The sequence below is a fragment of the Schistocerca gregaria genome, chromosome 2 (genome assembly GCF_023897955.1).
Source record: "Schistocerca gregaria isolate iqSchGreg1 chromosome 2, iqSchGreg1.2, whole genome shotgun sequence".
NCBI classification, from domain to species: domain Eukaryota; kingdom Metazoa; phylum Arthropoda; class Insecta; order Orthoptera; family Acrididae; genus Schistocerca; species Schistocerca gregaria.
In genome coordinates, this window is record NC_064921.1 from 776,301,926 (window position 1) to 777,388,159 (window position 1,086,234).

A 1,086,234-nucleotide genomic window follows, 5' to 3' on the forward strand; every position below is an offset into this window, starting at 1 on the left:
CTTGAAGTGTCGTAGGGGTTTGAAGACGTGCAGTGATACGTCGACCGAGAGCATCCCAGACGTGCTCGATGGGGTTTAGGTCCGCAGAACAGGCAGGCCACTCCATTCGCCTGATATCTTCTGTTTCAATGTACTCCTCCACGATGGCAGCTCGATGGGGCCGTGCATTATCATCCATCAGGAGGATGGTGGCACTCACTGCACCCCTGAAAAGGCATGCTGGTGCAAAATGACGTCCCGATACACCTGCCCTGTTACACTTCCTCTGTCAAAGACATGAAGGGGTGTACGTGCACCATTCATAATACCACCCCACACCATCAAACCACGACCTCCATACAGGTCCCTTTCAAGGACATTAAGGGGTTGGTATCTGGTTCCTCGTTCACGCCAGATGAAAACCCGGCGAGAATCACTATTCAGACTATACCTGGACTCGTTGTGAACATAAGCTGGGACCACCGTTCCAATGACTATGTACTGTGTTCTTGACACAAGTCTTTAAGGGCTCTCCTGTGACCAGGGGTCAGTGGAATGCACCTTGCAGGTCTCCGGGCGAATGAACCATGTCCATTCAGTCGTCTGTAGACTGTGTGTCTGGAGACAACTGTTCCAGTGGCTGCGGTAAGGTCCCGAGCAAGGCTACCTGCAGTACTCCGTGGCCGTCTGCGGGCACTGATGATGAGATATCGGTCTTCTTGTGGTGTTGTTCACTGTGGACGTCCCGTACTGTAGCGCCTGGACACGTTACCTATCTGCTGGAATCGTTGCTAGAATCTTGAGATCACACTTTGTGGCACACGGAGGGCACGTGCTACGACCTGCTCTGTTTGACCAACCTCCAGTCACCCTAGTATTCTACCCCTCATAACGTCATCAATATGTGTTCTTTGAGCCATTTTCAGCACACAGTCACCATTAGCACGTTTGAAAACGTCTGCACACTTACTCGCTGCACCGTACTCTGATATGCACCATTACAGCTCTGCGCATGTGGACTGCTGCCAGCGCCACCGTGCGACGACCGCACGTCAAATGCATCACATGGTCATACCCCGAAATGATTTAAACCCGCAAACCGCCCACCAGAGCCTTGTTTCACCATGTATCAGCAGTATCCTTAATTTATGAGCATGGTGTAGTTCACGTCGTCACTTTTCACGTCATATTATTGAGAATCAAGTTGGTGACTTGTATGTGTAGCCACTTCCGCTGTAAGTTAATACTGCCTTCATCTTAGATATTGCGTTTGTAGCCTTATTTGTGAAGATTACTACTTCCTTTCTTCTGCATGTTGGCAGGGTAGTTCTGGCAGCGGACGACGCGTTCTTGTTTAATGGCTCCAGACCAGAGACGCATTTTCTTTTTGCCGCAGCATCACACGACGTCTAGGTTCGCCGGCGGCCAGGCTCCTCTCTCAGCTGTCTAATGTCAGCTCAACTTACTTAAATTTGATCGTTTTGGTACGTGCCACGGCAGAGTGTCGCCCACTTAATTCCGGAAACCTTGGTCTAATCAGATATTGAGAGTTGAGCAAGCACACAAGCCTTAAGGTGTGATCTGCACGTCCGAGTTCTCTGTGACTATATTTGCCCTTTAACAACTTGCTTAAATCTTGCAGGCCTGTTTTGCTCCATCTGGAGCATGTTAACTTACAAAGGCTTTTACTTATGTGTATGAGCTGTTGAGTTTTTTTATCCGTGGTGATTAGCTAACTACATTGATTGTCAAACTTGCGTGGTTGCTGCCAGTTTGCTGTGATAACATGTTACTGTAATTTGCTATCTTTCTAGTATTTTAGGAAATTGTATATTTCTTTAAGGGTCTTTATTTATGTTTCTGCTGGTATTTACCAGCTAGGAGTCACATTTGAATTGTATGCCTTCCCAACTCTTCTTGTATTTTGGGTGACTGTGTATTTTATTGCTTAAGGGTTTTTATTAAGGTTTGTAAATCGTTAAGGACCTCTCAATAGCCACAATCAGTAGCATGACTTATTATCCTTTCTGTATTTTGAGTGGGTGTTGTGTATTTGTTCAAAGTTTTATCCGTGCTTGGGAATTATTAATGTTTTTACTGGAAGTGATTTGCAATTCATTTTAGTAGTAAAACAGTTTGTATTTCGGGTCCTATGTATATTCCTAGTTTTAATTCTGTTCTTAATCGTATGAATTGTTAAAGTCTTTTCTTAATGAATTGATCCTGTACAAGTTCTTTAAATTATTGTGACCATTGTTATTCATTATTTGACAAAGTTTTTATTTTGTGATCATAATAATTGTTGTTAAGCAATAAAATGTATTCCATGAAATGACGAAACATGTCTGTCCATCTTCTAAGTGTTTTTCCTTAAAATTATCCCAACCCTTGTTGTGAGGTATCAGTTGCCAGCAAAGCGTGGTTCGACTGATGGCTTCCAGGATTCCAAGCTTGAGTTTTATTGCCTCCAATCCGTGCAGGTGATCTACAGATGCCACAGTGTTTAACCCTCCAGAGTTGGCCCAGTACTTGCTGACGAAGTCAGCTGCCCTTCCCGCAACTCGCCGCTATCAATACTTAATCCAGATGGAAAACTTTGGCTGCGACCAACTTAACAACTCGCGGCTTCACGAGCTACACGCCCGGGCAGTAGGAGTGCCACGTAGCATTCCGCTAACTGGCGGTACCGTGGCCCGCCAAACCCAGCAATACGCTCCTCGACCAAACAACTAGCCCTGCCATATCACCAGGATCGATATCGGCTGTACAAGTAGTTGGTGTCGCCAGTGGAGTGGCATGCCCACCAAAATTAATGCCGCCAGGCTCACCTCCTACAATCACTCAAGGGTGACAAGTCCCAGTGCACTACAGCGTCATCACAAAACAGCAGCAAATTGGTGTTCACCCTGTTCGTCGTATCACTTTTTTTTTGTCATCAGTCTACGGACTGGTTTGATGCGGCCCGCCACGAATTCCTTTCCCTCTTCAATTTTTGCCCTCTACAGCTCCCTCTAGTACCATGGAAGTCATTCCCTCATGTCTTAGCAGATGTCCTATCGTCCTGTCCCTTCTCCTTATCAGTATTTTCCACATATTCCTTTTCTCTCCGATTCTGCGTAGAACCTCCTCATTCATTACCTTATCAGTCCACCTAATTTTCAACATTCGTCTATAGCACCACATCTCAAATGCTTCGATTCTCTTCTGTTCCGGTTTTCCCGCAGTCCATGTTTCACTACCATACAATGCTGTACTCCAGACGTACATCCTCAGAAATTTCTTCCTCAAATTAAGGCCGATATTTGATATCAATAGACTTCTCTTGGTCAGAAATGCCTTTTTTGCCATAGCGAGTCTGCTTTTGATGTCCTCCTTGCTCCGTCCGTCATTGGTTATTTTACTGCCTAGGTAGCAGAATTCCTTAACTTCATTGACTTCGTGACCATCAATCCTGATGTTAAGTTTCTCGCTGTTCTCATTTCTACCTTCGTCTTTCTCCGATTTACTCTCAAACCATACCGTGTACTCATTAGACTGTTCATTCCGTTCAGCAGATCATTTAATTCTTCTTCACTTTCACTCAGGATAGCAATGTCATCAGCGAATCGTATCATTGATATCCTATCACCTTGTATTTTAATTCCACTCCTGAACCTTTCTTTTATTTCCATCATTGCTTCCTCGATATACAGATTGAAGAAAGGCTACAGCCTTGTCTTACTCCCTTCTTAATACGGGCACTTCGTTCTTGATCGTCCACTCTTATTATTCCCTCTTGGTTGTTGTACATATTGCATATGACCCGTCTCTCCCTATATCTTACCCCTACTCGTATCACCTATGCACTTAGAAAACAAGATCGGCGCTATAAAGCTTCCCTGGGGCACTCCTGACGATATGCTTCAGAGGACTTATCCTTTGCCCGAATAATCTAATAATTCAATGGATAGGCATGTACGAATCCTTCATGGTGAAATAGCCTGAGAGGTTTCTGAACATTACAGTTCCTATTCTTTGCACGAATAATATCTAACAATTCGATTGATAGGGATAAAAAATCATACTTTTATTAATGTAGCAGGCTTATTATTATTTAGCATTTAATGGCAGGGATGGAAATTTGTTTACTATTTTCTAATAACTTGAAAAATGTGGTTAAAGTTAATAGCCGTGGCCCGAACACTTGTTTGTGTTAATAAATGACTATAACATAATCTGTTTATAATCTTGCAACTTCAGCGCTGTATTTATAATTAATTTTCAGTCAAGAACAATTAAATTATAAGTAACAAATTAATAACGTTAATCTTAGAAAGCATAATTACAAACAATAACACTGACACTGTACATTCCTGTGTTCTAAACAGTTGTATTTCACTCACAAAATAACACTACAATCTGGTAATTGTGTAGAATGTTGTTACAGTTGAGACAAAAATTAGAGACCAGATAATGAAAATGGTTTTGAAATATATATTCTGTTTTTGCAGTAACCATTATCCAATTATGTTATTTAACTGTCTTTCAAATTGCTGTCTACAAAAATGGAATACTGTAAAGAAAATACAGTCAATTTATGAAAAATAAATAAACCAAGAAAAATATTATTTATATGCTTCTGTAACTGTACATCTTCATACACACTTTTTAAAACTAAAACGAGAAACACAAGTGAGCTACATTAATATATATATATATATATATATATATATATATATATATATATATATATATTACGAGATTAATATGTACGAACCTACTTACTAAGGGGGTTTCTTTAATAGTTTTAGGATTTCTCGTCTAATATTGCACCATATTGTAAAGCTGAATGATAAAAGCATCAGTCACCTCTACGCACACAGTTTAGTCGTTCCTCTGGTCAGCAGCAAAAGGATAGGATCCTCCAGCCTAATTCGCAGCCCTACAGCCAACATTCCGGCGTTGAATTCGCCGAGTACATCTTCGGCTACTTCATAACCCGTGCTGGAATATCTTGGCCACAGATTCGCTACAGTATCATAATCATGATGTCAAGCGCTATTACCAAGGATGGCATCGATCCCAATGACCAACTCTTGACGAGAGCTGTAACGCTGGAGTATTTAAAGGGAGCCAGCGTGAGTCTATGGCGTGAGGCTCGGTTCGTAATGACCACATTTGTGTCCGCCATTCGCTTAACAGGCAGTTAACAGCGGTCTACGAGACAGTTTCTTACGAGCTAAAGGATATGCTCGTCTCGCTCGCTTCAGTTTCCTTTCGCAATCTTCTTTCTGCTGAATGCGTGTTCTCAATCGGCAAACGGTGTCATAATGTGTAGAGGATCTGACACACTTGTGACATACTGGTTCGCTTCCTGCTTGCGACAGTCTCTGGCATGACCTGATTTTGCCTGTGGGGGCGTTAATGATTTATAATAAAAATTTATAATTTCCTACCCCTTACTATTCAGTGCCGTAACAGAAGAAAATAGACCTATTTCAAAAATGGTTCAAATGGCTCTGAGCACTATGGGACTTAACATCTGAGGTGATCAGTCCCCTAGCCTGAGAACTACTTAAACCTAACTAACCTAAGGACATCACACGATTCGAACCTGCGACCGCAGCAGCAGCGCGGTTCCGGACTGAAGGACCCAGAACCGCTCTGCCACACCGGCCGGCAGCCCTATTTCGTTCTCATGCAAAACAAACAATATTTTTCTCTCGAATTAACTCCTTACATTAATTCTTACAAAGCATGCAATTATCTAACAACAGCTTTTCTTGTAACTTAAACACTGAAAGCAGTGTGGACGCGTGTCAGTCACATTCCAGTGCCAGCCTACCTGCCTCTTCTCCCCATGTGTGTCTCGCTTACATATGCAGTTGACACGTTTGATTGATGAACAGACCAAACGTGATCAGGATTCATGCTCCGCTCTGCAAAGAATACGGTGTTGTTCACCTTTTTGTACTTATGTGTGCACTCTGTTGAGCGTAGTAAAGTGGCTCGAATATAACTCACTAAACCTAGAAACAAGAAAATCGCCTGTCATAACACTTGAAAATTTGTGCTTAGCCAATATTCGAACCCAGACCTCGTGGTGACTGCGAACAGTAACCTCACTCAACGAGTCAATAGCACGAGTGACTTTCCTCCTAAAAGCGAAAGAAACTGGTACGCGTGCCTAACATCGTGTAGGGCCCCCTGAGCACGCAGAAGTGCTGCAGCGCGACGTAGCATCGACTCGATTAATGTCTGAAGTAATGCTGGACGGAACGGACTCCATGAAGAATGCAGGGCTGCCCAAAAACCCGTGAGACTACGAGGAGGTGTAGATCTCTTATGAACAGCACGTTGCAAGACGTCCCAGATATGCTCAATAATGTACATGCCTTGGGAGCCTGGTAGCCAGCGGAAGTGTTTAAACTAGGAAGAGTGTTCCTGGAGCCACTCTGTAGCGTTTCTGAATGTGTAGGGTTTCGCATTGTCCTGCTGGACTTGCCCGAGTCAGTTGGATTGCACAATGGACATGGATGGATGCAGGTGATCAGACAGGATGCTTACTTACGTGTCACCTTTCAGAGTCCTATCTAGACGTATCAGGAGTTCCATATCACTCCAACTACACACGCCCCGCTCTATTACGAGCCCCCACTGCGTTGAACAGTCCCCTGCTGAGATGCACAGTCCATGGATTCATGAGTGTGTCTCCATACCCGTACACGTCCATCCGCTCGATAAAATTTGAAACGAGACTCGTCAGATCAGACAAGATGTTTCCAGTCATCAACATTCCAATGTTGGTGTTGACTGGCCCAGGCGAGACGTAAAGCTTTGTGTCGTGCAGTCATCAAGGGTACAAGAGTGGGACGTCGGCTCCGAAAGCCCATATCGATGATATTTCGTTGAATAATCCACAATTTGTCACTTGTTGATGTCCCAGCTTTGGAAGCTCCAGCAATTTGCGGAAGGGTTGCACTTCTGACAAGTTGAACGATTCTCTGCAGTCGTCACTGGTCCCGTTCTTGCAGGAACTTTTCCCAGCCTCAGCAATGTCACAGATTTGATGTTTTACCGGATCCCTGATATTCACGCTACACTCGTGAACTGGTCGTACAGCAAAATCCCCACTTCATCGCTACCTCGGAGACCCTGTGCCCCATCGCTCGTGCCACGTTCAAGCTCATTTAAATCTTGATAGCAGCAGTAGCAGATCTAACAACTGCCTCTGACACTTGCCGTCTTATAGAGGCACTGCCGACCGCAGTGCCGTATTCTGCCTGTTTACATATCTCTGTATTTGAATACACATGCCTATAGTAGGTTCTTTGGCGCTACTACCAGAGGTTCTCTGATAAGATTTGTGAGAATATTACTACTGAAGATGAAATCTGTCGGATGTACAGGAAATTCGGAATTTCTACGACGGAAACACATGAGCGACGAATGTTTTCGTGGTACCCGAGGCCGAGTGCGGCTGGCGCAGCTGACTGAGGTGGCTGGCAGTATTTAGCAGGTAATCCCGGTGTGATACAAATGCTAGCTGCCAGAACACATTTACACCCATACTCCCCAAACGACATAAGTGTGTGTGGTGAAGTGCACTTGTGGTACTACTATCCTCACCACCTTCCCCCCTTCCCGCCCATTTTCCCCTCTTCCATTCGCGAATGGTGCTTGGGACTCACTGTCAGCGAACCTCCGTATGAGCTCCAATTCCTCAGATTTTCTCGTCGCGGTTATTTCACGACACTTACGTAGCAGGAAGTATTACCGTCGTCTGACTCTTCTTGGAACTGTGAAGCTCCCCGTGATGCTTAACGCCTCTCTTGTAGCGACTGCCGCTGATGTTTGCGGGCGTCTCCGTGACGCCCTCGCGCAGATTAAACGACCGCATGACGACACGTGCAGCTCCTCTTTGGATCTTCTCTATCAAATGGTTCAAATGGCTCTGAGCACTATGGGACTCAACTGCTGTGGTCATCAGTCCCCTAGAACTTAGAACTACTTAAACTTAACTAACCTAAGGACATCCCGCACATCCATGCCCGAGGCAGGATTCGAACCTGCGACCGTAGCAGTCGCACGGCTCCTGACTGCGCGCCTAGAACCGCGAGACCACTGCGGCCGGCCGATCTTCTCTATCTCCTTTATTAATGCTAACTGGTAAGGATCACAATATACGAGAACCAGACGAGAAGGTATTTTGTCAGCCACTTCTTTCATGAATGAGTTACATTTCCTTTCGATTTTTCCTATGACTTTCAGCGTGGCATCTTCGCCTACTGTTAGTCTTGTGTGGTCGCTTCGGATGATTACCACCAGGTATCCTGGTAGATACTGTACCAGTGGTTTATCGCTAGTAGTGTAATCGAACAGTTTTGGACTTTGCATACATTTGTACGAAATGCGTTCAGTCACATGTCGGCAAATGCACCACTCGTCGATCGGTTTGCAGTCTTCCTACAGAAGTAGTCTCGCGTAGCGTCAGATGTAATCCACTGCATTATTATACGTATTGCAAACAGTAACGGTCGCTAACAATTCTTTGACGTATTTTTAAAGTCGTGTTGAGTTCTACCTGCAAGAAAGTCCTGTTGATAGATGAACAATACCACGGACATTGCGGTACTTCACTCAGTTTTTATTTCTCATTTTCTTTTACATGCTGTTCCGCAGGTTCAATAAATTGTATGTAATGTCTTTTTCATTGTCCTTGAAAATACTCCATCATGCTCGAAAACAGTAGCTGACTATTGAAATAACATAAAAATAACACTGCAAAATACATATAAAAATGCATCTCATAAATTAACCATTGCATTTCCCTCTTTCCGTTCGTTTTAAAAAATATATCATTATACTATATTAATTCTCATATTTCTACAGACATCTAGAAGTTTTATGCTAAAAATCTTAATAATACTCAGGTCTCTAAATTTAATTTCTTTTGGATGGCCACACTTGAAAGTGTTGGAATTGGAAATAAGATGAGTCTCATGATAATCAGTATACTAACGGAGTGCGCGCTGATATGTATACTAGTGGGGTTCAAAAGTACCTCCAGTTGCTAAAATTAATAAATGTAGTGATAAATGAGGCTGACCCCTCCTCATCCTGCTCTGTATGAACTCCTATTTCATGTGTTAAGGTCTGTATAAAATTTGCGCTAACTTTCTTGTCAAAATTCCAATATTCCTACATAAAGCACATAGTACGCATATTGTTAAAATGGTAGAAACAAATTCCTCCACAAAACTTTATTATTCATATCATTCATTTTTTTGTCCTGGTTACAATGAGATAATTCGTTCCGTCAGAAAAGATGCTAATCAGAAGTCACTGCAATTACAAAATTTCCTATATCTAGCCGTAGGGAAAAATCGTATCAGCTAAAACGTAAATTCGGAAGGAAAGACCATTTCCAAGTTGAAGAGCTATTTTTCCTCTTTCAGAAAAGTATTTACATTAACTCAGTCTTAATTAGTTTAAAAGATATTGTTCACTAAAGACTTCACCTGGTCCAAACTTTCAGTGCAAATTATAACCAAACTACTGTAAATTTCCGCGATCTGTTAATATACTTTTCATCGCCTGATTTTTGTGTATCTGTTGACATCCATACCAGTGAGCAAGATTCCTTAGTTAAAAATTACTAATTTTCAATGACCAAATTTAATGACCCCAGATGGATCCCATGGTCATAAATCCAGGATTTCCAGTTGCGTGAGAATGAATTGGTACTGTATGTTTTAATAAATGCTGCTCATGGTGAATAATATTCAAATAAAATATGGTGACAAAATCAATAGCCGATAAAGCCGAACCTCCTAACGAAGTTCACTAATTTCCTGGAGCGAGTCTTTATAGGCCAAAGCACACGCAATTTTCAGTAAGTCTGCGCTCTCGCTCATTCTATTTAGTGTCAATAAGTTATCACTCTGTTCATTTTGCTTTTACTGTTCGTTTGATGTTGCTTCGTGTTAGCTAGTCTGCGTTCTACACCAGCCTTAGAAACCGTTTGTATTGCATATACTTTCGTTTCATTTAAGCTGAGAAAACATATTTTATAATTAGAGCAGTAGGCTTCAAATTGTGTGACTTGGATCATCTAAGTAATATTTGTGACTGTACTAACAGCACTGTGTCCTTCTCTACTTGCCGGCCGGAGTGGCCGAGCGGTTCTAGGCGCTAAAGTCTAGAACCGCGCGACCGCTACGCTCGCAGGTTCGAATCCTGCCTCGGGCATGGATGTGTGTGATGTCCTTAGGTTAATTAGGTTTAAGTAGTTCTAAGTTCTAGGTGACTGATGACCTGAGCAGTTAAGTCCCATAGTGCTCAGAGCCATTTTGAACGTTCTCTACTTAATGGCGTGTGAAGCAACTTTTGATCATTTCATCTGTACTGTGTGCTCATTTACGTTATGACGGGAGAACAACAATCAAACTCCGCATATGCCCGTAGCACCTACCTGTTTGTTAACATTAGAGACTGTAAGAGACCTGGTCATCACTGACAGGATCTTAAAGATGTGATTAAAGATTGGTAAACTTCCAGTTTTTATCCAAAAGAAAAAGCTTAAGGCTATTCGTTTTCAGTATACATCCTACAACAGTACTATCAGTTGGTAATCCAGCGAAACTGCGCAGCTACCAAGGCCAATTCCGTAAAAGGTAGGACTAATTACGTGACAGCAGCGTAGTTCGATGGAGTTGCTGTCACGCTACATGCAGAATTTGCGTGTTGGTTAACTTGGCTTGTGTTGTTGTTGTGGTCTTCAGTCCAGAGACTGGTTTGATGTTACTCTCCATACTACTCTTTCCTGTGCAAGCTTATTCATCTCCAAGTAACTGCAGCAATTTACATCCTTCTGATTCTGCTTACTGTATTCATCTCTTGGTCTCCCTCTACGACTTTTACCGTGCACGCTTCCCTCCAATACTAAACTGGTGATCCCTTGATGCCTCAGAATGTGTCCTAAAAACCGATCCTTTCTTCTAGTGAAGTTTTGCCACAAATTCCTTTTTTCCCCAACTCTATTCATTACCTACTGATTAGTTACGCCATCTACCCACCTAATCTTCAGGATTCTTCTGTAGCACTGCTTTTCGAATGCTTCTAATCACCATAATTTAATGCAGATCCCTGTACCATTTGACACGTTCTCTGTGATTGGAAAGGAGCAAAGGTGACTCCCACCTCCAGAACTGGAGGTACACCTGATCCACACAGCTAGCGTTCCACATCACTCATCAGTTTGCAGCAGAATAGTTGAAGAATGCTGAGTTCAAACATAATGCCCCGCTTGGAACGGAATAACATTGTCTACGGATGTCTGCATGGGTTTCGAAAACTTTGATATCTGATATAATTTTGCTACCGGTTTCGGTTCTGAACCATCATCAACGGCAGTAAAATTATAACAGATATATCGCATGTCATACATGCTTTAACCTAAGTTACCACAGAAAACCATAAGTGCCTAGAAAAATCATAAATTTTGACAAGATTAAGGCATGATGGCACATTCAAATAAAATGGCAAAAAAATAACATTATCCTGGCAGCACAGTGCTATGCATTTTTTAAAAATTTGTGCATGCTGTTGGGCATCGCTTTAGTAAAATATTCAGATTTCTGAATTGATCTAAAATTTGCTGACTGCCGTTACGCAATCTGTTGTCCTGAATGGTCATCCTCAGACAATGAAGCTACGTCTGCTGTGCCCCAGACTAGTAGTGCCGTTGCTATTTGAGTTTATACAGTGATTTATCCAATAGTATTAGTTGCTATATTAAGACTTTCGCAGACAATGTCGCCTGTCTAGTAAACGTTGCAGTAGTACCCAGTTACATCTTGTGGCAATATCAGTGTCTTGCAAAGACTATCAAACTGCTCTTATTGTAAATAAATACGAAGCTGTGAGCTTGGCTAACCGTAAAATAGTGATATCTTTTGACATAATAAGCCACATCCAAATCAAACACATATTTAGACGTAACAATGTAGGGAAGTAATAGAACCATGTACGTTGTCCTCGACAGCGAGTGTTCATCTGAAACAAAGGCAGACAGGATGTGCAGCAACTTTCGTCTGTTTGCTGATGTTGCTGTAGTGTACGGAAAGGTGTCGTCGTTGAGTGACTGTAAGACGATACAAGATGACTTAGGCAAAATTTCTAGTTGGTGTGATGAATGACAGCTTACTCTAAATGTAGAAAAATGTAAGTTAATGTAGACGATGAGGAAAAATAATCCTGTAATGTCCCAATGTAGTGTTTGCGGTGTGCTGCTTAACACAGTCAAGTCGATTAAATATCTAGGCATAACGTTGCAAAGCAATATGAAATGGAACGAGCAAGCGAGAAAGGTGATAAAAATGAAAAGATCGTGTGGCATTGATGGCCGGGAGGCACCATCAGGGGACGTTCGGCCGCCGGCTGCAAGTCTTATTTCAGGGGACGCCACATGGGGCGACTTACGCGTCGGTAATGATGAGATGATGACAACATAACATCCAGTCCACGAGCGGAGAAAATATCCAATCCGGCAGGGAATCCTACCCGCGCCCGCTGCGTGATAGGCAAACACGTTACCATTCAGATAAGCAGGCGGGCTGAGAAATGGTAGGCAAGGCGAATGGTCCACTTTGTTTTATTGGAAAAATTTTAGGAAAGTGAGATTCATATGCAAAGGAGACCGCATATAGAACGCTAGTGTGACCGAATTTGGAGTACTAATCGAGTGTTTGGGGTCCGCATCAGGTCAAATTAAAGGAAGACATCAAGGCAATTCAGAGGCAGACGGGGTGCTAAATTTGTTACCAGTGGCTTCCATTAACATGCAAGTATGACTTAGTTGCTGTGGGAATCCAAATGGGAATCCCTGCGGGGAGGGCGACGACCTTTTCGAGGAAAGTTATTGACAAAATTTAGAGAACAGACATCTGAAGCTCACTGCAGAACGATTGTACTGCCGCCAACGTACATTTCACGTACATGAAAGTAAGAGAACTTAGGGTTCATTCGGGAACATGTATTCATCGTTTCTCCCTCGCTCTGTTTGTTAGTGGAGCAAGAAAGAAAATGACTAGTACTGGTATCATGTTCGCCCCGCTGCGCTCCACATGGTTGCCTGGGGTGTATGTGTGTATCTGGGAATCACCACAGACATTGAGTTGTAGGTAAAGCAAATGGCAGGCTACGAGCAACTGGTAACGCAGACAAACTGCAGCTGCTCTACAAAATAAATTGCAGATTGTGGGGCCCTTTCTTCAATACTGCTGGATTTTGTGGAACGCAACCCTAGTCGGAATAAGACGGAACCTGCAGCGTATACAAAGAATAACGGCACGAATGGTACAAGTGTGATTAGCTGTCGAGAGAGTGGTAATAAACAGAGAATAAAAGAAAAACGGCTTACATCTCGGGAGAATCCCCTTAGGCAACTCCAAGCAACAGCTTTCAGGTCAGAGGGTACAAATATCGCGTAGCTCACTATGTACATACATTCTAGTAATCGTGTAGATAAAATCTGGGAGACGACAGCTCCGACAGAGGTGTACATTCAGCCATTGTTGCCACACTCCATCTGAAAATGGAAATGAAAGAAGCGGTTACCTTTGGGGCAGTAAAAAGTATCGTGTGCCTCACACTTTACAGTGATTGTCAGAGAACAGATTTGGGTGTAGATGCAAAAATGTTTTGGTTCCAGAGAAGGAATGCCTGCAATCGGAGTTTAAGGTGCAAATCACAGCACTGATTTTGGAAGGAAATGACAGCCGTGAATAGCCCCAACATGTTGGGAGCCTGAATTAATTCTCTCTGTTGACGAAGAGTGGGCAGTACAGTACTTATCGCTAGCAGTGCAGCATAGCGGACAGCGACGCGAGATCTATTTGACAGTAGAAACACTGGGCTTTCAGATTTGTGTGTGACTTTCGAGTGGAATGAAAAGAGGGATTCTAAGTTCCTTGAACATTTTTCACGTACAACACGGAATTTGAAGAAAGTGTTAGTCTCCTCCTTTCATCGCAAAAAAAATCTGCAACGGAAAGACATCGTTTGCTACTGGAAGCGTATGGAAAACATGCCCTGTCGCAAACAGCGTGCAGAGATTGCTTTCGACGATTCAGTGGTAATACACTCCTGGAAATGGAAAAAAGAACACATTGACACCGGTGTGTCAGACCCACCATACTTGTTCCGGACACTGCGAGAGGCCTGTACAAGCAATAATCACACGCACGGAACAGCAGACACACCAGGAACCGCGGTGTTGGCCGTCGAATGGCGCTAGCTGCGCAGCATTTGTGCACCGCCGCCGTCAGTGTCAGCCAGTTTGCCGTGGCATACGGAGCTCCATCGCAGTCTTTAACACTGGTAGCATGCCGCGACAGCGTGGACGTGAACCGTATGTGCAGCTGACGGACTTTGAGCGAGGGCGTATAGTGGGCATGCGGGAGGCCGGGTGGACATACCGCCGAATTGCTCAACACGTGGGGCGTGAGGTCTCCACAGTACATCGATGTTGTCGCCAGTGGTCGGCGGAAGGTGCACGTGCCCGTCAACCTGGGACCGGACCGCAGCGACGCACGGATGCACGCGAAGACCGTAGGATCCTACGCAGTGCCGTAGGGGACCGCACCGCCACTTCCCAGCAAATTAGGGACACTGTTGCTCCTGGGGTATCGGCGAGGACCATTCGCAACCGTCTCCATGAAGCTGGGCTACGGTCCCGCACACCGTTAGGCCGTCTTCCGCTCACGCCCCAACATCGTGCAGCCCGCCTCCAGTGGTGTCGCGACAGGCGTGAATGGAGGGACGAATGGAGACGTGTCGTCTTCAGCGATGAGAGTCGCTTCTGCCTTGGTGCCAATGATGGTCGTATGCGTGTTTGGCGCCGTGCAGGTGAGCGCCACAATCAGGACTGCATACGACCGAGGCACACAGAGCCAACACCCGGCAACATGGTGTGGGCAGCGATCTCCTACACTGGCCGTACACCTCTGGTGATCGTCGAAGAGACACTGAATAGTGCACAGTACATCCAAACCGTCATCGAACCCATCGTTCTACCATTCCTAGACCGGCAAGGGAACTTGCTGTTCCAACAGGACAATGCACGTCCGCATGTATCCCGTGCCACCCAACGTGCTCTAGAAGGTGTAAGTCAACTACCCTGGCCAGCTAGATCTCCGGATCTGTCCCCCATTGAGCATGTTTGGGACTGGATGAAGCGTCGTCTCACGCGGTCTGCACGTCCAGCACGAACGCTGGTCCAACTGAGGCGCCAGGTGGAAATGGCATGGCAAGCCGTTCCACAGGACTACATCCAGCATCTCTACGATCGTGTCCATGGGAGAATAGCAGCGTGGATTGCTGCGAAAGGTGGATATACACTGTACTAGTGCCGACATTGTGCATGCTCTGTTGCCTGTGTCTATGTGCCTGTGGTTCTGTCAGTGTGATCATGTGATGTATCTGACCCCAGGAATGTGTCAATAAAGTTTCCCCTTCCTGGGACAATGAATTCACGGTGTTCTTATTTCAATTTCCAGGAGTGTAGTTTCGAGATGATTAACAAAATGCGTCCTGGTCGAAGTAGTGTGTCGTGTGATGCTGCAGCCGGGTCTTTAAAAGGCGATTGCGGAACACTGAGAAGCACTATTAGGCAAGCTCAATGGCGCACTTAAGGACAAACGCCCGCAACACGCTCATAGGCGAGACCAAGTCATTCTGCTTCATGTCACTGTCAAGCTGTTGCATAACCGCCACATTCACCAGACATCGCCCCTTCTGATTACCATTTGTTTCGGACCATGCAACATGGCCTTACTGAACATTACTTCACCTCTTTTAACGATCTCCAAAACTGGCTCTGTGAGTTGGTCGCCTCAAAACAGGACACTACTTTCAGTGATTATCTTACACCACTGTTTTACAATAAACATCTACATCCACAAGGCTTTCCTGCAAAGCACACTTAAGTGCCTGGCAGAGGGTTCGTCGAAGCACCTTCACAATCATTCTCTGTTATCCGTACCCAAGGATTGGAAAGTTGCTCAGGACACACCAACATTCAAGAAAGGTAGTAGCAGAAATCCACTAAATTACAGGCCCATATCATTAAAGACGATATGCAGCAGGATTTTGGAACAAATATTGTGTTCCAACATCGTGAATTACCTTGAAGAGAACGGCCTATTGACACACAGTCAACAAGTATTTAGAAAACATCGTTCTTGCGAAACGCAGCTAGCTCTTTACTCACACGAAGTGTTGAGTGCTGTTGACATGGGATTCCAAACTGATTCCATATTTCTAGATTTTTCAGGAGGCTTTTGACATTTCACCTCACATGCGTCTTGTAGTCAAATTGCGTGCTAATGGAATATTCACTCAGTTATGCCACTAGATTCGTGATTTTCTGTCAGAAAGGTCACAGTTCATAGTAACTGACGACAACTCATCGAGTAAAACAGAAGTGAGTTCTCACGTTCTCCAACATAGTGTTATAGGCCCTCAGCTCTTCCTTATCTATATAAAAGACATTTGTTATAAGCCCTCTGCTGTCCCTTTTCTATACAAGCGATTTAGTGGACAATCCGTGCACCAGTCTTAGGTTGTTTTCAGATGACACTGTCGTTTATCGTCTAGTAAACTCATCAGAATATCAAAACAAACTGAAGACGATTTTAGAAAAGGTATCTGTGTGGTGCGAAAATTGGTAATCGACCCTAAATAATGAAAAGTGTGAGGTCATCCACATGAGTGGTAAAAGGAAGGCGTTAAACTTCAGCTACACGATAAATCAGTCAAATCTAAACGCCTTAAATTCGACTAAATACCTAGGAATTACGGAACGATTACGTAGATAATGTTTTGGGGAAGGAAGGCCAAAGACTGCGTTTTATTGGCAGGACACTTAGAAAATGTAACAGATCTACTAAAGAGGCTACTAACACTACGCCTGTCCGTCCTGTTTTGGAGTACTACTGCGCCGTCTGGTATCCTTACCAGGCAGGATTAACGGAGTACATCAAGAAAGTTCAAAGAAGGGCAACTCGTTTTGTTTGTGTTATAGCGAAATAGGGGACAGAGTGTCACTGGCATCATACAGGATTTGGGGTGGACATCATTTAAACAAAGGCGTTTCTCGTTGTGGTGGAGTCTTCCCACGAAATTACAGTCCCAACTTTCTCCTCCGTATGCAAAAAGATATTGTTGACGCCGACCTACGTAGGGAGAAACGATCATCATAATAAAATATCCCTATGTACCTCAGAGTCAACAAAATATTTTCGCATACGGAGGGGAAAGTTGGTGACTGAAATTTCATGGGAAGATCTCGTCGCAACGAGAAATGCTTTTGTTGCGATGATGTCGACCCCAAATCCTGTATGATATCCGTGACACTCTCTTGGGGAACGCCAGAAAACACTTATGTCTTACTCGATGACTTTCTGTCAATTGCTACGAACTGTGACTTCCATGACAGGAAAACACGAAACCAGTCGCATCACTGAGACGATATTCCATAAGCACGCAATTTCACTACAAGTTGCTTCTGTGGTACAGGGTGAAAAGCCTTCTGTAAATCTAGGAATACGGAATCAGTTTGAAATCTCTTGTCGATAACACTCCAAACTGCGAGTGAGTAAAAAGCTAGTTGTCTAAATCAGTGTTGACTGTGTTGTAATAGACCGTTCTCTTCGTGATAATTCATAATGTTCGAACAGAATATATATTCCAAAATCCTGCTGCATATCGACATTAATTATATGGGCCTGTAATTTAGTGGATTACTCCTCCTATCTTTCTTGAATATTGGTGTGACCTGTGCAACTTTCCAGTCTTTGGGTACGGATCTTTCGTCGCGCGAGATGTTGTAAATGAGTGTTAAGTATGAATGAATATGTAAGGCACAGGATGCGATCTCAAGAAAAAAAATAAATGCCGCTAAATAATGAAGGTAGAAAGGTATAAACAGTTCACAATATGCAAATGCCGCGCTGGATTAGCCGAGCGGTCTCAGGCGCTGCAGTCATGGCCTGTGCGGCTGGTCCCGGCGGAGGTTTGAGTCCTCCCTCGGGCATGGTTGTGTGTGTTTGTCCTTAGGGTAATTTAGGTTAAGTTGTGTATAAGCTTAGGGACTGATGACCTTAGCAGTTAAGTCCCATAAGATTTCACACACATTTGAACATTTGAATATGCAAATGTAGCTGCTCACAATAAAAAGTTACAAATATCAGCATGATCAGAGAAATATTTTGGTTAAAATCGGCGTTATTATTGAAGCAGCTAAACATTAGACTCAAAAGCCGAAAATTCGTATGTGGCCTCAGTTTGATGTAAAAACATGAAACATGTGACACCCATTGGCTAGATCTCCTAGTTTTCAAGTTATTTATCAAAAACCAACTTTGGAACGAAAACGTCCTTATTCATAGTAAATTAAGTATAAATTGCATTTGTAATAGAAAATTCTAATTACAGCATCCGATTACATTCATACAATAATACAGCTGTGCCAAGTTTCAAGAGAGTATTGTAAATACGAGTAACAGTGGTAACACGGAATCTTAAAGAGGCAGTTCAGAGGTCATGTTCTACTGTCGGTCCCGTTTTAGGCAACAAAGTTTAAATGCAGCCGAGCTAAAACATGTTCAGTAAGTAAAGCTTATATAAAAATTAAGAAGATTGTTTATTGTCCTCAGCTCGTGGTCGTGTAGTAGCGTTCTCGCTTCCCGCGCCCGGGTTCGATTCCCGGCGGGGTCAGGGATTTTGTCTGCCTCGTGATGACTGGGTGTTGTGTGATGTCCTTAGGTTAGTTAGGTTTAAGTAGTTCTAAGTTCTATGGGACTGATGACCATAGATGTTAAGTCCCATAGTGCTCAGAGCCATTTTTTTGTTTGTTAATTGTTAAAAGACAGAGCGGCCAATTAATACGTGGTCGAGAAAGCGGCCACGTAGATGCTACAACCTGGACATAAAGCGGTTGACAGCAGATGGTCCATTTGGCCGTCCTCTGTACCGCTATATAAGTACAGGCAGAGAGTTAGTGAAAAGAGCCACTTCGCACGGAGATATCAATCTGTCCGCATCAGTCAAACACCCGCCTACTTTGTGCCTCGGATGACGTCAGAGCTGGGCGAGACTGAATGCGTTTTGTGTAAAACTAGGAAGTGAACTCGCGAGGACCGCACGCCGTCCTGAACCACTTAGATTTCAAGGAAGTAACTATTTGTGTGCCCCCCCCCCCCCCCGTAATGTTGACAAAACCACGTGCCAAGTGGCGAGATTATTTTTCATTTGTAAGGCAAGCAATTAACCATTGGTGATGAGATGTAGGGACGATAGACTATCTTAGTTGGAACTTCCCGTAGTGCTGCCTCTGAACTGCTAGTAGTGCTGTTTGCGATAGGGATATTATTACTATTATTATTGTTATTGATGATTGGGATATTATTATATTTTATGTGTGTGTGGAGTTTTACGGAATATACCAATCAGTTAAAAATCAAAACTTTTATTTATTCCCATATTTCCTGACCCCGCTGAGTAAATAGGAAGTAGAAAAATTTTCCTTCAGTGAGCGCAGGGAATAACGTGGACTTGCAAACTGGAAATTATGGTCAATATGTTCTCCATCGCTTTCGTACTGACCGCAAAAATAGTTTTCAAGCACTTCTAAACGGCGAAGGAAGGTGTAAAGCACGCACACACAATTTAAGTGTCTTTCATAACGATATAACGAATCAAACGACGAATGGATTATTACCTGCCGCTCCACAACTTAACATCTTTTTAATGATCTCGAAAACTGTCTCCTTCAGTTGATCACCTCAAAATAAAATGAATTTTTATCATGGAACCCATTAATTGCCCGAGAAATGGGAAAAGGTTGTAGCACCCGAAGGGCACTACTTTCAGTCATTTATCTTATACCATTGTTTTATAAATAAGCAGGGGTCTAAGAAACAGTGAGAATCTACACAACTACCCAATATTACAAGTCTTTCAACGGCTTGCAGCTCTTTTAGGGAGAATAGAACAACGGGTAGTGGTTGTGGAGATGAAAAGGTGACGACACAAGGAGAGAGGGGTGGCTTTCATCACGCTATTTGCAGGCAGCTTGAGAGAAGATAGGGGCTCAAAATGGCTCTGAGCACTATGGCACTTAACTTCAAAGGTCATCAGCCCCCTAGAACTTAGAACTAATTAAACCTAACTAACCTAAGAACACCACACACATCCATGACCAAAGCAGGATTCGAACCTGTGACCATAGCGGTCACGCGGTTCAGACTATAGCGCCTGCAACCGCTCGGCCACCGCGGCCATCAGAAGATAGTTTCAAATGGTTCAAATGGCTCTGAGCACTATGGGACTTAACATCTGAGGTCATCAGTCCCCTAGAACTTAGAACTACTTAAGCCTAACTAACCTAAGGACATTATACACATCCATGCCCGAAGCAGGATTAGAAGCTGCGACCGTAGCGGTCGCCCGGTTCCAGATTGAAGGGTGTAGAACCGCTCGGCCACGCCAGCCGGCAGAAGACAGGAGAAGCACTGTAACCGCTTGAGATCGTGTAGATACGTGCGATGGCGTCACTTCCCGTCACACCAGGTTAAACCTGACGCCGTCACCGTCAGTTGCTTAGCTGGCTGGCTTTTCATTTTCACGCTGCTTTCCGGACAACTGCCGCCAGACGGACGAGAAGGAAATGACGTGCAGGACTACATCTTTTTGGAGATTTTAAAGCCGTTGGCGATGGGCGTGAGTTTGTGCATCTCGGCCCGGAGATGGCGAGCTAGGAATCGATACGGCGCGGCGAGCAGGCTGGGGCTTAATTAAACGCGTGTACCGCGTGTCGGCTCTGTCCGGTGCGACACACGACAGCTGTCCGCCGCTGTCCTTCCACCCTCCCGGTTCCAGCTGTCAACAGCAGAGCCGCTGTCAATCTACCCAATTACGTAGTTTACACCGCCATCACTGAGGAGGAGGATGTAAGTCTTAAGTGGTAACACGGAGGAAAATTCACCCTAGCGAAATAATATCTCAGTAGTGAAGGGACAAACCCGATTAGAGTGTTGGCCACCCTGGTACGTTCATATTTTATTAGTACACTACTGCCCATTAAAATTGCTACACGAAGAAGAAATGCAGATGTTAAACGGGTATTCATTGGACAAATATATTATACTAGAACTGACATGTGATTGCATTTTCACCCAATTTGGGTGCATAGATCATGAGAAATCAGTACCCAGAACAACCACCTCTGGCCGTAATAACGGCCTTGATACGCCTGGTCATTGAGTCAAACAGAGCTTGGATGGTGTGTACAGGTACAGCTGTCCATGCAGCTTCAACACGATACCACAGTTCATCAAGAGTAGCGACTGACGTATTGTGATGAGGCAGTTGCTTGGCCACCATTGACCAGACGTTTTCAGTTGGTGAGAGATCTGGAGAATGTGCTGGCCAGGGCAGCAGTCGAACATTTTCTGTATCCAGAAAGCCTCGTACAGGACCTGCAATATGCGGTCGTGAACTATCCTGCTGAAATGTAGGATTTCGCAGGGATCGAATGAAGGGCAGAGCCACGTGTCGTAACACATCTGAAATGTAACGTCCACTGTTCAAAGTGCCGTCAGTGAGAACAAGAGGTGACCGAGACGTGTAACCAATGGAACCCCATACCATCACGCCGGGTGATACGACAGTATGGCGATGGCGAATACACGCTTCCAATATGCGTTCTATGATGTATCATGCAGCGTAACTTGCTGTGACAGTGTGTGTGTGTGTGTGTGTGTGTGTGTGTGTGTGTGTGTGTGTGTGTGAGAGAGAGAGAGAGTGAGAGAGAGAGAGAGAGAGAGAGAGAGAGAGACAAATATATTGATTATTACTGTGTGGCGGTCAGCGCTCTCATAATTATTCTGAGGAGATAGAACTTTTGTTCTTCTTAAGAGTAAAAAAAAAAAAATTAGGAGAGGAGAGCCATTCTTGTGTGTAAAAATCGACGCCATTGTGAGTTTTTGATTCACATTATAAAGTATATGTGTATATGAAAGGAAATCAGTTAATAGAACAATAAAATATTGTTCATTTCAAGAAGGTACGTGTTATTATACACCCAGCGATATACTTCTATTGTGATTTACTAATAAACACCAGCGGGAGAACAGTTCCGACGGGAGCGTTCAGTTCTAGTGAAATAGTTCGATGTTTTCTTCGGAAAAGAAGTCACTTCATGGATAATTCAAATCCACAATAGTACCTGGACATTTCTCAGAACTGAAAGCAATGTGATTGCTATGCAACAGAGCCCCGAAGAATATTTCTCCGTACTTTGGTTACCACTTTCAGCTCAACACGGTATCTGCAGCATCTGGAGCATATTTCTACAACAGCGGAAGCGTGTAATCGCTATCAGTTTCACACATCGCCCTGTTTACGCTTTATGTATTTGCCCACAACAGTACACATACAGTTACTCACACACATAGAAGGACAATACAGGATGGTGTGGGAAATATTTCAGTATAAAGGTCCTGTAGGGCTAAACAGGAATTAGCCTAGCAGTAGTAGTGGTAAACGAAAAATTTTTTCTTATTTTTCAAAGGAGCCTTTATGTATGTCTACCGTTAGAGAGGACGCGATCCTGATACAACACTCATAGTTAACCTGCAATATAACTATGGTAGTAATTTAGTAATTAATGTTTCATTGTGTGTATATATGTCTAGTTTTATAGAGTATCTATATTATGATCCTTTGTATGTTTCATGCTAACTGAACTTGCGGGAGTATCTGGTGAAGAGAACGAGTACGCCGTCCCAGCAGCCGTGCAGAAACTTTAAAAAGGCCAGAACATTTGAATTACTAGCTTTCTTGAGCATTTATGCATTGTAGTGACCTTTCATGTATTAATTTTCTAAGTATAAATAGTGTTGCTACATTACTTTTACTAGAATTCCAGTATTTCAGTAGATATAGTAAGACAATATTTTATGTGTTATCTATGTACTGTGTTTGTGTCACACTGTAAAGGGTACATTAACAGCATTAGGACATTTGCGTGTGTAAAATTTAATAGTCACTTTTGTAGGACTTATTTAGAGGAGAAACTGTCAATTGCTTATTTACATGGTGATAACTAGATCTATGTTCAAAGCCAATAAGCAAGCACGCAACACAATGCCACAAAATGAATTAAATAGTGTAAATGCATCGTCAACTAGTGCCAGAGAATTTAATACCGCCGTAGTTAGTCGATTACGGCTGAGCAACCAGCAGTAAATAAAGCGCTCACGCCGTCGACACAAACGGTTGCTAGTTCCGACATTCATATGTCGAAAGAAGTCCCGAGAAATATGCAGCAACCAACAGACAACATGAATTTCATCTCTGACACAGACGCGTGTGAAAACGAAATGACTGTACCGAAAACTGTGTCGGTACAATCCTCATTAAGCCCAGTACAATCGCCAATTTGCTGAGTATACCGATTTGTTATCCCAGCTGATGCCAAGTTTGACTGTCATAACACAAGGGATTGAAGCATTGGAAACCACACAATCCACGTTTGCAAATAACATCGTAGATTCCAAGTACTGGAGAGTGCACAATTTAATTTGGCTCAGGAGCAATCTAATAAACTAAAAGAAATAAATGATAAGATTACTGAAAAATTCCAGAGTTTGGAGCCCTCATCTCGTGGTCGTGCGGTAGCGTTGTCGCTTCCCACGCCCGGATTCCCGGGTTCGATTCCCGGCGGGGTCAGGGATTTTCTCTGCCTCGTGATGGCTGGGTGTTGTGTGATGTCCTTAGGTTAGTTAGGTTTAAGTAGTTCTAACTTCTAGGGGACTGATGACCATAGACAACTTAAAGCAGAAGTTACAGAGATTAAGGAGAATATACGAGATGAATTTCCTGCTTGGAAGCAAAGATAGAAAATACATTAAAAGCATGCCAGCAGGGTCTAGTTAATGCTAGAGGGGCACATAATACTTGCAGTTTATCAAAAGCAGGCATTATTCCTGATGAAACCAGTGAAACCGAATCCATGCAAAAATATCCAGGTATTGGTGTATATTTACGTAATCAACCAGAATCCCGTGGTATTTATCAAGCAATTTAAAGGGATGTTGCCGCGAATGTGGACTGAGCAACAAAAAATTATGTACGTTGCAGGATTCATACATGGAGATGGATCGATGTGGGCGTCAGAAGCATCCGATTGGTGTCAAAATTATGACCAATTTGAACGTGCCTTCTTGCACAAATACTGGAATAAGTGAGTACAAGAAAGACTACATAAGGAAGTTTTTGACCCACAACATTTTTCTTTCAAAAAAAGGATCTTTAAGAAAGTATTTCGAGAAGTATATAAGTAAAAGCAAATACTGGAATGAACCAATCCCGACGCACGATATCATTCGAGTATTAAAGGGCAAACTTGAAGTTAAGGAAAAACTTCTACATGTGCCTGAACAACATGTGGACGATTTTCTAGCCACATTGGATTCAATAGATATTCTGTTCGAAGAATCACGTGTGCGCTATAACCAACCAGGTTACCAACCTAACAAATACAATAGTAACAACAAACAGTATGGAAACAAACCTTCTGCACACAATTCACCAAACCCACAGGTGAATTATTTCCAGAAAAACGTGAAATTTGGTAACGAAAATCCCGACCAGTGTAATCATGACCAACAATGTGAACAAACATATAAACGGGAATGGAGGAAGAATAATAAGAAGAGGGAAGGATTCTATCAAGAAGGGAATTATCAGCATAAACGCCAGTGTCAGCAACCAACCCAAGAATATCACAACCAACCACAAACTTCAGGTTGAGTACCAAATGCTAATGCAAATGAATGGAGAAATCAACCACCAATAATAACTGACGTAACGGAGCAGACGTCTACTAATAATGGACAATCGTCAAACTAAACTCGACTGTCAGAAGCCCCGACGGTGCAGTCGACGAAGTTTTGAGGGGCGAAAATTCAAGCGTCAATTTTTTTCAGTACAATAATGGCAGATTATTAATAGAAGAACTTCAGCAGGATATGATGCCTTGTCAAGAGGAACATATCACTGGACCTGTTGCGAAAATTCAGGCGGCAATTGAAGACATTACTGTGGAAGTTACTTTAGATACAGGAGCAGCAGTAAATGTCGTTTCTGAGAAGTTATTTCAAAGAATACTTCAGAAAGCAAATCCACCGATTTTTCCTGTTCAGTGTTGTAGAATTGTAGGTCCTACTGGTCATAAGTCTTCTCAGGTTAAAGTGCAGACTCGACTCCAGTTAGATATATGAAATGTAGCTATAAATTGCACGTTCCTTGTAATAGAAAAATTGGTTGAGGACTGTATCCTGGTTATAGATGAATTTAGAGAGAGAAATTGGCATATCGATTTTTCTGTAGGCCGTGCCAGTTTTACAATAATGGATCAGAAACATCAAGTGAATCTTCTCAAGGAATATAGTACCCATGGAAAGTATTGTCATGGACGAAAGCTGCAAATAAAGTGGATACAAAGCAAACCTGCACGGTATTACCAAATTAATTACTTGAAACCAGTTTTAAACCCTGAAGATATAGTATATGAAAAGGTGCAAGAACCTGAATATTTTCAACAACACCAAAGAAAGCAATTATATGATCTTCTGCAGGAATATCATGAAGTCTTTCAAGAAAGACCTGGTGTAATCAAGGGATACACATATCATTTAGATGTGATACCACACCAAGTTTTCTGCCGTATTTTTTATCCAGTACCGTGGCACCAACGAAAGGCAGTTGATGCGGAAATCCACCAGATGCTGGAATGGGATCTGATCGAACCTTCGACGAGTCCATACTGTAGTCAGCTTCATGTTGTCTCGAAAAAGGGAAGAAAAGTTCGTCTCGTGCTAGACGCACGGCTGATAAATAAGATTATCGTGCCCGTGCGAAATCATCCGGAAAATATCAAAAGTTCGAGGGGATAAAATACTTAACAAATATTGACCTGAGAAGTTCATTTTGGCAGGTGGCTCTAGACGAACCATCAAAAAAAGTACACCGCGTTTGTACAAGCAGGTAGAAGCTATCAATTTAAGGTTTTACCTTTCGGGCTAAACGTGAGCTCAGGAGATTTTATAAATGCTCTATATTACGCATTGGGACCTGCACTTCGAAGCAATTTAACTTTGTTTGTGGACGACATGCTCATAGCTACGACCACATGGAACGAGCACGTTGATTTATTGAGAAGAGTGTTAGAACGTTTAAAGGAAGTAGGCATAACCGCAAATCTGCAAAAGTCTCATTTTGCTCGAGATAATATCAAATTTTTGGGTCATCTTATAAATGGAAAAGGCATCTTACCGGACTCCGAGAAACTAAAGGCAATCAAAAACTTTGCAGTTCCAACAACAAAGAGGCAGTTAAAGGGCTTCCTCGGAGTTGCCTCTTTTTTTAGGCGTTTCATTCACGGCCACTCTATTAATGCAGAACCGTTGTACAGCTTGTTGCGCAAAAATACTCCGTGGGTGAGGACGCAACAATGTCAGAATGCATTTGAAGCACTAAAACATGCCTTAGTCAATTCACAAATATTATATCATCCAGATATGAGCCAAGAGTTCGGTTTAATGGCAGGTGCTTCGGAAATTGGAATAGGTTCATGCCTCTTCCAAGTAAAGATGATAGATAGAAAATCAACTTTCTGTCCCATAGCTTTTGCTAGCCGACTCTTAACTGCTTGTGAAAGAACATATACGACTAACGAAAGGGAAGCATCGGCCGTAGTCTGGTCATTTAAGAAATTTTACTATTACTTATACGGAGTGAAGACAACAGTATACTGTGACCACAAAGCGTTACGTTTTTTGCAAACATGTAAATTATTGCATCCAAGATTAGCAAGATGGACGCTCTCACTCCAAGAGTTTCAATTTGAAATTAAATACATAAGCGGACAGGATAATTTCATCGCTGATGCACTGTCTAGAATGCCAGAAGGAGATTTGTCAACTATCAACATCATGGAAAATCCGTCCGAATTTAATGTTCTTATAATGACTGATAGAATATATAGGAAACATTTTCTTGAGATGTGTAAGAACATGGAAAAACTACAGAATGAAGATCTTCGTTGGCATTCAGTAATGGAAACTTTAGCAAAGCCTGGAAACGATGATCTGAAGAGACTGTACAAAGTTGAGGACGACGTCTTATTTTTCAAAGGGCATCTTGATTCAGATAATTGGAAGGTGTGTATTCCCGAGAAGAATGAGAATGACTTGATTTTGCACACGCACATCACCTGGGGACATTATGGAGTATTAAAGTTGAAACGTCCCCTTAGAAATGTTATACATGACTGTGTTTAAACTGACACACAATATTTTTTTTTTAGCGCAACGCAATCTGACTTTCAGTAATCCCTACAAGACAACGGCCCTGACTAAATTAACCTATACGTTTCACAAATCACCTACCTCACAAAAATCTTCGTTACTCGGACTACTGCAATACAGCGAGCGTCGCTACTGCCAGCTAAATAAAAGATTCAAACTACGTAAGGCACTAACTACTGATAGGCATAGTTAGCAAATGAAAGATTTTAATAGAGAACAAACAATGTATTTACCTTACTAGTGTTCAAAAGTCATAATATATATAGCAGTTCATGACATCCATTCTTACAAATGTACTGTTTCTGATGGACACACCTCCAGATTATCCATTCTCAAAAATCCGCCATCTCACTTCCCCACATCCACCACTGCTGGCGGCTCACCTCCAACTGCGCAACGCTACGCGCTGTTAACATCCAGCTGTCCAACACTACAATGGCAGACAACAATGCAAACTAGCCACAGACTGCACACAGCACAGCCAGGGATTTTTCATACAGAGCGCTACGTGGCGTTACCAATAAGGAAACCTAGACAGCCTACTTGCAAAGTGTGCTCGGAAGATTCAAGCATATTGCTACTTCGCAAATATTCGCAGGAAAGTACACAGACAGTTAAGGAAATGTAAAATTTTTCAGCTAGCCAAACCAGGAAATTTTTGTGTGAAAGATTTCCTACATCCTATTATACCCTCTAAACCGCTGTCAATCATTTCGGTCGACGTCTGTGTCCTCTACCATCATCAAGGGGAGGATGCAAATATATTGTAGCTTTTCTTGATATATTCACTAAGTATGTCATCCATTAAAATCAGCTACTGGTGCATCCATAGCCAAGAAGCTGGTCAAGGATTATATAGTCAAGGTAGGCAAACCAGAGGCTATTCTTTCTGACAATGGGTCAATGTTCACTGGATTTCGTTAGAGGCAAACATTAGCCAGTTGTGGTATAAAACAAATTCTAACATCAGTGTACCACCCTTCGGCGAATCCCGTGGAACGAATTTTTAGTGAATTAAACTCGTTCATGAGAACATATTGCCACAACCAGCAAACCAAATGGATCGATTATCTTCACGATTTTCAGGATATTGTTAACAATATGCCACATACTACGACAGAATACACCCCATACGAACTGATGTTTGGAAAACAGGAACAGAATGACTGGATTCGACCAATTCCTAATGTAGCTATTAACAAAATAGACCTACTCAATATAATGGACAAGGCAAGAAAAAGGAAAACATATTTTGACAATCGACTTGGAAAAATTAAAACATATAAAGTGAAAGACCAAGTTTTAGTGTGAACTCATCCTAAGGCTTCACTTATACAGAGGAAGAACACAAAACGGCAATTATTGTATCAAGGACCATTTGTGATTACCAAAATACCCCATCCAGGAACTGATGTTTTGAAGGATGTGAAGAATGGAAAGGTGAAAGGAATGTATCCTCATCACTTGTTAAAGCAATTTCATGATGACTGAAGATTGAAGATACTATTCTTATCAAATAATATTGATTAGAGCATTTTCATTAAACCTATGAATCGTACTCAGGATAGTTTCTTTCTTTTTGCAATTTAGTAGTTAGTTTTTCTTTTCAGGCTTTTCAGGCATTATGTACGAGAGATATGCAGACATTATGTATATTTTTTCCGCTGTAAAGATACGTTTTCATTTCAGTATGCAGAGAGTTTTGATATAGTATGAATGATTTCTTTTAAAAAAAATTTTATTTAGCTGATAGTGACTTCAGTCAGGTTTCACAATGCATAATGACCATGGGATAGTGACTCAAATGAATCTGGTCTATGGCAAGAAATTTTTTCTTATGTCAATTTAACAATGTCAGTGTATGTTTGTATTTGCTTTTTTACTCGCTGAGCTGAAGTCATGCTTTTCGGAAGGGGTAACCCGTTCTCAGTTTTAAAAGGGCGCCTATTACTTTGTTTCAATCTTTTGTGATGGACATTGTCTTTACAATTGTACTATTGTTGTAACATACCTGTGTAGGTAAATTATGTTATGTCAATTGTTGCTCGCGAAGTTACCAACTGAGTGAATGCCTTTCAGTTATAAGCACATCAATAAGTGTTAAAGTCCATCTGAAAGATGACGAGCATAAGTTGACACGGCTGCACCAGTTGGATTTGTGTATAGTGGATTCTAGGGTTGCTGATAGAAATGAAGCACGCCTTACGATTTCCGAATATTTCGAATTCAGGACAGAGAATTAGAAAGAACTTTAGATTAGATTCTATTTCAGCTCAGCATAGATCAAACACCTTTTCCGCTGAACTTACACTGACTCTTATGTTCATGTTAACCATATGTGGAAAACCATAATACCCACGAGGAGACGGTGAAATGGGAATAGAATTCAATCAGTTACACGGAGATGACACATAGAAGAGAATCGTAGATGAAAGTAAAACAACGCGTCGACGGTACATCTCAAGACACAGAAGATTAACAGTGTCGTGTTTCTTTTGTTAACAGTGTTTAAATTCATTTAAAAAAAATCCATATTGTAAATATTTTTTTTTGTTTTCCATTGTAATTCAATTAATTTTCTTTGCAAATGAGAAATACGAGGATGGTAAATCTACCCCGAGGTTTTCCTTCGTTTCCTTTGTAGGGCTTAGCCGAATGGCTAGATTATCCATTTGAGATATCCCAAGGCGACTGACAGAAGCTTTGAGTGATAATGAAAAAGGTTTCTGATCACATCTCATGCCATCCTCGACAAATGAATAAAAGCAAGCATGTAAGCTATGCATATAAGCTGCATCAGGAATTTTCAAGCAGCACAGGCTTTGTCAGCAGTAGATGCACCCAAATCTATAATTTCCATTTAGATAGTCATTCACTAATACCAAAATATCATAAGAAATACAGTGGACATTAATACTCTAGTGGACATTTACACAGCGTCATAAACAATCACCGATATAGTGTTGTGTGAACGCTCGTGTTTGTTTTTGCCCAGAAACGTTCGTCTACAAGATGGCTCAAAAATGGTTCAAATGGCTCTGAGCACTTTGAGACTTAACATCTATGGTCATCAGTCCCCTAGAACTTAGAACTACTTAAACCTAACTAACCTAAGGACATCACATACGTCCATGCCCGAGGCAGGATTCGAACCTGCGACCGTAGCAGTCGCGCGGCTCCGGACTGAGCACCTAGAACCGCTAGACCACCGCGGCCGGCCCAGCAAGAGGGGCATATATGATGTATCATGCAGTGTAACCTGCTGTGACAGTGCGCGCGCGCGAGAGAGAGAGAGAGAGAGAGAGACGAAGATATTGTTTATTAGTCTGTGGTGGTCAGCGCTCTCATAATTATTCTGAGGAGATAGAACTTTTGTTCTTCTTAAGAGTAAAAAAATTTTAGGAGAGGAGAGCCATTCTTGTGTGTAAAAATCGACGCCATTGCGAGTTTTTGATTCATATTGTAAAATATATGTGTATATGGAAGGAAATCAGTTAATAGAACAATAAAATATTGTTCATTTCAAGCAGGTACGTGTTATTATACACCCAGCGATACACTTCCTTGTGATTTACTAATAAACACCAGCAGGAGAACAGTTCCGACGGGAGCGTTCAGTTCTAGTGAAATAATTCGATGTTTTCTTCGGAAAAGAAGTCACTTCATGGATAATTCAAATCCACAATAGTACGTGGACATTTCTCAGAACTGAAAGGAATCTGATTGCTATGCAACAGAGCCCCGAAGAATATTTCTCCGTGCTTTGGTTACCACTTTCAGCTCTACACGGTGTCTGCAGAATCTGGCGCAGATTTCTACAACAGCGGAAGCGTGTAATCGCTATCAGTTTCACACATCTCACGTCACACTTATCTAACTTGTCGTAAATTATACTGGCTGATGTGGCTTCTCAATAACTACATAACAGAAAAATCATCGCGTTTCAGATCTTTACCTCAAGTGGTAAATCTGAACACCATGAGCTTTCATTTACGGTCGACACTAGTATTACGCAAAAAAGGGGGTGTAACAGATGAGACTCCTGCAGTTCTGAGTGAAGCTTTATGCGCTGTTATGCGGCATCGCGTGCGTCTATTACATTGTTGGTGTTCGTCAGGGGGCCGCGGGCAGCGCAGCAGCCATCCAGCTCGCCGTCACTGAACTAACTCTTCTCCTAACTTCTCCTTACTACCATTTACCTAAGTTAGTTTAAAAAAAACTATCTGGCTGTGTTTTCATCTGACCAATCAGGGTCTCAATGTTAACCTAAGCTCCGCTTGCAAAAATTCTGTCTATCCAATGAGAAACGTTATACTTTTCGTGGTGGGGCAATGTTTTTAAAGTTTGCAACGTAACAGAGACGCGAAAAGTCTCACGCTAAAACTTGCGGGTGGTGTGGTCCTTTTAGCGTTATTAGATGATCTATACTGTTCTTCTGGAGAGCTCTATCTTTTAACATGGGCTGGAGGGTGGTCCTAACGTAACAGAGACGCGAAAAAGTTTCACGCTAAAACTTGCGGGTGGTGTGGCCCTTTTTGTGTTATCGTAAGATCTATACTGCTTTTCTGGAGGGCTCTAGCTTTTAACATGAGCTGGGGGGTGGTCCTAACGTAACAGAGACGCAAAAAAAGTCTCACGCTAAAGCTTGCGGGTGGTGTGGTCTTAGCGGGTAGCTGGCGACATGGGTGTCCGTCCATCCCTTATCGTAGGGCCTTCTAGCTTAACATGGTTCTGCTCTCGGCTTCTGTTCTCGTTTCTCCCCTCGAAACTGCGTCTGTCTCACGGTGGGAAGGTATGACATGCATTTAGGCATTCTTGTGTTAGTCTGTGGTATTCCATTTGCTCACTCGCTACTCGTATTACTTTGGTTAATTTAATGTCACGATTTATTCGGAGCTATGCGACATACTACTGGATTTGCTTATCATGTCAGGGTTTTCACGGAAAGTGTTTGATTTGCCTGACACCTTACATATCACCACCTTTCGAACTTAATTTTTGCACTGAAGTTAGGCAATGATTGTATCGTTGTCTAAGTCAGTCAAAAATTTTTTAATTTATCTAAATTTTGTTGCGTACTGTTCAGCCACGTTATTCTGTTTTATGCTAGTTTGTATTACTAATTTATATTTTTCTATTCTTCAAAATTATAATTAAAATGATTAGAGAAGATTATTTTTATGCTATTATTAATTTTTAATTATTAAGTGCGAAGTTTATTTTTTTAAGAAGTTTGTTATCGAAAGTGAGGAGTCATTCACATCGATTTTCTTAGAAATATTGTTTTTATAAATCTAGTAATTAAGTAAAATCTATTCCTAACGCATTTTCTAAATATCATGTACAAGTAAAATGTTTTTGTTTCTAGACACTCATTTCAGCATTGTTACACTAACAAATAAGAATTATTTCCAAGAATTGCTTTGACAAAGAAATATACATACACAAGTATTGAGATATTATCCTGACAAATGGTACAAATGTTAAAAAAAAGGGAAAACATCCAACAAGATAATTTTTTATTCTCTGTTTTTATAAGAAGAAAATAAGTAAAATATAGTTATTCTTTTTTTTTATGAGGAGAAAATAAGTGACATATTGTTTCTTTATATACTGTCCATTCCAGAACTAATGACTTCTTTTTATCGATAGTCTATTTTTTACTTAAGTCCATAGTCATTGACTGTTATTTTGTAGTTTATTAGCTGTCTGGTGTGCTTAACTTATTTAGTTTTCCACACATTTCTTTTGCACAATTCCTACATCACATAATTTGATTTCACACATTCACACAATCCTATGAATGTTTAAGCATGAGGGTGGCGAATGTTTTTGCACGAAGGTGATGGACTTGAGCGAGATGGATGTGGGCAAGTATTTGATGTACAGCTTCGCTCGCCGTTCCTTGTTGGCTTTGCAAGTGTGTGTTACTGTTGTGGAGGTCGATAATAGAATGTAGCTGTGAGTGCAGAATCTCGTGGTTTACTGGCTTTGTATGCATGAAAGTCATCGTTATGTGTCGCTGAAAGCGGTAGTTTTTCGATGTAATACTTCGCAGACGACTAGTTTACAATAGGATAGGGATTTGGGAAGGTATGTCATCTATTCTTCACCCATTGTCTTTCTTGGTCTCAATCTTGCGAATCTTCAACTTCTGTTTTTGCTGCTTTTTCTCTGCTTCTTACTTGCTTCTTGATTCTTCTCTGGGCATGATATGGAAATATTTATTGATAACTAGTCGCTTTGAAGTTCTTCTTCTAGTAACAGTTTGATAAATTGTTTGGGCGCGTCATTTTTTACTTTGTGGAAGTTTTTCAGTTTCGTGCATCAGCGTGCTGTTGAATAGCAGTAGTGTGACTTTTACGCATATTTTTTGCCGGTGGTGGCTTGCCCAAGTGATCTTCTCGTCGGGCCGTTGTTTGCTCGCTCCGCTGAGTCGGGGCACTCGGGGGTTTACGAGTGGTGAAGGTCCGGTGTCCCGGCACTGGTCCCTTCTGACGTTTGGCGTCCCGTCGCATCTCTGCAGGGCTCGGTCACTGTGCGGCTCCATGTTCCATCCCAGCAGGCTTCCTCCTAGCGGGTAAATTTATTGTCCACTTTATATACAAGGGCCTTCTGTAGGTCACGCTTCTACCTTGTAGGAATCGTGTCTTGCTAATTACGACCATTTCTTTTCTGATTCTCGCGATGCAACTTGTGGGTCGTTGCATCTCTTCCTTGCTGGAGTTTTTACAATGGTTCAAAGAAAAAGTTTTACTTATAATCATCTAACATATGTCTAGTACGTACATTGTTTTGCGACTTCTTAAAAAGCTTTACAAATTTTGGAAACCTTTCCATGTTACAGTTCGAAGATATTTGGAGTCTTAACGTCTACTCAAGAATCCTCAAATTCGATTTTTATTTTTGTGTAGTTGTAAGGTGTCAGGCAAATCCAACAACTTCCATGAAAACCCTGACATGATAAGCAAATCCAGTAGTATGTCACATACCTCCAAATAAATCGTGACATTAAATTAACCAAAGTAATACGAGTAACAAGTGAGCAAATGGAATACCACAGACTAACACAAGAATGCCTAAATGCATGTCATACCTTCCCCCCATGAGACAGACGCAGTTCCGAGGGCAGAAACGAGAACAGAAGCCGAGAGCAGAACCGTGTTAAGCTGGAAGGCCCTACGATAAGTGATGGACAGACACCCACGTCGCCAGCTACCCACTAAGACCACACCACCTGCAAGTCTTAGCGTGAGACTTTTCGCTTCTCTGTTACGTCAAGGACCACCCCCCAGTCCATGTTAAAAGCTAGAGCCCTCCAGAAATTCAGTATAGATCTTATTTGATAACACAAAAAGGGCCACATCACCCGAAAGTTTTAGCGTGAGACTTTTTCGCGTGTCTCTTACGTTAGGACCACCCCCCAGCCCATGATAAAAGATAGAGCCCTCCAGAAGAACAGTATAGATCTTACGATAACGTTAAAAGGACCACACCACCCGCAAGTTTTAGCGTGAGACTTTTTCGCGTCTCTGTTACGTTGCAAACTTTAAAAACATTGCCCCACCACGAAAAGTATAACATTTCTCATTGGATAGTCAGAATTTTTCTAGGCCGAGCTTAAGGTTAACATTGAGACCCTGATTTGTCAGATGAAAACACAGCCAGATAGTTTTTTTTAAACCAACTTTGGTAAATGGTAGTAAGCAGAAGCGAGGAGAGCGGGAATTGCTTCTGAGATGGCGAGGTGAGCGGGGCTGTGCTGCCCGCCGCCGCCCTGACGCTGCCTAAACACCGACAAGGTAATGAACGGACGCGATGCCGCATATTTGAGCGCATAAGGCTTCACTGAGAACTGCAGAAGTCTCATCTGTTACACCCCCTTTTTTGCGTAATACTAGTGTCGGTCGTCAATTAAACTTCATGGTCTTAACATGTGCCACTTGAAGTTAAAATATGAAACGCGGTGATTTCTCTATTATATAGTTGTCAGCACGTTGTTTGTGTCGCCAACGGCATCAGCCTTGTGTGAATGCTCTGAAAAGGTAATCATTTGCATATCAATGCATTTTCTTCCTGTCGGTTAAATTTCGCGTCTGTAGCACGTCATCTTCGTGGAGTAGCAATTGTAATGACCAGTATTGTACAATGTTAGCCATTGTTGAAAGATGTATATCAATTGTTCAGTATTTCTGAGCAGAAACCATGTGTATGAAAACTCACCCACTTATCATTAGTGTAGGTTTGTATTTCTGACAAGAGAATGGTCAAATAATTCATGTCGAATCCTACACTGAAATTTTTTACGCAGGAAGAAGACAACGAAAGTAATGAACTGTGAAAGTTTTAGCTGCTGACAGGCACTGCAAGTAATTTGTAAAGAATGTTGAAGTTACACATTTTTGCCGCGCGAAGAACAGTTCATAACAGGGGTCTGTACAGTCCTGCCCGCCTAGCACGCGACTCGGCGAATCACCCACGCAGCGCCGCGCTAGTGGAATTATCCGGAGTTCACAGACAGCAATTTTAAGCACCTAAAGCCTGGTTTACAATGGAGCAGGTGGAAGCTAACACGTGCGAAGCAGTATTTGCAGAAAATGCAATACCATTTTCTTGTATATGGGTAGAATCGTTTATACCTGAGGGAACTGAAGAGAACACGAGGTAGCGAACGTTGTCTATGGACGCTGTGTTATTAGTTTTTAGTTTTTGGAGCTAATATTCGGCATACAGCATACAACTCTTATCTTATTAGAGACACAATGCGGAACTTGGCTATTCAGTAAGGATTAATTTGCATGGCGAGTGCACTGTTCTTGACGGAGTATGCAAAATGGCGCAGGGAAGGAAGAATTTAAGTGTCTCAGCTTGTATGGAAGCGTGACATACCTCGAGATAGTGCACTTTACACGGAATTGCATCTCCATCTTTCCTTAGCACTGGTCCAAAATTTTCCTTGTATGTCGGCTGCTATTTTTCCCTGCTTCTCATTACCATTGAGGCGAAATTTATAAACAGAACACTTATTACCGACGTCGGGCATCACCTCAAGAGGTGACACAGCTAGCGTTCCCACTATGCGTGCAAGATCTATTGGTCATCTTTTTTTGTTATTTTTTCTAAAACAAACATGGTCTAGTGCCAATGCCGGTATGATAGCTGAGCGTTTTCAGTGAGAGAGTTAGCTGGCGTCAGTAATTAAAAAAACTGAGTTAATGGCTCAACGATGAACTTGGACGAGAGTCAAGGGACGTCCGCCCGGAACAAATACAACGAAAATTACCGAAGAAAACGGATTAAAAAAAGTGGAGAAGTGCGCGCTTCGTGATCCGGGGAGCGCAGGATAAATCGCTTTCAGATTACAACCTATGATTTTTAACCGAGAATTCCCTTCTCACAGATGTTGGAGCGGCCGCGAGAGATATGTGGTTCGGATTCCACGTTAAACTGCAGGTTTCCATTTTACGATCAGGTAAGTGGGGAAGGTTAGGGACACGTAAGTGGCTGCAGTGGCGTCCAGTTTAAAGATCTGCAAGAGGCGTGACGGGTACAGCGAACAGAATTCTGTTTTGCTCGTGAATGTTAGCTTGCTTGCTCCGGTGAAAACTAGGCTTAAACTATATAAAAAAAAATTTGAATAACTTTGTATCGACAGTTCAAATCATCCACACCTAATTCTGATAAAAGAGACTGGCAGAGAAAAGAAAATCGAGTCGTGTTTGATTTCACAGGCAACTTCCATCGATGGGGACTTGTAATTTGTTGAAATGAAATGTGTCTTGCAGTACTATATTTTATAACAATTCCTGTAGGCCATTTCTTATGATGTACATTTGACTATCAGTGAAACAGTTCTTTGTTTATTACACTACTGGTCATTAAAATTGCTACACCACGAAGATGACGTGCTACAGACGCGAAATTTAACCGACAGGAAGAATATACTGTGATATGCAAATAATTAGCTTTTCAGAGCATTCACACAAGGTTGGCGACGGTGGCGACACCTGCAACGTGCTGACACGAGGAAAGTTTCCGACCGATTTCTCATACACAAACAGCAGTTGACCGGCGTTGCGTGGTGCAACGTTGTTGTGATGCCTCGTCTAAGGAGCAAAAATTCGTACCACCACGTTTCCGACTTTGATGAAGGTCGGATTGTGGCCTATCGATATTGCGGTTTATCGTATCGCGACATTGCTGCTCGCGTTGGTCGAGATACAATTACTGTTAGCAGAATATGGAATCAGTGGGTAATACGGAACTCCCGTGCTGGATCCCAACGGCCCCGTATCACTAGCAGTCAAGATTACAGGCATCTTATCCGCATGGCTATAACGGATTGTGAAGCCACGTCTCGATCCCTGAGTCAACAGAAGGGGACGTTTGCAAAACAACCATCTGCATAAACAGTTCGACGACGTTTGCAGCAACATGGACTATCAGCTCGGAGACCGTTGCTGCGGTTGCCCTTGACACTGCATGACAGACAGGAGCGTCTGCGATGGTGTAGTCAACGACGAACCTGGGTGCACGAATGACAAAACGTCATTTTTTCGGATGAATCGAGGTTCTATTTATAGCATCACGATGTCGCATCCGTGTTTGGCGACATCGCGGTGAACGCACATTGGAAGCGTGTATTCTTCATCGCCACACTGGCGTATCACCCGGCGTGATGCTATGGGGTGCTATTGGTTACACGTCTCGGTCACCTCTTGTTCGCATTGAGGGCACTTTAAAACAGTGGACGTAACATTTCAAATGTGTTACGACCCGTGGCTGTACGCTTCATTCGATCACTGCGAAATCCTACATTTCAGCAGAATAATGCACGACCGCATGTTGCAGGTCCTGTACGGCCCTTTCTGGATACAGAAAATGTTCGGTTGCTGCCCTGGACAGCCCATTCTCCAGATCTCTCACCAATTGAAAACGTCTGGTCAATGGTGGCCGCGCAACTATCTCGTCACAATACGCCAGTCACTGCTCTTGATGAACTGTGGTATCGTGTTGAAGCTGCATGGGCAACTGTACCTGTACACGCCATCCAAGCTCTGACTCAATGCCCAGGCGTATCAAGGCCGTTATTACGGCCAGAGGTAGTTTTTCTGGGTACTGATATCTCAGGATCTATGCACCCAAATTGCGTGACAATGTAGTTACATGTCATTTCTAGTGTAATATATTTGTCCAATGAATATCTCTTTATCATCTGCGTTTCTTCTTGGTGTAGCAAATTTTAATGGCCAGTACTATAGAACAGAAAATTCCTGGTTTGGATTCAAGAGAGAGAACATAATTATTCCAAAGAAGACTATGCTAAATGGGAAAAATGTTAAAACTTTGTAATCGAAGTATTGCAAGAGCCAAAAGACACCTACAAGAAATATATCGAGAACAGGTGTGCCACGTCCATAGTGCTCACAAACTTCAAACTGTTGCAGAATGAAAATTATGCTGGATGATATGGTTCGTCACACCAACCAAGAAAAGGCTTTACAGAAAGAGAGAGATATTCTTCTGAATAAATGTTTACTGGTAACATCACTCTACCAGAGCCGGAGGCATACGTCTGCCAACTTCTTTTCCCAGGTCTACGGCTCTGAGCACTATGGGACTTAACGTCTATGGTCATCAGTACCCTAGAACTTAGAACTAGTTAAACCAAACTAACCTACGGACATCACATAACACCTAGTCATCACGAGGTCACAGATCTAGAAAAGATAATCATATGAGTGCGGATTTTCTATGAAGTGCTTTAGGAAGCCCTATTTATACCTCCGCCATATCATTGATAAGATACATATCTATTACAAACTGTTTAAAATTCGGCGACATGCAGACCAGCGGAGCCAGAAAAGAAAAGGATCCTTTTACAAATATCTGAGATTACTGGAACAGTTTTTCCATACACTTCATAGAATGCTACACACCATCAGTTGAATGTAGCACTGATGAGCAGCTTTTAGGACTCACTATGCGATGTAAATTCCTGATGTATATTCCCAGTAAACTGGAAAAATACAGTCTGAAACTTCAGTTCATGTGTGACTCCTAAATATTTGATCACTGGAATACCGTACGTAGGAAAAGAGACATACAATGGGCCTGAATCCCTGGCTAAGTCCTTGGTGAAAAATCTAGCGAAACTTTTTACGGCAGCAGTTCAAACACCACTCGTAGATAATTGCCTTACATCGTCCCCTCTCTGACGGATATGATGAGCCGTGGTATAACTATTCTTCGAGCATTACGAATAAACAAACAAGAAATTCGCAAAGAAGCTCTTCAGACTAAAGTACGGCCACTATTAACAATAAAGTTTCTCTTCGACTCTAATACAAATCAACAATTCGTGCCCTTCTCATCAAAGAAGGGGGAAATTGTCTCCGTAGTTTCAACCATGGATTATGTGCCAACTGTTTCCCAAACCATAAAAAAAGCCATTGAATCTTAAAAAGAAAGGGAAGGATTCGTTTGATCAAATGTGCAAGAATTATTCGTGCAGCAGCGCGCGCAATACTGACTATCCTGTATTTTACGGGTTACTAAGTGGAAGTGGAATTAATGCATGTGTGATACAATATGTACCTGCAGCTCGAGGAGTGAAAGCTCCTCAAAGACTGCGGTTTCTTTATAAACTTGGACTTGATTTAGCAAGAAAATTTATGGAACAGAGACTGACCATCAGGAATCTTCCCAAAGATCTGTAGAGGAAAATATTTGTTTTATTTGTTTATAGGTTAACTAATCGAAGGTAGACAATAAATCATCTGCATAGCGTGCAAGACAAGGATGATGCAAACTGTGCAGAAAGAGCGACAAGAAATGTACAGAGAAGAACAGTGTCTGTAAGAATTTCGCCTGTGGTGACCATAGAAAAGTTATTTGCATAAATAATCGCACCTCATAATTACTCTGATTCGCATTTAAATTTCAGTAAAAGGATAACTGCTTTGCCAAAAGTTCGTTGTTTTTATTCTAGAACGAACTTTGTTATTATTTACATGTGATTAACTATCCAACATCCTCTAGCACTGCATATCAGCCATGATGTGAGTTTTGAATTAAGGAAAATATTACAATTTGCAACAGTTTTATTATTTACAGCGTAAAGCAATAATTTTGAGCTGGGTGAAAATACATCAATATTATCATTCGTGTAAGTTACCAATTAAGGGTTAAGGAGACTGAAAGTGACGCATCGCCTCAGGTGGACTGTGACATGCTATTTCTTACGGGTATGTTGATTGGCTCACAGAATTTAATAACTTTTTCATGTCCCCTCTGCACAAGGGAAAATGTGCTGAAAGTAATCACCATTAACTCTATGTGGGTGTGCGTTTTGACAGTAATAAAAACAAATCAGAAAAACTGGTAGAATAATAATGTTTCAGAAGTTAAGTCACTCAAAGTATGATAGAGAACATGCATATAGAGATGACGATCTTTCAGTGGAAACGATAAATTTGGATAAAAATTAATGTAAAATAAAGTTGCACAATTATTTACAGAAAGAAGAACAACATCTTTCACAAGCAATATGACAGCCGAGACATAAAAGCTTTCACACTCAACAGACTCCTTTCCGAAATATTCAAAATATTCACCAAAATTATCACTATCCAGTTATAAACAACATTAGATTTTAATTCAGCAAAGATACAATCTGAGTGTATAATTCAATATAGTTTAACGTATCATTTGTGAATCGGGAAGAAATTACAGAACAGAAAAAGAAGTATGAATTAGAACAGCTTCTGCAATTTATAAAGAGAGACGATGCGTTTAACTCAGTTTGGGAGAAGTCTGTAGTAACATCGGTTGAGAAACGAGTCACTGATTCAACCTGTATCAATGTACTGAAGAATAACATGTCAGTCCTACACATAGAATTAGAATTCATCACGATAGTGGGAAATTTGTAATCTAAAGAGTAGTCTTGCAAGGAGATTCCACATCTCCAAAACTACTCTCAGCGTTCCTAGCGGAAGTTTTCAGATCTTCAAACTTGCAAATGAAAGAAACAATGTGGGTAGATGGAACATAGTTGAACCACCATCGTATTGGTGATTGCACTATTGTGTTTGCCTGTAGCAGCTAAACAACGATGTACGGAATAAGTTTTAAAACTGGGCACAAAATTAAACAACCTTAAAACCAAAATTATCTATAACCAACACATGGAAGGAAACTAATACAAATTAACGACAAAGTCATACAACTAGGTGACGAGCTGCTACATATAAGGCACTTAAAGAAAATGCTTGCACGGATAACAAAGTGAATTTTTTTCCACATTATACGTGTTTTCAAATCCACGTTTCCGATGTGACCGAAAACGTAAAGACATATCTGATTGTGTCAGTGAAACACGGAGCTCTAGTGCTAAAATAAATCATAACTGAGAGTTTTTCTGGACAGATGTATGCTGGGAATTACCGGAAGAGACAGAGAGACGTAATGGGGTTGGGAACAGACTGAAGTGGAATGCGTAATTATGAGTATGAAGAGAATGATGTGGGACAGGGCGAGACATGGAGCCAGGCGAATGAGTGGTGCGTGCACCAGGGAAGATGTCTGCTGGACGCCAAGAGATAATCAGAGAAAGAAGAGTCCAGGAAATATGCAGGAGCATGCCTGTAACTGACAAGGAGTAAAATCTAGGGAGATGGGGGGGGGGGTCTATGGTCAACAGCAGATGTCTGCTGCTGACGATGGTGAAATTCAGGGTGATTCAGGCTGATTCAGCTAAGCTGTTTACATCACATGAGGACCATACGATCTTTCCCTCATGTATTTGATTCATATTGACAGGATGTGCAGGGCACAACCGGGACTTCAACATGTGTAAACAGGAAGACACAATCCTCATCCATTTGCAAAAATATTGAGTCTGAAAGTCTTACGCCTGCCTATATATGTCGTATGCTCGCTAACATTCACGCAGTCTGCAGCAGAGCGAATAAGCCGTTAGTATCATTAAGCGCGGGGTCTGTGCATCGAATATGGCTACCAGTACCAATATTCGTTATTCCCAAGTTATCCTGCCAACATACAGTCTTTGTGTACAATCCGCTTCTTGCGTGCTGAAGATACCAGGCCTGTAGCGTACTTGGATGAAACTTGGGTTTCACACAGCGACACCAATGACTATATATGGCACGTCTTCAAAAGAAACGACGGTTTGAAAGGGCCTACTGGTACAGGTGGCCGATTAACCATCGCCCACGCTGGTTCATTAACCACAGGCTTCATACCAGAGGCCAGACTTGTTTTTCTTGGTGTGGAAAGTTCTTGCCAACCCGATTACCATTCAGGAATTAATACAGAAGTTTTTACGAATTGGTTTTCTCGACTGTTGTCTGCGCTGGAAGAAGGGTACGTTATAATGGTGGACAACGCCAGGTACCACTCCATTCAGATAGAAAAGCTGTCACGTTCAAATTGGCGCAAGGAAGATGTTATGTAGTGGTTAGAGAGAAAGAATTTTTCATTTTCAGTCGATGATACGAAGGCTGATCTGTCTAAGGAAGAAATCGTTCGTGCCAAAAATACTTACGAATTAGATCAACTGGCAAACGAAATGGGACACCAAGTGGTACGTCTACCACCGTATCACTGCCAGTATAATCCCATTGAATTGATATGGGACCAAGTAAAGCGAGAAGAAGCGAAAAGAAATACTACTTTCAAACTTTCTGATGGCGAGAAGCTAACACACGAAGCTCTTGACAAAGATACTCAGCAGGACTGCATTTGCAAGAAACTGATTTCTTGAAACAGGGTTTAAGAGACAGCATAGTGGAGTGTGTGATGATACACCTCGCTGAAACAAGCGACAGTGAATCTGAAGACATGGAGTCAGAAGATCCGTCAGTTTAGGCAAGTGCCGTCTATGTAAAAAGCTGACTTGATTTAAATGTTTGTCTGTTCATTTCAGTTATAGAGGACATACTGCGAATGTTTTTCCCTTACTGTAAACGTCTGATAAATTTATCACAAGTGGTGACTATTAGCTTACTCGACAGTAACTGTCAATTAAAAAAAGATTGTCAATTCTGCATTAATTAACAACAGTTTTTCCCAAAAACCTGTATCGAATGTCTTTACATTCCTATATAATCTTACTGCTTTCGATTTACTTGTACATTCGAAATTTAACTCTCTTTTTTCACAGAAGGATTTACTGGCTATTTCGTAGTAAGGGTAATGCAGTTCATAAAATGACAAAACGTTGTGGTGCTTCCGTATCGAGTGTATATATAAACAGTGCAGTAACATCAGAACAGTCCCAGCACCTATTCTGATTCTCCGAGAACAGCAACAAAATCTATGTTATTTGAAGACTTTTACAAAACGCTACAATGCAGAATTGTATTATGTGCTATGACAGAGGATAGTATCCGATGGCTAGAGAAATACAGGGTAATGTCCGTGATAAAATTGATTATTCTGGCCATTCACTTCATTGCCCTGTCTTCCCCCCCCCCCCCCCCCCCTTGGTTTTTAATTCAGAAACTGTAATGATGGACGAAATTTGTAACACAAGACAGGGACATTGCAGTAGTAAGAACGAGGTTTTTGTGTTCCAAGCACGTATTGTGTGCTCAGAATAATAGGCTTACAGCAAATTTAGATAAAACTTGGGTTTCACAAAACCTTTCGCACAAATATTTTGCTCGACTTCAGTGAAAATATTGGCATCAAAATAACTACAATTACTTTTGTGTAGCGTATATTGGTGTTTTGAGTAATAAATGCAATGACGAAGGATATGTATTAGCAGCCAGTAAAGTATTTTCGGGAAGTAGGGAATATTCTCGGTCGTATAAAAGCGAGCCGGCCGAACAAAAACTCTTGGCGACGGCCTACAACGACTCGCGCGCTGCTGCGCATGGAATATCGCGGAAGTAATTTGCCTCTGTACGTGATACGATACAATAATAATGTCTGAACTGTTACCAAAAATAATTTTGCAGTTTCCTTAACAACTTTCTCGAGGGAAATTTCTTCGCAGTCCTACAGAACGAAAATCCATCAGCGACTACATTTGTCGCTACACAGTCGGCACAGTTTCACACCTCTTATAATATTTTACTTTTTATCTCAGAATGCTGTAATGTTCCTGAAATAAAAGACGCAGCATAAGCATCTGCAAACTTTTAGGATGTTTATATATTTCTTTTCAGTCCAATTACAGTAGTGCCCGCATCTCGTAGTCGTGCGGTAGCGTTGTCGCTTCCCACGCCCGGGTTCCCGGGTTCGATTCCCGGCGGGGTCAGGGATTTTCTCTGCCTCGTGATGGCTGGGTGTTGTGTGATGTCCTTAGGTTAGTTAGGTTTAAGTAGTTCCAAGTTCTAGGGGACTGATGACCATAGCTGTTAAGTCTCATAGTGCTCAGAGCCATTTGAACCATTTGAATCCAATTACGGTAGTGATTCTACCACAGGTTTAAGTAAATAATTATTTTTCTCCAAAATTTCTTGTAAAGTCAGTTTTCATTTTTTTTCCTAGCAGCAAGTGAGAATTCATATTCTAGACTAAAAATAGAGTTGCCCAATATGTTTTTTTTAATGATTGGGTAATGAGAATGTGATAGGAGAAAGTGAGGATCGTAATGAAGAGAGTAATTTTCTCTCGTTCAATGTGCACACATCTTAAACAGGTGCCTTCAAGACGGTCGTGAGTGAGCATCACCTTTTATTCTTACAGCATGTTTTTGAGCAATGAATACTTTCTCTGTTAAAGATGAATTACCCTAGAATGTTATTCCAGATGATATTATTGAACAAAAATGTACTAAATATGGCAGCTTACTGATTTGTCTCTCCCGAAAATTGTCATGATTCTATGTGCAAAGGTGGTTGAACTAAGTTGTTTTTTAGAGTTCCAAAATGTGATTCTTCCACTTTGAATTCCCGTCAGTATGGACACCTAAGAATTTGGGATTTTCCACCCTTTCTATTATTTCCTCACCTATGTTACACTCATCACTGGTGAAAAACCCTGCGGAACTGGATATGTTGTGTCTTTTTAACGTATATGATGAGACCATTTGCAGAAGGCCAGTCCATGATACTTTTAAGTAGATTGTTTACCATTTCTTCCGTATCTGTATGTATGCTTGGACTGATAACAATAATAGTGTCATATGCAAAAAGAACTAATTTTGCTTGTTGTATATTAGACATAAGACCGTTTCCCTGTATAAGGAAGACTAGTGGACCTAAGATTGAGCCTTGGGGAGCCCCATACGTGATCTCTCTCCCCAGCCAGAATTACGTCCCCGCGCTACACTGGTCTTTTACTGTCACAGGATAAACTGTATACCATCGTTTCCTCGATCCTGTAATGTCTCTTCTACCATTCGCTGTCGTTGAAAAGTCTTTTGATATTCTTCCATTGTTCATTCTATTCAAATGTGAGGACCACCTTTCTCCATTTTCCCTGATTCTATCTGCTATTTTTAAAATATTCAGTTCTCTCCGAGATTCGTAGAGCGTTTCAAGGATCACAAATATCTCATTTCCTGTCTCTGTATCTTATAAAGTTCTTTCATATTTGTTACCCACGTCTCTCAGTCGCACTGTAAATCTGGCGCGTACATCAGTTTACGAAATTTCACTCTTGACTCTTTCCTCAGTCTCCTAGATGAGGTTATTGGGATTGCTGCGCATAAAGCCCGGTACTTACTTAGTTTGTGACATTTATCATTACCTTTGTAATAAGTTACGTTGCAGCGAAGACACAGGACATGAACCACTTCTTCAATGGATTTTGCCAAAGTCTTGGTCCTTTATGCAGAAATATTCATGTCATATTCCGACTAGCGAACTTACTCAAGCACGCGTGCGCACACACACACACACACACACACACACACACACACACACACACACACACACACACACACACACACATTCAATTGATTCCAAGCACAATTAGCTGACGCTGTTCCTTCAGCCACATTTCGAACACAGTCCTCATATTTTCACGTCTGCCTTGTGCCTTTGCCAGAAGAGTTCTCGGTGGTTGCAAAGCATAAACAACAGTTAATCTGCGCGTCGCCGCATCCCTTTTTGTGTCTTAGTAGGGAACGGAGGCGGAGCTTTTAGAAAATTCGAGCAGCTTCGGACTGCGGTCTTATTTACGTCTGCTGCTGCTGCGGAGACATATCTAAAAAGCCACAGCGCCGGGGTCTGGCCGGCTTCCCGCTTGGCCCTCAATCCTGTATCGCTGCCAAGCGGACAATCCGCCGACAACAACGCCAGCTTTTATCCGCGTACCCGAGACAGAGTCGCGGGCGAACAGCGTGGCAATACTCTGAATAAACAGGTCCGTTTCACTTTTAGCATACCGGGCGAGCGAGTTATTGGCTACGTCGCCGCACGTAGATATATACTTTCACCGACTTCAGCGTAACAAGTGTTATAAGTGTATGTATGCATGCGGCAATAGGTACTCTCGAGCGCTAAAAACACGAATTTAGTGATGAGGGCGACTATGAGCTAGTGGAAAACAAGATCTGAGGAGAGAGTGTTACTAATGCTATGATATACATTCAGTTGCATAAGAAAATGTACGCCATTATCTGTATGAAATAAAAGACACTATTATAAATATATGTTTACATGAAAATACACGCTGTTACTAACTGCGCAGTTACCTAAAAGTTAATCCAATCGCCGCCATTCTCGATTATAGCTGGGCACCTTCATGGCATGCTTTTCACAAGATTTTCTGCATGTATTTCTTCAACGATTTCCATATCGTCGTGATTTTACACGACAGCTCCTTCGAAGTACATATTCGCTGTCCTTTAAGCTTCATCTTAACATATGACCAACATTTTTCGATCGAATTTGCATCTGGAGACATTGCAGGCCTATCCATCGTGGACACCCCATTGTCTTGTTTACACACTGTGCAGAGACGGCTGCGATATTTCGTATCATTATCCTTTTGAAGCAGCCAGTTTGTCTCGTTCGAACCAAATACTTCCTAACGTACCTCAGAAGGTATTTTTGATAAATATTGCACATTTTTTCAGCGTTTAAATTGCCTTTGAATTAGAGCAAACAGCCAAAACTGCAACCGACAAAACAATACATTCAACTCTCACACTGTTAATCTATACACTGCAATAGCGCATTGAGTACAGATTCGAGACCACTACCAGAGATGTCGCTGCGGACGTTACATTTAACATCATGGCGTACACTTTCTTGTGGAAATGACTGTACAACAATCTGCCTAAATTCCTACGGAAGACTGCTGATAGTAATTCAGTTTCTGACTCAGAAATTTTGTATCTGAGGGAAAGTAAGAGTGACTCCTACTTGGCTCAACTTTTTTTTTATCTCCATTCGTGTGAATCGTACCCAACGGGACGGCCCAGTGCCCTGAGGCTCTGAACTCTTACACTGAAGATACGTAATTGAAATCTCATTCAGGTCGTTCAGATAAAGGTTGCCCTAAACAGACAAATGGCAGGATAGTTTGTTCCTAAGGTCTCGTCGTCGGTGAGGTGAAAACCCCAGAGCTCGCTTCCTTTCTTCTGTGTACATCACGACTGATATGATATTGCTTGTGAACATTAAAATCAAGCATCCATCGACAGAAGACGAAGAAGGCAAGATTTTTGAGAGACAAAACTACATCTATGTCCTTGGATTATCGTTTTCTCTTCAGACCTCAAATAAAAAATAAAGATTAAAATGTGATTACACGCACAACATACAGAATACATTTATTATTCATAATAATAAAAGCCTCCTATCTAGGTGGCATACAGAAGCATCGCAGCATAACAGCTAATTTAAAAGGTGTTCTCCTACACACGTGTTCCTCAAACTTTTTTCCTTTGGGGCACACCAAAGTATGTTTCAAACTTTCACGACAACCCTACATGTGCCTTTATTTCCTAGAGACAAAAATGCACAAACTACACACAACACAATTTTTTATCATGCAAAGACTATGAGATACAAATTTTACCAATTTACTAGAAAGACTCTTAAATGATCACAAAGATACTCTTAAACAGGAATACAAATAACAGCAAACACTTAAAGTACATAGAATAGGTATTTTGTTATATAGGACGATTATCAGATACAAATCTCACAAACTAACCACGTAAGACTCTTAAAAGAAACATATGAAAGTACGAGGGTTGTCCAGGAAGTAATGCACCACATTTTTTTCCTCAGCCGAAAACAATGCTACGAATACGGAACGTTACGTATGTATTATTTGCAGTCTCCTGAGTGAGACCAAGCTTCCGTCACTTCCGACAGGTAGCATAACTGCAGGACAGTTTCAAATTTGCGTCTGTAGCTGATGTACGTTGCAATCAACGTGCTGTCATTGAATTTCTTACTACAGACAAAGAAACTGTGGGGAACAGTCACAGACGCTTATGCAAAGTCTATGGAGCAATGGGAGATATGATACTGCGTGAAGGGTTTGACAGAGAACTGAAAGACCTGAGTCGAAACAAGGCCCCGTGAGTAGACAACATTCCATTAGAACTACTGACAGCTTTGGGAGAGCCAGTCCTGATAAAACTGTACCATCTGGTGAGCAAGATGTATGAGACAGGCGAAATACCCTCAGACTTCAAGAAGAATATAATAATTACAATCCCAAAGAAAGCAGGTGTTGACAGATGTGAAAATTACCGATCTAACAGTTTAATAAGTTACAGCTACAAAATACTAACGCGAATTCTTTACAGACGAATGGAAAAACTAGTAGAAGCCGACCTCGGGGAATATTAGTTTGGATTCCGTACAAAAGTTGGACCACGTGAGGCAATACTGACCCTACAACTTATCTTAGAAGAAAGATTAAGGAAAGGCAAACCTACGTTTCTAGCATTTGTAGACTTAGAGAAAGCTTTTGACAATGTTGACTGGAATACTCTCTTTCAAATTCTAAAGGTTGCAGGGGTAAAATACAGGGAGCGAAAGGCTATTTGCAATTAGTACAGAAACCAGATGGTAGTTATAAGAGTCGAGGGTCATGAGGGGGAAGCAGTGGTTGGGAAGGGAGTGAGACATGGTTGTAGCCTTTCCCCGATGTTATTCAATCTGTATATTGAGCAAGCAATAAAGGAAACAAAAGAAAAGTTCGGAGTAGGTATTAAAATCCATGGAGAAGAAATAAAAACTTTGAGGTTCGCCGATGACATTGTAATTCTGTCAGAGACAGCAAAGGACTTGGAAGAACAGTTGAATGGAATGGATAGCGTCTTGAAAGGAGGATATAAGATGAACATCAACAAAAGCAAAACGAGGATAATGGAATGTAGTCGAATTAAGTCCGGTGATGCTGAGGGAATTAGATTAGGAAATGACACACTTACAGTAGTAAAGGAGTTTTGCTATTTGGGGAGCAAAATAACTCATGATGGTCGAAGTATGGCTCTGAGCACTATGGGACTCAACTGCTGTGGTCATTAGTCCCCTAGAACTTAGAACTACTTAAACCTAATTAACCTAAGGACATCACACACATCCATGGCCGAGGCAGGATTCGAACCTGCGACCGGGTCGAAGTAGAGAGGATAATAAATGTAGACTGGCAATGGCAAGGAAAGCGTTTCTGAAGAAGAGAAATTTGTTAACATTGGGTATAGATTTATGTGTGAGGAAGTCATATCTGAAAGTATTTGTATGGAGTGTAGCCATGTATGGAAGTGAAACATGGACGATAAATAGTTTAGACGAGAAGAGAATAGAAGCTTTCGAAATGTGGTGCTCCATAAGAAAACTGAAGATTAGATGGGTAGATCACATAAATAATGAGGAGGTATTGAACAGAATTGGGGAGAAGAGGAATTGGCTAGAAGAAGGAATCGGTTGGTAGGACATGATCTGAGACATCAAGGGATCACCAATTTAGTATTGGAGGGCAGCATGAAGGGTAAAAATCGTAGAGGGAGATCAAGAGATGAATACACTAAGCAGATTCAGAAGGTTGTAGGTTGCAGTAGGTACTGGAAGATGAAGAAGGGGAGATGAAGAAGCTTGCACAGGATAGAGTAGCATGGAGAGCTGCATCAAACCAGTCTCAGGACTGAAGACCACAACAACAATATGGAGTATCTGCTGTCTACAGAAGTACAGTTAGTCGCTGGACAGAGAGTGTGAGGTCATCAGAAGGCGGTTCGGCGGAGCTCTACGATTTGCAGCGGTCGGGGAGACCGTCCACGGCTGTCCCCCTGACGGCCCTGACCTATCCCCTCGGACTTCCACTTCTTTGGGACATTAAAGAACGCCATTCGTGGAAGACATTTTCAGGACATTTTGACACAGCGAAGCACTGTCTCCGTCACCAGGACAAGAATTGGTACCGACAGGGCACACACGCCTTTGTTTCGCGCTTGAGGAAGGCCGTAGAACGGCATGGAGATTACTTGGAAAAATAAGGCGTGCAGATAAAAAACATTCTTTCGTGTGTGTAATTCTCATTATGTTGAATAAAGAATTATTGAAGACAAAAATGTGGTGCGTCAGTATCTGGGCAACCATCGTAAAAAAGATTGTGACTCCTAAGCAGGAACATAAAAATAAACATTAACATCAGAAATATAAAAAGACATAAAATTTAAAACTAGTGAGATATTTGTCTCTGTCGAATTTTTCCAAAGCAGATAAATTCACGTCCACGAACTCTAGGCAGACACCATCTCGTTTCGCTGTCTACATCAAGGAGGCCAGACCTCTAGTCATATCTTATGCTCTTCAGTGTAGGGAATCTCGACTCGCGTTAAGTAGGACGTTGAGAAGGGCAGTAAAGGAGATATTGCTTTATTCGTGATATCCGGAAATTCACTTTTGACTGAGATCCAAAAAAATATTAAAAGCCTTTTATTCAAATTTCGATCTCAGGAATTTACCCGATGATATTTCGTTAAGTTGCTCTAATTCGGGGCTCTTTGATTCTGCTTTGAATACGTTTCGCTCTTCAGGCCCAATCAACCACTCCCAACCACTAGTCGAGATTGAGGGAAAGTTTTTGGATATCCCTTCTCGCAACTCAGATAGGTACTCTTTCATGTGTCCCTTTATCTGAGGTTTTCTTCTATATCCAACTCAGTTGATGCGGCAGCCGTATCTGGAAAAGCAGTTACATCGTTCTCTCCTATAGCCCAGATACAGAGAGTGAGTTTTTTTTTTTTGAAAATCCGCCGATTTTATCGCTTTATGATATGATCGTCTCATGCCGTGTTTGTTGAAGATAACGGTGATGTATGCCAGCTCAGCACACCAAACGGGGTTTTTAAGACGTTCACAGTAATCAAATTTACTACTTTCATTAGTTTCAAGAGAAGCAAATATTTCGTCCTTAAGTTCTAAAACCCTGGTAAGTATTTTTCATTTGCAAAGACAACGAATGTTTCAGTGGAATAACAACACTTTTCGATCTGCATTCATTTCTTTACAGAGTTTCTCAAACACTCGCGAGTTTCAAGGACGAGGTTTTACATAGTTGATCATTGAAACAACAGTCCGAATGACGTCAACCAAACGATTTACGTCCATAGTCATCACAATTAACGCCTCTGTATGTAAAAAGTAGTGAGTAGTTATTATTGTTGGGTTTTTATTCTGTAGAAAAGTTAGGAAGCCCTTTTTATTTCCTGTCATTGCAGCAGCACCATCAGAACATATAGCAATGCAATCCGTCAAATTGATTCTGTTATTTTGAAAGACACTCTAAACAGCAGCAATTACGTCAGCTCCAGCGCTTTTTGGTTCCAGTTCTCACAGTCTCACAAAAGATAATAACAGAGCTTTTCCGGAGATATCAGTTCTTTCATCTAATTGTAGCGCAAATTGCGTGATTGTTAAGTTTTCTATACCATTACTTTCAGCGTCAACTGACTCGTACATAATACGTCAATGAAATCTTTTCAACTGCTTCCGGTCCCAAACTAGCATAACTGTTTCTTTACACGCCTGTGTCATGGTGCTTCAGTTTCTTGGCAAACATTTCTGAAACTTTGAATGATGCCAAAAGGGCTTTATCTGAAAGCTTTATTCGTTTTTCCATGACCACCGAAAATACTTGAATGAATATATACGGACGTTGAAGATACTCTTGCGCTTTTTGAGAGACGCTATGTTGGTTTCGTTCCACAGCTTTTTACGTACCGTAAACTGATTTGACAACACTGTGCCACATGCCAAACATTTCGGCGTAGACTTGTCCTCCTCGCTTGTCTACGTAAATTTGTATTCTTCTTTACAGTGGCATTATGTTGGACCTTGTTTGATCCTGCATTTTTCTTTTTCTGGTTAATAGATGACGAAGACGGCGCAATTTTTTTTTTCACTCTCGAATATTAGTATATTCATATCCACTCTCCTGACATGTATAAAAACTGCAGACTTCTAAAGCTTTCGTTTTCCTTGTTATAAATCTGTCCGTAATGAAAAGAGCGCACTAGCATACAACTGTATCGAGCAGTGAAGCAAAAGAGATGCGACGAGTGATTATCAAAAAATATATATGAATTTCCAAACACCCTATATATATACATAGGGTGTTTGGAAATTCAAGTTACGAAATTCTAGGGCTTGTAGAGGGAAGTGAGCAGTATGTTGTTTTGAATAGGAGCCCATGTCCGGAAACGTACCATATTCAGCGCTACAGCCGTTTGAAAACATGTTTGTTAGACGAGGTATGCAACATGGCAGTCATCATTTGACGTCATTTGATGTCTATCCTACCTCTCTGATCTGGTTCGAGCCTCATTGACGTGTCTGTACTAGAGCAACACGGTTGAGTACACGTTTGCAGAATATACCGACATGATCCTTCTGCATAGCGAAGCTCACGGCAATGGAAGTGCATACCCATAATGACGCAACAGCTTCGTCGACAGGCGTGACTCTGGTACTCCATAGAGACGCCGCCGCACACCGCACATCATAATTGGAGGAGCCCATGCTGTGTGAAGAGTACACGATAATTTCTTTCTCTAATAATGAGTGGAACAGTAAAACAAGTGATATACTGGGTCACGCCTAATTAGTTACTTGTAAAAGTGGTCGCGTTACCAACTTTTTTTTTTTTTTTCAAATGATTGTAGCACGGAAACTGTACGTTTCCGGATATGGATTCCAATTAAGAATATTATCTACACACTCTCCTCTACAAGCCCTAGAAGTTTGTAACAGATATTTACGAACAGCGTAAGAGAGAGAGAGAGAGAGAGAGAGAGAGAGAGAGAGAACTGAAACAGGAATTTCCATAAATCTGCCTTTTACTGACGCAGCCGACAATGTCAACAAAGAGTCAAAAATAATAGCGGCCACGCAGACAAAGCATCAAAGGATGCCGCCTACCGCGGAAGCATGATTTTTTGGGAAATATTATTCATTGAATGAGAGATCGTTCGTTGTAGAGTTGAATGAAAAATATATAGAATTCTTGCGATATGGTACATGTTTAAATGTGTGTGAACATATACAATGATGGGCAATTCCTTGCGAATTGGGTAGTCCAAGAAACGATCTGGCGACAATTTTTTTATGTTCTACATATTTTATTTGAGGAAGATTAGAAAACATTAAAATCCTTCGACACACATGATATGTGTTCGTGGCAAACCAAGGTGTCGTGACACGGATGCCTGAGAAACGCTGACCTAGGCTACGTACACTCATGTCACAGGACAGCGATATGCGACGTGATTAGGGCCACACGATAGGAATTAACAGACTTTGAACGTAAGAATTCAGTATTCCAAGATCCACAGTGACAAGAGTGTGCCGAAAATAACAAATTCCAAGCATTACCCCACACTACGGACAACGTAGTGGCCAACGGGCTTCACTTAACGACCGAGAGGAGCGGGTTTCCGTAGAGTTGTCATTGCTTACAGGAAAGCTACACTGAGTGAAAAAACCGCAAAAATCAATGTGGATCGTACGACGAACGTAACCGTTACGACAGCGCGGCGAAATTTGACGTTGATGGGCTATGGCAAACAACAACCCACGCGAGTGCCTTTGCTAAAGGCACGAAATCGCCTTCAGCGTCTCTCCTGGCCTCGTGACCAAATCGGTTGGAGGCCAGACGACTGGAAAATCGTGGCCTGTTCAGATGAGTCCCGATTTCAGTTGGAAAGGGCTGTTGATAGGGTTCGAGTGAGTCCATGGCTTCGTAACCATGGACCTAGGTTATCAACAAGGCACTGTGCAAGCTAGTGGTCGCTCCACAACAGTGTAGGCTGTGTTTCATGGGATGGAATCGGTCCTCTGCTTCAACTGAACCGCTTATTGACAGGAAATCGTTATGATCGACTACCTGTTCCTAAGCAACGATGGAATTTTTGTGGATGACAGTGTGCCATGTCACTGTGCTACAATTTTTCTCGACTGTTTTGAAGAACATTTTGGATAATTCGAACGAATGATTTGCCCACCGAACACTTATGGGACATAGTCGAGAGGTCAATTCGAGCACAAAATCCTGCTCCGGTGACACTTTCACTATTATGGACGGCTATAGAGGCAGCATGGGTCAGTAATTCTGGAGGGGACTTCCAGCGACTTGCTCACTCCGTGCCACGTAGAGTTGGTGCACTTCGCCGGGTAAAAGGAGATCTGACACGATATTAGGAGGCATCCCATTATTTTTGTCTCCTCATTGTAATAGCTTGGTGTGGTTGAACGATCTCGTGCATGTCTTTTAATTGGACGCCACTTTATCAGCTTGCATGTTCCTAACCAACAGTAGGTATCCTTCTAGGGAAAGAAGCCTACAGAGTAAAGTGAGATCCGAACCATATGTCGTTCCTGGCGAATTTTCATATTATTGACAGAAGAAAGCCAGATTAAAGGCGAATTGAAAATTTCCGTGGTTCGACTGAGATTCGACAGCACGTCCTTTGGATTGTCGTGCACACACTTTACCACTAGACCGCTAGGTCTGACGTGTTATGTACGGAACAATATAATGTTGAGAGCTAAGTAAATTAAGATGCCTTCCTTGGTAACGCAAGACGCCACAGAATGGGGGAGTGCTGAGCAACCGCCATGCCCAGCACTTTGAGCCATCTGGTACCAATGCAGCATAACGACGTCGTATGAAGCGGAGTCCCGTCGTTTCGGCACTCAAGCGCGGCTGAGTAAGAATTCACAATTAGGATACAAGAATAACTATTCAGTATACTGACGCTGTAGAATACATCAGCCAGAGCGCCTGAAATGTAAAGTTAGGACATAACGGAGCGCTCAGGAAAGGTGACCAGATGGGAAAAGCTGGCCAAATGACCACTATTGCCTCACAGAAGCTTGAAGAGCAAGGGCCAGTCTCGTATAAATACTGCTCATTGCCAGCGGAAGTATCTCAGTCTGCATGACCAGCTAGGTGCAGGGATCTACGTCGGTCTGCTGTCTGCTCATCTAAGTGTCTCTGAGCGTCTATTGAAAAGCAAGTCCCCCTTGCAGAGCCTGATGAGAAAAACGTAAGTGCCTTTAGGCAGCGGGCACTGGAGGGCTGCATTACAATCGCGGCCGCCTTCCCCCCTGAGAGTCTGTAGTTCCTGTCTTGGTTCAAATAGTTCAAATGGCTCTGAGTACTATGGGACTCAACTGCTGTGGTCATCAGTCCCCTAGAACTTAGAACTACTTAAACCTAACTAACCTAAAGACATCACACACTTCCATGCCCGAGGCAGGATTCGAACCTGCGACCGTAGCAGTCGCACGGCTGCGGACTGCGCGCCTAGAACCGCGAGACCACCGCGGCCGGCCTCCTGTCTTGGGACGTGCAGCTGCTCTTTTGTCATAATGAGAGGCGAGCCGCTTCTGTTGCCCACCTCCTGCTCCTGATGGCAATCTCTGCTGGTGACGGCTGCCTTTCCTGCGTGATCATGCGCACCCTGGTCACCCAGATCCGAATTTCCTAGATGCCTTTGACATCTAGGATGGACGACACATTGTGGTTGCTGCGTGAGTTCACTGGACCTGACAACCCCATCGCGGCAGTTCACCACGCCTAGGTTAGCAGACATCGGTCGGATTCCTCCTGCCTGTGCATCCAACAGTGCTACCTGTTTTAATATTGGTTTACTAATGGAACAGACATACAAATGAGGCTAGGTATATGTACGTAGCTCACCCTATTTTCATCCTTACATTCACAAGAGTAAGTAATGCAAATTATTGACACAGTAAAACTGACATGTGTATACTGAAGAAGAGGCATCAGCATAAAACAGAAAAGAACCTCAGATTGCGTGGTAGGAAGAAAAATTGTTTTCTCCCGTTTGAGTAAGAGCGATTGATACACTGTATCTATAGGAAATGCTAGTATGTCAAATGGTAAGATCTAAATATGAATCATGTGCAATTTTAGTTTCGTATAACTACTAAAGAACACTTTCACTGGCCAGCATTTTTTGTAAAAATACAGGGTGAGCACAAAGTCTTGCCCTGATTATAACAATTTATTACAGAATAACCGTTTGACATAATAATTTAGATTTCATGCCGTTACATAGGTAAGTGTTACTAGTTTTTTTAAGACCACTTACATAGTAAACCTCAACGTGTGCTCCCTTACTAGCTCGGAGAATGTCGAGGCGGTATTTCAGTTCTCGTCAGTTGTTCGTAATATGTGTTCTGTCACAGTACCCACAGCAGCTTGTATCCTAGTCTTCAGTCCGTCGAAGTCAGCAACTGGTGTGACGAAGACTCTGTCCTTGATATAGCCCCAGAAAAAATGTCAAGGGACGTAATGTCTGGAGAGCGGGGTGGCCAGAGTGTTGGACCGTTCCTTCCAATCCACCGATCCCGAAATGTTTCATCCAGGAAATCACGCACTATCAAAGCCTAGTCTAGTGGGGGAAGGGTGGGGAGGGGGAAGGGGGGGAGGGGGGAAATGGGGTGGATGCTCCATCTTGCTGCAAAATTATCTATGGTTGATATTCTTCTAACTGTGGGTTGAAACATTTCCAGATCGGTGGATTGGAAGGAACGGTCCAACACCCTGGACACCCCGCTCTCCAGACATTACGCCTCGACGTTCTCCGAGCTACCAAGGGAGCACACGTTGAGGTTTACTAACGTAAGTGGGCTAAAACAACTAGTAACACTAACCTATGTAATAGTATCAAATGTAAATTATTATGTCCAACGGTTATTCTGTAACATATCGTTATAATCAGGACAAGACTTTGTTCTCACCCTGTATATCTCACTTTCCCAGAAGAGTAGTATAGTTCCATGCATATATCAATGATCATTTGTAAATTATCCTTAAAAATGTAACTAATTTGGCACACAGTTCACATTCTACTTACACGAGACAATTTATATTCCCATACCTTACACTGTGTCACTCACATACAAGTGGTAACAAAATAATTTTTAATATATCGTGAAACATTTGTAATAGATTTCTGTATATTTGTTAACACATCATTGGTTGTCTGATCTTAATAACCTGCAAACATGATGAATTACACTTCACATACAAACACCCAATTTCTTGAAGCACTGGGCTGACATCAGAGCCGCTTGGGATGTTGAAGACACACGAAAAAAGTTGTAAACAGACCGATAGTCGCTGTGCTTTTAATATACTGCCTTTACGTTGAGCTACAATTCACACGCAATCACACCATTTCTTGAAGCACTGGGCTATGGCATCAATGACGCTCGGGACTAAAGAAATGGCTGCGGTGGACGTGCGGCTTGAAAGATGTGGAATTACAATCACGTCGTAACAACTGTGCTGTGGTTTGTTGACATGTGCGGCGTGTTGCTAAGCCATTGATGTCAACTTCCTGCGACCCCGTGCGGTGAACAATCATATTCATCTCAATGACTCGCCAACATGCAAACAGCAAACAACTGCGCCAGCGTAGTGCACAATATACAGCCATGATCCACACCCGTCACCTCATGCCCTTGTGGGGCACCGGGTTAAATATAGGGAAAAAAAGCTTCACCTTCGTTTACAAGAGCCTGAAAACTATTTTTACGGTCAGCCAGAAAGCGATGGAGAACATACGGACTATACTTTCCAGCCTGCAAGTCCACATTCTTCATGCACTCACCAACAGAAATGTTCCTGCTTCCTATTTATTCAGTGGGATCAGGAACTATGAGTACAAACAAAAGTTTTGAGTTCTGACTGATAATTATATTCAGTAAGAGTTCACACACACAAACATAGCAACATACCTGACAATAATAATACACTACTGGCCATTAAAATTGCTACACCAAGACGAAATGCAGATGATAAACGACTATTCATTGGACAAATATATTATACTATAACTGGCATGTGATTACATTTTCACGTAATTTGGATGCATAGATCCTGAGAAAACAGTACTCAGAACAACCACCTCCGGCCGTAATAACGTCCTTGATACGCCTGGGCATTGAGTCAAACAGAGTTTGGATGGCGTGTACAGGTACAGTTGCCCATGCAGCTTCAACACGATACCACACTTCATCGAGAGTGGCATATTGTGACGAGACAGTTGCTCGGCCACCTTTGACCAGACATTTTCAATTGGTGAGAGATCTGAAGAATGTGGGCCAGGGCAGCAGTCGAGCATTTTCTGTATCCAGAAAGGCCCTTACAGGACCTTCAACATGCGGTCGTGCGTTGTTGTTGTTGTGGTCTTCATTCCTGAGACGGGTTTGATGCAGCTCTCCATGCTACTCTATCCTGTGCAAGCTTCTTCATCTCCCATTACCTACTGCAACCTACATCCTTCTGAATCTGCTTAGTGTATTCATCTCTTGGTCTCCTTCTGCGATTTTTACCCTCCACGTTGCCCTCCAATACTAAATTGGTGATCCCTTGATATCTCAGAACATGTCCTGCCAACCGATCCCTTCTTCTGGTCAAGTTGTGCCACAAACTTCTCTTCTCCCCAATCCTATTCAATACTTCCTCATTAGGTATGTGATCTACCCATCTAATCTTCAGCATTCTTCTGTAGCACCACATTTCGAAAGCCTCTATTCTCTTCTTGTCCAAACTATTTATCGTCCAAGTTTCACTTCCATACATGGCTACACTTCATACAAATACTTTCAGAAATGACTTCCAGACGCTTAGAGCTATACTCGATGTTAACAAATTTCTCTTCTTCAGAAACGCTTTCCTTGCCACTGCCAGTGTACATTTTATATCCTCTCTACTTCGACCATCATCAGTTACTTTGCTCCCCAAATAGCAAAACTCCTTTACAACTTTAAGTGTCTCATTTCCTAATCTAATTCTCTCAGCATCACCCGACTTAATTCGACTACATTCCATTATCCTCGTTTTGCTTTTGTTGATGTTCATCTTATATCCTCCTTTCAAGACGCTATCCATTCCATTCAACTGTTCTTCCAAGTCCTTTGCTGTCTCTGAATGAATTACAATGTCATCGGCGAACCTCAAAGTTTTTATTTCTTCTCCATGGATTTTAATACCTACTCCGAATTTTTCTTTTGTTTCCCTTACTGCTTGCTCAATATACAGATTTAATAACATCGGGGAGAGGCTACAACCCTGTCTCACTCCCTACCCAACAAATGCTTCCCTTTCATGTCCCTCGACTCTTATAACTGCCATCTGTTTTATGTACAAATTGTAAATAGCCTTTTGCTCCCTGTATTTTGCCCCTGCCACCTTTAGAATTTGAAAGAGAGTATTCCAGTCAACATTGTCAAAAGCTTTCTCTAAGTCTACAAATGCTAGAAACGTAGGTTTGCCTTTCCTTAATCTTTCTTCTAAGATAAGTCGTAAGGTCAGTATTGCCTCACGTGTTCCAGTATTTCTACGGGATCCAAACTGATCTTCCCTGAGGTCAGCTTCTACTAGTTTTTCCATTCGTCTGTAAAGAATTCGTGTTAGTATTTTGCAGCTGTGGCTTATTAAACTGATTGTTCGGTAATTTTCACATCTGTCAACACCTGCTTACTTTGGGAATGGAATTATTATATTCTTCTTGAAGTCTGAGGGTATTTAGGATGTCTCGTACATCTTGCTCACAAGCTGGTAGAGTTTTGTCAGGACTGGCTCTCCCAAGGCCGTCAGTAGTTCTAATGGAAAGTTGTCTAATCCCGGGGCCTTGTTTCTACTTAGGTCTTTCAGTGCTCTGTCAAACTCTTCACGCAGTGTCGTATCTCCCATTTCATCTTCATCTACATGCTCTTCCATTTCCATAATATTGTCCTGAAGTACATCGTCCTTGTATAGACCCTCTATATACTCCTTCCACCTTTCTGCTTTCCCTTCTTTGGTTAGAACTGGATTTCCATCTGAGCTCTTTATGTTCATGCAAGTGGTTCTCTTATCTCCAAAGGCCTCTTTAATTTTCCTGTAGGCAGTATCTATCTTACCCCTAGTGAGATAGGCCCCTACATCCTTACATGTGTCCTCTAGCCATCCCTGCTTAGCCATTTTGCACTTCCTGTCGATCTGATTTTTGAGACGTTTGTATTCCTTTTTGCCTGCTTCATTTACTGCATTTTTATATTTTCCCCTTTCATCAATTAAATTCAATATTTCTTCTGTTACCCAAGGATTTCTACTAGCCCTCGTCTTATTACCTACTTGATCCTCTGCTGCCTTCACTACTTCATCCCTCAGAGCTACCCATTCTTCTTCTACTGTATTTCTTTCCCCCATTCCTGTCAATTGTGCCCTTATGCTCTCCCTGAAACTCTGTACAACCTCTGGTTCTTTCAGTTTATCCAGGTCCCATCTCCTTAAGTTTTCACCTTTTTCCAGTTTCTTCAGTTTTAATCTACAGGTCATAACCAATAGATTGGGGTCAGAGTCCACATCGTGCATTATCCTGCTCAAATTTAGGGCTTGACAGGGATCGAATGAATGATAGAGCCACGGGTCGTAACACATATGAAACGTAACGTCCACTGTTCAGAGTGCCGTCAATTTGAACAAGAGGAGACTGAGACGTGTAACAAACTGCACCCCATACCACCACGCCGGGTGATAAGCCAGTATGGCGATGACGAATACATGCTTCCAATGTGAGTTCACCGCAATGTTGCCAAACATGGATGCGACCATCATGATGCTGTAAACAGAACCTGGTTTCATCCGAAAAAATGGCGTTTTGCCATTCGTGCACCCAGGCTCGTCGTTGAGTACACCATCGCAGGCGCTCCTGTCTGTGATGCAGCGGTAAGGGCAACCGCAGCCATGGTCTCCGAGCTGATAGTCCATGCTGCTGCAAACGTCGTCGAAGTGTTTGTGCAGATGGTTGATGTCTTGCAAACGTCCCCATCTGTTGACTCAGGGATCGAGACGTGGCTGCACGATCCGTTCTAGCCATGCGGATAAGATGCCTGTCATCTCGACTGCTAGTGATACGAGGCCGTTGGGGTCCAGCACGGCGTTCCGTATTACCCTCCTGAGCCTACCGATTCCATATTCTGCAAACAGTCATTGGATCTCGACCAACGCCAGCAGCAACCTTTATCAAAGGATGGCATTACGTGAGGCATCACAACAACGTTTCACTAGGCAACGCCGGTCAACTGCTGTTTGTGTATGAGAAATCGGTTGGAAACGTTCCTCATGTCAGCACGTTGTAGGTGTCGCCACCGGTCCAATCTTGTGTCAATGCTCTGAAAAAGCTAATCATTTGCATATCACAGCATCTTCGTCCTGTCGGTTAAATTTCGCGTCTGTAGCACCTTATCTTCGTGGTGTAGCAATTTTAATGGCCGGTAGTGTAATAATAGTAATAATATTGTTCCTATCATAAGCAGCACTATGAGTAGCTCAGAGGCGATCTCTACTGTAAGATCCAATTGAAATGGTGTTTCGCCCTGACTTCTAAGCATCAAAGTTAGTTGCTCGCCACAAAAGTGGAAAGTAATCTCACCACTTGTCACGCGGTTTTGTTAACATTACGGACGGCACACAAACAGTTATTTCTGTGAAATCTGAGCGATGCAGGGCGGTGTACAGTGCTCGCGAGTTCACTTCCTATTATTACCGAACATGCGTTTCGTAGCAGCCTGGCTGTGACGTCATCCGAGCCAGAGCGTAGGCCGGTGTTTGACATGGACCGATTGATTTCTGGGTGCGAAGTGGTCTCTTACTGCCTCTCCATCCGTATTTATTTATACATGGGCGCAGCGGATGCCCGAATGGAACATCTGCTGTTTCGCTTTATGCCCAGATAGTAGCATGTAAATGGCCGCTTCCACAGACACATATTTTTTAATAATTCTGTTGTGTATCAATTTATAATCTTCGTAATTGTTATCTGAAATGCGTTAAGCTGCCTTATTTCCATAAAAAGTTTCAGCTGGACTGCAGTTAAACTTTCCGGCAAGAATTTTTAGAACGGAACCGACAGTAGTACAGGATCTCTGAACGACATCTTTTAACAGAGCTTGTATTGATTGTTACTTACATTAAAGTCTTGAAACTTGTTATACCTTTATTATTTAACGGATGTAATCAAGTGCTGTAATCAGAACTTTTTACTATCAATATAAATGATACTTAACATATCACAAATTAGGACATTTTTGTTCCAAATATAGTTCTTAGTAAATTACTTGAAAACTATTAGAGGTAGATTAATTAAGTCACATATTTCATGTTTTTATATCAAACTGAAGCTTCATAAGAATTTTCATCTTTCAGAGTCTAGTATTTAGCGCCTTCAATTTTTCGTAAAACGCTGATTATGACCAAAACATTGGTCCAGTCAAGTTGAGACTTGTAACAGTTGTATGTGACATACATTTGCATATTCTGGACAGTTTTTAGCCCACTAGCTTTATTATTTAGCGCCACTTATTTTTTTATTACAGCAATGTATTTGGTGAAACATACTCCTCTGATCATTCTGAGATTTAACAAATTTAAAATTAATATACTGAAGCATGTATTGGCAAAATTTGGAAAAGCTACTTTAATTTTTAATTTCATCCTTAGATTATGGCGCATTACTTTGTATGCTACTGACAGGCGTGTTATGATTTTGTAGCAGTGAATTGGAGTAAGCCCCAGCACACTCGCTCGCCTATGTATCTTTCAAATAATACAGCCGTTGTTCCGCTACATCGCCCCTTTCGTAAAAAAAAAATATTTTTAACAAAATTAAATGTTAGAAATCTGCTGGCGTACGCCGGCGTCAGCAAATCATCGACCAAGGCCAACGACAGACTAGCTGGAAACGCGCCACCAATATTTAGGATCGACGCTGTGGAGCAGAGTGCCAGTTAGTCAGAGCCTGTTACGCCAGTTAGTTCAGTTAGTTCGAGTTAGTTCGAGCCTGTTACGCCGAGTGAGTTCCAGCGTGTCACCGAGTCGAAGCCGCAGTCTTAGCCTCTAGCACAGAGACAGGCAGCCCATAGTAACCTTATAGTGGACACCGCTGACTTTGTACTTCAACAGCAGTGAGCCTAAAATGGACTATATAGGAGAGCCTGTACCACATCCCATGGAAGCTGAAGTAGCTCTTTGTTTATGAATAAAGAATGCAGTTGATAATTACGTGCATTTTGTGTTACAGAACGAGGATACAGGCCACCAACTAACATCCTCTCCTTGCTTCCAATGGTACCGCTTTACAGAGACAACGAGACGACATAAAAGTTGGTAATGAGGATTCAGCAAGAAACAAGTGATATTGTTATAGCTAATCTCTTGTAAATCAAATGAATTTTTGCAAAATTTTCCTTAATGCTACGCTCAAAAGACAATATATATATAAGCTTGACATAATGTACTTTTACAAATCATGTACATACATTACACAGAAACGTGAATTCCGTACTCACTTATTTAATCATAATCGTAGGCATCAATGTGAGTGTCTGTACGACCCACTTTCACTAAACCATTAGAGGTAGAGGGTAGGAAGTCATTTTATGGCATTCTTCATTATTTTTATTACGAAAGGGAAAGGGGAGGATTCATTGTTGATCGTGTCCTCGATTCTTTCTCCAACACAGCTTGTAGGCTGCCTCCATGTCCCTGAGAAAAAGATAACAGTATAAGCTTCTGTTCTCAACTACATCTAAAGGAGGATAAAACACAGTCTATATTCCATTCTCCTTCTACAATTTAAATAAACAATTCAGAAGCTACCAGAAAGAAATCCTTTTCTTTTTTTTATTTAATAGTTGGAAAATTGTTATTAACTTTTTCAAAATGATTATTGGTAATATGTTACTTAATAAAATCGTGACATGTTACTTAATTATTAAGCTTGAAACACAAACATAGCAGTTTCCTATTTTTGCATATAAACAATAGCTATTTTGCTCGAACAGTCCACGGGTGTACTGCCGGTTCATAGTGTTCAACGTTGGACACTATGAACCGGCAGTATACCCGTGGACTGTTCGAGCAACAAATACGCCGAGAGAAACTGAAGAAACACACAAAAGCTATTTTGCTTTTAAAGTCAACATATGTTTTTAAGTAGTCACATACTGGGCTAATTTGCAATTTACTTTATTATTTCAGATGTTTCTTTACTTAGAAAATCGAGTAACTTTTGTAAGTTGTATCTTCATATCGCTCATTTATCTTACAGATTAGTATGTTACTTCGCTTTCTCATACACCTAGTTAGAAAGCTGCTTTTACTATAACATACCAATACTCTACAACCTGCATTTCTTAAACATTCGATTACCTGTATTTAGTTGTCTGTATTTACCTGTTAACGTACCATCCGCCTTACGCAAGATTACGCGTTTCTCAAACCCTTTTACCAGACATGTGGGAATTACTCATCAGTTTTCCACCTTTTCACCATAAATGTCAGTCTACTGACTTTATTACTCCTATTTCTCTCCATTTTCCTTTATCCATTTATTCCGACCCTTCTTGCTCCCTTTTATCCTCGTTAGCCTACTGACCTCATTATTACATATGTTTTTGGTGTGATCTTCACACTACTTCCACACATCTTCTTTGATTAATATCAAAACGCTTTGGCCCGCCTCTAGCGGCACCTCTCTCTCACATTCAGACAACCTCACTCCCAATTGAAAATTATTAATTTATGCAGAGTTTATCTTTTCAGATTTTAGGAATTTCCAGCTTCAATAACTTCTCTTAACGCAAAACGCTCCGTATTTTACTGTTACTAATCCGTTTTGTGGACCTTATGTATTATTTAGTTACTTCATTCATTATTTTTCTATCGTTGGTGTTCAAAAGTTATCCACTGTTATTTTAATATTTAGAATTTAGTTCTGCAAACTACCTCTCATGTTCTCTTGTAAGTCATTATTCGGGTATAGTCATTTTCGGCAATCATTCTTACTCACTAGGAAAACATTACGAAGTAATAGCATATGCACAACATGAATACATATATTCGTTACTTACTATGACAGGACAGAAGAAGAGAATGAAAGCTCTAAGGGAAATAAAGTTTCATCCAGCCGAGACCGCACAGTACGCCAAACCGTGCATCCGCCAGAATGGCAGTCTCACTGCAGAATCTAGTTTAGCTGGACAGAAGAAGAGAATGAAAGTTCAAAGGGAAATAAAGTTTCATCCAGCTGGGACCGCACAGTACGCCAAACTGTGCATACGCCAAAGAATGGCAGACTCCATACGGAATCTAGTTACTGTAGTTTCTGAAGCGCTTCAGATCTATAATGTTTCGTAGATCTAGTTTTTTCCTACGTTTCGGGTATTCCAAACGGTATGCGTTTGCATGAGGCTTACTTATGATCCTGAATGGTCCTTGATAAAGATGCACAAACGTGTTCCCGCTGAAATTTTCTTACAGTTTTCTTTAGTTTTGACTAACACTAGTTCACCAATGCTAAAACTAGTAGGGGAATGTTTTGCGTCATGCCTTCTTTTTCTATCAAAGACTCTTTTACGTATGTTTTCCCTTGTGCCTGTGCCTACTTTTTATCTATAGAGCTCCGACATATGGCAGGAAAATCAACCATGCTTGGAAGGATATTCCGAAATCCCTGATTAAACATTAGTGCATGCGGAGCAAAACCTGTGGCTTTATGTTGAAGATTGTTGATGATTTATTCAAAATTTTTATATGATCGGCCCAGACGAATGCTTCCCGGCATAGTAAGCCCTACACAGTCTGTTTATCTTACGCATAACCCTCTCGCTCTTATTTCCTTGTGGAAAATACGCCGAGATCCTTATACAGCGAATTCCGGACCTTTCTAGACATGCCTTAAATTTTTCAGATACAAATTTTGGACCATCATCGGATAAGAGACTCAAAGGCTTGCCAACATTAACAAAGTAATCCGTTTCTAGCTTGTCTACGAGAAATTTGCCATTAGCTCTTCCATAATTTGGCTCAGCAGGTTGCAGTAAACGATTCGCAAACGCCAATATTTTTTATGTACCTATTGGTCGCCTTCTGTTTCCATCTGAAACACCTCTACTGCAAACCCATAGCCATCTGCGTCAATTGGCAAGCAAAAGGGGTTCGAAAAATCTGAATGATGTACTCGTAATAGTGGACTATTCATCAAACAGTTTCTTAATTCTTCAAAAGCCAATTGGCACTCTTTAGTCCAAAACCATGGGATATTCATCTTCAACAAGTGGAATAAACAAGGTGCATTAAATAAGTGACCTTTAATAAAACGGCAGTAGAATCCGAGTAAACTGAACATTGATCTGATCTGCTTCTTATTTCTGGGTGCTTCAAACTTTTCGAAGACTGATTATTTGAAAGGATTAGGTGATATACCTTCTCTGCTAATTTCATGGCCCAAGAATTTTAATTTGTCTCTTACACACTTAGTCTTCTCTAACTTTAATTTCATACCTCCTACAGCTCTAGCACCCTGTCTAGAAGACTGATATGTTCCGCCCATGTGGGAGTTATCAATAGTATATCATCTACCTGATGTAATAATTCCTGCCCCAATACATGAACCATTATCTTACAAAGGCACACAAAGAAGTATTTGATCCAAATGAGATTGCTTTACATTGGTAGTCACACTTTCATACAAAAATGCTTTATATTTACGTGATTCTTTCACCAGGAGCAAACTCCAGTATCCACAAGTTATGTCCATAGCTGTAAGATACCCAACTGCTCGGAAATTTGTATTAGTTCATTCATATTTTGGGGACGGTCACTCTCTCTTATTACAATTTCATTTAGCCAGCGCTCATCCAGTACTAATCTAATGCTTCCATCACCCTTAGGCACAACAACAAGAGAATTGTTATACTCACTAACAGCTTGCTCAGTGATACACCATGCTAACATACGTTGAATTTCTTTCTTAACCGCTTGCTTTCTTGAAACTTGTATCTGATCAGGTTTCTTGAAGCGGATTTGAAAATACATTGTCGTGAGTGGTTAATACTTTCCTTATTTTTGCTCCTTATTTATCAGAAATTTGATTTCTTGACTGTACCTTTGTCTCTTCTAGGTCATAGTTCTCTTCCGCATTAACATCTTGCACGTTATTGCCGAATCCATTATCTTCCTGCAAGTATCTCTTATTTCTCATTACTCTAAGAGGCAGTTCTCATACTTCATTATTACTGCCTATATAATTTTCTGCCAAGGGTTCTTCAATTACCCGAGAATGAGGTAATATTAATACTAAGTGGTTCTGTTAAAAATCAATTCTTCCTTGATATTTTGTTAAGAAATCTATGCCAAGTAATATCTCAACACTTAAACCGAGCAGGATGACACAAGGATGATCTATTATTACGTCGCCTGTACCAGTTGGTATCAAAGCTTCGAGCTTTACTGGTCTAGAAACTTTTCCAATAACACCAATTATTCTTAAACCACTTAGCCGTCCGGTGTGGCCGAGCGGTTCTAGGCGCTTCACTCTGGAACCGCGCGACCGCTACGGTCGCAGGTTCGAATCCTACCTCGGGCATGGAAGTATGTGATGTCCTTAGGTTAGTTAGGTTTAAGTAGTTAGGTTTAAGTACTTCTAAGTTCTGAGGAGTGATGACCTCAAGTGTTAAGTCCCATAGTGCTCAGAGCCATTTGAACCATTTTTAAACCACTTACTTTCATGACAGTCAGTTCACTGTTATCAGGAATAGAACCAAAAAATGCTTTGGGGGCAAACCACTTACTCCACTGGCACTATCAAGAAGACAACGCACTGTTACTTCTGAGATCTTAGTTTCTATGATGGGGCGAGTTGTTCTAGCTTTAACAGGTTCCTCATAACAGGCTTCTAATAAATCCTTTTCAATCTGTTTCCAGCTAAATCAGTTTTGTTCAGCTGCAAGCACATTCACACTTAGATTCAAGGGGGCCTCAATCTCTACATTCTCAGCTGCCTTTTCCAAACTATCCACGAATTTTAAATCAAAGCGCTTGACGACTTCCTCCACTTTCGTTTTCTGCCCATCAGCTAAACTAATCTTTACCTCTGAGCAACTGCGTCTCTGCGCAACATTGCTATGTATAATAGTGTTGTCGGCTTTTACAGTCTGTGGCAAGTCAATAGTGCTGTTGGGTTTATTGACCTCATTATTATTGCTACCCCATTCCTCCATCCACTCCTCGTCTTCAAAATCTTCCAAAACCGGATCTATCTCTTCCGCCGAAACTTTAGGCTTCAGACTGGTACTATCGTCGAACATGTATCCCTTTATTTCATCTTCGTCCTTATAAGATTCAAACCATTTGCTTTGTTCCTCCCTATTATATGTAGCGTTTTTTTTTTTTTTTTTACCCCTGTTTCTAATGTGTCCTTAATGCTGTCGACTATATAATGCGAATGATTCAGTACATCACGGGTACTGTCTGTTCCTTCTTCACCATCCCTGTTATCGATCTGCGTGTGCTGACTGACTGTGGTATGTGTTTTTGTCACTGGCTACGTTACTGTTCCCGCCTGGTGAGCGCCAGTTTCCTTATAGACGAGACCTAGTTACCCACACGCGACCTGTTGTGTTCGTTCGATACAGAATCAGACATGGCAGTATTTGGCTGTCCGTCGTTTCTCAACGGCACATTATTTACATTTCTGGTTTCGTCATAATAATTATACCCTCTCTTCCTCTACTACTACCTTGAACACGAAAATTAGATGTTGCATTCTGAACCTCCACACTTCTAACATTCACAATCCACACTGTCACTACTTATGCTGTTTACGTGACTGTTAGGGGGCCTCTTACTATTTTGCACCTACTCCTCAGCAGCAGCTACTCTTTCTACTCGCTCCAAATCTTCAATGAACCTATCCACATTGTCACTAGGTGCAGAAATTATTTTTTTCTGCCAATACCAAGGTAGTTTACCTTCTAGTCCCATGATAATCATTTCCGGTTTCATCTTTTCCGTCAGATGCGATAACCCTGAAATCCACGTTTTAGAGAGCTCTTTTACTGACTCACGACCTGGAGCAAACTTTTTACCACCCCAAAGGTTCTCAAGACATCTTTTTTGTTTGTTGTGTGACCAGTTTTAAATTCAGAAAGTGTTTTGCGTCTAATCATTAGGTCAGCTGACCATTGCAAAGCATCTCCTGCCAAATGATTTCATATGAAAGAAATTTTCTCTTGTTCTGAGCGTGCCTTAGGCAAAACAAACCCAATGATTCCAGAACTTCAATGGGTGAATTTATTTGTTTGCATCAAAACGTAAGAATTGACGACATCCGATGAAAGCGACGTCAACTGAAGCAACTTCTATTTTCTGTTAGTATTACTAGTATTTAATTCTTTTACTTGTAGCTCTACTGCTTCCGCTCTGTCAGAAAATCTTTTATCAATACACTCACCGAGCGAGGTGGCGCAGTGGTTAGACACTGGACTCGCAATCGGGAGTACGACGATTCAATCCCGCGTCCGGCCATCCTGATTTAGGTTTTCCGCGATTTCCCTAAATCACTCCAGGCAAATGCCGGGATGGTTCCTTAGAAATGGCACAGCCGACTTCCTTTCACGTCCTTCCCTAATCCGATGAGACCGATGACCTCGCTGTTTGGTCTCCTCCCCCCAAAACAACCCAATCCAATTATCAATATATTCACATAATTTCACACACTTAGATTTTACTTTTTTAATATCTTTTTGGCAAGCTTTACTTTAGTATATACGTCTTCAAATCGATCAGAGCGAAGTTTGAGTTCATTGCCCGTTCTTTCTAACAATCTCCCTTCCATAAGTTCATATATGTTTTTGAAATATTTGCCTAACTTCGCTAATTTTTTGAAAATACTATGCAATATAGTTAGCTGTTGCCCTACCTTGACTTGCAGATCATAGTGGTTGGAATCAATTTTATAATTTAAGTCATTCAAATTTGAGGTCTTTTGTCCTTTACCTCTTTAGCTAGATCCAACTGTTCAACTTTTTGCTATTAGATTCCATCTTATTGTTCAGTTCTTTATTACTACCCTTAAGTTCTTTACTACTTGATTCAGTCTTATGGTTTAGTTCTTTATTAATGCCCTTGAGTCTTTATTACTATCCGTCACTTCCTTATGATGCGATGCAAGTTTAGAAAACAGTAATTGCATTGCAGTTTGGCGCCTCTACATCGCTACTTGACGTTACCTCCGGTTTTAAACGAGTTTCTAGAATTCCCTTACTTGGATGAATTTCAGAAATACCGAACTTAGTTTCATTATGTGATAACTTTAGTTATACTTTTTCCTTTTTGACCTCAACTTCAATTACTTCGTCATTAAAAACTGATTCTAATCTCGCGGCAACAGTGAATTTTACTCCAGTTCCAATTTCGGATTTATTAGTTTGACAGAACCATCCTTGTTAATTTCAACTTCAAATTCAAAGAATTCATTGCAAGAGACTGGATCCATTTTAACTTTCAAATTATTCTGATTAGTTGATTCCATTTTCAGTAGACTGTTGGAAGCAATTGACAAGTAAGTTAGACATTCTTGACTTAATTTCGTGACCTCGACGAACGATTCCGGCGCGGTGTACCAGCAATCGTGATGCGACAACTCGCGACGTAATGTAGGCAACAGCAGCAGCAGCTGTGGCTGTAAGGATGGCGGCGAGTATCGCCTACTGCAGTAGCTCCACGGGGTGGATGGGGGGGGGGGGGGGGGGGGGTGCGTTCGGGGCCCGGGACGGCAGCGGCGAGCGGCCGCAGTAGCCTGCAGCTAACTCGCAGGTCCACACAGCTCCACGATGGTGCACAGGTGGTAGCCACGAACTAGTGCCGTCTTCTTCACTCCTTCCGTTACTATCAAGTCTTCTCGGGCTAACATGTACAATGTAATGTCTACACTTGCGAGCAAATCTTAGCACCGTTCTCTCACTGGTTTCGGCATATTTCACTTCGGTATCCTGTTAGTGCCAACGGAGTTCGCTGTTTTGTACCGATCACTTTCACTGTTCAGTTTTCCGAACGATTAAAACCATATGTGGGGCGGCTAGTGAAATATAGTAAAACAATGCTTTTACAAGAGTCTGAAAACTATTTTTGCGGTCAGCCAGAAAGCGAGGGAGGATATACTGACCATAATTTCCAATCTGCGAGTCCACATTCATGTTGTACTCACCGAAAGAAATGTTCCTACTTCCTATTTAATCAGATACAACTCAAAGCTTTTCTTAATGCTTATAGTTCCTGATTCCACTGAGTAAATAGGAAGTACGAACGTTTCTGTCTGTGAGTAGAAGAAGAATGTGGACTTGCAGGCTGAAAATTTTGATGCACCGGCGGTAGCCACGATTTGGCTGACCGTAAAAACGGTTTTCAGGCTTTTGTAAAAGACGGTGAAGATTACTTTACTAAATTTAAGCCGCCGCCCCATACCTTGGCTGCCTATATAGAAACCGACAAAATGCGCTCGCCACGTGCACTGCTGTTGTTTCCCTCTGCAACGTCTCACGAAGTACATTGTCTGAAGGTGTTGACATACACTGAACAACCCGAGCATTACGACCACCTGCCTAATAACTGTTATGTCCACTTTTGGCACAGATAACAGCGGCGACGTGTGGTGGCATGGAAGCAAAGAGGCTTTGGTAGGTCGATAGACGCAGTTGGCACCACAACTACACACGCAATCACCTCATTCCCGTAAATTCCACGGAGGGGAGCGATGAGCTCTGACGCCGTATTCAGTCACATCTCAGAGAAAGTGTTACAGTCACTGAAGTAAATATGATGTCTTTTATAAACATCTCAGATGTGTTCGATAGGGTTCAGATCTGGCGAGTTGGGGAGCCAGCACATCAATTATAACTCGCCACTGCGTTCCTCGAAACATTCCATCACACTTCTGATCTTATGACATTACGCATTATATTGTTGAAAAAATGTCACTGCCGTCGTGAAAAATGATCGTCATGAAGGGGTGTACGTAGTCTGCAGCCAGTGTACGATACTCCTTGGCCGTCATGGAGCTTTGAACGATCTCCACTGGACCCACGGACGCCCACTTGAATGTTCCCCAGAGCGTAATGGAGCCGCCGCCAGCTTGTCTACGTCCGGCAGTACAAGTGTCAAGGAGCAGATTCCCTGGAAGACGACGGGTTTGCGACCTCCCATCGGCATGATGAAGATCGTACCGGGATTCATCAGACCATGCAATGCTCCGCTACTGAGCCAACGTCCAGCCACGGAGGTCACGTGCCCACTTGGAGTGTGCGATGAACTGTGTGTTCAGAGGCAATTGTACTCTGTCCAGCATTAAAGCCTGATGTTAGTCCCGCTACAGTCTGCCGCCTGTCCAGTCTGCCCAGCCTACGACGACCGACATAAACTCAGATAGATCGCGCTCCTTCCCCATTCTAGACACGAACAGCATGCTCACTGATACTACATGCACCGTGCATATGTCTGACTAGTAGTCATTCCTCGGGAGGTGACGCTGCTATCGCGTAGACGGGTTTATATCGATAGTACATCGGTGGTCATGATGTTCTGGACGATCAGTGCAGCGCTCCAATACAAAACAAGCTCACTGCAGCTAACTACTATGGTCACTTACACAATCACAGTACCTGCCTACTAGTGTTCGCTAGCATACACTCAGAAATAGCTACCGACAATTTTCTGTAACCCAAACTCACAGTAATTCACACATTCATTGGAAGAAAACTATTGTTCACTATTTCTCATGTTCGTGTAATATTTATTGATGATGGTGCAATTTTATGTTTTCAATATGCTGTAGACCATGATCTCAACTTCAACAGAACTGTTGTTAACGATCTTCCTAATTTTAAACGACCCATGATAATAGTGACTCAAATTTATTTCTTCTTTTATTCTAGCAGATGTAATATGCATTATAATTAAGATGCACGCAATTACTTCATACTTAATTGACTTCTTCACAATTCTGTCACGTGCATTATTTCTTTCTTCCCCCTCTTTTCTTCACTGCCTGTAATGCTATTCTAAGTCGTTCTCGTTACGTCAGCTCATCCTTCTTTGAAAAATTAATATATTCATCAAAAATATTGTCCGGTTTTTTACTAAATAGAACAGTGGATGACAGCAATCTGGTTAAGTTATGACACAAACTATTTATAACTTTTTCAAAGTCGCCTAATTTTTCAATCCATTTCTTGTGTTTCTTTCCATAATATGGATGGAGCAGACATTACAAATCATGCATAAGTTATTCTGATGGGTTTGATGATGGCCCATAAGAAGATATCAAATTGTACCAAATTCCATTTTCCTGCATGAAACCTTTCCAAAGATCTGAACGAAACTGAGAACTTCTGTCTGACAAAATGCCCTCTGGTTTGGCGATATTTACGAAGTATTCATCTTTCTCCTTTCTATCCATAATTTTGTTATTAGCTTCCTTTAATAGCGCCATACAAATTTTGAAAAGACATCAAAGACAACCATAATTTGCTTAAAGTTTCCTTTAGGTCACGGCAGTGTGTCATATTGATCAAATCAAATAGTTCAAATGGCTCTGAGCACTATGGGACTTAACATCTATCGTCATCAGTCCCCTAGAACTTAGAACTACTTAAACCTAACTGACCTAAGGACATCACACACATCCATGCCCGAGGCAGGATTCGAACCTGCGACCGTAGCAGTCACTCGGTTCCGGACTGAATCCTAGAACCGCTAGACCACCGCGGCCGGCTCATATTGATCAATTTCTAAGGTTTCTCTGGGATCTATGCTATGAAACTGTGCTTAAAACCTTTATTCTCAACATTAAAAACTTCATTTTTTATAGATCCCGCAAGACTAATATTTTCTTGACTTTTCAGTCTATATTGCCGAAAATTACACTTTCTTGTAACTACAGCAAGCATTCACGTACTCCCAAGTGAGCATTGGTAATGTGCACATATGTTATAAGTTCGTCTAGAATGAGTCTAGGTATACAGGGTGCAGCGAAATTCGTGCACTCGGGCTTCGCAGCGCGACTCCTCACATGCCACCGATAAAAAAAAATATCTGTCAAAAAATTTCATCCAGTGAGTACATCTTTCAGAAAAAGGACGTTAAGGAGTGGCAATCTGGCAACACTGGAACCACATGTTTGGTAACTACCTCCGTCAGGAGACGGTACATTTGCTTTACAGTTGGTGCAGTGGACAGAGTTTTGGATTGGCATGCAGGAGGTTAAGGGTTCGGTTCACTCCTGGGATGGAGAGTATTTTTTTTTTATTTGCTAATTTCTTTCTGAAATTTCATACAGTAATATACGCGGTTTCTTAGGTCACATATATCCTAAATTTACAACATTCTGTAACACTGAACATAACAAATACATGGTTAGGCAAATAAGAAAAAGACAGTTGAAACAAATGACCTGTCCTAGGACACGATAACTTCAAAAACAATATCAGTTTCTACATGCTAAATATGATAGCACAGTACAATAACACAACATCTACTTGTCATTTATACTACATGTAATATGAGCGCTAAGATTTTGCACATTAGCAGCCAGTGACAATAATAATGTCCATATTAATGACAGCATGGCCTTCACAGCAGAATACGTTATCCTCAGAACAACAAAGCGACCTCCCTTCACGTCCAAACGTTGCGCAATCCTCCGCATCATACAGCTCTGGACCCTTCGCAGCAAAGCTGCATCCACAATAACAAGAGCAGCATCAACACGCACGACCGGTCGTTCCACATTCGTCAGTGAATTAGAGTACACTTGCTCCTTCAGGTGTACCCACAGGAAGAAATCGAGGAGACTTAGCTCAGGTGAACGTGGTGGCCATACAACTGGACCTTCACATCCGAGCAGTTTCGCTGGAAATGTTCTGTCCAAATACTGTCGCACGTTAGTTCCAGAGTGTGGAGGTACATAATCATGTTGGAACCATATCCTCCACCGAACATGTAGTGGAACATCTTCCGCCGCATCAGGTAGATAGTTTGAGAGGAAGGCACGATACTTTCGTGCAGTCAACTGGTCAGGGAACATGTAGAGGCCCAAACATCTGTCGCCCAATAATCTAGCCCAGTAGCCCAGACGTTGATACCAAAGCGAACTCGATATCCACAGTCACTGGTGACGTAAGTGTTAACTTCACACCAATGGTAGGCATTGTGCATATTGAAGACACCCTCACGAGTGAGTGCTGTTTCATCTGACCATATTACAGTGTTCACGAAGTCATTGTTGGCTTCCTGTTGTTGTTGGAAGAATTCACAGAATTTCATCCGCTGATGGCTATATTCAGGATGCAGGTGTTGCGTGATAGCATAGTGATAGGGGTGCAGCGCATGCTCATGTAGCACGTTAACGACTGTGTGTTGCGAGACACGCAGCTGCCTTGCTACGCTACGTGTACTTCGCTGAGGTTCTTGGTATATGACCTTCCTCAGTAGCTGGAGTATGGTGAGTCCAAGGACGACCTCTGTCACGCAATGGTGGAAGGAGAGAACCTGACTCCCGAAGGCGCAGCTCCAGATGACGAAACACATTTTCATCTGGATTGCGTCGACGAGGATATCTAGCGGCATATTCGCGAGTGGCAACACCAGCCAGTTATCAGATGCACCAAGGACCTGAAGCATAGAAGCATACCCACATATTCATCGTTTATGTATGCTGTAGGTCTGCCACACTAGTTTAGAGGTTTAAAGTGCGAAAACTCGATATGTGTACGAATTCACACTGGAGGCTGTCACGGGCGCGTTACTCTGCTCGCAACTAGCCCGTACCTTTTTTTTCTCTCGTTTTGTTCGTTTTCGTTCGTGGTATGTGTTCGGGGCGGACGTCGTAAGACATCCGTTTAAGTTCGTCTTTGATCGGTTAACTCAGTTCTTTTTATTTTTTTTTATTTTTATTTATTTTTTTATTACAGAGGTTACTAACCCTCTGACCGAACACGCTGAGCTACCGTGTCGGCAGTATCTGGTGGACAACGCATACACTACAAACACGCCATCAGTCCTGCGCGCTATTCCACCTAATGCGCATTGCCCCTCTGACAGATATTGTTCTACATGATTCATCCCGACACGACTAATTGTGAAATGTACGGTTTCTACTTACACTGTTCCCCTAGCGAAAATAGGCGTTTTCCAAAAGCGAATGGATAGAATAACAGTAATAATAATGCGTTGGGATACGTACTAAACAGCATGCGGTTACGACTCAGTGTTGAAAGGCACAATTATTGGGGCCATGGTGATAACACATATAAATAGTAACCGAGTTTGGACGTTATTCGCAAAGCACGTTGCTTGTCCTACTGGTAACGTAAGGCCCTAATGACATGTAATGGACCTGAACAAGGCAACAATAATAGCTGGTACTAATCTATGGGACCACTAGAGGAGGGTACAAAGAAAATAGGTTTCGCATCTAGTAGATGAAGTGGTGCAAATAAATTCACGCCCACGACTTGGAAAGGGCTTCTTCCAAAGCTGAGCAATCTTCCATTTCTACGATTATGGTATGTAAATGCAAATGTTTTCTGGAGAATCCCCAACAATCGCTGTTGACGATTAAGGTGACAGATACCGTACCACCTGGACTACATTTACCAAATAAAAAACATATGCCTCAACCCAGGATCGAACCATCGACCTCCTGCATGTTAATCCAAAGCTCTATCCAGTGCACTAAACTGTACACCACGAACAAGCGCTCTTGACAGAGGCAGTTACCATACATGTGGTAACAGTGTTGCCGGATTGCAACTCTTCAATGTCCTTTTTCTGCCGGATGTACTAGCTGGGCGAAATTTTGTTACCAACCTTTGTTTTTATCGCTGGCATGTAAGGGGTCACACTGCGAAGCTCGAGTACGCGAATTTCGCTTCACCCTGTATATGGCCTCCAGTTATCTGAACGTAAGTTAGGTCTTCTGTATAATACATCGTCATGCTATGAAGAACACTGACATACCTTGTATTGATTGGAATCTTCATATTTTTCTCTGATCGTTTGAAGAATTTTGCCAACTTCCTGCTCTCATCCGATACTACACAGAAGTTTTCATATAAAACGTTTGCGTTTTACACCTCTCATCAAATTAAATTTCATATCTTTCTGCCTGGGATGAGCAACATTAAAAGATTCGTTTTCCTTTTACAATTTTGAAAGAGTATCTGGCACAATATTATGCCTTTCTGGTACTTAATGCATCTCAAAATCACGTTCCTGCAGTGCTAATGTAATGTGGTTTAGTATTTTGTGCACTAATTTGCAGTTTAACAAGAAGGGAGGTGACTTATGATCTGTAACGACACTAGAATACCTCCCTAGCAAGCAGAAGACAAACTTTTTAAAACTCCATAAGATTGCTATTTCTGCTCTTTCAGTGACTATTTTCCCTCCCACTTTGTTTGAAGACTCTTTGAACTGCACTGATGGACCACTCCCTGTAGCTGAACGACAAAACAACGTTGAACAACGAACAGAAATGCAATAAATAATTAAAGTGGTCAGCGCGACAGAATGTCAATCCTAAAGGCCTGGATTCGATTCCCGACTGGGTCGGAGATTTTCTCCGCTCAGGGACTGGGTATTGTGTTGTCCTAATCATCATAATTTCATCCCCCTCCACGCGCAAGTCGCCTAAGTGGCGTCAAATCGAAAGGCGAACGGTCTACCCGACGAGAGGCCCTAGTCACACGACATTTATTTTTTTAATCGACTGACACACTTCTAAGCCAACAGCACAATCGCTACAGTCCGTACAAAGACAGAAATCATTATGGTAAAGTATCGGTGATCACACACCTGTTCTTTAATTCAGTTTCTTCTTGATGTTCGTTATCCCATTTTCTTAATGTACCCTTCTTTAGAAGTCCGATGAGCTCAAGTGAAGACAGAATATCTTTCAATGAATCGACGATAAAAATTGCAGAATCCGAGATCATATTTGAATTTTTATGGCACTTTAGAGCAGGAAAAATTCTTACTTCTTACGTTTTCATTGGATGAGGTGCAATTCGACGTGGAGAAATTATGTCCAAGGAATCTGTGATTTGGCGAGTTCTGATTTGTCCAACTTTATTGCTATACCGGCTTCCCTAAAAGCTGCTAGTACTCCACATAGAATTTCAAAGTGTTATTCCCATGAGGCCACGCTAATTACAATATCGTCTATATAGAGTGTTACACGCTTCAATAATTCTTCTCCAAAGAATTCAGATAGTGCTCTCGTAAAGACCGCTATTGGTTCTGAAACATCTAAAGGCATTCTCGTAAATTGGTAGCATCCTCCATTATGTAAAAAGTCCATGTACTATTATCTTCATTTAACAATAGTATCCAGTAACTACTTGGTAGGTAAACTCCCAAATTTTCTGGCAGGCCACGTACTGACAGTATGGTGCAGTTCATTGTGTGAGGATCAATGACTACACACACAACGCTGCGTTTATTCGTTATGACGTGGACTGGGTTGTAATACTCGCTATCTCATCGTTCCGTTATCTGATTGTCCACCATCGTCTTTATTTCTTTACTGACTGCTTCTGTCTTGGCTAAAGGTGTCGGGTCAGATTTATTGCAGAATGGTTCATGATCCTTGACTTTAATTTTTCAAGTGCATACTTTGATCAAACCAGATGGTTTTGAAAATAAAACAATTGTAGCATCTCAATACTTCTATCAGTTCTTCCGGTTTCGATTCAGGCATGTCTACTAACGTTTGAAACTTGTAAAATAGTAGTCAGAGCATCTTCATCGTTATTATATTGTCGCAGTTTACTACCTTCTTTTGAATTACTTAAAAATGCAGCTCCTATTCTTTTCGAAAATGCGTTAACCTTATACTGACGCACGCAACAGCTCTGACGTCCTCACCGAAGAATCCCTTAAATCTAATTCATTTACCCCTTTATTTAACTTAACATGTAAATAACTCTGCACAAAATCTATCTTAAATTTAATTTCTGTCAAGCAATAAATACCGAGAGAATACGTTGAGAGATCCAAGACTCAACACACTTCGCTCGTATCCATGTTCCTGAATTCTGAACTTTAATAGTGCCTGAATTATGATGGTCTTTTCTCGATAACATATAATACTGACAATACGTGCGCTGTTAACAGGAAATGTTAGGAATGCCTCCAAATTGTACAATTGTGAAAATAAGTTTTCCTGTCGCACTCGTTTCACTCGCTGCATCCACTTAAGCGTCAATACTTATTCCACATATCCCTATTTCAAAGGGCACTGAAATTTCTTTTCTACTCTCTTCTTCTTCTTCTCCTCTGTATACACCTTGCTTCGCAAACGCTCGCACTTAATGGCATTCATTGTGACTTCTGACCCATTTCCGGTAACCTAAGTGTAGTAACCAAGATTCCGAAACGTTATTTACACGCTCCAGTCACAGTAACGTGACCACCTGTTAAAATCCTGAACAATCACCTTTTGAGCATGGAAACGGAAGAGAAGACGCAATGAAGTTTAAGAAGAGATGTAGAGCCATGTTAACTCCAGTATCATGGGCAGCTGCAGTACGTTCCTTGGTTGAGGAACTATGGAATGAACAACCTGATCGAGCTGCTTCCACAAATTCTCGACTGAGTTTTAATCCGAGGATTATGGTGGCTAGGGGATTACAGTAAACGCATCCTTTTGCTCTTCGAATCACGCATCTTCACAGCGAGCTGTATGACACGATGCATTTTCGTGCCAGTAGATGCCATCGTGCTGAGGAAAAACAATCTGCTTATAGGGGTGGACAAGGTCGATCCATTGTGCCTTCGAGAACGATGAGATCATACAGGGAATTCCACGAAAACGTTCCTCAGACGATAACACTCCCTCCTCCGACCTGGATCCTTCAGACGGTTGTTGCGGTGCCGTAAACGCTAAGGGCCATCTGTCTGTTCCAGCAAAAAACGAGTTTCATCGGAAAAGGCCACCTGTCGCCAATCAGTAGACGTCCAGATGCGGTACGGTTGTGCAAATTCCGACCTTCGTTGCCGATGGACAGCAGACAGCATGGGTGCATGAACGACGCGCCTCCTACGGAGGCCCATATTCAGGAACGTTCGCTGAACGGTTGTTGAGGAGACACTGTTGGCAGCCCCTTGCATTATCTGGCCGGTCAGCTGCTCAGCAGTACACATCTGTGCATCCGTCATTCACCCCTGTCATGTATGGCCAGTGATGCACCACAGTGCCTCGGCGCCGATTTCGGACAGCGGCGTTTTGCTGGGCACGGTATACTTTAACCGCAGCAGGCCGTGAACACTTTACAAACTTAGCCCTTCTGGAAATGATTCCACCACCCTTGGTCAGAAAGCCAATGGTAATGTCCTTTAAAAAGTTGGATAAATCGCTTCGGCTTCGCTTTACGACAATTGCACTTCTGCTCGCGACCCACTGACACTCTTTATATAACCCCCCCCCCCCCCCTGCTAGTGCTGCCATCTGCCGTCTGTGAGTGGTTAATTGCACGTTGACGTCCAGCATAGACGGTGGTCGCATGAGTGATTACGATCGCGGCTACGGCTTCTAGAACTTTCTGGTAGTCGACCCGGTGCTTTGTCTCCTGAATGGTGTGGTCGTTTGTTTGATGACTTGCACTAAATCTGTTCTCTGGGCCATATTCGTCCCTTCTCTGCCTGCCATCATCTCATCCATCAAATCTATTTGGTCGTCCACAAATCTTAATTCTTTTTGCAGTGGGCCAGTATTGACTATCGTCATTATTTCTTTCTCGTTGTTCTTGTTGCGCTCGACTGCTCATTAAATACGCCTGCTCCATGTTCAAATGTAGCGTGAATGGCAACTTTCCACGTATCGCAAGTGATAATATTCGTATTCTTCCTCTTTAATTGGATCGTCGAAGTAATAATTGTAATTCCAATATTTCTGCATATACTGTCAGACAGTATCATGTCTTTCGTAGATTGGTGGTGTAAGAATTTTTTGTTTTTATATCCCGTTGTGTTCATCACGACCAAAATTTGTTTAAGAATGCTGTTTCTAATTCTTGGTACGTGGAATACTTTCCGATACACTGATACCCCGAAATGTGTTCGCCTTTAATGTTTCTGATGTATGAATCTATTTCACTTTGTTCTATGTAAGGTTTAGGAAATGCATGTTTGAACTGTTTAATAAAAACTGCGGTATAGATACCTTGCTTAGATTCGCATTCTTGAAACGTTAGTTCGCTCATCCCATTGACGACAAATACCTGAGGCTAGCTAATAATGCTACGATCGATTACACGTAGCCCTGAGTCAATCTCTTCCCGTACAAACTCTTTATTTCTTTTGCGCGATTCTTTGTCACATTGTAAGACTCCCGGGTGAATTTTGTCTGCTTCAGTGCTAACTCACTGCACTGCGTCTGAAGACCACCAATTAAGTCAAGAACCGTTTCTCTGTTACTGTCACTAACACTCTTTGCGTGCGCAATTACTTTAACTTGGGCACGAATTTCATCATGCGCCTCATTAAGCAAGGTTTTCGTTTGCTCGCTTTATTCAGCAATCTGCATTTTAACATCTTGAATTTCAGTTTTCACTCCATTATATTTTACCTGAAATTCAGTTAGGAGTTCATCACGCTTTTGCTTAAATGTATTAGTAAGCTCTGTTTGCAGACTATCAACTGAATTCCATAATTTATTTTAACCGTACTGAATTTACTTTTCCACTTCCTGACAAGAGTTTTGAATTTCTTGACTCATTCCCTGACGAACGTTCTTAGTTTCTTGGTATATCTGGAACATTAAATCATTACTAACAATGCTCGTTACCTTTTTCTGACTAACTGCCAGTGGTGAACTCTGCATTGTTGAATTTAAATCGCAAATTCCATTATCTTCTGTTTCACAATTCAAGGAATTAGTAGACTTAAACGTCTGCTCTGTATTAATCATCACTGTCAGAATTAGTACTGTTTTGCCCTAACTTACTCCTTTGTAATAATGTCCGCTATAGTCTCCGTTCTTTACAATTCAGATCCACAAGTAATTTAAAATGTCCTTCGCGAACTGAAAATTGTTAACGTTGCATTCTGCACCGCTGTTGCGCTTAGCCTATTGTCAAGATGATTTCTCGGACCCATCCGAAGACTGAAGCGCTCAGGGATATTGGGCGGTAGTTTTGAGGATCACTTCTAATACCCTTTTTATAGACTGGTGTGACCAGTGCCTTTTTTCAAGAACTGGGCACGGTTTTTTGTTCGAGAGATCTACGACAGATTATAGCTAGAAGAGGAGCTAACTCAGCTGCAAATTCAGTGTCGATTCTGTCAGGGATTCCATCAGTCCGTAGAGCTTTGTTCAATTTTAACGATTTCACCTCTTTTCAACACAATTCACTCTGATACTTATTTCATACATACACATCCTGTCTATGAAGCCGCTGTTAGTACTTGAAGGAGCGGGACCACTTGTACCGAATCTCACTCAATATATCAGACGCGGTTGTACACCATACCTCGAAGGATGGAGTAATATAACATTTAATCTGTTCTTCTACAATTTGAAAAAAAGTTGACTGAACATGTTAAGTTGTACTCGCAAATGAATAAACAGATTTTTAACACACTCACACACATATATACACACAAGCGCGGGCGGGCGCGCACGCATACACAGAGTTTGTCTCTCCTAAAAGACGTTAGGCGCATTTGCATATTTGCAATTTTGTTTTCTGCAAGGTGTAGATGGAGACAGACCAAACAAGTACTGTTCATCACGTGTTTCATGAGATCCAGAGTTTCAATGGAGAAAGTCGACACAAACAAATTTTTAAGTGGATTTTCATGTCTCAGTTCGATACAACTGTCCAAAATCAGCCTAGTGTGGTACTCAGTTTAACAATACGTGTTAAGAGGGATAGAGAAACACGAAGAACAACCAGTACTCCAGCACCGATCGAGTCGTGCTATCGCTTGGTGATGGCGTTATTTGTTAAAGATGCCGACATCTACACGGCGCTATAACGAAACTGCAATTTGCAGGAAGATATTGGATAACCTCAAACTTTCCACTCGTGGTTACATCCCACGTGATACATCTACATACATACTCCGCAATCCACCATACGGTGCGTGGCGGAGGGTACCTCGTACCACAACTACCATATTCTCTCCCTGTTCCACTTCCAAACAGAACGAGGGAAAAATGACTGCCTATATGCCTCTTTACTAGCCCTAATCTCTCTTATCTTATCTTTGTGGTCTTTCCGCGAAATGTAATCTGGCGGCAGTAAAATTGCACTGCAGTCAGCCTCAAATGCCGGTTCACTAAATTTCCTCAGTAGTGATTCACAAAAAGAACGCCTCCTTTCCTCCAGAGACTCCCACCCGAGTTCCTGAAGCATTTTCGTAACACTCGCGTGATGATAAAACCTAGTAGTAACAAATCTAGCAGCCCGCCTCTGAATTGCTTCTATGTCCTCCCTCAATCCGACCTCTTAGGGATCCCAAACGCTCGAGCAGTAATCAAGAATATGGCGTATTAATGTTTTATAAGCGGTCTCCTTAACAGATGAACCACATCTTCCCAAAATTCTACCAATGAACCGAAGACGACTATCCGCCTTCCCCACAACTGTCATTACATGCTTGATCCACTCCATATCGCTCTGCAATGTTACGCCCAAATATTTAATCGACGTGACTGTGTTAAGCGCTACACTACTAATGGAGTATTCAAACATTACAGGATTCTTTTTCCTATTCATCTTCATTAATTTACATTTATCTATATTTAGAGTTAGTTGCCATTCTGTACACCAATCACAAATCCTGTTCAAGTCACCTTGTATCCTCCTACAGTCACTCAACGACGACACCTTCCCGTACACCACAGCATCATCAGCAAACAGCCGCACATTGCTATCCACCCTATCCAAAAGATCATTTATGTAGGTAGAAAACAACAGCGGTCCTACCCCACTTCCCTGGGACACTCCAGATGATACCCTCACCTCCGATGAACACTCACCATCGAGGACAACGTACAGGGTTCTATTACTTAAGAAGTCAGACTGCCAGGCTAAAAACGAGACAAGCAGCAATAAAAACATCTACAGAACTACTTGATGAAGCATTTGATATACAAAGAAAATATGGATCTAGGGAGCGCCACCAGGAATGCAAACTGATCTACACACCCATAATCAACAAGCAGACTTGGATTTGCCCGACGGTCGTAGGAAAGCTGCTAATAGTATCCGTCAGAGTTTGCAGGGTATTTATTTTCAGGTGGGGAAAAAAGTGTTCGACGCTTTTTTCAGTTGTGGTGAGACATCCCAAGGCGTCGACAAGAGGGCTATTCTGTAACGTGATACCCAGGCAATGCAAAGGACTTGCTGACACTTATTCAGGGTGCATACGCGGACAAGGAAAAAAAAATCCCGGGTTTTTCCCGGTCTCCCGGATAAAAATACGTTTTCTCCCAGGTGAAAATAAACTTTTTCCGTGTTAAGTTCAGATGGTTCAAATGACTCTGAGCACTGTGGGACTTAACATCTGAGGTCATCAGTCCCCTAGAACTTAGAACTACTTAAACCTAACTAACCTAAGGACATCACACACGTCCATGCCCAAGGCAGGATTCGAACCTGCGACCGTAGCGGTCGTGCGGTTCCAGACTGAAGCGCCGTGTTAAGTGACAGTATACTTTCCCTCGGAACTGGAAAACTTATCCTTTGAATGGATATGGTTTTATAGAAGAGCGTAGAATCTCCCGGTACCTTAGAAAACGAAACTCAGGGGGAGAAAACACGTTTTGGAAAGATCTTTGAGGTACGCTGCATATTTTCGTATTACGAAAATATAAATTCGAATTCCACCAACAGAAAAAGTTAATGGTTTAAATTAATATACATAGTGTTGCTACAAGAAAAGAAAAGCTTTCGCATATAATATTTGTCTCATAAGCTACAAGAGAAGCTAAGCTTTCACATATAATGTTGATCCGTTTAGCGCATGTTACACTTTAAGACACGTCATACAAATACCCCAGAAAATTTTTTTATATCGACATAAATCTCTGATCTTCTGGGCTCGAAATTCTTCTAAATGGCTCGTCATCAAAGAGTTGATTTTTTAAAAAAAGCAAACGCTCTGTGATTTAAGAAACTCATCTTACATTCTCACACATAGTTCATCTTGCGTAAAAGGAAATTTACTTTGAAACTAACACTTTTCGGGCAACAATTCGCAATATTTTCCCGCGACCTGTTAGAAATAGACTCATTTCAGCAGTTGCCAGAGAGCGCCAGACAAGAGGCGTCACCGCGTTTGCGCAGCTATGATGACGTAGGAAGCCCGTATGTTCGTAAGTGTAAAACATTAGAAGATCCTACATTATGTCATAAAAGAAACAAGACATCAGAGGATACACCAAGAGCGTCGGAATTTCGTGAACCGTACTAAAGTGCATAGTTCGCCTTACAGTGCACGTTCGTATGTCCAGATTCTCTATGACTTAAGCCTCGACCTGATATGAAGCATTTCAATGTGGTTTTTGCGACGTAAATTTTCTTGGAGTACCAGTACTGTATTATCTCATGTTTGGTTCTTTATTATGGCATAACACCATACGTGGTAGAAGATGACAGCGTGCTCTTGAAATGCAGCGAACAGTTGAAACTAGCCAACAGTGTGGAATTAAACACTTAGTTTCAAATAAATTGACTGCCTCAGCAGGAAAGCTTAATAAAAGCCCAATTTCTTTAGGAAACCGACAAAAATAACTTTATTATTCTGCAAGGCGATTAATGCTTGACTGTCAGAAAGGTGGAAATAAAATAAAATTTGAAACTAGTAACATATTTTAGCCTTCCGTAATTATGTGAATGTGTTTTAATTCACTGAAAGCTCCCAGCTACAGAAATCTGTCTTGTTTTCATTTGACGTGAGAGCAGTAAACGGAGAAGAAACACAACCCCCCCCCCCTCCCCCCACTTTAACTCAGACTGCTCTGAGCATCAGAACATCAAAAATTAAACACAAAAGACTTTTCAAAAATAAGTTCATTTTGTGGCGCACATCTTTCTGAAGAGTCTGATACATAAAACATATACCTTCGAGGAAATGTAAGACCTCTTATTTGGTCTGAAGTGTGCAGTGCAGTGCCAAGTCTCTTCAAACGACATTCTTATACCGCACGTCACTTTAATTTCGCTCTGTGGAACTCAAACGTGTATATTTTGTAATGGATGCCATCAAAATATTTCAAGACAGTGGAAATTAAAATGTGCTGTAGTGCCTCTCCTGCTCCCAGTCGGCTGGTTTGACATCCTGCCCCCTCTTTTTTTTTATTAAAAAAAAGAACTTCGCAATTAATACTGGATATAACAAGAACTCTTCAGAAAATCTGGACTCTTTATTGCCTGTTAGCTAAAAACCTGATCTTCTGTGTGGCATAAAATTAAACAAAGGATACCTAAGACCAGTAAAGACAAGTGACAGGCAAGACATCACACATTTCTTCAATCCTTAGGTCCTGCCAGACGGGGTGTATGGATGTGTGTGATGTCCTTAGATTAGTTAGGTTTAAGTAGTTCTAAGTTCTAGGGGACTGATGACCTCAGATATAAGTCCCATAGTGCTCAGCACCATTTGAACTATTTGAACCTTAGGTCCTAGCGATTTTTCTCCCTAATCTCGCTACAGCTTTACACGGCGTGCTTTCCTTTCTGCGAAAGAACCATTACCTTATCAAAGTTCGTCAAACATTTTGCTACATGAAAAATAGAAATGTCGTAGTCTAATACTGAAAAAGCTATTGATACAAACAGTACCCAGCCTGGTGTGGTTTAACGATCTGATTACGCTTATTTTGTCACTGTTCAGATGGTTCAAATGGCTCTGAGCACTATGGGACTTAACTTCAGAGGTCATCAGTCCCCTTGAACTTAGAACTACTTAAACCTAACTAATCTAAGGACATCACACACACCCATGCCCGAGGCAGGATTCGAACCTGCGATTTTGTCACTGTGTGCTGGATAAAACAAATTAGGCCTTTCTAATATTGCAGCAACTGTAACACACACCAAATAAGCGAGACTGTTTTGGCAATAATGATCATTTTTATAATAAGACAGAATATAATTCAAGAAGTACCAATACGATATTCCTATTTGGCCTACTACAAGCAAAAATCTTTACGTTAGGAAATATTTTCACATTTCATTCATACGCTCCAGTTCCTCATGCATGAGACCGAAAAGTAGAAGAACGAAATTTCTGTATAAATTTGAAATCGTCATATTCTTCCATAATTTGTGTCATGTCCCCGTTTCTTCTCCTTCCTCTTTCTAACAAACAGTATTGTCATCACTATTCTGTAATTATTCCTACCACTGTCAAAACTCATTCTCCGGTTAACTTTACTAACCCTGCTACAATCACCGGTTTAGTTACCCAGCGATTATTCTCCGGTTAGCTGTTATTACGTGTTCGTACATTGCGTGCTACTCCCAGAATGGAACTTAAGCGGCTGCTAGCCAGGGACTACAACTGGCCCTGTCTCATGTAGCAATCTGGCCAAAAAATGTCTGTCAAAATTTCACTTTCTTGGATACACCGAGAAGATAATACGTAATCTTTCTTAGCTTTTATTCCTGTTAGCCGTTTATTTCCACTCTGGTAGTCCGAATCTATGGATTTCGCTAGTAATTATAACAACATTCGCGAACCGAATCAACCACATAAACAAGCACCAGTTGGCATTCACCGGTTCGGCTTTATTCCACTCAACTCCTATAGCCCCGTCCCGTTTTGTCTGCAGGAAAGTTTATTTCTAGATGTGACGAGGATTCCTCTGGCAGAGACATCACGTACACTATGCACACATTCAAAAATCAACTTATAATTCATTCAGAAATCAACTTAAAACGTGTTCAAAAACCTGCAGGGGTGTGTTTCTAAATGATATGAGTAATCGATAGAACGACGTGCGCTGGATGCTAGGTGCTTTGTGAAACAAGGATTTTTTCCTCAAGAATATGAATTTGCCCCCTCCTCCCGAAATTGCCGCCCGGTTCAGATAGCCCGGTTTGCCCTCAACCCCCCCCCCCCCCCCCCCACTAGATCCGGACCTGCTGCGCTCGCGTGTATCTGGCAGCTTGGGCGCGCCAGTAAAATTTTTCCGAGTACCATGTGGCTGGTTGCTGCTACTGCTGCTTACACAGCCAACAGCCACATTTATGTAGACAGAAGCGGGAGATGGTACTACTCATACGTGACTGAACTGCGCCTGTGCATGAGCCCCCTCGTAACTGATTAAATGAGTCTAATGTAAACAGTTGTGACGTCACGCTCATCGGAGGCAATTTGTGTTATGAAGCATTGCATAGCTTTCTGAAAGCCTTTGACACATTTTGCTGTTCGCAGACGCTTGTACGAGCACTGTGTTATTTTATATGGCGCATTTCCTTTGCAATTTAAGTTTTGTTTTCGTTTTTTTTTTTTTTTCTCGTGCATGTTTTAATGCTGCAGTGTTATTCTGCTGTAGCTGGATACAGTAAAATCCTTTGTTAGAGTATCGGTTCTTACCAGTCAAAATTAAAAAAAATTAACTGAAAACTAAAACAACGAAAAATTTCCGGAATTCTAAAAAATTCCCGGGTTTTTCTCGGTTTTCTCCCGGATGAAAAAATTCCCGGGTTTTTCCCGTATCTCCCGGTTATCCCGGGTCGTATACACTGTTATTTGAAGGACGTTAAGCACTAATCTCCTCCTCCTCCTCCTCCACAGACTTCGGATGCTGTTTTATTTATTTATTTATTTATTTATTTAACCTGGCAAGATTAGGGCCATCAGGCCCTCTCTTACATCCAACCAGGCATTCTACTTATTTTACAGTCATATGTTTTAGTAGGCATGTTAAACTACATCTAATACAAAAAGTGAGATAAACAATTAGAAAGGTACACCTCGAAAAATACATTATTGAAGAGAAAGATTTTTGGTAGGAGTGCTGGCAGCAGGGAGTATGAGGGAGACTCATGGTGAAGGGAGGAGAAGAATAGAGAGACATGATGAAACATGATTAAGGAAAAGAAGACTGTGTGGCTAATAGAGATAGATGAAGTGGAAGGCATCTCACGAGCAAGATAGGAGTCGCTAGCTTTGCTATTTGATAGATGAGAGGATTGGCCTTGCACATTAATTTTGTGGAGAATTTTATGCGGATGATAGTAGGAAATGCTTCAACTTCTTCTTAAAAGCAACAGTAGATTGAATTTTCCTCAAGGTAAGGGGCAGTTTGTTCCAGAGGCGGACAGCGGCAACTGAGAAGGAGTTTGCAAAAGTTTTTGTTTTGTAAGTGGGCACAGTTAGGATACCAGATAAGAGTGACCTCGTGTTTCGATTATGATGGCATGATAGGTTTTTAATCTCTGAAGCAAGGTACTGGGGTGCTTGCGCGACGAGGAGTCGGTGAAGTAGACATAGAGTGTGGTAGTCACGCAGTTTGTCCGGCCGCAGCCACCCTAGCTCGGAGTATGAAGCACTAACATGATCATATCGGCGAATGTTGCAGGTGTAACGCACACAGGCATTCATGGTTAGCTCTAGCCGTCTTTTGTTTTCACTACTCATGCCTTGTTGAATCACATCACAATAGTGGAGGTTCGGTAGAACGAGTGCTTGCACGAGCTGGCGTTTCAAGTCCTGTGGGAATATGTTCCGAAACTTTTTGAGAGCATAGAGACAAGCAGACGTCTTTCGGCACACTGCGACTGTATTCTCCGCCCAGTTGAGATGCTCGTCCAAAGTTACACCCAAGTTCTTCACTGTTTTCTGATATGGTATTGGAGTACCTTCGAGCAGAATAGGAGGTAGCCGTTCGCGGAAATCTGAACTTATTAATTTCTGATGGGCTATTAAGATTACTTGCGTCTTTTTTGCATTTAATTTAAGCCCCAGGTTTTTCGCCCATGTCACTACTGAAGACAGATCATCATTCATCAGAGCGATTGCAGTGTTTACGTCTTCAGGTCTGACGCTTAGGTAGAGCTGGAGGTCGTCGGCATAGAAATGATGTTTACAGGAGGACAAGACCGACGAAATATCGTTGACATATAAAGAAAACAAAAGTGGTCCTAAGACTGATCCTTGTGGCACTCCCGAAGAAACATGTTTCCAGGAAGATTTTTCATTTGCGCAGACAACACATTGCTGTCTGTCTTTTAAGTAGCTTTCAAACCATCTCATTGCACTATCAGAGAAGTTAAGCTGTTGCATTTTTCTGAGTAATATGTCAAAGTTAACAGTGTCAAAAGCTTTGCTGAAGTCCAGTAGCGTCAATATTGTTGCCTTTCGATTGTCGATGGCATATTTCAGGTCATCAGTTACTTTAATTAGAGCAGTGTTTGTGCTGTGATGTTTATGGAAACCGGATTGAAATTTGTCATATAGACTGAATTCATGCAAGTGTTCAGTGATTTGGTCATGAACAATATATTCAAGTGCTTTGGAAACAGCAGGCAGTATGCTAATTGGTCGGTAATCACTAGGCAGTTGTGGGTTTTCGATCTTAGGGATGGGTCGAATTATGCTTCTTTTCCATGCAGTGGGGTATATTCCGTTCACGAGGGAAAAATTAAATATGTCAGTTAGGACAGGTACTAAGATATCGGCAACATTCTTAATCATGGTTATACCGATACTGTCGTTGCCTATTGCATCAGAAGAGATTCTCATTATTGCTTTTCTTGCCGTATTTGTTGTTACATGTTTTAGATGGAAGGTAACGTTGTTGGTTATCCTGTTTGGGGATTCTTGTGGACAGTAATTATCAGCCGTGCTGGTATTCAGAGGTGCAGAGAAGAATTCATTTAATTCGTTAGCTGACACATGAAAAGTAGTTTCCGATTTTGCCTTTCCGACCCCCAAGCTACGGAGATTCTTCCATAGAGTCTTGGGTGTCAGATCGCTGCATACAAGGGAGTGAGCGTGCCTGATTTTGGCATTGCGAATGCATTGTTTCATTCTGTTCCGTAGCTTTCTATATTCTTCGAAACTCTCGGGTTTCGGATCTGCCTTGAAACGCCTGTGGGCAGTATCCCTATTAGTCATCATTTGACGTAATTCAGCTGTCAGCCATGGAGCAGGAGATTTTCTTACACGGACAGTGCGCACAGGTGCATGTTTGTCATAGAGGGCAGTGAGTTTATCACCAAGTTCATTAATTTTGCCGTCGATTGTAGGTTCTCTGATTATTTGATGCCATGATATTTCTGAGCAATCGGCTGTTAGAGCGTCAAGGTCAATACGTTTCATGTTCCTACAAGTTATGTAACGCGATTTGATCCTTGGGGGCTGCACAGAGTAGGCCAGGAATATTACATCATGTGCTGAGAGGCCAGGGGCCGATGATTGACCAACATCTCTTACTTTGTCAGTCTGTTTCGTTGCGATCACGTCTATAAGAGTATGACTGTGCGCCGTATGGTGTGTAGGTTGTAATGGAAGAATGTTCATGCTATTGCAACTAAACAATCTTCTTAGGTTTATTGCGGAGGGAGTGTCTCTTAGCAAGTCTATGTTCAAGTCACCCATTACGATGACATGTTCGTATTGACACTGAAGTGAATGTAATTCCGACTGGAAGGAACTCATTGAGCTTATTTTTGGCGGCTTGTACACGACGTCAGTCAAGAATTTCCGACTTTGTATATTTATTTCAATGAACATGAATTCAGCCTCTTTTTCTTCAGCAGGATTTGACGTACATAAGACTTTCGCTTTGAGATCTGTTCGTATATATGCGCCGACCCCGCCACCTCCCTTTTTTGATCTGTCTGCCCTAAGAAATGTGTACCCTGGGAGATGAATAGATGCAGAGGATATGTGTGGTTTCAACCACTTTTCGGATAAGAGGATTACGTGGTAGTTTAGTTGGTTGAAGAGGAGGCTAAGTTCTTCGTAATGCGCAGGTAAAGACTGAATGTTGCAGTGAGCTGCTAAAAGCTCGGACGCGTTCCGCTGAGCAGCCTGGAGTAGGATGGCAGACTGGTTTGTCCCTTTGTTAGGCACTACCTGCTGCGAGGGGCACTGGCCGGTGTTTCCGCCAAGTGACATCATACAGGGGTGTCCGAGATTTTGCGCGCCCTGTTTGTGACTCCGCGAGTGCCGAAAGAAAGGCGACTGCAAGAGATTTCCTGAGGTTGCGGGAGTATAGAAAATGGATAAGTGGTATTCGGTGCAGGGAGAATATGACCAAAATGGTGACGGCTGTGTGTCACTGAGTATCCTATGTCGTAAGAGGAGAGATGTAATTAGAGTATTTGAAACAGCTTAGGGTGGAAATAAAGGAAAGGGGAGTGATTTAAGAGGCCGATGCTGCCAGCAGAGAGAAGTAAGCTTCATATTTAATAGTTTATCGTAGGAAGCTAGAATTAAATTGAAATTTACTAGAGTGATACTGGTAGTGATTATCGTAGGAAGCTACAATTAGATTTAAATTTGCTAAAGTGATACTGATAGTGATTTTTGTTATGAGCAATTTAAACCGAAGAGATGGTTGACTAATGAACTAAAGGAGAGACTAATAATTGCAATAGAACTATTACAGAATGGAAGAGAATAAACTGAGAAAATGAAAAAAAGTATTAGCAGTAACTATAACTAAGCAATGGCTACAGCTAAAGACACAAAAATAGTAAAAAGTTAATACAGTTACAAAAACAATTAGTTGAAGGTACAAATAATTAAAAAGTTAATACAATTACAAGACTATATCTGAGTATAGGACTGTTAAAATTTGCAAATGGTGTTAAGTTTGACTTTTGGCTCGAGTAGGTTCACTTAATACTATTTAGTTCTGTCATGTTTGTGACTGTCTTCTTTCCAGCTGTAGTCTTAATGATTACTCTGCCATCCTGAGTCCACACATTCTGAAGACCGAAATGGGATATGGCACTGTTTAAAATCTTTAGCCGCTCGTGTGTCAAATCTTCCCTTATTGTAAGCCCTGTCCTTGCTAACTTCTTCTTCTGGGTAAAGATCTCAGCCCTTTTTCGGTACGACACAAATTTAATTATTATTGGACGAGGTTTGGTAGCACCTGGTAGTTTTCGTCCCACCCGGTGGCTCCTGTCAATGTCTGCCTTGGTCACTTCAACGCCTAATTTTTCACGCGCAACCTGTATAAGCAGGTTGTCCGTGTCTTCTTCTTTATTTTCTGCTACTCCAAACAGTCGTAGACTATTTCGCCATTGGTACTGTTTTAGCTCGTCTGTGGCGGCAGATAGTTTCACTTCCAACTCTCGTGCCTTTTTCTCGTATTCAGACACAGACTTTTTTAGTGCTGTAATTTCGGCAGTATTGGCCTCAACATTTTCACGCATTTTGGCCAATACTGCTGCCGTTACAGTATCTGATATGGTGCCTGGTATCAGATCGAGATTGTTTTTATCGCGAAGTGCAGCGTTTACCTCAGAGCGGACCAGCTCCGCTATACCGGGAGCCGCGGCCGCACCTTCCGCCAGGAGCAGGCCCGCCGCACCTGCTGCTTCCCCGCTGCTGGACGCGCTGCTGTTGACTCTTCTGTTTACCATTTTCTCGCAGATATTGGCGGAGCACAGAAAAAAAATAGCACTACTGCACAGAACACTGTTGTTTATACGATTTCCACTTGTACTAGACAACACCACCTGCGAGAACACCTTCGAATTCGACTAAATTTCGCGAGCCGAACTTAACACGTGTTACACTGCAGCCGCCATGACACGTGTTGATTGGATTGAGGAATTAAATTTGATTATAAAACAATTATCCGTCCGACTTGTGTTTTTCTAGAGGTTCTGAGGTTTTTTCACAGCTCCCCTAGAAGGAGGTAACGGCACCTCGCTAGGGAAAGTTAGACAGTGGGACTGGACTGCCACCTCAAGACAGATATCATACCGTACGTGCAAGATACTTTCACTCCATGATCTATCAGATTACGTTATTACTATAGTTTTACATCTGTATAATAACACCATGATTGTGAAATATTCTAAATAAATAAATACAGTGGTCAAAATACATGTTGCATATTGCTTTATTGTCAACTAGCCGACTGCCTAGCGTTGTCCAGGTATGTATTTATTCCAAATCTCTTAGCCCATCTCCTCTTTTCCCCTCTCTCTGTCGACCGCCTCCTGCCCTCATCTCTGTCCATCTGCTCCTCCCCACTATCTCTGCCCATCTGGTACTCCCCCCTGTCCATTTGCCACTTCCCCCTCTGTCTATCGCCTCCTATGCCCTCTGAGTCCTTCTGCTTCTACCCCTTTATCTCCTCTTCCCCCACTCATTGTCCATCCCCTTCTCCCCTCTCTCACTGCGTCTCCTCCTTCTATTTCATTCTGTCCATCTCCCCTTTCTACGTTCATTTCGCTCTCTCCTCTCTGTCCACCTCCTCCTCCCCCAAATCTGTGTCCATTTCCTCCTCCCACCGTTCTTTCTCCACGTTATAACCTGACGTTGCTGATTCTTACCCCCGCAGTATTTCTTTCTAGATAGTAAGTAGTATTTGTACCAAGTTTGGTTCAAACCGATCCAAGGGTTTACGAGTTGTTTCATCCATGTCTTTGTCCACATACGTACATGTCACATATTTTACAAATATTCATGCGTAGTTGCCTGCATTTCTTTTTCACTCCCAACGCCACCCCTTTGATTCTTACCCTCACAGAGATTCTGTTTAGACGGTAGGTGACACTTGTACCAAGTATGGTTGCAATCGCTCCATTGATTTAGGAGGATATGTGGAACATACATACATATGTTCATCCATTATTATCTACATCTACATCCATGCTCCGCAAGCCACCTGACGGTGTGTGGCGGAGGGTAATATGTATTGATGCATGGATGCTGGAGATACGAGTAATAGGAAACATAACTGATTTTTTGTGTCAGGTACAGGTACAAGAAAACAAAAATAAAGAACAGAAAAATGTTTCCACTTGAAAAACGTAAACAAAAAAATATCTTACAAAAGATTCCACTGCATACATTTCAGTTTCTTCTCGCTGTCATCTTCCATGAATCAGTTGGCGCGCATCGTAAAAGGAGACACTTCTGAATGCATTTAGGCATACTCCTGGCCAAATAGTCAAGATAAGCTTGTGGGCTGTTGTCCCATTCCTCCACAGCGGCCTCAACAATGCTCTGCAAGGTCTCTGGTGGGACAGGACGATTGCAAACCACTCGTTTTAACATGGTCCTTGAATTCTTAATGCAGCTGAGATCTGGAGAATATGGATGTCATTCCATCCGATTGATCCTGTGCTCCACTAGGAAGATTGTGACGCTGGATGCGTGCATTGTTGTCCATCAGCTTGGATCCCGCTCCAGTATTTTCACCAAATGGAGCCACAGTCCGATGTCGTCCCGCTACTTCATACCAGTCGTCCTCTCACGTACTAGCGCTAGGGATGTACTGTGGCTACACATGATTCGATTCTAAGACATGACCGGACCGCCTTGATAAGTGAGGCGATCTACGATACAGTTGGGGTGTAAACGTTGTGTAAACATATTGCCAGGGTGGAGACTGATACGGACATCATCAGAAAAGAGCGTTGTGTCCTACTGCTTTTGCCTAGTCCATAAACAGTGGCTTAGTGCCCATGCGACACCAGCCCGATTTAGTGGAGTAGCCTTGGGAGGTCTTATGGCTCGTAATCCCTGCTCAAGGAGCCTGTTTTGTATCTTTCCTGTTGACAGACGCAGTCCTCCAGCTGTGTGGATCTGTCGCGGTACACGTTAAGGTTTTCTGCTTGCTAATATAAGCAGATGTCGGTCCTGTACACCCATTGTTTTTCTTCGGTGGCGACTTCTGTGACGATCTTCGAGATACCACCTTGACTCACAGTGACATTCGGTGCGGCGTCCAAATGGTTGAAATGGCTCTAAGCACTGTGGGACTTGACATCCTAGGTCATCAGTCTCCTAGACTTAGAACTACTTAAACCTAACTAACCTAAGGACATTACACAAATCCATGCCCGAGGCAAGATCGAAGCTGCGACCGTAACAGTAGCGCGGTTCCGGACTGAAGCGCCTAGAACCGCTCGGCCACTGCGGCCGGCGTGCAGCAACACAACTCCCATAATGACACACGGCACAAGTACCGCAGAGTTTAGAGGTGACACGGTAGCCACGGATTGGACACACTGCCTCCTCACGGTACAAATATGGACTGTTTCAGCTAGAATTTCACTAGCGACAAATCAACGTACAGATAACGTATTTCTGCATCTCTACGTTCAATATTTAAGTTTCTGCAACATGCAACGAGTATTTCGACCACTGCAATAAATAAATATTGCAAACACCGGAGAAAAGAAGAGTAAAGACACTTGGGAAAGACGTTGAGTATACGTACAGTGTGACTTTTCGATACGAACAGAAAATCAAAGAACGTAGAGGTAACACTGCAAGGAGTCTGAAAATTACATACTATTTTTCACACAAATCAGTGTTTTTTGCAATTATCGCATCAAGTCGAAAGGATTTAAAACCAATTAATTTAAACGTAAAATGATCACATTACATCGATTTCATGGAGCTGATTTATCTAAACGAAGGAGTTTCGTTCCAAAATGTACTAAACGTGAGCACTGCGTCGAGTGAAGGAGAGTTGTAAACTTCTAAAATTTTGTATTTGTGGAGATCCAAAGCCTCCATATGCTTAATAAACGTAAACATGGTCCGTAGTAGGCTGTAATGTGATTTTTATTTGATTGTGCGATTAACTAATTTCGACTACTTGTCATTGTCAACGACAGTAGTTAGCTAATCGCACGATTACATCGGTTAAATAAAAATCACATTACAGCTTACTACGGACCACGTTTATGTTTATTAATAGTTTTAAACATTGAACTTGCTCCAAGTTTGGCCCCCAGCCTTGTTGGCGGATGACGTAGAGGTAATGCAGACGTACAAGACGAACATTTAAACTGTATAAACCAGGAGTAGAAGAAAACAGATGAACTAAAAAGTAACGTAAAAGTAACAATAATGACATAATAAGACGCTCAGAACAGGGAAATTTTGGATCTAGAAACCCGCAATGGCAAGTTAACCAGGAGGAGAAATCGTAGTAGGGTAAAGACGGTTGGGAACAGAGGAAGGCAAACCATGGTTTTTTGTGCCTTGTGCAGTCCTGAGTGGGCTCATTCGCGTTATAAAAAAAATAAAAATTGACACTTTAGAGAGTCTGTAAAATACAATGAATAGTCAAAAGTCTTGGGTTGTGATGCCGTTGTCAGCTGCAGAAGCCTATATGGTGCGTCTGTCCCCCTACACAGCAGGTAGACGTGGGGTCCTGACGCACCACCATGTTCAAACCTACGGCGATGTGACCATCATTAGACCGTCGATCGGTGGAGGTGGCGTGACGTCCGCTCGTCAAACACTTGTGACCGTTCTGAGCGGCGGTTTACGCGTGTGGAAACATTGTATCTTCTTATGTAAACTCGGATACACTCTGGGCCACGAATCGTGCCCCATTTACCGCGGCGTGCTGCTATGATCGCTGAATACCAGCCTGTAACAGACTGCTCAGTTATCGCGTCTGCACTTGCATCGTACGCAACACTGGGAAGCTATACCCGGAATATTTCCAAACGGAACAGCTCCATTTATCTTAGTAATGGATACATTACAATTCCATACTTAACTTGGACAATGAGAGGCAACATGCTTGCTTTAGATTTTCACCACTTCTTGGCGTTTGAGGTTCAATGTTTACGAGCATCTCACAGATGCCCGGGACTATTTACGCTCACCGCCTGTTACAGAGTGCAGAAGTGAAGATTCGAGAAGGCGTCATCGCGGTGGGCGGCAGAGGGCAGCCGGACGTCTTATTCACGCCACCGACGGCCAGAAATAAACGTGCGACACACGTGACTCGCTCCACGCCGCCACGTCCGAAACCGACGACAGGTCGCGAATCCGCGAATCGTACTTGCGCAATCCCGGCCCGTACTGTCCTCCAGGTCTAGCAGCGTTCAGTGTCCTAAAATACTCTTAATTGTTTTCAGTTGTGGAGGCTCGATTTTCACATCGATCAAGTAGTATCGTATTTTTCTGTAGATTGCCCAACTGCAGCATACTGGCTGCGTGCAGGTGACCTTTCAAAGGACCTGTCACGAGCAACTTTAATGGAAGAGTCGCGGTGGTTGATGCATAGCAAACAGAACACGGTGAAACCGATAAGGACCTCCATGTGCTCCGTAAATCCGGTGGTGACTAAGCACAGACCATTTCAACCACAATGCAGAAATCACCAAATTCCTGACAGTGTATAGGCACGTGGTGATCGTTAGGAAAGCTTTAAGAAAGGAAACATTATCTGTTCAAAAGATCTGGACACCTATTAGTGAACATTAAGATGGAATCTGTCCATGTTTGCTTTTTATAAAGTCTTGAACTCGCGTAGTGCGAACTGTGGTGTCACCGCCAGACACCACACTTGCTAGGTGGTTGCCTTTAAATCGGCCGCGGTCCGGCAGTATACGTCGGACCAGCGTGTCGCCACTATCAGTGATTGCAGACCGAGCGCCGCCACACGGCAGGTCTAGAGAGACTTCCTAGCACTCGCCCCAGTTGTACAGCCGACATGTACTAGCGATGGTTCACTGATTTCTACGCTCTCATTTGCCGAGACGATAGTTAGCATAGCCTTCAGCTACGTTATTTGCTACGACCCAGCAAGGCGCCAGTATCCGTACTATTGATATTGTGAATCACGTACCATAAAGAGCGACGTTCGTCATTAATGGATTAAAGTTAAGTATTCCACCAGCTACGTCCGTTTTTCTCAATTATAATTCCCTTGTCATGTTCCAGACCTCACGCCAGCCTGGCGACGATCGTCAAAGTGTTCTTATCTAAATTGCTCTGATTTACTTGTGTAATGGCTTCGCCACAATCTCCAGATGTACTGTCCGAATTTTATCGCTTACAGAATCAGCAGACGCAGGCCTTACTGGATGCCCTTGAACAGCTCGTCCAGGGTCAACGTGCGATGCAAAACGATGCGGCAGCAGCCGCTTCACCGCTAACGCAGCCACAACACGCTGTTGCACCCACTTTTCGACCTTTTGATGCGGTACTGGAAAGATGGACGGAGTGGTCACGCCAATTTGGATTCCATCTCGCCGCCTACAGAATTCAAGGTAACGAGCGGCAGCCTTTCCTTCTTTCATCCGTCGGCGTGAGCACGTTCCGTGTGATAGTCAAATTATTTCCCCGACGCGACGTAGCAACTCTGTCCTACGAAGAAATTTTGTCTGCATTAGATGCATATTTCAAAGAATCAGTCAATGTAGTTGCCAAACGGTATACCTTCTTTCGTACAAAACGTACGGCAGACAGTGGGTTGTAACCTTGCAAGGCCTTACTAGGGATTGTGCCTTTGAGTGTCAATGTGGACTCCCTTATTCAGATACTATGGTACGTGATGCAATTGCACAGAACGTTTCTGATGTTCGTATAAGGGAACAGATTTTGCAACTAGTCAGTCCCTCCCTTCAACAAGTGATGGACATATTGGATAGGCAGGACACACCAGACATTGCTCAGGAATCATTTGAAACTTCGCCAGCAGTGTGTCAGGTTAACCGGCCCGCCGGGCTAGCTGCACGGAGCAGTAAGCAACCCTCGCGTCCGGCCGCGCCACTGCCGCCAGGCTCCCAGCCACGTGTGCCGCGCAGGCAAGCTAATGCAGTGATCAAATCATGCACGCGGTGTGCTACTAAACATTCGCGTGAGAATTGCCCGTCACGCCAAGCTATTTGCTTTTATTGTAATAAAAAAGGACATGTTCAGAGTGTTTGCCAGAAAAAGCTCCGATCGGAAGCTCAAAACCGTTCCAGGCCCTTTGCTTCGCGCCGGAATCGGAATCGAACCAAGGATACTCAGGCTCGCGAAACTTCGCCCATGGAAATTCATGTAGTTCATTCCACTCCGCCCAGTGCCACTCTCTCTCTAACAGTGACTGTGTTCGTCCCAAAAATAGTGTGCGTCGACACCGCCGGAACTCCCGTCAAGTCGCAAGTGATTGTGTACCAGTGTCAGTTCACGTTGCACGAGACAGTCGGTCTTGTCGTCAGCAGGACAATAAACTTTTTGTAGACTTGGACATTAACGGCAAAGTGATACCATTCCAGCTCGATACCGGAGCTGCAGTTTCACCGATCAATCGAGACACTTACAAACTGCTAGGCACGCCTCCGTTGCGCGCCGCAAATGTTAAATTACGTAGCTATTCAGGACAACGTATCCCTGTGTTAGGACAGTGCAGCCTTCTTGCAACATACAAAGGACAAACAAAACTTGTCATTTTACGGCCTTCGTTCTTCTTCTGCAGTGAACTTGTTTGGTTTCGATTTATTTCAGTTGTTTAACTTGTCTATAGTAAATAAGGTCCTATCAGTGAGCCAGACTGTGCCTTCAGACAGTGTTTCTCGTCTGTGTGAAGAATTTGCAGACATTTTTGCACCGGGCCTCGGTTGCGCTAAGAACTATAAAGCACATTTGGAACTGAAAGTCAACGTGTAACCGAAATTTTTCAGAGCGCGCAATGTTCCCCACACATTGCGTGATGAGGACGCAAAAACATTACACGATTTGGAATCACAAGGTGTGATTGAACGTGTGCAGGCTTCTCTCTGGGCGTCACCCTTAGTAATTTTGCCAAAACCTTCCGGCAAATTGAGACTTTTTGTGGAGTTCAAGGCAACAGTGAATCCACAACTAGTGATTGCAACTTTTCCTTTACCCCGCCCGGAAGATCTTTTTGACAAACTGTGCTCGGGTAAGTATTTTTCGAAGTTGGACCTAGCAGATGCGTACTTGCAAATACCGGTGGACGAAGAATCCCAGCGCGTTTTGGTGGTTAACACGCATCTTGGTTTGTATAGATTCAACCGACTGCCATTCGGGTGTGCATCCGCCCCTGCATTGTTTCAGCAATATCTACAAACTGTTTGTGCGTCGGTCCCTACTGCAGCAAATTATCTGGACGATATTATGATCTCCGGAAAGACGGAAGAAGAACATTTGGCCAATCTCAGAACATTATTTCAGGTCTTGCGACAAAATGGTCTTCGCTTGCGAAAGGACAAATGTGTGTTTTTTGCTCGGGACTTGCCATACCTGGGACATGTAATCAATGCCCAAGGCATACATCCCAGTCCAACGCACCTCCGTGCCATACGAGACTTGCCTTCGCCGCAGAAATTGAAGTAGCTGCAGTGTGTGCTGGGAAAAATCAACTATTATAATAAATATGTGCCGCACGCCTCTTCCATTTCAGCTCCGCTGCATCGCTTACGCCGTAAGGGTGTTCCGTTCGTCTGGACGACGGAATGCGAACGCGCCTTTCGCCAGTTGAAGTCGGCGTTGCTTACCTTACGCCATTCAATCCCCAGAAGCCCCTTTTGTTGATGGTGGATGCATCGGATTTCGGGATCGGTGCTGTGCTAGCGCACAAAGATGGATCGCACAATCGCCCTATTGCCTTTGCGTCCAAATTGCTCTCGTCTGCGCAAAGAAATTATTCACAGATCGAGAAAGGAGCATTGGCTCTCGTATTTGGTGTTACAAAGTTTCATGATTTCTTGTATGGTCGTCACTTTACCATAATCACAGACCACAAACCTTTGACATCGCTTTTTCATCCGACCAAGCCTGTACCTCCACGTACAGCGCAGAAATTCATTCGCTGATCTATTTTCCTCTCGCAGTACCGCTACTATATCTTGTATCGGTCCACTGCTAAGCACAGAAACGCCAATGCGTTGTCCCGCTTGCCTGTTGCTGAGGATAGGGCATTCAATTCCTCCGAACTTGCTTGCATGTTCATTGATGCGGAAACCGATTATGTGGTCAAATCGTTTCCGACTGATTTTCGTCGTGTAGCTACAGCCACAGCTGCCGACCCTGTCCTTGCTCCCGTTCTGCGTTTTGTTGCTACGCAATGGCCCTTGTCAAAGTCACGGATCGGGGACCCGTTGGTTCGCCGATTTTTTGCTCACAAGGAGAGACTTTTCGTACGACGTGGTGTTTTGCTGTTGCGTTCTGATAATGATCAGTCCAGGGTCGTGGTACCACGTTCGTTACAGTCCTCTGTCTTACAGTTTCTCCACCAAGGACATTGGGGTATAGTGAGAACGAAACAACTAGCTCGTCAGCACTGTACCTGGTTCGGAATCGATGCCGCGATTACGAATATGTGCTCTTCTTGCAGAGTGTGTGCCGAACAACAATCAGCGCCACCGCGGAAATTCTTTGCATGGCCAAAAGCCACTTCCCCTTGGCAACGCTTACACATCGATTTTGCTGGTCCATTCTGGAATTCTCGGTGGTTGGTAGTGGTAGATTCATTCAGTAATTTTCCTTTTGTTGTCCGGATGTCTTCCACGACGTCATCTGCCACCATCCAAGCGTTATCCGCTATCTTTTGCATTGAAGGTCTTCCACAGACTATTGTTTCCGACAATGGCCCACACTTCATGTCCGCAGAATTTCAGTCATTCTGCAAGGCCAATGGTATTCAACATCTGACGTCCGCGCCGTTTTCGCCACAGTCAAACGGTGCCGCTGAACGATTGGTCAGGACTTTCAAGTCACAGATGTTGAAGTTGAAAGAGTCGCATTCTCGGGAGGTCGCGTTATTGTTCTTTTTGTCCTCGTATCGTTCTCAGCCCCGAGATGGTCGCTCGCCGGCTGAGTTGCTCCACGGTCGTCCTCATCGAACCGTGATGTCTTTGCTACATCCGCAGCATCAGTTTCCTGTGCAGCGGCAGACACCTGCTTTTGCTCCAGGCGACGTTGTCTCCTATCGCCACTACCGAGGTTCACGGCGTTGGCTCGAAGGGCGCATTCTTCGCTGGCTCGGACGCGCTATGTATCTGGTTTTGGGGGCCTCTGGGGAGGTGCGCCGGCATCTCAACCAGCTGCGCCTCTGTCGTCGCACGGGATCTGCCGCTCGCCGTCTGCTTTCAGCGACGGTGCCGTCCGGTCAGCGTCCCGGGGATCCATCGACTGGCTCGCCTCAGCCCCAGGTGTTACCGACGCTGCCTTCCATTTTGCCCCATGGCGACACGCCGCCGCCGCCGCCGCCGCCGCCGCCGCCGCCGCCGCCTGTTCTCCCGCCGGCGACGCCCGCAGAGGACGCGACGCTGCAACCGCCGGGCGCCTCCCTGGGTCACGCGCCGCCGATCGCTTCCCGTGACCAGTTGTCCTCCTACATGAAACTCTTGCCCGCTCCGGACCATATGTCGTCTTCGCCCGTCGGGTGCCCCGGCCTGATGGAGGTCGACCCTTCGGCCCCTCCTGTCTCTCTCCGGGCGCATACACCGCATGTTGGCGTGCACCCTGGAGCAGGTTTTCAGGCGTTTCCTAGCTCCCCGCGGTCCGAATGGCAGGGTGCGGGTGGCACAGCCTCGCCTGTTGTTAGGCTCCCCACCTCGTCGCATACGTCTACATGCGGTCCTCCCCACGGCGGGCGGAAGCCTTACGCCACAACCGTACGCCGATTTGCGGGGGAGGAATGTGGTGTCTCCGCCAGACACCACACTTGCTAGGTGGTAGCCTTTAAATCGGCCGCGGTCCGGTAGTATACGTCGGACCCACGTGTCGCCACTATCAGTGATTGCAGACCGAGCGCCGCCACACGGCAGGTCTAGAGAGACTTCCTAGCATTCGCCCCAGTTGTACAGCCGACTTTGCTAGCGATGGTTCACTGATTTCTACGCTCTCATTTGCCGAGATGATAGTTAGCATAGCCTTCAGCTACGTTATTTGCTACGACCTAGCAAGGCGCCAGTATCCGTACTATTGATATTGTGAATCATGTACCATAAAGAGCGACGTTCGTCATTAATGGATTAAAGTTAAGTATTCCACCAGCTACGTCCGTTTTTCTCAATTCTAATTCCCTTATCATGTTCCAGACCTCACGCCAGCCTGCGTGAGCTAAACGCGTGCATATCGGCCTCCTTTAACCATACGGTTGGCTCTCCTGCCAACCACAACACGAACTCTCAACAACATTTTATATGGTGACAAGTGGAGTAGAGACGCAGGTGTAGATGTACGTGTTCAAGCAATGTGTACGGCCTCTGTTCAACCCTTACGGTATGTACACTGTGCAGTGCCTCAGATTTCGGACTTTTTTATCATCTTAGTAACCTCACCTATTGGGCACTGTTGAACTATGTAGTTTGAATTTTTGCTGACACACATCTAGACGTCTAATCTAGCTGCTCCTCTTGAAATGTGTGGACAACTGATACAACATAGTGTTGTGTGTCAGATTGGGAATATGCTTTATCAGGGACAAGGTATCTGAATTTGAACGGACCCAGATGGCGTAAGCTCAGTCTATACTGTATTGCATTATATTTCGTTTCAAGAATGAACTTTCACTCTGCAGCGGAATGTGAGCTGATTTAAAATTTCATGGGAGGTAAAAAACATGTGAGCTCTCTAAGAATGGCTCAGCAATCGGCCAGATCGCTCTGCAGCGGAGGTACTGGAGGAAGTAAAGCTAAGATTCATCCTGTGCCTACGCATTTCTCCAAAATGTCATTTATTCGAAGAGCGCTAATCCCACAAGGTATGCACGGGAACGTCTGTAAAATCTAGCAGGAGGTAATGGCGAAAGTAAGGCTGAGAGGATAGGTCGTGCTTGGATAGCTCAGTCGGTAGAGCACTTGCTGGCGACAGGTACGGCAAGTCAAAGAGAGAAGAGACAGAGAGGCATAAAAATTATTACATTCCATATTGGCGTGGTGCTACAGAAGCATTCTATTGCTACTATTTAAAAAATAGTCGTCGGTTGCACAATGTTCTCTATTAACTCAAGAACGACACTTTTCTCCCGGACAGGGTATCATAAAGTTACCTGAAAATGTAAGGGGACGACGACATTACAATAAAATCCGGCTATAAAAGCAAAATAAGCTTAAAAGGAGAAACCGAAAAATTTGTGTTATCTCACGGAGGCGAAGACAGGCGCAACAGCGCAGAACAGGATCTTGCATGCTGTTACAACATTTGTACACTCTGCGTCAGAGGCCCATCCACATTCACAGAGTGCATACGTACGAACAGTAGGAGCTAAAGGTAACAATGTTAAGAAGATAAAATACGACGCATGCACATGACAAGAGACCAAGACAATGATATTCGCGAAACAGATTGTGATCCTACCGAGACCTATGCTAAAGAGTTTAAGGTTTGCTTAGATGGATGAGCATATAACATCCCCTCTGACCTCTTACCTATTTTTAAGGAGATGAATCCTATGACTCATAACATATATGTACGATAAAGATTCACAAGTTGGGTTTCACTATACGTCCTGTTATTAACGGGAGTAGATACCCAGGCGAGACGGTCTCTAAATATATGCTTCAATTGATTCGCAATGCCATCATATTTCGGGAAAATTTGGCCTTTCCAGGGAGGAATTTTGTACGACTACTACATGATAAATCTTTACCTCCAGGCTGCACTTTACCATCACTTGATATAAAAGATTTACATACAGAAATCACACTAGAAGAGACTATTTCTATTATTCAGGTTAACCTTCTTAGGTATCGATGTCTTTGCACTGATGAAATTATGGATGTTATAGCTTTTCTTAGGCTCTCGACTTTATACATTTGCTCCACTTTTAATTACAAATTCTATAAGCTGTTGAATGACTTGGTGATGGATAATTGTCTTGCGGAGTTCCTTGAGGATGTATTCATGAAATACATGGAGTGTGACTTTCACCTTGGCGTCCACCACTTCCTAAAAAATCCGTTTTTACTGGCGGTATGTCGATGACATAATAGTTGCTTTTGACCGGGAAGGATCGGATATCAAGCTTCTGGTCGAAGATTTTAACAACTTCGTAGCAACATGATCTTTACGCATGAAGTCAGTAATAATATTGGTATTCTCAACTCCCTCGATTTGCAGCTTTCTCTCTCTAATAATGTCATCAAATTTGGCATTTATCGCAAGCCTCATACAAGCCACTCAGTTATCCCTATAGGTACCAGATGAACTACTTTAGATCAGTGATACAGAGTATTCCACTTAGCGCTCAATCTACAACAAGGAACTGAGAAACTTGAAATATGTCGCTTTTTGCAATGGCTACAGCCCCCCATCACTGAAAAATTATTTGTGCAAAAAAATCGCCACGCGACCGAGAAATCACTCTGCACCTCAAAATTACTTCCATTTTTAGGTAATGTTTCCTATGTCATCTCTAAACTCTTCAGTGGTGAAAACAAAAGAATAGTGTATACCACCTCTAACAAAAATCCAATATCAATACACCTACAATGAGCGGCCCCAGAAAGATAAATATGCTGCCACTAGCGTATTCATGCTTGAGTGCTGTGGAAGTCAGGAAGCTCATATAAGCTAAACGGGAAGGGCTTTTAAAATTAGGTTTCAGGACGATTTACCCACTAAGAAAGGGTAAGTTAAGCATAAATTCGCCTTCACTGAGCACCTTATATCCAGTGGCCACCAACCACCTGTATTTGGGATATAAAGGATTTTGCACCATGCCCCATAAAAAAGAGGCTCAATTTGCTTGAAGAGATCGAAGTTGTTAAACATTCACACGCTAAGAAGGGTATGTTAATGATCAGTTACCAGACAAAAATAAAGTTTTCTGTAATTTCATGTTTACTATTCTTAAACGATGTACTAGTTTGTAGCTTTTAATTAACAGAGCGTTTGTCTCTTATGTGTATGCAGTCGTATTTTATCTTGTTTTAGCACTGTTACATTTTAGCCACATATTTTTAGTCTAATCTTTATTTTATTGCTCCACGTATTTTACTTCATATTCTTTTACACTGCTTTTCACCATAAAGGTTTTCTATGCCTTTGGGCAAAGCTTTCGATCTAGCATGTCCTGCATTGTGTATATACCCATATGCTCTATTACGTTTCCACTTATTACTTAATTTATTCATTACTATGCGAATTTTACGCTCGCCGTCTCACACTGTTCACCAGACGGCAGCGCCGCATGGCGACTGTCATTATAAACTAGCACAATACATTGTAACAGCTCCTTTCATTCAAATACATGCACTGCGTGAACAGGGACGGGCCTCCGGGGCTGTTGTAGAGTACTGCTCTGTTCACAGTTCGAGCACGAGGTCCTGCTCTGCGCTGCTGGGCCTGCATCGCCTCCATGAGGTAGTACGCATTTTTCGGTTCCTCCTTTCAAGTTTATTTTGCTTTTATAGTAGTCCAGGATAGGATGACGCCGGATTTCTTGTAATATCGTCGTCCCCTTATATTTTCAAATAACCCGATGGTGCCCTCTCCGGGCGAAACGTGCCAATAAAGAACACTGTACAACCTACGACTGTTTTTTTTTTAATAGAGAGGGATATAGCGAGAGGGATTTTCGTGTCTATGATAAATCCATCCCCTCGAAATTTTCCTTCTTTCATACTTCTTCTGTGTTACGACAGATGGCGTGTCACTGGTCTCATTTCTACTAAGACTGCAGTACACGCGAGGTGCCCGTTTGCTTTCACCGCCTTGACTGGAATGCAAAAGTTCTGAATAATGTACACCACCCTGCACTCTTCAATAGTTGTTATCCGCTGGGCAAAACAGCACATAGATCGTGAGTTCGTTATCTTGAGCCTGTAATAAACTGTTAGCGACGAACTGGTATTCTATAAAAAAAGGAAATTTTGAACTCGTTTCTTTAAACGGAATGTCACATGCTTTTTATTAACAGAGTACGAGAAACTGCAAAATTATAGTCCACTTTCTGAATGACAAATAATTTCCATTTTTCATAAAATGGTTCAAATGGCTCTGTGCACTATGGGACTTAACATCTATCGTCATCGGTCCCCTAGAACTTAGAACTACTTAAACCTAACTAACCTAAGGACATCACACAACACCCAGTCTTCACTAGGCAGAGAAAATCCCTGACCCCGTCGGGAATCGAACCCGGGAACCCGGGCGCGGGAAGCGAGAACTCTACCGCACGACCACAAGCTGCGGACATTCTTCATACTTCCCCAGACAATAAACAAACTAATGAACTGTGTGTCTGCGTAATTAATATCAAACTAGTTCTCAGTTACATGTACAAAAAACCGGAGATTGCTAATTCAGTGATAACTGATACAGGTCGCGGCAGACGACACGTCTCAGCTACCGAGAATTCTTCCGAGTTGTATGGCCTTGGTCCATGGAACTTTTCTATCCCTGACGTTTCGTCCAAAGTCACATTTGACATCTTCGGAGGTGCTCCTGGTTGTGCTGAGTCTTGCCGACTGACGAGTAGGTCGCCGAAGAACGAGCTAAATACAGGATTTCACGCGATTGCAGAGGTAAACCCCGTCAAGGATAAAATATAACTATCGATCATAGTACGTCAAAGATAAAAACTTCTCATCTATTCTGTAGCGCCACTGTCCATATATCGCTGAGTTTCATAGCTTCTCCTTCTCTGTTAAAATTATACCCGTGTTTATATATTTCAATGTCTTCTCTATATAGCCGTGGATAATAGTTCGTTATAGTACACAAAACTACAGTTTCCGAAAATTTCACTACGTGATCACCCGACTGAAGAGCATGTTCCGCCGTGGCTAACCTGTCTGTTTTCCCTAGTCGGCAAAGATTTTTATGTTCTTTCAACGGTGTATTCACACTTCTCTTTGTAGTTCCAATGTGCGCCCTACCACACGTACACGGAATCTTGTGTACACCACTTGCAGACGGAGGGGGACGTTTATCCTTAACGGAATGAAGTGCTTGGTCTGTTTTCTTAGTTGGTCTGATAACATTCGACCGTTATGTTTTCTTAAAATCTTGCCGATTTGATCCGTTACTTTTTTGGCGAAGGGCAGAGAAACCGTGTTCTTCCATCTCTGTATCCTATCGTTGTCCTTAGGCCTCCTGTTATTCGGTCGCAAAACTCTATTTCCTTACTAGAGTACCCAGTCTTCTCAAAAGCCTGCTTTAGACGTTTTAGCTCGGCGTCCAGGTATTCCGGTGCACAAATCCTTTTAGCTCTGTCCACTAGACTTTTAATTACACCTCTTTTCTGGTGTGACGGAAGGTTCCAAATGATTGGAAAAGAACACAGGTAGTCCCAGTCTTCAAGAAGGGTCGTCGAGCAGATGCGCAAAACTATACACCTATATCTCTGACGTCGATCTGTTGTAGAATTTTAGAACATGTTTTTTGCTCGAGTATCATGTCGTTTTTGGAAACCCAGAATCTACTCTGTAGGAATCAACATGGATTCCGGAAACAGCGATCGTGTAAGACCCAACTCGCTTTATTTGTTCATGAGACCCAGAAAATATTAATTACAGGCTCCCAGGTAGATGCTATTTTTCTTCACTTCCGGAAGCCGTTCGATACAGTTCCACACTGTCGCCTGATAAACAAAGTAAGAGCCTACGGAATATCAGACCAGCTGTGTGGCTGGATTGAAGAGTTTTTAGCAAACAGAACGCAGCATGTTGTTATCAATGGAGAGACGTCTGCAGACGTTAAATTAACCTCTGGCGTGCCACAGGGGAGTGTTATGGGACCCTTGCTTTTCACAATATATATAAATGACCTAGTAGATAGTGTCTGAAGTTCCATGCGGCTTTTCGTGGATGATTCTGTAGTATACAGAGAAGTTGCAGCATTAGAAAATTGTAGCGAAATGCAGGAAGATCTGCAGCGGATAGGCACTTGGTGCAGGGAGTGGCAACTGACCCTTAACACAGACAAATGTAATGTATTGCGAATACATAGAAAGAAGGATCCTTTATTGTATGATTATATGATAGCGGAACAAACTCTGGTAGCAGTTACTTCTGTACATTATCTGGAAGTATGCGTGCGGAACGATTTGAAGTGGAATGATCATATAAAATTAATTGTTGTTAAGGCGGGTACCAGGTTGAGATTCATTGGGAGAGTCCTTAGAAAATGTAGTCCATCAACAAAGGAGGTGGCTTACAAAACACTCGTTCGACCTATAATTGAGTATTGCTCATCAGTGTGGGATCCGTACCAGATCGGGTTGACGGAGGAGATAGAGAAGATCCAAAGAAGAGCGGCGCGTTTCGTCACAGGGTTATTTGGAAACCGTGATAGCGTTACGGAGATGTTTAACAAACTCAAGTGGCAGACTCTGCAAGAGAGCGCTCTGCATCGCGGTGTAGCTTGCTCGCCAGGTTTCGAGAGGGTGCGTTTCTGGATGAGGTATCGAATATATTGCTTCCCCCTACTTATACCTCCCGAGGAGATCACGAGTGTAAAATTAGAGAGATTAGAGCGCGCACGGAGGCTTTCAGACAGTCGTTCTTCCCGCGAACCATACGCGAGTGGAACAGGAAAGAGAGGTAATGACAGTGGCATGTAAAGTGCCCTCCGCCACACACCGTTAATTTTGTTGCGGAGTATAAATGTAGATGTAGAATGTAGATGTAGATGTAGATGTGGATGATGACTGGTGTCCTTATGCAAGTATCTGTCGGTATGTGTAATCCAGACCATGCCCACTTTCCAGGGTATTTAGGCCGTTCTTCGACGTCCGACTCATCAGTCGGCAAGACTCAGCACAGCCAGGAACACCTCCGAAGATGTCCAACGTAGCTTTGGACCAAACGTCATGGATAGAAAAGTTCCATGGACCACAGTCATACAACCCGGATCAATTCTCGTCAGCTGAAACATCCGGTCGTGAAAGCCTTCATTGTGCGATTAAACAACATGTCTGTCGTCCGAGATTGCCTGTGCAGCTCTAATCTAATAGATGAACCACCTCGCCCGCCTCCCAAATTAGGCGCGACTCGATGGTCTCCGAGGTGCTTCGTCTACCTTTACGTTTGGCAACTGTTTGTTATTCTGCTGGTAATAAACAGTTTTGAAATAATGGAATGATATCCTGCTATGGAGAGATGCTTTTATATGAAATCCAAGTAAATTTACTGTTTAGCTTTTCTAATATTAATCATCCTGGCGTGCTACTTCCTAACACTACAGCCAGTCGTGGTCGAGGACCATAATTTAGGCGATCTTTCTCAAGACATCCGAACCAAATAAACCGTCTGTCACTGGTACCTCACACCACAATACGTCGTTTTCCCACAGCTGCCTTCTCAACTTTCTACGAAGAGCTTCTTGTAGTTGAATATGATGGCTGTAAGGCCAGAAACATTACACAAGCGAATATCCCGGGTTCCATTCCACGTCCAGCACAGTTTTAATTTATCAGGAACCATCAACTTTCGTTTTCATCCTGAAAGTTTCAACTACGCATTGAGAAATAAAGTGTGAAGACGACCCAGATTTTCACTAAAATAAATGTGCCATTAGGTGGAACATTAAATAAATAATTCCAACAGGAAGTATTAATCGCTTGCTACCTTCAGTCAAATGAGTTCGCCATCGAGGATAAATTGTAAAAATTAGCAATAGAGTAGTAGGACCACTGTTTTTATGTATTTGTTGACTTTTGCGCCTTGACCCATAAAATCATGTACATACAATAAGTGTCAGAGTGTGAACCATTCAACGAAGCATCATCGATAAGGGCTTTCGAAGCTGAAGGTACACTCATGTACCCTTGATGACTGCACCATACAAAGCTTTACGCCTCGCCTGGGCCCGCAACGTTGACACTGGCCTGTTGATGACTGGAAACATGTTGCCTGTGTCGACCGGATGGACGAGTACGGGTTCGGAGACAACCTCATGAATCCATGGACCTTGCATCTGAGCAGGGAACTGTTCAAGTTGGTGGAGGCTCTGTTATGGTGTGAGGCGTGTGCAGTTGGAGTGGTATAGGATCCCTGATAGTCTAGATACGACTCTGACAGGTGACACGTAAGTAAGCATCCTGTCTGATCACCTGCATCCACACATGTTCATTGTGTATTTCGACGGACTTGGGCAATGCCAGCAGGACAATGCTATACCCCACACATCCAGAATTGGTACAGAGTGGCTCCAGGAACACACTTCTGAGGTTGATCTCTCCACTGGCCATATCTGGGATGCCTTACAACGTGCTGCTGAGAAGCGATCAGCACCCCGTCGTACTCTTACGGATTTGCGGACAAAGATGGATGCAATCAATTCCCTCCACACTGCTTCAGATATTATTTGAATCCATGACACGTCGTGTCGCGGCACTTCAGCGTTGTCTCGGGGGCCCTACAGAATATTAGGCAGGTGTACCAATTTCTTTGGCTTTCAAGTGTATGTTCTTCATGAGTCCTAGATCCATCAGATGTAAATAGAATCTGTTGATGAGATCTTATACATATAGTGGCCTGAAGTCGTCGCCTGCTGAAGACTATACGGTGCATTTCTCTGTGTGGTCCTGTCAGAAATAAGTGACACCCCCACACAGAAAGCGGCCGCCATCTACGCGGTGGTTACAATCAAACATTCGCTAACTGAGTGATCCCTATGAAAATGAGTTATCGTAGGACAATGAAACCTTGTGCGAACATTTGTAAGGACATGCGGAAGAGAAATAACGAATATACAATTGAAGAAACACATTTGGATTTCCATATGTCAGGATAACATTTGTTAATTGCGTACTATGTTTACGTTCCAGGTTACAAACGTTGCTCAGTGTGAAGATCATCTGCGTCCGCGACAGCATGGACTCGCGATACATATTCCAATGTTCAAATGTGTGTGAAATCTTATGGGACTTACATCTACATCTACATTTATACTCCGCAAGCCACCCAACGGTGTGTGGCGGAGGGCACTTTACGTACCACTGTCATTACCTCCCTTTTCTGTTCCAGTCGCGTATGGTTCGCGGGAAGAACGACTGTCTGAAAGCCTCCATGCGCGCTCTAATCTCTCTAATTTTACATTCGTGATCTCCTCGGGAGGTATAAGTAGGGGGAAGCAATATATTCGATACCTCATCCAGAAACGCACCCTCTCGAAACCTGGCGAGCAAGCTACACCGCGATGCAGAGCGCCTCTCTTGCAGAGTTCCTCTCTTGCAGAGTTTGCCACTTGAGTTTGTTAAACATCTCCGTAACGCTATCACGTTACCAAATAACCCTGTGACGAAACGCGCCGCTCTTCTTTGGATCTTCTCTATCTCCTCCGTCAACCCGATCTGGTACTTAACTGCTACGGTCATCAGTCCCTAAGCTTACACGCTACTTAACCTAAATTATCCTAAGGACAAACACACACACCCATACCCGAGGGAGGACTCGAACCTCCGCCGGGACCAGCAGCACAGGCTACAAATTCCATTTCACAGCTGTGCGCAGTAGTTTTCAAATGGTGGATCATGGACTGTTCAGCTGTCGTGACACGCCTCGTGCACTGCTTGAAGGATATTAGGTCAACCATTCTCAGCCATGGCTACAGTAACTACTTCATCAATTTGCCGCTCAACTGGCCTCTCCAAGGAGCAATTCCCAAATCGCCGATTAATTCGAACTTCTGAATCGTGTTCTTCAACTCTGGTGCGGAAAGACGACCACTCCGTATTTCTTTAGTGAGTCGATACTCGCCAGGAACAGCAGCCCTACCGCTGCTTTCCGAGTAGAAGCCCTGCTCACCTCGTTCAGACCCATGTAACATTCCTACAGCTGTAATGCACAGAGATGCTTGTGTTTCGACCCTACGTCACCGTACCTGTCCCGGCGCTTACCCGCAAGTCGTGACGCTAACACCACTAACAACGCAAGTCTCAACATCATTCCCATACACTTTGGTATCCATACGGTAAATACACTCTTGGAAATGGAAAAAAGAACACATTGACACCGGTGTGTCAGACCCACCATACTTGCTCCGGACACTGCGATAGGGCTGTACAAGCAATGATCACACGCACGGCACAGCGGACACACCAGGGACCGCAGTGTTGGCCGTCGAATGGCGCTAGCTGCGCAGCATTTGTGCACCGCCGCCGTCAGTGTCAGCCAGTTTGCCGTGGCATACGGAGCTCTATCGCAGTCTTTAACACTGGTAGCATGCCGCGACAACGTGGACGTGAACCGTATGTGCAGTTGACGGACTTTGAGCAAGGGCGTATAGTGGGCATGCGGGAGGCCGGGTGGACGTACCGCCAAATTGCTCAACACGTGGGGCGTGAGGTCTCCACAGTACATCGACGTTGTCGCCAGTGGTCGGCGGAAGGTGCACGTGCCCGTCGACATGGGACCGGACCGCAGCGACGCACGGATGCACGCCAAGACCGTAGGATCCTACGCAGTGTCGTAGGGGACCGCACCGCCACTTCCCAGCAAATTAGGGACACTGTTGCTCCTGGGGTATCGGCGAGGACCATTCGCAACCGTCTCCATGAAGCTGGACTACGGTCCCGCACACCGTTAGGCCGTCTTCCGCTCACGCCCCAACATCGTGCAACCTGCCTCCAGTGGTGTCGCGACAGGCGTGAATGGAGGGAGGAATGGAGACGTGTCGTCTTCAGCGATGAGAGTCGCTTCTGCCTTGGTGCCAATGATGGTCGTATGCGTGTTTGGCGCCATGCAGGTGAGCGCCACAATCAGGACTGCATACGACAGAGACACACAGGCCCAACACCCGGCATCATGGTGTGGGGAGCGATCTCCTACACTGGCCGTACACCTCTGGTGATCATCGAGGGGACACTGAATAGTGCACGGTACATCCAAACCGTCATCGAACCCATCGTTCTACCATTCCTAGACCGGCAAGGGAACTTGCTGTTCCAACAGGACAATGCACGTCCGCATGTTTCCCGTGCCACTCAACGTGCTCTAGAAGGTGTAAGTCAACTACCCTGACCATCAAGATCTCCGGATCTGTCCACCATTGAGCATGTTTGGTACTGGATGAAGCGTCGTCTCACGCGGTCTGCACGTCCAGCACGAACGCTGGTCCAACTGAGGCGCCAGGTGGAAATGGCATGGCAAGCCGTTCCACAGGACTACATCCAGCATCTCTACGATCGTCTCCATGGGAGAATAGCAGCCTGCATTGCTGCGAAAGGTGGATATACACTGTACTAGTGCCGACATTGTGCATGCTCTGTTGCCTGTGTCTATGTGCCTGTGGTTCTGTCGGTGTGATCATGTGATGTATCTGACCCCAGGAATGTGTGAATAAAGTTTCCCCTTCCTGGGACAATGAATTCACGGTGTTCTTATTTCAATTTCCAGGAGTGTAGTTTTCTGTCTGCACTGGCTCAAGTTGCGAATGTTTAACTAAAACCACCGTGTACCTCAAAAGAGACCGGTCATGGGCCCGTATAGCCCTAAGGAGGAGACGTGATGTTCGCTCCTCAGACACTTCTGGTCGTCGTATGCAGCTGTTCACGCGTGTGTGAACGTTGTGCTTACTATACTGAAGCTTCACGCTGCACACTGTTGACCTCGAAAAACGGAATTCTGATGCAGGCTCCGGTATGCTACGTATAACCTACGCATCTTGTACCGATTACCATCTCAAGTCCAAAGTCTGTCTACTTGCAATACGCTACCGTGTGCACTAAAAGCAGTTCTGTAAGACACTGTTCATATATCGTCTCTATATTGGACCACATGCGTCATGTACCCGCAACATTCCGCCCGTCTTAAATGGATACATGGCAGATGTTTAAATGAGGAGTTTACTTAGGTTAGCTGGAGACAAAGACCGGATGGACGGCAAAAGAAATGAACAAAGGAACAAAAGACGTCCGGAGCGGTTCTGGTAAACTAAATAGGATTTTCATGCTGTTCAAAAACTGAGGGGTGAGCAACAGTGAGAGGAGTAAAAAACACGTGGCTCAGAGACTGGACTGGAATACGTAATTCCGAGCGTAATGCAAACGATGTGAACGTGCGGATGGCATGCAGCCACGCTAATGGATGAAAGATGGCCCAAAGAAGTTCTTTTCTGGATTTCAAGATATGAGAAAACACTTGGACAATCCACTGGAAGATTGACAGGTGTGATCAGAAAACGTACTGCAACACCATAGATGCTTATAGCTGAAGTATGTCATGTATTGCGAAATTTGCAGGAGTCCATTATTCGGCAACGGATGTCAGATGGCTGAGACAATGATGATGTTGAGGATTACGATGCTGCTGATTATGATGATGACGTGTATACAACTGATGAGCTACCACCTGTTTAACAGTTCGTGGGTCTATTTTTGGAACGCAGTATGGCAGCTGTGAAGCGTGGCCTGGATATCAGAAGACCCTGCTAGGTGTCCGGAATTATGTGGCACCAGGTAATTACGTCCAGGGCACGGAATTGCGGTAATTTACGGACCGGTGGTTTGTGGGTGCAGAGCTGGATTCCCACAGCGTCCCATATATGCTACATCGGATTCAGATCAGGTCAACTTGGTGGCCAAGATGTCAACGATAGCTCATCATCACCTATCAGATTCGCACTGCAGCACGACTCTGGCCTTGTGACGCTAACATTCTATCTTGGTGGAAGACGTCACCACCGCCATCGTGAAAGACATAAACCGTGAAGGGACTGCCAAAATGGTTCGCAGTAATGCTCAGGTAGACAACAGCTATCAAGGTACCTTGAACTACTACGACGGTCCCCATAGGAGCCCAGGTGAATCTCCGGCATAGCATAATGCTGCCCCCACAGGTCTTTGCATGTGACTCGACCAAGATATCGGCACATCCGGTCACAGTCATCGACTTCATGTATCAACGAATATGATTTATCCGACGAGTTGACACATTTGCATTGATCCACGGTCCATTATCAATGAACCGGGGCCAAATGCAGTCATAACTGACTAAGTCATAAGGTCAACACGACAGCACGTAGGGGTCTTCCGTACTGGATCCCCAAGCGCGCTTTATGGTGCGCTGCGAAACACCTGCGCCTGCAGCAAGATTGCGGTTGGTCCTCAGATATGCCACAGATACGCCGCCTATCTTGCTGCACAAGGCGAGCTAGTCTTCACCCTCCACGTTCTGTGATGCGGCATAGACTTCGACGCCTTGTCACTGACTCGCAGTGTCAGTATCCCTCAACGATGTTCGCGACAGTGGCATGCAAATAGCTGTCCCCGGCACCGGGCCGTAACAGTCTGTCCTTAGTCATGGATTTCCCCATTTCCGACCCATATCGTCTCTAGAATCGTTCCCCATTCGTCTATGCTCCGCTTATTTAACAAAACAAAAAAAACTTTAGCGTACTTACAAATCATTACGGAATGTGATATTCAGGATCTATGGAACAAGTATTGCCAACGACCTTGCCGATGTAGATACACATGTTCCCGCGAGATCACCAACGTTAAGCGCTGTTGGGTGTGGCTGGCACTTAGATGGGTGACCATCCAGCCGCCATGCGCTGTTGTCATTTTTCGGGGTGCACTCAGCCTCGTGATGCCAATTGAGGAGCGGCTTAGGTCAAGAATACCATCATAACGACCGGGAGAGCGGTGTGCTGACCCCACGCCCCTCCTATCCGCGTCCTCCTCTGAGGATGACACGGCGGTCGGATGGTCCAGGTAGGCCACTCGTGGCCTGAAGACGGAGTGCTTATGGAACAAGAATTAATGCAATGTTCCTGCTGTGTCTCAGGTCCGCAACGCCTCCAAGCGTGAGTCAGTCTCGCGGTCGTCGGCGATGGTAATGAACATTTAAATTAAAACAGTTTCTGCGTCAATCACTTCTTTATTTTGCCATAATGCTTTTAGATTGTTCTCGCCATCATCTTCTGGCGGAGAATTATTTACTTACATAGGTGGTGTTTGTGAAGATTGTCATCCTTTCATCCAAATTTGTACACCTTCTACAGGTCCATTTCTTCTCCTGTTACAAGAAGGCATCACCAGCGGTGCATCACTCATAAAAATAGATTTACCAATATCACGATTACCAAGCTCTGAAATATGAAAGGTCTTAAGAACTATCACATCCCTCTCATTGAAAACCTTCAATCCTGCAACAGCAGCTGTTACACCCTCACAACAGGAACACCTATCCAACTATTACCATGCGTAGTTGTCCATGAAGGATCAACACAAGGACGGGAAAGGACAGTGGTCTCGTCAGTTCCCTTAAAAGCTGTATTATTAATCATCATATACCCGATTTCGAATCAGTACTCTTTGATTGGCTTGCACACTGCAGCGCGATGAGGCGCACCCCGACAACGCCTGAAATGCGGCATCTCTGTAACTCTGTTCAATGCAGTTGCCTGTGCAGCTGCCTCAGCCCACTGTCACTTCTGCGGAAACGTGGCCGCTTGTACAGGTGGTCCATTGATCGTGGCCGGGCCAAATATCTCGCGAAATAAGCGTCAAACGAAAAAACTACAAAGAACGAAACTCATCTAGCTTGAAGGGGGAAACCAGATGGCGCTGCGGTCGGCCCGCTAGATGGCGCTGCCATAGGTCAAACGGATATCAACTGCGTTTTTTTTTTAATAGGAACCCCCATTTTTATTACATATTCGTGTAGTACGTAAAGAAATATGAATGTTTTAGTTCGACCACTTTTTTCGCTTTGTGACAGATGGCGCTGTAATAGTCACAAACATATGGCTCATAATTTTAGACGAACACTTGGTAACTGGTAGGTTTTTTAAATAAAAATACAGAACGAAGGTACGTTTTAACATGTTATTACGGTTGTTCCAATGTGATACGTGTACCTTTGTGAACGTATCATTTCTGAGAACGCGTGCCGCGCGGGATTAGCCGAGCTGTCTAAGGCGCTGCACTCATGGACTGTGCGGCTGGTCCCGGCGGAGGTTAGAGTCCTCCCTCCGGCATGGGTGTGTGTGTTTGTCCTTAGGATAACTTAGGATTAGTAGTGTGTAAGCTTAGGGACTGATGACCTTAGCAGTTAAGTCCCATAAGATTTCACACACATTTGAACAATTTTTGAGAGCGCGTCCTGTTACAGCGTGATTACCTGTAAATGCCACATTAATGCAATAAATGCTCAAAATTATGTTCGTCAACCTCAATGCATTTGGCAATACGTGTAACGACATTCCTCTCAACAGCGAGTAGTTCGCCTTCCGTAATGTTCGCACATGCATTGACAATGCGCTGACGCATGTTGTCAGGCGTTGTCGGTGGATCACGACAGCAAATATCCTTCAACTTCCCCACAGAAAGAAATCCAGGGACGCCAGATCCGGTGAACGTGCGGGCCATGATATATATGGTGCTTCGACGACCAATCCTGTCATGAAATATGCTATTCAATACCGCTTCAACCGCACGCGAGCTATGTGCCGGACATCCATCATGTTGAAAGTACATCGCCATTCTGTCATGCAGTGAAACGTCTTGTAGTAGCATTGGTAGAACATTACGTAGGAAATCAGCACACATTGCACCATTTAGATTGCCATCGATAAAATGGGGGACAATTATCCTCCCTCCCATAATTCCACTCCATACATTAACCCGCCAAGGTCGCTGATGTTCCACTTGTCGCAGTGATTGCGGATTTTCCGTTGTCCAGCAGTGCATATTATGCCGCTTTAAGTTAACGCTGTTGGTGAATGACACTTCGCTGCGAAATAGAATGCGTGCAAAAAGGCATCGTCCAGTAATTCCTCTTGTGCCCAGTGGCAGAACTGTACACGACGATCAAAGTCGTCGCCATGCAATTCCTGGTGCATAGAAATATGCTATGGGTGCAATCGATGTTTATGTACCATTCTCAACACCGACGTTTTTGAGATTCCCGATTTTCGCGCAATTTGTCTGCTACTGATGTGCGGATTAGCCGCGACAACAGCTAAAACAACTACTTGGGCATTATCATTTGTTGCAGGTCATGGCTGACGTTTCACATGTGGCTGAACACTTCCTGTTTCCTTAAATAACGTAACTATCCGGCGAACGGTCCGGACACTTGGATTATGTCGTCCAGGATACCGAGCAGCATAAACAGCACACCCCCCTTGGGCATTTTGATCACAATCGCCTTACATCAACACGTTATCGACCTTTTCCGCAATTGGTAAACGGTCCATTTTAACACGGGTAATGTATCACGAAGCAAATACCGTCCGCACTGGCGGAATGTTACGTGATACCACGTACTTATACTTTGTGACTATTACAGCGCCATCTATCACAAAGCGAAAAAAGTGGTCAACTAAAACATTCATATTTCGTTACGTACTACACGAATATATAATAAAAATGGGAGTTCCTATTTTAAAAAAACGCAGTTCATATTCGTTTGACCTATGGCAGCGCTATCTAGAGGTCCAACCATAGCGCCATCTGGTTTCCCCCTTCAAGCTAGACGAGTTTCGTTCTTTGTAGTTTTTTCGTTTGATGCTTATTTCGTGAAATATTTGGCGCGGTCACGATCAACGGGCCACCCTGTATAACACCGCTCTTGTGAGAAGACATCTGTGCTCTTCAGCAACACCAGCTATGTAAATAAACAGTTCTCCTCCTGAAGGCGATAATGCGAACTATCGGAAAGCGTAGTGGCAAAATAAGGAACTGACTGACTAAGAAACTGTTTTATTTGTAATGTTGGTAATATTGAGGCTCATCAAATAATGACACACGCAGAGAGACGTATGTAAAGGAGAGTAGACGGTTCGCTACACACACACACACACACACACACACACACACACACAGACAAAAGAGTTGCCACGAAGGACGATACGCTCGAGACAATTTCTAATCCTCGATTCGGCAAGCAGTGACCGCATGTTCCTCCAGTGCAGGATCGACAAGGTGTGTACTGCCAGCTGCCGGCTGCTGTGTGAGTGAACTGCAACGCGATGGAGCCGCAAATAGCGCCTGAGAGCGGTGGCTGGCAGCGGCTGCTCACCTCTGAGTCAGCGCATTCCGCCTGCAGGCCTGTTCTCTCCGGCTGCGTTACGTAACCGCGACAGATGCTAGCCCGCGTCTCTCCTGAAACACCAATGCCTCAAAAATTTCAATTTCTGTCTGTAGTCCTATTTCAATTAGTTGTCATTTGACAGCTAGTGGCCTGTACTGCTCCCGCGGTGGCAACGTCGGCTGCCGATGTGTAGTCTGCGCACAGCATTGTCCTAGTCAGTTCTCAGTGAGTCTCTGTAGCAGGAGATTCTTGTAGAATTTAGTTCTGCATACCTTAAGATGTGCGATGGCAGTAGTCTAAAGACAGGCCCGATGGGGACACTACAGGTATCTACACCTTCCAGTCGCATCAATGCGACCCACTGTCAAAGGCCTGAATAACCACCTTTTGCAGTGGGGACTGCTGCGAGACGTCCAGGAAGAGAGTCAATGAGACTCAAGAAGGTAGGGATGTGGAGCCATGCCGAGTCCACTGCCTTGGCTAGCTGCGCCAGACTTATCGGTTTAGGCTCCACAGCACGTACATCCCGATGGTGCCACAGACTCTCGATTGGGCTTAAATCAGGGGAGTTTGGTGGCCAGCGGAGTACGGTAAACTCAACCTGGCCCTCTCTAAATTATGCACGTACGCATTGAGGTGTGAGACGCTTTGAATTGTCCTGCTGGTAGATGCCATCGTGACAACGAAAAGTTAGCTGCATGTAGGGGTGGACATGGCCCCAAGAACAGCTGCATACTTGTGTTGATCTACTGTGCCTTCGAGAATACCACGAAAACATTCCCCAGATCACAACGCACGCGCCTCCGGCCTTCCGAATATTGTTATAGGGTATTTGATTTCAGACATTGCACGACGCACACAGCGGATGGAGGATGAAAGGTGATTCATGTAAGAAGGCCACCTGTCGCCACTCAGTGCACGTCCAGTTGCAGTATCGGCATGCAAATTCCAGTTTCGTCGCCGACGAGCAGTAGTCAGCATGGGTGCCCATACGCTTCAACGTTCGCTCAACGGTTGTTGAGGAGACTGTTGACAGCCCCTTGGTTCATATGGGCAGTCAGCCGCTTCACAGTTGCTCTTCTATTCGCCCGTACTCATCTCCACAGTCCTCGTTCACGGCTGTCATCTGTAGTCCATTCTGCATCACAGTTGCCTCGGCGTCGGTTTGGGATAGCGCCGTTCCGCCACGCACGGTATACTTTAACCATGGCGGAATGCAGACAGTCAAAAAACTTAACCGTTTCGGAAGCGCTTCCACGCTTGGCCCGAAAGCCAGTGATCACGCACTTTTGGACGTCAGATAAATCGCTCAATTTTTCTGACAACGACTGTACTATTTTCGGCATCCCCCACACGCTTTATACACTACTGGACATTAAAATTGTTACACAAAGAAGAAATGCAGATGATAAACGAGCATTCATTGTACAAATATGTTATACTAGCACTGACATGTAATTACATTTTCACGCAGTTTGGGTGCATAGATCCTGAGAAATCAGTACCCAGGACAACCACCTCTGCCCGCAATAACAGCCTTGATACACCTGGGCATTGAGTCAAACCGAGCTTGGATGCTATGAACAGGTACAGCAGCCCATGCAGCTTCAACACGATACCACAGTTCATCAAGAGTAGTGACTGGCGTATTGTGACGAGCCAGTTGCTCGGCCACCATTGACCAGACGTTTTCAATTGGTGAGAGATCTGGAGAATGTGCTGGCCAGAGCAACAGTCAAACATTTTCTGTATCCAGAAAGGCCCTACAGGACCTGCAACATGCCGTCGTGCATTATCCTGCTGAAATGTAGGCTTTCGCGGGGATCTAATGAAGGGTAGAGCCACGGGTCGTAACACATCTGAAATGTAATGTCCACTGTTCAAAGGGCCCTCAATGCGAACAAGGGGTGACTGAGACGTGTAACCAATGGCACCCCATACCATCACGCCGGGTGATACGCCAGTATGGCTATGACGGATACACGCTTTCAATGTGCGTTCACCGCGATGTCGCCAAACACGTGTGCGACCATCATGATGCTGTAAACAGAACCTGGTTTCATCCGAAAAAATGACTTTTTGCCATTTGTGCACCCAGGTTCGTCGTTGAGTACACCATCGCAGGCGCTCATGTCTGTGACGCAGTGTCAAGGGTAACCGCAGCCAAGGTCTCCGAGCTGATAGTCCATGCTGCTGCATGCGTCGTCGAACTGTTCGCGCAGATGGTTGTTGTCTTGCATACGTCCCCAACTGTTGACTCAGAGATCGAGACGTGGTTGCACGATCCGTTACAGCCATGCGGATAAGATGCCTGTCTTCTCGACTGCTAGTGATACGAGGCCGTTGGGATCCAGCGCGGCGTTCCGTATTACCTTCCTGAACCCACCGATTCCATATTCTGCTAACTGTCATTGGATCTCGTCCAACACGAGCAGCAATGTCGCAATACGATAAACCGCAATCACGATAGGCTACATTACGACCTTTATCAAAGTCGGAAACGTGATGGTACGCATTTCTCCTCCTTACACGAGGCATCACAACAACGTTTCACCAGGCAACGCCGGTCAACTGCTGTTTGTGTATAAGAAATCGGTTGGAAACTTTCCTCATGTCAGCGGATTGTATGTGTCGCCACTGGCGCCAACCTTGTGTGAATGCTCTGAAAAGCTAATCATTTGCATATCACAGCATCTTCTTCCTGTCGGTTAAATTTCGCGTCTGTAGTACGTCATCTTCGTGGTGTAGCAATTTTAATGGCCAGTAGTGTATATCCTCCATTGCTAGTGCTGCCACCTGTCATCTGTGAGTGGTTATTGCAAGTTCACATCTTTTATGCGATTGTTGTAGGAGATAGAGGCTTTAGAGCGAATTAATACCGCCACGAAGAGCGGGGCGCTGTGGTGGCTGCGTGCAGACAGTACTTGTCATAACAACGACGCCGCTTTGAACCTAACGGCAGTTCCCAACTAATTGAAGCTACACTACAGTCTTTGCCGATGTTGGTAATATACCGTAAGGGAAACCTTTCTCCAGTTCAAAGGTTGCTTAGAACACCGCAGTGATTTAATACGCATATGCCTGTTGGGGTTCCTACGTCCCTGCCTTCCACCCAGCTTTGAACTGGCTTACGCAGCCTACCATAAAGCGACCTACAGCTTGGAGTGGACTCCGAACCGCGCTGCATCTTGGCACTTTTCATGTTGACATACTGCAGTTAGAGGTGAACAAGGCGATGGCAGAAAAAATTCTACGCCTAACTGACGATTGAACCCAATATTCGTCGTATTCGTAGCTTGACACGTACGAGGCACAGTTGCGAACACTACTGGTGGTGGTGGTGGTAAGTTCCTACAGGACCAAACTGCTGACGTCATCGATCCCGTACACTAATGAGCCACAGCTCTTACACAGCACTCGATCACAGCTTAATGTCATAGAATTACCACCCATCAAATGTAGACGATAATTTAGGTACCCCACTTGTGTGGCACTGAAATTTAACTCAGTCTGAATTACTCGTGAATCAGGCACACTACTGAGATTCAATGCTGAATTTAACGTACGCAGTGGATTTACTAACTCTATTATTCATTTGGGCCCTCACAGTGAATCTAAATGTGGGAGAACTGACATAATAGTTATCACTTAAAAGGAAATGAATGTGATAATATAGTCACGATTTAACTTTACTCTACAGTTTGTTACAAAGGACACTTGGAGTTACAAGTCATTAAAAACAATTATGTGAATCTGAACATCACAATGGCCTACTTTCTGATAGAAATTACATACTAAAGCTCTGGTTGGCAAAGTAGGTAATTGAAGTTACTTAAATACTTGCATGTGATTCTGTGGACTGATTTTCAAACTGACAATGGCGATCCCAGCAACTGATTGTCTGCAAAATGAAAGCACTGATGAAGCACTGACTATATACGCAGTGAAACCTACCTTGAATTTGAACTAGAATACTTTCGCTTGTCCTAATGTGCCAGAACTGTGATCGATGCGTACTATAATCTTCAGTGTAATGTGAGCTGTGATGAGACACAGTGGCCCCCAGGTCTGAAGTTCTGCAGTATGATCGGGTAGCTGAGAACTCTAGCACTGGACTCTGGATTTCCCGCCACTTGAGAACACAGCCGCAGCTCTTCCCAACGTCTCCTGTCCGCATCTGATATTTTAATGTCACTAAAAACAGCTTGCTCCTGGCTTCTCGCCAACAAAACGCGTCCACTGATACCTCCTAAAAGTTACTACAATTCGCCAATGGCATAACTGTATCCTTGACAAAATATTGCGCCAAGGAACGGGGAAGCGTCAACAGGCCAATGAATCGAATTTCTTCCCCTTTTTTTCTAAAAAAACTTCCCGCTACGTGTTACATCCTCCTGACGTCACTTCTGACACTCCAATCGGTGTTCATTCAACAACCAGTTAGCCTTGCATGCTGCGAAAATGTTTAAAACTATCTAAGAGGATAGTTTCCCACTTTGCTGCAACTTCTGAATGTTAGGCCGTTTTGAGCTATTATGTCATGTTTTTACAAAGCCAGTAGATGCTTATCTGCTCAAGTGTTTCTTTTAATAAGCTACTAGCACCTGACACCTGCTGACAGAGTTCCGACTTCTGCAAGGGAAGCTTCTTTATCTTGCCCAGCCCACAAACCAGACAGAGGGGTCTCTGCCGCCACCTTGTTCCCCAAAGCTATTTTTACCCCCGAATTGGTGAGAATGCTATACTGAACTACTTCCTCTTACTTTTCTGCAAAGAACGGCGTGCACACGGCGCGCCCTCGCTTTGCTCGGCCCAGCTGCAAGTCACCTGTCTCATACGCACAAACTCCTCGCTTCCAAACCTCGCCCATAAAGCAAACTAATGTGCCCGTTAGCATGTTGAAACATCCCCTTAGAAAAGTTGACGAATTGCTATGCTGGTAAACCCCTTACGTTATTTGATATTCAAACAGCTGAGCAAAACTGAACGTGCTCAGACATTTCTCTCTTTACTTATTCTGATCATCGATAAACTGACACACAATACTTTTAGCGCAACGCAATCTGACTTTCAATAATCCCTACAAAAGAATGGCCCTGACTAGTAATATAGCCGGCCTGTGTGGCCGAGCGGTTCTAGGCGCTTCAGTCTGGAACCGCGTGACCGCTACGGTTGCAGGTTCGAATCCTGCCTCGGGCATGGATGTATGTGATGTCTTAGGTTAGTTAGGTTTAAGTAGTTCTAAGTTCTAGGGGACTCATAACCACAGATGTTAAGTCCCATAGTGCTCAGAGTCACTAGCAATAACCTATACCTTTCATGAATCACTTACCTCACAAAAATCTTCGTTTCTCGAATTACTGCAATACTGCGAGCGCCACTACTGCCAGCTAAATAAAAGATTCTAACTACGGAAGGCATTAACTACTGATAGGCATACTTAGCAAATGAAAGATTTTGATAGAGATCAAACAATGTATTTCCCTTAATAGCGTTCAAAAGTCATAATATATACATCACTTCATGACATCCAGTCTTACAAATTTACTCTCTGTGATGGACACACGTCCAGATCAACCGCTCTCAAAACTCCGCCATCTGACTCCCCACATCCACCACTGCTGGCGGCTCGCCTCCAACTGCGCAACGCTACGCGCTGTTCACATCCAACTGCCCAACACTACAATAGCGAGAATTTTCCAACAATGCCAACCAGCCACAGACTGCACACAGCACAGTCAGTGATTTTCACACAGAGAGCTACGTAGCGTTACCAACATAAAAACCTAAACAGCCTACTTATAATGTTATGGTAAAGAAGGTTAAGGAGAGTAACTGAAATCAGCTTATACAGTCACTGTGACATTATGATTACCGTTAAACTAATTCAGCTCCCGTCCAGTTGCATAATTAAAGGCGAATAAATGAAAAAAGGCCAGCCAAAAGGCTTGCCATATTTAGACTTATACTTACTGGGGATGCTCAAAGGGAGAGTGTTGTACCTAGAGGATACTGCACCTAGGAACACACGATATTTTTTGGTCAATATTTGAGTCTCGTGACTTGTTTTATAATCACGTGAATAAAGGCACACTACAGGCGGCCATAAGCAGTTTCCGCCATTTTCTACAGTAGTATTTGTAGTTGTTCTTGTTGTTGGATATGAGGTTGTGTTTTGTGCAGCATTTTAAATATTTCGCACTCTACATATTTAAGTGTTGTATAATACATGCAACGAAAGCAACCTTTGAGCTGGAGTCAGGTTTCAATACCGTACTGACAAAATTATCTTGATTGCATCCCGTTTTAAATTACTATCAAATATTAGTTCCTGGCACGAGGGGCGTTTAGTAAATATTGCAAAACTTTTTTTTGTCAGCCAGTTTCGGTTGAAAAGTTTTTTGAAGTTCCGATAAATGGTGAAGGTATGCGCAGCTTTCAAAGTCGCGCCTGTAATGGAGGTGCCTTCCAAGCAGAGAGCGGTCATTGAGTTCCTTTTAGCGGAAAACCAGAGCATCGCAAATACTGATAGGTGCTTACTGAATGTCTGCTTAGGTCTGGCACGGTAAGTCAATGGCCGAGGTTCCTGTCATCGTCGCAACAATGTCACAAAAACCTATTCGATCTCCTGCCGTCCGCACACAGCTGTGCCTCTGCAGTGTTGGAACGTGCGGACACTCTCATTCGACGCGATCGACGGGTCACAATCAAAAACGTCGCTTGTCAGCTGGACGTCTGTAATGGTAGCACTGACATGCACTGATACGTGTTAGAAACTGGGCACAATAGGAAGGAGCAGGCCCCTTTGCTTTATTCTTTTATCGCTCGTTTATTACATCAGAGAAACACACATTTTAAAACAAAATTTAACTAAATGAAATATTGTTCCCGGTAAATGTTAACATGAGCGGTGACAAAACTTCGTTCTCTTAAGCCTTTCTGCCGGCAACAAATTAAAAAAAAATGGTTCAAATGGCTCTGAGCACTATGGGACTTAACATCTGTGGTCATCAGTCACCTAGAACTTAGAACTACTTAAACCTAACTAACCTAAGGACATCACATACATCCATGCCCGAGGCAGGATTAGAACGTAGCAGCCGCGCGGTTCCGGACTGAGCGCCTAGAACCGCTAGACCACCGCGGCCGGCAACAAATTTTAAGGAGACATTGTAAGGTTTATATCAATTTAGCTCAAACACGTATCTAGTGACTGAATCACGACGTAGACACTTTAACAATTTCGGCAACAAATAAATAGCGTGAATTTGTACTCACAGTAACCAACTAATCAACAGCCTTGCCACTGAATAAGTAGTAGGCCATTTGGAACGAATTAGCAACACCCAGCAACTAGGGGAGTTAATACCAACAGTCTTTAAATGTCTTGCTCCGCGTTAAATAAACAAACTTACAGCAATCAAATGAATAACAAAGCAAACACACTACGCTCCACTCAAACTCTTCAGTGGAAGCCAAGCCAAAATTAAAATTCCATTAACTGACTAGCACTGAAGTCACACAAAAGCTCATCTCTGTGTTCCCAGACTCACATGGGGCAAACTTATACAAGACAAGATTTTGAAGCGAGCACATCAGTGAAACCGGTAGTGGAGCTAACTCGTGCCATTAAAATTTAAGGTACTAGACCGGGGCACAAGGTGGTATACAATGAGGTTGCCGTAGTGCTATACTGCGCTCCAAAATATTAATTCAAATGGCCAATTCAAAATTAAGTACACATAAACCAGCATTCATTAACGAGGAGTGACACCAGGTCTCTCGAAGGGATGACAACACTTAATTGAAAAGACGAATGCCGGAGGCGGCAGTAACATTAAACACTTTTTCCGAGTTTTAACCAGGAGTCACTTCCCGCTATACAAGTAAACATTTAACCAAGCACAAGGAAGGAACCCCAAACAGAAAATTCAAGTAAAATCCCCAAAAGATTATAAAGGACAGGGAACGTCAACCGCCAACTATTTAAATTTAAAAGAATTAGCTCTCCTCAATGGCAGTGTAAACGCTAAGGCCACACTTAATAGGCCACCAAGATTGGTTACAAAAGTCCTTTTCTTTAAAAGAAACACAAGGCTGCTTAACTTCTGCTGGGTGTCCGGTATGGCTCGTGTAGGATACACCAGGCAGCAACCCAAGCTAGCCGGTCGCATGGCACGGCGAGCAAAATCAGGAGAGCAGACAGGCAGGCAACCAACACAACTCCTCCATCCTGAACCGGCAGACGGCGTGCAACCAACTGCACATATACGTGGTTGCTTCCCACCTCGTACCTCGTGGCGTCTCAGCAGGTAGCCCGAGAAAACGTCAACTGCCCATCGCCCCGCCAATGCGGAAAACAACAAGGCAAGCAAAAATAAGAAACATCGAAGGATCGATAATGGACATCCGAGAGACTGGCGTGCCAGTAACGAGTGCCACGGCTCACGCCCGTTCACTAGCTAGGATACTCAAAGGTCCCTCACCGGCTAACAGAAGATCATAAATAGCAACCTAGGATGATCTACGCGAAAGTTGCTTGCTCGTTGTAAGGCTGATGGCGAAAATATTTTCGAACGTTGTAATAGGCGATGAAACATGGATTCATCACTTCCTCGTGTGTGATGCTGCGATCAACTCTGAAACCACTGTGCTGTATTGAGGGAATGGAAGAAACGACTTCAGCGTGTTCGCCGCCGCATAAAGAGAAAACGAAGTTCTCCTTCTTCACGACAACGCAAGGCCTCACACATGCATGCACACCCGAGAGGAGCTCACAAAATCTGACTGGACTGCTCTTCCTCATCCACCCTACAGACCAGGTCTCGCACCTTCCGACTTCAGTCTGTTTGACTCGACGGGAAGCAGTACGTTGATGATGGGGAGGTTATTGATACAGCAAGACGGTGGCTCCGACGTCGATCAGTAGAGTGGTACTCTGCGAGCATTCAGGCCTCACCAATAAGATGGCGTAAGGCCGTCACACTAAAATGAGATTATATGGAAAAATAGGGTTCTGTAGCCACAAGAGTGGGGAATAATATTGTGTATTGGAGTGGTGAATAAAACCAACCAGCTTGTTGTACCCTGGAATATATTTTCAAAGTTGCGAAAACCTTAATTTCCCAGAGTAATTTTCGTAATATCGGAAAAAAAATTGCAGCACCTAAAACGTGAATGCCACCACTTGAAAAGAGAATAAGAAAATGTATCAAACTTCTGTTACGGAACCGGCCAGAGGCGAAATTCGGCAAAGTGAACCAAGATACAACGCTCTCTCCTACTCGAATCACCTTGACAGACCTCTCAAAGACTGGCGTTTAAACAATGATAAAGCGATAGGTAGCATTCCTTCGTAATTCCTAAAAATGATTCTTCAAGTATATGTGTAGAATCTATTAGAATGGAGGCATACCATCTGACATTCCGGAGAATATCATCCACACAATCTCGAAATAAGCAGGAACATGTAAATAGGAAATAATTACTGCGCTCTCAGCTTAACGTCTCGTGCGTCCAAGTTGCTGACAAGAATCGTATACAGAACAAAAATATGGTTCAAATTGCTCAGAGCACTTAATGGGAACTCAACATCTGAGGTCATCAGTCCCCTAGAACTTAGAACTACTTAAACCTAACTAACCTAAGGACATCACACACATACACGCCCGAGGCAAGATTCGAGCCTGCGACCGTAGCGGTCGCGCGGCGCCAGACTGAAGTACACAGAACAATGGGTATTTTGGCTTTAAGAAACCCAAAAGCACCAGAGAGGCAGTTTTAACGTTGCACTTGATAATGGAGGCAAGGAAAATAAATATACTTTCATAGGATTTGCCGAGCTAGAAAATGTGTTCGACAGTGTAAAAAAGTTTACAAAGTAATATTTCAGAGCTAGATCAGAAATGTAAGGACAAATGGTATGAAGATTAGCATCTCCAAAACGAAAGTAATGTCAGTGGGAAAGAAATGTAAACGGATTGAGTGCCAAACAGGAGGAGCAATGTTAGAACAGGTGGACGGTTTCAAGTACTTAGGATGCATTGAAACGTCCCCTTAGAAAAATTGTACTTGACTGTGCTTAAAAATATTTTTTTAGCGCAACGCAATCTGACTTTCAATAATCCCTACAAAAGAATGGCCATGACTAAATTAACCTATACGTTCCACAAATCACTTACTCACAAAAATCTTCGTTACTCGAACTACTGCAATACAGGGAGCGCCACTACTGCCAGCTCAATAGTGTTCAAAAGTCATAATGTATATAGCAGTTGATGGCATCCCGTCTTACAAATTTCAAAACTCCGCCATCTCTCTCCCCACATCCACCACTACCGGCGGCTCACCTCCAACTGCGCAACGCTACGCGCTGTTCACATCCAGCTGCCGCTGCCCAACACTACAATGGCAGACAACAATGCAAACCAGCCACAGACTGCACTTAGCACACCCAGTGATTTTCAAACAGAGCGCTACGTGGCGTTACGAATAAAAAAAACCTAAACAGCATATTCTCATAGGATGGCAACATAGTGAAAGAACTGGAAGCGAGGTGTAGCAAAGCTAATGCAGTGAGCGCTCAGCTACGATCTACTCTCTTGTGCAGCTACGATCTACTCTCTTGTGCAAGAAGGAAGTCAGTACCAAGACTAAGTTATCTGTGCACCGTTCAATCTTTCGACCAACTTTGTTGTATGGGAGCGAAAGCTGGGTGGATTCAGGTTACCTTATCAACAAGATTGAAGTTACGGATATGAAAGTAGCTAGGATGATTGCAGGTACTAATAAATGGGAACAATGGCAGGAGGGTGTCCACAACGAGGAAATCAAAGAAAAACTGGGAATGAACTCTATAGATGTAGCAGTCAGGGCGAACAGGCTTAGATGGTGGGGTCATGTTACACGCATGGGAGAAGCAAGGTTACTCAAGAGACTCATGGGTCCAGCAGTAGAGGGTAGGAGGAGTCGGGGCAGACCAAGGAGAAGGTACCTGGATTCGGTTAAGAATGATTTTGAAGTAATAGGTTTAACATCAGAAGAGGCACCAATGTTAGCACTGAATAGGGGATCGTGGAGGAATTTTATAAGGGGGCTATGCCCCAGACTGAACGCTGAAAGGCATAATCAGTCTTAAATGATGATGATGCTGATGAGTGTAAAAAGATGCAATACGTTGTAATTCTCAGAAACACAGATATAAGAAATAGGGAAAGACTGGTAATATACAATATAAATTTCTACAACAACCAAGAGGGAAGAATAAAAGAGAAATGCTTCTATTAAAATGGACGTAAGAAATACATGCAGCGTTTCTACTCCAACGTGCAGCCAGTACATCAAAGAAGCATTGTTCCAAAAAAATAAAAGATCACAAGTAGCATTAAGATTCAGATTTAAAACATCTCAATCATAACACAGTTATCCTCTGAGAAAGTGAGAATGAATTATGAGTCGTGCTGTACCTCGCGTTAGTGCTGTTTGTAGGTTTCCGTCCTCTGTTAGAGGTCAGACCATATCGTTTAGTTGGCATGGTTGCAGTTGTTTGTCTTCTTCTCGCGTTGACTGTCTCCACTTGGTTTCGTAAGCGTTGCCTGTTCGCGAGTGGCAGCAGTAGCCGTCATCGATATGTAGTAACTGCGACCCTATGTTTGGGGCGATGTTGTTGTTCTTCCGAGTCGTGTCAGTGTGCAGTCCGATACGGTGACTCAGGGGGAGTGAGGCCAGGGCAGTGCCAGAACACGACCGGATTGCTGGTGGCGCGTATGGACTGCCGGATCGAAGGGCTGTGGTCACGAGGGTGCACCACCTCGTCGTAAACCGGATCCAGCAAGCTTTAAGATGAGTGCATTACGATCCAAGTAGTGAAACCTCCACCAGTGTGGGATCTTGCGATTTTCCAGTGACTGGGGTTCGTGTTGCTGCTCGTAGTGTTGCCGAGGCGAAGAGCAGCGAGTGGAGTGCTTGGGGAAGGCGGATCTGATTAGCTTTCCTCGACTTCTAATTACTATTTATTATGTTCAGTTCTTACTAACTGTTAAGTTCAACCAGCGGTATTATTCCTGCCTCGTGGCTGCTAACGGCGCAGTTACCTGCCCTGGGGGTTAATGAATGTAACGGCAGTGTAAGTTTCCTCACGTTGCCGCTGCAGTCCGATGAGGCGTGTAGTTTTGACAGCTTTCATGATTTTAGGTTGTTTGGCGATTCTCCTACTCTGGTGGTAGTGACTCCTTTCTAGTTCCGGGCGCTCTAAGCACAGTATTATGCGGACCGAGTCCAGACCACCGGTTCCGGCTTTGATTTATTTTTAAATATTTGCATTTGGTTTATTGGACGTCAGGTAGTCTCAGCAAGATTATTATTAGTCATTCGTAAGACTGCCACTAGTCAGTTACCATCTTGTGAAGTGATTGCAACTCTTGGCTGAATATGCCATGGCAACTGTTTTTTGCCCGACCTACTCAGAGGTTGATTCCTGGCGCACCGTCTGTGACTGGCCCTTGTGTTTTATTATTGAATTTGATGTTTTATTGTAAGTTTCTAAATTTTTAATAGAATTGCCATTCTTGACGTTGCAGCAGGTTTAGATGATTGTGCTACCAAGTTTACCACCATTTTGTCTCACCCGTTTTGTGATCAGTTGCGTGTCTTTTTTAAAATTAACCTTTGCTATTGCATTGCTGTTTTACAGTATGTTTGTTAATTTTTTTAGTATTGCAATTCTTGGCGTTAAAGGCCTTCGGCCGTGACTGTGGTTACTTGCCTTAAAATTCTAATTGGGATCACATTGGCTTGTTTTTAAAACATTATTTGCTCATTTGGTAAATTGTAACATACTGGAGCACTATTAATTACACAGATGTTTATTCCTTCATCAATAACGTGTCACTACGATCGCAGGTTCGAATCCTGCCCCTGGCATGGATTTGTGCGATGTCCTTAGGTTAGTTAGGTTTAAGTAGTTCTAAGTTCTAGGGGACTGATGGCCAAAGAAGTTAAGTCCCATAGTGCTCAGAGCCATTTGAACCATTTTGAACCCATAACGTGTGATATCTTTATTTATTACTGAATCTGGAATTCCTTTTTTAAAACAAATGTGTGTAATTACAAAAGAGAACCAATAGTAACTGATTACGGCCCCGTCCACAATCGTAACAGAATTCTCCCTTTCTTGAATACCAGGTTTCAAATTACCGGACCTGTTGAAGTAAATGAACAGTGGAATGAGGACAGGATATGGATTCAGAGTAATCAAAAAGGAACAGAGAAATAGAGATTAAAATCAAGATTAATTAACATAAAAACTAGGGATTATATAATAGACGAAGTGAAGGAATTCTCGTACGCTGCAAGCAAAATAAGTCATGGTGGAGAGGAACGAGAGGTTTCTGCTACAGACTAGCACAGCCACAGAGGACATTCTTCGCTTAAAAGGGTCTGGTAGAATCCATCATAGGCCTAAATTCGAGAAATGAATTTCTCATAATGTACCTTGTACCGTCTCCTGGAAAGCGTTCCACAAACGGTAGCAGAACGTTGCGATAACCACAAGTGAACTGTGCCAATAAAGAACAAAACTATGCTTGTTTATGCATGTAACTGTGGTATCAATGTTGGAATGTTGTTTTTGAACGATAAATACTCTCCACCTTTACGTTTTCTGAACATAAAATGTTAATAATAAATATATTTCTGTGTAACGAATACTACAAATACCAAAGACTTTGAGTATATAATGTGAGAAAAAGACTTGAATGAATAAAATGATCACACTGGTGTCGGCTCTCGAACCTACTAGACGTTTATGTGCGAGTTTGCTTCTGAACGCATCATTTTGTTTATTTTCCTAAATTTTTCAGAAAGCATTGAAGCAAAGCAAGCGCTGTATCATGTATAAGATACAGAGGCGAGCGAGTGCACGGGACTTACCCTAGTTCACTGCTAGTAGCGTCACGTCATCGTAACGCGCCTGCATATAGTATTGCACCACATTTAACATAAAAGTAAAAATTAAGATTTGTGTGTAAAACTTTGTTAAAGTATAGTTCTATGTAATAATGTTTCAGGTAACAAATCTTAATGTTATAAAATTAGTAGTTTACGTAAAATTCACGTTTTGAAAGAAAAATAGGAGGCGCTAAATAATGACGCTAGGAAGCCAAAATTTGGTGAGAAGGTGCAGTAAGAAGTCATTAATGAGTGGTGCTGGTTTCCAAAACCATAAAACTAAAATTGACTCCAGAATCCGCGTTTTTCGGAAAAATCAGAGGCGCGAAATAATAGAGCTACAATATTGAAAATTGGTAGGATGCTTCAGTTCACCCTAATAATAATAATGGAAATACCACAATCAGTTACCTCTTCTAGTTTTTTTTGTAATTTAGTAAAAACTACTTTTGTGAGTAAAATGTACATAAGCATTATAGATTAAGTACTTTAAATTTTAATGATAAAACATTCTTTAAGACCAATGATCAGATAGGACAATTAACAAAGCTACACCAAGTTTTAGTCTTGTAGCATAATTAACAGCTGATACAAGTCTTGATAAAGCTATGGTTCAGAGGTAACAATCTACCGTTAGTTCCATTGTAAAAATTCTAGAGAGTAAAGTTTTAATTTTAGCGGGCTGGGATTTTCTACGTGCTTCTGTACTGCTCAGATGTATGTATACAAAAATTGAGAAGTTTGTAAAGCTATTATTAAATGTGATATTTAAGATTATGTGCCTGAGATAGCGATCATTTGGAGGCTGCAGGCATCTGCATAGGAACGGAAAGAACAGATGCTCTCTTGGCGGTACGCGCCGGAGCTATATAAAAAGAGCGGCAGAGGCAGTAGTAAGCTCACTCCGCATTAGACCAACGCCTAGTCCACGCGAGCTTAACGTCCGATCGCGCCTCGCCTCGGGTGACGTCATAGCGGGCTGTGACATGTGCGTACTTAGCAATGTAAACGGACATTGAAAATCGCGAGGACTGTACACCGTCCTGGATCGTTTAGACTTCGGTAACAAACTGTTATTGTGCCGTCCGTGTGAAGTATAATTCCGCGTGGCAAGTGGTGACTAACTCCACTTTTAAGGCGAGCATTAATCTTTTTTTTTAACATTATTGCGAACTATTAATAGAGCACCGTTAGTTAGAGTAATGAACTATTCGGGAGGAACTTGCTGTAGAAGTCGCCTCTGAACTATTAAACGATTGGCTGAATTAACAATATTTAATGTCTTTAGCATTTTCAGAAGTTTCGAGTAATTTGTGTGAGCCTTTAAGATAATAAAATCTTGTTTGGAACTTTAAATTTTATTGAAGCAGCCCTAATCCCGTGAAGAACTATGGATATTTTTCGTTTAGCTGGGCTGTACAGGAATGTGGCCGTGCAGACTGGGAACTAAGGTCAGTAAGTTTCCCTTCGCTTTCTGACTGGCCACCAAATTAGTTGCCAGGCTCGCGTGATTTAAGGTGGCAATGTTCAACTTTCATTCAACATTAAACAACGACTTCTTCGCCGTCCCACATATGTTGCATCGGCAATAGTCTGTTACGTGAAATGAACATTCAAACAACTCATTCGACAACTTCTTCGCCGCCCCACATATGGTGCTTATCGGCCGGGAAAACTGAATTAAAAGCAAATAAAAGTGCTCGATGTGTGAAAGCGATTGGTATAAATTAACGAACTCGGTAGGCAATAACAGGACACTGAATTGAACTAGTGTGGGAACAGTGTTACCAGTAAAGGCGGGTGTAGTGTATAAACAATAAGTGTCTACCGCTGTACGTTGGTTAGTGACGATGGTGAGGAAGGCGACGATGCTGGATCGCGGCTGCCGACGGCGCTGAGACTAAAGGAAGACGGTGCGTCATCGCGGAGCTGCGCTGATCTGCGAGACAGCTGCCGGCTGCGCCGAGCGGTCAACGGTGCCTTGCTGCCCCCCCCCCCCCCCCCCCCCCCCCTGGAGCTATTGCAGTAGGCGATTCCTGTGGCGGTACTCGACGCTACAGCTGCTGCTGCTGCCTTCAATACGTCGCGACGCGTCGCATCACGATTGCTGGTACACCGCGACGACATCATTCGTCGAAATCAAGCATTTAAGTTAAGTCAAAGACTTTTAAAATATTTATTAACTGCTGCTAACAAACTAAAAGATATGGAAAGTAGTGTACATTTCAGAAGGGAACCGGTCTCTGACCAAGAATCCTCAGAATCAGGAATTGAGTTTAATGAGGATGGTTCCATCAATCCCTCAAATATTGAACTAGAACGTAATTTGTCACCAGTAAATTATGACTTTAATTTAAATGAGAGTGCAGGGATGCAATCAATAAGTGAAATAGAAGTCAAAAGGGAGCCAGTAGAGTTGCTAACTTTGTCAGGTAGTGAAACTGAGCTCAATATATCTCCAGCTCAGTCAAGTCAAGAGATACAAAGTATCAAGGTAGAAACTCCGGATTGGATGCAAATACTGTTTGCCAAACTCGAATCAAACCAAAATAAAATTGAGGCTAAAATTGAAAATAGTAATAAAGAACTAAAAGAAGAACTGCAATCAAAATGGAATAGTTTGAATTATAAGATAGATGCTATTCATCATGACATTCAAGTAAAAGTAGGGCAACAGTTAACTAAAATGCATAGTACTTTCAAATGTGAAATAGATCAAATTCAAAAAAATTATCAAGAGGCAGATGAACTTTTGGAAGTGAGGTTGTCCGAAAGATTGAGCAACGAGTCCAAACTTTGCTCTGACAAAGTTAAAGAGGTACAAATTAAAGTAGATACTTGTCAGAAAAACATTGAGAAAGTAAAAGAAACCTGTACCGAAATTCGCGGTGCAGTGGAACAAAGATGTTCTGCCAGGATAGAAGCAGTAGAGTCACAAGTAGAGGAATTAAATACTAACATTGCTAACCTAGAAAATAGAGTAACCTCTGTTAATTCTAGTCATTCTACTGTACAGCATGTGACTTCAGTTGACGCCGCTTTTATAGGGTGTCGACAGTTTTTGCGCTTTGATCCTGATAAGTACATTCACCCTCTTGAATTTTGGAATGACTTTGAGGATGTTCTCCCCAACACTTGGTCAGAAAGAGAAAAAATTTCATTTATAAGAAGTCATTTGTCAGGTGATGCTTTGCGATGGTCAGCGGATGTAATGATCAAATGTAAAACTTTATCTGAATTTAAGTCTGCATTTCTCAACGAATACTGGTCACATAACAAACAAAATGATGTGTTAAGGGAATTCTGGAGTGGTAAGAAGTTTTTCCCAGGGCGTGAATCAGTAAAGGATTTCGCTAGGAAGTGGGTTTCAAGACTGTCACATTTGACAGAAAAGATGAAGCCAGATATGATCATTATGGGTTTAGAAGGTAAGCTGCCGTGGTACTGGCAGAAGAGGATCATTTCCGCCCCTAGAGATAATATAGACAAATTTATTGAATATCTGGAAAGAGTGGAAAGAGTAGCTGCTGCTGAGGAGCAGGTGCAGCAGAATAACAAATCTTCTAACAATCACGTACAAAATAATGGAAACGTGAACGTTAGAAATATGGAAGTTAGGCACACCAAAACAAACTATCGAAACCAAAGCCGTGGCAGAGGAAGAGGGGGTAGATACTCACCACGCTTTCGTAACAACTACTATGACGAAAGTGGAGAAGTAAATACTATGCCATTAAGACAAGAAGGGAGTCATGATGCTACTATATCTAGTGGTGTCACAGATGAACACAACAGGCCGCGTGTGGGAAACTAAATCCCGTCTATGAGGAAACTGGCGCTCACCAGGCGGTAACAGTAACACAGCCAGTAACGGAAACACAGACAATCAGCCAACATACACAGACAGACAACATGGATGACGAAATAAATACAGATAATACCAGTGATGTGTTAAGCCACTCTCACAAAATAGTGGATAGTATTTTGGATACACTAGAAAAATGGGTCAAGGAAGAACAGGAACTCAAGGTAGATAATGGGGAAGAAATAGATAATGGGTTTGAGTCTGATGGGAATAATGATGAAGTAAAAGCTTACATCTTCGATGAAAATGGCAATCTAAAAGCTGAAGTAGAAGTAGCAGAAGTAGAATCAGTACTGCAAAACTTTAGAGAGGAGGAAATGATGAATGAAGGGGGTAGAAATAGTAACGAGGTGAAAGAATCTAGTAGCTGTGTAAACGTGCCACAAATGGTTGAAGGTGACGACATTCTTATGAACAGCAATATTGCGCAGGGACGCAGTTGCTCAGAGGTAGAGGATAGTTTGGCTGATGTGCAGCAAACAAAAGTAGAAAAAGTCGTCAGATGCTTCGATTTAAAGTTAGTGGACAGATTAAAGAAAGCAGCTAAGATTATAGAGCATGATGAGCCCCAGGATGTAAATGTAAATGTAATTGCAACTGATCAGAATTACTTTAGCTGGAAGAACATAGAACGAGATTTATTAGACAAGGTGTGTGAGCAACCTGTTCAATGTAAAATAACTCACCCTGTTATCAAAGTAAACATATCAGGAGTCACTGTGCGTTGTCTGCTTGACAGTGGCAGTGAAGCAAGTGCTTTATCACAAACATTTTTTGACACCATACCCAATAAAGAGAAGTTAACAGTTATGAAAGTAAGTGGCTTAAAGATTATAGGTGCTACTGGAAAAGTCTCTAGACCAGTTCAACACGAAGCTTTGATACCCATTGGTATAAATGACGTAGTAATAGATCATCCTTGTTTGATTGTGCTAGGCTTAAGTGTTGATATGTTGATTGGTACTGATTTCTTATCAAAGTACCAGGGAAAGATCAATTTTGATCAGAACAACTTAATTTTAACTTTACCTGACTCTAAAGTGATAAGAGAGTCTTTTATAGGAAGTCATATAGGCGGTAGTAATGAAACTTGGGAACTGCCTATTAGAGTAATAAAGAATAAAGGATACTTGCAGGAAAATTTGGTTTTCAGTGAGAATGAGGAAAGAGCTTTAGATAGGAAAAAGAGGCATGATGCAAGGGCTTCCCCCACTAGTTTTAAAATTGGTGAGCTAGTGCTGGTCAAAACAAAAGAAAAATCAAAGAAAATTTCTGCAGAAACTAAAAAGTTTATGCATGTATATCATGGACCATTTAGAATAGTAAGTAAACCTCATGCAAATGCCTATCGTTTGGAATATCCAAAGAGTAAGAGAGAACTAGGTCTAAGAAATATTGTGGATCTAAAGGAATTTAAAATTAACAGTAATTAATTACTGTAGGGAGTCTGCCACTCTTTGGCGGATACACGGTTTGGCGTACCGTGCAGTCCCAGCTGGGTGAAACTTTATTTCCTTTTCAAGTTTCATTCCCTTCTTCTGGTCTATCATAACAGGTAAGAATCACATATGTCTTCATGTTGTATATATGCTATTAGGTTTTAAGTATTCTTAGTAAGGATCTACCTAGTGAATGGCAAAACAAAAGTCTGAGTACCAATAAGAGGCAAACATGGCTAAAATAAATAAATTAAAATATTTCATGTAATTGTAAAGGGTTAGAAACTACAACTAAGAGAGACACTTTGCAGTATACGAAGTACGGTATGAATATGAATAATCCATGAGATTATGCAGAAGGTAGTATGTTGCTAGAAATAAGGTTGTCTGAAGGAAAACAGCGTAAGAAGGTAATGCTCATAGAGGCAAGCAATGGCGTTTTAGAATTAAATAAATGGAGATGTGTGGAAGTGGTGTGAGGATCGCACCAAATATATAGAAACAGGACGTCAATAGGCTGACAAAAGGAAAAGGGAGAAAGAAGTGGAGAAATGAAGTATTTTGAATCTGGAAGAAAAGGGAGAAAATGAATAAGGTGAAGAAGTGAAGTAAGTAAATTGAAGTAAATGATGTAGGATTAAAGAATAATTCCCTCACGTCTCGTGAAATGGTGAAAAACGCTAAATCTTGCTTGAGGCAAATAAATAGTTAAACAGACAACAGAAACACACAAATATTGGAAAATGCAGAAATTTGGAATCGGTATACTGAAAATAACTAATTTCTTTAGTAATTCATACAATAAAGCAAAGTGCTGGTCAGCAAATGACTTCTTTGATGAACTAATCCATACGATAATTAAGCCAGAGTACATTAAAACTAAAAGGTTACTCAATTTTCTAAGTTGAAGCAAGATCTTAATATATTAATTTGCTAAAAGAATTTTCACTATTTAGGAACCTAAAAGATTATTTATGAAAGAAGAAAGTAGGAGCTATTGTATCAGATACGACTTAGTGCTAAATGTCTTTCTGACAACTTCACAATTAGTAAAATAGTGCCAGAATATAAACTATAAAATGTACTTTGTCCTACCTTAGATATAAGTTGAAAACAGAAACTTAGACTGTATTGTCTGTTTCTCAGGGACATGCAGGCTGCATGAATGACTGACAACAAGCGGTAGGGAGATTGGAAGTAGAGACGCAAACCACAGTGAATACAATTTCCTCCCACAATTTTGTCAATCAGTGAAATTAAATGAGTGTTACAATAGGACACCCACCACAGTGCCGAGTATTATAGTAAAAGAAAAATGTGAGTGCGTTGCAGTGATAAAAGTCGTGTGTATTTTCTTTTTCAGGAAGAGACTGATTTTAAAGAAAAAAAAATAACTATTTTGTAACCATTGAAAAATTTATATTTCCATGTAAATGTATGTAAATAATTTGTGAATGTCTTCTGTACTAGGTTTTCTATGTGTATATGAGTATGATTATTTTGTGTATGTAGTAATAAGGAATTTCCTAAGAAGAAGCAACTTAAGTTGAAAGAGGTATACTAAAGTAATCCATCGCTTGTTTGTTCTTTTAGAAATTTAATTTTGTTCAAAAATAGATTTTCACGAAAATTAAAAAGGGGGTGATGAAGCAAAGCAAGCGCTGTATCATGTATAAGATACAGAGGCGAGCGAGTGCACGGGACTTACCCTAGTTCACTGCTAGTAGCGTCACGTCATCGTAACGCGCCTGCATATAGTATTGCACCACATTTAACATAAAAGTAAAAATTAAGATTTGTGTGTAAAACTTTGTTAAAGTATAGTTCTATGTAATAATGTTTCAGGTAACAAATCTTAATGTTATAAAATTAGTAGTTTACGTAAAATTCACGTTTTGAAAGAAAAATAGGAGGCGCTAAATAATGACGCTAGGAAGCCAAAATTTGGTGAGAAGGTGCAGTAAGAAGTCATTAATGAGTGGTGCTGGTTTCCAAAACCATAAAACTAAAATTGACTCCAGAATCCGCGTTTTTCGGAAAAATCAGAGGCGCGAAATAATAGAGCTACAATATTGAAAATTGGTAGGATGCTTCAGTTCACCCTAATAATAATAATGGAAATACCACAATCAGTTACCTCTTCTAGTTTTTTTTGTAATTTAGTAAAAACTACTTTTGTGAGTAAAATGTACATAAGCATTATAGATTAAGTACTTTAAATTTTAATGATAAAACATTCTTTAAGACCAATGATCAGATAGGACAATTAACAAAGCTACACCAAGTTTTAGTCTTGTAGCATAATTAACAGCTGATACAAGTCTTGATAAAGCTATGGTTCAGAGGTAACAATCTACCGTTAGTTCCATTGTAAAAATTCTAGAGAGTAAAGTTTTAATTTTAGCGGGCTGGGATTTTCTACGTGCTTCTGTACTGCTCAGATGTATGTATACAAAAATTGAGAAGTTTGTAAAGCTATTATTAAATGTGATATTTAAGATTATGTGCCTGAGATAGCGATCATTTGGAGGCTGCAGGCATCTGCATAGGAACGGAAAGAACAGATGCTCTCTTGGCGGTACGCGCCGGAGCTATATAAAAAGAGCGGCAGAGGCAGTAGTAAGCTCACTCCGCATTAGACCAACGCCTAGTCCACGCGAGCTTAACGTCCGATCGCGCCTCGCCTCGGGTGACGTCATAGCGGGCTGTGACATGTGCGTACTTAGCAATGTAAACGGACATTGAAAATCGCGAGGACTGTACACCGTCCTGGATCGTTTAGACTTCGGTAACAAACTGTTATTGTGCCGTCCGTGTGAAGTATAATTCCGCGTGGCAAGTGGTGACTAACTCCACTTTTAAGGCGAGCATTAATCTTTTTTTTTAACATTATTGCGAACTATTAATAGAGCACCGTTAGTTAGAGTAATGAACTATTCGGGAGGAACTTGCTGTAGAAGTCGCCTCTGAACTATTAAACGATTGGCTGAATTAACAATATTTAATGTCTTTAGCATTTTCAGAAGTTTCGAGTAATTTGTGTGAGCCTTTAAGATAATAAAATCTTGTTTGGAACTTTAAATTTTATTGAAGCAGCCCTAATCCCGTGAAGAACTATGGATATTTTTCGTTTAGCTGGGCTGTACAGGAATGTGGCCGTGCAGACTGGGAACTAAGGTCAGTAAGTTTCCCTTCGCTTTCTGACTGGCCACCAAATTAGTTGCCAGGCTCGCGTGATTTAAGGTGGCAATGTTCAACTTTCATTCAACATTAAACAACGACTTCTTCGCCGTCCCACATATGTTGCATCGGCAATAGTCTGTTACGTGAAATGAACATTCAAACAACTCATTCGACAACTTCTTCGCCGCCCCACAGCATGTATGAAAAGTATTTGTCCCTGATTCATAACTCTCCCTCGGTCTCAATATAATTAAGTGGAAGTAATTAATTATTCTAGAATCCAAACTTTATCATTGTTCATCTGCCATTCTTTTGTCGTAATGGCGCATTGGCAGCCATTACGTGAAATATAATTAATCACATGATTTTCGAGCTTCACCCACAAATATTTTTTGCAGAAACGTTTTCGTTAAATATGCATGACTAACTCAATCGGTAATACTACGAGTCTCAGGATCGCTTATAATAAATCGCTGACTGATAAATATCATTTTTTCACTGCCGTAGTAAATATAATTAACACAAGTAACAGTATAAAAGGTCAGTATTTACCAATGAATTTACGTAACATTGAGAATAATAGTGCAGCTACGAAGGTGATTACATCGTATCTCTCTCTGCAACAATATTTATTTATCGGTCATTAACTACTACAATCTTAAACAAACCACGCGTATTTTTGAGCTAGTTGTGTTTGTTGACAACCATCCTAGTACCTTTCCTCAGAATTGTTTGCCTACGTAGCAACACTGATGATTGTTAGCGTATATTTTAGGCGCTACTACGAGTGTGCGAAATATATACGACGTCAAGACTTATAAATATTATTATCCACGTTTCGAAACGTAACAAGCCGACATCTCTTATATAAAAGAGATAGGGAGAGAGAGAGAGAGAGAGAGAGAGAGAGAGAGAGAGAGAGAGAGAGAGAGAGACTGTATAACCTCTGGGGCACACTGCTGCATGAAAGTGAATCATGGATAGTGGGAAAACCAGAAAAGAAGAGAATCAAAGCATTTGATAAGTGGTATCACAGAAGGACACTGTAAATCAAGTAGACTGATAAGCTAGGAAATGAGGAGTTTCCCCACGAAATCGGCGAGGAAAGGAATATGTCGAAGGCAGTGACTCAGAAGGAGGGACATCATGATAAGACATGTGTTGAGGCACAAGAGAATAACGTCCATGGAAAGCTAAAGATATCATGAAAAAAAGAACATTTTTATCGGATGTACACCACGGTTCAATAAAAACTATTAGTAAATAAACTGATGGATACCATGAAGGAAGTCCAGCCAAATCCCTCCTCTTCCCCCTACCACTTACTTCTCCCCTCCACTTTCAAACGGCGCACCATTTACATCGGTTCCCTTACAACGATTTCTCTCCCACTCTCTCTCTCTCTCTCTCTCTCTCGCTCTCTCTCTCTCTCTCCCACACACACACACACACACACACACACACACATAGCGTTCACATTCCGGCTGTCAAAACCCTTTAAAAATCACGCTTCAGCCACAAATAAAATGAGAGTTATCAGCTGTATGTCAGCAATAACAGTAACGTACAAATGAACATGAAATGTCAGTCTATCATATCAAACGTTCGTCATCCGACATTTTCAATCAGTAGATATTACCACACGGAAGTTAAGCGCTTCATAATACCCTAACGGTAGTAAGTTAAAATGTTGCAAGAAAATGTTTTGCAGTTGGACAGGACAAAGTGTGAAGGGCATGTTTAATGTCTCGTCAGCAAATTAGGGAGGCATCATAAGCTCAGATAAAAGAGTGGAGAAGGAGATCGTCCGTCCTCTTAAAACAACAATTTCCCTTAAACTATTCACGGAAGCCTCGGAAGCCCTAACTCTATGTGGCCGGACGGGGAACTGAACCACCGTCCACTCCAGTAGGTACCCAGTGCGTGTGCTGGCTGGCTCTGACTACACGCTGTGTTACCTCATTTCTTTTTCCTTCTATAAAGCAGTACATCAGAGCAAATTTTCGTAACAAGTTATTAATTACGTAGCTCAACGCGAAACATGCCTCACAGACAGCGGCTGTCTGTACGCACCTTTGAATACGTTCACCAAGTTTGTAAAAAATGTATTATGACTAATATCATACCACGTCCCTGTGACCCACGTGTTTGCGAACGGTGTGTCAACGGCAGCAAACCGTGGGCTCTAGGCGAGATGTGGTACGACTGAGTTCATTTCGCGGCTTAAGACGGGAGTCATAAAGTTTTAACTGTTGTTGTTGTTGTTGTTGTTGTTGTGGTCTTCAGCCTTGAGACTGGTTTGATGCAGCTCTCCATGCTACTCTAGCCTGTCAAAGTTGTTTCTCTCCCAGTACGTACTGCAGCCTACATCCTTCTGAATCCGCTTAGTGTAATCATCTCTTGGTCTCCTTCTACGATTTTTACCCTCCACGCTGCCCTCCAATACTAAATTGGTGATCCCTTGATGCCTCAGAACATTTCCTACCAACCGATTCCTTCTTCTAGTCAAATTGTGCCACAAACTCATCTTCTCCCCAATTCTATTCAATACCTCCTCATTAGTTATGTGATCTAACCATCTAGTCTTCACCATTTTTCTGTAGCAAGTTGGCATATAAACTTGTACTACTGTAGTAGGCGTGGGCTTCGTGCCTATCTTGGCTACAATAAGGTGTTCAGTATGCTGTTCGTAGTAGCTTACCCGCATTCCTATTTTCCTATTCATTATTAAACCTACTCCTGCATTAGCCCTATTTGATTTTGTGTTTGTAACACTGTATTCACCTGGCCAGAAGTCTTGTTCCTCCTGCCACAGAACTTCACTAATTCCCACTATATCTAACTTTAACCTATCCATTTCCCTTTTTAAATTTTCTAATTTACCTGCCCGATTAAGGGATCTGGCATGCCACGCTCCGATCCGTATAACGCCAGTTTTCTTTCTCCTGATAACTTCGTCCTCCTGAGTAGTCCTCGCCCGAAGATCCGAATGGGGGACTATTTTACCTCCGGAATATTTTACCCAAGAGGACGCCATCATCATTTAACCATGTAGTAAAGCTGCATGTCCTCGGGAAAAATTACGGCTGAATTTTCCCCTCGCTTTCACGCGTTCGTAGTACCAGCACAGCAAGGCCGTTTTGATTAGTGTTACGAGGCCAGGGTCAGTCAATCATCCAGACTGTTGCCCCTGCAACTAATGAAAAGGCTGCTGCCCCTCTTCAGGAACCACACGTTTGTCTGGCCTCTCAACAGATACCCCTCCGTTATGGTTGCACCTACAGTACGGCTATCTGTATCGCTGAGGCACGCAAGCCTCCCCACCGACGGGAAGGTTTGTGGTGGGGAAGTTTTAACTAGCACCACGAAAATAGTTATGTTGAGACAGTAAAATTGATGTTAGCCCCGCTCTACTCATTCGGCCTACTAAGGAGTGCTACTGTGGTTAATTGGTGCCTGCTGCACTACCCTGAATGTTGCACTGTTAGTAATTCTACGAATATATTAACTATACTTTGTAATTAGGAAAATCGCAGCTCTTTATTGGTTAAATAAAGGCATTCATATGGAAGTACGAAGGGTACTAGGAGCTGAGAGCAAAATTAAAAAGTTAATAAAAGATAGCGTTTTACATTTGTGGCTAAATAAATGGGACGCGTTGTGCGGAGGCAGAAGGGCATATGAAATTCAACCTAACAGCAACGAGAAACTAAGAATGAGATTATTCAGAATGCATTAAATGATATTCCACCAGAGCTGCTTTTTTATAAATATTTTTTTATTACCTCTTACCGATTTCGAGCATAGCTCATTTCCAAGTGGAACCTAAACATATTCAAACAATTATCACTATACTCCTGGAAATTGAAATAAGAACACCGTGAATTCATTGTCCCAGGAAGGGGAAACTTTGACACATTCCTGGGGTCAGATACATCACATGATCACACTGACAGAACCACAGGCACATACACACAGGCAACAGAGCATGCACAATGTCAGCACTAGTACAGTGTATATCCACCTTTCGCAGCAATGCAGGCTGCTATTCTCCCATGGAGACGATCGTAGAGATGCTGGATGTTGTCCTGTGGAACGGCTTGCCATGCCATTTCCACCTGGCGCCTCAGTTGGACCAGCGTTCGTGCTGGACGTTAAGACCGCGTGAGACGACGCTTCATCCAGTCCCAAACATGCTCAATGGGGGACAGATCCGGAGATCTTGCTGGCCAGGGTAGTTGACTTACACCTTCTAGAGCACGTTGGGTGGCACGGGATACATGCGGACGTGCATTGTCCTGTTGGAACAGCAAGTTCCCTTGCCGGTCTAGGAATGGTAGAACGATGGGTTCGATGACGGTTTGGATGTACCGTGCACTATTCAGTGTCCCCTCGACGATCACCAGAGGTGTACGGCCAGTGTAGGAGATCGCTCCCCACACCATGATGCCGGGTGTTGGCCCTGTGTGCCTCGGTCGTATGCAGTCCTGATTGTGGCGCTCACCTGCACGGCGCCAAACACGCATACGACCATCATTGGCACCAAGGCAGAAGCGACTCTCATCGCTGAAGACGACACGTCTCCATCCGTCCCTCCATTCACGCCTGTCGCGACACCACTGGAGGCGGGCTGCACGATGTTGGGGCGTGAGCGGAAGACGGCCTAACGGTGTGCGGGACCGTATCCCAGCTTCATGGAGACGGTTGCGAATGGTCCTCGCCGATACCCCAGGAGCAACAGTGTCCCTAATTTGCTGGGAAGTGGCGGTGCGGTCCCCTACGGCATTGCGTAGGATCCTACGGTCTTGGCGTGCATCCGTGTGTCGCTGCGGTCCGGTCCCAGGTCGACGGGCACGTGCACCTTCCGCCGACCACTGGCGACAACATCGATGTACTGTGGAGACCTCACGCCCCACGTGTTGAGCAATTCGGCGGTACGTCCACCCGGCCTCCCGCATGCCCACTATACGCCCTCGCTCAAAGTCCGTCAGCTGCACATACGGTTCAAGTCCATGCTTTCGCGGCATGCTACCAGTGTTAAAGACTGCGATGGAGCTCCGTATGCCACGGCAAACTGGCTGACACTGACGGTGGCGGTGCACAAATGCTGCGCAGCTAGCGCCATTCGACGGCCAACACCGCGGTTCCTGGTGTGTCCGCTGTGCCGTGCGTGTGATCATAGCTTGTGCAGCCCTCTCGCAGTGTCCGGAGCAAGTATGGTGGGTCTGACACACCGGTATCAATGTGTTCTTTTTTCCATTTCCAGGAGTATATATGTATATGTACTATTTATTTCTAAAGTAGTTTTTTACTTTCGCTATAAATTCGTAAACGCTATTTTTCAAAAAGACTGTACTTTTCTATGTTACATTTGTACATGTTCGTTATATTATACATCTACTTGTCACAGATAAGACTCGTTTTTAACTATTTTATCTTTGATAAAAATCAATTTTGTCGTACGTAAAATTTAGGACTGTCTTTCTGTGGACTTGACTGTCAGTAATAAAAACTGTATCGATGTACTCAATATTTTTTTAATTTCTGATTTGTGTTTGTTTATTTAGGATGTTTGTCAGGCGTGTGTAGATTTCCGTTTCTTCCAAAATACTCATGCAGCTTCCTTTTTCGGCTGTATAAAGAACAGAAAGATGAGTGAGTATACCTACCGTAAATAATGATTTTCTCTAATGTGCAGACTGAATATGGAGAGGTTGTTTTCACTTTTGTTTATATGCTCTTTGTATCTGATTGTAAATTTTCGATCTGTTTGTCCGCTGTAGATCTTGTCACAATTAATGCTTCAAATTTTGTATATGTCTCATTGGTTGTATTTACGAGGTTTGTCTGTTTTCTGTATTATCTTCAGTCCTACTTTATTTTCTGTGCTGAAGCTAATTTTAATATTAGTGGCACAAAATGTGTTACTTAATTTTGGGGAATTTTTATTTCTTCTTTCTTTCGATTTTTGCTGATGTTATTGCCTTATTTTCGTTTGTACATTTGGCCCTAATTTTCTTTCTCTATACTTTACCGACTATATAAGGATTGTAGCCGTTATTTTGGCTACACTTTTAGCTGTGTCTACTTCTGTCTTCAATTTTTCTATACTACACGAAACTCTAATCACACGATGTATCACAATGTGAAAATATTATGTTTCACGTGCTAATGGATATCATAACAAGTTATGTATTTTATAGTCACTTGTGATTAATTTTCTAAATGTTTCAAATTTATTGATACCGTAATCAATAGATATTTTTATATCTAAGAAGTTTACGCTCTTCTCTGAGTCATATTTTTCATCGAGCCGAAAAACGAAGCTAAATGAGCATTTTGGAGGCAATAGAAACCTGCAAATAACATCCTCAATGAACAAACAGAACTGAGAAATAAAAAATCGTCGAGAACTTCGAAAAAATTTTTATTGGTGACAGATAATTCAGAGCAAAATATAATCCTAAATTTTATGTACGATATAAATAGATTTTCATCAATGATAAAATCTTTAAAAACAAACAGTATCTCTGACACATATCGATAGTAAAACTAGTATGTGCAAGTGTGACAAAACAAAAACATATCCTGTGTGAAAAATAGCAAATACGATTTTTTTGTGTAAGTATACATATGAGACAAGGCAGCCCCTGAGGGACAGCATCCCATATAACACCACAGAGAATGAGGTTGTCTATGCCCAAAGGCGTACCCAAAGGCACCATACCACGGTAAAACACCGACTATTTACAAGCAAGGTAATGGAGACGTTCCGAGCACCACTTCCTGCAGGGGAGCTCCATCCACGGCCTGCAGGAAGTATCACTACGCCGAAATCTGATTGGCTGGAGACAGCTATTCAGGGAGTGAACCAGGCCCGAAGTTCAGTTCACGCCGGATGCCGACCTCGTGTACTGCAACTGTCGAAGACTATGCCTTCGACTCGGAATTGGACTTTTTACTAGTGTGTCAGTGTGTCATCACGAACCTTTGTGGAAAATAAGAAGTGAACTTTTGTTTGCCTCAATTACAAGACTTTTTTGTGTTATTGTTATCTTTCGTTTGTATGTTCAGTCATCAACCTTGTGAAATTACTTCAATAAAAGTGGTGTTGTGAAAAATTGCGAATGGTCAATATATATATATATATATATATATATATATATATATATATATATATATATATATATATAATTTTTGGCAGCAGAACAGCATACACAAGAAGTATTCCAAAAGACAGATTCGTTAACGTTTGGAGTGGACTGATGCATTATCCAGAACACGCACTGTGGGACTGTGAATTCTGCGCGGAATTGGCCTCGTAATGGCCGTCAGCTATTAAGGATGTCGGTTCTCAAAACAGCGTTGTGAAGCGTGTCAACGCGGCGCATCTTGGACGATACTGCAGCCGCAGTATCAAGACTTTGACGAAACAGTCAACCACACGTCAGCATGCTGCCATCCCGGCTGAACAACATATACTGCAGATGAAGAAAAGGCAACTGAGCTAGAAGACCGCTGAATGATTTTTTTAAAAATTAAGTACCAGGAATAAATAATTAATATATACATTGATTATCATAGACGAAAATGTGAAATGTGTCGCATTTTTTAGCTTCTCGGTTAACAGGCTGTTACTGTGAAGAATAAAGTAAAAACATAAAATTAATAAATATTGTCTTTAATATAACAAATTTCTCCCGAAGATGGACGACTTTGCGGCGAACTTCACTGAACAAGTCTGCGCTTCGGCTTTTTAGGAAACATCCCACCTCCAAAATCACGTCGTTGTCGTCATCGTCGTCGTCGTTCTGAAAACACCAACCAATCAATGGTTTCTTTATCAGAGGAAAGAGGAAATGGTCACCGCGTGCCGAGTCGGGGGACGGAACATCGGACAACCCAAAGAAGCACCACTTGTGTGGCTGTATCCTGTGAAGAATGAGCTGGGATGGTATCATAGCCCAGAAAAACCTCTTCAGACAACTTCCTGCAATGCGTTCTCTTTATAGATTCCCGTGACCTGCACCGAAAATTTCGTTGGTATGCCCCTCAGATGGTTTGTACATTACGAGCGTAATATGTTAGCTCCACACCATGGCTGTCCCCAAAAAAATACTCAGAATCACTTTGCTCGATAATGGTTAGGTCTCCACCTTTATCGGTGGTGTTGAATCCAGACGTTCCCACTGCTTGCTCTGCTCCCCTTCGTCTCGGGATCACGGCAATACACACATCGGTCCCCCCTGGTGATTAGGCGGCTAAAGAGCTCTTCGGGACAGGCATGACACAGCAGCGACACTTCGACTGTTACCTCGGTTTGGTGGGCTTTTTTAATGAGTATGAGATATCACGGAACCAAGTTCCCGAGTTCAAAATGTCGTGCAAGCTATTGGAAACTGACCTCTGACCGGTTTTTTTCTTGTTCCACTACCACCTCGGTTGTGACAGAGCCGTCTTAGAGCATCAGGGCCTCCACTTATCCTGCAGTTACCGGATTTTCCACAGAGAGATCACTACTCGCCATTCAGATTGTCTGACCCCGATGGAAGCGTTTGAGCCACCTGACCACTGTGACACGTGATGTTGCACTGCCAAATCAGAACAGACTTCAACATTGTAGATGCACCTGGAATGCAGACAATCAATCACTCGTATGGTTCTCCCCTTCAGCTCTATTTTTCTTTCGCTCTTCTAGCGGCGCTCTACGGGACTGTGGCGCACGGATCTCTAAATTGTCAGGACTACAGACATGCACCTGCAGAAAAACAAAAAATTAACTGCGAAACTTTATTTTTAAAGGCCATAATTAAAATTTTATGACTGCTCTTCCTAATTACCTTCTCGTGGATGATAGGAAATCTGCACCACGCACCAGAATAAACATCCCACACTCCTACAGCTGTGCAATACTTTCAACACGATCATTGCCAACCTCGCATAGACCAGGTAAACTTGTTACTCGTTATTGTCCGCAATATTCTGAGCACTGCAGCTCTCTGACTCATACGAAATGATGAAGAACCGACCACTGGGCAAGACAACATTTCGTAACGTCTCAACTGAGCAACCTGAAAGTGTCCCGCAAAACCATCGTGAAGCTTGTGTCTAAAATTTAATATGTAGGAAAACAAAAATCTTCGCATCAGATGCTGCACAACGCCTTCCCCGTAACAACACAATTTATTCAGTTTAATTCGATCTCGGCAAGCCTGTCCTTTGCTACCACATCCTGCTCCGATTCTCTTCTTCTTTCGATGGCCGAAATGTCTAGCCTCTACGAAAAGAAATGAAACAAAAGAAAAGGAAGACTTCAGTTTAACGTTGTCCGCCCCCGGTAAGTGAGTGGTCAGCGCGAAAGAATGTCAATCCTAAGGGCCCGGGTTCGATTCCCCAGCTGGGTCGGAGATTTTCTTCGCTCAGGGACTGGGTGTTGTGATGTCCAAATCATCATCATTTCATTTCATCCCATCGCCAAAGTGGCGTCATATCGAAACACTTGCACCAGGCGAACAGTCTACCCGACGGGAGGCCCTAGTGACACGAAGATATTATTTTATTTATTTTGACGTTCGATCGACCATGAGGTCATTAGAGATGGGGCAGGAACTCGGCTAAGGAAAGAAATCGTTGGTCTTACGAAAGAAGCATCCCGGCATGCGCCGTAATCGATTTAAGAAAATGGCCTGATGTAGATTTGAACCGCCGCCTCACGCTTACGAGTCCAGTGCCACACCACTGCCTTAGCCACTTCGTTCAGTAAACGTATCCTCGGTGCACGACCACTCTGCACACGTAGGTCTTGTCAAGTCTCAATCTATTCAATTTAAAATGCCTCATGCCTCGTAAAAACACCTATCACTATATCTGATCAAACAGAGATTGAAAATACCAGTTTCGTTGTCGTTACAAGATCTAAAGTATAAACAGTTTATACAGCAAACACTTTGCGTACGATTTCGTCAGAACAAATTCTTTATTCCAGAATGAGATTTTCACTCTGTAGCGGAGTGTGCGCTGATATGAAACTTCCTGGCAGATTAAAACTGTGTGCCGGATCGAGACTCAAACTCGGGACCTTTGCCGGCCGTCATACAGTTTTAATCTGCCAGGAAGTTTCAAATTCTTTATTACTTGTTATTCTACCATTCATAAGAGTAGCAGTTATTATAGAACATTAACCAAATATTTAGTTTTTTTCTTATCTTCGTCTCTCAATAACTTCACGTGAGAATGTGACTGGCCGTTGCAGCTCTTTTTTTGTTTCAGGCAAACATCGCAGCACTGATAACCTCGGTGTTGATTACCCGTAAGCTACAAACATCCCAGCACTCTACGTGTGAGATAGAGATGATCCCAGCTGAGAATATTTGGAACGGTATTTCCAGTTCCGGCAGTCGCCGCATAACAGAACTAGTTGGTCGGAAATGGAGAACTGGAAATATTTTAATTTATTTCTGCGACAGTGTAGCCCACTGTCCCATCCAAAACTTAGATGTGTGTGTGTGTGTGGGGGGGGGGGGGGGGGGGGGGAGTGCTAAACAGGAAATGAAAGGCTCTTGAAATATTGTATGCAGTTATCACCTGTGATTGCCGACATGGAAAAATACATTGACCAGTGGCGAGAGAAACACTCACTGTATTAGTGGAGAACGTCCTAGGTAGAAGAGAAGGCATGTTCTGTCAAAGCTACAGTGCCTATCATGATCTTGCACCGCCACTGTGTCGGCGGCTACTATCCTAATGGAGGATTTGGATAAATACTTCGGTCGCCTGTGGCGTTTGTCTGAGTAGCTCACCGCCAAACAGGAAAGATTTTCTTTTGGTACATTCTGCCTTTGTCTGTTCAGACCACAAAAGTTTTCTCGACAAACCAAAATGTTAGTACATTAATGGCAACCCTCTTGCATGGATACAATATTAGTTCCTTGACCATATTGACAGACTACGCCAGAGAAATGGAACTAAACTTACAGCGGGGAACACATCGTACGGAGTGCTACAAGGCTCTGTTCTGGCTCCTACTACGTTCTTAGCTTCCAGTGGTTTCAAAACAAGACTCAGAAACGTAATGTTTGCTGACAGATGGAGCGAGCATAGTGATCAAAAGTTCAGACTCAACCATGACGGACGCAGCCAATGTAGTAGCAATTAGGTTCCTTTCGGAGTGTGCTGATGCATTAGCTCCATACTTAACAATCTTATACAACCGTTCGCTCGGCTAAAGATCCGTACCCAAAGACTGGAAAGTTGCACAAGTCACACCAATATTCAAGAAAGGTAGTAGGAGTATCCACTAAATTACAGGCCCATATCATTAACGTCGATATGCAGCAGGATTTTGCAACATATAATGTGTTCGAACATTATGAATTACCTCGAAGAAAACGGTCTATTGACACCCAGTCAACATGGGTTTAGAAACCATCGTTCCTGTGAAACACAACTAGCTCTTTGTTGACATGAAGTATTGTGTGCTATTGACAAGGGATTTCAGATCGTTTCCGTATTTCTGGATTTCCGGAAGGCTTTTGACACTGTACCACACGAGCAGCTCATAGTGAAATTCAGTGTTTATGGAATATCGTCTCAGTTATGTGACTGGATTTGTGATTTCCTGTCAGAGAGGACACAGTTCGTAGTAATTGACGGAAAGTCATCGAGTAAAACAGAAGGGATTCCTGGCGTTCCTCGAGGTAGTTTATAGGCCATTTGCTGTTCCTTATCTACACTCCCGGAAATGGAAAAAAGAACACATTGACACCGGTGTGTCAGACCCACCATACTTGCTCCGGACACTGCGAATTAGATTAGGAAATGAGACACTTAAAGTAGTAAAGGAGTTTTGCTATTTGGGGATCAAAATAACTGATGATGCTCGAAGTGGAGAGGATATAAAATGTAGACTGGCAATGGCATGGAAAGCGTTTCTGAAGAAGAGAAATTTGTTAACATCGAGTATAGATTTAAGCGTCGGGAAGTCATATTGAACAGGATTGGGGAGAAGAGAAGTCTGTGGCACAACTTGACTAGAAGAAGGGATCGGTTGGTAGGACATGTCCTGAGGTATCAAGGGATCCTAAATTTAGCATTGGAGGGCAGCGTGGAGGGTAAAAATCGTAGAGAGAGACCAATAGATGAATACACTAAGCAGATTTACAAGGATGTAGGTTGCAGTAGGTACTGGGAGATGAAGGAGCTTACACAGGATAGATTAGCATGAAGAGCTGCTTCAAACCAGTCTCAAGACTGAAAACCACAACAACGACAACAACATCCAGACTGATATTCAAGGTAGATGCGTGAGGTATGGGCTATGCTCAGTTAGGACTATTACCACACCTCTGCTAGAATTAGTCTTTGGTACGAGTATAACTCTGAGACGGACAGCGTGTGGAAGCTTTGAAGGACGCGCTTCGCTTCTGCCATCGCTTGACCCACCCGCGCAGCTGCGACCCGGACCGCGGCCATCACGTGGCGCCGTGGGGTTCGCCCGCGGCGCTACGACACAGGCCGAGCGCTCACGGAGAAGAACACGGAGGCGCCGAGAACAGCCGAGAAGCCACGGAGGTGGCCGAGCTGCCGCGGAAGCTGCCGAACGGCAGCTGGCTGGCGCCGCGGCGTTGGCGAGGGATCAGTCGCGAGCGAGCCGCCGCGCGGGACACTCCATAAGAACATAAAAACGTAGCAGGCCCGGCCAGGCTGAGCTCGCCCGGCGACTGGGCCGCACTTCCTCCTCCACGCCCCCGCAACGAACGCACGAGCCGCCCGCGCGCCCCTCACCACGAATGCCGTAGGTGCGACGCGACGCGGCGCACCGGTCGCAGCTGCGACCGACCCCCGATACACAACTGTTGCTTCTCCGGACTGACTGGCCGTAGATATCCCCCTACTACTCCGAGTTTTTGTTATTGCCAGTTTCCCTCGTGTGTCGCACTACTGTGCGTGTAGTTCAGGATGGCTGACAGCGAAGGAGGCTCCGAGCAAGATGATGTATCATTTCTCCGAACGGTAAGTCCTGATACCACATCACTGCAGCACATTTTTGCACTAATGTTCAGTATTGCGTGAACCCTTACTATTTTACTAGTTTTCAAACCTTGAGGGTCGACCAAAATTACAAAGCCAAAGACTGGCAAATATCTGTTGTGAAACTCTTTACTATTTCAAGTTACAATTACTGCTCTAATCTCTCCTTAACTAACAGGAAAACGTCAGACATTCTTTGCTCTCCAGTTCCACGAGTTTAAAACAGTGCATATTATTCCCCAAACATGTAATGTAATTGCATTCTCAAAGTACTATCGCAAATTCTACGTTCCTAAAAGCAGAAATGAAGTATAATACTGCTGCAAAGCGTATTAAGAGGGAAAATAACCGCTATAACACAAACGGCGATAGTCTACTCTATTTTCTCACAGAAAGTGTTCAAAAATGGCACGCAGCATGATGCCAGTGTTCTTGTTGTGAGCTGAAAGTAGCACTGCAGTGCACGTACCAATGTCATCAAAAAGAAATCCCCTAAACCCTCATCGTTTCACTAGAAACAAGCCTGAAGAAGTTAAATTCCTTAATACTATGCTACTGACCCTTTCATCCTGGACACAGTCTCAAGTAGTAGATCAATCTACAGAAACTTGCAACGAACGAAATTCTAAGCATATGAAGTCTGGAGGACGAACCAAAACACTCAGCACTACAGAGATCATGTCTGCCGATTTTCTTTGACTTATTCAATAACATTCATATTGCAGAGCTACAGTAGCGTTACGTATAACAAAAGTTTCTTCACCAGTCATGGCCTGTAGCTACTTTCTCACCAGTGAACCCTGCTTCAGCCTCTCATTGTACAATGTCTCGCCAAGCCTTCAATTTACAGTATTATATAAGTCAGATTAAACGGTAGGCAATTCCCGTCACAACCGTTACAAAATGATACTATTACATTGTACGAAATGTAAAATCAGTTCACATTAATGATAGAATAAGAATTACGGTACCAGCATGGAGTCATTTTTTGGCACTTGAGCTATCTCAGTTGTTCATAGCATAATAATAAGGGACGACTTTAATATTCCAAATAAATTTAAATCGAGTACATATTGATCACTATGATCATCGACCTTTTACAATCTTCTCACAAACACCGTTGCCTTACGGTAGTAACGACGACATCCATGCTCTTGTAATGTTCTCTGCATTTATCAAAGTTTTTTAGTTCTCATATTTCTGCAGTGGTCAAATCAACACTTAACATTTAACAGAAGACACCTGTAATTTGCTATGACACTGATGTAACAATAATGAAATGTATCCATCGTTATCTGATCTTAACAAAGACGTAAAATCGCTTGGAAACGATACTGCGATGGTTAATTACTCAGACCACATGTGCAGACATGAAACAATCGAGACAGGAGGTAATCGGAAAGTTTGCAGTTCGGGGAGCAGACAATTCTTCCGTGCAATTTTGAGACGTAAGTTCACTGGCGACTAGCTTCCGTTTTGTCATTTTCCAAAGTCCAGTTTTGCTAAATACTGACGGTACACGTACTCTCCGATAACAAGCTTTGTAACAGAACTGTTTGCAACCGACTACTTGGAACGTATTGGTTTTTTCGAGATTAAAAAGCTGTTTCAGCGGTTCGATCCGCATTATCGCAAACTATTAATTTTTCGTCTCCTGTACCCAGTGGGTTCGAGAGTCGATCTTATCGCAGATATCAAGTCGCTCTCTGTCAGTGGACTGTGGGATGGATCTCCCATTTGGTGCAGACACATATCGCAACAATCCCACATAGATTTTTACGTGTTTATAGAATGAATTATGTCTTGTAGCAACAAAACTGGCATTTCCGATACTAATCGATGACATATTTAACGTGACTTTTGATCAACACGAAAGAGGCTCATATAAAAATCGAACTCTCCAGAACGGGAATGCACCCCCTCAAAAAATTGATATCATACATCAGTTTTGAAGCCTCTATAGTCAATTTTTACATGATGTGACAAGAGACTTTTCTCCGTTCTATTTTTACGCCTATGCGAAGCACACTACTGTTGCTAAACGTGCATTCACCCTTGATGCATGTGGATCTAGCCTTTCGCATGCGCAGTCAAGATGCGCAATAGCAGTCATAAATCCGAGAATGAGTTGCACTATTCTGCAACGAACCTCCACCAACACGGATTCCCCTAGCTACTTCCTGTCTGACTGCAGTTTTTCCGCTTTGCTTCGGGAGCTTTCGCTGTAATTGCGATGGACTTTCAAATATTATGAATAACCTTCTATCCGCAATATTGGGATTTGTTGGAATTTAATTAAACTGGATACTTTGATCTAAATGGAAATGTACATTTTTTAACACAGAGAATTTACATTCCATGAAAGATCTGCCTTATTTACTGTTTTTTATAGCACGACCGGTTTCGCCACATCAAATTTCATTTTCAAGTACACCTTTACAAAACATTAACGCCTTTCCAAGCGAAACTATTTGACTCGGCCATATACTCATGATGCCCAAAGAAAAGGCTGCTGCACATTTACACACACTGTGCCATGTGGAAATGAAATTGGAGTATTAAAACGAAAATGAGTTCTGTGTTACAACCTGGACATTCTCATACATTCCGTGTCACATTGTGTCGTAGTGAAGGGCGTTCGGGGTTTATACAGCTGTTAAAGAAAATGAGTAAATAAAATATCTGTTATAAGGAGGTGGGGAAAATTAAGCAAATCTTAAAGGTATCCGTGAACTTATGTGTATCAGCTGTTAGATTTATTATCGGTGGCTCTGAGACACGTATCGGATGTTTATAAAATGTCTGTACATACTCGAATGTTAACATACAGCATAGCGATAAAACATTCATTTCAGAGACTTTGACTGCAACCTTTTTTTGGAAATTTGGGGTAAGGTGTTATGGGACCAAACTGTTGAGGTCATCGGTACCTAAGCTTACACGCTACTTAATGTAACTTTAACTTAAGCTAAGGACAACATACCCATCCATGCCCGAGGGAGGAGTCGAACCTCCGACGGCGGAGCCGCACGAACCGTGACAAAACCCTAAGACGCGCGGCTATCCCGCACGGCTAACTGCATTTTAAACACATGAAAATTTTGTTCTTGTTAATGTGTGTCCCTATAGTCTTGTTTCAGTTCTGACCAATGCACTTATGCACCTCGTAACGTCACCCTGGAGGCGAGGCCTGCTACAATGCTAACACGCAAAGCGCTGTAAAATATAACGGTCGTACGTCTCTATCAAAACGTGCAGTGAGAGCAATAAAATTTAATCAACCAGTAGTACTTAATTCCTCGCGGCCTCAAGTTACCAATATTAGATCACACGATATCGTTGCTCTCATCCTCATTTATGATACCCCACAAGTGACTATGTAGTGTACGTTGGAGTATACGCTCTACTACTACTGCCAATTCTGTTCAATAATGAAAGCCTCCGAATGGGACTGCAATTTCGGATGTTATCCAGCGCTTCGCCCAGAACATTGTGTCCTCACCGGCGCGCTGATTCAGCAACAGCAGAATATCTCTCCCACCCGGCTCCCTCTGTATGTGATCGAAGCACCTCGGGAACTGATGCCGGAGGTTCCAGTCAAATGTGAAGGAAGGAAAGGCGTGCAATAACGGTTTGATACACGATTAACAAAGTTGTCAGAGAGAGGAAGGAAGTTAATGTAGGACAAGGACGGTTTAAAAGTTATCTGAAAGTGCATCACGGTTGCTATATTATCACGTAAGCTTAGCGTGACAATACATAAACAGTCAGTTCATTTCATATTTCACATTACATCAGACATACTTCATGGATGCGGAGGAGAATGCTCTCTGCCATGCTGTATTACAGTGCTAATTTTAATTATAAAATAATGAAAGGGTTTGTGTAAAGATAATCCTCAATGTAGTAAATGGACTTGCTCAACGGAAAGTTCTCCATGTTATATAAATAACATTTAATGTGCTTCGGCATATTGTTAAGTTCGTGTGTTCCCTTGTATCTGAATTCTTTCAGTAGCAATGTTAACCTACTGAAGCCTTTGCAGAAGTTGTTTTTGATCCTAGAGTTAGTTTCATGCTTCACACTGTTTTCTGAGGAGGGTGATGACAAAAACAATGTATTCGTATATTGCGAAGTACTCGACAGAAGGTTTTGTGTCACGTACGAAAGCTCGGCTGCCTATACGCATTTGAGCGAAAACTGTGTACTAGAGAAAATGTTTGCATAGCGTTCAACCGATTCCGCTGTCAGATGTATGTTCGCTATTCGTCTTGAACTGTAGAAACTCGCATTAATCGGCTGTGAGATTGTCGCTGTGTCCTCCGAAGAACACTCGTATAGACAGGTCAGTCGCAATATATTTCAGTGCATTCGCCAATCTTCTGAACTCTTTCCGTGATTTTTTAAACATTTCTCACATTTAATAACCTGCCTCCCTATTACCTATAGCAGGTGGTATGACATACCTTTTGATTTTCATAGTATGACAAACTACAGTTGAAGGTCCAAAAACTGTTCGCGCCCTAGTACGCCGCAACAGATACGTAGTTCCTTACTAACGTGCGCAGTCAAGGTGGTACTCGTACGAATGCCTCCGCCAATCCTCAGCTGAACCGTAAAAGTTTAGATACAACTGACTCCAGGTTCTGTGCGCGCCTCGGAAGAAATCGTCTGTGAGTACACCGATGGGGCTACAAGTATTCGTGTTTTTTTGTTTTTTTTTCGTCTGATTTCTTCGTGAATCCCAACCGTTTCCTGGAACTCGATAGAACTCGGGTCACCATGTCCCACGAGGGTCACCAGCTGTTCAGTCCCTCGACACAGTGTTTCAGTACCTCGGCATCTTCTACTACATAAACAATTCAGATACAGACCTACAATGAGATGAACGTGTCAGTTACTTAACTTTTTTGAAACGACTATAATAAACTATGCATACAGTAGCAGTGTCATGAAGACCCACAGCTTAACGAACGTTACAAGTACCTGTCACTTCATCTGGATACAGTGACAATAAACAAAATAGCCATGTCAGTTATAAATACGTTTATAAAAGTAGAAAGAAAGGTCAAATGACTGTTATAAATGTGCACATCATATTAAGGTAACAATAATTCTGTTTAAAACGGAGCACCCTACGGGAGAAACTGCAGTATTCAGCAGTGTTAGTATTACCCTCTAGACATCCACTACTGCATCACAGTTCTCATACTGTTCAACCACGTTTTCTAAAGTCATCCGCCTACTTAGTTTTGTATCATCATCTCTAATTTTTTTTATGAATTAAAAAGAAATTTCTTGGTCCATCTATCATCCATTCCCCTCGCTTTATGTCCTATCTACCTTTATTTAATTTTCATAACAGTGATAATTACGTATCCCTCTCCAGTTTGCCCTCTCATCTACTTGTTCGTGTTTCTGACGCTTTAAGTAGTTGCCACCATGTCTTTCTTGATTTCTCGCCTAGCAAAGCTTGGTTTCTGAATGGTTCTAGGGATCATGCCTCACTATCGTAAGAGAAAACGGTTAATAACCAACTGCAAACTTCACTTTTTCAGACACTTCGAAAGTTTAGTTCTGCAACAGCCATTTAGTTTACCAAAAGCACTCAAGTCCATTTCTACTGATTTGTCTAATTCTTTTTCCTGTCCATTCGATTTTTATCCTCAGCTGTCCTGAATTCAAAGTCTCATCAATCAATTCTATAAATATATCATTAATTTGTACTTCTTTATTTTAGATGTGCATATCACACACTATCCGAGTTAGGTCCTCTTTGTGTTATGAACCGCAGGAGCTGCCAGAGGGAACTCTTCTGTCGCTGTTGTTTACAGCAATCCACGAAACTTGATTTCTTAATGCAGAAGTACACGTCACTGGAAGGTTATGCGCAAATTGCGGTAAAAACTGAGACTCGATGCCGCTCACTCCCAATCCCTTTCCAGTAGCGATCCCACTGTAAACTCTTTGCCACTGCCTCATTCCGACCTGTGGATGTGTAGCTGGTAAGCGTATATAAATACACAGAGCTTTTGACGTGCACTTCCTTTTTATAGACCTATAAACGAGCATGGAACGAAAGCTAGGGACCAACTGAAACCTGTTGAACACAGTTACTACTCACGAATTGCACGGCTGGGGAGCAATAGACAGAACACGTACACCAGCCCTCTCTTACGACCTTACCCCGTTTTTATGTTTTTGGGACGTCAGCCTCTTGTGCGCATTACAAACCAAGCAACTTTGTTTGCAAACATTGTTTCAGAACTTGGTTACAAACAAATTTGTTTCGATACGTCATTTCACGTCCAAGTAGAGAGTGCATAAACCGTCGTGCCTATCGAAAACAAAACCAAATTTTTTATGATCTTCGTAGTTTCGAAACAGTTGTTATGGTTGCCGTGATTTTAAGCTACGTATTGCTTTTGGTTTATGTAACATGTACTGAATAATCCCTTATAGCTTAATTTATCAGTTTTTATAATTCCATAAGAAAAGAGACGAACGTAATCAGTGCGTTATACAACCGACAAATTTGGTATCGTTGGCTGATGGGCAGAGCTGGGAACAGTACTGCGTACTGACTACTAAGTAATGAGTACGTCCTCACTGGTGACTGTTACGAAGCATTACTTCATGGAAAACAAGAAACATGTACCAAAAGCTCCCCCTATACATTCGAGATTTGTTTCTGGACATTTTTACATTGTTTGAATAGATTCTTGAAGCGTTTCTAAAAAAAAAAAAAAAGACCCGTAACAAAGTTCACTAGTACGCACAAGATCTTAAATGTTGGCTTGAGCAGCGAGAAGTCTCACAGCTTTCCGAGGAGCAAGAAACTTACCCCCAAACAAGGAACAAATTATTATGCTTATAAAAAGACGTGTGAAGACAATTTTTTCTCGAAGGAACTAGCGGTGAATAAAATGTCCGCGCAATCTGCGAGTGCCGCCTCCATGTGGAGTGCACGGGTTTAAATCCCCGTTACTTAAATAAATGAGCAGCTACATGAAAGAGGCGCAACGGCTCCGTTTTAATGAACTGTCATTAACGACATAGACACAGACGTGTTTACCACATGGTTCTCCAGTATTGTCGTGCAGTCATGCCTAATATTGCCGAGAACGAAGCAGCACTGCGTTGACCGGCTGAAAGTTCCACATGGCACGTAGCGCCGAGAAGTGTTGATTTTAAACGGTCGTTGCAGTGGGTCCCGAAAGTAGTGTACCCATTGAAACAACCAATAATTTGTTTGATAACGGCGCAACAGCTTAAATGTTCATAGGTATTTACAATCCATAGTAACGAGTTTATTTGCGAAGAACAACGTAAGGGATATGCCCACCATACACGTTTTTAACAGCAACGGATTCCTAGCATAACGTGCACCATGACCTTGTGCAAGGTCTCTTCCGAAAGTTTACAGATTTAACCACGCTAACGTTGTCTCTGAGGGCAGCAGATTCCCTTGGATTATTTTTGCAAAAAACTTCCTTGAGAAAACTCCAAAGAAAAACATCAGGTGCCAACAGATCCGGTGATCTCAGCGGCCAACCAATCTTTCTATTACGACGCATGACCCAGGCAGGAAACATCTCTTGAAAAAGTGCCATAGTCTTTCTAGTGGTATGTAAGGTTGCACCGTATCGCACAAACCACAGTTCATTTTTTTCCACAGCCAATAATTAACTTATCAAAGTGTGATAATGTCACGGTAACGCTCACCATTCACAGTGGCGGTCATCTCCCGAACATTTTCAAAAAGAAAGGGCCAAACACACGATGCGATATTATCTCATACTAAACTGTAACACGCTGGCCGGAGTGGTCGAGCGGTTCTAGGCACTACAGTCGCAGGTTCGAATCCTGCCTCGGGCATGGATGTGTGTGATGTTCTTAGGTTAGTTAGGTTTAAGTAGTTCTAAGTTCTAGGGGACTTATGACCTCAGCAGTTGAGTACCGTAGTGCTCAGAGCCAAACTGTAACTCTATGCTCGTGTAGAAATCTTCCGCAGATAGTTTGTGGCTCTTCTCTGTCACAAAATCGGTATTTCAGCAGTCAAGTGACCTTGATTGTTCATCATAAATTTCTCGTGGAAACAGAGTTGTTCTGAAGACAGTCGAACAGGTAATATTCTTTGAGAAATATGAATTTTAGAGGGGTGTTTTGTGTAAGTTAGCTGTTGAAATTCTTTGTAACGAGGATTTCGCAGTGCCAGATTCTCTAAACCGGCGACCAAGTCACGTCTGGGAACTGCCTGCTACTGACAGGCGGGCGTTGTCAATATTCATTGCGTGCCGCGAGTATTTTGGACGACCTTATCGCAGTCTGTCGGTATGACAGCACCGCAGTCCGTAACGAAGTCTGCAAACGCGGGCACCTCCAACACTGTTCCTCAAAAAGCCTGTCATAGGCAGACTGTGATATTCTTTTCTTACTGGTAAACTGAGCATATCTTCCGCCTTCTGCTGCAGCTATGATTTATTATCCAGTATTGTCAATATCGGCTGTTAACCGTCTTCAAGCGTCAGCTGAAAAATACGGGACGTAAGTACGCTTCATTCCGCTTAAAATGGCATAACAGGGGAAAGTGGCCAACAGCTGTCATTTCACATTTTTTTTGTGTAACTGTGCCGCTGTCGTTAAATTATACCGCGCAAGGCAAAATAGCGGTACCCAAAACAGGCATCGAAGCAGCAGTGGAGAATCTCGGATCGTAGGTGACAGGAGTGAACGACGGCTGCGAAGACGTGTACGGTCGAGTAGATCGTCCAGAAGAAACAAGAGGCTACCGGCAGTGTCTCCTCAACCAAGGTTCAGCGACCGTTGCTGTACATGGGCCTCCGCAGATGGCATTTACACTACTGACCATTAAAATTGCTACACCACGAAGATGACGTGCTATAGACGCGAAATTTAACCGACAGGAAGAAGATGCTGTGATATGCAAATGATTAGCTTTTCAGAGCATTCACACAAGGTTGGCACCGGTGGTGACACCTTCAACGTGCTGACATGAGGAAAGTTTCCAACTGATTTCTCATACACAAAGAGCAGTTGATCGGCGTTGCCTGGTAAAACGATGTTGTGGTGCCGCGTGTAAGGAGGAGAAATGCTCACCATCACGCTTCCGACTTTGATAAACGTCGGATTGAAGCCTATCGCGATTGCGGTTTATCGTATCGCGACATTGCTGCTCGCTTTGGTCGAGATCCAATAACTGTTAGCAGAACATGGAATCGGTGAGTTCAGGAGGGTAATACAGAACGCCGTGCTGGATCCCAACGGCCTCGTATCACTAGCAGTCGAGATGACAGGCATCTTATCCCCATGGCTGTAACGGATCGTGCAGCCACGTCTCGATTCCTGAGTCAACAGAAGGGGACGTTTTCAAGACAAAAACCATCTGCACGAACAGTTCGACGACGTTTGCAGCAGCACGGACTATCAGCTCGGAGACCATGGCTGCAGTTACCCTTGTCGCTGCATCACAGACAGGAGCGCATGCGATGGTGTACTCAACGACGAACCTGGGTGCACGAATGGCAAAACGTCATTTTTTCGGATCAATCCAGGTTCTGTTTACAGCGTCATGATGGTCGCACACGTGTTTGTCAGACATCACGGTGAACGCACATCGGAAGCGTGTATTCGTCATCGCCATACTGGCGTATCACCATGCGTGATGGTATTGGGTGCCATTGGTTACACGTCTCGGTCACCTCTTGTTCGTATTGACGGCACTTTCAACAGTGGAAATTTCAGATGTGTTACGACCCGTGGCTCTACCCTTCATTCGATCCTTGCGAAACCCTACATTTCAGTAGGATAATGCACGACCGCATGTTGCAGGTCCTGTACAGGCCTTTCTGGATACAGAAAATGTTCGACTGCTGCCCTGGCCAGCATATTCTCCCTATCTCTCACCAATTGAAAACATGTGGTCAATGGTGGCCGAGTAACTGGCTCGTCACAATACGCCAGTCACTACTCTGGATGAACTGTGGTATCGTGTTGAAGCTGCATGGGCAGCTGTACCTGTACACGCCATCCAAGCTCTGTTTAACCCAATGCCCAAGTGTATCACGGCCGTTATTACGGCCAGAGGTGGTTGTTCTGGGTACTGGTTTCTCAGCATCTATGCACCCAAATTGTGTTAAAATGTAATCACATGTCAGTTCTAGTATAATATATTTGTCCCATGAATACCCGTTTATCATCTGCATTTTTTCTTGGTGTAGCAATTTTAATGGCCAGTAGTGCAGTTTGTGGATCCATGTTGCCTCCTGTTCATCTGCGACGAAGGCTGGAATTTGCACATTTTATGCTCCATCGGATCCCACTGAAGCGTATGAAAGCACAGACCCTGCAGCAATCATCGGAGAGGGCTAGATAGGTGGAGGGAGCGGTATGGTCTGGAGTATGTTTTCGTGGCATTCCCTGGGTGACCACCTCATTGCGAAAGGCACAGTAGATCAACACAAGTACGTATCTATCTTTGGGGACTATTTCCACTCCTACACACCGATTGTTTTTCCTCGGTACGATTGCATCTACCAGCAGGACTAAGCAACGTGACACACAGCTAGCCGTGTACGTGCCTTGATCGAAGAACACCAGTATGAGTTTGCCGTACTCCCTGGCCACTAAACCCCCCACATTTAAATTGAATCGAGAATCTGTGGGACAATCGCGATCGGGATGTTCGCATCATGGATCTTCAATCGAAAACCTAGCGCAGCTGGAGTCGGGTGATTATTCAGGCGTTTGACAGGTGCTCACATCAATGTAACTGGACAGTATGTACGCATCGCACAATAACTGAAACAGAAAGTGGCCGATAATATTTTGTACTTGAGCGTTCTTATTCGTTGGAGTTTGTTACAAATTCGCATAATGAAGGCATTTGTGCGTTGAATCAAGAACAGCTTCCCGTGTTATCGCTGACAACAGCGGTGAGCTTTCGTGCTGTGTGTTCCACAAGACTGCAAAAACGTTGGGGAACCATCCTACCACATATCCTCGGAGTATTTGGCGGTGGTCTGAAGATTTCAAAATATTTTATTTGTGCTGACACGTGGCTGTTCAGGCGACGCCCACAACTGATGGTGATTGGTCGGAGCTGATTCCGTGGCGCCCCTGAATCGCTGCGAGTGCTCAAAACGGTAGAGGCCAGCTGACGTGGGGTACAGCAGAAGCATCTTCGTGTCCTTGGTGTGTTCCTCAAACCTCTCTGGGACAACGCTATGCCCTATTCTTGAAAGAATACAGCTCCGATGCACAGAACACTTTGAAACGTCTGATTACAACTGAATTAATGTGTTCAGTATTTGACGTTAAGCATGTTTTTTAATTCTATAAATATCCATAGAACCAATAATGAGAACTATTTACATGTTTATATAATTTTGTAGGTATCTTCAGTGGCAGATATGAATACTGTCTGTGAAATGGATAGCGGACAGAGTTAATAGTAAAGAAATTATCAGTTATATAACCACACCGAATGTTGAAGTTTCAGTGCATGAACAGTGGAAATGTAGTAACCAATAAACTTTTTTTCTAGCATTATTTTGTGGGGCCGTAAACGAGAAAAATATTCAGAAAATTTCTGATCATATGTTTAATGGTTGTTGTAAGCCGCTAAGTGCTCTCAATGACAAGCAGTGGATGAATATATTCTCGATAATTTTGTGCTCCGTTTCAAGAAAAACTAGGTCTTTACGCAACTCACCAATACATTTCTCTTTTCAGTATTTTGTGTATGTGTGTGTGGGGGGGGAGGGGGGGGGTGTCACCGAGAAAAAGTTTCGAATAGTTTTGAAACCGTGCCTAAAGCCTGTGCACATCACTCGATGAATGCACTTAGAGTAATTTTCGCATCCTCAATTACGATGACTCAAGACGTTTACTAAGTTTCTGACTTAAATATTTTACTTACAGTGTTAAAACTTTAACGTAAGATTGTAGTTGTTAACAGTAATTTGTGACAGCAATTTAAATTTTTAAATTCTGTCAGTAATGATGTGAAATACAGAAATTAGAATTTTGGCCCTGGAAGCCTTGGGCGATTTGCAACTGGGGCGGCATGACCGTTTGAGCTATTCAGAGATACAGATTCGAAAACGGTGGGGTGGTACATCGATAAGCAGAAGTCTCCTTTGGGGTGCCTTAAGTTAATTCAGCCGGCCGATGTGGCCGAGCGGGTCTAGGCGCTACAGTCCGGAACCGCGCTGCTGCTACGGTCGTAGGTTCGAATCCTGCCTCGGGCATGTATATGTGTGTTGTCCTTAGGTGAGTTAGGTTTAAGTAGTTCTAAGTCAGGGGACTGATGACCTCAGATGTTCAGTCCCATAGCGCTTACAGTCATTTGGACCATTTTTAAGTAAATTCAAAGACGACTGTGGTCGGACGGTAGGCACCTGCATCGTTGGCCTTGGGAGATGAACACATACGTACCAGGAGCGCCAATTTCAACTCACGTAAATGACGTTCAGACGAAAGTACTTCAACCAGTAGTGTGAACAGTGCTCTGTTTGCCAACGGCTTGGTCTTACGTGGTCTTCTACACGCTCGTACGCTGCCGCCAGTGGAACCAACGAGTGGTGCGAATCATCAGCCCAGGCGACCTGTTTCGATTCTGGGAGTGACTGAAGAGTCCCCGTCCAGGGCGAGTGGGCGCAGCTGACATGTGAGGTGGGCGTGGCCGGTGACGCACCACCGCTAGTAAATACCCGGCCGGCCGCTTGTCAGTCTCTCACTCGTTTAGCCTTCACCTATGCGCCATTCGATCATTCTGAACGCGACCTTAAAACGTCTCTCGTTTCCAACTACTCTCCGGGCGCATTTATCACGCTTTACGACGACCTTCGCCTTATTGTGGACTTTGCTTCTCATCAGCCGTTCGCTACATGAGGTACGTCGTTACAGATCGCAGTAAACAGCCTGCGTTTTCCACAGTTCACATTTCTGCGAGCGAACACTAACTGCCGGCCGGGGTGGCCGAGCGGCTGTAGGCGGTACAGTCCGGAACCGCGCGACCACTACGTCCGCAGGTTCGAATCCTGCCTCGGGCATGGATGTGTGTGATGTCCTTAGGTTAGTTAGGTTTAAGTAGTTCTAAGTTCTGGGGGACTAATGACCACAGCAGTTGAGTCCCATAGTGCTCAGAGCCATTTGAACCATTTTTGTTGCTTCTGTACCTCTTAGCAAGGAAGAGGTTGCGTATGATATTATTGCTTAGTGATCGTTGTTGACCAGAACTGAAATGGGGACTGTACTCGTCAGTCCGCTATTACGGCCTGAACCGATGACGGCGACCCTGACTCCAAAAACATTATGGACTCGCTTCCCACATCAGTCGAGGTACGTCGGTACGCTCTCGACACAGTCGCTAATAGGATGTACGGCGCCTGCTCGACCTCAGAGACGGAGAGCTGTCAGCTGCCTGCCTGTCTCGTCCACCCTCTGCTCACCTGTTACGGTGACGGCCAGTACACGGCCTCAAGTTGTGCTAGTCACGTGACACGCAAACGCACTTCATCTGCCGAGTCGATAGACCGGTGCATGAGTGAATACACAGTGTTCTTCGTTTGCTGTTTTATAGCAACTACATCAAAACTAACTTCGTCGCCAACAGCTTTTAACTTCTGTGGAAGTCTATTGTACGAGTATATGGCAGAATGGTGCACACTTTTTAGGACGGTAGTAAAACATCTGTAAACAGCATAAAGTTCGTTCCTGTTTCATGGGCACTGTATATTTTTTTAAAACAAAGTCAACAAATCTCATTACTAGCGAATCGATGTACTGCAATGTGAGACTATGATCGACACCATGTAAAGCAATGGTCTACAAGATGCTTGTCAAACTTTTCTTTCCGTCAGACTTCAGTTTCCCAGAAAGGTTTTCCTATTCGAGGAATGAAAAGGATGATTCCCGCTCTAGGGAGACATCTACAAAAGAAGGAAAATAGTCACAATCGCACAGATTTATTATATACCGAGTTCCAAAACCTCTAAAGTTCCTGTGAGTCTTAATAGAACAAAAACGTCCAGAAACAAAACAAATAAAAAATCTTCACTAATGAAATTAGTTTAAAGTTTCAAGTTCACAATGCTTGAAATGGTCAGTTTAAGTAAATAAACAAAGCAATATTCAGAACTTTAATTTGAACAGAAAAAAGCTTTCCTCCAATTGATTTCAGCAAACAAGTCTGCAGCCAACTACAGTGTATAGAAAGAACAAACTCTTCATGAAATATTTTATGAGATCTTCACTTGTTGAAGTATCACGAGTCCAAAAGTAACTTTAAGTCTGACACTACCATATCGGTTAGCAGAACAACTGTACAAGTTATACCAAGTCCCAGCTGACACAACGCCCATCGCTTAAGAGTCCCAGGGCTGTAGAGGCAGGGTGCTGTCCAGGGCGACAGCAAAGTCCTTGGCGCAGGACAGGTGAAGGTCTTCTGGTTGTTGGAGGATGTGGCGGAAGTGCTGTCTGGAGGCCCTGCGCTGGCCTAAATAGTCAACTCGTAGATACGAGGGTCACTCCAAAAGAAATGCACACTATTTTTTTTAAATCCATCTTTTGTCCTACATGTTTGAAAGTTTTAGAGTGTGTAGATACATCTTTTAGGAACAATATTTTCATTTATCCTCATAATTTCCGTCCCTCTCAGCTGCCTTACGCCACTTGGAACCAGCACCTGTATACCCGCACGGTAAAATTCTGGACCAACCTGTTGGAGCCAGTGTTTGGCAGCGTGCACAAGGGAGTCATCATCTCCAAACCTTTTTCCACGAAGAGAGTCTTTCAGTTTCCCAAAGAGATGATAGTCACATGGAGCCAGGTCAGGACTGTAAGGTGGGTGTTTCGGTGTTGTCCATCCGAGTTTTGTGATCGCTTCCATGGCTTTTTGACTGACATGTGGCCATGCATTGTCGTGCAACAGCAAAACATCCTGCTTTTGCCGATGTGGTCGAACACGACTCAGTCGAGCTCCAAGTTTCTTCAGTGTCGTCACAAATGCATCAGAATTTATGGTGGTTCCACTTGGCATCATGTCCACAAGCAAGAGTCCTTCGGAATCGAAAAACACCGTAGCCATAACTTTTCCAGCAGAAGGTGTGGTTTTGAAAATTTTTTTCTTGCGTGAATTTGCATGATGCCACTCCACTGATTGCCTCTTCATCTCTGGTGAAAAATTCTTCCAAGAAATTCATCTCCACCATTCTCGTACTGTTTCAAAAGTTCGCTGCGTACTGTTTTTCTTGTTTCTTTGTGAGCCATTGTCAACATCCTGGGAATCCACACGGCACAAACCTTTTTTAACGCCATTCTGTCAACACTTCCTTCCCCTATCCCGTCGTAGCGTGACAATTCGTTCACTGTGATGCTTCTGTCAGCAGTCACCAATTCGTCAACTCTCTTCACGTTGTCTGGAGTGTGTGCAGTACGAGGCCTGCCGCTGCGAGGATAATCCTCAATATTGCCATGTGCGCCTTCATCACGTAACCTGCTTTCCCACCAACTAACTGTACTGCGATCGACAGCAGCACCTCCGTACACCTTTTTGAACCTCTTGTGGATGCTTCCCACTGTCTCGTTTTCAGAGCACAGGAATTCTATGACAGCACGTTGCTTCTGACGAACGTCAAGTGTAGCAGCCATCTTGTAGGCATGCTGTGACGGCGCCGCTCACGGGAGCAGGTTGAACTAAGTTTGAAAACAAGCCGGAAGGATGCATCTACACACTGTAAAACTTTCACACATGCAGAATGAAAACTTTATTTTTACAAAAAATGTGTGCATTTCTTTTCGAGTGACCCTAGTAGATATCTATAGGCCTATTTTCGAAACATGACACGGCGTATGCATAAAGACATTCGGTTTGTCAACCACGTCTACCGTCGCCTTGTATGCTGCCTGGTGGCCTGGCTCGAGCGCTGTTGATGTCCTCTGCTGGCCTGGCTACTGAGTTCTGGGATTGCGAAGTCCCACATCGTCTGAACATGTAGGGGCTGAACTTGCTGCAATCCGCACAATGTATATGTTGTGCGTGTTGTCGTCGGCGCCTGCTGTTTAGGGCGCCACGGCAGAAAGTATGCAAAGTCAGAAGGTTTCAATGTTATCACCCGTACCAACTGCTGTCAGTGTGTACTGGAAAAGGCGAAACAGTTTCCGTGGGAAGCCGTGAAAATGTGCCTTAAACGGCACTTTACGTTATACCCTCACTTCAGATTACCACTCTTTTCATAGCACATGTTATCATCACTAGTAGAAACGTGTGTTGTTGTGCTCTTGAGTCTGAAAACTCATTCGATGTACTCTCGACGCCAGTAGTCTCTCCACAGATACTGCAGCCTACACTCTTCTGAACGCGTTTTCTGTAGACTCTGTAGACTGTAAAATTTTTATCCCACCCCTCTCTCCCTCCCTACTTCCTTCTGTTATGAAATTAAGCGTTACCTGACGCATCAGGATGTATACTACCAACCGGTTTCTTCTTTTATTGAAGTTGTGCCTGACTTTTTTCCCAGTTCCATTCAGTACATCTTCATTAGTTATTCTATCTCCCATTTAATCATCAACATTCTTCTGCAGCACCACATTTCAAGAGTTTCTATTCTCTTCTTGTCTGAACTGTTTATTGTCCACGATTTACTTTCTTACAAGCGTACATTCCATGTAAATACTTTCGGGAAAGACTTCCTGACAAATAAATTTATAACAGATGTTAAATCATTTTTCTTTCTCAGAAACGCTTTTGTTGCTATTTCCAGTCTGATTTTTGTATGTTCTGTACTTGTCTGTTACGGTACGTAAGGGACTGCACGTTGTAATGTCCCCTTAGAAAAATTATAAATCACTGTGCTGGTATTTGATTTTCAAACAGCTGAGCAAAACTGAACGTACTCAGACATTTCGCTCTTTACTTATTTTGATCATCAATAAAATGACACACAATATTTTTCGCGCAACGCAATCTGACTTTCAATAATCCCTACAAAAGAATGGCCCTGACTAACAATAACCTATACCTTTCATGAATCACTTACCTCACAAAAATCTTCGTTACTCGAACTAGTGCAATAGAGCGAGTGCCAATAGTACCAGATAAATAAAAGCTTGTAACTACTGAAGGCACTATCTACTGATAGGCATAGTTAGCAAATGAAAGATTTTGATAGAGAATAAACAATGTACTTACTTTAATAGTGTTCAAAAGTCATGAAATATATATCTCTATCAATTCATGACAGCCATCTTTACAAATTTTCTTTTTCTGGCGGACACACGTCCAGATCGTCAGCTTATAGCAACCTCTGAAAACCTCTCTCTCCACATCCACCACTGCTAGCGGCTCACCTCCAACTGCACAACGCTACGCGCTGTTCACATCCAAAGGCCCAAAACTACACAAGCGAATATTCCAACAATGAGTCCAACCAGCCACAGACTGCACACAGCACCGTCAGAGATTTTTATACAGAGCGCTACGTGGCGTTACCAACACAATAACGTAAACAGCCTACTTACAACGTGTTGAGATTTATCGAAAATTATTTGCTTCATTATTCGAATCCTGACTTTGATGTGGAGATATTACGCATGTTTAACCCACAGAAAAAGCAGTTTCTGGGTTAGCTGCAAGAGTTGTAGACAAATGAATATCAACAACATAATGTGTCCTTAAGAAACAGCCCTTTTACAAATCTCTTTCCCGTCCGCTTCCGTGTGGCCCTTGCCACCAGCTGCTAAGAGCTCTGTGATGATGTTTTCCCCGCCGCCAGAGTCGCACACGTGTAGAAGACGGTACAGGAGCTGATCAGGGAGCCCATCCGACGCAGAATTTTCGAGACTGGCCCGGCTAGTTCAGCAGCACGCCACCGGCGGCGCTGCGACTGCAGACAGAGATTACGCCACGGGCGGACACGCGAGGCCACGCAACGAGAGACCGTGCGTGTGATACGACGCGGGAAGTGCGAGGGTTGAGAGAGCCAGATTAAACGGCGTACTTCTCTCTGCGTGCCTCGCCCTATGGTAATGTAACGCGTGCACCGGCTGCGGAATTACTGGCACAGGCGCCTGCCGCGCCGCACCGAACACACACTTCACGTACTCTGGTGATGAGAGTACGCTGGGCACTTTCGTTTCGCTGCTTTGCACAGAATAAGAGATGGCAACAGAATTTGCACTGAATTTGTTTTTTCTTTTATTTTCCATTATTCATCAACCACCGTAACGCTGCTGGGCAGTGCAGATTTATCAGAAACAAAAGTCGATAATATGAATCGCGAAAAGTACGCACAGTGTAAACCGTCGTCCATCATTTTTTTGTTTTAGACCTAAGCAATCATTATTCCTACATGCCATCCAGGAACAAGTCTTAGGCCGGCCGCCGTGACCGAGCGGTTCTAGGCGCTTCAGTCAGGAACCGCGCAACTGCTACGGTCCCAGGTTCGAATCCTGCCTCGGGCATGGACGTGTGTGATGTCTGTAGATTAGTTAGGTTTAAGTAGTTCTAAGTTCTATGGGACTGATGGCCTCAGATGTTAAGTCCCATAGTGCTCAGAGCCATTTGAACCACTTGAACAAGTCTTAGTAATGTGTCCCAAATCTTAAAAGTCAAAATTATCCAAAATATTGTAACTATTTTGAAATTAGGACAACTTGACCGGGGAATGCGCGTGAACACTTATGTGTCATAAAAAAACACACGCCTCGCACGTCCACTTTGCTGCGCTAGGAATATTTGTAGAGTGTGGAAGAGACACCGGCAAATTACGCCTTAATTTGGAATAATTTTGCCGGCCGGGGGACAGAGCGGCTCTAGGCGCTACAGTCTGGAACCGCGCGACCGCTACGGACGCAGGTTCGAATCCTACCTCGGGCATGGTTGTGTGTGATGTCCTTAGGTTAGTTAGGTTTAAGTAGTTCTAAGTTCTAGAGGACTGATGACCACAGCAGTCAAGTCCCATAGTGCTCTGAGCCATTTTAACCATTTTTTGGAATAGTTTCAGAAGATTTCAGCTAGCGAAGTTTCGATTATTTACGATAAGAACATTAATACGCCAGACGATTTCTAAAATGTTACATTAATATGCCGTATGATTCGTAAGAACTTACATTAATGTGCCAGACTGAAAATATCGAACGCGGAACTCTGAATTTCAACGTTAGCACACTTGCAAATACATTATTAGGGAACGTTTCCGTCGACTCCTTCAAAGACTATATTTCTTACGTATTTGCCTCTGCGCCCGAAGCTCATTTCAAAACAAGTTTTCACACTCAGTGCAGATTCACACAGCCATTAGATTAGCAAAACTTCTGCAGCGGTATATACACATAATGTATATCCTAAGGGTCATGTATGGAAGTGAAACATGGACGATAAATAGTTTGGACAAGAAGAGAATAGAAGCTTTCGAAATGTGGTGCTACAGAAGAATGCTGAAGATTAGATGGGTAGATCACATAACTAATGAGGAAGTATTGAACAGGATTGGGGAGAAGAGAAGTTTGTGGCACAACTTGACCAGAATAAGGGATCGGTTGGTAGGGCATGTTCTGAGGCATCAAGGGATCACCAATTTAGTATTGGAGGGTAGCGTGGAGGGTAAAAATCGTAGAGGGAGACCAAGAGATGAATACACTAAGCAGTTTCAGAAGGATGTAGGTTGCAGTAGGTACTGGGAGATGAAGCAGCTTGCACAGGATAGAGTAGCATGGAGAGCTGCATCAAACCAGTCTCAGGACTGAAAACCACAACAACAAGGGTCTTTAGGCGCATTGCTCCGGTGTTTCTGCAGATAATGGCAATTTCATTTTTGCATTGTGTAGCCGGAGTGATCCCAAAAAAATACCGTTCGTCACGTCTTCCACGCGACGCATCGGTTTGTTTCCCGCTACAAACAAAATGATTTTTAAAGCGGAATTTTACTTGCCCGTTCGAAAGAGTTGTCTCAAATTAGCCTAGTGCGATATTTGTTTTATCAATATGTATTAATAGCAGCAACTAAGCAGCGCTACTGCATCGCGCTAGCAGTCAGTGCGAACCAGGGCGCTGATGTCGCTGGTAGAGTACTTGTTATTCTTCTTGTTTTACCGTCACTATTACAACACATGGATAAAACGAATATTGCACTTGACTAATTTGGGACCGCTTTTTCGAATGGGCAAGTAAAATTCCGCTTTAAAAACCAATTTTTTTGTAGCGGGAAACAAACAGACGCTTTCCGTCGACACTGAGCTTCGCACAAACGACATAATGAGTAGTATTTGTTTGGGTTGTCTCCAGCTACACATAACCAAAACGGAATTGCCAATATCTTCCGAGACACCGGAGGAAATGCGCCTGGTGTCTCTTGGCTCTGAGTACTATGGGACTCAACTGCTGTGGTCATCAGTCCCCTAGAACTTAGAACTACTTAAACCTAACTAACCTAAGGACATCACACACATCCATGCCCGAGGCAGGATTCGAACCTGCGACCGTAGCAGTCGCACGGTTCCGGACTGCGCCCCTAGAACCGCGAGACCACCGCGGCCGGCAGGTGTCTCTTGGAAAGGGTACCCTGTATATGAACAGCCACCCACATTCTTATAATTAAAGATTAATACTTGTAATTATGAACGTAGCTTTTCCTATATTTTACTATGAGAAACCGTACGAAAATCTTCGTTCTTTCATAGATCTTTAATCAAGCGTTGCGTTGAAATTGTGTACTGTCATGGGGCAGATATGAACGTCGCCGAATAGGGTACTGAACATTCAGAAAGATGTTTTCCATTTTATCATCTGCTCGCTTTGGCCTATACCAGAGAAACTGATTTTGTATCGGAGTGTTTCTGTTATGTAATATCTACTCGTTATTGACTACATCATACATACAGCCAACATTAGTTACAGGTAATAAGTTTAGCGCAGACATTAAACTGAATTATGATAATATCACAACTGGCCACAACGGCTCGCCCAATACCGTATAATATGCATCGCCACATCACATACATCTCAGTTCTTGGCGTACTTGATGTGAGAAATTAAATTCGATATACTTTGACTCTTGATATACAAATATAAGTTACTATTTTGAAAACAATTCCGAATTAACCATAACAATTCAAAAACTAAAACAGAAATAAACCCAAGACTGGAATGTGAGAATAACAGTTAACTCTAATGAACATGTTGTGTACTTTTGAATGTACTTTTCAGTTTCTGTCAAGCGAATCGCAAAAACGTTGTATTTCAGTGAAGCCCGACATGTTCTGCGGGGAGAGACGGCGTTCTTAATGTGCTTTATTTAATAATAAAAAAATTAAAGTTAAAACTTTTAATGCCTGCACCGCAATTTTCCTGTCACAATTAAAGTTCGATTAGTGGTTTCCGTTTCCGTTGCTACCTGCAACCAACTTCAGAGCGTTCAGAATATAAAAAGGTGGTGAATAAGCATTGGGTAAGCATCGATAACTGTATTCATGCAACAACATGTGTTCGAAGCCAGAACTGTCTATGCAAGTTATTAGCGAATTGTAAGTTGAAAAGACACTATCTTTCTGTATTGTACGAGTATAAGCGGTAAGTTTCAGTTTTCAGCGACAGTAACGAGTACACAGATATTTCTGAAGGCATGTATTGTTTGCAATACAAGTATTTTATATTTTTCAGACTTTAATAAAGTGATCTAATATTCTGTATGTGTTGTATCTAATGTGCCTCCTATAGAATTAAATCTAGGCTTGCTATGACCCACTATACTGCCGACGCGTATGGCTCAACTGTTTTTACGTCCGACATACTATAAAAATCCTGCGAGAGTCTATAGTAACTTATTCCATGTTTTGCATCACCTACAGGTTCCTATCCCTCCCCTCATCTTCCACTATTCGACCTTCCTTCTTTCCCCTGCTTAGTCAATCATCATGATCGCCATGACACATGCCGCGTACAGTAAGTGTTTTGTGTATGTGTCTGTGTGTGTCCGCTTGTCTGTATTTACCGTTGGATTGTTTATGCACTTGTCTTTGGGTTTTTTACGATACTGTCATATTAAATGATGTACACGCATGGTAACTCGCCGCAATTTTTTCCATGTTATGCAACATGGTGGTACTGCTGTTAATACTTGGAGGAATATGTAAAAGATTATCTCAGCTGTTGTTAAAAAACGCTGTAACTTACTCTGGCTGTTACGTTCATTGAACATCTTCAGGTGACCTGCATTATAACGTAACAGGGATTTACCTTAGTAAAAGCAGATATCGTCATGAGATAAGAATATCTGAAAAGACTTTACATCACAATACTCACAGGTGCTCAGGACCCTGAGCAGTATTTTCGTTCATTCAAAACAGTTTCAGCAGCACGTCGTTTTATGCCAGGCATCGTGAACTCTATAAAAGTATAGCTGTCATCAGCCCGTGGGTTGCTTTGAACGCCACAGAGCTTTACTAGCCGTGGTCCTATTGGAGGGGGTATACCTTTGTCTTCCTCCGACCTACCTGGTAGTAATTTATTCAGCACAGATTCTGCTTTCAATCCGTGACATAGTTTCATTCACGGATATCACTACAACCCCCTAACCATCGCTCCCTCAGTAACTGTGAAGAGAAGATTAGACCAAGCGCAGCGCACGTAGAATCATTCATCCTCGGCTGCGTACCCGAATGGAAAGGATCTATATCCAATTACGTGGTACAATGGGAAGTACAGTGTGCCATGCAATTCACAATAGTCTGCAGAGACTGAATGCACGTGTAGAAGATGCTGTTTTAACAGGTAGACCAGAAGATGATATGGTCACTGGAAATAGTATTAGTCAACCCGAACACAGTGGTCGCTCTGAGGCACTTTTGATGGTGTAGAACGGATACTAGCAGGTCATGTGAAACTCCACTGCTGACATAAATCACGGACTGAAGTGCTGTGTAGCGTATCTGCCAATCGATTGTATGGAATCAGCGCAACCGACCGCGGTGGCCGAGCCGTTCTAGGCGCTTCAGTCCGGAACCGCGCGACTGCTACGGTCACAGGTTCGAATCCTGCCTCGGGCAAGGATGTGTGTGATGTCCTTAGGTTAGTTAGGTTTAAGTAGTTCTAAGTCTAGGGGACTGATGACCTCCGATGATAAGTCCCATAGTGCTCAGAGCCATTCCAGCAATTTTTGAATCAGTGCAGAGATGTGGAACAGAGACGTTGGGAAGACGACGTTGATGTAACAGCAAATCAAGCGACTTCATTCACTTCCTGGTCTTGTGGACCACTTGAACCCACTTGCACCCACACCTCTGCGCTGATTCAAAAATGGTTTATATGGCTTTGAGCACTATGGGACTTAACATCGGAGGTCATCAGTCCCCTAGAACGTAGAACTACTTAAACCTAACTAACCTAAGGACATCACACACATCCATGCCCGAGGTAGGATTCGAACCTGCGACCGGCTGATATTAAGTCCCATAGTGCTTAGAGCCATTTGAACGATTTTGAACTAATCTTATTCCTTGCGTATAACACACGTCAGCGCAACAACTACGGAGGCAGCTTGAAGTAACAACCACAGACAACAAATGTACAGCAGGCAGTGTTACGCAGTGCACATGCGGCTGCAGTGTATAAACAATGATGTGTCGTAAATCTCAATGGAGCAACCTACATAAAATGTTCAAGACAGTCTCCGGGATGTTCTGGAGAAGAGAAAAGGGTGTAGCCAACATTTTTCTGCACACCTTAACCGCGGAAAAGAAACAACGACGAGTGGACGCCTGCGGCAACTTCACTGAAATTCTAAACTCCGATAATACTTTTTGGGAAAATATCATAACCAGTGACAAGACTTGGCATTATCAATACCACCGTACCAGATAGGCAAGGTGGAGAATTTCACATGACAGGGGGTCCACGCTCTGACGACTTAACCAAAATTCACGCCAGTGTGAGGCGCAAGTTGCACAACATCGCAATGAAGCACATGGTTGTAGGAAGACTCTGTACGCCGTAGACAAGCGTGGGGAGACCATGTAGAACACCTGAAGCATTAAAACCAACATCTCAACTTTTCTCTATTTTTTATTAACCGAGTCTCGAAATTCAAGGGGTGTATGGAAGGTGTAGATAAAGTCGGAGATGGTTTTATGTTGTTTTGGGCGTATTTTTCTTATCGTTAAACGGGCCGACTCATCCAGATTGGGCAATGAAGTTAACCTGGATGATTACTTCAGTATTACCGGTCGACGTCTGTATAATGGCTATGCCCTCGACTAATCTGTCTTACAAGATGATAACATCGGTGTTGGCAGTGATACACCAACACGTACCTGGTTTTACAGACAATGGGAGGCCTATCTCAACTCGAATGGCCGGCTCATACCCGGTCGTTACCTCATAGAAAATATCTGGGACTACCTGGAAAAGCGGTTGCAACGTAACAATTTGGTAGCTCTTTGGGATCTTTTAATCAGCAGCTGCAACTGAATGTGCTTGATAGCACTTGTGGGCTCTTCTTCTCGTCGAACTGAGGCCATTATCAGGGCTAAATAGACTACTGGCCATTAAAATTGCTACACCAAGAACAAATGCAGAGGATAAACGGGTATTCATTGGACAAATCTATTATACTAGAACTGACATGTCATTACATTTTCACGCAATTTGGGTGCATAGATCCTGAGAAATCAGCACCCAGGACAACCACCTCTGGTCGTAATAACGGCCTTGATACGCCTGGGCATTGAGTGAAACAGAGCTTGGATAGCGTGTACAGGTACAGCTGCCCATGCAGCTTCAACACGATACCACAGTTCATCAAGAGTAGTGACTGGCGTACTGTGACGAGCCAGTTGCTCGGTCACCATTGACCAGACGTTTTCATTTAGTGAGAGATCTGGATAATGTGCTGGCCAGGGCAGCAGTCGAACAATACCTGTATCCAGAAAGGCCCGTACAGGACCTGAAACACGCGGTTGTGCATTATCCTGCTGAAATGTAGGGCTTTGCTGGGATCAAATGGCTCTGAGCACTACGGGACTCAACTGCTGTGGTCATTAGTCCCCTAGAACGTAGAACTACTTAAACTTAACTAACCTAAGGACATCACACACATCCATGCCCGAGGCAGGATTCGAACCTGCGACCGTAGCAGTCGCACGGTTCCGGACTGCGCGCCTAGAACCGCGAGACCACCGCGGCCGGCTTTCTGGGATCAAATGAAGGGTAGAGCCACGGGTCGTTACACATCTGAAATGTAACGTCCACTGTTCAAAGTGCCGTAAATGCGATCAAGAGGTGACCGAGACGTGTAACCAATCACACCGGGTGATACGCCGGTATGGCGATGACGAATACACGCATACAATGTGCTTTCACCGCGATATCGCCAAACACGGATGCGACTATCACGATGCTGTAAACAGAACCTGGATTCATCCGAAAAAAATGACGTTTTGCCATTCGTGCATCCAGGTTCGACAGTGAGTACACCATCGCAGGCGCTCCTGTCTGTGATGAAGCCTCAAAGGTATCCGCAGCCATGGTCTCCGAGCTGATAGACCATGATGCTGCAAGCGTCGTCGAACTGTTCGCGCAGATGGTTGTTGTCTTGCATACGTCCCCATCTATTGACTCAGGAATCGAGACACGGCTGCACGATCCGTTACAGCCATGCGGATAAGATGCCTGTCATCTAGACTGCTAGTGATACGAGGCCGTTGGGATCCAGCTCGGCGTTCCGTATTATCCTCCTGAATCCACCGATTCCATATTCTGTAACAGTCATTGGATCTCGACCAACGCGAGCAGCAATGTCGCGATACGATTAATTTCAATCGCGATAGGCTACAATCCGACTTTTATCAAAGTCGGAAACGTGATGCTACGCATTTCTCCTCCTTAGAAGAGGCATCACAACTACTTTTCACCATGCAACGCCGGCCAACTGCTGTTGTGTATGAGAAATCGGTTGGAAATTTTCCTCATGTCAGCACGTTGTAGGTGTCGCCACTGGCTCCAACCTTGTGTGAAGCTCTGAAAAGCTAATCCTTTGGATATCACAGCACGTTCTTCCTGTCGGTTAAATTTGGCGTCTGTAGCACGTCATCTTCGTCGTGTAGCAATTTTATTGGCCAATTGTGTACGTTGTTTCGTGGTATTAGCGTCATGTCTCCTAGGGGACATGAGTAATTTTTTCTCCGTGTTGCGCAGTGCCATGGAGGCCTGTGGAAGCTTGTTGTCGGTGTCTGGACAGTGTCGTAGCGTGCTGCGCTCTGCCGCCTGCCACTGGCGCCTTATCGCGCGGGCCCTTTTGTCGCGGCTGGCTTTGTGCGGCGACCCGCGAAGCGCTGCGCTGCGTTAGGCACGCCTGACCTATCTGCTGCTGCCGCGCCGTGTCGCGTCGCGTTCTGTCACTGTGGCCCTGCCTCTGCCTGGGGATGTGTCTGCTGCCACGGCAACCCTTGTGCCATTCACCTGTCCTGGCGTTTTTTATCGACCGCAACTGAGACTTCTCACCAGCGACCAATATCGAAACAGCGAACAATGATACTAGGGAACTCGTCTGTCCGCCCATGAGATCCAGAGAGCCGTAGCTAACAGCGTCCAGGTTGACGCAGTGTCCGTTTCCTAAAGTAAAATTTCGATGGACACTACCGAAAAAAAAATGCAACACCGTCAAGGACTCTTGTACAATTTTAGAACATGTTATTTGCTAACGTATCATCCATTTCTGGAAACCCAGAATCTACTCTGTAGGAATCAACATGGATTCCGAAAACAGCGATCGTGTGAGACCCAACTCGTTTTATTTGTTCATGAGACCCAGAAAATATTGGATACAGGCTCCCAGGTAGATGCTATTTTCCTTGACTTCGATTCAGTTCCGCTCTGTTGCCTGATAAACAAAGTAAGAGCCTACGGAATATCAGACCAGCTGTGTGGCTGGATTCAAAAGTTTTTAGCAAACAGAACACAGCATGTTGTTCTCAATGGAGAGACGTCTACAGACGTTAAATTAACCTCTGGCGTGCCACAGGGGAGTGTTATGGGACCATTGCTTTTCACAATAGATATAAATGACTTAGTAGATAGTGTCGGAAGTTCCATGAGGCTTTTCGCGAATGATGCTGTAGTATACAGAGAAGTTGCAGCATTAGAAAATTGCAGCGAAATGCAGGAGGAGGATCTTAGTGTTTAACGTCCCGTCGACAACGAGGTCATTAGAGACGGAGAGCAAGCTCGGGTGAGGGAAGGATGGGGAAGGAAATCGGCCGTGCCCTTTCAAAGGAACCATCCCGGCATTTGCCTGAAGCGATTTAGGAAAATCACGGAAAACCTAAAGCAGGATGGCCGGAGACGGGATTGAACCGTCGTCCTCCCGAATGCGAGTCCAGTGTGCTAACCACTGCGCCACCTCGCTCGGTTAGCGAAATGCAGGAAGATTTGCAGCGGATAGGTACTTGGTGCAGGGAGTGGCAACTGACCCTTAACATAGACAAATGTAATGTATTGCGAATGCATAGAAAGAAGGATCTTTATTGTATGATTGTATGATAGCGGAACATGAGGCTTTTCGCGAATGATGCTGCAGTATACAGAGAAGTTGCAGCATTAGAAAATTGCAGCGAAATGCAGGAAGATTTGCAGCGGATAGGCACTTGGTGCAGGGAGTGGCAACTGACCCTTAACATAGACAAATGTAATGTATTGCGAATGCATAGAAAGAAGGATCTTTATTGTATGATTGTATGATAGCGGAACAAACACTGGTAGCAGTTACTTAAAATATCTGGGAGTATGCGTACGGAACGATTTGAAGCGTAATGATAATATAAACAACAATTATGTTGGTAAAGCGGGTGCCTGGTTGAGGTTCATTGGGAGAGTCTTTAGAAAATGTAGTCCATCAACAAAGGAGTTGGCTCACAAAACACTCGTTCGATCTATACTTGAGTATTGCTCATCAGTGTGGGATCCGTACCAGGCCGGGTTGACAGAGGAGATAGAGAAGATCCAAAGAAGAGCAGCGCTTTTCGTCACAGGGTCATTTGGTAAGCGTGATAGCGTTACGGTGATGTTTAGCAAATTCAAGTGGCAGACTCTGCCAGAGAGGCGCCCTGCATCGCGGTGTAGCTTGCTGTCCAGGTTTCTATACCTCCCGAGGAGATCACGAATGTAAAATTAGAGAGATTCAAGCGAGCACGGAGGCTTTCCGGCAGTATTTCTTCCCGCGAACCATACGCGACTGGAACAGGAAAGGGAGGTAATGACAGTGGCACGTAAAGTGCCCTCCGCCACACACCGTTGGGTGGCTTGCGGAGTATAAATGTAGGTGTAGACGTAGGCCATGTTACTGACGAGTGATTTGACAGGTATTTCATCATTGCAGGAGTTCTGATAACAAATTCAGACCAAATGAAAGACATGCCAGAGTAAAGGTTGCGCTAACAGTCACACCAGTACCCATTGCAATCGTGGCACGCATTCTCGCAAGCAGATGATCATAAAGATGTTGAACGGCATTCTGCGATAGACTGTCCCAAGTTTCATGCGCCTTTCGTTGCAATTCGCCAATAGTTATTGTAGGTCCTGGAGAACGAGTAAGTTCTCGCTTCATCATGTACCATAGGTGTTCAACTGACGAGAGATTTGGCGATCTTGCTGGTAAGGTCAGTTGAAGTACACTAGGAAAATCATTTTACGTTGCAGCAGCTATGTGTGGACGTTCAATTTTCTGCTGAAAAAGCACATATCTTACTATCGAACAAATGACAATAGCACAAAAATAACAGTCACAGCAATGTAGCGGGCACTAGTAACTTAACCCTGCGTAAACACCAAATGTGACTGCAAGTTGTATCTCATGGTCACCAGCATCACGAAGCATGGGACGGGAACTGTCCGTCGTGGGCGAATGCACTGTGGAATAGGTCGCTCCTAGGTGTACGCCATACGCGTGTACATCCATCACTCGCATACAGACAGAACCTGCTCTCGTCACTGGAGACAACTGAGAGCCATGCCATTCTCCAGTCCACCATTTTACGATACCAGGGTAGCCATGCTTGATAGTGTCACGGTAGTTTAGCCAGAGGAACATGTGACCTCAATCCTGCTGCAAGCAGATGGTTCCCAGTGGTCTCTGATGACCGCAGCTCCAACATGTGTCCCAAATTCTTTCATGGATAATGTTCAGTTTTTTACCGCTGCTCATAAAATACGTCGATCTCATCTGGCGTCTGTACTACGCGAAAGTCCAGAATTCAACCTACAGGTGTGAGAACGTTCAGTAGACCGTTGCTGAAACCATGTGAGCACCAGGGGTAAATTGCACCCAACACGTCCAGTACCCTGCCGATACCTCTATCCATCTTCCCACATGTTCACAGTGCAGCCCCGTTCAATCTCCGGAAGTTGTTCAGTAGAATACATAGCAGTCGGTGGGGCATGGTTGCAACCTAGAACGAGTGTTACACATACCATTCACCCCTCAAATCAGCCTTCAGGCACACAGGCAGGCCCCCAGAGCGCAAACTCATCAAAAATAACAGTGGCAAACGAATCACTAACACTGAAACCCCTTAGTACGCACATTTTGTACTCTGGTGCTGCTGTACACAGTCCTTGAGGGTGCAGTATTTTTTTCCAACATTGTGATCGCGCCCTTTCGCCTAGTGAGCAAAGTACAACCGCATGCAACGTGGGACAACGAATGTGAACGGATTACGACTTCTTAGCAGGTAGAGGTCGACACGCCATTTTAAAAAATAAATGGTCTACTGGATAACAGCGGAAGCTCCTTGAAGCTCTTCGCGGGCGAAGCTTCAAACGCCAGAAGACTGTACCGCAGTACAAGAAGTTCTGTACGTGGTCTACACATGCTGGAAAGCGTCCTTTTAGCCCTCAAATGTATTGCCCACAAACAGGCTTAGACGACCATTGTTGGCCAGTACGGCAGTTTGTAAGGAAACAATGAAAACAGTATCATCCATAAAATATTTTAGAGTATGCATCCGGAGCGATAAGAAAGAGAATGACCATATCAGACTTGTTATAGGAAAAGGGGATACCGGGCTGTGATTCAGATTCCTTATAAGGCACGATCGATCGATTGTTAAGCACCGAACTTGAGTGCGTGATCTTTACCAGCTGTAAGTAATAAAGAAAATAAAAGAAGATGCTAATAAGACTGGCGCGTTTCATCATGGCTTCGTTCTTACATCGGCAGAAATTCTCTTTTGTAAAGTTTAAACCTCGAGCATCAGTTTGGATCTCAACCTGGATGTGGTACTTTCCTTAAAGAATGTCTTAAATTTTCGAGTGGCGAATCGCAGAAATCCGCATAATCAATGGTTTTTTTTCTTTTTGGATGATTTTTGTCGGATTCACAAACATGGCAAAACGTTCACTGTCTCACTCAATATATACACTCCTGGAAATGGAAAAAAGAACACATTGACACCGGTGTGTCAGACCCACCATACTTGCTCCGGACACTACGAGAGGGCTGTACAAGCAATGATCACACGCACGGCACAGCGGACACACCAGGAACCGTGGTGTTGCCCGTCGAATGGCGCTAGCTGCGCAGCATTTGTGCCCCGCCGCCTTCAGTGTCAGCCAGTTTGCCGTGGCATACTGAGTACCATCGCAGTCTTTAACACTGGTAGCATGCCGCGACAGCGTGGACGTGAACCGTATGTGCAGTTGACGGACTTTGAGCGAGGGCGTATAGTGGGCATGCGGGAGGCCGGGTGGATGTACCGCCGAATTGCTCAATACGTGGGGCGTGAGGTCTCCACAGTACATCGATGTTGTCGCCAGTGGTCGGCGGAAGGTGCACGTGCCCGTCGACCTGGGACCGGACCGCAGCGACGCACGGATGCACGCCAAGACCGTAGGATCCTACGCAGTGCCGTAGGGGACCGCACCGCCACTTCCCAGCAAATTAGGGACACTGTTGCTCCTGGGGTATCGGCGAGGACCATTCGCAACCGTCTCCATGAAGCTGGGCTACGGTCCCGCACACCGTTAGGCCGTCTTCTGCTCACGCCCCAACATCGTGCAGCGCGCCTCCAGTGGTGTCGCGACAGGCGTGAATGGAGGGACGAATGGAGACGTGTCGTCTTCAGCGATGAGAGTCGCTTCTGCCTTGGTGCCAATGATGGTCGTATGCGTGTTTGGCGCCGTGCAGGTGAGCGCCACAATCAGGACTGCATACGACCGAGGCACACATGGCCAACACCCGAAATCATGGTGTGGGGAGCGATCTCCTACATTGGCCGTACACCTCTGGTGATCGTCGAGGGGACACTGAATAGTGCACGGTACATCCAAACCGTCATCGAACCCATCGTTCTACCATTCCTAGACCGGCAAGGGAACTTGCTGTTCCAACAGCACAATGCACGTCCGCATGTATCCCGTGCCACCCAACGTGCTCTAGAAGGTGTAAGTCAACTACCCTGGCCAGCAAGATCTCCGGATCTGTCCCCCATTGAGCATGTTTGGGACTGGATGAAGCGTCGTCTCACGCGGTCTGCACGTCCAGCACGAACGCTGGTCCAACTGAGGCCCCAGGTGGAAATGGCATGGCAAGCCGTTCTACAGGACTACATCCAGCATCTCTACGATCGTCTCCATGGGAGAATAGCAGCCTGGATTGCTGCGAAAGGTGGATATACAGTGTACTAGTGCCGACATTGTGCATGCTCTGTTGCCTGTGTCTATGTGCCTGTGGTTCTGTCAGTGTGATCATGTGATGTATCTGACCCCAGGAATGTGTCAATAAAGTTTCCCCTTCCTGGGACAATGAATTCACGGTGTTCTTATTTCAATTTACAGGAGTGTATATTAGCTGTGTGATGCTGTCCGCACACAACGCATTTGTGTGCTAGGAGGTGGCTTTGTTAGAAACGCGAAATGAAGCCAGGTTTGCTACCTTTTTGTAGCAAATTAAATGTAGTTAAATTTTGTACTGAGATACGTTTTCCCTAGACGCTGTAGTTTTCGAGTTATTCAAGAACATCGTATAAAAGTGACCTTCAAACGCTTTTTTCTTGAATAATTCGCAAATCATGCCCTCCAGTGAAAACGCTTACTGGAAAAAAATTACTACATCAAATTTCCTACAAAAAGGTCCTGTACACTTTTTCTGTAGAACTAATAGCTTGCGCATAGCAAGCGAGAGAATATGAAAATCTTACATGTCGCTTTCGAAGTTGTTGGGTATTGCATAAAACCTATCAGTAAGGCTGCTGAATCACCTTATGTGAATGTAATGTGATGCACATAAATAAGTGAAAGGATTCAACATCATTTTACTGCATAATGTGCGATGTTGCTGGAATCAACCACAAGTATCTAGAAGCTTTTTGTTCTGAGTTTCTTTTTTTATAGCAAACAGCCACATAAATTTAAACTTGGAAAAGGCAGAAGCCAGATTCAGATTCACTGAAGGATGCCGAAAACGTGTAATGCTGCTACTTCGGAGGTCAGTCACGAAATCCTTGCTGGAGCAATTGATTGTTGTTGGTCGGGATAAGATATATATTGATGCGCATTAACAATGTTAGATGAACACAGGGTTGAAAGAACAGATGCAGGATTCGTTACGAACGCGTTCAGTCTTGCGAGAGAATCACAGAAATGTTCAACAAAAGCCAGGGTGAGACGCCACATCGCGGAGGGCGCTGTTCTCCATGTGCCTACGTTTCTACAAGAGTCGTAAAACATATTACTTCATCCGAGTAATGAGCACGACAAAAACACCAGAGTAATTTGGGTAGATACATAGAGATGCCTAGAGTTATACTTGTCACTTCATAAGTGTAATTAATGATGTGGCACTCTCACCACGTCCCAAGCGAGTGAAAGACAGAGAGAAGGTTTAGAGAATATTTATCTATTCAGGGTGGGCTCCACAGCCTCGATGAATTTAAAAGAACTGCACAGTTTCCTCCAGGTTGTTACATTAAATGTGTTCTTTATTGAGCACCAGCAGCTAGCCTCGCGCATGTGCTGAAAACGAGCGAAAGTAGTGCTTAACGAAGTATTTATTTAATACGATATCGCGGTGGAAGCGGTGTCGATCTTTAAATTTAAAGAAGAATTGCGCGATTCTTCACTGGTTTTTCACTCAGCGAACGAGAAATAGGGAAATGGCTAACAAATTCGAGTGGGAGACGCTACAAAAAAAGCATTATGCGGCGCGAAGAGCCTTATCGTCAAAATTTATTGTGGACTCTGTAATGGTTCCTTATTTACGATTTCCTGAAAAAACGCATTTGTTAGGTCTTCAAATATTGCTTAAATACAGATCTGGACCTTCTAGAAGTCAAAGTAGAATCACCCTAGAATCAACAAGATGAGCCATAACGACTTCGACGAAATCCACGTGGGAATCCATTAAAGATAAGTGCCAAAATTAATGACTTTTTTTACAGTGACTTCATTATTTCCATTCTGACGATACCATCTACAGTCAACAACTTTGTTGTTGCCCGATAAAGTGAACATAATTTGCATGAGCAACATTATTAATCTGATTTAAAACCTACTTTGCAAGTGGTGGTATTGTTAGAACTCTGAAGTACACCAAGCGACCACGGCAATAAAGTTGGAGAAATTCAGGCTGCTTAGAGAGTGGTACAGACAGTGCACTTCCCGCAACGTGCGCGCATAGTGTACAGTTGTGGGCAGTTGTGCAGCCATTGCGAGAAGTGCTGCTGGCGGGTAAGGGAACAGGCTCCCCGGCTGTGCCCAAAATACTGGCCAGCAGACCCAGCCGGGGCTAAGATTAGCCGCCGCCTAAATACTTTGTCAGCGGCTGCTGCCGGGCGCAGTGCGCGACTGGAGTTACACAAGGCCTGCTGCGCTTGCTCCACTCGCCTAGCAGTCAGAGTGCACACTTATAAACGATGAAAGCGGCCTCTCAGAACACTGAAACTACGTGTTCCCAAGCCTCGCCATATGAGGGCACGTAATGTACCCAGGATCACTATTGAAGATGATCATTTTGGTGGTCCAGGTGTTGTGGTGTGAGAAAGCATGGGCGGAAAAGTACAGCAGTTATTAATCGTAAGAGTATTTTGAACGCGAAAGGTGCTGTGGCACTGTTGGACGTGGTATGCCGTTGTCTTCCACCGATGTTTCAACTGACATAGCCAGCCAGTTAGAGGAGGAACGACAGTGCAAAGAGTTCTCCGATCCGCGCTGCAACTCGGCATTTTTAACATCAACAAGCAAGGAGGATCGAACATAATACACTCACCGGCCAGCGTCATTGTGACATTTACTCCTTCCCCATACGCCTCGGCCCAGTCTTCCCTCTACATACTGCAAATTATTTTCACAAAACTCATTGTATTATATTTTTTTATTTTTCTTTGACATTTGCATTATATAAATTGTATTCTCATCAACTGGGTAGTAACAAATTATATGGAATCATTTTAACAATTGTTAAGCATTCAATCCCCTGTAACCTCGGAGAAATCTTTATATATTATGTTCTTTATATATTTTTTAAAGCATTAACAACTGTGTACCAACAAGATTGTAGCAATGAGAAGTCTTTGCTGTTAGATTCAGAAGTATCCGTCCTACCTTACATTTCAAGGCGGTGGGTTACTCTGTTCTGTTAATGAAATAAATAAATGAAATAAATAAATCTAAAGCATCCATCGAACGACGGGTCTGTAAGTGACCTGTCTCCCGCGTGAATTAGACTTCCACAGGATTATCGCACTAAATCCGAGCCTGACATATGCTTCTCGCCATAATTAAATTTATGCACTCGTCCCATATTAAATTGCCCCGTACAGAAACTCATGAATTCCTTAAGCTTGTTGACTGACTCTGCGGCACGATCGTCAATCGCTTAGTCAAACTATGTTTACGGGTATTGCACTTATTCATGCTGAGGGCCAGCCAACATATCCTCTGCAACTTTCTCTGCGTTACGCAGCAAGTTTGTAACAACGTCAGCTCCCTGTATACAACAGCGACGTCTGTAAACAGACACAATTACAATAGATGCACAGCAGGTCAATCAGATCCATAGCGGACAATGGCGGTCCTAGAGGAACACCTGACGATACTTCCGCGTGAACCGTCTTCTTATTTGGTGTGCAATACGACGTGAATCTACAGCATGAAATGTATTCCCAATTGCGAATATGGACTACTGTCAGCTGTGTAATGGAATGGTGACAGTGAAAATTTGTGCCGGACCAGGACTTGAAACCGGATTTTCCGCTTATCGCGAGCGGTCGGCTTGCCATTTAGCTATCCGAGCACGACCCACGGTCAGACCCAAACTCCCATATGTCGTCAACCACGTATCTACAACCTGTGCTCATTCATCCATTATGTACAGGGTAAATCAAGCTGATATGGTGAACAAAAAATTTGGGCCTCGTAGAAGACAAGAAGTTGTTTATTTAAACAAAATAAAAACACTCTCCTTTCACAAAATACATAAGTAACACATTAACAGTACCAAATCCTCTTTAAGGCACGACAAAAGTTGAAAAAACACTACTTATTTTTATCAGTTTCACCATTTCACCCATATACATGGGTGAAATGGTGAACTTATTTCCCCTGCTTTTTGCCACATACGTCACACATAGATTCATATTTTGAACAGTCTTCATGCAGCCAACATCGGCAGCTAATACATTTGATCCAATCCACATCCTTTTTAGTGCAACTGTACAGTTCACCGCACCCTACTCAACAACTCTCTACATCATCCGCGTCGTCATCGTCGTATTGCAATTGGATATCCAACGACGAGTCGGATTCGGTGTCAGTGGAAGACGCTTTTCGTTTCTTAGGCTGCTTCTTTTTGATAATTCCTTTGGTAGTCTCTTTGGTTACGGTTTTTCCTTTTGTTACGGTTTCTTCTTTGGTCCTCTTTTTAGCATTTGCTCTACTCTTCCCTGATTCATTTTGTCGTTTCGCAGGTTGTCGATTTGCGGAATGAGAGTTCCGAATTTCTTTTTAAGAATAAATGTAGCCAGTCCATTCTAGCAATTTCCTTTTCTCGGTTACATTTGTGATGTTGGGCATATTTCTCAGCTAGTTTATATGCCATGGTACGTACTTCTGTCATTGTCAGTGCAAATCCGATATGTTTTACCCACTTTTTTTCACATTCTTGTGTTAGTACAGGTGGCTCACCCAAAGGTTTTTTCGTAAAGCACCCATTTGCTAATCGTCTCTTCAGCGTTGACCATGGAACGTGAAACTCCTTTGAGGCTTTATTCAGGCTCATTCCATTTTGCACCGCTTTTACGGCATCTTTAAGTTGCTCCTCTGTCCAATCAGCACGGCTGGATCCGTTTTGTCTTTTGTAAAATGTAGGCATCTTTGCCTGGAACAATGGCAGTCGTTAGAACATTTACTTTTTTAATCACTGACAAACCAAACTGTACTCGCAAAAAATATATAAAAAACTAATTTTTAAGTAAACCATTGTATTGAGACATCGGATAAGACAGAATATAACTCTCGCATGGGATAGGAAACACTAACATTTCATGACGTGTGTGTGAAATCTTATGGGACTTAACCGCTAAGGTCATCAGTCGCTACGCTTATACATTACTTAATCTAAATTATCCTAAGGACAAACACACACACCCATGCCCGAGGGAGGACTCGAACCAGCCGCACAGTCCATGATTGCAGCGCCTCAGACTGCACGGCTAATCCCGCGCTGCAAAAATGTTAGTGCTCCTTCTCTTATACAGGAGAATTGTCAGGGATGTGACAGGAATGATCATTCGAAGCACAAATGTCTAGTAAATATGTGCTCTAAAGTGCAGTTCTTAAGAGTTATGAAAATTTCCCATAAGATTTCACACAGAATTGAACATTTAAACTGACATTTTTCACAGCAGCTGTTGTCTCCTGAAATACACAGATGTGTAAAAACTAATTTAGAAGTAATTCTCAAACTTATCAATATAAGTAAATTAGCAGTAGTCATGATGTGTTGCTGATATATTTTACGGAGGTAGTCAATAGTGATTCTTTCTGCCTGTCAATGTATAACTTGCATCCTTCCAAATCCTTGAAGGCCCCCTTTCCTCATACGATTTTTGAATATGATGTGTGAATGAATGAATGGATGAATGAATTTGACTGTCATTGAAAAACATGACGTACTGATTTACGTAAGAGTACAAGTACTCGGGAGCAGCGAAAATTCACGTCCTGTAGCCTATCACCTCGTCGCAGGTCCTTCGCCCATCCATGCTGATACCTTTCACAACATTCTGCAGTCTTATTGTTGCTGCTTCTCTGATGACCTTGATGTCGACACGAGCTGAAACAAAACACGAAACAAAACAAAAATAAATAACGTTTGTGGGTCAGGGTTAGGCTTGTGGGGTGGGCAAGCGCCGCCAAGTACTTCGCGCTTCACTTCATAACTGCATTGCGGGTGGCCTACTTTCAACGACCGGTGTTCTACGCCGAACGAGTCGTGTGGCGCCGGGAGGTTGAGAAATGAAACTAAGGCAAGCTCAAGCTTTCCGCGTACGTTAATCACACCTCTTACATACAACTGGATAAAGAGCCTTTTCTTAACATCATTTCGTGTGTGTTTCGACTGCTGAAAAAGAAAATTAGGGGTGACTCAGATTGGCCTCTTAGTTCGCATTTATCCGACGGTAACTTTCCTCGTGAATTATGGCAGCAATCTTATTACTGGGGTGGTTTACTTGATCAGTTACGAGATTCGTAGATGATTCTCACGATTTCTATTGATATGATGCAGAACGAGTAGGTTCATGGAATATATATGCATGATAGTTTAAGAGTACCGCTACATGCTAATCATTTACGGGTTACTAAATAGAACACAGGCTTAAATATAACAGCATTAAACATATTAGTCTATGATAATAACTTAAATTCAAGTGTTATAAGCTACGTATGCTACCACTTTCCACTTAAATATTCGTCTGGTCCTGAAGAAAGGATTTTAGCCTGAATTTAAAATGTGCATTCCTACCGGTCCGACAATGCTTGTAATTGGGCAAATAATCTACTGCTGTTGTGGCTACATATAGAACCCCTTTCAGTGTCGCTGTCAGCTTTAGTAATGACTAACATTTCTTTCTTTTGTTCTAGAGTTGTAGTTGTTAACTTCACAATTTCGTTAAACTATATTAGATTATTATGGCGAATTTCAGTAGCAAATATGCATACCGTCAGGGAGCAATTAAAATTCCTAAACTCCTGAAGAAGCTTCTACAAGACGACTGTGCGTGTACAACACCTATTACACTTACTGCCTGCTCCTGTGTCTTCAGTAATTTCTATCTAACGAGTGAACTGCCCCACACGCCATAAGACATTAATGACTGGAAAAATGCAATATTCTCATATTAGAACGTTGACCTGTTTATTTCAAAAAACTATTGTCTGTTGGTAGAGACGCACAGCGTAAACGATTAGCATTAGTATCCACGTAACAGAGAAGTGAGTCACTTCAACTGGATATATTCCTTCGTTATTTAACTACCGGGAGACGCGACGAGGACCTCGAATGTACCTCTGTAATTTATAAACAATCACAACGTTACATTTGATCAGGAACGTCTGCTGCTATATGAACAGTTTCGTAAACACAATACTTAATGTTATGTTCATGAATCACATTTTTCATATACTCTCGTAATGAAAAACGTATTCACTAGAACTATCACCACCTGCAAACAAATTACTTTGTCTTCTTGTTCTGCCAAAGGAACAAGTAGGCTTCACTACTGCATATGACGCAATGCAATATTTGCGACCTGTCATCGAAGTTATACAACGGAATTAGCTCTTTGAGATTCATAGTATTCCAGAAGACTTTTATATACGTTCCAACAAAATCTGCACAAACACCACTTCGAAAACAGGGCACTGTTTCTACTTATATGAGAATACTATTGATTACGTATGTAAGTGGGACAGCTTTTATTAGAATTCTTCATCATTATGAGAAATTCCGAATCGATAGAAGACTCACACTAGGAGTTTCCATGTCATATAAACTATATTCAGAAATTCTAGTGGATGTTTCCATATCAATGGACAACGAAAACAAAGACGGAATACGTATCAGTCAAATATACGTGAACAGATTAGTTTTGACTTTGACATTGGGTTGTCTGTCTATGCTGCCCACAAGCTTCCACAACAAACGAAGGATCTTAATACAGAAAATTTGAAAACGAGCGTGACACAATAAATTATAATACGATTACAATAATGTGTAATCAACATATACAGAAGAAACAGAGCAAATTAACAATGAAGAAGGGAATTAGTAATTGAGATTTTATTTTTCGAGCAGGTGAAACAAAAGTACTGCATGGACATCGAAAGAAATGAACAACAAAGTAAAAAGGACCCGGAGTGCTTTATGTTGACTAAACTGAGTTTTCAAGAATAAACTTCCAGTGTCTAAATCGAATAGATTATATCCAATGTGTATTACAAGTTTTCCCTTATGGTACTGAGTCGTAAATGTTTAATGCTAAAACCATATCAAAAATTTCGTTTTTCTGGTCCTTCTAGAGCAGTTTTAAAGCCTACGGTTGGTAATTTATTACCAGTTGAACTACTTGAATAGTTCTTGACATGCGCTCACTTTGACAATCGTACGAGACATCGGAATGTATACACATTAAAAAACGTTTTCCATCACCCCGATCTCCAGAACTCCTGAAGATAGACATTAACTATGGATATTGTATCACAGACACAGTCCGTTTGACTGTTCAGAGATGTCACTAAACCCGCCCAAAGATGTAAACAACCATACATGAGCAGCGCCTATTAGACGGAGGGGGCCCGACAGCCGATCAGTTCCAGTCATTCCACCAGGAAGGAGGTACACGGCTCGTGTTTTCTGTAGGTCAACCATGCCTAGACGGTCAATACTGCGGTTCTGTCGCGTCCGCATTGTTACTTTGTGCCAGGAAGGGCTGTCAACAAGGGAAGTGTCCAGCCGTCTCGGAGTGAACCAAAACGATGTTGTTCGGACATGGAGGAGACACAGAGAAACAGGAACTGTCGATGACATGTCTCGCTCGGAGCGCCAAGGGCTACTACTGCAGCGGATGATCGCTACCTACGGATTATGGCTCGGAGGAACACTGACAGCAAAGCCACCATGTTGAATAACGTTTTTCGTGGAGCCTCCGGACGTCGTGTTACAATTCAAACTGTGCGCAATAGGTTGCATGATGCGCAACTTGATTCCCGACGTCCATGGCGAGGTCCATCTTCGAAACAACGACACTATGTAGCGCGGTACAGATGGGCCCATCAACATGCCGAATGGATCGCTCAGGATTGGCATCACGTTCCCTTCACCGATGAGTGTCGAATACGCCTTCAAACCAGAAAATCGTCGGAGACGTGTTTGGAGGCAACCCGGTCAGGCTGAACGCCCTAGACACACTGTCCAGCGAGTGCAGCAAGGTGGAGGTTCCCTGATGTTTTGGGGTGGCATTATGTGGGGCCAACGTACGCCGCTGGTGGTCATGGAAGGCGCCGTAACGGGTGTACGATGCATGAGTGCCATCCTAGGACCTATAGTGCAACCATATCGGGAGCAAATTGGCGAGGCATTCGTCTTCATGGACGACAATTCGCGCCTCCATCGTGCACATCTTGTGAATGACTTCCTTCAGGATAACGTCATCGCTTGACTAGAGTGGCCAGCATGTTCTCCCGACATGAATCCTATCGAACATGCCTGGGATAGATTGAAAAGGGCTGTTTATGGACGACGTGACCCACCAACCCCCCTGAGGGATCTACGCCGAATCGCCATTGAGGAATGGGACAATCTGGACCAAACGTGCCTTAATGAAATTGTAACAGTAACGCCACGACGAATTACATGCATGCATCAATGCAAGAGAACGTGCTACTGGGTAGTTGAGGTACCGGTGTATGCAGCAATCTGGACCACCAACTCTGATCTCGCTGTATAATGATACAATATGCAATGTGTGGTTTTCATGACCAATAAAAAGGGCGGATATGATGTTTATGTTGCTCTCTATTCCAGTTTCCTGTACAGGTTCCGGAACTCTCGGAACTAAGGTGAGGCAAAACTTTTTTGATGTGTGTATGTTAGAAGAATATAGAGGTTTTACGGAACTCTCGGAACTAAGGTGAGGCAAAACTTTTTTGATGTGTGTATGTTAGAAGAATATAGAGGTTTTACGGAACTAGACATTTTTCTAGTCGAATTTTACTCAATCTCTCCATTTGTTTTTATTTAAACTACGCGACATTTTAAGAGGCTTTTGCAGATATATGTGAGAGTTTACATTGATTTCTGTCTCCACGCACTGACACGCCCACAATGCCACTGCTATTCGTCCTACTTATTTCGAGGTCGTCAGACAACGCGCATTCAACGCAAATCGTCAGACGTGTCATGCACACGTAACGCTTTGCCACGAACACGCGACAGCCCCAATGAAAGCTCACGTGTGGCCCTCACCGAGCTGTTCCTGCGTCGCGTGCTGCCCCTGGCAGTGCCGCTGACCCGCAGTGCATGCTCCTACTCCAGCCGCTGCGCTAAGCGGTTGGAATACCCTCAGCACTGACTCGGCGCCTGGTGGTACTAAAATCTGGTCCAACATCTGTGCTGACGGTCCTGGTCACAAGAGGCTACAAGATATATCTCTCTGTGCCCCTTCCCCCCGTTTGTCTCAACTTTAATATGAATCACAAATTTCAAATAAGCAGAAAAGCTGTAGATATAGGGTGAACTCGAAAATTTCGGTACTTATTCAGGTGTCAGCTTATTCTGATATTTTGGAATAAGGGCCCGGTGATGACTCTTTACAGTTAATGTATTTACTATTTATTCAGTCTCATCATTTGTTACTGTTAATTATTGTAGAATTAAATTAATGTAGAATTCTAAAGGTTAGTCAACATTGACAGCATGTTTTGACAGCCAAAGATAACATGCAGAATCACTTCGGAACATGTTTGTTGTGCAGAGCTAGTCAAAGCATTCGAGATTTTGTAAACTTGCAATCGATTCATCTGATTACAAAGATTTTAGCTATTACTCTTAGCAAATATTTATTATGGTCAAACAACAGTTCGTATAAAAAAGGAATCTTCTTCTAGTGCCATAAGATCTGCAGAGACGCGAAGATGAAAAAAATTGGACAACAACGTAGCTAGTACCAGTTTTTTTAACTTTTACTTTACTTATTCTAAGTTTCTTGTCTTCAAATTTTGAGCGATTACGAAAATATGACTCATGTATCAGCAACAACAAAATGGGAATGGTCAGCCTAGATTTAATAGTAGAAGTGACCTTGTATGTAAGAGGTGGCTTATGGCCAATATGTTTGGAATTTTGCTACTGGAATGTGTTAGTCAAAATTAATGAAATACCAGTTCTAATAGAATTAAAAAAAAAATGAATACGCAAGCGTTCGCGCTATATAATGCCGGACAGCAACTTTCTTCAGTTCACATATAGAAAGATTTATTACACAGAACATTGAAACCTAACTTTTTTTTAATTTGCGTTAAATGATTTTGAGTATGTATATGTACTATTATAGAAATTACCAGAAAATTGTAATAACGTGGACAAGAGAGAACGTTATGTTTGGAGTGGGCTTTGTTGGTGCAATGTGTAATGTGTAATACTGATGTTAATGACTGTGACAGCAATTTGTCAGCTGCAGATGGTACATATTTCGTACATCTGATGGTAATTATGGGCATCTGGTTATTCGTGTTAGTACTGGAAATACTAGAAAATTAATTCAGGTCAGTTTTAAATTACAAAAATAAAAAATATATATACCCAGACTGATTCTGTAGGTCATTGTTTGTATGAGTCAATGTTGATTTACGTTACTGCGATTAGCCACCAATAATTAATAAAGAAAAAAGACATCTGTTAACGAAATTTTGATTTATAAGTTTGATTTATTATAAGAGGAGCATATCTCATTAATATGTAGGGTGAGATAGACACACAATCTGTGCACAGCAGTAAATCACCACCCGCGGTTCTTTATGGAGTAGAACTCCCATACAAAAAGCGTCATATCTCTCAAACTACGGGATGTACAATGACATAATTTTGCAGCTATGGTCTGTGGCGTATTTCGATACTGTCTGCAAAAAGTGTTGCGTAAAGAGCTAACACAAAAAAGTAATAAATCAAGACGTCACGGCAGTTGCTGTAGTTTTACTGCGAGAACAGCGGAAATGTAGCTGGCAATAAAACTTATTTTGTTTCGTAATTTTGCAGGGAGTTGTCAGCGGGGGAAAGTGTTATAAATGTTTGAAATTATGTTTAAAGTTTGTTGGAAGTGGTTAAGTGCACTCATTTTGAAATACTGTGTGAATATAGTCGAGGTAATTTGCTCTTAGTGATCTACGCTGCTTGGAGATAAGGACAAAATTTCTATGTGTAATACTTTATTTGTTGTGATAAACCTAAAACAAAAGATTATAGGTCTTAATGAGTAGTTTGTTAGCATTTTAATTTTTTTTAAATTCATTCAATAACTGTATGAAGTACTGACAGTCAAATGTTTGTTGTCCCTGGAAACCGTTAGACAGGCAATCGGCAGTTGGAATCGGGCCTCGGGTTAGCGTATAGTAATAAACGAGGGCATTTCGAAAAGTAAACATACAAAGGCTCGCAGTCCTTAAATCTAACATTTATTTAGAAAACATCAGTTACATCTTATTAACTGGATTATTTGCAATTTTTCGACATAATCACTACCGTTATCCAAACATTTGTTAAGTCGGTGCACAAGCTTTTGTATCCCACAGTCATAGAAGGTTGCCGCCTGTTGTCGGAACCACATTTCAACTTCATGTTTGATCTGTTTATCGTCGTGGAATGATTTTCCACCAAGATGTGACTTCAGGTAACGGAAGACATGGAAGTCGGTGGCCGCAAGGTCCGGATTGTATGGCGGATGGTCCAATACGTTCCATTTGAATTGTTTGAGTAGTGCTTTGGTTATGAGCGCTGTGTGACGCCGAGGGTTGTCATGAAGCAAGTGGACTCCACTTGTCAGCTTTCCACTGCGTTTGTTTTGAATTGCCCTTCGAAGACGTTTCAAAGCCTGGCAATATGCAGCAGCATTAATCGTCGTTCCAGGAGGCATAAATTCCAGCAGAAGAATGCCTTGTCTCTCCCAAAAACAGAAGCCATGATTTTCTTCGCTGAAATCGACGTTTTGCATTTCTGGGCTTTTGGTGAATTCCAATGGCGCCATTGCATTGATTGTTGCTTGGATTCTGGTGTATGGTGATAAACCAACGTCTCGTCACCTGTCACAATGTGATCAAGGAACTCATCACCTGCTTCAGCATAGCGTGTGAGGAAGTTGAGTGCAAAGCCCATCCTTTTCTTTTTGTGTTCTTCCGTTAACAGTTTTGGAACCCAGCGCGCACACAGTTTCCTGTACTCTAACTTGACAGTCACAACATCATAAAGAGTTGTCATTGACACGTCCGGTATGATCTGAAGCAATTCTTTCAATGTGAGACGTCTATTCGCACGAATTGTTCATTCTCCGAAGAAGGGCATCAGAGATCACAGATGGCTGACCTGTTCTTTGTTCGTCATGAACATCGGTCCTTCCTTCAGAGAAATGACGACACCATTTCGTTACATTTTGTCGATTCATAATGTTCCCATAAACAGAAACAATTTCTTTGTGAATATATGCTGGTCACTGACCTTTTGCATGAAGAAAGCGTATGACGGAGTGCAACTTTGAACTGCCGAACGACCGCGAGGAGAAATCTAATGGTCCAAGGGTAACACCAGTGTTGCCAACTTGCTCGCCAAAACTCTTCTGTTCCTCTGGCGTACGGTGTATATTTACTTACCGAAATTCCCTTGTAGATGGGAGCTTGCTTTCCATAGCAGTCCGTCACAGTAACCTATGCGCTAGCTGAGTTTTACGTCATGCCTGGACTCCAGTGTTCCGTGAAGACAATGACAAGCGCTTCTGGCATTCGGCGATCTCCAGTTTGAAGATGATGACTCTAGATCCAACTCGTCATGGTTTCGTCGTCGGAACTCAAATTTTAGTTTAAAAGCGTAGTTCTCACGAAACTACAGTGCTGTATTTATTAGCGTAGCTCCGTTCACAATTTATTGACGTTTACGAACAGTACTCGTTCTGTTCATATTAACGCCGTTCACCTGTTGTACCGACGGTAGGTGTACGACCACTGTCCGTAGTTGTTGCGAGACCGTCATTGCGCATTCAGCTGAACCTCACAGTTCACCAAATATTTACCGTTCGTCCCCGTCCTCCTGCTGTCCGCATTAATCCATTTCACACGGCATTTCAGACATGTTAGCAGGATCGTGACACACGAAGGACCACACTTGCCGTCCCCACTATCCACACTTCATTCACGGCTCACATGTAAGTTCTCACAACAAAGATTAGTTGCGCACACGTCTAAGTCTACGGTCTAAAAGATACTTTTGCAGTTAAGATGGTGGGCAGCCGTCTGCGGTTGTTTGACTGATGATGCCGTGGTGTACAGTAAGGCGTCGAAGTTGAGTTACTGTAGGAAGATGCAAGACGATTTAGACAAAATTTCCAGTTGGTGTAATAATGGTAGCTACCCCTAAATGTGGAAAAAATGGAAGTTAATGCGGATGAGTAGGAAGATCATACCTATAATGTTCGGATACAGTATTACTAGTGTCGTGCTTGACACAGTCAAGTCTTTTAAATATCTTGGCTTAACGTTGCAAAGCGATATGAGGCGGAACGAGCATTTAGGAACTGTGGTAGGGAAGGCGAATGCTCGACGTCTGTAAATTGCGAGAATTTTAGGAAAGAGTGGTTCACCTGGAATGGAGACCCACTATACAACGCTGGTGTGAGCAGTGCTAGAGTGTTTGGGATTCGTCCGTGTCGAATTGAAGAAAGCCATCGAAGCAATTCAGAGGCGGGTTGCTATATTTAATACCGGTAAGTTCGACCAACATGTAAGTGTTACGGAGATGCTTCAGTAACTCAAATAGGAATCCTTGGAGGCGACGTTCTTTACGAGAAACACTACAAGTTTAAAGAACCCGCATTTGAAGCAGACTGCCGGCCGCGGTGGCCGAGAGGTCCTAGGCGCTACAGTCAGGAACCGCGCGACCGCTACGATCGCAGGTTCGAATCCTGCCTCGGTCATGGATGTATGTGATGTCCTTAGGTTAGTTAGGTTTAAGTAGTTCTAAGTTCTAGGGGACTGACGGCCTCAGAAGTTGAGTCCCATAATGCTCAGGGCCATTTGAACCATCTGAAGCAGACTGCCGCCAACATACATTGCGCGTAAGGACCACGAAGATAAGATACGAGAAACGGCTCATGCGTAGGGGTGTAGGGAGTCGTTTTTCCCTCGCTATATTTGCGAGTGAAACAGGAAATGACGTATACTGCTAAGGGTATCGTCCGCTATACACCGTACGGTGGCTTGCAGAGTATCTATGTAGATGTAGAATATGAATATATGGACAAACAACTAAACACTATAAAATAAAATAAAAAGAAAGGAAGAAATGTTATTTACGTCCTCTACCCTCAGATATATACTTACATAGCATCGTTCGTAATCGGTAAAACTTCCACTGCGGTCTGTTACGACTATTTGAAATTTTATCACCGACCTTGAGTGTTTATGTTGAAAAGGTAAAAGTGATACGAACAGCTCAAAACACACAAAAATGTAGTAATGTGTCACTTTTAATAATGGAGCTACTAAACATCAGTGGACCTATACAGTTTTGTAAACTGATGTTTAGCAACATACGGTACACTATAAATTCTCTGTGACAGGAGACACAACAGCATAGTGCTCTCGAAACAAAACTGTTCCTCTGTATTGTTGTGCCAGACAGGTTGATGATTTATCCTCCTCCTTCAGAGAGAAAATATGGGCCAAAAGTCACGAAGAAGCGGACGCGGACGGATGGGGAGGTCGCGTGTTGCAGGAGGCCTACCTCAGGGGCGGGGCGACGCAGGCTATAAACTGCTCGGCACGGCAGGCGTAGTTACGGCCATCATGCGCTCCACTCTATCCAGCGACAATCTCTTCCCCGCTCTGCTCTGTAAACATTCGAAAATAAGTGCCCCCTGTTATTTCAGCTGTATGCCACCATCTTGATCTACCATTTCTATCTTCTATTGCTCCTTCCTCGTGTGAGGGATTCTCACGGAACCAAATAGTTTACTTTGTTTCATTGTCTTCTTTTAGAAGGACTGGACGTGCGCCTGTTGCGTCGACTACTCTGTCTCACGCTTCTTCATTTGTTATTTCGACAGCCCACTTTATTATTAACACCAGTTGACACTTCTCCCAGTTTATTGAATCCTGCCGTGCTCCAAACTTACCGTTTAAGAGCGCTGTTCACTTCAGTCTTTCTCACTTCCAATTTGCTTTTGTCGGAACAGAACTTTCTTCGCCTGTGCCAGTTTTCTCTTCCTGCTTGCGCGCCCTTGTTTTCCTTAAATTCGGATGTTTCCCAATTTCTCATCTGTTCCCCCCTTTTTTGTCACTTAAGAACAGGTATTTCAGTTACTTCTACTCTCCGACACTAATTTTTGTTTTTTGTTTGTACGCAACCTGACATCAGTGCTATGTTGCTTATGAGTTACGTTCAAGTTGTTCTAAGTCTTGCCTGATGTTAGACAGAAAGGTAATACGAAATCTTTAAACTTTACACTGAAGCGCCACAGAAACTGGTATAGGCATGCGTATTCAAACACACAGATATGTAAACAGGCAGAATATGACGCTGCGGTCGCAAGGCCTATATAAGGCAACAAGTGTCTGGCGCAGTTGTTAGATCGGTTACTGCTGCTACAATGGCCGAATATCAAGATTCAAGTGAGTTTGAACGTGGTGTTATAGTCGGCACACGAGAGATGGGACACAGCACCTCCGAGGTAGGGATGAAGTGCGGAATTTCCACTATGACCATTTCACGAGTGTACCGTCAATGTCATGAATCCAGTAAAACATCAAACCTCCATATCGCGGCGGCCAGAGAAAGATCCTGCAAAAACGGGACCGGCGAAGACTGAATCGTTGAACGTGACAGAAGTGCAACCCTTCCGCAGATTGCTGCAGATTTCAATGCTGGGCCAACAAGTGTCACCGTGTGAACCATTCAACGAAACGCCCATTCGTGCGCCCTTGATGACTGCACGACACAAAGCTTTATACCTCGCCTACGCCCGTGAACACCGACGATGGACTGTTGGTGACTGGAAACATGTTACCTGGTCGGACGAGTCTCGTTCCAAATTGTATCGAGCGGATGGATGTGTACGCTTATGGAAACCTCCTCATGAATCCATGGAACCTACATATCAATAGGGGACTGTTCAAGCCGGAGAACACTCTGTAAGCCTTTGTAATGGCGTGGGGCGTGTGCAGTTGGAGTGATATGGGAACCCTGATACGTCTAGATACGACTCTGACAAGTGACACGTACGAAAGCATCCTGTCTGATCACCTGGATCCATTCCTGTCCATTGTCCAATCAGACGGACTTGGGCAATTCCAGCAGGACAATGCGACACCCCACACGTCCAGAATTGCTACAGCTAGGCTCCAGGAGCACTCTTCTTAGTTTAAACACTTCCGCTGGCCACCAAACTCCCAATACATGAACATTATTGAGCATATCTGAGATGCTTTGCCACATGCTGTTCAGAAGAGATCTCCACTCTCTCGTACCTTTAAACATTTATGGACAGTCCTGCAAGATTTGTGGCGTCAGTTCCCTCCAGCGCTGCTTCAGGCATTAGTCGACTCCATGCCACGTCGTGCTGTGGCACTTCTGCGTGTTCGCGGGGGCTCTACACGATATTAGGCAGCTGTACCAATTTCTTTGGCTCTCAGTATAAAATCTCTCTCAATGTAGTTTGATTTATATTTGCAATTTTTCTTTAGCTTTGATCGTTACCTTCGCGAAACTAAAATTTGAAAAGAAGTAAGATTAGTGTCTAACATCCCGTAAGCGACATGCTCATTACAGATGGGACATAAGCTCTGACTGGGGAACCACGCTCTTTCCAAAGAAACGATCCAAGCGTTCCGTTCAGCATGTTAGGGAATCCAAGAAAACCCAGACGTGGGCGGCCCAAAGTATGTACAAATTTAACATGCATGCCAGTACCAGGTAATGCGCTGTCATTGGCCAGACCTCCCTGTCGCCACAAACGACAGAGCAGTTCCCGAAAGCGCCAGGCAATTCGGTGCGCTGTGAGCCGCGTCTTCACTGGGAAAGCCTGGAAGACTGAAGTCAATACTGAGATACAAATTCGCTTCTCTCCTATCTTCGTCATAACTATAGGATGAATTACCAGTTACATTGGCATCTGATGGAAAGAAAATTGCTCTCTTCTGCCGGTGTTAAATCTTCAGCACAGGTAGCGGTATCAGAAGTTGGATATCCATCCTCTTCAACTACAGTTTCTACAAATAAAATAAGAGCGTTCTTTTCTCAGGTCTATATTAAAATGTGTCGTATTATTTTTTTGCACCGAACATTGTGGCGTTGTTGTAGACAGTACCAACACGACAAGCTCTAGAAAAATAATTCTGTAGATGGTATTCACACTACCTGATGGTCTATGTATATGACGGTCACACGTTTCTTAAATCTCTACAATAAAAAAAAAAGCGCAGCTACATCTTTCTTGACCCTGTCTCTTCGTTATCCAAGAGGTGTTTTACGGAAAGAGGTACAATCGGCCTCGCAACTCTTTAAAACAACATAACTATATTTCCCGACAGTTTTAGGACTTTCGAAAGACCTTATAATGCTACAAACATGAATTCATGTTTATTACAATAATTGTTAAAAGTAACATCAGTATAGGACCTTCTTCATAAATTAAAAATTTATGCCTGACCGGGACTCGAATCCAAAACCTTTGCCTTTTGCAAATAATATTCCTACCGTCTGAGCTATCCATGTATCACTCACAACATCGTTACCAAGCTTAAATTTTGTCACTACCTTTCTCCTTTACATAAGCTCTCCTGCGAAGATCGTGTTCTAGAACTTCTGGAAGAAAGAATATTGTGGACAAGCATTACACTGGAATACATGCCAGAGTGCGATAGGAGGGATGCTAAAACATTTTTAAAAAAGCCTCAGCTTCTAATGACTGGACTCAAAGCACAATGCCTATTGCAAAACCAGATTTTGGCATTAGCAGATGTTATGTATATTGCAGAACAACGCGTAAGATAAAAATAAAATGAAGACAACTACAGTGATTATCGTTACCGTGTGATGCACTGCATGCGAAATTTTAGTCTCAGTTCATCACTGTATCTCCATAACTACGACGTTACCGTTGGCACACTCTTTGAGAGTGACCGGAACTTCCTGTGGTTACGCTGCTTACGTCTGCCGAGCAGACAACCCTGCATACGCGGCTGTACCGCGGGTGACAGCAGTTCTCCTTGGATACATTTACATCTGCATTTACTCTCTAGATAGTGAATGCATGGCGAATGTTCACTCCAGACAAAAGTAGTTGGAGCTGTTCGCATACTTCGGCATATCAAATATAGATCACAGACATAATCTTTACAGCGTATAGTAATCTCCTTTCCGCAAACGAACTAAGAAGAACAATTAATAATTACTCTCTGGCGGTACTTGACCTCACATAGTTTTAAAATTCACGGGAGTGCTACAAAGCTCTGGCTATTACTGGTCGAGCAGATCATTACCGGCAACTGAATTACTTATAGCTTTGCCTACTGCTTATAACGTCCCCTTACTCCTTCGTAATGGCAGTGAATAGCCGCGGGAATGTCCTCACAAGATTGCAAGCAGCTGGGAGCTAACTGGTGGCCAGTCCAATTCCACTCGATAGCGTATTCCTGTTTGTTGGTGTTTTCTGTAGCGCAGGCAGAGAGGGATGTGGGGATTACTAGGAACCGCCCACCATGCGGATCTGTTTGCGGAGAAGGAGAGCGGATTGGGTAGGGGAAGAACTTCCCTCCCTTCCAGACCAAAGCAGCGCTGACGAACCTAGAAGTGGAAACTCCGTTTTGTTGTTTTCTTGGAGCAGATGTAAAAACTATCGGCCGGTGTGGCCGTGCGGTTCTATTGCTTCAGCCTGGAACTGCGTGACTGCTACGATCGCAGGTTCGAATCCTGCCTCGGGTATTGATGTGTGTGATGTGCTTAGGTTAGTTACGTTTAAGTAGTTCTAAGTTCTAGGGGACTGATGACCACAGATGTTAAGTCCCATAGTGCTCAGAGCCATAATGTAAAAGTTAGTTTCTGTTCAGTAACCAATAAAAACATTTTATGCAACTGATACTGTAGCCTGAAACAGTATCTTGTTTCTTTACACTATTCGAGCGGTATTAGTTTTCTTTCCATCACTTCATGGGTATACACAGGATGCTGAGACACTGGCAAAAGCGATTAAATTTTAAGTATAGGATATAAATGTAATATCACAACTAATTTATTTTAATAATGTAAGATGAATTAGAATATATACCAAGTATTAAAATTTTTAATTACTTCCTAAACCCAGAACAGAAAACATCAGTGTAAATTTCTTGAAAATTTTCTCTATTGTTGAATGCCTGTTTCATCAATGAATGATTCTCTGTAATGACATGTCTAAAAACAGTGCAAATTAATTATTGTAACATGTCATAATTTATTGTCAATATTTTCATTTAATCTAAAGCGATAGCACAGTATCTTAAAACTCCAACAATCTTTATCTGGTTTCTCACACTCTAATGTAAACTTCATTGTAAAGAATAATTGCAAAGCGATGTTTCCCGTTTGTGTTTCTTTGTTCGGTGCATGACAAATGAAATGTATACTCCCACAATACGTACTCTATAGTTTTTTATCATATTATGTTTGTAATGGCCAGCTGAGGATGGTAATAAACTGCCGAAACGAAGCGCCCCATTATCGGAAATAATAATGTGACTAAGCACAAACAGGCGACGATTTGTAAACTGAAGAAGGACTTCGCGGTTGTTACTTATTTTACAATCTGTTTCAAACTGTGTTTCTTGTATCAAAATTTGTAATAAGAGACGAGAGAAAGAAACAAGCATTTGACTTTAATAAACACAAGAAGCGTACTTTAATAACAAAGAAAGCACAAAACTGAGCCATACTTTATATCTGTACCTAATCACCTCTGTTATTGTAAGGATTTGTCATGTCGGCACAACGAGCTTTAGAATGCTCGTCTTGTAATCGACTGCTGCCAGTTCGTTAAGCGAGTTCTTTGCTGCATTCTCCACCTCGTCATCACTTCCAAAACGTTCCCACTTAGGAAAACTTTGAGCTTCGTGAAAATCACCAGGCTAGGAGCAATATTCGGAGTGTAGAGTGGCTGCTGAGAAAAATCCCATCCAAACTGATACGGCAAGCATCTAGTTGCTGCAACACTGAAAGGGCGGGCATTGTAGTGATGAAGCACATCGCTGAGGAAGCACTCCACGTCTCGATTTATGAATTCCCGCTTAGTTCTCCTAGGGTGTGCGTCGGTTGTAGTCCCTTCAGACATAAAATCCAAAGAACAGCCGCCGTGAATCTTCTTGACGACACAGTTTGTTTAAATTTTCACGGATTTTTATGTTATAGGGAATGACGCCTGTCGATTAACTGGCACGTGCCCTCTGGGCTGAAGTTAGGCACGCACGTCTCATGACCAGTCGCTGTTTGACCCGCAAACGCATTTCCATCTGCACGACATATCGCCTCCAAAATGTCAGCGCTGCAGCCACACTGCGTGTTTCGGATCTGTCATTCAGCTGTCGAGGAACGCACTGTGCACAAATTTTCCTCCTGCCGAGATGTTCTGACACTGTTTCATTAAGCAAAGGACGAGGTACATGGGGGAAAGAAAATCATCTCTTCCGTCTTGCACGATTTTTGTTCCCTCAAATGGCCTGTGATGAGCAATGGACCTGCACGTTTCTGCCTTTATCGTTGAACAGTTCACACCTGTTTCTCAAATTTCTTTCGTCCATTGCTGCAGTACTGGCCATTAAAATTGATACACCACGAAGATGACGTGCTACAAAAATGTTCAAATGTGTGTGAGATCTTATGGGACTTTACTGCTAAGGTCATCAGTCCGTAAGCTTACACACTACTTAACCTAAATTGTCCTAAGGACAAACACACACACCCATTCCCGAGGGAGGACACGAACTTCCTCCGGGACCAGCCGTACAGTCCATGACTGCAGCGCCTTAGACAGCTCAGCTAATCCCGCGCGGCGGACGTGCTACAGACGCGAAATTTAACCGACAGGAAGAAGATGCTGTTATATGCAAATGATTAGCTTTTCAGACCATTCACACAAGGTTGGCGCCGGTGGCGACACCTACAACGTGCTGACTTGAGGAAAGTTTCCAACCGATTTCTCATACACAAACAGCAGTCGACCGTCGTTGCCTGGCGAAACGTTGTTGTGATGCCTCGTGTAAGGAGGAGAAATGCGTACCATCACGTTTCCGACTTTGATAGAGGTCGGATTGTAACCTATCGCGATTGCGGTTTATCGTATCGCGACATTGCTGCTCGCGTTGGTCAAGATCCAATGACTGTTAGCAGGATATGGAATGGATGGGTTCAGGAGGTTAATACGGAACGCCGTGCTGGATCGCAACGGCCTCGTATCACTAGCAGTCGAGATGACAGGCATCTTATCCGCATGGCTGTAACGGATTGTGCAGCCATGTCTCGACCCCTGAGCCAACAGATGGGGAGGTTTGCAAGACAACAACCATCTCCACGAACAGTTCGATAACGTTTGCAGCAGCATGGACTATCAGCTCGGAGACCACGGCTGCGGTTACCCTTGACGCTGTATCACAAACAGGAGCGCCTGCGATGGTGTACTCACTGTCGAACCTGGATGCACGAATGGCAAAACCTCATTTTTTAGGATGAATCCAGGTTCTGTTAACAGCATCATGATGGTCGCATCCGTGTTTGGCGACATCGCGGTGAACGCACATTGGAAGCGTGTATTCGTCATCGCCATACTGGCGTATCACCCTGCGTGGTGGTATGGAGTGCATTGTTTACACGTCTCGGTCACCTCTTGTTCGCATTGACGGTACTTTGAACAGTGGACGCTACATTTCAGATGTGCTACGACCCGTGGCTCTACCCTTCATTCGATCCCAGCGAAACCGTACAATTCAGTAGGATAATGCACGACCGCGTGTTGCAGGTCCTGTGCGGGCCTTTCTGGATACAGAAAATGTTCAACTGCTGCCCTGGCCAGCACATTCTCCAGATCTCTCACCAATTGAAAAGTCTGGTCAATGGTAGCCGAGCAGCTGTCTCGTCACAATACGCCAGTCACTACTCTTGATGAACTGTGGTATCGTGTTGAAGCTGCATGGGCATTTGTACCTGTACACGCCATCCAAGCTCTGTTTGACTCAATGCCCAGGCGTATCAAGGCCGTTACTTTCGGCCAGAGGTGGTTGTTCTGGGTACTGATTTCTCAGGATCTATGCGCCCAAATTGCTTGAGAATGTAATGACATGTCAGTTCTAGTATAATATATTTGTCCATTGAATACCCGTTTATCATCTGCATTCCTTCTTGGTGTAGCAATTTTAATGGCCAGTAGTGTATCCTACCATAGATTTCATTTTTTTTAATATTTCAGCTTCCAGGCAGTCAAAAATAGAACAACTTACCTCACAGCCGGCGGGCCTGTGTACTCACAGAGTCCATTTAAAACAATCACAGAAAAGACAACAAGAAGTCGTTTCGATTGGCACTCACACAAGATGTCGAGGAATTTATTAGGCCTTGGGTGTGACCGTGATATTAACCGGCGGCGCGAGATTGCACAACAGGTCGTTACTTGCTGGATTATACTTGCGAAAAAAAAAGAAAACTAGAGATCTTAGTTTCGAGTAGCACTGTTTTCGTAGACACTGATGCGCCCCTAGATACACATTTATCTGCGTGATTGTGTTCGGATGAGTATGTACGTGCGGCGAGGGCTCACAAGAACGTCGGCGGCGCTGTTTTTGTGCCCCGACCTCAGAAACACAGCGGCGGGTAGGCAGCGGGTGGTGGACACAGCTGGGGCAGCAGCGGAGAGGGGGCGAATCTACAGCTGCCGTGGCGCTCGGCCGAGGACAGGAGGAACGTCACAAAAACGCCAACCTCTCTCTCTGTCTCTTCTCACTGCCGGAAGCAAAAACTGCGCTGATCCTGTCGGCGCCTTCTTGCTGCCCCTCTCACTAAACAACATGCGCCCACAGTGGCACTGTCACATGCGTGAACAGTTCGAAGGCTTCCAGTACCAGCTACACAACAACTAATACAAAAATACACGTGTGCCCCACTATTATGGAGCCCCTAATACCGACAACAACAGTTTTGCGCTTGACGTACAAGAATTTACTGTTCATAGAAATATGACAATATTATTTTTTTCTGTCTTTTATCAGTCATCTGATTCATCAAAAATAGACTGCCTGTTGATATTCGTCTACAAAAATCAGTTTGTTCCCCGATTAATAAATTCACAGCCGTTATCCTTAACTTGCTTCACAGCATACTATGGTAAACTAGCTTGTCTATAATTCTGGCAGTTACTTCTATCTCTTTCTTTAAGCTTTCGCTTGATTCTATTCTCGTGCTGTGACTCTTCCAATACACGCTTAATAGATGAAACAGTCTCAAATGGATAGAAATTCCACTGTATTTTAGACTTGCATAGCTGATTCTGCCTATCTCCATAGCATTCCTATTTTTCAAGACCGTCAACCTCTGCCAACTCATCTATACCTAAATCGTTCATACCTCATTAATAAACACATAGAAATTAAACGGAATATCCACTTATCGTTTATCGATTTAGGGAAAAAAATAACACAGTGAACAGGAAAAGACTGTGGAGCATAATGAAGGATTCGGGACGCGGACTTAATTTTATAAACACTACAATTAGTCTATAACAAAACATAATACTCACGTTATATACATAACATGAATGAGATACAATATTTCAGACTGTTTCATTGCTAGTATGGGGGGAGACAAAGTTGTAACATTTCATCAACGCTTTTTAACATACATCACGTGCATCCCTTATGAGTTGTCAGGAGAATTTTGTCTGATGTTTTGCAGATAATTGCAATCTTAATTCTTGTAGTATGTAGATCAAGTCAGCCCTGTTCATCGATTGTTTATGCAATGTCCAGTGTCCACGGGAAACGCCGATTACTTCCTCGCTACAAACACAACGTCTTTTTTTAAAAAAAAAAAATAGCATTTTGTATTGCCTACAGCACTGTCAAAGTACCGTAGTGCGATTTCATGCTGCGCCAATGGAAAACCCACGTATCAGATTACTCGTAATTTTATGCTATAAACAGAGAATGCAATTAGGACACCAAAAGAAAGTACCATGCAAAAGAAAATTCACCATCTAATCAAAAGAGCCCAACGTTCGCAAAGAAAACTAGAAGCACGGCTATTATATGAAAGGACCAGCGAATAGTGGAAGATACTGGTGAACAAGATGGTAGTATGGTCTTTTATGCAAACTTTTCATTCCCTACCTTAAAGCAGCGCTGTCCGAGTTCTGACACACTTTAAGTTAGGGCGTTTTCAACTAAATACCCGACGACACGCTAACGGTGTCCACAAAGGGAATACCAGGGAGGTGATTTCCAGTTCTGGTATTTGTCACGAAACCACGGGAAATGTCTCGAAAATGTTGCTCGTAACGGGATAACATGTGAAGCATTACAAGTGAATGAGTAGAGTAATTAGGCTACAGCCTATCTTAGTACACATACCACTTATTTTATGGAAGATTAATACTAAAATAATATAAAATGTCCGATATTAATTACCTGTCTGCAGCGTTGGCTGATTTGTGACACTGTAATCAGATTTAATTTTTTTTCTAATATAATAAAGGGGCAACAAAGTATCCGGGAAATGACGGGCGATCAGCTAGAGCGGCTATAAATAACGGCCACTAAATGGCTCCCTAGCCGTGGTCGGTAACGCTTGCCTTCACTGTGGTGTCCGACTTGGAAGTAAGCTGGTTCGAATGCTGGTGGTGGATGAAATTTTCGTGCCAGTATTTGGCCGGAAAGGGGAGGAGAGGTGGAGGCGTCAAGTTCCTAGTCACCAGTCTTTGCGCCAAGGCTCTGCATTAAATGCCAGACCTTTCCGAAGAGTCTCATGATGTGTGACATAGTGGATGGCGATACGTCCGTCCGATGTGGATCAGCTTCGTGCTTTTCGAGAGGAGTAGGCTATCTGGCAGCATCGCGTTTCAGCCTCTCCCTCCTATCATCATCATACAACATAAACACACCTCTACGCTATACACGCATCCATCACACTCACCTACACACCACAAATACACATACAAGACACCTCTCACGCATCCGCAAGGAACGGGGCCTATATGCGCGGAGTAAGGACATCCTTTCCGACAGGCGGCCGGACTCACCCCGTGGGTCAACGCAACCAACAATTTCGTACATTTACTTTTTTTTTACAAGCATGTGGCCACAACAACACCCACGTCATAGAACTTCGGAACGTTTTTTGTCGGGAACTTTCGTTACTGTAGCAGCATTCTTCAGTGAAAGATAATCCGTACAGCGTACAAAGACGCCCAGCTGGAGATGATCTGGAAGAGGACTATTGCCGACCACTGCAGAAGGCTGCTGGGTTGCTTTCCCAGATATGCGTCGTTCGGTTAGAGGAGCTGCATGGGCGGCCGATTGCGAAATGCGCGTCCGGCAAGGTCTGGCATTGTGCGCCGCGACTATAAATACGCAGAGCCCCAGGTGTGGCCGCGAGGCACAGCACAGGACAGAAACTTCTCGTCCGCGGCCCGATATACACCCAGCGGCAGAGGCCCGTTGTCCGCTGCCGGGGTCTCAGAATGCGGAAAACGCCGACCGCCGATTGTCAGGCGCTTCATAAGGGATTCTTGTACTAACTAAGGGTCAACAACTTGCGCTATGAATAATTCACTAAGCTGGGCTGCGTTTTACACTCTCCCGTTCATCGCCCGCATCTCGTGGTCGTGCGGTAGCGTTCTCGCTCCCCACGCCCGGGTTCCCGGGTTCGATTCTCGGCGAGGTCAGGGATTTTCTCTGCCTCGTGATGGCTGGGTGTTCTGTGATGTCCTTAGGTTAGTTAGGTTTACGTAGTTATAAGTTCTAGGGAACTGATGACCATAGATGTTAAGTCCCATAGTGCTCAGAGCCATTTGAACCATTTTTGAACCTTCCGTTCATCCATCACAACACCCACACAGCAGTGCACTCTTCAAGCGCAAATCACTGTCGTCAAGTCAGAGGTGTGAATCTGTGTCGTATGGATAGGAGATGGGAGAAAGGCAACCGCAAACCACCTTCGCTAGGACCTTGCCCAGGATGGCCATGGCGAATTCTAGCGTCTGCTCCCAACATTCACTGCGTGAGTCTGAGACTGATTTGTGCTGACACACACTGCTGCGGCCATCGTGTCGTCGCTGTAGTGCGTAATGAGGGACAACTAAACCTAGGTACAGGACGAGGTTGCTACCAAAGAGCAATGTTTGACCAAAAGAGTTACACCTACAAACACTTGTGCAACCTATCCGTGGTATCATTCCAGTAACGAGAGACGTTTGAGGCACCAGACTGGCCAGGGACACCTCAATACGAGGAGGACAGGCAGCTATGCACATACGTAGCAGCCGAATCTGCAGACGGGCTCCTGGACCTGGTGGAGACTTAACCGGCCTGGCATTCGTTTCTTCTTGAAATACTGAAGTTATTGGAACAGAAAATACATACTGATGCTTCAGTTTCACACCTTTTTACTCTACACGACTTAACGTTTCCTGTTACGAGATCATTTTCTAGTGTTAGTGTTCCATAGTGTTACTCATATATATTGGTGTACTATGAAACAAGACAGCAAAAGACTTGGAAGAGCAGTTGAACGGAATGGATAGTGTCTTGAAAGGAGGATATAAGACGAACATCAACAAAAGCAAAACGAGGATAATGGAATGTAGTCGAATTAAGTCGGGTGATGCTGAGGGAATTAGATTAGGAAATCAGACAATTAAAATAGTAAAGGAGTTTTGCTATTTGGGGAACAAAATAACTGATGATGGTCGAAGTAGAGAGGATATAAAACGTAGACTGGCAATGGCAAGGACAGCGTTTCTGAAGAAGAGAAATTTGTTAACATCGGGTATAGATTTAAGTGTCAGGAAGTTGTTTCTAAAAGTATTTGTATGGAGTGTAGCCATGTATGGTAGTGAATCGTGGACGATAAATAGTTTGAACAAGAAGAGAATAGAAGCTTTCTAAATGTGGTGCTACAGAAGAATGCTGAAGATTAGATGAGCAGATAACATAACTAATGAGGAGGTATTGAATAGAATTAGAGAGAAGAGAAATTTGTGGCACAACTTGACTAGGAGAAGGGATCGGTTGGTAAGACATGTTCTGAGACATCTAGGGATCACCAATTTAGTATTGGAGGGCAGCGTGGAAGGTAAAAATCGTAGAGGGAGACCAAGAGATGAATACACTAAGCAGATTCAGAAGGATGTAGGTTGAAGTAGTTACTCGGAGATGAAGAAGCTTGCACAGGATAGAGTAGCATGGAGAGCTGCATCAAACCAGTCTTAGGACTGAGGACCACAACAACAACAACAACAACAACAACATGAAACAAAGAATTTACAACCACCAGACAATTTGAAGAACGACAAAATAGAGTTTTTGCTACACACAGAATGAGTTGCGTGATAAGATCAATAACGTATAGCTATAGCTATTATGACAGCTTCCGGCTGTTGTCAGAAAAAAATATCATTTTGCCATTGCAGTTCAGGGCGGTTCTCTTGCAATGGAATTATCAGAAACCTTTACCTTTCTAACCACCTCTGTAAGAGTATAAAAGATGCACAGTTTTACATTAAAAAAACTAGGGGTGTGTTATTTTACACCCAAGGTAGAAGAATTCCTTAACTTCGTCTATCTCGTCGTCCCCAATTTCCATGTTAAGTTTATCGCTTATCTCATTTCTTCTAGTCCTCTTTACTTTCGCCTTTCTTCGGTTTACTGTCAATCCATATTCTGTACTCATTAGACTATTTATTGCGTTCGACACGTCCTGAGATTCTTCTTCACATGCAATAAGGATAGAAATGTCATTAGCGAATATGTGGTTAGCGAACCTGATTACTGATATCCTTCCACCCTAAATATAATCCTACTCTTGAACCTTTCATTTATTGCAGTCATTGCCTATTCGAAGTACAAACTGAACACGGAACGAACGACTACATCCCTGTCTTAACCCCTTTCTAATTCGACCACTTCTTTCTTGGTCTTCCACTCTTATTTTTCCCTCTTTGTTTTGGTACATTTTGTTTATTATCCGTCTTCCCTTATAGCTTACTCCCATTTTTCTGAGATTTTCTAACATCTTGAATCATTTTATATGTCGCACTGTTTTGATAAGATGGAAAGTCGTGTGAATGTGTGTTTGATTTTTCTGAAGTCCTGCTTCAATTATCAATGACAACGTCAGAATGGCCTCTCTGGTGCTATTCCGTTTCTAAAAGCCAAACTGATCATCCAACGGATCTTCAATTATCCATGATTCTCTATATTATTCTTATCAGCAACTTGGATGGATGAACTGTCAAGCTGATTCAGCGAGAGTTCCCGCCCTTATCTGCCGTTGCTTTCTTTGGGATTGTGTGGATGATATTTTCCCGAAAAGCCGGCCGGTGTGGCCGAGCGGTTTTAGGCGCTTCAGTCTGGAACTACGCGATCACTACGGTCGCATGTTCGAATCCTGCCTCGGGCATGGATGTGTGTGATGTCCTTAGGTTAGTTAGGTTTAAGTAGTTAGTTCTAAGGGACTGATGACCTCAGATGTTGAGTCCCATAGTGCTCAGAGCCATTTGAAGCATTTTTTTCCCGAAAGTCTGATGGCATGTCTCCAGACTCAGAGACCCTCCACACCTACCTGAAGAGCCGCTTCGTTGCCATTTTCCAAAATGCTTTTTAAAAAATCCAGAGGAATCTTATCCAATCCTCCAAAGGTGACTCGAAGTATGGCGTTGTTAGCAACAGAGTCAAGCAGAAAACCTTCACAATACGTTACTGTAGTGGTTAATAGTGAATAGTGAACAGTGGACAAAAACTAACAGTGTTACCTAGGAAAGACGCGAAGGGCGTTTCAGCTGACAATGTATAAGGGGCCGCAGTGAGCCGCAGCTGCAACTCTCCGTCTCTCGTGTGATAGGACGCGTAAGGCCCGATGTAAAGCGAATCACTTGAGCCCTCTGTATCTGGCCTCCAGCGGCGCCTCGGCGGTAGAGCAGACTGCTCGCCTTGGCTCACTCCTCTAACCCGTCTCGTGACGTGATGCTACAACGCTATGTCAGAGCGGCTCAGAGCGCGGCCACTTAACAGCGTGGGGCAGCGGGCACGCTGCCGCAGCACTGCGCTATCGACCGGCACGCCGCCGCCCGCGGCAGTGGCTGCTGCTCCCTGCTGCATCGGACAGGTCTGAGCGCCCTCCACCGCCACCCATCTGCTCTGCGCGACCGAAGCTGCTTGCACTACCGCTGCTTCCCACTCTACTGCTTATCACGGCTTCATGACTCCGTAATTGCCACTGAAAACCTTATGTCGGTCTGCTAAGAATACTTTTAGTGGTAAGAAGTCTCTTCAGACACCACTCACGGGTAAAATTTTAGAAAATGTTTCTGCTTTAAAAGAATCTCGTATTGTGAAGTTGGTGCAGTGGACAAAAATGGTTCAAATGGCTCTAACCACTATGGCACTTAACATCTGAGGTCATCAGTGACCTAGACTTAGAACTACTTAAACCTCTCTAACCTAAGGACATCACACACATCCGTGCCCGAGGCAGGATTCGATCTGCGATCGTAGCAGCAGCGCGGTTCCGGAGTGAAGCGCCTAGAACCGCTCGGCCACAGCGGCACTCACGGATAAGTCCACAGGTCGCTTCCAACTGGGCGACTCCTCTTTATGAGGCAGTACGAGGGACGATCTCCGATCGTGTGACATGTGATCAGTATATCTCCAGTCCCACCAGAAGTTACTGCCAGCAGGTGAATCCTGCCGATGCCACTGTCTCTATTTTCACGAAGCTCCTCATTTGGCCTCACGAGATTCACTGGATCCTGCTGCAGAAGTCCCTGCCTCCGAAAAAAGCTGAGGAGGCACCTGGAATGGAACAGGGTTCCCGTGCACCAAAGACGGGGACCCTAACCATTCGGTTACAAACCCGGTCCTGACTACTTCTTCATGTCTGAATTTCTTCACTATTCTGATCCATTCCAAATTGGTCAGTGTTACAGCCTCCACGAGACAAGTAGCAAAGAGGAAACAGAGCGTAGCGTCGATGAATCGAGCACACGGGAATTAGCCTCAACCGATTTAGGGAAACCGTGGAGAACCTACGCGATGAAGACCGGGTAGGGGTTTGGACCCCGCACCTCGCTATGCCGAGTCGGCCCAACTTCCTTCCCGCTCTCCATCTTATCAATAACAACATCCATATCCCTACTCCACGCCGACTCCTCAGAGACCACACTACTTTTTCGAACTTGCTGATGCATTGGCTTTGGACTGGATGGGCAGTGCCATTCGGTTTTGAATTCTGAGTGGCTTCTATTATTGCACTTTAAGCTCGTCGAGAAGATAGCAGCGTTAAAGTCTATTTTACACTTTTTTTCACTACTTGCACACAGTGTGCTCAATTATTTGTTGGATATATTCCAGCCTCTATCTTACTCTACAGTTCCTTGTTAATTTCATTGAAACTGTCGCTCATTAGTGCTCACTTACACCTCCACATCCAGCAGTTTTTAAAGCCGTCAGAAATGTGTGTCTGCAAGCCAGATGGGAAGACCGCTCTTGAAGACCCACTTAGTTACCAATACACATCTACGTCCCCTGAAAATCACTCCCACGTTCGCAGCTGGCGGCCCTCCCCTTTGTACTACTTATTAGATTACCATTCCGTTCGCATATGCACCAGGGAAGAATGACGGTTTAAATGCCTCTATGCTCATCGTAATTACACTAATCCTATCTTCGCGGCCCCCACCCAAGCGTTACGTAGGAGGTTGTAGTATATTTCTAGATTCTTCAGTCCTTGCTATTCCTTGAAACTTTGTTAGCAGGCTTTTGCAGCATGCTTTGTATCTAATTTCACGCATCTCCCTCTTGAGTTTCTTCAGCATGTCCGTGGCATTCTTCCGTGCATCAAACAAACCTGTGACCATTCGTGCTGCTCTTGTTTCTGTATGTTCCAGCAACCCCTCTCAGTCTTCTTTGGCATGCGTCCCACACACTTCAGTAATATACTGGGATGAGTCACATGAGTGTTTTCGTAGCGGTTTTCCCTATAAAAAATGGTTCAAATGGCTCTGAGCACTATGGGACTTAACATCTATGGTCATCAATCCCCTAGAACTTAGAACTACTTAAACCTAACTAACCTAAGGACATCACACAACACCCAGCCATCACGAGGCAGAGAAAATGCCTGACCCCGCCGGGAATCGAACCCGGGAACCCGGGCGTGGGAAGCGAGAACGCTACCGCACGACCACGAGATGCGGGCGGTTTTCTCTATAGACTGATTGCATTTCCCAGTATCTGACGACTAAGCTGAAGACTGCCACCGGCTTCGTCTTCAATAGAACTATTTGATCGTTCAATTTCAAATCCCTAAAAATTGCTTCATCTGGAAATTTGTCAGAGTTGTGTGATTCCAGTTGTGACTCACTGATATTCTGACCACGCGATACTACTTTTCTCCTTTTCATGAAGTTTAGAATTGTACATTTCTCAGAATTTAAAGTAAGTTGCTCCTTATGCAATTGATGGTTCTGCTCCATTTTCTATGACGGCATCATCGTGAGAAACTTGCAGAAAATGTGGATAAATCGGTTTCTACCACCCAATCCACCACGGACAGAGAAGTTAAGACGATACTTTCCGCTCAGGTTCTAGCCTGTCGAAATCACTTTAAGTGCGCTGCCAGGATGGCGTCTTGAGGAGGACAGAAGCAGCACCGTCGATGGTATGGAAAGTATTCACATTTCTCAGCCAAGAAGTTTCAGCGCACAGACAAGACAGAGCGTCAGAGATACAGAAGCGGAGCGAGATCGACGTTCACGTTGTGGGTTGCATACTTCACAAATTAAGGCCTCGCTGTTACATCAGTGCTAACGGGCCTCCTGTGTATCCGCTGTAACTCCGCGATTAGACGACTCTGAGAACTGTGGTGCTGCGGTCGCTTCATAGTCGCCCACTCTGTCTCTCTTACTGAAGCATGTAGGAGTGTAGGGATTGTATAAAAATGGTTCAAATGGCTCTGAGCACTATGGGACTTAACATCTATGGTCATCAGGCCCCTAGAACGTAGAACTACTTAAACCTAACTAACCTAAGGACAACACACAACACCCAGCCATCACGAGGCAGAGAAAATCCCTGACCCCGCCGGGAATCGAACCCGGGAACCAGGGCGCGGGAAGCAAGAACGCTACCGCACAACCAGGGGATGGTATAGACTCACTGTTAGTACATAAGATGAGTACACGATCTTGCTGCTGTAAAGTAGGCGAAATGACCGATTGTCGGGATCAGATGGCTTTCATTGTGAGATTATGAAGGATGTAAGACAAAAAATAATTGATGCAAAATACACAATTGTAAATGTGTTCCATTAGAGGAGCAGTTATATCTGGAATAAGTTTCAAGCTATAGTCCACGCTTCAGACGAAAAAAATACCGATTTTGCCCAGTGCAAACAAAATAGTTGTATTCTCTTTTATTCCACCACCATAATGAAAAAACATATGTTCTGAGTCGAACGAAAAACTGGGCCCAGGACAAGGTCATTGTTGTATCCTTCCGACAAAAAAAAACGCTCTATTCCTGTTTTCATTTGTTCATGGCCATTTGCGTTGTAACCTCCCAACAATAAAAAATATCTATAACATTCACATTTTAGTGTAACCTCCCCACAGATAAATTCCGTTACTTACCAGTAACACAATAAAATTGTGGGTCACTTAACTTTCTATAACTGACTGTGAATTTAAACTGGTAAATTTGGACGTCAGTAGTGCTGCATCATGGCCCTGAAAGATCATTCTGAATAAATAGAAAATTCTTACCTCAGTGAAGTCGCCGGATAACGAGTATATATCCGCTCCTATAAGAAATTTTTGTGGCAAAGCCCAGTGCAATGCTGGCCCCTAGTTTTGTCATGTATAAAAGGAAACGACTGATTTTTCTTTACGATAATCCGGATGACCATGGATTGCAGAAATTAATAAATTCTTTAAATTCAGATGAATGATTGTCAAAAAGTTAATATTATAGAAAGTATTATTATTAAAAGATTTGTTTGAAAGCTTTAAATGGGACTTGATATAACAATAGAACATATTTTGTTGTAAGAAACTACATATGCGCACGGCTGCTTTTACCTAATACTACATCGCTCATGCACCGCCATAGCTCCCCACGACCGGTCCCGCCAGCTCCATACACATACTACTTACTCCTACTGCAGCCAACACTGCTCTGTAGTCTGAGATTCTCTTATAGCTTACATATCGCAGGCAGCGCGTGAGCAATGCATCGAAATTATATATGCTCGAGTGCGCTAGCAATAAATTCCTTGGTCATGGACCTCTTACAGCGTGTACGGGCTAAAGGCGAGTTGCGTAGCTAATCATTCATTTCTGTAATTCATTTTAATAATCAATCACTATTTAGAGATTGCACTGCACCCTCATGTCATGTTTTCTGGTACTGTCGTTACAGACTCAGTGAAGTCTCGAAAGTGTGTATATGTGAACGTAATTGTTAGACATTCTCTGAATGGATATTAAATATCAAAATAAATTTACAGCGCTCTGCCAAAACGTTTTTTCTGTATAAATGTATATATAAACAGAACAATAGCCATTGCTTACCGATTGGTCACTATCTTTGTATATAATAATTGTCATGCCCAATGGCAGCTTCTTTCATTTAGGCGTGACATTTTGTGGAATTTCAGCTTATACTCGAGAACGGCTATAAAGCCGAAATCATCATTGTTTGAAATAAATGAGTAGTAATTTACTGATTAATATGGGAAATTTGTTTCAAAACGGTTGTGCGTGTACGGAGAATGTCGCAAATACGCTGTTATACCTGCGAACTCGTGTACTCGCTCTCCTTTCTGAGGGAGGCGAGTCCACTAATTACAGCCGGCAACAAACTCAGGTGACGACCGGGCTGCGGCGGACACTCACGAGTCGAGCCCACGGACACACGGAGAAACTGAGTTCGGAGATGACGTCACAGGAATCGCTGGCGACTTTAAAGCAACTATACAAAGCTCCTTTCTGATCTCTACACACCAGTCGTTTGAATACGACCCTGCTGGAGAGCGACAGCCAGCTATTGGAAATACGCTAGGGGAGAATTGTATATGGACGTTAATAGCACGGAAGCCGTACTGAAGCAGACACTCCTTAGTTAGGCATCAGATGAGTGTTAGAAATGGTAGCCAGATGCGTGACATGAAATAACACAAGTGCTTGCTGAAGTACATCTCTGTGAAATAGTCTCTGCACTTTGCCAAAGTAGATTTGTTCCAGTAAAGGTCATATTTACATACCGCAACCAATCACACTGTTTATCGATTTTTCTTTGTAGTATACACATTTAACCTGAAACTTCCTGGCAGATTAAAACCGTGTGCCGGACCGAGACTCGAACTCGGGACCGTTGCCTTTCTCGGGCAAGTGCTTTACTCAGCTGCCCAAGCACGACTCACGACCTCCCTCACGTCTTTACTTCCGCCAATCTTCCAAACTTCACAGAAACTCTCCTGCAAAACTTGCAAGACCAGCCCTCCTGGAAGAAAGGATATGTCTGAGACATAGCTTAGCCACAGCCTGAGGGATGTTTCCCGAATAAAGTTTCACTATTTCCTTTATAACACAGTCATCCAAAATCAGAACAGCCAACATTACAAAATTATTAACCACTTTCAGCATTTTTACTCCGACTAGGATACACCTTTTTGTGCAGCAGCCCGGAGTCACTCTGTCTCCCCATTTGTCCAAGTTCCCTAAAGCGATAGGTGTGACACAGCTGTCAAATGGAGAAATTATGATTGTAAAATATATTTTAATCATTTGTTAAACGGCAACAATTAGAATCTAGTCAGAAACTATGACTCGTTTCAGCTCTCCATTGCAGCCAAGTCGAGATCAATCAGGCAGAACTAACGGCCTAATGATATCAAATGACAATGGACGGCCTCAGTTCCACTAGATCGCTAGTTCTGCCGTTTGATTAAAAGTTGGCTACAATGGACACCTGAAGCCGGTTATATCGTGAGACTAGCTTGTTATTTTTGTCGTTAATAAACAATACAAAAATATATGTAATAAACGATGTAAAATAGAAAAAGCTAAGAGAGTAATTGTCTAAGAAATATCAAACTTTAATTACTTAGGGCACAATATCACATTTGAATACATGAGACGAAAATCAGCTAGCATGCCTGGAACGTAGGACATAATCAAATCAAATTGTTCTACGAGAGAATGGCAGTCCCAATTTCTCTCTGTGGCAGTGAAGTATAGACTCCCAAGCTAAAGATGGGAGCCGAATTAAAGCCACAGAAATTAAATTACTAAGAAGTATCAAATGTCGTAGCATACTTAATCCTCAACTAAAACATCATAACAGAATTCAAGGTATTAAACGTACTGGAAAAAAATGTAGTATACAGGCAGAAATGGGTCAACAATATCCTCCAAGTGCACTACGAAAAGAAATTACTGAATACCGGCTGATAGGGCACAGATGTTTGAAAAGACTGAGGAATAGGTGGTGTGATGCATCAACACAAATCCATAACCCTAATCTATGATGATGATAATGTAAAAAACAAGTTTCCTATTCCACTGAGATCCGCTAACCTCACAACAATTCCCGTTAGGAAGCTGTGACCTTGATCCCACATCACTGCCCACGTTTAATACATTTTTTGTTATGTTTTAATGCACAGTATATAAAGATTTCGCTACGGGAGGCTGGCGAGTACGTAGGATCACTGGGCAGACTCATCGAACGATGCGCCAGATGGTCACATAGCTTGAGAACGGTCGGGTGAGCAAAAGGCGTATCGTATGGAGCATTATTAATATTTACTGTTTAAAGGTTAATAGACAGCTCCAGCCGTGCTGTCGGCGTTACCTGCACTGAGAACTTGTTAATTATAATTTAATATCATTCAATTCATCAACAAACACTAATCACAAATTTTACTTACTGTCAGCGCTTATTGATGGAAAGGAGGGAAAAATCACAAGCGCGCCCTTTCAGGCGCCAATACAACCTGATCTTAAATTAAGACAGAACAGTTTGTTGAAAAATATCCTCGGATGACGTACTTAGGCGATGTTGTGTTAATCCGAATCAGTCTACGATTGGTTTTCGAAATGGCAACACGTGATCTAGTGTCTTAGTGGAACTGCAAGTAAAGACGGAATTAATTGTTAAATTTGCCTCGGAAAACATGCGAGTATTTGTGCAACCTCATGTTGATTCTAAGATCGTGTGAAGTGTTGCGACTTCTGCGATGCTTGAGAAACTTGTTATGAATTTTAACGATGGACTGGCTGTACAAGGAAGCAAGGAAGATTATGTTTAACGTCTCTTCGACATCTAGGTCATTAGAGACGGAGCACAAGCTGTCAGCACTTGAGTGGTTCTAGGCGCTTCAGTCCGGAACCGAGCTGCTGCTGCTACGGTTGCAGGTTCAAATCCTAGCTCGGGCATGGATGTGTGTGATGGCATTAGGTTAGTTAAGTTTAAGTAGTTCTAAATCTAGGGGACTGATGACCTCAGATGTTAGCCGGTCGGCATGGCCGAGCGGTTCTAGGCGCTACAGTCTGGAACCGCGCGACCGCTACGATCGCAGGTTCGAATCCGGCCTCGGGCATGGATGTGTGCGATGTCCTTAGGTTAGTTGGGTTTAAGTAGTTCTAGGCTCTAGGGAACTGTTGACCTCAGCAGTAAAGTCCCATAGTGCTTAGAACCATTTGAGCACAAGCTTGGATGGCGTCAAGGAAGGGGAATGAAATTGGCCGTGCCCTTTCAATGGAACCATCCCGGCATTTTCCTAGAACGATTTAGGTAAACTACAGAAACCCTCAATCAGGATGGCCGGAAGCGGATTCGAATCGTCGTCGTCCTGAATGCGAGTCCAATGTGCTAACCAATGCGCCACCTCACTCGGTGGACTGTCTACAGAAGACATTTTACTAATTTTACGATTAGTGAAATGGAACAAAATTAGTTGCCATCCTAATATTTTACGATTCTTATTACGCTTAGCATTATTATACATCACTTATTCCACGAGCGTTAGAGCTCACGACCCATGGAGAAGAAACCAACGTCTACGAGGTAAGCAAGTTATCTAAAAGTAGTTATGAGAAGTAGGGGACAGACGCACTAGACGTTCACCTGTAAACACGCAGCATCACCCTGTGTCCCCGTGCACATATTATAGCAGACGTAAGTTCGACATTTGATTCCCCAATCAACTGGGATAGCGTAATAAAGCCTTTCCCCCTTACAAACTACAAAACTGGCCATTAAAATTGCTACACCAAGAAGAAATACAGATGATAAACGGGTATTCATTGGACAAATATATTATACTAGAACTGACATGTGATTACATTTTCACCCAATTTGGTTGCATAGATCCTGAGAAATCAGTACCCAGAACAACGACCTATGGCCGTAATAACGGCCTTGATAGGCCTGGGCGTTGAGTCAAACAGAGATTGGATGGCGTGTACAGGTACAGCTGCCCATGCAATTTCAACACGATACCACAGTTCATCAAGAGTAGTGACTGGCGTATTGTGACGAGCCAGTTGCTCGGTCACCATTGACCAGACGTTTTCAATCGGTGAGAGGTCTGGAGAATGTGCTGGCCAGAGCAGCAGTCGAACATTTTCTGTATCCAGAAAGGCCCGTACAGGACCTGCACCATGCGGTCGTGCATTATCCTGCTGAAATGTAGGGTTTCGCAGGGCACCAATGAAGGGTAGAGCCACGGATCGTAACACATCTGAAATGTAACGTCCACTGTTCAAACCGCCGTCAATGAGAACAAGAGGTGACCGAGATGTGTAACCAATGGCACCCCATACCATCACGCCGGGTGATACGCCCATATGGCAATGACGAATACACGCTTCCAATGTGCGTTCACCGCGATGTCGCTAAACACGGATGCGACTATCACGATGCTGTAAACAGAACTTGGATTCATCCGAAAAAATGACTTTTTGCCATTCGTGCACCCAGGTTCGTTGTTGAGTACACCATCGTAGGCGCTCCTGTCTGTGATGCAGCGACAAGGGTAACCGCAACCATGGTGTCCGAGCTTATAGTCAATGCTGCTGCAAACGTCGTCGATCTGTTCGTGCAGATGGTTGTTGTCTTGCAAACGTCCCCATCTGTTGACTCGAGGATCGAGACGTGGCTGCACGATCCGTTACAGCCATGCGGATAAGATGTCTGTCATCTCGACTGCTAATGAGGCCGTTGGGATCCAGCACGGCGTTCCGTATTAACCTCCTGAACCCACCGATTCCATATCCTGCTAACAGTCATTGGATCTCGACCAACGCGAGCAGCAATGTCGCGATATGATAAACTGCAACCGCGATAGGCCACAATCCGACCTTTATCAAAGTCGGAAACGTGATGGTACGCATTTCTCCTCCTTACACGAGGCATCACAACAACGTTTCACCTGGCAACGCCGGTCAACTGCTGTTTGTGTATGAGAAATCGGTTGGAAACTTTCCTTATGTCAGCACGTTGTAGGTGTCGCCACCGGCGCCAACCTTGTGTGAATGTTGTGAAAAGCTAATCATTTTCATATAACAGCACGTCATCTTCGTGGTGTAGCAATTTTAATGACCAGTAGTGTCGTGCGGATCGTAGTTACCGGTATTCTGCGTCTAATACGATCTGTGCACGCGACACAGGTTTGTGGCATCCTCCACGGTTTACCTTAGGGATCAGTTTTTGTGCCAGTATTGTTGAGCCTTCACATTTCCGACACCTCAGAGGATTGACTCGGGCCTAGGTTAGTGCCTTGAGAGTCTCCTGATGTTCCAGAAGGCGAGAGAAGCCGGCGTGGTGTGAGGAGTGAGGGGCGGGCTCGGCGGGTTGCAGGTATCGACCGCGGCGGCGGACGGGCGCTTGTTTAAGACGCCCTCGGCGGCGGCAGGTCCGCTTTAAAGTGTCCAGCCGGGAGCCCTAAGTGGATAAGGCACGGCGGAGCTGCAGACGTCCGCCAGGAGGTGTGAGGGTCATTTCTGCCGGCCATTACAGCGTGCAACGTGGATGCGCGTCCCGTAATACCAAACTCAGTTTACGCGCAGCCCGTGGCAAAACAGAGCTCGCCTGCCGCTGCGGCATGCACAACACTTTGACCGGCGCTGTGAGGCAGGAGCGCCAACTTAACACAGGTTGTTGTTGCTGTTGCTATTTTTGCTGTGGCCTTCAGTCCGAACCCTGGTTTTATGGATTTTTCCACGTTAACCCTAACCAAAGCGAACCCGCCAGGTTAGCAGAGAGCGCTAATGCTTTGCTTCCTGGGTTCGGGTAGGCGCGGCGGCTCCCGATCGAATCCATCCGGCCTCGATGTGGTTTTTAGGCGGTTTTCAACATCCCACTAGGTGAATACCGGGCTGGTCCCCACGTCCACCTCAGTTACACGCGTCTGGATCTACATCTACATCTACATCTACATTTATACTCCTAAAGCCACCCAACGGTGTGTAAAGGAGGGCACTTTACGTGCCACTGTCATTACCTCCCTTTCCTGTTCCAGTTGCGTATAGTTCGAGGGACGAACGACTGCCGTAAAGCCTCCGTGCGGGCTCGAATTTCTCTAATTTTACATTCGTGATCTCCTCGGGAGGTATAAGTAGGGGCAAGCAATATATTCGATACCTCATCCAGAAACGCACCCTCTCGAAACCTGGACAGCAAGCTACACCGCGATGCAGAGCGCCTCTCTTGCAGAGTCTGCCACTTGAGTTTGCTAAACGTCTCCGTAATGCTATCACGCTTACCAAATAACATGTGACGAAACGCGCCGCTCCTCTTTGGATCTCCTCTATCTCCTCCGTCAACTCGACCTGGTCCACATCCCACACTGATGAACAATACTCAAGTATAAGTCGAGCGAGTGTTTTGTAAGCCACCTTCTTTGTTGATGGACTACATTTTCTAAGGACTCCCCCAATGAATCTCAACCTGGCGTCCGCCTCACCAACAATTAATTTTATATGATCATTCCACTTCAAATCGTTCCGTACGCATACTCCCAGATATTTTGTAGAAGTAACTGCTACCAGTGTTTGTTCCGCTATCATATAATCATACAATAAAGGATCCTTCTTTCTATGTATTCGCAATACATTACATTTGTCTTTGTTAAGGGTCAGTTGCCACTCCCTGCACCAAGTGCCTTTCCGCTGCAGATCTACCTACATTTTGCTGCAATTTTCTGATGCTGCAGCTTCTCTGTATACTACAGCATCATCCGCGAAAAGCCGCCTGGAACTTCCGACACTATCTACTAGGTCATTTATATATATTGTGAAAAGCAATGATGCCATAACACTCCCCTGTGGCACGCCAGAGGTTACTTTAACGTCTGTAGACGTCTCTCCATTGAGAACAACATGCTGTGTTCTGTTTTGTTAGACACTCTTCAATCCGGCCACACAGCTGGTCTGATATTCCGTAGGCTCTTACTTTGTTTATCAGGCGACAGTGCGGAACTGAATCGAACGCCTTCCGGAAGTCAAGGAAAACGGCATCTACCTGAGAGCCTGTATCCAGTATTTTCTGGGTCTTATGAACAAGCGAGTTGGGTCTCAAACGATCGCTGTTTCCGGAATCTATGTTGATTCCTATAGAGAAGATTCTGGGTTTCCAGAAATGACATGATACGCGAGCACAAAACATGTTCTAAAATTCTAAAACAGATTGATGTCAGAGATATGGGCCTACAGTTTTGCGCATCTGTTCGACGACCCTTCTTGAAAAATGGAACTACCTGTGCTCTTTTCCGATCATTTAGAACCTTCCGTTCCTATAGAGACTGCCGGTACAGGGCCATTAGAAGGGGGGCAAGTTCTTTCGCACACATTTGAAAATGTTAGCACTATTTCATGGTTTACACTAGAGGCAGACAGCTGGGGTACACTTATTCAGTCCCAGTGAGGGTATGGGGTGGCGACACGAAGGGCATCCGGCCACCCCTTCAAATTAACCGTGCCAAATCCGACCTTAACCATGCTGAATCTGCGCAACATGCGTGACAACGGCGCTCGCAAAAGAAGAAGATCCCTGACCAAGTATCTTCGTGTCTGCACTGTCTCATGAAGTCAGGGAGTGTGGACAGTTGACGGTGTTCTGTCCGTATGTTAAGCTGGTTGGTTCCCTTGGTACTATTCGACAAAATTAAGCTATGTCCCGTTCCACGATTTCACCCTCCCGTTTCTCTCATCTTAAAACGCAAACACCACACTACACAGGACACGCATGAGTTACAGGCACCTGTGTTCCACAACTCCACATACAACACAACTGTTACAAATCTGCAAGGAAAGCGGCCGATGTGTGCGGAGGAAGAACACCTGAATTCACCCCGTAGACATAGACTATCCCAGCCATCTTATGATACGACATTTACATTCTTTTAGGTCATTACTGCTTCCGTTCAACTCCTCTTCCGAAGTCCTTTGCCGGCTCTGACAGATTTACAATGTCATCGGTAAACCTCAAACTATAAGAACTTTTTATTTCCTCTCCCTGAACTTTAATTCTGTTTGTAATTTCGGATTGGTTCAATTTCTTTTTGTTCAATGTACAGACTGAATAACATCTGGGAGAGATAAAACACCCCTGTCTGACTCCCTTCTTAACCTCTGCCTCGCCACTAACCCTTCAGCTCTTATAATTGCAGTGTGGCTTCTATACATGTCAGAGATACCCTTTCTCTCCTATGTCTACATTTACATCATGCTCCACAAGTCACCTAACGGCCTGTGGCAGAGGGTACTTCTGGTACCACTAACTGACCTCCCCCCTCCCCCCCCCCCCTTCTCCCCCTACCCTGCTCCACTCGCCAATGACGCTTGGGAAGAATAATTGTCGGTAAAGCCTCTGTTTTGACTCTAATTTCACGAATTTTCTTGTCTTGATCATTGCGCTAGATGCATTGGTAGGAAGTAATAAGTAGTCCGCCTCTTCCCGGAAAGTAGACTCACGAAATTTCAATAGTAAACCTGTCAGTAATGGGCTACACCTCTCCTGTAACATCTACCAATGTAGTTTCTTAGTAACGCTCTCGCGCCGACAAAACGATCCCGTAACGAAACGGGCCGCTCTTTGTTGCATCTCTTCTATCTCATCTAGCAGTCCTAGTTGGTAAGGATCCCATTATTCATTAACAATACTGAAGAATAGGTCAAACAAGCCACTTCCTTCGTGGGTGAGTTACAAGTCATTACGATTCTTCCTCTGAATCTCAGTCTGGCATCTGCTATTCTCATTATTTGTTTTATATGATCATTTCACTTAAGGTCAATCTCGATAGTTACTCCTAGATATTTTACGGTAGATACTCGTTCCAGCAGTTCCTCATCAATAGCGTAGTTGTACAGTAGTGGCTTTCTTTATTATATGTTATTATTTTGCATATCAAGCTCTATAGGACCAAATTGAGCAGCATATCTCCAAGGTCATGGAACGTGTCAGTACATAAACTTACAACAGAAAAGTAATAACAGATAAAATAAAATGTTTATACATGCTAAAAAGACATCAAGCTATAAGTTTATGTAAACGCAATCAACAATATAATACAGGAGTCAGCTAATTTTTCAAGCACTCCTTGACAGTATAGGAGTGAGACGTGAGGAAACTCTTGAGTTTAGATTTGAAAGTGCATGGATTATTACTAATGTTTTAGAATTCTCGTGGTAGCTTATTGAAAATGGATGTAGCCTAATACTGCACGCCTTTCTGCACAAGAGTATGCAGATTGCATTCTGCCTACTATTAACTGAGAACTGAGTGAAAGCTGATAATTCTTGGGGAAAAGCTGGTATTCTTAACTAAGAATGACAGTAGAAAATATATATATATATATATATATATATATATATATATATATATATATATATATATATATTGGGAGGCTAATGTCTGAATTCTCAAACTAATGAACAGGGGTAGACAAGAGGTGTTTGCCGTACCACTTACACCACTTACGTACTTACACCACTTATTGACCAAACCGCCCGTTTCTGAACCAAAAATACCCTTTGAGAATGGGAAGTACCATAAGTCATAGTGAATCAAAATAACCAAAGTAGAGAACTTTTCGTGTCGAACTATGACTTACTTCAGATACCGTTCGAATAGTAAAAATGGCAGCGTTAAGTCTCTGAACAAGATCGTGAATGTGGAGTTTCCACAACAGTGTAATATCTATCTGAACACTTAGAAATTTTAACTTTTCAGTTTCACTAATCATATGCCCATTCTGTGAAATTATAACAACTGGTATTTTGTACTGTCTGTTAGAAACTGTCGTACTATGATTGATCGTTAGTTAATTTTCTGCAGGCCATGAACTTAGGTCATGAACTGCACTATTTGAAACAGTGCCAGTGTTGCACGCAACATCCCTTACTACCAAGCTAGCTCATCGTCAGACAGAAATATTTTTGAATCACCTGTAATACTAGAGGGCATATCATTATTTATATATATAAGGAACAGGAGTGGACCCAACACTGATCCCTAGGGCACCCCTCCATTTGACCGTACCCCACTCAGACCCCACATCACAGCCATTCTCGACACTGTGGCGAATGACCTTTTGCTGTCTGTAAGAGGTGAACAAATTGTGAGCTTTTCCCTGTATTCCATAATGGCCCAACTTTTGGAGCAATGTTTTGTGATCAACAAAATCAAACGCCTTAGTTAAAGCAAAAAGATGTCTGCTTCCGAAAACATTTGTTTAATTCATCCAGTACATCGCAGAGAAAAGAGAATATAGCATTTTCAGTTGTTAAACCATGTCTAAAACCAAATTGTACGTTTGACAGCAAATTATGTGAAATGAAATGATCAGTTATCCTTACACACACAGCTTTTCAATAACTTTAGCAAGTACTGATGGCATATAAATAGGTCTAAATTGTCTAGATTATCACTTTCTCCCTTTTTGTAAAGCGGCTTTACTATCGAGTACTTTCATCATTCGGGAAACTGAGTATACTTAAAGGAAAAATTACAAGAATGACTAAGTACAGGTCTAACTTGTGCAGCGCAGTACTTTAATACTCTGTTAGGCACTCCATCATATCACTGAGAGTCCTTCGTCTTCAATGATTTAATTATTGACTCAGTCTCCCCCTTGTCAGCATCACAGAGGAGTATTTCAGACTTCAGTCTCCGGAAGGCATTTTCCAAGAGAGTTATACGGTATGATTCCCTGTAGAAACTAATTTTTTATTTAATTCACTAGCAATTCTCACAAAGTGATTGTTAAAAACTGAATATGTATCTGACCTATCAGTAACAGAAACATCTTTACTGCATGCTGACTTTGTATCCTCAAGCTTGTGCTGCCGACCAGATACTTCCTTCACGACTGACCATATGGTTATAATTTTATCCTGTGAATTAGCTACTCTGTTTGCTTACCACATACTCTTTACCTTACTAATAACATTTTGTCCCAGGTATTCGCAATACATTACAGTTATCTACGTTCATGGTCAATTGCCAGAGCCTACACCATCGATCAATCCTCTGCAGGTCATTCTACATTCTATACTGTCTTCTTGCGCTGCTGCCTTCTTACATACAACTGCATCACCTGCGAACAGTCTCAAAGGGCATCCGACGCTTTCTACTAGATCATTCATATAAACTGTCAAGGATAACGGTCCCTATATTTTACTCCTGATAACTTGAGAATCGTGTGACGGGTACCATACCATGTAAAGGGACGATTTGCAAGGAGCGCAGTCAACCACATCTGTATTAGAACCATGTTCATGACGGTAGGTCTGAGAAGTCAGACGATAGCATCCTATTACAAGATTAGTGGAGAGCATCCAGATCACGTGATACAGATTACATATGTATGGGTTGTATTACTTATGGTAGCGGTATCAAATAGAGCAAACGCGTAAACTATACGAGTCGTGCTGAAAAGTAATGCCTCCAAATTTTTAACTTTGTTCGCATTAAGGTTGAGGTTTTATATATCAAGCATACTATTCGGTCGACTTTCCCGCTTGGCTGAGGCAAATTGCAACTCTCTGCTGTTAGTAGGCTCCGAATTGCAGCGTGTAACGGGATGGCGTGTAATGTAATTATGTCAGTGTGTGCGTAACGGCGTGCTGTAATCCAGTTTCTAACCACAGGAAAGGTGCCTGCAACTGAAGTCCATAGAAGAATGAAAGCTGTATACGTTGATGATTGTATCGATATCAGAAATGTACGAAGTTAGGTGGTTCCTGCTCCTAATGAAAGAAACGGTGTTGCTCACCTCAACGTCTGTGTCAGAGCTCGGAGTGGACTACCGCGTACGGCAACCCGGAATAGGTTCAAATGGCTCTGAGCACTATGGGACTTAACTTCTAAGGTCATCAGTTCCCTGGAACTTAGAACTACTTAAACCTAACTAACGTAAGGACATCACACACATCCATGCCCGAGGCAGGATTCGAACCTGCGACCGTAGCGGTCGTGCGGTTCCAGACTGAAGCGCCTAGAACCGTTCGACCACTCCGGCCGGCCCCGTAATAGGTTTCATGAACTCATCAGAGAGAATCACCGATAACACAAAGAGACCTCTCAGGTAAGTGACACCTCACGAGACCCTGTACTTGCCATCATTGCAGAACTGCGGAATAGAAAACCACGTGCACAGTTAGTGCGTCGTATGCTCATGCCTGACACGAAAAAGAGAAGAATGGACATCTGTCAACAATTTATTGTTTTGAGTGTCAGAATGTTCGCCCATGGTAACTGAATGGTCAGCGTCAATCCTCTGGGCCCGGATTCGATTCCCGGCTGGGTCGGGTAATTTTGTCTGCCCAGGGACTGGGTGTTGTGCTGTCCTCATCATCATCCTATCATCCTCATGGACTACAGGTCGCCGAAGTGGCGTCAAATTGAAAGACAGGCACCCGGCAAACGGTCTGCCCGACGGGGGCCCTTGTCATTAGATAAAATTAATAAAAGTGTCAGAATGATGGGTTCATTAAAAACATTGTGACAGTGATGAAAGCTGGGTTCACCATTTTGACCCGAAAACAAGAAAGCATCAACAGGGCTACGCCACAGAGGATCACCAGAGCCAAAAAAGTTCAAGACCATGCCATCAGCAGGCAAGGTCATGCTCACAGTGTTCTGGGATCTGTACGGTGTAGTGCATTTGGAATTCACGCCTAAAGGCACCACCATGAACTGTGAACGGCACTGCGAGACACTCTGGAAACTAAAAGAAAGCGCGAATTGGAAGAGTTCGTCCACAAACTGTGCAGCCTGTCCTTCAGCACGACAATTCAGACTACACACGAGCGCTGCGACATCTGTAACAATGCGATGCCTTGGGTTCACTGCTATCGATCATCAGATTTTCTTCTGTTTTCAGAACTTAAGGAACGCCTTCGAGGAGTTTACTTTGATAGTGATGAAGTGGTGGAAGCAAAGATGAGGTTGTGGCTCCATCAATAAGTCAATGATTCTATAGTGACGGTATCAACAAACTGGTCTCTGGTTGCGAGAAAACCTTCGTCGCCAGGGTGACTTTGTTGAGAAATAAATATGTAGACGTGTAGAATAAAGATGTGTAATGTTAATGAAGATGGTTTTATTTAAAAATATTTCAGACTTATCACATAAGAATTCCAGAGTTATTACTTTTCAGTAGGCAAAGTTAATGGAAATCTTAGATTTGTAGTAGAGGTTGTAGGAAAGTGCAGTGTATCTGTAAAGAAAAGAGCATACACGACCTTAATATGATCAGAGTCTAGATTACTGCTCTCTCGCTTGAAGTGCTCACGTGACTTTGTAGTAATGTACTGAGTTTCCAGTATTTTAGTTGAACATCGCTACAAGCTAGATATGGCAAGTCGCGAAAGGAGCTATTGAACTGAGCAGTGATCGTGAATCACGACTCTGTCATTCATTCACAATTCCGAGAAAGCTTACGAATTTCAACAAAATCTGTAGTGACAGCACTTGAAAAACAGGGATTCATTCAGGAGATGTCTGTATGCTGAAGAATTCATATGTATGCTTATGCTATGGCTTGCATTGTAGTTCGTGACAGTAGAGAGAAATTTAGAAGTTGGAAGAGGAGTCAAATAAGCAGATTCCTTACCGCAAAAACTTTTCTCTGCAGTTCTAGAAGTAGCTTCAGAACGTTAAACTGGAAGAACGAAGAAGGTATACGGGTTATTGGGACACATCTGAACCACATTTGATTTGCTAACGACATTCTACTGTTTGTCTCTAGCGCAGATAAATTTCAGCAAGAGGTGGGGGAACAAAATGGAAATAAATTGTAAGCAGGCCAAAATCAGTTATAAAAAGTATGAATCATTGTAAACCAGAGTACAGAAAACAAAACAACACAGTGAAACAGTGAAGTCACTGAACCACTTGATGAGTATTTGTATTTAGATCATACGAGAAGAAAGACTGGATGGATAGCGAAATAAATAAACAGAATGCTAAAAATAGCTGGGAGTGCTTTTGGTAAACCAAATAGTTTCTCCAAAACTAATCTTCCATTGTATCTAAAAAACAAAAGTTTACAGTGCGTATTACCATATTTGATTTGCAACATTGAGATATGAACCATTCAGAAACTGAAGATCATTCAACGAATGACCGAAAGCTTGTTGCTGAGAATTACTAGGGAAGAAATAAAAAAACGAACTGATGGTGTGTGGGACTATAGTCAGGTCGAAAGATTGAAAGAGAAATTTATCTAGAAGTTGGTGTCCTATGGCTGATGGTAAGGAGGTGAGACTGAGTTACTACGCGGGGAATGAAGTTACACATTATAATGGCAGGCCATGTAACTTTTACTGAATGCCGCACTGTGACACGTATGTATTACACTACTGATCAATATATCGAGCAAGTCATTGTAAACAGTTATCGGAACATCCCACCTATCGTTCAATTTCATGACCGTAGAAATCCGCTTCCTTGGCTGCTGCCATTAGAGAGCCGCTGTGGGAACATCTTCACGACTAGAAAACCTCTTTGCTCCCACATGTTCTTTCTGTTTGCTGAGATTACTTGGACGTTGTCGTCGATGCTCATTCCCTTCTCTCCAGACCAACGTCACCCACGGCTGTGCAATGCTGCTCAAATTGTTGGCGCCGTTTCACTCCTGTTGAAGGGGACATTTCATCAGGTACACATACCGCCAGAATTTCACGGGGAATCTGTGTGCAGTTAAAGACATTTTACCCACAAGATACTTCAACTTTGAAGTACTGTCCCACTTGCCGCGTCATTTCACTCTTATCCTGTGATGACCTGTTATCCATACCGCAGCGCTACTGTGTCTGCAGGAAAACCGGAACATGAACACTCTTGTGACAATGAACCACTGTTGTCGCGTACTGGGCTTGGTGTGGGACGACATGTACAACTTACTTCCTGAAATTCCCACGTATATTCATTTCGTCAACAAAATTCATTCGTACCCCTTCGAAATTGGAAATCATTCATCCGTACCTTTGTATGTGTTAACGAAATTGCAGGAAAATACTCTCGTTGGCCAGCACACATTTCATCTCACTGTTACTCAACAGAGGGCCGTGTGAGCGCAGCGTGAAGGGGAGGCAAAAGAGAAAGTACCCTCTTCTTACATTTACACATTTGATTTCTTCCCTTTTTTTCAAATGTCGCATTCTTCATGGTGCAGGACACAGTTAAAGATATTTAGTTCTCTAAATGATAATACTTTCAACATTTGGCTGTTATTTTATTTCCTTATGGATACATTATTGCGATTTGTGGTTTGCAATCATCGGCAAGTGATCCATTATTCTACTTTTGAAATTAGTTACAGTCTTGTAGTAGGTATCAGGAACGTGACTAACTAACACAGTCCGAACAGGCTTCGAAAGGTCCAACGACACTGACCGACCGCCGTGTCATCCTCAGCCGATAGACGTCACTGGATGCAGATATGGAGGAGCATGTGGTCAGTATACCACTCTCCCAGACGTTGCCACTTTTCATGACCAAAGCCGTTACTTCTGTCAAGAAGCTCCTCACCTGGTCTCATAAAGAGCTGGCTGCACCCCGCTTACCAACAGCGCTCGGAAGACCTGACTGGTCAATCATGTCAGTGCTAGTCAAGCCAGACAGCGGTTAACTTCCGCGATCTCTCTGCAACCGGTGTTACCATTGCGGCATGGCCATTGGCAGATGCCAGGAACATGATATTCATTATTTTACCCTACAGGGATGGTCTTGTTAATGTAAGTTACGTCATACATTAAAGTATTTGTATTTGTGAAAGTATCATATAGGTTGTCTACAATTGTACACGGGGACTGAAGCACTATACTTTTGAAAATTCTACAGGACAGTGACCCCCCCCCCCCCCCCAATTATAAGAGAATCGTTAAATCAGTGTCGCAGAGGCGTACCAGTGCAAGCCCCGGAAACAAAACTCTGCGATCTGGCCCTGAAGACCACGCTTCGCCGACCGGCCGCCGTGTCAGCCTATGCCATGCGAAGTCACCCGGATGGGGTGTAGAGCGCCACGGGGTCAGCGCACCGTTCTCCCGGCTGTTGTCGGTTTAGCAGACCTGGTGACGGCTCTTCTCATCCGAGTATCTCGTCACCTGGCCTCAGCAGTCTGAGTGTACTCTTTTCCAGACGTCTCACCGAGGGAAAACTCCCTGACAGTATCGGGCAACGAACCCGGGTCACCTGTATGCGACTGAGACGCGCTGAACACTCAACTACAGTGGCGGGCAGTGCAAGCCCAATATGGGGCGTTTATTGGCAGGGTGGAGGAGCGCCCAAACTATCTTGAATTATTGTCCTGAAAGTCGCAGAAGAAGTGGTAGCCCACGAGAAACGTGACTGCATGCAATGAAGAAACTATGAAGGAAAAGAACTCGCAAGAAGATTATGGCGAAAAGAGATAGCTGTAGCGTTCAAGGTACGCGAACCGGCTGTTTCCTCATAAGGAAAGACTGACCCGTCTGCGTCGTCGTTGTCGCTGGCACCTGACCGTGGGCGTTGCGCGACGCTACTCAGGAGACGGAACCGCTAACGAAGTAAACGTAAAGTAAGTAAAGAAAGTAAGAGCCTGCGGAATATCAGACCACCTGTGTGGCTGGATTGAAGAGTGTCTAGCAAAACAGAACACAGCATGTTGTTCTCAATGGAGAGACTTCTACAGACGTTAAATTAACCTCTGGCACGCCACAGGGAAGTGTTACGGGACCATTGCATTTCACAATATATATAAATAACCTAGTGGATTGTGTCGGAAGTTTCATGCGGCTTTTCGCGGATGATGCTGTAGTATGCAAAGAAGTTGCAGCATTAGAAACTGCAGCGAAATGCAGGAAGATCCGCAGCGGATAGGCACTTGGTGCAGGGAGTGGCCACTGGCCCTTAACATAGACAAATGTAATGTATTGCGAATACATAGAAAGAAGGATCCTTTATTGTATGATTATATGATAGCGGGACAAACACTGGTGGCAGTTACTTCTGTAAAATATCTGGGAGTATGCGTATGGAACGATTTGAAGTGGAATGATAATATAAAATTAATTGTTGGTGAGGTGGGTGCCGGGTTGAGATTCATTGGGAGTGTCCTTAGAAAATGTAGTCCATCAACAAAGGAGGTGGCTTACAAAACACTCGCTCGACCTATACTTCAGTATTGCTCGTCAGTGTGGGGTCCGTACCAGGTCGGATTGACGGAGGGGATAGAGAAGATCCAAAGAAGAGCAGCGCGTTTCGTCACAGGGTTATTTGGTAACCGTGATAGCGTTACGGAGATGTTTAGCAAACTCAAGTGACAGACTGTGCAACAGAGGCGCTCTGCATCGCGGTGTAGCTTGCTGTCCAGGTTTCGAGAGGGTGCGTTTCTGGATGAGGTATCGAATATATTGCTTCCCCCTACTTATACCTCCTGAGGAGATTCGAGCGCGCACGGAGGTTTTCCGGCAGTCGTTATTCCCGCGAACCATACGCGGCTGGAACAGGAAAGCGAGGTAATGAAAGTGGCACGTAAAGCGACCTCCGCCACACACCGTTGGGTGGCTTGCGGAGTAGAAATGTAGATGTAGATGTAGAAGCGAAGTTGCTGAAAATTCGGCGCCCAGTGCGCAGGGAGCTTCTTGTACGCTAGATCCGGACGCTGCGCCGCAAGACTCGCCCTGTAATTGCCGGCAGCTGCCAGGGGCCCGGGGTCTGAAGTCATTTCTGGGGCGCTCCTAGGCTGCTTTGTGCCCGTCCTCTCCTTGGCGTCTTTTCACATTTTCCATTTTCGCCTGCTGCCATTTGCCGCGCGCGTGCTCCACGCCCCCCCCCCCCCCCCCTCCACCTCCGCGCCGCCCTTTTGTTTCTTTTTGCTCAACCCACCCCCCTTTTTCCTCCCTTTTTTTTCCTCCCCCCGCTCAGTGCACGCCGCCATGCGCTGTAACCGCAATGCAGAGGCGCTCTAGCATCGCTTCGCACCGCACCGCAGCACACACCGCGCCGTATCGGCAGACTGCATACTCGGCGATAAAACAGCTGAGCGGCTCTGCGCTATTACCGCGAATTTCTCTCTCTGTCTTTCTCTCAGAGGCGCTGTATGCATGTATGCATACGCTAAAACTCCAGCGTCTCAAGCTCAACGTCGAATACCCATAATCAGGGCTGGTTTAAGGGTTACTGCAAGTGAAAGAGAGCGAGGGAAGGAGAGACAGAGCGAAAGGGATTTTCGTGTGTATGATAAGTCCCCCACCAAAATTTCCGTCTTTCATACCTCCTCTATGTTACCACAGATGACGGTGACACTGAACTCATTTGCGCTAAGACTGCAGGTGCCTTGTTGCTTCCACCATGTAATGTAATAAAATAAAACGTTTTATTTGTTTTGTGACTATTAGTGTAATGTAATAAAATAAAATATGAGCAGTGATTTATACAAAAAAGAAACACATTAATGCAATGGCTCAGCATAAAAGAGAAGTAACTAATGTAGGAATATTATTAACAGTGTAATATGTTGTTTCATTTAGCTCGGCGTGTATAAGCACTCAGTAAACTAGCTCAGTTCTCAGGGTAGTCACGTAATCGTCTATAATTAATTATCCTTTTCTTGTTTATCCACAACACTAGGCTCATGAGAAGTCGTGTGCTTAGTGCACCAGGGAATATTTGCCAAGTCTGTTCGATGTACACTGCTGTAGTACGTAACTTAGTGTCGTGGTTTCGCCTCGATTCCCCAATACAAAATAACAAGAGTAACATCTACAAACAAAAACCTATAATGGAACTGGAATCCTGTGATCAGACCTTTTCTGCCTTGGATGTTATCTCGTTATAGAAAGAAAACCTGTAAGTAAAATTGTTAAATCATCAGTAGCTGTCTCCCGTCTCGTCGGATCTGAAATAAAGTTAACTGCTCTAACGGACGGCACGACTCGTAGCTGAGCTAAAAGAAAAATGTTTTTCTTAGAAAATCTTAGAAAAAAGATTTTTCTAAGATGGCGCCGAACAATGAAAATTCTTTGTTAAGGCCCATATCTACTTAAGGCAGTCTAGTTATCAGACTAACAATAGATTGACCGCGTACACAAAATTCTTTTGACAAATAATCAATATATTTTTCGGGTTTTAAGTACAACTTACATTATCAGCTGGTACAGCAAGATGAGCTTTACACAAGAACGTCCTCTTAGGTTCGAATCCAAGCAGATAAGACAGGCGAATGACAAAGGAATGATAGCCCATGCATAGAAGCGCAAGAGTCCATGGAATAACATGTCCATTGTAGTTCTATCTCTTCTTCTTTGGCGTAGTTGTGGATTATTTATAAAATGTATCGTAATATTTAGTTTACATTATTTTAAACCCAAGTCCACCCAGGAGAAACAGTACAACCACCGTGAGTGGAATGCATAAGTTAATGATGTTCATCAGTCTGCAGTCTACCATAGTTGCTGACCCCTGCGCAGAAAACAGAGCGTAAGGTGTGATTCCGTTATCTTGATGCTGTAATAAACTGTTAGTGAGGAATCGGTATTGCATAAATAATGAAATTTTGTATTGGTTTGTTTAAATGCGATGCCTCTCGCTCTTTATTAGCAAAATATGGCCAACTACAAGATTGTGGTCCACTTTATGAATCACAAATGATTTCCATTATTCATACTTTCACAGAGAATAAAGAAAATAATGAACTTCGTGTTTGCGTAACTACTATGAAAGTATTTCTCAACTACATGTCCAAAAAACGGGAGATTGCTGATTAAGTATTAACTCATACAGACCGCGGCAGACAACATATCTGTCCTCCGAGAGCGGCGAACCAACTTTGATCTTATAGCCGAACCACCCCGCCCGCCAACCAAGCTATTGAGACCCGATCATCTCAGAACTGCTTCGCCTGCCTTTTCGTTTCTGCTGGTAATTACCACTTTTGAAATAATGGAGCGATAGCTTGCTATTGAGAGATGTTTTTATATGAAATGCAAGTAAATTCACTGTTTAGTGTTTCTAACGTCAGTAAGGTTCGCCGTTCTTGGTCTCGCGGTACCGCTACGGTCGCAGATTCGAATCCTGCCTCGGGCATGGATGTGTGTGATGTCCTTAGGTTAGTTAGGTTTAAGTAGTTCTAAGTTCTAGGGGACTGATGACCTGAGAAGTTAAGTCTCATAGTGCTCAGAGCCAATTGAACCATTTTTTATAAGCATTTAGGCGTTAAAAACAAACCTGGAATGACACTAAGATATAGTAGAACAAAATTTCATCCCTATACGTTACATAACCAGAGGTTAAAATATGGTAATAATACCATTCAATAATACTCCTGGTTACTAGATTCACTAATAATCATTTTTAATGAACCGTGTGGTTATATTCTTTTACCCTGTTTTCAACTTTGTCTGTTGTAAGTGGTTTTTTGCATAGGTAACCGTGAGTCAGAAAGGCGCTGTTACATGATACTGCAGCCTGTTCGTTCTCATTAAGGGTGAGGGTTGTTAGTAGTCACTTGGAGACGGCGTACTGGACGGTTAGCGGTCAGCGTATTCCCAGTCCAGTGCTCGGATCTGGGAAACTTTCCCGAATGTAAGATAGTCAGCGACAGGGCGTTTAATTAATGGCTTTGGAGTTGTGAGAAGTTTGCCTCTGTCTCGCGAGTCAAAGTGAACCCAACAACCCTTATTTAGATTCATATTATACGTGTAGCAGAGCGGAGACAATCTCGGTCCCCTAATGAACGTTTCCGATTAAATATGCACGTCGCCAAGACTGCGTGGATTCTGGCCGCGGGCTTTATGCGACGCCACGGTACCACCGAGGCTCGGACGAGCAGGAATTTTCAGCAGAACCTGTCAGACAATGGGGGTGTTGGCGTTGTGCCACTGTTTCACTGACAACCCTCGTCAAAGAACGATTTTCAGGTACGTTTTGTCAACAGTGTAAAGCTAATAATTTCTGTCGACAATATTGTGGCACTCGTTCTTAATAATTTAGAGGAAGTAAGTAAATCTCTTGTGCCAATGCGTAATAACTAATATGTTGTTTAATAAAATATGCTTTCGTCCAGTGTTTTCTTCAAACATTCGAAAACACGCACTCACGTTTAGGTCAGTGACACGCTATTTCCAGTGCTTTGAAAAATACTGGACACTGTACGGATGCAATAAGCGATATCCTTTCCACTAAATCGTCTACAGCGAATGCTAGTTGGCGAGCCGTAGCGTCTAGAAAAAAAAAATGTTCAAATGTGCGTGAAATCTTATGGGACTTTTCCGCTAAGGTCATCAGTCCCTAGGCTTACACTCTACTTAACCTAAATTATCCTAACGACAAACACACACACCCATGCCCGAAGGAGGACTCGAACCACCGCCGGGACCAGCCGCACAGTCCATGACTGCAGCGCCCAAGACCTCTTTCTTTCTCGCGTTTCACCTTTTTTTTAAAAATTTCTTTATTTTTAATTTTTTACGCAAATCGCGGGCAAGTGCTCTACTAACTTTTTTTAAATTTTACATATAATTTGGCCTCGAACCAGGGTCGCCTGGACGGGAGTCTAACTGACTTGCAATTTTTTTTCGTTTCTTGTCTTTTTTTCTCTAGCAACCTTTTTCTTTATATGGAAAAAAGGCGTCTTTCAGTTATAACAAACAAAATTAGAATGTACCTCGGCGATAAAACAGCTGAGCGGCTCTGCGCGATTATCGAGAATTTCTCTCTCTGTTTTTCTCTCAGAGGCGCTGTATGCATACGCTAAAGCTCCAGCGTCTCAAGCTCAACGTCGAAAACCCATAATCAGGGGACAGAACAAGAGTTCCTTCTAAACTAAGAAATAGAATTTGAAAGTAATAGTATGATGATAGACAATAAAGAAAGAAAAATGTAACCAAATCCCGTACGCCATTCCATATGCATGCCCCATCTGCATACAAATTCCATGTTCCAAGTTGATAAAACTCTTCGGTGCGTGTAGTGCTCGATGGCGGCGGTCATCCTCTGCCTGATATTCTCCAACTGTGAGGGGGTTTATCGAAGACACTTAAAATGATTTAAATGGCTCTGAGCACTATGGGACTTAACATCTGAGGTCATCAGTCCCCTAGAACTTAGAACTACTTAAACATAACTAACCTAAGGACATCACACACATCCATGCCTGAGGCAGGATTCGAACCTGCGACCGTAGCATTCCCGCGGTTCCGGACTGCACCGCCTAGAACCGCACGGCCACAGCGTTCGGCTATCGAAGACACTGCGCAAATAGTTCGCAAATAGCTGTCAGTATTGGGGTGTACGCTCAAGTGTGCTATGACTGTACTGGAGAAATTGGCAATAATCAAGTACCATCTTCTCACCATCTCGAAAGAGGTAGTATATGGGCATGCCTTTAAACCATGTGAGAGTGTGAGTCTTCGCAGGTGGGAAATAAGTATCCTCTGGACAAAGGAGGAGCCCGAGGTTCAATTGTGCGAGGCGCGATACGCAGGTAGCAGCCGAGGATCTTCGACACTAGCAGCCATACCTCTCGCCGATGCACATGTTAAACGGTGTTCGTCAGTATCCACGAGGTGGTAACGTGGGCAAAGGGGAGAATCCGTCATCCCAATAGCATGCAGCCTTTTTCGTGTGACAATCTTCCCGTTGACACCGCTCAGCTAATCCCGCGCGGCGTAGCGTCTAGAGTGTGGAACTTTGTGCAGTCTCCCGCCTTTCCCCACGGACAGGGCACAGTCGTGTCGCGACGACAATACGAGTCAGAGAGCCAGCCTGCGAGAGCGGCACTGGGGCAGAGTCGGGCGAATGGACTTGTAGTGAAAGAGCTGCCAATTACAAGTGTGCTAAGTGGGATTACAAAGTGTTTAGTGCTGCGTTGACGGAACTATTTCGTTTGGAATAGGGATGTTAAACGTCCGTGGCCTTTTTGGAGTGTATGTCAGTATTAGCAAAGCGGATGAGTGAGATATAGCTAGGCGTGTGTTCCATTGTTTGAAGAGGGGTAAATTAACGTCAGAGAAGTTACCTATTATTCCAGAGGAACTTCACCATTTCTCAAGATTAACATGGTAGTAAATAACTACAAAAAAAATGGCTCTGAGCACTACGGGACTCAACTGCTGTGGACATTAGTCCCCTAGAACTTAGAACTATTTAAACGTAACTAACCTAAGGACATCACACACATCCATGCCCGAGGCAGGATTCGAACCTGCGACCGTAGCAGTCGCACGGTTCCGGACTGCGCGCCTAGAACCGCGAGACCACCGCGGCCGGCAAATAACTACAGTTCTGCGAAGTATAGTCAGGTGGCACGTTAGTTTTTTATGCAATAATGGCTGACATGAATCTCTCTCCTCTCAGTCCGATGACCGACTCTAGCAACCATGGCCAAACTGCTTAAAATTACAGGGATTCACTTACACCTCCAAACTGCTTTGTTATTTTCAATTTGGAACTGCAGCTGCTAGCAGTTAATTTTTCCAAAATAATATGCAGTGCAGTGCGGGACCCCCGACATAGCGATGTCCATAACAAGTGTTAGCCACATAGGTAAACCTGATCATGCTCCGCCTATAGTCCCTCTGGCAACAGTAGATCACTGATATTTACGGTGGCTTTGACGACCAATTACGAAACGTGATTTCCCTCACGCTTCTACGACCACGGTGTCACCGTCGGTGCCGCAGTGGTAACATCGGTTCTCGTCAAATCACCGAAGTTAAGCGCTGTCGGACTGGGCTGACACTTGGGTTGGTGATCATCCGGTCTGTCGAACACTGTTGGCAAGCGGGGTGCACTCAGCCCTCGTGATGCAGTCTGAGGAGCTACTTGATCGAGAAGTAGCGACTCCGGTCTCGTAAACTGACCTACGGCCGGGAGAGCGGTGTGCTGACCACATGCCCCTCCATGTCCATATCCAGTGATGCCTGGGTTGAGGATGACACGGCGGCCGGTCGGTAACGGCAGACCTTCACGGCCTGCTAGGACAAAGTTTAATCTCTACGACCACGCATCGGTGTCTACTCACCTCCAGGCGACTGCAATTATCACACTGTAATGACAGCAGGCTTCTGCCCGTCGCGCTTGAAAGCTGAGACCGGCGGTGCCAGCGATATTCTCTGAGTTTTAAGTGCCCACTCAAGATGTTCTGTTCCTGTTAGAGCACATCAAGAGTGCCTGGAGATGCGCAATCTCTCGCAACTCGCTACAGCCACCCTGCTACTGTACATTGCGCGGAACCGAAAGCAAGGCTGTGTCTGTGCGAGATAGCGCTTACGATGTTATACGAATGCCGCCGCCATAAACCGAAGCGTTCGCTCACACGTGTACTATAACAGTGGTGCACTTCACAGCTCCAGCAGCGCATTCACAAAGTGATATCGAGAAAACAGAAGGTAACTTACTGCAAAGAACGCGCGCTGTGATATGAAATTATCATAAGTAACAAGTACCAGAACAGGACCTACACTGATACACCGTCAAACGAAATATGATGCACGTTAGAACACATTCGAGAAAATTAAATAGAACGTAAAAACTCTGCGTTCACGGTACTACCAAAAAAGACAAGTCATAGAGATCTTAAGGAAAAGCGTTAATAGTGAGACAGACTTCGATTTACCACTGGCATTGAATCTTAGAGTAGCCGATAAGTTCTCGGAAAAAGTAATTGCTTTTCAGTGTCCAGCTTCGTTAATTTCTGTTGTACAGATCTTTGCGCATCCTCAGTTAGTTTCGAAACGACTGTCTGTCCTCCAAAAGAATGTACACTCCTGGAAATTGCAATAAGAACACCGTGAATTCATTGTCCCAGGAAGGGGAAACTTTATTGACACATTCCTGGGGTCAGATACATCACATGATCACACTGACAGAACCACAGGCACATAGACACAGGCAACAGAGCATGCACAATGTCGGCACTAGTACAGTGTATATCCACCTTTCGCAGCAATGCAGGCTGCTATTCTCCCATGGAGACGATCGTAGAGATGCTGGATGTAGTCCTGTGAAACGGCTTGCCATGCCATTTCCACCTGGCGCCTCAGTCGGACCAGCGTTCGTGCTGGACGTGCAGACCGCGTGAGAGGACGCTTCATCCAGTCCCAAACATGCTCAATGGGGGACAGATCGGGAGATCTTGATGGCCAGGGTAGTTCACTTACACCTTCTAGAGCACGTTGGGTGGCACGGGATACATGCGGACGTGCATTGTCCTGTTGGAACAGCAAGTTCCCTTGCCGGTCTAGGAATGGTAGAATGATGGGTTCGATGACGGTTTGGATGTACCGTGCACTATTCAGTGTCCCCTCGACGATCACCAGAGGTGTACGGCCAGTGTAGGAGATCGCTCCCCACACCATGATGCCGGGTGTTGGCCCTGTGTGCCTCGGTCGTATGCAGTCCTGATTGTGGCGCTCACCTGCACGGCGCCAAACACGCATACGACCATCATTGGCACCAAGGCAGAAGCGACTCTCATCGCTGAAGACGACACGTCTCCATTCGTCCCTCCATTCACGCCTGTCGCGACACCACTGGAGGCGGGCTGCACGATGTTGGGGCGTGAGCGGAAGACGGCCTAACAGTGTGCGGGACCGTAGCCCAGCTTCATGGAGACGGTTGCGAATGGTCCTCGCCGATACCCCAGGAGCAACAGTGTCCCTAATTTGCTGGGAAGTGGCGGTGCGGTCCCCTACGGCATTGCGTAGGATCCTACGGTCTTGGCGTGCATCCGTGCGTCGCTGCGGTCCGGTCCCAGGTCGACGGGCACGTGCACCTTCCGCCGACCACTGGCGACAACATCGATGTACTGTGGAGACCTCACGCCCCACGTGTTGAGCAATTCGGCGGTACGTCCACCCGGCCTCCCGCATGCCCAGTATACGCCCTCGCTCAAAGTCCGTCAACTGCACATACGGTTCACGTCCACGCTGTCGCGGCATGCTACCAGTGTTAAAGACCGCGATGGAGCTCCGTATGCCACGGCAAACTGGCTGACACTGACGGCGGCGGTGCACAAATGCTGCGCAGCTAGCGCCATTCGACGGCCAACACCGCGGTTCCTGGTGTGTCCGCTGTGCCGTGCGTGTGATCATTGCTTGTACAGCCCTCTCGCAGTGTCCGGAGCAAGTATGGTGGGTCTGACATACCGGTGTCAATGTGTTCTTTTTTCCATTTCCAGAAGTGTATTTTCGGAGAGGTGTCAAGTTTCCCCTCTCCTCCCGTCTACCCATTCAGTTACTGACCATAATAACCGTTTTTCTTCTTTTCGTGTCGTTCACTGCCACGGTATATACTACAGTGGCCGCAGAGTTGGTAAGAGTTCCTGACTTTCTGTTAGCACTCGTGGCCAGGACATCTCGTTCTGCTCGTGCACTACTGATGTGAGCTTTGTGGCGCGTCTAACCAAACAGGACTTTGCAGGGCGCTTCAAAGAACGTGTGAAGGACACATGTGCGCTCATGAACTGCGTAGTTGCAGTGTATCCACTTGATTAATGCTGATAAGGATTGGATTAAAAATACGGCGAGAAGAAATACAAAAGTAAATGTGAAACAAATGAAACGTACTAAAAGTACATGGATATATTGATGGGGATACAATCAACGAATCTGCTAAAACAATAAATGATGTCGATGCAAAACGTCTAGCTATGCTGAAGCTGAATTCGAAAAAAGCTATAGCGTCATAAATAATCCACCACAACTTAACAAGAGTAGCGATGTCCATACCCACAATACTAGAAGAAAAAGTGACCTTTATTACTCTGTGGCTCAGAAAGGAGTTCAATATGCATCAACAAAAATTTTCGATCATTTACCCAATGACATAAAATGTCTGACAGGTAGTAAAGCAAGTTTTACTCTAACTTAAAACAATTTCATCCGAGCAACTCCTACTACTTTATAGACGAGCTTGCCTGCAAAATAAAATAAATAATTTTAAGTGTAGCTGCGTGATTACGACTAGAAAATATGTTTATTTTAATGTTAAATTTACGCGACAGTGCCATCAAGGAACAGTTAAAAGGCTAATATGTAGCCATCCACTGAAAATTATCATGTATACATATCCTGGAACTGATTAGTTCCACATCATTTCGATAAATAAAATCGTTCAAATAATCTATGGAACATTTAACTATCGGACGTATAGTTTAACTCTGACACAGAATTTGAAGCTCATATGTGATTATATATTACTATACCACATGTGTGAATTGCTTCGATGAAACATAAATAACTGCGCCTTGGACGAAGTGATGCACTATCTTTAAATGCAGTTATCCACATTAAACATCAGCATAGCATCAAGGAATGGTTCCCTGAAGTAATTCACATCTCATTATCATTTTGCTCTACTTTATTTTTCCGTTTTCTTTGATTGGCAGTTTACAAAATTTAGTATGTAATCTTCTAGTATCACAAGCTAACGGCCTTGTCGCAGTGGTAACAGATCACCGAAGTTAAGCGCTGTCGGGCTGGGCTAGCACTTGGATGGGTGACCATCCGGACTGCCGAATGCTGTTGGCAAGCGGGGTGCACTCAGCCCTCGTGAGGCAATCTGAGGTGCTACTTGATTGAGAAGTAGCGGCTCCAGTCTCGGAAACTGACAGAACGGCCGGGAGGGTGGTGTGCTGACCACATGCCACTCCGTATCCGTATCCAGTGACGCCTGGGGCGAGGATGACACGGCGGCCGGTCGGTACTTTTGGGCCTTCATGGCCTATGCGGGAGTTTCTAGTAACACAAACGCACATTTCTTGGACCTCGCGTAGCCCTAAACCAAGAGAACTGATGTAAGAGTCTCATTAGTTCCAACCATGGATGTGAATGGGTATAAACATAATAAAGCATTAACATCTGTGACTGAAGGTGGCGGTTTCTAAACTTACTACATAAATACAGTAAGCTGTAAAATTATTTTAATTTGTCTCGCTCAAGAAAGTCACTGTCACTGTAGATAAGTGTAGAGGGCTCATTCAGTCTGCCAAGTTATCACGGATTTCTAAACTGTTTTGGGCGTGGTGTGTTCAGCTGGAGGACAGTCGGGAGATCCGTCAATGGACAGAGCCTGCCGCGGCCACCAGACAGATAATCGAACCGAGTCACTCGGCGCAAATCAATACGGACGAAAACCGCACAGTGGCATACAGCATGCCGGGAGCGCTCTCACATCGTACTGTTTTAATCGTCTTCCTCATCACGATATGTCTTACTAAACTGACACGTCATTTGTTCCTATGACAAGATGCCTTTCGTGAATTTCACCTTTACTTAAAGCAGTAATAAACGTACACTTAAGTTCCTCTGTAAGACGAGCACTTCTAGTTGCCGTAAAACATGGCTTCGGCGTTTCTTTAGAAAGAGCGAAACACGATTCACCGAAAAGGAAAAAAAAAATGAAGTGTTGCCAGCTGGCTCCTTCCCACTACGGCGTGTCGCGGCCGCTTAGACTGAGAGATTCAAATGTGTTGGCGATGGGAGTTCCGTGCTGCACACCTCGGTGGGCTGCAACAGACAAGTCGAGCACAACTGGTGGACGTCTCGTGATCCAAAACTGAGTTTATCGAATAGCTACGCTGCACCAGCATCTGTGGCCGAGGTCGCGTCGTACGCGGGCGCGCTGGAATTCGAAACCTGGCGGGAAAAGAAATTGCGACGGGGGGGCCGTTTTACTCGCCACTCTGCTTGGGTCACAAATGTTAGTACTGGCCTCTTCTAGGCTTCTCCATGTGCTATGCGAGTCACTATTGTTGCTGCATGTCCGCTAATGTCATCTACAAACTGTCCACTACACTGTTGTCTCGGTCGTTTCTTATCCCTCGGATTGCAGTCAAGAGCTCCCTCGGTCCATCTACCAACCGCTCACCTGGCTATGTGCGCCTCACACTTCTGTACAGTTTTCATTACAAAGGTAATTACGTCTTCCAATACAGTACTCTCCTCAATCAATTTTTTATTTTGTTCTTATGTATCCTCCAGTTATTCCCAAAAACATCTCATCGCTTAGCAACTCTCATTTTCTTCGATTGATATACTCTCTGTGCTGTACGAGATCAAACTGATAATACATACTGTTGTAACTTTCCTTTTAAAAAACATAGTAAGCTTGGTTTTGAAAGCTCTGTTTCGTATTAAAAAAAAAAACACTGGAAAAAAGAATCTGCGGTTTATTCTGATAACTACGCACTCGTTGTCTTCAGCTGCAGTAAATACAAAAACGCAATTGGCTCTATATCTTCATTAATAATTTGTACAATTTTTCTTTTCTGTGTGTTCATTGCGCATTATCTGTTATTGTTAAGTTCTTAGTCTAACTTGAAACATTGTCTATGAATCAGTTTCACTGAAACCAGTTGGCTAATTAAAAATGTGTGCCGCACCAGAGCTCGCTTTTCGCGGGCAGTTTCTGTGACGACTGAGCTCCCTAGAGACGACCCATAACCCGTCCTTGACTTCACTTCCTCCAGTAACTCATTCCAGACTCGAGTACGGGTCTGTCACACAGAATTAATCTGTCAGGGAGTGTCAAAACAGTATACACTCCCCTGCAGGGTGAAAGATTTATTTTGCAGTTTATGAGCACAACAGGCAAACAGTTCAGTGTCGTCAGCTAAATTGAGGTGGTCCCAAGCGTTCTGTCAACAAGGCTTCCCTCCTCTTTCACTGTTTTTGAGTCTGAAAATTTACGCTACGGCTGCTGAAAACGATTCCGAATTAACAGCTCTCGTACACCCCATCTGGGTCGCGTTGGTGTAAGTGTAGATAGATCAAAAGATATTAGAACAAGGACAGCTTCAAACAAACCAACAGTTTATGTACTAAAAGTGTATCCATCGTATAGTTACAGGACGACAATTATTGAACTATATGAAAAGAGACGAAAATTAGTTACAAACTATGACGTGCGCACACGTTATTCAACATGTAAACGTCAGTACAGGTATTCGGATTTGGGTTATAGCATCTTCGATAGGACTGCCATCATTGGCGATGGTTTCGCGTAGATGAATAGCGAAATACTGGATGACTCGCTGAAGTGTCTGAACATCGATGCTGTCGATGACCTCTTGAGTAACTGTTTTCTGCTCAGTAGTGGTTTTGGGGTTACTGCTGAACATCTTGTCTTTAATACAGCCCTACAAAAAGGGGTCGTATGTGTTCAGGTCCGGAGAATGTGGCAGCCAATCGAGGCCCATGACAGTGGCGTCTGGGTATGCCAGAGCCAGGATGAGGTCCCCAGAATGCTCCTCCGGGACATCAAACACTCTCCTGCTTCGATGGGGTCGAGCTCCGTTGTGCATAAATCACATCTTGTCGAAATCACGGTCACTTTGGATAGTGGGGTGAAATCATCTTCCAAAATCTTCACGTACCGTTCGGTAGTCACCGTGCCATCAAGGAATATCGCACCTATTATTCCGTGACTGGAAGTCGCACAACACACAGTGACCCGTTGACGGTGAAGAGACTTCTCGATCGCGAAATGCGGATTCTCTGTCCCCAAAATGTGCCAATTTTGCTTGACGAACCCATCCAAATGAAAATGGGCTTCGTCGCGAAATCAAACCATCATGCGCGTACTAATTCCCATCATGCTCCGCGGCCAAACGTTCAGAAGTTTATATCATATAGTTCAATAATTGTCACACTGTATGTACACCACTGCTGCTGTTAACTTGGAGAGATAAGCAGAGAAGGCTCTGAGCGAGCTACGAACAATACTTTAGCTCAGACTGTGTTACAGATTTGACGGTAATTATAAGACGATCGGCCATTAGCGCGGGGTGCGGGTTTCAGCCTTCCCTGCCTCGCGCCGCATGCGCACGTATATTAATTAACTGGTTGCAAGCGGCGAGCAGGTGGGCGCTTATCTCCTGTGCGCAACCGCGGGCAGCGCCGAGCCGATGGGGCCGCCAGGAGCCGGGGCCCGTCCTTAAGGGGCTTACCGGGGATCTGCGGACTGGCGGTGCAGTACTCCCTAAGTACCGCCTAAACACCTGCCTGCGTCGCCGCCAAATTTCATTTTCTTTCACCCACCTCCGCACACGATTCGTGCAATAAAAGCACAAGCTCCGGAATTTAACAGACCTCAGATAACTCCTCCGTGAAAATATAAAAACATCAAAATTTCAATATCTAAAACAGTTTTCACACTTTTTCTCCTCTCTGCCATCACACCGTTCCTACAACGTCAAACCGGAAGACTGCGAAGTACCCTCTAAGGCTGAAATTGCCTCCAGCTTTGAAAAAGGAATGTTAAAATATCTCAACAACAGTTAAGTGATGAGTAACAGTGAATTCATTGCGCAGGCACCTAATTTTTCTCACTGCCGAAACGGTTTTGTGCTTAGGTGCCTTTTTTTCAGTGTATTTTCCCATGCAGACTAAAAGATGCAATTGTGTGTGTGAAATCTTATGGGACTTAACTTCTAAGGTCATCAGTCCCTAAGCTTACACACAACTTAATCTAAATTATCCTAAGGACAAACACACACACCCCTGCCCGAGGGAGGACTCGAACCTCCGCCGGGACCAGCCAAAAGATGCAATTGTTTCACTTTTCTGTAAGAAAGCTAACCTCGTTAATAACTAATGTCCAGTCCCCTTACTTACGTAATTTTCTAAAGCATTTGAGAAGATGATAGTCATCCACCTGCTTGATAATAGGATAAATGGCCTCATTTTGAATTTCAAGAGGTCTGCTCTGTGGCTACAGACATTTATACTTTGCCTAAGCACGCAATAAAACTTTTAATTGGCAGGCCAGTGTGGCCGATCGGTTCTAGGCGCTTCAGTCTGGAAGCGCGACCGCTACGGTCGCAGATTCGAATCCTGCCTCGGGCATGGATGTGTGTGATGTCCTTAGGTTAGTTAGCTTTAAGTAGTTCTAAGTCTAGGGGACTGATGACCTCAGATGTTAAGTCCCGTAGTGCTCAGAACCATTTGAACCTTTTTGAAAACTTTTAATTGTTAAAATCTGCCCAACACAGGTCTTTTGCGACTTATCAACGGCGTTTCATCGCGACAGCATAATTTTTTATCAGAGCAATTTCATTTGTTTTGAAGCAGCTTGCTTTAGTTTCTCCCTGAGAAACAGAGTGCACAACGGACATCTGAGTACAGAAGGATACGACTCATTGTCTAGCTAGGCAGAAATCGCAAGGGGCATGCGCCCGATTCGAACATAGGCGCATTACCTTTTTTTGCCTATGTTGATGATCAATCATTTTATTTTAATCTGATACAACCACTGTAGTAAAATAGGCCGAAGATGAGGCATCGGGAAGTATACTAAACGTTTTTGTTAACGTTATAACTGGTTTTGCACTGATGGAAATATGCAGACTATACACTGTTGTACAATTGAAAACAACTTACCTCTAATTAACGTAGTGTACTATAAAAAAAATTTGACAAAGCAGAAAGATCTACGTCCTCATCTGCTCATAGCCATGGAAAAGTAACCAGTAAAAAACCACTCTCTACCTTAGAATCACCAACTTTTAGTAACATGAAAATCATTAAGTTCATATATGCACATTTTCACTCTCTGATGTTCTAAGATACATTATTCTGTTATAACTCGTCACTGCGACAATAAAACTTTCTTGCACAAAAGAAAGTAACTACAATTTTTCGTGGTATTCACACACATACAGCTTCTGAGCATCTCTTTAAGAAACTGGGAGAATTAACATAGCTTCATACTACGTATATTCACTTATGGAATTTGTTGTCAACAATCCACTGCAGTTTGAATAGCAAAAATATTCACCAACGCGATACTAGAAGGAAAAATGATCAGCACTGGCGTCTAGTGAAGCTAACTTTGACACAAAAAGGGGCGAGACACGCAGCTACAAACTGTTTCATAATCTGCTCATGGAAATAGGAAACTTTTTTGTCATAATATATTACAACTGTTTCTCCGTAGCAAACACTTTTATATCGAACTGGAATTCTAGAAAGTAAATGAGTCGTTAATTATGAACCTGTAAATGGACAGCAATTACTCATATACACTCCAGGAAATAGAAAAAAGAACACATTGACACCGGTGTGTCAGACCCACCATACTTGCTCCGGACACTGCGTGAGGTCTGCACAAGCAATGATCACACGCACGGCACAGCGGACACACCAGGAACCGCGGTGTTGGCCGTCGAATGACGCTAGCTGCGCAGCATTTGTGCACCGCTGCCGTCAGTGTCAGCCAGTTTGCCGTGGCATACGGAGCTCCATCGCAGTCTTTAACACTGGTAGCATGCCGCGACAGCGTGGACGTGAACCGTATGTGCAGTTGACGGACTTTGAGCGAAGGCGTATAGTGGGCATGCGGGAGGCCGGGTGGACGTACCGCCAAATTGCTCAACACGTGGGGCGTGAGGTCTCCACAGTACATCGATGTTGTCGCCAGTGGTCGGCGGAAGGTGCACGTGCCCGTCGACCTGGGACGGACGGCAGCGACGCACGGATGCACGCCAAGATCGTAGGATCCTACGCAGTGCCGTAGGGGACCGCACCGCCACTTCCCAGCAAATTAGGGACACTGTTGCTCCTGGGGTATCGGCGAGGGCCATTCGCAACCGTCTCCATGAAGCTGAGCTACGGTCCCGCACACCGTTAGGCCGTCTTCCGCTCACGCCCCAACATCGTGCAGCCCGCCTCCAGTGGTGTCGCGACAGGCGTGAATGGAGGGACGAATGGAGACGTGTCGCCTTCAGCGATGAGAGTCGCTTCTGCCTTGGTGCCAATGATGGTCGTATGCGTGTTTGGCGCCGTGCAGGTGAGCGCCACAATCAGGACTGCATACGACCGAGGCACACAGGGCCAACACCCGGCATCATGGTGTGGGGAGCGATCTCCTACACTGGCCGTACACCTCTGGTGATCGTCGAGGGGACACTGAATAGTGCACGGTACATCCAAACCGTCATCGAACCCATCGTTCTACCATTCCTAGACCGGCAAGGGAACTTGCTGTTCCAACAGGACAATGCACGTCCGCATGTATCCCGTGCCACCCAACGTGCTCTAGAAGGTGTAAGTCAACTACCCTGGCCAGCAAGATCTCCGGATCTGTCCCCCATTGAGCATATTTGGGACTGGATGAAGCGTCGTCTCACGCGGTCTGCACGTCCAGCACGAACGCTGGTCCAACTGAGGCGCCAGGTGGAAATGGCATGGCAAGCCGTTCCACAGGACTACATCCAGCATCTCTACGATCGTGTCCATGTGAGAATAGCAGCCTGCATTGCTGCGAAAGGTGGATATACACTGTACTAGTGCCGACATTGTGCATGCTCTGTTGCCTGTGTCTATGTTCCTGTGGTTCTGTCAGTGTGATCATGTGATGTATCTGACCCCAGGAATGTGTCAATAAAGTTTCCCCTTCCTGGGACAATGAATTCACGGTGTTCTTATTTCAATTTCCAGGAGTGTATATCTCTTTAGTATTACTCGTGCACTCTTTCATACATCGCGCTGATGCGAACTGCCAAGTCGTACCATCGTTAAGATTTCAAGTCAAATTGTAAATCCTTCGCAAATGATTGGGTAAGTGGCTACCAACAGTTGCGTCCTGGCGTGCAGCATAATGCGCTGTCAAGTGGACAACGAGACAACTCCTGTACGTTAAGCCGCACCACGGTGCGCGCATCAGAGCTGCACACAGAGAAAAACTGGCATGGCTACGAGTACTGTAAGGAAAGCCGCAGTTGCTGCTGTCCCTGTGGCCGCTGCATATACGCCGCGCCGATGAGTTATTCACCGCTCTGTCACGTTTGCTCCTGTCGTGACAATCTACGCTTCTGGTGGCAAAAATTGACACGGCTTCTTTTCGCACTGCTCAGTTAAAACACTGAAATGTCAATAAAAAAATATTTTCATATTTCTTGCGTATGACTATTGATTTAAGTTGGCATATTCTATCTTCTTTTTCTTCTAATCACTCCGTCGGCAGGTTGCGGAATTCGTGAAATGGAAAGGTGCAGATTATCTTCCCTATGCGTTCTGCTTGAAAGCACGTGTGTGAGTGAAGGTTTCAGTTTCTGTGGCAGCATTCGTGTGCCACTCTCATGCACAGATTTAGAGTTTCCCTCAGCTGCGAGCAGAATTCATAAGCTGGGTGGAGGTATCAATTTTAGAGAGTCTGACACAACTCCGCTGACTTGTATTGTGCGCGAAAAGTAACGTGTACGTGGGCAGGAAGGTAGCTCAAAAGGTGGAGCCGAAGGAACCTGCACTAAGGTAACGCTATCATCAGCTCGAAGGTTGGTTTGAACATTGGACTGCTTTATTAGGTACGGTCCTGCACCCTTGCCCTTCTCTGAGCTTCGAATTTGTCCAGCCGATTACAAGGGGACCTAAAGTGGTAAACTGAACCAAGAAATCCCGAGACGTCGAATTTATAGTCGCACACGTGCACTCTTTACCAATTTAGGTACACAGAATTGTAGTCTCGTAACGGATATGTGCACTGGCGACTACTAGAATTTGTATTCGACGTTTACATCCCCACAACCCCACTTTACGTTTCGCGTCTGTGTAGTCACAGCTTAGTCAGTGTCGGCTTGCGTTGAAGGGTTGACTGCAACTCCCCCTACTCCGTCGCCGCCCAGCCAGACTTTCGTGACCGAAGTTCGCTACCTGTTGATCGGTAGCTGTCCATTTGTTATCGCGGCTCTGGATCAGCGCCAGATAACTGTGCCTGTGCCCAGTGAAATTGAATGCAACGTTTGAAAATGGAAAATGAAACTTTTATTGCCTGACAAACCGACAGACAGAAAAATATATTTGCGGGGACTCCTCGTAAGAAGTACCGACCAGAAGTAACTTTTTCGGTTATTCTGAGCCTTTTTTCCAATTGCAGCTCTCCTCAAACACGTATCTGCACAGTTTCTGTATTCCGATAACAGAAAACCATCATTAAATCCTTTGAATATACTTAAATATTCATAAAACTTACTGATATTAGCGACGACACCGTCTATCAGTAAGGACGCGGCACTTTCTGCCATATCAGTGTCGTTGATAGCGACAGAAACACAAGAGCACGTGTATAGCTGTCTTTAGCTGGTTGTTGTGACCGAGCGGTTCTAGGCGCTTCAATCCGGAACCGAGCTGCTGCTACGGCCGTAGGTTCGAATCCTGCCTCGGGCATGGATGTATGAGATGTCCTTAGGTTAGTTAGGTTTAAGTAGTTCTAAGTCTAGGGGACTGATGACCTCAGATGTTAAGTCCCATAATGCTTAGAGCCAAATGAACCCTTTTTTTTTTTTGTCTGTCTTTATTTCCCCACTCAGGTACCGCTGTAGTTAAGGCACGGGACACCCATTCTGTGCGACCAACGTTCGGATTCCAATGCGGCCATCCAGACTTCATTCCTTATGCTTTTCCAATCACTCTGACACTAACTATCCTGTCTTCGACGGAAAAATTAATTTTCATTTTTTTCTCCTCCTTTCGTACATCATCGTTGCAGCTACTGCCAAGAGATTTCACTTATCAGCTCGAAAAAAAATAAAGTTGGCATATTTAATAGTTTCTTTGAAGGTACACCTTATATCTCTCAGTACAGAGAAACACTGTAGTCCCCGTGCCACAGTGTCGTAGCACAAATACTTTCAGAACTCCAGTCGATAAATGTTACACATGGTGCACAGACAGTAACAAATAACAGTTCATTTATGATACGAATTCGATAAGCTTTTTAATAATAACTAGTTCTGTTTTCTTACGCATATGACGTGTAACCAACTAACGATGTGAATGAATATGAGTTGGTACACTTCACAGTGAACTGTTAATTGAAGCCGGCAGGGGTGGCCGAGCGGTTCTAGGCGTTTCAGACTGGTACCGCGCGACCGCTACGGTCGCAGGTTCGAATCCTGCCTCGGGCATGGGTGTGTGTGTGATGTCCTTAGATTAGTTAGGTTTAACTAGTTCTAAGTTATAGAGGTCTGATGACCTCAGAATTTAAGTCCCATAGTGCTCAGAGACATTTTTTTGTTAATTGAAAATGGCACAACAAGCAAAGTCGCAGTCGTAGATAAATAAGTTTAATGACAGTTCAAACAAAAAACGTCATTCCTAAAACTATTCACATAATTTCCTAAATCCTTATGTTACACCACATTTCCGTTTTTAGAGGAACCACTGACGTAGTGCACCCAACTTCATGTCACGGAAACACCTGTTTTAGTTCGAGTCCTATGTTTCTTACAACCAACTTTGTTTGGAAAAGTTTCAACACCTATGCGACTCGTTGTGCACCGCACTCCGTCAGTTCTGCACGTTTTTGCTTCAACCGTAGCAGAATTGTTTCATTAACTTGTTGTTCCTCCGCTTTTTGTATTACTCTGCCGTTCTATCCCGTGGACCTCACAGAACTAGTCCCGATTCACTAGGATGAAACAGTAACATCAAAATAAATTATTCGAGGCTGTCGGAGCCAACTGATGCAAAATCCTAAAAGTGTCTTACGCAAGGAGCAGGTCGGTCGCCGTGAAAGGGAAGCGTGCAAGCGGAACGGACGACTGGGGTGAATTTGCATTCTCTTGGTTTAGTGTAGTTACTGAAACAAGGAAGCTACGACGTGAGGAGATTAAGGTGATTTTCAGGAACAACATGCTCTCTGCACGAGAATGAATTACTAGGGGAACTACAGTTCATCCGCACTTAAACATAATGATTATTATTATCTCGTGTCGCCACTTGGCGACGTTCGTGTCCGTTATCTGCTCCAGTTATCAAATTGGGGAAATGGGATCCTCAGTTTAACGTTACATGCGAATCACTGTCTCTAGCGAGTCTTACATCTCGGAGTGTGAAGACCGGCTTAAATGCAGACGGAGAAATCCGTCGTCGGAACCGGATACGACCCCTTGACCTTTCCATTTCGAGACACGCGCTTAACCGCTGACCATAAGGCGCGACAATCGGCGCGTGATGACACCATATTGCCGTCTCCCATTCGTCACGTCACATACCCAGTAGTGGCTGTCTGCTCGTTTAATTTACTGGCGCTTTGCATATTCCAAACAGTTGTAGGTCCATGCATTAAATTGTGGGAGGTGGCACGTATTTGGGAGGACGGCGTTTTAATCTAGGCTTATATTTCCCCGTAGTTTCCTTAAATCGCTTAAGACACATGCCAGAATGCTTCCTTTGAAGGGGCATGACCAATTTCCTTCCGTTCCCCATCACTGTGCAACCCGAGCTCGTGATTTCTCTCTAATGACCTCACCGTCGACAGGATATTAAACCCGCATTCACATACAGTGTGGCGCCAAATAAGGTGCCGACAGTAAGAGCTCACATGGCCCGACCGTTAGCCGTGCGATCTAACGCACTGCTTCCACCGGCCGGTGTGGCCAAGCGGTTCTAAGCGCTTCAGTCTGGAACCGCAAGACCGCTACGGTCGCAGGTTCGAATCCTGCCTCGGGCAAGGATGTGTGTGATGTCCTTAGGTTAATTAGGATTAAGTCGTTCTAAGTTCTAGGGGGCTGATGACCTCAGATGTTAAATCCCATATTGCTCAGAGCCAATTTAACCAGCATTGCTTTCCGGGCAGGAAGGCGGGCCGGTCCCCGGCAGGAATCCACCCGTCTGGTATGAGACGTTCCAGGGGGGGGGGAGGGAGGGAGGAGGGAGGGGAGGGGGTGAGGGGGGAGGTGGGGTCCGTTGGGGGCCGATCCGCACAATAACCCTGGGTTCTGTGTGGGGCGGCGGTGGGGTGGGTGGACTGCTATAGCTTGTTGTGGGGTTGTGAACCACTGAGAGCTACAACGGGGACGACGCCTCTCCGCCGTTTCTAGGTACCCAGTTCCATATAATATAATACAATACAAGGCCTCACATCTTTCTTAGCTTTTATTAATGGCCTCTTTAGGTTTATCTAAATGTAGTGCAGTGTTCGTACGTAAAGCCGTTGTGAACGTGGCTTACACTGGAAAACATGGTGTAACACATGGAGCAGCTAGTCTCACAGGTCGGGAGTGCAGCGTAAGCCCAACACGGATTGGTAGCGATTTGGAACGTGCATTGTGTACTTGATCCTCATTCGAGCTCCGGGTAAGACACTCTGTAGTTCGGCGATGTGACGGTCTCTATCAGCATCGTAGCGGAGCAGCTGTATATATAGCGTTCCAATAAAACTGCACAGCAGGGAAACACAGCAGACCCGAAATAGTGGGTGCTCGGAGATGGTGTCATACAAAATACAGCAAAGCTCTGCCAGATATTTTGGCGGGGAAGCAGTGCGATTCGTCAGGCCTGAGGCGGCAGCTGCGTAAACGCCCGTGTTGTCTGCTGTACAAGATGTGTCTGAATTAGAGAGGCAGCTAGGGCGGCTGATGCACGCGCGAAAGGTGAACCCGGTGCTGGCGGCTGGCAGCTGGCCCCCGGCCGCCGTATAAATAGCTGCCCGCTGAGGAAAATCCGCCTTGCCCCGCACGGGCCGTTTCGCAAGCAACCAGGTGCTGCGTGCAATGTGCAGCTTCTGCTCGGTACATAGAGAAAAGAAAGCGCGTACCGGAAACTACGGACAGCAATGTAACTTAGTACTGTACCGACACAACAGATACGAGACCGCTCGCATTACTAACCCACTTCAGTCGTGCCCTAGTAGCTTGCAACCGTTTTTCGACCTCGAATCGCGCCTTCCCCTGTGCCGGGATTCAGAGCAATAAATAAAGCGAGCAGCTCTCTGGGCGCCGTCGGAGCGTCCAAGCCTGCAAGTATAGGCACATCACCTCGCGTGGTTTCGACGCTCCCGTACCCAGGAGTCGGCTTGTGCCAACGCGTACTGCGGTCCACTACCACGGACGACCGTTTCGGTGACTCGAGCGCCTAGTACTGGTGTTCGTGTGCCATTGCTGAGCCTAGTGCCCTTCGACGTCCAGTGAGATGGTGACTTCCGTACCCCATAGCGAGGAGAGGGTTCTGGGTGGCGTCATTGCTCGCTGGCGGTTGCCGTGGTTCAAAAATGAAGTGGGAGTTAGGGCCTGCCACAGGCGACGGCGACTGCCGCCGCCAGTACGCTGTTACCCACAACAGCTGACTGGTTGCGGCGGTCCCCACAGCACAGCCCTGATATGGTGGTGTCGCTTTGTGTGCCCGTGGGCTGCACGACCCCCACATGGAGTGCCCCGTGTTTTGGGCACTTGTGTTCTCACCGCCTCAGAAGCGCCGATATCTCGCATATGGCTCACTCCTCGCTCGGCTACCACTGCGACACCGAGTTCATGGTCTGACGAGGTAACGGTGACGTGACGCACTCAACAGTTCCAATTGTTAAATTGGCACTGAGCACTGTGGGACTTAACATCTGAGGTCATCAGCCCCCTATACTTGGAACTACTTAAACCTGACTAACCTAAGGACATCACACACATTCAAGCCCGAGGCAGGATTCGAACCTGCGACCGTAGCGGTCGCGCGGTTCCAGACTGAACCGCCTAGAACCGCTCGGCCACACCGTTAGGCAGTTCCAATTAAAATGAACGCAATAATTATAAAAACTTTATTAGGAACCCTTCCAACAATTTCCAAGTAATCTTCAGTGAGTGAAACCTAGTACAAAAATGGTTCAAATGGCTCTGAGCACTATGGGACTTAACTTCTGTGGTCATCAGTCCCCTATAACTTAGAACTACTTAAAGCTAACTAACCTAAGGACATCACACACATCCATGCCCGAGGCAGGATTAGAAACTGCGACCGTAGCAGTCGCGCGGTTCCGGAGTGAGCGCCTAGAACCGCTAGACCACCGTGGCCGGTAAACCCAGTACCAATAATTCAGCTCACCTTTGAAATATACATTACAAAAACCTATGGCATAACTGAGTTCTAGCTCGAAGCACTGAAATCACGTCTGAAAATCCATAATATGTTGTTGTTGTGGTCTTCAGTCCAGAGACTGGTTTGTTGCAGCCCTCCATGCTACTCTATCCTGTGTAAGCTTCTTCATCTACCAGTACCTACTGCAACGTACATCCTTCTGAATCTGTTTAGTGTATTCATCTCTTGGTCTCCCTCTACGATTTTTACCCTCCACGCTGCCCTCCAATACTAAATTTAAATTGGTGATCCCTTGAATCCTCAGAATATGCCCTACCAACCGATCCCTTCTTCTAGTCAAGTTGTTCCACAAATTTCTATTCTCTCCAGTTCTATTAAATACCTCCTCATTAGTTATGTGATCTACCCATCTAATCTTCACCATTCTTCTGTAGCACCACATCTCGAAAGCTTCTATTCTCTTCTTGTCCAAACTATTCATAGTCCATGTTTCATTACCATACATGGCTACACTCCATACAAATACTTTCAGAAACGACTTCCTGACACTTAAATCTATATTCTTTTTCAGAAACACTTTCCTTGCCATTCCCAATCTACATTTTATACCCTCTCTACCTCGACCATCATCAGTTATTTTGCTCCCTAAATAGCAAAACTCCTTTACTACTTTAAGCGTCTCATTTCCTAATCTAATTCCTGCAGCATCACCCGATTTAATTCGACTACATTCCATTATTCTCGTTTTAGCCTTCACAATAAATAATTAAATTACACTACCACACACACGTGTCAACTAACTTTACACATTGTTGTCAGGCAAGGAGGTCATAACAATAAACTAAAAGAGATAAAGACACAATCAGAAACAAGGTTCTCTTGCTCTTTACCCTACAAAATTTGAAAAGTTTCTAACCAAAATTTTGGTAGTGGAAAAATTAATCAGGCAGAGAGTTTCCTCAATACACAAGCTGTAACGACACCAGCCTATGTTGGTTACATGACTCTGCCTTTTCACTAGCCCCTGTGCTATTTCCAGCGGGTAAGTAGACAGCAGTACAGCGTGCAGCCAGAAAGTAAAACTACCACAAGCTTAAACCAAATACTAGTAACGGTTCTAGGCTCCAGTTTGGAACAGCGTGACCGCTTACGTTCGCAGGTTCGAATTCTGCCTCGGGCATGGATGTGTGTGATGTCCTTAGGTTTAAGTAGTTCTAGGGGACTGATGACCTCAGAAGTTAAGCCCAAAGTGCTAAGAACCATTTGAACCAAATACTAGTATGACTCCAACAGAGTACGTAAACAGCATTACAGGGTTTCCGTGGGGAGTCCCGCATATAGGGCGTATTCCCTGCCGGCCTTTCCTCCGTGCTACTCCGCTCCTGCCCGCCACATTGCCCACAGGTGGCGCTGGCCGCGCGCTCCTCCACACATCCCTGCGCCCTCATCCCGTAGCCAGACAACTCATCCGGCCTTGACACCATCTGCTGAGCGGGTCGGGACTTCAGCTGTGCTTCGGAGTCACGGCGCGAAGAGAGACCTGGCTGCTAGTTACGATGCCATTTTCTTAGTTTCTTTCGATTACGTCATTACGGCCACACAGTTGCGCAAGCACACAGAGAATGCCAGTTACTATTATCATAATTGTAACATACTCAATATAGGCATGATCTTAAACTTTGAAGACTTAAGAATAGAATACTGGTTTTATAAAATCAGAAATATAGGATGCAACAAAAAAAGTGCGACCAAACTTTCAGGACACATACGTCACTAATAGTAGACCGAGCGAGCTGGCGCAATGGTTAGCACGCTGGACTCGCACTTAGGAGAAAGAAAGACGGTCCAAATCCGCGTTCGTCCGCCCAGATTTAGGTTTTTCGTGATTTCCTCAAATCGTTCGCGGCAAATGTCGCGATGGTTCCTGTGAAAAGGCGCGGCCGATTTCGTTCCCTACCCTTGAAACAATATGAGCGTCTGCTCCGTGTCTAATGACCTCTACGTCGACGAGACCTTAAATCCTAATCCTCCGTCCTTTTCCTTTTACTCGTATAAGGGGAAAATAAGTTACATGACATCAGTTTGTGAACCATTTTATTTCGTATTAGAACTGACTTTCCACAACTGCTCATATTACATTAATCACGAGCATGAACGAAACATAGCATCATACGACATAAATCTCTTACTTAGATTAACTGTTCGAAAGGCTCTATTGTTTGTGTCTGGTTAAGCAATTGGCTGCTAAATAACAGATGATGCGACCGATCGATAGAAAGAGGTGGTCCAGTCCCCTGACCCTCCACGCTGTCCGGACCAAAATCCAAAGTTTTTTTTATTTCTAGGACCATTTAAAAGTTCTTCTGCAATGAATCCCCGTACACGTGCCGTATTGCGAAAGGCTAGAAAAACATAAGCAGTACTTCACGGAAACATCAGCGCATCAGCGATTTACACTCCTGGAAATGAAAAAAAGAACACATTGACACCGGTGTGTCAGACACACCATACTTGCTCCGGACACTGCGAGAGGGCTGTACAAGCAATGATCACACGCACGGCACAGCGAACACACCAGGAACCGCGGTATTGGCCGTCGAATGGCGCTAGCTGCGCAGCATTTGTGCACCGCCGCCGTCAGTGTCAGCCAGTTTGCCGTGGCATACGGAGCTCCATCGCAGTCTTTAACACTGGTAGCATGCCGCGACAGCGTGGACGTGAACTGTATGTGTAGTTGACGGACTTTGAGCGAGGGAGTATAGTGGGCATGCGAGAGACCGGGTGGACGTACCGCCGAATTGCTCAACACGTGGGGCGTGAGGTCTCCACAGTACAACGATGTTCTCTGCAGTGGTCGGCGGAAGGTGCACGTGCCCGTCGACCTGCGATCGGACCGTAGCGACGCACGGATGCACGCCAAGACCGTAGGATCCTACGCAATGCCGTAGGGGACCGCACCGCCACTTCCCAACAAATTAGGGACACTGTTGCTCCTGGGGTATCGGCGAGGACCATTCGCAACCGTCTCCATGAAGCTGGGCTACGGTCCCGCACACCGTTATGCCGTCTTCCGCTCACGCCCCAACATCGTGCAGCCCGCCTCCAGTGGTGTCGCGACAGGCATGAATGGAGGGACGAATGGAGACGTGTCGTCTTCAGCAATGAGAGTCGCTTCTGCCTTGGTGCCAATGATGGTCGTATGCGTGTTTGGCGCCGTGCAGGTGAGCGCCACAATCAGGACTGCATACGACCGAGGCACACAGGGCCAACATCCGGCATCATGGTGTGGGGAGCGATCTCCTACACTGGCCGTACACCTCTAGTGATCGTCGAGGGGACACTGAATAGTGCACGGTACATCCAAACCGTAATCGAACCCATCGTTCTACCATTCCTAGACCGGCAAGGGAACTTGCTGTTCCAACAGGACAATGCACGTCCGCATGTATCCCGTGCCACCCAACGTCCTCTAGAAGGTGTACGTGAACTACCCTGGCCAGCAAGATCTCCGGATCTGTCCCCCATTGAGCATGTTTGGGACTGGATGAAGCGTCGTCTCACGCGGTCTGCACGTCCAGCACGAACGCTGGTCCAACTGAGGCGCCAGGTGGAAATGGCATGGCAAGCCGTTCCACAGGACTACATCCAGCATCTCTACGATCGTCTCCATGGGAGAATAGCAGCCTGCATTGCTGCGAAAGGTGGATATACACTGTACTAGTGCCGACATTGTGCATGCTCTGTTGCCTGTGTCTATGTGCCTGTGGTTCTGTCAGTGTGATCATGTGATGTATCTGACCCCAGGAATGTGTCAATAAAGTTTCCCCTTCCTGGGACAATGAATTCACGGTGTTCTTATTTCAATTTCCAGGAGTGTACTATCAAGGTGGACTGGTGAATGTATCATTACTGACTAAGGGCATTTTGGACACTTGACTTAAAAACCGTTTATGTAGGCTATTATTAATTGCACTAAGCATGACTGTAGAATCTGAGTTCAAACCTGGAAAAAAATGGTTCAAATGGTTCTGAGCACTATGTGACTTAACATCTGAGGTCATCAGTCCCCTACAACTAAGAACTACTTAACCCTAACTAACCTAAGGACATCACACACATCCATGACCGAGGCAGGATTCGAACCTGCGACCGTAACGGTAGCGCGGTTCCAGACTGAAGCACCTAGAACCGCTCGGCCACGCCGGCCAGCTCAAACCTGGAAAGAAAGCGGTGCCAAACCCATATGAAAATAGTAAATTTTCTTTATAGAGTATGAGAACTTTGTCCTGAAAGTTTGACGGTTCGTTTTTTGTTTCACTTGTTGCTCCCCGCCGCATGTAACATAACAGCTCGTCCCCCGCCAGGCGCCTAGCGCTTGGTATAGGTCTACTCGACTCAAAGAGCATTATTGGAAACGATTCAGACCAGGGACAGCGGGTTGTACCTGCCGGGAATGCGTAGCCCGCGGGCCGACACGCGATGTTTACGAGACTACGTAGTCTCGCCACTGCAAGCAGAGGGCTACCGGGTGGCCAGCGCTACCAGCCTTGCGAACATCGATTCGCTGCCGTCTCGCGGCGCCTGGATCGGCCGGACGCTGCCCGCATCGCAGCCGCGCGCCGCCATACAGGGGACCCACGTCTCATCTCGCGTACTTCCTGTAACTATAGATACGCCGGTGAAACATTGCACTTGACAGTTCGCATTACATCACTTTAGGTTGGCTATACTGCAATAGCGATGTTGCAACAGCAGCCTCTATACACACAGCAAACGACACGGTTTTCTGCTCCATTTCGTAAACGTAAGCTATTGAGCAATAACAGGGTATATAAGAATTCGTTATTGACTTGCTACCACAATGACAGCAAATAAACAACCGCATAATAACGCATACATAGCTACAACGAATCACAGCATAATAACGCATACATAGCTACAACGAATCACACGCTTTCGATAATGGAGCAAAGAAATACAGACAATACGCATTTGATGATGACCGATATCTTGAAAACAATGCGGCACATAGTTCACAAAATAAGTAATAACCGAAACTGTAACTTCTCGCTCTACCTTTTATAATGACAGCGATAACTGAGGTTCCTTGCTCTTCACTCAGCATTTTACGACGACAACGGCGCAATTTCATCCAACTCCCCATCGACACTGTAGTCGGAATCAGCGCCAAAACCTTCTTCACGGTCGTCACCACAAATACAAATGGAATGAATGCCCATGTCCAAAATTTTGTGCAAAAATATGCTCCGAGCCGTAGCAATATGCACCTTTTCTAACAGGACTTTGCGTTCATCTAGCCCTTTGCAACGGAAATCCATACTTCTCAGCACAATTTTTAGTAACGTTTTCCCACCGTGGGAAAGGTCACTTCCTTTTAGTGACACTAGTAACTTTGCTACCGTTGGATGGTCTTTTCTGCTTTAGTAAGCATAAATAAGCCTGCGAATTGCACCAGTTTTGAAAAAATCTAAGTCGGTGACAGGGTGAGGCTGCTTTTTGTTCTGTTCAGTAGTTGCTAAAAACAATTTATACGATCCAGACAGCTCAGAATAGTTACAGCTCACGTCTATATCTCTCACCTTTTGCAGTAACACTCCCTTGCTTATTACTGTTCTTGCAGTGATTTTAAGGGTTTTTGACGTGCGTTACACTACTTTACCGGCAAGAACTGATGGCTGTCCATGAATACTTGCTTATTCTTTCTCTTCCTCGTAAAATTCAACAGTTCTATGTAGTAACTTCAGTGCCTCGCTGCCTTGCAGCAAGCCTTGACACAAAGAACGTCGCTAGGCGAACCAAGTATCATAATTTACTAAACCACAGAGACGCAAAGCACAGTCCGACGGAAGCACATCGTAGAAACGATACACAATGCACGTTGTTTACTTTCACACCAAACAAAGCCGGCAACGTGAGAGCTGTGACGTCACGACCGGCAGCAATTACCACACTGGGATTGGTTCACACCCCACGCCTAACGCTTCTCGTTCTTCACTTTTTAACCTTTACGCAGGAAACTTGAAACGCCTACGTCAACTGCAAAATTTCAGCAGCCTGAGTAAACATGGTAGTGCAAAACTTACGTACGAATGTGATTTTCACCACATGTGTCACTTTCAAGAGAAGTAACTAAATGGAACTTGGACCATACATAGAAATAACTCCTGCAGTATAGCACAGAATGAAACTGAAAAAAAAAAAAAAAACATACAGGGAGATGAATAGAAATGACTCTCTAATTCAAAGGCAATAATTACACTAAAGTCACCACAATTTATCTACATCTACATCCGTACTCCGCAAGCCACCTAACGGTGTGTGGCGGAGGGTACTTTGAGTACCTCTATCGGTTCTCCCTTCTATTCCAGTCTCGTATTGTTCGTGGAAAGAAAGATTGTCAGTATGCCTCTGCGTGGGCTCTAATCTCTCTGATTTTATCCTCATGGTCTCTTCGCGAGATATACGTAGGAGGGAGCAATATACTGCTTGACTCCACGGTGAAGGTATGTTCTCGAAACTTCAACAAAAGCCCGTGCCGATCTACTGAGCATCTCCTTGCAGAGTCTTCCGCTGGAATTTATCATCTCCGTAAGGCTTTCGCGATTACTAAATGATCCTGTAACGAAGCGCGCTGCTCTCCATTGGATCTTCTCTACCTCTTCTATCAACCCTATCTGATACGGATCCCACATCGGTGAGCAGCATTCAAGCAGTGAGCGAACATGTGTACTGTAACCTACTTCCTTTGTTTTCGGATTGCATTTCCTTAGGATTCTTCTGACATCTGCTTTACCGACGATCAACCTTATATGATCATTCCATTTTAAATCACTCCTAATGCCTACTCCCAGCTAATTTATGGAATTAACTGCTTTCAGTGGCTGACCTGCTAAATGATAAAGGATCTTTCTTTCTATATATTCGCAGCACATTACACTTGTCTACATTGCGATTCAATTGCCATTCCCTGCAAGATGGGTCAATTCGTTACAGATCCTCCTGCATTTCAGTACAATTTTCCATTGTTACAACCTCTCGATATACTACAGCATCAACCGCAAAAAGCCTCAGTGAACTTCCGATGTTATCCACAAGGTCATTTATATATATTGTGAATAGCAACGGTCCTAAGACACTCCCATGCGGCACACCTGAAATCACACTTACTTCGGAAGACTTCTCTCGACTGAGAATGACACGTTAAGTTGTGTTATCTAGGAACCCTTCAATCCAATCACACAATTGTTCTGATAGTCCATATGCTCCTACCTTGTTTATTAAACTACTGTGGGGAGCTTATGATGGTCCGTGGACGCTAAAAAAAAGCGGGATATGGTTGTTAATGGCGTGTGTGAGCACCGCGGACAGCAATGCGTGCTCTGCAACGTGCACTACGTCTCCCCAAAGCGTCCCACACGATAGGGTTTAAGCCGGAGGAACGTGCATGTTAGTCCATTCGCCGCATATCCTCTGTCCCAAGAGCTGTTCCACCTGCGAGCTTCGATGCGATCGCTCACTGTCAACCATACAAATGAAGTCAGGTTCGAATGTGGCGTTTACACGTTTTCCTTTGTTCTTTTTCCCAACTTAGAGATCTGGACACTTCGTCGTTATCTTTCAGGCTATTTTAACTTCTCACATACCGCTGGATAACCCGTCTACGTAACACCTGTATAGTTATTCCAACTTCGCTTCTACACTTCAGTATCAGGCACGCATACGTATAAAATACAGCTATTGAAACTACTACAAGTACTCTTTCCTCACTTATTCAACAACACAAATGCTCAATTTGAGGATACGTTTGTACAACCATCCTAGGCTCTGCTAGTCCCGTTCGTCAACCCAGTGTAGATGAGTGAACACTAGTGTCTTCTTCCCGGCAGCGCTCCGTGGCAGTGATTTGGTCCAACGTCATGAACTGTTCCTGCTACTGCGACTGGGACTGAACTGAAACTCCGACTGACCGACAGTAGCGACTAAGAAGCGGCCCGCGGCTTGCATCCTGGATCACAGACACACTAAGCTCTGTACTATTTCATGTACATATACATCTACATAAATAATCCGCAAGCCTCCGTGCGGTGAACAGCGGAGGGTACCTTGTGCCACTGCTAGTGATTCACTTTCCTCTTCCATTCGCAAACAGTTAGGGAAAAATGGCTATCTATTTGCCTCCATACGAGCCCAAATTTCTCTCTTTTTACTTGTATCTTCGTGGTCCTTACGAATAAAGTACTTTGGTTGAAGTAGAATCGTCCTGCTGTCAGCTTCTAAAGCCGGCTCTCTAATTTTGTCAAAAGCGTTTGGCAAAAAGAACGTTGTTCTACGTGATACTTGGCGTGAAGCGTAATTCCCGCTCTGCTAACGATCGCTGTAGTAAGCTGCTCGAACTCGCCGGAAGACTCGCTCCGCCTGGCGTTTAGGCTGTCCCGTGCAGCATCCGTTGTTGAAGGGAAATACAGCTCGCAAACGTTGAAACACGTGGTGACCACACTGGGATTCTTATAGACACTACAAGAATAACAGGGTAGCCGCTGGCCCCTACACACTCAGCCTCTCACACGCCCTCCCATTATGAGCTTGAGGATCTAAAGCTATGACGTACATTTGCACTACTAGCCATTAAAATTGCTACACCAATAAGAAATGCAGACGATAAACGGGTATGCATTGGACAAATATATTATACTAGAACTGATATGTGATTACCTTTTCACGCAATTTGGGTGCATAGATCCTGGGAAATCAGTACCCAGAACAACCACCTCTAGCCGTAATAACGGCCTTGATACGCCTGCGCATTGAGTCAGAGCTGCCCATGCAGCTTCAACACTATAACACACTTCATCATGAGTAATGACTGGCGTACTGTGACGAGCCAGTTGCTCGGCCATCATTGAACAGATGTTTTCAATTGGAGAGAGATCTGGAGAATGTCCTGGCAAGGGCAGCAGTCGAACATTTTCTGTATCCAGAAAGGTCCGTACAGGATCTGCAACATGCATTATCCTGCTGAAATGTAGGGTTTCACTGGGATTGAATGAGGGGTAGAGCCACGGGTCGTAACGCATCTGAAATGTAAAATGTTCAAAGTGCGGTCAGTGCGAACAAGAGGTGATCGAGACGTGTAACCAATGGCACCCCATACCATCACGCCGGGTGACACGCCAGTATGGCGATGACGAATGAACGCTTCCACTGTGCGTTCACCGCGATGCCAAACACGGATGCGACCATCATGATGCTGTAAACAGAACCTGGTTTCATCCGAAAAAACGACATTTTACCGTTCATGTGCCCAGGTTCGTCGTTAACTACACCATCGCAGGCGCTCCTGTCTGTAATGCAGCGACAAGGGTAACCGCAGCTATAGTCTCCGAGCTGATAGTTCATGCTGCTTCAAGCTTCGTTCCGTTGACTTAGGGATCGAGACGTGGCTGCACGATCCGTTACAGCCATGCGGATAAGATGCCTGTCATCTCGACTGCTAGTGATACGAGGCCATTGGGATGAAGTACGGCGTTCCGTATTACTCTCCTGAACCCACCGATCCCTTATTCTGCTAACAGTCATTGGATCTCGACCAACGCGAGCAGCAATGTCGCGATACGATAAACCGCAATCGCAATAGGCTGCAATCCGACCTGTATCAAAGTCGGAAACGTGATGGTATGCATTTCTCCTCCTTACACGAGGCATCACAACAACGTTTCACCAGGCAACGCCGATCAACTGCTGTTTGCGTATGAGAAATCTGTTGTACACTTTCCTCATATCAGCACGTTGTAGGTGTCGCCACCGGAGCCAACATTGTGTAAATGGTCTGATAAGCTGATCATTTGCCGGTTAAATTTTGCGTCTGTAGCACGTCATCTTCGTTGTGTAGCATTTTTAATGGTCAGTAGTGTACATCTACATCGATACTCCGCAGTCCGTAATTTCTCGTATGTTATCTTCGTAGTCCTTAAGCGCAGTTTATGTTGACGGCAGTAGAATATTTCGGCAGTCAGCTTTATATGCTGGTTTTCTAAATTTTCTAAATAGAGTTTTCGAAAAGAACATCGACTTCCTTCCATGGCTTCCCATTTGAGTTACCAAATCATCTTTGTAAGACTTATGTGTTGTTCGAACCTACTAGTAACAAATCTAGATGCTCGCCTCTGAACTGCTTTGATGTTTTACTTTAATCCACCTGGTACGGATCCCAAACACTCGAGTAGTACTCAAGAACAGGTCACACTAAAGACGTATATGCGGCCTCCATTACAGATGAACCGCACTTTCCTAAAATACTCCAAATAAACCGAAGACGACAATTCGTCTTAGTTACCACAATCCTCACATGCTCGTTCCACTTCATATCGCTTTGCAACGTTACGCCCAGATGCTTAAACGATGTTTCTGTGTCAAGCAGGACACTACTAATGCTCTATCCGAACATTACGGGTTTGCTTTTCCTACTCGTACACAGGGAAAATAACATCTATTAGACTGTATGTACTGTGGCTTGAATCTTAATCTGTTTCTCTCTCTCTCTCTCTCTCTCTCTCTCTCTCTCTCTCTCTCTCTCTCTCTGTGTATGTGTGTGTGTGTGTGTGTGTGTGTGTGTGTGTATGTGTGTGCGTGCGTGCGTGCAAGTAACGTATGTCTCTAGTCCATTGGCTATTGACTGATAATCTGTCAGCTCATTCCGAAAATAAATCACTCAATTTCAGTTAAAGAAGTAGACTTTCTGTGGACCGAAATATTACTGATCAGTCAGTACGCAACGAAAATATGAAATATAAAGATACACATTAACGACTGCAATAGGAGCCATAACAGGAAATGACAGACGGCATACTGTCGTGCTGTGGCAATCTCGGTTTGGAAGAAAATGGTTTGGTCTGTAATATGGGTTTCCAGTTCGGAAGGCCTTAAGCTGTTTGGGATTTCTAAAATACCTCGCATAGTCTTATTTTGGTAAAGAACAGTGGTAAAATAATAAGACAATTAATGTCGAGATAAACTTTATTAATAGTTTTGAAAATCATGGCCGAACTCCACTCTTTTATGTGGTAGTCATAGTTGGATAAGCAAAAGCAAAGCCAAGAATAGAAAACCATGTATCCCTCGCATTGCAACTAGAGGGAACTAAAATTGTATGGTAGCTGAGGAAACGCTGGGCCGATGTGCTGGAACAGGCAGCAAGGAACCGATAGCAGATTAGCTTTTAGAGTTATGTTGCGTACGAGTTCACTAGGCATAGAACGCAAGCTCGGATTGGACAAGGATGGGAAAGGTAAACAGTGTCTTTTTCCCAGGGAACCATCCCGATATGTGTCATAACTGATCCAAGTCAATAACGGAAAGCGCAAGTATCAAATACTCTTATCTAATGCTCAGTCCGCCCCCAGTAGCTGAGTGGTCAGCGCGACAGACTGTCAATCCTAAGAGCCCGGGTTCGATTTCCGGCTAGGTCGGAGATTTTCTCCGCTCAGGGACTGGGTGTTGTGTTGTCCTAATCACCATCATTTCATCCCCCTCGCCGCGCAACTCGCCGAAGTGGCGTCGAAAGACTTGCACCATGCGAGCGGTCTACCCGACGGGAGGCCCTCGTCACACGCCTTTATTATTATCTAATGCTCAAAAATACTCTTAATCATTCTTAAATCGACCTAAGTATTCAACAATGCCCTAATTTGAAATAAAGTGCTCTGTAGCTCATTTATTCGTTCCTTTACACAACATTGAGAACAATCCAAAACAGTCGAGAACGTTCCAAAACATTCAGATATATTCGTCAATGTTAAAGAAATTCTGGAACTTTCTAGAAGATTCTAGAACATTCGTAAACGTTAGAAACACTCAGGTATTCCTCCACAGCAAGACAATATAACATTGCTGGCTGGAATGGCCGTGCGGTTCTAGGCGCTACAGTATGGAGCCGAGCGACCGCTACGGTCGCAGGTTCGAATCCTGCCTCGAGCAATGATGTGTGTGATGTCCTTAGGTTAGTTAGGTTTAATTAGTTCTAAGTTCTAGGCGACTGCTGACCTCAGAAGTTAAGTCGCATAGTGCTCAGAGCCATTTCAACCCAATAAAACATTCACGAACACTCTCGAACATCTCGTAACATTCTAAAACATTCTTGAGAATTGTGGAAAATTCTAGAGCATTCCGAAACGTTCTCGAAGTTTCTCGAAATTTCTGGAAAGTTCTATGACGTTCTGGAACATTCTGAAACATTCACGAACATTCTGGCCAGTCTTGCCCATTTCAGCATTCGATTTTCAGCTGCTTCAGCAACTTTCTATAAGATCTCCGTTGGTGGGATGTTCTCTTTTGACACCCATTTCTCTGAACCCGACCTCCGCAGTTCGAAACCAAAACCTTCGTTGTGGATGGCGGATGGACAGTTACCGCATCATGTAAACTCCCTTGGGGCTGCGGTCATTCGTTATGGGTTATAGGCGGCACGCACAAACAAACAACGCGTATATTTACTGTATGCGTGTACTGATTATTATTGTGACACTACAGAAGGTCAGTGTGGATAACACGGCTTAGATTTTGGCGCCACAGCTTCCGCCTCTGTCGCAGTGAGAGCAGCGTCTGCGCCTCCCCAGGGCGCGCCGCGCCACGGGAAATCACGACAAGCACCGAGCACCGATCCCGCTGCCCCTCCGCCAACCAAACAGCCCCCACGACACCGACACTGATTCACCAGACAACAACGAGACCCGTGATTTTCCCCGCAGTATGTGGTCCACCCATTCCACAATCGTGCTTCAGATGTCACCCTCCCTTCCGACTCGAACAGCCACACCAACCGCTATGTGACACGTGTCGTGATGACACGTGTCACATAGCGGCTGGTGTGGCTGTTGTAGTCGGAAGGGAGGGTGACAACTGTCACCAGTTGGCCTGCTGACCTCGAATACTTTTGAGTTGTGCACTAACATTCTTCCTTTTAGGTTATTTCATTTCACCCCTTTCAATAGATACACCCGATACAGCCCTAGAGGTGAGATGTCACCAGAACCGTCACCAGTCAGCCTACGGTTCCCGAAAATTATGTATTCGAACTAACCTCAGTTCTTTTCGAAATATTATCAAGCGTCACACCTGCTGTGTGCACAGTAGCAAAAATGAGTGCCGCAAGGACATGAATTCTATACGAATTATTACATGAAATGCTTCGTCCTTTTATGTAAACGACGAGAGCGTTAAAACTTATGTTAGTAAGAAAAGTGGGCCTTTTCTAGCTAATAATAATAACAATATTACTTGCATTCGGGAGGAAGGTGATAAAAGTCTCCGTCCTATTCTATTATGCATATGAAGTATGTAAACACGTCTGACAAGAAGACCACGTCCTCTTATGAGAAAGCCGGCCGCGGTGGTCTCGCGGTTCTAGGCGCGCAGTCCGGAACCGTGCGATTGCTACGGTCGCAGGTTCGAATCCTGCCTCGGGCATGGATTTGTGTGATGTCCTTAGGTTAGTTAGGTTTAAGTAGTTCTAAGTTCTATGGGACTGATGACCACAGCAGTTGAGTCCCATAGTGCTCAGAGCCATTTGAACCATTCTTATGAGAAATTTATATGCTTTGGCAACTCCATATTGCTCTCACTTGAGTATAGGTCAACAGCAGAAATAGCGATCGAAAATAAGGAAATGCATTTGACAACATTCCAAGCGAAAAAGTTGTCATTTGTAAAATACGACAGGAATGTGAACGCAAGTAACCTTAAAATAATCGAATCAGTTGTTTTCCACATATGAACCCCATTCCACCCTCACTCACACTGCCTGGAGTGAATGTCATCTGCAGTACGCCAGTCATCCTAGCAACACAAATATCGAACAGCTGAGATTATTTGTACATGTCACTTCTTTCCCACCTCCACCCCCACTATTAGCGGTGAGACGGATGTCTGATTTCCACATTAATTTTTCCTAGTATAGTATGACGTATGAGTGCCAAGCTTTTCTGAAACTGCTCCTGGCGTTCCGTAGCTATGCTGTACAAGACACTTTCTCACATAAATGCATATCTGTATATACTTGTACGTTGCTGAAAATGTTCAGTTACCGAATAAACCACACTTCAGTCCCTATAATCAGTAGCTAAGTCGTTTCTTACCTGCAGCTACTAGAAATTAACATTTGGATGCTACTTCGCCATCATTTTACACCTTGTTAACTAATTTCCTAGATCACGCGCCGCTGTTAACACAAGACACGCCCCACTTCTTTGGACTTTTTCGATGTCTTCCATCAATCCAATCTGGTAACAATCCGATATCGTGCAGCACTACTCCAGAAGAAAACGGACAAGTCCCTTTAGCACATATTTTATGAGTTCCACCAGTTAAACATAGTGTATGGTACGCTTTCCTCATAACAGCAGCAGAGCCGGCCAGCACGTTCGGAGTTACCGACAGTGCATTACAAAAGGGGAATTCCCGTACGGTGGTCTAAGTGAAGCTGGTAAGTGTTCTCTCTGACGAATGGCAGAAAACAGACTTTCGCTCCATTTGTATCAGTTCACGTGCCACATAGAGAATTAACAATACTATTTCGTTCCTAAACGGGAAAGAAAGATCAGGTTTCCAAGAGTTTTTCTGCGTTTTAACGAGGACTAATATGTTTTGTCGACTAGAAGACGTAGGAGTCAATTCTATTTAATTATGGTAAAATTGTATTAACACTAGTTTTGAGACCTAATTTTATATTTCTTGCTATGGATAGAATTATGTATCTCTTTAATTCAGTTGTTTTCCTGCCTGTCAATGAAGGAATTTTTCCCTCGTTTCCACGTCAAAGCTAATAATATTCATATCACTTTGTTCAACAGACCTTCCCAAATGCTTATTTCACATTCATCCCATTCGACAACAAATTCCCCTTACGTGCTGCTAAAGACCAAGGCCGTTATACACTCCTGGAAATGGAAAAAAGAACACATTGACACCGGTGTGTCAGACCCACCATACTTGCTCCGGACACTGCTAGAGGTCTGTACAAGCAATGACCACACGCGCGGCACAGCGGACACACCAGGAACCGCGGTGTTGGCCGTCGAATGGCGCTAGCTGCGCAGCATTTGTGCACCGCCGCCGTCAGTGTCAGCCAGTTTGCCGTGGCATACGGAGCTCCATCGCAGTCTTTAACACTGGTAGCATGCCGCGACAGCGCGGACGTGAACCGTATGTGCAATTGACGGACTTTGAGCGAGGGCGTATAGTGGGCATGCGGGAGGCCGGGTGAACGTACCGCCGAATTGCTCAACACGTAGGGCGTGAGGTCTCCACAGTACATCGATGTTGTCGCCAGTGGTCGGCGGAAGGTGCACGTGCCCTTCGACCTGGGACCGGACCGCAGCGACGCACGGTTGCACGCCGAGACCGTAGGATCCTACGCAGTGCCGTAGGGGACCGCACCGCCACTTCCCAGCAAATTAGGGACACTGTTGCTCCTGGGGTATCGGCGAGGACCATTCGCAACCGTCTCCATGAAGCTGAGCTACGGTCCCGCACACCATTAGGCCGTCTTCCGCTCACGCCCCAACATCGTGCAGCCCGCCTCCAGTGGGGTCGCGACAGGCGTGAATGGAGGGACGAATGGAGACGTGTCGTCTTCAGCGATGAGAGTCGCTTCTGCCTTGGTACCAATGATGGTCGTATGCGTGTTTGGCGCCGTGCAGGTGAGCGCCACAATCAGGACTGCATACGACCGAGGCACACAGGGCCAACACCCGGCATCATGGTGTGGGGAGCGATCTCCTACACTGGCCGTACACCTCTGGTGATCGTCGAGGGGACACTGAATAGTGCACGGTACATCCAAACCGTCATCGAACCCATCGTTCTACCATTCCTAGACCGGCAAGGGAACTTGCTGTTCCAACAGGACAATGCACGTCCGCATGTATCCCGTGCCACCCAACGTGCTCTAGAAGGTGTAAGTCAACTCCCCTGGCCAGCAAGATCTCCGGATCTGTCCCCCATTGAGCAAGTTTGGGACTGGATGAAGCGTCGTCTCACGCGGTCTGCACGTCCAGCACGAACGCTGGTCCAACTGAGGCGCCAGGTGGAAATGGCATGGCAAGCCGTTCCACAGGACTACATCCAGCATCTCCACGATCGTCTCCATGGGAGAATAGCAGCCTGCATTGCTGCGAAAGGTGGATATACACTGTACTAGTGCCGACATTGTGCATGCTCTGTTGCCTGTGTCTATGTGCCTGTGGATCTGTCAGTGTGATCATGTGATGTATCTGACTCCAGGAATGTGTCAATAAAGTTTCCCCTTCCTGGGACAATGAATTCATGGTGTTCTTATTTCAATTTCCAGGAGTGTATAAAGAATGCACTATTATGAATTTGGAGGTTCTGTTCCGGTGAGTTCAAAAGATAGCAGTAAATTTTAAGTGTTCCGTCTTTGCTCTTGCTGTTTTTAATCTCTGTGAACCGCGCGTAATACTAAAATTTCGAAAAGATTTCTGTAGACAGATTTATCAATAAATTGTGACAGAAACAGAGGGCATTAATCTATCTTAAGTTCCCGTGCTTTCTGTTGTACCAAAACAGTTTCACTCTGTGACTGAAATGGAGCGACATCTGCTGGTAAGGAGCAGCGGTATACCAGTAAATAAGTTACATAAAACGGCAACCAGTCACTTTTTTTTAATATTTATGTTTTATTCCATGAACCGGTTTTCGAACCTTTTCAGGTTCATTTTCAGATGGTTTCTGGAAGTTACATCATTATCTCTAGCACATGCCGGGTTCTGCTAGAAATAATGATGTAACTTCCAGGAACCATCTGAAGATGAACCTGAAAAGGTTCAAATGGCTCTAAGCACTATGGGACTTAACATCTGAGGACATCAGTCCCCTACACTTACAACTACTTAAACCAAACTAAGCTAAGGACATCACATACATCCATGCCCGAGGCAGGAATCGAACCTGCCGCCGTAGCAGCAGCGCGGTTCCGGACTGCCCCTTTCTTGCAGCGGTGTACCGTAGGTTTCCAGAAGAGCGTAGAGTTTCAAAGGATTGGAAAAGGGCACAGGTCATCACCGTTTTCAAGAAGGGTCGTCGAACAGATGTGCAGAATTATAGACCTATATCTCTAACGTCGATCAGTTGTAGAATTTTGGAACACGTATTATGTTCGAGTATAATGACTTTCCTGGGGACTAGAAATCTACTCTGTAGGAATCAGCATGGGTTTCGAAAAAGACGATCGTGTGAAACCAGCTCGTGCTATTCGTCCACGAGACACAGAGGACCATAGACACGGGTTCAAAGGTAGATGCCGTGTTTCTTGACTTCCGCAAGGCGTTCGATACAGTTCCCCACAGTCGTTTAATGAACAAAGTAAGAGCATATGGACTATCAGACCAATTATGTGATTGGATTGAAGAGTTCCTAGATGACAGAACGCAGCATGTCATTCTCAATCGAGAGAAGTCTTCCGAAGTAAGAGTGATTTCAGGTGTGCCGCAGGGGAGTGTCGTAGGGCCGTTGCTATTCACAATATACATAAATGACCTTGTCGATAACATCGGAAGTTCACTAAGGAAAATTGTACTGAAATGCAGGAGGATCTGTAACGAATTGACGCTTGGTGCAGGGAATGGCAATTGAATCTCAATGTCGACAAGTGCAATGTGCTGCGAATATATAGAAAGAAAGATCCTTTATCATTTAGCAGGTCAGCAACTGGAATCAGTTAATTTCATAAATTATCTGGGAGTAGGCATTAGGAGTGATTTAAAATGGAATGATCATATAAAGTTGATTGTCCGTAAAGCAGATGCCAGACTGAGATTCATTGGGAGAATCCTCAGGAAATGCAATCCGAAAACAAAGGAAGTAGGTTACAGTACGCTTGTTTGCCCACTACTTGAATACTCCTCACCAGTGTTGGTTCCGTACCGGACAGGGTGATAGAAGAGAGAGAGAAGATCCAACGGAGAGCAGCGCGCTTCGCTACAGGTTCATTTAGTAATTGCGAAAGCGTTACGGAGATGATAGATAAAGTGCAGTGGAAGACTCTTCAGGAGAGATTCTCAGTAGCTCGGTACGGGCTTTTGTTGAAGTTTCCAGAACATACCGTCACCGAGGAGTCAAACGGCTCTGAGTACTATGGGACTTAACTTCTGAGGTCATCAGTCCCCTAGAACTTAGAACTACTTAAACCTAACTAACCTAAGGACATCACACACATCCTTGCCCGAGGCAGGATTCGAACCTGCGACGGTAGCTGTCACGCGGATCCAGACTGTAGCACCCAGAACCGCTCGTCCACTCCGGCCGGCACATAGAGGAGTCAAGCACTATATTGCTCCCTCCTATGTATATCTCGCGAAGAGACCATGAGGATAAAATCAGAGAGATTAGAGCCCACACGGAAGCATACCGACAATCTTTGTTTCCATAAACAATACGAGACTGGTATAGAAGGGAGAACCGATAGAGTTACTCAAAGTACCCTCCGCCCCACACCTTCAGGTGGCTTGCGTAGAATGGGTGTAGATGTAGATGTATAAGCGCCTAGAACCGCTAAGAGACAGCGGCTGAATAGGTCCGAAAACCGCTTCATAGAATAAAACACAATTTTTTCAAAAAAAGGGACTGGTTGCAGTTTCATGTGGCTTATTTACATTTAATTACCAGTCACGGGTTCTAAAATATCCGTAATGGTGAAGCTTAAGCTGTATACCTGCTGACACGCTACCCCGGCCTGTGGCAGCAGCGCCTCTGGCGCCGGCCTGGTTTGCGTGCCTGGCTCCACCCCGTGCAATAGCTGGGAAATGAGGCCCTTGCTAACCGAACGCTAATTACCAGCCTAGCTACCCGCCTACCTGCAGTAAGGAGATGCGCGCCACCGCCCCTTTAATCAACAACTTTGACGCCGGTAGTATGACGTCGTGACGGCGGATACGCATCAAATACTCACGAGCGCTGCTTACGAGATGATGGAAACAAACAGCTTCACAATCAATTAGGAAGAGTTCCAAGCTGACAGGAGAATAAATGTTTCAACTGACAGATGTGCAGAGCTACAGTCTGTAGCGTGCCTCTGAAAATATTTGTCTGTACCAGCGTCGCTACTACCAGTTATCGCTCGACATAAACAAGCACACTACTTGCCATTAAAACTGCTACAACACGAAGATGACGTGCTACAGACGCTAAATTTAACCGACACGAAAAAGATGGTTAGATGGTTAGCTTTCTCATGCAGAAACAGCAGTTGACCGGCGTTTCCTGGTGAAACGTTGTTGTTATGCCTCGTATAAGGAGGAAAAATGTGTACCATCGCATTTCCGACTTTGATAAAGGTCGGATTGTAGCCTACCGCGATTGCGGTTAATCGTAACGCGACATTGCTGCTCGCGTTGGTCGAGATCCAATGACTTAGCAGAATATGGAATCGGTGGGTTCAGGAGGATAATACGGAACGTCGTGCTGGATCCCAACGGCCTCGTATCACTAGCATTCGAGATGACAAGCATCTTATCCGCATGGCTGTAACGGATCGTGCAGCCAAGTCTCGATCCCTGAGTCAACACATAGGGACGTTTGCAAGACAACAAACATCTGCACGAACAGTTCGACACGTTTTCAGCAGCATGGACTATCAGCTCTGAGACCATGGGTACGGTTACCCTTGACGCTGCATCACAGGAGTGCCTGCGATGGTGTACTCAACGACGAACCTGGGTACACGAATGGCAAAACTTCATTTTTTCGGATGAATCCAGGTTCTATTTACACCTTCATGATGATCGCATCCGCGTTTGGTGACATCGCGGGCCGGCCGCGGTGGTCTAGTGGTTCTAGGCGCGCAGTCCGGAACCGCGGTACTGTTACGGTCGCAGGTTCGAATCCTGCCTCGTTCATGGATGTGTGTGATGTCCTGAGGTTAGTTAGGTTTAAGTAGTTCTAAGTTCTAGGGGACTGATGACCTGAGAAGTTAAGTCCCATAGTGCACAGAGGCATTTTCTTTTGACATCGCGGTGAACGCACATTGGAAGCGTGAATTCGTCATCGCCATACTGGCGTATCACCGGCGTAATGGTACGGGGTGCCATTGCTTACACGTCTCGGTCACCTCTTGTTCGCATTGACGGCACTTTGAACAGTGGACGTTACATTTCATATGTGTTACGACCCATGGCTCTACCCTTCATTCAATCCCTGCGAAACGATACATTTCAGCAGGATAATGTTCGACCGCATGTTGCAGGTCCTGTACGGGATACAGAAAATGTTCGACTGCTGCCCTGGCCAGCATATTCTCCATATCTCTCACCAATTGAAAACGTCTGGTCAATGGCGGCCGAGCAACTGGCTCCTCACAATATGCCAGTCACTACTCTTGATGAAGTGTGGTATCGTGTTGAAGCTGCGTGGGCAGCTGTACCTGTACACGCCAGCCAAGCTCTGTTTGACTCAATGCCCAGGCGTATCAAGGCCGTTATTACGGCCAGAGGTGGTTGTTCTGGGTACTGATTTCCCAGGATCTATGCACCCAAATTGCGTGAAAATGTAATCACATGTCAGTTCTAGTATAATATATTTGTACAATGAATACCCGTTTATCATATTCATTTCTTCTTGGTGTAGCAATTTTAATGGCCAGTAGCGTAATTGACGGATGTGCACAGCGGTAGGTTGTAGCATTTCTCCGACAATATTTGTCTGTACTAGCGTCGCTACTGCCAGTTGGCGCTCGACAAAAACAAGTATTTCAGCCAGTGTAGGAATAGAACGTGAAGAGCTCACAGGTAGGTCAATACAGGGTACAGGGACAGATAGTACATCTCGACTGCAGCTGACCTTATAGCCGGTACAGACGGTGAGGCACCTAGCCTAGCCGTGGACAGTGCCCAACAGGATTATGACGACAGCAGGCCCGGGCTGACGCCATAAGCTGCGCCTGCAAGGCACGTACTTGCTGAGCGAGGCGAATCTGAGCGCTGAAGCCCTGTCCGGTAGCACGAAGTGTAGCAGCGAACGAGAGACCGAGAGACCTCTTCTGAAGCAACCTCGGACAGCTTGCGCCAAGCGAATGGAAATCTGTAGCTGTGCTCTAGTCCAATGACAAGTTCTGCGTGTAAATAGGATGGAGCTAGAATGGTTATAGAGATGACTGACTTGCGGAAAATCCTTATAAACGCAAGCAACAATCTTAATTGGCGTCGGTGAAATACGTCTAACGTCGACATTAAAAACCTTTCTTCTTCCTCCCATATTAGCAAAGACATCAGATGCCCAACATTGATCTTCCAGTCGTATTTATTGCTGTTAGTTTTACACTCTGTCGCTTTCGAAGCTGAACAGCCTAAAGATAAAGCTATCCAGCTTCTAAATCGATACAGACGATAGCGTGTAAAACTAACACCAATAAATAAAACTGAAGGCAAAAAACAATGCCTTTTGTAAAAAGTGTTTCGTCCACATACAAGATTCCAAGAATCTGTTTTTAGCACAGGATCTATGAGCCTAACATAATACTGCTATACGAACCTAGACAATAAAGATAAGACCAACATAGTTTCAGAGTATTAACAGTTTTCACGGCGCACTATAACGTTACGTGCATGGAGGCGAGCTAATTGGCCGCCCAAAATTGCTACGAGGTGAGGTGGATGCTAGCGGCGCTTTGGGCGGGCCGGAGCGGCCGCTCCACGCCAGCCAGGGGCGAAGACAGGATTTGGGTAAACCACGACAGTGGTCGCTCACTTAGCAGAATGCGGAATGACCAGCAACGGAGGAGTCTGAGACAAGCTGAAAGTTGGCTTCTTACAGCTCTTTGAAAATCTATAACAATTTAGTCAAATATTTATGCAAATCATAATACATCTGCGACCTCAGAAAAATGAGGCACATCAGTGACACAGGAATATTTCAATATCTTTAAAACTACGAAAGTTAATACGTCACAGCGAATGAACATGTGCACAATAAATCTACAAATTAACAACTTTTAATCGCCTAAGGCGATTTCAACAAACGACATCTCACATGATAGCAAAGGTTCAAATGGTTTGTAACGTCCCCTTAGAAAAATTCTAAATGGCTGTGCTTAAACTGACACACAATATTTTTTAGCGCAACGCAATCTGACTTTCAAAAATCCCTACAAAAGACTGGCCCCGAATAACAATAACCTATACCTTTCATGAATCACTTACCTCACAAAAATCTTCGTTACTCGATCTACTGCAAAACAGCGAGCGCTAATACTGCCAGCTGAATAAAAGATTCTTACTACTGGAAGCACTAACTACTGATAGGCATAGTTAGCAAATGAAAGATTTTGGTAGAGAACAAACAATGTATTTACCTTAATAGGTAACTGAACTGTCTCAGCTGCATTACGCCTTGTGTTCGGTTATCCACTACTGGGTCTATCGTCTAAACAACCCGTGGCTTCGAACTTCGAAAACATTCTCGCCACAGCTGCATTTGTCAACGGACCTTTACCCGTTCGAATCCCCTTCCTATGGCGATAGGATCGTAACGCTGAACTAGCACATTCCCCATTCTGGTAATACAGCTTCACTAAAAGCGCCTTTTCAGGTAACGTCAACATGCTGCGACTGCTGGCGCATCTGATTCTTTCATTACAGCTCCTTTTATACACGATTTTCATACGCAGTCACTGACGTTTTGCTGTCGCGCCATCTGTCGGACATTTTGTGAACTTTTTTTTTTTTTTTTGTTCTAATAAAACCCCATGCCATTCCAAGCATGTGTGTCAATTTTTACCTCTCTGTCTACATTATTCCGTGGTTTATTAAGTTTTCAAATTTATACTGACTTTTTGTACACCCGATACTTTCCTGCACACACGGTACGGCAGGTCGCGGAGTATACAAGCAGACGTAAAGACGTAGACCAGCGCTCTACGTGCCTGGCCAGCGCAGAGTTCTCGCGCCTAGCACAGGCCAGTGGCCGGTTGGCTTCCGCCGCCGAGCCCTCGGCACTCGACAGCAAGCAGCTGGGTCCGGCAGGTAGCCGCTGGCGGGCCGTGCGCCTATCGATTGCAGCGGGGATGGCATCACGTGAGGCCACGCTTGGCGCACACCGCACGCTGCAACCAGCCGCCGCATCTCCTCACCGGCCCAGGGACACGCCACTCTCATAAAACTACTCAAATGCTCAAACAATGGCTTCTATTCAAGCCACGGAAACATCCTTCTCAACGTAACCTATCAAGTTTATATCGCGTGACTGATCACTCTGCATCTACATCTACATTACAATTCTCTATGAACTGCCTGGCAGAGGATTCACCGAACCGCCTGCAAGATGTTTCTCTACCATTTCACTCTGGAACAGCGCATGGGGAAAATGAACCGTGCGAGCTCTGACTTCTCGAATTTTTGTTATGATGATCATTCGGTCCTATATAAGTGGGCGCCAACAAAATATTCTCGCATAAGGAGGAGGAAATTGATCAGAATGAAATTTTCACTCTGCAGCAGAGTGTGCTCTGATACGGAATTTCCTGGAAGATTAAAACAGTGTGCCGGACCGAGCCTCTAACTCAGGACCTTTGTCTTAATCGGACAAGTGCTCTACCCGCTGAGCTACCCAAGCACGATTCCCAAACTATCCTCTCAACTTTACCGCCATTAGTACCACTTCTCCTACTTCCCAAACTTCACGTAAGTACTCCTGCGATACAATCAGGACTAGCACTCCTGGAAGAAAGGACATTGCGGGGACTTGGCTAAGCCAAAGTCTTGGGGAAGTTTCATATTTGCGCACATTCCGCTGCAGGGTGAAAATTTCATTCTGTAAACATCCCCTAACCTGTATGTAAGCCAAGTCTCCACAATATTCTTTATTCCAGGAGCGCTAGTATTGTAAGTTTGCAGGAGAGCTTCCGTGAAGTTGGGAAGTTATCAGACGTGGTAGTGGGGGAAGTAAAGCTGTGAGGACGGGTCCTAAGTCGTGCTTGGGTAGCTCAGTCGGTAGAGCACTTTCTTGCGGAAGACAAAGGTCCCGAGTTCGAGTCTCGGTCCCGCAAACAGTTTTAATCTGCCAGGAAGTTCGAGAAAGTTAGAGTTTGAAATTTCAGGGGAAGATATTGCTGCAACGAAAAACGCCTTTGTTTCAACGATTGCCACCGCAATTTTCGTATCATATGCGTGTCCCTCTCTGCCCTTTTGCGTGGTAGTACAATACGAGCTGCCCTTCTTCGAAACTTTTAGATGTGCTCCTATAATCGTACCTGGTGCGCATCCCAAACGGCGCAACAATACCCCAGACGAGTGCGGACAATCGTACAGTAGGGAGTCTCTTTAGCAGACCTCTTGCACTTTCTACGTCTTTTACCAATAAATTGCAGTCTTTGGTTTGCTTCCCCCACGACATGTATGTGCTCGTTCCAATGTAAATCGTTAGTAATTGTAACCCCTGAGTATTTAGCTGAATTGATAGCCTTTAGATTTGTGTGATTTATCGTGTAGCCGATATTTTCTTCTGGAACTCATGTAGATGAACTCAAACTTTTCATTATTTAGGCTCAATTGCCACTTTTCGCGTCATAGAGATGTTGTATAAATCATTTTGCAATTGGTGTTGATCATTTGATGACAATACATGACGGTAATTGACAGGACCATATAAGAGGACTGCTCAGGTTGCCTGCTAAATCTTTTATACAGATCAGGAACAGCAGCGCCCCTTGACCACTTTCTTGGGGAACGCCAGAAATCACTTCTGTTTCACTCGATAACTTTCCGTGAATTACTATGAACTGTTGACATTTCTGACAGAAAATCACGAATCGAGTCGCAGAACTGAGACGATACTCCACAGGCACGCAGTTTAATGAGAAGTCGCTTGTGGGGAACTGTGTCAAAAGTCTTCCGGAAATCTAAAAATATGGAATCAGTTTGACATCCCCTGTCGATAGCACTCATTACTTCGTGAGAATAAAGGACTCGTTGTGTTTCACAAGAACGATATTTTCTAAATCCGCATTGGCTGTTTGTCAATAAATCGGTTTCTTGGAGGTAATTTATAATGTTCCAGCACAGTATATGTTCCAAAACCCTATTGCTAATCGACTTTAGTCAGGTGGACCTGTAACTTAGCAGATTACACCTGTCTCCTTTCTTGGGTGTTGGAGTGAGCTGTGCAAGCGCTTGTATATGATTGCTGAGTATGGAGCTATTGTATCAGCATACTCTAAAAGGAACCTAACTAGTATACATTCTGGACAGGAGCCCTTGCCTTTATTAATGCAATGGCGTGATTTCGGGTGTTCAGATGATTACAGCTTCCTGTGCGATATTTCGATGATGGACCCAGATGCACTCCAACAGAATGGGTTTGGTGCAGGCTGCTATTATACGTAAGAACACAGCTCGCAGCACCTGAAGAAGAGGATTGGGTAGGTCTTCGAAATATAGTGCAGGAAAACGGAAAACCTAAAAGCACGCCACTATCCACCCAACCGTAGATACAAATTTGCCCGATTGATTCTAAATCGCCAACACAATATCTGAATTATTTCGCCCTTAAATATTACAGTAACACAATACAGTACCATCACTCTACATATGCGTACATACAGCGCAGATCTCATCAAGCGCATGCCGAGGGTAGATGCAATTGTACCAAGTACTACGGTCACGCCACGAGGTATCAAGTACCAGAGGGACGAAGGGACGATAAGAGGGAACTGCTCTAACTGACCTTGAGGGCAACGATAGTAGCCATGTAGCATCGGCGAACAATGTCTCAGAGCCAGGATTGTAAGTGGAGCAATCTTGCCAACTGCAGTTGCTGCATCGGTATCAACTAATATAAGGACAAAATGTGCGGCTTTTCATGGCACGCGGGTATCAGTAGGGTTTCTCCTCGTTCCAAAAGCGTAGAAAGCGTGGGTAGAACGATTGCTTAAATGATTTTGTGCCCGCTCTCACTAGTCTATTCTTACCTTTGCTGTCCCAACGGGAGTTTTATGTAGGGGTCTGCAGCATATTTCTAGATTCCTCGCTGCTCAAGACATGCTCATAACATCATTACGTAGTCCCACAGATCATACACAAGAAATGAAAGCTACGCTGTCAGCGATCTTGAAACTCAACGTTTCGGAGCACCACAAACTGCCCGGTCGGTCGATCCTTCGGGACGGCCGCCGAATCTCTTCAGCGAGTGATGGCCAGGTCTCCCCCCAAAAGCCAAGATCACGAGACAGCACCGTCATAAAAATAACAGGTAAATTACATTATACGATAGATTGGAAAGAGAAGAGCAGGATATGAGAAACACAGAGAGGACATTACTAAGAAGATACAGGGTCCTAGAAAGGACGGCGAGATTTAATAGAAGGAAAATCAAGAGCTGTATACACAGGCGAATAAACTGTCAGATTAAATGAGGGAAAAAGACTTAAATTTGTCCAGTATATTCGTGTGCACAGCTCCTGATTATTCTTCTATCAATTTCGCCTTCCTTTCTCGGGTCCTATGTATTCGTAGTAATGTTGTCTCTTACTTGCTTCCCTTTTTCATCTCCGTTCTCAATCACCATATAACTCAGAAAAAATTATTTATATTCTCATGAGAGTGAGTGGCCTGCGTATAATCCATTGTTGAATTTATGCAGTCCCCACCAAAACTGTTTTCGGACATTGTATCTGACAAGCGGGGCTAGGTAATGATGGTTTCACTGGGCCTTGGGTGTTATTTTGTTTTGTTACTGAGACATTTGCATATTGAACTGGCGCTGTAGAACCACTTATGTAGATTTCTATCTTGTGTTGGGTGGTATAATATGTATTTCTTGAATGAGATGAGACGCTGATCTTTAGTATGCAAGATTTTAGTTGACCAGGAGGATCTGGACCACCACGATATTGTGTGAAACAAGTTACAAGAGACTTGAATCAATTGGGACTAGCCGCAGAAATCATGATGGACAAATATACACAAGAGTAACATATGCTGACAGGGACTTGAAACATGTTAATAAACAGAAGACGACGTCAACAGACCAACAGGCGGATAAGGGTCCGAGGAAGTTAGAACATGTAGAGCTTTTGGGAGTAGAAAAGGTACGAAACTGAGAAGCATAAGCTATATGTGATAGAAAGAAGACACAAAGTCATCTGAAAAAATGTAAATAAACAGGACAGCCCTATTGAATATACTAACGAGGCAACCGCGTAGTGTGCCGAAATTTGTGGAGGGGAGACGTAGGCGACAAACCATGGGAAAAACTTCGAAAATCTCGACAAACTGAGTTTTCCAACTTACACTGTTCGAGGATTATTCTCCTGGCCAACGCAGTATAAAAGCAACTGCAGTATAATCGATGAAACTAGATTAATGGGATAAACGTCGATGAAATAAATGAGGATGTAATTAAGTGCAATGTTAGCAGCGAAAACCGTTGAGATATACTTAATCTGAAATTTATAGTTATTCTGTGAAAAATTAAAAATTTTCCTACGCTTCGACACTGACGCGGATGTCCTACTTGTGGTGGGAATCGCTAGCAGTCTCCGCAGTCACTTAGGTGGTCTGAGCATTCTTACCAAACCGAACTAAAGATTCAATGTCAATTGCATTTTCTTCCTATTTTTTTTCAAACAAATCACCAGGAAAAGTATCGCCAGAAGATGTGACTGACGTATTTGATGCCTAGACCCCATTAATTAAATTCCAGTCGACATACTTCTACAAGAGTACTCCGCAAGTCACAGTGTGGTGTAAGGTGGATGTAGACAGTGTAGCCGTCTCGTTTCCTACTTTTCCCAGTTTCTCTAATCTTACCCTCGTTACTTATGCAAAATGTATGTTGGAAGAAGAAATTTGTTCATAGATCGAGTATTCTTCCGGATTTGTATGGCCGTGGTCCACGTACATACAACCTGGAAGAATTCTCGGCAGTTGAAACATCCGGTCGTGAAAGCCTTCATTATATGTTCATAGATTCGTTTCGAATGTGGACTCTCTCAGAATTTTTTTTGAGTAAAGTTCTGGTTGTGGTCCACGAAACTCTTCTGTTCCTAACGTCTCGTCCAGAACTGCGCTGGATATCTCTGGAACTGTATCCTTCCGTCGTTGTTTTTCATTCTTGTCCTTCGGCCTTCCTTTATTTGGTAGTAGATTTCTGTTTACATGTTTCCCGAAGTAGGTATTTTTCTCGCAATCCTACTTTACATATTTTAATTCGGCACCATGTATTCCGGGGTGCATGTCCTTTTGGTTCTTTCGACAAGACTTTTAATGACCCTTCTCTTTTGTTGTGGATGGTGATTACAGTTCTTCAGTAAATATCTGTCCGTTTGCCTTACTTTTCGAAAAACCTTATGTTCCACACTTCCATCTGTCTGTCTCATAACTAAAATATCCAAGAAAGGTATCTGCCTCCACGGTGAACTGGATTTTTGGGTTTATATCATCTAGAAAACCAAAGAATTCGTCCAAAGCTTTCTTACCATGTGGCCAGAACACAAATGAGTCATCCACAAACTGATCCCAGCGAGATTGTTCCTTCTTTGCTTTTTCTAAAGCTGACTTCGAATTTCCCCATACAGAAAGTAGCTATCGCAGCACCTAATGTCTTTCCCATAGCTACACCACCAAGTTATTCACAAAATTCATCATCCCATTGGAACTGACAGGAAGTAAGGCAATGTCTGAAAAGAGCAGGTAAACCTCCTGGAAAAATATTCGTTATAAAAATCATGTTAAAATGTTCAAATGTGTGTGAGTTCCTAAGGGACCAATCTGCTAAGGTCATCGGTCGCTAGACTTACACACTACTTAAACTAATTTAAACTGACTTACGCTAAGGACAACACACACACCCATGCCCGGGGGAGGACTCGAACCTCCGGCAGGAAGGGCCGCGCAGCCAGTGACATGGCGCCTCTAACAGCGCGGCCACTCCACGCGGCTATAAAAACCATAATTCGTTGACTAGGATCATAGTAAACAGAGAGACTATGTCGAAACTTACAAGAATATCTGCAGGAGAGAGAATAGCCCTTGAATCCTCTCTACAAAACGATGTGAGTCTTTTGTATATGAGTCAGTTATCCCAATATACGGCAGCTAATGGGTTGCCAGATATCTTGCTCTTCCGTACGTGGGAGAATTGTTGTTGTTCTTGTCGTCTTCAGTCCTGAGACTGGTTTGATGCAGCTCTCCACGCTAATCTACCCTGTGCAAGCTCCTTCATCTCCCAGTACCTACTGCAACCTACATCCTTCTGAATCTGCTTAGTGTATTCATCTCTTGGTCTCCCTCTACGATTTTTACCCTCCACACTACCCTCCAATGCTAAATTTGTGATCCCTTGATGCCTCAGGACATGTCCTACCAACCGATCACTTCTTCTAGTCTAGTTGTGCCACAAACTTCTCTTCTCCCCAATCCTATTCAATACCTCCTCATTAGTTACGTGATCCAACCACATAATCTTCAACGTTCTTCTGTAGCACCACATTTCAAAAGCTTCTATTCTCTTCTTGTCCAAACTATTCATCGTCCATGTTTCACTTCCATACATGGCTACACTCCATACAAATACTTTCAGAAACGACTTCCTAACACTTATATCTATACTCGATGTTAACAAATTTCTCTTCTTCAGAAACGTATTCCTTGCCACTGCCAGCGTACATTTTATATCCTCTCTACTTCGACCATCATCAGTTACTTTGCTCCCCAAATAGCAAAACTCCTTTACTACTTTAAGTGTCTCATTTCCTAATCTAATTCTCTCAGCATCACCCTACTTAATTCGACTACATTCCATTATCCTCGTTTTGCTTTTGTTGATGTTCATCTTATATCCTCCTTTCAAGACACTGTCCATTCCGTTCAACTGCTCTTCCAAGTCCTTTGCCGCCTCTGACAGAATTACAATGTTATCGGCGAACCTCAATGTTTTTATTTCTTCTCCATGGATTTTAATACCTACTGCGAACTTTTCTTTTGTTTCCATCACTGCTTGCTCGATATACAGATTGAATAACATCGGGGAAAGGCTACAACCCTGTCTCACTCCCTTCCCAACCACTGTTTTCCTTTCATGCCCCTCGACTCTTATAACTGCCATCTGGTTTCTGTACAAATTGTAAATAACCTTTCGCTCCCTGTATTTTACCCCTGCCACCTTTAAAATTTGAAAGAGAGTATTCCAGTCAACATCGTCAAAAGCTTTCTCTGAGTCTACAAATGCTAGAAACGTAGGTTTGCCTTTCCTTAATCTAGGTTCTAAGATAAGTCGTAAGGTCAGTATTGCCTCACGTGTTCCAACATTTCTACGGAATCCAAACTGATCTTCCCTGAGGTCGGCTTCTACCAGTTTTTCCACTCGTCTGTAAATAATTCGCGTTAGTATTTTGCAGCTGTGACTTATTAAACTGATAGCTCGGTAATTTTCACATCTGTCAACACCTGCTTTCTTTGGGATTGGAATTATTATATTCTTCTTGAAGTCTGAGGGTATTTCGCCTGTCTCATACATCTTGCTCACCAGATGGTAGAGTTTTGTCAGGACTGGATCTCCCAAGGCCGTCAGTAGTTCTAATGGAATGTTGTCTACTTCCGGGACCTTGTTTCGACTTAGGTCTTTCAGTGCTCTGTCAAACTCTTCACGCAGTATCGTATCTCCCATTTCATTTTCATCTACATCCTCTTCCATTTAGATAATATTGACCTCAAGTACATCGCCCTTGTATAGACTCTCTATATACTCCTTCCACCTTTCTGCTTTCCCTACTTTACTTAGAACTCGGTTTCCATTTGAGTTCTTAATAATCACGCAAGTGGTTCTCTTTGCTCTAAAGGTCTCTTTAATTTTCCTGTAGGCTGTCTCTATCTTACCCGTAGTGAGATAGGCCTCTACATCCTTATATTTGTCCTCTAGCCATCCTTGCTTTGCCATTTTGCACTTCTTGTCGATCTCTTTTTGAGACGTTTGTATTCCTTTTTGCCTGCTTCATTTACTGCATTTTTATATTTTCTCCTTTCATCAATTAAATTCAATATTTCTTCTGTTACCCAAGGATTTCTACTATCCCTCGTCTTTTTACCTACTTGATCCTCTGCAGCCTTCACTACTTCATCCCTCAGAGCTACCCATTCGTCTTCTATTGTATTTCTTTCCCCCATTCCTGTCAATTGTTCCCTTACGCTCTCCCTGAATCTCTGTACAACCTCTGGTTCTTTCAGTTTATCTAGGTCCCATCTCCTTAAATTCCCACCTTTTTGCAGTTTCTTCAGTTTTAATCTACAGTTCATAACCAATAGATTGTGGTCAGAGTCCACATCTGCCCCTGGAAATGTCTTACAATTTAAAACCTGGTTCCTAAATCTCTGTCTTACCATTATATAATCTATCTGAAACCTGTCGGTATCTCCAGGATTCTTCCATGTATACAACCTTCTTTTATGATTCTTGAACCAAGTGTTAGCTATGATTAAGTTATGCTCTGTGCAAAATTCTACCAGACGGCTTCCTCTTTCATTTCTTAGCCCCAATCCATATTCACCTCCTATGTTTCCTTCTCTACCTTTTCCTACTTTCGAATTCCAGTCACCCGTGACTATTAAATTTTCGTCTCCCTTCACTACCTGAATAATTTCTTTTATCTCATCACATATTTCTTCAATTTCTTCGTCATCTGCAGAGCTAGTTGGCATATAAACCTGTACTACTGTAGTAGGCATGGGCTTTGTGTCTATCTTGGCCACTATAATACGCTCACTATGCTGTTTGTAGTAGCTTACCCGCACTCCTATTTTTTTTATTCATTATTAAATCTACTCCTGCATTATCCCTATTTGATTTTGTATTTATAACCTTGTTTTCACCTGACCACAAGTCTTGTTCCTCCTGCCACCGAACTTCACTAATTCCCACTATATTTAATTTTAACCTATCCATTTCCCTTTTTAAATTTTCTAACCTACCTACCCAATTAAGGGATCTGACATTCCACGGTCCGATCCGTAGAATGCTAGTTTTCTTTCTCCTGATAACGACGTCCTCCTGAGTAGTCCCCACCCGGAGATCCGAATGGGGGACTATTTTACCTCCGGAATATTTTACCCAAGAGGACGCCATCATCATTTAACCATACAGTAAAGCTGCAAACCCTCGGGAAAAATTACGGCTGTAGTTTCCCCTTGCTTTCAGCCGTTCGCAGTACTACAAAGCAAAGCCGTTTTGGTTAATGTTACAAGGCCAGATCAGTCAATCATCCAGACTATTGCCCCTGCAACTTCTAAAAAGGCTGCTGCAGGAACCACACGTTTGTCTGGCCTCTCAACAGATACCCCTCCCTACGGTACGGCCATCTGTATCGTTGAGGCACACAAGCCTCCCCACCAACGGCAAGGTCCATGGCTCATGGAGAAGGGTGGGAGAATTATCACTCACAAAATGTCAAAATGAGTTTCGTGGACCATTAACTTATACCCCAAAAGGTTTAACAGCAGACATGTCATCCGAACCTGAAAGCCTTCATTGTGTCAAAATATAACTTACGCTGGAAGCATTTAGTTTTTTGGCACTTTCTCAGGAATAGATATAATTGTTTAAATACGCTTTTATAAGCAGTATTTATATAATTCCGTACCTCTACAGAACGTCAGATTCTTGGGCAAAGCAAGTTTTAATGTTTTATCACTTTTGCTTAATCCGGTGGTGGTACGGAAACAATATCAATATAAGAGGTACAAATATTATTAAACATTGATTATAGAGAAAACTATTGCAGTGAGTTACGTATTAACATACTGTCCTCATAACCTTCTTCGTTCATCGAGTGTTAGATCTCACGACCAACGTATTTTTACCAGATAGATACACAAACTGATTCAGCTGCCCCTACACATGCGTTTTATGCAGCCTGCGATGCCTTCAAAAAACTAACCACGGAGTTTTCATATCCTCTCACTTGTTACGCACGAAATAATAACCGCGCGGGATTAGCTGAGCGGTCTGGGGCGCTGCAGTCATGGACTGTGCGGCTGGTCCCAGCGGATGTTCGAGTCCTCCCTCGGGAGGGAGTTTGTCCTTAGGATAAGTTAGGTTAAGTAGTGTGTAAGCTTAGAGACTGATGACCTTAGCAGTTAAGTCCCATAAGATTTCATACACATTTGATCATTTTTTAACGAAATAATAGTCTTACAGAAAAATAAATAGAAGCTTTTTGTAGGAAATTCAATGTAGTCATATTTTGTAGTGAGATACGTTTTCCCTAGAGGCTGTAGTTTTCCAATTGTTTGAGAAAAACTTACAAAAGAAACCTTCAAACGTGATTTTCTTGAATAACTCGAAGACCGTGGCCTCCGGGGAAACGTATCTCGACACAAAATTTAACTGCAATAAATTTTCTACAATAAAGTCATGTTCATTTTTTCTGTAAGTATAACAGCTTGCTCCTAGTGAGCGAGAGAATATCAAAATGTAGCATGTGATGTCTGAAGGTTTTGCAACTTGTATAAAACCCATAGTATTTTGACACAAATAAATACTCTGAAACAGAGGACAATTCAGATCTGCTCGGTAATGATATCACTTCTTAGCTTCAACCTGTAATTTCACCGATTTACTCTCGCAAAATGCCTGTTCGACCATTTTTCGGTGTAGCTGAAACAACTTTACCTGTGGAACGAAATATTACTTCCCTCCACATGTTCATCGTAACGAAACATTGCAGAAAGTGTCACGACTGTAATAAGGAAATCTTGACTACGAACACTGAAATTAAGCTAGGATGAAAATAAACTGAGCAGTACATCAGAAGTCGGTGCAAATGGATACCGTCTTCAGTCAGCTGACAGAGATATTCACTTCAACATACTTACGTCATGCGCGGTCTCTGTCACGTACGGCCTCAGGTGCTGCACAAACATGGTGCTCCGTTTCGAGTTATGGCCGCTTTCGCAGCTCGCAGCCTGGAATGGAGAGCGGGCAAACAGCAGGCAGGGCAGGCAGTAGCTGGCCGTTATTGCGGGCCGCTTGTCGTGTAATGGGCCGGGGTCCCACAATGGCCGCGCTGGGCCGCCCGTGCTTCGGTAACGAGCGCCCAAACACCTGCTCTTCTCCGGCTCTCTGCAGGCTAGTTTGGCTTTCATTTCTCACCCTTCTACGTCCCGACACGAGCCCACGTGCACACGACCAACGCGTCCCAAGGAATCGTTACGGGACCTCTAACGTTCTCTGTCTCCCTCAACAATTTACCCTATGCGATCAGTGCCACTGTTCGCTGAAGATACTGTTGTCCTCAGGAAAGTGTCTTCTCTGGAAGATCTTGATGAAATGCGGAAAGGCTTGGACAGAATTTCTACTCGTAGTAGTGGAGGACAGATCTATTTACGTGTGAAGGAATGTAAGATAATGCCTATAAAAAAGACAAAGAACAAGGTAACAAATGTTTGCAAGACTAATCCCAAACACCTGGAAAACGTCACATGGTGTAAATATTTAGGCAATACCAAGAAAAATATGAAATGGGACGAAAAGGTAAAATCCATTTTAGGGAAGACGACTGGAAGATTCAAATTTGTTGGAAGGGGTCTGTGTAAACACAATGCATTTGGAAATAAACCCGCGTAAAAGACGCCAATACAACCAGTTCTAAATTGCTGCTTCACTGTTTACATGTCATAATCAAGTTGGGATGAAGCAGACCCGAGAAAGTTCACAGATGCTCTGCTAGGATTTAACATGTCAGCATAGCCCACAGAAAATTTTGGGGGAATTTAAATTGGAATCTTTGGAAGAAAGTTAGCCGGAACCTCCCAGATGAGTTTTGGGTATATTTAGTGAATCTGCAGTAGAAAAAGACTGTGCAATAATTCATTAGCAGCAGTAGCAACCTGTCTTCAGGCCACAAATGGCCCATCGGGACCATCCGACCGCCGTGTCATCCTCAGCTGAGGACGCGGATAGGAGGGGCGTGTGGTCAGCGCACCACTCTCCCGATCGTTATGATGGTTTTCTTTCACCGGAGCTGCTGCTATTCGGTCGAGTAGCTCCTCAACTGGCATCACGAGGCTGAGTGCACCCCGAAAAATGGCAACAGCGCATGGCGGCCTGGATGGTCACCGGCCGGAGTGACCGAGCGGTTCTAGGCGCTACAGTCTGGAACCGCGCGACCGCTATGATCGCAGGTTCGAATCCTGCCTCGGGCATGGATGTGTGTTAGATCGTTAGGTTGGTTAGGTTTAAGCAGTTCTAAGTTCTAGGGGACTGATGACCTCAGCAGTTAAGTCCCACAGTGCTCAGAGCCATTTGAACCCAGATGGTCACCCATCCAAGTGCCGGCCACGCCCGACAGTGCTTAACTTCGGTGATCCGATGGGAACCGGTGTATCCACTGCGGCAAGGCAGTTGCACAATAATTCATTAGAATAAGATGAAAGAGTACACGAGCGTGCTGTCTCGCAATGCAAAGTGGCTTTCGGAGTATACAGGGCGATTCAGCTGCCCCTATCGATAGGTTTAATGCAATCCACAATAAATGAAAAAATCGTGCAAGAGATTTTCATCAGATTCTCTCACTCGCTATGCGCAAACAGTTGGTCCTACAGAAAAAATTAAAAGGAATTATTTGCAGGAAATTTAATGTAGTTGAATTTTGTATTGCGGTACGCTTTCGCTAGTGCCACGGTTTTGTAATTATTCAACAAAAAGCGTTTCAAGGTCACTTTTGTACGTTTTTCTCGAATAATTCGAAAACCACAGCCTCTAGCGAAAACGTATCTCAGTACAAAATGTAACTACATTTAATTTCCTACAAAAAGTACACTTCATTTTTTTTTCTGTACAGCTAACAGTTTTCACGCAGCGACCGACAGAGTACGAAAATCCTGCACCTGGTGTTTGACGATGTTGTGCGTTGCATAAATCCCACGTTTAGGGGTAGCCAAATCTCCCTGTAAATGCATATATAGCTATAGGTACTTTCCAGTTGCAGTAGCATTCTACTGATGAAACATTAGTCGTTAGTCACCAATTGGGATTAAACTTTTTTTTTCTTACTGACAACTTTTGGCTACGTTTTGTGTTATTCAGTAAAGTGTCGCTTCTAATGTGCCTCTTCAGTGCTGTATGTTCAATGACTTGTCCTCAAAGTGGTCGTTTGTCATTATTTTCATGTGAGATGCATTTAAGGGTACGCCCACGTACTAAAATATAGTTTTCACTTAGACGATCGTCTTGATGTTGGCTTCGTTGTCTTATTTAGAGGCGTGATAGGCCTGTAGGCTGGGCTAGTACGTAGAAAATGTTTTTCAAGAATTTCGGAATGTTCTAGGCACCTTTGAAAGAATTCGAGACTCACTCCGAAGACGGGTTCGGGTCCTCATCTGGGTACAAGAACGACGTGTAGAACATCTCTACGAGTACACTCATATAACTGTTGAGTCTCTATAACAACTTTTCTTACTGTTGTAAAGTACTGCGACTTTTCCCTAACTGCGATAACGCTTGCGCAGAATCAAGTCAGTGGTGGCTGGCAAATACATAGTCACAATTATCTCTCAAAAGTTCGTTTGTGTCCTATGTTTACTGAGACTTCTTAGCTTCTAGTATTGCGTACTTTCAACTTTATACGTTTACGCGTTTAATTATGATACACCCTATATAGTGCATAGCAGCTACTTTGCTACACTTCCGTACTGCAGAAGACCAATTTAACAGCCGAGTATGGGAATATTCCAATGAACGTGTTGGCAGAGGTTAAGACGCCGGAGCCGCAATCGGGAGGACGGCAGTTCAAATCCTCATTAAGCCATCGTGACTCAGGTTTTCTCTGGTTTCTTGAAATCACTTCAGGAAAATGGCGGTATGGTTCAGCTGAAAATGACATCGCCGTTTTGTTCTCTCAGTCCGACCGCGTTGGCCGAGCGGTTCTAGGCGCTTCAGTCCGGAACAGCGCGACTGCTACGGTCGCAGGTTCGAATCCTGCCTCGGGCAGGGATGTGTGTGATGTCCTAAGTTTAGTTAGGTTTAAGTAGTTCTAAGTTCTAGGGGACTGATCACCTCAGATGTAAGTCCCATAATGCCCAGAGCCATTGGAACCATTTTAAGCTACGTTTCTAATGACCTCATCGACGACGCAAAGACCTCAATCGACCCTGCTTTGACTGAGCTGTCGTGCTGGTAGCAGAGTGCTAGAGAGCGCCGGAAAGGCGCGCCTGCGGGCTCGGCAGCGGAGATTCCGGCTCTGCCCGCTCAGCACGAGCACCGGAGACAATGGCGTCGACGAAGGCAGGGGAAAGGGCAGAGTCGATATGCGCTAGCCGGAGCTGTCGAGGACCCTGCTGCCAGGCGAGTGCTGTTCCTCCAGGCCAGCTCACTCAGCCTAATCCCCAAATGCCAGAGGTCAGCCTTCTAAGCAACTCTCGCCCCTCCATCGACAACTTTACGAACACTACTCCGTGTATGATGAACTGTACTAGGTATGTCAACCAAAACGATTGGCATTGCAATCACCTCTATAACCGTAACACGGTGTATATACAAATCTGTTAAAAGTCGTTCTACTATTTTTTTCTTGGACCTTTAAACATACTATTGTCCATTAAATTTTCTACACCAAGAAGAAATGTAGATGATAAACGGGTATTCATTGGACAAACACATTATACTGACATGTGATTACATTTTCACGCAATTTGGGTGCATAGATCTTGAGAAATCAGTACCCAGAACAACCATCTCTGGCCGTAATAACGGCCTTGATACGCCTGGGCATTGAGTCAAACAGAGCTTGGATGGCGCGTACAAGTACAGCTGCCCATGAAGCTTCAACACGATACCACAGTTCAAGAGTAGTGACCGGCGTATGGTGACGAACCAGTTGCTCGGCTACCATTGACCAGACGTTTTCCATTGGTGAGAGATCTGGAGAATGTGCTGGCCAGGGCAGCAGTCGAACATTTTCCGTATCCAGAAAGGCCGGTACAGGACCTGCAACATGCGGTCGTGCATTATCCTGCAGAAGTGTAGGATTTCGCAGGGATTGAATGAAGGGTAGAGCCACGGGTCGTAACACATCTGAAATGTAACGTCCCCTGTTCAGAGTGCCGTCAATGCGAACGAGAGGTGATCGAGACGTGTAACCAATGGCACCCCATACCATCACGCCGGGTGATACGCCAGTATGGCGATGACGAATACACGCTTCCAATGTGCCTTCACCACGATGTCGCCAAACACGCATGGGACCATCATGATGTTCTAAACAGAACCTGGATTCATCAGAAAAAATGAAGTTTTGCCATTCGTGCACTCAGGTTCGTCGTCGAGTACACCATCGCAGGCGCTCCTGTCTGTGATGCAGCATCAAGGGTAACCACAGCCATGGTTTCCGAGCTGACAGTCCATGCTGCTGCAAATGTTGTCGAACTGCTCGTGCAGATGGTTGTTGTGTTGCAAACGTCCCCATCCATTGACTCAGGGATCGAGACACGGCTGCACGATCCGTTACAGCCATGCGGATAAGATGCCTGTCATCTCGGCTGCTAGTGATACGAGGCCGTTGGGATCCAGCACGGCGTTCCGTATTACCCTCCTGAACCCACCGATTCCATATTCTGCTAACAGTCACTGGATCTCGACCAACGCGAGCAGCAATGTCGCGAGACGATAAACCGCAATCGCGATAGACTACAATCTGTCCTATATCGAAGTCGGAAACGTGATTGTACGCATTTCTCCTCCTCACACGAGGTATTACAATAACGTTTCACCAGGCAACGGCGGTCAACTGCTGTTTGTGTATGAGAAATCGGTTGGAAACTTTCGTCATGTCAGCACGCTGTAGCTGTCGCCACCGGCGCCAACCTTGTGTGAATGCTCTGAAATGCTAATCATTTGCATATCACAGTATCTTCTTCCTGTCGGTTAAATTTCGCGTCTGTAGTACGTCATCTTCGTGGTGTAGCAGTTTTAATGGCCAGTAGTGTACTTTAAGATTTTTGCCAGATGTAGCGCACCAACTCGACGTAGCATGGACTCCACAAGTCGTTGGAAGCCACCTGCAGAAATATTGAGCCACGATGCCACTACAGCAGTCCATTACCTAACGATTTCCAAAATTGAATGTTCCACTGGCGTCCATAAAAATTCCAACTTATTTGGGAACCTGAAGACCATGAATGGCTGCATATGTTATCCAAGTAGCCGAACATGACCATTTCCACTCAATGATCGATGTAGTTGGTTCATAGGATGCAGTCCATTCCATATAAACAAAGCACGCACCATTATGGTGTCACCACCAGCTAGCACAGTGCCTTGTTGACAAGCTCCGTCTGCGGCTTCGTGGGGTCTGCCCCACATTCGTACCCTACTACTATCTCTTACCAACTAAAATAGGAATTCATCTGACGAGGCTACGGTTTTTCATTCGTCTAGTGTCCAACTGATATGGCCACGAGCCATGGGGAATCGATGCAGGCGATGTCGTGTTGTTAGCAAAGGCACTCGCGTTGCTCATCTGTTGCTATAGCCCACTGACACCACATTTCACCGTAATGTCCTAACGGATACGTCGGTCGTATGTCCCGCACTGATTTCTGTGGTTATTTCACACAGTGTTGCTCGTCTGTTAGCACTGCCAACTCTACGCAAACATCGCTGCTCTCGGTCGTTGAAGTGGCGGCCAATGTTACTTATAATCCGTCTTGATTGCAACATTTTTATTCATATGACCAGTTTAGGTTCCTCTAGAACCATCTTCAGATCTGATATTGCGGTTACACAAGTAACCCATCCAAACAAAGCAACATTCACATGCTGCGTCATGATGTGACCGAAATATCAGATCTGAAGATGGTTCTAGAGCAACCGAAACCGATCATATGAATAAACATTTTGCAATGAAGACGGACTGATAAGTAAAATTGTTTTTGAAAAGTGGAGGCCGTCGGCCACTGCGTTGTCCGTGGCGAGAGGTAATAGGTAATACCTGAAATTTTGTATTCTCGGTACTATCTTGAACTGTAGACAGCAGAATATTGAATTCCCTAACGAGGCGGCAAAAGTAATACAACTTCCATGCAGTTGTTTGATTTTTACCTTTGAAACATTGGAAACATAGGCAGATAGAATGTGATTGTGAGGTGACGTGTAATGTGGTCATTCAGATTTCTGTCCCACTTCTTCACACATTCATTGCCTGCAGGTGTTTGTTTCATTTTGACCCGGCGGTGATAATTTAATTTCAATTCTTCTCGGTCGTCTTGCCGGAGTAATTTCCAGGATATTGCACGAAATTTTACAATGATACAAGTCGGCTCCTGCAGGTTGTGATCAGTCCCTGCATCGCTGTGTTCCTTTGTACTCTTATCGATACCCCCTCTCGCTGGCAGTGGCCGCCACGGGTTATTGGGGGTGCTGGGTTCGTTCTCGCCTCACGCTGCATCAAAGATCAGTCTGCTGAGTGAGGCCTTCCAAGCAGTGCATTAATCAACTTCTCGTAAATCAAACTTCTGTAGTCACACACTACTAGTTACGAGAGTATTGACAGAATATCTCCGTTTTGTCATATTCAAGGAGAATATAACAAGTTTCCTGAACAAGACTTCGGTTGACTGCTGAGGGCTGTTCGATCGAAAGGGCGGCGCCACAACAAAGGCGTTTTGCTTCACGCAATTGTTTACCGCTAAAATACCGAGAGCGTACGTTCCAAGAATAGTTAGACAATATATTAGCTCTTCCCACAAACGTGTCCCAAAATGACCACAACGGGAAAATAAAAAAACAGCCACATACGAGGGTTTATTCCTGAATAGAGCACGCGATGACGGAAACGGAGATAGCCACATACCTTCAGGCGGCTTGCGGAGTACAGATGTAGAGTCAACGTCTGCGTAGAAAGTCGTCAAAAGTTTGAGGAATCATTTAAACTTAATTCCATACGAAAACAGAAGGAATTTTATCCTAAAAGTCACCGCAAAAAACTACTTTCCCATTGCTCACTTACAGTAAATGCCTTGACAATTAACAATGGCCGGCCGCGGTGGTCTCGCGGTTCTAGGCGCGCAGTCCGGAACCGTGCGACTGCTACGGTCGCAGGTTCGAATCCTGCCTCGGGGATGGATGTGTGTGATGTCCTTAGGTTAGTTAGGTTTAAGTAGTTCTAAGTTCTAGGGGACTAATGACCACAGCAGTTGAGTCCCATAGTGCTCAGAGCCAATTAACAATGTTTCGCATTACGATAAACCTAAAAACCTTATTTTTTCTTACGAATATAAAACCATTAAAAGAAAAAGTTAATAACGATTTCCTAGAGACTTACATGTGCCCTGGATCTGAAATCACCGCCGGCCGGTGTGGCCGAGCGGTTCTAGGCGCTTCAGTCACGAAATGTGCGACCGCTACGGTCGCAGGTTCGAATCCTGCCTCGGGCATGGTTTAAGTAGTTCTAAGTTCTAGGGGACTGATGACCTCAATCCCATAGTGCTTAGAGCCATTGTAACCTCTTTTTTTTTTTTTTTTAATCACCGTTTCCTAATGCTTCACTTTCCTTGAAAAAGAAGTGTATCAGTGAGTTAATAAGCGAGAAGCGAGCGCCATTATGACATCCATATTGTGTGTTTGCCATCTGTTTCCATCGCACGAGGACTTTTCATAAAAAAATTACTGTTACAGTCATCTTTCGGATGTTGCAGTCCTTTTTGGTTCAAATGGCTCTGAGCACTATGCGACTTAACTTCTGAGGTCATCAGTCGCCTAGAACTTAGAACTAATTAAACCTAACTAACCTAAGGACATCACATACATCCATGCCTGAGGCAGGATTCGAACCTGCGACCGTAGCGGTCGCTCGGTTCTAGACTGTAGCGCCTAGAACCGCACGGCCACTCCGGCTTGACCAGAAAAGAGTGCAGAGAATTTTCGCCTTACGTAGACAAACTTTCTTTGTTTTGTTTTAAAGAGTATTTTTGAGCATTTTAAACGCTGTCTGCAGCGATATGTTTGGTAGTCAGAGTGTCTCTCTGTTTTGTCGAAAATTGAAATGGTGTGCAGTCATGGACTGTGCAGCTGGTCCCGGCGTAGGTTCGAATCCTCCCTCGGGCATGGGTGTGTGTGTTTGCCCTTATGATAATTTAGGTTAAGTAGTGTGTAAGCTTAGGGACTGATGACCTTAGCAGTTCAGTCCCATAAGATTTCACACACTTTTGAACATTTTTGAAATGGTGTGACCGTGAATGAGTAAAAAGAAATATTGTATAGTACAATAACAACAGGATGTAGTTACTGTTAACGTATCTATTAAGTACCGCACAGGAACCACCACCCCAAGGAACTCTCGCCATAACTAAAAAAAGCCAAAAGCGCACATACACAATCTCAACTGTAATTCTAAGCGTGACAGCCATCTTCTGATCAACCTGTCGGCTTTAAACCAGCAATAGAGGTATTGTTCTTAGTGAATAACGTTTTTTAGCTGTGTCAGGTTGCTGTTTTTATTTTATCGTCAAAAATAACCTGTATCTTTACACAGGGACGATCTTACCGTGTCAGTTTTTGACGAAATAGCGTAACTCGTACCGTTATGTGACAAGGAATAATAAACAACAGAAGCATAAGACAGCACATAAAGCACTGGAAGATGAGTAGTGAAAGAAAATAAACTAATCGTGTCTTCTGTGACGTGGAAATTATCTGCGCGCTGCACGATGACAGTAGCGGTCGACAGGGCGACAAACCCAGCACGAGGCCGGCGGCGGCGGGACGCAGTGTGTTCTCCGTGCAGAGCAGAGCTGAGCTGCGGTTGGTTGGCTGCTCTCGTGATTTGCGCAACCCCGTTCCGGCGCGGCGGAAGGCGGAAATATTTATGAGGCGGCGGGCAGGCAGGCGCCCGCTGCCTGCTTTAAAGCCGCCAGCCCAGGAACACGGCGGCGTCTGCTGCCTCCGCACACACACACACACACCAGCACTGGTGACGCTGTAATCTAAGGCCGTCGGCACTCGGACCGTGCATCCCAACGTTGAGCTTGCCGAGTTTCTGACGTCATAGCGTGGAATAGCACGTTCGGCAGTATTTCCGAACGTGCAGAGCAATATCTGGCATGTCAGATATTCTAAGCGTGCGTCTGAGCGTTGACCAATGAGATGTAACAACGCCACCTACGTCACACGCACGCTGTCTGCCTTCAGTACAAGGTTGAGAGGCGCCATATTGGCATTCATTTCAAGCCTATATGTATATATGCCGTTTCTAAGCACCAGCAAATTGAGAATAACTCGAAAACACGTTGTTAGTTGTGTGATTCGTTCCAATAAAATAATGGGAAACATCATATTCGTGGCAAAAGAACTATTGCAACTTGCGTATTATGAGAATAGGCTATTTGAAGGCAACGACACAATGAAGATCCACCCAAAACGCATTGTTCTTGGTACAATTATAATTAAATTTCATTTAGTAACGTAATTATGTACGATTAACGTTTTTAGCGAGGGTAAGACATTATGATTAAGTACATGTAGCGTATTGTTGGTTTAGCGTAATGAATAGCCACTCTGTCGGGGGAAATGAGTTTTTGCTGCGGCGGTGGATCGCGTCTTAACACTTCCAAATTTTTTTCCTAACATTCGGGTTTTATTAAGTTCTGTTGCTTTATTATTAGTTCAATATAAGTATTGCTATAGTAGTTGATGTTACGTAAATATAAGTTCACCTGTTTTTGAGGGGTGACTTTCTTCGATTGGCTTAATCTACAGGACAGCTTGCGCTACTTGTATAAAGATACTTTGTTCGTTTTTCTTTTACGATTCGTAATTCATATGTTGCAAAGGTTCTGCTACTGGGTAGGAACAGTGATCAAGTAAGACTGACATTGGGGTTTTACTAAAACGTGGGAATGATGAAATAATGTTTATGTTATGCGGACAAGTATTCCAAATTTGTACCGCACTGTTTGTAATGGAACTTTTATAAACCTGTGTCATTATTGATTAGACATGGTACTTCCCTTTTCGTGGACGATGGAGGAAATGTGTTTTTTAATGGAGCTAACGTGGGAATTTTACGCGCGCCCGTTGTTTAAACAGTGTGATTTACGAACTAGAAACATCCCGCAACTGCCGCTGGAGTGCGTTGCGATCGCGTATACCATGCTAGGGTCCACGTACCGTATGCACAAGTCGCATCGTTCCTGAGTGTTCAGCAGCACGTTGAACTTGGCACGCTCAACGTTAACGTTCGACAGCACGGTCCGTGCGCCGACGGCTTAAGGACTCACTCCGAGATCGAAAGGCAGTAGCGCTCTAAGAGGCTACGACAAATGATTTCGTAGTAATACGAGAAACTGGCCGATTTTTTTCCGAGACCTCGTGACATCGAGGTAAGCTGGAATACTGCACCTTTTCTACGAAAATCTAGCGATATCCGTGTGGTCGCAATTTGTTCCACCTCTGTTGTTATGAACTATTCTTGAACACCGGACGATCCATTCCAACTAACTGCATTAGAGCATAGGCATGGGAATTACATCGCACTCCTCGCTGAAAGCTTTCATTTGCTACAGATGCCATGCGAGGGGTAATGTTGCAAACGTTCTTTTAATAGCAGCAACTTTCCGGTTTGATGCCCTTGCCGTCGCCACAGTAGACAAGACAGTCACGTACGATGTCTGTCTGTGAATCGTGTGAACTTCCCCCTGTGTACAAATAAGTTACTTCACCGTAGCCGGACAGAATGAAGTGAGAGAAATGAAATGAGAGAAAATTTCAGTGACTGGAGAGAAATCACAAAGGCAGTTTGCCGGCAGCGAGTTTGTCCCGGTCGTTGGTTCTCTCTTTATCAATATCATTTAACAGCGGTACAATCCACGTGAGCACAAATGGTAAGGAATCCGCTAAAGAAAGCAGCATCTAATACATCGTATGAGGTTGTGAACCTCGCGATAAATCAGTTAATCCAGTGATAATAAAGCAAGTGAGGCACGTGCGAGCCCCCATACACACACACACACACACACACACACACACACACACACACACACACACGCATACGATAATCTTTCAGATTACCCTCGCACAGGAGAATATGGTCTAAAAAAAGATCCATCGTTTTTAGCGTTCTGTACTTCAATCGGTAAAAACGGATCGCTTAGAGGATTGCTTTTTTGGCTCTCTGTCTGTCCGACTGTTAAGAACACTTTTTGTCAGGAACGGGTGGGGATATCACGTTCAAATTTGTCACATAATGAAGTCTGTGGTTTCTTGGTTGTGTAAAAATATTAAGCTTCTAAGTCAATGCAGTCAAAAGATACAGCCATTTACGTCACATATATTTTATACTCGCAAACTCACTGATCAAAACCTTTAGGGTAGTTCCCGTTGATCTGTAATCGTGAAATTTGTCAAGAAACAAAGTTTCACGGAACAAGCAATGGAAAAAATCCGAAAATTGTGAGCTGTAATCATATCACACGAAAAATTATTTCTTTTGTCATTTGTTTTCATTGACTTTATTGCTCATATGACGCGTTTCGGAATTTATCCATCATCAGATATCCAGGAGAGATTACTGCATGTAGATGTGCCGTTTGTCAGACAAACATTCGCAGATTAGTCTGAATATCTAATGATGCATAAATTCCGAAACGCATCATATGAGTAACAAAAGTCATTCCTTGCATGATGTTTGACTTTTACCATTGCGGTCCACCCATTCTCAATGGAGAACTGCTGATTATCATAACAATGGTCGCCTGCCTCCTACATCACTTTGCCACATTCATTTTATTGAAATTAAAAGATTCTCGAAAATCTTGGAGTCACTGGAACCGATATCTTGCCAGTATCTTGCCAATATCAGCACCAGGCAAAACTGCTCCAGATTCTTGATGCCTGGCCTAGATGAGCTGTCCGTATATACATGATTGTGTTTGTACGGAACCAAAAAAATTGTTCAAATGGCTCTTAGCACTTTGACTTAACATCTGAGGTCATCAGTCCCCTAGAACTTATAACTACCCAAACCTAACTAACCTGAGGACATCACACACAACCATGCCAGAGGCAGGATTAGAACCTGCGACCTTAGCGGTCGCGCTGTTCCTGACTGGAGCGCCTGGAACGGCTCTGCCACACCGGCTGGCTGTACGGAACGTCCAGCGCGTGAGTCCTACTCGCACTTGGCCAGTTTTTGTTAATGTATTTCTCATATTACGATAACTTTGTGTACGAAGTACGTCACAGGCAATACCTCGTGAACGATTCAGCACGTGACCAATCGAAAAGAGTACGTAGACTGTGAAGATATGTATTGAATGAGAGCGTACGGAAACACTTTGCTGAGATTTGCAGTACAGTGGGCAGCAACAGAGTAATGACGTAAGAGTAAAGCCCCCGGCTGGCGGTAGAGACACGTGCGTCTGCTACGCTGGAGCAGAATCTCGGACAGCGGCCCTTTGTGTGGTGCGGATGGCTGGCTTATTCTGCGGCCTTCACCCGTCAAGCTGCGCGGTGCTCCGGACAGCGAAGCGGCACAGGGAAACGCGCGCTCTCATCTGTCTTTCTGGCCCCCCAAAAACACGTGTCACAAAGGACGGGACGGGATAGGACGACCTCCCACCCCCGCTCTCGCTCTCTCTCTTTCTCTTTCGCTTTCTCTCCCTCTCTCTCGAAACCTACTTCCCCCAACACCATCATTCTCTCCCCTTCCACACCCGCAGATCACAGATTCACAGTTACTCTGGTTCCAGGATCAAAACGTCCAACACTTTCATACAGAAGTGTCATCACCAGACGAGAGCTCATAAACGAAGAAATCGGAAATATCCGCTGAGTAGCATGTGGAGTATAGCAGAATTATATCAGGTGATGCTCAGGGAATTCCATTAGGAAACGAGACTCTCAATTCAGCAGATGAGTTTTGCTATTTGGGCTGCAAAATAACTCATCATGGCCGAAGCAGAGAGGATACAAAATGGAGACTGGCAATGGCATGAAAAGCGTTTCTGAGAAAGAGAAATATGTCAAAATATAATATAGATTGAAGTGTTAGGGAGTCTTCTCTGAGCTGGCCGCTACGGTCGAGCGGTTCTAGGCGCTTCAGTCCGGAACAGCGCTGCTGCTACGGTCGCAGGTTCGAATCCTGCCCCTGGCATGGATATGTGCGATGTCCTTAGGTTAGTTAGGTTAAAGTAGTTCTAAGTTCTAGGGGACTGATGACCTCAGAAATTAAGTCCCATAGTGCTCAGAGCCCTTTGAACTATTTTGAAGTTCCGATGTCTGGGCAGCTTGCACAATCAACATAAATGGGAGAAAATTTCAACATAGATCATTAAGCGTACACCATGTATAAGCAAATAAGCTAAATACGTGTTGCTCAGGACAAGCACTGGGCTACTGCCTGAGCGAAACACATTCTTCAAGTACAGTAGGAGGCGTAGTCGCTAAGCAACAGAAAAGAGCCAGAAAACAAACCCTCTTGTCTGTAAAACTGTATGTTTTTGAAAGTAGGTTAAAAACTATTTTGGAAACTGAGAATAATGTTTGTAATTTCTTTGTGAAAGTGTACGTACTTAATGATTGTGATATGCTTGGTTTGGAGATGTTAAACGATGGAACTATGAAATTTTAACACGTGTTTTACAATAACCACGAAAGTTAGGGCTCGAAAAATGCTTTTAACGTATTCGAGAATAACATAGATATCAGGTTACTGCAGCTGACTGAGGAGTAAAAGTGGTTGAAATGGCTTTAAGCACTATGGGACTTCTGACGTCATCAGTCCCCTAGACTTAGGACTACTTGAACCTAACTAACCTAAGGACATCCCACACATCCATGCTAGAGGCAGGATTCGAACCTGCGACCGTAGCGGTCGCGCGATTTCGAACTGAAGCTCCCAGAACCGCTCGACCACAGCGGCCGGCCACTGAGGAGTAACCTCATGATGACGGCACGGTAAGCCTTCGAAAATACTTTCTACAACGATCAATCAATCCGGCTGCATACCCGAGAGAATTTCAAGGAGCATATTCACCGGAAAAACCTACGAACACATATTGTACTTCTGTTAGAGAAATAGTAACACTATTATCAGCTTCTAAAAATAGTTAAATTTACAACATTTATACTAGATATCGTACAAAAAACGGTAATTTTCCAACATTCTAGAAGTAACAAACAGTTACCCACTAAAGACGGCTTAGATACCACACTTGTATGAAATATCAATAATTGTGCCATGCACGAGGCGAAATTTTCAGAACAATTTTTTCTCGTTAGCGTGGTCAGCACACAACAGCTGCAACATCAAAAGGACGATACCGCAATAGTTTTGGAGTTAATTTATAACTTTCCACAGATGATTCCTCTTCTTAAAGAAAGTTTGCAGAATACGAGAGCACTATTGAATGTCAGGTGGTATACACAGGATAGCAAGTATAAGTAGCCTATCACTCATCGCGGTGGCCGTAAACAGAGACACGCCGGCGCCCGGGGACTTGGGACTGTGCTCTGAGTGCGGATGCCTGTAGCACAGAATTTAGTGAGGCTCAGAGTCCAGCCGCGCAGGGCGGGGGAGAGCTAAGTCGAGGTATCGGCTCCAGCTGCCAGCTTCTGGCGGTGCTGCGAGTGCTCCCGCGGGGATACGGCTCAAGTCTGAGCTGCTTCGGATCCCACAACTTCCCCACACGGGTCGTCATCTTCAGTTCGCAACTGGGTTGCCCGATACAGCAGTAAGATCAATTTTAACAGCCTTTCGGACGTCTCTTATTCATTTACTCACTGTATGCGCAGGTTACTATAATTTGTATGATCATCGATCGAAATCGTTTGGCACTACCCAACGACGCAGAGGGTAGCCACAGAAGTTACGACGCCGCTCGCCAAAATTTATGTCTTTCGTGGTTTCTTCTAAATCACTTCCTCGAAAAAGTTCATACTCGATTTCTCTCCCCATACTCGCGCAGTGCGAGCTACACTCATGCTCATAAATTAAGGATAACTGCAGAATGTGGTGCCACACAACGTGGCACTACACAAAACTAGCGCTAATAGCATAGGCACATAGGGAACACACACAACACAGATCTGTAAGTCCACGGCATTGGTGATAAGTTGAGAAAACAGTCCCGAAACACAAGTGCTGCAAAACGCCACTGTTTCCTGGGCATGTACCCCTACATCAATATGAGATATGATCTCCATACACATGTACACAGGCCGCACAATGGGTTGGCATACTCTGGATTAGGTGGTCGAGCAGCTGCAGGGATATAGTCTCCCATTCTTCAATCAGTACCTTTCGGAGTTCCTGAAGTGTCGTAGGGGTTTGAAGACCGATAGGACGACCGATAACATCCCAAACATGCTCGATGGGGTTTAGGTCCTGAGAACAGGCAGGCCACTCCTTTCGCCTGATATCTTCTGTTTCAAGGCACTCCTCCACGATGGCAGCTCGGTGACACCGTGCTTTATCATCCATCAGGAGGAAGGCGGGACCCACTGCACTCCTGAAAAGGTGGACATACTGGTGCAAAACGACTTCCCGAACACCTGACCTGTTACAGTTCCTCTGTCAAAGGCATGCAGGGGTGTACGTGCACCAGTCATAATGCCACCCCGTACCATCAAACCACGACCTCCATACAGGTCTATTTCAAGGACATTAAGGGGTTCGTATCTGGTTCCTAGTTCGCGCCAGATGAAAACCCGTCGAGAATCACTGTTCAGACTATACCAGGACTCGTCCGTGAACATAACCTAGGACCACTGCTCCAATGACCTTGTACTGTGTTCTTGACATCAGGCTTTACGGGCTCTCCTGTGACCAGGGGTTAGTGGAACAAACTGTCTGTTCAGTCGTCTGTAGACTGTGTGTCTGGAGACAACTGTTCCAGTGGCTGCGGTAAGGTCTCGAGCAAGGCTACCTGCAATACTGCAGTACTCCGTGGACGTCTGCGGGCACTGATGATGAGAAATCGGTCTTCTTGTGGTGTTGTACACTATGGACATTCAGTGATGTAGCGCCTGTACACGTTTTCTGTCTGCTGGAATCGTTGCCTTAATCTTGAAATCACACTTTGTGGCACACGGAGGGCCTGTGCTACGACCTGCTGTGTTTGACCAGCCTCCAGTCGCCCTAGTATTCTACCCCTCATAACGTCATCAACATGTGTTCTTTGAGCCATTTTCAACACACAGTCACCATTAGCACGTCTGAAAACGTCTGCACACTTACTAGCTGCACTGTACTTTGACAAGCACCAACACAACAACTCTGCATATGTGGACTGCTGCCAGCGCCACCGTGCGACGACCGGAGGTCAAATGCACCACATGGTCATACCCCGAGCTGATTTAAACCCGCAAACCGCGCACCAGAGTGTTGTTGCACAATGTATCAGCATTATCCTTAATTTATGAGCATGAGACAACGATGTTCCCGGCACCTGTGGAACACGTCACTCATGATCGCGCAAATTAACTGTCTTTTGACAGTTGTGGACGTCGGAGTCAGTTTCCAGTATGCGGAGAGCAGGGGACAATGTCCACCCTGGAGATGATTAGTCCAGTTTTCCGCAATCCTTGTAAATGAGTTGTGGTCGGAACATACTATGCTGGCTTACTGGCGAGTGGCTTTTCCTTGAGGGCATGTGTTTTACAGCATACAAACGTCTGAAAAATACTGGCAGGAAGTAATATATTACAGAGGAATACTAATAAAGGGAGCTGAAAACGGCCATTGGAACTGTGGAAGTGCCTACATCCTGCTGCGCAGACTAATGGGCTGAAAGCCCTGAATCTTGGAAAGAATGTCAGTAGTTGCGAAGAGCTGTCGAAATTTAGGAGTGTATTGACAGCCTTTCTGGGTGTTGGAGTGTTGGGTTCTCTGTTACTGACTTCTGAGTTCAGCGATTTAGTGATTAGCCGGCCCCGGTAGCCGAGCGGCTCTAGGCGCTTCAGTCCGGAACCGCGCTGCTGCTACGGTCGCAGGTTCGAATCCTGCCTCGGGCATGGATGTGTGTGATGTCCTTAGGTTAGTTAGGTTTAAGTAGTTCTACGTTCTAGGGGACAGATGCTCAGATGTTAAGTCCAATAGTGCTCAGAGCCATTTGAACCATTTAGTGATTCACCCTTCTTCCATTAAAAAAAGTATCTGAGAGAGTTGGCAAGCATGTTTCTCGTGTGCTAGTGAGGTGTGCTTAGCGGTTTTCTAGTTTCTGCAATCAACAGTTTGGTTTAGGAAATGCGCGCTCAAGATAGGAAGAAAACGGTTTCATATTGTGGATCCATTACCTAGCTGGAGGTGGTGTTGGAAGAAAGAAATAGAATTCGTAACGTCAAATCAAATGCGTAACCATATATTTGTTTCTATGCAAACTTGAACTGTCTTTTTGTCATGTCTTCCGGCATATTGACTTTGAAATGTTATCTTATTTCCTCTTTGTGGATACTATCGACGGAAATGGCTACGAGCTAGCTGGAGGAATTGTATAGACTACTAGCGGTGTGTGGTTTCCAGTCAAGAGAGGGAGTCTCGAAATCTTGAATGCAGTTAGGTTGCTCCAGGACACTGTTATGTGGTAAAAGGGTCGCGACAATTTGAACCTCACGTCGTGGGTCAGAGCGGGGCCTGGAACCCTTGCTCAGACTGATTTTACAAATGAAGAAGTCAGGTAATTATTCTCGATCCGCAAATAAACATTTTCTAGTAATTAGAGACCGGTACGCCTCGCAATTTGTCACGCGCCCCGCACGTCGCTAAGAGCGAGTGGCCTCTGGCCGCGGGTAGTGATTTGCGCGCCGCTGCCAGAACACCGCAGACCAGATCGAAGGGACATTAGACTCTAGCCTTCATTCCTTCTTTACAAGAAGACAGTTTCTGCGTTAAAGACTGGAGAGACAAGTATGTTGAGCCGTTCGAGCGGACACACGCAGGCCGACCTGTGGCAGCTGCTCCTATTCCCTGCTTCATCTACATCTACATACATACTCTGCAATCCACCATACGGTGCGTGGCGGAGGGTACCTCGTACCACAACTAGCATCTTCTCTCCCTGTTCCACTCCCAAACAGAACGAGGGAAAAATGACTGCCTATATGCCTCTGTACCAGCCCTAATCTCTCTTATCTTATCTTTGCGGTCTTTACGCGAAATGTAAGTTGGCGGCAGTAAAATTGTACTGCAATCAGCCTCAAAAGCTGGTTCTCTAAATTTCCTCAGTAGCGATTCACGAAAATAACGCCTCCTTTCCTCTGGAGACTCCTACCCGAGTTCCTGAAGCATTTCCGTAACACTCGCGTGGTGATCAAACCTACCAGTAACAAATCTAGCAGCCCGTCTCTGAATTGCTTCTATGTCCTACCTTAATGTGACCTGATAGGAGTCCCAAATGCTCGATCAGTACTCAAGAATAGGTCGTATTAGTGTTTTATAAGCGGTCTCCTTAACAGTTGAACCACATCTTCCCAATATTCTACCAATGAACCCAACACGACTAACCGCCTTCCCCACAACTGCCATTACATGCTTGTCCCACTTCATATCGCTCTGCAATGTTACGCCCAAATATTTAATCGACGTGACTGTGTCAAGCGCTACATTACTAATGGAGTATTCAAACATTACGGGATTTTTTTTTCCTATTCATCTGCATTAATTTACATTTATCTATATTTTGAGTTAGCTGACAGTCTTTTCACCAATCACAAATCCTGTCCAAGTCATCTTGTATCCTCCTACAGTCACTCAACGACGACACCTTCCCGTTCACCACAGCATCATCAGCGAACATCCTCAAATTGGTATCCACTCTATCCAAAAGATCATTTATGTAGATAGAAAACAACAGCGGACCTACAACGCTTCCCTGGGGCACTCCAGATGATACCCTCAGCTCCGATGAACACTCACCATCGAAGACAACGTACTGTGTTCTATTACTTAAGAAGTCTTCGAGCCACTCACGTACTTAGGAACCAATCCCATATGCTCGTACCTTAGGAGTCTGCAGTGGTGCACCGAGTCAAACGCTTTCCGGAAGTCAAGGAATATGGCATCCATCTGATACTCTTCATCCATGGTTCGCAAGATATCATGTGAAAAAGGGCGAGTTGCGTTTCGCAGGAGCGATGGTTTCTAAAGCCGTGCTGATGCATGGACAGCAACTTCTCTGTCTCAAGAAAATACATTATATTCGAACTGATAATATGTTTGAGAATCCTGCAACAAACCGACGTTAAGGATATTGGTCTGTAATTTTGAGGATCCGTCATTCTACCCTTCTTATATACAGGCGTCACCTGCGCTTTTTTCCAGTCGCTCGGAACTTTACGTTGGGCAAGAGATTCGCGATAAATGCAAGCTAAGTAAGGAGCCAATGCAGTAGAGTACTCTCTGTAAAACCGCTTTTAGTAATAATCCCGACATTGTCGTCAATACTCATCTATGCTGTCGTTTTTCGGAGTATGGGCGTAAAAAAAGACGTACTTCAAGGTGCAAAAATAGATTCATTGTGCAGTCGTCCACAAAGAACGTGCGTGCGAGAAACTTAGCCGACGTTAAGAGAATTCATTCCTGACTACCAAAATAGGTGCGCCAAAATCTGGAATAACACCGGAAATTGGTCTCTCTGACGAAAATAACGAAAAAAGAACCGGCAATTAACATTTCATGATTCAAGCAAGAAGCAAACGAGGAAATCTCAACTACCCACAATTATTACGGGTGATAAGCCCAAACGAGGGAACTCATTTTACATGTGTCTGCGAGAGAACGCTGTCTGAAATCTTCACGTATGTGTTTCTTAGTACTCTATACCACCGACCATTCCTTTAACCCGTCCCTCACACATACATGTAAAAAATGCTTCCCCAAGATATATTTCAAAAGATTTTATCATCTACATGACTGAAGATAGAAACTTGGGGTGGATTTTATCTTACGCGTAGAACTACGAGATTTTTATTTTCAAAGGAAACATCAGATTTTACACATGCTGTAACATATCACTTCCTAGTTGTTCACCATCGTAACAGCCTGGAGCAGTTTCCGGATGCAAGGACGTTTCTCTCCAGCGTGGAGGTAATGGGCCGGTCTTTCCCTAATACTCCTAAATGGGTTGTGATCGGAGTCTATATGGCTGGCTTACAGGGAGAGGAATTTCCCCGTAACGGCCGGTATTTACAACATCTGTCGCAGAAAAAGTTGTTAAAGCCCCGCCAGAAGACAACACCTTACAGAAGCGCTAGTGGGAAATGGTCAATATCAGTGCGTACATTATGCTCTGATCCAAATCCGCTGGAAGGTCTATATGCCAATTATTGGTGGAGCGGTTTTGGGAGTTGGCAAAATCGATGAGTCGTGCGGCAGCTGCCGTGGGCGGTAGGAGCCGCGCACGCTCTAGAGTGGAGTGCATACCAGAAGTCAGGAGTCGATCGTCCTGAGCGATCAACCGAGTCACTTCGTTCAGAACGGAAGACTGGCAGCATTCCAAGTCCGTTCCCGGGCACGGGCGTGGATTTCTGCTTAGACAGTTTACCTTCTTTTCTCGGCGACTGTTGCAGATTGGTGAGCGCCGACTTTTTCGGTAACAAGAGAGACCTCGAAGCAGAGCTTGGAGCCATCAGTCAGCCAGAAGTGGTATGGGATGAAAGTGACGGACTAGTAAATTTCAGTTGTTTTCGTGTAGACCTGAGTGTAGCGTTTTTGTGTGATTCTTTCCGTACTGACTTTGAAGTGAATGTCTGCTTTGCTGTTAGGGTAATTTTCGAAGACAGCTATCAGAAGCCAGCGGTGTATAGAACTGTTAGCGGTGAGGATACTCCGATGCAGTGGTCGGATCTCGGAATATTTTCTGAAAGTAGTTACATAGCTACAGGGCATTTAATTGATGACTCTGGACTGATCTGACAGTGTATCAGAGCAGAGACATAACCCGGGTCGGGCAACAAAAGTTTCCGATTGCATCCTCGGAGCAGCGCGTACCGTGATTTGACTTGCCCGCTGCACGTCGCGAAAAGTACGTGCGTTGTGGTTGCAGCCGCGGTACCACGGAAGCTTCGAGGCTCAGACGAAAGGAACGTTTCAATAGAGCCTTGGGGGACTTTTTAGAGTTAAGTTCAGAATGAAAGTTTTCATGTGCTTTTCACAAATGTTAAATGTTTCACCCACATGACGCACGAGAGACGTCCACTCGTTGGTCAAACTCATCCCATATGTCTGGACTTCCTGCATTCACTGCTGCTTCTAGGTGGCGTCGCATTTCGCCCTGAGTTGTTAGAAGGCACAAAGAAGAGGTCTCTCACAAACCCCCATGAAAAAACGAAATTCATATATTGAGATCAGGTTACCTTGGAGGCCTACGGTGCAACGTATGTCCCTCAAACTTGTCATGCAGGAGGAACAAAGTCGTACTCACGACGAAAATCACGCCACACAGTTGTAAGTGAATTGCAGCCATTGAACTGAGAGCGTAAAACGCCTTTTGTTGCTACGTTATCGACATATCGATTCGGCAGGCATTAGGGTAATGGACGAGCGACCGAGGTAGCTGCACCATGCAGACCCCTTAGGCTGCGTTCACAGTGGCACCGACAACGACCGCCAGACGCCGTCACCAGAGGGCGCCCGATAAAATCATCCGACAGCTTGGTCACGGAATGGCCCATCTCCGTCAGTTTTTGGCGGGATCAAGTTGGTTAAGTTAGGTTATGTTAGCATGTGTTCGGTTAAGGAGGTTACAATCTGTTTTTACCTCCATGGGCGGGATGGATGCCACGACACGTCTGCATCTGGAGACAAGTGTTGCATTGCGGCTGTTGCTCCCAGAGAGACACTGAAAGCAAGTGTACGAGCTCTATCTGTCTTGAAAAGAAAGTGGCGAATACTGCAGACTTTTTCCCTAGTTACTGGAATAACTAGACCAGTTTTATGAATGTATAAGATGAGGACAGAAACGTCCTTTTACATAGACAAGATGATTCGTTGTGATATTGAACATCGAGATTATAAACACATTTCACAATTTGAGGGGCCGGCCGGAGTGGCCGAGCGGTTCTAGGCGCTACAGTTTGGAACCGCGCGACCGCTACGGTCGCAGGTTCGAATCCTGCCTCGAGCATGGATGTGGGTGATGTCCTTAGGTTAGTTAGGTTTAAGTAGTTCTAAGTTCTAGGGGACTATGACCTGAGCAGTTAAGTCTCGTAGTGCTCAGAGCCATTTGAATCATTTTGAACCACAATTTGAGATAAATTCAGTAAAATAAACATACGTCAGTTAACCTTCAATGTCGTCATTCAGGGTACATGTGAAATACAAACGTACATATTAGAATAAGATACTCTGAAAACATAAAATACTGAAAAATGGGAAGATATATACCTCATTTGCAAGCTACCTCATACAATAGAATCACCACCCTACTGGCATAAACTGCGTGTAATCAGTAGTAATAATGTGTAGAGCTAATGCCCACAACCGAACAAATGTCCACTACAGTAATGTAAAGCGTAAATAAGCCACCAGTCTCGCTTGAACAAACTATTTTTTGAGATTATTATTTACGCCTAAAATTTCCGATAAAGATTTTGCCTACTTTTGGTTTGCAATGGATATGCGATTTCAGTCCATGGAATACGAGACATATCCCGATTATGATTGTTTTTTTATCCGCAGTATGCCACGAACTCCTTCTTTCTTGGACTAAATGTGTCGCTTTCTCACAGTCCATATTTCATGTATGAGAACATCGGCCGATTCGACCGAAGAAAACAAACTGTTTGAATTTCGGCGATTGTCGTCTGGAGTCTGTACGTTTCGGAGAAGAGATCGGCTGCATTGTGACCGCGCACGTAGTGGGATATCGATTTGAAAAGATAAGTCATCTTCTGACGATGTCAGTCGTCGGCGGAATCAACCGAATCCAGTCCCACTGTGGCCGCAGCCTAACGGCAACCACGACAACTCGGCAACTTACAATGGGTGTCATGGTCAACTTTTAGTTAAAATCTACCAAAAATTGCAATCTTCATTCGAGATACAGTCTTGCGGAATCGGATGAATCTTTTTGGAATACCCTGCACAACAATGCCCTTCTCCTTGTCATAATGTCTGTGCTGCCTTTCACAATCTCCAGGCCTGAGTAACGCCCTTGAAACCACTGTGCAACGAAACCGCATACTGTCAACGAAGGTACTGTTGTTTGGCAGACTCAGTCAATCACTATATTGCTACATTAGTGAAGGAGTTTTGATACGGGTAGCCAGCCTCGTTTGGACACGCAAGACGGGTATAAAAGATCACAACCCTGAGACTACTGGTTACTGCCCTGTAGCAACCGAAATGTTCTCAGATTAATTCCGACAACTAATCACTTGCTTGGGAACATTTAACGCTAACAATCACCGTATATCTTTCAACTGGCTCCTCAAAAAGTCATCAGCAGTCTCAGTAAAGAGCAAAAAGTCTTGGCATAAGGACTTAACTGGCATGAAAGTTACGCACAAACAAAGCACTCCAGTTTTCGCTAAAGCATTACAATTTATCCCCACTTTAACAAATCTTGCCAGATCCTTCCCTTCGACCCACATCTGTTCCAGCTAACTATTAGCTCTCTGACCGGACGCAAACTGCCACCAAACGACAACCCCAGCTGGCACTACGTCACTGTACAGTCGACTCCGACACTCACAACTGCGGTTCCGTTACTGGTAAACCGAAACACTTGTCGCCGGCTGCTAGAAAGTCGGAACTATCGATGCTCCTCGACGATCAAGTCTTGTTGGAACAGCCTCCTACCCTCCTCGAGCATTCGCGAGTGACACTGTGACTTCTCGAATTCGGAGAACTCTCTAAAATGTCGAATATTTGAGTCTGTTCAACCGATTAGCGTTTACATCCTACATCTATACGTCGCAAGCTACATTCCGGTGTGTGGTGTATGTACTTCTGTTACTGCTATCTGATACCCCTTCCCTATTCTATTCGCGAATGGCACACGGGAAGAATGACCTCCGGTAACTTTCTGTAAGTGCTGTAATTTCTCTGATTTTCTATCTGAGTTCATTTCGCGAGACGTTTGTGGAAGTAAGTAATAGGCTACAGATTGACACTCTTGTTTCTCACACAGGGACATTATAATTTGCCTAGTCCTTCCTACTTCTAACGACAACCCTCTACTCGGTGCTGCCGCCTAGAAGAACTGCTCGGGACGTAATTTTGACAACTAACTAGCTGGAAAGTTCCCATAAATACTCGTCTGAATACATTTTAAGACTGCTTGGCTCGAGGACTTGCCCAGAAACTCCAGTAAAGCTTTCCCCTTGTTGATAAAGTGTAACATGTTCACAATGAAGATACAGCGATTTCATATACGAGGGTTGGAACTTAAATAGTGGCAACTATTTGTTGACAACAGATACAAAAACGTTGCGTGATTGCACCTGTTACTGTCCTTCAAAGTAGTCACCAGCGTTGTGCAAAACCCGTTGGCAGCGATGTGGAAGGCGTAGTATACCGTTAGCAGAGCCAGTTCTGCAGATGGTGCGAATGGAGCTGTCTACTGCCCGTCGAATCTCTGGAACAGCTCTTAAGCGAATGCCACGATGTGATTTCTTCATCTTCGGAATCAAATCAAAGTCACAAGGACTTAAGTCCGGGGAGTATGGTGGATAATACAGTACTTCCCAGTCCCATCGACCGAACAGAGCAGCCACACCGTGCGCTGTATGCGCCCGCGTATTGTCGTGCAAGATGATGGGAGGCTTGTGCAGAAAATGTCGCCGCTTCTTTCGCAAAGCTGGTCACAGATGATGGTCGAAAAACGATCAGTAATACTGTGCATTGACGGTCTGCCGTGGAGGAACGTAATGTGTTCGAATAACACCATCACAATCGTACACGAAAATCATCAAAACTTTAGACCGCTCCATTCGTACCATCAACTGAACAGGCTCTGCTAACGGTATACTACGCCTTCCACATCGCTGGCAACGGGTTCTACACAACGACAGTGACTTCTTTGAAGAACAGTAACAGGTGAAAACATGTAACTCTTTTGTATCGGTTGCGAATAAATAGTTGCCACTATTTAAGTTCCAACCCTTATAATTGAAACTCTAGGCTTTATATTAGTCCTTGAACCCAAGACCTTTCATTTTATTTGATAAGCGTTCATTGATAGCTTTCCAGCGTGCCACACTATGCTCTGTTTTAGGAATAATTCACTTCATCCTCTTAAAGCTGTCTATCCGCCATGAACGCCAGTGGATGCTTTGCTCGGCTCACTGATTACGGCGGTCACCTCCCCCCCCCCTCCCTCCCCATTAGACACACAGACCATGTACTTAAGGTAGGTAAAGTTACTCTCCGGATCGTATAGTCACTCCTCCGACAGCCCGTCCCTACGAACTTGTAAAAGTTAGTCACTCGCCCTAAAGCCTGTACAGAATCCCTATGTTTCACGAGTTGTCCGCTTGCTGACAGCTAATGCGATTTGTGTATGTTTGCAGGAAGACATGGTGTGCCTGTCATGCACGGCCACCGGTGAGAGGGTGTGTCTGGCTGCCGAGGGCTTCGGCAACCGACACTGTTACCTGGAGACCATCGCAGACAAGGTGAGTACTATACCTCTCCTCTCCTGGATTGGGGCCGGCGATTACTTGTCAGTCCCCTAATAAGCTCACATAGTGTCCAGAAGGGAATTTACTCATACATAGCCGGCTGCTGTGACCGATCGGTTCTAGGCGCTTCAGTCCGGAACCGGGCTGCTGCTACGGTCGCAGGTTCGAATCCTGCCTCGGGCACGGATGTGTGTGTGATGTCCTTAGGTTAGTCAGGTTTAAGTGGTTCTAAGTCTAGGGGACTGATGACCTCAGATGTTAAGTCCCATAGTGCTTAAATACATTCGAACCATTTTCTCACTCATACATTATCACCGTCACTAGAGTGGAACGTCACACTGGACACTAACAGTCTCCTAACACTCACAGCAATCCCTTCCAAATACGCTGGTATTTTGAAGCGCATAACCTTCGACGAAGGAATTGCATTATCTTAAGATACACTCAAGGCCGATAGTGGTGAACAGCTGTTGCCAGGCCTCTTATCTGCCAGTCAAATGACTCTTCAGTTCATCTTCATGATGTTCGTCGGACTTAACATTGGTGCTTTGAGCAGTCATTCTTCGCAAATGCACCTGTTTTTCTTAGGAGCATGATCCACGACCATTGCGTTGTGCTCGCCTGTAGAAGCATTTCTGCACTGATACACAAACTTGCCATTCCAAACTGTAGCCGAAATGTGAAAGCATATTCTCATTGACAGCTGCATTCGTTTAGCCATCGACCAAAACTACTGATTTAAGTCCCAAGATGTAAAAACACTACCAGGACATCACATCCTCTCCGTCGAATTTCATTGTTGGCGCAATACACCCAGGTAAACGCTGTTCGTCATGTGCCCATCTGGCTCATCTGAGTGCCAAAATATACGCTACGATGCAGTCACTGCATAAAACCGTCTCCTGTTGCTCTACAGATCACTCACGTCACCATTCGTTCTTGTGATGGACGGCATCTACACAACAATAACAGAACAAAACCCGCTCCCTATCATCTTTGTCAATCACATATGTACCACAGATGCAACACACGTCCTTTACAATAGATAACAAAGATTCCTCACAAGTGAATAATATTGTACACATTAATTTTCGGCCAGCCTACCACTTAATCTTTTAAGCCTACGAGACCGGTGGTTAGCTTTAACGTTTTCTTCACGTTTTTATTTTACACTAACATCACACCTTTTTAAAAATTGTTTTCATTCCCAACTTTTAGGAGGTTGGGCGGCACATTTAGAGAGCCCTTTGTTTTATTGGATCGTTGAGCAAGCAGTAAAGAAAACAAAAGAAAAATTTGGAGTTGGAATTAAAATCCATGGAGAAGAAATACAAACTTTGAAGTTTTCCGATAACATTGTAATTCTGTCAGAGACAGCAAAGGTCCTGGAAGAGCAGCTGAACGTAATGGACAGTGTCTTGAAAGGTTGATGTAAGATGAACATCATCAAAAGTAAAACGAGAATAATGGAATGTACTCGAGTTAAATCGGGTGATGCTATGGGAATTAGATTGGGAAATGAGACGCTTAACGTAGCAAATGAGTTTTACTATTTGGGGAGCAAAATAACTGATGATGGCCGAAGTAGAGAAGATATAAAATGTAGACTGACAATGGCAAGGAAAGCGTTTCTGAAGAAGAGAAATTTGTTAACATCGAGTATAGATTTAAGTGTCAGGAAGTCGTTTCTGAAAGTATTTGTATGGAGTGTAGCCATGTATGGAAGTGAAACATGGACGATAAATAGTTTGGACAAGAAGAGAATAGAAGCTTTCGAAATGTGGTGCTACAGAAGAATGCTGAAGATTAGATGGGTAACTAATTAGGAGGTATTGAACAGAATTGGATAGAAGAGGAATTTGTGGCACAACTTAACTAGAAGAAGGGATCGGTTGTTAGGGCATATTCTGAGGCATCAAGGGATCACCAATTTAGTATTGGAGGAGAGCGTGGACGGTAAAAATCGTAGAGGGGGACCAAGAGATGAATACCCTAAGCAGATTCAGAAGGATGTAGGTTGCGGTAGGTTCTGGGAGATGAAGAACCTCGCACAGGATAGAGTACCATGGAGAGCTGCATCAAATCATTCTCTGGACTGAAGACCACAACAACAACAACAGGTCCCAACTACTCGTACATTAAATCTGTTAACACACAATTTACTGGAACTGTGAGAAGTTTGGGGGGGGGGGGGAGGGGGAGTAGAGGATTTTTATCTTTTAGTGTTACGCAAATGGGTATCTATCTGGGGAGTTAAGGGACACGATTGAGGCAGTCAAGTAACAACCAATGCAAACATTCCAAAATGTTGGCTGGTACCGTTTGTTACAAGTGAAACTGGGCAAATATAACTTGGGTCTCAGATCTCTCTGACAAAGCGCCGATAAGTGCACCCCTTAGATCATACTGCAACCGAAATCAGTTAATTATGTTCACTGACTTATTCTGATAAAAAATGACGCCATTGATATTGACGGATTGAGAATTTACTTACATCCGCGGACGCAGGGATGGTCGGCTTGAGTGGCATGCACGAAGATCCTTGGTCACAAAGGTAAGCACCTAGAGAGGCATGTCCTGCAATTCTGTGACGGCTCGAACATCCTACACGAACAGTTACAGAGCAAAGCCTGTGCAGGATGTTTTCCTGTCAGTAGCTCAAAAATGGCTCAAATGGCTCTGAGCACTATGGGACTTAACATCTTAGGTCATCAGTCCCCTAGAACTTAGAACTACTTAAACCTAACTAACCTAAGGACATCACACAACACCCAGCCATCACGAGGCAGAGAAAATCCCTGACCCCGCCGAGAATCGAACCCGGGCGTGGGAAGCGAGAACGCTACAGCACGACCACGAGATGCGGGCTGTCAGTAGTTATTCATAAAAGCTGCACAGGCATGACCGCAGGTGAAGGATGCATAAAAGGAAAATAAACAAAAGACGATATCTTCGTATATTAATGTATTAAGAAAGCAGTTCGCAAGATGAGAATGGATACATGGACGGATGTACCGCAAAACACCTTTCCTATAAAATATCTGTCAGAACAATGCAAAAGTATGTAGAACAGAATATAATGTTACAATCACTACTTAAACTAAGCAAGAAGAATGGAAGGAAGATTGGTGTTAAACGTTCCGTCGACGATGAGATCGTAAGAGACGGGGCAGAAACTCGGAATATGGCAAGATATGGAAGGAAATGGGACATGCCGTTTTTTAGACTCTGTCTGGACATTTTTCTTAATTTTTAACCAAAGAAAGCTTATATATGGGTGATCTGAAGATTGGAATTGCCGTCCAACCACCCAGTGTCTTTTCTTTGCACTACCGCCCTAGAGAACAAAAGGAGAAGCTTAGAGATAGAAAGGCGGAGGGGAGCCTGTAACGTGTATTACACACCTATTGTTTTCCACGAACTGCCATTAACCTCTTTTCAATACTCACTGAGGCCTGGCAGAAAATGACTGGCTGATATAGACCACAGCCTTCATTGAAGAGTCAGGCTGTGTAGCCTGTACTAACGCTCACCGTATCCTTGGTCTATGCAACGTTTGTAACCGTTGTCTCTCCGACCTATCACGGAAGCCAACTCGGCGACATACGTATTACGCGTTCACCCATCACTTTTGTACTTCCTTCATCCGTTACTCTGTATATATTTAATTCTCTACGTATGTTATCGTTTCTTATCGTTCTTAGAATATCCTTAAACAGCTTGACAAAATATCTGCTTTCAATTAACTACACTGTCGTGGCTTCTCTTTTCATAAATATGGAACCTGCATTGTTTAATACAAATTTTTCCCGGATTGCTTTCCTGTTTTGCTCTGCAGGAATTTTTGAATTGTTCCACATACCTGACTGAAATCATAGGTTTTTGTCATTGCATCGACATCTCTACTGACACTTAAATTACACAAATGATATTTGAGACTTGTTCTATAAGCGCTATATTCCATTCCTTCAACTATCCTTAATAAAAGTGCTTCTTTACATTACTTTATGTAATATCACTCCATCTATTCAAGAATGAGACCCTATTACATTTAGCAATATCCCTGCCCAGTGGAACACCAGCTGAGGAAGTTTAGGCCACAATACCGTTTACGACATTCGTTATCAAAGGTTCAGTTCGCAGACTCAGCTCCTAAAAAGAAAGTGATCGCTTTCAGACGTCTATACGGGGTTGTCAGTAAGCAACCCACAATCTTTCTTGAGATATTGATGCAGTATTACAGAGATGTGATATTTTGTAAGCGCTGGCCTTTGTCTTTTCAACTCCTGGAAATATTACTCAATATTCGATTCATTGGCTTCATTGTTATCCCTGTTTCCAAGAACTTAACAAGGTTAGCAATAGCCGGATGCTATTTATTTGTTCGAAAACCTTCCTGCCCCACTTCCTCGCACACAGCCTTTCATACGTCTAAGCCGAGTTGGCGTTCAAGAGTCACGATATTTACAAGGCGAATATTTGTAGCGATGCAGCTTGTTGTTTCTTTTCACTCCAGGATCCTGACTTCACAGGGGGTGTTCAAGCATGTCTCTTTTTCTTAACACAGGATACCATTTCAGAAAGACTGTCATCAATTTGTTGAATGACTTACAGAACTCTTCCATGCCTTAGTTCCAACCGGGTTCACAGCGAAAAGAAATGTTCTGAATGGCACTAGTGCGCTTCTCTGGTTTTCATTGGCTGGCCGCCAAATGTCGCTGTGCATCGTTCAGTTCGCCTTTAAACTTTTAAGCAGTATGCCATGTCACAGGTGATTAGAAAACACTTAGTGTCATGTCTTTAATTGTAAAGATTTTTCAGCGTTGTAAGACTTGAACATTCCGACTGTAGCCCAAGTACGTGCGTCTGATTAGTTGTGGGAAACAACCAACTGAAAATGGCCTTATAGTCGAAACAGCGCAGCAGTCGTGAATGCAAAGTTAAAGGATATCCTCGAGTCCAACCAACAATAGCCAGCGGCGCAGACTGTTGTATTCCGGAAGATTTAAAGAGTCCCCTCAACACTCAGACAAACAGTGAGTCAGAGCAACTTCATTTTTGCAATCTGATACCACTGCGAAAATGTAACCATTGTTGGTGGAACAAAACTGTCAGTTGTCTTTTTGTAGCTGGACGCAACGTACACAAAATAAGAAGATAACTTGTATGAGGGAAATATGTGCACCATACAGCTACTAAATATTTTTACACGAACTACTGTGTCACAAAATTCGAAAAACAGTGTGTTAGGTTTCCAGTTCACAAAAAAATCAGAAGGCTGCACGAAGGAAAAAGCAAAAATTGAGAAGCTTTGGATGAAATACGAAATCAAAGTCATCTTAATGTAGAAGACTTATTGACAAGAAAAAATACATGTAAAACATTTTAATAGGCTGTTTGGCACCTAATTCTCAAAAAAAAAAAAAAAAAACGGTTCAGTGCACAATGGGACATAACATCTATGGTCATCAGTCCCCTAGAACTTAGAACTACTTAAACCTAACTAAGCTAAAGACATCACACACATCCATGCCCGAGACAGGATTCGAACCTGTTACCGTAGCGGTCGCGCGGTTCCAGACTGTAGCGCCTAGAACCGCTTGGCCACCCCGGCCGGCGAAGGGTAGAGCCACGGGTCGTATCACATCTGAAATGTCTACTGTTCAAAGTGCCGTCAATGCGAAGAAGAGGTGACCAAGACGTGTAAACAATGACACCCCATACCATCACGCCGGGTGATACGCCAGCATACCGATGACGAATACACGCTTTCAATGTACGTTCACCGCGATGTCGCCAAACACGGATGCGACCATCATGATGCTGTAAACAGAACCTGGACTCATCCGAAAAAATGACGTTTTGCTTTTCGTGCACCCAGGTTCGTCGTTCAGTACACCATCGCAATAGCTCCTGTCTGTGATGCAGCATCAAGGGTAACCACAGCCATGGTTTCCGAGCTGACAGTCCATGCTGCTGCAAACGTTGTCGAACTGTTCGTGCAGATGGTTGTTGTGTTGCAAACGTCCTCATCTATTGACTCAGGGATCGAGACACGGCTGCACGATCCGTTACAGCCATGCGGATAAAATGCCTGTCATCTCGACTGCTAGTGATACGAGGCCGTTGGGATCCAGCACGGCGTTCCGTATTACCCTCCTGAACCCACCGATTCCATATTCTGCTAACAGTCATTGGATCTCGACCAACGCGAGCAGCAATGTCGCGATACGATAAACCGCAATCGCGGTAGGCCACAATCCGACCTTTATCAAAGTCGGAGACGTGATGGTACGCATTTCTCCTCTTTACACGAGGCATCACAACAGCGTTACACCAGGCAACGCCGGTCAACTGCTGTTCGTGTATGAGAAATCGGTTGGAAACTTTCCTCATGTGAGCACGTTGTAGGTGTCGCCACCGGCGCCAACCTTGTTTGAATGCTCTGAAAAGCTAACCATTTGCATATCACAGCATCTTCTTCCTGTCGGTTACATTTCGCGTCTGTAGCACGTCATCTTCGTGGTGTAGGAATTTTAATAGCCAGTAGTGCATTTATATCGACGGTTCCAAAGCTGCAATATTATACCCCACAAAGGATTTTGTACATCTACATGTGCATCCACACTCTCCAAATCATTGTGAAGTGCAAGGCTGTGCATACTTCCCACTTTATGATGTAGTTTCTTCACGTTCCATCATTCGCGTATACAGCGCACGAAGAATGCTTAAAAAAACGCCTCTGCGCACTCTGTAATGGGTCCAGTCTAGTTCTCTTCAGGGAGGAAGAGATACGAAGGGAGCTGTAGTTTATGCCTAGTTTCCTCACTTAATACTAGGTCTTGAGACTTGGAAGCTGGCTTTCTCGGGATAGGTTACGTCCGTCTTCGAGAGTCTGCTCGTTCTATTTCTTCAGCATCTCTGTGCTACTCTTCCATGGGTCAAAGAAACCTGTGACCAGACGTTGTGTCCGTTTCTCTACACGTCCAGTAACCACTGTTTGTCCTATTTGGTACTTGTTCTACGAACGAGTAAAATTATAGGATGGTAATTACGAATGTTTTGGTAGAAATTTCCTTTTGTAGACTGATTTCATTTTCCAAGTCTCCTACCAATGAACCACTTGATTTACCTACGACTGAGTCTGTGGTATCATTCTACGTCACATTCTCACACTGTGTGGCGGCCAGATATTGTAGTCGTAGGATACATCGTGTTTGCTTTCGTGGAAACTAGTGTGTATAAAGCAGGTAGTTCATCAGCAACCGAGGGGGTCGCTCATGGCACAACTCAGAGTAACAAAATTGTAGTTTTGACTTACTCGAAAACTACAGAATTTAGAACATCAAAAATGGAGTCTACTAACGAACGATTATACGACATTCTGAGCTATTCAAGAAAGCAAAAGCAAGCTACAATACCATTAACGTAGTGAAGATCAAGGATGAAGTAGGCGTACAGTGAAATTGTTGACCAACTGACATCGATGATGTGTATCTTAGATTCATTCAGCTGTCTTATAAGACTTTATGCGCAATGAAAGTGTTACTTCCATCAATGAAGGTTTAATCGATGATTTATTTTACGAACAATAAAGGGGCAGACTTTATGCTACTATACAGCCATCAACACCTACAAGTAACTGATTCAACCATTTTGTATATCTAGGGAAACGAGCACCCCCACAATTAGAATGCGATTACTCATCAACCAAATGCAGCGCACTCCCGCAACAACAGAGTCGCAAATTGTCCTAACCGATCGAGGAATACCGACCTGTAACTGCAGATCTGGTTCATTTACTTATCGGAAGCTCCAACGGTTCAGAACAAAGGAAGGAACTGAATGGAGGAATAATACAGAGCAGTTACCGACCAGAGCTTCTGATATGTTAAGAAAGTTAGAAGTAGACATGTATTCGACAGTAAGGAAGCATCAATCTGAAACGTAAATTTCTGTGTATAAACGAATATTATGTACTAGCAAAACTATTTAAAACGGCTAAATTGAAGAATATAAAGGTCAAATAACAATTATTGTAATAATAACCTAGTAAACAGACTGGTCTGCAGAATTCCACGAACGAGGCTCAAGAAAATCGTTGAAGTATTCCGACGCCCGTTTCATCGCTGAACTGTATTCTGCACACCAAATACTTGTTAACACTTAACAAAATTGTAGTACCTGGTCACTGAGAAGTCGTATGGCGGTAGTGCAAACAGAAGTGGAGAACACTGCAAGCAACGCAGCTTTTGCGCGTGTCGCAATTGACACACGGCGCTTGACTTCGTGGTGAGTTATTAAAAAGCCGAAACTTGCAGACAGATTAAAAGTGTCTGTGTGCCGGCTAAGCCCACTCACAGCTGCGCCAAACTCCACTACCAGGGTTCCCCGCATACGCCGCTGGGCCTGCGGTCCCGGGGAAAAGACTGGCGCCCAGAGCTACTTAGCGGAGTTGTTTTCTGACTACAACTTCCACTTTGCGCTGGGAAGGGCGCTATAATGAAATTTTCTGACCGTCCAGGGGCGCCGTCGACGAATAGTTCGGCATACATGAATAAAAGTTAACACTATACACACGGAAAACTTGATGGTACGTCCGGCCACTGTTTCACAACAACGAATTCTATTCGTCAGTGTACATTCTGAATCGTAGCTTCACCCTCTGGCCTTCAGTAGGCCCCTGAGGACCGACGTTGTTATGTCAATGAGACGGAAACATGCATCTGTGAGTTTTGTTGAATACCAGTGCATATCTTTGTCACGAAGTCGGTACGCAACGAGTTTTCATAAAGTTACAAGATATAAGCGTTTTTACAGTTTGTGCACATCTAATAGAACACTCCGGCCTCCAGATTTTTCCATTGCCGTTTCGATCTTTTCTTATCTTTCGCAATCCAGCGAAAAGCTTATGTGGCCCATCTACCATGTATTCGTCATCGGCAAACCTCAAACTATTTTTTTCTTCCTACTGAGATTTAGTTCCCTTTCCAAATTTCCTTTACAGCTTTTAGAGACTGAACAACATGGGGGAGGACAGACTACAACCCTGGCTCATCCCCTTTCAACCACTCCTCCCTTTCGTGTACTTCCTTCTTCTAACTGCATTCCCCTCTCTGTGCAAGCTGTATATAATTTTTAGAGCCCTGTATTTCATACCCGATAACTTCACTATTTTAATATGGTATTCCACTCAGTACCGAGAAAACCTTTTAGTAAATCTGTAAATGTGCGTTTGACTCTCTTCAGCGTACCTTCTAAGACAAATCATTAAGTCGGCATTGCTTCACATGTTCCTATACTTCTCTAGAATTCAAACTGATCTTTCCCTTTGTCGACTTCTACCAGTCATTCCATTCCTCGATGGATAGTATTTACTGACCGTGACAGAAGTAAACTCCCGAGCCGGCTACACACCTGCAGCTACAACTGTACACACTAAACAGGAAGACGCCTAATGTGCACACACACACACACACACACACACACACACACACACACACACACACTAACTAACTATTCAGCTACCTGTTGCTTTATCAGTTCATCGTGGCTACAGCAGACGAGGCTGTAGCGATATCCGGTTTACTTTCGGCACGCCGCGACGTTGTTAAAAATAGGAGAAGAGTATTATGGGCTAAAATGTGGTTGAAGAAAAGACATGCCTATTTACACCCCAACTAATTCCAGCATACTGTTTTATTTTACTTGCTTCATTTCTACTTGTAGTATCCTCGTGATAACTTTCGATATTTAAAAATAGAATGTCTCGGTCATTCAAAAGGCTCAACAGCTGGAAGTACCACACTTTTGCTCCATAATTCAAGTTACATTCTTCCTGATTTTAAAGATGCCTTCACTTTTTTCAGTGTATTTCAATAATTAAATATGATGATTTCCGAAACTCCATTCTAGTGAACCCAGACTCAAATCACAAGAGTCGAAGGACAAGGACATAAATGGGAGGCCGCAATTGGGAAGGCAGTGAGACAGGGCTGTAGCCTATCCTTCATGTTATTCAGTCCGTACATTGAGCAGTCCGTGAAGGAAACCACTGTGAAATTTTAAAAAGGAATGAATACTCCAAGAGGCAAGAAATAAAACTTTTAAATTTTGTCGATGACGTTTTAATTCTGTCAGAGACGGCACAGGACTTGGTAAATCAGCTGGAAGGAATGAATAGGGTCTTGAAAAGAAGTTATAACATGAATAGAAACAAAAGTGAAACAAGAGTAATGGGATGTGGTTGAATTAAACCAAATGATATCCTGTTAGAATTATATTAGGAAATTAGACGCTAAATGTATTGTGTTGTTATGTAGGCATGTAACATAACTGGCGGTGGCCCAAGTAGATAATGCAGGGTAGTACCAGCAAGAAAGTATTTCCGAAAATTAAGAGAAATTCGTTAACATCGAATATAAATTTAAATGTTAGGAAGTCCTTTCTGAAGGTATTTGGTTCAAGAGTAGCTTCGTGTGGAAGTGAAACGTGGGCGATAACAGTGTACAGGGTGGTCCATTGATAGTGACCCGCCGGCCGGAGTGGCCGAACGGTTCTAGGCGCTTCAGTCCAGAACGGCGCTGCTACTACGGTCGCAGGTTCGAATCCTGCCTCGGGCATCGATTTGTGTGATGTCCTTAGGTTACTTAGGTTTAAGTAGTTCTAGGGGACTGATGACCTCAGATGTTAAGTCCCATAGTGCTCAGAGCCATTTGAACCATATTGATAGTGACCGTGCCAAATATCTCACGAAATAAGCATCAAACGAAAAAACTGCAATGAACGAAACTCGTCTAGCTTGAAGGGGAAAACCAGATGGCGCTATGATTGGCCCGCTAGATGGCGTTGCCATAGGTCAAACGGATATCAACTACGTTTTTAAAAATAATAACCCCCATTTTTATTACATATTCGTGTAGTGTGTAAAGAAATATGAATGTTTTAGTTGGGCCACTTTTTTCGCTTTGTGATAGATGGCGCTGTAATAATCACAAACGTATAAGTACGTGGTATCACGTAACATTCCGCCAGTGCGGACGGTATTTGCTTCGTGATACATTACCCGTGTTAAAATGGACCGTTTACCAATTGCGGAAAAGGTATCCTGAAATAGGTTATATTTTAAATTAGCATCAGGTTCCCTGTACATCTTATCCCAGTCTATCTGTTGCAAGCTTTCCCTAAAATTTTCAGTTGTTAAATCGTTAATTGAACGCACTATTTTGGAGGACTGTTTTGCATTTCTGTATCGGGCTATGTCATATACTGTAACTACCTGTACATCATGATCAGAAAGGCCATTCTTAACAGAAAATGTTTTTATTTGATTAAATTTATCTTCGTATATAAAAAACATTATCCCTCTATGTGCTGCTTTCCTGCATTACTCGAGTAGTAAAATAAATAACTAACGTGAAGCTGAAAGCACAAAGTAATGATTCAAGGTCATTCTTTCCATCAGCGTACATGTGGTATTTGCAGTAGGACGAAACTAATGACACATCATTGGCATACAATGAAAAGAGTGTAGGACTGATACTGCCTACCTCCAGTGTGATTTTATGCTGATTTGCTGGCGAGCGAAGCCGTTGATGTGCACTCGGCGAGAAATTTAGGCCTCTACGCTTGGCAACTAAAAAGCCGAAGTCGACAGTGTCAAAAGCTTTAATTAAGTCTAAGAAGCGCATGATAATCGCCTCTAGTGAAACCAAGGCAAGCCTCAGGTCAGGTTACCTTTGTTAACGATGATGGTGTGATGCGATGATCATCTGTTACCTTTATTAAAGCAGATGTTGTGTTGCGATCTTTACGGAAACCTGAGTGATATTCATCTAGTAGGTTGTTTGTTGTTAGTAGTTTGTTAGCTGGTCGAGGGCCGCACATTCTAAGGCCGTAGACATTACAAGAAGAATGCAAGTAAGTCGGTAATCAGATGGTGCTGCGGCAATGTCCTTTTTAGGTAGTGGCTTAATTAATCCCTGTTTCCATGCCTCAGGGAAAACGTTTGTGGTTAAGGAGTGGTTAAACAGATCTGTCATAGTGAGCAGTAGTAGCTTAATAATAATCTTCATCATTTGGACTGTGATGCCATCGTGTCCAGAAGATGCAAATCTGATACGTATGATAGTTTTTTTACAGTACTACAAGTAACATGCTTCATATAGAGTTCCTCATGGCTACAGTCGTTTATCACCATGTAGTAACCATTGTGTCTCTGTTTCGTTTGCAGTTCAGTTGTGTTTGTAGATAATGTGAAACACCTGTCCAGTTCTTCGGGTGGTTGCAGCTTTTACTTTTCCTATACCTAGACCACGGAGGCTCTTCCATAGGACAGCTGGTCTATTTCTGTTGTCGACTAATGTATGGGCATGCCTGAGATTAGCATTTCTCACAGCTTGACTGACTCTGTTCAGTTTCTGCTTGTAAGCAATATGATTCCTAGGTGTAGCTTACATGCCTCATGTGCAACGTCTCTGAGATTCATGAACTGTTTTAGCTCTTCAGGAAACCAAGGCAGAGATTTCTTTCTTAATTTTCCGGTCTTTAGGGTAGCTTATTTTCCATGTAGTTGAGTAAGTTTGATGGTAAATCATGAAGCTTTTCGTTAATGTCCGAGAAGAGAATGGAAGACGTACCCCAGACTATTTCTTTCACATCAGTTCAAGTCCAGACAAATAAATGCGTTTGAAGTATCGGTATGCGGTCAGTTGTCATTTCTTTCTGGGACATTCTAGTGAGTACATCACGAAAATTATTTTATGGTGAGAAATAACATGTGCAGAAATTTCAGAATTACGAATTACTCATTTTGGTGATTTCGTTGTAAAAATGTCTATGAGAGTGTGACTGCTGGTTGTATGATGGATAGGAGCAAGCTGAAGTAGTGACACATTTAAAGAATAAAGTATCCTCTTAAATTTCACACTGGATGGACTAATGTATAGAAAATTTATGTTAGGCTCTGAGCACCATGGGACTTAACATCTGTGGTCATCAGTCCCCTAGAACTTAGAACTACTTAAACCTAACGACATCACACACATCCATGCCCAAGGCAGGATTCGAACCTGCGACTGTAGCAGTTGCGCGGTTCCGGACTGAGGGCCTAGAACCGCTAGAAAAATTTATGTTAGTCTCATCAGCTATAATTACATGCTTGTGCGTCGATTCAGGACTTGAAACAGCAGTTCTCATCTACTTTCGGAGGTTTGAAGAGCCCACATATCATTCACTTTTGTTAAGGGATTTTATCTATATGACGATAGATTCTATTCGTTTGTTGAATGTGTGTGGCACAGAAGGTGATAAATTAGAGCGTATTGTATTCCCCTACTCCACCCCGTCATCTATTACATCCGTCACGTCTTAGAAAGATGTAGCCGCCTAGATTTATCGAACTTGTGGAAATACCTTGTTTGAGCCAGATCTCCCACAGAAGTATTAGATGGATGTCTGTGTCTTGAAATATATGGCGGAACTCGTAGATGAGTTGGCAGAGATTGGACATTTGCAAGTGCAATTTGTATCTTAGTGCGTTCGAGTGCGGAATGTGGGAGGATGCCGCTGAAAGACGCTCGCTATTCTGGATCACGGCTAGAGAGGAAACAAAGCACAAGGAAATCCGCTAAGGTGCAGAGCACAGGTTCCAAGAAGTGAAAACGGCCCGTATATTCAGGGAGGAACGTTTTCTGGCCAGGGCCAGCGGATTTTGCAGCAGTCGTTAAAGTACCGACAGTTTACTGGAAAAGAAACTCGCTACACAGAGGTAGAAATATCTGTTCACAACAGTATTGAAAGCAAGATAAACGGAATAAAACACAGAGTGTACTATTAACGATGTGTAACAAGAATAATATGATAATAAACTACTAAATAAAAATGGAAATAAGATAATTTGCTACAGTAACTGACAAACTAAATAAGAAACAATAAGAAGCAGGATTTAGTAATGAAGCAAAACACATCATTTAACACATTACTTACTCTGTGGCTAACTGTAATCTTTAGTAAAAATATTAACACACGAAGTAGGGGCAATAAGAGATGGCATGATAAAACCAATAAAAGTAAGTCTAAATCTAGTAAGTGTGGAAATAGATAGGGGACCAGAAAAATGTAGACACTGTTCGAAAGTTATTATCTTTGGAACAAAATGACATGCCATTGTTTTGTCTGCAGATCTTAGCGCGCACTTTCCAGTTAAAGTGCAGCAATGAGACGGCAGGGGTGGCCTAACGGTTCTAGGTGCTACAGTCGGGAACCGCGCGACCGCACCGGTCGCAGGTTCGAATCCTGCCTCGGGCATGGATGTGTGTGATGTCCTTAGGTTAGTTAGGTTTAAGTAGTTCGCCGTTCTAGGGGACTGATGACCTCAGAAGTTACGTCCTATAGTGCTCAGAGCCATTTGAACCATTCTGCAGCAATGAATGAAGTAAGGCTGTCGTTTGAACAACACAAGGCCGTATTGAAGTGTTTCTGGAAGTACGAAAACATTATGGAGCTACAACGGCAATGGTTTAATGTGTACGAAATTCAGCCAACAACACGAACAACAATTTATCGTATTCGGGATAAATCTGAAGCCGACGAATGTGCATAAGTAAAGGTCTGGCCGACCAAAAACATCAACAAGTCCAACTTCCAGCGCTGCTGTGTCCATTTTACTAGGTCACCTCAAAAATCTGTGAAGTAAGGTGTACATGAAAGCGGGAGAAGCCGATCAAGCGTCCGACGAATTCGGAAGGCTGGATAGTTTACGTTCCAAGATTTCTGCATGCTACGAACGAGGGTGACCCGGCTCGAAGGATGGAGTACTGCGAGTGGTTTGAAGGCATGCTTCGCAAGGATGAACAGTTTGCAGGGATGGTTATCTGGTCTGACGAGGCGCTATTCAAACTGAACGGTATTGTAAACCGCCACAACTTTGTGTACTTGCCTCCTGAAAATCCTCAGTTCATGTGGATAAGCATATAGATCAACAGGGTGTTCACGTGTGTGGGTGGGGGGGGGGGGGGAGGGGGGGGGGGGGTCAGTCATCACACGGTTTGACTGGACCATTCTTCCTTGAGGGCACCGTAACTGGTGAGGTGTATCTTCATATGCTGCAAACATCGACTTTACCTGCCATTCGCGATGTGTTTGGAAATGAAAGATTTTTACCTACAACAAGATGGTTCTCCGCTTCACTACCACAGAGATGCCAGGGCCCACTTGGATGAAAATCTACGTGGACGATGGAACAGGTTGAAGAGGAGCTGTTGAGTACCCACCACGGTCTCCTGATCGTGCACGTCTTGGCTTGTACCTACGGAGGACCTTGAAAAATCGAAGTTTATCAACAGAAGCCAGCTACATTGAATGAGCTACGAGAAACCATCGAGGCGTCCTGTGCGGCTATCACATCGGCAACACTAACAGCCGCATTTCGGTCAACAGTTCAGTGGCATCGACGTTGTTTGGCTGTTAATAGGGGTCACTTTCAACACACAAAATAACCTCACCCCGTGCAAGAATTGTAACAATATATCATTTTGTTCCATTAATATTTACTATCAGCGAGTGTCTAAATTTTTCTGGACCCCTCTGTACATTGTTTTCATTACTAATTGTGACACACCGAGTGTACAAATTTTGCTTTAGGGTTGCCTTTGGCACCCCTTTCAAGTTGGTGCCGCAAACAGCCGATTGTGTCGCTTGGTCCTTAAGCCGGGTCTACCGGCTCTAAAAAAATGGTTCAAATGGCTCTGAGTACTATGGGACTTAACTTCTGAGGTAATCAGTCCCCTAGAACTTCGAACTACTTAAACCTAACTAACGTAAGGACATCACACACATCCATGCCCGAGGCAGGATTCGAGCCTGCGACCGTAGTGGTCGCACAGGTCCAGACTGAAGCGCCTAGAACCGCTCGGCCACCAACGGCCTGCCAACCGGCTCTAGTTTGGGGTGTACTTGGACTAGTGCAGCGGCCTTTACTGATGCGCTTTCGTAGTCAATGGCTATCATGATCAGAACCCTTTCATAAAATATATTCTGAAACCTGTTTTACCATTTTTACTCTAATTCACCATCTTAGTAATAACGGACTGGTTTCAGAATTGCCCGCACCTCGTTTCGTGCGGTAGCGTTCTCGCTTCCCACGCCCGGGATCCCGGGTTCGATTGCCGGCGGGGTCAGGGATTTTGTCTGCCTCGTGATGGCTGGGTGTTGTGTGATGTCCTTAGGTTAGTTAGGTTTAAGTAGTTCTCAGTTCTAGGGGACTGATGACCATAGATGTTAAGTCCCATAGTGCTCAGAGCCATTTGAACCACTTTTGGTTTCAGAATTGTTGTTTCATGTGAAATACATTCAAAAGCGCTATTTACAATTTTAAATACGCAACAACAAATCGATACAAATATTAGTGACGGAGGGTAACAAAAAGTTCGAGTATTTGCCTACAGATGACACCGCCTATCAGACAAATTAGCCGTTTACTGTTACACTATTTACAGACGTTGGACTTCCCGGATCAGTACAAAATCGAGAAAGAAAGAGACAGAGATCGTTAGAAAAGGGAAGCAGTACGGTTACAGTATGCTTGCTACGGGACGCGATGAGGTAGTGGGGAGGCGTGTTTCGCAGCGAGGTAACACTCGGCCCAACTTTCTGCTACTCGCGCGGCGCATTCAGCCGCGCAAAGTTGGACGTGCGGGCAGCGGTTCCCTTGACAAAGAGACTGCGCTAAAAGCACCTCACTCCCGCTCCCTCCCCCGACCCCTCTCCCACCCCCACAACCGCCTGTCGCGCAGCTCGCAGTGAGCGTCCAGGTTTCACAAGCAAAGCGCCCACACTCGACGTTCCCACAGCTTAGAGAGACAGCGAGTGTCGATGCACAGTCAGCGTCACAAGAGGTTTCGGTGCTGCAAGAGAAGCTTCCAGTACTGCTAGTAATCTTTACCATTCACTGTCCTTTACAGTGATAGAACTAACCACTTTTCAAGTGATCAGTTTAGGAGTAGAACGATATATGATTTATTGTGTACACAAAATAAATTTTACTTTTAATTTCTTTAGTGACGTCTTCACCACACTTTTTATTTTTCAGCCGGCCGGGGTGGCCGAGCGGTTCTAGACGCTACAGTCTGTAACCGCGCGACCGCTACGTCGCAGGTTCGAATCCTGCTTTGGGCATAGATGTGTGTGATGTCCTTAGGTTAGTTAGGTTACGTAGTTCTAAGTTATAGGGGACTAATGACCACAGCAGTGAAGTCCCATAATGCTCAGAGCCATTTTTATTTTTCAACAACCTTACGCGTTTCGACTTTCCGTCATTTTCAAATGTAGTATTATGTCAGTCATATAAAATCAGTAGATAAAATCGGTTCTCAAGTTATTAATTTTTAAGTACGTGATACACTTTATGCTCCGTTGTGGTTCGTTTCTGCAGACTAAGATTCCTCTTTATCGATTCATAATAATTTAATACTGCTAGCCAGAAGAAACAAAAGAAAAATTCGGAGTAGGCATTAAAACCCATGGAGAAGCAATAAAAACTTCGAGGTTCGCCGATGACATTGTAATTCTGTCAGAGACAGCAAAGGACTTGGCAGAGCAGTTGAACGGAATGGAAAGTGTCTTGAAAGGAGGATACAAGATGACCATCAACAAAGCTAATCGAGGATAATGGAATGGAGTCAGATTAAGTCGGGCGATGCTGAGGGAATTGGATTGGGAAATTAGACAAAAAAAAAGATTCAAATGGCTCTGAGCACTATCGGACTTAACTTCTGAGGTCATCAGTCCCCTAGAACTTAGAACTATTTATACCTAACTAACCTAAGGACATCACACACATCCATACCCGAGGCAGGATTCGAACCTGCGATCGTAGCGGCCGCGCTGTTCCAGACTGTAGCGCCTAGAATCGCTCGGCCACCTCGGCCGGCGAAATGAGACACTTAAAGCAGTAAAGGAGTTTTGCTGTTTGGGGAGCAAAATAACTCGATGATGGTCGAAGTAGAGAGGATATAAAATGTAGACTGGCAATGGCAAGGAAAGCGTTTCTGGGGAAGAGGAATTTGTTAACATGCAGTATAGATTTAAGTGCCAGGAAATCGTTTCTGAAAGTATTTGTATGGGGAGTAGCCATGTATGGAAGTGAAACATGTACGATATATAGTTTGGACTAGAAGAGAACACAAGCTTTCGAAATGTGGTTCTACAGAAGAATGATCAAGATTAGATGGATAGATCACATAACTAATGAGGTGGTATTGAATAGAATTGGGGAGAAGAGTACTTTGTGACACAACTTGAGTAGAAGAAGGGATCGATTGGTAGGGCATGTTCTAAGACATCAAGGGATTAGCAATTTAGTATTGGAGGGCAGCGTGGAGGGTAAAAATCGTAGACGGAGACCAAGAGATGAATACACTAAGCAGATTCAGAAGGATATAGGTTGCGGTAGATACTGGGAGATGATGAAGCTTGCACAGGATAGAGTAGCATGGAGAGCTGCATAAAACCAGTCTCAGAACTGAAAACCACAACAACAACAACATAAAATCAGTAGATAAAATCGGTTCTTAGTTATTAATTTTTAATTAATTGATCCTGTTTATGCTCCGTTGTGGCGTGTTTCTGCAGACTAAGATTCTTATTTATCGATTCATAATAATTTCATACTGCTAGCCGAAGTTAAACTGACGATTACTTAAATACACTTCGTGGGTATGTGATACAGAAAATTACAACAGGGTGAGATTATTAGACCAACCTAAGGCATACGTCATTGTTGCAAACATTTCGCAATTGTTCTTCCTTTCTTTTACGGATTTTTAGCTTCATTTTGTGTTTTTTAAGTAGGAGAAAAGAACGTCGCATAATCTATAAACCTCTAAGGCTCGGAAAATACTTCCCAACTAATTAGTCTCAAACGAATCAAATGGTTCAAATGACTCTGAGCACTATGCGACTTAACTTCTGAGGTCATCAGTCGCCTAGAACTTAGAACTAATTAAACAAGCTGCAAGCTGTACAGTAACAGTCTTGTAAATTTGGGTTCGAGCATTTTAGAATTTATTAGCCAGAGCACTAATCGTCAATCGCCGATCACTTCGAAGTTTTCGGCTCACTTAATCCGTGATGTCGTCGGTTCGAAAACTAGGCCTTGCCACTCCGTTGTTCATCCTGGCCGGCCACGGTGGCCTTGCTGTTCTAGGCGCTTCCGCCCGGAACCGCGCGACTGCTACGGTCGCAGGTTCGAATCCTGCCTCGGGCATGGATGTGTGTGATGTCCTTAGGTTAGTTAGGTTTAAGTAGTTCTATGTTCTAGGGGACTGATGACCTCCGATGTTAAGTCCCATAGTGCTCAGAGCCATTTGAACCATTTTTTTGTTCATCCTGAACATTTGTGGAACCATTTTGAAATTCTCGACACCATTTGCAAACATGTTTGTCGCTTATTATTTCAGGTCCGTACATTAGGCGTATCTCACGATAGATTTCAGCAGTTGAAGATTCTTTTGCCATCAAAAATCTAATCACGCTCGCACTTCATAACTGGTGGGATTTACGACTGTCTCGGCCATTGTCATCCGCTCTGATATAATTGTAAACAATTACCGAGTCAAACTGACACTGCAGTGGCTTCCTGAAGAGTCAGCAGACAGTGCTGCATGCGTGGAACTTCATTCAGCCCCACCATCAGTTAAATATTGGTCAGAGATCTTAGATTTGGAATGCGCCTCGTATTATTACGCTAAAAGCAAAAGTAGCGTGGAAAGCGGTACCGGCCTCTGGTGGGCTGATACAAACATCCGTTGTTGGGAGCTCGTCGGGAGATGATACCGCTCGCAAAAGCACTTTTTCCTCGGCAATCAAGAGTCGGCGAATCGGTCTGACTATATTACTCCACAACATTGATGTGATGTTTTGTACAGTTATCTTGCTCCTTTAACGTTGGTTCTGCCTACGGGGACAGTTCGTGGCTTAACTATTTTAGCGATAAAATAATGGTAGCCTAATATATAAACAATGCTTCCACAAAGTTAATCAAAATGCCTTGTCCTGATTTAGCTTTGTTTACTGCAGACTGAGAACCAAGTGGTGACGTTGGCGCTTTTATTACCTGCTTATGTTGTTTCACATGATATATGCAGTATTGGGTGTATCTGTTGTGTGAGAGAGCTCAGAAGTGAAGGCTAGATGGGGTCAATTGTGCCTGAGCAGTACGGAATAGATCTCGGCTTGCTAGTTTCCACAGGTCACGGAAACAACACCCGCAAGCACAAAACAACAGCAGCATTTTCAACCCCTAATGCAAACGACTTACAGTTGCTGCTTGGCTTCTCCATACATCCCACATTATGGTTGCAGTCTACATTTTACACTCATAACTCCATGAGCCAAGGGCTGTCAACCTTCAAAACTTTGTAAGGTCCTTGAACTGCTTGAGGCTAGAAGATGTGTGGTTCTTTCGCTGGATTGGGAGGGTGGGGGTGGTGGAATTCTGAGATTTTCAGGTGGACAAGATCTATATTAATAGGACATATACAATTACGCAAAGCAGCCACAAGGATAAACTAAATACTTAAATGCAAATAGAACTATACAAAAACAGTTATTCAATTTAGATAAAATGCGTTTCATGGCCATCTAACGAAACACAATCAGTCAAGTTCCGCCATGCTTCCGAAAGCTACCCCAGCAATGGAAACGTGGCAGCGCGTCCTTACCCAGTCTGCTGTCGGCAATTCCGGAGACTATTTCCAATCGAGTCCTCTATTCACTTCCCTTTATAATACCTACGCCAGAATGTTTCAGTATTTTGCACACAAACACGACAGATGAAACGGTTGAGTGGCTTACTCTTTCGTCGGTGGGACATGAGCGGCTGTTCGCTGCTCGCGCGTCTGTACTCATTCACTGGTGGAGCCACACAGTCCCCCGTTCTCTCGCCACCCACTAACACCTTGGCGAGTGCCAGCATCAGCCTGTCCTTCATTCGTAAACATCTACATCTGTACTCTGCAAACAACTGTGAAGTTCACGGGTCAGGGAACATCACACTGTGACACCCATTAGGGCTTCTTACCGATTCATTGGCGTCTGGAGCGCGGCAGAAGTGACAGCTCAAACATCTCTGTACAAGTGCTGTAGTTAGTCTCTTCTTGTATTCATAGTCCCGGCGAGCGCGATATGTAGGGATTTCTAGGGTATTCCCAGATTCCTCACTTACAGCTGGTTCTTGAAACTTTGTAAGTAGCATTTTGCAGGATGATTGGTTCATGTTTTTCAGTATCTCTGTGACACTCTCGCAAGGGTCCAACAAACCTGTTTCTATACGTTTCTCTCTGTCATCTCTCCACGCTTTACTCAACTCATTGAACAATCACCTGTTTCCCATATTTCACCTAAAAGCAACTGACTGGCTGCCTCAGTATATAAAGCAGTTTGTATGTAGGTATGTTCAAGGCCTCCTCCAAACCCGTGGATCAATTTCAACCAGATCTGGCACACAAACAGCAAACTTAACTAGTATCAGCATTATTGGGTTTGTAGCCTCCTGGCTCCAATAGAAGGTACGATACAGTGAAAAACGAGTTTTTGTGCCACTGTCGTATAGGCTACCCTTCTTGACTGGTGTGTGGTGTTGGAGAAGTGTCAACTTGCGTTATCAACGTGATTCCTAGGGCAGCCTGCACATCAGGGGCAAAAAATGACTTTTCAACTCTCTGACGAGTAGGCTACCCTGCACGACAGGCACATTGTGGGAGTCGAATCAGCCTGCTTTATCGATCTGTTTTGCTGGAGCTACACATGCGGATGGGCATATCTGAGGGAAGGTTAAGACGAAGAGAGGAGGAGAGGGATAACAAATAGAATGAGGGAAGACGAGATGGACAAGGAGAGAGGGAAGAGGAGGAAATGGGCCGAGAGAGAGAGAGAGAGAGAGAGAGAGAGAGAGAGAGAGAGAGAGAGAGAGAGAGAGAGAGGGAGGACAGAAAGAGGGGGGATGTGGAGCTGGTCAGAGAGGTGGAGGAAGAGATGTGTGCATTATATGTGACATACACGTACATGGGCAAAACCATAGGAAAAAGCCAGCTGTTAATAACAGTCAATGTTCTAGTTCTCCGAAAAACTTTGACGACACCACCCTTGGGCCATTCTTGGGCAACCCTTGGTCCTTCCTTTGTTTAGGTTCTCTCAACTCTAAGTCTTCCGCAAAGGCTGTGAAATTCACTTGCTACTTGAACTGATCAGCCGTGGAACCAGTTATTTTGTTAATGCTTGCAGACTCATTAGGCTATACCACCAGTAAGCCCTTTATTCCAGCTTATCTGCGAGTGTGGGAGCATTCTTGCAATAGGATGCAGAGAATACTCATGTCCAGACACACCAACTACTTCGACTCTGTATAGTGAAATGTATTACCATAGTATGTGATTACGTAGCTCTGTAAGAGGCGTAGTTTATAGTAAATAATAATTTTGATATATTTAGGTTGTGGGACATCCTGCTTGTCGCCTGCAACTTGACCCAGCGCCGCTGACTGACGAACCGTAATACGTTGCAAGACGTTAATCTTGAGCCTTGTGCCTTGTGTTGCAGAACATCCCGCCAGACCTGTCGCAATGCGTGTTCGTGATCGAGCAAGCTCTGTCGGTGCGCGCTCTGCAAGAGCTGGTCACGGCCGCGGGATCGGAGACGGTGAGTCTGCACGCTCTGCTGCCACCGCATACGTCTTTTGTTGCTGCTGACACCGTCCCCTATTTCCCTTCAATGTCCGTGCTGCGTGGGTGTCTTACTTCGTCCTGTTTAAGCTGTGCACTTGCTCTCTATGTGTGCATATTCTGCAGTGTAAAAGACACTCATACAAGTACTTTAAAATTTTATTATTATATTTATTAATTTCATTTGTTAATTTCATTTTGTTGTGTTTCCGAAATCTAATTATTATTCAAATATGCTAAACGTTTCGAGTGCATTCCTATACTTTACCCAAGTCCTGTCGTTTTGTGTAAAGTAATCATTTCTTTAGTCAGGACTCCTTGTCGATTTGATTTAGCCATTTCTCCGCTGCCTTCCTTTTCTCTTCATACTGGACGAAATCTTGACTACGGTGTCCACGCTTCGGCGTAGGCATGTGAGTATGTTTCTGAGACTACGGGCGACTCTGGACAGGTGCTCCTGGGAACTCCACTTCGCTATGGAAGTCTTTTGTTTCCAGCATCCAGTTCTTCCCAACGTTGGTAACTATGGAGAAAAGAATCACCGTTTTCTCCCAGACAGTGAATGGTAAACGCACAGACACTAAATCCTCTTTTGCAAACTCGCCAACCTTTTTTTCTCTAGGCCTTACTAATTACATTATAACAGGGTCGTGTCCTCCGCCATAGCACCTCCTGGTCATCTTGTGGCGCCGTGAGCCTTGTGGAGCAATCTGTTCGCCATCTAACAAGCATTATATCCAGTGGAGATGCGTCTTATAACTTGAAGTTCATCGGTTACAATGGCATGGATCACGTGGGATATCACTAAAATTTTGAGACTGTTACCATCATTATCGACTTTTGAAACGCACAACTGTACGTCTCTGACGTTCTAGCGCCATTCTACCCGATCAGTCCAATGAGTAAGGCTTCACATTAGCCTCCTGTTGGGAGACAACTAGATACGCATCAGCAGCACAGGTTGCTTCTAGAGACTCAAATCAAAAGCCGACAATAGTTTCATTCATATTGTGCACTAGGAAGAGAACTTACTGAGCTATAGCAGGCTTATAAACTGGATGAAGATAATCCTCAAATAGAGCCTTCGTTTTCCCCGTGAAGAACTGGTGCGTTGCCACGATGAAGTATGATCCTGGACGGACCTGATTTTGAACGTTTCTCCTAGGATCATTCGGAGAGTTTGGACAGGTAAACTCCTGAATGCCTATCTGAAGTTAATGTCTGGCCTTTAATCATAAACACTTTAACGATGTGGTCACTTGCTGCGGAAAATGTGCGCACATTTTCACAGCATTTCATACTTATTTCGCTTTGCAGGGCCAGTTTACTCTTGAAAGAATGAAACACATAGATCCCAATTAGTTTCAAAACCGAATCACTACAGCTATTTTACATCATCATTTGTAATATTACTTAGTGTTTTGGCCGCATGGAATCGGGTTTCCCTAGCACTTGTTGGTAAATTCAGCACACGGATATTTTTACTCAGAGGTTCCAAGGTACAATATTGATCGACTATAGATGTTTAGAACCTGACTATCTTACAAACTGCTGCAGATCCGATTCCATTTTACTGATGGCTCAATCATGGTCCGAACGCAAAGCTCGTTTTCTTGAGTAGCGGCCGTTACAAGGCATCCGAACCAGAGAGAGTCTCTCTCGTGCCTGAATTCATTGAGCCAGCTTGAGACTGTTACTTCGTAAGGTGTAAAGTTGCCAAACGCTTGTTGTAAACGTTCCAAAATATGCATTCAGTCTTACCTTAGAATCATAAAAACTTTCAGGGCGGCTCTCGTAATACTGTATAAATATCAAAAATTGACTTCCCTGAAGGCAACAACGCCCTCCTTTCTGGGGACCAGACAAGCCTTCTGCAGCCACCTCGTAAGTTTTTCAGCTCTAAATTTCTCCTCTGGGACTGCAAAGAGCATCCTGATGCGACAACACGAAGAGGCCATCTCCTAGCTCGGCATATGTGCTGCAAACACTTGGCGAAGATATTGCAGAGCTTTGTGCATTCTCCCTTTCGTGACAGCAGCGAGATAATCTGCGAAACGAGTGATGAATAAAAACAGACCTCATTTCGAATACTGTCATTGCCTTAAAAGCCATTCTACAAGTAATGACTACATACTCAACTTCTTATGGTGATCAGAAAGCTGAATCATAGATTACGCGACGTAACGTTGATTGCCCACACGTCGTTCAGAGTCTGAGTACACAATCTATAAATATCACACTAAAACAGTTATACAAGTCTTGCTTTACTTCTAGTCTCCCTTCTCGAACATTTTCGTCTTCCTAGTAAGCCTCCATTAGAGTCTGTCTACTATCACATTACATCCGGTAATTATTTGTCATTGTGAGCTCTTGCCATTGAAGTAATCCGCGATATACAGTTTAATTTTAAAGCAGATACTTATGGTTCTCGCTGTAAAACTCAGTGTTTGCAGCATTTCTTTCTATGTAATGGCAGAACTACGGTGTGCGGAAGTAGTGTGTCCTTCATCCGTTAGTTGTAGTCACTTCCCCATCAAATGATTGAGACTTTTGAATGTTAACAAAAGATGTTCCATACACTGTTCGACAAGTAAATTACAATAGATCTGACTTATCTAGTTTTGTTGGCAGTCATTGCAAGTAATAGAATCGATCAGATATAAACCAGAATTTTTAGTTACTTTTGACTCATTCATCTTGAAGCGATTTTGTTCGGGAAAGCTCACTAGTAGAGTCCGCGTTTGTACCGCCCAAGACAGAAACGTTGACAACCATAAAAGCTGTTAAGGTAGATGTTTTCTGTTAAAACAGTTTTGTGAAGCTAATGACCGTAATACCAACTTGCATGTATTTTCATCCTGCATTTACTTATGTTTTACAGTACACTTAAGGAGTACTCACTGATGAAGATGTAACATTACCGAAACATGTGCGGGTAGAAGGAGAAAAACAATAAACTGTGCTTTCCTAAAAGCGGGTCCTCAAAAAGTATTTAATCTGGACCAGTTACTTCGAATGAATGAAGACACTGCACTCAGTTGCTTCGTGGCGTTCGCTTACATCACTGTACTTGCAGTGTTCCAGATCTTTCACAACGAAACTTGGCTGCATAGGCACGTTGTCAATAGAAATGAATTCTCACCTTCGTCACATGAGAGTTTCTTTGCATTTGAATCTTTGTGTTAGTGTCGCGGTGGCCAACAGATAATCAGAGTTCGTCCCATCAGTGGGGGAGTTTTAATCTCACTGAGTCATTCCGTGCATACGACACTCATCAGAGTGCACATTCAGTTCTGAGCTCGTTACTCTACCTATATAGAATCTTCGTTGGTTCGCTATGTAAAATTGCTGTTTTATAGAGCGCTGTACAGCTAGTAAATTCTTGTCCCTCTCGATAATCGCGAAAGTCTTTAATGCACTTGTCCATGTCTAGCTCAAAGTAACGAGTGAAATGTACGGCAAAGTGAAATTCATCTCCTCTACTGCCTCCAGTTGTGGACATACTAGCAGTTTTTTCTATTCCAAGAATTTATCCTTTGAAATAAACTTTTTGTGATTAAATAAGTGCAGTGGCTTTTGTCTATCGATATGCTTTAACAGCGAAAAGAAAAAAGTTGACAATTTTCTTTTGTGAATTCTGTTAAAAACTGAACTCAAATATTCCCTAAAACCTGGTGACAGAAAATTCCTTGCACATTTAATGGATGTGTTCTTTTTTTGTATGTGTTCCTCAGTAACTTGTGTCGTTTGACATAACTGCTATGCATTACTTTAAGTTTGGAAGCAAATGGATATGAATTAACGACTTGCATGATGTCTAATGAAGTGTCATCGATGTTGTCCTGTGTTGTGACGTCTCAACTCACTGACACTCGCGCTAGCTAGTCATCTGTCCACTGGCTCCTAGACTACGTCAATGCGCACCGAGAGTAGATTTCGGTGGCAGGTACCGTCGTCTGTCCGGTTATAAAGCGGCGTAAGTCAGTACGCTTCAACGAAAAATGGATATCTATCGTTGATTTTAGCCACTCTTTCTCAGTAACAACAGCTTCTCTCGAAACTGTGTTAAGAGAGCATAAATATTGCAAACGTAAACTATCTGCGAAACGCACATGGCGATTTAACGGTACGATGGTTGCAGGAAATATTGCTTCGTAAACATTGTGCGGCTAATAACATGGAGCAGATTTAGAAAAAGTAATTTAGATCACATTCGTAGAGATGAAGAAGGGTTTCCATAACGTGGAATGTAATAAAATGTTTTTCATTGTTAGGCAGTTTGGTATTAACTACAGGGTTCTTTGTGGCAAGCAGACTGCAGCAGTGGTCAAAACCAGGAAGGTTGTAAGGCAGGGTTGCTCAGTGTATTCACTGATATTTCATTTGACGAGGGAGTAAGAAAGTGTCTATATGCAGGAACTGTTTTTCATAGACACAAAATCGGCACGACATAACGGCTGTCAGCGAAAATGAAGAGAAACTGAGTGGATGTTAAATGAAATGGAACATGTACTAGCTCTTGGCTGTAATATGCACAGCAACGAAAGCAAAATTAATATTTTCTACAAAAATAATTTGCTACTAAAGCCAGAAATATAAGTAACCTCTTGAGCATAGCTCCGTATACGTACGAAACTAGAACAAAAAATACGTCAAAAACGGATCGATTAAGAGTCTTCAAACGTAGTGTTACAAGAAGATTGGCGAAAATCAGATGGATTGACGTTCAGCAAAGAATCAACAAGGAAAAAAATCATATTAAAATGGTAATAAATGGTACAGATAGAATTTTTGGGCACACAAGTTCAGTGACGAGGAAACGTACTTGCTTTGAGGGGTAATACTAAATTTGTTAACATCGAATATAGATTTATGTATCAGGAAGTCCTTTCTGAAAGTATTTGTTTGGAGTGTAGCCATGTATGGAAGTGAAACATGGACGATAACTAGTTTGGACAAGAAGAGAATAGAAGCTTTCGAAATGTGGTGCTACAGAAGAATACTGAAGATAAGGTGGATAGATGACGTAACTAATGAGGAGGTATTGAATAGGATTGGGGAGAAGAGAAGTTTGTGGCACAACTTGACTAGAAGAAGAGATCGGTTGGTAGGACATGTTTTGAGGCATCAAGGGATCACAAATTTAGCATTGAAGGGCAGCGTGGAAGGTAAAAATCGTAGAGGGAGACCAAGAGATGAATACAGTAAGCAGATTCAGAAGGATGTAGGTTGCAGTAGGTACTGGGAGATGAAGAAGCTTGCACAGGATAGAGTAGCATGGAGAGCTGCATCAAACCAGTCTCAGGACTGAAGACAACAACAACAACAAGTATTGGTGATTCTGAACAAAAAACATCGTGTGGACATATGCCTTATTTCTAATAGTTTCCGAGTTAGAACACATTTAATGTACATTGTTATTTTCTGTAATACTCTTGTCATTGTTTACAACGTACCACAGTAGTGTGGAAAAAGCTGAGTCGGACAGTTTGATATAGCACACTTGTTATATCTCAAGTCGGGAAACTGGCCTACAAAAAGTACCTACGCTACAGTGCAAGCGACTCGCGCGAGGGCCTCCCCGGTTCGTTCGACGAACAGGCTTCTGGCTGACGAAGCCTCTGACCCAGATGCAGTTGTCCACCCTGTTCCAGAGGAAGCATCTCGGCCCGCAAGGTCTGGACATTCACAGAGGGTGGGTTTGCTGGTAGCTTGGAGCTCCAGCGTTAGGTGCGTAATGGCGCCCCTTAGGAACATGACTGCCAAGGAGGGGAAGGAAACCAGGGTGCACTCCGTGTGCATACCGGGGAGAGTCATTCCGGATGTGGAAAGGACGCTAACCGGATGCCACGAAGAGTACAGGGTGCAGCCAACTGCAGGTGGTGGTCCATGTCGGTGCCAAAGACGTGTGTCGCTTTGGAACGGAGAAGATTCTCTCTGGTTTCGGGCGGCTAGCGGAAATGGTAAAGACTGCCCACTCTTGCTTGCGAGATTAAGGCGGAGCCCACCATCTACAGCATCGTCGACAGAACCGACTGCCACACCTTTGGTGCAGAGCACAGTGGAGGCTCTGAATCAGAGGCTCAGGGAGTTCTGTGACCGTGTAGGCTGCAGATTCCTTGACTTGCGCCAGCGGGTGGTGGGTTTCCGGATTCCGCTTAATAGGTCAGGAGTATACTACACACAGGAAGCGGCTACACGGGTAGCGGGGGCTGTGTGGAAGGGACTTGGCGGGTTTTTTTTACTTTAGAGGCTCTCAGGAAACCACAGAAAGAACCTCCGTCTAAAAGGGGGCAGGAAAAACATACTAAGGTAGTTGTAGAAACGATCGGTACTGTAGTTGAAAATTAACGTAGCTATGCTGGGAAAGAACCAGAGCTCGAAGCCCTAATAGAAAGCACTGAAGCTCAAATAATTATAGGTACGGAAAGATGGTTAAAGCCGGAAAGAAGTTCAGCCGAAATTTTTTCAAACGACCTAACAGCGTTCAGAAAGGATAGATTAAATACAGTTGGTGGTGGAATATTTATTGCTGTCAGAAGTAGTGAAATTGAAGTAGATAGTTCCTGCGAAATACTATAGGTAGAGGTTATACCTGACAATCGGACTAAACTACTGATTGGATCGTTATACTGGTCCTCCGACTAAAAAGATATAGCTGCTGAACAGTTCAAAGAAAACGTGAGTCTAATTTCAAACAGGTACCCCACTCAGACAGTTATAGTCGGTGGTGACTTCAATCTACCCTCGATATAATGGAAAAATTATACGTTTAAAGCCGGCGGGAGGCATAAAACGTCATCCGAAATTGTACTGAATGCTTTCCCAGAAAATTATTTTGAACAATTAGTTCATGAGCCCACTCGAAGCGTAAATGGTTGCGAAAGCATACGTAACCTCTTGGCAACGAATAATCCTGAGCAAATAGGGAGCATCATGGCGAATACAGGGATTAGTAACTACAAGGCAGTTGCTTCTAGGCTGGATCCCGTAGCACCCACAACCATCGAAAAGAAATGCAAAGTACATCTATTTAAAAAGGCTGATAAAATGCTCTGGACGCCTTTTTAAGAGACAGTCTCCACTCCTTCCGATCTCATCACGTAAGCGTAGAAAATATGTGGAATGATTTTCAAAGAGATAGTACCGACGGCAATTGAGAGATATATACCACATAAATTAATAAGTGATGGTACTGACCCTCATGGTACTCAAAACGGGTCAGATCGCTGTTGAAGAAGGAACGAAGGAAGCATGCCAAATTTAAAAGAACACAAAATCCCCAAGATTGGCAACGTTTTGCAGAAGTTTTGCGTCAGATTAAAAAGAGCCAAGCGCAATGCTGAACTGGCTCTTTCATCTATTACACTGCCTTCCAAATCTAGCAGTTCTCCTGATGTAAACAGAATCATTTAAGAAGATGTTTCGGAACGTACATAAGTATCCAGCTGAATGAATTGACAACGCTCTGCCTTTTGTCCGTCTGCTACACGATGTGCCTCAAGTTTCACCAATATCTCTTTACAAACACTTCCGCTCCGATATTTTCGGTTATTACATCAAAAGCCTTCAGTAATTCTTTTTAAAATAGTACACGTCTCTACTGCCACCAAACCTTCCAGAAACTTCGGCTATTACATCCTCTTTCAAATACTTACTTTGAAATAAATTCAAGTGTTTCCGATACTCTATGGGACCACTCACTTTCTTTAGACGCTGATCCTTTGTCTCACGAAGCGAACGGCAGTATTCAATACGTCTTCTAAGTTGCCTGTAAATTTCTTCTCTCCAACAAACTCTTTTATAACCTCATGAAAGTTCAAATCTATCGACTGCTCATCTAGTATTCGCAGATTGTTTCATTCAGGAATACAGAGAACGAGTGACAGCAGACGCCTCGAAATATAAATATGAAAACGATAGCTAGTAAAACACGCTGTTTGATCGATAGTGTGCTGTTTGTCCTCAATTGCCACGGAAAAATAGTTCCGGAAACGGCACTTACGACCCTTGGCTATAATGATTTAACATTTACTTGTTAATAGTGTGTTGTTTGCAATTAAAATGGGTTCCAGGAGCTATTTTTGGTTTAAATTCTGTTTTCTTTTGCAGGAACAGGAATCACTTGTAAGTAATCCTGAAATTTTCAGCCGCAAATAACCCCTTAACATGCTGCTTATTTACAGCTTTTGAGCTGCAGTAGCTTGGTATTTTACTCGACAAACCCATCACTAACCAAGGTTTGTACGATCCAAAATTATTTATTTGCGACTTGGCGCTGACAAAAGTAGTCTTTGGCTTGTTTGTTTCGAGAGGTGTTTTCTAATTCGACGACTGAAAAGCGTATCGCTTCCGTTACCATCTTCTGGGACTACCAAATAATTGGTACTTAGCCTATGAGCTTCTGTTTACAGTTTTATTGACATTTCAGGCCGGAAAAAGTTTTTATTCCTTGTGTACCTCCTTGTGCAGTTACCGTAGAAAATGAAACCTTGCTTTTACCCTCGTCCGGCAAATGTGTCTTACTTGCGTGTGCCCAGATGTTGCGAGTTGCTATAATTGCTCTGTGATATGTGCTGACGTTGTATCCATCGCCTAAACCCAGATGTAACAGTCTGTATGCTTCTTCTCCCCGTAACGGTACTCATACCTCGCATTTATTGTTATTCGTGGAAGACACCTTTGTTCTAGCAGTGCGCTACTTGACAAACGCATATTAGCTTTACCAATGCAATAGTAAAGCTCCCACTAAAAACTCCCACTCACAAGTAGCTTGCTACGACAACTATTTTCCTACTAACTTCAGTTAATGGAACGAGCTGTGAAATGAAGGCCCGTTCCGAAGAAGCGACCTCCGAGAGAAAAATCCCTTCAGAAAATGTCCGTACTGTAGATGCTGAAAGCAGGTATGGTTTTCAGAGCAATCTTTCTCAGAGAAAGATTTTTGTCTCATTCTCATTACAAAATTGTTTTATTTTGTAAGACAGTGAAATGAAGAAAACTAATTTAAATTAAATTAAGCGATAAAAATATATAAAGTAATGCCAACAGAAGCGCTGCTTGATCTGCCATTGGATTTATAATCCGGAGATTCCTAAGTTGCATAACAGAAAGTGCAGAGTGAAATTCTACAGTTATACTGCAGTATAGTATATAAGCTTGTGACAGATTAATCAAATGTGTGTTTGGTTAATCGGAAAGGAATAACATATCTAAATACTAATAGTTTTAGATTTAGCACTTAAATATCTAAGAAAGGACATTCAATAAATTGTATTTAACTCCACTTTATCCATTATTATCTAACCTTGTCCTTGTGTATTTGTATAGATAATATGTAATGCTGTTCTAGAAGTTTTATAGCCCCCAGCCGATTACCATACGGTCAGTAAATAGAAAAAAAAACATAAACATGCCAGGCATAGTCCACTAACAAAAACTGAGGAACGAGACCAGGTGCCCATCTCCGTCTTGGTGCACTCCTACTCAGTCGAAACAAGTTCTTTTACATTTGCATTTAGTAAAATCATGTTCTTTGTGACCATAACCCAAAGGACCTTGCCCTCGACAAATTATCGTCATAAGCAAGATGTAACTCGGAGTCACTCACATACGGAAATAATTTATCCCACAGAAGCATTCACGTCCCAACCAACGGATCTAATGTGATCCATAACGGAAATTAACGAGGGGCAATGCTTGCTGAATTCGGTCAATAGTTTTTTCTAAAAAGTTCTCTTTAGTTTTCTCGCGAGAACGCGAAGTTAGAAGACTGAAGGAGCGCGTCCAGTGCTTGCTTTGAGTTTAGATTTCTTAGGGGCCCTGTAAGAATTCCCCAAAGCTATACAGGATGTCCTGAAACCTAAACAGCAGATGAGGATAATAATTTGTGGCAAAAACCTGTGCGACTAGACACAGAGATAGTGGTAATCATTTTCACAGTGAACTGTCTTACTGCTAACTTTGTCTAACGGTAAGGAAGTGACTTGAACAGGAGTAGCAGCAAAAATTGTTTGCACGTGAAGGATGTAATATTGTGTAAAGTGGCGTCTAAAATGTGGTTGAGCGTTGCCTCTTCATACAGAACTTGAATGCTTCATTTCTGTTAGGGCCCCAAATCCTATTTCGCACTTTTCTATTCAGTAGACATGTTAACTGGACGTATTTATATCTCCTAAAACAAACTACTAAATTTGTTCTAAACTAAAAATAAGACGCAATGTGTATCATGATAATATTATTGAGTAGTTTTATGTAAATGTTAGTATTAAGATATTTATGACTAGTGTTACAATGTGCTATTGAACTGTGTACTGACTGACAGAACCTTAATTCACGGACAGTATCTTTTTGTGCTTATATTGTGTATGTTGACAGTGTGGGCTCATTACTAGTGCGCTGTAGCGCATCCTTGGACCTAGAGACGCGCATAAATCCACCGCAATCAAGGCCTCAAGGCAAGAGTTGCCTTTTGATGTTATGTCGGTGTCTACATCTACATCTACATGACTACTCTGCAATTCACATTTAAGTGCTTGGCAGAGGGTTCATCGAACCACAATCATACTATCTCTCTGCTATTCCACTCCCGAACAGCGAGCGGGAAAAACGAACACCTAAACCTTTCTGTTCGAGCTCTGATTTCTCTTATTTTATTTTGATGATCATTCCTACCTATGTAGGTTGGGCTCAACAAAATATTTTCGCATTCGGAAGAGAAAGTTGATGAGTGAAATTTCGTAAAAAGGTCTCGCCGCGACGAAAAACGTCTATGCTGTAATGACTTCCATCCCAACTCGTGTATCATATCTGCCACACTCTCTCCCCTATAACGTGATAATACAAAACGAGCTGCCCTTTTTTGCACCCTTTCGATGTCCTCCGTCAATCCCACCTGGTAAGGATCCCACACCGCGCAGCAATATTCTAACAGAGGACAAGACCGTTAAGCAAGAGTCAGTCTCAACAAGTGTATATACTCTCTTGGGGAAAAAGTCGAAAAAGAGCTGTTATAGTAGACTGTAGAGATGAGGCAGAATGGGACTGGTCACAACTGACAATGCGGTTGGTCCTCTACAAATGTAGCACTGCATGTCATGGCGTCACACTGTATCCTTATGGTGCCCTGAATTAGTGTCAGAGGAAACAAGAAGTCTAGTAGCTACCCAGGTCACGAAGCTAAGAGAAACGTTGGGAAGTGTCTGTCATTTCCCTCGATTCCACCAGCGGAGCACACAACAGCCGCCATGGCAAAGCAGAGCCGTGGTTTGTCATTGAGCCTGTTTCAGCTGCTTTATCACCAGTTTAGTCTTTTGTGTTGAACAACGCCTTGCCACATACACAGTGAAACTATAGCGTAGTTGATGCTGGTCATTGGAAGGCGTTTGACAGTAACAGGGATGTTCTAGGGACTCTTGGAACTGTCGCCCAGACAACAGCTGCAAATGCTCCATCGCTAAACTACACGGAACATCCCTTAATACGGTCTGTTCGGGGCGATGCGAACAATCGCCGATTGCAGATATCGTCTCCTGTACTCCATCGTTCTAACGTCAGTCACTGTCACATTGAAGCACGTGCGTTGCAGCTTCAACATGATCTCCCGTACAATTGCAATGTGACCTCTCTCAAACTCTATCACGTGCTATTACGCTGTGCATTGTGTTCGAGGCATCGCCCGTGTCGGGCCGGCATATCTCGCAGTGCTGTCAGTGACAGCTGACACAATCGATTCACGCATGATGACACAGCTGATTCTCTCTGGTGGCCGTTGCCTGCGCACCATTTCTTGTAAGCCGGATTACACCACCACGTTTTGCCACGAAGATTCTCCAATGAGATATGTTCCATCTTGATGCTTAAGTTTTTGTCAGTGAGTATACGAGTATGTTCTCGTTGGGTTTTTTTCCTGTAAAAGAATTGATTTGTCTTATACAACTCTACGTTGTATCGAAGGAAAGAACCAGTCACATCCATCAGTTGTTAAGATGCAGTAATGTGTTTCTTTCTGAGCCTTAGGGTATATTTTTTTGTTCTGAGTAAAACTTGATATACATATAAGATACGAAATTGCAAGGGAGGATCATTTAGTACTAACATAAACACTTCTACAACACTTTGGTTTCCATCCCGTAGCATACATACTGCAGAATTCCGAAGCTAAGTAAAGCATAACTGGAATCAGTTACCCACTGGCTGAGAGCAGCTGGGAACAACCCAACTATCCTCACACCCACAAAATCCTCGTTTGAGTGATACCTGACAAGGGAACCTCCCCGCCGCACCCCCTCAGATTTAGTTATAAGTTGGCACAGTGGATAGGCCTTGAAAAACAGAACACAGATCAATCGAGAAAACAGGAATAAATTGTGTGGAACTATGAAAAAAATAAGCAAAATATACAAACTGAGTAGTCTATGTGCAAGATAGGCAACATCAAGGATAATGTGACGCAAACAGCGCCGTGGTCTCGTGGATAGGGTGAGCAACTGAGGAACGAGAGGTCCTGGGTCCAAGTCTTCCCTCGAGCGAAAAGTTTATTTTTTTTTTTATTTTTGCAAAGTTATGATCTGTCTGTTCGTTCATTGACATCTCTGTTCACTGTAATAAGTTTAGAGTCTGTGTTTTTCGATCGCACCGCAAAAGCGTGCGATTAGTAGACGAAAGGACGTGCCTCTCCAATAGGAACCGAAAACATTTGATCGCAAGGTCATAGGTCAACCGATTCCTCCATAGGAAAACACGTCTGATATATTCTACACGACACTGGTGACGGCGTGTGCGTCACACGATAGGAATACGTTGTCGACCCACCTAACTTGTACACTTGGAGAATGGGTAAAAAGATTCTTCTACCTTGCCCGATTTAGGTTTTCTTGTGGATGTGATAATCACTCCCAAAAAAGTGATGAAAACAGAAGAGTTTGTCACATAAACTGCAACAAATGAATGCAACAGTTTCACAGTCGCACAGTTTTCCCTGTGCACTGTCAAAACATGTTTTTAACGATTTCAAATTTTTCCGTGTGAACTTTGATAATTGTCCGAAAATAAAAAAATTACACCCGAGGGAAGACTTGAACCATGAACCTCTCATTTCTCAGTTGCTCACGCTAACCACAGGACCACGGCACTCCTTACCTGAAACCATCCTTGATGTTGCTTATCTTGCATATGGACTACTCAGTTTGTATATTTTGCTCATTTTTTTTTCATAGTTCCACACAACTTCTCCCTGTTTTCTCGATTGATCTGTGTTCAGTTTTTCAAGGCGTATCCACTGTGCCAACATATAACTAAATCTGAGGGGGGTGCGATGGGGAGGTTCCCTTGTGAGTACTGCTCTGCAGTCTGGGACAGGTGGAAGTAAAAGAAGAAACAGGGAAGATACAAAGAAGAGCAGCATCCATCACAAACGGTTTCTTTACCAAGCGTGACAAAATAACGGAAATGCACATCCTACTCCAGTGACAGGCATTAAAAATTAGGTGTAGTGCATTACGGCGAGGTTTTCTTTTTAGAATTCTGAGAGCGTACGATCTCACCAAAATCGATCAATATTAATTATTCGTCCGAAAACTTCTGTGACCGATTATATTCCTGGCGTATAAGTGACGTCAGTGCAGTAACTACGATTGTAGCTTAAACCAACAACTTTCAGCAAAAATGCGCTCTCGACCGGTCAGTGGTGAGCAGCCGGTGTTCAGTAGTGGACCCGTGGCTGTAATGGGTCAACACTGTTATGTCACAGGTCACAGGTCGCAATGGAATAGTGTTTAAGGTATTCTTGAAGAAGAGTAAAGTAGTGCGAGGTTTGTCCCGCACACTTTCACTCCGAAACATAAATAACGACGTTGGACGCCTGTCGCGACTTGACTGAAATGTAGGATGCGGACAGTTCCTTGCTGGAAAAAGCATCACATCGTGTTATGAATATGAGTCTGCCACAAAACGACCAAATTCAAAATTCAGACGAAGGGTCAACGGTCTGACGACATAACTGCCATTCAAACCAAATGGGGTTGGGTTGGTTGTGTGGGGAAGGAGACCAGACAGCGAGGTCATCGGTCTCATCGGATTAGGGAAGGACGAGGAAGAAATTCGGCCGTGCCCTTTCAAAGGAACCATCCTGGCATTTGCCTGGAGCGATTTAGGGAAATCACGGAAAACCTAAATCAGGATGGCCGGACGCGGGATTGAACCGTCGTCCTCCCGAATCAAACCAAATGGACACGAGTTAAACAACATCACAAACGTCTTTTCTGACAGTTTCACAGGGTTGTATGAACGTTCTGTGCGTTGCACTCTAGTGGGGAGAGACTATGTAGAGCACCCACACTAAAACCACCATATTAAGGTCCTCTAGTTTCTGTCCAGACTTGGACATTTTTGGACTGACAAAGTAGATGTAGATTCCGAAAGCAAACGTTCCAATACAAGCCAATAAACACAACACTTTCCCCACCTTATACCTCGCGTTAACGACGACAGGGGCAAAACCAGAGGAATTTGGACAAATGTAGAGCGCGACCGACAATTTTCCTTCCCGCATACCGACAGCGATTGGAATAAGAAGGGCGAAAAACGATTCTGGTATATCACGTACCCTCCGCCACACTCCGCGCAGAGTATTGCAGCACCTCTCTCAATCGCAGGGACTGGCAATAAAGTTGGTTCGATTCTTGCCCGAAGAGCACGAGGGATTTCCCGTGCGCAGCGGTTGCCTCAGCCAGGCTTAACTTAATTTCCGCGGCAACCAGAGAGGCAAACTTGGGGCCGCACGCAACAACCTCCCCGCCAGCAACAGGTCTACAGCCAGTACCAACCGCCAACTACATGCCATTCCAGTCGCGGCCGCAGCTCTCGCTGGAATCTACACTGCAGCGCACTTCATTTGAATTTCCATAAGCTGCACTACGGTGCACGGCGGTGGGTACGTGCTACCGGTAAACACCTGGCCCTCTTCCACATGCCACAGTAAGGTGCGCGGTTGAGGGTATTTGCTGCCAGTATCTACTGCCCTTTTCCCCCCTCACCCTTCTCGTTCACTGAGATAGGAATAAAGAGCGATTTGACACGCACTCTACGATTACCAACTAATTCACTCATTATTTAACGCAGTGAGCGAAACATTGTCTACAACTTGTACAAAAACTGGACTGCAGTCGTGAGAGGTGAAGGACATGAACCAGAGATAGTAATTCGGAAGGATCTGAAACAGGGTTATAGCCTATCGCCCATGTCATCCTATCTGTATATTGAGGAAGCTGTAGAAGAAACCAAGGACATACTTTTTAAAAAAATTAAAATTTAGGGAGAAGAAATAAAAACTTTTAAGATTTTACGATGGTAATTTTATCAGAGATGGCGAATGACTTGAAGGTTTAGCTAAATGGAACTGATACCGTCTTGAAAAGAGGTTATTAGATGAACATCAAGAAAAGCAAAACAGGAGTGAGGAAATGTGGTCGAATTAGTATTTGATGCTTAAGAAATAAAATTAGAAAATCAGACGCTGACTGTAGCAGACGAACTTTGCTGTTTGGATAGAAAAAGAACTGATGATGGCAAAAATGAAGAGGATAAAAAAATGCAGTCTGGGAATAGGAAGAGACGCATCCTGAAAATGAGAAATATACTGACACCTGATATAAATTTTATGAATTTATATGTTAGGGCATATACTCTAAAATTATTTGTCTGTAGTGTGGCTTTGTATAGAAACGAAACAGGCAAATGAATACTAGAACCTTCTTAAATGTGGTGCTACAAAAGAATGTCAAAAATCAAAATGTCGATGAAGTAACTAATCCTGAAGGGCCTTTACGGCATAACTTGACAAAAAGAAGAGAGAGAGGTCGATAGGACACGTCCTCAGATATCAAGGAAGCGTTAATTTGATAGTGGAGGGAAGTGTGAAGCTAAAACCTGAAGAAGGAGATCAAGATTTGTACACGCTAAGCAAGTTGAAATGAATGTATGGTGTAATAGTTATGCAGAGACAGAGACCGGGGCAAGGGAGACTAGCGTGGGAAGCTGCATCAAACCAGTCTTCTTTCTGGTGACAATAACAACCATGATATGATTCTTGTGCATAGTGATCTTGAGGGAACGGGGAAGAGAGAGTGAAGATGATTTATCAGTATAAATAAATGTTCTCAGAATTCTAAAGGGACACCTCGTCCTGAACCGAGGCCCACGAGAAAGACAGGCCATGGTGCATACACCATACACGCGACACTTTAGGTGCACCGTTTCCGGCAAGGAGCACGTAACTATCTCAAACGAGTTTAAATTCTTAACTGCGTATTAAAATGCACGCAAGCTGTCGACAGCACACGACAAGGGTAAGACCTTTAGTGGCTACCTTTTCATTGCCATACTGATTTACCGTGGGCCCTGCACGGAACCGAGCGTTCGCAGACAAGGCAACCAGTGTGACGTCACAAGTTCGTTGTGAGGCCCGTATCTCTCCTGAGCCTCGGCTCAGATTGACGTCAGAAACACTGAGATGCGTGAAAAACTTAATTTTAGAGAAAATGGGGCGCAAATTATCCAGACTAGGTTCATACAGTGTTCCATAAAGAACAGTTATAGACTTCCGACAAACTTTAATCGTAAGTTCTAACCTTTCTAAGTTTTTCCTCGCTTACCAGTACATGATGAAGGTCAAATCTTTAACACATTAATTCATTTGAAGCTGTTTTATACATGGGAATCCGATTTTTTAAAGAATCGGGTGTTTACTGTATTTCATAACTAAAGTATGTATTAACTGACGAATACCTTAGAACAGTGTATTATGCACTAACTCACAGCCACATTAATTATGGCCTGCTGTTAGGGGGATACACTTCAGCTTGCAATGACGTGTTAATACTACAAAAAAGCTGTCAGGGTCATCATTTCAACCAAAGGGCTGGAGCACTGCAAACTTATATTCTCCCAATCAGGGATGATGACCATTTTCAGTCAGTATGTGTTTTCGCGTCTCATCAACGCGAAATAAAACCAAGGGGCTTTCAGCACGAGGCAAGAAATACACAATTATAACACCCACAACGAGAGAAATATTAAAATACCAAGCTGTCGAATGTTTGTAACCCAAGATGTTTTCCAACGGGTGTTCAAAAAATGTGCGACACACTACCTCGAGAAGTGCAATGTCTGCCGCCAAGAACATTGAAAAAGGAAAATTGCACAAGAGTTGCAACAGCACTTCGTTGTTTATGTCCATACTGTGAACAATTTTCTTCGTATGTTATATGTTAAGTATGCAGTCTTGACGCAGGCCTTCTAGTCATGACTGGTAAACGACGCAGATCTCGGAATAAAGTATATAAAGCGCATTACGCAACTACAGCTCCATTTTCAAGGACTGGTTGTTGTTTTGGGAGTTACATCTGCTTCTGTGAACAGTTATTGACAATTTCCTGACCCGAAAGCTAACGGCACGTGTAGCTCACATCGACGAAATATTGGGTGTTAAAAAAAAATGAAGACTGTGACACGAAGTCCTTCGACAAAAATACAATACAATACAATACAATACATAGTCTCAAAGATTGAGGGATTTACGAAAATTTAAGTCTTAGTTACACCCCTGCTTCTTCCGAATACGAATTCACTGGATTAACCAATCTCTAGCTCGATGACGCCATCGGAGGTAGGCCAGTTGGTCCGAACCCCCCCCCACTCCAGTGAATTGGCTCAAATACTCAGACATTTACATTTTTGTGTATAGCGACTGACAAACTACGTATCTTGTACTCTGTATTTTCACACATTAGAAGTACTGACGAGACTGACAACCAATGAGATCTATACCAGTTAATACAAGAAAATAATCACAGAACACTACACGCTGCAGCAGTTTGCAAATCTTCATAAGTATTCAAAATAATGCACTAGATTCTAGTAACCAGAACGTGGCAAACGTAATGACTTTTTTTATGAAGAATTTTTCCCTTGCACTGAATATAGTTTCACTGTTTTGCATATGACTGAATTAATTACGATTAGTCCTTACGACAAAAATATACTTGTTATTCTTAAATGTAACATGATTGTTCACAGGGGAAAGGAACAGGCTCTGGCCACAGAACCCTACTTTACGGCAATGCCATACTGCTGCGACATCAGAATAGTGATATGGTAAGCTCAGCAACAAATGGTCAAAAAAACCAACTTCTTTAGTTATGTTCTAATTGTAAGAGCACTTCCCTGCTCACCATGTGAAGGACATGTCGAGCCATAAATGCAGCCTTTCCATTTTACGAACTGCACTGAGCAGTAATTATTTACGCCCATTTACTTATAAAGTACCATATTTTCAAGCATTACAGGCTTATACATTATTACCGAATTTGTTATGAAAGCTTGGTGTGAAGTATTTAGCGTCCGAAACATTTTCATTTAAAAACATGAGAGACGTATAATACTTAACGATATTCTAAAATATTTTATTTTATCGCGCAATAGATTATATTGTATTCTACCTCAAATTTAGTTTTATAGGTTAACAACGTCGTTGACGCTTAACAATAAAGCTGACGAAAACGCATTCGAAACCTAATTACAAAACTTAGAAATATTATATAGTATCAAAGCTGTTAATTATGATTTTTAAGAACAATTACACTATAGTATAGAATCAGAGAAGCATCATGCGATTAGAATTACTTGTAAATATGAAGATTGCAGAGACGAATTTCGGTTACTCAGGTACAGCTGCATGATGTTCTAAGTTGTTATTGCTTACGTAGAGATATGCTTTTTCGCTAAGTTATTTTTTTCTTACACATAAAACACCGACAAACATGTTATGGTTTTACTTAGCTTTCTGTCAGCGGAGACAAAGTATATCCAGCTACAAACGTAAAAGAAATGGAATCAAATTTTACGTTCTCATGACATAGGTAGTAAGATACTTGCAAAATTATAATGGTCTTACAGAGAGCCCAAGCACGAATTTTCCCATACTTCTGCCACTTTGTGTTCAGTTTAAATAAAATTTAATGAGAAGAAAATGTTTAATCACTAGGTGGTCAGTAATATGTGGTACGGTACAAACATCTGTAGTATGGTTATCAGATCACAGGATAATGAAAGTAAAGAAAAAAAAAAAAAACTTTTGAAAGAGAAAATCTGACAGTAATTTTACAACAGTGATATCAGAGTAACACTACTGTGCCTTCAAAACATGTCAACAGACATTTCTAGCATAAATGCAATTTAGACCGACTTAATTACGTGAATTTGGTGTTGAGAGAAAGATTTGTGAACCATATTACTACCTTTGCAAGAATCAGATCACTTCCTGGCCCATGTAGGCCCATGTAATTGAATTGTAATGAATTATGACATCTGCAACATGTATATTAATTGCCTGACATTATAAATTTAATCAAAATTACTGTAGCAGACATGTAATCTTACATTGTAGGCATATTAAGTTAATATTTTTGCTGTATGTAATATCCTTGGTTCTTTTCCTTTCACGTGTTCATGTTGTTATTTACTTTGTAGGCCCATTCTCTAAATATATGACTTAGTTGTTTGACACTTTGATTTTGATCATGCTTTAGCTAGTGACATGTTCAGTTTAAATGTGTGAAGATTACTATACCGTGACATGGATGAAATAAATTGACATTATAGTATGAATTTGTGTCATCATAAAATGAAAAATGGTGAAATTTTTAAGAACACCACACCATGCAAAAGTTAATGGAACACTTGACAAAATGAATAATAAATGCTATAGGCTTCATTCACCACATCTTGTGGTAGTACCTGCATTAAAACAGACTGTCTGTCTCTTTACAGTACCTGGCATGCCTGTCTACCAGCTCCTCAAATGACAAACTGGCATTTGATGTTGGTTTACAGGAGCATTCACAAGGTAAATTATACATTCACTTATACAAAATTCAGAAATATTCTTATGTACTGAGGCACAGTGACTGTCTTGTTTTTGATTTAGTGTTGTCAATTTAAATTAGAATTATTTAGATAAAGTTACTTTTTGCCTCAGGGGAAGCCTGTTGGTGGACAGTACACCCTGCTTCCAAGCAAAGATCTGAAGGTGAAAAGGTGAGGGTTGGTGATGACCTTATCCTTGTCTCCGTTGCCACTGAGAGGTACCTGGTAAGTGCACTACTTCACTCATGAAATTTAACGCTGAATGTACTTAAGTTCCGAAGCCGCTATCATAGCTTGTTGTTGTTGTGGTCTTCAGTCACAAGACTGATTTGAAGCAACTGTCCACACTAGTCTCTCCTGTGCAGTCCTCTTCATCTTTGAGTAACTCGTTCAATCTACACGGTGTCCCTGAAGGAAAGGTCAGTTTTCAGGTATACAATAGGAGCGATCATTTGAAGCAAAAAATTCTAGTAAACATGGGCTCAAAAATTAATATAGCACCATAAGAGCTATTAGCACTTGCTCAGAGAAGAGATGTGTTTCACTGTAACAAAAATGAAGAACTGCTAAATCTCTTAAGCTTAGCATTTTAGAGCCCATGTTTATTAGACTTTGTGTTTTGAATGGTAATTTCTCTCATATCCTTGAATATTGACCTTTCATCTTGGGAAACCCTTTATTTGTTTTCTGTATTTATGCCTAGGTCTTCACCCTGTACAGTTTTACCATACGGGTGATCCCACCCTTGTTTTACTCTCATTGATGCTCATCTTGTTATCTCATGTCAAGATATCCATTCTATTCAACTATTCTTCCGAGTGCTGATAAAATTACAATGTCATCGGCAAATCTCAAAGTTTTTATTACTTCTCCACAAAATTTAATCCCCTTTCCAGATTTCTCATTACTTTCTTATACTACTTGCTCACGGTAGAGATTGAAGAACGTTGGGAATAGGCTACAGCTCTGACTAACTCACTTCTCAACCACTCTTCATGTCCTCCAACACTTGTAACTGCAGTCTGGTTTCTGAAGAACTTTTAGATAACCTTCTGCTCCCTGGATTTTATCCCTGTTGCCTTCAGAGTTTAAAAGAGTGTAGTCCATATACTACTGTGGTGAGTGTTGGCTTTGTATCTGTCTTGGCAATTATAATGCATTCACTAAGATCTTCATAGTTACTTACGTGTATTCCATTTTTGTATTTGACAATACTATGAAAGAGATAGATTGCTACTCATCATCAACATGACACACTGGGTTGCAAACAGGCACAACAAAAATACTGTTAAACATTGAGTTTCAGCCAAGGCCCTTCTTCAGAAAAGAAACTACACACACACACACACACACACACACACACACACACACACACACACACACACACACACACACACACAAGCAGGCACATGCCACACAGACAGGACCGCCACCTCTGGCCACTCCAGCCAGAATACAACTGTTGCATTGAACAAAAGCAGCAACCTGGAGAGGGGTGGGAAGGGAGGAGGGATAGCAGAGTACGGTGGAGAGAGCGAAGAGCATTGTCTGCAGGACTAGAAAGTGGCAGGATAAGGCTAACAGGTCCGGCATCAGGAGGCTGTGGGGGAGGAAGGGGAGATGAAATGAAGCACGGAGAAGGAGAGGAGCAGAGAACGGGAAAATGCCAGTGGGTACATTGGTGGAGAGCAGCACATAATTGAGAGAGAGGGGTTAGAGTTGGGAGGAGGTGATAGGATAGAGGTAGTATAAACAGTTGGATGGAAGGTGTGGGGACAGTAGGTTACAGTGGGTTGATGCCAGGATAATTTCAGGAGTGGAGGATGTGTTGTAAGGATAACTCCCACCTGTGCATGGAGGTGGTGGTAGAGATGAGGATCCAGACATCCCAGCTTGTGAAGTAGCCATTGCAACTGAGCATGTTATGTTCAGCTGCATGTTGTGCCTTAGGGTGGTCCACTTTGCTCATGGCTACAGTTTGGCAGTGGCCATTCATCCTGGTGGACAGTTGGTGGTCGTAGAAATATAAGAAGCTCTGCAGTGAGTGCAGCACAGCTGGTATACGATTTGGTTGCTTTCACTGGTGACGTGGCCTATGGTTCGGTAGGATAAGTCTCTGAAAGGACTGGAATTGGAAGTTCTGGGTGGCTGGATTGGGCAGGTCTTGCACCGGGGTTGGGTGAGTGGCAGAAAAACACTTTAGGAGGGGTGGGGAAGATCATGGATAAAATGTCTCCCATTTCAGTTCATGATGACGGGTAATCATAGCCCAGAAGAAGGATGTGGTGCGATTGCTCCAGTCGACAGTGGCATTAGGTGACGAAGGGGCACTCGATTGTAGCTTGGCCTTGGGGGTGGTGGGAGGCTTGGGGTGTGTGGGGAAATGTGTTTGTGGTATTGAGACCTCCAGCATACTGGGGAAGGAGTTCTTGTCACTGCTGTTGATATGTAGGAACTGTTGTTTGTTCGTAGATTTAATGTGGGCAGCAGTGTGAATGGAGCTATCAGAAAGGAGGAGGTCAATGTCCAGGAACAGGGCATGCTGGGTTAAGCAGGACCAGGTGAAGTGGATGGAGAGAAGGTGTTGAGCTTGTGAGGAATGAGAATAAGGGTGTCTTGACACTGAGTCCAGATCATGGAAATATGATCAATGAACCGAAACCAGACCAAGCGTTAGATTTCGGTCAGTTGGTTGGAGATGTTGGTCAATAAGAGCCAAAATTCTTTCAGTGGAGGCACAATAAACAGTTTCAATGGGGCGTCCAGGATTGTTGAGTTTGTGGATTTTTAGGAGCATGTAGAAAATGGATGTGTGTCATGTCATAGGGGTGAGGAGGGAAATCGGTTCAGGGGAGAGGTTCTGTAAAGAATCGAAGGCTTTAAGAAGGAATTGGATCCTGTTTTTGCGGAAAAATTAAGAGAGCCAGGGGGCACCAAATGATATATAGCTCCTGTAGGAAAAAATTTCTTGAATTGGACGTGCACTTGCCGCTATAAGAATACCAACTTTTTAAATATTTCCTTACAATGGGTACACCTGCAGATTTTAGATCTTATTCTTCATGGCCTCAACATGCAACAATCGCACACAGACACAATTTGGCTGTACTAGCAGTGGAGGGTATATATAGTATGTTTGGAGGACGTGGAAAACTGTGCAGTCGTTGTTCTAATGTGGAAACAGAATGATTTTTGTGACATCTGAAAGGGCTTGATCATTGGATTTTGAGCCAAGAGTGGGAGCTTTTCATGAACGACTTAGTCTGTAAACTGTTCATGTGCCGCCATGATTAAAGGATACCATGAATGGCAAAAAGGTGCTATTCAAACTGGCACATAGGGCCACAGATGTTGGGTGAATGACCTCTGAAGATGTACATGGTTGAATAGACATGCAACTGATTGCTCATGGATGTCGACTGAGTGATGGCAAATGACGTTTTCAGATGAATCGTGTTTTATGCCCTATTAGACAGAAGGCTGTCAGTGTTACAGCATGAAACATCTGAAAGCGAACGCCGTGCAACAATTAGCAGGGGGTGTTATGGTCTGGGGAATGTTTTTGTGGCATTACCTGGTTGACCTTGTCATTCTGAAAGGCACAGTGGATCAACACAAGTATACAGACAGCTGCGCTGGGGCTGTGTCTACCCCTACATGCAGTTTGTTTCTCCTTGGCTCAATGGTTTGTACTGGTAAGACAGTGCAACGTGTCACAGAGCTCACAGTGCACTTGCGTGGTTTGAAGAGCACCAGGATTAGTTTACTGTACTCTTCAGGCCACCAAACTCTTTGGATTTAAACCCAACTGAGAATTTGAGGGACTATTTCGATTGGGCTGTACATACCATGGATCGTCAGCTGAGAAACCTAGCATAGATGGCCACAGTGCTGGAGTTGGGATGGCTCTACATCCCTGTCAGTACCTTCCAGAACCTCATTGTCTCTCTTCCTGCACATCTCGCAACGGTTTGTGCTGCAAAATGTGATTAGTCTTACTTTGTCAGATGGGCCCATTGACGTGACCGGACAATGTAATATCTGCAGTTATTTATTTATTCCCCTTAGCTGCAGTTGCTTTTGGAAATGTCTCCTTAAAATTTGGTTGTAAACTGGAAGTAAATATCACAACATAACAACAGCGACAATCATTACCACTGCTAATATTTAATCAAATGCTAATGCCAAGTTGGGGATTGCTGTATTTATCACTAAATTGTCTTTCCACTGACTTCACATGGGAAATATCACTTGTATAACTCATGGTTTAATTGTATCCCCTCCTCTTTTTGTGCTTCTTGATCCCTAATCCAGTTATTCATATTGCAGCAGTTCTTAAATAGGAGCACTGGAGCTCCCTTCATATGCCATATACTGTTAATTATCTTTTTCCCAATTTTTTAAATTTAAATATTCTTGAAAATGACTGTTTTAATGAACATGTCATCTGCACAGTGAGACATTATTAATTTGTGATGGCACTTGTTTTGCAACATGTTTCATTGAGTTCTTTTCTTCCTTTTTTAGCATACAACCAAAGAAAACGATTTGTCTGTGGTGAATGCCTCTTTCCATGTGACTCACTGGTCTGTCCAGCCATATGGAACAGGAATAAGCAGGATGAAATACGTGGGTATGTCTGCAACTATCGAAGTTGCTTTTACACCATTTGTTATTTTTTGAGGATTTGTTATAAATATTAGAAACAAGTGAAATTTCATATAAAAAACTATAAACAACTAACACATACACACACACACACACACACACACACACACACACACACACACATGCACATGCACACACAGTCATTCCGTCAATGCCACTTGTGCCACACTGGCTTTTGTATGGTGAATCATTTTCCTCCCTTGTGTGATTATTTATGTACTACATACATTATTCCACTGTACATGTACTATCATACTGGGCTTATTACATTTTACTAAATTTTCTTCTCACACAGGTTATGTGTTTGGAGGCGATGTTCTCAGGTTCTTCCACGGTGGTGATGAGTGTCTCACCATTCCATCAACATGGAGTGAACAGCCTGGACAGAAGTAATGGCTTTTCAAGTTTTACCTATATTTAGAAATGTAGTGTGATAGTTTATTTCAGTTCAATTATTTTGCAACTTCTACAATAACATATCATCACCTACATTCAGTTTACTCTCTCTGCTTGCACAGCATGAATTAAATTCATCCACAAAATATCACACCTTTTCGTATGTTACTCATCTTTATTTCCCAACGATATTCTATGTATACATTTAGCACACTGTAATTGTAAAATTGTTTAATTTACAGCTGAGTCAGTTTTGTTCATTATGCCACATGAAGTAATTGAATTCTACATCTGTAAAAATATGTTCTCTAAAATGGATTTGTAACTACATAATTTTAAAAGAACGTAAATCATGCTGACCATTTGGCTACAGACTTAGTCACAAATAGAAATTGATATAGACATTAGCTTTCAAACTGAGAGGTTCTTTCATTGTGCATATGAGAGAAAGTGATGGAGGAAATGAGACTTCTGCACAGGACCTGTACGCTGTTTGGAAACTTTTTGGCCTATCAAAACTGTGCAGCAGAAAGTGACTTGAACCTGGAGCCATGCAGTTGTGTTACTGAGTGTCCTATCCAGGCGTGATTCATCCTCTCCTACTTTCCAAACTTCTCAGAGGCTCTGCCATATACCTTGCTAACTAGAACTGCTGGAAGAAGCTGTGGCAATGTTTATGAAGTCGTGTGCGGATAGCAGCACTGAACGCGAAAGGTAGGGCTCTGTGATTGAGTTCTGGTCTTGCACACCGTTTTAATATACGTGGAAGTTTCAGTATGAGACTGTTCAGAAATTAAGTCGATGTTGGAACTTGATGAGACAGAAATAATTTAAGAATGGTATGAAATTATAAACACAGAGGTAGTAAAAATGAACATCAATAAAGAAGAGGAATGAAGATAGAGATGGTCAATATGAACTCAGAGATAGAAAAGAAAACAAGATATGCCACAAGAAAATGAAATAGGGACAAAAGAGAAAATATATGAATTTTAATTAATTATATGTGCAACTAGGGAGAGGAATGTTTTGCAAATACAACTGTGTGAAAAATAACATGAAATAGATGGGTTTTTGGAAATAATACAAAGTTGTAATTTTTATGTGATATCTTGAAATTTGTTATTTTCCACAAAAAAAGTGTTAACAAATTTGTGTATGACAGTTTACCAATATTGGTAACTGATAGTTATTGAATGTTGAAATTGCAGTTTGCCTTCTTTCTTCCCCAAGGCTGAGGTTCATTTATAATCTTAAAATTATGGCTCATTTCCCACATAACAAATTGTAATGTGCCTTCAAGAATAGTACCCAATTTGACTAAAACATAGAATTTGGCAATTATGGCTCATTATGGCTCATTTCCCACATAACAAATTGTAATGTGCCTTCAAGAATAGTACCCAATTTGACTAAAACATAGAATTTGGCAAACAAATAGCAATGAGTTTGGCAGAAAATAACATAAATATTGGCAAAAAATAGTGAAATCAGAAAAAAATAGCACCAAATTAAAAAAAAGTAACACAGAAAAGGAAAAAATAGCATCAAAATTGGCAAAAAATAGATAAATTGGCAAAGAAATAGTGAATTTGGCAAAAAATGAATTTACCAAAAAATAACACCAAAATTAACAAATATAATTCTGAAGTTGGAAAAAAGTAACACGGAAAAGGAAAAAAACATCAAAAATGGCAGAAAATATCAGTGAAATTGGCAATAAAAAGGAATTTGGCAGCAAAATAGCACTGAATTTGGCTAAAAATACTACCAAATTGCCAAAGAGTAACACCAAATTCATCAAAAGATAATGTCGAATTTGCCCATAAAATAAAATTATTTTTTCCTGTCCCTGTGTATAACATAATGGTAAATGTGGCGAGGTAGTAGATATATATTAGTAGTGAGGTGTTTTAGTGCAAGTTGAGGCCACTGTGGATAGAATCAAACCAGTAAACATAGAGAAAGTTCCCATGGGAGGGGTTATGATGAGGTGCTATTAGGAGGAGGAATCCCAATTTCCTGTAGATGAATGAGAAACCTAAGTCAGATCTGTCTTATTTTAAAGTTTCCTTTGGTGCAGAATAGTTTGTATTACAAGTTAAGTCTGTTCACTTGTTCTCACAGACAGTTTGAGAGACTTTGTGTCAATTCAGAAAGTGTAACACTGTTTGCATGATGTTCAATACTTGAAATGGATCATCTCACAGGAGTGAGGAAGTGATGGGACTGGAGTACATAGTTTAACAGGTTGCGCAGACAAATTTTGCAATGGGGACAGTTCCATGTATATGACTCATTTAACAAGAACTGGATTGAATAGAAGCATAGGTTATCATGAAAATAATTCAGAGTTTTTAATTTTAAGCTGTTCTGACTGATGTAAGCAGAATTTATGAGTAGAGTGATTCTCACTTTGTGACATGACTTTGAAAAGATAACATCCCTGGCAGAGGAGTTGGTTGAGTCTATCCACTCTAAGGGCGTTATTTGGTGAAACATAGACTCCTGTCTTATTTTTGAGATGACTTTTTTATTATGGAGAAGTGGAGATGACTTGTATGCCACAGAAAATCTTGTGACTGAATTTGATGGGGGGTTGAAATTAGCATATTTTTGTTTTGATATGTATCCAAATTGTTGTTTTCCCTACAAATGCCAAGGCCATATTAAAGCAAATGTTTGTAATGACAAAGATGGCAAAAGTTTTAATGCAAGTAATCCTGTTTGTTGTTTATTTGACATATTTTGTGAGATTGAGGTCAATGCCCTGTGAGATTCACAGAAGAAATTGGTGGATCTCTGTTGGGAAAATGACTGCATATGTCCTATGCTCAATAATTCATATGTGAAGCTGACATAACGGTTAGGACAGTGTATTTTGGAAAATGGTAGTGCACACAGTGTATGGTTTAGATGGAGTAAGCAACTTTGTGGCTTCAAATAGGATGAGGGTTTTTAGAAGATTTTATCAATCTTCTTGAACTATAGAAATGGAGCCATAGGAAGAGATTCAATTAAGTTGGAACTGTCAGACTGTATAGATCATTCATCACATTTCACCTGGTCAAATACCACATTAATGGCAGACAACAACACTGTCCTGGACTGGAAGAATATTGTCAACTCCAACAGAAATTCTCAGTTTAGACATTCCAGGAATTTCGTACATGTATATTGGTTGTACCATAAATTCATTTGTGCTGAAATCATTGTCCCAACTTGACCACCACCAAAGCATTGACTGTGGCAACTGTACTTTGTGCATTTTAGTCTGTCGCCACTACCAGTACTTTTGTAAATTTATTTATACTATTATTTGGTTTTTATTGGTTTAAGAAAAAGCTAACTCTCATCTTGGGCTCAAGAAAGATTTTTTTCCCACTTCTGATGGTGTTATTTGGTGGAAGAAACTGTCTGTGCTAAAAGCTCATCAAATTATGTTTGTTATATCTCATGTTCAGTTGTTATGTATTCTCAATGTAATCCATGACCCTTGATTTCATTCTTCATTTTGCTGTTTATGTTCTGTAAATGTCATTAATGTCTTATAAGTCAGGTGGTAATTACTAAAATATTCATTTATTTTTCTGTAGCATTGTTATATATGAAGGTGGTAGTGTCATGAGTCAAGCCAGGTCCCTGTGGAGATTGGAACTTGCAAGAACAAAATGGGCTGGTGGCTTCATTAACTGGTCCCATCCAATGAGAATAAGGCACTTGACAACTGGCCGTTACCTCGGTGTTAATGAAAATAATGAGCTCTGTCTTGTCACAAGGTAGGAAATATTTCAATATCTGTGTTTGCCCATGTCCTAATTCTGACTGTAAAGACAACATATTGAGTCGCAGACAGGCACAGTGAAAAGACTGTTACATTCTGTTATAGTTATAGATGTTGTGCCATCAGCAATTCAATGTGTCATCTTTACAGTGAATCACAAATATATAATTTTCATAATATTGTTAATATTCCAACCTTGACTTTCATTGTTTCATTTTCTAATACTGCGATTTTGCACCACTATGCTGTCGTGTTCAATGTTCTTTGTAAGAAAGACAGACACAAACTCACATAAAATGTAATTTTTCCAACATTGTATCTAAAAAGCAACTACTTTCAATATGGCATTGAAAAGTTCTGGTATTATGTAAGTAATTTAGAGTAAAGATAACAATTCTCTGAATGATAGAGGTATTACGTCATCAGTGCACACACCCACACACACACACACACACACACACACACACACACACACACACACACACACACACACACACATCAGTGCAGCTACATTGTGCCATGAAACATACTGTGCCATGACTGCAGTAGGTGGTGAGTATGAGGGAGGATTGAGGAAAGGTGGTGATGGCTGGGAGGAAGGCAGCATGTGCAAGAGATAGGAATGTTGAATGGGAATTCAGCAGGTGCATTGGATAAGAATTTAGCATGTTTGTGTAGTGAACAGTGGTGATGACAAGGAGGAGGGGAAGAAAGAACAGAGGAAGGGGAGACTGTGGGAAAGAGGGTGTACATGCAGGATGAGTAAAGTTAATGTTCCTGGATTGGGTGGAGGTGAGTGTCATCCAGGGGGCTAGCAGAGATTGAGGTTAGGATGATTATATAAAACAAGAGTGTGTTCTAAGGACAACTCCCATCTACATAGTACAGAGAAGCTGGTGTAAAGTGGAAGGATCCAGATGACAAGTGTTGTGAAGTAGCTGCTGAAAACGAGTGTGTTGTGCTCAGCAGTGTGTTCCATCATTGGGTAGTCAACACTGCTTTTGGTCACAGTTTGTTGGTGGCCATTCATGTTAGTGGACAGCTGAGTGGTCATGCCCACAAAAAATGTTATGCAGAAATTGCAGCAGAGCTGCTTTCATGGATATCCATGCCTTTGGTGGTATAGGTGAGACTGGGATGGGACTGAAGTAGGACATCTGGTTGGGTGTATAGGACAGGTCTTGCATCTGGCTCTTCCACAGCAACATTACCCATGTGGCAAGGAGTTGGAAGTTGGTGTAGTGTAAGGATGGATCACGATGTGTAGATTGTATGGACAGTGGAATACCATTTGGGGGAGGGCGGGGGGGGGGGGGGGGGGGGGGAGGATTGTGGGTAGGACGTTTCTCAGTTCTGGTCACAATGAAAAATAGTCAAAATGCTGATGATGGATGTGATTCAGCTGTTCCAGTCCAGGGTAACAGTGTGTGATGGTATGTGTGCATCTTCGCAGCTGATTCTTGGGGGTGGTGGAAGGATTAGGGGCATGTAAGGCTATTGTGTAGGAAATCTGTATGTGTACCAGGCCTGGGGGATGGGAACTGTCTTTGGAGGCCTTAATAAGACCTTCAACATGCTGGGTATGGGAATTCACATCACCACGTATGGGCCATTCACAGGTTGCCAGACTATACAGTGGAGATTCTTTGGTGTGGAATGGATGGCGGCTATCAAATTACAGGTGCTGTTAGTGGCTAGTGAGCTTGGTGTAGACAGAGGTATGGATTGAACATTCAGAGAGGTGGAGGTCAGTATTCAGGAAGGTGGCACATTGAGCGAATTGATTTGAGAATTAGCAATCATATGTGACAAGTTAAAAGAAGGAAGAGTATGGTTGAAAGTTTTGTTGACAATTACTTACCAGGAATGGAGCACAAGCTCATATACGACAGCTAACGCAGGAACTGATAATCATAAGTGGCCAATTAAAAGGAAGGAAGATTTGGTTATAATATTTTGTTATCTATGGAGCCATTCGAAATAGAGTACAGATCTCAATAAGACAAGTATGGCAAAAGAAATTGGGTAGCAGTCATCCTAATGCTTGCCTTTACAATTTTAAGGATCCTAAATTTTGATGAGTGAACAGTTGTTCTTTTGTAAATTGTAATTGAAGAATTACTATAAATGCTTTACTAAAAACGTATTTTCAGTTACGTGCATGTTTAATGAAATACAGCCATACATGAAATAATAATTAGTATTTTCTCCTTCAAAAAAGGAACATTCAGTCATTTTTCACTACCTCTATCTTCTTTTCATAGGGATGAAGCAACAATTGCATCATCAACATTCTGCCTGCGCCAAGAAAAAGATGATCAGAAAGTGGTACTTGAAGACAAAGATCTTGAAGTGATTGGCTCACCCATAATAAAATATGGCGACAGCACAGTCATAGTTCAACATTCAGAAACCTCACTTTGGTTATCATATAAGGTACAAATAACTACTGATGTAATGTAGATTCTATAAAACTTTAAAAGAATTGTGAAAACTGGCAGTAAATTTGTGTACTGCATGTATTTGCAGATCAATGGAATGCACTTGTTTCATCTTTCTCCCTCTATCGAAAATATATCATAATGCTGTGGTTAGTGTCTTGGTCGTATACATGTACATTTCCATAATTTTTAATGATAATATTGTGCAAAGGATAGTTGCTGCTTACCATATAACAGAGATGCTGAGTTGCAGGATAGGCATAACAAAAAGATATCAAACAAAGCTTTTGGTCAGATAGGTCTTCATCAGAGTAGACAACAGATACACACACATACAAATGCAACTCACACACTCATGTGCAGATTCCTTGACGTTTGCCATCGAGTGGTGAGTTTCCAGGCTCCGCATAATAGGTCAGGAGTTCACTACACACAGGAAGCAGCTACCCAGGTAGCGGGGGTTGTGTGGAAGGGACTGGTTGGTCTTCTGGGTTAGAGGGTCTCAGGAAAGCACAGAAATGGCATCCGTCTAAAAGGGGGCAGGTGAAACACACTAAGGTAGTTGTAGAAATGGTCAGTATTGTAGTTGTAAATTGTCGTAGCTGTGTTGGGAAAGAACCAGAGCTCCAAGCCCTAATAGAAAGCACTGAAGCTCAAAGTAGTTCACCTTTTAGTGAAACTGAAGTAGATAGTTCCTGCGAAATAGTATGGGTGAGGTTATACTTGACAATCGGACTAAACTATTCATTGGATCATTTTACCAACCCCCCAACTCAGAAGATATAGTTGCTGAACAGTTCAAAGAAAACTTGAGTCTCATTTCAAACAGGTACCCCACTCATACAATTACAGCCAGTGGTGACTTCAATCTACCCTTGATATCCTGGAAAGATTATATGTTTAAAGCTGGCAGCAGGCATAAAGCGTCATCAGAAATTGTAGTGAATGCTTTCTCAGAAAATTATTTTGAACAATTAGTTCATGAGCCCACTCAAAGCGTAAATGATTGTGAAAGCATACACAACCTGTTAGCAACAAATAATCATAGACAAATAGGGGATATTATGATGAATACAGGGATTAGCGACCACAAGGCAGTTGCTACTAGGCTGAATACCATAACACGTACAGCCATCAAAAAGAAACGCAAAGTACATCTATTTAAAAAAACCTGATAAAAATGCGCTGAACTCCTTTTTAAGAGAGAGTCTCCTCTCCTTATCATGTAAATCCAGAAAAGATGTGGAATGATTTCAAAGAGATAGTATCAACAGCAGTTGAGAGATGTATACCACATAAATTAATAAGTGATGGTCCTGACCCCCCACAGTACACAAAACGGCTCAGATCGCTGTTGCAGAAGCAATGAAAAAAGCATGCCAAATTTAAAAGAACACATTGGTGAAGTTTTGCAAAACTTTGAAATATAGCTTGTACTTCAATGTGGGAAGCTTTTAATAATTTCCACATCAAAACTCTGTCTCAGACTCTGGCAGAAAACCCAAAGACATTCTGGTCAGACATAAAGCACGCAAGTGGCAAGACGCAGTCAATACGTTCACTGCGCAACAACAATGGTGAAGTCACTGATGACAGTGCCACTAAAGCAGAGTTATTAAACATGGTTTTCCAAAACTCGTTCATCAAAGAAGGTGAAGTAATTGTATACCCGTCAGGTTCCTTTCAGAGTATGCTGATACAATAGCACCATATTTAGCAATTATATACAACTGCTCGCTCACAGAAAGTTCCACACCTAAAGACTGGAAAATTGCTCAAGTCGCACCAACACCCAAAAAGGGAAATAGGAGTAATCCGCTTAATTACAGGCCCATATCACTAATGTCGATTGACAGTAGGGTTTTGGAACATATACTGTGTTTGAGCATTATGAATTACCTCGAAGAAAACGATTTATTGACACATAGTCAGCACGGATTCAGACAATATAGTTCTTGTGAAACACAACTAGCTCTTTATACTCATGAAGTAATGAGTGCTGTTGACAGGGGATGTCAAATTGATTCCCTATTTTTAGATTTCTAGAAGGGTTTCGACACTGTTCCTCACAAGCGTCTTCTAACCAAACTGCGTGCTTATGGAATATTGGCTCAGTTCTGTGACTAGATTCATGATTTCCTGTCAGAAAGGTCGCAGTTCGTAGTAATAGATGGAAAGTCGTCGAGAAAAACAGAAGTAATATCCAGCATGCCCCGAGGAAGTGTTATAGACCCTCTGTTGTTCCTGATCTATATTAATGACATAGGAGACAATCTAAGTAGCCCTCTTAGATTGTTTGCAGATGATACTGTCATTTATTGTCTTGTAAAGTCGTCAGATGACCAAAACAAATTGCAAAATGATTTAGATAAGATATCTGTATGGTGCAAAAAGTGACAATTGACCCTGAATAAAGAAAAGTGTGAAGTACATGAGTACTAAAAGAAATCCGCCAAATTTCGGTTATGCCATAAGCCACCCAAACCTGAAGGCTGTAAGTTCAACTAAATACTTAGGGATTACAATTACAAATAACCTAGATTGGAATGATCACATAGATAGTGGTGTGGGTAGAACAAAGCAAAGACTGTGATTCATTAGCAGAACACTTAAAAGGTGCAACGGGTCTACTAAAGAGGCTGCTTATACCATGCTTGTCTGCCCTATTCTGGAGTACTGCTGTGCGGTGTGGGATCCGCATTTGGTGGGACTGACAGATGACAGGGAAAAAGTTCAAAGAAGGGCAGCTCGTTTTGTATTATCATGAAATAGGGGAGATAGTGCCACAGACATGATACATGAATTGGAGTGACAATTATTAAAACAAAGACGTTTTTCATTGTGATGGGATCTTCTCATGAAATTTCAATCACCAGTTTCTCCTCTGTTTGTGAAAACATTCTGTTGGCACCCACCTACACAAGGGGAAATTATCATCACTGTAAGATAAGAGATCAGGTCACACACAGACAAAATGTAAGTGTTCGTTTTTCCCGTGCTCCATTCAAGAGAGGAACTGCAGAGAGACAGCTTGAAGGTGGTTCATTGAACCCTCTGACAAGCACTTTATTGTGACTAGCACAGTAACCATGTAGATGTAGGTGTATGTGTGTGTTGCGTTTGCACTTGCGTGTTCGTGCACATGTGCCTGTGTGTGTGTGTGTGTGTGTGTGTGTGTGTGTGTGTGTGTGTCATTATTCCATTCTGGATTTTCCATTGTTCTGTGATTTTTAAAATAAATCGAACATAAATGTATGTCTGCATTCATAAAATGTGCTCACATATTTCCAATATTATTGTGGCTTAGTAATTGTGAACACACTAGACTCTCGCTAATCCAGTCATTCCTGAGACATATGGGTACCAGATTAGCACTAGTGCCAGATTATTGAGTGTCTGAAATTTATTTTATTTATTTATTTATTTAATTTTTTGAAAACATAGGGGGTATACAGTAGTGTACTGTACTTTATTAAACCAAAGGATACAATTTTAAAACAGAGGATATACTTTATTAAATCCAAAAAATACATTAATTTTCAAATCAAACTTAGTCCTTGAGTGTAAAATATACTGTTCATAATTATACAGTCGTATCACTCACTGTAAAACATGTACCTTATTTTTAACTGTCACAATGATGCTTATTTTTAACTGTCACAATGATGATACGTAATCGTTGCTTGCTTTATGATGCAGTCACTTTACAAGCATTTCATTGGTACTGCATGTGTCTGGTTGTTGCATAATGTACTCCAGGAAGACCTTGGCAACTTCATCACCAGCAATGTGAGAAATGTTCATGCTCTCTCCTCTTGTGTCCTCTTCTTCATGACTTTCATAAGTGCTTTCTTGCACACTTTTGATTATTTCTTCATCTGTTAAAGTTTGGTCTGTATCACAGTTTTCCTCATTCAGCCACTTAGTAACATTTTCATCATCAGTTTCTAATTTCTTCTCGTCCTGGAAGGTCGTGGAACATATCAGTGTACAAAGTAGTTGATAATTACGAATTGACACTCATCGCTGTCTCTCACTACTGGATCCAACTCAGCATCAATGGATGGCCACAATTTTCTTCTGCTCTTCATTATGGTAGGGCTCTCCACTTTGTCCCATGCCTCGGCTGCTTGAAAAACAACATCACATATGTTAATTGCTTTCAGCATGTCTTGATAGAGTCATTTTCACTTTTGTTCAGCAAGGAGACAAGAAGTGAATGTACATAATGATGTTTAATTGATTCCAAAATTCCCTGGTCCGTGGGCTCAATTGGGGCTGTCATGTTGGGTGGTAGAAAGAGTGCTTGTATACCATCAAACTTTAGAGAAACATCTGAAGGATGACTGGGAGCATTGTCAATTATAAGGATAGCTTTCAGTGGAAGCTTTTTCTTCTTTAGATCTTTCCTCATTGCTGGTACAAACGTTTCATGGTACCACTGAGAGAATATTTGTCTGTCCATACATGCTTTCATTTGAACGCAATACTGCAATGGTAGAGTATTTATGTCAGTGTGTTTAAAACACTGTGGATGTTGGGATCTTCCAATCACCATAAGCGGTAGTTTATGACTCCTATTTTCATTACAACACATCATTAATGTTACATGCTGTTTCTGTTGCTTGTAACCAGGAGCTTCCTTCTTGTTCTTGGCAGCTAATGTTTTTGAAGAAAGCATCTTGTAAAAGAGTCCCGTTTCATCAGCATTATACAAGGCATCAGCTGTAAAATCTTCTTCCTCTGTTATCTTCCATATCTTGCTTACAAACGCATCAGCACCCTTATTGTTATTTGAACAACTTTACCCAGTGACTATCAGGTGCCGAATGCCATGTTGTTTTTTCCAGTTTGATAGCCAACCTTCACTCGCTGCAAACACATTACTACAGCCAAGTTGTTTGTTAAATGCAGCTGCTTTTTCCTTTATAGTTGGGCCACTGACTGAAATTCCTTTACTGCATAGTTGTATGAACCATCTATAAACAGCTACATTCAGTTATTCATTCTCACTCTTTCGCATAACCTTCCATTTTACCAACTCGCTATCCATTTGTCTTGAGTACTGTCGAATAACATATTCTTTCTTTTTGATGTCATAAATAATTGTTTGTCCAACAGTGAACTCAGCAGCAATGGCTTTCTGCAAAGAACCTCAATTTAACTTATCTAAAATTTCGAGTTTCTGATTGAGTTCTAGCATAACGTGTTTCCTTTTAGAAGGCATGATTCTGAACTGTAAATAAAGCTACAATTTCAAATACAGTATATAAAGCATTGTTTAACTAATCATTGTTGTGCAAGATTGTTTGTTAATAAATGTTGGAGATGGTACTTGTTATTTTCGCATGTTGTTCATGTGAATATAATACTTCTGACTGCCCCGTAGTGAGTGATACAAAATGTTCTGATGTGCAGCTACCACTAGTGCCCAGATCATAAAGTAAAATAGCCCATTGTCCCTTTCCACACAGTTACTAAAACATGACCAAATTTTCTGTACCCATTAGGCTTATGAAACAAAAAAGAAAGGTGTGGGGAAAGTTGAAGAAAAGCAAGCTGTCCTCCACGAAGAAGGGAAAATGGATGATGGCTTAGATTTTAGCCGCAGTCAAGAGGAGGAATCAAGAACGGCTCGTGTTATAAGAAAATGTAGTTCCCTTTTCACGAAATTTATAACGTGAGTACTGAATCATCTAAAAATTAATTTTTGTATAATTATATTAATTAATAGTTATTACTCCTCTGCATATGTTCAAGTGTGTAATAGGAATTTTTGTACTAATTTGGTAAGCTAAAACATTCATTTAATTGCAACGTAATGAATTATAAAAAAATACTTGAAGATAGTATAAAAGAGGTAATTATGTAATGTGTTTCAGGGGACTAGAAACACTGCAGACAAATAGACGACATTCATTGTTTTTTATGTCTGTGAATTTAAATGAAATGGTTATGTGCCTTGAAGATTTAATAAACTACTTTGCTCAGCCAGAGGAAGAAATGGGTAAGCATATTTTTTAGTATCAGTATTTACATAAAACTGTGCTCAAATGTTCAAATGTGTGTGAATTCCTAAGGGACCAAACTGCTTAGGTCATCGGTCCCTAAATTTACACACTACTTAAACTAACTTAGGCTAAGAACAACACACACACCCATGCCCGAGGGAGGACTCAAACCTCCGGTGGGATGGACCGCACAGTCCATGTCATGACACCTCAAACTGTGCTAAAACTGTGCTGAATTAAGTAGATTTTGAAATGATAAATAGGCCAAGTGACATCTTACGTGTTAATAAAAGAATGCAATTTCCGTATGTCATCCGTAAGGGAATTGGTTTAGAATTTTCAACTGTTCGTGATGAAAAAGACAAGTTAAAACAATTATCCATGCCACTCACTTTTATTTTCTTCCACAGCATGTTTCACCCTTATCTTCAAATGGATCAGTGGGTTACATTACATTTTTGTTTTCTGGATACAACCAACTGTCTGTTTTGAACTTAATTTCAAAAATGTTCCAAAAGAAAAAACCCTGAGGTCATTATAAATATGCATGTTCAATATAATTGGCACAAAAAAAAGAAAAAACAATATAAATGATCCAGAGGGTACAATCATATTGGGTATCAGACATAATTGATGATTTCTTGATAGGGAGGGCACAGCATGTTATCTTGGATGAAGGGTCATCAATAGATCTAGAAGTAACTTTGGATGTACCCCAGGGAAACGTGTTGGGTCACTTGCTGTTTATGTTATATATTAATGATCTTGTGGACAATATTAATAATAACCTCATACTTTTTGCAGTTGATGCAGTTATCTATAAGGGGCGTTCAAAAAGAAATGAGTCAGAGGCATAATTACAGACACCTGTACCTGTATGTTAGAAGTATTGACCCAGGCTGTTGAGACACTAGTCCCACTGTGACATAAGGCAGTGAATGGCTGTCACTTAAAATTCCCAGGGCTGCAATGTTAACCAGTTCTGCTCGTACAGCTGGACATTGCCATCCAAGGTGAATCGTTTGCCCCTCAGAGCCTTTTTAAGGGGACCAAAAATGGCATAATCATAGGGAGAAAGGTCTGGACTGTATGGAGAATCTCCCATTTGAATTTCTGCAGGAGTGCCACAACTGTGTTGGCCCTATGAGGCTTTGCATTGTCATGGAGCAGAATGACCACATGAGTGAGATTGTCTGGTCGTTTTGATTTGATTGCTTGGCAAACGGTGGTCAAGGATTGCGAGATTGCTGGGCATTCACTGTTCCATGCTGCAGGAAGTCAATCAGAAGGGGGCCATCTTGGTCAAAGAAGAACGTCAGCATAACCATGCGACTGGCAGTGTTGGATGATTGATGCATGCTACTGTTAGCTCTCTATAGTCACATGACATGCTTGCATGCCCTCTAGCGACAGGCTGTGTACTTCCACGCTTGGGAAGGATCACACATTGTTACACATGCCATGATATTACCCTCCTGTCACCAGATTGTGCATTCCAGACTCTGGCTCGTTTCTTTTTGAACGCCCCTTTTTCAGTGGAGTCCAGTAACGAATCTGTACAAGTATTCAGTCAGACTTGGGAAGATTTCAGAATGGCACAGTGATTGACAGCTTACTTTAAATGTTCAAAATTGTAAAATTGTGCACTTTGCAAAACAAAGAAATGTGGTATCCTATGAATATAATATTAGTGAGTCACATTTGGAATATGTAAACTCATACAAACACTTGGATGAAACACTCTGTAGGGACATGAAGTGGAATGATCGCATAAGCTTAGTTGTTGGTAAAGCATGTAGCAGGCATCAGTTTATGGGTAGAATACTAGCAGGGTTGCCACAGGCTCTGGAAATCAGAATATCAGTGAAATTTCAGACACATCTGGGAAATATAAAGGAAATTTGAAAAAAAAGAAACTCTGGAAAAATCTTGTTTTTGTCTTGTTAGATGAAACAAACTGAGGTGTCATGCACCATTGCCATCTGGGTGCAGCTGAATACTTGCGCCACTTCCCTACTCCATCATTCCTACTGCTTCTCCCCTTCTTACCACTCCCTTCAGCTTGCAGTTAGTGCTGCCACCATTTCTTGCCGCTAGCCTAGCAGCTGCCGACAAGAGGCAGGGAGGCATGAGGAGTGGTTTGTTTGGATCTGACTCTCAGAGACTGTAGATGCATTGACTGGAGACAGCGGTCATGTGTGCATTAGTTGTGTGTGAGTGATTGTGTGAATGTGTTTGTGCTCTCTTTTTCTGACAAAAGCTATGGCTAAAAATTTAGCATGAGAGTGTGATTGTTTTTTTCTATTTGCCTGTCTGTGGCTCAGCAATCATCTTTATGGTGAGTTGCCACCTATCCTAATTATTATTGATTCTCAGAGCATTAACTACAAGCAAATCCGGCATACTGCTATGAACACCTGCATGGCACCATCCTATGCCAACCTATTTATGGGCCATCTAGAGGAATGTTATGTTAACAGAGCTTGTGACTGATAGCAGAGAGCAAAAATAACAGCATCTGAATGATAATTCAGTTCAAAATCATACTGTGATCTTTGGTGTTTCATGCTAAAGTTGCAAAGGAAAAGCAGAATGTGAAGAGTAACTCTGCTCATGGTCATGCCCCATTTTGTACTATCTTGTGCAGAATAAATGGAGGAAAGAGAACAGAAACGGAAGGACAACTCCACATACAACATTATTGTTATTAGTTGCATCCCTTGCAGTAGCAGCCACTGGACAAATTCAAATGAGAACCTAACAAAGAAATTAGACAAATCTTTAAATCTTGTTTCAGTTTACTGCTCTCTAATAAAATTAATAGGCGTTTATTTTTTTCTCTTTATTTACTTCAAATCAAAGCAGAAATGCATAGTGCCTATGTTTCTCTTTTGTCAAAAATTATTGTTAATTTAGCTTTTGGTGTTAATAAGTAAAATATTTTTGTTTTGTTTATTTAAATGTAGTATGTTTTTCTGTTCAATTCCAGAACATGAAGAGAAGCAGAACAGACTTAGAGCATTGAGAAACAGACAGGACCTGTTTCAAGAAGAAGGAATATTAAACCTCATCCTTGAAGCTATTGACAAAATTAATGTTATCACATCACAAGGATTCCTAATTGCCCTGTCTGGAGATGATACAGGCCAAAGCTGGGAAGTTATTTCTGGATATCTGTACCAGCTTCTTGGTAAGAATATTTATCTGTAACCATTGTCTTGCCTAAAAGTTATTTTCTCTCCATCCAAGTGATAGAAATGAAACCAAATGGGTGAAATTTCTTCAGAAATCCTGTATTATTAGACTGTGGAGTTTGTTGGCACTGCTACATCTCTTCCAATCCAGTCTCATTTCTCCTAACTCATCTATTATGTTCACTGCAAACAAAAAAATAATTTTGTTTAATATTTAGCCATGTCGTATTGTCTAGTTGTCATCACATACCTACTGTAGTGCACTTGGAGTTGAAACCTGACATGATGACTGACAGAAATTGTTGAAATGATAAAAGTAGAATGACCATGACCATGACCAGAATGCACTGCTTTATGTTCACTGCCAGCCTTGTCTACCAGGTGAAATTGTGATTAGTACACCTAACATGTCAGTAAATAAGGCAGTTTCAACCCCAGTTACACACAAACTTTTCGACTATTAACACATAGTGCACACTATTACTTTCATAAATGTAAACTCACTTAATATCATCTTAGTGCTGTATTAGAAACGCCATTAGATAAAAAAGTAGGAATCGTTTCAGCTAAAGTGTTTAAATAACTATAAACTCATATAACCCCAATTTGTGTTTCATTTACCTGTAAGTGCAATCCAAATTAGCACCAACCTCTGCACCATTATTCTCAACACACCTTATTACATCTTCTAGCAGGGCCTTTTGTGTATAATTTCTGTGATAATATGAAGCAACATGTGGACTACATTTGGATTGCAAGATATTGACTGAAAATCTTAATACTAAGCAGTTTACATTATAATACTTATCACTACTTGCATCTGTACAATAAAACATTACAAATAAAATTTGAAGAAACTTCTGAGAGCCTCTTTGACAGATGTTTCTCTGATTATTTAAAAGAAAACTGATTTCACACTCCTGCCACAGGTGTGAGTATTTGGGTGTCTGTGTGGTTGTATGTGTGAATGTGTGTACTTCTACTGCATAAAGAGCAAGAGCTCAAAAGCTAGTGTAAATACTGATTACTGCTATAAGTTTCTGTGCACCACACATCAGTCGTCTACAGGTGAATGGTGGCCTTTCCTTTTTTTATGTACAAGGTGTACAACTTTGCTTCCGCCATTTCTCCCCCAACATTTCAGGCTGTAATGAAACAAATTGGTTACACATGTATCATTCAAAGTATTTACCATCACTGGCCCCTACTTTCTCCCATCTTTTGGGCAGTGTACGAATCCCACATCAAAAAAATTGTCCACCAATCGATCCAATTTGTGACTTATTCATGAGATCGGAAGTGTTGGTCAGCCAGGCCATGCGCCATTGATCAAAAGAGGTGATAGTCAGAGGGAGCAATGTCTGGAGAATATGGCAGGTGTGGTAGGACTTCCCATTTTAACGTTTCCAAGTACGTTTTGCCCTCTTTGCAACGGGGGTGTCATGCAGTGCCGTGCTGCAAAATCACTTTATCGTGCCTCTCGCTGTATTGCAGCCGTTTGCCTTTTAATGCTCTGCTCAAACGTATTAATTGTGTTCGATAACAAGTACCTGTGATTGTTTCCCTTGGTTTTAACACCTCATAGCACACGTCGCCAAGCTTGTCCCAGCAAATGCAGAGCATGATCTTGGAGCTATGAATATTTGGTTTGGCTGTCGACGTGAAAGCATGGCCGGGATATCCCCATGATTTTTTGCATTTAGGGTTATCATAATGAACTCATTTTTCATCCCCGGTCACAATGTGATGCAGAAATCCCTTCCGTTTTTGCCTCTGAAGCAACTGTTCACAAACACACAAATGCTGTTCAACGTCTCATGGTTTCAGCTCACACGGGACCCAAGTTCCCTCTTTTTGAATCATGCCCATAGCCGTGAGACGTTTTGAAATTGCTTGCTGTGTCCTCCCACTAATTATGGCCAATTATTCTTTAGTTTGACATGGGTCTTCACTCAGCAATGTCTCCAATTCTGCATCTTTGAAAACATTCTCTCTTCTACCACTACACCGGTCTACAACATTAAAATCACCGTTCGTGAAGCGTTGAAACCACTCATGACCCAATCTTCCACCAATAGCGTCCTTACCATATGTACTTGAGAGCATTCGAAGAGACTCAGCTGCTGTTTTCTTCATATTGAAACAAAACAGCTACACCTCCCACAAATGACGAGAATTAGGCTAGTAAACTGACATTTTCAATCAAGAACAACTGTATATACAGACACAAATCAACTAATGTTTGAATGAGGTTATGTTGACCAAGGTCGAAGCTAACTGCCTGACGTCTATGATCAGTTTCTTTCCACCGATACTTACCGTTGTCGCCACCTATCGGCAAACGGTGGAAGCAAAGTTGTACACCTTTTATTATACTAAATACATATGTAGAATCACAAGCAAGTGGTCACACATGCACCGTGTCGCATATGCAACTCCACTCTACTCACACAACCCACTTCCGGAACTCGCTGCAGGATGGATCATATTTGCACTGTCAAAATATGGCAAAGATGTAACTTTACAATAATAATTCAACATACACAGAATTCCTCAGAGTCATACAATTGATTCCTTACGTGGTGAAACCCCATAACCAAAATACAGAGTGACTTAAATAAAAAACTGCATCCCATTGGTTCACTTCACTGGCAGATATGTTGCGCTGTTCTCTTCCCTCAGTGGGTCATGGGGTCCCAGGTACAATTCCCGGCTGGGTTGGGGATTTTCTCTGCCCAGGGACTAGGTGTTTGTGTTGGCCTCATCATTTTATCATTTATGACAGTGGCTATATTGGACTGTGTAAAAATTGAGACTTTGTACGGGCGCTGATGACCATGCAGTTGAGCGCCCCCACAACCCAAACATCATCATCATCATCATCATTCTTTCCTCAAGCTGGTTTGTACCTCCACAGAAAGACACATACCAACATTATGCAGATGTATTAGGGAACGAAACTCTTGTCACATGATCACATTTAATACGTTTCAATCGACTGAATGTTCAGAATTAAGTTCCCATAGCAGTACAACCCACCAAAAGTAAAACTCATCGATGACACAGATGCACCCCCAATCATATATCTCAATTGGTGTCACATTGCATTTCTCATAAACTGCATACAGTCAATCTGTTTAACTTAAATCATTACTTCATACAATTTATTTATCTAACCCCCTCCCCATGCACAAAATGCACCCTGTTCATATGTTCAAATAACTGACAGTTCTGTAAATTTTTCTCCAAATAAATTACTAATAGCGTAGAAAAATCACATGATTCATTAAAGCATCACTATATTCATTTCTTGCAACCCCTGTCCAGTATCTCTCACCGCCTCTTCCTGATTTAAGTACTTTTTATTTGTACAATTACACAGAGTAAATACATCAAAGAATAAAATAAATTTTTAAATCTTTATACACTAAACATCCCTTTTTACAGGCTTGTCCTCTTTCCGTCTCTTGTGCACATGTACCTCCTCGTCATCCTCCTGTATCATTTTTGTGTGTGGTACATATCCCTCATCCCACAGAAATCCATAAATCTTACATGTTTCTGATTTCAACCATTGTTGTTGTTGTTGTTGTCTTCAGTCCTGAGACTGGTTTGATGCAGCTCTCCATGCTACTCTATCCTGTGCAAGCTGCTTCATCTCCCAGTACCTACTGCAACCTACATCCTTCTGAATCTGCTTAGTGTACTCATCTCTCGGTCTCCCTCTACGATTTTTACCCTCCACGCTGCCCTCCAATGCTAAATTTGTGATCCCTTGATGCCTCAAAACATGTCCTACCAACCGATCCCTTCTTCTAGTCAAGTTGTGCCACAAACTTCTCTTCTCCCCAATCCTATTCAATACCTCCTCATTAGTTACGTGATCTATCCACCTTATCTTCAGTATTCTTCTGTAGCACCACATTTCGAAAGCTTCTATTCTCTTCTTGTCCAAACTAGTAATCGTCCATGTTTCATTTCCATACATGGCTACACTCCAAACAAATACTTTCAGAAACGACTTCCTGATACATAAATCTATATTCGATGTTAACAAATTTCTCTTCTTCAGAAACGCTTTCCTTGCCATTGCCAGTCTACATTTTATATCCTCTCTACTTCGACCATCATCAGTTATTTTACTTCCTAAATAGCAAAACTCCTTTACTACTTTAAGTGTCTCATTTCCTAATCTAATTCCCTCAGCATCACCCGATTTAATTTGACTACATTCCATTATCCTCGTTTTGCTTTTGTTGATGTTCATCTTATATCCTCCTTTCAAGACACTGTCCATTCCGTTCAACTGCTCTTCCAGGTCCTTTGCCGTCTCTGGCAGAATTACAATGTCATCGGCGAACCTCAAAGTTTTTACTTCGTCTCCATGAATTTTAATACCTACTCCAAATTTTTCTTTTGTTTCCTTTACTGCTTGCTCAATATACAGATTGAATAACATCGGGGAGAGGCTACAACCCTGTCTCACTCCTTTCCCAACCACTGCTTCCCTTTCATGCCCCTCGACTCTTATTACTGCCATCTGGTTTCTGTACAAATTATAAATAGCCTTTCGCTCCCTGTATTTTACCCCTGCCACCTTTAGAATTTGAAAAAGAGTATTCCAGTCAACATTGTCAAAAGCTTTCTCTAAGTCTACAAATGCTAGAAACGTGGGTTTGCCTTTTCTTAATCTTTCTTCTAAGATAAGACGTAAGGTCAGTATTGCCTCACGTGTTCCAACATTTCGACGGAATCCAAATTGATCCTCCCCGAGGTCTGCATCTACCAGTTTTTCATTCGTCTGTAAAGAATTCGCGTTAGTATTTTGCAGCCGTGGCTTATTAAACTGATAGTTCGGTAATTTTCACATCTGTCAGCACCTGCTCTCTTTGGGATTGGAATTATTATATTCTTCTTGAAGTCTGAGGGTATTTCGCCTGTCTCATACATCTTCCTCACCAGCTGGTAGAGTTTTGTCATGACTGGCTCTCCCAAGGCCGTCAGTAGTTCTAATGGAATGTTGTCTACTCCGGGGGCCTTGTTTCGACTCAGGTCTTTCAGTGCTCTGTCAAACTCTTCACGCAGTATCGTATCTCCCATTTCGTCCTCATCTACATCCTCCTCCATTTCCATAATATTGTCCTCAAGTACATCGCCCTTGTATAAACCTTCTATATACTCCTTCCACCTTTCTGCCTTCCCTTCTTTCAACCATTATCAATCTCTAATTGTCTGTTCTTACATTTTAGGTTGGTGTGATAGCATGTCAGAACTCTGTGCCTAAAGCTACATCCTTAACTAGTCCTGTAATAATTAAACGGGCTATTTTAAATTCGCGATCATATCTCTTGAATTCTAGTAATACTTTCTGTTTCATGGATTTGCTCATTCCACATATTCCCATATTTACTTTTATTCCCATCAACAAAAAAATTACAGAAGTCTTATCATTTAGCCTTTGCATAAAGGACTCTGCTACTGCTAACACAGCACTTCCAGAATCCAAAAACGCCCTTGTCTTATGTTCAACCTCATGATCAATTCTGGGCCAATAGACATGGCAGGTTGTCAGCATCTTCTTTCATGAGATGCTCCAGTGATCCTGATGCAGAAGAGTGCGAGTTTGTGTCATAACAAAAAATAATTTTGGATGAGATGTAATGCACAAGCCAGAGGTCGCTCAGGCCAACCTCGCTGAACGTTTTATCACACTTTATACAGAAGAGGGTCAGCAGTGACGGCTTGAGTGATGCGAGAACTGGTAGTAGGAAATCCATCCGCTGATTTATTAGCTTCCATGTCCAGGTAAAAATGAAGTACTTCATCCTGATCAAAACTAGTGTCAGGTTATATCAGAAAATGCAAAAGGGCATCACATTTAACTGTTGAGCCATAGCGTGGAAATGAATCCTGTAATTGTACCTACTAAGTAACAGGGCCCTATTGCTGTATATGGGCTACCTTGTGTACAAGTGGCCCGTGCAACTATAAAGAAACACTAATGATTTGTAATACTCACCACATGAAACTTAACACATTATAAAAACACATGTAACTTCTTCATAGCATAAAACAGTGAGAGTTTCCCTGTCTATTTGAGAGTAATTCTTCTGCACATCACTGAGTGTCTTCGATGCAAAAATGATGGGGTGTTCCAAACCATGCGCATGATGTTGAGATAACATGGGCTCTGACACCATATTGTGATGCATCCATTACTACAAAGTCTGGAGCCACGACTGATCAGTGGCCAAGAACAGTGTGTAACACAAACCCTCTTTCACTGTTTTGAATGTGTGTTCACAGGCGGGAGTCCACTCAAATGCTGCACCTTTCTTAAGAATTTGATTGAGAGGCTAGGAAACCAAAGCTGCCTATAAAAGGAACTTGTGGAATTGTGCAGCTTTACCTAAAAATGCTTTGAGCTCTTTCACATTTGAAGGGTGCGGAAAAACAGAAATAGGTGCTGTCAATCGACTGAATCTCCAGGCAAGGGATAACATGTCCCAAGTATGCTATAGAGGGTTGAAAGAAATGTGACTTTTCCAAATTGCACTTAAAACCCTTGTTGTGCAAAGTCTAAAACAACATGTGATTGTTGAAAAGATGGTCCTTGATTGTGGGATCAGTAACAAAAATGTCATCAAGGTAATTGATATAACAAGGAATGCATTAAGTGAGCTGTTCCAAGTAACATTGAAAAATGGCAGCCTCACTTACAATGCCAAAAATGAAGTGGTTGCACTTGTAGAGGCTGTGTGATGTATTCACAACAAGAAGATGACATGATTTGTCACCATGTGGCAGCTGTAAATATGCTTCCAACAAATTGAGTTTTTAAAAATATTCTCTGCCTGCCAGCTTCATCATAAATTCATCTCAGCTGGGAATAGAGTATGTACCAGCTGCAAATTGAATTAGCTGTCACCTTGAAGTTGACACATAGATAGAGTTTGCCCATCAGCTTCTTCTTAATAACCAGTGGTGTAGCACATTGACTAGATAAAATGAGTTCTGTTATGCCTGTCTAGTTCTTCCTTCACTTCAGCATGAAGTGCAAGTGGTATGGGTGTTGCAGGAAAAAAAAAAAAAAAAAAAAAAAAAACAGGGTTGTGCGAAAGATTTGTGACCAGTGTGTGCTATGTAGTCAGTAACCTTGCCGGGGCTGGGTGACAACAGATGTAAATATTCTTTGCACAAATCATCCAATTCTTAATAGGGTACAAGATATGATACTAAATGCATGGAATCTGAGACTGTAAATTCAAAAGCCTGGAAAGCATCAAAATCAAATAAGTGTTCTGTGAAGGCATTGTCCACTTCCAAAAATATTACTGGCCAAACCAGCACCTGGTATGTTGTTTATGCAGTGTACTGCCCAAGTAGAGGAATCTGCTGTCTGTTGTAACCGACAAGAGTTGCGTGAAGTAGCTGACAAAAGAGGGGAACCAAGGCATAGATAAGAGAGGAACCAAGGCATAGATAAGTTTTAGAATTCAGTACCATGGCCACTGTGCCCATATCCACCTGAAGGTGTAAGAGATTTGTATCAATATGCAGGCCAATGAAACGTTTGTTAGAAACAGCTGTAATAGCTTCACACACTTGACTAACGTTAATGTCGATAGGTTGAGACATGAGGGGCACAATGGAAGCAGACCGAGTGTTTCAGATGGTTGCAATGTGACCTTTATTATGACGTGTATGGCATGATGCCCAACATTGTAGACAAGATGGCTGGTTGTTTTGAACAAAACAGGCTGGGCAGGAGGACAGGGGCATATGGAAAATTTTCTGCTGTGGTTGTGTTTGTGTGAGATGTGGCAGCCAAGCATTCTGCACTGCCACAGCCTCTGTTTCTGTTTGCCTGTTGTTGTCCAAGTTGACTGCAGCTATATTGGCCTAAGATTGTAATTGATAGCCAGCAGCACTAGAAACTTCAAAAGTTTGTGCAATATTGAGTACTTTTTTAAAGAGGGATCCTCAAATTGCAGCACCCTTCATTGAACTCCCTTATCTGAAGCTACTTGTATGATAATGTCTCTAACCATAGTATCTGGGTAAAATTCCTGAGATTTAGCAGTAATGAAATGAAACTTGCAATTTAGCCCCTGAATTTCCACAGCCTAAGTGTGATTGAATGTATACTGCAGTGTGGCCTCAACAGCCAGAGACGCAATTCAGCATATATACTATGTGTTGAGTAGCAACTGTCCTTTCCAAAACAAAACAGATTGTTATGTGATTCAATGTTGTGAGTAACTCTTTCCTCCTGCTGCCTTCTGCACACCATACTGTTTCTTTTCACTGTTTGTTATCTCTTCATTTCTTCTTATAGAGGGACTGTTAAAAAGTTCCAAAACCTGTAGATTCTAATGAATAGTATATACCCCTCATATATCTCATATATTGTTAATTTTCATTTAAGACTTTTAACAGAAAGTAACTATGAATGTAGCCTTGTATTATCAACTCCTAGTCTTTTTTGGTGTTTTAGAACGCATTTCTTACATTAGTCACTTATCCTAGCTCTCCTTTTCTGTATCAGCCCAGGAAAAATTTGTTTTAAGTCATCAAAACTGAGAATTAAAGATCTCATAAGTTGTTCTGTCATTTTTTACTTTTATTTTCCTTTGCAAAAAATTCTGGCAAATATCAAGCATGCTCCCATATCTTACTCACTCACTTCATAAACAAACTTGAGCCTGTGAACATTATAGCCCAGAATGTTATGTTGTTCTCAAATTTGAATGTGATTATTTTTGCTTCCTCTGTTTTGACTCTTTCCCTGAACAAATGCTCATAGAATGGTTTGTCATTTTCACTCGCTGGAATGAATGTCTGTTACTTATTCACATTTTATGTTTTCAGCTGCCATAATAAAAGGAAACCACACAAACTGTGCTCAGTTTGCCAACTCAAATAGACTGAATTGGTTATTCAGCAGACTGGGTTCACAGGCATCTAGTGAGGGTACAGGAATGCTGGATGTGCTCCATTGCGTTCTCATTGATTCACCAGAAGCATTGAATATGATGAGGGTAAGTGCTGAACTCTTTTTTGTGTTTTGGAGAAATTAATCTAGATAATTTTCACCTCTATTGATGCGCTAATACATGATGTTGGAGATATTTTAACCCAAATGGAAATTCATGAGTGTCAGAGCAGATGTGTGTCAAAGTGCTATATATTTTTACATAAAACCATGATATTAACATCAAATGAGCAGATGTACTGAGATGCTATTGCATTGTCCACTCTGCATATGGGGTCAGCTACAAATAGTACACCAGATATCACCTGATTTTCTATCAAAATGTCCTTTGGGAAACACTTTAGTCTCACATGTTTTAGCTCAATTATCATTTTTGTATTTCAGTTGGGATATAAAATACTGGTGCTCAGATAAGGTAAACAGTGACATGACATAAATAAATGTAACAACACGCTAGTATTGAAGGTGTTGCGGTGAAATGACAGCTGTGTAGTGCTGGAATGGGAACAGGGTTGGGGCTGGATGGGTGAGGACAGTGACTAACGAGGGTTGAGACCAGGAGGGTTATGGGCATGTAGGATGTATTGCAGGGGAAGTTCCCACCTGCACAATTCAGAAAAGCTAGTGGTGGTGGGAAGGATCCATATGGCACAGGCTGTGAAGCAGTCATTGAGATGAGGGATATTATGTTTGGCAGCGTGTTCAGCAACAGGGTGGTCCACTTATTTTTTGGCCTTTGGCCACAGTTTGTCGGTGGCCATTCATTGCTGATAGACAGCTTGTTGGTTGTCATGCCTACATAGAATGCAGCACAGTGGTTGCAGCTTAGCTTGTAAATCACATGACTGGTTTCACAGGTAGCCCTGCCTTTGATGGGACAGGTGATGTTAGTGACTGGACTGGAGTAGATGGTGGTAGGAGGATGTATGGGACAGGTCTTGCATCTAGGTCTATTACAGGGTTGTGAGCCATGAGGTAAGGGATTGGGAGCAGGGGTTTGTGTAAGGATGGACCAGTATGTTGTGAAGGTTTGGTGGACGGAGGAATACCACTGTAGGAGGGGTGGGAAGGATAGTGGGCAGGACATTTCTCATTTCAGGGCACGACGAGAGGTAATCATTGGCAGACAATGTAATTCAGTTGCTCCAGTCCCAGATAACACTGAGTTACAAGGGGAATGCTCCTCTGCGGCCAGACTGTAGAACTTTGGAGAGTGGTGGGAGCCTGGAAAGATAAGGCACAGGAGATTTGTTTCTGTACAAGGTTCGGAGGATAATTACAGTCAGTGAAAGCTTCAGTGAGACCCTCAGTATATTCTGAGAGGGGCTGCTCATCATGAGAGGGGCTGTTCGTCACTGCAGATGTGACGAGCATGTGTGGCTCGGCTGTATGGAAGGGACTTCTTGGTATGTAATTGGTGGGAGCTGTTGAAGTGGAGGTATTGCTGGGGGTTAGTAGGTTTGGTATGGATGGAGGTACTGATGTAGCAATCTATGAGGCGGAGATCAACATCTAGGAAGGTGGCTTTTTGGGTTGAGTAGGACCAGGTGAAGCAAATGGGGGAGAAGTTGTTGAGGTTTTGGAGGAGTGTGGATAAGGTGTCCTCACCTTCAATCCAGATAGCAGAAACATCATCAATGAATCTGAACCAGATGAAGGGTTTAGGATTCTGGGTTTTTAGGAAGGTTTCCTCTAGGTGGCCCATGAATAGGTTGGCATAGGATGGTGCCATGTGGGTGCCCATAGCCATACCCCAGATTTGTTTGTAGATAAAGCCTTCAAAGGAGAAGTAATTAGGATGAGGATATAGTTGGTCATTGTGACTAGGAAGGAGGTTGTTGGTTTGGAATCTATAGGGCATCTGGAAAGGTAGTGTTCAATAGCAGTAAGGCCATGGGCATTAGGGATGTTAGTGTACAGGGAGTTGGCATCAACAGTGATGAGCAGGGCACCGTGCAGTAAAGGGACAGGAACTGTGGAGAGTCGGTGGAGGAAATGGTTGATATCTTTTATGTAGGAGGATAGGTTCTGGCTAATAGATTGAAGGTGTTGGTCTATGAGAGCAGAGATTCTCTCAGTTGGGACGCAGTAACCGGCCACAATGGGTCATCCTGGGTGGTTGGGTTTATGACTTTAGGAAGCATGTAGAAGGTGGGGGTGCAGGGAGTGGTAGGGGTAAGTAGAGCGATGGACTCAGGGGAGTGGTTCTGGGATGGGCCTAAGGATTTGAGTAGTGACTGGAGATGCTGCTGGATTACTGGAATGGGGTCACTGTGGTGTAGGTATCTGACAGCTGACGGAGTCCTTTTGCCAGGTAATCCATGCGGTTCAAAACAACGGTGATGGAGCCTTTGTCTGCAGGTAGGATTATAAGGTTGGGATCAGTTTTTAGATGGTGGAATGCGGTTCTTTCTGCGGATGTAAGGTTAGTTTGCATGTTGAGGGATTTGCGGAATGATGGTGAGGCAAGGATCGAGGTTAAGAAACTCTGGGAAGTTAACAGGGGGTGGTTTGGAGGCAGTGGGGGTGGATCACGGTTGGATAGAGGAGTGAACTGAGTTAGGCAAGGTTCAATATTTGTTTTTGGTTGAGTCTGGCTGGTCGTGTTGGTGGCAAAAAAGTGTTTCCACTGTAGGGACCAGGAGAAGGAGAAAAGGTCTTTAAGATGTCCTGCATGATAGAATTTGAGAGGAGGGCAAATGGTAAGGCCTTTGGAATGGACTGATATTTCTGTGGCACTAAGTCTTCTGGAGGAAAGGTTCATGACTGTGTTGTGGGTCTGTTTAGGTTCTGGGTTCTGTGTGGTGGTGGGAGGGAGTTTTGGAGGGTGGGCTAAGTGTAGTAGGTCTGTGAGACAGGGTTTGTCAGCTATATATTATTTTAGTTTTGTGTGTACGTAATATTAGTTTATTTTTGGGCAGCTGCTGTGAAGTTTTATCAAACCTTGTCAGTGGTTTGATTATCACTTGTGTCATTACAGAGGGTTGTATCATCAGCATATATTACTGACTTGTAGGGCAAAGAAGTAGGTAGCTCATTCACATATATTTTAAAAAGAAAAGAACCCAGGACAGAACCTTGTGGCACTACTGTAGTAACATATAGGTTCCTTGGTCTACAATTATTTACTGTGACAATCTGTTTAAAGCTTGTTCATTGTCCTTGATGCCATATTATTCAAATTAGGAAATTCGTGTACCTTGTGATAAAGTTTGATTTTTAGTGGGAAAAATCTGTTAACATACAAAATTTGTAATTGTACTGCATAGAAACACTTCGAAAAATACTTGTTACTCTATATGTGTGACAGATTAATATACACCACTGTTCAGTGCAACAAGAAAACAATTTCATATGTTCATAATTGTTTCAGGATGAACACATTAAAGTTATCATATCTTTACTAGAGAAACATGGTCGAGATCCAAAAGTTCTTGATGTGCTGTGCTCATTGTGTGTGGGTAATGGCGTTGCAGTTAGAAGTTCACAAAATAACATATGTGACTTCTTGCTCCCTGGGAAAAATCTTCTTCTGCAAACACAGCTTGTGGACCATGTAGCAAGGTAAACTTCGTGCTTTTTTTATACATTTTTGTAAAAAATAAAATATTGGTGTAGTTAGAAAGGTCTACATGTATACTTTGAAAACCAATGTGAAATGCATGGCTCAGGTTACATCCCATTGTACCAGTTATTAGGGCATTTTGTCATTCCATTAATGTCATTTGACTGCTAGCTCTTGCCCACAGTGAGTGTGCTGGGGTGAGGTGGGGGTGCTGGGTGGGGTGGGACGAGGGATGGAGAGGGGTGGGAGGCAAACCCCTCCCTGCCTCCCATCTCTTTCGATCCCACACCAAACCTCATCCTGCACCCCCACCTCACCCCAGTAGACTCACCGTGGGCCAGGAAAGAGCTGGCAGTCAAATGAGCACAAATTAGTGAGACAGGCGAGTGCATGTGAGTCAGTGTGTGTTTGTGTGTATATTTCTCCTACAGCTTGAGAAAGGAATTTCATTCCAAAAGCTAGCAAGGCTCTGTACCTTTTGTGTCTGTCGGCGATGCAGCGCTTCTGGATTTGGGTGATTCGTCTCCTTATTCCTAAATAGTTCATTATAATTAATAAAAAATTATGCAAATTACAATACATATTAAATTTCCAATTAAAATGTAGTACCTAAACGTTTAAAGAATAAAACAAGTACATCATATTTACAATAAACACTATTGGCAGAAAATGTTAAGTAGCACGTCTGTATTATAGTGTCATAACCTGTTCTTTTTTCCAACCACTAGCCATAGGTTTTGTTTGTGGCATCTTCAGTGTATTATGGTTAAAAGAGGGGCTAACTCAGCCACATATTTGGTATAGAACCTCATAGGGATTCCATTGGGCACTGGAGATTTATTCACTTTTAACAATTTTAGATGTTTCTCAGCCCCATTGACACTAATATCGATTTTAACAATATGGAAAGGATAAATTGCTGCTCACACAACATAGGGGAAGATGTGAGATACAGATGGACAAAATGAGAAACAATCTTAGAAATGAAACTTCCTGGCAGATTAAAACTGTGTGCCGGACCGAGACACGACCTCGGGACCTTTCGCCTGTGAAAGGCAGAAGTCCCAAGTTCGAGTCTCAGCCCAGCACACAGTTTTAATCTGTCAGGAAGTTTCATATCAGCACACACTCAGCTGCAGAGTAAAAATCTCATTCTGGAATCTTAAAAATATTTCAGCTTTCAGACAAAATCCTTCTTCAGAAGTAGAAAAAAAACCAACATTCACACAAAACACACACACACACACACACACACACACACACACGTCCACCATCTTGAGGCACTGAGGCACAACTGCAATTGCATATGGCATTAGCAGTGTTCTAACTGGGCTGGTATTGAGGGGGAATGTGGGGGGTGGGTAGGAAGAAGCATGGTGTGGTATGGAGAGGAATAGCAGGTTGCGGCTGAGGGAAGATGCTAGTGCTGGCTGTGGGAGCCTGTAGGAATGTGATGGGGTCACAATAGGACTTCTGTGCATCATCAAGAGGTAGTGCTGGTCAGGTTTTGGGAAGGGGAGGGTGGAAGCAGAGTGGACTGTGTAGGAGTTTTAGGAGGATGGAAGGTGTGTGTGGTACTGGACTGGGAAAAGGGAAGGGGAATAAGCACTTGGAGGACAGGGATTAGCATTGGTTGAGACAAAGGGGGTTACAAAACCAAAGGATATGTTTCAGGGAGCATTCCCCCCTGTACAGTTCAAAAAAGCTGGTGTTGGTTGAAAGAATTCAGATGGTGCTGGCTGTGAAGCAGTCATTAAAGTGAAGCAGATCATGCTGAGTTGCATGTTCAGCAACTGGGTAGTCCATCTGTCTGTTGGTCACAGTTTTGTAGTGGCCATTCAAGTGGAAAGACAACTTGTTAGTTCTCATTCCCATGTAGAATATAGCACCGTGTTTGCAACTATATTTGTAGATCACATGGCTGCTCTCAAAGGTGGCCATCTCTTTGATGGAGTAAAAGAAGACAGTGACAGAACTGGAGTAGGTGGTAGTGGGATGATGTATGGGACAGGTCTGAGCCATTAGGTGAAGGGTTGGGAGTACAGGTGGAGTACGCAGGGATATTGTGTAGGTTTGGTGGGCATTGGACTACTACTGTGGTAGGGGTGGGGAGTATATTTATCGTTCTAGGGCAGGATGAGAGGTAGTTGAAACCCTACCATTATCTACCAGCCTCCATCATACCCCACCCACATTCCCTTATAGCTGCCAAACCCTGCCTTTCAGACATACTACATTTACCATATCCTCAGAAACTCCCTCCCACCACCATGCAGAACCCAGAGCATAAACAGGTCCACAATATAGTAGTGAATCTCTCTTTCAGAAGCCTCAGTCTCACAGAAATATCATTTCTTTCCAAATACCTTATCTTTTGCCCCACTCCCAAATTCAGTCCTCTCAGTTCCTACAGCGAGAGAACTTTTTCATCACCAGTTCTACAAATCAAACTCAATCCAAAACCAATATTGAAACTTGCCTGACTCAGTTCACTCCTCTAATCCTCTATGATCCACTCCCTCACTGTCTCCAAATCATCCCCTGTTAACTTTGCAGAATTTTGTAACCTTTAATCTTGCCGCACCATTGTCCCACAGAACTCTCAATAAGGAAATCAATTGCACATCCACAAAACGAACCACAATCAACCACATAAATGCTGATCCTGGCCTTATAACTCCACCTGCTGACAAATACTCCATCTTAGTGATAAATGAACCAGTCAGGAGGACTCTGCCAGCTGTCAGATACCGACAAGTCCTGCCACAGTTACCCCATTATAAATATTCAACAGGATCTCCAGTTCATGCTCAAACCCTAAGTCCATCCCAGAACCTTTCCCCTGAGCCTGACTCTCTCCTCACTCCCACCATTCCCTGCACTCCTACTTTTTATGTGCTTCCTAAAGTTCATAAGCCGAAGCACCCAGGACACCCCATTGTAGCTGGTTACTGTGTCACCACAGAGAGAATCTCTGTCCTTGTTTACCAACACCTTCAGCCCTTAACTGTAACCTGCCCTCCTATGTAAAAGACAACCATTTCCTCCATCAATTCTCCACAGTTTTGGTTCGTGTATCATCTGGCACCCAGCTCATCACTGTTGCTGCCACCTCCCACAACACTAGCACCACCAGTGCTTGTGGCCTTGCCACTATTGAACACTATCTTTCCCAATGCCTAATGGATTCTGAAACTACAACCTCTATTCTTGTCACTGTGACCAACTGTGTCCTCACCCTTAATTACTTCTCCTGTGAAGGTGTCATCTAAACATAAATCTTTGGTACAGCAATGAGCACCTGCATCGCATTAACCTATGCTAACCTACTCAAAGACCATCTAGAGGAGATCTTCATAACCACATGGAACCCAAACCCCTCACCTGGTTTAGATTCATTGGTGGCATCTGCATGATCTGGATTGACGATGAGGACACAATACTCACATTCCTCCAGAAACTCAACACCTGCCCCCCTCCCCCCCAAAACACTTCATCCGGTCCTCCTCAAAGCAACAAGCGACCCTCCTTCATGTCGATTTCTACCTCAAGGATTGCTACATCAGTACCTCCATCCACATCAAACCTACCAACTAACAATACCTCCACCTCCCCATTCCACACGCAGAAGTCCCTTGCATACATTGTAGCCACTTGTGGTCATCACATCTGTAGTGATGAGAAGTCTCAATTCAAATATGCTAACGGCCCCATTTAAGCCTTCACAGATCGAAATTACCTCCCAACCTTATCCAAAACTAAATCTCCCACACTTTGTCTCATCAGTAATCCTAATATCCCTCACATAATCCAGACACAAAGGATCACTCCTCTAGAATCCACCCCTGACTGGAGTGAGTGTATGATATTTTCCCCAGGGTTTCAGCTATCTCTCATCCTGCCCTGAAAGGAGAAGCATCTTCCTCATATCCTCTCCATACCTCCAACAATGGTATTCTGCTACCCACCCAGCCTATGCAGTACCCTCAATACTCTTGTCCATCTCCAATCCACCCTTTCTCCCAACCCCTTGCCTCCATGGCTCATATCTCTGCAATAGACCTATATGCAAGACTTGTCCCATACATCCTCCCATTACCACCTGCTCCAGCTCTGCCACTGGCATCTCCTAATCCATCAAAGGCAGAGCCAACTGTGAAAACAGTCATGGGATTCTATGTGTTAATTACAAGTAAAAAGATGATGATATTTTTCTTGGGTCTGCAGCCAGATCAAGCAACCATCAAAACAAAATATTTCTGTGGTGCACATTGCCGCCATATTCGGGTGGGATGCTGTATGTTAATCTCACCAGAACTGATTGATGTTGTGAATGTGACCCTTTCATATGCCATGGAATTCAAAAAATCATTACTGCTGCACTGTAGCACAAGTGAACATACAGTGCCCAGGTGGTCAAAGCCCGATAAATGACTGTCAGACACCACTATCAATAAACTCCACTGGTTGAGTCGAAGATCATTGTTTTTTAATGTGAGCTAAAACAAAGTTCCACATATTGCTTAAAGAGTAACTGTTGTCTCTGTTTATAATATTGTCTGCCAATCTAATTTCAGTTACTGCCCTTAAAACGCAGCTGCAGTAGCAAGAGACATGGACAATGATTTGCGTCTGATCATACAACTTTCTATGTCCCTTGGTAAGGCAGTGCTCCCCCACAGCAGATATATCAGACTGCATCAAATGTGTCTGACGATGGTTCTCAGTGCATCTGTGCTGAATAGTGCAAACTCTCTGGGCAGTATATGATTTCCCACCACTGCAAGGGATTTATATAAACATCAGGCTTCTTCAGTCATAGATCATATTTAACCAAGCCAAGGAGCACTCTAATTTTGGCTGGTGGATGCAATACGCTTTTGATATTGTATCAACATTTCAGTGGCTTTGTCCTTGACCAACAACATCAGATGACATCTGTCGACAGATAGTGATTAAACTCACAAGTAAAGAACTGGACAAGCGAGCTGAAAAGACTTGAAGAGGCTGTGTAGATAAATATGTGCAAGAGTCAAGTGATATTTCATCTAACACTGTAATTAATATTTCTTACCAAATGTAAGTATATGTAGTAAGGTATTAGAGCATTTCATTCACAGAGCACTTGTGTACAGAGACAGGTATAACAGCGGTACTCTTTGACCACGTAAGCAGCATCAAACATAGCCTCTGCTAAAAGACGTTACATGACATCAAACTCATTACAGTCAATGTCCATGCAGACAACAAGAACCTGTGCCTCATTAGTTGCCAGTAACTCTGTTCTTTTTTTCCCCCCCAAGCTTGTACAGTCCTTTAATAGCTACTTGACTTTATACAGGATTTGTTGTTACATCTGTTTTGTTTTATTATTCTAGTGTTCGGCCCAACATATTCGTTGGGCGAGTAGAGGGTTCTGCCATGTACCAGAAGTGGTACTTTGAAGTAACACTGGATCATATTGAGCAGACAACGCATATGACACCACATCTGAGAATCGGATGGGCCAATACTTCAGGGTATGTTTCTAGTTTACTGTGCAAAATATATTCATTTAATAACAATTACATGTAAATATTTGAACAAATTGGTATGAGGCCTGTTTTTGGAATGTTGTTTTTATATTAAACAAACACAAGTTGTTTTTAAAACAATTTTGTTATTACATGACAACCTTTGCCTTACTCTACTTTTCTGGATAATTTCCACAAACATGAAGGCACTTATCCTAATTAACAACCAGTTACTGAATTCCATTATCATAAAAATCTGTCACCTGATTTGCAGCTGCTACTGAACAGCCATTGATGTCATTCTGATGGTTATCACAAAATCAGGGAACAATGCACAGGACAACATCATAGTTCCCACAACGGTATCACTGAACGAAATGGTGCAGTGGTGAGCACACTGGACTCACATTTTGGAGGATGACAGCTCAAATATGCGTCCGACCATCGTGATACATTTTTTCCATGATTTCCCTAAATTGCTCACCGAGCGAGGTGGCTCAGTGGTTAGCACACTGGACTCACATTCGGGAGGACGATGGTTTAATCCCGTCTCCGGCCATCCCGATTTAGGTTTTCCGTGATTTCCCTAAATCGTTTCAGGCAAATGCCAGAATGGTTCCTTTGAAAGGGCACGGCCGTTTCCTTCCCAATCCTTCCCTAACCCGAGCTTCTGCTCCGTCTCTAATGACCTCGTTGTCGACGGGACATTAAACACTAACCACCACCACCACCTAAATTGCTCCATACAAATGTCAGGATGGTTCTTTCGAAAGAACATGGCCACTTTCCTTCCACATCCTTGAAACAATCAGAACTTGTGCTCCATGTCTAATGAATTCATTCTCAACAGTATATTAAACGCTAATCTTCATTCCTCCACAATTGTATCTTGATTCCCTGATCACATGTTTCCTATCTGCATCCTGAACACAGCTGCACACAGCACAAGTCTTTGTTGAATGTTGTTTGTTCACACAAGGGTGGAATAAGTTAAGGAAAATATTGGCCAATCAGTTGCCTGAGGTCAGTGCTTGAAATGGACAACCCACTGCTTTTGAAATGAATTCCTCTCTACGGATTTTCTAATAATGTACTCAATAACAGCAATACAGAACTAAAGGATTTTTGTTCCACTTTTATGTTTTAAATAGCTTATACTCATTTCACAAAGAAAGTCTGAGAAGATGGAAAACGATTTTCTCACAATATTTCTTTCCTCTTTTCATTATGAGTTGCTGGGTTATTAACTAAGCATTGACCTACTTTGTCTAGTCCGCCAATCATGTCATTATACTCCACAACTTCTACTGGCTTCAGCAGCTCTCCATGACTTGTTTACAGCTTTCATTTCAGCATTGTGAATAGTGATCAAGATAAAGTCTTCTCTCATGCCCTTGTGTTCAGTTGCTGTCACTTCTCTGAAAACAACATTTTCCCCTTTCTTTAGTTTCTTATGATAAATAATGGAGGTGTGTCTCTTCTGTATGACTGCAAAGCTCCATAAATATCAATTATCTCAGAAGGCAGCAAGTTAAGGAGACTGGTAGTGGTTCTCAACACTAAGGCCACAGTCTTTATTCAGAAGTGGTTTTTATCAGTGTTGTTATGAATTAAGTCAATTGTGGCATGTTTTTGTACATTTGTTCCTTTTCCTGTGTACATAATGAGGGACCATACTTCAGTATTGTTCAGCTTTGGCTGTGGGTGGTTCATAGGATCATATGTACTATAGTGAGAAATACAGAAACGCTTTTTCAGCATTTGAAATTGAGAAAAATTTAGAACCTGTTTGAATATTGAGTGTTTTGCATAATACATTTGTGGACTGGGATTCGTCAAAGTAGTTTGAAACAGTACAAAAATGATGTAACCACAAATGATGTAACCACATTTTGTCTTTGGCACTGTCTTTCCACTTAGAAATATGTTGCTCAATACCACACCTGTTTGTCTCTGTCACAATATTTGTCAAATCATTGTCAATGAACTGATCCACTTACGTCATGATTTCATCTGCACAGTTGTTCACTAGATGAACTGCAAAGTTTCCTTTAAATGGGAATATTATTGGAGCTAGCTGTAACATAGCAGATATATTGATTTCACAGTATAATGTAATTGGATAGATAAAAAATCTACTCACCAAGTGGCAGCAGGAGAACACACGTATAAAAAAAAAAAGGGTTTACTTATGCATGCTTTTGGAGCCAGTGGCTCCTGTTTCCAGCAGATGGTTTGAAGGAAAGGGAAGAGGGAGAAGGGAAACGAACTGGAGAGTTTTAAGAAAAGAGGTAGAGTTCAAAAAAGTCATCCAGAACCCTTGATCAGGGGGTACTTATTGGAGGAGATGAGAAGGAAAGGCTGTTTGTTGGGGACTGCACTGGATGAGATTTGAAAAGCTGAGAGCTTAAAGTTGGAAGACAGGGTAATATACAAGGCGGAGAATACTCCTAAAACATTGTGTGTGAGTTAATAAGAGTGTAAAGCTAAGTGCATAACAGAGATGGGAGAAGGACAACAAAAAATAGACAGGTCAGAAAATGAAAGATGTCGAAAACTAAAACAGAGTGAAGAAAGGAGTAGTTACTGTAAAGAAATGCTGAGACAGGAGAAATTAACGTAAATGAAGGGCAGGTGTGTGGTGAAAAGCAAGGATGTGTTGTAGTGCCAGTTCCCACCTGTGGAGTTCTGAGAAACTGGTGTCTAGGGGAAGAATCCAGAGGGTGCGAGGTTATGACTTCATGTTTCACCCTGTTTCATGACATGCGCCATCTGGATTCTTCCCCTAGACTCCAGTTTCTCAGAACTCTGCTGGTGGAACTAGTGTACAACATGTCTTTGCTTTTCACCACCTACCTAGCCTTAATTTACATTAATTTCTTCTGTCTCAGCATTTCTTCACAGTAAGTACTCCTTTCTTCATATTTTTTACCATCCCCCTCCCACCTCTGTTACATACAATGCACTTAGCTTTTCACTCTTATTAACTCATGCACAGTGTTTTAGCAGTAATCTCTGTCTTGCATATTACCCTGTCATCCACTCTTAAGCTGTCAGGTTTTCAAATCTCATCCAGTGCAGTCCCCAACCATCAGCCTTTCCTTCTCATCCCATCCAGTAAGTTACTCCTGACCTGGGGTTCTGGGTGACTTTTCTGAACTCTACCCCTTTTCCTAAATTTCTCCAGTTCCTTTCGTTTCACTCCTCATCCTTCCCCTTCAACCCTTCTGCTAGAAGGAGGAGCCACAGGATCTGAATGCTTGTGTAAGTAAAACCTTTTTTTATCTGTTCGTTCTCCTGCCACTGCTTAATGAGTGGATTTCTTATCCATCCAATTATGTTATATTGTCAAAAATTGATTATTTTTGTTGTTATAGACATATTTATCTCATATGAAAGGCTAGCAACTGCCATTCACCTGACGAACTGTCATCACTTGCAGTCTTCAGTGTAGTAATGCCACATTCTTCATCAGTTTCTGAGCTGCTAAATTCATTGTCACACGCAGTATCAGTATCACTATCAATTTTCAAACATCACGGCCCAAACAACAATACTGGACATAGGATAAGAGTGCACATTTTGTTGTCAAGCATCCAAATATGCACAAAGTTGGGGAGCAATATCTAATGGCAACTGCCTCATCCAAAATCCTATTGGAAGGCAACAAATGCCAGAATGAATTATCCCTAGTTGCCAGTCACCAGTCAGTGCTAAACATAACTTGAAAATGATCATCTGGACTAGGGTAAAACTGTAATGTGTTCTTAACCTTTAATGTCAAATTTCTGCAACAACTCTTCAGTGATGACAGAAGGTTGCTTTGCACTTCATCTTGAATATTAGTATGCAGATCTTTAAATGGTCTAACCAGTTTTCTTACCATTACGTCTCTCGTCATGTTTATCCCATAAACCTAACTACTCTATGGTTAAATTTTGAGCAGTTTCACGTCTTTCACAAACAGAAAATGAATCAACACACTTATTTCACACTGGGTGAGATATTCAATTAACTGAAAAATTTTAAACAAGCACAAACAATCAAGTACAAATGCTTCAGTTGTGGTGTATATGAGTTGCCAATAGATGCAGGTACTCAGCACGGGCTGTCATCACAGAGGTACAGCAGCAATATTTAAAAGAAAAATGGTACTTACTTGAAAGACATGCTTCATGTTTGGCTGCAGTGAAATTCAGAGCTTTTGCTGCAGCCTAATCAAAAATTGTACATTAATTAATGCAAGTTAACAGTTCCAAGTGTTAAATCAAGAAACAGTTGTGATTATGTATAAGAGTATTTTCTTTATTGGTTAGTTATATCTGTCTCAATCTTAATTACACAAGTGACATATGGCAAGAGATGATGTGATGATTGCATTTGTTTCAGGTATTGCCCTTACCCAGGAGGAGGTGAAAAGTGGGGTGGAAATGGAGTGGGTGATGATCTTTATTCATATGGGTTTGATGGAGCCTACCTGTGGACAGGTGAGGAAAAAGCTTATGTACATTTCAGTAGTATGAAAGGTCTGACATTATTCCTTTCTTTCTATAGTTAATTCAATTACATTTGTAAAATGCTAATCCTGTTATTAATGTTTTTAATTTTTTTTAAACAAATCTTCAACATGCATATAATAGACGGTGTAATGGTAGTCGCCCACCATACAGTTGAGTCACTGAGCATTCCCGGTCTTGTTTATGTGCCTCTCATACACTCAATGACTGAACTGTGTAGTGAGAGGTTACTTTTATTTCATCCAATATTTGTATTCCATCTAGTACTTTCTAGTTCCTCTGCAATAGGCAATGTATTTTTTGATAAAATACATAACCATATCACAATTATCCATAATGCTGTGAGCTGTATTTGAGTATTGGTCTGTGGCATTCTTAGCACTTCCCTTGAATATTTTAATAGATCATCATTGACCATCACATTGCATAAGGTATTTGGTCTTTATTTCATTACTTGCCTTTCATGAATATCCTTTCGACTGTTTTCCACTCACCATCAGCTTGTACTTGAGAAGCATCAGGTGCAGTGTTTTATAGTGCACCTAACTTGCTCCACTCTTCTCTGTTATTATTAGTTTTACAACACATATAATAGTTGATTATAGTTTTATTTTTCTGTTACTTTTTGAACTGTTGTGTATATGTCAGCTTCTTATCTAGCCACATTATGGCTCCTTTCTCAATTTACATTCTGATTTGTGGAGCCTGTTTTGCTGTACCACCCATGTGGAAAAGTTGAAAGGTTAAAGAGTTTTACATGGTGTAGAAAAATGAATCTGTATCCCCACATGAAAATGTGTCCATCCTTCCAGCTAGCGAAACTATTATCCTGTCGTCTTTGCTACTCTCATAGCTATGCAATTTTTCTTAACACTGGTAGTTAAAATTGAAAAAGCTTCACATGCAGAAAATTAATTAAATGTCAGTCAAACACTTCAGTTACCCTTTTCTGTGTGTATCTGAGTTGTACAAAGTAACACTTTTTTCCATGTAATAATATGAGTATTAAACTTCTGTTTATTATTTTCAGGTGGAAGAAAAACCCATGTGCTCAATAATACTAATGAGCCATACATAAAGAAGGGAGACGTTGTGGGCTGTGCCTTTGACTTAACAGTACCAGTAATAACATTCACGTTTAATGGCCATAAGGTCAAAGGATCATTCCGAAATTTTAATTTAGACGGGATGTTTTTTCCTGTAATAAGCTGTTCTTCCAAACTGAGGTACACATTAATTTAAATTCTTTTTTTTTTTTTTTAATTGTGTTACATGATACAGTTTTCCGGTACAGAGTCTTGATTGATATCAGTAATGATAAAGGTTTAATGCATATTATAGATGGTTAACTTTCTTATTAAAATGTGATTTTGTATCATACATACTTCAAAAAAATCTACTCAAGTTGAAAGTAGAAAATGAATAATAACAATATTTTTTACAATATGTGTCTATTTTCCAAGTACCAAAATAGGAATAACTGAAGTAGGGTGACAGGCACACACATTTTAAAACATAGTTGAGTTGAGTTTTAGACCTATTCTTCAATTTGTTTCATTGCAATAAACCAAAAGGCATATGTGCAGCTGCCAAAGGAAGGGAAAATTAGAGATAGACATAGGCAATAGGAAATTTGTAAGATGTAACATTTCTCTTGCAGCCTGGAATCAAAGTGTAGAGCTATAGCAACTGACAACAGACAGAAAACTCCAACTTATTACAATCAGTCACTTTTATTAAGGCTTGTATAATTAGACAAGACACAAGGAAAACAATACAGAAGACCACAACTCAAACATCATCACTCGAGTCCTCATAAACATCCCAAATAACCACCAGTCCCAAAGACCATTTACTCTGCACTTGGCAGGTGGCAGTTACTGGCAGTCGATGGTTGCCACACACACCTTCAACCAAGTCTTCCTATTAGTAAACAGAGATCTTGTAAAATTACTCAAGTAGCTCCACAAGTAAAGATCTAAAGGATTCAAATGAAGGGATCTTGTAAACTAAATATGTGGTTCACCTTGACATGTCTATCTTTTGCCAAATAGAGATGCTCTCAAGTTCATATTGCAGAATGTGTTGGCACAACATTATATTGAAATTTCATTTCTTCACTCATGTTCAATGAAACATCTCCCAAGAAACAGTAATATCTATTATTCCTTACATGTTTTACATGAGGAAGGACATTTGTCCAAACAACCTTTGACATTACCTGTATTTTTATACTGATGTTGAATATGTGCTGAAATCCATTGGAATATGTAACAGCTTTGTTACACAGCTGCTTTGACTGTTGAGAACAGTTGCCCTGGCAAATACAAATTTGCCTTGGAAACTACTGAACAAGTGTACAGAAGTGCAGGAGCCAAGTGCAGAAGTTGCTGCATGGGATCAGATCTTGTGTTCACATTGCATGTAGATTTTGCATAGTGGTAGGGATGGAGTTGTTACTTATACAGAACACACTATTGTGTCAACTTCTTGGAGCACCATATTGATTGAATGTGTTAATTCTTTGTAGCAGCACATTTATCATATTGACTGAATATGATCATTCTCTGGAGCACTACATTAATCATATTGACCGAATATGGTCATTCCTCCACTCTGGCAAAAACTGTACAAGATAACATTACACAAGGTGTATAACACTGTCAGTTCAGAAGTTGAATTTATTTCACGTTACACTGCACTGTGCTGTAAATTAAGCATGTGTTAATGTACTTGGTCATACCAAGTGTAGTGCTGAACAACTAATGCTTAATGGCAAATGGCAATGGAATTGGTGAGACAACTTGTTAACAGAGGATATTATGACAGCAGGTATTCACTCATTTTTAATAGCCAGCCATATGACTAAGTGAGGTGGCACAGTGGTCAGACATTGGACTCACATTTTGGACGGCGGCAGTTTATTGACATCCAGCAATCCAGACTTAAGTTTTCTTTGGTTTCCTTAAATTGCTTAAAATAGATGCTGTTTTCTTCTGTACAAATTCTGAATCTGAGTATGTGCTTGTTAGTAATGACTTATCAGCAGCAGCACATTAAACCTTAATCTCTTTTCTTCCTTTCCAACAACGAAGTGAAACTATATAAATAATATCAATATTACTGCAAAAGTCAGTTTTGTTTTCCATGTAACTTGGAAACAAGTGTACCAAACATATGTTCCTATGTAAAATCGTATCTACAACTTCTGGAACTGAGCAATAGAAACTTTCTATGTTTTTAATAAAAGAATTATTGGAAAGGAAGGACAAGGAAAGGAGTAAACAAAAGAAATTAAAGTCAAACAATGGAAAATCCAGGATGGAATGTAACAGTATTATGAAAAGGGAAGTTGCTACTCACCATGTAGTGGAGATGCTGAGCTGCAGATAGGCACAACAAAAAGACTGTTCCAAATAAAGTTTTCAGTCCATAACACCTTCATCATAAATAGACAACACACACACACACACACACACACACACACACACACACACACACACACAAATGCAACTCACATACAAGTGACTGAAATCTAAGGCAACTGTAGCCTTTTGGACAAAGCTTTATTGGGAACAGCCTTTTTGTTGTGCCTATCTGCTACCCATCATCTCCCCTATATGGCGAGTAGCAACTTTCCTTTTCATAATATTGAAAGAAATTAAAGTTACATACACAGGCATAAAATGAAATAACACGACAAACATTAGCATGGACTCTATCAAAGTGAATGATAGTGCAGGTTATAAATAGTTAAGTGAATGTAGCTGTTACTCAGAATGAATAATGAAACACATATTGGACCCTCACCATCCAACTTCTCTTAATTTATTGTACTCTTCTCACATGTTGTTTCTCTTTCACGACCTTCTTGCCTCCCTGTTTCTATATTTATTCTACACTCTCAGTCTTTACTTGTCTCTCTAGTTGTGTGTATTTATTTTCTCTTTTACCATCTCCCATGCCATTTATAAACATTTCTTTGTTCTGCAGTGGGTTGAGGATACAATGACCAGTATTGGCTGGTGGAAGCTGTCTTTGTGTTTGTCAGGATACATTTGAGTTCCATCTGAGGGTGTGCTTGGTTCGTAGATGGCTTGATGAACATAAATAGTTTGTTATTTAATCCATTAAAGCTTAACAGCCATTTGGGTCTGCCCTTGACTTCTGTGTGGTTTGGCATTGTCTTTTGATATTTCCATTGGCACAGCAGGTGAGATAGGTGAAGCAAACAGCCTGTAGAATACAAATCTACTTTGGAGGCAATGCGCTGACTTGGCTTAGCTGACACGCTGGTGTTGAGTTGGTCATGGTGGCCAGCAGCACTTGCTGGAGCTCTGATACAAACACGAGGCAACCAGCAGCACCTTCTAACTTGTGACACCATCCAGGATGAAACTTTGAACTGGTGGCTGAAAAGCAGTAGTGTACTGCTAGCAGACATTGGTGGCATCGAGCTGGGTGGCTGTCTGTTAGTGCCTCAGACCAGGAGGTGGCAGCAGATAGGTCAGTGAGCAATCTCTCAAAGGTAGCGGCAGTGTGTTGTCTGCCAAAGGCCTGAGCAGCCAGGTGGCAGTCGCCGATTTGGAAACCAGTGATGACATATGGCGGTAGCATTGGCTACTCTGTCATAGTTTCATAGTTACAATGTAGACTGTGTGGCTGTGTCAGTAGAAACCATGGTGACGAATGACACACATTGGCACCATGCATGACCCTACTGGGCTGGACTGGGGTTTAAATGCAGCTGCCCAGAGTTGACTTTGCAGAAGAGGCTGCTTTTCTGCGTCACATGGAAATGTCTGTAACAGGGTCATTGGCTGAGGACCAGTGTCACCACATGATAGTAGGTCAAACTGCAGAAGCTTCCTGAAGGCTGGTCAGGCTGGCTAGCATCCCAGACCATTAACACACAGACATCTGGGAACACGGAAGCAACTTGATGTTGCTAAACAGGCAGAGCTTTGTCCAGCAGCAGTAGCGCCCAGGTCCCAATTTCTGTCTGTGGCTCTGCCTGTGTCAATTCTGTCTCAGTTCATTTACTATTTCTTTGCTTGTAATTTCCTGGCAGATTAAAACTATGTGCCACACTGGTGCTCAAACACAGAACCTTCCCTTTCACAGGAAAAGCTCATATCTTGTGAGCTATCCAGACAAGAGTCATGACCTGCCCTCACAGCTTGGCATCTATCAGTACTGCTCTGCTACTTTCCAAATTTCTTTCCATGTCTGGTATTTTTGTTTGTTATTTTGACAGCTCTTTCTGTCCCTTTCTGCTCATGTTTTTTCCAGATTCACTTTGGTTCGCTTTTCTTTTGTTGCATTTGCGTCTTTTTTTTTTTTATTTCCTATTTATTGAAATGAAATTATCCCCATATCCACAACATATCGAGTTTCTGTGGCTTATTATGAACAATCTTCTGGATCTGAATCTAGGCTGTTTGTTCATTGTCACTTCCTGTTCATTGCCTATAAGCTGCGTCTCTCCCAATTCAAGCTTGGGGTGACTTTTCCTGTCTTTCATCATCTTTGGTTTGCATTTGTGCTTCACATGTCTACGCTTAACTTTTCTATTTGTTCATCCATGCCAGCTGCTGTGGCTGAGCATTTCTAGGCGCTTCAGTCCGGAACCGCACTGCTGCAATGGTCACAGGTTCGAATCCCGATGTCCTTAGGTTAGTTAAGTTTAAGTAGTTCTAACTCTAGGGGACTGATGACCTCCGTTGTTAAGTCCCATAGTGCTCAGAGCACTTTGAACCATTTTGTTCATCCATTTAGCAATTGTTTTCCTCCTTTATTAAGTGTTTTAGGATGTTGTCTGTTACATAGGTTTAACGTGTTGAATGTTGGCTGGTCATTTCAGGTATATTAAGACACCTTTTGTGTATCTTCTCACTACACACCAAGTCTCTTACACTGCCTTATTCCATCTTTCTTCATTTTATGTTAGAATATTATGGAAAGAGTCCTCTCTTTAGAAAATTCCTTTTTTGTACTGTTTGGTTACTATTGTCTGTAATTATGAAATCAGCAAAAAATTACTTACAGTACTATTCTTTGAAGTTGGCCATGGTTGAAAAGTGCTGAATTATGCTGAGAGAAAAATCACATCCCAATGAGACAAAGTGCTTGAAGATATCAAAGTTACAATTTTTTTGGCAGCTCCTCCTTTTGCATATATTTTTTATTGTTATATGAACTGCTTGCAAGAGAAGCCTACAAACTTGTAGTCAGTTAATTGTTACATGAATCATTCTTCATCATGACAAAACATCATGCAGATGATCTATGGAACATGTAACTATTATAGTAATAGATGGTTTTACACTAACTATAAACAGTGATTGAAAGAACAAATCAACATGTTCCGAATGCTGATAAAAGTGTAAAAACTAGAGATGACTGCTTGATCTTTGCTGTTAGAATAACTGTACCATAGTAAATGTATGTTCTGTGATGCTATTATTCTGTATTTTAAGAATGGACTGAATCAAAAGTTAGTTTCATCTAACCTTTACTTTATCTTTCCAGTTGTCGATTTCTACTTGGTGGAGATCAAGGACGACTGAAATACATTCCACCAGAAGAATTTTCACCCCTAGTTGAAAGCTTACTTCCTCAACAAGTTCTTTCCATTGACCCTTGCTTCTACTTTGGGAACCTCAATAAATGTGTGCTTTCAGGACCATGGCCAGTTGAAGATGATACAGCATTTGTGCCAACGCCAGTTGACACATCGATGGTATGTTAATTTGATGGCTGTTTCCTATTGTGTTGTTTCCTAAAATGCTTATAAAAGTGGTAACTTGCAGGCTGAAATGAGGTGTGCTTATGACTCAGATGATTATATTTATCTCATGCTTCCTAAACCATGGAATCCCCTTCACCTACCTAACAGCCTAACCATAAAAATTCCTTGTAAAAGCACATTTCCATGGCACCTGCTCTCTCCATAAGATACTGCAGCTATTCTCTCGTACATGCATCATGTCTCTGAAGCTGAACCACTGGCTCTCCAGCATCTGAAAGAGCATTCCCAACATCATCTCCATAAGTTCTTTTTTTAAATTTGTTATTAATATTATGGGCATTTGGCTGTCAGAAAACAATCATCCATCTCCTCTGTAAGTTATTTGACCTGTTGACATCCTACTGCCATCTTGGGGCACCAGCCACTATCCAATCCCTATCCTTCTCACAGTGTTCCTCATCATCAACCCCTCATAGCACCCAGACATGGCCTAACTGACCTTTTCATCTTGCCACATGCTCCAAAACTCCCTACCAACAGTCCACTAAATCCCTAGCTAAAACAACCCCATAACACTCTTGTTAACCTTTCCATTAAAATCCCCACAGAAGTTTCATCCCAACACCCAAATTTAACCATGCTGGACTTTTCAAAGACCTACTCTCCTTCTTCCAATCCCTACAATGGAAACATTTCTTTGCCATCAATCCCTCCAAACAAAGCCTATCTAATCCCAATACTGAACCTAGTCTCCCCCAGTTCATACCACAATACAACCATGATGCTCTCCTCCTCCCACCCAATCACCTCCTGGTCATCTTCCAGGAATTCCTTACCTCTCAAGTGACTTCACCAATCTTCCCCAGGTCCCTTCTTAACAACACCATCTTCTCGGCAGAATAAAGGACAGCATACAAATCCTCAAAACAGATCCTGACCTAATTGTCCTACCTACAGACAAAGATTCTACCACTGTTGCTATGAATCACAGTGACTACTTGGCAAAAGACCTCCACCAGTTATCTGACTCCTCCGCCTTTAAACTCTGCCAGAGGGATCCCATCCCAGAAGTCCAACACAACCTGCAATCCCTGCTTAAAGCCCTAGCCCCTTCCCAGGACCTCTCCTCTGAATCCATTTCTCTCCTCATGGCTATGACATGTCACACACACACCTTCTACATGCTCTCCAAAATCCACAAACCTAACAATCGTGGATGCCCCATTGTAGCTGGTTACTGTGTCTCCATAAAAAGAATTCTACATCTATATCTACATTTATACTCTGCAAGCCACCCAACGGTGTGTGGCGGAGGGCACTTTACATACCACTGTCATTACCTCCCTTTTCTGTTCCAGTCGCGTATCGTTCGTGGGAAGAACGACCGTCTGAAAGCCTCCATGTGCACTCGAATCTCTCTAATTTTTCATTCGTGATCTCCTCGGGAGGTATAAGTAGGAGGAAGCAATATATTCGATACCTCATCCAGAAACGCACCCCCTCGAAACCTGGACAGCAAGCTACACTGCATTGCAGAGTGCCTCTCTTGCAGAGTCTGCCACTTGAGTTTGCTAAACATCTCCATAACGCTATCACGGTTCCCAAATAACCCTGTGACGAAACGCGCTGCTCTTCTTTGGATCTTCTCTATCTCCTCCATCAACCCGATCTGTATGGATCCCACACTGATGAGCAATACTCAAGTACAGGTCGAACGAGTGTTTTGTAAGCCACCTCCTTTGTTGATGGACTACATTTTCTAAGGACTCTCCCAATGAATCTCAACCTGGTACCCGCCTTACCAACAATTAATTTTATATGATCATTCCACTTCAAATTGTTTTGCACACATACTCCCAGATATTTTACAGAAGTAACTGCTACCAATGTTTGTTCCGCTATCATATAACCATACAATAAAGGAGCCTTCTTTCTATGCATTCGCAATACATTACATTTGTCTATGTTAAGGGTCAGTTACCTCTCCCTGAACCAAGTGCCTATCCGTTGCAGATCTTCCTGCATTTCGCTACAATTTTCTAATGCTGCAACTTCTCTGTATACTACAGCATCATCCGTGAAAAGCCGCATTGAACTTACGACACTATCTACTAGGTTATTTATATATATTGTGAAAAGCAATGGTCCCATAACACTCCCCTGTGGCACGCTAGAGGTTACTTTAATGCCTGTAGACGTCTCTCCATTGATAACAACATGCTGTGTTCTGTTTGCTAAAAACTCTTCAATCCAGCCACACAGCTGGTCTGATATTCCGTAGGCTCTTACTTTGTTTATCAGGCGACAGTGCGGAACTGTATCGAACGCCTTCCGGAAGTCAAGGAAAATAGCATCTACCTGGGAGCCTGTATCTAATATTTTCTGGGTCTCATGAACAAATAAAGCGAGTTGGGTCTCACACGATCACTGGTTCTGGAATCCATGTTGATTCCTACAGAGTTGATTCTGGGTTTCCAAAAACGACATGATACGTGAGCAGAAAACATGTTCTAAAATTCTACAACAGATCGACGTCAGAGATATAGGTCTATAGTTTTGCGCATCTGCTCGACGACCCTTCTTGAAGACTGGGACTACTTGTGCTCTTTTCCAATCATTTGGAACCTTCCGTTCCTCTAGAGACTTGCGGTACACGGCTGTTAGAAGGGGGGCAAGTTCTTTCGCCTACTCTGTATAGAATTGAATTGGTATCCCGTCAGGTCCAGTGGACTTTCCTCTGTTGAGTGATTCCAGTTGCTTTTCTATTCCTTGGACACTTATTTCGATGTCAGCCATTTATTCGTTTGTGCGAGGATTTAGAGAAGGAACTGCAGTGGAAAAAGGTGTTTAGTATTTCAGCTTTATGCGTGTCATCCTCTGTTTCAATGCCATCAACATCCCGGAGTGTCTGGATATGCTGTTTTGAGCCACTTACTGATTTAACGTAAGACCAGAACTTCCTAGGATTTTCTGTCAAGTCGGTACATAGAATTTTACTTTCAAATTCACTGAACACTTCACGCATAGCCCTCCTTACGCTAACTTTGACATCGTTTAGCTTCTGTTTGTCTGAGAGGTTTAGGGTGCATTGAAACTTGGGAGTGAAGCTCTCTTCGCTTTCGCAGTAGTTTCCTAACTTTGTTGTTGAACCACGGTGGGTTTTTTTCCGTCCCTCACAGTTTTACTCGGCACGTACCTGTCTAAAACACATTTTACGATTGCCTTGAACTTTTTCCATAAACACACAACATTGTCAGTGTCTGAACAGAAATTTTCATTTTGATCTGTTAAGTAGTCTGAAATCTGCCTTCTATTACTCTTGCTAAACAGATAAACCTCCCTCCCTTTTTTTATATTCCTATTAACTTCCATATTCAGGAATGCTGCAATGGCCTTATGATCACTGATGCCCTGTTCTGCACTTACAGAGTCAAAAAGTTCGGGTCTGTTTGTTATCAGTAGGTCCAAGATGTTATCTCCACGAGTCGGTTCTATGTTTAATTGCTCGAGGTAATTTTCGGATAGTGCACTCAGTATAATGTCACTCGATGCTCTGTCCCTACCACCCGTCCTAAACATCTGAGTGTCCCAGTCTATATCTGGTAAATTGAAATCTCCACCTAAGACTATAACATGCTGAGAAAATGTATGTGAAATGTGTTCCAAATTTTCTCTCAGTTGTTCTGCCACTAATGCTGCTGGGTCGGGAGGTTGGTAAAAGGAGCCAATTATTAACCGAGCTCAGTTGTTGAGTGTAACCTCCACCCATAATAATTCACAGGAACTATCCACTTCTACTTCACTACAGGATAAACTACTACTAACAGCGACAAACACGCCACCACCGGTTGCATGCAATCTATCCTTTCTAAACACCGTCTGTGCCATTGTAAAAATTTCGGCAGAATTTATCTCTGGATTCAGCCAGCTTTCTGTACCTATAATGATTTCAGCTTCGGTGCTTTCTATCAGCGCTTGAAGTTCCGGTACTTTACCAATGCAGCTTCGACAGTTTACAATTACAATACCGATTGCTGCTTGGCCCCCGCATGTCCTGACTTTGCCCCGCACCCTTTGAGGCTGCTGCCCTTTCTGTACTTGCCCGAGACCATCTAACCTAAAAAAAACCGCCCATTCCACGCCACACAACCCCTGCTACCCATGTAGCCGCTTGCTGCATGTAGTGGAATCCTGACCTACTCAGCGGAACCCGAAACCCCACCACCCTATGGCGCAAGTTGAGGAATCTGCAGCCCACACGGTCCCAGAACTGTCTGAGCCTCTGATTCAGGCCCTCCACTCGGCTCTGTACCAAAGGTCCGCAGTCAGTCCTGTCGACGATGCTGCAGATGGTGAGCTCTGCTTTCATCCCACTAATGAGACTGGCAGTCTTCACCAAATCAGATAGCCGCCGGAAGCCAGAGAGGATTTCCTCCAATCCATAGTGACACACATCATTGGTGCCGACATGAGCGACCACCTACAGATGGGTGCACCCTGTACCCTTCATGGCATCCGGAAGGACCCTTTCCACATCTGGAATGACTCCCCCCGGTATGCACATGGAGTGCACATTGGTTTTCTTCCCCTCTCTTGCTGCCATATCTCTAAGGGGCCCTATTATGCACCTGACGTTGGAGCTCCCAACTACCAGTAAGCCCACCCTCTGCGACCGCCCGGATCTTGTAGACTGAGGGGCAACCTCTAGAACAGGACAAGCAGCCATGTCCGGCCAAAGATCAGTATCAGCCTGAGACAGAGCCTGAAACGGGTTCGTCAGACAAACTGGAGAGGCCTTCCGTTCAGCTCTCCGGAATGTCTTTCGCCCCCTGCCACACCTCGAGATGACGTCCCACTCTACCACAGGTGAGGGATCAGCCTCAATGTGGACAGTATCTCGGGCAGCCACAGTTGTAGTCCGATCGGGAGATGAGTGGGACGAGCTGGCCGTCCCCGACAAAACCCCATCCAGACTCCTACTGTGATACCCATTGGCAACAGCCTCAAGCTGAGTGACCGAAGCCAACACTGCCTGAAGCTGGGAGCGAAGGGATGCCAACTCAGCCTGCATCTGAACACAGCAGTTGCAGTCCCTATCCATGCTAAAAACTGTTGTGCAAAGAACGTCTGAACTAATTTACAGAGAGCACAAACAAATCGACAGAAAATTTAAACGGTTATTAAAATACAAGATTGCCTATTACATGCAGTAATGCTGCTACTTGCGCACTGCTGACACATTGCTCGACGGTGGAAGGAGGCTATGCGATTTTACACTATTCAGGTACTAAAATGCTATGCTACAACTCTCAAATACTATAATATGCCCGAAATTTATGAATTAAACAATGCAAATACCAAAAACACGCAAAGAAATTAAGAATTAAACTATGTAACAAATAAGTGAGCTAAGAGTATACGTCTTGCTGCTGCAGCTGCTTATCCAACGGCGGTCCTCATTGACCAATACCTCCAACCAATTGCCCAAAGTCTTGTGTTCAACATCAAAGGTACCACCCACTTCCTTCACCAACTCTCCACCATCACCACCCCTTTACCTCTTGGATCCCTACTTGTCACTACCGACACCACTTCTCTGTACACCAACATCTCTCATGCTCATGGTCTTACTGCTCTTGAGCGCTACCTCTGCTCCCTTCTCTGTACACCAACATCTCTCATGCTCATGGTCTTTCTGTTCTTGAACGCTACCTCTGCCAAAGTCTTTCACACTCCAAACCCACCACCTCACTCCTCATTCACCTTACTAACTTTATCGTAAGACACAACTACTTCTTCTTTGAATGAAAGGTAGACAAACAAATCCACGGCACAGCCATAGGCACCTACATGGCTCTCTCCTATGCCAACCTGTTTATAGGCCATCTAGAGCTAACATTCATAGCCTCTCAAAACTTCCAAACGTATGGTCTGGTTCGAGATCATTGATGGTATTTTCATGATCGTGACTCAGCGACAAGACAGCCTATCCTCATTTCTCCACAACCTTGGCACCTTCTCTCACATCCGCTTCACCTGATCCTCCTCAACCCAGCATACCACCTTCCTGGAAGTTGATTTCCTGTTCTCTGATAGCTCTTTCCACTCCTCTTTCCACATTAAACCAACCAACCAACCACCAACAGTAGCTGCATTTTTTCAGCTGCCATCCCATCCACACCAAAGAATCCCTCCTTTACAGCCTGGCCACCTGGGGATGGCTTATCTGCAGTGACAAGAATTCCCTTGCTCAGTATGCAGGTACTATCTTGAAGACCTAGCCTACAAACAGATTTCCCATGCCATATTCACAGACACACACACACACACACACACACACACACACACACACACACACACAATATCTTCCCACCACCCCCAAGAACCAGCTACAAAGGAGCACCCCATCACAGGGATCATATCTACGTGGAAGACCCAGCTGCAAGACCTGCCCAATCCACCCACACAACACTTCCTATTCCACTCCTGTCACAGGCTTATTGTACCCTTCAGAGGTCTCACCACATGTGAAAGCAGCCTTGTCATATACCTGCTGTGCAGCAGTCTTACACAGCTTTGTTTATTGGTATGATTACCAATCAACTGTCCTTCAGGATGAATACCCATTGCCAATCTGTGGCCAAGAGCAAAGTGGAGCACCGTGTAGCACAACACACAGCTGAACATCACATGTTTGATTTCGGTGGCTGGATCACAACCTAGACCATCTGGAGCCTCCCCTCCACAACCAACTTTTCTGTACTGCAGAAATGGGAGTTGCCCTTACAATGCATTCTCTGCTCCTGAAATTATTCTGGTCTCAAGGTTCAATAACCTATTGTCCCAATACCCTCCACTCAACAGTACCCACCCCATTTGTTCTACCACCTCCTCCTAATTCACATCCCCTCACCCTCATTGTGTGCTGCTCTCTGCCAATGCATCCACCACTCTTTTCTGCTCCCTGTTTGCCCCACAGCCTCCTTCTCCTTAACCTCCTGATTCTGCACATGGCAGCCTTGTCCTACTGCCACCTAGTCTCTGCATGCTCTGCCAGATGGTGCTCTGCTCTCTTCCCCCCCATACCCTGCCGTCCCCTCTCCATCCCACTCCTAATTGCTGTTTTTGCATGTGTTGTTTCGATTTACTTAAATTAAGACAGAGAGTTTTTTTTCCAAAAATATTAAAAGACAGTTGTTTAGTTTGTTTGTAAATAAAATAACAATAATAATAACAGATAAAATAAATGAAAGAGGCGTTGGGATGCATGTAATTGAAAAGGCAGGTTATCCGGGGAAAACACAAAATAAGTGTTCCCATTATATTTTCCAGAAAGATTGTATGAGTCATTACAAGTATATTAGTATAGTTTGGAAATAGCTATTTCCACCAGAAAGAAAAAAGAGATATCTGATTATCAACTTGGATGTTCGTGTAGTTCTCGAACGTGTCTCATTTACAGACATCAGAGCCATATGTCTCATTTCTCTTTACTTAAATTAAGATAGATACAGTTGGAAATATATATATATATATATATATATATATATATATATATATATATATATATATATATATATATATACAAAGATGCTGTAACTTACCAAATTAAAGCGTTGGTATGCTGATAGAGACAACAACAAACACAAACACACACACAAATTTCAAGCTTTTGCAACCCATGGGTGCTTCATCAGGAAACAGGGAAGGAGAGGGAGAGACGAAAGGAAGTGGGTTTTAAGGGAGAGGGTAAGTAGTCATTCCAGTCCCAGGAGCGGAAAGACTTACCTTAGGGGGAAAAGGGGACAGGTATACACTCGCGCGCGCACTCGCACACACACACACACACACACACACACACACACACATCCGCACTTATACAGACACAAACAGACATGTATATATGACATGCAGGAAATAAAAAAATGATAGTGGCTCATCCATAGGAGCATCAGCCACATATTTGTTCATCCGTGTTTTAAAGTTCACACAAGTGTTTCAGCCTCACCATTTGATTCGGGATGGAAAGGTGGGGAGACATCACATGTTGAACCTCATTTCTGCAGCAGAACTTGTATAAACCTGGTAGTGAAATTATGGTCCATTGTCCGACACCAGTGTGAGGGGAACTCATTCATTAGTAAAAATTCTGCTGAAATCTGTGACCATAGCCTCCACATTAATGGACCAACAGTTGACCTCTTATAGAAAGTTAAAGTATGCATCAAGGACAGTCAGTCAGGTAGTGCCCAGGAATGGGCCCATGAACTCGATGTAAACCCGCTCCTGCCACATGAGGAGCCAGTGTGAGGAAGTTTGTCATTGAGACACTTTCTGTTATCCACATTGATGAGAGTTGCAGACAAGATGTTCGACCTCCTGGTCTTTGCACAGCCAGCACACTTGGCCCCGGGCAACTGGTTCAGTCATGAGAACTTGGCGAAAGAGTCATAAGCATGAGAGCCAAAAGATTAACGGATGCAAAGGTTCTGGTGGGACCACATGTGGAGACTGTTGAACCACAGTCAAAAAGGTAACTGTGTCTACCAGGATTAACTGGCAGCATTGGTGGAAATAATGCTGTAATGGGTTGGAGTACCAACCAGAAATGTGGTCTAGCCAGCCCTGTTGAATGTACCACCAGATCTGTTTGGAGATGGTTTCTTGGCCATGGCTGCAGCCACACATGCCCTGTTGAGCCTCTTCATCCAACTGGAAGCACAAGATCTTGTCTTGATTGAACTCCAATTCAGGGTCCATTGGGAGATGAGAAGGACATCAATGATGGCGTTTTGAGTGGTATTGCAGAACTGGATTTCGTAATTGTACCTGCTGAGAAAGAGTGTCAAGCACTGGAGTCAGTGGATAGTCTTCTCAGATAGTGTTCCTAAAGGACCAAAGAGGGAGATCAATGGTTTATGATCTGTAATGGGGTGAAATTTTTTTCTGTGTAGAAATAAATGGAATTTTTTCAACACAAAGATGTATAGTAATATTTGAGAATTCTTAAGCACAAAGATGATTGCAAGGGCCTCTTTTTCAATTTATGGATACCTCTTCTGCATGGTTTTGAGCATGTTCACTGCAAATGTGATGGGATTTTTTGAGTGTTCTGGCATAACCACAACCTCCGGAATGAAGATGAAGAACACAAGAGAAGGTGTTGAAATGACAACGGCTAAAGGTGCGCTGATTGGGATCGCACCACGACAGGGGCGGCCTCTACAAGAGCTGAATGTAAGCGCCACTCCTGCCAGCCTTGACCACTCAGTATCGGCTCAGTATCATTCAGTATCGGGATAGTATATGGACAGGCCTAGCAGAGAACACTACAATAGCAGTTATTAATTATCCACAAACTTTGTGTCAAACTTACAGGAACTTCGTTTATAGGAAAGGACACTTATTTGCATGTTGCCCATCGCTTGTGACCACTTGTTGTAAATACAAGTTAAGTATTGTCATTCTTCTTATTTGTAATAAAAACTGTTAATGCAATTTTGCTTGAATTGTTTTATAGTATTCCGAGAATACAGAATTCTTTTAGGCACCCTACATGAGACGAGTGGGCAGGTCCCCACATTGAGATTGCATTTGACATCTGTGGACGGGAGGATGTGGAACAGCTGCTGCAAGTTTCCTAAGTGTTCTTCTGTTGTGACCCCCATCACCACTATGTTGTCTAGATAATTTATGCAGCTCAAAACATTGTGTAGCAGTTTCCCAGGGAACCTTCGAAAGATTACTGGGACACTGGCACTCTCGAAAATTAAGTGTTTGAAACGGTATAATCCATGTGGCATGTTGACTACCAGGACTTTCTTGTGGTTCCTCATCCAGGGATAACCTTAAAGTCTCCACACAGCGCAATTTGCCCAAGTGTGTTTTCACAATAACCATAGGTGTCGGCCATTCACATAGAGACATGGGTTCCATGGTATCCCGGGTTGTTAATGTACCTAGCTCATTGTTGATGGCACGGAAGAAGTAAGGGCACACCAATTTTTTTTAATGTAATCTGTGCTATAAAGTGCTTCCTTTTTTCTGGAACCCAGAGGAAATATCTGAGGGTTTTCAATCCCCGACATGGTACTTGTTCTGAGACGAAGTGGACTGAGTTATGAATGACAAATCCGAAAGCAGAAAAAGCATCAAGGCCGAATAGATTCTCCATACCATGTTGTGAACCACAAGGAAGGTGTGGTGTCTTATAACATTTTTGCATGTCACCACAATTGTGAGTTAATCTCTGAATTGAACATGTTTGTTAAATGGCACCTGAATGGTGAGCTGTGGATTGAATGTGGTGTGCTTCCCGCTGGAGATATGTATGAGAGGTTAACTTGAATGTAGAGACACCAATATCAACTTGTAGCTGAACCTGTGTTCGCACAAAGTGAGCATTATGAACAGTTTCTTAGGTAACATCACTTTGGTGTGAGACTCCGATGAAATCGTATCAGATCCTGTTGAGGCAAGCATTTTTGTCCAGAGCCAGGCAGACAGAAATGAGATTTCCTTCCTTCCAGGATGCCTCCCAAAATGCCCCGCACTTTGCTACCTGGTCAATGCAATCTTCTCTGACATGTTCGAAAACAGTCTGAGCACTTGTTTATGGTACAGAGTGCTACAGGTTTGCGCACTACTGTTGCCACATTTACTGTGTCGATAAAGTTGAATCGTACTTCTGGCTCTGACACGGTGGCTGGCACCTCTCCCCAAGATCATAATCAGTGGCCTGCTGCCTGGGAAATTTCATAGGATTGGACCCATTTTAAAATGTTCTCTAAGGTGGGGTCCTCAAATTGTAGAGCTTTCTGATGCACTTCCTTATCCAGCACCATACAGATGATTGTGTTGCCAATCATCAACTCTGGGTATGATTCCTTATTTACTGGAGTCACAAATTGGCATTTTCTACTGAGGCCCTGCAGTTTACTTGCCCATGTGGAGAATGACTGATTTGTGTGGTTATGATTCTGATAAAATTCCACGTGAAATGCAGTGATATGGCAGTGTTGGTAGTTAACAGAGTACGCATTTCATCAAATGTCAGATGTGCTGGTTCCATGAGAGGGACTAGCTTGCACAAAAGCTGTTACATACTGGGTGAGATCTATGACAAGAAAAGTTATTTTACCAAACTTGATCTATTGCTTGGAATGCAGCAAAGTGCTTCCGGAGGCACTTCTTGTATCCTTTCCACTCTTCTGCTGTTTCATCATAAGGTAGGAACAGTGGCAGGTTTGTAGCTGATGGCTGAGGGAATAACATGGACAACAAGGAAAGCTACCTGACACTTCTATCCCTTTGACTGCTGTTGTAGAAACTGCTGTAGTGAAGTTTTCATCGACACACCTGATAAGGTGGCCTGTTGTGCAGGCTCGAAGGCTACATAACAAGCATAAAAAGTGCCCACGATTGTTGCCAATTATGTTGTAACTCATAACATAAGAAAATCATGAGATGTCATGCCCAGAACAAGAATATTTAATGATCTCAGATGACAATAGTTCACAACACAAGACGGGTACAGTACAGTTCTAGGTAACATAGTAAATAGCACAATGAGTGAGAACAGAGTGAGGATGGTCGCTGGGCATCTACTGCATATGTGGATGGCAAGCTGTAAGTGTCACTGGGAGGCACATGTGCAGCCAACATGCACAGTCTCTCAGCTGCAATTTCTCCCCCTTGCAGCCCCTTTTGCGATAGGAGATGTGTAGTGATAGTCACACCATATGTGCTATTTGAGTGACAACAGCTGACGGAGACATCGGCTGGTGCTCAACATCTGAGTGGTGGTGCAATTGGTTATCACAGTCTCTTGGTCCCAAAACACACTATAAAACTTGGATTACTAACCTCAAAGAGGTGAGGTCATCTCTGAAAGGCAAAAACAATAGAGTTACTGAGTAAAACACAGGATACAGAGGTTGTATATTAATAATGAACAAAAATGTGGAAAGACAACCACTGAAAAACGTATGACACAAAGAAACTCGTAACAATCCAGAGGTGTATAAGCTTTTGAGCTGTTGTCTTTTTCTAGTGCAAGAAGACACGCACACACACACGCACGCACACACACACACACACACACACACACACACACACACACACACACACACACCAAAACACATCCACTCGTGACCTTGGCAATGCTTCCGTGGAGTCTATGGTTTTAAGTTCATAAGGAAGCAATTGTGGTCAAGTGTTCTCTGCAGAGAGTGAATGCTAAATTCTTTGTGTTGGCCTTAACACCCATCCATACAAGTTCTAGGTTTTGGAAAAACTGAAAGAATACGATCACTGGTCGCAAATAGCTTTGTGCCAACAAATGAAGAAAAATGTGTGAGGGCAGTGCACTTCATTTTCATCTCACTAGTTGCATTAATAAGGCCTGATGGGTGAAGAGTGGAAATGTACACCTGACAGTTAACCAATGCGGTATACAGTCCCATCACACAGTGTCATTGGAGCTTACTTTCTTTGAAAGTGAAGGACTGTTAACACTGACAGTTATTACACATCATATCATCAGATGCTACAGACATTCCTTGCACCACCACCTAGTACAGTTTTCCACAGCTTCATGACACCTTGTTTTGATAGTATTCTGTAATATCACACGCTACATGGCAATCAGTGGCAGCTGCGCAGGAATCGTTTATTAATTATATCGTCTCAAGATTTGTTGACATTAACTTATCTATAAGATCACCAGATTTATCTGCTTATCTGCTTACCTTCTTACTCAGAGATCAGATGAGCATCTGCAAGACATAGTTTACAACCATTCATAATATGACTTACTTGTCCTTCTTTTCCTGTTGCCTTTAGACATTTCTCTGTGGTGTCAGCAGTGTTATACATCAGTTTTGACAGTGTTAGTAGCATTTGGCGAGTGGATGCTCTCCCTGATACAACCACTACCCCCAGAAGGAATCTGTGTTGATGTCATGACGAAGCACGGTAACGCTTTCTAAGTTTTTTAAATTAATTTGCTGACTGCGAATTCCTTGACATCAGCCTGTATTAGGTATATCTCTACCACCTAATAGTGACACATGAAAATTTGGGCCAAACTGGGCCTCGAACCTGAATTTCCTGCTTAATACAAGCAGTCACATTAACCATTTCAGTTATCTGTGCGTGCTCCCTGGACCAACCCAAAATTCCATAAGTAACACTGTCTACATCCTTTCATCGTAGTCCACTAAATTCATCACCTAATGTATGCGACCTTACTTGGATTCTCACAACAGGGAGATTGTGACAATGATGAATTGAGACAAAAGTCACTACTGATTTGTAGAACTAAAGCCATGAGGCAGAATCAATCTGGGATTGGCTCACCTCATGTCCCGGAAGCGTGTACATTACCACTCTCAGCTATCCAGGAATGCATAATACGAATTACTGTTTGTTAAACCTCAAGTTGCAATTAGTGGTTATTTTTTGGCATTAAAATACATTTGTTGATTTTTTAAAATTTCGTTGAGTTTTTCTATAACTTCCTGTTTTCACTCTATATTTATGCATACATAATTGTTAAACTGCTTTTTTTGTGATAAAAATCAAAATGCTATTCTTTTAAAAGAAATGATGTATTTTCTGACATGGGACAAATTCATGTTTCTGTTTCCAGATTACATTACCGGGCTATATAGAAAGCATCAGAGATCGTCTTGCAGAAAACATCCATGAAATGTGGGCAATGAACAAAATTGAAGCCGGATGGGCATACGGAGAAAGGAGAGATGATGTTCGTAAAATTCATCCATGCCTCATTCAGTTTGAAAGACTGCCTCCAGCTGAGAAACGTTATGATTCACAGCTTGCAGTTCAAACACTAAAGTATGTTATGGTTCAGTTGTAGTTTTTACTTACTTACAGTGGTACTTTACTAAAAAGGAAATAAAGAATGAACTTTACCCCTAGAAACTATTCAGTGATAAATTTCAAAAACCAATTTATAGTAACATTTTTGTTGATGTTATTATGAAACAAATTGTTTATAAGAGATCTTTTTGTAGGACAATTCTTGCACTTGGATATTATATTACCATGGACAAGCCACCATCTCGTATCAAAACTGTTCGTCTTCCAAATGAACCATTCCTCCAGTCGAATGGCTACAAACCAGCACCCCTGGACCTTAGTGCTATCACACTTACTCCAAAAATGGAAGAGTTGGTTGATCAGCTTGCAGAAAATACACACAATCTCTGGGCAAAAGAACGCATTCAACAAGGCTGGACTTACGGCCTCAATGAGGTAAGTTAGCTGTTGTTTTACTTGCTAAACAAATTTATTTCCTTCAGTTTTTGAAAGTAGGGTGGTAGAAATGGTAATAAGAAATGTTAGGTTTCCATAAGATCTGGCCACTATTTACTTGAAAATGGTCACTTTTGAAAGTAATCTGACCAAAATTGTAGACAGCTTCTCTTGACAAGTGTTTCATGCAAGCTTTATTTATTACATTGGGCATGGTGTTCAGGTTGTGCCATCTTTGCAGCTGATACAAAAGCTTTGCCTATGATGATGTGTTTTACAAATTTGAGCCTGAATGCAAATCATTCTTTTCATTGCTTTCAGCAAATGTCGAACAGTCATTTTCTCATGTAAGCTTTGGTTCTGATCATTCATTAAATTTAGACATGAGACATCTGTCTTGAAAACTACAGCTACACAGAAATGAACTTCATATAGGAGAACCTATGAGATTAGGAAATGATCTTTCTGCACCAACCAGCAAATTTATCCCACTCTTCCGGGATGTTTAGTAAAATACTAGATTAAAATCCTTGCTTTGCTAACATCTACATTTGGTAGCTATGGCATTGTCTGTGAGTAGAGAAAGATGTCTGAATGCACAATTGTGCCATTAAATGTTAGAAAGTTTTATTCAGGATCCTTAAGGGTTGGTGTTTAATATAATGACTGGCTATGAAACATGACTGTTAACACTCTTACATTGAATCGAACTACTCCCCTCTTTTTTCCTCCATGCTCACAACACGTGGGTCCATCTAGACCTTGGATCTGAGGGATCTCCCCCTCCTTCTTAAAATCATCCCACATTTCTCCCTGAGAAAGAAATTAACTATTTTGAAAGTTAAGAATAGTTCTTTTCACTTTTAAATGTTTCTGTCAGCAATACTAGAAGTTCATCCCATGAAGGTAAGTGTTTGCCAGGCTTTCTACCTCCTTGCAATTTTACGTATTGTGTGAGTGAATACTCCTTTTGTCACAACAGAGAGAGGATTACCAGAAACTAGCAAACAAGACAGTTTTCTCATCTCTTTCAAAGAGGCCCCCGTATATAGTATTTAGTTGTTCACACTTGTCAGCAAATTGTTAGCTTCCTCCCTTTCTCTATGTATGAGCACCCAAGACCCTCAAAATAGCTGGAATGCTTTTGTAACAAGGCCTTCATTTTCACATTTCTCCAAAAGGATAAATCAGCATGAGTCAGGCTGTGGTTTGGTTAATGGGGATGTGAAGGATAAAACTGTAACTTGTCTGGTCTGAAAACAGTGTGTTGAACTGTGAAACGTTTTTTTACACAGCTGCTGCCCTTTGATTAGATAAAACAAAAAGTGGAGGGGGGGGGGGGGGGTGAACAAGGTAATTCTTCATCTGTGTCCAGCCAGTCCCTATACATGCATTCATGTCTCACACTTTGATGTATTACTCTGGTATTTCTCTACCTCTTTTTGTTTCCTCCTTCCCATGAACTGTATTATGCATCTCATTAAATCTGTTGTTTGTAAGTTTCTCACCAATTAAATAACACTTATTAATGTTGCATACTGTTTTTTTTTATAGGCAGTAAACAGGGCTTCTGTTATCACCTGTATCCCAAACCATGTTTCACATTCTCATCCTCTGTGTATGCTGTATAGTATTTTATTTTCCCATTTCTCTAGAAAACAGCAATAAACAACCCTCCGCATGACAACATTGTTTAAATGACAGCTGCATTGTTATCAGCCAGCCTTTTCTGTGTAAATCAAAAGCAAACTTAGTTTTCTGATGTTAATTGGCATGTAAGTACCAACAACAAAAATTAAAAGAAATCTGTAAAGGCGGTGATGGAGAAATAAAATAAGTATGTGTGGACATTAAAAGAAAAATTAGAATTAATTGAAATATTTGAGAACTGATGCAGCACTAAGTGGTGATTATGGTACTGGAATGCAGACTATTCTGGACATTAAAAAGAGTAAACAGAAAATACAGGATTTTTGTCAGTAAATGTGATTCTAGTTCTAGACCATCTACATGAAAAAGATGTTAAGAAAGCTACATTTGTTAAATTAAATGCTGTTCTTTTGCAGTGGTTTAGCCAAAAATGAGCCGAAGGTGTCAGTATGTCAGGCATGATGTGTATTGAAAAAGCAAATTTTTTTCATGAACTCTAGGGTTAGAGGTAAAATTTAATACCTCATCAGGGTGGGTAACCAGATTCGAACAATATCACGGGATTTGTGAACTTACCATGTCAGAAGAACAGCTTAACTCAAATGTTGCAGCAATTCACTGAAGAATTCCAGAAACTTGTGGAAGAAAAGAATTTCACACCTGACCAAATTTATAATACATCATCATCATCATCATCTTGGACAGTTTCCAACCCCTGGCTGGGTCTATTTGCAACATAGGCCTCTCCATCGTTTTCTGTCTTGACATCATCTCTTCGTCTTCATCTTGTTCCAGTCTTCTCCTTTCTTCTGGACGCATTCCTCCACTCCTTTCAGCCATCTGTTTCTCAGTCTTCCTCTTGTTCTCTTTCTTTCCAGTTTCATATTGTGTATCCTCCTGGGTATCCTCTTCTCCTCCATTCACTTAACATGCCCATACCATCTCAGCCTTGATTTCTCTATCTCCTCCTGTAATGGTTTCACCTTCATTAACACACTCATCCTCTCATCTCTTAACCTGTCCATCTTTGTCACTCCAATACTGTTTTTCAAGAATTTCATCTCACTAGCTTGTACTTTGCTTTTCTCTCTTCCTTTCATAACCCAGGTTTCGGATGCATATGTCAGGATCGGGACATAGTATGATTGGTATATTACCTTTTTACTGATTTAGGGTACATCCTAGCTCCGTATTAGGCTTCTGACACACTTCCGAAATGCTTCTGTTTTTCTCCCCTGCCCGTTTATTTCTCTGTTGTTTCTTTCCATCTTCCTGTATCAGGCTTCCTAGTACTTGAAGCTCTCCACTCTCCTCAATCATTCCCCACCAGTTGTTATTCCAGTTGTGCCTCTCTCCTTCATTCTTGTTGTGATAATCATCTCACTCTCACTTATACTAAATTTCATCCCATATCCTTTTACTGTTCGTTCCCATACATCCAACTGCTCTTGTACTTCCTCCTCCTGATTTCCACCAAATCATCTGCAATTACCATACCTTTCATCTTTCCTTCACCAATTACTTGTTCTGCTGTACTCATTATATCATCCATCTCTACAATGAAGAGTAATGGTGAAAGTGCTCTTCCCTGCTTGAAGCCATTCTTCTGTTCAATCCAGGCTGATCTCTCTCCTCCCACTTTCACACAGCTCACACTTCCATTGTACATTTCCCTTATCCTCCAAATAATCTGTTTTGCTACTCCTCTGTTTTCTAGGGCTTTTCACACTTTGCTTCTATGTACACTATCATATGCTTTTTCAATGTCCAGGAAGGTCATTAGTAGAATGATCTACTCCATATTCATAGTGCTGTTCCTACAGTTGTCTTACAGCAAAAATTAGATCCACCATGGACCTTCCTGTTCTGAAGCCATGCTGCTCTTCTCTCTTCCCTCCTAATTTTGCCCGAATTCATGCTTCCAAAATTTTCTCAAAAATATTTGCACAATGATTCATCAATATTATCCCCTGATAGTTCTTGCACTCTTTTCTTGCACTCTTTTCTATTTCCCTCCTAAAGATCGGGACAATTATTCCCTTCTTCCAGTTCTCTGGGGTCATCTTTTGTCTCCACACAATTTTCATTACTCAATATAGCCATTGTATCCCCACCTCTCCTGCTGCTCTCACCATCTCTACACTTAGCTCATCCATATCTGGTGACTCCCCTCCCTTCATCTTGCCCATTGCCTTTTGCACTTCTCCCCATATAAGGTCTTTTTCTGTGTGCTATTCCCCTTCTTTTTTCTCCTCGGCTTGTTGCTCCTCATCCAGGTGTCATCAGGTTTAGGAGGTCTTCAAAATATCCCTTCCACATATTCTTGAGTTCCTGCTTATTCTCTACATCTTGGCCATTCACCATTTGGGCATAATCTGTCATACTGTTCTTTCTCTTACTTTTAATCATTCCATATAACACCTTTTTTTGAACGTTCACTATCCTCCTCCATCATTCTGGTCCACTGTTCCATCCACTTTCATCCTCCACCACCACTACTCTTTTTGCTTCTTTCTTTCTTGCTTGATACTCTTCTCTCGTCTCTACTGTTCTCTTCTGGAACCATACCCCAAAGACTCTAGTCTTCTTATGTACTGTATCCTCTGTTTTAACATTCCACCAGTGTGTTTCTTTCCATCTCTTTTTGTTGCTTGTCCTTCCACATATTGCTTCTGCTCCACTTACTTATCTTCCCCTTTCCTCTTCTACCATTTTTGGTTCATTCTTTGGGATGCTTTCCTATACTAATTGTATTGACTGTAGCCTGATTTTTTCCTCCTTCAACTTCCATACCCTTATATGTCCTTCCTGGTTTTCTGTCCCTTTATTATCTTAGTCCTTCTCAGGTTCATGGTTGCTATCCAAGGCCTCTGATGATATTACCTTAATGTCAATGATATTCTTATTCATCTCACTATCACACTATCGTACAGGAAGTAGTCAACTATCAACTTTCTCTTTAAGTCTTGACTGTACCATGTAATTTTGTGGCTCTTTTCCTGAACCAAGAGTTCCCAACCAGCAAGCCATTCCTTTGACAGAACTCAATAGTCTTTCACCTTCCTCATTTTGGCAGCTCCAACCCTCTGGTCCAAGCATACTTTTGTAGCATTGTCTTTCTCTACCAATGTGTGCATTTAAATATCCCATTACTATCTCATTCTTCCTTCCCATCTGCATCTGCATCTGCATTTCATCTTCAGACTCTTGCTTCTCCTCAGAAGTGCAACCCACCTAACCCACCTGTGGCACATATACTTGTATTACCTCTATGGTCATCCCTTGAGTGATATTTTGATCTTCATCATCCTGTCACTTATTCTCTTCACTTCATCTTTTAATTCATCTCTTAATACTGTTCTCACTTCATTTCTCCTTCCCTCCTCATTTCCACTCCAGTACAGTTGGTAACCTTTCCTCAGTTCTCTCCTTCCTTCTCCTTTCCATCTTGTTTCAGCTAGTCACTTATTCTCTTTACTTCATCTTTTAATTCATCTCTTAATACTGTTCTCACTTCATTTCTCCTTCCCTCCTCATTTCCACTCCAGTGCAGTTGGTAACCTTTCCTCAGTTCTCTCCTTCCTTCTCCTTTCCATCTTGTTTCAGCTAACCCAAATAGGTCTAATTTCCTTCTTTCCATCATGCTACAAAAGTGGTCTGTATTGGAAATGTCTACCAACCAGAACCCTTGATTTTAAGAGCGAAGTTCATGCTCCTGGATATAATTTGTTTAAAGAACACACTGCAGCTTTGTGCACTGCTAATGCTTCTGGGAACCAGAAAGTGAAACTACCTGTACTAGTGATTAGAAAATAAAAAATAAGCCCCGAGCATTCAAGAACGTCACAGCTAAGGACATCCCTTTGCATTATTACAACAAAAAAGGAGCATGGATGGATAATGAAATTTTCAAATACTGGTTCCACACACATTTTGTATTATGAGTTTGGCAATTTCTAAAACTGAAAGGATTACCACAGAAGTCTGTTCTATTGTTTGATAGTGCCCCCTTTATATCCAGATGAGATGATTCTTGTACCTGTTGATGGCCTCATTGTAACTAAGTTTTTACGTCCTAATGTGACTGGTATTACATAGACAAAGGACCATGCTGTTACTGCAGCAGTAAAACAGTGCTATCAGGCTGGACTACTGAGAATGCTGGTTGATGAGGATAATTTGGTGGTGTTCTGGAAGAAGTAGGCAATTCTAGATGCTATACACAAAATTTCTGATGACTGGCAGTAAGTCAAGCCATACACACTAGTTTGTTCATGGAGGAAAATTCTTCCAGATATAGAAGAAAGTGAATTTCAAGGTTTCAGTGATGAATAAATAGTAGATAATGTATCTGGCAACAGGTTTAAATGGTTTTGAAGATGTCGATGAAGAAAACTTGAATGAGTGGCTGAAGATCAGCGCATGGTAACCCAGTTTCCAGTACATGAGTGACGCTGTAATTGTGATTGCTACTTCACAACAAAACAAAGAAGAGGATCGTGAAAGTGAAAGTGGGGATGGAGACAGTGACCTTCTCGGTCACTGTAGCGTGTTGCAGTATGTTGATACTCTTCTAGATTATATGGCCCAGAGGTGTTTTCAGTACAGTGACATTATTGTCGCAAGAAAAATTTGAAATGCTATTTGAAGAAGTATCAATTCCTCTCAGAAGCAGACCGACATCACAGACTATTTTAAGAAATAAACAGGCCTACAGTATCTATCCACAGAATTTAGATAAATTTTTGAACAAATAATTTATGTTTGAAAATATCTGAATTATTTGTGTTTTTTGTTATTCATGCATCTTCTCCCCCACATTTTCCCAAATAATTTGGAGTATACTGTAGTTTTATTTTGTGACATGTATGTAGTAACATGGTCCAATAAAATTTGGAAGTGAGATAAAAAATTGTACATTACATTATGAAAAGGATATATTCTGGCTCACCATAAAAATGACATGCTGAGTTGCAGACAGTCACAACAAAAGGACTGTTACATAAGTAAATTTTTGCTAAAGCTTTTTTTTCAGAAAAGAAAGGAAAACACAAACACATTCACACAAACAGGTTCATCTCATGCACACATGATCGCTATCTCCGGTCACTTTGGCTGGAGGGGTGAAGTGGTTTTCTTCTTGGTTTAGGGTTTTTGTAGCTGCTGGCTTGCTCCTTGTAGCTGAAGCTGAGTCTGAATACTTCATGAGATCTGTCACCCGACAGAACATCTGACATATTTACCTTTTTCTTTTAATCTGGTTGCTGTAGTTGATTCTCTTGAAGTAGAGGTCCTGCTAACCAACGCCTCTGAAATCTCATGTGTAGCCAAGGAAAGGTTTCACTTCTTCACATTCTGCAGCTGTTATTGGAGCAAAAGAAGAAAACTTCTACTCATACCATGAAAAAGCAAGTCTACTACTCTTTTTTTTATAAACATATATAAACATATATTTCCGTGAATTGGTGTAAAGATCATTAGTGTGACTCACGAATTTGAGTAGAACACATCTTTACTTGTGAAATACTCAACATGGCAATCAAGATTAAAACATAATTCATTTGTCACAAAACCATATTGTCTTTTTGCTTTCATTCTTGAAGAGTGTGGCTGCTCTTTGACAGTCTAGCCGCCATCAAGCTGCGATGCCAGAACATAAAATACCCCACCAACTGCAGGTGAGGCTGTTTATTTGTTATCACACCTAGCCATTTTCTGGAATTCCACATCTCCCATTTAATGTCTGCACATACGAAAACAAACACCCGCACACAGTATACGTTTCGCAACTTACCCCCTAGTTAATAACATTGTGTTACAATCATCTTTCCTTGTTCCAAACAAGGAGTGTGAAATTTAGTTTGCCTAAATGGCATGTAACACTTGATATTACCCCACTTAAAGGAAGGATGTGGGGACCTCTCTCCCCATTACCATTCAACTGTAAACAGCCTCATTACTTTACTGCTACAGCCATTTTATTCTCTACTATCTGTTAAGTCTATTCAATTATAGAACTAGTTTGGAGAAAACCTTCATAGTGTGACAGGTCATTCCCTCCATGGGTTCTCCTGACCATTCCTTCTATGGGTTTATCTAACCATACCTCTCTCTCAGCTACATTAAATGTTGCAGGTCATTCCTCGCATGGATTCACCTGACCAAGTATAGGCCATTCCTCCTGCAGATCCACATACCCATTTCCTCTTCAACACCTTATCCACAGTTACTAGGTGTTATATCCTTTAATCACCAATAATTGCATGAATATTTAAACACTCTCACTTAGAGACAATAGCTGGTTACATGATAACAACTCAGTATCTCTTATTCGACTGCCGTGCCGTGACATGCGGCCGGCGCCGTTCGTAGCTAGGTGGCACTCCCGCGCTCAGCCGAGTTGCGGAGCACCTCTATCGCCATTTGTGCATACTGTCGTGGCGGCACTGTTAAATGTCATGGCACTGTCACAACCGTTGAAAAAAAAAAAAAAAAAACACTCACTTCCCTGGAGACATGGAGAGTGCGGAGACATTCATGGCCTCTTGTGAGGCCCCGAGAAGATCCCGCGGAGAGACACAAGAGTATTGTCGTAAATGTCCAGGACGGAAGTTCATGCATGGAATGTGTGTGCTGGATGAGATGATGGGTGAAAACTCCGGAGCAGCATCCATAGGTGTCGTGGACTTGGGGATGTGCTCCAGCGAGATGGGTCTCGGAGAAGGCGGCGTCGCGACTGGGGCCGGTTCCAGCGTACCGCGAAAGCGGAAGCAGTAGTGACGTCGGCTGCATCAACATGTACAGTAGATTGGCAGCAGCGACAGGACTGGCTTCTCGGGCTGGTGGAGGCAAAGGAAGGGGCGGTGGCACCAACGTGGCTACCACTCGTAGGCGCAGCTGGTCGTAATGGTGAACAACCATGCTGTTGTCGGTACGTATTTCACAAAGCCGGCGGCCGCGAAGAGCCTTGACCACCCCTGGAATCCATTTAGGGCGAGATCCATACCCTTGTGCTCACACGTCGGCACCCACCGAGTATTTTCCCGCACTAGGGGACACAGCACAAGGCCTGACAGGGTGAAGTAGGTGCAGTAGAGTGCGCGGTTGGCGGCCATGCAAGAGTTCAGCAGGGCTGCGATCACCTAGAGGCGTTAAGCGGTAAGAACTCAGAAATTGCAGCAGAGCGTCATCTGTGGAAAAATCACTAAGGAATTTTTTCATCTGGCTTTTGAAAGTGCGGACAAGGCGCTCAACCTTCCCATTCGATTGCGGATGGAAGGGCGGTGCTGTAACATGATGAATCCGTTGTCCAGTGCAAAAGTCACGGAAGGTCTGTGAAGAGAACTGAGGGCCTTTGTCCGTGACGATCGTGGATGGAAGACCTTCTAGCGCAAAGATTTTGGACAAAGCCAGCGTCGTCGCCGCAGTGGTTGGCGACGGACATCGAACAACAAACGGAAACTTCAAGAAGGCGTCAATCAACAGTAGCCAATAAGTACCGAGGAAGAGGCCAGCAAAGTCAGCGTGCACCCGTTCCCATGGCTGCGCCTGATCAGGCCATGGAGAGGGCATTGTACGAGGTGCAGCCAGTTGTTGAGCACACTGACCACACGCAGCAACCCTGTGGGCGATGTCCGAATCAATACCGGGCCAATAAACGTGCCTGCGGGCCAAGGACTTAGTGTGAGAAATACCCCAATGGCCTTCATGCAACAGGTTGAGATCATCTTTGCGAAGAAAAGCTGGCACCACGGCCCGTGGAGATGCGCCATCCGTGGCCAGAAGAACAACACCATCACGAACAGACAGACGAAGGCGCAAGGCATGGTAGTTGCAAAGAGCTTCCATTGCCCGGCCCTTGGTCCTGTCTGGCCAACCCCATTGAGCAAAACCGATCACCTGACGCAGGACCGGGTCCTGCGCAGTAGCTGACATGACCTGCAAACCTGTAAGTGGAAAACCCTCGACCACACGACGTTCTTCCTCATCAATGTGGAAACAGAGTAGTTCATCACAATCGGGTCAGGGCCCATCGGCAATCGCGGCAATGTGTCAGCGTTGGCGTGCTGGGCCGTGGGGCGATAGTGAATTTCATAGCGAAAACGAGACAAGTATAAGGCCCAACATTGCAGGCGGTGAGCTGCCTTATCCAGAAGCGACACCAATGGGCTGAACAGAGAGGCCAGCGGCTTGTGGTCGGTGATGAGGTGAAACTTAGAACCATACAGAAAAACACTGAACTTTTTTAGAGCATAAATGATAGCGAGTGCGTCGTTTTCGATTTGAGAGTAACGCTGTTGCACATCGTTGAGGGTCTTGGAAGCATAGGCAATGGGTCGTTCCGACCCATCCTCATACCGATGGGCGAGAACAGCCCCTAGGCCATACTGTGACGTGTCAGTCACCAGAGCCGAGTGCTGACCCGGACGGAATGTGGCAAGACAAGGTGCCGACTGCTAATGAGCCTTCAGGAGGACAAAAGCCTGCTCACACTCATCTGACCAACAGAAAGGGACGTTTTTGCGTAACAGCTGATGAAGAGGATAAGCTACCGCCGCCGCGGATGGAATGAATTTGTAATAATAAGCAATGTTGCCTAGAAACGCCTGAAGTTCTTTGACCATAGATGGCCTGGGTAGAGTGTTAATGGCTGCAACGTGCTGACATAGAGGACGTATACCCTCACGGGACAAGTGGAAACCAAGATACACAATAGAGGGTTGGAAGAACTGTGACTTGTCCAGATTGCACCTCAACCCAGCCAAATGGAAAAAACGAAACAGTGAGCGCAAATTGCGAAGGTGCTCCTCAGTGGAGGCCCCCGTGACAACAATGTCATCCAGATAGTTTATGCAGCTGGGAACAGAAACTGTGAGCTGTTCCAAAAACCGCTGAAAAATGGTCGGCGCGCTAGCGACACCAAATGGTAACCTCTGGTACTGATACAGCCCACAAGGAGTGTTGATGACGAGAAATTCCTTGGAAGAAGCATCCAACAGCAACTGATGGTATGCCTCCGATAAGTCGAGTTTGGAAAAGAACTGGCCCCCAGCAAGCTTGGTAAATAATTCCTCAGGACGGGGAAGAGGATAAGTGTCAATGAGGCTCTGAGCGTTGACAGTGGCTTTAAAATCACCACACAATCGCAGACTACCGTTTTGTTTAGGAGGTAACAGGAAGGAGAATCCCTGAAGCTGTTAACCTGTATATCTCAGCCTTGACAGGTGCATGCAACGCCACCAGAATAGGGCATGCCCGGAAAACTTAGGGCGAGCTGTAGGTTTAAGAGTAATGTGGGCTTCAAAATCCCTGGCACGACCCAGACCAGCAGAGAACACGGACGAAAATTCAGAACACAATCCATCCAGCTGTTGATATGGAATATCCTCAGATATGAGGTGGACATCATCATCAATGGAGAACCCGAACAACGGGAAAGCATCATAAACGAACAGGTTTTCAGTGCCCGCATGATCCACCACATAAAACATGAGGGGCCTAACAACAGACTTGTAGGCAGTGGAAGCATCAAACCTGCCAATGATAGGAATTTTCTGTTTATTATAAGTTCTCAGATTTCGCGTAACTGGAGACAAGGGAGCGGAGCCCAACTCCAAATACGTGCGAGAATTAATGAGAGTTACTGCAGACCCAGTGTCCACTTGCATTCGAACAGTAACAAACAACTTATTTGTTTGAGAAAGCACACAGTTAACATCCATGTCCGATGCCTCTTCCTCATCGACAGGAACTTTAGGGGACTGACACACAGAAACAAGGTTGCCTTTTTTCCTACGTGAATTACACGTGGCCCAACGTTTTGGACATGCGGCCCTGTCATGCTGTACGAAACAATGTGGACAAGAAGGAACTGCGGAACGAACATGCTTCTGTGGTTGCTGTTTTCGCTGCGAGCGTTGCGGCCCAATGTGATGTTGTTTATGCGAGTGAACCGCCGCCACATCTTCGTTCTCCTGTGAAACAGGCAAATTGTCCATGTCGAAAGTTGACTGTACAGCGCCTACATCACACCACGCGTCTATTTGCCAGCCAGCAGCGTGAGACACTTCAAAGGATTGAGCGATGCTTAGAACTTCCGACAACGACGGGTTTGGCAGTTGTAGGGCACTTTGCCAAACTTATTTATCAGAAGCAAGCCGTAGAATAGCATCCCTAACGATTGAATCAGCATAAGACTCATGATCAGTGTCCATGACAAATTGACATTTCCTACTCAGACCTTGTAGTTCCGCCGCCCAAGCTCGGTAAGATTGATGAGGCTTTTTACGACACCGGTAGAACGCCACATGGGCGGCAATGGCGTGGGTGCTTTTTCGGTAATAGTTAGACAATAAGTCACACATTTCTTGGAAGGACAGAGAGGCAGGTTCCCACAGAGGGGCTAACTGAGATAGCAGCTGATAGATCGGTGGGGAAATCCAAGATAGAAATAACGACTTACACATAGGAGCGTCGACAACGCCGAAAGCCAAGAAGTATTGCCGCAAATGCTTCTCATAAACCTCCCAGTCTTCAGCAGCCTCGTCATATAGAGGGAATGGAGGCGGAGAAGAGGAAGACAGACGATGAGTAAGCGACGTTGACAATGCCTGAATAGCAGCCGTCAACTGTGTTTGTTGTTCAATGATCGCTTGCATAAGGTGTTCCATGTCTGCCCCGTCACGAACACACAAATCCACAACGCAGTGAAAATATCCAACCTTGTCGCCAAAAAGTGTTATAACCTTTAATCACCAATAATTGTGTGGATATTCAAACACTCTCACTTAGAAACAATAGCTGGTTACAAGATAACAACTCAGTATCTCGTATTCAACTGCCGTGCCGTGACATGCGAACGGCGCCGTTCGTAGCTAGGTGGCGCTCCCGCGCTCAGCTGTGTTGCGGAGCGCCTCTATTGCCGTTTGCACGTACTGTTGTGGCGGCACTGTTAAATGTCGTGGCACTGTCACAACACTAGGCCCCTTTTACTATCTTTTCTCTTCTAATTTCTTTTTGTTTTTTCCTTACTCTTGTTTATAACACACACACATCAAAAAAAGTTTTGCATCAACCCGGTTCCCAGAACTCCTGAAGATAGACATTGACGGTGGATATTATATCACAGACACTGTCCATTTGAGTTCAGAGAAGTCACTAAACCTGCCCAAAGATGTAAACAACCATGCATGAGCAGTGCCTGTTAGATGAAGGGGGTCCGACAGCTGATCAGTTCCAGTCATTCCACCAGGAAGGAGGTGTTGTCTGTAGTTGAACCATGCCTAGATGATCAACACCACAGTTTAATTGCGCCCACATTATTACTTTGAGCCAGGAAGGGCTCTCAACAAGGTAAGTGTCCAGGTGTCTTAGAGTGAACAAAAGTAATGATGTTCGGACATGGAAGAGATACAGAGAGACAGGAACGGTCGATGACAGGCGTCGCTCAGGCAACCCAAGGGCTACTACTGCAGTGGATGACTGTTACCTACGGATTATGGCTTGGAGGAACCCCGACAGTAATGCCACCGTGTTGAATAATGCTTTTCGTGCTGCCACAGGACGTTGTGTTACGATTCAAACTGTGTGCAGTAGGCTGCATGATGCACCCCAACTGTGCACATCTTGTGAACGACCTCCTTCAGGATAGCGACATCACTCAACTAGAGTGGCCAGCATGTTCTCTAGACATGTACCCTATTGAACATGTCTGGGATAGATTGAAAAGGGCTGTTTATGGACAACATGACCCACCAACCATTTCGAGGCATCTACGTCGAATCGCCATTGAGGAGTGGCACCATTTGGACTAACAGTGCCTTGATGAACTTGTGGACAGTATGCCACAGCATATACAGGCATGCATCAATGGAAGAGCATGTGCTACTGGGTATTAGAGGTATTGGTGTGTACAGAAATCTGGACCACTACCTCTGAACATCTCACGGTATGGTGGTGAAACATACAATGTGTGGTTTTTATGAGCAATAAAAAGGGTGGATATGATGTTTATGTTGATCCCTATTCTAATGTTCTATACAAGTTCCGGAACTCTCAGAACCGAGGTGATGCAAAGCTTTTTTTGATGTGTGTATATAACATCACTATGTACACATATTTCTCATGCTTATGTATCTTGCTTCTACTTACTGATACATATAGCTTATCCTTTACTTTACATATCTAAAAACAAAGTTGATGTGACTTACCAAACAAAAGCGCGGGCAGGTCGATTGATACACAAACAAACACAAACATACACACAAAATTCAAGCTTTTGCAACAAACGGTTGCTTCTTGAGGAAAGAGGGAAGGAGAGGGAAAGACGAAAGGATGTGGGTTTTAAGGGAGAGGGTAAGGAGTCATTCCAATCCCGGGAGCGGAAAGACTTACCTTAAGGGGAAAAAAGGACAGGTATACACTCGCACACGCACACCGCATCCGCACATACACAGACACAAGCAGACATTTGTAAAGGCAAAGAGTTTGGGCAGAGATGTCAGTCAAGGTGTACTTTCTTATAATTTCTAAATTCAGACAATACAAAAGATTCTGTTCCAGGTATTTCTTGTGAATACAACAGGATAATGTTAGCACTTCATCTCCTGTTATTATTCTTCATCAACCTTCTCCTTGTTGAATACTAGTTATCAAACCTTCTTGTTCTCTAGTTAAATTGTAAGATTTTGATTCGTATTCAGCTAACATGCCATCAGTTTGTCATGCCTTCCATCTCCTCCTTGGACTCATCTCCCCTACACTGTGTAGTGTGACTAACATGTGTCACTCCACTCTAAAAAGAAAGTCCTGTTAGCCTATTATTACCATGATACGACAGTGCAATCCTACTGTTGTAGGCTGTAAATTTTACTATATACACTGTAAAAAGAAGAGATCCTATGACATGAACTTTGCATATGGGCAGAGGGAAGATAGATTTGGTACTCCTTATGGTGAAGTAAGAAAAGGAAGTAGAGAGACTGGTACATTAGGATCAAAGAAGAAAAGAAGACAAGTACCCCACAGATGGATTCCCTTACCACCCCCCACCCCAGGGACCCAGTTTGCTAAGGTACTTCACAAGGCACAAGAGGGAGAAATTGTTTGGCATTCTCTTCAGAACAGACTTGCCATGGCTTCACCATGGCAGGCACCCTGAAAACTGGTCCTAACAAAACCCTAAAACCCTATGAAATAAAATTGAATTTTTGTTGTAGTCTTCAGTCCTGAGATTGGTTTGATGCAGCTCTCCATGCTACTCTATCCTGTGCAAGCTTCTTCATCTCCCAGTACCTACTGCAGCCTACATCCTTCTGAATCTGCTTAGTGTATTCATCTCTTGATCTCCCTCTACGAGTTTTACCCTCCATGCTGTCCTCCAATACTAAACTGATGTTCCCTTGATGTCTCAGAACATGTCCTACCAACTGATCCCTTCTTGTAGTCAATTTGTGCCACAAACTCCGCTTCCCCCCAGTTCTATTCAATACCTCCTCATTAGTTATGTGATCTACCCATATAATCTTCAGCATTCTTCTGTTGCACCACATTTTGAAAGCTTCTATTCTCTTCTTGTTCAAACTATTTATTGGAAATGTTTCACTTCCACACATGGCTACAGTCCATACAAATACTTTCAGAAACGACTTCCTGACATTTAAATCTATACTCAATGTTAACAAATTTCTCTTCTTCAGAAACGCTTTTCTTGCTACTGCCAGTCTACATTTTATATCCTTTCTACTTTGATCATTGTCAGTTATTTTGCTCCCCAAATAGCAAAACTCCTTTACTACTTTAAGTGCCTCATTTCCTAATCTAATTCCCTCAGCATCACCCGAGTTAACTTGACTACATCCCATTATCCTCATTTTGCTTTTGTTGATGTTCATCTTATATCCTCCTTTCAAGACACTGTCCATTCCATTCGACTGCTCTTCCAAGTCCTTTGCTGTCTCTGACAGAATTACAATGTCATCGGTGAACCTCTAAGTTTTTATTTCTTCTCCATGGATTTTAATACTTATTCCAAATTTTTCTTTTGTTTCCTTTACTGCTTGCTCAGTACACAGATTGAATAACATTGGGGATAGGCTACAATGCTGTCTCACTCCCTTCCCAACTGCTGCTTCCCTTTCATGTCCCTTGACTCTTGTAACTGCCATCTGGTTTCTGTACAAGTTGTAAATAGCCTTTTGCTCCCTGTATTTTACCCCTGCCACCTTCAGAATTGAATAGACAAGTATATTCGCGTAAGTCATCATCAGGTCTACTCGTTGGTCTATACTTGATAGAGTTGATATCACTACCCATGATTAGCCTCCCATAATTAAGAGTTGCTATCACTACACATGATTAGCTTCCCATAATGAAATTCAAATAAGAACCCAACCATTCTATTCTTTTTTATTTATGTTAAAAATGTACACAACCAGTAACTACTTATTCTAAATTCCAAAATATTTAGCTTACTATATTCCTAGCTTATGCAAAGACCTTCTGAGTTAAAGCATTTCTCTACGAGTGTCATGGTGCTATAACTCCGTCTACTTTCTGTTATGTCACGTGATAATAGAGCTAAAATTGTTCTTATTCTTGGCTTTTCATGTGCTACATGAATGTGATACTTCTTCAAAAGTTTCCTTGAAATGTTAATTTATAGTTAAGTTTGTTAACTAAGCTATGGCTATCTTCATAAATGTACCAATACAATCATTACTGAATAAATGCTGGACTGCACACATACAGGTGTTGGAGTCTTACTTTTTTTTTAGTTCTAATTTGGGAAGAAGTGGTAGAAGAAGGTATAGTAGTAATAAAAGACAATAGAATAGTCAAAGAAGATAGAAATTGCCCCAAGGAAACTAAGATAGAAGTACAGAAACAATTTAACACGGCCGGTTGGTGATTGTCAATCCACCGAATTTTCAAAGGGTGCAAACTCCCCTGGAACCTTAAATCTTTTAATCATATCTATGTTGTACAATCCTTTATCTTGCCCTGCATCAGGGTCTATTAGATATACTACTTTTGGATGTGGTATATTCTGAACTTTAAAAGATCCACTGTAATGCTGAAAAAATTTGCTCATTTCCTTCTTTAAATTTGAACTGTGATGAAAATCACATACTAATGTTGTTTTCTTCAGTCCATAGACTGGTAATGCAGCTCTCCATGCTGCTCTATTCTGTGCAAGCCTCTTCATTTCCGAATAACTATTGCAACCTAAATCCATCTAAATCTGCTTAGTGTTTTCATGTCTTTGTCCCCCTCTATGATTTTTACCCTCCACACTGCCCTCCAGTACTAAATTGGTGATCCCTTGATGCCTCAGAACATGTCCTACCAACTGGTCTCTTCTTCTAGTCAAGTCTTCTCCCCAATTTTGTTCAGTACCTCCTCATTAGTTACATGATCCACCCATCTACTCTTCAGCATTCTTCTGTAGCACCACATTTCAAAAGCTTCTATTCTCTTCTTGCCCAACTATTTATCACCATGTTTCACTTCCATAACTGCCTACACTCCATACAGATACTTCCAGTTAAGTCTTCCTAGCACTTAAATCTACACACGATTGTAACAAATTTCTCTTCTTCAGAAACACTTTCCGTGCCGTAGCCAGTCTACTTTTTATATCCTCTCTCTACTTCAGTTACTGTGCTTTCCAAATATCAATACTCATTCACTACTTTAAGTGTCTCATTTCCTAATATAATACCCTCAGCATCACCTGATTTAATTTGACTACATTCCAATATCCTCGTTTTTCTTTTGTTGATATTCGTCTTATATCCTCCTTTCAGGGCACTGTCCATTCCATTCAGCTGCTCTTCCAGGTACTAAGCTGTCTCTGACAGAATTACAATATCATTGGCTAACCTCAAAGTTTTTATTTTTTCTCCAGAGTTTTAATTACTACTCCAATTTTTCTTTTGTTTCCTTTACTGTTTGCTCTATACACAGGCTAAATATCAGGGATAGGCTACAACTCTGTCTCACTTCCTTCTCAACTGCTGGTTCCCTTTCATGCCTCCTCAACTCTTATAATTGCCATCTGTTTTCTGTACAATTCGCTCCCTGTATTTTACCCCTGCCACCTTTAGGATATGAAAGAGAGTATCCCAGTTAACATTGTCAAAAGCTTTTTCTGAGTCTACAAATGCTAGAAATGTAGGTTTGCCTTTCCTTAATTTATCTTCTAAGATAACTCATAGAGTCAGTATTGCCTCACGTGTTCCAACATTTCTATGGAATACAAACTGATTTTTCCCATTGTTGGCTTCTACCAGTTTTTCCATTCATTTGTGAAGAATTAGAATACTAATACCAGATCATTTATTTGTAAGTTTGGTACAATAGCCTCCTCAGTCAAAGTTCTGACTATTTTTTGTGCCAGTGTAATCTGGTTTTCTTGTACTTTCTCTTGTAACTTTTCCAAGTCAGTTGCCAGTAAATTTGGCATGTAAGCAATTTTAACAAGTGCTCTTCTATAAAGATTGTATTCATAATTTCTACAGGAGCTAATCCTGATGACATATGTAGTAATTCATTAAGGATTACTGGAAATTCTGCCACTGGTTGTGCCCAGGTAGTGTGTGCCTTGTAGAACAGTACGTTTTACGCAACCATCCTAATTCCCTCATAACACATTCACAATGATTGATTTGTGAACTATACTTGGATGTAGTTAAGTATCTTACCCCTTCCCAAGCCAAGAATTCCTTAAAATTGTTGCTAATAAATTGTGGGCTATTATCAGTTAATAGACGTCATGGTTTACCCACATCTTGAAAACAGTCTTGCAAACAATGCATTACTGTATTGGTATTTTCTTGTTTAATGGAATGTTAGAAAGAGAGTTAGTATTAAGTGCTTCTACTTTCTCTTTTACAGTAAAAATTACTATTTCATGTGATCATTCCTCCAATTTAGATAGTGTTTTTAGTGTGTTAACTATTTCTGTAAATTATTTGTGTTGTTCTGAAGCAGTTACACCCTCATTTGTGTCTTAGATTTGCTCTTTAACCTGGGTGAACTCTCTAATGGCAAACTGACCTACTTCGTTAATTTTACTATCTAATTCTTTGAGTTGCTGTTTTACTTCTAAATCGTATTGCTTATTGATCTCATCATTCAACTCCTGAGGCAATTGGATCAAAGCACTTGCAGTGTTAGTTAATTTAGCTTCTATTTCCTATTTGACCTGTTCTATTATCTCTAATTTTACTTCTTCTTTTGTATTTTCTACCTTGACAGACACGTCATTATTTTTGAACTCAATTTTGTTAGATAGTTCCTTCATATTCTAATACTTTGTTACATAATTTCTTAATATTAGAATCTACTTTGTCATATAATTCCTTCCTAGTGTCAGGTAATTCATTCATTCTCTATTATGTACCCTCTATCACATTTTTCTTAACACTGAAACACTGTGTCATCATCAAGATGAAATAAATAAATAAATAAATAAAAAGCTGATTTCTGTATTTTCTGAATAGCTCACCCTTTCCAATTAAATGCACTTTCTCATTGTTTAGCCGATGCAACCACATCTAAATGATGATGTACTGTGATGATTTGCACCGCTTGGCGCAGCCGATATCTTGAACACAGTAATAGGTTGTACAGCAGCACCCCTGCAACTTTGCTCAGCTGCTACTATGTCCTCGCTGATGTCAAGATTCAAAATCTTTGCCGTACCCTCCAAAAAATTCTTCTCCTCCAAACATGTACAGAAATTACTACATCATAGTTAAAACATTCTTTTATTCATGTCTTGACATTGTTTACTTGACACATAAATATAATTGAAGTTGCCATAATACTTTTACCACAATGTTATGAGTATAGTTTGTCTTCAGATTTTGTGAATTGTTCTGATGTTTCTCTTCACTTTCTTCTTCACAGATCATTACTGAGTTTTATGCCTGTTCACTTATAGTTTCTCCTTTTGTTTAATTTTCATTGCTCTTAGCAATGTCATAATTTATCACTCATTGAATTTCAAGATTTTGCAAATTTATAGCTGTTTATTTTCTTCCATTTGATCCAATACTTCATATCCTACACACTGGGAGCCAAATGAAGTGTTTTTCTTATTGGTTATACGTAGCTGCCTGCTTGCTCCTTTACGATCTGCAACTGTTATTGGAAAAAGGAAGAAAACTTCTACTCATATCACGAAAAAGTGTGTCCATTATTTTCCTTTTAAAACATATATTCCCCTGAATGGGTGCACAGATCATTAGTGTGTCTCACGAATCTGAGTAGAACACAACTTTACTTGTGAGATACGCCTTGAAGGCTTAGCATGACAATCAAGATTACAATATAACTCATTTGTCACAAAACAGTCTTGACTTTTGTTTTCATTCTTGTAGAGTGTGGTTGCTCTTTGATGATCAAGCCACCACCAAGCCATGATGCCAAAATGTGAAAGGCTCACCCCACAGCAGGTGAAACCGATTATTTGTCATCACATGTTGCTGTTTTCCCATATTCCACATCTCCCATTTAATGTGCGCACATATGAAAACAAACACCCGTGTGCACTATGTGTTCTACGACATACTACCTACTTAGTGCCATTCTGTCAAGATCAGCAGTGTGTAGCACTTCAGCAGCTGGAGATAGTGGTCATTTGTTTGTGAGGTGTGCCTGTTTGTGTGAATGTGTATGTGTGTGTGGGGGGGGGGGGGGGGGGAGTTGTTTTCTTTTCTTTTCTGAAGAAGGCTTTGGCCCAACACTCTATGTGTGAAGTGTTTTTGTTGTGCATGTCTGCTATTCCGCTTGTCATATTCATGGTGAACAGCAGTCTGTCCTTTTCATGACACTGTTGTTAAGTTGCATCCTGTATATTCATGCTAATCTCAGAAACTGGTATTGGGGTTTTGATCTGGTTTTCACCTACAGACACACTGATTCACAAGGAAGACTTTTGTGTATAATTTATAAATATTTCATAAAACTATGTGAATTATGATGAATTGAACTTAAGTTGTAAAAATGATGCCACTGCCACCTTGTAAGCATCTGCCATAACTCGTGAGAGCTGCAGTGCCTTGAGGCAGCAGAAACTATAACCAGCTTTGCATCTGTTATGCTCTAACGGTAGAGTGTTTGTGAGAAACCAGAAGGTTGTAGGGTCTAATCTGGGCTCGGTCACTTTTTTTCACTCTGCCTTTTAATCTAGCATTCACCTCTCAGTGATGTGGGAATTCACTAGAAACAAAATGTGGCTCAGTGTCCATGTTACACTGTACATAAGCATCCGGCCTGATCACCTACATCCATTTGTGTCCATTGTGCAGTCCGACAGACTTGGACAATTCTAGCAGGACAATGCGACACCCCACTGTTCAGAATTGCTACAGAGTGGCTCCAGGAACACTCTTCTGAGTGGCCATGAAACTCCCCAGACATGAACATTATTGAGCATATCTGGGATGTCTTGCGGAGTTATGGACAGCCCTGCAGGAATCATGGTATCAATTCTGTCCAGCATTACTTCAGACGTTAGTCAAGTCCATGCCATGTTGTGTCGCAGCACTTCTGCATGCTGACGGGGGCCCTACACAGTATTAGGCAGGTGTACCAGTTTCTTTGGCTCTTCAGTGTATAAAGAAAGCTTTTTGCAGATGACTCAGCTTCCAGCTGTCTGCTTTCCTAGATGTAAACACAATTCTCTGCACAGTGTAGCAAAAGATATTATTTGTTTGAACACTTTTGAATTATACAGAAGACTGATGATTTTTAACCAGTAGTTTCCATTCATTATTTGAGAACAGTTGCATAACAAAATAATATGTGGTGTTTTATTTATTATGCTTCAAGTAAAATGTTTTCCAAAAAAGTATTTCAACAGCTTTGCTTCATTTACATACAGTATATTCTTTCAGCAACACAGCATATTACTCAGAAGTCTGAAGGTGGCAGGGGTAAAATACAGGGAGTGAAAGGCTATTTACAATTTGTACAGAAATCAGATGACAGTTGTAAGAGTCGAGGAGTATGAAAGGAAAGCAGTGGTTGGGAAGGGAGTGAGACAGGGTTGTAGCCTCTCCCCGATGCTACTCAATCTGCCTATTGAGCAAGAAGTAAATGAAAGAAAAGTTCGGAGTAGGTATTAAAATCCATGGAGAAGAAATAAAAACTGAGGTTCTGTCAGAGACAGCAAAGGACCTGAAAGAGCAGTTGAATGGAATGGATTGTGTCTTGAAAGGAGAGTATAAGATGAACATCAACAAAAGCAAAACGGGGATAATGGAATGTAGTCGAATTAAGTCGGGTGATGCTTAGGGAATTAGATTAGGAAATGAGACACTTAAAGTAGTAAAGGAGTAATGCTATTTGGGGAGCAAAATAACTGATGATGGTCGAAGTAGAGATGATTTAAAATGTAGACTGGCAATGGCAAGGATAGCGTTTCTGAAGAAGAGAAATTTGTTAACATCGTGTGTTGATTTAAGTGAAAGGAAGTCGTTTCTGAAAGTATTTGTATGGAGTGTAGCCATGTATGGAAGTGAAACATGGACGATAAATAGTTTGGACAAGAAGAGAATAGAAGCTTTCCAAATGTGGTGCAACAGAAGAATGCTGAAGATTAGATGGGTAGCTCACATAACTAATGAGGAGGTACTGAATAGGATTGGGGAGAAGAGGAGTTTGTGGCGCAACTTTACTGGAAGAAGGGATCGGTTGGCAGGACATGTTCTGAGGCATCAAGGGATCACCAGTTAAGTACTGGAGGGCAGCGTGGAGGGTAAAAATCGTAGAGGGAGACCAAGAGATGATACACTAAGCAGATTCAGAAGGATGTAGGTTGCAGTAGGTACTGGGAGATGAAAAAGCTTGCACAGGATAGAGTAGCATGGAGAGCTGCATCAAACCAGTCTCAGGACTGAAGACCACCATACACACATGCATATGACTCAACTTTGAACTTGCTGTTTTTCTTGTACTAAGTATGTGAATCATGGGAGTATGCGTATGTAAACAATTTAGTATGCATTGGAGGCTCACTGAGATAGTGCCGACAAAAGAAAAAGATAAGAAAAAAAACATATATGTGTTTACTTTTCTATTTATTTGGTTTTTTGTTGGTGCCATCTTAGAGAGCCTTCTATACATACATCCATGATTCGTATATAACATGATGTGCTCCCGTCATTGCCATGAGATATCGCTCCAAATTCCATATGGAAGACACATTAATGCCTCTAGACAACTTTGATGGTGTATGCTACTTACATCGCGTAAGTAATACGAAAGTGATGTTATTCAATTACTTATCATTGTCCTCTGAATTTTATTCATGGCCCCCAAAGTACATTATGCCAGTTAAGCTGTCTGGTCATAGATACTTAATGTGACCTGTGGGATGCCAAGCCTGACTAGTAGTATGAATATAAAAATTTTTACCTGTAAATGCAAGCTGCCATAAAATGTAGCCATAGGATTCTTCCATCTTAATAACAGAGGAATACTCCATAACCCCTTGCTTTCAGCCGTTCGCTAGTACCAGCACAGCAAAGCCGTTTTGGTTAATGTTGCAAGGCCAGATCAGTCAATCATCCAGACTGTTGCCCCTGCAACTACTGAAAAGGCTGCTGCCCCTCTTCAGGAACCACACGTTTGTCTGGCCTCTCAACAGATACCCCTCCGTTGTGGTTGCACCTACGGTACGGCCATCTGTATCGCTGAGGCACGCAAGCCTCCCCACCAACGGCAAGGTCCATGGTTCATTTTTCCCGAGGACATGCAGCTTTACTGTATGATTAAATGATGATGGCATCCTCTTGGGTAAAATATTCCGGAGGTAAAATAGTCCCCCATTCGGATCTCCGGGCGGGGACTACTCAGGAGGATGTCGTTATCAGGAGAAAGAAAACTGGCGTTCTACGGATCGGAGCGTGGAATGTCAGATCCCTTAATCGGGCAGGTAGGTTAGAAAATTTAAAAAGGGAAATGGATAGGCTAAAGTTAGATATAGTGGGAATTAGTGAAGTTCGGTGGCAGGAGGAACGGAATGGACAGTGTCTTGAAAGGAGGATATAAGATGAACATTAACAAAAGCAAAACGAGGATAATGGAATGTAGTCAAATTAAATCGGGTGATGCTGAGGGAATTAGATTAGGAAATGAGACACTTAAAGTAGTAAAGGAGTTTTGCTATTTAGGAAGTAAAATAACTGATGATGGTCGAAGTAGAGAGGATATAAAATGTAGACTGGCAATGGCAAGGAAAGCGTTTCTGAAGAAGAGAAATTTGTTAACATCGAATATAGATTTATGTATCAGGAAGTCCTTTCTGAAAGTATTTGTTTGGAGTGTAGCCATGTATGGAAGTGAAACATGGACGATAACTAGTTTGGACAAGAAGAGAATAGAAGCTTTCGAAATGTGGTGCTACAGAAGAATACTGAAGATAAGGTGGATAGATCACGTAACTAATGAGGAGGTATTGAATAGGATTGGGGAGAAGAGAAGTTTGTGGCACAACTTGACTAGAAGAAGGGATCGGTTGGTAGGACATGTTTTGAGGCATCAAGGGATCACAAATTTAGCATTGGAGGGCAGCGTGGAGGGTAAAAATCGTAGAGGGAGACCGAGAGATGAGTACACTAAGCAGATTCAGAAGGATGTAGGTTGCAGTAGGTACTGGGAGATGAAGCAGCTTGCACAGGATAGAGTAGCATGGAGAGCTGCATCAAACCAGTCTCAGGACTGAAGACAACAGACAACAACAACAACAACAACTCCATAACCGAATAAACTGATGTTTTTTTCACAATTTAGAAATGACATTTTGTCAACAATAAGTCAAACAAGGAAACAGCTTAAAAACAAAGGCACAACACAATGTCAGCAATGTAGACCAAAGAACAGTATATACACTTTTAATTGTTATTTTAAATCTATGCTTCCCATGCAGCCCCTCCCCCTTCTTCTCCCCGTCCCGTGATAGAGCATGGCTCCTGGAATGATTGACCACCTCTAGCACAAAACTGCTGATGTCGGTGGTATTTTCTGAGTGCTTGTTTGCTGAGGTAAAGGCAACAGTGGGGTTGTGTGACCAGACCAACTACTGTGTTGGTTCAAAGTCCTTGATGTTGAGTCCTTGGTTTCCTGAGAGTGTGAAGGGCCATGTGGTGTCAGAAAATATGCTGCCTTGACCAATTCTACTGATACTGTTAGTGGTTAGCAGTTGCTCATTATTTTCACCATATGTTCATTACATTTGAGTGCTTGGAAAGGTCCAGAGTGTGCATAAGTAACCTTGGGAACACTCCATGTGTCCTTAGCATCATACGCAAGCACAGGTCATGGCAGGATGCTGTGAAGGTTATCACTTAGAGACATGGATCTTTATTGTCGCAGAAAAAATGGCAGCTCTGCATCAGCTGATAGCTGTTGGGGGAAGGAAGGGGGAGGGAACCTCCAAGAGTAGGCATAATGTCTATCTATGAACCATTTCCACTATCAGCACTCCAATGTCTGGTTCCAAAGACATGCGGAGGCCCGATAGGACCAGTGGCAGCTGTTCTCATGGCACATAAATATGGCTTTTAACATCTTATGCCAGCACTGTACTGCCCTGTTGCTTATGGGGTGGTAACTAGTCATATGGTGTTCCTGGAAACCACACAACTTGGTCAGTTTGAAGAACAGTGTCAACTTAAATTGGTACCCTTTATCTTTGTTATTGTTGTGATCTTGAGTCCTGAGACTGGTTTGATGCAGCTCTCCATGCTATTCTATCCTGTGCAAGCTTCTTCATCTCCCAGTACTTACTACAACTTACATCCTTCTGAATCTGCTTTGTGTATTCAACTCTTGGTCTCCCTCTACATGAAATGGACAGCGAAAACAAGAAATTTGCATAATTAAAAAGCTTCTTTCTGTTGTTTCCATTAGCATAACACTGACTGGCATCATCTCATCCCAGTGTGTGTACCTATCAACAACCATAAATGTATATCAGAAGTGTATATCATACATGTGTCTTTCATCTTCTTCTTCACCAGATGTAAAGGTGATGCCCACAGGCTGTCAGATTTGCATATAATACCAGGTCGTAACAGTGCCTTGAATTCTGCTTTTACCGTGGAAGAATGATCTGGTGCCAATCTCTGAGACTATTAAGAGATTGATTGGCTGGATGTTATGTTATATGGTTCACTGTGGTAGATAGTACTTTACATAAGCTACCAATAACTTCCTGTTTGGTCTCTGGTGCGAAAGAACTATGGGGTGAGGTGATTGTGTTGCAGCACTTTCACCTATTTCACTTGTAACCACCTCACTCCCCATCTTGATCAGAGCCATACAGAGATTTATTTACTATCCTTGGTGGTGACTGTAATCTACTCCTAATATTGGGTCAGTAACATTTGCCAGCATGAACCTCCATTTTGAACTTTATGCTGAAACCCATGCTAACTGTTAGTACATGTTCACCATATGTTGGAATGGACAAGTTGTTGCCTGTGGTAAGGTGGAGAGATGCATTAGCTGGTGCAGTTTTACTCTGTCTGTGTGGCAGAGTACTTACATCTGAACCTGAATTGATAAGCTAGCAATGATTTACTTGCCTGTTCATCACCTACAAATGGCTTGATACTGTAAACAAAAATACTTGATTTGCTGCACTTAAGGCCGTGATTGATTTGTCACTGATAACTGAACAACTTTCAAGCAAAGTGTCTTGCTCAAATTTTGGTTATGTCATCAGTGGGCTAATGATGGCTCTTCATTTATTATTCAGCTTTTTTGTGATACCGTGTGGTCCTCTGCATCAACTGCAGGCCGCTGAAGACCTTTGTAAATGTGCATGGACCTTGTGGTCTGATCACCAAACTGCATGTGGTATTAGCACTTTGGGTGATGTTGTTTCCCTTGTGCTACTTGGTTATCCATTTGGTTCTGCTGGCAGAGTGAGTTACTTTCTTCTTTCTCTTGCCTGGTATGAGTCCCCTTGAGTCTGTTTCAATAACAGCTTTTGAAGTGTGTCCATGTGACAGTGTAGACTTTGGAGTTGTTCATTATTATTCAGTTGTGGGTCATGTTGAATAGCTGCAGTCCTATCTGAGCTGATGTCGTTACTTGCTTGCATCACCACCAAAGTGTTTGCCTTTTCCATCACTGCATCAACTTTCCCTGCTGATGATAGTAAAGAATGTATATGATATTTTCCCACACATTTTTACTGATAATGGCAATTGTGTTAGCCAAATGTGACATAGTTTTGCATCAGTCATTGCTTATTTATCTATGATGTTTCTCAGGTGCTACTTGAATTTCAGCTGTATTCTGTCACCGATAAGTTGAAACTGAAATGTTTGTTGTGTGCTGTAGTTCATTGATTTACACATTCGGCTGATGAAGGTGTCCCTTGAATGGGAATATTGCTGTTGTGAGAGCTGCTTTAATGTAGTGTCCGATACCATTGTAACTACGCAGCCATCTAAGCTGTAACTGCCATGGTAAATTTTGAACGGTCACTAGTAACATCATTTTGCGTGAACACAAAGTCTAACTTTGCAATCCACAGCTCTGGTTTCTCCATAGGAATTTAGAAATTTGGACTTTTCATGTGTGGTTTATAAACTATGCCGGTTTCAGCAGATGAATTGTTTGTAATATTTGTGGTCCATCTCACCGCTTGCGGAAATAGCTTAGTGTGATCGTGTGTAGCAATTTGAGTTTGGATCTCAATAATCTGCTTTTTCAGATCTTCCTGTAGTGATATGCAGTCACTGTTTGACTTTCTTTGTTGATTGATGTTTCTGTGTTCTTTTATATTCCACCAGTCACCAACTTACACAATTCTTCCATCAAATACACAGTAGTAACTCACTAATACTCCATAACTGAATAAACTGATTTTATTTTCACTATTTGAAAATGACAGTCATAAGTGAAACACGGAACTACTTGAAAAACAGAGGGAAAACATGGCATCAGCAAAGTTATGCCAGTAGACCATGAATAATGTACACATTTTTAATTGATACCCAAAGTTGACACTTCTCACATTGCCATTAAACAAACAGCTTTATACTATGAATATATTCCAGATGCCTCATGTTGTGTGAAACTTTCTTACTTTTCCAGTTGTTGTTTAGGTTTACTCTCTGCATCACTAGTGAATGTAAAATATTTGTAATCATGATAACAATTCATTGGAAATAACTCTTATCTCTTTCATTACAGGATCCTGATATGAGAAGAAGCCCTCACCTGGTGCCTTACATAAAAGTGGATGAAGCAATCAAGAAAGCAAATAGGTGCAGTATCTGAAACTGGAATATTTATCATAATTTACCATTACATTATCATGTATTTAGTTGATCTAATAAACATACCAAATTTTCAGGGATACTGCAAGTGAAACAGTTCGCACATTGCTTGTATATGGGTACAATTTAGAGCCCCCAACTGGAGAAGCAAATGAAGGTAAGTTTTTCCAAAATGGTTTCTTCTGTCTCGGAGACTAGAAATGCGATATGTGGTATTTTTCTGCTGCGTTCTGAAATATGCATGACATAATATTTCAACATTCCAACTGATGACTATATACAGATAAGATGATAGTGCCAGGTTGCACTGAACTGATACTGAAGGCATATGCTGTGACACAAAAGTACTGTCCATTTGTGAAAAATCAGACCTATGTTTTACAGTGTTCTTCCATACTTTCCCATGCTTACCCTTATCAACTTGCCATAATCAGTGTTATCATTTACAATATTCAAAAACTCTTATTTGCTGTGCTCCAGATTTTATATATTTTTGTGTCTAAACTTAATGGTCAGATCATGTTGTTATTAATTGAGAGTGAATGCAACATAATGACAAAAATTTTATGCCAACCTACCCTGCCCTTAAAAAAATGAAAGAGAAGATTAGTATGAAAATGTTGATAGGAATTTTTTAAGAGTATGATTCTTCGTACCTTTTTCTGATCTATGATCTTTTCTTTGAGCGAATGAGCAGATCATTTTGTCAGTGGACTGTTCACAATGGCAGTTCACATAACTAGATATTTTTCATCTTCAATAGAAAAGTTTCTTGCAGTTACAAATAATTTTCATTTTCTACCTCCAACGATGTTCCATTGAAATATAATTGTTCAGTTCATTTGTAAGCTGAAAATCGAGCACCACTGTTAATGGAGGAAGCTGCTTTTCTTGGAATAACATTACAGCTGCCATACAGGATGACTGAGAATCAATGTCCATTCTTGTAATGTGGAATAGTGTGCTGAAACTTATGTAGATTTCGTGCATATGTGTTTCTTGTGTTAGTATTATTAGTATCAGGCATTGTTAGTATTATTTGTATGAGGCATGTCCAGAAAGTAAGTACCATTTTGTAAAAAAAACTCATAAAAACATTTTTTTAAAAAAACCAAAATTTATTTTTACATGAAAGAGCATTTTTTAAACTATTTCTCTATGGAGATGTTGAATAAGGTTTTGAGTGATGCCAGCAGAATGGAGAAGTGTGTTGTCCTGCAGAACACAGAGCCTTGGCTGAGCATTCGATGCCATTTTAATTGTGTGCCAAAGTTTTCTCAGTGTTTCATAGTATTGCACCACATTGATGGTTTCACCTCTGAAAAGGAACTCAACAAGCCAAATGCCCTGTCTATCACAGGATACAGTACATATGATTTTTTTGTGCTGCTGATGTTTGAATTTTTGTTTCTTGGGGGATCATGAGTGCCTCCACTCCACTGACTTATTTTGACTGTGGAGTCATAACAATATATGTCAACAGAATGCCATAGTTCAGTCACAGGAAAAACCATATATAACACTATTATACCGGGAATAAGGTGTATAGTATACACATCATAAACATGCCTACTTTCCACAACTGTCATATAATGTTACCCCTTTTACGGGATTTGACCACGATGTATGGCTAATGGAGGTGGAAGTCAGACTAGTAGTTCTTTTCCTACGAGTTTTCTAGCTGTTAGAAAGAAATGCAGTAAAAATGGAATATTACTGAATCTAGTACCTTTCTGCTCTAAGTTCATTAAGTGGTTTCTCTACTTGATTTACGTTCACCAGCCTATGTCAGCAAACAAATGATTAAGTTTCAGAAAAGCAGAATAAGTAAATTTGGCTTACTTTCCTGCTGTTTCCTAACATAACTTCAGAAATAAATATAACTTTATGGGATATGGTTCTGAGAAAGACACAGGAATCTTTCAGCTACTACATCCACATACGTAAATAGTTTTGATCTAGAAAGGCCACAAATTTTTAATTGTCACTATGTGCAAAATAAATAAATAAATTGGCCATGGAGGGGGACTTCTACATTTGCAATTTTGGTAACCAACAAATTAAACTCTTAAATATTCTAATAGAATAATACAAACATTTAAGTTTACTAAGGAACTTTGTTTTATCTTTCTCTTAACAAATGGCCATTCTGTATTGTCATCAGTATTTTCATGTTACCCTGCTTCAGTATTACTGAGCCTCATAAGGAATTTTCGTTTTGTATCTCTTTGTACTTTATTAAATTTCATTTATAACTGAAAGAGTTTTATCTTTACTTTACTCAAAGATTATTTACTCACTTTCACTTTACCTATTACCACTAAGAGAGTAAGAATATTATATGATTAATTGTCTGAAATCAACTACTTCAGTACTTAAGCAAAATTTTATTTCAGCACTTCTACTACATAAATCACACAGTACTTTTGCCTGCACTTCAAAAGTTAGTTAATGACAATTATTTTCAAACATTTATTTAAAGATCAAAATCAGTGCTTGCAGACACTGAGTAAAGCACTTCAAATGTTTTTCTAACAGGTTTACACAAAATAATCAAACACCAAGAAACGACCCTGTATAGGTGAATGATTAGGAATAAAATAACACGATGAACCAAATTTTACATTTAATACAATATTTTTTTTTAAAAAAAGGTTCATTTTGAATTAATGATTTATGTTTCTACAGCTGTAATTATACAGTTCGTAACCTGTTGGCTGTAGGCATTGGATGTGGCGGAAAATAATGGTTGCTACACTACCCATGGTACAGCGTACTAGTTTCTTGGAGTATGGACTAGTTAATTCTTCTTGATGTCATTTTAAGGTTCATAACATTGCCCAACATCTTGTACCAAAACCATAATAATTCAGCTGTCACCATCTGAGGCTATTATGCAACAGTTTCCAGGCAAGGCATCACCTGCTCCATCTGAGTGTTGTCTCTTTCACTGCTGCCTACAGACAGTATCTACTCATTCCCATTCACTCTATACATAGCATGGCAAAAACCCAAGCCATCTTTTACGCTTCCCACAGTAACTTCCATACAGTACAAAAGCCCTCCGTCTTTTACATGATGCATATCCTACACATTGTCCCTGAGTGTGTGCCATTTTATGCAAATGACAACTCGTAGAAATATGTAAAATTACATACATGAACATTTTCGTTTCATTAATCTATGACAAAATATTATTTAGTTAATTATACACTTCACATATTTCTTTACATAAGTTACAAATATATGTTAGGAAAGCACTCTAACATGACATATATCACACTTTGCAAATAGTCTTTGCATATCACTGTTATGTTGTGATAAAGTTTAAAGGCAAAAAGATTTTTATAAATTAGATAACTGATTGAACAATAGTGTTATAGAGTGTAACAATACCAGAGAAGGAAAGTTGCTACTCACCATATAGCGGAGATGCTGAGTAGCGATAGGTGCAACGAAAATATTCACACAATTATAGCTTTCGGCTATAAAGGCCTTTGTCAGCAGTAGACACACATACAGTATAGAGTGACTTGACAGACGCAAGTTTTGTCACCAGACACAATTCTGTTTAATAATTCATCTCCGTCATCACTGTATTGGATTAAAAATATCAAAGCACTGCCAAGTAACTTCATTTTGAGGACATCCATAAGCATTTTCAGGAACCAGCAGAAACACAATTAGCAATAATTTAAGAAATTTGTGACAATATTATGCAAAACTGTTTTTGAATTTTGTGGAAAGTCATCACAAAGCATTCTTATTGTGAACCACCTGTTTTCACAATTTTTCTTGTTCAGTTTATCAACCCAACTATCATTGACATCTTGCTGTGTCATGAACACTGCTTTGTTAATTTCTTCCCACCCCTCTGTCCATCCCCCTCCCCCATCTGACCTTGAGTCTTGTTTCTTGTTATTTCAAATTCAGATTCAGTAGTAGTATTTTAATTATAAACAAATAAGCCATAAATACAACTTTTCTGTCTACTAACAACCTACTACTGTTGTATAATTGTCTCACCCACTTTCTCATCATTTCATCAGCCATTATATTTTCATCTTAAATCTCTACAAGATGATGATGAATATCAGCAGTATTAACATTTGTTGCATTCAAAAACCATATTACAGAAAGTGTTTAAGACTCGGTGGACCCAGAGATTGTCTTAAACATTTTCAATGATCACTAACCAATGTAAACATAACACAATCTGACTTTAATAGTGTCAGTGGAAAGACAGTGAAACAGAGAGACAAGTGCAAATGTGCAGAACTCTGACTCTAGTGCTGTGGTATCAGTAGAACGAAATGGTACTTACTTTCCTGACACACCTCATAACTCATATCTATATTCCATATAGTGTTAAACACTTCGTGCAAGATCAACTCCCCTGGTCATGTCTGTGCACAGCATCACCAGTGATTCATAAAGCACACTGCAGAGGGCCAGTGTAACTTCATGAAATACACTGTGTTGCTTCCAGTGAGGTAGTGCAGTAGATAGTGTAGGGAATAATCTGCCCACTCATCAGTTTGCAGACCTGTGAAGAAGGGAATTGCATGACAACAATCTGACAACCTACCTTATCTCATGCTTCTACATTCCACCCATGCCCACTCCACACTGTTACATCCCATCCCTTAATAAGGCTCAACTGCACTTAGATGTGGTACACACATTTAATATTTGTTCTTAATCTATTTTATTTAACAGTAAACAGTCATTTTATACCATTAAAATGCTACTTCTGATAATCTGTGATTTTTCCATCCCCTGCATGTGGAAACTGTTAGATGTAGAGAAAAAATAATAGGAGCTTTTTTGTAGGGAGTTTAATATACTTTAAAATGATCATAAACAGTCTTGACCACAAGATACCTTTATTTTTATTGTTACTGGTTACAGTCAGGGAGATGATCTTCAGACCTCATACTGAAATATGAAAATAAAATGCATTAAGAGGTATGTGTACAAATAGTAGTAACATATAAAATACATATTATATAACAAATAATAAGAGAATGTAATTGAATAGATAATAAAATCTTCTCACCAAGTGACGGCGGGAGAATATACGTGTGCATACACACACACTCAGACAGGTTTAACTTGGGTTACTCTCATTGTTAAATAATAAAAGAAGAAATTATACCCATGCTAGTAGGTGGTGACAGCTTAAATATGCGATGCTCTGCCCATCGCACACTGGGTTACATCAGTGATAGCCAGTCATGCATACAGGACATGAAACAGCTGCGACAGTAAGATATATACAGAATGTTTGCATGGAAGCTATTGACAGTTGAAGAAATAGGTGCCTTATGTTGTTTACAGCAACTGTTGTAAACAGCATTTTGTCAATCTGTGATAGAAAATATATACAAAAAGAAGATAACCAGTCATAATTGGTTGTGGGAACACCAATGGTCATCTGTGGGGATTTATCACAAACTCATATATTGCATGGCAGGAAAGATGGTGGTTAAGCGATGCTAACAGTTCCCATGGAGACGGAATGGTCATATTGATATGCATCATCTAACAGAAAGGATTTCAGAGCTGCAACTGTGGCTGGATGTCACATATGTACTGGCATGCAGGACAACATTTAGAACTGCATGTCAGGTCTTGCATGTTGCTCCTAGATCATACCGGCAGTGGAAATACTGCTTTACTGAAGCCATTATTTACCGTCGAAGAGGCATGAAAGTGTCGATGTGCACGTTTCACAGGTGATGATTTCAAAGTTGTGACAGCGGTTTTGACAGGCTATCTCTTTTTTGCATATACTTTTGTCACAGATTGACGAAATGCTGTTTATAGTAGTTACTTTATATAAGCACCTGTTTTTTTCATTTGTTGTTAGCTTTTGTGTAATCATTTTGTACATACCTTACTGTAACAACTGTTTTACATCCTGTATGCCTGACTGGCTATCACTGATGTAATTTGGTGAGTGTTGGGCAGAGCATCAGAAATTTAACCAACGGCTACATTGCTCTCCTAATGCCTGCTCCATTCACCATCACTGCCTACCAACATGGTACAATTTATTCTTTTATTATTTATTGTGTAAGATGTATTTTACACATTACTACTATTTGCATTCCTCTTAACGCATTCTATGTTCATATTCCAGTATGAGGTCTGAAGATGGTCAGTAACTGGCTGAAAACTGTAACCACAAAAATAAAGGTTTCTTGCAGTCATGACTGATTATGTTCAGTTTAAAATACTAAGAATAACCACTGTTCTCCATGATAAATGTTCTCAAAAATTACAAATTTAATGTAGTTTAATTTTGTACTAGAAAACATTTATGCTAGACACCCCAGTTTTGAGTCATTTAAGAGAAACATAATAAGCCTCCACCACCACCACATGCTCAAACCGACAAATGAGAATTTTTAGTTATGTTGTTCATGACATTCGCTCCTGCCACAGTAGAAAAAATTGTGACTACACCAATTTATTCGTCTATTGGACTTTTTTTTGTCTTTGTTGACTGGGATATAACTTGAACACACAGACGCCACTCTAGCACTGCATTGGTCCACTTCTTCAGTTGGTACCTGCTGCTAAACACACCAACATTTATTCAAATAAATTAGACCCACATGTCTGGCCCTCTTTGCAACTTTCATTTTGCAGGTCTAAACTCATAGGAAATACAAGGACGGGTAATACACAGTGTTGTGAGGATAGTCTACCACTTAATGTAGGATGTGATGTGGAATAACAGGCAGTCCAAAGGAAAGTTAAACTGTAGACATTCTGAGCTGTTAACATTAATTTGTCTTCAGGACAAAATGGTAGACTGGCTTGAGTAGTAATGTTAGTGATATGATCAACACTGTAAGGCATGGAAGGGGAACAGCTTTGCTGAAATACAGCCTACCATCTAACCCTCCACATTTCTTTTTCCTTTCTCATTTTTTATTGCTTTGTTCTCTTTTTCACTGTTAAATATGTCTTTTGAGAGTACTGGAATTTTGCTTCCTGAAATTAAAGTATTGGCCAGCTATTCTGTCTCTGTGTAATTTTGCAGTTCAAATAAGTGTTGACTTGGATACATGCTTTGAAATGTGTTATGGGATAGTAGTGGAAGTTCCTTGTTAGCTTTAGTAGGTTTATTTACATTTTACATAAAAATCTGGAGACATTACATTTCATTCTGTCATGTTAAATGGAAAAAAAGTGAATTCATTGGGTAATTTCATATGCTTATTTCTGTATAGCCTTAGATCATAGTAGCACAATTAGGTAGGAGTTTATTATTCTAGTTCATTACTGATGTATGTAAATACTGTACTAAACTACCTTTTGTTTATATTTTCAGCTTTGCTTGCTGAGGCCAATAGAAACAGACAGACTCGTTTCAGAACATATCGTGTTGAGAAGAATTATGCTGTTTCTAGTGGGAAATGGTGAGTTCCACTTGTTGCTACTTAAAGGAAGCACTGCTTTATTAAATATACTCATATTTTCAACAGAGATATTGAAATGTCTAGACTACTAACTGGAAGACTGTACTTAAAAAACCATCATTTCAGTAAAACTACAATGAGAACTTAATTTTAGTGATCTGTAGCTGTGCCCTTTTTCATCAGTGTGAACGTGTTTGCCTGTTCTTATTTTGTCAGTTACTTTCAGTATTTCCTCAGACATATTTGTCGTTTTTCTTCTTCTGGTTATATACATAGCAATGTACTGTAAAGTCCCTGCCAGAGAGTACTGTTTATTGTTTGCATAAAGTTTCTTCCATTACTATTCCTAGATGATGGATGAGAAGAAAGACAGCTTACAATCCTCTGTGTGATTTTTATTATTCTAATTTTAGCTTCAGAGTCTACTGCAATGACATGTAGGGGACTGAAGAATGTAGTGAAGAAGATATTGAAGAAAATCTTTTGTTACTTCACATACACTCTTCCATTAGGCATATGAACCTGTGATCATTTTCACTGTCCACCTTTGTATACTCTTGATTACTGCTGTTAGCACAATCTCTTATTAATTTCACATCCTTGAGCTGCATTCGAATATATTTTCATAGGAAAGTTACAGTGACCTAGTATCCTGCCAGATAAGTGTAGTCATCCATTTACTATAGTGCAGTCTGGGCTATCTGATAAATTGACTTCCCCATCATTTATTGATAACTAACTGTATGCAGCCATACTCTGGAAGGAAGGAAGAATGGGTTTAACATCCCATTGACATCAAGGTCATTAAAGGTGGAGCACAACCTTGAATTGTATCAAAGATGGAAAAGAAAATTGGACATACCCTTTTGAATGAAGGCATTCCGGCATTTGCCTGGGACGATTTACGGAAATCACGTAAAACCTAAATCTGGATGGCCAGATGCAGGTGTGAGCCATTGCCCTCCCGAAAGCAAGTCCAATGTGCAAACCAATGCACCACTTCACTCAGTCATGCTTTTCTGTGGCTCAGTCTGCTTAAATGTAAAAGAAAGAAAAGAGAAAGCACACTTTTCTAATATGTATGGGAATTAGATATATGTCCAGATCTCCCCTTCCCCTTCCTTTGTCCATCTCCTGCTCCTACCCCATCTGTTTGCTCATCACCTCCTCCCCCTCCCTCTCTCTGTCCATCCTCCTGCCCCCCTCTCTCTCCACCTCCTTCTACCCCCCTGTCTCTCTCCCCCTCTCCCAGTCCATTGCCTCCTCCGCCCTTTCTCTGTTCATCTCCTCTTGCCCCCACCCCTGCTCTGTCCATCTCTTCCTTTGCGTTTTCTAAGTCCATTTCTTCCCACCCCTCTGTCCATCACGCCCTCCCCACCCCCAGCTGACCTTGAGTCTTGCTTCTTGTTATTTCAAATTCAGATTCTGTAGAAGTATTTTTATCATAAACCAATAAGCCATAAATATAACTTTTCTATTTACTGACAGCCTTCTACTGTTGTATATTTTATAATGTTTCTCTATTATTACATCTATATAACATCATATATTACATATATTTATATATTACATATATTTTAAAAACACACACATCTTAGAATTCAATATTGTGCTAAAATTTCAAAGCAATCAGTCAAGAACTTTTGGAGATTTGAGATTTTGAAGAAACGAAGATCTATGTATGTACATATATACACACATCAAAAAAAAGTTTTGCATCACCACAGATCCGAGAGTTCCAGAACCTGTACAGAAAATTGGAATAGAGATCAACATAAACATCATTTGTGCCCTTTTTATTGCTCATGAAAACCACACATTGCATGTTGTACCACCATACAGCAAGACTTTCAGAGGTAGTGCTCCAGATTGCTGTACACACCAGTACCTCTAATACCCAGCAGCACATCCTCTTGCATTGTTGCATGCCTGTATTTGACGTGGCATACTGACCACAAGTTCATTAAGGCACTGTTGGTCCAGATTGTGCCACTCCTCAATGGCGATTCGACATAGATCCCTCAGAGTGGTTGGTGGGTCATGTTATCATGAAGGAAGTCATTCACAAGATGTGCATGATGGGAGTGCGAATTGTTGTCCATGAAGATTAATGTTTCGCCAATGTGCTGTTTATATGGTCGGTTGGAGGATGGTATTCATGTATTGTATAGCCGTTACAACAGCTTCCATGACTACCAGCAGCATACGTCGGCTCCACATAATGCCACCCCAAAACAGCAGGGAACCTCCACCTTGTTGCACTTGCTGGACAGTGTGTCTAAGGTGTTCAGCCTGACCAGGTTGCCTCCAAACATGTCTCCGTTGATTGTCTGGTTGAAGACTGATGTGACACTCACCAGTGAAGGGAATGTAATGGTAATCCTGAGCAGTTCATTCGGCATGTTGTTGGGCCCATCTGTACTGCACCTCATGGTCTCGTGGTTGCAAAGATGGACCTCGCCATGGACGTATGGATTGAAGTTGCTCATCATGCAGCCTATTGCGCACAGTTTGAATCGTAACGCGATGTCCTGTGGCTGCATGAAAAGCATTATTCGACATGGTGGCATTGCTGTCAGGGTTCCTCTGAGACATAATCCATAGGCAGCGGTCATCCATTGCAGTAGAAGCCCTTAGGTGGCCTGACCGAGGCATGTAGTCGACCGTTCCTACCTCTCTGTATCTCCTCCATGTCCAAACCATGTCGCTTTGGTTCACCCTTAGACACCTGGACACTTCCCTTGTTGAGAGCACTTCCTGGCTCAAACTAGCAATGCAGACATGATTGAACCGCGCTATTGACCGTCTAGACATGGTTGAACTACAGACAACATGAGCCGTGTATCTCCTTCCTTGTGGAGTGAGTGGAAGTGATTGGCTGTCAGACCCCTTCCATCTAATAGGTGCTGCTCATGCATGGTTGTTTACATCTTTGGGCAGGTTTAGTGACATCTCTGACCAGTCAAAGGGACTGTGTCTGTGATTCAGTATCCACAGTCAATGTCTATCTTCAGGAGTTCTGGGAACTGGCTTGATGCAAAACTTTTTTTGATGTGTGTTGAAAATGTAGGTGTTCCTAATAACAAATCCCTGAAAGTTTTTGACTGATTGCTTTGAAATTTTGGTATCATCCTCCATTGGTATACACACGTTTTTATTTACGTATTTCTTAAATATATTAATACATAAATTTATATAAATTTAATAATAGGGAAATGTTGTTACAAAAATGCCTCAAAAAGTTACATATACATATATTATACATCATACATTAAAGAATTAGGTACCTAAAAACACACATTATGTCATGTCAAAATATTAAAGCAACCACTCAAAAACTTTCAGAAGTTAACGATTTTCAACAAACCAACTTTTACATTTTTATAACATTGTGCCTTTTATTACATATATACAAGATAGTGTTCCAGTAGATATAAAAAAATGTGAGTATTCAGATGCAATGTTGTATCAGAGTTTCACAGCAGTCAGTGAAGAACTTTCAGAGATTTGAGATTTTGAAGAATGAACATCCAAATTTATACTTATATAGAAACTGTAAATGTTACTAACTGCAAATCTCCAAAACATTTTGGCTATATGGTTTGAAATTTGACACAACATTCCATTGGTATACATGTTTGTTTTTATATACCTATGTTTAAATATATTTAATATAAAATTGTTTATAAGTTTAATGATAGGGAAACATTACAAAAAATCTCAAGAAGTTAAGAGTGTGTGTGTGTATAAAAGAAGTGATGCCTAAAAACGTACTTGCATTAGAATACATTGTTATGTCAAAATTTCAAAATAATTGGTCATGAACTTTCAGAGATACATGGTTGTTTTCAGTTCCGCAGTCATAACCAGTTCTGAGACTAAGCACGACCTCTCGAGCTTTTTCATGCTAGGAAAAAATAGAATCAGAAACTGCAGAATTTTGAGAACATAAAGAATGTGACAATAGCCAAAATAGCATAGCTTTTCATTTTTTTCTTGGGTAGTATGAGTAGGTTGAAATAGGGAATTCAGGACAGAAGGCCCAGTAAGTTGCTTCATCAAAATATAAGGGATATTCAAGTAGAAAAACGTAGTTGAACTGATGATAGACATTTATGCTAACATTATTTATATTTCTCAGCATCATTTACGTAGATAAGAAATAAACATCTTTCTTTAGGGGGATATATTTTATATGGTGATGATAAGGAGAATATCTTTCAGGTAGGAGGAGTGGCCATTTATACCAAATGTTGTGTTCACATATCAAAGTACTTTACAGAACAAATTTTTGAATAATTTGCAGGAGTGTGTGAATTTTCTAGAAAACATCTGTAATTGTAGTCCTCTACAGGTATCTCAGTTGGCACTATAGGAATATCCTCTCAAAACTTGACACTTCATTAAATTTAGTTGCTAGGGTATAGTTCCTTTTAATTTTGTGAGAATATCTGAATATTGACTTTCTGACTGATTCTCCAGGGAAAATATTGTTAATGGATCTACTTTAGTCATGGTTCAGACAGTGTACTTTCCAACTAGAATACAGAAAGTAGTAGCATAGATATCACAGATGAGATCTCCAGAAATTGACCTGTAGTTGAGAGGCCCATTTTGAGAACAATTAGTAATGAGCTATTAGATTGTGGTGCACTAATGTTAACACTGAAACGAACTAAGGAACAATCAGAGCCCAAGGAAGTAAATAAAAAAATTAAAGATATGGATCCACTTGTAATGAAAAGACGTCTCAGATACACTTTGCAAGGAGTCTGCACTACAGACAACTGTTTTCAAAGTATCATTATGGGTCCAACACTTTAACTTGGCCGCTCTCTGGTAAGTGAAATTCGGGTGACTTTTTGCCTCTCCAGAATATTTACACTCATTGCCAACCTTAGCTACATAAGGAGCATCATTGGAGCAAGTAGCCATTGTGAGTATATTTTTGGTTTGTGTAACCAACCCGATTGTTAATATTATTTACAAAAATGAGTGAAGAGATTGTACTTATCTGACAAGCAACTCAGTAACTCAAATATCAAAGTGACACTCACTTTCATGTCACTTGGATGATGTTTTAATGGTTCACCCATTAGATGTTCGTTTCTGTAAGTTTCGTAAGTAAGCTGACTGCCCTGAAAGAAGGAGATGAGGCTTGTTCTGCAGCCAGTGCACTACTAGTTGATCTCAAGTTTCTGCTCCCAGCATCCACCCCTCCTGGGCCAAGTAAAAGTGTACTATCTGTACTTCCATTGATAGTTAAATTCCCTCAAAAATTTCAAGAAGAAATTCAGTACTAATAAGCAACCAGTTTGCCATTAAGGCGATAAAATGTTATGTAAGGGGAAGAAGAAGGTGCCTCACTATATAAAGGACAGTCAAAGACCAGTTACATAATTTTACTAAAGGCAATATTGTAAAGTGGCAAAGAATGTTACCATTTTAAAACAATACATTACACATAGAATACAGTTATTTCTGGAGATGAAGTGAAAGCTGTATGTTTAGTAACTATGGAAGTACCAGGGCAGAAGATGTGTGTTCAACATATTAAGCCTATTCTATGGGAGAATAATACTGTTGTTGATCCACCACATTATTTAATGATATCAAAAGAAAGACCCACGTATGAAAATTATAAAATTGTGAGACAAAATTTTTGGCCTATTTTAGTCACATATTTTCCATTGCATACTGATATGGGTACATTCCTGTTACATCAGTGAAATTCTTAAAATTCAAGAAATAATAATCAGAATAATGAGTGAAGTCAATTCTAAGGATCACTGATGACCCCTCTTTATTGGTCTTAAGATGTTAACTGGTGTGAACTTGCACATCTATGCAACATTACTTTATGCCAAAAGCAAGTTAAGTGAGTTTCACTCCAAAGAGAATATATACGTTCACCACACTAGAGGCAAACTACAATTGAATACACTGAAACACAGACTGACAAAGACTGTGAACTCTTATAAAATAACTTGCTTAAAACTATCCAATAAACTTCCAAAATGTGCTTGGGCCTTGCCCAACAATATTGTCAAAGTTAAGATTTATGACTGGTTACTGAAACATCTGTTTTACAAGATAACAGAACTATATAAAATAAACAAAATTGACTTTGGATTTTAAGAATATTTGTAAGAGAAGTTGAATTAAATTTTGTAAGAACTTCTCTGTAAAAATTTGCTGAATTGATTAGGAACCAACCACAGGCAACTGAACAAGCAACACAACATGTTAGGGTCAGCATGAATAAAGAACTGAATTGAATACCTTCAGGAGGTAAAATTTTTAGTACTATCAATAGTTGCCCATAAAAGTACAATAAATTATCCTAGCTTTTGGAACTATTAATTCCTTGCACAGGGAGGAAAGAGAGATTGGGTTCAATACAATTTTAAAAAAAGGCAGGTCACTCAAACCACAGGATGAGAAAGGTCCATCTGTAGTGGAGGCAAATATAAATGGGCACAACAGAGAGAGCAAGAGGTAAAAGGTACAATATTGATGAGCATAGTGTCAGCTTCTGCCCAGACATGATGAGGACAGAGTGAGAAGTAGAGATGAATTACAAGGGGTCCTTATCATTTCTCATTGTTATTATTATTGTTAATATTATTATTATTATTATTATTATTATTATTAGAATTTTTAATTATGTATTTTTATTTCATTATTTTCTTCCTTCTTCTTTCACCTATGGACCATTGTTGTTTCACCCCTTTATTCTTTCTTTTTTTCCACATTTGTCTCATCATTTATCAGTATTTCTCTCTCATTTCCTCTGTCTAAGTAGCTTCAGTCCTCTTTATGGGTGTCTCGTGGAAATCTTTCAAATCTTGCAACTTCTCTCTGAATGGCAGTCATTCCTCAGTGTCTTATGGTAAATTTGTAGTTCTCCACTATGTATAACCCTTAAGACTAGATCAGAGTAATTAAAACATGCACAGAGACATTTAAGCACTCACTCTTCTTGCATTCCATATGTGAATGTAATGGGAAGAAGTCCCAATATTTGGTATAGTGGGAAGTACCCATTGCCATACAGTTCATATTGGTTTGCAGAGTGTGGATGTAGATGTGAAATTTACAAATAACAGTATCCAATTCATAATTGCAGAACAAGGCACAGAAAAGACTTTCATATGGTCAGCAGAAGGCTAACATAATAGAAAAAAGCATATTACAAGGGAGAAATATTGTATGATTCACGGCCAGATTAACTGAAATCATTCTCTGGATGAAATTTGAAAAATGAGCTGAAACAATAGCTCATATTGAAATGACCATATTACACAGAACTGACTTGAATTTGCCTTGGAAATATAATGAGAAACTTTTTTAAATGTAATGATTAATATCACTCATACACAGTTGTGCTTAAAAACATTCCCTCTTTTTGTAATATAGAATTTATAACTTTTATGCACATATACCATGTATGTAAATATTCTAGAACTGCTTATGTGAAACGTTATATAGATTGTTACACAACTGTAAAAAAATAGAACTCTCTCAAAAGCAAAATGTTAGTGTTACCAGTTGACCAAGTAATTAGTTAAGTCAAATGTTTTATAATTCTTGTGATTCTTTAGCTTTTTGGAAGTATTTTATTCGGGATTTTCTGTAGAAACATCGTGATTATGTCTTCACTGTAAGAATAATCTCCTATGCCACTGACTCAGAAACACCAAAACTTGTGTTTCATTGTCACTGTACAATGCGCACATCATCATAGTCTGGGGCAGCTCTTTCCATTTACAGAGTAAATTTGTCACCCAGAAGAGGATATTCAGAATGAACTCTGGCGTCAGTTTGCAAACTTTGTGCAGGGCATTGCTAAAGTGTCTCAGAATTCTAACTCATCACACTGTACATATATTTGCTTACTGAATTTGTTGTTGGAAATGAAAATGCCTTGTGGCCAGGGCCTCCCGTCGGGTAGACCATTCGCCCGGTGCAAGTCTTTCAAGGTGACACCATTTCAGCGATTTGGGTGACAGTGGGGATGAAATGATGAACATGGAAGGAAAATTAGGCTTCAACATCCAGTCAGTAATGAGCTCATTAGAAATACAAGAACATGCACTCATTCAGAAGGAACTGCAACATCCAGTCAGAGAATATACAACAGAAAAATGATTTACGTTTGGGTTGCAGTTCTTTTACTATGGTTTTAGAAGGTATGTGCTGTTTTGCAAGTTCAGTTTTCAGTAGGCTTCCTGCAAAACTGGAAATCATGAGTAATAAACCTCAGCTTTTCAAATTTAAGCTGAAAGGCTGAAGGCTGGCTTGTGGCACACTCGTTTTATTCTCCACCCGACTTCTTCACGCTAGTTACGACCCTTTTGCTGTAATGTGTTACTTATTTGGGTGCACATGTGTAGTTTTCTATTTTTTTTCATTTTTAAAATTTCTTTTATTAACATCCTTTGACTTAATGTATGCTTATGATGTTGGAGTGCCTATGTTATTCTGATTATGATGCATGCATGCATGCATGATCAAAGGAACTTTGCATCATAATCTGAATAAGAGAGGCACTGCAATATCATATTTATCTGCCGATATTGGATAAGAGACTTTAAAGTACAACATCTAACCTGTTCATAAGGATGTACGAGTTCGGGTTATAGACACATGGTTGACGACATATAGAAGTTTGGGTCTGGCCGTGAGTTGTGCACGGATAGCCAAATGGTAAGGCGCCCACACACGATAAGCAGGAAATCCAGGTTCGAGTTCTGATCCGGCACAAATTTTTGTCATCATCATTCCATCCTATAGCTGATGGTAGTCCTTATTTCCAATTGTGAATTCATTAGATGTGTAATGTGTTTGATTTGTACCATGACCTGTTGGCTATAGCTCACGTTTCCATGAAATTCAAGGAGAAATGAACGTATAATCTACATTCTAGAAAATTCGCTGTCAGTATTATATCCTCTTTGTAAAAAGGGAGAGAAGTAGGTTTACCTTCCTGCCATTGACTAGTGTGTTGATATTTTTCACGCTTAACAAACCAATTGTTCATATGGGGCATGGATCCACTTTCTAACAGCTGCTACACTTTTGTTAGTGTAAGCCTTTTATTGGTCTGCATCCCTGAAGGATCTCCTTCATGGAGAGATCTTTTGAACACAATGAACAAATAGTACTGGTGGTGCTTTGAATTTCGTTTTCTTTGTGGATTAAAGTAAATGGCTCATGTCAAACATATTGTCACACCCCCAGATGTAATTTTGTCATCACTGACATATCCTTACATGTTTAAAGTCTTTAAGTTTAAGTTCTTCTAGTTATTTGTACTATTCTTTGTGTTCCTTTATTTAGGTACTTTGAATTTGAGATAATGACAGCTGGTCCCATGCGTGTTGGCTGGGCTCGAGCTGACTGTAGTCCAGGCTGTCAGCTTGGAAGTGATGAAACTACATGGGCATTTGATGGCTACAATGTAAGTTGCATGCCATAATCATGTCCATTTAAGTTGGAGCCCTGTGTGTGTGTGTGTGTGTGTGTGTGTGTGTGTGTGTGTGTGTGTGAGTGTGAGCGAGTTTGAGGGGGAGGGGGGGGGGGGGGTAGAGAGAGAGAGAGAGAGAGTAGTATACACCATGTTTTTGTAAGTTTGTTTTTCAGTTTCAGACTTATAAGTTTGTTTTTAAATTAATTTGGAAGAGAATATAATTGTAGCAAAAACACATAAAAGACTGACAGGAATGATGTTTTGGTTCCTAATAATAGTAAATTTATGGGCTGTATCACTTGACTTATCCGTTATAGATAGGCCTGTTAACTATTTTCACATTTGCATTATTTAACTATAATTTTCTCTTTGCTATAAAAATTCAAATGTTGTTCTTAAAAACCCATTTAGTATAATGACAAATGATTGAAAATTAGTTGCTAGATACTGTGTTTGACTAGCAAAATAAACTTATGAAATCTTCTTGAGTGCCTTTCAAGCAATAATATCAAATTACGGCAACTGTTTGAAATGTTTCTTACATATTCACATGAAATACTGCTTTATAGTTTGCAATATGTTAAAAACTTTGGATTCTAGTCAGATGAACCTAACAAAAATGTAATACTTCACATGAAGACAAAACTATAAAGTTCTTAGTAAAATTTTCCAATCCTGAATGTTATTGCTGTTGGATGCTCAGGAAGAATTCATTGCTATTTTTATGACTTTGGCAAATACATACGATTCTTGTTAGTCATATTCTGTCACAGACATATAAATCATACATTTGAGATACAAAATATATTTTGTGTAAGACACATGCTCTGTGCAATTGATGATGAGATATTCATATTGCTATACATCATAATGCTTTTCACCAGTTCAAATCAGAGTAAATAAAAACACTCATTTGTGCAAAGATGTTATTCATAGTGAAACGAACTAGTGTGTTTCTGTAAGTATTTTAAAAATGTTTTTTTTTAATAATTATTGTGGTGAAACAACAATTTAAATATGTTTCAGAATAGCTTACAAAATACTTACATCAGAATTTGAGTTTTCTGTTATCTGATATGCTTGATCTCAACATAGGCTGTCAAACTACACTTTGGGGCTAGTGATCCCTTTGGCAGACAGTATCAAGTAGGAGATATTATCGGCTGTTTCCTAGACTTGTTTGATAAGACCATCAGTAAGTAAAACACCTGTTTGGTATTGAGTTGTGCCCAAGACTATAATGTGGTCTGCTAATAAATTTAAATGCAGATCAAAATCTGAGAAAGTAGCGACAAAATTTTATTGCCCGCACTACACACAGCTTCTCTGTTATTGTGTGCACAAAAAGTTTATTATTTGCACCTATTCTCATTAAGTGGATATAATGAAACACTCATGTGAAAAATGATGTAAGTCTTGGGCATTACTGTTGAATGAGAATGACTTGCACTGATATGGAATGACTGAATGTCACAGAACCAAACAACTGCTTGCTCCTCTGCTTGCCTTGCATCTTATTATATTTCTCTCTAACAGATGTTCTTACAACCAGCAAACACTGCTGAAAAGTATTGATTTTCTATGTCTTTTTTTCTCAGCCTGTTTTGGCGAAACTTCATTTCAGTTTTGTAGCATATAGCTGTTAACTGTTACCACTTCATGTCATAATATTGTTACAAATTAAACTTACACCTCAGTGTGTAAGGGAAAGTTCTTTCCTGGAATATGACTTACTATCTTCTAATCCATGTTTCAAATTCCTCTCTTTCTCTTCATTTTTTTTTAACAATATAGCTTTTGGGACAGCTATATAAAACAAGGATCTCCTTCCTCTATTTAAACAGTAGGCATATTTCTTTTCTTTTTTACCAATGATACATAACTTACGGATGGCCTTTGTGTAGAATATATTTGAATGTGACATACACTTCACGACTGAAGAGTGTATTAGGTCTTTTTGAAGCAGAATGGCAGTTGGAAAGAACAGAGGGAGAAGGAGAGAAAAGTGGAAGAACTAGGAGGAGCAGGATGATACACAATCCACATTTTGTGCGTTAGCTCTGTAAATCTCTGAGAAAACTATGTGTTTCAAAGAAGATGGTACTGAATCTGCAAAATCTTTTGGATTTATTAAAATGATTTCTGGCAATGCAAGGATATTTGCAGTTGTACCTTGAAATTGACAAGGTTTTCTCTTAACAGCTCAAACAAAATTAATTGTGTTAGATGCATGACAGAGAAATCCTATACATAGTTTAGACAAAAGAGAAGAGCAGCACCCTCTTCAATTTACGAAACAAATACAAATGGTTAGAGATTGCTGAAAGACAAAGACAAGATGGCACAAACACACAATTTAAGTATTTAATAAGTTTGTATTTAATTTGCTGAATAATAAAATTTGCAATCCATTGTCACCAGCCCAAGGTATCTTCAAGAATTATCTTGTCAGATATGTATTTTATAAGGTAGAAAAATCACCTTAAAATTGGAAATGACTTTAACAGAGTAATCACTTCTTGCACATAATGTAAAGCTTATTCTAAAATTTTTGTTCTTTCTTCGACAGTGCCCAAAAATAAAAATTTTCTTGAAACATATTATAAATGACTTATAACATGAAACAATGGAAAGGGCAAGTTGGAATAACAACAATATTATGAAAAGGATGGATTCCAGCTCACCCCACAGAGGAGGTGTTGAGTCGTAGACAGGCTGTTAATCTTTAAAGCTCTCGACCAGGGACAGTGGCTGTGTGTATGTGAGTTATGTTTATGAGAATGTGTGTGTGTATTCTCAGTTTCTGAAGAAGGCCATTTGGCTGAAAACTTAAATGCTTAACAGTCTGTTCTACTTGTCTGTGACTCAACACTTGTGTGTGGAGACTAGCAGTCTGTTCTTTTGGTAATATCGTTATGTACTACTTGTTAACATGTGATCCAGAATCTTAAAATTTCATGTGAACTGCCGAATAATTATTATACATTGCAGGTGTGTGACGTTGCACACTGTAACGTTTATACCTCTTTTGCTGTAGCAATAAGTTTCCTTGATGTAGCATCATATGCGTGCAATAAAATGTACATCTCATTTAAAAGAAAGAGCAAGGCAAATCTTTAAAGGCATCTGGGGTTCAAGCAGCACCAAGCGATGACTGTGTCATCCATCCACCTAGGGCTTAATTTCGACATCATTATCAAGGAGCTTGTGGTTAGCATACTCCTCTTGTGGCCATAAATGTTGGCATTTTATAAATGGGGTTCCAGGTAGTTCCTCAGTTGTCTACACACAACTGAGTGAGTTCAGGACTCAAGTATAGATCCTCTACATGACTGTCCAACACTCAACTGCTCTACTGTGTGAGTATAGCAAAGGAGTCTGAGAGCCCTTCAGGCAACTCTCAGTTTTCATTTTCGTGATAAGTGTATTATTCATTGCTTTCATTAAGGCTGCCAAGCTTCGTCATTCATGCAGAATATGCAGAACCAAAGCTGGACTAATTGCCCGTAATGCAATGGCTTATAAACATGCAGTATTTATATGGGTCATTGCTAAAGGCCAAGAGAACATTTGATTGTATTGCTGCAGAACAGTATCCTACGCCATGCAAGTCAGTGCAATTTGCAGGGTCATATGTCTACTGTGTCTATTTTCTACCTCACATACAGTAGAGTGTCCTTCATTTCTGAAAATGGTCTCATAATTGTTCATCTTCATTTTGATGAGTTCCATTTCCTTATAAGTAACTCTTACAGCCTGCACCAAGTAAAGATGGTACTGTATAAGACTTCATTCATTTGACTCTTTACTATGGTGCTTGCTGCTGGATACTGAGTTTGATATATATCAGCTGTGACCTCAGAAGACTGTTCTCTTAGGCATGCATGCACAGGTTGTGCCTTTCATTCAAGAATGGAAATTTCAGTTTGCATCAAAGCATACACTCCAACAAAATTCTTCAGATTGTCTTGGATGTTCTGTCTGGGGATGAATGCACAAATGTCATTAATAAAAATTTGAGTCTGTGTCATTTGTAACTGTGTGTTTCTAAGTTGCTACAAGCTTAAAAGAAACTGTTGAAGCCTCAGAAGATGAGTAGCACAACCAAAACTGTTTTGCATAATAAAATCATCAATAATTGTATACTGGTTGCATTAACTAAGTATTCGTCTTCTGACTCAAATATTGTTAACATTGTTAATTTTTACTTTCATTCAGTACTACATATGGCTTTGACATATGATAATCAATACATTTATACACTGACTTATTCTGTAAATACATCATTTCATTATCACTGTGTCTTTTGCTTGTGTTCTGTTGTGCAGCATTTTCGGACAGTTGTCAACAAACATGGCAATGCATGTACAGAGTTTATCAGAAATATTTTTCAAAAGTTGGGAGGTGGATTCCTCACACCAAAATGAACAAGAAAGTGGACTGAAACATATATCCCAACAATTATTTAGTTTCTACTTAGTGATGAAAGAACATTTTACAATGTACTGAAGTCAGAAACTTATAACAGTTGTTCAAAATATCTTCAGTTTGTTGCTACAAATGCACTCACTCTTTGAATCATTGCTGTGGTATCATTTCAAACACTTTCAGATAGTGTTGAATGGTTTCACTGTCTTTCATGATATGTAGACAAAGAATCTGTTCAATTTTATAGGTGGCCCCACAGATTCCAATCCAAACGATTGAGGTATGTGGGATGTCTAGTGCATGGAACTGGTTCCTTCCACACTATCCAGCTTTCATGATAGATATCTTCCAGTGTGTTTAAAAGAAAGTGATACATTTCCTAACCACATACTTCTTTTTATCTGCAACGCTACATTCTATAGCAAGTTTGGAAGAGTGGTCTGAGTAAAGTCTTTGTAGACATCACCTGTCAGACATGTTGGGAAAACATATGGACTTACTAAACAGTGACCTACAATTACACCCCACGCATTAGTCTTAAATCTGCATTGTTCCACAAGAACTTGGTGACAAACATTGTGGGAGTGCATAAGAGGGTGGAAGCAAGTGGAGAACAAATTAAATATTTTTTATTCCTGCAAAATTTCCAGAATGTTATTTCCTTAATAGCTTAAAAATGAAAATTGCCCGACGTGTTTATGTACAGACTTTTTTCCTTGTTTTGGTGTGCAGAATCTGGCTCCAAAGTTTGTAAAAGTATTTCTGAGGCACCCTGTATGATTGAGGTTCACAGTACTGTGTTAAGTGGTATCCAGAGCTTACTTACATTTTGTTTGATTTAAAGGAAGTGAAGTATAATTGCGGGCAAGCCGAGACGTTCGGCAAACAGTGGCAAGTGGGAGACGTGGTCGGAGTCTTCCTCGATCTTGTAGATCGAACTATCAGTAAGTCAGGAGGATTATGAACTGCCTTTATGCATTCATCTGAAAAGTAGAACAGCTTTTACAAACACTATTCTTAGTGAAGGCATGTGAAATATTTTCAAGAATTCACTGTGTCATTTTTATTCTGAGACACTTGTGAAAGTAGAAATTGCTATATTTATATATGTAACACAAGATTGATACTGGACTAACTCAGAGTGGCATAGCTGTGTGTACGCTGCCATTATATTTTATATATGGTGTGTTCTGATAGTATTTACTTGTGAATAACATATTTTGAGCAGTATCAGATTTTGAAGAGCAATCTAGAGGCATTTCTGAGCTTCAGTAGTTAATTAATGTGCTTTATTTTTAGCCTTCACATCACTTCATGTGTAGAACATTTGTTTCAGTGTGTGCCACATACTACAGCTTATAATGTCTTATACTTACAGTAGACATGGTTGTTACTCTTTTTTTACAAAACATTCAGTTGAAAAGTCTGAGATTTTGTAGCTTGATGGGAGGAGTTCATCAGTTGTTGTGCACTAAAGGGAAATACAGTAATCTCATGTGTTGGTTCCTGTGCTTGTGCCATATTTGGTGGTGATAACTACATATCAAATGATTGTTATGTTTGCATTTGTTTGAAGAGAGATCTGATTGATTAGTTTTACTAAGATCTCCAGTTAGCAAAAGAGGCTGTCATGAATGATTAATTCCTACATCAAACACTCTGGTATTGGCCAGTTTCTGGTGTAGACCTAATCACATTTTTCTTTACTGCCTTCATGGTCTATGGGTGTCAGAGCAGACTGATATCTTAAGAGTGGGTCAAATAAAAATGAAATTTTCATAGATCTGATTGATTAGTTTTACTAAGATCTCCAGTTAGCAAAAGAGGCTGTCATGAATGATTAATTCCTACATCAAACACTCTGGTATTGGCCAGTTTCTGGTGTAGACCTAATCACATTTTTCTTTACTGCCTTCATGGTCTATGGGTGTCAGAGCAGACTGATATCTTAAGAGTGGGTCAAATAAAAATGAAATTTTCATAGAAAAAACATTGTTGTTCTTTAATTTATACAGATCTACTTTTTTCAGATTTAATGATGCATTTTATATAAGCAGATTTTTCCACTGGAGAGAAAAGTTTTTAACGCTAATTTTAAAAAATTCTATGATGACATATCACAGATGAATAAGCTGCCAAAATATGTGTTGTGGGGCAGATTATGGAATGACTGAAAAGTTCTGAAGGTGGTGGTGCATTTTTACGACCAGCCAAATCAAAGTTGGTGACAGTAGCTGATGGAATTAACATTGCTGCATCCATAAAGTAAATTGATCAGAAACTTCCTTTGCACTCCAAAAACGCCATTGGCATCTGTTCTCAATCAGGCAGCTGTGCTGTGATGGTAACAAGCACTTCTTCACAGCATCAACATATTCTCCACATTTGGCTCTCTTTAATTTTGGATAAGCCAAATGATAGTTTCTGCTGAAAGTGATCTTCCATTCATATATAGCAAAGATAAATCCTACTGGACTAAAGGAACAGTCCTTTACTTACTTGAATACAGCAACATCGAAACAGTGTGGTTAACCAAAGTGGCTAGAGATCTGCTTGAATTGAGCATACCAGAAGATGACATTTAGAACATCTTTCAGTAGTGTTCTGAGCGACAAAAGGTTTCAGGACAAATCTCCCCATAAGAGACAAATAACTACCTTCTGGGTGCCAGAGAGGAAAGAACTATATAATCAGAGAATGTGTCTCTCTGATATTCTCAACATTTAAATGGGTCCTCCCCTCCATTACTTGCACATATTATACTGTTTCTTTGTTCTCTATCTACCCATTTCTCCTGTCAAAATACTTGTTTGAAAGCTAGCCAGTGAAGTGGCACAGTGGTCTGCACACTGAACTCACATTTTGGTGGACAATGGTTCAGATACCAACCACCCATCCAGATTTAAGATTTTCGCTAAATTGCTCCAGGCAAATGCCAGGATTGTTCCTTTGAAAAAGGCGTGACTGATTTCCCTCCCCACCCTTTCATAATCCAAGTTTGCACCCCATGTCTGCATTGTTGATGGGATGTTAAACTCTGATCTTCATTATTGTTTAAAAGGTCCTTTAGCTGGGGACTTTAAAAAATGTGAAAATGTGGCCTGTCATTTTTTGTGTTTCAGTGGATGACAAGAGGAAACTCCCCTTAAATTTAAGATATTGTTGACCTTGAGGAACTTAGCTAATGTATAGAGATATCAGTTTTCAGTCATGATAGCATAACATAATAAATCACAGACTCACAAAATTAAGTGTTAAAGAGTAAACACCAATGATTTTGTCGACTTGGAACAAAGACAGTGTGTGTCATTGCCAAAGTGTGGCTCGCTCCAAATTTTGTCCCTGTTGTGTCAGTACAATTGTCTTTTCCATTTGGTAACTTCTTTCTGCAGTCAACCTCATTACTTGGAAGAGAAATATGACAAAACCCATTAACCCATTATTTTACCTATATTCACTGTTGAGTTGAGTTGTGTGGTTGATAGGCAAATAAATAAGATAAAAAGCATTGCTAACCTTTCAGACTATGTCCTTCCTCACAGCTAGTCAACACACACACACACACACACACACACACACACACACACACACACACACACACACACACACAAAACAAAAAAACAAAAACAAAAAAACCCAGCTACATTGTCTCAGCATTGCAGTAAAATGCAACTGAGGCTGTGTGTGTGTGTGTGTGTGTGTGTGTGTGTGTGTGTGTGTGTGTGTGTGTGTCTTTCTTTCTAATTTGCTCTAAGGAAAAACATTGTTGGAAAGCTTAGCAATTTGTAGAAACTTATTATAATCTTACTGAAACTAATGTCTTGAAACATTGCCTTATTTCAAGAAGAGGCTAATGTTTCAGTACACTATGAAGAAAGAGCAAATAGTAATGTAAGTTATAATGTCAAAGGCATTGTGGTTTATTGGAGCTGAGTTAATTATCTTATCAGAAGCAGGTCAGAATCACTTGGCAGAAGGAAGCAAACAGATGTGGAAAAACGACACAGAATTTGGGACACAGTAATTACAGAAGCTGCTAAAGAAAAACAAATAGCTTATTTGAAGTTTCTACAGGAAAAAAACATCTGTACAGTGCAAGGAGTCATGGGACTCATTCATAAGCATCTTAGAGCATGACGTACACAGTAGACAGCAGTGTTCATACAAGATCATGAAAACCCTCACCAAGGAAGAAAAAGACACTGCCTCGCTGAACATTATACCCAATGAACAATGGACAAATTGTTATACAGACTTTTGGTGTACACAGAAGATTGAAGATGACACAGAAGAAAGTAAGTGCAGTGAAACAGTAGATCCAGTTACTATGGATGAAGTACAAGATGCTTTGAAAGGCACGAAGAACAGAAAAGCTATTGGAATAGATTGAATAAATGCAGAGATACAGGTAATTATATGTGGAGGGTTACCTCTAGATAAATGACTTTAACAATTAATAAATGAATATTGGACAAACTGCAGGATCACAGACCCTTGGTATACAGTAGAAGTAATCCCTCTTGTCAAAAAATGGAAACATAATGAATTGAAAAACCATCATGGCATCAGTCCTCTAAACACTGGCTACAAACTGTACTTAAAGATAATCAATAACCACATGAAGAATATCACAGAAGCCATTATTGCCGAAGAACAAAATTGATTTAGATGAGATTGTTCATGTAATGAAAATGTGTTTGAAATTAAAAACATTACAGGAAAAAAAATAATTTAATACAGAAATCCCTATCGCCTTTATTGAATTTGAGACCATGTGAGCCAGGATAGCCTATGGGACATTATGTTTGAATGTGGATATCCTTATCACCTAACAGAGAACTTGACATTGTGTTCCCTTGCTGGCTGTTAACAAAGGTGTGAGCATATGGAATAAGTTCACAGATATGTGGGTGGCTCGAAGACTTCTTAAGCAATAGAACCCAGTATGTAGTCCTCGAAAGTGTGCATTCCCCAGAGACAGGGTATCATCAGGAATGCCCCAGGGAAGTGTGGTAGGGCCACTGTGGTTCTCTATATACATAAATAATTTGGCAGGATGGTCAGCAACCTACTGTTGTTTGCTGATGATGCTGTGATATTCAGTATAAGTCAAAGGTGATTGACTGTAGGAAGATACTAGACAACTTAGACAAAATTTATAGTTGGTGTGATAAGTGGCAGCTAGCTGTAAATGTGGAAAAATGTAAGTTAAAGCAGACGCATAGGAAGAACAAATCTGTAATGTTTGCTTATAGTTTTAATAGTGTTCTGCTTGACATAGTTAAGTAGTTTAAATATCTGGGCATAATGTTGCAAATCAATATGAAATGGACTGAGCTTGTGAAAACTGTGGTATGGAAGGTGAATGGCTGACTCTGGTTTATTGGGAGGATTTTAGGAAAGCATGAATGTAAAAGAGGCCTCTTATAGGACACTGGTCTGACTTATTCGTGAGTCCTGCTTGAGAGTTTGGGGTCTGTGCCAGGTTGGATTGAAGGAAGACATTGAAGTAATTCAGAGGCGGGCTGCTAGATTTGTTGCCGGTAGGTTCAAACAACACGTAAGTTTTCAGAAATGCTTTGGGAACTCAAATACCTGGAGGGAAGACAATGCTCTATGGAGAAAATTTAGAGAACTGGCATTTGCAGCTTACTGCCAAACAATTCTACTGCTGCCAACATATATTGCACATAAGGACCACAAATATGAGATTTGAGAAATTAGGGATCATGTGGAGGTATATAGACAGTTGCTTTTCCCCACTATATTTGTGAGTGGAACAGGAAAGGGAATGACTAGCAGTGGTACAGGGTACTCTCTGCCATGCACCATACTGTGGCTTGCAGAGTATCTGTGTAGATGTAGGTGTAGGTAGTGAAAAGTCTTTACAAAACTACACACATTGTAATAAACACAGGTAGGAATCAATTAGAAGAAATAACAATTAACCAAGGTGTTAAACAAGGATGTGAACTATCACCTACCTTTTTTAATATTTACGTTGACTTAAAGCTTCACAAATGGAAACAAAGGAATTAAGATAACGAATGAGGAATATCTGAATGTACTTTTGTTTGCTGATGACATCATTATTATTTAAAAGAATGAAAATGGCTACCAAGTTCAGTATACCAGATGAATGAAATCTTCAAGAAGAACAACCGTAAAATTTATAGCAACGAAACAAATATTATAGCATTTTGAGGAAAATACCCAGTCAGATCAAAAATTGTTTTCGATAATTCTGTTTTAGAACAAGTGAGTTAAATCTCTTATTTAGGCTGTGATTTTGGATCTGATGTCAAAAAATACACAACTTCCAAGCTGTCTGTGGTACCATTAGCAGAACATCAGGCCATAAAGTACAAAAAGAAACCATCATAAAATTCTGTAAAGTAATGACAGTTCCTGTGTTATCCTAAGGAAATGAAAGCTGGGTTACTGCAAAAGAACAAGAAAATAAAACTGAAAGAGCAGAGATGAGGTTCCTTAGAAAAAAGAAGTGCTGCACAAGAAGAGATATGAGTAGAAATGAAGATATTAGAACAGAATTAAATATTTTCAGCATGAATGAAAAAAATTCAAAAATATGGTGAAGATTGGAGACAACACCCCATGAGAACGCTAGGTCACAGAATTCCTCAGAAGATCCTGAACTACAAACCAAATGGGAAAAGAGATATTTGAAGACCTCAAAACAGAGGGGAATGGCTTTTTGTGAGTTTGGAATACACAACAGCCTAATCCTTGAAAGGAAGATGATGACGATGATGTCTTATGAAAAATGAAGCCATGATATCCCAATAGGTTATTCCAAGAAATTTTGAGCAAACTGCTGGATGTCATTAACTTGCTGCCATGACATTTCAGCACAGTCTTCTGGCCACCATCTGGAAATGTCAGTGAAAGTACACAGCTCTGTTGTTTAAAACCCTGTGTCATACACAGAGTGTATGGAGTTCGCACTGTGCATGTGTTGCTAGAGTGCATGTGCGTAGGCTGCAAATTTGTGTACTGCTGCGAGCACCCTTCATGGTGAAAGCTCACCTCCTTCATATCAGATCGATCATTTTCACATACTAAAATTACAGAATGACACTGGCTACTCAGTGCACAAAGTTTTTCCATAATGTGTTTCCATGCATTGTCTAACTGGAAACAGACATCCTGATTGATAAGGGCCTCAGACATTGTATTTACACTGATTTATTGATAACAGAGTCCCAAAAGTGTGAGATATTGTCCACAATTGTTAATTCATTAATTTGATGAAATCATCAGATGACCAGTAGAAATAGCAGATTTGCTGGCTTGGAGGATTTGAGTATGGTGCTTGTATGCACTCCTGAACAGTGCACGTCATGTGCTGTGTATGTGATTTCACACCACAGTAGAGTGCCTAACACATATCATAAAATTATACACCTCTTTATATAAGACTATAAAGGCATTATGAAATGGGGTTTCCTTAGCCTTTATGGCCAAAAAACAGGTGTTGATGTTGAAGGGGCAAGGAAATGTGTATATGACAAATTTTTTACTGAATCAGTTATTATACAAAAGCATTAATGCAAGGAGGCCATAGTGTCCTACCCTTAAACCATGTAGTACATGTAGTTAAAACACACAGTAAATTCTAGAAAAAAGAAATGAAATATTTCCTTGTATCCTTTTGTGGGGTTTCAATTGTTGTTGTTGTTGTTGTTGTATTATATTTATTTCTAGCCGCATGAAATCTGTTCTGTAATAATATCAGTATTGCAACATTTACACTGATGGTATGCTCACAGATGTATCACTGACTAATAATTTTTCTCTAAGTGTTTTGAATGTTGTTTTTATTGCACCACAAGCAAGTAAATCCTCACAAAGTATTTGTTATTGAGTTACAATATTTCCAGGTATCCTTGTTTATTATTGAATGTTTTATCACTTTCACATGTATGATTAATGTTTAAAAAATCGTAATTATTGTTGTAAAATGCCTTCCTGTGAAACATATGCATTTATATACAGCACATAGCTTTAATGATTTTATATAGCTTTTAATAGAGTTTTTGTGAGTGAGTTTTGACCCCTTATTAGCATGATAATTGTTTGATTTTCTTAGTACTTCTCCTTTTAAATGTTTGTGCAAAGTGTGCTGCAATCTTGCTTCTTTTTTTGTAACTAGAGTTTGACAACAAATTAAAAACTCCTTCTAATTTCCACATCTTGAGTAGCTATTTTGTGTGCAGATGAAAATTAAATTATTATATCTGATCATTTTGTCTGTCTGTGCAGATCCATGTCTACCCCATAAGAAAGCACTGAAATACTGCATGCATTGTTGTGTTATTAATTAATATATTAATTTTCAATTGCCTTTCTAACATTTTGTGCATATCATGTTTGTGTACAGATAATTTACGTATATTGACATGTGAATCATATTACTTAACATTCTTTCGTCATTTGGACAGTATCTAGCACATAAGAAAAATTCAACTTTTTAATATATTGTTAGTACTAAGTGTACCTGATAGAAGAGACACTATAATATAGGATTACTGAGTTGCCTAGTAAATTTCCATATGTTTTATGAAGCCTAATTGAGGTGAGGCCAGTAGGGAGCTGCTTACATATAACGTAAAAATTGTATTCGGAAATTTCTGTTTTAGCTTTCATGATGATGCCATGCACCATCCAGATGGTTCCTTCCAGTAAGGCTACTGATATATTAGAATCATAATATGTTAATATTTTAAATTGAAATTCATGCAAATTCCAACTGTATTATCTGTTAGCTGACTTGTATCTTTCAAAGACTGAAATATGTGACTTACATTTACATTCAAATTCAGCACAACAAAAACTTAATATGTCATAAAAAGTTCAACTGCAAAACATACTTGTAACCAGATATCTAGACATTGTTCCACAAGTTTCTCACCTATAAGAATCATTGTTTGTATACAGCCAAGAAAGTTTCAGCAAGGAAAATGTGTAATTAATTTTACTCCATGATATATAATTGCGTGAAGTTGTTTTAGTTCAATCATTGACTCTCTTTGAAGATGGTTGTGTGGTTAACAGCCCAAATATTGGAAAAAGAATTATTGCTGTCTGGGATGCACACCCAGGAGATGATGAAATAAGAAGTAATATCCACAGAAAATTGAAGCACAGCAAATGAACAGCATACCCTTTTGTTTTCAAAACAGCAGCTAATGGCTTGTGTTTCTCTGCTGCTAAATATGCCTCCCCGGTCTGGACCTGACCTGCAAACACAAACAAAGAGGATGTCATCCTTAATTAAACATGCCATATAATAACTGAATGTGTGAAGACCACATCTTTGAATAATCTGTACGGAGTAGTATCACTTTTGCCTCAACAGTGCAACGAGCAGCTCATGAATCTAGTGATGAATTGAAGTAGACTTTGAAGAAGATCATGTCATGTACTGAGCAGAGGACATATTTGGAGTTCCACAGTGCCTAAAAATCAAGGAGGGCACTCACATTACAGCTGAGCATAAATGATCAAGGTATTGACATTAAACAATGAGGAGGTGTGCCACCTGTGAAGACATGATGGGACAAGATGGGTGAGGATGTCATCCTTTGTTATTGCAGTCTAGTCCAAGGCACGGCATGCAGAGTGCCATGCTTCCCTGTTCCAATGTACCATTGAAGATCTATGGGAAGCAAATAAATAGACCAGTGATGTAGCTCAGTAATGACCCCCAAATCTGTAAAACGTTGATTTATGGATGCAAAAAAGGGAAGAAAAGAACCTGGCTTCAAAAAATCAGGAAAAGGAGTAAAGTACCTAAATGCATGGCAGAACTGGATTGTGTGTTTTGGGAGGACAAAATAATAACAAGTCCTTTGAATGAAAATTTATTCCACGGGTACAAAGAGCTGGTGAAGTGATACAGAAAAAGGTAATAGCAACATAACAGTGCATTTATAATTTAAGAGAGGTGCAGTAGAATGAGTGACAGAAAAAATAAAAATATCACTGTGTCCAGAAGAGGCAAAAAACAGGAACAGTGATTTTTTTACATTTGTGTACTGTAATGTTGGTGCTTACAGCTCTAATCTAAGGTGCAAAGATAATGTATTCAGACAAAAAGTGAGAGCTGCATCTGCTGCCATCATGGCTCTGGAGGATGTTTATATGCATCTCAGGGCAAACCAATCATTACACAAATGTTTCAGAGTGCATGAAATAAAATATAATTAATATGACATAGTTTTAAATGGAAGAGAAAAATAAAAGTATTGGATACCTAAATCTAGCAGAAATTTGCAAGTAGAATCACAATGAACAACAAACTGTAAAGATACACCTCAATTATGGAAATGTCAGGATGGAAACAATGAACAGAAATGAAGGAAAGCAATAACTCTACTGTAGATGAAAACTGGGTTGTAGATAGACATAAGTAACAGCACACGGAAGGTCAGACTTTCTGAGCTGTTGCATTTATCTATCTGCTACCCATCTTCCAAATGCAGGTAAATGGTTTTCCTTACTTCATTTTTACATAAATGTTGAAATGTTTTGAATATATCAGAAGAATGTATAGACAAAGACGAGAATATGGTGAAAAGGTAATATATTGTTACTGGTTCTGGTAATTGTAAGAGGGATATATAATGACTGTTTCTAATCACTGAAACACTAATTGTAATAGTGGATACAGGTAAGCTAGTGAAAAATCTGTGGATGTTTCATAAATTGTGGTAACTGCGTTACCTGTTTCATTAGAACTATAACAACAAAATTCTGCTGTATGCATTTTGAAATCCAGTGGGAAGGCTAATCAGTGGGCTTCAAATGTAGGAGCAAACAACAGTGTCCAGACTACCACAGACACATAAATAGAAATCATCGTTTTGCTACGCACTCTAAATGAATGCAACTGGTGATCATAAACACTCAGTAGCTTCCAGGCAATCCCTCATGTCTTCAGTACATATTTACTAAATGATAGGAGATTTCAGAATTCATTTGTTTGCAAAGAACTTAATTTTTTCACTTTCTGAAAGTTGAACATGACTGAGACTGGACAAGCAGGAACTGCAGCACTGACTACGTAATTGTTGCTGCAGATTTCAGTCTTATCAGGAAACTTCTGATTATTTAAATGGACAGCACTGTCTACATGAACAGGATCTAAATCAAGAATGTCTTGATTGTCAAATGTCAGAATTACAATATCTTCATATGAGATGCATCTAGTAAATTTGTCTTTGCAATTGAGGTGGATGACACAGTTAATTTGATTTATAATTTAGTATAGGTCATACATTCATGTCCAGGTTATATCAGTTACAAATATTTGATTTATCATGTCATTTTGATTACTTCAGAAGTACACTAAATATATATGGCTCATCTTGTACTGTTTGTCTGTAAACTGAGGAGCAAACAGCACTCATGTTGGGGGAAATGGACTTTCCCAGTAGGCCACTACAAGTCTCCTAAAGGAACACTGAGAATCAGTTTCCTGTCTAACATTGTTGTCCAGTGTTTGGTGATTTGTGTAGATTTTGTTTGTGTTTCTTTCTTCCATTATTAATTACTAATTTCTGTATTCCATTTACTGTTCATCCATTTTGTCCTGTACTGTGCCACTGCTGATGTAAGACATTTGCAGGGGGAAGGTCAATATTCTCCATGTGAAACAGCCAGTAGGAGTTTGTTGTGGTGTCACTGGATAGAGAGATTGTGTATTCACCTGCTGTTTGCCTTCAACTTGCAGACTGACTATATCGAGCCCCCATCTGTAGTTCCATTAATTGGTGTGGCACCTAGTTTGGACAAATATCACTTATCTGTAGTTACAATCATAAAAATCAAAAATCTGTTGACACTGAAATTATCTTTGCATGTATATCATTCTTGAACACTCTCATACTTGTCCTCTGTTATGCATTATTCAATAATGGTCACTGATAGCACACAGTAAGTTGTCATAGAATGTACATTGCATGTCAAGTCAGTCAAGTCATGGACCGTTCACATATGAAGAATGCAACAGTTTCTCATTTCAGAATACTATCATACAGTAACCTGAAGAAAGAACATGTTCATATCAATTTGGTCTTACACTTTTTGCTTGTCACCAGTTCACACAAATCCTATCTGTCACCAGGACTCATTTGAGTATATTACTATCTTTAAAATGTATGTACTAGACCAAATCATATTCCACATCTTCAGAAAGTATAATACTATCACTGTGCTGTGGGGAATGACATTTCAGATTTTTAATAATAGCACGCATGGTGAAAAGTATTTTTCCTCGCCATTTCTTATTGTTTGGTTGCTTTCAACATAAAGTGCGCACAGATTTCTTTATGCAGGTGAACATATTGCTCATAATACAGAATATTGGCCTGAGCTGTTACCAGAATTCAATAACAACTATCCATATTCTTGATACTCATCACTTTTGGATTTGCAACTTTCAGGAAAATGTCATAGTGTATTACCAAGTCATTTACAATTCTACAATGTACTTCAAAGCCATACCCCCATTTTCAATAAACCATTTTTACTCAGTCTTTATTCAGCCAAATACATAAGTGGGAGATGGCAGGAAACCATCTTTAAAGGGACATTTTCTATTCAGTGTGAATGTTAGTATACAGAATCATCAGCTATTCTCACAATACAGATCTGATGATTTCTTAAAATTTTACAGCATACATATTCTAATAGCTGCACTGTGTAGTAAAAGAAAGTACAAAACCTTGGCACCATTGGAAATTATTGAAGGCTTCTAAATTTCAGTGCAGTGGAAATATTTACAGTTTTTGTAATAATAAACAGGTGTTTTGGTTAGTGTGTTTCAAACAGGAAGCAGTTTTACAAGAGATAAAAGGCAATATAGACATGGAATGTATTAGGAATAAAATCTCACAGCATTATTACAAGGGATAGTCACAAGAAAAACTTTGTTGTTCATTAGGCCACAGTTTGATTACAGTATACATAAAAAATACAAAAATTTTGATTTACTTTGACATTTTGAGAATCTGTTCCTGGATGTTGTCTGCAAATCTGACAATAGAAAGTATGTATTCTTACTCTTTAAAGAGTTATTTATAAGAAATCCTGAGTTATTAGTTCAATTTTGGTAGTATGACAAACCATGATTCAAAGACCTAATAAGTGACTTCTGAGGGCTTCTTACACAGTTAAAAAGAAATTAAGTATTCAGTATAGGGTGAACTCACATCTTTTCTCATCAGCATTTTACTGGTCATACCAAGTTGTTTTAACTTATTTTGCCACTACATACCTCTTCTCATTAACAGTGCTTCCAGATTCTGATGATGTGTACTAGTACTCATAAACAAACAGTGAAAAATCCAGGATGGAATGTAACAATGTTATGAGAAGGAAAGTTGCTACTCACCATATAGCATCCGCAGCTCGTGGTCTAGTGGCTAGTGTTGCTGCCTCTGGATCACGGGGTCCTGGATTCGATTCCCGGCCTGGTTGGGGATTTTCTCTGCCCAGGGACTGAGTGTTTGTGTTGTCATCATTTCACCACCGTCATCATCATCATCATCATCATTCATAACAGTGGCTAGATTTGATTGTGAAATAATTGGACTGTGTAAAAATTTGGATTTTGTACGTGTGCTAATGACCGCGCAGTTGAGCGCCCTACAAAACCAAAACATCGTCATTATCACATAGCGGAGATGCTGAGTCACAGATAGGCACAACAAAAAGACTTTCCCATTTAAAGCTTTCAGCCATCGGCCTTCGTCACTTACCCCCACCCAGTCGCCACTCCCATCATGCACTGGTGCTGCTGCTCGCAGTGTGGTTTTGGTTGCCTGACACTGCAATTGTGTGTGTGAGTTGCATTTGCATGTGTGTGTGTGTGTGTGTATGTGTGTGTGTGTGTGTGTGTGTGTGTGTGTGTGTCTACTGTTGACGAAGGCCAATAGCTGAAAACTTTAATTGTGAAAGTCTTTTTGTTGTGCATATCTGCAACTCAGCATCTCCTCTATATTCTGAGTAGCAACTTTCCTTTCCATAATATTGATACTCAAAAACATTCATTCATTCACTGGGCATGGCATCTTCTGAAGTACAAATGTTTGCTATAATTCTAAGAGCCAAACTGAATTGAGTTTCTGCACAAGTTTTATTACATGATAATTAAAATTTTAAGTTTTCGTTAACATTAACCCCAGCAATTTTGTAGATATTACTCACTCTATTACTTTGTCACCCAACACTAGATCTCAATTTACATTTTGACTTACTTTTCCAAATTGCATGTAATTTGTTTTGTTTACATTTAATGTCAACCTGTTTGCATTAAACCAAGAGTGGACATACTGGAGGACTTCATCAGAACTTGTAAACAGTAACTGCTTTGAAGCACTTATCATCACGTTAGTATGGTCTGCAAGCAGCATGAGATTGTTGGCACTATATGGGGTGTGTATATCATTTATACAGATAGGAAATAGTATGGTACTTTTGTTCGCATTGCTTTCGCATCTGAAAAAGTAAACTGATTTTGTGATTGGACTAAGATGCCATCAGTTGTACAATCTGTTTTCAGTCTCATAGGTAAGATCAAAACCATTTTTTGCCAGACCTTCAAATACCTAGTGCTTCCAGTTTTTTTAATGCTATCATTGGCAGTACCAAACACTTCAGAGAGATCTAGATTAACTCCTACTATGTTGTGATTTTTCTGTATTTTACCTGCCTCGAAGCCATGCTGATTTTTGTTCAGTAACTTATGGTCAGTTAGATATTTGTTGATTCAGTACTTCATCAGTTTTTCTTGTTGTATCTGCCTTCATGTTACAAGCAGCTTTTGTACTTTCTGGGTTTTCTTGATTTGTCAATTTTAAGTTTTATGAAATTCTTACATTAGTGAAAGAATTGTTTGTATAATTTAGCAAATTTTCTTAATCTTCAGTTTTGAAAATGGTATCCTATTCTTCACATATCTTCACTGTTTGTCTTCACAAATCCCAAAATAGCTTTTGACTTGTTTTAAAACTGTCTTATTAAGGTGTCATTAGATAGAAAATTTGCCATAGCAGTTACTTTTTGATATACTCACTTGCCATTCTTAACATATTCATTAAACTGTGGATTCTTGGAGGTTTCCATTTTACAAATTAGTCTTTTCAGAGTTCTACAAGAATTTTTAATGCCAGATGTGATCCTGGTACTTGCCTGTGTTACAATGGGTTGTGATACTTGACAGCTTCTGTGGAAAACACATCCCAGAATATCCCATGAAGGTTAACAAAAAGGAATTATGTGCATTACTGATACTTGCTTGGGACAGCACTTTCACAGAACAAAAACATTGCGTCTGATACCCGAATTGTTTCTCTGTCTCTGTACCAACATCAGACGTGGACATTTGTGTGTATGTGTGTTCATTTTTTTTTGTATTCCGTTATTTTGATACGCTCCATTTTTCCAGATACTGACTTATTTTTTCCCATAATTTTTTGTATAATTTTACACTCCCGTTTTCAATTTTTTACCATGTAGTCCTTTAGTATTTGCTGGTATTTCACTAACCATTATTTCCTTTCAATCTGTGCTTTGATCTTGGTCTTAATTCCATTCAGTAACTCATACATAGAAGTGCCGTTGAGTTTAAATCTTTATTGTGCATCCATTTCAACTTTTGAACCTTTTTTGTTCCTTGATTCTCCTGCTATAAGTTTTTTTTCTCTGTACCGTGTCTTCATCCTAGTGAAAAAAAATTTTAAAACCACAAAATACAGATCTTCACTTTAGTTGGCAAGCCAGTCACATTGAACTTATAGAAGGACAACATTTTTGTCAGGTAGTCTGAGGTAAGATAATCAATTTATTCCTGCTGTAGCAAGAACAAACACTGTTTATGGAACATAATACTTTATAGAGAAACACATAAGATGCAGTGAATTACATCGCACTGAATACATTGGAGACCTCATTTGAAATTGCTTAAATGGCACTGTTTCTTTGGCAACTCACCAGAGTGCACCAGGCAGCCAACCCAGGTGGCCTCTAGAAGTGGAACTGTGAACTGTATTGACATGTGATCTCTCAAATCAGATGTAGAATGAGTGAAGGTGCATCACTCCTCCCTTCCAGGGGATGGGAAAACCACATACATACATACATACATACATCAAAACACTAGGTGTAGAAAAATATATGCGTGGTACAGAAAAAAATCAAAGCACAGAAAATGCACTGCTACCAAAAAACATGGGTACTATGAAGGGAAAAAAAAAGCGCTGATCTCATAAGGCACTTAGATTATGAGTCACGGAAAATGCCAGTGATGGTGCTGACATCCATTTCCTCATACAATGTAAGCTTTCACAGCCGGTATTGTCTTCACTTAAAACTTCCGGGCTGATAGGCCGTGGTCGAAGTATAAAACTCTCTCCCGCAGTCGGAGACGAAACGTCAGGAGAGAGTTTTATACTTCGACCACGGCCTATCAGCCCGGAAGTTTTAAGTGAAGATCCATTTCCTCGTCGAATGATAACGGCTGCTGCAGCATGTGGCGAGCAGCCACAGGCGAGTAGGAGCAGAAGTGATGAGGGGGCAGGTTGGCATGCCATTCCTCTTGTGAGAGTCTGTATGGCAGGATTGCGGCATCATTCCCATAGCAATGTCTTTGTTGAGGTCAGCAGTCAGCGCTGGTGGTATCAGTATGGGTATCAGAGACAGGGTGCAACAATGGAGACAGCAGCAGTTGCAGTGTCAGGTGCAGCAGGGGCTGCACCAGCAATGGCAGTCGAGGAGTAAGGGTGGAGGGAGGAGCCCCAGTCAGGAATCTGCCAGTCAGCGACACCACTGAGGTGCGTACTGGACCGTCTGCGACACAGGAACTAGCAATGGCGGCATCAGGGGCGGGGGAGGTAGTGGACCCTATGGAACAGACCCCACCATGCATGGCCTCAGCTGGTCAAAGTGATGGGACATGTGGATGATGCACAGGTGATGGCCCCTGTGATGCTCAATGACAGCAGGAACCCAGTACAGCCAGCAGCCAAAATGACGAGCCCAGACAGGCTCACCCATCCAGAACCACTGCAGACCCAACGATGTCAGCAGACACAGCGTTAGATACAGCAGTTGAAGCAGCCTCCTTGATTAACATCCGCGTAGCAGCTCCTCTGGGTTCTTGGCCCTACTGGAATGAAATGGTACAAACTCAAAAAATATTCTAAAGCAGCTTCGGGGTACCTGCCAGATACATACTTCTGCATCCAAGTTTTAAATGTCCGAACCACATGTTGGGTCTCGCCATTAGATTGAGAATGGAATGGGGGAGCTGTGAGATGGCAAACGCCACTGGCCTAACAAAAAGATGTGAACTCTTGAAAAATAATCTGGGAGCCATTATCAGTAACCATGGTGTGCAGAAATCCCTCAACTGCAAAAATCTTAGACAAACCCAAAATAGTGGCCACTGCACACATGGATGGCCAACCCGCCATGTAGGGAATCTTGCAATAAGCGTCCTCTACAATGAGCCGGTACTGATTTAGGAAGGGTCCAGCAAAATTGACATGTAGAGAGCCCCATAGGCAGTGCGGCATTGGGCAGGGGGAAAATGATGCATGCAGGGTTGCTTGTTGCTGAACACAGTAAGCACACGTGGCAATAAGCTGTGTAATGTTCTCATCTGTGCTCAGCCAATACACATGCCAGTGGGCCAAAGCCTTGGCACAAGAGGTTCCCCAATTACCGAAATGCAGAAGACGCAGTACATTACGGCATAAGAAAGTGGGAATGACAATCTGGGGAGCAGTGTCTTCCATAGCTGACGAAAGAATCCTGTCAAACACAGAAAGGCAGTGCTGGACAGAGAAGTAATAACACAAGAGATCCAAGGCACTGTCTGGGGGTTTTTCTGGCCAACCATGCTTCCCAAAAGGGAGGACCTGACTAAGTACCAGATCTGCACTCCCAGCCAGTACTATCGTGGCACAAGTGATGGCAAAACCATTGACCATGCTCTTGTTCTCAGTATCTAAATAGAAACAAAGCAACTCATTCTGATTGAACACCGGGGCCGACCCTATTGGAAGGTGAGATAAGGCATTGGCATTGGCATGTTGCGGCATCTGCCGGTAATGGAACTGTTAGTGATAATGTGAGAGGAAGAGAGACCACCACTGCAAACAATGCATTGCTTTGTCCAGCACGGAAGCCAAATGGTTAAAAAGAGCAACCGACAGCTTGTGATCTGTGATTAAATGGAACTTAGACCCATATAAGAAGACGTGAAATTTCTTGAGGGTGAACACAACCACTAAAGTCTTCTTTTCATTCTGAGAATACCGCTGCTGAGCAGGAGTTAGTCTTAGAAATGTAAGCAGTGGGTCATTCAGACCCATCTGTGTATTTGTGTGCCTGTACTGAGAGGCATTTGTAGCCAACAAGAGATTCTGACTCAGCTGAAAACTAGCCAGACAGGGAGCAAACTGAAGCTTAGATTTAAGCAAACTGAACACTCAGTCACATGCTGGGCACCAGGAAAACGCTCATTTTTGTGCAAAAGTGCATGCAGGGGCTGGGCAACAGTGGATGTGTCTGGTAAAAACTTATGGTAGCATCCAACTTTAGCTAGAAACTCCTGCAGTTCCTTAACAGAGGTTGGCCATGGCAAAGCCATAATTGTGTTAACATGGTAACGCAACAGTGTAACCCCCTTGTGAGAAACCTCAAATCTGAGTACTCAATTAACAGCTGAAAAAAGGATATTTTGGCAAATTTGCACTTGAGATGCACAGCCTGCAGAACGGATGACAGTGATGGAGATTTCTAAGCGAGGTAATTGATGCAGCCAGGCCCAGAGGCTGTCAGCCAATCTAAAAAATGCTGAAAAATTGTGGTTTTGCTAGTGATGCCAAAAGGAAAGCGTTGATATTGGTATTGGACAAAAGGTGTAACGATAACAAGGGTATACCTAGTGGCCTTATCCAAGGGGAGGTGGAGGTATGCTTCAGACAAATTGGTCTTGGAAATCAGTGGTCACATGACAATTTTCTAGCAACTTGTCACAATGAGGCAAAGGGCATGTGTTTATCACAGACTGAGCATTAATTTTGACACTGAGGTTGCCACAGAGGCATCGACTTCTTAACGGTGACAAGTAGTGTAGCTCATTCAGTGGAAGAAATAGGCCAAATGACGTTGAGCAACATCAAATGGTCTAATTCAGCCTTGACAGGATTGCACAGTGTGACAGACACATGCCGCACCCAAGAAATATGAGTGCGGGTGGACCCTTTTGTGGTAATGTGGGCTGGAAAACCTGTAGCACAACTGAGCCCAGAGAAAAATATAGATGAAAATGCAGAGCAGAGAGACTCCAGTTGCTGATACGGAACTTGAGCTGCCACTACATCATTGGCAATGGGGAAACTGAAAGAGTTAAACACATATAACCTGAACAGATCTGCAGTATGGGAATGACCCACAACAAGGAAGGTGAGAGGGTGAACAACAGATTTTAAAGAAGCAGGAGCAGAGAATTGACCTAGGATCCGAATCTGCTGTTCATTGCAGTAAACCACCTTACATGAAACCTGTGTGATGGTAGGCGAGCCCAAGTCCACATACATTTGTGTGTTTACTAAAGTCGCTGCAGTTCCTGTGCCCACTTGCAATTTAGCAGGTTATTAAACACACACGTAAGTCAATAAACAATTAGTTTGGGGAGACAGTCATTGTAGAGATACAGTTTATGTCCATCAGTACTAGTGTGTCTGCCAGATTTGAAAAACAGTCACACACTGATGCAATGTGGCCTTTCTTTTGACACTTGTTGCAAACAGCCCAATGGTTAGGGCACCCAGAATGCTCGTGTTGAACAAAGCAGTACGGGCTAGATGGAACAGGGGTCACGCAGCCACTGTTGTGCTGTGGCCTGTTGCTGCTGAGGCCATAACTAACACTGCCCCATGCGACATTGAGTTGAAGGTTGTACTGCTGCAATGGCTTCTTTGTCATCCTGAACACTTGCAGTGTGCCTAAGAGGGGCTGACTCAGCAACTTTCTATACCTCCCCTCAAGTAACAATCTGATTGCCTGCAGCCCATGCCACTTCAAAGTACACATCCATAAGCATCAGATTCTTTTGTTGAGGTGCTTTTCATAGACTTCTATATCTGTAGCCAGACAAATAATATCATCATGCACCATGTGATCAGTGTAGGGTTTGTGATGAGTACTAGTGGCAAATTTACAGTGATGGTTCAAGCCGTGTTATTCTGCAGCCCAGGCTTTGTAAGATGGTTTGGAAATTTATGAAAATGGTAAAGTTCCACACGCATGGCGGTGACATGCGTTCTTTCTCAGTAACAGGTTGAGAGAAGCTTGCATATTTCATCAAAGTATAAGCTGGCTGGTTCGTGGAAAGCTGCAAATTGGCGCAAAAAGTGATAAATGGGTGGGAAAAGCAAGGAAAGAAAGCTGCTTATGGGTTTGTATCACACAGGCAAGAAATCTGGAAATGGTGATATAACCGTATCTCATAGGAGTCCCACTCTTCATCTGATTCATCATATGTGGAGAAGGGTGACGGTTGCACTGATGGGAGAATAACCTACTGCAAACACTTAGATGCCACTTGATTGAGAGCAGAGTTGTTTCACAATAGCTTTCTGCTAAGCAATGATGCTTTGGAGTATTTCTTCCATCGAGATGTTTGGTGAGTGATTTAGCACTGACGCTAACACACGAAGACAATATAACTCTCACTCATCACCATGTTTGCAATAGCAAGAACAAACATGATTCATGGAACATAGTACTTTATAGAGCAGCACGTAAGATACAATGAAGTACATTTGTGTGTTGCACTGAACATACTGATTGTACAACAGTAATACAAGTTACAGAATAGGCTGAGCACTCATTTGTTATCGCTTAAATAATACCGTTTCTTTGGTGCCTCACCAGAGCGCACCAGGGGCCCGACCCAGATGGCCTCTTAAATGGGCCTGTGAACTGTGTGGATGCGCAGTCTCTGAAATTGCACTCAGCATGAGTGAAGGTACGCCAATTCCGCTATTGATTTTGTCCTACAAACGTTTTCAAATGGTTTTGACATTCCTGAGCACATATCACAGTTAAAACACAACAGGCAATGTGCTAAAAATTTGACATTGTCAATAGACATGGCTCTATACAGGAACATCAGATAGAGCACCTAATGTATCTTATCTCGTACCATTGTGCATACTGAAGTTATGGAGGCAAGTATGAGCTGTTTTTGTTGCACAACGTCATGAGAGTAGATACATTATGTGTTCAATTTGATGTTTCCGTAAGAGCCATGACTATTGATAATGCCAAATACTTGGCACATCGGTCATTCCATTTTGACTGCGACTTGCCCTAATCCACCTCAGAACCTCAAGAAAATGGCCAAAATCTGATAGGGGAAGAATTGATTATTATATCTCAGATAATCACCTGGAAAAATGTGTGTATTTTCACAAAACACAGAGTATAATTTTCTCCCTCTATCTGTCATGCTAGCTCATATTTTGTCTGATTCAGTGGCTTTTAAGTGAAACTCATCTTCTGTCGCTAGTACTAGAGCTGTTTTCTAAATATTAGGCCCTGTTCTTGCAATATAACTTATGCATCGCAGTTTAAATGTTACACTATCTGCTTTTAAACATATCTTTCTGGAAATCAAAAATTGTTTTTCATTGTTTCCTCTTCACTTTTTCAGCATTTTCCCACTGTTACATTGTACAGCTATGTCTTCAGTTAACTGCTCAATTTCCAACATTTTAATAGTTGGTGGAGCACTTAAAATTTTCCAAGCTTTAAGTACTGTAACTTTTTGGTCATTGATCTTATGTGCCATTTATTATGTAAGAATCTAAATTTGAAAAATATGTTGTGGTGGTGGTAGTAGTGTTAAGTTTTCAAATAATAAATTACATAATAAATTTTCGCCAGCAAAGAATTTCAGTGCCTTCTTCTACAGCATTAATAATGTGTAAATATCACCTGAATTTTCCTTTAATATTATACCTTACACAACAAACATCTTGAAGTAAGTGTGGGGCACTGTTGTGTCCAGTATATCAGCAACACTCTATATTTTCTGAATCAGATCCTTATTACTGTAAAGGGGTGCCACATACCCTTGATAATAACAATTGTTAAGTTCTGTTTAACTTTGACAGATGCTTAGTCAGATGCTTTTGTGACACTTTTAGTATTACCTAATAATGGCAGTTTGGAAGATAATGAAATGAACAATTTACTGCCATCTATTTTCTGTGAGTGTAAGTAAAACGATACACTCTTTAATCAGAAACTGAGTAAAGCTGATGAGTTTTAATAAATTTACCACAAGGCATAGTCCTGTGTTTGTGATAACCTACATGCACTGTCTCTAGTGTTCAGATGGAGGGTTATGTATTCATGTCAGTAAATCAATGCAGCAATAACAATTTCTGCTGTTCTGCTGGTCATTGCAATTCTAAAAGCCAAAATTTGTTCTAATTGAACATATTATTTTTAGAATTAGCCATGATAAATTCGCATAATGCTGTGAATTTTATTTTCACTAAAAATTTGTGATAAAAATTTCCACTTTCAAGTTGCCAGATTTGCAAATAACTTTCAAACCAAAGTAGATGCAGAGTTCCTTAATTTTTTTAATTATTTATGTGCAAATACTAGTTGTGATCTGCTCATGCTTTGTTGTGTATATGCATAAAATTAATTATTTAATTCTATTAATAGTGCTGTACAACAGTAGTCTACACAAATTGTCAAATACATGGATAATGTGATACTTACTGTTACTCTTTTAACAAATCAGGTTTCTCTCTTAATGGTGAACTTCTGATGGATGCACTTGGAGGAGAAACATCTTTTTCGGATGTGCAAGGAGATTCATTTGTTCCGGCATGTACTTTAAGTGTTGGACAGAAAGCTAAATTGACATTTGGTCAGGATGTCAATACTCTGAAGTTCTTCACTACATGTGGGTTACAGGAAGGCTATGAACCGTTCTGTGTGTAAGTTTAAAAAGTGTTTTTACAGATTCTTAAGAATAATTTACTTTCATGTTTAGTGTAATTCGCGTATGCGATGGTATATGTCTGCTTGTGTCTGGTATGTGCGGATGGATATGTGTGTGTGTGTGTGTGTGCAAGTGTATACCTGTTCCTTTTTCCCCCCAAGGTAAATCTTTCCTCTCCCGGGATTGGAATGACTCCTTACACTCTCCCTTAAAACCTACATCCTTTCATCTTTCCCTCTCCTTCCCTCTTTCCTGATGAAGCAACCGTGGGTTGCAAAAGCTTGAAATTTGTGTGTGTGTTTGTGTTTGCTATTGTTTCTATCAACGTACCAATGCTTTCGTTTGGTAAGTTACAGAATCTTTGTTTTTAGATATATTTTTCCCACGTGGAATGTTTCCCTGTATTATAGGTATATTAACAGTGTACGATAAGACAAAAATTCATCTGATTTTTTTTTTTTTTTTATTTGAATTGCCTCGGTTTCCTTTGCATGACATAATCAAATTACTAAATCAAAATTCTTGTGGGGTAGTGCAGTTAGTGGGAGCTTGTTTATTACAGAATGAAGATTGGGTGATACACACACACACACACACACACACACACACAGAGAGAGAGAGAGAGAGAGAGAGAGAGAGAGGGGGGGGGGGGGGGTGCACTTATGCTCCTATCAGAAGCCCAAGTGATTTATCACCTGTATTTCACCTTTTATCCATTGTTCCTCTTGTTCCAGACAAGGAATATCTTTTTCTGGTTGCTTGATTTTTTGCCTTTGCATTTGTCAGTTGTATCCTGAAACTTTTTATCTCAATAAGTAAGCATTTTTCTTATATAGCTACACAATATGAACTATTACTTTAAGTGATTCTCCATATGGCATATGGCAAAGCATTACATGACAGTTGGTCAGCACTGGGTGGTCCTCTGGGCCTTGTAGTGAAGTTTCTTTTTCTTCTTTTTTTATGCTTCGCTCTCAGTTTTAAGCTGGTATTTTTATTTTATTCACTTCCCCTGTATTTCTTTCTTTTTCTTGCAGTATGTGTATTGCAATTTCATTTTCAGTTATGTAATATAAGTTTTATTTACATTTCATCATAATTTATATTGCCTTCAACACAAAATAAAATCTGAAATTGTCCCCAGAATCATTTAGTATACCAAACAGTTTGAATGATCATATCTATTGATCAAATATTTGCAGAATGTGTTTAGTGCAATTGACCTTTGTACTCAAATCAGTGTAGTTTACCTTAGTATATTTGATACATAGTGTGTAAATGTAATTTTATACATTTAACCTTTACAGAAACATGAAGAGAGCTGTAACTTACTGGTACACCAAGGATCAACCAATATTTGAAAACACAGATGACATGCTGGATACTAAAATAGATGTTACTCGTATTCCTGCTGGTTCAGACACACCCCCGTGTCTGAAGATAAGTCACAATACATTTGAGACTATGGAAAAAGCCAACTGGGAATTCTTGAAACTTTCACTGCCTGTCATCTGCCAGTCAACTTTCATAGAGTAAGGACTTAAAAATTGGTGTCATTAAGTTTTTTTCCATCCAATGTCCACAATAAGGATTATATTACTACATTGCTGAAATCTGTTCAGCAGTTGCAAAAATATTAGATTTTTGTATGTATGTATTTCTACTGATCTTCACATCTGTCATGTTACAACTCCCATTACAGCTGAGAAACATGTGTAAAAATAAATTACAACAATATTTCTGACTTCCAAAATGACATAATTCTTCTTCAGATCAGAAAATGGACATTACTTAAGGTAAGTTGGAAGAAGGAAAACTGGTTTTAAAGGTTCCTCTTCAAAGAGAAAGCATAAGTTCATATTTAAGAAAGATGAGGAAATATACCAGCAGTCTCCTTTTCAAAAGAACCATCCCACGATTGCCTTTAAAAATTTAGAGAATCCAGGGAAAACATAAATTTGAATGGTCACATTGTGGGGCAGCAGCTGGATAATAATATAGAATTATTCATCACCAACTTATTTTGCAAGAGCCTGGAAACTATTTTTGTGGTCATCCAGAAAGCAATGGAGAACATACTGACCATCATTTTCAGTCTGCAGGTCCACAGACTTCTTGAGCTCACTGAAAGGAACTGTTCCTACTAGCTATTTACTCAGGGGGGTCGGGAACTATGACTATAAACAAAAGTTTTGAGCTATAGCTGATTAATATATTCAATAAAAGTTCACATGTACAAGCATACTAATATTCCTGATAATAATAGTAATAATAATAATAATGTCTCTATCATAAACAGCACTAGTTGCAGTTGTAACTGTACTCAGGCGCATTCACTACCTATTTTACACATGACTCATCTGTAAAAAGGGTTGGTAGTGAACGGTTGCATTTGCGCCCCCAATACTGAGTCATATATTGGCTAGCTTTTGAACAGCAGTGAATGGAATACACAATTGTCTATACCACAATCTTGCGTGAAATGAGGTACACTATACAAGTTCAGATTGAAACTTAAAAAAAGAAAGAAAAAACACTTCTAACTTTGTGGCAATGCATATTAAAGTTTGTAAAGAAATCCGATCTGGATAAATGATATCTGGCGCAATTCGTACACATTGTTTATTGTCCCGCATCTACACACTTTCATGTTGTTCCTTCACAGTTTATTCGCATACACTGGCATCCATGCTTACACTCACAGCACTTTGCTGCTCCAAACTTACCACCACTATGGACAACGACCAAAAGCCCCACTTTCACACTCATATCCCCAGTTGTGAGTCAGGTCATGTGACACTACATTAATCAAAATAATTCCTAAACATGGCCACTATTCGTTTACAATTTTATAAGATTTAAGTACGTAAACCTAAGTAAACTATATAATTTTATACACATTTATCACCAAATAATTTTATATTTGGTTGCAGTTAAAAAATACAAAACACTATGCAACGGAATGACAAATGCTCATCAAAACACAAAACAAATACTTTCATGTCCATTTTGCATTACACTATTTTCACTCTGCATTTAATACTTAATTTTATTCTTAAGCACAGACAATTAAAATCAGTTCTAATTTACCACATGCTATCAGATTTACATAATTAGGAATAACTACATGTTTGGGCACAGTTTCACCCCTCTCCCTTAATTTAATGATGTCTTTGCACGAAATATGAGACATACAAATAGTTGTGACTATGAAGGCTTTCCCGGCGTAATAATTGATAATATTCTTCTCGGGTATGCAGCCGGATCATAACGTCTTCATGACACAATATTTCCGTGGTCCAACTGGCCGCCATCTTCAGGTGAGAGTGCTGGTGCACGATCTCACCGGAACTGACTTCCCAGCGCAAGCGGCGGCCCCTATATAGGCCGCAGAAGACCCACAACGCGTGCACGAGAAGGTGCCGTAACCGCCCTCTAGCGCAGTGGACATACCCCGCCGCCAGTGATGGAAAGAGGCGAAATCGAGATATCGTTGTCAAAAATTAAAAAATTAAAACGGAAGACGCTTTCACTGTTGAAGAAGAGTTCTTTACCTGACGACGTTCGCAAAAAACTTCGTCCTTGTGCTGCCGTGCCACCGAGATTATACGGTCTACCCAAGATTCATAAGAAAGGGGTCCCGCTTCGTCCGATCGTGAGTAATCTGGGTGCTCCTACCTACAATCTAGCCAAGTATTTAGCATCTGTTCTTGGCCCTCACGTCGGTAAATGCGAACATCACATTTCCAATTCTATGGTGTTTATTCAGAGATTGAAGTCCTTGTCTCTTAGTCCCTGGGATTTGCTTGTGAGCTTTGATGTCGTGTCGCTTTTTACCCGGGTTCCTCTGGAAGAATCCTTGCAATTAATTGGTGAGAAACTGGATGAGGAAACAACCAGGCTTTGTCGCCACGTGTTAACGTTGACGTACTTTTTATTCAATGACAAATATTTTGAACAGACTGACGGAGTGGCTATGGGGAGCCCTTTGTCCCCAATAGTCGCCAATCTTTTTATGGAAGATTTTGAGGACATGGCGCTGAAGACGGCGTCCTTAAAACCAACCTGTTTTTGGAGGTACGTTGACGATACGTTTATGGTGTGGCCTCATGGGAGAGAAGCTCTGGACCGCCTCCTAGATCATTTCAATTCCCTGCATCCTAGCATCAAATTTACCATGGAGGTGGAAAATGATGGAAAGCTTCCATTTCTGGATGTTCTGGCGTACAGAAAGGATGATGGGACACTGGGAAACAGCGTTTATCGAAAGCCTACGCACACGGACCGTTACTTACATGCTTCTAGCTGTCATCCAGCGTTCCAGCGTACGGGGGTCCTGCGGACGTTGGCGAGAAGAGCTTATGCCATTTCAGATGCAGAAAGCTTGACACAAGAATTGGACCATCTTAAGATTGTGTTCAAGCAGAATGGCTATACAGATAAACAGATCCGTCGTGCTTTCCAGTTTGGACCTTCGCCTGAACCACCAGAAGATACCTGCAAATCGGTAGCTTTTCTGCCTTTTGCTGGGAGCATTTCCTCGAAGATAGGAAGGATTCTGAAAAGATATCACATCAAAAGTATTTTTCGTCCACCAGCCAAGATTAGAGCGCTCCTTGGCTCTGTTAAGGATGACTTGGGTTTGAGGAAGCCCAGTGTGTACAAGATCCCTTGCCACTGTGGAAAGACTTATATTGGTCAGACAATCCGGACCATTCAGGAGCGATGTGTTGAGCATCAGCGGCACACAAGGCTGCTTCAACCTGAGAAGTCTGCAGTGGCGGAACACTGTCTCACCGAGGGACCCAGAATACTATATGACGAGACACAAATGGTTGCCCCTGCATCTCGCTATTGGGACTGTATTTTAAAAGAATCCATAGAGATTCGGTTATTTGACAATCTTATTAATAGAGACAAGGGTTTTCTTTTAAGTAAGACTTGGGACCCAGTGTTATCTGACATTAAGAAACAACGGTCTGTGGTTCTATCGTCGGAATAAAATTTTTATTTTTATTTTTTAATTTTTGACAGCGATATCTCGATTTCGCCTCTTTCCATCACTGGCAGCGGGGTATGTCTACTGCGCTAGAGGGCGGTTACGGCACCTTCTCGCGCACAGCGTTGTGGGTCTTCTGCGGCCTATATAGGGGCCGCCGCTTGCGCTGGGAAGTCAGTTCCGGCGAGATCGTGCACCAGCACTCTCACCTGAAGATGGCGGCCAGTTGGACCGCGGAAATATTGTGTCATGAAGACGTTATGATCCGGCTCCATACCCGAGAAGAATATTATCATACAAATAGTTGTCTGACACTACAAAGATCGAAACTGAATGGTGTCATCATAATAAAATATTGGCTTACTTTGCAATTGTTCTAAACATCTTTATAACTTAATTCTACTATGAAACATTTTGATTGAAGTACACCAGCCCAACATAGTATTTCTGCTGCTGTGCTTTAAATTTAAATTATGAACTACTTGGAAGAGCTCGTTTTTGCATTACTTCTATTTCAATGATTAGGTACCCAAAAAATCCAAGGACTCACATTACAAGCACACCCTACTTTATTTGCTTAAGGGCAAAGTCATGCACAGTAATTACATGCAATTATGTAACCAAGTAATTTAAACCATCTGAAACTGCTGATTTCTACATTCTCTTTATCAGGGAAAGATGAGTCTATAAATGTATTGACTTGCTGTATGGTCATATTGTCCCCCATTACCTTACACTGTTCAGAGGCAACCTCTGCAGCAAGTCACAAATAAAATAATCTTTCACCCTGCCTTTTAATCTTCAAACTTAATTGCTTGCCACAAAAGTGGAAAATAATCTCATCACTTGCCACCTGGTTTTGTCAACATTATGGGTGGCAAACAAACAGTTATTTCCATGAGATCTAAGTGATCCAGGATGATGTGCAGTTCACTTCCTAATTTAACCAAACATGGGTTTGGTAGCAGCCTGGCTGTAATATCATCCAAGGCAGAGCGTAAGCTGGCATTTGACTAACGTGAACAGATTGATAGCTTGCTGTGAAGTGTCTTTCCTTACTCCCTCTCTGGCCATACTTATATATGGGCGCAGCAGATGGCCAAATGAAATGTCTGCTGTCAACCACTCTAGGCACAGTCAGCAGCATCTAAATGGCCTTTATCTCAGACATGTATTATTTAATAACTCTGTTGTGCACCAAGTTATAACCTTCATAATTTTTAGATGAATGAAGTTAAGTTGACTTTAGTTACTGAAAAGGTTTCAGCTTGACTGCATTGAAACTTTGCTGGCTAGAGGTTTTAGAATAGAATCAGCAGTAGAACATGACCTCTGAATTGTTTCATTTAGAATCCTTGTATTGATTGCTATTTACATTAAAGTCTTGAAACTTGACACAGTGGTATTATTTAATGAATGTAATAGAACTATCACTAATGCAAATGACAGTTAATCTGTTACGGAGAAGGACATTTCTGTTCCAAATTTAGTTTTTAGTAAATTACTTGAAAACTCCTAGAGGTAGCTTAATGGAGTCACATAGTTAATGCTTTTATATCAAACTGAGGCTGCATACAAATTTTCATCTTTCTGAGTCTAATATTTAGCACCTTCAATTTTTCATAAAAAGCTGATATTGAACAAATTGTTGTTCTGATCAAGTTGAGACTTGTAACAGTTGATTGTGATATACATTTGCCCATTCTGAACAATTTTTAGCTTTCTAGTATCATTATTTATTGACACTTATATTGTTCTTGAAACAATGTATTTACTGAATCACATTCATCTGATCATTCTGTGATTTAACTAACATTAATATAGTGAAGCATACAATGTTTGCAAAAGCTATTTCAATTTTTAATTTCACTCTTAGATTATGGTGCAATATTTTGTATGCTACACACAGGTGCATTAGGATGATGTGCCGCTAGTAACAGTGAACTGAGTTAAGTCCCAGGATAATCGGTCACCTCTGTATCTCTCAAATCGTACTGCACTTATTTCACTACAACATGGGATTTTCACTACTATCATAATTACATCCAAAAAGTGAAAATAGTTATCTGTGCTGATAATACAACAATCATTATCAAGCATAATGGAGAAACTTCAGTACTAGAAAATGTAACTAATTTTTTTCTGAAAATTGATTATTGGTTCTCTGCAAGTGGACATTCACTGAACTTCAATAAATATAAAACGTAATTCTGGACTGGGCAAGGCCGACCACACAATTAGAAAAATGCACTCATTCCTCACTAGCAGAAACTTGGAAGGATGAAACATAGAACTTAATTTAAGGAAGAAATAGGTGAGAATGTGTGTCTGGTGCACATCATTTGTATGAAAGTGAATCGTGAACTATGGTTTTTAACTACAAAAGAAGAGAATAGAAACTTTTGAGATGTAGTATTACAGAAGGATACTGAAAATTCATCGGACTGATAAGATAGGGAATGAGGGGGTTCTCCAGAGAATCAGGAAGGATAGAAATATATGAAAACTTTGAAAAGGAGAAGGGACAGGATCACAGGATACATGCTGCGACATCAGGGAAACCATAAGTGAAGAGAGAGACTGGGATACATCCCAAAAATGGAGATAAAAGCTGATGAAATTACAACAAACAAATCATTGTGTCAAGGATGTTCAGTACCAAGTATTCCTCTGAATAATTACAGTACTAAAATCATTCAGTACTGGAAAAAATACACAACCATGTCAAAATACCGGAAGACAGTGTTTTAAATATTTTATGCAGATGATGTCTCTTATTACAAGAAAAAGTTGATAATTTACAATGTCCACTTCACCACTTTAATCATGACATGTATTTCATCACTTTAACTGTGACACTGAAACATACTACCTCTAATTTCTCATTTGCACTCAGTGTCTCATCAGTGGAAATCCAATGAATTGGTGTAAATTGGTTGTGTGGCAAATTCTGCCATGATATACACAACACAACGTTCAATTAACAAATTTACTGGTAGGGTTCTTGACAAGAGCCAGATGGCTTTAATAATGTTCCTTTTCAACACAATATGTAACAAAATTACAGTTTCCTTCTGAATAAGATGATTTGATGATTACCAAAACCTACATCAAGGGTTCAAGTAAACATTTCTTACACAACTGGTTGGATGATATTTCTTCCTTTCCAAGTTTCCACATTTATTGTCACTTATGGCAATACAAAGATCAGTTTCAGATTTCACTTGAAATGTTGTTCACAGGCAAGCACTTTCAACATTCTATTAATCAATATAATGTCGGCAGATTGTGTACAGTGCACTTCCACAATTGAGTTTTGACAGATTAATATCACACCATTGGTTTCAGTTTACATGGTCAGTTAACACACCAATTTACTGATACAGATGATAAATATACAGACATTCATGATGTTGATAGAAAGATGCGACCAGACAAATGTCCACTGGCTGACTCCAGGAGTTATTAAAAAATAGTAAAAGTTACTATAGAGATGTTGATTGGATGAATATGGGCAGCAGATTCACATAGAGATGTTAGTCATGTATTAGATGACTCTCATTTCCTAAACATTAATGTGGTAGTTGCTAGTGGTCTAGTTTTTATGTACATTGATGTTGCTTGTAATAACGGTGGTGGCAGGCAGCAGGCTTTTGAAGAGAAGGGGTATTTATAAACTGGCATGAAGATGATTTGAGAATTTGAAAACTGCATATTTCTTTGTAGAACTGTATGATTGAAATACACTAGAGTGGCAGATAATTGTTCAGGCAATAATTTGCTTTACATAATAAATTGTCGATCAAAAAAATAAAAAAGTTCACAGAACTATTTGCTATGCCTTTGTTGTGAATCGACAACGTAGGAAAAGAGAGTGCAACTTACCGTAAAGAAGGCACATCACATTGCAGTCATGCACAATTAAGTCTTTTAATTGTGCCTGTCTGCAACTTTATGTGTCTTCTGTATGGTGAGTAGTGATTTGTCTTTTCCTGCATTGTTGATATTCCTGCCTGGAGTTTCCATATGTTGTGAATTACCTGCTAACAAGTCGTGCCAACATTATGAAAAGTATAAATTACTACACACCATTTAGAGGAGACTTTGACTCTCAGGTAGGCACAGCAATAAGACCACTACATATTTAAGCTTTTCTTCTAAAGTAGAAAACACACACACACAGTCTCACAAGCATGACTGTCACACGCCTGACCACTATCTCTGGCAGTGAGGGCCTTACTGTGATCAACTGTGCTTGACGAGAGAAGCAGAGCATGAGTGGTGGGGGTAAGGAGGAGGCTGGGGTGATGAGGGGGAAGGATGGTAGGGTAGCGGTGGGCAAGTATGCAGGGACATGATGAGGACAGGGTAGGGCTGCTAAGTGCACTCGTTAGGTTTGAGGGGAGGGAGGAGGTAGGTGAGTTGAAAAGGAGGGAAGTAGAGGAGGGGTAAAATATTTGTGGGTGCCGCATTGCTGGAAAAGAAGGCTGTGTAGTGTTGGAGTGGGAGCAGGGAAGGTTTTAGGCAGGTGAAGGACAGGGACTAGTGAAGGTTGAGGCCAGGAGGTTGTGGGAATGTAGGATATGTTGCAAGGAGAGTTCCCACCTTCACATTTTAGAGAAGGACGGCCTTAGATGGTGCAAGCTGTGAAGCAATCACTGAAAAGAAGCATGTTATGTTAGGGAGCATGTTCAGCAGCTGGGCAGTCCAGCTGTCTCTTAGCCACAGTTTGTCAGTGGCCACTCATGCAGACATGTCCACATAGAAAACAGCACAGTGGTTCCAACTTAGTTTATATGTTAGAAATTATGGTAAATAATACAAATTCATAATTAGTGGCTTAAATGTTTAATGATGGCTGTCATTCGGGCCAGAAAATTTAGAGCAACAAAAGTATAGTGGTAAAGTCAGGAATCAAACAGGTATAATGGCACAAAAGGCAACAGTAATTTTGGGTACATCTGGAATTCAGTACTAGTTATCTGTTAGGTTAATTATTTTCAGGAAAATTTAAAAAATTTACTTAAAGTCTAGCTGTCTAATGGTATGTGTCAGTACATCCAAAATTCCTAATTAGCTCAATCTAAATCTACCATTGCTTTTGTGATAATTTCAGTTATTCATTACTTCATTAATATGGTTTCCAGAAAAACTAAATACATCATTGTAATTCTGTACTAAAGTGATCATGAAAATAAAGAATTTGACTGGAATGTGGTCTGAATAATGTTTTGATTTATTTGAGCATACACTGCTGATACACGATATGCATAACTAGATTCAGGTGAAAACCAAGGAAAAGAAAAAAAACTGATAAGAGTCAGTAAAAGCAAATAGAAGGATTCTAGCATGCTCTGTTTCAAGACTAAGACTAAAGTGATGATTTTCTGAAGCACAGATCTGGTTCAGACAAATCACTGTGGATAACACTATTTCGGAACAAGTGTCACCCTTCAGTTATTTGACCCAGGCAGTAATAAATATCTAGATTTAAAACTGGCTAGATGTGGATTTAAATGTGGTACAATTTATAACATATCAAAAAGAAGATAAAGTGACCATAGGAGCACATTCTAAAGAGAAACCTACATAATTTTTATTTTTTTTTTCAGTTCCTGATGCTTGTGTTGTAAATAGTCAGTCTCTTTTCTGAAAGAGAAATTTTCAGGTCTCAGCAGCACATGGGCATTTCATTAAATGCAACAGCAACATGTGAAAATTCATGCTTGACCTGGGCATGAACCAGGTATATGTGGACATCTGCAAGAACAGACACCACATATACAAATACGTGCATATATGCACCTTGATGGTGAAATGATATTTTCTGTACAGTGCAGAAGCACACACTCATTTGAACGCTTGTGAGGCTCAGCTGAATATCTGTGAGCAAATAGGGGATAATGGACAGAGGGTGCTATATCGTCAGGGCTGGATGGGAAGTGTGCTCATATGGCCAAGGCAGTTAAGGCAACCATTCTAGAGAGGCAGAGCATCTGGGTTTGAGTTACAGTCCAGCATAACTTTTCATATGTCACCGTTGCATTTAATGCAGTACCTTTATGCAGCTAAGCTCTGACAATTTCTCTTTCATTCTATATATATGACTGCTGAATCATACAAATGGTGCCTGTTCTGTTGGACATCATCTTTATTTTTTCCATCAGAATCAGCATAAGTTTTTGAGTATTGCAGTTCTTCTTTCATACTTTTATTGTGAGATTTTTCTCCCCTCATAAATGGATACCCAAACTCAGGCATGGATTCAGGACAAAGGTCACAGGAGTGACCCCAAAAATCAATTTACTAAAAGCATTTATATTTTCATATAAATTGGTTTCCAATTTTTCAGTCAACTTTCAGAAAATAAAATAGTGTTGTCACTAAGGTTCTGAAAATGACATAAACTCTGAGTAATGTTTTCAGTTGCTTTCCTGAATGTTAGCCTGTATTGGTGAGCTCTGTCCTTACCAGCTGCGGGAAACATTGCAGCACTATAAAGGCATCCATTCACAGGCTGACTGTACTTATTGCTAGCAACAAATCTAACATATTTTCAGACAAGATGAATCTCTGTCAACCCTTCCCCCCCCCCCCCCCCCCCCCTCCCTCGCACCCTGGATCCACACCTGCAGTGAAACGTTTCTCCATTTCTTGTCTCTCATTGAAAAAATTATTACTGTAAATGTATGGACATAATTTCAACAAAATAACTGTTACTGTCCTGAAAACAGTGTCAGTGCCAGTATTGGTGCCATGTCTCACTGAGTTGTTTGTGCTTCTCAGTTATGATAATGTTCTAGAAAAAAGAGAACAAAGTAAATTATATAAAATCTTCAAGTGTAATATCTCTCACATGCAATTTTTCCCCTATTTCTCTCTTGACAGAGAAGGTGAGAAAATTAGGCGATGGCAAGAAATAAAAATCCGACAACACAGATTACTCGCTGAAGCTGATCAGACAACACCAGCTCATATTGAACAGATAATGAAATCTGGATTTACAATGAGCGATATTAAAGGTAAGCACAAAATACACAATCTTTTATGTTCATGTTGCTCTGCATATCTTGCGTAATCCATGTGTAGTAACTTTTAACATGTTTGTCCAAACAGGTCTCCAGCGAGGTTATTCAGAAGATGTTGTAGAAGCAGATGAAATTATTATGAATGGACCAACACCTGATTCACCACAATCACCTAGCAAGCTTAAAAATAGACCATCTAGACCACCACGCAAAGGCTCCTTGTCAAGAAATGCTACTTATGATAACATGGAAAATGCATTGACAAATGGAATGTTGGAGCCAGGTATGTTTCAGACATTATCTTGGACCTGCAAAGGTAACAAAAGTAAATCTGGCATGTCAGTATGATATTTGGAAGAGTTCTAAGAAAACAGACAGAAAGTACTTGTATTACAGCTAGTTTTCAGTGGACATATTCGTAAGTTAGTCATACTTATTTTGTTTCTTGTGTCCTGTAGTGTTTTCAGAGCTGTCTCGAGAAGGAAAAAAACAAAATGTAATAAAACAATGTAGTTCTCTGTGCAGTTGGTGGTTTATTGATAACACTCATTTTCCCATACACCTGCTCCTCAGTTATCAAAGGTTACAGATTTTACATTACCAGATACAGGTAGCCACTGGCAAATATTCGAATTAGAAATACTCTAAGATGGCTGTTTAGTTTTCCTTCACTGCTACTGGACAGGCTCTGATGAGTATCATTCAGCCACCAATCTTTTCTGCCATGTCCACTGAAACAAATTAGTTTTATTCTTGCTACTAAAAGAAGTTTTCTTCATCAGAATTGGGTTGACAAGTGGAAAATTAGCATTTCATGATGGCTTGACAGTGTCCTAATGTCTTGAATTAAATTCCATATTTCTTGTTACAAAGGGACCGCACCTACCTGCCATCACCTATTTTGCCCAAATTTATGGTATGTGCAGGGTTTGGTCAGAAATTAAAATAACAGAAGTGGGAGCTCCAGATGTCAAAGTGTTTAGAAAGAAATAGCATTTTTGTCACATGTTTCCAAGCAGCAGGTGATGCAACAGAAAGAGTACAGAACCATAATCTGAAGATCATGGGATTGAGTCCCTATGCAGAAACTTTATTTTATTTTCACCCTTTACATTCCTGACACTACAAATAAACTGAAATAATGGTCATTGTATTGTATTTATTAATATTTTCATAAAAGGCTTGAAAAGGTGAATTTGGCATTGTAAATAAATTTCAAGGAAGGGACTGTAAGATATACATAGAAACCTTGTATATACAGTTAGATACTTTTAATATTTTACAGTTGATCATTTACAAATTCTAGACTAATAATCATAAAAACAGGGGAAGCAGTAATTTTTTTGTTATCTTGCTCATGTTATAAATGCTGCAGTTTTACAATTACACAGTTGTTTTACAGTTTTTATATGAAACAAAATTTGTTTACATTCATAACAGATTCTCTCTCATTGCACAGTTTGGCAGTACACCAAGCGTAATTATCATTTCTCCAGAAACATGAAAGGACAATTTGTGATGTACAATGGAATGCATTTTGACGCAGTCTTTTTGAGATGTAATTTCTTTCTGTCTCTCAATGAAATAAGAGCTGTTTTGAAGATTTTTAATCATATTCTTTAGATGATGATACAAATAGACATTGCAGTGTGCATTTGGGGAAATCACTTTAACACTTCATGACAGCAATTGTTCTTCCTCTTGAAAAATCTTGCCGTACAGTTTTAGCTTTCTTTGTCCTGCCCATGAGTGGGTTAATAGAAGAAATTTGTTCTCCTGAACATGGGGATTCATCAAATCACATACAATATTTTTAGCATTATTTTGGTGTATTTGCGTTGTAAGTAACGTAAAAATTAAAATTAAAAAGGGAGTTCCCTGAAAGGGAATAAGTCCCACAATCTTCGAATTACCGTTCTGTACTCTTTCCACAGCACCAATTGCTGCCTGGAGAGTTGCTAACATAAATGTCTCATGCCTCACTCACCCCACATCATAAATGCTAAATTTTCTAAACAGTTGGTCATCTGGAGCTCCCACTTTTGTCACTTTCAACCTGTGCATATTTATAAACTTGGATGAAATTGGCAATGATAAGTAGACTTGATCCCCTTGTTAGTGTGTTTTGAAATGAAGTCGTAAAACTGTTGTGGTATTCTGCTCATTAGATATGAACAAATGCTAAGTGGCTCTACGCTGATCAGCCAGAACATTATGACCACTGTCCACCGTGATGTAGGATATTAGCTGGTGGTGTTGCATGCACATGATGCAGTAACAAAAGTGTGTAAGTGGAGCAGACACAAATGGGGATCACCCTATTGAAGATATGGGTTGCAAATGGGAAAATCAATTGAGATAAGCAACTATGCAAAGGGCAAATTATTATTATGCAAATCCTGTGAATGATTATCTCAAAAATGGCAAAGCTGGTTGAATGTTCACGTACTGTCATGAGCATCTATGGAAAGAGGTAGAAGGACATTGCAACTACCATTAGGTGCTATATCATTGGATGTCCATTACTTTTCACAGAATGTGGGGTTTGGAGGCTTGTGTGCTCTGTAAAGTAAGATAGATGGTGATATGTGGCATCTCTGCCGAAAGAGCACAATGCTGGTGCATGCACAAGTGTTTTGTTCATCGTACATTGTTGAACATGGAGTTCTTTAGCAGATCATCCCTATGTGTTCACATGTTGACCCAGTGATGGCACAAGGCCATCAGGATTTGAGTGTTGATCAATGGAAATGAGAATAGAATGAAATTTTCAGTCTAAAGTGGTGTGTGCACTGATATGAAACTTCCTGGCAGATTAAAACTGTGCCGGACCGAGACTCGAACTCAGGCCCTTTGCCTTTCGCAGGCAAGTGCTCTACCAACTGAGTTGCCCAAGCATGACTCACATCCAGGTAGGAGACGAGGTACTGGTGGAATTAAAGTTGTGAGGTTGGGGCGTGAGTCGTGCTTGGGTAGTTAATTTGGTAGAGCACTTGCCCGTGAAAGGCAAAGGTCCCAAGTTTGAGTCTCGGTCTGGCACATGGTTTTAATCTGCCAGGAAGTTTCAATGGAAATGTGTCAGGTCTTTGGGTGAATCAGATTTTTGTTGCAGTAGAGTCGTATCCAAAAATGGCATCATTGAGGTGAACGGTGTCTCGAAACATCCAGCATGCCACAGACACAGGCTGGTGGGAGCAGTATTATGCTGTGGGAGACATTTTTCTGTGTTTGCATGGGACCTGTGGTAGTAATCAAAGACACACTGACAGCAAAGAAGCTCCTGCATCCCTTCTTGGTTGATGTCTTCCCCAATGGCAATGCCATCTTTCAGCCGTATTATTGCCCAAGTCCACAGTGGTTTGTGGAACATTATAGTGAACTCACATTGATGTCTCTGCAACCAAATTCACCTGATGCAAATCCTATGGAATCCATCTGGGTCATTATTAGGCACCATCTCTGCGTACACAATTCAGTGGACCATTATTTATGTGAATTACACAATCTGTGTGTAGATGTCTAATGCCATATCCCTCAAAAGACCTACCAATAAACTGTCGGATCCCTGATGTGCAGAATCAGTTATATATTTCGTTCCGGAGATGGACAGACAAGCTATTACGCAGGTGGTAAAAATGTTTTGGCTCATCAGAGTATATTGTTTTTTAATATGTGCATTGTGTTCATCTTTGCTTCTCACACATCCATCAACAACAGCACAGGCTGCATGGTATACAGGGTGACACAGAAGAACGAGAACATTTCCACAATCCAGTAAAACTAGAAGTGATGAAGGACAGAAATTGCATTTATAGTAATTGAAACCTTACAACTTTGCCAGTTTATGAAACTTTGATTGCATCCATCATTTTTTTAAAATTTACTTCATTTATATGGTGTCCTGTATGAATACATTGGTGAAATCTGCTGTTGAGATTCCTCATTGACCTCTGCACCATCTCACCTGGTGTACTATGAATTGCATCCCAAATTCTCTGTTGTAACTCATCTAAGGTTCCTGGCCGAGTCATGTAGACTTTGCTCTTGACACGTAGCCGTGCAAGAAAAAAAATCGCAAATGGATAAGTCTCGTGACCTAGGGGGCCAGGGAATGTTACTGAATCATGAGATCACACGATTGCCAAACAATTCTTGCACATATGCCATTGACTGCTGTGCAGTGTGTGATGTCACTCCATCCTGTTGAAACCAGGCTTCTTGAGCATTTGAAAACTTGTTCTTTGCAGTTGTAATGAAAGTTCGTAACATCTCCATGTAACAATCGACACTGACAGTTCTCTTAACTTGTAAGAAAATATGGTCCGATAATCCCATGTGATGAAACACCACACAATACTATCACTTTACTAGCATGTAAAGGGCGCTCATGAACATGATTAGGATTTGTGTTTGCCCAGTAACGGTAGTTCTGCTTATTCACATAACCTGTGAAATAAAAATGTGCCTCATCTGACATCCACAACTGGTTTAGAAATTCATTGTCACTGTTTATTTTTGTTATCACTTGTTGACAGAATCCTAATCATAACTGGTAATCGTTGTCCTTCAATTGTTGCGCCATCTGTAGTTTGTATGGATGAAATTTTAAATCAAGATGAACAATTCTGTGAACACTCTTCTGGGACATTCCAACCGCTGCTGCTTGCTTATGAATTGAATGACGTGGGCTCTGTAAGACAGACGTACAGCAACTGGAGAATGCACACTTCTTGTTCATCCTGTTGGTTTCTTCTCGAGGGCAGATCCAGTCTCTTCAATGTTATTAATCCAACATTTTATCACGTGTTTCAACAGAATGGCATCATTATACCCTAAATTATAAATATGTTGAAACTCCCTCTACAATGCTACCAAACTATCATTGTTTTTATAAAACATTTTTATGGCTAATGCATGCTGTTGTCTATTCCCCTAATCCATGATTACTGAAATGGCGGACTGTTTACTTGCTAACTCTCATGAACCCACAGTGCTGCCACCTGCCCATGGCTGCCACTACTCTTTTCAAACATTCCCATTATTCTGTGTCACCCTGTATTTGCATGGTATCATCACATTCACTTACCGTCAGCAGTTACACTTAATACATTCTCCTGATGAGTAGCTTCCAGTGCTGAAACAGACAGAAATTGTTCTGCTCCATAGGTACCAATGGTTTTTCTTACGCTGTTGTTATGCTTCTGTGTAACAAGCTCTGAGTGTTAATACAGTTGTGCCAGTAGTCACATCAAGTTGTTAATTACAGATCCTACATCACATCATCTTTTCCATTTTTGAAAAGAGTGTTCCTTATGAATAGCAGGCACTACAGAATTCCCTAAGACTCTCTACTCTTTCATTTTTTTTCCTTCCCTCATATTGCTCATTAATAATGTTGCACCTTTTTCTTCCTCAATTATTCTACTGGCGTCTATTACATTCTCATCATGTTTTAAATTCTGGATTGAATTCTGTAGGAGGTAACAAAAATAGTATCACCAGTCATTTGTGGATTTGAATTTGTTTGTGGCTATCTTATTTTAAAAGATGTAAATGAGTGAAAAGTAACAATGAATGCACATAAAAACTTGTAAATGAAGACATACATGAACTTAGTAAACATTACAAGGTTCTCTTTTGTATAGAATTGTGTTTGTTATTGTTTTGTAGGTAAAATTCATAGGTCAACAAGTGATATGGATCTAAATAGATACAACATGGATGGGATGGTAAATAACCAAGATGCTATCCGAGATGACAAAAAGAAGAGAGGTCGTTCACCATTCAGGTAATTAAAAGTCACATTCGGGCTGCAATTGTGGGTTAAAAAATAAATTTTGGTTCTGCTTGAGTGTGCTCATTTGTGCGCTTGTCTACATATGTCTGGGGAAAGAGCATTAAGAACTCGACAAAAACCTAATGACATACTTTGAAAGGCAAAAATAAGGAGAGTCCAAAAATCTATAAGTATTATGATGTACATCACCACAAAACCTGCCTACAAGTAATTTTGTTGGCTACCATGGCTGAGTTGAAACTGAAACACACCCCATCAAAATAAGAGACAGTATTTCCCCGTACAGCACTGTAAGGGATTGAACTAAGGTCTGCTAATTAGCTAGTAAGTTAAGGGTGTGTTTTCTTTAAGTCAAGCTCATAAAAAAGATCTGTGCTAGCAAGAAAGTTTCTGTATCTCCCTGAATCTCTGCGCTCAGCTAACCACTGTAATATGGTCATAGACCAGACTGTTCCAACTCTTGAGCCTCCTGATGAATTGTGGAGTGTTCATAGTTCCACAGAGTGTTGTTGCTTGTTGTGAGAAATCAAATGGATCTGCACAGTGAGTCTTGTAATCTGACAATCACAGGTAATGCATCTTACATGACTGCTAACATCATGTGAAGTAAAGGAAATACATAATAAACAACTATGTTAAAAATATGTAACATATTTGGCTTTGCATCATAACATTTTCTTTTCAAAAAACAAACACATATGTCAGGTGCCCATACCTGATCGCGGCCTTAATTTGAAGGATGCTTATCATTGTTGTGTCCTAAAGAAAATGTGTTTCTTTGGTTTTTATTCTTTTTGTGGCCTGCCAAATGCATATAGATTTTCTGAGCATAATAATGCCTGCTCTCATGAAGCTTAAAAATAATCCAGTGCTTGCTAAATCTTTATTTTGGGCTGCTGGAGCATGAGTCATATGTCCTTGATGAAGCTCCAAGTGATTTTCACTTGGTCCAACGAAGCAGCACCTGAGTGAATTCAAGTTTTCATTGGATGACTGGGTTGTGGGGGCACTGTAGGAGTGAGTATATACAATAACACAAAGCATCTTCCAGGAAGGCATTAGGCAGCTTGTCAGTGGGTGGACTAAGTGCATAGAGGTTGAAGAAGATAATGTAAAGAAATCATGTCACTTCCAATATTGTTTTACCTAAAAAATATCTTTTTTAAGAACTGCCATTACTTTTTCACTTGTCCTCGAATGAGATCATTGGGGTGTAAATGCTACACTTAGTTAAAAAGACTTTTTGAAATTCACTTTTTAGTTTGTTTTTCTAATGAGAGACAATAGTTTCTAGAACACCAAGTGTGAACAAAAAAGCAAACAATGCTCTGGTCTTTTTTTCTAAGCTGTGTCCCTAAATTCGCACCTGTGGCCTGAATTTAACAAGAGACTGTTTACTTTCAAAGCCAAACTCTGTATCTACATCTGTATTCTGCTAACCACTATGACATACATGGCAGAGGGTACTTCCTAACATACCATTCCCTTTGTATTTATATTTGGACCTTGGGAAGAGTGATCACTTATATACCCCTGTACGCACTGCAATGAGTCTGAAATTGTATTTCCAGTTCCTATGGGAGCAATACCAAGGAAGTTGCAGCACATTCCTAGATTCTTCACTTACAAGGATGCCATCTATACAGTTATGTCGGTTAAGATCCCAGGTATCACATACTGCCGCCATTCACCCTGGTAGGCCCTCATTTGTGAGAAATTAATGAAAAAAATTTCGGAATTTTGTGCGGCACTCAATAGTGTTCAAAAAGTTGCTTCAAATAGAATGATTCTAAGAGGAGGTTGTTGGTTCAAATATTGCCAGGCACAGTACATTTTTATTATTTTTTGTCTTTATTGAAATGACTTTCATAATTTTTTTTTATTCTGTTAATTGATTTAAATGCAATTTTTTATTTCCTTTCCATTCTCATAACATTTTGGTCATAAATTCAACTTCTTCATTTGCTCTCATTTCTCTTACTATCATTCTTCTTCCACCTCAAATCTTTGTTCGTGTGTTTTTAATTAATTTTATGTATTAATTTCAATTTATTTTCTTTTGTTTTAGCACCCTGTCTTTTTTTCCACATTATTGCTTTCATTATATAAGTTTCTCACTTTGTTTGAATTTTGTTCTACTTATAAGTTGTTTTTTCATTTAAATCTTCATCTACATTATTTTGTCCATAGTGCAATAGGTATTTAGGTTATGCTTTAAATGAAAATGCACATCTGGTAATGAAAAAATCACATTTTTCACACTACTGCACAGTCAATATAAGTAGATTATTTGATCTTTCATTTTTTAACTGATAGATTGGAATTTTCAAATAATTTAATATTATAATAGGTAATAATAGATAAATATAATTAATTTCATATTCAGAAAAATTCTAATCAGAAAAAGAATGATATAAAGAAAAAAAACGAACCAAATGAAAAACGTTCATTTGGTGATGAAAACACAGCGACAAAGGAATAGAAATAATAAAATACATTTAAACCAATTAATTGAAAAAAATAATGATTGAAGTCATTTTGATAAAGATTTAAAAATAAAAGAAATTTATTGCACCTGACAAGGTTTCAAATCCCCAATCTCTTGCATGTGGACCTATCATCCTATCCATTACTCCACACAACCAGACTAGATAATTTGACTTTTTTATCATTACTGAGTGTCATGCAGAATCCCAATTTTTTTATTTTATTTTTTTATTTTTTTGTGAATTACTTGCAAACGAGGGCTCACGACACTGAATGGCTGCGGGGTGTGATACCTGGGATCTTAACCAACGTCACTGTACATTTGGTTTCAAAAAGTTGATCCCATCGCTGGAGACCTCTCCTTGTTAGTACTGTTTCTTTGAAACTTTATGAACATTTTCAGTATGTTTAAAGTTGCTAGTAGTCTTTCGCAGTACAGTTGGTGTCTGCCTTTGAGCATCCACCATTCCTTGTTTCTCAGTGTCTCAGTGGCCATCTCCATATGAACATTTGTGCTGCCGTACTTTTATGCACAGGGGAACAGGGAATGGGTTGGATGGGTGAGGACAGTGACAAACAAAGGTTGAGGCCAGGACGGTTACGGGAACGTAGGATGTATTGCAGGAACAGGTCCCACCTGCGCAATTCCGAAAAGCTGGTGTTGGTGGGAAGGGTCTATATGGTACAGGCTGTGAAGCAGTCATTGAAATGAAGGATATTATGTTGGCATCATGTTCAGCAACAGGGTGGTCCACTTGTTTCTTGGCCACAGTTTGTCGATGGCCATTGATGCAGACACACAGCTTGTCAGTTGTCATGCCTGCGTAGAACGCAGTGCAGTGGTTGCAGCCAAGCTTGTAGACCACATAACTGGTTTCACAGGTAGCCCTGCCTTTGATGGGACAGGCGATGTTAGTGACCGGACTGGAGTAGGTGGGTGGTGGCAGGAAGTATGGGACAGGTCTTGCATCTAGGTCTATTACAGGGATATGAGCCATGAGGTAAGGAATTGGGAGCAGGGGTTGTGTGAGGATGGTGGAGTATATTGTGTAGGTTCGACGGATGGCGGAATACCACTGTAGGAGGAGTGGAAAGGAGAGTGGGCAGGACATTTCTCATTTCAGGGCACGGTGAGAGGTAATTGAAACCCTGGCATAGAATGTAATTCAGTTTCTTGTACTGAGTTATGAGGGGAATGCCCCTCTGTGGCCAGATGGTAGTACTTTGCGAGGTGGTGGGAGATTGGAAAGATAAGGCATGGGAGATTTATTTATGTACAAGGTTGGGAGGATAATTACAGTCAGTGAAGGCTTCAGTGGGACCCTCGGCATATTTAGAGAGGGACTGCTCGTCACGGCAGATATGTCGACCATGGGTGGCTAGGCCGTTCGGAGGGGACTTCGGAACAGGTGGCAGCTGTCGAAGTGGAGGTATTGCTGGTGGTTAGTAGGTTTGATATTGGTGGAGGTACTGACGTAGCCATCTTCGAGGTGGAGGTCAACATCTAGAAAGGTGGCTTGTTGGGGTGTGTAGGACCTGATGAAGCAAATGGGGGAGAAGTTGTTGAGGTTCTGGAGAAATGTGGATAGGGTAACCTTACCTTCGATCCAGATAGCAAAGATGTCATCAGTGAATCTGAACCAGGTGAGGGGTCTAGGATTCTGAGTTTTTAGGAAGGATTCCTTTATGTGGCCCATGAATAGGTTGGCATTGGATGGTGGCATGTGGGTACTCATAGCTGTACCCCGGATTTGTTTGTAGGTAATGTGTTCAAAGGAGAAGTAATTGTGGGTGAGGATATAGTTGGTCATGGCAACTAGGAAGGAGGTTGTTGGTTTGCAATCCATTGTGCATTGAGAAAGGTAGTGTTCAATAGCAGTAAGGCCATTGGCATTAGAGAGTGTGCAGGGAGATGGCATCAGTTGTGATGAGCAGGGCACCAAGGGGTAAAGGGATGGGAACTGTGGAGAGTCGGTGGAGGAAATTGTTGGTATCTTTTATGTAGGAGTGTAGGTTCCAGGTAATAGGTTGAAGGTGCTGGTCTACGAGAGCAGAGATTCTCTCAGTGGGAGACATAGTAACCAGCCACAAGGGGGCGTCCTGGGTGGTTAGGTTTACGTACTTTAGGAAGCATGTAGAAGGTAGGAGTGCAGGCACATGTAGAAGGTAGGAGTGCAGGCTGTGGTAGGTGTGAGTAGAGAGATGGACTCTGGGGAGAGGTTCTGGGATTGTCCTAAGGATTTGATTAGTGACTGGAGATTCTGTTGGATTATTGGAATGGGGTCACTGTAGCAAGGCTTGAAGGTGGAAGTATCTGACAGCTGGCAGAGTCCTTCCACCAGGTAGTCCTTGTGGTTCAAAACAATAGTGGTGGTGCCTTTGTCTGCAGGTAGAATTATAAGATCAGGATCAGGTTTTAGATGGTGGAGTGGTGTTCTTTCTGCAGAGGCAAGGTTAGTTTGCATGTTGAGGCATGGTGAGGCAAGGTTTGAGGTTAAAAAATTCGGGAAAGTTAACAGGGGTTCATATAGGGGGCAGTGGGGGTGGATCACGGTTGGATAGAGGAGTGAACTGAGTTAGGCAAGGTTCAATATCGGTATTTTGTTGAGCCTGATTGGTAGGGTTTGTGGCAAAAAAGTGTTACCACTGCAGGGACTGGGACAAGGAGAGAAGGTGTTTAACAAGTGCTGCATTATTAAATTTGGGAGTGGGGCAAAAGGTGAGACCTTTGGAAAGGACAGCTATTTCTGTGGGGATAAGACTTTTGGAGGAAAGGTTCATAACTGTATTGCGGGTCTTTCTAGGTTCTGGATTCTGTGTGGTGGTGGAAGGGAGTTTTTGAAGGTGGGGTAAGTGTAGTAGGTCTCCAAGCTAGGGTTTGTCACCTGTAAGGGGATATGTGGGAGATTTGAAGCTTGTTGTAGAGGTGGTGGACAGTGGTACTCCAAAGTGGAGTACGAAGTAAACAGGATGGAGAGCTTTTTGAAATGGCATTGTGTATGTAGCTCAAGTTCTTGCAGGGCAAGAATTTCAGTGTGTGTTATGCCTCCCAGGAATTTGGAATTGCATAGCAGGAGAATTTTGCAGACAGAGTGGCTATTGGCACCCACGTGGCACCATCCTATGCCAACCTATTCATAGGGCACCTAGAGGAATCCTTCCTAAAAACCCAGAATCCAAACCCCACCACCTGGCTGGTTCAAATGGCTCTAAGCACTATGAGACTTAACTGCTGAGGTCATCAGTCCCCTAGAACTTAGAACTACTTAAACCTAACTAACCTAAGGACATCACACACATCCATGCCCGAGGCAGGATTCGAACCTGCGACCATAGCAGTCGCGCGGTTCCGGACTGAGCGCCTAGAACCGCTAGACCGCCACGGCCGGCCCCACCACCTGGTTCAGATTCATTGATGACATCTTTGCTATCTGGATCCACAATCCTCCAGAGCCTCAACAACTTCTCCCCTATTTGCTTAACCTGGTCTTATTCAACTTCCTAGATGTTGATCTCCACCTCAAAGATGGTTACATCAATAGCTCCGTCCATTTCAAACCTACTAACCACCAGCAATACCTCAACTTCAACAGCTGCCACCCATACCATACCAAGAAGTCCCTTCCGTACAGCCTAGCCATCCATGCTTGTCGCATCTGCAGTGACGAGCAGTCCCTCTCGAAATATACCGAGGGTCTCACTGAAGCTTTCACTGACCATAATTATCCCACCAACCTTGTACATAAACAAATCTCCCATGCCTTATCTCTCCAGTCACCCACCACCTCCCAAAGTCCTACCATCCAGTCACAGAGGAGAATTCCCCTCATAACTCAGTACCACTCAGGACTGGAGCAACTGAATTACATTCTCCACCAGGATTTCAATTACCTCTTATTATGCCCTGAAATGAGAAATGTCTTGCCCACTATACTTCCCACCCCTCCCATAGTGTTATTCCACCGTCAACTAAACCTACACAATATACTCCTCCATTCTTACACAAATCCTGCTCCCAATCCCTTACCTCAAGGCTCATATCCGACCTAAATGCAAGACCTGTTCTGTACATCCTCCCACCACCACCTACTCCAGTCCGGTCACTATCACCTACCCCATCAAAGGCACGTCTACCTGTGAAACCAGTCATGTGGTTTACAAACTAGGCTGCAACCACTATGATGCATTCTGTGTAGGCATGTGTAGGCATTTTCTAGTGTGTGTGTGTGTGTGTGTGTGTGTGTGTGTGTGTGTGTGTGTGTGTGTGTGTGTGTGTATTGTTGAGGAAGGCCAATGGCTGAAAGCTTTAATTGTGAGTATTTTTGTTGTGCCTATCTGCAACTCATCATCTCTGTTACATGGTGAGTAGCAAGTTTCCTTCTCCCAATTGTATTTGAATATTTATGTTAGGCAATATGAAGGAGAATGGTTCTATATTTATAGCTTTCTTGGTTTCCTGTTTCATTAATTTATCTTTGGTACCAGTAATTGCTTCTGAATAAACATGTGTAGTTGATAAAGTTGGAAATAAATCCATCTTTTTGCATGTAGTTACCAGCTCTTCTGAATCAAGGAAATCTTGTAATTGAATCAATGTGAATTTCTCCTTTCGTATTCCCTATTTTTCATTTACTGTAGGTTTTGGTGTAAACTCCTCTGTTTGATTGTAGTAGCTGACTGAGACAGGTACAGCAACAGGGAAGTAACCACTTTTGTGACATTTACGAGTTCCTAACCAGGATCGAATTTTATTATATCATCTGTGTGCTTTAATAGTTTAGTGTCTTGAGTTTCTGCATGTAAATTCAATATCTAATAGCCACAGTTCTTGTATTTTCATTTATGTTGGAAAGTAAATCGATTTTGTGACATATTACAAGTTCCTAATCAAGGGCAAATTATTTAGTTTCACCTGAGTGCTTTGGTAGTTAGGTTTTTGAATATCTGCGTAATACTAGACACTCGTGTTTTCTTCAGGGTCTACAGTAGGTTTGCAGAGCACATGCTGATAATCCATTTATCTGCATAGTTTAGTTTTCCACAGTCTTTAGTATGGACAGGGACTGTGATTGTCGTGTGCGGATGGGAGCCGTGTTGGTGACACTTCACTCTCAGCTTCAAGCTGTGATGGCTTCAGTTACACAGCTTGAGGCTGCAGTGGATGGGCACCACTGTTGTGGTCCGGCCGAGGGGAGGCAATGGACGTTTAGCATGTCAGAGTCCTCCGATCGGTCCTCACTGCTCACACTGAGGCTGACCCCTCACCTGTGGTCGAGTGGGAGGTCACCCCAGGGCAAAGCAGGTGGCAAAAGACTTCCCAGGCGGCTGTACGTAAGACCTCCCCAGTTTGTCTGACAAACAAGTTCCAGGTGTTGTCTCTGGCTGACACTGTCGCTGAGCCAGATGCTGTCACCTGCCCTGTTTCAGAGAAAACCACTCGGCCTACAAGATCCGGGAAATCACAGAGGGTGGGATTACTGGTAGTTGGGAGCTCCAACATTAGGCGTGTTATGGGGCCCCTTAGAGACTTGGCTGATAAGAAGGGTAAGAAAACCAATGTGCACTCTGTGTGCATACTGGGTGGAATCATTCCAGATGTGGAAAGGGTCCTCCCGGATGCCATGAAGAGTACAGGGTGCAGCCAACTGTAGGTGGTTGCTCATGTCGGTACCAATGATGTGTATCACTTCAGATCAGAAGAGATTGTCTCTGGTTTCAAGTGGCTAACAGAAGTGGTTAAGGCTGCCCGTCTTGCCTGCAAGATGAAAGCAGAGCTGACCATTTGCAGCATAGTCCACAGGACTGATTGCAGACCTCTGCTACAGAGACGAGTGGACGGTCTGAATCAGAGGCTCAGACGGTTCTGCTACCGTGTAGGCTGCAGATTCCTTAACTTGTACCAAAGGGTGGTTGGATTTCAGGTTCCGCTGAATAGGTCAGTTGTCCACTATATGCAGGAGGTGGCTATATGGGTAGCAGGGGCTGTGTAGTGTGGACTGTGCAGTTTTTTAGGTTAGATGGTCTTGGGAAAACACAAGAAGGGCTTCAGTCACAAAGGGTGCAGGCGGAACACAGGAAGAATGTAGATACAGGAACCATTTGTATAACAGTTGTAAATTGTCTTAGCTGTGTTGGGAAAATACCTGAGCTCCAAGCGCTAATAGAAAGCACTGATTCTCAAATCGTTACAGGCACTGAAAGCTGGCTAAAGCCAGATATAAGCGCCGCCAAAATGTTTGCAAAGAACCTAATGGTGTTCCGAAAGGATGGGCTAAATATGGTTGGCGGTGGTGTGTTTGTTGCTGTGAGAAGTAGTTTAACTTGTCGTGAAATTGAAATAGATACTTCCTTTGGTTTAGTATGGGCAGAGGTCATTGTTGGCAACCGGAATGAAATAAGAATTGAATCCTTTTACTGATCTCCCAGTTCAGATGATACAGTTGCTGAAAGGTTCAAAGAAAACTTGAGTTTGGTTTCAAACAAATACCTGACTCATACGATAATAGTTGGTGGTGACTGTAATTTACCCTCGATATGTTGGTGAAAATACATGTTTAATTCCAGAGGTATGCGTAAAATATCATCTGAAATTGTGCTAATTGCATTCTCTGAAAATTATTTCGAGCAGTTAGTTCATGAGCCCATGCAAATAGTAAACGGTTGTGAAAACACACTTGACCTCTTAGCAACAAATAATTCTGAGTTAATAACGAGCATCATAACCGATTCAGGGATTAGTGAACACGGGTTTGTCATAGCGAGATTGAATATTGTAACCCCAAATCCTTGAAAAATATAGCTATTCAAAAAAAGCAGATAAAAATTCACTTGATGCCTCCCTGAGAGACAATCTCCACTCATTCCATATTAATAATATAAGTGTAGACCAGATGTGGCTTAAATTCAAAGAAATAGTATCAGCAGAAATTGAGAGATTTATACCAAATAAATTAACAAACGATGGAGCTGTCCTCCTTGGTACACAAAACAGGTTAGAACACTGTTGCAGAAACAACGAAACAAACATGCCAAATTTAAACAGACACAAAATCCCCAAGAAGCTTGAAATTTAGCATGGACTTCGATGCGAGATGCTTTTTAACAGTTTCCACAGCGAAAATCTGTCTCAAAACCTGGCAGAAAATCCAAAGTGATTCTGGTCGTATGTGAAGTATGTTAGTGGCAAGAAACAATCAATGCCTTCTCTGTGCAATAGCAATGGAGATACTATCGAAGACAGTGCTGGCAAAGCAGAGTTACTAAACACAGCCTTCTGAAATGCCTTCACAAAAAAAGACGAAGTAAATATCCCAGAATTCAAGTTGAGAACAGCTGCCAACATGAGTAACGTAGAAGTGAATATCCTCGGAGTAGTGAAGCAACTCAAATCACTTAATAAGAGCAAGTCTTCTGGTCCAGACTGTATACCAATTAGGTTCCTTTATGAGAATTCCAATGCATTAGCTCCGTACTTAACAATCATTTACAACAGTTCACCCGATGAAAGATCCTTACCCAAAGACTGGAAAGTTGCACAGGTCACACCAATATTCAAGAAAGGTAGTGGGAATAATCCACTAAATTACAGGCCCATATTGTTAACATTGATATGCAGTAGGAGTTTGGAACACATATATTGTGTTAGAACGTTAAGAGTTACCTCGAAGAAAACGGTCTGTGGACACAGTATGGGTTTAGAAAACATTGTTCCTGTGAAACACAACTAGTTCTTTATTCACATGAATTGTTGAGTGCTATTGACAAGGGAACTCAGACTGATTCCATATTTCTGGAAGGCTTTTGACACTGTACCACACAAGCGGCTCATAGTGAAATTGCATGCTTATGGAATATCGTCTCAGTTATGTGGCTGGATTGTGATTTCCTGTCAGAGAGGTCACAGTTCATAGTAATTGATGGAAAGTCATTGAGAAAAACAGAAGTGATTTCTAGTGTTCCCCAAGGTAGTGTTATAGGCCGTTTGCTGTTCCGTATCTATATAAATGATTTGGGAGACAATCTGAGCAGCTGTCTTCAGTTGGTTGCAGATGACGCTGTTGTTTATCAACTGATAAAGTCATCAGAAGATCAAAACAAACTGCAAAATGATTTAGAGAAGATATCTGAATGGTGCGAAAAGTGGCAGTTGACCCTAAATAACGAAAAGTGTGAGGTCATCCACATGAGTGCTAAAAGGAACTCGTTAAACTTTGGTTGCATGTTAAATCAGTCTAATCTAAAAGCTGTAAATTCAACTAAATACCTAGGTATTACAATTATGAACAACTTAAATTGGAAGGAACACATAGGAAACAATGTGGGGAAGGCTAACCATAGACTGCGTTTTATTTGCAGGGCACTTAGAAAATGTAACAGACCTACTAAGGAGACTGCATACACTACACTTGTCCATCTTCTTTTAGAATACTGCTGCACAGTGTGGGATCCATACCAGATAGGACTGATGGAGTACATCAAAAACATTCAAAGAAAGGCATCACATTTTGTATTATCGCAAAATATGGGAGAGAGTGTCACAGAAATGATACAGAATTTGGTCTGGACATCATTAAAAGAAAGGAGTTTTTTGTTGCGACAGAATCTTCTCGCAAAATTCCAATCACCAACTTTCTCCTCTGAATGCAAAAATATTTTGTTGACACCGACCTACATAGGGAGAAACAATCACCATGATAAAATAAGAGAAATCAGAGCTCGTACAGAAAGATATAGGTGTTCATTCTTTCTGCACACTATACAAGATTGGAATAATAGAGAATTGTGAAGGTGGTTCAATAAACCCTCTGCCAGACACTTAAATGCAATTTGCAGAGTATCCATGTAGATGTAGATGAGAACTACTCTGTGATGAGTATTTTATGATTACATGCAACCAGTATATCCTGGATTTTGGCACATGACAACTGTAAAGGGATAATTATTTTGAACTTCATCTTTTCTAGAATTAGTTATGTCTATGTTTCATTATGAGCTACAAAAACTTGTGAATGTATATTGTTTCCATCATTGCTTCTTGTCTTATTTCTGTTATTATGAACAATAATTAGTTTCTCTTTTCTTTACAAATGGACTAGAAAAAGATTTTTTATTTTTATTAACCCAGTCACTATCCTGGAAACTCTTATTCCTTCCTGTATTCATTGTTTCTAATCCTTCTATGAAAGTAAGCAAATCATTAACACTTGTCCACCCTCTGTATGATATCTCTTTCCTCATGTAGTGTGGTAGCTGTTTTATTAATGCCTTGACCAGACATTTCTGTCTGCTTGTGTCTGTGTATGTGCGGATGGATATGTGTGTGTGTGTGCGAGTGTACATCTGTCCTTTTTTCCCCCTAGGGTAGGTCTTTCCGCTCTCGGGATTGGAATAACTCCTTACCCTCTCCCTTAAAACCCACATCCTTTCATCTTTCCCTTTCCTTCCCTCTTTCCTGAAGAAGCAACCGTCGGTTGCGAAAGCTAGAAATTTTGTGTAGATTCCAAGACTTACCAAGCGGGAAAGCGCCGGCAGACAGGCACATGAACAAAACACACAAACACACACACAAAATTACGAGCTTTCGCAACTGGCAGTTGCTTCGTCAGGAAGGAAGGAAGGAGAGGGAAAAATGAAAGGGTGTGGGTTTTAAGGGAGAGGGTAAGGAGTCATTCCAATCCCGGGAGCGGAAAGACTTCCCTTAGGGGAAAAAAAAGGACAGGTGTACACTCGCACACACACACACATATCCATCCGCACATACACAGACACAAGCAGACATATATATATATATATATATATATATATATATATATATATATATATATATATATATATATATATATATATGCTTTGACACTCTGACTTGGTGTTGTCATGGACAAATTGGAAAAAGAGGGCCACTGACAGCGTCAACAGGGGCTGAAAACAAATGAATCACTTTTATGCTAAAAGGAATTTTAATTTATGGCCTAAGGGTCAGACTCTATGTATCAGAATGTGCTTTACTCATACCATTGATTATATGCTTATCTGTTACACACATCTTCATAGCATTTAATTTAAAAATAAGTAAGTTTCAATCTCCTCAGAGGAAATCATCATCTGAGTAAGACTCCCATAATTTGGGTAATGGAATGTCCTTGGAAGAATATAAATACGGTAATGGAAGGAATAATGGTAACAACTGCCATAATTAGAATATACATTTTTATCTTCTTGTGGTTGCAGATTTTTCTCCCGAAAACGAGATGCAAGCAGTGAAGGAATGAAGAAAGCAAAAACTCCAGAACCAGGTGGTATAGATGGGGAAATACTACCAGAAAGAAATAAACCACTTGGTATGGCACGTACAAATACACTTCAGCCACCACGAACAGCACAAGTCCGCATGTCTCAGGTACAAAACTATCTGTTATAACTCATTCTTACTTTAGACTATCTGTTACCTGCAACCACACTCGCATATCAGTAGTTTCTGCTGAGCAGTGTATACGGAGGGGTATGGGCAGAAGTGTGAATCTATACATCATGCTACTGAAGTAAGTATGCATCATACAAAGGCTGTTCAAAAACTATCCGACCTTATTTTTTTATTATTGAAACCAACAATGGTATTGGGTCATGTATTTCCTGTAAATTTGTAGGCATACGTAGTACACATGCCTGATTTTTTTCGTGACTGATGAAACAACCAATCATTGGCTACCTAATGACAAGTGAATACATATAAGTAGTTGTCATCAGATTTTATATTGTGAGTGAAATGGCATAAAAAGTGGAACAATGTTATTTCATCAGATTTTGTTTTAAGCATCCCAAATGTCAAGTTGAAACAATCTGCAAGATTCAACAAGTATTTGGGGTTGAAGCAATGGGTACCACACACATAAAGGAGTGGTACAACCTCTTCAAACATGGTCACTCATCAGTGAAGAGTGAAGCACATTCAAGTAGGTCATCAACATATCCAAATGAAGTTGTTGTTAATCATGTAAGAACGCTGATGATGCAGGATTATTGAATCACAATCAGAGAACTTGCAGATGTGATTAAAATTAGAATTGGAGCCATTCATCCCATTTTTGAAACATTTGGACCTCAGGAGGATCTCAGAAAAATTTGTGACAAACTTGCTAACAACTGAGCAGAAGCAACTTCATTTGGAGACCACACAGAACATGCTGAGTATTGTGAACAGTAATCGTAACTTTCTTACCAATGTCAATAAGAAGTATTACCAAAAGGCTTTACATTGCCTATATGAAGCAGTGAGATGCAAAAACTGGGCTGTGGGGAGCAGGCGGTTGGCACCTTAACCACTATAATGCACCCTCTCATTGTTCTCGGTTAATTCAGAGTGTTTGGGCTAAATACAACAGTGGTATGGTTTTTTGGTTTCCCTAGTCCCCTGATGTAGCTCCAAGTGTTTCTGGCTTTTCCCTAAACTTAGAAAGACTCTTAAAGGAACCAGGTTTCAGAAAAGAGAAGACATCATGTGAAATTTGACAGGGCAAATAGGCACCACAGCAAAATATGCTTTCCAGCAGTGGCAGCAGCATTGGAAGAGGCGTGTAGAAGCCAAAGGGGACTACTTTGAAGGTGACTAGTGTCAAATAGTTGTATCCAGATAAAGATGATTTCGTGGATGAAAGCCCAATACTTTATGAACAGCTCTCAAACAATGTGTACATTATGCAACAAATAGTGTGGAAGTACAAATTAAACACGTTGAAGATTGTATAAGAATTGTTATCATTACTTTGAATCATACCATGGAGCACCTATCAACCAATAAAAGCATTTTCAAAAATGTGTTAAGGATCAAAAGTTAAAGAGTAAATGGCTTTTACAGAGAGTAAATATTTTCCCTAATTCATGTACTATTCTTCTCTTCAAATCAGTAAGTATCTTGTACTACATATTTTCTAGAGTGCCCTATGTACTTCTTTAGGGTAGAACCTATCTTTACATCAAATTTGGTCCAGCGGATTAGTCATGAAGATGTAACGGACATGGTTATTTTCACATTTATAACATTAGTATAGTTAAAACTTTCAGTTATGATAATTCTTTTTTTCTGTGGCCCAATTTTCATGAAATAAAGAGTATCCAGTTCCTCAGGCTATGCTCAGGTTACCTGTGAAAACCCCATGAAAGAGATTGTCAGGTTCAAAAAGACAGATAGGATGGTTTTGGATAAAACTTTAAATCATGCTGTTTTTTTCTGTGATCAGATTTTGATAAATTAAGCCTACACAGTGCCCCAAACTATACTAAAGTTACCTGCAAAAACCCCATGAAAATTTATCAGTAATTTTGGAGACTTGTTTTCAAACAGGCAGACATGGCAGTTTTACAGATTTGTTGTTAAAGTATATGCTTTACGATTCTTCTTTCTGCCCAAGTTGTATATCATTTGCCAATTTATACAGTTCCCTGGAATCAGGAAATAAGCCTAATGATGATAGTAATATGTAACAACTATGTTTACCCAATATATGTGTTGCTTTTAAGTTTAATGTCTTTATTTCATTTGTGTAATTCATGCTGTCAAAATTGCAATGGTATTAAAATTGCTGTTCCAGGCTAAAGGATAGAACTTACTACAGAAAAATGATAGTTGAACCAAAGAAAATATTACGCAATTCTCTTTTTTTTCCCCTCTCATGTCATTCTAAATAAATGACATATACTGGTCTGTACAAACAGCTTCTTTCAATTCTGGCAATTATTTGTGAACTTGAAAAATTGTCCCATATTTTAGAGTCTGTGTTTAACTATAGGTCATCCTGTTACTCAGTGGGTGAATCATTTAAAAAATAAGATGAAGGCAAGGACATACGACCTTCATCACGATAATTGATAGCTTTACTTAAAGTTACTATTGTGTCTTAACTGGATCTACATACTTACAAAACTGTGACTTTACAGTCATGCTTTTTTTTTTTGTTCCAGACTGACCTGAAGGTAGTTCCACCATCGGTTCCAGATCGATCACCGAAGGCTTTGTCTGTTCCTGCAGCAACAGGTGTAGAGGCTATTGGTAATGAGATTTTTGATGCTGAATGTCTCAAACTTATAAATGAGTACTTCTATGGAGTGCGAATATTTCCTGGTCAAGACCCAACACATGTGTATGTTGGATGGGTAACAACTCAGTACCATGTCCATAGAAAAGACTTCAACCAGAGCCATGTTCAGAAAGCATCTGTAACAATAGTGGATGAGTATGAAAGAATAATGGAGAGGTAAGATTTGCAAATTTATATGTAAATTACACTACAAAAGATTGTATTTACTTGCAGATTTTATTTACTTACTCTCTGTCTCCCGCCCGCTCCCTTTTTCTTCCCCCTTTGTTTTTACTTCACTCTCATTCTTTCCTGTTTGTTACATGTTCATTCTTAATTGTTATACTTCAATACATAATCTAATATGTATATTTCCCCCCCCCCCCCCCCCCTTTGTTTTTACTTCACTCTCATCCTTTCCTGTTTGTTACATGTGCATTCTTAATTGTTATACTTCAATACATAATCTAATACTTACATTTTTTGTTACTTTCATGGCTAATATTCGATCATTGTGTTTATATAATGGTATTCAGTCAGAGGCTTGTGCTTGCCATTATTAGTACTTAAAAAATTTCGTCATTGTTAATGCAACCTGTGAAGTCAGAATCTTACTGTCATTCATCATGTGGCAATTTGAAAGTATTCCAAATACCAGTTTTATAATGTTGGTGTGGACAATATAAAAAATACGTGAACAATACCAGGTTTCCACTACCCTTACCATTTCCACTTCCTATTCAAGTCATACTGTGTGGCCATCTTATTCCTACAGTGTTTAATATGGGAGGAATGGAATGCAGTATATGTTAAGACTCCATGCAGAAGGTACAAGGACTAACCATTTAATCATTGATTAGAGTGGAAATTAAAGCAAGTACTAATTATAAATGTTGGATGTCTCCTAATTATTCACCTTGGCAACTGAGACATTTGTCTAATAGAGTACCAGCTTCCCTTCTTATCTCTTTAAAACTTTCCACTGCATGCCTCATCTGGTATGTCACAATTATGCTCTGTAGTTCCGCATTAGCGGTGAAACATCATCCAACCAACCGCCACTTCATCTCCAGAAAAGGTGGACGTCACTTGGTGACATATCTGGATTATGGAGATGATGATTCACCACATCACTGTTTTGAGGTGAAGCAATATGATAGTAGTATGGCAGAATGGTTCTCTGTTCATAAGTGAATGCATTTTTGCATTTTTTGCGGGCTGTAACAATGTGTAGCTACGTTGATTATTGTTCCTGTGGCATGAAACCTATTGGCTCCTTTGTTGAGGAACAATAGGGCATCATGACAGCGTGGCTCGAGAAATGTGTGTCAGGGTTCTTGCAGATGGAATAGGAAAGTTGGTATGATGTCCTGAAAAATGTACAGCGTGGTTATAAATGAATGTCGAGGTTTTAACACTTTATAATATTTATTACATTTAACTTACAGTTATTAATGATATGTCAAATGAAAGAGCAACACAAACAGTTGTTTTTGGCAGCAGTGTGCAATGTTTCTGCCGCAATCTGCTAAATTGGTTGAATTTCACTGTACCCAAGTGCTGGATAGGATGCAAGGGGCCCAATGATGGGGCTTGCTTTGCATGGCCTCCACGTTCACCTGACCTAACGCCATGCAATTTTTTCCTTTGGGGCTTCATCAAGGATCATGTGTACATGCCTCTGCTACCAGCAGACGATGTGTGCTGTGTGACAAATGGTGCTCACATTGAACATGTATAAGGTTCTTGGTAAAACTCTTTGAGTTTCTCTTTCATTTTATGTATCATTTATAGCTGTAAGTGTAATATAAAAATATTATAAAGTGTTAAAACCCCAATATTCATTTATAAGCACCCTATACTTAACATACTAGTGATTATGCCAAAAAGTAGACACTACTTGTATGTTATATGTGTTCAAAATCCTTTCTGAGATTTGTATTTTAACTGTCAGCCTAAAGGAAGTCGAAAAAATAATCACCTCTGTGGGTTCACCAAAACTCCAGGGAAGTTTGTCACAATGAGCACAGTACCTTTCTTGTAGGACTTCCCAATAAAATTTGTAAATGATTAGAACTCCTTACCTTTGTCAATGAAAATCTCATTGTGTGCTCTATCTCAAGCCATAACTGTTAACAGGCATTCATGGCTAAAACTGAGGGTGAATACCATCAACTGTGATTTAGATAAAATGAAGGACTCGTAGTATTACTATGAGCTTGTGTGCTACAGATATTTCTCACAACCTGACAAAATGCATAATATAATTTCTTGGAAGTGTTATAATTTTTTTTAAATTGTTTTGTACTTCCTCTGCTTCTACTGCAGGTGTTAGGCCAAAGATTTTCCTTCTGAAAAGATGTGTTGCAAGTTATTTCTAGGTACAAAGAAGTTATTTATGTAATAATGATAATTTATTTTAGTGATAAAAAGATATCCTTTTCCATTATTAGTGTTGACCGTCAAAGTTGCTACATGGTGCGAGCTGATGAGCTTTACAATGAAGTAACAAATGATGCATCAGGAAAAGGGGCATCACAAGGGATGTTTATTGGGTGCTTCGTTGATGCTGCTACTGGTTATGTGACATTTACCTGTGAAGGAAAGGAAACAAACCATCGATTCAAGGTAAGCTCAAACAATGGAAAATCTGGTATGGAATAATGACTACATTAATAAAAAGGATAGTTGTTAATCATCATATAGTGGAGATGCTGAGTCACAGGTAGGCACAACAAAAAGACAGTCAGCAAGTAAGTTTTTGGACAAAAAGTCTTCGTCATTAACAGACAACATACACACACAGACACTCACGCGAATGCAACTCACATACACATGACCACAGTCTCTGGCAGCCAGAGACTAGTGTCATGCGTGTGCGAGCTGCATTTGCATGTGTGTGTGTGTGTGTGTGTGTGTGTGTGTGTGTGTGTGTGTGTGTGTGTGTGTGTTTGACCAAAAGCTTACTTACTGACAGTCATTTTGTTGTACCCATCTGCCTATCAGCACCTCCTCTATATGGTGAGTAGTAACTATCATTTTTACAAATGTCGATTTAAGGTAAGCCTTATTCAAGCCCTGAATTAACTCAGAACTTCATTGTGTCTCATTTTTTCTTTCTTTGTTTTCTCCAGTGAAGACCTTATGTCAATGCACTGTATGTGTCGCTTTATATCTGAATGTGTGTCACACTGCATTTTGAAAGGCTCAAGGTCTGAGTGCTATCATTCTTATAACTTTTTTATGGCTTTTTAATGTAAAACTCATATCTGGCAATGCTTCCTATGTGAGAAGGCAATAAAGTAAAGGGAGGTGCTGTGATTCCAGTTTCGACATAAAAGTGTGGGTCCATTTGAAATTGCTCAGGTAAACTAACCGAGTTCACAGGTCTGAGCAATGCAGCCCCAATAGGACTACACCATAGAGTGTACAAGTATAATTCATCTCCCTTCACATTCCAGTAATTGGTTGTGTGCAGAAAAAATTACAGATTGTTTGCTTCTGTATGTGCCCAGTTTTCTCTCATATTTTAACACTTAAGTCCTCACATGATACTTATGTAATAGGGTGGAGTAGTATACTGGCAGAATTGCCTGTGGTGAGATTCTTGAAATTGCATTACGTTTCTCTAGTACAGTAAGTACCCCAGCGAAGTTTACAGAGATCTGATCAGCAAAATATGTTCTGCATGGAATTCATCAGTCTGTTACAACAGTATAGGCTCATCCATGGTGATTTCTGTTTTATGAGCATTAGGCCTTGTTTCTAAGGTATATTTCAGTACAGATTCACCTTCACAGTTATATAGGTATGACTCTGTAGTCATCAGAAGCAGGAAGATGGACAAGAATATCCAGAACCCAAAGGTCTTTTTGGACTTTTTCATAAACATCCACTCGATGGTTCTACAGATAAGTGACATTACTAGTTGTCATTTGTTCCTGTTAAAACAATATCAACTCAGAATCTGACTGAGTAGTTGGTCTACAGCGAGTGTTTAAAGAAAGAGTGTTGTGGAAAAATGGATATTCCATGTCAAGATTTTCATCGGAAGATTCTTTGTGTACGTCTACCTCCACAATAATGCCGCAAATTACTGTGTTCAAGTTTGGGTGGTCAGCTGCTTTCAGAAAAGATTCTTTGCAGCTGGCCTGCAGAATTTTACCATGGTCGTACTTTGTGAAGGTTGACCAAAATAAATTTTTGTTGAAAACAGTTGATTCAAAGAGGATCAGTGATTGACTTACCATGAGACAGAAACATCCTCAGGTGCATCAAAGACTGCACCGCACTGAATTTTTGTGCTAACTTTTAGCTGTGGAGAAGAGCTGCTTCTGATGGATTCTGCACGGTTTGACCAATACTCAGAATGGGCTCGTGTTAATGGGTGTAAGGAAATGCTAAAAAAATATGCCAGACAAAATACAAAATCTGTTACTACATCATAATAGGAGATAAAATTTGATATACATACATGCATTAGTTGGAAACTAAGCAGCAGGTATCATTTTGGTGTTTGGACAAGATGCAAAACCGGCAGTGATTACTCGTTTCTTTCTCTGTACTGGGCGTATCACAATCATCACTCTAGAGAATTGAAGAACAGTTAATGTTGAATGGTATACAACAGTTTGCTTGTCACAAGTCATCTACTAGATTAGATTTACTTTCGTTCCATTTTATCCGTAGTGAGGAGGTCCTCCAGGATGTAGAACATGTCAGAAAAACAATAATACATGACAAATATTTACAACTGAAACAAATAAGCCACACACACACACACACACACACACACACACACACACACACACACACACACACACAAAAATCAGTTGGTTCCACTGAGAAATTCATCAATGGAGTAGAAGGAGTTGGCCACCTATAAATCCTTTAGGCTTCTCTTAAACTGAATTTCGTTGGTTGTTAGGCTTTTTATGGCTGCTGCCAGGTTATTGAAAATGTATGTTCCTAATAATGCACACCTTTTTCTACAAGAGTAAGGGACTTTAAATCCTTGTGAAGATTATTTTTAGTATTGATTCCATGAACTGAGCTGTTGGTTTGAAAAGTGATATATTTTTAATGACGAATTTCATTAAGGAAAAAAATATATTGGGAAGCAGCAGTTAGAATCCCTAGTTCCCTAAACAGGCTTCTGCAGGATGTTCTTGCATTCCACACCACATATAACTCTTACTGCCCTTTTTTGTGCCCGGGAAACTTTAGCTTGACTTGATGAATTACCCCAAAAACTTTATCCCATATGGCATTATGGAATGAAAGTAAGCATAGTATGCCAACTTCTTTGTTTTTATATCCCCTATGTCTGACACAATTCGCATTGCAAATAGAGATTTGTTAAGACACTTCAGCAGTTCTGTGGTGTGCTTCTCCTAATTGAATTTATTATCAAGCTGTAATCCCAAGAATTTAACACCATCTACTTCATCTATCTGCTTGTTATCATATGTTAGGCACGTACTAGTGGGACACCCCTTACAAGTTCTGAACTGCATGTAGTGTGTTTTTTGAAAGTTAAGTGACAAAGAATTGGCTAGGATCAGTGATTAATGCCCACAAATATTTTACTAGCCGATCTTTCTGAGACTACACTTGATTTGCTATTTATTGCAATGTTTGTATCATCAGCGAACAAAACGAACTTCGCCACTGGTAATGTTAATGATGAAAGGTCATTGATATACATGAGAAATAGTAAGGGCCCTAAAATGGAACCTTGTGGGACCCCCACATGTAATTAGTTCCCAGATGGACGATGCCTGATAGTTTAATACATGTCTATTTCCTAATAACACCCTTTGTTGCCTGCCAGAGATATAAGATTTGAATCATTTTGCAGCATTTCTTGTTACACCATAATATTCTAATTTACTTAAAAGGATATTGTGATTTACACAGTCAAATGCCTTTGACAGATCACAAAATATACCAGTCGCCTGCAATTTTTTGTCTAATGAATTAAGCACATTTTCACTATAAGTGTAGATAGCCTTCTCAATATCAGAACCCTTTGGAAATCCGAACAGCGACTTTGACAGTATGTTATTTGAGATAAGATGGTTATAAAGCCAACTGTACATTACTTTTTCTAAAAAATTTTAAGAATGCGGGCAAAAGTGAAATTGGATGGAATTTGATGCCATTTCCTTATCTGCCTTCTTAAACATTAGCTTAACTTCAGCATATTTCAACCACTCATGAAATACTCGGCTGATAAACAAATGGTTACACAGATAGCTTAATATGTTACTTAACTCAGAATCACATTCTTTAATTAACTTTGTTGATATTTCATCATACCCAATAGATGTTTTCGAGTTTAAAGATTTTATGATGGACATTATTTCTGCTGGTGTAGTGAGTGTCAAATTCATATTATGGAATTTACTTGAAATGTCTGGTCTGAGCTGTTCCATAGCAGCATCTACAGAGCCTGACAACCCCATCTTTTCAGTAACAGTTATAAAATGTTTGTTAAAAAGTTCGGCAACACTATGCACATCTGTCACCAATGTATCATTTACTCTTAATGCTATTTGTCCTTCTTCATGTCTGGTTCTACCGGTCTCCTCTTCACTATATCCCATATTGTCTTTACTTTGCTGCCTGATATGACTATCTTTTCCTTGTAATATATTTGCTTTGATGTTCATATTACGGTCTTTAATATTTTGCAGTATTTCATGTAATATGCTATAGCATCACCATCAGAACTGTTTTGGATTGACAGATACAGTTTTCTTTTTGTTTTCAAAATACCCCTATTCCTTGAGTAATCCATGGCTTCTTTGTAGACTTTGCTCTAATCTTGGTTATTTTTGGGGGAAAACAGTATTCAAATGAGGCAAGCACTTTTTTGGCTAAAGTGTTATATTTTTCATTCGTCCTATGAGCACCGTAAACATCAGTCCAGTGAATGTCTCTGAGGAGTGTCCTAAAATAATCAAGTTTTGGCTTATTGATTACCCTCCTGAGCTCAGATTTAACAGATTTTTTATCCTGTTCAGTATTAACATTTAACATGACATGTTCCACATCCACGAGGATATCCTCAACACTGATCTATGGAACGAAAAACTAATCTTATCTAATGTCATGGTCTGAGAGGACATTGAATATTGATTTTGTAATATAATTTTGTTCATTGGGCTCTTCTATAAATATATTATCAATGGCTGTTTGTGAGCAATTGGCTACCCTAGTGGGGATCTTTACAGTGGAAATTAAGTTGAATGATAGTGTTACCAACTCAAATAAGTTTTTATAGGAAGAGTCTTTAAGGAAATCTACATTGAAATCACCAGCAATCACTTCTTTGGATTGTTAAATGGGCCAGTACAGCTTCAAGGTGGTTTATGAACAGATTAAAGTTACCTGCAGGTGCTCGGTATACACTTAATATTATGAAGGATTTTTTGTGAAATTCTACTTAGGTTGCACATGCTTCCATGTGCTGTTCTAGGCAAAATTTATGAATGTCTATGTTCTTAAATTTATGGCAGTTCCTGATGAACGTGGCAACTCCTCCTTTCTGCCCTACAAAAGTCAAATGCTAACCTAATCCCCATAACTCTTAAAAGTTCTATACCAGTGGTCACATGATCTTCAGAGAGGCAGATTATGTCAGCTGGGTTGGGAATGTTAACTAATAGCCTCACCTTGTTCTTCATCATTACAATGCCACCTGTTGTACAACGCAACTTTACCTAATGGTAAATACTGTATGCTAAATACTGTTGCTAACAATCCATGGGGCAAGTGTACAACCTGCTAAATGGTTCATCTACACAAGGGTTTCATTGCACACCGTTGCATTATGACCTTACATAAGCGACTAACTAGCCTATGAAATTAGTCAGTGAAATACAGATATAAAAGATGAGTAAACTAAGAAATAAAATCGAGAGTTAAGAATATTAATGTATATTTAGCATATATTTTGAATTATACCATTGCCTTACTCATAGAAAACTGCTTTGCTATGAATGATGGTCCAACACATACTATACACAACAGTCCAATCAGAATCAAAAATAGTTCTAGCAGAAGAGCTGCAGGCAAATAAACAGTTCACTACATCACAGTCACTGAAGTCCCACTGTGTTCACAGTTCAGAGTCTTTGTTCACAAACTGGTAAACTGAAGACTAGCATCCAAACAAACCTATAGACAAGTTCCCACCTTGGAACTGAAACATGTTGCCCCAGGCCATTCTTGCCTACCTTACCTACACAGCTCCCACCACACAAAAAGACTTCAATCTTTGCTTTGCATCTCTGTCTTGCTTGAGAATGGGTTGAAGACAGGGTCCATCAAGGCAGTGAGCAGAGGATGTACTTGGCAATGGCTTATCTGTTTGGACACTGCAGTGAAATTATCATTGTTGTGGTCAGTGATGTGAACTGGCTGCAGACTGAGCAGGCCGCAGCCTAAGCGCCCACCCAACGCAAGGATACCGGCTCGGCACCATGGGGACATGTGACTCACGGTAGCAAGGTAATGCCACTGTGCCAGTACCGATTTTGCAGCAATTATTATGCATCTGGCAGCAAGACTGGCACAAACTGGTACCATGGCTTTTCCTGGAGGTCCAGTTGAAAACAAACTGGAGTATTTGTGTTGTTGTCAGACTGTTTTCCTTTGATCTCTACATCTGTATCTAATGAGGTAGTGCATCAATGAGATGGGGCTTTAGCAACTCATGGTACATTCCTGTGTGGTTAGTGGCTGTGTCACAATTGGTAGCTAGGGATACAGCAGTACTGACATCAGAATCAAAAAAATATTTCCAGAATTTCTTTGAGCACATACAGAAGTGAATTAATTTTAGAGGGGAATATGTTACGAAACAACAAAACAATGTGTATCAAAAATGTTTTTTTCTTTCGTTGTTTATGTAAAGTCATACAAGGTAGATACAAGTGAGTCTTAGATTTATAGACCTGAAGGAACTATAGAAGAAAAAGCTACATAATAACATATGACACCAGTTACCTACTTTGCTATATGTCAACACACTGTTAATATCCTTTGTAATGCCTGTCTCTGTCTTTTTATTGCAGATGGAACCAGAGACAAAACTTTTCCCAGCCATTTTTGTAGAGGCAACAAGTAAAGAAATTCTACAGATAGAGTTGGGAAGAACATCAACGACACTCCCATTGTCAGCTGCAGTACTGCAGAATTCAGAGAGGCATGTCATACCACAGGTAATGTGAAGATGCCACTTTTCATACATGTTGCAGTCATTGTCAGAGCTCCGTACATTTGCATTAATACCAGGTGAGCCTGTATAGGCTACATCATACTGTTAGTTCACTTTATCTTGAGCTCTATTTCTGAATCACTAGAAACTGGAAATTTTTAGCAAAACATAGTACATACTTTGTATCTTCCCAATCTATACAAACATGCAGTGTAATGATTGAGTAGCAGCCATTGTGCCATTATTGACAAATGTTGCCTGTAATTTTGTGGAGTTCAGTTCAGATACTGTGAGGTTTCTGTTTTCATGAAAAATCCAAGCATTCATTACCTTAAAGTCCAGTTTTAAATCTATAATTGTCCCAAATGAAGAAATGGATACAGTTACTATTTTCAGGTAAGTTTCCAGCATTGTACCAAGGGGTTGCCACTTAACTTAACCGTCCTCTCTCCTCCGTGCAGCATTTCATGTTGTGGACAAATTTAATTCATTCCTCTTGCCACTCACTTTTCTGAAAAAGCTAAGGGAAATGTGAATTAATAGTACTCTAATTTATCCTTCTCTGTCCCATCCCACTTAGGAAAAATGATTGTCTATTTGCTTCTGTACATAACTAATCTTTCTTACAATTATTCAAAGTGATGTCATAATTCACTAAATAACGTATTATGAGCTATGTGTGAATGCATAAAATAATTGCTACATTTATGCTGTTGTCAGACACAGTGAAGCATTGAAATTGGGCACAACAGTACTAACTTTGGCTTTCAAATCAACCAGCTCTTTCCAAAAAAACTAAGTTACTTACATGAAGGAAGAGTATGCTTGCTACTTTCTGAGGTTTTCAATTGGCTGACTCAAGTGTTAGGCTAAATGGTACATTAATATCTGTGGGAACTGCAGTATAGGTTTACTGAAAATTTTCATTTTCATAGTGTAGTAAGAACAATGATTGTTAATGATGTGTGTGTGTGTGTGTGTGTGTGTGTGTGTGTGTGTGTGTGTTTGTGTGTGTGTGTGTGTGTGTGTGTGTGTGTGTGTAGGTTCAGTCTGAAGCAAAAAAGGTAAGAAGTGATTACAGCTAAAACACAAGAAATTTTGTAAAAGATTTAACATTGTGTAAGGTAATAAACTGTTACCACAAGCAGTATTTATATGATACCTGAAGATTCCCTAAAAAGATTTGTAGACATATTTTTGGGTGCCCACTTGCATCAACAGTTCACTTTTTATGAACAATTTGATGCCTGTTATTGCTTCTAGAAATCTAGTTACAAAAAGGGAGAGAATAAGTTACATGAGAAATTACGCACTATAATTACACCCAATAAATTACGCACATAGTGTTATAAAATATCAAATAAAACAAGTCACATGTTCTCTTTTTCTTCTTCTTCATTATCAATCTTTTGATTGAATTTATCAGGATCTGTCAGAAACTGACTTCGTCATTTCTGCATAATTAAAGACTTTTGCATTATGTATAGCTTCTTTTAAAAATGTCTGTCGCCATATTCTTCTGGGTGTGTTCCCTTATAATTTCCTTCAAGGACTGCTTGTGTTGTATTATGCGATCAATCCACTCGTTATTTCTTTGCTCTGTTGTTCTCCTAAATGATCGTTCTTTGCCAGTTCTTTGCAGGACTTCCTTGTTGGTGATAATAAAATAAACCAAGCAAAATTATACAAATATTTAAGAGATAAGTTAATTGCAGATGAAATAGTTATTCATTGTTCTTGCAGTAATGTGTCAGAGCATTGTATCAGAATACACAGTTTTGTTGTAATTCTTAATTCTTTTTGAACAAACTTTAAAACTTCAGGTAATTTTTCCTAATGCGATGACTAGATCAGTCATGAATGTATTATGTGTAAAAATGGAATTATCAGTATGCCTGGACAACTGAAAATACACCTTTCTGCTGTAGTTGTGTTTTCTTAGGAAATCAGTGATTACTTCAGTGTCTGGTTGACTGATTTTTGGATTACAATATGCAAGCCTCAACAATTTTATTTTATTATAGTTTGTGTACATTTTCCTAGCACACTCTTCATATGCTCTTTGGAGACAGTGCACATATAGGACTTTCTTGTGCATTGTGTGAAATTTGCCATATAGTGACCTTGATTACTGGTAAACATATAAATTTCATCTAATAATTTCCGGGTATGCAGCCGGATCCCGTCGACATTCTGCCACGATATTTCGGCCCAGAGACGTCCGGCCATCATCAGGTGAGTACACAACTACTGAAGAGCCCAGGTGCAGTCGCGGTATTTATACCGATTCTCACGCACGTGTTGACATGCGCGGCATAGCCGAGTTGTACGTGCTGTCCTCGGTGGTGAAAGTAAAAGATCATCTAGTCATTGAGTATCGAATGACGCTGTCTATTCCGCTGTGAATGTATAATTTTAATAACAGGATTATACATTCACAGCGGAATAGACAGCGTCATTCGATACTCAATGACTAGATGATATTTTACTTTCACCACCGAGGGCAGCACGTACAACTCGGCTATGCCGCGCATGTCAACACGTGCGCGAGAATAGGTATAAATACTGCGACTGCACCTGGGCTCTTCAGTAGTTGTGTACTCACCTGATGATGGCCGGATGTCTCTGGGCCGAAATATCATGGCAGAATGTCGACGGGATCCGGCTGCATACCCGGAAATTATTAGAAGAACAAATACGCCGGGAAAATTTCAGAAGTCACATATAAATTTCAGTTTTTACAAACTGACTTGGCAAATAATTCTTTAGTTTACCAACTAGAGGAAATTTTTTCAGTTCCCACCAAGACTGAAAGTGCAGTGCTTAAAGCCACACCAGTGGGCACGGGTTCCAAACCAGTCTCTTCAAGTTCATGCTTTGAAACTATCTGATATCCGTGGCTGGAGTATCCTCTGTGAAGATCCTGTGTCAATGCTTGCTTTACACATACCTGAAGAGGATAGATGTATTGATATTCTGGAGCTTATTGAAATGGAAAGATTACTCAGGTAAGGCGTTTCATTAAAGTTGTAAAATATACTTTTGGATAATGTTTATTGGCAAAGAGATGTAAAAAAAGTTTTCATAACCTATCATATAAGTAACATTTGTCACGTGATGTGTCCCAACTTGACATTAGTTCATTCTCTCTCTCCAGTCACTGCAACTGTTTGCAACTTTATTTATGACTTAGCAGAATGTATAAAATTTGATGCCAGGTTTATGTATTTGACAGCACTTATATTTTGTAAACCACAAACAGCTGCTCAACAAAAAAGGTACTTTTCATTTACTATTTTATGAATAGTGTGAGAGAAGAATGACTGCTTAAATACTTTTTTCTAAGTGGAGTCTTTCAGCAAGATGTGACTCAAAGTCCAATAAAATACTACTTAGTGGTGGCGTTTACTTGAATACTGGTATAGTTATATGATGATTATTCTTCATTCTCAGCTAATCTTGGATACAGATATACAGGGTGTATCAAAAAGAATCATCCGATAAAAAAAAAAAAAAAAAAAAAAAAAAAAAAAAAAAAAAAAAAAAAAAACAATAGTAACTACTATGTTATTTGAGATATGTGCATGAACAATGTAATGTTGGAGGAAACAAACTCTTGAGTTTTACATAGTACCCACTAGGTAGCACCAGGTGTGCTCACTTCAGTTCTAGTAAAAATGGTGTCGGGTCAACAGACAGTGTTTTTTGTTGTACATTTTCTACAGTGCAGTCAGTAATAACTGTTCAGCGTGACTTTCATAATAGGTATGGTGTGGATCCTCTTATAGCACAGAGCATTAGATGATGGCATGAACAATTCTGAGAAACAGGTTGTTTGTCTAAAGACAAATCGCCAGGCCGTCCCCGAGTGTCTGACACAGACTTCAAACGCATCTACCATAGTTTCACAAGGAGTTTGCAGAAATCCATTCGTCATGTAACTTGACAGCTCAACATGCCCTCGATGTCTGTCTGGCATGTGTTGCATCAATGTTTACACGTGAAACCATACAAAATTCAGTTACTGCAAGTTCTTCATGAAGGTGACAAACAACTATGTGTGGAGTTCTGTAATTTCATTCTTGCCAAGATGGAGGATGACAGTTTTCTTCCACACTTACTGTTCAGTGATGAGGCAACATTCCATTTAAATGGAAAGGTGAACCATCATGGTGTGAGAATATGGGGTATGGAACAAACACATGAAGTTGCACTACACGAGAGGGGCTCTCCAAAATTTAATGTGTTTTGTGCAGTTTAACGTTAAAAGACATATGATCCGATTTTCTTTTTCAAGAATATTATTACAGGAAGTGCATATCTCAATTTGCTTGGGAACTTTCTTTTCCCACAGTTGGAGACTGATTCAAACAACTTCATTAACAGTATGGGCTACCACCATACTGGCACCTGGGAGTGCAGGAATTTTTAAATCAAAGGATTACTGAATGATGTATCGGTTACACTGTACCAAATGATTCAGCCTTACATGACTGGCCTTCAAGGTTACCGGACTTGACTGTATATAATTATTTCTTGTGGGGGCTTACAAAAGACTTTGTTTATGTGCCTCCATTACCAACAGAAATGCATGAACTGAGATGTTGCATAACAGCAGCTATGGAAGCTGTAACTCAAGAAATGCTCTCTGCAGTGTGGGAACAATTGGAATACTGCATTGAAGTATGCCATGCATCTCAAGGAGGGCATATTGAACACCTATGAAAAGGTATGAAAAAAAACTTGAGTTTCCCATTCATCAAAAAACAAGTCATTGTATACGTTTATTAGTTAGAAATATGTGTGTGTGAGGTCCCATACTCTGAGGAGCATAGGGGACAATGCGGGAGCCCTGCACCGCTGTACTAGGCAAGGTCCTAGTGGAGGTGGTTTGCCATTGCCTTCCTCCAGCTGTAATGGGGATGAATGATGATGATGAAGATGACACAACAACACCCAGTCATTTAGAGGCAGGAAAAATTCCTGACCCCGCCGGTAATCGAACCTGGGATCCCACACACGGGAAGTGAGAACACTACCGCAAGACCACAAGCTGCGGTCTTCAGAAATATATACATGCCAAATCAGATGATTCTTTTTGATACACCCTGTATGTTTAGTGCTTGGGGTGTAATCCAACATTTCAGAAACATGCTCATGCTAATTATGTAAAAGGATCACTTCTTTCAACACTTTTAATTTAAGTTGAAAATCTTGTCTACTTCAAATAAAATGCTTCTTGAAGATTTTCTGATTCCATGCATGACACAAAGAACTTTGTTGTTATCTTTTAATACAATATTTAGTTTTCCACGTCAATGTTAATTAATATTGTGTATACTGGTCGTGACATAACATTGTTTTTGACTTTTTTAAAGGTTTTTTTAATAAGTTTAACCTTGAAAAAGTTCAAGAAACATACTTACCTTCTAGATATATATAAATTTTGTCCCAGGTATTTCTTTTGTTGTTTACATAAACCAGTTTCTTAAGTGCCATAGCTTCAGTTCCTAAAGGTAACTCTCAAACTTAACAGATCCTGAAATTAAAACAGTTATGATGTTAATTTAACTTAATTATTTAGCGTACAGATAAAACCCCACTGTGAATGCTGTTATCAGGCAAGGGATGAATTAGTTGTTGTTTGTAACCTATTGAAAATTGTCTTAGCTATTGTCAAGTAACTGGAAGCTGCTTCCAATGGAAGTGTTTGGCAAATTTTTGAGGGTTATGTACCAGAGGTACCAAAGACACCTCAAGCACTATTGTCTCCAAAGGATACTGTCTCTAATCTGCAGGAAGTTCAGGGCCCATCACTGCTTATGCACTTGCCTGTGGTCGTCATGTCAGTGATAGATCAAGGATCCCTGTACAGTGGAGGAAGGGATCAGGGAGAACTCATAGTATTCCACACATCCCCATAACCAACAAGTTCAATGAGCAAATGAGACACACTACACTTGTTGATAAACCTTCTGCATCCTGTATCAAGGAGAGACAAACACAAAAGATAAGGGTCTGTAAATTGTCAGCAGTTCAAATATAAGATGCATACTTTTACCTCACAGGGAAGGAGCAATAAGAGATGTGATGGAGTACCTTGTTTGCTCTATATGTATACCTAGGAGCCTCATTCTATTTATTGAAAAAACTATTCCAGCAACTGTAGAGGAAACAAGCTGCAACCAATTGCAGATTTTGGCACACATTGGAACAAACAATGAAAGTTGTTTTGGGGCTGAGGTCACATTTGGATCATTCCAGTGAATGTCAGAGAGGGTTGAGAAGACCAGCCTTGTTCCTGGGGTTTTAAGGATCTCATATTCTACAGCATTGTTCCCAAAACTTATAGGGATGATCTGGTAAAAAGCTGGACAGAAATCTTGAGCCAGAGACTTCAAAGTTTAGAACACCCCAAAACATTATGATATGACCCTAAGGACTGGTCCCCACAGACGAAATGGTCAAAATCCTACTGGTCAGGTGTTAAAGCATTCTCAACAAAGTCCTAGAGTTTTTAGCAGACTTAAAAAGCTCTGGAACTCACATAATATTTGATATAGAAAGTTTACTAAAATCTGAAATTTGAAATAATGAGATTTTTGTGGTAAATCTGTGTTTCGAAAGAATAGACTAATGGGAAATGGGTGATGCCTTGCTCTTTCAGGTCCCACACCAAGCTCACCTGTGTTTTTGAATTTCATTACCATCTTCTTTAAACCATTTAATCAGACTGGGCTTATCATTAGACCTTCCAGTCAGTGATACTCTCAATGCAGAATTTCTACCATTCACGTAAAACAGTTTAACAAACAGCACATGGTCACTCTTCTAGATAGCCACACTGTTCACTCATGTTATGGGAACTTCCATGATATACAGTCACTGCAAAGAAGCTTTTAAAGAAACAGAGATTACTGGATAATAGATCAAAACAAAGGCTATAGCTAGAGAGATGCTGAATAAAACACATTTGGCTGTCAGGAAAGCAATGTGTGGTGACTTCAATGACTACTGTAGCAGAGTATTGTCAAATGATTTTTCACAAAACTCAAAGAAATTATGGTTATATGTTAAGGCTGTTAGTGGCACCAAAGTTAGTGTACAGTCCTGAGTGAGTGAGACAGGAATTGAAACTGAGGGTAGCAAAACAAAAGCTAAAATATTTAATTCTGTTTTTAAATATTCCTTTACAAAAGGAAACCCCAGAGAATTGCTCCAATTTAATCCTCATACCACTAAAAAGATGAACAAAATAAGTACTGGTTACAGTGGTGTTGAGAAACAGCTGAAATCATTAAAATTGAAGAAATCTCCAGGGCCTGATGAATCCCTGTCAGGTTCTATACTATAATCTATCATAGATCCCTCAAATAAAAAACAGTGTCCAATTCTTGGAATAAAAGCACAGATCACAGCCATCTACAAGAAGGGTAGTAGAAGTGATCTACAAAACTACTGTTCAGTATCCTTGACATTGATTTATTGTAGAGTCTTGGAACATATTCTGAGCTCAAACATAATTAGGTACCTTCAACAGAATGACCTCCTCATTGCCAGCCAGCATGAATTCTGAAAACCTTGATCATGTGAAACCCAACTCGCACTTTTGTCACATGACATGTGAAAGCTTTGAATCAATGCAGTCAGGTAGATGCAGTATTTCTTGATTTCTGCAAAGCATTTGTCTCAATGCTACACCTATGATTATTATCAAAAGTACAATCGTATGGGGTATCAAGTGAAATTTGTGACTGGATTGAGGACTTTTTTGTAGGGAGGATGCAGCATGTTACCTTAGATGGAGAGTCATCATCAAATACAGAAGCAGCTTCGGATGTGCTCCAGGAAAGTGTGTTGGGACCCTTGCTGTTCATGTTGTATATTAATGACCATGCAGACAGTATCAATAGTAACATTTTACTTTTTGCTGATGAGATGCTTATCTGTAATCAAGTACTATCTGCAACAAGTCAGATCTCGATAAGATTTCAAAGTGGTACAAAGGTTGTCATCTTGCTTTAAATGTTCAGAAGTGTAAAATTGTGCACTTCACAAAACGAAAAAACATAGTATCCTATGACTATAATATCAATGAGTTACTGTTGAAATTGGCCAACTCCAATTCTTTACGTACTGCATCCCTAGTTATCACTGCTGATACCACCTCCCCATACACCAACATCGCCCATGCCCATGGCCTTGCCACTGTTGAACATTACCTCTCCCAATGCCCTTCAGTCTCTGAACCCACCACCTTACTCCTCATACCTTACTTCTTTTATGCTAGCACGCAGCTAATCCTTTAAAGGGAAGTTATACCAACTAAACCCATGGTCAGTGGTAGGGAAAGCTGGCACAGTAGCTCAGCGTGTTCGGTCAGAGGGTTAGCTGCCCTCTATAATAAAAACAGATCAACAGTGAACTTGAACAGGTGTCATGGGATGTCTGCTCCAACCAAATGCAGCGAACAATAACAAACAAAATGAGATAAAAAAAGGCGTAGTGTCTTTGATTAGTAATCAAAACATCCTTGGTCTCACGTTTGAATCCCATCACTCCTTAAATTTTTATTAATAATCAGCATTGGCAGCCAGAGACTTCTGCCAACACTCCTGTCAAAGAGGACAGAGGACCAGGCTGAGGTTCAGGACACACTCTTGTCCTAGGGGTGGAAAACTGCCCCTAAGGGCAGAAGAATCAGCGATGATCAACAGTATGAGGATGCACAAGGCAATGGAAACCACTGCATTACAGACACATAACGTGTATCCACAGGACAAGTTGCCTGTAATTGAAAAAGTGTCATGATGATCTCTCCATTGGCAAAAGATTCCAGAACAGTCTCACATTCGGTTCTCCAGGAGTGGACTGCCAAGGGGGAGTGACCATGAGTAAAAGACTGAATAATCAGTGAAGGGATAAAGTTCTATGAGTTGGGGTGTGGAATGTCAGAAGCTTGAAAGTGGTAGGGAAATTAGAAAATCTGAAAAGGGAAATATAGAGGTTCAGTCTAGATACAGCAGGGGTCAGTGAAGTGAAATTGAAAGAAGACAAGGATTTCTGGTCAGATAAGTATAGGGTAATATCAACAACAGCAGAAAATGGTACAATGAGAGTAGGAATCAATATGAATGGGAAGGTAGGGCAGAGAATGTGTTACTGTGGACAGTTCAGTTTTAGGGTTGTTCTTATCAGAATTGACAGCAAACCTACACCAACAACAATAGTTAAGTATACATGCCGACATTGTAAGCTGAAGATGAAGAGGTAGAGAAAGTATATGAGGATACTGAAAGGGTTATACAGTACTTAAAGGGAGATGAAAACTTAATAGTCATGGGGGACTGTAATGTAGTTGTAGAGGAAGGAATAGAAGAAAAGGTTACAGGAGAATACTGGCTTAGGACAAGGAATAAGAGAGAAGAAAGATTAATTAAGTTTTGTAACAAATTTCAGCTAGTAATAGTGAATACTCTGTTCAAGAATAACAAGAGGAGGAGATATACTGGTACTTGGAAAATGCCAGGTGATACAAGAATATTTCAGTTAGATTATATCATGGTCAGACACAGATTCCAAAATCAGATACTGGATTGTAAGACATACCCAGGAACAGATATAGACTCAGATCACAATACAGTAGCCACGGAGAGTAGACTGAAGTTCAAGACATTAGTCACAAAGAATCAATATGCAAAAAAGTAGGATACGGAAGTACTAAGGAATGACGAGGTATGCTTGAGATTCTCTAAGGCTATATATACACCAATAAGGAATAGCTCAGTAGGAAGTACAGCTGAAGAGGAATGGATATCTCTAACGAGGGCCATCACAGAAGGTGGAAAGAAAAATATTGGTACAAAGAAGGTAACTGCAAAGAAACCATGAGTAACACAAGAAATACTTCAGTTGATGGATGAAACCAGGAAGTACAAAAATGTTCTGGGAAATTCAGGAATACAGAAATACAAGTCGCTGAGGAATGAAGTAAATAGCAAGTGCAGGGGAGCTAAGATGAAATGACTGCATGAAAAATGTGAAAAAATCTGAAAAAAATGATTTTTGGAAGGACAGACTCAGCGTACAGGAAAGTTGAAACAATCTTACGTGACATTAAAAGCAAGGGTGGTAACGTTAAGAGTGCAACAAGGATTCCACTGCTAAATGGAGAGGAGAGAGCGGATAGGTGGAAAGGTGGAAAGAACACATTGAAAACGTCTATGAGGGGGACATTTGTCTGATGTGATAGAAGAAGAAACAGGAGTCAATTTAGAAGAGATAAGTGATCTAGTATTAGAATCAGTATTTTAAAGTGCTTTGGAGGACTAAGATCAAATAAGGCAGAAGGGACAGATAACATTCCATCAGAATTTCTAACATCATTGGGGAAAGTGGCAACAAAATGACTATTCACTTTGGTACTAGAGAGAGCTGCAGAGGAAGACAGAGACTGGAATACATCCAGCAAATAATTGAGGACGTATACAGTTGAAGAGGTTGGCACAGGAGAGGAATTTGTGGCAGGTCACATCAAACCAATCAGAAGACTGATGACCCTCCAAAAAAAGCTCTCGAACAAAAGACTGTGCCCAGTAGCTGGAAGGAAGAACAGATCATACCCATCTACAGGAAGGATAGATTAGATTAGATTAGATAGTAGAAGTGATCCACAAAAGTATTGTCCAATATCATGGACATTGATTTGTTATAAAATCTTAGAACATATTCTGAACTCAAACATAATCTTACCAATATCTCACTGAATGTTTCTAGAGTTTTTTGGACAGTAATTGCATCATTTGCAAAAAGTCTGATGTTACTGTTCATTTTGTACACAAGGTCATTAATGTACAACATGAACAGCAAAGTCTCAACATACTTCCCTGGAGCTTGCCTGAAATTACTTCTATTTCTGTCAATGACTCTCCATCCGAGATAACATGCTGCATCCTCCTTACCAAGAAATCTCAATGCAGTTACAAATTTTGTTTATTGCCTCACATATTCATACTTTTGTTAATAAACATTGGTGTGGTACTGGGTCAAATACTTTTTATAAGTCAAGAAATACAGCATCACCTGACCGCCTGATCCATTCTTTCTACACTCTATAAGCGATCAGAGCGGGAAGAAACTCTAACATATGGTTCTGTGCTAAGTACCCTTTGCCATACACTTCACATGTTTGCAGTGTACGCATGTAGATATAGATGGATACACCCATTATATGCTCAGTTGAGGAAACTATTGTAAGGAAAATGTTTTTGTGGTGATTGTTAATTGCCTTGCTAATGAATTCTGTTTATTTAACAGTTTCCATGCTCACACCTTAACTTTGTACGCTGCATTGTGCTACCAGTCAAACTACCGTGCAGCTCACGCCCTGTGCCAACATGTGGATCAGAAACAGTTGCTGTATGCTATTCGCTCAGAGTACATGTCTGGTCCACTACGACAGGGATTTTATGACTTACTTATAGCCCTTCACCTGGAATCACATGCAACAACAATGTAAGTGTCTGCTGCAGCGGCTAGAGTAAAACTTAAGTCTTCTGTTTTGCTAGAATCTCTCATTTTGTACATATTGGTCTGGTGCACTTCAACCATTGTGTAAAGTACTCATCGGTCTCTAAAGTTGTTATGAACTAAAATTTTGGAAAAAATAAAAAAAAAATTAGTTCATCTTTAGTCACATTCTATGAGGAACTGAGAAAGTAGGAACTGCGTATAGAAATAAAAAAGAAGTTGTAATTGTCCAGCTTATGAATCAAGAAGTAAAGTAAAGTGCCCTGAATTATGTTATTTCAGAGACATGGCATTCTTATTTGGGAGGTGAAAGAAATTTGAAGAAACGGTATGACTTAAGACCATCAGCAGATCATTGTGAATCATAGAAGCAAATAAGGTCAAGAAACTAGTGAACTGATGACATTAAACTGTCAACAACATTTGAGTTTCTCGTGTTATGCATCTTTGTTGTTCAAGGCCTCTCTTTTAGTTTATATCCATATTTATTGAAGTTGTCTTTATTGAGCTCATACTATACTTACATATAATTCTTTTCTACTACCTCTGTGGATAATGAATAAAAATAAAAATGTCTATCATATGTCTATTACAAAACAGTGTGCCATAAAGTTCAAGGAGCCTTCTCTTTCTTTATCCCCCAAAAGGGAGTTCTATTCCTATGAAATATAAATATTTTAGTTATCATTAGATTTCTGGGCAGAAAACGGAGCATTCATTGTGTGCAGATTTGAAATTTCTACCAAATGCTCCTCTACACACCTTTTGAACCGTGTTCTTTGGTAACACTGTTTTCTATTGGATTTTCAGCTTTTCATTGTTTACTAAAAAAGATAAATTCAGTCATTGATGTTTTTGTTGGTAAAAATACACTGTAACCAAAACCAGTCTAAATGGGTATTAATAACAGCAGTGACAGAAGACGAACATCTACTTATGACAGTTGCTTGTTTTCAACAGATGATAAGTTGCACTTTTCACCTATTATTAATATTATTAATTACTGTGTTGTTTATGAGTTAATGTGAATGCCTGTTTGTCTGGCTACAAGGGAGTCTTCAGCTTATAATATGTTTAACTTTACTACCCCTTGAACCAATGTTAATAATAAGTAAAAAATTACACCTCCTTCTTGTGTACTTTCTTACAGGGAGGCATGTAAGAATGAGTACATAATTCCACTTGGTCAAGAACTGAAAGAATTATATGAGAATCCTGATATGAGACACAGCCTTAGGTCTCTAAAAACAGAATCAGTTAGACCTCAGATGAAAATGACTGATATAGCGTATGTATCACACTGTTTTATTAATATCTTATAATCAAATAAAGATCAAATTAAACATTTTGTTTGTAAGATAATCTACACACAAGTAGCTACCATACATACATATATTAAAACATTGGTCTAATTCTGAGAATTCTTCCGAGTTGTATGGCCATGGTCCATGGAACTCTTCTATCCCTGACATTTCATCCAAAGCTACGTTGGACATATTCGGAGTTTTGGACGAAACGTCAGGGATAGAAGAGTTCCATGGATCATGGCCATACAACCTGGAAGAATTCTTGGCAGCTGAAACATCTGGTCATGAAAGCCTTCATTTTATGGCTGGTCTAATACATACGAGGGTTGGAACTTAAGTAGTGACAACTATTTATTCACAACTGATACAAAAGAGTTACATGTTTGCACCTGTTACTGTTCTTAAAAGTAGTCACCAGTGTTGTGTAGAACCCATTGCCAGCTATGTGGAAGGCATAGTATACTGTTAGCAGAGCCTGTTCCGTTGACGGTGCGAATGGACTGGTCTAAAGTTATGGTGATTCTCATGTATGACTATGATGGTGTTATCCTAACGCATTATGCTCCTCCACGGCAGACAGTGAATGCACGGTATTACTGTTCATTTTTGGAACATCACCTGTGACGCAGCTGTGCGAAAGAAGAGGCGACAGTTTCTGTGCAACCCACCCATCATTTTGCACGACAATGTGCAGGCGCCTATGACGCAAGCTGTGGCTGCTGTGTGTGGTCAATGGGACTGTGGTAAGTACTGTACCATCCACCATACTCCATGAACTTAAGTGCTTGTGTCTTTGACTTGATTCCAAAGATGAAGGTACCACTTTGTGGCATTCACTTCAGATCTGTTCGAGAGACTCGACAGGCAGTAGACTGCTCCATTTGCACCATCAACAGAACAGGCTCTGCTAACGGTATACTACACCTTCCACATCACTGGCAACAGAATCTGCACAACGCTGATGACTACTGTGAAGGACAGTAACAAGTGCAAACATGTAACTCTTTTGTATCACTTGTGGATAAATAGTTGCCACTGTTTAAGTTCCAGCCCTTGTATTTTGCGGAAAATGTATCAGATTTCATAAAATAACTATATACTAAAAACCTGTGTGTGCTTCAAAAGTACTGCTCATCAGTTTTGTGAAATCAAAAAGAAGTTGCATAGAATGTAAATTTTAAATTTCAGTAGAATATTTGCAAAATTGCTTAAAAACGTAAAAACTCACATAACAATGTTATGAAAAGTAGAGATTGGTACTCGCCATTTAGAGGAGACATAAAGTCACAGACAGGTACAACTAAAAGACTGCTTTACGTTTTAGCTTTGGGTAAAAAAATATTCTTCTGAAGTAGAAAGCATACACACATTCAGACAAACACAACTCTCACAAACACGTCCATTGTCTATGGGTACTGCGGCCAGTCCAGCTGCAATGGACAGAGACAGTGGTAATGTGTGTGTGTGTGTTTGTGTGTGTGTGTGTGTGTGTGTGTGTGTGTGTGTGTGTGTGTGTAAGAATTGTGCTTGTGGGAATGTGTGTGTGATTTCTACTTCAGAAGAAGGCCTTTTGGCCTAAAGCTAAGCTGTGTAGCAGTCATTTTATTGTGATTGTGCAAGTCAGTGTTTCCTTTTTATGATGAGTAGTACTCTACCCTTTTCGTAATATTGTTGTTATTCTAGCCAGGATTTTCCATTGTTTGAAAACCCACAGAACATTCACACAAAAGGAAATGTTAGCATAAGGTAGTAAACTACTATTTTGAAAATTTGTTTGTACCTACATAAATGTACGTACATTATCTTCCTAATTTTTTATATCTGTGTGGTCTTCTGAATTGAAACTACCTGCAGAACATGAAAAATAGTTCACCTTTTTGAAAATATGGTTGCTTATTTGTTAATATTACTTTCTAGTGAAACAATTGAAAACATCAGGAACTTGTATAGTCCAGATTTCCCACTTGATGCTGTTAAGGATTATATCATGGCTGCGTTGGATGAAGCTGTTCAAGTAAACCAAGTACATAACAGGGATCCAATTGGAGGTAGCAATGAAAATTTGTTCTTGTGAGTAGAAACTGATTAAGCTAACCTTTTTTTAATTTTTGAAAAGTTAATTTGTTTTCTCTGGCTTCTTTCTGTTTATTACTTTTTCCATCTTCTCTGTAGGCCATTACTGAAACTAGTGGATCGCCTGCTACTAGTTGGATTGCTCACTGATGAGGATGTGGGGAAACTACTAATTATGATTGATCCAGAAACTTGGGACAGTTCATTTGACAAAGGTAAATACAGTTAATAGCATTCATTTTCTTCTGTGCTCAGTTAGCAGAAAATTGTCACAGGTTAACTCTCGCCTAGAAAAAATGCGAACTACTAACACAGCTGAAGACTTTTGAATGTCCTAGTTACGTGAAATTTTGTCCACTGTTGCAAGGAAATTATTTTTATCAGTGTAGGTTAGCCTCTTACTTAGCCAAAACATTTTGCTGTTGTTTCTTGTTGTGTGCATTTAAATGTTACTTTCAGTTATGATTACTGTGCCAATCAGTTTGGCAGTTGTCTGCATGTTGCATGGACCATGGATCATGCTTGCTATCTTTCCTATAATGTCAAATACATCAGTTAATTTACAGTTGTAATCTGTAATGTCCATTGCAAGTAGTTCCCATAAATTTGGAAGAGTTTTATTACACTTATTTCTGAGTGATCATGAGTGGGAATTCCTGGTCAGTACTTACCTGCTCTCATAGTTTATTAGATTACAAATACATCATGAATATTTGATGTGGTTCTCAATACAAGGGTGAAATTGAAAATTTTTAGAAAATTAAACAGGGACTAGTCTTAAAAAATTTAAATGATTATATCAAAGTATTCCCTTTTAACATCAACATATTTTTGAATTTCATGAAACCATTCCTTAAAGCAATGATACCACTCTTTATGAGTCACTTCAGAAACCATGTTCCACTGCTTCATCTAATGACAAAAAATTGATTCCATGGATTTTAACTCTAATTTTCGTGAAGAAAAAGGAATAACAGGTCCTAAGTCAAGCTGTCTGCATGGCGTGCGGCGGCAGCAACCCTAGCTTTGCTGGTTGCTGCCAGTGCCTCAGAAAATAAATTACCAGATGTTCTATCAGAGGTAAGATTGCAATATGTACTGCTATATACAGTGCATTTCTTCCTTTTGGGTATCCATATACTCAGTTGGACATCCAAATATTCAGTTAGAGGTGAGGCTCATGGTTTCCATACTGGGGAAGGCTGTGACATTTACTTATTGGAACTAATCTACATTTTGTGCTACTCTACAGATAGTCTTCTGCCACAACTAAGATTTCAGGAAAGGGAGGGGGGCTAGTATCACACTCTAGCCAAAGTTTTACATACTTTATCTCCCTTACTTTGTCATAATCAACTACTAAATAACACCAAAAGCTAACTCCAAGATAAGATCTGTAGGTAGTATATTTATCCACTGACACTCAGGCAGAAGACACTCACCGAAAGAAACTTGCTAATAATGGCAATGGAACATTTTTCATGCACATATTTTCTCTATTCATTCGTGGTACTCTCTCTGGATGGTGACACTAACAGTATGTAACTGCATTCTAGTGCACTCTAGTGGGACATAAACAAAATTATTCCTGTAAAGGATAGAACTGTAAATGTCAGAGACAAAAAACTATCTAAAATGCAATAAAAAACATTAATACTGAATGTTGATTAATAAGGTATCAAAATTTAGTAGAGATATATAAAGACAGGGATTCAATATCAGAGTTTCAGCCACTCTGTTCATTCCCTTTTTACTGAAGCAGCAGAACATGAAAATCACTTGGAAGTTGGTAAGACACCCCTTACGCTCTGCTAGCTGATCCTTCAGGGGGGCCCTAAGAGTTGTACTCCATAAAACTGATGCTCCAGATCTCTGATACATGAAACTAATTGTCATCTCAAGGTGCAGCCTTAAGACTACTACTACCTGTCTGAAAAACATCACTTGATATCAACAATTCCAAAAGTGTTAACTGCCATTATTCATGTGGGAAATATTCGAAATGTATCCTGGTAATTTAAATTCTGTAGTACATTATTGATAAACATATTTTAGGGCAGCTCGACCTCAGAGCTCATAACTACGAGCTGTGCCAGCTCGGTTGTTAGTTTTGCTGTATGCAGTGATGTGTTGTCGTGATGTAAAATTAGTTTTCCTTCAAAAAATTGTTGTAAACAGGCATCTGTGTATTAATTGACAGTAATGGTACATCCATCTATCATCTAATTCCATAATTGCAGTTTGGCCCATTTAAGAAAAATAGCACTGTGGTTCCATAAGACTTTGTAGGCTTACGTTTTGTTCAATAGACAGAACACTAGACTTAGTTTCTGACTCTACCTGGCCACACTTATGCATTCTCTTATATGTGTTGCAAATTTCACTCCCCACTGCGAGAACTACCATCAAACTTTGTGTAAACTGAAAGATTTCATTTGGATTATTCAATGATAAAACAAGATTCTGGAACCAGATTTTAAACTACAAAACATTTCCAGGGTCAGATGTGGGTTATGTCCATAATTTATTGCTTATTCATTAAAGAACAGAACTAAAATTTCAAAAAGGTAGGAAATTAAAGAGATGGGATGTGGATAAAATGAACAAATCATGATTGTTTTGAATTTAAGGGGGAGTGTTAGGCAGTGGCTTGGAGAAAGAAGACAAAAGAACAGAATTAAAGATAGATGGGTAGCAATATATAGCTCTGGAGTTTCCAGCCAAGTGAGTTCATTGAAATGCTGTATCATTTCAATGAACGTCACTCCCATCATCTTCAGGCTATGTATCAAGACAGAATCTCAGTTATCATTTTGTAAGCACTGCAGCAAAGCATACCTTCCCATCCCCTTACTCAGGGCAGGTGGGAGAAGAGGAAGGGCTGCACCCTAGTCCCAGCATGGTCAGTCAGCCTCCACCTCACAAGCTGTACAGATGTCTCTCTGCTGGGAGCACTGACAATGTATCATGCCCAAGCCAAACTTAGATGGTAGCCACCATGTCTGTTTACAAGGCTATCGTTAGTTCTAATTTCAACAACTACCTTTGTTAGAGTATCCTGACTGTCTCCCTTTCCTTGATATGTGGGTACAGAAGAATCAATATTGCACATTCAGTCACTCAGTATACTAAATATAACTTTTCATTTCTAACATTCAGTGTAACTTTTATACTGTGCTAACTTTTTGAAAAGTGAATTTTTACTTTTGCATCTCAGTAAAACTTTTAAACTTTAACATGACTGTGTATGTGATGTAACGGTATCTGTATTCCAACTAATAGCTGTATGGATCGCTTTGTAGCTGAACAAACTTCATACCAAAATCATTATCTCAGCTACTGTGTCTGTTTATGAGGTCATTTTCGGCTCTAATTTCAATATCTTCCTTTATTATGATATCCTAAATGTCTCCCATACTTTGACATCTGGGTATGGAATAATCAGTATGGCACTTGGGGTCACTCAATGTACTGGAAACCTATTCAGTGGCTGTAAAACCATGTGCGACTATGACAAAGAGAGATGCAGCTGTTAAGAAAGAGAAAGAAACATGTGGAGAAGCAGCTCAAATGGCAAGTCACTACTAAACAGAAAAAGGAATGTCTGAATGGTGGAAGGGCTATGTAGAAGTGCTATACAAAGGAAACAAACTTGAACATAATCTTATTGAAAGATAAGAGGAAGTAGACAAAGTTGAGATTGGAGATATGATATTGTGATTAAAATTCAACAGAGCACTAAAAGACCTAAAATGAAACAAGGCACTTGAGGTAGGTGATATAACCTCAGAATTCTGAGGGCCTTAGAAAAACCAACTATGACAGAACTATTCCACCTGGTGTGCAAGATATATGGCATATAGTATACCCTCTTACTTCATAAAGAATGTAATTACCCCAATTCCAAAGAAGATGGCCATTGACAGAAGTGAATATTACTTAACCATTGGTTTTAAAAGGCAATATGTGTAAAATATTGGCTTCCATTGTTACAGTATGCAGGTCATTGCTAGCCCATGATGATCTTCATTGTCCTGTTGCAAGCACTTTTTCTCTCTTTTTGCACAAAAGGTTGTCAGGCCCCTATTTGTTTTTAAAAATGTTGTTTAATGTGGATGAACCAATTTTATTTTTAATGGAGTTAAAGACTGGGCAATCAGCTGAGGAGAAAGTATTCATTTCCTTTATTTGATTGAGGAGATGCAAGCACATTTTATCTTAATTTGATGTTTAGTGATACATAAATGATGGTATGTTTGCTGCATTAGAAAAATTGATCTGGTTGGAAACAACACTATATTCTTCATAGCTGGCTAATGAGTAAACTTCTATACTTACTTCCTGTTTTAGAGGTAAAAGCTGTCGCACGCAATTAATGTCTGCTGACAAAACATTTGCTTTTCAGAAGTTTTTTAGCCATTCCAAGTCTCCAAATGTTGAAGCAGAGTAATATTCCAGCAGTGACCACGTCACACATTTTCCACAATGCATGTAATTGAGGCTAGGCTGTAGCTGTGGCTAAGTTCCACAAGATAAGTAGGAGAACTTCCGAGAAGTGTGGAAGAAGTAAAGATGTGAGGGCAGCCTGTGAACTGTGTGTGGATTGCTCAGTCAATGGAGTACTTGCCCATGAAAGGAAGAGGTCCAGGTGTGGGTCCCGGTTAAGCACATTGTTTTAATCTGCTAGATAGTTTCATACCATCTCATTATTAAAAGTATAACAGAAGTACTGGTACCATCCCTTCAAAATGAAGACAAAATCTTTCTGTCTATATGCAGAAATAATTTGTATGAAACAATTGATGCTTGGAAAACAAATATTGATTCAGCTAGCAAATTTGATTCAGGCCTAACATTTAAAAATAACAGTGCAAAAAATTCCTAAATTTGGGTTTTGTCTTCCAGAAATTGTTAGGCATGTAAATGTTGCATATCAATCCCTTGTATCACTTCTGAACTGAGGATGTAATAGTTCTTACTTGTACACTATCTTTGATCTCTCTGACACAATCCATTATCTTTGCCTCCTTTCTTATTCTTAATCTTGGTTCTGAATTATCTGTCTCCACTTCATTCAACCTCCACTATTTCCCCATTTTTGCCCATTTCAGTTATTTTCTTCTTAGGTAACGGGAAAGAAAACTTTATTATAATTAATACTTAAATTTTTGTAATTCCTGTCTTTCACAGTTTCATGATGAAGCAAGTGTTTAATTTTTTTAGGCCAAGATCCACCTGTGAATATTTAATGTTATTATTAGGAGCAGTAGTATCAGTTATTATTAGAACTGTTAGGATTAATGGTACAGGGAATTCTATGATTTTGTTGTTGTATTGTTATTATTATTGTACACAACTTCCGCTGAAGATCTTCCTGATTTGTCTAAATAGTACTGACAGTAAATTCTAAAATAATGGGCTTCTGTATTGTCTGTATTAATTTCTCATTGCATATATAATGGAGTGTCTGGAAGTTCATCATCATTGTATAATAATTAACATTAGGATATATTTGTTAACAGAGGGGAAGGATGAGCATAGGAAAGGACTGCTTCAAATGAAAATGGCAGAAGGAGCCAAGCTACAGATGTGCTATCTTTTGCATCACTTATGCGACAGCCAATTACGTCACAGAGTTGAATCAATCATTGCCTTCAGCCATGATTTTGTTGCAGAACTACAAACAGTAAGTAATGTATTTTATGTGGTGCATAAATACTCTTAAAACATGTACATATGATGCAACAAATTTCAGAACATGTTACTGCCCTCAAAAAGTATCCACTCATATTATTTCCTTCAGGAAATAGCGTACATGGATAGACAGAATTCCATACAAACAACTAAAAAAATCACATATTTACGTCAGAGTTAGAAATGTTTAGAGTGCATCAGCTTTCTTCCAAGAAGACCTTAAGTTATTGACTCTGCTGTAGGTCTGTAACATTTTCATTTCAGCTGAGATGATATTATCTTTCTACACTCATTTGGGGGCCAGTCCCTAGCTGTTGAAATCTTTAGATTCAACTAATAAAATGTTGAAATCAGTGCCAGGTATAGTGGGAAACAATGGCAATTTTGCAAAGGTGTCAGCTTACTTTTGCACAAGAACAATTGAGGAAGTGCAAACGAAATTTCGACATTTGAGGAATTGATAAAATTATTTTATCAGCTGTCAACTGTACTTTGTGAAGACTATAATTTCTTTGTAGGCTTTATCTGTGTCCCTGCCTTTGATAGTTTTTCCTGTGTGAAAGATAATGATCTACCAGAGCTACTAAGTTCCATTTTTGAACTGAGAGTGTTTTCTGAACATTGAACTAATAGTATAGGTATACTTTCTGTCTGCAATTTTGTGGAGCAAAATTTGTTGCATGCTACATTTGTTGCACATGTCTTTGCAGGCTGAGGCCTCTTGAATTTCTTAAAATGACTAGGAAAATTTTCTTAGCTATTTTATATTGATCAAGGAATGAACATTACTATCTCATCAGAAATTGCTGTTTGTGAAGACATAGATTTTCTAAAGTGGACTGTAATACAAAAGTGTTTCTGTAATGTTTGAAAAGGACATGTTGGTATTTGGTACCAGTATCATTAAACCGTTTTCTAAAAAATAGTCGAGATAGATGCTGGTTTATCATGAGAGTTCAGAAATTTTTGTTAGTTATTAAATGTTGAGTGCATTCTCTTTATATGAAGTTAGGTGTGTTGGAAGTGGAGTAACAGTTCTGTTTTATTTTACTCATTAGTATTTTGCCCATAAGCATACAAAAACTGTTTATGGCCATTGAAATTAAATTGTTCTAGCTTAATTTACTTGTATGGAGTCTTCAACTAGTGAAATCCATTGAATTTTTCTGACAACTAATTTTCAATCTGTGATCTTGGAGCCAAAAAGCAAAAATCCAAAGATCTCATATTGGTTGATGAGTTACTAATTAGTAGGGACCTGAAAAATTCACTTTTGCAATGTCTATTTATTTATTTCTCATATCAGAAACATACATATTATACACAGCTGTGACTATATTACTTTTACCCAGTACTTGGCCACTTCCAACCCAATAAATACAGCACCAATAAAGATGCAAATTCTCCCTCAAAATGCGAAATAAATGCTGTTTCTTAGCGATCTGGGGCCAGGTGAAAAAATGTGTCAGGTATAGTTGGAAATAGCTTTATTTTCTGCATATAAATATAAAAAATGTAAATAATTTTCAGCTACTGGTGTTGCAATCTCAATTTAAAAAGCTAATGTGTGCAAGAATGTGTATGCAAAATAAAATGTGCATGAATGCAGCAACATATCTGTGCACGCAAGGCTATGGTCCCAAGCCAGTTGTGGATGGTTGAATGGTCTGCATAAGAGACTTACTGCATAATGCAACGTAGGACTCAGCTGTCGGACCTAGTACCTTAGAACAAAGAAACACAGATTTTGCATGTGAGCTAAAGTAAAGTTGGTGCAATATGGACACTTTTACATAGCAGTTTTAGATGCCATGCATTTTGAACTGACGTTTTGTCAAATAATGGCAGAGGCTAGGCCTGAGTCACATAATTTACGACACTACTCACCTCAACAAGCAATTCTGCAGCAACCTTTACTGATTGTTTTCTGTTGTGTTTTACTCATTGTTCTCTTTGCTTGTTTTGAAATGAGTGAAGGAACTACTCTTGGGTCAATATGGAGTTTGATTAAGATTCTCACAACACCAAAAATAATTGACAATCCCTATCTAGACTATAGTGACTGGAAAACAAAGCCTGTCAGCATACTTTGACAACCCTGAAATCTTCCCCTAATGTGCAAAAAGAGTTATTTTTGGTTCTTCTTCTATCTTGTCGGTTCAACCTACAGCATTGAAATCAATATTCTTTAGCTTGTGTAATAATCGAATTGGATGGGAAAAGAAAAACACTGTCAAGAATTGCTTTAAATCAGAGAAGCGCTCTGTCTGCTGGCAGGAAAATACTGCTGTCTCTCAACACAAAGAATCATTTGTTGAAAGATTAAATAGAGCCAAAAGAAGCAAAGAACATTTCAGGGGAAAAAACTGTTGCAGTTTTTGCAAAAGCAGTCATCCATAATTATTTGTCCGTCAATCCAAATATGTTTGCGTATTTGACTACTCTAGCTTAGGTTATTTACTCCCTTTTGTTACCATTCAGTTTTGTTCATTAAAGCTGTAACATTTTGGTTTCAACAGGAAATGCTGTATTAAAACATTGATGAAATATTTTTCTTTTCTTTAAACTCCCGTACAGTGAACCAAAATTTCTGATTGGAACTGTTCCACAAATTTCCTTGCCAAGCAATATGTAAAGATTGCAATAATATCTTTTTAAAAACACTATGAAAAGGATAGAGTGCTACTGACTGTAAAGATGACATGTTGAGTTGCAAACGGGCACAACAAAAATACTGTTACGCATTAAGTTTCAGCCAAACCACCCAGCAGAAAAAAAAGGAAAATGGACACACATTCACACAAGCAGGCACCGCTCACTGACACATGACTGCTATCTCCAGCAACTCTGGCTAGACTGCAACTGTTGCACTGCATGAAAGCAGCAGTCAAGAGTGGGGAAGGGAAGGGGGAGGGATAGCAGAATATGGGTGGGAGGAGAGAAGTTCGCTGTCTGGTGGAGAAAGGCTGGGGGGGGGGGGGGGAGTGAGAGGAGAGGAGGAGAGGTGGAAAGAGGGGAAAAGACGGATGGGTGCATTGGCAGAAAGCAGGGCCAATGAGTGTTAGGGGATGTGAATGTGCTTGACTGTCATCTATGCATTTCAGAAAAGATGGTGGTGGAAGGGAGGATCCAGATGGCCTGGGTTGTGAAGCAGCCATTAAAATCAAGCATGTTATGTTTGGCTGCATGTTGTAGCCACATAAGGATCCACTTTGTTCTTAGACCACCCCTTGACACAAAATGCAGCTGAACAAAACATGCTTGATTTTAATGGCTACCTGAAGTGCACAGATGGGACTCATCCTTACAACACATTCTCTGTTCCTGAAATTATCCCCACCTCAACCTATGATAACCTACTGTCCCCACACCCTCCAGCCAACAGTTACCGTCTTTTCTGTCCTATCACATACTCCCAATCTCTTAGTTCACGTCCCCCCACCCTCACTTTCCTTGCTCTCTGTCAACACACCCATCACTTTTTTCCCTCTCTGCTCCCCCCCCCCCCTCCCCTTTTTCCCACACAGCCTCCTGACCTTGCTCCTAGCAGCCTGGTCCTCCTCCCAACTTCTAGAATCTGCACACTCCAACAGACAGTGCTCTTCACTCCGCCACCTGTACTCTGCTAACCCTCCCCCATCCCTTCTCCACTCCTGATTGTTGTTTTCATCCAATGCAACAGTTGCAGTGTGGCTAGAACAGTGGGAGATAGCAGTCATGTGTGTGTGAGGTTTGTGTGAATGTGGGTGTGTTTTCCTTTTTTCTGATGATCCTTTGGCTAAAAGCTTAGTGTGTAACAGTCTTTTCTTTGTGCCTGTCTGCAAATCAGAATGTTGGTGGAATAGAAGGCTGTGTAGTGCTGGAGTGGGAGCAGCGAAGGGGTAGGTGGGTGAAGGACGTGGAGTATGAAGTTTGAGGCCAGGATGTTATAGGAGCGTAGGATATATCGCATGAAGAGTTCTCACTGATTCAGTTCACAACAGCTGGTGTTGGTAGGAAGGATCCAGATGGTGCAGGCTGTAAAGCAGTCATTGAAGTGAAGAATGTTGTGCTGGGCAGTTTTTGAGTTGATAATGATCAAGGTGAAGGGAATGGGGGAGAAGGTGTTGAAGTTCTGGAGGAATATTGATAGAGTGTCCTCACGCTCAATCCATATCACGAAAATGTTATCAATGAATCTGAACCAGGTGAGTGGTTTGGGATTCTGTGTAGTTAGGAAGGATATCTCTAAACGGCCCACAAATAGGTTGGCTTAGGATGGTGCTTTGCAGGTGCCCATTACTGTATCATGGACTTGACTCCAGGTGATGCCTACAAAGGTGGAGTAATTGCGGGTGAGGATATAATTGGTCATGGTGACTAGAAAGTAGGTTGAGGTTTTGGAATCTATCCAGCATTCGGAAAGGTAGCATTCAATAGCAGCAAGGCCATTGCAATTAAAGATGTTAATGTAAAAGGAGATGACATCAATAATGATGAACAGGGCACTGTGCAGTAGAGAAACAGGAACTATGGAGAGTCAGGGCACTGTGTAGTTGAGAAATAGGAACTACGGAGAGTCAGTGGAAGAAACAGATAGTGTATTTTATATAGGAGGGTAGGTTACAGGTAATAGGTTGAACATGTTGGTCTATGAGAGCAGAGATTCTCTAAGTGGACACTAACCATTTCCTTCACTGACTCTTCTCAGTTCCTGTTCCTTTACCACACAGTTCCTGTTCCTTAACCACATGCAAACTGCTTGTCTGTATTGATGCCACCTCTCTCTACACTAACATCACTAACACCCATAGCCTTGCTGCTAATGAACATTATCTTTCCCAAAGCCTGATGGATTCCAAACCTACAGCCTCCTTCCTGGTCACTGCGACTGTCTATATCCTTGCCCACAATTACTTCTTCTTTGAAGGCATCATTTACTACCAAACCCTTGGTTGAGCAATGGTCAGCTGTATGGCACCATCCTATGTAACCTATCCATGGACCATGTAGAGGAATGCTTCCTAACCATCCAGAATCCCAAAACCATCACCTGGTTCAGTTTCTTTGATGATTTCTTGATCTGGATTGAGGGAGAGGACACCCTATCCACATTCCACCAGAACCTCAATGCCTGCTCTCCCATTTGCTCTACCTGGTCATTCTCAACCCAAGAAGCCACCTTCTTGAATGCTGGTGTCAACCTCAAAGATGGCTACATCAGCACCTCCATCCATATCAAACTTACCAACCACCAGCACAACCTCCATGATGACAGCTCCCACCCATTCCGTACCAAGAAGTCCCTTCCACACAGCCTAGCCACCTGTGGCTGTCACATCTATAATGATGAGTAGTCTCTCTCAAAATATACCAAGGGTGTCACTCTAACAACCTTGTACAGAAGCATATCTCACATTCCTTATGTATCCAGTCAGCCGCCACATCCCAGAGCCCCATTGTCCACCCACGAAGGAGCATTTGCCTCATGACTCATAATCAGCTAGGACTGGAGCAACTGAATCATAATCCTCACCAGGGTTTCGAGTATCTCACATCGTGCCCTGGAATGAGGAATACCCACCCCTATCCTTCCCTTCCCTCTCACTGTGATTTAGTGATATTCTGCCATTCACTGAACTTACGCAATATCCTCATCAATCCCTACTCCACCCATGCTTCCAACACCTTGCCTCATGGCTCATAACCCTGTAATAGGCCTACATGCAAGACCTGTCCCATACATCCTCCCACCATCACCTATGCCTGCCCACTCACAAGCATCACCTATCCCATGAAGGGCATGACAACCCATGATAGCAGTCACGTGATCTACAAGCTAAGTTACAACCACTACTTTGTACACGGGCATTTCGACCAACAAGCTGTCTGCCCACATGAATGGCTGCTGACAAACTGTGGTGAAGAGACAGTGTGGTGGTTTTTTTATGTATTGCTATTTATATGTTATGAAAAGTTGGAGTTAATGTCATTCTGGCTGCTTCACAACTGGAAAATTATTTACATCAGTGACTCAGTTGTGGTACTACTCACAGTTAGTTTGCCTGGCACAATGTTTTTATATTAAAAGACACCACCAACACACAAAATTCCAGATATATATCTATATTTAATTGATTTTTGCAAATTATTCTTTACTTATATGAAAATATAACGCAAAGGAGATTCTCGCAATTCCCGTTAAGTGGGGATAAAAAAAATTTACTGAAGGCCCTTTACTCAAATATGATTCAAAATTGGAGAAACTGATTAGTTTTACTGTTTCAAAGGAAGAACCATTAATCAAGAGAATTCTCCTACATTTACATTTATTTTTATGTGTTAGCAAATATTAAGATGTTTATTATGACTCTGGGCTGTTATCATTTGAAATAATGGCACTGACCTCTGTACCTATGTCCCCCTATAAAATTTGCATAAAATATCGAAATACATCACTTCATGAATATAGGAGCTGTTACAAAAAATAATTAGCAACACTTTTAAGTAATATTTGATTATATTTAGGCTAAATATTACTTGAAACTTACACATTATCATGCCTCGTCACAAAATGGCTTCTTACACTAAGAAGAAACGAAACAGAAGAGAGAGCAATCCTTTTGCAAAAGTAACAGAGATTGCAATTACATTCACAGATCCTATTAATTGATTACAGAATCTATTATTTTTCTGTGATAATATTTATTTCATTACGTCTTCAGTTTTGGTATATTTGCGAAGTTATTCAACATCATTTTTATCACGTTATGTGGCGTACCACCACAACAGCTGGACCACCCAGTTGCCAAGCATGCTGCCCAACACAGCATTCTTCACATTAGTGATTGCTTCAAGCCTGCATCATCTGGATCCTTCCTAACAGCACTAGCTTTTCTGAGCTGCAGAGGAGGGAACTCTCCCTGCAATGTATCCTACATTCCTGTTGGCCCCCTGACCTCAACCTTTGTTAGTCCTATCCTTCACTCATCTATCCCCTTTGCTGCTCCAACTCCAGCACTACATAGCCTACTGTTCCACCAACTAACCCACTAGTCTCTGTCTCTCTATTCTTCGCCTCCTTTACTGCTCTCATTTTTGGTGCACCTCCCGTGCCATCTAATCTCCCGGCTTCATCTAGCTGGTATATCCTGTATCCAAAATGTACCTTCTTGCTGCTACCATCCCCCACCCATAACCTGCTATCCCTCCTCCACATCGCCGTAGCCTCCTCACCTAGATTGTTTCTGCCATCACGCCCTGTTGCTCACAGTCCGTTCTCACTAGACAGAGATAGTGGTCATGGGTGTGCGATTTGTGCTTGCGTGAATGTGTGTGTGTTGCCTACTTTAGAAGAAGGGCTTTTGGCTGAAGCTTGCATTTTTATCAGTCTTTTTGGTGTACTCACTTGCAACTCAGTGTCTCCTCTATATGATGAGTAGTAATCTATCCTTTTCATAATACTGTCATTAATTATTTTTTGTGGTCATTGTTCATCATGATTGTGAAAGTGTAGTTTGTATCCAATACAAATTTTTGGTAAGTGATAAAATTCGTGTGATAATATCAAACTTTTAGTGAGCTAAAATGTACCATATTATGGCTTTTGTAGCGTTTGGAAAATTATAATGGTTTTAAACACAGTACATGGGTTTCTATAGTAAAAACAGCTTAAGGTGATCCCTGATAGCTCACAGCACTGTTGCCGGCATTCAACTGCGAAGTGGTAATGGCTACAGGTGAAAACAGTTGTCATCTACAGATCTGTGACACTGAGGCAGCATCATAGAGAAGTTTGCAAAATCATGTTACATTACTGGTTGAGGTAGGCCCACAAAGCCACTGTTCCCAGCCCACTGCTACTGTCAGGTATCAACTTATGCTGACTCAGCTATAGGTTTGCATCCTGACATGAATGTATGATCTTTTTTGCATATGAAAACTACAAGAAAAGGCCATTAGAATCATGTTTAGATGTAAATCTAGAGACTTATGTGAAGCACTGTTTAAAATAGCTAGTATTTTTCTTTTACTGTGTATCTACATTATAGAAACTCTCACATTCTTTAAAGTACCGGTAAGTGTAATAGGTAATGATTGTGGATTGGAAAACAGCTATGATGTTCACCATCACTCCACCAGGAGGGCGTGGGGGGACTTGCACATGGTCCAAATCAAACCATCTCTGTGCCAAAATGGTACTTTCCACTTGTCAGATGTTTTACGCATAAGATGCTTTTGTAGACAATCAGCTCCAATAACAATACAATACAGTACTTTGTTTCCAGTAGTCTCCTAAAACCCTAAAACTGATTTATAAACTAATGAAAATATTTATTACAGGACCAGCTGAGGAGATATGTTGACATCAAACAGTCAGACCTCCCATCAGCAGTTGCAGCTAAAAAGACAAGAGAATTTAGGTGCCCTCCAAAAGAGCAGGTTAGTATTGCCAAAATTTGCCACTGGTTTGTATGTTACATGGTACATGTAATAAGTAAATGTTTGCTTAGCCATTTCAAAAATAGTCATAAGTATCAGGCATTCCTTGGAGGGTACTTAAGGTAGAAAGGGACATAAGTCTTTCAGGGAGGAGGGACTGTCAGAACCATAAATCTTAACTTAAATGTCCAGCTTGTCACCTTCAAAGTTTGTTTTACTGCATTCAGATCTTAGAGTAGTTAATGACAAGGATTTTAATATCAGCTTTATAGACATTCTTTGTTTCTAATCATACCAGAACTTTCAGGATTTGCTGCATTTTATGTGTGTAATGAAATCACATTTGAGTAAAGTAGAACTGAACATCTTGAGATTTAATATTTTATTATATAGATGATTTATTTGTTTTAATTATACTTTATAATAATTGTAGATGAATGCAATTCTTGGTTTTAAAAACCTTGAAGAAGAGGACAAGGAAAACTGCCCATGTGGAGAAGAACTAAGAGATCAACTGAATGCATTCCATGAAAAATTAATGTCACATGTTTCACTTAACGCACTACGAGATGCAGAAGAAGCTGAGGTAATCTTTAAAATAATATTTTATCTGGAATTAAAATAAAATTACTTCTCAATTCTTAAAAAAAGTTTGTTAGATGTAGTTTACTGTTTCAAAAAAAAAATTGCAATCCAACTGACACTGCAGATTTACCTTACAATTCCAAGTACATTTCTGGCCATTAAAATTGCAACACCAGGAAGGATAGCAAATAATGAAATGTTTTCAATGTAGTAGAAAAAATACACAATCAAATTTGCTGGTGACTTTGTAGTATTACAGTTTGCAAAACTTAGTACACAGAGCTGCAGCCTGTGGCAATAATGGCTCTGATCCAGCTGGGCATTGAGTCAGGTACATCAGCTGCTTCAGCTCCATACCAGGATTCTTGCATCAGAGAGGCTGGCGAGTGACAATATGTCCCTTTCTCGGTAATCGGTAACTTCTTGTTTTCAGTGCGTCAGAGATGTGAAGAACATATTGGCTGTGCAACAATCCAACACCTTCTGTATTGATGCAGGTCAAGACAGCAAGAGCAACATGTGGTGTTGCATTATCTTGTAGAAAGATAGCATCACACAAGTCTTGATGATATGGTACAGCCACTAACCATAAAGTGTCAAAAATGTCATGTCTGCTACCCAAATTGCCAGTTTGTGAATCATGGTTGACCATGTTTTGCATCCAGTTTCACCATATACCATCACATGATGTGCAGGGCCCTGTATGACAATGACAAATGCAATCTGGATACGTCTGTTGTGATGCTGGATGCTGAGCTAGCATGTGCCTGGAAAGATGATCTGGTGCCACTCCTGTTTCTGCTGGTCACATTAGGTGCTCTGCTCTTTGCTAACTATTTTCTGTTGCATGTTGAGAAGCCTCAACAATGGTCACAGTGCTGATAGTCTGTTGTGCTCTGTGTGTCATTGCACTATCTGTGTAGGTGCTAATCTTGCCGCAACAAACCTATTTTTCTGACGCAAGCTGTGTGATATGGCTGTTTCATCCTGCACGGCCAAGCAAAAAGCGTATCTGTACTGCTGTGTCCAGGTTGTATGTATATGTTGAAATCCTGCACAGTGTCGAGTATGGTCCTCCTGAACCCATTGATCCATATTCACGTGACAGTTACATGAGCAGCAATGTCAAGAAATGATTAACCGTGACCTCATCAGGCCACTATCCTGCCCCTGTCAAATTGTGACTTGTGCAGGCAGATGTTTCTCTTTATTATACAAGACATAAAATGAAATTCTTGCAAACACCAAACATTCAAATGAAATTTCTGAATGAGAAAGCCACTGTACAACTTTTCCTTATATACTGAATATAGATGGTGTCACTTCTTCCTCTTTCTGCTCAAGAGCTAATGATTTGTGTATCTAAGAATGTAGTACACTTCAAGACAATTTTACATGTATTTTATGCCATCTTTCTGGTGTTTGTGTTCCAATGGTCAGCAGTGTACAGTTATTCATGTGTTCTCAGTGACGACATTAACCCTTTCAGATCTGAATTTTTTTCTGGAGTGAGGAAAATTTTTGTTTATGTGTCATTGCCCTTAGGTGATTTTTTCATGATTTTAGTTGCAAGATTTATACAAAAATTTGTACCTGTTTTCAAAACATTCTTTGTACACTTGGCTTCATTTTATGGACTAAAATAACTAATTATGAAATAGTCTCTATTTAATAAATAGTGAAATGTTCATTCAATTATTAACACGCAAAATATCAATAATGGTATTTAGTTATACAGTTGGATATTGCAAACCAACCACATCCCGCTATTCTGGTGGTTATGAGCTGCCACATGCTGCTACATTGACTTGCTGATATTTTCATAGCAGTGTCCAACAGTTGGCAGCACTTGTGCATGATGAAAAGGCAGAACATCCACAAATGTGTATCTTAAGTCTCCATTGGGAAAAAAAAACTTCAGTTGCAGCTAAGACACAGTAAAAGTTAATGTACACAATTGTAACCAGAAGCTCTGAAAGAGTTAAACAACTTTTGGAATAGCTGTTGATGCGTTACATCTTTAGCCTTTTGTAACACAAGACACAATATTTAAACAATGTTGCACATTCACATAGCTTATCACACAAGGTATGTGGAAAAGATGAATAAAAACTTTTGATTTAATTGTTGAATGTGTATTTTGCTAAAGAAGCTTGTTTTGCAGTTCTGCTGTTTTGCATGAAATGGTCAGAATTTTAGTATATGAGGGAATTATGAAAGCAGTTGTCAATTTAGAAACTAAATATAAAGATAAAAAAACAGTATTATGAAAAGGGTAGATTGCTACTTACCGTAAAGATGATACCTTGAGTTGCAGACAGTCATGATGAAAAGACTGTTAGAAATAAGCTTCCAGACAAAGCCTTCTTCAGAAATGAAACACACACATACAATCTGTCATACCTCACACATACATGTTGTGGTGTGTTTGAGGTGTGCTTGCTTGTGTAAATGTGTGTGAGTGTTTCCTTTGTCTGAAGAAGGCTTAGGGTGAAAGCTTATTTGTAACAGTCTTTCCATCATGCCTGTCTACAACTCAATGTGTCACCTTTACAGTGAATAGTGATCTATCCTTTTCATAATACTGTTGATATTCCAACCTGGACTTTCCATTGTTTAATTTAATAATGAAAAAACCAGTAACAATATTATGAAAAGTGAAAAGAATAGTTGCTACTCACCATGTAGCAGAGATGATGAGTCCCAGATAGGCACAGCAAGGCCTTCATCAAGATAGACAACATACACACAAACAAACAAACATTCACACAGTCACATACATATGGCCACAGTCTGGCCTCAGCAGCCAAAGATTGTGGTCATGTGTGAGTGAGTTGCATCTGTGTGTGTGTGTGTGGGGGGGGGGGGGGGGGGGGGTTGTTCCAATCTGTGACTCAACATCTCTTCTATATGATGAGTAGCAACTATCGTTTTGATAATGTTATTAAAAACCAGTAAAACTCTTGATACATTGCCACATACATTGTTGGTCCATATGAGCCAGCTATTAACTTTTAACAGTAATATTTATTTCACTCAAACGGCCATGTAATGGACTCATTGTTGCTATCTGCCAATAACATGGCAAATATGGACAAGTTACCAGTTTTTTACAATGTAAGTATCAGGGGAATATATTACACAGCACCATTGTTATTTTTCCTTTAATATCATATCTTCATTTTCAAATTCTTGGAACTTATGTGTCAGTTTGCGCTAAACTTTCACCATTACAGATCAAACTTGCAACTTCCATTGCATTCAAACAGTTATACATTTTACGATGAACTCCTTTTATTTCACACAATTTGTTTATTATTAACTTCTAGGAAACAAATGAGAATACACACTACAAATCAGTGAAATGTAATTTATGATAACTAGTTCCAGCAGAAATAGTGCTTTTGATACATAACACTTCAATTTTGCCCCTTAAAATTTAAGGGATTGCAGAAATCCATCAGAATAGCAGCATCATGGTTCCTATTTTTGATTTTTTGTGTTGCTAATTATGCAATGTTCATCAAAAGTATAATACAAATGTCATTAAATTTATTTATCAGGAAAATGCAGTTGAAGTAGTGAAACCTGGTCCTATTAAGCGCCTGTACAACTTCATCAATGCGGTGAAAGAGATGGAGGAAGAACCTAAGGAAGCAGTAGAACCTGAAAAGAAAACACCTGAAGGTTAGTTGAAAATAAAGTTTTGTATTACTTACACAGAAACTTTAGTTTTTACTCGAGAGTGCAATATTTCATCATACACTACCGTTTGTGGGAATTGCAACACCAAGAAGGAAATGCATGAATTCAATTAATTTAATACCACAGGTTAGGTGCATGACAAGTAAATAATGATTACTTTTTCAAATCTGTGTATGTTCTTTGAGCCCTACTATTGAGTATGTCATGTGGCCACCTGCGTTGCAATTAGAGCTGCTGTACGCTGTGGCATTGAATCAATAACATTCTGAAAACATTCCATACAGTTTGTATCTGAGCCCACAAATCCATGAAACCAGTTACTGGAGGACTGTGATGCACCACATGCCGACCTACCATATCCCAGACATGTTCGATGGGGGACATACCTAGCAAATGTGCAGGCCAGGGAAGCAATGGTGCCCGTTGCTCTTCGAAGCAGGCCTGTACATTCCTCGCAATATGTGGCCGGGCATTGTCCTGTTAAATTGTGGCCTGTGGTGATGCCTGAAGCAGGGGGAGAACCTCGAGCTCTACAACCTCCGTTAGGTACTGGTTCCTGTTGAAAGTGCCCACAATAGGTACGAGGCAAGATTGGTTGTTGTAACCAGTGGCACCCCAAACCATCACCACCTGGTGTTTGTCCACTGTACTGCTCCACAATGCAGCCCTCCAGGTTGTACTCACCATGGTACTGCCTGACATTTGCGCGGCCATCACTGTAAGATACGTTGAAGCGAGACTCATCTGAAAGGATTACATATTGCCACTCAGCACCCTAGTGACGGTGTTCACATGCCCATTACAGTCAGAGGAACTTGTGGTTTCTGGACAGTGGAAGCTGACATAATGGCATGCGTGCAACCAGTCCACCCTGCGGCAGACGGCGATGAACTGCCGATGCAGGCAGGTTCACCCGTTTTGCAGTGTTCCAGTGATGAGCCAACACTGGATGACACTGTATGGTCCATAATGGCAGACAAGATTACAGTCATCCTGTGCAGTGGTCATGTTCCGTGGTCCAGTTCCTCTATCCATTGCTTCCACACATGCATCACTGTTGTGGAAGCATGTACTGCACAAGCCGAAGTGTCACAGTATGACAATCCCGTTTGCCAGAGACTGATCATTCTGCCCTGTTTGAACTTTCTGCCCCATTTGAACTTGCTCTCCTGCCGATATGGCTCCCTTTGATGTTGACAAGGCATACTGGCACTCATTGTATTGTTTCCACCTTGTGTGACAGCTCTGCACCAACTACACTAGGCGCAACCCCGACCCTGTCAGACCGACACGAGAGGGCTCTGCTCAGCCCACATGTACTGCATCTCACTGCATAACGTATCATGTATTGCTTGCACACCCATCACACCTTCCCCCAAGTGTGGCGCTGTTTGGGTAATTCTTTCTCAGTGTTGCACTTTTCACAAACGGCAGTGTATTTCTAATAGTGGAGGACCATCTTTGATTGACCATTATAAGTCAGCACGCACTATGCCTAGGGCTTTTTGCCTAATTACATGTATTTTGTTTTACATTATTTATGGTCAGCTGCCAATGACTACACCATCTATTGACTAAACCTGTGTCGTCTTAAAGTTTTTACTGTTTTATCTTAGTTCTTAGTGTTTTATCTATAAGGGGTGGAACTTTAATAGTGGTAACTATTTATTTACAGCTCATATAAAATAGATACATGTTTCAAAGTTTTACTGACCTTCAAAGTAGTCACCATCATTGTGTATAACCTGTTGCCAGCAATAGGGAAGTCGTAGGATACTCTTAGCAGTGCCAGTTGTGTTGGCAGTTCGAGTGGCACAATCTGTTGTCCAACAAATATGTAGCAGCTCTGAAGCAAATGCCGTGAAGTGTTTCCTTCAGTTTATAAACTGAGTTGAACTCATGAGGGCTTAAGTCAGGGGAGTGCAGTAGGTGGTGTAGCACTTAGCAGCTCCTTCAATCAAACAAATCAGTAACATGAAACTCTTGTCTCTGAAATCAGTAACATCTTGCACTGTACGTCCTTGAGCATTGTCCTGCAAAATGATGGTCAGGTCCTGCAGAAAGTGTCATCACTTCTGTCTCTGACTGTTCATTTTTGGAACACAACCTATGACCAGCTTAGAGACAGGCCCTGTCTTCCACCTTTAAGCTCTTAGGTCTTCTAATCTCATCTGGTGCAGTCCCAAACAATCAGTCTTTTCTTCTCACCTGTCATGTAAGTCTCACCTGACCTGGGGTTCTGGGCAGTCTTTTGCATAACTCTCCCAATTTCCTAAACCTTGTTAGTCCTTTTTCTTAATCCCTCTTTCTTCCCCTTCAACCCTTCCCCCAAAAGAAGGAGCCACTGGCTCTGAAAGCTTGCACTTTTCCATAACTTTTACATATGTTCTCTCCTGACACTGCTTTGTGAGTAGACTTTTTACATATACAGTTATGTTATATTTTCAAAATTGATTATTTTCATCGATATATTCACTTATAATCAGCCATATAGGCCTTACGAAAGAAGCATAATAATGAAAAGACAAAAAATTGAAATAAATGAAAAGCACCAGTTTGCTTTTGTTCTAGAATATTATTTTTATTGTGTTAACTGGTTTTCAGCTTACAAGGCCATCTTCAGACATTACTGAGTGTTGTCACCAGAGAAGTTACAATGTTTGCAAACAACATTGGAAGAGAAGTAACACATCTAGATTAAAGCAGAAACATACAGTAACATCTTAGACACTGTGGTGGTAATGCAATGAAAAAAAAAAAATTGAACAGTAAATAAATAACAATGAAGTAGACAGGAAAAACTTTTAACACAGAATAGGAACATCATGCCTACATAACCGTTTCTATTAATAAACAAAACTAATAAAATAAAATAAAATTAGTACTTGACAAGGCTACATCAGGAGGTATAAAACATGAAGAGTGATACACAAACAAATTAAAAGAAGAAAAATTATCAATGTAACTACAGAATACATAAGGAACTTATGCAACATCAGTAGGATAAACAGAAATAAATAAATGCAGGAAAATGGAGGTGTTTGAGGGAACATACAGTAATTGCATTTACAGTATGCATTAACTGTCTGACAGATCATATGACAACTATACAACTCAATATATGTAAATAAAATAGAAAGAAACTTCCACATGGGAAAAATATATTAAAAACAAAGATTCCAAGACTTACCAAGCGGGAAAGCGCCGGTAGATAGGCACAATAAATAAAACACACAAACAGAATTTCTAGCTTTTGCAACCGACAGTTGCTTTTTCAGGAAAGAGGGAAGGAGAGGGAAAGACAAAAGGATGTGGGTTTTATGGGAGAGGGTAAGGAGTCATTCCAATCCCGTGAGTGGAAAGACTTCCCTTAGGGGGAAAAAAGGACAGGTGTACACTCGCGCACACACACACACACACATATCCATCCGCACATACACAGACACAAGCAGGCATTTGTAAAGGCAAAGAGTTCGGGCAGAGATGTCAGTCGAGGCGGAAGTACAGAGGCAAAGAAGTTGTTGAAAGACAGGTGAGGTATGAGCGGCGGCAACTTGAAATTAGCGGAGGTTGAGGCCTGGTGGATATCAAGAAGAGAGGATATATTGAAGGGCAAGTTCCCATCTCCGGAGTTCGGATAGGTTGGTGTTGGTGGGAAGTATCCAGATAACCCGGACGGTGTAACACTGTGCCAAGATGTGCTGGCCGTGCACCAAGGCATGTTTAGCCACAGGGTGATCCTCATTACCAACAAACACTGTCTGCCTGTGTCCATTCATGCGAATGGACAGTTTGTTGCTGGTCATTCCCACATAGAAAGCATCACAGTGTAGGCAGGTCAGTTGGTAAATCACGTGGGTGCTTTCTCACGTGGCTCTTCCTTTGATCGTGTACACCTTCCGGGTTACAGGACTGGAGTAGGTGGTGGTGGGACAGGTTTTACACAGGTGGCGGTTACAAGGGTAGGAGCCAGAGGGTAGGGAAGGTGGTTTGGGGATTTCATAGGGATGAACCAAGAGGTTACGAAGGTTAGGTGGACGGCGGAAAGACACTCTTGGTGGAGTGGGGAGGATTTCATGAGGGATGGATCTCATTTTGGGGCAGGATTTTAGGAAGTCGTATCCCTGCTGTAGAGCCACATTCAGAGTCTGATCCAGTCCCAGGAAGTGCCCCACTTGTGACAGGATACTTCCCGGGACTGGATCAGACTCTGAATGTGGCTGTCCAGCAGGGATTTATTGTGCCTATCTACCGGCGCTTTCCCGCTTGGTAAGTCTTGGAATCTTTGTTTTTAATACAACTCAATATATGGATATGAGTGTCTGCTTGAGAGAGCCAGTAACTCCTCCAAGTTACCCAGCCCCCTCTGAATCATTCTCCTCATGTTGGCAGAAATATAGAGAGAAAGAATGAGGAAAAATTCTGACAGCTTTGAACAATATATCCAGCAATGTAGTGTTTTCATTGTGTTTGTCTTTGCTATCACTGTTAACAGTATAACATCTCAGTAAGAGTTCCAGTATTCTTTATTAGTAGACAAGGATGATGATAAACTATTCATCTGTTCTTCCTGGAACCTCAGCACAACCAGTCTGCTGCAACTAACAATTAGAAGACTGGAGAAATTGGTGGAGAAGAAAGATTTTTAGTTCTAAGTTGACAAATCTTGTTTTTGCCCCATTCCAGTATTCTTCTTTTGTTTATAACGTTTCTGGATGAAGGATGATGATAAACTATTCAAAATTACTAAGAATTACTGGACCTCAGAAGTGATTTTAAATTTCCTGAATATTCCTAAATGTATCACCGGTAATCGTGATCGATGAGGAGGAGACAAAGTTTGCCTGTTCTGATTTAACAGAGTGTAGTTGTTGTCCCAACTTGATTGTGCAATCCATCATTTGTGGGTCTGCAAGAGCATCATATAAAAAATGTTGGATGTGGTGAACCTGGAGAGAATCAGGTACTTCCCATTGTCTTAGGACCAACCATATCCTCACTCTGTGGGTGAACAGAGCCTGTTAAATATATATTGTTAGAAACAGCTGCATACTATATCATTGTCCATCCAGAAATTAAAAACTTTTTATTAAGTGTGTTTGATCATTTGAAGCCTTTTTGGATCCAGACAAAGGACAGCTTTCATATACATAAATGTGGCACATGTCATAGTTTTACAACAAGACAAAGAATGTACTTCAGGAAATTCCTGTGCCTATTTGTTTCAATTTGGTGTATTTATTTATGCATTGTGTATTTGTAGGATTCACCTTTCTGCTAAATTTGCTGTATGCAGGGTGGATATATAAACATTTCTGAAAGCACTGAAATAGATGAAGCATCATCAAAGTAAAAAGTATTTCATCTGCTCTAATTCCCAAAGCATCCTACAAACGCTACAGCAGATGTAGAGGGCAGAGAAAGCCTTCCAAAATACGGGAAATATTTTGCCTGTTACAACAGCAAAAGAAACATGTATTACTCAGCTGGGTACCAGAGCTTGACAGAATATGAGAAAATGAACAAGCAGATATAGAAACCAAGGAGACCTGCAGATTATATTTTATATTTTGGATAGGGGAGAAGCAAACTAAAGTGAGGAGCCTCCTCTATTTCATCTAGCAATGAGGCATGTGTCAAGAATACAGCCTGAGCTTAAATTATGTAACTCCAGTGAATTATAACAAGGTATGCAATAGAGCCTCTAGTACAGGCTATTCCAACATTGCTCCATACGATATGGGTGCTGCCCCTTAGCGTGTCCTTGGGCAGGCCCAGCTAATATATACTACTCACAAGGCAGGCCTACTGCATGTATTCTGTGCCTGATTGCCTGTGCGTCAGCTATAGGTCCATTGCAGGCAGGCACTTGGGCTGGAGTAGGCTCAAGTTATGATAAGGAAAACACTTCCAAGACATTACAGATCCTCCTCCAGCCTGAGCTAGATCTCCCACCCATAATGCTGGTTAAATGCCTCATTAGATTGCAGGTGTATTCGGTGCCTTGCGCTGTTTGAAAAGATGCAAAATTGTGATTCGTCAGGCAAGGTACTCAACTACAAATGTGCACTGCAAGCAGTTCCTTTTACCATTTTCTCTAAGAAACTGGTTGAGATGTACTTGCATTAACTGAGAGTAGGAACTGCTGTCGAGTTTGGCATCGATTGTCACTGACAGTATGTGGCACTCATTTTTGGTCCTGTCAGTTAGGTTCTTTATAGGATCACTGTTCTTATGCTGTGTTACAAGGCTGTGAGTGGACACCATTCCTCTTTGACATGTTGGACAGTGCACACTAATACATCAGCAAATTTGACAACTTCATTCACAGTATAGGCATGGGCACATCTGGACGCATTTCCTTTCTGGTATTCTGTCATACCTACTGTACTGATGCCATACTGCTGGCTGACACAACACCGCATTTATTTTGCTGTCAGTGAAGGCATATATGGCTGTCTGCTATCAGTTCCATGCAATCTACAGCACTCAACATTGACTAGTGTGCTCTTTTAAGAGAGTGACTAACATTTTGGCTAGTGAACCTATTTGACAAGCACTCATTAATATACTAAGTATGTTTGCTTATCAGTGCTACTTATGTAACTTTCTGGCATGGTTACATACTGCCAGAAAAAAAGACTCCCCCTAGCACCACATTATCTTTGCTTTTTCATGTGCTGAATTTGAAATCATTGTATTGTTGTTACCTGTGTGTATTTGTTGTTATTATTTTTTCAGAGATATTCCGCAAGGTACTTATCAAAACAATTGTCAGATGGGCAGAGGAGTCTCAGATTGAAACACCAAAACTGGTCCGAGAAATGTTTGGGTAGGTTTCCATTATTTTTTTGGAATAGTAATAATGTAAATATCACAGAGTGCTACCGCTATGATGTTCTCATGGCATTTTGAACTGTTACAGCTTATTGGTAAGACAGTATGACAGTATTGGAGAACTTATTCGGGCTCTACAAAAAACATACGTAATCAACAGCAAAACAAAGAATGATGTAGCTGCCATGTGGGTGGGACTGAGTCAGATTAGAGCATTGTTGCCTGTACAGATGTCACAAGAAGAGGAGGAATTAATGAGAGAGCGCTTATGGTACGTCATTACACAATTATCTATATCAGTTTATCCATACTTTTTGAATATGTGTGCAGCTTGCTTTTGTCAATTCAATCAGGATCACACTGAAATTGTTGCTGTTGTTTGGTACAGTGTATTGTATTTTGAATTTTATTTTTACAAGCCACAAGTACAACTTTGACAGAACTGTGACTGTATATAATCAATGTACCTGTAAATAACATGCTCTTTCTAGAACAGTCATTTCACATTTTCTTAGGAAATTTTACTGTATATGTTACAGAGCACTACCATTCATAAGTGTCTCCTAGAACTTTTCCATTATACTATAGGTCTGATTTTAGGTTAGTAGGAGTTACCAATCAAATCACTTAATTTCTACTAGTTATGTATGACCGCTAGGAAGCTGAGCAGATATTTTCACAGATGTACACTGTTTTCTCCATTTGTAAAGTCAAATTTGAATAATAGAAGTGATTTTTATTCCTGTCACCACATATTTTTAAATTTAATTTAATTTCAAATCTGAACTTTTATGCATATTTTATAAGGTTGTATATGTACTGGCAGAGACATTATTAATATGCTTTGTGGCCTAAACAATTGTCTACAAGAGTTCAGGCGGTATATCACGTATTACTCCATTGCATACTTTTGTAGTTATGTGCCGAAGCATTTTCATATCTGTCTAAAGAAACTTAACAAATTAATTAATATATATCAAATATTGTTGAAAAAAAAGTTGATATCACACGGAGTTCATTTACTTCAATAGTTCATGCAAGTCAACTATTACAGCTTATCTACTGACCACTGATACATATGCACCACTTGTCTCTCCTATGAGCCATCAATTGTCTTTCCTGAAGATGTTTTTGATTTAAACAATCAAGACTTCAGGATGGAATAATGACAATATTATGGAAAGGATAGGTTGTTACTCACCATATAGAGGAGATGTTTAGTTGCAGACAGCTACAACAAAACAACTGCCATACATTTAAGCTTTTGACCAAAAGGCCTTCTTCTAACATGGAAAACTCTCTCTCTCTCTCTCTCTCTCTCTCACACACATACACACACACACACACACACACACACACACACACACACACACACACATATTCACACAAGCACATCTCATATGCATGTGACCTCTGTCACTGGTTTCAGGGGCAGACTGTCCATGACTGCACCTGATACGAAAAGCAGTCAGAAGGTGATGGGGATAAGAAGAAGGCTAGAGTGGTGATTGGGAAGAATAGCAGAGTAGGGGCTGGGGATGGTGTAGTTCTGCTTGTGGGAGAATGGAAGGACTCAGTGGGTCATGGTAGAGTTGCTAGGTCCTGTTGAGAGGTTTGAGGGGAAGGGGGAAAGGGAAGTGGGGAAGAAGAGGAGTAGACTATGGTAAAAAGATCAGTGAGTGAATTGGTGAAATAGAAGGCTGTGTAGTGGTAGAATGAGAGCAGGAAAGTGAGTAGGTGGGAGAAGGATAGGCACTAGCAAAGGTTGAGGTCATGAGGGTTATGGGAACATAGAATGTATTGCATCGAGGGGTCCCACTTGTGCAACTCAGAAAAGATGGTGTTGGTAGGAAGAATCTAGCTGGTACAGACTGTGAAGCAGTCATTGAAATGAAGCTTGTTGTGTTGGGCAACATGTTTAGCAACTGGGTGCAGGTGTCTCTTGGCCACAGTTTGTCAGTGGCCATTCAAGCAGATAGACAGCTTGTTGGTTGTCATCCCCATGTAGAAAGCAGCACAGTGATTGCAGCTTAATTTGTAGATCACATGACTAAGCTGCATCCATTGTGCTGTTCTCTACATAGACAATAATCTCTCTGACCATGTGAATGGCTGCCGAATAACTGTGGTCAAGAGGCAGCTGAGTAACTGAATATGCTGTCCAACACAACACGCTTCAGTTCAATGACTGCTTCACAGCCTGCACCACCAAGACCCTGCAGGCTATTGCAAGCAGTACTACACCTGCCCCCACCTCTACCATGCCATCCTTCCAGTGTCATCCTTAACTCTACCACACACAGATTATTTCTTGCATGATGTAGCTGCTGTGCGCAGTCCAGCCTTGGTGCCCATAGAAAGTGGTCGTGTGTGTATGAGCTGTGCTTGTGTGAATGTGTTTGTGTTTTCTACTGTAGAAGAAGGCCTTTTGGCTGAAAGCTTAAATGTATAGCAACATTTTTGTTGTGCCTGTCTGTAACTCAGTGTCTCCTCTGTATGGTGAGTAGCAATCTATTCTTTTCACAATAGTGTGTTTATGGTTAGTTTTTGTGGTATGTGGGTAGAGACAACCTAAACAAAAAGTGCTTTATTCCATGCAATGTCATATGTGACTGTGAAAAATGTAATGTTAGTCATCATGACAAATAAAGTATTTGCTGATGGTGCTGAGACAGCAAACAGCCACAAATTTATTTTAAGTTAGTTTATTCTAAAGGTACCGTTACCAGTTTCAAATCGTTACAGTTCATCACCTGATGAGTTTCGTGCTTTCATTAGAACACGTGGTGCGATTTTTTATTGATTAGTTGTCATGACATGTCGGTTTGTAGTGTTTGTTTTCATAGTTTTCATCTGACAGATGATGGTTGTAGTTTAGACACTGTATCTATCAAAACATGTGGTGCATCTTAGAAATCTATTCTCTGATAAATCTAAAATGCTCAGTGATACAAATTTATGTGTGCAATGATCAGAATGTTGCAGAAACTACGAACATCATCTGTTGGATGAAAACTATAAAAACAAGTACTCCAAACCAACATTTCATGACAACTAATCATAAAAAAACGTACCACATGTTCTAATGAAAGCATGAAAGCCATCTGATGATGAATTGTAATGATTCAAAATGTCTGTTAGCTCAGTGCCTTGCTTAAAACACCCTGTGAATTTCCATTTTTTGGACTGACTTTATGTACATATAACAAAAATAAGCTAAGTATACTGATAACTTTATCAGAGTCAGTACAGGCAGACAATATTGCACCCATTTTAGACCAGTTATGAATTTCTCAGTTCATTTCTTCCCATGACTTCTATAAACCTATTGCCACTGTGGGGTAGCCACAATTTCATATGCTTATGTCCTATATACTGCTGTCATTTGCAAACATTTCTTATACAATAAAAGCTATAACCATCTCAGCTTTGTATCTGTCACATTCAAGTTAGTGGTTCCCTTTCATCAGTTTTGTTTATTGTTTCCATCCTGAAATTTTCATTATCAGACAGTTAAAAATATCCTCAGAAACCGTGCAAAAAGGCACACAATGGTTCTTAACAGGGAGAATGGTTATAAACTTACATTTTATATTCTATTGGTAGGAGGTAACAGCCCTTTGCCACATAAATTATATGGTTCTTAACAGAGAGAACGGTTATAAACTTACATTTTATATCCTGTTGGTAGGAGGTAACAACACTTTGCTACAGAAGTTATATTGTCGGAAAAAAACATTGTAACTGAACTAGTTCTGCAAAGTTCGCAGAAGAGCTTCTGTGAAGTTTGGAAGGTAGGCGACGAGGTACTGGCAGAATTGAGGCTGTGAGGACAGGTCATGAGTCGTGCTTCGGTAGCTCAGTCAGTAGTGTACTTGCCTGCAAAAGGCAAAGGTCCAGAGTTTGAGTTTCAGTCTGGCACACAGTTTTAATATGCCAGGAAGTTTCATATCAGTGCACACTCTGCTACAGAGTGAAAATCTCATTCTGAAAACCATTGTACTCAGTCGAATTTATGGTGTGTATTTGTAATAAATTACAGAAAGGAAATATTCAGTCGAGAAAACTCATAAATTAATGAGACGCAATTACTGGCTGGTACTTTCTTCAGTAGACAAAATGTGTAGTGCTACCAATAGACACATATAAAAGTAAGGGACACACTTGCTAACTTTCAGAAATAATAGTGCCTTTAACGGGTAGAAGACAGGGACAGGCTGAGGAAGGTTAAAAATCAATGGTGGTCAATCAAACCCTAGGACGAGAATAGTGAATTGTGTTTTATTCATCTCATGACGTACATTTGCAATCCATTTGGTTTATGTGCAGGAGACATGTCAAAAATTACAATAATTTTTAGATTAATAAATAATAGCACTATAATAAATAACGACACTATAAGGATAACACATTGTACCCAGCACAAATTTCCAGTTTGTCCCACATGAATTCATCCACTGAGTAATAACACTTCAGTGTCAGTACCTCATATAGCTTTCTTTTAAGTGAACCTAAATTCATCTGCATCAACTTGTTCCCTTTTAATTTATTACAAATTTTCATTCCCATGTATTGAGGTCCCTGGGCATACAGTCTGAGGTGGTGGGTGGGGAGCATAAAATTTTCTTTGTTTCTGGTATCATGTGAATGGACAAAATGGTTTCCCTCAAATAATTCATGTCTGGTGTACAAATACATAATAATCTCTTATACATATAAGGATGGCAGAGTTAATATTTTAAGTTTTCTAAATAATGGTTTACATGGTTCTTTGTGATTTGCAGTGCATATATTTTGTATGATTTTTATGTTTATTTTTAGTATCTGCACTATGTTTGTCAAGTTACCCCAAAAAACAATACAATACCTAATAATGGATTCGAAGTAGGTTGTATATCGTACTTTACGTGTGTCCATGTCAGTTGCAGTTGACAATATTTGCATTCCAAATGCAAAGCTGCTCAGTTTGTTTGCCAAGTATTCAATGTGTGCCTGCCACCTCAAATTTTTATCAACATTTAAACCTAAGAATTTGACTGAGTCAACTTCTTCTATACCTTGATTGTTGTGTACAATATTAATCTGCTCACATTTTGACTGTTTGGTTCTGAACTGCATCACGTGAGTCTTAGATATGTTTAGATTCCTGTTGTTATTGTTGTTGTGGCCTTCAGTCCTGAGACTGGTTTGATGCAGCTCTCCATGTTACTCTATTCTGTGCAAGCTTCTTCATCTGCCAGTGCTTATTGCAATCTACATCCTTCTGAATCTGCTTAATGTATTCATCTCTTGGTCCCCCTTTATGATTTTTACCCTCCACGCTGCCCTCCAATGCTAAATTTGTGATCCCTTGATGCCTCTGAACATGCCCTACCAACCAGTCCCGTCTTCTTGTCAAGTTGTGCCACAAACTTCTCTTCTCCCCAATCCTATTCAATACTTCCTCATTAGTTATGTGATCTACCCATCTAATCTTCAGCATTCTTCTGTAGCACCACATTTCGAAAGCCTCTATTCTCTTCCTGTCCAAACTATTTATCGTACATGTTTCACTTCCATTCATGGCTACACTCCATACAAATACTTCCAGAAATGACTTCCTGACACTTAAATCTATACTCCATGTTAAGAAATTTCTCTTCTTCAGAAACGCTTTCCTTGCCATTGCCAGTCTAAATTTTATATCCTCTCTACTTCGACCATCATCAGTTATTTTGCTCCCCAAATAGCAAAACTCCTTTACTACTTTAAGTGTCTCATTTCCTAATCTAATTCCCTCAGCATCACCCGACTTAATTCGACTACATTCCATTATCCTCGTTTTACTTTTGTTGATGTTCATCTTATATCCTCCTTTCAAGACATTGTCCATTTCGTTCAATAGCTCTTCCAAGTCCTTTGCTGTCTCTGACAGAATTACAATGTCATCAGCGAACCTCAATGTTTTTATTTCTTCTCCATGGATTTTAATACCTACTCTGAATTTTTCTTTTGTTTCCTTTACTGCTTGCTCAATATACAGATTCAATAACATCGGGAAGAGGCTACAACCCTGTCTCACTCCCTTCCCAACCACTGCTTCCCTTTCATGCCCCTCGACTCTTATAACTGCCATCTGGTTTCTGTACAAATTGTAAATAGCCTTTCGCTCCCTGTATCTTACCCCTGCCGCCTTTAGAATTTGAAAGAGAGTATTCCAGTCAACATTGTCAAAAGCTTTCTCTAAGTCTACAAATGCTAGAAACGTAGGTTTGCCTTTCCTTAATCTTTCTTCTAAGATAAGGCATAAGGTCAGTATTGCGTCACGTGTTCCAACATTTCTACGGAATCCAAACTGATCTTCCCTGAGGTCGACTTCTACCAGTTTTTGCATTCGCCTATAAAGAATTTGCGTTAGTATTTTGCACCTGTTACTTATTAAACTGATAGTTCAGTAATTTTCACACCTGTCAACACCTGCTTTATTTGGGATTGGAATAATTATATTCTTCTTGAAGTCTTGAAGCCTGTCTCATATATCTTGCTCACCAGATGGTAGAGTTTTGTCAGGACTGGCTCTCCCAAGGCCGTCAGTCGTTCTAATGGAATGTTGTCTACTCCCAGGGCCTTGTTTCGACTCAGGTCTTTCAGTGCTCTGACAAACTCTTCACACAGTATCGTATCTCCCATTTCATCTTCATCTAGATCCTCTTCCATTTCCATAATATTGTCCCTAAGTACATTGCCCTAGTATAGACCCTCTATATACTCCTTCCACCTTTATGCTTTCCCTTCTTTGCTTAGAACTGGATTTCCATCTAAGCTCTTGATATTCATACTAGTGGTTCTCTTTTCTCCAAAAGTCTCTTTAAATTTCCTGTAGGCAGTATCTATCTTACCCTAGTGAGATAAGCCTCTACATCCTTACATTTGTCCTCTAGCCATCCCTGCTTAGCAGTTTTGCACTTCTTGTCAATCTCATTTTTGAGACGTTTGTATTCCTTTCTGCCTGCTTCATTTGCTGCATTTTTATATTTTCTCCTTTCATCAATTAAATTCAATATTTCTTCTGTTACCCAAGGATTTCTACCACCCCTCGTCTTTTTACCTACTTGATCATCTGCTGCCTTCACTACTTCATCCCTCAGAGCTACCCATTCTTCTTCTACTGTATTTCTTTCCCCCATTCCTGTCAATTGTTCTCTTATGCTCTCCCTGAAACTCTGTACAACCTCTGGTTCTTTCAGTTTATCCAGGTCCCATCTCCTTAAATTCCCACCTTTTCGCAGTTTCTTCAGTTTTAATCTACCGTTCATAACCAATAGATTGTGGTCAGAGTCCACATCTGCCCCTGGAAATGTCTTAAAATTTAAAACCTGGTTCTTAAATCTCTGACTTACCATTATATAATCTATCTGATACCTTTCAGTATCTCCAGGGTTCTTCCATGTATACAACCTACTTTCATGATTCTTGAACCAAGTATTAGCTATGATTAATTTATGCTCTGTGCAAAATTCTACCAGACGGCTTCCTTTTTCATTTCTTACCCCCAATCCATATTCACCTACTATATTTTCTTCTCTCCCTTTTCCTACTCTCGAATTCTAGTCACCAATGACTATTAAATTTTCATCTCCCTTCACTACCTGAATAATTTCTTTTATCTCATCATACATTTCATCAATTTTTTTATCATCTGCAGAGCTAGTTGGCATATAAACTTGTACTACTTTAGTAGGTGTCGGCTTTGTGTCTATTTTGGCCACAATAATACGTTCACTATGCTGTTTGTAGTAGCTTACCCGCACTCCTATTTTTTTATTCATTATTAAACCGACTCCTGCATTACCCCTATTTGATTTTGTATTTATAACCCTGTATTCATCTGACCAAAAGTCTTGTTCCTCCTGCCACCGAACTTCACTAATTCCCACTACATCAGATTCCTGTAGTGAAGATGAAGTTGAAGAGGAAGGCATCATAGAGAATAGATCAGAAATGGTACATTGGTAAACACGCTGCAAGCTTCAGTCCAGAGATGATGACAATAGAGTTAAAAGCAAAAGTAGATTAAGGGGAAGAGAGATGAATAGTACACTCAAGCATGGCTTATGGGACTGGAGTGCATGCTACAACACACTGGCTATTTGAATTCTCCAATGTGATTCTAGTTTCCTTGAGCTCTGGATATGGGAACTTGCCCTCCTACACATGCTCATATCCCGACACCCTCCTGGACTACCAGCTACATTAACACATCTACCCTTTCTGTTCATCCAATGAATCTGTTTTCTTTATTTTTGAAAATATTATTAGAGGTATCAGTGATCCAATTATAATCTATGAAAATAATTATAACAGTGTAGATCACAAGGCACATTTATTCAAAGGTGACTGGTTTTGATCATTACATGATTATCTTCAGACCTAGCCATTTTGATGCACAATGGCTCTGCATGGAGTAGGAATGCTGAATGATGGTCATTCAGCAGTTCCTGCTTCATACACACCCATTGTCCATGAAACTGGCTAGGTCTAAAGATGATCATGCAATGTTCAAAACCACTCACCTTTGAATAAATATGCCTTGTGATCTACACTGTTATAATTATTTTCAAAATCTGTTTGCTGCCCTAATTCTAAACTGAATTATTCATCTTTCTTCCCTCTGCTCTATATTTACTACTCACTCTGTCCTTACTGTCTCTGTACCAAAGCTGACAGTGCTCACCAATGTATCATCTCTGTTGCACTGTCTCTCTGACACCCCCCTCCCCCCACCTCCTCCATCTCTGACTGTTCTTCACTGCATGTGGGCTCTGAGTGACATGGCCTCCCTTTTTAACCTTCCCCAGCTGTAAAAGTTCTGTGTCTGCTACACTCGTACTCTTCACTTAACAGGCATTAGTCAGTGAGTCACACATTCTGGAACATTAAGTACACTCCTTTCTTTGGCATAGAGACCATTGTCGAGTGGTGTCAGTATTATTTGAGGACATATCGAGTGAGCATGCTAGTAGGTCAGCGAGTGGAGCTAGAAGTGTTGGTCAGATCATAGAAATAGAGGTTGGTTGCAGTAGAAGCTAAAGACGGTGTTGAGAGGAAGATCTGTATTAAGAAGTCTAGTAGCTATTAATTAATATTTACATATATCAAAATTAAGTGGAAGGAATGTATGTTAGCTTTTCTGTTGTGAGTAGAACTGAAGTTATTAGCTATAATTTAAGTGAGTTAATGGTGAGTAGGAGATTGTAGTAAAAGTTTAAACTGGTGTTGATGAAGGAATCGATATTAGTTAAATAGTGACTTCTCTGCAATGACTACGAATACACATTGTTGTGAGCTAGTAAACTAGGTTTACATACTGTAGGTCCATGTTGACAATTCGTGCGGTGGCTGTTAGGAACAACAAAGGTGTGCTTTGACTTCGCATTAGGACTGCCAAGGGGAGAGCAGCAGTAAGGCTAAGGCAGTGTCGGCTGCTTGCCACAGTCCTTGCACTGTTACGCATAGCAATGTACACAGTAACATTGGCAGCACTCAGGGATAAATCAATATCTTTCAACTAGAGCAGATTTTCTCCACCTGTAGAAGCACCATGAAAAATCATCAAGTGGACAAACAATACATTGTGTTGCCTTATATAACAGATCCTGATTGTTTGTAATTACCAAGCTGATGGTGTATCTGTCTCTCCTCCCTGATGAAGGAACTATTAATTCACAAAGCTAGTTAGTGTGTTTATTTACTTTTGTGTGTACCTATTGGCATTACTACACATTTTGCCTTTTGACAATAAGTACTGCCCACCTTTTCTGTCTAATAATATATAAATTGTTTAATGCCAGGTAGGCACCTAATGAAGGCAGCGAACTGCTCTGTATTGAATTATTTGACAAAGAAAAAACTGAATTAGAAAATAACTGTATTTTAATGAATTGTTTTAGATAATTTATACAATATGGGATAGAAATAAGTTCCATATTTAATAAATGACTAACTTTAACTTTTCAGGAAACTTGTGAACAACCACACGTTTTTCCAGCATCCAGATTTGATTAGAATCTTGCGTGTTCATGAAAATGTGATGGCTGTTATGATGAACACATTGGGCCGTAGGGCCCAAGCGCAGTCAGACACTCAGACACAGGCTCAAGCAACTGGCCAAGAGGGCGAGGTTTCTGCAAAAGAGAAGGTTAACAATCCATATTTATTTAAGAATTTTATCCTTACCAAAATCTGCAAGACAGTGAATAGGCATACCACATTCCCATTATTCATCTCCCCATCCCTACCCCAATCCTTCCTTCAAGTGTCACTCATATAAATTGCCTAAAATTATTGCTTCATTGCTTGATGCGATGTCTATGGTGAACAAAATCTTCTCTTAGCATATATGTATAGTAGCATCACAATAGAGCTGCATGATTATGTGTTGCTTTTGATTGGAGAAATTTTTTTGTTTTTGAACAGAATTTATATCATTGTTATGACTGAAACTTCAACAAAAGAGTTTCTTGGAACATGCCTATTTCATCATTCAACACTTAGGTGTAGTGTAGCACCCATTGAGGAAGGTCTAATTTTTATGCTGACACACAAATCAGTTGCATAATTTACAAACAGTATAAGGGTAGCTGGTGATGATAACATGTTATAAATAATAAAGTTTGATAAGGGAAGTTCTTGATGGAATATGCTGTAAATAATTTTGAGGAGTGTAGGTAACAACTCAAAAAATAGTTGCAGTGCTGAGTTGTCAACTGGCACATTAACAAGACAAGACGTGTGTGTGTGTGTTTGTGTGTGTGTGCAACCATTCTGTGCTGACCCTGCTGGGGGCCGGGTGCTGCACAATTGTAGCCAGCCAGGACAATGTAACCCTACAGGTGTGTGTGTGTGTGTGTGTGTGTGTGTGTGTGTGTGTGTGTGTGTGTGGGCGCGCGCGCGCGTGAGTGTGCACATGCATGTGCGCATGCATATATTAATTGTAGCAGCAGTTTTATTCAATAGTGAATCATTTTTACAAAGATATTGGACATGTTATGCTATTACAGTTTAATAACAAAGGAGTGGGGGGGGGGGGCAGTATAATACCTATAAACATGCATGTATACATCTGTTGGCATAGTTTGACAAAGATGGGACTGGTAATTGGCCGTGGCCTTGTAATAGGAAACATCCTGGAACTTGGCTGAAGTAATTGAGGGAAATCATGGAAAACTTAAATCAGATTGGAAACTGAAACCTCCATTATCCAGAATATAAGACCAGTCTGTTTAAAATAGTGCAACCTCCTTTCTTTTACCCTTTGTGTATAGTATTGTTTTGTAGTGAAATTATTTAACAATGTAAAAAGCCAATACTATGTTGTTCATTCATTTGTCAGTAGCAATCACCGCACACACTATATGCAAACTATTTCATAGTATAACACTATACACACTATGAACTGTTATAAGAACCATGGCAAAAGTGTTTAGTTTCCATTGTATGTACGTCACCTTCCCATTTACTTGCTGAAAATCTGTGTCAGCATCACTCTGTAATGAGTGATATGAACTCAGAGCAAGCTGATAACTTAGAAATGTTCAGCAAAAAGCAACGTTAACAAATTAAATTGCAATGTGAATGTAAAATGACTTGATCAAAATCATTACAATTTATCATGTAAAAAATATCCATTAAACACAAAATTAATTAACTAACTAACTTGCACAGCTTTTGGAGTAAGTTGTTTGTATGTGTGCTGTATCTCTATAGAAGGATTCATCTGAAAGTTAGCAAAGCTCTGTGTCTTGTTTATGCGGCATTGATGACTTAGCCCTTCAACTGTTTGGTAAGTTGTTAATTTTTCTCCTTAAATTAAATTATGAAGTTTTAAAGATGAAGCTAAATTACGTTTTAAAGATGAGCCTCAATTACATTTTAAAGTTGAGCCTCAGTGATGTGACAGTACTCCACATTTTGTAAATACCCTGCGTAATATGTATTTGCTCATTATGTATCTGTTAATTCGTTGGTTGCAAGGGGGCCCGTTTTGTCTTCACACCATCTTAACATAAGTTATGAGGCTAAAGGGAAATGGGGGGGGGGGGGGGGGGGGGCAGGAATCTCATTGTATCATTTGCCTGTGGATCATGTATTTGTCATAAGTCACAAACCTTTGTTATATTACCAAATTCCCTGTTAAATTTTTCTGATCAAATACTTGCTTTGTTCATGTTAGTGAAACAATTGTGCTCTTGGTATTTACACTAGATCGCGTGTTTATGTAATTCAATTTGTCTATGCAGTGTCTTTCTTGTTTCATAATGAAGATCAGAGGTACATTACAATTTTTGTATTTCTTGCAGGATACTTCCCATGAGATGGTGGTAGCTTGCTGCAGATTCCTTTGCTATTTCTGTAGAACATCCCGACAAAACCAGAAAGCAATGTTTGATCATTTCTCATTTCTTCTGGAAAACAGTAACATTCTGCTGTCTAGGCCTTCACTAAGAGGAAGTACCCCTCTTGATGTAGCCTATTCATCTCTCATGGAGAACACTGAGCTGGCCTTGGCACTTAGGTAAAAATAATTTGAAATATCATGTGATATCATTAATACTTTACAACAAGTTTATGAATCTGCAATAACCAATTTGAAGTTTATACTAGGTGACTGTCATTTTTATGAGAAGGAAAGTTGCTACTCACCATATAGCAGAGATGCAAGTAAAATCACCCTGCGAGCAGCAGCACCAATGCATGATTGAAGTGGCAACTGGGTGGGGGAAAGGAGGAGGCTGGGGCAGGGAGGAGGAGGAATGGTATGATGGGGTTGGTAGACAGTGAAGTGCTGCAGGTTGGGCAGCAGGTAGGGGAGAGGTGGGGAGGGGGGTGGGGGTGGGGGGGTGGAAGTAGCAGAAAAAGGAGAAAAATAGAGAGAAATAAAGAGAAATAAATAAAAAACAGAAAATAAATAAATGAAAATAAGAAAAGACTGGGTGTGGTGTTGGAATATCGGCTGTTTAGTGCTGGAATGGGAGCAGGGAAGGGGCTGGATGAGTGATGACAGTAACTAACAAAGGTTGAGGCCAGGAGGGTTACGGGAACATAGGATGTATTGGAGGGAAAGTTCTCACCTGTGCAATTCAGAAAAGCTGGTGTTGGTGGGAAGGATACATATGGCACAGGCTGTAAAGTAGTCATTGAAATGAAGGATATCATGTTTGGCAGTGTATTCTCTTTATTTCTCTCCTTTTCCGCAATTTCTACCCCCCCCCCCCCCCCCCCCCCCCCCCACCCAACCCCACCGCTCTCCGCCTGCCACCCAACCTGCAGCACTTCACTTTCTGCCATCCACACCACACTATCTCTCCCTCTCCCCACCCCAGCCTACTCCTTTCTCCCACCCAGTTGCCACTCCCTTCATGCACTGGTGCTGCTACTTGCAGTGTGGTTTCAGTTGCCCGAGACTGCAATCGCGCGCGCGCGCTTGTGTGTGTGTGTGTGTGTGTGTGTGTGTGTGTGTGTGTGTGTGTGTTTTGCCTATCTGCGTCTCAGAATCGCCACTATATGGTGAGTAGCAACTTTCCTTCTTACAATATTGTTAAATTTCATCCTGGATATTCCACTGTTTATCATTTCTTGTTATAAAAATAACAATATAGCTTCTCATTTTTTGGTTACAGGGAACATTATTTAGAAAAAATTGCTATCTATCTTTCTCGCTGTGGTCTGCAGTCCAACTCAGAACTTGTGGAGAAAGGATATCCAGATTTGGGCTGGGATCCTGTGGAAGGAGAGCGTTATTTGGATTTCCTCAGATTCTGTGTCTGGGTCAATGGTTAGAAATGCACTTATTTATATTTGTTTTTGTTTGTGTGTGTGTGCTACAATTGCACTGAAGGCATAATGTCATGTATCTCTCTATATTAAATATGTAAACTGTAAAGTAGATATTAAGCACATTTCAATTATTATTCAAAAGATCTTTTGTTTGTGTGCCATCACACTCAAAATTTAGCAATTCAAGGGCATAAATTTTACTAGAGGGTAAAATCATGTAAGTGTTGTATCAGCATATGATTTACATATTTAATTTTCTGACAACAGCAGCCCTTTAAAATGGAATCCCGACATCAGTTTGAGAAATGATGAATACTATACAGAGAAATCACTAAACAGGCACATAAGCAGTAAGATCATTACAGCTTAGTTTTTAAACCTGCATTCTTGTGTGGAGCAAATACATGTGGCATTAAGACAGTTATTGACACACTGTCAATATTTCACATTATTAGATTGTTTGAAAATTGAGTAGCTCTCACCCATGCCTCTGTGTCAGAAACATTGGTTATACAATGACAGCAGATTGCAGATGGCTTAGTAATGACAATATTTGCATTATCATTCATAAGTTCATCACACACACACACACACACACACACACACACACACACACCGTTATTCATTTACACATTAAGTCCTGTAAATCCTATTTTGAAGGAGAGCCGTCGAGGATGAATGAATCAATATATACATTAACAGGCAGCAGCTCCATTACAGGCTATTTTTCTTAAGTATACTGTACTGTGATGGCATGCCAAAAACTCTTAAAACTTTATAAATAAAACACTTGCTGCTAACATTCTATGTATTTACTCTTCATGTCTACATATTTGCAACCCCCTGCTGCCAGAGGTCCCACTGCTGCTAGAGGGTTTCAAAATGTAATGTGTAATGTGATCGTCTGTGATGCAACTATGTTGGTGCTTGAGAAGTAGTGTACTGTAATCAAGTTTCAAATTTGAAGGGTTTGTCCGCACATTTAATGCCCTCTGCTTCAGCATGACAATGCCAGACCATACACGAGCACTGCGACATCTGCAATAATCCGATACATTGAGTTGAATGTCATTGAACATTCTCCATACAGTCCCGACTTGCCCCCATCTGATTTTCATTTCTTTCCAAAGCTTAAAGAATATCTTTGAGGACTTGACTTTGACAGAGATGAAGTGGTGCAAGCAGAGATGAGTTAGTGACTCCATCAATAAAGTCAAACATTCTACAGTGAAGGTATCAACAAGCTGGTCTCCTGTTGGAGAAATTTGCTCATCTGTTAAGAAATAAATAGGTGGACATGAAGAATACAGCTGTAGAATGTTAATAATGCTTATTTTATTTAAAAACACTTTAAGAGTCCTCTTGTTAAAAATTTGGGGGCACTACTTATCAGCATGCCCTCATATTAATGTCTACTTCTAGCGCCAGCACATCTTTTTTGATGATTGAGCTTATACAGTTCTGACAGCATTCACAAAGCAAACTTCTTTAAGTATTTGTGTTTTAAATAAGTTTGCTACGCATTGCAACCCCCAGCCCATCTTAAGGTAAACATTCAGGATAAGCAGTATTTTTTTTAACATGCTAAATTTAACCTAAATTTTGTGATGTGACCAATGCAGCTTCTTGTAGCATGTTGTTGCTGTTTCTCTTCTGGTATTTTTGATATTCCTACTTAATAATAAATGAAGGATGAACAACTATTCTGTGTCATTGTTAGTTTATATTTGTAAAATTTTTATCTGGTAGCTGTGATTTTCATGTTTTTTTTTTTTTTTTTTGGGCACTTCATCCTACCCCACTATTGTTGCTGTTCTTGGTGAGATATATTTTCCTACACACATTATTTGTTGTGATTATGATCACAGCTCTTTGCATATTTGCTTGACTCTTTGCAAAACTGTGTCACAGTGAAGTTCATTTTCAGATTCAGATCAAACAATAACAAAAGATTGCACATGAAGAACTTGGGTTTTGGAGATAGTTTCCCTTGCACACTCCTTGAAAGGATGGAAATATAGCTTATTTTCATATACTGAGTTTTATTGATGGCCATGACATGTAAGAATCATGTTTAACTGCATTATATCACTTTGCTTTTGTCTTTTTTGTTATACAATATAATGACCCCCAAAATTTTTGAAAATAAGTTTTAATATCTTAAAAGCAGGTCATGTGAATATAAATATCTTCATACTGGATGTGGAAAGATAATTCATTGCCTTCCTGAACTTAGTGTGCGCTATTATGAGAGGAATGAATTATCATTGTTTACATGAAGTGCTTGGAGGCAAACAAAATGAGTCATTTCTTCTCAAAATGCAGATAACGCCCTCCAGGTACTTCAAATAAATGCTGAGAGACTCCATCACAAAATGAATTATTTCAAACCAGGCTTTCACTCTGAATGCACTTCAGTCTTCACTCAAATCTTATATGTTTTGTGGAAATCTTGGAGGCATATCTTGTAGGTTGTTAACTGACTTAAATTTACTGAAATGAAACTTAGGAGGAGGCATTGGGGATGAAACCATAGGAGATGTAGTGGCATGGTCTCTGTATATTCATCATATCGCATTGCTTGGTTATAGTATTAGATACAGAAATAATAGATTAACAGTAGTATGATAACAATATTTCTGACAGTATAATGTAATTGGATAGGTAAAAAATCTACTCATCAAGTGGCAGCAGGAGAAGATAGAAAAGGTTTAACTTATGCGAGCTTTTGGAGCCAGATTTTTTTGTCCATCCAGTTACATTATATTGTCAAAAATACGTGTTCCAGAAGAGAACCAACTAACAAAAAATCTGGCCATGCAGCTTACTTCCATGCAAATATATGATGGAAGTCATCGTTTTGTAAATAAAAAGCAACTTCTCTTGCTGCACTGTATTTTATTTCTCCCAGATGCATTTTATCTTTTTTTCAATTTAAGGCATCCACAGTGGGATCTGTAATGGTACAGTTTCGTTCTGATATCTATTAGTCATAGACTGTAAAACAGTTCACTTTCCATTTTTTTATGTAAATAAATACTATGTACAGTTCTTCGCATTTTTAATTGGCATGATGTAAAGTTGGTAGGTACACTTTAGCACACAGAGAGACCCACCTCAAAGAATTGTAGTGAACAAAAGGAAAGAAGTAGCAAGCAAGAAATGTAAAATTTGGATGTCATTCTATTAGAATGGTGATGCCAATGAAGGCAATTCATTAAGCTTTACTCAGTACGTCTGCCACATAAATATTAGTACCCTGAAGTACACTGGCATGCAGACTTTCCTAAGGACAGAAGCAAATTTCAAATAACATGTCACTGCCAAGTAACATAGTTCAGTGAAATATGGACCTTTCATGGAAAGAATTGGTGGAATATAGTAACTGAAAGAAATATGCAATGAGACAAACAGAAATGACACTTCTATTCAAAGACAATAATTACACTGAAGTCACGGAGATTTATGATGGTCACCTGGACATTACAAAATGCGGGACATGGATGTCAGTTGGGTGTGTGATCACCTTGGATGGCAGGGCATGCTCTGTAGTATGCTCCCAAGCTGTCCCAAGGTTGGTAGGGAGTTCTTGTGGTAGGGCATTCCATTTCTCCAATCCAACAGTGTGGTTAACAACTAGTGGATGGACTTTGGTGCATGTGCACATGCTGAAACACATTTCCCCAATGCATCCTACATGTGCTCGGTGGGATGTAAGTCAGGGAAGTGGGCAGGTGAGCCCATTTGCAAAATATCCTCTCTTTCCAAGAGCTGCTCCACCTATGCAGTTCGACGTGGTTGTGCAGTCGCCCATAAAAATGAAGTCAGGGGCAAATGAAGACAATTTGGAAAGGAGTGCAGTGTCACAATAACATTGACCAGTGAGCATACTGCGTTCAAAAATTTGGAGGTTATTACGCCGATGGAACATTATGCATTTTCACACCATAACACCTGTACCATCAAATTGATCGTGTTCGTAAATATTCCTGGGTGAATTACATGTTCTCAAATCTCGCCACACTGGGGTACATAATGCACTGAGGAACATTGTCAAACATGATCGTTTTGGTGGTCCAGGTATTATGGTGTGGGGAGGCGTAATGTAGCATTGACATACTGGCACCAAATCTTTGAACATGGTACACTTCCTGGTCAACATTACTGTGACACTGTACTACTTCCCCATGTGCACCGTTTAAGGTATGCATTCGGTATTGACTTCATTTTTATGCATGACATTGAACTGCACAGATGGAAGAGCTGCTGGAGCGAGAGAATTTTTGGTGAATGGACTGGTTTACCCGTTCCATCTACTTAAATCCCATTGTGCACCATGTGGGTTGTGTTGGAGAGACATGTTGGAGCATGTTCTAACCTGAATCCTTGATCTGTTGGCTACATAATTGTAATGTTATAATTTTACAAACTTTGTCTATGTTTGCTTAATAAATGAATATTAAAATGAGCAAGTGCAGGTAGAAATGATAAGTAAATGGTTTGTACTTAACTCACAGTACTTGTTTGTTGATCAGTGAATTACTGTTATCTCACAGTCTTGTAGGATGGTTCATCTTCTTGTGAGAGTAAGCAAGATTTTAATTTTAAAGTAAGCTCAGTGAAATAATATAAATATTGCAGGTAACTTTTTCTTTGCTATCCAACAACTTTACAACTCTACACTTCCAGAATGAGATTTTCACTCTGCAGCGGAGTGTGCGCTGATATGAAACTTCCTGGCAGATTAAAACTGTGTGCCCGACCGAGACTCGAACTCGGGACCTTTGCCTTTCGCGGGCAAGTGCTCTACCATCTGAGCTACCGAAGCACGACTCACGCCCGGTACTCACAGCTTTACTTCTGCCAGTATCCATCTCCTACCTTCCAAACTTTACAGGAGCTCTCCTGCGAAACATGCAGAACTAGCACTCCTGAAAGAAAGGATATTGCGGAGACATGGCTTAGCCACAGCCTGGGGGATGTTTCCAGAATGAGATTTTCACTCTGCAGCGGAGTGTGCGCTGATATGAAACAGAAGTAAAGCTGTGAGTACCGGGCATGAGTCGTGCTTCGGTAGCTCAGATGGTAGAGCACTTGCCCGCGAAAGGCAAAGGTCCTGAATTCGAGTCTCGGTCGGGCACACAGTTTTAATCTGCCAGGAAGTTTCAACTCTACACTTGATAGCAAATGATAAAACAACTGGTATAGTTGCTCAAAGATGATGCAATTACATATTAATTTTTAGCATCTAGAGAAACTTACATTTAATTGAATAATAATTCATTATGACATTAATTACATTTTAAAAAATGTGTTTTGAGTTATTTTTCAAAATGATTATGGAAGAATAAAACCATAATTTTAAATGTCAGTGACTTCAAATGCAGTTCAAATTCTGAACCACACCAAAAATATTAAAAAAATTATGTTCCCTGAAGAACACTAATTTTATGTTAAATTTATGGTTTCCATTTATAGATGTAAATATATAAGACTATTCACACTTAACCCAAAATTGCAGTTTATGTACTGAAGGATCAAGTTTTATTTTATATACTGAAGGATCAAATTTTAAATTTAACTGTCTGTCATATCTCACAACATGTGTGAAAGAACAGGCACTGACCTGTTTCATTGCAATGTTTGCATGTACCAACAACAACCCAGTAGCTGTCAACCACACTGGTGGAGGAATGGAACACCCTACAACAAAAACTCCCCACCAACCTTGTGCCCAGCTTGGGAGCATGTGGCAGAGCATGCACTGCCATCTGTGGTGATCACAAACCCTATTAAGGTCCATGTCCCACATTTTGTAATGCCCAGGAGACCATTATAAATCATGACAACTTCATTGTGATTATTTTCTTTGAAAAAAAATGTCATTTCTGTTCGTCACATTGTGTATTTCTTTCAGATGCCTTTTGTACTATACTATAGCAGATTGTTCTACGTATGGTCCAAGTTTCACAGCTCTGAGTTACTTGGCAGTGACACGTCGTGCGAGTTACTTTTGTTCTTATTTTTTGCTCATCAGTGTAAAATTACAGCTGTCAGAAATGAGGGCTTCAAAATATGTTTCCTTGTCAAATGAGCTTAGCACTTTCTCTTATTGTGATTTGTGCTTAAATGTGTATTGCTTTCAATTTTGTTAGGTTGCTTGTACAAATAGATGTAAGTAGTTTTCCAGAAATATATAAATTTTTTATATGTTATCAGACAGCTTAGCTGCAAGATTTTGTTATCTGACATTAATTTTGTGTTTCAGGTGAGAGTGTTGAAGAAAATGCTAATTTAGTAATTCGCCTTCTGATCAGAAGACCAGAATGCTTAGGTCCTGCTCTTAGAGGAGAAGGAGAAGGCCTTCTAAGAGCAATAATTGATGCAAATAAGGTACGTCATCTCATTTGGTGTGTTTTAGTGTGTGTGAAGCAGGAATCTCCCACATGATGCAACCCTCAACTGCAGTATCTACAATATACTGTAAATGTGTTCTTGATTCACATAACTAATTTCAAGGATCAAAAGTCATTTTAAAGTGCTTGTAGGTCTCACATAAAAAAATGCAAGATATCCTCAAAGGATTGATCAATATTTACAGTAAGGCAGGAACTATCATTTGTAGCAAAAAAACTTCCTATTCTGAATGCTTTCCAAGACAGAACACATTCACTGCATATTGTTAGTTATTTTCTGTGTTATTCAATACATTGTCAGATTTAAAAATGTACAACAAATAGAGAACATTACAACATATGTTTTACAATGTACCAAATGAAAAATACATATTTTGAAGGGATTCACCTCTAAGCATTATCATACGTATCACATTGTAGCTGTTGTACAGTTAACAATAAATGTTTGAATATCCCATCACAACTTCAGTTTCTGCACTCTTGGGAGAACACATTGTCTGAGTGCCTCTGCATATCCCCTAATGATGGTAGCATCATCCATGACATAATTAGGAAGTTCATCTTGTGTATAGACCTTTCTTTTGTACACCTCAGACTTCATCCAGTCTCATAAACAAAAATCTAATGGTGTAATTTCTGGTGATCCTGGTGACCAGTTAACTGTACTACCATGGCCAATTCAGCGATTAGGATTAAGTGTGGTTGAGATGTTCCCTCAGAGGTCTGGTAAATGTACATTGCAATCCACATTGCCAAAGGACCGTCCTCAAGATGTTCAACAAACAAATCTTCAAAAAAAATACGAGTAATTCTGTCACATCATTCACTCTTCTTAAATGGCTAGGCCTATCAACATGTTACCAATCATGCCACATCAAACATTGATCGAAAAATGAACTTGGAAATTGGTTTTCGCTGGTTTTGTGTGATTATTGATGATTATTATGTGTGTTGTTCATTCCTTTCTGTGTATGGTTTCATCAGTGAATAGTGTTAATGAAAGCAAATGGTGATTATCATTAAAATAGTGAGAAAATTCAAGTTGTGTGACAATGTCACCTACGTGGAGATTGTGGACACACTATGAGGAGTGGGTACAAGTTTTCTACATATAATGTTTCCTTTACACATGTTCATTTGACACTGATATGTGAAGAAAATCGCTGTCTGCTGCTAGTGGGACTACACTACACCATTTCAATACTGTATTGCTGTTCCTGTTGTTTACCTGCATGTTGTGAAGGAAATAGGAAACATGAAGAATACCAGTTTCAAGCGATCTGTTCAAAACACTTGACGATCAGATCAGAAATTTGGCATGTCAGGAAGTGCCAGTGGTATTCTTCGACAGCTGCAGGAGCACTACCAATGCATGAGTTGTTTCATTAGTGTAGATGTGTGACATTTTAGCCAACATGTGTTAAAACACTGATAACCATTGCTTCTCTTTGATATACTCTCAATTCTGCAAAGATCATTAGTAGAAACACTGTTTCACAATACGATTAGAAGCTAATATGCTTGCTGTGAGTGGTGAGTGCTCTCTCTCTCTCTCTCTCTCTCTCTCTCTCTCTCTCTCTCTTCGAAAATGATGTATAAAATAGTCTAACACATCGTAGTACACATAACTTTCCTGAAGCAATGCTATAAGTCTGGCAACAAAATTATTTACTCTTTCTCAAATTTGTCTATAATGTCATAAACATTTTTCAAAATATTAGGTGAAAATTCTTTATTTAGTGAGCAAGAAATTTCTATTTAACATTACGTAAATTAAATTTGGAAAATAATCAAGTGCATATGGCATTAGTTATGAATTATATAAAACAAATAGAAACAAATTACATTTTTCTTATCAATGTGCAAAGTAAAATCTGTGAATGAGCCAGTTTTTGTACTGTACTTTATTTCATAAAAGTTATGTAAAATGTGTTATGATATTATAGACAAATGTGGAAAAGAATATAATATCATAAATACCTGAAAATATAATAATGCACTTACATAAAAACCATGAAGCAAAATAGTAGAATATTGTATCTAAGAACAGGGGTAAAGGTAAGCAACAAATGGTATGTGATTCTGTTTCTACTGGCATATTAGTTAATTGAACAGCTTACAGTACATGGACTGTTTGATCAACAAATAGCATAGCTGTAATATGGTAGGAGAGTGTGTACAATAAGGATGATGTTGATGATGATGATTAGGGGCTAGATCATCTATAAGGAATAGGAGACAGTGTAGTCGGACCAGAGGTTGGAGGAGTAGAGCAGTTTTGTGTCCCAAGTGTTAACCAAATGCAGGGTGAAATGTGCCTACTTTCCTACTTGAAGCTGTCCATCCATGATACAATGTCCTCGATGAGCCATCCTACTTGAAACGTACCTACTTTGCAACATTACCAATGGTTTAACCAGTATTTTCACAAAAGTTATGTACTTTTCTAGCCTGTCTGATTGCTGATATAGTACATATAGAAACACAGAAAGTTAGTACATTCAGTACTAAAATTTGATTTGTGTAGAAATAGGTAGTGAGTAGAAATCTCAGCAACAGTTTAAAAATACATTAACAAGCTTGGAAAAATATCTGAGCAAGTAAGATATGGTTAAGAGCGAGCATAAAGTTGAATAAAAAAAAGGATAAATGGGAGGGAATTTCATATTACACAATTGAAATCAGAATCATTATTGCCAAAAATGAGATGAAATTACAACTTTCGTTAACTCAGGATGGCATTGAAAATGTCACTTGATTTAAAAACCACATAATCTTTGTTTGTTCTAAGGAACCAAAGTTAGTCAAGTGGTTAATTTGGAGAATAAGGGGAAGGTGTAGCTACGCTTCAGAAGATGTGACTTAGCAAGCACTTGTCAGCCTTGGATATTGCTTTTTGATTTGAATGAGAGTAGAGACTGAAAGGTTCAAATAGGTGCTGCACATTATCTCCTTCTGAGCTGTCTGTTGATTGTGTTGTGTATTGAACCAGGGAGCTAGAAATGATGGAGTGGCTTTGTCCCACCATAGCCCTCAGAGTGGTTCACAAGTCCACAACAAGCCACAGCAGTCCACCCACCCCACCACCACCCCACACCAAACCCATGTTTATTGTGTGGTTTGGCCTCCACTGGATCCCCCCGGGAACGTCTCATATCATACAAGTGTAACCCCAATTGTTTGTGTCGTAGATTAATTATGGAGTACGCATATGAGGAGACTGTGTTTGCGCAGTGATCACCGACATAGTGTAACTGAGGTGGAATAAGGGGAACCAGTCCGCATTACCTGAGGCAGATGGAAAACCACCTTAAAAATCCATTTACTGTTTGTGATCTCATCTGCAGTTGGGAAATGACGCCACCAATATTTATAAACAGGAGCTAAAAACTCTTACAGATCTTAAACTTGACTTTTTGCTTTAATGAAATCACAAGATTAGTAACACCTGTGAGTCAGATTAAGTTTATACTTTTAACAGGGGAACACAACAGTGTTACATGCCACAGGATATTTAATTTCTTTTTATTCAAAACTAGTGTCCTTTATTCCCTCTTTCACATGACATACGAACATAGGCAACTTGCGGAGATAACAAACACAGCCTAATTAATCACTCTGGACATCAGTGTTTCTAAGGAGAGCATCTGCACATGTCGACATCTACAATTACATCTGAATTTATACTATACAAACCACCATGAGATGCATGGCAGACGGTACATCCCACTGTACTAGTTATTAGGGTTTCTTTCCATTCCATTCACATATGATTGTCTGAATGCCTCTGTGTGTGTAGTAATTGTTCTGATCTTATCCTCACAGTCCTATGTGAGTGATATTTAGGGGATTGTAGTATATTCCTAGAATCATTATTTAAATCTGGTTATTCAAACTTTGTTGATAGACTGTTTTTGGGTAGTTTACCTCTATCTTCAACTGCCAGTTCCATTTCTTCAGTATCTCTGTGACATTCTCCCATGGATCAGACAAGCCTGTGACCATTTGTGCTGCCCTTCTCTGTATACATTCAATGTCCCTTCTTAGTCCTGTTTGGTATGGATTCCACACACTTGAGAAATATTCTAAAACCAGTCACACAAGTGATTTGTAAACAATCTTCTTTGTAGATTGATTGCACTGCGTAACAATTGACTGAGCCTATGTGATCATTGCATTTCATATCCCTGCAAAGTGTGACACATAGATATTTGTACGAGTTGGCTGATTCCAACGGTGACTCTTTGTTTTTTGGGGTGCACAGTTTTACATTTCTGAATATTCAAAATCTTTGCCAATCATTGCATCACTTTGAAATATTTTGAGATCTAGCTGAACGTTTATACACTTATTTCAGATAGTATGTCATTATAGATAATTGCATCATCTGCAAAAAAAGTCTGATGTTATTATTAATATTGTCTGCAAGGTTATTAATATACAACATAACTGCAAGGATCCCAACATAATTCCCTCGGGCACACCTTAACATCTGACGATGACTCTCTATTGAAGATAACATGCTGCATCTTCCCTACCAAAAAGTCCTCAGTCAAGTGACAAATTTCACTTTATATCCCATATAATTGTACTTTTGACAATAAACATAGGTGTGGTACTGAGTCAAATGCTTTTCAGAAATAAAGAAATACTGATACCTCATTATATTTGAGCTCAGAATATGTTCTAAGACTCTACAACAAATCAATGTCTTGGATACCGGACAGTAGTTTTGTGGATCACTACTACTACTCTTCTTGTAGATGTGTGTGACCTGCACTTTTTTCCAAGAACTGGGCACAGTTTTTTGTTCAAGGGATCTACAATAGATTTTAGTTAGGAGACGGGCTAACTCCACAAATTGAGTACATAATCTGATAGGGATTTCATCGGCCCTGGAGCTTTGTTCAATTTTAAAGATTTCAGCTGTTTCTCAACACCACTGACACTACCCTAATAATTACTTAATTCACCTTTCCAGTGGTATGAGGGTTAAATTGGGACAATTCTCGTGGGCTTTTCTTTGTAAAGGAATATTTGAAAATGGAGCTAAGCATTTCATATTTTTCTTTGCTGGTGCCACTAACAGCATTTACATATGACCAGAATTTCTTTGGGTTTTGTGAAATACCATGTGACAATATTCTGCAATCGTAATCATAGAGTCACTGAAGGCATCACGTGTTGTTCTCTCGACATCCAAAGGTATTTCATTCAGGATCTGTGTATCTAAAGCCCTAGGCTTTGTTTTACACCTGTTATGCAGTAATATTTGTTTCTTTAGAAGTTTCATTATAGTGACTGTATTCCATAGAGATTCCTTCCCATTATGAACTGTTTACTGGGTACAACCCCATCCAGTGTATGGTCAACTATTCTTTTAAACTTGAGCCATAGTGCCTCTAAAAGCTGCTGCTCTGTGCTGTAAGTTTCAAGTGCATCTTTGTACATGAAATAAATCAGAGACAAAAAGAGCAGATGAGATGTCACAACCTTAGCTGACAGCCTTAACTTGAACTGTATTACAGAGGTGCTCTACAGAGTCCAATACTTGAACCTTTATGGCATTTACATCAGTTTCATTAAGTAGCTATTCTCAAATGACATCCTCTATTTTTAGAGATATTTTTTCAACCCATAAAAAACATAATTTGTTTTATATCATTCATAGCAAAATTGTAGTTCACTTCTTGAGTAACACTTATGGTGGAACCCCTGTTTTATGCTTTCATGCTGTCCAGGCTTAGAAAACGGAAAATTGAGGAAAATGCAGAATTGAGGAAAACGTTAAAACCCCTGAAACACGATCAAAAATGTATGTAATTGGCATTAAAAAAGTCATGGATGTTTAACAGCAAGTAAAAACTCTTCAAACAATTGAAATTGATATCTGGGAACAAGGCAATCAAGCTACGACCGCAAATTATACATCAAAACACACATTTTTGAGACATCTTTCCTTTGTGTTCACCCAGAAAAAAGCAAAAATTGATGAACATGGTGAATTAAACTGAAAACTGTGAAGTATGGTGTAAGGTGTCAGAATCTAATGTTGGGGCGCATGTTTTAGTCAGTCAACTTCACACTACTTTTTGCAGTGGTGATGTCACTAGTGGGCTTTCAACTGTCAGCTTTAGTGAGTGCTTGTGAACAGCCCCTGTGTGTGTGGTGTGCATTTTGATTATTCATTTCCTCCATAGTGGCACGGTATGTGCCCGGTATACTGTTTCAAAGCAACGGCCCATTGAAAGTGTATCACAACATCAAACTTATCATTATCAAACTTATCATTATCATTAATTGTAATAAAACATCAGTGAAGAAATGCTTCAAGAGATTTTATGATTACTAATGTACCATACAAAATTAGGAGGAGTAAAGTGTAGCATGAGGGATAACATCATGGTTAGCTGTGTTCGAGGTTACAGGTTCGCAGCTCGCTGCAAGCTAACATTTTCTTTCTTTTTTCAACTTAGCATTGTTATCATGTTCTGGAACTTTGTTATGAATGTAATACAATATGTTCTGCAATATTCTTTGTCATTTACCATTTCTGTCTGATTAGAGAATGAAGGATGAAATAAATGTTTGCCTGTGGTTAGGCAGAAACCTAAGAGAACAGCTTAAACTGTTGCAAGCGAAACACTGAGGAATAGCATTCCTATTCTTCCTTATCACAAATATTTCACATGTTGCACAACCACAAACATATTACACTAAAGAGTTCTTGCTACAACTGAGATTCTCCTGTCACTAACACATCCATAAGCATCAACTTGTCACTGTAGCTATTGACAATTCAATAGCCTCATTCCCAATTGCCATCACATCACATCACAATTACATCAGTTTCTGCAAAATACTACTGTGAAGCATACTTGACCCATCATCATTGTGCAGTGAAGCTAAATGTTGCAACAATGCCAATCATGGATTACGTCAGCATTTCCTCTCTCACCTCTCCTTAAAAGCAAAACAAACATATTCTCAGTATTGATGCAAGCTGTAGATAAATATATCTTTGATGCAAAATGGTGGGTATACACCTGTAAGCCGGTTTTATTAAATTTTTTAAGTTCATATTCTTCAGTCAGTCTACAATATGACTATAATTGACTGCTCTAAAACCATCACTCTTTGTCAAATGCTGTACCATGAACTTCCAGTTTAACACTTCTCAAGCATTCTATCTCTATTCATACATTATAGCTTACCTGCAGGAAGTACTACTTTCGTCAAACAATAGAATCATTCATCTCTTTTAAGGCATGAAAGAAATTACTTCTATTAATAATGTAGCATTCAATGTACATGGTTTGTCCAATTTTTCCACAAATATACTACTTGATGGTTATTACTATTAAGGACCATTTCATTGTTTTCAAATATAGATGTCAGAGCGCATTGCTGATAGAAGAAAAGTAATGGATGAGGCAGAAGGAACTATGACAGTGATGCAGTTTGAGCATCCTTTACCAGAAAGTGAAGATGATGAAGATTATATAGATACTGGTGCTGCAATTCTTAATTTCTATTGCACACTGGTAGATCTGCTTGGACGATGTGCTCCAGATTCATCTGTGATTCTGCAGGTAAGATATTGTATAAGAAGTTGTTAAAATGTAGCATAATAAAGTAGAGAAATGTAAGTGAATTTATTTTCAGACCACTCTTGCCTTTTTGAGGCAGCATTTTCAAAGATTGTATTAATTAATTAATTTTTTTCTGGTATTTTGTTTGTTTTGAATGTTAGTAATATTTATTTCTTCATTACAGGGAAAGAATGAGTCCCTCAGAGCTCGGGCAATTTTAAGGTCTTTAGTTCCTCTTGAGGATCTTCAGGGTGTTCTGAGTTTAAAGTTTACACTGCAAAATCCTGCAGCTGGAGAAGAAAGGCCAAAGAGTGACATGCCATCTGGCCTTATACCAGCAAATAAACAGAGCATTGTTTTGTTCCTGGAGAGAGTTTATGGCATTGAGACACAAGAACTTTTCTTCAGGCTACTGGAGGAAGCTTTTCTTCCTGATCTCAGAGCAGCAACTATGCTGGATAGGGTAAGTTGTAGTGTCATATTTTTTTGCAGATATGTAATAATGAATTTTTATTTTTTATTCCTTAATAATTTTTGTAATGAGATAGATCAATGTTATTATTAAGCAAGAAAAACTTTTGTAATGCTTGGTGGTTTTTATCAAATAGCTGCATCATTTATAGTAACCAATTGCAGTGAGTACTGTGTGTTTCAGTATTTTTCCAAATTAATCCATATCTTATTAATTATCTATAGAATGAAAAGCTGAAGACATTTAATAATGTAAAGTTCTGAGATTTCCAGATAGTGAATTTGTCAAAATAGTGTAATATTTCAATGAGTATCACCACCATCATCTTCTGGTGAAAAATTTGAATGAGGTTTGGATTTTTTCATTAGGCAGTGTTGAGGGGTGGTCTACCTTCTCTCCTTTATTGTATTGTCCCAAAATCCAGTAGCCCTGCCCAGTGCTCTGCTCTATTCAAAATCAAACACATGGTGTTTGTCCAAGCTGCATAAATCAACTGCTGATTCATCCTTTTGTCTGAGGCCATATGTTTCATTTGAATGGTACAGAGTTCTGTGCAGGGTACATTTGTATTGTAAAATACATAATTACAAATTGTTGATCCCAGAAGAGAGACCAACCACTTGCATCTTAACTGTGTGGAATAATAATAATAATTAACTGTCATAAAAAACAAAATGAATAAACACTGGTTTAAACTATTTGTTTGTTTCATAATACATGGCTAGTTTAACATGTAGAGGCCAAGCAATACATTAGTGCATTGTAAGATAAATAGTGTTCATAACTAACTACCATTTTGAGTTAAATAAATCAATATTTATTGATTCCTTTTTAAGCAGATCAAATGTAATAACAGCATTAAAGCATTTAATTTGAAAGTTCACAGCAATATACTACATTAACTAATGAATAGTTCCAGTAAACTACTGAAAATTGTTCTAACTTCAATTGTGTGTGTTTAAATTTAGAGTTCATTTCTGGCTAACCATTACAAATCACAAGTCCTAAGTGATTACAAACCTGAAACATGATATAACAAAGAAAGTCACCAAAATTACAAGCAGTGATGACCCTTAAAGTAAAAGCAGAGACTGCCAACTGTGATTTGCTTGGAACTCGATACTGGTCACAATACACTGTGAGCTTCCCCAGCCAAGCGACTTCCAGGTGGCACATGGGGTGAAGCCAAATTGATCATGCCAGGACTCGGGCACAGCTATTCTCTACCTCCCACTCCTCCCCATCCATCTGACCCTAGAGTCAGTGGGAAGGGTCAGACTACCGCCCGGCACCAGCCACATAAAAACAATACTGACAGACACCGATATTTGACATTTTCCCAGGATGCAATTGGAGTGGTACTTACAGAAACATTGCAACATAGTAGAAAACTCATCTGTTTGGAAATCTGAGAACTTTTGGTCATTTCGAATCGCTGGGAAACACAAGGTCATGCCAAGTAGATTTATATTACTTTGTAGTGGGAATACATGCTATTTCATTGTCTTTTTATAAAAATAAAATCTCTCCTGCATTTACATTAATGACACTTGCATTCACCACTTTGCATGCTTTATCTGTAAAATATACTGTTTTGGTATAATTGTTATTAGATGTTTTTGCTGTGAACACATTTTAGTCACATTTTTGTGGTAATATGACCAACATTTTATTTTTAGTAGGATAATCTGTAACAACAACAGAAAATTAACTCACAAAAATAGTATGAAGTTATAAAACCCTTAGAACCAAATATAATTTTCAAGAACTGAGCAGAGAACGAATTTACTTAGTCATTTTCCCAACTTTCTGCACTTGCTGTTTTCTTAATTTTCTTCTCAGTTGATGAATATTCTGAGTTCTAAAAATCAATCAGTTTTTTGTGTTTACTTTAGCTTTAGTAACTCTTGTTACTGTACAGAGCACAGTCATTATGAAATTCAGTGCTGGTAATTGGACTGAGTTAGGTAACACAATGGTTAAGTCACTGGGCTCACAGTTTGGAGATAAAAAAAAATTCATCTTATTTTTCACTTCATTGCTGCATCTATTATCTACATCCTCATCTATACTGTGCAAACCACTGTGAAGTACATGGAAGAGGGTACATCCCATTGTACCATTAATAACACTTTATCCCGTTTCATTCACGAATGGATTGCGGGAAGAATGATTCCTTAAATGCCTGTGTGCATGCTGTAATTAGTCTTATACTGTCATCGTGACCCCTATGGAAACAATATATAGATGGTTGTAATGTATTCCTAGATTCATCACTTAGTGCTTGTTCTAGAAACTTTCTACAGAAGTTTTCATGGGATAATTGGTATCTGTCTTCATGAGTATGACAGTTCAGTTTCTTCAGCATCTCTATGATACTCTCTCATGGGTGGAACAAACCTGTAACCATTCATGCTATCCTTCTTTGTATCTGTTCAGTATGGCCTTTGTCCTATTTGGTATGGTTTCCACATACTTGAGTGGTATTCTTGGATGGGTCACACAAATATTTTGTGTGCAGTTTCCTAGTATTCTATCAATGAATTGCAGTCTGCCAGCTGCTTTACCTATGCCTGAGCTTATATGATTATTCCATTTCAGAATCCTACAATGTGTTACACCCAGGTACTTGTATTAGTTGACCAATTCCAACTACGACTTGTAGATATTACTTACTGAAAATAACTGGAGAAATAAGCTTTACACATCCAGCCGAAGATGTTGAGTGCACTCGAGTGATGTGAAGAAAGACATACAACAAAAGCATGAAATGGTGACAGATCAGAAGCTGAATGTATAAAATTGCCAGACTTTATTAACAGCCCATCTCCCTTGCTGAGCAGTCAGTGTGTCTGGCTGCCATGCAGTGGACCCAGGTTTAGTTCTGAACATTAACTGGAGAAATGTAACAGGGTGCCTGAAACAATTGAGCAGGATGGGCTCCATGGTCTGCAAAGCTGAGATAGCAGTGTGCTGATCCCATGCCCCTCCTTCCTGCTTCCAAATGATGTCATATGGCAGAGAATGACACAGCAGCCAGTTACCACAGGTGGACCTCTCGACATCATTGCATAGTTACTTTTTCCATACTTATTTCTTGTAATTGTTCAGAGTTGTGATTATTTATAGTTTATATTAGCAACCATTTTAAAGGCACTTTATCATAAAACTGAATTAGTGTTATTCTAGTATATGTCTGGAAAGAGAGAGAGTACACTTTCTTGACTGTCAGTGAATGTAATAGTGAAGCTACATTTATTTACTTTTTTTCAGAATGATGGATATGAATCAGACATGGCCTTAGCAATGAATCGTTACATAGGAAATTCTATTTTGCCACTTCTCATCAAACATTCTAAATTTTATAATGAGGCTGATAACTATGCAAACCTTCTGGATGCAACATTGCATACTGTGTATCGTCTTTCCAAGAATAGGATGCTCACCAAAGGCCAAAGGGAAGCTGTGTCTGACTTCTTGGTCGCTCTTACCAGGTTTGTCAAAAAGGAACAATACATAGCTTTATATTCAAAGATCATAAGTTGTTTTACTGGCATTTTGTTTGTGTAAATGGACATTAAATAAATACTAAAGCCATGATATTCATTGTTAATAGTGACTAATTTGAATGATCTGTATGTTTACTATTAAAATTACTTTCATTTTTACTGCGAAAGATTCAGATAATGACTGTCTCACAAGCAAGATCAAATTGGGAGTAGTAGAGGAAGAAACCACTTTAGCTCCAATTTTCCTATTAGGGTCTTGTGTGTACAGTTAAAGGATTGATTGATTAGTTCATTGATGGAACAATTTACATAAAATTAAAAAAAAATTTCTCATGCTTTTTCCAACATGATTTTTGGAGAAAGTGACAACAGATGTATTTCTAATACTTAGTGTTACAAAATCTGATGCTTAGAGTTAACGTTAAAATAATAGCTTGTTAGAGTGGTGCCCATTGGATTTACTGGAAAGGTTTTGGAAGCCTTTTCAATACTTCCACCAATTCAGAAACCAAATGCTAAATGAAAACAGCAAGCCTTGCCATTTTTGGAAGAACTCTACAGTAGTAGCCTCAGCAGCCAGAGACTGTGGACATGTGTGTGTGTGAGAGAGAGAGATAGTTGCATTAGTGTGAGTGTGAGTGCATGTATGTTGTCTAATTCTGATGCGTGCCTGTTTGGCCGAAGATTTACTTTTTTTCCAGTCTTTTTGTTGTCCCCATCTGTGACTCAACATCTCCGCTATATGGCACGTAGCAGTCTACCCTTTTCATAACACTGCCTCTAAAGTAGTTTATGACTGATGATTATGTATTTCTAGTTTCATGGAGTTTCAACTATGAAAAATGTAGCATGTTGTCATGGCAGCCATCAAAAGGCTGCTTTAAGTTAGGAGAGCATCTATATCTTTTTACATGGAATGCCATCTCCTTACAACAGCACTTGCCAGGTGCTATTATAAATACATGACTACTACGAGAGTAGCAGTAGCTGTACTGTGATTTTGAGTACTGTTATTCAGTGCTATAATAACACACATCTTATATGGTGGCAGTTTCTATTCGGTAAATACTCTATTTATTGTGACCTTCAAACTAAGTAACCTGAATCTTTAAAATTGACTCACATAGCAAGTTCATTGAACATCAAAATAAAATAGTCTTAATATCGACTCTGAAAATTACAAAAATTTGCACTTTATATTTTAAGTTAGTCCCTGTTTTAGATTATAATAATTTTTTCTTCTTAAATAATTTAGTTACGAGTAGGAATCGGAAAAATTCGCTTTTTGCGAAATAGGTACGAATTCTGTCTCAAAATGCAAAAAAAACAATATTATTTAATAGTTGCATTTCATAGTGAATTATATCCACATGAACTGTTTTATCACAGATAGTTTGAAGCGTCCTTATTTTCTGATGTAATTATCGAAAATGCAACCAATTTTCAGTTACTGGTACTGTACATCATCTGGCGAAGCCCAAGTTGGAAATATAGTGTGCATAAGAATGTTTGCGCTCAATGATCTGGTGCCATACCAACTGTGAGCAGTTGAATGGTCTATTTAAGATACTTGCACACAATACAACGTAATATTCAGCTGTTTGACCTAACATTTTTTAGCAAAACAACAACATCTGTTTGTTTGTTAGATAAAGTCTAAAGATGGTATAATGCAGCCACTTAATGTGGCAAATTATGTGTTGGATGTTTTGAACTGTGGTCGAATCAAATACCACTACTGGTCAAGAGTTCAGGCCTTAAATATGTCATTAATAATACTCTGCTAATCTCAACGAGCAATTGTGAGGTAGCTGTCACTGAATGCTTTGTGTTGTGTGTTGCTCATTGTTTTCTTTTTTTACTTTGAAGTAAGTGAAGTGACTAGTCCTGGTCCATCATGGATTTTGAATATGACCCTTACAACACCAGAAGAGATTGGCAGTCCCTGTTACAGAGTGTCAGTTCTGTAACATTGGCTACTGCCCTGTAAAAGAGAGGTGGAGCTAATTTCCTGACACCACTCTTCTCCCATCTGGCATTCAAAATTCCAGTTGCAACCTTTTGTCTCTATAGCCTATTGTGACAGCACTCTGCTTTATAGTGATTGGCAAACAAAATCTGTATAATTTCTTGACTGCTTCAAAATTCTTCCCATAACATTAAAATAGAGTTACCATACATTCTGCTGCTACACTAAGAGCTTTGTGACTTCTTCCTATAGCGTTGCCAAACATGGCTTGCACGGCTATGGTGCTTTATAGTGATTGGCAAACAAAATCTGTATAATTTCTTGACTGCTTCAAAATTCTTCCCATAACATTAAAATAGAGTTACCATACATTCTGCTGCTACACTAAGAGCTTTGTGACTTCTTCCTATAGCGTTGCCAAACATGGCTTGCACGGCTATGGATGCCCAAAAAATATCGAAATTAATAGTCTACAGATTTTGTAATCATTGAATTGAGCAGAAAAAGGCAAATGATGCCCAGAAATGAGAGATGCATTCAGTTCACTGATAGGAAACCACTGCTGCTCTTCACCAGAACAATCATGTTTGAAAGCTTTAACACAGCCATTGAATAAAATAAAGATCATTGTTAAGAAAATTGTGTTGAAGTTTTTTGCAAAAGCAAACATTCTAGTTACACAGTTCCTAATTAACACATTCTATAACAGTCAGTTTTGCAGAACTAAGGCTTTGATTGTCTTCACTCGTGCATTGTGATAACCTGTTTAATATGTGGACGTGAACTTCAACAAAATAGGTCGGTATTTTATATATATATAAATATCTAAAAACAAAGATTCTGTAACTTACCAAACGAAAGTGTTGGTACATTGATAGAAACAATAACAATAAAAAAAACACAAATACACACACACACACACACACACACACACACACACACACACACAAATTTCAAGCTTTTGCAACCCACGGTTGCTTCATCAGGAAAGAGGGAAGGAGAGGGAAAGACGAAAGGATGTGGGTTTTAAGGGAGAGGGTAAGGAGTCATTCCAATCCCGGGAGCGGAAAGACTTACCTTGGGGGAAAAAGGGACACTATACACTTGCACACATACACAGATCCATCTGCACACATATGTATGTGTGTGTGTGCGAATTTTGCCAAAAAGCCCTACATGTTTAGTCAGTTTTTATGCGTATACATAAATCATTCACACATGCAGTTACTGGCCAGTTGCACTTTATATTTTCTTTTAATCAGTAAATAGAATGAAAGTGACTACTGCAGTGCCTGACCTATGTACACAAGGATATATCTGGGCTTGTAATTCAATGGCTCAAAATAAAATATGTTACATCCTGTCGTCATTATTTGCTGATTGGCACTGTTAGTAATAGTTGTAGCCATATACATGGTGTGATCCAAATTGTATAATAAAGTTGTATAAAAATGCTGTGTGAACTCGGACCTCTGTTAGCCCTTAGAGCTTTTTCTGTTAGCATTTTTCTGTGTTGAGGTAAATTATTCATCTTTGTCTGAAATAGTGCTGCACATTTTGCTGTAAAGCTGGTTCTTTTTTTTATTTATTTTTTTATTTTTTTTATTTGTGGAAGAGGGTCTGTTTTCTGAAGATCCTCATTTCCTTAAAAACTCTGGACTCCAATGAGCCTGCAGTTTTCTGTATGTCTCAGGTCTGCAGAGATGAAGAATAAAAGTAACATAATTTGTTGATAAATATCTGATACTTCTGCAATATTTTTTTATTGCCATAATATAGAAAAATACATTACTAACTAACTATGCTTTGATATTTCTAGAATGTTACATTATTTGATAATTTGTATTTTTGCTTCTAGCCAAATGCAGCCAAGCATGCTCTTGAAACTACTGAGAAAGTTGACAGTTGATGTCTCAAGATTGTCTGAATACACCACAGTAGCATTAAGGGTAAGTATTTTTAATTTGTGAAGGCAGTTTTTAGTACTGCAGGATGTAATTTGTTAAATTTTGACACTATCAGAAGCTGTGTCATAACAGGCAACAGTTAAAAGACCCTTCAAAATTGTGCACTCTTTTCCTGTACAGTCTTGAGTGGCATAACACTGATAAATTCAAACTGTGATTGCCAGATGTAATTTCATGGTCCTATATGACTGTACTGGGCAGCCTTTAGTTCGTTGATTGCTAAACAGCAATTTTATAGTTCTGAAAAATTTTATCACCCATACTCACCCATAGCCTGAATATACAGTGTGGCTTTAATTAAACTTTTGCTACTTGAACCAATGTAGGCAGAAAACTATTTACTGTATTTGTACCCAACTTTATAGGAATGATGTTCAGAATGTCCACTGCAGGATTTCCATTTTTAGTAGCGCTAATGTCATGACTTGCCATTAGGTGCCAGTACTGATATGGTGACTTAGGATTGAAACCCAAGTATCAGTGTGCATTACAATTGCAAACAGTCAACATAGGTCTGGACAAAGTGAGCAGGGCTTCACTCATAAAGCTATTTTAACAGAACAACAATGATAGTGCTGCTCCTCTTCATGAATATCATTGCATCAAAGGAATGTGGAGAGGTCCTCTTTCTGCACAAGCATTGAAGAACATGATTCAAAGTTCAAGTTAACTGGTAGATTGCTCCTGGGAGAGGCGACAAAATGTTGAAGAAGTTATTGTTGCCATGACTGAGACTGATGGACCTAATGCGTGAACTTCAAGCTGTGCAAGAGCTGTGTCATGACAGTGTAACATTCCATGATCCAGCATTCAAAAAGTGTTGCGAACAATTGTGAAATGGTACCTGTACATATTTCACATTACTCACCAATTTTTGCCATGTGACACAAATATTTGAGTAAACTTTGCTCTTAGATTTCTTGCAAGGCTTGAAGTTGATGACAAGTGACTTTGGAAATTTTTATGAAGAGATAAAGCACACTTCATGCTCACTGTGGAAGTGAACGCTCACAGTTGTCAGCTTTTGGGATCATCACCACCAATGAATGTTTAAGAAGTTCCCCTACATACTGAATGTGTCAGTGTATGGCGTGGCTTCATGACGCGATTCATAATTTGCCCATTTTTCTTTGAGGAACTTGGACCTCAAGGACCAGGGACATGCAGTGTGAATGGAACACGTTACTGTGTACTGCTTCACCAATGTGTGATACCTCCTCTATGGGACAAAGGTGCTTAGGACTCAACTGTTATGATATGTGGTGGAGCTCCACCTCACTTTGCTCATAAGTTCATTCAGTTTCTCAGTAACACAGTTGGAGAAAACTGAATCTTTGGCTGAACATTCCAAACTGAGTGGCCACCAAGATTATCATATTTGAACCCATGTGATTTCTGGCTGTGGGGTTACTTGAAGAACAGGGTTTGTCAACAGGACACTAACACACATAGAAGACTGAATATGAGCATATTGAGAGATGTACCCAATATCCCACCTGAGATGTTTTTGGCAGCAGTAGAGCAATCTTTAGCTGCTGTTCCATTGTGTCGTGGATGCAGATGGTCTTCACATTGAGCAATGTTTGTAACCTGGAATGAAAACATTGTATGTAATTAACAGTTGTTACACTCTCATGTGGAAATTATAATTTGTTTCTTTCATTGTATTTTTTCTCGTATGCAAATTTTTCCACAAAGTTTCATTGTACTATGATCATCAGGTTTTCATGAGGGGGGGCCTCTCAAATAACAAAAGATTGATGATAATCACCCTGTACTATGTATGTTGTTTTAAATCAGTCAAATGAAATGTAATTTTATTAAGCAATAGCCATTTTGAAAGAAAATGAGGCAGCATTTACATAACAGTTGTTGTTTCACTAGTTCATCTTTGCCTAAGCTTTTATTTCTATTTTTGCTTTGTTGTGGCAACTGGAGCTGCTGCCAGTTTTGGTCTCATTTGTTTCCAGAATATAGTATGTATTAGAGAAAGTTTTAATAGAACTGCCTGAATCATACTTTATTTTTCCACACCAAATGCTATACTGTGCTTTGGCAAATCAACATAATCAGATTGTGGCATAAATTTATTTATTTTTGTCAGAATCTAATGGTGGCAATTTGTTGAAACATATTGTAACAAATGATGTGCAAAAATAAAATGTGATCCAGACAATTATTTCACTGTATAAGCATACATTCCTTCTTTTCCAGTTATTTCTTTGTGCATATTTTATTTTCATTGTATTCTTTCCACATAATGAAGAAATAACATTTTGCTTGACTCCTTGCTCATTTCCCCATCAATGTATTTCTTTTTGCTGCAGTTGTTAGCATAATTTGCTTGGTCTTCCTCTCCTGTATACATTTCTCATTATTTTTCACCATATATTTCTTGATGTGTGCAAATTTCTCTCTCTCTCTCTCTCTCTCTCTCTCTCTCTATTTTTTTATTTTTATTTATTTATTTATTTATTTATTTAAGCTATCTTCGCATCAGCTTTAAGTTGTCCCCTGCTGTCTCTGCCACATTTAAATGTTATTCCATTGTTAAATTTTTTACCATCTTCTGCATTGTTGTTCTTGTTGTTGTATTTATTGATCCTGTTGTATACAAAGCAGCTTATGCATAAGACATTGGAAGAGTCAAGTTATAAATATTCAGCTGAAAGTCATTTGGAGGCATACATATTTAAGGTTACAATAATACACTTTATACATAAGTATTTATATAACACACTTCATAAATTTAAATGTTCTTCAATGGAGTAAAAGCAGTGATGCTCTAAATATGACTTCAGAGATTTTCCGAAGGTATTGAATCAGTAACAGCTATTATGTTTTCAGGAAGTTTGTTATAAAGAAAATATAGAAACTTTAAAAATGTGGTGCTTTAGAAGAATGCTGAAGATTAGATGGGTAGATCACATAACTAGTGAGGAGGTACTGAATAGCATTGGGTAGAAGAGGAATTTGTGGAAGGACATGTTCTGAGGCATCAAGGCATCACCAATTTAGTATTAATGTAATGTAATGTAAAAATGTAGTAGAGTGGAGAGCTGCATCGAACCAGTCTCTGGACTGAAGACCACAACAACATCTAGCAAATTAAATTAGTAATAAAGTTCATGTCATGCCTCAGTTTTCATTAATTATTATAAACATGTGCAGAAGTAAGTCTGTTGTAAAATAACAACTATTCTCAAACTGTAATTTACCGTGAACCTGTAATTGTAAATGTGTACTGATGTGTCCAATGTCACTCTAAATAGTGATTAAAGGATGACTGAATGAATAAACTAATAACTAAATAAGTAAACTACCATCTTTGGTAATGAATTATTTCTGAAGGATCCATCTGCTGTGCTCTCTCTAGTATTGTTGTACTTAAAATCACTCCAGATCGATATATGCAGGCATATGTCTGTTTCCAGTGAATGATCACCAAATTGTTTATCTAAGAAATAATGAGTCTTACCACCTGTTTATGTGAATACATTGTGTTCATTTACATTGAGAATCAACTTCTTGTCCACGCACCAAGTTCTGATCCACTTCAGGTTTTGTTGCATTTCTGTACAATTTTCTGAAGTTGTAACGTCCTTGTATGCAACAGCATCACATGCCATTAGCATTTAGTAAATTCTAAAGGTATCCACTGGGCCATTTATATGTGTCATGAACAGTAACAGTCTTACAACACTATTTTAGGATACACCTACATTTACTATCGCCTCTAATTATTTCCCAATTGAAAACCATATTTTGTATCAAATACCTTGTGGGAGTCACAGAGGAAGGAGAGCAATATTACATACTGCCTTTGGGTGTAATGAAGGAACAGCAAGTGAATTCAGATTCACATGATTGCAAAATGTATATTATCACCAAAGAAGAGATTTTTAGTTTCCCAAACATCATAAAATGTGTCCCATTATACCATAACAGATCAGGCTCAGTGAAATAGGCCTGTAGCATGTTCATTTGTCAGTGACCCTTTTGAGAAATGGAAATTACCTACGGCTTATTTTAATTACTTACATCACTTGTTGTTCTAACAACCTGTGGCAAAATGCTGCTAGAAGGGAAGCAAGCTCTCCCACTATGGAGCAGTTTTAGTTGGTTTTCAGTTTTTTGATGACCTACGTCTATATGTATATTACAGCATTTGCATGACTATCTAAAAGAGTAGTCATAGTACAATTTTTTCCTGTTGTGTTTCAGCATGACATCATAGTAATTCGTGTTTATGTGTTGTGTTTCAGCTTCTGATGTTACATTATGAGCGCTGTGCCAAGTACTATGGCACATCTTTTGGACAGGGCATGTATGGAGCATCAAGTGATGAAGAAAAACGGTTGACCATGATGCTATTTAGCAATATTTTTGACTCATTGTCTAAAATGGTAAGTAAAAAGAGCATTGTTGTAACCAGTGAAATTGCAAAACTTGTTTAATATTGAAGTATATAGAAATCTTTTTTTAGTATTGAACATAAATCTCTAGACTATGCAAAAATCATGACTTTCGTCACAAGAAACACTGGAAAAACTAGCATACCAAACACTCTGTGTGTTATGAATGTGTAACCATGCATCACTTCCAAATACACTTAAATATCAACATGCAAATATATATCATCTGGGATGCCAATTTTGTAAAAATATCTATCTATGAGTTTTCCTAAAATTACTTGAAACTTTGAAAATTTATATAAAACTTATTCAAGCCACTTACATGGTGAAACTACTTGGCGAAATTTTTTAGGGAAGTAGAGCAAGCTTTGATTCATATAGTAGAAGAGTTCTAAGCAAACCACTGCAAACGCCAGCGACAATTGTGGCAAAGATGACCCGGAGTGCCCTTGTTGTGTGTGTTGGTTTGAAAGTCCAAATTTGTTACAGCTGTGCAATGTAATTTTTGCATTGAGTACAGTAAAGAACCTCCCATGAAGCCTACCATCTATGAGTGGCATTAGCATTTTGTTGAACAGGATGCTCCGTAAGCAATAAAAATCTTTGGGCTGACTGCCCTCGTCAGATAAATTATAGAGAAAATGAGGCAAAGCTTTGTTAACAGTCCTATAAAATAGAGCCAGCTGGCTTCTTGTGAGCTGGGCATCCCACATGTTACTGTATGGTATGTGTTACGAAGACTTTCACATCTTGAACCACACAAATTAACAACAGTACAAGAACTAAATGATAGTGATAGGATTGCTCACAAGGATTTTTGTGGTGAAGTATATTACATTTTTAAATAAAACAAAGGTATCATTCAAAACATTACATTTAGTGATGAGCCGACTTCCTCCTTAAGCTGTACCATTATTAAGCACAACTGCAGGATTTTAGGGCAGTGAAAATCCACAACAAAACTTTTTAACATGTTCATAGTAGCCCTGATGTTATTTGTTTTATACGTTGAACAAGAGCATAGTTTACTGCCATTTCTTTTTCCAAGATAAAACAGTCAGTGGAATAGTGTATGTGGAGGAAAGCTTTTCTTTGTGTCCACTGCCAAGGGGTGCTACAGACTACCAATGAAATGCGCAAGTATCACAACAACAGATATATGAGTGTTGGGACTTAAATAGTGGTAACTATTTATTCACCACTGATACAAAAGAATTACATGTTTGCACCTGTTACTGTCCTTCACAGTAGTCACCAGTGTTGCGAAGAACCCATTGCCAGTAATGTGGAAGGCATAGTATACCGTTAGCAGAGCCTGTTCTGCTGATGGTGCAAATGAGTGGTTTACTGCCTGTCGAATCTCTTGAACAGTTCTGAAGCGAATGCCACGATGTGGTTCCTTCATCTTTGGAATCAAGTCAGTCACAAGGACTTAAGTTGAATTACTGTTCATTTTTGGAGCATCACCTGTGACCAGCTTTGTGAAAGAAGCGGCGACACTTTCTGTGCAACCCACCCATCAACCCATCATTATGCACGACAATGCGCAGGTGCATACAATGCTGCTGTGACTGCTCGTTTCGGTTGATGGTACTGGGACGTACTGTTCCATCCACCATACTCCCCAGACTTAAGCCCTTGTGACTTTGAATTGATCCTGAAAATGAAGGAACCACTTTGTGGCATTCGATTCAGAACTGTTCGAGAGATTGAACGGGCAGTAGACTGCTCCATTCGCACCATCAACAGAACAGGCTCTGCCAATGGTATATTACGCCTTCCACATCACTGGCAATGGGTTCTTCGCAACACTGGTGACTACTGTGAAGGACAGTAACAGATTCTACACAACACTGATGACTACTTTGAAGGACAGTAACAGGGGCAAAGAAGTAACTCTTTTGTATCAGTTGTGAATAAATAGTTGCCACTATTTAAGTTCCAGCTCTTGTGTAAGAAATAGCACTCAAATACAGTGTCCATGAATGAATGTGCACAGTACTAAGTAAGAATAGAAATATCACTCGTAGGTATTGCCTGGGATGCACATACATGATTAAGTCCATGAGTGTATTAGCAGCACAGCAAGAGGGACCAAGGATGATCGACAGGAGGATCCAACTTGGCATATAGGAGCATGCCCTTAATATGATGATGCTTCCAAGGTGTTTGGCATAAGCAGATGTCAGAGGCATAGTTCAAATGGCTCTGAGCACTATGGGACTGAGGTCATCAGTCCCCTAGACTTAGGATTACTTAAACCTAACTAACCTAAGGGCATCACACACATCCATACCCGAGGCAGGATTTGAACCTGCAACTGTAGCGTGGCACCTGAGAGCAGCAGATAGCAGTAACAGCGAAGCATCAGCAACAGCTGATCATTTTGCAGACTGCTGGACTGGTTAGCTTGAAACCTAGAGTGTTCACTGTCCACAGCATGGTCCGGTGGTGGCCTAAATACTCTATTGTCCAGTGAAGGGATACCTGCATGGCACTGAGTGGGCATGTGGTGTGGCATAAGAAAATTGTGCCCAAACTACAGTGCTCCCTACCTCAATAGGGTCACTGCCTATCAGTGAGGTTGGCTCAGTCAGACACAGTGGGGGCTGTGTAAAGCTACAACATAAACAGCCTGAGCCATGCTCATAAACAGCTTGGTAAGTTACGTTGGTGTGAACTGTTTAAGTGTCTCCTCCCCGAGAGGTGGCAACCCATAATAACAAGCATTGTGTGTACAGCAGTGTAATCTCAGGTGGATGCAATACATTTTGATCCCACTGATTGACAAGGCTGACCAAGAGTGTAGCAATCATTTCATGCAAGATGACACACTACCACACTACTTCAGCAATGTCCTGACTTCCTTCCCCATCCTTCCCTAATCCGATGAGACCGATGACCTCGCTGTCTGGTCTCCTTCCCCCAAACAACCCAACCCCTCAGCAATGTCCGTAATTTCCTCAGTAATCACTTCACAGATAAATAGTTTGATTGAAGTGTGCTGATTACATGGCCTCCATGTTCACTGGAACCGACACTTCTTTATGTTATCTGGTTGTATTACCCAGTATGTACCACCCTCACCATCTTCTTTAGCAAATTTCAGAGTAATAATCTACATTTCACCTAAACAAGTTACACTTGGCATGCTGCAGTTAGTTTAGGGAGAAATCAACTTTCAAATGGGATGTGTGCTGTATAAGCAGTGGAATTCATGTTCAACTTGTTTAGCTACAATATAAAAAAAAAATGATGTACTTTGCTGAAAATTACACCAAAACCAGATCAGTAAGTCATCTGACTAAATCTATATGAACTTTCAAAGTTTTTACGTAGTTTAACTTGTTTTGCTGATTTCCTATGAATGTCAATGTGTAGATATACAATGTTTTAGTGTATTTGATCTGTTTTTTTCTTCTTTGTAATTTCTGGTTGTCACTTGGTCTTTTATTCCACTGTGTATACTTTTCCTGTTACCATTGTTAACTGCAAGTGTCCTGAGTCTGTTGTTTAACTGCCTGCACTTTTATTCAAGAAATAAAACTCATTCATCATAAGCTGTGATAACTTGATTACAGTCTGTCTACATCTACATCTACATCCATGCTCTGCAAGCCACCTGACGGTGTGTGGCAGAGGATACCCTGAGTACCTCTATCGGTTCTCCCTTCTATTCCAGTCTCATATTGTTCGTGGAAAGAAGGATTGTCGGTATGATTCTGTGTGGGCTCTAATCTCTCTGATTTTATCCTCATGGTCTCTTCGTGAGATATATGTAGGAGGGAGCAATATACTGCTTGACTCTTCGGTGAAGGTATGTTCTCAATTTATCTATCATCTCCGTAACGCTTTCGCAATTACTAAATGATCCTGTAACGAAGTGTGCTGCTCTCCGTTGGATCTTCTCTATCTCTTCTATCAACCCTATCTCGTACGGATCTCGCACTGCTGAGCAGCAATATTCAAGCAGTGGGCGAATAAGCGTACTGTAACCTACTTCCTTAGTTTTCAGATTGCATTTCCTTAGGATTCTTCCAATGAATCTGTCTGGCATCTGCTTTACCGACGATGAACTTTATATGATCATTCCATTTTAAATCACTCCTAATGCCTACTCCCAGATAATTTATGGAATTAACTGCTTCCAGTTGCTGACCAGCTATTTTGTAGCTAAATGATAAGGGATCTATCTTTCTGTGTATTTGCAGCTGTCCAACAGGTTATGGGCTCAGGAGAATGTATTTTGTTACCAGAGTAATGTTTTATTTTCTTTTCATCAAACAAGACTCTCACATGAATTCAGTTACATCAAGGGATTTTCATGTATACAGTGCAAAAATTAGAGGATGAATTGAAAGAACTTTTCAGTATCCCAAAATTTGATAGGAGTAATTTTTAGTTATGGACATGTTTAATGGAAATTGACTTTCTTGCTGATAGAAGTAAAGTAATGCTAGTTGAAGGCACAGATGCACAGAACTTGTGGGATGAACATTATGCACTTTTTATTTTGTCTGGTTTCAAATTTGAGTAGCTCAAAACTGTGATGTCTTGTACTACAGCAGATGGTATGTGCAACAGGCTTAAGACAATTCATGCATAGTGTTCTGCAATAAATAAAGTTACATTGAAAAACAGTTCTTTAATTATAAAATGTCACACTGTGACAATACAGCTCAACATATTAGTAAAGTTGAAGCATTAGCACAATCTCTTACAGATGGTAAAACACTGGGAGATAAAGAACAAATTTCCAAATGTTTACATGGACTTCCAGCAAAATATGGTTCATTTGTTAAGGCTTGTTTGACAAAAGCAGCCAGACATTTGACAAGTTCAGTGGTTGTAAAGTAATTTAAGCATAAGTAATGTGAACAAGAAGAATGTTGATTGGTATTATCATCTCAAGAAAGATCATTTTAAGGCTGAATTCAACAAAATACTAATTTGTCGAAAACCTAAGTGCAGAAATTAGAAACATTTTTTACCTTAATTGTGATAATTTTTGGCTTACTGATCATACTGTGTCAAAACAGAGAAAGAAATCTTTTTTCAGTGGAAAATGTCTCAAAGTTGAAAATCAGTGTTATGGAATGTTATTTTCTGTGGAAAATATTTAACAAGCAAATTATGTATCATCTTACTTAGCACTGTCATGGCACAAGAGGTTGGGAAATGTATAGATAATTTGAAGAAAATGGCTGACTGTGGTTTGATTCCAAATTTAAGATCATATACTTTAATGAAATTCTTCAGTGCATCATGTCATTATGGTACACAGCATAAGAAGGGATTTAAACCTTATTTACAAACTCAAGGCTGTGCTTCATTAGAAATTGTTCATGCTGATATATGTGGAAAAATGCCCCATACATCATTAGGTGGAGCCAACTGTTTTGTTGTTTTTAAAGATTACTGTACTTCACACAGACTTGTTTATTTTGCCAGGAAGAAAAGTTATGTATCTTCTGTGTTCATAGAATTTCAACATTTGGTTGAAAGGCAAACAACTTAATGTTATTAGGACTGACAGTGGGACAAAGCTTGTTAATGAACAATAATGTAATCATCTATGAAACCAGTTCACCATATGGCCAGTGCAGAATGGTAAAGCTGAATGTAAAATCAGATCTATGGTGGAAAGTGATCACACAATACTACTTTATTCTGGCCTTCCAGAGACACTTTGGGCAGAAGCCATAATTAAAGCCTGTTAATCCTATAACAAAGAATGCACCAACTTAGGACCAACAATATTTCATGTGAATACAAGTTCCCTACAGATACAGTAGGAGATGAAGGTAAATAATCTGTTGAAAATGGAGATGATTTTGTTCAAGACCAAAGATCATGTACTGTTTCTTTCCCCAATTCATTGGCTATTGGGCCATGCCCATTTAGCCATCTCAGTAGTAATATTAATTACAACAATACGAAAGTAAGGACAACACAGCATCCAGTCCCCAGGTGGAGAAAATCTGTGGCCCTGCTGGGAATTGAACCTCATTTGGGCCTCTTCACTTAGTGATCCGCTGTGCTGTCCTTGCAGCTACCAAGGCAGACATTGTTCAAAAACCTTATTAACTAAAATCGACATTGCCATCCAGTTCGTTTCCAAAATTATGTGGCTTGTGCAACAGTCATTGATGAATCACAGACTTTCAAAAAGGCAGTGGCATCCAGAGACTCTGAAAGTGGCCTTTATATTACCAGTGATTTAATGGATCTACCCCCAAATTGCCAGGCTGTCAGTTATAACTGGGTTTACAGAATGTAACGTAAACCAAGTAGGTATAAATCTAGATTATGTGCCAAAGAATATTCCCAGAAATCTGGACTGGTTGTGGAGAAACTATCACCTGCTGTTAGGTACGAATCAGTTGATATTCTTTTGGCTTTGATCAGAATGTATGATACGGACACAAAGCAATTTTATGTGAAAACTGCCTTTCTCAATGGTGATTTACGGGAGGATGATTTTGCAAAACAGCCTGAAGGTTTCAACAGTGGTAATGTAAATTTAGTATGGGGGAGGAAAAGAAACTTTATGGACTGAAGCCATCTCCTTGTTGTTGGTATCAAAAATTTGTTAGTTTATTAAGTTGTTTTGATTTTAAACAGCTTTATTTGGATAATTGTGTATTTAATGCTGAAGTTAATGGCCAAGAAATATTTTTAGTTGTTTTTGTAGATGATGGACTAATTTTGAGTAAATCAACCAGAGCTGTAAGTTAAGTACTTGAGGAATTTAAGATTAATTTTGAAATTGTGACTGATGATGCCATGTACTTTGTGAGAATGGAAATCAGGTGAGGAAGGGAAAATAAAGAACTATTCATCTGCCAAAATGGCTATATTAGCCACCTCTTACAAAAATTCAGCATGAATAACTACAAGCTCAGTACAACACATACTTATTGGAGTTTACAGTTGCATTTGGGCCTGTGCCAGGCCAGTGAAGATACAAAATCCATGGAAAATGTTCCATTTTGTGAGGCAGTAGATGGACTGATGTTTGCTGCCACAGTGAAAAGATTTGATATAATTTGTTCAGTCTTTCAAGCAAGTCAGTTTTTCAACAACCCTGGATATGATCATTGGACTACTGTTAAATACATACTAAAAACTCTTCAGGATATAAGAGACATAGGTATTAAATACAGCGGTAGTAATCTTAAAACTTTATGTTTACTTAGATTCTTATTTTGCTGGGGAAATTGATACTCGTCGTTCAATAATGGGCTATGCTGCTATATCAACCAGCCAGCCTGTTGGCTGCTCATTTTGTAGGGAAGAATGTGTTGCCACATCTGCAACAGAAGCAGACTGTGTTGCAGCATCCGCTGCAGGTATTGAAATCACTTGGCTTCACCTTTACAGGAGGTTGGTGTCAGCATTGAGTAATCAACTCAACTTGTTGTGGACAACCAGAGTGCATAACAGGTAGTGAAAAATAATGAACATCATATAGGGGATTAAACCCCTAAAATTTCACTAGGTTTGTGAGAAAATAAATCATGATTCCAGTCTTGTTTCCTGTCAGGTCAGGAAAATCAATTGACAGGTATATTTAGAAAAGCACATTGAAAAGAAAATTTTCAGACTAATTGCAAATCATTATCAGTTGTGTCTCTAAAATCAGCAAACAAGAGTGTGAGTGTTGCATTGTGTTGTGCTGATCATCTCTGAATGTCTGGGTGCAGGGTATATAGAGTTTTAGTGCATTTTACATATTTTTATCTTTGGCAGTTTTGATGGACACATAATTGCTGGTGTTTTGTCTCTTGTGTTTAAGTTTTGCAGTTTTATTCAAGAAATAAAACAGGATAGATTAATGAAAGAATTGTAGGGAACTCAGACCAGAGAAAGTAAACAGAGACTTTTGTTTCCAGGATTATGATCCAGAACTGTTTGGTAAAGCACTGCCTTGCCTCACAGCAATAGGATGTGCCCTTCCACCTGATTACTCATTGTCAAAGAATTATGATGATGAATGGTATGGATCAAAAGATACGTCAGATCCTGATGGGCCATACAACCCACAGCCCATAAACACAAGCAGGTAAAAAGATTATGGATGTCATTCATTTAGAATTCTGTGCAATACATTGACATATTTATCAGTCTAAATTGCTTCTTTTATAGTGTTGTGTTGAACAATGACTTGAACACAATTGTTCAGAAGTTCTCAGAACATTACCACGATGCCTGGGCTAGCAGGAAATTGGAAAATGGATGGGCATATGGTGAGCAGTGGTCAGATTCATCTAAGACACACCCTCGTCTTAAACCCTACAACATGTTGAACGACTATGTAAGTAGAAAATGATGTTTTATGAAAATAAGTATAATATTAATTTCTTCATCTGCTCTTATTTGTTCATATTTGTTTTTTGTGTACCTCTTTCAGGAAAAGGAGCGCTACAAAGAACCTGTACGAGAATCATTGAAAGCTCTCTTGGCTATTGGCTGGACTGTAGAACATACAGAAGTGGAAATTCCATCAAACAGCAGAAATTCCATGAGAAGATCATCAAAGGTGGGAATATGCTGACTGATGCAGTTCCTCAAATGTTGTGTGATATGTAACATATGATATTTATTTATCTAGCTTTATTTGTCAACCCATGAAATGTTAACAGTTGTTGTTTATATGCAGGGAGGAGAACAGTCTTCCACACCTTTTAACTATAACCCTCATCCTGTGGATATGACCAATCTTACACTGAGCAGAGAGATGCAGAACATGGCTGAAAGGCTTGCTGAGAATGCTCATGACATTTGGGCCAAAAAGAAGAAGGAAGAACTCATTACTTGTGGTATGTATTTTTCTTGTATTACAGAGACTGATGATGATAATAAATCTTATGAGTCCATTAACTTCTTGTTAGATTGGTCTCCACCCTGTAGCAATTGTTTAAATGTTTCCATTTTCCACTTATGCCTAAGTTTTTATCGTGTTATTGCAGTTTTGATGCTTGGCCATTCTAAAGAATGTACAAATATTCAAGGCCATGTTACAGCACAGATATTAGTTATAAGTAATGATCCCTTATACTTATAGTATAATACCATATTTACGAGTGCAGAATACAAACCTGTACTGTCATAAGTAGAAAATGATTCATTTAAATGCTTACAAGTGTCACACTAGTTCCACAATTTATTTTGCATGAGAGGATGGTAAAGTTTTGGTTCTGACAAATGTTAAACATAGAATGTCTTACTTTGAAACAGGTGGTGGCATTCATCCACAGTTAGTACCTTATGATCTGCTGACAGATAAGGAAAAGCGAAAGGACAGGGAACGATCACAGGAATTCTTGAAGTATCTGCAATACCAGGGCTATAAACTACACAGGTATGTCTGTAATTTCAATAAAATTATAAACTTTTGTGTTTATCTTTGTGCACATTTCAAATTTTTCTTGGAGAAAATGGTTATATTTTATTCCATTATGTGTCCTATCCCTCCTCACCTCCAGCCACAGTAAGACAAAGTATAGTAAGGTCAGGACAATATCTTGAGATTGAGTTGTATATATCAGCCAGTGGAATTCAGGTGCACACAGTAGCACAGAGGCTTGTTGTAGCTGACTCGTTTTCTGTGTTATGGCTTATTTTAGTGACTTGTGATACACAATGTTGCAAGCTTAATGCAGTTAAAGAATGCTGTAATAGTATCCTTCCAGTTCACATCCTCATTGTCACACGTTCATCTTCCAGCATTCCATCATTGGCACAAAACGATGACATAAGCAATTTCCATTCTTTTTTGTATTTCATCTTTTCAGTTTTGTAGTATAATAAATTTATTTTAATGTCACCTATTACCTGGTATCTTCTCCGTCCTGTGAGCTTCTGTTCTTTCACAGTTCTTTCTAAACCATTCTTTTTTTTATGCAGCCTGATTTCATAAAATACCATCATTGATTATTTTTTCTGCTCTTGATTGTTGTTAGTAACTGTCTTTCTTCATCCCCTATTTTTAATATCTTCTAAGTCTTTATTTTCTCTTTCCAGCTCACTCCTACCTTTTTCTAGCGCTGCATATTGAAGATTTCTTAACATTGTTCTTTGTACATTGACAGTGTCTATGTTTCAATGTCATATAAGGCTATTTCCATACTGACCATATAGCTAACTGTGCTAGGACACACACACAATATTTTCTTTTTTTATTTGCTATTCATGTTATCATTTCTTTTTTTGTCTCATCTCACTGTTTATTTTACTCCCAAACACTTAAAAGCTGACTTCTTGTTTTACCATTGTTCTCCAGTGTTTCACTTTTGTCTTACATTTTCCCCCTGGCATTCACTACTGTATTCATCTTTCAGGCATTTATCTGTGAACTATGTTGTTTAAATCTTTTCTTCAATTCCTTCAAACAGATATTGACTTTCTTCTCATCTTCATCTAGTAAACTATAACATAAAAAATAATCAATTTTCGAAAATATAATGTAATAGGATAGATAAAATCTGCTCACAAAACATCAGCAGGAGAACACACACATAAAAAAGGTATTACATATGCAAGCTTTTGGAGCTGGTGGCTCCTTCTTCTTGCAGAAGGGTTGAAGGGAGAAGGAATCTTTCCATTTCATACCGTCCGGCATGTCTCCTTTGACTCAGGGTTCTCGGTGACTTTTCCGAACTCTACCCCTTTTTCTAAATCTCTCCAGTCCTTTTCCTTCTCCTTCAACCCTTCTGCCAGAAGAAGGATCCACTAGCTCCAAAAGCTTGCATATACAATACCTTTTTATATGTGTGTTCTCCTGCTGCCACTTGGTGAGTATATTTTTTATCTATCCATTTACATTAAACTACATCATCAGTAAATCATATAAGTGAAGATGAGCTAAGGTGGCCACTCTGAGAGAAACTGAATTTTCACCAAACCATTGTTATTGAGGGAAGCTTGCCACTTACATGTTTTGAAACTACATATTATAAGGTATCACAACAAATATCTTTAAGTGACAAAGGAAATAAATTATAGGAACTACAGGCTTTTTTGAGCAGTTACATAGTGGCTACCTATCTCTACCTGAGTAGGTAGTGTGACCAGTGCCATTGCAGCAGGACCACATGTTTGTTGTTCTGATTTCCAGTCACATTTTCTAGACTTCTTGATGTCCTAGTATCTGTGACTATACCAAGTAGCTCTAGCAGCCAATTTTCAATCAGATTTTTGTATTAAACCAAGTAAAACAGAACAGAGACAGTTTTAAATAACAAAAGTTAATTAATTCAAAACCGTCACAAAGGGATGAATGACAGATGATAGCTTTGTTACTCACCATGGAGGCATTGAGCCGCTGACAGGCACAGTGAAAAGAGTGCAGTGCATTATTTAAGCTTTAGGATGAAAAGCTTTTTTCCCCCTACCAGCTCCAACAGTCAGAGACCGTAGCAATGTGTGTGTGAGTTGTGCTTGTGCGAATGTTTGTGTGTTTTCTATTTTGGAAGAAGGATTTTTTGCCCACAAGCTGAAATGTGTAGCAGTCTTTTCACTGTTCATGTCTGCAACTCAATGTTGCCTCTATGTGGTGTTGTGAGTTCTTTTCATATTGTTGTTATTCCATCCTGAACTTCCCATTGGTGGGTGGTAGCTTTGTATATTTAAAGAGTTTAGAAGTCTGTATGATCAGCAATGTGATGTGTGATGTTTGGAAGTAACGAACTCTTGTTAGGGTAGACACCCTGGTCACTTTCCCCAGCAAGTAGAATAGCCTGTTTTCATGATTGGACACCAAGTCAGCATTATTGGTTTAGAGATGAAAGTATGAAATTGAAAGAAATAACAAAGAAGTATGTATATAGGCCAAAATATGCTGTTAAGCACTGATATTGTAAAAAAAGTATTACTTTACATATAAGTGAGATAACAAGAATTACATAAATTACGTACTTTACTTCACATGACTGAAAATCAGAAAAGTTTTTGCTAAAGAATAACAGAACAAGCTTCCTCTGTCAAACTCACTGAAAAAATGATGGTGTATATTAGGACTAGTTTGGCCCTTCCTGACAGGGCAAAAAATATGCAGTGGTCATTTTTCCCTTCCTGGGCAATTTACCCCACCTTCCCTTACATGTGCTTTTCCTTCCAAATATTTATACCCCTCCTTTCTTCTGAATTCAGTTTTTTTGCTGTTTCTTTCAGATAAATATTTAATAATATCAGTGATAAATAGCATCCTTGTCCATACCAGTGACAGTTTCATTCTGTGTTTGTTACAATTTCCTGCTATTTATTGAGTCATATAAAATGCTTAATAATCTTCTTTATTTCTAGTAAACAAATGAATTCAGTATACGTAGTGCTTCTTGTAAGCTCTGAAGGCCTAAAAATTATGAAATATTGTGGATCATTGCATAGTGATTTGTGCTTTAGTGACGATGTAAAAGTTCATGAATAGCTTGCCTTCTGTCAGTCATAAAACAGTTCAATAAAGTGAGTCATTTTTGTTGTATATTTCCATCCATTTCTGTGTGGAGGTTATTTGTGGCCAATTTTTGCAGGCCAACACGGTCTGGTGCTGGAGAATCAGAACAAACGACTGGTGCCATATCAGTAGAGCTGAGATTTGCATACAGTCTGTTGGAAAAATTAATACAGTACCTAGACACTGCATCAATTAATATGAAAATGTTCAAACCATCAAGCACCTTCAGCCGACGAACAAGCTTCAAAACTTCAACAAGAGACATCAAATTCTTTTCGAAGGTATGGCATTTACTGTTTCAGGTTGACTGATAGTAAAAACTTGTGTCTGCCTGGCCCTTTCCCATTTTCAGTACTGCTTCTTGTCCCCCCTTCTAGTGTCATCAGCTGCTCCATCACACTTGTAGTTGTGGCAACAGATGTACAGAACTGAAAATGTGAATACATTGATCAGAATACCCATGTTATTATAACAGTTGTTGCATGTCACATTTACTCACCGTATAATTATTATTCTCTGTTCTTCTGCTCTAATGACAAGCAGTGTCTAATCATAAACTATATTTTAATTGGGTTGAAATACATTTTAACTCAAATAGTGAAGTACGTGTATTTCAGTGTTTAAGATCAGCCCAGTGACAGATACCTTCTATCCTCACGTAAAATTAAAAAGCTCATACATTGCCAGATTGTGCCATTCTACTGAATAGTGGCAAGTGTTCATATCTGCACAGTAGAAGGGAATCAGTTCAGTGACTGCACACAGATATTTTTATAGATGCAACATTGAAATAAGTCATGTATACTTTCATATTATTCATGAATTTGAACTTAATCACATCTCAACAGCACGTAGGTAATTAACATTAAAGAAAAAGTTGGACGTACACTAAGTGTGCAAGCAGTACAATGATGGTTTGAAAAATTTCATTTTGGTGATACAAACTTTTAACATGAAATTTGTATCGTATTTGCAGACACTGGCAAGGAAAATTGTAATGAATCTAGCAGCAATATCATGTCCACACAACTCCAGAGTTTTGCTGTACTGTCAGGACCATATAAACATGAGTTCCACTTGAGGTCATATAACAATATGATATGCTATCCAGAATTTTAGCATGCATTGCTCTCCTAAAATGTAAATTTTTCACTTTTGTGTAATTTAGTGACAATTTGAAAAATAACATGTCTGGATACATACCCCAAAAATATACAGAAACTGTTTGTTACAGGAGAGGGAAAAAAAAAATTAAAAAAAAATTCTACAGCAATTATAATGAAATTCAACTTTGCTCAAAATATTACATTCATATGAAATTTCTATGTTGGTGATAAGAAGTTTTATTAATATCATACAATTATAATGAATTACAACTTTGTTCAGCAGTAATACACACATATGAAACATCTCTGTTGGAGAACTTAACAATGTGAACAGTTTTTATTAATATCATCCACACATTCTTAGTGCAATTATGAATTAACGTACTGTCAAACACACTGGATGCCAAATTACCCTCAGTGTCACATTGCTGAAAGACTGAAATTAAGCATGAAGAAGTAGCCACTTTTATAAATAAAGTGTTCAGAATTATCTGTGACACACTAAATGTTGAAATGCTTTTTCCAGAGGAAGTTTTTGAAGTTGCAGCTGTATCTTGTTCTAATATATTGATGGTGGGGCAAAAAATTGCCAAGAAGGAGTTTTAAAACATAAATGAAAGATAGTAGGCATATTTCTACCTCTGAAAGATGGTGTCTATTGAAATTTCACACCAGTCACATGAGAGTGGTGCTAGTAGCACCACTGTGAGAATGCAAATCATGTCTGCTTTAAATACTCACTGTAAAGGTTGTGAGCATAGTTACCTTTGAGTTTGGATGTGATGAGTTGATTTAGTAAAGAATACCTTTAAAGTGACAAAGATGCTATTATCAACACCTCACTGAGCTTAAATACTAAAGTGTGTTTAAAAGAAATCTCTAAACCTCTTACTCACCTGATTAATTGCAGCATTAGAGAAAACATGTATCCAATGGTTGTAAACATGAGTGTAGTGAAACCAGAGTATAAAAAGGGAAGTAAGGAAGATGTCTCCAACTGTAGACTAATATCATTAATTCCCACTTTTAGTAAGATATTTGAAAGCATTATCCTTTCTCGGCTAAGTGCCTTTTTCACAAAACATAAACTGCTTGTAGATTCACAGCATGGCTTCAGAAAAGGGCTAAGTACAACCACAACAGTTCATCCATGAAGTTTACTGTCTGTTTGACCAAAAGATGTACACTGCAGGTATATATTTGGACATGACAAGAGCATTTGATGCGGTAAACCATAGGGTACTTTGTAAAAAGCTAAAATCTTACAGTATTGGGGATCAAGCCATAAATCTTCTAACCACATACCTGCTGAATCGTAAGCAAAGCACTAAATTGTCATACAAACTAGATAATAAAATCATGAACTCCCAGTCCACCAGTGAACCTGTATTACAAGGTCAGTCCTTGGACCCTTTCTCTTCCTTATATATATTAACAACATTGCACAACCCATTAACTACTATATTGTAAGCTATGCAGATGACACATCAATCTTATTCTATGGGAGTGAATCTAATGAGCTAGAATCTCTTGCTACTAGTGGTGTAACAGAAGTAACACTATACTTCAATGAGCAGGGACTCAAGGTGAATGTCACCAAATCTCAACTACTGACATTTAAAACAGGCAAGTTCTCTCCACAACAATATGAATAGTGTGTTTAATATCTCTGCAAAAGAAAATGTTAACAATAAATTCCTGGGTGTGTATGTTGATGAAAATTTGCGGTGGACATACCACATTAATTTCGCATGCGGAAAAGTCGGTAGTGCCATATATCTCTTCAGCCAGCTCGCAAAGATAGTTCCCAACCAAGCACTGAAATTAGTATATTATGGAACACTTTACCCCTTTTTCAATTACGGAATTGAAATATGGAGCTGTCCAGCTGATGTATATTTAAAAAGAATGCTACTACTACTACATAAAAGAGCAATAAGACATATACATGGGATGGGACATAGAGATTGATGTTGAGAAGTGTTTGTGCAGCAAATATATCTGACAATATATTCTCTGTACATCTTCAAAATAGTTGTATTTTTTATAAGTCAATGAACAGAAGCTATGAAGAGCAGTGATGTACATGATCACAACACTAGAACTAAGTGTAACTATTTCCGTAACAGAACAACATTAAAAGTGACTGATAGAAGTCCATATATCAGTGGTTTTATTTGGTATAACAAGCTACCAAACGCTCTAAGGACGCACACAGGAAATGTTTTTAAAACAAAATTAAAATCTTTTCCAATAGAAAAATGTTTATATTCTTTCAACGAATTTTAAAATAGTGATTGTAACATGAGGCACTAGCATATCAGTTGTAAAGTAATAAAAGTAAAAAATAGACATAAGAAGCAACAGCTACAGAATATAGTGTACTTTATAAGTGTAAATATAACCATAGTATTAAGTCTGACATTTGCAAAAGCCATCATTACAATGGCTCTATGCAAAGAAAATGTAAATAAATAAATAAGGTCATGTAATAGGGCTGTGAGGAGCTGTAAGTTCTTTCTGTGATATTGCAGAAAGACTCAACAGGAACATAGCCACTGTACGTGATTCCAGCAGTGGTGGTCATGGGAATGTACAGTTGCAAGAAGACCAGATTCCAGTAGTGCCACGTGACACTACTGAGAAGGAAGTCCATCGTGTTCGGTGTATGGCTCTGGCGCATAATACTGCATCTGTAACAGCAGTCTGGCCAGCAGTAGGCACCACAGTTGCACAAAAACTGTTACAAATCAATTACTTCAAGAACAGTTCCAAGCCAGATGTCCTGTAGCGTGCATTCCACTGATGCCTAACTACCTCAGTAGTGTCGAGTGAGAACTTACTGGAGGGCAGGGTGCGGTCTATTGTGTTTTCTGATGAGAGCAGTTTCTGCCTTGATGCCAGTGATGGCTCTGTCATGTTGTTATTATTATTATTATTATATTATAATAATTTTTTAAATATAAACGTTACTACATATCCCAGAACACGTAATCAACACCAAGTAATTAAAAAAAAAAAAAAAAAAAGATTTACATACCTCAACAACTGCATCATCTGCAAATAGTCTGATCATTAATATACAACATGAACAGTAAGGGACCCAACATGCTTCCCTGTGATACACGGGAAGTTTCTTCTATATGTGATGACGACTCACCATTTAAGATTACGTGCTGCATCCTAGCTACCAAGAAATCCTCAGTCCAGTTATATATTCTGTCTGATACCCACATGATTGTATATATTGTTATGTATAATCAGTGATTTTACAATGTAAACCAAATGGTTAGGAAATAATTGATCATAAATATTTTCTGTTTTTTATATGTTCTGATTGCAGGTACACTTACAATATGCTATGTAATGCTACAGGATGGAGTAAAAAAACAGTTCAATTCATTTCCACAACTATACGATCCACATTCGAATTAAATCGGGTGATGCTGAGGGTATTGGATTAGGAAATGAGATGCTTAAAGTAGTAAATGAGTTTTGCTATTTAGGGAGCAAAATAACTGATGATGATCAAAGTAGAGAGGATGTAAAATGTAGACTGGCAATGGCAAGGAAAGCATTTGTGAAGAAGAGAAATTTGTTAACATCGAGTACAGATTTAAGTGTCAGGAAGACGTTTCAGAATGTATTTGTATGGAGTGTAGCCATGTATGGAAGTGAAACGTGTACAATAAATAGTTTGGACAAGAAGAGAATAGAAGCTTTCCAAATGTGGTGCCACAGAAGAATGCTGAAGATTAGATGGGTAGATCATAACTAATGAGGAGGTATTGAATAGAATTAGGGAGAAGAGAAATTTGTGGCACACCTTGACTAGAAGAAGGGATTGGTTGGCAGGACATGTTCTGAAGCATCAATGGATCACCAATTTAGTGTTGGAGGTCAGCATGGATGGTAAAAATCATAGAGGGAGACCAAGAGATGAATACACTAAGCAGATTCAGAAGGATGTAGGTTGCAGTAGGTACTGGGAGATGAAGAAGCTTGCACAGGATAGGGAAGCATGGAGAGCTGCATCAAACCAGACTCTGGGCTGAAGACCACAACAACAACAACAACAACAATGATCCACGTAGCAAAAGAATAGACCAGAATATTTTATAGATTTAATGGACAGTAGTATACAAGTTTGAAAAAGGTGGGAAGGATTGTGGGTAGGATGTTCCTTAGTTCTTGATAAGGGATAAGTGGTAGAAGTCCAGGTGAAGGATGTGTTTAAGTGGTTCCAATCAAGGGTGATTTTGATGGTGGTGGTGGGGGGGACTATTCTTTTACAGCTGGCTTTTGGGGGGTGATTGGAATATTGATCAGCCATAACAGCTATTTACAGACACTACTAATGTATTTCTTGACTTGTTGCACATCCCATAAGCTTCTTTTTGTGTTGGGATATGCAGCACACCGTGTGATTAAATATAAACTATGATTCTTAGACAATGTGTTATACTTCTACTACAACGCACTTATTTGTTGCAGGTTGTGCTTCCTCTAATGGAAAAGTATTTCAGCACCCACAGAAATTACTTCATCGCTGTAGCAACAGCCACTAACAATGTAGGGGCAGCATCACTTAAAGAAAAGGAAATGGTAGCAAGGTACGTATTTCTTCTTTAGTCTTAGTTGAAAATTCAGAATATCGTCTTGCCCATGGCCCAGTGGCTTTCACTTTACATTTTTTTCCCATTAACCTTGATGTGAAGCAGCTAATGTGTAACTTTATTTAGTTAGTTCTGTGTTTTACGGATCACATTCGTGGCATATGTTATGGCGCAGAAAGTTTGAATTGAACTAAAGATTGCAGAAACAATTAAAAAAACCTGAGCAATGGATGATTTGCAAGAAGAAAATGAAAATGAGGAAAGATTGGTACTCATTACGTATATGAGTCATTGAACAGCAAACAGGCAATTTTAGTAGTGGGCATTTAGCCCCTGGACAAAGTAGTTCATCAGATGGAGAAAAACATGGGCACACCCATACGCACACATACATGGTCCTGTCACATTAATGTGACCACTGCCTATATTCCACGTCATCTTGCAATCAGTAACCACTCATAGACAGCAGATGTCAGCAACAGCAGTGGAGGGTGAATATGACGAGTCAGGGAGAGGAGCAGGGGATGGAGAGAGGGGGTGGCATGTGGAAAACAGTGCAGTCATTGTTATAATGCGAAACAGAGCAATTTATCTGACACCCAAAATGGCATAATCATTGGCTTTTGTGCCAAGGGTGCAAGCATTTCCGAAATTGCTAACTTTGCAATTGTTTGCATGCCACCAGCGTTTAATTATTCGGTGCATGGCAAAATGACGCTATCCAAAACTGCACCAAGGCAACTGTGGTGCACCACAGGCCATAGACGACAGGGGCAAACAACAGCTGCAGAGTTGTGTATGGATGAATAGACATGCCACTGTTGAGCAAGTGACTTTTGAGATGAACTAAGGGGCTATTGACAGGATCTCCATAACAGATATTCTGCAAACATTGCTGCGTATGGGCCTTCGCAGCAGGCTCTTGGTTCACACACCCATGTTGCCTGCTCTTCGTGGGCATCGGGGGGCTAGAATCTGCATGCCAATACCACAACTGGATGTCCTCTTAGTTGTGGCAGTGGGCCTATTCAAATGAATCACATTTTATGCTCCATTGGACAGATGACCATTGGCATGTACAGTGTGAAATGTATGGAAGTAATCACCTTGCACCAATCATCGGAAGGGTTCAGGCTGGAGGAGGTGGCACTCCCTGGGATATCTCTCCATTCTTGATGGCACAATGGATCACCACAAGTATGTATCTATTGTTGGGGACCATGTCAGCCCCTGCATAGAGTTTAATATAATTGGATTGATTAAAAACCTACTCACCAGGAGGCGGCAGGAAAGTTAATGAAATGTGCAAGCTTTTGGTGTCAGTGGCTCCTTCTTCTGCTGGAAAGGTTGAATGGGATGAAAGAAAAGGACTAGCGAGGTTTAGGAAATGGGGAGAACTATGGAAATGTCATCCAGAACCTTGGGTCAGGGGAGACTTATTGGATGGCATGAGAAGGCTCCAAAAGCTAGCCCATATTGTTAACTCTTATATGTTTTTTCCTGCTGCTGCTTGGTAAGTAGGTCTTTTTTGTCTTTCCAATTATATTTTTAAGAATTCATTATTTTCATTGATGTATTAAATTTTTTGGCCAGCATTCTTTCTTATGCAATATCCTTGTCAGTCTTTGTTGTCACCTATCTTGGTCAAAATGTCTTCTGTTTTCAACCTTTAGAGCTAGTTTGCTTGTTTATTTATGTGTACCACCTATGTCAACCAACATCTTGCCCCTTCGTCTTTTCTGATCTGATGCATTCCCCACAGTCAGCCTTTCCTTCTCACCCTGTCCCGTAAGTCTTCTCTGAACCAGAGTTGTGGGCAACTTTTTCCGTAACATTCCCCACTTTCTAAACCTCACCAGTCCTTTTCCTTCACCCTTCTTCCTTCCCCTTCAGCCCTTCCACCAGAAGAAGGAGCCACTGTCTCCAAAAGCTTGCACATCTCCTTAACTTTTACATGTGTTTTCTCCTGCCACTGTTTGGTGAGTAGTTTTTATGTCAATCCAGTTATGTTTTCATAACCCACACAGTCCAGTCAGTTCATTGAACGGATTAGATTCCTATTGTCGTCCCTGATCTACCATAATACGAAGCGGGCATCTGAAGCATGCTAACCAGTATGCAACGAACAAGTCTGATAATGTCTTGTCTACTATGTCTGTGACTGGTACGGCTCTTCCCATGTTGTGCACATGTGTGCTGCCATGAGCAAGTATCTATAATGCTCTGATGATGGAAGTGGACACAGTAAGTCAAGGCGTACATTACTGAAACTTGCCATTGATCCTGCAAAAGTTCTGACTTGTGCTTTGACATGTCATTGTACTTTGCAATGCTGACATTGGAGGCATTAGTGAGACCAGTTCCTGGCATCATTTTTGACTGTTGGCCACATGAATCTGTCAGTTAGCAAATTGGTAGTGACATTTGCCCCTGGGTGTTCTAGGTTAAGAATGCTATCAAATGTCACATCTTGGAATCACTGTATAATGTAGGGCCGTGGCCTCTGTCGTTATGTGTCACATCGTATCTTGACCTTGCTTCCTGGAACATCTGTTTGCTCCAGTCTCAATTTTGTTTGCCTATCTGTCAGTAAGTCCTGTAGCTCTTGATCTGTCTCTTGTGCTGTGGCAAGTCCATCATAATTTAGGATGCTGACTAGAATGCAGATTTGTGGAAAATAGTCAGCAACTATGTTCTTTGCATCTCTAGTATGCCATAAGCCTTGGTGAACAGACTGACAAACTCTATGTCCCAGAACTGCCATGGTGAACATTTATCGCTGATGTTGTGGAAGGCCGATGCAATAGGCTTATGGTTTGTGAAAATTGTATCTGGCTGGGCTTCAGTGTAAGAGAAAAAGTGCCTCACATTCTCATATATGACTAACAACTCTCTATTGTATTCACTCGATTTTCTCTGTCTGTGCTGTAGCTGCTGTGAACAAAAACTCGCTAACTTTTGGTGTAGTGCTGCTCCAGTCACAGTCTGGTGGGTGTCTACCACAATATTCAGTGGCACAGATGGGACAGCTCAATGGTCGAATCATCTGTGGTACCAGCAGATATTGGTGGCTTTAGCTTGACCTTGACTGGGGTGTAACAGCTGTCAGTTGGATGTATGCCACTACCGCATCCTCTTATTGGAGTCCATCTGTAACTCTAAGTTCTGTAACTGCATGGTAATCTTTCCAACTATGGTCTGGAGTTCTTCAGCGATGTTCTGTGATTGTCGATAGGCAGTGGCAGTACAGTTCAGCTTTGGCTCCTCCAAGAACTCAGGTACATGTTTATCACCTTCTGCTGTGACTCTGTTAGTGGTCGCTGTTACAGATGCCGTAGCAGCCACCTCCAGTGTGGCATATGGCCTACCAGCTACCTGCAGTAGCTTATCCAACAGTTGTCTCTCATACACTATTAATGTCAACTGCACTTCAGGCAGAAGCTGTTGTCACTAGATTTATAGGAGCATCTTGTTAGATATTATGCTAATATCTACCGTGATCCACAAATGCCTCCAAAATTCCAACAAATTTCTGTCCCAATGTCGCTCCTGGTAAAGAACTTGTGAAAGCATCTGCACAGATAACTTCGTGCAGTGAGTGATTAGTAAAGTCTTCGGCACGGCATATGTTTGTTGGTGAGGTGGGTGTAAAATTACATCAAAAACTGTCATCACTGCTCTCTGGTCCAAATTATCAATTGCCAGCATAAACTGTCTGTGGTCTGTGATTCACTGTCATGTGAAAATATTCTCAAAGATCACAAACCATATGTCAGGTTGTGTGGGTGTAAATGGTGGTGCTTGCAATTGTAGACGTGATGCAGTTGACATGAACTAGTGCAGCCAGCCCATGAAAAAGCTGCAGCACAGGTGTTGGATTTATCCATCATCTATTTGTTCCATTCTTCTCTCATATACACTTTGAATGGTTTATTTATTGAGACATCAAGAGGTTACAATTGCTAAGTAAGTCCTCCCCGAATAACAGCATGCCCTTTATTCCCCTGTTTCAATTTCTCTTTCACAGAGTTTTTCAAATAACTACAAAACTGCTCTAGCACAAGAAGAGCAAACTTCTTCAATAAACCTCATTTCCTTCTATCCCAAACTTTGTTAATCCATAATTTCATACCAGCCTTGTCCATCAAACCCTTGTCATGTACATGAACAGCAACACCTGGCAGTATTCGAGAAGATCTTCGCGTTGCTTTGTGCTTGAAAATTATCATTGGATGAAGTTTAATGCTTTTAGCACAACATGAAAGGACAATAGTGAAGTGCACTTTTTCATGTCCACTTGTTCTTGTAGTTACAGGCACAGCAAATGACAAGGGAGTTTCATCCATATTCACTATTTGGCTTAGTTCACACTGCTTTTCAAGTTCACTGGCCCTGTAGACTGCAACAATGAATTGTAGGTGAGACATTGTTCTGGGTTTGTGACGGCAGTACAGGAAGGAGACACTGTTAGCAACTGTGTGAATCCCCACAAATCATGTTCTTAGTGTATTGTATTCAAACATTATCAATCACCTCGAAGGGAACGATCTATTGATACGTAATCAGCATGGATTCAGAAAACATTGTTCTTGTACAACACAGCTAGCTCTTTATTCGCACGAAGTAATGGCCACATGATTCTGTATTTCTAGATTTCTGGAAAGCCTTTGACACCGTTCCTCACAAGTGACTTCTAATCAAGCTGTGGGCCTATATGGTATTGTCTCAGTTCTGCGACTGGATTCGTGATTTCCTGTCAGTAAGGTCGCAGTTCATATCGACAAATCATCGAGTAAAATTGAAGTGATATCAGGTGTTCCCCAGGGAAGCACCCTGGGACCTCTGCTGTTCCTGATCTATATAAATGACCTGGCTGACAATCTGAGCAGTTCTCTTAGGTTGTTTGCTGTAATTTATCATCTAGTAAGGTCATCCGAAGACCAGTATCAGTTGCAAAACGATTTAGAAAAGATTGCTGTATGGTGTGACAGGTGGCAGTTGACACTAAATAACGAAAAGTGTGAGGTGATCCACATGAGTTCCAAAAGAAATCAGTTGGAATTCGATTACTCAATAAATAGTACAATTCTGAAGGCTGTCAATTCAACTAAGTACCTGGGTGTTAAAATTATGAACAACTTCAGTTGGAAAGACCACATAGATAATATTGTGGGGAAGGTGAGCCAAAGGTTGTGTTGCATTGGCAGGACACTTAGAAGATGCAACAAGTCCACTAAAGAGACAGCTTACACTACACTCGTTCGTCCTCTGTTAGAATATTGCTGCGTGGTGTGGGATCCTTATCAGGTGGGATTGACAGAGGACATCAAAAGGGTGCAAAAAAGGGCAGCTCGTTTTGTATTATCACATAATAGGGGAGAGAGTGTGGCAGATATGATACACGAGTTGGGATGGAAGTCATTAAAGAAAAGACGTTTTTCGTCGTGGCGAGATCTATTTACGAAATTTCAGTCACCAACTTTCTCTTCCGAATGCGAAAATATTTTGTTGAGCCCAACCTACATAGGTAGGAATGATCATCAAAATAAAATAAGAGAAATCAGAGCTCGAACAGAAAGGTTTAGGTGTTCGTTTTTCGGGAGTGGAATGGTAGAGAGAGAGTATGATTGTGGTTCGATGAACCCTCTGCCAAGCACTTAAATCTGAATTGCAGAGTAGTCATGTAGATGTAGATGGTGCACTGCAGCTGCCAGTTGAATCCAGTGTTTCCAGATAGAGATAAGTTTCCCACAGAACTGAATGTATCACCATTTTTAAGACTGGTGGAAATTTTAAATCAAACACTGAACATTTTTATATTAATTTTTAGTATAAGACACACCTGAATTTTGGAGGCAATTTTTCGAAGAAAAATGTATGTCTTGTAGTCCATAAAATATGGCAAATGTGTGCTTCTGTTGAAAAAAGAAAGGAAAGCAGACAAGAAGGGCAGCTACAAGGTGTCATTCATCTACGCAGAAACTTGTATTGAGGAAAGTGTATATTGGAAAAAAGGAATGAGATGGAAGTATGTCAGATCAAACCCTAATAAGTAACAGTTGTCATAGATGTAAGAAAGTGATATGCAATTAAGTGCTGACTTAGAACTATACCAGAGCTTGGCAAAGAACCAGTAACATTGTTTAGACATGTGTTATAATGCACAAAAGTAGGCACAAAATATCTGTGTTGTTTGGGCATTAGTTTAGCAAGAAATCACTTCTCCGCAGTGTGATACTGTGCCCAGAAAAATCACAATTTCCAGTGTTAGACACTCTAGGAAAGACATTATGCTTAATATAAATGCTTATTCTTAAAATTCTGACAGTTTACTCCCCTAGATGAGTCAAAAACCATTTCTTACCACAGGCATCACACATATTACTCATGATGGTAAAATCCAAACAACTCTAGCTTCCACAGAGATGCACTTACAGTAGTTCATCCCAAACAACATGTATGGAAAAGGATGGAGTAAAATTGTACCCTCCATACAATGCCTTCACTTTACAGGCATGTGTGCAGTTAGCTGACATTGGTGTTCTTTTTAATACCAAAACTGAAAAAGGCAAACTGTAGGTAACATTTGATTGTTGCTACAGCTTTTGTAATTCAGTCTTTATGACTTTTCACCACAGAGTCTGAATAATTGCACCACAGAGCCTGAATAATCGAGGGAGTGGATTAAGCTCTTCTGTTTCAATTTCACTATTGTTTAGGTTATGCATCAGTTTTTTTCTTTCAATTTCCTTACACTTTCTAATGAATATTTCACATCTGTCTCTCACTTATTTAAGAGAATACTAAACAAAGCAATTTTTATATTCCAGCTTATTCTGCAAACTTGCTAGTTTGCTAAGATCTCGCCTGGCTGCCTTTGGAGCTGATGTTAGAATATCAGTCAGATGTCTGCAAGTCCTAGTCAAGAGCATTGATGCAAAGTAAGGCTTGGCAAACCTTCACAGAAAATATTAATAAATTTCAAAATATTAGAATACAAAGCTTAAAGATTTACTAAAAATAGATCGTCTTTATATTTCTCATTATGCCACAATAATTTCTGGTTTTGTTCTATAGGTCTCTCGTGAAGAACTGTCCAGAATTCATCCGAACGTCAATGCTTACATTTTTCAATAATGTTGCTGATGATCTTGGACACACAATACAAAACCTGCAGGAAGTAAGTAGTAACAGAATGTTCAAGATGACCTTATAATTTAAAACTGTTGGAACATGAAACTACCATAATCAAACTTACTTTCCTCTTTGTGAAGGGCCGTTATAGTCACCTGCGAGGGACTCACCTGAAGACATCAACTTCATTGTCCTACATTAATGGAGTCGTTCTCCCTGTTCTTACTGCAATGTTTGATCATCTTGCAGCCTGTGAATATGGAAGCGATCTCTTATGTAAGAAAATTTATTTTTTTAAATCAAGTTGATAATTGATAAGGCAGAACAAAGTCACACATACACACATACTTTGCCTGTAAATTCTTCTGCGAGAAATTAAGAGTAACATAATTACTTATTTTATGATTTCTAATGTTTTCTTGCCATGATGGTTTGATTTTGAGGTTCCACTTGAGTTTCTGTTGTTATTTTTGTTCAGAATATTGTGACAGTTAACCTTGTCATCTTCATCAGATGCTTTAAGCAGGACACTGACGTGTGGCCTTTTCTTGGACTTCAACCAAAGTCCAGTCAGCTGTCACTGAGTGCTACTGAAGTGTAATCATGAAATGAGAAACATTAGCTTCACAGTCCAGGCTGCAAATGTTACCAGAATACTATGAATGTCAGTAAACATTATGACCACAGGTGAGGGTTTCAATTTAAACATGGCTTGTGGTCCAGTTCTCAGTCTTTCTGTCCCATTTGTTGAAGCAAGAAACCTCTGAGGAAATGTGTATTTTATAAAGTAAAAACAAGAGGTACAGAAAATCGAATGTACACTGAAGACTGTAGCTAGAAGTATAACTTAGTGTGATCTACCACAGTGGTGTCAAGTCCTCACCAAATTAGACAAAATGCATTGCCAATGGCTTACAGTTTGTATAACATTGGAAGCAGGAGATGCATCTTCATATCTGATTCTGTTGTGCAGAATCCAAGCTATGGAGATCTCCATTGCCCAGAAATTAATTGTGCTACAGGAGATTCTTTGGGCCAGTCATCACTTTTCTCCCGAAGCAAAGAGTGTGCTGCTAAATAGTAACCACTGTTTAAAAGGAACACTTTTTTTCTACCCAATCATCAGATTATTCAACATTTGGAAATTACTTTCCGTCACCTGCTTAGTTCATACATCTGTCTGCTTCCCAAGAGTGAAAGATGAAAGAGTAACAATATATTCAAGAGGACCACACAAAATGCAGTGGCTTGTATTCACTGACAAGTTGAAAATAGCTTGTCAACAATATGTGAGCAACACGTACTTTTGTCCTGATCTCCAAGCAGTTTTTACCACAGATTTATTGTACAAGAGATAAGCTCCCCAGTTCATCAAGCAACTTGAACTGAACTTGTTCAGGATCATTTCTCAATAATGAAGTGAACTATCAGCTTTCAGCATACCAACAGTCTGGGGGAACAACAGTGTTCATCTTATCAATATAATGCAGATAATGAATGAGCTACAGCAATCTAGAATTTTGATAAACTTTCTCTGAATTTAGTCAGACCAAGGCCTCCAGGAAAATGAGTCATTGGACCTGCATGCAAAGGGTGCAGCACACAAGGAGCACTTACTTAGCCCTAATTCCACTGCATCTGATTACATGCCTGATCTGAAAATGAGGAAGTATAATGAGTGGAAAGAAGAGTGTGAAGGAATGCCCAGGCAGAGAGGGGACAAGTACTATAATGTGCAACCTGCTTCTCCCACAAGATCATGGTTTACTATTTACTTATGGCAGATAACATGTAATGTCAGTGTTGAGGATGTGCTTTCTTAGTGAAAACTTCACCATGCACCTCCACAGGATGAGTGTTAGAGGCTCATTGTCTAGTTTGTGCAACTCAACCACAGAAGGTTATCCAAATCAAATGTTATTTACACATGACTGATATTGGTTTCAGTAAGTATTTACTAATAAAATTTTTTGCAACAATTAGATGTACTACATATAAACTTAGTCCTAACTGTATGGTATGTACACCAATCACTACTAAAATTAAATTAAAACGAAAATTCACTTGTAAATAAGAGCATAAAACCCATAAATGTCGGAGATTAAGCAGTGAGCACATTCATATAATACCACTGCCTACAGCATCCAGCAAAGATGACTAGATTAGTTGTCAAAATATTGTGAACAAAAATGGAATTGACAGCTCCGCTGGAGACCTAAAAACATAAAGTCAGTGTTGTATTAATCTCAATAGGCATTAATCTCAATAGACATTTACTTTGAGATGAAGAAGCTTGCACAGGATATGGTAGCATGGAGAGCTGCATCAAACCAGTCTCTGAACTGAATATCATAACAACAACAAGCATTTACATGAAGACATGAGTTATTTGAATGAGGAAGAGTAGAATGGATACATTTCTACTCACCATAAAGATGACACATTGAGCTACAGGCAGGTGCAACAAAAAATACTGTTACACATCATAGCTTTCAGCCAAAGCCTTCTTCAGCAGACAAAACCAACATACATTCACAAAAGCAAGCACACCTTACCCACATGACTGCTACCATCGGCAGCTCTGACCCAAACGTGATTGTCACATGAATAGCAATCTGGATTGGGGCAGGGAAGGGGGAGGGATAGCAGGGTATGGGGGGAGGGGGGGATGGCACTATTTGATGGGGTGTGCAGGTGCTAGAGACTACCAGGCGCAATGTCGGGAGGTGGGAGGGGGGTAATGGAATTTTCTGCTCCCCATTTCCCTCCTCCCAAGGAAAGGAGAAGAGCAGGGAAGGGGATAGGGCAGGTGAATACATTGGCAGAGGGTGGCACACGAAAAGGGTGAGGCAATGTGAAAAGGGAAGAGGTCGTAGGAAGATGAGGTGGAAAGTGTTGGGTGGAGGTTGTGGGGACAGTAGTTTACCATAGGCTGAGATTGGGATAATTTCTGGAGCAGAGAATTTGTTTTAAGGATAACTCCCATCTGAACAGTTCAGAAAAGCTGGCAGTGGAGGGGATGATCCAGATGGCCTGAATTGTGAAGCAGTCATTGAAATCAAGCATGTTATGTTCAGCTGTGTATTGTGCCACAGGGTGGTCTACTTTGTTCTTAGCCACAGTTTGGAGGTGGCTGTTCATCCTGGTGGACAGCTAGTTGGTAGTCTTTCCAGTATAAACGTTTGTGCAACGGTTGCAGCATTTTATATTGGTATAATTACCAACCACTGTCCACCAGAGTAAACAGCCACTGCCAAACTATGGCCAAGAACAAAGTAGACCATCCTGTGGCACAATGCACGGCTGAACATAACATGCTCGATTTCAGAGGCTGCTTCACAACCCTGGCCATCTGGATCCTTCTCTCCACCATCAGCTTTTCTGAACTGTGCAGGTGAAACTTGTACATTAAACAAATTCTCTGCTCCAGAAATTATCCCGACCTCAGCCTGTGGTAACATACTGTCCGTGCACCCTCCACCCAAAAGTTTCTGCCCCCTCGTCCTATCGTCTCCTTCCTTTTCACATTCGGTCACCTTCTTTGTGTGCCACCCTCTGCCAACGCACCCACCCGTCCTTTCACGTCCCCTGCTTGTCTCCTTTTCCACTCCATTCCTTTCCTTTTCCGCTCCCTGTTTTTTTCTGTCGCCCCACACCACAGCTCCCAGTGCTATGCCTGTCACCAGTGGTAGTGGTCATGTTTGTGAGGTGTGCTTGCTAGTGTGAATATTGAAGAAGAAGGCTTTGCAACACTATAATTTGCAACAGTCTTTTTATTGTGCCTGCCTGCATCTCAATGGGTCATCTTTAAGGTGAGTAGTGATCTTCCCTTTTCCTAATATTGTTGATATTCCAAACTAGAGTTGTTAGAAGACTAGAATGTTTATTTAAGGTAAAAGTGCATGTAATTTATGTTTCTGCATGCAGATACCCTGGATGAGTATAATTTTATTCCCAAGAAGTTTCACTGTACATCTTCTTAATTTTCAGTGGATGAAATTCAGGTTGCATCATACAGAATGTTAAGCAGTCTCTACACTCTCGGAATTGATGCAACTCTGACTCATGATAGGTATGTGTGGTAATCATCATTAATCACATTAGGCATAATATGTTGCTTAAAATGGTTGTGCCTCATCAAAAAGTTGTTTTGCAGGAAGTACCTGAAGACTGAACTTGAGAGGCACCGCCCAGCACTTGGTAGCTGCCTTGGTGCCTTCTCTTCTACATTCCCAGTAGCATTCCTTGAGCCTCATCTAAACAAGCATAATCAGTTCTCACTATTAAATCGCATAGCTGACCATTCTTTGGAAGCCCAAGGTAAGTAGTATGTAATTTTCACAGTCACAGATAAAATTGCCTGAAATCTTTATTTGCCAAAATGCTGTAATAACATCTTACAGAAATTCTTAGAAGTATCTTGGGAATTCAGAGATTTAGGAATGAGACATTCTTCTTTAACAAGTTGCCCAGTATGCATCATTTTTTTATAAAGATAACATGCATGCCACTTTACTGCTCCTATAAATAATATTATTGCAGGGTGCTAGTGATTTTAACTGCACTGAAAGTCATCCCAGATTAGTGGTGTCCTTTAGTGACTCAGTACAACTTTCACCATTACCTATTTAACAATTTTCTTCAAATTTCTTTGTAAGTTGTTTGCTTTCAAGTTTATCATCATGTCAAATAAATAATAACATTTTGAAGTTGTTTACATTTTTCAGTTGTGAAACTTAGTTGAAAATATGTAGATTACTCTTATATAGTATTTTATCTGGATGTTTTGTTCGAAATTTGACAGATGTAATGGCCCGAATGGAACAAAGCATGCCTACTCTAGAAACTGTACTCAGTGATGTGGATCAGTTTGTTGAGTCTGACAAGTCACATGCAGATGCTCCACACATAATTGACGTCATTTTGCCTCTTCTTTGTTCATATTTGCCTTTTTGGTGGGCACAGGGACCGGACAATGTTAGTCCAACTGGGGGGTAAGTGTGCTGTCATTATGTGCTAAAGTATTTATGCATGCACTAATACTGGATAAATTTACTGATTTTGCATTTAGTGTTTTTCTCAACCCTGAAACTAGTTCTGCTACAAAACGCATCCCACACACCCATCTACAACCATATACTGCACTGCTGATACTGATGGACTCCAGTCTTTAAGTCAGAGCCACTAGTGATTTAAGCAATTTGTATGCCAGCTCATGTATAGAATGTTCCAGGAGGAATATTCAATATTCAGGGCTATGACAAGAATAATAACTCACCCTCTTTGCTCTATAATTAATAAATCACTTGAAGGAGGCCACTTTTGAGATGCCCTAAAGTACACAGAGGTCAAACCTTTTGTTTAAAAGAGACTCAAGTGACAATATTGGGAACTACCATCAAATCTCTCTTCTTCCAATTTTTTCAAAAGGTTATGAAAAAGTGGTGGTAGTGCAAATTAAAATTTTATATAAAATAGGTAAACATAATTTCAGTGAGTCTATACGACTTTCTAAAAGGCAAAGCACAATAGAGCCCATTAATGAGCTTGTGAAAAAAATTAGTTTCACCTTAGACGAGTTGAGAAGAGTTGTAGGACTATTGTGAGATCTCACAAAACATTGATTGTGTGCGAAAAGAAAGCTGAGTGTGGCCTCAGCAGCCAGAGAGTGTGGTCATGTGTGAGAATTGCATTTTCGTGAATATCTGTGTGTGTGTGTGTGTGTGTGTGTGTGTGTGTGTGTGTGTGTTCTGTCTCTGACGAAGGCCTTGTTGGCCGAAAGCTCATTTTCTGAAAGTCTTTTTGTTGTGCCTAGCTGCCACTGAGCATCCCCACTACATTGTAAGTAGCAACTATTATTCCATCCTGGATTGTCCATTGTTGAAGGAAAGATATGGAATTGGGGGTTGCATTTTAGAGCAGTTTATGTCATACCTCCCAAACAGAAAACAAAGGGTAGTTATATCATCAAGCAAGGGAAATTCCTTCTCTAAAAGGATCATTATTTCATGAGGTGTTCCACAAGGGTCAATTCTCAGTCAAATTCTGCTTCTACTTTACATAAACGACTTGCCACTAAACATAAATTTTTCCCTTATTTTTGTTCGCTGAGGATACTTCCACCCTTGTCAAAAGCATTGTCTGGGAACATATTCTCTCAAGTGTTACAAATCTACCAGAGAGTTTAGAAAACTAGTTCCATCTAAATGAATTGAAACTGAATATTGGAAAAACATTTTTGTTGCAATTTAAAAACTTTGAAGTAAATGAAACCCACATTAATCATACAAAACCAAGAACTGAAAGGAGTGGGCTGCGTAAAAGTTTTAGAAATGCTTCTGGACCAAAATTTATCCTGGTTTTGACTCATAAAGTATTTAGCAAATAAGTTAAACAGCCTGACCTGTGCAGTGAAGACTGTGTCATATTCAACTAGCATGGAGATGAGAATAGTAGTTTACTACAGCTATTTTGAATCAGTTTTAAGGTATGGCATTATTTTTTGTGGTAACACAAGTAAAATTATTAGAATATTAAAGTTACAGAATCAATTGTTACAAATAGGTGTAATGCAAAAACCAAAAGAATTCAGTCACCCACTGTTAATACCCCTGTTTGTACATTTACGAAGTGATTATTGTTGTATACAGCATTATTCATAGACAATAACTTTAAACATCAGTGCAGCTCTAGGAGCAAGAGGAATTTTGTGCTTCCTACACACAGATTATAGCTATATTCGAAACCCCAGAGTATATGTGCATGAAAATCTGCAACATTTTAAAAAAAGAAACAAATCCACAGGATGGAGTAGGGCAACCGAAACAAAAGTTACGAAAGTTCTTAGAGCAGTAATGCTTTTTTTCCGTCAGAAAATATTCTGAATGATAAAGTGAAAATCTGAGCAATCAAGCAAATGGTAGACACAATTTGTTAATTAAGCAAGTAACTGGCTGTAATAAGTATGTTTTTATATTAATGCTACTGTTGTATATTGTTTCTGTAACACATTTGAATTGTAATTGCAGTGTTGGTGAGTCCCCTGTACATTAAATCTATGATTTAATTTATAATGTTATGGGCCAATAAAAATTCTGATTCTTGTGGAACAAAAAGTCTAGAAAACATGATCTCTAAAGGGCATACCTCAAGAACTATAAGCACCTCTTCATTTTTGATACTGTGAAACAAATCTCTTTACAGCAGGCTCTTTGCTTCCCATATTTGCAGGGGTGGTAGCATGGACCAAAACAAAAAAGAAATGTCTGCTAAACATGTACTCTAAAGTGCATACCTTAAGAGCTTGAAGTAATTGTTCTTCTTCACTGGTGTGAAACATTTCTTCTACTGAACAAGTGCTCATAGCTCTTAAGGTATACATTTTAAAGCCTATTTTTACTAGACCTTTTTGTTCAAACAATCATTCCTTTCATATCCCTGAATATTGAGCATTCCTCCTAGGACATCCCATATACTCACTGTGCTGGTTTCATTGTAGAGATGAGTGCAGTAAAGCTAATGGAAGATATGGACACATACAAATTATCCAGTTGCATTCCTGCATTATCCCACAACTTACAAGACCTAAGTGCTAGTTAAACAGCACCAGGCTTTTTGCACCCACCCCCATAGTAACAATTTTGCTCGAATTCCAAAATGCATTTTACCCCCCAAAGCTCCTTCTTTTTTTCCATTCTATCCCTTTGCTTTCTGACCCGTTTCCCAGCTTTATCCCCTGTACATGCTCCTCCTTTTCCATTTATTTTTCTAGCCCCATCGTAACACTTTCCTTCCCATTCTGTGTAGTGTTCCTATGTTAACTTATTCCCCCAAACCCTTCATTCAGTTGACTACCTCCACCTTCACTAGTTCCCCCTCCCCTCCTCCTCCTCTTCCTGCACCTGACAAGGTAAACAATAAAGCGAGGTTTTTACATCAGCTCTGATCTAACAGTCATCCATTGCTCGCTAACCAAAAAACTTTGACCCTACAGGCATGATTCCCTTTGTCCTCACTGTCATTCCTCCTTGCTGCTTGCAGGCTTCTCTAAATTTGATTCTGAATGGTCTCAGCTCCTCTCTTCCCCCTCGCCCCTCCTCCCCCCCCCCCCCCCCCCCCCTCTCCCGCACACTTTGAAGAAAAAAACTGCAGTTCCATAGACAAGACCTTCCATAAGTATTTTGTGTGTATTTTTGTTAGATTTATTGGGGACTGTATCTACTAAACATGATCATGCACCAGCCAAAATAGTTATACAAATTTACAATTTATGTACTTAATTTTCCTTTATTCATAAAGTCTGCAGGTAATAATGTATTTATTATCAACAGACATGTGTTATATTATATGAACAAAACAGTGTAGATCACATTTAAGAATTTGTAATAGCTGGAGTCACCAATTTAGGCCATCAAATTTAAAGCTTAAATACAGACTGTTTCTACCACCAGTTTAGGCAGTTGTGTTGCATTGTAACTGAAAAGATGTGGTCCATACCAGCTGATAATGGTAGCAACAGTCTGGTATTTAATTTTTAAACCTTAAGATGGGTTAAACTGGCTGAAACCAGTCATCACAACTTCTTAAAAAAATAATCTAGACAGTTCTGTTTATATAATATAATCAAACTAGATCACTGACTACTCCTGCAACACAGTGCTGCCTTTCTGTAAACGTTTATAGGATAAGTGAACCTTATATGATTTACAAGGTGAGTTTGAGTGCTTCTCACTGGCACCGTAATTGTAAATGTGTATTAGATTACTTTCCATATGTCAGTTTTTCTCACTTATTAATAACTTTTCTTTGTTTTACAGAGCTCATGTGTCGATGGTGACTAGTGAACATATGAACCAGCTGTTGAAAAATGTTCTGAAATTGATAAAAAAGAATATAGGCAATGAAAGTGCACCTTGGATGATAAGGATAGCAGGTATTTGTTTTATGTTGTGAGATAAGTCCATGGTAATGTTGACCTATCATGTACATTTAAGAAGAGTGACAATTAGACATAATTCATAAATCAGTGTCTACAATTAAACCATAAGCAAAATCTCTCAGAAGAAAACAGAAGAAAAGGTGTTGGAGAAAAAGTATGTGTCAACAAAATGGGAAATTCAATCATAAAACTGAACCAATACCAACAGAAAAAGGAAAGCTACCAAATACCCTCAACTGGACAAAACATAGCAGCTTCTCCAAGTGGGGTAGCAGTGGATGTACGAAATGACCTTGACCTTGAGTATCAGGTTACAGTTCTGGTGGCAGGTTACAGCAAAGGCAGTCGCGTGATTTATCTTCAGGGCCACCTCTCCCTCCCCCCCCCCCCCCCCACTCCCCTCTCCTCCTCCACTTTTCTCTTTGCCAGTCGCATGTCAATGATGTCATACACTGTTGCTCTCAGCCAGTAGCTGTGGGGCTCCACTGCCTGTGGCAGTTTACTCCCACAAATAGGAGTCATTCAAGGTCTGTATGTCATAGAAGAAAGGAGAAGCACTAACAGCAGGGATCGGCCAGCATCTCCCAGCAGAATACGAAGAAGAAGAAGATAGCCTCATTTGAAAGTAAGTAGCTGTCCATCCGTTATTATTACCACCCACCCACACCCCTCTGCCTTGTCCGAATAGGCCTCAGAAGGCCAAATGATGCCAACTGACCGCTGTGTCCTCCTCAGCTGATAAGTGTCACTGGATGTGGATATGGAGGGGCATGTGGTCAGGATACTGTTCTCCCAGTCATTGTCAGCTTTCCTGACTGGAGCTGCTACTTCTCAATCAAGTAGCTCCTCAATTAGCCTCAAAAGGGCTTAATGCATCCCATTTGCCAACAGTGCTCTATAGACCTGAATGGTGACCCAAGCAAGTGCTGACCAAGCCTGACAGCTCTTAACTCCAGTGATCTGATGGGAACCAGTGTTACCACTGTGGCAAGTGTGTTAGCTATTATTATTATTATTATTATTATTATTATTTTCATTTATACTTATGCTTTGTTATTTTTTTTGAGAGTGTGGTATTAGAAAATGGCACCAGATAAGCAGTGAAAAATTATAAAACCTCAGCTTGAAACTCAAAGATTTGCATTATGTACATAAAGTGGTACATGCATATGCACTGAGGAGTATCCATATTGTAAGACACTATGTTATTTACGCTAACTAATTGTGCATCATGATCAGAAAGGGCATTTGTTACTGGGTAAATAGTTTTTTTCCTTGCTTCAACATTATCAGTTAGGGTCCTACGGTGTTTAGTCACCTATGCTGGGAAGTTAATTACTGAGATCAAATTGTAGAATCCAAATAAGTTTTCCAGGTGCAAGTCTTATTTCAGGTGATGCCACATTGGGTGACTTGCGCATTGTTGGTGATGAGATGATGAAGGCAATACAACACGTAGTCTATGGGTGGAGAAAATCCCCAGCTCATCTGGGAATTGAACCTGGGCCCACTGCATCGTAGGCAAGCACATTCCCATTCAACTAAGCAGACGAACAGAATCCTTTAGAAAATCTACATTGAAGTCATCATACACTCTTAACTGCTTGCTGCTGTCTGATAGATAGTGCAGTAAGGAATCCAGATTCCTCATAAACAGTTCAAAATTTCCTAGTGTGAATTAAAAGTGAACTATTTTCCAGTATTAATTCGCAAGCGCACACATCTTTATGCCGTCACTACAAACTCTATTTATCTCAATGGTTTTGAATTTTTGTTCTATCTTAATATACGTAGCAACTCCTCCTTTTCCCATGTTAGTTCTGCATCAGTAAGCTGCTGTTGTGTATGTAAAGTATCTAACCCTGTGGTTACATGGCGCTCAGACAGTCACAGGATGCCTAATGCCTATCTTTTTAGAGCTTTGTAAATTTTCCAAACAGACAAGAAGCTCTTCTACATTATTACTCAACTCTCTTATATTTTGTTGAAAGAAGCTGACCTTACTTTTTTGGTTCTTCTGTCATTTTCACTTCTTTCCAAACAGGGTGTCTCAATCTTAATTCTAATCTAACAGAGGTGCTTCGTATATTATCGGCAAGAAGCTCAGTCAAACCTATTTTTCCTCTGTATGTCCATCTTTTCATTGCTAGTTGCGGGACTCGGAGCTGTTCGATACAGGATGTCAAATTAGACACCTTTCAGCTGTCTAGTTCCCAACCTTACTTTATTTGCCAACCAGTTTCAGCCTTTTATTACACCATCTTCAGTGCCCTTGACTGCAACTGCCAGCAATGTTACCTCTCTACTTATTTGCAAGGTGACAGGAGCTGGGCCTTATCTTTCACTCACCAGTGGACTTATGTCAGGATGGGTGTACAGATAATTTGCATGTGCAAGTGTCCTGTCTTGGTGTGTGCAAACACTGTGATGTCCATATACATTAATTTTTAGTGTTTCGATGTATGGGTGTGTGTCAAACTTACCACAGTGCCAGCAGTATGTTTTTTTTATTTTTTTATTTTGTGGCAGTGTGATGCTTTCTGGATTATGGAGTGTATCTGTGATCTGAGTCTTTCAGTGTAAGTATACATATCTAATTTGTGTATCAAAACAGGGACCAGCAATACTGGCATTAGCAGATTTTTGCTATACAGTGATCACTTCCACCATCATCTGCCAATAGTTGGCAGATGATGATTGAAGTGATCTCTATAGCAAAAATCTACTAATACCAGTATTGCTGGCACCTGTTTTGATCACAATTGAGGTAGAATCTTCCTACAAGTTGGTCAGGGGCCTAAAGATGGCATAATAAAATGCTGAAACTGGTTGCCAAATAAAATAATGTTGGAAACTAGATGGCTCAAAGGTGTTTAATCCTCTCCTATTCAGGTGTAGGCCATGTCCATTATATCCCCATCTCCCAATTGTAGCAACAGGTACTGCACTTCTATCAGATTTCATTTCAGTCAGCAGTAGCTGACAGAGCTCACAGTGTTGTTAACCCAGGGCTGGTCATGAAGCTGCAGGGCCTTCACAAAACTCACACAATATCCTGTAATCATGTAATGTAATTTTTATTGGTAGTGTGATTATGTATTCTAATTTTAACACTCTTAACCGAATGTGATGTCATGATCACATGGTCAATTTATAATGCAGACACTGCAGTTTATAAGCCACAAGAAATGGTTGCTGTCATCCGTCTGTAATCTATGCATATTCCACAGTAGTCTTTTGCAGTCCTTAGTATTCTTGGTTAGTGTGGATGAGGAATGTTGGCAATAAATATTACTATAATTTATTAGGTAAAACACTTTGACATTACAGTATGTAGTCAAATACTATAAATTAATTATGTCATTAATCTGCAAAACTGCTAGTACCAAATTCAAATTTATCTCATGTTAAACAAATAACTCAATGCAACAAGTACATATCTGTGTGTGATGTCGCTATAAGGCTGTTTCTAGTGTATTCGTAAATAAATGCTGGAGGAAAATCCAGTCACAGTACACTGCTAAATGTACACTGTAAAAGCAATTACTCCAGCCAGCATAGTATAGGAATAGGATAGACAAGCAATTTATTTAAGACAAATTAGAAAAGGGCAGATGCTGGAGGCCTACATGTAACTGTCCATACTGTCAGCCAGATGGGAAGACACCTACGTAGTCGCTTGTTGTCGCAAGGTGTCTTGCATTCACAGCTCAGTCATGTGCCAGCTGCCACTGTCTTGCTTATATGTATGTCCTACAGTGTGCAACTGAGGGGAACCGCAGCATTCATGCACTGTCTCTCAATAAACAGGCAGTGATCACAAGCCATCAACTGGCACATATGAGATGCTAACAGTTAGGAGGATCAGAATTACCAGCCTGTGTATCACTTTGACTCAAATAGGTGCATTACAAAGACACTCATGTACGGTAGGTAGGAGGCACCAACAGGAAGCTGCCATGATACTGCTAGAAGCATGTATCCAACCGAAGCACCCAGCAGCAGAGAAGATTACAGCCAGTCTTAAAAAATGATTTAATATATGAATAATACAATTTTCTGGTTGTTGTTGTTGTTGTTGTTGTTGTTGTCTTCAGTCCTGAGACTGGTTTGATGCAGCTGTCCATGCCACTCTATCCTGCGCAAGCTTCTTCATCTCCCAGTACTCACTGCAACCTACATCCTTCTGAATCTGCTTAGTGTATTCATCTCTTGGTCTCCCTCTACGATTTTTACTCTCCACGCTTCCCTCCAATGCTAAATTTGTGATCCCTTGATGCCTCAGAACATGTCGTACCAACGAGCCACTTCTTCTTGTCAAGTTGTGCCACAAACTCCTCTTCTCCCCAATTCTATTCAATACCTCCTCATTACTTATGTGATCTACCCATCTAATTTTCAGCATTCTTCTATAGCACCACATTTCGAAAGCTTCTATTCTCTTCTTGTCCAAACTATTTATCATCCATGTTTCACTTCCATACATGGCTACACTCCATACAAATACTTTCAGAAATGACTTCCTCACATTTAAATCTGTACCTGATTTTAACAAATTTCTCTTCTTCAGAAATGCTTTTCTTGGCATTTCCAGTCTACATTTTATATCCTCTCTACTTCAACCATCATCAGTTATTTTGCTCCCCAAATAGCAAAACTCCTTTACTACTTTAAGTGCCTCATTTCCTAATCTAATTCCCTCAGCATCACCCGACTTAATTCGACTACATTCCATTATCCTCGTTTTGCTTTTGTTGATGTTCATCTTATATCCTCCTTTCAAGACATTGTCCATTTCGTTCAATAGCTCTTCCAAGTCCTTTGCTGTCTCTGACAGAATTACAATGTTATCGGCGAACCTCAATGTTTTTATTTCTTCTCCATGGACTTTAATACCTACTCCGAATTTTTCTTTTGTTTCCTTTATTGCTTGCTCAATATACAGATTGAGTAACATCGGGGACAGGCTACAACCCTGTCTCACTCCCTTCCCAACCGCTGCTTTTCTTTCATGCCCCTCGACTCTTATAACTGCCATCTGTTTTCTGTACAAATTGTAAATAGCTTTTCACTCCCTGTATTTTACCCCTGCCACCTTTAGAATTTGAAAGAGAATATTCCAGTCAACTTTGTCAAAAGCTTTCTCTAAGTCTAGAAATGCCAGAAATGTAGGTTTGCCTTTCCTTAATTTATTTTGTAAGATTAGTAGTAGGGTCAGTATTGCCTCACGTGTTCCAGCATTTCTGCAGAATCCAAACTGATCTTCGCCGAGGTCATCTTCTACCATTTTTAGACATAGGCTAAAGAAATACAGTAAGTATCAACAATTGTACCGTATATAAGACTAACAAAGATTATTTGGGATAAATGAATCTTTTGTACTTTGACACGTTCCACATCATTACGAAAGAATCGTGTTCATGATCCATGGAACAAGTAATATAACTAACTAACTAACAGTTTCTCCATTCGTCTGTAAAGAATTCGCATTAGTATTTTGCAGCTGTTACTTATTAAACTGATAGTTCGGTAATTTTCACTTCTGTTAACACCTGCTTTCTTTGGGATTGGAATTATTATATTCTTCTTGAAGTCTGAGGGTATTTCGCCTATCTCATACATCTTGCTCACCAGATGGTAGAGTCACATCCCAAATTCAGGCTGCATAGGACTGCCCAGGGAAATTGCAGTGCTGGTTCAACTGCAACCATGTCCCCACAACATGGTTTTGATATCCAGAATACACCAGAAGCAATCAAAAAGCTCATCAAAGGGAAGTTTCTCAGGCCCTGTGTAGCGCATCAAATTTTGGAAAACTTTAATAAATCTGTGCTGTTGGGCAACAATAAGGCAGCTTTATCAACTGGATGAATGATACATCTTACCTGACATTGCAGCAAAAACCGGTGCAAGTAATTCTCCCGTCTTTCTGTTAAACCATCAAAACTGGCAAATGGGGCCAGGAGTGTCAGGGTCAGTGCTGAAAATGGAACAACAGGTGCGTGGCCACACCACTGGTGATGCAAGGGCGCAAAGCAAGTCCCCATTCTGGTTTATTAGTGCCTGCATTTGCTTCTGTTGTTGCTGCTGATTCTTCAGCAGGCACAGCTGTTCCTGTCAGCATTGCAGAAACGCTGGGCCTGTGGTGGCCCACATTAATTCTAGAAAAAGGGAAAAAAATGAAGCATGTGAGAGGCAAACAAATTTGTTGTGCGAGTTGATATATGGGAAGCAGAGAATCTGAATCCACCTAGAGATAACCGTGGGAACAACTCAGGATATGGCTGGTACAGACAGCTAATGGTTACTCAATCAACACAAACATTGAATGATTCAGTAGGTGATGTCTGCCACTGTCAATCCCCGAGTAAGTGCTGGCCTGCATGGCCTACTGCACCCTGCAAGTAATCACCTCCACCAGCTGGTCTGCCCATATTATGTGGTGTCTGCCCTCCATGGCAGGTTTCCACACCATCCTACTGCGCTAACCATACCAGCTCATCTCCATTATGACTACTGGTGGGGATAGTAAATTAGTTTCCCAGATATTTAAAAAAATTAAAAGTCTCACCATTTTTTATGTCACATTGGGATGTAAGTTATAAGTACTGAAGTGATGCTTAAGTTGTAAATATATGTTGCATCCATGCTTAGTAAAGTATTACCTGTTGTAATACTCAAATGTATCTACAATGTCTTTTCTGCTATTTTGTTACCACATACGAAATAATCAACTAACAGGAGAAATTTTTCCAATGACTGCGAGCAGTATGGGCAGAATGTCTCCCAGCAGCAAATTCTCTTTTTGGTAGTGATGATTGTCCATACCAGTAGCAAAAACCTCTGGGAAGGTAGAGCTGATGCGGGCCATAGTTGCCAGTGCATCACTGCAAATAAACATGTTACACAGTCTTGGATCAGTTGACTACATAGCAAGGATCTGACTCCAGTAAGATGATACACACACACACACACACACACACACACACACACACACACACACACACACACACACACACTCAGCAATGAATCTAAAGACTGATTGTAGGTAAAGTAACTTATTAATTCTAATGTCCCAGATTTTCCCATTGTAAGACATATGTGGGGAAGAAGTAATATGTTGCTGCTGCATATAAGCTTTGTCTCTGGCTATACTTCATGTTTGAACTATCTAGCATAGCTAATAATCCCTTACTCCATATTTATATTTTCCATTTTGTCCATATTTTTATAAATAATCTTTGAGTAAATGTGAAAGAATATAGTATGCTTGTATTGTGTATCCTGCCAAGCCTCCTTAACATCCAGTAGTGATTTGGATCTCTCCACCAAGCCAGAGAGATTCCACAAAATCTCTGCAAGATCACTTCTTCTTCCAAATGACAACCCTGAAAGAAAACTTATATCAACATACAATGCAAACTATCAAAGCCAAACTTGTTCATAATCCATCATTTTATCTTATGTAATAACTGTTCAGTAGGGCAGACGATACTCGGTATACATTTTTTCCTTAATACTACAAAGCACCTATTTGATGAAATAGATCAAATAGAATTAGGTAGTTTCATATGATTTTAATATTAACTAATTTGTGCTTCATATTAAATGACACTGTAATAGATGGAGTGTTGTCTGAAGTCTTAATACATGTGAGAAACAGGAAATGAGGATTCAAATATTGACGTCAAGCACTTTAAACCTGATGGACGCTTTTAAGGTATCCCAGTGGTAATGTCATGTACTAACAATGTAGGGACAAGTATTCGTAAGTGTTTGTTCCAATGTGCTAATTGTTTATTTGTGTGTCTTTGGAATGCTGAGAAAGCGTTGAGAAAATTGTAAGTAGTAACAGAGAGATGTGATCATTTGTCAGTGTATCATATTGCCTTACAGTATGGATGCCCTTCAGTGAGTGCACATGTTCCGTTATGTATATAATGCATATCTTTGAATTTAAAGTTCAGGGTATATAATTTCTTTTACTACATATCTGACGCCATTTTCTAATACTACACTCTGACAATAAATAACAAATCATACGTCAAAACGAATATATTAATATTACTACTACTACTACTACTAATAATAATAATAATAATAATAATAATAATAATAATAATAATAATCCCTGTGGAGGCCCGAGAAAAGAATAGGCCTCCGGTATGTTCTGCCAGTCGTAAAAGGCGACGAAAAGAACAAACCCCCCTTTTAGTGTGATTAGTTGGTTCAGGACACAACTAAAGAAGCCTCGGACAAGTGCCGTCATGGTCAGGGATGACGCTTGAACCCTATGCCCGCCCACAATGGTAACGACACTGCTAGCCAACTGGTAAATGATTTAAATCCAAATAGAGGTGTTTTGCAGGATATGCTTCCTGCAACCACCCTAGAAGGAAAACAAAGACAGAGGATGAGATAGTCAGATAAAGTTAATCGACACCTCATGTTCTGTTATTACCAAGCAAGAAACCTAGGAACCAACACAACTGGATACAGATCACAAGTATACACAACATTTATTACCAGATACCCAGAATTAAAATTTTTAACAGAACAATGACTAGCTGATCAGATCCGTGTAATATATGTAAAAATAACAGGATACCCCAGTCAGAATTAGAAAACATCAAACAACAAGTACAACAAATACTGGAACAAAATAATGTGCAATCAGAAGAAGAAGAAAATACAGTAATGGACTCACACGTCCCAGAGCAAACAAACAAAGAACAACACGCATCAATTAAACAATCAGAGGAAAACAAAATCTTAAGACTGCCACCAGAACAAGTACAAATAGAACACATGTTAGATACAGAAGAAAAATTTCAGATGACATATATAGAATACAAAGACACAAATACAGACATTAGACCATTCTTGCATAGACTGCCAAATAACCCACAAGTCGAAACAACAATAAAAACTATCAACACCATCATACACAACAAAATAAATGAAAACACAACTATGGAAGAGTTACAACTACTGGTTTATACAGGAGCACTCACTACACTAAATATACACACTAGGCAGAGATCAGAACCAACCAACACACAGAAGAAATCCACAAAACCAGCATGGCAACACAGGCTACAGATCAGAATAGAAAAACTGAGAAGAGACATTGGACAGTTAACACAATTTATAAGACATCAAATGTCAGAAAAAAAACGAGAAAGGTTAGGTAAAATCTCACAACAAGAAGTGATAGAGCAATTAGACGAAAAGAAGCAGAAATAACGAGCATTGGCCAAACGACTTAGAAGATACAAAAAAAGTGAAAATAGAAGGAAACAAAACCAAACATTCAACACAAACCAAAAGAAATTTTACCAGACAATAGATAACACACATATTAAAATAGACAATCCACCAAACATAACAGACATGGAACACTTCTGGAGCAACATATGGTCAAACCCGGTACAACATAACAGGCATGCACGGTGGATAGAAGCAGAAACAGACACATACAAGATGATACCACAAATGCCTGAAGTGATAATTTTGCTACATGAAGTCACCAAAGCAATTAATTCTACTCACAATTGGAAAGGCCCTGGTAAAGATAAAATAGCAAATTTCTGGCTAAAGAAGTTCACCTCAACACATTCACATCTAACTAAATTATTTAACAGTTACATTGCAGACCCATACACATTCCCTGATACACTTACACATGGAATAACTTGTATGAAACCTAAAGATCAAGCAGACACAGTAAACCCAGATAAATACCGCCCCATAACATGCCTACCAACAATATACAAAATATTAACTTCAGTCATTACACAGAAATTAATGACACATACAACACAGAACAAAATTATAAATGAAGAACAAAAAGGCTGTTGCAAAGGAGCACGAGGATGTAAAGAGCAACTGATAATAGATGCAGAGGTGACATATCAAGCTAAAACTAAACAAAGGTCACTACACTACACATACATTGATTACTGAAAAGCTTTTGATAGTGTACCCCACTCATGGTTACTACAAATATTGGAAATATACAAAGTAGATCCTAAATTGATACAGTTCCTAAACATAGTAATGAAAAATTGGAAAACCACACTTAATATCCACACACATTCAAATAATATCACATCACAGCCAATACAGATTAAGTGTGGAATATACCAAGGAGACTCATTAAGTCCTTTCTGGTTCTGCCTTGCTCTGAACCCACTATCCAACATGCTAAATAATACAAATTATGGATTCAATATTACTGGAACATACCCACACAAAATCACACATTTGCTATACATGGATGATCTAAAACTACTGGCAGCAACAAATCAACAACTCAACCAATTACTAAAGATAACAGAAGTATTCAGCAATGATATAAATATGGCTTTTGGTACAGACAAATGTAAGAAAAACAGCATAGTCAAGGGAAAACACACTAAACAAGAAGATTACATATTGGATAACCACAGCGACTGCATAGAAGCGATGGAAAAAACAGATGCCTATAAATATCTAGGATACAGACAAAAAATAGGAATAGATAATTCAAATATTAAAGAAGAACTAAAAGAAAAATATAAACAAAGACTAACAAAAATACTGAAAACAGAATTGACAGCAAGAAACAAAACAAAAGCTATAAATACTTATGCTATATAAATATTGACCTACTCATTTGGAGTAGTGAAATGGAGTAACACAGACCTAGAAGCACTCAATACACTTACACGATCACAATGCCACAAATATAGAATACATCACATACATTCAGCAACAGAAAGATTCACATTAAGCAGAAAGGAAGAAGGAAGGGGATTTATCGACATAAAAAACCTACATTATGGACAGGTAGACAATTTAAGAAAATTCTTTCTAGAATGAGCAGAAACTAGCAAAATACACAAAGCAATCACTCATATAAATACATCGGCTACACCACTGCAATTTCATAACCACCTCTACAACCCTTTAGATCACATAACATCAACAGATACGAAGAAAGTAAATTGGAAAAAGAAAACGTTACATGGCAAGCACCCGTATCATCTAACACAGCCACACATCGATCAAGACACATCCAACACATGGCTAAGAAAAGACAATATATACAGTGAGATGGAAGGATTCATGATTGCAATACAGAATCAAACAATAAATACCAGATATTACAGCAAGCATCCCAATACCACAACAGATAAATGCAGACTTTGCAAACAACAAATAGAAACAGTAGATCACATCGCAAGTGGATGTACAATACCAGCAAATACAGAATACTCCAGAAGACATGACAATGTAGCAAAAATAATACATCAACAGCTTGCCTTACAACATAAACTTATAAAACAACACGTTCCCACATACAACTATGCATCACAAAATGTACTGGAGAATGATGAATACAAATTATACTGGAACAGAACCATTATAACAGATAAAACAACACCACAAAACAAACCTGACATCATACTCACCAATAAAAAGAAGAAATTAACACAACTAATCGAAATATCCATACCCAATACAACAAATATACAAAAGAAAACAGGAGAAAAAATTGAAAAATACATCCAACGGGCTGAGGAAGTCAAGGACATGTGGCATCAGGATAAAGTTGACATTGTACCAATTATACTATCAACTGCAGGAGTCATACCACACAATATCCACCAGTACATCAATGCAATACAGCTACATCCAAACTTTTATATACAACTACAGAAATCCATAATTATTGATACGTGTTCAATTACCTGAAAGTTCCTAAATGCAATATAACGTATACCGTACTGTTAAAAGGAAGTCACGCTTGATCAAGGTCCGCGTCACTTTCTACTTTTGACCAGACATAACGTCTGAGATAAGAAAGAAATAATAATAATAATGTCAATGATATTGATAATGATGGTGGTCATGATGATGATGAATGTAATAATAATAATAATAATAATAATAACAATAATAATGGGTGGACAGCTACTTACTTTCAGACATGACAATCTTCTTCTTCTTCTTCTGTTCTTCTGCCCTTCCTCTTATTCATCTTTTTCCTATTCTGCCAAGAGGTGCTGGCTGATTCCTGCTGTTTGCATTTCATCCTCCACTGTGCTGTACCGATCTCAAATGATTCCTATTTGTCCAGAGGAAATTGCCAAGAGAAGTGGGGGCCTACGACTATTGACCAAGACCAACAGCGCATGACAATGTCAACACATGATAGGCCAAGAGAAAAGGAGGGGTGACCTTGAAAGTAGCCCAACAGTTGCCTCTGCTGCATACCTGACATTGGAAATGTAACTAGGTCATGGTCATCTCGTACACCCACTGCTATCCTGCTTCCCCAGTGCTTAGTTTATATTTCAGATTTCATGTTGTAATTGAGCAGCAAGATATTGTTCATAAATTTCTATCACATGTGCAGAACTGCTATTATTATAATAAGTTCCTAATCACATGTGCACTTTTATCACAGCTGCACTTTTAATGCTTTGCTTTTGTGTATAAATAGATGAATCCAATCATTTTGTTACATCATACTTATTTAGGCAGATTTAACATTTTTGAATTATAAAGTAGCTCATTCATTTCAGGGTGCTAAACTGTGACTGTCAAACCTAATTTGTCTACTTGCAATCACCAAAGTAAACATTGACTGCAGTTAGCTTAGAGCTCAGACTGCATCTTACTCAAGTAGATTATTATACTTCGAACTTTATAACTGCTGTAAGATTACTTACTTACTTAATTACTTACATTCCATGTCTGGATGAGAACATCTGAATTCTCTTCATCCAAAACTTTGCAGGTTTAATAGCTGCATAAAAATAGATCTTCTGCTGTGCAAGCAAATTCCAGCTTTACCATATGAATAAATGTTCAAATGTCTGTGTTTCTCCACGTCCACAGTGGTCATCTTCAGAGCAACCCAGCTTAACCACGTTTAATTGCATTTTGCACTTCCTGTCTTTAGTCTATTCAGTGCTCTCCATGTACTATACTGTAGTTGTTACACTCATGAGGTTTACTGCATGTACTATAAGAAAAAAACCTACAGCTTCTAATAAGTTTACTGCTGAGGATAGATATACGAGGCGTATTTTTTAAGTAAGTACCATTTTGAAATTAAAAAAGACATGCTAAGATATCTCAATAATTTTATTTTTACAGGAAAGCCTGTACCTTAATCTACACACTGACGCCATTACAGTCTGATTCTTTCTTGTTTACATTGTCTACTGAGTGTTTGAGATGCCTCTGATAATCGTGAGTCCCGCCGACTGTGAAGTATGGGCTGTTATAAGATTTCTTAGTGCTAAAGGCCTAAAAGCGATCAATATTCATCGTAAGATCTGTGCAGTTTACAGAAAAAGCATTATCAGTGATGGAATGGTAAGAAAGTGGGTGAGAGCATTTAAAGATGGCCGCACAAATGTGCATGATGAGCAACGGAGTGGTCATCCTTCGGTTGTTAATGAAAGGTTGGTGCAGGAAGTGGACAATAAGGTGAGAGAAAACAGACGCTTTATGATTTCCTCCTTGCGGGATGACTTTCCTAATGTTTCTCGTAGTGCTTTGTATGGCATTGGGACCTAGCACTTGAATTACCGAAAATTGTGCACTCGTTGGGTACTGAAAATATTGACGGATGTGCACAAAATCTAACGTTTAGACAGTGCACTGACTTTCCTTGCGCGGAACCGCAACAACGGTGATGATTTCTTCAGCCATATTATTATGGGCGATGAAACATGGGTGGCCTACGTCACACCAGAATCAAAGCAACAGTCCATGGAAGTTGAGCAAGGGCATTGTTCTGCTGCAAGACAATGTCCGTCCGCATGTGGCGAATCAGACCAAAGATCTCATCACATCTTTTTGATGGGAAACTCTAGATCATCCTCCGTACAGCCCCGATCTTGCGCCCAGTGACTACCATCTGTTCCTGCACTTGAAGAAACACCTGGGTAGTCAGTGTCTTCAAGACGATGACGAAGTCAAAACCATGGTGATGCATTGGTTAACAAGTCAGGCAGCAGACTTCTATGAGGAGGGTATTCAAAAACTGGTACAACGTTATGACAAGTGCCTCAAGATTGACGGAAATTATGCAGAAAAGTAGATTAAGGTACAGGCTTTCATATAAGAATAAAATTATTGAGATATCTTAGAATGTCTTTTTTTAATTTCAAAATGGTACTTACTTAAGAAACACACCTGGTACAAATATTTCTCTTGCTTTTTGCTTTTCATTGTAAATGCTGTTGAAGGCTAGTTGTTTTGTGATTAGTGTATGGAAATTTTGATTTGCAGTTGCAGTAAGGCAGTGGTGGTACAACAGGAGAAGGAATTATGACTTATGATTGACTTCAAGTTTCTTAGATAGTGGTTTTATGACTTTCACCCAAAATATTGCAAGAAGATTGGTTTCACGCCCAAACGTTTTCAATTAATTGAGTTTTTGTTGAAAAATTTTGCAGTTGTTACAAATGTTTTCAAAAATATCAGTGATTTAATACGTGTAATTATAGGCCACAGCCCCTAATAATATGGCTACATTCATATTTACATCAGTCTTTTCTGAGGTTTTGAATAGAGATTCTTAAAAAAAAATTGAAGAGTAGCACTTACATGCAGTATGCAAAAAGCTTGAGGTGCCCATACTGGAATGAGCATGGAACTTATCCTCGTCTAGTGCCATAATATAATGAGCACAGAATTTATTCTCCTCTGTGCCAATTATAAAACTTCACATGAATTTTGATGCCACACAGATGTGATTTTTACAGGGAATATGTTTGATTGAACACTGTGTTATAGGGATAAAGAAATGTTATAACTGTGCATCATTATTAGCTGTAAATAAGGACCCTTAGCAAAGCTACAGGCCACATTAAACTCCAAGAATTTAAATTTAAACTGTTAAGTACATTGAAATCTGAAACTTCCTGGCAGATAAAAACTGTGTGCCGAACTGAGACTCGAACTCTGAACCTTTGCACACAGTTTTAATCTGCCAGGAAGTTTCACATCAGTGCACACTGCACTGAAGAGTGAAAATTTCGTCCTGGAGGTTGAAATCTGTTACATCTGAGAAAATGCATATTCCTAGGGTGACAATAATTGGTCATAAAAGTAAATTCACATTCCTGGTTTGTTACATGTATGCAAATTGAATGCATTTGTGAAATTATTTCAGCATATACACAGCAGATAATAATCAACTCTTCAGAAGAACTGCTTAAAGATCCATTCCTTCCACTTGCTGAGAAAGTGAAGAAACGAACAGATACTCTGTTCCACAAGGAGGAGTCACTCAGAGGTTTCATTAAATCAGCAACTGATGATACTTCACAGGTAACTACTTATTGCCTTTGTTTCTGTTTGATACAGACATCATTATGTTCATTATTCAGTGTTTCATTAGAGATGTAGTATGGGTTGCTAAAAACATACACACAGTAATATCTTGATAAAATATTGCTTATATCACAATGACCATACTTAAAGAAGTTCTCTGCATTATTAGCTATATGTTTGTATTGCCTTGTACTCAGAAATTCTTTTACACTTTCATTTATATTACTCAAGCTGTTTTATATTCATAATTATGAGCTGCTGCCTTTGTATATGTAAACATGTGGAAGTACTCAGTGTGAAGAAAAAATGCACTTGGAGGTTGGAATGTGATTCCTCATTCAAATTCAAGACAAAAGTTTATCAATCAGATCAGGTGCATTTTGAAAACACATGTATGAAAATGGGGGCCTACTAACACTGTCACATTGTACAGTGCATTGGAATGCACAGAAGACAATACATCAACCTGCACTACCGTACCAGCCACCCTAGCTCACTGTGTAGATGCTGGAACATCAAACACATATCCACCATGGAGATACGGTTCAAGTTCTTGTCTGGGTCCTTTTTTATGGTTTTAGGCCTCCGTTCCCTAGTTTTCATCTTTTATAATCAGGACATCATTCTGCCACATGACAATGGCCTCTCACATGACAGTGGGATCCATTAAATAGCTTTACTTTCATTCCAATTGATTCGTAGTGATGAGGTCCTCCGGGATGTAGACCATGTCAGAAAAACAATAATACATGACAAACATTTACAACTGAAACAAATAAGATAATGCACCTTCCATAGGTCCCAAGTGGAATGATCGTCATTTTTTTTTAATGAACACTATATGAAAGAATCATTTTACAAACACTCACTAAGATTGCATTAATGCACTGAATTTAAAATTTTAAAAATATGTTTTTTTTTATTTATAAGGTAATAAACATATAATAGAACTACTACAATACTTATTTACAATGAACACATTACTGCACTGAAATGGTGAACTATACATATTGTGTGTGTGTGTGTGTGTGTGTGTGTGTGTGTGTGTGTGTGTGTGTGTGTGTGTGTACTAACCACACAGTGCACAACCATAACAACTGGTCCAGTCAAGTTCATGTAGGGGAGCTTCCTGATGGTGTACACAAACAACAAATATGTCAAAATGCTTTTGGTGCTGGGTGCATCTGATAACAAAACAGCTGTTGCAGCAGCTCAAGTGTAAGTTGCATGGTATCATCAAAGGCACCATCCTGACGTTTTTCTTTGCCTGAAGCAACACATTTGAGAAACTAGTAATCTTCATCCACAAGTAATAGGCTAGATGCACTCCACAAACTGAGGATGCGATTCTTGAAACCATTCACCAGTCATCATGGCAAAGAACCTGTGAAATTGCAAGGCAGTTCCAAATGTCTCAAAGGCTGGTTATTGAAGTATTGCAAGATGAAGAACTGCATCCATATCATTACCTGTTAGCTCAACACGAGTGGCCAGAATACGGCATTTGACGAGTACATTTTCGTGGAATGGCATTTTCACAAAGAAGAAGATAACAAACATTTATATAAATCACATGATGTGGACTGGTGAATCTTGCTTCATCCGTGAAGGTATTTGTAGCCTCCACAACAGCCTTTATTGGTCACAACACACCCTACAAGTCACCGATGAATGTGGCTTTCAGGCGCACTTTGTCATAAAGCTGTGGGCTGGAATCATGGGAAAAGTTCTTTTCATCCCTTATGTATTGCCAGACAAATTGAATTCGCCATTTTCTGTCTTGCTTTTATTGACAGCTTGGTTCTGTGGTTGATAACTTGTTAAATGAAAATTTGCTTGTAAATAAATGAGACCATAGTTTGAGGTTTTGATATCTGTATAACATCAGAAATTAACCATCCGATCATATAGTTACTTCTTCCCTGTGCTATTCAAATTTATTGAACTCAGATTGTTTCCACATTAGTATATTGTTGTGTCTCTACAGGCATAAACAAAGAACTAAATGTCTCTTGTATTTGCATTAGTTTAACATTTAAATGTGTAACTGTCGTCACTTCCATCACAATCTGTAACTTTTCTGTCAGTGAATTTGCTTCTTAGCAAGTGCAACACCTCATGCAGTATTGATGTCACAGGTTAAAGATATTGAAGAAAATAAATTTGTAGTGTTGTTTTGCTCTCCCAGCTTCAATAATTTATTTATTTATTTATTACTTATTTGTCCCATAGATCAAATCAGTACAATGACTTGTACAACTATTATGGGATAAGTCAATACAAATATACAGTTTACGTGAGTGTAAAACAGTAAACGAGAACATAGAGGAATGATTATTTTACATTACCTACAAATTATGTTACTTAAAGTTACAGCTTTACAGAGAATTGTTACATAATGTGACAAAATGGACTTAATAACATTCAGCTTTGATACATTATCATGCACTAAGACAATTTTGATTCCAAATATTCCTGGATGGTATAAAAGCAGTCTTTTATTAAAAGAGATTTCACCGTCTTTTTGAATTTATTTATTCCTTGGATTTCTTGTATAAAATTTGGAAGATGATTATATAATTTTATTCCCATGCACTTGACATCATCACTGCACAGTTTTGTTCAGTGGGAAGTATTCTTAGAGAGGTTTTTGACCTTGTGTCATAATCGTGGTAATCCATATTTTTGCTAATTTTGTTGATACTTTTTTTGGTAAAGAATAATAATTCTTGTATGTATTGGCAGGGGCAAAATATTTAGTTTCTTAAATAATGGTTTACAAGTGTCTCTTTGTTTTTTGAACATAATTGTTCTGACTATCTTCTTTTGCAGTTTGAATATCTTAATGAATTCAGAATTTTGGCTCCAGAAGATGATTCTGTAGTTAAGTACAGAGTGAAATAGTGCATGGTACATTGTGGTTAGGGTACTTGTATTAGTGACGTTCCTTATTGATCTAATTGTGAAGCATACTTTACTAAGTTTTGTACTGGTAACGTCTACGTGCCTTTTCCAAGTGAGCGTATCAGTAATTGAGAGCCCCAAAAATTTTATTTCATTTTCAAGTTTAACATTATTTTTTTCCAGTGATATAGTTGGAAGTAATGGATTTCTGTTTTGGACAGTGTGGAAGGTTATTCCAATTGTCTTTTTTGCATTAAGAAGCAGCCTGTTACTTTGAAGCCATCGACTTATTTGATATGTTGTCCTATCTATATTAGACTGTAGAATTTGTTCGGGTGCAGATATGAGTACAGAGGTGTCATCAGCAAACAAAAGGGTTTTTGTGTCTGGTAGGCTTTGAGGGTCATTTATATAAAGTAAGAACAGCAAGGGGCTCAGGACAGAGCCCTGGGGAACACCTTGCTTTATGGTACATATGGAGGAATGTATAGTGCTAGCTGTACCTGAGAGCTTAGTTTCATTTAATTCGACATACTGCTGTCGATCTTCCAGATAGCTTTTAAACCAGTCATAGGCATTTCCTCTTATTCCATAGGAATGCATCTTTTGCAAAAGTATACTATGATTAACCATGTCAAAGGCCTTTGTTAGATCTAGGAAGATACCTATGGCTGGGAGTTCCACAAGCTCCAGTGCATGATCTAGAAATTCTTGTATTGCATAAGTTGTAGATTTCTTACTTTGGAAGCCGAACTGAGCAGGTGACAGGATATTTTCTTTGTCTAGAAGAAGGAGGAGGAGGAGATTACTGTTTAATGTCCCGTCGACAACGAGGTCATTAGAGACAGAGCACAAGCTCGGATGGGGAAGGAAATCGGCCATGCCCTTTCTAAGGAACCATCCCGGCATTTGCCTGAAGCGATTTAGGGAAATCACGGGAAACTTTAATCAGGATGGCCGGACCTGGGATTGAACTGTCGTCCTCCCGAATGCGAGTCCAGTGTGCTAACCACTGCCCCACCTCACTCGGTTTTGTCTAGAAAGGGCATGATTCTGTATGATAATAATGTATGCAAAGTAATTAATTTGTACTGATAAATGTATAATCACAGATGGTGAAGCAGCTTATTAATTCTGTGTTGACTGTATTCTATCACTATCAATGCATTATTTTACATTTCAGTCCTAAAAGTGTAGTAAAAGAAAAATACTTATGGATTCCAATTAAGTTTACTATTCACAATCACTTTTCTTTCAGATTGAGTCTCAAATTCAAGAAGACTGGCATCTACTTGTGCGAGACATATATGCTTTTTACCCTCTTCTTATAAAGTACGTGGATCTGCAAAGAAATCATTGGCTTAGACACAATGTCGCTGAAGCTGAAGATTTATATAACCATGTAGCCGAAATATTTAACACATGGTCAAAATCTCAGGTAACCTGCATCTGTCTTCAAATTCCATCAGATATTTAGAAATGATTGGTTATAAAACTTTGCCAAGCTTTCTGTGACATATTTACCAAAAATATACATTCAGCTTTAAGTGCTAGAATATAATGGTTATTGTAGAAGCTGTGTTTTGCATTCTTAATGAAATGTCTAATGCATAAGTTGCTTTTGTAGTCAATAAAAATACATCTACATGTGCACTGTAAATACAGTACAACACAAGCATTGATTGTCCTCAAATCTTGTTCTAAGAAGGAAAAAAATGCTTATATTACTTTCCAGAAAATACTATTAAATACTTTCTTAATATAAATTATTATCTTAAGACTACTAATTTGCTGTCAATAAAGTGTAATTTGTGTTCTGAAAACGGTAATTACAAAAGATACTAACAGATCAGACAATTGAGGAGGACATTGTATGTGGCTGTATCCGTTTATCCATGTTATGTTATCCTATACATCGTGTATTATTCCACTCCAGGTATTTTTGGAATAGATTGAGAAAGAGAGTATGAAGTATCATCAAGGTAGCTCCAATGATGTAGCCACATAGTATGTACTGCTGTCCTGTCAGATCAATAAGGAATATTGAAGCAGATCTTTTCCCACAGTTTCCTTGCTAGCTACATTTGGAAAGAGTGAAATTTTATATATTGTCCATAGGTAGATGGTTGAGAACCTTTCGATAAAAATGAGTTTCCTGTGTCATGCAAGGTGGCCATGTGATTTAAATCTATCATATATTTCAACAATTGGTGTGATTGTCTGCAATGAGTGGCAGTTGACTTTAGAAAAATTCAGTAAAATATTCTGAATTCTACTCAGCACAATCTGGAATGTACCTAGTTGTCCAGTATCAAAAATGCAGAAGTTGGCTCTTCTGCAGAGGACACCATAGTTATATTGTTTTGTGATTGCAAGAAAGAGATTAAAGAACATGGAAAGTAAGGATCTGCATAATCTGGGTTGTTTCGAAATTCGTCAGTTGCATAATGTTCACACCTACATTTATACTTTGTGAATCACTGTAAAGTGCCTGACAGGAGGTACTTTTTATTGTAATATATTGAAGTTGTGGCCCATTTCTTTCACAGATGGACCATGGGACTGCATATACTCCTTTGTGTGAACTATCATTTGTGTAATTTTATCTGCTCCGTGTCTGTGGGATAGATACATAGAAGACAGAAGAATGTTGGTACTTTGCGCCTGGAAAGATGGTACTTGAAGTTTCATAAATAGGTTCTCACAAAACATAAGGCATCTTTCTTTGAGTGACTGACAGTTAAGGCTTTTCAATATTTGTTACCCTCCCTTGCCCATGAAATAAGTCTATGACATTTTTCAACACTTATCTCTGCATATGCTCGATGTCCCCTATTAGTCCAAGCTGAAGATGGGTGCCATAAATTGGAGCAGCATTTAAGTACGGGCTATGCAAGTGTTTTGTAAGATATCTCCTTTTCTAGAAACATGCCAGTTTCTCCGACTCCTACCAGGTTACTTACAACTAAAACTACATGTTTGTTCATTTCTCTACAAATATGTGTGTGACATGATTCACTCTTAGTTATGACTCAAGATACTACACGTTTACATTTTGTGAGGTGCACAAATTTTCATTTTTCTACATTAAGATTTAATTTCAGTTTCTGCATCAAGCTTATATTTCATCAAGATCTAATTGGATGTTATTGCTATTTTTACCAGAAATAATTTTCTCGTGGATATCTGCATCACATGCAAAAACCCTGAGACTGCAACTAATACTATCAAACAAACATGGAAAGTCCATTATGAAAAGACTAGACTGCAACACCCTTAAAGATGGCACATTGAGTTGCAGACAGGCACAATGAGAAGACAGTTATACACTGAGCTTTTGGCCAAATTCTTATTCAGAAAAGGAAGGAAAACACAGGGTGACACAAGCAGGTGTACATCATGCACACATGACTGCTATCTATGGCACCACTGTTATGTTGGATGAAAGCAGCAGTCTGCATTGAGGCAGGGATAGCAGGATATGAGTGGGGGGAGAAAAGAGCACTGCTTGGCAGAGTGTTCAGGGGCTAAATGGCAGCAGGACAAGGCGGCCAGGTGCAGTGTCAAGTGGCTGTGGAGCAGAGGAGAATGAGGGACCTGAGAACTGAAGAAGAAGAGGAGCAGAGAAAGGGAAAAGACTGGTAGTTGCATTGGCAAAGAGTGGCAAACAGTGAGGGTGAAGAGACATGAATCAGGAGGAGGTGGTAGGACAGACTGGGCAAAAACTGTTGGGTGGAGGGTGTGGGGACAGTAGGTTACAGTAGGTTGAGGTCAGGATAATGTCAGAGTATGTTGTAAGGATGACTCCCATGTGCACAGTTCAGAAAAGCTGGTGATGGAGGGGAAGATCAGATGAACCAGTTTGTGAAGCACCCATTGAAATCAAGCATGTTATGTTCAGCTGCATGTTGTACCACAGGGTGTTCCACTTTGTTCTTGGACACAGATTGGCAGTGGTCACTCATCAGGTGGACAGCTGGTTGTCAGTCATACCAGTATGAGAAACTGGTACGTGAGTGCTTTTGCAGGTGGTCCAGCCTCTGCTGGGGTATGATAACCCTATGACAGGACTGGAATAGAAAGTGCTGGATTGGGCAGGTCTTGCACCTGGGTCTTTCTCATGGGATGTGATCCCTGTGGCAAGGGTTTGGGAGTGGAAGTAGCATAGGGATGGAAAGGGTGCACTACTTTATAGCATCATCACCCAATACCACTCCAGGCTTGGAGTAGCATAGGGATGGAAAGGGTGCACTACTTTATAGCATCATCACCCAATACCACTCCAGGCTGGAACAATTGAACCACATTCTTCATGATGTCTTTGATTATCTATCATCATGCCCTTTTACGCAGCCAACCTCCACAACATCCTAGTCCATCCCTATGCCACTCACAATCCCAACCGTTTGTCACAGAGATCATATCCCTGTGGAAGACCCAGGTGCAAGATTTGCCCAATCCACCCTCCAAGCATGTCCTGTTCCAGTGCTGTCACAGGCCTAACCTACCCTATTAGAGGCCGAGCTACTATGAAAGCAGCCAAGTCATATACCAGCTTTGCTACAATCACTGCTTTTTATATTCGTGTGACTAGCAACCCTCTGTCCATCAGGGTGAATGGCCACCGCCACACTGCAGCCAAGACTAAAGTGGACCACCTTGTGGCACAACGTGCAGCTGAACATAAAGTGCTGTATTTCAATGGCTGCATCACAACCGGGCCATTTGGATCCTTCCCTCTACCACCAGCTTTTCTGAATTCCACAGACAGGAGTTATCCCAAAATTATCCTGGCCTCAACCTATAGTAATGTACTGTCACCACTCCTCCACCCAGTAGTTTCCGCACCCTCTGTTCTATTACCTCCTCACCATTCATGTCCCATCTCTCGTCTCTCTCACTGCATGTGTCTCTCTGCCAACACTCCCACCAGTCATTTCCCCTTCTCTGCTATTCTTCTTTTCTGTTCCCAATTCTGCCGCCTCCCCTCCCCCACAGCCTCCCAATTCTGTGCGTGAAGGCCTTGTCCTGCCACCTTCTAGTCCTGCCATGCTCTGCCAGACAGCACTCTCCTCTCACCCCACCCATAACCTGCTATATCTCCCGATTCCCTACCCCACTCCAGATAGATGCTTTCATTTAGTGCCACAGCTGCATTCCAGCCCAAGCTGCCAGAGATAGTGGTCATGTGTGCATTAGAGATGCTTGCTTATGTGAATGTGTGTATGTGTTATCTTTTCTGAAGAAGGCTTTGCCTAAAAGCTCAATGTGTAACAGTTTTTCATTGTGCCTGTCTGCAACTCAATGTGTCATCCTTATAGTGAGTAGCAGGCTGTACTTTTCATACTATTGTCACAGTTACAAAATATGTTACATAGTACAATTGTTGCATCTTGTAACTGTTTTATACATTTACAAACTAATGCCACACATCCATGCAGTGCCTCTTCAGTTGCTTTGTAATTTATTGGAAGTATGCACTCACTTATCCCTTTCTGTTGATATCTAGTAGCATGGAAATATTCTGCATCCACTCTTAACTGTTCACTGCCATGCTGATTCCAGTGCAGGCGATCAAGTAGCACATAAATGATCAACCAAATTTCTTGCTGTGCATGATCCATGTGATTGAGCAACCTATAAATGATCTGATTCATTGCTCTGCTTAGTAAGCCTTGCTTCCTTGAGAAGTGTGTAATCACTTTCCTTTTCATTCCTGGCTGGTAAATCTACCAGTTGATGCACGTTTAGGACATCTGGTTATTTTTACAGAGAAACCAACAACAACTGTATAAAGTTGCAACTCAGTCAGATGAACTAATTAGTTTGCTTACGTATGAAAATTACTGCATAGGCTACTCACTTTTGTTAAACAAACTATTAACAGGACTACCAGCGTGTTAGACCTTACAGAAATCGCACCATATATTTAGAAATGAATTGTCAAGAATTGCGGCATTGTCTTTCTCACAGTCAGTTTTAACAAAAAAGCACTATGTAGTTGCTGGAAAAGATATGTAGCTGCAAGCCTTCTCCAGACAATGCCAAGCATTTTGCAAGAAACTGCACCTAAATCTGACCATTCCTTTTTTAGATCATATGTTCCAAGCAGAAAGCTAAACCTTCATTTTTGTGTAGCTAAGGATTTCTTCACAGTTGATGTGCAAGTGATTCATACCACAAGTAGTGTCTTAAAATTCATTAACTGAATATAAACATTTTTGCTAGTTAGATACCCCTTAAAAAAAAATTCTTGATAAGCGATCAGTTTAGTAATGAATCTAAAACTTTGTGAAGGTTCCAAAAACATTGAATCAGCATGGTTTACTCTGTCCATTGCACTGAGGACATTATGTGTAAAGAGTGCAAGTTGAATTTCGTGTGATTGATGTTTTTGGAACCCAAGCTGATTTCTGCAGAGATGGTTATTTTGTTCCAGGTAAATCGTAATGTTTGAACTCAGAATACGTTCTAGAATACTGCTACAAATATTTGTGAGGGACAGAAGCTGTCAGTTCTGTGAAAAAAATTTTACCCTTTTCATCTGCATCTACATATATATCCAGGATTGCCACAGGTTCTGGAAATCAGGGGAAAAATCTCACTTTTATCCCAGTAGATGAAATGGTTTGTTTACTGGGGTGTCATGCATCATCACTGGCAGGGTGCAGCTGAGTACATGAGCCACTTTTCTTCTCCCTCATCACTACTTCTTCTCTCCTTCCCACCACTCCCCTGAGCTTGCAATCATTGCTGCCACCATGTCTTGTCACTAGCCTAGCAGCTATCGACAACAGGCAGGGAGGCATGAGGAGTGGTTTGTTTGGATCTGATTCTCAGAGGTTGTAGACGGAGCGACCAAATATGGCAGTCATGTGTGCATGAGTTGTGTGTGAGTGATTCTGTGAATGTGTATGTGCTCTTGTTTTCTGATTGGCTCAGCAGTCATCTTTATGGTGATTTGCTACCTATCTTCATTATTATTGATTCTCAGAGTATTGGAACAAGTTATCTGTTGCATGGATTGATCACCATTGTCTCATTTCATCAACATGTTGTCTGTGGTTTGTGAATAGCTGGCCACACAAGTGGATTTCTGCAACGGTCCAAAACCACAGGCAACTTCTGCAGGTATCTGTAATGGATTGGGCCCACTGATCTGAAGCCATTCATTTCCCACTAATGTGGAGGCATTGCATGTCAGATCTAGTCTCACTGATCTGGAGCAATTAAAAAAACTGCACATATGTGCACTAACTTTCTCTTGTCCATGCAGTTCTCTAAACTTTCTCAAAAGTGTTTTGTTAAAGGAATGTCTTCTTCCCTCCCAGTAAAGAATGTCTTCTTCCCTTTGGAAATCACAAGTGCCTGGACGTTAATTTTTGTTCCACTGACAGTCTTAAAACATCACAAAGTTCTTGTAGGGTTTCAAGACAAGTTTTCTGATTTCATTTTGTTATTATAATTATTGCAGGCTTCACAGACTACCTTTCTGGGAGTGTGTTTCAATTAACATTTACTTTTCAGTGGATTTATGCTTTGGATAGTTTCTATTATACTGTAGGCATTGTTTCATAAGAATATTCCTGAATATCTTCATATTTCTCGCCTTAGAAAAGAGATAATCTTCACCTTATCCATTTTTCTTAATATATAGACTTTTCTAATCCTTTATATTGTAGTGCCATTACTACAGCAATTGTATCATGATCACTGATCCCAATCTCTGTATGAATCTCTTCAAAGATTAAGTTAGATTAGATTTACCTTCATTCCTGAGGAGGTCCTCCAGGATGTAGAACATGTAAGAAAAACAATAATACATGAGAAATATTTACAACTTAAACAAATAAGCTGATGTACCTTCTACAGGTTCCAAGTGGAATGACGCAAAAAAATTTTTTTTTTTAATGAACACTATATGAAAGGATCATTTTACAGCACTCATTTACTAAGATTGCATTAGTGCACTGAATTTAAAATTTAAAAAAAAATATTTTTACTTATAATGTAATAAACATATAATAGGACTGCTACAATACTTATTTACAATGAACACATTACTACACTGAAATGGTGCAGAAGTTAGATTGTACTTCGTATATTGTTAAGCTTTTTATGGCTGCTGGCAAGTTATTGAAAATGTGTGTTCCTGAATAATGCAGACCTTTTTGCACAGGAGGAAATGGCTTTAAATTCTTGTGAAGATTTTTCTTATTTCTAGTATTGACACCATGAACTGAGCTGTTGGTTTGACAAAGTGACATATTTTTAATGAAAAATTTCGTTAAGGAATAAATATATTGGGAAGCAGTAGTTAGTACCCCTAGTTCCCTAAAGAGGCCTCTGCAGGGTGTTCTTGAGTTCACACCACATATGACTCTTATTGCACCTTTTTGTGCACGGAAAACTTTAGCTTGGCTTGATGAATCACCCCAAAAAATAATCCCATATGAAATTATGGATTGAAAGTAAGTGTATAATGCCAGCTTTTTCATTTTTATATCCCCTATGTCTGACAGAATTTGCATTGCAAAAAGAGAGTTCTTTAGATGCTCCAGCAGTTCTGTGTTGTGCTCCTCCCAGTTGTATTTATTATCAAGCTGTAATCCCAAGAATTTAACACTGTCCACTTCTTCTATCTGCTTGTTAGGCATTTACTTGTGGGACGCCCCTTACAAGTCCTGAATTGCATGTAGTGTGTTTTTTCAAAGTTTAGTGACAAAGAATGGTCTAGGAACCTGTGATTAATGTCCACAAATATTTTATTAGCCGATCTTCCTGAGACTACACTTGATTTGCTATTTTATGCAATGTTTGCATCATTGGCAAACAAAACAAACTGACATCTGGTAATGTTGCTGATGAAAGGTCACTGATATACACAAGAAAACGTAAGGGCCCTAAGATGGAGCCCTGTGGGACCCCACATGTAATTAGTTCCCAGTTGGGTGATGCCTGATAGCTTAATACAGAGAAATTAGAATTGTTTGTTGCCAATGAGTCTGGTATATTTCTTCATGAGTAGGGTGTCAAAGACGAGAATGCCATGTATGAATGTTAAGAGCTCAGATGACAAGCCCATAACAAGCACAAAAAGGAAAGCTGCAGATTTGAACACTGTATAATAGAAGGGTAAGAGGAAGCAGTTAAAGATTAGATGAGAGACTGCATACTGCAAAAAGAATTTGACAAAAATTTGAAAGGCCTAAGTCAATACAAGGCTTCTTGAATAGATGACTTCCCTCAAAATTATGGAGATTGTCGGGAGAGTTGGCCATGACAAAACTGTTCTATGTGTTACACAAGATACATTAGATCGGCAAACTATCTTCAGGCTTCAAGGTGAATGTAATAAATCCTAGTCCAAGGAAGGCAGGTGCTAACAGGTGTGAATATTATTGAACCATCGCTTTAATAATTCATGTTTGCAAAATACTGACAAAAATCATTTCCAAGAGAATGTACAAACTAGTAGAAACTGACTTCAGAGAAGATCAGTTAGGATTCCAAAGAAATGAAGGAACATGCAAGGTAATACCTGCCCTATTAATTATTTTAGATGATACACTAAAGAAAGGCAAACCTACATTTATGACATTTTCACATTTAGAGAAAGTTTTTGAAAATATGTATTAGAATGAGTTGTTTGAAATTTTAAAAAAGTTGCAGGCATAAAATACAGAGAGAAAAAAATTATCTACAATATGTACAGAACCAGAATGGTGTTATAATGGTTGAAGAACATGAAAGGGAAGATTAGGTTAAATCAGAAGCAGCAGTTGAGAAAGGAGTGAGACAAGGTGTTATTTAATCTGCACATTGAGCAAGCAGTAAATGAAACCAAGTATAAAATTGGAAAGGCAGTTGCAGCTCAGGGAGAAGAAATGAAAACATTAAGGTTTGCTGATAGCATTGTAATTCTATAGGAGATGTCAAAGAAATTGGTAGATCAGATAAATGAAATGGACAATGTCTTGAAGAGAGGTTATAAGATGAATGTCAGAAAAAAAGCTAAAGGAATGTAGTTGAAGTAAATTGGGTAATGGACACTGAACATAGTTGATGAGTTTCGTTATTTGTGCAGACAAAAAACTGATGTTGGCCAAAATAGAGATGCCATAAACTGTAGACTGGCTATAGGAAAAAGAGACATTTCTTAAAAAGAGAAATTTATTAGCATCTATTACACATTGCCATGACTGGCAATTGTACACTGATAATGATATGGAAAAATTTTTCTGCAAAACAATATATAGATAAATTAATTTTTTAAAGCATTGGGTCTTTTATTGTGTAAAATAGGCAAAAGTTGGACAACAAGATGTAGAACAGGAGTTTCTACATCTTATCAAGTCAGAATGAACAATAAGCTACAGGCACTACCACTAAATGTTTATTATGTTGGTATGCAAATGATAGTGTCAGGGAAGAAATATTAGTGACCTAAATCTGTCTTTTGGCATGAGATTTACTAAGCAATGTAGAAAGTTATAATGAGGATATAATTTGAAGAAAAATGACTTAAAATATAATTTGTTTATAAACATTATGACAAAACTAACATGCAGATAAAAGAAAAGCATTAGATAACTGTCTGGTGTATACGATTCATCAAGAAATAAATGTTTATTTTCTTCTTCCCCTACAGTATTTCATGCGTGAAGAGCAGAACTTCATCTCAGCAAATGAGATAGACAACATGGTACTCATCATGCCCACAGCCAGCAGGCGGTCTGCAGTAGTTTCTGATGTGTCTCAGCTAGGTGGTGGCAGCAAGGTAAGTGGCAATTTCATATCTGTGAAACGGAACCTCCTGTGTGGCCAGTTCATACTGTCTGAACTTACCAAGTAATTTACAAACAGAAAAAGAAGAAGCACCGTGATAAGAAGCGAGACAAAGACAAGGAACTGCAGGCTAGTTTAATGGTTGCCTGCCTGAAACGCTTGCTTCCAGTTGGCTTGAACCTCTTTGCTGGAAGGGAACAAGAATTAGTGCAGCACTGCAAAGACAGGTTCTTAAAGGTAAGTTTCTCATTGTGTTAATCAAGTTTTAAACTTAGTTGTTCATAAGATAACAATTTTCTTCCTTCACACTTCTGTGAATATTTTTGATAAGTTACAACTGTACTGAAACCTGGGGATCTGCCTTCGGAAATTCAGGATGGAATAGATAGTTCTGGTTTAGCCACCTTGCCATTGGCCTGCTGACTGAGTTCTCACCTGGAGAATAGTGATCAGTATTTTCTTGGAAAATATTCTCTATGAAATTCTATTAAATCATATTCCGTTATCTATTATTGTAGCACGAACACTGTATTAGTAAATATGGTACTAGAAAGCCCCAGAGAAATACTGATAATGGAAAGAGTAAGGTAACCATTCAGTGTGTAGTTGAGGCATTGTGCATTTGACAGGCACATAAATAAGATAGAAAATATTGCTACACTTTTGGATGGCATCTCTCTTCAGAGCTAATGCGTTTTCAGAGCTATCCGACTACTCATCTAGTTCCAAAGAATGACATTCTCTGAAAGCTTAGCTTCATTATCAGCCTTGGTTATGTGCATATCGGCCACTTAATACCTCATCTCTATGGTAAATGGTTACTATTGTTCCTACGATGTACCAAATCATGGAATAGACCAATAAATGATGATGGTAATGGTGAACTAGTTCTTCTCCTTAGTATGTAGTCATTTACTATCTTATCTTCTCTGCTGCAGCCTTTGACATGTCTAAGCAGTTTCATTTCAATTTTGTTTGTTTATTTCACGTAGTATCATAGAAACTGCCATCATCTTGTAGAATTTCATTTTTGTGAGTTCTTGCAATTGCATCACATATCCTCAGTAGCTGTTAGACTTATTAGTTACAGGTTTCTTCTCTTCACAGTTCATATCTACGTTTAAGCTCTCGTATATCCACAGTGAAGTGCGTAGCAGTTGGTAATTTCCATTGCACCTCATATTGAGATTTCTTCTCATTCAATTCACACAAGAAAAATGGGAAGACTGATTGTTTAATTGCATCTATATGCACTGCAATTAGTCTAACCGCATGTTTGTGCCCTTGCAGGAGCAATACGTAGGGAGCTGTCCTATTTTCCTAGATTCACCATTTAATACTGGTTCTGGAAACTTCATAAGTAGGTTTTTTGGTATGAATGGCATCTATCTTCAAGGGTCTGATTCTCTCCTAAACAAAACTGTGACCATTTGTGCAGGACTTGTTTTTATATGTTCAATATCCCTTGTTAGTCCACTTTAGTATGGGTCACACACATTTGAGCACTATTGTAGGATTGGTTATGCAAGTGCTTTGTAAACAATCTTCTTTTTAGACTATAAAACCCAATGTTGTGGAAATGTGATATTTGCTTCAGTGTTAATGTAGCACTGACTTTCCTTTATTGAAGTGGATCCTCCCCAAGAAGACCATCATGTTAGTAGTACAAGCTGAATTTTTTAAACTTATATTTGGTGTATACCTGATGCAACCTGATCACTACCATTTCCAGTTTATCCATACCCTCTTGAATTATAATTTGATCATCAATATTTTTCATCAGCACTATTTATAGTGGTTGTATGTAACTGCTACTTCTCCATACTTCCAGCCTGCTAGTATATTCAGTTGCTGTATTTCTGAATGTGCACAATTTTTGATATTTACACACTCTTTCTTGTACACTTTCCTTTTTCTGATTCCTCTGTCGTTAGAGCTGTTTTCTATACAACATATCTCTATGTAAACTTTCCCAGAGTAATAATATTTAGTATCTTGCAGCAAACAGTACAGTGTAGTTTTAGTTGATATTTTCACAGTTCATTTCAGCATTACTGGTTATCCATATACTCTTACCCAAGTCATCAGGAGCAATGAAAGTAAAGGTAAACAATGGGATAATTTTATATCATTATAATTGCGTAAAGTTGTATCTCCAGAATGAAATGATTCAAATAAAAAAGAGGTGATCTTACATAACACTTGTCTCATGCGTGTCCTTTGATATGACTTATTGCCTGTATACTTGAATACTGTGCTGGAATACAAAAGAAAAATTTTGATGAAAACAACACAGTATCAAAACTAGACATATGGTCGCTCTTACATTGCGTGGTTTCCGAAATGAAGAAAGAAGCTCAGGAACATAGGAGGAATTCCAGTTTATGGTGTGAGTTTGATTTTAGTGGTATGGTTTTGTGACCTGTCCAGTTTGTTTCTTAAAATTTTAAGGGGGTGTTTTTAATGTGTTACCGGGTGACTGACTCACCCATGTCTTTTTCATAAGTGGTCAGCCTGTCACATTTTCTTGTTCATTTCTTTTAGCCTTGTGTGGTTTCACTTCTGATTTAATCTCATGTGTTGCACCTTTACCCTTCTCCATTGTATTAAGGCCCATGGGGTAGAGTGATTGTGTGGGTCAGTGACGAATCATTTTATAGGTTTCCTCCGCACTATGTGACAGCAATTTTAGTCATTTTATCCCCATTCATTTCTTTTAATATGTGTAAGGATGCTAATAACCTTGGCGTTGTGTGCCTGTAAGCTGCAGTCACACACACACACACACACACACACACACACACACACACACACACACATACACACCAGAAATAAAGATGTTCCTTGGCAAAAGGAAACAGCTGTTGCAGGCTACCTAACTGACTGTTTAAAATTTTTATTGTACTCTCACCAACACCCTTTCCTTAACTTTTACTTCCCTCTTTCTCTTAGCAGGGGGGGGGGGGGGGGGAGGGGTCATTCTTAGCAGTGTGTATGTGTTTGTATGCTAGTAACTTTGTACCTACAGCATTTTGTTTTGTGATAATATGTATTTACATTATCCGGTCAATTACAGAAGCTTCCTGAAAGTGAGATATTGGAGTTTGCCAAGATACAGCTTACACTTCCAGATAAAATTGATCCGGCTGATGAGATGTCTTGGCAGCATTACCTTTATTCCAAGCTCGGACAGAAAAAAAATGGAGAAGAAGGAAAACCGACAAAAGTAGAAGACGTTGTAGAGAGGATAGTTGCCATGTCAAAAGTGCTGTATGGACTTCATATGGTAAGCTGGCTCATTTGTACTGTACACTGTAACTGCTACATTCATTAAGTATTTTTCTCTGCAAACTGGATTGCAGCTCCTACCTACTATTCAGCCATGTAAGATAACAGAATTATTTGCTCATATTTGATTAAAGATCCTTAGCATTCTTACTTGTTTATAGTTTTGCTTTTTATACGTTTACTTCTGCACTTCCATTATATTTTATTTTTTAATTCAGATCTAATAAAAAAAGTGGCTATCCATTTCGTTTGATGTTAGTTGCCTTAAAACTGAAAGCCACTTACACATTTAGCTATTGAATGCATTCATTCAATGGTGCCTCCATTGTATATGGCTTCCCATTGCTCAGATTATAATATTTGTTTACTATTTAATAAAACAAAGCACTGTATTCAGTCATATCTTTAAATGTGGTGATAGTAAAATTTTCAAGACCTGGTTTGAGATTATAATGCAAGTTTACATAGTAAAAAAAGCTGATGATTATATTTATTTTTAGAATTAAAATGTTTGGTGAGACAAAAAATCTCAAAGCTCCTGGAATGGTAGCATGTGAATGAATGTAGCAGCTATTTGTGCAAGTGGTATTTGGCCTGAACAGATAGACACCTAAGCACGGCGCCACTTTATTATTTCCCTGTATAGATTGACCACCCTCAACAACTAAGTAAGGGCAGCTATCGTTCAGTTGTTTCCACGCAGAGGAAGCGAGCTGTCATTGCCTGCTTCCGACAAACGTCACTGCATTCTCTACCAAGGTACTAGCTAAAACCTATGATACATCCCATAGGGTTAAAATTATCTTGGGACTTCATTGTTAGAATTCTAACTGAACGTTACTCGTATGTTCACCCTGTGTGTCATTTCTCAGTGTTTGGTATCAATTGCTGTCACCCTTGTGTTTTGGAAATATGTGTGTATTTAGCATAACATAAACTTCCTTAAACCTACAAACTCACTCTGAATTGCATTCACATTACTAAATGTTTTGTGTAGTAAAGTAAGTGGGGTTTCTCTGCAGTAATTTTGTTTGTGTCTTTTCGAATATGCACCATATAATGTCACTTGAAGAGAGCAGGCAGAAAAAGGAGAAATTCTCAATGTTTTGGTAGTATTATAGTTGTGTAACAGTCACAAATGTAATTAACAAATTAATAATACTCACGTTTATTTTTCCTCTGAACAAGGGATACATTTTCCTTGAGTAACTTAAAAGAACAATGCATCCTCCACTGGTAAGCCCCACTGGTCTTTGTCTTTAGTTTTGTTGATACGAATAAGTTTAGTATCAGGTGTGCTATAAATGTCTCAGAACCTTGGCATTGACTCAGCTGAGGTATTTCGTGCTACACTAATGTCAAATCACTGGAAAGGGTGGTTCAAATACTGAGCCAGCTACCCTTTGTTAAGAGTAGCATTTGTTCCTTCACCAAGACTGCAGTTGATTCATTCCCTATCAGCATCAGTACTAAAACTATATCTTCCTGAACTGAAATCATTTCTCATTGACTCATGCTGAAATAGAAATCTTAGCACTTTTTTGTAAGTGCTTTTAGAACATAAAATCACTACATGTTATACAGAGCTAGAAAAAGAGACCTGTATTACGATAAGTTAAAGGATTTTTGTGCCCAGTATTGACTGCTTATGGCATATCTGTTTACTATCCTGGATATTGTACTGCCTGAACTCTTAGAGTGGTTTTCTTCATTGTTTCCTATACTGCTTACTGTGAAACCTGCTTGTCTTGTACATTAAGCATGTTTGGAAAGCAATAGTGTTATGCATGTATACAGCTTTCTGTTTATAAGACAAGCAGTCTTTACCTAACTCTTTGCTTGTTCCTTTGAAGATAAGGTAGTGAGGGGTTTATCCTTTTCAATTTTTTCTAACATAGTCTAAAACATTCTAAAGTGTCTTTTGCAATGTTGATCTTCCCTGGCACATATTTTACTGTAGAATGTCAGCATTGCTTGTTAAGAACTCTTAGACACTGAAATAAAGTAACACACACACACATATATATATATATAAACTTCCACATGGGAAAAATATATTAAAAACAAAGATTCCAAGACTTACCAAGTGGGCAAGCGCCGGTAGATAGGCACAATGAATAAAACACACAAACACACACACAGAATTTGAGCTTTCGCAACCGGCGGCTGCCTCGTCAGGAAAGAGGGAAGGAAAAGGAAAGATGAAAGGATGTGGGTTTTAAGGGAGAGGGTAAGGAGTCATTCCAATCCCGGGAGTGGAAAGACTTACCTTAGGGGGAAAATGGCGCGCGCGCGCGCGCGCGCACACGCACACACGCACACACACACACACACACACACACACACACACACACACACACACACACATATTCATCCATACATACACAGACAAAAGCAGACATATTTCATATATGTCTGCACACACACATACATGCATGTCCATCCATGCATACACAGACACAAGCAGACATATTTAAAGGCCATGTCTGCTTGTGTCTGTGTATGTATGGATGGATATGCGTGTATGTGTGTGTGCGCGAGTATATACCTATCCTTTTTTCCCCCTAAGGTAAGTCTTTCCGCTTCCAGGATTGGAATGACTCCTTATCCTCTCCCTTAAAACACACATCCTTTCATCTTTCCTTTTCCTTTTCCTTCCCTCTTTCCTGACGAAGCAGCTGCTGGTTGCGAAAGCTCAAAATTCTGTGTGTTTGTTTGTGTGTTTTATTCATTGTGCCTATCTACCGGCACTTTCCCGCTTGGTAAGTCTTGGAATCTTTGTTTTTAATAAAAACAAAGTTGATGTGACTTACCAAACAAAAGTGCTGGCAGGTCGATAGATACACAAACATACACACAAAATTCAAGCTTTCGCAACCAACGGTTGCTTCTTCACGAAAGATGGAAGGAGAGGGAAAGACATGTGTATGTGCGGATGGATATGTGTGTGTGTGCGCGAGTGTATACCTGTCCTTTTTTCCCCTTAAGGTAAGTCTTTCCGCTCCCGGGATTGGAATGACTCCTTACCCTCTCCCTTAAAACCCACATCCTTTCGTCTTTCCCTCTCCTTCCCTCTTTCCTGAAGAAGCAACCGTTGCTTGCGAAAGCTTGAATTTTGTGTGTATGTTTGTGTATCTATCGACCTGCCAGCACTTTTGTTTGGTAAGTCACATCAACTTTGTATATATATATATATATATATATATATATATCTTTCCTGATGAAGCAACCGTCGGTTGTGAAAGCTAGAAATTCTTTGTGTGTGTTTGTGTGTTTTATTTATTGTGCCTATCTACCGGCACTTTCGCGCTTGGTAAGTCTTGGAATCTTTAATTTAATATATTTTTCCCATGTGGAAGTTTCTTTCTAATATATATATATATATGTGTGTGTGTGTGTGTGTGTGTGTGTGTGTGTGTGTGTGTGTGTGTGTGTGTGTGTGTTAGTAAGTCAGAATCCAAATGTATATCAATAAAATGAATATCCCACTTTGTTTTACCCAACCATTTATTCTTATCAGTGTATAAATTTTGAACATGTAAAGTCCAAAATTCACCATAAGCAATTCACATATAAGCAATAACTCGAAGATCAGTGGCTGTGTGCTCAGGAGGAGGACACAAGTTCTTAAACTGAGAATACAGCTCTTGATTATTTGCCTGCCTGTTACTCAGTGCCTCCACTAAATGATGACTGGTTATTTGCTCATTCCATTGTTTATGCTACATTTGGAATTTACTATTATTTTATTAGAATGTAAATTTTAAATATATTGGACAAAAAGCAATACACACACCAGATGTCAAAAAGTGCACCTATATCCAGGATGCATAATATAATACTATTCATGATAGTGAAAATACATTAATACTGGATCTCAGTTATAAACAACTCTTACTCTTGTCAGCTCTGTCACAGTTACTGTATTTGTCCATTAAATCCGTAACACCTTGATTTGTTACTTTTCATATTAATTTCATTGTTATAGAGAAATGCAAAACATAAGAAAACTATAACTGATGTATTGCAGTAATTGGAATTCATGGATGGAGCAGTATGTAAAATAAGGGAAAGGCAACCACTCGCTCACAGCAGGCAGATGCATGGAGCGCAGGAACATGTAACAGGAAACAGCATTCACATTAGGTTTCAAGTTCTTGCTCCTTCTCTAGTAAAGTACACACACACGACCACACAGACATCCAAATGTGATTTCCCACGGCCATGGCAAGACTCTGATTTTTCATTCCTTATGAATCACTTTGAAGGCAAATGATGAGGAAATTAAGACATGAAAGTTTACGGTAATATGAACTGTATAGTTTCTAAGAAGGCACATAAGAATTAAAAATTAAAAATGTCTGGAATATATAACAATGATACCCATTTTTCACTAAATAAATCTGAGCTGTTACAAAAAAGATTGCAGATTTTAGAACCAAAACTACAGTTGGTGAAACAAAATCTGTGACAGCTGAATTCATTCTTTCACTTAGTCATACAACAAGTTCTACAGATCCCAAGATGAGGGAGAATGTCAGGCATTTGGAGCAAGTCAAAATTATATTATCATGGACTTTCAGTTCCAACAAGGTTCACAGCCATCACAAATTCTTTGAAAAGTAACATTTTACTACACTGGCTGCCATTGGATGGCTTAAAATATCCCTTTATTTTGTTTTCGTTACTTCAAATTTTTGTCTGTGAAGCCACTTACAAATGTTTGGAAACAAGCTGGCCATAAAAATCGACATATTTAAGTTAGAGTTCAAGAACTCATCAAATCACACAAATAATAGTGTATTTGCAGGAGGTTGGCCACATTGTTGGACGTGACTCATTAATGATTAAAGACATGACACAATAGAGACCAGGCGTATGATCTAGTTGTGTCACTCTTCATGTGATTCTGACTTTTATTATGTACTTTGAATGAGAACTCCATGATCCTTAAAGAGCACTTTATGACTGGGTTGGTTACCACAGAATTGCTGGCCATTATATACCTTCAGGAAGCGACATATTTAGTACTGCCCTTAGACACATTGTAACAGTACACAACACTATCCTAGCTTTCAGATCAATTAGTGGCTTTCTTGGGGAGGAGATTAGGTTAAATTGAGGAATGTTAAAATGGAAGGTCAGGTCACTCAGAGGGGCTCTGGGGAAGGAACTAATAGTTCTGTAAGCTGCTCTTACTTTTGTGTGTGTGTATATCGGCAGTACTAAATGTTTTCCCTTCTAGGGCAAGTACTGCCCAGAAATTATGATTCATAAGTTTAGTTTTCACAGTGTGTAGCTGAAGTCAGCACAGATAAAAGTACTTGCTCACTACATTTCATGTGGTACCCAGTGTCAATGGAAAGCCATGTTTCCCATTAGAAACAAAAGTATTTTTAAAGTGAAATTTTATGTGCTCATTCAATAGAGCAGTTACAAATTAGTCTAGTGTCATACCTGTTTTGTTGATGGGTGTTGATAGAGAAAGTAAGACAAGAATAATAACGAGTATTCCATTAACGACTGAGTTACATTGCATGCTTGGCAGTATTGGACATTGTGGGCCAGGGCAGCATGTAAGTTGCTGCTGGAGTACTGCTTATTATCCGTGTTTGTCTCTCCTTGTACACTAACTGATTTGTAACTGTTCTATCAAATGGGTACATAAAACTCCACTTTAATTTTTTTTTAATGGAAAACAAAATGACACTTTCCACTGACAATGAGTGTCACATGAAATATGTGATCCCCACAGTTGAAGGTTGAGTTAGTGACATAACACACCAAAAAGAATATTTTTTCCTTCGTGTAATCCTTTAAGTTTTGAAATACTGCAGATATCAGGAATAAAATACATGGAGCAAAAGGGTATCTACAACTTGTGCAGGAACCACACTTCTGCTATAAGAGTTAAAAGACATGAAACTGAAGCAGTGACTGAGAAGAGAGTGAGACAGGGTTGTAGCCTATTCCACATGTTATTCACTCTGTATATAGAGCAAGCAGTAAAGGAGAAATTTTGAAAAGGAATTGAAATTCAGGAAGAAGTAGTAAATGCTGCAAGGTTTAATGCACAAAATAAAGGAAAGGCAACCACTCACCTCTAGCTGACTGGTATGTGGCATATAGAGAAGGTCAGACACTCGAACGCATGCACCTTTTGCCATGACAAGACTAACTGTTGATTATCAATTATCGAGAGCAGCAGCGTGCCAGATGGAGGTGGGGAGGGGGGTAGTGACAGATGGACAGGGTGAGGAGTGGGTTAATGGTATAGTGTGAGGCAAGCCTTTTGACAGATGACTCAGCTGCTCCACAGCTAGCCAAAAGGATTTCAGAGGATAGGTCAGAAAAGAGGTAGAGAGAAGAACGTTGCGAGGTGGAAGGCAGGAAAGGAGAGCATGGAGAGAAGAGAGAGAGAGACAGGGTGGGAAGAGAGAGAACAGGAGAGAGGTGGAAAAGGGGGTGAGAGAGAGAGAGAATGCCCACATTTGGTGGAAGTGAGGAAGAGAATGGTAGGAGAAGGCAGTGCACAATCTGGACAGGGAAGAAGTGGTGTGGACAGAACAGAGAAGGGAATAGGCAAGCTGAGCTAGTAGGAAATAGGTTAGCAGCGGTTTAGACCAGGAGGTTTGCGAGAGCACAGGATATGCTGGAGAGACAATATCCACATGCGAAGTTCAGAGAAACTTGTGGTGGAAGAGAGTGAGCGGCTGTTGAAGTCATTTGTTTAGTGGTGTGCAGTATGTTTGACAGCTGGACATTCAGGTTTCCATCAGTCAGGGAACTGCTCTCAACAATCGATAATCCACAGTCAATGTCGCCATGGGTATGTGCATTTGGGTGTCTGTCTTGTTGTTGTTAGTGGTGGTGGTGGTGGTGGTGGTGTGTGTGTGTGTGTGTGTGTGTGTGTGTGTGTGTGTGTGTGTGTACTTTTTCTAGAGAAAGAGCAAGAGCTGAAAATCTAGTGTAATTACTGTTTTTTGTTGCATATAGCTATGTGCTAGACATCAGTCAGCTATAGGTGAGTGGTTGCCTTTCTGTTATTTTATGTATTATTCCGCCCAGGGATTTTCTTTGTTGTTAAACTTTGAGGTTTGCCATTGACATTGTAATTTTATCAGAGACAGAAAAAGAGTTGGGAAGTTGAGTTAACTGGAACGGATAGTGCCTTGAAAAGATATAAGATGGACAGCAACAAAAGGAAAACAAGGGTAATGGAATGGAGCTAGTTGAAATCAGGTGATAATCATGGAATTAGATTTTGAAATAAAACATTGAAAGTATTAGACATGTTTCGTTATTTGGGCAGCAAAATAACAGATACTGACAGAAGTAAAGTGCATATAAAATACTAATTGGGAATAGCAAAAAAATATTTTTTTTGAAAATGATAAATATGTTAATCCCAAATATTAATTTAAGAATTAGGAAGTTGTTTCTGAAACTGTAATGAGCATTGCCTTATATGCAAGTGCAACAGTTCAGATAATAAGAGAATAAAAGCTTTTGAAATGTTGTGCTACAAAAGAATGTTGAAGTTCAGATCAAACTGGAGAACTGAAGTTTAAATAGGTAAATTGAATAACTAATCTCATCAGGAAGAAAACAAATTTATAGCACAACTTGACTAAAAACGGAAGGTATTAAGGAATATTTAATTTGGTAATGGTTGATATGTGTGTGTGGGGGGGGGGGGGGAGGGGGGTGTTAACTGAAATTTTACAGGAAGACCAAGACATGAATAGAGTAACTAGATGTAGGTTCCTCTAGTTATGCACAGATGAAGTTACTTGTGTAGGATAGACTAGCGAGGATAGCTGCATCAAACCACTATTAAGATGAAGACCTCTACAAAAATAGTCCTGTCTGATCTTATGTTTGCTAAGTCTTACATATTTGAGATAAAAAGCAGATTTATCTACACTCAAAGATTTACTGAAGTTAAGTTGACACATTAAAAAGAGGTTATTCTCAGGAAAAAGAGACTATAGTGTAAGCTACTTTCTCAGAGCCTTTGAAAAAACTTTAAGGAATGAGATAGGATTTCATTGCTGTAGCTTACGCAGCATCACAATTAGAATCATTGCTTTCTTTGTTTCTCCTGTGTGTGTGTGTGTGTGTGTGTGTGTGTGTGTGTGTGTGTGTGTGTGTGTGTGTGTATTTTGCATACGCTATCCAATAGAAAAGCAGTAACATCAGAATATGTTGGTCTGGAGAGCTCAGTGACTTCGAGCATGTCATTGGATGTCACCTGATTGAACTGCCCGAGTCGATTGTCAGTGATGTGATTGTGAACTGTAAATGCGAAGGAACAACCACAGCTAAAGCACCACCAGGCAGACATTATGAATTGACGAACAGCACCCTTTGAGCATTGCGAAGGATGGTTGTAAAAAATTGAAATAAATTAGGAAAAGTAATCACTCGTCCTCTCTGAAGCAGGCCAAGTAGCACAGTGACTGTGAATGGGGAGTTAGAAGAGGTCGGGTACAGTGGTCAAGCAGTTCCTCATCAGCCACACATTTCTATAGTCAGCATTAAGCGACACTTGGGGTGATATAAAGAGTCACACCACTGGACAGTGGATGACTGTAAACGAGTGATTTGGAGTGATGAATCCCACTGTACCCTGTGCCAATCCAATGCAAGGATTTGCATTTGGTGAATGCCTGGAGAATGTTACATGCCCTCACGCGTAGTGCCAACAGTGAAGTATGGAGGAAGTTGTGTTGTTTTATAGGGGTGTTTTTTGGGATTAGGGTGTGGTCTCCTTATAGTGCTCAAGGAAATGCTAAATGCAGAAGGATATGGACACAGTAGAGGAACAGTTTGGAAGTGATGATAGTTTGTGTCAGCATGACAGTGCATCCTGTCATGAAGCAGTATCTGTGACTCAGTGGTTTGTGGACAATAAAAATCCTGAAATTGACTGACCTGCCCAAAGTCGCAGCCTGAACCCAGTGGAACACCTTTGGGATGAGTCAGAACGCTCCAGACGCCCTACGCCCAACATCAGTATTTTCTCTGTTTTCGAATTTTGAGGATGAATTGACTGTCATTGCTCCACAGACATTCAGTCACCTCTTTGAAAGTGTCCCCAGCAGAGTTCAAGCCATCATAAAGGTGAAGCTGGACACAATGCATATTAATGTCCACTAATAGTTGACCAGGCACTTCTGATTAGGTACTGGTATAGGATAGCAGAAATTAAGAAAGTCCTAAGGAAAGCAGGTGAAAGGGTGGAACAAGAACGAAAAAGAAACTGAGAGAAAAGGTCACAGTCAGAGTAGTGAAAAGTGCTTGTGGTTGGGGGGAGGGGGCAGAGAAAGTCCATATTGATTCAACTATATTCCTCTATTATTCTCTCCTCCATTCCTCTGCTACAGTGTTTCTCTCCATCACTCTTTGGGTCTCCCAATACTGAAGAAGAGCCAAAGTTCAGCACTCTAATCCATCATAACTATTTCTTGTGTAAACTGAGGAAAAGCAAACACTCACCTATAGCTGACTGAACCCAAACACATGTGCTGTGTGATAACTAGCATGTGCGTTTGGGTGTCTGTATGGTTGTGTGCATCAATTAACAATCTACGTATGTGTGTAGTTCTACTAAAGAAAGACAAAGAGTTCAAAAGTTAGTATAAATAGTTTTCTGTTGTGTGTTTTTATGTGCCATGTGTCAGTCAACTGTTGATGAGTGGTTGCCTTTCCTTTATTGTATGAATTATTCCATCCAGGAATTTCCATTGTTGTTATAACTATTTCTTAAGTGAATCTGGCATTGAAAGTGAAGAAATAACTATGTTGTTGTTGGCAGATTATGTTCCTAGTTTTACCCCAAGTTGTTATAAATGACATAGTGAAAGAAGCTGGCGAATCCAAATGTAGCTTTGCAGAAAAACATCTGTTGTGTAAATTGTAGTGTAAATAATAGGAGAAAGAAATGCTACAGATTGCAGGAGTGCCCTCTCAATTTTTGTGTGCGTTATATTTATTATTTTCAAATGAAACTATTTGGGTCCAGAGACCTTTTCAAGTCTCAAACATCTATGGTGTATATGTGCAGACTGAAGTAAAGAATGAAAATTTGTACCAGAATTTGTGCCAGAATTTGAAACTGGATCTCCTGCTCACTAGGCAGATGCACTAACCACTATGCCACCCTAGCAAAGAGTTGCTATTTCAATGCAATTGAAAAGCCTCTGCAAATGTTGTTTGACTTTATGGGGAATATCTAGTGGCCTGAGGCATGAATAGTAATTTGGATTGAAGCGAGAACCATACAGTTGTGCAAAGCCACTGTGCCTGGACGGTGCAATGATTAGTACATCTACCTAACAGGACACCGGGGTTCGAATCCCAGTCTTGGTACAAAGTTTCATTGATAACTTCAATCTGCAGACGTACATAATTTGTTGTATTGCAAGAGGTGAAAGTTTGTATAGATCGATAATTCTGTAACTTATGTACATCAAAGTGGTTAATTTTTAAAGGCAACAATGGCTTCACAACAGAAGTTAATTTGAAACAAACCAACTTTTGGCTTCATGAATTGATTTAAAACACCTGAAAGTTTAAAAATTCCACATTTATTCACAATTATTGTATAAACTACGCATATCATTTGTATAAAAGAGTACAGGTCCTTGGACAAATAAAAGAACAGGTTTTTTTTTAAATAAAGGTTGTTTTCCTGTGCAGCATAACATCATAGCTTTCATCCTAATGTTGACTGACAGGTTACACACTTTCCTTTTCATCTATAGATCATTTATATATCAGGATTGATGTGTAGTTTTCCAAATTCTTATTTAGTTGATAAATATTTCTGTTGTCCTTCTTACCTATAGATAGTCTGGTACTGTGCATATAATTGTTGTAATTTCTGTGTTTAATTGTGTAGTGTACTACCTGTCCTTCTTACCATTGTGCTATCTCTACATGGGCCACACAGATTCAGATTTTTTCTGTGGTGATATAAATAAGATCTCCAGTATCATCAGTGGTGCATGTACATGTTATTCATTAAATCAGTCATTGTGCCAGTATGTGCAGGTGCACAGTCATCATTTTCAGTACTCCCCTTGTCCATTTATATGTGTGTTGTAGTGGATTGCATGCTGTTTCTCTGTAATACAAAAGTAATGAGGGAATGCATGGTACACGTCAGATTAACAAAAGTAGTACACTTCTTATAAAATGCAAGAACAGTTTATTTTGTGATTTTGTCCATTTGTGTGCACCTCTCAAGAGTCTGAGCAATGTGGGAGAAACAATGTTTTATATTAATTATAACAGAAAGTGTCATTCTGTGAGTGTGCTTTTGTGAACACAGTATTATTAATTGCAATATGGTTTCCTTTAATTCAGATTACACACTAACCAGTATTATGCTGTGTGTAGAGATATATGTTCATAACAATTGTGTAAAAAATTCTGTTTGGCAATTTTCTAATTGTAAATGCTGCTTTTGGCTTTGTTTGCAATCACTCTTCAGTCAAAAATGTAACTTTTTTCACTATTAACTGCTTTAAGTTTTGGTAATTGAAAGAATTAAGGGCAATAAATGTACCATAGTTAAGGCCTTTTACTGTGTTTTACTGTAATTTAGTAGCTCAAGTCTAACCAGCATGCATTTTGTGTGATTTGTGCTAATTTACCAGCAAGCCAACAAACCAAAACCCAGTCGTGACGGATGGAAAAGAGTGTTATCTGCAGCTCGTAAGAGGGCAGCCATTGCATGTCTGCACAGTGAACCTCTGCATAAGCTTAGGAGGTAACCTTGCCAACATTATTGTATTTTAAAATTCAATTCTGGCTCTTTATCTTACATAATTCACAATTTAAAAACTAAGCGATGGAAAGTCAATGTTGAAGTGTCAACAGTTATGGAAAGGATAGATTGGTACTCACTGTAAAGATTACAGGCTAAGTTGCAGACAGGCACAATGAGAAGACCGTTACATACTAGGCTTTCAGCCAAAGCCTTCATCGAAAAGAGAAGCACACACACACATTCAGACAAGCAAGCACAGGTCACCCATAAATGACCACTATCTCTGGCTGCTCAGCCAGACTGAGTAGCCAGAGATAGCAGTCATGCATGTCTGAGTTGTGCTTGCTTGCATGAATGCATGTGGGTTACTCATTTCTGATGAAGGCTTTGGCTGAAAGCTTAATGTGACAGTCTTTTCATTGTGCTTGTCTCCAACTCATAGTGTCATCTTCTTGGTAAAATTTTAAAAACTTTCATTCTTAATTAAAATTGGTGCAACAGGAATATGGTGTATTATGTACATCCAGGAAAGGAAAACAAATCTCAGAGCACCATCAGCTCCTCATGAAATTAAGACTACAAGCACACCACACCACATTGAAAAGAAAACCAGGTTTAGTTTCAGAACAGCATATTCTTCTGCTAGGCCACCAACTGCAGCATAGTATGCAGAACATACCATTGTAAATTTCTTCTACTTATTAGCAAATATCCTACTGAGTTTGTACCACTTGTTATGTTGTACTGTCACTATGTACATGATCAGTACACATACCATAAGAATATGAAACTGCAGTAAGTGATAACAGCTAAGTAATGTCATTTAAATATTGTGAAGTGCTGTTTACTTGTACAGTGCATTTTAGATCAGCAGATTCGATAACTAAAAGATATTTCCCCTTGCAAGTATATTCATTTAGTATCTCTAATTTATCTGTAACAGTGGTTGCTAATGAATTTTACTGTGTGAGCTGTGAGTGGTTGGAGCGGGGCTGGTCACATGGCGAGCACAGTTGGTGTACTTGTATACTGTAGGGATCACTGCTATAGCACACCAACTTGGCTACTTAGTCCATAATTGAAGACTGAGTGTAGTTAAATTGGAAACATCATTTCTCTATAGTCAATTTTTGCAGGTGCATTACAAGAAAATGAGTTTTATTTTGCACTGTTATTTCAGCTATTGTTACAAATATTTTTAAATTGGGTGTTCCTATGATTCCCCCTTCAAAGACTGTGAAATTTCTGTGTCAACAAACAACAGTGCACTCACTACTCAGGAGTAAAAACTATTCAGTTGAGGTCTAGAACATAAATTTTGTAAATATTTACATTTAGAAAAGTGTGAGTCTTCAGCATGTTGTGTATGCGTTGTTGCTTTCCTTGTTATCATATGTTCTCTTTGTGCAAAAAAATTGCTGTTTTAGCTCTCAAATGCTTTTTTCTTGTTAATCATTTTTTCACAAAACTTTGCTGCTTTCCTTGTTATCATATGTTCTCTTTGTGCAAAACATTTGCTCTTTTAGCTCTCAAATGCTTTTTTCTTGTTAATCATTTTTTCACTAAAGGCTTGATGTCTTACCCATGCAACATATTCTTATATATTTCTTCATCACGTAGCACAGTATATCACCACAAAGGTTTGAAGGGTTCTGTACTTCTTTTTGTAAAGGGACATGCGGAACTAACCGCAACAGGCAGAAGTTGCCTTGTAATGGTGATGGCAGTGACAGTTGACTAGAGCTAAAGATATTAGTGTAACTGATATAGCTCAAAATGAGCATATTTTATTCACAGATCCATTGTGTAACACTCTGAGGGCACAAGTCAGAGAACTAACTTTTTTGAAGAAACCCCTAGCCAATGTAAAGATGTGTGTTGAGTTGGGATTAAAATCCAGACTTTTGCCTTCCATGGCTATTGGTCTTATAGTATGAAATACACAAGGCAGCCTCATGATTCATCTCAAAACTTCAGCCTGCCACTACCTGTTATGCTCTCCAAAGTCCACAAAGGACTGCTGCTGAGAGCACTGTTTGTAAAATAAGGTCTGTGTTCAAATCCCAGTACTGACACACATTTTTAATGTGCATGAAAGTTTCTATAAGCTTATATTACACTGCAGAGGAAAATTTATTTTATGTTTTATGAAGTTCAGCTTTCAGACTTTACACTGTGCAACATTTATTTTATTGCTTAATGAATGCATAACTGCAAGTGCATGGGTAGTTCTGTTTTATCACTATGTAATAAACCTAGTACAACATTGATCAGTTATCTTACTCCAGTTTTATAGTTAAACATTATTCATTGGAGCTGTAGTGTAATTTTGAGAAACATCCTCAGTAATGTAGAATGTAGCAATTACATAAAATTACACTGCCTAGTTATTTAATATCTACATAGTGTACACCTTTACAGTGATTTTTGTATATGTAATGAACTCCCTCTTCAGCAGATTAGTTCACAGAGAGCCTTGCTTTCAGAACCAAGAGTTTTTCCATTTGGTGAAAGTATGGAGAAAGTGGACATAGTCAAGGACTAACTGGGGAAGTTATGTCTTTTATATCTTTTCTTAGCTGAAAGATACCCTTGTTTTGAAATGGTAGCATTTCTTTCAATGATTCTTGTTGCTTGTAAAGAAGATCAGTTCAGTTTGTAATGTGCAATGCTCTACCCATTTACTTCAAAGAATAATAAAAAGTTCCAGTCTGATATTTTTCCCCTCTCACCTTTCAAAATTCCACAGAAACTGTGTCATTAACCCTGTGGAATCAGCATCTTTAGCACTTAAAAAGATATATGCCAATGATTGATTACAGAAAGAAATTTACCACTTCTCAGTGATGTTTTACTGAGATAAGCCTTTTATAAAAATGAAAACTGTATGCTGAACAGGGACATCAAACCAGACCGGTGCTTTTTGTGAGAAATATTGCACTAACAGACACGTCCAAGCATAAATGATAGATTATTGGTTGAAGATCATTGCCATGAGAGAAAAAAAAATTGGACTTTGTGTTAATTCTCTGTAGATTTATTAGCTTACCAAGCAATTAGTAACCACTGTAATAAAGTGAAAGCCAGACATTTCCCACTAAAATTATGTTTATCTGTCATATTATGTGGAGAGTCTCAAAATTTTCCATGGACATTGCAATGCAAATAACATAAGCGCAATTGTCATTTGGAATAGAGTCCTTTGGCAGTATACATTTCATTCATCATGTTCAATAAACACTATCAAGAAGGGGAATGTTCGGGGGTATAGAAGAAGTTGAAGTACACATTTAAAAAATATGAACAAATCATAAAAAATTTAATCTGTACACTGTACTAATAGTGTTTGTTACAGATGCCTTTTTGTAGGAGGGGGAGAGGGGGGGGGCGGGGGGGCAGAGATTAATGTTTAACGTCATCGGCAATGAGGTCATTAGAGACAGATCACGATCTCGGAATTAGGGAAAGATGGGAAAGGAAACCGGCCATGCCCTTTCAAAGGAACCATCCTGGCATTTGCCTGAAACAATTTAGTGAAATCATGGAAAACCTAAATCAGGATGGCCGGAGACAGGTTTGAACCATCGTCCTTCTGAATGTGAGTCCAGGGATTTTTAGTAAAATGTCGTCATGATAAAATTATCACAGATGATGGACTTTTTCTCAAACAATAACCCTGTAATGAAGTTTGAATGTGTTACATTGGCACCAATCAATTTTCACAAAGATTCAATTTGTACCATACTTTTATATAAGTATATGCAATTTAAATGCATTTAGTAATTTCTTGTGGCATTGTTGCAGCAAACTAGAGACTATTATCATTAATAATCAAATAATCCATAACATTGCCTCTGCGTATTGCATACAGGTTGAAACTGAAGGTCTGCTGCTACTAGTCTTTGTGAGTTCAGTCCCAGATACTCATGGTCACATCTCCTTCACTTGTCAAATAAATGTTTCCAGTGCAACTTTCATCTGTCTCCTGTAAGCTGTATACACTTGACGTAGCATAGAATTGATTGGCAGCTACAGAGCCAGTATTTGGGCCTTCTTTCCTAAAATTTATTGCAGGACTTTTGTCTCTGACAACATCTGTGTTTGATTTGTGTGCTCTGCAAGTATAGCAATACATGTGCATTACTTTGTTCTATTTAACACCTCTTTAGCTTTGTTTCTTTCCTTATCAAAGAAGATAAAACAGATGAACACAGAATCTCAGGCCCAAGAGAAAATACAACATATCTGAATGTACATTGTGTAGAGGTCTTACAAACCAGTGATCTGCCTAGTACTATCAAGCCTATATCTATCCATTGTCTAATAGCGAAGAGTAAATCTTCATTGTTTCTCAGTACAATAAAAATACAATCAACTTATTTGTTGTGTACACCTGTGGTAGGTGCCCAATCTAAAAGTAGCAGAGAGTGAACCCCCTGCCACAGATATGTGTACCTAAATGAAAGTGGCCTGCTGGCACTAGCTACACACATTCTTTCACAGGGCAATAACCCATAAACCGAATCACTATGGGAACACATGAGTAGAACAGTAATCATTTATTAAAACAATCACATCACAAAATAGATACTCAACTTCTGCTTTCCAGGCATGGTGCTGATGAACCTAATTTAACCCAACAAATTGTATGTTTTCCAACTGTCTAATTGAAGTTTTGAGAGTTCAAGTTCACGTAAAAAATGTTCGATACTCAGTGTAAACTGTCTGATTACTAGAATGGTCAGTTCTGCAGATATATTGTAGGCATCTGTAAAGAACAGATGTGCAGAACTATAGACGTATATCAGTTGTAGAATTTTGGAACATGTATTATGTTCGAGTATAATGACTTTTCTGGAGACTAGAAATCTACTCTGTAGGAATCAGCATGGGTTTAGAAAAAGACGATCGTGTGAAACCCAGCTCGTGCTATTCGTCCACGAGTATCAGAGGGCCATAGACACTGGTTCCCAGGTAGATGCTGTGTTTCTTGACTTCCGCAAGGCATTCGATACAGTTCCCCACAGTCATTTAATGAACAAAATAAGAGCATATGGACTATCAGACCAATTGTGTGATTGCATTGAAGAGTTCCTAGCTAACAGAACACAGCATGTCATTCTCAATGGGGGAAGTCTTCCGAAGTAAGAGTGATTTCAGGTGTGCCACAGGGAAGTGTCGTAGGAACATTGCTATTCACAATATACATAAATGACCTTGTGGATGACATTGTAAGTTCACTGAGGCTCTTTTTGGATGATGCTGTGGTACATCGAGAGGTTGTAACAATGGAAAATTGTACTGAAATGCAGAAGGATCTGCAGCGAATTGACGCATGGTGCAGGGAATGGCAATTGAATCTCAATGTAGACAAGTGTAATGTGCTGCGAATACATAGAAAGAAATATCCCTTATCATTTAGCTACAATATAGCAGGTCAGCAACTGGAAGCAGTTAATTCTATAAATTATCTGGGAGTACGCATTAGGAGTGATTTAAAATGGAATGATCATATAAAGTTGATCGTCAGTAAAGCAGATGCCAGACTGAGATTCATTGGAAGAATCCTAAGGAAATGCAATCTGAAAACAAAGGAAATAGGTTATAGTACACTTGTTCACCCACTGCTTGAATACTGCTCAGCAGTGTGGGATCCGTACCAAATAGGGTTGATAGAAGAGATAGAGAAGATCCGACAGAGATCAGCATGCTTCTTTACAGGATCATTTAGTAATTCCGAAAGCGTTACAGAAATGATAGATAAACTCCAGTGGAAGACTCTGCAGGAGAGACGCTCAGTAGCTTGGTACGGGCTTTTGTTGAAGTTTCAAGAACATACCTTCACGGAGGAGTCAAGCAGTATATTGCTCCTTCCTATGTATATCTCGCAAAGTGACCATGAGGATAAAATGAGAGAGATTAGATCCCACACAGAGGCATACCGACAATCCTTCTTTCCACGAACATTACGAGACTGGAATAGAAGGGAGAACCGATAGAGGTACTCGAGGTACCCTTCGCCACACACCGTCAGGTAGCTTGCAGAGTATGGATGTAGATGTAGATGTAGAACTATGTTGTTGGTGCTGACAACTGCAGGGTAATAACTCAGTGGTGACTGGAAATGGGACCAATGAGAACTGGCCGAGTGTCAGCCTGCAATCACTTAAATTGTGTGCTTGATGCATGAATGTCATCCTGTGTACTATTTGTAGCGTGCTGAAAAATATTTCTGGATTTCGGCACACTCTTTGATGGCAGTTGTAACTATTGGTGGAGAAAGGCCTTTTTGAAGGTCTTGTAGTGGAAGCACAAAGTAAATTCTCATATGTGTGTCATCTAGTAGGTGGATGACTGTACTTTGTGTGAGATGCCGCGCTGTTACTGCCTGTTAGTGCTGCCCTCAAGGATCAGTGCTGTATATTCATCTGGCAGAGACGCAGCATGATCAGAAACTTAGAGCCTACAGTGATAATTTTGTGGGTAGGTGAAGCAGATGTTGGAAATTACGTGACCCTCACATCTCTGAGCTGTTTATGATGGTACCTGCATTTTTTTAAAAAATCCATTATAGTTCATTTAGTTCAGACCTCAGTTAGTTGTGAAGAACAGTGTAATAATTTAGTTTATTTAATCGTGTTTAAAATAAACTCTGTGGCAATGTCATTGTTACACTCATAACAACAGATTTGATTGTTTTGCTACCATTCTGTTTTAGGCATTCACATATAGCTGGATAAATTTCCATTACTTCCTTTTTAATATTTTTATAAGCATTATTCTCCAGAAGATTACACAACTGCACAAATTATAAAAGAAATGACTGGTGGAATTTAGCAAGCCTTCCATTCAAAAAAATAATAAAAATAAAAAAATCTCACAGTTCATGATTTTTTCCAGAGTAGCTGTTAGCAGCAATCACACTGGAACCAGATCCTCTTCTTTTCCCAGCAAGATGCCCACATCTTAAATAGTAACAATTTTGACACCTAAGTGATCACCGATATTTCCTTGGCGTAGTAAATGTTGATGCTCTTCACGGGTTCTGTGGTCCAACTGGTTGTCACCTTCGGGTGAGATTGCAGGTGCACAGTCATGCCAGTACTCAGGTAACATCAGGTACAGTGGCTCTTTTATACCCTGGGAACAGGCTGCAGTGCTTGTGAGAGAAGTGGAAGGGCTGCCTTCTGTGAAGTGAAGAATTGCAGTGCTGCCACAGTAGAAACTAACATTGCAATTAATCAGAAATTAATATGCAGCCAGTCAAAAACCAGACTATTGTTATTTTATGTCTAATAAAATACGAGGGTTGGAAATTAAATGTGGCAACTATTTATTCACAACCAATACAAAAGAGTTACACGTTGCACCTCTTACTGTCCTTCAAAGTAGTCACCAGTGTTGTGTAGAATTCATTGCCAGCTTACAGGAAAACCTTTATCTCTGTTACTAATGTCACCAGATAAACATTCTTCAATGGATTATGACCTTCATTGAGACAATGTTCAGTGAAGGCAGATTTTTCAGGTTGGAGCAAACGTGTGTGACATTGATGTTCCACAAATTGGTCATGAACCGGTACAAATAGTCCATCCAGTATAAGCCTTTCTGCATTGACAGGAAAATTATATACTCCAGGCTTCGTCAATGCCAAATAATCTTTAACAGATCCGAGAAGGGCTGTAGTTTTGGTCAAAGATGAAAGGATATTCTTAATATCATGTTCCCTGAGGATTCTTGAAGTTTGTGAAGAAATACTCCCCACAAAGTTTAAAAAAGCAAAAAGAATTACGAGTGTCCAGTGTTGATTCACATGGTGGTCGAAACTGGCTAACACAAACAATCTGACGATCTGTATATCGTTTTTGGTTGAAAACAACTTTAAGATAATACAGATCCTCCATCAAATTATCAGGATCCAAAATAGCATGAGCGCTCTTGACCAGTGTTCATAAAACGCCCATGCATTGATGTGGTTGATGGCAACTAGTGGCATGGAGAAAGTGGTCCAAATGTGTAGGTTTAAGAATATACTGTGTCCCAAAGTTCCATTTTTTGTACACTACAACATCCCAAACCGATAATTTGTCATCTTTTTCTATTTCCATCATAAATTTGAAGTTCAAATGAAGACAGTTAAAATGATCTAAAAACCAATGAGGAGCTTCCATTTCATGTATCCAAACAAACAAAATATCATGCATGTATCTCAAAAACCATGTGGGTTTAAGAGAAGAAGTCCTGAGTGTGATATCTTAAAAATATTCCTTGAGAAGATTCACAGTAACAGGGGTATGAAGACTCCCCATAGTCACACAATCAGTTTGTTAAAAAAATGTATCATTAAATAAAAAATATGTCAATGCCAATACATAACGACACAGTTCAGTAGTTTCATCATCCAAAAGCTGACCAATTATCAACAAGGACTCCTCTAAAGGTACCTGAGTGAAGGTATGTTGGTACTGCGAACGGCTGAAAGCAAGGGGAAACTACGGCCATAATTTTTCCCGTGGGCATGAAGCTTTACTGTATGATTAAATGATGATGGCGTCCTCGTGGGTAAAATATTCCGGAGGTAAAATAGTCCCCCACTTGGATCTCCGGGCGGGTACTACTCAAGAGGATGTCATTATCAGGAGAAGGAAAACTGGCGTTCTACGGATCGGAGCGTGGAATGTCAGATCTTTTAATCGGGCAGGGAGGTTAGAAAATTTAAAAAGGGAAATGGATAGGTTAAAGTTAGATATAGTGTGAATTAGTGAAGTTCGGTGGCAGGAAGAACAAGACTTTTGGTCAGGTGAATACAGGGTTATAAACACAAAATCAAATAGGGGTAATGCAGGAGTAGGTTTAATAATGAATAGGAAAATAGGAATGCAGGTAAGTAACTACAAACAGCATAGTGAACGCATTATTGTGGCCAAGATAGGTACGAAGCCCACACCTACTACAGTAGTACAAGTTTATATGCCAACTAGCTCTGCAGATGACAAAGAAATTGAAGAAATGTATGATGAAATAAAAGAAATTATTCAGATAGTGAAGGGAGACGAAAATTTAATAGTCATGGGTGACTGGAATTCGAGTGTAGGAAAAGGGAGAGAAGGAAACGTAGTAGGTGAATACGGATTGGGGCTAAGAAATGAAAGAGGAAGCCACCTGCTAGAATTTTACACAGAGCACAACTTAGTCATAGCTAACACTTGGTTTAAGAACCATGAAAGAAGGTTGTATACATGGAAGAACCCTGGAGATACTAAAAGGTATCAGATAGATTATATAATGGTAAGACAGAGATTTAGGAACTAGGTTTTAAATTGTAAGACATTTCCAGAGGCAGATGTGGACTCTGACCACAATCTATTGGTTATGGCCTGTAGATTAAAACTGAAGAAACTGCAAAAAGGTGACGATTTAAGGAGATGGGACCTGGACAAACTGAAAGAACCAGTGCTTGTACAGAGTTTCAGGGAGAGCATAAGGGAACAATTGACAGGAACGGGGGAAAGAAATACAGTAGAAGAAGAATAGGTTGCTCTGAGGGATGAAGTAGTGAAGGCAGCAGAGGATCAAGTAGGTAAAAAGACGAGGGCTAGTAGAAATCGTTGGGTAACAGAAGAAATATTGAATTTAATTGATGAAAGGAGAAAATGCAAAAATGCAGTAAATGAAGCAGGCAAAAAGGAATACAAACGTTTCAAAAATGAGATCGACAGAAAATGCAAAATGGCTAAGCAGGGATGGCTAGAGGACAAATGTAAGGATGTAGAGGCTTATCTCACTAGGGGTAAGATAGATACTGCCTACAGGAAAATTAAAGAGACCTTTGGAGATAAGAGAACCACTTGTATAAACATCAAGAGCTCAGCTGGAAACCCAGTTCTAAGCAAAGAAGGGACGGCAGAAAGGTGGAAGGAGTATATATAGGGTCTATACAAGGGTGATGTACTTGAGGACAATATTATGGAAATTGAAGAGGATGTAGATGAAGATGAAATGGGAGATACGATATTGCGTGAAGAGTTTGACAGAGCACTGAAAGACCTGAATCGAAATAAGGCCCCCAGAATAGACAACATTCCATTGGAACTACTGACGGCCTTGGGAGAGCCAGTCCTGACAAAACTCTACCTTCTGGTGAGCAAGATGTATGAGACAGGCAAAATACCCTCAGACTTCAAGACGAATATAATAATTCCAATCCCAAAGAAAGCAGGTGTTGACAGATGTGAAAATTACCGAACAATCAGTTTAATAAGCCACAGCTGCAAAATACTAACCTGAATTCTTTACAGATGAATGGAAGAACTAGTAGAAGCCGACCTCGGGGAAGATCAGTTTGGATTCCGTAGAAATGTTGGAACACGTGAGGCAATTCTGACCCTACGACTTATCTTTGAAGCTAGATTAAGGAAGGGCAAACCTACGTTTCTAGCATTTGTAGATTTAGAGAAAGCTTTTGACAATGTTGACTGCAATACTCTCTTTCAAATTCAGGAGGTGGCAGGGGTAAAATACAGGGAGTGAAAAGCTATTTACAATTTGTACAGAAACCAGATTGCAGTTATAAGAGTCGAGGGACATGAAAGAGAAGCAGTGGTTGGGAAGGGAGTAAGACATGGTTGTAGCCTCTCCCCGATGTTATTAAATCTGTATATTGAGCAAGCCGTAAAGGAAACAAAAGAAAAATTCGGAGTAGGTATTAAAATCCATGGAGAAGAAATAAAAACTTTGAGGTTCGCCGATGACATTGTAATTCTGTCAGAGACAGCAAAGGACTTGGAAGAGCAGTTGAATGGAATGGACAGTGTCTTGAAAGGAGGATATAACATGAACATCAACAAAAGCAAAACGAGGATAATGGAATGTAATCAAATTAAGTCTGGTGATGCTGAGGGAATTAGATTAGGAAATGAGACACTTAAAGTAGTAAAGGAGTTTTGCTATTTGAGGAGCAAAATAACTGATGATGGTTGAAGTAGAGAGGATATAAAATGTAGACTGGCAACGGCAAGGTAATCGTTTCTGAAGAAGTGTCAGGAAGTCATTTCTGGAAGTATTTGTATGGAGTGTAGCCATGTACGGAAGTGAAATGTGGACGATAAATAGTTTGGACAAGAAGAGAATAGAAGCTTTCGAAATGTGGTGCTACAGAAGAATGCTGAAGATTAGATGGGTAGATCACATAACTAATGAGGAAGTGTTGAATAGGTTTGGGGAGAAGAGAAGTTTGTGGCACAACTTGACCAGAAGAAGGGATCGGTTGGTAGGACATGTTCTGAGGCATCAAGGGATCACCAATTTAGTATTGGAGGGCAGCGTGGAGGGTAAAAATCGTAGAGGGAGACCAAGAGATGAATACACTTGGTAGATTCAGAAGGATGTAGGTTGCAGTAGGTACTGGGAGATGAAGAAGCTTGCACAGGATAGAGTAGCATGGAGAGCTGCATCAAACCAGTCTCAGGACTGAAGACCACAACAACAACAATGTAAGCTTTCACAGCTGCTACCGACATCTCATAAAACTTACTAGCTAATAGGCTGTGTTCCATATATATAAAGCTTTCTCCTAACGTTTTCTCTGCAGCTGCAGGAGACATCTTCAGAGGTGAAGCAGAGAACTGCAAACAGAACTCGAGGGAGCGCTGAATGAATGGGCAGTCTAGAGGGCACCACAGTCCGTCACGTGATGTCAACTGCGAGACTCCCTCTAGTAACCCCAATATTCTCGATTGAAAGTAATTGATCATCGTTCTTATGTTGCAACATTGCCATCCAATTTTTTTCTAATTTAATACTTTCCTCTTTTCTTTAGAGAAGCTGTTGAGGTTTGTAAACACCATAATAATTTTAACAGAAAAGAGGAAGATGTCAAATGATATAAAATTTGGATGTCAACATTGCAGTGTAAGAATGATAATTGATTACTTTCAATCTAGGCCTTACCAGAGATCCACAGATAATCTTGTAGCCAACATCATTTGGTGGACTTTGGTGCCCTCTACAATGCCTGTATGTTCAGTGCTCCCTTGAGTTCTGGTTGCAGTTTGCCGCTTTACCTCTGAAGATGTCTCCCATTGTTGGAGAGGAAATACATTGACCACAGCCTATTAGCCTGGAAGTTTTATGCGATATTCGGCTATGTTTTAACAGTATTGGCTTTCATAAATTTATTAAATAATATACGAAAAAGGATAACTACATTGGAATGTATTAACACAGTAAACCATTTCTGTAGCTAAATGGTTAACATCACTGCCTTTGGCATGGAAGGACCTGGGTTCGATTCCCAGTACTTTTTCAACTTTCTTGAGGCCAGATTAGGAACTGCTTGAATAAAGAAGCAGCAGCATCAGCAGTATTCATTTACTGACAATAACAATTGGAAAGATTGGCAACATGCTGATTATGAGTCCCATGATCATAGATTGCTCCTTGTACAGCCTTGTAGATAGCAGTTGGCCATTCGGAACAGGCCTAAAGTGTAATCCATGAGGGATGTTGATATCTATACAGTTTACATCAGGAGTGCTACAAGCATGCTAGTAGAGCCAGCCTGTTACATTTCTCTGTGTCTAGGGATGTGATGACATTATCAATTTCTCATTCGAGATCATTAGTGAAGAGTAGTAAAGGATAAAAAACAACCATCATTGATCTGTCTGAACGCTAAGGTTCTCACAAAGAATTGTAGCTGAAATGCAAATTATGTCAGAGCTCTATCAGCATCATAACCAATCTGCTACTGTAATAAGACTCTGACAGATTATCCACATACCGTACGTTGATGGTTAGATGGCGAGCTCCAAACCTCTGAGATACACCAAAAATGGACAACGGTCACTCTATAAATGAAGAATGTTTTCATCTGACAAGCATGTAATTCTGTTCCCACCTGTGCCATCTTGTCAAAGACCTTCCTAATCTTTGACATCAGTATGACACTAACAGGGAGCGGGAGCAGTCGTTTATTGTTTTTTAGTGTGGTTTTAAAATTTGTGACAAAATTAGTGATCCCACAAAGTGTGAGGCTAGTAGTATAAAACAGATTCTGACTTCAAAAAAAGCCTGACCTGTCAAAATGTACAGACAGATGAGCAAAGTTTGTAGAAACGTGATGAGTGAAGCTTCAATTTAGAGGATGGTGTACCATGTTTTATAGCAGACAAAAGTATATTCATGGTGACGCATGATAGAGGTTTGAGGAAAAAATTCAACAGACTAGATATTTCGCTATTGATGGACTCAGCTTGTGCTTTCATGAAATTTCATGATTGCTTGTCAAATTGTTGGTTGTGATTTGGGCTATAAAACAGTGTGTGCCAGGTGGGTTCCTTGACTTTTGACAGATGAACACAAAAAATGATGAACAGGAATTGCACTGACCTTTCTCATTTGGCATTACAATGATAGTGAACAGTTTTTGAACCACATTGTTTAGCTGACAATATCTGATTTTCACGTAAAAGTCCATAAAGGAAGCAAAAGTCAACGGAATGATCCCCAACAAAATCAAGAAAAGCCAAACAAATTGTGAGCAGCAGAAAGGTTATGGCCACAGTGTTCTTCGGTAAAAGTATACCCTAGTTATTGACTTTTTGCCTAGAGGAGAGACTGTAAGTACAGCAGCCTACTGCAGCCCCTTCATTGACTGCACTGTGCCTTCAAAACAAATGACATAGATTGTTGTCCAGCGACATTGTGCTTCTCTACAGTAATGATTGCCCACATTATGCTGCTTTGAAGGAGGATTCACATTGGCATTTTATGTGGGAAGTTTTTGAAGATCTTCCTTTGCCTTGGAACCCGGAGTTACCTCCAAATTGAAGTCTGTCTGTCTTTCTTTCTAACTGAATGAGGATATTAGTTACTATTCAACAAGTACAGCGCTACAAAAGATCTTTAAATTTGAATGATGACTAAATAGAAAAATAGCTAATGTGTCGAAATTTCTCGTAAAAACATTTTCTTACATTATCTGGAGTCAGTATGTCTGGACAAACAAATGTTCTTTACTTTTAGAAAGACCCTCATGTTAGTCAACTCAGGGGCTGCTGAGAACCAGCAGTGGTTGTAAAAAACTGGTATTGTCTACTGAATCTTCCTTCAGTTATTTTGCAAGAGATTGAAGTTATATTCAGTGAGCTCCTAAGGAAACATACACATTAGTTTGCCCATTTCCTATGAGGAGATAGCTTTGCGATACTGGGGGCTGCAGTTTCGTGGTTTCCATTGGAACCATGTGTATTTTAGAAACTCCAATCACAGCCAATTATTATGTGGCTTACTGAGATTCACAAGCTTGTCCTAAGGTACAGATGATATTCTGTAACAATTATGTAATTTCTGAGATGGCAGTGTGATGCGCAGTGGTCGATCTGTTTGGGAAAAGCTTAATGAACATTTGGCTAAACTTCAGCATCTTTCCAGTCCCTTCTGCCCTCCAACTTGACTGTTATTGACAATGACTATTAATCCTCAGAAATCAAATCAAATTTTCTCCACCCTTTACATGGATACAAACAGCTTCTGCACAATGTTACAATTGGTAAAGAATTCTACCACAAAGGACTCATCTGTTTTATGCATCTATTTGACAACTGATCATTTCTAAAAACCATTATGTATTAATCAATTCTGTTGTCTTCCTTTCTTTCTTTATTTTCCAACAAAGTCATTAGACACAAAGCACAAGTTCAGACTGGACAGTTATGGGGGAGGAAATCAATCATACTCTTTTCAAAAGAACCATCCAGATGTTCACTTAAAGATATTTAGGAGAACTATTAAAAACTTAAACCTCGATACCCACACAAAGATTTCAACAGCGCCTCTCCTGAATGCGAGTCCAGCACCTTTATGTTATCTTGCTCAATACAACTCTCTCTCTCTCTCTCTCTCTCTCTCTCTCTCTCTCTCTCTCTCTGTGTGTGTGTGTGTGTGTGTGTGTGTGTGTGTGTGTGTGTGTGTGTGTGTTTGTTTTCATTATAGTATTGTCACAACTGTTGGGATTAAGGCCTCATTTGTGGTAGCTAATGTTAAAATGACTACTTATTCAAACTTGTCTGACCAATGGAAAATCCAGGATGGAATAATGACCATATTATGGAAAGGATATATTGCTACTCACCATGTACTGAAGACATTGAGTCATAGACAGGCACAGCGAAAAGACTGCCAAACAAGTGAGCTTTCAGCCAAAAGGTCTTCTTCTAAAGTGGACAGTGGTTGTGTGTATGAGAGTTGTGCTTGTGTGAACTGGGTGTTTTGCTACTTTAGAAGAAGGCCTTTTGGGCAAAAGTTCACTTGTTTAGCAGTCTTTTTGTTGTGCCTGTCTGTGACTCAACATCTCTGCCATATGTTGAGTCGCAATCTGCCTTTTCGTTATATTGTCATTATTCTAACTTGCTTCTTATATTATATAAGTTGACTCTTAAACATGTAGAATGGATTCTTTTACAATCACAATATTTTGCAGCCGTTGTGAAATCTGTGATTGCTACACGGGACCATTAATTTTCCTTTCTTTACCGATTGCCTAACAAATCAATTATATAACAAGAAATTACTGCACACAGAAATTCTAGCTATAAAGGAGATTAATATTTCAATAACTTTATTGCGGCCTTGAGTATTGGAAGTATACATGATATCAAAGAAAGAATTCCATAATTTGAGAGGTGGTAGTATGGACCAAAACAAGACAAAATGTCCAGTAAACATGGACTCTAAAGTGCTTTCTTTAAGAGCTATGAATACTTATACGTCTCCTCTATTGCAAGCTCTTCACTGCGATAACTACTTACAAAATATATGCTCTCCACTTACTTATAACTGAGAATATGGTTTAACTTAACAACACTAAATGTCTAACAGCTGTAATCTCTTTGATTTTCCAAGCAATTTGTTGTTCTCTCATTTGTATCTGGTGTTCCGCTTGTGGTCTGCATCTTCTCAACACAATACTACAATGTTGTAACTTGAAGTCTTCACCAGATGTTCCCTAGTACAGAACACCAGATGGCGGTCTCCACCACAAGAGGCATGCTGCAGTGGGAGTGGACATAATATGGAAATCCAGCAGCAACGTGAGATTACAGGGAATGCGCCTTGTGGGCGTCGACTGAATATGGAACACCAGAAGACTGACACCACTACAACAGAAAGCCTCACTGGGTGTGGACAGCATAGTGAGTACCTACAGCAGCACAAGACCAGGGAATGCACCTCATGGCCGCCGACCAAGTATGGAACACCAGGAGGCAGCCACCACAATTGGAGACAGCTGCAGTGGACTTAGACGGAATAGAAAAGATCTGGAGCAGCGTGGAAATGCACCTGGTGGGTGCGTACTCAATATGGAACACTAGGAGACAGAACCACTGCAAGAGATAGCCATAGTGGCACAGATGTGGGAATGCCTACAGTGGTGCAAGACTGCAGAAAACGCGCCTCGCAGGTATGGCCTGATTACGGAACACCATGATTCAGCCACTGTGACAAGAGGCTGCCACAGTGGATGTGAACAAAAAGGAAACACCTGCAATGGTGTGGAAGCATACCTCACGTGCATGGACTGAAGAGGGAATGCCCCATCCAGAGCAGACAGCAGACGTAACTCCAGGCACTGCCCAGGAGTAAAGATTGGACCCAGTCAACCGTGCAGACTGTCTCAGGAAAAATCTATGAAAATTTTGAGTTACAACATTGAAATACCATGTTAAGATGAGGCAGACAACTGGCAGAACGTGAGACCTCAATGAGATGAGAACACCAACAGATGCTAACTGCATGCTGTATTCATGGACAGTAACAGAGGAATGTGTCCTCATTTGTGTACGGTGTTTATTTATTTATTTCTGCTCTGTTGCTCCAGTAAACAGAAGAATTGCATGGATTGGAGTGAGTCCTTTTTTTTAATTAAAAATTAAAATATTGTAACCATACTTGTGGACAGTAGCTAAATATGCTAATAATTACAAATTGTAACATAACATGCATACAGAAAAACATATGCCAATAGTTGCAGTCTTCGGCATTTACTGCAGTGGGACTGAAGTATAAAATAATTAAATCGTAAATTACAGTTATTCCACATTATAAGTTTTAGAATTGTTAAAAAGTACATTATTAAGCTAAGCATAAAAATTTCAGTGATAAGGTAGGCTATAGTATTCATCTACAAAATTGTAATAATAAATATTACATATACTAGTGTTTAATACATTAACTGTACTTGGTGTGCGTTTTGATCAATGCATTTTAATTTACGTCCTCCTGAACTTTTTGAGACCTATGAAACTGATTGTAGTGGCTTTTTTAAGCATTCAAAGTTAGTCCATTGCAACTTGTGAGAGTTCAGTCAAAGTGTGTGTTACAAATAAACTACACATCTTTGTAGTAGTCATCGAACTCCCGACTAGGTGAAATTTTCTTAAATCATGATTCAATACTAGTATCTATTAAATCAGTATTCCAACAACTTGGGGCTACAATCTGAATTTATTGTGCATTGCCTATATGTCAGACAAGAGATTAGTCATTAGCTTCTGTCTTTATGTGCGGCTGACAATCTGTTCAGACTCTGACATTCAACCACCTGAACAAAATGTTTTTCGTTATAGCTTGACATATAAATGAACATGCACACAGACACACACAACTGTTTACGCGTGTTGATTTATACATCAAGTTAGTATGGGATTTTCATATTAGTCAAATAGTTTTTTAATTGAAATTCTTAGCAATAAAATAGCGGAAAAGCCTGTACCCTCTCAAACTGAACCATTTTTGGATATCAGAGAAAACATTATTGGCAGTTGTTGAAAGATCGTTGTCTGGTGTTTCAGCTGCAAAGATAGTAAAGAAAGAGAGTAATAAGAAAGAGCAAAGGGCCCAATAAAGAATCTTGCAACAGCCCTTTATTTACTGTTCCCCAGTGAGGTGAAGTTATTGTATCACCTCCATGATTAAATGATACCCTCTGTTTTCTATCAGTTAGGTACAATCTAAGACATATCTGCACTGCATCACTTAAGCCATAAGGAGGATTTCATGGTTCACACAGTCGAAAGCTTTATTATATCCCAATATATTATCTGATGCCTGTCTATTGTTAAGTGCTTCTAAAAGATTTTTGGTAAAGGAAAATATAGGGTCATCAGTTGATAGGCCTCTTTGAAAACTGAAATGACAATGACTAAGTGCCTTTTTGATGTTCAGGTCTTCAACAATTCTCCCATGCATCAATTTCTCCAGAATTTTTGAGAAAAATGTTAAAAGGGAGATAGAGTAGTAGTTTGAAGCAGCCCCCTTTCTTGAATAGTGGTTTCACTATGGCCTACTTCAGTCTGTCTGGAACAATACCTTGTAGAAGGGAATCATTAAATAGATGATGAAGTATTACACAAATAGCACTATCATGATGTGTAAGTACCCTTGTGGCAATGTTATCAAAGCCAGATGTATTTTTATTTTGCGTTTTTGTGATGATCCTTTTGACCTCACTGACTGTGAAAGGGGCCATGTGCATTTGTCTTATTTTGCACAATCCTGTTCCTTTCACAAGGTTCATAGTGTCTTTGACTGAGCTCTTATAGCCTGTATTCTGAGCAATTGTTAGAAACTGAATGTTAAAGACACTTGCAACAGCATCAGTTTCTTTAACCATATTGACACCATGTCTTATTTCTGTGTTGGATTCTCTTTCACGTTTCTTTTCCAGCTCCCTTCTAAGAACACCGCATATGGTTTTCATTTTGTCTATTTCATATTTAATGAATATGGTTTTGTAGCACATTATGATTCTTTTCCAAATTTAACAATATGACCTATAGTGCCGTTTTATTTGTGTATGATGCACTGGTGACAGTGGTCCCTCTAGGCATGTAATTATTGCTCCAAAATGATGCCTTTTTTGTCCCAAGAGAGAGTCAGCATAACCTTCCCTGCTGATGGTTCTGTTCGAAACTTCTTAGGTTTTGGTGATGAGGAATGGCGCCATTCCTTGCTCGCTCTCTTCGTTTCCAGTTGGTGAAAGTGAACCCAGGTTTCATCCCCAGTAACAATTCTTGCAAGGAAGCCATCACCTTCTCGTTCAAAGTGCCAAAGAAGTTCTTCACAAGCATCAACACATCATTCTCTCATTTCAGGAGTCAGCTGCCATGGCACCCATCTTGCAGACACTTTGTGAAACTGGAGCACATCATGCACAATGTGGTGTGCTGACCCATGAGTGTGCTGACCCATGACTAATCTGTAAACATGCTGCAATATCATTCAGTGTCACTTGGTGGTTTTCCTTCATTATGGCTTCAACTGCTGCAATGTTCTCTGGAGTCACAACTCGTTGCGCCTGTCCTGGACGAGGACCATCTTCCACTGAAGTCACACCATTTGTGAACTTTCTACTCCGTTCGTAGACTTGCTGCTGTGACAAATATGGATCACCGTACTGAACCTTCATTCTTCGATGAATTTTACTAGGTTTCACACCTTCACTACACAAAAACCGAATAACAGAATGCTGTTCTACCTTGGTGCAAGTCACAAGTGGGGCGGCCATCTTTATACTGATACTGCGACGGTATGTGTTCACCTGCACTATGCTGATACCTACAGGCCATTCTGCATGCTGTTTGTAGCACACGTACCAACTTACAGGATAATCGCGTGAAACTTCGATTTGTTATTAGAAATTTAAGGTTTTCATTTGACTCGCCCTCGTACATAACTTATTCTTATTGTTGGTCTGTAATGGGAAAGAGATTATGGTAGTAGAGATACATTTCACAGTAGTGAAGAGAAACCAGCACTCATAACTCTTACGGTAAACATTTTAGTGCCCATGTTTACTGGACATGTTTGTCTTGTTTTGGTCCATACTAGTGCCTCACAAAATAAATAACACTCTTTTTAATATCTTGCATACACCAAACATGTAAGGAGGTAAAGGCAAATAATAAAAATGTAGTATGCAATAACCACAAAAAAGGGAGAGAGGGTTAGTTTATATATCTGTGTGTACACATTCTGAAGATACATACAAATACACTGGCAGAGCAAATCCCATGGTTATAATGTAGTGAAATTTTTGTAACTTTTTGTTCTCCTCATTGCCTCTAAGAATAATTGTCATAATGCCTTCAACAGAAACAGCTGTTAAGATAACACTGCAAAAGAGGAATCTCTTCTCTGCTCACCAAAGATGTGGAAAAAAGTGTTGGTACTTTTTGTTGAAATGGCATGAAAAGAAATAGAATCTGAATTTATAGACTGGTGATGACAACATACAAGTATAAGCTATGTGTTAATCATTAGTACTAAGTATTTAAATTGTAAAGATGCTCCACTATGCTGAATAAACATTCTTCTACCCCTACAGTATCAAAATTTCTTATGTCTATCTCTCAAAACATACAAGAATAAACTCTAGTACACGCAATAACTTTAAAGTTACATTTGGTCTGTATTCTTTTCACGACTTCTGTAAAGAAAAAAATTGTTACAGGCACAGAGCTATCAACATCTATGTGCGTTCCTATTGCGATCTGTGGCTGCAGGATGAGAATGTTGGCCAGGAGATAATGATTGAAGATCTGACTGTAAGTAACTACTGGTTATAATTATCAGTGGAGTAGCTTTTACTGCACATTTTCTTTAATTTAAACTGTTGTGTCTTTCTGGATATACTAATTCACTTTTGTAAATTATTTTTTAACACATAACAGTAACTGCACTTAAAGTGTTAATTTGCTTAGGTCAGATGTGCCCTCGAGGCTGCAATATGGTAACATAGTTGCTTCTCACAGACCACAGAAGTATTATCGTGACAGAGGAATTATTTTTTTAGACAACATAGTTGTATGGAGAAAACAGTGATTGGTTTACTTATAATCAATTATTCAAAATGACAGTCACCATCGCATTATTTATTTTGCCGCCAACTGGTTTCAACCCGCGATGGGGTCATCTTCAGGGTAGTTTACACCATTTGGTCGCTCGCTGGAGTCGTCACCCTGCCCATGCACAGGCAGGGTGACGACTCCATGCCCTGAAGGTGACCCCATCGCGGGTTGAAACAGGTTGGCGGCAAAATAAATAATGCGATTGTGACTGTTATTTTGAATAATTGATTAGAGGAATTGTCTCTTACTACCACAGTGATTATTGTGTAAAGTAACACTATTTCTACTGTAGGCTTTCTCAGCACACTGTCAAATGGGGTGATTTCTGACCGTTTTGAGGTTATTTGCACCATAGCTTGTATTGGTCATTTTGATTACGTTGTTTGTAATGGAAGTGTATGACAAATAATATATCCTAAAAACAGAAAGTTTGTGTGTACGTATACTTGCCTGAGACAGATAAATGAAGTTACATAATGCAATGGAACACCTACAGCCATTCTTAAGATGTTACTTATTATATGGCTACCAGTTTTGTTGCTTCAGTACACCATCTTCAGGCTTTAACTGACCTAGAGGGGGTTAACTCAAATCATATACTTGATTCCATCAGTGCCAATATTATGAGAGTTAACCCCAGTGTCAGTTAAAGCTTGAAGATGGTGTACTGAAGCACTGGTTGACATATAATAAATAACATCATAAGGACAGCCGTAGGTGTTCTATTTTGTTACATAATTGAATAACGAAGTCCCTCAAACCCCCAGGAGGCTGTACATACAAAACTTGATAAATGAAGTGTCTGAAATCACCCCATGGTTGTGGTGATTTTGGACACAAGTGTTTTTTAAATCCCTGTCTGCAGTTACAAAGTATATGGGAGTATTTCAGACATAAATTGATGTTTTCTTTTAAAATTCTTCTTTATTCCTATTTGATTTTAGTGACATTTAACACATTTCAAGGATGTTCATAAAAACGAAAAGTGATAAAAGTTGAAATAACAAATTTTACTTATTTGAAGGTTTTATATATTCAAGGGTGGATCTTATTTTCTATAGATTAAATTGCAAATTTTTGAAGGTATAAATCAAAATATTAAAAACAGAAACAAAACAAAGACATTATACTAAACAATCAAAATCAGTTCACTTACTCAATATTAAGCATTAAGTTTCAAACATTGGCCGTAAAGTTACGATGGCCTTAGAGTCAAAGCACATCTTTTCTAAAAAAAATGTCCCTCTCTTCTCGACTGGTGTAGTACGTACTCATAGAACTTGTTCTTTTTGTATTGTGTCTTCAGCAAGGACATTGGGAAACAAAAATATGAGGAAAATTTGATAATCTTTTATTTTGTCCATCACAGTTCCATGAAAATATAATTTATTGCTGCAGTTGTTATGAGACATTCAGGTATAACAGTTGACAAATAGGCTGTCTTATCAATGAGAGTATTTGTTGCTCACAGTTTGACTTGTGCAAAGCTATTCACACCTTTTGGCACCAAGTTGTAAAACTAGTTATGATTAATAACAAGGTGTGAGGTTTGAAAATGGACGGGTCAGCCTACAACAAGTAACCACTGCAGCAATAAGTTGTATATTCTTACAACTGAGATGGACAAAATAAAAATTTATCAAGTTTTCCTCAATATTATACAGTTGCAGACCTACCATCCTGAAGCTGCATGCCTCAGATCACCAAACACAAATACGTTTCTACTGTTGCTGTGTGGGTGCAAGAATTTCACACATGCTTCCCTTGCACCAACATTTGTTGCCATTCCAACATACTGCCTCATATGCTCCTTGTTTCAAGATATGTATTTATAATCAGCAGCAAAACTCTGTTGGATGAAGGGTTATTTTCACTTTCTCTACTGCTCAAAGCACTATCACATGTTCCCATACTGTTTTCATTATCCTGGAAGTCATGGCCCATCATTGTCTTCCCAAGAGGAATGTCTGCTTTGTGGTAGCAGGAACTACCAGATTTAGTTGGAGGATAACAAACTTTGTTGAGCATTTCTTCGAAACTGGAAGTCCATGCCTCTGTGTTGCTTTGCCAGCCTTCCTCATTTCTGTAATACATGACCTGGATCAAATGGGATTAGGACTACAGCCCAAAATTCACTCATTATGTTTTCAGTAAATCTGCTGAAATCTTAGTCAGTGTTTGCTTCAGAAGAGATGGAAAAGTATCCTCAGGAATGTCCCGCGAGTGTAGTCCTTCCATCATTTTATCTGTCTTTCCACACTGCTTTCATTGGTCTGAAGAAGCTTACAAGAAGTAGTTGGAGGAGGTAGGTGCTGTTAGGTGGAAGGAAAATAAATGAAATATTGTTCCACTCACACTGTTTGGTAATGTGTAAGGAAATGTGACTGAGGAAGTTGTCCCCAATCATCACTATTGGTCCATTTTGCTTCTTCAAGTTGAGGAAAGCAGTTGTAAAGAACCAGTCTTCAAATATCGGCAGATCAAACCATCAAGTTTTATTCCTATTACAAGGGATTCCCCATGGGTGACCTTCCTGTCACTTGTGCCACAAATACTCAGATGTAAAAAAGGACACATTATGGTGGAAGCAGTTTACCATCAGCACTTGTTGCCATCATTATTCAGACACTAGATTTCGTTGAATCCATCACTATTCCAGCATGCTTGGTCCCTTGTTTTGTAATTGTCTGTTGCTTGCTTGGATCATCTGACATGTTGATTTCTTCAAACTCTATGTGATCAAATGTATCTGGCCACCTGGCTGAAAATGACTTACAAGTTCATGGCGCCCTCCATCGGTAATGCTGGAATTCAGTAAGGTGTTGGCCCACCCTTAGCCTTGATGACAGCCTCCACCCTCGCAGGCATACATCCAATCAGGTGCTTGAAGGTTTCTTGGGGAATGGCAGCCCATTCTTCACAGAGCACTGCATTGTTGGTCGGTGAGGCCTGGCACGAAGTTGGCGTTCCAGAACATTTCAAAGTTGTTCTATAGGATTCAGGTCAGGACTCTGTGCAGGCCAGTTCATTACAGAGATGTTGTCATCATGTAACCACTCTGCCACAGGCTGTGCATTATGAACAGGTACTCCATCATGTTGAAAGATGCAGTCGCTATTCCCAAATTGCTCTTCAACAGTGGGAAGCAAGAATGTGCTTAAAACATCGATGTAGGCCTGTGCTGTGATAGTGCCACAAAGAACAACAAGGAGTACAAGCCCCTCCATGAAAAATGCAACCACACCATAACACCACGGCCTCCGAATTTTACTGTTGTCACTACATATTCTGACAGATGACATTCACCAGGCATTTGCCATACCCACACCCTGCCATCAGATCACCACATTGTGTACCATGATTAGTCACTCCACACAATGTTTTACTACTGTTCAATCGTCCAATGTTTACGCTCCTTACACCAAGCGAAGTGTCATTTGGCGTTTACTGCCATGATGTGTGGCTTATGAGCAGCCGCTTGACCATGAAATCCATGTTTTCTCACCTCATGCCTAACTGTCATAGTACTTGCAGTGGATCCTGATTCAATTTGGAATTCCTGTGTGATGGTCTGGATAGATGTCTGCACATTACGACCCTCTTCAACTGTTGGCGGCCTTTGTTAGTCCGCAGAGAAAGTCAGCCTGTACGCTTTTGTGCTTTATGTGTCCCTTCACATTTCCACTTCACTATCACATCAGAAACAGTGGACCTAGGGATGTTTAGAAATGTGGAAATCTTGCGTACGGATATGTGACACAAGGGACACCCAGTCACCTGACCATGTTTGAAATCTGTGAGTTCCGCAGAGTGTCCCATTCTGCTCTCTCACAATATCTGATTTACTGAGGTCGCTAATATGGAATACCTGGCAGTAGGTGGCAGCACAATGCACCTAATTGAAAAGTGTATGTTTTTGGGGGTGTTCATATACTCTTGATCACATAGTGTAGTTAATTATGTTGCTAGGTGGGAAATTTTCCAGCATTGGCTTATAATGGAGAAATATAATTTAACTGTCATGTTATTCGCTCCTGCATAAACTCTTTTGATAATTTTGCTTAGGCAAATGTGGAGCTCTTCTGAATGCTGCTTGAGGAAAAAATGTGCACATTCTTCTTGTTAGAAAATATCTTATCTTTATCAAGATAGCTTTTCACTAAAAATCATCCAGTTTAGTGAAAGGAAATCGCCAATGTGCAACCCTTAAGATACCTTGCCTCAACATTTTTTCTTCTACCTCATTTACTAGTGGTTATCCTCCCAGGTTTGTTTGTATTTCCTGTACTGTACTTTGTTGGGTCGGTCTAGGTATACCATACAAATCACACGCTTTTCTGTACGATAATTCGTGATGCTGAATTTACCAAATGTTACATGATCTACTAAGAAGAAGGAGAGCATTAAACGACATGCACTGATAAAATCATGCCACAGTGATAGTCATGTGCACACATACAAAACAATTCTGCCTCTGGATCACACACCCATTTCACACACAGGGTCACAGACAGGTATTTTACTCATAAAACTGGGCAGTAGAGAAGTTAAACAATTCTAACCCATGCTCTTCCCATCATAGAGAGCATAATGACTACATGTGTGAGATTCCATGATTTGTGTGAATTTATTTAAGTCTTCTTTATATACAGAACTTTTTTAGATTATACGTATTTCATTAACATAGATGTTAGGTTAGAGTTGCCCATTAGGTAGGGCTTATTTAATGCAATGAATGAGTTAACAGTTTGTTGTATCCTTGAAATGCAGCAATCCTTTGAGGACGCCGAACTGAAAAAGCGTGATGAACAGGAAGATGAAGGAAAACCAGATCCTCTAAATCAACTTGTGACAACCTTCTGCCGAGGAGCCATGACTGAACGAACTGGAGCTCTACAAGAAGATCCACTGTACATGTCGTATGCTGAAATCCAGTCCAAGTAAGTTTAATCTACTTAGCTAAATTTGAACTTACATCTATGAAATGTGATATTGACCTCTTTTTTCCTTATTATTCCACTGATGAAATATTTTTCTAGTGCTTTGGACTGAATAATTCAAATTTATACTCACCACATTTGTGGCCCAGTGAAAATCTTTGTCTCTGAGTCCCATTTTGAATGTATATTTTCTGTAAAATTGAGATCAGGTGTTATTGACAGTCAGATGATTGAGTTTGCAACACTTAACTATTTGCTTGGACAATATGATTTTTAATTTGCAGCTAAGTTGATTGTGCCATTTTCATTTACTGAATTCCTTAGCTACATTTTCAGTTTCACTTATTGCCAGCTTAACAGTTATTATTGTGAGAAATCCAATGGCAGTGAAGTGTGTAGCCCTTTATCAGTTACTGTAGTATTGTTTACATTTTAAAGGGAAGGCCCTAGAATCCACTAAGTGCAAGCAAGTGAGTTTCTGTCCATATTTGGATATCACTGTTGCATTATAATCACATGAAACAGAAAAACTGAGTGATTTCTTTCATCACCCAAAGTCTGTCCCTCTTAAAATAATATTCATGCCCATTCTCTTTTCATATGAAGCTGTGGAGGTGCTACTGACTTCCCATCTCGTTACGTATCTGATGTTCCACAAGAATTAAGGAGAATGTGAACACGTACAGATTAATATAAACATAAAGTTTCTAGTGGGTGATACTTGTTTATCATTTTTTGTTTCTGTACATCCAGTTTTAATGCACTAGCAGGTCTCCTCACATCCTCTTGTTATTGTTCTCATCATCTTCAACCTTTAGGCTGGTGTACTACAGCCCTCCATACTAGTTTGTCCTGTGTAAGCCTCTCCATCTCTGCATAACTACTGCAAATCTTATTCATCTTAACTTGCTTACTGTATTTGAGCCTTGGTCTTGTCACTAAAACAACTTGGGCAACATTAGAAAGCATCATCTCGAAAATTCTGTAAAACCATGTTAAAATTATAGTGTAACAATACCAGAGAAGGAAAGTTTCTACTCACCATATAGCGAAGATGCTGAGTCATGATAGTAGGCACAACAAAAAGATACACACAATTGAAGCTTTCGGCCATTAAGGCCTTTGTCAGTAGTACACACACACACACACACACGCACACACACACACACACACACACACACACATAAATGCAACTTGCACACACGTCTGCAGTCTCAGAGAACTGAGACCGCACTGCGAACAGCAGCCCCAGTGTGTGATGGTCGCCACTCCCATCATGCACTGGTGCTGCTAGTCGCAGTGTGGTCTCAGTTCTCTGAGACTGCAAACGTGTGTGCAAGTTGCATTTATGTGAGTGTTTGTGTGTGCGTGTGTGTATGTGCATCTACTAGTGACAAAGGCCTTAATGGCCGAAAGCTTTAATTGTGTGAATCTTTTTGTTGTACCTATCGTGACTCAGCATCTTCGCTATATGGTGAGTAGCAACTTTCCTTCTCTGGTATTGTTACATTCCATCCTGGATTTTCCATTGTTTAAAATTATAATGGCAGATTTTAATGCTCAAAGAGGTAAAGAGAAAAAATGTAAGAAAATGGTGGGTGGATTTCCTGTGCATATATGGAAAAACCAAAATGGCCAAAGACGTGTCAAATTGTGCAAAAATTTTAACCTCAAAATCATGTTGGCACATTTTAAAAAGAACTCTTCTAAACTAAAATCTTGGCAGGCGCTCCACATGTTTATTGGGGAATTTCAAATCGATCATGTAGTGGTTTCATCTGCTAACTACAAAGACTTTTTAAATGTCCAAGTTAGGAAAGGGGCAAATATTGATTCTGACCATTATTTAATGCAAATAAAAGTAAAACTTCAACCATGAAATCTGTTCAAAACAAAAAATGCTATCCTACAATTTGACACTGCTAAAACAACCCCACCTCTAACAAGCGAACTGGACAAAAAACAATCCAACAATAGGCAAAGTCTAAAAGAAAAGTTCATCAAAACAGCACATAATTTAATTCCACTTTGAAAGAAACAAAAACACACTTGGTGGTATATGGTTTGTGAAACAGTAGTTAAGTCTAGGTATGAGGCAATCACAAATTGGAATGGTAACAAAACTGCTATACATGCACCTTTCTAACTGTAAGAAAAGAAACATCTAAATTAATCTGACTGACTAAAATAAACTACAAAAATGCTTAACTATTAGAAATCAAAAAAGACTTCCAAAAGAACAAAGCAAGAAGCTTTTATAAAACACTCAAAACAAAACTAACTGGTTATCAACCTCAGAGTCTTTGCTTCACAAATGGAAATGGCAGTTTGGCTCTTAACAGCCAGGAAAAGTATAAGGTATTTGATAATTATTTTGAAAAACTATTGAACTGTCCAGAGCCAGCAAATAAATTTCAACCACAGCAGACTAATGACACCGACACTAACTCTAAAGAACCTGATGAAATCAATAAAACTGAACAAATTAAGAGACTTAAAAACATTGAAACATCCAGAGAACATGGCATAACAGCAGAACTACTAAAATCAGCTGGCCCTATCACTATAAAAGAGATCACTCAATTAGTAGGACATATCTGGCAAACTGTGAAAATACCTGAGGACTGGAAAACTGCTCTAATCCATCCATTGCATAAAAAAAAGGTGATAGAACGGATATTAATAATTATTGAGGAATCTCTCTTCTCCCAGTCACATACAAAATTTTCCCACAGTATCTCTTGGTCGAGCCCATGAACAGTTAGAACCTACAATTGGTGAATTACCAAGCAGACCTTAGATAAAATAGATCCTTTCCGGAACAAATTCTTAATTTAAAACTAATCATTAGGCTTAATTCTAGTAACAATATTTCATGTACGTTTGTGGATTTTAAAAAGACCATATATGACACAGTTGATCGTGAATCTTCTATTCCTAATTTTAAAGGAACAAGGGCTATATAATAAAACTCTAACATTGATTAAGGAAATGTTAACCAAGACTAGTTCTAAAATTAAATTTGTGGTAGAAATTTCTGAACCATTTGATGTAAAGACTGGTGTTAGACAGGGAGATGGACTCTCCCCTTTACTGTTTAACCGTGTTTTGGAAAAGGTAATAACAGAATAGTGAGAGCAAAAGTCAAGTTAAAATATAGAACAAACAATCAAGCTAGGTATAAGTAATATTAAAGTAGACTGCCTCACCTTTGCAGATAATCTGGAAATTTTCACTAGGGATATCACCACAGCTCAAAAACAAATTGAAATTCTTAAAGAAGTTGTGGAAAAAATAGGACTACAAATATCATTCAAAAAACTGAATATATGACATGCAACAAAGAAGCACTAAAGTTTCTGAATGTGAAATGTGGAAAAATAAAAATGGTTTCTCAATTTAAATACTTGGAGGAAATCATAAAGGAAAATGGTGTGGAAAAAGTGCAAACAAAGTTCACTGTTAAAAAATGGCAACTGCATTCAAATTAGCAGAAAATATTTATAATAAAAAACCGAAGTATTATGGCACTGTAATCAAACCTGAATGTCTTTATGGAGCAGATACTTTAATTGTAAGTAGAAAGAGAGATATTGATGAAATTCAAAAGAAAGAAACAAAGATTATTAGGAAAATGTTAGGCCCCAAAATTACTGATGGACAATCTTATAGGCTGAGAAGTTATAAGGAAAGAGAATACACGGACAGACATGGAGACATGTGAAAACACAGACTTAAATTTTAGGGGAACATTAAAAGAATGACATCCACTAGGTATACAAAAAAAAAATAGTAGAATTCTATGAAAACAGAAGTAAGGTCAAAACTGGGCCAATTAAATGGATGGCTGCAATTAGGGAGGGTCTCAAAGTACCCAGTATAACTCAGGCAGACATTACAGATAGAAAAACATTCAGACAAAAGATATTTGATTGGAAAGTTGGTCAGAGGCAAATTAGAAAACAGACTGGAGCACCGTGGTCTGATGAAAGTAAGAGACTTAATTCTGAAAGGATGAAACAAATTTGGACACAAAGGAAGGCCACTCATCAAAAGTTACATTGATTGATTGTAACTCGTGTGGTCCTGTTGGGCCCATACGTGAATAATATTGAAACTCATTGTATGCAGTTCAGAACTTGTAAGAGATTTCCCACCAGTATATTCCTAAATGTGATGACAAGCAAGTAGTAGAAGTTGACAGCATGAAATTCTTGGCACAGTAGCTTGACAATAAATTCATCTGGGAGGAGCATACCACAGAACTGTCAAAGGTCCTAAACAAATCTCTGTTTGCAATGTGAATGTTATCAGTCATATAGGTATAAAAATGAAAAAAGCTGGTGTACTCTGCTTACTTTCAATCTGTAATATCCAATGGGACTATTTTGGGCGCAACAATCCAAGCTAATGTTTTCTGTGTGCAAAATGTGTAATAAAAATTATTTCTAGTGTGAACTCAAGAACGTCCTGCAGTGGCCTGTTTAATGAATCAGTGGTACTACATATTTATTCGATAATGAAATTTGTCATTAAAAATATATCTGTTTTCCAAACCAACAGCTCAGTTCATGGTAACAATACAATAAATAAGAATAATCTTGACAAAAATTTAAAGTCACTTGCTTTGGTCCAGAGAGGTACCCATTATGCAAGAACACACATATTCAATAACTTGCAAGCAACCATAAAATTTATCTACAAATAAAGGTCAGTTGAAGAGGAGCGTAAGGAATTTATTAGTGGTGTACTCCTCCTGCTCCATGAATGAATTACTTAGAAGAACCAGCTGATGTGTATATTTTTGATAACATCTGATAATGCTAGTATTAATAAAATTTGACTTCTGTACAAATATAGTGCAGTAATGTGATCATTGTAAGTAAGTGTCGTACACTCCTGGAAATTGAAATAAGAACACCGTGAATTCATTGTCCCAGGAAGGGGAAACTTTATTGGCACATTCCTGGGGTCAGATACATCACAAGATCACACTGACAGAACCACAGGCACATAGACACAGGCAACAGAGGATGCACAATGTTGGCACTAGTACAGTGTATATCCACCTTTCGCAGTAATGCAGGCTGCTATTCTCCCATGGAGACGATCGTAGAGATGCTGGATGTAGTCCTGTGGAACAGCTTGCCATGCCATTTCCACCTGGCGCCTCAGTTGGACCATCGTTTGTGCTGGATGTGCAGACCGCGTGAGACGACGCTTCATCCAGTCCCAAACATTCTCAATGGGGGACAGATCCGGAGATCTTGCTGGCCAGGGTAGTTGACTTACGCCTTCTAGAGCACGTTGGGTGGCACGGGATACATGCAGACGTGCATTGTCCTGTTGGAACAGCAAGTTCCCTTGCCGGTCTAGGAATGGTACAACGATGGGTTCAATGACGGTTTGGATGTACCGTGCACTATTCAGTGTCCCCTCGACGATCACCAGAGGTGTACGGCCAGTGTAGGAGATCGCTCCCCACACCATGATGCCGGGTGTTGGCCCTGTGTGCCTCGGTCGTATGCAGTCCTGATTGTGGCGCTCACCTGCACGGTGCCAAACACGCATACGACCATCATTGGCACCAAGGCAGAAGCGACTCTCATCGCTGAAGACGACACGTCTCCATTCGTCCCTCCATTCACGCCTGTCGCGACACCACTGGAGGCGGGCTGCACGATGTTGGGGCGTGAGCGGAAGACGGCCTAACGGTGTGTGGGACCGTAGCCCAGCTTCATGGAGACGGTTGCGAATGGTCCTCGCCGATACCCCAGGAGCAACAGTGTCCCTAATTTGCTGGGAAGTGGCGGTGCGCTCCCCTACGGCACTGCGTAGGATCCTACGGTCTTGGCGTGCATCCGTGCATCCTGCGGTCCGGTCCCAGGTCGACGGGCATGTGCACCTTCCGCCGACCACTGGTGACAACATCGATGTACTGTGGAGACCTCACGCCCCACGTGTTGAGCAAATCGGCGGTACGTCCACCCGGCCTCCCGCATGCCCACTATACGCCCTCGCTCAAAGTCCGTCAACTGCACATACGGTTCACGCCCACGCTGTCGCGGCCTGCTACCAGTGTTAAAGATTGCGATGGAGCTCCGTATGCCACGGCAAACTGGCTGACACTGACGGCAGCGGTGCACAAATGCTGCGCAGCTAGCGCCATTCGATGGCCAACACCGCGGTTCCTGGTGTGTCCGCTGTGCCATGCGTGTGATCATTGCTTGTACAGCCCTCTCGCAGTGTCCGGAGCAAGTATGGTGGGTCTGACACACCGGTGTCAATGTGTTCTTTTTTCTATTTCCAGGGGTGTATAATGATATTTCTAGACTGATGGGGAAAAAATTGCAACACCTAGAAGGAGTTGTGTGACACAAATGAAAGTTGTGTAAGCATGTTTCTACATCTGAAAGATGATGTCCATTCAATTTTCACACCAGTCACACAAGAGTGGCGCTAATTGTGCCACTATGAGGATGCAGATCAGGTGTTCCATAAATACATGTTGTAACTGTCATGAGCATTAGCTACCTTTGAGATTGGATGTGCTGAGTCAATGTTAGTCAAGAATGTCTTTAAGGTGACAAAGGTGCCATTGTCAACACCGCACTGAGTTTGAACGAGGTCGTGTAATAGAGCTACAAGAAGCTGAATGTTCCTTCTCTGATATTGTAGAAAGACTTGGCAGGAATGTAGCTACTGCACATGATTGCTGGCAGCAGTGGTAGTGAGAATGCATGCTCACAAGAAAACAGAGCTCTGGATGGCCACATGGCACTACCGAGAGGGAAGACCATCGTGTTCAGTGTCTAGCTCTGGCATATTTTACTGCATCTGCAGCAGAAGTTGGAGCAGTAGTTGGCACCACAGTGATGCAAAGAACTGTTATAAATTGGTTACTTCAGGGACAGCTCTGAGCCAGATGTGATGTAGTGTGCATTCCACTGCCCCCAAACCACTGCTATTTACAACTTGAGCAGTGTAAGACGAGAACTCCTTGGAGGGCATGATGGATGCCTGTTGTGTTTTCTGGTGAAAGCTGGTTCTGCCTCAGTGCCTGTGATGACCTTGTGTTAGTTAGGTGGAGGCCATTTGAGGGACTGCAACCAACCTCTCTTTGTGTTGGACACGCTGGACCTACACTTGGAGTTATGGTCTCAGGGTTGCCACAAGCTCTGGAAATCAGGGTATTTCAAACATGTCAGAAACATCAGGGAAATATTAGGGAAATTTGAAAAAACACTGGAAAAATCTTGTTTTTTGTCTCAGTAGATGAAATGGTTTCTTTACTGAGATGTTATGTATTGTCGCTGGCTGAGTGCAGCTGAATACATGTGCCGTTTCCCTACCCCCTCATCTTCCTGCTTCTCCCTTTTCTACCACTCCCTCAGCTTGCAGTCAGTGCTGCCACCACTTCTTGCCACTAGCCTAGTAGCTGCTGATGAGAGGCAGGGAAGCGTGAGGAGTGATTTGTTTGGATCTGATTCTCAGAAGCTGTTGACACAGCGGCTGGAGACGGTGGTCATGTATGCATGAGTTGTGTCTGACTGATTGTGTGAATGTGTGTGTTTTCTCATATTCTGACAACGGTTAAAGCCAAAAATTAATTGTGAGAGTGTGATTGTCTTTTCTATGTGCCTGCCTGTGGGTCAGCAATCATCTAGACAGTGAGCTGCTACATATCCTCATTAGTATTGATTCTCAGAGTATTATCACAAGTTATCTGTTGCATGGATTGATCACCATGGTCTCCTATCATCAATATGGTGCCTGTGACATGTGAATAGGTGGCCACATGAGTGGACTTCCATGGCGGACTAAAACCGCAGGCCATTTCTGTGGGTATATCTAACGAATTGGGCTTGCCGACCTGAAGCCCATCGTTTTCCACTAATGTGCAGGCCGTACCCATTGGATCTAGTGTCACCAATCTGCTCACAGTCCAGGTCTGTTTGTGTGTGCCGTAGTGCAGTGGATTTTCATGGACCCAGGACTGTGGTGCTCCATGGCAGGCCAGAAGCCATGGGTGATGGTTTTCAGGAACTGTGGCTGCCTCACCACAAGCACATTGTACAGTGCGGTGTTTTATAGACACTTTATGTATTCTAGTGCATTTTGGCACTTCAAAAGTAGTTTATATATTAGAAAGTATGGATGATAAGAAGAAGAAAATTGTGGTAGTCGCTGGCAGTTTGTACACTATGTACTCACGTATTTCTTGAAAGAAAAACCACACAATACCTGTAAAACATGGACATAACACAATGGGTAATAATTGACAATAATGGACATAGTAGAACCAACATTTTGTTGGCAGTCACTTATAGTGTTGATATACACAACTCTTCCCTCCTTTATACACTTCTTTCAAGAGGCCTACTTTTTTGTGAGATTATTTCTGAAATCAGTGAAGGTATTTTAAATCTGTCTTGTGACACCAATGAATTGCATATTTTTGTCACCAAATATGTTTTGGTTTACTGAAAAAAAAGTGTGTCTTAATGAAACATATATACTATTTGGCTTGTTTTCTCCATCTAAAAACAGTTCATTACAAAAAATGTTGATGATAGTACTTTAAGATGTTTGCTCACATGTTTGAAAATACTGTAGTTCTTAAATTTTTTTTCCAACTTTTGTCTTTTCTTACCCTTGCAATCTCAAGATTTGTGAGGGAAAAATGGTAAGACTTGTCTGGAAATCAGGGAAATATCAGGGAGTATCACTTGGGAAAACTTGTGGCAACCCTGGGTCTGGGTGTGATTTTGTATGACAACAGGAACACTCTTGTGATTATCTCATGCACACTGACTGCAAATCTGTAGATCCGTCTGTCAGTTTGACCTGTTGTACTGCCATTTGTGAACACCATTCCAGGGAATGTGTACCAGCAGGATTACACTCGCCTGCATACCACTGTTGTAACGCAACTTGCTTTGAGAGTGCCAACATGTTGCCTTGGCCTGCTTGATCACCAGGTCTGTCTTTAATTGAGTACATATTGGACATCATAAAATGATAACTCCAGCATCATCCACAAACAACACTAATTCTCTCTGTATTGACAGACCAAATGCAACAGGTATGGAACTCTAATATACAAACTGACATCCAGCACCTGTACAATACAATGCATCCACGTATGCATGCTTGCCTTCAATGTTCCAACAGTTACACTGATGATTAATTTTCCAACATTTCACATTTGTAATGGTTTATATCACACATACATTAATGTGTGGTCTGGCATTGTTAATCACATAAATATTTTGCTTAGACAATAGTATTCCTGAAATTTCGTTACTCTACATTAATTAATTTTTGATGTTGCCGTTTTTTTCCGTCAGTGTATTTGATGATGCATGGCTAAATATAGCCTAAGAGTTATCATATTTACTTCAGTGTACTGAACATTTACATGTTTTGTGACAAGTTATTTATTAAATTTTAAATGAAAATATGTGTAAAAATTTTTAAATGGAAAATCCAGGATGGAATATAACAATATTATGAAAAGTGTAGTTATTTTTTTCTTGTTTCAATTCAAGAGATCCATTTCACAAAGTTTTTAGCCCATTTCCTATCTCCTGCATGCATTTCCCCCTGTTACCAAATTTATGATTCCTGGTGTTTCAAGACCTCAAGATGTGCCCTATCAATCTATCGCTTCATTTACTCAATTTGCACCATTAAGTTCTTTTCTCTGTGATTTGATTCAGTATCGCTTCATTTATTACTGATCTACCCATCTAATCTGCAGCATTCTTCTGTAGCATCACTGTATCCTCTCTTGTCCTTACTGTTTATTACCCAAGGGTTAACTGCATATAAAGATGCACTTAATGCACATACTTCCAAGTGTGTGTGTGTGTGTGTGTGTGTGTGTGTGTGTGTGTGTGTGTGTGTGTGTGTGTGTGTGTGGATGGGGGGGGGGGGGGGGGGGATGTGTGACTGGAGTCGGACTGTCTCACATGGGTGAGGAAGAGGATTCTGTTTGTAAACATACTATTCTTTATCTTATATGTGTATGGAAAGTTCATTTAAAGATGAACAGATTAAGAGGAAGGAAACTGAAACAGATAAAAAGTGGATTTTCATATGTGCTTGGCGAAACCTCACGGGAGCATCACATTTTATAAACATGCCAATCATATCTTCCAACTGTAAATAATTCTGTGTGTGGTGTCCAGCTTTCTATTGAAGGTGTGCTTGTACTTTTATCTTCATCAGGTCTTGTGGAGAGGAAGAAGAAGAAGGTGAAGAAGAAGGCGGTGATGAAGAGGGAGCAGCTTCAATCCATGTAAGCAGATACTAGCCCTTCCATGTCTTATTTACATTTTATTCATCTTAAAGTGACAAATATCCTTTCCTACATTCAAACCGAGATATCATACAACTATTTCACTCAATTGGAGTTAAAATTTTCTAATTTTTCTTTTATTAGTTGCTTATTCTTACTAACCATAACTCCGTCTGATCTCTATAGCGAACAATGGACAAATTAATGGTATGTATAGCTTTGTACTTGTCTTCTTATCAATATATAAAGAGATAATCCTTATGATTTCTTAATTCTTTACATCTGTAATTATTCATCAGAGATTCATTTTTATCATAAACTGCTTCCAGAGATATAATATTTGTGCATTCTCAATGTGACTTCAGTTTGCATAATATCAGAAGAATAACCTAATGTAACATAACTGGGATTTCTTCATGTTACTCAAGACGTAGCATTTTTTATGCAGTCTCATTTATCAGTTGGTTCAGCATAAGTGATCATTTCAGATATTCTGGAAAGTTGAACGCTGAACTTTGGTACTATAATGTCAGTACCAGTAGAGAATAATTTTTTAAAAAGAAAAAGAGGTCAGCTGGAAATGTAATATGACAGGAGACAGCCAACTGCTCACCATTTATTAAAAATATTGATGCAAGACTGTGGAGAAAGTGGGGCTAGAGGGGAAAAAAAGAAAAGAAAAAAACATGAAATATTGAACTACTAGAGCCTTCAGTGGAGCAGCAAAATCACAGAAAAGATGTAGAAATATGCTTTATAAAGTAGAAAGTGACTCAGAAAGCCAGGCTAAGAGAAATAACACACTTCACAATAAAAATATGGTGAGAAGAATATAATAGGAGGAAACATTCCACGTGGGAAAAATATATTTAAAAACAAAGATTATGTCACTTACCAAATGAAAGTGCTGGCATGTTGATAGATACACAAACAAACACAAATATACACACAAAATTCAAGCTTTTGCAACCAACGGTTTGCTTCATCAGGAAAGAGGTAAGCAGAGGGAAAGACGAAAGGATGGGGGTTTTAAGGGAGAAGGTAAGGAGTCATTCCAACCCCAGTATCGGAAAGACTAACCTCAGGGGGAAGAAAGGACAGGTATACACACACACACACACACACACACACACACACACACACAAATCCATCTGCACATACACAGACACAAGCAGACATTAAATTTTTTGCCAACTTTTGTCTTTGCTTACCCTTGAGATCTCAAGATTTGTGAGGGAAAAATGCTAAGGCTTGTTTGGAAATCAGGGAAATGTGTGTGCGAGTGTATACCTGTCCTTTCTTCCCCCTGAGGTAAGTCTTTCCGCTCCCAGGGTTCGAATGACTGCTTACCCTCTCCCTTAAAACCCACATCCTTTCGTCTTTCCCTCTCCTTCCCTCTTTCCTGACGAAACAACTGTTGGTCGCGAAAGCTTGAATTTTGTGTGTATGTTTGTGTTTCTTAGTGTATCTTATCAACATGTCAGCGCTTTCGTTTGGTAAGTCACATCATCTTTGTTTTTAGATATAAAAATATGGTGAGGATTACAACCTCATATCGAATTCCAAGTTAGCAGTTCCAGTTTAGCTTTTCTATCATTTTTCCATGTCCCATCACGTGTATGGCAGAGAACAACCTCTCAGCAAGATGACAGCAATTTCTTTGCAATTAGCACTGAAAATGAATTAATAAAATAAGAAAAGGCTGCAAGTTACAGTTGGATGAGGCACACAGTATTATTAACCTAGAGTATGTAATAATAATGAGCTGCAGGAATTTCATAAGCACAGGTAGGGCTCATAAGCTGACGGGGCAGATAAAAATCAAAATTAGAAGAAGAAAAGTATAATATGGGGAAAGGGTAGAAGTATAGAAAGAGAAGAACAAATAAATAATAATAAAGCACTTAGAGAAAGTAAACTAAAAATTAAAAGAAAGGACAGGGAGGGGTGGGGGACATTCACTAATGCAGCATGTGAAACAAAATGGAGTAGGAAGGTATGGGACATGGGGACATGACTAAAGAGAAAAAGGGTGAAAGAAAGAAGGAGAAACTAATATTACAGAAAAGAACAGAAATTACACCAAGAGAACTGCCAAAGGTATGTATAACCAGGAAAATATGTCTAGTAAAAATGTTGGAAGAAAACTGGAAACAGCAAAAAGTATTTGTGTGGCAGAGAGTACATAAATATAATGAATACCATAAAATCAAGGAAAAATATTTAAAGAGAAAGGATAAAAATGCAGATGAAAAATTAATAAATTTAAACTCTCGAAAACACTCTCAATTCTGTAAATACTTTTCAATTCATAAGCTTATTTGCAAATACAGTTCAAAATAAAAAATGGAAAAAACTCACACCCACACATTACTGTGGTCATATAGCACATAATTTGGAATATTTACTCCATATTTAGAAGACAATCACTCATGAGCTCTTGTGTAGTACTACTGAACCTGTTAATACTTCACAATTGCTAAAAATGTATGGGAATTGAATATTTGTCATAATCCCCTTCTCCCCTCTCTCCCTGTCCATCTCCTCCTCCCACATTGCTCTCTCTGTCCATCTCTCTCTCTCTCTCTCTCTCTCTCTCTCTCTCTCTCTCTCTCTCTCTCTCTCTCTCTCTGTCCCCTTTCTCTGTCCACCTCCTCCTTTACCCTCACTATGTCCATTTCCTCCCCCACCTCTCTGTCCATCTCCTCTTCCTCCCTCTCTCTGACCTTTAGACTTCCTTATTACAACTGCGAACAAAACCTCAAGTAGTGGAAATTTATGTCGCTTAAAATGAATGTATAAATTGATGGGGATCATTGGTATAAAGGGTGTGAGAGGGACCTCTTCAACTGCTAGATCTGTGAGGGTAGTAGCTTCAGTGACAGTATTTTGCTAAGTTCTAATCTACAGTTGGGCAGGTTTACAAAGTTGTTAATGATTCAGATTCCATAGTAGTATTCTGCTCATAAGCCAGTCAGCTATAAATATAATTTTCCTGTTTTCCATTAAAACACCCTGTGAGAAAGAAAACAAAATAGCATGCAGTTGTGTATACAGTTTTTGTTTAAAATTATGGATATGAAGAAAAAATATGTATAGGAGAAATGATTTGTCTTATGGTTTAAACGTCCTGCTTTTGTAGTTAAAACTGACAGCGGAAAAAAAATCTCACATTTTACAGCGTAGCATGTTCTTTCTCGCAGTTGGTTTTAACATAAAACTTGTAGATTGTTGTTTAAAGAATATATAATATTTGTTGGAGTATCACTTAAAAATTTGAAGTAAATTGGTCAAGATCTTTTTGAGATTATTGCTAACAACATTTCCCCTTCATGTATTATATATGTATTTACATACTCTGTGTTGTTGTTGTGGTCTTATCCTGTGCAAGCTTCTTCATCTCCAAGTAACTACTCCAACCTACATCCTTCTGAATCTGCTTAGTGTATTCATCTCTTGGTCTCTACCCTCTACACTGCCCTCCAATACTAAATTAATGATCCCTTTATGCCTCAGAACATGTCCTAGCCAACCAATCCCTTCTTCTAGTCAAGTTGTGCTACAAATTCCTCTTCTCCCCAATTCTATTCAGTACCTCCTCATTAGTTACATGATCTACCCACCTAATTCTTCTGTATAATACAATTATATATATTAAAATACATATGCTATGTCCATCTGACTGTTTATTAGAGCTGTGTGTAAAAATTTGTAGTAAATTGGTCAAGAACTTCATGAGACTTTTACTAATGAAGGAGATAAGTGAGTGAACACAATCTGGCAATTTACCTCGCCTCATGCTTCCTCCCCTTCACCCTGTTATGCTCCAGAAACAGAGTTTATCCCTTAATATATCTCTACTGCACTCTGATGTACTACATACATGGAGTATTTGTTTTTAACCCACTTCATTTAAAGCTAGACATGAATTTTATACTTTTAAAACAATATTTTTAATAATCTATGGTTTTGCCCCCCCCCCCCCCCCCCCAGAAAAAATGAATAGGAATTTTTTTGTAGGAAACTTAATTCAATTTCACTAGAAGCTGTGGGATTTGAGTTACAAAAAAAAAAGTTTCTTTTAAATGATCCCTCATGAGAACCGTCACACCCAACTGGTCAGGATTTTCAGTGTGTTGTTCAGGACACACACTCCTTGCACTGTGCAAAAATTTGCAACAAATGATTTTTCCCATAATTTTCCTTCAATGCATGGACTGTGTAGTCTTGTGAAGAACATAGACAGTAGGAGGCTAAATGTGAATTTGCTATTTGTTTTGAACTCCTATCATGTTTGTGCATCTGTTGAGTCATCGAAATTATGCCTCCCCCACCCCCCCCCCCCACCCCCCCCCCACCCCACCCCTCCCACACATACACACACAGTTGTACAGATAAATTGTGCCAGCTGAACACAAAGCCAGGACTGCGTTTCTGCCAGTTGACTGTGGTGAAATGTTGTGTTGGATGCAATGGGGGAGGTGAGAAAAGAGCCAGGGAGTGAGAGGGAAGGTTGGAAGATGATGACTGTCAGCTCAGAGGAAGGCACCAGATGTACAGGATCAGAATGCAAGAGGAGGGGCCAGCAGGTGCGTGAGACAGAAAGGTGACACATGGAGCATGGCACTGGTGAATTCCTCCGGCACATGATGGTGGTGATATGGAGAAGTAGACTTAGACTGAGTGACAGAACAGTGGAAGGGAAGTCACCGAGGAAGAAGCTGTTGGTGAAGTTAGTGTACTTGGATAGGTTGGCAGTGGATGTGGAGCAGAGGGTTAGTTGACATTAAGATGAGGAGGATTGCAGGAATCAAGGACAGGTTCCAAGAACAACTTGCATCTATGTAGTTCAGAGAAAATGGTGCTGCATGCATTCTAAAACGGCATTTGAAATTGACCATGTTGTGATCAACAGTGTGCTTTGTCATGGGGTAGGCAACTCTGTTCTCGGCCAGTTTGGAGGCCATTCATTCAGATGAACAACTGATTATTGGCTAGGCCCACATAAAATGCTGTTTGTAAAATTTAAATTTCATGGCTGGAAATGTAAATTATTAAAATATTCTGCATTATTATGCCACAGTTGGGGAATTTCTTGTTGAAATCCCTATCTGCTAAGGACATCTTCAAGGGGAAGTTGTTGGTTTTCTGAAGGCCTGATACAAATCTTGGCTCACTGCTGACTAAAGTAAAATATGGTTTCCACATGCTACTACATACAGATGTGACATCACATTTTTTGAAAATGATGCACAATTTGGCATTGTCGGACACTGTCATCTGCTCTGGTCCTGTTTGAAGGTGTCCATTCATTCAGATGAACAGCTGGTATTGGTCATCTCACATAAAATTCTGTTTGTAAAATTTAATCTTCATGGCTGGAAATGTCACACTTATCATTATATATGGTACACATCTTATTGAGCACTGGAACCCAGTACCATTCAGTTTTTCACCCGACTCTTTCTGTTTAAAATTATTTCGGTGTTTAGTAGCTATAGGCTGTCAGTGTCTAAGTCGTCTGAGTTTGAAAATGTTTTTCACAGCAGTTGATCTGTCTGCTTCTCCCCTTTTACAAGTCACCCTTGTGTTCTTCTACATGTTTTTCAACCATAATTTTAGTAGTATTTTTTTTTTTTTTTTTTTTGCACGTGTGTGTGTGTGTGTGTGTGTGTGTGTGTGTGTGTGTGTGTGTGTGTGTGTCTGACAAAGGATTTAGTTTGATAGCTTATCTAACAGTCTGATGTGGTATAAACATTTTTATGGGAATATATACTCATTGCTTTGAGAATTGGGTCCATTTCTTGTATACTTTATATTTTATTTTTGATTATAAATGACTAAGTGCTGAATGTTTTAAAACTGATGCTAACACTACCACAAAAATAACAAAAGAAAGCCTAAATTTTTTCTTAAAAAATTCTACTTATTATGTTATAATAATTATTTTGTGAACTTTATTTGGTTGTTAATGCAACAGAGATGTTAACAATTTAGGAAAATAGGCTTACTGTAAGTTTAATAAGTAGAATGTTTTGTGTTTGTTAACATTCTTAGTAGTATAATGTACATGTCTACAGGAACAAGAAATGGAAAAACAAAAGCTCCTGTTCCACCAAGCACGCTTAGCAAATCGTGGTGTTGCAGAGATGGTTCTTCTGCATATATCAGCATGCAAAGGAGTACCAAGTGAAATGGTTATGAAAACTTTGCAACTCGGTATATCAATACTGAGAGGAGGAAACAGTGATATTCAAATGGTGAGAAACAGCAATATTCATAAAACAAATTAAATCATCACACCATATTGAAGTTGGAGTTCAAGCTTTCAGAATCAGTGTCTCCTTCTTGTAGCAGAACAGTTGAAGGAGAAAGAAGAGACATGAAGGAAAAGGACTGGCAATGTTTAGGTAATGAGGACAGTTATGGAGAAGCCATCCAGAACCCTGAATCAGGAGAGACATTCCGGAGAGGATGAGAAGAAAAGTCTCAAACGTTTCCTTTTCGTCTTGTCCAGTAAGTCTCCTCTGACCTGGGATCCTGGGCGACTTTTCCATAAGTGTCCCCATTCCCTAAACATCAACAGTCCTTTTTCTTCATCCCTCTTCCAACCCCTTTAACCTTTCTGCCAGAAAAAGAAGCCACTGGCTCCAACAAAAGCTCACACATTTCTTTAACTTTCTTATATGGGTTTCTCCTTTTGCCACTTGGTGAGTAGATTTTTGATGTATCCAGTTATATAATGTAGATGTAGACACATTTCACAGGCAGTGGGAATAGTTAACATGATTGGCTGCTGACATTTGTTGAATCCTGAATCCTTATAATTGTTGGAGTCACATGGAATAGACTGTGTGGTTGTGAGGCATGTTTTGAGGAAGCTTCTCTGGTGAGAATCAAGATCTCTTGTCAGCACTTCTCAGAGATAGGTGTTGCCTTTTGAGGCAAACTAAGAAACTGCTTGATTGAGAAGTAGCAGCTTCGGTCTCATAAACTGGCATACAGCGGTGTGCTGACCACATGGCTGTCCATATCTGCATCCGGTGATGCCTGTGGGCTGAGAATGACACAGCAGCCGATTGGTACCATCGGGACTTGTAATCTTACCCTCCCACACATCACCATTAAATTTTTCTTAATGCCGTCATTGGTTTCAAAAGCTTCAAGAGGTGCAAGATATACAAAAGAAAAACTTTTTACTTATCTTCATTTTCTCTTGTTGTTGGCTCCAAGTATTGCATCTAGGGGTACATTCTGGCAGCTGAAAGTTTGATTTCACTTTGTGGGTTCCTGATGAATAAATATCTGATGAAGATTTGCCTGTATATTTTTTGAATTTTATTATTTGTCACATTATTAAATATCACACTATTTTTTTACAATTTCCACTTAACATTCCACATTACATTGTTAGTGTAGATCGTATAAATATGTCTGTCTCCATCAGAGGCATGCCCACTACTACTGACTTTCTGCAGTACTCATAATATTCCAAAGAGTTTACAGAGCAAACCTTTTTAACAAAAGAAGAATCATCACCAAGATATAACATTATTTTATAAATGAATCCAGAAATAAATTTAATAATTACGTTTAGATTGTACAATTAATAATATAAATTTTAAGTATACTGGAGATTTCATAATTTCAAATATTTTAAAAATAAGAGTAATTTTAACTGTACATACAGAGTACTAACAAATTAATTTCTTTTTATACATTTTAGCATGAAATATAATACATCATATACAAAATCAAATGAAATTCTTTCAGTCAACCAGCCAAGAATGTTCACCCCTATACCAGATATATAAAAACCAATACCAGGATTAACGAGAAAGCGCTGGTAGATAGACACAATAAAAAACACACAAACACACACACAAATTTCAAGCTTTCGCAACCCAAGGTTGCTTCATCAGGAAAGAGGGAAGGAGAGGGAAAGACGAAAGGATGCGGGTTTTAAGGGAGAGGGTAAGGAGTCATTCCAATCCCGGGAGCAGAAAGACTTACCTTAGGAGGAAAAAAAAAGATGGGTATACACTCACACACACATACATATCCATCCACACATATACAGACACAGGCAGACATATGTCAATGCAAAGAGGTTGGGCAGAGATGTCAGTCGAGGTGGAAGTACAGAGGCAAAGATGTTGAATGACAGGTGATGTACAAGGGATGGAAACTTGAAATTAGCAGAGGTTGAGGCCTGGTGGGTAATGGGTAGAGAGAATATAATGAAGGGCAAGTTCCCATCTCCGGAGTTCTGATAGGTTGGTGTCGGTGGAAGTATCCAGATAACCCGGACGGTGTAACACTGTGCCAAGATGTGCTGGCTGTGCACCGAGGCATGTTTAGCCACAGGATGACCCTCATTACCAACAAACACTGTCTGCCAGTGTCCATTCATCCGAATGGACAGTTTGATGCTGGTCATTCCCACATAGAAGGCTTCACAGTGTAGGCATGTCAGTTGGTAAATCACGTGAGTGCTTTCACACGTGACTCTGCCTTTGATCGTGTACACCTTCAGGGTTACAGGACTGGAATAGGTGGTGGTGGGAGGGTGCTTGGGACAGGTTTTACACCAGGGGTGGTTACAAGAGTAGGAGCCAGAGGGTAGGGAAGGTGGTTTGGGGATTTCATAGGGATGAACCAAGAGGTTACGAAGGTTAGGTGGATGGCGGAAAGACACTCTTGCTGGAGTGGGGAGGATTTCATGAAGGATGGATCTCATTTTGGACAGGATTTGAGGAAGTCGTATCCCTGCTGGAGTGCCACATTCAGAGTCTGATCCAGTCCCGGAAAGTATCCTTTCACAAGTGGGGCACTTTTGGTGTTCTTCTGTGGGAGGTTCTGGGTTTGAGGGGATGAGGAAGTGGCTTTGGTTATTTGCTTCTGTACTAGGTTGGTAGGGTAGTGATGGGATGTGAAAGCTGTTTTCAGGTTATTGGTGTAATGGTTCAGGGATTCAGGACTGGAGCAGATTCGTTTGCCACAAAGACCTAAGCTGTAGGGAAGGGACAGTTTGATATGGAATGGGTGGCAGCTGTCATAATGGAGGTACTGTTGCTTGTTGGTGGGTTTGATGTGGACGGATGTGTGAAGCTGGCCATTGGACAGATGGAGGTCGATGTCGAGGAAAGTGGCATGGGATTTGGAGCAGGACCAGGTGAATCTGATGGAACCAAATGAGTTGAGTTTGGAGAGGAAATTCTGGAGTTGTTCTTCACAGTGAGTCCAGATCATGAAGATGTCATCAATAAATCTGTACCAAACTTTAGGTTGGCAGGCCTCAGTAACCAAGAAGGCTTCCACTAAGTGACCTGTGAATAGGTTAGCATGCGAGGAGGCCATCCTGGTACCCATGGCTGTTCCCTTTAATTGTTGGTATATCTGGCCTTCAAAAGTGAAGAAGTTGTGAATCAGGATGAAGCTGGCTAAGGCAATGAGGAAAGAGGTTTTAGGTAGGATAGCAGTTGATCGGCGTGAAAGGAAGTGCTCCATCGCAGCGAGACCCTGGACGTGCGGGATATTTGTGTACAAGGAAGTGGCGTCAATGGTTACAAGGATGGTTTCCGGGGGTAACAGATTGGGTAAGGATTGCAGGCGTCTGAGAAAGTGGTTGGTGTCTTTGATGGCAAAATGTGTATGTAGTGTTGTCTGAAAGCTGACACTGTCCCTCAGCCACATACTCCCAATGATCCAAGTTCCACGGTCGTGGAACCCTTGTCAGCTGGATGAATGACAATGGATCGGTCAGCTTTCAGATCACGGATAGCCTGGGCGTCAGCTGTGGTGATGTTGGGAGTAGGATTAAGGTTTTTCAAGAAAGATTCAAGGTTTAGAGAGGGTGATTTTCAGGAAGAGGAGGTGGATCCCGATGTGACGGAGGACGGAAATGTTCCAGGCAGGGTTCAATTTGGATAGTGTCTTGGGGAGTTGGATCATTAGGAGCAGGATTAGGATTATTTTTCTTCATGGCAAAGTGATATTTACAGCAAAGACTACAAATGTAGGACAGTAAATCTTTGACGAGGGCTGTTTGGTTGAATCTGGGAGTAGGGTTGAAGGTGAGGCCTTTGGATAGGACAGAGGTTTCGGATTGGGAGAGAGGTTTGGAGGAAAGGTTAACTACTGAATTGGGGTGTTGTGGTTCCAGATTGTGTTGACTAGAATTTTGAGGTTTTGGGGCAGTGGAGCTGGAAGTGGGAGATTGAGTAGAAGGGAGAGACTGGGTCTGTGTGCAATGAGAGGAGGTTGAGGTTTGTTGGAAAGGTTGTGGAGGGTGAGTGAGTTGCCTTTCTGGAGGTGGGAAACTGGGAAATTGGATACTTTTTTGAGGTGGAGGGTGGCATGCTGTTCTAATTTGCTGTTGGACTGTAGGAGGATGCTCTGAACAGTGGGAGAGGAAAGATTGAGGACTTTGATTAGGGATAGGAGTTGACGGATGTGTTCATTGGCTGAGTTGATGTGTAGGTGAAGGATTAGGCAGGTGAGGGCTATGGATTGTTCGGTTTGCAACTGGTATAGGGACTGATGGAAAGTAGGGTTACAGCCAGAGATAGGAACTTTAAGTGTGAGGCCTTTGTGGATAATGCCAAATGTCAGACAAGCCTGAGTAAATAAAATATGGGAGCATCATCTGACTAGGGTGAAGGCATGTTCGCAGAGGGAATGTAAATAAAACTTAAAGGGGTCATTGTGGGGGTGTTGTGAGGGTGACATGGTATTAGAAGGTGGAAAGTGTAACATGAAGCTAAAGTCATGTGTGTACATACAGCAATTGTCAGTGGCCATACAAAGCATATACATTTGTATTTACAAGACCAAGCTCTGAATCAGAAAGAAAAGAGTTTCAAGAGAAAGAAGAATAATATTTTGCTTCTGAATCAACAGTTTCAAGAAAAATTGTTTGAATATTATACACAATATCATTACAATGTTATTTATGGATAAATCAGAATTACATCTTGAGCTTAGAGAAGTATGAATGAAATACAACTTATCCTCTTCATTCTACACTACTGACTCTGAATAGAGTTCCTCTTGTCTCTCAACATTTACCTCACCCCCCCCCCCCCTTTCCAAGAAGAAAAGGGAATGGGTAGAAAGAGAGAGAGAAGGTGTAAATAATGTATAGATATTATTACATCAGTTATCTTTTGCCTCTGTAATTGCATCCCTTTCTTTTGTTGTGGGTTGTCTGCTGAGAAACTTCCCACTCTCCTCTTCAGGCAAAAGCTGGAAGCGGTCAGTTTCATAACCACCTTTAATTACATTATATGTTATTAGGGAATGCTAAACCACCTCAAGGAAAAGAAGGATGTTGGTTTCTTCACGTCAATTGCCGGTCTTATGAACTCCTGCAGTGTTCTGGACTTAGATGCATTTGAACGCAACACTAAAGCTGAAGGGCTTGGGGTAGGATCTGAAGGAGCTGCAGGAGAGAAGAACATGCATGATGCTGAGTTCACTTGTGCCCTCTTCCGATTCATACAACTGACCTGTGAAGGGCACAATCTTGGTACGTATGGCTTGAAGGTGTTTTCATAATTGAATACTTACAACATAGCTGAACTTCTTTATGGAAACTCTTAATTATTTTTAAAACAGTCATTCGTGTTGAATTTTTTGAGATGTAGAACTTGTCTGTATCATGTGTGCAGTGCCTCTCTTGGCATATTTCAGTGAGTGAATGTGATGTCAGAGTAACAGAAGTTAATCAAAATAGGTAATGTGATGATAATCAATAGCCATCAGTACCCCTTCTGTCTGGTACTTTGACCAGTGACTAGAATTAATTATTGTTTTGCTTGTACTGTTCTAGTGTATCTTCTCTGTATGCTCAATTAGCTATTAAGGATGTTTGTTCCATGTTCCCTAGATCATACTCACAATAAATATTATAATATGCAATGTGTCACTTGAACAAAAGATTGCAGAGATGATTACATATTTGCTCGCCATGTACAAGTTTCTAATTAACTAATTACTCCAGTTTAAAAATTCCTGTATTGTATAGAAGGTGGTGTTAAGGGAAAACACCTTTAAGTTACACGTGAAAGCACTTTAAGCTGTCTGTAATATATTTTATTTTAACGTGAAGATTACAAAATAGATTCATAGCTGATACTCACCTTAAAAATGACACATTGAGTTGCAGATAGGCACAATAAGAAGATTTTTCACACTGACTTTTCAGCCAAAGCCTTGTTCAGAAAAGAAAGAAAAACACACACATACACACAAGAAGGCACATCTGATGCACACATGAGTGCCATCTCCAGCTGCTCTGGAATTGATATTCCAACCTAGACTCTTCATTGTTAGATTTATAGCCAAGCATTGCACTTCTTTCTGTGTCGAAGTTAGATTCAGCAGAGGGAAGTGCAGATTGTATTTTCTTCTCATACAGTATTGCTGTATCTCTCATAGAACATATTAGATTAAGAAGTGCCAAAATAGTTTTACGGATATGGTGTAAAGCTGTGGAATAAACTACTCCTGGCAATGAGAAACATACTATACAATTACTTTGGGAGGCATCACAGAACCTGTTAATAAAAATCCATGTTTGCAAGATAAAGGAATTCTATAATTGTATGGTAACTTAAATCTAACATTTAATTTTTAAGGTAAAATCTGAATGTTGTTTGTAATTTTAAATGTAAAATCTTATTATTGCAGGGACTATATTTGCATAAGTCTAGTTATCAAAACCCACATTGTGTACATGGTTTGCTGTTAGTGAATAAATAATAATATATCTCTTACATTTAAACTAAAGGCTGTGATTAATATTCTCAAGTATTTAAGCAAATGCATGCAAGATGTACCTGAGTGATCTCCACATATGATTCTAATTATCTTCTTTTGTACAAGGAATACCTTTTTGAGTAAAAGAGAAGCTACCCCAGAATGTTGTTGTTGTTGTGGTCTTTGGTCCTGAGATTGGTTTGATGCAGCTCTCCATGCTACTCTATCCTGTGCAAGCTTCTTCATCTCCCAGTACCTACTGCAATCTACATCCTTCTGAATCTACCAAGTCTATTCATCTCTTGGTCTCCCTCTACGATTTTTACCTTCCACGCTGCCCTCCAATACTAAATTGGTGATCCCTTGATGCCTCAGAACATGTCCTACCAACCAATCCCTTCTTCTGGTCAAGTTGTGCCACAAACTTCTCTTCTCCCAACCCTATTCAACACTTCCTCATTAGTTATGTGATCTACCCATCTAATCTTCAGCACTCTTCTGTAGCACCACATTTCGAAAGCTTCTATTCTCTTCTTGTCCAAACTATTTATCATCCACGTTTCATTTCCATACATGGCTACACTCCATACAAATACTTTCAGAAATGACTTCCTGACACTTAAATCTATACTCGATGTTAACAAATTTCTCTTCTTCAGAAACGCTTTCCTTGCCATTGCCAGTCTACATTTTAAATCCTCTCTACTTCGACCATCATCAGTTATTTTGCTTCCCAAATAGCAAAACTACTTTACTACTTTAAGTGTCTCATTTCCTAATCTAATTCCCTCAGCATCACCCGACTTAATTCGACTACATTCCATTATCCTCGTTTTGCTTTTGTTGATAATCATCTTATATCCTCCTTTCAAGACACAATCCATTCCGTTCAACTGCTCTTCCAAGTCCTTTGCTGTCTCTGACAGAATTACAATGTCATCGGCGAACCTCAAAGTTTTTATTTCTTCTCCATGGACTTCAATACCTACTCTGAATTTTTCTTTTGTTTCCTTCACTGATTGCTCAATATACAGATTGAATAACATCGGGGAGAGACTACAGCCCTGTCTCATTCCCTTCCCAACCACTGCTTCCCTTTCATGTCCCTCGACTCTTATAACTGCCATCTGGTTTCTGTACACATTGTAAATAGCCTTTCGCTCCCTGTATTTTACCCCTGCCACCTTCAGAATTTGAAAGAGAGTATTGCAGTCAACATTGTCAAAAGCTTTCTCCAAGTCTACAAATGCTAGAAACGTAGGTTTGCCCTTTCTTAATCTAGTTTCAAAGATAAGTCGTAGGGTCAGAATTGCCTCACGTGTTCCAACATTTCTACGGAATCCAAACTGACTACCCCAGAATATTCTACCATATTACATCAGTCAATGAAAATATGTAAAATATATTAACTGACTGATTTCTGTGTCTCATCATTGACCCCTCCCCCTCCTCCAAAGTTGTGAATTATTGTTATGGAAAAGTAGCTGATCCTAATTGTTTTATAGGGTTTACTATATGATTTTTTCCAGTTTAAGTTTTCAACAATATGCATACCAAAGAACTCAGAACTTAGTACATTGTTTTTTTGTAAACTACATTCATAATGACTGTGATATTTTGACAGTGCGATGTTGGATGAGCTGTGTTGTTTCTAAATTTAGAGCTAGTCCATTTGCTTAAAACCAATTAATATCTTTAACAAACAAAAAATCATTAACCACTTTTGCATAGATGCTTCTTTGATTTGCTTGACAATAATGCTTCTATCATGTCTAAAATGGAAAAAAAATGCCTCCTGATTCAAATAAAAAGGTAGACTAGACCACTGACAAAGAGCAAGAACAATAGCAGGTCCATGATTGTACCCTGCACAGTGCTCATTGTGATTCCTTTCCATGCAGAGGATATAGTGTTCTTGTTTGTGTTCCTCAAATGTCCTATTGTAACTTTCTGCTTGATGTTTCTTAAATAGGAACTAATTCAGGCATGTGCTGAACCATGTATCCGATAAAAACTTAACACACAGAAGATCTGAAATGGTGATGTTTAATCATTCCACTGGGGGCTGAATCTCGCAATAACCCTGGGTTCAGTGTGGGGTGATGGTGGGGTGGGTGGACTGCTGTGGCCTGTTGTGGGTTTGTGAACCCCTGAGGGCTATGGCGGGACGAAACCTCTCTGTTGTTTCTAGGTCTCCAGTTTAATGTAATACAATACCATACAATGGCCAGTTCAATACTGGTTACCTTTTGAAAAGCCTCATTAATAGTTTTCAGGCATATGTCAGGAGTTTACTGTTGAGCATCTATGAGCAGTAAAAACATAACCACACAGTTCTTGCATAAGAATATGGTACATATGACACTATTGAACAGAAACTGTCATTGTTTTAACACACAGGCTATTTGTGTTATACTTATTTCACAGTTAAGTTGATGCATTGTTGTTGATCTAACTAATACAGATTTCTTGTCAGAAAATCAGCCGTGGACTGACTGTCTCAGGACCAAAAGTCAGGCCCCTATATATCCTCACAAAGATAGGTACTGAAACTATACATTGTTTGATGTTAAAGAAATTACAATTGAAACATAACTCATTCAATTAACTGAATACATTGAGAAATGCCTTCTTTCTAAGGGTTTCTTGTACTACAAGGGTTAGGTCGAATTATTTGTTTGAATGATGAAATTAACAGATATAGTTACGCAAACAGCGCTTTTGACAAACCTTGTAATTATTTTGGAATTAAATAAGGGCTGGCTTTGCTAACATGTTTTCTAATAGATAAAATAGATAGTTTAAGAATCCTAGTGGTGGTTCTTCCAAATATTTATATATGTTTATAAGTCAACAACAGAATTTAAGTTACAAAACAATTACTGATTTCACCCTATAACATAAGATATTAACTAGGAATAGTCAAAATAAATTAGGAAATTGAGTACATACAAAAAACTAAACACAAAATTAGATTTGGTACGATATTTCTTAAGACTGAGGGCCAACCTTTCTCTTTTATGGAAATGCAGATTATACTCATGTGTGTTAATGGTAATTAGTCAAAAATGAATTGAAGGAGGCAGATGGCAAAACAAGAAAGGAAGTAAAGAGATCCCAGCTTGCTTCGTCACAAGAGTAAAAATATTTACAATTGTTAGATCAGTTTCAGCTTCCTTGGTGTTGTCTTCAAACAACTTAGATCACAGAATATGGACCGAGTTTTACTGCAAAATCACTTAGAGCGTGGCTATTTATAGTGAAACATGGCATTAATAAACCAACAGTTCCAGTAGTATACATTATCACTGGTGATATATTCCAGGCTTTTGCACATTTATCTCATTGACATTTACTTCTTTCTTAGATGCTGTTTTTGTGATAGAATATGATTACTGGTCAGCATGAACCAACCCTTTTGAAACAGCTGAAGATTACAGTAGGCTGTTAAACACTAGTATAATGTAAACATCACAGTGAACATTAATAACTTAAAATCTTTTCTGTAATGAATGTATTTTAAAACTCTTTTTCTTATTCCAAATACTTATACAAACTGTGTTACTACAATAATGGCAATTTCAGGATGGAAAAACAAAGGAAAGGTAACCACTTACCTATAGATGATTGACTTGTGATGCACACACATCACAGAGACTCAACTAGTATTTGTTATTTTATATCTGTACTCTACAAAGTACTGTGATATTTGCAGACAGTACAAATGTACTGATTGGGAATTTGGGATAGGTGGTTACTAAAGCTGCAGAAAGACCAGTGCCCAGATCAGCAACCGTAGGTCTCTAGATGAGCGTACTGTTCCAAAGGATTGGAAAAGGACACAGGTCATCCCCGTTTTCAAGAAGGGATGTCAAACAGATGTGCAGAGCTATAGACCTATATCTCTAACGTCGATCAGTTGTAGAATTTTGGAACATGTATTATGTTCAAGTATAGTGACTTTTCTGGAGACTAGAAATCTACTCTGTAGGAATCAGCATGGCTTTTGAAAAGACGATCGTGTGAAACCCAGCTCGCGCTATTCGTCCACGAGACTCAGAGGGCCATAGACACGGGTTCCCAGGTAGATGCCGTGTTTCTTGATTTCCGCAAGGCATTTGATACAGTTCCCCACAGTCATTTAATGAACAAAGTAAGAGCATATGGACTATCAGACCAATTGTGTGATTGGATTGAAGAGTTCCCAGATAGCAGAACGCAGCATGTCATTCTCAGTGGACAGAAGTCTTCTGAAGTAAGAGTGATTTCAGGTGTGCCGCAGGGGAGTGTCGTAGGACTGTTGCTATTCACAATATACATAAATGACCTGGTGGATGACATCGGAAGTTCACTGAAGCTTTTTGCGGATGATGCTGTGGTATATTGAGAGGTTGTAACAATGTAAAATTGTACTGAAATGCAGAAGGATCTGCAGCGAATTGACGCATGGTGCAGGGAATGACAATTGAATCTCAATGTAGACAAGTGTAATGTGCTGCGAATACATAGAAAGAAAGATCCCTTATCATTTAGCTACAATGTAGCAGGTCAGCAACTGGAAGCAGTTAATTCCATAAATTACCTAGGAGTAGGCATTAGGAGCGATTTAAAATGGAATGATCATATAAAGTTGATCGTCGGTGAAGCAGATACCAGACTGAGATTCATTGGAAGAATCCTAAGGAAATACAATCCGAAAACAAAGGAAGTAGGTTACAGTACGCTTGTTCGCCCAGTGCTTGAATACTGCTCAGCAGTGTGGGATCCATACCAGATAGGGTTGATAGAAGAGGTAGAGAAGATCCAACGGAGAGCAGCGCGCTTCGTTACACGATCATTTAGTAATTGCGAAAGCGTTACGGAGATGATAGATAAACTCCGGTGGAAGACACTGCAGGAGAGATGCTCAGTAGCTCGGTACGGGCTTTTGTTGAAGTTTCGAAAACATACCTTCACCGAGGAGTCAAGCAGTATATTGCTCCCTCCTATGTATATCTCGCGAAGAGACCATGAGGATAAAATCAGAGAGATTACAGCCCACACAGAGGCATACCGACAATCCTTCTTTCCACGAACAATACGAGACTGGAATAGAGGGGAGAACTGATAGAGGTACTCAAGGTACCCTCTGCCACATACCGTCAGGTGGCTTGCGGAGTATGGATGTAGATGTAGATACAGATGTAGCTTCACTTTAAACATGTTGATGCACATATAAAAAGTGCATAATGGTTCTGTTTCATTTCTCATACTTAGGTTATAAGTGCTGTATCATTCTCACACAACAGGCATTCAGTCACATAATAGTGAAGTAATTATTAAATCAAAAATATTATGGCATGATGTGACTTAGTACAATCTGAAGTTTCACATGAAAATTACTTTAAAAAATATTTATTAATTATTTTGTGTAAAGAAAACTTACATTAAAGTGACACATTCCACATCATTACGAACTGTCTTATTCATTATCTATAGAACAAGGATTAATGTATGTATGTATGTATGTATGTATGTATGCTTGCATGTTTATATATGCACGTAAAGATTTACATATGGACACTGAAAGTAAAGAAGTATATCTAAAGTAACTGCATTTTCCTTTTGTTTCAATATTCAGCCTGTATCATATGTGGTTTCCATAAAGTAGAAGAAAAAGATGCTGCATGACCATTTTTTTGTAACTTACCACACTTTATATAATTTGAAATGTAATTCATTTTCTTTCACAGAATGGCAGAATTACTTGAGGACACAGGCTGGGAATACAACAACAGTGAATGTTGTCATCTGCACTGTTGACTACCTGCTGCGATTACAGGTATAAATACTCAAAATAGTATTATAATTTATTATTTTTAAGTTTAGCTTTATAATTTCCTGTTCTTCTGATACTTGATGGTGTTTTTATTTATCCTAAAACTTGTCATTGAAAATAGATGGTACTGCTTCTAGGAATCAATAATGGATTTCTACTGGCACTACTCAAGTAAGGAAATAATAGATCCTGCTGGTAAGGCAAATTTCTTCAAAGCCATTGGGGTAGCAAGTCAGGTGTTTAACACACTTACTGAAGTAATCCAGGGGCCGTGCACACAGAACCAGCAGGCTCTGGCCCATTCAAGGTACGAGCTGTAATATAAAGTAATTCTTTCCTTTTCCAAATAAATTTTGACAGTACTTATGACATAAGAGGAGCATTTGTTTACAGCCATCCACACAAGCTGCTATTATTCAAATGCTCCTCATTATTTAAAAGGATTGTCAATATTTTTTATTTGTAAAAAGCCCCTTTTAAGTTACATATGACTTGTTTGGACTGTCTGACTGGATTCATGACACGTACTCACTTTGTAGGCTCTGGGATGCAGTTGGAGGCTTCCTGTTCCTGTTTTCACACATGCAGGACAAACTTTCAAAACATTCTAGTCAGGTAGACCTCCTGAAGGAACTATTGAATTTGCAGAAGGACATGATAACAATGATGCTGTCCATGCTTGAAGGTATCGAAGCTTTACTGCATTTGTCATACTAATGAAGTAAAAAGAGTAAGGTCCATGTTTCTAAAATTGCATCCACTATATCTCTGCATTGTTTGTTCTTTCAGGCAATGTTGTGAATGGTACAATTGGCAAACAGATGGTTGACACACTAGTAGAGTCTGCATCTAATGTGGAGGTGGGCTATCTTGATAATTTATAATTATGTACTACTTGTCATACACTGCTAGTTAGCCTGGTCTGTATTCTATCAGTGACTGAAATAACTCTACTGTGAACTTCTGTTACAGTTGATCCTGAAATACTTTGACATGTTCTTGAAATTAAAGGACCTTACAAGTTCTGCAAGTTTCCAGGTGAGTTGTATTTCTGTTGAGATAGCTGTCACATGCTGACTTACACCAAACCTCTGTCAAACACAGCAGGAAACTAGTGTGTAATTATGTTGAGAGGATTCTCATGAAGTCCTCCATAGCTAACAAGGCATAAAAGGCAACATTAAAGATGACGTTAAAATATTTGGAATGTACACTAAGCCAACCTGCAAGAGGCTGAGGGGATAAAGAGACATTCTTGTACTGTTATGATAGGCTTGTGTAATATATATGAAAATTTTGCAGAGATGACGAAGAAATTTTAGTTGAGTCAAGGAAAGAGAGATATTGGATTATTGCAAAATGTTATTAGTTAGGTGGAGATGAATAATATTTTTGATACACAACAATTATACTGCCTTAACCTTACACTTCTGTAAGTTTATAGATTTGTAGAGTAGACAGAAATTGTCCTCTGGGGTGGGGGAGGGGGGGGGGGGGGGTGACGGAAGCCACCTCTCTGCTGTCCAGATGCCTATAGAAAAGTTTTAGTTAGACATTTTGTTGGTTTTGTGTGATTTCCTTCATGAAACAAATTTTGAAACCTTCATGCCAGATTAAAAATGTATACAATACCAGATCTGTAACCTGACTCAGACTTGTATATACTAACAGTGCTTTTGAAACTAAACCATGGAGAGATACATGTATAAAAAGGTTTATTACTGTGTTTTGTATGACCAAGTATTATTCCTTGTACAATTTTTTGTACAATTTTGTATGTATTATTCTTTGTACTGCTTAATGTAAAAATTTTTATGTACCTTTTGCACAGATTGTTTCCCATAAATTTACATGTACTTTAGGACAACATTCATACAATATTTATTTCTACAGATGGATAAATAAATAAATAAAAATAAATATATGTTGCCGTAATGAAACCCCACAGGAAGAAGTCACAGGGCATCACATCTGGTTGATCTGACGGCCTGCTGAGAAGTGCTGTGTTGCTTGGCTGTTTGACAACCAACCCAACGACTCAATAGAGCTTTATTCAGATATTCACTCACTTGGCGATTCCAGTGAGCGGGTACCTCATCTTGTTGAAAAATGAAGTTATCCTCATTCTGCCTTCGAAACATTCAGTTTTGTAACACAACAAAATCTGCTGACCATTAACCATGTTTCCATCATAGAAGATTGGGCCATTAACAGATGAGTGGGATATCACACAAAACATGTTGACTTTGGTTGAATCTTGTCCATGTTCAGTGTGTGTTCTGTAGGCCCCAAATTTGAACATTGTGTTTGTTTGCTTGCTTTCCCACTAAGGTGAAAGTTGCTTCATCACTGAACCTGTTGTGTGAAAGTGTTACCACTGTCAGTAACATTCTGAAGCTTATCAGAAAGTGACACGTTTGTGTTTGATGTCGTGGCGTAGAGCCTGTAACAGTTGTTACTTGTATGGCTTCATAACCAACCAACATCTCAAAACATGCCAAATTGTTGTTGTAGACAGTTATAACTCCCAACTGATTTTGTAGGACTACATTCAAAAGTAGTTTGAATTCATGTGACATTATCTTTGGAAACACGAGAGTGACGAGGAGTCTTTCCTTTGCAAACATATATTGTATCTACAAAATGTTGATAACACATGTGAATGCTCCATCCATTTAGAGGATCAGTTTTCTACCTCAGCCTGAAACATCTTTGCCCTATAATCATGGAATTACAGTTTGCAAACTTGAGAACACAAAAAGATTTCTGCTGCAGAGTAGCCATTTTGCATCATGTGAAGGTAATCAGTCAAACAGAAAATGACTGACACCTAGCAGCAATGAATATAAACTAGGCAATGTATTTGTCCCTCCAAAAACCAAGCCATGTCTCAACAATTGATAGTTTTGACAACATAGTACATTTTAACAAGTATATTCTTTTTTGAAATACCATTTATATTGAGCCTGAATAGTTTATTTCTCTTTATGTTGTCTCTGTGTTTTAAGGAAGTTAAGTACCATGTGCTATGTACTAAAACTGCTTGTTGATGTTACAGGAAATTGATATCAATCATGATGGATGGGTTACTCCAAGGGAATTCAGGGAGAAAATGGAACAGCAGAAGAGCTACACCATGTAAGTAAATCATACAAAATTTTCTTGGTATTCAATCACAATAATCATCACTGCATTTATACGAATAATTGCATTTATCAAATATTGTCCGAACTTTTCTACTGCAAGACATGAGTTGGAGTGACAGCATACGATCAGTCTTTCCTCCATGTTTATCTACATACCTATTTACGTTTTTTTTTTTTTTTATGCTAACAGATCCCCTGCACTAATTATCTTCTGATAAGCAGTTCTTGCTACTTTGTTATCCCAGGAGTGTAAAAATAATACTACTGTTGTATATAAATTGTAAGGAAATTTCTGGCAGAATGTAAATAATTTAGGGGTAATGAAGACAACATGCTGAATAGCAGACATGTTGAGTCATCAACAGACGAATGAAAACTTTGCTAGCTTTTGGAAGATTGGAAGAAATCCTCAGAAGGTCATGCACACACACACACACACACACACACACACACACACACATGAGTGACACATGGTGGAAGAAGGAAGTAGCAGGAGGAGAGGGGACTGAAACAGATGGTAAGAAATCGATGAGCTAGGATACTCCTCCTTCTAGGTACAAGAGAAGGAGTAAAAGCAGGTGGGGCAGAGGGTTTAGCAGATGCTGAGGCCACGGTGGTTCCAGGAATGATGCACCCTGCACAGTTCAGAAAGGTTGTTACATCAACATTGACAGAGAGTCAGTTTTGCACTAAGTGGCCAATTTCTTCAGGAGAACCATCATCTGCTGCAACACATATGCCTCTCAAGTGGCAGTATTGCACAAAAACCTAATTTGCCACATTCCTTTCTGGAAAAAAATAGCCAGCATATCATCACATTCATTCTAAACAGTGCCAAAGACATAGGCACTGGCAGGAAACTTTATACACTCCTGGAAATGGAAAAAAGAACACATTGACACCGGTGTGTCAGACCCACCATACTTGCTCCGGACACTGCGAGAGGGCTGTACAAGCAATGATCACACGCACGGCACAGCGGACACACCAGGAACCGCGGTGTTGGCCATCGAATGGCGTTAGCTGCGCAGCATTTGTGCACCGCCGCCGTCAGTGTCAGCCAGTTTGCCGTGGCATATGGAGCTCCATCGCAGTCTTTAACACTGGTAGCATGCCGCGACAGCGTGGACGTGAACCATATGTGCAGTTGACGGACTTTGAGCGAGGGCGTATAGTGGGCATGCGGGAGGCCGGGTGGACGTACCGCCGAATTGCTCAACACGTGGGGCGTGAGGTCTCCACAGTACATCGATGTTGTCGCCAGTGGTCGGCGGAAGGTGCACGTGCCCATCGACCTGGGACCGGACCACAGCGACGCACGGATGCACGCCAAGACCGTAGGATCCTACGCAGTGCTGTAGGGGACCGCACCGCCACTTCCCAGCAAATTAGGGACACTGTTGCTCCTGGGGTATCGGCGAGGACCATTCGCAACTGTCTCCATGAAGCTGGGCTACGGTCCCGCACACCGTTAGGCCGTCTTCCGCTCACACCCCAACATCATGCAGCCCGCCTCCAGTGGTGTCGCGATAGGCGTGAATGGAGGGACGAATGGAGACGTGTCGTCTTCAGCGATGAGAGTCGCTTCTGCCTTGGTGCCAATGATGGTCGTATGCGTGTTTGGCACCGTGCAGGTGAGCGCCACAATCAGGACTGCATACGACCGAGGCACACAGGGCCAACACCCGGCATCATGGTGTGGGGAGCGATCTCCTACACTGGCCGTACACCTCTGGTGATCGTCGAGGGGACACTGAATAGTGCACGGTACATCCAAACTGTCATCAAACCCATCGTTCTACCATTCCTAGACCGGCAAGGGAACTTGCTGTTCCAACAGGACAATGCACGTCCGCATGTATCCCGTGCCACCCAACGTGCTCTAGAAGGTGTAAGTCAACTACCCTGGCCAGCAAGATCTCCGGATCTGTCCCCCATTGAGCATGTTTGGGACTGGATGAAGCGTCGTCTCACGTGGTGTGCACGTCCAGCACAAACGCTGGTCCAACTGAGGCGCCAGGTGGAAATGGCATGGCAAGTCGTTCCACAGGACTACATCCAGCATCTCTATGATCGTCTCCATAGGAGAATAGCAGCCTGCATTGCTACGAAAGGTGGATATACACTGTACTAGTGCCGACATTGTGCATGCTCTGTTGCCTGTGCCTATGTGCCTGTGGTTCTGTCAGTGTGATCATGTGATGTATCTGACCCCAGGATTGTGTCAATAAAGTTTCCCCTTCCTGGGACAATGAATTCACGGTGTTCTTATTTCAATTGCCAGGAGTGTATCTTGCTTCCAACAAACAGCAGGAATATCCTTAACATTGTAGTGTAGCCAAATTTTTTTCCTATGATTTCTCAGCATCCACACCGAGATAATTCTGATTTAAGAAAAAAAAACACATGAGATGGTTTGGTGTCTCCTTCTCAAGGGGCATCAGCAGGAATTTGCAACTCTCTTATTTAGGTGAACCTTCCAAAAGCAATCTCTGTACTTTTAGTAGCCTATGATGTGTATGCCATGACTTCCCAACAATTCTCAGAATAGTTCTCTCACTCATGTTCAAAATCAAACATAATTTTTTTGACTGAGGTCCAGGATCTTTTGAAATCAATTCTTTTGTTTTATCGTTGATTCTGTGGTCCTGTAAATTTTTCAAGTGTGTAAATAAAATTCCTCAGAGTGCTGTAAACTGTTGATTTCGCACAACTGAAATAGTTTATAATTTCACATATTTTTCAGGTAATGTTGACTTCATGAAATCATCATGTTTTGGCTAAGCTCTGATCTTATTTGAATTGGCCTGATAAGGTTTTGTTTGCATTTGTTTAACTAATAAGTTACTTAACTATATGACAAAAATTTTATACCTATTTCCCACTGAATGAAAACAGATATGATATGAAATGATTTTGTTATAGTGAGGAGATTAACTTCTTGTTAATGTGCTGTGATACAAATCATGATGGGAAAATAGACTACGTTGAATTCACTGAAAGATTTCACAACCCTGCAAAAGAAATCGGCTTTAACCTGGCAGTGCTCCTAACCAACTTGTCAGAGCATATGCCCAATGAGCCAAGGTATGTATGTTACTTAAGTCTGTTTAATTTATTTATTGTAGATTCTAAAATAAAAATGCTTCTGATAAAATTACTTGTTATCTAACAATGGAAATCCAGGATGTGTGTGTGCGTCCATCTAAGGGAAGATAGGGGTTCCTTAGTATAGAAGCTAGGAAGAAGAATAGAATGTCAGAAACTAGTGAGATTATCTATTGGGATGCAAGAATACTTGTGTATGGTCCACCATTCATTTGCACATGCATGCTTGGCATCGTCACTTTTTTTTCCTTTCTTGTTTGCATCTTCTAATTTCCATTTGTAAGTCACATATTGACATTAACTGTTTATGTTTACAGTGACTAGAAATATAAAATATTATGTGTTCTATTTGAGACACCCTGTATCATAAATGACTATCGCAGTCTGAAAATAACTGTGCCTAAAATTGTGATGCTGGGTGCAAACAGGAATACAAGTTGGTTGCAGCCACAATTGTTCACTCATCATAGTTATCTGTTTCATAGCTGCTATGTCCTTTTGTAACATGTGACAGTTAAAAGTACTTGTTCTTAACTTGTTCTTTTGCTATCCACCTTTAAGGTTGGCACGTTTCCTGGAAACAGCTGGAAGTGTATTGAATTACTTTGAACCATATCTTGGACGCATAGAGATATTGGGTGGCAGCAAGAGAATTGAAAGAGTTTACTTTGAAATAAAGGAGTCAAATATTGAACAGTGGGAGAAACCACAAATTAAGGTTGTTATTTTATATATAGGATTAAAATATTATCTGAGATCTAGTATGTATCTCCATGTAAAATATAACTATGCTGAAAGCTCTCATGTGTTCATTAGTTGCAAGAGATACTAGAGAGATACTTTTTAGGTTTGTTAAATTAATAATTTACCCATCTCTTAATCCTGCTTCTGTTTAATTCCACAGGAGTCAAAGAGGGCATTCTTTTACTCAATTGTCACTGAAGGTGGTGACAAAGAAAAGCTTGAAGCCTTTGTGAACTTCTGTGAAGATGCCATCTTTGAAATGACTCATGCAAGTGGTTTAATGGCAAGTGAGGAAAGCTCTACAATTGGAAAGGCAAGAGAAGCATCATACAGTTACATGACAGAAGAAGACGAAGAGCGGTAAGTACCCTGTCGGTCTACGAAATAGTATTCGATTGATCTGCATTTTCTCAATGTTAATTTTGGTTTTATCTAGTTCTGAGAACATCAAATTTACTTATACTCTGTCTCTATGTGTGTATAACATCTCTCTCTGTTATAACTTCAAGTTGAACAAATATATTTCAAGGAAGATGCAATACACGAAAGTCACAGATAAAGTAAACAGAGTAAGACGTGTGTACACTTTAACAGGCAAATCATAACTGAGTCCAAGTCTAGCAGCCACTGGCTGGCTGGCCGCTTAGGTGGCGCTGCTGCCACATGGTTGGCAGACAGTGCCACATGTAGAGGAAGCGCGTAACTGTGTGGTGGCACTTCGAAAGATCGGTGAGTCACAACACTTTTCTCCCCTTCGAAGTTTTTGCACAGGTCTTGATGGAATTGGCCTGTAGATTGTTAACGTCCATAGGTGTTGTTTGACTGGCGGTAAAGTCTCGAGGAGGAGGCTTCCCATACGGACGGAAGTGTCCCCGATGATAATGGGTCGAGATGACAGGAGACGTGGGGGTCGAATGTGCTGGGGGCCCATGCACCAATCTGCCTGTTGCGGTAAGTCCGGTTGTTATAACAGGAGACATGGGCGATGTGTCCGCATCCGTAGGAGAAGGAGGCGAGTAGAGTTGCTCTGACAGATGATGGTCATCTTGTTCCTGCATGGGCACGTCTGCTGGTGGCATCAGTCCTTGTGCTGGCGCTGATATGATGGTGAGAGGACTGCAGTGTGAGTAATGAGAGATTCCGGTATCCCAAGCATCAGGTAGAGCCGAAGGTGGCTGTTTCAGCATAGTCTTCAATTTCTGGAAAGCCGCATTGCATGACGCGGTCCAGTGAAAAGGCACATTTTTATACAACAGGTGATGCAACAGCTGAGCCATGAAGCAGCAGACAGAACAGGCATTGCCGGCACACGAGGCTGAAGCTGGTCCGAATGACGCACTGCAACACTCATGTCCATCTGGATTTCATACAGGCATTGGCCACGGTGTCGTAAGATGCAGCCAGGACTCTACTTTGGCTGCATGCTATATCCCCTTACCCATAGAAGGTCGTCGGTGGTGAACCGGCCAAGCGCAGGCACCCACGGCCAAGAGGTGGAAGGCCGCAGAAGATGAAGTAGCGTGCGGGGCTGTCGGCCATGTAATAGCTCAGCCAAGCTGTGGTCGCCCATGGGGGTGAAACGGTAAGAAGCCAGAAATTGGAGAAGTGCATAATCAGCAGAAGAAGTCAGGAGTTTCCTCATCTGAGCCTTAAGTGTGTGGACCAGTCGTTCAGCCTCACCATTTGTCTGTGGATGGAACGGAGGGGCCATGACATGCATTATGCCATGACAGGCACAAAAGTCCGCAAAATCGAAAGAGGCAAATTGTGGACCATTATCAGTAACAAGAGTAGAGGGAAGGCCTTACAAAGAGAAGATGGTAGCTAAAGCATTGGTAGTTGCCGCGGTGGTAGGCGTCGTGCAACGGACAATGAAAGGAAAGTTAGCATAGACGTCAATAACAAGAAGCCAATAAGTACCTAAAAAAGGTCCCACGAAGTCAGCATGAATCTGCTCCCAGGGCTTCTCAGGCTAAGGCCACGGTGACAAAGATGACTTCGGGGCGGCGGCCTGTGACGCACAAGGGCCACAGGCAGTGACCATGTATGCGATTTCAGAGTCGATGCCAGGCCAGTACACATGATGGCGCGCCAGAGATTTTGTGCGAGAGACACAAAGGTGAAGGAGGCACAAGACCGAAGCACGCAAAGATGCAGGTACCACAACACATGGCGAAGCATTTTCGGTTGAAAGGAGGATAACATCATCCCCAGCCATGAGGCGGTAACGCAAAGCATAGTAATTCCACAATGGATCAGAAATCTTAGCGGATGGACGATCTGGCCGATCCTTCTGAATACAGTGTAAAGCCCAGGACAGGGTAGGGTCAGAACTCATAGCAGCCGCCAGCCGGTCCCTGGTGATGGGGAACCCGTCCACAACCCGCTGCTCGGCAACATCCAGGTGGAAACACAAAAGTTCGTCCCTATCGAATGCCAGATCAGGACCCATGGGAAGGCGAGACAGTGCATCAGCATTCACATGTTGAGCCGTCGGCCGAAATGAACCTCATAATTGAAACAAGACAAGTAAAGAACATTACGCTGGAGGCGGTGTGCAGTCTTGTCAGGAAGTGACATTGATGGACGAAACAAGGAAACAAGTGGTTTGTGGTGCGTAACAAGATGAAATTTGGATCCATAGACAAAAACACCAAACCTGTGAAGAGCATAAATAATGGCCAAAGCGTCTTTTTCAATGTGAGAATACTTTTGTTATGCATCCGTGAGTGTTTTGGAGGCATAAGCAATGGGTTGTTCAGAACCGTCAGAAAACGGTGTGTAAGGACCGCACCAACGCTGTATTGAGAGGCACCCATGGCAAGAACAAGATGTTGGCCAGGTCGTTAAGTAGCCGCGCATGTGGCCTGTTTCAGAATAGTCTTCAATTTCTGGAAGGCCGCATCGCGTGACGCGGACCATTGAAAAGACACGTTTTTATGCAACAGGCAATGCAACAGCTGAGCCATGAAGCAGCAGACGGTAAAAACTTGTGATAGTATGCTATTTTCCCTAAGAAGGTGTGCAGTTCCTTAACAGATGTAGGGCGAGGAAGGGCATCAATCGCAGGACAGTGTGCTGAAGCGGACAAATACCATCCCGAGTGAGTTGAAAGTACGTGATAGATGCCTGAAAAAATTTTGATTTCTGAAGATAACACTTTAAAACGGCAGTCTGTGAGACATGAAAAAGTGTGCAGAGATTTTGAAGATGTTCGTCAGTCATGGAGCCAGTGACAACAATGTCATCCTGGTAATTTATACACCCAGGGACAGTGAGCAATAATTGTTCCAAGAATCGCTGAAAGAGAGCAGGGGCACTGCCAACCCTGAATGGCAATAGTTGGTATTGATAGAGGCCGAAATGCGTGTTAAGGACCAGAAACTGCCGGAAAGCAGCTTCGGGAGGAAGTTGATGATAAGCTTCTGACAGGTCAGGTTTAGAAAAATACTGGCCTCCAGCAAGTTTAGTGAACAATTCTTCAGGTCGAGGCATAGGGTAAAGTGTCGATAAGGCATTGAGCATTTACAGTGGCTTTGAAATCGCCATAGAGATAAATATCACCATTTGGTTTAGCAAAAACAATGACAGGAGAGGACCACTCACTGGAAATGACAGGAAGCAAGACCCCTGAAGCAGTGAGACGATCTAGCTCCCATTTGACCTGATCGTAGAGGGCCACAGGAATGGGCCGAGCCCAAAGAAACTTAGGCCAAGCAGTGGTTTGAGCATGATATGAGCTTCAAAGTCATTTGCACGGCCTAACCCAGAAGAAAAAAAGGATGGAAATGTCGTTGACAAGGAATCCAATTGAGCAGAAGGAATAGCATCAGATATGATATTGACAGAGTCATTTATGGAGAACCCAAAAACGTGAAAGGCATCGAAACCAATAAGATTCTCCACGTTACTATGGTTGACCGCAAATATGGGAACAGTGCGAACGGCAGATTTGTAAGATACCTCAGCATCAAATTGTCCCAAGATAGAAATCTCGAGCAAGTATTTGGACAGTGAGGAATAACTTTCCTGAAACGGAAGAAGTACAATTGACAGACAAGACAGAATCAGAATCAGCGTCATTTTCATGAACATCATGCATGCGGTCGGATTTGCAAACAGATGACACATGACCTTTTTTTTTTTTCCCCCCACACATGTCCCAACATTGTGGACAATCTTTTCATTAATGTTTCGTAAAACTCTTCGGACATGAAGGAATTTGCCGTGGGTTTTGCTGCAGTTTCTTAGAGGTTTGTTTACGGTTAGGCTGAGGCTGCACTTGGGAGCGTACTGTGGTACTGTGGCCATGTCGGCCGGCGGGGACACACCACACGCTTCGTCAACATCGCACAGAGGTAGTATTTCCCCAACGTCGCCCCATGCTCCTATTTGCACTCCAGCGGCATGAGAAATTTCAAAAGACTGAGTGATGGATAGGACTTCATCTAGGGTCAGATTTGCCAACTGAAGGGCACGTTGCCTAACTTCTTTGTCGGGCGCCGATCGGATAATAGCATCCCGTATGATGGAATCGGCATATGATTCTTTGTGAACTTCAGTAACAAATTGACACTTTCTACTGAGGCCATGAAGTTCAGCAGCCCAAGTGCGATAGGATTGATTCAGTTGTTTTTGACAACGATAAAAGGCAACACGAGAGGCTACCACATGCGTTTGCTTTTGAAAACAGACGGACAGAAGTGAGCACATTTCAGCAAAGGACAAAGACGCAGGATCTTTCAAAGGAGCCAATTGCGCCAACAACCGATACATTTGAGATGAAATCCATGAAAGGAACAGAGACTTACATGTTTGTTCATCCGTTGACATGAAATGCCAAGAAGTGCTGTTGAAGACGTTTTTCGTAATCAGACCAGTCTTCCACCGTCTCGTCGTAAGTAAGAAAGGGAAGTAGAGATAACGATGAGAGACGCCCCGCATTTGATGCCGCGACGAAATCACGAATCGAGTTTGTGAGAAGCGTTTACTGTTCTATGAGACCTTGCAATAGTTGCTCTAAAGTAGCCATGGAAACATGTGGGTCAGTGATGGAAAAGAAGAATCACTACCTCATCGCCAGTTGTTATAGCTTCAAGTTGAACAAATATATTTCAAGGAAGACGCAATACATGAAAGTCACAGATCAAGTTACAGAGTAAGATGTTTGTACACTTTAACAGTCAAATCATAACTGAGTCCAAGTCTAGTGGTCACTGGCTGGCTGGCCGCTTAGGTGGCGCTGCTGCTGCATGCCTGGCAGACACCGCCACATGTAGAGGACGTGCCTAACTGCGCCGCGGCACTTTGAAAGATCAGCGAGTCACAACAGTCTCTAACATTTTTTTACTGTTGTTCAAAACTTTGGCCAGTAATTAACGAATTTGAGGTAATAATTTGAGCTGGTACATGCAATAGTATGAGAGCTACTTGTGGTGCTCATATCTTTGCTTACAAATCATGCAAATATCTTAATCTGTGTGCACATTTGGGAAATACAATGTTATGTTCACTGCCTGTACATACAGTTTGCATTTTATTAGCAAGATATGGCTGATATAGCAGAACCAAGCAAGATGGCAGCTAATAAAAGTCATGAACTGAATCACTTTTAGGACCTTTCAAAAGCAGCAGATAAAGACATCCATGGGGCAGATGTCAAAAATCATCTCGAAAAATTAGGAAGAATTTTTCCTTTTGTAAAGATGGACAAATTATGGGTTTATTCTCCTCCCTTATGTTAAAAACAGTACACACTCTGCTGCGTAATGAAAGATTCATTCTGGAACAATACCCTAGACAGGCTAAGTCAGTTTTCCTCAATATGCCTTTATTCCAGTAGTGCTAGTTCATTTTTGAGAAGTGTGAAAAGTAGGAGAGAGGGAGAGGTACTAGTAACAAGTGAAACTATGAGGGCAGATCTCTAGTTTCCCCTAGGTAACTCTGTCAGTAAAAGCACTGCCTACAAAAGATGAGGTTCCAGATTCAAGCTCTAGTATGGCACTCAATTTTTATCTGCCAGGAGGTTCCACATGTGGATGTGCGGGAGTTGTTGTGAGCTTTTGAAATATATAGAAATAAAACAGAAAGTTAAAAGGTAAAATGTGGCTTATGTTCTTCAGTTCAGTATTCAGTAGAGTGTGCACTTGAGTCAGTGGATAAATCATTGGCCAGTCAGGACAGTCATTTCTCGGTCAGTGATGGAACAAAGTCTGAAAAATCATTAGGAGAGGAAAGGGAAAGGAGAGACATCATGCTCACCTGAGACTAGAGAGTACAATGTCTCTTGGCCAATGCCTCTGGCCCTCCACAGCCAGTATGTGATTCCCTTCCCACTAGTCCCATTGGTTGCACAGACATATACGGGGGAAGCTCACATTCAACAGATTTTAGGAACAGACCTGTTTTATGCTAAGGTGTTGCCTCAACCTGGCATGTAGGCACTGAATGTTAGCATAAAGGTTTTGGTAGACAGAATTTAAGTGCTGAAAATTTTTGAATTGACAGTAAAATTTTCTCTCTCTCTCTCTCTCTCTCTCTCTCTCTCTCTCTCTCTTTCCCTCTCCACACACACACACACACACACACACACACACACACACACACACACACACACACACACACAAAGTCACTCTCTCTGTTTGAATTATGAGATATTCTGAGGGACATACTACTGAATATCTTGTGGTGACAATTATTCTTATCTTTTATTATTTCAGGGCTGCAAAAGATCCAATTCGCAGAGGCATCCAAGCTGTAAAAGATGCAGTTTATTTCTCGTTGGCTTTGTTGTCACCTACCAACATCAAGAACAAAATTAATGAGCTTCAACAGATGTCATTTATGGAATTATTTGTTGGATTCTTTAAGCTCATTTTCTATGTTTTCTACTATTCAGGATTTGGAGTCTCTGTGGTGATCAAGTAAGCAAATTTTTTTCGCCTTATGTTAATGTGCAGATGAGCCAGTGCAGTTATTGCCATATAGATAATTTTAATATTGCCATTTCTTGATAAGAGGGCAAGTTTGATTAGGTTTACTGTCATTACTAATTATAAATTTTCTGTTCCATTCTCAATCTTCCAGTATCAAAATTTCCTTAAAATAGTTTCGTGCTATTGTTATTTATTTGTTTGTTTAGGTCTGCTTTTAGTAGTAATTATAAATTTTCAGCTCAACTCTCATCCTTCCAGTGCCAACATAGTGCATTATTTCCACTGTTATTAAATTTTCTTGCAGGGCACTTATTCAGATGATTAATTTACCATTTTATTTAGAAATTTATTGCTTTATTATTGCTGTTATGCATCATTATAATCTTTAGTAATACAGTCTGTTTTTATTCTATTTATCTTGCTTTCAATACTGTTGTATTATTCTAGCTCTGTTTAGTGAATTCCTTCTCCTGCTTCCAGTCAGCTGTTCAAAGACTGGCTGGCCTTACCCACAATCCCCCCACGGCTCTCCCTGAAGAGAACTACCACTCTCCCCTTCTGGGAACCCTATTCTCCTACCTCCTCTACTTCTCCAGAGTGGCGCTCTGGAATGCACTCCACCCTCATTGGCCCAGTGTTGCCAACGTCCACAAGTGGAATCCTTGCAAACTTCACACCCAAACAGATGAAGCTAAATATTGCTCACGCAAATGTCCAGCTCAGCTTGACGAGTTTTTTCATATATTTCACAACACAGAAATCCATGTAATACTTCTGTCAGAGACCTGGCTCAAACCAAGTATTCCCATAAGCTCAATAAAATCTAGATGGCTACATCTTTCTAAGACATGTCAGATGTCACCGATGAGGGGGTGGAGTAGAGTGTACATACACTCTGATTTATCTCCAAAAATGCAACACAAATCCAACAGTAATGAAGATAAACAAGTTGAGTATATTTTCAGAGAGATAGATTAAATCCCTTATCAGAAAGTGTCTGATATGTGCCCTCTTCAAACCTCCTAAAGAAGGTGGGTTTGCCTGCTTCAAAACTGCTCTTTCAAGTCTCAAATCAACATACGAACATATAATTAAAGCAGGTTTTCTACACATTAGTTCATCTAAAGTGAAATTTAAGCAGATGGTTTCTTCTTCAAATGTGTCACTACTTCATCTTGCTGCTACCAATCAAGTGAACAATAGTCACACTCTCATAGATATATTTGCAACAAAATCCACAAACAGAGTCATTTGTACTTCCCAAATATCTGCACTCGGCATATTCATCCGTGACGTAATTTACATGACATACTCACTAGAATTTCCCAGAAAGGAATTACAGCTGACTACATACCAAGACTTCAAGCACATTAATTTATCTAATCTTGCAACTGAGGTACATCTACATCTACATACATAGTCCAAAAGCCACTGTATGGTGCATGATGGGGGTTACCCCGTACCACTACTAATCAGTTCCTTTCCTGTTCCTCTCACAAACAGAAGAGGGAAAAACAACTGTCTATATGTATCTGTATGAGGCCTGATTCCTCATACCTTATATTCTGGTCCTTACACAAAATCTATGTTGATGGCAGTAGAATCATTCTACAGTCAACTACATAAATAGCTTTGGGACATTCTATTCTTACTCAACTATATGAGAAATAAGCCCCGTTAAAGACCGGGAAAGTAAGAAGGAAACCTGCACCTTGGCTAATGGGAGAACTAAAACAGTTCATGAATCTCAGAGACACTGCACATCAGTCATTCAAACATACATATCTGAAAAATATATTGCTTACAAGCAGAAGCAGAAAAAAGTCAATTAAGCTGTGAAAAATTTAAAACTCAGGTGTACCCATACATTAACCAACAACAGAAAAATACCAGCTGTCCTGTGGTTTTGGCATAGGCAAAGTAAAAGCTGCAGCTGATCCCATTGTCCCAGCTGTGAACTAGACTGGTACTTCACATTACCTACAATGACAATTGAACCACAAACAAAACAGAGACTCATTGATTACTTTATAGGGATAAATGACTGTAGCCACAAAAAATTCTGTCTAAAACATGTTACTTGCAACAATGTCAAAAATGTCATCATGCTTATAAACCAGCATCTACTGAACCCATTGGATTAACAGTCCAAATTGTGAAGCTTATTATTGACCCACTACTATCCACTATAACAGATATCTTCAACCACTCCTTAACCAGAAGTGTTTTCCTTGAGGCCTGGAAACAGGGACTAGTTAAGCTGTTACCCAAAAAGGGAATTACCACAGAACCATAACAAATGACCTGAAGATTGCCATGGATTCACAAGAAGCAATTATTATATGCTTTTTATGTTAGGCGTCAGCAAAGGCTTTGACAACGTTGATTATGACATTTTACTTGCCAAACTTAATAGCCTAAACTCCTTGCTAAGTGCAGTGCAATGATTTTACTCGTATGTGACATCTCACCAGCAGTGCATCATGTCCAGCACCATAAAGTCATAATGGAGGCAGGTAGTATCAGAGGTCCCCCAGGTTTCAGTATTAGGTCCTATATTCTTTTCATTGCATGTTGTATCTAAGTGCAAAATCTATAAACCTAAAGACAGCTATTGAGAATCTCAGTACTGACCTATGTGCACTATCGAAATGGGCACAGGGTATTGGGTTAATGCTCAACCTATCTAAAACCCAAGCAGTACTGGTTGGCCTTTCCAGGGTCGTTAGCCCGAACTTTTGGGAATCCCTACCATCTTTTACCCTCAATGGGATGAATAGCAACATTTTGCTTTCTGCAAAGGGTCTAAGATTAATAATAGATGAAAATCTAAGTTGTACTGAGCATGTAACTGTAATATGAAAGAAGACATCAGCATCTCTCCATACCCTACAAAAATATAAATAGCTCTTCCTTCTTAACTTGAAAAAGAAACTTGGACAAAACCTTATACTTCCAGTTATTGATTACAGAGATGTTATCCTGCAAGGCCTTCCTCAGGAAAGCTCACAGCACGTAGAACTGTTTATGAACACCTGTGTTCATTATATCCGTGATGTTTGACTCTTTTTATTACATTTTACAATCATATGCAGAGCTATTCTGGCTGCGTACAAACAAGTGCCGAGGTTTCCATCTTCTCTACTGGCTTATTAATGAGCTCTTTCCCTCATATTTCTCCTCAATTTTAGCTCTCTTGTGTGAACAACACAGTAGAACCAACCATTCCCATCAGACCAAAATCGTTTCTGTCCCACTCCATCATTCAGCCACCTTCTCAAAGTCCTTGTTGGTAGCAGGAACCTAACTCTGGAATAACCTCCCACAGGGTATTAGAGAACTCAGTTTCAGAAGACAGGTAATGACATATGTACTAATGCAGCAATAAGATTACCATTGTTCCTGTACACACGTGTTGTTACCCTTATACATCCATCTTTCCATCTGATCTCCCTCATTTCCCAGTATCCTTAGCTGGTGTAGTCTTCTTAACTGTATTTTTCCCAGAACTCACTATACCAGAAAACAACTATTTTATAGACCTATAATAATATAATATAACATCTGCCAATATTGTTGTTATTCTTATTATTAATGTCATATTATTATTGTTATTGTCAATATTATAACTACTACTATTATCATTGATATAGGCTGAAGCTGCAGTAGTACTAGTAATGCCAGTATTAACTTTGTTAGTTCATAGTCAAAATAATTTACTCACACTGCCACTTCAGACACTCAAATCAGTTTAATACTAGTTTTCATATTAAAGTTGTTATTCCTTAGATAACTATTATATAATAGTTACTATATTTGTGAGACCCTGGTCCGTTATAAGAGAGGGCATGATGGCCCTTATTAGATCAGGACAGTAAGTAGGAGGTTGTATTTATGTACAGAATTAACCTCTACACTCCTGGAAATTGAAATAAGAACACCGTGAATTCATTGTCCCAGGAAGCGGAAACTTTATTGACACATTCCTGGGGTCAGATACATCACATGATCACACTGACAGAACCACAGGCACATAGGCACAGGCAACAGAACATGCACAATGTCGGCACTAGTACAGTGTATATCCACCTTTCGCAGCAATGCAGGCTCCTATTATCCCATGGAGACGATCGTAGAGATGCTGGATGTAGTCCTGTGGAACGGCTTGCCATGCCATTTCCACCTGGCGCCTCAGTTGGACCAGCGTTCGTGCTGGACGTGCAGACCACGTGAGATGACGCTTCATCCAGTCCCAAACATGCTCAATGGGGGACAGATCCGGAGATCTTGCTGGCCAGGGTAGTTGACTTACACATTCTAGAGCACGTTGGGTGGCACGGGATAGATGCGGGCGTGCATTGTCCTGTTGGAACAGCAAGTTCCCTTGCCGCTCTAGGAATGGTAGAACGATGGGTTCGATGACGGTTTGGATGTACCGTGCACTATTCAGTGTCCCCTCGACGATCACCAGAGGTGTACGGCCAGTGTAGGAGATCGCTCCCCACACCATGATGCCAGGTGTTGGCCCTATGTGCCTCGGTCGTATGCAGTCCTGATTGTGGCGCTCACCTGCACGGCGCCAAACACGCATACGACCATCATTGGCACCAAGGCAGAAGCGACTCTCATCGCTGAAGACGACACGTCTCCATTCGTCCCTCCATTCACGCCTGTCGCGCCACCACTGGAGGCGGGCTGCACGATGTTGGGGCGTGAGCGGAACACGGCCTAACGATGTGCAGGACAGTAGCCCAGCTTCATGGAGACGGTTGCGAATGGTCCTCGCCAATACCCCATGAGCAACAGTGTCCCTAATTTGCTGGGAAGTGGCGGTGCGGTCCCCTACGGCACTGTGTAGGATCCTACGGTCTTGGCGTGCATCCGTGCGTCGCTGTGGTCTGGTCCCAGGTCGACAGGCACGTGCACCTTCCGCCGACCACTGGCGACAACATCGATGTTCTGTGGAGACCTCACGCCCCACGTGTTGAGAAATTCGGCGGACCTCACGCCCCACGTGTTGAGAAATTCGGCGGTACGTCCACCCGGCCTCCCGCATGCCCACTATACGCCCTCGCTCAAAGTCCGTCAACTGCACATACGGTTCACGTCCACGCTGTCGCGGCATGCTACCAGTGTTAAAGACTGCGATGGAGCTCCGTATGCCACGGCAAACTGGCTGACACTGATGGCAGCGGTGCACAAATGCTGCGCAGCTAGTGCCATTCGACGGCCAACACCGTGGTTCCTGGTGTGGTTCCGCCGTGCGTGTGATCATTGCTTGTACAGCCCTCTTGCAGTGTCCGGAGCAAGTATGGTGGGTCTGACACACCGGTGTCAGTGTGTTCTTTTTTCCATTTCCAGGAGTATATATATATATATATATATATATATATATATATAAGGTTGTGGAGGGTGAGTGAGTTGCCTTTCTGGAGGTGGGAAACCTTATACCAGTTCCAAACTGCTCAATCCATAGTCCTCACCCGTCTAATCCTTCAACTATACATCGACTCGGCCAATGAACACACCCAGCAACTCCTATCCCAAATCAATGTCCTCAATCTTTCCTCTCCCACATCCACACTGGCTGTTCATAGCATCCTCCTACAGGCCAACCGCAAATTAGCACAGCATGCCACCATCCACCTCAAAAAATTATCCAATCTCCTGGTTTCCCACCTCCGGAAAGGCAACTCACTCACCCTCCATAACCTTTCCAACAAACCACAACCTCCGCTCATTGCACACAGACCCAGTCTCTCCCAGCTACTCAATCTCCCACTTCCAGCTCCACTCCCCCCAACACCTCAAAATTCTAGTCAACACAATCTGGAACCACAACACCCCAATTCAGTAGTTAACCTTTCCTCCAAACCTCTCTCCCAATCCGAAACCTCTGTCCTATCCAAAGGCCTCACCTTCAGCCCCACTCCCAGGTTCAACCAAACAGCCCTTGTCAAAGATTTATTGTCCTACACTCGTAGTCTCTACTGGAAATATCACTTTGCCACGAAGAAAAATAATCCTGATCCCACTCCTAATGATCCAACTCCCCAAGACACTATCCAAATTGAACCCTGCCTGGAACAGTTCCGTCCTCCATCACAGCGGGACTCACCTCCTCTTCCTCAAAATCACCCTCTCCAAACCTTCCAGGAATTTCTCACTTCCAGCCTGCCTCTCAATCTTTCTTGAAAAACCTTAATCCTACTCCCAACATCACCACAGCCGCAGTCCAGGCTATCCGTGATCTGAAAGCTGACCGATCCATCATCATTCTTCCAGCTGACAAGGGTTCCATGACCGTGGTACTTGATCGTCGGGAGTATGTGGCTGAAGGATTGCGTCAGCTTTCAGACAACTCTACATACAAAGTTTGCCAAGGTAATCCCGTTCGTGATGTCCAGGCGGAGCTTCAAGGAATCCTCAGAACCTTAGGCTCCCTACAAAACCTTTCACCTGACTCCATCAAACTCCTGACCCCACCGACACCTCGCACTCCTACCTTCTACCTACTTCCTAAAATTCACAAACCCAAACATCCCGGCCATCCCATTGTAGCTGGTTACCAAGCCTCCACAGAACGTATCTCTGCCTACATAGATCAACACCTTCAACCCATTACATGCAGTCTCCCATCCTTCATCAAAGACACCAACCACTTTCTCGCACGCCTGGAATCCTTATCCAGTCTGTTACCCCCCGGAAACCATCCTTGTAACCATTGATGCCACTTCCCTATACACAAATATCCCGCACGTCCAGGGCCTCACTGCAATGGAGCACTTCCTTTCATGCCGATCACCTGCCACCCTACCTAAAACCTCTTTCCTCATCATCTTAGCCAGCTTCATCCTGACCCACAACTTCTTCACTTTTGAAGGCCAGATATACCAACAATTAAAGGAAACAGCCATGGGTACCAGGATGGCCTCCTCGCATGCCAACCTATTCATGGGTCACTTAGTGGAAGCCTTCTTGGTTACTGAGGCCTGCCAACCTAAAGTTTGGTACAGATTTATTGATGACATCTTCATGATCTGGACTCACTGTGAAGAACAACTCCAGAATTTCCTCTCCAAACTCAACTCATTTGGTTCCATCAGATTCATCTGGTCCTACTCCAAATACCATGCCACTTTCCTCGACATTGACCTCCATCTGTCCAATGGCCAGCTTCACACATCCGTCCACATCAAACCCACCAACAAGCAACAGTACCTCCATTATGACAGCTGCCACCCATTCCATATCAAACGGTTCCTTCCCTACAGCCTAGGCCTTCGTGGCAAACGAATCTGCTCCAGTAGTGAATCCCTGAACCATTACACCAACAACCTGAAAACAGCTTTCGCATCCCGCAACTACCCTCCCGACCTGGTACAGAAGCAAATAACCAGAGCCACTTCTTCATCCCCTCAAACCCAGAACCTCTCACAGAAGAACCCCAAAAGTACCCCACTTGTGACAGAATACTTCCCGGGACTGGATCAGACTCTTAATGTGGCTCTCCAGCAGGGATATGACTTCCTAAAATTCTGCCCCGAAATGAGATCCATCCTTCATGAAATCCTCTCCACTCCACCAAGAGTGTGTTTCCGCCGTCCACCTAACCTTCATAACCTCTTGGTTCATCCCTATGAAATCCCCAAACCACCTTCCTTACCCTCTGGCTCCTACCCTTGTAACCGCACCCGGTGTAAAACCTGACCTATGCACCCTCCCACCACCACCTACTCCAATCCTGTAACCCGGAAGGTGTACACAATCAAAGGCAGGGCCACGTGTGAAAGCACCCACGTCATTTACCAACTGACCTGCCTTCACTGTGACGCTTTCTATGTGGGAATGACCAGCAACAAACTGTCCATTCGCAGGAATGGACACAGGCAGACAGTGTTTGTTGGTAATGAGGATCACCCTGTGGCTAAACATGCCTTGGTGCACGGCCAGCACATCTTGGCACAGTGTTACACCGTCCGGGCTATCTAGATATTTCCCACCAACACCAACCTATCCGAACTCCGGAGATGGGAACTTGCCCTTCAGTAGATCCTCTCTTCTTGATATCCGCCAGGCCTCAACTTCCGCTAATTTCAAGTTGCCGCCACTCATACCTCACCTGTCTTTCAACAACTTCTTTGCCTCTGTACTTCCGCCTTGACTGACATCTCTGCCCGAACTCTTTGCCTTTACAAATGTCTGCTTGCGTCTGTGTATGTGTGGATGGATGTGTGTGTGTGTGTGTGTATGAGTGTACACCTGTCCTTTTTTCCCCCTAACGGATGTCTTTCCTCTCCCGGGATTGGAATGACTCCTTACCCTCTCCCTTAAAACCCACATCCTTTTGTCTTTCTCTCTCCTTCCCTCTTTCCTGTAGAAGCAACCATCGGTTGCGAAAGCTAGTAATTCTGTGTGTGTGTTTGTGTGTTTTGTTCATTGTGCCTGTCTGCCGGCGCTTTCCCGCTTGGTAAGTCTTGGAATCTTTGTTTTTAATACAGTACAATTGTACAGTGGCATCAATGAAGTGTTCAGATAAGCAGAAGCAGTATGTTGCTGTTTTCTTATGGGGTTATTGCAGAGGTTGTAATGAATTTGAAACAGACTCTTTAAGGAGAATAATAATTGTTTCCTTACCACAATTCTGTAATGAAATAGACATTTTTGTATCTCTCATACCTACAAATCAGAGCCACTTCTGTTTATTGCACTGAACACAGTAGATTTCTTTCTTTGTTCTGAACTATTTCGTCATTTCTGCATTTTTTGCTTTCTTTATTACTATAAATGTTATTTAAATATTATGCACAGAAGACATATCTAGATAACTTCCTAAACATTATTCTACAAGGCTGCAGCAACATAATCCATGCAATACAGTTTTTAAATATGCAGTCAGCAATAAAATATACAGATTTCCTTCTTCAATAAGTAAAATATTTTTTGACAAATTCTGCAGCAGAATAATAGGTTGTAAAGCAATCTCTTCAGTGAATCAAGCTACATATTCAGAATATAACTACAATTTAAAATACTAATTTGTATTTACATGTGAAAAATTAGTAAATTAAAATGTATTTATATTCTGAATATGTAGTTTGATTCACATGTGGTTGTATACATGGAAGAACCCTGGAGATACTAAAAGGTATCGTATAGATTATATAATGGTAAGACAGAGATTTAGGAACCAGGTTTTAAATTGTAAGGCATTTCCAGGGGCAGATGTCGACTCTGACCACAATCTATTGGTTATGAACTGTAGATTAAAACTGAAGAAACTGCAAAAAGGTGGGAACTTAAGGATATGGAACCTGGATAAACTGAAAGAACCAGAGTTTGTACAGAGTTTCAGAGAGAGCATTAGGGAACAATTGACAGGAATAGGGGAAAGAAATACAGTAGAAGAAGAATGGGTAGCTTTAAGGGATGAAGTAGTGAAGGCAGCAGAGGATCAAGTAGGTAAAAGGACGAGGTCTAGTAGAAATCCTTGGGTAACAGAAGAAATATTGAATTTAATTGATGAAAGGAGAAAATATAAAAATGCAGTAAATGAAGCAGGCAAAAATGATACAATTGTCTCAAAAATGAGATCGACAGGAAGTGCAAAATGGCTAAACAGGGATGGCTAGAGGACAAATGTTAGGATGTAGAAGCTTATCTCACTAGGGGTAAGATAGATACTGCCTACAGAAAAATTAAAGGGGCCTTTGGAGGTAAGAGAACCACTTGTATGAACATCAAGAGCTCAGATGGAAACCCAGTTCTAAGCAAAGAAGGGAAAGCAGAAAGGTGGATTGAGTATATAGAGGGTCTATACAAGAGTGATGTACTTGAGGACAATATTATGGAAATGGAAGAGGATGTAGATGACGATGAAATGGGAGATACTATACTGCGTGAAGAGTTTGACAGAGCTCTGAAAGACCTAAGTTGAAACAAAGCCCCCGGAGTAAACAACATTCCATTGGAACTACTGACGGCCTTGGGAGAGCCAGTCCTGACAAAACTCTACCATCTGGTGGGCAAGATGTATGAAACAGGCGAAATACCCTCAGACTTCAAGAGGAATATAATAATTCCAATCCCAAAGAAAGCAGGTGGTGACAGATGTGAAAATTACCGAACTATCAGTTTTATAAGCCACAGTTGCAAAATACTAACACGAATTCTTTACAGACAAATGGAAAAACTAGTAGAAGCCGACCTCGGGGAAGATCAGTTTGGATTCCGTAGAAACACTGGAACACGTGAGGCAATACTGACCTTACGACTTATATTAGAAGAAAGATTAAGGAATGGCAAACCGACATTTCTAGCATTTGTAGACTTAGAGAAAGCTTTTGACAACGTTGACTGGAATACTCTCTTTCAAATTCTAAAGGTGGCAGGGGTAAAATACAGGGAGCGAAAGGCTATTTGCAATTTGTACAGAAACCGGATGGCAGTTGTAAGAGTCGAGGGACATGAAAGGGAAGCAGTGGTTGGGAAGTGAGTAAGACAGGGTTGTAGCCTCTCCCCGGTGTTATTCAATCTGTATATTGAGCAAGCAGTAAAGGAAACAAAAGAAAAATTCGGAGTAGGTATTAAAATCCATGGTGAAGAAATAAAAACGTTGAGGTTGGCCGATGACATTGTAATTCTGTCAGAGACAGCAAAGGACTTGGAAGAGCAGTTAAATGGAATGGACAGTGTCTTGAAAGTAGGATATAAGATGAACATCACCAAACGCAAAACGAGTATAATGGAATGTAGTCGATTTAAGTTGGGTGATGCTGAGGGAATTAGATTAGGAAATGAGACACTTAAAGTAGTAAAGGAGTTTTGCTATTTGGGGAGCAAAATAACTGATGATGGTCGAAGTAGAGAGGATATAAAATTTAGACTGGCAATGGCAAGGAAAGCGTTTCTGAAGTAGAGAAATTTGTTAACATGGAGTATAGATTTAAGAGTCAGGAAGTCATTTCTGGAAGTATTTGTATGGAGTGTAGCCATGTACGGAAGTGAAACATTTATGATAAATAGTTTGGACAGGAAGAGAATAGAGGCTTTCGAAATGTGATGCTACAGAAGAATGCTGAAGATTAGATGGGTAGATCACATAACTAATGAGGAAGTATTGAATAGGATTGGGGAGAAGAGAAGTTTGTGGCACATCTTGACTAGAAGAAGGGATCGGTTGGTAGGACATGTTCTGAGGCATCAAGGGATCACCAATTTAGTATTGGAGGGCAGCGCGGAGGGTAAAAATCGTAGAGGGAGACCAAGAGATGAATACACTAAGCAGATTCAGAAGGATGTAGGTGGCAGTAGGTACTGGGAGATGAAGAAGCTTGCACAGGATAGAGTAGCATGGAGAGCTGCATCAAACCAGTACCAGGACTGAAGACCACAACAACAACATCATTTACATGTGATGTGGTGTCAGAGGACTAATTTTGAAACTCTATGCATTGCAACTAAAAGTTTTCTCTTTGTCTTATACTGTAAATGGAAATTTTCATATAGGTAATGTACCATATTTACCCAGTTATGAGATGATTTTTTTCCCAAATTAATCATTCAAAAATGAAGGGTTGTCTTAACATTCACAGATTAAACTATTATTGCTGATGTTAATGTTTTATTTTTTGTTATAGATTAATATAGGGGTCTTGGTATGTTTACAAATGAAATTTGGCAATTGAAGCCATGTGCTGATTTAATTATAAGACTTCAGAAGAGTGGGAGGGAGAACAGTGGCATCAACTTTGTTGAGCTGTAGGATGAAAGTAGGGAAGGGAGCAGGGAGTGGGCAGTGTGTTTTGTTGTGCAGTCAACTATGGAAATGTACTCCACTTAGCTTGGCGTTTTGTGAACATTTACCATGTCCAAACTGCAGTTAGGTGCCAGTAGTTTACTTGTGTGTTCCATACAGCAATGTTACCAATGCTTGCCTTGAGCTGTGATGGGAATGAAATGGGATATCTCAAGTGCAGTCATGAGAGAGCAGTGGGCAGATGACATGCTGTATGCTAGAGACAAAGAAATATTTCCACATTTTCATGTCAATGTTGTTGTTGTTGTTGTTGTTGTTGTCTTCAGTCCTGAGACTGGTTTGATGCAGCTCTCCATGCTACTCTATCCTGTGCAATCTGCTTCATCTCCCAGTACCTACTGCAACCTACATCCTTCTGAATCTGCTTAGTGTACTCATCTCTCGGTCTCCCTCTACGATTTTTACCCTCCACGCTGCCCTCCAATGCTAAATTTGTGATCCCTTGATGCCTCAAAACATGTCCTACCAACCGATCCCTTCTTCTAGTCAAGTTGTGCCACAAACTTCTCTTCTCCCCAATCCTATTCAATACCTCCTCATTAGTTATGTGATCTATCCACCTTATCTTCAGTATTCTTCTGTAGCACCACATTTCGAAAGCTTCTATTCTCTTCTTGTCCAAACTAGTTATCGTCCATGTTTCACTTCCATACACGGCTACACTCCAAACAAATACTTTCAGAAACGACTTCCTGATACATAAATCTATATTCGATGTTAACAAATTTCTCTTCTTCAGAAACGCTTTCCTTGCCATTGCCAGTCTACATTTTATATCCTCTCTACTTCGACCATCATCAGTTATTTTACTTCCTAAATAGCAAAACTCCTTTACTACTTTAAGTGTCTCATTTCCTAATCTAATTCCCTCAGCATCACCCGATTTAATTTGACTACATTCCATTATCCTCGTTTTGCTTTTGTTAATGTTCATCTTATATCCTCCTTTCAAGACACTGTCCATTCCGTTCAACTGCTCTTCCAAGTTTCATGTCAATATAAATTCAAAATCCACCTTGAGTAAAAAAGTTGTGTTTTCGAGTCCCACCATAACGACAACATTGGAGTCAAAACTTATTTGGATGAGACAGCCAAATATTTGTGCCAACCAAGATTATAAATTTCACTGCTGCTAATGTATAGAAACACTCTGCCTCTTTTGTCATTTATTGGGTGAAACTGTTATCCCACTGACTATGCACAATGTGATATCAGTGATGGTGGTGATGATTAAAAGTAGTGATATGACTGTTGTTATCTTCGTTTTGATTGAATTTGATTTGAACCAGGAGATAAAAACAACAGCGGTCTTAGCCTCTATTGCTCACGCCAAAACAGGGTTTATTGTGCGATTTCATTCCCTTGGGTTTTAGTAAAGCCAACCAGTACCATTAAATAGCATTAGGTGGGCCTTTATTACTTCTCTATCAGACACAATTTCTTTAGAACTTGATGAGCCGAATATTCAATGTCTTATGATTTCCAACACTTCACACAGGAAGATTAGGTGTGGTGTAGTTTCATTACCCTCAACACACAGCCTAGACATAGAGACTTCTTTCTGTACACCCAACATGTGCAGGCATTTCTGAAAGTTCCCATTTCCTGTCATTAGTACTACCATGAGTTTAGTCTGTCTCCTATTCAAGCCCAGGATCACAGAACTTTTCTTGAAACATGGCTTTGGCATTATTAGCTTGCCATACTTTTGTTTTTAGATCACAGTCCAGCATTATACATGTTGCCCTCTGATCCAGTTTCATGGTTTTGATTTAACCATCACCAACCGGTTTACTCTGTTGCTTTGTGGCATTCTGCACCACTCTGCAATGATCTTTGATCTCATTGCAGGGCTGATACATGTTTCAGAGCTGCTTGGCTGTCTGAATAACTGTAGACACTATTGTATAGTCAGCTGGCATTTTCCTGACGATTCTTATATTTACCACATTCCCTATGTTGGTGTGGGAGTCATAATATCCATATTATGAACAGGAAAGTTGCCACTCACTATATAGGCTGAGTCGCAGATAGGCACAACAAAAATACTGTCACAAATAAAGCTTTTGGCCATTAAGGCCTTTGTCAACAACAGATGACAGATAGACAGACAGACAGACAGACAGGCGCACACACACACACACACACACACACACACACACACACACACACACACACAAATGCAACTCACATACATGACTGCAATCTCAGGCAACTGAAACTACACTGCGAGCAGCAGCACTAGCTAAAGGTATCCAGTTATTTCTAGTTTTTATTCTGTATGCCCCTGCCACTGCCTCCATTTTAACTCACAGAAGTAATTGGAGCCTGTCCAGCATGGTCTCTGTCATAACAGCAGGCATCCTGCTAATTCTGGCTCTTGAGGCAAGGCAGTCCAGTCTCTGCACCTTGCCAAGCTCATTATCAGTCACCTTCTGTTCTGCTTTGTTCCATCATACTGTAGTCCCATAACTCATCATATGTCTTATTCCAGTGGTCAATATCCATATCAATTTTGCGCAATATTCAATGCACACTGTGTCACACTTCTAACTCTACTAGTAAATTTGACGAATGTTAAGTCTTCGGCATATCCTTGGAAAAAGTAGCCTCTAGTATTTAGCTCTCCAATGAGTTCACTCACCACTAGGTTCAACAGTAGTGAGGACAGAACCCCTCCTTGCAAACCCACTGTGGTGGTGTTGACCACCATTTCATCTTTCACAGTTGGTTCTACTTTCCTTCTGCTCAGTGTAGTCTTAATCTGTGTACATACAGTGGTCACAGTACCACATTCTTCTGCATCTCTAACCATGAATTCTTAATGATGAAAGCCACCTCATATATCCAGGAAGATGCACAGAGCAGTTTCCTGAAAGTTTAGTGCGTTTTCCACTTTACCGATAAATTGGAGGAGTTCTCTTTCCATGACCTGCCTAGCTGATATGCTTGTCAGTTTACATGTAAAGGAACTTTAGTTAGCCTCTTTTCTCTAATGTGTACATTAACCAGATTTTCTAATGTCTTTGAAAGAGAGGAGGGCAGACTGATCGGTCTCATATCCTTGGTCTTGGTATGATCAATTCTTCCTGGCTTCGAAATGAAAGCAAGTAGTCTTCGAAGTATTAGGAATGATTTCTGATTCTAGTCTAAACCTAAATAGCGTACAGGGAAGTCTATTGAAGTCTCTCACGCTTGTTACAGAAGAGCTGGAAAGATTCCATTTGGCCAGGTGACTTGAATGGTTGAAACATTCCCACTATCCACTGGATATTTTTTTTTTAATCACTACATTCCCTGGCTTATTCTCAGTTCTCCCTTTGGTTACCTGTAAACCAGTGTCTCTCAGGGACTGAATCTTGATCCATGTTGTCTGCCAAAGTGCATTGAGGGAAGTGAGTCTTGAGGAGCACATCCAGCCTCTCTTTCATTGTCCTTGTATACTCAGCATCTTCCTTGCTTATAATACCTCCTGGATTAGTTGATATTCTGGTGAGAATTTGAAAAGTCTAGCACAATTAGCTGTACCTCCCACTTCCTCACATAATACCTTCCAGGATGACAGTTTCACTTGATTAATTGGAAGATTGTATTTGACAAGGGCCTCCAAATACTTTGCACATTGACTTTTCCTTCTTGAAAGGTTTAACAATTTTCTTACCTTCCTCCTTTGCAATTCCAGGCTACTGTTCTACCAAGATACATTCCTGGGTGTAGTTCTTGGTGATTTGGGAGTTTCCCAAGGACACAGTTTCCCAAGCAGACAGCACTGTGTCCTTATCTTGTGATTCCTTATCAAAGTTCTGACTTCAGATAAGTGTGAGTTGAGGTCTTTCCTATATGAGTCCCAGTCTGTTTTTCTAGGATTCCTGTAGGCCATAGTCTGTTTAACACACATTTCAACCTCAAACGTAATATACATGTGGTCGAATAAGGATGGCTCCAACACCATATCTCATTTTTTGATAAAGCTGCCCATTAGAATGAACTTGAATGTTAAATCAATTACTTCTCTCTCTCCTTTTGTTCCTGAATGTATGTTCCCTCCTCCTATTCAGGACATCCAGATTGCTTTTGAGTAAAAATTCAAGAAGGTACTCACCTCTGCTGTTGGTGTCTCTGCTTCACTATGCTAAGTTGTGGGCATTGGCATCACACCCAACCAGCAGTTGTTCATTCTCTGTGAGCACCTGCTGACCAGTCTCCTCACTTCCTGGAAAGGAGTACAGCTCTTGTTGGGCAGGGAAGCTAAGGCCAATGCAATTTCCCTCTTGCTCCTGTTTCATCCTAATGGTCACTAAATTCCTGGAATAAAAGTCTGCCATTGGCATGAATGAAATTCCACCTTTGACTTAAATGCTTATTCTGGAGTTCCTTAGATTTCTAGCATAAAGCAACTTACTTTCAGTTCCTCCAAGGCCATAAATCCCCCCTTATATAGATGGGGTTCCTGGATCAGGTCCACATTCATCTCCTGTCTTCTCATAAGATGACCCAGGGTGCCAGTTTCTCCTTTACTGTGATGCAAGTTTATCTGCAACATTTCCAGTCTCCATCTTGCCACCATGGATGCTTCCGATGTCTTTGATAACCTTGACGGTAGCCTGTGAGAAACCCAAGTACAATCTCAGACCCTGTTCCCACAGTACCATGGATTTTTCACTGGCTTCCTCTCACCCTCTACACACACACACACACACACACACACACACACACACACACACACACACACAAACACAAGGGTTTAGCTGTCTGGTACAACTGGTGCAACCTTTCAAATGATTACCCTCCAAGCTTTGGAACCTAAATTGATATCTTTGTGGTCTTGAAGAGCTTAGCCACTGTCTTGACCAGCAGCTTCGCCTCCTCCCATAGAGATAACTTGGGCACAATCTTCTTGAGCCAATCCACTGTTTTCATCCCTACAAAGACAAAAATAAGAACACTGTTGTCCAGATAGTCTCTCCTGAATTTGTATCCTGGACTTGTGTCTCCCCCAGTCTTCCTGAAGAAAGCCATTTTATAAGCTCTATCTGCTGTGAGGTGATGTTGTCTGTTGGATATCCCGTTTTTTTCCTCCATTTTTGTTTAGGAAGCAATTCTTTACCTTCCTTTTGTTTCTGATCTTATATAATTTTTCTCCTCTGAGGCCACACAAGGATTTAATCTTGACCAGGTGCAACTTCTCTATATCAATTTCTACATCTTGGACTAGTCTATCAACCGATGCTGTTGCAGAAACAGCTTCCTTTGGTTCTAATTCCAATGTTTGGATGTCTGAGGTCTCATCATATCCCTCAGTTTTTATTTTTTCTTGTTCTGTGCTTTCCATTTTAGTCCCACTAGAATGGTGATATATTCAGTCCTCATGGTGAAAGGCTAAGTACTCAGGGAGGTTGCCTGGTATCCCTGAGATTCCATTAAAGACACATATTCCCATGTACCATACAACCATCAGCATGGATCTCACCATACTTTGGGTTGGGTATCTGGGGACATAGGGTAGGACTAGGGGATTGGGTATGGGAGAGATGGGGTGTTGTGGAACACTCTTTGTCTGGCCCATCCACTGAGGCCTGCCTGGCATGAGAGACCCTGCTGGTAGCTGTGGTACTGGAAATATATTTCTCAGCTTCTTGCAAACACACAGGTGTCTCCACTTGCCTGGACAGTGCTTCCACAAGGTGGTATCTCCTAGAGAGGGGCTTAGATAGTATGCGAAAAAGGAAGTGAAGATAAAAATTAGTATAAACCACTTTATTACTCCTTATGTTATCGAAATATGTAAGTTTAGAATTAGTATAATGTTAAATTTTTAGACCAATACTTCATATCCATAAGATAGTTTGTAATTTTGGTTAATCAGAATATGTTAAAAATAAAATTTTCTCAAGGAGCCTCTTTAAAAAATGGTGTGGGTCATCTTATATTCAGAGTGGCCTTGTACTCTGGTAAATACTGTATTTTGAAATAAAAAAGTAATGTGATGGAACAGTTAGTATTTTTAGGTTTTGATACAGTGTATGTTATGCCACTTTTACTGGAAAACACAGGTTCCTAATAATTTTTCATGGTATGTTACTTGAGTTCCTTCAGAAAACAATATAATTTTAGTAGCTGTATATAAAATATCAGTGATAGTTTTCTTCATTGCTGGCATGTAAGTAGAGTGAAATAATATGTTCCCTGCAATACCTATGTTACTAATAACATAATTTATTCCAATTTAAATTTCCTTTCTTATTTACAACTAAGCAATTTACATGATTAGCCTCAATTATTTGCTGATTGTTTAGAGTTATTCTATTTACACTTCAAAATTGATCAATTCATGGCAATCAGTGGTGATTTAGTGCAAAGTGGTGTCATTTGGGTCTCTGATATGTCCTGATTTAATGCAATCAGTCAGAACCAGGACTCAAACATTTTAAACTTTTTCACAATATTGTCTGATTTTTTTGTGGAGCAATATTTTCTATTAAAATATGGCATCACCAGCAAATAATATTATGTCATCTTCCAAGTTCACTGCACTTCTATAATTTGGATGTTTCAGCACATATACAGTCATGGCATAACCATGGAGCATTAGCAGTTATGAATTCAGAGTCCTTTTTATGCACATTTCACAAAAACAGCAATAAATTGTATTTATTTTTATTTTATTTATTTATTGATTTATTTAGCACACATTTTAACACATTCATGATATTGGACTTGTCAAAGTACAAAAAGTATAAAATTTTTGATCTTTACATTCCTGTATAAATACAAAATAAAGACACAGATAACTAGTAATATTTCATCTAGGCTAGATGCTTTCTTATCAACACAACTTCATGACTGTAGTAACAAAAACAGTTTTCTACTTAATTAGGCACAAGAAAATAAACTTTTATACATACATACAATATATAGAAAATAGACATATTGCTGAAAAGTTACTGCAACATCTTGGCTGATTTCACTAAAGTATAAATAGGAATAATAACGTATCATATATATGTCACGAAAGATAGGTGCATAAATAGACAAATGAGACATTAGTGGAAGGAGCTTCGGTTTTATCTAGGAATACTTTGATCATTACGAATTTTTGTGTGGAGAGATTATGAGGCAGAACCTACAGATTAGAGCAACTTAACACACAGAAGAATGGAAGAACCGGTACAAGCTGACCAGGGGGAAGACCAGTTTGGATTCCAGAGAAATGTAGCAACATGCAAGGCAGTACTGATCCTATGACTTCTCACAGAAATAAGTTAAGGAAAGGCAAACCTACTTTTATAGCATTTGTTGATATAGAGAAAGCTTTTGATAGTGTTGACTGAAATACTCTCTTTCAAATACTAAAGATGGCAGGGATAAAATACAGGGAGTGAAAGGCTATTTACAATTTGCACAGAAACGAGATGTCAGTTATAAGAGTCAAGGGTACAAAAGGGAAGCAGTAGCAGGGATAAAATACAGGGAGTGAAAGGCTATTTACAATTTGCACAGAAACGAGGTATCAGTTGTAAGAGTCAAGGGTACAAATGGGAAGCAGTAGTTGAGATGGGATTGAGATGGGGTGTAGCCTCTCTCTGCCATTATTCAATCTATGTATTGAGCAAGCAGTAAAGGAGACAAAATAAAAATTCGGAGTAGGAATTAAAATCCATGGAGATGAAATTAAAACTTTGAGGTTCGCCGATGATATTGTGATTCTGTCAGAGACAGCAAAGGACCTGGAAGAGTAGCTGAATGGAATGGACAGTATCTTGATAGGAAGATATATCAACAAAAGCAAAACAAGGATAGTGTAATGTAGACAAATTAAATCAGGTGATGTTGAGGGAATTAGATTAGGAAATGAGGCACTTAAAGCAGTAAACTGGTTTTGCTATTTGGGAAGCAAAATAACTGATGATGGTTGAAGTAGGGAGGTTATAAAATGTAGACTGGCAATGGAAAAAAAGCATTTCTGAAGAAGAGAAATTTGTTAACACTGAATATAGATTTAACTGTCATGAAGACCTTTCTGTAAGAATTTGAATGAAATGTAGCCACGAATGGAAGTGAAACATGGGCAATAAACAGTTTAGACGAGAATAGAGTACAAGCTTTGTGAAATGTGGTGCTACAGAAAAATGCTGAAGATTTGATGGGTAGATCATGCAGATAATGAGGAGGTACTGAATAGAATTGGAGAGAAAAGAAATTTGTAACACACCCTGGCTAGAAGAAGGGATCAGTTGATAGGACACATTCTGGTACATCAAGGGATTTCAATTTAGTACTGGAGGTAAGTGTGGAGGATAAAAATCATAGAGAGAGACCAAGAGATGAATGCAGTAAGCAGATTCAGAGATGAAGAAGCTTGCACAGGGTAGAGTAGCATGGAGAATTGCATCAAACTGGTCGTTGGACTGAAGTCCACAATAACAACAACACACAAAGTAACTTTCATGACAGATATGCATTCAGAAATTATTTATATATGCCTCTCATACTGTTCTGTTTCACACAAGGAAATCTGCAAATATACTTTTTTATATGTTTTGGTAATAGGTATGTTGTTGGAATCTTAATGTCACTCATGAGAGGACCGCAAATAGAAGAGCCTGTTGTCGAGGTGAAAGAAGAAGAACGGATGGGTCCTTTACGTGTGTTACCAGCATTACCTGCGACACCAGATGAAGCAAATGCCCCACAGCAGATGCAGGCATTTGGTTTGGATATTACAAAAGAGGATAATGGGCAGTGAGTATCAAAATTTTCATTTTTGTGAGACATACTGAAGCTGGAGTGTCCACCTTTGGCACACTAGTGTTAAAGGGGACACAAAATCATTTAAGTTGCAAAATCTGTGCAATTCACACATTTATTTATAACTAAGTATATAAACTGACTCTCAGCATTTCCTTTGCCTTCAGACAAAATCATGTGCATCACATAATTTCTTTTCAAAAACTTAGGTTTAAACCTGACGTAAAATTTAAAGTTGATTTTTGTGTTGGTTTTGTCAAAACTTGTGGACGTGCCATGATATATTGTGTAATATCAAACTGTCAATTGTAAACATAATCTAAGCTTTTCAGAAACATGATGTATTGTGTAGTGTTATACTGTCCAGTCCTATTAATGGTACCACCTGTCAAAAACCTGAATAACTACCCTTTACAGTGCAGACTGCTCTAAGGCATAGAGAAAGAGAGTGAATGATGTTCTGGAAGTTACTGACAGGGATGCAGAGCCATGCTGACTCCATTGCTGTTGCCAGTTGTGCTAGGTTTCTTGGTTTAGGATGTGCGGCACATACAACCCAATTCAGGTGGTCCCATATATTCTCCAATAGGCTTAAGTCTTGAGCGTCTGATGGCCAGGGGAGCACAGTATACTCATCCTGGTGCTCTTTGAACCACGGACATACATTGCGACTGTGTGACCTGTTACTTTGTGCTACTGATAGATGCTATCATACTGAGGAAAAACAAACTGGATGTAGGGGTGAACATGGTCCCCAAGGATAGATGCTTACTTGTCTTGAACCATTGTGCCTTTCAGAACGATGAGATCATCCACCAGAATGCCATGGAAACATTCCCCAGAACATAACGTTGCCTCCTCCGGAATGGACCTTTCTGATGGCTGTTGCAGGGAAGTACACGCTAAAAGCCATCTGTACAATGGAGCATAAAATGTGGTGCATCTGAAGAGGCCACATGTCACCATTTAGTGGGCATCGAGTTGCAATATTGACATGAAAATTTCAGCCTTCATTGCCAATGAACAGCCGTCAGCTCAATGTATGAACCAGGTGCCTGCTATGGAGGCCCATACACAGCAATGACTGCTGTACGGTCGTTGAGGAGATTCAGTAGGTAGCCCCTTGGTTCAGCTGTTGGGTCAGCTGCTCAACAATTGCACGTCTAGTTGCCCATACACATCTTCACAGCCGCTGTTCACCCCTGTCACTTGTGGCCCGTGGTACACCACAGATGTCTCATTGTTGGTTTTGGATAGCACCATTTTACCATACACAATACTTTATCCACAGCAGCATGCAAGCAGTTTACAAACTTAGCCATTTTGGAAATGTTTATACTACTGACCGAAAAGCCAATGGTCATGCTCTTTTGGACATCAAATAAATTGTTCCGTTTCTGCATTATGACAACAGCTGGTTTATTTTCTGCTCTCCCTGACACACTTCATGTGCAGTGTGCAGTGTGCAGTGTGGTGCACATTATAACAAACACTGTTGTTTGGGTTCTGAGATCATACTTGGATCATTCCAATGACTAGCAGAGGAGGTTGAGGATACCAGTCTTGCTCACAGAGTTTCAACAGAGCTCGCAGTCTGCAACATTATCCCCAGAACAGAGCATGGTCCTCTGTTGCTGAGTTGAGTGAAAGGCTTGTACCAGAGACTCTGCAGGTTCTGTGAAAGGCTATAAGAGGGTTACACAGGGATTTTTTAGGTTAGGCAGCTCTCTGTCCAGTCTAGATAATGATAGCTGCAGGAAACCTACAAGTATCAGTGTAATATCAAAAGAAATTACTCCCACAGGTGAGAGTATTAAAATCCTAGTGGTTAACCGCTGAAGCACTTATAACAAAATGCCAGAGTTTGATCAAGCGAGAGGGAAACCAGGAATTTACTCATTAATGTGCCCCTTGAGCTGTCGTGCAGTGTCTTCCATGACCTGCATCATCTCTTCATGTAACCCCTAAATACCTTCAATTTTTGCAGCTTCATCCTCTGTTGTGGTATTTTGCAGTCTCTTTATTCAGTATTTGTTTCATCATGCATATCTTTTTAAAAGTTAACTGCTATTTTTGATATAGTGATGTTCTTTCACAAACTTATCTTTACATCTTCATCGGTACCCCACAAGCCAACTTACTGTGTGTGACAGAGGTTATTTTGTACCAATGTTACTTCCCCACTTTCTTGTTCAAGCTCCAGATGGCTTGTAGGAAGAACAATTGCCAGTAAACCTCTGTGTGGTCATGAATCTCTCTAATTTTATCTTTGTGATCTTTTCACAATATATTCACAGGGAAATGCAATTTATTTATTGACTCTTCTAGGAATGTAAGCTCTCATAACTTTAAAAGTAAACCACACCATGATGCAGGATGCCTCTCTTGCAGAGGTTGCCACTGGAGTTGGTTGATCATCTCCATTATGCTTTCATGGTTATGACATGACCCTAACAAAATGTGCTGCCCTTTTCTGGATTTTCTCTATTTTTTCTATTAATCCTCTCTGGTACAGATCTCATACTAATGAGCAATATTCAAGTAGTGGTCAATTGAGGGTTTTGTAAGCTACCTCATTTGTTGATGGGTTACTTTGCATGAGAATTCTTGCAATGAGTCTCAGCCTGGCATCTGCCTTTCCTGCAGTTAGTTTTATGTGGTCGTTCCACTTTACATTGCTTCATATGCATACTGTTAGATATTCTGTGGAGGTAACTACTTCCAGTGATTGTTCTGCAGTCATGTTATCATACAATAATGGGTCTTTCTGTCTATGTATATAAAATATGACATTTCTGTTTGGTGAGTGTCAGTTAGTATGCCTGCACAAAGTGTTGGTGCTCTGCAGGTCTTTCTGCATTTCGTTACAATTTTCTAGCATTGTGACTTCTCTGTATGTAACAGCAGCATCCACAAAAATCCTCATGGAACCTCCAATTGGTCCCTTATTCGTTAATAAATGTTGTGAAAAGTAATGTACCTATAACAGTCCCTTGGAGTACACCCAAAGTTACTGTTATGTCTGAAGATGTCTCTCCATTGAGAATGACATGCTGTGTTGTAATTGCTAGAAAATCTTCAGTCCAACCACACATTTGGTCTGATATTTTGTGTGCTCTCGTCAGAAATGCTGGCAGAAATGCAGAGTACAGTACACTAGTTTATAGTTGTTTGTAAGCTTCCATTTTGATACTTTCTAAGGCAAGTCTGACATCTTGTTGGAGTGTATTCATTGCGAAAGGTCATAATGTCTATATCCTTGACCAATACAGAAACAGTATCTGGTTAGTGTCACGGAGATGTGATAGCGATGCCATGCAATATTGTTACTTTCTATGGGTATACACATAGTAAGTTCATTCATAGAACAGTAAACGCTACTCTAGCAAACAGTTCCATTGCTTTATTGATAAGACTGAAAAAATAAACACTGATTAAAAATGATTTGTGTCAAAGCACATTATTCTGCTTGAAAATGAAGTGGGTTTTTATCAACCAGTTCACTGGCAGTGGCATAATGGTCTTCATAACTGGGCACTATTCTTTGCCGTTTACTGTTAAATGAATGAACTCACCCTGGGGTATACCCACAGGAAGAAACAATACAGCAGGGCATCACTGTGATACCCCCTGTAACTGACCAGATACTGTTTCTGCATTTGTCAGGGAGGAAGTTTCAGTTTATGCTACAAAAAATTTCTTGCCAGAGAAAGCTACATGTAGGCAAAACCTTATTTCACTGATCGTTTTACTTGTTACGGTACTTGAGAACCTCCTCTTTTTTTCTTTCTTCTGCTGTTAAACCTGTGAACAAATTGTGATATTAATAACACAGTGGAAGGTTCAATTTTTGCTTCACTTAGGAAATTCAAAACTGTTCAGGTGTCAATATGAGTGCACATCAGGACTCCAAATTGTCTCAGAATAACTGACATTTACATTGGCCTTAAAAATTTAACAGAACTTTTGTGTGTAGCTCAGATTTTGTGTATTATTGAATTGTTTCATTGGTACATGTTTTGGAGATTTTGGAGTACCTTTTTGTTGTGGGTCACATTACTGTGGGGTCATTCTCCGCAGGAATTTACCTTTCAGGACTTACCCCACTTTACCTCCTCCCCCCCTCTCCAACTAAACAGCATTTCAGTACATAATTGTATTGAAAAAATGAAACATGCAAAAGAGGCTAAAAATTCATCAGAAAAAAATATCCATTTATGGGAATAAAATAAAAGCCTATCATTTTGTAACACAAAATCTGTAGATGTCTGTAGAAGCAAGAGCACGAGAAAATTATTTCTCTTTTAATCTTGTACTTCAAATCATAAGTAAATCAGAGGTAATTATGTGGGATTTCATTATTCAACAACTGTGGGACAAAATTAAGTATTTGTAAGTCAGTTATTTTTCTGGTGACAAATATTATGTTCCTCTTTTATCATTATGTTTGTATGTGCATTGTGTTTTTGCTGTAACTAAGAGTATCAGTTTCTTAACCATAATGAAAATGTTACTGCATTAGTGAAAGCCACGTCTCTGTTAGGTATCACATGGTTCCACATGAAAGTGCTCCACCATCTCCACAGTCAAGCGTTGAAGAAGGCGGAGACACAACTCCTGAGGAGGGGGCAGAAGAACATGCCAAGCAAGAAGCTGCTGAAGGGGAATCACCTATGAGCCTTGTGGACTTACTTGGGTAAGTGCTCTTCTGTAATAATTGTTATTTTTTAAATATAAATTTCTCAGGTTGTGCAGGACCATTTTAATCTAAGCTACTTGTCCATAGAATGATTCAGTGCACATGTCATTCACAAAATACCAATTAAAAGCAAATATTATAGTGTCCCTTACACACAATTATTACAAATAATGTGAAAGGCTTGAACTACTATGAGAAAATTTGTGCAGAATTCGAGGATTTTGCTGCAAGGAAGCCTCCCAACTTGAATGTATACGGTTTACTGCTTGCATTATCCATTTCCATATGAATCATATTATCCATTTCCATATGAATCAAATGGAAAATAGGACCTCCAAAATAGCAAACATCCAAGTGCAAATCATTCTTCGTCCAGTGTTCACTGAGTTTATGCTGCAGTTCCTTTTAAATAAATCCATGTTACTAACTGCATATCCATGAGGAAGACTGCATACTGCAGTGATAGTTCTCAAAAACCTAGGCCTATAGTTTTCAATCATTTTGAGTTCATGGCTCCTCTGACCAACAATCTTGTTCCCATGGCTCCCCTGTGGGATACTTTGTAAAAAGTGAAATAATTAATTTAAAAAGTTATGAATAAAATGCTACTCACGCCAGTGAGACACTTGAACTTATTTCTTGTTACAGAACTTGTCAAATCTTGGCACCAAATGAGGTACAGCTACCCACATTTCCTTCTCCACCCAAATACTTGATCCGTATGCAGACAGCTGAGGGCCTATATATAAGGGTAAAAGGATGTTCGTGCAAAATGACAGACCAATATGCTTAACATCAGTTTGCTACAAAATTCTTGAGCATATTCTAAGCTCAAATATAATAAAGTTTCTGGAGACAGAAAAGGTTCTGTCCACAGACCAGCAAGGATTTAGACAGCATCACTTGTGTCAAACTCACCTTGACCTTTTCTCTCATGATGTCCTGCAAACCACGGCTGAAAGGCAACAGGCAGGATCCAAATTTCTAGATTTCTGGAAAGCATTTGACACAGTGCCCCACTGCAGAATCTTCGGACGTTAAACTCAAATTTTTTTCCTCATGTCCAGGCTTTTAACAAAGGTCCAGGAATATGGACTAGGTTCCCTCAAAGTGGCTCAAAAATGTTGTAGGTAAGTAATCTACATGAACATACATACTGTACAAGCCACCATATGTTGCATTGTGGAGGGTCACCTATACCAACTTCTACTCTTTTCCTTTCCCATTCCACTTGCAAATAGAGCAAGCGAAAAATGATTGTCCAGATGAGCCCTAATTTTTTGTATCTCATCTTTGTGGTCCTTATGCGAAATTATGTTGGTGGCAGTACAATTGTTCTGCAGTCAGCTTGAAACGCTGTTTCTCTATGTTTTCTCAATAGTGATCCTCGAAAAGAACATCGCCTTCCCTCCAGGGATTCTCGTTTGATTTCCTGAAGCATCTCTGTAACATTTGCGTGTTGTTTGTTCCATCAGTAACAGATCTAGCAGCCTACATCTGAGTTGCTTTGCTGTCTTCCTTTAATCCAGACACTCTAAAAGTACTCAAGAATAGGTCACACTAGCATCCTATGTGTGGTCTCCTTTGCAGATGAACCACACTTCCCAAAATTCCCCCAGGAAGCCAACGTCAGCCATTCTCCTTCCATACCGCAATCCTCACATGTTCATTCCATTTCATATCATTTTACAATGCTGTTCTGAGATATTTAAATAACATGACTGTGTCAAGCAGGATACTACTAATGCTGTGCCTCAATATTAGGGGTTTGTTTTTCCCACTCATCTGAGTGAACTCACATTTTTCTACATTTAGAGCTAGCTGCCATTCATCACACCAAGTAGAAATTCTGTCTAAGTCTTCTTGCATCCTCCTACAGTCACTCAACTTTGACACCTTCCCATACATCATAGCATCATGAGCAAACAACTGCAGATTGCAGCACATACTGTCTGCCAGGTCAGTTATAGCAGTCCTATCACACATTTCTGGGGCACTCCTGAGGAGAGGATACCCTGTCTCTGTTGAACAATCCCTAGGTTCTGTTACTTAAGAAGTAAACACAGACTTAGGCAGAATTTCTTTTTAGAGTGGTGAATAGCAACTTCTTCTAAATGTAGAAAAATGAGAGTTAATCCAGATGAGTTGGCAAAACAATCCTGTAATGTTGCAATTCAGTATTTCTGTTCTGTTTGACACAGACACATTGTTTAAATATGTAAGTATATTGTTGCAAAGTGATATGAAATGGAACAACAGTAAGGGAGGCTAATGATCGATTTCAGTTTATTGGGAGAATTCTAGGAAAATGGAGCATTCATGGAACAATATTGAGAAAATTTAGTTAACTGGCATTTGCAAGCGACTGTAGCATGATTCTACAGCCACCAATGTATGCATGCTTTGAGACCACAAAGACAAGAACGAGAAATTAGGGCTAGTACAGAGGGATATAGATAGTCCTTTTTTCCTTGCTCCCTTTACAACTGAAACACAGAAGGTAACAATGATTAGTGATACAATGTACTTTCCACCAAGCATCACATGGTGGATTATGGAGTATATTGTAGATGCAGATGTAGATGGGGCCCAGGATATGGAACCATTCCCAGCAACTAGGCCCCTCCTAGCCTCTGTTGTACCTGGTTCACATCACAAATAAGTTTTATTACTTGTTTTGGACCCAGAAAACTTTAGCTTGGTGTGATGAATTGCCCCAGAAATAGTCTCATATGATATTATGGAATGAGAATAAGCATAGTATGCTAGCTTTTTTATTTTTATGTCACCTATGTCTGACAACATTTGCATTGGAAATAGAGATTAGATGTTGTTTTGATGTTTCAGCAGTTTGGGGGTATGCTCCTCCCAGATGAATTTATTATTAAACTGAAATCCCAAGATCTTAACACTATAAACTTCCTCTACTTGTTTTTCATCATATTTTAGGCATATACTGGTAGGAAACCTCTTATAAGTCCTAAACTATATGTACTATGTTTTTTTTTTTATTTGATGTCAAAGAATTGGCTAGAAATCATGTATTAATGGCCTTGCAAATTTCACTAACCAATCTTTTTAAGATTGTACTTGATTTAACAACAATATTATGGAAAGGATAGATTGCTACTCAGCATATAGTGTAAATGTTGAGACTTGGGCAGACATACTTTCAAGACTGCTATACGTTTTATCTTTCAGCCAAGAGACCTTCTTCTAAAGTAGAAAACACACACAAATCATACAAGCACAACTTGCATGCCCATGACCATTGTCTCTGGTCTCTGTGGCCAGTCTCCTAAAATATATAGCAGTCTTTTCAATGAGTCTGTCTCTATGATTCAGTGTCTCTTCAGTATAGTGAGTAGCGATCTATCCTTTTCATAATATTGTTGTTATTCCTTCATCTTGGATTTTCCATCATTTGATTATACTTGATTTGCTGTTTATTTTAATGTCTGAATCATCTGCAAGCAAAACAAACTTGGTATCTTTTAATGTTATAGATAAAAGTAAAGACCCTAAGATGGAACCTTGTGAATGCCATATGTAGTTATTTTTCAGTTGAATGATGCCTTATAACTTCATACGTGTCTCTTAGCTAATGACACCCTCTCTTTCTATCATAGATATATGGGCAGCATTTCCTGTTGTATGACAATATTCTAATTTACTAAAAATGATATTATGATTTACACAATCAGATACCTTTGACAATCACAAAATATGCCAGTAGCATGTAATTTACTGTCTACTGAATTAAACACATTCTCATTTTATGTCAAGATAGTCTTCTCAATATCAGAAGCTTTTAGAAATCTGAACTGTGACTTTGACAATATATTATTTGTTGTCAGGTGGTTAAGAGGTTGATCATATATTACCTTTTCTAGAATTTTCGAGATTGCTCGCAAAAGTGAAATTGGATGGAAAGTTGATGGTATTTCTTTATCTTCTTTCTTAAATAAAGGCTTAATTTCAGCATATTTCAAACATTCAGGAAATGTCTCACCAGTAAATGACTGGTTACACTGGTAACTTAATTTATCCAAAAAAAATAATAAATTTTTGAAAATGTAATGTAACTGGATGGATAAAAAAATCTACTCGGCAAGCAGCAGCAGGAGAACAGACATAAAAAAGTTATTATCCATACAAGCTTACAGAGCCAGTGGCTCCTTCTTCTGGCAGAAGGGTTGAAGGGGAAGGAAAAGGAATGGCGAGGTTTAGGAAAATGGGTAGAATTGAGAAAAGTCACACAGAACCCCAGGTCAGGGGAGACTTAGCTGATGGGATGAGTCTCAAGTCTTTATTTCTCATCCCATATGGTAAGTCTCCCCTGACCAGTGTTCTGGGTGAGTTTTCTGAACTCTACCCTTTTCCTAAACCTCACCAGCCCTATCCCTTCACCCCTCTTCCTCCCCCATCAACCCTTCTGCCAGAAGAAGGAGCTACTGGCTCCGAAATCTTGCATACATAATAACTTTTTTATGTGTGTTCTCCAAATGAATTAATCTGCACTACAATATAAAGGAATGTCATCACTTATGATTGTAACAAAAATCTCAAAAAGTACTTAATCTGTTTACTTCAGATTTTTACATGATACTCTAATACCAATTTATATGGACAAAGACTGTATTTTTTAATTATATAATATATTAATATATATGTAATATGTGAAGGGAAAATATTGTTGCCAGAAACCTTACTTCAAATTTTTATGTGATGCAGTGATAAACATTCAGCCTAACAAAGGCTATATATTTCTTTTAAATAATGATGTTCTGCTTTGCCATTAAAACTGACTGTGAGGAAGAAAGTGCTGTGCTGTGCTGTGACAATGTAAGGTTTCAATTTGTTTCTCACAGTCAGTTTCAGCTACAATATGAAGGCATGTATGCCATTAGGCAAACTGTTTCTCCCATATACATTCTTTGTCGTTATATATAATTTCAAACAAAAATTGTATATGTGATGATATGCTATTTTGTTTTCTTTCCCACTGTAAATTTTATAGAAAACAGGAAAGTTATATTTATGGTTTATCAGCTTATGATTAGAATACTATTACAGATTCTGAATCATGTGGAACTTTGTAATCCTACTCATTTTCAAGTTAAAACTGTGTGAAACACTGCTACTTAAGCTGATATCCTCAGATATCCAGCAGCTGCAGAGGCTTTCCCTATAACCCATACACCAGTGAAGCAAACCAATTAACTCATTCATTCTAAGCTACTTGAACCCCCAATCAAGGTTTCATTTGCAATAACAATAAGGCTCAAGCTCAGAAAGATGGAAGAAGGGGACAGAGGGATGAGGGGGAGGAAACAGACACAGAGAGAGGGAGGAGGAGATGAACAGTGAAGGAGGGAGAGGAGATGGACAAAGAGAGGAGGGGAGGAAATGGGGAGGCAGCAGGAAACAGAAGGAGTTTATGATATATATCTAATTTTCATAAATATTTAGCAATTGCGAAACATTGCAGGGTTTGTTAGTATGTTACTAAATGCAGAAGCACACTCTTTAATTAACTTTGTTGATATTGTGTCAGAACCACTAGAATTTTTTTTAAAGGTTTTGTGGTGGACATTACTTCTACTGGTGTAGTGAGGGCCATATTCATATTACTGAGTTGTTTGTATTGACTGGTCTGACACATTCTATGACAGTATCTACTGAACCTGACAACTTATCATCTTTTATCAGTAACAGTTATGAAATGCCTGTTAAAAAGTTTTGCAACACTGCACATCGGTTACCAATGTATCATTTTCTCTTAATTCTATCTGCTCCTCTTCATTTTTGCTTCTACCGGTCTCCTCCCTAACTGTATCCTATATTGTCTTTATTTTGCTGTCGGATGTGATTATCTTTTCTTGCAGTGCCTTTGCTTGTATGTCCATATCACTGTCATTAATATTTTGCTAAGTGTTGCATTTTTTATTCATGCTATGAGCACTGTATACATCGATCAAGTTCATGTCTTTGAGGAGTGTCCTAAAATAATCAGTTTTTGGCTTACTGCCTACCCCCTTGAATTCAGATTTTGTAGCTTTTATTTCCTGTTCAGTATTAGCATTTAACAAAAGGAAATGCGTGTCATGGCCAGAGAGGCCACAGACTATTGGTTTCTACAAAGGTAATATCAATGGCTGTTAGTGAACAATTAGCTGCACCAGTTGGAAAGTTTATGGCAGGAATCAAATTTAATCATAGCAACTAGCAAATTCTTACCTGAACAGCTTTTAAAAAAAAATCTGCATTGAAATCACCAGCTGCCACTTTCTCTTTGTTTTCTGCTTAATGTCTTATGTTCAATAATTGACAAAAAAACCAGCTTATTACATGTTTTTCAGCATACTAAACGAGGTTATATCATATTGTTGTGCTTCTTATCTTCTGCATTGTCAACTACTTCATTCTCGTGGTGGTTATATCAAACTTTTGGAAGGTAATGTGTTGCTTTTTGTGTTCAACAGTGGTGATGCAGCACGCAAAGCTGCAGCTGCAACTGCTGAGGCAGCAGTACAGCAGCAGGCTGCAATGGCAGCTGTTGAAGCGGAATCCAAGCAGGAGGTTGTGGTTGAACCATCAGCAATGTCCCAGGTCAGTCACTCTTCTTAAAAACTGAATAAATAATGTGTGTCAGAGATGGAGAAGTTCAGTTGTGCTGAGAAAGATAGTAATACCTTTGCCCAATATTGCTGCTCTGAGGAATAAATACATAATGTGAAAAATAAAGCACCATTCAATGTGAAAAGCAGCAGAGTATTTGGTACTGCATATGCACTATTTAAAGCATTGGCTTGTGTTTCTTGAAGGTATATGTATTATTTGAAAATTAATATGCTCTTCATTTATTTTGTGGGATAAATAAGGCCACCAGCCACATTAAATTAATATGTTGAGGGGTTCCACTATGTGAATGTTAACAGTACAGTCAAAATCACACCACTATCACCAATAATAAGAATAAATCCATATTCAAACTGTATCCCCTTGAAGTGGTGACAAAATTATTTGATAGAAATGTTCATTTGTGAGTGAGGGGGCTGAAAAAAAATTTATCACGTAATCCAATTGTTGAGTTGCCTTAATCTCTCAAGAAATCAGAACCATTAGCTGTGTTCTAGGTCAAGCACTCCTCTTAAAGGAAAGCCGGGAGTTAGATATGTGTGGCTGTTTTAAAGGAAGTAGTTGATTTCAAAATTTAATTCCTCAGAAGCTGAAGAACATAAAATGACAAATCCACCATTAGCTGAAACAGAAAAATTTGAAGTTCTTTGCAACCAACTTGAGTACCATATGTGTAACAACAAATGGCAAAATGGGAGCTTCTTTCTTACTACTGACAAATTGTGGCATGCGTTGTTTTATTTATTTACATATTAACAGTATGCGCATTCTGTGGATCCATATGTGGGAACATGTCACTTGAATGTGGAGCATATCAGTGCATCGAATATAAATACTAATGAGTCTGGTCCCACAGTGATAACAGTGCAACAGTAATGAAATGAATGAAGGACCTTGCCTAGTACGGCGGTGCGGGTCTCCCGCATCTACATCTACATCCATACTCCGCAAGTCACCTGACAGTGTGTGGCGGAGAGTACCCTGAGTACTTCTATCGGTTCTCCCTTCTATTCCAGTCTTGTATTGTACGTGGAAAGAAGGATTGCCGGTATGCTTCTGTGTGGGCTCTAATCTCTCTGATTTTATCCTCATGCTCTCTTCGCGAGATATACGTAGGAGGGAGCAATATACTGCTTGACTCTTCGGTGAAGGTATGTTCTCGAAACTTTAACAAAAGCCCGTACCGAGCTACTGAGCATCTCTCCTGCAGAGTCTTCAACTGGAGTTTATCTATCATCTCCGTAACACTTTCGCGATTACTAAATGATCCTGTAACGAAGCGCGCTGCTCTCCATTGGATCTTCTCTATCTCTTCTATCAACCCAATCTGGTGCGGATCCCACACTGCTGAGCAATATTCAAGCAGTGGGCGAACAAGCATACTGTAACCTACTTCCTTTGTTGTCAGATTGCATTTCCTTAGGATTCTTCCAATGAATCTCAGTCTGGCATCTGCTTTACAGACGATCAACTTTATATGATCATTCCATTTTAAATCACTCCTAATGCGTACTCCCAGATAATTTATGGAATTAACTGCTTCCAGTTGCTGACCTGCTATTTTGTAGCTAAATGATAAGGGACCTATCTTTCTATGTATTCGCATCACATTACACTTGTCTACATTGAGATTCAATTGCCATTCCGTGCACCATGCGTCAATTCGCTGCAGATCCTCCTGCATTTCAGTACAATTTTCCACTGTTGCAACCTCTCGATACACCACAGCATCATCTGCAAAAAGCATCAGTGAACTTCCGATGTCATCCACCAGGTCATTTATGTATATTGTGAATAGCAACGGTCCTATGACACTCCCCTGCGGCACACCTGAAATCACTCTTACTTCGGAAGACTTCTCTCCATTGAGAATGACATGCTGCGTTCTGTTATCTAAGAACTCCTCAATCCAATCACACAATTGATCTGACTTAGTTCATTAAACGACTGTGGGGAACTGTGTCAAACGCCTTGCGGAAGTCAAGAAACACGGCATCTACCTGTGAACCCGTGTCTAAGGCCCTTTGAGTCTCGTGTACGAATAGCGCGAGCTGGGTTTCACATGACCATCTTTTTCGAAACCCATGCTGATTCCTACAGAGTAGATTTCTAGTCTCCAGAAAAGACATTATACTCGATCATAATACGTGTTCCAAAATTCTACAACTGATCGACGTTAGAGATATAGGTCTATAGTTCTGCACTTCTGTTCGACATCCCTTCTTGAAAATGGGGATGACCTGTGCCCTTTTCCAATCCTTTGGAATGCTTCGCTCTTCTAGAGACCTACGGTACACCGCTGCAAGAAGGGGGGCAAGTTCCTTCGCGTACTCTGTGTAAAATTGAACTGGTATCCCATCAGGACCAGCGGCCTTTCCTCTTTTGAGCGATTTTAATTGTTTCTCTATCCCTCTGTCGTCTACTTCGATATCTACCATTTTGTCAACTGTGCGACAATCTAGAGAAGGAAGCACAGTGCAGTCTTCCTCTGTGAAACAGCTTTGGAAGAAGACATTTAGTATTTCGGCCTTTAGTCTGTCATCCTCTGTTTCAGTACCATTTTGGTCACAGAGTGTCTGGACATTTTGTTTTGATCCACCTACCGCTTTGACATAGGACCAAAATTTCTTAGGATTTTCTGCCAAGTCAGTACATAGAACTTTACTTTTGAATTCATTGAAAGCATCTCGCTTAGCCCTCCTCACACTACATTTCGCTTCGCGTAATTTTTATTTGTCTGCAAGGCTTTGGCTATATTTATGTTTGCTGTGAAGTTCCCTTTGCTTCCGCAGCAGTTTTCTAACTCGGTTGTTGTACCATGGTAGCTCTTTCCCATCTCTTACGATCTTGCTTGGCACATACTCATCTAACGCATATTGTACGGTGGTTTTGAACTTTGTCCACTGATCCTCAACACTATCTGTACTCGAGACAAAACTTTTGTGTTGAGCCGTCAGGTACTCAGTAATCTGCTTTTTGTCACTTTTGCTAAACAGAAAAATCTTCCTACCTTTTTTAATATTTCTATTTACGGCTGAAATCATCGATGCAGTAACCACTTTATGATTGCTGATTCTCTGTTCTGCATTAACTGATTCAAATAGTTCGGGTCTGTTTGTCACCAGAAGGTCTAATATGTTATCGCCACGAGTCGGTTCTCTGTTTAACTGCTCAAGGTAGTTTTCAGATAAAGCACTTAAAAATATTTCACTGGATTCTTTGTCCCTGCCACCCGTTATGATCGTTTGAGTCTCCCAGTCTATATCTGGCAAATTAAAATCTCCACCCAGAACTATAACATGGTGGGGAAATCTACTCAAAATATTTTCCAAATTATTCTTCAGGTGCTGAGCCACAACAGCTGCTGAGCCCGGGGGCCTATAGAGACATCCAATTACCATGTGTGAGCCTGCTTTAACCGTGACCTTCACCCAAATCATTTCACAATTCGAATCTCTGTCAATTTCCTTCAATACTATTGCACTTCTTATCGCTATAAACACGCCTCCCCCTTCACTGTCCAGCCTGTCTCTGCGGTATACATGCGGCATCATTCCCCTACGCTCTGTCAAGGAGTATGAGACTTCAGCAACAGTAATAGTGGTAACGATATTAGTAATAGTAACAGTAGTACTGTAAACTTTACAGGGAATGATATATTCAGTGTTATTTTTCCTTTACTGTCGTAATCTGAAATACATATTTTCATAGATGTTAGTATAGAGGCTTATGCAGTTACAGCTCAAAGATTATATAAAATAAGGAAATTAGTCACAGGAAATGTGTTTAAGGCATTATTATATTGATTTAACTGACGTTTCTCTTTAATTTTTGTGAACAAGAGAGCTTCACTTACAAATTTTTATTTGTTACTGTTAACGAATACTTCTACAGAGTAAAATAGGGTATCGAGCGGGGACTTCTCTCTCTCTCTCTTTTTAGTACTAAATGCTTTGGCTCGGAAGGGTGTCATCTTTTCTTTTCTTCATGGTTATTCTCATGATGTTGACAGTCAGTTTCATATGGAGCAGAGTTATTTACAACAGGCATACTGCGAAGTGCTAAATTGTTTGAATACATAACAGTGCAAGGTTCAGGCAGATACATTACTGATTATTATTGGTATATGTTTTTTGCACCCTAGAATATCCTTGTCACCTATCACCGTTGTTATCTGTAGTACAATTGAGTCCATTTAGTGTCTGGAGAAAATGATATTCCCAGTTGTTACTCTCAGGTCTTTATCAGGACCAAGTATACTGATCTTCTTTCAGCTTTTGCCATGGAAAAAGAAAGCAAATGAATGTTGCACATGGCAGTGCAACTGAAATAATTAACCTTCAGCAAATAACTGTCTTGCTCAACTGTTACTGTAGGATTTTCACACATCCAAATTCTATCTTTAGGTGATTAATGTTATTGGAAAGAAAAAAAAAGTTGGCTCATTCAGAAAAACTAATTGTTCTGAAAAATTTCCTGCTCCCATCACCTATAGAAATGCAGTGCAAAATTCAAACCTGTTGTGGGCATCATGGTGCAATAAGTGTAACAGCTATGGCTTCAGCTGTAGATAGTCTTCCAGTTATACCAGAGATTGAGAAATGTCTGGTTTAATGTACGTTCAAGTTATGAAGAGAAAAGTTTGAAACATGCTGTTTCATTTTCAAGAGATGTGTGTACTTATATTTAATCCAGCTCCTGCCTCTGTCATGACTTTACTTAAGAAAGTAGCCAAAAAAATGAAGACGTTTCCACTTTGCTATCCCATCATATGTTACGAAGGGAAGACTAAAAGTTTAGAGGTGTAGCTAAGTCCTACTATGTATGGCTAAAACACAGTTAAAGCTGCTTGGAATATTGTGCTCTGCAATTTGGGTACAACTTTTAGTGATGAAAACAAATTATATTCTTGTCTTGTTAGCTATTATTGTGAGAAAAGCCTAACTACCCCCCATCATCTGCTGTCATCTGTCACAATTTGTATGTTTTTACTATCCTAGAATTTCCTTTGTCAGACTATTTTTGTCTGCTATCATTTTGGTTACTTAAAGTACAGTTGAGTCTATTTTCTTTATTAATGTCACCTGTTGGTAGTAAATACTACCTATATTGAAACCCTACAGAAGAATGCTGAAGATTAGATGGGTATATCATATAACTAATGAGGAGGTATTGAATAGAATTGGGGAGAAGAGAATTTTGTGGCACAACTTGACTAGAAGAAGGGATCAGTTGGTAGGACATATTCTGAGGCATCAAGGGATCACCAATTTAGTATTGGAGGGCAGCGTGGAGGGTAAAAATCGTAGAGGGAGACCAAGAGATGAATACACTAAACAGATTCAGAAGGATGTAGGTTGCAGTAGTTACTGGGAGATGAAGAAGCTTGCACAGGATAGAGTAGCATGGAGAACTACATCAAACCAGTCTCAGGACTGAAGACCACAACAACAGCAACATATTGAAACTCCTAATAAACAGAATGGTAATGAGCAGAAATTAAAGTAGATTTAAACAAATTATGGGGTTAGCATTCAGAGTATAATAAGCAGGCAAAGATTCATATATACTGAAAAATTTAACTCTTTTTCTGTTTCACTACCCCAGTTTCTGTGGTCATGTTTGAGTTAGTTGATTTGTTTGTGTTTTCATTTTGTTTGGTTTATTGCAACTGACCATTGTTTAACCAAACATGATTTCTACTGTTGGACTTAATGTTAGTTCTCAGAACTTATCGATATGATATATTCTGGCAACATATTTTGTGTAAGCAAAACATATCTTGAACGGTACCAGCATCATGGCAATTTTATTTGTGCCTAATAATTTAACATAGAAAACAGTATTACCAAAATACTTAGTACATGTTACTCCATGTTAGGACAAAAGCTTCGCAGATTAAATTATCAATACTGACTATTGTTCTTTTATCTTTAGATTGACTTCAGCGAGTACACAAAGAGGGCTGTAAGTTTCCTTGCACGCAACTTCTACAACTTGAAATATGTTGCGTTAGTGCTTGCCTTCTGCATCAACTTCATGCTGTTATTTTATAAAGTGAGTACAGTAGCTTTAAATTTGTTTTTAAGAAACTTCTGAAAGTATATTAAGAGTGGTATTGTAGGCATGCATAGAAATAGATATACAACACTGTGTGTGAGGGAGTTGAACATTGTGGTTGGACAGAGCTATCCTCTGGTTCTTCATGGTAAAGCAAGCTGATACTAGACACTGTGAATTTATCTGAAGAGGACAGACATTCTGCATCGAAACCAAAATGATCATCACTGTGTAAAAAGTGCATCAGCAGATTGTAATAAAAGACGTTTAATAGTTTTATTATTTGTTAATGTAATGAAGACTAATCTGAAATGAGAAATCAGTAATAACCTTATCAGTTGCAATAATAGCTTAGAAACTTCTTATTTTGAAACACCATACGTTGGCCATAGGCTAAAGTTTTGTTGCTCATGATATTGTAAACTGCATTAAAATTATCAAATAACTCTTCTAGGTCACAACTCTTGGTGGTGATGATGACGAAAATGGCAATGGCTCAGGAGAGGAAGTGGCTGATTTAATGGAAGAACTCTCAATGGAAGTGAATTCTACAGAAGTGGGAAGTGCAGAAAATGGAAGTGGCGAAGAAGAAGAACCCTTAGAGCTAGTCCATGTAGATGAAGACTTTTTCTACATGGAACACGTGTTACGATTAATGGCATTACTGCATTCCATGGTCTCATTAGCAATGCTCATTGCATATTACCACTTGAAGGTAAAAATCATTACATTTACTGCATTTTTCTTATTACTGAGGCAAGAAAGCCTATAAGGTTTGAAAATATGATAGAATGGATAGAGTGGATAAAATTATACTTTTTTGATGATAAGTATATGTAAAAATTCAACACGGTGGGTAAATATTCAGGTAATAGGTGGGAAGACTACATGTTAGTAAGTTTTTGTATAGAACAATGAGGAAAGGACACTATCTCATAGTGAATATTTTTATACTATGAAGTTAACGTTCAATGTGTAAATATTTTCTAGTTTAGCATAAGCAAACTTGTCAGCAACAGTTCCTTTTTTTCTTATTTTTAGTCGTCTGTTAATTATTTAATGTAGATACAGACAGAAATATAAGAAGATATTGGGCTAGAATAGGTTTATCATTCACAAGCATAGCTAAAGGCACTCGTAATTGAATGACTACACAAGATTAACATCTTGTAATGTGGGTCCCCAGCCTATATTAATTGTTTGCAGGATGTCATTTTCCACTTGTAGTGGTAGAGGTTTTTATTCTATTATTGCAATATAGGCATTACTCCATTTTTAAGCATAAATATTTAATGCTCTGTCACAGTGCACATATAAGTCACAAGTAATGATAAACTTGTAGGGTTGCATCTCACTTACAGCAATGGACATAACATCTGTGATAACTGATACAAGTAGCATAGTGCTTAAACTTGTGCTATTCACATGCAGGTTGGAAAACAGGCTATTTTTCAGGCAGCATGTGAATAACAAGTAACTTTGCTTATTTCAGTAATCACACCTGTTCATTCCATTGCTATCAATTGGGACACAACCATACATGATCTAATAAAGTCGTATCTGACTAAGAGAAAGCAGTGTGTGCTATTAAAAATGGCAAGTTGAACACGCTGACATGAAATGTGGGGTCCTTAAAGGTTCAGTACTAGGGACCCTTCTTTTCTTGATTTCTATAAATGACAGAAATACTGCTCCCCAATCTCAAAGATAATTCTGTAAGCTGATAATACATCTGTTTTGTGCAAGCATAAAGATTATCACCAATTACAAGTTTTATGCAGCTGTAGTACAAATGAAATCATTCAGTGCTTCAATGAAAGTCATCCCAGTGTCAGCACCAAGAAAACAGCAGTAATGGTTTTTAATTTCTGCAGACTTGCTTATTTTGAAACAGTTTTGTACTGGAACTGATGCTGATTTTAAAGAGAACCGTGTAAAATTTCTAGGAATAAAAATACATCATACACTTCAGTGGGATATGCACATGTTCCATGTTCACTATTTGATAAGCAAACTGGCTAAAAGTACATTTGCATTAAATGTGCTTAGTGAATACTGCAATCGTACCCATGTACTACATACTGCTTATCATGCTTGGAGTTGTCCTGTATAAACTATGGAATAAAAGTATGGGGTGTCTCAACACAAGCAAACCTTTACAAGCTTTAAAAGTTATAGAAGAAGGCTGTAAGAACAATTTGTGCTGCCAAACCAAAAACAGAGTGCAAGCTCTGACGTGCACAAACACATCACTGGAAACAAAGATCAGTTTCATCTCATAAGCCATATAAATGCATAGTATCAAAGAAACACACTTCATGCAGAACTGAGGTTTCCCAATGGATTGTGGAGTTCAGTCACATCTCTCCTCCAGCAAAATTTAAAACCAGACTAAAAGGGTATTGATTGCCAACCCAAGCTGCTCAACAGATGAGTATCTCTGCATTGTACAGAATAAAGATAATTTTTATAGGCTTAATACAAGTCTGTTAGTACTGCTAAATGTAATCACCTGACAGATGTTAGTTGCAAAGGCGAAATCTTTATACTTCCAAATCAAAGTCTCACATATAACTAAATTACTGATAAACCTGTCTTGCCATATCACAGTTTGCTATAAAATGTATGTAAAAAAATGTGTATGTATATTCAGTCATTATAAAATGGCAAATTCATAAAATCATTTAACATTGAATAAAGTTGTTATTAGTATTACAAGACATCATTACTTATAACTTATATCTGTGCCATGGTATGGCATCAAATACTTTTTCATACTTGTCAGTAGCATAATGCCAAATTTGTAATTGCTGGTACAAAACTTCAATGGCCATGAGTAGAAAATGAAATCCCATGCATAAGACGTTTCATGGTGCAAAGTAGTAATGGAGGGAAAGAAAGCTGATGAGCTGAGTGGATGGCTTTGTATGTTTTTGTGTGTGTGTGTGTGGGGGGGGGGGGGGGGGGGGGTGAAGAGGATAAATGAATCTGTATTATGTGGCATAAATATTTTATTGTGTCAGGGATCATATTTCACTTTATCTTTCATTTTTAATTTAATTAGCTAGTATTGATAATCTTCTGACTTTCTTTCTAAATATTCAGTTAGTGTCATTTTATCTACTCCAAGTTTTAATTGTAAACTAACAGGTACCACTGGCCATATTCAAAAGAGAGAAAGAAATTGCCAGGAGATTGGAATTTGATGGCTTGTACATAGTTGAGCAGCCAGAGGATGATGATATAAAATCCCATTGGGACAAGCTGGTGATATCTGCAAAGTAAGTTTTAGAAAATTGATTACCTTTGTTTGATAAACATGACTTTGTATAAACTTTACATAAACATGAGAATGGAAGTGGAAAGAACGTAAAACAATGATTCTGAAATTGATAGATGGCAGTGCTTTGTGATATGTAATTCTTCTACACTGTTTTGGTGTGTTTACTGGGGCAAGTTAAAACTGTCCTCCAGACTGGGTTACCTCACTTTTGCAGGCTGTGCTACGAAAGTACACCTTGTACACTAAATCTAAGTTCCTGTACAAAAAGTACAGAAGCCCTCCCAAGATGCTGTAGGAGAAGAAGTGACATAGGAGGATGTGTTCGCTTCTCTATAGCATGAGGCATGTTACTGATATGGAATTCTATACTTTCTCGAGTATGTACATTCTTGATTTTACGTGACAAGTTAAAACTGTGCCCTGAACGTGGACTCAAACCCAGATGCCTATATTTTGTGGGAAGTGCATAACAGACTTTCAGGGCCTTTACATGCTTTTACACACCATTCTGTGGATGTTTGTCTCTTTCAGATAGTTTTGTGAGTCACACTCTACCTTCACTACCTTGCATTTCTTTGGGAGTCTGGTTCTCCCATAGCACCCTTTTGTGTGTCTCATTTCGTATTTAATTTATGAAAAGCATACTGTTGTGGGTAAGGTGCAACATGATTTGTACCTCAGTGTTCCGTAAGAACATATTTCTGAAAATTTTTAATGTAGTATTATTCACATTATATTGTGAGTTAATTTTTATTAGTACTGGTGCTGCAAATCATAAATAAAACACCAATTATGGGTTACACCTGTTCCCAACTGTTACCCACAAGGCAGGACAAGGTGCGGTCTGTGATCATGAGGAGTGTGATCATCATTTGCCAATATCTGCAGCAGTTATTGCCAGTAGATGAATTCTGATGGTGCTGCTGCTTCTTTATTTGGGGTGCTTCTCATTTGGCCTCACAAAGCTGAGTAGATCCTGAGACCTGAGTTTCTCCCTTATGGGAATACAGCCAGGTGATGTTGTCGACACCTGCCACTGATTCAGACCTCTTAAGATCTAAGGAGATACTGGGAACCAAACACCAAAGGCAGTGATGCTAACTATTCAGCCACAGAGGCAGTCTGAGATCATATTATTGTTATTTGTATGTGATGTCTATTTCTGCATGTCTAATGTATTTACTGAATCTGTAGAGATTTTATAACATTGGAACCCTTGAAGGATGCACTCCTTATACGCCATAAATTGTGTACATCATAATCCCCAGTTTGGACTTCACTTAATAAAATGAGAACATTCACAACTTGTCACTTGAAAGTCATTATTTGTAGGGTTCCCTTGTCACAATTTTTTCAGGGCAGACACAGTTTTTTTTAAAAATTGACCTTAGGTCCCCAAACATTCTTTGGCAACAGCAAAATATCCTAGACTTTCATTTTATGTAGCTTGGCCTTTCTGTCCTATTTTTAAACTTATCTCCTGACTTTATAACAGCTTTCTTTCAGAACACTGCACAACTTTGCCTCAATATGATTTCATTCTGTTTCCTTCGAGTTGAATTAATATTAGGTTCTACATTTTGTCGAACTTGTCCAGCTAGAGATAGAAGTACTTTTTATTAAATTTCCCTTGGTTTATCTATTATTGCATACCCTTGAGGAGTGTTGGCATTACACTTTATTATGTTGAAAAATTGAGCTGTGTCAAGTCTCAAGTTTAATATATAATATAGATATTATCAAAAAGTCATAGGTGTTCTGTTCCTACGAATAACATTACATAAGTGCTCAGTTTCCACAGCAGCATTGTTGTTTGTGTGTATTATGTTGCATTTTAGTAGATAGTCAATTTCAGTACACACTGTTATGATTTTGATAAATGATATTTTTTTTTGTAATGGGGTAACTTAAGTTCAAAGCAAATTATGCAAGACTTCTCATTCATAGAGAACAAGGTGAGCATTTTGATTATACAGTTTGTGGTGCAAAATTTGTCATTGGAAGTGGAGAAGGGACAGACATTATCCCTTTCAGTCACACATTTTCAATTTTCAAAATAAAAGTTTGAAATTTGGCATACTTATGATAATTCTGAATACAAAATTTCCTAATTTGGATAATCCGGAAGCAGTGGATTGTCCATTATATAGGACATGGTGACTGGTGTTTTTCTTTCTGTTGCCTGCTTCTATTACTCTGACCATGAATTAGTTACTCCTAGATCCAATCCATGAGTGAACATTCTTAGATTCCACTTCTTGGACCTTTTGTTAGGGATAATAACAATATGTACACAATATCTATAGGTAGAAATTACATAAAATTACGTAATTTTTTTATTAGTATATTAAAAACAAAGATTCCAAGACTTACCAAGTGGGAAAGCGCCGGTAGATAGGCACAATAAATAAAACACACAAACACACACACAGAATTTCTAGCTTTCGCAACCAATGGTTGCTTCTTCAGGAAAGAGGCAAGGAGAGGGAAAGACGAAAGGATGTGGGTTTTAAGGGAGAGGGTAAGGAGTCATTCCAATCCCGGGAGCGGAAAGACTTCCCTTAGGGTGAAAAAAGGATAGGTATATACTCACACACACACACACACACACACACACACACACACACACATATCCATCCATACATATACAGACACAAGCAGACATATTTAAAGGCAAAGAGTTTGGGCAGAGATGTCAGTTGAGGCGGATGTGCAGAGGCAAAGATGATGTTGAATGACAGGTGAGATATGAGTGGCGGAAACTTGAAATTACCGAAGATTGTGGACTGGTGGATAACGAGAAGAGAAGTTCCCATCTCTGGAGTTCGGATAGGTTGGTGTTAGTGGGAAGTATCCAGATAACCCGGACGGTGTAACACTGTGCCTAGATGTGCTGGCCGTGCACCAAGGCATGTTTAGCCACAGGGTGATCCTCATTACCAACAAACACTGTCTGCCTGTGTCCATTCATGCGAATGGACAGTTTGTTTCTGGTCATTCCCACATAGAAAGCGTCACAGTGTAGGCAGGTCAGTTGGTAAATCACGTGGGTGCTTTCACACCTGGCTCTGCCTTTGATCGTGTACACCTTCCGGGTTACAGGACTGGAGTAGGTGGTGGTGGGAGGGTGCATGGGACAGGTTTTACACTGGGGGCAGTTACAAGGGTAGGAGCCAGATGGTAGGGAAGTTGGTGGGGCTGAAGGTGAGGCCTTTGGATAGGACAGAGGTTTTGGATTGGGAGAGAGGTTTGGAGAAAAGGTTAACTACTGAATTAGGGTTTTGTGGTTCCAGATTGTGTTGATTGGACTTTTGAGGTTTTGGAGGGAGTGGAGCTGGAAGTGGGAGATTGAGTAGATGGGAGAGACTGGGTTTGTGTACAATGAGAGGAGGGTGAGGTTTGCTGGAAAAGTTGTGAAGGGTGAGTGAGTTGCCTTTCCGGACATGGGAAACCAGGAGATTGGATAGTTTTTGAGGTGGAGGGTGGCATGCTGTTCTAATTTGCGGTTGGCGCGTAGGAGGATGCTCTGAACAGCCGGTTTGGATGTGGGAGAGGAAAGATTGAGGACTTTTATTAAGGATAGGAGTTGACGGGTGTGTTCATTGGCTGAATTGATGTGTAGGTGAAGGATTAGGTGGGTGCGGGCAATGGATTGTTCAGTTTGGAACTGGTATAGGGACTGATGGAAAGAAGGGTTGCAGCCAGAGAAGGGAATTTTGAGTGTGAGGCCTTTGGAACTTCCCTATCCTTCATGAAATCCTCCCCACTCCACCAAGAGTGTCTTTCCGCCGTCCACCTAACCTTCGTAACCTCTTGGTTCATCCCTATGAAATCCCCAAACCAACTTCCCTACCCTCTGGCTCCTACCCTTGTAACCGCCCCCGGTGTAAAACCTGTCCCATGCACCCTCCCACCACCACCTACTCCAATCCTGTAACCCGGAAGGTGTACACAATCAAAGGCAGGGCCACGTGTGAAAGCACCCACGTGATTTACCAACTGACCTGCCTTCACTGTGACGCTTTCTATGTGGGAATGACCAGCAACAAACTGTCCATTCGCATGAATGGTCACAGGCAGACAGTGTTTGTTGGTAATGAGGATCACCCTGTGGCTAAACATGCCTTGGTGCACGGTCAGCACATCTAGGCACAGTGTTACACCGTCCGGGTTATCTGGATACTTCCCACCAACACCAACCTATCCAAACTCCGGAGATGGGAACTTGCCCTTCAATATATCCTCTCTTCTCGTTATCCACCAGGCCTCAATCTTCTGTAATTTCAAGTTGCCGCCACTCATATCTCACCTGTCATTCAACATCATCTTTGCCTCTGCACATCCGCCTCGACTGACATCTCTGCCCAAACTCTTTGCCTTTAAATATGTCTGCTTGTGTCTGTACATGTATGGATGGATATGTGTGTGTGTGTGTGTGTGTGTGTGTGTGTGTGTGTGTGTGTGTGTGTGTGTGTGTGCGCGAGTATATACCTATCCTTTTTTCACCCTAAGGGAAGTCTTTCCGCTCCCGGGATTGGAATGACTCCTTACCCTCTCACTTAAAACCCACATCCTTTCGTCTTTACCTCTCCTTCCCTCTTTCCTGAAGAAGCAACCATCGGTTGTGAAAGCTTTGTTTTTTCTGTGTGTGTGTTTGTGTGTTTTGTTCATTGTGCCTGTCTGCCGGCACTTTCCCGCTTGGTATGTCTTGGAATCTTGGTTTTTAATATATTTTTCCCATTTGGAAGTTTCTTTCTATTATATATAAAACAAAGATTCCAAGACTTGCCAAGCGGGAAAGTGCCGGTAGACAGGCACAATAATTAAAACACACAAATACACACACAGAATTTCTAGCTTTCGCAACCAACGGTTGCTTCTTCAGGAAAGAGGGAAGGAGAGGGAAAGACGAAAGGATGTGGGGTTTAAAGGAGAGGGTAAGGAGTCATTCCAATCCCGGGAGCGGAAAGACTTACCTTAGGGGGAAAAAAGGACAGGTGTACACTCGCACACACACACATATCCATCCGCACATACACAGACACAAGCAGACATTTGTAATATATAGCGCTGGCAGGTCGATAGACACACAAACATACACACAGAATTCGAGCTTTTGCTACTGGCGGTTGCTTCGTCAGGAACTCTTTCTTGACGAAGCAACCACCAGTAGTGAAAGCTCGAATTTTGTGTGTATGTTTGTGTTTGTTTGTGTGTCTATCGACCTGCCAGCGCTTTTGTTTGGTAAGTCACATCATCTTTGTTTTTAGATATATTTTTCCCACATGGAATGTATATTGCACTTCGAACACAAAAAATAAGTTTTCCCTTTGCAGCCCTCTTTCTTACACCTATCTTGGGCATTTTTGTGCTCACTTCCGGTAGGTGGTTCATTTGGTCATACCGTACATCCATCACTGGCTTGATAGCTGCAATCCGTTTGTGATGCAGTGGCCCAGAAGGTGATGCGTCATCACTGGATGGCCTTTTTCTCTTCTTGGCAGGGGTTTTACCTCCAATTATGAGGGCTTCAGTGATATACTGTCTGAAATCGTAAGATCTTTGTAACTTGTTGGCTGGCAGCCTCCTCCTTATATTCTGACCATGAATTAGTTACTGCTAGATCCAATCCATGAGTGAACATTCTTAGAGTCCACTTCTTGGATCTAATGAATGTTCTGTAGAGTGACAAGAGGAATGACAAGAGGAAATCTAGTTTGTCAACTCCTCCCATGCTGGAATTGTACAGTTGAACACATTCAGGCCTGGGAACGTCTATATACTTTCATTGTCTCTTGTCCCAATGACGACATGTGTCAGCACCACCTTTTCCAATAAAGTTTGATCCTATGGTGACGCATGAATTGTCAAACCATTTGGTTAGTATAACACCATCCATGCTAAAAACTTCGTCCACTGACCCTTGGGGCAATTTCTCCATTTCAGAATCAGATTTAAATGGAGATTTCATAAACCTATCGGTTCGAATAGTGCCTACAGTATAAATATTTTTCTTCAACAGCCACTGAAAAAGCGAATAAGTACTAAAGAAGTTGTCAAAATATACCTGACAAAATGGTGTATTTATTCTCTCTGACTATTGGAGTGGTAGAGCCTTCATATATAATAAAGTTGAACATAGTTCTACTCTCACCATATAAAATAAAAATCTTTACACCCCATTTTGTTGGTTTATTGCTTATGTATTGTTTTATATCTAGTGAACCTTTGAATGGAACCATTTGTTCGTCAATACTTAGTTTAGGTTCAATTTCTAGTTCACTGCATCTTTTTCGGATGGTGTTGTAGATAGGACGAACTTTCCAGAACCTGTCCTTGTTGTCTGGCTTTTCCTCATCTCTTACACCATGAAAGCACATTCTTAATTTAAAAAATCTGTTGAGTGAAATCCCAGAATCAGATATGAGAGGAATCTGGAATTGTGGCTCCCAATACACACATACTCTTGGATACCCTAGATTATCCATAGCTAAATGGATCCCTAGAAAAATCTTCATCTCATGTACTGTTGTTGGTGCAAAGTTGGCAATATTATTGTGCACTGCATAATAATTTGTACAATACACCATCTGCACAATTAGGTCATCTGGTATATACTGATGAAAAATTTCAAGAGGATTCAATTTCGCAGGTACTTCATTTTCTCCTTGCTGCTCAAAGTGGTTTCTAACAGCTGAATCATATTCTCCTCTCAACCATTTCACATTCATTTTCTCAGTCAAATTCATGTTTTGTTTAAAATATTGTATTTGGAATTCTTTTAATGTTGGACACGTAAATGTAATTTCTTCTCCATCATCTTCTCCCAGATCTTCTACAACGGCAGTTCTACCAGCCTGTGAACAAAGTTTCATTTGCAGTTGTGGGGTAACTTCACATTCGACTTCATTATTGTCTGAAGTAGTAATGACTGGACAAGTACCATCTAAGGCTGAGCCTTCTGTCTCTTCATCCTCTAAAACAAAGGGAGAAAAGAAACGAAGGTTGTAAGTCTCTATAGTAGGACAAGAGAACCGCCCAGCCAAGTAACTAGATTATTACTGTATAATTACTACAAGGTTTAGAATAACATACTATGCATGATAATAGTTACGTCAAAAGATAGATAAGAATCGGCTACTCACCAAAATTCTCAATATCGATGTTTTCATCATCACATAAATCCTCTATCTCAGAAAGATCTCCTTTTTCTAAAATATCACATATTTCATCTGCACTTAATTTTTCTCTATCTTTTCTTATTGCAGCATTTACATTGTCCATTAAACATGACAGAAAAGAATCATCACCCATTTTATGTAGATGTAATAGTAAGTATTGATATTAGAATGCCACAAACGTTCAGCACAATGTCAACATAACCTTGCAACGAAATGGCCACTTCTTTATTCTATTGTTGCCGGCTAGTCACAGTGTCCTATATCTATCACGTTACTTCGGAAAGCTCTCACAAGTTTATTTCAATCTGAAACTCTGTTTAATGTTTTTAATATTAAAATAGTTTATTATAATTTAAATAAATAATACACGGGGACATCCAAAAGTAATACGAATTAAAAAATATATAATTTACTTTCATGGGTCAATACTCTTTGATCTCCATGCTATATCGTTGGTTTAGAATGCTGCTAATAGTTCTATGGATTGGCGCTAGACTGCAGGGCCTGTAGGAAACTGTTTAGTCGTCTTATAAATAGGACGTCGTGACTGATATCTCACCCCTTTTGAAAGTATACACATTAAAATCAACAGAATCCGTATCGTCCTAGATATAGGACAGGGTGACTGAAAGGGATAAAATGCATGTGAAGTCAAACAGACATGTAGATGTTGTACGTAATAATATAGAGATATAAAATTCCTAACAGCCAGTTTGTGAAAACAGTTACGGACATGGAAAAACAATTTGCAAGTCAAGTAGCTACGTCTGCTTATCACAGTATGATGCATAACCATTGTTTTAGGTTGATGTATTGCACCACTAATAAAACTAAATCCCAAAGTAACTATAATTCTTTTGTAATGTAAAATTAAAATAAATTATCACAAATGGAATTAAACCAGCACTTACAGCTTTGAAATATTTTGAGGGGTGTTGAATTGAGAGGAAGAGACCAAACAGCAAGGTCATCAGTCTCACCGGGAAGGAAATCGGCCATTCCCTATCAAAGGAACCATCCCAGCATTGGCCTGAAGCAATTTAGGGGAATCACAGAAAACCTACATCAGGATTGCCAGACACAGGATTGAATCGTCGTCCTCCTGAGTGCGAGTCCAGTGTACTAACCACTGTGCCACCTCACTTGGTTTGAAATATTTTGAGTTATGTTCACAGTTGATGCCCCTCCTAGGCATAGGGTTTGTTGATGTGTACTCTGAACTTAAATGTGCAACTTCTAAGATTTTTGTGAGTGAACTTTTTTGATTGTTTTACCTTTTTTCATTTTTCCACTTTTTTTAAAAAACTAAACTAAACTCCTCCCAAACAGGCCATGAAGGCCCAACAGTACTGACCAGCCACCATGTCATCCTCAGCTCATAGGAGTCACTGAAGTCAGATATGGAGGGGCATGTGGTCAGCACACTGCTCTCGCGGCCCTATGTCAATGTCCGAGACCGGAGTTACTTCTTCTCAATCAAGTAGCTCCTCCGTTTGCCTCACAAGGGCTGAGTGTACCCCACTTACCAACAGCACTCAGCAGGCCGGATGGTCACCCATTGAAGTGCTAGCCCAGCCTGACAGCACTTACCTTTGGTGATCTGATGGGAACCAATGTTACCACTGCAGCAAGGCCATTGGCTTCAACTTTTTTAGCCTGATAATATGTAACAAATTCTTCTCATACTTGTATATTAAAAATAAAGATTCCAAGACTTGCCAAGCGGGAAAGCGCCCGCAGACAGGCACATGAACAAAACACACAAACACACACACAGAATTACGAGCTTTCGCAACTGGCAGTTGCTTCGTCAAGAAGGAAGGAAGGAGAGGGAAAAATGAAAGGGTGTGGGTTTTAAGGGAGAGGGTAAGGAGTCATTCCAATCCCGGGAGCGGAAAGACTTCCCTTAGGGGAAAAAAAGGACAGGTGTACACTCGCACACACACACACACACATCCATCCGCACATACACAGACACAAGCAGACATATTTAAAGGCAAAGAGTTAAGGGCAGAGATGTCAGTCGAGGCGGAAGTACAGAGGCAAAGAAGTTGTTGAAAGACAGGTGAGGTATGAGCGGCGGCAACTTGAAATTAGCGGAGGTTGAGGCCTGGCGGATATCGAGAAGAGAGGATATACTGAAGGGCGAGTTCCCATCTCCGGAGTTCGGATAGGTTGGTGTTGGTGGGAAGTATCCAGATAACTCGGACGGTGTAACACTGTGCCAAGATGTGCTGGCCGTGCATCAAGGCATGTTTAGCCACAGGGTGATCCTCATTACCAACAAACACTGTCTGTCTGTGTCCATTCATGCGAATGGACAGTTTGTTGCTGGTCATTCCCACATAGAAAGCATCACAGTGCAGGCAGGTCAGTTGGTAAATCACGTGGGTGCTTTCACATGTGGCTCTCCCTTTGATTGTGTACACCTTCCGGGTTACAGGACTGGAGTAGGTGGTGGTGGGAGGGTGCATAGGACAGGTTTTACACCGGGGGCGGTTGCAAGGGTAGGAGCCAGAGGGTAGGGGAGGTGGTTTGGGGATTTCATAGGGATGAACCAAGAGGTTACGAAGGTTAGGTTAGGTTACCTTAATCCTACTCCCAACATCACCACAGCCGAATCCCAGGCTATCCGTGATCTGAAAGCTGACCGATCCATCATCATTCTTCCGGCTGACAAGGGTTCCACGACTGTGGTACTTGATCGTCGGGAGTATGTGGCTGAGGGACTGCGTCAGCTTTCAGACAACTCTACATACAAAGTTTGCCGAAGTAATCCCATTCCTGATGTCCAGGCGGAGCTTCAAGGAATCCTCAGAACCTTAGGCCCCCTACAAAACCTTTCACCTGACTCCATCAAACTCCTCACCCCACCGTCACCTCGCACTCCTACCTTCTACCTACTTCCTAAAATTCACAAACCCAAACATCCTGGCCGCCCCATTGTAGCTGGTTACCAAGCCCCCACAGAACGTATCTCTGCCTACGTAGATCAACACCTTCAACCCATTACATGCAGTCTCCCATCCTTCATCAAAGACACCAACCACTTTCTCGAACGCCTGGAATCCGTACCCAGTCTGTTACCCCCAGAAACCATCCTGGTAACCATTGATGCCACTTCCCTATACACAAATATCCCACACGTCCAGGGCCTCGCTGCAATGGAGCACTTCCTTTCATGCCGATCACCTGCCACCCTACCTAAAACCTCTTTCCTCGTCACCTTAGCCAGCTTCATCCTGACCCACAACTTCTTCACTTTTGAAGGCCAGACATACCAACAATTAAAGGGAACAGCCATGGGTACCAGGATGGCCCCCTCGTATGCCAACCTATTTATGGGTCGCTTAGAGGAAGCCTTCTTGGTTATCCAAGCCTGCCAACCCAAAGTTTGGTACAGATTTATTGATGACATCTTCATGATCCGGACTCACAGTGAAGAACAACTCCAGAATTTCCTCTCCAACCTCAACTCCTTTGGTTCCATCAGATTCACCTGGTCCTACTCCAAATCCCATGCCACTTTCCTAGATGTTGACCTCCATTTGTCCAATGGCCAGCTGCACACATCCGTCCACATCAAACCCACCAACAAGCAACAGTACCTCCATTATGACAGCTGCCACCCATTCCATATCAAACGGTCCCTTCCCTACAGCCTAGGCCTTCGTGGCAAACGAATCTGCTCCAGTCCTGAATCCCTCGACCATTACACCAACAACCTGAAAACAGCTTTCGCATCCCGCAACTACCCTCCCAACCTGGTACAGAAGCAGATAACCAGAGCCACTTCCTCATCCCCTCAAACCCAGAACCTCTCACAGAAGAACCCCAAAAGTGCCCCACTTGTAACAGAATACTTCCCAGGACTGGATCAGACCTTGAATGTGGCTCTCCAGCAGGGATACGACTACCTAAAATCCTGCCCCGAAATGAGATCCATCCTTCATGAAATCCTCCCCACTCCACCAAGAGTGTCTTTCCGCCGTCCACCTAACCTTCGTAACCTCTTGGTTCATCCCTATGAAATCCCCAAACCACCTCCCCTACCCTCTGGCTCCTACCCTTGCAACTGCCCCCGGTGTAAAACCTGTCCTATGCACCCTCCCACCACCACCTACTCCAGTCCTGTAACCCGGAAGGTGTACACAATCAAAGGGAGAGCCACATGTGAAAGCACCCACGTGATTTACCAACTGACCTGCCTGCACTGTGATGCTTTCTATGTGGGAATGACCAGCAACAAACTGTCCATTCGCATGAATGGACACAGACAGACAGTGTTTGTTGGTAATGAGGATCACCCTGTGGCTAAACATGCCTTGATGCACGGCCAGCACATCTTGGCACAGTGTTACACCGTCCGAGTTATCTGGATACTTCCCACCAACACCAACCTATCCGAACTCCGGAGATGGGAACTCGCCCTTCAGTATATCCTCTCTTCTCGATATCCGCCAGGCCTCAACCTCCGCTAATTTCAAGTTGCCGCCGCTCATACCTCACCTGTCTTTCAACAACTTCTTTGCCTCTGTACTTCCGCCTCGACTGACATCTCTGCCCTTAACTCTTTGCCTTTAAATATGTCTGCTTGTGTCTGTGTATGTGCGGATGGATGTGTGTGTGTGTGTGTGCGAGTGTACACCTGTCCTTTTTTTCCCCTAAGGGAAGTCTTTCCGCTCCCGGGATTGGAATGACTCCTTACCCTCTCCCTTAAAACCCACACCCTTTCATTTTTCCCTCTCCTTCCTTCCTTCCTTCCTGACGAAGCAACTGCCAGTTGCGAAAGCTCGTAATTCTGTGTGTGTGTTTGTGTGTTTTGTTCATGTGCCTGTCTGCCGGCGCTTTCCCGCTTGGTAAGTCTTGGAATCTTTATTTTTAATATATTTTTCCCATGTGGAAGTTTCTTTCTGTTTTATTTACATCTTCTCATACTTGTGTTGATTTAAACCTAAATACAGATCTGATAATGGTAGTAGCCAAAACAACATTTAAAGATGTATATTAAGCAATCTAGACATTTCGTTCACAAAATATCTCAAACAAACTTATTATTTAAGTAATTATCAATCTTTCCAGTCAAGTGGATTTCAAATTTGTCCTTTTACACATTCTTCATCTATATAAAGTCATTGTAGTACCTCTCATGATCCTACTACACCATTTTAAGTTTCCTGCCCAATAATGTTAATAATCTTCTGCCTTGTCTAAAGAAGTCGGTAGTATGACCATACAGTTGGTTTTTACTTATGTATCATAGAGTTTTTGTTTGTTTCTACGAAAATGGCCCCACTTTGCATAAAAATAATATAGGAAATTTAAACATATGTTCTTCTTCACTTTCATGCACAGAATACTACACCTAGCAGCAGCAGCAGTTTTCAGATTGCCCATCTCAGCTAAGCTATTTCAGTTAATACACAACACATTTCTTGAGCCACTTTTGTACCACAGACATAAAACACATAGCATACTGTAGGCAGCTGGTACCATTAGGCCGCTACAGTTATGTAGTCACAACACTCAGGACTCGACAAGTTGAAAAAGTTCTGGTGTTTTTACATTATTACTTCACATTGCAGCCTAAAAGTCGGGAAGAGCAAGCTACACAGCATTTACCACTCTTTTATTATCAATTGTCATACTTTACCAATCCCCAAGGTACCCGCAATTGTACCTTACCATTAAAAGATTTTGAAGCAGTTATAGTCTTTCAGTGATTTATGAGCCTCCTATCTCCAAGTTCTGACTATTATATCTGTGCTTGTCCAGCTACAAGTCGTTATGATGACAGAATAACCACAACATTTAAACCTTGTTTTTGCTGAGACGAGGCAATTCCCTCCTTCTCATAGGGGCCCTGTCATATTGATATTACGAGGTGCATGTTGGGCACATTAACTTTCATGTATCATCATGGTCATGAGCTTGCCTTAGTAGCTAAGCAGCATGTCTGACTGCCACACAAGACCCAGTATCTTTCATTGGTAGGAATATTCACCCTTATGATGACAACTGAGGCTCTGTTTTAAGGACAAGTAGCTACTACAGTTTTACTGATGACATGCCCCTCCAGTTTTGTCTTTAACATGGAGCATCACCCAGTCCCAGAGTTAATTGCAAAGCTCATATATAATCACTGATCCAGTATTACTGCTCAAAAAATTCTCAATTGTGTTGAACATCTGATAGTTTTACTCAGTTGGTTGGGCCATTCTGATAATTAATTGCGTTATTCACATTCTATTGACTCACTTGAGAGGATTATTTCTTTGGCTTCTGAGGTAACAATATTCAGTACATTATTCTATATATAATAGTGTCATACACGGAGCAGCAAATATTCAAAAACATATCACATACATAACAATAGGATAGTGGTAATATTGATCACTCTTTCATGAAAAAATGCCTAATATAAGGCCTTATAAGCTGCACAGAGCACTATATGTTGCAGGAATTTGGGTGTTGACGTTTTTTCTCTCTCTACATGTTTTATTGGGATGACTTAACTGCATCTGTTTTACTACTTTACAACATAGTCCTGTGACTGCAAATTTTTAATTTTTTCAGGTCGTTCCCAGTTAACTACTGGGATAAATTTGTGAAGAAAAAGGTCCGTCAAAAGTACAGTGAGACATATGATTTTGATTCCATCAGTAATTTACTAGGAATGGAGAAGACATCTTTCAGTGCACAGGAAGAGGAAGGAGGATCTGGCTTAATCAACTTGTAAGTGTTTCTTTAGTTGTGGCATTCCTCATTTCAGTGTATCTCCACTGTAACTAAAACCTAATTATATTATCTTCACAAGGGTGTTCATAGTGTTCAAAATAAAAAGATAATCTTTTGATACAAAACCAAAAACATAAATTTGGAGTAGTTTACTTAAAATGTATTCTGTCTTATGGAAAATCAGTTGTATGTCAGAAAAATTCAAAAATACTTTTTGTTGGGTGCATGTCATGTCATACTGTTGTTGGAACTGTAAGAAAGGAGGATGAGAAAACAGAATGATCATTTGAATGCCCAAGCTACAGTGGATTCAGAAATGTACATTGCAACTTACTGTCATTAATGAGCAAATATTTATCAGATAAGGAGAAGGCTCACTTTAGTGTAAAATACTTGTAGGGAATGAAAATAGTTACCTGAATTACAGTAGTTTGCCAGAAAGGGTGCGAAATGCTTATGCAGTCAAATCTTATGTGGCCACAAGCAGAGGGATTTGCAAATCCTTACAGATTGTTATTCCTGTCATCATCATGTTCAATGGTAACTGTGGTGCTGTTGCTACTACTAGTAGTGAGGTGGTGTTAGTGGTGAGGATGACAGACAGGAAAAAGAATGGAGAGATGCATAAAATATAAGACTTACATTCGCAGGGACATAATATTGAGTGGCAATGAATTTTTTTGACTTTTGTCAGATCAGGACTCAGCTCAGCATCATTAAATTTTACTGTCTGCCATGTGAGGAATCCTCCAATGCAATTCAAGTTTTTTTTTCCATTTTGGTACTTCTATCTTGTAGTTCCTACTCAACATAATATTGTATTCAATACCAGAATGTCATTATGAGTGTCATTCAGTTTCAACTACAGGAAGTGTCATTACAGGGTACTTTCTACTGAAGAATGAAAGATGCAGTATGGTTGAGATTGCAGTTTTAATCTCGCAGCACTAGCTAATAGAATAGATTCATGTGTAGTGCATGTCTAATGACAGCACATATAAGGAAGTGCTGAAACTGAAAATGAAAGATTGTAGCAGGCCTATGCAGATGTTTATTTGGTTTCTTTCCCTTTCAAAATATGGAAATACAGAGATTTTCAGAATTTTGTTAATCCATTGTGTTTTTGTTTTTTTTTCAGCATTGCAAATATTGATTGGAGGTACCAGATTTGGAAATCAGGTGTAACAATAACAGATAATGTAAGTACTGGTTTTGGTAATTTGAATTATGTTCCACTGGACATTTGCAGTATAGCACTTGGTTTCAGAAAAATTCTACAACTACATTCACATTATAAATCCACCATACGGTCACAACATTTTCCCCTCTTGTTTTCGTCATGACCACTACACCAGAATAATGATCCCATGTACACTGTTATAAGTTCCCAAATCTCTCTAATTTTGCAATTTTTAACCTTGTATTTGAGTGTTCAGAGGGAAATTAAAGTGAAAGAAAAAGAAAGTAGAGGAAGGTGAGATGGTAGACGTGAGCTGTGAGAGGAATTTGACAGAGCACTAAAAGACCTAAGCAGAAACTTGACTTTATGTATGGCTGAATCCTTCAGCTGTATTTAAAGTTCTTGCCTAATATTCCACCAATTTCAGCATTACAGTGCATCTTCTTAAGGTCAGTTTATGGTAAACTGGACAATCATGTAGTTAACAGGCTAAGAACCATAGAACACCTCAATTGAATGCACAATCAGATTTATGTCCATGATGATGTATCCCTTCCTCTCTGTGTATGATATTTACAGTGCCAGCAGATCAACTAACATGATGTTGATGTGCTGGCACAGTCAAGGTCATAAGCAGGAAGGAAGAAATACATCACTGCAGGCATCTGTTTGATTGTGCCCTCTAACAACGTGTATTATGGTGGTTACCTGGTTATCATAGAGGTCTCTGAAAATGGTATGTGGTGTTGGAATTAATGCAAATAAAGCAAGATCTTTACTATAGCTGAAGCATTAATCCATACATAAAAATATTGTAATAAAACTGGCATTCTGTGATGTATATGAAGATGTATATACAAATGTAAACTGAAACATGGCACCTGCAGTAGATGATATTTCCTCCAAATTACTAAGACCTTTTGGTGAACCAACCATGATAAAAAAATTATTCCATTTGTACATAAGACAGATCAAATATGTTCAGATTTCAAGAAAAACGAAATAATTCCAGTTGTAAAGCAAATGTAACAGGTGTGAATATTACTATCAGTTTGATAAGTCATTGCTGCAAAATATTAACACAAATTACTTACAGAAGATTGGGAAGACTTTCAGAACGTCACATCATGGAAAATCACTGTGGGTTATGAAGAAATTTAGGAGCACACAAGCCAATACTGACTACAAAGTATCTTAAAAGATAGCCTGAAGAGAGAGAAACATACATTTATCAAACAATGGAAGATCCAGGATGGAATAATGACAATATTATGAAAAGGATAGATTTCTACTTACCGTATAGAGGAGATGTGTAGTTGCAGACAGGCTCAACAAAAAGAATGCTAAACATGAAGTTTTGACCAAACGGCCTTCTTCTAAATTAGACACTCTCTCTCTCTTGCTTTCTCTGTCTCACACACACACACACACACACACACACATATAACCACTGTCTTCAGCCAATGAGGCAGCCAGAGGCATTGGTCGTGTGTGTGAGTTGTGTTCGCATGAATGTGTGTGTGTTGCTTACTTAAGAAAAAGGCCTTTTGCCCAAAAGCTCATATGTTTAGCAGTCTTTTTGTTTTGCATGTCTGTGACTCGGCATCTCCATAATATAAACATACACTTGTAATATTTGCAGGTCTAGAAAAAGCTTTTGACAGTGTTGACTGAAATAACAACATGAATTAAGATAGATTGCTACTTACCATGCAGAGGTGGCATAGAGCAGTGGACAAGCTCATTTGCGAATAGACTGTAGGATGTTTTTTTAGCCATTGAACAACATCCTTCTCAAATGAAGAAACACTCAGACATATTTATCTGACAAAAGATTTTCTCCAGTAGCTAAAAAACATCAACTCTCTACTTGTAAGCGGGTCTGTTCATTGCTCATTGTCTCCTCTATGTGGTAAGCTGTAATATAACCTAATTTATATTGTTATTCCATTCCAGACTTCCCATTATTTATCAACTGGAATTGAAAATCTAAAAGAAGCAGGGATTAAATAAAGGGAGCAAAATGTTATATACAATCTGTACAGAAACGAGACTGCAGTTGTAAGAGCTGAAGGGCAGGAAAGGTAGGCTGTCAGTACAAACTGTGCCGACTGTCGTTCAACTATTGGAACCTGCATGAACTTGATATGATGGAACAACACTACACGAAAACTCCCTTGAACAGTGAATGGTAGCTTTATTGATCACAGTCACAGCAGACACGGAAAATAAATTGGCCTGTTCAACTGCTGCGCACTTGCAGTTCAAAATTACATAATATGCAGAGAACAAAACATCAGAGTTATTTGTAACCATGCACAATATAATTACAGGCATGTAGGCCACAAAATATAAAAAGCATAATCAGTGTGTGTGTGTGTGTGTGTGTGTGTGTGTGTGTGTGTGTGTGTGTGTGTGTGTGTGTTTTACTAGTGAAGTAATAGTAATGATTTTATTAACTCACAAATGTAGTTATACACAGTACACATACTCTAAAATAGTCGCCAAAACTGTTGACACATTTATCCCATTGAGACACAACCCAGTCGATTCCATCCTTGAAGAAGCTGTTAGGCTGCTGTTGGATCCAGGCCTGGATCCAGTCACACACATCGATGTCCATTGCGAACAATGTCCAAGGTAGCTTATTTTAGAGGTCCAGGGTGATTCTGTGGTTGTCCAGGACTAAAACATTCACTTCCACAACCATTTCCAGCATGATGAGACGATGAGCTGGTCCAGGGCGATCATTGTCTTCCAATGACTCGCATCCCTCAAAGAATCATTTGCGCCATTCCACAACAATTGAACGACTCAGACTGTACTCACTATCGATATATTTCGTGGCTGCCAACTCCCTCCACCACCAAAAATTGAATCACTCTTCACTGTTCCTGCTTACTCGCCTGCATGTTCGGTAGAGGACGAAAACTTGTGTAGCATCAAATGGTGCCTATGCGTCAGTCTCTCTACCAGTAGATGGAGCCACCATACGTGCAGTTTCGTGGTGTCATCTTATGTGTAAAGTGAAGGTAGACGTACTGACCAGGTTTTGTTTGAATTAACCTTATATATAAAAAGCGCTTCTGGTGTCTGACACGAAATATTTGATGGTGCAGTGTTTGTAAACACACACATGCCACATGTGATACAACACTTTATAACTGCATGATGTCGCAACATCAGCCCCCACACTGGAAGCAGAACATTATTCCAAACAGCAAGCTGGAAAGTGGACAACACGAGTGGATCTCGAAGGATGTGTTGACAGATCCATTGATGTTGTAATCTGCACCATTGGGTGTGGAGTCAGTGATGAGGCAGTTGTCGAGCAAAGCTGTAGCCCTGGAAGCTCTGGTATTGTTGCTTTTTGGAAGACGTAGGTGATTTAACCTCTATTTATAGAAACAGTAGTCACTTTTCCATTCATTTAAATGGCGATTGTCTTGTCTCCCCCTTGCGACTAAATTGTAGGTTTCTGAGTATCTGCAACAAAGTTTTGATGCCTTCTGTGCATAATATGATATGTGAACAGGTTTTAAGTCTTGGTGCACAAAGGTCGTAGCTGTACCATGTCAGTGAGGCTGGTGGGGGTGGATTCAGGCCATGTACTTTCGCAGTTGGCGTAGGAATTCTGTTTGGTCATCCCTTGCTTATAACAGTGTGTTGGCTCCCACAAATTCTCATGGAAGCCTCAACATCTGACTGTTACTGGCCACATGATAGTTCATCATTTTGTGGTGAGCTATGCTGCAAAACTTCACCAGTTGACAAAAAGAGTTGGATTCAAATTGTCATCACCTTGTCTGTTGTGATGTGTAAAAGACAACAAAAATGTAACACCCAAAATGATATGAAAATGAAAGCTGGGGTTTCTGCTTTAATGCTGTCCACTGGTGCAGCTTTAGGCCAGCATGTGTAACGATCTGTCATTGTAACTATGTAACGTTGGCTGCTGGATGGCGACAATGGACCAGTGACATCAATATGCACGTGATTGAAACAGGTTATCTTGATTGGAAAGTTTCCTATCAGTACCCTGCATGTGGTGGCGTAGTCTTTCTGTATGCTGAACCAAATATAATGATCCGTCACTAGATGAGTCATCAATTGAATACCATGTGTCTGTTGCTACAAGCCCTTATAGTTATTGATTTGATTGTTAAGCAGCAGCAAGTTTAGCAAAATCAGTTGTGCTAGTGATGCTTCTGGCCTGAGACAAGCAATCATCTACCGCATCGTCAGTGCTGGAGATGTACCAGGCATCTGTACTGAACTTCAAGGTGAACATTAGTTGATTGTGTTGCCTATATGAACAGTTCGCATTATCCTGGTGAAAGGCATAAGTCAGTAGTTTGTGGTCGGTTAGATAATAAAGTCGCAAGCTTCTAGATGGGCCTGAAGTATTTGACAGACTCATAAATAGCCAGAAGTTCTCTGTCGTATGGACAATTGCCATCTGGCTAGTGTCAACTACTAGTGCCAAAGGTGCAGTTGGCTCAAGATTTCCTAGTAGTGTACCTGCAGTGCTCTTTTTGGTTGCCTCAAGTGCCACACACATGCTATCAGTCCATGCTATAGGCAAGTTACCCTTGTTCTTTGGAGCAGTGAGTGCTGCAACTAATGGTTCCTGTAACTGAGCAGAGTGTGACAAGCAATGGCAATAAAAATTTAACATGCCAAGAAATCAGTGCAATTCGTTGGCCATATGTGGCCATGAAGTCCATAAGATGGCTTCCACCCTCCCTGGTAATGGTAGCAATCATGCCTGTGCCCTAGGAAATCCACTTGGGACTGGCCAAAGATACATTTAACGGTGTTTAGGATGATGCTGTGGTGTTCTAACCTCTTTAACACTTCTGCTAAAAGCTGCCAATGTTTCCCTGCTAGTGACAAAAAAAAAAAAAAAAAAAAAATTGAAGTGTTGTTATGTTTGAGCAGCATTCCTGAGTCCAAATGTCATAAATTTGCTGTCAAACAAGCTGAAAGGAGTGATGATTGCCATCTTGGGAATGTCTTGTTCAGATGCAGGAATCTGTATGTACACTTTTGTAGAGTCTAGGACACTAAAAATAGCTGAACCACTCAATGCATAATTATAGTCACTTAACAACATCACTGGACATTTGTCTCGTATTGTTACGGCATTCAGCACCATGCACCACCCTTCTTTGGGACCAAATGTCGTGGTGAGGACCAGGGACTTTTGGAAGGCTGCATTACAGCTACACGAATCATACTGTCGAACTCTGCGTTCGCAATTTTAAGAAGATCTTGAGTCAAACATCGCATTCTGCAGACCATGGGGAGACCATTGGCCATTTTGATGTAGTGGACAGTGTCATGCCTTACCTCCTCAGGCACTCCAGGGCATCATGTCCCATCATGAGCTCTGAGTGACCTGCTCCCCCGTTCTAACCATCTCAATGTGTCCCTTTTTCCTCCCAAAGGAAGTGACTAATACTTCCAAAAGGCTAGATAATTTATTGTACTTTTATATGTACCTATAGGCAGTTCTAAGAATTTTATTCTCTGAAAGTAATTACTGGTCATAGTTTCAGCTCCTACAGCTTTTCACAGCCAACTTGGACCAAAAGGTGTCCTTCACTATTGTACATTAAATTCAGTTTTCAAGATAGAAAAGCTATGTACCCAGTGCTAAAGTATGCAGTTGCATGTGCATTGAACTTCATAGAAAAAGAAGATTTACTACCTAACACAAAATGAACTGTTGCTCCCTGCAGGATTGTAATGTCATAATTATGTTCAGTTCAGTTCAGTTATCAAAAACACAAGAACAATGACTGCTTGTATACCTCTACGTGAATACAAAATAATCAAAACTTTCCTTCTTGATCCATTTGGGAATAGTGTATGGAGAACTGCAAAGTATTCCTGTTGTTGAAATTATAAAGTAGACTTTTGTGAGGTAATTGGCATTATACTATGAACATCAAACAATTCAAGTTTTCCAGTAATTCAATGACAAACACTTATGAGTTGAATAACCTCATGAATATTCATTGTGTCCTTCTCTGTATGCATTTGAAAGGCCTTCATCTTCCAATACATGTGTCCTGCACACTTGATCAATTATCTTATGGTCAAAGAAACTGATATCTTTAACCATACATTGCTAAAACAGCTGAAGAAGTGGCCAGTTAGCCTCTCTTTATATTTATGACCATATAGGTATTCTTATAATAGATAAAAAAATCTACTTATCAAGCAGTGGCAGAGCGCCCATATAAAAGACTGTTGTAATTGGCAAGCTTTCGAAGCCAATGGTCCTTCTTCAGGCAGAAGGGTTGACTGGGGAGGAAGAGGGGTGAAGGAAAAGGACTGGAGAAGTCTAGGAAAAAGGGTAGATTTCAGGAAAGTCACACAGAACTGCGGGTCAAGGGAGACTTACTGTATTGGATGAGAAGGAAAGACTGACTGACTGATTCTGTCTTTGCTTCTCATCCCTAATGGTAAGTCTCCCTTGACCCGCAGTTCTGGGTGACTTCCTCAAAAACTACCTCTTTTCCTAGACCTCTCCAGTCCTTTTTCTTCACTCCTCTTCCTTCCTAGTCGACCCTTCTGCCTGAAGAAGGAGCCATTGGCTCCAAAAGTTTTCCAATAACAACCGCCTTTTATGTGTGTGTTCTGGTGCCACTTGTTGAGTAGATTTTTTATCTATCCAATTAATTAATTTTGTTTATAATTGATTGTTTTCATTGTTACACATAGGTATACTGCAACTCTTGTCTTTTAAAAAGAAATAGGTAAGAAACAATGAATTCCATTCAATGTTAGTATCCACAACTTGACATGTCGTACATAAGATGAGCACCTGTGCTTAGCTCTGTCTGGAAGTGTCTTGATTTTCTTGATGTGCCAACACATTTAACCTGAACTGTGTACGTTTTTGCCAGCATTAATACAAATTTCCATTTTCAGTCATTCCTGTACAGCTTGTGGTACTTCACATTTTCAATACTGGGCAACTTCAACCGTTTCTTCTTTGCGGCACATCTGTTAGATGTTGCTGTGGGTTTCAAGACGCTACGTACGATATTGCAGTCAGTAACACACAATGGAAAACAGGTACTGTGTAGTCACTTACTGCTAATCTGTTCCTTGCATTACAGCTGATATTTGTGTAAGGTTTAAAGACAGTTTACTTTGTTAGTAAAGTAAGACATCATTGACTTAAGAGCAGATATAAGAGAGACAATCATTGAAATTTGTTATACACATGTCAGACATAATTCAACTGAATGCAATAAGGCTACTGTTATTTATGTCCAGTACTGAAGTTTCAGGTCAAAAATTGTGTAGTGAATCTTAACTAAAATTTTGCAACAATTTCTTTGAGTAATGTTACTTGGAAATCTATAGAAATACAAACACTTTTTGACTATGTATAAGATCACAATGGCTTTTATTGTAATATGAATAAAGGAAAACTAAAATACAGGAGAATAAGGGTTACTTGGAAGTAGAAAGAAGTTTTGTAACTCTAGCAGAGTTTTTCACCAAAATTATAACTAACATTTTCTTTCTCATTGTTATTAAAACTTATCTCACCATCAGTTACACATAAAATAATTCCCTGGGTTTATTTGTATATATACATGTAACTGTAGCAAAACATATGTGTTGATAAAATTTTTGGGCAAAATAAGGCATCAAACCAGCTTTGTCATCATCAGTAAAGTTCGCAAATGGAAACAGCGGGCTATAAATAAAAACCTACAATGAGCTATTAACTATTATGCTGTATTACTGAGTAATTGGTGATACTTTTTTACAATAAAATCAAAATGCATATGATAAGCAAAAAGATAACACTGTCATCAACCCAAATGTTGGTTTGAAAACGTCACTATTTTTTTAGCGTAGGAAATGAAAACAAATGAACCCAATGAAGTATTTGAGCACACACAGAGTGTGTGTGTGTGTGTGTGTGTGTGTGTGTGTGTGTGTGTGTGTGTGTGTGTGTGATGTGTAATGTTAATGTTTTCATTTTTCTCTGTGTTTCAGCTTGTACTGACGGTGATGTTGCTGACAATCGTTGTGTACATTTATACTGTTATTGCCTTTAATTTCTTCAGAAAGTTTTATGTACAAGAGGAGGATGAAGAAGTTGATAAGAAATGCCACGACATGTTAACGGTAAGTATATATTTTATGTCTGTTAATGTAGTTTCTGAGGTTCATTTACAAGTGCAATTCAGCTAGGCTGCAGGTATAATTTGTGTAAAATATCCTTGTTATTCTCAACACATCACAGTATACTAAAAATCTGAAATTTCAAAGTAACTTCCATGTGCCCCATATGAAGATCAGCCTGAAAATGTTTGAAAACTAGTTTACGGGGACAAGCAAATATTTCCACAAAATGACTGTTTGTAGTTTTCTGTATTTATATTAAGAGCCCACTCCCATGCATCACTAAGACCATACTCACTGACCCAGTTGAAGTTACTGTTGCACACTATGGGTCCCAGCAGGTTGACACATGGGACAAGATACAGTTTCATCAAACATACTGTTACGTTTATTCATGAGGCAGTGCTCAGCAACCACCAATTTTCTTATGTGACACTTTTCAGTATAGACAGCAGGTATTTTGCACAGTATTACATAGAATGAAATTAGTTGAAAGCTTACAGTAGGCATATGTAAATCAGTATGTGGAGTAGAGCCTATTCTTCTGTTTCATCTCTTGTATTGTTTCATAACTGCTACTGTGAATATGTCTTTATGTTATTAGTTGGCACCAGTGATGACACCTGTATTTTATTTGGAACTGTTTTGCAGTGTTTCGTGTTCCACCTGTACAAGGGAGTGCGGGCTGGAGGAGGCATCGGTGATGAAATCGAGCCACCAGATGGTGACGACTATGAAGTATATCGCATCATGTTTGACATCACATTCTTCTTTTTTGTCATTGTTATCCTGCTGGCTATCATTCAGGGTAAGGATAATTTCCATATTTCATGAAGATACAACACTCAACCTTTTCCTTGCCCTATCTTTATCATTATTCCTGACAAATTATCCTTTGTCTCCTTGTTCTATACTCTGAGATTGCACCTCCTCAGTCCTTCACACTGGGCTGTTATTTTCATAATTGTTAATGGTAGCAGCAGATTTTCAGCTTATCTATTACAAATATTTTAGAACCTATAATTGATAGCAGTTTTCTGTATTTATATTGAATATATTTCTGCCTCTGAAAAAGTGATTCTTGCAAATAAACTATCATATCCTTCATTCATGAAATAGCTTAAGAAAAAGAAAGTGAACAGTTTACAGTGATTTCTACATTGGCCAAATGAGAACTTGATTTTAATCTGGCTGGGGCTTTACATGCAAATTGTTTGAGGAAATCGAAAATTAGCTTATTGTTCCAGCAAATACGTTCATTCCACTATATACATATTTTTGTTAGAATGTAAGAAGAGAGAAGGCAGTGAGTCACCTGAACAGTGGGCTGAGAACACACATATGAGAAGAGCAAAAAATCTGTAATGGCAGTTTTAAAGATTTTACGAATTTAAATAAACTGTTGGTGAAAAGAATTTTGTCAATAATCAGAAAATTTATTTGGTACGCATTATAGTTTTGATTTAACAGACATGAATGTGAAGTACATTTGAAATTTTGTTTCATTGCCTTACTTACAGAAGGAAAGATATAGCCTCAAAAAAGAGAAATGAAAATGTGCTTTCATGCTTCATGTAATCTTTCTGACAAAATACCCTCTTGGGCGGTCAGTGAAAAAGTCGAAATATGATGATATTATATTTCCCTATAAATATTATACATCCTACATATAAGAATTTTATATAAAAAAACTCAAAGCGAAGACTGAGGCACTTATAAAACTAAAATGAGAATGTTGATTGTAGCATCAACCTAAAAACTGATGTTTAAGAGAACTACTGTTCTCTGATTTTCATTCTGCATACTGATATTATGTCACGTGTGTTCATTGCATTATAAAATTAAAGAATTGGAGAGACTTTTCGGTCAATGAACCCTAACATGACATGGTTTTTGTCCATTCATGTGTGTGAGATTTAAAAGACAATGAAAACAATCAGTTTGAAAATTAGTGATACAGCCTCTTGAAAATTTGAATGAACACTAATTGTCTATTTTTGAAATGTTATGCCAGCAGATATTCTTTAAAATTTACATGCCTGTAAAACTCCTTTTTACGCAAAACTAACTGTATTTGGTATGGGCTCTTACTACACTGAGCCACTCAAATGATGAAGTCATTTTTTATGGAAATTCTTCTGTTTATTTCATTTGTGGGTATACAATGAAATTCTGTACAGATCACATAAATGCCGAGGTGTTAATTTCATGTGAAAAAAAATAGGAGCTAGACTCATGTTGAGTCACTATTAAGCACATGGAAAGTTGTGGTTGTCATCAGAGAGTAGTTGTGGAAAGAGACTGCTGGAGCACTCCAGGTCTCTACTCAGTATGAGTTTCGGAATCAAGAGGAGGTCGAGAGCTACACATAGGCAGAGGCCCTCAATCGAGTGCCACAAACTTCCATGGGATTCTCTGGTGAAAAGATGGTATTATGCTGTGTTGACAGCATAGCTTGCCTCTAAGTTTGCAGTTAGTACAGCTGTTTCCTAAGCAGAACTAGTCTGAAGTGCCTCTTCCAAACTGAATATCAACAAAATTTCATAATAGATAAAAATGAAAATTATGGAAATGTGGAATGGGAATTAATTACATTGTGACTTCACTAGTTACTTTACACACCTTTAGATGAATAACAGTTTTTGATTCTTTACTACTATTTATAAATGAACATTCTTGTTCAGCAATGGTTTCTCAGGCTGTTAATGGCTCTCTGCATCTTGCAACTAACTTCCGCAAAATGAGCAACACTGTCATCTGTTACCTTATTTTATGAACTTGTCTTTGTGTTCGACGATGCCATCTGTATTTTTTTTCCTTTTGTGTGTGTGTGTGTAACCACATAACATTTTCTTTGAACATAAAATTCCCAGCCCTATGTTAGCATATTTGTCTCATGCATGCATCATACAGCTTTCTTTCAATACGTTACACTCTCTCTCTCTCTCTCTCTCTCTCTCTCTCTCTCTCTCTCTCTCTCTCTCTCTCTCTCATTTTCTTTCGTTCTTTTGAATATTTTTGTACCTTAGGAAAGAAGTCAAATTGCTTGCTATGAGGCACAAAGGGGTTGTGACAGTAATTGTGTGGACATTTTATAAAGCATATATTGCCTTTTTGATGTTTATTTTAAGATTAGACATTTTCAGTACAGCCTTAGTTGGCCAGACTTGATGATGAACCAGTTGGTTTGAAACTAGTCGCCAAATGTATGTACTGCAACAGTTGGCAGTCTTTTTAATAAATGCTTCATGAAATATTCAAAAAGTTGCTGGTTCCCTGTCAAAAAAATATTGAAAATGAAAAAAAATTCTCTGATTTGATTTGACAAGCATCTCAATAATACATGTGTTTTGATTGAACCTATCAGTAACAAATGTAGCAGCACACCTCTAATAGTACTCTATTAGTACTCAAGAATGGGTCACACTGGTTTTCTATACATGATTTCCTTCATAGATGAGCTACGATTTTCTAAAATTCTGCCAATAAACTGAAGTTGAGTATTTTCCTTCCATACTACCGTCCTGACATGCTCATTCCATTTCATTTTGCTTTCCAGTGTTACGCACAAATATTTAAATGACATCACGTCATCATGCATCACTTTACCAATAGTTTATTCAAACAATACAGGATTGTTTCTTCCACTCATCTTCCTTAACTTAAATTTTTCTACACTTAGAGTAAGCTGCCATTCATCTCACAAAATAGTCATCCTATATCATCCTACAATCACTCAGTGACATTTCATGCACTCTGCAGCAGCATCAGCAAAACAGTCTCTGATCGCTGCTCATCCTGTCTGTCAGACAATGAAATCTGTTGCAAAAACATCCAACCTTTGGCTGGAAAAACAAATTGGTTTCCCTGGAGCATTGGACACCTAATCACTCTCAAAGTGGTTCCCTTGGGACTCCACACAGTTCTCACAGCGGTGCTGCTGTTGGAAGCATGCTAAAAAGGCCTCTTTCTGAGTGAAGTTTAACTTAGCTGTCAGTTCTGCCATGATGTCTTTTCTTGTCTGACTGTGTTCCTTTCAATAGACTCTTGAATTTGGGGAACAGCTAGATGTTGGAGGGGGCCATACCAGGAGAGTATGAAATCTGTTGAAGAACAGGAATCTGATTTTTCACCAAAAATTCTGAACCAAGTGTGACCGAAAGTCCAATCTCTTGTGGTGCACAGCATCTTGTAAATGATGGAGTACATCATCTTTGGTGGTTGTTTGACCCTATATTGCATACTCGTGGTGTACCACGCTGGCAGAGTCAAGAAAGCAGTCAGTGTCAATTTCACATTACTGCACATTTGGCAGGCCTTCTTTCATCTTGGTCATGAGTGCTTTCACTGTGATGACAGTGATTTGGTTTCCAAGTTGTACCTGTACACCCAGAACTTGTGAGCAGTGATTATGGTGTTCACGAAGTCGGGGTGTCTGTCTTTGGACTTCTGTGAGACTTCACCTTGAAGTAGCTTTTGCTCCACTGTCAGCAGCTTCAGCACAAATTTCAATGAGACTCTCTCCATGGCCAAATCGTCAGTCACAATGGAATGTGTCGAAAAAATGTTGATGCCCACTTCTTCCACAATTTCTCTGATAGTCACATGACAGTCCCTCATCAGCACAGAATTCACTTGGCAATTACCTGGTCATTTTAGCGTGTTGATGGCCGATCAGAGTGTGGCTGACTCTCCACTGATGTGCAGCCATCTTGAAACTGGTTGCACCACTCCTTAATCTGTGTGATGCCCCTAGCATCATCACCGAAAGCTGTCTGAATCTTCTGAATAGTATCCACCTGGCTGTTGCCCAGTTTCTGACAAAATTTGAGGTAGTAGTATTGCTCCAGTTGTTCAATCATTTCCCTTGCAATGAAAAACTGACACAAGCACTACACACCAACTCATTCAACTGCTGCTTGACAGTAACTGGTGTTACTGACAGGTGGGAAAAAATTCATGCATGCACAAGAAGGTTCAAGGTTGGCTAATGGAAGTGTGCTAAATTCAGATCCGTCAGCTGTTTGGAATAAATAAATAAGTAAAAGAAGGAAGGAAGGTTGGATACTTTACTAAAAGACCTCATATAGAGAACAAGAGCAGTCCTGTCACACTTCCCAAGGGCACTCCTGACTGTACTTTTGTCTCTGATGAACACTTGCCATCGAGCACGCTGTATTGGGTTGTATTTCTTAAGAAGTTTTCAGCCACTCACATGACTGGGAACCTATTCCATATGCTTGTACCTTCATTAGCTGTCGTTTTGAAGACTGTAACAACCATAAAGCCTTTGTTCACACACTTCTGTCTTCTGTCTAGCTACTGGTCCATTAGATGATTACATTGTGAATATGTTTGTCTGGAAATATATACTTATGCTGTCATATAAACTACAGAATCATACACATTGAAAAACACTAAAAAACCCAATGTTATTACAATGTGGAAGATTTTCAGAAAGAAACAAACATACATGTTGTACCTATTTAGATTTTTGTGTTGTAATCTCTCTCTCTCTCTCTCTCTCTCTCTCTCTCTCTCTCTCTCTCTCTCTCTCTCTCTCTCTCTGTGTGTGTGTGTGTGTGTGTGTGTGTGTGTGTGTGTGTGTGTGTGTGTGTGTGTGTGCGCGCGTGCGTGCGTTCAGGGGGGGGGGGGGGGGGGGGCGCCGCACGTGTGCGTGCGTGCGTGCGTGCGTATACACACTCTTTTTATATATATATGTCTGTTCTTTTATATACAGCTATGCAGTCATACAACTGTATTCACTGATGAATCACCAATGTCTCATTTGACTTATTGTATGTGATACATCATGTGGCAATAAAGATTCATTACATTTACATTCTACTTACAGTCTCAAATACAGTTTTGCTTGAGACATTCTGTAATCATTGATACTTCCCAATGTTTCATTCATGAAATTGCTTATTTCTCTGACTACAGACTTGTCTCTTTTACTTAGTTCCAAAACCTTAATCCAATAAGTAATAACACAGCATATTCAACAAGACCCACAATCGAATCCATCAACCACGTTAATTCATAATACTACACATTTAAAACAGATTAAAATTGTGTGAATTTCTTTCTTGAGGCCAAGCTGTGTGATAGGTAATAGTATGATGAGCAGCAGTCTTTATAGCGAAGGTAGGAGACATTGACCACATGCTATAAATAACCTTTCCCAATAAAGTCTTTTACAAAGCAAGCTGCCAACAGGTCTGTTTATAGTATTTGAGTATGAGTACATGGCTAAAACAAATATGTGATTATTGGATATGAACTGCTGAAACTTACTACAATGAAACTTAAAATTTTTGGTGTACATGTCTCCTGTTTTGTATGTACTTCCTTGCTGTGATAACAGATGCCCTATTATTAATTTTTTTGCTATTATAGATTCTGAATTCAAGGAAATGTATATTTCTGTGTATACAGGGCACTTAATAAGTAGTGATTTAGTCATGTGTGAATTTGTATTGTAGAAATATTTTGGTACTTCATATGATTACTATACTTTTTTGTACTTCTTGTATTACAGTGAATTCAGCATAAAGATTCTGATTACATGAACACTGAAACCTCTTATGCAAGGGAAAACATGCACATTATGCCCAGAAACAGCATTTTGTACATTAATTATTGTGAAGTACACAATTTTCTTGCTATCAGTGAAGTAAGTGTGAACTTTTTGTGAATACATTTTCTCATGCTACAGGTTTGATCATTGATGCTTTTGGTGAGCTGAGAGATCAGTTGGAAAGTGTAAAAGAAGACATGGAGTCAAACTGCTTTATTTGTGGTATAGGAAAAGATTACTTTGATAAAGTACCACATGGGTTTGACACTCATGTACAACAAGAACATAACTTAGCAAATTATATGTAAGTGTCTAGTTGTACCTTACCCTCTTTATAAGTTGGTATTTTCAAAGTTGTGAAATTAATAACTTTGATTTCTTGAAAAAATCATTTTTTGTGCTTGAGCTCATTATTATTTAAAATATACACTTTATTTTAATGATGATTAGCTAATTTAACCTCCTTGGCCATTATTGAGCAATGGGGTGGAAAACCTATAAAAAAATTATGGGCAGCTTTATTCATTATTGCCCATAACTTTCTTAATTGTTTTTACCACCAGGCTGCTTGATAATGGGGTAATATTAGCTAACTGCCTGTGAAATAAAGTGTTTGTTTATGTAGTGGAACAGGGAAATTGTCAGGCTGCGTTGAGCCATAACTCAACCTTGTTTTTGAAGATACTTTATTTCATAAAATTTTCATGAATTAAAAAAGGAACATGAATAATACAAAAACTCAAGACAATGATGACTTTGACTTATTGTCCATGGATCATGCACGAAATTTCATTATTGAATGATCATGAAAATCATTTAAACATAATTAACTTAGGGTGCACTTCCTGTACACACCTGTAACAATTTAAGTAAAATACATTTGACCTTAATAGTATCAGCTGATCAGCAATTAATTAAGTAAAAGGTGTACAACTTTGCTTCTGCCGTTTGCCAATATGTGGCGACAACAGTAAGTAGCAATTGAAAGAAACAGACCACAGAAGTCAGCCAGTTAGCTTGGTCCTTGGTCAACATAACCTCATTCACACATTAGTCGATTTGTGTCTTCATCATAAAGTTGTTCGTGATTGAAAATGTCAGTTTACGAGCCTAATTCCTGTCATTTGAGGGAGGTGTTACTGTTTTGTTTCAATATGAAGAAAACAGCAGCTGAGTCTCATCGAATGCTCTCAAGTACGTATGGTAAGGACGCTATTAGTGAAAGAATGTGTCGTGAGTGGTTTCAATGCTTCAAGAATGGTGATTTTAACATCATAGACCAGCACAGTGGTGGAAGAGAGAGTGTTTTCGAAGATGCAGAATTGGATACATTGCAAAGTGAAGATTCGCATCAAACTCAAGAAGAATTGGCATGATTAATGGGAGTGACACAGCAAGCCATTTCAAAACGTCTCAACACTATGGGCATGATTCAAAAAGAAGGAACTTGGCTCCCATGTGAGCTGAAACCAAGAGATGGTGAACAGCACTTGTGTGTTTGTGAACAGATGCTTCAGATGCAAAAATGGAAGTGATTTCTGCATCGCATTGTGACCGGGGATGAAAAATGGGTTCATTAGGATAACCCTAAATGCAAAAAATTGTGGGGATATCCTGGCCATGCTTCCACGGCAACGGCCAAACCAAATATTCTTGGCTCCAAGATCAAGTTCCGCATTTGGTAGGACCAGGTACTATGAAGTGTTAAAACCAAATGAAACAATCACAGGTGCTCGTTATTGAACGCAGTTAATATGTTTGAGCAGAGCATTAAAAGACAAACGGTCACAATACAAGGAGAGGTACGATAAAGTGATTTTGCAGCATGACAACACTCGACCCCACGATGCAAATGAGGTAAAAATGTACTTGCAAACGATAATATGAGAAGTCATACCCCGCCATATTCTCCAGACATTGCTCCCTCAGGCTATCACCTGGAAAATACTTTGAATGATACATGGGTAACCAGTTTGTTTCATTAAAGCCTCAAATGTCAGGGAAAAAACGGCAGAAGCAAAGTTGTAAACCTTGTACAATAATTCATGCTGTATGTGGTATCACAACTTTAACTCTATTAATTTGGCAAATTAGTGAGACCAGAACTTGGATGTAAGTTTAGTTAAATGTGATCTGAATTATCAATGATTAAGATTAATTAAAATTGTAACACCAGTGTAATCAATAAAATTGTAATCTCAGTTGGGCTGCAGATTCACTTAACATGTGCTACACATGGAGTATATTTCACATCATACACAGGCTATAATACCCTCATCACAACTTCACATTTATATGTACAGAGCTACTGAATACTTCCTTCAGCCGTCACTAACAGTCAAGCCCTGCTCCAGCCTCTTTAACAAACTCTATTATCAATTGCACAATTCCACAAAACGTAGTTGTATCTGCAGATCGTGCCAGCAAAGTTACACCATGAAAATATCTTTTATCACAGTAAGGCCCCCAAAAAGCAACCGTTACTCAGTTACTCAAATAAGGCTCCTCCAGTCACAGCTTTAACACATCATTTAAAATATCACTGGCTACACCTTGCCACAATTACACATCAGAAGCATTAAAATGATGATAAGATCAACTTAGCGTCACAAACGTGGAGTAATTGTACAAACATTCTCAGGGTAGCCTCTGCAGATAGATAAAGGCATTGCCACTGCCCATGTGCTGGCTCGAGCTAAAGCCACATTCCAGCCAGACACACTATTCAGTAATGTTTAAAACTGCATACAAAAATCTTTTGATTAGCCAGTAGAATTCACAATTATTTGGCTGTTCATAAAATATACAGACCATATTAAGTACTAAGATAGTACAGAAATCCCAGGTCCAAGAGACCAGACTCCAATATGCTGTCAACAGTACGTTTGTACATCGAACCATCATCTTTCCATGGGTGCAGCTGACGAGTCATGCACAATGCTCATTGTGCAAAGAAAAACCCCATTGTTTGGACACACTGCTAGAAGTGAGCTCTATCAGTGCTGCTGCATGGCCTTAGTCGACAGTATACTTCACTGCCACGGTGTGTGCATCGCCTAGGCCCATCATTTAAATTGCTGCAGATATGATGTTTCATGATGACACATTTCGAATAAAAAAACAGCTTAAGCAGGAAAATGATTTCTTTCAAAAAATGTAATGTGTTTTTGGATCCAAGCATAAAAATAAATTGAATTATTCTGAGTTACTTTTGTGTAGTAATGATGTGTTCTTAAAGACTTTTTGAATGTTTGCATATTGATCGATGTATCTGTAAACTGTCCAGCATTGTTTGCATTTGAGCCATGTCTTAAGATCTGTTGTTTGACATACATTTATCTGTTGGAGTTACCAAACACTTGTTCTGTTTTCCCAGGTTCTTTTTGATGCACTTAATCAACAAACCAGACACAGAATATACTGGTCAGGAGACCTATGTCTGGAACATGTACCAGCAGAGATGCTGGGACTTCTTCCCTGTTGGTGACTGCTTCAGGAAGCAGTATGAAGAGGAACTGGGAGGAGGCGGCGGCTAGAGCAGTGTGGTTCCCGGTGGATTCTGTCAACCGACTGCATTACTGCTGTGTATGAACTGATCTCATTACACTACTTTTCTGTGCATCATCACAGCATCATCTGAGGGACGTAACTTCTGTGATGTGACATATATGGAGCTGACAGGTGTCAGTTTCATAGTTTTTGGTGGCCTTCGGATAAAATTTCAATCACTTGTCAATTCAGACTGCTCGCATCAGTGTAGTCACTGTTTCTTACTCTTCTCAACTGTTGAATTTTACCTCATGAAAGGTACAAATAACAGGGCCCACAGGACGTGGAGGAGGAATGTATTGTTCACATACATTAAAACTGTCATCTTGTTGAATGGTCAGGAAGTGCAATACATAAATTATTTTTTACAATTTTCATAAATTGTCATTACATCATCCATTTTTATTGTTTTCTTTATGTGACACTATGACAGTGTGACTTTTTTTTATCAATGTCTGTACCCGATATAAACTCTGAAAAGAGCTAAGAAAGATGTTTTAAATTTAAAAACGAAAGAAAAACAGCCAGTCAGTCCATGGAAATTTGTATGGTATTAGAGAGCTGAAGCCAGTCTTTCCTGAAATTGTTCCAGTCTACCACAAAATATTCAGTTGAATCTCAGATGTTTACACTTTTGTTCCTGCTTCATGTGTTTCACTCTCCTGTTCTTGTACTGAATCTATTTTTGATGTCAATAAAAAAGCAGTATTTGTTACAATACCTTTAAATTTCATTACAGATGCATCTATAATCCTATAATTTCCTACTCTTAAATGAAGTTTATGATTACTTATCTTTCCAGAGCATTAAACAATTTATTCATAGAACAGGCAGTGCCATTTGGTAATAACTCACATTTGAAACATTTCAACAGTCTTCAAGAATACTGTGTCATTCACATAGTTAGAACAGGTATAAGGTAAATGATTTCCACATTTTTTCAATGTAGAAATGCAGGCACAAAAAAAGACTTTTTCACACTATGTAGCAGCAGGCTTAAATGCATTTAAAATCACCCATAATTGTCCAACACCATCCAATTGTTGTCTGAGTTAACTGCACATAACAACATGGTCATCGATACCCAATGACTGATATTTACAGTTTCCTCGCAAGTAAATTATGTACTAAAATAAACTCATAAAAATGTAATACAACAGCACAATTGTTTTAAAAAGATAAAACTTAAGGAAACTGAGTTTAGAGTTAGGAAACTGAAGACTGTTAAATGTTGACTGTTATGACCGATTGTGAGGAGCTGATTGTTCCTTCCCAGCACTATTCCTAGGAGCTAGGAATAGAGGATTAGATTAGATTAGATTAATAGTTGTTCCATAGATCATGAATATGACACTTTGTAATGATGTGGAACGTGTCAGGTTAATGAAAGATGTCTGTACAAGATATTACATTACACAAAATATTGCATGATACTAATGATTAAGTTAGTATTTTTTCCCTCCCTTAATTTATATCTAAAAAGTCAGCCAATGAGTAGAAGGAGTTGTCATCTAGAAATTCTTTTAATTTATTTTTAAATGTTGGTTGACTATCTGTCAGGCTTTTGATGCTGTTTGGTAGGTGACCAAAGACTTTTGTGGCAGCATAATTTACCCCCTTCTGTGCCAAAGTCAGATTTAACCCTGCATAGTGAAGATCATCCTTTCTCCTGGTGTTATAGCTATGCACACTGCTATTACTCTTGAACTGAGCTGTATTATTAACAACAAATTTCATAAGTGAATATATATACTGTGAGGTTACTGTGAGGATCCCTAGATCCTTAAATAGATGTCTGCAGGATGACCGTGGGTGGACTCCAGCAATTATTCTGATTAAACGTTTTTGAGCAATGAATACTTTTCTACTCAACGATGAATTACCCCAGAATATGATACCATACGAAAGCAGTGAATGAAAGTAGGCATAGTAAGCTAATTTACTGAGATTCTTATCACCAAAATTTGCAATAACCCTAATAGCATACATAGCCGAACTCAGACGTTTCAGCAGACCATCAATGTGTTGCTTCCAGTTTAACCTCTCATCAATGGACATACCTAAAAATTTTGAAAATTCTACCTTAGCTACAGACTTCTGTTCAAAGTCTATATTTATTACTGGAGTTGTGCCATTTACTGTACGGAACTGTATATACTGTGTTTTATCAAAATTTAAAGAGAGTCCGTTTGCTGAGAACCACTTAATAATTTTGTGAAAAACATCATTTACAATTACATCACTTAGTTCTTGGTTTTTGGATGTTATTACTATACTTGTATCATCAGCAAAAAGAACTAACTTTGCATCTTCATCAATATGGAATGGTAAGTCATTAATGTATATCAAGAACAGTAAAGGACCTAAGACCGAACCCTGTGGGACCCTGTACTTGATAGCCCCCCCAGTTTGAGGAATCAGCTGTTGTATTAACATTATACTTATTAGCGATGACAACATTTTGAGTACCATAGCTACTGGAAATCAGTTTCCAACATTAGGTTTTCATCTTGGAAGTTTTGTTGTATGCAACTGTAGCAAGTTGCTAAGTTTACAAGCAGTACAACTTCCAGAGGATAAAAACTGAATCTCAGAAGACAAATTTACATGTTAAGGTCTGAATCAATTTTTGTAGCCCATTCAAATACTACTTTTCTGCCTGTCAATTGAAGATAGAATTACAGTCATCAAAGCAAATGTGTTATCAGAAAAAAATAGTTACATCAGATAAAAAATTAAGACAGTATGTGATACAGTGAAGGAAGAGAGTGGTAGAACCAGAAATGAAGAGGAGCATATAGCATTAAGAAAAAAACGATACACAGGGAACATATGTATGCAATGTTGCTGAACTTTTCAATAAGCACTTTGTAACTCTTACTGAAAAGATGAGGTTGTCATGTTTAGAAGTTCCTGCCATGGAATATCTCAGACCAGTCACTACAAGCAACTACACTAATATGAATATGACCCCCACAACACCAGTAGAAGTACTGTCCACCACAAAATCCTTAAAATTAAAAAATTCCAGTGGCTCTGATAATACCTCAACAAAGTTGATTAACAGTGTGCCTGTGAGTTTAGTGACATTTTTAGTTCTTTGGGTAAACAGTCTTTTATCAGTGGCACATTTCCTTCGGGATTGAAATATGCTGATATTAAGCTGTTGTATAAGAAAATAGATAAAGATACACCATCAAACTTCCATCCAGTTTCACTTCTACCCACATTCTCAAAAAGTTTAGAAAAGATAATAAACAACTATCTTCTTAATAATGTGATCACAAATAAAATATTATCCAAGTCGCAGTTTGTATTTCTAAAGGATTCCGGTATTGAGAAGACTACCTCCACAAACAGTGATGACGTACTTAATGCATTAGACACAGGCTACTGGTATATTTTGTGATCTGCCAAAGGCATTTGACTGTGTAAATCACAATAACATTTTAAGTAAATTAGAACATTATGGTGTACTTTTAAATGCTGCAAAATGGTTCAAATCCTATATCTCTGACAGAAAACAAAGGATATCAATAGGAAAGAGATGTGGATTAAACTATCAGGAATTTATTTACTTTAATTTATTTATTTTTGATCCAACATCAACTGATTGCAAAAAAAATTTTTTTTTGTTCCAGTCTCCTGGATAAGTCAGAGCCTTACTAGAGTTGTATATTATTATCCACACAAATTTTTCTATATTTAATTGAGAGAACAATGTTACGTATATGGATCATACATAAAAACAACTTGCTATTGCAATAGATAGATCAAGAAATTTACATTTTGTGAAGCAGTCTCCAGATCTCAGATTCAAATATTTACAGTTTGTGACACAGTCTTAGATCTGAGATTCATATATTTTTAGAACGAGAGTCTTCCATCACAAAAGTGTACTAAATCTAGAGGTTCATCTATTGAATATGCAGGACTGTTTAGAAGCTATAATTTTAATTTCTTTTTTAGTTCTGTAATGAGCAATTTTGAGCTTTACGGATGGAGGCAATTCAATAGTTTTATGCCTGCGTACTAAGAGCTTTTCTCATAGAGTGTTGTTCTGAAAGAGATATTGTGAAGTCTTTCTCTACCTCTAGTGTTGTCAGAGTGTATTTCTTTATTAATCATTTTGTTGCTGTTTACCACCCATAATGATTACCTTAAGTACATACAGGTTATGAACAGTTAGTATTTAAATTCCTGAAATAGATTTCTGCAGGATTCCCTGGCACATTTCTTTCCCATAAATCTAAGTGCCTTCTTCTGTAGGGTAAGTACACTTTTCAAATTACCTTTACTGCTAGATCCCCATACCCTTATCCCATAGCTTACATGGGATTCAAATAGTGCACAAAAATGTTTGCCTCAGAGTGGTAATGTTACAAAAAGGTGTCCATTTTCTTAGAGCATATATGGTAGTAGATTCCTTTTTGCAAATATCATTTACATGGGCAGACCAGTTTAACTCTGCATACAGTGTCAGGCCAAGAAATTTGGCCGAGTATTCAATGTATTCATCACCCATTAAAATCCGGCATATTAACATACACTCCTGGAAATGGAAAACAGAACACATTGACACCGGTGTGTCAGACCCACCATACTTGCTCCGGACACTGCGAGAGGGCTGTACAAGCAATGATCACACGCACGGTACAGCGGACACACCAGGAACCGCGGTGTTGGCCGTCAAATGGCGCTAGCTGCGCAGCATTTGTGCACCGCCGCCGTCAGTGTCAGCCAGTTTGCCGTGGCATATGGAGCTCCATCGCAGTCTTTAACACTGGTAGCATGCCGTGACAGCGTAGACGTGAACCGTATGTGCAGTTGACGGACTTTGAGCGAGGGCGTATAGTGGGCATGCGGGAGGCCGGGTGGACGTACCACCGAATTGCTCAACACGTGGGACATGAGGTCTCCTACGCAGTGCCGTAGGGGACCGCACCGCCACTTCCCAGCAAATTAGGGACACTGTTGCTCCTGGGGTATCGGCGAGGACCATTCGCAACCGTCTCCATGAAGCTGTGCTACGGTCCCGCACACCGTTAGGCCGTCTTCCGCTCACGCCCCAACATCGTGCAGCCCGCCTCCAGTGGTGTCGCGACAGGCGTGAATGGAGGGACGAATGGAGACGTGTCGTCTTCAGCAATGAGAGTCGCTTCTGCCTTGGTGCCAATGATGGTAGTATGCGTGTTTGGCGCCGTGCAGGTGAGCGCCACAATCAGGACTGCATACGACCGAGGCACACAGGGCCAACACCCGGCATCATGGTGTGGGGAGCGATCTCCTACACTGGCCGTACACCTCTGGTGATCGTCGAGGGGACACTGAATAGTGCACGGTACATCCAAACCGTCATCGAACCCATCGTTCTACCATTCCTAGACCGGCAAGGGAACTTGCTGTTCCAAAAGGACAATGCACGTCCGCATGTATCCTGTGCCACCAAACGTGCTCTAGAAGGTGTAAGTCAACTACCCTGGCCAGCAAGATCTCCGGATCTGTCCCCCATTAAGCATGTTTGGGACTGGATGAAGCGTCGTCTCACGCGGTCTGCACGTCCAGCACGAACGCTGGTCCAACTGAGGCGCCAGGTGGAAATGGCATGGCAAGCTGTCCCACAGGACTACATCCAGCATCTCTACGATCGTCTCCATGGGAGAATAGCAGCCTGCATTGCTGCGAAAGGTGGATATACACTGTACTAGTGCCGACATTGTGCATGCTCTGTTGCCTGTGTCTATGTGCCTGTGGTTCTGTCAGTGTGATCATGTGATGTATCTGACCCCAGGAATGTGTCAATAAAGTTTCCCCTTCCTGGGACAATGAATTCACGGTGTTCTTATTTCAATTTCCAGGAGTGTAGTATCATCGGCATATAAGATAGCTGTTGCGGGGCTTGGTCCTAATATTGACCCCTGTGGAATACCAAAATTAATATCAGTGGCGTTTGAATTGTATGCTCCCTCTGCAGTGTTAATAGACACAAACTGCTTCCTATTTGTCAAGTAGGATCAAACCATGTGATGAGCTGTGCCGCGAATGCCATAGTTCCATATTTTGTCCAGCAATATGGTCAAATCAACACAGTCAAATGCTTTTTGTAAGTCTAGAAAGATGCCACATACATGTTCTTTATTGTCTATTGCTTGAATGACCTCTTCAATTAAGTTGAATGCTGCTGCAATGGTGGATGACCCCTTAACAAACCCATATTGCCCCTAAGAAATCACTTTTTTGCTTACCAGGAAGTTCCAGATTCTTATGTACATTACTTTCTCAAACAATTTGGAAGAACAGATGTAGGTCAAAAGTTTTCTACAAGACTTCTGTTTCCTTTTTTTAAAAATAGGTTTAACTCGAGCAATTTTCAACTCATCTGGAAATAGACCATCTTCCATATGAAAGTTGATAATTGCTGATAAAAGTGACGCAGTTTTATGAATACATTTCTCAAGAGTGTCCAGACTAAGACCATCATATCTTGCTGCATGAGAATTCTTCAAGCTACTCACTATTTTAATTATTTCTTCTTCACTTGTTGGTGTCTAAAATATACTTCCTGACACTGGTGTTCCTCTGAATTTGTGTTTGTGACTTTTAAGCTGATTGTTTATGCTAGTGCCAACAGAGGCAAAGTAATTGTTAAATAGATCTACCACCTTGTTCTGATCAGTTTCTATTGTGCCATTTATCAGCAACTTATATTCAGTTGTATGTTTCCCTGATTTACCTATTTCTTTATTTACTAGTGATCATGATGATTTGGAAATATTATTTGCGTTCTGAATGACGCTTTCAAAATGTTCCTGTTTTTCAGAAATTAGGAGGTCTGTATAGTATTTTGGATACTTTCTGAACTCTTCTTTTAATTTTTTTATTGCTCAAGTCATTTAACATAGCATACTCATATCATCTTAGTTTTTCTCAAGATTCAGTGACTGAACTTGATATCCAGTTTTGGGTTACAGCATGTGACTGAATTCTCTTTTATTAATGGGCAGGCTTGGTTGAGAATGTAGCACAGTTCTCTTGAAAATTTGCCATAACTGTAATATGTTGTTAGAACACTGTTCCAATCCATATTGCATAGCATGTTATTCAAATGAGTTATATTTTGGTCTGTATTCATCCTAATATATCTATATAGCAACTGTGTGTAAAAACCTTTTTTATGTTCACACCTAGTCCTACTGCATGATGGTCTGACAAAGCACTTAAAACAGCAAAGATGTAAGATCACAACAATATTTTCTATTGCAGATTGACGTGTTTCAGTCTCCCTGGTTGCAGTGTTTATCAGGTATCTTACATAATATTCGAGCAGAGTATACTTGAATATTCTAGTGTGTAACTTATCTGCTAATACATTTATGTTGAAATCTCCTATAATTGCTAACTTATTCAGGTGTGATATAAAAACATTCCCTATCATGTCACAAAACTTTGTTAAGAAAACTTCAAAGTTTCTGCTTTGGAGTCTATATAAAAATATAACATAAATTTCAGGTACTTGGAATCTTTACACATGTCGTACATAATTCAGTTGTCCCTTCTAATGAATATTTACTTACATTTACAGAATTAAAATCCAATGTACTTTTTACATACATTGACACACCTCTGATGGAACTTATTAGCTAGTACCATGTTTAGAGGTTTAAAAAGGATCTAATTTGGCATCAGATAACCAGTGTTCACAATAGCAAGCACATCAGTCATAGTTTTATTTACAAACACATGTAATTCTTCATATTTATTGCTTAGGCCCTGTACATTCTGGCGGATTATTTTAATGTTGTATATACCATGTTGTAGATTCCTCCGCTTTTTCCACTTAAATAAGGTCATATGTCTGTTTCTCTTGTGGGCTTCCTCCTGTTTCTAGTTTCCACTAAAAATCATTTAGATTGGATGGAGGCACTGGCTTATGTCTGCTGTCTGAAGGTTTTTAGTTGACAGTACTGGTTCTGCTAATGTTGGAGTTGGTTCTGCTGTTATGGATGGTTCATCGAACTGGGAACCAATAACATGTTGTGCCCCCAAGATTCTATCTTAGGACCCTTATTTTTTACTGTCTGTATCAATGGTCTTTCATCTGGCATCTGCTTTACCGACGATCAACTTTATATGATCATTCCATTTTAAATCACTCCTAATGCCTACTCCCAGATAATTTATGGAATTAACTGCTTCCAGTTGGTGACCTGCTATACTGTAGCTAAATGATAAAGGATTTTTCTTTCTATGTATTCGCAGCACATTACACTTGTATACATTGAGATTCAATTGCCATTCCCTGCACCATGCGTCAATTCGTTGCAGATCCTCCTGCATTTCAGTACAATGTTCCATTGTTCGAGCGAATGATATGGCCGTCCAGGTGAGTCCCGTCGAAAATTTATGGGACATCGAAAGGTTAGTTTGTACACAAAATCCTACACCGGCAACACTTTTACAATTATGGACGGCTACAGAGGCAGCATGGCTCAATATTTCTGCAGGGGATTTCGAAAGACTTGTCGAGTCGATGCCACGTCGAGTTGATGCGCTACTCCGGGCAAAAGGGGATGCGACACGATATCAGAAGGTATCCCATGACTTTTGTCACCTCAGTGTGTATGGCAGACGGATAGCAGATTGAATCGCGTCGTCGCACGAAATTTGGGGCGACTTGCGCATACATTGTTGCAGCCGCTCTGTCACAACCATCTAGGGTGGTCTCACGTGTTCAGCGGATCGCCTCTGGGTGCCGCACTAGCCTGCCATGGGTTTCTTCCTCCCACTGCGTATTCAAGTGACTGCACTAGTTGCCAGCTAGCGGCTTACATAACGTAGACGTGTCCCAGGGCAAGCGCCTGCGCTGGGGCTGCCGGAAGCTGTGCGGCCTCGAACGTTTACACAGGCCTCCCAGTTCCGGCTTCCATAATCTGACTTCTTAGCACCGCTTCTAGAGGGCGGATTACAGTTTTCAAAATCGGTATTCACTCCACGTAAACACTACAGCATTTGCGTGGTGACTACGTTGTAAAGATACTACTTGCTTTTTAAAATGTTCGTTAATGTCTACAAATTATTCATCTGAATTGAAAGAAAAGACTATTGGACTGACCTGGAAGTCATACCTTTCTTTTAGTACTATCTTTTTTAGATGGAATGAGATACATAAATGCTGATATATTTCCCGAGTTTGAAACATCGAACTGAAAATTAACAGTTAAATATTTTGCACCTCTGGCTAATTTCCCCGCTCTGTTTCTTGGTGTGAAAGGTTCTCGTACACAATTAATAGTTACAAAACATTCACTAATTCTCTGCCAGGAATTATGTATCTATCTTCGCTCATTCCAAAACTTTTTAAGCATTCCAACCCTCCAAAATGGCGGGTACAACAAAGTGCTCAAGTGATATCTTCGCACTTTTTTTCCACCCGCGGGTGATCTACGTAGCTGGCTGTAGTAAAGCAGTTTCGAGCGTATTAGTTGGCGTAGGGCTTATATACGATTTTTAAACATACCTTCTTGTACAATTTCCTCTTCCTCCTTACGAGTTAACTGACATCCTTAAGTGCATCGTACTCTCTCTTTAATAAAAGTACTAGCAGAGAAACTCGGCGTTACCCAGCATTTATTTACAGCTGTGTATAGCACGTAGCGTGTGAACTGCACTGAAGAGCCCAAGAGACTGGTACACCTGCCTAATATAGTGTAGGGGCCCCGCGAGCACGCAGAAGTGCCGCAACACGACGTGGCAAGGACTTGACCAATGTCTGAAGTAGTGCTGCAGAGAACTGACACCATGAATCCTTCAGGACTGTCCATAAATACGTAAGAGTACGACGGGGTGGAGATATCTTCTGAACAACAAGTTGCAGGCATCCCAGATATGCTCAGTAATGATCATGTCTGGGGAGTTTGGGGGTCAGCGGAAGTGTTTAAACTCAGAAAAGTGTTTCTGGGGCCTCTCTTTAGCTATTCTGGACGTGTGGGGTGTCGCATTGTCCTGCTGGAATGCCCAAGTCCTTCGGAGTGCACAATGGACGTGAACGGATGCAGGTGATTAGACAGTTGCCTCACGTACGTGCCACCTGCCGGAGTCGTATCTAGACGTATCAGCGGTCTCATTTCACTCCAACTGCACACGCCCCATACCATTACAAAGCCACCATCAGCTTGAACAGTCCCCTGCTGACATGCAGGGTCGGTGGATTCGTGAGGCTGTCTCCATACCGGTACACGTCCATCCACTCGATACAATTTGAAACGAAACTCGTCCGACAGGCAACATGTTTCCAGTGATCAACAGTCCAATGTCGGTGTTGAAGGGCCCAAGCGAGGCGTAAAGCTTTGTGCCCTGAAGTCATCAAGGGCACACGAGTGGACCTTCGGCTCCGGAAACCCATATCGATGATATTTCGTTGAATGGTTCGCACGCTGACCCTTGTTGATGGCCCAGCATTGAAATCTGCAGCAATCTGCGGAAGGGTTGCACTTCTGTCACGTTGAATGATTTTCTTCAGTCGTCGTTGGTCCCGTTCTTGTAGGATCTTTTTCCGGCCGCGGCGATGTCGGAGATTTGATGTTTCACCGGATTCCTGATATTCGCGGTATACTCGTGAAATGGTCGTATGGGAAAATCCCCACTTCATTGTACTCCGGAGATGCTGTGTCCCATCGCTTGTGCGCCGACTGTAACACCACGTTCAAAGTCCCTTAAATCTTGATAACCAGTTTCTTTGACGGCTCAGTGTGTATGTCGTACAATGATATAATTTTGTAGTTACATTCAGAGGCATATGTGCATGTTGTCTGCAAACCGTGTAGAGCATGCAGTGAGTAGTAAAGAAGTAACAAATGATCGTTTCTTGCTTCCTGCGATACTTTTACTGGTTTACAAATACACTAAGTACACTTTACAAACTTTTCTCACTTTATTTTCGATTTATATTCAGTCATTGTATCACTTCGACTACTCTCACTTCACTGTTTGTCTTCATTCACTCACTGCACTACTTTTTAGGCTCCTCCCTTCGTCACTGATAAGAAACTGACATTCGAACCCACGACGGGTCTTGCAAATGGGTAATAACCTACAAATGGGTAATCCCATCAGTGGCGAATTTCAGAACATACCAGAAACGATTCGAATGGTGCACAATGTTCCAGAACATTCCACAACATTCGAGAGGGTTCTGGAATGTTACACAATGATCTAGAATGTTTCCAAATGTTCCCAAACATTCTGGAATCTACACGAATGTTCGATATTACTCCCGAACATTTCAGGACATACCGGATTATTATGGCACATTCTGGAATGCCGCAGAATGCTGTCAATGTTCGGAAATGTTCGGAAATGTTCTCGAATACTCTCGAGAACTGTGGAACGTTCTATAAATTTCTAGAGAGCAAACTTTCAAGCCCTTATATCTTCAAAAGCACGCCCTTCAGGTAAAAATGGAAACCTTCCTCGTGCATCGGGGACAGAGGTTTTATTGAAGTCACATCGAGCAGAAAAGAGTTCTATTGGCCATACGACGGATGACGATTCGCCACCAACATAAATGTTCTGTTGACAACGTGAGGATAGTCACGCGCCTACGCGGACGCGCATTTTTGCTTGCGGTCGCTGGGGCGGCCGATGGCAGCGCAGAGCAGCAGTAGCGGCAGCCTCCGTTCGTGCGCCGAAGTCTTTCTTTCTTCATCTCACAGGTGGCGTTGCTGTCCTTCAGCTATCGGTTGATATCGTCGCTATTGGCCATCGAATTTGGAGCCTCCTTGCATACGCACTTCCTGCCTAAGACTGGCATAAACAGGGGACTCTAGTCACGCCTTACCAGTGTGTTCGTCGCACCTGAAGATGTCGGCCAATTGCGCTGATGAAATATTGTGTTTTCACTATGACATCCAACGTCTCGCCCGAGAAGTATCAGGGTGTTACAAAAAGGTACGGCCAAACTTTCAGGAAAAATTCCTCACACACAAAGGAAGAAAATATGTTATGTAGACATGTGTCCGGAAGCCCATACTTTCCATGTTAGAGCTCATTTTATTACTTATCTTCAAATCACATTAATCATGGAATGGAAACACACAGCAACAGAACGTACCAGCGTGACTTCAAACACTTTGTTACATGAAATGTTCAAAATGTCCTCCGTTAGCGAGGATACATGCATCCACCCTCCGTCGCATGGAATCCCTGATGCGCTGATGCAGCCCTGGAGAATGGCGTATTGTATCACAGCCGTCCACAATACGAGCACGAAGAGTCTCTACATTTGGTACCGGGGTTGCGTAGACAAGGGCTTTCAAATGCACCCATAAATGAAAGTCGAGAGGGTTGAGGTCAGGAGAGCGTGGAGGTCATGGAATTGGTCCGCCTCTACCAATCCATCGGTCACCGAACCTGTTGTTGAGAAGCGTACGAACACTTGGTATTATTGTAACGGAGACATTCACCTGAGCTTCCGTGGGACCTGTGATAGTAATAGAAGGCACCATGATGGCTGTGGCCTACGTGGACGTTATTGCGGACCACTTGCATCCATTCACAAATGACCTCTTCCCCGACGGCGATGGCACCTCCCAGCAGGATACGTGTCCACGTCACAAGGGCCGACTCATGCCATAGTCGTATGTGGAGCGTGATACAGAAATGGCATTGATGTCTTTGCCACCAAAATAGCCTGATCTGAATCTGGAGGAACAGGTCTGGGAAGCTATCAAGAGATAGCTCCGCGACCACGAATAGCTGGTACAACATACCTCCGGAAGGATGTCAAGTACTTGCCGAATCCAAGCCATCCAGAATCGCTGCCCTACTGCTCTTCAAAGGGTGGAACAATACGCTATTAAGCGAGTAGCCACCTTCCGGTGGGTTGCGGAGTGTATGTCATAGCGAAGTGGAAGTTTCTGGGAAAGTATACCATCACTGGTGATAGTGCACCTTCACTGGCCCATTTAGTGAAAGTGGATTACTGACTCCAGTTCTGTCACACAATACACATTGACTAGGGATAGTGCACGATCACTAGTGAATGTATACCTTCACTGCCAAGAAGTACGGAATGTGAACCATGGCTGTAATGACAAAACAGTCGTACTTCGAAAGCTGCATTTATCACCTGTGGTTTGAAAACATAGTCATATTGTGTAAAATTCATTTACTGCAGCAAGGACGTTCACCATGGCACTTTGAGTTGAACAACACATTTTTGTTTTTGCAAAAGCATCTCAGAGTCTAACATTTCTGCTGGCAGTAGCATTTGAAGAATCCCTGGCCGCTTCACATCGAGTGAATTACCGCTACTGTTCTCTGTTGGAACTTCCTCCTCTGAGATTATTCTTAGAGGGCAAGTACTGAACTGGGACCTGAAACAAAACGTTATAGTTGTAGCTGCAGTGGCATATCGTTTTGTCCCTTCCATAATTATTTAAAAACAAACGATTTATTACAGTGGGTATAGTAGGCACAGCACAGTATCTCTCGTCCCTATTCGGTAGAAGCTATCGGCCATTGTCTCCAGGGCGACACCCAAGATCGGCCTAGTACCTCCTCCTCCTCTATCGAAGTCGAGAATTGGAACTCTCACAGTACAGCCCTTTTCCACTGTTGGAAAGCAGCAATGTGAACACTGCCGCATTCTTTCCGCTTGTTCTTCTAAGCACTTGTACGCTTCACTTCTGTGTTTTTTAATAGCAAGATTTGACGCAGTAGTCATTATTGTTAGGAATAATTTCTTTCTCTTTGTTCTAAACGCCTGCTCCTGTTGGTATGTTATCCTCTTGCGATAGAGATTTACTGTGATCATTATCCTGCAACGTTTCAGTCCTGTCTTACTGCTAACACTCACTCCATTAATTATATTTTCAAGGTCATCCTCAGAGTGAACGTTCATCAGTGCTTCAGGAGGTAAACTTGTTGAAGACAAACCATGTTTAGGAGGGCAGCCAAACATCGCTTCGTACGGAGATCTTTTAATCCCAAAATGTACAGCGCTATTCTTCATTAGCTGCACAAATCTTAATGCACAGCTCCACTCTGTAATGTTGTGCTCCTGCATCCATGTAGTTAGCATATTTTCTATGTCTTGACTTGCTCGCTCTTCACTGCTTTGGCTCTGTCTGTGTCTACATTGGGCCATAGTTCAGTTAAGCTGCTCATTATTTTGCTAACGAACTCTCTACCATCGTCAGACTGCAATACTGAGGGAGCACCTAACAACGTAAACATGTCAATAATGTTATCGCGTACCTCTTCAGCTGCTTTGGACTTCAGCGGCCTGAGAACGACGAATTTAGTAAGGTGGTCCTGATAAACCATTACGAATTTGTAATTTCCATCTGGTTGCGACTGGAAGTCGATGAGGTGAACTTGACATCTGGAAGTTAGCTCCCTGAACAGCATTTGCTTCACTACCATTCCTTGTTTCTGACCTTTTTGCTTTTGTAAACAAGGCTCACACAAACTAAGATAAATTTGGACATCTCTGTATATTATATTACAGAACTTTGGCTTCAAGCATTTCATCATTTGGTCGCGTCCACCGTGGCCAGTCATTACATGATCATCACGTAGAATAACATACAGTTCTTCATCATAAACACAGTATTTAATCTTCTTCAGTTACAGGTTGTATTAATTTGGATAAAACCATTCACTTGCAGCACTTCATATCTCTTCAAACACTTGTAATCGTTGCCGTCCTTTTTTCGTCCAGATTTTAGTGATTTAGCGTTGTTGATAAGTGACTCGTACTTTCCTCTGCCCATGGAGACAGAATTGTAACTGAGATGTTCCACTCTAAGATGTTCGTAGGACTTCACTGATTCAACCATAGCTGCACTGATGTGAACTGTAACTACACTAGTGTCAACCTTATCTGCACTACTGTCAACAATAACTGCACTGCTATGTATCATAACAAAACGAGCTGACGACAAATACTTTCATGCTGAAGCGTGATAGCATTGTTGGACGCACCGTTAATAACCTGGGAGCAGCGATGATACGCCTTCACTAGTGGGTAATATGCTACTGTACACTTTCCCTAGCCAAGTACAATGATGGTTCACCGTCACTAGTGGATGTATTTTTTTCAGTTTATGAAAAGCTCTCACTGATCATTTTAATGATGGTGTACTCCCACTATGAAAGGTTTACCTTCCCTAATCTCCCACTCCCATTATAACATCCACACTGAAGAGCCAAAGAAACTGGTACACCTATCTAATATCGTGTAGGCACGCAGAAATGCCGCAACACGACTTGGAATGGACGCGACTAATGTTTGAAGCAGTGTTGGATGACATTGACACCATGAATCCTGCAAGGCTGGCCATAAATCCGTAAGAGTACGAGGGGGTGGAGGTATCTTCCGAACAACACGTTTCAAGGCGTCCCAGATACGCTCAATAATGTTCTTGTCTGGGGATTTTGGTAGCCAGAGGAAGTGTTTAAACGCAGAAGAGTGTTAATGGAGCCTCCCTGTAACTATTCTGGACGTGTGCGCTGTCGCATTGTCCTGCTGAAACTGCCCAAGTCCCGTCGGAATGCACAATTGGCACGAACAGATTTTGGTGATCAGACAGGATGCTTACGTACGTGTCACCTGCCGAAGTCGTATCTAGGCACATCAGCGGTCCCATTTCACTCAAACTGCACACACCCCACGCCATTACTGAGCCACCACCAGCTTGAACAATCCGTTGCTGACATGCAGGGTCCATGGATTCGTGAGGCTGTCTCCATACCCGTACACGTCCATCCGCTCGATACAATTTGAAATGAGACTCGTCCGACAAGGCAACATGTTTCCAGTGACCAACAGTCCAATGCCGATGTTGACGGGCCCAAGCGAGGCGTAAAGCTTTGTGCCGTGCAGTCATCAAGGATACTCGAGTGGGCTTTTGGCTCGAAAAGGCCATCCGATGATATTTCGTTGAATGGTTCGCACGCTGACACTTGTTGATGGCCCAGCATTGGAATCTGCAGCAATTTGCGGAAGAGTTGTACTTCTGTCACGTTGAACGATTCTCTTCAGTCGTTGGTCCCGTTCTTGCAGGATCTTGTTCCGGCCACAGCAATGTCGTAGATTTGATGTATTACGCGCGGTACACTCGTGAAATGGTCGTATGGGAAAATCCCCACTTCACCGCTACCTAGGAGATGCTGTGTCCCATCGCTCGTTTGCCGACTATAACACCACGTTCAAAGTCACTTAAATCTTGATAACCTGCCACTGTAGCAGCAGTAACTGGTTTAACAACTGGGTCAGACACTTGTTGTCCTATATAGGCGTTGTCGACCGAAGCGCCGTACTCTGCCACTTTACACATCTCTGTATTTGAATGCTCATCCCTGTACCAGTTTCTTTGGCGCTTCAGTGTATGTAGATGTAGCCGTAATGCTTTGGCAGATCAGTGTACATTTGTACGAGTGGACGGCGAAAACAGCGATTCTCGCTACTTCCATATGTTGTCGCAGTTGATCACGGGGTTATGTCTGTAATGCGCACAGAACCAGATATCGGAGCGCTATGTCCCGCGCAAGGTAACTAACTAGCGGACTTGACAAACTTGCTGGAGAACGTGAGATTTTTGTGACTAACCACAGTGTATTTGGAGGATCACACCTCCGTAACGTTGCATGAACTAAATGAGCTCGAAAAACATAATCACATTAATTTCAAAAATGGCCATGAGCACTAGGGGACTTAACTTCTGAGGTCATCAGTCCCCTAGAACTTAGAACTACTTAAACCTAAGGACATCACATACATCCATGTCCGAGGCATGATTCGAACCTGCGATTGTAGCGGTCGCGCGGTTCCGGACTGTACCGCCTTGAACCACTCGGCCACCCCATATTAAGTAAACAAATGAAATAAATGTAAGAAAATTGGAGCCTGCAAAATGCAGTGCAGTTGTGGAACCTGGTATGTCGGAAGGACAGGAACAACTTTTCATGTAAACTATAATGGGATACAGGATGGCTCTTCTACTGAAGAACTGCAGTATGTTTTTCTGTCAGTGAAGAAGTATGCGGAGGCACTCGAGCCCACAAGTGAAGTGGAGATGTACCTGTATATCGATAGGGTAACCAGAAACAATCCAAAGTCATGGCGATCCAGTGCCATAGCACCAAAAGAGAAGTCCTTAAGCTTAAACGTTCTGAGTCATTGTACGAATATCAACTCCATGGACAGACAACACGTAACGACCTGGTGAGATGCGCAGGACTTTAGCCGCTCGCCAGATGGCGTACATCGCTATGACCTCTTGTTCTGTAGAACCAAAAGTACGTGATCAGAACAGTTTGTTTCCAGACAAGAGACACACTGCATACACTCAAAATTTGTACTTTGTACCTACATCTACATCGTTACTCTGCAATTCATACTTAAATGCCTGGCAGAGAGTTCATTGAATCATTTTCATACTACTTCTCTACCATTCCATTCTCGAATGGCGCATGGGAAAAAGGAACACCTTAATCTTTCCGTTCGGGCTCTGATTTCTCTTATTTTATTATGATGATCATTTCTCCCTATGTAGATGGGTGTCAATAAAATATTTTCGCATTCGGAAGAGTTGTGGGCTCCTGTAGTCATGTCCTAGCTCATAAACCACGGGCAACGTATGAGTGGCCAAGTAAGTGTTGCCGACAGTCGGGATACCAGTTACTTTGGAATAAGGCTGGGCATCTCGGACATATTCTGAGTCGTGGTCACCTTTCTGCTCATACGGCAAAGACTACCAAATCCACCGGTTAGTCCCTCAACCGTTAGGGGTAATACCCAATGGCACTCGGGGCAAGTAAGGCTAGCAACCTGCTTCCCTGGTACTTTAAATATGATGCTGGCAACAATCAGAGCAAAATGCCTCGGACCTTTGGAGGTGACGGAGGCCCACCTCTAACTGACAAACCAGGGACTCCTAAGATACGACTTGGCAAACAAATGGTAATGAGATGGGGAGCTATTAATATCAATGGGGGCTGCTCTGGGAAGAAGGTAGAGCTGGCAGAGGCTGCAAGTAAGATGGGGCTGGACATTTTAGCTGTTAGTGACATTCGGGTAAGGGGTGAGAAAGAAGAGGAAGTGGGAGAATACAAGGTCTACCTGTCAGGAGTCAAAGCAGGAATAGCACAATGGGGTGGGTGTAGGGCCTTACATCAGGAAAGAAATGGAACCCAGCGTAGTTGCAATAAGGTATGTAAATGAACGACTGATGTGGATAGACTTGACAGTGTCTAGCAAGAAAATTAGGATTGTGTCAGTATATTAGCATTGTGAAGGGACAGATCAAGATAAGATGGATAGTTTTATGAGGCACTCAGTGATGTAGTTGTTAGAGTAAAGGACAGTTTTCTGCTCATGGGTGATTTTAACGCCAGAATTGGAAATCGAACAGAAGGGTATGAAAAGGTTATGGGTAAATTTGGAGAGGATATGGAGGCCAACAGGAACGGGAAACAACTCTTGGATTTCTGTGCCAGTATGGGCTTAGTAATCACAAACTCCTTTTTTAAACATAAGAACATTCACCGGTATACTTGGGAAGGCAGGGGAACCAGATCTGTCATTGACTATATAATAACAGATCAGGAATTCAGGAAGGCTGTGAGGGACACACGTGTATTCAGGGGATTCTTTGAAGATACTGATCATTATTTAATCTGCAGTGAAATTGGGATTGTGAGGCCGAAAGTGCAGGTGGTCAGGTCCATATGTAGGAGGATAAGAGAGGAGAAACATCAGGATAAGGAAATCAGGCACAAGTACATAACAGTGATCTCAGAAAGGTACCAGTTAGTTGAATGTAGTCAATTACAGTAATTGGAAAATGAATGGACAAGGTACAGGGACACAGTACTAGAAGTGGCTAAAGAATGTCTTGGAAAGTAGTGTGTAAAAGTAGGATGAAGCAAACAGCTTGGTGGAATGACACAGTCAAGGCAGCCTGTAAAAGGAAAAAGAAGGCATATCAAAAATGGCTGCATACTAGAACTCAGGTAGACAGAGAAAGTTATGTTGAAGAAACAAGCAAATCCAAACAGATAATTGGAGTATCCAAGAAGAAATCTTGGGAAGACTTTGGAAACAGGTTGTAGACTATGGGTCAAGCTGCTGGAAAACCATTCTGGAGTGTAATTAGCAGTCTTCGAAAGGGAGGTAAGAAGGAAAAGACAAGTATTTTGGACAGGTCAGGAAAACTGCTGGTGAATCCTGTGGATGCCTTGGGCAGATGGAGGGAATATTTTGAAGAGTTACTCAATGTAGGTGAATGTAGTAATGTAGTAATGTTTCAGATTTCGAGGTAGAATTGGATAGGAACGATGATGGAAATAGGATCCTATTTGAAGAAGTGGAGAAAATGGTCAATAGATTGTAGTGCAATAAAGCAGCTGGGGTGGATGAAATTAAGTCGGAACTCATCAAATACAGTGGAATGTCAGGTCTTAAATGGCTGCACAGGATAACTGAAATGGCCTGGGAGTCGGGACAGGTTCCATCAGACTGGACAAAAGCAGTAATCACGCCAATCTTTAAACATGGAAACAGAAAAGATTGTAGCAACTACAGAGGTATCTCTTTAATCAGCGTTGTGGGTAAAATCTTCTTAGGTATTGTTGAAAGGAAATTGTGAGTATTAGTTGAGGACCAATCGGATGAAAATCAGTGTGGGTTTAGGCCTCTTAGAGGTTGTCAGGACCAGATCTTTAGCTTACGGCAAATAATGGAGAAGTGTTATGACTGGAACAGGGAATTGTATCTATGCTTTATAGATCTAGAAAAGGCATATGACCGGGTTCCTAGGAGGAAGTTATTGTCTGTTCTACGAGATTATGGAATAGGAGGCAAAATTTTGCAAGCAATTAAAGGTCTTTACATGGATAGTCAGGCAGCAGTTAGAGTTGACGGTAAATTGAGTTCATGGTTCGGAGTAGTTTCAGGGGTAAGACAAGGCTGCAACCTGTCTCCACTGTTGATCATATTATTTATGGATCATATGTTGAAAACAATAGACTGGCTGGGTGAGATCAAGATATGTGAACACAAAATAAGCAGTCTTGCATATGCGGATGACTTAGTTGTGATGGCGGATTCGATTGAAAGTTTGCAAAGTAATATTTCAGAACTAGATCAGAAATGTAAGGATGGTTTGTTGGCTGGTTTGGGGAAGGAGACCAGACAGCGAGGTCATCGGTCTCATCGGATTAGGGAAGGAAGTCGGCCGTGCCCTTTGAAAGGAACCATCCCGGCATTTGCCTGGAGCGATTTAGGGAAATCACGGAAAACCTAAATCAGGATGGCCGGACGCGGGATTGAACCGTCGTCCTCCCGAATGCGAGTCCAGTGTCTAACCACTGCGCCACCTCGCTCGGTAAGGACTATGGTATGAAAATTAGCATCTCCAAAACGAAAGTAATGTCAGTGGGAAAGAAATATAAACGGATTGAGTGCCAAATAGGAGGAACAAAGTTAGGACAGATGGACGGTTTCAAGTACTTGGGATGCATATTCTCACAGGATGGCAACATAGTGAAAGAACTGGAAGCGAAGTGTAGCAAAGCTAATGCAGTGAGCGCTCAGCTACGATCTACTCTCTTCTGCAAGAAGGAAGTCAGTACCAAGACTAAGTTATCTGCGCACCGTTCAATCTTGCGACCAACTTTGTTGTATGGGAGCGAAAGCTGGGTGGATTCAGGTTACCTTATCAACAAGGTTGAGGTTACGGATATGAAAGTAGCTAGGATGATTGCAGGTAGTAGTAGATAGGAACTATGGCAGGAGGGTGTCCACAATGAGGAAATCAAAGAAAACTGGGAATGAACTCTATAGATGTAGCAGTCAGGGCGAACAGGCATAGATGGTGGGGTCATGTTACACTCATGGGAGAAGCAAGGTTACCCAAGAGATTCATGGGTTCAGCAGTGGAGGGTAGGAGGAGTAGGGGCAGACCAAGGAGAAAGCACCTGGATTCGGTTAAGAATGATTTTGAAGTAATAGGTTTAACATCAGAAGAGGCACCAATGTTAGCACTGAATAGGGGATCGTGGAGGAATTTTATAAGGAGGCTATGCTCCAGACTGAACGCTGAAAGACATGATCAGTCGTAAATGATGATGATGATGATGATGATGATGATGATTCGGAAGAGAAAGTTCGTGATTGAAATTTCGTAAACAGAACTCGCCGCAAAGAAAACCGCCTTTGTTTGAGTGACTGCCACCCCAACTCGAGTATCTTATCAGTACACCCTCACCCCTATTGCACGATAATACGAAACGAGCTGCCCCTCTTTGCACCCTTTCAATGTCCTCCGTCAATCCTACCTAGTATGGATCCCATACCGCGCAGCAATATTCCAGCAGATATTTTCAGTACAATACGATGTAAGTGTAAAAAGAAGTAAGAAATTAAACGAACTGCATTTCCTCTGGAACGAGCCACTGTAAACCATAATAATACCTAGAACTTACCGCTGAGCAGCACCCGAAATTTTGTCGGTGGAGATCAGTTTGACTTTGTCGATCGAAATATTAGTAGGCTGATAATACCATGTGGTTACAATTAAAGTACACTCACAGAGGTACAATGTGCGCTGTAATTATCATATAGCAATAAAACTTGGTAAATATTCTAATGCAGAACAGATTTAAGCTGAAAAAAATAGTTCCTATTTTAGCCACCAGGTGCAAATCTGGTATTGTAAATGCAAGAAAGGCATAATCTTGATTTTATTATTCACCGCCGTTTACACAATTTGATCAATATGAGCCCAGCAGATGTCGCCCAGATGCTGCGCCCGTAAAACGACGTGATCAACAGTTGCTCTCAGCAGTTCCGATGGACTCAGCAACGTTTTCCTACATACTGGCCTATAGATCAGGTAGAGACCGAACGTGTGCCGGATAAACGCGATCTTTTAGATATTTCCAGAGACAAAAGTCACTTGGATTCGGATTAGGTGATCTTGTAGGCCATGCTTCTGGAAAGTCTCTGCAGAAAACACATTCGTGGAAAGTTGCATTAAGCACAACTTCCACTGAGCGAGCGACATATCAAGTTTCTTCGTCTGGCATGAAAACAGAGGTTTCCCAGGAATTACATGCTGTACAAGGTGGTCCCGTTAACGTGCAAACGTCACGATACACTTGACAGGCCCTGTCAAGGGCAGCTCGTTTTGTATTATCGCGTTATAGGGGAGAGAGTGTGGCAGATATGATACACGAGTTGGGATGGAAGTCATTACAGCATAGACGTTTTGCGTCGCGGCGAGACCTTTTCACGAAATTTCAGTCACCAACTTTCTCTTCCGAATGCGAAAATATTTTGTTGAGCCCAACCTACATAGGTAGGAATGATCATCAAAATAAAATAAGAGAAATCAGAGCTCGAACAGAAAGGTTTAGCTGTTCGTTTTTCCCGCTCGCTGTTCGGGAGTGGAATAGTAGAGAGATAGTATGATTGTGGTTCGATGAACCCTCTGCCAAGCACTTAAATGCGAATTGCAGATTAGTCATGTAGATGTAGATGCATGTATTCTCTTCGAAGGAGAGCGGACCGAGAATAAAGGTGCTTGTGAATTCACAGCACATAGTCACATATGGCGAGTGCAATGGCACTTCGTGCACAACACATGGCTAAACAGTACCCCAAATACAGCAGTTCTGTATCTTCACTGCATACTGTGGTGTAAAATGTGCCCAGCCACATGTCATCAACTCGGATTCGTATCAGAAACTGAAGAGCAAATTTAGAACGTTGCTGTGGACCATGAGGTTTCAGTTGCTGGAGCTTGTGGATGTTGTACCGCTACCAGAGTAAAATGGACTGAAGACTTTCTGTACCGTTGACCATGAGATGGACAATTCTACCCGAGGCAAATGGTGCTTGGTTAGTTACACCAACATCAACCTCATCAATAACTTTACAAGTGCAACAAAAAGCTCATCCGTGTTTTAGAATTTCATTGTCATGTTCTTGCACCATTTGATGACATCGGGCTTCTCCTCAGATCTTTCCGTCAGCAACATTCTCACAATGCACCACTGTAATTGCTGCCATTGACATAAAAGTTACATTAACTGATAACATCGCACGGTCTCTCTTCTCGATAGCCATGCTGTTTACTCACGCTATGGCTTTTTAAATGACAGCGTGGACATCATGTTGGTGTTGTTGTGGCCTTCAGTCCTGAGACTGGTTTGATGCAGCTCTCCATGCTACTCTATCCTCTGCAAGCTTCTTCATCTCCCAGTACCTACTGCAACCTACATCCTTCTGAATCTGTTGAGTGTATTCACAGCACATAGTCACATATGGCGAGTGCAATGGCACTTCGTGCACAACACATGGCTAAACAGTACCCCAAATACAGCAGTTCTGTATCTTCACTGCATACTGTGGTGTAAAATGTGCCCAGCCACATGTCATCAACTCGGATTCGTATCAGAAACTGAAGAGCAAATTTAGAACGTTGCTCCCTCTACGATTTTTACCCTCCACGCTGCCCTCCAATACTCAATTGGTGATCTCTTGATGCCTCAGAATATGTCCTACCAACAGATCCCTTCTTCTGGGCTAGTTGTGCCACAAGTTTCAGCCGTTTTATCGCTTCCATGTCAACTTTTTCTCGTATTGTTCTTGCTACCACATACTCGTTCCCATGTACAATAATTTTCCTGCACCAAGTGAAAGATAAGCTCAAAAATGGTTCAAATGGCTCTGAGCACTATGGGACTTAAAATCTGCGGTCATCAGTCCTCTATAACTTAGAACTACTTAAACCTAACTAACCTAAGGACATCACACAACACCCATTCATCACGAGGCAGAAAAAATCCCTGACCCCGCCGGGAATCGAACCCGGGGACCCGGGCGCGGGAAGCGAGAAGCTACCGCACGACCACGAGCTGCGGACTAAAGATAAGCAAGTACCCCCTCATTCCCCCCCCCCCTCAATTTCCCTGCATTTTCACGTATTTTTCCTCAGTTTATACATATTTCCCGTCAATTTTCGTAATTTTATTGATTTTGTGTTACTTCCGCCTATGTGACCACGTATTCTAAAATTGCTTGTAAATGTAATTGTGAGTACGAGAGTTCATGTTACTCGATAAATAAGAATGAATCCACTCGCTTGGCAGACCACCCATCTTGCAGGCCTGACTGCAAACGTCGTCGAACTGTTCGTGCAGATGGTTGTTGTCTTGCAAACGTCCCCATCTGTTGAGTCAGGGATCGAGACGTGGCTGCACGATCAGTTACAGCCATGCGGATAAGATGCCTATCATCTCGACTGTTAGTGATACGAGGCCGTTGGGATCCAGCACGGCGTTCCGTATTACCCTCCTGAACCCACCGATTCCATATTCTGCTAAGAGTCATTGGATCTCGACCAACGCGAGCAGCAATGTCGCCATAAGATATACGGAAATAGCGACAGGCTACAATCCAAACTTTATCAAAGTCGGAAACGTGATGGTACGCATTTCTCCTACTTACACGAGGCATTACAACAACGTTTCAATGAGAAATCGGTTAGAAACTTTCCTCGTGTCAGCACGTTGTAGGTGTCGCCACCGGCGCCAACCTTGTGTGAATGCTCTGAAAAGCTAATCATTTACATATCACAGCATCTTCTTCCTGTCGGTTAAATTTCGCGTCTGTAGCACGTCGCCAGCTTCGTGGTGTAGCAATTTTAATGGCCAGTAGTGTAAATATGTGACTGGTTTCCTAGGATAACACCGCTTGACATGCGGGGCTCACAGCGGAGGTAGCTGGGACCGGAACGAATTGACATTTCTGGCTTAAGGCTGTTGTGAGTGGTGGGTACAAAGAAAAGTTACAGCCAGCCGGCTAGTCAGTTCTTGTCTGCACCAGCGGGGACAAGTCCTGGTGGCCGCCTCGCGGCGCTCTCTGGATAGATCAAGTAGTGAACTATTACTCAGTATGCATTTGGGGCGATCTCCGCGATCGTGTGTGTTGCACGTTGAAAGACGTGCACTTCATTCACCGTTCAGTGCTCATATTTCATATTTCTAATCCCAGCATTTTGGTATTCGATAAAATAATAATTCAGGCGATATTATGAATTTCTGTGGGTTGCCCCCCATTAACCATAGACCTTGCCGTTGGTGGGGAGGCATGCGTGCCTCAGCGATAAAGACAGCCGTACCGTAGGTGCAACCACAACGGAGGGGTATCTGTTGAGAGGACAGACAACCGGGTGGTTCCTGAAGAGGGAAAGCAGCCTTTTCAGTAGTTGCAGGGGCAACAGTCTGGATGATTGACTGATCTGGCCTTGTAACAGTAACCAAAACGGCCTTGCTGTGCTGGTACTGCGAATGGCTGAAAGCAAGGGGAAACTACGGTTGTAATTTTTCCCGTGGGCATGCAGCTTCACTGTGTGGATAAATGATGATGGCGTCCTCTTGGGTAAAATATTCCGGAGGTAAAATAGTCCCCCATTCGGATCTCCGGGCGGGGACTACTCAGGAGGACGTCGTTATCAGGGGAAAGAAAACTGGCGTTCTACGGATCAGAGCGTGGAATGTCTGATCCCTTAATCGGGCAGGTAGGTTAGAAAATTTAAAAAGGGAAATGGATAGGTTAAAGTTAGATATAGTGGGAATTAGTGAAGTTCGGTGGCAGGAGGAACAAGACTTTTGGTCAGGTGAATACAGGTTATAAATACAAAATCAAATAGGAGTAATGCAGGAGTTGGTTTAATAATGAATAAAACAATGCGGGCAAGCTACTACAAACAGTATAGTGAACGCATTATTGTGGCCAAGATAGATACGAAGCCCACACCTACTACAGTAGTACAAGTTTATATGCCAACTAGCTCTGCAGATGACGAAGAAATTGAAGAAATGTATGATGAAATAAAAGAAATTATTCAGATAGTGAAGGGAGACGAAAATTTAATAGTCATGGGTGACTGGAATTCGGCAGTAGGAAAAGGGAGAGAAGCAAACGTAGTAGGTGAATATGGATTGGGGGTAAGAAATGAAAGAGTAAGACGCCTGGTAGAATTTTGCGCAGAGCATAACTTAATCATAGCTAACACTTGGTTCAAGAATCATGAAAGAAGGTTGTATACATGGAAGAACCCTGGAGATACTAAAAGGTATCAGAGATTTAGGAACCAGGTTTTAAATTGTAAGACATTTCCAGTGGCAGATGTGGACTCTGACCACACTCTATTCGTTATGAACTGTAGATTAAAACTGAAGAAACTGGAAAAAGGTGGGACTTTAAGGAGATGGGACCTAGATAAACTGACTAAACCAGAGGTTGCACAGAGTTTCAGGGAGAGCATAAGGGAACAATTGACAAGAATGGGGAAAGAAATACAGTAGAAGAAGAATGGGTAGCTTTGAGGGCTGAAGTAGTGAAGGCAGCAGAGGATCAAGTAGGTAATAAGACGAGGGCTAATAGAAATCCTTGGGTGACAGAAGAAATATTGAATTTAATTGACGAAAGGAGAAAATATAAAAATGCAATAAATGAAGCAGACAGAAAGGAATACAAACGTCTCAAAAAAGAGATCGACAGGAAGTGCAAAATGGCCTAAGCATGGATGGCTAGAGGACAAATGTAACGATATAGAGGCTTCTCTCACTAGAGGTAAGATAGATACTGCCTGCAGGAAAATTAAAGAGACCTTTGGGGAAAAGAGAACGACTTGTATGAATATCAAGAGCTCAGATGGAAATCCAGTTCTTAGCAAAGAAGGGAAAGCAGAAAGGTGGGAAGAGTATATAGAGGGTCTATACAAGGGCGATGTACTTGAGGACAATATTATGGAAATGGAAGAGGATGTAGATGAAGATGAAATGGGAGATATGATACTGCGTGAAGAGTTTGACAGAGCACTGAAAGATCTGCGTCGAAACAAGGCCTCGGGAGTAGACAACATTCCATTAGAACTACTGACAGCCTTGGGAGAGCCAGTCCTGACAAAACTCTACCATCTGGTGAGCAAAATGTATGAGACAGGCGAAATACCCGGAGACTTCAAGAAGAATATAATAATTCCAATCCCAAAGAAAGCAGCCGTTGACAGATGTGAAAATTACCGAACTATCAGTTTAATAAGTCACGGCTGCAAAATACTTACGCGAATTCTTTACAGACGAATGGAAAAACTGGTAGAAGCCGACCTTGGCGAAGATCAGTTTGGATTCCGTAGAAATATGGGGACACGTGAGGCAATACTGACCTTACGACTTATTTTAGAAGCTAGATTAAGAAAAGGCAAAGCTACGTTTCTAGCATCTGTAGACTTAGAGAAAGCTTTTGACAATGTTGACTAGAATACTCTCTTTCAAATTCTGAAGGTGGCAGGAGTAAAATACAGGGAGCGAAAGGCTATTTACAATTTGTACAGAAACCAGAACGCAGTTATAAGAGTCGAGGTACATGAAAGGGAAGCAGTGGTTGGGAAAGGAGTGAGACAGGGTTGTAGCCTCTCCCCATTGCTATTCTAACTGTATATTGAGCAAGCAGTAAAGGAAACAAAAGAAAAATTCGGAGTAGGTATTAAAATCCGTGGAGAAGAAATAAAAACTTTGGGGTTCGCCGATGACATTGTAATTCTGACAGAGACAGCAAAAGACTTGGAAGAGCAGTTGAACGGAATGGACAGTGTCTTAAAAGGAGGATATAAGATGAACATCAACAAAAGCAAAACGAGGATAATGGAATGTAGTCGAATTAAATCGAGCGATGCTGAGGGTACTATATTAGGAAATGAGATACTTAAAGCAGTAAAGGAGTTTTGCTATTTGGGGAGCAAAATAACTGATGATTGTCGAAGTAGAGAGGATGTAAAATGTAGACTGGCAATGGCAAGGAAAGCGTTTCTGAAGAAGAGAAATTTGTTAATATCGAGTATAGATATAAGTGTTAGGAAGTCGTTTCTGAAAGTATTTTTATGGAGTGTAGCCATGTATGGAAGTGAAACATGGACGATACCTAGTTTGGACAAGAAGAGAATAGAAGCTTTCGAAATGTGGTGCTACAGAAGAATGTTGAAGATTAGATGGGTAGATCACATAACTAATGAGGAGGTAGTGAGTAGGATTGAGGAGAAGAGGAGTTTGTGGCACAACTTGACTAGAAGAAGGGTTCGGTTGGTAGGACATGTTGTGAGGCATCAAGGGATCACAAATTTAGTATTGGAGGGCAGCGTGGAGGGTAAAAATCGTAGAGGGAGACCAAGCGATGAATACAGTAAACAGATTCAGAAGGATGTAGGTTGCAGTAGGTACTGTGAGATGAAGAAGCTTGCACAGTATAGAGTAGCGTGAAGAGCTGCATCAAACCAGTCTCAGGACTGAAGACCACAACAATAACAACAACTACCTGATTTATTTGACGATTTTTACAGCTTGTCTCACACTGATATGTGAGAGGAGCTTGACGCTAGAAATTTTCTTTATTTATGGGCGAGGGCAGCAGTCTTCCTAGCAGCCATGACGCCTTCCCGTTTCCCATCCCTTTTCCGATCGCCAGGGTAGCCCGTGGTGTCGTTTGAACATTCAGTAGTGGTCAAAGTTTCTCCTGTTCTCAGTTCCCCAACCAGCCTTACCAACGTTGTAACCGCTATTTCTACTCAATTTTAACGTCGCGAGGTCGCCTCCCTGTGAGATTCCGGCCCTCTGATTGGCGAGTTTATGTTCGAGTCCGTTTTTCGCCGGTAGGCGCCAACCGCCTTCCGCGGGTGGGTGGTGGACAATGGGGCAGTAGTTCAGTTTCTAGTGTGATCGTGCCAGAGACCGGAGGTGCTGCTTCCAGGAGATGATGTTCGGTAAGTATGAGCGCCGACGTGCACTGTAGATTAGCGCTCTGCGGCACAGAGGGAACCTTATAGGTCATTGTGAATAGTTTCACGTCTTACGGGTTTGATTTCTTTAGTACGGGAGGCTACCTAACGATTCACGCACAGTAGCATCTTTCTTGGTGTTTGGCTGATTCATGGTGGTGGTCGTGGCATGCCTGCAACTTCTTCCTTTACTAAGTGGTATTCTATTTGATAATACGGCGATCGTTACTAAAATTCCTTTTCTCCTGCTATCGTGGCTTATTATGAACGTACGTTGGGGCAGGCTGCTGAACTCGAATCTTTCTTCCAACACCCCCATTTGGTTGTATTATTGTTTAATTTTCAACTGTTTAGTAAATGAGTCCTTTAATCTTACATTCTCTCTCTTTCATTACGTGAAATCACCCCTAGTGCAACAGAATAATGCAGAACTATAACAGTTGTTATGAGGTCGTGCAAGTCTCGCGCCATTAACGATAGTATAAAGATTCAATATCGCGTGCCTGGCACGACCATTGCACGCATGTCACCGATAACAGTAGTAATCATGTTCAATTATTCCCCGTTGATAAACTGGGAAGTGTTCACGGCTCAGTGTGAGTTCGTGAGCACTAAATCCACGTGATGTGGTGGAAGTAGTGGCCTCTGTTTTACCTTGCTGATTTAGACAAAAATATCAGAAATCACAGCCCCTACAGCAAGGAATAGTAACCTGAAAATAACGAGCCACAGCTTTTAACGTATTCTCCGTGGAAAATTGAGCGATTCGCTATCGATAACTGCCGAGTGTTGGCGCTGGACGTATTGATAACATCCAAATTCCTACGAGCGCAACCAGCCTGGACACTCTCCACAGCCGTGCGGTCCTCTCCAGTTGGTCGAGTTTGGATGCTGACCTGGTGCGATCGCTGAGACACGGCAGCAGCTAGCGCTCACCACGCTCTGGCCTGGGGGGACTACATGTAGACACTGGGGCATGAGCGTGCAGGAGATCTCTGACATCTAATTGTGGCAACTACAGCAGAAACGTGGGAGTGGTATTCGCTGTCGGTACTTCCTATCACATGGTAGACCACTCCTCCTCCTTCTTCGTTCTGCATTAGCTGAGAGAAACAAGTTAGGCATATACAGTGCTTTAAGAACCCACTCGCAACATCAAATTCCCGATTGATCAAGTTATTGTTTCCGATAGTGGTACCGCGAGCACACACACCAGTCCAACCCCTCTGCAGATCGTTTAAGGACATAGCATGCACTGAAATCTGAAATTTTCAGCCATCTCCAACGTAATGGACTTCTTATCAAATGATCTAACTGTGCCAGTATCCACCAATAGCAGGTAAGGGAATGCTAATCCAGTAGGGTTTGGAAACTGGGCAGTTGCGGGATTGAATCCCACCAAACATACTAGCCCTAGTATCCACCAACAGGAAGGAAAAACTGGTCACACACGAAGGGTGTCGATTTAATTAATTAGTCAATCAATCTGATAGACTGAGGGAGGACATCCACAGCTGTGGATATACCAGGTATCCCCTAATTTGTTCAGGTCAAAAGAGTGGTTAGTGTGGCACAGCACAGACGCTCGCTGAGTGGGAAGTAGTCAGTTGAGAGAGAGAAAGAGAAAGACACACACAGTGAGACAGGGAAAGGGAGAGAGAGAAAGGGAAAGAGAGACAGAGCATATGTATCGACAGAAATTTCACTGGCCACTGTGGCCGAGCGGTTCTAGACGCTTCAGTCCGGAACCGCGCTGCTGCTACGGTCACAGGTTCGAATCCTGCCTCAGGCATGGATGTGTGTGATGTCCTTAAGTTAGTTAGTTTTAAGTAGTTCTAAGTCTAGGGGACTGATGACCTCAGACGTTAAGTCCCATAGTGCTCAGAGCCATTTGAACCATTTTGACAGAAATTTCCCAGGTATCAAAATCAAAGAGTTGCTGCCACATGTATGAAAAAGTTGCCACCACCCGATGCTTTGTCTGACTGGAAGTAACAGGAGGGGTGAAGGGGTGGAGAGGACGGAATTGGAAGGAAGAGGGTGGGGGGGGGGGGGGGGGGTTGTTGCTTCTACAGCTTCTACAGTACCTATACAGCAGGGTGACTACGTAAGGCAGTTGCTTCCACTAACTTGGTATGGAAGGTGTGTGTTTGGGAACAGATCGTGCAGGTGCTGCAGCCGGAAGTAGGCGCTTCAGGTGACATAAGACGCCGCCGTAAGCAAATGGGACTGCAGTTGTGGGGGTGACCTGGCTGCCGGACGGTCAGAAAAAAAAGGAACACAGTAGTCTGAGTCACTATGGTCTGCTGGTTTGGACAGGTTGGTCGGAATTCTCCCAAGCAGTGGCATGTCGCAAGAAGTAGAAACTTGGACAGAGCTAGTATTGCACGTCGGCTGTCGCGCAGCGGCTGACAGTGGTCACGAGGTCCGAATTGGCGTAGTGCAGTGTCTCGGACACTAGTGTGTGGTGCAGCCCGGCGAAGTGGTCGGTCCACGGGCAGATGAAGACGCAGTGTCACATCCGGCACATCTACCCTGCGGTCTGTGTGAAGGCACCATCAAAAAATTTTTAACTTTGTAATTACGTGTGGTAAATTTGGTTGATGTTGATTTCGTGATGGTATTCCTTGCGAGATCGGAAAGAAGTGATCTATTTAATTTCTTATTTTCGATGTATTTTACAAGACCTCCATATTCTGAAACAGGAGAGAGTGGTGAGCTTTTCCCACCAAGTGAAAGAGGTATCCAACCCTAGTGAATTGAATTTGATAAATAAATAGTATACCCTTTGCTAAGTAACTGACCCTGATTTAAATTTCCTGTCATGAGATCCTTCCCTTCAAGTGTAGACTGAGTCCTTTTCCCACCAACTTGCATGTAGGGCAGGAGAGAGGAGGGGGGCTGGATAATTTACCAGATGGGGAGGGGTTAATTAATTTATTGATTTAATGAATTAGTCAATCAAACTTAAAGGGTGGGAGGGGGATATTCGAATAACTCAGGCCTGAAAGTGTACTTGTATTGGTGAGGGGGAGGGGGGGGGAGAGTTGGAGGTTTTCAGAGGGGTGGGGTAGGTGGAGGTTCAAAATGGTTCAAATGGCTCTGAGCACTATGGCACTTAACATCTGCGGTCATCAGTCCCCTAGAACTTAGAACTACTTAAACCTAACTAACCTAAGGACATCACACACATCCATGCCTGAGGCAGAGTTCGAACCGTCGACCGTAGCAGTCCCGCGGTTCCGGACTGAGCGCCTAGGACCGCTAGACCACCGTGGCCGGCTAGGTGGAGGGGATGGGCTTTCTCAGAAGGATGGATTATCCCCAGCAGTCATAAATCAATTAACAGAACAAAGGTTAAGGGGAGAAAGGGGGAGTGGTTACACGAGAAACCACTTAGCAGTGCAATAGATTAAGGTAATAAATCAATCAGATATAATTAATTTGCATATCAATTTGATATCAAAAGTAGCATAAAAACCATATTACCCTACTTCTCACTGTGGGCTGTAATTGTTGTATAGCAGTAAAACTTGGTGGATATGCTAATTTGTTAATGGGGAACCGATTTACGCTGAAAAACAAATTGCTTCCAAATAGTTCAGATGGTTCAAATGGCTCTGAGCACTATGCGACTTAACATCTGAGGTCATCAGTCCCCTAGAACTTAGAACTACTTAAACCTAACTAACCTAAGGACATCTCACACATCCATGCGCGAGGCAGGATTCGAACCTGCGATCGTAGCAGTCCCGCAGTTCCGGACTGAAGCGCCTAAAATCGCACGACCACCGCGGCCGGCTCATATGGCTTCCAGTTGTGGTCCTCAACTATAAATTTGACGCTGTGAACTACTTGCATGAGGATATGGTGTCCAATGCCAAAGAAAGCAGGTGTTGACCGATGTGAAAATTACCGAACTATTAGTTTAATCAGCCACGGCTTCAAAATAATAACACGAATTCTTTACAGACGAATGGAAAAACTGGTAGAAGCCGACCTCGGGGGAGATCAGTTTGGATTCCGTAGAAATATTGGAACACGTGAGACAATACTGACCCTACGACTTATCTTAGAAGAAACATTAAGGAAAGGCAAACCTACGTTTTTAGCATATGTAGACTTAGAGGTAGGTTTGGACGATGTTGCCTGAACTACTCTCTTTCAAATTCTGAAGGTGGCAGGGTAAAATACAGGGAGCGAAAGGCTATTTACAATTTGTACAGGAACCAGATGGCAGCAGTAAGAGTCGAGGGGCATGAAAGGGAAGCAGTGGTTGGGAAGGGAGTGAGACAGGGTTGTAGCCCATCCCCGAAGTTATTCAATCTGTTTATTGAGCAAGCAGTAAGGGAAACAAAAGAAAATTTTGGAGTAGGAATTAAAATCCATGGAGAAGAAATAAAAACTTTGAGGTTCGCCGAAGACATTGTAATTCTGTCAGAGACAGCAAAGGACTTGGAAGAGCAGTTAAATGGAATGGACAGTGTCTTGAAAGCAGGATATAAGATGAACATCAACAAAAGCAAAACGAGTATAATGGAATGTAGTCGAATTAAGTCGGGTGATGCTGAGGGAATTAGATTAGGAAATGAGACACTTAAAGTAGTAAAGGAGTTTTGCTATTTGGGGAGCAAAATAACTGATGATGGTCGAAGTAGAGAGGATATAAAATGTAGACTGGCAACGGCAAGGAAAGCGTTTATGAAGAAGAGAAATTTGTTAGCATCGAGTGTAGATTTAAGTGTCAGGAAATCGTTTCTGAAAGTATATGTATGGAGTGTAGCCATGTATGGAAATGAAACGTGGGCGGTAAATAGTTTGGACAAGAAGAGAATAGAAGCTTTGGAATTGTGGTGCTACAGAAGAATACTGAAGATTAGATGGATAGATCACATAACTAATGAGGAGGTCTGTTTTTATTTCTTCTCCATGGATTTTAATACCTACTCCAAATTTTTCTTTTGTTTCCTTTACTGCTTGCTCAATATACAGTTAGAATAGCAATGGGGAGAGGCTACAACCCTATCTCACTCCCTTCCCAACCACTACTTCCCTTTCATGTCCCTCGACTCTTATAACTGCGTTCTGGTTTATGTACAAATTGTAAATAGCCTTTCGCTCCCTGTATTTTACTCCTGCCACCTTCAGAATTTGAAAGAGAGTATTCCAGTCAACATTGTCAAAAGCTTTCTCTAAGTCTACAAATGCTAGAAACGTAGCTTTGCCTTTTCTTAATCTAGCTTCTAAAATAAGTCTTAAGGTCAGTATTGCCTCACGTGTCCCGATATTTCTACGGAATCCAAACTGATCTTCGCCAAGATCGGCTTCTACCAGTTTTTCCATTCGTCTGTAAAGAATTCACGTTAGTATTTTGCAGCCGTGACTTATTAAACTGATAGTTCGGTAATTTTCACATCTGTCAACGGCTGCTTTCTTTGGGATTGGAATTATATTCATCTTGAAGTCTGAGGGTATTTCGCCTGTTTCATTCATCTTGCTCACCAGAGAATTTAGGTTACGTTTCTAGAATTTGCAGACTTAGAAAAGCTTTTGACAATGTTGACTGGAATAGTCTCTTTCAAATTCTGAAAGTGGCAGGGGTAAAATACAGGGAGCGAAAGGCTATTTATGATTTGTATAGAAACCAGAAGGCAGTTATAAAGAGTAGAGGGGCGTGAAAGGGAAGCAGTGGTTGAAACGGGAGTCAGACAGGGCTGTAGCCTATCCCCAAAGTTATTCAATCTGTACATTGAACAAGCAGTAAAAGAAACAAAAAAATGTTTGGAGTAGGAATTAAATTCCAGGGAGAAGGAATAAAAAACCTTGAGCTTTGCCGACGACATTTTAATTCTGTCAGAGATAGCAAAGGACTTGGAAGAGCAGTTGAATGCAATGGACAGTGTCTTGGAAGGAGGATATAAGATTAATTTCAACAAAAGTAAAACGAGGATAATGGAATGTAGTCGAATTAAATCAGTCGATGCTGAGGTAATTAGATTAGGAAATGAGACACTTAAAGTAGAAGATGAGCTTTGCTATTTGGGCAGCAAAATAATAGAGGATGGTCCAAGCAGTGAGGATATAAAATGTAGACTAGAGATGGCAACTAAAGCGTTTCTCAGGAAGAGAAATTTGTTACCATCGAGTACAGATTTTTAAGTGCCAGGAAGCCTTTTCTGAAAGTATCTGTATGGAGTGTAGCTATATGGATGTGAAACAAGAAGAGAATAGAAGCTTTCGAAATGTGGTGCTACAGAAGAATGCTGAAAATTAGATGGGTAGATCACATAACTAATGAGGAGGTATTATACAGAACTGATGAGAAGAGGAATTTGCGGCACAACTTGACAATAAGATGGCATCGGTTAGTAGGACACGTTCTGAGGCATCAAGAGATACCAATTTAGTACTGGAGGGAAGCATGGGGAATAAAAGTCGTAGAGGGAGATCAAGAGATGAATACACTAAGCAGATTCAGAAGGATGTAGGTTGCAGTAGTTATTCGGAGGTGAAGAGGCTTGCACAGGATAGAGTAGCATGGAGAGCTGCATATAACCCGTCTCTGGACTGTAGTCCACAACAACAACAACAACACTCAGTGTATGAAAAAACGCGGATTTTTGAAGTAATTCCCAAAAAGTCCTTATTGCACGGATTTCTGGTGCTTGTAGCTATCTTCCTTTTTAATGCAAAAAGCTAATTTGATTGTGAAATGTTTTCTTGATTTTCATAACTGATGTAAAAAAATAGTTGTTCTGTTAGAACATTTTGCTTTTAAAAGACACAAAAATGGCTCTGAGTACCATGGGACTTAACTTCTGAGGTCATCAGTCCCCTAGAACTTAGAACTACTTAAACCTAACTAACCTAAGGACATCACACACATCCATGTCCGAGGCAGGATTCGAACCTGCGACCGTAGCGGTCGCGCGGTTTCAGACTATCGCTCCTAGAACAGCTCGGCCGGCTAAAACACACAGAGGAGGGTTTTATCCAGTAGTGAATTTCAAGCGGATGATGACCATGATGTCATAAACATTAGGGCGTTACGATGAGATGATCGACTCTCATAAATTCCTAACTGAACAACTACCGGAAAGGACTCTAAAACTTAAAAACGCATCATCATGAGAACGACGACAGACCCATACTGGCTGAATGAAGAAGTTTGGGAAGATAAGAAGAATAAGAGTGTTATAACTAGCGTTTTTTAAAAAGGCGAAACCAAGTAATAATAACACTGTGATAATATCATTTTTAAAATAATTTACAGTCTTAACGAAACTTTTATGGAATCTTTTTTTTTTATTTTTACCTGACATAAAATTTCATATTATCGCCAATGTGGTATTTATTCCCGGGTATCACGCGTGGTCTAAGGGAAAAGAGATTACACATATGTTTAAATAATTACGTTTAAAATTAAATTATTGAAGGTGAAAAAGTTCGGTACATTATCTTGTACGCATCACGAATTTTGACGCTTTCATCACAGTTCTTTAAGGTACGCCAAGCCGTATTTTCGCTGTTCGAAAAACTTACGGGTTTGCTGCCGGGTGACGTCGTCGACCACAGCCGATATTTAGACAGGAGCACACCCTGCCATTCTCAAGGCACAAATACAAGGAGGAAGAAACGTGCAAGGAAATTTCCTTGGACATTTCTTCCTCCTTGCATTTGTGCCTTGAGAATGGCAGGGTGTGCTCCTGTCTAAATATCGGCTGTGGTCGACGACGTCACCCGGCAGCAAACTCGTAAGTTGTTCGAACATTCAATTCGCCGGGAAAAATTAAGGTCTCAAGTATTTTCGCTGTTAATCAAGTCTTTATGTTAAGAATAACCTAGAAGCTTGTGTCTGCTAGAAAAGTAGGAAGTCTCCATCCCAGCTGTATGCCTGATCCGAAATTTCACGAGAGCGTGTTTTGTTTATTTGGTGACAGTGCGTAACTGTATACACAGATGGAGAGAGCAACGTGTAAGAGGTTGCGGGCGGAGTTTGTCCCAGAACAGGAAGAGCAGTCTTCGGTGCTCCGTCATCCGCCGACGCTTCGTCCACAGCGTAGCCGCCTAGCCCGCGGCGCCGTGGGATGAGGAACGGCCGCTTGTAGGAGGGGTAAGGAAGGGGGGAGGGGGGACGGGGGAGACTCCACACTAATGAAGGCTGCCTGCGCTCCTCCCTCTGTTCCTTTTGTGGCGCCGCTCGTTTCTTTGGGCCCCGCTCCCCTCCCACGTCTCTTATTTTTACACCTATAGTAATGCGAGACCCCGGTCGCTTTTTCCTATTTTCTTGTCCTAAGAGAGCCGTGATTAGGCTCGCCGTCAGCGGGCGCTCTCTTCTTCTTCTTTTCCTCCTCTTTTGGAGAGTACTTTTTTTGATCCGCGTCTCCCACTCGACACTGACACAACCATCTCGCATGAACCCTCGGAAACCGCTCGTCACATGTGACAATAATTCATACATGCGTGAACTACAGGATGGCGCACGATATGTGTTACCATTTTGTTTTTGAATATAAACTTTATTGTCAATACAGTCTGGAGGAACGTATATTACAATGAAGAGCCGTCCACGGAGATTTGTTCTAACTCAGCACATGCTCAATGTGGCCACCATTTCGTTTCCTAACTTCCTTCAAACGAACACTGAAGTTAGTGATTACCCTACGGCACATGTCTTCGGTAATTTCACTGCAATCTTGAAGAATAAGTCTCCTGAGCTCTATTAAATCACGTGGGCGTTTCGAGAAAAATTTTTCCTTTAGGTACCTCCAAAGTAAGAAGTCACATGGATTGAGGTCTTCGCTATTTGGGGGCCAATTTTCTCCGTCATTGAAGCGACCTGGAAACCTGAGTAAAATGGTCCACATGTCGAAATGCTCGTGTAAAAACTCCAACACAGTGTTTGCAGTATGTGGCCTTGGTCCATCTTGCAAGAACCGCTGCGTGTTGACGGGCAAGGCAGTAGCAAGAAGCTGTGGAATGAAGTTATTGCGAAGCATGCGCAAATAACGCTCGCTGTTCACAGTTTTTTCAAATCAAAAGGGTGCAATAAGTCCGTGACTGGAAATTGCTGCCCACACTGTAATCCTCGGAGCATAATGTTGTCGTTCGTGAAGCACTTGTTGGTTTTCAGTGGCCCAAAGCGTACATTTTGTTTGTCAACCACACCGTCTAAATGAAAATTCGCCTCGTCTGAAAACCAAACGTTGTTGAGAGTTCCTCCCCTATCCTCCGCCCATTGAGCAAACAGTAGTCTCTGCTGCTTGTGTTCTTCAGTGACCTTCTGTGCACAGGTCATCTTGTATGGGTACATATGGAGGTTACTTTTAAGAATGCGTTGAGCGGAGCGTCTGGATATTCCCAGTTGCACTGCTGCCTTTCTACACGATTTCCCGAGACTTCTCTGTACAGCAACTCGCACAGCTTTAGTATTCTCCGGCGAACAAACAGGCTTAGGCCGAGGTCACTTCGCTTCCAATACTCTTCCTTCCTGTACAAATTTATCGTACAACCTGTGGATGGTCTTCTTGCAAGGGACCCATCGTGTGTTAAACTGTTGTCGAAAACGCCTCTGACTCACAACAAGGCTTTTCGTTTCATGAAAAAGTAACAATTGCCAATCGTTGCTGTGTCGTCAGTCTTTCATTGTCAGCCATTGCTGCTTACAAGTCTCCTAGCGGCAGTATCGTGTATTACACGTCATTTCGTAACTCATTTTTTTTTCCAAGCTGTGCTGGTACTGCTGTAGAGATCCCAGGGGGATATGTAATGTGCGTCGTAAATTGTGAAAGAAACAATTAGTAACACATTTCGTGCGCCACCCTGTATGACTGGACTTTCCTTATCAGACACTTCCTTAAAATCTGTATTGTTTTTCTGTTAACAAAGAAAAGTAAAGACTATATCGCCATTTTACGCTTATAGTTCACCACGCTTTTTGGAGACTTGTAACAGTTAATTTCCTGAAGGTGCCTGCGTACTCATAATGCCGTTATTGTCTACGACAGGGTCAGGTTCTGGAGGAACGAGGTTTTCTTCAGCCTGGAAGTGATCATAATCCTCCTAAATGGGTTGTGGCCGGAGCCTGCATGGCTGGCTTACAGGACGATAAACTTCTCAATGACAGCAGGTGGTTCCAACATCAGTTGCAAGAAATGTTCTCGAAGTTCTGCCATCAGGCAGCACCTTGCAGAAGTGCTGTAAGCAAGGGCAGGAAATAGCTGGCGAGAATGCGTACATTCTGCTCTTGTTTCTGACTGGATGGAGTACCTAAATGTTTAATAATTTCGTGAAGCGGTCAGGAGCTCGCGAAATCGGAACAATCGGACATCAGTCTTCACGAGGTTGAGGTGGCAAGCCGTGCCATGGGCGTCTCGGGAGGAGTGTTCTAAAGTGGTTATCATTTCGGAAGTCCGGAGTTACCAATAGTCCATGATCAACGCGGTTACCTTTCGGTACGGAAGGCCTACGTGCCATTCGAAAGTGCGCTGCTGTGCGTGGGCTTGGATTTTCTGCTCCGGAACTTCCCTGCTTTTCTTGCCGAATATTGCGGCTTGGTCAGCTGGTACTTGTTGCGAAGTAAGGTCCCCAGAGCAGAGTGTGGAAGCATTAGCTTCATCGCGGTGGTGTTGCATAAGTGGCCAGGGTTAGCAGAAGCAAATAAATGCCATTTGTTTCCATGCAAATATGAGGGTGGTATTTTTGTGTCAGTTTTCCCCTATGAATTTTCAGGTGCACTGCCGGAAAAAGCAAAAACCGCGAAGACTATGTTTAGTGGCACCAGGGTGTAAGCTGTGCCTACTGAGAGATTGTAGTGTTACCGATTCATTTTTCAAGGTCACCGGCGAACAGATGACGGACCCTGTGACAGCCTGCCCGTGCACTCGCAGTTTTGACTTTGCAGGCAGGAACTGTGCTGAGTTTCGAGCTGAACAGAGTTCGCAACATTCCTTCTAGGGTACAACCATGCCCCAGCGTCGAGTACGTACACCTGTTGAACATATTCAGATATTTTAAGGGGTCGCATTGTCGGGCTGCGGGAAGCTGGATAGATGTATCGACGGATTTGCTACATATAATGAACACATTGTGTCGGCAGTTCGTCGGTGTTTTTAACAACGATCTGTGGAGCATTCCCGCTCCTGCAGACTATGTTCTGAACGCGCTCTTAGTACAGAGGCCCGAAGAGATCTACGTACTGTGCGAGCGGCGATGTCCGACCGAATATTGTCAAAGGAAGAAATCTGGGCACATCTCACCGAGGCCCATCGGGAAATGCCTGCTAAGACCATGTGTGCCACTGGTGAGGCAGCCACCGGCACCATGATACCGGCAAGCACGGTTGTTCTCATGTCACGAAAGAGTAGACTGGAGGGTGGAATGGTGCTCTGTCCTCAGCTATGAGACTAGGTTCTGTCCCGTATGCGAGTGATGGACGTGTAAGTGCATGGTGACTGCCTATTCCAGAGCGCATTCGCCTATGACACACCGGACCAATCCCAAACTTCATGGGGCGGGTGGCCAACAATCACACTTCGCGATCACATTTGGTGTTTCTGCAGGGGAAAGAAACCAGTGCCCGCTACATTGCACGGGCTGTTATTTCCGTGCTACTGCCATTTCTTCGACAGGGGCGTGGTGTGCTTTTTCAGCAGGCAATACACGGCCACATATGACTACTGCGACGCAACGTGGTGTAGAAAAACTGCCCTGGGCAGCGAGATCACCAGATCTTTCGTCAATTCAGCACATATGCGACATAATGAAGCGGGAACTTACTCGTTCTCTAGGGCCTGCAAGAAAAATTGACGAATTCCAACAAAAGTCGCAATATGTTGGGGACAGTATCACAGAATTCGACACCTTTATGGTCACGTGAGGCAATACTGACCCCACGACTTATCTTACAGAATAGATTAAGGAAAGGCAAGCCTACGTTTCTAGCATTTGTAGACTTAGAGAAAGCTTTTGACAACGTTGACTGGAATACTCTCTTTCAAATTCTGAAGGTGGTAGGGGTAAAATACAGGGAGCGAAATGCTATTTACAATTTGTACAGAAACCACATGGCAGTTATAAGAGTCGAGGGACACGAAAGGGAAGCACTGGTTGGGAAGGGAGTGAGATAGGGTTGTAGCCTATCCCCGATGTTATTCAATCTGTATATTGAGCAAACAGTAAAGGAAACAAAAGTCCGTATATTGAAGTAAAAGAAACAAAAGAACAATTTGGAGTAGGTATTAAAATCCATGGAGAAGAAATAAAAACTTTGAGGTTTGACGATGACATTGTAATTCTGTCAGAGACAGCAAAGGACTTCGAAGAGCAGATGAACGGAATGGACAGTGTCTTGAAAGGAGGATATAAGATGAAAATCAACAAAAGCAAAACGAGGATAATGGAATGTAGTCGAATTAAATCGGGTGGCGCTGCGAGAATTAGATTAGGAAATGAGACGCATTCAGTAGTAAATGAATTTTGCTATTTGGGGAGGAGAATAACTCATCATGGTCGAAGTAGAAAAGATATAAAATGTAGACTGGCAATAACACGGAAAGTGTTTCTGAAGAAGAGAAATTTGTTAACATCGAGTATAGATTTAAGTGTGAGGAAATCGTTTCTGAAAGTATTTGTGTGGAGTGTAGCCATGTGTGGAAGTGAAGCGTGGGCGATAAATAGTTTAGACAAGAAGAAAATAGAAGCTTTCGAAATGTGGTGCTACAGAAGAACGCTGAAGATTAGATGGGTAGATCACATAAATAATGAGGAGGTATTGAATAGAATTGGGGAGAAGAGGAATTTGTGGCACAACTTGACTAGAAGAAGGGATCGGTTGGTAGGACATATTCTGAGGCATCTAGGGACCACCAATTTAGAGCAGCGTCGAGGGTAAAAATGGTAGGGGGAGACCAAGAGATGAATACACTCAGCAGATTCAGAAGGATGTACGTTGCAGTAGGTACTGGGAGATGAAGAATCTTACACAGGATAGAGTAGCATGGAGAGCTGCATCAAACCAGTCTCAGGACTGAAGACCACAACAACAACAACAACATGATTGTTTGCGTGCAAGAATACACGCCTGCGTTGGCGCCGGAAGATAGTACAGTGCGTAAAGAAGTGATGTTTGGGCACAGTTTACTGTAACTCTTCTTCATTTTGTCTGAACTTGTTATCATATGATCTTACAATGTCGAACTGCCAGTCATACCACTTGTCAATAAAATGATCTTGCGCTGGAGGGTGTTGCATTTTTGCCGGCAGTCTGTGCTCCTGTTTTGTTGTGGCGTATATCGGCGCGAGCAGTTAGAGGCCAGTTGGAGGCGATGTGTAGAACAATTTGCAGTGAACACATTCCAGTTCAGTTGTCCAATCTCGGAATTTTTCCTAAAGTAATTTGATATCTACATAGCTTTTAATTATCGAGTTCGGAAGTGGGAGAAGCGTAACCCTGTCTCGCGGATCAGAGCGACAGTGGCGACCCTTATTGAGGATCTCATAATCTAGCAGAGCAGAGACATAACCTGGGGCCGCCACTAAACGTTTCCGATTATATCCGCGGAGCAGTACGTCTCGCAGTTTGTCTCGCGGGCCGCACATCGCCAACAGTGCTGTGGATTCCGAACGTGACCGTGAGAGAGGAACTTCGTGGGACGCCACGGGAAGTCCCAGGTACGGGCGAAAGAGACTTTCCAGTCTCAATCCAGTCTTCAGGCAACAGCACTGGAGTTCAGTTCGTTCGTTGGTACAGCCCCCACAAAAAATAAAACCGCCGTTACATGTTCTGAAGTTCGTACGACTTCCGTTATGTCTTGTCTGGAGGCTCTACATGGGAACTTTTCAATTCTTCAGTATACAACTAAAAGCGACCACATCAAGTTCTACACAAGACAGATCACGAGTTTACCAATGAGATTATTGGGGGCACCGTATACATCCTGTCCATTAGTATTACTAGTGTCACAGGAATAGGGTTACCATACGTCCTCTTTTTACAGGATACGTCCTCTTTTTGCGGCAAGAAAATGTGGCCTGGCGGATTTCACGAAAATTTACAAAATCTTCTCTTTTTTGGGCTCCAAGAAAAAAAATGCTAGTTTTGAACAAAGTAAATCAGTCTTCGCTGTAATTAATCGTAAACAAATGCAGATCTAATACTTTTCACAAAAAATCTATCTTTTGTTTGGTAAGTTTATTTTTGTGTCGTTGGCGACATCAGTAGGAAGTTGTCTATCCTGTATTCAACCGGTATGTTCTGCCTTGTGCATTATGTTCTTTGGTATTTCCTTTCATTGCCTTGGATGCTCAACTTAAAGTTGTGTTGCTTGTTTATGATAATGGTCTGTCTTTTGCATCAAATTCAGTTACGAACTTCGGCGCAAAATGCTTAAAAGAAAGTCAATATTAAAAGATGTGCTTGTAGGGAAATACAAATCATTGAAAACAGGAAGAAACTAACACGAGACAGAATGTTTGATTTAGCCGGCTCGAACATACATATGAGGTGCTAATAAAGGTACGTTGTGTAGGTATCGTAAGACGCTACAGACGTTCTCGGTTAGGGAGAGATCTTGCGAGCCTGCTGGCAAGCTACGGTTTGGCGAGCACTAAAACAAGCAGTAGAAACTCTTGCCCTGTGCCGGCGAGTATTACACTACTGGCCATTAAATTTGCGACACCAAGAAGAAATGCAGATGATAAACGGTTATTCATTGGACAAATATATTATACTACAACTGACATATGATTACAATTTCGAGCAATTTGGGTGCATAGATACTGAGAAATCATTACCCAGAACAACCAACTCTGGCCGTAATAACGGCCTTGATACGCCTGGGCATTGAGTCAAACAGAGATGGGATGGCGTGTACAAGTACAGCTGCCCATGCAGCTTCAATACGATACCACAGTTCATCAAAAGTAGTGACTAGCGTATTGTGACGAGCCAGTTGCTCGGTCACCATTGACCAGTCATTTAAATTGGTTCGAGATCTGGAGAATGTGCTGGCCAGGGCAGCAGTCGAACGTTTTCTGTATCCAGAAACGCCCGTGCAGGACCTGCAACATGCGGTCGTACAATATCTTGCTGAAATGTAGGGTTTCGCAGGGATCAAATGAAGGGTAGAGCCACGGGTCGTGACACGTATGAAATGTAACGTCCATTGTTCAAAGTGCCGTCAATGCGAACAAGAGGTGACCGAGACGTGTAACCAATGGCACCCAATACCATCACGCCGGGTGATACGCCAGTATGGCGATGACGAATACACGCTTCCAATGTGCGTTCACCGCGAAGCTGTCCAACACGGATGCGACCATCATGATGCTGTAAACAAAACCTGGATTCATCCGAAAAAATGACGTTTTGCCATTCGTGCACACAGGTTCGTCGTTGAGTACACCATAGCAGGCGCTCCTGTCTGTGATGAAGCGTCAAGTGTAAGCGCAGCCATGGTCTCCGAACTGTTTGTCCATGTTGCTGGAAACGTCGTCGAACTGTTCGTGCAGATGGTTGTTTTCTTGCAAACGTCCCCATCTGTTGACTCAGGGATCGAGACATGGCTGCACGATCCGTTACAGCCATGCGAAAAGATGCCTGTCATCTCGACTGCTAGTGACACGAGGCCGTTGGGATCCAGCATGGCGTTCCGTATTACCCTCCTGAACCCACCAATTCCATATTCTGCTAACAGTCATTGGTTCTCGACCAACGCGAGCAGCAATGCCGCGATACGATAAACCGCGATCGCGACATGTTACAATCCGAACGTTATCAAAGTTGGAAACGTGATGGTACGCATTTCCCCTCCTTACACGAGGCATGACAACAACGTTTCACCAGGCAACGCCAGTCAACTGCTGCTTGTGTATGAGAAATCGGTTGGAAACTTTCCTCATGTCATCACGTTGTAGGTGTCGCCACCGGCGTCAACCTTGTGTGAATGCTCTGAAAAGCTAATGATTTGCTTATATCACAGCATCTTCTTCCTGTCGTTTAAATTTCGCGTCTGTAGCACTTCATCATCGTGGTGTAGCAATTTTAATGGCCAGTATTGTATCTTGCTGAAACGTAATGCCAAGACAGCTTGCCATGAAGGGCAATAAAACGGGCGCAGAATATCGTCGACGTGCCGTTGTGCTGTAACGGTGCCGCGGATGACAACTAAAGGAGTGCTGCTGCGAAAATAAATGGCACTGCAGACCATCAATGCTGGTTGTCGGGCCGTGTGGCGGGCGACGATCAGGCTGGTACGCCGCTGCTGTCCGGGGCGCCCCCAGACACGTCTTCGGTCTGGAATCTCATTCATTGGAACAGAAATGTCTTCAGCGATGAGTCGCGCTTCGAGCTGAGCCCCAGTGACCAGCGAAGACGTGTCTGGAGACCCCCTGGACAGCGGTAGGTTACCAACCTGAATCTCGTCCATTATTAGGTCCGAAACGCATGCCTGATGGTCCGAGGTGCCGTTTCATACGCGTGACTGAAATCAACTTCGTGCTTACACATTATGCATTAGGTACATAAATATGCGTTACAGAGCATTACAGAGCTACACATTGAACCATGGATTTACTTTCAAAATCTTTTCTTAAAGAATTTACTTTATTTACTAGCGATTCATCAAGAACATTAACACATTGATCACACTATGTAAGCGTGGAAGTAGTTGCCAGTGGGTAAGTAATGAAAACAAATTTCTTTCACAAATGGAAATTTTATTCCTAAAAACCCTTTCTTTTTTAAATAAAAAACAGATTTAAAAATTATAATCAGAAAGCACCCTCTAAATATCAAGTTACAATTTATTCAGAGGAAGAAATAACAAGTTTTTTTGTTGTTGACAGTATGAACTTTCGGACTGAAAACCTTGTCGCACCCTTTCAACACGGCCGTAGTCACGACCGCTCACAACAACCTCTGAAAGACCACTCTGGTGCAAATCTGCAACACACCAGATTACTTTAAACAAAAATTTTAACAACTCACACAAACACAAGCTATTCACCCCGTAGGAGGGGTGGAAATGGTACAAAATATTCACATAAAAAAAATTACTTGCCACCGAAAGTGCAGCTTCTTTTTAAAAGAAAACTCTTACGGTGGAAGGGTGGCAACTTTATGTACTAAAATGACCATTTAAGTAAAAACCCATGAAATGCAGTCTTACATAAAATGTACAAACATGCTCTACATTACACATTTACCGCCTCTCAAGATGATAGGCAAGATAAAAAGATATTTCAGGAATTCGGCCTTTACACCTTAAGCAATAAATTCGTTAACACCGAATCCGACACACATGACAGAGGCAGCTAACGTACGTCAGACCTAAAGACAGACAGACACCAACTGTCTAACAAATGCGGACGGGAAACAGATGAGCAAGCTGGAGACGAGAGACTGACCAAGAAAACAAGTAGAATAATTTAACACGTAAATGAAACAACATATCACGAATCACTTAACTTCTAATAAACTGTGATGTCTGGCGAAGACCCGGAGCAGCACCCCCAAAACGCTCTCCCGAACCGTCCGCTGCCAGCCGCTTCAACGGACGCAGGAAGGCGAGCCGATCTCCCGTCTCACGGCGTCGCAGCTCGCGCCGGCCAGACCAACGTCGTGGGTTGACTCCTGTTGCTCTCGTGTCGGCCGGGAAGCCACAGCCCCTCGCTATACGGCGCGGCCCACTGGACTCACGTGGCGACCTCACATGCGCCGACGTTCAAGGCGGGCAGGTCATCTTGTGTCTCAGTGCGCGACCGACCAACCGATCGATCCAACCGCCAATGACCGTTGCCTGAGCAACTCGAGCAGACTGGCGGCCTAACACATACTAGCACTCTGGACGACAGACAGACACTGACTGCCTCACCATGTTGACGAGAGACAGACGCAGACTGACTTGGCAGACCAACTCACCAGACTCACTCCGACTGACCCCCTGCCGCCGGCCGCGGTGGTCTCGCGGTTCTAGGCGCGCAGTCCGGAACCGTGCGACTGCTACGGTCGCAGGTTCGAATCCTGCCTCGGGCATGGATGTGTGTGATGTCCTTAGGTTAGTTAGGTTTAAGTAGTTCTAAGTTCTAGGGGACTAATGACCACAGCAGTTGACTCCCATAGTGCTCAGAGCCATTTCAACCATTTCAACTTACCCCCTGCCGAGTTGATAGCGCCCCTTAAATGCACGTGAACAGGCAACCTTTCCCACCAGAGGGAGACACCAAAGCTGCGATTGCACAGCGGGGCCACCGCCAGAAACGGAGGGCGACTGGTTCACGCAACGCGCTGCGGCGCGCTCTTCAAAGCAGCAATTTTTACCCCGTCTCATATGCGTGACTGAAATCAACTTCGTGCTTGCACATTATGCATTAGGTACATACATATGCGTGAATGATTAGCGTTACAGAGCTGCACATGCTCAGAGATTTCAGTTTGGTGTAGAATCCGGACGTTAAGACCCTAACGCTACGGTTGAAACAGAGACTGCAGCAGGCGCAGGGAGGCGACGTAGTTGATGGAACACGCGTCGCCATACGACCAGAAAGTTCTGTTATTTCCACTCATCTGCAGTCACGTATAGATGTGATGTTCCCATGCACAGCAGAATAGCATCAATGCGCCATTATGATGGACCTCTCTTTAGCTGAATCGGGATTTGCTCTGTGTTTTAGGATCTGGCTTATTGTTAGAAGAGACAGAAAATTTTTAAATGAAATTATGTACTCACAATGAAAACACACTTCTTATTGAGCCGAGCTATGGCTGTCTTTGTAATTGCCTGTCAAACGTCTACAACAGTGTTACCTAACACACGACTTGATTCCGTATTTGTAGACTTCCAGAAGGGTTTCGACACTACCAAACGCGCAGCTTGTAGTAAAATTGCGTGCTTATGGCACATCGTCTCAGTTATGTGATTGGATTCGTGATTTACTGCCAGAGAGGTCAGTGTCCGTAGTAATTGACGGAAAGTCATCGAGTAAAACAGAATTTATGGCGTTCCCCATGGTACTGGTGTTCCTAATCTATATAACTGATTTAGGAGACAATTTGAGCAGTCGTTTTTGGTTGTTTGCAGATGATGCTGTCGTTTATCGTCTAGTAAAGGCCTCAGAAAATCAAAACAAATTGCAAAACGATTTAGAAAAGATATTTGCTAGGTGCGAAAACTGGCAAGTGACCCTAAATAACGAGCAGTGTGAGGTCATCCACATGAGTTCTAAAAGGAATCCGTTAAACATCGGTTACATGATAAATCAGTCAAATCTAAACATCGTAAATTCAACTAAATATCTAGGAATTACAATTACGAAGTACTTAAATTGGAAAGAACACGTAGAAAATGTTGTTAGGAAGGCAAACCAATGACTTCGTTTAATTTGCATAACGCTTAGAAAATGAAACATCTGTTAGACCGCCTATACTATGCATGTCCATCCTCCTCTTTTGGAGTACTGCTGCCGGGTGTGGGATGCTTACCAGATAGGATTAGTGGAGTATATCGAGATTTGGGGTCGACACCATTTTTAAAAAAAAAAAGGCGTTTTCGCAGGGGAGGAATCTTCTCACGAAATTTCAAACACCAACTTTCTCCTCCGAATGCGAAAATATTCTGTTGACGCCGATGTACATAGGGAGAAACGATCACCATGATGAGATAAGGGCATTCAGAGCTCGTACGGAAAGATACAGGTGTTCGTTTTTCCCGGCGCTGTTGGAGATTGGAGTAACAGAATTATTGTAAAGATGGTTCAATGAACGTTTTGCCAGGCACTTAAGTGTGATTTGCAGTGTATCCTGTAGATGTAGATACATATTGTCTCACTGTACTAATACGAAACGTTGAAACAATTAATAATTGAAAGTCATCGGCTCTTTCGTTACACATGCTAATACAGCAAGTAATGCACTGCAGATTGAAAATTTACAAACAATTAATCGGTCTGCACTGTGTGCACACTCGCTCATCGACGATATAGAAGTGATACTCACATGAAGGATTACTCATAACTTCGAAATTATTGTGAATATTTTGTGAATAAAACTGTCTAGCTGGCTGAATATATACCTTTATTTATAACTCCGTTTCGGCTACAGCGAACATCGATCAAAACTTAGGACTTGTAAAACAACTTGCTTAGACCGTATATCTAAGACTTCTTCTGTCTCTTCGCTGCGCGATCTATATACAGCGTGGTTCACCTCCGCTATTTCCTAGATAATCCGTCAACCCAGTTTTTCTTTATGTGTCGGCCACTGTGGCCGAGCGGTTGCAGGCGCTTCAGTCCAGAACCGCGCTGCTGCTACGGTCGTGGGTTAGAATCCTGCCTCGCGCATGGATGTGTGTGATGTCCTTAGGTTAGTTAAGTTTAAGTAGTTCTAAGTCTAGGGGAATGATGATCTCAGACGTTAAGTCCCACAGTGCTTAGAGCCATTTGAACCATTTTTTCTTTATGTGTAATGCCTGAAATTATCAGGAGAGGAGAAAACTATTTTTATGCACTTTGTTAAAATTTAATAAAAACTTTCTAGAAAAACCTTTTAATACCTGAATCACATTTACAGAAGACATTTAAAATATGATGACTAGACAGTTTCATCTTTAAGTAACAAGGATTTTCAGATCATGTATATTTTAGATGTTAGTAGAACACAAAGTGGAACAACATGAGTAAGAAATTTGGTGCTAACAGCAACAACAAAACTGAACCAGGCCGTGCATCATAGTCGAAAGAGACGCAGGTTGAAAATACTGATGGTATCAGTAAAATCGGATCAATCATCAACTTGCGATTGTGTGAAAGGCAAGATCAGGGAAAAAAGATTATATGCAATGACAAAAAATTTGAGAATGCTTCTACACCTGGTTGATAAAATCGTAGTCGATCAAGGAATATAAAATGACCATCGTTAAAAGACGTAACTCGTCGACAACTGATACATCCAGATTGATCTACCCGCGTCTCGCACGAATATGGTGCAAAGCCCGGCTCAGTTCTTGTGTTGCTGTTAGTACCAAAACTCTTACTCGTGTTGCTTTCTACACAGACGCATGTCGCTGTATGGTGATTATTACTGGTGTATCCAGTTTTTGTTCAGCCCGCATTTCGTATGTGCATGATATGAAGATGATCGCTACTTGGAAGCGAAACTAGCTAGTGGTCATACTGTAACTGTCTTACGTAAATTTGATTTAGGCATTTAAACATTTTTGTAAAAAAAATATTTTAAAATCTTATTTATGTCACTTTGTCACAGTTCAGACAAGAAGAGAGCAGAAGCTTCTGCAATGTGGTGCTATAGAAGAATGCTGAAGATTAAGGTTAGCTGTGTGGATTGTCCAAATAATGAGGAGGTACCGCATCGTATGAGGGAGAAAGGATATTTACGGCACAACTCGACTGAAAGAAGGTATCGGTTGTTGGAACACGTCGCGAGGCGTCGAGGAGTCGTCTATTTGGTAATGAAAACAAGTATGAGGGCTAAACATTGTAGAGGGCAGTATGAAACGGATGTAGGTTTCAGTAGCGGTGCAGAGCTGAAGATTCCAGCACAGGACAGACTAGCGCGTAGAGCTGCATCAGAACAGCCTTCGGACCGAAGACCACGTGCCACTTAGCAGTAAACTGAATATGAAGTACAATGAGTAGGCGAAAGTCATGGGCGAGCACTGGAACACGAGTAGGTCGGCCGCTGCTGAAACCTACGTTGTGGGTTTGTCTGCTTGCAGTCTTGGTAGAAATGAGTTGGTGGCGCCCGCACTCTCAGGTCGCTGGCACGCTGCAGATCGGCGACCGCCCCCTACGGTTCGTGATGTCTGCGCGTCAGACTCTATGTTGTGGTGTAAAGGTTCAGACACATCGTCTTATGACTCTGAATGTCCACCCCAGGCGCTGTTGACCGCGGGAACCCGAACCCATCTACTCCTACATCTACATGGATACCCTTTAAATCACACTTAAGTCCCTGGCAGAGGGTTTATCGAAGTACCTTCACAACCACTCCGGCTCCAGTCCACAAGTGGCCCATCGGGACCATCCGACCGCCGTGTCATCCCCCGAGGAGGATGCGGATAGGAGGGGCGTGGGGTCAGCACACCGCTCTCCCGACCGAAGCCGCTACTATTCGGTCGAGTAGCTCCTCAATTGGCATCACGAGGCTGAGTGCACCCCGCACAAAATGGCAACAGCGCATGGCGACCTGGATGGTCACCCATCCAAGCGCCGACCACGCCCGACAGCGCTTTACTTCGGTGATCTCAGGGGAACCGGTGTATCCACTGCGGCAAGGTCGTTGCCCGACCTTCACACCAATTCTCTATTATTCCAATCTCGAACAGCACACCGAGCGACGTGGTGCAGTGGTTAACACACTGGACTCGCATTCGGGAGGACGACGGTTCAATCCCGCGTCCGGCCATTCTGATTTAGGTTTTCCGTGATTTCCCTAAATCGCTCCAGGCAAATGCCGAGATGGTTCTTTTGAAAGGGCACGACTTCCCTCCCCGTCCGCTAATCCAGTGAGACCGATGACCTCGCAATTTGGTCTCTTCCCCCAAACAACCCAAACCAACTCGAACAGCGCGCGTAAAAAAACGAACAGTTATATCTTTTGTGTAACCTCCGATATAATTTTGAGCCTCGCGCCTGCCATGGCGTGCCGCCATGTTCAGTATACAGCTGCCTGTAACAAAATCAAATGGCTCTAAGCACGATGGGACTTAACATCTAAGATCCTTCGTCCCCTAGACTTAGAACAACTTAAACCTAACTAACCTAAGCACATCACACACATCCATGCCCAAGGCAGGATTCGAACCTGCGACGGTGGCAGCAGCGCGCTTCCGGACTGAATCGCTTGCTTGTAACAGCTGAGGTCTCCTGTCCATACTCGCGCATTACGGCGCACCTATGCGCAACATGCGGGAGTCGTGCGCGGCACGTCTTCAAATGGGGCCAGCCTTCCCATGACTTTGGACATTCGGTTTATATCACATTAAAGTCGCTTTGCTAACAGAGCTTCCCCCAATGTTAGTATGTTCGATAATGACATTGAGCTAATATTAATGTTATGGACTCAGATTTGCGCGTTAACTGTCAGGAAACCCCGACATTCAGCAACTGAGCAGCGTATCAAAAGCTGACCTCCTGTGTACTGGTGTGTCTTCTGTTGCTGCCTCACCTTCTCACGCTGCTGTACTGTTTCTCGTCCTAAGTCACACCAGCTTGCTGCACCGACAACACACGCACCCACCTCTGTGCTGTGTTTGTGGTGTACAGGTACCATGACAGAATGAGTTTTTTATTAAGACATGAGGGCTTAGTTGGCTAACCAGCGCACACCAGTGCTTTCTGCTGCAATGCAATGTCTTCGTAAAACCTTGCTCCCTAGACGAATAAACGAAATGATGGCAGCAACGCCCTGGTCCACACTGACGGCTAACATCAAGCATGCAGTTCTACTGAGTCGCTGCAGAATTACTGATTGTTATTCGTGTTTTTCTTTCACTCTTAATACACATCAGTAAAACGGGTTTGGGAATAGACTAATGTGGTAGCATTCTACCGAATATGCACATAAATATCCTGAGTTAACAAAAATTTTCTTTGTAACGGGAAACAAACCGACGCTTTCCGCCGACACAGGGCGTGGCATGAAAGAACTTATGACAGTATTGGTTCGGGTTGATTCCAGAAACACACCGCATAATTTCCAACCTCGGTTACCATTTGCATGTGTTATCAGCAGGGAGCCACTAATTATGAGTTTTAAAATTGAGTCTCATAAGCGCATACTGTTTAGTATCACCGTGCGTTACTGTTATTATTATTATTATTATTATTATCGGTGAAAATATCGAAACATCACGTCCATTGCCGTTATGGGATGAGTCACGTAGAACAAAAGCTGTAAGATAGGTGATGCGCTTTAGGTGGATAAGGCTTACTGCGACTAATGACGTGATACTGCATGCGCTGTTCACCAGACGGGGATCACTTGCTAGGGCAGTAATGCGTTGGTGACGGACTCCATGCACCGGGTGATCAAAAAGGCAGTATAAATTTGAAAACTTAATAAACCACGGAATGATGTAGATAGAGAGGTGAAAATTGACACACATGCTTGGAATGACATGGGGTTTTATTAGAACAAAAAAAAAACATATTGCTAGACGCGTGAAAGATCTCTTGCGCGCGTCGTTTGGTGATGATCGTGTGCTCAGCCGCCACTTTCGTCATGCTTGGCCTCCCAGGTCCCCAGATTATTGGCTTTGGGGTTACCTGAAGTCGCAGGTGTATCGTGATCGACCGACATCTCTAGGGTTGCCGAGAGACAACATCCGACGCCAATGCCTCACTATAGCTCCGGACATGCTTTACATTGCTGTTCACAACATCATTCCTCGACTACAGCTATTGTCGAGGTGATGATGGTAGACATATTGAGCATTTCCTGTAAAGAACATCATCTTTGCTTTGTCTTACTTTGTGATGCTAATTAATGCTATTCTCATCAGATGAGGCGCCACCTGTCGGACATTTTTTGAACGTTTGTATTTTTTGGTTCTAATAAAACCCCATGTCATTCCAAGCATGTGTGTCAATTTATACCTCTCTATCTACATTATTCCGTGATTTATTCAGGTTTCAAATTTATACTGACGTTTTGAGCATCAGGTACATTCGTAGGCAAATCGTGTTTTCTTCTTGTGTTATTCTAAAACAGTGTGGCGGACGTATGGCATACACAAACGACGATTATTTGGATGTGGTTCTGATCCTTGGCGCATCTGACAACAGGGCTGATGTTACCGCTCGTATGCTGCTAGATATCCTGGTCTACGTCATTCAGATAAAAATCTATTTCGTCGTCTGGAGCTTCGCATTCATGAGGCGGGTTATCTCCCACCATCGCATCACAGAGGTCGTCCACGGACTCGCCGCACTCCAGCTACTGAGGAAGCTATTCTGGAGATCGCACACCAAGAACCCCAGTGAAGTACACATAGTGTACCAAGGCAGAAGCGTGTCTCGCAATGTACAGTCGCTGACGTGCTGCACGAACATGGGCTGCACCCCCATCATTATTCTTTAACGCAACACCTGCATCCTGCAGATCGCCGTCTGTGGTTCCAATTTTGTGAATGGTTCCAAGAACAAGAAGAAGCTAACGAAAACTTCATAAAAACTGTAATATGGTCTGATGAAACACCGTTCACTCGTGAGGGTTTCTTCAGTATGCACAATGCCCACCATTTTTTGAGACGTTAGTCAACATGTCACTTGCGACTGTGGATGTCAAGTTCGCTTTGGCATCAACGTCTGGGACGGAATATTGGGAGACAGGAGTGCGGATCCCTACCTGTTGCCTGACCGGTTGACTACACGGAGGTATCATGCATTCCCGTCAGTCTATTTGGGTGACCCACTGGAAGATGTTCCGCTTCATGATGGTGGACTTCCAAACACTGGAATTAATGTCCAACGGTATTTAGAAAGAACATTTCCAGGGAAATGAATCGGACGGTGAGATCCAGTTGTATGGCCTCTACGTTCAGCTGATCTAAATTCCCTGGATTTCTTCCTGTGGGAACATTTGGAGGAGAATGTGTAGTCTGCCCCGCTGACACATGTGGAAGAACTCATAGCGCGTGTTCTTGTATCTGTGGTTGCAGCCACTTTGCGAAGAATGCAGGGCTTTATGATCCAGCAAGTCGCGCAGTGTTCCGACGTGCAGGAGGGTCGCTTTGAGCATCTGCTCTGAGGACTACGTGTTATTTTGTAAACGTCATGCAGTCATTAATATGCAAATCATTATCGTCAGTGGCTGCTAATGTGTTACATCTGAGTGTGCGCGCTGGATGTAGTATAAATGACTAGTAGGTGTTGAGTTATTTAACTCGGCAGTCATCTTTAACATCTTAAAATTCATATTTTTGTTTTTGTTATTCCGTCCTATGACAGGTCATTTGTTACAGCTATCTATTTCTGACTTTCCTGACCACATTTTTGTTATGTTCACAGTGTACTATGTAAATATCGGGCACGTGTGGCTTAAGAACCGGTGTATACTACAGTATTATATGCTAGAAAGTCCGCCCCCTGTAGCTGAGTGGTCAGCGCGACAGAATGTCAATCCTAAGGGCCCAGGTTTGATTCCCGGCTGGGTCGGAGATTTTCTCTGCTCAGGGCCTGGGTGTTGTGTTGTCCTAATCATCATCATTTCATCCCTATTGAGGCGCAAGTCGCCGAATTGAGGTCAAATCGAAAGACTTGCAAGCGGCGAACGGTCTATCCGACGGGAGGCCCTAGTCACACGGCATTTACATTTATATGGCAGAATGAAATTGGCAAATAAAAACAAATACGCCTCGACCCAGAATCGAACCCTCGATCTCCTGCATATCCACTGCACCAATTACACAGAACAATTTTTAAGTGCAAAGGTGGTAGTTACAGTAAGTGTGATTACAGTGTTGCTAGATTGTCAATGTTTAACGTCCATTTATCGTCGGAAATATGTGCAGGACCAAATTTTGTGAAGTCATTTCTGTATTGCTAGCATATGAGGAATCGCTCTGCAAAGTCCGAGTGCGCGCATGCTTCTTCACCCTGTATGTATGTAGGGGTCTATATAGGTGTAATTAAATTCCATTTACTGACAATGAAGATAGATTCTTCGCACTTGTTCACCAGAAGCCATGTCTTACGCAATGTCAGAGACGAACACGTGCTCATAGAGCCTGTTCTCAAACTCCGTAAAGGGAATTTATTTACGTCCTGTATATACACTGACGAAAGAAATAAGCACTCCGTCTTCAGGCCACAAGTGACCCATCCGATGGTTTTCTCTGAGCGGAGCCTCTACTATTCGGTCGAGTAGCTCCTCAATTGGCATCACGAGTCTGAGTGCACCCCGAAAAATAGCAACAGCACACGGCAGCCCGGATGGTCACCCATCCTAGTGCCGGCCACGCCTAACAGCGCTTAACTTCTGTGATCTGAGGGGGAACCGTTGTATCCACTGCGCCAAGGCCGTTGCGACGGAAGAGAATCGCAACACCAACAAGTTGTGCGACATAAATGAGAGTTGGTAAGAGGGTTTCTACAACTGACAGATGTTGTCTATGCGAGGTGCCGGGGCTAGCAGTGTATTTAACACTAAATTCTTCTAGAATCTTCATATGGAAATGATGCTCTAAGCCCGTCCTTTTCTAACTCCTACTTTTGCTGTTGCTCATGGATTAAGAAGAAACTCGAACTGACTGTAATCGATCCTGCAAGTGGAGTAGAAAAGAGTTTGGCACCTGCAATAATTTAATTTGATAGACATTAATTCAATAAAGGAAATTTTCAGTAACGTAGTGAAGAATGAAAGCGTTGCTCTACCGATTAACAGAATGAAAATTCTGTCCAAAATAACAATTTGATTTGTTATGACTAAACTCAAAATCATAAACAAAACACATGAAACATTTACAATACGTCAAATTGGATCAAATTGGATACGCAAATAAATGCTGTGAAGGTGAAGTTGTCCATAAACTAGATTGTGACATTTATGACAAAGTGGTGTGTGGAGCCAATTCCTTGCAACACCCAGCCAACTCAACATTAATTGCTGTTACGGTAGTGATAACTCAGACAATGAACACCCAAAACAGAACAAAGTTAGAAAAGACGAACAGACGCGCTCTGCTGAGCTCTGATTACCACAGTGCAAATTCCCTAGTCTGCCGCTGCTGCAGACATACATTACCAAGCTGTCTTCTTAACTGCAAGGACACGATCTGGCGTACCGGAAGCGATGGGTGGTTGCTTCGCCATCCCGTCGTGGTGATGATAATGTCGCGAGTATAGCCCGAAACAAATTTTCCTGGTCTGGTTGTTCCAGACTAAAGATTTCCTATCAATACAAATGCGCCTCTGAGGGAGACAAAGAAGTCTCGCCACACAATCACTGACGGTACAGTGATTGATTTTAACAAGCGAAGTCACACAGTAACTCCGATACAGTCAACTTTAGCCAAAACTGCCCAAGACAGACAACATAGGCCGCTTGTACGCAGACCGCTCAATTGCAACTTGACTCGGAAAGTTATGTTGAAGTCGAAACTTCAGCAACTTCGTTAAACAGTTACAATCAAATAAAACAACAGAAGGCAGGCTGTCGAGAGCAGCGAGAGCTCAGTCTTGTAACCTACTCCGACCGAAAGGCGAGAGCCGACTACCACAAGAGCACCCGTACAAACCGTACACAGAACAGTCCCTCCCCCACGACAGTGGCCGTGGTTATACCTTCCAATCAGCAACTCGAAAACCGGCGAAAAATTCCACTCTATTGCCGAAGCACTACCATTCGACCAATGGAGATTCTTGGCGCCAATTTCTGCGCCGATTTTGCTACGTCACGGAGCTATGCCCTGAGCAAGCCAATCATAGTTTCGATTTTGCAGAAAACGCGGGAATTTGCCCGCCACGACTGCCTCGGAACACAAGTCATTCCCACGCCTCGCTGGTAGCCCGCCAGAAAGTGTTTTCGCTAATTCTGCGAAGTAACGGAATCTATAGCCCAGCCGCTCCTTCAGGTCCCTGCGGGCGTGTCTCCGCCGCTATTATGACAACGTCGGCGTCTGGAAAGTATTCACTCGACTCCCTCACACCCGTCGGCTTAACCCTTTCAAGATCAGCAGAGCCCGCCTGTCACCGGACCGCCCGGGTGACTAGAGACGCTGCATGGGAAGTCCGCGTGTGAAGGAATAGCAACTTTTCACCGCATGCAATTAGAGAGGAAAATCGAATTACTCAGAGTAAGGTAGAAATATGAGATGGGGGGGGGGGGGGGGGGGGCTTCTGTCACCTCTCATCTATTCTAATTTCGCGCCAGTCGCATAACAGTAGGGCTAGTTTGTTTTGAACACATCCTGTAAACTCAGATGTTTACCAGTGACTGTTTCTTTATCTCCACGACGTGCTTCAAAAGGTTTAAACTTCCATCATCAGGTGGGTTTACATTTGTTAGTATGACATGTGTATGTGTGTGTGTTGTGTTGTAATTTTTTGGAGGAATTTATGGCACTGTCTAGTGGAGAAACGAAACACTATTTCCACTAGACAGTGCCATCTAAAAAATCGTATCACAACACACCTACACATACACACATCATACCAAATAATGTAACTCCATCTGATCATGGATGTATAAACCTATGAAACGCGTCGTAGAGATAAATAAACAGTGACTGGTAACAGTAAACTTATTGTTTCATTTGATGTCAATAACAGTCACGGTGAAGCCTCACCTACAACGTTCCCATGTAAACATGCTGTAGCTCTCGTGAGCGTTAATTACCTTTGAGGTTGGACATGGTGAGTTGATGTTATTCAAGATGTCTTTAAGTTAACAAAGACTCCATTATCAACACTCAACTGAGTTTGAACGAGATCGTATAATAAGCTACGACAAGCTGTATGTTTCTTCTGCGGTACTGCAGAGAGACTTGGCAGCAGTGTAGGCACTGTACACGACTGCTGACAGCGGTGGTCAAGAAAATGCACAGTCGCAAGAAGTACGGACGGCAACGTAGCACTACCGCCGTATAGCTCTGCCGCATCATACTGCATCTGCAGCAGCAATTTGAACAGCACTTGGCACCACAGTGACACAACGAACTGTTGCAAATCGGTTACTTCAAGAACAGCTCCGAGCCTGACGCCCCGTACAATTGATGGCGCTGCGGTCTGGGAAACTCTATAGTACGACTTCTAATCAAGCTGCGGAGCTATGGGGTATCGTCTCAGTTGTGCGACTGGATTTGTGATTTCCTGTCAGGAAGGTCGCAGTTCGTAGTAATAGACGGCAAATCATCGAGTAAAACTGAAGTGATATCAGGTGTTCCCCAGGGAAGCGTCCTGGGACCTCTGCTGTTCCTGATCTATATAAATAACCTGGGTGACAATCTGAGCAGTTCTCTTAGACTGTTCGCAGATGATGCTGTAATTTACCGTCTAGTAAGGTCATCCGAAGACCAGTATCAGTTGCAAAGCGATATAGAAAAGATTGCTGTATGGTGTGTCAGGTGGCAGTTGACGCTAAATAACGAAAAGTGTGAGATGATCCACATGAGTTCCAAAAGAAATCCGTTGGAATTCGATTACTCGATAAATAGTACAATTCTCAAGGCTGTCAATTCAACTAAGAACCTGGGTGTTAAAATTACGAACAACTTCAGTTGGAAGGACCACATAGATAATATTGTCGGGAAGGTGAGCCAAAGGTTGCGTTTCATTGGCAGGACACTTAGAACATGCAACAAGTCCACTAAAGAGACAGCTTACACTACACTCGTTCGTCCTCTGTTATAATATTGCTGCGCGGTGTGGGATCCTTACCAGGTGGGATTGACGGAGGACATCGAAAGGGTGCAAAAAAGGGCAGCTCGTTTTGTATTATCACGTTATAGGGGAGAGAGTGTGGCAGATATGATACACGAGTTGGGATGGAAGTCATTACAGCATAGACGTTTTTCGTCGCGGCGAGACCTTTTTACGAAATTTCAGTCACCAACTTTCTCTTCCGAATGCGAAAATATTTTGTTGAGCCCAACCTACATAGGTAGGAATGATCATCAAAATAAAATAAGAGAAATCAGAGCTCGAACAGAAACGTTTAAGTGTTCGTTTTTCCCGCTCGCTGTTCGGGAGTGGAATAGTAGAGAGATAGTATGATTGTGGTTCGATGAACCCTCTGCCAAGCACTTAAATGTGAATTGCAGAGTAGTCATGTAGATGTAGATGTAGATTTTCCACATATCCACCATGCGTAGCAATAATATGGCGTAGTCTCTGAATGAAATTATCCGAAACCTTTGACAACGTGTCTGGCGGAATGGCTTCACATGCAGATGAGATGTACTGCTTCAGCTGTTCAATTGTTTCTGGATTCTGGCGGTACACTTGGTCTTTCAAGTGCCCCTACAGAAAGAAGTCACAGGGGTTCATGTCTGGCGAATAGGGAGGCCAACCCACGCCGCCTCCTGTATGTTTCGGATAGCCCAATGCAATCACACGACCATCGAAATATTCATTCAGGAAATGAAAGACGTCGGCCGTGCGATGTGGCCGGGAACCATCTTGCATAAACCACGAGGTGTTCGCAGTGTCGTCTAAGGCAGTTTGTACCGCCACAAATTCACGAAGAATGTCCAGATAACACGATGCAGTAATCGTTTCGGATCTGAAAAATGGGCCAATGACTGCTTTGGAAGAAATGGTGGCCCAGACCAGTACTTTTTGAGGATGCAGGAACGATGGGACTGCAACATGGGGCTTTTCGGTTCCCTATATGCGCCTGTTCTGTTTATTGACGAAGCCGTCCATGTAAAAATAAGCTTCGTCAGTAAACCAAATGCTGCCCACATGCATATCGCCGTCATCAATCCTGTGCACTATATCGTTAGCGAATGTCTCTCGTGCAACAATGGTAGGGGCGTTGAGGGGTTGCCGCGTTTGAATTTTGTATGGATAGAGGTGTAAACTCTGGCGCATGAGACGATACGTGGACGTTGTCGTCATTTGGACCGCAGCTGCAACACGGCGAACGGAAACCCGAGGCCGCTGTTGGATCACCTGCTGCACTAGCTGCGCGTTGCCCTCTGTGGTTGCCGTACGCGGTCGCCCTACCATTCCAGCACGTTCATCCGTCACGTTCCCAGTCCGTTGAAATTTTTCAAACAGATTCTTTATTGTATCGCTTTTCGGTCCTTTAGTTACATTAAACCTCCGTTGAAAACTTCGTCTTGTTGCAACAACACTGTGTTGTAGGCGGTGGAATTCCAACACCAGAAAAATCCTCTGTTCTAAGGAATAAACCATGTTGTCCACAACACACTTGCACGTTGTGAACGGATCACGCTTACAGCAGAAAGACGACGTACAGAATGGCGCACCCACAGACTGCGTTGTCTTCTATATCTTTCACATCACCTGCAGCGCCATCCGTTGTTGACAATTGTAACTACTGTAATTTCGAAAGTTTGTCCGCCTGAAAATGTACTGTTGTCCCAAGCATATTGCAACAAACGGTGTATTTCTATCGCTGCTCGTTTAGTTTTTATTGCCGTTTCAAATATACCGGTCATTTTTGAAACACTCTGTAGTAAGACGCTACGCAAAATTTGAAAAGTTTGTAATGAAAAATAGGGGTCGCTATGATTTTGCGTTTGGTGCGTATTACACCATATGTTGCTGCGTATGAAATTTAGCTAATATGTTTAATTTTTGTTTAGACTTGAGAGGTCTCTATCTGCCTCCGATCTCGAGAAAATGGATCCTATGTAGCGCGCTCACTTCCGATCTCACGCCCGAGAGAATGAAATACTCGCAACATCTCTCAAATCTCCTAAACCTCTCGAGACATCGAAACGAAAGTTTGGCGAATTATAGCACACAAGGAGGAGAGTATTTTGATAATTCGTAAACATACGGAACTTTCTTATTTCTGGCGATATATCAGTACTTATACTTCCCGTTTTATTTTGTTCACCGCAGTGAGTGTAATTTTTTAAGAGTTACCGAGAGCTAGCGAAACAAGAGTTTCCTAGTATGAAAATAAACATGAAATTTCTTCTCTCATATTACTGCAAGCCGACACTATGATGTTTCTCGTAAACTCTTGAGCTCTGTGATTGCCGATTACTTGTTTAATGAGGCACTCTGTTTCAGAATTGTGTCGCAATAGCTAAGATGAGTACGTGCAAATTATACTGTGTTTTGGCAAAGGAACAACAATTAAACCTGCCAACAAGAGGGATATGGCAGTTACTCATAAATAGCGATGCTTCTTCGAATGAGAAAAGTTAACAACTCACACAAAAGTAAATTGCCAATTCTGTTGGAGTTTTGGTTCAATCCTCGTAACCCATCGTATTTTTAACACTGAGCGACTGGAATGGAAACTTACCAAAGGATTTTATTCCTTCTCTTGATCTGAGAAGTATTAAAATAATGATAAGCGTTTCTTCAGGGGGAATGATAGGCACATGCCAGATGCTGGCACAACACAGTGGTCAGTGTATTATCAGCAGCGGAGGATAATGCGCGAGACAGGAATGCACAAGCTAGCCATGTGTGCCTTGTGAGATGGAGTTCGAAAACTGTGTCATGAAAGTAAATCTGCCTTTGTCAGCAGTACATTTCAACAAATTAAATATATCTAATCACCACACTCTTTTAGGATATTCCTACTTTCGTAATAACACCGACCATTTTTTTTTTCATCTGTGTAGCCTGTAGTATAATTAGTTTATTAATGCCGATCATTTGCATGCAGCAATTGAAATGCTTTTTCTCGTCACGGCGAAGCAATTAAAACATTGTTATTTGTGACTGCTTTTCGACTGTTTCTAGCTTGCAGTGGAAATGTGATGTCCACATGTACATTGTATAATGTATTATTACATCCATATCAAAGTAACGATAGTGAAACTTACGTACTTCACATCTTGGACGCTTTTTACCAGAAGCAAAAAGGTGTCAACTTTTTGCAAAAGATCGTAGAGTACCTCAGGATAAGAGGCAGCAAGTAGGTAACCTTGTTTTACTTTCCTACCTTGTTTCTAAATCACGTGATTTTATAATATCCCTTATTTCCTTATTCACTACCCTCACGATGAATCGTCTCTCCCTTCTTACGATCTGAAAGCATTGTGGAGGCAGAATACATAATTCCGGTGCCTAATGGTTCACCAGTTACTGAACTGTGCATTGTTCTTGGCAAAAGAAGAAACAAAACAAAAGAACTGTACAGATATTTGTAACTGAAAACTATTACGTACTAACGAAAATCGATGGAGCGCTTAAACGGCGGAAAACGAAACACAGCACATACCTCTGCTGTAACGCAACATACCGCACAGAGTGTGGGCGAGTTGCCGTGGCCTCCTCGGTCGCCAGATTTGTCTCCAGTCGAGCACATATGAGACATCATCGGATGACAACTCCAGCGGCATCCACATACAGCATTAACCAACCCTATATTGACCGAAAAAGTGTGACAGGCATGGAACTCCATCCCACAAACTGAGAGCCGCCGCCTGTACAACACAATGTAAGCACCTTTCCATGCTAGCATTCAATATTCTGGCGGTTACACCTGTTATTAATGTACCTGCATTTCACATTTGCAATAGCCTATCTCGCTCTTACATTAACCTGTGATGCTGCGATGTTACTCATTTAAATATGTTACCTAGACACATGTATTCCCAAAATTTCGTTACTCTACATTAATTATATTTTGTTGCTGCGATTTTTTTCCAGCAATATACATAGTGTATCTGTTGTTCCCGTTCACTGTCGTACACACGAAAGATTTACGAGTGTTTTCTGTGTATAATTTGCGGAGACAGAGTCGCATTTGAAATGTCGACTTATCAAACTTTAAATTTGGTCGCCTTTTTCGATTATATCGTGCTTTCCGTCACTAGATCGCTAAAAAGCTTTGAGGAAAATCGGTTAGTGTAAGGCAGATAATTTCAAGTGTTACAACCATCGTCTGTTGCTTGACACAGGACCACAGGAACACATTGTAATCTGTATAGTGATGACAGTTCGTGACTTTTCACTCAGTTTTATATTTCAATATTTTTAACACTTACACGTAAACACGTGTGTATACGGTATGAATTGGTCAATTACGTTATGTCCAGAGCAACGGTAGTTCATTGACTGACCAATTCAGATGTTTCTCGACGTCAATAGGGTGACTGGCTACCGCTGTCTCTGCATGATGGAGAGACTCATCCTGAAATGCTCTTGTTTTCTGATGAAGCATGACTGCATCTGTAGGAGCACGTGAACTCGCAGAATACTCGACGTCAGAGTTCTGAAAACCCTCTGCAGTTACATCAAGGGCCTCTACGTGATGCAAATCAGGAGTGTCATGTGGAATTAGTGCAACACGAATCATGGCACTGTTCTTTCCCCACCAAACCATAACTTCTGATAGGTATGTGATCGACATACCATTACTTATTTCAGTTACATATGACCCCGCAGCCTTGTGATTCTAAGGCGTGTTGTTGCATTCTGCATTTCTATCAGTATGAACTGAACATACAGTGTTAAAAATCCACCAGCATGGGACCCTCTGTCACTATTCTACTACAGTGGTAATCAGTAATCCTGGAATTGTTCAAGACTGCTGACCATCACCGACATCTAAGTTTATCCCTACATTAAGCTACTGCCAAACGACCCTGCGCAAATTACACGGCTGTGAATTATTAACGAACGCGTTACATCATTAATTAGCCTCCTCACCAGCTTGCCATTCCGTCGCATCATCATCTCCTTCCGAACTTGGAATGTCCGATGAACCTTCTTCCTCTCCACTGTCCTATTACTAAACTTCTTCTTGAGGTTGTTCTACTGCTGTTGTTCTATTTGAATGCTCACCCATAAAACTTCATTGTTCTTAACCTATTTGCATACCAGCTATAGTAGCCTATACTTCTCACCAGTATTGCTATGTTCCTTCTTGCGAAACTCATAATGCAATGCTCTTAATTTTCTCTTGGCATCAGAGTTAAGTAACTTCCACCCTTTAGTATCTTGAAGTATTCTGTTCAAGTTCAACTCATACATTCCACTCCTCCTATCTAGTTGGTGTAGCGCAGTATGAAGCACGATCCTAGTTCTCGCAATTCCGTCTAAAGTGAACGGGCTAAGACCCATGTGTGCCATTCCCTTAGTTGAGTCATCTGGCCACGCTCGTAGTCTGTCTTTAACACCTGGGGGAAACGTCGTACACACGCCTACCGGGGGTGCTACAGTTCCATTCGCGCTGCCATTCATCTTCTCTCCAGTCCCGGAGTTGAATTTTGTTGTTGAAAGGAATATTCTTTACTCGCTTGCACTCGATCGAGTCTGCCTCGACGCTGTTGTACATCGTACCTGAATGTCGATGGAGCAGATCCCCAGTATTACCAGTATAGCTTCGACAGATGTTGCCCCAGTAAACTCCTCAGGTTTACTGGGGCAGTAAACCGGAGGAGTACGCTCCTCTGCGCGTAAGGACGGGTCTACAGTTTTCGAATCGCAGCCGATGCTCCCATACACTGGCTGTTGTTGTTGTTGTTGTTGTTGTTGTTGTGGTCTTCAGTCCTGAGACTGGTTTGATGCAGCTCTCCATGCTACTCTATCCTGTGCAAGCTTCTTCAACTCCCAGTACCCACTGAAACCCACATCCTTCTGAATCTGCTTAGTGTAGCCATCTCTTGGTCTCCCTCTACGATTTTTTCCCTCTACGCTGACCTCCAATACTAAATTGGTGATTCCTTGATGCCTCAGAACATGTCCTACCAACCGATCCCTTCTTCTGGTCAAGTTGTGCCATAAACTTCTCTTCTCCCCAATCCTATTCAATACTTCCTAATTAGTTATGTGCTCTACCCATCTAATCTTCAGCATTCTTCTGTAGCACCACATTTCGAAAGCTTCTATTCTCTTCTTGTCCAAACTATTTATCGTCCATGTTTCACTTCCATACATGGCTACACTCCATACAAATACTTTCAGAAATGGATTCCTGACACTTAAATCCATACCCGATGTTAACAAATTTCTCTTCTTCAGAAAAGCTTTCCTTGCCATTGCCAGCCTACATTTTATATCCTCTCTACTTCGACCATCATCAGTTACCTTGCTCCCCAAATAGCAAAACTCTTTTACAACTTTAAGTGTCTCATTTCCTAATCTAATTCCCTCAGCATCATCCGACTTAATTCGACTACATTCCATTGTCCTCGTTTTGCTTTTGTTGATGTTCATCTTATTTCCTCGTTTCAAGACACTGTCCATTCCGTTCACCTCCTCTTCCAAGTCCTTTGCTGTCTCTGACAGAATTACAATGTCATCGGCGAACCTCAAACTTTTTATTTCTTATACATGGATTTAAATGCCTAATCCAAATTTTTCTTTTGTTTCCTTTACTGCTTGCTCAATATACAGATTGAACAACATCGGGGAGAGACTACAACCCTGTCTCACTCCCTTCCCAACCACTGCTTCCCTTTCACGTCCCTCGACTCTTATAACTGCGTTCTGGTTTCTGTACAAATTGTAAATAGCCTTTCGCTCCCTGTATTTTACCCCTGCCATCTTCAGAATTTGAAAGAGAGTATTCCAGTCAACATTGTCAAAAGCTTTCTCTAAGTCTACAAATGCTAGAAACGTAGGTTTGCCCTTCCTTAATCTAGCTTCTAAGATAAGTCGTAGGGTCAGTATTGCCTCACGTGTTCCAACATTTCTACGGAATCCAAACTGATCTTCCCCGAGGTCGACTTCTGCTAGTTTTTCCATTCGTCTGTAAAGAATTCGCGTAAGTATTTTGTACACTGGCTACGAAGCTAAATACGGCATTGAAGATAGTGTTGAGGTAGCCTACCCCATTCACAGCATGCGACAGTAGCTTGTTACTGCTGGTGCAGGCTCGCACAGCTTTGTGCATAATTTTCACTGTTTATTCTGTTGATAGCTCAATATGTACCATAATATTCCTTCTTTCATTCAAGTGAACTCCAAAAAATGTGGAGACCTAGCTGCGTGATATGGAAGCGTCATTAATTCTAACTGTAAGGTTTTTAGTCTGAGACAGTTGTCCTTCGAGCGCTATGCAAGAAGTTCTGTGTACTGTTATGCCTAGTGTATTACTTGTACTTGAAAGTCGTTGCCGCATCCGGTCGAGCACATCACTAGCCCTTTCCCCCAGATTCGCCCCATAGTCCGCAAATACCGCCACCGGAACGTCGTCTGTGCACGCCAATGCCCCATAGACAGTGTTTTCCTCACAGCGGAGAAACAGGAGGGATTGAACAGTTAAGTCCCAGAAGACAGCATTGCTTATATTGCAACCTTTCTTATGAGAACTGACAGTCAACTAATGGACCTGCAGGAAGGAATGGACATGCAGGAAAATGCATGAGCTCGCACCTCCAATGCGTCTACTACCTTGCTGATAGAACTGGCTGGCTTCCTCATTGCCCAGATCTGAATCGTACCTCGCAATTTTCATATTGCCCAAAATCTACAGCTACATCTACTTTCCGTAAGCCGCCTTACTGTGTGTGGGGTGGGTACCCCTAGTATATCATTTTCCCCTTCCCTGTTCCATTCGCGAGTAACATGTGGGAACGACTGCCTATACACTTCCGTATGAATTCCAGTTTGAGTTTATCGTCGTAGCCAGCTCGTGAGACGTACGTGGGGAGAAGTAATACGTTCCCCGACCTTGCTTCGAAAGTACGCTCTCAGAATTTCTACAGTAAACATCTACGTGATATGCAACGCCTCTCTTATAGCGGCTGTCACTGGAGTCTACCGAGCATGTCTGCAAAGCTCTCACACCAACTAAATATCGCATGACGAAATGTGCCTTTTTTGAGGGAATGATGTCTATCTCTCTTGTTAAACCTACTTAGTAAGAGTCCCCGACTGATGGACAATAACTGAGAAGCGATCGAACTATTGTTTTCTAAGTCACTTCTTTCGTGGATGAATTACAATTCCTTAACATTCTTCCTATGAATCTCAGCCTAGAGTCTGCTTTTCCTATAATTTGTTCTTATGTCTTCATTTCACTTTAGGTCGCTGTGCGCATTTTACGGTTGTTACAGTCTCCAGTGACTTATCAGCAGTAGTATAGTCGAACAGTAGTGAATCTCCTCGTCTTTTTGCGCGCTATGAGTAATATTCATGTACGTTCAGGGTCGACAGGCAATCTCTGAGTATTAGATCCTCTGCAGGTCTTCCCGCATCTCGCTGCAGTCTGCCGGCACTAAAGCCTTCCTGTAAACAGCAGTATCGCCTGTTAAAAGCCTTGCAGAGCTTCCGACGATATCCATTAGGTTATTTATTTGGCCTTATAACTCTCTCGCGGTATATTCCAGAAATTGTATTTACATTTGTCGATTTCGTCCCGCCAAGAATAACGTATTGGTGTCCTCCTCCTAGAGACTTCTGAAGCAAAGCACAAATGTGCTCTGATACTCTGCAAGCTCGTGTTTTCATTACTAAGCCACACTGTGAGTCTGTGTCGAATGAAACGAACTCCTCGCCAGGTCGTGAGGACCCGAGAGACGTTACCCGACCGCCGTGTCATCCTCCGCCTTGTGTGCGGTATGGAGGGGCATGTGGTCAGCACACCGCTCTCCCAGCAGTTTTGCCCATTTTCCAGACAGTGGAGCCGCTAATATTCAGTCGGCATTACAAGGCTGCGAACTCCCACCAAGAAAAATTCTTGGCAGTAGCGGGAATCGAACCCGCATCCTCCGCATGACAGCCATCTACGCTCACCAGTCAGCGACGGAGGTGGACTGCTGTAACGAATGCTTAGTGGAAATCAAGGACCACGACACCAACCTGTGGCGCTCAAACTCGGCCAGAGCGAGCTATATTCCACAAGATCTCGTTCTCTAGAAATAACTGGCGAGCGTAGAACACGTTCCATAACCCTCCAACAGATTTATATCACCAATATAACCCTATAAGTATCTACATCTGCTTAGATACTCTGCGTGGCAGAGGGTACTCTGTACCACTGCTAATCATTTTCTTTCCTGTTCCACTCGCAAACACAGTGAGGGGAAAACGATTGTCTATGTGCCCCCGAATGATCACTAATCTCTCGCATCTTATCTTTGTGGTCCTTATCCAAAATGTATAGTGGCGGCTGTAGAATCATGCTGCAGCCAGCCCCAAATACCGGTTCTCCAAATTTTGTCAATAGTGTTCCTCGAAAAGAACGTCGCCTTCCCTCCAGCGATTCCCATTTGAATTCCCAAAGCATCTCCGTAACACTTACGTGTTCCCAGAATGAGATTTTCACTCTGCAGCGGAGTGTGCACTGATATGAAACTTCCTGGCAGATTAAAACTGTGTACCCGACCGAGACTCGAACTCGGGACCTTTGCCTTTCTCGGGCAAGTGCTCTACCACTTGCCCGCGAGAGGCAAAGGTCCCGAGTTAGAGTCTCGGTCGGGCACACAGTTTTAATCTGCCAGGAAGTTTCACTTACGTGTTGTTCGAATCTACTGGTAAAAATCTAGCAGCCGCATCTGAATCGTTTCGTTGATTTCCTTGAATCTGATGGGATACGGATCGCAAACACTCGAACAGTAAGCAAGAACAAGTCGCATCGGCGTCCTATATGCCATCTCCTTTACAGGTGAACCAAACTTCCTTAAAATTCTCCCGATTAACGGAAGCCAACCATTCGCCTTCTCTGCCACAGTTTTCACATACTCGTTCCATTTCATATCGTTTTCCAACTTTAAGCCCAGATTTTATTTTAATTTTTTTTTCCATACTCCGCAAGCCACCTGACGGTGTGTGGCGAAGGGTACCTCGAGTACCTCTATCGGTTCTCCCTTCTATTCCAGTCTCGTACTGTTCGTGGAAAGAAAGATTGTCGGTATGCCTCTGGGTGGGCTCTAATCTCTCTGATTTTGTCGTCATGGTCTCTTCACGAGATATACGTAGGAGGGAGCAATATACTGCTTGACTCCTCGATAAAGGTATGTTCTCGAAACTTCAACAAAAGCCCGTACCCAGCTACTGAGCATCTCTCCTGCAGAGTCTTCCACTGGAGTTTATCTATCATCTCTGTAACACTTTCGCGATTACTAAATGATCCTGTAACAAAGCGCGCTGTGGATCTTCTCTATCTCTTCTATCAACTCTATCTGGTACAGATCCCACACTGCTGAGCAGTATTCAAGCAGTGGACGAACAAGTGTACTGGAACCGACTTCCTTTGTTTTCGGATTGCATTCCAATGAATCTCAGTGAGGCATCCGCTTTACCGACGATCAACTTTATATGATCACTCCATTTTAAATCACTCCTGATACCTACTCCCAGATAATTCACGGACTTAACTGTTTCCAGTTGCTGACCTGCCATATTGTAGCTAAATGATAAAAGGACCTTTCTTTCTATGTATTCGCAGCACATTACACTTGTCTACATTGAGATTCAATTGACATTCCCTGAAAAAAAAAAAAAAAAGGCTCTGAGCACTATGGGACTTAACATCTGAGGCCATCAGTCTCCTAGAATTTAGAACTACTTAAACCTAACTAACCTAAAGACATCACACACATTCATGCCCGAAGCAGGATTCCAACCAGCGACCGTAGCGGTCGCGCGGTTCCGTACTGAAGAGCCTAGAACCGCTCGGGCAACGCGGCCGGCTCCATTCCCTGCACCATGCGTCAATTCGTTGCCGATACTCCTGCATTTCCGTAAAATTTTCCATTGTTCACAACCTCTCGATATACCACAGTATCATCCCCAAAAAGCGTCAGTGAACTTCCGATGTTATCCATAAGATCATTTATGTACAACGGTCCTACGACACTCTCCTGCGGCACACCTGAAATCACTCTTACTTCGGAAGACTTCTCTCCATTGAGAATGACATGCTGCAGAAAACGTGACTGTGTCATGCACGACACTATTAATGCTGTCTCGGAATATTGCAAGTTTGTTTTTCCTACTCATCCGCATTAACTTACATTTCTCCACCCTTAGACCTAGGTGCCATTCATCACACCAACTAGAAATTTCGTCTAAGACAAGTCGCCTTGTATCTTCCTACAGTCACTCGACGTCGACATTTTACCGTACACCACGGCATCATCAGCAAACAACAGCAGATTCCTGCCCGCCTGTTACGTGCTTCAGTCTGGCACCCTTCGTTGTTCCAGCAACCTAGGATAGATTACTGCTATAAGAAAAACAACTGCTTTCCCATAATCTCTGCAGAACCTCACAGGTACCTCGTCCGGTCCACATGCGAATAATCTTGCATTCATTTAGCGTTCGTGAGCTATGCCACTCCCCATCGCAGTTTATTAAATAAATTTGAGAAAAAAATGCAACTGATTGTCACTACATGTGCTAGGAGCGTCTTGGTTTCGACGCGTACCTGCCCCGCACACCTGTTGGTACATAAGAGGTTGCCCGGGTCAGCAACAGGTGGTACAGCCCCCTCCCCTCTCCCCTACTCACCCTTCCATATTTCCCTTTCCCGACGTCTCTTGCTCCCCACCCCATCCCACCCTCCCGCGGGCATAATATACAATATTCCAGCAGAGGCGAGATAATTGCCGCGTGTCCAGCATGGAAGATGAGGGCGCCCACATCACATTCCCCTCGGCGCGCGCGCTGCCTGATGCCAGCAGTAATGGTTACGACCGGCTGCAGCGCCCCATGCTAACCAGCAGTGGCTCCCAAAGCGCTGTTTCACGTGACAGTCTAAAAGTCCAAAGCAATCATGTCTATTCCGATGCCAATGTCATTTCCAACAAAATCCATGTTCTGCGGGTCACGTCATTAAATATGGGCAGGATCTACACAACTGAACCGACGTTTCGACCGACTTGCGTCATTCCTCTACAGGGCGACGAAATTGTTACTCGAGCTGCCCTTGTCCGTTGCAAAGTCGATCACACCTCGGATTTGTTTTGAAGCTCCTAACACGTTTTACTGAATCGCCCAGCTTAATGCCAACATGATATAATTCACCTCGTTCAGCGTTTCCTCGATGTCAGAAAGCATCTCATTCAATACTGCGTCGCCATAAATTTAAAGATAAGCGAAATTAATTAGGGATACAGTGCTTGCTTTGTCAGCAATAAGACGGCAGTTCAGTAGGGGGGCGGCTGGTGCTGCAGACGAACTGAGTCTGCGAGCAGTAGAAATGCCACCACACACAGACAGACCACTATCACGCAGCCATATTATTCTACAAGGAATAGCAGACACTAGACACTTACTACTAAAAGGGTGTTAAATGCTGTCATTAATCGAGAACTCTGGAGACACAAGGAGAAGATAATTTCTTAGCCGGCCGGAGTGGCAGAGGGGTTCTAGGCGCTACAGTCTGGAACCGCGGGACGGCTACGGTCACAGGTTCGAATCCTGCCTCGGGCATGGATGTGTGTGATGTCCTTAGGCTAGTTAGGTTTAAGTAGTTCTAAGTTCTAGGGGACAGATGACCTCAGAAGTTAAGTCCCATAGTGCTCAGAGACATTTGAACCATTTTTGATAGTTTATTATTATCAAAAGTTACGAACTCTGAAAAATATGCAAAATAAAACGCACCAGAGTCAGGCCCTCACAAATTCCTGTTGTGATCGTCACTGCATTTGTCAAAATACAGCGTATGTGAAAAAATACGAGTCAAGAGCAGTTCTCACTAACGTCGTACGTTGGAGAAAACCAAGAAGGCATACTCAAATCTATGGAGACGGAGCAAAAATAATAACGGGAAAAAATTACACTCAATGCGCTTTCTTCTGTACGCAGACTGCGGAAGAAATAGTGTTTAAATCGTCAGGAAGCACTCCCATATTTCTAGCCGATACATCCACCCTTACGGACGCCATTAGATACATAAACTTCCAGGAAATAGACAGAGCATGCGGAAGCATTTAAAATACGGCATATCTTGTACATGGAAGAGTCGGCAAAATCCTGAACCAAACAGAAATGTGTCGCCCGTAATTACAAAAACTGAGGAGATGGGTCACTATGACTTGTAGAGGAGATTCCTGACCACAGCATTGTCGATATATAAATAAACCACTCAGTTTAAAGCAGGTCAAATAACGAACTTGATGTAAGTTTCGGAGCATACTCGCATTTCCCATAAGAAATACTGGGCTGTTCATTCAAAATAGTAAATAAACTCAGATGAAATTCTAAATGATAGACTTCCTTAAAACTAAATGTTGGGCTTAATCAATAATGTGGCAAAGCTCGACAGATAACTGCAACATGATTCAACGAATATAGTGGAAGGAATGCTTTACGATCGACTGGAGCCACGTTCGCCATCTGGAACAGAAGCAGGCGATACATAAAACTGATAACACGAATGCTATTAATCCACGGTAAGTTTCCAGTCCACCTGTTCACGTTCCCCTTCCAACGTGGGGTGTACTCTTGCTATTATTCCCAGACAATCAGGCAGTTCCGCGTACAAGTTGAAGCTGCCCGCCAGATACCACAAGTGTCAGCCGTCCCCATGGCGCAGATGGTAGCGCGCCAACTGTTTGGCTTCGATGTCCAGCTTCTGTATCGCTCTCTTCTTCCGTTTAAGGAAGCCAAACGTTTGGTGACACCGCCTCTCGCTGGCCCTCGAATTTCCTCGCCCAACGACCCGAATGGCTAACTTCAATGCTAATTAACTCGGAAACAACGGAACGTATCGCATTATTTTCTTAACAATTATTTCTCAGCACAGCTTACCCTGCAGCACCCTTACAAGCTTTTCAGACTCATCCTGATCATCCTATATATCATTCGTTTTTTTCAACAACAACAAAAAATGTTCAAATGTGTGTGAAATTTTATGGAACTTAACTGCTAAGGTCATCAGTCCCTAAGCTTACACACTACTTAACCTAAATTATCCTAAGGACAAACACACACACACCCATGCCCGAGGGAGGACTCGAACCTCCGCCGGCATCAGCCTCACAGTCCGTGACTGCAACGCCTTTACACCGCTCGGCTAATCCCGCGCGGCTCACTTTTTTCGTTCCATAGATCCGTAGTGAGGAGATCATCATCAAGGATGTACGACATGCCAGAAAAACAAGAATGCTTAACACATATTAGCAAAAAGAAGAGGTATGCTAATGTCCCTTTCCAGATCCTAGATGCAGTGGTCCTCAGGAATCTGGAAAAAGTGACGAAATCTGAAGCACAGCTTCACTTATATGGTAATAACGAATTTGTCACATATCATGTAAATGTGCAATTCATTCACAATCTTTAGGCTGTTGTAGACACGCATCATCGAACAGGAAATTAATTCACAACACTTATTTACATTTCTTTCATTACTGCGCTAAGATTGTACAGAAATCAGAGCTTTCGTAGTACTGACGTATGTAAGAGAATACAAGACGACTTACACAAAATTTCTAGTTGATGTGCAGCTAGCAGTAAATGTAGAATAATGTAAGTTAATACGGATGAATAAGAAAAAACTGTCATGTGCGAATACAGTATTACTAGTGTCTGCTTGACACAGTTACTTCGTTTAAGCAGCTGGGCGCAACGTTGCAAAGCTGTATGAAACGGTACGAGCATGTGAGGAGTGTGATAGCGAAAGCGGATGGTCCAGTTCGGTTTACTGAGAGAATTTTAGCAAAGAGTAGTTCATCTGTAAAGGAGACTCTATACAGAAAGCTAGCGCGATTTATTCTTGCTTGCTGTGCGAGCCTTTGGGATCCGTAGCAGGCCGTATTAAAGGAAGACGTAGAAGCAATTCAGAGGCGGGCTGCTGGCTTTGTTGCCGGTAGGTTCGAAAACACCACGCAAGTGTTATGGAGATGCTTCGGTAACTCAAATGGGAACCGCTGGTGGGAACGCGACGTTACTTTAGAGGAACACTATTGAGAAAACCCAGAGAACCGGTATTTGAAGCTGACTGCAGAACGATCCTACTGCCGCCACCATACATTTCGCGTAGGGACCACGAAGATAAGGTACGAGAAATCAGGACTCGTACGGAAGCATATGGACAGTCGTTTTACCCTCGCCCTATTTGCGAGTAGAATAGGATAGGAAACGACTAATAATGATGGAAGGCACCCCCCACCATGCACCGTACAGTGGCTTGCGCAGTATTTTCGTAGATATAGCTCTGATATAATTTGTAATCCACACTTTAATCGGCTGTGGTAAAAAATTCGTCAGTGGAGCAGAAGGAGTTGACTACCAAGAAATCCCCTTTGTTATATAATGGCAAAACTTTATCATATTTCAGCCTTTCGTTACACGAATATATATGTCACTAAACACAGAAGAACACTCTTAAATTACCTTAGTTGATATTTTATCGTGACCACTAGATGTTTTTATTTTATTTTAAAGAGTTTATGGTGAGCGTAAGTGTCATATGAATATTACTGAAGTTATGAATGGGCTTAAAAACCGATAGTGGTACTCTATAGGTGTTTCGAATGCCAGTAAGGCGATAACCAAGTGACAGCAAAAGAAAAAAATTGTAACTGTAGGTTTGTCATTCAAAAGTTTCTGGAAGAAAGGAATATTTGCGTGTGAAGACCTGTTGACGAGGAGGTCATTACAGGTTATGGAGACGGGATACAAGCTCGTATGGGAGAAGGAATGGGAAGGAAATGAATGGCCGGACCTTTTCGGAGGAACCGTCACGGCATTCACCTTAACCGCCACATGCGAGCTAACATCCCAAAGATGTTTGAGCTCACATGCGCTTCCCCTCAACGAAAAGTCTTGGCTCAGACTTGGCTAGGGGTTGAACCGCATATGTCGAATTACGCGCCCTAAATTAGACACTTGTGATCCTTTGGTTAAGTTAATATAACATATAATAACAGTAATAATAATTTCGGCAACTAAATTAGCGATCCATAAATGATGTAGGCCTCAAAGTTGCGACTTGGTTAGAACAATTTTTATTCAGAAAGAAAACTAAACGCGAAAGTGGTCTATTTAGAATTACTATTACACTCGAGCGCATATCCATTTGACAAAGTTCGATCATTCACAATCTCATCGTGAAACACATGTCCAACACTCCACCTCGAGTTTTACCCGAAAAGTTAGAGATCACACCAGGCGCGCGGCTGCTCACCTCTCAGAGACTAAGTCCCGCGATACCACACAACGCCAAATTTTCTAAGTCGTTTCACTTCCTAGCTGCCGAAAGACCGACTGTCCGCTTTCGCGTCTCAATCAGAACTGTACCCTTTGGTGTCTAGACCAGAATTATCCGCTTTCGCGTCTGCATCAGACCCTATCCCTCTGCTAGTCCCCGCCCACGTTAACCGCGCGCTCAATATATTCGCTCAATTGACTAGTGCAGTTCCATTTCCTGAAGCCGTTCATCTGATTAGCTACGGCTTATTCTACATTATTTTACATTTTAACATATTCAAATAAACAAAGCTTGACCACTTTCACGTTCTAAATAAAGTAACAATAATAGCCATAGTTAAATTGTTCGAAGTACTTACGGGCATTCAGCCAGGTTGAATTTTCGACAACTGCCGATATTTCGGCGGATGCACACTCCGCCATTTTCAAGGCTTAACTGCAACGACCAGACGAAGTGCAGAAAACACGAGAGCTCGGTTCTGCGAGTTTAACAGAAAAGATAACACACACCTAAACAAAAGCCACCAAAGATGAACGAAGTCAGAGCTATCGATAGTAAGAATCTATGGACTGGTAGTTGAGGAAACGTTAACTCTGTCCCTATGTTTTTTAACAAGTGAAAGAGCAGGGTTCCAGGCCGAGTTTAAACAAAAGCCTCCATCCCTATTCACAAGGTTGCTAGCCAATTTAATTTCAACAGACTCCTTAATCACACTATCCCAATAGCCGGACGTGCATGCTAATATCTCGGTATTATTATACCAAATGGGGTGACCAGTGTCCAAACAATGTTCGGCAATAGCAGATTTTCTAGGCTGCTGTAGTCGCGTGTGCCGTTTATGTTCAATACACCGGTCCTCCACGGTCCTGATGGTCTGACCAATGTATGCCATGCCACAGCTACAAGGAATGCGATAAACACCTGCCTTACGTAAACCGAGATATTAGAATGCACGTCCGGCTATTGGGATAGTGTGATTAAGGAGTCTGTTGAAATTAAATTGGCTAGCAACCTTGTGAATAGGGATGGAGGCTTTTGTTTAAACTCGGCCTGGAACCCTGCTCTTTCACTTGTTAAAAAACATAGGGACAGAGTTAACGTTTCCTCAACTACCAGTCCATAGATTCTTACTATCGATAGCTCTGACTTCGTTCATCTTTGGTGGCTTTTGTTTAGGTGTGTGTTATCTTTTCTGTTAAATTCGCAGAACCGAGCTCTCGTGTTTTCTGCACTTCGTCTGGTCGTTGCAGTTAAGCCTTGAAAATGGCGGAGTGTGCATCCGCCGAATAACGGCAGTTGTCGAAAATTCAACCTGGCTGAATGCCCGTAAGTACTTTGAACATAGTTTACGCCAGGAGAAGCTCAGGTTACACATAGTTAAATTCTTTTACATAAAGCCAATACAATGTCACGGCCAGTAGCCTTGAACCAATGTGCTTTCTGATAAATAAATAAAGAACAAAAGGAACTGTTATGCACTAAACTTTACAACAAATATTCTAGTACCTAATGATTCAATAAGGTGTCATGCTGTCATCGTTCAATGTGTTTTGTGTGGAGGAAATAATGATCTGATGCTTAACTAAAAATACTGATAATTTAAATTTACTATATCTCTTAAGCAAATAAAGTTACAGAGTTGATATTGACAACGTTAGTTATTTTAATGATACGCTTCTATATGAAATATCGATCGTTAAGATCGGCCAAAACGTTCAGATTTTAGCATTCAGGTCTTTGTTACAAAACTTGTTAATTTCAAAAAAGGTTCAAATGGCTCTGAGCACTATGGGACTTATCATCTGAGGTCATCAGCCCCCTAGAACTTAGAACTACTTAAACCTAACTAACCTAAGGACATCACACACATCCATGCCCGAGGCAGGATTCGAACTTGCGACCGTAGTGTAAACTTTACTTTAACAGTAAATCCTAAACTATTATAGATATTATCAATATTCAAGTTTTGTTGGGATCACCATGAAAATTTATGAAGGATGGTAGATTAAAAATTCTGTGACTTCATTCCCTGAATTACTACAGAATCAAATAGTTTTCGTAAATGTTTCCCTTTATGTCCGATCTTAGGTGAGCCATATTTCACACTGCTACGCCTCCGTGGTCACAAACAGCTTCTACGAGATTTCCCCTTATGACGCAGGTTCTCGTCTGTCTCACTCGCACACTACACCGCACAGGCCTCAATGGACAATAGACGCCTGTGAGTTTCCCCATCTCGTGGCGCATCTGCGCTCTTTGTGGCACACGGTCCTGGACGACAGGGTTCGTTTCACAGTTCCTGAAGGCTGACTCTTTCTGCCATATACTAACACACAGAAAATACAAACCCACAGGCATGACCCTTCGTTCTCCGGAACAAGGTTCCAGCGTGCTACCACTGTCTTAGCTACCGCACTCGGTAGAAGCTTCAGTTACTGGTGGCCAAGAGTTGCGACGCATGCCTATGAGCGATGTTTTCTTTCAGTCGAAAGAAATACTGTCCCTGTGGGTTCACTAATAGCGCACTAACACAAAAATTTCGGGTTCGCTCCCTACCTCGACACCGCACAGAACTGCGACAACTGCCACAGTTCTCAACAGAGCTACACTATACTGTTACCGTTGCTTTGCCTATACAGCTAACATTCAGTACTGTACATAATGTAAGTCAACCGAACTAAGCTGTTTAGAATTATAGCGTAATTTCAGGCAAATTGTGAAATTTATCGGAAAGGAAACAAGAAATATGTACGGGATAAAACCAAGCAACAAATTGCTCTTAGAAAAGAAACATTAAAATGCACCGAAGACAAACAATTCAGAAGAATTCGAAAAGGAACACAATCCGAGACCAGCGGAGACTATCCACTATGTGATTCTACACGTGGTAACAGCGGTTCCGCTTGGGGCAGAAATAGTTTTCTAAGAACGGAGAAGCACACTCTCCCGCAAGGATGCAAGTTGCTTCCGGTGCCTTGTGACACGTGCGCAAACAAACAACCCACCGCCTGCGACAGACTGCCCTGCATATCTGTAAACTGGTTACATTATTGCAATAGCACGGTGAAAAACCTTCCAGGAACCGACAGTCGCATTTTGATTGTCCTGGAAGAGCTGAGGCCTTTCGGACAATTCTGCAAAGTTTTAGCTACTCTGTGAACGCGGTGCTCGCGGTGCTTCCGTCCTTCAGCATCCATCCTGAGAGCGTTCCATGTGACTGGATAAATGCACATGTCATTCCAGTTTTCCAGATGTTACTTAGTTGTTTAGTTTCGTGTTCCATGGATAATTTGCACTATAGATCGTAATGACCTGGAACGAGTCATTTTATATTCACTTCACAAATCATTGTGTAAGTATGCCTAAACTTTGATAGCTTAAAACCGTTTTTTTTTTTTTTTTACACTACTGGCCATTAAAATTGCTACACCACGAAGATGACGTGCTACAGACGCGAAATTTAAACGACAGGAAGAAGATGCTGTGATATGCAAATGATTAGATTTTCAGAGTATTCACACAAGGTTGGCGCCGGTGGCGACACCTACAACGTGCTGACATAGGGAAAGTTTCCAACCGGTTTCTCATACACAAACAGCAGTTGACCGGCGTTGCCTGGTGTAAGGAGGAGAAATGCGTACCATCACGTTTCCGACTTTGATAAAGGTAGGATTGTAGCCTATAGCGATTGCGGTTTATAGTATCGCGACATTGCTGCTCGCGTTGGTCGAGATCCAATGACTGTTAGCAGAATATGGAATCGGTAGGTTCAGGAGGGTAATACGGAACACCGTGCTGGATCCCAACGGCCTCGTATCACTAGCAGCCGAGATGAAAGGCATCTTATCCGCATGGCTGTAACGGATCGTGCAGCCACGTCTCGATCGCTGAGTCAATAGATGGGGACGTTTGCAAGACAACAACCATCTGTACGAACAGTTCGACAACGTTTGTAGCAGCATGGACTATCAGCTCGGAGACCATGGCTGCGGTTACCCTTGACGCTACATCACAGACAGGAGCGCCTGCGATGGTGTACTCAACAGCGAACCTGGGTGCACGAATGGCAAAACGTCATGTTTTTGGATGAATCCAGGTTTTGTCTACAGCATCATGATGGTGGCCTCCGTGTTTGGCGTCATCGCGGTGAACGCACATTGGAAGCGTGTATTCGTCATCGCCATACTGGCGTATCACCCGGCGTGATGGTATGGGGTGCCATTGGTTACACGTCTCGATCACCTCTTGTTCGCATTGACGGCACTTTGAGCAGTGGACGTTACATTTCAGATGTGTTACGACCCCTGTCTCTACCCTTCATTCGATCCCTGCGAAACCCTACATTTCAGCAGGATAATGCACGACCGCATGTTGCAGGTCCTGTACGGGCCTTTCTGGATACAGAAAATGTTCGACATCTGTCCTGGCCAGCACATTCTCCAGATCTCTCACCAATTGAAAACGTCTGGTCAATGGTGGACAAGCAACTGGCTCGTCACAATATGCCAGTCACTATTGTTGATGAACTGTGGTATCGTGTTGAAGCTGCATGGGCAGCTATACCTGTACACGCCATCCAAGCTCTCTTTGACTCAATGCCCAGGCGTATCAAGGTCGTTATTAAGGCCAGAGGTGGTTGTTCTGGGTACTGATTTCTCAGGATCTATGCACCCAACTTGCGTAAGAATGTAATCACATGTCACTTGTAGTATAATATATTTTTCCAATGAATACCGTTTATCATCTACACTTCTTCTTGGTAGCAATTTTAATGGCCAGTACTGTATATTTTCATTTCACGTACACTGGCGGAAGAAACCGCAACACGAAGAAGGGGCTGTACGACATAAACCAAAGTTGGTAGGCATGTTTCTACACCTGAAAAATGATAGCTACTCAAATTTCACGGCAGTCGCATAAGAGAGGCGCTACTAGCTCCGCTATAAGGATACACTTTAGTTTTGCTTTAAATACACGTTGTTACGGTCGTGAGCGGTAGTTGGCTTTAACATTGGATAAGGCGAGTTGATGTTAGTCAAGATTGCCATTAAGTAAGACGCCATTATCAACATCTCACTGAGTTTGAACGAGGTCATGTAATAGGTCTATGAGAAGCTGGATGTTCCTTACGAGATAACGCAGGAGGACTTGGTAGGAATGTTGTCACTCTACATGACTGCTGGCAGCGGTGGCCACGAAAGTTTACGGCCGCAAGAAGACAGGGCCGCGGGCGGCCATGCGGCACTACCGAGAGGTTGGTTGTGATTAGTGTTCAACGTCCCGTCGACAACGAGGTAATTAGAGACGGAGCGCAAGCTCCGGTTAGGGAAGGATTGGGAAGGAAATCGGCCATGCCCTTTCAAAGGAACCATCCCGGCATTTGCTTGAAACGATTTAGGGAAATCACGGAAAACCTAAATCAGGATGGCTGAAGACGGGATTGAACCGTCGTCCTCCCGAATGCGAGTCCAGTGTGCTAACCACTGCGCCACCTCTACCGAGAGGGGTACGGCGCTGCCGCAGCAGCAGTTTAAGCTGAAGCCGTCACCACAGTGACACAACTTCAAGGACAGTTCCGAGCGAGGCGCCTGTAGCGAGCATTCCATTGACGCCAAACCACCCCCATTTTCACCTTCAGAGGTGTCAAACGAGAGCTCATTTCAGTGCAGGGTGGGGGTCTTGTGTGTTTTCTGATGAAAGTTGGTTCTACTGCGGTGCCGGAGATGGTCGTGTGTTGATAAGGAGGAGGCAAGTTGAAGATCTGCAGTCAACCTTTCCGAGTGCAACACACACTGGACCTACACCTGGAGTTTTGGTCTAGGGTGCGATTTCGTATGATAGCAGGAGCACTCTCGTGGTTATCCCACGCTCCCTGTCTACAAATCTGAACGTCAGTCTGGTGAGTAGACCTGTTGTGCTGCCATTCATAAACAGCATTCTAGGGAGTGTTTTCTAACAGCATAGCGCTCGCCCATGTACTACTGTCGTACCGAACATGCTCTACAGAGAGTTGACATGTTGCCTTGGACTGCTCGATCACCAGGTCTGTCTCCAATCGAACACAATCGGACGACAACTCCAGCGTCATCCACAACCAACATCAACCGTCCACGTATTAAATGACCAAGTGCAACAAGCGTGGAACTCCATCCCACAAACTGACATCCTGCACGTGTACAATATAATGCATGTACGTTTGCGTGCTTGCATTCCACATTCTGGTGGTTACGCCAGTTAGTAATAAACCAGCGTTTCATATTTACAATGGCTTACCACGCTGTTACATTAACATGTGATCTCGCAATTTTAATCACCTAGACAAATTATGCATTCCCGAAATTTCGTTGCTTTACGTTAATAATTTTTTGGTGCTCTGATTTAAGGCACTAGTAGTTTAGGAAGGTCAACTTCGAACGCGTGTTAGTTGTGGATCCCCAGAGCGTATGAAAGCCCAATGCCCACTCAAACCACAACGCAGAGACACTCGCACAATGACCGCATCGTCGCAAACGAATAAGTGACGTACGACGCCTTTTCAAAAAAATTCAGAACATTCGTAATTTCATGCCAATCGTGTGTTGGAGCGAAATGCCGTTGGTATCTATGCAAATGCATGTGTTTAATGTGTAACTGCCGGAAGTGTCATTGTTGTTTGCCCGTTAATTATTGTCCAGTGTTGTATTGAGTACAAGTTGTTTCAAAAAGGCCTTCACAACTATGAAAATTTATATAAATTAATTCATAGTTCCCACAAAAGTGCTTGTAGTGTCCATTTGTAGGGAAATGCATCAACTTTATGCAAGATGGTGCGCCACCCCATTACCTGGCTGACGTCTGGGATTTTCTCAGTGACTGCTTTCCAGGTCAATGGATTTGCTGTCATGCGCCAACTGCATGGGCCGAACGTTCCCCAGACCTGGCACCACTCGATTTTTTTGTTAGGGGTTCATCAAGGATACCGTGTTTCTACTTCCTGAAAGGTTTCGTTCGGAGTGTGGCCCTACACAGATGTGAAACTTGAACAGTTGGAAGAGGAAAGACGGCTAGAGTCCCTGGAGATGTGGTGCTATAGAAGGATGATGAAGATAAGCTGGAGAGACAAAGTAACAAATGAAGAGGTGCTTAGAAGAGTACAGGAAACCAGATCTCTGTGGAGGCACATTCAAACAAGAAGAGACAAACTTGTAGGGCACATCCTACGACACAACATCATTGGAACAATAAGCAGAAGGAGCTATTGAGGGGAGGAATCGGCGGGGGCGACCAAGGATATCATACATGCAACAGTTCAAATGGCTCTGAGCACTATGGGACTCAACTGCTGTGGTCATCAGTCCCCTAGAACTTAGAACTACTTAAACCTAACCTAACCTAAGGACATCACACACATCCATGCCCGAGGCAGGATTCGAACCTGCAACCGTAGCAGTCGCACGGTTCCCGACTGCGCGCCTAGAACCACGAGACCACCGCGGCTGGCATGCAACAGTTCATGAATAACGTTGGATGTAACACATACGTGGAAATGAAGAGGAAGGCAGAGAGACGAGAGGAATGGCGCTCTGCTGCAAACCAACCTCAGGGTCGAACACTAAAAGAAGAAAGAAAGAAGACCTCCTGTGCCGGCTTCTGTACCTGAACTTAGAGCATGAATTTACACCGCCACTGCGCAGGTAAAAAAAAATCTTGAATAGTAAACCCAGCTCTATATCTTTCAACAAAGTTACATGCATTTTTAAAGTTGTAAAGTCCTTTTTGAAGCACCCTGTATAACGTTGTATCGCACAGTTTACGAATTTCGAGATGGCAGAGTTACAGGAGCAATGCGTCAGCATTAAATTTTATGCCCGCCTCTCGTGGTCGTGCGGTAGCGTTCTCGCTTTCCAGGCCCGGGTTCCCGGGTTCGATTCCCGGCGGGGTCAGGGATTTTCTCTGCCTCGTGATGGCTCGGTGTTGTGTGATGTCCTTAGGTTAGTTAGGTTTAAGTAGTTCTAAGTTCTAGGGGACTGATGACCACAGTAGTTAAGTCCCATAGTGCTCAGAGCCATTTGAACCATTTTTAAATTTTACTTGAACCTCAGGAAAACCTTTACAGAGACAAACCATATGATGGGGGAAGCCTACAGTGATGAGTGCTTAAGTCGTATTCTGTGTAACGAATGGTTCACATGATTTAAAAATGGTAAGTTACAGATGACCCTCCTTCAGGACAGCCTTCGACGTCTATCAACGACGCTCATGTCAGGAAAGTCAACGAAATTGCGCGTGCCAATAGAAGAGTGACTGTCAGAGAGGTTGCAAAAGAATGTAACATTTCAGTTGGATCATGTCATGAAATACTGACACAGGATGTTAGAATGCATCGTGTTGCAGCCATGTTCGTCCCACGTCTCCTGAATCAAGACCATAAAAACCTTCGCCTCACAATCTATAAAGAGCTTTTGTATCGCGAAAATGAGAACGATATGTCCCTTAAGAGAATCACATGTGGTGATGAGACGTGGGTCTACGGTTATGACGCTGAGACGAAGGTTTAATCTTCACAATGGACCTGGAAAGGTTCTCCAAGACTAAAAAAAGGGCTCGTCAGATCAGGTCAAATGTCAAAGCCATGCTGGTAGTTTTCTTTCACTTTGAAGGACTAGTTCATCATGAGTTCCTGCTGCATAGACAACCTGTTAATCGATGGTACTGTCGGGACGTGTTACGACGCCTGCGAGAAAATGTTAGAAGGAAACGGCCTGAAATGAGGAGAGACAATTCGTGGCTTTTGCACCACGATAACGCATCCGCGCATTCAACCCTGTGGGTGTGTAACTATTGCACAATAAACGACAACACTGTGCTGCCTCATCCTCCGTACTCTCCAGACCTGGCCGCTGCGGACTTGTTTTTTCCAGAGTTGAAACCCCCGTCGAAAGGACGAAGATTTTCAACAGTAGACGAGATAAAAGAAAACTCGCAGACGGCGCTTCGCGCAATCCAGCAAGAGGCGTTCCAAGTCTGCTTCCGGGAGTGGAAACGGCGTTGGGAGCGTGTATGAATTTTGGAGGAGAGTATTTCGAAAAAGACAATGCACGATAAGTAAAAGGTAAGCGTAGAAAAATTTCGTGGACAAAGTTCCGGAATTTTTTGAACAAAGACTTTCGTATGTTCAGGTGCCGGCAGACCCGCTGTTACCGCGCCGCGTCTTGGAGCTGCCGCGCTGGATCTCGGCCCTCCTGCCAACAACACCGCGCAACAGCCGGCAACCTCCGCCGAGGAAACCAGTAAACGGGACAGTACAGTGGATCCACATCGACCAGCAGCAAGAAAATCCGCCTGACGGGACGGCTAACAGACAGGCGCAACCCCGAGAACAGATCAGCGCTGAGCGACTTCACACTGAAGTTGAATCGGAGAGCTTGGCTCCCGCCACAAAGAGAGTAACGCCTGTGTTATCAGGTCCGGCTCCCAACAAGGAGAAAATCGCGACAGGAGCGCAAGTACGACGTCACTTTGTGATTCAACATCAGGTGTCACAGCCATTTCAAAAGAGAAACGACCTCCAAAAATAAACGAGCAATTCGGAAGCAGGGCCAAGGAGAGATCTAAGTGCTCGGAAGGAAACTGGGACACACGCAAAAGATGCTGATGAAAAACACTCCTGAAGAGGTTGACACTAGAGGAAAGGAGAAAAGTCAATGTCAACCACAAGAGCAACCAGTCCGAATGAATGTCGACAGCGCCTCAGGGGAACCTATGGAAACTACAAAACCGTATGTGTCTGAGGCTACTACTCCATGTTCGGAGGACGTTGATCAGAATGAGATGCTTCTGAGATGACGCAAGCATGCAAGACAGCGACAGTAAACATCAACAGGATTCTGCTGTTTGAGACTTTCCCGGTGTAGCAACTGCTTCATTGGTTCATGGGCGGCCCGTCCAATAATGTTGTGGGACCTGCAAATATCTCGTAGAAAGATTATGCAGCTTCCACAACATTATCCGACGCGACGTCCGTGAGTCAATGAAGCATCAACGACATTGTATCTGGCAAAGTGGAGAACTCTACGGGATTACTTGTACACTGCAGTCATCGATGCAGCCATGCTACAGAAAATGGTTTTAAGCAAAACAGTAGTTATCACGAGATATGAATCAATTGTGAATACGAAAGTGGGACGGGGGGTGGGGGGGGGGGGGGGGTGTTAGGTTGTTTGGGGAAGGAGACCAGACAGCGAGGTCATCGGTCTCATCGGATTAGGGAAGGATGGGGAAGGAAGTCGGCCGTGCCCTTTCAAAGGAACCATCCCGGCATTTGCCTGGAGCGATTTAGGGAAATCACGGAAAACTAAATCAGGATGGACGGACGCGGGATTGAATGTGGGACGGCCATAGTATATAAAGCAGGCATATGATATGAAGCTGAAACTGTACTTCACACTGAACGAGGAATACAGCGAAGTTACATGATTTGCTTTTGATCAAGATGTAAGCTCCAACCGGGTCCGATGGAAGACGTGCTAAAAGCTAGTTTTTTAGAGAAGAAATAACAAGGCTTTTAATGAATGTCGCAGTTAACATCATTTTAGGTGGGTATTTTAACTGTGTTTTGAGCAGAGAAGATCGGCGCCAGAAATTTAACTTTTGTGAGGAATTACACGCTTTAACCAGTGGATTAGAACTGGCAGATACTTGAATCCATCTTCGTCCAGTAGCACAAGAATACACATATGTGTGCAATACCTCTGCTAGTGCACTAGACAGGATACACGCTACGAATGCCTTAATGTTTAATGCTTGATTGTATGGTTTGGTCTGTGAATTTTTCTGATCATGGTGCCTTCCATATAAGGGTCAACTTCAACAGATAGAAAACCTATTTATGGCGCGGTGTCTGCCATTTAAACCAGTCATTATTGGATGATGACGGTATACAACAATTATCTGAATGCATGGTGTATGTTCTTTCAGACATGGGGGGGGGGGGGGAGGAACAGACATCACGCATTCATATAATTGATATGCCTTGCTTGGCAATGGATCCAACTTCTTTAGTGCGGATGGACAAATACGTCCGATCTCCTGTAGGAACCTCAGAGTAGCGAACGTGGAATCAGAGGACAGGGACTGCGGGCAGGTGGCGCTCGGTGGAAGTGTGAATCGACCGTGAGGCGTGTCGTGATAGTCCGCGCAGGTGCGATAAAGCTGTGGCCTCAATGGCGCAGTCGTTAACGTACATGCCTAATAAGCAGGAGATCACGCATTCGAATCTGTCGGCACGGTAGCTGAGCGTGTTCGGTGAGAGGGCTGCGTGCTCTCTGTAATAATAATAATAATATTAAAAAAAAGGAATTAACGATCAACTTGAACGGATGTCTTGTGACGTCCGCCTGGACCAAACGCAACGAACTATATCGAACAAAACGAAAAAAAAAATCCTGGTCTGGTACACATTTTCACTTATCGTCGCCGTCTCTGATTCTGCCTAATGGCTCGCTGCAGCTAACAGCAATGATCCCCTCCAGTTCAGATGTGCAAGTCATCAGAGATACTTGGTCCAGACACATGTGTCAACAAGCACGATACAGTCAGTGGGCTATCTGCTGGACCCAGTGGGCAGAGGCACCACATCTGAGGAAATATGTTACACAGTACGCCCAAGAAAAAGGTACTGAAAAAAACACACATTAAAATTTTACTGTGTGTGCTTGCGCGAACTGTATAATGATCCGAAGCTAATCATCGACCACATCCTTCGAATAAATTGGACTTAATTTGGTTTATAACATACCATTGGAGATCTAGTAATTGTAATTAGCTCCTGAGTAACCTATAAACTATCGCTTCCTTTCAGTAAAAACATTGGAGTAGTAAACTATACGATGGTTGGTAGCAATGTAACTTTTCCTCTTGTCAGTGTTCTAAGGTTAACCATAGTCAATAGTTGTTGCTACGACCTGGGACTGATCAATCTAAGAAGCATCCAGTGCTCTTCCTCTTTCTAAAGACATCTGACACGTTTCAGAAGACCAGTACAGTTGCGAGCAGTCTTGTAGAGCTAGTCCATGCTAACCATGGTGCTACATCAACCATTCAGGAGACAGTCCGGGCAGACCTCTTAGATTGTTTGCAGACATTGCTGTCACATATCGCCTAGTAAAGTCATCAGGAGATCAAAACCAACTTCAAAACGATTTACAGAAGATATCAGTATGCGCAAAAAGTGGCACTTGACTCAGAACAACCCGGCCGCTGTGGACGCGCTACTGCTACGGTCGCAGGTTCAAATCCTGCCTCGGGGATGGATGTGTGATATGTCCTTAGGTTAGTTAGCTTTAAGTAGTTCTAAGTCTATGGGACTGACGACCTCAGGTGCTAAGTCCCATAGTGCTTAGAGCCATTTGAACCATCTGAACTCTGAACAATAAAAACTAAACAAGTACGAGTAGGACTTAATTATGTATATAGAACACGATAATAATAATAACAATAATAATAATCATAATTTCCTGTCGCTCAATGGCGTGGTGCAAGTTTTTCTACTGCACATCACTTTGGCGAGTTGCGAGTCCCTAACCTACCGCAGCTATCCAACCGGGGGGAAAAGAACTTAAAGTTTAACATGGACTCCGAACCATGTGTTGTTTCTATCAACTCCTCTCATTGTTGAGAGGTGTAGGCTACGTTAAAATGAAGACTGAAAAATCTGTGTCCAACAGAGACTCGATCCCGCAAACTCTCGGTTTCCAGACAGGTGTTTCACCACTGTAGCATCAGCCCTGATATGTATATACAGGGTGCTAGGGGTGCAAGTTCAGATATTTCTACTGGTGATCAGGGATGATGTAATGAACAATATTGCAGCAGGCTTTACGTCATTTGCAGACAAATAATTATAGCTATTTCAAGTGTTATGTTTTTAGGTTGCCAAGTATCTTCAGGTCATTAATGCTTATTTTCTCCTGGACAGTATGTCAAATGTTGAAATGTGGACGAGTGGACTCAAATCGGTTAGTCTATCCTGACAGGTTTAGTCCTTTTTGGGGTTCAGTTACAAATATGCAGAAAAAATTAGGTCGTAAAGTTTGTGACGTGTTTGTGGGAAGACTGACGCAGAGAAAAACAACCAACACTCTCATGTGTGCACGTATTGAGATAAAAAATTTAAAAATATCTCCATTTATGCAGGTTAGTATCCTGTATACACATACATACACTCATGTTCAGAAAGAAACAGAATACTTCTCAGTTCAACTAAATACCTAATGATTACAGTTATGAAGAATTTAAACTGACACGATCACATTGATAATGCGGTGGGGCAGGAAAACCAAACACAGCTCTTAATTGACGAAATGTTTAGGAGATGTGACAGGTTTACTAAAGTGACTACCTACACTACACTTCCTGAATGAAATTTTCACTCTGCAGCGAAGCGTTCGCTGATATGAAACTTCCAGGCTGGTTAAAACTGGTTGCCGTACTCGGGACCTTTCCTTTTCACAGGCAAGTGCTCTGCCATCTGAGTTACCCAAGCACGATGCAGGACCCGTTCTCACAGCTGCTTACACTACACTTGTACATCCTCTTCTACGGTGCCGCAGCGCGGTTTTGGATCCTCACCAGGTAGGATTGACGAAGGACATCGAAAAGGTCTGAAGAAGGGCAGCTCGTTTTGTACTATCGCGAAACGGGGGGTGGGAGAGATGCGGATATGATAAGCGACTTGGGGTGGCAATCATTAAAACCAAGGCGTTTATCGTTGTGGCGAGATCTTTTTACGAAATTTCAACAACCTACACAGGGGGAAGTGATCATCGCAATAAAATTAAAGAAATCAGAGCTCGCGGGGAAAGATTCAAGTGCTAGTTTTTCCCGTGCGCTGTTCGCAAGTGTAACGGTAGAGAAATAATCTGAAAGTGGCTTGCACAGGATAGACTAGCAGGGGCAGCAGCATTACACCAGTCTACGGACTGAATATGACCGCAGCAACATCAGCAAGTACAAGAGTATTAAGAATTTGGCAGAGTGGAATCGACGACACTATGGAACACGCGAGTTGTAGGGAGGCACACGGCAAGTGCTAGGCGGAAAAGTGTACACATTCTGCTTTTAACCTGTCCATGCTTGCCTGTTAGCCAGTAGGCAAGCTCCCACACATTATCAGCAGAACGGGTAGGCTATTTTACTCCCGTCCATGCCATGCACTAAAGTGTGAATTGCAAAGTAGTCATGTAGATGTTGTAGACCCTGGCGTCGTGGTCAGAAAAATTGTCGTGTGGCGCAGAAAAGAACCGATTCCAAACTGTTGCAGCAGTGTCAGAGCATTCTATTGTCTGCAGCGTTTACATAAACAGAAGTTGGGCTTTGATCGACCAAAGCTGGAGATCGGACCATAAATCAGCGATTTCATTCCCAAAGTGTCTACCACTGCTAATTTCACTGCCACAGGATATAGTTCTCTCTCCCAGCCCCATGCAGCGTGCGATGGGTTGCTCGTATTTCCACCATCTGATCTTATGGCCTTCCAGATGGCCGTGCGCCACTATCGAAGACTTTTCAGTTTCTGTTCACTGCAGCGTTCGGGTAGCGTGCGGTTTGTGTGACACAAGTAATTTCCATCACATTCAAGTGGTACGGTGTGAACACCACGTACGTTAACAACAAGCTCGTCTACCACGGAACGTACCATTGCAGTGGTCCAAACACTGGCCGAACACCATATTTGCCTAGCAAACAGCCACCTCGATTGAGGTTGCCGGCGGTTCTCGAATTTTTTCCTAAAATCGAAGTGTACCCAGAACTTGGAGAGGCAACCAAGGAACTATTAACAGAAGGTCTCGGACCCATCCTGCTATAGCCATGAAACAGCTTTTCATAAAGATCACCAACCTGACACTAACCAGAGTGACAACGTGTCAGTCACAAGTTTGACACAAGTGAAGCCTGGCCTGTAGAAATCTGATTGCTCCCAGCGAAGTATCAAGATGGGATCACTGAAATGGGAGCAGACGATACTAAAAAATTATTTTTACGCTAAAATCGGCTCTCTATAACACATTCGGCAATTACAGCGAAGGAATAGTCTCTGGACGGAGCTCAAAGATATGAAAGACACAACGTTTCGTCAGAATAAAACACTCCCAATTCCAAGAAAGCAGTACGATTCGTTCCCTCTGTAACGTACTTCGCTGAGTCCGCTTCCTAGGCCAGAACCTCTTAAACCTGCCAGCTCCCTGATCAGAAATCAAACTGCTGCCAAATAATAACGCCAGTTCGGGTAAAATCGCCACTCATTCTAGTCTCAGACTTAGAAGTACCGTTCAACTTTAGCCTGCTACAGCACAACTGCGCACCAAAATCGTTCCCCTTTTCGCCAAAGTGAATATGCCATCTATGGAACTCGTCACTTTTCGGTAACAAGTCAAGTCCTGTTCCCGCTGGAACTGTCCTCTTCTCTCAGTCAGCGACCAGCTACAACCATGGGTCCAAATTTGTGTGTATTTAGGCCTCTAGTAGTAGCTGTGGCACAGAATGGTTGACTTCTCTTTTCGCCGAAGGACGTTTCTCATTGATTAGGTTGCATTCTGTACTAATAACGACTGCGCCACGATCCTTCGTAATCGAATTTTGCAAAACTAACGACTATTAAAACTCCTATGAGGTCACAAAAAATTCTCTTAATACTGAGTGTACAATGAAAGTATTCTCCGACTGGAGAAAATGCCTCCCCACTGCTGAAGGCTGTTCACAATGGGTGTGCACGTGCGTCTCCAGGCCGGGCTGGGACGTGCGTATATCGACGAGGTGGCCGAGTGGTTAAGGCGCTGGACTGCTAATCAGCCGGCACGGTGGCTCAGCGTGCTCGGTCAGTGGGTTAGCTACCCTCTGTAATAAAAAACTGAGTGCGCGGATCAACAGAGAACCTGAACGGGTGTCATCGGACGTCCGCCGCGAACAAAAAGTGAGATTTAAAAAAAATGTGCTCTGCACGCGTGGGTTCGAATCCCATCCTCGTCGGACGTTTTATTTGTCCACACTGTGCTGAGAGTTCATGACTACGAAGTTGAATCGGAATTTGCAACTTATGAGTTACAACCACGTAGATGATCAGTAGCATTGACAGAATAAGCGCTGAAAACGTATTGCAAAGAGACAACAAGAAGACAGAGACTAACAAGGAATTTAATGAATAAAAGACAAAAGCGTGGGCCTCATATTACGACATGACTCGTTGCTGAAAACCGCAGATGAAGGGATGGTGGAATGAAAAAATCGCTGATGCAGAGTACAGCAGGAACGGTGAACTGAAGAGAATCGCAGGAAAGCGATGACATCTACATCAGTCCAACCTCAGTTATGATGATCAAAATAACAGAAGAGTGAATGAAACGCTCCAAGAAAACCAGGAGTTCAAACACGAATGGTGAACAGTCTGAAAGAAAAAGTTTGGAAAATAAAAATGCGCTTATGTTTCGTAAATGAATTGGTAGAGCGACCTCCAAACCGGATGAGATGAAACGCGAATGCCAACAAATTGTAAGCAGTTTCATATTTACAAAAAAATCACCACGTGAGCTGTTTCATAATCTAAAAACAACACATATCAAAACAAAACTGTATCGTTCTAGATCCCACTGAAGATAACTTAGAGTAAAAAAAGGCGAAACGCGTCTGAGAGAAATAAATTACAGTTGCAGCACCAAAAGGCGCTTTTAATTACAAAACCAATATTTCTGCGCTTGCTGAGGAGGATGGCCACACAAACAAATCTCAAGTAAAAATATTCAGATTTAACATCCTACCGACGTCGGCTTCATCAGAGATGAAGTACGCGCGCAGATTTCAGAAACAGCGGTTGATCGAGACGTGACGATACGAACAGGCTACTGACGTTAACACAATAATACAAACGGCTGCCGTTTAGAGTGGTGTCGTGACTGGGGAGCATGGCCTGCTGACGACTGGCGTCGCTTTGCTTTGTGTTGAGCTAAGAACCACAGTTCTGCTGTATCCCTGACAGCCGTCGTTGGCGAGTTTGGTAATGACCTGGGGACAGGTCCCATACTCCCAATGTTTCCTCAACGCGTGAAGTTATATTTCGTTTCCTACTCTCTTTCTGGGAGATTCACTTCCTTTTTTGTTAGAAAACTCATCCCTATTCTTCCATATATACTTCATTGCAGTGGTCTTTAGTCCTAGGACTGGTTTGCTGCAGCCCTCACGCTGCTCTATTCTGTGCAGAACCTCTTCATTTCTGAATAACTTTTGAAACCGAAATCTATTTTAATCTTCTCACTGTAGTTGTGCCTTGGTTCCACTTCCCTCCATAACCAAACTGACGACTTCTTCATGCCTCAGGATGTGTCCTCTGAACTCATGCTTTCTTTTAGTCATGCTGTGAAATTCCTTTATTCCCCAATTCGATGAAGTACATTTTCATTAGTTCTCGGTCTATCTAATCTTCAGTTTTCTTTTATAGTATCACTTACCAAAAACTGATATTCTCTCCTTGACTGATCTTCTTATCGTCCGTATTTCACTTCCATACAATGCTACACACCAAACAAATTCCTTCAGAAAAGAGCTCATAACGTTCATATTTATATTACATGTTAATAAATTTCTCTTTTTAACACATTTTTATTATGTTCTTTTCTTGTCTGTCTGCTCAGTTCAAATTTTGCAATTGATTTTAGACTAACTTCTCATTGAGCTGGAGATTAGAAATTTTAAATATAACTGAGAACTGGATGACAATACTCTCATGGGTCTGTTCAGTAGCTGTGGGTGTGGAGGAGGAGATGGAAAAGGTGTGTAACACCTGACATTTCGGCTGCCCTTCAGGAATGGTATGTTGTGCAGGTTGTATCGGAACGTGTTCAAGGCCGTAAGTGAGCGAATGTGTGTGATGAGCAGAGAGAGGGACTAAAAGGAGATGGGAAGAGGGAAGGAGGAGGAACTGTGTGCAACATACGTGACAAATGCCAATATGGATGAAACTGTGGGTAGAAGGTTAGTACATATATTCAGAGTGTGCCAAAAAAAACACCGATAAACTGTGGGGCAGGTTCCTTGCACCAAAACAAGAAAAATATATGTAAACATTTGTTCTAAAAGGCTTACCTTAAGAAATATGAGCACTGTTTCACCTTCGATACTATGAAACGTATGTCTCCTACTGCCTGCTATCCTCCCCCAAAAATATGGAAAGCAAAGACATTGCAGTAGAAAACATCTGTTTCATAGTACCGAAGATGAACAAGTACTCATACCCATGTTTACCAGATTTTTTTTTACTTAGTTCTGTGTAAGGAACCTGTCCCTAAAGTTTGTCGGTGCTTTTTCGGACAACCTGTATACAAATATTTATTTAAAAAATATAGTCTCATCAAAATGTTATAATCCACTGAGTAACTTGACAAACATAAGACTAAAAAGTAGAAAATAATTATTTAAATGAAACAAATTTCTAATATAACACAGTTTTTAATTGAACCAAAAAAAACATAAAATACTACCTCCTAGCCCAATACAGATTCTTAGCCAAAACATTAGTGCAGAAAAATTTGTGCTTGTCAGTATTTAATATCTACGACAGTACTTGTAAGATTTATAACGAAAATTGGGAGCACATGAAATAGATGATAACAATTATGAGATGAACTATTCACACATCAGTTATGTATTGCAGGTAATCCACGTTTTTCCTTATACTTTTCTCGAAAATTGGATTGTTCATTAATTTTTAAAAAACCGTTTTCAAAATCCCACACCCCAAGAGGCCTCTTTATGGTATTGACACCTGTATACTCCTTCAACCAGTGTGACTGAAGAAAATGGTACGAGTGGCTATAATAAGGTTCATCTCGAAAGTAAGACACCGCTGGATGTTTCTGTAGTACATAACATATTATCTCTCTTTATCCCCCCCAGCATCGTCATAAGGTTGGGGATGGAATCTCTGCATGAGACTAGGCGCTCCAGACATAGTGGAAAGGCGTCGTGTGTGTCATGCAAGTGGGTGGTGTAATGGGGTTTCCGCCAGCCAAATACAGAGACGAGCAGCGTCACCGGAAACAGCTGAATCCCAACGCTTGGAGTTTAGTCGGCTGCCGCTCTCGTGGCAGGAGACAATGATCCAAGAAATGGCGAAGTGTCAGACAAGCTGAAAGATCGCTTCTTACAGCTCTTTGAGAGTCTATAATAGTTTACAGTCAAATATTCATGCAGATCTGGATACATCGCCAACCCAGAAAAATGAGATGCATGCAGTCGCACAACAACTATTTCAATACTTTTAGAACTACAGAATCTAATATTTCGCAGTGAATAAAAATTTTCACAATGAACCTCTGAAATGGCAACTTTTAATCGCTTCATGCGACTTCAAAAAATGATATCTCAGGTGATACCATTGCACAATAGCAATCATCTCTGTAACCTACGTGTTTGTATTCATTTTATTCCTTGATTTATTGAGTGTAATCACTTTAGAACTGCAGATGTATTCCTAACACATTACAATATTCTTCAATCTATGTCCAGACCGATAGTACGATAGACAGTTTGCGTGGGAGCTGTGAGCACAAGATTTTGCAGCAGTTTTGTGCGTGAGAATTGGTAGCAATAGATAGATGTGGGGAAGTTCGCCGCGGAAGTTCGAGAAAGAAGGAGAAGGCTACGCACAGGCGTGCTGAGATGGAGTCCGCAGCGGCTGTGGCAGGCACGGCTAGAGGAGTACGAATTATCCTTCCAGCCTGCCTGAACCTGTCTCCAACGCAACCACTAAAGTAGCTTGTAAAGCAGGCACAAGAGTACACGTCTACTGAAGCGGAGTGGTTACACAGCACGTCGGCCTGCGCTTCCGTAGGCCTGGAAATCTTCACGGGAGGCGTTAAAAATGCTGCAACTGACAACAGGTTGCGCTGTCTATTCAACCCGACTACAGTGTAGCCAGGTATACGTTTGCGTAGATAGTTTCACTGTAGCTGAGTTATCTTAACGTGGGAGCAGCAAACTTAAAGGAGGCTAAGGAGAAACTAAAAATGGAGAACATAGACCAGTCTCGAAACAGAGCCCAAGTTTCGCGTCTGAAGAGTTTTCAAGTGTTTATGACGCAGCTTCGCATTAATCGTTGGGTGTCTTGCAATGCAGATTGTGTAAAAACTTAACACTCGTTCGGGAACCTCGAGTAATTTACTACATTTTTGTACGTTTGACCAGCAGTTTCCTCTCTCCATAACTTTCTTTTTAGGGAGACAAAGATTTAGTGGCTCACAAGTATGTGGAAATCTGTGCCAAGAACTTGCGGCCATTTAGCAGTATACAGGCTTTCTAAATTTAGACCGAACATTGATTGAGTTACAAAAAATATACGACTTCGTGGATATTAATCACATTCTTGTGGTACGCAATGTAGTGTGAAGAAAGCTTAGTACGAAAGAAAAGCTTCTTCTTTCAGACATGTACGTTTTAGATTAACATAATATGAAAAATGAACTTCGTGTTTCCTAAAATGCGTTTCGGGAATTTACAATTAATATTTTGGGCATTAGAATGAATTCAGCGAACCCGCAATTCCTAGAAAAAGTAATTAAAGTTGTTATAATTGGGTCCATATTTGCCTGAAACACATTAAGGTTGTAGAAATTAGACTTCCGAAACCTTACTTGACATTAGACTATAAAATACGTCTTCAGGTTCTTAGGTGCAAAGGATCTCGACTTTCAGAGATGGTTCTCCTTACTATACGGAACATGTACTAGACGTGACTTGATAGAGGTTCGAAATGACAGTAGTCAGTAGTAGTCGAAAGAGGGTGAAGTTGCAGAGGAAACGGTTCATATTGAAATAAATAAATAAGCCCAAAATACGTCGAGAAGGAAAGTAAAAGGAAAACTAAAATCCAGAATTTTCTGGATTTTATGACCCAAAAGAATATATATTGTATTGGGCGTCGTCTTGTGGCACTCATATAAAAAATAAATGTTCGTCAACTCTCATACACTACAGCGAAAGCGTACAGAATAAACTGCTGCGTTGCGCAGCCCAGTGTGAAGACGGCCAGGCAAGCACGACTCCTGTACCCTGCTTGGGTTGAGCACAGCTAGAATTGAATGGGTATAAATCAGCCGGCCGTGGTGGCCGAGCGGTTCTAGTTGCTACAGTCTGGAACCGCGAGACCGCTACGGTCGCAGGTTCGAATCCTGCCTCGGGCGTGAATGTGTGTGATGTCCTTAGGTTAGTTAGGTTTAAGTAGTTCTAAGTTCTAGAGCACTTATGACCTCAGAAGTTAAGTCCCATAGTGCTCAGAGCCATTTGGTGTAAAGCGTGCCCGCTTTGCTGATAACGTGCGGCAACTTGCCAGCCTGTCTAACAGGGAAGCATGGACAGGTTAAAAGCGGAATGTGTACACCTCTCGCCACGGCAATACGGGTCACCAGGGGTGACTCCGAGTTCATTAGCATCGGAAGTTCAGCAACAGCATTAAAGCAGAAGCCGCCAGCATGGCCGGTGAGGTAAGAACTGGCGCTGACAGTGTTAAAATGTGCGACCCGGCAGCGTCGTCGCCAGTGATAAAACTTCCAGCGATTAAGCAATCACCCAGGCTGTGTGATTCAGATAATTTTAGTGGGACAGTTAGTCCAGAATCTGAATGTGTTAATGGTGATAGGGACGACATTAGTGGGGCACGTAGTCTGAAATCAGAGAATAGAGATGTAACTGCGTATGATTCAATGGCATGTTTAAGGGAAATTCTGAAAGATTTGTACTGTAAAGTTTCAAACACGGAAGTGGGTAGAAGCGGGATTTTTGTGTGCGTGAGCTCGCTATGTTAACAGATATGTCATCCTCTGGCAGTGTTGACAGGAATTACGACGCTCAAGAGACGTCTACCGGAACATTTACATCGGCATCTTGTCCACAGTTCGACAAATTCCACTGTCGAATTTGTAGACTTTATTGAGAAACTGGAACAGGCACTGAAATTCAAGCCGCGTAATGGGAAGAGTAGACAGAAAATAAGACCAGAACGGGAATTGCAATAATCACCAAAATAGTTATCACCGTAATAATAATCTGAACAGGAGAAATGGAAACGGGGAATTTGATAATGGAAATCAAAATCGGGAGCGAAGATCTGACGGGCAGGAGGCTTACTAAATGCAACGCCAGAATACGAGGTCAGGAAATTAGAGATAGCCGCATCTCAGGTCCGGAGGTGGAATTCTAAAGGACACGTTATTTTTAAAAATTCTGTGGGTGGTGAAAGTCCTGCAAACAAGGCCCAAATGCTGGCAACGGGGGTTATAGGAAACAAAATTAATGCGCAATAATTTTAAGAAGCACAAGAAAAGTTGTAAAATGTGGAGAGAAATTGGATAATGAGGATATGAGGCCCAAACATTTATTTTGTGAAAAGGAAGTTAGTGGTGGAATGAATCTATGTTTGTGGAAAGATTCCGTGATCAGAAGAGAGGCTGATGTGGATCTGAAGTTGGTGCAGATGGAATGTTTGACGAATTCTAATGAGACTCTAGTCAGAAGCAACAATTATAGTATTGTAGATGAAAGTAACGGAGATGATCTTTTATCGGCGTAAGTAGATAAAGCTGTCTGTGAAGGCGGCGAAGCTATAGTCTCGTCAGCTGTAGATGAATTTTGTTGTGTATCGACGGAAGTACGTGAAGTATTTTTGAAGGCGGTGCAGCAGTAATATCGTCAGTTGTGATGAGTTTTATTATGTATCGGTGGATGTACGTGATTTAGTGTTAAAAGGAGGTAAAGTTGATCTTTTAGGAGCTAAAGTTGCGAAGGCTGTAGCTACTGATCTAGATATCTCGGTGGAAGCAATTTGTGCAATTATTTCTGTTGATGGAAGTGAACCAATGGCTCTTGATGAAAGCATGAGTTATGAGTGGATGAGGAAGAAGGAACGTGAAGCTAATGTGTTTGGTAGCAGATCAGAATGCAAAGTTGAAACGTCCCCTTAGAAAAATTATACACGACTGTGCTTAAACTGACACACAATATTTTTAGCGCAACGCAATCTGACTTTCAATAATCCCTACAAAAGAATGGCCCTGACTAACATTAACCTATACCTTTCACAAATCACTTACCTCACAAAAATCTTCGTTACTCAAGCTACTGCAATACAGCGAGCACCACTACTGCCAGCTAAATAAAAGATTCAAACTACGTAAGTCACTAACTACTGATAGCACAGTTAGCAAATGAAAGATTTTAATAGAGAACAAACAATGTATTTACCTTAATAGTCATAATATATATATCAGTTCATGACACCAATTCTTACAAATTTCAAAACTCCACCATCTCTCTCCCCACGTCCACCACTGCTGGCGGCTCACCTCCAACTGCGCAACGCTACGCGCTGTTAGCATCCAGCTTCCGCTGTCCAACACTACAATGGCAAACAACAATGCAAACCAGCCACAGACTGCACACGGCACAGCCAGTGATTTTTCATACAGAGCGCTACGTGGCGTTACCAATAAGAAAACGTAAACAGCCTACTTACAAAGTGTCCGAGAGTTCCGAGAGGGGAGAAAATGTTACGAAGACAGAGGTAGTTCCGAATTTGGCGGAATTCGAGCGTACTGTGAATTCCCATGTGCAGAAACGACAATTTGAGTTGTGTGTCGGAGATGGTTGACGAAGTTACTGTTGGTGATTTATACACAGTGATTTTTTTCTACCGTGTACAAGCTTTAGGGATTGATCGATGAGAGGATACGGAACAAAGAAGGTCTAATGAACTGAACTTATATCTGGAAATGCATGGTTTCCATGCTACAGACCAGTTATTCAGTCATACATTGTTGCAGAGACTGCGCTCTAATACGCGCTGTACCATGCAGTCACAGTAACAGTACGTGTTGAAAATGGTTTCTATGTGACTCAACGCATGCATGAAGGCGCCGTAGCATGTTCTGTCTCACACGTTCACATCGGCCAGGCTGTATCCGAACTGTGTCAAAGGCAGCATGAATACTCTGCCTCAGTGTCTCCACACTTGGAATGAGCTCTGCATACACGATATTTTTGAGATGGCCCCATAACCAGAAACCGCACGGGTTAAGAACGGGTGAACGAGCAGGCCATGCAACTGGACACCATCGCCCGATCGATCGACCAGGGGAGACGCGATTGAGATGCGTCCGGACGTTAACGGCGAACTGGGCTGGAGCACCTTCAGATAACAGCCACATAACCCTTCAGTAGCACTTCTTCCAGCGTGCGAGGCAAAGTCACCAGCAAGAAACGCGTCCCAAAATATGGTCGCCATTTATACCGGCCCACACATTCCGGGTGCACCTATACCATGGGGGTCTTGCATACTATACCACAGATTACTGTTATCAAAGTTGAATATACCACTCCGGGTAGATTTTGCCTCATCTGTGAATAGGATGGATGACATAAATAATGGAATCATGGTTGCCTGGTGAATAAACAGTGACAAAACTGCTCCGCAGTGGAAAGTCTGTCGCTAGTAAGCCCTGCGTACGCTGTAATAACAATTGTCATGGAGATTATTCCACACGGTCGTCTGGCTTACACTGTACTGGCGATCAAACTGCCTGTTATTGACACTTCGATTGCCTTCCACAGCGTTAGTCACATTTTCCTCGAGGTCTGATGTCTTAATATTTCGGGCGCGTCTTTCATGATTTCCTTCTTCCCGAAACGACCCTGTCTCAGACAAACGGCGAAACACTGTTACAAATATTGAATGCTGTGGTTGTTGTCGGCTGGGACAGGTCTCCTGATACGACTTTGTTGCCCACCGCCCGTTGCCATTTGCCTTTCCGTAAGTGAACACCATGACGGCAAGATTCGAATACGGAACCATTGTGTACAGTGCTGTATCACATCCACTACAAGGTGAGTCAGCAAGAGAAGTGAATCGGACACAAGAGTACCAATTACTATGGCAGGAGAGGTCGCTAGGCCATGATGTATGAAGAACAGTACCACCTTCTAGGAGGAAAAAATTGGAAATTTATGGTAAGTTTCTATGGGACCAAACTACAGAAGTCATCGGTCCCTAGGCTTACACTCTACGTAACCTAATTTGCGCTAAGGACAATACACACACACACACTGCCCGAAGGAGGACTCGAACCTCCGACGGGGGAGCTGCGCGAACCGTGGCAAGGCGACAAAGACCACGCGGCTACCACGCGCGCATCTCTAGGAGGAAACCATGCATTCTGTAACAGCGGCTGCGTGGCTCAGTGCGTATTAGACCGCAGTCTCTCTGACAATGAATGACCGAATAAATTGTCTCTGGCATGGAAACCATTGCATTTCCATACATAAGTTAATTAGACCTTTTTATGTTTCGTATCCTCGCTTCGATCAACCGCTAGAGTTTGTACACGGTGGAAAAAGATCACCCTGAACAATGTATCGAAGGATGTAATGGATGTTTCAAGTAAAGAATCTTATGAGTTTTCGGCCGATGTTAATGGAGTTAATTGTGGTAATGTTTGTAGTGCTTCGGGGGAAACAAGTGATGTTTTGCGTAAGAGTGACGAAGTTTTAAATTGTGTGGTTAATTATGAGACTGTTGCGCCTACTGACATCGTTAACCAGAGGAAGGATTGATTCTGAAGAGGACGATGAAACGAACAATTCAGCGAAAAATTTAGATGCTGCAGACGGCCTGGAGATAGATCAGCATAATCTAGGAATGGGTAGTGAAATTGAGGGTTTGTGTGAAATTATAATGTGTACTACAAATATGGGTAAAAAAGGAAGCGATGTTGAAAATTGTTGTGCACATAGTTCCGCGTAGTCAGCACGTACACAACTTTCCCACTAGAGTGCAGAGCAGGCGCAGCGCTCGTCCGTCTCCACACAACGAACAACGAGATGGCGCTGCCATAGAGACGGACCAAATTCTACTTCCGCCGATTCGCGTATTAATATGTATGCTGCTAACGTAGAACCTTTGCTCCTCGCGGATCACACTCGCATAGTGATACATGAACGCGCGAGGTATTACAACGAGTGTACAGACCTCCGATTAGTCAGTCTGCATTTGTCTGCACCAGTCTGTACCAGTCTGAATCATTCTGCACCAGTCTGCACGAGTTCTACATTTGTCTGTACCAGTCTATAGTCAAGTTTCAGTCTGCGTCTAATAAGATTACCACATTCCTGTACATAGCCATGAAGATAAATGTATAGACACTTTTGTCAAGTATCAGAGATATATGTGAGAATAAGATTAACGTACCAATACCAAATGAACTTCAGATTGTCAATTGTAAATAGCATCCAGAACCAAGTTAAGTAATTTTTATGCTTGTTACTATTTTAATAAATGTGTGTGAAAATGAATCAAGTTCTGTTTAAAGTTGGTCACAGTCAATCTGCTACTCTAAGCGTGCAAGTGGCATTTCTATCGTCTGACCTAACAGCAGAAGATAAACACGCCACGATAAGACCACGAGACATATTGCTGACACTCGCCTACTTCGTTATTGCGACAGGTCAAATAATCTGATGGTGTGTGTACTGAAGGTCTTACAGTACGCACTCCACAAAAATGATGATATTTTCAGGGAGCAATGTTTAGAGGGTGGTGAAATTGAAAACGTGCAGTCTGTAAAGTGAACTAAAAGATGCTGATGTAGGAAGAAAGTGTGTGTTTCTCAAATCGAAGAATGGTCTTCCAGCCGTAGTCACAAATTTTGTCTGTAAACGAAAGAGTCCGTTGGCGAACGAGGAAAGAGGGCACGAATTTGCTTGGTGAAAAACCGTAAAAATTGAGATTCAGAAGATACTCATACTGGTGGGATAATTGCAAGAGGCAGAGTAGCACCTTATGAATGAACAATGGAGTGTATATAAGTATCAGTATGTATAAAAGTGCACAGTATGTAAGAATTTGGGGGGGTGGGGGTGGGGGAGGGGGCTATATTACTTGAGTAAAGGGTAAAAATGGCGAATTTATGATGTATGTAAAATGTGTGAAGACACAGTTTAGTGCAAGAAGAATGTCTATATTGGCTACATAACTCTTGGTGCGTGGAGTTCGGCAGAACATAATTAATTTTGTCATTTTCGAAAGAGAAATATATTGTGCTGTACGTAAAATTTGGAGGAAAATTTGAAGAGTTTATTTAAATGTATGATATAGTATATTTTTGGATGGATTTCTCGCGTGAAATATGTAGTTTATTTGTAATTATTGTCCTCACAAAATTTGGTGCATGGAGGTCATCAGACCCCATTAAAATTTTAATTACTTGTAGGTTGTAAAACATGTAGTTATCTGCAAAGTTTGAGCTAAGTTTTTGGAGGTATTTTAGTGAGTTAATTCTATGATGTATGTTATTTTGGAAGGGTTTTGAATACATTTGTACGTACAATTTTGGGGACAATTTTGTATTACATTCAAGAGGATAATTTCAGTTGTAAACATTTTTTATGCAAAAAGGATATTGATGAATTTAGAATGCAGTTACGTGCATGAATGCAGTTGAAAGTTAAATGGGCCATATCTGCACAGGGTAGTATTAGGTTTAAACTTTCTTATTAGAAGCAGTAAAATTATAGAGAAATGGAAAAAATGTTAGTTGATTTATGGTGTCGAATAAACTTCATAGCGAAACTTCCTGTCGCATTAAAACTGTGTGCGAGTCTGAGACGTGAACTCGTGACCTTTGCCTCCTAGGGGCAAGAAGATGCCACCAAATTTAAAACTGGCTCTCGATGAAGCAGTTAAAGTAATCAATAACAAAAGAAGCCCCCTTCAGTGCCGATTGTTTTCAGTATTGTATGAAGATTATGGGAACAGACGTAAAACGCTAATTTTGCACGCCAGCGTTACATGGATGTCTCGAGGTAAGACCTTAATAAGAGCTGAATTACAAGTTTTTATGACAACCATTTTTTTAATTAAAAGGCCGTTTGAGTGATATAACTTTGTTGTTGAGGCTAGCTTTTTTGGCAGATATATTTGGAGAAATTTATGAGTTAATCTATTTTCACAAGGAAAACATACAACAATTTTCAATACTAATAACAAAATAAATGCTTTAAAAATAGATTTTTCGGTTGTTTGTGTTGGGAAGAGAGAACTAGGAAACTTATTAATATTGAATGTGTTCTATTGTGAGACAGCAGAATCACCAAACACAATATTTGAAGAACTGGTCCAGTGTCTCTATGGTTCAAATGGCTCTGAGCACTATGGGACTTAACTTCAGAGGTCATCAGTCCTCTATAACTTAGAACTACTTAAACATAACCAACCTAAGGACATCACACACGTCCATGCCCGAGGCAGGATTTGAACCTGCGACCGTAGCGGTCGCGCGGTTCCAGACTGAAGCGCCTAGAACCGCTCGGCCACCCCGTCCGGCGTGTCTCTATGATATGTGCAAATCTTTGGAGGCTATTTTCCTTAAGACCAGAACACAAAACTTGAAACGAATTCACTGGTTCAGAATCTTTTTGTACCGAATTTGTAGAAGCCAAAAAATATGTCAATCGATTTAAAAATGGCATGAAATTCGAGTACGGAATCATTGTTCAAAATAATGTCACTTCATGACACTTGCTGCAGGGATCGACGTGAATACCCACAACGTGATACACAGGCTCTTACTGTTTCTGTCCCATTCCCAACAACATGCTTGTGTCACACGGGGTTCCCGGCATATCCAGCTTCAAAGACAAAATGTCGCAACAGACTGTATGAGGAACCTAACTGATGTTGCAACACTGTTCTATCAAGCCTAACATTAAGCAGTTGGTCAAAAATAAAAAAAAAACTTCATTCACTCCATGAAAAGCGAACAATTTCATCGGTTCACAGTGGAACCAATACAACGTTATTTTTCGCATTGTACTGTTGTGTCTTTTGTATATTGTTGTAAAAATCAATAGTGTATGATCTACTTATTTTTGTATAATTTTAATTAAATGACGGTAACTAAAGAAGGAACATAAAACCAGGTTTTGCTTATTTTAGGATTCTGTAAAATATTTGCTAGTTCAAAAGTTCTGTCGCCAAGAAAGTTTGAGAACCGCTGGATTAGAAGATGACGAATTCGGACGTTGAGACAACTTTGCGAGACTCGAGGTGAGTGAACCTCCTAGTGGTGAATCAGGGAACTTGCAGGTGTGCTGGCCCTTCTCTTTAGGAGCTGGTCAACGTAACCAACCACACGCTACGATTCATGAGGAACAGCTTTGCCGTTAGCGTGCCGACACAGAAACGTATCACAGAAGGAATACTCTATATCCCGCCCTAATGAATTAATTAGGAAGGGGTAGCGTCTGTTACGTTGAGGCTGCTGTGCACACACATTCTTTCTTTTTCAAACCATTCTGGAGAATGCCCTGAACACTTCATTTAGAGATGTTGCTGCACTGTAATTTGTGATACAACATCTGTAGAGGTAGATTTACTGTACTGTCATCTCTCTCTCTCTCTCTTTCTCTCTCTCTCTCTCTCTCTCTCTCTCTCTCTCTCTGACACACACACACACACACACACACAGAAACACACCATTGTCGTAGCAGCATCGGCTGCTCGATCCGGAAGGTCCTGGTATGATTTACGCCGTTTCCTAGAAGCTATTCATTCTTGGCCGATGAAGCTCACTCACATGCTTCTATTGCGTCCTTTAACTTTGACCTATGTAATACCTCGAAAGCAGAATTTACTTACTTGCGATAATAAAATCTCTGCTTTCGGTAACGTAAGAATCCAAAGCTACCACTAGTGCGCATTTCGAATCTCTGTCGCCCCCTTTTTTTCTGCATTACGAGAAACTTTACTTTTCCGCATTTCCCGCTCTGATGAATTCTGCCACGACTGTAAGGCGTACTGTTTCTGAAGGTATTTGTTTTATAATTGCACTAAATAAATTATAAACCTGTGATGACCTAATTACGGCTAAACAAATGTTACAATTTCTATGCCATGAATATTCATCAGAAATAATTAAATAAAACTTAAATACTTTATTTTTTAATATCAAGAGACTAGGTGAGCGTATTACAGTGTTTAATGTGTAAGTAGGCTGATTAAGTTTTTTTATTGGTAACGCCGCCGCCACGTAGCGCTCTGTATGAAAATCACTGGCTGTGCCGTGTGCAGTCTGTGGCTGGTTGGCATTGTTGTAATACTCGCCATTGTAGTGTTGGGCAGCGGCAGCTGGATGCTAACAGCGCGTAGCGTTGCGCAGTTGGAGGTGAGCCGCCAGCAGTGGTGGACGTGGGGAGAGAGATGGCGGAGTTTTGAAATTTGTAAGAATTGGTGTCATGAACTGATATATGTATTATGACTATAAAGGTAAATACATTGTCTGTTCTGTATTAAAATCTTTCATTTGCTAACTATGCCTTTCAGCAGTTAGCGCCTTCAGTAGTTTGAATCTTTTATTTAGCTGGCAGTAGTGGTGCTCGCTGCATTGCAGTAGCTCGAGTAACGAAGATTTTTGTGAGGTAAGTGATTTGTGAAACGTATAGGTTAATGTTAGTCAGGGCCATTCTTTCGTAGGGATTTTTGAAAGTCAGATTGCGTTGCGCTAAAAATATTATGTGTCAGTTTAAGCACAGTCTTGTATAATTTTTCAAAGGGGACGTTTCATATGTCGACCCTTAGCCGAGGATACCTCACTGGAATCTTCTGATCTTTTCCTTGTAGTTTGTGTAATTAGTGTAGCTTTTGTTTATTGGTGGCGCGTAATCATAGAGAGAATTTCCTTTGTAGTTGCAGTCTTTCATGGTTGTACAGCAAAATAGTTGTGGCATGCATGTAGTTTTGCACAAAGTATTTCGCAGCTGCGCTTGCAATTAACTAGATATTATTTTCAGTGATATGTTAATGTGTTCTCTTATTTTTCCTTTTCAAATTGTGCTTTTTTGTGTTGTCGTGTGAAATATTGTGACAATAATGGCGTGTGAAAAACGTAATACTAGGCTCCAAAGTAAACTGAGAAATGACAGGGAAGACGAAAGCAGTGTGTTAGCGCCACCATGTAATGAATTAACTAATGTTCAAAGTAGTAATTTGGTAATTGTGCATAGGGAAATGGAGCGGGTTGCAAATAATGGTGTAGGCAGTGAAACAATTAGTGAACAGGAAAGCGTTATCGATCGATCGGCTGGCAACAGCTCTCCTCAGGATTCCGAAATGACAGGACACAATATTGCAAATACTGTAGATTCAGGTTTTGCGTCCTCACAGTTTTCTCAAATAAGTCAAGACACATTTTCTGTTTTTCAAACTGCGAATATTGTCGGTGCAAATGCATTGCCGAATAGGACTAAGGAACATGTTTCAGACACCAGTGTATTGTTATTACAATTAATGCAACAAATGGGACAAAAACTTCAAAAGTTAGACACAATGGAACAAAATCTTCAAAAGTTAGACACAACGCTTGAACAAAATCAGAAACAAATGGGACAGAATCTTCAAAAGTTAGACACAATGGAACAAAATCAGAGACAAACACAGCAAAAGCTTCAAACGTTAGACACACTGGAACAAAAGCTTCAAAAGTTAGACACCACACTTGAACAAACACGTGAAGATTTAACTAATGAGTTACATAACATCGAATCGAAATGTCAAACAGTCTGTAATGACGTAAAAACACAAATTTGTGAGCATTTCCAACCTATTTTTTCGCGGCATGAAAATGCATTACAGAATCACGAAGCAGCCATAAAAGGACTGCAAACTTTTGTTCATGAAAATCATGAGACCTTGTAAGCTAAAATTGACTCAGTTGCATCTACCGATTCGGTTACGCAACTTGCAAAAACTCAAGCGAACTTAAAGGACACAGTAGATACTCTGAAAATTGGTTCAGAAAGACACACAGAGGAAATAATTTCACTGTCGGATAAAGTAGCCGAACTTTCAGATCACTTCACTAACTTATCTACGAAGGTAGATGATGATCTGAATGACACAAAACCAGTAGCCTTCACTGACACTGAAGAGTATGAACAAATTAGGAAATTCAAACAGAATCAAAATCAAATCAACACACAGTACAAAAGAGAAATGCGGGAAGTACAAGATCAGTTGGCTCAAGTAATACAAGAATTACATATTTCAGAGGACACTCGCGCCCCAGTATGGGAAGAGGGACATAGCAATACAGAACAACCACAAAATAATACACAGGGCACTTCGGAAATTATGAAAGAAATTGGCAAAGTACACCGAATTTTGAGATGGAACCGCCGAAACGACGTAACAATGACCGACATGCAACCCGCCGACACGATGATTTTGACTATAAGCTGTTCATTACTACACGTAAATTCAAAACATTTAGGAATTCTGGCAACGACATTCATCCACAAGCGTGGCTTCATCAATTCTCTCATTGTTCCCCCCCCCCCCCCCCCCCAACTGGTCATTAGAGCACAGATTAGAATTTATGTGTGGCTATTTAGAGAATGAACCAGCTGTAAGAATGCGATCAGTCATTCACGATTGCCACAGTGAAGGAGAATTTTACCATGCCTTCCTCTCAGCATATTGGTCTCAAGCCACACAAGACCGAGTAAAACATGGCATCATAATGATGAAAAATTTCGAACAATCTGAATTTTCAAGTCTTGTGAAATATTTTGAAGACATGTTACATAAGAATCAGTATCTTTCAAACCCATACAGCCCGTCAGAACTCATCCGCATTTGCTTAATCCAATTGCCTGAACATTTACGGCATATTATTTTGGTAGGCCGTTGCAAAGACGACATTACAAGAACTGGAAATTGACACTGACAATCGCGGAACGCGAAAACAGGAACACAACAATTACAGGTCACACCTGTCACAATTCCGCGATGACAGAAATAATACACGACAAGGCTATTCGTACAACGTAAATCGTGACCAAAACGGACACCACCCGTATGACAACCGTTGGCAGAGTAGTAATTATTACAGGGAAAGATCACCTCTCCGCGGTAATGACTATCACAGAGACAATCAGAGAAATAGACAATATGGAAACCAAAATAATTATTATCAAGCGAGACGGAATAACTTAGACGCAACGGTCCAGCGCGCAGTTACGATTCAGGGAGAAATTCTCCACCACGTGACCGACAAGAAAGAAACTATGGAATCTACCGACATGACGACACACGATATGATCGTAACGACAGACCTGAATTGCAGCAGAACTGGCGGGATTCAAACAGAGCAGGGCCCTCTCGACAAGGTGAATTTGTAGAAGTTAGGTCTCCTAATCCAATTAACGACTCGCGCCAACAAAGACACAATAGGCAATGACTCATACCGCTGGCAGCCACAAAACGTACGCATGAGACTGACGACGCAGCTGCCGTAGCTAGTAATTACGTAAAAATGGAAGACATTAGGGACATCTTACTCCAGGAACAGGACGTAAAACATAACAACATTGCATATCCTGTGATTCACATTACAGTACTTGACTCTGGCAGTCCCATTTCAGTAATTAGTGAAACAGCTTTTAGTTAATGCAGCAAATCGAAAGATTGCCCCACACTTCCGTTACGCAAGATTAAATTACAAGGCGCAGTCATTGGAAAAAGTGTAGATGTACGCCAACAAACCAGCTTAGAATTCTTTTGTCAAAGCCACAGCTTCTCTATGAATTTTCTTATTGTTCCATTATTGTCGACGGAAATTATACTGGGAGTAGACTTTTTGAATGAAAACAAAGCAATCTTAAACTTTCACGATTCTGAAATAAGTTTAGAGAAAGAAGGTAAGTCAATAGCTTTGAAATTTGAAGATTGGCTCTCAAACCATGACGAGGAAATTAATCGGCTTTACCTTCTGTTAGACAACAGTTCGGAATTTTCTACGGAACTAGACACTAACAATCACTCTGCAAGTACTGACAGGGATGATATCGACGGCATATTTGAAACTAATGAGTTAATTCAGAATAAAATTCAAAAAATTGAGAATTGTAATGACACTGATAGGCAGGACCTTTTTGAGATTTTACAAGAACATTCCACAGTTTTTACTCACAAAACAGGAACAATCAAGGGATTTCAATACCAATTTCGTGTTCGTGAGCATACTAAATTTTGTGTTAGACCATACGTAATTCCAGCACATTATAGGGACCGTGTTAGAACAGAAATACAATCTATGCTTGACGAGGGCATTATTGAGCCTGCAGTAAGCTCATACAACAATCCATTACATGTTGTTGAGAAGAAAAATGGGTCGATCAGGCTTGTCTTGGATTCGAGACAAATCAATACTATCATTATTCCTGAAACAGACAGGCCGCAAACGTTGGAAGAACTTCTTCAAAATTTTAATGGTGTAAAAGTGTTGTCTTCCATTGATCTCAGATCCAGCTTTTATCAGATCGAACTTCATCCAGAATGTAGAAAATACACAGCTTACCTTTGTTTCGGCGTTTGTTATCAGTTTCGGAAACTTCCCTTTGGCTTGAACATTTCTTCGGCAGCATTCATTCGCGGGCTAAATTCCATATTACCTGAGTTCTTAAAACGTCACATCACCTTATATGTGGACTATATTCTGGTGGCCTCATGGGAACAACATAATCGCATCCTCAACAGCGTGTTACGTATTTTTGCAGAATCTGGAATTACAGTTAACTTGGAAAAGTCTGAATTCGGTAGGACAAAGGTGAAGTTTTTGGGACATATTATTTCTTCTGAAGGCATTCAGCCGGATCCAGAAAAGTTAGAAGCAATCAGAACCATTCCAGTTCCAACCACAAAGAAACAAGTCCGCAGTTTTCTAGGTCTCGTAAATTTTTACCGTCGTTTTCTGAATATGCAAATTCTAGTCACACCAAAACTTTGTTCTCTCACTGGAAAAAATACTATTTGGAACTGGGACGAACAAGCACAGTTGGAATTCAATTCTTTGAAAGAATCGCTACTTAACGCGCCAATACTAGCTCATCCTGATCTGTCACAAGATTTCTGCCTTAGCACGGATTCTTCTAAAGTCGGTCTTGGTGCCCATTTATTTCAAGAAGCCATAGAAAATGACACTACCGTTTAGAAAACCGTTGCTTTTGCTAGCCGAGTGCTAACAAAATCTGAAAAAAATTATTCCGTTACTGAATTAGAAGCTTTAGCTATCGTTTGGGCATTTAACAAATTCCATTTTTTTCTTTATGGTAAGCACGTAAAAGTATACAGTGATCATCGTGCATTACAATTTCTTATGTCTTCAAAATTAAATTACGACAGGTTAAAACGTTGGGCATTGTTTCTGCAAGAATTCCACTTCACAATAGTCTACATTCCCGGCAAGGAGAACATCGTTGCGGACGCACTGTCCCGTGCACCGGTTGGGCTTGAGAAAAGTAACACAGAAAGCAACCTCGAGAAAAATTTCAGTATTCTTTACATTCAGAAAGTCGCCTTTGAAAACTTCATCACCACATCTTTAAAAGACAGGGCTCATGAACAAGATAAAGATCCGATTTGGAAAGACATCAAAAGTACATGGCATGAAAAGACACACACACAGATTCGGCATTATTATCTGGTTAGAAACAACATACTGTTCAAACGCTGCACTGTTGATGACAAGCTATGGGTACTTTGCATTCCAGACGATTTCGTTAATAAGCTCATTTGGTACATTCATTTCAGCTATGCACATTTTGGTCCACGAAAATGTTATCATATTCTTCGAACGACTTGTTATTTTAACAATTTTGTAAACTTTGTCAAAAGGCGAAACCATCTACTGTCTCGCATCGTGCTCCATTGTTTCCTATCATTCCTTCTAAATTAAAAGAATTTGCTGCTGTTGATCTCTTGGGACCGCTTGTCAGAACATCTAATGGATTTTCGTACTTTATAGTCGCTGTTGAACTTACTTCAAAATTTGTTTCTTTCACTCCGTTACGTAAAGCCACTGGACGGTCTGTATCCAACGCCATTGTTAAAAATTTCTTACGTGAAGTTGGACACGTTAGTAAAGTCATTTCAGATAACGGACCGCAATTCAGATCTGCTGTTTGGTCACGCATGCTTCGTAACCATAAAATCAAATCTGTTTTTATTTCATTGTACTCACCACATTGTAACCCGTCTGAACGGATTATGAAAGAAATCAATAAGCTTTGCAGACTTTATTGACACAAAAAGCATCAGCATTGGGACAGATATTTACACTTATTTCAAAACGTGCTGAATGAGATGCCTCATGACTCCACTGCTTTACCACCTGTTCTTGTACTGAAGAATAAAGAACCACCGAACAGAATCAGAGAGCTTGTACCTTTCCCGAATACACGTAAACTTCGACACAAAGACATAATTGATTTGGCTATTAAAAATATAAATTCTGCTGCAGACAAAAGGAGAAAATTACACGGTAAAGCAAATGCAAAGAAATTATATATTGGTCAGAAAGTTCTCATTAAGGCTCATCCATTGTCACATAAGAAGAAACACTTGAGTCACAAATTCTTTCTAGTTTACAATGGACCTTACAGAATCCGACGTATACCACATGATAATTGCGTTGAAGTTGAAACTCTTCGTACTAGGAAGAGTAAAGGTTTACACCACATTTCACATGTAAAACCATTTATTGAAAGATAATCTGCTTTTAACTTTGTCTTTGCCATAAAGCTGTTCACATCACGTCACTAGTATACTTTGTCACACTAAGAATCTGTTAACATGCAACAATGTTTTGAAGTTAACTATCCAGTCTAGAACTTAGAGAACTTATTTAGACAGTATTTACGAGTGCATTGTTATAGTGAACAGACATCACAGTGTTATTGTGTGTGTACATTCTTGCTTGTTAGTTGCACGATTACGTAACGACTATAAGGCTTACATACTTAGAACATTTACCAGTACTGCTAATGAGATTTTAATGCAACATTTTGGTTTACTTGAAAACACATTCTTTATTTGAAGTTCATTCGGTGAGATTAAAGATGACTTAGCATTTGGTTTCTATAATAGCTACACGATTATATCACGACGCTACTAATATGTGACACGATTTACATTGTTGCTTTTGCGGTGTATCTGTTTTATATCTGCACAGTTTTTCTGTATTATTCTGGAAAGTAAAACATGTTTTAGTAGTAACTTTTGTGGTATAGCTACAATGAGACAGCCTTTACCGTAGCACAACAATACGTTACATTATAGTACTTTCTTGATCACGGTAAGGTACGTAATAACTACGATATTTCACCTTCGTTTATGATGAGGTAAGTACATTGACTTCAGCAGAACTTTGCTTACAGAGGACGATAACTACGACAGTTCCACAGAATTATCTTACAGCAAAACGCACATTTAGCACTACAGGGCACGCATTTGAGTGATTAATTTGGTACTTAAACCATTTATTTATCAATATTGTTGAATTAAAAAGAAAGTTTTTTGTGATACATTTCATTCCATTGCTGTCATCTGTAACACCTGAGGGTATAATTAAATTAATCCTCAGGGGGGTACACGCTTACTTTGTGTACCATGTGTCTGACAAACACAAGGAGCCCTAGCTAAAATGGTATTTACTTATACAACTTTACACATAGGTACCATATTTCTCTAACACAAATTACACAGCTATCTGATCACTTAACTGAGAGAGACAAACATTTTTTTTTTACTACATCAGTGACAGATATTTATGCAATTACACAGCTGGATAACTTCACACTTATGAAATTGTATTTTGTCTGTACTGTTTGAACCCTTCATATTTTTCAGAACCATTGTGATACTATGAGAGCTTTGAATGATGTATTTGGAATGAGATCATGATTTTTAAAGTATGTTTGAGGTAGATGACACTATTGAAATGAGCAGAGAATTTTTTTTTAGGTTTTGAAATTATTAGAGGAAGCTACGACGATTTAGAGAGTTGACTGAGGTGTTATGATGTTATTATTACGACGACGATGTGAATTATGCTGCTGAAGTATGTTTAAGCTGATGCTATATGAGTTATTTGGTTATGCTACGTATCTGTTATGATGACATATTGAAGAAGTGTCGACGAATATACATATGTGTAATAAGGTAAGGAATATTGAGTAGTGGTTAGGGACTCTGGTTTGTGAAAAAGGATGTTGGAAACCAAGAATCGTACTTTAAGAATTATGAAATGTGTGTATATGCGTGAATGTATCACTATGATGTCGAAAATTTTTTGGACACTATTATATTTATAGGATTTTATTTTCTACACATTTGTAACGCAAACTCTCAACCTGTGAAAATAGTTTTATATGACACTGCCACTGTAGCGGAAACTGGTGTCGTAAATATTTCGGTATGACAATTAAGTGACCACCTGCACGTAATGCGTCGTGGGCACCCAGCTGCGTGACAACCACCTGATAAAAGAGAGCCATTAGTGTGTGCCTTTCAGAGGCACAGGTAAAAAAAAAGGCCATTATCCTCGCTATTGACATTCCTTTGTAGAAAGCACCGCAAATACGACACGCTCATTACTGAGAAAGATACTTACATCTGACACCTGATTATAACAAACGTCTTTCTACGAGAGTTGAGAGAATTTCTACTAACTTATGAAATGTCACATGACTATTGAATGATATTTTTATGCTTTGCTTTTCATAGTTGCTTATTTCATTTGATATCTGTTTTCCAACTGTGTTGCAGCATTGGTTTTATAAAATTAAATGCATTTGCTAATGTGAACACTTTCTGTCGACAGATCTATTAAATAATTATTTTATGATCCACATTCTTCGAAAAAGGAGCTCTTGGAATGGAAAGAGCAATAAGAAGCGACTAATAACAGTAACTGTATATATAATTTTCTTTTCAAGTACTTGGTAATTTGTTGTGGCGTAAGTTTTTGTGGTGCACCACTTTAATTGCATAGACATTAAGATGTGAATAGATATTGTCCTTATCTGCATTGTTGTCTTTAGTGTAAAAAATTTTCTGCTTGAGCTTTGTCATGTTTAGTTATAAGCTTTGTAAATATGTTCAGACATTATTTATTGTGTTTTGTTTTAATGCTCATGTGTTAAGTTAATGTTTCAAAAGTTATTCTGATCTTTTATGTATGTACTTATGTCGTAATTTTTGTAACACTGACATATTTGCTATTTCGATTCTTTTGTAAAGCCTGTACTACTGCAAATGTTATCTGTATTGTTATGTTCTGTAATGATATATTTTGTACCTTTGTTATTGTATTCTTATGTTATAAAATTGTAATTGACACCAGTTCATCAAATTAAGTAACTTGTAAATTACATTTCACTGCACACGTTTCTGTTGGTCGTAGTATATGGACAATATGTGAGAAGTAGGGACTGATAGTGTTTGCACGTGTGTTAATAATTCAGCAAGGGACTGGATAACAGCATTGCTGGTTCTAAGGACATTTCAAAAAAAAAAATTGTGAGTGCACAAGTGGTGGTTATGGACTTGCTATATTATTCGCAAGACTCTTCAATGGTGATTGTGCGCCTGTGCAGTCAAACAGATGGCTGCTGGCCATCTCTACAAGGACTACAGTGGGTCTACACCTTTGATGACCCACCAATACCATTATTTCTACAAGGTCTACAGTCGGTCTGCATCTCTGGTGGCCCACCAATACCATAATCTCTACCAGGACTACAGTGGGTCTGCTCTGAGATGACCTACCTACCAATATTCTTCAAAACTTCGACTGACTCTGCTGTGGGTTTGCTCTGTTGTGCATGTCAAGAGTCAGCACTGTCTTACCGTTGGAGGGACAACACTACTTCTTCAAGACTGCATAGAAATCCACTACTTCCATGTGCATTTTCTTTTACTACTCAGACTTTGAGAAAAACACTGCAATTTTACTTTGATGAATGATCAGGACTGTCTTTATGGACTGTGAGAAAATTTTAGCTTATGACCAACATTGTATCAATAAGTGTGTGCATTTGATATCTTTATTAAAGTAATTATGAAAAAATTTATCAAATCATTATTGGCCACTGCCCAAAACAATTTGTAAAATTTTTTTGTGGGGAGCATGGGGGCTATGTAAGTAGGCTGTTCAAGTATTTTTATTGGTAACGCCAACACCACGTAGCGCTCTGTATGAAAAATCACTGGCTGTGCCGCGTGCAGTCTGTGGCTGGTTTGCATTGTTGTCTGCCATTGTAGTGTTGGGCAGTGGCAGCTGGATGCTAACAGCGGCTAGCGTTGCGCAGTTGGAGGTGAGCCGCCAGCAGTGGTGGACGTGGGGAGAGAGATGGTGGAGTTTTGAAATTTGTAAGAATTGGTGTCATGAACTGATATATGTATTATGACTATTAAGGTAAATACATTGTTTATTCTGTATTAAAATCTTTCATTTGCTAACTATGCCTGTCAGTAGTTTGAATGTTTTATTTAGCTGGCAGTAGTGGTGCTCGCTGTATTGCAGTAGCTTGAGTAACGAAGATTTTTGTGAGGTAAGTGATTTGTGCAACGTATAGGTTAATGTTAGTCAGGGCCATTCTTTCGTAGGGATTTTTAAAAGTCAGATTGCGTTGCGCTAAAAATATTGTGTGTCAGTTTAAGCACAGTCTTGTATAATTTTTCAAAGGGGACGTTTCAAATGTATTTGTGTGACTATCCGATGTTGTAGCTAACTGAGACGTACTTCATTCATTTCCTTTTCCCGAGTTCTTTCCAAAGATTTAATTTATATACGCCTTACAAATAATTTGAAATGCTTCGTTGTTGCAAGTTGTCAGATAGTACAAGGCAACAATTAAAGTTCTTCGATATTGCACGTGACACGTAGGCTATACTGCCATTAGTTTCACGTTTTCCCTTCGCCTGGCAGCGCTTCCGTGACTAAGCTCCTCGTAAATCAGGTTTTCCGCGTCCAACAGAGGTGATGCCACTCGAGTCGCGTCACCGAACTTGAATGTAGAAAACACCGAGTTTCCGGCGACGTCACTGGAGTGACACCGCTTATTGCAGTTTCACTCAGAGGCACCGCTTGCGTTCCACAACCATTCGTTAATACTGTTACACTTCTGCACGGTAGGCATATTGAGAAAGACCATCATTTCATTTAAGGTTTCGTCAGTTGTCACAAACAATTGAAAGAATTATTTACTGATGATATCATGATGCTGAATAAGAAGTGACCAGTTACACATGAAACAGATTATACCTGCAGAAAGTGGCTACGGTCGCAGGTTCGAATCCTGCCTCGGACATGGATGTGTCTGATGTCCTTAGGTTAGTTAGGTTTAAGTAGTTCTAACTTCTAGGGGACTGATGACCTCAGAAGTTAACTCCCATAGTGCTCAGAGCCATTTGACCATACCTGCAGAAATATCTGTGTCACTGAATTGATTTCATGTGTTTTACGAAATTTTAGAAATACACTCCTGGAAATTGAAATAAGAACACCGTGAATTCACTGTCCCAGGAAGGTGAAACTTTATTGACACATTCCTGGGGTCAGATACATCACATGATCACACTGACAGAACCACAGGCACATAGACACAGGCAACAGAGCATGCACAATGTCGGCACTAGTACAGTGTATATCCACCTTTCGCAGCAATGCAGACTGCTATTCTCCCATGGAGACGATCGTAGAGATGCTGGATGTAGTCCTGTGGAACGGCTTGCCATGCCATTTCCACCTGGCGCCTCAGTTGGACCAGCGTTCGTGCTCGACGTGCAGACCGCGTGAGACGACGCTTTATCCAGTCCCAAACATGCTCAATGGGGGACAGATCCGGAGATCTTGCTGGCCAGGGTACTTGACTTACACCTTCTAGAGCATGTTGGGTGGCACGGGATACATGTGGACGTGCATTGTCCTGTTGGAACAGCAAGTTCCCTTGCCGGTCTAGGAATGGTAGAACAATGGGTTCGATGGCAGTTTGGATGTACCGTGCACTATTCAGTGTCCCCTCGACGATCACCAGAGGTGTATGGCCAGTGTAGGAGATCGCTCCCCACACCATGATGCCAGGTGTTGGCCCTGTGTGCCTCGGTCGTATGCAGCCCTGATTGTGGCGCTCACCTGCACGGCGCCAAACACGCATACGACCATCATTGGCACCAAGGCAGAAGCGACTCTTATCGCTGAAGACGACACGTCTCCATTCGTCCCTCCATTCACGCCTGTCGCGACATCACTGGAGGCGGGCTGCACGATTTGGGGCGTGAGTGGAAGACGGCCTAACGGTGTGCGGGACCATAGCCCAACTTAATGGGGACGGTTGCGAATGGTCCTCGCCGATACCCCAGGAGCAACAGTGTCCCTAATTTGCTGGGAAGTGGCGGTGCGGTCCCCTACGGCACTGCGTAGGATCCTACAGTCTTGGCGTGCATCTGTGCGTCGCTGCGGTCCGGTCCCAGGTCGACGGGCACGTGCACCTTCCGCCGACCACTGGCAACAACATCGATGTACTGTGGAGACCTCACGCCCCACGTGTTGAGCAATTCGGCGGTATGTCCACCCCGCCTCCCGCATGCCCACTATACGCCCTCGCTCAAAGTCCGTCAACTGCACATACGGTTCACGTGCACGCTGTCGCGGCATGCTACCAGTGTTAAAGACTGCGATGGAGCTCCGTATGCCACGGCAAACTGGCTGACACTGACGGCGGCGGTGCACAAATGCTGCGCAGCTAGCGCCATTCGACGGCCAACACCGCGGTGCCTGGTGTGTCCGCTGTGCCGTGCGTGTGATCATTGCTTGTACAGCCCTCTCGCAGTGTCCGGAGCAAGTATGGTGAGTCTGACACACCGGTGTCAATGTGTTCTTTTTTTCATTTCCAGGAGTGTACTTGTGAGGTAATTTGCGTGAGTAGGATAAACACTTAATTTCTTAGTACTGTAATCGAAGGCATTACATAAATATATGCACGTTTAACTCTGTACGGGAACATCCCAGCAGTCATGAGTGCAAAATAATACTGTACATTTCAATTTTATCCGTTGTTATCAATGTTGGTTTCGTAACTGTATTAGTTTCGGAAAATACAGAAAAAACCGCCTTCATTTGAAAATCGTGATTTTTACTTCAATGCACACGTATTTCGAGCCCAGGGCCACATCTGCAAGGTGCTCTATCAGAATACGTCATTTTTCAAATTTACATTAAATCTGGCCCTCTTAACAGACTATAGGTACACGGTAAGGAAAAAAACAGACGCACCACGAAGGAATTATCCAAATGGTGCGAAAATCGGTAGATGTGAGTACATGTACGGACAAATTATTACAACTTCAGAAAAATTGGATGATTTATTCAAGAGAAGAGCTTCCCAAATTTAGCAAATCAATATCGCATCGGTTCAAAAAATGGTTCAAATGGCTCTGTGCACTATGGAACTTGACTGCTGAGGTCATCAGTCCTCTAGAACTTAGAACTACTTAAACCTAACTAACCTAAGGACATCACACACATCCATGCCCGAGGCAGGATTCGAACCTGCGACCGTAGCGGTCGCGCGGTTCCAGACTGTAGCGCCGAGAACCACTCGGCCACGCCGGCCGGCCGCATCGGTTCACCTCTGGCTCTTATACAAGCAGTTATTCGACTTGTCTTTGATTCACGAAGCTGATGGATCTCCTCTTGAGGGCTATCACGCTAGATTCTCTCCAGCTGCCGCTTTAGATGGTCAAAATCCCGAGCTGATTGGATGACTCTGCCCATAATGCTCCAAACATTCTCAAACGGGGAGAGATCCGGAGACATTCCCGGCCAAGGTAGAGTTTGGCAAGCACGAAGACAAGCGGTCCCTCTCAGCGTGTGGGTGGGTGTTATCTTGCTGAAATGTAAGCCCAAGATGGCTTCCCATGAATGATAATAGAAAAGCGTCTAGAATATCGTCAATGTACCGATGTGATGCAAGGGTGACAACCAATGGGTACTGCTATGAAATGAACTGGCACTCGGGCCATCACCCTGGTTGTCGGGCCGTATGGCGGGTAATAATCATGTTGGTATCCTACAGCTATTGAGAGCGTCTCCAGAAACTTCACTGGTGATCGGAGCCTGGAATCTCATTGACTGGAGTAGAATTCTCTTCAGTTATGAATGTCGTTTCGAACTCAGACCCTGTGTCCAGTGAAGTGTCTGGAGACACGCCGGACAGTGGTGGGATGCTGTTGTTGTTGTAATCTTCAGTCCTGAGACTGGTTTGATGCAGCTCTCCATGCTACTCTATCCTGTGCAAGCTTCTTCATCTCCCAGTACTTACTGCAGCCTACATCCTTCTGAATCTGCTTAGTGTATTCATCTCTTGGTCTTCCTCTACGATTTTTACCCTCCACGTTGCCCTCCAGCGCTAAATTTGTGATCCCTTGATGCCTCAGAACATGTCCTACCAACCGGCCTTTCTTCTTGTCCAGTTGTGCCACAAACTCCTCTTCTCCCCAAATCTATTCAATATCTCCTCATTAGTTGTATGATCTACCCATCGGGATACCAACCCGATTGTCACCCGCCATACGACACGTCAACCACGAGGGTGATGTGGGGTGCCACTTCATTTGATAGCAAGACCGTAAAAGGTCTCTGTTGGATTCTTTTCATGTTAATTTCTTAAATATGTTGTCATTTACGGCATAAATTCCTCTTCTTAATTTACTGTGGTGTTTCTGACTATCTGGGAGGAGACTGAGCAATGGAACATGTTACTTTTCCACATAAACAAGAACGATCTGTCACACTACTACACTTTAAAACACAGTTTATATATAATTCATGTCACACAGTCTCATACGGAACCTACATCCGCTTTCTTTTATATACTTTATATGACAAGATAGTGTCATCCCCCTTCCCTTCCGTGTGAGAGGATGAATGAGCAAGTGTATTTCTAGTTGCATGCTGGATGGTAGCAGACAAGCCTGTCTGCTAGACAACAGTAGGACCAACGTCGGAACAGGTAGCTACGCTTTCTAAAAGCAGAGAGGTTTCTATTCTTAGTATGGTCCTGTCCGTCCTTTGTCATGTTGGTATAGGGAGCTGCCTCTCTGGTCACTTTCGTTTGTATTTGTGAAGCACGCTCGGTAGGAGCGCAGGTCAGTCTGTCCGCGGCGAACGTCTGAAGTGGTAAGACCTCCGGCTAAGCGCGTCTCTGCTAAGTCTGTAGGACAATGGATTTCTTAAGATCAGCCTAACTGAAAATTTAATCCCTATTTTTCCAGTTTAGCTCTAAAATATCTGATGTTATCTTAAATTGCAACGCAGTGTAATTCGAGTGTGAAGTTCGGAATATATTCCGGTAGTTGTTTTATCACTACTTTGTGAGTAAAGTGGATCCACATGTTGATCAGTAACTCTAACTAAGATCATCAATCTTAAATGCGAATGTGCGTGAAATTATAACGTCTCGTCTTGACAATATTTTTCAATATAGCAACTTTTCTTTATGTTCAACCCACGTGGGGTGTACTTTGTGAGACCAGTACCACGTGCTAATACAATTGTTTGACCCATCAGGTTAATAGTAAGACGATAGTAACCAGTTCGAGGTTTTTCTTTTGAAAATTGCTTTTCGATCTAATTTATTTTAATTATCAAAATTATTGTGGAGTTACACTCTTTGTGTAAACCAAGTTGACCACGTGAAGCCTGTGGTGTAATCATCAAAGTAGCCCTCACTTATTCTTTTCGGGAAGATTTCACAGAGAGTTAGTAGCAGTTTAGTAAACCAGTGTGTGGTAATTACATGACAGACACGATTGCGCTACGAACGTAACTTCTTTGGGTGAAAATTGAATCGGTTGGTTGTGGTTAATTTCCTCTTGCATATGTTTCAACGTTCTTCGTGTGTAATTTTATGAACGCAGTGTTGTATGCAGTCTCGCAATCTTGGCTCCATATTTGATGTGTTCCGTAAGATTACAATCTCACATTTTCACAATCCTAAATAAGGCACCAGTTTAGTTATGAATCAAGTTTAATATGCTGAAATTTCAATGATCAATGTTAAAATAAATTTCCAAATATAAACTGATTTATTTGTACTAAAAGATTATAATTAATGTTAGTCTGGTTGGGAATTTGGTGAGTTAGACTGGATACCTGGTGAAAGAGTTGCGCAGTAATGCAAGGTTAACGTCCTCAGATAGCTCACAGCTTTTAACCCACTTTTATCAGCACCGCTTACACCACAAATTAAGCAACAACATTACAACCGTTCTGGTTGTTATTCGCGGCGCCCTTACAGCACAGCGGTACGTCGACCGACGATATTCTACATCCTGTTTTGTTGCCCTTCATGGCAAGCCATCCTGGCCTTACATTTCAGCAAGGTAATGTCCGTCCACACACGGAGAGAGTTTCTACTGCTTGTCTTCGTGATTGACAAACCCTACGCTGGCCAGCAAGGACGCTGGATCTCTCCATGACAGAGAACGTCTGGGGCGTTTGAAATGTCCCCTGAGAAAAATTATGAATTACAATGCTGGTAAACCTCTTACGTTATTTCATTTACAAACAGCTGAGCAAAACTCAGCGTAATGAGACAGTTTTGTCTTTACTTATTCTGATCATCACTAAACTGACACACAATATTTTAGCGCTACGCAATCTGACTTCAATAATCCCTACAAAAGAATGGCTCTGACTAACAATAACCTTTACATTTCAAGAATCACTTACTCACAAAAATCTTCGTTACTCTAACTACTGCAATACAGGGAGCGCCAATGCTGCCAGCTAAATAAAAGAATCTAACTACTGAATGCACTAACTACTGATAGCCATAGTTAGCAAATGAAAGATTTTGGTAGAGAACAAACAATGTATTTACCTTAATAGTGTTCAAAAGTCTTATTATACACTCCTGGAAACGGAAAAAAGAACACATTGACACCGGAGTGTCAGACCCACCATACTTGCTCCGGACACTGCGAGAGGGCTGTACAAGCGATGATCACACGCACGGCACAGCGGACACACCAGGAACCACGGTGTTGGCCGTCGAATGGCGCTAGCTGCACAGCATTTATGTACCGCCACCGTCAGTGTCAGCCAGTTTGCCGTGGCATACGGAGCTCCATCGCAGTCTTTAACACTGGTAGCATGCCGCGACAGCGTGGACGTGAACCGTATGTGCAGTTGACGGACTTTGAGCGAGGGCGTATAGTGGGCATGCGGGAGGCCGGGTGGACGTACCGCCGAATTGCTCAACACGTGGATCGTGAGGTCTCCACAGTACATCGATGTTGTCGCCAGTGGTCGGCGGAAGGTGCACATGCCCGTCGACCTGGGACCGGACCGCAGCGACGCACGGATGCACGCCAAGACCGTAGGATCCTACGCAGTGCCGTAGGGGACCGCACCGCCACTTCCCAGCAAATTAGGGACACTGTTGCTCCTGGGGTATCGGCGAGGACCATTCGCAACCGTCTCCATGAACCTGGGCTACGGTCCCGCACACCGTTAGGCCGTCTTCCGCTCAAGCCCCAACATCGTGCAGCCCGCCTCCAGTGGTATCGCGACAGGCTTGAATGGAGGGACGAATGGAGACGTGTCGTCTTCAGCGATGAGAGTCGCTTCTGCCTTGGTGCCAATGATGGTCTTATGCGTGTTTGGCGCCGTGCAGGTGAGCGCCACAATCAGGACTGCATATACGAGCGAGGCACACAGGGCCAACAACCGGCATCATGGTGTGGGGAGCGATCTCCTACACTGGCCGTACACCTCTGGTGATCGTCGAGGGGACACTGAATAGTGCACGGTACATCCAAACCGTCATCGAACCCATCGTTCTACCATTCCTAGACCGGCAAGGGAACTTGCTGTTCCAACAGGACAATGCACGTCAGCATGTATCCCGTGCCACCCAACGTGCCTTAGAAGGTGTAAGTCAAGTACCCTGGCCAGCAAGATCTCCGGATCTGTCCCCCATTGAGCATGTTTGGGACTGGATGAAGGGTCGTCACACGCGGTCTGCACGTCCAGCACGAACGCTGGTCCAACTGAGGCGCCAGGTGGAAATGGCATGGCAAGCCGTTCCACAGGACTACATCCATCATCTCTACGATCGTCTCCATGGGAGAATAGCAGCCTGCATTGCTGCGAAAGGTGGATATACACTGTACTAGTGCCGACATTGTGCATGCTCTGTTGCCTGTGTCTATGTGCCTGTGGTTCTGTCAGTGTGATCATGTGATGTATCTGACCCCAGGAATGTGTCAATAAAGTTTCCCCTTCCTGGGACAATGAATTCACGGTGTTCTTATTTCAATTTCCAGGAGTGTATATATGTCATCCATGTTTGCAAATTTCCTTTTTATGGCGGACCCACATCCTCTTATAGCAACCTCTCAAAACTCTGGCATCTCTCTCCCCACATCCACCACTGCCGGCGGCTCACCTCCAAAACTGCCCAACGCTATGGGCTGTTCATATCCAACTGCCCAATAGTGCAATAGCGAATATTCCAACAATGAGTCCAACCAGCCACAAACTGCACACAGCGCAGTCAGTGATTTTCATACAGAGCGCTCCGTGGCGTTACCAGCATAAAAACCTAAACAGCCTATTTACACATTATGGGCAGGCTCTCCAACAAGCAAGGGAGTTTGACAATTTAACGCACCAAGAGGACAGAATTCGTCACGATATCCCTCATGAGAACATGCAACAACTCTTTCAGTCAATACAGAGCCGAATAACTGCATGCACAAGGGCCAGAGTTGGACAACGCATTACTGACTCGCTCAATTAGTGAAGCTCTTTCTCTCGAGTAAATCATCCAAGTTTTCTTAAGTTGAAATCATTTGTTTGTATGATCATGTGCCTCACATCTACCGATTTGCGTCCCTTTTGGATAATTCCTTCAATTCCTTCACGGTGTGTGAGTTTTCTTTTCTCTTTATTCCTTTTTTCTTTATTCTCTTTTTTCATTGTATGTTAGAAGGTGGATCGTTGTTCTAATATGGAAGAGCTGTAAGCGCAGCTTACCATAATCTTCCACGCAATAAATGCAGCTTGGAGTCTGTCTGGCCTGAGGACCAGTGCTACGATCACGCAGTTGACAACTCGTAGGATAGCGCGGGGCTAGTTGAGCGTAGGGATAAGCTGGGCAATCTAAATATCTCGGAAACTATTCACCGCCCGCTAATGCACCGAAATGCGGAAAGAAGCAGTCGTAGGACCCATCGCGCGACCGCCAGTGGCGACTTGTCGATCGAGTGAAGTACATGCATGCATTGTTTGTTTTCTGTTCAAAAATGTTCAAATGTGTGTGGAATCTTATGAGACTTAATTGCTAAGGTCATCAGTCCCTAAGCTTACATACTACTTAACCTAAATTATCGTGAGGATAAACACACACACCCATCCCCGAGGGAGGACTCGATCCTCCGCCGGGACCAGCCGAACAGTCCATGACGGCAGCGCCCTCAGACCGCTTGGCTAATCCCGCGCGGCGTTTGTTTTGTGATCGAAAAGTAAAATAAGCGTAAACCGGAATATTTCTTCTGTGCTAATCAAATGTTATCCGTTTTCAATCAGGTAAATGTTAAGCTTAGATAAATTTAGTATATTTTTGATATGCAAACGGAAGTTCTGAATATAATTCTAAACGTTGTTTTTGGCTTGGGGTTAGTTGGGCAATAGTTGCTCAAGTAACCCTATGTCTTAGAACGAAATTAATCTGGTATCGCGGTCCGACGATTTGGAAAGCCCGCCGGAAGGCACGGACTTGGATGACGGCCTCTAGAAGTCACTGCCGCCCCAGCGCTGCGCACGGACACACGCCCGCCTCGCCTCGTCGGCCTAGGAGCGCAAGCGGCCTCCCTTTATGGGCCGCGGAGCCACACACAGCACGTTCTCCAGTCTTGTCCCGACTGCGCTTTCGTGAACCTTTATTGCTTCTGTTTATTTTGTTTTAGGATGCGGACTTGTAAAAGAAAGACTACAAGAGGTTCTTACACTACTGAAGACTTAAGTGATGTTGCAAAGGTTGTTAATGATGAAGGAAAAAGTATGGACGGCCGCCGTGGCCGAGCGGTTCTAGGCGCTCAGTCCGGAACCGCGGGACTGCTACGGTCGCAGGTTCGAATCCTGCCTGCGGCATGGGTGTGTGTGATGTCCTTACGTTAGTTAGGTTTAAGTAGTTCTAAGCTCTAGGGGACTGATAACCTCCGATGTTAAGTCCCATAGTGCTCAGAGCCATTTGAACCATTTGAACTTCCGTGGTAGTAGAGGGAGCCATAGAGGGGAAAGCTGTAGAGTAAGACAGATACTGGCGTACACCCAAGAAATAATTGAGGACGTAAGTTGCAAGTGCTACTCTGAGATGAAGTAGTTGGCACAGGAGAGTGATTCGTGGAGTGCCGTAACAAACCAGTCACAAGACTGATGACTCAAAAAAAAAAATAGAAGGAAAGAAAGAAAAAGGGGGCCTCATGTGCTTTCCGACAATTTGCAACGCCGAATTGGAGCTTGTTGTCTGTGCCAAAATGTTGACTTCGTGGTTAGCTGTTCATTTGAGCAGAGACGAAAATCAGGCGGAGCCAAGTCCGGACTGTATCGTGGGTGACCAAACACATCCCATTGAAAACAATGTGGGAAAGTAGTCCGGACTGTATCGTGGGTGACCAAACACATCCCATTGAAAACAATGTGGGGAAGTCCTCATTGCCCCTATAGTGTGAATGTCGCCAACAAAGAAATCGGTATCAAAAAAATGACTTTGACAAGATTTTTGAAGAAATTAATAGAAGGTGGTAATTCGTCCACGAGGTATGCAAAACCGAGGCAGATTTTTCTCCCACACAAGAGGGCTCTTTAAAAAAAATACTTGTTATAAATAGCGTCAGTCTTCTATGGATATTCCCCAAATATTGTTCGTCGCCTTGCCTACTAGAGTGTTGCTAAATTTGGCATTAAAATTCCATCCTCCTGGACTGCAAATAAGATGGCCGGAAAAGAATGGCTTACGATGTTTTTAAAACGAAATCCGGAGCTGTCCATTCGAAAGGCAGAACATACCAGCCTTGGTAGGGCAACATCATTTAATGCTGAGAATGTCAAAGTTTTTTTTTTTTTACAAATTAGCTGAAGTAATGGATAAACATGGATTCAGTGCGTCAGACATATGGAATGTAGATGAAACAGAAGTGTCCACTGTGCTGAAGCCAAATAAAATTGTAACTGCCAAGGGTAAGCGCAACGTCGGCGCCATCACTTCTGGAGAGCGAGGGATTAACTTTACAGTAGTAACTTGTGTACCTCCTATGTTTGTGTTTCCCAGAAAAAAAATTTAAGAGACGCTTTCTTAATCGTGGTCCCTCTGATTGTATAGGAGCAGGCAATGCCAGTGGACGAGTTACAGACGAAGAATTCCATCAGTTTATGCAACATCTTATAAAACACGTGAAACCGTCCATGGAGCACCGTGTTTTGTTAGTATTAGATAATCACTCCTCTCATTTGAAGGTGATGACACTAAATTTAGCCAAAAAGAACTGTAATGTCCTTTCTACCGCACTGTAGCCACAAACGATATAGCAAAAATTGTCGCTGATTCGTTGCCAATGGCTCAGACAAGTATAAATACCGTCATCAGTTTCGGAAACACTGGCATCTTCCCTTATAATGCGAACATTTTTAGTGGGGGTGAGTTTTCACCATCATTTGTAACCGACTGTCCAGATCCAGAAACTATCGAGCTGGAAAAAGATCGTCCAGAGCAAGCTATACGCCTAATGTCCAACACTGAACCTAATCCCACTTCCACCTACGTCTACCAGCCAAACAGATCCCGAACCTGGTACAAGCAATGAAGAAAACGAGCTGTTCGACCTAACGCATACATTTTGTCCAGAAATTGTCCCACCATATCCAAAAGGAGATCCTAGAACACTAACCAAAACTAACAGAAGAAAGAGGAAGGCTGCTGTTCTAACAGACACTGCTGAAAAGAACGCATTGCAAGAGGAACAAAATAAAACCAATACAAAAATTCAAGAAAGAACATTGATAAAAAAGAGAGAAGAGTGTTTCTAAAAAAAGTACTTCAGTGAAGTGCGGAAAGCAACGGTGATGACTGTCTGGTTTGTTGCGAAGGCTATTCTGCAAGTTAACCAGGGGAAACGTGGATCTAGTGTTAAGTGTGAAGGCAACGGGCACGTATAAAATGTGCGCCAGATGATAGTCTTACTTTCGTTTGCGTAAACTGCAACAGTTGTAAGTAGGCTGTTTAGGTTTTCTTATTGGTAACGCTCTGTATGAAAAATCACTGGTTGTGCTGTGTGCAGTCAGTGGCTGGTTGGCATTGTTGTAATACTCGCCGTTGTAGTGTTGGGCGGCTGGATGTTAACAGCGCATAGCGTTGCACAGTTGGAGGTGAGCCGCCAGCAGTGGTGGACGTGGGGAGAGAGATGGCGGAGTTTTGAAATTTGTAAGAATTGGTGTCATGAACTGCTATATATATTATGACTAGTGAGGTAAATACATTGTTTGTTCTCTATTAAAATCTTTCATTTGCTAACTATGCCTATCAGTAGTTAGTGCCTTCCGTAGTTTGAATCTTTTATTTAGCTGGCAGTAGTGGTGCTCGCTGTATTGCAGTAGTTCGAGTAACGAAGATTTTTTGTGAGGTAAGTGATTTGTGAAAGGTATAGGTTAATGTTAGTCAGGGCCATTCTTTTGTAGGGATTATTGAAAGTCAGATTGCGTAGCGCTAAAAATATTGTGTGTCAGTTTAAGCTCAGTCGTGTACAATTGTTCAAAGGGGACGTTTCACAGTGACAATGATGATTAACATTTTCTTTTTTAATATAAGCTATATTGATAATTACACAAATATTCAAGTCTGACTTTGAACAGAAAGACTGATTCTAACCCAAAAGTTAATCTTAAAATACATTAATGTTTTGTTGATTCTATTTCTTTTATTATTAAAAGAAAATTACTTTTAGTTTTACTCTTACGTCATTAAAAAATAAAAAGTTGATTGTCAAACAGAAATTTTATTTCATGTCTAACTAATAGTAAACCCATGGTTTGGCTAGAATTCTAAGTGGTCAATTATCCCTATACTCTTGCTCAACTTACCTCACCTGTGGGGTACGTTGAGCGTACTTGATTCTTTGCATTTAAACAACTCTAGCTCTTAAATGCGACTTGTTAGAAATAAATTACTATGGACACTCTTATAAAGGGATAAATTACGTACCCATCAGTATGCATAACAAGACATTAAGACTTATCGTTGAGGAGCTATAACCAATCAAGTGAAAAATTGCTCAACTAGCCCCGCCCAACCCTACATTGCACCCCAGATGACTGCCTTTTTGGAGCACGGCCTGCAGAGCATAGATCTGCTCACCTCTAAGCTCGGTCACTTCCGCATCGCAGCGTATACTCACCAACTGCCGCTTGCGGCTGATAGTTTCCAGTCTCTAAAAAGCAGCTTGCAACTTTCTTCGCACTCACAAAATACAAGCACCGATCCTCTCAAAAGATACTGTAGCCTGCCAATGGTGTAATAGTTTCTTTGACAAAACATCGCGCCAAAAATTGACGAAACATCAACGAACAAATGAACTGATATTCTTCCCCTCTTCTCTAAAAAAAGCTTCGCACTGAGTATTATATCCTGCTAATATCACTGCTATCACTCCGATCAGTGGTCATGCAGCCTGACATTATAGCTTTCTTGAAATGTTAAAAAACGGCTCGCAAGATAAGTTGCTGACTCTGCTGCAACTTCTGAACCGTAAGTACATCAAAGCTGTTTTGTACAGCTTTTAGGAAAACCAGCTCAAGAGTCCTATCCTCTGGAACGAAAGCTTTTATCTCCGCCATCCCACAGACCACGCTATAATGCACACAATTGCCTGTCCGCCAGCTCACCATTTGGCGAAGCGTCTTTCACCACTGACACGGCACGGCAGCTCTATCTACTCCTCTCCTCCCAACACATCTGCGGAATCTGGTGAGTCCATGGCTCCTCGTGACTCCGTTCACCTGCCTTCACTACAAGTCGCCTGTCCCATATTTACAGCACTCCTCACTTGCAAAGTTCACCTATAAAGCAATTTGATGTATCCAGTACCGTTGGATTACAGAGGGTTTAGACGAGGACAGTGAATCGGCTCACACGATCACTGTGAGTCCATGAATCCTCTTAAACTAATTCAGCTTCCCTCCACTTGCATAATTGAAATTGAATAAATGAAAAGAGATGAGCCGAAGTGCTTGCCGACTTTCAGTATACATTAACGGAAGCTATATGTTCTCTTTCTAAATTTGATTTATAAACTTGTTAACACTTGAGTTTTTCATTCCTGTTATGAGGAAACAATAAATTCTTTGCTGAGTGCACATGAGGCCCATACAGTACAATCCGCGAGGAAGCGTTGTTCGGTTGTGTCACCAATCTGAAAGCTGATTTGAGCACGACGGTGCTTGGAAGTGGAACGCAACTGCCTTCCTGCGATCTCTGAACTGACGTAGTTAGCCATTTGTAGGGAAGCCAACTGTTACATGGATTACGACCTATAGAGTAGCTCGGCATTTGTCGTACTAAAGAACACTACCGGCTGCGAAATAAGTCATAAGTGACTGATATACGAGGGTAATCCCAAAAGTAAAGTCTCCTATTTTTTTATAAGTACATATACCTGTCCATTTCTACAATGGTTTACATCAGTTTACAGCTTCAACATTTAGCTATTTTTCGACATAATCACCATTTCTGTCGATGCATTATTGAGACGCTGTGGCAGTTTTTGAATGCCCATGTCATACCAGCTCGCCGCCATGCTGAAGAAGGATGCCGCCACTGGCGTGATTGTTGCTTGGTCTCAGGTGTAATGTGGTACGCCCAAGTTTCGTCACCTATTATATTTGAGTCCATTTGTCCTGCTCGGCTGCAAGGCGGTGAAGAAATACGTGAGAAGCAGCAACTCGTTGCCGCATGTGGTCCTCAGTCAGCTTGCGTGGCACCCATCTCGCGCACACCTCCGGTAGTTCAATGTATCGGTTAAAATTCAGTGAGCGGTGCTTCGGGAAAACTCAGGAACCAACGTGCAGAGACCATCCAGGGTGATCCGCCGATCTTCACGCATGCTTTGCTCAACCTTCAACACTGTCTCCTTGGAAATTGACGGTCTCCCGCTCCTTTGTTGTTCGTGAATTTCGGTCTGACCAGCTGCAAACTCTCTACACCACTTACGAATATTTTTGACATCCGTGCACGACTCACCATACACTTCCGTCAATTGGCGATGGATTTCAATCGGCCCAGTGCCCTTTGCGCTCAAAAACCGAATAACTGCGCGCAATTCGCACTTGGCGTTAACATCCAACGGGAGCCCCATTTTCAACGGCTGCCAAGCCAAGACTGAGCGCCTCAGCGCGGCTTGCGCACGTTTACACACACGGCGTAAAGCTCTTTTCATAATAGTGTGACCAGCTGCAACACAAACAGAGTTCTGTACTTATAAAAAAATAGGAGACCTTACTTTTGGGATTACCCTCGTGTATCAAAGAACGGACTGAGGATAAGTCGGAGGCGTTTGGATACATAATCTGACACTTTACCACCGAGCCACTGAGCAATGTACAAGACTTCTATCAACCGATTGGTAATAGGAGTTCGTTTAAAGTTTTCGAGCAGCTGAGTTCATTCCTAAGGAGTTTAAAATTAAAATTATGTCGTTCAATAGTGATAGTTTAGACGGAGTTTAGTAACAACACAGCAACATGGTCATAACTGAAGGCCTAACGCGAGCTGTATGTATTTTACCGTGCACTTAGTACCATAATTAATGAGTGGTGTCCCTATTTTTATTACAACGATAGTTCAAAATGTGGTACAGGATGGTGAACGAATCTTTGTGTTGATCAAGAGTACGAGGTCTGTTAAAAATTCTGGAACAGTCGTCATTTCCCGCCAATGGTGTGGTGGACAGAAATGTGGTTGCTATCCCTGCACACGCCTGTGTTTAATGTGTAATTATCGGAAGTTTCATTGTTGTATGTCTGTTATTATTCTGTACTGTGTTGAGTAAAACGTTATGTCGCACAGTTTCCGAATTTGGAAAGGAGCAACGCGTCTGCATTAAATTTTGCGTGAAACTCAAGAAAACCTTTACAGAGACGCACCAAATGATTCCGGAAGCCAACAAAATTGTGCGTGCAGATCGAAGACTGCCTGTCCGAGAGATTGCAGAAGAATGTAACATTTCATTTGGATCATGTCATGAAATCTTGACACAGCATCTTGGAATACATCGTGTTGCCATCAAATTCGTCCCACGGCTCGCGAGTCAAGATCAGCAAGATCTTCGCCTCGCAATTTGTGAAGAACTTTTCGATCGCGTACATGAGATCGAGATGTTCCTTAAGAGAATCAAAACTGGTGGTTATGATATTGAGACCAAGGTTCAGTCTTCACAGTGGGTCGGGAAACGTTCTCCAAGAGCAGAAAAAGATCATCAGGTCAGGTCAAACTTCAAAGTCAAGCTGGCGGTTTGGCCACCGGGACACACTGTTAGTCGATGGTCCCATCGGGACGTGTTGCAACGCCTGCGAGAAAATGTGAGAAGGAAACGGCCTGAAATGTGGTGAGACATTTCATGGCTCTTGCATCACAATAACGCCCCCGCAGATTTATTTCTGTTGGTGCGTGACTATTACACAAAAAACGAAATCATTGTGCTGCCTCATCCTCCATACTCTCGAGAGCTGGCCCCTACGAACTTTTTTTTAATGTCCAAAGTTGAACACCCTGCTGAAAAGGCGAAGATTTGCAACGACAGACGACATGTAAGAAAATTCGCAGGTGTCACTTTGAGCGAGCCAGCAAGTGGTGTACCAAGACTGCTTCCGGGAGTGGAAATGGTGTTGGGAGCGGTGTATCAATTGCGGAGGAGACTATTCCGATGGAGATCATGCACAGTAAGTAAAAGGAAAGCGTGTAAAAATGTTGTGGACAAAGTTGAGGAATTTTTTGAACAGACCTCTGTGCATGTTATTCTCCTTTCGATGCAATATCTTGTTTCCCTTTCCTTCTTTTCCATTATTAACGTAGCTTTACTATTATACCTCGTGCCATGAGGCTCGTGTCCGGGCATGTGATTTCAGTTGTCGTCGTACTGAAAACTGGTCTACTAGAGTTATGAGTTCCTTGCGTCGGAACGGTACTCTCGCCGGACAAAACATTTGTCACGCCTTGAAAGAACGCACTGACCGCCTTGGAGAGCTGGAGAAGGTGTGGAACTGGTAGCAGGCGGTGAAGTGGTGCGTGTGAGTGTGCCAGCATGTATGTATGTGTCAGTGAGTTGTAAGGAATCAGCACAAGGCTGGCCAACGTGGGGACGTGAGAGAACGGCAGGAAGGGACTCTCGTGTTTGGCCGCGGCCAGCACCACACCGTGAACGAAGTTGCCCAAATTGTTGGAGCATCGATGCGGAATCTCGAACGTGTTTACAAGGGATGATGGTCCTCTCGCAGCCGTGTAACAGTGCACAAGGAGAGTGGTCGTGAAAAGACCCTAATGGACAGGGGCCAAAGAGAGACACCACGTGTTTTCAGTGACAATCGGTTTCGACTGCTGCTGTTATTGACAGCAGAACTATCCCAACCAGTCTCCAAGTGAATATTGCGAAGGGAACTGTATCTAGGGGACATATGGAATCGAGTGCCTGTAGATAGGCCATTTCTCACATGTAAGCTGACAAGTCTACACTGGAGCTAAACCACGCAAACCGGACCTTAGTTGATTGTAGGCGCCTAGTCCGGTCAGACGAATCGGCATTTCGGCTCTTTTCAAATGCTGCAAAGCACCGAGTGCACCTAGGGGCGAATGAGACGTTTAAACTGCTGTGTTTGGAGGGGATGGTTGACGCTGGTGGTGGGTCTATCACGTTTTCGCTGTGTTATTAATCGCGTAAACTATTCTGTGGACATTCCCATCTTTCAAGGTTACGAGACCCGTGTTCACAGGCCTGCTAGCGACGGAAAAAAACGTACTTTAAAAACCGATACCAGTGTTTTAGTTCTGAATAACCGATATTTTTCGGTAATTGTTTGGCCTCGCTTACAACGAGTGATTTTATTTTTTATTTTTTACAAATAACTAGGTAAAAATACCGGTTTATCCACGTAGTAGCAGTCCTAAAAGTTTTGCTGTTTACGTGAAACTTTTTAAAACGACAATTAATGCTTATTCCTAAAATTTCCTTTGCTTCGAAATACTGGATTATTATAGAAAATGGAAGAAACGATCAGTGGTATTTTAAAAACAACTCCGACAAAACAAGCAGGAAACAAGTGGCATAAGAATTCGTACAATAACAAAAAGAAAGTGTTCAAATGGCTCTGAGCACTATGGAACTTAACATCTGAGGTCATCAATCCCTTGGAACTTGGAACTACTTAAACCTAACTAATCCACATACATCACACACATCCATTCCCGAGGTGGATTCGAACCTGCGACCGTAGCGGTTGCGTGGTTCCAGACTGAAGCGCCTAGAACCGCTTTCTTTTTGCGGACATCATATGATATCCGTTCAAGCTCATTTGTTGATCCATCCACTCAGTTTTTTTATTACAGAGGCTAACCAGCTCTCCGACCGAACACGCTGAGCTACCGTGCCGGCAGAACCGCTCGGCGACACCGGCCGGCATTCGTACAGCACTGCTCAGACAATAACGTAACTGTTGCTTCTGGCGCATTAGACGGTACCCATGTACATGCAGTGCGCAAGTCTTACTCCACCTGGTTTATACGGTAGTTTCTCGTTGTCATCGCCACATCATATGAGGAGGGAGCTTAAAACTTAAAAATTCTTTCATAGTTTACAACAAAAATAGAAAAGAGCTAGCTGAATTGCTGCCTGTGTCTACATAATATTTCCCTATATGATTGTAGCTCTTCGAAACAGACAACAACAATAATAAAGTCCTTCAACCTCAGTTTTCATCGTTTACCACTGACCATTCGTAATACCCAAACGGTGTTACGGTCCTCTGTTACAACGTGGTTTTTTAACAGAGAATTAGAAATCTATAATCAGTAGCTGGATACTGGGGATTTTATTACTATCCAGTCCCTTGTCATTTTTCGATAAAAGGAGCAGACTAAGTTTTCATTGATTGGCTATTTCATTTAATATTTAGATTCTGCATGCCTAGAAACTGCTAGTACAAAAGTCTGATGGAGTCTTAGAAATTTTTAGTCTTTGTTCGATGTCTACGTTGATTACAACAAAGACGGGAGGGATTAGCAGAGCCGTCTAAGGCGCTGCAGTCGTGGACTGTGCGGCTGGTCCAGGCGGATGTTCCAGTCCTCCCTCGGGCAGGGATGTGTGTATTTGTCCTTAGGATAATTTAGGTTAAGTAGTGTGTAAGCTCAGGGACTGATGACCATAGCAGTTAAGTCCCATAAGATTTCACACACATTTGAACATTTTATTACAACAAATAATAAAAATAAAATACCGAAAATCAGTTGTTTCATAAACTGGTTTTTTGAACAGTTTTAAGAGTAGGGTTAAACTTCAATTGAAAAATCCGGTATAACCGAAAATCGGTTGTTCCAGCGGTAACAGCCATCCGTAAGGCCTGCAAGCAAACGTTCTTGATTTACGAACAATCTACCATGCCTCGGCTGGCCCTCTAAATCTCTAAAGCACCCGGTGTTAATCCCATATAAAATGACTGTAGTTACACAGGTGTCCAAAATTAAAGCAACAAGCCGCTATTTCTCTGCCCTTTGTCAAATCACGATATAATCATACAAACTGTCAACAGATGTCTGTACGATTGTGGTCTGCAGGGAAGGTGGTATTTCGGTCGACGGAAAACCACGCCAACGATGACGTCAGGGCACCTATCAAACGGAATAGTGTTTTCCGGGTAGTCCCACATCCACAGTCGCTGTGTACACAGTCACAGACAGTGCAGTATGGCACAGAGTAAAACGCCTACCAGACTGTCTGCGGTGGTGAGCCATAGGAAGAATGGAAACAGGACACTCGCAAACTCATGTGGCCCGATGACTTAACGTGAATCGTTCTGTTGTTTCTCGGACTTGTGGACAGCTTATAGAGACCGAAACTGTATCCCGGAGACCAGGACAGGACCGACTACGTGTGAAATCAGAAAGAATGGATCGTTATTTGGCTGCAAGGGCGCAACGGTACCGCCTTAGTACCGTGCAACAATTGGCATCGGATCTCGCAGCATCCACTGGATGTGTTGTATCGACGCAAACGGTGTACAGAAGGCTTCGATAGAGTGCCCTTTACTGTTGGAGACATGCTGTATGTGGCCTCTGACGCCTCTTCACAGCAGGGAACGTCTTGAGTGGAGTCGTCAACATACCACCTGGGCAATCGAACAGTGGGCCAATGTTGTTTTCACAGATGAGTCCCGATTTGGCCTGGAGAGTGGTTCTCGGCGGATTCGCATCTGAAGGTAATGTGGAACACGATTTCGAGAGCCGAGCATTGTGGAAAGAGACAGATATCGAGGAGCAACGCTAATGTGGACAGCGAATATGTTGAACACTCAAACATCTCTTAATAGAATTGTGTGGGTGAATCGGAAAGGTTTAGCTGCTGTCACGTATCGTGACGAGGTCTTGGGACATCATGCGAGGTGCTCTGCGCCCAGGCTTTGAATTCACGGACGCTAATGCTCGGCCTCATAGAGCACGAGTGGTTGATGTTTTCTTGGGGACGGAAGATATTGCACGCATGACGTGGCCTGCTCGCTCTCCATAGAGCATGTCTCGGATGCACTAGGGAGACGGGTTGCATCACTTCAGTATCCACCAACCACTCTCCAAGACTTGAGAGCAGCTCCGCAGGAAGAATGGTGGTTATTGCCTCAACATGACATTGATGACGTTATTCACGTCATGCTATATCGTGGTCACACCCCATGCTGCGCACATTAACCAGTTCTCGGAATGTGTGTGCAAATCCATTTAGTTGGAAAAAACGAAGAACATTTTCGTCTACTGTTACGCGCGTTGCAGTTGTTTACGTTCTATTTTTTTACATTATTTCTACTTTATTACTGTTTTGTGGCAAAATAAACGCAACCTTGAAAAATTTCCGTTTTTCGGTGTAATTCTGGACACCAATGTCTTTCGAGCAGCACTTGATACGCAACACTAGGAATTCCGATGCCCACGTCATGAAGGTAGGCCTGAGATTGCTTTCTCGCTCACCTCAGCAGACAAACATCTTTCTACACCTGTTAAGTCGTGACTGGGTGTGTACGTACAAACGACAATTTCGTCTTCTACTGGAGTCCGCTATTATGGAGTCTTACTGTTATTAGTCCTACAATGATCGGAAGTCCATTAACCTACTTATAATTTGCTATGGCTGTACTGGGGTAAAATAAAATTAAAATCATCCCAAAACGATTATCAGTTTCATAAGGCACCACTTCTTGTATGAAATGAGAACTGCTAAGCAGAAGAGACTAAATGCTATTAACAAGCCGTTATACCATGTATAACGAGTATTGATCTTAAATTAAACCTTGTTGTAGTACTGTTAATCAGTAAGAATTCATAATAGCAGATCCCAGTAGAAGATACAATTCTCGTTAGTACTTACAAACCCAGCTGCGAGTTAAAAGGTTTAGAAACGCATTTTGTCTGCTGAGCTGAGCGAGCGAGCGAGTTCAGGCAAGACCGACTCAAAGGAAGGCCTCGGCGCTTGTTGGTGACGTCACGTCAGCTAGGCACGGCGAACGTCCGGTCTGTTGCAGGCAGAAACGCCTGGGCGTGCTTATCACTATAAATCTCTTATTTTTGGACAAAATGTTTGGTATTGTATTGGATTCTGCAGTTTTATTTAGATGAAAGATTTTCTTACTATCGTAAAGCTACAAATGAATATCATCAAATGTATTACTGAATCGTGTCGAAACAAACGTAGATCAATATGAGAAGATGCTTTGCCCCATTGCAAGCTTTGGAAATTTTACATTCAAGTAACTATATTTACTTGATCCATTTTGTTATCGAAACTTACCCCAACCCCCTTACAATGAACTCGTTTCTTTTATTTATTTATATATTTTCGTTTGACATCGTCACTGGAAATGTGAACTAATTTACATGTGTAAATGTCCAACTGTTGCCAGTCGTTTTCAACGAAAGGAATTCTAAAGAGGAAACAAAATAGCTTCATACATCGAAAATACTGCTGAGCTTAAACTTTTTTAAACACCCACATTAGAAAATATAAAAATTCGCCTCTTGCAACTGAAATGAGGAACTTTATAAGATAAAAAAATTTTATTTGATCAAGTATCTCTCTTTTGCCTCTTCTTCTGTCCCCCCCCCCTCCCCCAACGTGTACAATCGCAAGATATTTCATTAACATTCAGTGCTCCTCACCCCATAGTCAACCAAGATACCTAAAGAAGAGCACCAATATGTTCACAGTTTCTTGTAAAAGCAACCCAGTAGAAACTTAACTTCCTCAGATTGACAAATAAGGTAAAGAAACACGAATTCTGTTGCTGCTGGGCCGTGAAGTTGTTTTTGTATGTCAATCCTTAAAACAGGTGGAAATTTAAGTTCAGGAGTACACTATTTGTTAAGAAGTGTAATGAGTTGCACGATTAATTGATTGCAGAAATCTCTCAGAACAATGTGTGTTGGTCAACTACCGCCAATAGTTTCACATTTTCCTGTGTCAGGGAGGGAGACACCACCATTACGAGTATGCCTGCAACAGACCTGGCGTTCGCCGTGCCTAGCTGACGTGACGTCACGAACAAGCGCCGAGGCCTTCCTTTGAGTCGGTGTTGGTTCAGGCCTGTCTTTCTCGTGGGCCTCAAGGATTTCCCCCAATTTCGGGACTCTGCAGGGTCCAGTGTTCGATGAGTAGCTTCAGGTACATATAGCATAGGTGAGGAAACTTGCCGACACGCTCGACAAATGGAGGCGGCCCTGAATGGTAACAGCAGGAGCTGTCCTGGGTGTGTGCAGAGTTGACGGTGCCACTCCAAGGTCAGCAGTGGCTGTGCCCTCAGTTTGGTTTCATTTGGAAACTGGGCCGACACCAGTCTGCGATTTGAAGGGGGGATGGGGGGGATTCCCCCCTCCCCCCCCCCCCCCACCTGTGCAACAGACCGTCCCCTCCTCTGGCTTTAGTTTATGCATCCCAACCTGGGATGTTTATTTCCCGCGCATCTGGAGTAAAGCTTTACATATAATTTAAATTTGTGGAGCAGAACACTGAAAGTTTTTAATATAGTCTTACTATTAATATGTTTGCTTATTAATTTTGAAAAAGTGTTATTTAGTAGTTAAGCATTTCAAAACATTTAGAACTAAATCATCATTCTCATGTTGTCATTGTTGCATTCGTCTAAGGTTCATCATCTGTTTACATGCGAGCTTGCGAGGGAAGTAGTGTGGCAGTCATCCCGCAGCAGTCGTACCGCAGAGTTGGGTGAGCTGGGGGCTGAAATTCCCACCCCGCGCCCTGACACAGGGTGGCGACCGGCCCGGTACCTTTGCGAACATTTATCGTTAGGCTACCTTTTGGCAACGGTATGGCGCGGACTAAGGCGCCTGGGATTAAAGCACACATTACTAAATAACGCACTATCGTCTGCTTCTAGTTCCTAGGATACTATTTCGTGGACCTTCTTAAAATACTCTTCTCTTCCACCATCGTTTTCTTTTCCTTTGGTTTTCATTTCCGTTGTTAGCTGCATGTGCAAGTACCAAGTAGGCCACCGCTGCGATATTTTACCATCCTTTATACTGCAAGACCGACACACGTGTGGCACAAATTCTGTTGCTTTGGTATAAATTAACCTGCCGCATGCAACATACGCCGCAAGATGTTACCTGTTGTAGCATGCTACAAGACGACGCATGCCACGTTTCCGTAGCATGCCACAATGTTGCAAGACGTCTCCCCAGCGTAAACGAGGCTTTACAGCCAGGTCTGTACCATATGGTGGATGTGATGTGTTGGTAAGAAACTAAAACCTGCAATCAGATCCAAACGTCGTGGAAAACTGTGAAGAGATGTCATCCTGCAGCAAGGTAACGCTCGCCTATATTCTGCCAAACTGACAGCCGACGCAATAAAGGAGTTGAGATTCGAGGTGCTGGAACATCCACCATACAGTACAGACCGGGCTCCAAGTAAGCGATTTTCGCATATTTGGACCCTTAACGGAAGCACTACAGGGAAGAAAATTTGAAAGTGATGAAGGCGTCATTGCTGCGGTGCATCATTGGTTACAGATGCAACCGAAAAACGTATTTTCTGATGAAATAAAAAAAAACTCGTAAAACGTCGTGAAAACTGCATTGAAGTCCAGGGAGGTTACGTAGAAAAATAACGCATATTTCAGTTTCCTATCATCAGAATAAGTACAGATTTTCGCAAATGTGCCTTTACTTTTTCAATTCCCGACGTATACCTGTATGTAGATGATTTTATAAATAAGCTTTACCTGTAATGTACTTTTAAAGATATAAAAAGGGATGGCTTTTCTGATAGTGCATAAGCGTGAATAGTGCTTTTCGGCATTAACATCTATTTATAAATAACTGTTCAACCATGGGTAACGCCACGGTCCAAGCTAGTAACATATGTAATTATACATCCCCCCCACCCCACCCCCACTGGTAAAGGCACAAATCGCACACAGGCCAACACTGAGGATGTCGACGACACGTTTACGTGTACTGCCATCTCGACGCAGTGCAACTCACTCATTTGCGACGATACGATGGACTGTTCTGAGAGTCCGAATCGATTCGGGTCGCCATTTCTGGGTGTCGCAGTTCTCGCCAAAGGTGGCGCAGATTGCCGGGTGCAGCACGAGTATCGCAAAGCATCTCGGAGTCCGGTCCCGTGCGAGTCGTAGTAATTTACTTTACGGTCGACTTCCGTGCAAGAGACTCGCGTGTAATAAAAGAGGCGCGTTTTTTGGCCCCTGTAATCGCTGCGAGCGGCGGAGACGGCGGCGAATTTGTTACGAGCGCTGCGCGCCCTAACTTTCCGGAGGTGTCTGCAAATGACGGGCTGGCGCGGAGGACAGGGCAGGGAAGAGGAGAAGAGGACAGCCGCGCGTCCTCGCTCTCCGCGTCTCTTCTCTTCTCTCCCCTTCCTTCCTTCCTTCCTTCCTTCCTTCTGCGCGGCCGACCTCTGCCCCTGATGAGCGCCCCCCTGCCTTACTACCTCCTACCCCCCCCCCCCTCCCTCCCAGTGCCCGGTGCCGGGGTATAATTATGCCGCCATTAGGCCGGCCGACTCCCTAATTTTCGCAGCCTATTGTTGGCGGGGCGGGACGCAGAGGCCCGGTCGCGCCGCGGGCGCGCGTCCAGTAAAATTTATTACGACCGGGCGGCGGCGTCCTGGTGCTCCTCTTGTACTCGGCGTACCTGAGGTGCGAGCGCCGCCGCTTCCGAAATTACCGGCGCGGCGGCACCGCGGGCAGAGAGAGAGAGAGAAAGAGACGGACAGACCGACAGACCAGTCCGCCAGCGCTTTGTTCTGGCTGCGCCGCTACACCGCCTCATACGCGTCGGGACGCGGTGGACCACTCGGCGAACGAGGCTCTTTGACATTGCTCTCCCTTGTACTTATTTCTAACAAAATAATTTCGGAACACGTGAGGTAATTTTCACCTCAGCTGGACACACACAAATACGAGGGTGAGTCAAATGAAAGCCTTAAATTTCTAATAACAATTCGAAATTTCGCGCCGTTATCCTGTAAGTTGGCAAGCGTGCTACAAACACCGTTCAGAATGGCCTGTAGGTGGCAGCATAGTGCAGATTAGAGATGGGCAAACTGAAACACGTTACTGTTTCGAAACAAATGAAACTGTACAATGTAATGTTTCGATACGCTGTTTCGAAACAGTGAAACATTTTGTGTTTTGTAGTCTAATAAACATACACATTTTATCATCTTGAATGTCTACTGTATAAGTATGTCTATATAAACACAAATGAGGTGCGTGAGCGCTAATCATATCAAAATGGCTCTGAGCACTATGGGACTTAACATCTGTGGTCATTAGTCCCCTAGAACTTAGAACTACTTAAACCTAACTAACCTAACGACATCACACACATCCAAGCCCGAGGCAGGATTCGAACCTACGACCGTAGCAGTCGCACGGTTCCAGACTGCGCGCCTAGAACCGCGAGACCACCGCGGCCGGCGCCTAATCATATCGCAGAAAGTATGAAACTATCACTTACGCGTCATGACAGTTTCGTATTTCCTGCTGAAAATGCGCTGCTTTTGTGTCGTGTGAGTTTCATACTTTTCAATTGGCTGAGGACAGCCATAGCTGAAGCCAGAAGAACCACCACGAACGGAACTGGAGGTGGGGGCAATCTGCAGAAACAACGGATATGCTACTAGGATTCCCACATTCCTTTAGTATGGGTAATATACCCATCCTGCTAATTTCCATCCACACAAAGGGAATCCTTGTGGATAATAGGCACAGTGACTATAGACTCACAAATAATGCCAAATAATTCGAATAAATAACAAAATATAACAGATCTTTCTTTTTTTGTTTTTCAAGATGTTTCGAACCGTTACTATAAATTCACCATGCTTCCCAGCCCTTCCTGTTCACCATTACACAATCAGTGATATGTCAAACAGATTGCTTGCAATTATACCTAAATCAAATTTATGTATATGTCTAATAACTGTCACTCTACGCCTTTTTTTAATCAAAATGTTGTAGGCTTACTTGCGTTTCTTAATATGATTACTGTACATGAACAGAGAAGCGCATGTTATAAAAAAGTGTAATTTAACTGAATGACTTTCACATATTTATTATTTTGAATGTAAATAGTATGCATTGTTTTATTGTTTGGTTTGTGTTTATAAAGCAGATGTTACGCCATTTCGGAATAGGACAGTCAGATAGAAACGAAACTTTATTTTCGGATATTTTAAGCTTCATGCTATTGCTTGTCAAAAAGATTTCGACACTCTTGAAAGTGTTTCACGAAGTGGTCTGTTGTGTTTCGGTACCTGTGCCGAGCCCAAATCTCGTCCGACACAGAGCGGAATGAAACATCACTGTTTCGATACAATTACTCCGTTTGGAGCACAGGTGGACTGAAACAGCCTTATTTTGAAACAACGATACAGTTTCTGTGTCTGGCTCGAGATCGAATCTGGTCCGGTTATCCGAGACAGGGGCGGAATGAAACACCACTGCTTCGAAACAGTGAACCACAGCAGTTCCGAAACACTGAAACAGTTCCACGTATCGATACACTGTATCGAAACATAGGAATAGTGGCCAAGTCTAGTGCAGATGCACACATACCGCAGTATAAAGATGGCCGCTCCACTTCTGACTTGCGCCAGGGAAGAACAGCGTTCTTTTAGTCGGTTTTCGCGTAGTGAAGGTGTGAAACCTATTGAAATTTGTCGACGAATGAAGGTTCAGTACGATGATGCATGTTTGTCACAGCAGCAAGTCTACGAATGGAGTAGGAAGTTCGCAAATGGTGTGACTTCAGTGGAAGATGCTCCTCGTCCAGTTTAGGCACGAGTTGTGACCCCACAGAACATTGCAGCAGTGCAGGAAAAATGCCGAGTGACGCTCAATGACACTGCAGCATGTTTACAGATTAGCCACAGGTCAGCACACCACACTTTGCATGATGTATTCCAGTTTCACTAAGTGTCTGCAAGATGGTGCCACAGCAGCTGACTCCTAAGACATGTTGATGCTTGTGAAGAACTTCTTCGGTGCTTTGAATGAGAAGGTGATGGCTTCCTTGCAAGAATCGTTACTGGGGACGAAACCTGAGTTCACTTCCACCAACCACTTCCTCATCCACCATACCCATCATATTTTTAAAACATACGTCGGATGCTAGTAGCGTCTTGACACAGCCACGTGCCTGTATCTCCACATACCGGCCACAGCGTTGTAGGTGGGCCCTGTGGGATAGCGGCTGCCTGATGGCTCTGGACATTGTGCAAGGCTCTTGTAAGCAGAGTAAAGAAGTCATTCTCCACTACATTACATTACTATTATTAATATTATTGATAGTGCGAAAGCAGTGCATAGCGTGATAGCTACCAGACGCTGAGCGGTGCCATGACCAAGAATATAAGTTTCCCAAGTATGTAACCTAACATGTGAAGTCCTTTTACATGATCTTGAGATAAGATCGTCATCCGCCCCTTATAACCGACTGCGTTATAACACTGGAAGTTGTGCGTCGTCCAATGTTTAACTGTCTTCACACCAGCAATGCTGTACGTGTTACTTGTGCCACTGTCTCTGCACACCGCCGAGTGACACTGAATGATATTGCAGCATGTTTACAGATTAGTCATGGGTCAGCACACCACACTGTGCATGATGTTCTCCAGTTTCACAAAGTGTCTGCAAGATGGGTGCCACGGCAGCTGACTCCTGAAATGAGAGAACGACGTGTTGATGCTTGTGAAGAACTTCGGTGCTTTGAACGATAAGGCGATGGCTTCCTTGCAAGAATCGTTACTGGGGACAAGCCTAGGTTCACTTCCACCAGCCGGAAACGAAGAGAGTGAGCAAGAAATGGCGCCATTCCTCATCACCAAGACCAAAGAAGTTTCAAACAGAACCATCAGCTGGGAAGGTTATGCTGACTCTCTTTTGGGACGAAAAAGGCGTCTTTTGGAGCATCACATGCCTAGAGGGACCACTGTCACCAGTGCATCATACACAGATCTCCTAAAAAATCATCACTGGCCTGCAATCAAATCAAAGCGACGTGGATTGCTGTCAGCAGGTGTCCTTTTGCAACATGACAATGCAAGGCCCCACACTGCCCGTACAACAGTTGCAACAATCACAGATCTACATTTTGAGTGTCTTCCTCATCCACCATACTCACCAGACCATGCACGAAGTGACCCTTCTGATGAAGAGGTAACGCCACGCGTTGCATGAGTGGTTGCGCGGATTACCAAACGAATTTTTTTCTAAAGGAAAGCGCTGGAGGACTTGCATTGAGCGTGGGGGAGATTATGTTGAATAGTGATACAGCTTTGTACCACCTCTGCACAATAAATAATACACTCCTGGAAATGGAAAAAAGAACACATTGACACCGGTGTGTCAGACCCACCATACTTGCTCCGGACACTGCGAGAGGGCTGTACAAGCAATGATCACACGCACGGCACAGCGGACACACCAGGAACCGCGGTGTTGGCCGTCGAATGGCGCTAGCTGCGCAGCATTTGTGCACCGCCGCCGTCAGTGTCAGCCACTTTGCCATGGCATACGGAGCTCCATCGCAGTCTTTAACACTGGTAGCATGAAGCGACAGCGTGGACGTGAACCGTATGTGCAGTTGACGGACTTTGAGCGAGGTCGTATAGTGGGCATGCGGGAGGCCGGGTGGACGTACCGCCGAATTGCTCAACACGTGGGGCGTGAGGTCTCCACAGTACATCGATGTTGTCGCCAGTGGTCGGCGGAAGGTGCACGTGCCCGTCGACCTGGGACCGGACCGCAGCGACGCACGGATGCACGCCAAGACCGTAGGATCCTACGCAGTGCCGTAGGAGACCGCACCGCCACTTCCCAGCAAATTAGGGACACTGTTGCTCCTGGGGTATCGGCGAGGACCATTCACAACCGTCTCCATGAAGCTGGGCTACGGTCCCGCACACCGTTAGGCCGTCTTCCGCTCACACCCCAACATCGTGCAGCCCGCCTCCAGTGGTGTCGCGACAGGTGTGAATGGAGGGACGAATGGAGACGTGTCGTCTTCAGCGATGAGAGTCGCTTCTGTCTTGGTGCCAATGATGGTCTTATGCGTGTTTGGCGCCGTGCAGGTGAGCGCCACAATCAGGACTGCATACGACCGAGGCACACATGGCCAACACCCGGCATCATGGTGTGGGGAGCGATCTCCTACACTGGCCGTACACCTCTGGTGATCGTCGAGGGGACACTGAATAGTGCACGGTACACCCAAACCGTCATCAAACCCATCGTTCTACCATTCCTAGACCGGCAAGGGAACTTGCTGTTCCAACAGGACAATGCACGTCCGCATGTATCCCGTGCCACCCAACGTGCTCTAGAAGGTGTAAGTCAACTACCCTGGCCAGCAAGATCTCCGGATCTGTCCCCCATTGAGCATGTTTGGGATTGGATGAAGCGTCGTCTCACGCGGTCTGCACGTCCAGCACGAACGCTGGTCCAACTGAGGCGCCAGGTGGAAATGGCATGGCAAGCCGTTCCACAGGACTACATCCAGCATCTCTACGATCGTCTCCATGGGAGAATAGCAGCCTGCATTGCTGCGAAAGGTGGATATACACTGTACTGGTGCCGACATTGTGCATGCTCTGTTGCCTGTGTCTATGTGCCTGTGGTTCTGTCAATGTGATCATGTGATGTATCTGACCCCAGGAATGTGTCAATAAAGTTTCCCCTTCCTGGGACAATGAATTCACGGTGTTCTTATTTCAATTTCCAGGAGAGTATTTAAAAAAATATTTAAGGTTTTCGTTTGACTCACCTTTGTACTACCGTAGCCTACCATAAACTATCACAAGCAAGCGTCCAATACGGCAGTTTTCCTAGTAGATTTGGTCAAGGTTGTACCCACATTACCTGTACGTTAGGTGTGTTTCATACCTACCGCGCGTCACCTAATAACGATCGCTTTCTTTGCGTATGCGATCTGTGTCTCACTAGTTCCTCCTAAAAAACTAGAAGCGGTAAACTGTCTAGAAACTGAGTGAAGATATATAAAAGGCGGCAGAACCTACGGAAGATTTTTGCTCTATATAGTTATCCTTCCGTCTGTTACTTAAAAACAAGCAGCATTCACAGCATAATTGAACGTGACCGTTTATATGAATAGGTGATGGAATGAATCTCAATGTAGACAAGTGTAACGTGCTGCGAATACATAGAAAGATAGATCCCTTATCGTTTAGCTACAAAATAGCAGGTCAGCAACTGGAAGCAGTTAATTCCATAAATTATCTGGGAGTAGGCATTAGGGGTGATTTAAAATGGAATGACCATATAAAGTTAATCGTCGGTAAAGCAGACGCCAGACTGAGCTCCATTGGAAGAATCCAAAGGAAATCAATCCGAAAACAAAGGAGGTAGGTTACAGTACGCTTGTTCGGCCACTGCTTGAATACTGCTCAACAGTGTGGGATCCGTACCAGATAGGGTTGATAGAAGAGATAGAGAAGATCCAACGGAGAGCAGCGCGCTTCGTTACCGCATCATTTAGTAATCGCGAAAGCGTTTCGGAGATGATAGATAAGCTCCAGTGGAAGACTCTGCAAGAGAGACGCTCAGTAGCTCGGTACGGGCTTTTGTTAAAGTTTCGAGAACATACTTTCAACGAGGAGTCAAGCAGTATATTGCTCCCTCCTACGCATATATCGCGAAGAGACCATGAGGATAAAATCAGAGAGATTAGAGCCCACACGGAGGCATACCGCCAATGCTTCTTTCCACGAACAATAAGAGATTTGAATAGAAGGGAGAACCGATAGAGCTACTCAAGGTACCCTCCGCCACACACCGTCAGGTGGTTTGCGGATTATGGATGTAGGTGTAGATGTCTGCTCTTTCGGATATGTCAGAAACAACAGACATTATGCATTCATATAACCCTTTCGTTCATCGTGTTGTCAATTGACGCCGTCATGTTTCACCAGCTCTGACATACGAAAACCAATTGGAGTACACATTTCAATAGGTACATTAGGATTTCTCAGTTTGAGTATGTATTCGGAGCCTCACACAAGAATACCCCTGTAAACTGAATATTCAAACTGAGGAATCATCTTCCTTTAGTCAACAATATGGAAGGTAGCTCTCCGGAAGACAAACTTTGGAAGGTGAGACCACTGCTAAATAGAATCTGGGAAACTTGTCTTAGTGTGAAACAAGAAGAAAGACAAAGTATTGACGAGCAAATGATCTCTTTCAAAGGAATGACTGTAATGCAGCAATTTGTTCATGGTACACCAAACCCTGTTAGTCTAAAACATTTTGCTCGATGTGGATTTTCCGGAATTGTATGTGGTTTTGATATATATATAAAGGCAAAAGTACAGGAATTCGAAGTGAGCACAAGCACCTGGGCATTGGTGGTTCCATTGCGATGCGACTGAGCTAACACATTCCACAAGGCTGTGGATACAAACTACATTTCGATAATTAATTTACATCTATGTCACTGGTGTGTAAATGTTTGGAAAAAAAGATCATTTCCGTTGGGACCATCGGAGCTAACTGGTTGCAAAAATGTCCACTGAAATCCGAGTCTGAACTGAAGAAGGAAGGAAGAGGATCTGTCGTTGTTTGTGTGGCCACAGAAGAAGATCTCTATTTAGTACACAGACTCGATCATAGTGCTGTCAGTCTCACTTTCTCATACGTGGGTGCAGACATTGTCGATAAAGAAAAGAGGTTGAGTGCAGCACAGAAGCAACATCTGGAGGTCACAAGACCAGCCAACGTAAAGGATTACTGTGCATTTATGGGCGCCGTTGACAAGATTGATTGTTTGATCTCTGTATGCAGAGAATACGCATGAAAACTAAGAAGTGGCCTGTAAAACTAATGTTTCACATTGTCGATCTCTCCATATGCGACTCATGGCAACCATACCTGAGAGATCTGAATGCCAAAGGAAAAGGACGTAAACACAAAATGGATCTGCTGAACTTCAGAAACTAGGTAGCTGAAGCTTTAATTCTAATGGAGAAGGAAGACAACTCCGAGGGAAAGAGGACGTCCACGATTGACTGAGGATGAGTCTGAAGATGAAGAATCATCATCGGTTGAGGTAAATACATCGCAGACAGAGGTGAGGGCAGTTTCAGATGCCAGATATGGCGGGTTTTCTCATTGGCCACATCACATAGAACGGAAGGGGCAAAGATGCAAATTACAAAAATGCACTGGCAGAAGCCGAATTCAATGTTCCAAATGCTATGTAACAGTTTGTTTGGAAAAAAATACCAATTTTTTGTTAAATTTCATATTACATAATTTGTTACCTGAATGGTGTACAAATTATTTCCGTACCAAGAACTTATTTACCCCATTTTCGAAATTTCTTTTTTTTTCAAAAAACGTGTTGAAATAAATCATTTGGTCAAGAAAAACGCAAAAATGGTACAGAGGTCAGCGTGAGTGTGGTGGTTTTCCACGCTCGCTTACCGAAATAATGGGCTGTCCCCCGGTCCCACACCAGAATGAACGACACAAAAACGGTTAAAAATCCGATGACACACAGAAGGTAGTCATCACGGATCAGACAAGTGGCACACACGGCTTCCCTTCCTCAGGTTACCTAGTGACTGTGGCATCTGTCCACAGCAGCACTCGTGGAACAGAATAAACTCTAGGTGACAGAGAGCTACATTTGCGACCAGTGGTTCTCTTAATCCATAATCGGTGCAAATGTCTCGAAATGGCGTATCTCTCGATAGTGACTGGTGTATACAGGGTGATTCCATGATGTTACAAACTTTCAGGGGTGATGGAGACAGGTAAATGTACACGTTTGAGTAATGGACCCCCGTTCGGAAGCGGCAGAGTCGAAAATTATCAATGACAATCGTTCTGTTCCCTCTGACAATGGACGTCTTTTACTGCAAGCTCTTTGGTTTCCATATTTTGTCTTATGTTCAGAGCTATGATCACTTCTTGATCTTCGATGCAGTGAAATACTTTTTGTACTGAACAAGTGCCTACAGCTATTAGGAATGCATTTTAGACTCGATATTTAATGGACAATTTTTTCTTCAAAACTGGTTCAAATGGCTCTGAGCACTATGGGACTTAACTTCTGAGGTCCTCAGTCCCCTAGAACGTAGAACTACTTAAACCTGACTAACCTAAGGACATCACACACATCCATGCCCGAGGCAGGATTCGAACCTGCGACCGTAGCGGTCGCGCGGTTCCAGGCTGTAGTGCTTCGAACCGCTCGGCCACACTGTCGGCAATTTTTTCTTGTTTTGGGTCATACCATCCTCTCGAAAAGTATGGAAACGAAAGAGCTTACAGTAGAAGAGACGGGTTTCACATTATCGAAGATGAACAAGTGCACATAGGTCTTTTGGTATACATTTTAGAGCCCTTGTTTACTGGTCATTACTTTCTTGTTTTGGTCCATACCAATTCTGAAAGTTACCTACCCTACAACCTTACAAACAACTACACCGGTACATGTATTCCACTATCAGAGGCATGAGAACGATTTCCGGTTATAACTTTCGTCTCGCTCGTTACCGACCAGGTCTCCTTACCTGATACATTTAACCTTCTCCATCACCCCTGAAAGACTATACCATCATCAAAGAGTCATCCTGTGTAGTGACAGCCTCAAACGGAAAATGCGTGTATGTGAAGAGCTGAAACTCACGACAGTGTAGGGTTATACCTCAAGGTGGAAACACAGTTGCGCACTGAATCATCAGAGTGTCTCCTTATGAAGAAAACTCCCCTTAGCAATCCCCCCCCTCCTCCCCCCCTCCCCCTCAGATTTGTGGTGAGATGGACAGTGGATAGATCGTCAAAAACTGAACAGATACCAAGCATGCAAACAGGAAGAAGGTGTACTAAACTGTGAAAAAACGAGCAAAATAGAATGAGAGAAAGGTGCAACATTAACAAGTGAAACATCGACCGAAGTGCCAGAGCTACTGTGTCGTGGTTAACACGGAAGGTCAGCGTGTTCGGTCACAGAGTTAGTTGCCCTCTGTAATAAAACAACTGAGTGGACGGGTCAACGACGAACTTGAACGGGTGTAATGGGACGTCCGCCCCGAACAAACACAAGGAACAAAATGAGATAAAAAAAAGTGGTCGCAGGGTTAGACTGTAAAGCGTATGAGCCGTGTTCAAGACACCCTCATGCCATTTATTTTAATTTTTTTATTTTTTCCGCAACTGTCCGACTGGTCGTTGAAAAGTTTGTTCACTTTCTGTAGTCTTGACAGTTGTCATACTAAACATTGGTTATAGAATATGAGTATGAAATGTCGTGTGACGAGGGCCTCCCGTCGGGCAGACCGTTCGCCTGGTGCAAGTCTTTCGATTTGACGCCACTTCGGCGACTTGCGCGTCGATGGGGATGAAATGATGATGATTAGGACAACACAACACCCAGTCCCTGAGTGGAGAAAATCTCCGACCCAGCCGGGCGGGAATCGAACCCGGGTGCTTTGGATTGACAGTCTATCGCGCTGACCACATTTTTTTTGTTAAATCCTCATTTTTGTTCGTTTTTTCGTTCGTTGTGTCTGCTCTAGGTGGACGTCGAAAGACACCCGTTTCAGTTCGTTGGTGATCCAGTACTTCAGTTTTTTTTTGTTACAGAAGGCAGGTGGCCCTCTGACCGAACACGCTGAGCTACCGTGCAGGCAAAACCACTCAGCTACCGGGGCGGACATAGAATATGAGTCATGTGGTAAGAATACATTACGGTAGGAGGTACATGCGATGAACAGTGAGAGCAGCCGAGATGCCACATAGACGCCTCACAGAAATGAAACAATAAAAAAAATACGTCAACTATCTTACAACAAAGTCAAAATATCCAAAACGGAACACAACTTCAAAAACGTTAGAAGGATATGTTTTGACAGAGCACAGAGTAACTGTGCGACTGTGAAACTGTTGCGTTATTTGTTGCAGCTTATGTGACAAACTATTACGTTTTCATCATTTCCTTGGGAGTGATCACATTAATACGAACACATAAATCGAGCAATATCTCACTCATTCACCAGGCGTAGAAATTAGGTGGGATGAATAGTGAGAGCAGGCAATATGCCATATAGAAGCCTCACAGAAATGAAAACAACAAATAAACATACATGAACTGTCTTTAAACAAAGGGATTCAAGAGTCAAAATATCCAAAACGAAACGCAACTTAAAAAATGTTAAAAGGATATGTTTTGACAGATCACAGAGTAACTGTGTGATTGTGAAACTGTTGCGTTCATTTGTTGCAGCTTATATAACAAATTATTACGTTATCATCATCATTTTATTGGGAGTGATCACATTTACATTCATACTAACACATAAATTGGGAATATCTCACTCACTCACCAGGTGTAGAAATTAGATGATTCTATAAGAGATTCCTATCATACGTCATACGTACTGTCACTAATGCCTTGTGTGGCACGTCAGACGTGTTTTCCGGTGGAGGATTCGGCTGACTTGTCGCCACCTCATCAAACGTTTGCGGTTCCCATTCGAAAGGTACTTCCTTTGCGTTACTAAGAGTGGTTGGGCGGAATCAACTTCCATTATAGGTCTCTTCCTTACAACTCGCTGTTGCAAACGGACGTTACAGCACGACACAGACACAAATTTCAATATGGCGGACAGCGGAAAAGAATGAGGGAGCTCTGAACGCGGCTCGCCCGTTTTACAGTTCAACTCCGTGACCATTCAACCAAGGCACCTTGGCTGTTCAAGACTACTCTATGTTGCACTTCTTGTGCTTGAACCGTTCACGGCTTCAATTTTGCTTTCTTTTTTCGCCGTCCAGTTCACCTTCTTCCTGTTTTCATGCTTGATCTGTGTTCAGTTTTTGACGGGCTGTCCACTGGGTCCTCTTTCCCTCGTTAGTAAGGCGTGCAGTGTCGCCTCGCTTGTATAGTGCCGGTGCAGCAGCAGGGTTACAAACGCCTCGCGTGCCGGCTTGTGGCCTGTTGCGTGCATACTGGCGGTCGGGCCACTTGCTGCTGCTGCACTGTGCAGAAATCTGCACCCACCGCCCTGCGCAGCCATACACACAGCTGCCGGTCGCTGGGGTGGAGGACGGCACGTGGCCCGTCCTTAACGCCGCGGTGACACCGGGGTCATTAAGCGCCGGCCATTAACTGCCTGACGCGTTTCAGCGTCCCACAGTACAAAAATGCTACCCAAAACGGGGCGCTGTGACTTCCTAACCGTCGCCAGCATCGCGTACAGGAATTGCTGGTCTTCTCAACGTCCAGAGGCACACCCAGCATGTAGTTTGCAAACAAAATACTGAGATGCGCTCTTGGTGCAGGTCCAAGATGCTACTCCAGGCGGGTGTAAAATGAATGTGCGCAACGGAAAATACTGAATGCTAAAATGAAGATTTGGCCCTCTCTGTCCACCCCCTGAAGATGATCTTAGGACATCTTGATAGCTCCTCCTTCTTGCTCTTTAACATATAAATTACAACATAAATATAAATGGATCATTAAGAGAACTAGTAGCTATAAAATGATAATTGCTGTTTCTGCTAATACATTTATTGTAGAATTAAAACCCCTTATATTTCAACTGTTTATACAGGGTGTTACAAAAAGGTACAACCAAACTTTCAGGAAACATTCCTCACACACAAAGAAAGAAAATATGTTATGTAGACATGTGTCCGGAAACGCTTACTTTCCATGTTAGAGCCATTTTATTACTTCTCTTCAAATCACATTAAACATGGAATGGAAGCACACAGCAACAGAACGTAGCAGCGTGACTTCAAACACTTTGTTACAGGAAATGTTCAAAATGTCCTCCGTTTGCGGGGATACATGCATCCACCCTCCGTCGCATGGAATCCCTGATGCGCTGATGCAGCCCTGGAGAATGGCGTATTGTATCACAGCCGTCCACAATACGAGCACGAAGAGTCTCTACATTTGGTACCGGGGTTGCCTAGACAAGAGCTTTCAAATGCCACCATAAATGAAAGTCAAGAGGGTTGAGGTCAGGAGAGCGTAGAGGCCATGGAATTGGTCCGCCTCTACCAATCCATCGGTCACCGAATCTGTTGTTGAGAAGCGTACGAACACTTCGACTGAAATGTGCAGAGCTCCATCGCGCATGAACCAAATGTTGTGTCGTACTTGTAAAGCCACATGTTCTAGCAGCATAGGTAGAGTATCCCGTATGAAATCGTAATAACGTGCTCCATTGAGCGTAGGTGGACGAAACTAAAATGAGCTCTAACGTGGAAATTAAGCGTTTCCGGACACATGTCCACATAACATCTTTTCTTTATTTGTGTGTGAGGAATATTTCCTGATAGTATGGCCGTACCTTTTTGTAACACCCTGTATATCAATGTCCAATGGACATAAAGAGATACAAATGAATTTCCTAACTAAAACGATTGATCAATTGCCCTACCGGTTAGCATTAACGTAGAAAGAATACTGTTACGGCCGGCCGCTGTGGGCGTTTCAGTCCGGAACCGCGCTACCGCTACGGTCGCAGGTTCGAATCATGCCTCGAGCATGGATGTGTGTGCTGTCCTTAGGTTAGTTAGGTTCAAGTAGTTCTAAGTTCTAGGGGACTGATGACCTCAGAAGTCCCATAGTGCTCAGAGCCATTTGAACCATTTGAACCGGCCGCTGCTGTATTGTGCTTCCGCGCTCAGGTGCCCAGAGCGTCTGTCTTGGCACTTCCTGTCTGAAGGAGGACCAACCCACCTGTGCGGGCTTTTCGAGCCAGGGCTGCCGTTTCATTTCCACTGGCTATCCAACCTCTACTGGTATACGCAGGCATCTTTGTGTTTCTAGCCAGACGACACTGCGCTGGTAGTGCCTCCTGAACCTTCTGACCGACCGGCGCATCTCCTCTAGTTCAGCTCACCATGGTGACGGAGAGGCGGCCATGGCCCTCCTCCTAGTAGGCACGGCGGCTTTGACCGCTCGAGTGGTCTGCCATTGTCACGCTGAAGGAGAGGAGGGTTCTCTATGCGTGGTCGAACTCCTCCGCGTTTAGAAACTTGATTACAGCACGCTGTTTCTCAGGCGGCGATATGGTTACGTTGCTCAGCGACAAGCTGCATGTTACAATTCTGAGCCCTCTAAGCAGACGGTAGCAACTAGCGTCAGCAAAGTGAGAAAGTCGACTGAGTAATATGCATGACGTGTAATACATCAACCGACATACAGAACAGAATTTAAAAAATCGGAGATGTTACTTTTCAGCACGATCTCGTATAAATACAGGTCCTGTTGCTTTCCAGCGATTCTGATACCATTCTTCCTGCTAAATAGTGACCCGAAAGGTTAATTATTATGGAGGTGCATAGAGATCACACACCCTTCTCTCCAAAGTAGACCACAAAGACTCAATAATATTCAGATCTAATGACTGGGGTTGCCAGGAGAGTTGCATTAATCCATACTCGTGCTCATAAAACCAGTCTTGGACGATGTGAGCTGTGTGAACAATGACCCTGTGGTGTTGAAACAATGTTCGATATGGTGACTCTTGAAACACGTAGCACTTCAGCTCCCTTGGCTACGGAAGCACCCGAGACATTAACACTAACAATTTGACCAAGTTCGATTTCACTTAGCTCCGACGCAATGCACTCACAAGTACGCAGAACGCTGTTCTGACCACTATTGATACTTGCAACGTATTGAGGACATTGCAAATACACTGCACAGCCAAAGAAACTGGTGCACTTGCCTAATATCGTGTAGCCGCCCCCCCCCCCCCCCCCCGAGTACTCAGAAGTACCACAACACAATGTGGCATGGACTCGACAAATGTCTCAAGTACAGCTGGAGGGAATTTACTCCAGGAATCTTGCAGGGCTCTTCTTAAATCCGTAGGAGTACAGGGGGGGGGGGGGGGGGGAGGAGGTCTCTTCTGAACAGCGCGTTCATGTTTGGGGAGTTTGGTGGCAAGCGGAAGTGCTTAAACTCAGAAGAGTGTCCCTGGAGCCTCTCTGTAGCAATTCTGGACCTGTGGGGTGTCGCGTTGTCCTAGTGGAATTGGCCAAGTCCGTCGGAATCCACAATGGACATGAATGGATGGAGGTGATCAGACAGAATGCTTACGTACGTGTCACCTGTCAGACTTGTATCTAGACGTATTATGGCTGCTATATTACTCCAACTGCACACTCCCGACGCCATTACACAGCCTCGACCAGCTTTAACAGCCCCCTGCTGACATGCAGCGGCCATGGATTCATGAGGTTGTCTCCATTCTCGTACAAGTCCATCCGCTCGATACAATTTGAAACGAGACTCTTCCGACCAGGAAACATGTATCCAGTCATCAACAGTCCAATGTTGGTGTTGACGGGCCCAGGTGAGGCGCAAAATTCGTGTCGTGCCGTCATCAAGGGTACACGAGTGGGCCTTCGGCTCCGAAAGCCCATATCGATGATGTTTCGTTGACTGGTCCGCACGCTGACACTGAAACGTCCCCTTTGGAAAATTATTAATGACTGTGCTGATAAAACCTCTTACGTTATTTGATTTTCAAACAGGTGAGCAAAACTGAACAAATTCAGACACTTCTCTCTTTACTTATCAACACTAAACTGACACACAATATTTTTAGCGCAACGTAATCTGACTTTCAATAATCCCCACAAAAGAATGGCCCTGACTAACAATAATCTTCTGTAAAGTTTGGAAGGTAGGAGACGAGATACTGGCAGAAGTAAAGCTGTGAGTACCGGGCGTGAGTCGTGCTTCGGTAGCTCAGATGGTAGAGCAAAGGTCCCGAGTTCGAGTCTCGGTCGGGCACACAGTTTTAATCTGCCAGGAAGTTTCATATCAGCGCACACTCCGCTGCAGAGTGAAAATCTCATTCTGGAATAATCTATACCTTTCATGAATCACTTACCTCACAAAAATCTTCGTTACTCGAACTACTGCATTACAGCGAGCGCCAATACTGCCAGCTAAATAAAAGAATCTAACTACTGATAGCCATAGTTAGCAAATGAAAGGTTTTGGTAGAGAACAAACAAAGTATTTAACTTAATAGCTTTGAAAAGTCTATATCAGTTCATAACATCCAGTCTTACAAATTTCCTTTTTCTGACGGACGCACGTCCAGATCGTCCGCTCTGAAAATTATGCCATCTCTCTCCCCACGTCCACCACTGCTGTCTCTCTCCCCACATCCACCACTGCTGGCGGCTCACCTCCAACTGCGCAACGCTACGCGCTGCCCAACAGTACAATAGTGAATATTCCAACAATGCCAACCAGCCACAGACTGCACACAGCACAGCCAGTGATTTTCATACAGAGCGCTACGTCATGTTACCAACATAAAAACCTAAACAGCCTACTTACAACACTTGTTGATAGTCCAGCATTGAAATCTGCAGCAATTTGTAGGAGGTCCGCACTATCGTCACGTTGAATGATTCTCTTCAGACGCCGTTGGTCCCGTCCTTGCAGGATCTCTTTCCGTCCGTAGCGATGTCGGAGATTTGATGTTTTACTGGATTCACGGTACACTCGCGAAATGGTCGTACGGGAAAGTCACCACTTCATCGCTACCTTGGACTTGCCGTGTCCCATCGCTCGTGCGCCGACTATAACACCAAGTTCAAACTCACTTAAATCTAGACAACTTGCCATTGTAGCAGCAGTAACCGATCCAACAACTGCGCCAGACACTTGTTGGCTTATAAAGGAGTTGCCTACCGCAGCGCCGTATTTGCCTGTTTACATATCTCTGGTTCAAGTGCCTCTAAGCACTATGGGACTTAACATCCGAGGTCATCAGTCCCCTAGACTTAGAACTACTTAAACCTAACTAACCTAAAGACATCACAAACATCCATGCCCGTGGCAGGATTCATTCCTGCGACCGTATCAGCAGCGCGGTTCCGGACTGAAGCGCCTAAAACCGCTAGGTCACAGCGGCCGACTTCCACATCTGTGCATTTGAATATGCATGCCTATACTAGTTACTTTGGCGCTTCAGTGTATGCAGGGTGTTACAAAAAGGTACGGCCAAACTTTCAGGAAACATTCCTCACACACAAAGATAGAAAATATGTTATGTGGACATGTGTCCGGAAACGCTTACTGTCCATGTTAGAGCTCATTTTATTGCTTCTCTTCAAATCACATTAATCATGGAATGCAAACACACAGCAACAGAACGTACCAGCGTGACTTCAAACACTTTGTTACATGAAATGTTCAAAATATCCTCCGTTAGCGAGGATACATGCATCCACCCTCCGTCGCATGGAATCCCTGATGTGCTGATGCAGCCCTGGAGAATGACGTATTGTATCACAGCCGTCCACAATACGAGCACGAAGAGTCTCTACATTTGGCACCGGGGTTGCGTAGACAAGAGCTTTCAAATGCCCCCATAAATGAAAGTCCAGAGGGTTGAGGTCAGGAGAACGTGGAGGTCATGGAATTGGTCCGCCTCTACCAATCCATCGGTCACCGAATCTGTTGTTGAGAAGCGTACGAACACTTCGACTGAAATGTGCAGAGCTCCATCGCGCATGAACCAAATGTTGTGTCGTACTTGTAAAGCCACATGTTCTAGCAGCACAGGTAGAGAATCCCGTATGAAATCATAATAACGTGCTCCATTGAGCGTAGGTAGAAGAACACGGGGCCCAATCAAGACATCACCAATAATGCCTGCCCTAGAAAATCTGTGTTGATGACGTGATTTCACAATTGCATGCGGATTCTCGTCAGCCCACACATGTTGATTGTGAAAATTTACAATGTGATCACGTTAGAATGAAGCCTCATCAGTAAAGAGAGCATTTGCACCGACATGAGGATTGTCACATTGTTGGATGAACCATTCGCAGTAGTGTACCCGTAGAGGCCAATCAGCTGCTGATAGTGCCTCTACACGCTGTACATGGTACGGAAACAACTGGTTCTCCAGTAGCACTCTCCATACAGTAATGTGGTCAACGTTACCTTGTACAGCAGCAACTTCTCTGACACTGAAATTAGGGTTATCGTCAACTGCACGAAGAATTGCCTCGTGCATTGCAGGTGGCCTCATTGTTCTAGGTCTTCCCCAGTCGCGAGTCATAGGCTGGATTGTTCCGTGCTCCCTAAGACGCCGATCAATTGCTTCGAACGTCTTCCTGTCGGGACACCTTCGTTCTGGAAATCTGTCTGGATACAAACGTACAGCGCCACGGCTATTGGCCCGTGCTAATCCACACATCAAATGGGCGTCTGCCAACTCCGCATTTGTAAACATTTCACTGACTGCAAAACCACGTTCGTGATGAACACTAATCTGTTGATGCTACGTACTGATGTGCTTGATGCTAGTACTGTAGAGCAATGAGTCGCATGTCAACACAAGCACCGAAGTCAACATTACCTTCTTTCAATTGGGCCAACTGGCGGTGAATCGAGGAAGTACTTTACATACTGACGAAACTAAAGTGAGCTCTAACATGGAAATTAAGCGTTTCCGGACACATGTCCACATAACATCTCTTCTTTATTTGTGTGTGAGGAATGTTTCCTGAAAGTTTGGCCGAACCTTTTTGTAACACCCTATATACGAGCGGAACCTGTATATTTGGCTAGTGTCCATATTTATGTTCAAGCAAGCATTTGTGGCAGTGTTTAAGTATTTTTGACCACCCCCTGTACGTGTAGATGAAGACGTAGAAGTAGGGAGGCTTGGGAAGAAGTCTTCAAGTGGCGCCCCTCGCCTGTCGCTGGCGAGATGTGTGACGGGCGGGCCTGCGTTACATTGGAGGCCAGAGGTGTTGCCGTCGATCTGACGCCGCTGCCGAGGTGGGGTATTAACGCGGAGAGGCAATCTGTTCCAAGGATGTTACGGCCGCCGCCAGCAAGACCAAAAAGCAGGCGGCAGCGGCGTGGGGTGGGGCGGGGAAGAAGGAAGGAAGGCAGGCGCGCCGGGCCGGCGGGCAGAACGAATCGCAGCGCCGGGGAATTAAGTCTGGCCGCCGGCGCGTCCTGCCTGCCCAGGAATTCAATCGCGGGGGCGACGGCGCGCAAGAAGCCGCGCCCCCGTCAATAGCCGGAATTAAGCGGAAAACCGAGGCACAATTGAAATTCCTGACCGCCGTCGGTAAATGAGAAATTAAGCCGCGCCTCGTCCGGGCGGTCTGACTGCTAATGTCCGTCGGCGTAGCGTCTTCACAGTCTCGGCCGTTCCCTCTGCATCTGAATCTCTCAACTAGCCACAGGCCGCGAGAAGTTCGTAAGCTTTCGTGTCGTACACAGCACTGCGCGCTTCAAAACGACCGACAAAACACCGCATGTTCAAACGCGTTTCTTCTGCATCTACATCTACATTTATGCCCCGCAAGCCACCAAACGGTGTTTGGCGGAGGGCACTTTACGTGCCACTGTCATTACCTCCCTTTCCTGTTCCACTCGCGTATGACTCGCGGGTAGAGCGACTGCCGGAAAGCCTCCGTGCGCGCTCGAATCTCTCTAATTTTACATTCGTGATCTCTCGGGAGGTATAAGTAGGGGGAAGCAATATATTCGATACTTCATCCAGAAACGCACCCTCTCGAAACCTGAACAACGATGCAGAGCGCCTCTCTTGAAGAGTCTGCCACTTGAGTTTGCTAAACATCTCCGTAACGCTATCACTCTTACCAAACAACCCTGTGACGAAACGCGCCGCTCTTCTTTGGATCTTCTCTATTTCCTCTGTCAACCCGATCTGGTACAGATCCCACACTGATGAGCAATACTCAAGAATAGGTCGAACGAGTGTTTTGTAAGCCACCTCCTTTGTTGATGAACTACATTTTCTAAGGACTTTCCCAATGAATCTCGGCCTGGCACCCGCCTTACCAATAATTAATTTTATATGATCATTCCACTTCAAATCGTTCCGTACGCATACTCTCAGATATTTTACAGAAGTAACTGCTACCAGTATTTGTTCCGCTATCATATAATAATCATACAATAAAGGATCCTTCTTTCTATGTATTCGCAATACATTACATTTGTCTGTGTTAAGGGTCAGTTGCCCCTCCCTGCACCAAATGCCTATCCGCTGCAGATCTTCCTGCATTTTGCTGCAATTTTCTAATGCTGCAACTTCTCTGTATACTACAGCATCATCCGCGAAAAGCCGCAAGGAACTTCCGACACTATCTACTAGGTCATTTATATATATTGTGAAAAGCAATGGTCCAAAAACACTCCCCTGTGGCACGCCAGAGGTTACTTTAAAGTCTGTAGACGTTTAAGAGGGCCGTTCAACGAGTAATACAATACTTTTTTTTTTAAAAAAAAAAGCAAGTTGAGTTTTATTGATTTCTATACACCGTATTATTTCTAACTCTTCTCACCAAAAAAAATCCCTGTTTTTCAACATACTCTCTGTTCAGTGCGACGGCCTTACGCCACCTTACTGGGGAGTTCCTGTATGCCCGCAACTTACCACTCCATCCCCCGATGCCAACCTCTAGCTGCATCAACAACTTCCCCTTCATCCAACTACTGTTACCTGAAGAGTGCGTCCTTTATCCGGCCAAACAAATGGCTGTAGGGTGTAGGGTGGATGAGAAGGAACAGTCCAATAAAGTTTTGTGAGCTCTTCTCGGATGCGCAGAGTTGTGTGAGGCCTTGCGTTGTCGTGGAGAAGTAGAAGTTCGTTTACATTTTTGAAGCGATGAACACGCTGATGTCGTTTCTACAGTTTCCTGAGGGTAACACAAACTCTGCAGTTAATCGTTGTACCATGAGGGAGGACATCAAACAGAATAGCCCATTCAGAATTCCAGAAAACCGTCACCATGACTTGATCCGGGTGATTGTCCGGCTTTGAACTTTTCCTTTGGAGGAAAGGTGCTGTGGTTCCACACCATGAGTTCTTATTTCGTTTCCAGTTTGAAATGATGAACCGATGTTTCATCGCCTATGACGATGTTCATCTGCATCTACATCTGGCAGGGGGTACGTCGAACCAGAACGCATTGGTGTGTGTGCTGTTCTTAGAGTAAGTTAGTTTAAGCAGTGTTGAAGTCTAGCGACCGATGACCTAAGCAGTTTGGTCCTTTAGGATTTCACACACACGCTTCCATGGTGTCTCAACACAAATCATGAATTTTTTTTCAACCGAGACTATCCGAGAAGAAAAACGTGTTGCATCACTTACTGAACACTCCTTGCAGGCCGGCCGGCCGCGGTGGCCGAGCAGTTCTAGACACTTCAGTCGGAACCGCGGGGCTGCTACGGTCGTAGGTTCGAATCCTGCCTCGGGCATGGATGTGTGTGCTGTTTTTAGGTTAGTTAGGTTTATGTAGTTATAAGTCTAGGGGACTGCTGACCTCCACCTTAAGTCCCATAGTGCGTAGGGCCATTTTTGAATCCCTCGCAGTACACTAAATCGCGAAATAAACGAAAATGTAGTGCAATTACACAATGTCCACCATTAAGAGAAACAACCCGATGATTTCCAGACTGAATCTTTCACTTTGCAGTGTGTGCTGATTCGAAACTTCCTGCCAGCTTAAAATTGTGCGCCAGCTAGGGACTCGAAACCATAACGTTACCTCTCGCTCTCATTGTTTAAACTGCCAGGCACGACTAATTGGGCGTCCTCACAGCTTTGCTTTCGCCAGTACCTTCCATTCTGGCAACGATCCCTTCCACTGTGTCTAAGTCATTTCTCCCAAGAGTGCCGTCGCAGCAGGGTACACAGCTGAGCTTCTGTGACATTCGGGAGGCAGCAGAAAGGTTTTGCCGCAAATAGGGTGCATCGCTCAGTCGCTAAGAACATAGCCCGCGAAAGGCAAGGTCCTAAATTCCATTCACGGACCTGCACACTGCTTTAATCTCCCAGGAACTTCCTACCTGATGACGTCCGATTACAAGTATAGCAGTGGAGGAGGATTCTTGGTAGTCTAAGTGTGGCGCATCTGTAAAGAAAATCAAAGACAAGGTACTAGAGCGGCCAATCCTACACTACTGCTCCAGCGCGTAGACCGTTTATCGATTAGGCACGATAAAAGAAATCCAATGTGCAGAGACTCGCTGCCAGGATCATAAAATGTCGATTTTGCCGTATGGACCTCTAACGGTCATCCTCGGGGAACTTCAACAGCGATTTCCGGAACTCTGTCTGCATCCACATCTACATCACTACACTGCAGTTCAGAGCTAAGTGCTGCCAGAGGGTTCTTCGAATCGCCTTCTGACAATTTCTCCATTGCAATCTCAGCGCGTGGGAATAATGAACACTCAAATCTTTTTGTGTAAGACTTCTGATTTCTCTTGTTTTATTGTGATGATCCTTTCTCCCTATATATGTTGGAGACAGTGAAATATTTTCACATTCAGAGTACAAACTCGGTGATTGAAATTTCGTGAAAAGATCTCGCAGCAACGAAAAGGCCTTTGAATGATTGCCTTCCCAATTCCCCTGATACTCGCTCCCCTATTTAGCGATAACAGAAAATATGCCCTTCTCTGAAGTTTTTCGAAGCCCTCCGTTGTCCTATTTGGAAAGGATCCCACACCGCACAGTAATGCTCCAGAAGAGGTCGGACAAACATAGTGTAGGCACTCTCTTTAGTAGACATGGTACATCTTCTAAGTGTTCTGCCACTAAAAAGTAGTCTTTATTTTGCCTTCCCTGCGATATTACCCATGTGATTCTTCCAGTTTAAATTATTCATAATTGTAATCCCTAAGTAATTAGCTGAATTTACTGCCTTTAAATTTGCGTCATTTATCGTACAACCGAAATTTAAAGGACTTCTCTTCGTACTCATGTGGATGACCTCATACTTTTCTTTATTGAGCGACAACTGCCGCTTTTCGTACCATACAGATATCGTGTCTAACCACTTTGCAATATGTTTTGATGTTACGATGACCTTACGAGAAGGTAAATGACAGCATTATCTGCAAACATTCTAAAAGGGCTGCTCGGATTGTCTTCTAAATCGTATAGGTGTATTAGGTATAGCAGAGGGCTTATAACACTTCCCTGGGGGACGCTGGATATCACTTCTCTTTTACTCGATTATTTTCCGTCGATTACTGCTTACTGTGACCTTTCTCAGAAGAAATCACAGATCCAGTCGCACAACTGAAGCGATACTCCATAGACAGGCAATTTGATTAGAAGTCTCTTGTGAAGAACGGTGTTGAAATCCTTCTGAAAATCTGGATGTATTGAATCCACTTGTGATCTCTTGTCGATAGCACTCACTGTAAATGAGGGAGGTAGGAGACGAGATACTGGCAGAAGTAAAGCTGTGAGGACCGGCCGTGAGTAGTGCTTCGGTAGCTCAGATGGTTGGCCGGCCGTTGTGGCCGTGCAGTTCTAAGAGCTTCAGTTTGAAGCCACGTGACCGCTACGGTCGCAGGTTCGAATCCTGCCTCGGGCATGGATGTGTGTGATGTCCTTAGGTTAGTTAGGTTTATGTAGTTCTAAGTTCTACTTGATACATTCGATGACCACAGACGTTAAGTCCCATAGTGCTCAGAGCTATTTGAAAAGCGTGCACCGGACTAGTTTCATTCTCAAACCACTACTTACATTACAAGTCACAATGCTGTTAATAACGCATGAAATACAACATTTTAGCCGGCACGGTAGCTCAGCGTGTTCGGTCAGAGGGCCGATTGTCCTCTGTAACAAAAAAAACTGAGTAAAAGAATCAACGATGAACTTGAACGGACACCATGTGACGTCCGCACAGACCAAACGCGGAGCTAAGTAAGGGGCTTTGTATCAGCATGCTCTGAAAGAAACCATATTGGTATTCTATATGGACCGGAAAACCTACCTGTATTAAGCGCTTTAAGTCGCTTCACTTCACCGAGGGTATCTTCCTCTAAGTTACTCATGTTGCCAGTCATTCTCGATTTCATTTCTAAAATTATTATTTACCTTCTTTGGTGAAGGAATTTCGGAAAACTGTGTTTAATAGCTCCCCTTTAGTCGTACCTTCTTTGGTGAAGGAATTTCGGAAAACTGTGTTTAATAGCTCCCCTTTAGTCGGGCTGTCGTCGGTAACATTACCACTTGTATTGCGCAGTGAAGTTATTGATTGCATTTTGCCGCTGGTTTATTTTACATACAACCAAAATCTCTTTGGATTTTCTGTCAGATTTGGAGACAGAATTTCATTGTGGAAGCTGTTAAAAGCATCTCGCATTGAAGTCCAAGCTAAATTTGGAGCTTTAGTAAAACACTGCCAATTTTGGAGGTTTTGTGTTCTCTTAAATCTGACATGTTCTTGTTGTTGCTTCTGCGACAATATTATGATCTATTGTGTGTACCTTGGACCATCAGCACTATCTTTTATTAATTCATTTGCTACAAAACTCTCAACTGCCTCATACACTAGTTCTCTTCTACGCTTACGTAGTTAGTTGGGAAGAAGTTGAGGCTGTCTCTTAGGGAGGTGTCAAGCGAATTTTTGTCTGTTTTATTTTTTATTTCTTAATGGATACATTTTGCTTTTAACTTTGCTGGATTTGGATGTTGCGATGGTCAGTTAAGCTACAATGTTCTTGTGATAACTAATCCCTGTATTTGTCGTGATGCTCCCTATTTGCTCAGCATTATTTGTCGCTAAGAGGCCATGTATGTTTTCCTGAACTAATTGCTCAAAGTGATTTTCGGAGAAACATTTGCATAATGAAACAGATATAAAAGACACCGTAAATCAATAAATTAAATAGATACAGATATGTAGCTTTCAGGGGTGGTAGCTATGGTGTCAACACTATCTCTGAGATAACGTTTGTCGAAATTGCATGGAGCGATTAAAATTTGTTATTTCAGTGGGTCGCTGTGAAAATGTCTGATCACTGTGAAATATTAATTTCTGTCGTTCTAAAGGTACTGAAATACTGTTGACACTGGATGCGCCTCAGTTAACCGATGAATTCAGATGTGCTTTAATTTTTTATGTGAGTTATAGTCGAATCTCAGAGAGTTGTAACTTGGCTCTTTAAGAGTGTCGGGTTCATTCGCGACTCTACCGGTGATGTTGTTTGACTGTGGTAGTGTTCCGTCCTTCTGGCACAGTCAAGCAATCACTGTGTTTTCACTGCAAAACTGGCCGTCTATAACTGAATTTAATCTGACGGTCGTTCTTACATCTACATCTACACTACATCTACATATTTACTCCGCAAGCCATAGGGGCACACCGCTGAAGCCGGCTTCTCTCGGTTTTGCAGTATTCTTCGGAGTAGATGCCCTTTCCCCACAGATTATTGACTTTAGGTAAACGGTCATATAGAAAAGGCTAATTAGCCGGAGAGGTATGAGGGTTATAAGGACAACATGGAGAACAAACCGGACGTTTATGGTCAGGCTGGCACTAGCGACCTGCAGAAACACAGTCTGAGGGAATCAGACGCAATGACACCGGTACACCAGGAACGCGAAGCATTGGGGATAGCCTAAGGCCCTATTAGGCAGTTGACGAGACCCGTGGCGAAGCCTTTCCGGAAACGTCAGGACGTGCAGCTTCAGCATACGAAGAGACAGCGCACAGGCCGTGCGTCGTTAAGTCGACTTGCTCTGCACCCGCTGCTTTTGATTTTTTCTGCCGTTCAAGCATTTTTAGTTCACTGTCCATTCACATTAAAGCGATCACCTGTCAACAACCTGAATAACCATCGTTTTCGGCGCGCAGCGCTGCGAGACGTGATGGAAGAGTGTCAGTGAGGTTCCGGAAGGTTCCGCCAGGGATGTGCAGGCATTTCGACTGCGTGCCATGGATAGATGCGCTAGGTTTCTCGGTTGTAGATCCATGAAGCGAAGAGCCCGATTGAAGAGGCTTCATAGATTTTTGACTGGGTTTAAATCAGGACAGTTTGATGGACAGAGGAGTACAGTAACCTCAACCAGCTGCTCTTCAAATCTTACGCGTAAACAGCAAGCTGTGTGACACATTGTATTGCCATGTCGGTAGATGCCATTGTGCCGAGGAAAACCAACAGCATGTAGGGGTGGACGTGGTCCCCAAGGGTAGATGCACACTTGCATTGCTCCATTGCGCCTCCCAGAATGACGACTTCACTCAGGAAATGCCACGAAAACATTCCCCAGACCATAACGCCCCCTTCTCCGGCACGGACCCTTCTGGCCATTACTGCACGGTATTTGCCTTCTGTCTGTTGGAGCATGAAACGTGATTCATCACAAAAGCCCACCGGTCGCCATTCAGTGGACGACATTCTGGTATTGCCGTGCAAATTCCGGTCTTTCTTGTCGTGAACAGCAGTTAACTTGGGTGCATGAATTAGGTGCTTGCTGCAGATACCTACACACAGTAACGTTCACTGAACAGTCGTCGAGGACACTGTTGGTAGCCCCTCGGTTCATCTGGCTGGTCAGCCGGCCGGAGTGGCCGTGCGGTTCTAGGCGCTAAGGTCTGGAGCCGAGCAACCGCTACGGTTGTAGGTTCGAATCCTGCCTCGGGCATGGATGTGTGTGATGTCCTTAGGTTAGTTAGGTTTAAGTAGTTGTAAGTCCTAGGGGACTGATAACCTCAGAAGTTAGGTCCCATAGTGTTCAGAGCCATTTGAAACATCTGAAGCACTCTGTCACTGTTTCAGAAATCTGTCGTGAGAGGGCAGAAGAACAGGTGAAAAGGTCCTCACAATGGAAGTTCATGCAGAAAGGGTGTAATACAGGGGAAAAATACGTTTCTCGTTCTGAAAAAACTGCAGATAAATGTTTTGAGGAAGTAGGTGAAAGTAATGTGATGCAAACGTTAAAAACATTCCGGAAAATTGATGACTTTGATGTTCAGGATGCATCTGATCGTCATCCTAAGGAATGTATGCAGGTGGTAGGTGACATCCAAATACTCATCTTCTTTATTCATCAGAGGGGCATTATGTCTTGATAAGTGGCGCAAAGTTAGTTTCAGGAAACGTGAGAAATGAAATGCAGTTCTTACTTTTCAATTAAAATGCGACGCAACCATACTCGTTGACAAGAAGAAAGTTGCTGACTTTCTGTCCCTCTTAGATTACAACCCTCCTCTTCATCATGGATTTTTCTCTAAGCCAAACCATCAGGTTTGGACAATGGTCACATTTGTGATGCGGATGATGAGTGATTAAGTGCTTTCAAGCAACGAGCTATGCACTTAAGTCTTTAAGTAACTCTGTGAAAATGGATGGTACGAAATACAGCGCATCTTGCGAACGAACGTAATTTGAACAGCACGTCCAGAATAAAACTTGCCCCGATAAGAATAATGCATGATTCACCCCTGCTAGTGAACATCACAGAAGATACTGGGAATGCCCACCATTTACGTCGATGCAGCATTGTGCTCGATTTATCAAACTGTATACGAGTTAGCAGCTCTCCCTCAAGGATAACAGCAATAGCGCTTTCAGTGTTCTGCTGCAGCTCATCCAGCGTGTGTGGATGTTTGGAGCACGCCTGACCCTTTAGTCTGGCTCACATGGAAAAATTAGGTGATCCGTGTGGTCATTAGACTGGCACCGCCTCTGCTAAGTTCCCTCTCCTCACTCAACACGTCATGCACTCGTTACAAGGTTGCAAAGGCGGTGTGTGCTTTTGTTCCTTCTCATTGATAATATCCATACAACAGTTCATCTTCTGTGAGATGACCCATATACGGATTAAGCTGTTTCTGGACCTACAGGGTAGCATTAACGTAGGAAGAATACTGTTACGGGCGGCCGCTGTGGGCGTTTCAGTCCGAAACCACGCGGTTTGCTACGGTCGCAGGTTCGAATCCTGCCTCAGGCATGGATGTGTGTGATGTCATCAGGTTAGTTAGGTTTAAGTAGTTCTAAGTTCTAGGGGACTGACGACCTCAGAAGTTAAGTCCCATAGTGCTTAGAGCCATTTGATTACTGTTGCGATGCGGCCGTCAGACATTGCGCACCAAACGCTTATCAAAATGTGTGTGAACTTCTAAGGGACCAAACTGCTGAGGTCATCGGTCCCTATACTTACACACTACTTAAACTAACTTATACTAAGAAGAACACACTCACCCATGCCCGAGGGAGGACTCGAACCTCCGGCGGGAGGGAGCGCGCAGTCCGTGACATGGTGCCTGTAACCGCGGGGCCAAACGTTTTAAGTGTCAGGCAAATCCAACACCTTCCATGAAAACCGTGACATGATAAGCAAATCCAGTAGTATGTCACATAGCTCCGAATAAATTGTGACATTAAATTAACCAAAGTAATACGAGTAACGAGTGAGCAAATGGAATACCACAGACTAACACAAAAATGCCTAAATGCATGTCGTACCTTCCCACTGTGAGACCGACGCAGTTCCGAGGGGAGAAACGAGAACAGAAGCCGAGAGCAGAACCGTGTTAAGCTAGAAGGCCCTACGATAAGGGACGGACTGGACACCCACGTCGCCAGCCTACCTCTAAAACTACCACCCGCACGTTTTAGCGTGAGACTTTTTCGCGTCTCTGTTACGTCAAGGACCACCCCCCCCCCCAGCCCATGTTAAAAGCTAGAGCCCTCCAGAAAAACAGTATAGATCTTACGATAACACAAAAAGGACCACTACCACCCGCAAGTTTTAGCGTGAGACCTTTTTGCGTGTCTGTTACATTAGGACCACCCCCAGCCCATGTTAAAAGATAGATCCCTCGAGAAGAACAGTATAGATCTTACGATAACGCTAAAAGGACCACACCAGCTGCATGTTTTAGCGTGAGTTAGTATTAAGATTCTTTTACAGGGAGTGCAGTGGAGCTGAAGCTGAGATCATTTAGTATTTGGTTATATCATCGCTAGTCTCACTGAACTCTTCTGAATTCTACATGTCATGTGTGGTCTGGCGTCTCTTTACCAGCAACAGGTCCCAGGTTCAAACTAGTCAATTCCCTAAAAAGCACGCTCAGAGCGTCGTTGCGCGAAAGTGGTAGGGAGACACGATATAGAACAAACAGACACCATCATGAATGTTTAGAACGTTTATCCCGAGACTGTCTCGCGGCTTCACAAAATAAGAACGGCCAGACACCACAACCCAACGAAAGAAGAAAGAGCTGTCAATCTGTCAGTCCTTTCGGTGTCGGGGCCCGGTGAAATTACCCGTGCTGAGTCAAATTAAGCCGCAGCCTCCGCTCCTGGTGGTACCCTTCCGTCAATTCGTTTAAGTTTGAGCTTTGTAACCATACTTCCCCCGGCATAATGGCTCATGTTCTGTGAGATTACTTACACTGACAGGCTGCACGAAGCCTCATGTGAAGAAATAAAAAACTGAGGCTCTAAGAGTGCTAATCGCTGCTCCTCTCACTCAAGGAAACGCAATGACACAGCGACTTTTCTGGCCAAGGTGAAGTTTGGCGGGCATGAAGAGAAACAATTGAAACTCTTGCCGTGTGCGGGCGGACATTATCTTGCTGAAATGTAAGCCGAGTATGGGTTGGCATGCCGGGCAACAAACTGGGACGTAGAACATCGTCAATGTTCCGTGTGCTGCAAAGGTGTCACGCATGACAACCAAAGGGGTCCTGCTGTGAAAAGAAATAGCACCTCAGACCATAGTCCTGGCTTACAGGCTATATGATTGACTATAATCAGGTTGGCAACCCACTCCTACCTGGAGTGTCACCAGACACTTCCTCGGCCTAAAATCTCATTGACTGGAGTAGAATCACTTCAGTGATGAATCCTACATCGAAATGAGACTCGATGACAAGCAGGACACCTTTGGTTGTCATCTGCAGCATCCTTATACCATAACAGTATGTCGAAGATTTTCTACACCTCGTTTTGTTGTTGTTTATGGCAAACCTCCTGGGCTTTCGTTTTAGCAAGATAAAGCCGACCCGCGGACGGTGAGAGTTTCTATTGCTTTTCTTCATGCTTCCAAAGCCCTACCTTGGCCAGCAAGTCGCCGGATCGCTCTCCAATTGTAAACGTTTGGAGCATGCAGGAGAAGCGGAGGTGTAGACATGTGAGCGCAACCGACTGCTGCTTCAAAATCACGATTTCTAGCACTTTTTTGTGATGGACAGTTCATTAACAAGGGTCAGCTCTGCGTGAGTCGTGTAAATATTTGCGGGCCAGCTACTAGCTGCCCGCCATGCAATACAAGAGGGCGTCAGAGTATAAAATACGCCGTGCGAAGTGTTTAGACTGTGGCTGACTGTGGACAGAACTTCGGGGGAATGTTTTGAATTGCTACACAGTATCGTGGATTATCGCGTGTCGCCTCGCGGGCAGTGGGACCACACAGAAGGCGCTCATCTGCAGTCCGGGCCCCGCCAGGCTGCACGCTCGACTGCCGCCGGCCGCCGGCCGCCCACGCCTTCCCAGGGAACCGCCGCCTCCCTATCCGTCCGCTCACCCACCGGCAGGTGCCGTCTCTGTGAGGGCGTCCCATGCTGGGGTTCGTCGCTCATCTGCCGCCCGGCTGCGGTGACAGCAGTTGTCTCACCGAGCCGCCAACACACGAAACCAGTAGCGGCACTCACAATGGCTAGAGGGCGACAAGATCGACCGTCGGATATCCTATAAATCAGCAACGTCAGACACCACTCCGCAGCGCCGAAATGGTACGAAACGTGGCCGTTGTCGTACAACACCAGCTTCTCTCTGTCATGACTCAGTTAATAGGAATACACAGGGTGAACCAGAACTACTCCGACAAAGTTTCAGAAGTTCTTTTTTTATTAGTGTCACAGGTACACTAAGATAAACACATGTACAATACACACAAAGAAAACTATACAGTTTCTAGAATGAAATTTTCACTCTACAGCGGAGTGTGCGCTGATATGAAACTTCCTGGCAGATTAAAACTGTGTGACGGACCGAGATTCGAACTCGGGACCTTTGCCTTTCGCGGGCAAGTGCTCTACCGACTGAGCTACCCAAGCACGACTCACGCCCCGTCCTCACAGCTTTAATTCCGCTAGTACCTCGTCTCCTACCTTCCAAACTTTACAGAAGCTCTCCTGTGGAACTTGCAGAACTAGGAGGCGAGGTACTGGCAGAACTAAAGCTGTGAGGACGGGTCGTGAGTCGTGCTTGGTTAGCTCAGTTGGTAGAGCACTTGCCCGCGAAAGGCAAAGGTCCCGAGTTCGAGTTTCGGTCCGGCACACAGTTTTAATCTGCCAGGAAGTTTCAAAACTATACAGTATTCACCCAGAATTGGGCAACTTTGATAGTATTGGGTCCTGCAGACGTGAAGTCCTTCGTACTACAGCTGGTTGGGCATAAGTTACATTTGAAGAGATGCCGGGTTGTCTGCAATTCACCAAATTCGCACAGTGTTGTCTTGGCATTTGGCAGTTGTAAGTTCCATTTAAGGAGATTGTCCATCGATCTTGCGACTTCGGTCCGTAGTCTGTTCAAGGACTTCTAGATGACCCACTTCTCCAGAGGTCCAGGTGGCAGGGATTCTTGTGCTGTCATCCAGTTTGACAGGTGTGGCGTCTTTCTTTCCACTTGGTGACTCGGGTAGCCGCAGCTGATCCTTCTAAGGGCTGTGAAGTTGTTAGGAAACTCTTCCTGGACTTCAGTCTTGGCTTGGCAGGTTGACGTCCAAAGAGTGGATGTGAGGTCACTGTATTTGATCTATGCCTCTCGATGTTAGTGGCGACCTCTCTTCTGATGTCAGATGGGGCAATCACAGCGAGACATTGAACTTTGTGCATGGGGGCTGGCCTTAGGCAGCTTGTAACAATCCTACAGATGTAGGGTGAAGCTGATTCCTGCACATGGTGCCCCTGCATATGTGCTTGGAATAGATTTTCCAGAACTGAACCAAGCATCAGCATTCCAGAGATACAAGCAAGGTTTCAGCAGTGATAACATAAAACAAAACAAAAAAAATGTGTAGTATACATCAGCTCTAAAATGCATACATTAAGAGCGATGAGTACTGCTGTGTCGTTCGAACAAGACACAGCCAAGGCAAAAGCATCACAGAAGCAAAGATGTGAGCTGTTGCCAGCGCCATAGAGACTCGCCACTTGCGCGAGTTCCACCAGCGCCACCGGCGGCGCTGAGGATGAAGATATCGACTTCGCCAACTGAGTACAATCCGCAAATGACAGGGCGACAACGGACAGAAGCCTACTCGGGAGATGGAAGAGCAGATCTCACCCGCTTGGTTAAAGATCATCATCCAGGGCTGACTTAGACAGGGAACGTCGTTTAATAAACTCTTAGAAGTGAACAGGCAGTTGTTGCAAACTGCATTTGTTATGTACTGACAAGCTGATCTGCGATTTATTTGCACTTATCCATTAGGAGCTTTTAGTGTCACATTACAAGCAGTGTTGCAGATTTTAATATTCAACTAATCACACAAATAAGTAAACATTTGGACTCATTTATGTGCCGCCTTGCCGCCGTTCGCACGGCTCCTCTACTTGGAGGTTCGAGTCCTCCCTCCGGCAAGGCTGTGTCTCTTGTCCTTAGCGTAAATTAGATTAAGTAATGTGTAAGCTTAGGGACCGATGAACTCAACAATTTGGTCCCATTAGACCTTACCACAAATTTCCAAATTTTTATCTGTGTGACTTTGTTACTCCTCCCCCCATGAACCATGGACCTTGCCGTTGGTGGAGAGGCTTGCGTGCCTCAGCGATACAGATGGCCGTACCGTAGGTGCAACCACAACGGAGGGGTATCTGTTGAGAGGCCAGACAAACATGTGGTTCCTGAAGAGGGGCAGCAGCCTTTTCAGTAGTTGCAGGGGCAACAGTCTGGATGATTGACTGATCTGGCCTTGTAACAATAACCAAAACGGCCTTGCTGTGCTGGTACTGCGAACGGCTGAAAGCAAGGGGAAACTACAGCCGTAATTTTTCCCGAGGACATGCAGCTTTACTTAATGATTAAATGATGATGGCGTCCTCTTGGGTACAATATTCCGGAGGTAAAATAGTCCCCCATTCGCATCTCCGGGCGGGGATTCCTCAGGAGGACGTCGTTATCAGGAGAAAGAAAACTGGCGTTCTACGGATCGGAGAGTGGAATGTCAGATCCCTTAATCGGGCAGGTAGGTTAGAAAATTTAAAAAGGGAAATGGACAGGTTAAAGTTAGATATAGTGGGAATTAGTGAAGTTCGGTGGCAGGAGGAACAATACCTCTGGTCAGGTGACTACAGGGTTATAAACACAAAATCAAATAGGGGTAATGCAGGAGTAGGTTTAATAATGAATAAAAAATAGGAGTGCGGGTAAGCTACTACAAACAGCATAGTGAACGCATTATTGTGGCCAAGCCCATGCCTACTACAGTAGTACAAGTTTATATGCCAACTAGCTCTGCAGATGATGAAGAAATTGATGAAATGTATGATGAGATAAAAGAAATTATTCAGGTAGTCAAGGGAGACGAAAATTTAATAGTCATGGCTGACTGGAATTCGTCAGTAGGAAACGGGAGAGAAGGAAACATAGTGGGTGAATATGGATGGGGCTAAGAAATGTAAGAGGAAGCCGTCTGGTAGAATTTTGCACAGAGCATAACTTAATCATAGCTAACACTTGGTTCAAGAATCATAAAAGAAGGTTGTATACATGGAAGAATCCTGGAGATACTAAAAGGTGTCAGATAGATTAGATAATGGTAAGACAGAGATTTAGAAATCAGGTTTTAAGTTGTAGGACATTTCCAGGGGCATATGTGGACTGTGACCACAATCTATTGGTTATAACCTGTAGATTAAAACTGAAGAAACTTCAAAAAGGTGGAAATTTAAAGACTTGAGATCTGGACAAGCTGAAAGAACCAGAGGTTGTACAGAGTTTCAAGGAGAGCATAAGGGAACAATTCACAGGAATGGGGGAAAGAAACACAGTAGAAGAAGAATGGGTAGCTCTGAGGGATGAAGTAGTGAAGGAAGCAGAGGATAAAGTAGGTAAAAAGACGAGGGCTGCTATAAATCCTTGGGTAACAGAAGAAATATTGAATTTAATTGATGAAAGGAGAAAATATAAAAATGCAGTAAATGAAGCAGGCAAAAAGGAATACAAACGTCTCAAAACTGAGATCGACAGGAAGTGCAAAATGGCTAAGCAGGGATGGCTAGAGGACAAATGTAAGGATATAGAAGCTTATCTCACTAGGGGTAAGATAAATACTGCCTACAAGAAAATTAAAGAGACTTTTGGAGAGAAGAGAACCAATCGCATGAATATCAAGAGCTCAGATGGCAACCCAGTTCTAAGCAAAGAAGGGAAAGCAGAAAGGTGGAAGGAGTATATAAAGGGTTTATACAAGGGCAATGTACTTGAGGACAATGTTAATGAAAGGGAAGAGGATATAGATGAGAACGAAAAGGGAGATAAGATACTGCGTGAAGAGTTTGACAGACCACTGAAAGACCTGAGTCGAAACAAGGCCCCGGGAGTAGACAACATTCCGTTAGAACTACTGACGGCCTTGGGAGAGCCAGTCATGACAAAACTCTACCAGCTGGTAAGCACGATGTATGAGACGAGACAGGCGAATTACCCTCAGACTTCAAGAAGAATATAATAATTCCAGTCCCAAAGAAAGCAAGTGCTGACAGATGTGAAAATTACCGAACTATCAGTTTAATAAGTCACAGCTGCAAAATACTAACGCGAATACTTTACAGACGAATGGAAAAACTGGTAGATGCGGACGTCGGGGAGGATCAGTTTGGATTCCGTAGAAATGTTTGAACACGTGAGGCAATAATGACCTTACGACTTATCTTAGAAGAAAGATTAAGAAAAGGGAAACCTACGTTTCTAGCATTTGTAGACGTGGAGAAAGCTTTTGACAATGTTGACTAGAATACTCTCTTTCAAATTCTGAAGGTGGCAGGGGTAAAGTACTGGGAGCGTAAGGCTATTTACAATTTGTACAGAAACCAGATGGCAGTCATAAGAGTCGAGGGGCATGAAAGGGAAGCAGTGGTTGGGAAGGGAGTGAGACAGGGTTGTAGCCTATCCCCGATGTTATTCAGTCCGTATATTGAGCAAGCAGTAAAAGAAACAAAAGAAAAATTTGGAGTAGGAATTAAAATGCATGGAGAAGAAATAAAAACATTGAGGTTTGCCGTAGACATTGTAATTCTGTCAGAGACAGCAAAGGACCTGAAAGAGCAGTTGAACGGAATGGACAGTGTCTTGAAAGAAGAACATAAGATGAACATCAACAAAAGGAAAACGAGAATAATGGATTGTAGTCGAATTAAGTCGGGTGACGCTGAGGGAATTAGATTAGGAAATGAGACACTTAAATTAGTAAAGGAGTTTTGCTATTTGGGGAGCAAAATAACTCATGATGGTCGAAGTAGAGAGGATATAAAATGTAGATTGGCAACGGCAAGGAAATCGTTTCTGAAGAAGAGAAATTTGTTAACATCGAATATAGATTTATGTATCAGGAAGTCGTCTCTGAAAGTATTTGTATGGAGTGTAGCCATGTATGGAAGTGAAACATGGACGATAAATAGTTTAATCACGAAGAGAATAGAAGCTTTCGAAATGTGGTGCTACAGAAGAATGCTGAAGATTAGATGAGTAGATCACATAACTAATAAGGAGGTATTGAACAAAAATGGGGAGAAGAGAAATTTGTAGCACAGCTTGACTAGAAGATGGGATCGGTTGGTAGGGCATGCTCTGAGGCATCAAGGAATCACCAATTTAGTATTGGAGGGCACCGTGGAGGGTAAAAATCGTAGAGGGAGACCTAGAGATGAATACACTAAGCAGATTCAGAAGGATGTAGGTTGCAGTAGGTACTGGGAGATGAAGAAGCTTGCACAGGACGGAGTAGCATGGAGAGCTGCAACAAACCAGTCTCAGGACTGAAGACCACAACAACAACAACAACAACGACGACGACTTTGTTACTAACTTGTTGGAGTGTTGTAGATCATTCGTTCTCCTGTCCTGTTGCCTGACCCTGGGGCTTAGCTGTGTAATAGTGGCAGGGAGAATTTTGCCAGCAGTGTACTGCACCAAAAGTCCTTTCACGAACTCACAAACTCGGCCTACCGTTGTAAGACGTGTATATTTTTATTGTCTATTGTCAAACCACAATTTATGAAAGATGTTTATATTTTATTAATAGGATTAAGTAGGAATAGTTAATATTTGTCGTTTTGGAAATAATTGTGGTAGCAGGGAATGTCTGTACCAATGTTCAGTTGGCGGACGAGCCCGCACATCGATATAATTTTAAAAAGGGTGGAGAGACCGCGTATGGATACATGTTAAGAAAAGAGCGGGAAAGACCGCGCATTGATACATTTTGTAATGGTAGCAGGGATTGTCTGCACCAAAAGCATTGTTGGCGGTAGAGAGCGCACTTAAAGAGTTCGTAGGAAGTCAGTAGTAAGTGAGATGTGAAGCGAGTCGGTAGCAGGTCTGAAGCGAGAGGTTGAGAGGAGCGGTGTGCCTGCCAGCCAACAGCTATAATTTACAAGACATTATAAACGGAAGTACAGAGACATCAGCTAACTATAATCATAAGAGCATCCAATATTATTGAATTTTTTATTTTTTGTTATTTGAGAAACTCAAGACTACTGAAGGTATGTTTGCGCAATGCTAGTTGTAAGATTATTGTAACAAGTAGTCCCATCTGAACGTTTGTAAAATCATTTCATTACCAACAGTAAATATTTGAAGAATAGTTTTCAGAATATAATTAATTTTCTCCGGCAATATTGCATTACTGATTATAATCCATCCCAAGAACCATCAACGTAAAACTTCGTAAAATTTTATTGTTGTCAAGCAAAAGTTTAACTATGAATTATGTAACTTCAGTCAAATTAAATAATGAATAACGTCAGCTTTGCTATTAAAGAATAACGTCAGCTTTGGTAATAAATACAGCCACTTAATATGACAGCCCACCAGCAGCTAATAGAGTATAGTAAAACAGAGTAAGTATATTCATGTCGCAGTTCGTTGTAGCAGTCAGATGGCGATCCAGTAACAGTAAAAAAGGTAAGGAACAGTTTTAGGTTATTGCAGGTAACGAACGACTGAGAGCCACGACGACGACACATTCTATGTTTCGTCGAAATAATCGGCAAATCACTTTTAATAAGCAGCATTTAAATTTGTATGCGAAGATTTCACTTATTATTATTGAGAAAGAGAATTAATTTCAAGGGGAAGATTTCATTTGTTATCATTAAGCAAGAGATAGAAATCCTAAGGGAAGGTTTCATAGATTATTGCAGAAGGGAAGGTAGCATAACAAAAGATATATAAGGACACGGGAAGGTTTCACCGTAACAACAGAGGCAACTCGGCCTCCACAACAGTAGCGACGAGGCTGATCCAAGACTGGCGGACGAGGATTTACAAAAAGTAATTCTTCGGTAGAAGAGATCTGTTTCACAGTAGCGGAGATAAGAAAGAGTTCACAGATCTTAAGGTACGCATTTTACACCCCATATTTAGTAGGCATTCTTTTCTTGCGTTCGTTCAGGTTGCCACCCGTGAGAGTTTATTGTACAGTTAACACAACACAAACGGCTCCCTCTGTGGTGATGCCGTAAGCGGGAAGCATCGACCGCTGACGAGTGGCGTTCGACGATGAATTTCGGCTCTGTATTCCCCGAATGACCATCGCCAGTGAGTCTGGCGGTCACCTGGGGAGAGGTCCCGCTCCTTAGAGACGCGTCCAAAAAGTTTCTATATTTTTTTAAACAATGACAACGTAGTTACATGAAAAACTTTATTGGTAACACATTCAGCAGTGTTCGAGCTATTTTTGACGTAGTAACCAAAAGAATTGAGACACTTGTCACATCATGAATAAACATTTGTATTCCTGTGCCGTAGAAGTGCTCAACCTGTGAATGGAACCAGCCTTTGATGTTGTCTTCAGCTCCTCGTCGTTGCCAAAACTCTGGCCGGAGGACTGGAATTTCTTGAGGTGCAAGAAAATATGAAAATCGCTGGGAGCAAGATCAGAATACCGCCGCAGAAATTTCAGTGCTGATCCAAAGCCTTTTGTTTTGTGATCGGCTGTCATGTTTTTCGGCACCCACGTGGCACACACTTTCTTGGACAGCATGTGGTTCAAATGGCTCTGAGCACTATGGGACTTAACATCTGTGGTCATCAGTCCCCTAGAACTTAGAACTACTCAAACCTAACTAGCCCAAGGACACCAGACACATCCATGCCCGAGCGGTCACGCGGTTCCAGACTGAAGCGCCCAGAACCGCTCGGCCACCCCGGCCGATTGAACAGCATTTGCTTAGTGACAATTTCGTGCAACAAGGATCGCGATACCTGCGGAAAATGGCTGCTGAGTTTCGTAATCGTAAAGCGACGGTTCTCCAGGATGTGCTGCCGCTCCCGCTCAACCAGCTGATCATTGAAGGGGGACGGTCGATCACTGTGTTCTTCATGGTGGACACTTTGGCTACCTTCGGACAGAAGCCTGCACAAGCGAAACATCATCTGTTCGCTCATGATGTTCTGCCCGTAGACCTCACGGGGCTCACGATGAATTTCTGTGGGCGCTGTGTTTTGAGCATTAAGGAACTTTATCACTGATAGAAACACGCAGGCGGCGGGAGAATGAATGAGAAACGCCATTTCGGGACACCGCTGTCGCGACACTAGCACCACGCGGGACCTATCCGGCCGGCATTTGACTGTCGTGTCACAGATCTGATGCGCTTGCGCAGTTTTCCCGGCTAAATACGTCTACTTTACAGGAAGCAACATCAGGAAACTTACATTCTGGACGCGCTTCGGGCAATGTACTGGACAGGCACAGTGGTATTATTCCTCGCCTTATGATGGGGACCCATCGTGTATGACTTGAGGTCACGTCGAGCAGTGATTGCGGCACAAAGGTATGCCACTGACATCCAGTCTCTTCCTGTCTTACCACTCAAGCGACAGCACCGTGGTGACATTTTTCAATAGGACAACGCTCCTCCACAGTGGTACATGTCTCTGTCAACTGTTCGCATGACTTTGAGGTAATCCTATGGCCAGCAACATTCCCGTATCTGTCTCCCATACGACATGTGTGGTACCTGCTCGAAAGCCAACCGCGTCCCAATGCCAGTATCCAAGATGAGAGTTCCTCCTCTGGGAGTTCATTTTCTTCGCAGGTCATGTATGTACATTCTGTATGTAGGGAAAGATTACGCAGCTGGTTTATTACACATAATTCTAATTTCAATGTTGTGTCTCTTTGAGAAATTGTGTTCTGCCTCGTGCGACCTGAAACTTCTAGGAGCACGGGATTGATCAAGGGAGCAAGTGTCGGAATTGATCAAGGCTGTAGTTTACCATTCCCCGGTACTGCCTTTCGCATTGGTCGGCACCCACGACTGTTGTGCAAATCAATGGGACGAGGATGGCTGTGGTCTTTGTCATGCAAGATCTCAACGGTTCCACGCTACTATTGACTTACAGAACAGACATACCGGAGTCATTTCAAAAGTTGTGTTCAATGTAAGATGCAAATGTAGAAAATGATTTATTCTACAGAATAGCTTAACATGTCTTCAATATAGTCTCCATTCTTGCTTATCACAGTTTCCCAAAGTTTTCGAAAGGTCAATATTTCGGATTTTTTAGCTTGTAACACAACAACTCCGTGGGTGATCATTCATTTCCTACGTGTTTTGCCAAGTTTGTTTTATTAGTTGTGCTGAATACTATTTTCGTAAATATGTTGTCAACTTACAAATGCTATTTGTTATTTAAGAAAGAGAACACCCATGGAATGTTAACATTTTGTAAGCAGACACGCTGGCCTAGTCAGGGAAAAGATACTGTCAAAGAGAGTAGTAAATTGTACATGCATGGTCGCGGGGGAGGCGAGCGCGCCAAAAAAGGAGCAGCTCTGAGTCGTGAGGAGGCGATTGGTGTCGTTGGTTACGCGTATTCCCTGGTGTGGCTCTGCAAAAGTGGGGAGGCAAAAAGTCTTTCCGAAGTGCGGAACAGTGAAAATTAAAATGATTGTTTTGGCGGATGTTTCATATGGGCACTTATTAGGGACAGCACAAATGCAGCAAGAGTAACTCACATAACATCAAGAGCGCTGTGGGCTCTTGTTATTGGCAATGGTATGGCACGATGCCCTATTTTACCGCAAAATTGAGCCACTCGACAAACCAACGGCATCATGAAGTGAAGTTAAGATCTAGATTTTTATAACCAGAATTGTAATAGGCTGACCAGCGTAGCTGGAATTTTTTGTTTAGAAAAACATTGTTTTTGTGCCTATTGTCACGTAAATAATTTTCATAAATCATTATCCAACTAGTATCCGTCCTATCCCTTTCTACGAACCGAGATAATCACAAAACGATCTGAAAATGAAAATTATCAAAATGTAATTTTTCCAGTTTTTCAGCAATTGCATAATAATGAAATCTTTGGGTGTAGTATGAATTATGTCAGAAATAGAATGATGCAAAAGCCAGTATTAATTCATTTGCTAAAAATACAGTAACTTTCATAATAAAAAATTGGTAGTAAAACTTGATGTAACTTGGACACTGAATTTCGCTGCCAAAGCACAGTTCTAATTTATAGCTTGTGGCATAATTTATAACGATTATTACACAGAAATATCAGAGTATCTGCTAGGTAAATGACAGTCCTTACTAATGAGTAAATTCAAACAATCTTTCTGCTTGCTACAGTTACGATAATCAGTATTACGGTGAGTAATGTAACAAAAGTTTCTGTCCACAACCAGTAAACAACCTCATTTTAATTGATCTTTGAAAATTAATATAATATAATTAATATAAAACGTTTTATGTGTTTGCTATTTGATTATTTTGTGTGGTGTGAAGTACTTCAAAGAGTGCGTTAGGTACTGTTTATACGTCATGACGCCAATAACTATCGTTACGTAATATTGCTTACGGTATTAAGTTCAGTTTCAATTTAATTATTCTTGTGCCGGTGAGGAACTGGCGGCCTTTGGTTATTTTCATTAATTACATACTTTGAAAACCTTTTTTCCAAATTTTTCTCTAATTACTGTTAATTATAAACTAGTTTACGTAATAAAAATATATAGTTAACCTATCTTTGTTTCTAAGCGTCATTGCTAAAATACTGAGCAGTGGCGATTCGATTATAACTTCATCTACTTCTCTCGGTTTTGCATTATTCTTCGGAGTAGATGCCTTTTCTCCACTGATTAGTGACTTAGGTACACGGTCATATAGAGAAGCTTAATTAGACGAGGAGGTAGAAGGGTTATAAGCTGTCTGATAATATTCGGGTCACCTCATTGGTAACTTCAACAGCTATTTTCCGCCGACTTGTTCATTCAGTTTGAAAAAGGAATCTGAGTCTGGTTGGCTAATATCAGGATTGTGCGATGGGTGATGAAGTATTTATCATCTAGATTTGTCCATTAATTCTCTGATTGGTGGAGCAACATGTGGTGTGCGTTATCGTGCAAGATGAGAAACAAGTTGAAAGCATGTCAGACCTTTGACTAGCGCAAAACATTTTGCAGAAACAGACAGTCATTCTGATGAGAGGTATACCACTTCCCCCATCCAGGGTCGTTCCGTGCGTAGGCACATTAATTTCGGACGGATGGCGTAGGGTAGGTAACCGCTGATAATGTGGGTAGGTCTTGTAGGTGGTTTCATATTCTAGGAGAGGGTGACGACTTGAATGACACTGGGGAAGGGTGCGGAGAGTCTAGAGATGCCAGGAAGGGGGCTGCACCAGCAGGCCAGCGATCTCGAGGGTGGGCTTCACTGTAGGGTGGTGGGGCTCGGCTTTATGGGAAACATGCGGTAGACGGAGTTGTTCTAGGTGTATTGTAGGAGATGTGGAACCTTGACGGTTCGGTGCAGAGTCAAGTTGGTGGAAGATAGACGGACATAAAAGGCGAAACGCAGCGCGTGTTGTTCTAGGGTTTGAAAGGAACGGTTAAATTCGGTAGGCCCGCAGATTTGTGAAAATTGCTTAGTTGAGGATCGCTCGGAAGAGGACGTACGTATGAACGACGATCGAAGGATTCAGTCACCATATTCTGGCAGAAAATAGTCTATAGTGGGCTTTTCTTCGGTCGGTTAGTTGCCGAAGATCTCAGTTCTTGAACGAGAGTCGGGGCTAGGTGGTTTAGTGTTTTCAAAATCGTTCAAATGGCTCTGAGCACTATGGGACTTAACTTCTGAGGTCGTCAGTCCCCTAGAACTTAGAACTGCTTGAATCTAACTAACCTAAGGACATCACACACATCCATGCCTGAGGCAGGATTCGAACCTGCGACCGTAGTGATCACGCGGGTCCAGACTGTAGCGCCTAGAATCACTCGGCCACAGCGGCCGGCTAGTGCTTTCCTTTAGCGGATTCGATGGTTGCAGATCGTTAGGTAGAGGTCTCAGAATGAAACGCTTGGATGGTTATCGCATAATTATTGCTTGTTTTACTTTTGCAGGGTTGATGGGAAGGTACTATTGCTTACGCGAGGAAGTCAAGTTGCTGAGATGGAGCTGGAGAAATCACTATGGTGACTGAAGGTTAAGACAGTTGACAACTCCCAAAATTAATTTACTCTTTTATAATATAACTAGGAGAAAAACCAGGCAGTCGGCCTGCCAGTGCAAGGTAACCAGACGACAGTGCTGAACATTCTCCATGACAATTGTTACTACCCTTACCTCTTACAGCGTGTGCAGAGCTTACTAGCGACAGACTTAACACATCGGAAGCAGTTTTGTCACTGGCAAGCACGACTGCGGGATTTGTGCCATCCATCCTACTCACAGATGAGGCCACCTTTATGCTTGATAACAGTCATCTGTGGGGTAGTATGCAGAGCCCCCGTGATATGGCGACAACGAATCACCAGCATCGGTTCAGCCGGAACGTGTGGGCTGGGACAATTGGTGACGGTATTTTGGGACTAGTCTTCCTTCCACGTCTTCTAACAGGTCGGAACTATTGGCGTCTCCTACGGGTGACTTCGCCTCTCCTGCTGGAAGAGGTACCTTTGATGACTCGAAGGATTAAGTGGCTGCTACGTTACTTGATGGTGCTTCAGCCCACTTCACCGTTAACGTCCCGACGCATCACAGTCGTGTCTTCCCTGGTCCATGGATCGAACGAGGGGGTCAGTTGCACGGCCTGCTCTCTCAACGAATCTAAACCCGTGCGATTTATGGTTATGAGGCCATCTCAAAATTGTCGTGCATGCAGAGCCCGTTCCAGATAAGGAGACACCGGAGCAGTGTATTCATGTTGCCTTTGACACTGTTCGTATACAGCCTGGCCGATGTGAACGTGTGAGACAGAACATCCTACGGCACGTACACGCATGCGTTCAGGTACGTGGAAAACATTTTCAACACATACTGTAACTGTGACTGCATGCTACAGCGCGTATTAGGCGGCAGTCTCTGTAACAATATATGACTGAATAAATGGTCTTTAGCAAGGAAACCATGCATTTTCGGACATAAGCTCTTTAGAACGTTTTTGTTCCATATCCTCTCATCGATCAATCCCTAGAGTTTGTAACAGTGGGAAAAATCACTCTGTAGAATGAACAACTAATTACTAATAATTCCTCATGTGAAATTTCTGCTACCAAGGTGGTGGAGTTGCAAACAATAACAATCACTGGAAGGAGGTCGACCCATTTCAATTAATAATACAAGGCTACCCAGAGTTAGTCACTCCGACGACACGGCGGAAAGAGAGCCAGCACTCGCATGATCCACTACATCAGTCCCGTACCTGGTACCACCAGTGTTGTCGTACCTGCGGCCTGCAGCTCAGTTCTCGAGGAATACGCAGCAGGCAAACAACGCTTCCATACATGGTTGGAGGCGCGGAGCGTACATCGTTTGAGCAGCTCCTGGGCGTCGCCACTTCATTTGATGAGTAAAACAGATGGTGCTTATAGAACTAGCAGTGAATACAGGGCGTTCAACGCCAGGGCAGTGCCCGACCGTTAAGCAATCTCAAATATCGGGGACCTTACATGTATGTTACAGGATGCAAATGTTGAAACGTCCCCTTAGAAAAATTAATGAATTACTGTGCTGATAAACCTCTTACATTATTTTCAAACAGCTAAGCAAAACTGAACGTACTCCGACATTACTCTCTTTACTTGTTCTGATCAACACTAAACTGAAACACAATATTTTTAGCGCAACGCAACCTGATTTTCAAAAATCCCTACAAAAGAATGACCCTGACTAACAATAACCTATACCTTTCATGAATCACTTACCTCACAAAAATCTTCGTTACTCAAACTACTGCAATACAGCGTGCGCCAATACTGCCAGCTGAATAAAAGATTCTAACTACTGAAGGAACTAACTACTGATAGGCATAGTTAGCAAATGAAAGCTTTTGATAAAGAACAAACAATGTATTTACCTTAATAGTGTTCAAAAGTCATAATATATATGTGTGTGTGTTCATGATATCCAGTATTACAAATTTACTCTTTCTAGCGGACACACATCTAGATCGTCCGCTCTTAAAATTCTGCCATCTCTCTCCCCACATCCACCACTGCTGGCAGCTCACCTCCAACTGCGCAGCGCTACGCGCTGTTCACATCCAACTGCCCAACCCTACAATGGCGAATATTCCAACAATGAGTCCAACCAGCCACAGACTGCACACAGCACAGTCAGTGATTTTCATACAGAGCGCTACGTGGCGTTACCAACATAAAAACCTAAACAGCCAAAGTATTCAGCGCATTTAATTGTTATGGCTCCAGTGATATTTCAAAGACAGCGGTTATAACGCCTTTCAGGCCATTTGAGTTTGAGTTTATGCTGTTTGGGTTACGCAATGCCTCATAGCCATGGCAGCCTTTTATAGATCAGATCTTGCATGGATTAGAGTTTTGTTTCGTCTATATGGAGGATATTTTTGTGTCTTCCCAGGACGAGGAGCAACACAAGAGGCATTTGGTTGGTAGGTTGTTTCGGGGAAGGAGACCAGACAGCGAGGTCATCGGTCTCATCGGATTAGGGAAGGACAGGGAAGGAAGGCGGCCGTGCCCTTTGAAAGGAACCATCCCGGCATTTGCCTGGAGCGATTTAGGGAAATCACGGAAAACCTAAATCTGGATGGCCGGACGCGGGATTGAACCGTCGTCCTCCCGAAAGCGAGTCCAGTGTCTAACCACTGCGCCACCTCGCTCGGTGCGCATTTACGGCTACTATTCGACCATTTGCAAAAGTCTGACGTTCTCTTAAACCCTGATAAATGTATATTAGGGGAAAGATTATTTCTGGCATACGACGTAACAGCAGAACGTACAAGGCCTCCTCCAGATAGTGTACAGGCAATATTAAAAAAAACATACCAAGAGTTATGTCGTTCTTGGGAATGATAAATGTTTCCGATGTCATTTACCACATGTCGCAGAGAGTCGAGAATTCCTAATGCAGTACTGGCAGGCGTCTGGTAACATGGTCTCAACAGGTGGCAGGAGCTTTCTCCATGCTTAAGGATTCTTTAGTATCGGCTATTTTGCTGTGTCATCCTACTCATAGTGCCCTAACGTCTGACGCAAGCACATCAGACATTGTTGCGGCAATGCCGCAGCTGGTAGCAGGGGTGTGGCAGCGCCTGGCATTCTTTTCAAGAACGCTTAATCCAAATCAAACGTTATTATCAGCCGTAGACAGAGAATTACTAGCGAGTGAACGAAGCAGTAAAGTACACTCCTGGTAATGGAAAAAAGAACACATTGACACCGGTGTGTCAGACCCACCATACATGCTCCGGACACTGCGAGAGGGCTGTACAAGCAATGATCACACGCACGGCACAGCGGACACACCAGGAAACGCGGTGTTAGCCGTCGAATGGCGCTAGCTGCGCAGCATTTGTGCACCGCCGCCGTCAGTGTCTGCCAGTTTGCCGTGGCATACGGAGCTCCATCGCAGTCTTTAACACTGGTAGCATGCCGCCACAGCGTGGACGTGAACCGTATGTGCAGTTGACGGACTTTGAGCGAGAGCGTATAGTGGGAATGCGGGAGGCCGGGTGGACGTACCGCCGAATTGCTCAACACGTGGGGCGTGAGGTCTCCACAGTGCATCGATGTTGTCGCCAGTGGTCGGCGGAAGGTGCACGTGCGCGTCGACCTGGGACCGGACCGCAGCGACGCACGGATGCACGCCAAGACCGTAGGATCCTACGCAGGGCCGTAGGGGACCGCACCGCCACTTCCCAGCAAATTAGGGACACTGTTGCTCCTGGGGTATCGGCAAGGACCATTCGCAACCGTCTCCATGAAGCTGGGCTACGGTCTCGCACACCGTTAGGCCATCTTACGCTCACGCCCCACCATCGTGCAGCCCGCCTCCAGTGGTGTCGCGACAGGCGTGAATGGAGGGACGAATGGAGACGTGTCGTCTTCAGCGATGAGAGTCGCTTCTGCCTTGGTGCCAATGATGGTCGTATGCGTGTTTGGCGCCGTGCAGGTGAGCGCCACAATCAGGACTGCATACGACCGAGGCACACAGGGCCAACACCCGGCATCATGGTGTGGGGAGCGATCTCCTACACTGAATAGTGCACAGTACATCCAAACCGTCATCGAACCCATCGTTCTACCATTCCTAGACCGACAAGGGAACTTGCTGTTCCAACAGGACAATGCACGTCAGCATGTATCCCGTGCCACCCAACGTGCTCTAGAAGGTGTAAGTCAACTACCCTGGCCAGCAAGATCTCCGGATCTGTCCCCCATTGAGCATGTTTGGGACTGGATGAAGCGTCGTCTCACGCGGTCTGCACGTCCAGCACGAACGCTGGTCCAACTGAGGCGCCAGGTGGAAATGGCATGGCAAGCCGTTCCACAGGACTACATCCAGCATCTCTACGATCGTCTCCATGGGAGAATAGCAGCTTGCATTGCTGCGAAAGGTGGATATACACTGTACTAGTGCCGACATTGTGCATGCTCTGTTGCCTGTGTCTATGTGCCTGTGGTTCTGTCAGTGTGATCATGTGATGTATCTGACCCCAGGAATGTGTCAATAAAGTTTCCCCTTCCTGGGACAATGAATTCACGGTGTTCATATTTCAATTTCCAGGCGTGTATTTCCGTACAGATTTAGAGGCAAGAGCCTGTCCACTCGTCAATGCTTTTGAGAGGATCAACCAAGAGAGCCCTCCACGTCGCATTAGACATTTGGAATTCACAGGACTAGTTACAACGGACATACGACACATTAGTGGTTATAATAACATAGTGGCAGTCTGCCTACACGAGCATGTACGGCGAAACAGGGAATTTCATGGCCAGCTATTGCTTCGGCACAAAAGGTGGACGAGGAGTCGTAAAGAATAAAGCAAGACCGAGGTTCCGGTTAACAACTAAAAGAAATTTATTTACCGGAAGGGCAAATGAAATTGCGGTGCGACACAGCTCGTGGCCAAACCGCCCCAACATTCCTCTACAATATCGCAAGACCGTATTTCATATGGTTTAGGACTTTTCAGATCCGTGAATTCGTGCTTTGGCCCGTGCAGTTACACAGCGCTTCACTTGGCCAAACGCACACAAGGAGTGGCAACAACGGGATAGAGAATGTTTACGGTGTCAACAATGTAAAGTCAGAAAGCATGTTTTTTACACACCGGTGACATCGTTATATCAGCAACAACATATACCCGTATGCATGTAGATATCGTGCGACCTCTACCGTTTCTGGAAGGATATAGGTAGTTATTCATAATGATTGGTTGCTAACGCGGTAGCCAGAAGCTATACCGATTACGAAACATCTTGGCTGAGATGGTGGCTAGGAACTTTTTCAATGTACGGATCACCAGATTTGGAATCCGAATCACGATGACAACAGATGTCAGTTCGAGTATTTACTGTTTTCAGAGGTTGTGTGGAACTGCCATCTGCGGACTACGAGCTCCCATCTTAGCAGTAACGGCACGGTAGAAAGACTACACAGCATTCTTGAAGCTGCAGTCACGTGCCGCCAACAGACGTGGCCCGATGCGTTGATGCCAGTGATGCTTGGGTTATGAACTGCTGTAAAAGCACATATCGACCTAGCGCCAAGTCAGTTGGTTTTTGTTTAGAACGTTCGTCTTCCCGCCCAATAAACAGAGCAACACGCCATAATGATACCTTCGGTTTGTTTATTACAAGACTTGTGACAAAAATTGCAATGTTCAGTGCAAAAGCTTCGTCCACAGGTCCCTCTTCTTCACGTATAAAATCTGTATTTATGCATAAGAATCTTCATCAGTGTTCGCATATGTGGCTACGAATAGATGCAGCCAAACCACCGTTGCGCCCCCAGTATGTGAGACCTCTCCGAGGCTTGGAACGTAAGAGTCATAATTTCATCATAGAGGAACAAGGCAAGCCCAGGACAGTGCTGTATCTACGGGGAGGCTAAAGCCAGTGTATGTGGCACAAGAAGAGGCCTTAGTGTCACCTACAATACACACAACGGGAGACAATTAAAGCGGTGGTAAGGCGTGAACACCCGACTGTACGATAGTTTTTGAAAACGATGAGAAAGAGAATTCGCATACGCATCAAGAGCAGGAGCACCAGCAGCCAGTTGATCGTGCAGTTCGGGTGCCGACAGAGGTTAGGACGCGGGTGGGTCGAGGGGGGGGGGGGGAGGGGAGGAAAGTGGCACATCAGCGCCCCCACACACCAGACTCCTCGACTGTCGATCAACCCCAACCCAGCGGACAGAAGCCAAGACCACGGGCACCAACTGTGGGAGCGGCAGCGCATAACTGACATCTCGATCAACGACCTGACTTGACAGAGGAGTGGTCTCCCGAACTAGACGTCGAATTTACCCTACGCTTACCGAGGTTCCAGACGCACCAGGTTTCCAGAAGAAGACTTATATGTCGGGAAGAGAAAACAGCAGCAAGGTCCTGTAGACAACAGGCCAGAGACGGTTCTGAGGCTGCTGAAGAATGCAGTGCATGCATTCATTCTTTGTATTTACTGGTTGTCAGGGTTCTGACGTTGTTTTAGTGAGAAAATAATGTACAGTTTTTATGCAATAAAAAGTAACAATCTAGTTATACACGGAGATGACGAAAGTCGCGGGATACCGATATACACAAACAGAGATAGTGGTAGTACAGCGTACACAAGGTATAAAAGGGCAGTGCGTTGGTGGAGCTGTCATTTGTACGCACCTGATTCATGTGAAAAGCTTTCCGACGTGATTATGTCCACTCGACGGGCATCAACAACTCCGAATGCGGAATGTTAGTTGGAGCTACACGCATGGGACATTCCATTTCGGAAATTGTTAGTGAATTCAATGCTCCGAGATATACAGCGTGCCCAGAATATCAGATTTAAGTCATTACCTCTCACCACGGGCAATGCAGTGCGCAGTGGCCGACAGCCTCCACTTAACTACCGAGAGCAGCGGCTTTTGCGCAGACATAACAGCAGAAATCAATATGGGACGTACGACGAGCGTATCCTTAAGGATAGTGCGGCGGAATTTGACATTAATGGGCCACGGGAGAAGACGACCGATGCGACTGCCTAAACTAACAGCGCGACGTCTCTTGCAGCGACTCTCCTGGGCTCGTGAGCATATCGGTTGGAGCCTAGACGGCTGGAAAACCGTGGGCTGGTCAGATGAGTCCCGATTTCAGCAGTTACGTCCTGATGGTAGAGTCGAGTGTGGCGCAGACCCGACGAAGCCATGGACCGAAGTAGTCACCAAGGCACTGTGCAAGCTGGTGGTGGCTTCATAATGGTGTGGGCTGTGTTTATATGGGACCCAACCGATCAGTGACTGGAAATGGTTATGTTCGGCTACTTCGACACCTCCTGCAACCATTCATGGGCTTCATGCTCCCCAACAACGATGCAATTGTTACGGATGAAAATGCGCGATGTCACTGGGCCACAAGTGTTTGCGATTCTTTTGAAGAACATTCTATACAGTTCGAGCTAATGAACTGGCTACCCAGTTCGCCCGGCATGAATCTCACCGCACATTTACGAGACTTAATCAAGAGGTCAGTTCGTACACAAAATCCATCACCGGCAACACTTTTGCAATTATGGGTGGCTACAGAGGCAGCATGAATCAATATTTGTGCAGAGGACTTTCCAGCGACTTGTCGAGATGCTGTACTACTTGGATAAAAGGAGGTCCGACACGATATTAAGAGGTATACCATGACTTACGTCCCCTCACTGAGGAATCTAGAGAACTGCTAAAAGTACGCAGAAAAGAAAGCAGAGGGCAGCTCCTTTTGTTTATACGAAGTAATGCATTGCGTTCGACGTCATATGGAACCGAGTTAACGCGAAACAAAAGCCCCTATCACTGAAGTTCGACATGGACGTTCTTACGAAACGGAAGTAATGTAACCGACTAAATGAAAACTTTTACGGAAGAAGATGGTAATTTAAAAGATTGTGATAAATATTTAGTTAAAAACCTTTCATATAGGCTTTTAAATTCATTATTGTTCGCCAGTGCGAGCTGTGAAATGCCACTGCATTTAGTTTCAGGTGACAATGAAGCTACTTTATTTCGTAAATATCGATTTTCTCCATCCAGCAAATTTATTGTAATTCTTAGAATTTCACTTCCAGCAGAATCAACTGTTATCGGACACACTGCAGGAGTTTATATTCGTATCAGTGCTGAAATTTTCATTCATGTTTTCAACTTGGAAGTATCACACAAATATCATTTACTTACACGTCTGGATGAACAGCCATTATTGACGATTGATAACCGTCTGAAATTAATTCGAAATAAATTGGCGAAGATGGATAGCCGAAACTGTTATGCGACCGCTCGCGACAAGCTGGAAATCCGGCTTCGAGTGACGGTCCGGCACAAATTTTCGTACGTCATTAGTAGGACATGACACAGCGGATGCCAAGATATTCATAGTCAGAATATTTATTTCCAATTGATATAGGTATTATTTCAAATGAAGACTGTAGGCTGCATTAAAATTTATTTTATGCAAATGTTTAAATCACGCTCAGACCTATAAGTTCACCTCAACATATTATGTAATATAAATCACATTTTTATGATAAACGACGGCTGATAAGTGTCGGTAAGAAGCTTTTGTCAAACTTTGTCCTTAATATGAGATGTGTTTAAACTTTTCCATTATATAACTGTTGGTGTTTCATCATTCATGTTCGTCATTTTCTTCCAGCACTAATAGTTCAATACAGATACATCTGAAAAAGGTGTTGGATTGTAAAAGGTGGGGCAATTTTGATTTTCAGGTATGTTGTATGTATTACCCCTCTCGTGAAAAATTTGAGTTTCAGACTTTTTCCCCTTTGTGCATCATCCACCGTATTTTTAAAAAACGCGCTAAGGAATGGCACTTTATACAGTTTTTCCTCAGTAAGTCGCTTCCAGTGAATCTTAGACAAAAATACGTCATTAATCATTTTAAAGAGCGGTAATTTTCTGCACGTTTTATGTACAACATGTTCAAAAATTCTGAACAGTTACTAAGATAACAGGCTGTGAAAATTTGTAAAAATGTTGAGAAATTGCAAAAAGTTAGATATGTTAAAACCGTTTGCCTTCAGCAGTTTTTTAGTGCAGTTTTGTAGACAGTACTTAATAAACAGTGTTATAAAGGATTTAATTTCCTTCAAAATGCCTACAAAATATTTGTAATTACTCCTTATACACACCGAGAAATGTTGAATTAACAATTTTCGTAAACGCGGACTAGAAAGTACCATCCTCAGTTAAAAGTAGTACTCGCTAACGTAACACCATCTTTAGGCCATTATGTATGCTATATTATTCACGTAGTTCATAAGCCTCGTGTAATGTATGGGCAACAAGCATTTTTGAAAAAGTAAAATATACATTTTCAATAATTTTTACATATGCTTACATTTCAACAAAATACAGTTTAAAAATATCTTTTTAATCAGATTGCAGCCAGCTCAAGACAGATAACCTATAGTAAAAGATGTTAACAGCTGCTGCGGAAAACGGCCACGCAAAGAAACGTATTACAGTTTAAAAATATGTCTTAAATTTAATTTTAATGAGATATATAAAATTTTAAGTTAAAAATTCATCAATTTCCGTTTCTTGGCTCAGATGTGGTTGAGGTGTAAAATTAATTTCTTCAACCAGTAGGCAGTGGATCATCTAACTCGCCTTCGTCCATGTTGAATTCAACTGTGGTGCATTACCGCATGCTTCGAATTCACAATGAACACATACGACGATGCATCAAAGTCCTGCATTTGTTGTCACAGGTCTTTTTCCATTGGCATGAAGTCATGTTCGGAAATGTTGTGTGGAGCTGGTACGTTATTCATTTGCACTGAAGTTAGATGACCACTAACCTTCTTCTAGCCCCATTTGAGGGCGTCTCTTTCATACGGCATCCACGTTTATGCTTGCAGATAATTTCTGTATGCCTGATACTGCATCCCTAGTTGGAGGTGTAACGTCCCCTTGGAAAAATTATGAACGACTGTGCTAGTAAACCTCTAACGTTATTTGATTTGCAAACAGCTGAGCAAAACTGAACATTCTCAGACATTTCTCTCTTTATTTATTCTGATCAACACGAAACTGACACACAATATTTTTAGCTCAATGCGATCTGACTTTCAATAATCCCTACAAGAGAATGGCCCTGATTAACAATAAGCTATACCTTTCATGAACCACTTACCTCACAAAAACCTTCGTTGCTCGAACTACTGCAATACAGTGAGCGCCAATACTGCCAGCTAAATAAAAAATTCTAACTATTGAAGGCACTAACTACTGATGGGCATAGTTAGCAAATGAAAGATTTTGATAGAGAACAAACAACTTAATACTGTTCAAAAGTCATCGTACATATATCTATCAATTCATGACATCCAGTCTTGCAAATTTCCTTTTTTGGCGGACACACGTCCAGATCGTCCGCTTATAGCAACCTCTGAAAACTCTCTCTCCACATCCACCACTGCTGGCGGCTCACCTCTAACTGCACAACGCTACGCGCTGTTCACATCCAACTGCCCAACACTACAATAGCGAATTTTCCAATAATGCCAACCAGCCACAGACTGCACACAGCACAGTCAGTGATTTTCATACAGAGCTCTACGTGGCGTTACCAACATAAAAACCTAAACACCTCACTTACAGAGGCACGGGTGCCAAATCGAATTTGGTGTTTGCACCAGCTTTAGAAAAGCGAAAATATCGCAGCTCATCTTCAGAAGTGTTCGAGACACCCACGTAAAGTGCGACAGGGAAGTTGCACCCACGATGCTCTCTTTTTCTGCAAATGGATCTTTGACAATAGAAACTTTTTTACTGTGGGAAGCATCACTCTCAAGTGTGGTGCGAAATTTAGTTTTTCTTGCGCAAAGAAAGCGGAGATGATATGGCAACCACTTACTGCACCGATATGTTTTCCACAGTATCTTTATATTTGGAGGATGTTTTGGAATTCAGTGCATCTCCTATGTTATCCTTTCCACATCTGCAAAGGAACACAATGACTGGCGCTAAGGCCGCCACCAAAACCGAAAGATCAATGTCTTCTCCAATAATAACTACAGAATCGCGTTCGGAAGACAAAGAAATGGCAGTTTTCACAATTAACACATCTGCTTCTATTGCCTGCTTAGCGAGGTTTTGTGTCGCTGAAGTTCCTTCTGAAGCAATGATATGAAGCGGTATTCTTTTTTTTTCATTTAGTAACAATTCATCCTTTCGCATCTACAGAAACATGGTATTATCAAAAAGAACATCTGCACAAGATTTTAGACTGGAACAATGAGCTCTTTCAGTGAATTTTGTGCTCCCATTGCTTCTTCTGTAGGGTACCCATCGAAGACTGCCACAAGATTTTGACCATGATGTCGTTGTACGTAGGTCACAAATCGTATAACAATAGAAGAATGAACTGTGGATGAATTCGGACCAACAGGCATTACATGCATTGATCAAAAATTATAATGCATTGAGAATGGCTAGTTTCTAGCTGAAATCTAGACCTGCCAATAAAATTTAAAAAGGACGACTGATAGCTGAAACCTATTATTTACAAGTCAATATTACAGTCGCTGCGTGCAACAGCCTTCTGAATGGAAGGTAACCTGACAATAGAAAAAAAACATTCGCTCCAGTTCCAGTGAACTCTGTCACTACGTCAAATTTGCTATTTCCGATTTCCATGTCATTTGGTAAGAACGTGAAAGCGGAGTGTAATATGGACTTTGACCCTTTGCGAATGCCTTCCTCAGGAAAAAGTGACAACTTTGTACTCGAAGTATTCTTGCAGGTAATCATCAGACTGCTTACAGACGATCTTCCTGTGGAAAAGTGTGAGAGGATGCAGAGCTACTTTTCCTTCCTTCAGGCAATTCATGGAGGTGTCTCGAACACTTCTACAGATGAGTTGCAATATTTTCGATTTTCTAAAGCTGCTACAAATACTAAATTCCATTTGGCACGTCCACCTCCAGCAAATAACACAGTTCAATATCAGGCGTATAGAACTTACCTGCAAGTTTAAATATGGGAGAAGTATGAAAGAGATAGACTCAAGTGGAACTCTAAGAAGGTTATTGTTGGTCTAACTCCAGTGCCAATGAATAACGCACTAACTCCACAGGCACTGCTGAACATGATTTCATGCCAATGCAAAAAGACCTGTGGCAACAAATGCAGCTGTGAAAAAGCGAGACTTCGATGCTTCGTTTTGTGTGTTCATTCTGGATTCGAATCATGCGGTAGTGCACCAGAGTTGAACTCAGCGTGGAAGAAGATGAGTTCGATGATCCACTGCGTACTAGTGGAAGTGATGTATTGTACATCTCAAGCACATCTCAGCCAAAACAACAGGAATTTATGAATTTTTAACTTAAAATTTTACATATCTCAAAAAAATAAAATTTAATATATATTTTTAAACGGTATTTTCTTGAAATATAAGTATATGCAAAAGTGTTGAAAATTTGCGTTTTTCTTTTTCAAAAATACATAAATTACATGAATCTCATGAACTATATGTAAATTATTCCATACATAATGGCCTAAAGATGGTGTTACACTAACGAGTGCTTTTGATTGAGGATGCTACTTTCAGTTTCGAGTCCACATTAACTAAAATTGTTAATTGAACACTTCTCAGCGTGTATAGGGAGTAATTACAAATATTTTCTATGAATCTTGAAGGAAATTAAGTGCTCTACAATCATTTATTATGCAAAACTGCACTAAAAAGTTATTATAGGCGAACGATTGACATATCTAACTTTTGCGGTATCTCGACTTTTTTGCAGATTTTCACAGCCGCGTATCTCAGAACCTTTTCAGATTTTTCGAACATGTTATACATGAAGCGTGCAGGAAATTTACCGCTCTTTAAAATTAATAATAGCGTATTTTTGCCTGAAATTCACTGGAAGCGAGTTACTGAGGAAAAATTGCAAAAAGTGCCACCTCTATAAAGATGACGGATAAGCTCTAAAACTTGGATTTTTAATACAAACAATGTACCTGAAAACAAAAATTACTCACATTCGCACCATCGGGCAGCACTCTGGCTGGCTCTGAGCAGTATGGGACTTAACTTGTGAGGTCATCGGTCCCCTAGAACTTAGAACTACTTAAACATATCTAACCTAAGGACATTACACATCCATGTCCGAGGCAGGATTCGAGCCTGCGACGGTAGCGGTCGCGCTGTTCCAGCATGTAGCGCCTAGAACCGCTCGGCCACCGCGGCCGTCTGGGCAGCACTCTTTATGAATACTTTAACTACTATTTTCTGCATACTGCAATAAGATGTGGCCTTTCTTCCAACTTTAGAAAGAGTGTCAATATGTTAGGTACATTTAGTACACAGCACTGTATGACCTAAATGAACCAAACGTAAAGTAACCAGCGACCACACTTTTTACTGGGAACCTTCCAAATTTCCTAATTCAGGGTACTAAGAAATTAATTATCGCAGTAACTATGAGCAATATGTAAAAAACAGACACTTCATCATTGAGCTGTGATACAAAACTAAGAGATCCGCAAGGAATTAATTTCCTCAGGATCGGATGAGAGGTTCTATACGCGGTAGTTAAGAAAACGTGCTAATGCGAAACAAGTCTTTTTAGTTTTTTGAAGGAAATGGTGAACCTCTGCCGAAGAACTAACTGCAAGAGTTGATGTAACTTTGCTTCAGTTGCATTCGGTATTTTAAACTCATTTATTCATGCACTGCTATGAGCCGCTTCGTGGAAACATCTTGTTGCTTCCTTGTGTCGTCTTTTCCACTAACTGATGCACATTATATATTTCTAACTTTAACAGAACATCAAATAACTGTTTACTTGTAGCCAGGACCGGCAGGTAAAATGCGCATTAATAATATAAACAGAACGTATCAGTTCGCCTTTGGCTTCAGAGACAGCCGTTTACTCGGTTTCAATATTGGAGACTCCGCGCATGGTTTGCAGGCGAATTTCCATTCTGTATTCTCTCTCTTCTGTGGCCCCCGTCTACTCCCAAAGCGCCACAGTGGCCACGATGGTAACTCATGATGTTTCGTGAATTGCGCGTATGCCGAGCGAAGTGGGGAAGATGGGAAATTAGTTGCAGGCGATGACTTTACATTTGCTGTTTTAGCTGAGGGCGCTGCGAACTAATAATGGTTGTTTAGAATCACGCACGAGCGGTATAACTGCGCTCAACCAATATGCAACATGGTTCCTAAACAGTACTTGGTATACGCGCAATTGAAAAAACAAACATATATTCTGTTAACTCATTCTTGTACAGAAAACCAGTGGGAATGAACAATAGGGAAAAGAAAACTGTTGTTTTATGGTCGAACGATTCAGCTGAGTGTGTAGGAGACAACAGTACATTCACTTTTAATAAATGTTTCTATATAACTGGGAAGGAGACAGAAAGTAAACAAGGCTGTTGTGTTGCGATATAATAACTGATGCGAATATGCAATACATTTCCTATTAATATATTCTTCTCCAGAGAAGCATATGAAATTAAAATCGAACTGTTGTTTTACGATCTAATAACTTTGAGTTGTTACTGTAGCACATAAAAATATATTCGCTATTAATACATTACTCTACAGACAAGCGTAAGAAATGAAAATGAAATACAAATTTTGGTGTACGATCTAGTAACTAAGATAGGTGGACAAACATTCAGATTTCATTTGCTATAAACACATCATTTTGCAGACACCTGTGGGAAAATAAAATTTCTATTGTAATCTAATAGTTAACATATAAAGTTGTGGTGGCGAGATGCTGCATAAAAGGAGTGCACAATAACCGTAATCCATACGTAAGGGTAGAAGAACCAAACTCTTCTGCACACAATTCTTCCGTGCCTACTGACTAGGTAGAGTTGTTGCTCATGTCCGAGACAGTTGTCTCTGTCGACTCTGAGACTGAAAAAACCAAACGACGAATTTTCACTGTCACTATCTGATTCAAGTTGAATAATAACGCTATAGGTAGCTTCGTCCATCAATGCGTCTCTGTACGGATGTTCGTCCATTATAGTTTTCACTTTATCACACTCCTTCTTCCAATCGTCTTTCGTAATGTTCTGTATTGCAGCTGTAGTCATTTGTTTTTAGCTGGGAAAGGGTAACGCTGCTGACGTTGTTCAATGAAACTTTCGGTTTCATTAAATTCCGGATAAGATGGATGGGGGTTCAGACCACGGTTTAGGATGGAAGGAATAACTCTGTTAAATCCATTCCCGGATACTTTCAGCACTATATCAACTGTATATTCCGGCTCAGGCTTGTAACGTTTCACAACTTCCAAGAACTCGTCCCGTGTTAAAACCGCACCGGACGCAATTTTATGCATAGTCATTCATGATGGTCTATCAGCTTTACAAGAAGATATGTTAGGCACTTCATTTTCAGGTACATAATATTAGGATGCATTGTCTGGTACCACAATACATCACAGTTGGCTTATTTGGTATTACGCGCTCTTGAACAATTTTATATAATTTTCACTGTTAATTTCATTCTGATAATCTTCCAAAGCAGATTTCGAATGGTAGACGAACTCTGCACACTCAACAAACCCCATTTCTCCACCCGGATGGACCATCGTTGCTCTTGGTACAGAACTTTCACGTTTCCGAACACCTGGTACGTCACTATACTGCCAAATGTACTAGCACTATAGTGTTTATGCGCCCATGTTTCATCAGTGTAAACGACTGTTTTCTTCGCACCTTCTGTCACTGTTCTGAGAAAGCGTGCACGCCAAGTTACAATGTCGTTCCTCTCAGCCAAAAATGTTCTATTTTTACATCTTTTTAAACAAAACCCGGCATGCTTCAAAATTTTCCAGAAAGTGATTCGTTTACTTGTGAAATTATTGGCTCTACCCTCCTTCACTCCATTGTAAAACTTTCTAATCATAGTATTTCTCTTTTAACGCCGTAATATTCCAAGAACTTTTTTTTCACTAAATACTTATCAAATTGTCGCGGCACTTCGTTTTCTTTCTCAATCTCTTCTTCTTTGGTGTCGCCTTTTCTGACCACTCCATCTGGCCTTCTTAACATCATTCTCAACATTACGTACCATCCTCACAGTCGTTATTTCTGCAGCTGCTACTTTCTCCATAGCCTTTTTTAACGGTATTGGCAAACATTTTCGTTTTTCTTCTCTATGGAACTGAACTACGTTATTTATCAAAGTCCATCGGAGCGGACTCTTCGATAGCGTATATTTGTGTGATGGCTACCCATTTCGGCAGACCCTAAGAACATGTGGCACTACAAACGCACTATGACTATTATGTAACTTCACAAGGCAGAGCTGCGTGCGTCAACCGTGCTCTGTCGAGAACTGTCGGACGCCTTCACTCTGTCTGTACGTAAACAAAGTTTAGTTGTGCGTTCTGCCGTCGGCAGCTGTAAAATAAACAGGTTATACTTACAGACGCCAAATATGATTACTTACTTGTTGTTCATGGCTTCGATTTGCTAAAATACCTACTAGTGCTTAACTATTTTGTTTTAAAACACGACAACGCAGTTTGCGTTCCTGCATTTAATAATATTCTCAAAATCACTTCTAAAACAGTATTTTTCTTTATATATCGCAATTGGTGGGTAGCTGCTTGGGGAGGTACGATGTTGTTGGAGCTTCCCTACTCTTCTAAAGAACGGCAGCAGCACTAACAATTAATGCTTCCTCAGCGACGATTACTTCTCCTTTTTTTTTAATTTTAGAAAAATCGTCGATCACTCAGCTGTAGCGACAACCTGGACTCATGGGGACCAGGCAGTTAACAAAATTACTCATCCTAGGATCGAATTTAGTCAACTCTCTTGCACTTTCCCTACATTGAAGTATCATGCCAATAACACAATTACAAAATACTTCTTGGCTTGAGAGCAAGCTATGGCGTTAATACTGGGGAAGTAAACATAAATGCAATAACGTTGACAAATACTGCTGAGAAAAAAAGTAATTTTTTAATTCCACGGAAAACCAATGTCTGGATGGCCAGACGGGGATTTAAGATCCCCATCCGCTGAATGCCAGTATAGTGCCTTACACTGCACCACATCTTCCAGGCACCTGAAGAGTCTCTGCAGATAGACTCTTAAAATTAAAGTATTGCCATATGATACGAGGAAGGGGGCTATACATGGGCTATATTCTTGAGGACAATATTATGAAAATGGAAGAGGATGTAGATGAAAATGAAATGGGAGATATGATACTGCGTGAAGAGTTTGACGGAGCACTGAAAGACCTAAGTCGAAACAAGGCCCCCGGAGTAGACAACATTCCATTAGAACTACTGACGGCCTTGGGAGAGCCAGTCATGACAAAACTCTACCATCTGGTGAGCAAGATGTATGAGACAGGTGAAATACCCTCAGACTTCAAGAAGAATATAATAATTCCAATCCCAAAGAAAGCAGATGCTGACAGATGTGAAAATTACCGAACTATCAGTTTAATAAGTCACAGCTGCAAAATACTAAGGCGAATTCTTTACAGACGAATGGAAGAACTGGTAGAAGCCGACCTCGGGGAAGATCAGTTTCGATTCCGTAGAAATGTTGGAAAACGTTAGGCAATACTGATCTTACGGTTTGTCTTAGAAGATATATTAAGAAAAGGGAAATCTACGTTTCTAGCATTTGCAGACTTAGAAAAAGCTTTTGACAATCTTGACTGGAATACTCTCTTTCAAATTCTGAAGGTGGCAGGGGTAAAATACAGGGAGCGAAAGGCTATTTACAATTTGTACAGAAACCAGATGGCAGTTATAAGAGTCGAGGGGCATGAAAGGGAAGCAGTGGTTGGGGAGGGAGTGTGACAGGGTTGTAGCCTATCCCCGATGTTATTCAATCTGTATATTGAGCAAGCAGTAAAGGAAACAAAAGAAAAATTAAAAATTCGGAGTAGGAATTAAAATCCATGGAGAAGAAATAAAAACTTTGAGATTCGCCGATGACATTGTAATTCTGTCAGAGGCAGCAAAGGACCTGGAAGAGCAGTTGAACGGAATGGACAGTGTCTTGAAAGGAGGATGTAAGTTGAACATCAACAAAAGCAAAACCAGGATAATGGAATGTAGTCAAATTAAATCGGGTGAAGCTGAGGGAATTAGATTAGGAAATGAGACGCTTAAAGTAGTAAATGAGTTTTGCTATTTGGGGAGCAAAATAACTGATGATGGTCGAAGTAGAGAGGATATCAAAATGTAGACTGGCAATCGAAAGGAAAGCGTTTCTGAAGAAGAGAAATTTGTTAACATCGAGTATAGATTTAAGTGTCAGGAAATCGTTTCTGAAAGTATTTGTATGGAGTGTAGCCATGTATAGAAGTGAAACGTGGACGATAAACAGTTTAGGCAAGAAGAGAAGAGAAGCCTTCGAAATGTGGTGCTCAGAAGAATGCTGAAGATTAAATGGGTAGATCACATAACTAATGAGGAGGTACTGAATAGAATTGGGGAGAAGAGAAATTTGCGGCACAACTTGACTAGAAGAAGGGATCGCTTGGTAGGACATATCCTGAGCCATCAAGTGATCAGAAATTTAGTATTGGAGGGCAGCGTGGAGGGTAAAAGTAGTAGGGAGACCAAGAGACGAATACTCTAAACAAATTCGGAAGAATGTAGGTTACAGTAGGCACTGGGAGATGAAGAAGCTTGCACAGGATAGAGTAGCATAGAGAGCTGCATCAAACCAGTCTCTGGACTGAAGACCACAACAACAACAACAATGAGGAACTACAATAAGTAATGCAACACATTGATTTTTTTCTGAATGCAGGCTGGTTTTATTCAGGATTCCAATACCCCATATTACACCGCACTGTTTTGTTTAAAATACCCTATTTTTTAACATAATCTCTGTTCAATGCGTCGGCATTATGCCACAGTACTGGGAGAGCCTGTATGCTCTACTGGTCGACGTCGGAGCCAACGTATTGTTGCAGTAAGAAACTCCCCATAATCCAATTACTGCTCCCCGCGGAGTGCATCTTTCCTTGTGCCAAACAGAAGGAAGTCAGAAGGTGCGAGATCCGGGCAGCAGTATGGATGAGGAAGAACAGTCCAGTGAAGTCTTGTGAGCTCCTCTCGGATGTATCAGCACTACCAACAGACGTCTAACTATGCAAGAAGGGACTGTTTGTGATCCGTCGATTCCTCGAATAAGAGTGTCCACACCTTCCAACACTGCAGAAGTCACAGCTGTGCGCGGCCTGCCGTCACGCAATAGACTGGGCACCTCGCCCAACGATTCGCCGCTCTTTTCTTCACTGCCAGGTCTCCAGTGACATTCTGCAAGTGCCTATGAATATCTACGATGCTCTGGTTTTCGGCTAAAAGAAACTGAACGTCAGTTCCCTGCTTGGAACGCACTTCCGTTACAGACGACCGAGCGAGGTGGCGCAGTGGTTAGAGACTGGACTCGCATTCGGAAGGACGACGGTTCAATCCCGCGTCCGGCCATCCTGATTTAGGTTTTCCGTGATTTCCCTAAATCACTCCAGGCAAATGCCGGGATGGTTCTTCTGAAAGGGCACGGCCGACTTCCTTCCCTAATCCGATGAGACCGAAGACCACGCTGTCTGGTCTCCTTCCCCAAAAACATGCAACATCCGTTACAGACGCCATTTTGAGGGCTACGCACAGCACCGTCACCTGTCGGAACGTGATGAAACTATTGGGGTTGAAGCGGGATATTCCACGATGGGCTACAACAAATTCTGCGTTATTACAACAGTTTTGGTCAAAAAAACTCTGTTGCCTTCCTTATTGAAAGCTCCTCGTGTAACTGATATTAGCACCCTTCCCACTAACCATGGACCTTATCGCTTTTGGTGGCTTGCGTGCCTCAACAATAGAGATAGGAGTAACATTGAAACAACAACATCGGATGGGAATTTGTTGAGAGGCCAGGCAAAAGCGTGGTTCCTGAGGTGGAGCAGCAGTCTTTTCAGTGTCTGCAGGGGCAACAGGCTGGATGGTTGACAGATATGTGTCTGTACTGTTACTATGAACGGTTGCAAACAAGGGGAAACTACAGCCGTTACTTTTCCCGAGGACATGCAGCTCTATGGTATGGCTTAATGATGATGACGTCCTATTGGGTAAAACATTCCGGAAGCAAAATAGTCTCCAGTTCTGATCTCTGTGCAGGAACTACTCAGGAGGACGTTGTCATAACGAAAACCAAAATTGAGAATCTACGGATCGGAAAGTGTGCTGTCAGATCTCTTAATCCGTCAGGTACCTTACAGAACTTAAAAAGAGAAATGCGTATATTGAGGTCAGATATGGTGAGAATTAGGTAAGTGCGATGGGAGGAATTACTGGACTTCTGCTAGGGTGAATACATGATGATCAACATAAAATCAGGTACGAGTATCGCTGTGGTAGACCTAATGATATAAAAGAAAACACTAATGCCGGTAAGCTAATGTGAACAACACAGTAACCGCAATATCGTAGGCGAGACAGACGCGAAGGCAACACTGACCACTGTAGTACAAATTTATATTCCAACTAGTTCCGCAGATAGTGAAGAGATTGAAAGAATGTGATATGAAAGAAAATAAACTGTTCAGATATTTACGGGATAAGAACATTTAATTGTAATGGGGAACTGGAATTCGATAGAAGGTAAAGGAAGAGAAGGAAAAATACGAGAAGAACCTAGACTGGAGCAAAGGAACGAGGGAGGAAACCACATCGTAGCACTTTGCTGAGAGCATAATTTAATCATCGCTGTCACTTGCTTTAAGATCATTTAAGAGGATTATAAACGTGGTTTCAGGTTGATTATATAATGTTAAGACAGGCATTTCAAAACCAGGTTTTAAAGTATAAGAAATTTGCTTGGGCAGGTACAGACTGTTGACCATAATTTATGTGTTGTAAAATGCGGATTAAAGCCGAAAAAATTCCAGACAGGTAAAAAAATGAGACGAAAAATCAATAAATTGGAAGACTCAGAGGATGTTGAGAGCTTCAGTGGGAGCATTAGCAACGTTTGACTGAAACAGGGAAACAGAATAATGAGAAGACGAATAGATACCTTTGAAAGATGAAATAGTGAAAGTACGAGAGGTGCTTCTAGACAAAAAGATAACGTTGGGCAGAAATTCTTGAAAAACACAGGAGATATTTAATTTCATTGATGTCATGAGAAGATATAAAAATCCATCAAATGAAGGCTTTCGACACGGTTCCTCACAAGCGTCTTCTAACCAGATTGTGTTCCTATGGAACATCGCCTCTGTTGTGCTGTAAGTAGGCTGTTTATGTTTTTATGTTGGCAACGCCATGTAGCACTCTGTACGACAATTACTGACTGTGCTGTGTGCAGTCTGTGGCTGGTTTGCATTGTTGGAATATTTGCTATTGTAGTGTTGGGCAGTTGAATGTGAACAGCGCGTAGCATTTGTGCAGCTGGAGCTTAACCGCAAGCAGGGGTGGAAGTGGGGAGAGAGATGACAGAGCTTTGAGAGCGGACGATCTGGACGTGTGTTCGTCAGAAAAAGGAAATTTGTAAGACTGGATGTCATACACTGATAATGACTTTTGAACATTATTAAGGTAAATACGTTGTTTGTTCTTCATCAAAATCTTTCATCTGCTAACTATGCCTATCAGTAGTTAATGCCGTCAGTAGTTAGAATCTTTTATTTAGCTGGCGGTATTGGCGCTCACTTTATTGCAGTAGTTCGAGCAACGAAGATTTTTGTGAGGTAAGTGATTCATGAAAGGTATACGTTTTTTTTTACTCAGAGCCGTTCTCTTGTAGGGGTTATTGAAGGCACATTGCATTGCGCTAAAAATATTCTGTGTCAGTTTAGTGTTGATCAGAATGAGTAAAGAGAGAAATGTCTGAGTACGTTCAGTTTTGCTCAGCTGTTTGAAAATCAAATGACAGAGGTTTACCAGCACACTCATTCTTAATTTTTCTAAGGGGATGTTTCATATGGCGACCCCGCCAGGATTCGAACCTGGAATCTTCTGATTTTTTCTTGTAGTTTGTGTAGTTAGTGTAGCTATTGCTTATTGCCAGCACGTAATTGTAGAGAGAATCTTCTTTGTAGTTGTAGTTTTTCATTGTTGTACTGTAAACAGTTGTGGCATGCTTGTAGATTTGCACCAAGTATTTCGCAGCTACACTTGCAATTAACTAGATATTATTTTCAGTGCTATGTTAATGTGTTTTCTTATTTTACTCTTCAAATTGTGCTTTTCTGTGTTATCATGTGAAATATTCTGACAATTATGGCTTGAGGAAATCGTAATACTAGGCTCCAAAGTAAACTGAGAAATGACAGTGAAGACGAAAGCAGTGTGTTAGCGCCACTGTGTAATGAATTAACTAATGTTCAATATAGTAATTTAGTAATTGTGCATAGGGAAATGGACCAGGCAATAAATAATCGTGTAGCCAGTGAAACCGCTAGTGAACAGGGTAGTATTGTCGATCCATCGGTCGGCAACAGCTCGCCCCAGGAACTCCAAATGACAGGACACAACCTTGCAAATACCTTAGATTCAGGTTTTGCGTCCTCACATTTTTCTCAATTAAGTCAAGACACATTTTCCGCTTTTCAAAATGCGAATGTTGCCGGTGCAAATGCACTGCCGAAACGCATAAAGGAACAGATTCCAGACACTAATACATTATTATTGCAATGAATGCAACAAATAAAACAAAATGAGAGACAAACATAGCAACAGCTTCAAAAGTTAGACATCACACTTGAAGAAACACGTGAAGGTTTAACTGTTGAGTTACTTAAAATCGAATCGAAATGTCAAAAAGTTTGTAATGCCGTAAAAGCACAAATTTGTGAGCATTTTCAACCTATTGTTTCGCGCCATGAAAATGCATTACAGAGTCACAAAGCAATTATAAAAGACCTGCAAACTATTGATCATGAAACTCCCGACTCCTTGAAGGCTAAAATTGACTCAGTTGCATCTACCGATTCCGTTACGCAAGTTGCAAAAACTCAGGAAAACGTAAAGGACACAGTAGATGCTCTAAAACTTGGTTCAGAAAAACACACTGAGGAAACCAGTTCACTATCGGAAAAAAGTAGCTGAACTTTTGGATCAGTTCACTAACTTATCTACAAGGGTAGATGATGATGTGAATGACACAAGACCCGTAGCCTTCACTGACACAGAAGAGTATGAACAAATTAGAAAATTCAAACAAAATCAGAATTAAATCAATACACAGTACAAAAAAGAAATACGGGAATTACAAGATCAGTTGACATAGGTAATACAAGAATTCAATATTTCAGAGGAGACTCGCGCTCCAACATGGAAAGAGGGACTTAGAAATACGGAACAGCCACAAAATAATAACGCAAGGCATTTCGGAAATTATGAAAGAAATTGGTAACGTATACCGAATTTTGAAATGAAACCGCCGAAACGACGTAACAATGACCGATATGCGGCTAACCGACATGATGGTTTTGACTATGTAGAAGCTACATCTCCAAATCCCAGTAACAATGAGCGACAACAAAGGTAACAGACAATGAGTCGCACCGCAGGCAGCCACGTGCGCCGGCTGGCTCAGATAAAAGTAACATAGATGCTAACCTTGAGAAAAATTTGAGCATTCTTTACCGATGTATACCACATGATAGTTGTGTTGAAGCTGAAGCTCTGCGTACTAGGAAGAGTAAAGGTTCACACCACATTTCACAAGTAAAACCGTTTATTCAGGGATGGTCTGCTTTTTAACTTTGTCTTTGCCATAAAATTTTTCACTTCACGTTACAAGCACGCTTTGTCACACTTAGAAACTGTTAACATGCAACAGTGTTTTGAAGTCAACTATACAGGCAAGAACCTAGGGAACTTTTCAGACAGTAATTACGAATGCATTTTTGTAGTGAACAGATGACACAGTGTTATTCTGTGTACATTCTTCCTTGTTTGTTGCACGATTACGTAACGACTATAAGGCTTACATACTTAGAACATATACCAGTACTGCTAATGAGATTTTAATGCAACATTTTGGTTTACTTGAAAATATATTCTGGATTTAAAGTACTTTCTCAGAGATACCAGATGACACAGTGGTTAGTTTATTTGACAGCTACATGACTATATCACAACGCTACTAATGAGTGACACAATTTATATGATTGCTTTGGCGCTGTATCTGTTTCATATCTGCACAGTTTTTCTGAATTCTTCTGGAAAGTAAATGTTTTAGTAGTAACTTTTGTGGTATAGCTACAATGAGACAGCCTTTTCTGTAGAACAACAATACGTTACAATATAGTACTTTTTTGATCACGGTAATGTATGTAATAAGTATGATCCCGCATAGCATTTCACTTGTGTTCATTACGAGGTAAGTACATTGACTTCTACAGAACTTTGCTGCTGACGGGCGACGGTGATTACGACACTTGGCACATTTATACCCTTAAGTAATGACAGAAATTATCTTACAACAAGATGCACAGTTTAGCACTACAGTACACGTATTTGAGTGATTAATTTTCTACTTAAAACATTTATTTTTAAAGATTTTTGAATTACAAAGATACAAAGAAGGTTTATGGCGATACATTTCATTCCATTGCTGTAACCTGTAACATGTGAGAGTATAATTACATTAACCCTCAAGGGGTACACACGTAGTTTGTGTACTAAGCATGTGGCAAGCTCTAGGAGCCCTAGGTAATATGGTATTTGCTTATTCAACTTTACGCATTGGAACCATATTTCTCTAACACAGAATTACACAGCTATCTGATCATCTAACTGAGAGAGACAAACACCTTTTTTACTATGTCAGTGACGCATGTTTACGCAATTACGCTGCTGGACAACGTCACACTTATGAAATTATATTTTGTCTGTACTTTGTGAACTCTTCATATTTTTTTGGAATCATAGTGATACTATGAGAGCTTTGAATGATGTATTTGGTATGGGATCATGTTTTTTGAAGTACGTTTGAGGTAGATGACACCACTGAAATGAACAGAGAATATTTTTTGGAATGAGATTTTCACTCTGCAGCGTAGTGTGCGCTGATATGAAACTTCCTGGCAGATTAAAACTGTGTGCCCGACCGAGACTCGAACTCGGGACCTTTGCCTTTCGCGGGCAAGTGCTCTACCAACTGAGCTACCGAAGCACGACTCACGCCCGGTACTCACAACTTCACTTCTGCCAGTATCCGTCTTCTACCTTCCTAACTTTACAGAAGCTCTTCTGCGAAACATGCAGAACTAGCACTCCTGAAAGAAAGGATACTGTGGAGACATGGCTTAGCCATAGCCTGGGGGATGTTTCCAGAATGAGATGCCGGCCGCGGTGGTCTCGCGGTTCTAGGCGCGCAGTCCGGAACCGCGACTGCTACGGTCGCAGGTTCGAATCCTGCCTCGGGCATGGATGTGTGTGTGATGTCCTTAGGTTAGTTAGGTTTAATTAGTTCTAAGTTCTAGGCGACTGATAACCACAGATGTTAAGTCGCATAGTGCTCAGAGCCATTTGAACCATTTTGAACCAGAATGAGATTTTCACTCTGCAGCCAGGAAGTTTAATATTTTTTGGGTTTTGAAATTATTGGAAGAAGCTGTGATGATGATGTTACTACGATGACAATGTGTATTATGCTGTTGAGGTAGGTTTATGATCAATAAGCTGATGCTACATGAGTGATTTGATTATGCTACATATTTATTATGATGAAATATTGAAAAAAGTGTCGACGAATATGTATATGTGTAATAAGGTAAGGAATAATGAGTAGTGGTTAGGGACTCTGATGTGTGAAAATGGGTGTTGGAAACCAAGAATCGAGTTATGAAATGTGTGTACATGCATGAATGTATCCCAACACTGCTATTCATGAGATTTCGTTTCTACGCATTTCTACTGTAATTTTTCAACCTGTGAAATTTTTTTATATGAGACTGTCACTGTAGTGGAAACTGCTGTCATAAATATTTCGGTAAGAAAGCTAAGTGACCTTGACGTAATGTGCTTTAAGTGCCCTGCTACGCGATAATTGCCTGGAGGAAAAAAAGCCGTGCCTTTCAGAGGCACAACAAAAAAAAGGAGAGGCCACCATTAACCACGCTATTGACATTTCTTTGTAGAAAGCATCGCAAATACGACACGCTTATACTTGAAGACATTAGATTAAACTTTGGAGATATTTACAGAAAAGCCTAATGAAATGATGAGAAACATTTTACGTCTATTGTCTTTCTAGTTGAGAGATTTTTTTACTGCCTTAGGAGATGCCATATTTGTGATGCATCACTCTAGTGTTAAGATGTGACATAGCTATTAGACATTTCCTATCTTTACTGGAATTTTTTTCTGCTTGAGCTTTATCATGTGTAGGTATAAGTTACTGCATTTCCTGCTGCCATTTGCCAGGCATAGTTCTACTGAATTTTACATTGTATTAAGCCAGTTTTACTACTGATTTATTTTTCTTGTTCCTGCACGTTGGCTCATATTAGTTGTAACGTTGCATTTGCTTTGCTAATTTAGATATACTGCCGCTTGCTTTGCCAATCTGCATTTTTTGTTATTGCTGTTTGTGTTAATTTGTTATGTGCTGCTGCATTGAGTCGTCCCTTAGTATATATATCTGACCTTAGTAGATTTAAGTTAGCTTAAGAGGGGGTAGGCTATATAAGAGAATGAGTTGCGATGAATTGGAAGAAACGTATTTAGAAGTTATATAAAAGAGTTTGGAAGAAAAAATTTGTGCACTATGAAGAATTATTATTTGAAAGAGGATATCAACAAAAAAGTAGGGTTTAGGACAACAGGTATAGAAACGACTTTTTGGGAATAATGATGAACTAAGGGAGATCTCCAAGAAGTGAAGAAAGTTTTGTTTGCAAATCAAATATTATAAATACTGCAGTAAAACATACCCCGTCCTTTCCTTTTGTGTTACCCCTCTATATGTTTGTGTACCCTTGCGTATTTGTATTCTTCTTGTATTTATGTGTTTATCTGTTAAGAGTTATGTTGGAGAATTTTTCTGATACTAAGTTATTTACTTTGTAAAGATGTCTAGGCATTATTTATTCTGTTTTGTTTTAAGGGTCATGTGTGAAATTAATGTTTCGAAAACTATTCTCCTTATTTTATTTATTTACTTATGTCATAATTCCTGTAACACTGATATATATGTTTATTTCTTTTCATTTGTAAAGGCTGTATTACTATAAATTTTATCTGTATTGTTATGTTCTTTTATGATGTACTTTGTGCCTTTGTAATTGTGTTCTTATGTTGAATAGACACCAGTTCCTCAAATTAAGTTTCATTTCACTGCACTGTTGTGGTAGTATATGCATAATATGGTGATAGTATATGCATAATTAGTGAGAAGTTAACAAAAGGGGACTGTTAGCGTTTGCACCTGTGTTGATAATTCAGCAAGGGACTGGTTAACAGCACTGCTGGTTCTAAGAACATTCCAAAAAGTTTCTGGACTTGCTATATTGTCAACAAGACTCTTCGATGGTGATTGTGCATCTACGCAGTCCTAACAGATGACTTCTAGCCATCTCTACACGGACTAAAGTAGGTCTGGACCTTTGATGATCAACCAATACCATTATCTCTACAAGGACAGCAGTGGGTCTGCACCTGTGGAGGCCCATCAATACCATAATCTCTACCAGGACTACAGTGGGTCTGCTCTGTGATGACCTTCCTACCAATATTCTTCAAAACTTCGATTGATTGTGCTGTGGGCTTGCTCTGTTGTGATCCATCACCTGTCTACACGTCAAGAGTCATCACTATCTTTCCATTGGAAGGACAACACTACTTCTTCAAGACTGCATGGAAATCCACTACTTCTGCGTGCATTTTCTTTTACTGCTCAGATTTTGAGAATAAAAAAACTGCAATTGCTATTGTTGTGAATGATCAGGTCTGTCTTTATGATAACAATTTTTGCTTTTGACCAACATTGTATCAATAAGTGTGTGCATTTCATATCCTTGTTATTGTAATTATGAAAAATATTTTCAAATCTGTATTGGGCACTGCCCAAAACAATTTGTAAAATTTTTTGTGGGGAGCATGGGGGCTATGTGTCCTGTCAGGAAGGTCGCAGTTCGTAGTAATAGACGGCAAATCATCGAGTAAAACTGAAGTGATATCAGGTGTTCCCCAGGGAAGCGTCCTGGGACCTCTACTGTTCCTGATCTATATAAATGACCTGGGTGACAATCTGAGCAGTTCTCTTAGACTGTTCGCAGATGATGCTGTAATTTATCGTCTAGTAAGGTCATCCGAAGACCAGTATCAGCTGCAAAGCGATTTAGAAAAGATGGCTGTATGGTGTGTCAGGTGGCAGTTGACGCTAAATAACGAAAAGTGTGAGATGATCCACATGAGTTCCAAAAGAAATCCGTTGGAATTCGATTACTCGATCAATAGTACAATTCTCAAGGCTGTCAATTCAACTAAGTACCTGGGTGTTAAAATTACGAACAACTTCAGTTGGAAGGACCACATAGATAATATTGTCGGGAAGGCGAACCAAAGGTTGCGTTTCATTGGCAGGACACTTAGCAGATGCAACAAGTCCACTAAAGAGACAGCTTACACTACACTCGTTCGTCCTCTGTTAGAATATTGCTGCGCGGTGTGGGATCCTTACCAGGTGGGATTGACGGAGGACATCGAAAGGGTGCAAAGAAGGGCAGCTCGTTTTGTATTATCGCGTTATAGGGGAGAGAGTGTGGCAGATATGATACACGAGTTGGGATGGAAGTCATTACAGCATAGACGTTTTTCGTCGCGGCGAGACCTTTTTACGAAATTTCAGTCACCAACTTTCTCTTCCGAATGCGAAAATATTTTGTTGAGCACAACCTACATAGGTAGGAATGATCATCAAAATAAAATAAGAGAAATCAGAGCTCGAACAGAAAGGTTTAGGTGTTCGTTTTTCCCGCTCGCTGTTCGGGAGTGGAATAGTAGAGAGATAGTATGATTGTGGTTCGATGAACCCTCTGCCAAGCACTTAAATGTGAATTGCAGAGTAGTCATGTAGATGTAGATATGTAAGTAGGCTGTTTAGGTTTTTATGTTGTCAGCACCACGTAGCGCTCTGTATGAAAATCACAGACTGTGGCCGCTCGGGATTAACCGAGCGGTCTAGGGCGCTCAAGTCATGGACTGTGCGGCTGATCCAGGCGGAGGTTCGAGTCCTCCCTCGGGCATCGGTGTGTGTGTTTGTGCTTTGGATAATTTAAGTTAAGTAGTGTGTAAGCTTAGGGACTGATGACCTTAGCAGTTAAGTCCCATAAGATTTCACACATATTTGAACATTTCCACTGACTGTGCTGTGTGCAGTCTGTGGCTGGTTGGCATTGTTCGAATATTTGCTATTCTAGTGTTGGGCAGTTGGATGTGAACAGTGTTGTGATTGGCAGGAGAACCAATACCGTGTTACTAGAGGAGGCCGAAAGGCACGCGATTTAGCTCACGCAGGCTGACGTGAGGTCTGGAACAGGACAAGGAAATTAGAATTTAGAAACAACGGAAGTAGCTGGTGGAATATTTAACTTTAATCCATTAATGATGATCGTCGCTCGTGACGGTACATGATTCACAATATCAATGGTAACTGAATATGGCGCCTTGCTAGGTCGTAGCAAATAACATAGCTGAAGGCTATGCTAACTATCGTCTCGGCAAATGAGAGCGTATTTTGTCAGTGAACCATCGCTAGCAAAGTCGGCTGTACAACTGGGACGAGTGCTAGGGAGACTCTCTAGACCTGCCGTGTGGCGGCGCTCGGTCTGCAATCACTGATAGTGGCGACACGCGGGTCCGACGTATACTAACGGACCGCGGCCGATTTAAAGGCTACCACCTAGCAAGTGTGTTGTCTGGCGGTGACACCACAAACAGCGCGTAGCGTTGTGCAGTTAAAGCTGAGCCGCCATCAGTGGTGGATGTGGGGAGAGAGATGGCAGAGTTTTGAAAGCGGACAATTTGGACGTGTGTCCGTCAGAAAAAGTAAATTTGTAAGACTGGATGTCATGAACTGATATATTTGTTTGTTCTCCGTTAAAATCTTTCATTTGCAACCTATGCCTATCAGTAGTTAGTGGCTTCAGTAGTTAAAATCTTTTATTTAGCTGGCAGTATTGGCGCTCGCTGTATTGCAGTAGTTCGAGTAATGACGATTTTTGAGACGTAAGTGATTCATGAAAGGTATAGGTTATAGTTAGTCAGGGCTATTCTTTTGTAGGGATTATTGTAATTCAGATTACGTTGCGCTAAAAATATTGTGTGTCAGTTTAGTGTTGATCAGAATAAGTAAACAGAGAAATATTTGAGTACGTTCAGTTTTGCTCAGCTGTTTGAAGATCAAAGCACAGCACAGTCATTCTTAATTTTTCTAAGGGAATGTTTCGGCGCGACTGGATTCGTGATTCTCTGTTCGTACTAATAGACGGAAAGTCATCGAGTAAAACAGAAGTAATATCCGGCGTTCTTCAAGGATGTATTATAGGCCCTCTATTGTTCCTAATCTATATTAACGATTAGAGGAAAATCTTAGTAGCCATCTTAGATTGTTCGCAGATGATGCTGTCATTTACCGTCTTGTAAAGTCATCAGATGACCAAAACGAATTGCAAAATGATTTAGATAAGATATCTGTATGGTGCAAAAAGTGGCAATTGACCCTCAATAAAGAAAAGCGTGAAGTTATTCACAGGAGTACTAAAAGAAATCAGCTAAATTTCGATTACGCGATGTTTGTTGTTGTGGTCTTCAGTCCTGAGACTGGTTTGATGCAGCTCTCCATGCTACTCTATCTTGTGCAAGCTTCTCCCAGTACCTACTGAAACCTACATCCTTCTGAATCTGATTAGTGTAGTCATCTCTTCGTCTCCCTCTACGATTTTTACCCTCCACAATGCCCTCTAATACTAAATTGATGATCCCTTAATGCCTCAGAACATGTCCTACCAACCGATCCCTTCTTCTGGTCAAGTTGTGCCACAAACTTCACCTCTCCCCAATCCTATTCAATACCTCCTCATTAGTTATGTGATCTACCCATCTAATCTTCACCATTCTTCTGTAGCACCACATTTCGAAAGCTTCTATTCTCTTCTTGTCCAAACTAGTTATCGTCCATGTTTCACTTACATACATGGCTACACTCCATACAAATACTTTCAGAAACGACTTCCTGACACTTAAATCTACTCTCGATGTTAACAAATTTCTCTTCTTCAGAAACGTTTTTTTTTTTTTTTTGCCATTGCCAGTCTACATTTTATATCCTCTCTACTTCGACCATCATTAGTTATTTTGCTCCCCAAATAGCAAAACTCCTTTACTACTTTAAGTGTCTCATTTCCTAATCTAATTCCCTCAGCATCACCCGACTTAATTCGACTACATTCCATTATCCTCGTTTTGCTTTTGTTGATGTTCATCATATATCCCCCTTTCAAGACACTATTCATTCCGTTTAACTGCTCTTCCAAGTCCTTTGCTGTCTCTAACAGAATTACAATGTCATCGGCGAACCTCAAAGTTTTTATTTCTTCTCCATGGATTTTAATTCCTACTCCGAATTTTTAATTTTTCTTTTGTTTCCTTCACTGCTTGCTCAATATACAGATTGAATAACATCGGGGAGAGACTACAACCCTGTCTCACTCCCTTCCCAATCACTGCTTTCCTTTCATGTCCCTTGACTCTTATGACTGCCATCTGGTTTCTGTACAAATTGTAGATAGCCATTCGCTCCCTGTATTTTACCCCTACTACCTTCAGAATTTGAAAGGGAGTATTCCAATCAACATTGTCAAAAGCTTTCTCTACGTCTACAAATGCTAGAAACGTAGGTTTGCCCTTCCTTAATCTAGCTTCAAAGATTAGTCGTAGGGACAGTATTGCCTCACGTGTTCCAGTACTTCTACGGAATCCAAACTGATCTTCCCCGAGGTCGGCTTCTACTAGTTTTTCCATTCGTCTGTAAAGAATTCGCCTTAGTATTTTGCAGCTGTGACTTATTAAAGTGATAGTTCGGTAATTTTCACATCTGTCAACGCCTGCTTTCTCTGAGATTGGAATTATTATATTCTTCTTGAAGTCTGAGGGTATTTCGCCTGTCTCATACATCTTGCTCACCAGATGGTAGAGTTTTGTCAGGACTGGCTCTCCCAAGGCCGTCAGTAGTTCCAATGGAATGTTGTCTACTCCAGGGGCCTTGTTTCGACTCAGGTCTTTCAGTGCTCTGTCATCGTATCTCCCATTTCATCTTCATCTACATCCTCTTCTATTTCCATAATATTGTCCTCAAGTACATCGCCCTTGTAATGACCTTCTATATACTCCTTCCACCTTTCTGCTTTCCCTTCTTTGCTTAGAACTGGGTTTCCATCTGAGCTCTTGATGTTCATACAAGTGGTTCTCTTATCTCCAAAGGTCTCTTTAATTTTCCTGTAGGCAGTATCTATCTTACCCCTAGTGAGATAAACCTCCACATCCTTACATTTGTCCTCTAGCCATCCCTGCTTAGCCATTTTGCACTTCCTGTCTATCTCATTTTTGAGACGTCTGTATTCCTTTTTGCCTGCTTCATTTACTGAATTTTTATAGTTTCTCCTCTCATCAATTAAATTCAATATTTGTTCTGTTACCCAAGGATTTCTACTAGCCTTCGTCTTTTTACCTACTTGATCCTCTGCTGCCTTCACTACTTCATCCCTCAAAGCTATCCATTCTTCTTCTACCGTATTTCTCTCCCCCATTCCTGTCAATTGCTCCCTTATGCTCTCCCTGAAACTCTGTACAACCTCTGGTTCTTTTAGTTTATCCAGGTCCCATCTCCTTAAATTCCCACCTTTTTGGAGTTTCTTTAGTTTTAACCTACAGGTCATGACCAATAGATTGTGGTCAGAGTGCACATCTGCCCCTGGAAATGTCTTACAATTTAAAACCTGGTTCCTAAATCTCTGTCTTACCATTATATAATCTATCTGAAACCTGTCAGTATCTCCAGGGTTCTTCCATGTATACAGCCTTCTTTTATGGTTCTTACGCGATAAATCACACAAATCTGAAGGCTGTAAATTCAACTAAATGCCTAGGGATTACAAATAACCTATATTGGAACGATCACATACATAAAGTTGTGGGTAGAGGAAACCAAAGACTGCGATTCATTGCCAGAACACTTAGAAGGTGCAACAGGTCTACTAGAGAGACTGCTTACACCACGCTTGTCCGCCCTATTATGCAGTGCTGCTGTGCGGTGTGGGATCCGCATCAGGTGGGACTGACGGATGACATCGAAAATGTACAAAGAAGGGCGGCTCGTTTTGTATTATCGCGAAATAGGGGAGATTGTGCCACAGACATGATACGTGAATTGGAGTGGCAATCGTTAAAACAAAGGCGTTTTTCGTTGCGATGGGATCTTCTCATGAAATTACAATCACCTGTTTTCTCCTCCGATTGCGAAAACATTCTGTTGGCACCCACCTACATAAGGAGAAATGATCACACAATCAAATAAGAGAAATCAGGGCTCGCACAGAAAAATTTTAAGTGCTCGTTTTTCCCGCGCGCTATTCTAGATTGGAACGGTAGAGAGACAGCTTGAAGGTGGTTCAAAAATGTTCAGATGTGTGTGAACTCTTATGGGACTTAACTGCTAAGGTCATCAGTCCCTAAGCTTACACACTCCTTAACCTAAATTATCCTAAGGACAAATACACACACCCATGCCCGAGGGAGGACTCGAACCTCTGCCGGGACCAGCCGCAAGGTGGTTCACTGAATCCTCTGCCCGGCACTTTATTGCGAACAGCAGAGTAATCACGTGGATGTAGATGTAGATGTGCATGAAACAGAATAGAGGCGTCTAATCAATGAGACTGACAAAAAGAGCAAAATGGCAAAGCAGGAGTGGCTAGAGGTCAAATGTAATGTTGAAGAAGCATGCACGACTACGGGAGTGATTGATACCAGCTACAGGAAAATAAGAGAGACCTTAGGAGAAAAGAGAAACGACCGTATGAACATCAAGAATTCAGATGGCATGCCAGTGCTAAGCAATGAAGTGACGGCTCAAAGGTGGAAGGAATATATAAAAGACCTACACAGAGGAAAGACGCTTGGAGATGACATGGGAAATGTGATACTGCGAAAAGAATTTGACAGAGCACTGTAACACCTAAATAAAAAGAAGGCCCCTGAAGTAAACGTCATTCTCGTAGAAATATTCAGATCTTTGGCAGAGCCAGCTATGGCCAAACTACTCCATCTGCTATGCAAGATATGTGTGAGATGCGAGCACCCTCAGACTTCTCGATGAACATAACAATTCCTGTTCCAATCATCAGTTTAGTAAGTCATGATTACAAAATGGCTCTCTCCTTAGCCGAATGGAAACACTGATAAAGATCCATCCTGCGTCTTATCTTCGTTGATGGACTGCAGTGACGCAAACCTACATTTACAGCAGTCTTATATTTAGAGAAAGCTTTCGATTAAGTTAAATGGAAGATCTCTCAGAAATTCCTGAAGGTAATAGTTGTACAGTACAGGGAACGAAAGGTTATCTTCAACTTATACAGAAATCAGACTGCAGCTGCAAGAGACGAAGGACACGAAAGGGAAGCAGTGGTTGAGGAGACGGGTCTGAGACACTTTTGTAACCTCTCGCCGATGTTATTGACCCCGTACATTTAGCTAGCAGTAAAGGAAGTCAAGGAGAAATTTTGAAAGGGGATTAAATGTTTAGGAAGAAGACATAAAAACTTTGAGCCCTACTAGTGACATTGTAATTCTGTCAGGTATGGCAAAGGACTTAGAACAGCAGTTGAACGGGATGGATAGTGCTTTGATAAGTGGTTATATAATGAATATGAACAAAAACAAATCAAGTACAAGGGGAAGATGTCGAATTAAATCAGATGTTGCGGATAAAATTTGATTAGGATTTGAAATTCTAAAAGTAATCGATGAGTTTTGCTTTTTGGGGAGCAAAATAACTGATGACGAGAGACGTAGAGAGAATATAAAACGCAAACTGCCAATGTGAAGAAGAGCGTTTCAAAAAAAGAGACATATGTCGACAGTTCTATATATACTGTATAAATTGAAGTCGCCTTTGAGCGACCATCTGTTTGTGGAGTGCCATGTCCTATCGCAGGATAGAGGGTAGACTTTGGGGGGGGGGGGGAGAGTTAAATGTCGGACTGCAGTTTCCGGGCAGTCAGGTGCAAATGGGAAACAGAGGCTTCCAGTGAAGCCAGGCTGATGGCATGGATCAACGCCATGTCACAAAGCATCTACGAGAGGCATTGATTTTCAGGCTCGACAGAGTGCTCGCGGCACGAGTCTCAAGAATACATGGGGGTCTGATTAACACTGTTTATTTGCAGTAAACTAACTACTTCACTGAAGGCTAATTCTAAAACTTTAGAAAAAGCAAATGATGCAATTTATTGCGCACCATAAGTGATTTACCGAGCCCGCGGCATGAGCGCTGACAGAAGCAGCCAACACTAGCAGCTTTTAAAGTACAAACTTTGAGGGCACCACTCCAAGTGAGAGAAACAGACATGTCAGAGCTCACCCAAGGTCGGAAATGGGCGACACGGCGGCCCAGCGATCTCGTTGCGTACCTTTCTTGAATACAAATACATGAGTTTTTAAAGAATCGTGGTCGCCCCACCAATCCACAGGGAATTTACAGGCGTCAGGCGTCTGACGAGTAGTCTGCACCTCCAGGGCTCCTCTCGCCAACCACATTCAGATTTCTCCGCTTCTCGAAGTCGGTAGGTAAGGCTGTTTCTGGGCTTTATATTAACAGACTCCAAGTCCGGTAGCAACAGCGTTCCGCTGAAAGCGAAACGTCACTGCCCTCCCTCTTATGGCCAGCAACAACACTGTTTTACATCACTTGGTCCCGGCCCAGGGGCCTTTCGTGAGTTGCAGCACTGTAACCTTTGTAAACCCAATGACGCTGCAGTTCTCCGGAGAAAGTATCAAGCTTCCTGCCTCTGGTAAGAGGTGCCTTTCTGTGACCATCTTCTACTGAGACGCTTTACAACAGCGTCTAGGTGGTGGATGGACTTACTTGTTAATTGCCTGAGTTGAAACTTCTCCCCTGAGACAGCTGCCCAGAGCATCTGCAAACACAGGGCTCTAGCGTTACTGTTGGCATCCCGTAACCTAAACACTCATACTTTGCCTGCTCTATGCATTTCGTCTCTTATTTCCTATCTTATAGTGTTTTTGCTGACTTCCATCAGCTTTAAGCTTAACAATGTACAAGTCATTACATCATCATTATATGATAGTAGGCTTATATCAGGAATTGCTGTGGGTTTTTTTATCCGGTTTTCACTAAAACATACACTGGTTCACAAGGAAGATTTTTACATAATTTATAAATATTTCGTATAGATTGTTTGAATTATTATTAATTAAAGCTATGATCTGAAAACAATGCGACTGCCACCTAACAAACATCGGTCATAACTCGAGAGAGCAGTAGTGACTTGGGAACACAGCGTGCATAACGGAGTTCAAATCTGCTAGGGACGTCTGGCCGTAGAGCATGTGGTTGGAAACCGAGAGATCGTGCGGCAGAATCGCAGTTGAGTCACCTCCTTCCACTCTGCCTTTAAACTTAACGTTAATGTCTCAATGATGTGGAGATTATAAGAACCGAGACGTGGCACGGATTCTACGTTACACTGTAGTTCCCCTTTCTCCGGTTGGATAACTGGTTAGGGACTTGCAAATCGCCTAAATGACATCCAGTTGATTGAAATCGTTTCAGAGCAACTGAATAGCGAAAGAACAGGCAAATTCAAAATCTGTGGTTTTAATTTCTTTATGTACGAAGTTTTCCGAAAATCTAGTTCATTTATGTAAAGAAAGTTTTGCAGCAGCGCAGAACATGACACACTTTTCAACTTTCCGCTTTCCTTGAGTCTAACATACGTGCAAACACGATTCTTTCCGTGATACGACGAAATATATTATTTGTTTGGACATTTTGAAATATGCAGAATACTGGTAAATGAATCTGCACTGACAAGAAAGAGTTTAGGCCCTTTAAAAACACGGGCTCGATCTTCTTGTATGAGATCCAGAAATGTCTTGCTGATTAATTCACAAGATTTGGAAACAGACGGTTGAGGGACGCATTTACATATGACGACAATTTCAGACTGCCAATTTCTGCTTCCCTCAGATTAGCAATTCCAATTCGTTTCACTGCAAACTCTTCGAACAACAGGCGGTGAAATACTCAGCTTTGGAGAATCGTAACAAACCTGAGGAACAGTGGAAAGATAACCAGCTCAACGTCAAGCTGTGGTAAGAGAATTGCAATTTCAAATAGAAAATTTCTAACCAGTAGTTTTCCTGCAATTGTTTGAGAACAATTGCATAGCAAAAAAAAGACATGCAAATCTAAAATATGTAGTGTCTTATTTCGACGCTAGAAGTAAAACGTTTTCGGCAAAACGACCTCAGCAACCTCGCTTCGTACATTTTTCAGTGTACGTTCTTTCAGTAGCTTTCCATGAATCAAATCCACATGTGGACACGATTCTTCACAGAGGAGATGTCTGCCATATAGAGTCCATGACAAAGAACTGCAACAATGAGTCTCAACAATGCATCACAGTGCGTACTCAGCTTCACAAGAGGAGTGCTGCAGCACGAGCTAAACACGTACGTCATGCATGCGACTTGTTAGAAATAAATTACTATGGACACTCTCGCTCAAAAATGGTTCAAATGGCTCTGAGAACTATGGGACTTAACATCTGAGGTCATCAGTCCCTTAGAACTTAGAACTACTTAAACCTAACTAACCTAATCTAATCTCACACATCCATGCCCGAGGCAGGATTCGAACCTGCGACCGTAGCTGTCGCGCGGTTCCAGACTGAAGCGCCTAGAGCCGCTCGGCCACACCAGCCGGCTAATTTCATGTACTGACACTTCCATGACCACCTATTTCCTCCTCAATCTGATCCTACGGAACCAGACATGAAAATAAAGGCTGTCGTTTCCTAATACCCTTTGGGTAAAAACTTCTGAAAGTGTCGGCAGACAGCAGCGCTCTACAGATGTACTTCGAATGTTAGCTGGGAATGCCACTCGCAGTGACTACTTTCTACTCTCGAGGCTGATTGGCCGAAATGTCGGCATGTGAAAATAATGCCGTGAAGCTGTGGGCAGCTCGCGAAATCGAGGAGTCGGTCTATGGCAGTGTTAGGGTGCAGGGAGCAGGGGGCGAGTCGTGGTTGTGTGGAGGCGTATTTCAGGAGTTCGTAGTCAGGGAGCAACAAGGCGGTTTCTGTTGATGTGGGAAGTTCAGAATTGTTCGAAAGTGTTGTTCCCTTTGGCGCGCGTGGGAAGCGTTTTCATCTATTGCTGATTTTCGAGGTGGGAGATTCGATGTACACGCATTTTTAAGTAAAAATCTGCTCAAGAGTGTGTAGAGCAATGGGCTAGCTGGAGAAGTTATCTGACGGACGAAGTGGACTCGGTAAGTGATACTAGAACAGAATGAACCGGGTTTTTCTTTAGTAGAAATTGAAGTGTAGAGTTTCCGTGTATGCCATTACCCTCTTTGGCTTTAGACTGTATTACTGTATTGTTTACAGAAGAGGTGGGAGAAACCGGTTGCTGATGGTGTGGAGCCTGATTGCGGTGTTTGGTGACCAATTCAGTGACCGGGCTTGGGAGCTTCTGGAGGCAATCAGATGACTTCAGGGCTTGAATAGTGGTGCAGAGGAAGAGACTGAACACTTTCTCGTGGGTCAAAGCGAGGCCGCCGACCATAGTTTGGCTTTATAACGTAGGTGTAGCAGGAAGTGAAAAGTATCCAGATTCGGCGACAAACGTTAGGGAGGTAGTGTACGGGGGGCTCGGTTTGTCTCGCGCATCGCACGGTGCTAAGAGTTCGTGGACTGCGGCCGGAATCGTGAGAGGACTTCATCAGACGCTGCGATAGCTCCCAGATGACGGAAGAGGAGGAACGTTTCGAAGGGCACCGCTTTCACTTGACCGAGCGAGGTGCCGCAGTGATTAGCACACTGGATTCGCATTTGGGAGGATGACGGTTCAAACCTGCGAGCGGTCACGCAGATTCAGGTTCTCCACAATTTCTCTAAATCGCTCCAGGCTAATGCTGCGATGGTTCTTTTGAAAGGGCGCGGCAGATTTCCTGCTCCATACTTTACAAGAACCGAGTTTGTGCTCCGTTTCTAATAACTTCGATGTCGACGAGACGTCGAACCTAACCTTCCTTGATCTACATCTGCATCTACATTTATACTCCGCAAGCCACCCAACGGTGTGTGGCGGAGGCCACCTTACGTGCCACTGTCATTACCTCCCTTTCCAGTTCCAGTCGCGTATGGTTCGCGGGAAGAACGACAGCCGGAAAGTCTCCGTGCGCGCTCGAATCTCTCTAATTTTACATTCGTGATCTCGGGAGGTATAAGTAGGGGGAAGCAATACATTTGATACCTCATCCAGAAACGCACCCTCTCGAAACCTGGACAGCGAGCTACACCGCGATTGAGAGAGCCTGTCTTCCAGAACCTGCCACTTGCGTTTGCTAAACATCCCTGTAACGCTATCACGCTTACCAAATAAACTTGTGACGAAACGCGCCGCTCTCCTTTGGATCTTCTCTATCTCCTTTGTCAACCCGACCTGCTACGGATCCCACACTAATGAGCAATACTCAAGTATAGGTCGCACGAGTGTTTTGTAAGCCACCTTCTTTGTTGATGGACTTCATTTTCTAAGGACTCTCCAACTAATCTCAACCTGGTACCCGCCTTACCAACAATTAATTTTATATGATGATTCCACTTCAAATCGTTCCGCACGCATACTCCCAGATATTTTACAGAAGTAACTGCTACCAGTGTTTGTTCCGCTATCATATACTCATACAATAAAGGATCCTTCTTTCTACGTACATACATTACATTTGTCTATGTTAAGGGTCAGTTGCCACTCCCTGCACCAAGTGCCTATCCGCTGCAGATCTTCCTGCATTTCGCTACAATTTTCTAATGCTGCAACTTCTCTGTATACTAGGGCATCATCCGCGAAAAGCCGCATGGAACTTCCGACACTATCTACTAGGTCATTTATATATATTGTGAAAAGCAGTGGTCCCATAGCACCCCCGGTGGCACGTCAGAGGTTACTTTAACGTCTGTAGACGTCTCTCCATTGAGAACAACATGGTGTGTTCTGTTTGATAAAAACTCTTCAATCCAGCCACACAGCTGGTCTGATATTCCGTAGGCTCTTACTTTGTTTATCAGGCGACAGTGCGGAACTGTATCGAACGCCTTCCGGAAGTCAAGGAAAATTGCATCTACCTGGGAGCCTGTATCTGTATTTTCTGGGTCTCATGAACAAATAAAGCGAGTTGGGTCTCACACGATCGCTGTTTCCGGAATCCATGTTGATTCCTACAGAATAGATTCTGGGTTTCCAGAAATGACATGATACGCGAGCAAAAAACATGTTCTAAAATTCTACAACAGATCGATGTCAGAGATATAGGTCTATAGTTTTGCGCATCAGCTCGACGACCCTTTCTGAAAACTGGTACCACCTGTGCTCTTTTCCAATCATTTGGAACCTTTCGTTCCTCTAGAGACTTGGGGCACACTGCTGTTAGAAGGGGGGCAAGTTCTTTCGCGTACTCTGTGTAGAATCGAATTTTTATCCCGTCAGGTCCAGTGGACTTTCCTCTGTTGAGTGATTTCAGTTGCCTTTCTATTCCTCGGACAGTTATTTCGATGTCAGCCATTTTTTCGTTTGTGCGAGGATTTAGAGAATGAACTGCAGTGCGGTCTTCCTCTGTGAAACAGCTTTGGAGAGAGGTGTTTAGTATTTCAGCTTTACGCGTGTCATCCTCTGTTTCAATGCCATCATCATCCCGGAGTGTCTGGATATGCTGTTTCGAGCCACTTACTAATTTAACGTAAGACCAGAACTTCCTAGGATTTTCTGTCAAGTCGGTACATAGAATTTTACTTTCGAATTCACTGAACGCTTCACGCATAGCCCTCCTTACGCTAACTTTGACATCGTTTAGGTTCTGTCTGTCTGAGAGGTTTTGGCTGCGTTTAAATTTGCAGTGAGAAGGATGACGGTTCTAACCCGCATGCGGTCATACGGATTGAGGTTTTCCATAATTTCTCTAAATCGCTCCAGGCAAATGCTGCGCAGGTTCTTTTGAAAGGGCGCGGCCGATTTCCTACCCCATACTTTACACGACCAGAGTTTATGCTCCGTTTCTAATGACCTCGATGTCGACGAGACGTCGAACCTAACCTCCCTTCCTTCAGCTTTCACTTGCTGACATTAGTAATCTCTGGCAATGTACCGACAAGGAGTTCGGAGGTTGCAAGAGAATAAAGTGAGCCGACGGAGATATTATACAACGATGGGTGTACAGCCATGTAGTGCGTTATTACCCTTAAAACGAGAAACGGAACACGCGAAAGGGAAGCAGCGACACAGGCGGCAGCATTTTAAACAGATGGAAGTGGAACATCGTGCAGCTGCTGTTTGCAAGAAAGAACCAGTCGCCGGCCGGGCCGGGAGATTACCTGCAATGCCGGTGGACAGGTTTCGGTGCTCTTTTGATCACGCTGGGCCAGTACGGGAGGGAAAAAAAGTTGAATCTTACGTCGTACTGTCGGTGATACACTCCGGAATACATCGCGCATGCGGGCGGGAATAAAGAAGTAATCTGCGGCCGACAGCGGCAGTTACGGAGTGGATCGCAGCAGCGACCGAACCGACGCAACGCAAGCGGTCAGTGGCGGGGCAGGAAGGCGTGTTTTTGCGGCCGGCGACTCAAAAGCGGATCCTCTCTCTCTCTCTCTCTCCTTCTCTCTCTGTCCAACGCTCTGTTTCTCGCGCACACACACATACGTACAAAACGTACAACTTCCCTTAAACACGATCTGTCTCGGCTCTGTGACGATCATGCACATTTTGCAATTGAGTTCTTTCGTGTGGATCAGCGCGCTGTTATCTGACCTGCGAGCTATCCATAGTTCTGCAGCATTAAGTAAACGAATCAGACAGCTGCCGTGTCTAACAGAGAGCAACGGATGGAACAGTTCCGCCTGTCACACCGCCTTGACGTTGACACACCTCACACTGGCCGTCAGCGTGACAGACAAACGTAGGTAGGGCACACTCCCGCGGTGCATCTACATCTACATCCATACTCCGCAAGCCACCTGACGGTGTGTGGCGGAGGGTACTTTGAGTACCTCTATCGGTTCTCCCTTCTATTCCAGTCTCGTATTGTTCTGTGTGGGCTCTAATCTCTCTGATTTTATCCTTATAGTCTCTTCGCGAGATATACGTAGGAGGGAGCAATCTACAGCTTGACTCCTCGGTGAAGGTATGTTCTCGAAACTTTAACAAAAGCCCGTACCGAGCTGCTGAGCGTCTCTCCTGCAGAGTCTTCCACCGGAGTTTATCTATCATCTCCGTAACGCTTACGCGATTACTAAATGATCCTTAACGAAGCGCGCTGCTCTCCGTTGGATCTTCTCTATCTCTTCTATCAAACCTATCTGGTACGAATCCCATACTGGTGAGCAGTATTCAAGCAGTTATCGCACAAGTGTATTGTAACCTACTACCTTTGTTTTCGGATTGTATTTCCTTAGGATTCTTCTAATGAATCTCAGTCTGGTATCTGCTTTTCCGACGATCAACTTTATATGATCATTCTATTTTAAATCACTCCTAATGCGTACTCCTATTTAATTTATGAAATTAACTGCTTCCAGTTGCTGACCTGCTATATTGTAGCTAAATGATAAGGAATCTTTCTATCTGCGCGTTAGTCCCCATCTACACTCCTGGAAATTGAAATAAGAACAACGTGAATTCATTGTCCCAGGAAGGGGAAACTTTATTGACACATTCCTGGGGTCACATACATCACATGATCACACTGACAGAACCACAGGCACATAGACACAGGCAACAGAGCATGCACAATGTCGGCACTAGTACAGTGTATATCCACCTTTCGCAGCAATGCAGGCTGCTATTCTCCCATGGAGACGATCGTAGAGATGCTGGATGTAGTCCTGTGGAACGGCTTGCCATGCCATTTCCACCTGGCGCCTCAGTTGGACCAGCGTTCGTGCTGGACGTGCAGACCGCGTGAGACGACGCTTCATCCAGTCCCAAACATTCTCAATGGGGGACAGATCCGGAGATCTTGCTGGCCAGGGTAGTTGACTTACACCTTCTAAGGCACGTTGGGTGGCACGGGATACATGCGGACGACCATTGTCCTGTTGGAACACCAAGTTCCCTTGCCGGTCTATGAATGGTAGAACGATGGGTTCGATGACGGTTTGGATGTACCGTGCACTATTCAGTGTCCCCTCGACGATCACCAGAGGTGTACGGCCAGTGTAGGAGATCGCTCCCCACACCATGATGCCGGGTGTTGGCCCTGTGTGCCTCGGTCGTATGCAGTCATGATTGTGGCGCTCACCTGCACGGCGCCAAACACGCATAAGACCATCATTGGCACCAAAGCAGAAGCGACTCTCACCGCTGAAGACGACACGTCTCCATTCGTCCCTCCATTCACGCCTGTCGCGACACCACTGGAGACGGGCTGCACGATGTTGGGGCGTGAGCGGAAGACGGCCTAACGGTGTGCGGGACCGTAGCCCAGCTTCATGGAGACGGTTGCGAATGGTCCTCGCCGACACCCCAGGAGCAACAGTGTCCCTAATTTGCTGGGAAGTGGCGGTGCGGTCCCCTACGGCACTGCGTAGGATCCTACGGTCTTGGCGTGCATCCGTGCGTCGCTGCGGTACGGTCCCAGGTCGACGGGCACGTGCACCTTCCGCCGACCACTGGCGACAACATCGATGTACTGTGGAGACCTCACGCCCCACGTGTTGAGCAATTCGGCGGTACGTCCACCCGGCCTCCCGCATGCCCACTATACGCCCTCGCTCAAAATCCGTCAACTGCACATACGGTTCACGTCCGCGCTGTCGCGGCATGCTACCAGTGTTAAAGACTGCGATGGAGCTCCGTATGCCACGGCAAACTGGCTGACACTGACGGCGGCGGTGCACAAATGCTGCGCAGCTAGCGCCATTCGACGGCCAACACCGCGGTTCCTGGTGTGTCCGCTGTGCCGTGCGTGTGATCATTGCTTGTACAGCCCTCTCGCAGTGTCCGGAGCAAGTATGGTGGGTCTGACACACCGGTGTCAATGTGTTCTTTTTTCCATTTCCAGGAGTGTATATAACGGCGGGTGGCCAATGCATAGAACACTTCATCTCCGAGGTCACGCAACCACTGCGTTTTTACGTTGCACCGAATAATGAGTGGAGAAGCCTTTCTTCGTTGGCGGGAAACTACTGCACACGGCTGCTTGGGGGAATGACTTCTTGATGACAGCGGTTGCAGTCGGCTATCGCAGACCGTTACAGCGAACAGAAAGGCCACAGTCTTACACACCAGCCGCCAACAGAGCAGCAGTCACGCAGAATGCAGAACCATGACACTAGCGCACCTCTGCGCACAGCACAAAGCAAAACAAGCCCTTGGACGGCCGACGGTTGTGTAGCAGTTTCTCTCAAGTTGACTTCCGCTCTACGCTGGTATGCACCGATAACAACACGATGGCGCCGTTCCTACTGAGGCGATGTTATGTGCAACAAATTTCATGTGACTATAATAAATCAAGATCTTACGTAACTTTTCCAGATTCCAGAACTTAACGATACCATCTTATTTTCATAGATAATACATATAGATCTAGAAGCAGATGTAGATTCTGCCTACTTACCAATATATAATGTCCGATTCGTGTTTTTGGGTATTTACATAACGTTGTAGCAATCTAGCAATGTTCCACCGTGCATAAAGTTAGTCGAGTATACATCCATATTTTTTACACTTTACGAAAAGTAGTTTTCCTAAAATGTCTCAACAAAATGTGAAATATAACTTTATACTCAATTCTGTTTTATAGCATCAATGTAACGTCAGTTATGAAATATGCCATATTTGTTTAATTTACCAATCTAAAAGTATATCATATTGAAGTCATGAGCAAGAGCGCCCATACGATAGCTTGTAAGGGGGTGGGGGGACGAGGCAAGACCAGGGAGTATAGAGTGCTCTTAATATTTTTGAAGACAAATGCCGACTTGTAAGTAGCCATAAAAACTTCCAGTTTCAATCATGTTGAAAACCTGCGTCATGCCTACTTTTAAAACATTTTGCGCAGAGGATAATCTAATCATGGCTGACACTTTATTTGAGAATCATCATACGTGGAAAAAGGCCTGGAGACACCGAAAGGTTTCAGATTGTTTATATAATGGTAGTACAGAGATTTCGGAACGAGACTTTAATTTGTAAGATATTTCCAGCAGAAGATGTGGACTCTAACAACAATTTAATTCGTTATCGACTGTCGATTAAAACTGAAGCAATTGTAAAAAGGTTGGAAACTAAGGAGACGGGACATGGCTAAGTAGAAAGAACCAGAGGTTATTGAGAGTTTCAGAGAGAGCATTAGACAACGGTTGACAAGATCAGGGGAAAGGAGTACAGTAGAAGACGAATGGATAGCTTTGAGAAATGAAATAGTGAAGGCAGCAGAGGATCAAACAGATAAAAAGACAACACCTAGTAGAAAGCCTTGGATATCACAGAGATACTGAATTTAACTGTCGAAAGTAGAAAATTTAAAAATGAAGCAAGCGAAAAGGGACACAAGCCTTTACAAAATGATGTTGACAGGAAGTGCTAAGCAGGAATTTAAGGTTTTAGAAGCGTGTTTCACTTGGGGAAAGGTAGATACCACCTACAGGAAAATTAATCAGGCCGTTGGAGGAAAGAGAAACAACTGTATGAATATCGAGAGATCAGATGGAAAACCAGTGTTAAGCAAAGAATGGAAAGCTGAAAGGTGGAAAGAGTATATAGAGGATCTATTCAAGGGAGATGAACTTGAAGACAATATCATACAAAGGGAAGTGGATGTAAATGAAGATGAGGTGGGCGATATGATACTTGATTTGTGTAGAGGAACACATATTCCAAAAAATCAGGACATGTAATGACTTATAAAACTATGCTCTGTAAATTTAAATATTTAATGTGGAAATATGGATTCCAGTAGTTGCCCTGCATGTACAAAGCGGACATCTATCTTGCTCAACTGGATGTTTACCTGTTCATCATAAGCAAATTATATGTCTAAATCAGAATGAGATGAATGTACTTTACAGCAGTTTTAACAGAGCATTTGCTAAAGGTTGAATGGAGTGAATCATCGGCTATTCTTTCAATCAATTCGTCATCCGCGTTACTGGCATCAGATACTTCCTATAGAACCACGACTGAGAGACATGTTTTTGTTATTTGCAGTTGCTATGTCTGGCAAAAGCGCCACCTTCCTAGAGGTTGTTGCTAGTGTTAAGATTATGAAAAAAAAGTCTAGTTAGAGTCATTGTCTCTATGACAACCCTACAGACAAAGCAAAAGCGTTAATAGAGTTGAATATACGTACGAGGGTGAGTCAACTGGAAACCTTAAATATTTTTTTCAATATTTTTTATTGTGCAGAAGTGGTACAAATCTGTACCACTTTTCAACATAATTTCCCCCACGCCCAATGCAAGTCCTCTAGCGCCTACAAAGTGCAGAAATTCCTTTAGAAAAAAATTTTTTTTCGCAGTTAGGGCAATCACTCATGCACCGCGTGGCGTACCTCTTCATCAGAAAGGAACTTCTTTCCTCCCATTGTGTCTTTGAGTGGCCCATACATATGGAAATCACTTGGGGAAAGGTCTGTTGAGTATGGTGGATGAGGAAGACACTCAAAATGCAGGTCTGTGATTGTTGCGACTGTTGTACGGGCAGTGTGGGGCCTTGCATTGTCGTGTTGCAAAACGACACCTGCTGACAGCAATCCACGTCGCTTTGATTTGATTTCAGGCCGCAGATGATATTTAGGAGATATATGCATGATGCACTGGTGACAGCGGTGCCTCTAGGCATGTAATGCTCCAAAATGACACCTTTTTCGTCCCAAAAGAGAGTCAGCATAACCTTCCCTGCTCTGCTCATAGTTCTGCTGGAAACTTCTTTGGTTATGTGATGAGGAATGGTGCCATTTCTTGCTCGCTCTCTTCGTTTCTGGCTAGGGGAAGTGAACCCAGGTTTCGTCCCTAATAACGATTCTCGCAAGAAAACCATCACCTTCTCGTTCAAAGCGACGAAGAAGTTCTTCACAAGTATCAATACGTCGTTCTCTCATTTCAGGAGTCAGCTGCCGTGGCACCCATCTTGCAGACACTTTGTGAAACTGTAGCACATCATGCACAATTTGATGTGCTGACCTGTGACTAATCTGTAAACATGCTGCACTGTCATTGAGCGTCACTCGGCGTTTTTCCTTCACTAGGACTTCAACTGCTGCGATGTTCTGTGGGGTCACAACTGGTTGTGCCTGCCCTGGACGAGGAGCATCTTCCACTGAAGTCACACCATTTGCGAACTTCCTACTCCATTCGTAGACTTGCTGCTGTGACAAACATGCATCACCGTACTGAACCTTCATTCGTCGATGAATTTCAGTAGGTTTCACACCTTCACTACGCAAATACCGAATGACAGAACGCTGTTCTTCCCTGGTGCAAGTCGCAAGTGGGGCGGCCATCTTTATACTGATACTGCGACGGTATGTGTGCATCTGCACTATGCTGCCACCTATAGGCCATTCTGCACGCTGTTTGTAGCACGCTAACAAACTTACAGGATAACGGCGCGAAATTTCGATTTGTTATTATACAGGGTGATTCAAAAAGAATACCACAACTTTAGGAATTTAAAACTCTGCAACGACAAAAGGCAGTGCTAAGCACTATCTGTCGGCGAATTAAGGGAGCTATAAAGTTTCATTTAGTTGTACATTTGTTCGCTTGAGGCGCTGTTGACTAGGCGTCAGCGTCAGTTGATGCTAAGATGACGACCGCTCAACAGAAAGCTTTTTGTGTTATTGAGTACGGCAGAAGTGAATCCACACTAACGGGAAAGTCAACCGTCACAATGTCTGTATATGGGGCACTGAGAATCCGCGGGAAACAACTCAGTATGAACGTGACTCGCCTAAGGTGAACGTTTTCTGTGCCATTTCAGCCAATAAAGTTTTTGGTCCCTTTTTCTTCGAAGGTGCTACTGTAACTGGACTACAGTATCTGGAGATGTTAGAGAATTGGCTGTTCCCTCAGCTCGAACAAGAAGCACAACAATTCATATTTCAGCAGGATGGAGCGCCACCACATTGGCACTTATTTGTCCGTAACTACCTGAACGTCAACTACCTGAGGCGATTGATCGGCCGCCAGGCAGCCCGTGACAGAGCACTTCATCACTGGCCTCCAAGAAGCCCTGATCTTACCCCCTGCGATTTTTTCTTATGGGGTTATGTTAAGGATATGGTGTTTCGGTCACCTCTCCCAGCCACCATTGATGATTTGAAACGAGAAAGAACAGCAGCTATCCAAACTGTTACGCCTGATATGCTACAGAGAGTGTGGAACGAGTTGGAGTATCGGGTTGATATTGCTCGAGTGTCTGGAGGGGGCCATATTGAACATCTCTGAGCTTGTTTTTGAGTGAAATAAAAAACCTTTATAAATACTCTTTGTAATGATGTATAACAGAAGGTTATATTATGTTTCTTTCATTAAATACACATTTTTAAAGTTGTGGTATTCTTTTTGAATCACCCTGTATATTTAAGGTTTTCATTCGACTCACCCTCGTGTAATCTAGGATACGATTGTTAACATATATGAGATGTGTATAATACATAAGTGTCATGTTTCAGCTGGTTGTGTATACTCGGTGGAAGACTGTAGTTTCAAAGGAATATACGGCAATGTCAGTATGCAGTACCACACACCCAACTTCTGCCTTAAAAATGACAATCAGGATAGATAATGGGTTATAAAAATACGCACAGTGTGTCTTTAGATGTAATTAAAGTTAATACACACGGTTTTCTTATGCATTGCTGTTCATCTAGTCTGGGTCCTTATTCTACATGATGGTCTGTGTCTTTTGGTGAGCAGTTACTTCGCGCTGGCCGCATTATCTACTGCATGTGGGCGAGCAGGTGCAGTACAGATATGCGACGTCTAACTCGCACTCTCGTCGGAGCTGCTGGCAGCTGTTTCTCACCAGTTAAGCTAGTGATAGGACAGGTGTGCAGAGACAGTGGTACAAGTAACACGTATGGCATTGCTGGTGTGAAGACAGTTAAACACTGGACGACGCATCACTTCCAGTATTATAACGCAGTAGGTTATTAGGGGCTGATGACGATCTTATCCCAAGATCATTTAAAAGGACTTCAGGTGTTGGGTTACAGACTTGGGAAACTTATATTCACGGTCATGGCATCGCTAGGCGCCTGGTAGCTACCATGCTATGGACTGCTTTCGCAATATCAATAATATTAACAATAGTAATGGAATGTAGTGGAGAATTATTTCTTTACTCCGCCAGCGAGGGCTCACAAGAGCCTTGCACGATGTCCACAGGCATCAGGCAGCCGCTGTCCCACATGGTCCACCTACAACGCTGTGGCCGGCATTTGAGATAGAGGCACGTAGCTGTATCAAGACGCTACTAGCATCCGACGTATGTTTTAAAAATATGATAAAAAAACCCAAATGCTCTTATCAATAGCACTCTGTGCGGGGTGTTTATAAATTGTACTGTAGTATTTTACAGGACAACGAGTTTGCATAATCGATTTCCACGTTAAATAATTAAAATTGTAGAGTGATGGATAATATTTTATAATAACACCACTGGTCAAACACAGTTTAGTCGATGTTCCATATCAGTAGCAACAAAAATCTGGGTAAAGACTCAAGACGACAGCACTTTCGGCCATACCCTCTAAGGTTGGATGTAATTATAAATATTTTATGTGTGTGCTGCGATGTGGATGCCCCATGGGCAGAGTAGGGTGACTGTGACTTTTTTTTTTTTACTGTGTGCATGGTGCTACGTAAAGCACATGCTAATGATGGAAATTCCCTTTAAAGTCACCAAGGCCACTTTATAGCAAAAGTGTAAATGATTGTAATTAAAATTTTTGACAGTAAAATGTTAAACAGAACGTGGCGACAGGATGTTGCAGGCCAGCAGGCAGAGCTGCCGAGTCACCCCAGCGATTCAGCTGTGAGAGAGACATAACGCAACGCCCCATGACTACGTGATTTGACAGTATCTGTGCTGGACACATCTTGGACTGTCTCTATCTCTCTCCAACATGTATTTATTCTGCTCCAACTCTAAAACACATCCACATACACGGATTGCTGTGAGGGTGGAGTGCTAATGTCATTCTGTTGTAAACACACGCAAAACTTAGTCACACTATGTTCCGCTGAATAGGTCAGGAGTCCACTACACGCAGGAGGCGTCTACATAGGTAGCAGGGCTGTGTGGTTTGGATTGGGCGATTTTTTAGAATGCAGGGTCTCGGGGAAACACAGAAAAGGGCTTCAGTCACAAAGGGCGCAGGTCGAACACAGGAAGAAAGTAGATCTAGGAACCATCGGTATAACAGTTGTAAGTTGTCGTAGCTGTATTGGGAAAGTACCAGAGCTCCAGGTGCTAATAGAAAGCAGATATGCTCAAATCATTATAGGTACTGAAAGCTGGTTAAAGCCGGAGATAAGTTCAGCCGAAACTTTTGCAAAGGACCTTACGGTGTTCAGAAAAGTTCGGGTACACACAGTTGGCGATAGCGTGTTCGTTACTGTTAGAAGTAGTTTATCTTGTAGCGAAATTGAAGTAGATACTTCCTGTGAGATAGTAAGGTCAGAGGTCATTGTCGGCAACCTGAATAAAATAAAAATTGGATCCTTTTATTGATTTCCCAACTCAGATGATACAATTGCTGAAAGGTTCAAAGAAAACTTGAGTCTAATTTTGAAAACCTACCCGACTATTACAGTTATCGTTGGTGGTGACTTCAATTTACCGTCGATACGCTGGCGAAAGTACATGTTTCAATCCGGAGCCACGCATAAAACATCATCCGAAATTGTGCTAGACGCATTCTCTGAAAATTGTTTCGAACAATTACTTCATGAGCCCACTCGCGTAGTAACCGGTTGTGAAAACACCCTTGACCTCGTAGCAACAAATAATCCTGAGGCAATAACGAGCATCAAAACGGATACAGTGTTGCCATAGCGAAGCCGAATACCGTAAGACCCAGATACTCCAAAAATATACGAAAAATATACATATTCAAGAAAGCAGATAAAACTTCACTTGGGGCCTTCCTAAGAGACAATCTCCACTTCTTCCAAATTATCAATGTAAGTGTAGATCAGATGTGACTTGAATTCAGAGAAACAATATCGGCAGCAATTGAGAGATTCATACGAAATAAATTAACAAACGACGGAGCTGATCCCCCATGATACACAAACCGGGTCAGAACACTGTGCAGCATCAACGAGAAAAGCGTTCCAAATATAAACGAACTCAAAATCTCCAAGACTGACGATTTTCTACAGAATCTCAAAATTTAGCGCGGACTTCAATGCGAGATGCTTAAAGTAGTTTCCACAATGAAACTTAGTCTCGAAACCTGGCAGAAAATCCAAAGAGACTCTAGTCGTATGTGAATTGTGCTAGCTGCAAGACAAGCTCAATCCCTTATCCGCGCTATAGCAATGGAAATACTGTTGATGACAGTGCTGCTAAAGCAGAGTTACTAAACACAGCTTTCCGAAATTCTTTCACCAAAGAAGACGGAGTAAATATTTCTGAATTCGAATCAAGAACAGCTGTCAACATGCGCAGCTTAGAAGTAGATAAGCTCGGAGTAGTGAACCAACTTAAATCACTTATAAAAGCAAGTCTTCCGGTCCAGGCTGTACACCACTTACGTTCCTGTTAGAGTGTCCTGATCTAATAGCCCCATACTTCACAGTCCTATACAACCGCTCGTTGGTTGGTGTACTGCAATCATCATCACTATCGATAGAACAACAAGGAAAATTGAAGGTACGCTTAGAAGTGTCGATCAGGAAAATATTTGGACCAGTCAGAGATCAGACTACTGGACAATGGAGAAGACGCCATAACACTGAATTAGAAGAGTTGTACAAGGAGCCTAACATCTTGGGAGTGATGAGAAGCAAAAGACTGCAATGGGCTGGACATGTTGTTAGAATGGAGGCAACAAGATGGCCCAAAATCACAATGGACTGGATCCCGTCAAGCAGCAGACCAGTGGGAAGACCTAGAAAGAGGTGGATCGATGGAGTGAGAGAAGACTTGTTGCAGCTGGGAGTCACGGAAAATTGGAGACAGATAGCAGAAGACAGAGACGGATGGAGAGCTCTAACTGTGGGGGCGCGCGGTCCTCTGGGCCTGATCGCGTGAATTGAAACTTAGGAGTGTCGATGTGGGGACATTCTGACAGCGGTATTTCCCGTCCTGTTTGTTCGCTATAGCAGGTCCATTTGAACATTTGCATTGCTATATTGTGCAACTGTTTATGAAATTAATCCATCGCCACTTACGACCGGATATACTTCTCAGTGTGTTGAAATCACAATATACCATGTCCAATCCATCCTTTCATTGCCACTAGACATTCGTAATTCTTTTGTTTTTATATGAATAGTATTTTGATTACTTCCCACAAGCGTATGTCGGAACACAAGCCACGGTACCTTTGTGCTCAAGCAGCAGCATACCATTTCTGACTCTCAGTTATACGTGTATAAAAAAAATTATGATTCGTTCTCACTTGTACCAGCAGGGTGTCGTTTTCGCACTGCAAAAAAGTCTCCTGCCATTACGTATTTGTCGATCAATAAAGGACGTAATTACAATTACAATTTAAAAATTCCCAAGAGTCTTTTTGGTTTATCGATTTTACCACTTCCACGAAACCTTTTGGTATTTTCGATACTTGTAAATCCAGCCATATATATATATATATATATATATATATATATATATATATATATATATATATATATATATATATATATTCACACACATATTCGGATGTAACGCGTGGTTGGTCCACCTGCGAGCCCTATCCCAGATATGATGTATGGTGGATCCACTATGCACAATGTGCGGAGCAATGTTGGGATGCGGATCCACAATATCCCACATCCGAGTTACTGATTGAGTGTGGATCTGCCGTGCACTATATATCCAGACCGATGTTAGGAGGCGGATACATCACACGTCACACCTGGTATAGTGGTCGCAGGTGGACCGACCATGCGTTACATCCGAAGATGTGTTCTACGTTAGAAGTTGGGTCCACCAGTGGCAGGACCTGGTCCTGAGAGCCTTCCGCATCACATGCACATAGGCAGACATACAGAAAACAGAGCAAACGAACTGCAAATGTGGAATATGTGGGTGGAGGCGACGGGATGCAATAGAGTATAGTGCTATACTACGCCTCCCGATCAAGGCATTTGCGCTAGGTGTTGGCAGCTCTATTACATGTCATGATTGATTGGGTAGAAGTGACACAAAAAAGTCGGTAGAATTGCGAAAAATGACAGAAAAGAAGGATGTATGTCATGCTCAGGAAATATGTTTCTTACACTGGAATATTAACAGCATTACATTCCATACAACCAATAGGCTGGAAACTCAAGGGATCTAACGTTATAGCCCGTTTTAAGTGCGGAACGTTGTAGCCTTAGGAGTGCGTGTGTTTATGTTCTCTCTTACCAATACCTTCCAGGTACTGATCCCAGACTATAGCACAATACTTTAGAGTTGATGACGTGAATGAATTGCGTGAAAATGCTTCGAACTCCATTTGCCTGAGACTCCAACATGCACAAAAACCCGCCTGCTATTATATCACAACACTTTCAAATCTGTTACTATACACCGATAAGGGGTGCTAACCTCATCGACTTGGGCGCATCTGGAGAAATCTTGTGTACTTGGATGGGCGAGGACTCGGCTAGTTCCATTCATTCACGAGACGTGCAATGTAGCGGTCTACTTGTGGTCAGCTGCAGATTAAATTGGTAACGGTGATGCAGGGTGTGCTGACGAAAGACAGTGCAGGGAGCATTTCAGTCTCTGATTTTATCTTAAGACTGCGAGAATGCTCTGTGACTCCCATCCGCATAGAGGTAGATCGTAAATTATGCACTTTCCTCGAGATGCTAGAAATATGTAGAGCGCTGTCTGGTGTACTTTGATGATATATGTTTTCGAGGATTAACTATGACTGAACGTACTCCACAGTCATCTATCTACATTCGCAACAATACTCGCAAATGAGAGAAGGGGCGGTTTAGCTATGATACTGAAATTGGGAAACATGCTGTCGCATCATTGGTTGGTGTTGAAATTATTGTAAAAGTGCTAAAATGTTTGCACTATCGTGATGCTTATTGTTACAGCACATCGCCAACACATCGACGGTGTCTTTTCCATCCCATGCATCCACTGGTACACTGTTTGTTACCATATAACGATTGACTGACATCGCTTGTTTGAGATGGAGAAAGAGTTTTGGTGGAGGGGCAACACCTTCTGGAGATGGCTAGCACCGAAATGGTGATCGTGTACATTACTCCAATATGAGGAATCAGTCGAAACAGAACGCAGAGCCATCAGCTATTCCCTCATGGTGACAGATGAGTTTAAATGTAGAGGTGGTCAGCCTATCTTCGGGCAGCAGTTTGGAAACTCCCCACAATGCTGTCAAACAATTCCAGTTTCTTTATGTTGTAACTGTCTTTTATTTATAATCATCCAGTGTGTGTGGTGTGTTATGGTAGCAGTGGTAACAACATGACTCGTACTGTACGGCGTCTAGTTTTCTGCAAGAGGCAGTGGATCAGAACCTGTTAATGCCAGTTTAGAACCTGTTACCAACCTCGAAGACGTGGCGGAAAACAACAAGATGTATGGCAGTGTAGAAAGTGTGTTAAGCGGGAAAAAAACAGTGATTCAAACAACGACACGGGATCACAGTCTCAATTTCTATTTACTTCTTTAGTTGTAAATAAAGTAGTAACGCCTTTTTATTGTGGAAGTAAGCCGTTTCTGCGCACTGCTGGCACGTGCATTTCGTTCTCTCTCGGAAAATACTGATTGTCGGCAGACATTATTGCATCACCTTTTGCGTATTTTATGTTCATCGGTACAATTATAGAAGCTAAAATGGAGTATTAAATTGAATTATTAAAATTGAAAAACCTAAATGCTACTGTACTGATTAATGATAAGATCTGTGTATTATAAAAAAGAAACGTGCTACTAATGGATGAATCTAATGTTAACCCCGCCATCTACGGCTACCAACGTCCATTGTTGGCTGGTGACACGTATGAATTTATGCGCCAGTTTTAGATACGAGCTAGCAACAACATGGAGGTAGCGAAGAGACGTTGAAAAAACATACCAGAAAATGAAAAAGAGCGGTTTGCTGAAATAATGAAAAGGTATATAACTACTATTGCGTCTAAAAAGCACGATGTCTACATGCCTAAAAAGGAAAAATTATGCTTGGGAAAAAATACACGTTGAGTACAATGCAGAAGCTCTTACACAAAGATCACGAGAGAAGCTGAAAGTGTAATTTGGAAGGACATGAAAGCGAAAGCAAAGGAAATGAAAGCTAAATATAATCGAGAACAATTTCAAACTGGCGGTGGAGAAGGTGAGACGAAAATGGACGATATAAGCCAAATGGTTGTTGACATGATCCCACAGGTTTTCGAGGGGATAGCTGGAGTTAACGACAATGACACATCTGAAGATAATGTGATCCTTTCAAGCAACTTCGGTGATGATAACTGCTCTGAAGATAGCAATGAAACTGATGAAGGTGGAACTTTATCCCATAGTCATGAAACTCGGCCTGCATTCTCTGGTCTGGGCTTATCAGAGGATGCGACCAGCAAACGAGGGAGAGAACATGCGGTTGTAGTGAAGAACCTGACAGTTGTTGAAAAAAGCAAACGAGCTTCATTCCTCAAAAATGCGTTCAATACGAGAGGAGTACAATGCATAAATTTTGTTAATAGA

The 1,086,234-nt window shown here is 41.6% G+C and overlaps 1 protein-coding gene across 9 annotated transcripts; it reads left to right on the top strand.

Annotated features, from left to right (window-relative positions):
* Window positions 1-156,679: 156,679 nt before the first annotated feature.
* LOC126335019 (ryanodine receptor) lies at window positions 156,680-847,928 on the top strand. 9 transcript variants are annotated; one of them, XM_049997850.1, is made up of 105 exons: window positions 156,695-157,054; window positions 323,429-323,533; window positions 346,136-346,234; window positions 354,370-354,384; window positions 364,333-364,410; window positions 366,085-366,160; window positions 366,293-366,405; window positions 370,708-370,813; window positions 371,144-371,237; window positions 374,841-375,023; window positions 377,293-377,464; window positions 382,980-383,149; window positions 383,352-383,476; window positions 386,470-386,670; window positions 395,546-395,715; window positions 399,043-399,233; window positions 404,613-404,753; window positions 409,137-409,234; window positions 410,295-410,490; window positions 415,796-416,006; window positions 429,667-429,875; window positions 430,055-430,295; window positions 458,166-458,239; window positions 458,329-458,408; window positions 465,597-465,684; window positions 475,027-475,147; window positions 476,252-476,351; window positions 502,443-502,641; window positions 503,954-504,178; window positions 514,534-514,667; window positions 514,762-514,956; window positions 520,344-520,461; window positions 533,185-533,353; window positions 535,912-536,204; window positions 538,481-538,655; window positions 545,111-545,257; window positions 548,050-548,261; window positions 556,570-556,767; window positions 557,933-558,070; window positions 560,007-560,159; window positions 560,262-560,377; window positions 565,685-565,848; window positions 574,179-574,277; window positions 574,711-574,863; window positions 578,426-578,549; window positions 585,309-585,399; window positions 585,493-585,675; window positions 595,401-595,581; window positions 597,743-597,957; window positions 599,063-599,217; window positions 605,488-605,612; window positions 613,027-613,227; window positions 613,412-613,690; window positions 616,973-617,193; window positions 621,036-621,126; window positions 625,410-625,550; window positions 633,455-633,624; window positions 633,708-633,876; window positions 633,973-634,101; window positions 634,222-634,381; window positions 634,800-634,923; window positions 638,093-638,297; window positions 643,617-643,735; window positions 650,569-650,679; window positions 650,816-650,918; window positions 651,013-651,148; window positions 654,863-654,944; window positions 655,029-655,192; window positions 655,677-655,866; window positions 659,689-659,804; window positions 674,989-675,146; window positions 679,312-679,491; window positions 688,705-688,833; window positions 688,920-689,078; window positions 691,918-692,127; window positions 692,776-692,888; window positions 724,421-724,514; window positions 729,588-729,757; window positions 739,991-740,060; window positions 740,247-740,267; window positions 746,141-746,320; window positions 751,359-751,590; window positions 758,555-758,643; window positions 758,778-758,947; window positions 759,180-759,325; window positions 759,430-759,500; window positions 759,613-759,678; window positions 761,699-761,778; window positions 764,712-764,873; window positions 765,456-765,612; window positions 765,799-765,998; window positions 772,358-772,561; window positions 792,942-793,133; window positions 797,683-797,835; window positions 804,324-804,450; window positions 810,418-810,537; window positions 810,995-811,255; window positions 813,691-813,821; window positions 827,581-827,739; window positions 828,881-828,941; window positions 835,865-836,011; window positions 836,951-837,082; window positions 837,731-837,887; window positions 843,798-843,963; window positions 847,036-847,928. In XM_049997850.1, exons 1-105 carry the CDS (start codon window positions 157,001-157,003, stop codon window positions 847,193-847,195), a joined length of 15,411 nt encoding a protein of 5,136 aa, XP_049853807.1. In that variant the 5' UTR covers window positions 156,695-157,000; the 3' UTR covers window positions 847,196-847,928. The 9 variants fall into 9 exon arrangements, with proteins under 9 accessions (XP_049853809.1, XP_049853808.1, XP_049853807.1 ...); XM_049997849.1 differs by lacking the exon at window positions 476,252-476,351 and adding an exon at window positions 480,429-480,528; XM_049997848.1 differs by lacking the exons at window positions 476,252-476,351; window positions 692,776-692,888 and adding exons at window positions 480,429-480,528; window positions 703,796-703,908.
* The last annotated feature ends 238,306 nt before the right edge of the window (window positions 847,929-1,086,234 follow it).

Bases quoted from the DNA above. Each gene is read 5' to 3' on its own strand.
- LOC126335019 (XM_049997850.1), top strand. From the start codon at position 157,001: ATGGCTGACAGCGAAGGAGGCTCCGAGCAAGATGATGTATCATTTCTC. The intron at 643,736-650,568 runs GTACGTATTTCT...TTTATATTCCAG, and splicing joins GAAAAGGAAATGGTAGCAAG to CTTATTCTGCAAACTTGCTA. The intron at 740,268-746,140 runs GTATGTATAGCT...ACATGTCTACAG, and splicing joins GAACAATGGACAAATTAATG to GAACAAGAAATGGAAAAACA.